Source organism: Hemiscyllium ocellatum, chromosome 30, assembly GCF_020745735.1.
Source record: "Hemiscyllium ocellatum isolate sHemOce1 chromosome 30, sHemOce1.pat.X.cur, whole genome shotgun sequence".
Classification (NCBI taxonomy): domain Eukaryota; kingdom Metazoa; phylum Chordata; class Chondrichthyes; order Orectolobiformes; family Hemiscylliidae; genus Hemiscyllium; species Hemiscyllium ocellatum.
The window spans coordinates 25,076,454-26,199,326 of record NC_083430.1 but is presented as its reverse complement, the minus strand read 5'-3'; the positions used below and the strand labels follow the sequence as shown (position 1 = coordinate 26,199,326).

At 39.9% G+C, this 1,122,873-nt stretch overlaps 8 protein-coding genes and 1 long non-coding RNA gene across 24 annotated transcripts; 5 read left to right on the top strand and 4 right to left on the bottom strand.

Annotated features, from left to right (window-relative positions):
* The first annotated feature begins 13,317 nt into the window (after positions 1 to 13,317).
* LOC132829934 (protein arginine N-methyltransferase 1) lies at positions 13,318 to 14,837 on the top strand. The gene has a single exon (XM_060847359.1). It carries the CDS (start codon positions 13,326 to 13,328, stop codon positions 14,367 to 14,369), a length of 1,044 nt encoding a protein of 347 aa, XP_060703342.1. The 5' UTR covers positions 13,318 to 13,325; the 3' UTR covers positions 14,370 to 14,837.
* Positions 14,838 to 30,737: 15,900 nt separating this feature from the next.
* On the bottom strand, positions 30,738 to 126,555 carry LOC132830141 (bone morphogenetic protein 7-like). 2 transcript variants are annotated; one of them, XM_060847650.1, is made up of 7 exons: positions 125,732 to 126,555; positions 71,034 to 71,226; positions 55,479 to 55,627; positions 49,650 to 49,847; positions 48,555 to 48,634; positions 41,891 to 42,001; positions 30,738 to 31,417 (listed from the first exon to the last, which is right to left on the bottom strand). In XM_060847650.1, exons 1-7 carry the CDS (start codon positions 126,120 to 126,122, stop codon positions 31,268 to 31,270), a joined length of 1,272 nt encoding a protein of 423 aa, XP_060703633.1. In that variant the 5' UTR covers positions 126,123 to 126,555; the 3' UTR covers positions 30,738 to 31,267. The 2 variants fall into 2 exon arrangements, with proteins under 2 accessions (XP_060703633.1, XP_060703634.1); XM_060847651.1 differs by having other exon boundaries at positions 48,555 to 48,631.
* Positions 126,556 to 126,869: 314 nt separating this feature from the next.
* LOC132830114 (uncharacterized) lies at positions 126,870 to 130,012 on the top strand. The gene is made up of 4 exons (XR_009646328.1): positions 126,870 to 126,931; positions 127,054 to 127,143; positions 128,295 to 128,370; positions 129,431 to 130,012. It is a non-coding gene; the product is annotated as an uncharacterized LOC132830114 (long non-coding RNA).
* Positions 130,013 to 172,578: 42,566 nt separating this feature from the next.
* On the bottom strand, positions 172,579 to 709,109 carry macf1a (microtubule actin crosslinking factor 1a). 12 transcript variants are annotated; one of them, XM_060847668.1, is made up of 100 exons: positions 708,845 to 709,109; positions 552,309 to 552,370; positions 509,470 to 509,559; positions 498,379 to 498,456; positions 496,036 to 496,128; positions 463,867 to 464,033; positions 463,507 to 463,619; positions 459,614 to 459,720; positions 455,695 to 455,814; positions 454,635 to 454,730; positions 452,495 to 452,622; positions 451,080 to 451,173; positions 447,409 to 447,563; positions 443,101 to 443,380; positions 440,688 to 440,816; positions 439,810 to 439,899; positions 434,897 to 435,058; positions 431,704 to 431,808; positions 426,933 to 427,028; positions 421,578 to 421,703; positions 418,568 to 418,720; positions 417,357 to 417,511; positions 416,519 to 416,645; positions 414,839 to 415,022; positions 412,960 to 413,117; positions 412,521 to 412,699; positions 411,124 to 411,262; positions 407,258 to 407,451; positions 406,111 to 406,273; positions 404,940 to 405,023; positions 404,728 to 404,835; positions 404,534 to 404,632; positions 402,789 to 402,941; positions 394,158 to 394,246; positions 391,703 to 391,838; positions 378,326 to 383,425; positions 371,588 to 371,737; positions 371,241 to 371,456; positions 365,982 to 366,131; positions 363,856 to 364,089; positions 361,975 to 362,124; positions 360,712 to 360,945; positions 359,298 to 359,549; positions 357,573 to 357,801; positions 356,997 to 357,313; positions 355,651 to 355,827; positions 348,576 to 348,699; positions 345,743 to 345,951; positions 345,007 to 345,324; positions 343,868 to 344,034; positions 337,224 to 337,380; positions 336,782 to 336,908; positions 334,962 to 335,024; positions 329,413 to 329,648; positions 328,336 to 328,465; positions 327,001 to 327,200; positions 326,399 to 326,894; positions 322,473 to 323,944; positions 288,563 to 288,724; positions 284,106 to 284,276; positions 281,614 to 281,780; positions 279,568 to 279,727; positions 276,880 to 277,206; positions 275,598 to 275,682; positions 272,463 to 272,704; positions 272,125 to 272,331; positions 253,754 to 253,873; positions 252,456 to 252,563; positions 251,966 to 252,184; positions 250,114 to 250,317; positions 247,170 to 247,401; positions 243,896 to 244,122; positions 243,595 to 243,717; positions 240,851 to 240,952; positions 240,667 to 240,768; positions 239,891 to 240,064; positions 236,084 to 236,239; positions 235,000 to 235,197; positions 231,336 to 231,464; positions 228,619 to 228,789; positions 227,822 to 227,977; positions 226,231 to 226,437; positions 223,079 to 223,198; positions 221,473 to 221,642; positions 220,859 to 221,018; positions 220,471 to 220,665; positions 219,237 to 219,365; positions 218,320 to 218,463; positions 214,601 to 214,789; positions 208,336 to 208,432; positions 205,843 to 206,012; positions 200,560 to 200,722; positions 200,001 to 200,155; positions 199,432 to 199,506; positions 194,727 to 194,744; positions 190,835 to 190,952; positions 180,512 to 180,723; positions 178,560 to 178,661; positions 175,792 to 175,900; positions 172,579 to 173,847 (listed from the first exon to the last, which is right to left on the bottom strand). In XM_060847668.1, the coding sequence occupies exons 1-100, from the start codon at positions 708,936 to 708,938 to the stop codon at positions 173,600 to 173,602; spliced, it is 22,137 nt and encodes a 7,378-aa protein (XP_060703651.1). In that variant the 5' UTR covers positions 708,939 to 709,109; the 3' UTR covers positions 172,579 to 173,599. The 12 variants fall into 12 exon arrangements, with proteins under 12 accessions (XP_060703651.1, XP_060703652.1, XP_060703655.1 ...); XM_060847669.1 differs by having other exon boundaries at positions 439,810 to 439,887; XM_060847672.1 differs by lacking the exon at positions 178,560 to 178,661.
* A 138,333-nt stretch (positions 709,110 to 847,442) lies between these two features.
* ndufs5 (NADH:ubiquinone oxidoreductase subunit S5) lies at positions 847,443 to 851,882 on the bottom strand. Its single transcript, XM_060847452.1, has 3 exons — positions 851,796 to 851,882; positions 848,190 to 848,415; positions 847,443 to 847,733 (listed from the first exon to the last, which is right to left on the bottom strand). The coding sequence occupies exons 2-3, from the start codon at positions 848,403 to 848,405 to the stop codon at positions 847,629 to 847,631; spliced, it is 321 nt and encodes a 106-aa protein (XP_060703435.1). The 5' UTR covers positions 848,406 to 848,415; positions 851,796 to 851,882; the 3' UTR covers positions 847,443 to 847,628.
* Positions 851,883 to 899,667: 47,785 nt separating this feature from the next.
* On the bottom strand, positions 899,668 to 918,648 carry LOC132829971 (hairy/enhancer-of-split related with YRPW motif protein 1-like). Its single transcript, XM_060847406.1, has 5 exons — positions 917,797 to 918,648; positions 917,179 to 917,245; positions 917,013 to 917,096; positions 908,766 to 908,847; positions 899,668 to 900,539 (listed from the first exon to the last, which is right to left on the bottom strand). Exons 1-5 carry the CDS (start codon positions 917,874 to 917,876, stop codon positions 899,782 to 899,784), a joined length of 1,071 nt encoding a protein of 356 aa, XP_060703389.1. The 5' UTR covers positions 917,877 to 918,648; the 3' UTR covers positions 899,668 to 899,781.
* A 128,418-nt stretch (positions 918,649 to 1,047,066) lies between these two features.
* LOC132829877 (zinc finger and BTB domain-containing protein 8B-like) lies at positions 1,047,067 to 1,074,407 on the top strand. 2 transcript variants are annotated; one of them, XM_060847275.1, is made up of 4 exons: positions 1,047,067 to 1,047,107; positions 1,048,719 to 1,049,683; positions 1,055,316 to 1,055,494; positions 1,070,989 to 1,074,407. In XM_060847275.1, the coding sequence occupies exons 2-4, from the start codon at positions 1,048,753 to 1,048,755 to the stop codon at positions 1,071,295 to 1,071,297; spliced, it is 1,419 nt and encodes a 472-aa protein (XP_060703258.1). In that variant the 5' UTR covers positions 1,047,067 to 1,047,107; positions 1,048,719 to 1,048,752; the 3' UTR covers positions 1,071,298 to 1,074,407. The 2 variants fall into 2 exon arrangements, with proteins under 2 accessions (XP_060703258.1, XP_060703259.1); XM_060847276.1 differs by lacking the exon at positions 1,047,067 to 1,047,107 and adding an exon at positions 1,047,806 to 1,047,829.
* Positions 1,074,408 to 1,084,199: 9,792 nt separating this feature from the next.
* On the top strand, positions 1,084,200 to 1,097,834 carry LOC132829943 (zinc finger and BTB domain-containing protein 8A-like). Of its 3 annotated transcripts, none has more exons than XM_060847368.1 (4): positions 1,084,200 to 1,084,216; positions 1,091,996 to 1,092,944; positions 1,093,462 to 1,093,640; positions 1,095,499 to 1,097,834. In XM_060847368.1, the coding sequence occupies exons 2-4, from the start codon at positions 1,092,011 to 1,092,013 to the stop codon at positions 1,095,859 to 1,095,861; spliced, it is 1,476 nt and encodes a 491-aa protein (XP_060703351.1). In that variant the 5' UTR covers positions 1,084,200 to 1,084,216; positions 1,091,996 to 1,092,010; the 3' UTR covers positions 1,095,862 to 1,097,834. The 3 variants fall into 3 exon arrangements, with proteins under 3 accessions (XP_060703351.1, XP_060703350.1, XP_060703352.1); XM_060847367.1 differs by lacking the exon at positions 1,084,200 to 1,084,216 and adding an exon at positions 1,084,408 to 1,084,490; XM_060847369.1 differs by lacking the exon at positions 1,084,200 to 1,084,216 and adding an exon at positions 1,084,756 to 1,084,843.
* A 5,054-nt stretch (positions 1,097,835 to 1,102,888) lies between these two features.
* Positions 1,102,889 to 1,121,864, top strand: LOC132829882 (tissue alpha-L-fucosidase-like). The gene is made up of 8 exons (XM_060847285.1): positions 1,102,889 to 1,103,312; positions 1,110,134 to 1,110,268; positions 1,111,618 to 1,111,755; positions 1,112,645 to 1,112,750; positions 1,114,354 to 1,114,554; positions 1,115,264 to 1,115,451; positions 1,116,973 to 1,117,072; positions 1,121,244 to 1,121,864. Exons 1-8 carry the CDS (start codon positions 1,102,957 to 1,102,959, stop codon positions 1,121,382 to 1,121,384), a joined length of 1,365 nt encoding a protein of 454 aa, XP_060703268.1. The 5' UTR covers positions 1,102,889 to 1,102,956; the 3' UTR covers positions 1,121,385 to 1,121,864.
* The last annotated feature ends 1,009 nt before the right edge of the window (positions 1,121,865 to 1,122,873 follow it).

Genomic DNA, 1,122,873 nt, shown 5'->3' with positions numbered 1-1,122,873 from the left:
TTATTTAAGATGGCAATTAAATGTTGATGTGGTTTCTCGGGTCAAACACCACTTCCATTACAATATGCTGTCAGGGCTTTCCATTGTATAAGCCAATGTAACATTTACTAGGAAGACTTAGTTCTTGTTAAGACGGATATCTTGAAGTATTTTTAACAATACTATATTGTTAAAAGGTCTGAAATTTATACATTGTATAGGTTTTTAATTGCTTGCTAATTGTTATGGCTACATAACATAACTATAACACTATACATTGCTGACTGACCCTCAGGCCCTGTGACAACCGTAGGTCAGATAGTGACCTGTAAAATGGAAGGTCACATGTTGTGATATCATTTATTACTCCTAAAGATACACTGCCTTTCTATGATCTACTTAGTCATACAATAAGGGCAAACCACATTGCTGTGACTTGGAGTCATGTGTATTAGGGGGAGATTTGTGTCTGATGTGAATAAACCACATGAATTCGTCAACTAGGATTAGAATGAGGGAGAGAGTTTTAGTTAACTTCATAAGTAATAATCAGGTAAATCATTTAAGTTAATTTTCATTTATTTACATTTCAAGACAGGTTAAAACAAAAGCTAGTTAAACCGCATAAACACACTGATGTAGCAGACAGATAGTTTCTTTGAAAATGCAATGTACTGAACCAACATTAAGCCTGAGGCCTCATTTGGAAATGGAATGTGAGGATGACCCTGTACCATGCCAAAAAAGACAAAACATGGGTTTTAGTCTAAGATGAGAACAAAACACAAGCTTCGGAGGGGATATAGGATTGTACCTGCGAAGACAGGGAGTGCTTACATTTAACAGTATTACATTAGCTGAAACAATCTACAACATTCTAAAACAATCAATTCTAAAAAAGAATTAATTATCTCCCAATGTTAATGAATGGATCCCTTAAAAATTTGCATTACCTGGATTCAGATTCATAGATTAGATTAGACTAGATTAGATTACTTACAGTGTGTAAACAGGCCCTTTGGCCCAACAAGTCCACACCGACCCTCCGAAGAGCCACCAACCCAGAACCATTCTGCTACGTTTACCCTGACTAATGCACCTAACACTACGGGCAATTTAGCATGGCCAATTCACCTAACCTGCACATTTTTGTACTGTGGAAGGAAACCGGAGCACCCGGAGGAAACCCATGCAGACACGGGGAGAATGAGCAAACGCCGCAAAGAAACAGTTATTCATTGGTCATACCCTATCTTGTGTATCATGTTTAGTTGGAAACTGTCTGTTCATTTATGAGATATATTGTTTACAAATAAACATGCTAATGGGACAAATACATTGCCTCTTCCCATAGAAAGTAACTGTGAGTAAAAATTGCTCTATTTGGAAAGGTTCAATCAGCTTTGTACAGGAAATGAAGGCCACTGAGGATGAAGGAGGAGCATGGATGTGTGTATGGACACCTATAAGTTAAACTGAATGCAGTACATTACACATGATGATCTCACACTGAACTTAAAGCAACAGGAACAGATTCTATTTTTCATGGATATATCACTTATTTTCTCAATCCCAATGTTTAAGCCTGCAGGAAAGGTATAGCAATTAGTTCAGGCACTTTAGTATTACTGTAGTGTGCTGCTTTTGCCTCTTGGTGTTCATCTTCACAAATGTAAACCAGCTAGTGACAAAAGTAGGCAACTGCTACTAACTGTAGTGAAAGCAGAGTTAACATTTCAAGTCCAATGACCCTTCTTCAGAACAGGACTTGAAATGTTAACTCTGCTTTCTCTTCACAGCTGCTGCCAGATATGCTGATTTTCTCCAGAAATGTCAGTTTTTGTTTCGGATTTCCAGCATTCACAGTTCTTTGTTTTACATATGGGAAATCCAAATATAACAACAGATGTTTTTTATAGGGGTTTGAACAATGTGGGAAATGGCAAAAAAATATGAGACCATAAGACCTTAAGACACAGGAGCAGAAATTAAGTCATTCAGTCCATCGAGTCTGCTCTACTATTCAATCATGGCTGATAAGTTTCTCAGCCCCATTCTCCTGCTCTCTCCCTGTAACCCTTGATTCCCTTTACAATGAAGAACCTATATGTCTCCATTTTAAATATACTCAATGACCTGGCCTCCACAGACATTTGTGGCAGTGAATTCCATAGATTCACCATTCTCTGGCTGAAGAAGTTTCTCCTTATCTCCATTCTAAAAGGTCTTCCCTTCACTCAAAGGCTGTGTCCTTGGGTCCTAGTCTCTCCTAAAAATGGAAACATCTTCCCAACATCCACTCTGTCCAGGCCATTCAGTATTCTGTAAGTTTCAATTAGATCCCCCCCATATCCTTCTAAACTCCATCGAGTATAGACCCAGAGTCCTCAAACGTTCTTCATATGTTAAGCTGTACATGGGGGGAATCCAAGGTGGCAGCTCTGCATCGCATTGCAAGTGGGAGGAAGTCCTAACCCTCCCCTCCAGGACTCTGGAAAGGTTGTGGAGTCCCAGGGAACTGTCAGAGAGCAACTTACCATGGTTTTCATCATCCAGGGATGCCAAAGAAGGGAGGACGTAATCTGAGGCCGGGCCCACATCCCAGCCTGCAGGATCCTCAGACTCAATTTCTTTCTGTGAAGGAACTTGCAAAATCTCGCAAAATGTTGGGGAAATGAATAGAGGAGAAGCTGGCCCTGATCTCTGTCATGCTGCAGAATCATGAACAGCAGCTAGGAGATCTGGAGAAAAGGAATGATGAGGTAGAACACAGAGTCTCAGTGGCAGAAGCTGATACTGGTTCAGGTCTGTAATTTGCTTGATCAGATGGTGACCTCAAAAACAGGGGCAGGAGAAAAAATACTCGGATCATTGGTCTGCCGGAGAGTAAGGAAGGTGAGCGGCCAATGGAATTTATTGAGGACTGGTTGCCGAAATTCCTTAACTTGGAGGCTGGAATGAGAAACCTGATGATTGAGAGGGCTCACAGGGTCATGGCGCGGACGTCAGGTCTAAGCAGTGTCCTCGTCCTATCTTGATGCGGTTTCATTACTGTAGAGAAAAGGAGAGAATTCTGGAAGTTTCCAGAATCCAGGGGAAGAATCCAAAGTCCCTAGTTTACGAGAGCTCTAAGATCATGTTCTTCCAGAACTTCTCAGCGGTGATCCGGAAAAGAAAATCCTATAACGGCATCAAGAGAAGACTGAGGGAGCTCGGTATCCAGTACTCTCTGAGGTATCCGGTGGTGCTTTGGATCACCTTAGATGGATCTGTACATTTCTTTGACACATTGGAGAAGGCAAGAGACTTTGTGGACAAATTAACTTGATCTGAACAATTTAATATGTACAAATAGTAGTGTTGTTTGGGTATGGCTCTACTTTTCTTTGAAATAAAGAGGAAGTCTGGTCGGACCTTTCGTCTCCTATTTTTAGGAATTTATAAACGTATTGTCAGGCCCGATGCTCAACATGTTCAATGATTTATACAGTCATGATTGTCTCCTGCCATCACTAAGAGAGGCCAATATTCGCTTATTTTTAAAAAAGGGAAGGCCCCTGAGGACTGGGTCATTTCACTCTTAAATGTTGACTTTAAAATCCTCTCTAAGATGTTTGCATTAAAGCTGGAGACTGTGTTACCTTCTATTGTGAAAGAGGACCAGACTGGCTTCATAAAGGGCCACAGATCCTCCAATAATGTTAGGAGGCTGCTTAATGTAATTCAAGCATGTCAACAACAGTCAATACAGGGATTGGTGATTTCTCTAGATGCAGAGAAGGCATTTGACTGATTTGAGTGTCCATGTCTGGAGCGGTTTGGCTTGGGCGAAACCTTTATAAGATGGCTAAAGCTTCTCTACAGTGACCCTCTCGCTGTGGTCATCACCAATGGGATACAATCAAGCAATTTAGCATTTTTAGGGACAACCGACAGGGTTGTTTCGTTTCGCCTCGCCATTGTTTTTTACATTTGTGATTGAACCGTTGGTGGAGGCCATTCGTAGGATCCTAATATATCACCTCCAGAAGTGGAGTCAAAATTACATAAGATTTCGTTGTACGCATACGATGTCCTCATTTTTTTGTCAAACCAAGCAGTTTTGGTGCACTACCTGATACAGTGCATCAGCTTGTTTGGCACCTTTTTGGAGTACAAGTTTAATTTTGTAAAATCAGAGGCTATGCCTATGGGTGGTATTACGAAGGTGCTAGGTCTTGAGGGCGAATTTCGATTCCCATTTAAGTGGTCACAGAGAGGTTTTAAGTATTTGGTTCTTGATTGGTTGTTTAAAGCTAAGTATGCTCAATTATTCGATAAAATCAAACAAGACCTTCAAAGATGGGAGGTGCTTCTGGTCTCATGGTTAGGTCAGATAGCGCTTATTAAAATGAATATTCTCCCCCATTTGTTGTACCCTATATGGATGCTCCCCCTGATTTTTGATAAGCAAACGTTGAGGCGACTGAATGTCTGGTTCAGCTCTTTTGTTTGGCATCGTAAGGCCCCTTATTAAATTAGTTAAACTACAATTGCCTCACAGACTGGGGGGGGAGTGGATCTCCTGGACATTAAAAACGATTAACTAAGTTCACTTTTATCTTACGTGAGTGATTGGGCTTGTGGGGACCCTCTTTCAATATGGTTAGGTACCAAAACCTCTCAGGCAAAGTGCCCCCTTACTAGCTTGATGTTTTTGGACAAAATGAGGACAGATAAGGAATATTGACATAACCCAATAATTATCAACACTGTAAAAGCATGGAGGGCAACTCGGCAGAGGGAAGGCAATATTGGCAAAACACCTTTTCTTACACCTGTTATGCTGGGTTTCCAAACAGGGTTGATGGATTCAGGATTCAGGATTCAAACATTGGGCAGCTAGGGGTGTGTCTTGCATGTCTTATTTGAGGGAGATACAATGATGTCTTTTGATCAGTTGGCCCGGAAATAACAGCTATCTAGCAGGGACCTCTTTCGTTTTTTTTCAAGTTAGGGATTTTATTCAAAAAAAAAATACTCTTTTGACTGATCCATACAAATTCTACATAGAGAGGAGGCTGCTTAGTGCTAAGAGTACACTTTCTGTCAGCACTTTATATCATCAACTGGGGGGTAGCCCCTCAGATGAGTTTGATCGGTTATGCAGGGTGTGGGAGAGAGAGCTAGGGGTTGAGGTCTCCTCAGAGGCATGGAAAGATATTTCGGAAAATGCAAGAAAGATATAAATTTGCAATAGGACCCATGTTTTACCTAGTTGAAGATTCTCCACAGGGGGTCCACTTGGCTCCGGATTATTTGTCAAAATTTAAACCAGGGGTATCTTCAACATGCCCCAAATGAAACAGGCACTCTTACCCATTTTCTCTGGTTCTGTGGTAGGCTTGAAACATATTGGAGCACTGTGGCAGGTGCACTGGGGGGGAATTTAGGTGTAAGGCTGGAAGAACCCAATTTCTCTTCTTCTTGGCTTGCCCAGTGTGTTCCCTGTAGATGTGCATAAGAAAAATCTTTTCAATATCCTCATTTTCAGCACAGGAAAGAATATCTTGTTAAGTTGGGTATCTGAAAATCCCCCAGGCTTGTCGGGTTGGCGTAAGATTGTTAGGGAGCATATCCCCATGGATTTTCTTACAAGAATGATATACCACAAAACTGAGAATTTCTATAAGCCATGGCAGCCCTTTTTGAACTAGCTGGACAAAGATTTGTCTGCCACACCAGAAAGGACTTTTATGTAGCTGTAACAATTGTGTTTTATGAGTCCAATATCCAGAGAGGGATCTCCAAATGCATGAATAGGTGAAAATTAATGCTGTTGATATTCGAGAGTTAGTGCTTTGTTTTGCTGAGCTGTATTATTATTATTTATTTAGTTAAGTAGTTAGTTGGGTATTAAAAATGTTTTAATACATATTTATACATTTGTACATGAGGGCGCTTTGGGTTTTTTACATATTTTGGTATTATGTCTTTGTATTGTTTTGTATTGTATGTTTTGTATTTGTTGTAATATTAAAAATCTATTTTTCAATAAAAATGTGTTTTCTAAAAAAAAAGCTTTTCATTCCTGGGACCATTCCCGTGAACCTCCTCTGAACATGCTCCAGAGCCAGTACACCCTTCCTGAAATATGGGCACAAAATTGTGCACAATATGCCAAATGTGACCTGACCAGAGCGTTATAGAGTCTCAGAAGTACATCCCTGCTTTTATCTTCAAGTCCTTTCAAAATAAATGCCATCACTGCATTTACCTTCCTAACTACTAGCTCAACCTGCAAATTTATCTTGACAGAATTTTGCACTAGAACTCAGACTTCTGAATTTTCTCCCCATTTAGAAAATAGTCCATGCCTCTATTCTTCCTACCAATGTGCATGACCTCACACTTTCCCACATTGTACTCCAACTGCCACTTCTTTGCCCACTCTCCTAACCTGTCCAAATCCTTCTGCAGCCTCCCTGCCTCCTCAATGCCTCCTGTCTCTCTACCAATCTTTGTATCATCTGAAAACTTAGCCAGAATGCTCTCAGTTCCTTCATCTAGATTGTTAATGTATGAAGTGAAATGTTATAATCCTAACACTGAGCCTTGAGGAACACCACCTCAAGGTGCCACCAGCTGCCACCCTGAGAAAGAGCCTTTTATCCCCACTCTCTGTTTCCTACCAGACAGTCAGGTTTCTATCCATGCTAGCATCTTGCCTGTAACACCATTGGCCCTTATCTTACTCAGTACCCTCTGTGTGGCACCTTGTCAATGGCCTTCTTGATGTCCAGATTGATAACATCCTTCACAATGGCTTCCAGGATCTTACCCACAACCAAGGTTAGGCTAATTAGTCCGTAAGTTTCCATCTTCTGCTTTACTATTTTAACAGGTTGTCACATTAGCAATTTTCCAGTCCTCTGGGACCCTTCCTGATTCTCGTGATTCCTGAAAGATTACCATTGGATGTAAGTTTGCTTGCTGAGCTGGAAGGTTCATTTTCAGACGTTTCATCACCATACTAGGTAACATTATCAGTGAGCCTCTAGTGAAGCACTGGTGTTTGTGACCTGCTTTCTATTTATGTGTTTAGGTTTCCTTTGGTTGATGATGTCTTTTTCTATGGTGATGTGCTGCAGTTATGTCATTTCATGTTCTTTTTCTCAGAGAGTGGTAAATGGGGTCCAAGCCGATGTGTTTGTTGATAAGTTCTGGTTGGAACGCCATGCTTCAAGGAATTCTCGTGCATGTCTCTGTTTGGCTTTACCTAGGATAGATGTGTTGTCCTTGCCGAAGTGGTGTCCTTCCTCGTCTGTATGTAAGGATACTAGTGAGAGGGGTCATGTCTTTTTGTGGTGAGTTGCTGTTCATGTATCCTGTTTGCCCAATGTAGTGTTTGTCACTACCACTAATGCTTACATTGTCTCTTCAGCTATCTCTCTTAGAACACTGGGGTGTTGTCCATCTGGTTCAGGTGATTTATCTGTCTTCAGGCCATTCAGTTTTTCTAGGACCTTCTCCTTGGTAATGGCCACCATACTCAGCTCTAACCCTCACTCTCTTGAATTTTTGGGATATTACCCATGTCTTCCACTGTGAAGGCTGATGCAAAGCAATTATTCAGTTCCTCAGCCATTCCTTTATTCCCGACTACTATCTCTCCTGCATCATTTTCCAGCTGCCCAATGTCCATTTTTGCATGTTTTGCCATTTATATCGAAAGAAACTCTTACAGTTCTTCCTTTATATTACTGGCTAGCTTACCCTCATATTTATCTTTTCCCTCTTTTTTTTGTCGCCCTCTTATGGTCTTCATAAGTTTCCCAATCCTCTGGTTTCCCACTGTTGTTTGCTACTTTATATGCTTTCCCTTTTGCTTTTATGCTATCCTGACTTCCCTAGTCAGCCATCATTGCCTCATCCTCCCTGTACCATGCTTCTTTTTCCTTAGGATGAATCTCTGCTGTGTCTTCAGAATTACTCCTAGAAACCCCTGCCATTGCTGTGCCACTGAATTTCCTGCTACACCCCTCTCCCAGTCAATTCTACCCAGTTCTTTCTTCAGCTGAAATACTGTTACCTCTGATTCTCCCTCTTAAATTGCAGAGGAAAGTCGATCAAGTTAAGATCACTGCTTCCTAAAATCCTTAAGCTCCTTTATCAGGTCTGCCTCATCGCACAACACTAAATCCAGTATTGCCTGACCCTGCAGGGCTCCACCATAAGCTGCTCCAAATAACCATCTCGTAGACATTTCACAAATTCCTTTTCTTGCAGACCCTTACCAACCTGATTTTCCTAGTCAGCTGTATATTGAAATTCTCTAAGATCACTGTAACTTTGCCTTTTCTACATGTCTTTTCTATCTCCTGGTGTATCTTAAGACTTCAACTTTTTTTTTACCTTTGTGGTTCCTCAATTCTACCCACACAGATTCTACACCATCTGACCCTTCTTTGTTTCTTACTATTGATTTAATTTCATTTCTTACTAATAGGACAACCTCACCCCCTCTATCCACCTGCCTACCTTTTTGATAGGACATATATCCTTGAATATTCAGTTCCCAATCCTGATCCCCTTGCAGCCACATCTCCGTGATGCCCACTACGTCATACTGCCAATTCAATCTTCACCATAAGCTCATTTACCTTATTCCTTATGCAGTGTGCATTCAAATATAACATCTTCAGTCCTGTATTAACCATCCCTTTTCTCATTGTCATTCGTTTGTCCCGTGTGCTTGAAGTTTGATTGCTTACTCTTTCCTGATACTCTATCCTATTTGTGCCTGTGCTGGAGATTTTAAAAACCTCTCCTGAGTTCTGCACTCTTACCTCCTCTTTTAATTCATGTTTTCTCATTTCTCCTATAACTGAACCCTCCCCCCACCCCCATTTATTTTGAAGCCCTGTTTATAGCCCTAGTTATGCGATTCGCTAGGATCCTGGTCCCAGCATAGTTCAGATGAAGACCATCCTGTCGGAACAGGTCCCTTCTTCCTCAGTACTGATGCCAATGTCCCATGAATTTGAACCCATTTCTCACACACCATCTCTTGAGCCACACACTTACCTGTGCCAATTAGCTCATGGCTCAGGTAGTAATCCAGAGATTATTACGTTTTGGTTGTGTTTTTCAGTTTAACTCCTAGCTGTTCATACTCTTTTAGCAGAACCTCTGCCCTAATTTTATCCATGTTATTGGTACTTACATGGAATATGGCAGAATTGCACGATAAGTTCCGCAAGTCCTGGGAATAACTTCATGTATCTTTTATGCAACTGGCTGACATCAAGGTGAGTTTCTCACTGGGCAGCAGTGAGTTGCCTTTTAAGTGGGATTATTGTTTGAATTAACTGCACATTACACCTTCTAAAGACACAGCTTCCTATCTTAGCAATTCCACCGAACAAACTGGATGCTGAGACTTCATGACATGTCAGAGTGACTTCAGCTCACCATTTGCTCCAAAAGACCGCTATGTTGGACAGCATGTTCAGGGAATGCTTCTTGGGCATCAGCCACATACGCCCACATTCACGGACATTGGTATTTGATATGTGCCAGCCTCTAATGATTCCCATGGCCCCATCTCTGAATCACTTACAGTATGCATCTGCATTTCAATGCAGCACCTCGGAACACAATGGCAGCTATTACTATAATGCTGCAACAAGGATACTTGGCACTCAGGGATACACACCTAGTTCATAGGCTGGACTTGGCTGCATCGCTGGGCTGTTTGCTTGCTTTCCTAATGCTCACACATTATGACCCTATCTGAATGCTTGCAGGATCGCTGCCTTGCCTTGATTTTTGCATTTTGCTCCTCAACCTGAGATACCAGGCTCAAAATACTGCTATTTTGTTGTGGTGTTAAGTGCAGATACAAAACCAGATTGCTTATCATGGTTATCAGCAATTCTTAGTCAAGTGCAGGAAGGTGGTCAGAGAGATCCCAGTACAATAAGTGAAGGGCAGTCTTTGCGAGCAGTCCAGGGGCTTAGGCATAGTTAGCCATTTGGGGCAGTCAGATTCAGGATGTCCTACTAATAAGGGGTGAGGAGCTGAATGTCAGGCATTCTCACACTCCGCTTAATTCTTTCTGCTCTAATATGTTTTTTTTTCGAAGAGAGAAAATTAAGTATCAAGGGGAATTAATGTGGGTGACACAGATAGTGCTATTAATGTATGTGTGGAGGTATTCTGAAGAATGAGTAAGGAGCACAGAGAGTGAGCAGGGTTAGTGGTGTTGGGTTGAGATGGATGACAATGAGTGAGGGAAGATGTTGCAGGCAAGTGGTAGAGCATCAGCTTTGCTATGAGTTGGGTACAGTAGAGTGAGTACAAAGCTCACTCGAGTACGAATGGTGGCACTGTTGGAGTGGAGAAGGCACTCATCTTCAGACTATTCTGACATAGTTTGATGTTATGGCCCTACTCTGTTGGTCCTGGGGGAAGAGGACATCCTGCATCTGTACCCCATCCAGCTGGACCTCTGGGTCGCAGACCAGAAATCTGAAATAACTCCTTAGAGGCAGGTTTCCCATCACCAGTCACCCTTTATTTACATGGAGACTCCTTGACATTGATTCAGCTCCCTAAGAGCCAGCTCTCAGCGTGAGCAGGATGTCTGACATGCCTATTCTTACCTGTCAGCCAGGGATCCCTGATTGGATCAGGTTAACAACCCCAATCTGGGAACTCATATTTTATGAGGTCCACCTGAATGACCTCGTTACAATCACTATAACAGTGATGTCCTATTCTCCCTTCTTTGCCACAACTGGGATACATGTCAGGAACTGGGCAGGGAAAGTTCTGAACTAACATTGATTTTCTGGGTGCTCTATGACCTTTTAAAGATGATGCTGATGTCAGTCAATTCTGGGATGTCTGTTGAGTGGTGAATTGTTACTGGAATGGCAATAGAGGATGGATGAGCATCATGCAAAAGAGGTGCCATAAGGCAGGCAGTTAGTGAGGAGGGTTTGATAAGATACAGCAAGAAAACTCACATAAGCAAAACAAAATCACAATATTCAGGCCATAATGTGCAGGCAATAACAATAAATTGGACAACAATTTTGAAAGTTCTCTACTGATGAGAGCAGGTCATTGTGATATTCAAGAATGATTTAATCAGTGTTGATTTACAAGTGAATCAATGTTTATGAGAGTGGGAGCATTGGGGAAAGCAGGCAAGAAAATGGGTTGAGGTTACAAATACACATTATCTGTATATATGTGACAAGAATTATTGAATAATGGAGTAGGCTTGAAGGGTTGAATGATCTGAGTTAGCAATTAGTTTTCAAATGTTCTTTGCTTTTAATGCTTGTTTTAAGCAGCAGATGACAAATGAGCCTGGGATCTCATTCAATAAAAGAAAACAATAGGCTGACTGGTAGAGTAAATTCCACTATTTGTGGAATTTTGGTTATGTTAATTTTGACAGTAAGCAAAAGAGGACCAATGAATGTCACATATATAAACTTTCTGAAGGCACCGGAGAAGATTTGACACAAGACTTTAATGACAATATGGTTAATATTAGTAGAGGTAAAATTAAAAATCTTGATAGTATTAGATGTAACTGTTCAATTTCAGTTGTAACAATTCTTCAGAGCAAGGAATTGAAAGCCATACAAAATGAATGAGTTACCTTGGAAACTAGTAGACTCAAAGCTGAGATAAAGTGGCCTGCTAAAAGTTGAAGAATTATAAATGTGTGATACAGAATTTATATGATTGAGAGGCTCTATGATAATTGAAATGAACTTCTTCCTTTCATATGCTTGAATAAAATCTCTCTTGCTTGAACCATGCCGACACAAGAATGGTCTTACAGTAATTAAAGTATATGGAATTGGAGACTAATTGACCAATAAGTTGGAAGCAGAGCATTGGTATAAAAGAGTCATTTGTGAATTGGCAGGCAGACAAGAAGTAGCATCAGGGTTGATACAGTACTGAGGTCCTAAACATTTGCTCTGTATATACATTACTCAAATTTAGTAAAAGAGGGGCATATTCAAATGTGTATGTCACTGTAAGCTAGGAGGTCTATCAAAATTGACAAAAGATGAATATATATCTATACATTGGTGCCGATGTGTCTGTATATAAATGGATTAGATTAAACTGAATAGTGGAACAGTGACGGCTGGAGCTTTAAGTAGTAACTGTTGACTAAAGTGGGAAACATGGAGTGGAGGGGTGGATGAACAAAGGCAGTAGGGGTAGGGTTTGATAAATGTGCCGTTGGCTTCAGAGGCATGCTGAAATTTAACTGTGATCTCAGTAGTCATGCGAAAGATATTCCATTAGAAGATTGGACCCAAAGCAGTTCCAGGCAGCCACTGCCTGTGACTAAATCATCATGAATATATTGATAATTAATATTGTTTAAAGAAACACCTGCCGGTCTGACCTGAGTTTATCTGAACAGATGAACCCATAGTAAACCATTGAGGGATACTATTCAAATCTTCTTTTGGGCTCTGCTTTTTCAAAGGCATCATTTACTCCCATATCAATTGATCAAACATTTGTTGAGAGTTGACTCACACAGTTCCTACATCTACTTGTCTGATTATAATTATTTGCAGTAACAATACCAATATGTCTTGTGATCTGAAGTGAATTGTTGTGCAATACACATTGCTAATGTTTGAATCACTCTAAATCAGATGGATCACGCATTTAGTGAGTGAAGGCATGATAAGAATTGGACTTTTTAAAATAGAACATATTATGCAAAAGCCAAGACATTGAGTGGAACCTATTTCCAAGCTTGAGCAGTGTGTTTAACTTTGGTGATCATTCTTTAGGATTGACATGAAACCTTTGAAGTGAGTAAGGAAGAGATTTATTAGAATGGTTTCAAGCATGAAGAATTGCACTTATGTGGACAGATGGGAGAATCTAAGGCTCTCTTCAGAGAAAGCTAAGAGGTGATCTTTTAGAAATTTAGGATAATGAAGGATTGAAACAGATAGAAAAAAACCTGCTTCCAGTAACTGACAGAATGACAACTAGAGGGCACATATTTACAGTGTTTGGCAAAAGAACCAGAGGCAATATAAGGAAAAGCTGTTTTTTGCTTGAGTGGTTACGATTGGAATGCAATAGCTAATTGTGCAATGGATCTGAATCAATAATATTCTTCAAAAGATAATTAGAAAACCATATTAATTAAGAAACAAAAATATAAGAATATAGGATTAAAGTAAATTATATAAGAATATAGGATTAAAATAAAGGCTAATTAGATTGCATGTGAAACAGTAAGGTAGACTCAATGGATTAAATAAATACCTCAAGTGCACTTTCACAAGATGGCCGAGTGCATGGAGGTGTCTTCACTCCCTGGTGGTCCGGATGGCAGTGCGCCAATCAAGGCTGGTGCAGAGGACATGACCTCCAAGGACTATTACTTTGACTCCTACGCACACTTCGGAATTCACGAGGAAATGTTGAAGGATGAAGTTCGCACTTTGACCTATAGAAACTCCATGTACCACAACAAGCATCTCTTCAAGGACAAGATCGTCCTAGACGTGGGAAGTGGAACTGGAATCCTTTGTATGTTTGCAGCCAAAGCAGGTGCCAAGAAAGTTATTGGGATTGAGTGTTCCAACATCTCCGAATATGCTGAAAAGATCATTAAAGCCAATAATCTAGACCATGTTATCACCATCATCAAGGGCAAGGTAGAGGAGGTGGAACTTCCCATGGAGAAGGTGGACATAATCATCAGTGAATGGATGGGCTACTGCCTGTTTTACGAATCGATGCTGAACACGGTTATCTACGCAAGGGACAAATGGCTGCAACCAGATGGCCTCATTTTCCCAGATCGAGCTGCTCTCTATGTCACAGCCATTGAAGACCGGCAATACAAGGACTACAAGATACACTGGTGGGAGAACGTCTATGGTTTTGATATGTCCTGTATAAAGGATGTGGCCATCAAAGAGCCACTGGTGGATGTGGTGGATCCCAAACAGCTGGTGACCAATGCCTGCCTCATCAAGGAGGTGGACATTTACACAGTGAAAGTTGACGATCTGTCATTCACATCCCCTTTCTGCCTCCAAGTTATTCGCAACGACTATATCCACGCATTGGTAGCATACTTCAACATTGAGTTCACCCGATGCCACAAGAGAACAGGATTCTCCACAGCACCCGATGCTCCTTACACACACTGGAAGCAAACTGTTTTCTACATGGAGGACTACTTGACAGTCAAGCGAGGCGAGGAGATCTTTGGAACAGTCAGCATGAAACCCAACACCAAGAACACTCGGGACCTCGATTTCACCGTTGACATTGAATTCAAGGGGCAACTGTGTGAGATGTCTGGCTCCATTGACTACAAGATGCGCTAGGATCAGCTTTCACCCCCTCCTCCCACTGTGCGCACCGTCCTCACCCCTCCATTCAGTCACCAGCGTGACCTCTGTAGTGTGCTATATATAGATAACTTTGTTTTCAGAATTTAAAAAAAGTTCATTGGTTGTGCGACTGACTGCTCCTCTCCTTGATCAGTTGAAGTCCATTAGCATGGCATATGAGCTGGGAGGAGGGAGGAAGGCATCTAGAATAATTCTACTTATAACAGTTGCCACATGTGCTATTATGGAACCATTCTTAAGCTGCTGTATTGATTTGTTTTGTTCGGACAAAAGCAGAGATATTCTAATGTAAATCCCGGTTTATCTATATCTATCTTGGCAGGGAAGATTTAAGATCTGAGCAAATTTGTTTTGTGTATTTTTTTTAAAGAATGGTACTTTACATTTATGCTCGTTCCCTAATTTGGCAGATCATCCTACAGTCAGCAATGTAATTCTCACCTGACTTTAAGTGCATCTTCTGCATTTTTAAATTTTTTTTGGGGACCTTGTTCTTGACTGGAGAATTCTTTTGTTGTAAGTGGGATGCATTTCTGTGGTGAAGATACTTAAAACCTGCTGTTACAGTATAACCCTTCAGGAAAAAAACGGGTTCAAGAGTAAGCATATAGATTGCAGACTGTACACCAAATGAATACGTTTGGGTTGATGGACTGGAGATTATTTTTAAATCTTGTTCATGATGTGGGAAGTTCAAGGTGAAGTGACCATCTGTCTTGTTCCCATTTTATAACTTGTCCAAAACCTATGGCTACAGGTTTCTTGATCCCATTGACAAATCCCAGCACCAAGAGTGTGTCTCTGTCATGCTTCCTTGTTCAGGATGAAACCCCACCTGGTGGTGGTCAGTCTGCTGGACACAGATGGTCTGGGTTACTGAATTGGGACTCCAGTTAAACATTTTTGGGTTTTTTTTTCTTTTTGGTAAACATTGAACGCCCTGAAAAGAGGGTCACTCTTTGGGATTATCGTGTCTGACGTTTGAACCTGGATGCTCACTGCTGAGTCCTTAATCTCAGCATGATCGATTTTCTGTGTCCTGCTGTTTATCTTTTTTGTCCTAAAAGTTAAATCATTTTTCTACTGTGATTTATATATCCATCCATTAAATTGACACGGTTTTGGAGTTTCAGTCCTTCCCACCTTGAGTTGCAAACAACTCTACTATGTTAATTTTTGTTCCTTCAGCAGTTGCCATAGCTTTAGTGGGAAGTACTCAGTGGCTTGAGTTTGCTGCTTCATCTCTATGTAACTGCTGCTCATTTATCCTCTGCACGAGGCTCTATGTAAATGCTTCCATTGTGCATGTAGAGTCTTCAGGTCTGAACACCTGTGTCAAAGGTTTGTGACGGCCTGGTTGTCTTGCACACTGCAAGAATCCATGTTACTGTGAAACTTGGCAGAGCCAAGTCCTTAAGTTCTGTAACCTTGCCGATCCTGTTGAACAACTACCTTGCTCAAGACACTCTGTAATTGTGAACGTGCTGTGCGGTAAGAAATTTGAGGAGGTTGTTCTGAAACTTGTGGAATTTTGCTCTGAGAGGCTGCATGTAAACATCACTGACTAGTGATACCCATTGTGCCTGGTTTGCCATTGCCACTATCTGAATTTGTTTCTTTAAAACTTAAGCAGAAGTGTTTGTGTTCTCCTGACTGAAGAAGAAAAGTAGCTGAGGGTGGTAACCTTCTCTCACTTTCTCCCCCAGCCAATCTCAACAGCACCTTCTGTTTGGCAGGTAATGGTTTTGCACCAGATGGGAATTTGAATAGACATTAGCACGGCTGCAGGCTGGTGTGATGAGAATCATTGCTTCAAAAACACTATCTTAAACGGTTGTTGTTTGAGCAAACTCTGACCTTTTCAGTGGGGCAACATTCAGGTTCAAAAAGGAGTACTAATTTGTACGTCTTTTACTGCATGTGACCATCTTATGGCTGAAAACACTAATCTTTTTATTTCAGTCCTTTGATCGGCTTGCGCTGTTGTGATGCTAGATTATCCATTGCCTGTCCATGCACCTAAAGCGCACACCCAGACATATGTTACCTTCCTCAGGGTGTAGGGAGTGTTTGACAGGGTAACAAACATTGCTGATGCCCAATTTGTTTTGCTGTCCAGTCTTTCTCTCTCTGTGTACCCCCATCTAACCTCAGCAAGTTGTGTAGCTAATTGACATGGAAGCTCCTCATTGAGTTCCACACCAATGTTGCTCAGTGTTCAGTCAGTTGGTGCTTAGAACAAGTACCCACTGAAAGACTGCCAATTACAAAATGCCACCTAATATGTTGGGGATAGATATTGGTGGCAGCATGGTGTATATCTGCATTGTGAAAGTGTTCATGAAGTTGTGTACAGCTGTGGGAGGGATAGTAGTTATTTGGACCTGACCGGCTACATTCTTCATTGTCTGTCCAGCCTGTTTGGTTAGAGTTGCTTATCAAGTCAAAAAACTAAAGACAAGACTCTCCTTGGAATCTGAGTGCTGCCTCGCCATACCAGCTTTTTTTGACATGTGGAGATGGTGTTTCAGTTGAGAACAATAGAATATTCAAGGGCTGTGGCTAAGCTTTGATTTGACTGAACAGCATTTCTGCTCTGACAGAATTGTTTTAACTTTTCTTGTGCGTGTGCTTTTTCCTCGAGTTTTAACATGTCCACATCTCACCCTAACTGAATCCTGAATCGGGGATGTGTTGGCCTGCAGCTGCTGACATTTGCTGACTGGCATTTTTTCTCTTACTGAGCCAAGACCAACGAGGCCTGGTTGGTTGCTGTAATCGCTGTCCCACCTGCAGTTCCTTCTGAGATGAGGATCATCCCCTCTCCTGAATGCTGTTCAGCAGCAGAGCCATTGCACCAGTGATGTCCATGAGCATGTTGTTCACAGACTGCATGTGCAATGTTTTGCTGATGTGCTTTAGAGGAGAAAGCTTGATTTTTTTTTGTGCCCCCTTATTTTTAAAGGGACAGTTATATTTCAGAAGCTTTGTTACAGCCCTGACTTATACCTAAAATTGATCTTTTTAAGAAGAGTATTAGTGTACATTGAAACTGCCATGTTGGTCTTCTAAACCCCTAGTACTGACTGGCGAACATTTGTGACTGTGTAGTAAATTATGCTTTGTTTTTTTATATATGGTGACATTCATTGAGAATAAAAGTTTGTCTTTAAAAAAAAAATACCTCAAGTGCTGTATATTCAATGACTGTATAGAATCAGTAAGCTGCTCTATTTCAAGACAAGGTGAACAAACAGAAGGACAGGTAGGAGTGCATCATTGAATTCAAACATTACTTCTGCCAGTGATACTAAATAAAGAATATGCCACACTTTCCTGCATCAGTGAATTAACTTGCTTCATTTAAAGAAATGTCTTCCAACAGTTCTTCCAACATGTCAAACTCAGTCCGTGTAACATTCTCTTGAAAACCTTACTGCCTACACAACATACCATTTTAAAATAAAACAGCCTATGGTCTGGTTTTCATCTTGTTGAAATTCTGGCAAACACATGCCTTACTTAACTTCCAATAAATAACAGTTTAATGTTTTACGTCCAGTTTTGAGTCTAGGAATGAATAATACTTATTCAACAAATCATCTCACATTAACTAGTCTGGGTGAAATTTGAGTTGATTTCCTGAGTTGATTTATCCAGATAAGAATATCTAAAAGCCATTGATTGAAGGTAATCCTTTCTTGCAGAATTAGCAAGGAAGAAATCAGACAAGACATGAACTAAAACTATTTAAATCAACATTTAAATACTGAGTATATGGCTGTGTATGGATATAAATATAAAGTCTGCTAGAGATAAATTGAGTTTGAATTTCAACAATTAATGGACAAAGACTTACAAAATGAATAGCAGAGATCATAAAGATCATTTCTTCATTGTTTATTACTAACAGCACCAATAACTATCAAGTTAAGGCTGAGATTAGTAGGTGAAACTATTCAAAATTGATAAAATTACGTTAGGAGTAACTCCCTTGATAGTCAGCAAGGTGACAGCCTGAGAGGATTAATCAACTGGTCAGATGTATGTCTTGATGAATGCTAATGGTTGGCAATGTTGGAGAGCATATTTGAGATGGTTTATCAACCGGAAGAGATTGAAGTCCTGAGTAGGGGTGTCAACTTCTGCGCTGCCACCAAAATGGATCCGTTGGTTCTGGCAGCAGACGCAGAGGAGTTCATCAGACGAATGAGACTCTGGGAATTCTTTCAAGGTGCCAGCCGTGATCCCACTGAGCTTACTGATGAACTAGAACAGTCATCACAGGGATCTGTAGAGGAGCGACCAAAGAAGGTGTCAACATGGACCCCACTGGAGGGCCGCTGCTCTGGGATTGACATGTATGCTCAAACTGTCAGGAAATATATAAATGCCAGATTCATCAGCTGTACCCACAAGGTAGAGCAAAACATCACCCGTTCACAACGCAATGCCATCCAGGCTCTCAAAACCAATGACAACATTGTCATCAAACCAGCAGATAAAGGAGGAGCCATTGTCATTCAGAATAGAACAGATTACTGCAAGGAAGTGTACTGACAACTGAACAACCAGGAACACTAGAGGCAACTACTAGCTGATCCAACCAAAGAACACACCCGAGAATTAAACAGACTGCTCAGAACTTTGAATCCAGTCCTTCAGAGTTCTCTATGTGCCCTCATCCCACGTACTTCTCATGTAGGCGACTTCTACTGCCTTCCAAAGGTACACAAAGCCAACACACTGGGACGTCCCATCGTGTCAGGCAATGGGACCCTATGTGAGAATCTCTCTGGCTACTTAGAAGGCATCTTGAAACCTATTGTACAGGGGATCTCCAGCTTCTGTCACAACACTACGGATTTCTTACAGAAACCCAGCACCCACAGACCAGTTGAACCGGGAACATTCCTCGTCACAATGGACGTTTCCGCACTCTACACCAGCATCCCCCACAAGGATGGCATCACGGCAACAGCCTCAGTACTCAACACCAACAACTGCCAATCTCCAAACACCATCCGACAACTCATCCGCTTTGTCCTCGATCATAACATCTTCACCTTTGACAACCAATTCTTCATCCAGACACACGGAGCAGCCATGGGGACCAAATTTGCACCCCAATATGCCAACATTTTTATGCACAGGTTCGAACAAGATTTCTTCTCTATGCAGGATCTCCAACCAACATTGTACACCAGGTACACTGATGACATTTTCTTCTTCTGGACCCATGGCGAGGAGTCACTGATAAAACTACACAGTGACATCAACAAGTTTCATCCCACCATCAAACTCACCGTGGACTATTCTTGACTGTCTGTCTCATTCTTGGACACATGCATCTCCATCAAGGACACACACCTCAGCACCACACTCTACCGCAAACACACAGACAACCTCACAATGTACACTTCTCCAGCTTTCACCCAAAACATATTAAAACAGCCATTCCATATAGACAAGCCCTGCGCATACACCGGATCTGCTCAGATGAGGAGGAACGTGACGGACACCTGGAAGTACTCAAGGATGCCCACACAAGAGCGGGGTATGATGCTCAACTCATCGACCACCAGTTCCGACGTGCCACAGCAAGGAACCGTAATGACCTTCACAGGAGACAGACACGTGCTGCGACTGACAGGGTACCCATCATTGTTCAGTACTTCCCACAGGCTGAAAAATTATGCCATGATCTTCGTGACCTGCAACACATTATCAATGAGGATGCGCACCTCACCAAGACCTTCTCCACACTTCCAGTACTTGCCTTTAAACAATCGCCAAACCTCAAACAGATCATTGTTCGCAACTGCCCGGCTCTCAGGACAACTCCATACAACCCTGTCACAGTGGACGCTGCAAGACGTGTCAGATTGTGGACATAGATACCACTATTACGCGTGGGAATACCTCCCACCTTGTACATGGCAGATACTCATGTGACCCAGCCAACGTTGTCTATCTTATACGTTGCAGGCAAGGATGCCCGGAGGCATGGTACATTGGGGAAACCGAGCAAAGGCTACAACAGCGGATGAATGGGCACTGCACAACAATCAACAGACAGGAGGGTTCCCTCCTAGTTGGGGAACACTTCAGTCGTCCAGGACATTCAGCCTTGGACCTTCGGGTGACCATCCTCCAAGGTGGACTTCGGGACAAGCAACAGAGGAAAGTGGCTGAGCAGAGGCTGATAGCTAAGTTTGGTACCCATAGGGAGGGCCTCAACCATGACCTTGGGTTCATATCACATTACAGATGATCATCATTGCACTACACACACACAGATATTCCTACATACACACACTCTCACATACACACCGACACAGGTACACACAGACGCGCACACAGACACTCACACACACCCTTATAGACACACACACTCCCACACTCACACATGCACCCCCTCACAGACTTAAGACACTCTGCACTCACTACACATACACACACACACACGCACACACACACACTTTCTCACACTCACAACTCCCACCCCTGACAGACACACACACAGACAAAGACCCACACGCACACTTATATTTTGTGGGGTGAATTTGTACTTGCAGAGTTACATTGCACTTTGCTCAAAAACTGCATACATTCATGTAGAACTCTGAGCTCAATGATTGCATGAATTTATGTAAAACTCTGTTATCTCACTTTTTAGATTAGAATCGATCTAAACATCAGGTCATAGACAGAAAACACAGGGGGCTAACAACTTCAACATTTGTCTAGCTATCACCATTGTTAACAGCCAACCCGAGAATGCAACTTTAAAAAAATGTTTTGTGATTTACACATAAAAGAAGTGAAACTATCACTGTATTCTAACAGATGAAAGGCTTAACAGACAATCAATTTTTCAATGTATAATTTCAGTTACATCACACTTTTTGTGATAAATTTTGTTATAAATTCTGTGTTACGATCGAGCCCTCCACTATCACCTGATGAAGGAGCATCGCTCTGAAAGCCAGTGTGCTTCCAGTTAAACCTGTTGGACTATAACCTGGTGTTGTGTGATTTTTAACTTTGTACACCCCAGTCCAACACTGGCATCTCCAAATCATTAACGTCTGGAGCATTGTCTCAATAACCCTCAGAAGCACTGGGATTGTATTTCCAATTTCAATCCTAAATCTGGCTAAACTCACTTTACTTATGACTAATGATATCTGAGCTTGCCTAATTCTTATTTTTCCTGATCTCAGACATTTTGTATAATTAGCTCTGAAACTGCCAGCTGTACCCAGTATTTAACTTATTTCAATGTTGCTGTTGTAAGAACCTAGCTAAGTAAAGATGACTACAAAGAGAATCTTCCTCTGATTACAAGGAGAATTTGAGGCTATTTAAGAAAGTCAAATAAAGAATGCTTCTTCATTTCTCACAAATATTGTAGACTACTAATATTACAGAAGCACCAAGTACTTTCCTAAAGCTTTAAAAATTTCCTTTTGTGATGATACTATGGCTTTAAAATATGTATTTTATCCTTGTTTTTCTTGAAGAGAAATTTTCTGCCATAGGTACTGAGCTGTTTCCTCCAAGCCAATAATGTAAACAGCTTGTGAGACCTTGAGTTTCTTTTTTTAAGTTGCAACAACAGAAGCAACATGAATGGGTGGAGTCAGACTCCCACAGAACTAGGGTTTGAATTTAGCTTTCAGTAATTGTTGGGGTTTTGAAGTTGTTTATGGAAGCTGCATACCTATCTCTCTACCAGAATTTTCTCTTAGTGTTTTTCCCTGTGGACTAGAGAAACATTGCATGTGAGACAATCTATTTTATTGAATTTGCATTGCTAAGGGTGTGTATATGGGCTGTTACTATATTGGAACAGCTGCTATTTGGTAGTTAAATAATCAATTTTTGGTTACATTTTCCAGTAGAGTTAAAGTTATACCAATTCTTCTTTCTTGAGTTTGTGTTTTAACTGTAGGGTAAGAATAAAATGCCTTTTGCTTAAAGCCAAGTAGTGTAACCAATTGAATTACAACTAGATCTCAGCACCTTACATTTGCCTTTGAACAAGATAATAGTTAGGGTTTGGGCTATCTCCTTGATATATTTGAAGAGAGTTTGGTCTGGTCCATATACTTTCTTTACAACCAGCCAATCATTAGAGACATATTGTCGGGGTTTCCCAATGTCAAATCTCTCATCACCAACAATCAGTATATTTTCTGAGAAAAATCATCATAGTTAGGCTTGAATATTTTGAGACTAACCAATTCTGTGAACCTTTAGCTAAAACAAGCAGGATTCACAGTTGCAATCAAAGGATAAACTAAAACATAACATTTTCCCTTGTACAAGATCCTGGTTATAGAGTCATAGAGATGTACAGCATGGAAACAGACCCTTCGGTCCAACCCGTCCATGCCGACCAGATATCCAAACCCAATCTAGTCCCACCTGCCAGCACCCGGCCCATATTCCTCCAAACCCTTTCTATTCACATTCCAAATTCCTCTTAAATGTTGCAATTATACCAGCCTCCATCACTTCCTCTGGCAGCTCATTCCATACCCGTACCACCCTCTGTGTGAAAACGTTGCCCCTTAGGTCTCTTTTATATCTTTCCCCTCTCACCCTAAACCTATGCCCTCTATTTCTGGACTCCCTGACCCCAGGGAAAAGACTTTGTCTATTTACCCTATCTATGCCCCTCATAATTTTGTAAACCTCTACAAGGTCACCCCTCAGCCTCCTTTAACTAGAGTACTGTATCCAGTTTGGTGCTGCCAAATAGTGGGGAATATTGAGAAATATGCAAATGAGAGCCAGAATTTTGATTTCCATTGTTTTTTTTAAAACACCTTGGTGACTCAAATAGGTTCAAAGAGAAGAATAGTTAAAATTCAGAAAAGGTTGCTTTTGGATGATTTAATTGAATTATCAAATGATGATACAAATAGAATGTATCTTTGAGGAAGATTATTTAAACTGAATTGATTAGAGAGGATTCTGACTTACTTATGTAAGGGTAATTCTAGTTTGGAATTTCCATTTTTTTCCAGAACAGATTGCTAAATCTTGTGGTGTATACTGATTCACTAAATTCCTTCAAGAGAGAACTTGTCTTGCTACTGGATGAGATGGAGATTACCTTGTAACTCATAGGAATCTACTCCACATCAGGGTCAATGTGATCTCTTTGATTAATTTTAATTTCCTCAAGGCTTTGGAATTGAACTTCTTCGACTTTTTTTTTAGTCTAATTGACCTAAGTTTTTATCAGGGATTTTTGGTGTCTCCAAAGAGTTATAATTGCTTCTGGTCGGTTGGACATAAGGCATTGTAACAATTTGGGACAAACTAGATAGACATGTTAGTCTTTTCCTGTCTGATGTTGCCATACGTTTGTGTGTCTAGATGATTCCACTTTACTACTCACCTTTTCTACCTATCAAGAGGTCTCATTCAAATATGAGGGGACATGACATGACTCTATTAGCACTTAACATTTGACTCCTTCCAAACATTTTCATAAGACAAGTGAGGAGTGTCTCATTTTTAAGCATAAATTCTTCATTGTGTAACTGACTCAGGGAATTTTTTAATGTATTTAAATGATGGGATGTAGGAGTGCTTGATTAGGTCAGCCACTCACCCAGTAGCTACATTCCTCTTGAAGGGATGTAGTGAATCAGAGTACACCATAAGATTTAGCAACCTGTTCTAGAAATGCCAAATGAGAATTATTCTTACATAAGTAATTCAGAGTCCTCCCTAACCAATTCAGTTTAAATAATCTTCCTCAATGACACATTCTATTTGTATCATCATTTGATAATTCAATTAAATCATCCAAAAACAACCTTAACTAAATTTTACCTATTCTTCTCTTTGACCCTATTTGAGTAACCAAGGTGTTTTAAACTGGAAACCAAAATTCTGGCCTTCATTTGCATATTTTTCAATATTCCACACTATTTGGCAGCACCAAACTGCATGCAGTACTCTAACTAAAGCCTAACCAAGGGAAAATGTTATGTTTTAGTTTATCCTTTGATTGCAACTACAAATCCTGTTTCTTTTAGCTAAAGTTTCACAGACCTAATTGCCTAGAGGCCAGTTAACTCTCAATCATGTTATGAGGATTTTGAATCACACATGGGCCAGACTAGGTAAGGATGGCAGATTTCCTTCCCTAAAAGACTTCAGAACCAGGTGAGTTTTGGCAACAATCAAAAACAAAAAAAATCATCACCACTGGCATTTAAAAAATTTACTTCAAATCGCTCCATTCCTATATGGGATTTGAACCCATGTCATTAAGGAAATAAGCTTGGGGATCATGGACTACAAGTTCAGTAATATTACCACTACATCACCACCTTCCTGAACGTCAATTAGCCACAGCTACATGGTCTGAACTGTTGCAGCAAATCTAACCAGAGGGTGTCAATACCAGTGAAATCCTGCGTGAAAGATTTTCAGTTGTAGCTAAAAGTGGCAAACAACATTCGTCATAGAATCACAGAGTCATAGAGATCTACAGCACAGGAACTCATCCTTTGGTCCAACTCATCCAAACCGACTAGATATCCTATCCTAATTTAGTCCGATTTGCCAGCACTTGGCCCATATCCCTCTGGACCTTTCCTGTGCATACACCCTCCAGATGCCTTTTAAATGTTGTAATTCAGCCCACTGGCCCATCTGATCAAGATCTCGTTGTACTCTGAGGTAACCTTCTTTGCTGACCACACACAGGACAAAAAAGCTGCAGATTCTGGAATCCAATGTAGACAAGCAGGAGTCTGGAAAAACACAGCAAGCCAGGCAACATCAAGAGGTGGAGAAGTCAATGTTTTGAGTGTAATACAAATCCTGAAGAAGGGTTACGCCTGCAACATTGATTTCTCTACTTCCTGATGCTGCTTGGCTAGCTGTGTTCTTCCAGCCTCCTGCTTGTCTAAAGTAAACTGTTGGCATTTCATACTCAGGTTACCATTTTAATTATTGAAAGAAGTTGATTATCTTGTAGAGTTTTTCAATCCATAAGACAGAATGAGGGAAGTCTGCATTGTCACGTGTCAGACTGTACTATGCCTTCTATGAGCAAGAATTACGTTCCTTGGAAAACTTCTATCGTGTTGGTTTGTTTATAATTTACCTTCCAGGATAACTAAAACTGCAACCAATGGCATCAAGAATTTATTTTTATACACGGTCACAGATTTATAGGCCCTGCCAGGGCTTATTTTGGCAAGTATTACTCCATGGGGAAAATCTGATATTTTCTGATTCAATTTTTCTACACTAACAATGCTGTACATGGATCAGACATGCTTTGGGTACAGTAATAGAACCTAATGAGGCAACAAACTTCACTAAAAAAGAAAAAGTCTAATTTTTACTGTGTGAAATTTGTAAAACTGGAAACACGACAGACACCAAAAATGAGTAACAGAGTTATTGATAAGGTTATGTTGCCATTATTTCAGTAGCTTGTGTTATCAGATTGGACAACTCTATGAAATACTGGGCTGAATGTTATGAGAAGTGTCAATATGGTAAGTTTCATGAAGGGTTTCTCATCCTGAGTTTGAGCAAGATTTCTTACATTGTTGTTCCAAAACTCGCCTTTTTACCCATGCACCATGCCTCTATGGTACTCTGTTCTGAGTGTCTCCTAATAATGTAAACAACTTCCCAACATCCACTCTGTCCAGGCCATTCAGTATTCTATATGTTTCAATTAGATCCCCCTCATCCTTCTAAACTCCATCAAGTATAAACCTAGAGTCCTCAAACGTTCATCATATGTCAGAAAGACAAGGTCACATTGATCATGGGAGACTTCAATATGCAGGTGGACTGGGTAAATAATGTTGCCAGTGGATCCAAAGAAAGGGAATTTATGGAATGCTTACAGGGTGGCTTTTTGGAACAGCTTGTCATGGAGCCCACGAGGGAGCAGGCTATTCTGGACCTAGTGCTTTGCAATGAACCAGACTCTACAAAAGATCTTAAAGTAAGGGAACCCTTAGGAAGTAGCGATCATAATACGGTCGAGTTCAGTCTGGAGTTTGAAAGAGAGAAGGCAATATCGGATGTAATGGTGTTACAGTTAAATAAAGGTAATTATGAGGGCATGAGAGAGGAACTGACAAAAATAGACTGGAAGCAGAGGCTAACTAGGAAGACAGAAGAGCAAAAATGGCAGGAGTTTGTGGGTATAATTGAGGACACTATACAGAGGTTCATCCCCAGGAAAAGAAAGATTATCCGGGGAGGGATTAGACAACCATGGCTGACAAAGGAAGCCAGGAAATATATTAAAGAAAAAGAGAGATCCTATAAAGTGGGAAATCAGAAGATTGGGAAGGCTACAAAACAAACAGAGGATAACAAAGAGAGTAATAAGAAATGAGAGGATCAAATATGAAGGTAGGCTAGCCAGTAATATTAGAAATGATAGTAAAAGTTTCTTTCAGTACATAAGAAACAAACGACAGCCAAAAGTAGACATTGGGCCACTTCAAACTGATGCAGGAAGCCTAGTGATGGGAGATAAGGAAATAACAGGAGAACTTAACAAGTACTTTGCGTCAATTTTCACAGTAGAAGACATGAGTAATATCCCAACAATTAAAGGGAGTCAGGGAGCTGAGTCGAGTATGGTTGCCATTACAAAAGAGATAGTGCTAGAAAAATTAAAAAGTCTTAAAATTGATAAATATCCTGGCCCCGATGGGATACACCCTAGAGTTCTGAGAGAGGTGGCTGAGGAAATAGCGGAGGCATTGGTTGAGATCTTTCAAAAGTCACTGGAGTCAGGAAAGGTCCCAGATGATTGGAAGATGGCTGTTGTAACCATCTTGGAAGATGGAAAATTATAGGCCAATTAGCTTAACCTCAGTTGTTGGTAAAATTCTAGAATCCATCATTAAGGATGAGGTTTCTAAATTCTTAGAAGAGCAGAGTCTGATTAGAACAAGTCAACATGGATTTAGTAAGGGGAGGTCATGCCTGACAAACCTGTTGGAATTCTTTGAAGAGGTGACAAGTAGGTTAGACCAGGGAAACCCAGTGGATGTGGTCTATCTAGACTTTCAAAAGGCCTTTGATAAGGTGCCACACGGGAGGCTGCTGAGCAAGGTGAGGGCCTGTGGTGTTCGAGGTGAGCTGCTGGGATGGATTTAGGATTGGCTGTCTAACAGAAGGCAGAGAGTTGGGATAAAAGGTTCTTTTTCGGAATGGCAGCCGGTGACGAGTGGTGTCCCGCAGGGTTCAGTGTTGGGGCCACAGCTATTCGCATTATATATTAATGATTTGGATGAGGGGACTGGGGGCATTGTAGTGAAGTTTGCAGATGATACGAAGTTAGGTGGACAGGCAGGTAGTACTGAGGAAGTGGGAAGGTTACAGAAGGATCTAGACAGTTTGGGCGAGTGGTCCAGGAAATGGCTGATGGAATTCAACGTGAGCAAGTGCGAGGTCTTGCACTTTGGCAAAAAGAATAAAAGCATAGACTACTTTCTAAATGGTGAGAAAATTAGTAAAGCCAAAGTACAAAGGGATTTGGGAGTGCTAGTCGAGGATTCTCTAAAGGTAAACATGCAGGTTGAGTCCGTGATTAAGAAAGCGAATGCAATGTTGTCACTTATCTCAAGAGGATTGGAATATAAAAGCAGAGATGTGCTACTGAGACTTTATAAAGCTCTGGTTAGGCCCCATTTGGAGTACTGTGTCCACACCTCAGGAAGGACATACTGGCACTGGAACGTGTTCAGCGGAGATTCACACGGATGATCCCTGGAATGGTAGGTCTAACATATGAGGAACGGCTGAGGATCCTGGGATTGTATTCAATGGAGTTTAGAAGATTAAGGGGAGACTTAATACAGACGTACAAGATAATACATGGATTGGAAAGGGTGGACGCTAGGAAATTGTTTCCATTAGGCGAGGAGACTAGGACCCGTGGACACAGCCTTAGAATTAGAGGAGATCAATTCAGAACTGAAATGCGGAGACATTTCTTCAGCCAGAGGGTGGTGGGCCTGTGGAATTCATTGCCACGAAGTGCAGTGGAGGCCGGGACGATAAATGTCTTCAAGGCAGAGATTGATAGATTCTTGTTGTCTCGAGGAATTAAGGGCTACGGGGAGAACGCTGGTAAGTGGAGTTGAAATGCCCATCAGCCATGATTGAACGGCGGAGTGGACTCGATGGGCCGAAATGGCCTTACATCCACTTCTATGTCTTATGTTCTTATGGTCTTATATGTTAGGCTTTTCATTCCTGGGACTATTCTTGTGAACCTCCTCTGAATGCTCCAGGGCCAATACGTCTTTCCTGAGATATGGGGCCCCAAAACTGTGCACAATAGTCCAAATGTGGCCTGACCAGAGCCTTATAGAGCCTCAGGAGTACATCCCTGCTTTAATATTCAAGCCCTCTGAAAATAAATGCCATAATTGCATTTGCCTTCTTTACTATTGACTCAACCTGCAAGTTTATCTTGAGAGAATCCTGGACTAGAACTCCCAAGTTTCTTTGCACATCAGACTTCTGAATTTTCTCCCCATTTAGAAAATAGTCCAAGACTTTATTAAAACGCCAGTAGTTACCGGCTGCCATCCTAAAAAAGACTTCTTTATGTCTCTCTGCCTGGTCTGGTCATTTCTTGATCAGGGCCCTTCATTCAATTTGGTCAGGGAAAAGGGGCCACAGTTCAGCCCTCGGGTCAGCTCAAAGAAGGTTAATGGAGATTATCAATGCCAATGCTGTGGTAGGGAACATAGGGAAGTCAATTCCTGGGATTGGAGGCAGAATATTGGGATGCAGAGGAGTTAATTATTGTGAAGGAGGGAAATTCAACATACAAAAGGAGAGATTATAGTGCATAGCAGGGTATGGGGGGAGTAGTGCAGCACATTATTTGGCAAAACCAGGCTGAAGAACTGGGGCTCAGGGAATAATTATGGGAGAAGTAGTAGTATTTCAAAGAGGTGGAAGAGAATGTTTGGAAGCTCAGGACTGATGGGTTTGAAAGGGAATGCAGGGAAGAAAGGAACATGGAAGATGGGGTTAGGAAGGGCCTTGTTAACCAAACTGAGTCTGCGACTCCCCATGCTGCATCACCTTGCCAGGGATCCAGGTTTGATTCCCACTTCGGGTGACTGTCTATGTGGGTTTCCTCCCACAATCCAAAGATGTGGAGGTCAGGTGAATTGGTCATGCTAAATTGCCCATAGTGTTAGATGCATTAGTCAGGGGTAAATATAGGGGAATGAGTCTGGGTGGGTTACTCTCCAAAGGGTCAGTGGGGACTTGTTGGACTGAAGGGCCTGTTTCCATATTGTAGAGAATCTAATCTAATGTAATTTCTGTTGATCTCACCCTTTTTTCCCCAAATGAGTTGCCAATGCCCACATCATTCAGGGGCTAGTAAAATTTTGCCTATTGTCACACAAGATGTACATTACCCTTGTTATAATACTATTATCCTTTTACATATGCATTTTTTGTGTCTTTTGATCTCATGAAAACTCAGAATAAAGCTTGAGGTATTCCACACCTTTCTTCATTACAACGTAGCAGAGTCATAGATCATACGAAGCCACTAAATGCTGCTTGATAATTTCTTCTTGCCATAAGAGCAATTGTTTCATATCATGAGACACCTCATCAAAATGGCTCCGGCTATAACTATATAATTCTGCTGACTGGCAAAGTCAGTGTGAACACTAGCAAAACATAAAGACCGAACAAAAGGTCTACAAAGACTCCATATTATATTTGAGAAATAACAGATATCTCTTCCAAAATGAGTTCTTTTTGCACAATGTTTTCGAATATAAGATAAAGTATGGAAGTCCAGTCTGCTTCTGGCAGCTGCTGTAGATTGTTTAATCCAAGATTAACAATGAACCACTTGTGATTTGTCTTTTAAACTTCCAACTTAACCATTTGGGTCTCAGCCAGTCATATAGCAATGCAGGGTAATTTGGAGGATAAGAGAGGGAGACCAAGTCAATTAGTTGTCTGTTCTGGATGTGCACTGGAATGCTCATAGGTAGGGATTTTCTGATTATCTTTTTACAAAAATCTACTCATTTACATTTATTGTTGCAAGTCATCAAATAATTAAGTTGATTATACAAAATCTCATCTACTCACAGACCATAACTTGAGACCTCAAAATACACACGGTTCTATAAATGTGGAAATAGTTTAGTAAAGCACAGTTTTTTTGCAATGAAGACTTGCTCACTGAAGAGTTAAACTGCTTACATTAAAGTCAACACCTCAATGACACTTTAGGGTTAATCCTGTTTACAATACAGGCAAAAATGAAAACACAAATGTAAGCATTACATTTATTAAAAAGCTACTTTAAGTTATTTTTTCAATCAGTAGTGCTGTGTCAATCAACATAATACACAGTATTGTCTGTTTTAGAAACAGAATGTACATAATGAGGAGAAGGAGGGTGCACAGTCTTCCCTATCTGTGGGTTATGGAGTCTTAGTCACCAGCAGGATGAATCAATGTCTTTTTTCCAAATTGTCTATTTTGTTTATACAAGGGCAAAAAAGTAAGGTAATTTGGTACAGTATTATCAAAAATATTATTTAAAAGTTTTTCTTCTCTTCAGTGTTGAAGTGCAAGTGCTTTGGTATATTTAGATAACGTTATCTTGGACCATTTTATTTATATCTAAAGGCTTTAAAAATGAAATTCAACTGTACAGATCTAAATGAAATTGCGATATATTAAATATTAACACTTGGCAATACAAAGAAGACTGCAGTGCTTTGTTCACTTGCTATTTTCTTGATGATATTCTTCCTTGAATATTTTACCAAGCACAATTGCAACACACTTGGAAAAGATTATTGACATCCACATGACTTTGCCACCATGTTCCGGTACTTTTTTAATATCACATTGTATTTCTCATCAAAGTAGAGTACTGAAGTGGCACTAAGTTTTGTTGGTGCACAGCATGGCTTTGGAACTGCTTCCGGCTTCAACAGGTGAGCCTGTTAAGAGAAGAAAATATCTTAAATTTGTTTTTTGTTTTCTCCAGTGCATGACTAGACAATTTTCCTCTCCATGCACATCAAAACTAATTTCCAGGTTCCAAATAGTAGGATATTAAGTATGCTTCTGGCAGGTAGCATGTGAGAATCCAACAGAAAGATATCATCACCTGCATTGACAAGGAGTAAAGGGAAGAGGGAGGAGTAGCAGAAAGCCTTCAACAGGATATTGCACACCTACATGAGGGATATGCTCTCCAATTTAGGCTTTGGGAGGGAATCCAATTGCTTTACACCAACATCAGTAGCACAGTAACAGGTGGAGTCTAGGTCGGTTGATCAGATCTGGAGTTAGACATGACTACCCATTCCTCCTGCCTGGTTTGTGTATTGTGTAAAACCCTTTTGCTGAGTTCCTTAGGAACAATGTGAGCTTAAGAGGGGTGATTACTCCAGGCAATGAGGGCCTGCACATCAAGGCCTCCCTACATTGACAACGGTGCTGTTTTATGCTTGGATCTGCTCATGAGCATGTTCATCCAGTACAAACTGACCTCAGGAGCAAAGGTTATTTAAGGCAAGGGTGAGACCATGTAGTCTGGGAACTGGGCCGACCAATTCTTTATCCCCTTCATTGGTCAGGTCAGATTATCTGAAGGTGTTGGGGACATAGTCGGAGGGGCTTCGGAGTGCATGAAAACTTCAGAGGAGCATATTGCCAAGGTGAGGCAGAAACTGGGCTTATGGGAGCATTGCTCCCTCTCCATTGTGGGTAAAAACCTGGTCATCAGATGTGGGCTATTCTCAATATTATAGCACAGATCTGGCCTATTCCCCAATCATGCACCACTGCACTCACCCGAGCCATCTTCTACTTCATCTGGAGGTCAAAGATAAACTGTATCCACAGGGACACCATGCATGAGCCTCTAGATAAGGTGGAAGGGTAGATGGATATATCCAACACTGCCCTCAAGCTAATGGCCACCTTTGTGTGTGGCTGTATTAGGTTATGCGTAGACTGTCAGGACACAAACACCACGTGTCACTATGGAATGAGGTTCCACTTGTCCCTGGTGTTAGCAGGATGGCCTGCCTTGGTGCCATGAAACACTCCGAGTTGTGTTCGAGTGGAGCATTCTGTATCACTTGCCCCTCATTGAAAAATTTGTAAAGGAAAACACCTTTGACCATTAGATCATCAGGAAGTGGTTAGCAGGTAGTGATCTCAGGATCCGATAGGAAAGGGACAGAATGAATTCTGTTGTGTAGTTTCCTGAGCAGACTATCAAAGTAATTCGGCAGAATACCTCATCACTAGAATTTTCCAACAAGCACCAAGATGTAGTTTGGCTGGTGGCCCGTCAACTCATTCATGTACACCTGGACTCTCTCTGCCACCACAAACTGTCCTTAAAGTGGCTGCGCTGGTGAAGACACTGTCACACATTTCCTTCTGAAATCTGCCTATTCAAAGAAGATCTGTAGGGAGATACAGTGGTTTTTGTCAAGGTTCATCCTGAGCATCTATGTGACGTGGAACTCTAGGCTTTACAGGCTGTTTCCCAGGATGCACACTGAGACAAACATTGACTGTGCCTGGAGGACATTCAAAGACAGATGACCTCAGGGCATGGTTGGGAACATGGGGCTGGCATATCATAGCAATTAAGAGAGTTGGCTCAGGGATGGACAGGACTGGCAGCTTAATGTTCCAATGTACAGATGCTATAGGAAGGATAGAAAGAGGGGCAGAGAGGAGGGGAAATGGCATTTTTGATGAGGGATAACATTATGTTTGTACTTAGGGAAGACATTCCTGGGAATACATCCAGGGAAATTACTTGGGTGGAACTGAGAAATAAGAAAGGGATGATCACCTTATTGGGATTGTACAATACATCCCAAATAGTCAGCAGGAAATTGAGAAACAAATTTCTCAGGAGACCTGTTATCTGTAAGAATAATAGGGTGATAGTGGTAGGGGATTTTAACTTTCCAAACATCGACTGGGACTGCCATTGTGTTAAGCGCTTGGAGGGAGATGAATTTGTAAAGTGTGTACTAGAACATTTTCTGACTCAGTATGTAGGCGTACCTAATAGAAAAGGTGCAAAACTTGACCTACTCTTGGGAAATAAAGCTGAGATGTCAGTGGGGGAACACTTTGGGGCCAATGACTATAATTCTATTAGTTTTAAAATAGTGATGGAAAAGGATAGACTTGATCTAAAATTTAAAGTTCTGAATTGAAGGAAGGTCAATTTTGACAGTATTAGGCAAGAACTTTCAAAAGTTGATTGGGGGCAGATGTTCACAGGTAAAGGGAGAACTGGAAAATGGAAAGCCTTCAGAAATGAGAGTCCTGTAAGATCCTGTTAGTCCTATAGATCGGTGAGCCTGACAACAATGGTGGGCAGGTTGTCAGAAGGAATTCTGAGGGACAGGGTTTACATATATTTGGAAAGGCAAGGGCTGATTAGGGATAGTCTTTTGTGCATAGGAAATCATGTCTCAATAACTTGTTTGAGTTTTTTGAAGAAGTATTGAAGAGGATTGATGCAGACAGAGTGATAGATGTAATCTAAATGGACTTCAGTAAGGTGCTTGACAGGTTCTTCATGGTAGACTAGTTAGCAAGATTAGATCACATGAAATACAGGGAGAACTAGCCAAGTGGGTACAGAACTGGCTCGAAGATAGAAGACAGAGGGTATTGGTGGAGGGTTGATTTTCAGGCTGGAGGCCTGTGACCAGTGATATGCCACAAGAATCGATGCTGAGTCCATTGGTTTTCCTCATTTATATAAATTATTTGGATGTGAACATAGGAGATACGTTGAGTAAGTTTACAGATGACACCAAAATTGGAGATATAGTGGACAGTGAAGAAAGTTACGTCAGAGTTCAAAGCAATCTTGATCGGATAGGCCAATGGACCGAGGAGTGGCAGAAAGCATTTAGTTTAAATAAATTGATATGCCACATTTTGGGAAAGGCAAATCAGAGCAGGACTTATATACTAATGGTGAGGTCCTGGGGAGAGTTGCTGAACAAAGAGACCTTGGAGTACAGTTTCATTGTTCCTTGAAAATGGACTTGCAGGTAGATGGATTGTGAGGAAGATGTTTAGTATGCTTGCCTTTATTGGTCAGTGCATTGAGATCAGGAGTTGGGAGGTCATGTTGCAGCTGTACAGAACATTGATTAGGCCAAGTTTGGAATACTGTGTGCAATTCTAGTCTCCCTACTGTAGGAAGGATGTTGTGAAACTTGAAAAGATTTAAAAGGATGTTGACAGGGTTGCTGTGTTTGAGCTACAGGAGAGGCTGAATAGGCTGGGGCTGTTTTCCCTTGAGCGTTGGAGGCTGAAGGGTGACCTTATAGAGGTTTATAAAATCATGAGGGGCCCCACAACTGCTGAAGCTGGATTGGGGGCTGCGCCGGGTGCGGGTTGAGCGGGCCCACTGGGTTGCTGTTCACAGCCACGGGTTGGATCAGTGCCCCTGCCCGGTCCAAGTGCGACTCCAGCATTACAGGGACAAGCAAATGTTGCTGGAGGCCTCCAGAGCTTTTGGGAAGAATCCCCAAGCCGTGGTATACAAAGGATCCAAAATAATGCTGTTTCAGGACTTCTCTCCAGTCGTGGTCCATAAGACGAGGGAAAGAAGTGTCTGAGGGATTTAAGTATTCAGTACTCCTTGAGCTACCTGACAACACTGCGCTTCAGTCACGGAGGGTCTGTGTATAATTTCAGTTTGCCAAAAAAAAGCAAAAGAATTTTTGGATGCTCTTAAATGGACTGAAGGACATGAATTATATGGACTTTTTTTCTTCTTTACACCCTTTTGTTCCTCCTTCTTCCCCCTTTTTCTTCTGATCTTTTCTGGGGGTGGTTGTCTTTTAACTTTTATTTATAATTTGCTTGGTTTATCTGGTTGTTGTGGAGTGTTTTTGAGTTTTTTTCTAGATTTTTTGAATATTTTCTGAGATCGTAATTTTATATTTTTTTTCATGATGCTGCTTTGTTAAGAAAGTCTTTGGTAGTAATATGGAGGGGCTGGGTTGGATGCCCACTTTTAATTTCCTTGTTATAAGACATTGGTATTTGTTCATTTTATTTAGCGATGTCTGGGGCGAGAGCATAGCTCTAGCTGGAAGGTGTTATGGTGGGATTATTGGACAGTAGGAGTGCCCCCTGTGGTCAAGGGGGAAAGACCCCTTTTAGCTATATCTTATGTTATTTTTTAGGAGCAATTTTTAGTAGTTTTAAAAATGTTTTTTTAAACTTATGTGGATTGTTCACAGTTTTTACTCAATGCTTATTGTGTGGGGTTCTTCCTCGTGGGGGGGGGGGAGGGGTCTCAGACTTTCTTGGGCGATCATGGCCAGCCATTCGTTTAAATGGTGCACCTGGAATGTTAAAGGGAGCCTCTCACCAATAAAAAGGAAAGATATTATCAAGTCTTAAAAAAGAGAGGGTTGATGTAGCCCTTTTACAGGAGACATACCTAACTGACAAGGACACTTGAAGCTGCAGCAGGGAGGATTTGGCTAGATGTTCTTTTCATCCTTCCACTAGAATAGTAGGGGAGTGGCCATTCTTATTCGGAAAAATCTTCCATTCCAAATGTTAAGCCAGATAAAAGATGAGTCCGGACGGTTTATAATACTTAAAGCTCTAATATATGGAGAGGAGTATGGGATTTTGAATGTATATTGTCCTCCGGCACATCCTTTTAAATTCATAACAGATGATTTCTCCAGGCTGATGGCCTTTGGTACATCACATAATTATCGGGGGAGATTTTAATTGTATTATTGATCCCAAGGCGGACAGGATATCTAGGAGCTCTGCGGGCATATCTCTGCTTTCTAGGTAGTTGGTTGATTTGAATAGAGAGTTGGGACTGGTAGATGTGTGGAGGTGTCTTCAACCGGAGTAGAGATTTCACTTTTTATTCTAACCCACACAAGTGCCATACCAGAATTGATTTTTTTTTGTTCCCTCGACCTTTCCGAGTTTGATACTGTCCAGTAAAATGGAGAATATAGCTATTTCTGACCATGCAGCAATCTATATGGAGGTCATATCGAGACTAGTGGTGATAAGATAGACCCTTTCCTACTGAAGGGTAGTAAGTTCAAGAATAGTTCTTGTGGGAATTTAAAGCTTTCTGGGACATTAATTTAGGTACGGCCAGTAATCCATTGGTGATGTTGGAGACTGCTAAGGCATATGCGTGTGGCTTAATTGTTTCATATTCTGCGACCCAGAAACGACAGAGGGGAGAACAACAACGTCTGCTCGAAGCTCGCCTGAAGGCAGCTGAGTCAGCATATGCTGATAGGCCATCCATAATTAAATTACAGCAGATTACAGCCCTCAGGACTACCTTGAATGCTACACTTATTCAAACAGCAAAGAGGAAGATACTATTTGCGAAGCAGAGACTATTTGAATACGACAATAAGCTGGGCAGGTATCTAGCATACCTTGCTAGAAAGAAGAAGGCCCTCCCAATCCATTACATCTATTAGAGATGATGCTGGTACTTTGATTTGTGATCCTAAAAAGATCAACTCAGCTTTTAGAAAGTTTTATTTTGAGCTGTACCAGTCAGAGGGCTGTGAAGATACAGCGAGAAGGATGGAATTTTTTTTTAAGAATCGGGATCTTTCGGGCATAACCTCAGAGCAGGTGTCCTCTTTGAATGCCCCCCTGACAACTCAGGAGGTGCAGGAGGCGGTGAGGCAGCTCCAGCGTGGCAAAGCGTCAGGGCCAGATGGATTCCAGGTTGAGTTTTATAAAGAGTTTATAGACGAGTTGGCTGGACCACTTATAGACATGTACAAGTACTCATTTAGTCAGGGTTGTCTCCCGCCCTTCCTGAGAGAAGCAAATATCTCTCTCATCCTTAAGAAAGGGAAAGCCTCAGATGACTGTACCTCGTATAGGCCTACATCCTGATTAAGTGTGGACTTTAAAATCCTCTTGAAAGTGCTGGCAATAAGACTGGAGAAGGTTTTGCCATTTATTACAAAGGAGGATCAGACGAGATTTATTAAGGGTTGCAGATCTACTATTAATATCAGAAGAGTGTTAAATATGGTACAAGTCTCCCAGCATAAAGCAATACTGGCATTACTTGTCTCCTTAGATGCTGAGAAAGCATTCGATTGGGTAGAATGGTCATACTTTTTTTATACTGTGGAACAGTTTGGTATTGGAGAGGTTTTTACTAAATTGGTCACAGTTTTATATAATGACCTGAAAGAAGTGATTACCAATGGCATAAGATCGGATAGTTTTAGTGTCAGCAGAGGTTGTCATCAAGGATGCCCTCTCTCGCCACTATTATTTACACTAGTGATTGAACCGCTGGCGGAAGCCATCCGAACTGACCACAGTATAATGGCCCCGGAGGTAGGATCAGGCAAGCATATGCGGATGATGTTCTTCTTTTCTTAAATGATCCATTGACATCTGTGCCCCTCTTAATTCAAGTGGTTAACTTATTTGGTATGTTTTCAGGGTACAAAATTAATTTCACAAAATCAGAGGCCATGCCAGTAGGAGGTCTTATCAGCATATCCAATTTTGCGGATGGATTCTGCTTCCCCTTTCAGTGATCACTGGGAGGTTTTCTCAATTTAGATATTTTTATTACCCCGTATTTGGTCAGTTCTATAAAGCTAATTATATTCATTTATTAGAGAAAATAAGGCAGGACCTCCAGCGTTGGGAAGATCTCCCGATATCCTGGTTAGGAAGAATAGCTTTGGTTAAGATGAATATCCTCCCATGCTTATTATACCCCATGAGATTGCTTCCCTTGATGTTGCCGAAACAGGCACTGTGCAAGCTTTATGGTTGGCTTGGTTCCTTTGTTTGGAATCACAGACGATCCGTTATTAAATTAGATAAATTACAGCTCCCACAAGTAAGGGGAGGTCCAGATTTACTGCATTTTAGAAAGTACCAACTGAGCTCTCTGCTATCAAATGTGACTGACTGGGCTCTTGCGATTCACAATCAATTTGGCTGGATATTGAGGCTTCCCAATCAAAATGCCCCCTCATCAATCTATTGTTTATGGATAAGATGAGAATTATCACAGATCATTGTAAAAGCCCAATTATCCTAAACACAATCAAAACTTGGAGGATGATGCATCAGGGAGGGTAATCTACAAAAAATCTCCCCCTTTACTCCCACAGTGGGAATGCTGGGATTTCAGCCAGGCTTGACAGATGCTGAATTTAAAATCTAGGAGTCCAGAGGAATCTCCTGCTTGTGAGGTTTATTTGATGTCCTTTGAACAGCTATGTAAGAAGTTCGAGTTGCCTAGCAAGGATTTCTTTCAATATTTTCAAGTACGAGACTTTGTACAAAAAAAAGACCGCACTGATGACCAATCCTTATAAATCAGAAATGGAAAGGAGAGTGCTTTGGCCGATGAGTGCACCCTCGGTCAGTACTCTCTATCACTCGCTGGGTAATAAGTACATGAAATGACTGTATAAAACGTGGAATCAAGAATTAGGGATGGAAATCCCCTTAGAGATGTGCGAGGATATCTGGGAAAATGCCAGGAAGCTCTCTATCTGTGATAGAACTCAAGCTATTCAATTGAAGATACTTCATAGGGCTCATATAGCACCAGAGCGACTTGCAAAGTTTAAGACAGGAGCATCTCCAATATGTCCTAAATGTAAAATAGACGTTCGTACTCTCACTTATTGTTTGTGGACATGCCATAAGATTCGTAGATACTGGGACAGTGTAGCGAATGCTTTGGCAAAGACTTTGGGAATGGAGATTGGGTTAGACTCAGTGTCTCTCCTTTTGGGCTCTTCAAATTTTCCCTCTCTAGATGGATATGGGAAGAAATTATTTTCTATCCTCTCCTTTTGTGCAAGGAAAAACATATTAGCAAGCTGGATATCTGAAAGTCCTCCTGGACTTTTGAACTGGCATTGGATAGTTATGGAATATGTCCCTCTAGACCTCCTTACAAATATGGTGCACCAAAAACAGAATTGTTTTATAGAACATGGTGGCCCTTCCTGAGCTACACTGATGCAGATGTACCGGCCATACTGTCTAGGCCCTAGGGCCTTTGATTAGCCAAGAGGACTGTGTCTGTCAATTCGGGAATCCCTGGGAGGAAGAATCCTGTATAAATACAGCTTTTGTTATGACTTGACATAATTTTACTTTGAATGCTTATTTATTTATTTACTTTTTCGTTTTTTTCCCTCTTCTTTTGCTGTTAGTTATGTACTGTACTGTAGTTCTTTTTGTTAATATATCGAGTTTTTCTTTTTATATCTTATTTTATGTATTAGTAGCTTGTAGAGTAGATTAGTAGTTAGCTTTTTAATATTGATATTGTCATTATACTGTAAAGTGATTACACTATTTTGTATTAGTTTTGTAATTTTGTAAAAAACCTAAAAACTTTTTTTCTTTTCAATAAAAATATTTATTTAAAAAGTCATGTAGGACAAGGTCTTTTCCCTGAAGTGGGGGAGTCCTAAACTAGAGGTTAAAGGTGAGAGGGGAGAGATTTAAAAGGGACCTAAAAGGCAACTTTTTTATGCAGAGGGAGGTGTTGTGTGTGGAATGAGCTGCCACAGGAAGTGGTGGAGGCTGGTACAATTACAACATTTGAGAAGCATCTGGATGAGTATATGAATAAGAAGGGATTAGAGGGATATGAGCCAAATGCTGGCAAATGGGACTACGTAAATTTAGGATATTTGTCGGCATGGACAAGTTGGACCAAAGAGTCTATTTATGTGTTTACATCTTTATGACTATAACTTGACTAAAGACGCTCTTTGGTAAAGAACTGACTTCAAATGAGTGTTGCAGCCTGGCACACTCCTGTGTCCAGGACAACGTGCTGTGAGGCGCACTAAAGCTTGAGGCAGCTGCAGCCAATGCGTAGTAGGGAAAGACCACCATCTAAGGTCTTTCAGTCAAATTACCAATGGGGGTCTGTTCAGTTCTCAGACCCTCCTATTGCCTAACGCATGGTCGATGTCAAATTCCAATTTGCTGTTTGTGTCGATTTTTTCCCATGTTTGGAAGAGAGTAAAGGATCCTTTGTATATTCTTATAGTTTTTTTAAATCAATAAAGTTTTTTTTAAACAATTAAATAAAACTTAGAATCTTTTGTCAGCGCCAATAGAAATTATTTCCTTTAAGTTGCTGCATGTGCAGCTGCATAAAAACATTTACAAATTCTATGCGCAACAACAATCTAGGAACTATTTTCAATTCTAGCAGAAATGACTGGACTCGAAAAGTTAGCTCTTTTTCTTATAGGAATACTGCCAGACCTGCAGTGTTTCTTCATCACTTTCTGTTTTTGTTTGAAAAAAAGAGAAATCTCAGTCAGAGAGATCACTACAGCTTTGTCAGCATCTTTCTTCACGGTCAGCCGTAGGACTTATGCTTCCCTGTTGAATGCAGCATCCAGGACTCTCAATCTTTGGTCCCGTCCCTCCCTATGGAGTAATCTAAGTCAACCCATCCTGGGATTTGGGACAGGATCATCTTTAGGACAACTATCAGACAGAGATCATGCATTAATACACTTCTGAATGCACAAAGGACTAATGGGAATTCTCAAGCTTCCTATCTTCCAGGTAGGTTTTGATGTGGATTCCAACTACATTCCAGAATTTGAACATGTGATACACACCGACTTCTTATTGCAAAACTGACTGAACATATAGAATCATTCAGTGGTGCTGTCTTTAGGATTAGGGGACATTAAAGACTGCAGATGCTGGAAATCAGAGTCAGTAGATGTGAAGCTGGGAGACACAGCAGGTTAGACACATCCGAGGAGCAGGAAAGTTAAAGCTTTGGGCTGAAACCCTTTATCTTAATAAAGGTTTCAACCCGAAACATTGACTTCCCTGCTCCTTGAATGCTGTCTGACCTGCTGTACTTTTCCAACTGTCTTTAGGATTAAATGACTTTGCTTTTTGTTGGATTGAGAGAAAGTTAGGACTGCAGATGCTGGAGATCAGAGTCGAGAGTGTGTTGCTGGGAAAACAGTAGATCAGGCAGCATCCGAGGAGCAGAAGAATTGATGTTTCGGGCATAAGCCCTTCATTAGGATTGCCCTGTACACAAAACAGCTGTGAGTCTTTCTATATGAAAAGGTCAATGCCTTTCAAAATGGTCCACTGGCTGTGAAGCACCAGGAATTTCTGAAGAGTCACAATACATGCCATTTAAACATTTCTTTTACCTTTCATATTATACCCACATGGACCATCTTCCCTTTAAATTACTTTCAATATTTATTTTTTAAATTTTTTTCAGCAAGCGCGTACTTTTTTATATTTGATACATGTTTCATTTGTAAGTCACTACTACAAGCTGTGTTAAATGCATGGCAGCAATTGAGAAACAGGCTGACCCTGGTCAAAGGGACTCATACACTTACCAATGTCTGAACAACTGCATGGTTGGTTGCATTCATGTGGGAGTCAAGTGGAAATGAACATTCTCCATCACAATAAAATGCTGCGTAACCCTCTGGTGCAATTATCCAATCCTACATTGATAGACAGAAAAAGTTAATCCACACAGACCATCATTTCTGCTCACGTGGTCAGTTTGACTTTGATGAAAGACATTTCTTTGAAAAACTTTATCCATCCACAGTGTCTATCCAATTAAAAGGAATTCAGATTCATCAACAGAATTTAATTCAGTCATGGATCTCCCTCTTCTCAAATGCTTTAGCTTTTCTAATTTTCTTTCTGTCCTTTCCCTTCTTTTTCGTTTTAACTTTTTTTTTAGAATTAGCTTAATGATCACATGCTTTCTTACTTCCTTAAGTTGTCAAGAAGATACAAATGTACTTAAGAACCCCTCTCATATGGATGTTTGGATACTTCCATTAGTGAATGACCATAAGACCATAAGATAATGAAGCAGAAATAGGCCATTCAGCCCATTGATTCTGCTACACCATTCAATAAGACTATGACTGTTCTGATAATCTTTAGCTTCATTTTCCTGCCTTATCCCCATATTCCTTGATTCCCTTACTGATTAAAAATCCCTCTATCTCAGCCTTGAATATACTTAAATACCCAGCCTTGACAGCCCTGCATGGTAAAGAATTCCAAAGATTCACTACTCTCTGAGAGAAGAAATTCCTGCTCAATCTCTGCCTTAAATTTGCATCCCCTTACTTTGAGATTATGCCCTCTGGTCCTAGATTGTCCCACAAGAGGCAACAACTTCTCAGTATCTAGTCTGTCAAGCCCCCCCCCCCGCCTTAAGAAACTTATATGTTTCAGTAAGGTTGTCTCTCATTCTTCGAAGAATGGACACCCAACAATATTCAACTTGTCCTCATAAGAAAAACTCTCCATATTAGAATCAATCTAGTGAACCTTCCCTAGTTTTCTGCCAAGACCAGTATATCTTTCCTTAACAAAATGAACCAAATCTGTTCATAGTATTCCAGATGTGGTCTGACTAGTGCCTTATATAGTTTTAGCAAGTCCTCCTTATTTTTATACTTCAGTCCCTTTTAAATAAAGGCCATTTGCTTTATTATCTACTGGACTCAGATGCTAGCTTTTTGTCGACTCGGCCTTTCTATACTGTAGCTTTCTGCAGTTTTTTCCCATTAAATAACATTGATTTCTCCTATTCTTCCCAGACATTTCCCACATTATATTCCATCGGCCAAGTTTTTACCTATTCACTCAATCTGTCTATATCCCTTTGTAGATTCATTGTGTCATCCTCATTACTTCCCTTCTCAACTATTTTTATATCATCTATAAACTTGGTAATAATATATTCACTTCTGTCATGCAAGCCTTTAATATATATAGTAAATAATTGATCCCTCTGGGATTCCATCATACAGATTGTCATCCTGAAAATGCCCCCTTTATCCCAATGCTCTGTCTTCTATAATTATGCTAATTCCCTCATCCATTCCATTATACTACCCCCAACACCAGATCCTCTTATTTATTCTGTAGCTTTATCTGTGGTAATTCATTACACACCTTTGGAAATCTAAATATATTACATCTATTGGTTTCTCTTTATCTATCCAGCTTGCTACCTCCTCAAAGAACTGTAATAAATTTGTCAGACTTGGTTTCTTCTTCACGAAGCCATGCTGATTCTGCTTGATGGTATTTATTATGTATTTCTAAATGCTTTGCTATTATATCCTTTAAAATGGACTGTAACATTTCCCTAACTGGCCAATCCTCTGGGACATTCCCAAACTAAGGATTCTTGGAAGATTATTTCAATTCTTTCATTACCCCTGCAACTACTTTTTCTAAAATTTTGACATGCAAACGATTTGGGGACATAACAGCCTTTAGCCCCATTAGTTTACCTGGTACTTTTTTCTTTGTGATTGTAATTGTATTTATTTTTCCCTCCCTCCCTTGGGCCCATTGATTATTTAGTAATCTTGGAAATTATTTATTAAACCCCTCTGTCACTTCCTGGTTCTCTATTGTTATTTCCTCAGCCTAATTCTCTAAGGGATCTACAATCATCTTGGCTTCTATTTTCTTTTTTTATATTTTTAAAGAAGCTCTTACTCTCCACTTTCATAATACCTGTCAGTTTGCCCTCATAATTTATTTTCTCCCTCTTCATGTTTTTTTCATCATAGAAGCATAAACAAAGAAGATAGGATTAGGAAGAACCCATTCGGCCTTTCAAGCCTGGTTCACCATTCATCATGATCATGGCCGATCATCCAATTCAATAGCTTAATTCTGCTTTCTCCCTATAACCTTTGATCCCATTCACCCCAATTGTTACATCTAGCCACTTCTTGAATAAATTCAATGTTTTGGCATCAACTACTTCCTGTGATAATGAATTCCACAGGCTTACCACTCTTTGTGTGAAGAAAAGTCTCCTCATCACTGCTAAATGGTCCACCCAGAATCCTCAGACTGTGATCCCTGGTTCTGGATGCACCCACTATCAGGAACATCCTTCCTGCATCTACCCTGTTTAGTCCTATTAGGATTTTATAAGTTTCTTTGAGACCCGCCCTCCCCTATTCATCTGAACTCCAGCGAAAACAATCCTGATCTAGCCAATCTATCCTCATGTGTCAGTCCCCCAAATCAGCTGGTAAACCTTCGCTGCACTCTCTCGAGAGCGAAAACATCCTTCTTCAGAAAAGGAGACCAAAACTGCACATAATATTCTAGGTGTGGCCTCACCAAGACCCTGTATAACTGCAATGGCACATCTCTGGTTCAGTACTCAAAAGCTCTCACAATGAAGGGCAACATACCATGCTCACCTTCAGTGGCTGGTGCACAAAGACTCCCAGGTCCTGCTGCACCAATCCCTTCTTCCAATTTACAGCCATTCAGGTAATAACCTGCCTTTGAGTTTTTATTTCCAAAGTGAATAGCCTCGCATTTATCCAAATTATACTGTGTCTGCCATTGATTTGCCCACTTGCCCAACTTGTCCAGATCATGCTGAAGGATCTCCACATCCTCATCACAGTTCACCCTCTCTCCCAACTTGGTATTATTTGCAAACTTTAAGGTGTTACATTTTGTTACCTCATTTAAATCATTAACATATATTGTGAATAGCTGGGGTCTGATCCCTGTGGCACCCCACCAGTAACTGTCTACCAATTTGAAAAGGATGCATTAATTCCTATTCTTTGTTTCCTCTCTGCTAAACAGCTTTCTGTCCATTTCAAGACACTTCCCTCAATTCCATACACTTTAATCTTGCACAATAATCTCTTATGCAGCACTTGTCAAATACTTTCTGAAAGTCCAAATATACCACATTGACTGGCTCCCCATAGTCAACTCTATGAGTTGCACCTTCATTGAATTTCAACAGATTAGTCGAGCATGATTTCCCCTTCATAAATCTATGCTTGCTGTGTCCGATTCTGCCATTTTTGTAGACTTTGAGAACTTCCCTAATCTTCTGGTTTATGACTAAGCTTTGCCATATTGTATGATTTTTTCCTTTCACTAGTTTTTTTACTGTCTTAACTTCCTTGGCTAACCATGGTTGGTTTATCCTCATTTTAGAATCCCTCTTTCTCTGGGATATATCTTTGCTGTAAGCCATGAGCTGTTTTCTCAAAGATCTGCTCTTGTTCCTCAGCCATCGTTTCTGTTAAATGTCTGTCATAGTCTACTCCAGCCAATCCAGTGCTCCTTCCAGTGTAATTACCTTTATTTATGTTTAGTACAGTTGTCACTCAGTCTCAAATTGGATGCTAAATTCTCCATGCAATGGTCACTGTTCCCTAATGTAACTCTAAGATTGTTTATTAAATCTGCCAAATCCAAAATAGCCTGATCCCTGGTCGGATCCACCAGATATTGTTTCAGGAAACTGTCCCATATACACTCTATTAATTCTTCCTCATAGCTACCTTTGTCAATTTGACTTTCCCAATCCATATGAAGATTAAAGCCACCGATGCTTAATGTAATGCCTTTAAAAATAAAATTCCTTAGATTAGATTTACAGTGTGGAAACAGGCCCTTCGGCCCAACAAGTCCACACCGACCCGCCGAAGCGAAACCCACCCATACCCCTACATTTACCCCTTACCTAACACTACGGGCAATTTAGCATGGCCAATTCACCTGACCCGCACATCTTTGTGACTGTGGGAGGAAACCGGAGCACCCGGAGGAAACCCACGCTGACACGGGGAGAACGTGCAAACTCCACACAGTCAGTCGCCTGAGACGGGAATTGAACCCGGGTCTTCAAGCGCTGTGAGGCAGCAGTGCTAACCACTGTGCCACCGTGCCGCAAGTTATTCTCTATCCTACAGACCAGTTACTGTTAGGGCCTATAGATGACTGTCACTAGTGTCTTCTTCCTTTGTTATTTCTTACCTTCACCCGTATAGATTCTATAACACCGATTCAAAAATGAATGTAGCTCATTTGGCTGTGCTCAGTAAAAAAAAATTGAGTAAAAAGTGAGGTCTGCAGATGCTGGAGATCAGGATGAAGGGCTCTGGCCCGAAACGTCGAATCTCCTGTTCCTTGGATGCTGCCTAACCTGCTGTGCTTTAACCAGCAACACATTTTCAGCAAAAAAAATTGAACTGAGTAATAATACTAGTCCATTGCATGTACAGTGTTAATTTTATTTTCTGAATGAAGCAATTTTCTGCAAACATGCATATACTTACTTCATTCTCATTATATATAACAACTGTTACACAATTTTTTTTTCAGATCCTCCTTCACAAAAGGAAAGAAGTTAGAACATGAAAGCTGAGAATATTTTGGCAGCCACCAATGAGTTTTTATGTCTGCTCTGGTATAAGAGGCTAGTTTACATTACCTATAAGATTTAGAATTACTTGTATGCTCATCTATCTATGGTAATAGCTTCATTTTCCATTATAATTCCTTTGACTTCATATTGAAAGCTTTATTAGAACAATAAAGCATGGTTATTTAGCAATATTATGGCCATGATGCTAAATGTCATCCATAATAATCAAGATTTAGGCTGGAGGAGAATTCAGTGTGTTCGTTGCAATAAATACTTCCTATATATATGTCTTAGTTATGCCAAGATGTTCACACTTTATTCTGAATCAAACAGGGTTAGTGTCAATGGTGAAGATATGAGGATTGGATAACCATAGATTAGATCTTGAAGTATATCTTGTGTGACTCCTTACAACTTATGCAAAGTTTCATTTTGGATGTTTTACTATGATTGTAAGTTAAATGAGATGTAATTGTATTCTTGATGACATCTAATCCATCAAACTTTAAAACTTGAATCCAAATCTAAAAAGTGTGTGACTGCATCAATTGACACCAACATCCAAGATGTTGACTGCTTCGACTGCTCAGGTACTTCCCAATAAGGAAACATTCATCTCCTTAGATAACAATCTAATACCTTCTTCTTCCTACAATCAAAGTTGGATAATGCCGCCCCCCCCCCCCCCCACCCACACACACACACACACACCTCGACATTAGCAGATCTGGCAGTTTGAGAGAAAACTTGTGGCGCTTCACAGACACGAAATGAATTTAAATTCATGTCAATGACAGCACTGTCACAGCACAGGATAGATTTTGGGATAATCTAACGGTATGACTATTATATATTTGATGACTTCTTTGCCTAATCTATGCATTGAATTAGAAATAAAATGTACTAATGCTCAAAATAGATCAAATTGTTGGGGGTGCTCAAATAATAGCTGAAATGTGTGCAGTGTAAAGTCTGACATTTTCAAGAAAACCATAAATTGAAACAAATGAAACTACAGAATGCAGCTATATGGGTACATCCACATGGAAGTGAAAAATATAAGTCCATATGCATCATCTTGATATACATTTGGAGTATGATTATCACTTGTTAGTTCGTGAGTAACTGAAAGCTGTGAATTGCTGTTATTGCTGATTGTTGGTTCCCAATGACTGAAGCAGTGACTGGTACTTATATTGTTTTATCAGCCTAAAGAGGCTCCTATATTTCAGCATCTTGGGAAATCCTGCTTTCACAGGTCATCGTAAAATCTATCTGCATGATGTAATGCACGTTGTTGAGAACTATATGAGTTCCTGGAAATTTGGAGGTATGGTGAGAAGCCATAGCCTGTGCATTCTGATCTCCTGAGAAGCCAGTTGTGTTTGTGGTCTTTACAGAAGCAATATAGTGGTTAAAAATTCATTAAATTCTTCCAAAGTGTGAAAATCAATGTGAGTGCAGGTACATGCACATTGATCATTTGCTGCCAAGTGTAAATTGGACTGAAGAGTGCACCATGATGCACATGATCGATACGTGTTGCCCACAGAAAGAAATGGATGTACTTTAATACCAATTTTAAAACAGGAAATATATCCAATTAATACTAGTGGAAATAGCTGTCATTTAGTTAAAAATTACTGGTCAAGTCATAAATTAATGAACTGATGAAGAAAAAGCGAATAACTAATGCAAACACACAAAACCCATCTTGGAAAACTGGAAGGGCTTCAGTCACCAATTCACTCATAAGGTTACACATTAAAAACACCTACATACATTTTCTGCCCATCACAGAAATAGAGGCACCTTACCTGCCAGCCAAGGTCGCGGAAGCTAACGTACAGATCATGTCTCTTACATACTCGCCTGTGATCTCCAGAATAACGGGCTGCTTAATATGCGTAATTTAAAAAAAGACAAAACAAATCATATTGTGGTAACTAACCCATTTATCTTTGAGTTTAAAAAAGCAATGTGGAATAAGTTCTAGACTAGCCTCACAGGAGATTCATTGGTGATGGAGTGAACACAATGGGCAGAATTTAATCCAGGCCATGAATTTTTAATGAAGCCAATTATATCAGATGCCGACTAAGGCACCAGTGATGGGCACACTCTGGAATCAAGGATACTGGTGTGAAATTCCATTGCTGTCCATTGCTGTCATTGCCGCTGGGAGCAGTGGGGGTTGAGTGTTAGATGCAAGGGCAGGGGACTGGACTTTTGGGATGCTCTTCCCGATGCCAACTCTGTCGGCACAGAGTGCCTTTGAATGAGGGACTTTCCTGAAAGCCTTTGGGCATCCCATGTGCCAACTTCTCCACCCATTGTTGATTCAAAACAAGTCCATGGAAGAACTTCTGAATGGGAAGGCCATCCATGACTCTTCCTGGCCTGGACTTAATCAGGCAGAAGTTAGAAAGCGACTGAGTTCCAACATCGCACTCTTGCCCAATTAAAAGCCACCATCACCTCCAAAATTGCTTTAGCAGGGGAATTAAATTCTACCCTCTACTCTCATCAGCCTTCTAATTATGCTTGTTTATTTAAAGGTAGCATTTTAAGATTTTTGATTTCTCTTTGTAATTTACCTTCTCCACATGTGCTGTTCTATCCTTACTCTCTCTCCTTGCTCTGAATTCCTCAACCACTCAACATTACCTAGCCTATTATCAATAATTTATGTAGTTTTTGAGTACTGTGACAATACTTTTGCACCTAAATTAAGAGTTAGTTACATAACAACTTGAAATACTTATTCTAACTCAGTTTTGATTCAGGTTCCTGGGTGATAGCATGTCTTTCATGACATAAAGAAAAACAACTAAGGTAATACATTAGACTCATAGTTTAGTGCAAATTTAATCTGTACAATATTAGTTATGGTCACATGTTGACTGCGTTACCTGATGTGCTAGGTAGTTTCTCACAGGATTCCTGTGATTGGTTGTGCTTCTTACGACCTCTGCGTGGTTTTGTAGTCCGTGTTGTACGAATTGGTGCTGGACTTGCTCTGAAGAAGGTTACCATGAATGGCTGCTTTGAACGGGCTCCTCGTCGTCCAACCAGCCCAACAGAGTCAGGGTCTAGACTGCGTCCAGGAGCTTAACATGGAGCAGTGAACAATCAGGAGAAAGTGAGGACTGCAGATGCTGGACATTAGAGTCAAAAAGTGTGGTGTTGGAAACACACAGCAGGTCAGGTAGCATCCGATGAGCAGGAGAGTTGATGTTTCGTTTCATTTCAGGAATGATGAAGAGCTTATCCTCAAAACATTGAATCTCCTGCTCCTCGGATGCTGCCTGACCGGCTGTGCTTTTCCAGCACCACACTTTTTGGCAGTGAACAATCAGTACATTATCCAATTTTACATGACTGCTACTTTAAATATCACTTGGATTTTTAAAACACAAAAATGTAGTAGACCTTTCGATCTTTATCTGTCCAAGCTAGGCCCTGTAGAATGTGCTGGCAGACGTTTGCTAGATGGCTGGCTATGCCACTCAAAAACCAGAAGTGCTGCATTTTTTAAAATGAATGGCCGAGTTTCCTGCCTTCACTGACTTGGATATATTTTCCACAATCTTCACGATTGTTATAATGGATGTTCATGACAGTGTCAGCACATAATTAGCTTCTGCAGCATTAATTTCATTTTCCAGAACATCCTGCGAACATATGGCCATTAAAGTATATAAAATTGGGATTCAAAGCTGCACGTCATATAAGGCCTTATGCAAACTATGCCTTGGAGTAGCAGGCCACATAAACTCACTTCCAAGTTACTACATGGTTTGTTCCTAGTCTCAGCTGTACCTCCATAAGGAGCACAGTCAATTATTCCCAAATCTGGGAGGGAAATTCAGAGGAACCATTTTGCAAGACTACTGCAGTGTACAATCCACCCTCCCCCAACTTCCCCCCATCACTGATGGTTTGAAAATTACATCAGAAGTCATCAAGCAGCAGTTTGTTGGCTCTTTAAACCAGGTAAAGGTATAAAGAGCCAAAGAGAGAGGAAAAAATAATTAGAGACTTTTAATATGTTGCAGAAACAAAGTGGATTTTTACTCTTTATGTTCATTCAGGTGAGATAGAAAAGGGTATGAAAAAGATGAGGGAGTAGCATACTGATTAAGGAGAATGTCACAGCTGTACTAAGAGAGGACATCTTGGATCACACATCCAGAGAGGCCATATGGATAGAACTCAGGAATAAGAAAGGTGCAATCACTATGATGGGTTACGTTGTAGGCCTCCCAATAGCCAATGGGAAATAGAGAAACAGATATGTAGGCAAATCAGGGAAAGATGTAAAAACAACAGAGTTGTTGTAGTGAGTGATTTTAACTGCCCCAGCATTGACTGGGACTCCTTTAGTGCCAGGAACTTGGATGGGGCAAGATTTGAGAGAGGCACTGGAAAAGCACAGCCAGTCGAGGAGCAGGAGAGTTGACGTTTCAAACGTAAGCAATTCATCAGGAATTTCTCCCAGAATTTGAGAGAATTAAAACTACATTTAAGTAGTTCAAGACAAAAATAAAAATTGCTGCAAATACTCAGCAGGTCTGACAACATCTGTGGAGAGAAATCAGAGTTAATGTTTCAGGTTGAGTGACCCTTCCTCAGAACCCTTCCAGCAATTTCTATTTTTGTCTCTGATTTACAGCATCCGCAGTTCTTTCAGTTTTATGTAGATAGTCCAACTAGGGAAGGGGCTGTGCTTAACTGTGGATTGGGGAATAAGCCCGGCCTCGTGGTTGAAGTTTCAGTGGGGGAGCATTTGGGAACAGTGATCATAATTTCATAAGTTTTAAGATAGTAATAGGTAAGGTTAAGACTGATTCTTGGGTGAAACTGCTAAATTGAGGGAAAGCTAATTCAAGCAGTCTTAGTCAGGAACTGTGAAAGTTAGATTGGGAGTGTTGGCTATTTGAGGGTAAATCCACATCTGATATGTGGAAGTCTTTTAAAGGCCAATTGGTCAGAGTTCAGGATCAGCATGATCCTGTAGGGGTGAAAGATTCAGGAACCTTTGATGACAGAAGATATTGAAAGATTAGTCAAAAAGAAAGGAAGACCATTGAGGAATATAAAGAAAGCAGAAAATAACTTTAACAAGAAATTAGGAGGGTCAGAAAGGGCCGCGAATTGTCCTTGGAAAGTATGATTAAGGAGAATCCCAAGGCAATTTAAACATAAATTAGGAACAAGAGGGTAGCTAGTGAATGGGCAGGTCCACTCAAGGGCAAAGGAGGGAATTTATAAGTTGAGCCAGAGGAAGAGGGTGAGGTCCTTGATGAGTACTTTGCGTAGGTATTCATTAAGCAGAAGGACATGGATGATGGTAAGTTTAGGGAAGGGTATGTTGATATTCTGGAGCATGATGATATTAAGGAGGAGGAGGAGAAGACTTTAAATTGGATAAGTCCCAGGACCTGATGAGATCTATCCCAGGATACTGAAGGAAGCAAGGGAGGAGATTGATGGAACCTTGACTGGGATCATTGTGTTTTCTTTAGGTCCCAGAAGACTGGAGAGTGGCCAATATTGTTCCTTGCTTAAGAAGGGCAACAGGGATAATCCAGGAAATTATAGGTCAGTAAGCCTTACATTAGTGGTAGGTTAATTATTGGAGAAGATTCTTAGGGACAGGATTTACTTGCAGTTGGAGAAGAATAGACTTATTATGGATAATCAGCATTGGCTCGTGCAAGGGAGATCATGTCTCACAAACTTGATTGAGTTTTTTGAGGAAGTGATAAAGATGATTAATGAGGTTATAGCAGTAGATGTTGTCTATCTGGACTTTGCTAAAGCATTTGAACAGCTCCCTCATGATAGGTTTAAGTAGCATTAGATCAATGGCAAGTTGGCAAATTGGATAGCAAATTGGTTCGATCATAGGAGACAAAGGTTAGTTATGGAGTAGTGTTTTTCTGACTGGAATTTTGTGACCAGTGGTGTTTCACAAAGATCAGTGCTGGGACCTATTTTGTTTGTTTTAATATATAAATGATTTGATAGAAAATGTTGGCCATCTGATTAGTCAATTTGACACAAAGGTTGGTGGAATTATGAATAGTGAGGAAGATTGCCAAAGGATATGGCAAGATATAGATCAGTTGGAAAGTTTTGCAGAGAAATGGCAGATGGAGTTTAATATGGATAAGTGGAAGGTGATGTATCTTGAGTGGTCAAATGCAAAAGAAAAATGTACAATAAATGTTAGGACCCTCACAAGCAATGATATATAGAGGGATCTTGGGGTGCAAGTTCATAACTCCCTGAAAGTGGCAACACAAGTGGTAAAAAAGGCATATATCATGCTTGCCTTCATTGGTCAGGCCATTGAGAATAATAGTTGGCAAGTCATATTGCAGCTATATGAAACTTTAGTGAGGCCACATTTGGTGTATTGTGTGCAGTTCTGGAAGGATGTGGAGGCTTTGGAGGGGTGCACAAGAGGCTACGAGGATGTTGCCTGGAGTGGAGTATATTAGCTAGAAGGAGAAGTTGGACAAACTTGGATTGTTTTTGCTACAGTGTCAGAGGCTGAGGAGCAATCAGATAGAAGTATGTAAAGGTATGAGAGGCATGGATAGGGTGGATAATTAAAATCATTTTCCCAGGATGGAAAGGTCAAATACCAGAAGGATAGCTTTAAGGAGAGAGTGGAAAAGTTTATAAGACATGTGCAAGGACCATTTTTTATACTGAGGGTTGTAGGTGCCTGAAGTGCACTGCTGGAGTGGTGGCAAAAGTTAAAAAAAATCACACAACACCAGGTTATAGCCCAGCAGGTTTATTTGGAAGCACTAGCTTTCGGAGTTCTGCTCCTTCGTCAGGTGGTGGTAGAAGAAGATTTGTTCGCAAAGTTTAAGAGGCATTTATACAGACATGTACACAGGCAGGGAATAGAGGGATATTGACCTTGTGCAGGTAGATGGGATTATTTGGGAATGACATCATGGTCAGCATAGACACAGTGGACCAAAGGGCCTGTTCCTGTGCTTTGCTCTTCTAAGTTCTATGATCTTTTGGTGACTTTTTTGACTTCAAATAAATTAAATGTGAAGTTTTTGCAAGATTTACTTAAAATATTGAATCTGCAGCAGTGGGCATATATGGACAATGTTAGTTTTTACTCCCCCCCCCCCCCCCCCCCAAAATACTCATCAAAACAATAGTCAATAAAAAGTGGAGCTGGAAAGGCACAGCAGGTCAGGCAGCATTGGAGAAGCAGGAAAGTCAATGTTTCTGGTCAGAACTCTTCATCAGGAACAATAGATCCATGTCAAGAGATGAGTGGTGAAATCACAAAGCAATATCCTGCTCAGGGTTTTGCTACTTGTATCTGCCATAATGATGTTTAAAGTGATGTGAAAGAAAGTTAAAATCGTTTTTTTAAAAGAAACGCTCTACTTATTTTGTTTAGTGTGTTTTAAAAATGTAATGGGAAGAAATTTATTTGGAGGTGACAGCACTTAAAATTAATAAGGAAAAGGAGGCAGAACTGGCAATGTTGTAGCCACATTTCCACCCTTCAATGCTGTGTGAAGAAAAGTATGAGAGTTTGGGAGAAGATTTGTAGCTCGGGTGCTTGTTGTTGTGGTTCTGTTCGCCGAGCTGGGAATTTGTGTTGCAGACGTTTCGTCCCCTGTCTAGGTGATATCCTCAGTACTTGCGAGCCTCCTATGAAGTGCTTTTGTGATCTTTCCTCCGGCATTTGTAGTGGTTTGAATCTGCCACTTCCGGTTGTCAGTTCCAGCTGTCCGTTGCAGTGGTCGGTATATTGGGTCCAGGTCAATGTGCTTATTGATTGAATCTGTGGATGAGTGCCATGCCACTATGAATTCCCTGGCTGTTCTCTGTTTGGCTTGTCCTATAATAGTAGTGTTGTCCCAGTCGCATTCATGTTGCTTGTCATCTGCGTGTGTGGCTACTAAGGATAGCTGGTCATGTCGTTTCGTGGCAACTAGCCATGAAATGACATGACCAGCTATCCTTTCTATCCACACACGCAGATGACAAGCAACATGAATTCGACTGGGATAACACTACTATTATAGGACAAGCCAAACAGAGAACAGCCAGGGAATTCCTAGAGGCATGGCACTCATCCACAGATTCAATCAATAAGCACATTGACCTGGACCCAATATACCGATCACTGCAGCAGACAGCTGAAACTGACGACTGGAAGTGGCAGATTCAAACCACTACAAATGCCGGAGGAAAGATCACAGAAGCTCCCAAGCACTGAGGATGTCACCTAGACAGGGGACGAAACGTCTGCAACACAAATTCCCAGCTTGGCGAACAGAACCACAACAAAAGTACGAGAGTTAATTCTTCCAAATGCTCTGAGCTATATTGTTAATGAGGCAAGGAAGCTAATCTGGTATAATTACATGTACTAATAAACCAGATGCACAGTTGGTTAAGGACTATGCGCATCTTAAAATTACTTTACAAACCATGAAATGTTCACGTTGCAATAAATGAGAATTGAATCAATGACAGATTGAAACATTCACTTTTGGTTAACACTTCCATTACAGGCATGCTATAGGAAAAGATCTTATAATGCTTGAACCAAAACCTTTAGTTGCCTGGGTCAGGGGCGGGAGTGAAATCTTTTTACAACAAACACTCAAAAATAATAAGAAATTGCAATCTAGTGTGACTTATTTTAATCTTGGAAGTTAATTATGTGACTTTAAATATAATACCTTCCTCAGTTTCCACACAAAGACGCAGACCTAGATTATAATGAGGATTCATCAGCCAATCGTTGCTTGTTGCTGTGATGTCAAACTCCAACCACCCTTCTTCTGTGGGCCATACTTCTTGATTGTCCAATAGGAGGAGCTCTGGTTCTCTACAAATGGAAAAAGAAGGCAGTCAATTTGAGCAGACGGATAGGGAATTATGATCTGTGGCCTTATAAATACCAACAACCTACAAATAATAAAAACCTCAAAGGAACGTTGCAGGGAAATTACAACACAAGATATAACTTAGAGTCATAAAAAGCATAAAGTCAGGTGACCATGTATAAGTTTGAAGGAATCTCTTAAAGGCCATGTAGAACAACGTAGTTAGCTCCAAGGCAATTGAAATATCGTAACAGCATCAAATTAGATAAAATTGATCTCCTCCATTTTTGAGACAGCTTCCCTGAAAACACAATACAGGTCATTCTATTCAATTTTATGGAATCAGACAATCATTACAGTCCAGATTGAGGCTACTTGGACCATCGAGTCAACACCAATCTTCTGAATACCCTATCCCCGTAATCCTGCCTTTCTCATGGCTAACCACCGTGCCTGCACATCGCTAGACACCATGGGAAATTTAGCATGGCAAATCCATCTACTCTTTAATGTCTTCTCTGTTTGTTTCTGTGCTATTATCTCTGGGGTTCCCTGAGAATCCATCCTTGGCTCGTTCTTATTTTTTATTTACATGCTGCGCTTTGTATATCACCACAAGTTCTGGCTGCGCGTGTGCTGATTATACCAGGCTCTGTCGCTCTACCACTTCTCTTGACCTCTCTGCCATTACTGATTTGTCATGATTCTTGCCCAATAAGAGAAAGCTTTCTCCAACTAAATATCAGGATAATCAGAGTCATTGTCTTCAATCTCTACCACAATCTTAATTTCCAAGCTAGCCACTCCATTCCTCTCCTTGGTGATTGTCTGAGGCTTAACTAGATCCTTGGCAACTTCGATGTCTTATTTCATCTTGGGATAAACTTCAGACCATGTATCCACTCTATCATTAAGACCACTTACTTGCATATCACCTGTTTCTACTTTGCCTCAGCTCCCTTGCTGCTGAAATCATCATCCATGTCATTGTTCTCTCTGGACTGGAATATTTCAATGAACTAAGGCCACCTTCCCATTTTCCACCATAAGCTTGCATTCAACCAAAACATTTTGGCCATATCCTAAGTGACACCATGTTCTACATCCTCTACCCTATGCTTGCTGAGACACACAGACTCCCAGTTTGTCAATACCTCAATTTAAAACTCTCACCCTTATTTTCATTTTCCTCCATGGCTCCTCTATCTTCATCTCTGTAACCTCCCTAAAATCTTCAGAAATGACTGGAATCTCTGTGTTCTTCAATTCTGTCCTCTGGTATATCCCTGACTTTAATTTCTAACACTGACAGATATGTTTTCACTTGCAGTGGCCCAAGGAAAGGAATTCTCTCTTAAACCTCTTCAACCTTTCTATATCTCTTTCTTGTCAGAAGACACTACTTAATACCTATATCTTCATTTGTATTTCCTTGGCTGACTAAGTGACAAACATTTTTGATAGCTATTCTATGTGTCTTGTAATGTTTAACTACATTCCAAGTGCTATCTAAATGCAGGTAGCTGTTGCTTCGCACCTGTTAGAATGCATTTGGTAACCATTAGGAAAAACATTATTTAAAAGGCAGCCTTGCAGACTGTTGAATGTTAATGGAATGTTTGGAGATTACAGTTGCAAATATGTTTCTGTGGGGTGCTCTTGACTATGTTAACATACTTTTAAGGCAAGATTCAGTAATGAAGATTATTCATCAGATCCTTTTGAGAAAGAACCTCAAACAACTGTGCATGTGGACAGAGTAAACTGATGGATTCTGACTGCTGTCATTTGCAGAGTTCCAGGTTTAAGTACTGATATGATGAAATCACCATATGCTGAGTGTGGCATCTCAGATTAAAGCATTCTCTATCTTAGTGTGAAGGAACACTGCATAGATTAGCAAGTGAATGGAATCTGTCATACACTTAAAACAAACTGTCAACTGAAGACTGAGATGAGTATTCCAGTAACTGTCTCAAGCTGCAGCTTTACAGTATATGCAGTTGTGCAGTTTCAGGTTTATCTCATTAATATTGGAGAATGTATTTCATACTCAGTAGCTGCTAAAGTTTTGAGAGTAGGGTGGGATAGAAGGGAAAGTAGGTTTCTTCTCTTACCTCAACTTTTGATGTTATCCTTAACAGTTGTGAGCTAAGTACATGATTTGGTTGAAACAAGGTTAAATCTGCATCCCCAATGTACAGCTCTCAAAACAACTGTCCAGACTCCAGTTGTCATAACCTTGCCAAATTTCTCCAAACTGGCAATCGCAAACCTTAATCCTCCTGAGCCTCTCCTTTATTTCTATTCTGCTGGTACTTCATCCTCAAACCTCCATTAAATTCCTGTTCAGAGATGGATGTTTCCTTGAATTTTTGCAAAGCATTCCCTCCCAGCTACTTTTAAACTTACCTTTTTTTTTAACAAACAGCATATTCCGTTGTTAGTAACCTCAAGCCTACAGTTCCCAATTGTCCTTTCTTGATTAACCTCTTGAGCAGTGAAGCAACATATTGAGATGAACTAAAATACCAACAAGTTTGCCTTTTTACTTCGTTCTCTTTGACTAATTAATAAAGCTACCTACAATGGAGTGTGTGCAATGCAGAGTCATTGTAGTCAGCCATGTGTATTATTACAGTCATGTAGCATAGTTGCCACCTCAGCAAGCATAGAAGCTACACTATATACAAGCCTGAGTTGTTATAACAATAAGTGTTGTTAATAAACTCAAGTAATCTGTATTGACCAGAATCTGGTCTTCTTTGATTGTGTTACATGAGCTAACACAGGTAAACACTCAAACCATATCAGACCGGCAATGGTGGTGTCACCCATCAAGGTTGCACTGGTAAGAAATAAATGCTGGTGGAAGCCAGTTGGCACTAAAGGCTGTAAAGGTGATAGCACAATGGCAGTGTGAAGAGGTCTGTTTTCTAACCATCACTCTGAATTCAGAGATGAAGTTTGCAACTAACAACCAAGATTACAACCTGTACTGAAGCATAACAAATTCGATGGAGAAGAAATGTTTATGAGTATTCTCTTCATCTTTAAAAAAGTGCATCTGTTTCAAAAAGCTTTGCTTTGCTCTGCTTTCGCAAAGTGATCTTCAGACGAAACACAGCAAAAAAATCTTATAAGAAATATTCTATTTACTATTGAGGTATTACTTCTATCCAAACGTTGGGCGATTCCACTGATTTTTTTTTTCAGAAATTGCATGAAAGTTACAAAAGGTACTCGTGATATTACCCTGATATCTCTTTTGGAGAGAATGCTATGTACAATGACTACTCAAATATTATTTTAAAGCCACAACTTTTAAATCAGCAACAATAAAAAAGATAAAAAAAACAAGAGAAGCCAACAACAATAATAAAAAAAATAAAAGTATTACATTGCAATACAGATTCTTTGCATCCAGGCATTTTTAAAGAACATTAACCTGCACAGTAAAGATGTAAAACAAACAGTTGAGCATGGATTGGCATCTGTCACAACTTCACTTATTTAAGAAAGGATAAATCTTGACTTCACAGATCAATAAATAGCTGATAAAAGAAAGTCACTCAAACTTTGGAAAATGAAGGGTTAAGAAGAATAACGACACTCGTGGGTGTTTCTAATGATGACTGCAAAGATCCTGACAAAAGTTTTGCAATTTTTGTTTTGGGAGATCAGCTTAATGCTTGAGTCAATTTCAGAACTTTCAGACCTGAATTCATATAATACTGACAATAGCTAGCTGAAACAACCAACCAGTTCTAAGGCAGATGACGATGCAAATGTAAGAAATGTGATTTCACCAAAACTAACTTAGCTAAAAGGATTATGGAACTAGTCACTGCCTCTGCAACCATTAAATCTTTTTAAAAGGTACTTTTAGTCAAATGTATAAACAGATGATCAAAATCACTGCTTGCAGATAGATGCATGCTTGAGTAATTTTAGGTGGTCTACAGCATCTAAAGGTATTTGACTGTACAAAAAATATTGTTGCCATCATTATTTCAGCAGCATAAGCAGCAAAACATTCAAATCTTACAAGAGATGTGGCTTGGCTCATCCACCAAATAGGGTTCAGCATTTCATGGCATATGCAAGATATGTTCTACAAAAAGACATTACTTAAAACAGGGAAGAATCCAAGTGCCCAGAGAAACCCAAAGTGGTACATAATGCTCCATAGGAGCATGTAAAGAAAACTCAAACAAGGAACAATGCCAAGAATGTTTCCGAACTTTCATTCACAGCACACAAGTGTGTCAATGAAGACCAGGAGGTATCTGCAATGTTACTGCTAATAGATCCCTGAAAAAATAATACTTGTGGTGAACTCCAAACACCACATGCACATCATCAGAGAAGCTGAAGCCCTTATGTCCACTCAAGTAATATACCCTGAAAGGAATGGACAATATGCACTAAAAGCCAAGATTGATACTGGTGCAAGTGTGAATACCATCCCTTTACACATCTTACATGAAATATACTTAGAAAACTGGCATAATGTGGTGCATTCATGCATTCTAAGCAATACCATGCATTGACATTTTCCATCTTCAGTGTCAATATGGCTCTTCGGGATGGACACCTGCAAACTTTTATATAATTGAAACAGTTAAATCAACTATTATTGGTCTACCAATGTATGCAGATCTATGTATACGTATGATCCATGAGGTAACAAATGCATCAATTGCAATACCAAAGGTTCCAGTCTATAACATCAAGTTTATCCATGATGTGACTGACCTTTAGCCAGACAGGTTTGACTGTAGCAATATGTTGATACCATAGTCATAGAGTTATAGAGACATACAGCATGGAAACAGACCCTTCGGTCCAACCCTTCCATGCTGACCAGATATCCCAACCCAATCTAGTCCCACCTGCCAGCACCTGGCTCATATCCCTCCAAACCCTTCCTATTCATAAACCCATCCAAATGCCTCTTAAATGTTGCAATTGTACCAGCCTCCACCACATCCTCTGGCAGCTCATTCCATACATGTACCACCCTCTGCGTGAAAAAGTTGCCTCTTGGGAGTCTTTTATATCTTTCCCCTCTCACCCTAAACCTATGCCTCTAGTTCTGGACTCCCCGACCCCAGGGAAAAGACTTTGTCTATTTATCCTATCTATGCCCCTCATAATTTTGTAAACCTCTATAAGGTCACCCCTCAGCCTCCGACACTCCAGGGAAAACAGCCTCAGCCTGTTCAGCCTCTCCTTGTAGCTCAGATCCTCCAACCCTGGCAAACCGTTTCTGAACCCTTTCAGGTTTCACAACATTTTTCCGATAGGAAGGAGACCAGAATTGCACGCAATATTCCAACAGTGGCCTAGCCAATGTCCTGTACAGCCGCAACATGACCTCCCAACTCCTGTACTCAATACTCTGACCAATAAAGGAAAGCATACCAAACGCCTTCTTCACTATCCTATCTACCTGCGACTCCACTTTCAAGGAGCTATGAACCAGCACTCCAAGGTCTCCTTGTTTCTAAGTTGTACCAGCCTTCTCCCTAACAGAGGTAGTAGATTTGGAAGTTTTTTTCCTCTTAGTCAGATAAGCCAGATAGCTACCAGGCTAATCTCCGAATTCAAACAGGCTTTGTTTGGCATAGGAGACCTTTTTTTTAGCCACTTGTGTATGCATTGAGTCAAGAGCAGCCCGGAGACCTGTGACCCGCTGAAGCTTAACCAATGACCGCCTATTATAATATGTTTTCTCAGCTACCTTCAGCTGGGTCTCCAGCATGCATTGCTGCTCCTCCCTCTGCCTCTTTCTAGTCGTCGAATATGAAATGATCAGACCTCGTAAATATGCCTTAGTGGCCTCCCAAAACATTGCCAGATTACTAGCCACACCTGAATTAATATCCCAAAAGAGCCTGAACTCTCTTGTAAAATATTTAATAAATTTACTATCTGCTAACAAAAATGGATCCATACACCAGTGAGGTGCATCCATTCCACTAGCCTTGATTTTAACATCTAAATACACTGGTGCATGATCCAAAACAGCTATATTCTCAATTTTACATGCCACTGTTCTGTCCAAACTGTCAGTTGGCATAAAAAAACATGTCAATTCACATATGGCACTTATGTGGGTTGGAATAGAACGTGAAGTCTCTTCCATTAGGGTGGAGGTACCTCCACACATCCACTAATCCCAACTCATCGCGTATATCCACCAACTGCTTAGACTGCGTGGGCGTACCTGCCAGGCCCTTTGGCACCCTGTCAATCTCTGAATCTATTAGGCGATTAAAATCTCCTCCTATAATCACACAGCGAACCCCAAGATTCATTAATTTAGCCATTGCATCAATTAGAAATTTAAGAGGGTGTACTGGGGGACAATATACATTCAAAACACCGTATTCTTTTCCATGTATTAGGGCTTTAAGAATGATAAACCATCCATTTTCATCCTTAATCTGCTTGTTACCTGGGAAGGGAGGTTCCTTCTTATTAGTATAGCCACTCCTTTACACTTAGATCTGAAGGATGAGAAAAATACCCTGTCATAATCCCCCTGCTGCAGTTTCTGATGTTCCTTATCAGTTAGATGTGTCTCCTGCAGCAGGCAATGTCCATCCTTTCCTTCCTGAGGCTTGATAAGACCTTCTTTCCTTTAATAGGAGAATGGCTCCCTTTTATATTCCAGGTGCATCACATCAACAAATCACTAGCCATGGTCATCTAGGGCAGCCCGTGGTTTCCCAGGAGGAGGGAACTTATCAGAGGTGTGATGAGCTACAAAGATATTAATTCTATGCGATCTAAGAACTATTGCTATAAAAACAACTACAACTAAAAAAAAACCACTACATTTAACTGAAACAGACACCCAAATAACCTCCAATTCGCTCGAACTCTTCCCCCTTGCCCATAGGGGGCACCCCTCCCAATCCTTACTACCATCTTAACTCCCTCTAGCTGAGGCTATGTCCTAGCCCCAGGCAATTCACAAATGAAGAAAACCTATTGTTTAAATTCTAAGAGTTAACAATGGATACCCATCGCCCCTCCATTCATCTTAGCCACAGATATAACCACCCCCAGGACAAAATCAAGAGGACAGCAGTAAATAAAAGGAACCCTAGATAAGACCCAATCAACCAATTATATAAACTAATACCAATTTTACAACAAAACAGTACATATAAAACCAAGAATAAGGGAAAGGGGGAGAGAAGTAGAAAGGGGGCTAATAAAAAAGAGCCCCAAACCATTGTCCACAATGATGCCCCCTCCCCTCCCAACCCAGCTCAGATCCTTCAATTCAAAGACTTCACAAAGGCCTTCACCTTTTCTGCAGAGTCAAAGATCCTGAAGGATCCGAACCTGGTTTTCCAGCGTTCGGATTCTTCCTCCCGAGACCTCGGTAATGGTCTCCTCCACTGCCTCCAGTCTTTGTTCCAGCAGCTGGATGTCCTGCTCATGCTTTTTCAGCATGGCAGACAGTGGCTCAACTGCTGCTTGAATCCACTCTCAGAGTTTGGTAAACTCCGAGAGTAAGTGCTGTTATCCTGCTGGATCCATAGGGGCTGTCCTGGGAGACTCAGCACTGGCTGCAGGCACCCTCGATGCTGTAGTGGAGTGTCCTGTCTGCTGTGTTCCTTTAGGTCCCTTTCCTTTACCGGATTTTATCCTGGCCTTAAAGCTGTCCCAGACAATTTCAGCAGCTCCAAATTTTCAGTAAGTTTAAATTAATACTTTTTTCTCCTGGAGGTGAGTGATAAGGGGGGGGGGGGGTAAATGTCCACCTTGCTCAGGGGTGTGGCACAGAGTCCAGCACAGCAGACCACTCAGACTGCCGCCATCTTGGATCCCTCGAACATGACACAAACCTCCATCAGTTCATGGCAGCAGTAAGGAAACATGACCCTGTTTTCAACAAGTCTTATCAAGTCAACATAGGCATATAAATTTATTCAGATCAATTTACTGGTAAAATGGTATTAGACATAATCCTACCAAAATAAAAGTTGTGCATAAGTTGCCCATATCACAAAACAAAAGTGACTGAGAAAAGTGTCTCCGTTTCTTCAACTTTTCATCTCCATATATTCCAAATTTATCCACCAAGTCTCTACTGTTCATGATCTTACCTGCAAAGATACATTATACACATGGCAGAAAGATTGCCACCATATTTTTCAATCTTTCAAAAATGCTCTGTCATCCAGCATATAGTTCTTCAATATTATGATCCCACCACACTCACTATGTTGGAAGTAGATGCATCCCAGATAGGCCTCAAAGCATGTATATTACAGGATGACAAACCAATTGAATTCAGTTCGCAGTTCCATATAACAGCTCAAGAAAACTTCTCCAACATTGAAAAAGAAACTTCTGCTCTAGTTTTCAGAATGCAATGGTTTCTCACAGACTTATTTAACAAACATTTTATTGTTCCACAATGTGTTGGAAATTATCCCAGGCACAACTCACAAGTGTCCCTCCATGACTCTAATGACTACCTATGAAGATCCAAGAGTATAATTTGGAAATATGATACAAACCAGGTTCACAGATGAATATCTCTAATTCTCTTAGCAAACTTCCAAATCCTAACAAGAACAAATCCTAACAAGGGAGTTCCTCAACAAATTGTGTACAACTGTCCGCAGTACATTAATGGACCTTTGCAAGACATATGAAGGAAGTGGAATGTCCAACATGTTACCTCTTTATACTAACCTCAACCTGACAGTTTTACAGAATGCGTTGTCTGTATGGTAAAATCCAAGAGAGTAAAGTGTAAAGCGACGTGCCAAGATTTTTGGTTAACTATGCTAAATCTATATAACACTCTTCAAGATAATGGTTTAGCATCACTCGCAGCTCTCAGGTTTGGAAGACAAATCCACATAGTTCCTCTCCCAAATTCACAGCAGCCAAGCATATGTGCATGGCACATCGTTGGACACAAGGAACAAAATGGTATAGGAACAGAACAATGAAAATGAACAGTTATCTCAAATTGAACCAAACCAAAGGTAAAAGTTGGAGATTTTCATGTTAACACATAGGTTTGTGGAAGGATTCCACACCAGGTAACATTTAAAAACAAATGGTTGAATCCTGCAAAGAAATAGCTGACACAATCAAGCATCATATGATTAACCACTCATCTCAAAGGATGACAACCAAGATACTGAAAGTATGATTCATGACAACAACACATCCAAAACAAATGATGCACATCCACCATAACAAAGAGCCACGTTGTTATAAATGTGTAAGTACTGGATCCATTTGTGCTGTATATCTATCAAAACACTATTTTATTGAGTAGACTTGATGTAACCACATGCATTCTTGTATAAGAGGATAGGGATATTGGGATAGGGTTCCCATTCTTTAAAGAAAAAAAGGGAAATGCTGTACTTTTGCATGGATTCTAGAAAGGAGAGTCCCTTTAAGATAGTTAGGTGGCATCACGTCATTTGATGTCCAGTATAAAGGTCCTTACATCATTTCAGCAGTCACAGTACAATGGAATCAGTGCACTATGTTGTCATTGCAATCATCTATTTTCAGTGTTACAGTCATGTAATCAGCTGTAGCATTAGTAAACATAGAACCCTGACTATGTGTAAGTGTGAGTTCTTATAACATTGTAAATAGTTAGTGTTGTTCATAAATTACAAAACGTCTGCTGTACAGCTGCATCAAAGCACTTTTTTATAGTGTTTCACAGTTGTAAACTGACATCCACCTGCAATATGGAAAATTGTTCAGGTATGTCTTGCACACTAAAACAAGGACAATCCCAAATCAGCTAATTATTGCCCCATTAGTCTACTCTCAACCATCAGTAAAGTTGGGGAACAGGTCATTAACAGTGCTATCAAGAAGCAGTTGCTTAGCAATAAACTGCTTATCGATGCTGAGTCTATTTCGGGGGTACTCCAGGGCCACTCACTCCTGAGATTATTGCAAACTTGATTCGAACTTGCACAAAAGAGCTGAATTCCAGAGGTAAGGTTAGAATGACATCAAAGCTTGATTTGATTAAGTGTGGCATCAAGGAATCCAAGGAAAACTAGAGCAAATTGGAAAAAGGGGAAAAACTCTCCATTGGTTGAAGTCATACCTGACACAAAGGAAGATGCTTGTAGTCATTAGAGGTTATTAATTTTAGTGCAGGGATATCTCTTAAGGAGTTCCTCAGAGTGGTGTACTAGGCCAAATCATCTTCAGTTGCTAGAAGGTCAAAAGTGGGGTTGTTCACTGATGACTGCACAATGTTCAGCACCACTCATGTCTCAAGAAACCCATGTCCAAATGTAACAAGACAATATTCAGGCTTAGGTTGACAAGTGACAAGTAACATTTGCAACAGACAAGTGCCAAACAATGAGCATTGATAATGAGAGAGAATCTAACTGTTGTCCCTTAATATTGGATAGCATTACCATCACTGAGTCCCCCACTATCAATGTTCTGGGGGTTGCTATTGACCAAAAATTGAAATGGAAAATAGATGTTTCAGGCAAAAGGGCTTTTGCCCAAAATGTCGATTTTCCTGCTCCTCGGATGCTGCCTGACCTGCTGTGCTTTTCCAGCACCACTCTATTCTAGACTCTGGTTTCCAGCATCTGCAGTCCTTGTTTTTACCCAGAAATTGAACTGGACTAGGCATATAAATACTGTGTCTTTAAGTGCAGATCAAAGGCTTGGAATCCTGCAAAAAAAAACTTATCTCCTGATTTGAAAAAGTCTGTCCGCAATATATAAGGAACAAGTCCAGGAGTGTGATGGAATAGTCCTCACTTGTCTGAATGACTGCAGCTCCAACAACACAAGAAACCTGAAACTATACAGGACAAAGCAGCCTGCTTAATTGGCATCACATCCACTAACATACACACTCTCCATCACCTACAAGCACTAGCAGCAGAGTGTATCATCGACATGATGCATTGCAGAAATTCGTCAAGACTTCTTTAACATTTTCCAAAACTGACAACCATTAACATCTAGAAAGACAAAGGATAAATACATGGGAATGACACCTTTTCCAAACTCTTCTCTAAGGTACTCATTGCCTTGGCTTTGTAAAATATTGCTGTACCTTCATTAGGTCAAAATGCTGCAAATCCTTCCCTAATAGAATTGTGCATGTACCTATACAAACTGGACTGCAGTGGTTCAAGAAGGCAGCTTACTATCACCAACTTTCAAGTGTAATTAGGAATGTTAAATAAATGCTGATTCAGCCAGCAATACCCACATCCCTTGAATGAAAAATAATCCACTCTCCACAGTCTATGTTACATGGGCTAACATATAGAAAAACATTTAGACCACATCATACAGACAATGGTGTTTGATGCAAGAAACCACATCCTTAACTATTCAACAGGAGAATTATTCCAGCAAATAAGGATAAGAGCCAACTGCACATTCTTAGTGTGAAACTTCATTTTTCTGGGAGTTTATATCAGGAAATGAGACACAGGCTGACCTGATTTTCTGTTGATAGCAGACCGGAGCCTTTGTGAGATTCCCTAGTATGCACATCCAAAGAGCAAGGCTTTCTTCTGGGATCTAAAAGTGGAAATGTATTCTGCAGGCGCCAAGTGCCATGGCTACTATATTCAGTCTGTTGGGTGTTGCTTTATAACTCTAATGTCAGAGTTTCAATCTGATTATAATAATAATAATTATTATTTGGATTCAGAGTTCCCCAAATGTCAAATTTCAGATAAGTTTACTGAGATGAAGGGTAGTGGTGGGGAATAAGCATTCTGATACAGAATCCTTCACCACATGACAATATACTATTCACATTTTTACAGGATTGATGAGGGAAGCAACTGACCATAGTCAGAACAGTTTATTTTATCCATTGAGAGCCTGTCTTTCTGGGCGTGGGAGTCAAGCTTGAAAATGGAAATCAAATAAGGAACATCAAATAAGACATTTTGTTTTTTAAAATATTTTACAATAACTATATTTGAATTCACTTCATCCATAAGTACTCTACTTTTACAACTCTGTGCAGCTGGTATGAACACTAGACAGTGAAATTGGAATAAGTTTATTCCTCTCTTTTGGGTTGACATCTCCATGCTACATTGTGAATTGGGCAGCAACTTAGACAACAAAACAGCCTGAAAACTCATCCAGGCATTAGATAGCCCTGGGACTTGAACTCTTGACTGTCTGCCTGTCAGACCAGCTCTCAGCACGAATGACTAGACTGCCTCACTTAAAGTCCTTTGATCCCATGATTTTATCTATACTGCTTATTCTACCCAGGAAATGCTATTTTCAATAAACATTTTGTTGGGTCTCATGAGAGGTGATAGCAACTAACTGAATAACAGTCATAAAAAGAAACAGAAATGCAAATAACAGCTCTGATCCAGAGTCCCACCCAAAATTTTAATCAAGCTTTTTCTTTCAGATGCTAACCATATATTTTGAGCTGGGCATGCTTTTATTTTTGAAAATTTAGTTCTGTTCACATCACTTAAAGGTCCCCGTGGTGCTAAGTGACTTTTCCTCCTAGTTGTTTTGCTAAATATATTCAGTTTTGACATTTACTATCAGCTCGACTGACACTTGTTTTAAAAATAATTCAAGGGATGTAGTTATTGTTGGCAAGGCCAGCATTTATTGCCTATCTCTAATTGCCCTTGAGATGGTAGTGGTTAGCTGCCTTCTTGAACTAAGACTTTCGGACACCCACAGTACTGCTAGAAAGGGAATTCCAGAATTTTGACTCCCACCCCCTCACTGCCCACCCCACTATCTATTACCCAACTGGTGATACAGTTCCAAGTCACCCTCGTGTGTGCCTTGGAGGGGAATTTGTAAGTGGTTGTGTTTTCAAACTTGACATCCTCAGAAAAAACTACTAAAACATGCTTAATACAGGATTAGGTTGAACATCTATTCAATGCCTATTAATAAGCATATTTTTCTCTGGTTACCAATGACTCATGTCTATTGCTCAGTGTTCTGGTGCATCGATCTAATCAATGGGCCATTAAGTGAGCAACGGCTATCTAGAAATATTGTCTTGGGAACATTAGGGCTAAATCAGTGGTAACAGTAAAATGTTATTTTGTAAAACTTACTCTTTGAAGGATTACCTTTCCAAAACCATGACTCTACCAAATGGAAGGATAAGGGCAGCAAATGCACAGGAACACTACCCATGTCCACTGACCATGTCCCTTGCAAGTGCAGCCAGGTTCCTAACTGTAGCAATTATCTCTCCCTAATTTTAATGGAATTCTACTTTTATGATCATTATCTTTATGTCCCTTTATGTTGACCCATGTCTCCTTTATGTCCATACAGTTCTAAATTATGCTTATGTTCAATATGAAATTTCAAAACCCTTAAAAGCCTCAAACAAATATTATCCTCCACCAACCTCCCAGCTGCTATATATCTCGAAACATTTCTGTACCTATAGCAACCCACACATTCCTTTACCTTCACTAAATCAAATTCCTGGAACATCCTTCCTAACAACACTACAGATATACATACACTGCATGGAGAAGGTGGCTAACCACTACCTTCTCATGAGAAATTAAGGATAGACAATAAATGCTGGGGGAGCTAGCAATGCCCCCATCCTAAGGAAGAATTTTTAAAAACCCTTTTGAAAATTGACGTAGCTCATATGTGCATTTGGTTCTTTACCAGAAAGGTGACAGGTTCAATACCCAATATATTCTGAGTTCATTAATCCTGATGAAGGAAGAAATCATGCGTTACAGTCAATCTCCCTTTTAGTCAGCATGGTAGCATAGTGGTTAGCGCTGCTACCTCTCAGCACCAGGGATCTCCACACCACATTCCTGCTCTCTCCTCAAATCTTTGATGGCTTGAGCTTAAAAAATCTATTTCTTTTCAAAATATGTTCAGTGGCTTGGCCTCCACAGACTTCTGTGGTAATGAACTTGACAGGTTGACAATTAAGTGAAGATATTTCTCTTCATCTCAGTCTAAAATGGGCCTACTACGTATCCTGAAATTGTGACATCTCGTTCTGAAACCATACCATGCCCCAACACTCAACACTCAGCCAGAGAATACAGCATTCCTGCATCCAGAGTTCCATCTCTTTGAATTTCAATGATTCAATGAGATCCCCTCATTTTTATAAAAAATCTTGCTTATTGTTGGGATTTGCACATGAATAGCATAAGCATCAGTACTTCAGGAATGGTCAATGCCTTCAGGAAAGATGGAGGTGAAACTATTTGGCAAAGCATTTTGCAAATGTTATCAGTGACAGTAACAGGGTGACCCCTCCCAGTTGGGGAACACTTCAGCAGTCAGGGACATTCAGCCTCGGATCTTCGGGTAACCATCCTCCAAGGAGGATTTTGGGACAGGTAACAATGCAAAGTGGCCAAGCGTCAGCTGATAGCCAAGTTTGGTACCCATGAGGATGTCCTCAACCTGGACCTTAGGTCCATGTCACACTATAGGTGACCCCACTACACCTTACTATCTCTCTCTCTCTCACTCTCTCACACACACATACAGCTTACATACTCACACTCATGCAAACCCACTCTCATACACATGGTCTCTGTCATACACACAGATATACAAACCCCCCAACACCCACACCCACGCGCACACTCTCTCACGGGCTTATACTCCATCACACTCATACACACATTACCAAGCTTGCACATATGCAAACACACAGTCTCTCAGATGCACTCACACTCACATGCATACACTCACATATACGCAGTCATTCGATCTCTCTCTCTCACATGCATGTGGACACACATATAAATCTATGGGGTGAATTTGTATTTGCAGATACATTCTATTTTGCTCAAAAAATGCACAATCTGCAGGCAGTCAATCCATGTAATATTTGGTAAATTCCATTTTGGAAATAGAACCAGTCTGACTCAAGATTGGGATACAGACAGTCTCTAACCTCACACCTTTTAATGCGCTGTCTGAGCTGAGATGTCGCTTTTTAAAATTAAAATCTTAAGTTATTTTGAGAATGTGACTTTAAAGAAGTTCATTTACATATTAATGAACTGAAACTTGCGACCCATTCTAAAAGATGAAAGACTTAACTACAATCTAGGTTTGTTCAATATATCATTTCAGTTGCATGACACTGTAATCTTTTGCTATAAATTTTGTGTCTTATTGTCCTGCTCCACAACCACCTGGTAAAAGAGCAGTGCTCTGAAAGCTGGTGCGTCCAAATAAACCTGTTGGATTATAAGCCAGTGCTGAGTAATTTTTAATTTTGTCCACCCCAATCCCACGCTGGCTCAGTGAATGCAGCATTTTTTAGTTTTGGGAAGGGGAAAATACTCCTGTAAACTGCAGGTTAGATGACTCCATGAATAATGAATGGTATGTACTAACCTGTCCTGGAGCACCTGTAACACTTGGTAAATTGTGATATGAAGGGTCATGTTCCCATGGAAATTGTCATTGGCTCCTTTGTAGATCCTAAACTCTGCAGCAGTTACCATTTCACCACGAGGAATCTGAGTTAAATCGAACTTAAATTCTTTCCACTGTGCCTTGTGGTGTAAAACATCTTCATTGTGCTCCACTGTTAAAACAACAACAAAAAGAGCCATTGTTAAACTTGTACCATCTCCAATCCTATATGGATGCTGCGTTATAATTGGGTACTAGATAAATTGGGAGAGAACTCCAGTTGAGCTCTGCTCCTGCCTGTACTCTGAAACTCCATAGATTTGGAGAATTGTGGAGATAATTATGTTTCCTACACTAATATATTCTTCCTCGGAGATTTTTTTTTATTAATTGTATACCACTACAAGAAATAGAGAAACTTAATCTCCTCAAAGATCAGATTTTAGTAGAATACTTTCATCATCAATACAGGGTTAACTTTTGCTAAATAAACTAATCTAAATAGTTAACTAGCAAAGTATTTTAAAGAGAATGTATCCCTTCCTTGGTAATTTTCCCCCTTATTCTCCTGTTCCCCATACAGTTTTTAATACAGACCAAATTACTTTGTCAAATGTAGGGTCAGCAGTGATTTATTCTCATGCCACTCCTGATACATAAGTCAACTTTTCAGAATGTTATTGACTCTCACAACCACTCAATGCATATTCCATACAAGGAATTCACTGTGACAGGACATTATAGCATGGCTAAGGTGAGAAGTTTGATGATTAAAGATTAAAACTTCTCAATAGTTTTATTTTGCTGTGCTTTCACAGTCACATTACACAATGTTGAATAACAGAATCTTCACTTTGCGCTGATTTTATTTTCTTCATGTAAAGCAAGGAAAGGGTAGTGGTTCATAAACCAAAACGAAATCCAGAGACATAATTATAGGAATGTTCTGTTTTTAAAAATAAACTCCCAAAGAGAAGGAATTAATTAAAGGGCAAAAAAGGGTGTGTTTCAGAAATAAAAAGGTTACTGAAGATTTTATGTTTTTCTAAACCACGTGCCTCTGAAACTGTCAGACATTTTAAACTGGTCTTACTCCAAAGCCGAGATGATGTGACTGGCAGAAGCAGGAATCTTCCATCTAGAAAGATATTTTGAACTTCCTTTGATGTGACTGCTCTTGGTTCTGTTTTCTTGAAATAGATATGGGACAAAATTTCCACTCAGTTCCATTGACAAAGCCAATGGAAAAGATTAAGGAATGTCAAGCATCTTATCCAATGCAAATTGAGTTCCCTTGATCATTGATGGTGGTTTGAAAAACATTGTGCAGGAAACCAGCCCTGCCCACAAAACTGGCTACACCCCAGTAAAATTAATCAACATGGCACATTTCTGTCAACTGATCTTGCTTGGAGCCTTTGGTGTAAGTGCATTTATCGACACTTCAAAATTTGTTTAAAAATTTGAGAAGAAACTGACTAGTGTGGATCAGTGAAACTAGCAAAGGTTTCTTCTTCAAAATTAATTTCCAGTTATTTAATATTAAGTTGCTCATAGATGCTGAAGCAGGCACTCTTATTAAAAATGTACATTTTATTTTCTTGATAAAATCATTTTCAGCTGTCTCAACAAAATAGCCCAGGTTACCATTCTTAAAGATATCATAGAAGATAAACAGACATTCCAGTAGGCTGTTTAATTGTCCTAGTTCTGGGAAGATTTGATGTTTGTGGTTATGCGAGTGTTTTTTGAGCTAAAACTAAAAACATCACTTTAGAAAGAAAAGCATAATTTTGAGCTCAATTGACAATTATCAAATCTGGACTCCCAATTGTGAGTCCAAAATGAACTGTCTCAAATATTCGTTCACTTTTTAAAAGCATTTTTGGGCAAATATGTGTATATCCCCAATAGCCAAAGTTTTCCCTGATATTTTGTGTTGGTACGTTACCTTACTTGGAATTAACATTGAAAGCTTGCAAAATTTGATAATATTAACTGGGTTTTGTCACATTTGAACTGTTGTTGAAAGCTAACGTTTTGACATTGAGAATAAATTCTGCAGATCTTTGAAAACTTTTTTTTCTATTGTATGAATTACAACTTAATTAGATACATATGTTGGTATGAATCCATATGTATGAGCATATATCCACTCATATTACCTTCAGCACCCAGACATTACATAAACATTGGTTCTGGGATTCACAATATCACCTAGCTCATAAGCCTGAACTAGTTAGATTGAAATTGAATTTTGTCAAATATGGTATTCTGAATTATTTATAGTAGATTGCACATTCAGCTCTTTACTTTCACTGGTTGACCTGCTGCGGTATTTATTCAGGAATGCTGAGGGTTGGAACTTGTCTGGTTATGATATTTAAACATGTCCAATTTTGGGTAGCAGAGCCAGACAGAGGCTTGAAAATTCATCACAACACGGAAGTGGAGCACATTAGTGGAAGGCACTGGAAACAGGGCTTAAAAGTTACAGGTAACATTTGTGTCACTTAATTATCAAGTAATGATTATAATGAACCCAACTTTCTCCTCTTGACTTTCAAAGGCATTGCTATCACCAAGTTATCATTGACTCAGAACTAAATTGGATCAAACACCATAGTATACCATTGGACCAGTCCATGCTACAAGAATAGAGTACTATCCTGGTACTGTGAAGTGTGGCTTACTCCCTAGCCCCTAAAAGCCTACAATCCTGCACCAAGCTCAAGTCACGAGTGAGATGGTATACTCACCATTTGCTGAGAAGAGCACAACACTCAGGAAACTCTACGCTATCTGGAACATAGTTGCTTACTTAAACTCGACTGTTGAGCCAAGCATCGATGTTTTGTAACAAGCTTTAGCTGCAGCATGCACAATTGACAGGATATAATTATTCGAGGAGAAAGTGAGGACTGCAGATGCTGGAGATCAGAGCTGAAAATGGAGCAAAGGATCCGGAGGGAAGTCTGTTGCTGGAGGCTTCGGATTTGTTGTAGGTACTGGTTGTCCTGAAGAAGGGCTCATGCCCGAAACATCGATTCTCCTGCTCCTTGGATGCTGCCTGACCTGCTGTGCTTTTCCAGCAACACATTTTCAGCCAGGATACAATTATTCTTCAGTATCCTTCAATTCCCCATTTAAAACCACTGTGGGGGTACCTTTAACATTGGGGGAAAGAGGAGGCCCTGGGGAAAACAATCCTTTTCAGTAAATATGGCCTTTCCATCCTCATTTTGTTCAGAATTATTTAGATTTCTGTATATTGTCATGACCAGGTGAGGAGGGCTAATCAGCTCTCCTCTTTTTAAACACCTCATGGATAGTCGCAACATTTTTATTTTGAATATTGCTGCAAAAAGTCCCATTTTGTCAGTGATACCCAAGTTCTATACAGCCAAATATAATTCTTAAAGATTTCTGTTTAGCATATGCATATGATGGGTATATGAATAGGAAAGGTTTGGAGGGATATTTGCTGGGTGCTGGCAGGTGGGACTAGATTGGGTTGGGATATCTGGTTGGCATGGACGGGTTGGACCGAAGGGTCTGTTTCCGTGCTGTACATCTCTATGACTCTATATAGCTCATAGACTTCCACTGAAGTGGAATTGATTAGCTTAAAATGGAGAAGCCACATTGGAACGTTTTCTTGAATGAAAGAGGGAGGAAATTTATTACCCCCAAAATAATAAATGCAACATCGACACAGCAGAATCACAGGTTGTAATCATACAAAGAAGGTGAGAGGGGGATGTTTAGAGATGTCAGGCAGCTAAACGCAACTTCAGTTTAAAGGTCTTAGAGTAGTTGACTTGGTAGCATGATGAGAGTCCTGGCTGTTTAGCTGTCAGCCTTATTTCTTCTATAAACTGGCAACATTTACAGAAACCCTTGAATTCCTGGTGAATGGTTGTTGTTTTAAGTCACTTTTCACAGGGAACTAACTTTTGAGTTTGATGATAAGCAGAGTGAGTGAGAGGGAGAGTCACGATTTTTCTTTAATTTTCTCATTGTTTCAATTTGGAACTGTAAATTGAAGTTAAGAATTGAACGTTAAACAGCCCCTTATTTTAAAATAGAAGAGATAAAAGAGCAGATGTTTTTTGGTGGGAATTGGCCTAGAAAGACAATGCAACTGTGGGTGGCACGGTGGCACAATGGTTAGCACTGTTGTCTCACAGCGCCTGAAACCCGGGTTCAATTCCCGACTCAGGCAACTGACTGTGTGGAGTTTGCACGTTCTCCCCGTGTCTGCGTGGGTTTTCTCCGGGTGCTCCGGTTTCCTCCCACAGTCCAAAGATGTGCAGGTCAGGTGAATTGGCCATGCTAAATTGCCCGTAGTGTTAGGTCAGGGGTAAACGTAGGGGTATGGGTGGGTGGCGCTTCGGCGGGTCGGTGTGGACTTGTTGGGCCGAAGGGCCTGTTTCCACACTGTAAGTAATCTAATTACAAAACTTAAGTTGAATTGGCACCATATTGTTGCTAATCCAAAGCTGGCAGCTAGATAGATTTCGAATCAGGGAGAATGGGTTACGACTGACTAGGGTTTGGTAGGAGGCAGTGAAACCTTTTGGAGACTTTCAGAGATGGTGATGTGTGGTTTTAGTCTCTCGTTTTTCTCCAGTTACTGAATTGTGAAGGTTCTGGGAAAAGAATCACAGTTTGTAAGAAATAATTAAATATTGTTAGAAGTCTGCTGAAACTGTTTGCATTAACCAGTGACTTCAGAATTCAAGCAAGACATTTGTTCTACTTGCCTGTGAATAACCTACTGTCCAAGGATTTCATGAAACTGGAAACTTTATTGAACTGGCAAATTATAATTCTTTGACTTTCTTTCTTAATTTATCCCTTAAGCATGTCTGTCAGGTACGATTAAAGGAAATTGGGATTTAGATCATAGATACTAATTTTATTACTTTGTTGTTTATCTGCTCTATCAAAGTTACATTGTTAACTTTTATTTAAGTGATAAACTTAGTGTTCAAGATCTGTTTATCAAGAAGTCTAGTTAGGAACAATTAAGCAAGTTTACAGGTCATTGAATGTTTTAATTTCATTGTGTTGTGAATCCAGTGATCGTGAAGCTGATTTGGTTTGGCTTTCTATCCCTGTGTTGCAACATCTTCCAGTTCATGCTTGCATATCCATTCTTTTCTTGTCTCTGGTTTGTTGTTTTGAAGCAGCAGTTGACATATAGTTCATTGTGTGTTTGGGATCTAGCTCCATCGTCATCAGAAACTTGCCTACTGGCAGGTAAACCTTTCTGCTTCCAGCATGTAACTTCTAGAATGATGTGAAGCAGCAAGGAGATAGTTTCAGTGCCTCTTTATAAGAAAGTTAATTTTATCTTTGACTGAGGTGAATTCTTTGAAGAGGTGACGAGTAGGTTAGACCAGGGAAACCCAGTGGATGTGGTCTATCTAGTGCCACACGGAGGGCTGCTGAGCAAGGTGAGGGCCCATGGTGTTCGAGGTGAGCTACTGGGATGGATTGAGGATTGGCTGTCTGACAGAAGGCAGAGAGTTGGGATAAAAGGTTCTTTTTCAGAATGGCAGCCAGTGATAAGCAGTGTCCGGCAGGATTCAATGTCGGAACCACAGCTGTTCGCATTATATATTAATGATCTGGATGAAGGGAGTGGGGGCATTCTAGCGAAGTTTGCAGATGATACGAAGTTAGGTGGACAGGCAGATAGTACTGAGGAAGTGGGGAGGCTACAGAAGGATCTAGACAGTTTGGGAGAGTAGTCCAGGAAATGGCTGATAGAATTCAATGTGAGCAAATGCGAGGTCTTGCACTTTGGCAAAAAGAACAAAAGCATAGACTACTTTCTAAACGGTGAGAAAATTCATAAAGCCAAAGTACAAAGGGATCTGGGAGTGCAAATCGAGGATTCTCTAAAGGTAAACATGCAGGTTGAGTCCGTGATTAAGAAAGCGAATGCAATGTTGTCACTTATCTCAAGAGGGTTGGAATATAAAAGCACCATTGTGCTACTGAGACTTTATAAAGCTCTAGTTAGGCCCCATTTGGAGTACTGTGTCCAGTTTTGGTCCCCACACCTCAGGAAGGACATACTGGCACTGGAACGTGTTCAGCGGAGATTCACACGGATAATCCCTAGAATGGTTGGTCTAACATACGAGGAACGGCTGAGGATCCTGGGGTTGTATTCATTGGAGTTTAGAAGATTAAGGGGAGACTTAATAGAAACTTACAAGATAATACATGGCTTGGAAAGGGTAGACACTAGGAAATTTTTTCCGTTAGGCGAGGAGACTAGGACCCATGGACACAGCCTTAAAATTAGAGGGGGTCAATTCAGAACAGAAATGTGGAGACATTTCTTCAGCCAGAGAGTGGTGGGCCTGTGGAATTCATTGCCGCAGCGTGCAGTGGAGGCCGGGACGCTAAATGTCTTCAAGGCAGAGATTGATAGATTCTTGATGTCATGAGGAATTAAGGGCTACGGGGAAAATGCGGGTAACTGGAGTTGAAATCCCATCAGCTATGATTGAATGGCGGAGTGGACCCGATGGGCCGAATGGCCTCACTTCCACTCCTATGTCTTATGGTTTTGCGGTCTTATGATTCTCATTTTCTCATGGTTTCTTGAACTTGGGCCCAACCTGGTCAGGTAACTACACATATGTTCTATACATTACTTATTCTCAGCTTGGCCAGAAAATACAAGGATAGAAGATGGAAAATGACACTATGAGAAAATATGGTTGGATTTGAAAATAAATAAATTAAAAATTTGGGATGGCATTTCTTTGTTTGTGATTGGTGATTAGCTTTTCCTAAATTTCTAGATATTTCAGTAAATCAGCACAGTTTACAAACAGACCCCAATTATGTCAATCAATAAGTAAAATGTTACTCTCAAAATTCAAATTCATGCTATAACCAAAATGTTTATTCATCTCATAGGTAAGAGATTTCTTCAGAATTGATTGATATACAAGTAGGGTGACGAAACGTCTGGAAATGAACCTTCCAGCTCAACGAGCAAACTTACATCGAGAACCTCAACCTGAGCTACAAATCTTCTCAAAATTTGCTAATACAAGAGCAAATTATAACCAATATATACTGTACTGCACATTATACTCAACACTGAAGAAGAGAAAATAAAAGGATAGAATTTAAAACATGATGAAAGTAAATAGGAATGAATTTCACCTGTCTGGAGGTAGTGAGATAGGGGAAAATATTTGGGCAAGTTGGCCCTGGAGAGAAACTTGCCCCATTCTTGCTATCACGCTAAGTATGTTCTGAGTGAGAAGGTCCACGGGCCACCAATTAAAGTTCTTAAATGGTTAATTGGTAGCCACTTAAAGGCCTTAACTTGCAACTTCCCCATGCATCCACCTTCCCTGTGAGTGAGAAACTTGAATGGTGACCTGGGCTGGCAGGTTGGGGTCCTTTTTGTGTTGTATATTCTGAGGATAAGTCATGGCCTAGCAGACTTCAGGACCTAGAAGGATCTGGCCTTTGAAAGGGAGACAGCTGTTCATCATCCAGATACCTAGTATTTTGGCCTCTGATTTGCTGAGAAACTTGCCCACACTTGCCTGTCAGCTCTTAATTGACTGGCAAGCAAAGGCCATGTTTTCTCGATAGTTGGGGTGTGATTTTAGTCACCACTTAACACACTTTTGCCACACCTGAATCGAAAGGGAAAATTTGGCTTGTAGTTACTGATATGCAGGACACCCCTAAACATGCAGAAAAATTATAATATTAATTCTACTGCTCAATGTTTAAAGTCACAGCACAAAACTATGGTATTGGCGCATGTTTATAGAGATCAGTACTTTGTTCAGGTTTTTAAATTTTATTATGTCAGCGGTTTGCTCCAACGGGGGTGTGTGTGTGTGTGTGTGTGTGTGTGTGTGTGTGGAGGGGGTAGGAATACTGTTTCTTTCATGAAGCCTTTTGAATATGGGAGTAGAGCAGCTGAACTGGAGACGGAAATAGAAGTAAATATTTTTCAGCCGCAGACACATGGTGAAAGGCTGAATCAGAGAAGGGTGACTTGGCAGATACTGTAAGAGACCATACATTGCTATTCACTAGTTGATTTTATCCAAACAGTATTATATTTTTATTAACTTGTCAGAGGTGAGAATAAATAGTGAGTTAAAACCAACAGAGCCAGGAATGCAGATTTACTGTAGTCTTTACAGAATTTACAACCTCACAGCTCAGTGAGAGAAAAAGAACATAAACATTCCCAGCACCAAAGTATTTCCTGATTATTAAAATATTCTTAGAAAAAATATATTTTAACACACTAAAGATCAAGTGTGTAAAATCACAAGATACTTTGGCTTGAGGGTGGCCATTTGGCCAGTCTGAGTTCACAGCATAGAAGTTACTACACAGAAACAGACCAGTTAGTTCAACTTGCCATTTGTTACTGCCCGACATACTTACTTCTCCACATGCTGCTTATTGTCCCATTATTGGCTGGAGGATGCAATCATTTAGAATATTTACTCTCTCTTGCTGTTCTCTTTTGCATCTTGAAATACTCTAATTTTTAATTCTAATTTATTTATTAATTCAAATTTCTTCCCTGACAGTTTCCTCTGCCACTGAAGATGGGTGAAGGCAACGATTTCATCCCAATTGTTAGTCTGATTGTCTGTAAACAACGTATTTCAAAAAACTTAATGGACAGATTTCAACAAAACCTAGTACATGGACAGGGTATGACCCAAGGAAGAACTGAATAGTTGTTGATGAAATCATGGATCCTTAACAAATGCTGCAAGTTTTTCAAGTGATCCATTATCATTTGGAGATACAGCAATTTTTAAAAGAAGGAAAATTGCTGTATGTGGATTTACTTAGCATGGATTTGATGGTTTAGAAACTTGTCGATTGTCTTAGCTGCTGTGCGACAAGTTGTTGCAGCTCTGAGCAGAGTTTTCAGAACAGGCTGTTCGATGCAGCTTGTCTGGAAGTCTTCACAGTGGGGTGGAAACTCTTGAATAAAAATATTTCTTTTTTCAGTGCCACAGGTACAGAGCATCAAACAGGGCAAGGAAATGCCAGGAGGAAGAGCTGTGTAGTTGTAGCAATGTTGGGTTAATATAGTGTGATAAAGCTTTATGTTCCATAGACTACCCTTTCCACTTGTCACCTTCCCCATTGCAGATGGGGGTCACTAATGTTTTCACCCTGTTTTGTCTGCAAATAATATATTTGAAAAACTAATCAACAGATTACAATGACACATGAAATATAGTAAAGGTATGGTTGGGGGAAGCATTGATTAGTTGTTGGTGGAGATTTGTGTTTGGATGCTGAAATTATTTTCAAGGATCAGTTAACATTGGGAGATAGGGCATGTTGACATTATTTTTAATATTGTTATAGGTTGGTTTATTTAATTTTTTAAAAATTTAGAATGTTGCTGATTAATTTTGAATGTTGTGGACTGTCTCAGTTGCTGTGTTGCAATTAATCACAGTTGTTAAAATGTGAGCAGAGCTTTGAGAACAGGTTGTTGGATATGGATTGACTCGAAGTCTCCTCGGTGAAATCAGAGGTCTAAATAAAGACAAATTATCTTCTTCAGTTTTGTAGTTAGAGCATTGATCATTTTATTTGTAACAATATTGAGTTAAAAGAGAGCTATATGCTATATAGAGAGCCGGCATCTTTTATCATTTTTGTGAACCCCCCTTCTTCCTTTCTGTGGAATTTATAGAGGTAATTTTCCTTTCTTATTTTATCTATAACTTCCTGCTGATCCATTGTGTCAACTTTGTTTAGGTGGCTATTGCTACTATTGAGTTTGCACTTGCCCCATCAACATTGCTAAAACATATATTTCATCTGTCTTCACCTGATCCTGTCTTTATCATTTAGACCATTTAGTATTCAAAACTTGTTTCTTAGTTTTTGTGCTTGTCTAGTTCCAGCCTCTTGAGCAACCTGTGGTTTTAATTGCTTCACATTGGCAACTGTGCTTTCTGCTGGCTAGGCCCTCAACTCTGGAATTCCCTCCCTATAGGTTCCTGCCTCACCACCTCATCTTCTTCCTTTAATATGTTCCATAACACTCACTTCTCTGACCATGCATTTGGCCATCTGTCCTAATGCTTCATATGGTTGTCTTCTAAAGCATATGAGATGTTTTATGATACACATATTATAGAGGTCAGTTTAGCTCAATTGGCTGAATGGTAGTTACCGCTGCACTAACAGCATAGGTTTAATTCCTACACTGGCTGAAGTTACTGCAAAGGATTCTCCTTCTCAATCTCTCCCCATGCCTGAGGTGTAGCTGCCTTCAGATTAAATTACCACCAGTTGTTGCTCATATTTTATTATTGAGAAAGGTTTTTATTTTTTACAAAATTGTAAAAATACAAAAGGTAGTATAACAACCTTAAATTACAAAAACATTAACAATAAACTACCTACTACTCTACAAAATCAACCAAAACTATCACAAAGGTATGGAACAATCTTTCCACATTATAATTTGATAATAATTGAATGTGGCAAGTTAGTTAAAAATAATTTAACTTGTACTAAACTAACCTAACTTAGCCTGGATTAAGTCAAACTAGACAAAATCAACTTAATTTAATTTAATTTGGTTTGAGTTGAGTTTATTTAAGTTAAATTAAATTAAATTATACTTGGCGCACCTCCATTGAAGCTCCACTCCACGGGAGCATCAGTTATTATACCTGTACTTATTCTAGTCTCCTCCCCCCAAGGTCCCCGGACCGCGAAAACTGGCCATCATGGCTATGCAAAGGCCCTGGTCAATACGGCTGACAAGTCTGTGTCAATGTAATTTAAAAAGGGCCACCACATCTTATAGAATAGTTCCATTTTCTGGTACACTGCATTCGTAAGAAAATCCAGGGGAACGTGCTGCATCACTAGTCTATGTCACCCCATGAGACTTGGAGGTTTTTCTGAGGTTCAGGTCATTAAAATGTTCTTCCTTATACAATATGTGAGAATGTTGAATAATCTCTTCCAGCCTTCATCTAGTGAAGGCAGATTCAGCAATCCCAAAAGAAGGGATACCGGATCCACCCTAACTTCAATTCCCAGGATCTTCTCCACCTCATTCAATATGGCACCCTAGTACCCACGGATCTTATGACACAATCACAGACAATGTGTCAGGGAGCCACTGCTTGTTATACATTTTGGGTACCCTGGAGTTGCTCCTTTCTTGAATTTTGCAAATCACTCCGGGTCCATATGGGCACTATGGAGAATCTTCAATTGCATAGCCTGCACTTTATTGCACATTGAGATCTTTTTCACATTCTTCCATATGTTCTCTCATGTTTCAGATGATACTTCTAACCCTAGCTCCTGACTCCAGACTCTGTAGAGTCTTTCCATATCTTCCATGGTGCCCTCTATCTGTAAATGACATAGAGTACTGACAAAGAGAGTGTCTGAGAGAGCACTGTTCTCTCCATGTTGGACTTGTAGGGCTGAGTTAACAGTATGGTCCTTCTCTGTATGGTCCCTAACCTGAAACTAATGGAAGAGGTCCCTGCTGGGTAGCCCATATTTGCGTCTTAACTGGTCATGAGACATCAAGACCTCTCCTTCAAATAGGTCTCCCAAACAGGAGACTCCCTTGACCTCCCATGCTTTAAAGCCAGAATCCACTGACCCCAGCCTAAATCCTGGGGCTCCAACGAAGGGAGTAAATGGTGATGTCTTATGCATGTTGCCCTCGGCCTGCTGTATCACCCTCCATACTTTAACCATGTTGATATTAATCGGGCATCTACAATGCTCAGTAACAGATTTCATCCTATTTATAAACAGCAAATTACGGAGGGCACACCTTGCCTGGGAGGCCTCGATGTCAAGCTATATTGACCTCAGATCCTCCCACACCCAGTCACTCACATAGGACAATAGGGCGCTTATTTGGTATCACTTAAAATCTGGGAGATCTACCACCCCATACCCTGTGGAAGTTGCAATTCGGTGAATTTAATAAGAGGGTGCCTATGACACCAAATGAAGGATCCAAGGCCACCATTGAGCCTCTGCAGCACTTGTTGGGCAACAGCAATGGGAGCATACTCATGGGATTTGGCAGCCGAGGAAGAACATTCATTCTAATCAGGGCTATTTGGTCTAACCATGATATTGATAACCCTTCACTGAAGATCTTGTTTTATCCTTTAAACAATTGTACAAAGTTAGCCCAATACAACTGGTGGAAAGTGGGGGTAATAAAAATACCCAACTAAAGAAAACCTTTTTGTGACCACTGGAAAGGGAATTGTGTTTCATCCTCCAGGTCAGGCACTCCCAACAAGCCTCCCATGGGCATGGCTTCCAATTTTGTAAAATTAATTTTATATCCTGAGAACATGCTGAATAAGTTAATCTTTTGTATTAACCAGGGTACTGACTTTTCTGGGTTAGTCAGAAAGAGAAGGACATCATCAGCGTAAAGAGTAACTTTGTGCTCTCCCACTCCTACCTTTGGGGCAACTATTTTAGAGTCTTTACATATAGCCTCTGTCAGCGGTTCAATTACTAAGGTAAATAGCAGCGTTGAGAGAGGATACCCTTGTTGGCTGCCTCTCTCAATGCTGAAATTATCTGATTTTACGCCGTTTGTAAGGACCGCTGCCATTGGTTGTTATATATCTCTGCCACCCACCTAGAGAAAGGCCAGAGTGTTCCAGGTCACCAAAAAGATATGGCCACTCCACTCGATCAAACACCTTTTCTGTGACCATGGAGACCACCAAGCCTAGAATTGACCTCTGCTGACATACCTGTACTTTATTCAACACTCTGCTGATATTATTGGAAGAGTTATGACCCTTAATAATAATGGTTAGCACCTTCTCCCATCTCAAAGCTAGGATTTTAGACAGGATTTTAAAATCTATGTTCAGCAGTGAGATAGGTCTTTATGAGGTACAGTCCTCAGGATCTTTCCTCTCTTTAGAATAAGGGAGATATTGGCCCCCCGAAGAGAGGGTGGAAGACAGTCCTGGCCATATGAGCGATTGTACATGCCCAATATTGGCCCAGCCAACATGTTTATAGATTCCTTGTAGAACTCACTTGGGAACCCCACCGGGCCAGGTGCTTTGCCACTTTGGAGCTGCTTTACTGCCACTTGTATCCCTTGTATTATTAAGGGTGAATTCTAAAGGGAGGCTTGCTCTGCATTTGCACTGGGAGGTCTAGATTCTCAAAAAGGATTCCATCCTTGCTATTCCGTCCTCACCACCCTGCGACCGATTTAACTCTGCGTAAAATTTCCTAAATGTCGTATTAATCCTCTTAGACTTGCAAGTGATAGTACCTATTCCCTCCCGAATGAACACAATGGACTGCGGGGCACTTTTCTTCCTGGTCAAGTATACCAGGTATCTACCTGGCTTACATCTGTATTCAAATAACCTTTGCTTCACAAAGGAGACCTGTCTCTTTGCCACCTGGGTAAGTACTGAGTTTAGAGCAGCCCAGAGAGTTGTGACCTGCTGTAGCTGAGTGACAGCTGGTCCATCATAATAAGCCAATTCGGCTGCCTTCAGCTGGGCCTCAGCATACTTTGTTGTTCTCCTCTCTGCCTCTTCCTGGTTGCTGAATATGAAATAATTAATCCCCTTTAATAAGTCTTGGTAGTCTCCCAGAGCATTGATGGGTTACTGGTTGTACCCAAGTTAATGTCCCAGAAGGTCCTAAACTCCCTTAGTGAAGCACTCTATGAATTTGCTATCCTTCAAAAGAAATGGATCCATGTGCCAATGCTGTGTGGCTATTCCACTACCTCTGATCTTGACATCCAAGTATACTGCTGCATGGTCCAAAATGGCTATATTCCAAATCCTGCATTATAACACCGAACCCAGGCAGGTTGATGGAACAAAGAACACAGCACGTCTTGTATGACACTTGTGCAGGTTGGAATAAAAGTTAAAATCTCTACGATGAGGTTGGGGACATCTCTACACACCCACCAACCCCAACTCCCCACATCAGTCCAGGATTGAGGCAAGATATCCGAGAGACCTCTTGGCATCCTGTCCACCTTGGTGTCCATGAGTCAGTTAAAGTCTCCTCCTATAATTGTATAGCTCACCCCAAGAGCCATCAATTTAGAGAATGCGTCGATTAAAAATTTAAGGGGGTGGGCCGGAGGACTAGAGACATTCAGGATGCTGATTCCTCCCTGTGTATTAAGGCCTTAGGGATGATGAACTGCCCATATTCATCCTTAATTTGGACTATTATCTGAAATAGGAAGTTCTTCTATACTAGTATGGCCACTCCACTACTTTTAGAATTGAAAGGGGAAAAGAATACCCTACCAAACCCACCCTGTTGTAGTTTCAAATGTTCTTTGTCATTCAAGTGTGTTTCTTGTAGCAGGGCGATTTCAACCCTCTCCTCTCTGAGGTTTGAGAGCACTTTCTTTCTTTTGATTGGACAATGACTCCCCTTTCTGTTCCAGGGGCACCATCTCAACGAGTCACTAGCCATAATCATCCCACAGCCCCCTGAAGGGAAGAAGCTTACTCATGGTGCACCAAGTGGAGAAAAAATAGGATTCATAAAATCTAAAAACTAATGCTATAGATACTACAAACACTAAAAAACTAACCACTACTCCTAAATTAAACAAACAGACATACAAATAACTGGAAATTTCCCCCTCACTCATAGGGGGCACTCATCCAAATCCCTACTATCATCATGGTTCCTTCCAGCTAAGGCTGTGCCCCAAATTCAAGCAATACAGAGACAAAGAAAACCTATTATTTACACACGTGAAAATCAAAAGTGGATGCCCAATCCATCCCCTCCATATGTCAACCCCATTCATCTTTAATAAAAGAGATAACAACCCCAGACCCAGAAGAGAGCAAAGGATATACCATTGTCTATAATTTTTCTGACCCAGACCATCTGTTACGAAGAGTCTAGAAAATCCCTTGCTTTCTCTGCTGAGTCAAAATTGTAAACAGACCCTCTATGGTTGAAGCACAGTACTGCCAGGTATCTCACAGAGTTTTGGATATTCAGTTCTTTCAAACTCTTCCTCATTCCATCAAAAGATTTTCTCTTCTTGATTACAGCCCCAGAGAAGAATTTTTGTCCCCTTGTACACCAGATCCTCCGAGTCTTTTCCCAGCCTTCTGGAGGCTTTCACTATCATTTGCTTCTCCTTGTAACACTGGAGTCACACTAGGACCGGGCGGGAGCGCTGATCCAACCCAGATCTGCAAGTCGCAATCCGGTGGGCCCACTCCACATTCACCCGGCCTGACTCACCTTCCAGCCCTAGAAACTGTGGGAGGCACTGCTCCAGGAAGCTGACTAGGCTCTTACCTTCTTCACATTCTGGAAGCCCGACTAACCATAAGTTCTTCCTTCAACTTCAATTCTTGAGGTCGTTGACCTGGTCCACAGGGCCGGAATCTGGCCTTCCAGTGTTTGGATCCTCCCCTCCAAATTCTCCACTGTGGTCTCCGATGGTTGTCTCTCTCTCTCTAATGAGACCTCTTTCGGCAGCCTGGTGGCTCAGTGGTTAGTACTGCTACCTCCCAGTGCTAGGGACCCAGGTTCGATTCCAGCCTCGGGCAACTGTCTGTGTAGAGTTTGCATATTCTCCCCTTGTCTGTTTCGTCTGAGTACTCTGATTTCCTCCCACAATCCAAAGATGTGCAGGTTAGGTGAATTGGCCATGCTAAATTGCCCATAATGTTCAGGGATGTGTAGGTTAGGTGTATTAGTTAGGGGAATGGGTCTGGATGGGTTACTCTTTGGAGGGTTGGTGTGGACTTGTTGGGCCAAAGGGCCTGTTTCCACACTGTAAGGTCTCTATTCTATGGTCTGGTAAGACTATGGCAATTTTACCATTACATAAATACATTTTATTGTTGTTATGTTTGCATTTCACAGCCAGTTAAAATTTGATTACCCTGGCATTATTAAGCTTCAATGGCACTATGCTGTCCAATTTCAGTATTTCACTTATAATTTGCAGCAAAAAGTGATCATTGTTTCTCATGGGATCTTTTCTCAATAATTATTACTATTAAAAGGAGAGTCAGGAATGTACATAGGAGATCACCTCTCCACTACAACACTGATTCTCACTCATGCAACATCAGCACGTAGATGACCGTGGCATCACTGTTCTCTTGGAACAGAATCTTTAAGCCTTGCTTAATGCCTTCATGTAAGAGTATGGAAGGATTGGTCTCAGCTTCAACCTCAAGAAGACTTCAATCCTTTACCAACCCATCACAGGTCAAGATTAAGATCAGTGGAGAAATCATCCTAAATATGGAATGTTCCTTTGACCTGGGAAGCTATCTGTCCTCTAAAGCTAATGTTGATGTGGAAACTCAACATCACGTTTTGTCTGCAAGCATCACCTTCAGACACCTGAGGATGAGAATCTTTGACAAATCTATTCTGATACCAAAATCCTTGTGTGTAAGACTGTCATCCTTCTGACTTTTCTATGTGGCTCTGAAATATGGACTATGTATAGATGCTATCCCAAGGTCCTTGAGAAGTACCATGAATGCTGTTTGATATGGATTCTCCACCTCAGCTGGAGGACAGGTTTACTAAGATCAATGTCCTTGAAGCAACTAATAGTACTAGCATTGAGGCCATAATCAATTAGACCAATTCCACTGGGCTGGCCATGTGCTGAGGATACCTGAGTTCCAAGTGCCAAAATAAATCTTCTTTGCCCAGCTCAGGGAACGAAGGGAGGACAAAGGAAGAATTTCAAAGAATCCTTGAAGTCTTCCCTCAAGAAACGCAACACAGATGTTAATGCATGGGAGACTCTTGTTCAGAAAAACTGACTTGGAAGAAGCTCCTTCACGAACTGACACAATTCTTTCAGCACAGTCGTTGGCAATATGAAATACAGAAAACGAACCTGAGAGCTAATGCCATGATCTCAAGGCCAAGATCTGATTCCAGAAGCTACAAACACCTGGCAAATGTGTGGTCAGAAATGCAGCTCAAGGATCAGGCTCATCATCCACACAAGGACCCATGGAACCCATGACCAGCCACACAGAATTTCCTAGGTGGACAATCATAATTGTTAGGATGTGATTACTGATGACTGCTTCATGGCCCGTGCTGGTTGAATGTTTCACCTAGTTCGTATGTATGTTTCACCTAGTTTATATGCAGGGTTTGATTGCTAGCAGGACTTCAATCCCATATCGACCAAACAGAGAACTCTGAAACCTCCTTCTGTCGCATAACTGATACCTTATTGTCTAGAACAAAGAACAAAACGACACAAGAACAGGCCAATCAGCCCTTCAAACCTACAACAACGCATTTTGACCTTCCAAAATAAATGATCTTCACTTACAGGATCTATATCCCCCGATTCATGTATTCATCCAGGTGCTTGTTGAATGCTGCTATTGTGTCCACCACCTCGTCTGTCAGCACGCTCCTGGCACTAATGACTCCATGTGAAAAACCTGCCTCACACATCTCTTCTAAACTCCAACCCCTACCACCCCCCACCCACACCCCATCCCCCCACCCCGGCCCTTGAACCTTGCCATTCACAATCTTATAAACTTCTATCACAGTCTAGCCAATCTTTTTTCATAGCTATAATTCCCCATACAAAGCAACATCCTTGTAAACATTTTCTGTACCCTCTCCAAAGCATCCACATCCTTCCTGTAGTGTGGTGACCAGAACTGTATACAATCTAGATCCACAAAGATAATGGGCCAATGCGTGAGGGACAGCTGGGGGCCTGAGACCAGGGGGAATGGAACCTTAAAGATATGCGTTTTCAAGGGTACAGCAGGAGAAATAGAACAGGAGAGAGAACAGAAGAGAGAAAAGCATTGAAATGTAAAACAGTTAAGTTTTATAAAATATCTAATGAAAGAGCATACATTTTAGTTAAAAAAACCCTAAGAACATTACAAGGGCAGGACTCTCACTGTTTAAGATGTTCCTGGGAAGGGGAAATCTCAGGCTCAGTTCATCTACACTAGGGAAATGAGCTGCTCATGGGTGAAGGGAACAATAATATTTGCCATCTGCGTGACGGCCTCTCATCTCCAGGGACCATGATGAAGTACTCGCCACATTAAAAGAAATGAACTTACAATTACATTGCTTTTCATCCTTATTTACTTAAAGTATCTTCTGAGACCATCTAATCAGAAGTGTATGACAATCACGCACAGGGATGGGTTCCCACCCAGTGGAACAACCCTTCTGGAAACCCTGGTGAAAAGTCGTTTGAATGAAGTGCTTCCTTTGCTCGCACCAGATTTTATGCTTAAGACTTTAATTATAATCAAAAGCAGGAATAAACACAGACCAAATATAAATATGCAAAGTCATTATCTGTAAATCTTATAGTTGACGTAAGGAGCTGTTTCCATTGGATAATACCATTGCAACCAAGGCAGCTTTACAGCAGACACCCAAGTTTTTAGGCTGAGAATATTCAAAATGAGTAATCTTTTCAAAACAAAAGGCACTGTGAGGGTAGTTTTGGGTGGAGTGTGTTGTCTGATGTTGCTAGAAGGTTGGTCCATGCAGACGGCCAGGTTTTTGCCAATGAGTATTCACTGCCAAATGGGTAACCTGATACAGTCACCAGTTTTCAGCCACCCCAATATTAGGCCATATGATATAAATGCACATGCATGGGAGCCTGGGCTCATAGATAAACTCATGGAGTACAAAAGTAAGAAAGCTATGCCTAAAAAAAAAATCACTAAACTGACCTCAATTGGAGCATTGTTTCCAATTCTGGGCACTGCACTTTAGGGATTTTATGAAGGCTGTAAAGGGGTTGCACAAACATTTTACAAGAATTTTTCTATTGATGAGGGACTTCAATTACAAAAATAGATTAGAGAAGTCGGTGTTGATCTCCTTAGAGAAGATGATTTAATAGAGCTGTTCAAAATCATGAGGGATCTATACAGAGCAAATAGAGCGAAATTGCTCCCATTGGTGGAAAGTTTGAAAACCAAAGGGCACTCTCTTGAGATGAGTGGAAAAAGAACTTACAGCGACAAGAGAGAAAATTATTTTCAAACAGAAAGCGGTTAGGATTGAAAATGTACTGAGTGTAATAGAGACAGAATCGAAAAGGAATTGGATACGCAGTTTAACTGCTCAAGATCAGGGTATGATATTACTGTCAGACTTTCTTCTGTGATTTTCCATAATGAGATCAAGTCCTTGCTTGGCTATCTGAAGATATATCAAGATGAGGAAAGATATCTCTCCAGGGCAAGCAAGGGAAATCCAGGGGTGAATTAATCCACACACCTTTTAGACTAGGATTAGCAGCAAATCCAAAATTGGTAAAGGAAATGGGATTATAACTGAAGTTTTGCTAATGATGAAACCCTTAACACTGTGAATAAGTATTGTGACATTGCATGTCATGAATTAAATCTAAAATTGGATCGTTACTTTGAAAAAAAAAATCAGAAGTGTGGTTTCTGGCTTTCAGTTAAAAAGTAGCTGTTCAAAACTCTATCTGGTAGCAACCTTGATAAAGAACTGTTCACACTTCCTATTGGTTAGGGAGGGGTCCATCTATAGGGAGGGGGTAAATCAGATGGAAAATGAAGAGCTGGTGGATGAGTTGAGTATCTTTTCAATTATAGGAAAAAATCAGAATATGGGAAAATAGTTTCAGCTTGAGTTAATTCACTCATGGTAAAATGATAAATAAATCATATATGCTTTCCTTTATTGGTCAATGCATTGAGCATAGGAGTTGGGAGGTCATGTTGCAGCTGCACAGGACATTGGTCAGGCCACTTTTGGAACATTGTATGCAATTCTGGTCTCCCTCCTCTAGGAAGGATGCTGTGAAACTTGAAAGAGTTCAGAAAGACTTACAAGAATGTTGTCAGGATTGGAGGGTTTGAGTTATAGCGAGAGGCTAAATAGGTTGGGGTTGTTTTCCCTGGACTGTCGGAGGCTGAGGGGTGACCAAATAGAGATTTATAAAATTATGAGGGGCATGAATAAGTTAAATAGACAAGGTCTTTTCCCTAGGTTGGGGGAATCGAGAACTAGATTAGATTAGATACCCTACAGTATAGAAACAGGCCCTTCAGCCCAACAAGTCCACACTGACCCTCCGAAGAGTAACCCATCTCTGTCTGACTAATGCACCTAACACTATGGGCAATTTAACATGGGCAATCCACCTGATCTGGACTGTGGGAGGAAACCCCCGGAGACACGGGGAGAATGTGCAAACACCATACAGACAGTTGCCAGAGGCTGGAATTGAACCTGGGACCCTGGTGCTGTGAGGCATCAGTGCTAACCACTGAGCCACTGTGCCACCCGTTAGAGGGCATAGGTTTAGGGTGAGAAGGGAAAGATTTAAAAGGGACCTAAGGGGCAACTTTTTCACACAAAGGGTGGTGCAAGTGTGAAATGAGCTGCCAGAGGAAATAGTGGAGGCCGGTACAATTGCAACATTTAAAAGGCATCTGGATGGGTATATAAATAGAAAGGGTTTAGAGGGATACGGGACTAGATTATTTTAGGATGTCTGGTCAGCATGGACAAGTTGGACGGAAGGGTCTGTTTCCATGCCGTACATCTTTATGACTCTATAAATCAGCCACCTCAGAAAGGAAAAGCCAACAAATAACATTGATATACTGCATTTGACATAATAAAACATCCCTCGGGGCTTCACAGGAACATTAGAAGACAAAAAATTACTTTGAGCCACATTAATCAGATGACCAAAAGCTTGTTCAAATTGGCTTTAAGGAGTGTGGTAAAGATGGCAGAGAGGTAAAGAGGGGGAAAGGCTTATAGAAGGTATTCTAGAGCTTGAAGCTTAGGCAAATGAAGACATAGATACTGTACTATAAAAGGAGCTAACAATAGGGTAGTTGATAACTACCAGTGATATAATGTCAGGTCATGTGTTGAACGTCATATTCTAATGTAGTTGTGCACTGTCCTCTCCCTCCTCTCTAGATCTTGTATGCAGTAGAATAAAAGGTTCTGGCTACAAAGACTTCTTCCCTGTCCATTTCTGAACAAGCTTACAACATGGTGGCAACAGTAAAACTGGAAAACCTGTCCTTTGGAGAACAGTACAAAGCAGCGGCTGGCACAGCACAACAACTTAAACAAAGGCAAGACGCAAAGGAAGCCATATTTTGTCACTAAAGCAGGATGGGAGAAAAAGCAGTATTCAGGGGAAGGAAGTCAATGCAACTGTCAAAGATCAGAGCAGGCTTTTCCAGGCAATAGTTCAGACTGACAAAGCACACAAAAACTGAAAAACATGGAGAAAACAGAACCCAGAAATAAGCAAAACATGAACAGGCAGGCTCCAACATTAAGCAAATCAGCATAACGTGGAGCACACAGTCTCCATCTGGAAGGGTAACCAGCAGATACCGGGAACAGACAGAAAGCTTTGGTCAGTTAAAATGGCGGAAATCATGATAAATGATCTCAGAAGGTAAGAAAAACTAGTGAAATTTCACCTGACTTCTGGCAAAATATATCTATGAAGTAACCTCGTTAAAGAAAAGACCCTATACTACTAGAATAGACCCAGACGTTCTATATTAGACGCTGATGATATATTGACAAAACAAGGAATTGCTGAGAATCCAGCAATATACAACCAAGTACTGAAGGCTTTTCATGACATTAGACAGAACATACTAAATTCAGCAGACACATTTAGGACTCAAAGAGAGCATATACTCATTTGTGATGGACTTTGACTGACTTAGAGACAATCGGTGTCAATTAAGATTCCTGATGATTGAGTTTTAAATTATCTCAAGTTTATAAGAGATAGAATGTGGGAGATCCACAAATGTTACATTGAATTAGTCTAACACAGAGGTAACAAAGTTATGAATTAAGATTTAAGCAGCAAAAGAGTTGAGACAGTGAGTTGGGGCAGGAGGTGATGTTTAGGGTGATTGGTGCCATTTTCAGCACCAATCCTGACGAAGGGCTTATGCCCGAAACATCGAATCTCCTGTTCCTTGGATGCTGCCTGACCTGCTGCGCTTTAACCAGCAACACATTTTCAGCACTGATCTCCAGCATCTGCAGTCCTCACTTTTTACTCGCCATTTTCAGCATCAAATATTAAGCAAAGGTGTAACCAAACTATGGATGACAAGGAGGGATCATTTACCTTGCTCACAATCGCCGGATGTCATTGTGACTTTGGTACTATGGCATGTGGGGAGAAATCAAATTGAAGGATTTAAAGGATGGAGTTCTGCATACAGACTTGGCAGACTTTCCCAATATGTGCAGACCCAAAAACAAAATTCATTTATGTAGCACCTTTGAGTGAGTAAAACTTCCAGAGTTTCATTTAGCAGAAACTCTTTAAATTGCAAAATAACAATAGTTAATTTGGTAACTCCCCTACTGGGTGATGTGGATTCCTAAACACCCACTTTGTGTCACTCACTCACTCCCTCAATACAGGTGGTAGTTGCTAACTGGCTTGATGAAGTGAGTGATTGATACTATTACCGTGTTATAATATTTAAAAATTACTGCATGAGGGATCGCAATACAAAATGAGCTGTTTGAATCCATTGGATTTGTTGGAATTTTTTTCTTTTTTGAGCTAATATTTTGTGTGACCTTTTTTTCTCCAACTATTAGTAAGTGTTAATGATTTTTCCAGGATAAAGGCTGAACTCTGCCTGTTCAAATGTTGAGTGAGTCACAGATGCACTTTTAGTTTCTGCTGTAATGTTGTGGTTGCTACTTCAGTCCTAACCCAACAGAGATTTTAATACAAATGTGTGGATTCCTGTCCTTGGGAATTGGAGGAAGCCACATTGAAGGCTGGCCATTTGGCAGCGTCATCATGTTAATGCAGGAACCACACCAAAGACAACATTCAGCCTGGTAAACCACACAGTAAACTTAAATCAGGTTTATACAAGACCAACTCATCCAAATGCTTTTTTCTAAAATTTGCTCCTGAGATTGGAGTGTCACTGGGAAGGCCTTCATTTGTTGCCTATCTGTACTTGTCCTTGAGAAGGTGGTGGTGAGCTACTGCCTTGAATGACTGGAGTCCACATGATGGAAGTACACCTACATTAGTATTAGGAAGTGAGTTTCAGATTTCAACCCAGCGATGGTGAAATAACTGCAATATTGTTCCAAATCTGGATGGTGTGTCAGACTCTACAAGTGGTGGTGAATCTCCAATGCATCTGCTGCCCTTCTTTCTTCTAAGTGATAGACACCACACATTTGGTACTGTGGAGGGTGACTTGGTGAATTGCTTCAGTCCATTCCATGAATAGTACACTGTGTTTACCACCGACATACAGTGGCAACAAAGTGAATGCTTTAGGTGATGGATGGGGTGCGAGTCAAGCAGCTGCTCTGTCTTGCAAGGTGTTGACCTTTTCAAGTGTTATTGCAGGCAAGTGGACAGAATTCCAGAGTGCTCCTGACTTATTCATCAAAGTACAAACTTTAGGGAGTCATCAAGGTATAATTTGCTGCACTTTCACTCTTGCAAGATAAAATGTAGCAGAAATTTGTCATGGATGATGAGAGAATCAGGTGGCTATTGGTGAATGCCCATTTTATTTCCAGCCCCAATATCCATTTTCATTGTTCCAAGTAGAATTTCGGGTGGGATATATAACAGGCAATTCAAGTGATACTGTTTGTATGATGCTGCTGCCCGAGATTTATGGTCTATGATCTTCTCCATTCTCAGGCTGTTTGTGATCAGCTGCCTTCCCGCAGGCATATGTTTTGGATATAATCTCCAGGTGCATCATCATAGAGGTTGTTTGAAGATTAAGAAATATCACAGACCTGAAGTATTTATTCGGAGTGTATTCATGTACTTCCCAGTGAGAGGTGCCAACATTGGAGAATGGAATATTCATTGTGTGCCCATTAATATTATGAACTCCTAGCTCAACACTGCGCAGAATAAATATAGAGTAAATCTTCCTGGACATGGTTTCAAAATGACATTTTAATCACCAATAATAGAATGGAATAGGTCCATTCTATTATTCCAATTGCATCAAGGCATCTTTGAATCAAAAGCCAGTTGTGGTACAAATGTTATCAATTTAAAGGCATATTTACATTATGGATTTGTATTCACAAGATTTTTTTTCTCTCTGTCAATATGTCAGTATACTTTAAATAGACAGAATTTGTCAGAATATCTTTAAGGTGTTCCCCAGCCCCTATAGTCTGTCCCTATCTCTGTAAACCCTCCAGCCTCTACAGCCCCTCCCTATCTTTGTAATCTCCTCCATCCCCTACACCCCCTCCATATGTCCTATATATGCTCATGATATCATACAGTATTACAATATGTGACCTGAAGGAATAAATCTCTCAGATACCATCTTACTGGGATCACTTGAAGCATTACAGAGCACAAGTTGTAGCTCTTCTGTTGTAACAGAATATCTTAATGCAAGCCTAGCCCCAAATGAGTCTGTCAATATAATAATTACTTATAATAGCCAGATATAATAAACATCGGTTGGACCTTTCAGTACCACGTTACCCAAGCCTAGTTTTTTAATGTTATGACGGTTAACATAAGCATTGCCATATCAGCTAAAATATTCCGCTGGAGACAAAACCCACATCAGGTACTAGATTATAGCAACCTAAACAGTTCATACAGATTTATGACCAGCATGCAGGAAGGGAGACTTTCACTTCAGAAGGCTTTTGAGAAAGTCCCCCTCACGAGTCTGGTTAGAAAATTTAAAATAGATAGGATGGAAGGGAATGTACTAGCATGGATTAATGATTGGCTAATAGACAGAAAACAGAGTAGAAATAAATGCTTTTGTTTCTGATTTTCAGCATCCATAATTCTTTGGCTTTTTTAGGAATAAATGTGTCAGTTTCACATTGGCAGGATGTTGGGGTACTGGAAGGATCAGTATTGGATTCCAGCTGTTAACAATCTCTGAAAACTGAAATGCAGGTGCAGCAAGCTATTTGGAAGGCTAACAGGATGATGGCTTTCATTGGAAAAGAATTTGAGTACAGGAATAGTGATGTTTTACTTCAACTTTACAGGAGCTTGGTTAGACCATACCTGGAGTATTGTGTGCAGTTTTGGTCTCCTTATCTCGGTAAAGATGTTATTGCCCTAGAAGGATTGGAATGAAGGTTCATCAGACATACTCCCTGGATGGAGAAACTGTCCTCTGAAGAGACATTGGGCGAACTGGGCCTGTATTCTCTAGATATTCAAAAAAGTGAGAGGTGATCTCCTTGAAACCTACAAAATACTTAAGGTAATATACAGGACAGATGCAGGGAGCTGTTTCCTCTAAATGAGGAGTCTAGAATCAGGGAGCACAATCTAAAAATAAAGGGGGATGCCACTTACATTTGAGATGTTTTTACTCAGATAGTTGTAAAGAAGCTTAGTCTTTTAGTATGTTGAAAGCAGGGACTGACAGATTTGAGATTACCAATGGCATACAGGAGTATGGGGATGGGGTGGTAAAAGAAATTGAAGTTTTCAATCAACCACGATATATTGATGGGTTGAATAGCTTACCTTTGTTCTTATTTTCGTCAGTAATCCGATCCACGATTTCAGCCCAAGACTCAAAATTGCTTGTATTAATTTACCCTAAACTGGTTTGAAACTGACCTTGTGACTATCAGATTGAAGCTAGTTTGTTCAATCATTACTGATTATCCCAACAGTTAAATCATTATTAACCACAGGCACAAACATTTGCTCACTGTCATAGATACCCCTAAAAGGGACAGCTCTATTAAGCCAGCCTTCATTAATGTATATCTGTGCTGTTGATAAACTGCTTTTTCATCTGTACAAGGCTTGAGTTATGATTTTAGGTACAGGAAGAGAAGGTAAACCATAAAATAATAGAAAGGTATTGCACAGAAAAAAGACTATTTGGCCCATCATACCTCTACTAACTCTTTGGAAGAGCTAACCAATTAATTCCTCACCCACGTCCTATCTGCAAGAGGAGTTTCTGAGACAGCCAAGCAGGTCTGTAATCAGTGGTGAAGCTAGCCCTGTGGAGGCAGCACTCTTCTTCTGATTTACCTTTCCAGAAGGTGTAACCACCACCATGTAACTTGAGCTGGCCTTCTCCACTCACTGGGTCCCACTTAGGCTGGTGATGTCAATGTTGGAATGTCTGAGTTCCCAGGCACTGATAGCAGTTCCAATCTGTCACTGTCAAGGTTGTCCATGAGTGTCCTGACATTCCAGGTTCCACGCTGAATTTTGAGAGCAAGAATACATGTACGTGAATTATTTTAATGCGGGGTGGCCATTGTATAGCAGGTACCACATGGGTTTGGCAGAGCAAAGCCTTGCTTTACTGGGAAGGGTGTCTGAGCCTATGGCAAACACACATACTGCTACTGTACTCAACACTGCCCAAACAACATTTCCTTGATGCTGTCAGGGTAGGTACAGAATGGTTCTTAAATGCCCAGTGCAGGTCTCAGATCATGAACAACATGCTACTGCTCTCTATTTTCCTCCTCTTTCAGCTCTTTTATGGGAGTCCAGTCTGGAAATGCCTTACCAAAATGTTCACTCATGTGGACCAGGATAGAGTTGGTGAATTTGAAGTCAATGCAATTGAATTTGGTGTGCAATGCTTACACCTTCATCAGGGTCTGCTGAATAAGATTAGATTCCCTACATGTGGAAACAGGCCCTTCGACTCAACCACTCCATACTGACCATCCAAAGAGTAACCCACCCAGGCCCATTTCCTTCTGACTAATTCACCTAACACTATGGGCAATTTACCTGGCCTGCACATCTTTAGACTGTGGTAAGAAACCAGAGGACCCGGAGGAAACTCACAGAGACACGGGGAGAATGTGCAAACTCCACACAGACAGTCGCCCGAGAATACCACTGAATAGCCTTTAGTCTGAATGAAACAATTTACCACTGTTCTCTGTTTTCTGTCTTAGTTAAATTCTTATATTTTACCACTGGCTTGACCCTTTAATTTTGATAGTATTATGACTCTGATAGGATGAATGTGCTGGTAATCAAGTCCCACTACTCTATAAGACATACCGAAAATGTAAATGTCCAAATGAATCACCAAGACAGTTAAATTGCTTTCCTTTCACTGTGATCTAGGTCAGAAAATAGACTCCCGTGAGGTTTCATCAATAACTATAAAAGCTTCTTATAAACTAACTTATTCTTCAACAAGTGGCAAAATGGGTTATTAAATACTGCTTTGCAAACTTAAGCTGTAACCCTTTTAAACCCAAATACACATACATTCATACAGAAACAGGACAATGAACTCTAGAAATATTATGAATGGACAGAAAATAGTCAAAATGCAAATCCTTTATGTCAAGATTCTAAACCACAAGGGAGGAATGAAGTGATGTTTTTGTAGTTCTTTCAGTTGACAAGATCACTTCATTGACTCCTGCAAGGTAATGGACAATCCTCAGTTTGTGTTGCCGGTTAGGCCCAGGTCTTTTGTTAAGTTCGCAATTCAGTTTTTCAAACTGTCTTTTACTCACAGAGGGAGAGGGAAAGAAGAATAGGCAGAGCGAAAGAGAAGGAGAGAATTCTTTCTCACAACAGTACGGGATTTATTTTTATGGGTAGATTGATAAAGAGAGTGAGACAGACAGAGTCCTGCAAAAGTAACAAACCTATCTGATCACTCTCTAAACCTTCTCCAAAGGTCAACTTGATCTTTTATCAACAATAAAGAAAGCATATCACACTTCCATTTTTGATCTTCAAGTTTCAAAAAGTCACCTGATAGACTCACTGCATCCTGGGAATTGTCCAAAACTTCAAGTTTTCTAGTTTTAATTCCAAAATAAATATGTGGTTCTAGCAAGTCATAAAACAAACTCGGTCATAAAAGAAGAGATACTCTCAAAGGTTTTGATCAATGATTAAGACCAATTAAATAGTTAGAAATTTGGACATTCATTGTTATGTCTGGGTCAAGGTATAATTTTTGAAATCTGTCCCCTTCTGTTAATTACCAGTTTTCTCACTACTTGTCTGGTGAAGTATTTATTTTCTTACACTGTCCTGGCCACATTTTGGACAGGCCTGTGATTGACAAGCCGCACGAATATCTATTACTAAGACGATGCCTGTAATAGTACTTTGGGATAGTTGGTCACCCCACCCTATTCAACATTCCACAAGTAGTTATAGTTTGAAATCAGACCCAGCCTGGTGTGTCATCAGAGCTTGAGGATGATGGAGCGAAAGTGACAACAGTGGAAAATTCAACTGAATTCTACTCAAGTCTCATTTCGGATGAAGGGCTTTTGCCCAAAACGTTGATTTTCCTGCTCCTCGGATGCTGCCTGACCTGCTGTGCTTTTCCAGCACCACTCTAATCTTGACAGCTTCCATTTTAACTGGCTGTATAAAATAAAGGCCCAGAGCCTGCATTTGGCAGTTCTCCTAGTTTCTTGTTATAATTTCAGTGGGAGACCAGAAGAATCCACCAAATAAATAGTGCAAACAGCTGTTTTCAACAGATTATATTATCGGGGCTTTAAACTGGTTCTGCCACTGTTGCAACAAAAAGATTGGGAGAAACTCTGGAATTTCAGACCCGAAGCTTTTATTGCAGAAATGTCATGCCTGAAGTATTAACTTTGCTATGTCAGAGGCTGAAGGATTCACACACGTTTCGACATTCTGTTTTATTTAGCAGGAGTTCTTTTTATTACAGTAGGGTTTTTAAAATATAATAGTATTAGATCATCCGTGTGTGTGACTAAGGTGCAAGTTTCTCTATAAGCACAATACATTCCATTGGACATCTTTAAAAAAATCTTTTAATCACATCCTGTCCAGGACATTCAGCAAATAGTTGTATTAGTATAAGCGTTTTGTAAGTGAGCATTAACTTTATCTCATGAATTCCTCTCCTTAGACAAAATTTAATTCTTTTCAATCTTATTTGAATATGTCTTCACATGTGAATTCTTGAGTGCCCAGGTGTGAGGCACTTTGGAAATCCCTCACCTCATAAACTCACTGTGTTTACAGCACCATTCTGATGCTGACTAGTTCCCTGTGCTACACAAACGTCGATTTTCCTGCTCCTTGGATGCTGCCTGACCTGCTGCGCTTTTCCTGTACCACTCTAATCTAGACTCTGAGCTCCAGCATCTGCAGTCTTCAATTTCACCTTAAAATGGAAGCTGTCCTTCCTCATTGGAATTCAAAATGGAGGAACACTAGCATAATGTCTTGTCAAAAGATGGTGCATGTGGATGAAATAGTTTACTGCTACCATCCACTTCCCTTGACTAGGTTTAACAGTCTTCGGGATTTACACTGATGGAGGAAAACCAATAGTGAGTCTTAACTAGAAGGTGCTTTTGTGTTAAATAAGATACAGCTTGTTGCGAAATAGTAATTGGGTATGTTACATTGGTAAATTAGATGTTGTTTCTATGACAACTGGGAGATCTGTGAACATAGGGTTAATTCTACAAGATCAAATCATTCTTTAAGATTTTGTCTTTCCCCATCCAAGTCTTTATGAAGTCATCAGATTGCTTAATGCATGAAATCTTTCAGAACCGTGACCTTATTCTACAAAAGAAATAAATTCTAGCTCATTAAATATTGTGCTATCTGGGTTCAGAAGAAATTTATCAGGATGTTGTCAGCTATGGAAGGCTTGAGTGATGAAGAAAGGTTGGCACTTTTTTCACTGGAACTTAAGAAGTTGAGAGGCGATCTGATAGAAGTTTTACAATAATGACGCGTATAGATATGGTTAATTTTCCCTAGGTTGGGGTATTTCAAGACTTTAAGATGAGAAGAGATTTAAAAAAGACATGAGGGGAAAATGTTTTACACAGAGACTGGTTCGTGTGTGGAATGAACTTCCTGAGGTAGTGGTGGATGTGGATACAATTACAACATTTAAAATACATTTGAATAGATACATGAATAGGAAAGGTTTGGAGGTATATGGGCCAGGAGCAGGCAGGTGCGACTAGTTTAGTTTGGGATTATGTTTGGCACAGATTGGTTGGATCAAAGAGTCTGTTTCCATGCTGTACGACTGTATGACTCTATCTCACAATTGAAAATACTTAATTAGATAATTATATGTTTTGCTCTTGTGATTATTTTTCATCAATCTATTCAGACATGTTGTGGCACACCTCTGGCGAACGTAAGACCTGGACTGGATCTTCTGGCCCTGAGGAAGGGATATTGCCACGATACCACAATAACCAAATTAAAGTGCCTTCTCTGATATGGTGTGGGCATTCTTTAGAGCGTGACTATGTTTCCTGAAGAAAAGTCTTATTGAATTTAAAATGTTAACTCTGTTTATCTCTCCACAAATATGCCAAACCTGCTGAGTTTCTTAAGTACTTTGCTTTTGTTTCAGATTTCTAGTATCTGCAGAATTTTACCTTAAATAGAATAAGGTACAGTTCAAATTTCAATGCACATGAGAGCTTGTTCTTTTTAATTTGTTAAAGAAGAAAATTTTGTTTTGTACAGGGAACTGGTCGGCATCAGAATGGTGCTGTCGACCCAGTGAGTTTAGGATGTGAGGGATTTCCAAACTACCTCATACCTGGGGTGAGGTGTGTAATGGTGGGAGAGAACTCAACACAGAAATCTGGATTGTACTTGTGGATCCTAGATCTCCTCCTGGCCACAATGTAAGTGTCTTTTTTGTACATATAAATGTCCCTTAAATGTACTTACCAGCTTCCTAGCAGTTTCACATAACAGGGCAGCTCCAGTAGGGACCTGTTAGGAGCAGGCTAAAATTCCATTAGGGTTCCATCTGCATATCTTAGGACACCCAATTTCCACCTACTGTCATCAAAACTGGTGCGTTAGAATCACAGATCAGTGGTAGAGTGAACTATTCTATTTTAACTGAAGTTCCATGCTTTTCCAGCCAGTTTGGAAGGGAATTTTCTTCCTGACCTCTCCGCACCCACCCCACTCCGGCCTATCACCCTCACCTTGACCTCCTTCCACCTATCACATCTCCATCGCCCCCTCCCCCAAGTCCCTCCTCCCTACCTCTTATCTTAGCCTGCTGGACACACTTTCCTCATTCCTGATGAAGGGCTTGTGCCCGAAACGTCAAATTTCCTGTTCCTTGGATGCTGCCTGACCTGCTGCGCTTTAACCAGCAACACATTTTCAGCTCTGATCTCCAGCATCTGCAGACCTCACCTTTTACTCAAAGATTGCTCCTGATATCTCAGGTTTCCAAAAGCTCCACCTGTATTCTTCAGTCACCTCCTTTTAGTTAATGCAGGGCTGTGAATTTATTCATTGCTTAATGACTTAGAGTCATAGAGATGTCCAGCATGGAAACAGACCCTTCGGTCCAACCCGTCCATGCTGACTAGATATCCCAACCCAATCTAGTCCCACCTGCCAGCACCCGGCCCATATCCCTCCAAACCCTTTCTATTCTTATACCCATTCAAATGCCTCTTAAATGTTGCAATTGTACCAGCCTCCACCACATCCTCTGGCAGCTCATTCCATACATGTACCACCCTCTGTGTGAAAAAGTTGTCCCTTAGGTCTCTTTTATATCTTTCCCCTCTCACCCTAAACTATGCCCTCTTGTTCTGGACTCCCCGATCACAGGGAAAAGACTTTGTCTATTTATCCTATCTATGCCCCTCATAATTTTGTAAATCTCTAGAAGGTCACCCCTCAGCCTCCAATCTTCCAGGGAAAACAGCTCCAGCCTGTTCAGCCCCTCCCTGTAGCTCAGATCCTCCAACCCTGGCAACATCCTTGGAAATCTTTTCTGAACCCTTTCAAGTTTCACAATATTTTTCCGATAGGAAGGAGACCAGAATTGCATGCAATATTCCAACAGTGGCCTAACCAATGTCCTGTACAGCTGCAATATGACCTCCCAACTCCTGTACTCAATACTCTGATCAATAAAGGAAAGCATACCAAACGCCTTCTTCACTATCCTATCTACCTGCAACTCAACTTTCAAAGAGCTATGAACCTGCACTCCAAGGTATCTTTGTTCAGTAACACTCCCTAGGACCTTACCATTAAGTGTATAAGTCCTGCTAAGATTTGCTTTCCCAAAATGCAGCACCTCGCATTTATCTGAATTAAACTCCATCTGCCGCTTCTCAGCCCATTGGCCCATCTGGTCCAGGTCCTGTTGTAATCTGAGGTAACCCTCTTCACTGTCCACAACATCTCCAATTTTTGTGTCATCTGCAAACTTACTAACTGTACCTCTTATGCTCGCATCCAAATCATTTATGTAAATGACAAAATGTAGAGGATCCTGCACCGATCCCTGTGGCACTCCACTGGTCACAGGCCTCCAGTCTGAAAAACAACCCTCCACCACTACCCTCTGTCTTCTACCTTTGAGCCAGTTCTGTATCCAAATGGCTAGTTCTCCCTGTATTCCATGAATTATCAGGCTATAAAACAATTCTTAAAAGAGGCACAATTACCTGTAAAATAACCCACAAGACAGATTCACCGTTTCAAGTCAAAATGACATCATCACACCACAGGTATGATTACAGTTTTTAAAAACTATATTTCCAGAGTAAACCAAATTTATTGAAACCATTTGTAGTGGAACCGGAATTACATTAATCCCAGTTTACAGTTCAACTCAATTAAAACAGATGGCTTTAGCTGAGCTTTCACAGTGAACAATAAGGCTTCCTCCACACTCAAAGCTAATGCACCATTAAACAATTATTGTTCAAGACATTCATTTGGTTTCAGATATAAAGACAGCAAATGACTTCAGAACAAACTTCAGAACACAAAACTGAAACACCACTGCATTAACATCTTACTAGAGGCTTCTGTGGCTTCTCACTCATTTGTCGGTATTTTTCAGAGACGTAGAAAATTTTGTTTGACGTCATTAAATCTTCATTAAATACAAAAATATATCTTATCATAAACCTTAAATTATATCTAATGAGGACAGCCAAGCGTTTAAATGCAGAAAGAAATTCTGGTGAACAGGTCGAATGTGAGGACCAAGTCAACATATGGAACAGCATTGTGGGTCTATGTAGAGTAAATGGATTGGGCACCACTTCAAAAAGGCAGTTCACCTCCATCATCTCAAGGGCAACTAAGGATGGACAATATATGGTGGGCCAGCCAGTGATGCCCATGTCCCGCAAATGAATCAAAAAATTGTAACATAGCCCTGGCCAATTTGCATAGGGTGCAGTTGTGTCCCCGTAAAGCATAACACCGTAGAATCAATGTATCTCATGGTGTTATAATTTAAGGTTTATGATAAGATATATTTTTGTATTTAATGAAGATTTAATGACGTCAAACAAAATTTTCTACATCTCTGAAAAATACCGACAAATGAGTGAGAAGCCACAGAAGCCTCTAGTAAGATGTTAATGCAGTGGTGTTTCAGTTTTGTGTTCTGAAGGTTGTTCTGAAGTCATTTGCTGTCTTTATATCTGAAACCAAATGAACCTCTTGAACAATAATTGTTTCCTTTGTGCCCACTCACTTTGTACTTACTTGAATGCTCCCAGCATCTTTTCTAAGTCTTGCTTTGCCCTGCCTTTTTGTGTTTTGCCATCTCATTAAGGATTTACAGGCTCACAGTACATCTGTTTTGCCTTGCTATTTATCACAGACACAATGCCAAGCAGCAAGTCATGTTTGCCAGAATTGAGGGGGTGGATACATTGCTATATGGCACTCTTATAAGTTAATGTCACACCTGCAGCATGTGTCAGCAGCTTATTTGAATAGCAAGACTGAATCGAATGGCCATGTTACAAAGTCGAAGGGGAGTCAGTCAGATTGAGATGGACAAATAATAGTCATTGATACCACCCCAGTGGGTCAAGGGCAGCGCCTAGTCTCAGTCCAGGGCTTAGACACAGTCAGCCAGCCAGCCACTTGTGGCAGTCAGAGTCAGAGGTTTTGTATCCTTGCATTCCGGGGCATCGGCCACAGTGAGTCCTGCAGATCCAGTGCAATAAATCCAGGGATTAGCTGTAAGTCAGTCAGGGGGATGCATGGAAAACAATCTGGAGTCTGTTCACTCATCATTTTGGCTGTTATTCCAAGTCATTTAGCGGGCTGGGCCATTGTCAGTCCTGGACAATAGTACACTGGGCATTAGGGAAAGAGTAGCACTTCTTCAGGTAGGGTTCTATTCTGGTATGTATAAAACTAAACAAAGAACTGAAGGTTCTGAAACAAAAACAGGAAGTGAAAGAGAAACTCAGGAGATCTGGCAGCAGCTGTGGAGAGAAAAACAGTATTAATGCTTCAAGTCCAGAGCCCCTTCATCAGAATCCCTACATGCTGTGAAGGGCTATTCGTGGATAGCTGTGTTTGACGTAATGCACTACAACCAGTATAATGGACCCTTTAAGCAGAGCAGCAACTTTGAAAACTTGGCTGTTTCTATGGCGCAAGTGGTGGAAATCCCAGCAGATCCTGGTGAGAACGTGTACTGCTGGTGAGTGCAAGAAAGCACATGAGCAGTACCTTAGAGAATGTATGATGCATTGATTGTGAGGTGAATTGCGAGACATAACTCGTTAGAGCACAAAGACAGAAACCCTTGTCAAATTCCCCAAAATTGACACTTAGCTGATTTTTGTTGAAATTCAGTCCTATGCCTCCTTGTAGATTTCTTAGCAGTTTGGAAGATGGTAATCAGGTTCAGTGTTGTGCAACTTCTGTAACAATGAGTTTTCTCCTGCTACTTTGAGATGATTTTGCATATGAAACAGTAGCATTTGTTCAAGTTAACTTGCTCAGCTGTATGTAGATGAGAACCCACTTGATCCCATCAAGGCAGATGGTGCAATGGCACTCTAAGAATAGTCTTTTTTGTGTCTTATAATGAAATGCTTTGTTTTGTTTTTGCCAAGCTCTCCAGCTGCAATTAATGAAACAGGAGGGAAGGGAAATTCATGCCTGCCCTGGGTATTTCAGCTCAGAAATGATTGTCACGCATTTGTATAACTCCAGAGAAGCAGAAAATAGGGTTGTGTCCATGTCACCTCACAGGAGGTTCCCACTCTCAGCATTCAGGGAAAGTGATGGGCAAAATAAAAGGAGACATGGCCTTGGGCAAAGAAGGAAAGCTGGGAAGAAAAGCCCCTGTATAATGTACCCTTTAAGCAGAGCAGCAACTTTGAAAGGTCCTGAGCAGCCACATCAAAATCAACCCCTCTATGTAAATTTGCAAACTATTTAATGGGATTGCATATTTAAATGAATCAGACATGCAGTCCATGAAAAAAAAACTCAATGTACATTGTTCTGTATTTCCCTAAAATACAGGACTTGGTATAGTCTGATTCCTCATGACAAGTCTTCATATCTCAGAGAAATAAAAAGAGCAGAACAACTTTTAAAAATTGAAAGGAGAATATGAGAACTTTAAATAAAAGCTGCAAAATTCTATACATATGTGCAATAATTTTCCTCCATTTAGTGCCCTATTTTTATGGGCACAGCTGAGGTAGCTGACATGGATGAACTGGGGAGAAAAGGGTAATCCGCAGCAGACATCTTGGGGTGCTTTTTCTCATTTTGCTTCAGGCAAGTAATGATTTTTGTCAGTAATATGGTTGCCAACTCTGGTAGATATAGCCCTAGAAACTTAGCAGTCGAAGAGCCTTTTCTTTTCTCCACTTATATTTCACAAATGACAGCGCTCAAAGAAAATTAAGAGAAAAATCATGGTATTCTTTCAATGCTGTTATGATTTTTCTCCAAGGTTGCTCACAGCAGTGCCTAACAGATTAATCTTGAACTTTTTTAGAAATTCCAGGACAATCTAGATTGTTTTTGGAAACCTTGCGTCAGTTAATGGAACGTGGCATTGGAGCTACTTGTGCTGGGCAGGTTGCTCCAAAAGTGATGCTACAAAACCTGGGAAGTAGTCTACATTTAAAAAAATATATATATACTTGGCTTTATTTTCAATTTTTTATTGCTTTTAAAATTAAAAGTTACTTTTCAAACTTAAATTTCTTTAAGTATTGACAGAATTTTAAAATTGTTGTAAACCCATATTTTTAACTCGATTGGAAATGAAGGAGACTCTTTTGTTCCTCTGTTTTGACGAGGAAGAGGAGATCGGTAGGGAATTCAGGCTGAAAAGACACCATATGCTTCCTTCACCAAACAAAAGCTGAGTTATGCCAGCTGCCAGACAGCTGCAGGCGTAGCTCATAAGAAAGTCCTTGAGCTGACAAAGATCCAAGGTCAATTTCAAAATGAACTCTCCTCCGGTATTCCTTTTCTCTGACAAGTTCAACTCAGTTGTTGGCTTACTTAGTCTCCACAACTTTCTCAGTTGTGATTTAGAAAGTTTTCTGCTATTACTCTAACATGCATCCTCTACCTTGCCCCAAATCATTCAACATAGCCACCCGTACCAAAAATATCGTGCTGAGAACAAATCTGAAACCCTTCCTTTGTTACATTTATTCTTGATGTGGAGATGCTGCTGTTGGACTGAGGTGGACAAAGTTAAAAATCACACAACACCAGGTTATAATCCAACAGGTTTATTTGGAAGTACTAGCTTTCGGAGCAGTGTTGGACTATAACCTGGTGTTGTGTGATTTTTAACTTTGCACTTATCCTGGTGAGAGGTTCACAAACGGCTGGCTGATGATTTGCAGCAAGAGTGGTGGAAGTTTTAAGTGCTATCATTTAGCTGGTCTTGGGTCATCAGCCATTTTCCCTTTAAGAATCCTGAAGGCAGGTTGTGTGTCATTATCCCTAAAAGCATTTTGATAAAGTCACTCCCACTAGTCCTATTTTGCCTCCTTTGAACTCAACAGCAGATTCCTTTAATTGTCCTGAAGAAGCACCAGCTTCTGTCATTTCACTGAGTACTCAATGGTGCCAAATTTAATAGATACAATATGGAAAGCAGGTAGAATCTTTCCATCTTTGAAAATACTCTTGCATTTGGGAACTAATATACCACCCTACTAAGACTGTGGGTCGGCACTACACACACATGATTTTCCCCAGAGGCACAGACAATGAAGATTCTGCCTCTGGGAGTCTCTCCAGTTCAGGATGATGGGTGAAAGAATACAGTAATTCTTGTACTTTAGTTGGCAGGACTTCTTTTTGCCCTATCCAAGCCAGCTTTCTTGCACGTTTGCAAATTTATTTTGGCAAGGTTTAACACTAAATCAGCCAACTAATTTCCTTGACAAAGCTTGTTGTTGTTTTAAGTATTCTTTCCAAGAGCCATCAGAGGAGTATATCATTAAGGTAAACGACACAATTAGGAACATTGATTGCAACTTGATTCTTTATTCTCTAGAAGGTTGATGGAGTATTTTTTCGCCCAAATAGCATCACTCAGAATTGGAAAAGACTGGATGGTGTGACAAAGGTCAGCTTTTTTTAAGCTCTGGGTGTTAAAGGAACTTGCCAGCATTCCTTGAAGAACATATTGGTAAGAAATCTGTCACTGCCAACACAACATTTCAAATGAGGAATTAGATAGAAGTCTGCCTTTGTTACTGCATTGACCTTTCGGTGGTCTGTACAGAATCTGGTTGAACCATTAGGGCTAACACAACTGGGGAATTTCAGCTGCATTGACTCGATTGAATTAGACAGTTTTCTGACATGTAGTGGATTTCTGTTTCCACTTGGGCTTGTTTCTCTGGACTTAAGCAAAAGGATGACATTTGATAGAAGAAGATTCTCCTACATACACATCATGCGCAGTTAAAATTGTATACCCTAGTTTGTCCCTATAGACTCTTAGATTGTCAGTAACCTTATAAGATCTTTTAATTCTTCTAAATCTAAATATGAAAGCATGGTATTTAACCTCCCTAATAGTTCATTCATATAATCACAGAATCCTATTGTAGTAGCAGGCCATGCAGCCCATTGAGTCCATATCAACTCACCGAAGAGCATCCCACTCCTACCCAGTCGCCTACCCTATCCATGTAACGTTGCATTTCCTGTGGCAAATCCACCTAATGCACATCCCTGAACACTATGGACTATTCAGCATGGCTAATTCACCTAATCTGCACATCTTTGGACGGTGGAAAGAAACAGGAACACCTGGGGGAAACCTGCACAGACATGGAGAAGCTGCAAACTCCGCCCAGACAGTCGTCTGAGGCTGGAATTAGACTCGGGCCTCTGGCACTGTGAAGCAGCAGTGCTAACCACTGAGCCATTGTGCTGCCCATTAGCTACCCAGATGATAGGTGGTTCAACTTAGGAATTCTCTAGGCCTCCCTTATAAGTTCACCTTGTAAAAGGCAATAATATCAACACCTCATCACCTGGTTGAAATGCTTGTTAGCTTATTCGGTGATAGTTATTTGTCATGTATAAGGTGTACTTGAGCTACTCTGTAGGCTCCTCTGAGCTATTCTTGGAACACAGTGTCACAGAGCTAGTCCTTTTTTTTCTAAAAGCTGTTCCTTGGCTCAAGGAGACTCTGTCCTTGATTTCTTTCAGAGAGGCAAAAAACTGGGCCAGGCCCCAATTAGTTTGCCTTGGTACAGAGATGAAAAGGATTTTGACAGGCCTTTTGTTTATATGTAAACAGATGAGACTTCAGGCCAAAGTGGTCATGTTTTAGAAATGACCTGTATAAAGAAAGGGGAGTGGTCAGCTCTCTAGCTGAGCTGTTTTAGTTCAGTCTCGGACTGGTTGAAAGTTCACCAGGGAGCTGTGCGGAAACTCTCTCTCTCTCTCCCTCTCTGCTCTTCAACTTTAACCTGTAAGCATGTGTTTCATTTATACTGGTTTTTCAAGGGAATTTGCTTATTGGGACTGTTGTGTATATTCAGAACAGCATAATTAAGTCTAGTTGGATAGGTTGGGTTTTGAAGGGGTTCTTTACTCTGTTCTTTGTGTTTCATTGTACAATTTTGTGAATAAATCTCTGTCTGTTTTAAAATCTAGTAGTCAACCTAGCTCCCTTAATCCGGGTAATTTTCACTGTACATTTACCAAACAAATTACAAGGTTATGGTCTGAGCTGCCTGCTTAAGAATATTTTGAGTGGTCCGGCTTAGTCCATAACAACGGCTCCATAGTCTAACATGGATGACTCATCTTTCTGTCTTCGATTAGTTTGAGAGAACATTATTACATGGCCATAAACTAATTCAAAAAGGACTAGGACCAATATACTCATTTAGTGAATCTCCTGCAGCAAATAAAAGAAATTTGAATCATTTTTCCAGATCTGATGATATCCATGACAGGATGCCTTAATCATCATTTTGTGGGTTTGATGGTAACTTTCTACACTCCTTGGTAAATGTGGGTGGATTTTAATTATGTTATACCCTGACTATTCATAACTACTTGAAAAGTTTGAGACATGAAATTGAAACCTTTGTCCAACTAGATCTTCATCAATAATCCATATTGAATGAAGAACTGGGTTAATTTCTCTGCTACTCACTCAGCAGAAATTGATCTCAAGGGAATGATCTCTGGGAATTAATTAGCTATGTGCATGATTATAAGGACATACTCGTAATTGTGATGTCTTTCATTAGGGTTCTACACAGTGTCTCAACTTTCTACTAAAATATTCCTTAAAAATGAAATGGCAATTCAAGATATTGGGTGAATTACATGCTGTGGTTTTTCCACCATGTGACAGGAGTTTTCCTTAATATTTCTTGACGATACTTGGGCAATATCACTGTCATTTGCAGTTCTATGAGAAGACTTCCACTTCCTCATCAAAATCCCATTTTTGATTCAGTAACATGCTGGAACACCTTCAACTTCAACTTCAGTTTGAGTCAATTAGACGACCTAAAATTCTGGTCTGTGGTGCTGAGCCTCGATCCTAAAAGTCTTCTTTAATGCATCTTTTGGATTAACCAAATTCCCAAATAATGTTTCAGGTAACCAAATATTTGTCTGTGGTGCAAATGTGACCTCTGACGACAAACTTTGTTTTACAATTTCTCGGGTCACTACACATGAAGGAAAGATTCCTGGAACCTTTTCCTGTAACTGCTCCATCTGTTTAACCTCACTTGGTTTTTCCATGATTACTGAATAAGTTATAACCTTTGCTCCTGCCAAATCATTCCCTAGAAGTAAGTCAACTGCATATATGGGTTAACTATCCCGACTGTTAAAGTTCCAGATTTTAGGTCATACATGAGGTGTACTCAATAACAAGAATTGAATGCATACTCCCTGCTAATATTGTTATCTAAATCTTTGGCATTCATACAGTCACAGAGCATGGGAAACATACCCTTCAGTCCAACCAGCCCATGGTGACCATAATCCCAAACTAAATCACTCCCACCTGCGTGTGCCTGACCCATATCCTTCCAAACATATCCTATTCATATACTTACCTAAATATCTTCTAAATGTTGTAACTGTATCTGCATCCACCAATTCCTCTGGAAGTTCATTTCACACACAAACTACTTTGAGTAAAAAAAAAATGCCCCTCATATGTTTTTACAATCTTTAGCCCCGCTGGTGAAAACGTCATGCCTTTCTTCAGTTTAAAAAAAAGACTTTGAATGGCTCCTGTGCTGCTATTTATGTTAGGTTTACTTGTCTCATTGGAGGAATAAGAAGTTACTTTTCCTTCTGATAAAAAAAGTCTCAGGTACTTGGTTTACTTTCCCTGAACTCACAGCAGTGTTTATACAAATTTAAACAACTCCCCAGTGTGTCCTGGATTGGACTCAGATCCTTCCTTGTCAGAGTGTTTCAGAGTCAGATGCTTCCTTTTTACATTCCAGTTCTTTTATGCTGGTGTTCCCTCTTTCACTTTCTTTACTCTTTCTTTCTTCTTTTCCTTTGCTTCAAATGCAGTTTTTCCTTTCATTCTTCTTTCCCTAGAGAGCTACGACTTTTTCTCTCTCCTCTCTTTGGAGTTCAAGGTTTCTCATTTCCATTTATTTCTCTATTTCAGGATGCTGTATCTGCAGTTGAATTCTCGCCAGCTCAACGGACTCACCTTCTGACTTGCTTTGCTGTTCTTCCAGTTTCAAACATTGTGCTATTTCCTCAAATACATCTGCTTTCTGAGCTCCTGCTTTTAGTTCTAACCGTTGTGACATTTCAATTAGCCTAACCTTGATTTTTTTATTAAAATAATCACTTGGATAAATCCTCCATCTCTTCTGATTCTGTGAAATATTCTGACAAGTAAGGATCTGAGTTTAATCCAATACAGGAAGTTGTTTAATTTATATATAAACTTTGCGGAGTGTGCTGGGAAATTAAACTTGACTTTGTTTGAAAGAATTAGCAACTGCATAAGTCTTACTGATGCAATAATGCACAAGATACCTGGACTTTCCTTTTATCCCTTTTACAATATTAGCCCATTTCCAATTAAATGATATTTGCCTTGAGAATGTTACCGCAAGGTGCTGCTTTTCTAGCAGAGGGGAGTAATGCCCTATTGCTCTCACTCCACCACTCTATGGATCAGAACATGAATCTAACAATAGTTTATCCAAATTACAAGATGTTTTCTCTACATTTAACTTAGAATGAAATGATCCAGCAAACAGGTTTCTTTAATAACTACAAAATTATCATTTTATTATAGAACAAAACCTATTCAGAGGAGGTACAGAATTGGTTAATTGACACGATTTGTAATGTGAAAATGTACATGTTTAGCCTTCTAACTAATACAAAGCACACTCTCTCGTCAGGTGAAAAGAAACAAAATAGTTTCTCTCTGCAGAAATTCATTACAGAGGCACATCTTGCTCTAGAAATGCAATATTTTGAGTTCAGTTGCTCTTCCATATAAAGTCAGGTTTCACACTGAATCCACTACAAAGTTACTTCAGATATAGGAAACAAAAGCTGGGCAGTTTGTCCTTGATCGGCTATTCCAGACTGATTTGTTATCATAAATAACTCTCCAACCCACAGAGTACTTGAAACAAGGTAGCCACCATTCCATCATCATTCAAAACTCAAGACCTCAAAAAACAATTGAATATGAAGCAGCTTTACAACAGATGGTGTGGCCTAATAAGAGGTCCTCTGGTGTGGAAGCTATGGCAGAAGCCATGGCAGCTAAAAGAGAATGGTGCCTTCTCAGAAAATCTAACAAATGTGAAGTTAAAATTTGCTTCAGCTGCCAGACCATCATAGCCTGCAGCTGCGGTCTGGCATCACTCAGACACAGACTCTGATCCACGGTCAAACTGGCCTTGTAATAACCTCAGTGAGTAGCTGCTCTATGCCTGGTCAGGCCTGGCCTTCCCCACAATGGCTCACAGGCAGGATGGGTTTGCTAAATTACATGTCTGTCTGTCTTTGTTCCTGTCCCCATCATGTTAGGATAAATATCCAGTGCCAAGCCTCAGGAGTGGGAGAGTTGTGGTGCACTTCTGGCAATATAGCTACCAATAAGTTGAATTTGTTCACAAGGACACAAAACAAATATGAGAAAAACATTTAGTGTATCACGTCTCCTGTATCTCAAAGTCCACAAATTTCCTGTATTATCTAAATGAATTTAATAGTTTCATCTCCAGTTACTAGGAAGCTGATTATAAATGTGAAAATGATCACTGCAACATCGTTCAAATTGTATTTTTACCAGTATATTCCTTTGCCCTATGTCTAGGCTTATCTAGTCTTTATGGTCATTCTAGTGTTATAGAGAAATGTAAAAACCAAGAGCAGGAGGAGGCCATTCGGCCCTTTGAGCATGCTCTGTCATTCAATGTGATCATTCAATGCCCCTGATGCCTCTAAAATCTAAAATTGTGTCTTTCTTTCTTGAATATTTTCAGTGACTTGGCCTTCACTGTCTTCTGTGGTAAAGAATACAGATTCACTACCCTTTGTGTGAAGAAATATTCCCTCATCTCAGTCCTAAATGATCTATCCCCTACCCTGAGTCTGTGTCCCCTGATTCCAGCACCTGCAACCTGGAAAATCTCCTCCCTGTATCTCGCCTGTCCAGCCCTGTTAGAATTTTATACATTTCAGTTGGAACCCTTCTTATTTGACCAACCTCTGGTGAATACAGGCAGGGTTGAAATAATCTTTCCTCATAGGACAGTCCTGCCATCCCCATTACCAGTCTAGTGAACATCCACTGTACTTCCTCTATTGCAAGTATACCCTTGCAAAGAGATCAAAACTGCACAGTACTCCAGGTACAGTCTCACCAGTGCTCTTCATGATTGCAGCAAGACATCTCCAGTTTTGAATTCAAATCCTCTTGCAAGGAAGGCCAAAAATCCAGTTGCCTTCCTAACTGCTGCTGCACCTTCCTTTTGACTTTCTGTGACTGATGTACAAGGACACCCAGATCCCTTTGTGCATCCACATTTTCCAAGATGTCACAATTTAAATAATACTTTCCTTTTTTCATACTGAAGTGTATAACTTCACATTTAGCCATGTTGTACTTCATCTGATGTGTATTTACCTATCATTCGACTTATTGGAATCCCTTGAAGCTCTTTGCATCCTTCTCACAACTCCCACCCACACTTGGAAATTTGGTTTCCCCATCCAGGTCATTTATATATATTGTGAATAATTGTATACCACTAGTCACTGTCTGTCACTTGTATAAAAAATCCCATTTCTTCCTATTCTCTGTTTCCTGTCTTGATCCATACCAATATATTGTATTGGCCAATTATCACAGTGATTCTTTAATCTATCTTAAATCTATTAAAAATATAACCCATTTAGAATGAATTTGATGGTAGAAGATCTGATGCTTGTATCTTTGATGGTCCATAATACAGCAATGTTTCAAAATCAGTAATGTGCTTTGTCCATTGATTCACAGAAGTAAAACCTTGACATCCTGAATTGTTTTGGGTAGTGCTTTTTGTGCGTTAGTCCATAACAATGTACAAGTCATACTTTTTTCAAAGCAGAAGCTTGCTGCATGGGAGTAGGCCTTCCCACACTGGATGCACTCACTGGATTCACAACACATGGACCACTCCAGGATCACTCATGGGTACCTGCCTCCACTTCACTTGAGGCATCACACTCTGACACTTCAGGTTCCATAATACCACTGAGTGAGCTGCTTCCCTCAGACATCATCCACCAAACATTTAGCCTTAAGCCATTTCCCTCTGAACTGTTCTCTAAAGCTGCTTTCCAGCCAATTGCTCATCAATATGGGTGTGGCCACCCATGTCCAGCACATAGTGACTCTGTGGGGTTCGGGGTCCCAGACACTTTGTATTTTACTCCAAACCCTGATACACCAATTTCACACAAAAACCTTTGCAACAATTGGAAGGTCAGTCCTGTCAGCTTTGTGATCTGTCAATGTTTTTCTTCTCAGAGTTTCTCTCTCAGTTATCTTGGATGCCATCTCAAATGCCCGGTTTAGCGTCTTGTGTTGCTCAGCTATCTATCCATTCATGTGAAATCGAGGTTAGAATGCTTCCTTTGACTTGGGCAGGGGCATAGTGTCTGCAACAACCTCCCCCAGCTGGGCAGAGGTGGGTTCCCTTCCATTGTTAGTCTTCCAACTAAGCACATCTACACTTAGATCACTTTTACTCATTGGTATCTGATCTGGAATGAAGTAAGTTCAGTGACACATTGAGTTTCTGTTGTTTCAAGCTCATGGATATTCAGAAATAGCTGAGAGGATTGTTGTCTATAAACAGTTCAAACTCTCCAATGATCAGAATATCTCTGAACATTTATTCAAGTCTCAAACTGGAATCATTCTGCATATTTCTCTCATTTGGCTTATGGCTCCAACTGGTGTAAATGATAATGCCCTTGACTCTGTGACAGTACTCCTCTTAGGCCAAGGAAGCTAACAGAGGTTGCCAGTCTGAAAGGGACTTGATAATGCAACAAGTTTCTGTTTGAGGGTTATGAAAGGAATCTTCTCATGCCAGGGTCCAACTCCCTGTTATGCCCATGGAGTATCACACTGTGTACATCTTTTTCTACCAGTTCCTTCAACATTCTTTGATTTCCACAGCAAGTTGTGGGGAAGCCAACAGTGCATATACTTGCATAATCTCCTATAGTAAACAGCCAGAGCAAGAAACCCAGGCAGCTCCCACTCTGTCTGGGCAGAGGCCACTTCTACTCTTCTAAACTGAATGCAATGCACCCACGGGCCAATTCAGTACTGCTTGGATTGTGCCATTGTCAGGTGTAGTGTCTTCCTAAGTAATGAGGTCCTGCAGAACCATATCATTATTGTAGTCACTTCTCTTTGACTTTCAAATTAAACCATATACATTGGCTAAGATATATCTAGTTTTTCAAATGTCTCCCCAAATGTTGACAGGAGCTAAATATAGTGTTGAGATAAACAGAGGGCCTGAAAATTAAAGGTGCTAAGAGCTTTTTCATTACACACATGAAGATGGTAGAGGCACTATAGAGCCAAAATGGCATTCTTGTGCATTCATAAAGTCACCAGTGCCCATTTGGAATGTTGTTTTTTCCTTGTCTTGTTCAATGAAGGATAATGGATTATAACGATGGGCCAGATCAATGCTGCAGAAATATGTAGCACCTTTGAGAATTTATAACGCATTGTCAAAGGTGCTCACCCTCAACCTAGAATTCAGAGTACTTGCATTGAATACCCAGTAGTTGATATAGATTCTCAGTTTTCCATCTTTCATCTTCATGAAGACTACAGGGGACATGCACAGGTTTAGTGACTCTCCCTGATTAACTGGGATTTTTGAAGGTGTTCAGTTACCATATCCTTGATTATAGACTCCGATAATTTTGCCATCACAGATGTTAGGTTAACTGGTCTGTAATTCCTTGTTTTCCCAATGTCACCCTTCTTAAAGAGCAGAGTGATAAGAGTACGACTCCCGAATCCAGGGAATTCTGATAGATTTTGGTTAGGGTATTGCTATCCTAACCCCTTTAACACCTGTGGATGGAAACCATTAGATCCTGGGGATTTGTCAGTTCCACTAATTCCCCCATTTTTGATGATTTACTGAAGCTAATTTTATTTAGAACCTGTCCCTGATCCTCTGTTAATTTTTTTTAGCACTTTCAGCAAACTACCCTCCTTTGCTGCTGTCAATATTGAAGCAAAACGGTTGTTCAGAATGTCTGCCATTTCCCCATTGTCATTGACAGTATCCCAATTCTCAGCCTCAATGGACCACTAGTACTATTAACTAGCTGCCTTTGCTTATTATCTATAAAGTAATGATAATGAGGAAATAAATAGAGTTAGGAAATACATATTTCTAGAACTAATTATTTCACGTGTAAAATATTAAAAGAAATTGATGAAGAAATTGCAGCTACTTAGTCAGAATTTTCTGACTGAAGTTTTCTTTGACTAAACCCTGTGGTCAGGTCTGACTGATTGAACTGAATTTTCTGAGCAGGTCACCAGCATTGTAGAGAGGCAACTCTCTCTCTATGAATATTGGTTATAAGAACATCTGGAAGATATCTGATGAGGTATCATACAAGAGAGTAGTGAAAATTTGGAATTTGCTCTCGCAGACTTGTGTAGATGCAGAGGTAATTTAAATTTCCAAGATAGAGTTCAATAGGCTATTTAGGTAAGATATCAAGGGATATGGAAGAAAGATGGACAAATGGAGTTAAGGAACAGCTTAGTTGAGATTGACTGGAATGGCAGAAGGGGCTGGGCAGCTTATTGCTGTACTTATGGTCCTTTAAAACTTCCTGACTTAGGTATTCAAATTCTCTCTAGACAAGCGTCCCTCATCTTCCATTAGCTTCAGCTCTATCATTCTGCTGCTAGTATCCTATCTTGTATCAATTCCCTTCAGTCATCACATCTGGGCTGACCTACATTGGTTCTCAAATGCCCAAAACATCAAATTTACAATTCTCATTTTTGTGTGGAAATCACTTTGGCCTTCCTTTCTTAACTCTGTAACCTCTAACAGAACTACAATCCTCTAAGAATTCAGAATTCCTCCAACACTGGCTTCTTGGCTTCTGTAAATTTCCATACCCCACCATCAGCTGGTATTCCTTCAGGCCTTAAGCTTTGACATTTCCTCGTATTATGTCTTTCAATCCCACTTATTAAAGAAATGCTTCCTATATAGACACCTCTTTTAGCATATTTTTAGTTACCCTTCTACGCCTCCTCCTTTAACTGGTAAGGACATTTTGTCTGATTATATTACTGCAATGTTTTTCTACATTAAAGGTACAATATCAATTCAAGTTATTGGTCCAACATTTCTGTCAAGATAATGATGATGAGGCTAATTAGGCTAGCAAATATTTTCACATCAATGGCACAGTAATTTCAGACAGGACAGCTATAGGGTTAAACACTAAAATCACAAAAGTGTTATCTGAATTGTGCCTGTCTTTAATCTTACAAAAAAAGTCCTTGATTCACTATTAAATTCAGTTGAATGGCATGAAGTTATCGTATTGTCAAGTAGATATGAACTAAAACTTGAGATATTGTAATTTTTTTTAACTGATGTGCTAGCTGTCAATTACTGCCTGTTGAATTGATTAGTTCTGAAAATTAGCTATTACAAATGTGAAGATCCAAAGATCCTGGTTTTAATTGAAAATTTTAAAACTGAGAGTTTTAGTTAATTCTTCTTCTTTTCCTTTCTGTCTCAATCTTTCTATCCCTCTGTATTTCTCTTCTTGTACCTGAAGTCGCAGCAGAGAGCGCCAGGAGCTGGGCGGAAGTTCAGGCGGAGCGCAAAGCCGGTCGGGAAGGTAAGTGATTGCTATTAGAGTGGGTGTGCAGAGGCAGAGTGGAAGAGTCAGACATCACACAGAGCCGTGGTAATAGGGGACTCCATTGTAAGAGGAACTGACCGGGGTTTTTGTGGCAGCAGACGGGATTTAAGGATGGTGTGTTGCCTTTCTGGTGCCAGGGTAAAAGACATCGCGGACAGAGTGCGGGAAATCCTCAAGGACGAGGGTGAAGAGCCAGAGGTGGTGGCACATATCAGCACAAATGATGTCGGGAAGAAGAGGAGGAACATACTACAGCGGGACTTCGGAGAACTAGGAAGAAGGCTGAAAAGCAGGACGTCCAGGGTGGTTATCTCCGGTTTGCTTCCAGTTCCTCGGGCTGGTGTGGCCAGAAACAGGGAGATAATGGACTTGAACGTGTGGTTGGGGAACTGGTGCAGGAAGCAAGGATTTAAGTTCTTGGATCACTGGGGTATATTTTGTAGCATGCATAAATTCTACAAGAGAGATGGTTTGCACCTTAATAGGTTAGGGACCAGCATTCTGGCAGGCAGGTTTTCTACTGCAACACCGCTACATTTAAACTAAGTAGCGGGGGAGGGGGAGGGGACAAACTGGATGTTTAAAAAGGAAATTGAAGGGAAAGTTAGAACAAGAGAAGTCAAGAAAGACAACTGTATCAATAAGGCAGAAAACTCAGAAAGGGATCATGCTGTAAGGTTGAGTGAAATAGGGGTTGATGGGAAGGGTGCGAGCAGTAACAAATTAAAAATACTATATATGAATGCACGAAGCATTAGAAATAAGATGGATGAGCTTGAGGCTCTTTTGGAAATTGGCAGATACGATATTGTGGGGATAACTGAGACGTGGCTTCAAGTGAACAGGGTCTGGGAAATGAATATTCAAGGCTACACGTGCTATCGTAAGGATAGACTTACGGGCAGAGGGGGTGGGGTGGCCTTGTTGGTAAGGGAGGATATTCAGTCCCTTGCGCGGGGGGACCTAGAGTCAGGGGATGTAGAGTCAGTGTGGATAGAGCTGCGAAATACTAAGGGTAAAAAGACCCTCTTGGGAGTCATCTACAGGCCCCCAAACAGTAGTTTGGATGTCGGATGTAAGATGAATCAGGAGCTGAAATTGGCCTGTCGCAAAGATGTTACTACAGTTGTTATGGGGGATTTTAACATGCAGGTAGACTGGGAGAATCAGGATGGTATTGGACCTCAAGAAAGAGACTTTGTGGAGTGCCTCAGAGATGGATCCTGGTGTTGGAGCCGACCAGGGAGAAGGCAATTCTGGATCTGGTATTGTGTAATGAACCAGAATTGGTCAGAGACCTCGAAGTGAAGGAGCCATTGGGAAGTAGTGACCATTATACATTAAGCTTCAATCTGCAATTTGAGAGGGAGAGGGTACAGTCGGAAGTGACAGTACTTCTGTTAATAAAGGGAACTATGGAGCTATGAGGGAGGAGCTGGCCAAAGTGCAATGGTGCAATACCTTAGCAGGGATGACCGTGGAGGAACAATGGCGGATATTTCTGTGTATAATGCAGAAGTTGCAGGATCAGTTCATTCCAAAAAGGAAGAAAGATCCCAGGAGGAGGCAAGGGTGGCCGTGGCTGATGAGGGAAGTTAAGAAACATATAAAGTTAAAAGAGAAAAAGTATACATAGCAAAGATAAGTGGGAAAACTGAGGACTGGGAAGCTTTTAAAGAGCAACAAAGGATTACTAAGAAGGAAATACGCAGAGGAAAAATGAGGTACGAAGGTAAACTGGCCAATAATATAAAGGAGGACAGTAAAAGCTTTTTTAAGTATGTGCAAGGCAAAAAAATGGCTAGGACTAAAATTGGGCCCTTGAAGACAGAAACAGGGGAATATATTACAGGGAACAAAGAAATGGCAGAAGAATTAAATGGGTACTTCAGATCTGTGTTCACTGGGGAAGACACAAGCAATCTCCCTGAGGTAACAGTGGCTGAAGGACCTGAACTTAAGGGAATCTATATTTGCCAGGATTTGGTGTTGGAGAGACTGTTAGGTCTGAAGGTTGATAAGTCTCTGGGACCTGATGGTCTACATCCCAGGGTACTGAAGGAGGTGGCTCGGGAAATCGTGGATGCGTTGGTGATTATTTTCCAGAGTTCGATAGATTCGGGGTCGGTTCCTGAGGATTGGAGGGTGGCTAATGTTATACCATTTTTTAAGAAAGGTGGGAGAGAGAAAGCAGGAAATTATTGACCAGTTAGTCTGACCTCAGTGGCGGGAAAGATGCTGGAGTCTATTATAAAGGATGAAATTACGGCACATCTGGATAGGTCAGAGTCAGCATGGATTTATGAAGGGGAAATCATTCTTGACTAATCTTCTTGAATCTTTTGAGGATGTAACTTTGAAGATGGTCGAGGGAGATCCAGTAGATGTAGTGTACCTGGACTTTCAGAAAGCTTTTGATAAAGTCCCACACAGGAGGTTAGTGAGTAAAATTAGGGCGCATGGTATTGGGGGCAAAGTACTAGATTGGATTGAAAATTGGTTGGCTGATAGGAAACAAAGGGTTGTGATAAACGGCTCCATTTCGGAATGGCAGGCAGTGACCAGTGGGGTACCGCAGGGATCCGTGCTGGGTCCGCAGCTTTTTACAAAATATGTTAACGGTATAGAAGATGGTATCAGCAATAACATTAGCAAATTTGCTGATGATACAAAGATGGGTGGCAGGGTGAAATGTGATGAGGATGTTAGGCGATTACAGGGTGACCTAGACAAGTTAGGTGAATGGGCAGATGCATGGCAGATGCAGTTTAATGTGGATAAATGTATGGTTATCCACTTTGGTGGCAAGAACAGGAAGGCAGATTACTACCTCAATGGAATCAATTTAGGTAAAGGGGCAGTACAGAGAGATCTGTGTGTTCTTGTACACCAGTCAATGAAGGCCAGCATGCAGGTACAGCAGGTAGTGAAGAAGGCTAATAGCATGCTGGCCTTCATAACAAGAAGAATTGAATATAGAAGCAAAGAGGTGCTTCTGCAGCTGTACAGGACTCTGGTGAGACCACACCTGGAGTACTGTGTGCAGTTCTGGTCTCCAAATTTGAGGAAAGACATTCTGGCTATTGAGGGAGTGCAGCGTAGGTTCACGAGGTCAATTTCTGGAATGGCGGAATTACTTTACACTGAAAGACTGAAGTGACTGGGCTTTTATACCCTTGAGTTTAGAAGACTGAGTGGGGATCTGATTGAGACATATAAGGTTATGAAAGGATTGGACACTCTGGCAGCAGGAAACATGTTTCCGCTGATGGGTGAGTGCCAAACCAGAGGACACAACTTAAAAATATGGGGTAGACCATTTAGGACAGAGATGAGGAGAAACTTCTTCACCCAGAGAGTGGTGGCTGTGTGGAATGCTCTTCCCCAGAGGGCAGTGGAGGCCCAGTCTCTGGATTCATTTAAGAAAGAGCTCTCAAAGGTAGTGGAATCAAGGGTTATGGAGATAAGGCAGGAAGAGGATACTAATTAGGAATGATCAGCCATGATCATATTGAATGGCGGTGCAGGCTCGAAGGGCTGAATGGCCTACTCCTGCACCTATTGTCTATTGTCTGTTGTCTATTGTCTATTAAGTGACAATCAATTCACTGACTTCAACCTACACTTCCATCTCAGACCACTCAATGTTCATTTCACAATCCTCCAATCAAGTTGGTTCAGGAAATGCAATTGCTTTCCTCCTTCACTTATAGAACCAGATTCTTTTCCTCTCACTGTAGTGCTATTAGCTTGCACTTCCAAAAAGCTGTCGCACAATAAAGCTTTCGAAACATTTAAGATACAAAGGAAAAATATAACTAAAGGTAAATGCAATCAGGTGCCCTGTGACAGCAAAGTATGGCCCATCGATATGTACATAATGTTTATGTCAAAGTTATAAAGATGGGGAAGTGAAAGAACTTAAAGCTGTCTTTGAAATTGAATCTACTTTGGGGCAAATACAATTCATGATTTAGAATTTCAATGTTTCCTGAAATGTTAAAAGAAAGCAATAATCAGGTTAAGTATACATTTTGTTTAATGAATTTAAAGAGAATATAAATTCTTTTCGTGTTCTTACACAAAGAAATACATAGGGTTGAATCTTATAGGGGCCTGAAGATGTGGCTAGGGCAAGAAATCTGGCAGAATTGCCCATGAGGTCCAAAGCCCATCTTAACATCAGGGGCAACCTGGTGCACTTTTTAACTGTGTTTTGGACATCTTGACAAGATTCTCTTGAGGCAGCAGTGAGTTATTTATCAAGGACAAGTACTGCTTATTCACATCCTTATTAGTTGTAAAATTCATCTAATTAATATGCATTCACTGCGAGTAATTTAGATGTTGACAATTCCTGACATGGAATTCAGAGTGGGCTCCTGATGACTTCAACTTGCTCCTTTCTCTAAAGACCTCCATATTTGATACTGGGCACCAACATGGCATGCTCCATAGGCACTGGCACATACACATCACATTCATTGAAATTTGACATTGGCATCAGATGTGCCAGCTAAGAATCCTCAATACGCATCTGAACCACTTATAATATGCTTCCGCACGCCAATGTTGCTTCTTGGGCTGAAACGACAGCCATCATTGTAAAACTGCTGCAGGGACACTCTGTGCGCAAACACACACATCCAAATTATTGACTGGACCATGCTGCATTTCTGGGCTATTCGGTGACTTACTTACTTTGAGCCTACCCGGATGGTCATAGAATCCTTGCCTTGCCTTTTTGAGCCTTGCCTTTCAAGCAGAGATACCAGGCTCTCAGTTCTGCTGAATGGCCTGATCATTTAGTGCAGATTTATAGGAAGGAACCTTGTTATGGTTGTTCTAAGTCAAGGGGGATAGTTTTCACTCAGGGAGTCCTGGTACAGTAGGTCAGGGGCAGCCTCCACTAGCTTGCAGGTGGACAGTCAGCTGTTCAGGGTAGTCAGAGACAACATCCTCTCCTTATAAGGCAAGAGGAGCTGAATGTCAGGCAGGTCACCACCCACCTCGACTCTTTCTGCCCTACTGTGGGCTGTTTTCTGCCTGGAATGAGAGGGAGGCAGATATTAAGGCAGATGAAAGCAGGTGGCACAGCTGTTATGTTTGGTGCAGGTGTCCTGAGTGAGCATACAGGGTTACTGGCATTAGGGGATTGGGGTGGGTGATAGTGAGTGAGGGAAGATGTTGCAGGCAATAGTGACAGTGATAGAGCGTGAGAATTGGTGGGAGATAGTTACAGTAGCAAAGATAGAGTGAGTGTCTGGCATCAGATAGCAGATGGACAAGAACATTGATCCTCTTCCTACATGTCTGGGCATTCCTTCAGAGAGAGGAGATTGCACTGACCCATGCTGACAACCTTGAAAAAGGCCAGCTTGCTACAGCTCCACTGCTACTCCAGGGAGAAGAGGATGCTCTGCATCTGCGCAGCCTTGTCCAGCAGGACCTCCTGGTCCCTGCTCACAAAGGAAGGTGACAATTCCCCTCTCTGCCAAGACTGGGACAAATATCAGGAATCATGCAGGATAGGTCTGGACTGACGATATTTGACTGGGTGCATACTGGATCATCAAAGATGGCGCCGATGCCAGGAATGCTGGTCCATTCTGGGATAATCCACCAATGGTGAGTTCTTCTGAGTACAGCGAATGGTCGAATGGTGCTAGAATCAGATAGGGTAGGCAGCATGGGGGTGGGGTGGCTAGTTAATGAGGTGAGTGTTCAGTAAGATGTAGCGAGAAAATGTACTAAGCCTCATAGAAAGAAACCCTCATGAAACTTGACAAAACTGGCAACTAAAAAATGCAAGATTCAACCCATGGAAATTACAAGAATAGGCTATGTGCCACACATTCATACTTCATGGTTAGGCAAGTGTTAAGTTGTGCCTGGATTTTATCACGTGTTGACAAAACCACAATCATTCCAATCCCCAGCCTAAGTTAATTACAGGTATTCTGTAACTCCCACAAATGTTTCTTAAATTGGTGGTGAACTCCATTGGATTCTGAAGAAAACAAATATAATCTTATATTAATGCAACATTTATAAACTGATGTTATATTGTCACTGTATTAGGAATTGTGGGAAAGAACCTACCCTTGGTATATAACTGTGTGATTCCCTTACGGCACACTTAAGGTCACCTGGATGTTTATTCCATGAAGGAATATGTGCAACTTCCAAATTAGAAACTGCAGTAATAAACATTTTCTAATCTAATAAAATAGGAATGACAAATTCTAATAAAATGATGTCTTTTTCAAAAAGAACATAAAAAGCCAGCTACCCAGTTACAGTTAACAACTTAAAATGTACACATTGTTAAAAGGAAACTAACGCAATACTCTTTAGGACCACTATTGATCTTTTTTTACCATATCCAAAGCCAAATGTGAGAATCCATCTGAAGTTAGCAGATACATGTGTGCTTGATGACATTGTACAGATGGAAGCATTGAGTTGGGTGACAGCAGTACACCAGTGCCGATACAACATTACACAGCAGACTTTTTTTTACTCCGCATTGAATGAATTCAGAAAATCCTCATGAGGACAATAGATCTGTGCCACACTACACTATTGTTAGGTTTGCAGTTAAACTGAAGCCACTGTTAAACTGAAGCATGATGAGATTACTTCTACCAACTGGCATTACGTTTTCTAAAATGTAAAACACCAAATTGACTTCATGCTATGAATTGCATACCAATGAGAAGTCAAAGTCTTCAGCTTATAACAACTGTTGGCAGGAGACCATGCCAGCATTCGACTCATTAAAGATGTGAACTGTACACGTGTAATACGCAAGGCTTTTTCCTTTCAAACTTACCTACATTGACAAAGCTCATAATGGTATCTGCTTGACTGAGGACGGTCTCCTCAAGAGGTCTCCGAGTGCTCTGGAACACATGAAAAGGCAATGAAGCTCCTTGCCACTTGTCTGACTCTTCATTGGCCATGGTGCGATAAAGATCCAGCATGAAAACTGGAGCGGACGATGAGCGTTTGACAGAGAGCAAAGGTTTGGGACGCCGAGGTAAACCCAAAATAGACAAGATCTCTTTTTGCATTTCTCGCCTCTCCCTGCTGTTTAGTCTCCGATGGATAAAGCTCGAATGAGACCGCTGCTTCATCAAGCTGCCATTGACCAAGTCCAGAAACAGTCCCAAAAAGCAGATCAGAAGAAAAACTGTCTTGTCACCCCTCCGCATTCCAGCCATAACCAATACTTCTGTTTCTTTCAATTGATTTTTTTTGTTATTGATGGAAAACGTCGGTTCTTTGAACAGTACCAAAAATTCCTCCAAAATGCTTCACGAGCGTATGATGAGATATTAGTATTCCTTAAATGAATTGTATCTGCCGCAATTAAAATACAGACATCGATAGGGGAGAAAGAATTGCAAGAAACTTTTTTAAAAGTGCTGCAAATTCATTACAGCTTTTTGTCAATCATGGCTAAAAGTGTTCCTTGAACTTTAAATCCCTTCAGAAAATATGACAGTTGAATTCGGTTGCAGACTTACACTTTCAGCTCCTGAGCCTCCAGAGTCTGTATTTATCGAGTCTCAAGCTGCTGAAATGACTCAAGCTGATTCCCCAGGGTTTGCTACTATCTGACTGGTTTGGCTGTTGTTGGATGATAGGTACAACCTCAGGCCATTCAAACACCACAGCATCCGCATACTCCAGACTTGAGCCATACCATCTATATATAGACTAATCACAGCACATTCACAGAATCTTGAGGTTATACAGTGCCTAAATTCATGCGTCCATGAAGCCTGTCATTTAAAATAAGCTTAACCCTTTCATTTGTTTTATTTTGTTCATGCTCATTTTTCATTTTAAGGTAGTTAATTTCCGAATGTTTTCAAGTTGTTTGAATTTTGGGCTTGTTTGTAATTTGACTGTTTATTTTGCTTTATGAATTGTATAAAATTCAAACTAAACTTCATCTGTTTCACAGCAGCTTCAGCTCAAGAGAACCTGCAGATGAAAACATTAATCAACTGTTCAAAATTACAAGGTACTGAGAGAACTGTAAACATCAGTTACAGTTGCTCCAGAAACAGATTCTTTAGACCTAAATATCTAGTTGTACCAGTAAATAAGCTGGAAATTCTTTACTCGTCTGCTTCTATCTTACAGGATATTTTTCTGTATAAGTGCATTGCTGACATTCGAGAAGACAAATGGTTAATAGTGTGCAAATGTTTGAGAAATAGGAAGAATTAAAAGGTAAGAAGGTTAATTCACATATTATTTAGGTGTAAGATCGGTGGGACCAAATACGTATGCCACAGGTTGGAAATAATTGTCTGAACCATTTCCATATCATGATTAACAACCTCAAAGAGAAAACCCCTCATATCAGTGACAACATAAACTCCCAGACACTGTTGAGATTGGGGCTGAGATTGTTGATCAGACAGGATGGGTGAGGCAGACATCAGAAATCCACTGGGTCGTTGTTGATTGTCTCAGCTGCCAGCTCTGTGACAGATCTTCAATCATCCATCTCGAGTCAACTCCATCCACTTCAGGATCAAAATAAAGAAAACAATCATAGAACTATGTGAAATAATGTGTTGACGCAGGAGTTTCTACGAAAAAGACGACTCATTAGTAACTGATCTCTTAGAGGTTGTAGCCTGCAGAGGAAATCACAAATCATTATGTTGCAGAAGGCGGCCATTTGGCCCATCATGCCTGCACTGGCTCTCTGATGAGCATCATGACTTTGTACCATCCTCGTACCCTTTCCCGAAAGTCTTGCACATTATTTTTATTTAAATGACCATTTAATGCTCTCGTGAATGTCTCACTTGAACCTGTCTCCATCTTACTTCCGGGCAGTGCATTCCGACCCAAACCATTCACTGTGTGAAAACGTTCCTTCTTATATCACATTTCTTTCCTTTGCAAATCATTTTAAGTCTGTATCCTTTCACTTGTGATCTGTTTACAAGTGGGAATAGCTTCTCCCTGTCGACTCCATGGGGAGCTTTCAGAAATTTGAAAACTTCAAATGAATCATAAATAAATTATCTGCATTGCATATTGCTAAAGTCATTGTAGGGTTAGTGGGTGTTTTTAATAAATCTACAGGTTACTTACTTCAAGATCATGCCGTCCTCTCAACCCCTCTCTCATTGTTTAAAATGTTGTTGGAAAACCACCTTTTTTGAGCAACCTTTGATCACCTGCTGTGACATGTCCTTGTCTGGCTTGGTGTTATCATCTGGTAATGCTCCTCTGACCACCTGGGGACAGTTTGTGTTAGGGAGCTGGATAAATGTAAGTTGTTAGTGCTATTGATCATCATAAAGATGAAATTGCTTGAAATGCACTTTGATAATATTTAAATGGAACCTTTTTATTATGCTCAGCTTTCCCATCCCCAGCTCTAAAATGTCTTGCCATCCAGCTTCGATCACCAAGGTCAGGAGAAAGCTACTCTCTCAGGTTAGTACCAGATCCAAATTCACAGTTTATTTTTCAAAAAATGCTAGTAAAATTAAGGAACAGAAACTTTATAAAAAGAGTTCAATATTCAGACAAAACAAAATACCTGGGAAACTAGAAATCTGAACTAAAGACAGAGAGAATACTGTAGATACTCAATAGACCTGGCAGCATCTGTAGAAAGAGAGTCCATATCATATCTAAATGGTTACATTTCTACTTCAGTATTTAGAATTCACTCTTCAAAGCCTCAGAAAGTGGAATCACTAAATATATTGCAGCAGACTCCGAGCTCATTACTATCACAGTTTCTGCCAAATGTGCAGCTTGTTTACATCATGTGTTTCTGTTCCACTTAATGTTTTCACTGGTGTGTTGGGCTCATTTCAAAGCACAGAATGGTAGGAAATATTGTCTTTGTTGAAATTACCACAAATCATATTTTTAACACAATTTATTTCTGAAGCACAGTAAGCATAAAATGCATTAAGGTGCAAATTGTACACCATATTTTATAATACAACTAAAGATTTTTTTTAAGATTCCCTACAGTATGGAAACAGGCCCTTCAGCTCAACAAGTCCACACCAACCCTCTGAAGCGTAACCCACCCCCATTCTGACTCCTGCACCTAACACTATGGACAATTTAGCATGGCCAATTCACCTGACCTGCACATCTTTTGGATTGTGGGAGGAAACTGGAGCACCCAGAGGAAACCCACACAGACACAGGGAGAATGTGCAAACTCCACAAAGACAGTTGCCCAAGACTGGAATCAAACCTGGGACCCTGGTGCTGTGAGGCAGCAGTGCTAACCACGTAGCCACCAAGCCACCCCAAAAGCTCACTTTTGGTCAGGAACTAGCATAATATTTAGCCATTTCCCAACTTTTCTCCTTCCATCCCAATTAAACTGGAGAAAGGAAAATGAAAGGTAGGCTTTTATTGAAATACTCTATTGAGGGTAGTGAGGTATATAGGAATTGTTTAATAAAGATCTGTATTGTTAAAAATTGTGACTCTGTTGTGAGCACTCATTACTTTTCTTCTTCATTAGTCAAGTCATTGGAGGGAAGTTGGATGGACATGATTAATGGTACAATTTTGCATCACTATGTCGTCTGCCCCATGAGCGTCGAAATAGCCACTGGTCATATTGGTCTTGGACAACATTTAGATATTTCAGACAATCACCAATGAATAACATTGGGACTCATGGTCAAGTTCATAAGTGTCTTAAAGCTTTGACGCCTATGGCTCCTAACCATCCAGATTTACCTGACAACTGCTATCAACAATTCACAGTCAGTGAATATCATCCTTGTCAAACTAGCAACTAACCTCCACACTTTGAATCAGCTTCACTGGCAAAATGTTGATGGGACCTAAGGCCTCCAGCTCTGCTGTACACTCCTACCTGGACTAAATAAATTTCAATCCTTTGGTATTTTCTACAGTATTGTTATACTTTCGCTATTGTTAATTAACAATCCAATGAATTCAACAATCCAACATTCCTGATGAAGGGTTCTGGCTCGAAACGTCGATTTTCCTGCTCCTAGGATGCTGCCTGACCTGCTGTGCTTTTCCAGCAACATACTCTCAACTCTGATCTCCACCATCTGCAGACCTCACTGTCTCCTACCTGTAGCTAGAGTCTAATATAATAAAGTGACTTTTGTTCAGTACTGAAACTTGGTCTGTGCTTTTTATCAATTTGGATCTGAAAGTCAGGTAAACTGGGGAACTTTGTGTACTTTTGAAAGGGTTTTAACTCTTGTGATGACTCTGGGTGAAGCTGGGCTCAATTTCCAACACATCACTCCAGTGAATTGTGACATACCCTTCACAGGTCAACTGCATTAGACAGACACTTACATAGCACAGCTTAAAGACATCTGTTATCAAATAATCCTGCATGAGAATCTCATGTAGTGGCCAACTATCTTGGCAATGTCCTCTCCATAACCAATCTTGACCATATCATTTAACATTTCCAATTAATCTGAGTAATGGCTGTCAAACAGAAGTAACGTGAGATGATCTGTAAAGTTTCATCTAAGTTCCACAATTCACAAACTATCATCGACTCAATGTCCAGGAGTTGCTCACCTCACATCTTAGACTAGAAAATGATCTCATTAATATTCTATAAGCAATGCTGCCTTTTTTAGGCCACTTGGGGATTGAAGATGGGGAGAAAAGTTCTCAATATTACTACCATATATAAAATCTCAAACCGCGCATGTGTGTGCACGTGTGCCTCAAACAGCTTGTACAACATACTCTCAAATCAAGTTGGCGATGTGCAAGGTCCACATGGAGGCCTCTCACTGCCTTTTTTGTCAGAGGTCTCAATATCACAATGTTTTGAGGGCACTGTCTCAATGCTTTTTATATGTGTGCAATTGATAAATAATCACATTACTGAGAAGCTGCTTCATTTCTGATATTGCCCACAAAAGCTCATCGAAGCATTTAGGTTCATTTAGTCGAGGCGGGTAGTCAAATCATGAGATCCTCACATAGAATTATGTGAAGACAGATGCCTTTACCCTGTACAGTGTGCATGCCAGTTTCATGCTATTTCCCCTTGAAGGTGAATCAGCATCCTCAGAGAGTGGGAAAAAAACTTACTTTCCCCATTGCAGGTGTGGTAGCAGCTGTGTCTCACTTTGATTGCGCATATGGTAGCGAGACGTGACCGAGGAGGATTCTGGGGGAAGTTAGCTCGTACACCACAACAGAATTGTGAAGGAGCCACTGTTAAAGAACAGCCCTGCTAGAAAATTTGTTTATGGCTTAGAAACAGCAGAACCCCAGCAGAGACCAGTGAATATGGCAAGAACTTTGGAAAGCTTTTGATGAGTATTGCATATGAAATATAAGAAGTTTTGGATTCACAGTACATCTAGGACAGTTATATCTGTGTGCAGTACCAGAGGATAGCAGCCCTTGAACAACATTTGGTTGATTTGGAGCACTGACTCTCTTTGCTGTGCACATTCAAGGAGGAGTGCACAGATGGGTGACTATTTGGGGAAAGGAAACGAGACAGCAGGTCCAGGAAACGCATTCTTGGAGCTGTCTAACAAGTCTGAAATTTTATTTCGTGAGCAACATGATTGAGTCACGTGTGGATGACTCAAGGGAAAACCATACTACCATGATGCCTGAGGCTACTCTGGGAAAAGAGATGAAGGCATAGACAGATTAGAAAAATAGTAGTAGTGGGTGACTCAATCTTTCAAGGCATAGACAGTCTAGTGTGCAGTTTAGATCATGGGTCCCACTTGGTCTGTTGCCTCACAGGTGCAAGGATATAAGGACATAACAGAACAGCTTCTGGAAAGTTTTCCACAGCGTGGTGGTGGGGAGAATTGGAGAGATGTGGTTGAATAATGGGCTTGTTCCTGGAAGTACTAGTGAGGGCAAAAGAGAGAAAATGGGAAAAGGAATTGAGGGGATGCTTGAGTGTAAACAAAGAAATTCTGATGGTTGAGAGATAAGGGCAGGATTAAATTGTTTGTATGTAAATGCATGGAATATAGTGAAGATAATTGGAGAAATTGCTGTAGGGGGATATGACATAGGAGCTTTGACAGAAATATGGCTCAAGCCAGACAGGGCCGAATATACGTAACATCCTGGGGTCGAAGGGTTTTAGTGGAAACAGGATGGGTAAAAATGAAGGAGTTGTAGCAGTCTTGGTCAAAGATAGCCCTTGAATGCGATGCAGTTCCCAAATTATAAACTGTGTGTTTGGAGGTTTGAAACAGGAAGGGAGCAGTGACCTTGTTGGTTATCTATTACAGACGTTCAAACAATGTAGAAGTAGCAGAAAGCAGTTGTAGGCAGATCATGGAAATCTGCAGGACAGATAAGGTTGTGATAGTTGGTGATTTCTGTTACCCTAGAGTAGACAATAGACAATAGGTGCAGGAGTAGACCATTCTGCCCTTCGAGCCAGCACCACCATTCATTACGATCATGGCCGATCATCCTCAATCAGTATCCTGTTTTGCCTTACCCCCATAACCCTTGATTCCACGATCCTTAAGAGCTCTATCCAACTCTTTCTTGAAAGTATCCAGAGACTTGGCCTCCATGGCCTTCTGAGGCAGAGCATTCCATACACCCACCACTCTCTGGGTGAAGAAGTTTCTCCTCAACTCTGTTCTAAATGGCCTACCCCTTATTTTTAAACTGTGTTCTCTGGTTTCTGACTCACCCATCAGTGGAGACATGCTTCTTGCCTCCAGAGTGTCCAATCCTTTAATACCCTTATATGTCTCAATCAGATCCCCTCTCAGCCTTCTAAACTCAAATGTATACAAGCCCAGTCGCTCCAATCTTTCAACGTAAGATAGTTCCGCCATTCCGGGAATTGACCTCGTGAATCTACGCTGCACTCCCTCAATAGCCAGAATGTCTTTCCTCAAATTTGGAGACCAAAACTGCGCACAATATTCCAGGTGCGGTCTCACCAGAAATATGTACAGCTGCAGAAGAACCTTTTTGCTTCTATACTCAATTTCTCTTGTTATGAAGGCCAACATGCTATTAGCTTTCTTCACTGCCTGCTGTACCTGCATGCTTGCTTTCATTGACTGAAGTACAAGAACACCTAGATCTCGTTGTACTTTCCCTTTACCTAACTTGACTCCATTAAGTAGTAATCTGCCTTCCTGTTCTTGCCACCAAAGTGGATAACCACACATTTATCCACATTAAACTGCATCTGCCATGCATTTGTCCATTCACTTAGCGTGCCCAGGTCACCTTGTAACCTCCTAACATCCTCCTCACATTTCACCCTGCCCCCAGCTTTGTATCATCAGCAAATTTGCTAATATTACTTTTAATACCATCATCTTTATCATTAATGTATATTGTAAAAAGCTGCGGTCCCTGCACTGATCCCTGCAGTACCCCACTGGTCACTGCCTGCCATTCCGAAAGGGAGCCGTTTATCACTACTCATTGTTTCCTGTCAGCCAATCAATTTTCAATCCAAGTTAGTACTTTGCCCCCAAGACGATGTGCCCTAATTTTGCTCACTAACCTCCTATGTGGGACTTTATTAAAGGCTTGCTGAAAGTCCAGGTATACTACATTCACTAGATCTCCCTTGTCCATCTCAGAGTTACATCCTCAAAAAATTCCAGAAGATTAGTCAAGCATGATTTCCCCTTCATAACTCCATGCTGACTCTGACCTACCCTGTTACTGCTATCCAGATGTGCCGTAATTTCATCCTTTATAATTGACTCCAGCATCTTTCCCTCCACTGAGGTCAGGCTAACTGGTCTATAATTCCCTGCTTTCTCTCTCCCTCCTTTCTTAAAAAGTGGTACAACATTAGCCACCCTCCAATTCACAGGAACTGATCCTGAATCTATTGAACATTGGAAAATGATCACCAATGCATCCACGATTTCCAGAGCCACCTCCTTCAGTACTCTGGGATGCAGACCTCCAGGTCCTGGGGACTTATCAGCCTTCAGACCTAACAGTCTCTCCAACACCATTTCCTGGCAAATATAAATTCCCATCAATTCAGGTCGTTCAGTCACTGTTACTTCTGGGAGATTGCTTGTTGTTTCCCCAGTGAACACAGATCTGAAGTACCCATTTAATTCTTCTGCCATTTCTTTGTTCCCCGTAATATATTCACCTGTTTCTGTCCTCAAGGGCCCAATTTTAGTCTTAACCATTTTTTTTCCTTTCACTTACCTAAAAAAGCTTTTAATATCCTCCTTTATATTTTTGGCCAGTTTACCTTCGTACCTCATTTGTTTCTCTGTGTATTTCCTTCTTAGTTATCCTCTGTTGTTCTTTAAAAGCTTCCCAGTCCTCCGTTTTCCCACTTATCTTTGCTTTGTTATACTTTTTCTCTTTTGACTTTATATGTTTCTTAACTTCCCTCATCAGCCACGGCCACCCTTGCCTCCTCTTAGGATCTTTCTTCCTTTTTGGAATGAACTAATCCTGCAACTTCTGCATTATATCCAGAAATACCTGTCATTGTTGCTTCACTGGTAAAAAGATAGAGTGTGGAGTATGGAAGGAGAGAAAGTGCTGCAATGTGTACAGGACAAAGTTCTGGAACAGTATGTTTCCAGTCCCAGATAGAGTTGAGCTGGATCTGGTCCTAGGAAATGAGGCAAGCGAAGTGGAGAACATCGGAGTGGGAGGTATAGCAATTGAAATGAGGTTGGCCAGATAGATCTCATAGAATATGAGGTTTGTTAATCTGGTTCAATCAGGGAACCCTGACTGACAGAGAAGAACCGGAGTGTCAAGACATCCTGTTCACACAGAGCTGGTTCGGAGGAAGCGGGATCAGGGTCAAGGACTCTTCACATGTAAATAAAAGGTGACTTGATGACAGGATAACAGCCTCTGTTTCAGGAGGGATTTGGGAAATAGCGATCATAATACAATAAAGTTCAAAATTTAATTGGAAAAGGATAAATCCATTCAAGGATTAAGATCCCAGATCAGAAAAGGGTAGATTTAGCAGCCAACTATCTGAATGGCAGCAGGTTGACTTGAAATGCAGTTTGGTGGATACAACGATGGATGAAAAATGGGAGACTTTCAAAAGAGAGATGAATAAGGTACAAGCTAGGTACATACCCACGAGAAATAAATACATGGTATCCAGAGCTACAGTACCCTGGATAACTGAACTTGATGAATTGTTGTTGTGGTTCTGTTCACCGAACTGGGAATTTGTGTTGCAGATGTTTCGTCCCCTGTCTAGGTGATATCCTCAGTGCTTGGGAGTCTCCTGTGAAGCACTTCTGTAATGTTTCCTTCGGCATTTATGGTGGTTTGCTGAATTGTATTTGCAGATACATTGTATGCTGTTCAAAAAGCATACGTGTGACATTTTATAAGGTCCTACTTTGGAAATAGAATCAAGATTAGAATATAGAGAAATTCTAACCTCACACCTTTAATGCATTGTCTGAGCTGAGATGTCATCTTTCTAACAAAATCTAAAGTAATCTCAGGAGTGTGACTTGAAAGAAGTTCTGGGATTTACTTATTAATGAATTGATACTTGCTTTCTAAAAGATGAAATACTTAACAGCAATCTAGGTGTGTTCAATATATCGTATCAGTTGCATGACACTATGATCTTTAGCTATAAATTCTGTGTCTTGTGTTCCTGCTCCATTAGCTACTTGATGAAGGAAAAGCACTCTGAAAGATAGTGTGTCCAAATAAACATGTTGGACTATAATCTAGTGTTGAAAATGTGTTGCTGGAAAAGCGCAGCAGGTCAGGCAGCATCCAAGGAGCAGGAGAATCGGCGTTTTGGGCATGAGCCCTTCTTCAGGAATGGGCTCATGCCCGAAACGTCAGTTCTCCTGCTCCTTGGATGCTGCCTGACCTGCTGTGCTTTTCCAGCAACACATTTTCAGCTCTGATCTCCAGCATCTGCAGTCCTCACTTTCTCCTATAACCTGGTGTTGTCTGATTTTTAACTTTGTTCACCTCAGTCCAGCATCAGCACTTCCACATTACGTAGAGATGGGCATTTCTCAGACTGGAGATGAGTTGAAAGTGGTGTTCCTTAAGGATTAGTGTTGGGACCATTGCTTTTTCTGATTTACGTCAATGATTTTAAGATGGGAGTTGAGGGAAAAATCTCCAAATTTTCAGAAGCGACTAAGCTAGGGAGAACTGTGAATTGTGAGGATGATGTTGAGTGACTTCAGAGGACATTGACAAGTTGGTCAAATGGCCAGACACCTGACAGATGAATTTTAATGCAGAGAAAGGAAAGGTAATGCATTTTGGCAGAAGAAACATGGGGAGACCATACAGGTTCAGTGGTACAACTTTGAGGGGAGTATAGGATCAGTGGGTCTCTGGGATTCAAATATATAAATCGCTGAAAGTGGCCAGGCAAGTTGAAACAGCTGTTAAGAGAGAAAGAGTATAAAAACAAAAAAGGGATGTTACACCTCTACAAATCATTAGTCAGATCACATTCAGAATATTTGTGTTTAATTCTGGGTACTTTACTTAAGGAAGGATGTTAAAGCCCTGGAGAGAGTACATAGAAAATTTACTAGAATGGTACCAGCAATGAGGGATTTTAAATACAAGGTAAGATTTGAGCAATTGGATTTATTCTCCATGGAGCAGAGAAGATTATGAGGTGAAAGAAACACCCAGATGAACTGTGGATGCTGTAAATTTGAATTGTTGGAGAATTTCAGGTCAGGCAGCATTTGTGAAGAGAAATCAGAAGGACTGAAGAAGTGTCGGTGGACCTGAAATGTTAAGTCTAAATTCTCTCCAGAGATGCTACCAGATGCTGAGATTTTCCAGCAATTTCTATTTTTGTTCAAGAGGTGACCTGTTTGAGGTGTTCAAAATTATGAACAATTTTGACAGGGCAAAGAAGGAAATTCTATTTCCATTAGTTGGCATGTCAGTAACTAGGGGGTCGCAATTTCAAGGTAGTCAGTTAGAGAGCTAGTAGTGAGATGAGGAGAAACTTCTTTAATCAGAATTGTTAGGATTTGGAACGTACTGCCTGGGAGAGTAGTGGAGGTGGATTCCATACGAGATTTCAAAAGAGCTGGATATATATTTAAAAGTGTTGACTTTAGAGAGGTATAGAGATAGGGCTGAACATTTGGTTGCATTTTCGGGAGGTGATACAGGCAGGATAGGTTGAATGGCCTTTTTCTGCATTGTAAGATTCTCAGCATTCTATATGTGATTTAGACGAGGATGTAAGACAACACAGGTACTGCTTCAGTAATGAATCACAGGTTCTGCCTTTCAGTCTAGTCTTTCATTGTCCTTTCTGCCTTGCCCTCCCTGCTAACCACATAAGGATGAAGGCACTGTCTGTAGTGCTAAGAAGCATCCAGAGGAATAGATGAGGAACACATCTGTCTAGAAGCCCAGGACCAGCAGCAAACTCCATTGGATGTGGTGAAGTCTCCTTTTGTGGAGTTTCCAGCAAAAAGTGCCGTCATGATGTGGCAAAATGGAGGACTCCCATAGTATCTTACAGCACAATGGAACTGAGCTGCATAAAGCCAACTTTGACTGTAAATTGTTTTGTTGCTGAAGTTTAATCCCAACTGCAAATGTACTCACTAGTTTTATATTTTACTAAAGTTCAGATTACAAACTGATAGAAGTCTTCACAATATCTGATGTGTCCTCATTTAATGATGACAAAGTTTCATGTTGGTATGGGCGCGTTCAAAGTCTGATTGTTCAGACTGGGTTAGAAAATCATGCAGCGCTGAGGATGGATCGCCTCTGTGTTTACTTTTATAGCTGCAGCTAGATATGACAGTTGAAAATGTGATGGTGCACTTACAATGACATTTCACCTGTGCCAGCCATGTGCCTTATAAGGTTTTCTTTTATCTTATCCTCCCAATACATTTCAGTGCTGCTCCAGTGTCCCAACAAAAATAACTTCGTTAACTATGTCCTTTAGAATTGTGCAGCAATGTATGGTGAATGGCAGTTCCTGGCTTGTAGAATTTGTTATAATGCAGATCTAGGATTTAAAATGATGCTGGCAGCACAAGTCCCAGAAGATCCCAGCAGTGGTAAGTTATTCTGCTGCTGGTGAGTGCAAGATAGTACAAGAGTGACACCATAGTGTCTTAGTGCATACATAGCAAGGTAAGCTGCTAAGACTTATGTGACATAACCCACTTGAGCTCACGGAGAAAAAAATCCCATTGAACTGCCTGAAATGGACACTTAGCCAAGTTTGGGTAAAAGTCACCCCTCTGTTTCTCTTTTTAAGGCACAGACGTACCTTGAATGATCTTCGGTAAAAGCCAGGGGAAGAACAGAGAGAGAGAGAGAGACCTTCAATACACAGGGTTGTGGGGAATCAATGCAAGGAAAAAGCAAAACCTTCTAACAGAAGAATTCGAAAGAAGACAAATGTTATCTACAAAATAAAGAAAAGAATAAAATAAGAGCGGCACCTTTTACAAACATTGTTACAGCCTTTCAGCATCAGAACTTAGTTTTTTCCCCTTTCATTATTTAATTAACATGCATTGAGGTGGAAGACTATATTTCAGAAAGATAAATTTGAAATGGGACAATGCAGAAAGCTGTAGACAGGTGAGGGCAGCGGTGACATTTGAGCAATATTTAGTGAAGGGCGTAAAGTGAATGAGCAGGACTTTAGATGAGGTGAGTTTAAACCTTGGGATTCTGCACATAGAATGTCATAGAAGTTGAGAATTAAAGTAACAAAATAAAGGTTTTCATGCTGGTTAGGATGAGGTAAAGATTAAGAAAATGTTGCAAAAGTGGAAACAAACAGAGTCATTTTTTGAAACAAGATCATGTTTTGAAAAACAATGTTCCAAATAATTTTGTTCCCAAAGATTCTCATTCCTTCTTATTATATTTAATTATATATAATTAAACATAACATTTCCCACTTTTGGATAACATTTTGGAAAATCTCATAGTTTTTGATGCAGGTATTATAATCAGTTTTAAATGATTTCTTCATCTCTGCATGTGGGTAAGGAGTGACAGATGCTTTGCCATCAGTTGAAGTGCCTTCAGATATCAAATTCATAAAAATTGATATCCTATTATAAGGTACCATATAACCACTAAAAAAGCCATGATATTGACTCCTGATGACATCAAGGTTACTAAACAGATTTAATTTAACTACTTTAGTTCCATGTGGTCTTCATTCAGATAAGCCAACACATGTTTTGAAACATGTTAACTGAAGACTGAAGTTAATTACAGATTCATGATGTCTCAGAGACATTGAGCTTAACCCCCTCTGAGGGCTCACAGTACCGTAACGGTGAACTGCTTGAAATTCTGGAATCTTTCTTTCTTGCATAATTTCTAGATTACTAACATAAATCACAAATGCATTTATAAAATTCATCTAGCAACCAAACTTCTCATTCACATCAAAGGCACTAAATTTAAACCAATGTGTTTAGAGAGGCAAGTTATTACCCCTTACAGTCAACATTCAATAATAAAATAGCAGCATTAATGCATGTGAGTGGGACTCTTGATTTGATATGAGATATCACAGGAGACTAAGATCTAACTTGAAGCTAATTGTACTCAGTTAATTTGAATCTGGGAATCAAATTATAAGCTGTTTAATTAGCAATGTATGGAGGCTGACAATTAGAACAAAGACTTGCATTTATACTGTGCCATCTAATTCACAAATATGTTGAAAGGAGTGTATACAAAAATTGAGGCTGAAGCAAGGGGGCTGAAGTGGAGTAATGCAAAGTGTGGCCTCAAGAGGTTTTAAAAAGAGAGAACAGAGAGATGTTTTCATTGAAAGTTGCAAGACATTTTCAATATAGATTAAACAGTCAGGTCTAGCAGTTATGGTTGGTAAAGAATAGTAAATTTATTGTCATTACATCTAGGACTATCCATACTTTATGACAATAACTTATTTTATTCATCCAGAGTTCAATATAATCATTGTGGATATGTGTCATGTCATTTTTAGTACAGTCAACAAAAAAATACTTACTACATCTCTCCCCATTAGCTAAAGGAATTTTATCTTCCTACTCATTGCTGTCTGCTTGAATTTCTTTAACTTACCCATTCCTTTTGGCATAGTTTTAGAATAAGAACTAAAAGCAGAAGGCCCTCCAAGCCCATTAAGTGTGCACTACCAAAATACAAGGTGATGGCTAAGTCTTTACATAAACTTCACTTTGTACCCTATTCCTATATTCCTTGATTCCATTAGATCTAAAAAGTCTATCAGTCTCTGAACATCCAACGTTCTTTAGACAGAGAATTCCAAAGGCTCAAATTTGTAATGTGTGTGAAGATATTTCTCCTCATCTCAGTCCTAAATAGACAATCTGAAACTACGAATCCTTAGCTCTATCCGTCAAGCTTCTCAAAACGTTTCATATTTCACGGAGAATGTGCATACATTCTACTCAATCCCTCTTCACAGGACAGACTTTTCATTCTAGGAAACGATCAAGCAAGCCTTTAAGGCAAAGAGTGTAAAACTGCACACAGTTTGCAGGTGCAGTTTTACTAGAACTCTATAAAATTATAGCCAGTCTTGTTGACTTTTATATTCCAACCCTCTTGAAATAAAAAGTAATTAAATAATATTTACCTTCTAATAGCTTACTATATTTGCATGTTGATTTTATGGGTCAAGTACAAACAGCTCCAAATCCTTCTGATTACCAATGTTTATCATAGACCCCTTATTGTCTGTAAGGGGTCTGTACCTTTTACATATTTGTAAAAGCTCTTACAATCAGTTACTCTTGTATACTACTTTCTACCACAATTGATTGCTTAATCATCTCTTGCTGATTTTAGACTTTTTGGCAAAATCATATGCTTTTACTCTTAATCTAATAGATAGCCATAATTTCATACTTACCCAGTGGAGATTCTGTCCCTTAATGGAATGTATTTTCATTGATAATTATGCATTACTTATCAAAAATTGTATACTATCCTTATCTACTGTCATATGTTTAATCTAATCTTGGAATCTACCTCAGCCAACTTACCACTATAATTTCTATAATTGGTTTTGCTTATACCTAAAAGTCTTGATTTAGATTTTAAAACATCATTCTTAAGCCGACCATGAAACATATAATTTTCACACGATGACCAGGATTCTCCTGGGAAGACTTTCTTTTAAGATTACTAAGCAATCCTGTCTCATTACACAGTACCAGACCTCAAATAGTCTGTTTCTTGGTTGATAAATTGATTTTCAAGAATATTTTCTGAAATTCATACTATTAATTCATCCTGTAAGCTGTTTCACCAACTTGCTTACCCAGTCTACATAAAGGTTAAAAATTTTAAGGATTTTTTGCATTACTCTTGATACAAATTCCTCCAATTTTTTGAGATGTTACTCAGTCCAATGCAATTATTGCTCTAATGGGATCGTTAAAGTACACATACTAGTATTTTGTAAACATTGGTATTTCATAACTCAACCCAACTGATTCTATGTCTTGGTTTTCTGGGGTAAGATCCTTCTTCGTTATTAACTTCATGTCATCATTTATCATCTGGTATATACCATCTCCGTTCCATGTTCTTCACCTTTTTCTCAATACCCTGAAATATTCAGTTCTGAACCTTTATCACTAGCAACAACATCTTGACAATGAGAATGAGATCAAACCTATTTAGCTTCATTTATGTCATTTATGGACTTGTTACAAATCTCTCATGCATTCAGAAAAAGCACCTTAAATTTTCAATCCTTACTTTTTTTCTGATTTGGCTCTTGTTGCCATACTCTAATACCATTGTTAAACATTGCATCCTTTTCCCTAACATTCTACTCTACAGCCTTGGTAGTTCTTAGACTTAAAAACTTTCTCTAAACTGAAATTTCATTCATCAGTATTCCCTTGAAGTCTTATCTCCCACCTGAGTTATTTGATTCACTAAGACATTTGTAGCAATTTGGCTTAAGTGAAGTTTGTTGTAGTAGAACTGCTCCCTCTTTGCCTAGTACAGGTGCCAATTGAAACCCGTGCTTCACATGTCATTGTCTTAGTTGTACATTTAAACCTTTAAACTTGTTGCTTCCGTACCAGTTTATGCAGGGGTCAGGTGATGGTCTAGAGGTGAATGCCACCACTGTTGAACATGGAAAGAGATAATGTTTTCAACCTGGTATGTCTAGCTCTCTCAAAACAAATGGTTTTGAATTTCAATGACACTTGATGCACAGATTGGTTATGGCCCAAGGAGGAATTGATTTTTCTACCCCCACACAAAGATGCAGACTCACATCCAAGAATTTTTGCATGATTCATTAACATTGGGATATAAGGATGAATTGATTTTTTTTTTAAAAAAGAATATTGTGTATTGTTTTAGAATGTTGTGGACAGTCTCAGCTGCTGTAGTGGGATTTGTCACAGATGTCAAAATGTGAATGAGTTTTCAGATCAGGTTTTGGATGCGGAATGGTTTGAGGCTTCCTTAGTGAGATGGAAGATCTTATACACAAAAAAAAATTCCTTTTAGGCTTTTTACTCACACAGCAGGGAAAAAACCTCGAACTTCTGTTGCAATGTCAACGCTATTACAATTGCACAGAGATATGCACTCTACTAAGTGCTTTTTGAGATTCTGCTTTTGACTTTATACCATGGCTCCTCAAACCCCCTCTGCATAACCTTGCTCTTTATTTATTGATTCCTACTGAGGCTACAACGACTGGATTCACTCTCTCCTCCAAATTCCCCCCAAACCTTTTTTTAACCTGAGCACTGGCATTCAACACAGCCTTTGCTTTGCCCAATTCCAGCACTGAAAATGTGTTGCTGGTTAAAGCACAGCAGGTCAGGCAGCATCTTAGGAACAGGAAATTCGACGTTTCAGGCCAGAGCCCTTCATCAGGAATTCCAGCAGCAAACACCATCTATCCCAGTACTATTCTCCATACTCTCTATTAAAACCATATTTCTTTATGCTCCTCCCTTAAATGTCATTCTGTACCATAGAGTTGTGATCCTGATATTCATCATAATGCAGCCTTTATTCCTATCCACACCAGTCGCAAATTCCTTGTACTTATTGGATGGACTGAAGCTCCTCTACCTCACACTGCAGTCTCCTTACCTGGCTGACTTGTAGTCATGACAGGAAGTGAGGACTACAATGCAGGAAGTCAGAGTCAAAACGTGTGGCGCTGGAAAAGCACAGCAGGTCAGGCTGCATCCCATGAACAGGAAATCAATGTTTCGGGCATAACCCCTTCATCAAGAATGAGTGGGGGGAGGGTGGGTGGGGTGTGGTAAGGTAGCTGGAAAGGTGATAGATAGTCATACCCTTCCATTCTTGATCACTCATTAAATCTATCCTGACAGCTGTGACTGCTTCCTGGATTAAGCTTCAGACTTTTTGTTTTCTTGACCCATTGAAACGCCAGCAGCTCAGTCTCAACCTCAACAACTGAGCTGATGTTATGAGCACTTTCTGAACATGCAGTTGAATAGGACCACATGCCTCTCTACAAAATCTTACGTGCTGCAAATGCAGAACAGCTTCTGCAATGCCATCTCTAGGCTGCCTTGGTTTTTTGTAAAAAATTTAAATAAAAAGGAACATGTCCTTCTGCACTGAATTCCCATCCTAACAAATTGTCAACTTGCTACTTTTTAAGATGTATGGGTGCTTTATTGCTATGTGTGTTTATTCTTTCTGTACTTTTGTCTGCCAGCTCTTTTGTCTTTAAATACTATTGCTTTTGATTTCATCATCAGTCAGTTGCTACAATCTTTTTAATACTTTTTATATTGCAATCTTTCAGACTATTCTATGCTTCATGGAGACTTTGTTCACCACTGGCATGATGGATAAGTTAATACCTGGTACCTGTCAAATTCAGGTTGATTTGGAAGGAATTCTTGATCTTGGTCTGATGGGCCAGTGGGCTGAGGAATGTCAGGCAGAGTTTAATTTACATAAATGAGAGGTGCTACATTTTGGAAAAGCAAATCAAGGTAGGACTTTGTACATTTAATACTAAGATTCTGGGGAGTGTTGCTGAACAAAGAAACCTTGGAGCGTAGGTTCACAGTTCCTTGAAAATGGAGTCACAGGTAGACAGGCCAGTGAAGGTGGTGATTAGTATGCTTGCCTTTATTGGTGGGTGCACTGAGTATAGGAGTTGGGAAGCTCTGTTGCAGCTGTACAGGAGGTTGGTAAGGCCACATTTGGAATACTACGTGCAATTCTGGCCTCCCTGCTATAGGAAGAATGTTGTGAAACTTGAAAGGGTTCAGAAAAGATTTGCAAGGATGTTGCCAGGATGTTGCCAGGATTGGAGGTTTGAGCTATACCGACCAGCTGAATAGGCTGGGGCTATTTTCCCTGGAGCAATGGAGGCTGAGGGGTACTCTTATAGAAGTTTATAAGTTCATTAGGGGCATGGATAGGGTGAATAGCCAAGGTATTTTCCCAGGGTAGGTGAGTTCAATACTAAAGGGCATCGGTTTAAGGTGAGGGGGTAAAGATTTAAAATGGACCTAAGGGGCAACTTTTCACAGAGGGTAGTGAGTGTATGGAATGAACTCCAAAGGAAGTGGTGAAGGCTGGTACAATTACAACATTTAAAAGTCATTGGGATAAATATATGAATAGGAACGGTTTAGAGGATATGGACCAAATGCTGACAAATGGGATTAGATTTATTTATGTTATCTGGTCAGCAGGCACCAGTTGGACTGAAGGGTCAATTTCATTTCTTACAGCTCTTTGCTTCTATAAATGGATAGTTAGTGGATTAACTAACAATGTTGTGGTGCAGTAATAGTGTCCCAAACCCTGGATCTGGAGGCCCAGATTCAAATCCCACCCACTCCAGAAGTGTGTAATAACATTTTTGAACATCGTGATTGGAAAAAGAGGTTAAATTAAAAAAAATAGATGTTCTAGTCCTTTTACATTTAGGCTTGAATTGTGCTGCAAAGTTATTTACAGCTGACTATGCACCTTGTCTGTTATCACTAAGTAAATTCAAGCTATAACAAATTTGCTATCCCCTATTTCTATATTGACAAGTTTAAGTGTTTGCATATAGCAATCTTCATGTAGATATGAATTTGGAGTAGGCCTGCTCCAACAATTGAAACGATCATTGCTAATCTAATCGTGGCCTCAACTCTACTTTCCTGTCTACCCTCTTTACCTTTCAACTCCCCTTTGTCAATTGAGAATCTAACTAACAGCCTTGAAAATATTCAATGACCCTGCCTCCACTGGCTCTGTGGGGAATACATTTCCACAGACTAACTACCTTCTGAGAGAAATACCTTCTCTTCATCTGTCTGATAAGACATCTCTTAATTTTAAATTGCATTATCTAGTTTTAGACTCCAATCAATTTGTGACATTTATTGTGGTTTTGTTCGCCGAGCTGGGAATTTTGGTTGCAGACGTTTCGTCCCCTGTCTAGGTGACATCCTCATGTGCTTGGGAGCCTCCTGTGAAGTGCTTCCGTGATGTTTCCTCTGGCATTTATAGTGATTTGTCTCTGCCGCTTTCGGTTGTCAGTTCCAGCTATCCGTTGCAGTGGTCGGTATATTGGGTCCAGGTCGATGTGCTTATTGATTGAATCTGTGGATGAGTGCCATGCCTCTAGGAATTCCCTGGCTGTTCTCTGTTTGGCTTGTCCTGTAATAGTAGTGTTGTCCCAGTCGAACTCATGTTGCTTGTCATCTGTGTATGTGGCTACTAAGGATAGTTGGTCGTGTCGTTTTGTGGCTAGTTGGTGTTCATGGATGCGGATCGTTAGCTGTCTTCCTGTTTGTCCTATGTAGTGTTTTGTGCAGTCCTTGCATGGGATTTTGTACACTACATTGGTTTTGCTCATGTTGGGTATCAGATCCTTCGTTCTGGTGAGTTGTTGTCTGAGAGTGGCTGTTGGTTTGTGTGCTGGTGAGTCCTAGTGGTCGCAGTAGTCTGGCTGTCAGTTCGGAAATGCTCTTGATGTATGGTAGTGTGGCCAGTCCTTTGGGTTGTGGCATGTCCTTGTTCCGTTGTCTTTCTGCAGTGTGTTGTGGCCCTTTTGAATAGTGACTTAATGCAACTTCTTTTGTGTGTGTTGGGGTGGTTGCTTTCGTAGTTCAGGACTTGGTCTGTGTGTGTGGCTTTCCTGTATACCTTTGTGGTGAATTCTCCATTAGGTGTTCTCTGTAACATCTAGGAATGGGAGTTGGTTGTCCTTTTTTTCCTCTCTAGTGAATCGGATTCCTGTGAGTGTGGCGTTGATGATCCGGTGTGTGTTCTCTATTTCTGTGTTTTTAATGATTACAAAGGTGTCATCCACATACCTGACCCAGAGTTTGGGTTGAATTTGTGGTAAGACTGTTTGTTCTAATCTTTGCATTACCGCTTCTGCTATGAGTCCAGAGATGGGTGAGCCCATGGGTGTGCCGTTGATTTGTTCATATATTTTGTTGTTGAATGTGAAGTGTGTTGTGAGGCACAGGTCCAGTAGTTTGAGTATGCAGTCTTTGTTGATAGGTTCACCGTCCTGTTGTCTGTTCTGTATGTCCAGCAGGTTGGCTATTGTTTCTCTGGCTAGGGATTTGTCAATAGAGGTGAACAGTGCTGTTACATCGAATGAGACCATAGTTTCTTCCTTGTCTATCTGTATATTTCTGATGATGTCCAAATTCAAACCCAAACTCTGGATTAGGTATGCGGATGACACCTTTGTAATCATTAAAAACACAGAAATAGAGAACACACACCGGATCATCAACGCCACACTCACAAGAATCCGATTCACTAGAGAGGAAAAAAAGGACAACCAACTCCCATTCCTAGATGTTACAGAGAACACCTAATGGAGAATTCACCACAAAGGTATACAGGAAAGCCACACACACAGACCAAGTCCTGAACTACGAAAGCAACCACCCCAACACACACAAAAGAAGTTGCATCAAGACACTGTTCAAAAGGGCCACAACACACTGCAGTACACCAGAACTGCAAAAAGAGGAAGAAGAACACCTATACAATGTATTCGCCAAAAACGGATACCCGCGCAATTTCATCAACAGATGCCTAAGGGAAAGACAACGGAACGAGGACATGCCACAACCCAAAGGACTAGCCACACTACCATATATCAGGAGCATTTCTGAACTGACAGCCAGACTACTACGACCACTAGGACTCATAAAAGCACACAAACCAACAGCCACTCTCAGACAACAACTCACCAGAACAAAGGATCCGATACCCAACATGAGCAAAACCAATGCAGTCTACAAAATCCCATGCAAGGACTGCACAAAACACTACATAGGACAAACAGGAAGACAGCTAACGATCTGCATCCATGAACACCAACTAGCCACGAAACGACATGACCAGCTATCCTTAGTAGCCACACACGCAGATGACAAGCAACATGATTTCGACTGGGACAACACTACTATTACAGGACAAGCCAAACAGAGAACAGCCAGGGAATTCCTAGAGGCATGGCACTCATTCACAAATTCAATCAATAAGCACATCGACCTGGACCCAATATATCGGCCACTGCAGCGGACAGCTGGAACTGACAACCGGAAGCGGCGGAGACAAACCACTATAAATGCCAGAGGAAACATCACAGAGGTGTTTCCCAGGAGGCTCCCAAGCACTGAGGATGTCACCTAGACAGGGGACGAAACACCTGCAACACAAATTCCCAGCTTGGCGAACAGAACCACAACAACAAGCACCCGAGCTACAAATCTTCTCACAAACTGTGACATTTAGAATATTTTACTTTGCCTAATACTAGTGGGAAATTCACTTTTCCTATTATTTGATTAATTGGAACAGTTTAATAAAAAGAATGAAATTGACTTACACCAACTGCCTGTCTAGATAAAAACCTGAATTCAATATTTTGTTCTTTAAGTAACCAAGGCGTAGACTTTGAAGAAAAACTATGATAACTGGCTAGTAACATGAACTGGCGTATTGTAGGTTTGATGTGGAGGAGTTGGTGTTGGACTGGGGTGGACAAAGTTAAAAATCACACAACACCAGGTTAAAGTCCAACAGGTTTATTTGGAAGCTCTAGCTTTCAGAGCGCTGCTCCTCCATGAGGTGGTTGTGAAGGCAAGCTAGTGCTTCCAAATAAACTTGTTGGACTATAACCTGGTGTTGAGTGATTTTTAACTTTATTGTAGGCTATTGAGGTAATGGCAGAAATTGTGGAATTTTTCACCACAAAATTTAAATTATTCTCAAGATGGGCTGGGGCAGGGAATTGGTCAACTTTAACCATTACACACCCAGTTTACACAAAGGAAAGATGAATGAAGTTGGCATCTCCATGCCAAGTAGTTGAATAAAGTGAGAAACTGAAAAACAATAACATGGGATAAAATTAATTGGCATTTGGAAAAACATTGGTGAGAATTTGAAAGTCAACACAGATTTATTCAAAGTAAATAGCATATAACTAACTTAATTGAGTTTTTTGATGAAGTTGTAGAGATGGTTGTTGTTCATGTGAATTTTCAAGAAATATATGAAAAGAGACACATCATTGACTTGCTAGCAAAATTAGCAGAACTAAAGGGAAAACAAGTCAAGAGTAGTGACAAATCAGTGTTTATCAAAGTAGAGAGTGTACAGTGGTGTTCATCAGGGGTCAGCATTAAGATTCTTTTAAGACTCTTTTTGATATATATTTATGATCTGGACTTAGGTGAACAAGGCATAATATCAAAGTTTACAGAGAATACCAACTTGGAAATGTAGTAATCAATGAGTAAGGTGGTGACAAACTCCAGGTCAACATAATCAGACTGATGAACTGGGCAAACACATGACCACTGAGAAGTCACATATTTTGATAGGGAGAATTATGGCTATAGTGAGATCAGGTGAATGAACAAAATGAGGACTCCCTTTTCTTTTGGCTGTTTCTTTTATTTCAGTTTCTGTGTTTACTCCTGTCTTTTGTATATGAAGACAGCACCTGAGAATGGTGACTGTTGACTTTTCACTGTACTCCTGTACTCGAGTACATGACAATAAAAGCTAAATCTGAATCTAATCTAATGGATACAAGGGGTGGCAAGAGAAGACTATCTTCTCGAATACATGGGACTCAGGTTCCAGTTTCATGTGATCTGGTGTCAGTGTAATTCATTCCTCATGCAATGTTCAGCAGTTATTCTTAAAGCTATAATTGATCTTCTACTACACGATGAAAGGCAGTATAAATTAACTAATATAAAGGGGCTGCAAGAATAGAGAAACTGGGAGATGTAAGTTCCCAAATTATTGAAGATATCAGGACAACTGATGGATGTTTTAAAAACTTCAGGAAAAATGTCAAAGTCTTGGAGTGGGTGTGAAGGAGGTTCACTAGAATGACAGCAGGTTTAGGAACTTCAGTAATATAGAAAACCAAGGGATGCTCTCCTTAGAGTAAAAGTGTTAGAGATGCTTTGAACCATGAATAACTTATAAATGAGAAAATAAAGATAAACTGTTTCCAGTGGCCTAAGTGGCAATGACCAAAGGACACAGATTCAAAAGTGTCAAAGAAGGTTACTTGAGGAAACCTTTTATTTAAACAGGATTTTGTTATTATCTAGAATGCCCTGCCTAGATGATGGTGGAATAAAATGAACATTTGCTGCATTCAATTCAGATTGGATATATATTTTTGAAAAAAATTAACATCTACAGGAAAAGAGCATGCTGCAGGATTAATTAGAGTCCTGTCAAAAAGCAGAAATCAGCTTGATGGGCAGAAAGATGTTGTTCTGTGCTTATCACTCTACATTCACACTGGACATTCATTTTGTTCGGCATTTGTGGCATTCTGCTAACACAAATTGACTGCTGTATTCTCTCTACAACGAGAGGAACTATCCTTCCAAAATACTTTACTACACATGAAGAATTTTAGGATATTCTGAGAATGTAATGAACCCCAATATAAATACCTATTTGCCTTGGATGTCAGTTATACTGATACTTTGTCACAGCTCTGGGAGTGAGGTTCACATATCAATTTCCTAAATAGAGAAGGAGCATACTGTAGCACGGGGACATGATAAATTATGCTTATCTTATGTTTATTTAGCACTTCTAAAGCAATATAAAATATTCCAAAGTACCTCACAGGGACATTACAAAAATAAACATGTAGTTGAATCAGAGAGAATGTGAGGGTAGATGGACAAAATTTTGGATGATGTGTTCAATTTTAACAAGAACCTCAAAGGAAAAACACAAGGTACTGCTGTGGAAAGCTTTAGGGAGGGATTTCCATGGCTTAGTCCCAGAATAAGGGCACACTCATTTAAAACTGAGATAGAAACAAATTTCTTCTCTCAGAGGTTACTGAATGCTGGCATTCTATACCCCAGAGTTGTTTAGGCTAGATCACAAAATATTTAAAGTGGAGGAGGTAAATATATTTTTGAAATAGTGGGGAGTTGAGGATTACAATGACCTGGCACGCAAGAGGAGTTGAGGACTGGAGGAGATCAGCCATATTCTTTTAGAATGGTGGGGTAGACTTATAGGGCTGAATGGTCTACTCCTGCTCCTATTTTCTATTTTCTCATGTCTTAGAATTTAGGCAGGTGAAGGAGGAGTTACCAATGGCAAGCAGTTAAAATCGGAGCTTCACAATAGGCCGGAAGTAAAAACAGCAGAGATATCTTATAGATGAAGACAGAGGTGGGGAGGGATGAGACCACAAAGAATTTACAAGTTAGAATCATAATGTTAAAAGGCATTGCATAACCAGAACCTAGCACAGGTCAATAAGCACAAGGCAGTGGATGAACAGGATTAGCTGCACGTTAGATCAGAATCGTGAAAGACCTCATATTTGGGAAGGAGAAATTGGCCAGCAAGCAGTGAGTTAGAATTGTTAACTTTGGGATAAAAAAAGTATGGATGAGGGTTTCAGCAGGTGAAGGACTGAGGCAGGATCTCAGTGAAGGTATGGATGCATTGCAAGCGCACTTGGGATTAAATATAACAATGCGAGGGAGAGGGATGTACTTGGAGAACAGGGAACAGAGTTTATGCTGGGAGCTGAAAACAATATATCAGTCTTTCCAGTATTTAAATGAAAGAAATTTCTGCCGGGTGAGAGACAAGTAGTCTGACAATTTAGAGATGGGTACCAGCAGCATACTATTGGAAACTGATGTGTTTTGGATATCGCCTCTAGATGAGAAACAGGATGGACAGATTCATGGGAGACACCAGATAACAGAGTGGGAATGGGAGGAGAAACCCTTGATGGCAATTTTCTGTCTATGATTATGTAGATGAGATGGAATCAAGAGGGCAATGGGGAGAAATTAAAAGACTGTCATTGAAAATTAGAATATTGTATAAAGGTCTACTCATCCTTTCAAATTTTAATATCTATTTTCTTGTAGCTAACAGTTCTGAATAGAATGACCATGCAGTATCAAAGCAAGGCGGCAGTTTACTGCAGTGTTTGAACACAACTTAGGCACCCACTTCAGCCGAGATCTGAGGGAGTGCTGCACTGTTGGAGGTGCTGTCTTTAGGATGAGATGCTAAAATGACATTTCTTTATTCCATTTAGATGTGAAAAATCTCATGAAGAGGAACAGGAAATTTGTCTTGGGCCTGGGGAAACACAGTTCTTTGATCTTCTTGTGAACTAAATATCTAAGCGTTGTCTCTATGTTTTATGGGATCTGCGATGCATGAATTGGTAGCTGTGTTTGCATATGCATTAAAAGCCAATTGTTTAAAGACCCCATATAGTTCACTGATGCCCCCCAAAGAAATGAACTTCCAACCCTACAAAGTCTGGCCTATGTGTGCCTCCAATTCCACAGTAAAGTGGTTGGTTCACAATGCTCTCTGAAGTGGCCTGGAAGCCACACTGTTGTCAAGGAAACCAGGGAACAGGCAACAAATGCAGCCTGGCCAACATTGCCCACATCCTGAGGACATTTTTTTGAAGAAAGGAATGACATTGGCAGTACAATTAAAAAAAACTGAACACTGCATAAACCATAAACAATTGTCCTTCATGAAGAGATACAATTATGAAATATTTAATATTTACAACTCAAATCTTGTATAGCTCCTTCTAGCAATTTTGTAATGTGAGGATTGGAACCCTACCTTTCAAGGAAACAGAAAGACTCCCTGATGCTGTGCGGTTAGAAATGCTCAGTGAAGAACTGCCCCACTTTGTTCGGATCATTAAACAAGCTGGTTCTGCTGTTAATTTCATGAGTTTTTTGTAGAAATGGGGTTTAACCAATGGAGGAGGCGTTATTCATGTTCCTTGAGAAAGTTGCAATTATTTTTAACAAGCATCTAACTCTTTTGTCAGGGAAACATTGTGTGGCTAGAAACAGAAGTAGCACTGGTTCAGGATTTCATATTTGTGGTTGGAAAGAGTGCCAGGCCAGAATGTTATCCACTTTTGTATTCAGTTCAGTGTCTCACCCCAGTTGCAACTTCAAATGGAAATCAGATGTTTGCAGCTTCATCAGCCATCCATTTATCAAGACCTCAAAGTATTATTAACTTGTTTCATTTACCTGTTGCAGTTTCTTTACAGGCTGGAAAATAACCACTACCTCATCTCCTTTCTAGGCTCTTGGGTTTACTTTTTGACTTCTATGTACATTTCAACATTGCTGCTAACATCTAGTCACACATTACCACTTTCCAGTAGCCATTACTCCAAACTTCACTGTTTCCTTATTAGCATATGACAGATATTTGCTTTAGGAGGTAAAGACAATGACTGCAGATGCTGGAAACCAGGTTCTGGATTAGTGGTGCTGGAAGAGCACAGCGATTTCGCTGCTCCTTGGATGCTGCCTGAACTGCTGTGCTCTTCCAGCACCACTAATCCAAAAAGATATTTGCTTTAGTGAGGCGAAAGACCCATTTTTGAGACAGCTTGTGTGTGCTTGACATCTTGATGCTCTGAAAGTGCAATGTAACAATTTTTACTGAGGTTATTTGATTAACTGCTTAATCCAGGACCTTATTGGTCTTTGACAAAGAGTCTTGTCCACTTTGATGTTGATTGCTCCTGTGGAGGAGTGTTGAATAATAGATTGGTACACGCCACTGTCCATAAGTCAGGGAAGATATTGCATGGCCTCTTGCAGAAATATTTGCATTATCTATAACCACAGGTTGGGTGCCGGAGAGTGGCTAATAGGGACTACCTTTAAGGAGGGATTTAAGGAGAAGCCTAGGAACTATAGACTTCAGTGGTGGTTAAGATGTTGGAAGTGATTCTGAAAGATAAGACTTAATTGCATTTGGAGAGGCAAGCAATGATTAGGGATAGGTAGCATAGTTTTGTGCAAGAGAAATCGTGTCTCACAAGCTTGATTGTATTTTCTGAGGAAGTAACAAAGAAGACTGATGAGGACACAGCAGTAGACATTATTTACTTGGACTTCAGGTAAGCCTTTTGGAAGGGTCTGCATGGTAGACTAACCAGTAAAGTTAGATCCCATGGGATTCAGGGTGATCTTGTCAGTTTCACACAAAATTGGTTTAATGACAGGAAAGAGTACTGGTGGAGGGCTGGTTTTTGGACTGGAGGTCTGTGATCAGCAGTGTTCCATAGGGATCATGTGTTGGGTCTACCTTTGCTTGTCATATGTATGAGTTATTTAGATGAGAATACAGAAGGCATAGTTAGTAAGGGTTAACAGATCATTAAGATTTATGGTATAGTTGACAGGGAAGAAGGTTATCTGAGATTATAAAGAGATCTTGATCAATTAGGCCAATAGGCTGAAGAGTGGCAGATGGGGTTTAATTTGCATAAATGTGAGATATTATATTTTGGCAAAATAAACAAGGGTAGGACTTTTACAATTAAAAGTAGGTCCTTGGGTGGTGTTGTAGAACAGAGACACCTTGGGGTTCAGGTACATTATTCTTTGAAATTTGCATCACATATAGATAGGGTGGTTAAGATGGCTTTTAATAAGCTTGCATTCATTGCTCAGTCCTTTGGGTATAGGAGTTGCAACATTATGTTGAGGTTGTACAGGACATTGGTGAAGCCTCTTCTGCACTACTGTGTCCAGTTGCCCTGTTCTGGAAGGATATTATTAAGCCACAGAGAGTTCAGAAGAGATTTACCAGGATATTGCCAGGAATATAGTGTTTGAACAAAGAAAATTACAGTGCAGGAACAGGCCCTTCGGCCCTCCAAGCCTGCGCCGATCCAGATCCTTTATCTAAACCTGTTGCCTATTTTCTAAGGATCTGTATCCCTCTGCTCTCTGCACATTCATGTATCTGTTTAGATACATCTTAAATGATGCTATTGTACCTGCCTCTAACATCTCCGCTGGCAACATGTTCCAGTCAACACCACCCTCTGTGTAAAGAACATTCCATGCATATCTCCCTTAAACTTTACCCCCCTCACCTTGAACTCATGAGCACAGTAATTGAGGTCCACCCCTACCCCCAACCAGGTAAAATCTTCTTGCTATCTACCCTGTCTGTATCTCTCTTGATTTATAGACCTCAATCAGGTCCCCTCTCAACTTCAGTCTTTCTAATGAAAATGATCCTAATCTACTCAACCTCTCTTTGTAGTTAGCATCCTCCATACCAGGCAACATCCTGGTGAACCTACTCTGCACCCTCTCCAAAGCATTCACATCCTTTTGGTAATGTGGAGACCAGAACTGTATGAGGTATTCCAAATGTGGCTGAACCAAAGTCCTTTACAACTGTAACATGACCTGCCAACTCTTGTACTCAATACCCCATCCGATGAAGGAAAGCATGCCATATGCCTTCTTGACCACTCTATCGACTTGCGGTGCCACCTTCAGGATACAATGGACCTATGCACCCAGACCTTTACGCAGGGCATTTCCATTAACCACATAGTTCGCTCTTGAATTGGATCTTCCAAAATGTATCACTGTGCATTTCCCCAGATTGAACTCCATCTGCCATTTTTCTGTCAGAGTCTCCAATCTATCTATATTCTGCTGCATTCTCTGACAGTCCCCTTCACTACCTGCTACTCCACCAATCTTAGTGTCATCTAAAACATGCTAATCAGACCACCTATACGTTCCTCCAGAACATTTATGTACATCACAAACAACAATGGTCCCAACATGGACCCCTGTGGAACACCATTGGTCACAGTTCTCCATTTTGAGAAACTCCCTTCCAGTACTACTCTCTATCTCCTGCTGCCCAGCCAGTTCTCTTTCCAACTAGCTTGTACACCCTGGATCCTGTGCGACTTCATTTTCTCCATCAGCCTACCATCGGGAACTTTATCAAATGCCTTACTGAAATCCATGTATATGACATCTATAGCCCTTCCCTCATCAATCAACACAGTAACTTAATAAAATTCTTTGAGGAAGTGGCAAAGGCATTACCTCCCCTGCACAAAACCATGTTGCCTATCACTGATAAGCTCATTTTCTTCCAAATGTAAGGAGATCCTATCCCTCATGATCTTCTCCAGCAGCTTCCTATAATTATAGACTCCATCAGTCTATAATTACCTAGATTACCCCTGCTATCCTTCTTAAACATGGGGACAACTTTAGCAATTCTCCAGTCCTCTGGGACCTCACCCGTGTGCAAGGATGCTGCAAAGATATCTGTTAAAGTCTTAGCTATTTATAAGGCGTTTTAAAGAGAGACTGGATAGGCTGAGACATTTTTCACTGAGTATAGCAGGTTCAGTGGTGACCTTATAGAAGTTTTTAAAATCATGAGAGGTATGGGTAAGATGGATGGCAGATGTCTTTTCCCTAGGATGGGAAAATTAAAGAATCAGGAGTATATCTTAAGGTGAGAGATAAAAGATTGGGGGATTTTTTTTAAAACACAGAGAATGGTTTGTGTGTAGAGTAAGCTTCCAGAGACAGTGGTGGATGCAGGTACAGTTATAACAGTTAAAAGGCAGTTAGATAAGTACATGAATAAGAAAAGATTTGGAGGGATATGGGCCAAGCGCAGGCAGGTGGGACTAGTTTAGCTTGGGATTATTGTCAGCATCGGCTGATTGGATTGGAGGGTCTGTTTCCATGCTGTATGACTTTATAAGTTGAAGACTTGCTTGGAGATGTAAATCATGAAGACAGATTGTTTGGCTATGTTGCCAAACACAAACCATAAACACATATTTCATTGGGAGGATGCAATCATTAAACAAAATTGAAAAGAATCAATTTTTTTCCCTTGCTTCTCTGCACAGTGTCAAAAAACTAATGTCAAAGCTAACGTTGGTATTCACTAGAATCCTTAGTAAAAATATCTGTGACAAATATTGCATCAGTACTTAGATTTAGAATTGCATGCTCTCAGGGAAAGACTACCAGCACTATGAAATTATCTATGAGTGGGAGATAACAGCAACATTAGCTAATTATAGCCAGGCCATCCAAGAAAGCCTTCAGCCTTCCTGTTTAAAAACACTTTCCATGTGATAGTACTGTAGTAGATGTGGTTCTCTACATTAACTCAATGTTAAGTGCAGCAAGGAATAGAGATTGCAAAGTTAACATTCTCTTGGCTTTTATCTGGAAAAGTGTATAAGATAACATATGATCTTAACTTAAAAAGAAAATATATTAGCTTCACGTTTACTTGCCAAAATCAGAGTACATAGTGTCTTCTTTGGATAATGCAAGGTGGGAGTTGATGAAATGACTAAATAAAAATTTTAAAACAAAACCATATTTCACACAGTATTGAAGATATGAATTTCATAGAAAATTTGACAATGACAAAACACTTGCTAAATGTATAGGATGTAATAATAGCAGGGTGCCCAATGCTATTTTTATTCTCCTGGATTGATTGCAGGCAATTAGAGTTTAAATTCAAACCTTTAAATTCAATACATTGTTAAAAATTACCTGAGTTTGCATAACTATGAAAAGCCTGATTAAAAACAAAGTATCTTGGAATAAAATGAAAAGTGAAGCGATGGCGGTTTAATTAGTTGCATGAATAAATTAATACAGGAAATTGAATGAACAGACACTTTAATTTTCTATGTAAGATTTGAAATTAGCTCAGATTGGCGGGTCAAGAATTTATTTTCTTTATCCAACATCGCCCTTAGATTGGAAATCCTCAAATCCTAGTAGTCACGAGCTTACACACATAGTTGCCATAAAATAACACAGAAATGGCTGTCCCACTCAAGGAAAGCAGTTATAGGGTACAGAGGGGAAAAAAAAATCACATGGTGCAGTTGCTAGTTGGCTTCTGAGGTCACGGTTGACCATGGCAAGATATTGAGACCATTCCCTGCGCGACTCACTCCCTTGTTAGGTCCTCGCTCCCACCACGAATCCATCCTCCACTTCCAAAACCTTCCCCTGCCACCACAAGAAGTGCAAAATCTGTGCCCACACCTTCCCCCCCTCATCTCCATCCAAGGCCCTGAAGGATCCTTCCGCATCCAACAGAGATTTACCTGTACTTCCACACACATCATCTACTGTGTCCATTGTTCTCTATGTGGTCTCCTCTACATTGGGGAGACAGGACGCCAAGTTGTGAATGTTTCAGAGAACATCTCTGGGACATGCACTAAACAATCCCACCATCCTGTGGCTGAATACTTTAACTCACACTCCCACTCCGCCAAGGACATGCAAGTCCTGGGCCTCCTCCACTGCCAAACTCTAGCCACCTGATGCCTGGAGGAAGAATGCCTCATCTTCTGCCTCAGGACCCTCCAACCACACAGGATCAATGTGGATTTCACCAGTTTCCTCATTTCTCCTCTCCCCACCTTATCCCAGAACCAACCTTCCAACTCAGCACTGCCCTCTTGAACTGTCCTACCTGTCCACCCTTTCCTATCACCTTCAACCCCACCTTCATCTACGTATTACATTCCCAGCTACCTTCCCCCCCCACCCCCCCACCCATTTATCTTTCTGCCCCCTTGGGCCATCCCCTCATTCCTGATGAAGAGCTTATGCTCAAAACGTTGACTCTCCTGCTCCTCGGATCCTGCCTGACTGGCTGTGATTTTCCAGCACCATACTCTTCGACTCTGATTTGCAGCATCTGCAGCCCTCATTTTCCCCTGGCAAGATACTGCAAAAGGAATTTTACTGAGCATATGCCTTGTGTTTAACTTCACTCAAAGAGTCCTTGATGTGCATAAAGTTTATCTAAAAATAGGACTAATACACATATTTAGATGACATTAATCTAAATGTAGTTTGAGTTTTTTTGCTACTGGAACTGATACATTTAAGTTAAATGAGAAAATTTGATAATGGGCGCTATATTGAAAAAAGGTTTAATTTAAATGTCAACTAGCAAAAGTTCAAAAAACTTTAACTTCTATTAATCTAAATAGTGAACCTAAAGTGCCACAGTAACTGTGATTTATCAGTTATAGTAAATTACGGTATACTATGTTGAATGCAAGACTGAGATTTTAATTAATGTAATATACAATTTGTGCAAGAGAAACAAGGTTCTTAAATGAGATGGAAGTTGTGCTGAAACAGAACCATTGCAAGATGCTGTATACTGACTAAGCATGCTTTCAAATATAACATGCTTCACTATGCATGTAACTTCACTCATCTCATCTGCTGACTGAGACAGAAAACTGTACCAAACCAAGTAAAATCTTCAATGTGTGAGACATGCTCACCTTAATGAGCTCACAAAAAAAAGACTAAATTCTATATTGTAAAGACATTATTTTAAACACAGAGAATGCTGGAGAAGGGTTTGATTGTGGACTGAATTGGGAAAAGGAATGTTTTGCAATAAAGGACTAAGAAAGGAAATGTACTTTTAAAAAGCAAGTTTCTGTAAGAATTGTTTACACTGTTGGTTTGCAAGCAGGAAAAAGTGTAAAAACGGCACAGCACTGGGGCACTGGTAAGATTCCACCAGTAACAGGAATAGAATTGGTCTGTAGAATTGTGAGGAACGGTGGTTGCCAAAGATCATCAGCCTGATAAAAACTTTGACTGGTTCTTGGGTAGCTGAAAATCTGGGTGGTATGAAAGATACAGGGATAAACTCTGATCTTTGGAGTGGGAGATGGTGAATGGATGTGTTTGTCATTCCAGTAAAATACCTGAAGCTAAAGAGGCCAGTGCTTTTTCCAACTAGTTGCTGTAAGCTATTGATTTTAATCAATAAGTCAAAGTGTTTACAATTTGTGAACCAGTCACTCCTTGCCTCCTGCAAAGAAGTGAAAACACCTGAAGGAAAAGCTTGGAGGACTAAAAATTCTAAGAAAGTAACAGGAACATTCCATCAAATCCTGAGGACCGGTGTCCTTGAACTATATCCCCAGTATTTTCTTCCTCTCCATCCATAACATCGATGTTTCATATTAATTTGTATTTTTGTAGTTTTTTTAAAAAGGGTTTAGAGTTTTAACAAGTAAAACTATGAGTTGACAGTTCATAGTTGTTTATCAATGGTTAGAGTCTATTTACAGGCACAGTATTTGTCATAAATAAGTCAGAAATCCTGGTCCATGTTTTCCGTTAACCTGTATCTATCAGATTGATAAATCCAGAACCTTGACAAAATTTTTTTTCTTTTAATTTCTTTGACAGTTCCTGGAATAATGGAGCTTGATTTCTAATGCACTACCCCAGTGAGGGGTAACATTACATGAAAAAGTTTTCAAAGCAGCCATCTGTGAGAATTTATAAAGCATAATAAACAAGAATTTTGGGGTGACAGTGGTGTATGGATATTGCATCTGGACTGGTAAGCTGATGGCCTAGACCCATGTCCTGGGACAAATTCCACCATGGCAACAGATGGAATTTAAATTCATCTGATAATATACGAGTGAAAGTTAGTCTTAGCAATGGGAGATGGTGAAATTATTGTTGATGGGAAAAACTCAAGGAAGGAAATCTGCTGACCTTCTCTGATCTGGTTTACATGTGACTCCATATTGTTGCACAACAAGGTGGCAACCTTTGTTCAAGAGCAATCAGGGATGCACAGCAAATACTGGCTTTGACAGTGACCCCTTTCATCTCTTGAAAGATGAAAACAAAGCTTGCATTTAGAGCTATAATCTGAATATTAGTTACAATAATTATAGAAACTGATTTTTTTATTTCAAAAATATACTTTTATTCATAAAATAATTTGATGGTCTGTACAGTTGGTCATGCCATACATATGTAAACATTTACATACACAGATCGGAATTTATCATTGTTATATACAGGTCTGTACATTTTTCAATCATATGCCCATATATTTAGCTGAGGTGTCAGCAGAGCCCAAATGACTGCATGGGCCCCCTGTTCTTCTTTAGGCAGGCAGATGTTACACGGAGGTCTTTCCCCACCGTGCCTTGGCGGCAGCTGCCCCAAGCTTCAGCGCATCCCTCAACACGTAGTCCTGGACCTAGGAATGTTCCAGTCTGCAACACTCAGTCGGGGTCAACTCCTTCAGTTGGAAGATCAACAGGTTTCGGACCGCCCAGAGAGCGTCCTTCACCGAGTTGATGATCCTCCAGGCACAGTTGATGTTTGTCTCAGTGTGCGTCCCAGGAAACAAGCCTTAGAGCATGGAGTCACGCATCATGGCGCTGCTCGGGACGAACCTCGACAAACACCACTGCATTCCTTTCCAGACTCCTTCTGCGTAGGCACATTTCAGAAGGAGGTGTGTGACAGTCTCGTTACCCCCCGGCAGCCGCTTCGAGGGCAGCGTGCGGTGAGGCTGAGAGTCCGGGCGTGCATAAAGGATCTCACAGGCAGAGCCCTTCTCACCACCAGCCAAGCCATGTCTTGGTGCTTGTTGGAAAGTTCTGGCGATGAGGCATTCTGCTAAATGGTTTTGACAGTCTGCTCAGGGGACTGCTCGATAGGATCTGCCCTCTCCTTTTCCTGAAGGGTCTCAAGGACACTACGTGCTGACCATTTCCTGATGGACTTGTGGTCAAAGGCGTTTTTCTTCATAAACTCCTCCACGAAGGACAGGTGATACGAACGGTCCAACTACTCGGAGCGTTCCGCGGCAGCGAGGCCAGGCCCATCCTTTGCAACACCGGGGACAGGTAGAACCTCAGTACGTAGTGACACTTGGTGTTTGCGTACGGGGGATCCACGCACAGCTTGATGCAGCCACACACAAAGGTGGCCATCAAGGTGAGGGTGGCATTGGGTGTATTTTTTTCCCCGTTTCCCAGATCTTTGTACAGCAAGTCCCTTTGGACCCAGTCCATCTTTGACCTCCGTATAAACTGGAAGATGGCCCGGGTGACTGCAGCGGCACAGGTTCTGGGAGTAGGCCAGACCTGTGCCACGTATAATAGCAATGACAGTGCCTCACACCTGATGACCAGGTTTTTTCCCGCGATGGAGAATGATCTTTGCTTCCATCTGCCCAGTTTCTGCCTCACTTTGCTGATACGCTCCTCCCAAGACTTGGCGCTCGCCCCAGCCCCCCCCGAACCAAATACCCAGCACCTTCAGGTGGTCGGTCCTGACGGTGAAGGGGATCGAGGATTGGTCGGCCCAGTTCCCGAAGAGCATGGCCTCGCTCTTGCCTCGGTTTACCTTGGCCCCTGAGGCCCGTTCGAACTGGTCACATTTGCACGAGTCTGTGCACCGACGGTGGATCCGAGCAGAAAACGGCGACATCATCCATGTACAGGGAGGCCTTAACCTGCAGGCCCCCGCTGCCAGGAACAGTCACCCCTCTCAGGCTCGCATCCTTCCTGATGGACTCGGCAAATGGCTCTATGCAGCACACAAACAAGGCAGGAGAGAGAGGGCAGACCTGCCTGACTCCAGATCTGACTGAGAAGCTATCTGATTCCCACCCATTGATTCAGACTGCACTGACAAGGTTGGTGTAGAGCAGTCTGATCCAATTGCAGATTCCCTCCCCAAAGCCCATTTTGGAGAGAACATCTCTCACATACCTGTGTGATATCCTGTCAAAGGCTTTCTCCTGGTCCAGGCTGATCAGGCAGGTGTCCAACCCTCTATCCTGCCCAGCACAGCACAGGTTTGGTCAGGGTGAATCACTGACCCCAGAGCAGACCTGACCTGGTTGGCGATTACCTTTGACAGAATTTTGTAATCCGCATTCAACAGTGAGATTGGTCTCCAATTTTTGAGTTCCTCCCTCTCCCCCTCCCACTTGTAGACGAGGATGATGATGCCTTTCCTCATGGATTCACTCATGGTACCTGCCGGAAGCATATTGACATACACCTCCAGCAGGTCCTGGTCAATCAAGGCCCACAGAGCGGAATAGAGCTCGACCGGTAAGCTGTCGCTTCCGGGAGTTTTATTCTTTTCGAAGGACACGAGGGCCTTGGTCAGCTCGTCCAGAGATAGCGGCTGGTCCAGCCTCTCGTGTGTTCTGTCGTCTAAGACCGCCGCGATAGAGGACAGGAACGACTGGGAGGCCGCGCTGTCGGTCGGCTTCGCGTCATACAGACTGGCATAGAAGGATTTACTGATCCTCATGACGTCAGCCTGAGATGACGTTATCGAGCCATCTTCTTCCTTCAGGCTGCTGAGCACAGAGCTCTCTTTGTGCACCTTCTGGAAGAAGAAATGTGAGCACGTCTTGTCCTGCTCCACCGAGCAGATCCTGGACCGGAAGATTATCTTGGAGGCCTCCGAGGCAAAGAGCAAGGCTTGCTGGCCCTTCACCTTCTTGAGGTCCTCTGAGACATCAACCCCCATCGTCTACAGCAGGAGCAGGTTCTGCTTACTTTCCTGGAGTTGGGACAGTTTTCCTTGCCTCTCTCTTGCCTCCTGAACACCTCTGAGGATGAAGACCCTCTTGATGTTCCCTTTTACTGTTTCCCACCAGTCCGCTGAGGACTCAAAGAGGGGCTTCATGGTTCTCCAACCTGCATAGTCCCTCTTGAGCTCCTCAATGTTTCCCCCTTCCCTGGGTGGCTTTGGGGCCCTTGAGAGGTTTCCTCTTCCTGCTTTTGACAGTAATGCTTTGTGTTCAGCTTCCACATTCCCTTACCCGCCCGCTGCTTGTCCTGTAGGTGACAGTCGGCCAGCAGGAGGCAGCGGTCAGAGAAGAACACCGACTTGACGTCGGTGGATCTGACCGAGAGCGTTCGGGATACAAACAGGTAATCTATCCTTGAGCGGATAGACCTGTCTGCTCATGACCAGGTGTATCTACGCTGCGCTCCGTCTGCAGGGGTGCTGAAGACGTCGTGCAGCTTGGCATCTTTTACCGTGTCCATCAGGGCTCTGGACGTGGCCTCCAGTTTACTGTCCCCCCCTGTCGAATCGTCCATCTGCATCAATGATACAGTTGAAGTCTCTCGCCAGAATGACTGGCGTGGACATAGCCAGCAACAGGGGAAGCTGCTGCAGAACGGCCAACCGTTCACTCTTATCCACTGGGGCATACACATGAATCAGTCTCAGGGGAGCATTCCTGTACATGACGTCGGTGATGAGGAGGCGCCCACCACCACCTTCTTAACCTCGGAGATGGTGAAGTTGCCTCCTCGCAACAGGATACCCAGGCCGGAGGCGCGGCTAATGTTGCCCCCCGACCAAACTGACGGCCCATGGGCCCACAAGCTCGACCATCTCCTATAGCTGCTGAGGTGCAGTATCCCACACTCCTGCAGAAACAGGACGTTAGCTTTAACGCTGGCCAGGAAGGCCATCGTAGAAACACATCTCGTAGCCGATTTGATGCTACGCACATTGATGCTGGCAATTTTTAACCCCATTTTAACAGTTTACGAGGTTAACTGTGTCCAATTGCTGCTGGTATTGCCCCTCTGGGGTAGCTGTGTGCATCCCCATGGTGACAGCAAACTGCTGGACCTTCCCGGGGCTGAGGTAGCAGTCAGGCTCCACGCTGGAGCCATTTCCCCGCTCTGGTGTCTTCGGGTCGGGCCCAGGGTCTGCACCGTCCAGTTCTCCATCTGACAGCAGGGCTGTCACAGGACCGCTGCTCCCAGTTACCTGGAGCTGTGGGCCGGTGGGTACCTCTTGGATCTCACCGGGTGGGGGGAGGCCTTTACCCATCCCCTCAGAGGGATCATCTTTTCCTGCTTGGGCGGTGCTGCCCGCCTTTTTCCTCACGGCGCTCTGTCTCTTCCTCTGGTGACAACCCTCCTTGCGCCCGTCCTCACCGTCGGAACAACTGCCTGTATCCTCATCGTGTAGGTGTCACTTCCCCCTTCGCTGGGTGGCTTTGGGGCCTTTGAGAGGTTTCCTCTTCCTGCTTTTGACAGTAATCCAATCGTCTGCCTCCTTTGATCCCTCCTCTTCCATTTCCTCTGTCTGTCTTGAAGGAGCTTGGATTGGCTGCTGCATCTCCACGCTGTTTGCCGTCTGCTCCACTATAGCCTGCCCTTCTTTCTGGGTGCCTCCAGACACTGTTTCCCATGCTGTTTTGTGGTACCTTGCTGGTCTTAGGCGGTCCATGGCTCATGTTGCCACCTCTGGCCATCTGTGCATAGGTGGCGGCTCCTTGTCTTGGGCAGGCCTTGTACATGTGGCCCGCCTCTCCGCACAGATTACAGTTCTTGGCCTCCTTGCATTCCTCGCTCGGGTGGCCTACCTGCTTGCAGTTTCGGCAGACGGTCACCTTACAATCCGCCGCCATGTGACCTGACCTCCCGCAGGTTCGGCACACTTTCGGCTGCCCTACGTATGTCAGGTAACCTCTGCTTCCTCCGATGGCAAAGCTGGAGGGTAGGTGGAGGATGTTCCCACTGGCATCGACCCTCAGGGTTACCCAGACCTGTGGTTTGCTGGTCCAGATCCCAAACTGATAACATTCAATGATAACTTTGAACTTAATCATTACCTGTAAGGGATGATACAATAAGATTTTTGGACCATTATCTAATCACTACCTTTTTGGACAATTTTACTTTGAACCAAAGAATATCCCATTTTTGTTCTTCACAGATACAGTTGAGTCTGTCCTTTATAGAAATATTCCATTTCCTCAGAACAAATCCAGTGATTCTTAGTTACTATAGCTTTATTCCTATTCTTTTCGCAGCCTGCTAATTTGCATCTTAGGACTGCCTTTTACAGTCAGATCTCCTTTACAGACGATCCATATAGCCAAATTAGATGATTCTAAGTCTTGTTTTAACTTCCCAAGAATTTGGTTTTATAATCCAAACATGAGTTTTCCCTCACATTCCTGTGTGGTGAACTTCAGCTGCTCCCTCTCATCTGTATCAGGCAGACTCCTGCTACTGGTATTTATGAAAAGTTTGAAACCTGATCTTTACGATTGCTTTCTCTGTATCTTTCCACATGGTAATGTGAATCTTGCTGCTTCTGGATATGGAATGTTTCAGTATCTGAGGAATCCTGAATGGTAGTGAATGTTGTGCAGTCATCAGCAAACATCTGCACTTATGGTGAAACATCAAGGATGCATTTGAAAATAGTTGGGTCTGGGACATTATTCTGAGGAACTTCATGAGGTCGTGTGGTGTAGTGGTAATGTCCATACCTCTGAGCCAAGAGACCTAGGGTGAAGTCACATTTGCTCCAGTGGTGTGTCATGATATATTTGAGCAGATTAATTACAAAATACCTGTCCAGAGGAATGATTTGGAGATGCTGGTGTTAGACTGGGGTGTACAAAGTTAAAAATCACACAACACCAGGTTATAGTCCAACAGGTTTAATTGGAAGCACACTAGCTTTCAGAGCAACGCTCCTTCATCAGGTGATTGTGGGGGGCTCGATCATGACCTGAAAGCTAGTGCAGTTGGACTATAACCTGGTGTCGTGTGATTTTTAACTTTATCCAGAGGAACGCCTGCTGAGATGTCAAGTCTGAGACAAATGTTCTCCAAAAACCACAACCATCTTCCTTCGTGTTAAATATGACTGATCAGCAGAAAATTTTCACTGATTCCCATTGACTTCAGTTAGGGCTCCTTGTTCCATAGTCAGTCGAAGGGGAGCATGGGAATATTAGTGGAGTCTCCACTCTTACTGGCTGTTGACTTGTTCATTACAATTTATGATGAGATGTGGCAGGACTGCACAGCTTGGATGTTTGGTTTGCAGATAGTCTTCTGTGGCAGTTTCACCAGTTTGGCACCTTGTTAAATATTCCTGGTGGTGGTGCTACTGACATGCTTAATTGAATCAGAGTTGATCACTAATGATTCTTGGCTTGATGGTAATGCTAGAGTGGGGGGATTGGCAGGATCACGAGGTGAGAGACTGTGATAACACAATTCTCCTGCTACTGATGCCCCAAAGCATCTCACGAATCTAGCTTTGAGTTGCTAGGTTTGCCTGAAGTCTGTCCCATTTAGCACATTGAGGAGATCATCCATTGTGTTGTGTGACACTAATGTGAAGATAGGACTTTGTCCCCACAAGGAGCATGTAATTGTAACTCCTACCCATACTGTTATGGCCAGATACAACTGCAACAGGTAGATTGGTGAGAATGAGTTCAAATAAAATTCTCTCGTTTGTTCTCTCACAACTGCTGTAAATCCAATCCAACAACTAAACCTTTTAGGACTCAAATCAGTGATTGTCAATTACCAAAATGGCTTGGCAGTGCAATGAACTTCTCTCCCAAGAGTACCATATGCCTTCTTGCCACCCTCAGTATGTGTGCTATGTGGTGAAATATCAATTCAGCAGCCAAGGTATTATTTCTTGACGACTGTGTCAAGCTGTTGTTTGACTAGGCTGTGAGACAGCTATCTTAATTTTGACACATGCACTCTGTTCTCAAGGAAAACTGCATGGTTGACAGCTGTGTTCAGCCAGGTCAATGTCAGGTTTTCCATATGCTTTCATTCCTCCCTGTAGACGGTGTAGTAGTGGTTTGATACAAATCAATGGCTTGCTAGGCCATTTCAGAAGACACTTCAGAGTCAACTACATTGTTGTGAATCTGGAGTCACACATAGGCTGGACCAAGTAAGAATGGCAGATTTCCTTTCCTAAATACGTTCAGCGAACCAGATATGGTTTTACAACAATTGACAATGATAACAGTATATAGTCATCATTAAGACCAGCTTTCAAATTCCTAATTTTCTTTTATTGAATTATAATTTCACTTTGTACTCCAGTGGAATATGAAATCATGTCCTTTGAACATTGACCTGGGGTTATGAATCATTACTCCAGTGATATTATCACTATGCCACCACCACTGCCCCTCTCTTTTACATATCAAGACGTTTCGAGAGAATTGATGAACTGTCTTCAAGTAGTTAGAAGTGCAGGGTTGCCAGTGACATTTTTGGATGGTTTTCCTTTTAACATAACTGACCATTTTCTAAACAGACAGCTTCCTCTTAAATCTGCAAACAGAACTACATTTCTGGCCCAATTACGGAAAGATGTTCTTTAAAAAAATTTGGACCTTCATTGCAAACTATACATTTTTCTAGAATATACATTGTAGACCATTCCAAACTGTGAATGGGTCACTATCAGCTGCTTAATTCCGGTAATTATTTTAGCTGCATTTGAGTAATTTCATTTCTGAGCATTCTGTTTGTTTCAACAACAATTTTTGGATTGTGGGACAAAACCGGAGCACCTGGAGGAAACACATGCAGACACTGGGAGAACGTACAAACTCCACACAATCACCCTTGGCTGGAATCGAACCCGGACCTGTGGCGCTGAGCCACCGGGCTACCCCCGTATGGCAGATTCTGTATATTAATAAACGTGAAGTCAAATAGCTTTGGATGAAAAATAACAGTATTATTTAAATAATGATATATTGCAAATTGTGGATGTATAAACAGGATCTGGCTATCCTTTTACACCAGTTAATGAAAATTAACAGGCAGCTGTAGCAACCAATTAGGAAGGCAAATGGTATATTGTCATTCATTGCAAAAAGATCTAAGTTTGAAGTAGGGATGTCTTACTGCAGTTATACAGGCCTTGGTCAGAATGAATTGAGTAGCATGTGCAGTTTTCCTCTCCCCATTTATGAGAGGATATATGTGCTATTAGACAATAGGTGCAGGAGTAGGCCATTCAGCCCTCCGAGCCAGCACCGCCATTCAATATGATCATGGCTGATCATTCCTAATCAGTATCTGCTTCCTGCCTTATCTCCATAACCCTTGATTCCACTATCTTTTGAGAGCTCTATCCAACTCTTTCTTAAATGCATCCAGAGACTGGGCCTCCACTGCCCTCTGGGGCAGAGCATTCCACACAGCCACCACTCTCTGGGTGAAGAAGTTTCTCCTCATCTCTGTCCTAAATGGTCTACCCCGTATTTTTAAGCTGTGTCCTCTGGTTCGGCACTCACCCATCAGCGGAAAAATGTTTCCTGCTGCCAGAGTGTCCACTCCTTTCATAATCTTATGTCTCAATCAGATCCCCTCTCAGTCTTCTAAACTCAAGGGTATACAAGCCCAGTTGCTTCAGTCTTTCAGTATTGAGGAAGTGCAACCAAGGTTCACGAGGCTGATGCAAGAGATCTGCTGGGCAAAGAGAGACTGATTTGACTGGACCCACATTCATTAGAGTTTATAATTAGAACAGATCCAATTGAAACATAAAACTTTATGCAGAGTTAGACAGCCTAAATACAAAGAGAATGTTTTTCCTGGTTGGAGTCTCAAACTAGGAGGTGGTCTCAGGGTATGGGGTTGCTTACTTAGGACCGAGATGAGAAAACCAAACTTTACTTCTTAGGGGAGATGATGGCCTAGTGGTATTATCAATTGAGTATTAATTTAAAAACACAAGTAACATTCTGGGGACCTGGGTTTGAATCCTAGTGCGGCAGATAATGGAATGTGAATTCAATTAAAACCAGAATTAAGAATTTAATGGTGACTGAAAAAAAAAATCATTGACTATAGTGGACTAGATGGATTTTAACTTATGTCCTTTAGGAACAGAAACTGCTATCTCCACCTGGTCTGGCCTAAAGTAGCTCCAGACTCTCAGCAATATGCTTGACTCTGGTTTCCCTCTCGGCATTTCGGTTTGGGCAATAAATGCTGGTGTATCCATACGGTGAATGTATTAAAAAAACTCAAAAGATGGTCAACCTATGGAATTTGCTACTACCAAAGGCAGTGGAGGCTGTGTAACAGAATATATTCTAGAGAGAGATTTTTTTCCCCCCCAAGATATTGGAGAGAAAGCAAGAATACAACATTAAGATAGAGGGATCAGCCATGATCATACTGAATGGCAGAACAGGGTCAAATGGTTGAACTGTCCACTCTTGCTCTTTGTTCCTATGTAACACAAAGAAAGAGAACAAAGCTGGTTTAATTTCTTCCCAAATTTGGATCTTAGAAACTTATGTTTATCATTAAACTATCATTCATCATTTTGAGAGCTGGAATGACGAATTGGGAAGATGGGGAACTGAGAGTCAGACTTGATGCTTCCAAAAATAAAGAAGGTTTGGAAATCCCAAAAAACATTTATGATCAGAACTTTCACGATTTATCAACAATGAGGATATTCAATCATTTTAGTTTGGAAGGCCTGGAATCAGAATTTGGCACTGAAAGAAGGGCGTGGTTTGTTCTTTTAATGTTCACTGCATTACAGTTAGGTGCTGAAACCTGGATTATACCTAAAGTTTCCATTAGTGTGCCAGAATCACCAGAAAGTCAGGTCACTGGGTTGATGGTCAAAGCTTTTTTGTGATACAAAGAACTTCAAACTTAAGGTATGGATGAAAAAATTAGACAACTTTGTCTTCTAATGCTAGAAACATTGCAGAGATGTAGGAGAGTCCTAGAAAATTAGAATATAGAAGTCAGTACCATGACTGAAGTAAAAAGTGCGAAGATTCTAATTCTGGAATTGTACTTGGTGAATAGAAACCTGGCTTCATTATACAACTTCGTCTTTCAAGAGAAGTCAGTCAAAACTCTGATCTACAATTCTGATATGTTTATGATCTCGAAGGGTAAATACTTTAACTGCCTCACCTATGCAGCGAATGTGGACAATTATTTAAATGAAAGTTATTCCCTAAAGAATTTCTTTCCACTAAACAAGGCCTAAAATATACAAACAAAATTAAAAATTTGAAACATATTTGCACAAATCAGATCACAAAATCAGAAATAATAGGCCCAGCAATAAGAGTGAGCTACCATTACAGCTGGCAAAAGGAACCATGAAATTATTAGATTGTCATACAAACTCATCTGGCTCACTAAGTAACATTAGGCTTCCTCCTAAAGTTGTTGATTCTTAACTTCTTTCTGATATGGCTCAAGAGCCAGTTATCTCAAATTACCACTAGTAGCACAAGAAAGCTGAGCAACATCATCCTCCTTGATCAACCATCAAGTGTGCAAAAAATCCAGAGAGTAACAGCAAAATAAAATACTAGCCCAGATTGTATCCTACTGGGACAATTCAATCAATAAAGCATTAAAACAAATGTAGAAATTTTTGGACAATATTTAACACAGCACACTGCACTGTCCACTTTTCAGGAAAGGATCTACTTGAATTCTTTGGAGGTAAGATACTCTTTGGATAGTTCCAGAGACCCTTTGACAGAGGTATGATGCCCTTTGAAACTGTTAATTTGACATGAACACCGAACAAATGGATAAACCCACTGGAAATAGCAAGGGTATGAGACATTTAACTTGCCTCTTTTTTGGTTGTTTTTGCTAGTACCTACCTAATTCCACAGGAATGCCTTTTTCCTCACTGAGCATGCTCTCTACCCTCCATAGTTAATTAACCTTTTTAGATTGGGTTTGCCCAGGTTTACAAGTCTGCCATTGTAGGATAAAGTGAGAACTGCAGATGCTGGAGATCAGAGCTGAAAATGTGTTGCTGGAAAAGCGCAGGTCAGGCAGCATCCGAGGAACAGGGGAATCGACGTTTTGGGCATGAGCCTGAAGAAGGGCTCATGCCCGAAACGTCGATTCTCCTGCTCCTTGGATGCTGCCTGACCTGCTGCGCTTTTCCAGCAACACATTTTCAAGTCTGCCATTGTCACTACTAAATATTTTTTCACCTCTATCTAATTTCATTCTAAGTCTGAAGAAGTCAAACCAGACTTTACGAACTAACATAGATTCTCTCTCCACAGATGCTGCCAAACGTGTAGAGTTTTGTCAGCTTTTGTTTGTTTGTTCTGCTCTAAGCTTGTTCCTCTATATCTTTACTACAAAAGGTGGCGGCTATCAACTATACTTATTAGCATAATTGTACTTAAGTTTATTTTTATCCGAATTCAAATAGATTCTGTCTTGGGCCCTCTAAGATACTGTCTATTAAACAGTCACATTCGCCTTAAGCTGTATTATCAGCCTTCTCCTCCCTTTCTTTCTGTCCTCATTTTCGAACCTCTTGTATCTAGAAATGTATAGTATCTCAATTATCTAGAGATCTCATTTGTTGCCATATTATTTCCAGTGTGCATATTTCCATCTGCAGCTCAAGCATCTTTCCTTTCTTTAAAAACTTCATGCTTCGATTTACATAATTTGCAAACCTGAATTGCATCTTATTGCATTCACTTAGTCTGCTCCCATGAAATAACTCATTATTTCTTTGGTGTTTTCTGTTTCTCTTGACCCTTTCACATGCTGTTTCTCCTTCTAATACTATATCCTGGTTCCCATCACTTTGATAAATGAATTTAAACCCTTTCTCACAACACTAGCAAACTGTCCCTGAAGGATGTTTGTCCTGGCCTTGAGGTATAGCCTGTTTGGTGTGTATAGGTCCCACTTTTGCCAGAATTGATCCCCAAGACCCAGACATCAAAATTATTCCCAAATCAATAATCTGTTATACAGTCTTTCTTACCTTTTTGTTCTCCAGTCTGAAGCTGAATTATATTTTTAAAGGCTGTACTCCAAGGTACTTCTGAGCCCATTTTGTTCCAGTTGAGCAATGTGAAAATAAACATAGTCTAAAGAGACTGGGAGGATAATCATCATACGGAAGGAGGAAAATCTTCATTCGCTTGAATAATCATCATTGAAACAATAATCAGGGTATTTGAGTCAAATCTGGTTCACAATGAAATTTAGTATTGTGGTTTGACTGCTTACTTGCTTCAAAGAAACACTTATTGCTTCTAAAATTAAATATCATTGCCACAACTTACTTGCCCATTTTCTATTGCATTAAACTGATCAGCAGTTTAAACCATAATCTAATACATTGCTTATGCTGATGCCTGAAGACCCAGGTATGCATCGAGTATGGTGAGTATGATGAGAAGAATTTGATGTTTGATCCTTGAACCCACTAGAGATGACCCACTTTGCAACTAAAGAAAAACAGAGAGTGATATTGGATTGGGAGATGCAATCCATCTCCACATGTGGCACAGTTGTCAATTAGAGATGTCAATGATCATAGATTTTTAAAAAACTTTTTTGGTTGGTAATAATATTTTAAACATCAACTGTACCTGATAAACATATGTAAAATGGGTTTGTAAAAATTGTGTGCAATGGGATGTTTACACTAGGATCAGTTTTATCATCATTTAGAGTTACAAACAGTAATTAGGCCAAATGGTCTGCCCTTATTGGAACTGAAATTGGTCACAAAAAAGGTGTAAAGCGCCAAACTTAGTAGAAAGTGTGTGTACGGAGCAGGAAAAATCTTAATTCACTTGAATAATTACCAGTGAGACAAGAGAAGCAGTACTTATTTTTTTTAAGTTATTGAAAGAACATTTGCTTTTGAATACAAAAAATGAATGTTTGACTCATTGGTACAATTTCAGTTAAGATTCACACAGCGACATGGTCAGACTAGATATCAATAGAATATAAATACAGCTGCTCATGTAGCCCCAGTGGTCAGTTCAAATGAACAAAAGCAGCATAAAAAAGTGAGAGAAAGGCCTCGCTAGCAACTGCTGGTGTGGCCCAACATAATAATCATCAGCTGCTATTAAAGTGTCCTTTATACTGCTTACAAGATAACAATTGTCTTTTACAACTTGCATGTGCACTTTTTGTCATAATTATTTGCGTAACTTTCAGCAGGCAAAAAATGAACAATCTTAAAAATAAGTAAAACTGTACATCGCTCCATTTTTTTTTCCCACTTTAAATACTCCGTGAGGTATCCGTGATTTCTAACAAACACTGCAGCATTTGTCTTGCTTACACAGCAAGTTTTCTTTTGAAGGGTTGTTTTGTAAATGCAAGTTTGTTTTTTTTAAAAAAGCAGTAGTTCAAATCTTCATAGAACATGAACACATTTAAATTTCCTTTCTTTTTAAAAGCATTCTCACTTCCCTCAGACACAGAGGTCATGGGAACAAAATATGGATGTTTTATCTACATAAATATTCACATGAAAAAACTTTTAACTTACAAAAACAAAAAAAACAGATAAGGTACAATGATAAGGCAGCATCAGACCACAATTAATCTTTTAAATGGTGACAACAGTACTTTTTTTTGTAGAATATCATACATCTGGTGGCTTCCAAAAGAGGGCGTGTAAGTGTGTGTGTGTGTGTGTGTGTGTGTGTGTGTGAGAGTGTGAGTGTGAGTGTGAGTGTGAGTGTGAGAGAGTGAGAGAGTGAGAGTGAGAGTGTGTGTGGTGTGTGTGTGTGTGTGTGTGTGTGTGTGTGTGTGTGTGTGAGAGAGAGAGTGAAAGAGAGAGAGAGGGAGAGAAAAAGTGACTATTCCACCATATTATTTACATTATCTTCTGGTGCTTGTGTTTTTTGGGGTGGTTTTCTTTGAAGGTGTTGGGATTTTCGAAGGTTTTGCAGAACTTTTTCTTGAGCTTGCTTGGGATCCTGCTGTGCTGGATTCAGAAATATCTGAACACATTGATTGCGTTTCCAAAAGGTCAAAATCTGAAGCATCACTGCCACGCCGACTGTTTGCTCTGCTGCCAGCACGACTCCCAGCTCGACTCGTTGGCCTACTTGGGGTCCTTTTAGAATCTGTGGATGACAAAGCCAAATAAACATATCAAAGTTATTATAAGTTGCTATAAATGCTGGCCTTGCCCTGTACTCAAAAGTGGTATCTTTTGCAACACTTTTTCTTTGTCTTAAGAATTATAAATTGTTTTCAGTTTTCCCCGTCCAATTATTGTCTCAGTAGGAGTTCGTGGCTTGTTCTAGAATTCTTCTATCCAATATTCACAGGAATATCTCTAGAAATCCCAATAAACCTATTTCCACTAGGGGTACTGCATTTAAAAGGCATCTGGATAGGTATATGAATAGGAAGGGTTTAGAGGGATATGGACCAAGTGCTGGAAATTGAGACAGATTTGGTTAGGATATCTGCTTGGCATGGACGAATTGGACCGAAAGGTCCGTTTCTGTGCTGTACATCTCTAGGACTCTAATTCCTATTTGGACCACTTTCTGGCAGAGTGGATAAACAAGTTAGGCCAAAGCACTGAAGGATGATGACAAAGAACACAGCAATAGAAAGAGAGGGGTAAAATTGTGCTAGGTTGCAGTCATTGAGGATGTTAATCACAACATTGACTGGAGGTGACTCAGATCTTGCAGAGTGAAAGCCTGTTGAGAGACCAATGTGAATCGAAGAAGAAACCATCTTCAAGGATTTGAGAGCAAAGGGAAGATGGAGGGGATATAGTAGCTCCCAGGTATAATAGGAAATTAGAATCAGTTTTGGAGGAAAGGAAAAGTTGATGACACTTATGAAAGAGAAGACGATACTACTTGAGATAAGTAAACCATTTACATCAGCTAGCATGGAGGTCAGAAAGGGAATTTAGGTGCTCAATATTTCAGCAAAAATGAGATTTTGTGGTCGTTTTATGGTCAAGGTGAGCTCTTTGGGTGTGAGACAAGATGGAAGTGAAACTGAAAAATAGATTAAAAGCAGCTCTGAGGGGGGTTTGGCTTTGTGCACAAGATGGAACAGCATTGACAACTGAACAGAAGATCTCAAACTTAGCGTCTAAGAAATTCTGAGCTTCTCACTTTTGTTCAAGTCGACAGTGGATGGAAAAACGGGGTACTTTGATCTACAAGATGATCCCAATGTTGACAGATGACAATAAACCTGAATGAGTTTTGCTGTTGTTCAGCCAGATCAGGCAACTGATGACAAATTTAATTGTGTACCAGAAATGGTCAATTCCTTCTCTTTGACTTAGAAGTAGGAGTTAGACTGATGTTTTACTGGGCAAAACAGCAAAGTAGAAACAAGGACATGAGACTGAGCAGATTGCCAGACACATCCGCTTGTATTGTTGGATCTAGGAGCCTGACTAGAATAGGCTCTTGGAGGAAGTGAAATGGAATCAAGGTTTAGTTGTGGTTTTATGAACAAGATGAGTTCTGCAGACATGAGGCAAGATAGGAATAATGGAAAAAGGGAACCAAATAGATGTAAGAGTTCTTAGAAATTATTAATAACACAATTGGTAAGTTTAACTGTGATTAAGGAGATAAAAGGGGACAGGCAAGTGAACTAAAAAAAATAGGAACAGAAAACATGCTACACAACTATTTTGTTATTCTCATCTTCCAAGTTCTGCTGTCTGTAGAACAATTTATCTGAATACATGAATTAGGTCATCTGCTGGCTAGTTCTGCCGAGTATATTTTGTTACATTAGCACACAGTCATATGTAACAGTAATATATAAAATATTTACACGTGCATGCAAGATCAATTTCAAATGCTTTAAGTGAAAAAGAACATCGACATTGTGAATGAAGGGTTCATCACTGGAGTTTCAACAAAAATAATCTTGCACCTTAAATCTTTCTGAACTTTCCAAATCCACTATGACACACACCAAATGATTTCGGGGCAATTCCCATCCACTCACCAGAGAGGAACACCCTTTTATCTGTAACTAAGCCCATGATTAGTTTCATCACATTCTTTAGAACTCACCAGTTTTGCTGGATTTAGTGGCAGATGTGTTGCCATTGTCTCCAGTGAGCGATGCTTTACTGGAGTGGTAGCTTGGTCGTCTGAGTTTACTCCCCTGTGTAGGTGTCACCTGATTTAAATTACAAATTTTCTTTTTAAATGCCAAGAGAAAACTGACTAAACAGCAGTAAAAAAAATGCAAATAGATCCACATCATACATAATTGAACATTACATTACTTTCTAATGATTTACAAATGGCTTCAGATAGCGAATAATAAAATTTATTCAAAGATGGTGCAAACTTTCAGGTGGGGATTCAGGAAATCACTGCTACAACAAATCAACCTAACTTGGGGTGCTGTTGGTCTATTCAGCTGAAGTACCACACCACATACACATATACAGACTAATGAAACCTTCCTGACATATTTCAAAGCTCTAGTCCAAAATATTAAAACTAAATGATGAAAATTTACACAAAGATTTAATTTAAAACTTGATCCACTCACCAAGCAGAAAGATCAGAAAGTGCAGAGAATATTAAACAAAACTTATGCTAAAAACTGTCACATTAGTGGCTAATATAATGCAAAGTCAGTTCCAAACAACAAAGGTTGTTGTGCTCTCTGTTGGGTTTGTCTTACATTTACTGTCCCATCTGAGGAGTCCACAGGTATTTTTTATAAACATGACAACGAATGAGTGTGATCTTTGTTTCTAAAATTGAAGGTAATGGGATTAAAACCAACGAAAGGACAAGGTCAAAGAAAGATGATACATCAATGCAGTATTGAGGGAACTTTGCATTGCCTTTTATGTGAAGTGCTCATTTTAGGTTCTGTCTACTCAAAAGGTTCCATGGAAGAGAAGCAGATATACTTTCAGTACTTATTCCACAACTCCAAAACAGACAAATTTGCTATTTATCTACTGTGGGACTTTAACGTGTAAATAATGACATTCACTACATTGTCCCAAAGTGTTTAACAGCCATTCTGATTATGTATTAAAGCTGCTGTATTAATATATAGTGACATAGGTCATGCCCAAGAATGTCAAGTACATAAGAATTTGACAATTAAAGATTTTCAAGTACTATATGTTTAACAAACAGAAACATACACAACTGGTGGTTCTAGATTGTGGTGTAAATTCTGGCACACAAATTTATCCTGAAGAGCAATCACATGAAATTTTTCAGATTAAAAAGTCGTCCAGAAACACAGAAACAAAATTGCAGGCAGCAACATTCCATCAATTGGACTCATCAATTGCCAGTTTGATCGAAACATATACATTTTGATACAAATTGAGGCCAAACAAATAAAAGTGATTGTGATGATGAATCCTAAGCAGATGTTGAAAATATCACAATTACTCCTGTACCTCAATCTGAAAAGTATAATTCAGTTTGATTGCTCTGCAGTGAGAATTAGTGAAAATATTTCAGAAATATCAAGTCAGGAAAACACTCTATTATATGGAACTATGCTGAGTTAAAGCCTTCCAATTTCCACATGTTAAAGCATATGCAGCATATAGCTTGTGGAACAAACATGTTAAAAGCATAGTTTGTGACAGAGCAATGGTAAAATGTCAGTGAACCTGCTCCCTAATAGAAGATGGTGGTAGGTTTAAAAATAGTCAGACTTCAGAGAATGCATTCAGTGCTTAACTTTCAGTAACTCCACCATGACAGGCAGTCAGCTCCAATTCTCTTCTCAATACTCTCAAATTTTCTCCAGAGGAGCCATTTTTTAACCATGATCCTATCTCATCTCTTGCTACTTTTTTCAGCTGTAAGCATCAAGCTGTTCAAGCAGGGATTTCCGTTTGATCATTGCCAATACCATGCTCCTTGATCAGTTACAAGGAAATGTGTTTTAATAAGGTAAGATGGGACATTTTCTTCTTCCCCACAAATCTCTATCAAAAATATTGCAGACTATAAACTATTCTTTGCTTTAGGGCACTATCTGATTCATCCTCAGTATCATTAATATAATTAGCACCAATTTTCCAAAGTAAATAGACAAAAGATTTTAATTTGGATGGACACACAGTTGACTTCATTCTGGAATAGAAAATCTATTCAGGTAGTTGAGAATATTTATTGCCAAGTAGTAAAAAGGAATTCAGGATCATATATGAAAATATTAAAATTTTATTAGTACTGTTGATAAGTATCTAGCAGCCATTATTAATTCCACATTTTCATTATTTTTGTCTTTTTAAGAAAAATGAAAATTGATTGCACAGCAGGGGACAGGAGGGACTGTGATGGAGAGGATAAGCAGCAAAATTTTCTTTCATTTGTTTCTTTTTCTTAAACCACATCTGGAAGTAACATTTCTGATTGGTAACCACTCAATATCATAAGGCTGAATAACAAAGACTAAAACTAATGACAAAAAGAATCAACTTAACAAATTTGTTTGAGAGGTTTAGTGAAAAAGCACACAAAACTGTGGAACAGTCTTTTCCCCCCAAAGGTGTTGGGTTTAAATAGTTTATGCATAAACTATTATTCCTAGGTCTACTTTGTATTGTTTTTGAACTGTAATACCTAGCACCTGAATTTTAAAAAAATCTGTTTGAAGATACTATACATTGACAATTAAATACCATTTTCAAATAACAGTAAAATTTAGTAAACACATCACCCACTTCTTGAAAGTACACCAAACTGTACTTTGGTTAACTGGGAAACAAGCACCACTCACTGACCACTGCTCTGTAAAACGTCAATTGCCTCCGGCTATTAGCTCTTGATGGTTTATACTGTACCTCAATGCTCGGGATCTGGAACACATGGGAGTCTAGGCACTTAGTGGGAGTAGAGGCTTTACTGTTTGTCAACCAAGGTTTGTCATAACAACGGGTGAAGGTCTGTGAGATGGAGAGGAGGGCAGGAAGGAGGGAGAGCAGATTAAAAACAAAATGGACAATGGATGGTGAAAGAAAAAGGGTTTAAAAGGATAGGTAAGAGAACAGGAAGGGATAGGGCAAATGTTAACAGAAAATTAACTTCAAACAATGAAATGGTAAAAATTGTAAATAATAAACAAAGGTAAATGAAAACTGTAATAACTGAAATATGTGAAACTATGAGAACAAATTGACAAATTTCAAGGATAATGTACACCCTTGTAAAATACTGAACAAGATGCTTTTCGTTATTCTCATTATTAAACGTGTTCAAAAAGACTCTCGTTTATCAAAACTCTGATCACTTCAAACAAAACATAAATCAACAGTCATTTTTGAGTCTTTGCATTAGAAAGATGTTTTTGTACAAGTCATTATGGGTAAATTTAGTTACTTGTTAGATAAATACGATACTTCACTTTTTTCTTATCAGAAGAAATTTCACTAATGTTGTGGCTCAAAAAGTAATAGAAAATTGCAGTGGAAAAAAAAAGGACAGGGGAATTAAAATGTGGATTCAAACAGCTGCAGTTCAGACTCTGATTTGCCCTACATCTACTGAGCTCTCATCATTTCAAACATACATTCTTGTTCAGTGTAAGGGTGCCATCATCATTTAAAAATGAATGCAACAAAATGAAATGGCATGGGATTGAATATTGACATGGTAGACGCATGAACAGCTCTTGTGTTTATGAAATATTAGTAATGAACAACACTTTAAATTGTTTTACAGAATGACAATGGTAGGATTTTGTTGTCCTGATGTTGCGTTATCATTCCAGTTTCTTGAAATGGTTTCAATTATGCAACAATAGACATCTCGGTAATGACACCATCACAATTAGTTTCCAATTCCATAACTGTTTTGAGGCCATTTTAGATTAGTTTAGATTCCCTACAGTGTGGAAGCAGGCCCTTTGGCCTAACAGGTCTACAATGACACCCAGACTCATTTCTCCCTGACTAATGCACCTAACACTATGGGCAATTTAGCAAGGCCAATTCACCTGACCTGCACACATCTTTGGATTGTGGGAGGAAATTGGAGCACCCAGAGGAAACCCATGCAAACACAGGGAGAATGTGTGTGTGGTGTTTGCATAGTCGCCAGAGGCTGGAATCGAACCTGGGTTCCTGGCGCTGTAAGGCAGCAGTGCTAACCACTGAGCCATCATGCCACCCTGCTCTACTGTCTAGTGATTCATCAATTCTTCATAGCTTTAAAAAGTCAAATGAATTTATCATGAAATGTCAGTGGAAAAAGAGCAGTGAATATATTAATAAAAATGTTACACACCATTGTCATTAATGACTTGAATGTCTTTTGCATTACTTGCTCTTCTCCATGACGCTTTAAATTAAGTTAAGCTTGACATTTTGCTATTTTTGCCTGTGTTCTAAGGTCTTAGAGATACCCTGGTTACTGTACAAATGGCATTAGCATGCAAGACCAAATAGATCTTTTTATTGTACCTATTATACATATTCCACAAAGAACAGTAAAAAGAGCTTTCGGTTTCAAGGTTTCTGCAAAGAAAACATTTCCTCTTTTGTGGATCTCAAATTATACCCATTGTACAAATATTAGCACAACTGCTAACTATCTTTAATGGTCTCATGACACTGTCTACAGCTGTAGTGATAGTACCATGTTCTTACTTAAAAATGCAACCAGCATGTAAATAATACAGATATTAAAAAGTTTTACTTTGTTGCGATTCGGACGGTTGCCAGTTTTCAAACTGTTCCAACTACAACTGAAGAATTAATATTAAAACACTATAGCAGTATAAAACTAAAATGCTTACTCTGTTTCCACTGGCTGGAGTTGCAGGTGACGATGGCATGGAGGTACAACTATGGTTACTGTGGCTGGCACTGGAGCTTGAGCGAGTTGGAGATGCAGCCCTGGAAGAAGGTTTAGATTTACGTCCCTTCAATCTGAAGGCAGCCATACCCTGAGAGGCTCCTTCTGGTAAGATAAATTTCTCCCGCAGTTCTAAGTTGGTTCGTCCCCTTGCTGAAAAAAAAGTACATTGATACTGCAATTTATATAGTACTTGAAGGAGAAAGAGCCAAACAAGTCCATTTAAAATAGATATCTGTGAAATCAGCAACCGACATGACATATCAGAAAATGGAACAGCAAATATAAAATTAATGGATGTAAATGATAAGGAAACTACTGATCATGCAAAACTTTCATTAACTTTGTTTTTCACAGCAATGGATTTTAACTATTTATGAACTAAGACAGATAACATAATATACATCTGTAAAGGTTCGGTTATCTTGTTGCTACTTCTCTTTTCCCACCAAATCAGTCATTAGCTCATGATTAAAATCAATTGCTAGATATGCCAATTTATTACGGCATTGGATGTGATAATGGTTGAAACATTTGTAGAAACAGAATCCTGATGAATAGGTGGAAAGCCAGGTTTACATTTCAATTTTGCCATGCTACATGCACTTCTCTCATTTGATCACAAAGCAACATTCTGGGAATTCAAGAGATGTCCATAACCTGGATTGAACCACCTTCTCAGCTGGAGGCAAGAATACGAAATAAGGATAAATCAGAAAACATATACACTTCTTAAAAACAGTATCAAGTGAGATAAGTTGTGACCCTGATTATAAGAAATTTTTTAACCGTTTAGAAAAAGATGTTTGCCCCCAGGTTATTAAAGCACTTCAGTTGAAGTGCTTTAATAGATTTTGTATGGTCCTTACTCAGAGTTTTCTTCAAAGAGAATGAACTTAAATATCATGAACTCCTTCAAAATAGTAATGTATGCGTTCATTTCTTTGAGCTCAAGTTTTATCAGCTCACTGAATTAAACTAATATTGTAAGGAGTAAAAAACACAATGAAAAATATTTCATAAATTAACAAGCGAGGGTATGACACAAACCAGAATCTATAACAGTGATCTGCAGCTTTTAGGACTGCATATATACATAAAATCTGAAAACAAACAATTAGTGAAATAGTTTTTGTGTATGCATTTTGTTGTCAAATAAACTGACCACAATTAAATGGCAAGTTAGTGACATTTCATAACTATCTAGATTATCACAAAGTCAAGACTCATTATGGAGACATGGATAGGGTAAATAGACAAAGTCTTTTCCCTGGGGTCGGGGAGTCCAGAACTAGAGGGCATAGGTTTAGGGTGAAAGGGGAAAGATATCAAAGAGACCTAAGGGGCAATGTTTTCACAGAGAGGGTATGGGTATGGAATAAGCTGCCAGAGGAAGTGGTGGAGGCTGGTACAATTGCAATATTTAAGAGGCATTTGGATGGGAATATGAATAGGAAGAGTTTGGAGGGATATGGGCCGGGTGCTGGCAGGTAGGACTGGATTGGATTGGGATATCTGATCGGCATGGACGGGTTGGTCTGTTTCCATGCTGTACATCTCTTGGACTCTAATTGAAGCTCTGATGGTACAAAGATGTAATCCGTGCAGTCAAACATTGTCTAAAGAATGACCAGGAATATAGCTCAGAAGACTAGGAATTGGGAGCTGCTAATAATCTCATAAGCAAATTTTATATGTGATATTACATTGAGAAAAATGTTGAATGTAGCAATGGCACGATCAATTTAAGTGGATGCCGACGAGCAGATTCTGGCTCAATTACAAAACCGATGGTTTTGGTTCAGTATTTCTGGTGACTGAACATTCAAACGCAAATGAAGAAGAATCAAAGAAATAAAGAACTTGATTGAATCAAGATGATTTGGACAAAATACAAAGTAACAAATATTTATCACCAAAACTGCAAAATTATTTTGACATTTGCTCGTTAGAAAGCAAGAGTATGAAAGTTTGATTAAGTAAAAGTGGCAGTAACACTAAAGACTGGAGTTTGCAATGTGTAGATAATTAACAGAAACTTCAGGAGCTAAGTGAGGATATTTCAATATAAGCGATGCATTCCATTTAGAAGACCATGTGTACTTTGAATATGTAAAATAGCAGTTTGATAAAGAGATGGGTAAGGTGTGTATAAATGAATTCTCAAAGCAAAACAAATCTCGAATTTTTAAAACAATGCTTAATAAATAAATTATTTACTAACTTTTTTTTTTAGAAAAGGTGTCTTTCCATAGGCAAGTTATTTCTGGCTCAAAAGATACCTAACCTCTGTTGGTGGGGTGCATTACAGAGTCACAAAATGTGCTGCTAACTGAATGATAGCTAGTGAAAAGGAATGCCTATTGTGAGCAGATCTGCAGGAGATAGTTTTAACTTCACCCTAAGTGAGATTTTGTGCTGCCCTGTGGTAATCTTAGCAGTGTTCAAACAAAAATGGCTCAGAATTCAAGTGTTCAGTAGAAGCTGGTGTTGAATTTCTCCTTATTTCACCATTCTAAATCAACCAGTCACTGATATCAATTGGTTGCATAGCAGATTTTAGAAAAGGAAACTAAATTATCATCACAACTTCTAGATTGTCGAAGTTGTGAGGTGAATCCAAGTTGTCAATCCAAGTCAAATTAATTGTTACCAAAACCAGCTTCCATTAAAAAAAAGGTCCAGCACTTTGCTTCTGGGTTGGCATCTGTATGATTAGATTTAAAGCAAAAGAAATATTTCAAATCGAGTGTAACAACTTAGAAAGTCTGAGTAGAATGGACTATCACTTATTGTTGAACACCAAAAACAGCCACTACTCATGGGGTCCATAGGCGAGTTCCAGACGGAGAGACAACTCATCCCTGGGTCTGTTTTATTGTCTGTCAGTTTCTACCTGTTTATTTATTTATGGGTGTGTTCTTTGTTTTGTAATCAACTTGCGCAGAGATGTTATTACACACCTCTGAAGCAGGTGGAACATGAACTCAGGCCTCATAACTCAGACGTAAAGATACTAGCACTGCACTACAAGATGCCCTGGAGTCTGTTTTATGAACTATTTCTAGATATTTCTAAATAACCTGTTCAGAGATATTATGACATACATTCTTGGAGCAAGTGGAACTTGAACACCAGTCTCCTCGCTCAGAGGCACTGTGCCACTGGAGGCCTTTGGAGTGGTTTTGTTTCCAAAAACAAAAAGGCATGCCGTGTGTGGGTCAGTTTTATTTTTTATCTTTTTAAATTTTTTAAGATCAATCAATCTGCTCATAGATGATGTTACACAGCTCTGGAGCAGGTGAGACATACTCAACAAAATTCTGTTTCAAGTTATGTACCTGGATTTTGCAGTCAGCAGCAAAGTGGGGGCACTCAGTGCTGACCTTGTAGAAACTTGCCTGAAAAGATCCAGTCATCTCTGTAGAGTAGATTTCTACTTTCTAAACTTTGATTTAATTAATTCTGGCACAAGCTATCGGGAACCTCTTGCATCCAGCAACAGTGATGGCATCAAGCAGGCTAAGCAGCCAATAACATGGATAAGTTCTGACAGATGGCAACCAGGAAGTGAAAAGCGGGTTTTAACCCTTTTTAAAAAGTAATTTGACAAATCAGAAGAAAGATTGGGACACACGTGGGATTAAGCTGGAAACAGAAATGCCATTAGCTTCAAATAGTAGTTTTTAAAAATGTAAATATTGCTAAAGACAGGACCATGCTGCTGAAGCTTTTTGTCTGCACTCATCAGAACAAATAATTTTAAAACAAATACAAGAGTTTACACTACAGGAAAAAGAATGTTGACTGGTTGGCAAGTTGGCTCAGATTGGCTGAAGTGTTGCTACGGAGAAGGTTTTTATTTTAAAAGATCTACAAATGTTTAATTACGGATGGAGAAATTTGATATTCCACAAATATAAACTTAGTTTACCAGTCAGAAAGGTAATTCAGCAATAATTATGATTTGGTTTGCTATTAAAAATAGTTGCATTTAATTTTTTCAGGGTTTTTTTTGGTGAGAATAATAGTGTAAGCAAAAAAGTCCATGTCAATTTAATGATTTCTGATTGCAATGCTTGCAATTAGAACTCAATGGCATGACTTATGGAGGAGCAAGAATCCATTCTAGAAACTTCAGGACTACCAAAATTAACTGCAGGGAAAGGTTTCAGAAGTCAATGTCAGTTTCACAGTTGGATTAATGGCAAACACTTAAGTTTCAGAATCATTATAACTGCAAAATCTGGGCTAACATTTTTCACCCTCAATTTAAATTTGTTTTATTTGGTTCTTGCCCTTCCTTAACATTATTTATCTGAACTGATCACTAGAGGGGCAGACAGTGTAACCTGAAAACCCTTTTTTTAAATAAAACAATTCCAGGCTTAACTTAATCCCCTAATTATACCTGTGTAAACGTGTAACAAATTGGGACAGATTATTAAATGCCAACATACGTGAAGCATTATCATCAGAAATATTAGCTATAAAACTCCATTTCAAGGTCACTATGCTGAAACATAAAACATTCCCAGATGGTCTGAAGGATAACTTCATACAGAGGTTACTTAGCTGTATGAAGAAAAGCTATTAAGGTTATCTTGGACCCACTCCAAAGGGAGTACAGAAGTATGTTTAGCTTCAGATGGCTTCAGTGAAACAGAACAAATGTAGAGCAGTTTTTCATGCAATTTGGAATTAGTGCATTTGACATAGCACACAGTACAGGTATAGCCTGGCTCCATGAATCACTCAATAACCAATTCGTATTTGATTTCATAACTTGCACCTTTCCTCATCCATAGCCTTATGATTGGGATTGAAGCAAAAAGTACTTCCCGCACAGTAAATAATTGTGTTACTTATTTCTCCCAGAAATAGCACACCCATTTTACTTTGCCTAAGGATTGGTTGAAGGAAGGCATTTGGAAATAATTTATGTTTCAGTCCGTCTCTATAGATAGGACAATGTTCACATTTTTAAAAAATGGCTGTCACAATTATTTATAAGACAAGAAAACTTAACTTCAGCATATTATTCAGCAAATCCCAAGTGAATAGTATGCTTTTTATATTAGAACATAGAACAATACAGCACAGAACAGGCCCCTGCTCTCGACGTTACACCAACCTGTGAACTAATCTAAGCCCATTCCCCAACGCTCTCTCATCATCATCCTTATGCTTCTCCAAGGACTGTTTAAATGTCCCTAATGTGGTTGAGTTAACTACACTGGCAGGCAGGGCATTCCACACCTGTATCAATCTGAGTAAAGAACCTGCCTCTGACATCTGACTTAAATCTATCACCCCCCAACTTGCAGCTCTGCCCCCTCATACAAGCCAAAGTCATCATCCTAGAAAAAAAAGACTCTCACTGTGTACCCTATCTAATCCTCTGATCATCTTGTAGGTCTCTATTAAGCCCCCTCTTAGCCTTCTCTCCAGGAGAACAGACCCAAATCCCTCAGCCTTTCCACATAAGACTGTCCCTCCAGGCCAAACAACATCCTAGTAAATCTCCTCTGCACCTTTTCCAATGTTTCCACATCCTTCCTGTAATGGGGCGACCAGAACTGACACAATATTCCACGTGAGGCCACACTAGCGTTTTGTACAGTTGCAGCGTGACATCATGGCTTCAGAACTCAGTCAACAAAACCTGACACACTGTATGCCTTCTTAACAGCACTATCAGCCTGGATGGCAACTTTCATGGATGTACATGGGCACCAAGATCTCTCTGCACATCCACACTACCAAAAATCTTTCCACTGACCCAGTATTCTGCCTTCCTGTTATTCTTCCCAAAATGAATCACCTCACATTTATCTGCATTGAACTCTATTTACCAATTCTTAGCCCAATATTGCAGTTTATCCAAGTCCCCCTGCAACCTGCAACATTCTTCCACATTGTCCACCACTCCACTGACTTCAGTGTCATTTGTTCTTTTGTATGGTAATTTGGAAAATAAAAATAAAACCACCTCAGGACACTTTTCTTGTGATTAAGGATAATTCACAGAAGATGCAAGATTTATTAAGAAACTCCCACCTGAATCAGGAAATGCAATTTTGGATAATGTCTGAACAATGTAAGCCATTCAACTGTTCGAGCTAAAAAATGTGTCACTGGAAAAGCGCAGGTCAGGCAGCATCCAAGGAACAGGAAATTCGATGTTTCGGGCATAAGCCCCTCATCAGGCTTACGCCTGAAACGTCGAATTTCCTGTTCCTTGGATGCTGCCTGACCTGCTGCGCTTTTCTAGCAACACAGTTTCAGCTCTAACCTCCAGCATCTGCAGACCTCACTTTCTCATTCAACTGTTCGACTCAGATGTTATAAAGCTGGGCACTCTATAGATAACGTATTTGAACTGATCAAACATTAACATTTATTTACATAGAAACTTGAGCTTTCTGACCAAACACCTTGTCACTTTAGGATTTACAATCAGCCCTTACACCCAAAGACTGCTCTGGTAAGCTATTCCACAACATCTTTATCTATTTTGGAAAAGTGCTGCCTGATTTATACTCGCATTTTACATTAACTTATGCCAACTAGCATTTCAAACCTTTATTTAGATGAAACTTTTAATGAAATCAACTTTGTTTCTTGATTCCTGCTCAGTCTTAAATCAAAATCCAAATCCAAATAAAAATTGCGTATTTACTTGATCAGAGTTCAAATTTAGGACTATGTAAATTATCATAAGTTAAAGTCAGTAATTAAAATAGTGAATTCTGAGAACCTGGCTGTGGTACTGTGTGCAAAAGATCAGCCTATCAATGTGGCTGAAAAAAAACAAAGCCAAAGCCATTCACAGGGAGGAGGGGGGGAAAGAAAAGTTGGACAGAGAAGAATTGCCAACCTATTGGAGACTGATTTGAAATCGAAGAATTCGATTCCGAACGTAACAATTTATTCCCCTGATGATGAACTAGAAGGAAATGACACGAAAATCTGAAACTCAATTAGACAGACTGATTGGAAAAGAATAGCAGAATCATTTACTTGGTGAACTTGCACATGTTAACATTAACAATTTTTTCATAAATAAATTCCTTTTCTTTCCAAACCATGCTGATCAAAATAGGCTTAGATTTTAAATTATCAGTTAAAAAGACTCAGAAGACTCTGAGCAATGTAGTATCCTGGAACTCCTAGGTGTTCTGCCAGGGATCTATAGGAGAAGCCTGTCAGTTTGAAGGTCTGAAATCAATCATTGAGAGGCATTTACTTTATGGGAGAGAATCCAACAGAAGTGTCAGTGGCATGTGGCGAAGCCTGGAAGCAAATCTTCAAATGTTCTATCAATAAAATAAAATTAATGAGATTTCAAAAAGGAAATAAAAATAATTTGGAAAGACTAAAAACAAATATCAAAGAAGGATAAGACAGGAAGATTGACAAGTGGAGAATAAAATATGATTGACATTAATTTGGGCAACAATGTGGAAAATAAAAGATTCTCAATACTCTTAGAAAGCAAAAAAATTAAGTTTGACCATGTAAGCAAATATGGGGTAAAAACAATTGCTACATAGAGTCAGTGTTTCAACTACCTAGTTTCCTGTGAATATATATTAACCAGTTAAATTTAACTTTTGCTTTGAAGGTTTTTTTTAATGACCATTTTTATTGAAGGTCCATTTCCATATGTTGCCATTCATTTCACAACCTGGGCAGACGTTTGAGTTCCAGGGCTCTTGAACTCAAGCTCACCAAGTTCAATAAACTTGATCAAATTTGTGACTTTACTTGCAGGGTGATGATAACAACAGCTAATTCTACTTCAGTAATTCTGACCCTTATGCTTGTCCGTCAACTAAGTTATGGATACAGAAGTTTGATGTGGATATTTAATTTTTATTTGAATCTTAATTTGATTAAATCAAATCTGCATTAATATTCTTGGTTGAAAATTTCATTTCCAAATATACATTTTAATGAGGCAATTTGGCTGTTTTCAGTGAGCCTCACATGTTTGAATATTTGAGATTCCTCTACTAGCAATGGTAGAGAAATCTGCAACTATTTGTCCCAATCTTTCAACTGAAGCAGGTATATTAGAGCAGCATGGTCATATAGGGGGGGACAAGAGAATGATTCTTTAAATAAAAGACTTCTTTGTAGCCGATGATCAAAAGAGGATGTGTGCGCAAATGATCAATTCTGGAGCCCATTCCCTAAAAGTTATGAACAGGGCAATTGCAAACTTTGTTTTAATTAAAGGTAGGACTTCTAATGATTTCTATCATACCTGTGCTTTCTTGTAAGCATGTGCAGGCACACAGATTTGCAGTATGTGCAAGAGCATCAAGTAGAAAATCATCTTCATCAGACAGATAAAACAGAGGAAATAAAAGTAGCTTATAAAGTGTTAGAGAGTTAGAAAATAGAATTCCAGAACCTTTAGTTCCTTACTTTAATATTTCACCTAATTTGAATACTTTCTTTTACGAGTTATAGAGTGACTTACATCTAATATATATTTCCAAATAAAACTAGAAATTTAGTGCAGGAAGCCATTTAGTTCATTAGGTCAACATCAGTTCTCTACCATACTATTCTAAAGTAAAATACACTGCTCTGCTTTCCATTCCTTCCCCCTATATGGCTCTGTATTTTCTTCTGTTTCAAGTATTTATCTGTTCCTCTTGCAAAAAATGGAACGTTCTTTTGTGCTGTATGTTTCAACAACCTGCCATTTGAAGGATTTCTCCCTAATCAATCATCACAGTGAAGAGAAAGATAATACCTTTGAAATTCTGGACAACATATTTACTAAATGTCATAATTACAATATTTCTCACTAAATTTCCTGGAGGCTTTTGGAAATAGTCACAATATCTCATTTCTCTAATAACTACAATTCTTTTCCAGAGACCATCCTGACAAAACAATTGTGTGTAGATCTTGTGGCTCTAACAACATTTTTATTATTGGATGCCTGAAAACAGACAGTATAAAATGTGGGCCTTAAACAATGCTCTGGATGAAATGATCATTCCTGGGAGTTAGTTAGTTCAGTTGGCTGGATGATTTAATTGTGATGCAAAACCTTGCCAATGACTTCAGCTGTTGTGCTGGCTGAGTTACCATGAAAGACTTTTCTTCTTAACCTATTTCCTGAGGTGTGCTGATCCTCAGGTTAAACCATCACTAGTTCTCTCTCTCTCTCTCTGATGACACGGCATCTAGTAAGACTTTTTAGCTGCTTTATTTTCTCTCAATACTATTTTATTAAACATAAAATTTGTCAGCCTTTCATTAAAATCATTGCATCCACTCACATGCTCACTTTTAGGGTACTGATTTTGAGTCCCCGCTATTCTGTTCTTTTACCCCAATCTTTCCTTTCCAGTGACTGCGCATCCACATACAGAGGATCCTTGATTATCCGAATAATATTGCAAGGTCCCGATGCTTGGCTAAACTGTGTTATCCAGCATTCAATTATCTGAACAAAATACTCTCCACCCATATTGTTCAGATAATTGAGTTTTCTCTGTATTTCTCAGTTTTCCTCACATCTATTACATACCAATAACTTGTCTTTGCTTTCTTGATAGGATCTATAGTCCTCATCACTGTTGGCTAAGCCCTTTTTTGTGATATGTGATATTTCCAATTGTGCTCTTCCAGCACCACTAATCCAGATATTTCCAGTCATGCATGTAAACCCAATAAGGTCTACTATTTCAACTTTAATTGTACCACATAGATGCAATTACTCTAAGTTATTCAAAATTATGTTGTCATGATTCCAGGAAAATTTCAAAGTCAGTCTAAGTCTGCTTTCTGCAACTGTTATTATAACTTTATGCTAAAACACAAATGAAATATCACTTTATTACATAGTTTTGAAACGACATCAGCAAGAATCAACTCGTAAAACTGATGTTATAAAACACAACTTATAATTTCTGAAAATACCCATCAATAATAGGAGTTTCATCCTTATTTGACAGAGGCAAAGATACAGGAAAATGAATCAAACAATTCCATGTTCTTTTTTCCAGGGAGACAAGAGAGTGTAAAAGCACCTCAAATCTGAGGTTCAAATACTGAAGGGCATTCTTCGTATCTTATTCAGTCTGTTATGATTGTTTATCATCTTACCTCTAAATCGCTTCGGACATAGTGTGCCATGTAGTAAATAAATAATGTCAGATCAATGCAGAACGTTGCAAGAGCGATAGCTAATGATAGATGTAGAAGAGATATAGCATCCACACACATTTGATCTTACCTCTGCAGGGATCATTTTTTACTAAGAATTCATCCAATGCCATCCAGCCTCCTCCAACACGGACCATTACTGTGCTTCGCAGAATACGCACCAGGCGCAACTGCTGAGAATCTCCAAACTGCAGATTCAAAAAATTGAAACTTAATTCTGAAGCACAGAAACTGCAGTTTCTCAAATAAAAACAAAGTATGGCTGATGCTGAAAACTAAAACAAAAAATAGAAAATGAACAAACACAGAGCAGGTCAGGCAGCATCTATGAAGGGAGAGACAAAGTCAACATTTTGCGCTGAATATAATCCTTTTGAACTGCTGGAATTTCAGTTCTGAAGCATAATCTTTTTGATGCTGTGAGGCCAGCTGAGTATCTTCAATATACAAAATGAGGAAGTGCTGGAGAAACTCAGCAGGCCTGAAAGCACCTGTAGACAGAAGAATACTGAGAGTATGATAATGATCAGAACCTGACCGAACTGGGTTTGAAACACTAACTAGTTTTCTCTATTGGAATGCAGTCAGATCTGAATTTCTCCAGCACTTTCTGTTTTTGTTTCAGATTTCCAGCATCAACAGTTTTTAGTTTTTATTTGAGTATTTCTAGTACTTTGTCTTAACTGACACATTTCAGGTTCCCATGAGCCAATTTCCACCTATTATGCATTTCCACCTCTCATTTAACTAGGAAAGGGATGCCCTATGCCAATGTTGTTCAAGCTGACTACTCAGTGCATTGAGCTGAGTGATTTTGTTTTAAACTTAATAACTACTCCAACACTAGACCTAAGCTAAAAATGGTGAAACAGCTTAAAAGTAATTTGGTAGAGGAAAAACAAGGTGATTGGACTTGAAACTGGCCATGGGAAACTTTTGTAAAATTTTAAAATCAATGAAATAAACATCCCATTATGTCAAATTATGGGTTAATCCATATACAAATTAATGATTTAAACCAGCAGCTGTACCTTAGAGTGAAAATCCCTTTACTACTGTCAAAATTTAACTGTGTATGATTTGATTTTTGCATCCTTCACAATATATAACTACTGAAAACTGCCCTACAAAGTTTGCACAGTTTAGAAACATAAAAATAGTCGAACTTAACATGTTGAATATTCATGGCTTTGATAAGAACATTTGGCTTTTAAAGGATTAATTGCAATGGAGTTGTTCTTTGATATAATTTCATTTGCTTCATTATGAGTAACAGTGCAATGCTGGTTTAATCCATTTAATCGACTTACCAGTGGTTCATTTCACGCGAGGGCCATTATGGCAAATAAGTTCATCCAAGTTTATGACCTTACGGATTTGATTAATTTATAAGGAGGCAGGTTTCATTTGTAACTTTGAATGCATCCCAAACTGAACCTTGCCCTGCAGGTAGTAATTGTATATTTGTGCTAACGGAAGGACTAAGATAATCAACTTTTTATTTTATTATATGGGCTTAAATAAGAATTGCACCAATCAGTGCTTACTAGAATAAATTATTATTTTAGAGGTGCAGGAACAAGATACATAGAATGGTAATGCTTCCATTGTGAACCATTAAATAATAAATCTAAACTTACTTGCAAGTTACTTCCAAACACAGTTCTCTCATGTGTTAATTTGTGAGCCAGTGTGCTCCACACAAATTGAACCAGCAACCCTGCATTTTACTGCCATTTGTGATGACATCATGTCTCCTTTCATCCACTGCATTATAAAACCTTGCACATAATTTTTCTTCATACAAAAACAACTTTGATGATGCAGCAAAGTTCTTCAGAGGTTTAATTTCAAGGGGTGCAGAACCTAAGCTGAATGCAATTTTGATTTCCCATGGAAATACCATTAACAACTGGCAAAGGATTCTGCTTATGCATAAACTGTCCAAATTTAATCTTCAAGGAAAGGGTAAATTCAAACAACTATTAAAATATTAAATAATATTTGCAGGATTTCTTAAATATGTACTTTATAAATAGCCCATATAATAAAACATATAGTTGAGAGAATAAGCAATTATTGACATTCTTCCATGTCAGAAAAATATTAAAGTAACTAACATACCCAGGCAAGCCTAACAAATTGGAAGCCTTTCAAAAGGCATGAAAGAATTTCAATAATCACCTATTAAGTTATTCTATAAATGTTCAAACAATAAGGAATTAACAATGCCCATGGATTTGTTTTACTATATGCAATAAATGAAAGCTATTTCTCCCAAGACAGATCTCACTGAACCTTAATGCGATTAGCAGAGATGCAACAGTTATTTAAAATAATTGTAGGTTATGCGTAGACTTCAAGTACATTTTTCTTTTAAGATAAGGCAAACTTACTGTTTCTTGGAGTTCTTTGGAGATAATGTACATAAATTCATGACCAGACAATTATTTTCAGAAACAAAATAGGTTAAATGGTATATAAATGAACAGATCCAAATGTAAATTATGCAAGAATTATCACTGGAACAATTTTAAATATGATTTTTTTGGGAATGAAACAGAATTCATTACCAAATAAATCTTTAAATAATTATATGCTTATCAAGGGATAACTGTCACATCCCTACTACTTACAAAACGGCATGCAAATTGGTGATTTGCTATCAAGTTAATTAATGTATTGGTAAGCAATCTGTCTCAGGGTAAAGGCATCTCACCAGACTTGTGCAAACATTAGACTACAAATTGATTACTCCTGCAATCCATGCATATTAAGATATAGACATTTTGCAATTGTGCACAACTGAATGTAGTTATTTCTAGTAGCCAAATAAATACCCACATGGATTTCTTTATATTTCGTCTCACTGAATAAATCTGGTAGCAAGATATTCTCTGATTAAACATCACACAGTGTTCCTGAATAGTTATCATTTGTGTAACTATACAAAGATACTAAGATCATACAAAGGTGCGATAGACTACCCCAAGAGGGAGTTCTGATAGATATAAACATTTACTGTTGCAACTTTGGAAAATTTTAGAATTCAACAGTTTGAAACTCCTTCATAAATGACATACATGTCAAATTCAAAATGCTGAATTTGTCTTAAAATAAAATCTTCTTTGAAAATGATCTGAAATGCTGGCATAATTGTGTTGCACATTGTTGAAAGGTGTGATCCTCACAACTAAGTCAAACACTACGATATAGTTTCTTTTGTATACATGAAGATCGAATAATAGAATTTTACAAAATTAATCTAACAATCTTAGATGACACCTAACTTCTTATTCATCTGCCCTCAAAAAATTCATGCACGTAGTGTGGATTGCATTTGAGTCAGTCAACAGGTTCCTGGGAATAACACCACAAATTGATCAACCAGAACACAATAATGTACCAGATCTCCCACAGATTAAAGCTATGAATGTTACTGAAAATTCTCTCAATTATCAAAAATGTTTTAGATACAACTAACTGTGTCACTGATTTAATTGCTTCCTAAGTATTGATGCTGAGGTTAAATGTAATTGTTTAATATGAAAAAATACAATGTTTGTTTCTCAACTTAATTTACAGTTCTTAAAAAAGGTTTAAAATGATGTTAAGTATTTGTTCACACCAATCTGAAACACCAAACAGGTTGCTTCAGTACGATGATTAAATGGTGAAGGTAGGAGTACACCAAAATATTGTGGCCAGCATGCAGTTTTCTGGCACAAAGAAAATCTCTGCTCTAGTAATTTATTTAATGACATTAATTAAATATTTTATATTTTTACTTTTTATGAAATAAATAATCACATGGATTAAATTTTGTTTTCGCCAATTATTTGTAATGGTTAACAGAAATTTTCTTGGTGCTCTGTGGAAGACAGAAAGAACCATTCACATGCAGATCATAGTGGACATTCACAGCACGTGTCATATTTCTTAGCACATTGAGTGCACAGTACCTGATTTCCTAGGAAGAACTACATCCAGCAAAAGAAATGTGAACAAAAAGAGAGAAGACTTTTAGAGATACACAATAAGCACATTCAAAAGTAAAATTTCATTGCAATGGGATATATGCACCAGTATACAGTACAATACAGTACTCCAAATGATTAGACATGTAGCAATAAAAAAATCTAAATTCATTTCCCCATTCTAACTTCAATCATGAACATTAATTTTAACCAAACTTATTCTATCTAGAATAGCTTGACTGCATAAATTGCAACTGAACATTTTAAACTTGTTTTCAATGAGGCTCTCTTAATGAGAGTCTGTTTTGACATAAATTTGCCATATTCAATAAACAGTGTTGTTCTTGAATGAACAAACTGAAAGCCAGTTACTTCTTATGTGGTTGATGATGCTTTTGCTTTTTCTTCTTCTCAGGAACCTAGATAATGCTGTACAATCAATATGACAAAAATAAATTTTTTTTGGCTATTATTTCCTCTTAGGTTTAACTTGAGTTATCTTCAGCTGCAGCTTTAGAAATTTGTGACACATAAATGAGCAATAGTGCTTTCTTTCCATCCTCTTCTGAACCTTAATGAAACAGATGCTTTGCTGACCAGGCAAAGTACAGTATAAGTGATCTTGCAGTTGGACAAGGAAGCAAAATATGTGGCAGCTAACCACCTGTTATTTAAGAATTCTAGCAAGTTAAACAAATGTCCGTAATAAAATGGATCAGTGGAGCTTTTTTAACCACCTATATTCAGGTACAGACTGGTTGAGATACGAATTATGATGCAACTCACCATCATCTTCTCAGGGAAGGGCAAATGCTGGCCATCCTTTGATGCCCATATTCCACAAATGAATGTAAAAAACTGATCATTTACAATGATTGCCTCTTAAAAATAAATATATCCTACATATCTGCTTTTGAATAAGCCCTTAACACTGGAAATTCTCACTCTTTCTAACAATAAATATCCATGAACAGAAAGTTTGTGGTTGGAAGATGTATTCACCCCAGTAGGGACTGTGTGAACACATTAATGTGATTGTTTAATAGCAATTGGTTTGACAAAGTGATGCCTCACAATTCAATACAGGAATATATTTGTGATATTCTGAAATAATACACAAGTTTCACTACTCTACAATTAGAGAAATAATCAGATGCCTAATTCAGTTCTAATTAAATGCTTTCTAGCAGTTTATAAAAGTATGGAAAGAGGCTGATAGAAACTGTTCAGATTTAGTCACTGAGAATCCTAGTCACGTTGCTACAACCCTGCCTTGCTTAAACATGCACAGAATTTCTAAATTTTGATGCAGGACTTTAAATATTTCAAATGATAAATGGGAAACTTTCTGCTCTAGAGTAATGGCAGATAATTTGCAGTGTTCTGGGGGATGCAGCACATACTGCAGCAAACCTTGTTCAACATCACCTCTCCAGGGATTTTTTTTAAACTTCATTTTGAAATTAGGCGAATTTACTATGGGTTTACACCTCTGGTTTCACTTTATATTTTTGGTTTTTCGAGTAAGTTTACTCAAAACAACCAAATAACAAATCTTCAGGACGTTGCTAAACTCCTCAATGCTAAAGAAATGTCATCTATCAGTTTGCAGAGATTGTTCAGAGTTATTAGCTTCAAAGTATGCTGTCCACCTAAAAACTTACCATGGAGTAAAGATGGGACTTGTATAAGAAATCAAAGTCTGTCTATATATACTAGAACCTTTTTGCTATGTAAAAGCTGCCTAAGTAACATTTACAGTATTATAAGTGATCCATTACACATTTTTCTTGCTAGCGGCAACTTCTGTCATAATCTTCCACTAACAAGAGTTAGATGTTCCATGGCCTTGTTGAGTGTGCTCGCCCATTGCCTTTCCACCCACTTCCGAGCTCACCATCAAAATACAAGATATTACAAATGTAAATACATCATTTAAGGTAAATGGAATTTGTAACAAATTCTGATTATATTTTACACATGCCAAAATATGGGTGATGTGGGCAGGTAGGAATGGAAGTCCTTTTAATTCAAAGAAGTTTATAAAATGCTGGGAAGGAAGGGGGTGGATACTGTGCTCAGGGGTGTGCTTTGGAAGCTAGAAACACTTATTCCACACACAAAGTTATTTTCTTCCTTCCCAACCTCGTGCTGTACATATCTCACCCCTCCCAGAACCCTTCTGAAGCTTTTCAAACACTTTCTGAACTAATTACCTGGACTTCCCTTAGGCCAGGTTCCCTCAGGCCATTCCAGAAGCAGCCTGCCAGGGGCACTTAATGGTTGCAGGGTGGGCTTCAATGGATGGGTTGGCTTCCAGCCAACCTTTGTCTTGTGTACCCCTCCCCATCTCTCCTGTTCCTCTAAGTTACCCTCCAAGTCAAGTATCCCAACTGCAAAGAAGATTATTTAAGTTCAAAATTTTTAGTGACATGTGTCATACCCAATTAAGTTGAGGTAACAAGCTCAGCCATAGGCATTGTACAAATGCCAGTTTGTGGTGACTTTTGTTGAAACACTAGAAGGGCATTCACCTCAGCACATCTAGCTTAGAGAGGGAAATGTTGCAATCTTTCCTGCTTCTTACTGCTATCTAGTAACCCTCCTGGTGTAACATTCATTCGCGTGACTTAGGAATTACAGCTCAGTTGTTATGCTGTGCGTTATTGGATTAATCTACTATCACTCAATGTAAAGGCACATACCTAAATAATGGCTGCTACAATAAGTACTAAAGGATGGTCACTGCCTCTGGAAGCATATTCAATGAGTCAACGCTCCAGATGTACAGCAAAGAGTGTGGAAAAGAACTTCTCAAAAAGATGCACAAGTCAATTACAGACATTCATATTGCTGCTTATGTTGGTATTACAGGGTTATTGTGTTCATTTTATATTGTCCTATTAACCTCAGATTTATACTGAGCACAATGTTATTGAGTACTAAATTTGGTATAAACATATCATTTTCTAATAGTAAATATTATTGTAAACCAATAAAATAGCAGTTCGGCAAGAGGACTATTACACAATTAGATTACTAATTTATAACATCTCATCTTTAAAATCTCTAACAAAATTCTTCTCCCTTGTTCATGGGATGTGAAAGTGCAGAAGCTTGAAATATTGATGCAGGATAACAGAATAAACAAACTCCATTGGAAATAATGAAATAGGGATGTTTTTCAACTGCAAAAAGATTGCGCAATTATATTAGAAAGATTAATTGTGGCATAATTTAGACGTTGGTTGGGTACAAGCTTCTAAAATGGTGATTGCTCATTGTTTGCAACACAAATCCGCAACATCTGTTAGTCTTACAATAATTTAGTTGGTTGTGTTACAGTTCTTTGAGATACTTTCAACAACTGAAGAAATATCCAATACATTTATACTAAATTAATAATAATTTAATCAAGATATAGAACATTACAACATGTTGCACCGACCTGTGAAACCACTCTGAAGCCCATCTAACCTACACTATTCCATTATCATTCTGTGTGCAGGAAATGTTTTATAATACTTTGTGTATCATAAAATTCTTTTTTAATACTCATTTTGTAGGAGTTTTTGGGAGATGAAGGTTTAATTTTAGATGTATGAGAAAAATACAGTCTGCATGGCTCAAGCTAATCAAAACCACATGATGGATTGTGTGTTAAAGATAAACTACTTGACTTGTGACGAGAATTGTAATCACAATTGATGAGTTAATGTAAGCACTGACAAATAGATAGCAAAATGTGAACATGACAACATAGCAGAGTTGCTGGCTCTAAGGGATTAAAATGACCCTAGAAAGGTGTTCTTGCACAAATTTCAACAAAACAGAGTAAAAAGGATTCATAAGCATCTATAGCTGCTGGATTCAGAGGGTAAAGGAGAACTATTTGAAATGATGTTGACTGCCTTTGTGCAGTAAAACTAGTTATTTACCAAATTGCCTGATATCATTGCATGATGTGTGTGTCCTTGTTCCAACTTTATTGCCTGAACTTCTTACACTGGCCTCTGCAGTAAATTTGTCCAACAAACCAATCTGAAGCATAAACTTATTTTTGAACTTTCAAATGCTCCAAACAGAGAAATGATTTTTTTTTCCCACTAAAAGGTTTTCAAGGGTTTTCAAACTGGTGCATATTACAGAAGGTATTATTCATCAGTCAATGGGCAATTTGTTTACTTTGCAAAATAGTCTCAGAAATTAATAATGAGATCCGTTCAAATTAAAAGTTAATTATATTTAAACAGCAGACTTCTATCTCCTGCAAAATTCAATATTTCCTATGCTTTACTTAATAATGAAGGAAAGATAATGTGATTCATCTGGAGTGAAACATTTAGCAGCAAGCTGTTGGAAGTTCATTGATGATTTTAGTTGGGTCATGGAAAATACCTGTTTATCATCTTGACCTTTAAAATGTATGTATTTACTTGATAGACATTACTTGATGGAATATACAGAACCCACACCACACATTTACAGAGTCATTAATTTTTAGAAAAATAAACTTAAGTTAAATAACTTCATGTTATACTTCCTCCAAAATATTAAAATTAAGAAAAAGGTGAAGTATAAGGAAGAATTACTATTTTCATCTTTATGAACATACATGTTTTAGAAGGGATTGGATTAAAATGTGCAAAACTGTTCCTTCTTAAATTTGGAAATAAATTATTTAACTTACTCTGTATTTGTTTTCTCCAATTTGCTCCACCTGAAATCGTTTTGCACATTTACATTGTGCCACTTGTCGTGTTACCTACAAAACAAATTGTCAAAATTAAAAACTATAAATTGCACAAGTAAAAAATACTTTACTATACATGAGCTTCAATAAATATAACTTCTACATGAAAATACCATCTTAAATGCATATTATTGTTTTAAGGAGTATCATTTGTAAGAGTGAGTCATGGAAGGCAGATCCTACAGGAAACTGGATCACAGATTTTCTGAAGATCAGTTGATTGCCTTTTGGATCTACTGAAGCAGAAGGGTGAGCATTATTAATGATGTAGATTGAGTTATATCATGTCTGGATGGCAAAGACAGATCAATTCACCTTTTCCTACCAATTTCTTAACTACTATACTTCCTAATTCACATTGTACTGTAGAAAAAAAATCATATTCATTTACTTAATAACGAAAGCCCTTTTTGTCTGGTTTTAAATATTTGTTTGTTTTTAGTATTTAACCCTAAATACAGGAATTATACATCAGCTACAAAGGAGCAAAAAAAAAAGGTACATACTTCATCCTCAATCTTGTCAGCATCAGTAACAGGTCGGTAGGCATCTTTATTTGGATGAAGTGCAGCCACAAATTCATAGTAATCAATGTAGCCATCTCCATCTCGGTCAAAGATGTCAGCAACAGCAGTCATTTCCAGTTTACTGGTGGGGAACTCTGAAAGGTGGGAAAATAGAACATAAAATAGGATAATTTCACAAATGATTTTCACTAGCCTTCAAGATTTTCTTGCCTTATGTTTTCCTTCTCATCCTGGAATTGTTTAGCCTTCATGTAAACTTACAGCCACTAAAACCAAAAGAATTTAAAATTCTAATGTGGTCAGTTTGAAATGAAATTGCATCATAATTCTCTAAATTAAAGCAGGCAGCGAAACCAAAATTGTTCAACATTATCTTGACATGGGTGGGCTTATTTGTGAAAGAAATATGCCTTTTTAAAATTGGTTCATGTCTTGTAACCAATTACACTGTTTAGCCCAACAAAGGGGAAATATTATGTTTTACTCCAGACGAACATGTTATAATTTAAATAATAATCTTATAAACCATTCCAATTACTTGAGGAAAGGATTCCATCAATGAACTCTTGTCTTGTGATCTTTCCATCTTGATCCTTATCAATCCTCCGGAAAAAGTCCATCACGCGGGACTTCTTATGGTTCATCCATCGCATATATTTCTTTCGCCAAACATCGAAGTCAAAGTTGGCAAACTCTTTCAACTGCAAAATTAAGATATTTTTCACCAGAAAATTTAAAACAATAATTCAGGCTGTCTGCATTGCAGTAGTACTAATTGATATTTTGTTTTGTAAATAAAATTTTTCAAAAACATACAGAATTCTGGCATCTTTAAATACAAAAAGAAGTTATTTATTTTAAATTCATATAAATAACCAAATAGATTTCAGCTAGATTACTTAATTCAATTATTGACCCCAGGGATCAGGAAAGATCTTAAGTTCTTAGAGAAATAAGCGATTTACCAGGACGTTACCAGGATTAAAGGACTTCAGTTAAGTGGGATCATGAGAAAAGCTGGGATTGTTTCCATTGAAGCAGAGAAGGTTGAAGAGAGATTTAATCTGGGTGATCAATATTATGACGATTGATAGAGCAATTAAATAGGACATGTTTCCATTGGGCTCGTACTCAGAGCGACGATACTTGGCAAACAAAGAGGTGAGTGTACAAACACATGAGTTAGGAGCAGGAATACCCATGTGGCTCCCCTGACTTTGCTTCATTATTTAATAGGATCACAGTTCATCTCATTATAGCCTCAGCTCCACATGATCACTACTTGTGATAATCCTTCACCCATTTGCCTATTAAAAATCCATTTACCCCAATTAAAACAATTTTCAAAGACTCTGTTTCTATTACATTTTAAGGGAGGGTTCTTGACACTTTTGCTTCTCAGAGAAAAAAATTGCTTCAATTCTGACTTACACCCCTTCTTTTTAAATGACTGAGTATTTTAAACGATAAAGGGCTAACTAATAATCTTGTCACAAACGGTTTATTGGGAAGCAATGGCTTTTGAGGCGGTGCCTCGATGAACAGGCAGCACTTTAAAAGCTAGTGCTTCCAAAAAAAAAAACAACTGTCTATAACCTGGTGTTGTGTGTTTTTTTTTAAAGTTTTGCCTACCCCAGTTTAACACCGCAATCCCCAAATGTGGTCACAAAAGAACCTTTAGGAATGAGTAATCACACAATGACAGAATTTTACATCATGTTTGAAAATGAGGTACTTCAATCTGAGGCAAGGGTGTTAAATTTGAACAAGGGAAATTATGAAAGCGTGAGGTACAAATTGGCTGAGCTGGATTGGGAAAACAGATTAAAAAGCATGATGCACAAAGGGAACAGATAGTCTTTAAAGAATACATGACTGACAGCAACTATAATGCTCCTTCAAGATGCCAAGACTCAAAAAAGTGGTCAGATAATTATGGCTGAGAAAGGAAGTTAAGGATTGTATAAAGTTAAAAGAAAAAACTTAACAAATTGGCAAGATATCGGAGGATTAGGATGTGGTAAGGCACTGAAAAGGAGGACCAAGAAACAGATTACGAAGAAAGATTGGAGTACAAGTGCATACTATCAAAGAGCATAACAGACAGTAAAAGCTTCAACAAATAAGTAAATAAGAAATGCTTGGCCAAGACAAATGCGGACCAAATAAAAACATGGTCAGAAGAATTCCTTCAGCAGAAATGGAGAAATGGCAGAGAAGCTAAATGATTACTTCATGAGCCTTCAGGGTTACTGGCCTCAAACTTTAACTCAGTTTCTCTCTCTCCACAGACACTGACAGACCTGCTGAGTTTCTCTAGCACTTTGTTTTTGCTTCAGATCCCCAGCTCCCACAGTTCTTTGTTTTATTTTAATGATCACTTTGTGGGTTTTCACTGAGGAAAATGAAAGAAATTTCCCAGAGTCAGAGACTGAAGTGACTTGGGACAATGAGACATTAAATGAAGTCAGTATTAGTAAGAAGGTTGCACTGAATAAATTAGTTGGTAAGTCACCAGGGCCTGAGAGTTTTGTCACAGAGTTTTGAAGGTGGTGGTTATGGAGATAGTCAGTACATTAATAATCATATTTAGAACAGAACTGCAGTATATTTTTTTAAGTGGTGAGAGACTGGAACATATAGATGTGCAAAAGGACTTGGATGTGCAGTAAGCCATTAAAAAGCCTCATTGCATGTTATTTTTTACTGCAAAAAGATTTGAATACAGAAGTAGTGAAGTCTTGCTTCAATCGTATAGGATCATGGTTGAATTTCATCTGGAATACTGTGTGCAGTTTTGGTCTCCTTAATTCAGGAAATATATTATTGCCAAAGATGGAAACAAATGAAGGTTCATCAGATTTACTCCTGGGATTGTCAGACAGATTGGGTAAGGCAGATTGGATAAACTGAGCCTGTATTCTGTAGACTTTCAAAGAATGAGAGATTACCTCATTGAAACCTAAAAAATACTTCAAAGGGATACACAATAGATGTAGGCAAGATGTTTCCCTTACTTGGGGAGTGTAGAACCAGGGACAGAACTTAAAACAAAGGGGGATGCCATTTTGACCGAGATGAAAAAAAAACATAGAAACATTAAATAAAAGAGTAGGCCAGTGAGCCCCTTCCAGTTTGCTATGCCATTCAATGTGATCAGAGCTGATCAATCAACTCAGTATCCTGTAACTCACTTTCTCCTATACCCTTTGATCTCTTTAGCCCCGTGAAACATATCTAACTCAGTCTTGAAACACTTTGAGGCAGAGAATTTCACAGGCTCATCACTCTTTCAGTGAAGAAATTTTTCATTTTAGTTCTAAATGGACTACCTCCGTACGCTTAACCTGTGACCCTTGGCTCTGGGTTTCCTAGTTATTGGGTAAATCTTTCCCTGATTAGACCCCTTAAAAATGTTTATAGATTTCTATGAGATATCCCCTCAATCTTTCAAACTCCAGTGAATATAACTGTAAGTGATCTAATCTTTCCTCATGTGTCAGTCCTGCTATCAATGTTTTTACTCAGAGGATGACAAATCTTTGGAAATCTCTACTCCACAGCTTGTGGAAGCTCAGTCTTTAAGTATAACCATTCACTCCCTCCAGCACAGAATTCAGTAGCAGAACTATGTACTGTCTACAAGATCCACAGACTGCATCTTCCAACCCACACCACTTCCATCTAGAAGGACAAGGACAGGAGATACATGGGAATACCACCAACTGCAAGTTTCTCTCTAAGCTGCTCACCATCCTGACTTGGAAATATATTGCTGTTTCTGGATGAAAATCTTGAAATTCCCTACCTAAGGGCATTGTAGATCTATCTACAGCATATGGCTTGCAGCTCTTCAACAAGGTAGCTCACCACCACCTTCTCAAGGGCAACTAGGGACAGGCAATAAATGTTGGACAGTGAGCGACAGGAACAACCCATGAATGAAGAAAATAAAAAAAAACTAGAAGTAGAGGGATTTTTGATCATCAGCGATGTAGAGTTATGGGGATAGTATGAATAAAAGACATTGAGATATTCGAATACCCATGGTAGTATTAAATGGTGGAGCAAGCTCAATGGCCTACTATAAATTAGGTCTATTCTGTTCTCTTTTAGCTTGTCAATCTTCCACTTCTGCCAACATGTTACTCTACACCAGAAGCTTTTATTTTTTATTGTATTTATTTTCTTTCCTCCTTTTGCCCCTTCATTATTTGGTAATTTTGGAATGCCAAAAGTGTATTCTACTCTAAAGACTGAAGCAAAGTATTTATTCAACACCTCTGCCATTATTTCTCCAACCTCAGACTCTAAGAGGCCCATATTAACTTTGGTCTCACTCTCTTCCTTTTCACATATTTAATGAAACTTTTGCCCACCTTGATTCTTGCAAGTTTACACTTAAAGTTTACTTTTTTGGGTGCCTTCTATTCATTTTAAAAAGTTCCCAATCTTCTGGTTTACTGTTTATCTTTGTCACATTTAAATAAAAGGAAGTATACAATTTGATGCTACCCTTAGCTTCCCTGGTTAACTATGATTGATTTATCTCCTTCCAAGAACCCTTCTTTCTCATTGCGATATATCTTTGCTGAGACCCATGAACTATTTTCTTAAATGCCTGCTGTAGTTCAACAATCTTTGATACCAAATGCCTTTCCTACTCTACTCCAGGGCAGCGTGGTGGCTCAGTGGTTAGCACTGCTGCCTCACAGCGCCAGGGACCCAGGTACGATTCCCACCTGAGCCGACTGTGTGGAGTTAGCATGCTCTCCCAGTGGTTTCCTCCCACATTGCAAAAATGTGCAGGCGAGGTGAATTGCCCATAGTATTAGGTGCACGAGTCAGAGGGAAATGGGTTGGGGTGGGTTACTCTTCTGAGAGTTGGTGTGGACTGGATGGGCTGAAAGGCCTGTTTCCACACTGTAGGGAATCTCATCCAATTCCGACAACTCTTTTATAATTACCCTTATTTATGCTTAACACAGTTGTTTCCAATCCAATCCTCTTAAAATTTTACGTTAAATTTTACCATGTCACGATCAGGAGTTTCTTATACAATCCTTTATTCTGATATCATTTATTAATCCTATATCATTGCACATTACCAGATTCAAAATAGCCCGATCCCTGGTTGGATCTTCAATTGTTCTAGGAAACTGTACCAAATATGCTATGAATTATTTCTCACAGGTAACTCTGCCAATCTGACTGACTAATCTACATGAAGATAAAAGTCACCTTTAATTAATGTAATGTCTTTTCCACATGCCTTAATTATCTCAATTTATTCTCTGTCCCACCACACAACTACTGTTAGGGACTTCACAGACTACTCCTACCATGATCTTCTTTCCCTTTTCATTTCTTACCTCCACCAATACGGATTTTATATTTTCTGATTCAAGATAATTTCTTATTATACTTGGTACGGGATGAAATAAATACAATGCTACCCCAGCACCCTTTCCTTTTGAAAGTCACATACCCCTGAATATTTAATTCCCAGTTTGGATTGCCATGTAATCATGTCTCTGTAATGGCTAAGATCAGACCCATTAAAACTTTACTTTTGTCATTAATATATTTATTTTGTTCCAAATGCTACATGCATTCAAGTAAAGGGCCATTTACCATTTTTCCCCCTATACATTTGAAATGGAAAAATTGTTCTACAATTTTGGGCATAGGTTGGGGGAAGAGCACTAACTGAATAACTCTTTCAAAGAGCTAATGCAGGCATGAGGGGCTGAATGACCGCTATGTTTTAAGAGGCTAAGATACCACAATGGACATTCTTTTCTAACTTAAGAGCCCTTACTTCCTCCAACCGGTCCAGACAGTCATGGAGCTTGCGCTGTCTCTCCAGTGCTAGTAACCAGACTTGCTGCCATCGGCCAGAAAGCAGATTTATCTGGGGATTCTTTGTTTCAGTCTGTGATGTGATAGCAGTGAGTGCAGGTGGATTAGTCATCTGATTGAGAGGTTTTCCTGTAACGCATAAAAAGAAAACATGAAATATTGACTCGTACAATAATCTAACAGTCAGACTGCATGTAAAATCTAAATGATTTTAACGCTATCAGGAAGTAACAGACTAAAGGTTGTGTTGCTTCAAATGTACTGTTTTTGACTTAAAAAAACCCAGCAATTTAGTGAATGTTTGTAGAAAAAAGTTAGATACCTTAAGAGCAAGTACATCACAATAGAGTCATAGAGATGTACAGCATGGAAACAGACCCTTCAGTCCAACCCGTCCATGCCGACCAGCTATCCCAACCCAATCTTGTCCCACCTGCCAGCACCTGGCCATATCCTCCAAATCCCTCTATTCATGTACCTATCCAAATGCCTCTTAAATGTTGCAATTGTATCAGCCTCCACCACATCCCCTGGCAGTTCATTCCATCCACGTATTACCTTCTGTATGGAAAAGTTGCCCCTTAGGTCTCTTTTATATCTTTCTCCTCTCACCCTAAACCTATGCCCTCTACTTCTGGACTCCCCGACTCCAGGGAAAAGACTTTGCCTATTTACCCTATCCATGCCCCTCATAATTTTGTAAACCTCTATAAGGTCACTTCTCAGCCTCCAACGCTCCAGGGAAAACAGCCCCAGCCTGTTTAGCCTCTTCCTATAGCTCAAATCCTGCAACCCTAGCAACATCCTTGCAAATCTTTTCTGAACCCTTTCAAGTTTCACAAAATCTTTCCGATAGGAAGGAGACCAGAATTGCATGCAGCGTTCCAACAGTGGCCTAACCAATGTCCTGTACAGCCGCAACATGACCTCCCAACTCCTGTACTCAATACTCCGACCAATAAAGGAAAGCATACCAAACACCTTCTTCACTATCCTATCTACCTGCAAATCTATTTTCAAGGAACTATGAATTTGCACTCCAAGGTCTCTTTGTTCAGCAACACTCCCAAGGACCCTGCCATTAAGTTCTGCTAAGATTTGCTTTCCCAACATGCAGCACCTCGCATTTATCGGAATTAAACTCCATTTGCCACTTCTCAGCCCATTGGCCCATCTGATCAAATTCCCGTTATAATCTGTGGTAACCTTCTTCGCTGTCCACTACACCTCCAATTTTGGTGTCATCTGCAAACTTACTAACTATATTTCTTATGCTCACATCCAAATCATTTACAGAAATGACGAAAAGTAGAGGACCCAGCACCAATCCTTGGGGCACTCCACTGGTCACAGGCTTCCAGACTGAAAAAGAACCCTCCACCACCACCCTCTGTCTTCTGCCCTTAAGCTAGTTCTGTATCCAAATGGCTAGTTCTCCCTGTATTCCGTTGAGATCTAACCTTGCTAATCAGTCTCCTATGGGGAACCTTGTCGAATGCCTTACTGAAGTCCACATAGATCACATCTACCGCTCTGCCCTCATCAATCCTCTTTGTTACTTCTTCAAAAAACTCAATCAAGTTTGTGAGACATGATTTCCATGCATAAAGCCATGTTGACTATACCTAATCAGTCCTTGCCTTTCCAAAAGGATGTGCATCCTGTCCCTCAGGATTCCCTTCAACAACTTGCCCACCATTGAAATCAGGCTATAGTTCCCTGGCTTGTTCTTACCACCGTTTAAGAACTTCCGGCACCTCTTCTATGACTATCGATGATACAAATATCTCAGCAAGAGGCCCAGCAATCACTTCCCTAGCTTCCCAGAGTTCTAGGGTACACCTGATCAGGTGCTGGGGATTTATCCACCTTTACTTGTTTCAAGACATCCCGCACTTTCTCCTCTGTAATATGGACATTTTCAAGATGTCGCCATCTATTTCCCTATATTCTATATCTTCCATGTCCTTTTCCACAGTAAATATTGATGCAAAATACTCATTTAGTATCTCCCCCATTTTCTGCGGCTCCACACAAAGGCCACCTTGCTGCTCTTTGAGGGGCCCTATTCTCTCCCTAGTTGCCTTTAATGTATTTGTAAAAACCCTTTGGATTCTCCTTAATTCTAATTGCCAAAGCTATCTCACATCCCCTTTTTGCCCTCCTGATTTCCCTCTTAAGTATACTTCTTTAAAAAGATAGACCAAAGGGATATACTGCAATGACTTACTCTTGAACTGAAAATGGTCAAGTTATTCAAAGATCATTGTCTAATTCCTGATCATACTTTAGATAAGAGCCATACAGCAAGTACCCAGTAATTATTCATCAAAAATTGCACCTATTCATTTTGTAATTTGTGACCAAATGCATAATTACAGTTTTGGAGAACCTTTTCCTGTATGTTTGATCTGTACTCTTAAGACTGCTTTGTTGAATGAAAGAGGCTTACTTCCTCGCATGTGGGATGGTTCTACCACTTTCCGCTTGTATGTTTTTGTTACTTTATCCACATCCGGTTGTTTCCGTGTCATTTCTTCCATAAAAGACTGAAAAAAAAGAAAGATAATTGAACTGGAAAATGGACAGTTAATAATACGTGAAAGAGTTGATGGTTTTGTTTAGTTTGGGCTGTACTGTTTAATGAAAATAATCAACACTAGGCACTTCCATTCAATGAATGGGAAGACATAACATTCACCTTTGAGGTATCATTGAAAAATCAAAATCTGATAAATCAGATTGTGGAACTGGATGAACTCGTGAGTTTAAAACCTATCAAGGTTCATTATAAAATTTTGAAAAGAGGTCTTAAATTTATAGACTTGTACCAGAAAGTAACCATTAAAGTTGCCAGTTTACATTAAAGCTAAATAGGTTCCTTTGTCTTCCAGGAAAAAAAAAGACATGCAACATGCTTCCGAGTCTGGTCTATACTGGACTACAATTCCAGTCCATGTTGTTAACTCTCTCAATGCCTCAGAGCTGAGTATGGATGTTTAAGAAGTGTTCCTTTGTCAATATTAGCTATAATACAGGAACAAATTTTTACATAGGAAATTTTGGGATTTCAGTGGAGTAAATTATCTAGTTCTTCTCAGGAATTACTTTAGTTCAATAGGGTCTAGTCAATTTGCAGCTGTAACAGTGGTAAAATTGTCTGAACTTACCACTATTATTTCACTGAAACTGACAACAACTTTGAGTTCTTACACGTGGAGAATAATGTGGAAATGCAGAAGTTGCTATCAATACACCCATGCTCCTTCAAAGACTGTGGTACCAAAGTCCTCATATATTCCTATCTTCCTTGTTGTGGTTCTGTTCGCCGAGCTGGAAGTTTTTGCTGCAAACGTTTCGTTCCCTGGCTAGGGAACATCATCAGTGCTATTGGAGCCTCCTGAGAAGTGCTGCTTTGATGTTTCTTCCGGTATTTATAGTGGTTTGTTCTTGCCGCTTCCGGGTCTCAGTTTCAGCTGTAGTAGTTTGTATGTGGGGTCCAGGTTGATGTGTCTGTTGATGGATCTTCTTGCCGTTTCCGGGTGTCAGTTTCAGCTGTAGTGGTTTGTATATTGGGTCCAGGTCTGTGTGTCTGTTAATGGAGTTTGTGGATGAATGCCATGCCTCTAGGAATTCCCTGGCTGTTCTCTGTCTGGCTTGTCCTATGATGGTAGTGTTTTCCCAGTCAAATTCATGTTCCTGGTTGTCTGAGTGTATGGCTACTAGGGATAGCTGGTCGTGTCGTTTTGTGGCTAGCTGATGTTCGTGGATGCGGATTGTTAGCTGTCTTCCTGTTTGTCCTATATAGTGTTTTGTGCAGTCCTTGCATGGTATTTTGTAAACTACGTTAGATTGGCTCGTGCTGGCTATTGGGTCCTTTGTTCTAGTGAGTTGTTGTCTGAGTGTGGAAGTTGGCTTGTGGGCTGTTATGAGTCCTAAGGGTCGCAGTAGTCTGGCTGTCAGTTCTGAGACGCTCCTGACGTATGGTAGTGTGGCTAGTCCTTTTGGTTGTGGCATGTCCTCGTTCCGTGGTCTCTCTCTTAGGCATCTGGTGATAAAGTTGCGTGGGTATCCGTTTTTGGCGAATACCTTGTATAGGTGTTCCCCTTCCTCTTTTCGCAGTTCTGGTGTACTGCAGTGTGTTGTGGCTCTTTTGAATAGTGTCCTGATGCAGCTTCGTTTGTGTGTGTTGGGGTGGTTACTTTCATAGTTTAGGACTTGGTCTGTGTGTGTTGGTTTCCTGTGTACCCTTGTGGTGAATTCTCCATTGGGTGTTCTCTCTACTAACACGCCTAGGAATGGGAGTTGGCTATCCTTTTCCTCTTCTGTCATGAATCGTATTCCTGTGAGTGTGGCGTTGATGATTCGGTGTGTTTTTTTCTATGTCTGTGTTTTTGATGATTACAAAGGTGTCATCGACTTATCTGATCCAGAGTTTGGGTTGGATTTGTGGTAGGGCTGTATGTTCTAACCTTTGCATAACTGCCTCTGCTACGAGTCCCGAGATTGGTGATCCCATGGGTGTTCCATTGATTTGTTCGTATATCTGATTGTTGAATGTAAAGTGTGTGGTGAGGCACAGGTCTAGTAGTTTAAGTATGCCGTCCTTGTTGATAGGTTCGGCCTCCTGAGTTCTGTTATGTATGTCCAGTAGGTTGGCTATTGTTTCTCTGGCTAGGGTTTTGTCAATTGATGTGAACAGTGCCGTCACGTCGAATGATACCATGGTTTCTTCTTTGTCTATGTGTGTATTCCTGATGATGTCCAAGAATTCCTGTGTTGATTGTATGGAGTGTTTGGATCCGCTGACTAGGTGTTTCAGTTTTTGTTGTAGTTCTTTGGCTAGTTTGTATGCTGGTGTCCCTGGTAGTGATACTATGGGTCTGAGTGGGATGTCTGGTTTGTGTACTTTGGGTAGTCCGTAGAATCTGGGGGTGTTGTTGCTTTCAGGTTTCATTCTTTGCTGGTCCGCTTTGGTTATCTGTCCATTTTTTGTAGATTCCTTAGTGTGTTGATTATTCTATTGGTGAGTTGTGGTGTGGGGTCAGAATCCTTCATTTGGTAGGTGTTGGTGTCTGCGAGTAGTTGTTGTGCTTTATTGATGTAGTCTGATTTATCCAAGATGACCGTCATTCTGCCTTTATCTGCCGGTAGTATGATTATGTTCTTGTCATTTTTCAGTGCTTCCCTCTCCTTGGTGTTGAGGTTATGTGTATAAATACCGGAAGAAACATCAAAGCAGCGCTTCTCAGGAGGCTCCAATAGCACTGATGATGTTCCCTAACCAGGGAACGAAACGTTTGCAGCAAAAACTTCCAGCTCGGCGAACAGAACCACAACAACGGACACCCGAGCTACAAATCTTCAACCAGACTATCTTCCTTATAATCACGATTTCGCAATAACTTGCGCTCTAACTTAGTTGGCCTCACTGTTAAAAACCATGCCTTGTTGAATGAGGTGTTGTGTTCTAATGGCATACTAATGTCATAATTACTGCTAAAAATCATTGCTGGCCCTAAAAACATTTGTAATATTTATGCAATATCAACATTACCCACAATAATAAAAAAACACATATTTAAGACATATTTGTACAACATCTTTTTAAAAAACAGGTCTTTATTTTAGATTCGACTTTAATACAAGCATTTATTTTGCTATCTGAAAATTGAAATTAAAAGTGTAAGATTTTGAGCATTTTTTTTAAACTTCCTGCTTAGCTATGTCTAAAGTCTATTCAATACTGGTGCTGTACTTAAATACACGCAGTACACGAGAAGAGGTGAGTGAGCGTGCAGCGCAGATCAAAATTAGCAGGTATGATGTTGTGGATGTAAGAGACATAGCTGCAAGGGAGTCAGGCCTGGGCATTAAAAATCCAACAGTACACAGCCTAATGGAAAGGCAGGCAGATGGGCACAGCGGCTGGGTTGCCTTGTTAATAAGAAATTAAATTGATAGTAAGAAGTGATATGGAGTCAGAAGGTGTAGAATCTGTGGGAGTAGGGTTGCAGAACAGCAAAAGGACAAAAAAGGACTGATGGGAGTTGTGTACTGGGCTCCCAGCAGTAGTCAGGATGTGGGAAAGAAAATAAATCAGGAGTTAGAAATGGCATGATAGCAAGGCACTATTACAACTGTCATGAAAGGCTTCAACATAAAGGTGGACTGCAAAAATCAGGTTGGTAGTGGATCAAGAAAAAAATATCTCTGGAATGTCTGAATTTTTGGAGCAATTTGTGATGGATCCCAACGAGAAACATGCAGTTCTGGATTTGTTGATTTGTAATTAGGGAGCTGAAGCTGAAGGAACCTCAAGGGGGCAGTGACCATAATGTGTTCAAATTCACTGCGCTGTTTGAGAGGGAGAAGCTTGAATCAGAAATACGTCAATTGAGTAAAGTTAAGTATCAAGACACGATTGAGGAGCTGGCCAGAGTTGAATGGAAGGGGAATCTCGGAGAAAAGAGGATGGAGCAGCAATGGCAGGCGTTTGAGGGTAATTCAGGAGGCATAGCAGAAATTCATCCCAAGGATGAAATAACATGCTAAGGGGAGATGAGTCAACCATGGAAAGTCAGGGACAGCATAAAGGCAAAATAAAAGCATACAAAGGTGATGAAAATTAGTGGGAGGCCAAAGGACAGAAGTCTTTAAAAGCCAGCAGAGGATAACTAAAAAAGGCAAGAGAAGAGAGAAAATGAAAGATGATAAGCTAGCTAGTAACATAAAAGATTGCAAGTTTTTTTAAAGATATCTAAAAGCTGAGAGAGAGAGACAAGAGTGGACACTGTATTGTTGGAAAATAAGGTTGGGGAAATAGTGTGGGGAACAAAGAAAAGGTGACAGACTGAAAAGGTACTTTGCATCCATTTTCACAGTGAAAGACACCAGCAACATACCAGAACTTCAAGAAGTCATGGAGTGAGGGGGCGTGTAGTGGTCATCACTAAGGAGGTGTTGAAGAAGCTGAGAGGTTTGAAGGTGGATAATTCACCAGACTAGACGGTCTACACCCCAGAATTCTGAAGGAGATAGCAGAGATTTTGGTGATGATCTTCCAGGAATCACTGGAGTCTTGGAGTGCCCCAGATGTCAGGAAAATGGTTAGACAACAGGCAGCTATGTGCGAATTAGTGACACCTTGGTCATTCGTAAGATTTTACATTATTGAGGATGAGATTGTGGAGTACTTGGAAGTGAATAGTAAAACAGGGCTGTGTCGATGTGACTTTGTCAAGGGGAAGTCATGCTTGATAAATGATATAATTCTTTGAGGAGGTATTGTGCAAGTTAGACAAGGGAGAACCAGTGGATGCGATTTATTTAAGTTTCTAGAAGGTCTTTGATATAGTTCGTACAGGGGGCTGCTAAATAAGAGCCCATGGTTTTAGGGCAAAATGCTGGCATGGTTAGAGGATTGGCTGCTTAGTAGAAGGCAGAGCGTAGGGATAAAGGAGTCTTTATTAGGATGGCAGCTGATGACTAGTGGAGTTCCGCAGGGGTCCTTGTTGGGACCACAACTATACATTTTATATACAAATGATTCAGATAAAGGAACTGATGGCATGGTTTATAGGTATGCACAAGAATAGGTGGAGGACAGGTGGTATTGAAAAGTGGAGAGGCTGAAGATTTGGACATGTTAGAAGAATGGGCAAAGAACTAGCAGCTGGAACAATGTGAGAAGCAGTGTGAGGTTATGCACCTCGTTTGGAAGAATCAAGGCTTAGACTATTTTCTACACTGGAAAGGCTGCAGAAATCTGAAATACAAAAGGGGCTAGAATACAAGAGCAAAGATGTACTACTAAGGCTGAATAAGGCTCTGGTCAGACTGCATTTGGAATATTATGAGCAGTTTTGGGCCCTGTATCTAGGGAAGGATGTGCAGGCATTGGATAGGATCCAAAGGACGTTTACATTAATGTTAAATAAGGAGCAGTTGAAGACTGTGCCTGTTCTCAATAGTATTGAGAAGGATTTTGGGTGGGGGGGGGGGGGGGTAGGAGATGCACAAGGATGATCTAATTGAAACTTAGGGAATACTGAGAGGCCTGGATAGAGTAGATAAGGAGGAGATGTTTCAACTAGTAGGAGAGACTAGGAGCCAAGGGTACAACCTCAGATTGAAGGGACAATCCTTTAGAACTGAGATGAGCAGGAATTTTTTCAAGTGGTGAGTCTGTGGAACCCACTACTGTACAGAGGCCAAGTATTCAAGGCAGAAACATATAGGTTCTTGACTGGTAAGAGGTCCAAGGATTACAGGGAGAAACCAGGAGAATGGGGTTGAGAGCCATATCAGCCATGATTGATTGGCAGAGCTGACTTGATTGGTGAAATGGCCTAAATTCAGTTCTTATGTCTGATGGTCTTATTAGCTGCCTACCTACCGACTGACAATTGCTGTTGCACATCACAACATCACCTTTACATTTACGCCAAGTGTAAACTATTGTGAGGCATGAAGAAATTTCTACCACTTAAATCTGTGGAGGTGGCTTCCTTTAAAGTCAGTGATAAATACACTATGTTCACATGCATGCACACATTGAATTGCAAATCATAGAAACTGCACAAAGTTCAAATTTTGAAAAAAATGATTGCTGCACTGAAAATTTACCAGCCAACAAAACTGATTTACAATTATAGTTAAGAAAAAGTTTTATCAGGACACTTGCTGCATGCAAGAGATATACGGTTTTGACATACCTGATGCTCTGTGATGAGTACCTTAACCTGAGCAATGTCTTTTGGCATGGAATCTTGATCTCTCTGTATTAGTGTAGTTTCAGCCCACTGTAACCAGGCCAACAACTCTTCCAATAATTCAGCATTGGTGACCAACTCTGTCAGTGCACTTGTTAATCGTTGCTGGTGCTGTTTTGCCCACGTCAATACCTAGAGGTAAAAATCACAAAAAGAAACTAATGATTGTCTTTAATAGCTCAATGAAGAATATAAAGTCTTGAAGAAGAAAATCTCGATTTTGAAAAAAAGACATCTGTTTGATAATGATCCCTTTTAGGATATTGAGTACTTGAAATTTCTAGACAACATGTTTGCCAAGTATTATATCATTTAAAACATAAATGGGGCCCCAAAAAGGTGTAAGAACACTCTGCCCAGCATTTAAAATGCTTCACTCTGTCTTGCGATCAAGTCTTTGAGGAGGAATTCAAATTCCCTCCTTCAATTTGATGTTGTTAATGTGCTGCTGGCTCTGCAGTCATCCATCATGCCGAGTCCATTTCTTTGCTTGACAGGACAAGAATCATAGGAATGAATTGAAATTACAAATCCCAAGGAGTTGCCTTTGGATTCGAGACATTAATTCTGTTTCTCTCTTCACAGATGCTGCCAGGACTGTGTTTCTCAAGAATTTCCTGACTTGATTCAGATTTCCAGCAGCATTTTGCTTTTACCTGATCATATCCCACTCAGGCCCAGCAATCATAAATTGATCCTGAAGTTTTATTTCTGGTTGCACCATCAACTCATGCATAGGGTGGCAGAATAATAATAGTTGCGGATAGTTGATAATTTAATTTAGAGCTTGAAGTAATTCAAATCTTGTATAAATTAAATATTTTGTTCTCCCTCACAATGCAGTCTGTTTTCAACTTTGTTAACGACATGGAATAAGAAATTCATGAAGAGATGTGGAGCACAGAACTGATAAAATATGTTGTTTTTTTTGGCAATACATAAATGTTTCTCATCTTGCACTCGACAGTTAGCTGCTGAGTGTTTAAATCTACAACCATCAAAAAGAAAACATTATTTATTCTAACATGAAGAAAGTGCTGACAGGTTGGCAAAACTATGCGGATTGCAAGAGGCATTGCCATGCGGCATGCACCACTCAACGATGGCTAATAGTTAACTGCCAAGCTTTGTAGTAGCAACATCAAATTACATTCACCTTTAACAAAATGATAATGTCAAATCAAAAAGGCATTCTGTCTATCCACAAATGAGTCACGTGGTATGGTTTTAATGCCAGCTCTGGAGACTGGTGGATTGTATCAAACAGGGTATTCCTTTAGCTGTTCACAATAAACAAGGTACTGGTTTTATCCCAACAGCCTAGGCTTGAAAAACCCTTGAAGTGTCCAATATTAGATGTGATCAGAAAACATTTTCTAAATAATGTTGAGTGTGCAAGGATTTTCGGTGGGACTTGCAGCACAGTGCATTTCTATGCACTCAAATTAATTTGCAAGGATTTGTCTGTAGAAAGAAAAATGTACACATACTTCGCCTGTTTAAAATCAACAAAATAGGTGAAAGCCATTCTATTGTTGATTTCTTAGGGCAATGCTTGATCAGAGACTGGTTTAAAACTTAAACAACACGCAGCAGCTAACTAACAGATGCATTTTGCATGACAACAGAGTCCACTTGCCAACTAATGAGTAGCCTAATCCCATATAGCATAAATGCTTTTCTTTTACTCTGGTAACTCCGGAGATGAGGGCTTCGACAAAACATGCCCTCTTCAGCAATACATGTTTCACATAAACAAATATTACCTGGAATATAACCACTATCTTAGAAAACAGATGCAACTTTAAGATAACATACTTTAAAGTATAGTTAACCTTTAGGTTAAACAGAAGTGTAGCCCAGTAGTCTTAGAAAAGACGAACTACTATAATACAATAGAGAAACAAATTGTGAAAAGGGAAAGGAATGTAGGAATAGGCTTATCAAGTCAAGACTTGAGGCAGTACCTCAATTCATTTCCCCATTCAATTTGAAGATGGTAATCTGTAACAAAACAGCTTAACAGTGAGGTTTCCTTATCATTAAACCTTAGGTGTCATGCAGTTTATTCTAAGGAGTGGATGACAATGTTGATGAAGGTAAGTAACTTTCAAAACTGTGTCAGGACTTTGCAATTAATTTCACTGCTTCCTATCTGAGCTAATGGTCATACACTTCATCAGCGAAGACTGTGGTGTAATAGTCAATATGCAAGTTTAGCTTCTCGGCTCATCAGTGTACAGTACAGAAATAAAATGCACTGAGAAAACAGACAATTCTCTAAAGATTACAATCAATAAGGCCAGATAAATTTACTAGTCACCCAGTTTTGGATATTTTTAAATCAACCTGTCCAAGATTTCATGTTGCACCTTTGGTGTAGATAAGACTTGAAATCCAGGTCAACTGACCCAGAGGTAAGGGTATTACAACAACAAGAGCCCCATAGTCATCAAGTTTTATGAGCAGCAACTTGAGGAGTAAAAAGCAGGCTATGCACTTGGCACACACCAGCATTATTTCACTATTTAAGCTGAGGTTTCTGGTGAAAGGCTGTCATTGAATCTTTGTCCATACAGCAAATGGGTTGCCCAGCTCTGACTGCACTTGAAATATTAACTCTTTCTCTCTACAGATGCTGTTTCACTTGCTGTGTTTCTCCAGCACTGCTTTTTGTACAAGATAAAATTGTACAAAAAGCAGTCAAGTCCTGTTGAAATTTATTTTTTTTGTAATCACTACAAATTTACACTTCTGTGTTGTAATTCATCAAGAATGGCTCCCAGTTAGGTTTTAATTACTATTAATTCCCAGTTTCAAATCTTACTGCAGCAGATGGCGGAATTTGAATTCAACAAATACCTGGAATTAAGAATCTAATGATGAACATGAATCCATTGTCGATTATTGGAAAAACACATCTGGTTCATGAATGTCTTTCAAGGAAGGAAACTGCCATTCTAGTCTGGCCTATATATGACTCCAGCCCATAGCAATGTAGTTGAGTCTTAACTGCCTTCAGGGCAATGAGGGATGGGCAATAAATGCTGCCTAGTCAGTGACACTCTAATCCAATGAATGAATAAAGAAAAAAATTGAATTAAGCCTATTCAGGTTAAAGTAAAAGTGATTTGCTTTGGAAAACTTAGCATGGTCCACCTTTTGAGACATGGGTCAGCTTCAGTGCTTTATTCTATTGTCTTGCAGGCTATTAATTTCCTATTCTAGACTTCGATTCAAAACGGCTATGACTTTGCTGATGGAAAAACTGCTGAGCAGAAACAGACTATTGTCTTCGATGAAAAAGCAAAACAATTTTCAATTCCAAACAGAACTGAATCTTATACTTAGACACATCTGCTTATGTATGTTTGCCTGACCCTCTTTCTCAGTTTACATTAGAATTCCAAATGATCTATTTAGATTAATCCAACACAGAGTAAAGGATTTTACCCATAGATCGTTTTATGTTTTACCAGGTTAGTCATTCAAAACTAATAAAAGTTATCGAGTTAGGATTAAAAAAACAGCAATCTAAAATTTACACAGATAGATTTAAACATTTTAACTATTAGAACACTTAAAATGGGATTAAGGCACTTAATTTGATATGATCATTCTAATTTTTTAATAATTCAAGATCTGCTTCGTTTCTTTCTTACTTCTTCGAAGCGGGCTCGGATAATTGTGATCCAGTGTTTGACTGTGGTCACACAGTCTGGGTGGCACACTGCAAGAATGGCTTCTCCCATTCCAGCTGCTTTATTTACATCCACACGCTTCTCTTCCACTTTCTTCATAAATTCCTGAAAATATAAAACCTACAAGTTAGCAACAGCACAATCCTAGTTTCCTTGACAGAAGGACACATATTCAAGAAAAAAAATCTGGAAGTGATAATTTAACATAAGACAGTTCATTTGACACAAGTTATCACTTAAACACGATGTGTCAAAATGTTGCAACTGAAATATATTTGAAAAATTTTTGTGCACAGAAAGTGTCCTGCTACAAATGGTATTATACATATTCCATTTCAAATTTTTAAATACAAAAAATATAAAAGATAAATAGCTTTCAAAACATATCAGTCCTTTGCTTTCCTAAGTAAATCAGGCCTGTAATACAGCATACTTATCATGACCCATATAGAAGTCATGAGGAATAGCGCACTGTGTGTTTAAGTAAATTTTTGTTTCTCACCAATCATACAAAGTGGTTTCTTAAAAACGAGGCTTTTAAACCTTAATTTCCAAGAACATTCCAGGACACTACTTTAATAGTTATAAATTCAAGGATTTTCAGTTAATTCCTCAAATATTGAGACAATAACATGCAGCTTTTATGCTGTGCCTTTCAAAAATAATAATTTGAAATTAATTATGCTCATTTGTACCTGATTTTATTTCTGCAAGTATGCATGAATTAAAACCTCATTCTTCCATTTTAAAAGCCAAATTTAGATAGAAATATTCACATTTAATTTGAAAATATAGATTAACCTTCAGTCCACTTCCATCAAAATACTGAAAACGTTTATACAGAGAATCTTACTTCACCATTCAAGTGGACAACTGACCTTGTGTAAATCGATCAAAGACTGCAAAGATTCCACATCATCTGGTAGAACGCCTCGGAATCGAAGTGACTGCTCTGCCTCAGAAAGCCATTCCAGGAGAGCATGCACAGCATTGCGGAACTCCTCGGCCTATATCAGAATTAACCAATAATGGGTAACAAACTTCAGTTGTTCTGATATTTAAATGAGAACTTTAGAATTTCACAGTAGTTACATCCATCTTTCAAAAAAATTATAGGCAGGTAGATTTAAGAAAATTGTAATTTTCAATTAAGTAGGCATTTCACATTACTTTGGAATGTTAAGAGAAAGAATTATTGTGGATCATTAGCTCTGCACACTGCTTATGACAATGCCACTGAGAAGTAATTGATTTTGATAGAAGTTTCTTGACATATTTGCTTCCTTCCCACTTAAATTCAGAGAAAATCCAAATTATGAATCAAAGTTATTGCTAAAAATTAGTGATTGCAGGCACACAATTAAAATGGTTCAGTAAATCTTGCCTTTATCTCAAGTGGGACTAGTAAACAAAGGGGAGAAAAGTAGACTTCAGTGTATAACATCTTGGTCAGAACTCATCTGGAACAACATTCAGTTTTGGCATCGCACCTCAGGATGAGAGTCACTAAATGACTTGAGGGCTAAAAGATGCATAGACATAGTTTGTATTCCCTTGAGCTTAGAAAACTAAGGAGTTGATCTTTTTAAAAGTATGAGATTCAATTAGTCAGACACAGGCATGGGAATCGAGCATTGCAATCTTAAACATTAGAGCAAGGAAGGTCGCAAGTAAGCTCAGGAAGGATCTTTCATACAAAAAGTAATGAAATCTGGAACTCTTTTCCTCAAAAGGCTATAGATGTTGGGTTGATTGAAATTATCAAGATTAAACTTGATACCTTTTTGTCAGGCATAGGTATCAAACCATATGGAAAACAGGCAGGCAAAGGGAGGCAAGATTCAGATCAGCCATTTTGGAACAAACAAGAGATTGAATGGCCTCACCCCGTTCTATGTTCCTATAACATGCATTGACGCAAATAGAAAATTCTTAATACTGTGTTATGGGCCAGTTTGGTGGTAACATGCAGATAAAATCAAGATAGTATGCATTACAGGAAGTGGTATTCTGATTATTGATTTTATGAAGTTATACTATAAATCTTCAAATTGATAAACTAAACCAGTGCAAAATTGAGATTGTGGTATTTAATTGACAATGTGCTCTCACCTGCTTAAGCGCTTGCTCAAGTCGTGTCTGTTTAGAAACAGACAGTTTGCAGACAGTGTCCCAGCGTATGCTCAGTTCCTGCAACTGGACTTTCACCCAAGTTGTATCATCACGACTGTTCTCAATCAATTCACGAGCTGATCGTTTTAGAACCTGTACACTACCGGTGCGCTTACCAAGTTCTTTTTGGAAAACCTACACAAGAAAGGAATTTTTCAGTGCAGAACATAAAAGAGTTCAAGAATTCTCAGGTTTTAGTAAGCAGTATGCACAAAATAAAAGCAAATTTTTATGGAAATATACAGCCATATAATTAAATCAGTTGGCTGCTAACACTTCGTGAAGCTACACAATTGTGAATGTAACACACTTAACAATAATATTTTACCTTGTGAGCATCCATCAAGTTCATCACAAGATCTAGGTCTCCATGGACAGGCTGATCCTCAGCTAATTGTGGCTCAACTTTGTATAGCCAATCAACTAGAGCCTGGAGTGCATCAGTAAACTGTCCTGAAAACAGTAGTGCCTCCTCCAGCTTATGCTGCCTAAATAGGACCAAGGAATCAACAATCTTTAAGATTTAGTAAAACGACATCTTCATTTTTTAGATATTTAGTTGACTCATGCAAAACAACAGAACGTCTGCCAAACGAAATGGATTTAGCTTATCAGCAACTCAATTTTTTTTTCAAAAACACAGGTTAAACAAAAATAGATTCAATGTCTGATGCTATGTCACTTGTATATCCAGATTAAGCTTGTAGAAGAATGTCAATAAATATTTCATTTCATTAGAAATGAACTTCAATTAGGTATATAGAAGTTTATTTCATTTCACAGCATGTACATGAAAACTAACTGGAAATGTGTGTAAATTATAGTAACGTGGTCTCTTTCCAAGTAACTAATCATGACTAAAATACATAAATATGTAGTTATAATTTCCTTGGCTAGAAAGTTTCACAAACAATATGCTAAAAATGTATTTATTACCCTTACCTCTCAACAGATTTGCCACAAACAGTGTCCCATTTATCACGCACTTCGCCCAGCAGGTTATCCAGTTTCTGACAGTCATCTGTAAGTGAAGCCTTCTCTTTCATGGAGCGGCCCATGCGGATCGTGGTGTCATACACTGGTTGTTTCCCACCCAGGGTTTTTTGGAATTCCTTGTTCAATTTTCAAAAAGAGTAAAATGTTTGAAAAACAAGAGCACAGACTGTACGTCTCAGAGCAGCACATCAGATCTCAATTTGGCAATCACAGGAGTGATCATTAAGTATCCACATTTTTGAGTTGTTGCCTAAAGTCCTTATTTAATTGCCATTGGCACTTTTCATCTCAGTTTACTTGCGATACTCTAGATTTGGCTCCAACTCTTGGAACCAAATGTGCAAGTTTTGTATTTGTGGACACTAAACGCTTGGAAAATATTAATTTGAAAGCTTCACCTGAGGGAAACATTGACATTGCTCAGTTGAAGGCGGTTTTAATTTTGTTTTAAAATCAAAAATTGCTTTTGTCAATCAGAAATACTATACACATTTCATTTAGTCGCATCTGTAGTTTGATAAATTTATGCACATTAAGACCTGATCGTAATGGCTGCAAGTGTGGAATGAGCTTTGCACTCATTATAAATGAAAATCTTAATTTGTAACAACATTTAAAAATGCCAAATATTTAATTGTTGATCCTCCTGAAGAAATATGTAAAAACATAGAGATCACAAGAAGAAAATTTCAGTTTTCGCTCAACTCCGTTCACAATGCACTGAAGGATGCAAAACACTCAAGTAAGGATAATCTAAAAATCAGGTTAAGATAGTACAACTCCTCACACTCTCAAATGAATGGTTAAAGACCAGACAACTTTATGCACCAATCATAATTTTGCTTACGATTGTAAAAAGGAGAAAACAGTTAAGTTTAAAAAAAAAATTGAGTCATTCTGTACCCATATGCAAGAGGAATTGGAAATCGGTAGATTATACTTTTGATTAATTGGCTTTTTTTTTCCCTCGTGAAACTTGCTAACACCAAGCTCTTTAAGTACTGGATAGAATTTCCATCATTTTAAACCCTAACAAACTCAGGTCAAATTGCAAAGAAAGAAAAAAAAGATTGTTGCCTGTACATAGTTTGGTGGTTATTATCACTTATTAGTGGAAAATTCTTCAGATGATTTTGAAACTGAAAAGAAAAATTCAATTTAGATATCTATATCGAACAACCATGGACACAATATTTATACCTCCAGACTTTTGAATGGTGTTGTTTTCACAAAAAAATTCCTTTCCCACTTTGACTAGCCCATAGTTATTATTTGAATGACTAAGCATCAAGTCCTTGTTATTGGCTGTATTCGATTTCCTGCACTAGGTGATGGCACCAAATAATGAGACACTAAAATGGCCTTGAATCCAGCTAAATTAGATGTCAAACAGGATAGTATGGAGGTTGTTACTACTGGCATCAGAATTCCTCAGAAGGTTATTCAAAAAAAGTCACCATGCTCAACCGAGGATAGGAAAAGGGAATATTTGTGAGGACAATGGAAATTGTATTTTAAACTTTAAAGAATCAGAATTCAGCAGATTTCTTACCTTGTGCTTTGACAGCTGCAATTTTATTTTATCTGGATCATTGGAAATTTCAAGATCAGTATCCAAATTGTTTTCTGCCTCCTCTAGCCAGTCAATCAACTTTTTCCAGGCTTCAAAGAACTGAAGATAGAAAAATACAATACTTAGAATTAAATTCAATTGGCTCAGAAACAAAACATTTATTTTAGTCAGGAAACTGCAGCAGAACCCATTGGTCTTGTATCAAACTATTTGACCACTGAAAGTTCACAAAATACAAGGTGGATTGGTGTAAAGTAAATTAAAAATATCAAAAATTAAAAAGGTTCTATTAAAAAAAAGACAAAATTAACTTGAGAAAAATATCCAAATTTTGCACTTTAGATGCTCTTCAGTCAGTTTCATTTCCAGGCATAACTCAAATTAAATAAAGAATAAAAACTTTTAAAGAGACTGATCACTGTTCATGGTTAGTGCAGATCAGGAATTGAAAAGGACATTAATATTCAAAGTATTAGTGCCAACAAAAATAATTTCAAAAGTCTGTGTTTAATCTAAGGTATATAAACCAGAAATTATGATTTAATAGTGTACAGGACCTTTACCAAGTTAACCTAGGAAAGGTAAGAAATTTTTCTGTAATCCAAGTATTGCAAAGATATTTCTAAGGCAGTAAACTATTATTACTACTGACAGGACTGTTGGAGGGTTCTTGATGGAAATATTCTCCTCCCTGCCCGATACAGGAAGACCGTATTGGCAAGACTTACATTCTGTAATATCACAGGTAGTAAATTAATTTTCATTGCAATCATTAAAGAACAGCATCTTATTATTGTCATTTGCATTTTTAATATCATTACTTTGAAAGACACACAGGTGCATTTATATAGAGCTTTTCATGACAACCAGGTGTTTGGGGTGGGGGGGGGAAAAAAAGAGGATTGAGAGTGTCTGTGGGGAAGTCGGTGCAGTGTGAGAGTGAGAGCATAAATGGGTATAAGTCTGAGAGAGGATGCATGCGTGTCTGTAGGAGTGTGTGAGAGACTGAGTGTCCTCACACACATGCACCCACAACAATCCCCCCCACGCCCCCTCCCCACACACACAAGTTTGTGGGGTGAATTTGAGCTTGCAGAATTACATTTTACTTCGCTCAAAAACTGCACGAATCTATGTAAAATTCTGTAAATTCATTTTTTTAGATTAGAATCAGTATAAACATTGCAGCACAGACAGTATCACACAGTGCAGCTTACACCTTCAATACATTATCTGGGCTGACAGATGCCAATTGTTAAAGTTCACTTGAGAATGTAACTTTTAAAAAAAAACTTTGCAATTTACATAAGAACGAACTGAGAACAACATGGTCATTCTAACAGATGAGAGACTTAAACTATCCCGGTCTTTTTCAATTCATAATTTCATTTACATCACACTGTAAACTTTCGTTATAATCTCTGTGTCTTACAATCTTATACTCCACAACCACCTGAAGGAGCAGCACTCAAAGCTAGTGCTTCCAATTAAACCTGTTGGACGATAACCTGGTGTTGTGTGATTTTTAACTTTGCACACCCCAGTTCAACATCAGCATCTGTAAGTCTTGGTTAATGTGGTAGCTTCTAAGGAATATTCAAAAAGTGAAAGAGACGTAGTCAGGTTTCAGGAGGGTTACCAATGTTTAACGGAGTTGGTAGTTAAAGAATGGCCTCCAGCTGTGGAGTAATTGAAATTGGGATGCCCAAGAAGTCAAAATTGAATGAGTGCAGAGATCTTAAGAGAGTCATGGGATTGGAGGAAATTATAGAAATGAGGGACAAGGACATGGAGAGATTTATGAAAAGGAATTGGAATTTTAAAATGAGGCATTTCTCAATTGGAAGCCAGCGTAGATCAACAAGCACTGGATGACTGACAAGCAGAACTTGAAAGCAAAAATTCATTCATAGGTAGGCCAGACCAGTTATGTACAGTAATTTCCCACTCTGAAACATTAGCAAACAAGATGGCTTTTTCCAAAAATTGACAATTCTTTGATGTTCATTATTAGACACTTTATTCCAGACCTTTTCAAAAATCGAATTCAAATTCCACCACCTGCCATGGTATAGTACAACGTAAATAAGGATAAATAAGGGCAATAGTGTTTTGAATAACATCAAGCTTAGAAATTAGAGTGAGACAAGCTGCCCAAAAATGCACTGGAATAGTCAAGTCTAGAGGTAACAATGCAAACGATTGGGGTTCAGCAGCAAGTGAGTTGAGGAGGGAAACAGATGATCTGAGGTGATGGTATAGATAAGTGGTTGCAAACTCATCTTGTAATCAAATGGCACTGAGCTTGTGTCCAGTCTGGTTCAACCTCATAGTGGAACTTGTGGCAACAATTGAAGGCTTTGGTATGCCAAACGTTCAAATGGATGAAATCTTTGCTCATTCCATACTGGTTGTCTCACACCATTTTCACTGAGCTATACTTGCTCCCAGTCTAACAACACCTCAATGTTAAAATTCTTACTGCTGTTCTTCAATCCTTCCCCACCTGTTTCTTTGCCTTTAATCTGCAATTTTTGGGAGACCTCTGCACTTACCCAATTTCAATTTAGATACAAGTTAAAAGTGGAGGAGTTGAGAGAGGTGGTAGTGAGGTACAGTTGGATGTTGTTAGCATACATGTGACAGAAATGGTAGGTTTGCTGATAATGCTAAGGGGAAGCTTGCATACCAAGGAGGGGATCAAAATAGATCTTTGGCAGACATCGTTAGTAGTGTAGGAGTAAGAAGAGAAGGCACTAAGTGACACAATGAGATACATAAGAATAGAAATAGGTAGGTGCAGACTCACCTAATTGGATGACAATGGAAAGGAGCAGTAAGAGGAATGTGAGCAAGACCAACATCAGAAGCTACTGACACGTCAACTAGGACATGGATGGATAACTTAACTTTGTCACCGTCATGAAGAATAACAAATATTACTTCGTTAAGAGCTGTTTCAATGCTGCAGTGAGGTGGAAATCAGATTAGAGGGATTCAAATATAAAGTTTTGGGAAAGATGCAGGAGGTGATAACATATTTCAACATACCAACAAGTCTACACAAAGGAGTGTTTTTAGAAAACAGGTCAGGGAAAATACAGGAACATATTCATTTTGATTCTGCATACCTGCTTTGCACGTTTTCTGGCTTCATCAAGTGCTCTTCCTCTCTCAACAGAACGCTGCACCACTTTCTCCCACCGTGATTGCACACTAAAGAGCAAGTTTTTAATCAAAACCACATCCTGTTTCTGGCTGAGAAACTTTAACTGATTTCCAGTTTTATCCAGGTCAATAATTTGGTCACGATGAGAATTAACTTCATTAGCAAATATCTGGAAAATAGTAATAAGTATTAGCTAAATATATTTGCACCTTTGTCTTTGTTTTACACTCTGAGGACTCATCATCAAATGGAAAGAAAGCATGCTGCAAGTGGTCAAAGTGCTACTTTGTAGCTAGCCCTTACGCAGTATCATTTTGTAACCTGCTGGTTACTTCTTCTTATTTACCTTTTCTTCATGTGGAAAAACCCACAACAGCACAGCTGAGCCTGTGGAGTACAAGGAGACAAGCCCCTTTGCTGGGGGTACAGTGGGGAGCACAACAGCTCTTCTGCTAATAAAAGCAGATGCTAGAAATTAGAAATAAACCATTGTGGAAAAACTCAGCAGGTTTTGTTGCACCTGTGCTGCAAGAAACAGATTGAATGTTTCCAGTCCAATATGATTCTTCAAGGAATCACTCTGGACTCAACATGATAACTTTGTTTCTCTCACCACAGATGCTTCATAGACTTGGAGTTTCTCCAATTCTGCTTTTATTTCCCTCAGCATTTCTCGGTTGTGGCATTATATGACTTTTAATATTTTCAAAGTCTCATTTTTGACTGTAGTAAAAATATTTAAATGTATTTGCAACTTGACTAAGAATTTTGTTAAACAGATTGTAACATTAAATTCAGCTCTTTATAATCATTCCATTAATCATGAATTCTTGTTTAAAGCACAACTCAATTAATGTACCTTCTGAAACCAAATGCAAAGAAAATGTGGAAAATGCTTTAGCGCATGGATTTGTTTTAAAAAAATCTGAGGTGTGGTAGCTCTTCTGAATTGCTACAGTCCTTCTATCTCTGGTATTGATCAGTCTCCCAGTCCCTGCCCTGTGTATGATCAGTCACTCCATCCTCATTCTGACTATCGAGTAGCTATCTTATACAGCATATTGATCAGTTGTCCTGTCTCCCAAAGAGCACAGTCGACTTGTGCTGCATACAGCACAGTCATATCAATCCAGGTATCAAGTCCCAGTCCCTGAGCCAAGTATTTAGCAGTAGCTGTATTTTTGTCCTGACAATCAAGCTGTCTCCCTGCTCCTTCCCAAGTCTTTTGCAGTGACCCTGTCCCATGTATTGAACATTTACCGTGTCACTGGTCACCTAGAGTCTGACGCACACATTGAGCTGTTGCTCAATCCCCAAAATACCGAGCGACCACTATCCCCAGTCCCAGGCACTGAACAGACTCCTAGTCCCTCAGCTCCATATTGAAGCAGTCACTTGATTCTCCTTTGAAGCAAGTGAAATGAAGCAGCCTCATGATTCTTTGGCCCCTGGATTGAGACAATACCACTTCTGAACAATCCTCACCCCATAACATGAGACTATCTGCCAACATTAGCTCCTCTAAATCAAGAATAATCCAGAACCTCCAATACCTTGTGTTCATCTATCTGGAAAAGTACTGTATCAACGATAAGACTAGGAGGAGCTATGATGTTCAGACTTTGCTCTGCTTGAGTAAGCCAGTTAATGAAATCTTGCAAGGAATTTTGAAAGTCTGTTGCAAGACTGAGGGCATCTTCTAGCTTGGTCTGAAAATAAAAACAAAGAAGTTATACAATTACTACAGTAGGAATTGAGGACTGTAGATGTTGGAGATCGGAGTCGAGTGTGTGGTGCTGGAAAAGCACAGCAGGTCAGGCAGCACCTGAGGAACAGGAGAATTGATATTTCTAGCAAAAGCCCTTTATCAGGAATGAAACTTGTGGGCAGGTGGGCCGAGGGATAAATGGGAGGGGGTGGGGCTAGAGGGAAGGTATTTGGGATTGCAATAGGTAAAGGGAGGTGAGAGAGAAGATGATAGGTCAAAGAGGAGGGTGGAGCGGATAGATAGGAAAGATTCTCCTGCTCTTCGGCTGCTGCCTGACCTGCTGTGCTTTTCCAGCACCACACCCTCGATACTATTATTATAGCATAGATGACGACTATTTCATTCATTAATATATGCTACTTCTCCATGGAGCTGATTCCCACCGCACCCACAACTTCTTTACTTGTAATCCTGTAACTCTTCTCTTCAAACAATTATTTATGTCAATAAAAATCCAAGATTGCTGGAGAGAAACATTAAGAATGGACACTACAGTCCTTTTTAAAAGGCACCATCTTCCTACTCATAATAATATTCCTACCCTCCCACTGTTGGCCCTTCTAACACTATTGGCACTCCTACCTTCTTTTCCTCTATCTTGGTGCTCATCAGTTGCCACTTCTGTTCTAATAACGTGACACACTGTTCGACATTAGATCCTGTAGCATCATCTCGAGCACTCAGCAACAGCCGGCCTTTCTCCAGCAAGTTCTTGTATGTCTCCTCATTAGCATAGAATTCCCGGTAGAGTTCCTAAAGATTAAAACAAAGCAATTTTTACAGTCAATCCTAGTGATTCATTGCCACCTACAATACTACTCGTCAGTATTCAAGAAATCAAATTTCCTATCATCCAACCTAATCCTTTTTAGTTACAATGATCTGCTCATTGTTTGTAAACAAAAGATCTCTACAATTATTATTATTTTGTTACGTGTTATTTAGAGCAGGATATGCTGGCAAACAAGTATTAGATGCCTTTCATGAAAGAGCTTGTGCAATACTATGAAGTTTAAATATACAGAATAGCTATTTGATATCTTGCATTTTGTTTTCCATAACACAGTCAAGGGATTGAGAGAGATTAGGAAGAGACACATCAATATATCTGTTTAATACACAATTTGAGTGAAAATTAGATTAGATTACTTCCAGTGTGGAGACAGGCCCTTCGGCCCAACAAGTCCACACCGACCCGTCGAAGCGCAACCCACCCTTACCTAACACTACGGGCAATTTAGCATGGCCAATTCACCTGACCTGCACATCTTTGGACTGTGGGAGGAAACCGGAGCACCCAGAGGAAACCCACGCAGACACAGGGAGAACGTGCAAACTCCACACAGACAGTCGCCTGAGGCGGGAATTGAACCTGGGTCTCTGGCACTGTGAGGCAGTGGTGCTAACCATTTCTTACAATGGCATTATCTCATTAATACTGTACATCAGAATGCCAGTCCAAAATCAAATGATGCATAAATATGACTGGTTCAAGTTTACATTCACATTCTTTTATTTATTTAGTATGATGCAGTTTTTTTTAAGGTTCTTTTAAATCCACTCTTGGGATGTGGATGTCACTGGCTGGCTAGCATTTAATGCCTGTCCCTAGCCACCTTTGAGAAAATAGTGACAAGTGGCCTTCTTAAATCATTGCAGTCCGTGTGCCATAGGCACACCCAAAATGGTGTCAGGGAAGGAATTGCAGAATTTAAACCCAATAAAGTTGTAGTACCATTGCATCCTGAAGAAGGGGAGTAATTCAATGCAATTTGTAGAACAGTAGTAAGCACACTTTTTCCCAAGGTGATGATTGATGGGGGAAAATGATAAAATTGAGTGCACAACTCTACAGCATGTTATAAATATTTAGAGAGAGACTGGTAAATATTTGCTCAAGAAGTGTTGGTAATTGAGAGAAAGAGAACTGGAAACAGAAGGAACAAATACATTAAAGAAAGATACATGGATTGTTCAATTTGTTTGGGCAAGTCCCCTCATTAAACTCTAGTTGAAGCATCTTTGCGCACCATGTTGTCATATGAGGTTTAGTTTTCTATTTTGAGTCTGAATTCTTGAACTGACGACTAGACTTAAACTGCCATTTTCATTGGGGATATCTGAGGTGTCTGCTTTAAAAGTATCAGGCCATGGCCAATTGAACTTTACCCCTTGCACAGTTATCTACTTTCGTAACAAATTTTCATCGACAATCTTTGTCTAGGCTGGATTAGTGTGGTGCTGGAAAAGCACAGCAGTTCAGGCAGCATCTGAGGAGTAGATGCTGCCTGAACTGCTGAGCTTTTCCAGCACCACTCTAATCCAGAATCTGGCTTCCAGCATCTGCAGTCATTGTTTTTACCCTTTGTCTAGGCTGGGTCTGGCACTGTGAACTTGCGATTCAATTCCCTTCATGGCATTTTACCAAGTTTCCTCCCCCAACTTCTGTCTGCATTGAGCTATTCTTTCCATCATAGGAGGAGGCTTCCAGAAAATATACTGAGTAGTAGGATGGACCAGCTTCCCCACATTTGCTGAAGACATCTGATTTTATCTCATCACCATTTATCTTGAGCCCACTATTATTCTGTCTCTAAATTGTTAGAATATTTGTTAAATACTTAGTATTAGATGAAAATAAATTTTCTCCAAATATTACTGGGACAATTGAAGCTCATGTCTCCAGTCCCCACCATAAACCTTAGATCCATTGCCACCCCTCATCTTGCCAACTGTTTGTAGGCTGGATTAGAAGGTTTGAAACTCATGTTATATTTGACCCAAAATGAGTTTTCAATCAAATCTGGGACATGGCTACAACTGCCAACTCGGTCCCTGGCTCACTTATGTTGTTGTTTAAACTCTCATCAATGCCTTTGCCACCTCTGGATTTGCATATTCTAAAAAGCTTTTGGCCTGTCTCTCATATTCTGCCATCTGCAAACTTAAGTTCTTCTGAAACTGAGTTACCTTTCTTCACACCGGCACCAAATCCTATTCATTCATCACCCTGTGCTTGATGACCTACAGAGCCCCTGGGTAAGTAATACAGCTCCTTATTTTCAAATTTCTCTGTAACGTCACCAGAAACTTAACCCTGCTGAGATGTGGACATTCATTCAAATTCCTGCCTTCTGAGCATCACTGGTAGCTGTGCCTTCAACTGCCTGGGTCTCAAGCTCTGATACTGCCTCTTTAAACCGAGATTGTAATTATTTTCTTTTGCTTTTTGATGAAGCTATTAAAATAAATTGGTTTTGCAAATCCTGCGCTTTTGAAGGAGATTACAAATCACTTACCAAGTGGACATTGAGTTGTTCTCTGGCTGTCTCAGGTAAACCTCCAGTGGATTTAGATGCTGCCAACTGATTTTCAACTCGGCTCAACCACTGCAAGAAATCCTCAATCTCGCTATGAAAACTTTCAGCCTGTGAAACAAGAAGCATTGTTCAGAAAAACATACCAGCTGTCTCACGAAGTTTGCTGATATCCACTCAGAATACAGAAATCCAATGTCCATGCCAGAAGAATCCATGAGATAAAGTACTATAAATAAATACGAGCTACTCAAATAGATCATAACTTAAACAACTTAGCTTACAAAGCAACCTACAGTTAAAGTACTAAAATTATATCAAAAAGGGTGGGATACTCTTTGTAGGATCAGTGTGGACTTGTTGGGCCTAATAGCCTGTTTCCACACTGTAGAGATTCTATAATTTTTGTGAAATGTTGCAAAAATGAAGGCAACACTGTATTCAAGGGAATGGAGTTGGATTAAAAAAAAATGGATAGTAGAGAGAAAGAAAACATATAGGTATAAGTCATCAAATTGTTGGATGGTGACTTAGACCTACATTTGTTCACTGATGTGTTTTAATTTCTGTTTATATAAATTATTTGACTATAGGCATTAAAACAAACAATACCAATTTACAAGCACAGAAAACTGGAGAATAATGCAGAATAGAGTCAGGTTACTGGAGCGGACATACAGGCAGCTGATGCAGTGCAATGTGGAGAACCATTTACTGTAGTTGCACATTTTGGGAGAAATAATTCAAGAATCCTTAGTGCGTCAAAACAAAAAGAGGCAAAGATACAGAGAGACAAATCTTTAACAGTTGATGCTGAAATCTAAAAAAAAAAGTCACGACATTCTGAATTATATAAAAATCAGAGGCAGGTGCAAACACTGGCTAAAATGTATTATAAACAAGTTCATTATATCATTATCATCTGGTACAGCCTTAAGGTAAAAATGAGAAAAATGGTCCTGTGTCCTGCTCTGAATTCTACGTGACAACCTGCTTGGGTAGCTTGGCTGCTTTGGGGCCCAGACTAATTTACTGAGAAAAAAGGGTTTACCACGTTCAGATTGCAAAGATAAGACCATCAGTTTCCAAGTCTCACAGGGAGATGTTAAGAATGTCAACTTTTATAAACAGTTATACTGTGTGTGTGTGTTTCTGGTATTATCAATTTAATTCTGAGATAAAATGTTAGAGGTTTACAAAGTAGCTAAAGGGCATTTCTATCTGGATAGAAGGCTCATGAAATTAATACTGCCATAGACATGAACTCTGGAAAGAACAATGTCCACAGAAAGTCCCTGTACAATAAGGTTACAGTTTTTCTAATTCTTAGATACAAGTCAGTCTGCAGTTAAGTGACTGAAGGCAGAATATAGAGCAATTCATTCTGCAGTAATCCTCACACTGAAAATCAGTCCTGGTATCAGAAGTTTCTTCTTTATTTTTCTATTTTGCACCTACAATGGTGCCAGGAATGATGACTTTGTATACTTTTCACTGACTCCTGTACTTGAATACACATGACAGTAAAACCTAATTCTAATTCTAAGTTACCTGACTAGGAACAGAAAAGGAAAGCAAGCCCATTAGCAGCTGAGAATAAATTGTTCACTTCAGGATCAGAGTAATCTCAAGAAACTTGAAATGAGGAATTTCCCATAAAGTGCCTATTGAATGTTTTTATTCCATCTAAACACTAAAGTGCTAGGAAAACTCAGCAGATCTGGCAGCATCTGTGGAGAGAGAAATAGAGTTAACATTTCAAGTCTGATATAAATCTCCTTCAGAAAACTGAAGCTTGAAGTTACATCTCTACAGATGCTGTCTCAACTGCTGTATGATTACAGTTTTTATTTCGGATTTCCAGCATCTGCAGTACGTTACTTTAACAGTAAGAGGATTTGATAAATGCTCCTGGGGTACCTATGCAAAAAAAAGAGTACACAGGAAAGCAAAGGAAACTGGATTATAGCCAAATAAGTGGCCTTTCTTGCTCACTGTAATTTTAAGGCTTCAGATCCAGTCAGTAGGATTTGGTGAGAGAAGCTTACAGATTGGCATACTGCCAGATATCTGCAAGCTATCTTAAATATATGTCAATTAATTTATAATTAGCCTCAGGATGAATAGCAAAGGCAAATACAGATTAAATGTTTTATAACAGAAACCTAAGGAGAAAGTGAGGACTGCAGATGGAGATCAGAGCTGAAACTGTGTTGCTGAAAAAGTGCAGGTCAGGCAGTATCCAAGGAGGAGAATTGACATTTCCGGCATGAGCCTTTCTTCAGGAATGATGAAAGTGTGCCAAGCAGGCTAAGATAAAAGGTAGGGAGGAGGGACTTGGGGGAGGGGCATTGGAAATGCAATAGGTGGAAGGATGTTAAGGTGAGGGTGATAGGCCGGAGTGGGGGGAGGGAAAATGAGGAAACTGGAGAAGTCTGAGTTCATCCCTTGTGGTTGGAGGGTTCCTAGGCGGAAGATGAGGCACTCTCCCCCCAGCCATCGCGTTGCTATGGTCTGGTGATGGAGGAGTCCAAGGACCTGTATGTCCTTGGTGGAGTGGGAGGGGGAGTTGAAGTGTTGAGCCACGGGGTGGTTGGGTTGGTTGGTCCGGGTGTCCCAGAATTTTAATTTTAGGCGGCACGGTGGCACAGTGGTTAGCACTGCTGCCTCACAGCACCAGGGACCTGGGTTCAATTCCCACCTCAGGCAACTGACTGTGTGGAGTTTGCACGTTCTCCCTGTGTCTGTGTGGGTTTCCTCCGGGTGCTCCGGTTTCCTCCCACAGTCCAAAGATGTGCGGGTCAGGTGAATTGGCCATGCTAAATTGCCCGTAGTGTTAGGTAAGGGGTATATGTAGGGGTATGGGTGGGTTGCGCTTCGGCGGGTCAGTGTGGACTTGTTGGGCCGAAGGGCCTGTTTCCACACTGTGAGTAATCTAATCTAATCTAGGTGTTCTCTGAAACATTCCGCAAGTAGGCGGCCTGTCTCCCCAATATAGAGGAAGCCACATCGGGTGCAGCGGATGCAGTAAATGATGTGTGTGGAGGTGCAGGTGAACTTGTGACGGATATGGAAGGATCCCCTGGCGCCTTGGAGGGAAGTAAGGGGGGAGGTGTGGGCACAAGTTTTGCATTTCTTGCGGTTGCAGGGGAAGGTGCCGGGAGTGGAGGTTGGGTTGGTGGGGGTGTGTGGACCTGGCGAGGGAGTCACGGAGGGAGTGGTCTTTTCGGAACGCTGATAGGGGAGGGAAATATATCCCTGGTGGTGGGGTCTGTTTGGAGGTGGTGGAAATGACAACGGATGATACGATGTATATGGAGGTTGGTAGGTGAGGACCAGTGGGGTTCTGTCCTCGTAGCGATTGGAGGGGCAGGGTTCAAGGGCTGAGGAGCGGGAAGTGGAGGAGATGTGGTGGAGAGCATCGTTGACCACGTCTGGGGGGAAATTGCAGTCTTTGAAGAAAGAGGCCATCTGGGTTGTTCGGTATTGGACCTGGTCCTCCTGGGAGCAGATGCAGTGGAGACGAAGGAATTAGGAATATAACAGAAACCTAAGCAGTGCCACACAAAAACTGCTTGTAACTTGACTTTGCCTATTCAAGTATTAATAAATACAGGTCTCCCAAAGTTCTTCAGCTATTGAATACCTGCTGGAGAGCAGCTTCCAATTGTTGTTCCCTCCCTTCAGTTTTCTGAAGCAGTGACTGCCAGCTCTGATTTAACTTATCTAATCGACGTTTTAGGTTGCTGGCATCCTCCCCTGCACTTGACTCCAGAAGCTCATTCCCAGCTTTATTTACAGTGTCCACTGTTGACTTGTGGGCAAGAACATCATTCTTCAGTACCTGTGGGGAGTTAAAGATCCATTTACCAAATATTGCACAAACCAGTTATTTGGACCCAACATCACAAACTTTAAAGCAACTAGTATAATTGAAAAAGACAAAAAGATCCTCAGCATCTATAAAGAGAATGGTGGGCAAACTCTCTGGTGTGTTGAGGTCTATTGCTCAATGTTGGAACTTCATGTAAAACACTTATCTTTATTCTAACTCTTAATGTGTCCAGTCTTTGCCACCCAATACTACCTTCTCATCCTTTAACACCTTGTTTTGAAAATCCAAATTTTCTGTGTCATGTGTTGTGGTCGCTCTCTACATTATTGCCCTACCATCCTTTACCTACTATACAGATTTACAGCTTTATGTTTCTGATACTGGCTTTCGGAGTAATTGCCCCATCCTCAATTTCACCATCGTTCATTGATTGCCTAGGTGGCTGGAGGTTCAATTGGTCTTGGCTCTTTGCTCCTTATTTAATTTCCCTTAACACTTAGATTACTAAGGTGAATTCAGTCATTATGCACTTTCACAACATACAAAGATCAACTCCACTTCTTGACATCATATGATACATTTGTTGACCGAAGACCATATTTAGCAAAGGAGGTTGAGCTCAAAGAGCACTACGATGGATCTTCAAAAGACAAATAAAATACAATTTAAATTTAAGACAAAATTTAAACGAACAATGACAACATTAACATAACATATATAATGCTTCAAACAGCTATGTTTTCTCAAAGAACATTATCCAAAACCCTATTATTACTTTTACAACACGATATTAATTATATACGATTGTATGATCCAATGGTTATACAATTATGAAGGTTAAATCTTTGCAGAGGATAACTTCATTGATAGCCATTACAATGTTATTTTAACATACATGATGCTTGGCAAGTTCAATTTCTATGGCTTTTGGGTCCCCAGTAATTGGCCTTTGTCCATCCAGAAGCTCCTCTGTATGATTCAGCCAGGTCATAAGTTCAGCCAAAGCATGCTGAAACTGACCCAGTGCCAGTAGGGCACCCTCCACCTTGTGCTGTGTAGAAATAATACGTTCAGAATTAGTCATTCACATCAAATATTTGTTTATGCTATCAGAAATATTCACCACAATTCTCCTTGGGTCTGTAAAGAAATATCCCCCATAATTCTGAATATAGAAAAATGATCAAACACCAAATATTGATATCAAACACCAAATATTGATGTATTTATGCTAAAATGGCATGTGTGGTACACACATGCCATCCAAGGCTTCTTGGTAAGAGGTAGGCACATATGCCTATATTCCTGAGCTTAAGGCAGCAATAATGGCCTGGGTGTGAGTTCATTCCCAGAATCTATTCCATGAATTTGGAAGAGATAAAGAAAGGATGAAAGGGCTTTCAGTTTCTTTGGAGTCCATATGTCCTACAACAGACCTGCCTGATTGAAATTGCAAAAAAAAAGGTTAAACTTAATTCTGCCCACAAACAGATGTATAAAAGTCAGTGAGTTTGTGGTAAGGGAAGGAAAGACGAGGGTAGAATACTTTAATTAGGGGGAGGATGCCATTTGACCCCCCCCCCAGCCTGTCACATCAGACAAGATCATTGTTGATCTGAACTGTAGCTTTAACTTCATCCTGTTTACCCCGATAATAATCGGCTTCCTTGGTGGCCAGGAATCTACCTCTGTCGTTTCAGCAATATTCAATAAGCTTCACTTGCATTGCTCTCTGGGGAATACAAGTCCAAAGACCCAAGATTTTCAGATTAGAAAAAAATCTTAATCTCAGTTATTAATGTGTCCCCTAGCTCTGGTAATGTAATAATCTACTTGGATCCATCACCTTCTCAACTCCTTCTGATCCAAGTTTGGGAGGGCCAAGTCAAGAATAGTCTCACTGTCCAGAGATAAAACAAGCTTTAAAGTTGTAACTGAATGATTACTTAATAACCCCTTCCTTCACTGTAAAAGTCCTGATGTCACGTGCACAGACAGCCCATTAAAAACTTGAGATCCCCTTGCAGGCTTGGGTGCGAGGATGGTATCTCCACTTCTATTTTTGTTATTTACTCACAAGATGTGGGCATTGCTGGTTGGCCAGCATTTATTGCCCATCTCTAGCTGCGAGGTGGTGGTGGTCAGCTGTTTTCTGGAACTGTTGTAGGTATGCTGTTAAGGTGCAAATTCCAGGATTCTGACTCAGCAATACTGAAGCTATGGTGACATATTACCAAATCAGGATTGAGAATTGACGGAGGGGAATTTGCAAGTGATGTTCTTCGCACGTATCTACTGCTGCTGTCCTTCAGACGGTAGCAATCTGTTAATGGAGCCTTGTTAAATTTCTGCAGTGTGTCTTGTAGATGGTACATAGTGCTGCTGCTTAGCATTTATGATTTAGAAAATTGATGGCTGTGGATGTGATGCTAATCAATGGACTGCTTTGGCCTGGGTGGTATCACGCTTCTTGACTATTGTTGAAGTTGTGCTCATCCAGGCAAGTGGGGAGTATTCCATCATATTCCTGATTTATGCCTTGTAGATAATGGACAGGACTTAGGGAGTCAGAACATGAATTACCTGCTGCACGACATTCTAGCGTCTGACCTATGCTTGTAACCACAGTACTTAAAAAATGTCTAGTTCTGATCTGCTTCTGATCAATGGTTGTTGATCGTGGGGGGATTCAGTTACGGTAATAACATTGAATGCCATTGACTGGGGTCACTGCCTAGCACTTGTACAGGGCAAATATTACTTGCCACTTGTCAGCCAGAGTCTCAATAATGTTCAGATCCTGCTGCATTTGGGTATGGACTACAACAAAAAATAACAAGGCATGAATGGTGCTGAATGTTATGATTCATCAGTGAACATCCCCACTTCTGACTTGATGAAGGAGACTAGTGACACAGCAACTAAGGACGCTACCTTGAGAAACTCCTGGGAGATGCTGTGGAGTGGAGATGACTGACCTCCAACCATCACAACCACCTTCCATTGTGTCAGGTATGACTCCAACCAGTGGGGAGTTTTCCCCGATGCCCACTGACTCCAGTTTTGAGAGAGGTTTTTTTAATGCCACACTTGTTTGAATGTAATCTTGAAGTCATGGCAGACCCTCTTACCCTCACCAATTCAGCATGTTCGCCCATGTTTCAACCAAAACATCAATGAGGTCAGCAGCTAAGTTGCCCTGGCTCAACTCAAACAGGATGTCAGTAAGTAGGTTAATGTTAAGTCCATACTGCTTGATAGTACTGTTGATGACACCTTCTGTGACTTTGTTGATGATTGAGAGCAGGTTGCTAGGGTGGTAATTGGCTGCGTGCAACTTTTCCCATTTTTTTTTGTCTGTAGGACATACCTAGGCAATTCTCAACATAATTGGGTAGATGGCAGTGTCATGTCCATGTTGGAACAATTTGGCTCGCGGTGGCAGGTTTTGGAACACAATACCATTGCTGGAACATTGCCAGGGCCTGTAGCATCCAATGCCTTCAACCATTTAATTTTATCACATGGACTGGATTGAATTGGCCAAAGACATATATCCATGATGCTAAAGACCTCTGATGGAGGCGGAGATGGATCCTCCACTTGGCACTTCTAGCTGAAGTTGACATGAATGCTTCAGCCTTGTTCTTTTGTACTAATGTGCTGGCTCCCTCCACAATTTAAGTTGGGGATATTTGTGGAGCCACCTTCTCCAATGAGTTGTTTATTAACCCACCACCAATCATGACTGGATGTGGCAAATTTGCAGAGTTAGTTCTGATGTGTTGTTGTGGAATCACTTAGCTCTGTCTATCACTTGCTGCTTATGTTGTTTGGCACACAGGTAGTGCTGTTTGTAGCTTCACTAATTCAACCCTTAATTTTTAGGTATACTTGGTGCTGCTCCAGCGATGCACTCCTGCACTCTTCATTGAGCAGCAATGTCCACACCCTCAGAAAGAAGCTGGTGCAGTTGTGCAGCACTCTCAATGTGAAACATTTGGTTAGGCAGGGCCTTGTGTTCACCTTTGAAGCTAGACTTGAAGCAACACGTACTGTTCAGTTGTTAATACTGAGGGGTTTGATAAGTGATGGATGTATGAATTCACATTGTTAATATGATATTAACAAAGTCAAGTACTTTAGAACAGAACCACAAAGACAGACAATTACTACTGTGCAGGAGACCACTGGCACATTGTGCCAGGACCGACTATTATTTAGCCTTCTCGGTTATCTATTGCCAATTGCGTCCCCTTTGCCCATATCCCTGCATAACATTAGTACCCAAAATTAAACAATTGCCCTCTTGGAAGCCTCAATTGAACCGGTCTCCACCGCATTTCCAGACATTCTATGTCCTAAAAACTCACTGTGTGAAGTAGTTTGGTCTCTCAGCACCGTTACTGCATTTGCACATCACTTTACACATGGAACTTGAATTCTTTGCCAATGTCATATTGTAGTGAATGTCAAAACTTGATAGTTTTTGCTTTAATTCCCTCCAGCACTTAAATACATGTACAAATCATGAACCTGAGCATACAACTTAAATTGGTCTGTCATGACTTTCCATATCTTTAAGAGGTCATAATTGGCTGAAGCACTGGCAAAGTATTTTACACCATATCAATTTATGTATTGATAATGCACACATTAAAAGCAGTACTTGGAAATCTTAATTGTAGCAGGCCGCTTATACCTGTCTGCGAATAATCTTTTCGCCCAGATCTTCCCAGAGGTGTTTGAGCTCAGTGAGCGGCTGCTGAATTATGTCACGGTCCGTGTCATCTGAGGCTCTCTTAAGCAGTAGCTCCCCCTGGTGGTTCAGTTTTTCCATTTCTATTTGCTGCTGATAAACCTCCATTTTAAACTCCTGTGGAGTGTAAGTCCAGTGAGAAAGTTAAGTGTCATCTATAAGGGCACATCAAATATTAACACATAAAATTGTAACAAAGTTAAAATCAAAGCTATATTGCAATGATTTTCCCTTTCCAACTAAGTTCATTAACGCTTGCACCTCAACTTTTAAAATTCTGGCATGTGCAATACCAAATTATAATACTTCAGATGAGTGTGTAAACAGTGATGTCAACAGCTACCAATGAAGGAGACAGTCAAATGGATTTGACTCTATACTAACTTAGAATGCGACCTAATGGCTCTGAAGCAGATAGTAAGGCCATTGATACATTGCATAAAATGGCCAAGTTAACCAACACAGCAAAGTCCTGTCACCTGGCTCAATATGGTCCAGGTATTCTCTGTCCAAATGAATTGAACAATCTAGTGATGGACATCAGGTAACCTTGTCAATCCATTAAAAGGAGTAAATGTTTATTTTAGATAAAACCAAGATGAAATGTATGTGAACCACAGAAAAACAGTAAAAGTGGAGCACTATTTTTGTTTCATTTTGTTGATTCTTTCTAATGTTTTGTGTATGTTGCATGTTATTTTACTGTAACAGTAACCCACCTTCATTTCATTTATTTGTTGCTTCACAGTGCTGATGTCCGTGCCTACTGGAGACATCTCACCAAGTTTTATCACTGTATTATCCAGCCAGTCAAACATTGCCTAAACATCATAAATCAAAAAATATTATTCAAATTAGTACTTCATTCACATAGGCAATGATGGTATGCAGAACACTCCTTACTTGCAGTGAATCTTGGTATTGTACAGCTGCCTGCATGACCTCCTCCAGTTTGTCCATCCGCTCTTTCCAGGCTTTGTTCAGGTTATCCCATGCATAATTGAGCTAGAAATATTTATGATAGAATCCATTAGAAAGGAAATATGATGGTACAACACAACCCACCCACATCGCATCGTCTGTTTCATAGAAGCAGAACTGAATAAAATAAGATGCTTTAGGAGATATTGGGGCAGGTTACCCAAGTTCTGGTCAGATATGTTTCAGGGAGTATTTTAAAGGAAGAGAGGTGAAAAGGTTTAGAGAGGGAATTTCAAAACCTAAGACCCTTGGTAGATAAACGCACTGCTACCAACGAGGAAATGATTAAAAAGTAGGGAAATACAAGAAGCTGGAAATGGAGGAATGCAGAGATCCAGAAGGTTTGTCAGACTGGATGAAATTACAGAAAAAGTGGAGGAGTAACAGTACCTGAAAACAAGTAATCTAACCTAATCTTAAGACGACGACGACGACGATGAAGAAGATGAATAATCCCCACAGTGTGGAAACCAGGCCCTTCAGCCCAACAGGTCCACACCGTCCGTCCGAAGAGTATGCCACCCAAATCCATTCACCTATCCTACATTTACCCCTGACTAATGCACTTAATCTACACATCCCTGAACATTATGGGCAATTTAGCATGGCCAATTCACCTCACCTGCACATCTTTGGATTGTGGGAGGTAACCGGAGCACCCGGAGGAAATCCATGCAGACACGGGGAGAATGTGCAAACTCCACACAGACAGTTGCCAGAGGCTGGAACCGAACCTGGCGCTGTGAGGCAGCAATGCTAACCACTGACCCACCATGCTGCCCAGTTTACTCAGTTTAACAAATAATAAATTGAGCACCCTTTCTTACATTTAGTGCTTTATCATAATTACTATTATTTCTTTTCAAGATTTAACTCTCAAAATAGAATACTGATAAGCCACTGGTCTCATGCCCATTAATGTCTCAATCAAGTTCTAACAAACTGGTATCATTGAAATTAGGAGCAGGAGTAGGGAATTTGGCCTTTTGAGCCTGCTCCCCCATTCAATAGGGCGATGGTCAATCTTTTCTCTCAAACCTGCTTTCTACATACCACTTGAAGTCTTTAAAACCTAATAATGCATCTCTCTCTTTCTGGAATATATTCAGTGACTTGGCCTCCACAGCCTTCTGTAGTAGAGAATACCACAGGTTCACTACTTGTTGAGTGAAGAAATCTTTCCTTGCTCTCAATCCTAAATGGTCTATCCTCTACTCTAATGCATCGTCTGATTCTAGCATCTCCAACCATGGAAAGCATCCTCTCTGCATCTAGTTAGTCCAGCCCTGATGAATTTTATATGTTTCAATCAGATCTTTTCTCAACTTTTTAAACTCAAGTGAATACAAGCCCAGTTGAACCAATCTCCCCTCAGAGGGCTGGCCTGCCATTCCCTTAATTGGACGTTTGAACATCTGCTGCACTCCCTCCATGGCATGAATGGTCTCCCTACCAAAGAGAGGATAAAGTTGCATGCGATACTCCATATGTGGTCCAACCAAGGCCTTGTATACCTGAAGTAAAACATCACTCTTTCCGAATTCAAATCCTCTCACAATAAAAGGTCAAAATACAATTTTCCTTCCTCATTGCTTGTTGCAGCTGCCAGTCTGCTTTTGTTGACTGGTGTATGAGGACACCCAGATCCCTTTGTACAGCCATACTCCCCATTATATAATTTAAATAATACTCTGCCTTTTTGTTGTTTGCACAAAGTACATAACTTCACAGTTAGTGATTATTACTGGATCTGCCATACGTTTGCCCATTTACACAACTTATTGACGCCTTAGTCTTCTTACATCTTTCTCACAAGAAACAATACTGCCTAGTTGTGTCATCAGCAACTCTGGAAAAAGGTACATGTGATTCCCTCATTTTGGTCATTTATATATGCATTGTGAATAGTAAGGATCCTGTGGTACACCACTAGTCACCACCTGCCATTCATGAAAAGAGCCATTTATTCTCACTTTTTCCTATTTCTTAATCAATTCTCATTTCATGCTATATTATCTTCATCCCATACACTTTAACCCAGAATGTATTATTTAATCATTATTATGAATAATATTTTACATGCACTCAAACATAATTAATAGCAGGATCATCTCCTCAAACAACTCCAACTGATTGGTCAAATATGATTTATCTTTCACAAAACCATGTTAATTCTGCCTGATTACCTTGAAACTTACCCAAGTACTCTGCTACAATCTATTTAACAGTAGCTAACATTCTCTCTATGACAGATGTTAAGTAGCATGTTGTTTCCTGCCATCTCTCTCTCTTTTCAACAAAGGAGTAACTTTTGCCATTGTTGAATTTAATGGGATATGACTGAATCTTAAAACTCTTCTTCAAATATTTATGGAGTCTCCTAATAGCTGTTTTTGTGCTTCTGGTCAGCTTTCTCTTGTACTGCATTATTTCCCTCTTCAATTCTTTGGTTATTCTATCCAACCTTTTGATCTGCCACCAGTCCGCTTTAGTCAGTTCTGCTTTCATGTTGTCGTAATTTCTCTTATTTACTTCTTAAAAACAAAAGTCTTAGAAGCATTCCTCTTTCAAACTAAATGCAAAATTCAATCATTTTATGGTCTTTATTACCTAGGGACATCATAACTGAGGTTATTAGTTAATCCGAGTTCATTGCACTATTTTACCTCATCTATGCTTTTCTTCACTTCTGGTTTTTCAAACTCTCCACAAGCAAAGATGAGGTCTGCTCCCAGGATTCTTACAAATTCTAGTTCTTCATGGAGTCCATCTGTCTCCTCCTTAATTGTCTGAAATCAACAGAATATTACCAGAAAATTGTTATTAATCCTGAGCAGCTCCCACAGTACAATCTACTTTTCAAAATTAAAAAAAAAATCAATTTTTGGGATTTCAGTCAAGACAAATAAATATTTGGAGCATATTTACAGATTTGAGAGAACAGTGAAAATTTAATATTTTCCATACCTCTGCAGCCTCTTGTTGTTGTTTAATGATTGAGGGGTCAATACCAGGACTCTCCAGGTCTCTCACTATGTCCTGTGTATCCTTAATGGTGGTCAGCAAGGCAGCCATGTCACACCAGAACTTTTCAGCCAGATCAAGTACATCTAATAGTTTAATATCTCTCTCTTCACCACGACTTTTGATATCTTCCCAGTAAAATACCATCTCATCCAATTTGTCTTGAATGGCTAAAGGATTACAGATTGGAAGAAAGTAAGCTAGAATATTTAAGATGTTTTTGTTCCTGATCAATGGTCACAGACGGATCGAACACTGCCAGAAAGGAACCCATCAGAACAGACAATGAAGGGTAATATTTCAAATATTAAACTCTTTGGAAACTGACTAGTCAGTGCAGTTTGAAAAAGCTGACTGTTTAGAACCCTATCTAAATTGAATCAGTTACTCCTCAATCGTGCAACAGGAAAGAGCTTTGGTCATTTGTATTAGATGGTAAATCGTCTTAAAATTACTGTCACCTGCAACAAATTGTAACAATCAACATCTATTTCAGATATAGAAACAAAATTACTGCAGCCTTTGCTAAATGTATGCAACCAAATCTGTTTAGATACATTATGTTCAATCTAAATAAAAAGCAGCATCTCTCTTTTTATTAGTACTCAAATCCATTTTTAAAAAAAAGTGACCAAAATTAGTATGAAAAGAGAAACAGATTATTCAAGACAAATGTAGATCCCTTACAGTTTGTAACAGGAGAATTGATAATGGAAGTCAAGGAATTGGCAGGTCTCTTAAACAACTGTTTCAGTTCTGTCTTCACATAAGAATACACACAATTTCCCAGAAATGCTAGGGAAGCAAGGGTGCATTAGGAAGGAGGTATTGAAGGTGATTAGTATTTGTAAAAACAAAATGCTGAAGAAATCAATGGGACTGAAAGTTGATAAATCCCCTATAACTCCACATCCCTTGGCACCAACGGCGGTGGCCAGAAAAATATGGATGCATTGGTTGTCATCTTATAAAGTTCTGTAGTCCCAGTGGACGGGAGAATAGAAAATCTAACCCCAACTACTTTTAAAAAAAAAAGGATAAAGAAAAATGGAAGTTACAGACTGGCCTGATGTCAGCAGTTGGGAAAGTGTTGGAGTCTTTATAAATGATGTGATAAAAGGACACTCAAAATACCAATGTGATTACACAAAGTCACCAAGGATTTATGAAAGGAAAATCTTGTTTGACAAATCTTCTGGAGTTTTTTGAAGATGTAATTTGTAGAATAGAGGAGGGTGAACAATTGGGTGTGCTTTATTTGGATTTTCAAAAACGCTTTGATAAAGTTCCACTTGAGATGTTGGTGTACAAAATCAAAGCATTTGGGATTGGCGGTAATGTATGGCATGCACTGAGAATTGGTTAGAAGACAGGAAACAGTAGGAACAAACGCCTTTGGAATGGAAAGCACAAATGGAATATTGCAAGGATCAGTACTTGTTCCCAGTTACATAACATCCATCAACGATTTGGATGAGGGGAACAAATGTAATATTTCCAAATTTGCTAATGATACCAAATTAGATTGAGAATGGGGAGGAGGCTGTAAAGATGATTTAAGGATACTTAGACAATTTGACAGAGTGGGCATGGCAGTTGCAGTATCATGTGGTAAAAAGAAGTTGTTCTCTTGCTAAGAAAAACTGAATTGCACAGTATCATTTAAGTAGTTATAGATTAGGAAGTATTGATGTAAAAGTACAGCAAGGTGTCTTTGCACACCAGCCATTAAAAGCAAGCATGCTGGTACAGCAGGCAGTTAGGAAATTAAACAGTACTTTGGCCTTCACTGCAGTTTGAGTACAGGAGCCAAAAAGTCTTAAGCTCAGGCAATTTTTTTTTAAACACAGAGGGTGGTTTGTATGTGGAATGAACTTCCTGAGGATGTGGGTACAATTACAACATTTAAATGATATTTGGATAGATACATGAACAGAAAAAACTTGGAGGGATTTGGGCAAGGAGCAGGCAGGTGGGACTAGTTTAGCTTGGGATTATGTTTGGAAAGGAACAGGTTGGATCAAAAGATCTGTTTCCGTACTGTATGACTAGAGGAACTGATCATCTGGAATATTGTGTGGTATGGACCAAGAGATATACTTTCATAGAGGCAGTGCAGTGAAGGTTCATCAAATTGATTCTTGGGATGTCATATTAGGAGAGATTAGGTTGACGATGTTATATTAACTTGGAGTATATAAAAAAAAGGGATTACATTGAAACATAAAATTCTGACAGAGTTAGACAGACTGAATGCAGAAACAATGCTTCCCCTGGATAGGGGGTCCCAAACAAGAAATCTTAGTCTCAGGGTGTGCAGTAAGCATTTTAGAGTGAGAGAGAACACATTTTTTCCACTGAGAAGACAGTGATTCCGTGAAATTCTTTATCACAGGTGGCGGCAGCGGTCAGGTCACCAAAAATATTTAAGAAATAAATAGATGTCTACATGCGAAGGGTGTCAAGGCAGAGTGGGACAGTCCAGGAGTATGGTATTGTGATAAAGGATCATCCATGATCCTGTTGAATCGTGAGCTCGATTGGCTGAATAGCCTACTCTATCTTCTATGTTTCCATGGCATGTATAAAGAACTCTTTCAACTATGAAACTGATTAATTGAATAGGTCAGTTCACCATGATAGGTGGGCAACTCAGTCCATCGGTTTTCAAAATACTGACATTGCGACAAAAGCTGAATTAAGCCCATTCATTGCACATTTTAAAAATTGGAGCTTCTCTTGCACAAATTGACTATCTATATTAGACTAGTGACTACACTTCAAGAACAATTCATTAATGCTATTTAACATATGTTCTGAATTGGTGAAAGGCATTGCACAAAATGCAAATTCTTTTCATTCATTCATTCATGTTTCCTGAATTGGGTGCAATACAAATTGAGGCAAAAATAACACCAAGTTTTTAAAAAAAGACATTGACAACAGGTAACATGCATATCGTTCTCAGAATATCCCAAAGCATTTTACATTAATAAATCTGATAATATTCCATTCACCAGATCCTGAACAATGGATTGCAAACAGTTAACATTAGATGAACAGATTTTAATTTTGCTTTAAACGTTAGAGAAATACATTCAGGAATCTGGAAACAAATTGCTTATTATTAGGTGGGATTGCAAAAACTGAATGCAGCCTTTACAATGATGATCAGTCTTGTTGTTATGTAGGAATTCAAAACTTAAATATTCAATACCTTTAGCTGCAGGATCTTCATCTGCTCCAGATGACCGTCCAATCAGTTCCTCACCACGACGTTTAAGAGCTTCAAAAGATGGTTGAAGTTTTTCAAGCTCCATTGCAATATTTTTGTTCTCATTGATGTGCTCTTTGATTTTCTCAACTTCAGCGGGTATTGATGGAGGCGCTCGCATCCGATCAACAATGTGTTCCAGAGACTCCAACATTGGATCAATCTTATCATGAAACTAAACAAATCATAAATAAGAGAAAATGCAGTTAACATTGACAATTTTCTCAGAATCATCCTTATCTAAAGCAATATGCGGCAGAAATTATCAGTGCAAGCTTGAGTGATGCAACGATTAGCACACCATTTTGTTGCAAGTCTTCTGGATTGTCTGCAAGTAAAATTTGTTCTTGCGTCAAAATGCATAATAAATAACTCATTGAGGTTCTAGGTAGTTTAATTAATTTAATAAAGCCAAGTCACCTCAAATTTTCATATGAATTTCTATGATTGAGTCAATTTGGAAGAAAATATGGAATTATTGAAAAGGAAACAAAGAATTATTGATGCTCCAATTTAAACAAAACACAGGCTACAAAAATAGTCACACATTCCACATCATTTGCATTTTGAATTTGTATTTGGAGTAAGGGGAATTTATTCTGAGTAAACAGACTTGTCATTTTTCTTTAGGCATTTTCACTCTCCTATAACTTGAACTATTGAAAGATTGGACTCTTGAGATTAATAAAATTATGCTGTCGTCACAATCAATGGTTAATATCTACTCTGAATGTGAATAATCTACAAATGAATTAAAGTTTTGAAAATTACATTCTTATCCAGGTGCATAAAAAATAAAACTTGCATCATTAAATCTGCAACATAAATTTAGCTCATGTAATTTAGTTAATTTGGTATTAGAAATGCTTGAATTTTTTTCATAATTTTGCATTTTATCAAACTAAAAAATGAAAGACTACTTATAATGAATTACTTAGTTATTATATTCGTTGAAGTAAACAATTATTCACTTCCAAAGATTAAACAGAAACTTATTTGATGCATCACAATTAAACAAGTCCTCTGAATGAAGCTAATTTCTTGTAACGTGTGACAAAATAAGCTTATTTACTTAAAACCGAATGTCCCAAAGCTTCAAAATGTTGAATTATATTGTAGATCTTGCTCATCAACTTATAAGACCTATTCCATAGATTAAAATCACAACAATAACTGAACAAACACTTAGAGCTGGAAGTCAAGTTAAGTGACATGCAAAATTGAAAACATTAACAATTTAAAAAAAATGAAATATAAATACTATAATAATTACTTATATTGAATCATACATGAGAGCATAGTCTGGTTTTATAGCAACTAGTTACTATATTGGTCTTGAAAAATATCCATTCACTTAGAAATTGGAAGTTAAACTAAGTGGGAGAAAACTACTTTCTCATATGGCTATAGAAGTCCTAACTTCAACAAAATGTTGAGATTGAATCAGGTTAGAAATGGCAGGTGCTCACATTTCAGCATTACTTTGACAGTTATGCTCAGTCAGGCTCAGGTGAGAAGTGAAAATGGAATGATCAATCTGGAGGAATACAGAATTTTTGAAGTTGGACTCAAGGATATTATTTGACTAGATGAGAGGTAGGTTTTAATCCAATCTGGACACTACAATAGATTAAAAAAATGTTGCTCAACAATAATATAAAAATAGATCAAGAAGCAGAAATGCTAAACCTTTTTTTACAAAACAAAAATGCCGGTTGTCAATTACTGTGATGCAAAAGGAACAATTTTAAAAGCAATGTATTTTTCTTGGTAAAATATAGCAAAATTGAACCCACAACTATCAAACAAGCAGGTTTTTGAAGTACTGCATGTATAAGTTCTGTATGCATTGTTTAGAGGCTGTCCAAGCTTCAGGTAACTGATTCCTAATGATAGACACACCAACACAAACTAAAATGGAAGAGCAACCTCAAAGTGCAGCAATCGATTTTCCAAGGAGCTCTGCTTACCTCAGCATGCTAATGAGTAGATTGATGAACACAACAATTAAACACAACGTAGCAGGATGTGTCGGCAAATAAACATTTAATTCCACGAGTTGAGCGGAATGGAAAACAAATGACATGTTAGTATGAGAAAACTATGAAGAGGGAACACAAGGGAATGCATCGAAACAGACAAATATGGAAGGGATAACTTTGCAAACATTCATGATGTTTATGCCACATGAAAGGAGTCTGTCATAATTTTCTCTCCATACTGCTGTACTGATTCCTACTCCCTACGCTGCATGCATCATTCTTAGTTCCCACTAGAATACTATGTTAAACATACTACATCAACACCACTGATGAAAAGAACAGCCAGTAAGGAAGTATCAATAAACAATTATATTAAGAAATGCATTAATTTAAAAGGAGAAAATGGGCACACATTACCGGATGTGACTTGCAAACAATGCAAAAATTGAACCCACAACAATCAAATAAGCGGGTTTTTGGAATATTCATTGCTTAGAGGCTGTCAAAGTTTCAGGTAACTGATTCCCAATTATAGATACATGCAAATTTATCAATGAATTGCTAATTCATCAAAAAACATCAACCTTTCTGTTTATTGGTCAATTAATCAGTCATTCATTGCAAATTATTACCTCACGTTTCACTTTATTACTGTTTCCAATGGTTCTGAAACCAACTAAAGAAACAATGACTCCAGGAGTAGAATATTTTCAAACAATGTAACTGTTGTTGTCAAGGAGATGCCTGTAATCTAGACTAGCCAGCATTCTGAAGCAAGAATTATATTAGGTAGTGACAGCAATGGAGAACAAAAAGAATAAAACGGAAAGACTATCCCCTTTTCATAATCAAATGAATATCTTCCGAAAAATCCCCATGCAAATGAGATAGGATCACTGGCGTACCTGAGCAGACTGAGAAATTGCTTCATCCAAAGCCAAAGCCCGCTGTCTTGCATCCTGCTTTATTTTAGCATAAAGTTCTTCAGCTGTGGTATATTTTTCACGAATCATTTTACCCTCATCAGAATTCAACACCATCAGCTGAGGGCCAATCTTCATCAATTTATCGATATGAGGCTTGTGTTCAGAGATTGATTCACGAAGTTGCTGTTATGAAAAAAAAGGTCTAAGTTGAAAGAACTCTAAATACATGGGGACGTAAGATGACACCTCTTGCATAATAGGAAACAAAATATCAAATGGGCAAATTCAATACTTTGTGCTTCACAGGTGAGCCACACTCCGTCTGAGAACATAACTATAATACTTAACAATTAGTAGTAGGCAATTTGGTCCTTCAACATGGCCCTTTCGTAAGATGTTCTACATCAGTCACAGCTTTCCACATTTTCTGTATCAATGGAATGGAGACATGGAGATAAAGTGTCCATCCCTACTTTCAGTACACTGACAATTTAACATTCACAAGTTCCTCTGACACAGAGTTCCAAAGATTCACAACCTTTTAAGTGCAGAAACTTCTTATCTCGGATCTAAATAGCCATGTCTTATTCTGAGACTGTGACCTATCCCTTCTAGGATTTTTGTTCTGCATAAACTGTTCATTTGAATACATGGTGACTTTAAACATTTGAGGATTTGCTCACGTGGAATTTTAATTGACAATGTGTGTGCAATCTGCACGGCCCTTTCAGATTGCTGCATGGCTATGAGCATACACAGCTTGCAAGAAACATATAACCTCTAATATAGATGCTCTAGCCAAGTGAGAAATCCTTCCAGGAACTATCTTGTCAAACCTCTGAAGAATTTGTGTATTTCAATTAGGTCCCGTCAAATCTCTCAAGAACAAATTTTATATGCAATCTCTCCTCAAAGGAAAGGCCTTTTATCCAAGCAATCAATCCAATAACCTTGCATTGAACTTCCTCCAAGGAACATGTATCCTTTCTGAGGGAAGGAGATTGAAGCTGCAAATTATACTGTCTCATCAAGACACTGTACAACTCCAGCATGATGTCTTGTACATGAATTTCTTGAAAGTAAACACGGCATTGGTGTTTGTGGTTAGGACTTTAAATGCTAATGAAGCTGTCATCAGCTGGGTTTCTTCAGCCTTGGGAAAACTGGAAGTTGCAGAGAGCTGAGAGCAGCCACAGACAGCATTCCTTGTTGGCTGGGTGAAGGAACAATGTTAGATCCCTAACTCTCTATAACCAACCCCTGCATCGACCCCCCCCCCCTTCCCAGGGTCAGCAATCAGAACAATCCAACCCTGCAACTGCTTCTTCAGGGTGCTCCATCTGATTGGCAAGCGTGGCTTCCAATCAGATTGTCTGCCGAGCAAGGAACCTCAAGAAACGTGGAAGATATCAAACTTGATAGAACACAGAAAATCAAACTCCTGGGGTTTTGGATATGTTCTACCTGGAATAGATGGTCCTGGCTTTGGATAGTTTAAGTTCTTCCCTTTATGGCAGTTCTGATATACCATAGTCACCTTTTCCCACACTGACAACATACAGAATGTTCCCTTATGTTCTGTTTTCCTTCAATCCTAAATAACTTACTGGTTTCAATGGAGAATCTGGCAACCCGAACTGCAAAGGCATGTAAACACTGAGGAATTTAAGCATATGGATAAATCTACATTAAATGAAAGCAAAAGATTCTGAAAAAGCACCGTAAAAGACTCTAAATATTAACTCTATTTCACTCTACAGATGCTTCCAGATTTGCTGAGTTCCTCCAGCATTGCATTTGTGTCACAATTCAACTGTCCTTTTATCCTTACCCTCATTTCTTCCTGTTGTAGTTTCAGCATCTCATGGTCAACAGCTGGTGGTGGGAGTTGTGATATCAGACTTCTAGTCTCATCAAGCCAAGGGCACAGTTCCTCATGTGTTTCCCAGAACTGATTAATAAGGACTTGAGCCCGCTCCAATTGGGAGTATCTTTCAGTGTTCATCAGACTGACTGTCTCGTACTGTTGCTGCAACAAGTCCATTTTCTCCTATGTGGATGTGTGTACACATAGACATACATATTTTAGATTAATTATCACAGGGCCCTCCTTCAATATTCAATGTCTTGACTGACAATTTTACAATGTTTATTAAAATTTCACAAATTGTAATATTTCTGCCTTATGGCATGCAAATAATAATTCATTTTATGGAAGTAAATATGCACATTTCACAGCTTGGTTTTTATTAAGTGAATACATGTAATTGTGAACATTCAGTGTTCCTGGCAGGCCATCTACAGAAATACCAAAATAATACCTGCAACATTGTTTTCTGTTCGTCACCGCAGGTACTTAGAATTTCTTCTTGAGTGTTTACCAATTCATCTATTGAATCCTTGTGCCTTATGACATCTATTGAAAAGGCCTAAAGACATTAAATAAAAGTCTTTAAAACATGGAAACACAACGCCACATGATCTCTAGTGCCAATATTGCATATGGAGTGTAACTGTCTACAGTTCCTACCTTCAACATAACAGAATGAAACTTAGTGATCTAAGTTATGTTGACATGGTGGATACAAAGTCATGGATGAGTGAACCCGAGCAAAATAAAATGGAAGTTTAGGACAGCCAGAAAATTGTAAACTGCTTTGCAAATGGACTGTAAGTGAGATGCAGCGTTAATTACTGCCTATTTTGGTTGAACCAGTGGTCAACTGGTTTGTAAGTTAATTATATTTCAAATAATCCTCAAGTTTCAGCCCTTCAAATAAGAACTGCAGACTTAAGGACCAATTAGAATTTAATGGTTGTTTAAAAATATCAAACATAAGAATTTGATTAGCTCAGTTTGTCCAATAGTTTAAAGATCAGCAGTCTAGAACATTTCCCTTCAGAATGCTATTAAATGCACAATAATTAATAGGATCAATACCCTAGTACACTATGGAGGGATAATGGGAAAAAGCTGAAAGTCTATTCACTAACACACCCTTAAATGGCACATGAACTTCATTTCAATAGTTAAAATTCATTCTACAGAACCTGATTTTAAACTGAATCCTAAATTTTAATCTACCATTGAAACAGGAATTGTAGCTAGAGAAAGGTAGGCTCAGTATCCATTTCACAATTTGAATATGGTGGCAATCACTAACCATCACTTGTGTTTTGAACTGAACTGAATCTCAAAAGATGAGAAAAGAAACAGGAACAACGATATCAGAGTTGCAAATAAAATGCCGAAGGGCCTGTTTCCACACTGTAAGTAATCTAAATCTAAATCTATAAATCTAAACTATTTTCCTTAAAATTGCTTATAGATATTATAACAATTTTCTCTCCCTCTCTTGAAAGATATGACTTTTGGTTAGAGGGGAGAAATAGTTGAGGAAAACAAAACCAGATTGAAGAGAAAATAAAATGACCAACAGAAAGTAAATTGTTTCCTTCACCAAAAGATTTAGTATACGGCATGAATTTGCAGCAAATAAAATTGCAGTGTAAAGAGTACATAATATGGAACAATCGTGCATAAGTTATTCAAAGGATACCTATATAAATGGATTATAATCAGACAAGTTCGGAGTCACCATGTACACATTATTCCTACCTTCTGCACCTGAAGTTGAGCTGTTGTCTGATCTTGTTCGAGCCTTATTGGGCCCAAGGCTGTCAACTTTCGCATGGTTTCTGCCACCCAGGTAAGCTCGGAGTCGGCAGCCTGCTCATACTAGCAGAAAGGAGAAGCAGCACGGAACATTAAGGGAACAAAGCAGACACACAGCTTTAGACAAAAACAGATGGACAGAAACAAAGCAGAGCTGCAATTGGAACACAGGTAGTGCCAGAAAAATCAGATGAACTACTCTGGCTCATATACTAATTGTTGTTTAGAGCAATTCCACAATTTTTTCTAACAACACAAGTCCACCACCTTAGACTTGTTCAGTACAGTTGTAATGCACAGCAGTATATTGCTATATTCAGCTAGTAGAAAAGTGAGCACTGCAGATGCTGGAGATCAGACTCTAACATGTGATACTGGAAAAGCACAGGTGGTCAGACAGCATCCGAGGAGCAGAAGAATCAACCTTTTGGGCATAAGCCCTTCATCAGGAGTGAGGCCTGTGGGCCGAGGGGGCTGAGTGATAAATGGTATTGGGGTGGAGCTGTGGGGAAGGTAACTGAGAGTGCGATAGGTAGGTGGAGGTGGGGTAATGATAATAGGTTGGAGAGGAGGGTGGAGCGTATAGTTGTTAAGGAAGATCGGCAGGTCATGAGGTCAGTGGGTGGTGGAAGGTAGCAACTGGGATAAGGTGGGGGGCGGCGATGAGGAAACTAGTGAAGTCCACATTGATGCTGTGTGGTTGGAGGTTCCCAAGGTGGAAGATGAGGCGTTCTTCCTCCTGGCGTCAGGTGGTTAAAGTCTGGTGACGGAGGCGGCCCTGGACCTGCAATGTCCTTAGCGGAGTGGAAGGGGAAGTTGAAGTGGTCAGCTACGGGATGGTGGGGTTGGTTGGTGCGCGTGTCCTGGAGATGTTCTCTGAAGGGCTCTGCAAAGAGGTGTCTCCCCAAATGTAGAGGTGGCCAAATCGGGAGCAACGGATGCAGTAAATTACATGCATGGAAATGCAGGTAAAACTCTGATAGATATGGAAGGCTCCAAGGCTGCTTTGGGGTCTTGGATGGAACTGAAGTGGGGGTAGGGCAGGGGGAGAAAGAGGTGTGGGTACAGGTTTTGCAATTCCTGTAATGGTGCCGGGAGGGGAGGGTAGGTTGATGGGGCGGTGGACTGACAAACGAGTCGTGGAGGGGAATGGCCCTTACAAAAAGTGGATGGGGTGAGGAGGGAAATAGATCTCTGGTGGTGGGGTCCATTTGTAGGTGTTTTGTTTTGTTTTGTTGAGTCGGTCACCGTTGATAGAGATGGAGAAGTCCAAGGAGGGGAGGGAGATTTCTGAGATGGCAATGGTGAACTCAACGTTGGGATGGAATGTGTTCGTAAAGTTGCTGAACTGTTCAACGTACTTGTGGGAGCATGAGATGGCACCAATACAGTCATCAATGTAGCGGAGGAAAAGGTGGTGGTTGGTGCCGGTGTAATTGTAGAAGATGAACTGTTCTACGTATCCCACAAACAGACAAGCATAGCTGGGCCCCATGGCTACTCCTTTAGTGGGAGGATTCAAAGGAGAAATTATTGAGGGTGAGGACCAGTTCAACCAAATAAATGAGTGGAGGAGTACTGGTGGGAATGCCAGGAGAGGAAGAAACAAAGAGCTTGGAGGCCTTCATCCTGGCTGATTGAGGTGTATAAGGACTGGATGTCCAATGTGAAGATGAGGTGTTGGGAACCAGGGCAACAAAAGTCTTGGAGGTGGTGGTGTCTCAAAAATATGTGAGGAGTTCCTTGACCGGGGGAAATAGGGCAGATCAAGGTATGTGGCAATGAGTTTGCTTTATTTTTGTTGAGTTGGTCACTGCTGATGGGGATGGAGGTGTCCAGGAAGGAGGGAGGTATCGGAGATGGTTCAGGTGAACTTAAGCCACCTACACATGGAGCACACCACCAGATATTTATTAGCCTCCCCACACTTATTCACTTTCCGTAAAGAGCATTCCCTCTGCAACGCCTTGGTCAGGCCCATGCCTCCCATCAACCCACCCTTCCCTCCGGACATCTTCCCCTGCCACTGCAGAAACTGCAAGACCTGCACCCATACCTCCCCCCTCACTTGCATCCATAGCCCCAAAGGAGCCTTCCACATCCATCAGAGGTTTATCCACACTTCCACAAGTCATTTACTGTATCTGCTGCTCTTGACGCGGTCTCCTCTATATTGGGGAGACAGGATGCCGACTTGTACAGTGCTTCAGAGAACATCTCAGGGACACCCGCACCAACCAACACCCCCGCCTCGTTGCCAACTCTCCCCTCCCAATCTGCCAAAGACATGCAGGTCCTGGGCCTTCCCATCACCACACCCTAACCACCCGACTCCAGGAGGAAGAACACCTCATCTTCCACATTGTGACCCTACAACCTCACAGCATCAATGTGGAAGTTTCCTCATTTCCCCTCCCCCACTTTATACCAGTTGCAACCTTCCAACTCGGCACCACCCTCATGACCTGTCCATCTTCCTTCCCACCCATCTGCTCCACCCTCCTCTCTGATCTATCACCATTAGCCCATTTTCCACCTACCTACTGCACTCTCAGCTACCTTCCCCTCCAGCCCCACCCCCTCCCACGTATCTCTCAGCCCCCTCGGCTCACAAGTCTCATTCCTGATGAAGGGCTCTTGCCCGAAACATTGATTCTACCGCTCCTCGGATGCTGCCTGACCTGCTGTGCATTTCCAGCACCGCACTCTACTATTGCTAGATTCAGTCCATTTTTAAAATCTAGCTATGAAAAGATATTAAATGCAGCAACATTTATTTTTCTAAAAAAAGATAAATTTGTTGATGCTTTTCACCATGCACTTATCAGGACAGTTCAAAAGAAATGACAATGTAAAGGGAAAACATTAAGATTGGCCTCAATTGCAACCTTGTAAAATGGGGCTCAAGCCATTTGTTCACTGTGCAAGCTGGACTTCAACATAGGATGCAAAGCCATCTTTGGATGACACTGACCAAAGTATCTCTCATTGTATAACTGACAAAGGGACCAAAAACCATCAATATTGCTAGCCCTGGAGAGTGCTATACTTTAGATATCTCCAGAAGGTAACTGATCAAGAACTGAAGGTAACTATATTGTGCTATTATGCAGTCGCAAATTTGATTGGCGCCAATAGAATACCTCCATTAAGCTAAAACAATTTACTTACTACACAATTGTGATATAAGAATTTCACACCAGTGTAATGCTCAGTAAATGGGCCATATATCATAAATACTGGCAGATTGTACCCAACAGCATATCCCTTTGAATTTTTGATCAAAATTACTGACAATACACAATCATTCAATGCCTGCATCATCCAAAACAGAGTTACATTTAATTCCACAATTGGACAAAATTTGTTAAATAATCCAGAGTGGTTTAGGAATTACATTGATGTATTTTTAATATGGTTGCACTTGTGCCGTGGGAAATTGCACAAATTGAGACACACGGCTCGGTTCTTTGCAAAACGAATGAAGGAACACGCACACACATTGCACCCATTTCAATTTAACAAACTAAGCAACAGCTGTTCTCTCATCCATTCCTTAAGGCCATGCCTTGATTAATCATCAACCATGTTGGCTGGATTCAAGCTGACACCAGAGCATGGTGAATCTTTAGGTGTGTCTACAGCAGATCTTATTCTTACATATCTTATGATCATTATGCTCTCCTAAACTTCAATTCTAGTCTTACAGAATTACTAATAATGGTCTCTTCTCCTTTCAGGTCTGAAGACTCTCCAACTGGTGAGACCCGATTACAGATGCTGGAGTGATCTTGGCAAGCCAAGACAAGTCAATAGTTTACCAGCCTCCTGCAAGCCTGACCTCCCCATGGAAACCCAGACCTAAGGCCCAACCAACATGGGAAGAGGACCAGACCCAATGGTGACCCAACATTGAGGATGCCCGACTGAACCAACCTCAGATTCCACCCCCCAGGCGAATGTTCAAGACTGCAACTCGTGTCCAGGACCACACCAGATGTACCTATTTACCTTTCAGAGCAGAAGACTTCCTGCATTGATATCTATGATTGACTAGAAGCAGCCATCTTCCCATGAAAGGGGGACATGCACTGGACTTCAGGTAAGATTGAAACTTCACAGTTGCAAATCCCCACCCCCTTCCCAGCATACTTGTGTCAAACGTTCAAGCCACTGAAAACAAGATGGATGATTTTAAAGCTAGGCTCACTTCCAAATGGAATTGAGACACTACGGTGTGCTCTATTTCAGAGAGACATGGCTCACCCGCCACACGAGTTCACCTCCACTATCCTGACAGTGGTCTACATCTTACCCCATGCAGAAGTGAAGACTGCACTTGATGAAGTAGACACCGTGACAAACAGTCGAGATGGAATACCCCAGGCCTGTTCACTGTAAACAGTGATGTGAACCAGGCCAACCTCAAGAATGTGCTACCAAAAATACCATTGACATCTCCTGCCCCAATAGAGGTCCTATTATCCTTGACCATTGCTATACAACCAAAGATTCCTACTACTCGATCATCCATCTGCATTTTGGAAAATCAGATCACAACCCTGTGTGCCTCCTCCCAGCTTATAAACAGAAATTGAAACATGAGGACTCAATACAGAAGATAATGCAGTGCTGGTTTGAGGCAACAGAAGGGCTTCTGCAGGACTACTTATAATTGGTGGACTGGTCCATATTCAAGAACTCAGTGGCCAACCTGAACGAGTATGTCGCAACCATTCTAGATTTCATTAGTAAGTGTGTAAAGACTGCGCACCGAAGTAGTTAATCTGAACATTCCCCAACCAGAAAATGTGGATGAACAGGGAGATCCACTCTCTACTGAAGTCCAGGGCCGAGACAGTCAAGTTGGGTGAGCCTGATCTATACAGGAAATCCAAATATGATATTCGTAAGGCCATCAGAGATGCCAAGAGGCAATACCAAACTAGGCTTGAGACCCAATCTAACCAAATGTAGCAAGGCTTACATGATATAATGGGCTACAAAGCGAAGTCAAACAGAATGGAGGGCAACATTACATCTCTACTTGATGAGCTCAATGCATTTGATGCTCACTTTGAGCAGATCAGTGAAATGATCTCATCCACCCCAATAGATCCCATATCCACGGTCACCAACGCAGATGTTAAATCAACCTTCTTCAGAGTGAATCCATGGAAAGTGACTGGCCCTATGGGAATCCCCAGCCACGCACTCAAAATGCACTTATAGATGCAGCTTAGAAAGCATCCTTTCTGGATGTATCACAGCTTAGTATGGCAACTGGTCTTTCCAAGACTGCAAGAAACTGCAGAGTCATGAATACAGCTCAGTCCATCATGCAAACTGGTCTTTGATTCATTGACTCCATCAATACTTCCCGTTGCCTTGGCAAAGTAACCAAGAAAATCCAATACCCTTCCAACCTGGTTATACTCTCTTCCAACCTCAAGTGGGCAGCAGATATAAAAATTTAAATATATGTACAAAAATAGCTTCTTCCCCACTTTTATCAGAGTTTTGAACAGACCTCTCAAATATTAATGTCAATCTTTCTCTCTCTCTTCTCCACAGCTGTAATTGTTTTGCACTCTGTACTTCTACTTGATCACACTTTGTATGATTTGATCAGCTTGCACAGCACACAAAACAATACTTTTCATTGTATCTTTGCACATCACAACAATAAAATCAAATATTTATTTAAGTTTGAACAAACCTTGGTTGTTAACTGCTAGTTTTCTAACCGGTACATTCTCCACGGTGTTATGGACCAGACCAAATGTCCTCAACATATATTAAGAAAATTGCCCAAAGCTTAACTTTTTCTTATTTTAAAGATAAGTGTAAAGCGTTGTGTTCCAAATGCATTTCAATTGGTCAAACTACCAAGCTTGAAACAAAACACCTTCTTCATACATGATACTCAAAATACAGATAAAATAAAAGAATTGGCTTAACTGTAACTCTATTGAAATGCTTAAAATAATACATACACTCCACTACTAATTAACCTTTCCAATATTGTAGCATCCCATAAATATACCATTGTCAAAGACAAACTCAGTGAAATAGATTGCCTCAGGTAATTTTAGCAGCAGGCAGAGAACCCCTGTAACAATGTTAGCTGTAACAATGAGGGGAATAAAAGCTTCTACATCCAGCTTCAGGTCAACAGATACTACAACTGAAGGTCAAAATGTTTAAAAAAAAACTTTTGTGGGAACTTTACCCCATCCATTCAAGCTGCTTCTATTATTCCAGCTTAAAAAAAACCTAAAGGCCTCACAAACTGTTTACTTTATTTGCTCTGGAGCAGACTGCTCATTACCTCTGTCTCAATATTTCTGCAAGAAAACAACCCAGGACAAAATAGAAATCTTAAAGTCATATTATTGTCACAATGATGACATCGCTACCAGAATTCATTTGCCAGCCTAACAGCACTCTTCACATATAAGCATTAAATAGTTTTCTTTTTATATTGAAATTTCTTATGAACTGTCCTGATGTACAAGATGAAAAGTTTTGACATAATGTGTCACTCTTTGTAGCAGGAGTCAAGTTAGGTACCAAATAGCTATTATATTTCTTAATTTATTGATTCAGTAAACAAATCAAGCAGGTTAATTTTAAACTTAAAAATGAAATTTGTAAATTGAAAATGTCTAGCTTACAGGGACACTACCTGTTTTTAATTGCAGACCAGAACAACATATTTACTAGCACTCAAAACCTGTTTAATAAAACATTTAAATGATGTTTGATTGTATTAATCATTGATATGACCAAAATGGTGTGATTTTGATTTCCAGTGAGGACATGCAGAAAATGAGAGGGGAAAGAATATTCAGCAGTGAACATTGTCCAAGAATTTAACCATCTCCTACGAAGCAGCTTTTAAATAGACTTTCCAGGTTCTCAGAATGTATTGAGCTCACACAGCAAGTAGCGCGAACAGCAATTATCTGTAGATTTTGGTCTTTGCCTCGATTATTCTATTTTTTAGACCATTTCATGCCCTGACAGTTATCTGTGTAGAGTGTATACATCTATCTTCTCTCCTCAATTTCAGTGAGCATTATACCTATTTATCCTGTCAAACCAGTCAGAGTCAGAGAGATGTACAGCATGGAAACAGACCCTTTGGTCCAACCCGTCCATGCCGACCAGATATCTCAACCCAATCTAGCCTCACCTGCAGCACCCAGCCCATATCCCCTCAAACCCTTCCTATTCATATTCCCATCCAAATGCATCTTAAATGTTGCCAGCCTCCACCACTTCCTCTGGCAGCTCATTCCATACATGTACCACCCTAGGGGCAACCGTTTCACAGTAGGTCTCTTTTATATCTTTCCCCTCTCACCCTAAACCTATGCCCTCTAATTTTGGACTCTCTGACCTCAGGGAAAAGAGTTTGTCTATTTATCCTATCCATGCTCCTCATGATTTTGTAAACCTCTAAGGTCACCTCTCAGCCTCCGACACTCCAGGGAAAACAACCCCAGCCTGTTCAGCCTCTCCCTATAGCTCAAATCCTCCAACACTGGCAACATCCTTGTAAATCATTTCTGAATTCTTTCAAGTTTCACATCATTCCGATAGGAAGGAGACCAGAATCTACACAGGCAATATTCTAACAGTGGCCTAACCAACGTCCTGTACAGCCGCAACATGATCTCCCAACTCCTGTACTCAATTCTCTGATTCATAAAGGAAAGCATACCAAATGCCTTCTTCACCATCCTATCTACCTGTGACTCCACTTTCAAGGAGCTATGAACCTGCACTCCATGGTCTTTTTGTTCAGTAACATTCCCTAGGACCTTACCATTATGTGTATAAGTCCTGCTAAGATTTGCTGTCCCAAAATGCAGTACCTCGCATTTATCTGAATTAAACTCTAACTGTCACTTCTCAGCCCATTGGCCCCCAGATCAAGATTCTGTTGTAATCTGAGGTAATCCTCTTCGCTGTCCACTTCACCTCCAATTTTGGTAACAAAAAACTTTTAATTGGTCTTTGCATTTTCTTCTCCAGAGGAAAATGCTTCAAACACGGGGTAATACAAGGTTATTTGCTGGTCTGAGTCAGTTAATCCCATACCTCATATGCAATACCCTTTTTGAAAACAAATCAAAAAGGAAATTTCAATAAAATTTCTCCCAATTTCTTCAAAACTAAGCAAAAAAGTGTACAATTTTTATACATCCAACAGTAATAACCATTCTATCCTTTGTTCAATTGCACTAAATTAGAAGGACTAAGGAGTTCAAAATCTACCCTGTATACTGAGAATGTTTAAATCAGTTATCCATGCTTATTCCCAAAACCTCTAATGCTGTTTCCAATGATATTTATTCAATCTACTCATTTTTTAAGTTAGCTAACTTTTTGTGAAGAGTTGCTTTTCCATGAATATTACTCGCAGAATACATTTGTAGCGACTTGGTTATATCTGAAGAACCGGATGAAAGTTTCAGAATATTGGAAAAGGCATGCCACTGGGTATTATTCATAATGGAGCTCCAGAAATGGATTTGATTTTATGAATGGCTCAGTAGCTAAATTTGAAATTCATGGAGCTGAGGGCAAATTTATGTCCTGGTGAGGAAATTAACTGAGCGACAAGAATCAGAGATTGAAGATGATAGCCAGGTACTCTAAACAGCAAGTGGTGACTAATGGCGTCATCAGGGATCTATGTGGGGCCTCAACCATTGATTAAAAAAAAGAGGTCTGCAGATGCTGGAGATCACAGCTGCAAATGTGTTGCTGGTCAAAGCACAGCAGGTTAGGCAGCATCTCAGGAATAGAGAATTCGACGTTTCGAGCAATAAATACAATGATTTAGATGACAGAATAAAGAACCACATGTCTAAGTTTGCCATTGCATAGATGGTATTCTAACATGCGCAGATCTAAGTATACAATTTATGGCTTAGGAAAACCGGGATAAAGCTACAATAAATAATTTAAAAGTAGACAAAAGATGAGGTCATTCATTTTGGGCTTCTATAGGGTAGATTAGAAAACCCTTTAAATTATGAAAACCTAGAAGAAACGGAAATCTAACAAGATTTAGGGATCAATGTACACAGATAATTAAGATGCCATGGATGGATACAAAAGATAAATCATAAAAAATAATGAAATCCATCACTTCTGATCTAGAGAACTGGGATCCAAGTTCTAGGTTGACCACACATGGAGTTCTGTGTTCAGTACACCTTAGCACAGCAAACCTTAGTAAGGTCTTCAGAGGGAGTTGACAATTACTAGAATGATGCCTGAATTCCAAATTTTAAATTATGAATGGAAATTATGCAAACTAAGATTTTCTTTTGAATATGTTAAGGGTGATTTGATTAAACTCTTCCAAGAATTTATGGAGAACCAAAACGACAGAAACTACTTCATTGCTTGGGAAATCTAGGATCGAGAACACAACCTAAAAGGTGAAAGCCAGACCTCTCAGGGGTAAAGTTCGAAAACACTTCAATGTGCAAAAGATGGAATGTGGACAAATTTGGCATGATCATCTTCAAATTACAGTTGATGTAGGCCTGCTGTTAGTTTAAAAAAAGGACACTAATAGAGTTCTGTTAATCAAAAAAATATTCAGACATATGGGACAAATGCATATACATGATGTGATGTTACAGATCAGCACAATCTCAATGAATAGTGGAACAGGCTTAAGAGTGAAATGGCTTTATCCTGTTCCTATAACTTCAGAGCTCCACTGTGACTGAATTTGAAGCTTGCTTGAAATATTCTTATATTTTCTTACAAATGTCATCATTATACTAAACGGCCTCCTTGATCTGAAAAATGAGTGTACAATAGCTAACAAGTAAATGTACTTCCTTGTGAATCCAATAGAGAACACGAGGTGTATAAAAGGAAGCAATTTTCTTTTGTCAGCTGCCCACACTAGCTCATGTTCATTCATATTGAATTGGAGAGGATTAAAATCTTTTTCGGGATACATTTGACATAGAAAAATCAGTGACAGTTAAACAATGTAGGGTAAGGGGAGTAGAGAACACGACTTGCAAGATGGCAATAATTGCAGCAAGAATACATTAAATGTTTGAGTATTGAAAATGGATTCTGATAGCAAACTAACCGCCACCCTTGCTACTGAGCAAAAATTTTGCTCCATTGGTACATTAAAAAATTACTGTGTGGTGTTACCCTCTGTTACTGAGGGGCACTGCACTGTAAATTTTGGAATTTATATTTCATTCTTCAGCAGCTTCAAATATTTCTATATCAATCCTGCTAACAGTTTCAAGTTTACAGATGAAGATGGAAGACAAAGTTTGCTTGTTGACATTCTTCAGAAGGCAGAAGAGACAAGGTTTAATCGAGAAGTTTGCAAACATGATGACAATATATAGAATGCAAACTGTAACAAAAGTTTAACCCTTTGAGAGTTATTTTGTTAAAAAGAGCAAGCCATGTTTCTCAATTATAGTTAACAGCCTTAATTTGCATAATTCCAATCATGTGCAGAACAGTATTTGAGACAGGAAGATAAACTGAAGGAGCAATGTTCTCCAGTGGAATTTAGATTAATTTTTAAAGGGCTAAACAATACAACTCTTAAAGGGTTAAACAAGACAATAACAAAGAGCTTCTGACAAATAAATGTGGCAAAGCGCACTTTACAGCAACTCAGTTCATAGGCAGTTATACAAGTAAAGTATGCTGAGTGGTGGTTAATATGAGGATCACATAAATCACCTAATTCAAATAAATCAAGCACTCATACACAATGTAAATGGAATATATATAAATTTTCACTGGCTTACAAATGACTGGTGTCTGATGCTAATGAATAATCATTTTGAAACTTTTTCCAGTGTGCAAATATGTCCAGGACATTATACAACAAAACCACATTTGGTAAAATGTACCTCACCACCCTTTGAACTTCATGGCACTAGCTCCTCCAGACATACATCCGACATCTACCACAAACATTATTGTTCAATAGTGACTAAGCCTTTTATTTAACAAAAACTACTTAAAAGACAAACTTAGTCAATTCACTCCTATTTGTCATTGCGGACATGACCAACACCAAATGGCATTCCCTTTTGCAATTAAAGAAAAACTAGTGAATAGGGTGTTAGTCAACAAAAAAAAAACCGAATGATCTATCTTCGCAAATAACTAAAAAGGTACTTCTTTGAACAACAACGCTCATTTGGATAAAAATATCAAGTGACATAATTTTCAAAGTTAGTGAGTTTTGAGATTTATAGCTCAAGTTGAAATTCTGGATCTAAGTTTGCTCACTGAGCTGGAAGGTTCATTTTCAGATGTTTCTTCACCCTATTAGGTATCATCATCATACAGAGACTCAAACAAACAGCTCTGGCAACCATCCAACCCAAACTTTGGGTCCGCTACGTGGATGACAACTTTCTCATCACTAAACATAACAAATTAGAGGAAACCTTCAAGACCATCAATAATATCCTTAATGGCGTAAAATTCACAAAAGAGGAAAACAACAAACTGGCATTCCTAGATGTCACAGTAGAGTGAATAGTCAATAGAGAACTTCAAACCAGCATCTACAGCAAACCAACACGTATGGACCAAATACTGAACTGCAGAAGCAATCATCCCAATACTCACAAACAAAGTTGCATTAGAACATTATTTCAATCAGCCACTGCACACTGCAGCGCAGAGGAACTACAAAGAGCAGAGGAAAATCACCTATGCAGTGTATTCAAAAAGAACAGGTACCCAAAGAACACAGTCTGCCGATTTCTCAGCAACATTTCCAAACAAGCAGACAAAACAACCTAGCCACTCTCCCCAACATCAAAGGCATCTTGGAAATGACTGCCAAACTACTCAAACCTCTTGGCATCATGGTAGCCCACAAACCCACCAACACGCTAAAATGGCAGCTAATGAACTTAAAAAAGACCCTGTACAGACAACAAGCAAAATGAGCATCACTTACAAAATACCTTGCAATAACTGTAACAAATACTATATTGGACTAACATTCAGAAAACAAGCCACCAGGATACATGAACATCAACTAGCCACAAAAATACATGACCCACTATCACTCGTATCCTTACATACAAATAACGGACTGGGACAATACATCCATCTAGGACAAGCCAAACAAAGATATGCACGAGAATTCCAAGAAGCATGGCATCCCATCCCACATTGACTTGGACTCCATTTACCACCCTCTGGAGAAAAACAGGAAATAATATCACCAACCCTAAACACAAACAGAAAGCAGGATATAACACCAGTGCTTCACCAGAGGCTCACTGATGATGTTACCTAGTAGAGTGATGAAATGTTTGAAAACGAACCTTCCAGCTCAGCGAGCAAACTTACATCTAATTTTCAAAGTCATTCCAACTTATCATACTACTATCTACTGGATGACTATGGAGTTAAGCTCTTACGAGCATTTTAAAAAGAATCCGGTATACTTGTCAAGCTCTGGGGATCCTTCAAGCTGTGGAAACTCGAAATTGCCACTCAGATATATGTATGAGTTATACTACTCTTGAAATTTAGTAATCTACTGCAAAGTAAGAACTTGTCTCAAATATGGAGATATATTTTTGGGCAAGGAGATCACATACAAATGAAGTTTTGCATCATGCAGCTTACACACATCCAATCTTTTCTCTCTCCACTGTGGTACTGCAGGGATCACATGGGCCACATCACCCCAGATTTGCAGGTTGTTGAAGCCCACATACACACATAGTAATAATTAGAAATTTAACTTTTTTTTAATGATATGGTGAAGATTACAATGGATAGTGACACCACAAAAATCCCTAGGGCCTGATCAGGTGTACCCGAGAACTGTTTGGGAAGCTGGAGAAGTGATTGCTGGGCCTTTTGCTGAGATATTTGTATCATCGATAGTCACAGGTGAGGTGCCAGAAGACTGGAGGTTGGCTAACGTGGTGCCACTGTTAAAGAAGGGTGGTAAGGACAAGCCAGGGAACTACAGACCAGTGACCCTGACCTCAGTGGTGGGCAAGTTGTTGGAGGGAATCCTGAGGGGCAGGATGTACATGTATTTGGAAAGACAGGGACTGATGAGTGATATTCAACACGGTTGTGTGTGTGGGAAATCATGTCTCACAAACTTGATTGAGTTCTTTGAAGAAGTAACAAAGAGGATTGATGAGGGCAGAGCAGTAGATGAGATCTATATGGACTTCAGCAAGCCATTCGACAAGGTTCCCCATGGGAGACTGATTAGCAAGGTTAGATCTCACGGAATACAGGGAGAACTAGCCATGTGGATAGAGAACTGGCTCAAGGGCAGAAGACAGAGGGTGGTGGTGCAGGGTTGTTTTTCACACTGGCGGCCTGTGACCAGTGGAGTGCCACAGGGATCCTCTACTTTTCGTCATTTACATAAATGATTTGGATAAGAGGTATAGTTCGTAAGTTTGCAGATGACACCAAAATTGGAGGTGTAGTGGACAGCGAAGGGGGTTACCTCAGATTACAACAGGATCTTGATCAGATGGGCCAAGAAGTGGCAGATGGAGTTTAATTCAGATAAATGCAAGGTGCTGCATTTTGTGAAAGCAAATCTTAGCAGGACTTATACACTTAATGGTAAGGTCCTAGGGAGTGTTGCTGAACAAAGAGACCTGGGAATGCAGGTTCATAGCTCCTTGAAAGTGGAGCCGCAGGTAGATAGGATAGTGAAGGTGGCGTTTGGTATGCTTTCTTTTATTAATCAGAGTATTGAGTACAGGAATTGGGAGGTCATGTTGCAGCTTTACAGGACATTGGTTAGGCCACTGTTGGAATACTGTGTGCAATTCTAGTCTCCTTCCTATCGGAAAGATGTTGTGAAACTTGAAAGGGTTCAGAAAAGATTTACAAGGATGTTGCCAGGGTTGGAGGATTTGAGCTACAGGGAAAGGCTGAACAGGCTGGGGCTGTTTTCCCTGAAGCGTCAGAGGCTGAGGGATTACCTTATAGAGGTTTACAAAATTATGAGAGACATGGATAGGGTAAATAGACAAAGTCTTTTCCTTGGGGTCAAGGGGTCCAGAACTAGAGGTCATGGGTTTAGGGTGAGAGGGGAAAGATAAGAGAGACCTAAGGGGCAACTTTTTCACAGAGGGTGGTACGTGTATGGAATGAACTGCCAGAGAAAGTGGTGGAGGCTGGTACAATTGCAATATTTAAGAGGCATTTGGATGGGTATATGAAAAGGAAGGGTTTGGAAGGATATGAGCCGGGTGGTAGGTGGGACTAGATTGGGTTGGGATATCTGGTTGGCATGGACGGGTTGGACCGAAGGGTCTGTTTCCATGCTGTACATCACTATGACTCTATGTACTTAAGTTTAGGATTAATGTTAAAGAAACTTCCACGCTATCGCACAAAGCCACACGGAAAAAAAATCAAACCAAAGAAGGAGGAATTAGTAAGGGTAAAAATGCCTGCTACAGATGTGAGTTTTAAGACCGGTCTTAAAAGTAGAACATGCTCGTAAAAGATTGAAGTAACTAAACGCACAAAACTTTCAGCAAAGAAATGACTGAGGCCCCCATATGGCAAAGCAGAAAGTTGCCAGTATTTGTGATGCCTGTGGAATATAGGAAGAGCAGGTCAGCACAGGGTCAAATACAAATCTTTTTAAGTGCATGCTTGTTATCGCACATGATGAACCACAGCCCTTTCCTCAGGGCAGTAGTGACATTAGTATGATAGAATTCAAAATTTAGTTTGCAGGTGAGAAAGTGGAGTCGCACAGTCGTATTCCGGAATTAAACAATGGAAATTATATAGGCATGAGGACAGATCTGGCATGAATAGACTGGGCAGGAAGGTACTGTCTGACAATGGATGAGACATGACAGATGTTTACGGAGCTGCTCAAATCCTCACAACTAAAATATATCCCACGGAAAAAGATGGTAAGGGGGGAGTAAAAAACATTTAAAGCTACAAGGAGATCAAGGATAATAAGGTCAAAAACTACGGTATACCATATTGCCACGGCCAGTGGCAGGATGGAAGATTGCGAAACTTTCAAACAAAGGGATGCTAAAAAATTAATAAGAGGTGCTAAGGCAAATTACAAAAGAAAACCAGCACAAAATATCAAAAGAGATAGCAAATGCTTTTACAAGTATATAAAAGGAAAGAAAGCCTCTAATGTGAACGTTGGCCCCTTGGAAGATGAAATCGGAGAGTTAATAATGGGGAACACGGAAGGCAGAAATGCTGAATCAATACTTTGCCTCAGTTTTCACGGTGAAGGACAATAGTACCATTCCTACTGGAATGAGCAAGTCAGAGGCAACAGATAAGGCAGAATTTAGAACAATCAACATTGATAGGGAAAGGTACTAAGCAAACTAAGGATTGCGGACAGACAAGTTTCTTGGGCCTTATGGCCTACATCCTAGGGTACTAAAGGAACGGACAGAGGAGATAGTTGATCCAGCGGTTCCAAAATTTCCTGGACATGGGAAAGGTTCCAATGGATTGGAAAATGGCTTAATATAGTGCCCTTATTCAAAAAGGGAAGGAGGTATAATATGGGAAACCAATTAGTTTAAGGTCTGTTGTTAGGCAAGTATTAGAAACAACTAAGGAAGCAAAATCAGGACATTTGGCAAGTCAAAATGCTGTCCAGAGTCGGCACGGTTTTATGAGGGCAAATCATGTTTGACTAATTTGCTAGAGCTTTTCAAAGTAATAACAAGAGGATAAAGGGGACGCAGTAGATATAATTTATCTGAACTTCCAAAAGGCGCTTGATAAGGTGCCGCACAAAAGGTTAATTCACAAGTTGTTTTGGTTCTGTTCGTCGAGCTGGGAATTTGTGTTGCAGACGTTTCATCCCGTCTAGGTGACATCCTCAGTGCTTGGGAGCCTCCTATGAAGCACTTCTGTGATGTTTCCTCCGGCATTTATAGTGATTTGTATCTGCCGCTTCTGGTCGTCAGTTCCAGCTGTCCGCTGCAGTGGCCGGTATATTGGGTCCAGGTTGATGTGCTTATTGATTGAATCTGTGGATGAGTGCCGTGCCTCTAGGAATTCCCCGGCTGTTTTCTGTTTGGCTTGTCCTATAATAGTAGTGTTATCCCAGTCGAATTCATGTTGCTTGTCATCTGAGCGTGTGGCTACAAACCACTACAAATGCTGGAGGAAAGATCACAGAAGCGCTTCACAGGAGGCTCCCAAGCACTGAGGATGTCACCTAGATAGGGGACGAAACGTCTGCAACACAAATTCCCAGCTCGGCGAACAGAACCACAACAACGAGCATCCGAGCTACAAATCTTCTCACAAACGTTAATTCACAAGGTTGGATCATATGGGATTAGGAGTAATTTATTAGCCTGGATTGATTACTGCCTGACGAGAGAAGACAGAGCCAGGATAAATGTTTTTTTTTCCTGGATGGCAGCATGTAACTAGAGGGTGCCACAGGATTAAGTCCTTAGACCCTAGTTATTTACAATCCACATTAACAACTTGGATACAGAGTTAGAAGGCTCTATAGCCAAATTTACAGATGACAAAAATTGGTGGGATGGTAAATTGCAATGAGGAAATAAGAACCTTAAAAATAGATATAGATAGATTAGGACAGTTGCCAAAATGTGGCAGATGGAGTTTAATGTGGATAAGTGCATGGTCATTCATTTGGGTTGATAAAATGGGACAGCAACCTAATATCTTAATGGGGATAGACTTCGACGTGCTCTGGTGCAGAGGGATCTTGTTGCACTAATTTACGAGTCACAGAAAACTAGCATGCAAGTACAACAAATCATTAGGAAAGTGAATGGAATGCTGGCTTTTAAAGGTAAGGGAATAGAATATAAAGATAAGGAAGAATTGTTGTAACTATACAAGGTATATGTACCTGGGAATATTGTGCACAGTTTTGGTCCCCTTATTTGGGGAAAGATGTATTGGCATTGGAAGCAGTTCAGAGGAGATTCACTAGATTGACCCTAGAGATGAGAGCTTTGTGTTATGAAGCGATTGAACAGTTTAGGCCTCTACTCTCTGGAATTTAGAAGAATGAGGGGACATCAAATGGAGGTATTCAAGATGATAAAAGGTGTGGATAAAATAGACATGGAGAGGATTCTCTCTGTTGTGGGGCATTCTAGGATGAGAGGTCATCAACTTAGGATAAGGGGTAGCAAATTTAAAATAAAGTTGAGGAGAAACTACTTCTCCCAAAAGGGTTGTAAATTTGTGGAATTTGCTATCCTAAAGTGTGGTGAATGCTGGGACAGTGAGTAAATTTGAGACATTAGACAGATATTTAATTGGTAATGAGTTAAAGGGATATGGAGAGAAGGCAGGAAACTGGGGGTGAGGAGCATAACAGCCATGATTGAATGATGGAGCAGACTCAATGGGCCAATGGCCTAGTTCGGTTTCTAAATTGTTTGAAATTACGGATGTGCACAATCATGTTCAAAATGTTGGCTTGCAGAATAAAGGCTTGGCAGGTTGTCACTTGTGCAGACTTCAGAATATATATTCCTCTTTCTCTTGGATTTCTTACATTGTAATTAATTTTGACAGAGGAAACAGTACAGCCTACTCCCGTACCCTCACTAAAGCCAGTCTGATATCAAAGATGAAAAGGGAGAAAAGCCTGTTTTCATCTCACAATTCCCTGTCAAGAGTGTGTTCGGGAGATTAGGGTGCAATGAATCAAATTTAATCACAAGTTTATGGTAAATATTCTCATAAGAGTGGCATAATCCAAATGTATAGTTTACCCCATGTCTATCCTTTGAAGTTGGTTAACATACATCTTCTGTAATAGAAGTGTTCAAGACAATATCTAATCTGTGTGGCCTAAGTGCATACAATTTCCCCATGCACATTATATAATAACGTTTTCATTAATTTGCAGACACGTCAAATTGTTAACATGAATAAATTCTCATGGTGTGATGTAGGATTTATCAACTTAATGCAATTGCCTCACGAGTAAAGACCTATAAGATGTCAGTCAAAACAAACAGCATGAAATACAAGAGAAAATGCATCTCCAAGGCTCAGCAGACAGGCTATAAATTTGGATAATCCTTCACGTTTAGCCATCACTGTTTTAAACATTAGCATGCAAATCCTGTGTAGACCTGTTTCCACAATTAGTGTTTGCAGTATTCAATAGGACAATTTTACTTGCTTGAGCTTCAGAGTGTCTGGGAACATTTCTATCACAAACCAGGTGGTGTCTGAAACAGGCACAGAAATGCTCATATAAGAAAAAAAAAACTTACCTGTTGTGACCTTTGAATGGCAGCATCGATTGCTTCAACTTTCTGTGTTACAGTGTCGCTCACAGTTTTGTAGCGCTCATTAGCTTCTGCCACCTGGCGATCGAGACCCTCTCGTGCTCTCCATGGCACCAGTTCTAATAATGCATTGCTCACTTCATTCACAGTGTCCAGAACCAACCGGTATTCCATCACCTCCTTCTTCAACTCCTGATTGTTAAGAAGGAGTTGAGTATTCAGTTAAGCACCATTATCTGCTGTCTTTAACCAAATGTCAGCACAATAAAATCTGAGCATAAAATACTACTCTCATTCTCCTAATGCATGACTGTTCTGCTCACCTTCTGTCTCTCATGAACCTGTGGAATCTGTTCTCCAATTGGTGACTGTGGAGTACCTGCAGCAAGCTCAGCCTCTACCAGATCAAGCCAGCCACACAGTTCCTCATTAAAAGCCTGAAATTTTGTGGCAAGTTGCAAAACTTGCTCTAATGTTTTCAGCGCCCGGGAACTGGCAGTAGTAATTTCTGCATAACGAATCTTGATACCATCTAACTTCTCCTGAATTATAATCACTTCTTCACCTGAAGAAACAAATATCAAAGAAAATATTAAGTAACAAATAAAGAAATAGGAAGATTCAACGTACTGATTAAGATGTTAACATTGTTAACATCGTCACTTTAATACTGTCCTCTAAAGGACATCTAGCAGCTGGTCATCGACATGAAAAAACCTTAAACCAATTTTTTCTTAAAGATCTGTTCTGCTTTCTATTCCCAAATAAAAGGAAGAGAATCTCCAGTTGAAGCATTTTAAAATTTCGACTTTTTAAAAAAAAAATAATGGGAATTTTGCTCCAGTCGTTGGACTTTCCACACACCATTTGACAGCTCTAATATTAATTTATCTAACTTATTGATTTTTGAGTGTTTTAAACCTACATCTCAGGATTGATTAAATGTTTAAAAAGTGGTCTGTTACTATAAAACAAACAACAATAATTTTTAAAAACAACGTGATGTGGGATGTCACTGGCAAGGCCAGTATTTGTTGTCCATCCCTGATAGCCCTTTGAGTGAGTGACTTGCTAGGCCCTTTCAAGGGGTTTTAAGTTTAATGTTATTTCCTTTTCTTGGGTGATTTAGGTAGGGAGTGACTTTTTTTTAAAAACTACACTTTCTTAGAAATCATGGTGGATACACAAAAATTATTGCTAAATGTATGGCAATGGCCTAGTCTGATAACAGTACAATTTCAAGATATTTTATGTTTATATGATTGTTACAAATAACAAGGAATTTCCTCAGTGCGTAAATAGTGGAGTGGGGCTGGGGGAAAGGTAGCCGAGAATGCAATAGGTAGATGAAGGTAGGGGAGAAGGTGATAGATTGGAGAGGAGGGTGGAGTGAATAGATGGGAAAGACGATGGACAGTCAGGAGGGCTTGCTGAGTTGGAGGCTTGGGATTGGGATCAGGTGGGGGGGGGGGGGGAGGGAAATGAGGAAACTGGTGAAATCCACATTAATCCCGTGTGATCGCAGGATCCCATGGTGGAAGATGAGGCGTTCCACCTCCAGGCATCAGGTGGTTAGGATTTGGCAATGGAGGCAGCCCAGGACCTGAATGCCCCTGGAGGAGTGGGATGAGGAGTTAAAGCGATCAGCCATGGGGCTGTGGGGTTGGTTGGTTGGTGAGGGTGTCCTAGAGATGTTCCCTGAAATGATTCGCAAGTTGGCGTCCAGTTTCCCCAATGTAGAGGAGTGCGCATCTAGTGCAATAAATACAGTAGATGACATTTGAAGAGGTACAGGTAAATTTTTGTCAGATGTGAAAGGATCCTTTGGGGCCTTGGTCAGAGGTGAGGGGGGAGGTATGGTGCAGGTCTTGCATTCTGTGGGGCAGGGGAAGGTGCCAAATGTGGGGTGAGGGCTGGTGGGGGTTGGGGTGCGCGGGGCTGCATCTGACAAGGGTGTCACGGAGGGAATGGTCACTCCGAAATGCTGATAGGATTGGGGAGGAAAATATGTCCCTACTGGTGGGGTCCGTCTGATTGTAGATGGCGGAGGATGATGCAATGTATGTGGAGGTTGGTGGTGTGGAAGGTGAGGAACGGGGGATTCTGTCCTTGTTGCATCAGGAGTAGTGGGGTTTAAGGATAGAGGTGCAGGAAGTGGAGGAGATGCACTGGAGGTCAACGGTGACCATGTGGGAGGGGAAGTTGCGGTCTTTGAAAAGGGATGCCATCTGGGTTTTTCTGTGGGTGGAACTGGTCACCCTGGGAACAGATGTGGTGAAGGTGGAGGAATTGGCAATAAGGGATAGGGTTTTTACAGGAGGCAGGGTAAAAGGTGGTGTCGTTCAGGTAGCTGCACGAGTCGGTGGGTTTGTAATAGATGTTTGTAGTTGTCGGTTGCTCGAGATGGAGATGGATCCGCATCCACTGCATCTGTTTAAAGATGTTTCAGTTGCTTTCTTTGTTTAAGTAATGTTAAGAATGTCAACCAATTCAGAACAGCGCAGTAGCAGCGTATAAGTGTCCCCTAAAGTTGCGAGTGTGGAAACAGGCCCTTTGGCCCAACAAGTCCACACCGACCCTCCGAAGAGCAACCCACCCAGACACATTTCCCTACATTTACCCTGACTAATGCACCTAACACTATGGGCAATTTAGCATGGCCAACTCACCTAACCTGCACATTTTTGTACTGTGGAAGGAAACCGGAGCACCCGGAGGAAACCCATGCAGACACGGGGAGAATGTGCAAATGCCACACAGCCTGAGTGCAGAAGATAACACCCACATTTCCAATTTCATATATGGCATTAGTGGTGTCTTGGATACAATAAAATAAAATAATGTGCATGCTATCACTTCTGCCAGTAAGACATCATTTTGCAGCTAATCGAACAACAAGACTGTAAAGTAGTCTTATGGTGGAATTCTTGGCTAGGAATCACCATGCAATCAATACCAAAACATCAAAATTTTATAAGTTTATATCCGATAGCAGTAACAGCTTTTGAATTTCAGTGTCTAATGTGATAGATGAAGGCCATTTTGCTTAAAAATACCTGCTTTAACTTGAAGACAAATCATTTTAAAACTTTCTTTCAGTTGCAGAACATTTATCTATATGTTTTTAGAATGCACAATTTAACTCATTCACTCCTAAGGACAGTATTGGGCTTTGTTCCAAGTCCAATTCTTGATGCCAGGAAGCTGGCAGATGGTGTCTTTATGCACTGTATAAAATTGATGCTGGGCTTCGGTAAGTAACAACACAATGACAAGTCAGAACAATGAATTCAAAGCCTTGATTAAAAGTTTACAATATACTCCTGAAAAAACACATCATTTATTGTACAATCTTGCTTATGCTGGAAATTAGTACCTGCTCGTCTTGATATTGATCTGCTAACAACATTTTAAGATCAAAAATAAAAAGAAAGTTTGGAGTATTGGTGAGAAGTTACCTGTAGTTTGTTTAAGTAGGGCCTGTCCATTTTTAATGGCTTGATCTACATTCTTCTTCTGGGATATAATGTCATCATTCAAAGCCTATAAAGAGATCATCGCAGCTGCTTAATAAAAGGATGGCGAGGTTTCTACGGAAACATCATTCCTGCTTCTCATGACTTTAATGCCGAGAGATCCAAAAAGGATTCAATCTGAATCATAGCCAAATGCAAGAAAACTTACAGAGCAGCTGTCTTGACCAGTGCTGAGACTTAGTGTGAAATGAGCAGCAATTCTTTAGAATGACACATTAGAACATGAGCTTCCACATATTCCTCAAATCGAGTTACAATCAAAACATTTTTCTAGGCCAGCATTAGATTATGCTGGTTATAGCATTGCTGCTTTATGAATTATATAATTGAAAAGCCAAACATGTGAAATTTAAAATTAAACAGCTGACTTCTAAAATTAATAAGTGCAATTAACATAACAGCAAAAATTTGATGGATCTGTTTTTAGAAAATCTATTTGCCCAGAGTTAAATCAAAATACTAAATGATTGAAGATTCACTTCTCAAATCTTGGTCTTAAAACATTAACTTGTTTTTGTTTAATCTTATTATGCCATTCTACTGTAAGTACATAGCCACTGAGCACTTACAAAACAAACAGATCAACTGGCTCAAAAGGTTGATGCCAGTATTCACAGCAATGCTGAATTAAATGTATTACATTGTTAAACATGCTTATTCTGAGTTTTGGCAATTAAATATGAAAATATTGTGAAGTAACTTCTAAATATAATATTCCTATTTAAATCAAATAAAACAGAACCATAAAATTGTATAGGGTCAACTTAGTTGTGGTATTTTAGACTCCAGTTTAAATATATGACATTTTGGCTACATGAATCGGATTCAAAGCTTCAACTTATTTTAAAACATTCAGTTGCAACTCAATATGTCAAGACAAATGGGAAATCTAATATTGGAGAATAAGACAAATTCAACAACATAGTGGAAGGCAAACATTTAGGATATTAATATTGAGCTGTTATATGTAAGGATTTATAAAATAGTGTGATTGATAACATACGTGGGACAAATTATTTTCATTGCATCTTTTATGATTCTTCGAGAAAATCTTGAAACAAAATGTTAAGCGCAACCAAAAAGTTACATTTGAACCAATATAAAATGAATCAATTAAAATCAGAATGAATATTAAACAAACACAAAAATTGGTAAAGTATATATGCAAAAATTAAGAGAATAGATGAGAAAAAAAATGAAATACCAGTTGTTCTGTGTGTTGTTTATGCAGGATATCAGATTTGTAATCTTTGACGGTCACCAGACTGAGCTTGTCCTGAATGTCAGCCAGCCAATTCAACACCTCTACCTCCTCCTCTCCAAAGATCTTGGCGTTGGCAAGGGCTTGCTGGAGCAGGTCTGCCTTTCGGCTGCACCTGTCCCTAATCTCCCTATACTGAGTCTGGATAGACTCCAATTTGTCCTCTACCATCTCCTGGTCTGCTTTAGCACTTAAGGTCATAAGAAACTGGCCGACATTGACAGCCTGCTTGATGTTCTGGCTTTGGTTTGTGATGTCGTCCTCCAAGGCCTGAACCAAGGATAAAATTATAGCATAAAGAAACAAGATAATGAATTGAAAATTGAAAAAGCAAAAAGGAAAAGAAATTAATATATCAAAATAAACTTCAACAAAATAAACTTACACCTTCTATTACATCTTTCACACAACAAAACTTTCTAAGGAGTTACAAAAAGGAAGGGTGACAAAAGACCAGAAAGGACCACTTTAATCTGGATCATAAATCATTCATACAAGATCAAGTGGTGGAAGTATTAGGTTATAAATCGAACATAGCCATTTTTATCCAGACACGTTTACTGAATTAATTGCAAAGATAGTATTTAGTGCAGCTTATTGTGTCTGGTGCAAAAATTGTGTCAAACAAACCATGCAAAAAAAAATGCAATGCAAGTTCAAAGCAAAGTCTAAAATGTTTTGAAGTTGAATGCAACCAGAATAATAAATGAACAGTCTTGGTGCTTATTTAAAGCAAACATCTGCAAAGCTATTTCTTCTTAATCTAGGAATGCAGTAAACACTTCAACACTTCAATCTCGTTTTCTGTCTGTAGCATTCCTACATCAATAATGTATAATTAAAAACATATTATATATAAACACACAACCACTTCAAAAGTCACGAGAATAGAATTGAGATTGGCCAACATATGGCACAGAGATTCTTTATAAATTTGCAAATCAGGACACTTTAATTTCATTAACACGGACTGAATTATGTCCAAAAAGGTTAGACAACTGTGCATTTAGAAACACTTAATCTGTATGCAACAAAAAGTGCACTCATACTTTTACAACTCTCACTAATGTCATCAACCATTATCGTTTATCCTTATATAACAGAGAAGGTCAGAGCTGTGAAGTTCCATTAAATCGCCTAAGGATATTTGTTCATTAACAGTCTACATTAAGTGAGAAATCATAGAAGACTGATCTTTAACAGTCTTTCACATTACGTAAAAAAAAGTTCATTACAGATGCTGAACAAAACTGCCTTTTTTATTTGACCACAATTAATTAGCACAGCAGAATTGGGCTAATTAAAAATGCAATTCAGTTGCAACTATGTTCTCCAGAGAGCCAGTTTATCCAGTGAATGGCTGAGTCATACAAACCGGGAAGTTGCAGCTATTTTTTTTGCTTGAAATTAGCTAGTCTCATCCAGGACAGTAATAGGAAACTTGGTTCCAGCAGAAAGAAATCAAGCAACATGAATCCTGTTTGAAGTTCACATGTATGGATGTTGAACAATGACAGAATTGCCTTGATTGAAAAGTGCCCTTGGTAAAATACTTTCAACAATATTAATACAGGAATAAAAGCCACAATGACAAGACATTCAAATAATCTTTATCCCAATAAAAACTCGATGCCTTCAGAGGAGAGGCAAAAACTAGCAATTTATAAAAGGGGAAGAAACTCACGATTTTTTTGACAGCAGCACAATCCTTATTTAAAGCTAGGGTTGGATAGGGTTGAAAGATCTTCATAACAAGTTGCAAATGGTTAAATTTTAAAAAAAAATAATTTGTATAAATATACCTCAAATGGACATAAAAATAAAAGGCTCTCACAATAAGATTTTTTTCTGAAATACTGGGCAAATTCACATCACTTATTAAGGAAGTGTGTAGGAATTGAATTGAGACAAAGTGATTTACGTAAATATGAAGGTTAGTTACAAATCAGAATGAGAGTTGCATCTGTATGCATACACAAAATGTTCTTGCTAGGCTAAGTCCAACTGATTCGGAATTTAATTCAAATCAACAAATCAGATTTTAGCTTGTCCTTAACAAAAGTAGTAGCTCTTCATTCAGCTGAATGGCATTGTGAAAACTTGGCTTGCTACCAACCTATCTTCTCTTTCTAGCGTTTCCTTGACATCCATTAAAAACTGAAATTTGAAAACGTCTGAACTCGTCAGCCAAAACAAAAGGAAGCTTGTTTTCCTTTTCCATAACCATCACAGCATTTGACAAGTTTTGTTATGGGAGGGGATGGGGACAAATAGATGGTTGTGTTGGATTTCCATTCCATTTGTTTATCTACAACCAAAAAAAGGGCTCTTGTACATTTCTGCAAATCATTCCTAAGCAATGCGTCATTTTACACTGCAGATACATCATACCTTCTCCTTCCTTAGGAGATGGGTTTTGGAATATGTTGAAGGACTGCATAGTGAAGACAGTTTGCAGTTAAAAGTCAAACCACAACTTTAGCACTAATTCTGGTGCACTTCGTAACATAAGAATACACAAATTAATATGACAGCAAGAAAAGAGACTAAAAATTAAGAATTTTACAACATGTCATTCAGTTACAACTGACTCAGTGTGAAGAAATTATACCTTGAAATAATGCCACTTACCTTATGGCGTGTAATTTGCTGCTGAATTTTAGAAGTTTGAGTTCCTACAGGTTCAGAGTTTGCCAATTTCTTCTCCTTGCTGGTCAGCCACTCATTCAAAGGTTCTACTGTCTCATGGAACTGCTTTGCAATGATTAAAATATTCTCTAACTGGCTCTGCCTGCGTTAAAATATGAAGAAAGACAAAGTATTATAGCAGTGCAAATATTTATACAAACAGCATCATAAATTGTCCGGGTTGACTGCATTCAATTAAACTAAATCCTAATATTTAATTTACTCTGGTTTAGAGAGAACATAAGCTGGTAACACATTCTTGAGTACAATTTGACTTTAGCAACCTAAGCAAGCTCATGAAAGCATCAACATAAAAACTACATTTTGCATAATGTATTAATACAACCTGTCTTTGCAGCACATGATCATAATAGACAGTGCAATAAACAGCTAGTGTGAATATTTGATTGGGACAAACTGAAATAGAAGATTGTACAAATGCTTAGCCACATTGACTACTGAGATTTACAACTTCACATGGAATTTGTCACTTTACCATTTTCCTGTTGCTTACAGCACTGATATGTTAATTAATTCACTTATTTTGAACACTGTCAAATTAATGTGAGCATCTGGACAAAGAATGAGAGTTAATTCATCCTGTTTTTGTTGCTGCATATTTGCTATACTCCACAAGACTTAAGATGTCTGTCAGAATGTCAAATGATTAAGGCAGATAGCATGCATATTTTTCAAATGGATTCAGAATATTTTCTGAACTTCCAAATCGTTTTAATGCAAAAAAGTTTTATAGTTAACATTCTGAGGACAAGCCTTTGGATAAATGGAAAATTTGAATTTGTATAATCTACAATTTAAATGTTCAAATATAATAACTTTAGTTACTAAGTGCAGTGAAATCTCCATTGGAGCATTTGAACAATGATTTTGACCGCTGAATGGCAGTGATTAGATGCACATTTACTTTGTGCTGCCAGGATCAAATATACAACACCCCTCACTGCACAACCATGGATTTAGAATAATTAATTCAATTGTATGGAAAGGAACTTATAAATTATGTAAAATTATACTTATTCAAATCCATCTTCTTCATATCAATGCAGAGATATCTCTTTTCAAATGACTACACAGCAGTGTGTTTTCTTTTAAGTAGATGTGCATTTAGATTTATCTCCAAGCTGGCACTCATACCTTGTGCCCTAAATAGAATTTCAGAGTAGGATTGAGGAAATAGTTCTGTGCTAGTACATTCTTCCTTGCAGGAACAATTGGCATTCCTTCTAATGCCTACACACTTGACTACAGTGCAGTGACATAAATAGATCTATAGACTTAAAATGGAATAAAAACTATTAACTTAAGTTTGCTTTAAGTTGTAAATTCAGTTGACAGTGGCTCTCTACACAGCTGCACGTGCACATGTTTCCTGAACTCTAACACTGTAATCAAGTTTTACAAGCCCTACGGATGTCTCAATAAAAAGGTTTTTCACATTGCTTTGGTGCTGTAAAAACTCATCAGTTCACACATAGTCCTCATGTGTTTACAAATGGACATGAAGTTTTGTTGAATTCAGGTGTTGCAAATATATGGTCTGTCTTTTACATATTTTCTGTTCTATTTTCATACATTTATTAATGAGAACTGCAACCTGGAATCTGCTCCTGCTTCCAAACCTTTCCTTTCTTTACGTGTACAAATGTAATTTAAATTATTTTCAAAATATTAAAGTTTTGCTAAGCTTATTTTGTTGTTTGCTTTTTCCTCCCTTTATAGAGTTGAAAATGTTGTATTTACTCAGTTACAAAAGTAGTTGAGAAATCACAATCCATTAAAACAAAAGCTTAGAACATGCAATCTATTTCAGTTTTGATTTCAAACTCGACATAGTTGACAAAGAATGGTGGGAACTTATAATTCCGGAAAAGTTACACTTCTTTTGACAAAATTGTTTGAACAATATCTTTATTTATTTGTAAAACAAGATTTTGTCTCTTCCCACATGAATATGGAAAGGCCACATACCTTGCAATGGCCTTGCTGAGCAAACTGTCCCATCTCTCCCTCAGGCTCTGTAGTTGTTTTTGTATCTTCTCTTTTTCAGCTGTTTCTGCTGATTCTGCTATCCTTTCTCCTTCTGCTTCAATAATTTCCACTGTTGATTTGCGATCATCTAGTAGTCTTTGCAGCAGCTGGGCAAAAACAAATTACAGTTGCCAAGTTCCTTTAGACTTAAATCTCATTTCTTTGTGAAACAATGTTGCAAAGCAACTGCCCTGAGAGGCTGTTACGCATTCCTGACTCCTTTATGCTTTCCATATTCTTCGCAAGATACTATGGAAACATTGTCCAACCATTCAGCTATTTTGTTCTCCTGATTTTTATTGAATGCTTGCATGTTGAGAGAAAAATGAGCCCATAGTGCTCAAAGTTATCTTGTGATATGACGGGATGTAAATTAAGTGAAACAGTTACATCTTCTGTCTCTTACTAACATAGCGGTTGACCCTTTTAATGGGTTGAAACACAGACTGGGTGACCATTTTGCCGAACAGCTCTGCTCTCTCCATAAAAAAGATCCCAAGTTTCCAGTTGCCTTCTAGTTCAACACACTACCATGTTCCCATGCCAATGTTTCAGTCTCAGGTCTGCTACTGGGCTCCACTGAAGCTCAATGCAAGCTGAGGAAAAATCTTATCTTTCATCTAGGTATCTTACAGCCCTCAGGACACACTTCGAGTTTAATAATTTCCTTCCACATTCATCATCCACTTCTGTGAATTAAATGCACTCTCAGAAGATGCCTGGAAGAATGAAAAGCTGTGCCAATACTACCAGTTTGGAAAGAGATCTATTTCTCGAAGGTTCTCTTAGTCCTCCAACCCAGCTTAATTTTAACTGAGTTCCTAGGTACCCTTATCACAGACAGATCTGACCCCCTCACAGGGCATTCCCAGACTCTCAGCTTTATCAACTGTATAATGCAGGACCAACTTCTATCGTGAAAAAAGATTCCAGCAAGATATCCAGGAGAAAATATCTTTGATGCTGAACCCCAAACATAAAAGATGCAGTGTTTGATGTGTTAGTTCGTTTTGCAACTAAAATGTTGCTAACTGTATTATATTACACCACACTACAAAGAGGCAGACAATTAGGAATGGTTCAGCTTATATCATAGAAAATTAAGCTGTACAATGCCAGGATAGCTTAAGATCATACACTATATGGATAATATGTAAAATTGTTTAACCTTCGAATTCAGCTCTTTGCAAAAAAACCTAATATAAATATAGCCTAAAGAATACATATGTTGACAAACAATCAAAACAATATGTAACTCTGTATCCAGGACTAAAAGACTTTAAGAGTACTTTGTGCGTTTCACTGTCTTAGCTACATTGATCCAATTATCAAACTAACATAATATATTACCATAATTAGATGATTAAACATCCAAAAATCCTGAAAAATAAACCAACAAATGGAATCCTTCTATTGGCAATGATCAGTGGTCTAAAATAATGGAACTACTATATAGCCTGATCAATTTTAGTCCAGTAATTAATATTCTTTGAAACATTAAAGCGACATTAATGTCAGCATAAACACCCGCAAAACACTGGGTACTGTTATTTCACAAAATATATCCAAATGAACATTCTTGTGAGTATACTGAAACATAATTAAGTTATTCTGAAGAAAAGACTAAAGTAATGATAAGCTGATTCAGGAGTTAATTCAACTGAAACTACTTGAGCTGTTACTGTAACAGGATTATCAAGGCAATTGTTCAGCAATAAGAGAAAGGTGTACATTATCTGAAAGGTGAACCTTTATATCAAAAGTTCTTGGAACTGCATAAAGGGCAAGATTTTGAAAGTGAATCATATGAATAAACAAATTTTACTCTTCAATTAATTATCAATTTCACCTTAAAACTCTGCTGGTCCATTTGCACACCTCCAGCTATTAACAGAATAAAACTTTCAACTTTGTTCAAAATTTCAAGAGAATTGTTTCAGTCTATTAAAAACATTGCTTTCGTTAAAGGTTGTTTCACAAATCCCCCTTTGCTTTGGAGAAGGGAGGAATTATGTGCCACTTTCCTCAATCTCGTAACATGAGAGGCATTTCAAGTCTTTACTTTGTATATGTGCAAAGAAACCTTTGCCAAGCACTTTTTCTTGGAGACAGGGCTCTTCAAAAAATGGAAAACTGGCACTGAGACATTTTATTTTACCAATGAACTGGAGGAAAGAATAGTGATTTGCACTATCCAGCCTTGGCATTAATTCAGTGGATAGCCATTTGTTCATCTCTGCATATGGAACAAATGTCTCTTTATAATCCAATTCCTGGAGATGAAAATTGCAGTGCAGTATTCTAAACTTTTGATCCATGTCTCAAATTTTACCCCATTATATGGCTTTTCAAACAAAATCTGCCATTATTCTAGCCTGTCTATTGCAAAAGAGAAACCAAATGTATTGCTTTGCTTCTACAGTGCAAAATACCTTCTGTTCTTGAATTTGTGCCTTCACCACTTTGTATTCAGCTGATGGAGGCTTCTGATTAGCGATCAGTTCTTCAGTATCTGTAAGCCAGCTCAACAAAGGCTCCAAAGCGTCCTGGAATTTTCCACGGTGTAACAGTGCTTCTTGCAATTGGGAAATACGCTCTGCCACCTTGAAAAAGAACAATTTTTTTTAAACAATTCTAATTTAGGGTTTTCCTCCACAGATACAAGATTTGTAGAGGAGAATGAGAACAACCAAGCTAAAGAGGGAAGAGCAGAGGAAAGATAGAGAAAGGAACAAGTCGTGATAAAGACGCAAGTGTGAGTGGACAATGGAGGCCAGAGAGGGATGGGAGTGTGTAGGGGTGGAAGGCCAGAGATGGGTGAAAGAAAGGGCAGAGAAAGAACCATGGACACAAAGGCAAAGAAAGGGCTAGGGAGAGATGGTAGAGATGTGCAGGTGGTGGTGGGAGTGGGGGGCAGGGTGAAGGTATTCTGGGAGGAGAAGGTGGTAGAGGAAGAGAAGGGACATCAGGTCAAGGGGATTTGAAGACAGGGAGGCTCCACTAACATGGAAGATTGATTCACTGTCTGCAATACCACAAATAATTATCTGGGAAATTAAATAGCATGACTGCCAATGGGTTTAAACTAGGAACTGAACCATGATAAATGCTCTAGTTTCACATTGCTATTTTGCTTTTCATCCGATACAATTGCCCAAGTTCTCTTCAACCAAAATCCTAAATATATTACTTTTTAATCACATGAACCAAAATATTGAGTTTAAATAGCATTTCTTTCCTTTTCCAGAAAATTGTGTCACATTACTAGACTAAGACCACATACAGAAATTGCTCAATTAGGTTATTGTTTTTGTCAGTCCAGATAATGAATAACTGTTGGCTTCTCAATTCAAAGTGGTATGATAGCTTGAATCCAAGTCTGCCTTCATTCACTATTTTGTGCACATACACTTAGAATAAAAATTCTGGATTGCTATCAGGACTGAGAATCCGTGGAAACTGAAGCTAATTTCTTTCTTTTTTCATTCAGAGTCTAGGTCAGTTCTTAGTTCTCAGCACTAAGTGTCTTGTAAGAAGTGGGCAGTGAGCTACCTTGAGCTACTGAATTTGATGTGGTGCAGTTACATACCTAAAGTGCTGTTATGAAGGATTTTATCCTAGTGACATTGAAAGAATGGCAACACAGTTTTAATTCAAGATGCGTCAGCTGGCATAGAATTTGCAGATCCTGGTATTCCTGTGCATCCACTGCTCGTTCTTTTAGGTGGCTGAGGTTGCAGTTTGGAAGATATTGTTGCAGGACCCTAGGTGAGGTATTGTAGTGCATCTTGTGGTTTTTTTTATTCTCAGAAGGATGTGCACAGCATCAAACCAGTTAGGCTCTCTATAACATTTCAGAGGGCAATTAGAAATCAATCTTATTCCGGAATCTCTAGAATCTCATGGAGGCCAGGTAAGGATGGCAGATTTCCTTCCCTAAAGAGCATTAGTGAACCAAGGAAGTTTTTCCAACAACAGTTATGTGGCCACAGAGCTGTATCTAGGGAGATGTGATGTCCCAGGGCAAATCACACTCTGCAGCTACCCCAGTAACCAACCCAAATGGCAATCCTTAGAGCATTTCCATGAAATGTCTTTGAAAGGTCACAACTAGCCACTCTTACCTATTCAAAAGGTCACCCCCTAACCTGAAATCTGGTTCCTCTTAGGTGTCTATGGTCCCCAAGAGGAACTCAAAAGTGGGTCCCTGGCCCCCAAACCTGAACTCAATAGCATTGTCAATAACTCCTTACATCACTCTGAAGGACAAGGGCAGGAGGTGGGAGCACCACCAGGTGCAAGTAATCCTCTAAGCCACTCACCATCCTGACTTGGATATACTATTATTTCTTCATGGTCATTGGTCAAAATCCTGGAATTGCCTCTCTAATGGTATTGCAGCTAGATTTAGAATATGTGGACTGCAGCAGTTCAAAAAGTTTATCACCACCTTCTGAAGGACAATGAAGTACAACAAAGGACAGGCAATAAATGGTGGCCAGTCAGCAACGCTTATGTCCCACAAACGAATTTAAAAAAAAGGCTGGATTTTGTCTTGTTCTTGTGAAGAGGACAGATTTGGGCTTGCCTCTACATTGGTAGGCAGATGCCTGTACGATACTGGAACATCTTAGTTAAGGGCAGCATAAGCCTTTAATATGATTGCTGGAATATCTTGGGGTCAATAATTTTTGTTGCGTCCAGTAGCTTCAGTTATTTCTTGATATCACAGATTTAAGTGAATCAGCTGAAGATTAGCACCTGTGACACAGAGCCTGAGCAATGGTCAACCTCTAGGAACTGTCCTTTGTTACAAAATACCGTGCAAGGACTGTAACAAACACTACATTGGACAAACAGGCAGAAAACTAGCCACCAGGATACATGAACACCAACTAGCCACAAAAAGACATTACTTTCTAGTATCCTCACATACGATGTTACCTAGTAAGGTAATGAAACGTCTGGAAATGAACCATCCAGCTCAGTGAGCAAACCTACATCCAAAACCTCAACCTGAGCTACAAATCTTTTCAAAACTCGCAGAGCCAGATCTCATCTGTTGGTTCTGTGATCGCTTAGCCCCAAACAACACAAGCAGCTTGTGCCACTGTCCTGTGTTACAGTTTCACCTCATTGTTAGGTGTGCCTGGCTTACCCTTTTGCACTCTATATCAAAAAGGATGGTTGTACAGTCATAGTCATAGAGTCACACAACACAGAAACAGACCCTTCAGTCCAATTTGTCTGAGCTGACCAGACATCCCAATCTGACCTAGTCCCATTGTCAGCATTTGGACCACATCCCTTTAAACTGTTCCTATTCATGCACCCATCCAGATGCCTTTTAAATATTATACCCACCTCCACCACTTCTGTTGGCAGCTTGTTCCATGTACAAGCTTCAGTGAAAAAAAAATCTGTCTTTTAGGTCTTTTTTAAAATCTTTCCCCTCTCATCTTAAGCCTTTGTCTTCTAGCTTTGGTCTTCCCTATCTGAGAAAAAGACCTTGGTTAAACCCCCTGCCCATACCTCTCATGAGTTTATAAAATACCTATAAAGGTCAGTCCTCAGTCTCTGATGCTCCAGGAACAAAACAGCCGGTTCAGCCTCTCCCTATAACTTAAATCCTTTAGTCCTGCCTGAAATAACTCCACAAAGGATGGTGTCCTGTCACCATGTCACCCTTTATTTACACGTGCATAGTACTTGACTGGTTCGCCTTCCTCAGACTCAGAGGGGACAGAATGTCTGACTCTCCTGTTTATATATCAGTCAGCCCCAATTAGCGAACTCATATTCAAATGATCAGGTAAAAAAAAACACAAGTTGCTGGAAAAGCTCAGCTGGTTTAGCAGCATCTGTGAAAAGAAATCAGAGTTGATGTTTCAGGTTGAGTGAACCTTCCTCAGAATGCATATTGTATGATGTCCACCTGACTGATCTTATTACAATCACTATACTGACAAAAGTTTTGTAAATCTTTTCTGCATCCTCTCAGGTTTGATAATATCCTTCCTATAGAAGGGTGACCAGAATTGTATGCAGTACTCAAAGTGGCTTTAATGTCCAGTACAGTCGCAACATGAAGTCCCAACTCCTACAGTCAATGTTCTGACCAATGATAGCAAGCATGCTAAACACCTCCTTCACCATCTTGTCTGCCTGCAACTTCACTTTCAAGGAACTATGCACCTGCATCCTCAAGTCTCTTTGTTTGGATTCTCCAGAGTTATGGCAAAGGTAGAATGGTACATGCGCTGGATCACAAGGTTGCAGATGCTGTTGCTACTGATGGCACCAAGTCTCTTGGACACTAATTTCTGAGTTGTTAAATTTGTTTTAATTTAGCCCATTCAATACTATGGAAGCACCACTCAACAAGGTGGAGAGTATTCCCAATCTAAATTACTTTAATGCTGCCCTAGATAAGCTGAGATACCTAGACACAGGCTGGTGATTAATATTGGATTGTTTTCATCTGGACAGATTTGTTTGGTTCATCAGAAGATACAATACGATTGGTCTCTGAAAGTTGGTGTATTGGTTTCTACAACATTCATTTGAAAACAAATGATTGCACTTCAAAGTAATTCACTGGTATTGAAGTGCTTTGGTATACTTTACAGAACATTATATGGCATTATAGAAGTGCAATTTAAAAAAAGATTTACTTAACTTCTTAATGTTGTAAGTGTTAAGCTATCTTGTGAGGCCAGCATCCCGATTTTAAGGGTTGAACCTTTATTTTTGTACTGATTATTGATTAAACAAACTTGGAATGTACAAAGCACACTAAAAGTTTGAATTAATCTTTCTTTAGCCTTAATAATTCTTATATATCTACAAAAACAAAATGGTTTCTTTTTCAAAGCAAAGAAGAACAAACCTTTTTATTGAGTGTGTTCCATCTGGTGTTTGTCTCATCAAGATCATGTTCAAGTCCTTGGGTGTTGGCATTCTTTGCAGCACTCTGAATAAGACCCTGCCCCACTGCATTAGCCTGCTGAAGTTTGTAATGAATGGGATCCACCTGAACTTTCTGGAATGTCTAAACCAAAAGAAGAATAATGAAATGAGTAAAAAAAAATCAGTCAACAATACTGGTCACCTTGAAATAATGCTATTTTGCATAAGAATGGCAACATCACCATATGTCCCCACACAAAACCAGTATACAATTAAAATCATTAACTAGATATACAAATACACATTTTGGAATGTCATAATGACGAAGGTTCAAGGCCTAGGTTGAAAACTGTAAAAAGATTGAATTGTAGTTTATATCAAACTAAATTCTCTCAAGTCCTCAGATCTCTCAATATAAAATACATCTGTTAACATATTTCCCATCAGTTCGAGACAATTAAAACTGATGCCGTTGAATTCCAATATTAGACCATATAACTTAACCTTATGACATCTGACTATGAACAAATACTTTGGCATTTCCTTCAATTTTCAAATAGTGACTTTTTTTGTATGATAGACTCAGTAGTCAAAGAATTAAAGCAGCACAGTTCCCGGATATTTTCTGCTTTTGTGCCAAATGCAAAAACTTCTAACCATAGGACTACTACTTTCTCTACTACTATATAGTGAGAGAAATTAAGGCATTAGTTCAACAGAAGCGGTCTCTGGAATACGTAAAAAGCTGACCTGATTTGACGTAATTCTCTCAATGGGTACAAAAACTGAGCAAAACTTTGTCAAACATAGTATTAAATTTTTATGTGCTGAAGGTGACAAGTTGAAACACCTACAGATGCCCAACTGTTTTAAGAGGGTTGGCACTGACATGGCAGAGTCATTACTCAGTTTTGTTACTTATTCAGAATGCCATGGAATAGGAAAAAAATAAAGTTAGGAGACAGATTGTTCCACAATAGAAATTTCAATAGCATGTGAAATCAAATCTCCTGGTATTAGAAATCTGCACTTAATAAGTTACTTTACTTTTGCATATTGTAACAAGTATTAGCATTGTCATCTAAGTCCCGAGCTTTTGTTTTTTACATTCAAATGCACTGGACTGTACAAGATAGGCACAGAGTTGGAATGGAGACCATAAGATATAGGAATAGAAGCAAGCCATTTAGACCATCGAGTCTGCTCCATCATTCAATGAGATCACAGCTGACCTGACAACCCAACTTCACCTTCCTGCATTTTCTCCACAATCTTTGATTTCATTACTGATTAAAAATCTCAGAATTGAATATGACTTCATGAGCTGTAATTTGCTATTGCTCAAGCACATGAAAAATTACAAATTAATGCATCTCTCGATACTGCTTACAAATAGTCTCTTTCAGTATTGGGAGTAAGTGAAAATGCTACTTGTTTGGTTTAAATCTCTAGTCATATAGGTGCAGAGTCCCTACTTCCAGGCTAGAAGGTGGGTTCAAGCATCACCTCTTCTGGATGTGTGCCATAATGGGTCGAATTTTTTTAAAAAGTGGTCAACCATGGTTATGTATCTTGCCTAATTGTGGATTTATCCAAAGACAGAAAAACTTAACTTAAATTATGCATGTTAACAAACAATTGTGGTTCTATTCACCGAGCCGTGAATTTGTGTTGCTGACGTTTCGTCCCCTGTCTAGGTGACATCCTCAGTGCTTGGGAGCCTCCTGTGAAGGGCTTCTGTGATCTTTCTTCCGGCATTTATAGTGGCTTGTCTCCGCCGCTTCCGGTTGTCAGTTCCAGCTATCCGCTGCAGTGGCCGGTATATTGGGTTCAGGTCGATGTGTTTGTTGATAGAATCTGTGGATGAGTGCCATGCCTCGAGGAATTCCCTGGCTGTTCTCTGTTTGGCTTGTCCTATAATAGTGTTGTACCAGTCGAACTCACGTTGCTGGTCATCCGCGTGTGGGGCTACTAAGGATAGCTGGTCTTGTCGTTTCATGGCTAGTTTGTGTTCATGGATACGGATCGTTAGTCGTCTTCCCGTTTGTTCTATGTAATGTTTTGTGCAGTCCTTGCATGGGATTTTGTACATTATGTTGGTTTTGCTCATGCTGGGTATTGGGTCCTTTGTCCTGGTGAGTTGTTTTCTGAGAGTGGCTGTTGATTTGTGTGCTCTTAGGAGTCCTAGTGGTCACAGCAGTCTGGCTGTCAGTTCAGAAATGTTCTTGATGTATGGTAATGTGGCTAGTCCTTTGGGCTGTGGCATGTCCTCATTCTGCTGACCCAGACTTCTACGACCACTAGGACTCCTAACAGCACACAAACCAACAGCCACTCTCAGACACCAGGACAAAGGACCCAATACCCAACATGAGCAAAACCAACATAATGTACAAAATCCCATGCAAGGACTGCACAAAACACTACACAGGACAAACAGGAAGATGGCTAACGATCCGTATCCATGAACACCAACTAGCCACGAAACGACACGACCAGCTATCCTTAGTAGCCACACACGCGGATGACAAGCAACTGGTACAACACTACTATTAGAGGACAAGCCAATCAGAGAACAGCCAGGGAATTCCTAGAGGCATGGTACTCATCCACAGATTCTATCAACAAACACATCGACCTGGACCCAATATACCAGCCACTGCAGCGGATAGCTGGAACTGACAACTGGAAGCAGCAGAGACAAACCAGTATAAATGCCGGAGAAAACATCATAGAAACGCTTCACAGGAGGATCCCAAACACCGAGGATGTCACCTAGACAGGGGACGAAACGTCAGCAACACAAATTCCCAGCTCGGCGAACAGAACCACAACAATGAGCACCTCAGCAACAAATCTTCTCAAACTTTTAAACAATGTTTAACTTGAAAATAAAAATAGAAAATGGTGGCTGCATTTGTGGCGAGACAAAGAAGTCAGTGTTAATGTTGAGTCCAATATGACTTGTAAGTTTGTTCTGAAGAGTCATAGTGGACTCAAAATTTTAACCTGTGCGTTTAAATTTTAAACCTTCATAGATGTTGCCAGACCTGCTGAGTTTCTCCAGGATTTTTTTTAAATTTCAGATTTCTAGCATCTATTTTATTTTGCCTTTATCAGAATGTTTAAACTTAACTTGTGTGGTAAGCCAACTCCCAGCTAATTTTTAAACAGGCATTTAAATGGTTTCCCCACCCTTCAGTAAAGGGAGTTGGGCAGCAAAAAAAGTTTTAGGTTATCAACACATCACTACTTTTCAGTTCACTTGGATAGTAATTGGGCAGCAGCAAATTGGGAACCTATTTTTCAGGTAGGCCAGCAAGACAATTTGGGCAGAGTGCAAAATCATTTTTCTGATTTGTTGATGCCTATTTTGTGCTGAAGCCTATTATATATTCATATGCCATTGTTTTTAAGAGGAAATTATCTTGACCAGGAATGGTTTTGTAACTAACAGTGGAAATATGCGAACAGCTTTCATGATTGTATTTGGTGAATTTTGAATGTAAAAAACAGAAGCTAGTAAAGCCCAAGGGCTTAGCTAACAAGTGTTATTAACATGGTGCTATTTTCTAATAAAGTACTGATTTCAAACATATACTTTTCATATACTGTCGACATTTCTAATGTACACATTGCAGCTGATGATCGAAAAAAATCAACTGAAGTAACTATGGCATGTGAATGATAATTGATTTAAGTGGAAATAGCCTTGAAGCATTAAGGTGGTCAAGGAGCAAATAGAAAAGGAACAATTTCACAGTCCACATCATCCCAAAATGAGCTAACATATAATCAAGAAAAGAGCAACAGAACTTCAAAGATGAAAAGACTGAAAAAAATTACATTGAAGGGTTAAGGAATTTGTAACCATTGGGAGGGTAATGACTATTCAGAAGTCTTCAAAAGCCATGGGCTACTGAGAACTTCCTCTTTGGACAATGAAATTACATCAGTGATGTTATTGCCTGGTGTTGGTCTAACTTTATAAAATAATAAAAAACTGCTTTGAAAGAGTCTCAAGTGCAAATAACCATCTTGCAATAGCAAAATCAATGAAATTATTACCGAGTTCCTGACCTGGGTCAGCAAATGCATTAAACAGAAAATCCACAGGATGAGCTTATTAACATGTATCAGGATGCCACAGGTGGTCAAGGGTATTCTGCAGTGGCTGATTCACCACTGCTGGTTCACTAAGACAAGTCATGGTGTAACAGAAGGCTGTTCAATTGCCTTGTAACTGTAAATGCAGCAATACTCAAGATCAGTACCTCATCCACTACGAACATACAGAGGCAGTAGAGTTTACTATCTCTGTTGCAGCAACTTGCTAAGACTTTCTTCGACAGCATTTCCCAAACTCGCAGCCTTAACTAAATATAAGGGCAATGGGATCAACGCAACTTTTAAGATTCCGACGAGACCATATAGGCCAGCTCCTTTATTGTTGGGGACACAAAATCCTGGAAATCCCTACCTGATACAATTTTTGGAACACCTCCACCAGACTGAAGCAGCTTATGAAGGTAGCTTACCACCACTTTTTCATAACTGCTAGGGACAGACAGTGTGTGGTCATATTACCAGAATTTTGTTCAAATCACTATGTGCGTACAGGGAGACAAAGTTCAATCAATGCACTCAGACAGCCGGATCCCTGCTCCAACACCACCAGACTAAACTAATATAGAAGGTAAGTAATGTTTTTCCAACAATAATCGTTGAAGTCTTGGTCCTGCTACTGCATTTAGATAGTTAAGAATATGCAAAACAAATTGTGTTATTGGCAGATACAAATGACATCCTTTTAAACAAGGTCAGCAATGAAAGCTTGGCATACAGTTGTTGTCTTTTAGAGGGCGTACGCAGCTGCATTTGCAGATTAAGTTACACATCCACTAGTCAGTAAACATGGAATTGTTGGACATTGATCAAGGTAAAACTTCCTGATTAATTCAGGACACAATTAAGTTGAAGACCAAAATTTATTGCTTTTAAAAATATGCAACAAATCAAATCAGAAAACAGACTCAAGGTGTAATTTTCAGTGGAGTCTACATTCAAAGGGCGGCATGGTGGCACAATGGTTAGCACTGCTGCCTCAGCGCCAGGGACCTGGGTTCAATTCCCGCCTCAGGCGACTGTCTGTGTGGAGTTTGCACGTTCTCCCCGTGTCTGCGTGGGTTTCCTCCGGGTGCTCCGGTTTCCTCCCACAGTCCAAAGATGTGCGGGTCAGGTGAATTGGCCATGCTAAATTTCCCGTAGTGTTAGGTAAGGGGTAAATGTAGGGGTATGGGTGGGTTGCTCTTCGGCGGGTCCGTGTGGACTTGTTGGGCCGAAGGGCCTGTTTCCACACTAAGTAATCTAATCTAATCTAAACTGGGTAACCATGTTCAGTGACATCATTAACACCCAAGTGTATCAATTAAACATAGATCACACTTACATAAACAGCACAGAACCATAAATGACAGAAAAGCTGCGGAACACATACAACATAAAATATCCATACTTTCACAAGTAAGCTAAACTAAGCATCATTGCCTCTGCAACTAATTCAATGCAACAATATCATACAATCACATTTCTAGAAATTGAGCAGAATGACTTCATATCTAAAAAGATTGAAATAATCATCACTTCGTACAAATTTAAACAACATTCTCAGCTCCTATCCAATGCAATGCTGCAACAGGAAAAATGAATAGAAGTTTTCTAAGTCAGTTCCCTGAATAATTAATTCCTAATTTCAGAGATAGATTATTGACAGAATTGAGAAGAATGGTATGCCACATAGCCTTTTACCTCCCCACAAATTGTAAGGTCCATTTAAATGACAATTTTGACACAATAGAAAATAAATCATTTTCCTACTCTCACAATGAACGATAGGAATCCAAATATGCACAAAGAACGATGCCTTTAAAAGATCAAACTTGCTGGTTCAACTGGCAATGGCTAGGTGAAGTTGTCTGGTGTCTGCTGCTCTGAGAAAGCTAAGTCATATGCAAACATTCTGGATCCAAGTGTCAACCAGCTGTGAAAACTGGTGATTGTACTTGCACAACAAACTTTTTGTAGTGACTACCGAAATGGCTGCACAATTGTGGCCATTTATGTAATATAGTCTTAAATTGCTATTTCCTCTTCTGAAAAGTTTGGTCTACATACATTGAATATAGTGATGTAAGATCACTAAAAGCTCCTCTTTTTATTTGGCTAGATTATAAATCTGAGCATAAGCCTAGACCTAATTTTTACAGGCACATGCTTAAAATAAAAAAAAATGGAATTTTAAACATTTCGTCTATCAAGATATTGGAATGTCTTAGATGACAGACATTTTGAACAGTTGCCAAAAAATGCTATTCAAACAACCAGCTATAGTTGTGATCCAAGTAACGAGAACCAACCAGACTAATTCAAATCGAAAGTGGCAAAGTTTGAAAGTCAGCTGATTTACTGATTTTAAGTGAATCAATTTACCTGCAAGTCTGACACTTGAACTTGGTGGTTATCTAGTTAAGGAATTCAAAACCCTTTCAGTAGACCAGCAATAACAGATAAATCATTGTTAATCAAAACTAATGTGCATATTTCATTTAATTGTTAAGATTATTTCTGAAATCTTGGGATGCTTTGGTTAAATAGTCAAATTCTTTGATCTTTGCTAGATCTGGAAGAACACAACAGATACTTTCCACTCACATTGCATTAGATATATTTCATGAACCCTATAATTAACTGACTTTTAAAATCAGACTTTTAAAAAGGGAAACGGAGGCAGAAAATGATTTTTTCTCCTATGATAACTTATCGATTAACTTAAATCTTTTTTACAAAGACAGGAGATATATTTGAAATTGCCAAAGTGGAAACTTAATTTTAAAAATTTATTCAGAGCTACAAATCGTTGTATACGCTTTCATTCCATATTTATTGCTAATTTGTCAAGATTATTAGGAATTTTGAATAGCAGAGAATATCATAAATACCTCAATATCGGTATCCAAATCTTCACTTGAAACAGAAAATTCAACTTCATTTGGTTCCGTAGTAAACTCCTTTGTGTTAGTATCTAAACTTAGATCGTGTGAACCTGGTTCCAAGGTCACTATCCTTGGAATAGTGACTTTGGATTCTTCACGTGATTCTAACTGAAATAAATACTCCAGCATTCCTGCTTCAATAAAGTCATCCCCAAAGCATGAATTCGAAACATTTTCCCGTACATCTGCTTTTGGGTCCAAATCCCTACTTTCAGCTGCAGTTGCTTGTGTTGTGACAGTTGGCTCACTAACGTCCACTTCTTCATCACATTGAAAGAGAAACCGGATTGCTTCAAGTGGTCGATCCACATCAATGTTAAACAACAGTACTTCACTGGAACATCTATTATTATGAACGATCACATCAGACTCAATATCTATTCTGAGAGGCTCAATTTCTAACTGTTGTCCTGAACTACACACATCCACTGTGTCACAAGAAACAGTATTGAAACTTCCTGACCATTTAACTTCATCTAAGTCTGACAAATCTTTCTGCTTAATATCAGTGCAACTACAAGTGACAGGAATTTGAATTTGAGTTTCACCAGGTTCCAGATCCATGTTTGATGATTCCAACTGAACTTTAATTTCCTGCATTTCAAATTCAACCCATTTCTTACTTTCGCTATCTGAATGTAGGCCTTGCTTCCCTTCAAAGTCACCAATGAATTTCTTCACTTCAAAGCCTGCATTACATACTCTGGGAAATGTTGATACTTCCAGACTACAGTTGGATTGATCCGTGATGGATTCTAAGGGAGAATTTGTAGTAGGAGGCTCAGCAACTATTTCACATTCCTTTAGTTGTACAATGGGTGATTGCATTTCTTTAACCTTCCCGTCACTGAGTAATGTTCCCATTTCCAAAGCACGGTATGAGAGATCGAGACATGATGTTACTATGGAAACTGTTAAAGGATGTTCAACAATATCATGCTCACTTAATTGCACAGAGTTTGCCTGCATTTCTTTATTCTCCTGCACACTTGGCAAAATTACTACTTCCTGAGCACAGTAATCAAGATTTAGATCGGATGGTATTGATGAATCTGTTGTTCCATATTGTTCTAATTTAACAGAATTTTGTTGCCCATCTTTTGTAAAGACAGGATTATATATTTCACATTCCTGGATTAGGGTTTCATAATCAGTACTTTTATTATTTGCTTCAAACAAAACAGTGGTTTCTTTATCACATTTAGATTTTTCCTCTGAATTGACTAATATATCCTCTGCATCAACCAAACTTTCCTTCCAAAGATCATTAGTGAATATCTCACTATAATTATCCTTAGATATAGCTGCAATTCCTTTTTGATATACATCAGCTTCCTCTGGTCCAGTAGTGTCACAATTTAAATCTGTCTGTTGTCCTTCAGATTCAAAGATGCCCTCAGATTTTGCTTTCTGATCAATATTATTTTTCCAATCTGTATTGGCTGATTTATGCTCAATGACAGTTTCTCTCTCAATAGCTTTTCTACTGTTTTGTGGTTTTCTGTTTAACTCTTCAATTATTTTCCATTCATCAGACTTTTCTGTACTTGCAGAGCTTAATTTTTGGACAGCCATAAGGTTTTCTTTCCCTTCAATTATCACATCAGAATCTGTTATTTCGGTATCATCCAATAACTGGCTGACTTCCACTTCAAATTCCAAAAATGAATCTTTGTCTGCCACTGTGTTTTCTAGGATTATAGCACCTTCTTGCTGAATTGCAGACTCTTCTTCAAAAGTGTTGCTCTCTTCAATCAAGTATCTTTCTTCATCTTCAAACTGTAACAGAGAGTCCTTATCTCCTTCTGTGTTTTCCAAGATCTTGGAGCTTGCTTGAAGTGTTGACAGTTCATTGAAAACATTGCTGTCTTCAATGAGGTTTCTCTCCTCTTCTTCAAATTGTAGTAGAGAGTCTATATCACCTACTGAAGTTTGCATTACATCTAGATGTTGAAAAGCTGATTTTTGACTAAGGTGTTTGTCATCAGTAAATGTTTGCTCTTCAAATTTTAATAGAGGGTCAGTCTCTTCCTCTGTAATTTCCATGATTGCAGCATCTAGTTGCTGAAGTGCCAATTCTTCACTGAGATATTCTTTGCTTTCATTTAACCACTGTTCCTCTTGTTCAAATTGTAACAGTGAGTCTATGTCTCCCTCTATGCTTTCCTGGATTACAGCATCCAGGTGAAGAAGTGCTGATTCTTCACTCAGACATTCTGAACTAAACAATACTTTTTCATCTTCACACTGCGCCCCAGCCCCAGGATTAATTTGGTTTTTGAATTCTATGACAGCATCCTGTTCTCCAAAATCAACCTGTACATTGTAAATGTCAGTGTTTATTTTGATTGCACCCAAATTTGAAACACCTCCACACTCTATTGATGTTGCATGTAGAGTTTTGTTTTCCTCTGCTATTTCATATGCTCTTCTATGCAGAAATGAGGCATCTTCTAATGTTCCCTTGGCCCTGAAGGCTCTTGGCCATGTTGCAGATACACATGCATCGTTCTCTGGCAAATGTCTAGCCATCACTGGTACATCCTTGTATTCTAGTAATGGAACATATTCACTTTCCGAACTTTGAGACAGTATTATAGTATCTTTGAATTTACTTTCAGCTCCATGCTGAAATGTGGAATTATTTTCATTTTCTAATGCTGATTTCACTATGGTCAATTCGTTTTCAGAAGATAGATTAGGAAGCTCAACAGGGAATTGGCTAGAATGTCTTTTCTCTTGATTCAAATTTATGCTGCCTGCAGATTCATTTGGTGGGATTTCGGTTCTTTCTGCAAAGTCTGGAAAATTTGGTGGCAAGAAAGCTTTCCATGATCTCCTATTAATATTCTCTTTCCTCTCCACATGCGGTCTCCTTTTTGGTGGGCCAGAGGACCGGATCACATCACTGCTCAGTTTTAATGCATCAAATATAACTCTTTCATCTAATTTTTTACTTTCACAACTAGCTCTTGTTTCAAATACACTGGATGTTGTAGGAGTTCCATTACTTGATAACGTGCTCGTCTCTACAGCTCTCTGGTTTACAGAGTGTGTGTGATCAGCAAAACTTCTTGATGGCTGGTTACCTTTTGTTCCTAGATCTATTTGTTCATTAATTCTCATAGTGTCATATATGGATCTTTGTGGAATGTAACAATCTTCAATGTACATATCATCATCTTCATTTTTTCCTAAACAGGTGGGATTATTACGTCGTAAACAGTCTGGCCTGCTGAGTGGCTTCCCCATAATTCCAAAGTGTCTTAAATAACACACAAAAAAGGAAAATTAACCAGATTTTTGGAACGGTGTGTCTTTCACTTCAAATCCAACAGAGAAATATGCTTGGGAATTTTTATTCAATTAGAAGTCTCTAATGTGTAGATGTTCCAACAGCTTATTACTCACTTGCCACATTAAATGAAGTATATCCAATCAATAAAATCACTTCACACAAAAGAGCCAAAACTACATTTATGCATTCAATCAGATCTTCTCTGGTCTTCTGATAATGTACATCCTGGTTAAACAGAAGGCGGCCTTTCGTATGCTTAGTCCAAAACTGTGCAAATTATTTTCATTTTAACCACAAACTACAATGTCTAAGACCACGACTGCTGCAGGAGAGGCAGTCCTTGAAAACTGGCAAGTTTTCTTTTGAAAAGTGATTCTTGGCGGATATTCCGGCAGATTCAAAGACAGGAAGTTCTTCAATCAGTGGAGCTTCAGCTGCTTCCTTTCTTAGCAACATCATGGCATTTTTTAAAACTGTACAATTTCAGAACAATGACTAAAGGTTTCCAGATGAGTTGTTTTTACAAAGAATGATTTAAGGTTATTACCTATAAATCAATCATTTGCAGGTTGATGCTATTAAACCACTTTGCCATGATTCTGCAATTCCAGCCAGAGTCTAGTTTAACGGTTATCCAAAGAGCGTGATGAGCAAGAGTAACTCCGGCACGAATCAGACCAGTGCCAAGAGTTGTCAGCTCCTACTGTAGTATGACTTGCTTATTTACCTACTTTGGTCCAGGTGTTTTCCCCCCACCCCATCAGTTGCCAAGCAGCTTTTCTTTTTCCTCCTGGTTTATGAATTGTAACAAGCAGCCTAGAAGCAGCATGGCACACAAAGTTAATTTTCTTCCCAGATCTTGAAAAAGCGTTGTGTCCAGTTATCACATGCTCCAAGGCAAACTTTTACTCTTGAACAAAAGGGTTTGGTGAGCTTCCGCGTTCTGACCAGCCCTTCCAAAAATCTGCTTTGCCCGGCCAGCTCTTCCTCAGCATGTGCTGTTTAAAGTAAGTTAGCAGAACTGGTTTGCTCATGGGCAATGTGAAGCAGCAGTGATTAATCCCACAACCGACGTCAGCTTCTGTGGCTAATTAGATGTATTATGCTTTCACAGCCAAACAAAAATCCCGTAGCAGTCTTGTCAACTTTCCAGAACTTAGATAAGAGGTTAAAAAAGTTTTAAACACTTACTTTCTAAAAAAAGATTGTTAAATTGCCACAAGATCTTAAACAGTACGGCAGGCAAACGGTTTCCAGTACATTTTTTTTCCTCTCAACTGACTTGAGTGTCTTTCTGCTTACACAGACAAAGAAACGCCCTTTTTTGCTCGCTCGATTCCCCCCTCCCCCCCACCCCTCACACACACATACACACGCTGAGTAGCATCTGCTGTGATCTTATTTTCTCTGTCAGTCCGAAAACATTGAGAGTGCTAAAGTCCCAACTTGTGCACCCTCCCCTGCCTCTCTTACGTTTCACCCCCATGTGGTCAAGCTGCAACTTCTGAATAAGTTGACTCTTTAGTGACTGCCGCGTCTACAGTGGCTTACATAGGAGACGTGGATACACTAAAAAAAGCTGCAGCAGAGAATATGGCATTCAAAAATTAATGCTTTGACTGTATCAAATTTCTTATAAATACTCCTTAGAAACAGGGAATTAATTCTGTTAGCTTTGTGTAGTCAGTCTCTTACCCCAAGTCCAAATCACGTCCATCTAGGTTAAAAACATTAAAACACATATGTAAGAATTAAAAACTTTGAAAATTGAAGACCACAAATTTAAGTTAGTTAAAATTATGAGCTTTTATTTCATAAATAGAACTATGAAGTTCAGCCTGATGTTAAAATTCCTAATTTTCCAACTTTGTAGATTGCAGAATTTTTTTAAGTTCATAAAACTCTACACTTTTAAAACTTTATAATCTTACTAAAAGTTTTGTTTGTTTATTTTGAATTTTCTAGTATTAATGTCATCCGACTTCGTATGATGATTTGAATTCAACAAAGCAGGCAGCCGCTATAATTTAGAGCTAAAATAAACCATGTGTGCAATGCAAAACATTTCTACTCAACATCAAATCAGCCAATGGAATGCAAGACCTTCTGGAGGAAAATTTCTTTGCCTTTTTCAGCACAATCTTGATACGGAAATACTACATCAGACTCAAAATTCCTTTTCTGTTTTGTCATGTTTTGGGTGTCTCTCCAATCCCTGCCCCCTTGGTTTCCTTGTTTTGCTGCTCTCATCCACACACTGATACAAGCAGGAGTGGATAGGGTAAACGGCCATTAGCCCACCAGTTTGAAATCACATTCCCTCGTGTATTGTTTTACAGAACGGTCAAAAAGCTTGTCAAAGCGCAATGGAAACTCGGATTACTATAATAGCTTGTACTCGGTGGAGTTCCTGAAATAGCACTATAATCCATTCACTACATAATCTTTATTTTCTAAAAAGTTTATTTAGTTTTAAGCACTTTTTTTTTCCAAAGCAGATCTTTGAGTTGAAACGCAAACGTTCAAAGCTCACTGTTCAAAAAGCTACAGTTTTTTTTAAACAATAAATGAACATGGTTTCGATTCACTGATGCGAATCAATGTTTCTTTAGTTAGCTTTTCCTACAGTCAATCCTTTACGATCCTGACAGCACAGCACTAATAGTAATAGTTCTTTCCACAGGCAGTTTCAGATTCCAAAATACTCCTCTGATTAATGTAGATGAATAAAAATAAATTCCAAATATAACACATTAAGCCAAAATTCTCTCAAAAGGCATGGTTCCACTGAAGTTTTTAAAAAAAAAATTTACAATCTGATCAAAGTACTGGTGAAGACACAATTAGCAGCAGCACTGCTGGTCAACAAAGGAATTAAAATTTCTAACAAAGCACCAGGATTTATTTCTGGTGATACAGAACTTCGAGTAGGGACATCATAACAAATGTGCACAGGCCCTGATCAGATTGGAATTGGAATACTGGGCATAATTCTAATCTCCAAATTGCAAAATGGACATAGAAGCAATGGAGAAAGCATAAATATATATGTATACAGATGATACCAATGTCATAGCTTATGAATTCTGGAAAAGATCAAATAGGTTGGGGCTTTTTTTTCTTATAGGAGAATACAGAGATAACATACTATGTGCAAGTCATTAAACACGAGGAAGCGACAAGAGCAACTAGGTAATTCTGATGAAAAGAAACAAAACCAAATGTATGGAAAACTTTTCCATTTCAGTCAACAGTTCTTCCGATTTTAAATAGCTGAAAAATAGTAAATTCATAAACTATCTTGATTTCATTTGTTGTACTTTGAATCGTTCCTTCTTTGCTCATTGATGTTAATTCATTCTGATTTGCATTAATTAAAATATGACCAGGACGTACAAGAATACCAAGCTTAAAAATTTAATTTGCCTTTTACAGAATATGTCTTATTCACGCACTAGAAGGTAGATTATCAACTTCAGAGCTATGATAAAAATGAGAAATATAGGGGAGGGGACAAAGTGGATTACCATGACATGTCCCTTCATTTGTGGGACTTCGGTTGAATAAATCCAAGATAGTTAGGATTTCCATATGTAGATCAAGAAAGTCTTCATTCAGATCCCTGTAGATTCAGGCTGTACAGTATAACAGAAGAGTTGTGATCTTACACTGAAAGACCATTGGAATTGGTAAGTGGGAAATGCAACTTAAGGGATGGGAAAGGGCTCTCCAACTATTTAAGCAGAATTGTTTCTCAGCATCACAAATCAGCTGTCCAGCCAACTGAGTTAATTGACCTCGAAAGCTGTTTTTTTATAAAAAAAAACAATTCACTGGATGTGGGCAGTGCTGGCTGGGCATTTATTGTTCATCTCTGGTTGCCTTTGAGGTTGGGTGGTGGTGATGAACTACTTTCTTGTACTGCTACAGTATATATGGTGTAGGTACAGCCACAATATTGTTCAGAAGAGAGTTTCAGGATTTTGACCCACTGACCCAATGGTATTGATTTTGACTTCTCCACAGGTGCTGTGAAAACGTGAGGCATCAGTCTTGTCTGCCAGTTTTGTGGAAAAGTTCCATATTACCAGGTGCTTTTACTTAGTGGCCTAGCCAAGAAATTATCGCAATCAAAGCTGGCAGCCAGCCATTTGACTTGAAGCTACAAGCTCCTTATGAGGTACATTAAAACAAAGACAAATATATCACACTTACATTTTGATTCATCACACCCAAGGTATACTTGGAGAAATTAGGAGATATAAATTGGTAAATAAAACTTGAGCTTCAAATATTTCAGGAATTGCATGGTGTAAAGTTGGATTTTTTTTGATAGCTGCAATCTTTTTGACTTGGTTTATTCAATTTAAAACACAGAAACATTCAGACTTAAATACATTTCCTTTCTATGATCTCTCCTATACCCCTTCTCTTTTTGTAGCTCTGCATATACTCCAGCTGTTTATTGCTACACACCTAATCAATGTAGGTCACTGGTTAGTGATGCTAAATACAGTATTGAGTGTGTTGCCCCCCTCAAATGAATTAATTGAGCACAGACTGGGAAACAATTTAGCAACTTTCTGATCTGTATGGCTCAGTTCTACATTGAATGGTGGACTAACCAAGAAGTCTAACGAACGACCTGCAGATGAACCATTGATAATAACTTTCAAAACAATATTTTAAAATAATCTAAATCAAATTAAAGCAAGGACAAAAGAAAAAAGAACCTTCAAGATTAATGTGACATAGAAACCACCATTAGTTAAGTTTTGACCCTTTCAACCAAGGAAATCGAGGTCTAGATTTTCTGAAGGTTAGCAATCTCAAGCAGTTTGCTTCTCCGGCCGTTCTTTTCACAAGGGCTGTTCCTAGTTTAAGAGAGAAGATTCAATCTGACCTTTTACAGAAATATGAAGTTGCACTTTCATTCTGACAGTTCTTTTGTAGCACAAAATTATTGGGGTAGACAAACCATGCTCCCTTTACACAGCAGTCAGCTGCCTTATTCTGAAATGTTACAAGTCTTGACAGCTTCTTTGACAGCTGCTGTCAAACTAAAAGTACATTAGATAAAAGTTAGGGTACTGGAAGGGTAGAGTGCTAGGTGAGTAGGTTGTCAAGTAGGTAAGGTGCCTTGGCACAAGGTGGCAAGGTGAGTGATGTAGTGTTTAGGATTGGTCGAGGTGGGTGGGTGAAATTTGGTTATGGCAAGGACAGTGGGTGGGTGTTAGGTCTGTGTTCTGGTCTTGCGTAAGGGGTGGATTCCAATCCAGCTGCAGGGGAGTCGCAAGGTCGGGGTAAGGGTATGGGTTAAATTGAATAGTTACAAGGGAGTTACACTGTGTTTAACAGCCTAACATTTCTTGAGTCATTATTTTACTTAATGTATTTGGAAGCCTCTGAATTAAATGAAAATTTTCAGAAGGTTCCAAGCAATGGAAAATTGGTAGCACAAACTTCAATTTCCTGGGTAATTCCTTCAGAATCTGCTAAGGTGGGTACTCTGCAGGGATCACATACCCAAGTCCTATCCAGAATAGAATAATGGCTGTTTAGCCATCAGAAAATCTGGACTAATTTACAACAATACCAGTTAGGTACGTTCACAAAATTATCTTAAGACTATGTTTAGTAGTTTTACATGAAATAAATGTGTGCAATGTAACATTTACTGCGTTCTTCAGTACAGTTATCTATCTAGTTTCAAGTGCTCCTAAGCATTATGCAGAAACCACATCTGAGTTAAAGAATTTTCAACAGTTCAACACAACTCAGAATACCACAGCACTGCTTCTTCGTCTGCCAGTTAGTTAGTAATTTAATCCATCAGGAGGGGGTGGGGAGATTGGATTTGTAAGAGGGTAGAGAGTCTGTCATGCATAAGAACACATTAACACTAAGACATTAGGAAAGGTCAACAAGAGTACACCTAGCATCAGAACATCTGGAGTTGCCAAGCAAAACACTAATTGGTTAGTAACTGGTTCCAAATTTTAAAGTGACAGACTGCCTGAACACTAAAATTTAAAGCTTAGAGTTTTAGAATTTAATGGAATTTGAGATACAGGAAAATAAGTAGCTTTAAGCAAACAACTGATCAATGCTTCAAATTCATGTATTTTGATAGCTATCAATTGTTGACTCAAAAAACAACTACGACAAAAAACATTATTTGATTTGTACAATATTTATATTGTGAAACAACTTCACACCAGGTGCAGAAGCAATGAGATTAGAACTAGTCTAGCCTTCCCACATTCCACAACCAGAAATACTTTTCAAACAAAAGCAAATTGCAGAAACTCAGTAGGTCTCTCAGCATCCATGGGAAGAAAGCAGAGTACATGTTCCAAGTCTGGTGACTCTTCATCAGAACAGACAATTGTTTTTGCATGCAGGGGATCTCAAAATATAGCATTTTCATTATATCTACATGCATTTCATGATGTGACTTCATGTTTGGAGATTACTAATATTATATATATATAGGACCGCACAAATAGCTGCTCAGTTTTGCACAACACCAACATGATCTTTACAGGTACCACTTCAAATCATTTACTACATACTGCTTTTATAAATATAAAGATTATTGGATCAAAATACTTGATCATCCAATGATTTTATTAGAATGGTCAAACTGGGAATAGATTCTGTTCATGCCACTTTCCTTTATTTACAAAGCACGTTCAGGAAAAATGAACTGGATTAAGAATGAATAAAATTGGGAATCTGATTCTGGAAAATGTTTGAGGAATTGGAAAATAAACTAAAACTTTTCCACAGTTCCTGCATTTCTTATCTCATTGTGCAATATATACTGTGAAAAAAAAAGATATTTTAAGCAGTGGCCGACAGTTGCAGTATAATATTTTAAGCTGCTCTTTAAGAATCTGATGGCTAGGTATTTTCTGATTCATGATGTAAAAAAATACTTTGCATTGCTATTTCTAACCATAGCGTGCAATCTATAATAAGTTTGGCATCAGACACTCCTAGGGTGAATAAGATTCTTCACAGTGTGTTTAAAAAATGGTCGGTTAATCTTTCACTGACTGACTCCTAAGTCCAGGAACACAAGCTGTAAACCTCTTCAACTGTAAATTCCAAATTTTCAGACTTGTTTCAATGTCAGTATTAGGTGCTTATCCCCGATGTATCACCTCAAGGTTTCTTTCTGATCACTAGCATTACAAGGCATAAACACTGCAGTTCAACAGAGACAATACGAATCTGGTGACAGCAATTAAATATAACTCAAGTCTAAGGTTGCACAGGTTTCCCGATCACTGAAATGTTATATTCATATTGCAATATTCCCAGTTAGGAGCATAATGCTAAAGCAAATGCTGTAATGTTCAATGTTACACTATGCAAGACTTTTATGCACCTTTTGTGAAACCTCAATGTGCCTCTTTAATACACAAAAAAACTTTCTGCAGAAAAGTATTTAAAAAGGGGATGCTCAGAGAGAAGTGTATCACAAATTGCATTTTTGAATCCATTTTAAGACATATAAATTCAGGATATAACATTAATATATTAATGTTAGAACTTTAACCTATCACACCAGTCATAAATCTAGATCAATCATCTAAATATTCGCATATGAAAGTTCCAGTGCAGTGTAATACATCAACTTGTCTGAATCTGGTAAACATTGCGACATTTATCAGCAAAAGTAGCTCCTCTTTACCATCCACATGCTCAAAGTATGCATCATGCTGTCCACTCCCTTTTTTAAAAACTCAAATGTATATCCATCTGTACCCCCACCCCTATCATGTGCAACCATTAAAAATGGTGTGTTATTGCACAGAATTATAACAGATGTATGAAAAATATCAATTCTGTAATTAATATTTTAGTACTAGACATTTCGGTCGTCTTTGGACATCATCTTCTATTCCATGTAGATATAAACATTGGAAAGTAGTTGTATGTAATCTAACAATTTATCAGTATTGGTATTTTATACTGCAGCTTTAAATTTGGAAAAAATGTCCTAAGGTGCTTCTCTGATGCACAAAGAAATTGACTGCTGATGCAATAAATGAAAGACCTGGAGATGGTGATCAGTGATGGACCGTGGAAGCAGAGAGGGCATTGGAGAAAAAGAGGGAATTCCAAAAGCTTGGAGAAGTGGTGGTTGAAGGCATAATTGCCAAGGGTGGGATCTAAGTAACAGCGTGGTATGTTCTAATGGAAGGATCCCCAAATAAGTGAAATTGACAGTTGGGGGAATGATAGTGCTGGAAAGGTAGCGTTGTACAGGTTATGGAGATAGGGAAGCAATTTCAAATTTGAGACCTTGGGGGAACCAGACGTCTGTTTAGATCAGCAAGCACGGAGAGCTTGGTGAACATGGTTTGGAGTGGATAGAATACGGCCCACAATTTTTTCTTCCAGTTGAGACTTAGAGAATGGAAGATATATAAAAAATAACAGCCTGGACATCACTCAAGGAATCGAGTCTGGAGAAGACAAAGTAATCAATGAGTATGTCAGCAATAGACATTTTAAAGAAAGAGCAGAGGCAGAAGAGGTAGATATAGGTGGACTTTAATCAGGGAAAACAAAGGGTTGGAAACAACTAAGACAAGTCACAAGTTCAGACTAAGACAACAGTAAGTCAAGACATATGGAAACTACTTCTGCTCATTCAATCTGTTCCTCCACTCAATAAAATCATTGCTCATCTGTTATTTCAGTTGAACTTTCCTTCCTTATCCCCATAATCTTAATTGTCTTACTGATTAGAAATCTGTCTATCTCAGCTTTGAATAAACTTAATGATCCAACTCCACAGCCCTCAACAGTAAAGGATTAGGGGAACAAAGTCAACAGTTATGGTACAAAATTTATTAGTGGCTGAAGATAAGATTTCAGGTTTTGGTACATTTAGTTGTGTAAAATTACAGATGATCAAAAGACTGAATTGTAACCATATTGTCTGATAGCAAAGAATTAATTAAGGGCTTGACAGAAATGAAGAGGTACAGATGATTTCATCAGGGACATGCGGAAGCTAATCCATTGTCTCTGTAACATCACTTGCAGGCAGTGTATAGAAAAAGATATAACAAAACACCATTACATCACCGCAAGTCCCTCTCCAAGCCACACACATCCCGACTTGGAACTAGGTCAACATTCCTTCTCTGTCACATATTCAAAATCCTGGCATTCCCTTTTTAACAAAACTGTAGACACAGCAACACAATATGGACTACATAAATTTGAGAATATAGCTCATCACCCATCTTCTCTATGGCAATTAAGAATGTGCAAGAAACGTTGGTTTTGCCAGTGACATTCATCCCAGGAAAGTACAAAAGTGATGAACCTGGACTCTGGATTTTCAAAAAGAATATTTTAGGAAGCAGTAAAATTGTGGCTGTTTCTACAACTTCAGGTAGTGCAGGAAATAGGAACGGAATTTTGAATAGTCAGGACTGAGGTTAGAAGAAAATGAGACCAGTTTCTTAGAGCAGTTATCAAGACAGGGGTTTGCAACTAATCAGATAGGTGCTTATGGTCAGGATTCAAGCAAGATGAAGGCATTTTGACTCGGGAGTAAAGGGGTAAGGGGCAAAACAAATAGTCTATCAGGACCTGAAATGTTAACATTGCTGTAAAAACATGGCAGAATCTAGGAGCATCTGTAGAGAGAAAGCAATTTCTTTGTTTGTCTCATCTTGATGAAGTAGTAATGTATGACTTTTCATGTTTATAGTTAGGATGTGGCTAACAGGGAATTAAAAAAACTGATAGTAGGGTAAAGAATACAGCAACTACTTTTTCTTTCCAAAATGATACTAGCGTAGGATACAAACCCTTCAGAGAAGGGCTTTCCAAAGTGGGGCCACAGATGCGAGCCAGCAACAGCTGCTTTGGAGCTCAACAGCTCCTCCCCGTGCTCCAATAGATCACCATTCCATAGCCATGGTTTGCTTTACCCTCCTATCCCCACAGTCTGGTTCACTTCCACTCCTATTAAAAGAGTCATGATAATTTCCAAACCTCGATATGGGGATCATAGTGAGCAAAGGTTTGGGAAAAAAGTTCTAAAGTTTAAGGCCAGATTTGGAAACAGTGTTAAGACAGCTGTATATTGGCTAACTTGTCCTTGGTATTTAAAGAGAAATTAGCATTTATCCATTTGTTAATGGAAATCAGTATGCCTTGTCCTCTCATGGTCCACAAAAAGGAATGGATGCATATGATTTGTGGTTCATATAGTTACATGAAAAATCTTAATGTGTGCAATCTGATTAGATGGAGAGAGTGTGTGTGTGTGTGTGTGTGTGTGTGTGTGTGTGTGTGTGTGTGTGTGTGTGTGTGTGTACACGTGTGTGTGTGTGTACGTGTGTACACACATATATATCTTTTGAACTTTAAACCAAAACAAAAAAAATAAACTAACACTATATGCAGAAGCCTATTATTGTGGAATATCTTCAAACACAGATGAACATTTAGCAACTGACTGGAATGATGCGCAGAAACTTTAAAATCCAGAAATATTCCATTTCTGCAAGCTGCCACAACAGATTAACATTTTACTCCATGGTGTTTATAAGAAATGACATTGCTACATCGCAAATATGGATAGTTTAACTTCACCTCACATGGTGCTACATAGATGGTTGATCACTGATACTGGTTGAATGCATCACTGAACCACTTCACAGAACAACAGCCATGACGATATCAAAATTGAAATCAGAACTAGAACACCAGCCCTGCACTGCATCAACATGTCAGACCAGTCATTTTCCTAGCATTCCTATTTAGATGTTAACTTGTGTCCTGCACTTCAGCTGCATCATCTGTGATGACAGTAGCAAGTATGAAGATTAAAAAAAACGTTTCTTTGCCATAGACAAAGAAAAATACTGAGAATATTAATTGTGCGTATGAACAAATTTCTTTTAACATTTAATCTTCTGCTTTAAGGAGACCAGACAATTTCTGTATCATCATAATCAGAAATTCAACATTTCAATTTCAAATCACTTAGAAACAAGCTCTTCAATTGCTCAACATGTTAAGATAGTGAATAGCTACACCAAACAGACTGCAAAAGTTCCAGATTTAATCTGTGGCTTATGTTAAACTTGCAAGAAAACCACAACTGACCCCTGTTTAGGAAACAAGTTGCTGATATGGATGACTATGGTCAGAATGCCTAAGGAAACTGCTCAAATCTTGAGTGAAAGTAGATATCTGGATGTTGGGTAACAACAGGATTATGCTTTGTTGCTGTGTTCCTTAGATCCCAAAATCATTTTAAAATTCATTGTCTGGGGCTTACATTCATGCAGGGCAGAGAACAACTACACCTGAGAGAAATATGCCTTAAATTAATCGTGCCCACAGGAAGGCATCAGATGAAGGAAAATAACAGATAAATGATTCGAAAAAGACAAATAAAAGTCAAGAAAAAAAATTGAAAGGTTAAAAGATTAGTTTAAAACATTTTGTCGTGGTTGTAGTTCTCTTCAAATAAAACCTGATGCCAATGAGATGGCTGTTAAAGCCAATCTGCACAGCATAATTTCTTAAAAATAGCAAAGCAATGATATTCAAGCACATGTTTCTATAGGGAGAGGTCCTGAGACAACAGGCGTAGAGGGCTGTACAACTCCAGACACGGACTGCTATGTCAACTATTGGGGAGGAACACAAATAGTTAGCTAAAGACAGGTGACAGACTTGAATGCTATTTTTAGCAGAACAACTAGATAACTCAACCCAGCTGCTCATTCATGGAATTGATGCAATTTAAATTAACTGCAGGTAATGCCAGTTAACACAGTAGTTTCATCCATTTTTCAAGGTGCATAGAAGCACCACTTTAGACTTTAATCCAGTAATACACATTAACCAAGAACTTGTGTATTTAGTAACCTATATATACAGCTCCTCATGTAATAGTAATAAGCTGCTACTTAAACAGGAAATAATTGGAAGTACTATTATAAAAAGATGATCCAAGAAACTGCAGCTATCATCCCTAAGCACAGCACTTCTCATTTTAATTGTAGTAGAATTGGGGCAGGATTCATAGTTCACAGACACAGTTGGTCATTTAAATCACTAGCAGCCTTTACTCCAGAAAGATTTTGTAAGCCCAAGGAAGTGAAACCAGAGGTGTGCAGTGTAGTCCTAGTAAGAGGAAACTAGTGAAGTCTATGTTGGTGAAGTGTGGTTGAAGTTTCTCAAGGCAGAAGATGAGGTGTTCTTCTTCCCCAGTTGGTGGGTGGCTTTGATTTGATGCTGGAGGCAGCCCAGGTCTCGCACATCCTTGGGGGAGTAGAAGGGGGAGATGAAATAGTGGGCCACAAGGCGGTGAGTTTGTTTGGTACGTGTCCCAGAGATGTTCCCCGAAATGCTCCGTGAGTTGGTGTCCTGTCTCCCCGATGCAGAGGAGACCACATTGAAGCCAAATCAATCATCCACCAACTGAAGGAAGAAAGCCTAATCTTCTGCCTTGGCACCTTTCAACCACACATCAACACTGACTTCCCTAGTATCCAAATCTCCTCCCTGCACCCCCTCACCCCACCCCCAGCCTTGGCATTGCCCTCTTTACCTCTCCACCTTCCTTCCCAACTATCCACTCCACCATCCTCACTGACCTATCACAATTATCCCTTGCCTTCATCCACCTATCGCCTTCCCACCTATCTTCCCCCCTACCCAGCCCCATATTATCTCTCATCTCACTTCTCCTTCCACATTCCTGATGCAAATCTTATGCCCGAAGTGTCAACTCTCCTGCTCCTTGGATGCTGCCTGACATGCTGTGCTTTTCCAGCACCACCTTTTTTGACTGACTCTCTAGCATCTGCAGTCCTCATTGTTTCCTAGTCTACTGCGGGATGTCAGGTGTCTTTTGCAATAGTGAAAAGTACACACGAATGCACTTGTAAAGTACATATGCTCATTAACTATCACACTGTTTGCAACTGTCAATGGACTTGCAGAATAAACAGTCAAAAGTGTGAAAAGCAATAGGCAAGGAGAGCTGTCAAGGCATGTAAAAAACACTGCTCTTTAGATCTTTTAAATAAAATGCCTTAAGCTTAAAAAAAAGACTGCCTGCTATTTCACTCTGTTTACTGATTGAGGCTGAGAGAGTTTCAATTATTGGATTCGTGCTATCTAGTGGATTTCACAACCATCCATTATCCTAGTAGGGTAGCTGCCATTTCAGTTTAACTGACAGTTCAAATTAGTTATGGACCTTTTGAAGTGAAAACATAAATGAAATATAAATGCTTGCTGTTATAAGGTTTGGACACCTGAATTAAGTATTTTAAGGTGTTATGCAGTGAAGATTTGTTTTACAAAAAAATGAAGTCTGCAATATACACTTGGGCCCTCCTTTTACAGGGGAATTCCCAGCTCTGCAAATTCAACCTGGGAAAACTGGCCTGGGGGGTTGGATTTTCATTCAGAAGTTACAGGGTGCCCTTGGAGACATGTTACGTGACCTCAGAATGAAAGCGGAGGCTGCCAGCTGCAGGATACTGCATGGGCTGGACGTAAGAGCTGCCCAGCTGCATGAAACGTTAATGCTCAAACAAGAATATGCATTGATTACATTATTAAAAACATTGAAAAAAAAAATTTCAATTCCTTCAATATGATCTCACATGACACCAAATATTTCTATTCTAGAAGCACTCAGAACCGTCCATCAAATTGCTCACTTAACAGGCACTTAAATGAAAATGATAGGTGAAGAAAGCATCAATCCTCCACTGGTTTATGTCAACATGAACAATGAAATATCTAGCATTGACTGATTTAAATCCACACTTTAAAAAAAAATCCAAGCCCTTTAAGTGCTTCGATAACACGGTGTCAATTCTGAATAGCTTTCAGATAAATTGGTATATACCTTTAAGACCCCACCACCCAAAAATAAGTTGCTGACTACATACTCCATGACCACCTGGGACTGTATATAAAGTATACAGAGAGTGTGTGTGTGTGTGTGTGTGTGTGTGTGTGTGTGTGTGTGTGTGTGTGTGTGTTGGGGTGGGGGGGAGTTGTGGCATAGTCACTTGAAAGGAATACCTTGGTTTTTCAAGCAAATACAGAAACTTTAGACCTGATCTTTGTGCTCCCAGTTTCACACTACTTTAATGCCAGCATTTCCATTTCAGTGGAGACAGCTCATTATGTAAATGGCCAGCTGCCTTGATAAAGCATACATACACAAACTAAGAATGGACTCAGTTTTCACTCCTGGACAAAAAGGGAAGTCGCTTGGGGGTATGTCTTCCAATGTCTGATCTGCTCTGCCATCTTTGCCATGATAGACAGCCTCTCCACCATGGCAAAAATCCAGACCCAAGTCACTTTATTTAATACAAATTTATTTCATCTCTGCATGGATACCAGGGAGAATGATGAGAATGAGTTGGCATAGAGACTATGAAGGACCATGGGATTGGGTCGAGGGCATAGTCTGTCATGAAAGGAATAAATATATATTTAAGTATGAAAAACATGAAGCAAGAAGAATAAATTGGCCTGAAATTTATTATAAAGGTCTCATGAGTGGTTAACCAATGCTGATATCATTGGAAATGACATGCAGGTCAGAAAATTAACTTTTCAAAACTCAAATTTCAAACAATTTCATTCTTTTTGAAAACAGCAAATTTATACAAATCCCATTATGTACCAAGACGTGTCAGTGAGCTTTGAGGACAAATATCTTTAAAGATTAGACATTATAGCCTAATCCTCACTTTTTGACATACATAATACTCTGCCCAGATCCTGAATGGGCTAATAGATCGATTTTCTGTACTGTTTTCATGGTTAATCACAAAGTGTAACAGGACGAAATGACTGGATTGAGAAAACTGAAGTGCTTTCTAAAATAAGTCATAATGGGAGTGATTACACTTGGAAAGTTATGACTTTGAAGCTTGGGGATTCTAGTGATGTGTGGAAATAATGTGCACTGTCTCTCTAATCCTGCAGCTCTTTTTACATGTGTTAAGATCCCAGCTGTTGTTATTCCCGGACAAGTCATATTTCAGACCGAAATCTGGCTTGCTTGATCATATTTTGATTTGTTTTGAGTTCAGTGAAGTGGTTGCTCACTGAAGCATAAGAACACAATGCAGCAGGTTTTGCTTTAACAATAAAACAGTTTATTAATGCAAGAAATTAAGATAAAGTGGAATAAATCAAACCATCTACTGATTAATCAAATTCAAAAGAGGTTTTAAACACACAGCAGAAACGTGATCCCATAACAATCCTTCAGACACTGAAAAGAAAACAACTTTTCTACAGTACCCAAATGATGCAACATCCCAAAACATACTCCTGCAATACTCATACCTGCGTTCCGGTCTCTAATACCTTGGTAGGTTTAAGTTACTTGCTGTTTTAATGTAAAGACTGGAACTGCTGATAGCTTCTTCCTGAAGCTTTTATACACTTGCATTAAAAGCATGCTCAGCTTTAAGTAACTTTTTCAGGGTTTTATCTCAGAATTCCTGGTCTGAGACTAACAGTAACTCATCACTTTAAAAGAAGCCGACTTCACTATATCCCATCATTCTCAGAAGCATGGGTCTACGTAGGCATATTCACCTATGGAGTTCACAGGACTGCACAAAGCTCAAGAGTAAAACTAAAATCTCCTTCCTTACGTATTAGGTGTTTCCCTTGAGCTTAAGAACATTCCAGAAATGTCAAACAAACCAAGGTCCCACTGTTTACAAAGAAAGAACAGAGAACAAAGAAAATTTACAGTCCAGGAACAGACCCTTCAGCCCTCTAAGCCTGACCTGATCCAAATCTATTGTCTAAACTGGTCATCCAAATCCTAAGCATCTGTATCACTCTGCTCCCCACCTACTAATGCATTTGTCCAGACACATCTTTAATGAATCCACTGTGCCTGCCTCTACAACCTCTGCTGGTAATGTGTTCCAGACACCCACCAACCTCTTTTGCCGCGTGCATCCCCCTTAAACATATCACCTCTCACCTTGAAAGGGTGACCTCTCGTTATTGAATCCTTCACTCTGAGAAAAAGCTCATCTCTAACTACCCTGTCTATACCCTTCATGATTTTGTAGACCTCAATCTGGTTCCCCCACCACCTGCAATCTCCTTTTTTCATAATTAAAAGGAACCCAACCTCTCTTCATAGTCAGCATCTTCCATACCAGGCAACATCCTCATAAACCTTGTCTTGCAGATCACAAAAGATAAACAGAAATCTATTATGCTGCAAAAAAAAACAATTTATTCTAAAGCTAGGCCTCAAAAACACAGTTTTAAAATAAATCATCGTGGCTACAAGTTAATAATGAATTTTGGGCAGACAGAAAGCTCATTACTGACTCAAAAAACAAAATCTAAACTTACAGTAGACTAGGTTAAAAATTATATTAATAAAACTCAATATCAATGCTTGCTGACACCAGCTATCTGATAATTACCAACTGACCATTCTATAATTATTTCCGATTAGGCACATTAAGCTAATTTTTAGAAATTAAAATTCTACTACAACAATTTTTGTTACCAGACATATTTCTTTTTCATTTATGTATTTATTTCTTTGACTATAATCATTATGGGGGATTAAGTACACATGTTCTTGTGTGTTAGGAAGTGCAGTCTAAAGATATATTTAAATCTTACAGTCTACATCACGTGATTGTCCACCCAACCACCAAAACTTCCTATGTGAAAGAGGATCAATAGTGTACTAGGAAAATGCAATTTTCCCAAACAGATTTTTTTTATAAAGGCAAAAAAAACCAAGGAGGGTGACTTGCAATTGAGTCACATGCTGAAGATTCGAAGCAATAAACTGGTCTTGTCACTGAAACTGTCACTACTCCATCAAGCTATTACTTCCTTGTGAATATACTTTACTTACAAAGCATTCTGATCAAAGTTCTCATTGGCTACTGGCAGAAGTTAGACATTAAATCCCCCCCACCCCCCCAAACAGAAAAGCTCTCTGGAATATGGCAGCAATGTCCTGAAAGTGGGTAACTTGCTATGTTATATCCGTGATAAATATCAACTAGGAATCAGACAAATAAGTGAAAGAGGGTCCCTTGCTCAAATTCACCAATACTGTTTTGGTCAGATCTCAAAAATAGAAAACGTGTTGCAATTGATCCACCAGCTTCAAAACAGAAATTTGGCTTGTTGCGATTTCCAATGCATTCACATCCATTCTGAAGTAATCTAGGTACTATATTCAATAATGTGAAGGCCCACCACACCACCAATGTCAAGAACAGCGAGTGCTATAGTTTCAGAACTGAAGTATCCGAATGTCTGTAAAAACATCTAACCCACTGGATTTCTATTCTGCAATTGTGACTGTGTTTGAGCATACGCCCAGGTTCTGAAGCAGGGTTGGAACTGCACCCGAGGCCCAATGCAATATTTGACTGGCAAAGCAATTAGTGGCCAGGTTGCAAACTTGCTGACCAATGAAGGATGGAATGCTGTCCCCCAAGGTGGAGGTCCAGTTGGAAACCCTCCAGCCCAGGGAAATTGGAAACCTATGGGCAGAGGTGGGAGCTGCCAATGTCAAGTTGGTCTCAAGATGGAAAGATCCTATGAAGTGCCTTTTTGCATTGGGAAACATCTTTACTTGATGACAACTGCGGTCATCTCAGTCATGGCCAGGAGGAGGTTTGCACGTTTCTCCCCCTCCCACAAGTCAGCCATAGGTAAGTGGCCCTTATTCATTAATTGGGATTTGATCACAGTGGAAGACCCAAATGTTGACACTATTCCCTTGCCAGCCCCTTAACCAACTACTGGCCGTTTAAAAATTTGGTCTGATGTTTCTGGCAGTTGAGCTGTAATCTGGTGCTAGTTCTGAAGAATAGGATATTTCACTGGGCAAACATTTGAAAAATTGATCATATCATCATTCGGTTAGCATAGTTATGAAAAAGCCTGAGAATCAATACAAATCGACAATTCAACGAGGAATAATTTGGAAAACGTTGCCCACAAAGTCCAAGATAGAGAACCAACCACGGTGAACTATAATCAAAGATTGGTACATAAAGCAGTAATTAAGGAATGAAAAGCTTTCAAAGAAAAGAAAAACCAGGTAAAAACCAAATATATTCCTAGTAATGGGAAAAGAAAGGCACCCAAACCAAGCAGTTTGTGGATGATTAAAGGTAGAGATTGAAATGAAACAGGAAAAGGAAGCTGGTGATAAAAGTTAAATTCATAATTCAGCAAAGAACCAAGCTCAATATACAAAGTAAAATGGGGACTTGTAAGAGGAAAGGAGAATAGCCAAAAGATTTAGCTACAGGCAAGAATGGATGAAAAGATAACAAAAAGGAACAGGTAGTAGTTTATCAATACATAACTAGTTGGTTGGCTATGTACACATGCATGCACATTGCACCTATTTCAACTTAACAAATCAAGCAACAGCCATTTTCTGGTTGATTGCCTTGATCTCTGTCAACCTGACTGGTCTAAAATATGAACAAAGTGTGGCAGTTAATCATCGTTAAATTATGCATCTCTAGGGTAATGCCTCAACTGATCAGTGTCCACTTATCATCTAATCAGCACTTGCTTGCATTGTAAAATTTAATTTTCCCCTTGAATTAGTGTTCTTGTGAATGGAGGGAAAGTGGACTGATGACACAGGAGAAGCTTCAACAAAATATCCCTGTTGGTATCTCAAATACATAAATGACAAAATGTCAAAGGAAGAATGTGGCCAGTTCAAAACTATGAGTACATCGCATCTACTTGCATGAAAAATTATGCTTCTAATATCAACTGAAAAGGAAGAGGCAATAGAGAAATTGACTGGATAAAAAAAAAGAATGAGAAGAGAAGCATTCACAACAGGAAAACTGTCATCTGTCCCTGAAGAAATGCATCCAAAGGAAATGTGAAAGCTCTGGATATATTCTTCCAATTCTCCCTGGATAAAAAGAGAAATATACTGGCAGATTGAAAATGTTGCCCACAAACTCAAAGAGAAAGAGTGCATAAACCTACCAGCAACTACAGACCAGTCAAACACTGATGGTTGAAAAACTTTTAGAAGTTATCAAGAAGAAAATTTGCAAATTCCTGGAAAAGTACAGTCTAATAAAAGAAAATCTGCCTAGCAGCAAATGAAAGATTGGATTTATTGAGAGCTTTGTATGGAGAGTGTGTTTGACAGGGTTGCAGCTGTCAGTGTACATATGAACTTTCAAAGAATATTTGATAGAATATTGTATAATACACTAACTAACAGAACTAAAACTATTGAAGGGCAATGGGCGTATGCATACTAACTTGACTGCAGTGGAAAAACAGCATAGTGATAAATGGCTATTCTTCAGGTGGCATGGAACTGTGCTGTTTTCAGGGTTGTTCTTGGGACTAAAGTATTATTCAGAATCTCCAGAAATTCAAGTCCAAGTCATGATAAAATGGACAGATGCATGATAGATAAAATTAAATGCAGATAAGTGTGCAGTGTTATATTTGATAGGAACATTTGAATAGGCAGTATAATGTCTATATTTTAAAACAGCTGTACACATGCTAAGTCTTTGACAATGGCAGGACTAGTAGATCAGTTTGATAAAAAGAAGGGCATTGAAGATATTTGCCGTTGGGTAGCACGGGTGGCTCAGTGGTTAGCACTGCTGTCTCTCAGGGACCTGGGTTCAATTCCAGCCTTGAGTGACTATCTATGTGGAGTTGGCACATTCTCTCAATGTCTATCTGGGTTTCCTCCGGGTGCTCCAGTTTCCTCTCACGATCCAAAAATGTGCAGGTTAGGTGAATTGGCCATGCTAAATTGCCCATAGTGTATAGGTTAGGTGCAGGAGTCAGGGATAAATATAGGGAAATGGGTCTGGGTGGGATATCTTTGGAGGGACAGTGTGGGCTTGTTGGGCCAAAGGGCCTGTTCCTACACAGTAGGGATTCTAAAAACCACAGGGTTATGTCAAACCCCTAAAAAAAAGATTTTCCTCATTTGAATAGTGTGGACCATCAGCACATGGAATTGATGACTTCAGTTACTTAAAAATTAGAGAAACCAAACTTCCTAGATCAGAGACAGCAAAGGGAAGAATAGAGAGAAATGTAAAAACATGACAGTTTTGATTGAAAAAGTAATTAAAAAAATTCCAACAGCAGAAGGGTGTCTAATGAAACCAGAAAACCGAGATTTAGGCAGAAGTAGTAGTAGTAGAATATCTGTTGCCAATCCTGGTTTGTCCTTGAGAATGAGGATTGGAGCCCAGGGTACAAAAATAATTTTCTAAAAATTGGCTAACTGCTTGAAATAAAAAAGGAGAGGTAAAGAGTAAAAAAGTGGGAATAAATTGGACAGCCGTTTTGAAGAGAGCGCACAAGCACACTGATCACACAGCCACCTTCTGTTAGCTCATGATTCTATATAAAGCTTGGGCATTAATGATAGACAATGGATGTCAAAATGGACACAAAACCAGAGAACAGTGAAGCAGACAAGTGTAAGATCTTAACTTTCAAACTGCAGCAAACACATATGGGTCAGTATACCAACAGCTTCTCTGCTTGGGTAATTGCCTATTTATTCGTATTAGAGACAGAAGTAGTGAGAAAGCAGGCATACAATAAGATTTTAAATAATAGGTAAAATATCCCAACTTAAAAAATGCCCTATACTGGTTAATTTAAAAAATGAACAAAACATGCCTTGTGTTTTCTTCCCTGTTTCTGGTTCTACCATCCAAAAACACGCTGCTCCCAGTTTATCCTCACTCCAATTTTCTTTTGCAGTCTTTTGTCTATCATTTCACAATTGAAAAAACTGCTCCTAGCCTTGCTCATATTTCCCCAAAGTGGTGTTCCTAGATTGATATTCCTTTTTAAATCACTGAACTCTGCTAAGAGTCATAGTGATGTACACAACAGAAACAGACCCTTAGGTCTAACTTGTTCATGCTGACCAGATACCCTAACTTAATCTAGTTGCATTTGCCAGCACTTGGCCCATATCCCTTTAAACCCTTCTTATTCCTATACCCATCCAGATGCCTTTTAAATGTTGTAATTGTACCAGCTTCCACCACTTCAACTGGCAGCTCATTCCATACATACACCATCCTCTATATGAAAAAGTTATCCTGTAGATCCCTTTTAAAGCTTGCTCCTCTTAGCTGAAACCTATGCCCTCTAGTTCTAGACTCCTCCACCTGGGGAAATGACCTTGTCTATTTACCTTATCCATGCCTCTCATGATTTTATAAATCTCTCTAAGGTCACCCCTCAGTCTCCGATTTGTCAGGGAGAATAGTCCCAGCCTATTTAGCCTCTCCCTGTAGCTCACAGGCGGCACGGTGGCACAGTGGTTAGCACTGCTGCCTCACAGTGCCAGAGACCCGGGTTTAATTTCCTCCTCAGGCGACTGACTGTGGAGTTTGCACATTCTCCCTGTGTCTGCGTGGGTTTCCTCCGGGTACTCCGGTTTCCTCCCAAATTCCAAAAACTAAAATATGCGGGTCAGGTGAATTGGCCATGCTAAATTGCCCATAATATTAGGTGGAGGGGTAAATGTAGGGGAATGAGTCTGGGTGGGTTGTGCTTCAGCGGGTTGGTGTGGACTTGTTGGGCCGAAGGGCCTGTTTCCACACTAAGTAATCTAATCTAAAAAAAAATCTTTCAATCCTGGCAACATTCTTATAAATCTTTTCTGAACCCTTTCAAGTTTCACAACATCCTTCCTATGCTAGGGAGACTAGAATTGCACACACAGTATTCCCCAAAAGTGGCCTCATCAATGTCCTGTATAAACGCAACATGACCTCCCAACTCCTATACTCAACACACTAACCAATAAAGGCAAGCATACAAACACCATCTTCACTATTTAATCTGCTTGCGACTCCACTTTCAAGGAGCTATGAACCTGCACGCCAAGGTCTCTGTTCAGTTACACTCACCAGGACCTTACCATTAAATGCATAAGTTCTTCTCTGATTTGCCTTTCCACACATAGCACCTCACATTTATCTAAATTAAACACCATCTCCACTCCTTGGCCCATCTGATCAAGAACCGTTGTAATCTGAGGTAACCTCCTTCGCGGTCCACTACACCTCCAATTTTGATGTCATCTGAAAGTTTATTAACTTTGCCAATGTTCACATCCAAATCATTTACATGAATGACAAAAAGCAGTGGACACAGCGCTGATCCTTGTGGCACACCACTGGTCACAGGCCTCCAGTCTGAAAAGCAACCCTCTACCACCACCTTACAGTTCTATCCTTACAGTCTTTTACCTTACTGTTCAATCTCCAAGTGGTGAGTTCTCCCTGTATAGGATGTGATCTAGCCTTGCTAACCAGTCTACCATGAGGAACCTTGTCAAATGCCTCACTGAAGTCCATACAGATCACGTCCACTGCCCTGTCCTCTGCTTCTTCCGTTCCAAGTCATTCTTAGCCTTACAGCTGTCTCAATCTTCTACACTTCAAAAACAAAAGCATCAGATATGGCTTCTCTTTCCTTGAACCTCCACACACTCCTGTTCCCACCCAAAAAATTCTGTTCTTGAATTTTTTCATTTGCTTTCTTCTCATGTTCCACCATCTGTGCTGTCCCATTCTACACAATAAATATGCTTCAGATTCACACTTTTCTCCTCCCCTTCAATTGCTTATTGCTCCCTCTCTCCCTTCTGAAGCATTGATTCCAGCTGTTGTTCCCAAAATTCTCAAATTATTGGTTCTACTTTTCTTTTACCTCCCTCACTTTTCTCAATGAAATGATGCTCAGTTACTCCTCCTCCTCGTTGCTGAACGATCAATCTCAATTTTTCAGTTGCATAAATACTGATTTTTAACTGTCTTCAAACAAATTGTAACCTCCTACTTGCTTAAGCCACTGTAGTGACTGACATCAGTACAACGTCTGAAAGACTTCACACTCTTCTATCCATGTCAGCAAGTCCTTACATACTGTCAGCATTGCTATACTTTGTGAAGGCAATCTTTGAGCCTAGAATATCTGCCTGCTAGCTGTTTCATGAGCTGATCTCGCTTCCTTTGAAGATTGACAATTGCCCTAAAGCTTTAATTTTTTCTTCAGGTTGGGTACTTTGAAATAGAACGCATATGTTCCATAAGGATCCTTTCAGATAAACCTGAATTTATGATTTATAAAAATTACTGCTAGCCAATGTGCATATAGATGGTGTGTACAGCCACTAATCATCCAAAATAAAAATTCCAACAGCACAGACTAAAGGAGTAGATGATAATTTACAACATGGACATTGCCACACAAGGACAATGTTTCAGTTCACCCATCCTAACAGGATTCAGTTACTAAGGATTATGCTGATTGAAACTACAAATATACATTCAAATAATCGTAGTAGTACTGAAACAAATTACCAACACCTTATAGAAAAAAATGTTTGGAACTATTTATCACTTTGAAAATCTCTTAAAAAGTACTATGAGCTGATTTAAAAGAAATCCTACCTTAAAGTCTGCCAATTGCTGATTGATAACATCAACTTCTGTTCCTACCATTCCTTGCAATTCTTCACCCTCTTCTGTTTTAGTTAGGAGGCTGTTGAGTTCTTTAAGCTTTTCATAAAAATCATCAACTCGTGAAACAGTCATCTCTACTTGCTCTTGTCTGTTCCTCCCTCGTTCCAGTAGTTTACCACACTGTTTGTTCAAGGCTTCAAGCTCTCGTTTCAGTCCTTGTAGGTCTGGACTGCCTTCTACTTCTAGCGTCTGCTTACATTCTTTTTCTGAAGTTTCAATGTCTTTTTTTAATTCTTTAAGTTTGCTCATGAATTGCTTAATATCATCAATCTGCGATTGTAGGCTGTCCAAATCCCTACCAACAGGACTCATGCTATCCAGTTCATCATCCAGGTCTGCAAGGTATGAAAACATTTCTCGTACACGGCTCTGGAAATGTCCAATTCCTTGAAGTTTGTTTTCCATTGATAAACAACTTTCATCCACTCTCTGTTTTACATCACTGTATTCTTGCTGAACTACCTCTGCTTGCTGTAGAAGCTGTGATGAATCTGCACCATCAGGGGCATCTGCTGCTAGTCCTTGGGCAAGGTCTCTCAGGTACTCTACTTGTGGCTCTAACATTTGCAGAGATTCCTGCCGTGTCCTAAGCTTTTCCAAGTTCTTATTACTGTAGGCTTGTGGTCCAAGAGCATCATATATTTCAAGCTGTTGCTTAGTCCCATCAAGTTTCTTCTGAATGTTTTTCAGGGAATCCTGAAACTCCTTTAGCCTTTGAGCCATCTCCTCGATTGATTCACTCTTGGTTTGAAGATGTTCTGTAATAAGGTCCATTCTTTGATTTATACCTGCTTTTTCATCCCTAATTCCTTCTTCATTGACCTGACAAGACTCAACAAGAATATCAGCAGCAGTATTCATCATTTCCAGGAGTGAACGGTGTTTCTCCACATCATGATGCAGATCTTTAGCTAATGTTAAAGAGGAATTAAGCTGTCCTGGATCAACAGTAATCTCCAGTTCTTTAATTTTAAATTCACAATCTCCAATCCATGGAAGCAAGTCTTCCACATACTGTCTGTACTTCTGTGCTTTCTGCAGGCAGTCTTTAAGTTTAGAATGTCTGCTTGTAACCTGTTTGGTTAGATCGTTCCACTGTCCTTTAAGAGTTGACAACTGACTCTGCAGGATCGTTTTTTCCTCCCCAGGTTGGGCACTCCGAAATAGAGCCTCTCCTTCAGCAAGAATCATCTCATATGAGCCTGAATGCTGATTCAGGCTTTTTTGGAACTCTTCCTGCTCACTTATCTGAGACAGTAAAATATCTAAGTTTGCAGACACTGGAGACCTTTGAGCATGTTCACTACATTTAGTATCTAGCCACAGCTTGAGTTCATCAAAGGTCTGTTGAAACTGCTGAGAACTGGCCAGAATTGTCTGAAGTTGGTTTATCCGATCACCTGTAAATAATCATCACCACACATTATTTGGAAACATATACAATTTCGGTCATCTTTCAAATTTTCCATTGAATTGATATTTAAAATATTTTAAAATATTATTGCAAACCTTAATTGCAAGTATAGGTACTAAATATTTAACATATAAAATATTTTAATTATTGATGGAACAGTTGATTTTTATCTACTGTATGCACTGTAAAATTGTAGTCATTTTAAAGTGTATAATCTGTCTTGCTGAATACAGAGTTGAAAATAAGGTAATTTTGGTTAAAATCAATGAAACAAGTCAACGATTGTTACAAAAATAACATTTATAATACAACAGGAGTTTCAGGACTGGCCTTACTTTGGGATAAAATAAAGCAGTCACATAACCAGTTTCGACGTTTGCCTAACACCAGGGTGACATGACTTAAAAATTAAAGGGTCACCCAGATTGGTTTGCTGAAAAGAAATTGAGAGTTGTGTGCACCATATTTACAGTGGTTAGACTTCTTGTCTCCAAAGGCCCAGGAAGGTGTTCATCACATTGGGTTGTAAACAATTAAACATCACTCTGCTATAAACTGATAGTTGTGTTTCTCTGTAACTTCGTACTATGGAAAATCACGCTATGGAAAACCTCAGGCAACTATCTGTGTGGAGTTTGCACATTCTCCCTGTATCTGCGCGAGTTTCCTCCAGGTGCTCTGGTTTCCTCCAACAGTCCAAAGGTGTGCAGGTTAGATGAATTGGCCATGCTAAATTCCCCTGTAGTGTTCAGGGATGTGTAGGTTAGGTGCATTAGTCAGGGGTAAATGTTGAGCAATAGCATAGGGGAATGGATCTGGGTGGATTACTCTTCAGAGGGTCAGTATGGACCTGTTGGGTTGAAGGGCCTGTTTCCACACTGTCGGGGTTCTAATCTATCAAAACCACTATAGAAAGTTGTGCTGTAGAAGATTGCTAATAGAAGATCGCAAATAAAATTGCTATAATCGAAGTTTGGGAGAAGATTTGTAGCTCGGGTGCTCGTTGTTGTGGTTCTGTTTGCCGAGCTGGGAGTTTGTGTTGCAAACGTTTCGTCCCCTTTCTAGGTGACATCCTCAGTACTTCCCAAGCACTGAGGATGTCACCTAGAAAGGGGACGAAACGTTTGCAACACAAACTCCCAGCTCGGCGAACAGAACCACAACAATTGCTATACTTGTTCAGCAGAAAGTTTGCCTAACTTAAACATCCGCAATTCATTAGTTGCGCTACAGCCAATTTGCACAGATGAAATCCGCTTTATAGTGGAATAACCTGTATGCATTAAACTGTCCACTTTTCCCCATAACGGAGTTGGTGCCTTAAGGATACGCAATCAGCATTTCCATCTGGATAAAAAAAGTGATGTGATTCAGTTTGTCATAGAGATGGGCTTTGAAAGGGGATGGATTCCTAAAATCCTGCAAATCCAAAATTATAGATAACGTGGTCTTCAGCAGTGAGCACTCGTCCCTCATCTCTGTCCCAAACTGGCCCCAATTGGCAAAGTTGCAACTTTTTCTGCCTGACAGGAACTGTGGGTAACTGGGTCAATGGCAAATTGAGACCCTTGAGTGGTCTTTAATTGACTTTTAACAGCCTTAATCGGAGGAGAGACAAGGCCGGGGGGTGGGGGGGGGTTATCTCTAGGGCTGACTCATGTCAACTCAGAGCATTTCAGGGACCATCTCTGGAATACATAGACCAAACAATCCCACTGCCCTGTGGCTGACCATTTCAACTCCCCCTCACACTGCTCCAAAAGGTGAACTGTGGTTTCTTCTCACAAATGATGCGACCTGCTGAATTTCTCCAAGCATTTCTGCTTCTGCTTCACTCAACTATTTGCCCTTCTTGCCTCTCCTGGGAAGGAATAATTATGTCCCTAGTATGGCTAATTGGCTATGTGCCAGAGCACAGATTTGGCCTCAAAGTTAATTGAAGCATAGAAATGGGAAGCAGGTTGGAATATTAATCATAGGAGTTAAGTAGGAAATCCATTTTTAGAGTATTTTAACGAAAGTAGCAATTAAAAGGTAAATATCAAATAAACATCTAACTAATCTGGGAAAGAACAACTTCATAGTTCTTGTGATGACAATGATAAGGCTATCAGTGCTCATCGTTCCTCTGGACGTAAAGTGCTCATGCAGAGTCAAAGACTTAGCCGAAAAGTATTAGCTGGGTCTCTTCCATCTCTTAGAGGAAGTAGGTAATTTAACTTGCTTCTGACAACTATTGACTACAGAGGTTTCAGCTAAGTTCTCATGTATATTGGTGGAAGAGTGGAAAGCATCTGCAACAAAAGTAACCAAAAACAACAACTTCAAAAATTATAGGAATCTGTTTTTTCAGTACATCTGTCAAATGATAAACTGATTTTAAATTGTGTTACAATTTATTTTGCCACACTATAACTAAATCCGCAGCATCAATGCATACCTGCTCTCTCTTCAAGACCATTAAATGGCATTACAACTGCTTCTAGGCGCTTCCGAAGCTCATCTTTTAAATATTGTTCACCGATAAGAGAAGACAGGTCATCACAGAGAATCTGTGCCTGTTCAATCTGCTCCTTTTGCTGATCCAAATCTGAGCGAATTTCACTAGTTTCTTCGAGTTGTTGTTTGACAACATCTGGCTGAGTACTAATCACAGACTGGTTGCTTAGTTTATCACAGAGGATCTTGATTTTGTCAGTGAGCTGCTGCAGTAGCTCCTGGTACTGTGTACTTTTGGCTATGGCTTGATCAATTTGACTTGAACGGCTGCTGAGCTGATTGGTAAGTTTATTCCATTTGTCATTAATGGTTCTGTGCTGATTGCTCAGCTGGCTGTCAGGAGGAGATACATCTCCAGATGCACACAGTATGCCTTCTGCTGCTTTGTTTAGTTGTTCATACTGAGGTTTACGAGTCTCAAATTCTTTCAACATGAACTGTCACAAACAAAAGATTTTAATTAGAGATATCAGGAATAATTTAATATACAATCTTTTTATTGCATCTGTAAATAATTTTGACATTTCTGGTCCTTAGTTTTACCTGTACTTGTTGTTTCTGGGCACGCAGCATATTTGGATCAATTGACAGAGGACCCAATACACTCATCATTAACTCCTTTTCTGATAGCCATGGACTGAGCTGTGATTCTGTATTCTGGAAATTTGAGAGTAGGTTGGCTGATTCCTCAAGTTTTTGTTGTCTTTCAGTTACTATCTGATTGGCATGAGTCCACTTTGACTCTAAACAAAGAAAAGATGACTTCAATGATTTAATCAGAGAAAAGCTACACACAATATTATACGTATTGGTTTATGCTGCTCAACAAAATCATAATGCAAATCATTAAAATAATTGCACTTATTCATACATTATAAAACGATACAAAGGCTTGTACATTAACTTTTGAGAACTACAACTTCAGAACTATTGTTAAAATAATATTCTAGACCAAATAGCTAATCAAGTTTCCAGAACAAGCCATAATCTAAAATTAAAAAAACCACTTCAATCAAGATGACCCAAAACAGATTTACGAGTAGAACTGAAATCTTCCTAGGCAAATGAGATTTAAAATCTCAACTCCAAGTTTCTTGCATGGATCAGAGATTTGAACATTTTGGTTATAGTTGTCACTTTTCTCCCCCAATTTTCACCCCTCTTGTTCCAGTGACTGAGGTGGAGATACAGTAAAAGGGCAAACAATATTCCCACCCTAACTGATCCAAATAGCTACACATCATGGATAAGCTTGTACAATTGATAAAGAATTGCAATGTGTAGATCCTCAACTGAATAGAATTTAATTCCAAACTTGGGAAAAGAAGTGAATAGGAGCTCTGCATGTATCATTGCAAATATGTTGTGATGAAATGTACGCAATGTTATTACATACAGCAACTACAGAAATGCATCCTAACCCTCCATATTGCCACCCAAGATCTTCACATGTACACTTTTCCAGTTGGTAACAAGTTCTTCTCTCAATGTCTACATTTTCTGTGCTAATTTGGCATGAACCAGGGATCAAACCAGAGACTCTCCTTCCACTTCTGTATATAAACACATTAATGAAAATACATGAAGCAAGTTGGACTATATACAGTTCAGTGACCAGATTATTTTAAGCATTTTCCCTTGCTTAGATAATTACTTTCTTTTATTTTCCCACTATTTCATGGAATATCATCATAAAATTAAACTTCCCATCCTTACAGATAAATTACATTATGAAAGCAGACTATTCAGCCTAACCAATTCCACGTCCTTCTAACTTCACCTGCCAGGTCAATTCTTGTATGCTTCTTTATTTGTTTTGAGGGTAAGGTATTCCATTCCAAATGGATGAATATTAGCACTGTATCATACTTGCTTTACCTATTTGTTCTAGCACTTGCATTAACTTCTTTGCTTCAGGTGAGTCTGGATTTTTTTTCAATAAGTCTTGTAATGTCTCTTTCAGCTTCTCAACTTTTCCAGAATTTTGTTCAAGCTCAACAAGAAATGCCTAATGACAAAGGAATTTAGTTATTAAGAACTTTGCAAACTTGCACTTACTAAAATACAGCATTAATTCTGGCATTTTCTGAAATATTTACTTATTGAAGCACAATTAATTGCTCAAAATTTTATGTCAACTCTTTAAGAATCAAATATACATCGTCTTTAGTCCTTACATTTTATGCAACATAAATTGCACAAAATTAAAATCCATCAGCCAGAATCTGAACAGAACCTAAATAAAACTGAAATCATTAAGACGAAAATAATTAAACAGCTCAAGCTATTTGGCTAAAAAACATTTTTTCAATTTGTGTGCCCTGACCAGAGCGTAAATAAAGTAACAAAAGAAAAAGACATATTAGAGATTTGGTTTCTTAAATACCAGATGACATAGGTTGAGTGCAAACTATAAATACTCCATATGGTCACAAAAAGAGTGTTATCTTTGTTCATCAACCCATCTACAATTGAGGATAACTCAAGTTAAAGTAAGCTGAATTATATTTGTTTCTCACATTGGGAGTGTTTATGCACACATATCAGAACTGAAAATTCAGGTCTTCACATGAAGAAAGTTACATTACTTGATGATCTGGGCTCACATTGAGGAACCCAGCCTTCACAGCAACTAACTTTAGCCCTTATGAATATTTCTGTGGTTCAGAATCAAAAAATCAATCCGAATGATTAAATGAAGCTGGAACACTTATTTTGCTTTAAAAAAACTGAAAATAAATCAATGGGACTATTTTCATTCTATTTATGCCCTCAACATAACTTGTTCCTCCCTTTCCTCCTTTCTCCCTAAAGTTGCAGCATCCATTTATAAACTGAAAAATCATGGGAAATCACAGGCTTCAGAAGTTTAATTTGCTAAGGTATTACGATGATTTAAGTGAGGTATTAGTGAGGGATTACATTTACACTATTAAATAAGTTTGTTGCATTTACCTTATTTTGCTCTACTTGTGTTTTCACAGCTTGAGTTTTGGCCGGTGATGAATTCAACCTGGTCAAAGTATGCTCTTTTAACTCTAACCATTTCAGAACAGAATCTGTTTCTTCTTGAACCTCTTGCATTTGGCAAATTGTGGCCTGAAGGTGGTCCTGACATTCCTTTAGTACATTTCCAAGGGTCTTATAATCATGGTTCACATCAGAGACACACTGTTGAATTTCTGCAAGGTCTACAAATGGAAAAATACATGTCAACCACAAATGGCCAAAACCAGACTATTTAGTTAGTAGCACCATGATCTTTAGAGGATCTTTAGAAAAACTTACATTGATGAGATGATCATTGTGATATTATACGTATCAATGCATAATATTTACAAATAATGATTTGTATACTGTTATAGAAATGTATGGTTTTATAGTTGAGACATCAGAGTGCATCTGGGAAAATTAACAAAGTGAAATTCACAACTGATCTTGGAGGAACAGTTGGGCGAAGTTCACAATACAAAATCAGATAAATTAATTGTGGTTTTAAGTGTAGTCTACAGAGAATCTGCAGTAGTGAATAGAGTGGGTTCTTTCTTAATTATATGTTTTTGGACATATATCTCTTGATTAAACTTAAAATATAAGCCATAACTATTAATTTAAGCTGGGGCAGTGTTTGTAGAGGAATAAGACAGTGTTAATTTCTGTCTCTGTAGATTGTGAAGGAGCAAAAATGGCCTTTAATAGAGTGATATGTGCTCCTCTTCAGATGTGGGAGTTTAAAGAAAATTTAAGGGTTACTGCAGATTATTCTACCATAAATGCGGTTGGCTGTGAATCTTATTAGATTGAATGGATCGGTTGGAGAGAGAGTTAGAAGCAATGAGGAATTTGCTACAGCAACAGTATGTGAGGGGTGGCAGATGTGGGGGGGGGGTGGGGTTCCCAGATACAGTCACATAGATGGGTTAACTCCAGGAAAGGTAAGAGACGTCGGTAGCTAGTGCAGGACTCTTTTGTGAATATACCCATTTCAAATAGATATGCTGTTTTGGAAATGTAGGGGTGGTGATGGATTCTTAAGGGAACGTAGCACGAACAGCCAAGTTTCTGGTATTGAGACTGGCTTGAATGCAACAAGGTGTACGTCGGGTTCCAAGAGATCAATTGTGTTAGGGGATTCTCTAATCCAAGGTACAGACAGACGTTTCTGTGGCCAGCAGTGATAAAGCAGAATGGTGTGTGTTACTTCCCTGGTGCCAGGATCAAGGATGCCTCAGAGAGAGGCCAGCAAGAGGTCATTGTCCACATTGGAACCAATGACATAGGAAGGGAAAAGATCGAGATTCTGAAGGGAGATTAGAGAGAGTTAGGCAGGAATTTTAAAAGGGAGGTCCTCGAGAGTAGTGATATCTGGATTATTCCCAGTGCCATGAGTAGTGAGCGCAGGAATAGGAGGATAGAGCAGATGAATGCATGGCTGAGGAGCTGGTGTATGGGAGAAGGATTCACATTTTTGGATTATTGGAATCCCTTTTGGGTTAGAAGTGACCTGTACAAGGAGGACGAATTGCACCTAAATTGGAAGGGGACTAATATACTGGCAGAGAAATTTGCTCGAGCTGCTTGGGAGGATTTTAACTAGTAAGGTTGGGGAGGGGTCGGAGGTGTGGGACCCAGAGAGAGAGTGAGGAAGGAGATCAATCGGAGACTGGTACAGTTGAGAACTGAAGTGAGTCAAACAGTCAGGACACGCAGGGACAAGGTAGGACAATTAAACTGCATTTATTTCAATGCAGCAGCCTAACAGGGAAGGCAGATAAACTCGGTGTGGTTAGGAACATGGGACTGGGATATCATAGCAATTACAGAAACATGGCTCAGGGATGGACAGGACTGGCAGCTTAATGTTCCAGGATACAAATGCTACAGGAAGGATAGAAAGGGAGGCATTTTTGATAAGGGATAGCATTACAGCTGTGCTGAGGGAGGATATTCCCAGAAATACATCCAAGGAAGTTATTTGGGTGGTACTGAGAAATAAGAAAGGGATGATCACCTTATTGGGATTGTATTGTAGACCACCCAATAGTCGGAGGGAAATTGAGAAACAAACTTGTAAGGAGATCTCAGCTATCTGTAAGAATAATAGGGTGGTTACGGGAGGGGATTTTAACTTTCCAAACATAGACTGGGACTACCATAGTGTTAAGGGTTTAGATGGAAAGGAACTGGTTGTGCGTATCAATTTTCTGATTCACTATATGGATGTACCAATGAGAGAAGGTGCAAAACTTGACCTCCTCTTGGGAGATAAGGCAGGACAGGTAACTGAGGTGTCAGTGGGGGAGCACTTTGGGGCCAGCTACCATAATTCTATTAGATTTTAAATAATTATGGAAAAGGATAGACCAGATCTAACAGTTGAATTCTAAATTGGAGAAAGGCCAATTTTGATGGTATTAGGCAAGAGGGGTGGCACGGTGGTTCAGTGTTTAGCACTGCTGTCTCACAGCATCAGTCACCAGGTTTGATTCCAGCCTGGGCAGCTGTCTGTTTGGAGTTTGCACATTCTTCGTGTCTGCGTGGGTTTCCTCCCACAGTCCAAAGATGTGCAGATCAGGTGAATTGGCGATTCTAAATTGCTCATAGTGTTAAGTGCATTCGTCAATGGGAAATGGGTCTGGGTGGGTTACTCTTCGGAGGGTCGGTATGGATTTGTTGGGCCGAAGGGCTTGTTTCCAAACTGTAGGGAATCTAGTCTAAATCTAAAAACTTTAGAAAGCTGACAGGGGGCAAATGTTTGCAGGTAAAGGGATGGCTGAAAAATGGGAAGCCTTCAGAAATGAGATAACGAGAATCCAGAGAAAGTATATTCCTGTTAGGGTGAAATGAAAGGCTGGTAGGTATAGGGAATGCTGGGTGACTAAGAAATTGAAGGTTTGGTTAAGAAAAAGGAGGAAGCATATGACAGGGAAAGACAGGATAGATGAAGTGAATCCTTAGAAGAGGAGTATAAAGGCAGTAGGAGTATACTTAAGAGGGAAATCAGGAGAGCAAAAAGGGGATATGAGATAGCTTTGGTAAATAGAAACCAAAGAGTTTTTACAAATATATTAAAGGACAAAAGGGTAACTAGGGAGAGAATAGAGCCCCTCAAAAGATCAGCAAGGTGACCTTTGTGTGGAGTCGCAGAAAATGGGGGAAGATACTAAGTGAGAATTTTGCATCAGTGTTTAAGGTGGAAAAGGATATGGAAGACAAACACTGTAGGGAAATAGATGATGACATCTTGCAAAATGTCCAGATTACAAAAGGAGGAAGTGTTGGATGTCTTGAAACAGGTAAAGGTGAATAAATCCCCAGGACCTGATCAGCGTACCCAAGAACTCTGTGGGAAGCTAGAGAAGGGATTGCTGGTCCTTTTGCCGAGATATTTGTATCATCAATAGTCACAGGTGAGGTGCCGGAAGACTGGAGGTTGGCTAACGTGGTGCCACTGTTTAAGAAGGGTGGTAAAGACAAGCCAGGGAACTACAGATCAGTGAGCCTGACCTCAGTGGTGGGCAAGTTGTTGAAGGGAATCCTGAGGGACAGGACGTACATGTATTTGGTAAGGCAAGAACTGATTAGAGATAGTCAACATGGTTTTGTGCGTGGGAAATCACGCCTCACAAACTTTACTTAGTTTTTTGAGGAAGTAACAAGGAAGATTGATGAGGGCAGAGTGGTAGATGTGATCTATATGGACTTCAGTAAGGCATTCGACAAGATTCTCATGGGAGACTGGTTAGCAAAGTTAGATCTGAGAATACAGGGAGAACTAGCTATTTGGATACAGAACTGGCTCAAAAGGTAGAAGACAGAGGGTGGTGGTGGAGGGTTGTTTTTCAGACTGGAGGCCTGTGACCAGTGGAGTGTCACAAGAATTGGTGCTGGGCGCTCTACTTTTCGTCATTTCTATAAATGATTTGGTTGCGTGCATAAGAGGTACACAGTTAGTAAGTTGCAGATGACACCAAAATTGGAGGTGTAGTGGACACGAAGGAGGTTACCTCAGATTACAACAGGAACTTGACCAGATGGGCCAAGAACTGGCAAATGGAGTTTAATTCAGATAAATGCGTGGTTCTGTATTTTGGGAAAGCAAATCTTAGCAGGACTTATACACTTAATGGTAAGGTCCTAGGGAGTGTTGCTGAACAAAGAGACCTTGGAGTGCAGGTTCATAGCTCCTTGAAAGTGGAGTCGCAGGTAGAGAGGATAGTGAAGGCGGCATTTGGTAGGCTTTCCTTTATTGGTCAGAGTATTGAGTACAGGAGTTGGGAGGTCACGTTGTGGCTGTACAGGACATTGGTTAGGTCACTGTTGGAATATTGCGTGCAATTCTGGTCTCCTTCCTATCGGAAAGATGCTGTGAAACTTGAAAGGGTTCAGAAAAGATTTACAAGGATGTTGCCAGGGTTGGAGGATTTGAGCTATAGGGAGAGGCTGAACAGGCTGGGGTAGTTTTCCCTAGAGTGTCGGAAGCTGAGGGGTTACCTTATAGAGATTTTCAAAATTATGAGGGGCATGCATAGGGTAAATAGGCAAAGTCTTTTCCCTGAGGTTGTGGAGTCCAGAACTAGAGGACATAGGTTTAGGGTGAGAGGGGAAAGATATAAAAGAGACCTAATGGGCAACTTTTTCACACAGAGGGTAGCACAGGTATGGAATGTGCTGCCAGAGGATGTGGTGGAAGCTGTACAATTGCAACATTAAAGAGGCATTTGGATGGGTATATGAATAGGAAGGGTTTGAAGGGATAATGGGCCGGGTGCTGGCAGGTGGGACAAGATTGGGTTGAGATATTTGGTCGGCATGGACGCGTTGGACCCGAAGGGTCTGTTTCCATGCTGTACATCTCTATGACAGGCCACATATCCTTAAAAGTGTAATTGTTTTCAGACTCCTGAAACTGGGTGCAACTTTCTACTTTAATAACTTCACTTGGCAATTTTACCTGGCAGCATGAGTCAGCTTGCCTTGGCTACAGTTTCAAATTAGACTACAGATAATATTTACACTTTTTTTTGTCCAAACAATGGTCTCCAAGCAAGGGAAGTACAACAATAGACTACTTTAAGGTTTCCTTGGAAGCTTTTCCTAACACATTTATATAGTAACAAGGTGGTTATATAGTTTCTCATAATGGACTGTATCCACATTTTTAAAAAATCAAATATTACTAAATATCTTCGTCAAATATTTTTTAATGGCCAGTTATACAATGTAACATTTTGTCTGAAGAATCTCATACAGTTAAAAGGGTTAGTCCACAGCGATCAATTCTGGTTTTTCAATTAAGAATGATTGTTTAGGTTGTATAGCAAGTACCCAATTAAAATGAGATTAGAAATCTTGTCAACCAAGGCTGTATTCCAGTACAGATAAGAGTACAGTACATTATTAATATTTGATTTTACCCTCTAACATTCCTATATGAATCCACTCATGGACAAAAATAATTGATGTTGCAACAGAAAAACACCTCAGATTTCCTATGTTCTCACCTTTGTTTCTGTGGTACCCATTCATACTAGGTGCAGTCACTCCACCATTCATCATTACAGAACCTGAATAAACAACAGGGAGACACAACAGTGCACAGGACAGCCAATGTTAGGAACAAAGCTGAGCACACATGCTCCCTCAGCAGGATATCACAAGACACTAATAAGCACTACACATGGAGCTGGCTTTAAAAGTGCTTTGCATTGTGCAATAGCTGCATGTAAACCTTAAATATATTGCTGAAGTTGCAGGAAGCATGGATAATTATAATTTATAATATACATCTATATATGTAGCTAAGCTTTAGTAGTGTTATTTCATAGACAAGTTTGTGGAAAACGCTGCCATATACACAAATGCACAAAGAAAATTAAGCAATGCAGGCATCTTTAAATTCTTTACAAATGCTCATTGCATCTAAAGTGTCAATCTTAATTCAGTGGTAGCACTCTTTTTCTCAGTGCCATGAATTCACATACTACTCCAAAGATGAGAGTACATTATTTAGCCTGACTCACGTATGCAGCACTAAAAGGATAGAGGAATACCAAAGGTGCCATCTTTCCGAAGAGACACGAAAACAAGGTTCTACCTGCTTTCTTGAGAAAAAGACATGAGGGCATTCTTAGAAAAGAGGCAGGGGGAGCTCTCACTGCCTCCTGGCCAATACATATCCCTCAATTAATACCGCTAGAACAGATTCTCTCATCTTTTTTGCATAACTGTTTGTGGAGTTTGCTCTATTTTTCCCACATTATAGCAGTAACTACAATTACAGTACTTTGCTAACTGCAAAGCACATTAAGATTGTAAGTGCTGCATTAAATGTTAAGTACTTTCCACTTATGAAGGTTGAACTTTGCTACACCAACTACACTTATTTCTTGTTGCTTCAATAAATTTCACTGACTGAAACAGAGAATCAATCACTTTGACCTGAAGCATGGACAATTTCAAGTCTGAATGTATTATCTCAAATTATATGTGGAGGCATTATAAAAATATAATTGATAACAAGCTTCACTGCTTTCTTGTAACAAGCACTATCAACACGTTTAGTCATATAAAATGAACATCATAGGGTGGAGAAGCAATTAACGTTGCCTTCATCAGCAAAACGTCTATCTTAATAGAACAACAGAACTAAACTAAAAATTTGAGTATGCTTGTAATAACTTAATTGCTTGTACTGGGCAAAAGCAAGGCATAGGCCATACATTTACTCACTTGGATGGATGTATACTATTAAGAAACATGAAACTACATTAAATATAGGAATAAAAGGGTACTCTACAGCTTTTCTAAGATAAAATAAACTACATAGAAAGAGCATACTGACCAAATTAGCCTATGTTGATATGGCAAGCACACAGATCAAATAAAGTTGATTAGAAATCGTGACTGTTCTTAAATAAAACATTGAAGCAAGTCACAAACAAAGCTGACACATAAGAAAAACTGGACAACATGAAGAGATTAGAAATGCAAGCAATTTGTAAGTAGTTCCAGTGACACACTTGATTTGGGGGTTATAAAGTTGTTCATTAATTACCAACATGGCAGCGTGGCCAAGAATAAGTGGGTGGAGAAAACCCAATCATGACTGTGCCATCAGATAGTGGCTTAACATTTCCAAAAGGTATGAAGAAATAAAAATCATTCTCATTCACTTTCAAACAATTGCAGATGGAAAGTTTGAGCAGGTAACTTGTCTGTTTTCTTTTTACAGTAAACCATGCATTACACAGGGATTCTAAAATTATTTTTTAAAATGAAGAAACATCAAGTTAACTGCATTTTCAATGATCTTTGCTATTACCTCTTTTACCGGACAATAAGGAAGTATCAGGTGACGTTAATTCCATGATGAGACTTTCTAACTGGGTTCCTTTATGATTTATTTCTTGCACTTGTGGAGATTTTGATGACCAATCTTCCAACAGGATCTGTGAAATCAGTGTAAGCCATTTTATTACAATGTCTAATTGCAATTTTACACATGTATCTTATTTATGTCATGATTTTCACTTTTCCCAGGAGGAAGGCAAATGTTATAAACAAATTTGTTAGTAATCATGTTGCCCGAGACCATTCTCCCTTCCATCAGAAGTTTTAATCCAGATAATGGCATGACTAATTTAGAGTTTGAAGAACGAAATAGAAATTCTAATTAAACAGCCATCCTGCAAATATAGATTCAAAATATGTCTTGTTTCATAAATTTGCAAATTTTGTATTTTATTTTCTTTCCACTTCCTCACCTTTACTTGTTGGATCTGTTTCTCCAGCACATCTGTATCAAGCGCAGATTCAAAAGCTGGCACACTAGCCTCTGTTTCCTTTAACCATTTTCTAACTGACTCTACTAGAGATGTGAATTCACTTAGGTGCTGCTGGCAGGATAATGCTTCTTCTTCCCTGAAAAATACAAGCTCAAATGTTTATCTATTTATCACTAGAAATTATGAAAAATAATAAGCTTAGACAAATACGTGAACTATTTTAATGTTGGAAAATTTTCTTTATGGATGCATTTAAAACACATTTTGTTTTACTTTACACAATTTGCAAATTACAATCACTCTTCATCATCTTTGAAAGTGGGGAATTGTCAAGGACAGTGACAGTGCAGTGGAACCGTCTTAGGAGTGCATGACTTTGACTAGTACTTCTACTGACTGGTCAGTAGCAGGAAGAATTTCAAATTGGGCAAAGGCATTAATCTAGTCAGGTCCAGGCAGGTACCTACTTAACATCAGTTCAATGGTTATGAAGTTAACATTGATGGGTTGACAAAAGAACTGACATCTGAGCCAGGCTTTGTTGTACATCACGTTCACCATTTCTAATATGCATCAATATTTTCAGCTCCAACTCAGAACACAAAACTATTTTGAATCTGCCATTAATAATAGGTTTGAACACTGTTGAGAATTCTATCCATGCAAAATACTTGAATATATCATTCAGGGAGCGACTATCGTTCACATAAGAATGGAACATTGCAAGCATGTTCATTTTTCTTACAAATCTATTGTTTCTTGAAAGAAAAGACATTTCAAGTTTGATTAAATTCAAATTAAGGAAAACTTGAGAATGTAAAGATTACTAAACAAATCAACAAAAATGGTTCAGATCTGCAGCTCATCTAACAGTGACAGTAACAAGAATCTGATGAAAAAATCTCATCAAACCCAATGTCAAACTGATTGTTGAGGAGATGACAGTATAATCTGTCAAGGTTAAATGAAAGCAGAAGGAAAACGGATTTGTTGCCAAAATCATTCATGTCATTTTCAAACAATCTACAGTTCAACGATGTTTGTAGTAACTATTTCATCAAATTTATTGAGAAAATGTTGCTGTTCTGTTCACCTATGTCCAACTCTGATAAATAGAGCACAGTTTATAATCCTGAGCTTAGCTTTCAGACTCCACATCACAGCATAATGAATGTTAGCTTCTATAACTCCAAAACATTAACTACCTCAAAAGACTCCAATGGATTCCTAACTGGTATTCCATCATCCAACACGCGAAAAGTTTATCATTTGAAAACTGACATCTTTATTCAATCTTACATCAAGAATTTCTTCGTCAATACATTTCCTTTCACTAATCCACATTAGCCTTACTCCTGCCTATAACGCAGATTATTGCTGACATACAAATAGACTTACACTGTCTTTATTTTTTGAAATAAGGATCCCCACTCTAGTATTGGAGAGGGAGTGATCAACAGAGGCTGCAATTTGAAGTGACCACTTTTCACCTTCTGATGCCAGCTCCATACACACCCTACAATGTTGAAGCAAGCCATTCAGCCCATCGAGTCCACACCAACCCTATACCGTACCCCTGTAACCCTGAATTTACCATGGGTAATCTACTTAGCCTGCATATCTTTGGACTGTGGGACCAAACCAGACCGCCCGGAGTAAAGCCACACACAGACATGGGGAGAATGGCAACTGTGTGCAGAGTTTGCACAGAGGCTGGAATAGAACTCAGGTCCCTTGCACTATGAGACAGTAGCACTAACCACTGTGCCACCCTGCCACTGGGGATGCATGGACAGTGTGAAGGAGCCAAGGCTCAATTCTAACGCAGCCATGCTTTCTCTCATCATGAACTTAACACTTGACGAACCAAACATCTGCACTTCTATAACCTTTTCTCACTGAGATGTTCAGCAAACACTCCTCATCCCTTTAACAAGGCTCACCACTTCCTAACTCCATGTCTCACCTCCCACCCAACCTGACATGGCTCACTCCCTCCCTCCCTCTCCAACAAGGCTCATCTCCTCCCTCACCAGTGCAATACAGGTCACTCTCCTCCTTCAACCCTGAGGCACACTCACTGACCATTCCATCACTCTGCTGCAATACAGCTCACCCTCCTTCAACCCTGAGACACAATCACCGACCATTCCCTCACCCCACAACATAGCTCACTCCCTCCTTCAACCCTGAGACATACGCACCAACTGCGCCATATCCCTTCCCCTGCCTTCTCTCATTCATTAAGCACAAGACTCTTGGAATAAGACTCCCCCTCCCACCCCCATCCTTCATCCCTAAGACATGGCTCAACTACAAACCCCAACTTCGCCGGCACTGCCACCTCCCAATCCCTTCAAAGTTCACCCATTCCTTCCCTCACTCATTCAACAAGGTGCACCTCTGCCTTTTCACTGAACAATAATACAGTAAAACCTAAATTGTTTGAACTAACTGAGCCAGGGCATGTTTTGATGTCTGATCAGTGTTTTGATTATCCAAAATCAAAGCAGCTTTGGTTTTATTTACATATTGTTGATTCTTCCCTCACCTGACCCTTTGGTTAGATTTTAGACTCAAAACTAAACCACAGTATATTTTCTGGTACTCACAGCATTTTGCCCTTTCAAATTGGGCAACAAGCTTGATTTGAAGGATAAGGAACTCCAAATTTGACTAATTAGCAAAAATGTAGTGTTAGAACTCTCACTGGTCTTACAATTATTTAGATTTTACAGTTTGATCATTTTTAGTTTGGAGTTTATATCAGTGAGCTGAAGTTGACCTTTGGACTGTGAGCAGCAGCTTGTTTCAAAAATAAAATGAAACAACTGATATTTGGCTTACAAGGAATGCTCAAAGAATTCTTGTTTAAAGAATATTTGGGTTCCAAAGATGCATTATGCTTAAACAAGTGGCAGATGTTTAAAAGTTAACAAGGGTCTCTCAGGGAGACAACCTGATGAACAAAGAGGAACCAATGCTTGAACTGATTTTGAATGGCAATTAAGTCAGGAGGATTGTACTGGTTAAAACTTCAAGATGGAGGTTTGATTGCTTCACAGTTATTTTTTCATTATCAACTTACTGAAAGCTCAGAGAATAGCATCTCAGTTACAAATATTAAGTGAACATCCCTCAGTCTACAGGAAGCTAGTTGCATGCAGTGTCTCCAGAATCCAAGTAAGATACAATCCCACGTGCTTGTGACATTACGGATCATGGAGATGGCTTAAGTGAACTGACCAGTTACGTCTCATTATTTTTTCTTTTGATTTACCCTTTATCTGTCTGCATGAGTGTGGGCATTAGATTCAAAGACTGGACTTAAATCAAATACATTAATTAGATTAACTTCCTCTGCTGAAGCTATATTATTAATAAATTGTTAAATCTTGAAAACTATAATTCTGGTATACAGTATGAGTTATTCACAAAGTTTGGTACTGGTTATTCAAAAAGTCTGGTTAGGAACCATTGGGGTCAATTTTGAGGGACACAATGCTTTAATTTCACTACATTGCAAATACATGGATAGGGAGACAGATTTGATTTAGCTGTCTTTGTGTCCTAACAGTAGGAGTTAATTCCTTTGACCAATATCTTGACTGAGTATCTATGTTCTGAAGCACTTTAATTAACAATCCATTGCCATCTGGTCATAAATAGAATAAAGACTAGAATTTGTATTGTTACTGGCATCAAAGACAGTATTGATCGATGCTGCCAGAAGTGATGCACAGGAAGGCTCACGACCTTATCCTTTATTGACTTTAGTGGTTCCGAGTAGCAACGCTGACTGTTGAAAAGAACCATGAGAAAACCTGAAGATTCCTTGCTACATTGCAAATATTTTGCTCTGCAGCAAACTGATTTTAAAAAGGTGTAATTCCATTTTCCAAACTGCTACTTATCAACACAACAATGAAGTCCATGAGCTCAGTTTCATCTCTGAACCACAACAAAGTATAAGCATGAGTTTGGTCTTCAAAAGATAGTCAAAATTTGAAACATTTCACAAGAAGCATTCTCGAGAATTAAACAGGCAGATACAAAAATAAGTGAAAAACTTAACACAAAATACATAATTTGATGCTGTGCCCAGCATAATCCCTGGTAACTGTAGTTGATTTTTCTCTTGATATAGTGCACCATGGATATTACACAGCCTGCAATCAACTGACCTGGCAAGGAGAGAGGGCTCACAAGACCCCTTGATGTATCAAGCACACAAGGGAGATTGATATGACATAATCACCACTCTGTGGGTCTGCTTTTATTTTTCAAAAGAAAACCCAGTCACAGTGTAAGCTTCCAAAAGAATCAACAAACGCTGGCTGTCTTATATGGGCCATGTATACAATTCCCGACACAGAACTGGCGTGTTATTAGAGCTGGTGTCTGACAGCAAATCCTGATAGATACTCTGGATAGCTCAAACATGGAGGAAGGGGCTTGGGCTTTATTTTCAGTTGTATACATTGCATTACAACTATATCCATCAGGCATAAGAGAGAGTGACAAACTGACAGATGGGGAGTATTAAGAATAATACAAAACATTGTGATAAGAAGTGAAGTTATGATATTTGTCTTGCCAGTACCAGCTTACTTGATAAAATTTCTGGTGAGACAACAATTACTGACTCAACATGCAAATCTCAGACTAGGAGGCAAAACCTTGAAACAATGCATAAAACACGATTAAGCAGATGTAAATATGACAAAAAAAAATATGAAACACATGCCTTTGGACTGGAACCGCTAAATACCCTCAACTGTGGTGTGCTATGTGGCACATTGTTATCAACTAACAATCTAAAACCTCTTTATGCAGACTCCAGGGGACAAATTGCAAACAACGTGGCCAAGCCACCCAAGTTTTTCAAATGGACACAGGCGCAACTAATGATGAGCAAAACAGTATAAAAATAAAATATTGCAGAAGCTGGGAATGTGGAATAAAACAGAAAATGCTAAAAATACTCAGCAGCTTCTATGAAGAGGAAAAAAAAAATCCATGATGTTTCATTGGAACATACTTAAAGCCCTTGAAGCCTCATACTAGTAGATTAGAGTTATGAAGTCAAGAAAGCCTCAACTTAGCAGAGGCACAAACAGTACCTGTGCTTGCAGGTACTTAGGAGGCCTAAAACTAATTCAATTAATGCCAATATCAAACAGCATGCATCACATCAAATTAATGGCATTACCAATTATGTTCCAATTTAACCACTGAATAAAGGCATTAGCAGCCAGATGTGTTAACAGAGGTTTAGTTTACCTTTCTGTCTCACATGTGATATATTTATAAAGAGGCAATATACCAAGATAATTTGTTTGGTCAGATGTGACCTACCAAGATAATAACACACGGTTTTGTGATTGATTTACAAATTCATAAATCACCACAGTACTGTCTGGTCACAACGTGCTGGTATCTGTACCACTGAAGCAAAGTCAATGACTGGCAGGTGTAGTGCAATAGTGATATGTAATCAGAGGGCTAATACTGCTAACGTTATTTGGATGCATACAATATGCATAAGAAAGCACTCGCTGTCTAAACAAGTCTACTGATTTGCAAGAGGTCCTGAATGATACGGAGATAATGGTAAATTAATCTATGAATATTTTCTGTTCTATGTAACAAAGTGAGCATGTCAATCAATTGCTCCATGGACACACTTGACAGCTGTCATGTCAAAATTTTGGCACTTTCTATAAATAAACCATTTAGCTCTTCAGTACAAGCTATTCTTTACATCAATAATGCACTCCTGCTCTCTCAATGTCTTCATGGCATTGGCAATATTAAGGTGTATTCTCTCTCCTGAAAGAATTACATTGCAGGGAAGGACTGAGATTTTTCTGCAGTACCCATGTTGCCAGGGTCTGCCTATATAAAGAAAAAGAATCTCCTGGACATCTCATCTGATAGCAGTCTTAATCAAAGTCTCCCCAAAAATGTAACTGGACAAGTTTTACTCCAAATATTAAGAGACTTCCCCGAATTATCAAATAGCGCTGTCAAAGTTGATGTTTTTTTAAAATTTAACCTGGGAGCTTTCCATCACTCAAGGAATGAAAGCAAAGCAACAGAAGAATCTGTGTGGAGAAACCAACTTACAATATAAACTATCACTTTTCATTCTAAACATTTGTCCTTATCTCAATCCATCGCATTAATGAAATGGGTGTAAGGCATTGTTTAAATTGTACATAAATTTGCTTGTTTTGCTAAATATTTAGGCATTAAAGGGGTTGAAAAGCTGAACTTGAACACTGGTTTATAGTATATGACCAGTTGGCAGAAGTGGAAAGGGATTCTGGAACTGGGTCACTTGATCAGCCTCTTGGATGGAAAATGGTGGAACTAAAAAGGATAGGAATACATCATGTCAAATCTATTTCTAAATGAGTAATTTAACATTAAAATAACAATAATTTACATTGCGATAATCTTCTCAATCCCAGACTATGATATTTTAGTCTAAATGTGTTATTCTCAATGCAGCAATAATACATTAATTCTATGAACTTTGGACTTATGATGCCTACAAAATTAACATTCAGCTACAAAATGGCCTAAGATAAACCATTTAATGGAGCAATGTTTCTTACCTCTTCTTAACATCTTGCTCTAAATGTTTGTATCTTCTGGTTAAGTCTTTGACAGTTTCTGCGAGCTGATTCTTGTCTGTCAAATTGCCAGATGTTGTCAGCTCCTCTGCCAGTCGCTGTAGAGTCTGCAGATCTTCACTTTGCTTTACAATTTCTGTACTCTCCTCCTGTGGTAAACATATACAGTCAGATGCAGTTAAGAAAAATAGCATGGCTTCTCTTGCTGATCAATGCAAATGCTGGGGAATGAAGTATTGTCTTGAACAGAGTATTTTAATAGGATGCTGACTAACTAGAATGTTATGTCCTGGTTGGTGCCGAATGCCCCAATTGCTGTTACAGTTGCACCCAGATGTGAAAATTGTGGCGCTGGAAAAGCACAGGTCAGGCAGCATCCGAGGAGTAGGAGAACTGACGTTTCAGGCACAATTCCTGATGAGTTATGCCAGAAACATCAATTCTCCTGCTCCTCGCATGCTGGCTGACCTGCTGTGCTTTTCTAGTGCTACGTTCATTGACACTGATCTCCAGCATCTGCAGTCCTCACTTTCTCTTCACAGTTGCATCCATCCAAGTAAGGGGACAGAATTCAATCATACTCATCACTTGTAGGTGAAACAGCTTTGAGGAGTCAGCAGTTCAGCCACTCCCTACAGAATTTTCAGTGTTTTATTTGCTCTGGTAACTATGGCCTTTTGTGGGTGTCCAGTTAAGTTTCTGGTCAATGCTGGCCCTATGGTGTTTGTGCTAAAGAAAGGAGGCAATAATGTAGTAAATGAAACAGCTTTTTCTTACACAGATGTAATTTACCACTTATTAGTCAAACTTGGATGACATCCGGATCTTGTTCCATACAAACAAAGACCACTTCATTATCCAAGGAATTTCAAATTGAATGACTACAGTCCTCAACTTAGTGAGCAGATCTACTTCTAACTTTATGGTAGAGTGAAGGTCAGCTTAAGGTGGTTGAGTCTGGAACATGGCTTGGCAAGTTAACATATTAATTGCCCAGATGTTGAATTGAAGTGTGTGTACATTAGTGATAAGTTACATCTAATGCTTTTTAGTGCTCATTTTACAAAAAAAAAATTGGTGGATCACAACTAGAAATATAAGTTTACAAGCATCATATTCACCAGCATTTTCTGTGAAAAATAAGCAATGTCTTTATTTGGATCTGCTCCAGCTGCCAGGCTTTGTGATTTACTGTTCATGAATTGTCCAATGTCCTGTACCAATTTCTCAAACTGCTCCATTTTGGGCAGCAGCTTTCTCAACTTCTCTTCTTTCTCCTGCCGTTCACTGCATACTGCTCCCAATTGGCTGTTCAGCTGGTCAAGTTTCTCTTGGAGCGAGGAAGCAGTTGCTCCATCTGCATTTTCAATGAAACCACAAACCATTTCCTGCATTGTGTTGATGCTGCTTTGTTGGCTAGCGATATCCTGTTTTAATTTCTAAAAGATTAAAAAAAATTATTTTGTATAATGAAAACAATTATATATCTTAAAACTTCAGTATACATTATAATTTTATTTTAGGAAGTAGCTATTGGTCGTTCCTGGCAGTTGTACTCCTGTCACAGGTAGAGAGAGAGAGATCAATCAAGTGAGTCAAACAGAGGGAGAGAGGAGAAAAGGTGCGAGGGGACTAGGGAGAAAAACAGAAAATAAGATAATAGTTTTAGATATTCTAACACTACTGCCAGGATAAAGGTAATATTCACAGTGTATCTGTAAAACAAAACATAAGCTGTCCAAAAATCTCAATGTTTATAAAGGAATCTCCTAGAAAATCATGAAAATATAGCAATAGGAACACAAAGTTATTATAATTTCACGGTTCTGTAAAGCACAAGTCTGAGAGAGAACTCACAGTATTTTGGACAAGGGTATCCTGGATGGCAGCACATGAAGTCAATAAATTATCCTGATTTTTCAAATTCTTTTCAATGTCTTCCAACCAGTCCAGTAAGTTATCCAAGCCTTCTTGAACATTTTGGGACTGAGCACTTGCCATCTGCAACTTCTCACTGCGCTTTGACACTAGCTCTGTCAGGTTTTCATATCTCTGGGTGATACAATCTGAAAAGAACAAAGTGTAAATATGGCAACATGTAGCTAAATTTAAAGTTACAGTTTCATTAAAAGCAGGTTCTACAGTGACAAAGGGAAGTCATTAAAAGTGAATTTTATTTTGTACTTTCAAGTCAGTTGTAAAGTAGAGGGAAGGAGAGGGGGACAAGGGCAAATAAAAGTTGGAGCAGGGACAGTGAAGGGGACAGAGTACGAGCGTGAGCGAGACAGGGGGTGAGGGTTGTTAGAGACAGGCGGGGGTGGGGATTATGTGAAAAGAATTTACGTGAAAGGTAGTTGGAGATGAAAATAGAGGGACACAGGAGGCAAAAGCATAGAAAGGCCAGGGATTCTAATCAGTGGAATTTTAATTTTAAAAATATAATCTACTTTCTAATCAATGTTATTATACACCTCTGGATTGGTGGCACATGGAGCTATGCCTCCTGGTCCAGGAGTTGGGATACTACCACTGTGCCACAAAAATACCCTCATCTGTTCTAGAATACGTTCCACTTTCTGGAAATGAGATCAGGAGAAGCAGAAAAAAGATGAGGTTGTATTGAGTTCAACAGGAAGGTTCTGTTCAAATGAATCAGGGACAAAAAAAAGTGTGAAATGAGGCTTGTGAGCCAGGGGGCTGAGAGATAAATGGGGGTTGGTGGGGAAAAAAAAAAAGAGGTAGCTGACAATGAGATGGGTAGATGAAGATGGGGGAGAAGGTCATTATTGCTATCCCAAATCTTCAACTCGGCACTGCCCTCTTGACCTGTCCATTGCCTTTCTCATCTATCCGCTCCACCCTCCTCTCCGACCAATCACCTTCTCCCCCACCTTCATCTACCTATTGCACTCTCAGCTACCTTTCTCTCAAACCGAATCCCCCTCCCATTTATCATCTCTCAGCCCCCTCCAGCACACAAGCCTCATTTCTGATGAAGGACATATGCCAGAAACGTCAATTCTCCTGCTCCTCAGATGCCACCTGACCTGCTGTGCCTTTCCAGCACCACACACACTATTCTCATCTCCAGCATCTGCAGTGCTTTCTTTCTCCCAGGAACAAAAGTATGCCAGTTAGCCCATTGATTATGCTCCACAATCCAACAGGCTCATGCTGGTATCCTATCACCAAGTCACCCTTCAATTACACAACGACAGTCTTTGGCACTGATTCAGCTTCTTCAGAGCCAGTCCCCTCTGATTTCCTGTTTTTTAGATTAGATTACTTAGTGTGGAAACAGGCTCTTCAGCCCAAGTCCACATCAACCCTCCAAACAGCAACCCACCCAGACCCATTCCACTACACTTATCCCTTCACCTAACACTACGGGCAATTTAGCATAGCCAATTCACCTAACCTGCACATCTTTGGACTGTGGGAGGAAACCGGAGCACCTGGTGGAAACCCATGCAGACACGGGGAGAATGCGCAAACTCCACACAGAAGCTGCCCAAGGGTGGAATTGGGAGGTCTCTGGCGCTGTGAGGCAGCTGTGCTAACCATGGTGCCACCGTGCCACCCACCGTGTTCTTATCTGTCAGCCAGGGCTCCCTGATTGGACCAGATTAACAACCCCAATCATATTCTATGATGCCCACTTGGCTGACTTTGTTACAATCACTACACATACCTTAGGAAAACATCCCTTCAGTCAGAGTTGTTGGGTTTTCACTTAACATCTTTATATTCCCCCACTAACATGCCCAAAACCACCAGCATCATTTGGCAGTCTCATATCCATCATGCTTTTATCCACCGAATAAACTCAAGCAAACCTGCCCCATAAACTGACCAAACAAAACAGTCTGGACAGAAAAACTGAGAATTTTCATTTTTATGCATCGACTATCTTTACTAATTATAGTTTCTGACAAAAGCACTACTTGCGCCAGTTTTTTGCCTTTATTTTAGATTCCAGTAAATTCTTTTATTGCTTTTGTATGAGTTTAAAGTTATTCTGATTTTCAATGAATAACATAACACTTTTGAAGCAGTTGGCTGGTATACATGACTGAAATAATTACTTGCTTCATTATTTTGATACAAATATGTTACTGTGATTGAGTGGAGTCCCTGCACAAAATCCCACTTGGTCCTGTTTTCATTTTCACTATCTCCAAACTAGGTAGGATTAACTCCACAACTCAATGATTTATGAACTTCTCGTGCAGTGCTTTCAAACGACTTAACACTTGAACTATGTGCCACTACAGCAAAGACATAATTCAATAAATATGTGCTATACAACACCAGGAGGATTCTGACATAACTTGCCTGGATCACTATATCGTTCATAAGTTTAAATTTAATTCTGAACGTAGCTTGTCTGGAACAGTACTGTACTAAAAACAGTATTGCTATTTTATTTATATGTGGACTTTAACTCCATGCAAGTCTTCAGTCTAAAACAATTGATTAGGCTTTTTCATTATTGGTGATATGACCGATAGCTATTTGCAATGGATGTATGAGCTCACTAATGAAAATAACAAACATATTTGAAACTGTCACAACTTATACCATATTTCTAAGAATGGTTCAGATAGTTTGGAGTTTCTTTCAGATTCATTGTGAATACTGAAGAAACTTGCAGTAATTGTTGATAGGAAATATTGTTTCTCAACTATACCTGTTCTTTGCTGAATTTGATTCTGGTTCAGAATCAGGTCATCATCCAAGGACAGCAATGATTTTGCTGCTTGCTGTAACTTTTCTACACTGACTTGATGTTCATCTAAGTCTTCCTGAAGCACCTGTAAATTACACAACTCAGTGAGACATCCAGAGCATAAATTTATAATGATTCCAGGAATTGTACACAAGCAGCATCACAAGTACAATACAAATTACATGGTAACTAAAATCTTAAATAATGTTCACTGAACATAATTTGAACAGCTTCAATAATTACAAGTAAACTCCAGCAAACGTGGGTGGCACAGTGCTCAGTGGTTAGCACAGCTACTTCAAAGCACCAGGGACCTAGGTTCGATTCCACCCTTAGGCATCTTGCTGTGTGGAGTTTGCACATGCTTCCCACGTCTGTGTGGGTTTCCGCCGGGTGTTCTGGTTTCCTCCCACAGTCCAAAGACCTACAAGTTAGGTGGATTGGTCATGCCAAATTATCCATAGTGTCCATGGATGTGTAGGTTAGATGCTTGAGTAACGGGAAATGTCGGGTTACAGAGAAAAGGGTATGGGGAAGAGTCTGGGGTGGAATGCTGCCCAAAGGGTCAGTGTGGATTTGTTGGGCTGATTGGCCTGTTTCCACACATGTAGCGATTCTATTTCTATGACAAACTCGTATCTAGCATTTAACATAGGAAAGTGTCTCAAGGTACTTTACAGGGTTTGGGTTTCAGTTTGACTTTTATTATTCTTTATTTTAGTTGAACTTTTATTCAATAGCTCCGCTTTGTGGCTTGATATATTAAGGCATAGTCCAGTTTTCCACTCTCATGCAGAATGGAAGGCTATTAATGTGTTAGAAATAGCCTCAATTGCTTTTGATTAGGGAAGGGAAAAATGTCTTCTGAACAACATCCAGTAGCTTGGAGTGTATATTAGGATGGTATTTGTTAGAACAACAAATTGGGTACCACTTAAGTCTGCTGCAAGAGTTTCTTGGTGCCGAAAATATTGAAAAGGCTGTTGCCTACAAGCACCATATTCATCCTTCAGGGAAAGGGAGGAGAGAAGGTTGTCGAGATTAAAGACTGTGACATGGATTAAGAGTTCCTGCAGGATTTCTTCTAAAACTAAATAAACATGTAACTGCCAGTGTTAAACCAACAGTTGTAAAATCTGGATTTGTCATTGTTATTCTATAGACAAAAAAACATTTAATAGCAGCATGTGAGATGGCTGGTCATACTGTAATGTCCTTAAATCAGTCACCCTTTTAAAATTGTCCAAGTTATGACTATTATCATATGTCTCGTTCCTGCCCTCTGAAGTGGTGTAGCAAACCACTCATTTCAGCAATTAATGATAGGTTATATTTGCCAGCCACGCTCACATCCCAGAATATATTTTGAACTTTTGACAATGTGCATTTGTATAAAGATGATTTAGAAAATTTAAAAACTATTGCACACTATCCTGCTGCCAGGATGCTTCTGGCTCTTCAGTATTAAATCAATCTTACACAATAATTTATACAGATGATAAATTTGCTGGATTTAATTTGTTATATGGACGTAGAGACAAAATTTCACATCACGAGGTTATATTTACCCTTACAAGTTTGTCCATAGTCCAACTCAACATCAGGAAAGCTCAACAAGGAAAACTGGAGTGAACACGTGACAAATTCAACTCAACATTTGCTCTGAATGATTTCCATGTTGGAAATCAGGCACCAACACCTCAGTGCATGCTCCATGGACACTGGCCACATGCACCACATGTTCACACATTGGCAGCCGTGTGCCAACTTAAGGAAACCCTCAGTGCATATCTCAGGCCTACTTACAGAATGCTTTGGCTCTTTAAGGCTGTATCTTGTGCTGCTCTAATGACTACCTTGCGCATGTGGTATTGCGAGACTCTTTCCTTGCTCTCAGTATTCCTGTCTTGCATTGCTTTTTTGTGCTTCACTGCTGTGTGCCATACTCTTTGCACACACAAAGTCAGGAAGCTTGAAATAGATGTCAGCAGACCCTGCCTGCAAAGCAGGGGTCGAACATGCCCCATCTGTCATATCCAGGGTAAAAATGTCAGCATGCATGCAGGGCAACCCCGCACTGGCAGTGTGTGAATTGGTATACAATGGATTTTTAAAGATGGTATGGCATAAGAGATGCTGGTGAATTCCAGCTTGTCTGCTGAGGGGCGAGTTGTTCCGGAAACAGCACATGGATAAAACAGGACAAAAATCAGATGAGGGGGATGCCAGCACAGTGGAGGCTATACAGCTGCACCAGAATGTACAACCTAGTTGGTTAAGGAGGAAAAGCCAGATCTTCTTAAACCATATACCTGTGAAGGTAAAGTTTACTCGCCTAGGCCAGGAGCGACAGGCAAAGAGGTTACAATATTCAGAGATACAGGATTCTCTCAATCTGTGATTAGATTAGATTAGATTTTTTTTTAGATTAGATTAGACTTACAGTGTGGAAACAGGCCCTTCGGCCCAACAAGTCCACACCGACCCGCCGAAGCGCAACCCACCCTTACCCCTACATTTACCCCTTACCTAACACTACGGGCAATTTAGCTTGGCCAATTCACCTGACCCGCACATCTTTGGACTGTGGGAGGAAACCGGAGCACCCGGAGGAAACCCACGCAGACACGGGGAGAACGTGCAAACTCCACACAGTCAGTCGCCTGAGTCGGGAATTGAACCCGGGTCTACAGGCGCTGTGAGGCAGCAGTGCTAACCACTGTGCCACCGTGCCGCCCCAAGATGTTGAGAGATGATGATGGATGTACCTCTGAATGACTACTGGTGGAAGAAATGCTAGTGAGTGAAATTCATGGTGAGACAAGTAGTGCTCAGTTATGTAGAATGAGGTTAGAGTGTCCAGTGAAAAGTGGAGAATTGGTGGTAGGAGTACTGGAAAAATGCTCAGCTTCAGGAATACAATTTGTCATTGCTAACAATATAGCCGGTTCACAGGTAGGAGTGCTGCCTACTGTAGTTGAAAAGCCAGTGGAAAATCAGGCAACTGAGGTATTACAGGAAGTATATCCTAGGACTTCTCCTGACTATGTGGTAATAAGTCATAAAGTCACCAGTTGAAACAGGAGAGATCAAAGAATACAAACAAGATAGATGAAGTGGAATCTCAAGAGGGTTGAAATATAAAAGCACCGTTGTGCTACTGAGACTTTATAAAGCTCTGGTTAGGCCTCATTTGGAGTACTGTGTCCAGTTTTGGTCCCCACATCTCAGGAAGGACATACTGGCACTGGAGCGTGTCCAGCGGAGATTCACACGGATGATCCCTGGAATGGTTGGTCTAACATACGAGGAACGGCTGAGGATCCTGGGATTGTATTCATTGGAGTTTAGAAGATTGAGGAGGGACTTAATAGAAACTTACAAAGATAATACATGGCTTGGAAAGGGTGGATGCTAGGAAATTGTTTCCGTTAGACGAGGAGACTAGGACCCATGGACACAGCCTTAGAATTAGAGGGAGTAAATTCAGAACAGAAATGCGGAGACATTTCTTCAGCCAGAGTGGTAGGCCTGTGGAATTCATTGCCGCAGAGTGCAGTGGAGGCCGGGACACTAAATGTCTTCGTGGCAGAGATTGATAATTCCTCATGAGATCAAGAATCTAAGGAGAATGCTGGTAAGTGGAGCTGAAATGCCCATCAGCCATGATTGAATGGCGGAGTGGACTCGATGGGCCAAACGGCCTTACTTCCACTCCTATGTCTTATGGTCTTATGGAATTATCAGAGACCTTGTTTGATCAAATGATTGACACAAACAGGAGCAAATATATGACAAAGTAGAAATCTGGATGTAGGTTTGCTCATTGAGTTGGAATATTCATTTTCAGATACTTCATCACCATACTAGGTAACATCTTCAGTAAGCCTCTGTATGAAGCCCTGGTGGTGTAACCCGCTTCCTATTTATATGTTTGGGTTTCCTTGGGTTGGTGAAGTCATTTCCTGTTCGTTTTCTCAGGGATGGGAAATGGGATCCAAGTCAATGTGCTTGTTGATAGAGTTCCGGTTGGAATGCCATTCTTCTAGGAATTCTCGTGTGTGTCTCTGTTTGACTTGTTCTAAGATGGATGTGTTGTCCTTCCTCATCCGTATGCAAGGATACAAGTGAGAGCGGGTCGTGTCTTTTTGTGGCTAGTTGATATTCATGTATCCTGGTGGCTAGTTTTCTGCCTGTTTGTCCAATGTAGTGCGAGTTACAGTTCTTGTGAGGTATTTTGTAAATGACATTAGTTTTGCTTGCTGTCTGTATAGGGTCTTTCAAGTTCATTAGCTGCCATTTTTGTGTGTTCGTGGGCTACCATGATGCCAGGGATCTGAGTAGCCTGGCAGCCATTTCTGAGGTGTCTTTGATGTAGGGGTGTGTGGCTAGTGTTTCTGGACACATTTTGTCTGCTTGCTTGGGTTTGTTGCTGAGAAATCAGTGGACTATGTTCATTGGGTACCCATTCATTTTGAATAAACTGTATAGGTAATTTCCCTCTGCTCCGCATAGTTCCTCTGTGCTGCAGTGTGGGGTGGCATGTTGAAATATTATTATAAAATATTATAAAGTTATAAAATATATTAAAAATATCTCAACATTGAATTAGTGCAGGAGTTGGCTAGACAACATTTAAAAATATCACAGCATACAATGAAACAGGAAGCAGACAAGAAATCAAAAACTTGCTACCAGAGTTGAAGTGTTCACGTTACTTCCAGTGATAGGTGAACTTTAAAAGCAAGGTTGAGTGGACCTTATCAAGTCAAGAGGAGGTTGAGTGAGGTGAACTATTTAATAAGGACTCCAGACAGAAAGAAATCTGTGTCATGTGATTATGCTCCCCCAGACCCATTCCCTTTGATTAATGCACCTAATTTAGCATGGCTAATTCACCTGACCTGCACATCTTTGTGACTGTGGGAGGAAACTGGAGCACCCGGAGGAAACCCACGCAGACACGGGGAGAATGTGCAAACTCCACACAGACAGTCACCAGAGGCTGGAATCGAACCCAGGTCCCTGGCGCTGTGAGACAGCAGTGCTAACCACTGAGCCACTTAAGGACAAAAATTACAGACTATTTTAGGTGGAGTTTATTATTACAGTCAATCAATTTGAAAATTGTACATGTGGCATGAGAAAGTGTGACTGCTGACACAGTGTTGAGACTTGCATGAGAAATGGAGGCGTTCAGTGACAGGAGTAAACAGACTGAAATAGAACGTAGAAGTGTACGTTTGTATGGCTATAGTCAGTGTAATGTATATTTGTTGTAGTATACTAACCATGTACGATTAAAGGAGTTTTAAAATGAAGCCATATTTAGATATTGATGGTTCACTTTTTGTTTTAAAAAAGGAGGGAGAGATGTGATGATGCTGACCCTTTAAGAAGGTTATGTTGCCCTTAGTGTTTTTGAAAAAAGGGGTTTGTAAAAGGCAGATGTTCTGGTCTCTCTGAGGGTATGCCTAACAGAGATTGCCTAAGGCAATAATTAGGGAAAAGGCTTTCAGTTTTGTTTTTAAACACACTTGTACAATAAAAGGGGAGTGGCCAGTTTCCCTAGACCAGAGATTTCTCTAGTTTGGTTTTGTTTTATCTGGGGACTTGAGAAACAGCTGCTGGAGCGATATGAGGATCCATTCGGCAAATGATCCCTAGCTGATTTGCTCTGACAGCTCTCTTGTAAGAACTGGTTTTTTGATTAGATTAGATTACTTAGTGTGGAAACAGGCCCTTCGGCCCAACAAGTCCACACCGATCCGCCGAAGCGCAACCTACCCATACCCCTACATTTACCCCTTACCTAACACTACGGGCAATTTAGCATGGCCAATTCACCTGACCCGCACATCTTTGGACTGTGGGAGGAAACCGGAGCACCCGAAGGAAACCCATGCAGACACGGGGAGAATGTGCAAACTCCACACAGTCAGTCGCCTGAGGTGGGAATTGAACCCAGGTCTCAGGCGCTGTGAGGCAGCAGTGCTAACCACTGTGCCACCGTGCTGCCCACGTGTTTGAATTTACCATTTCACCAAGGCGTATGTTTATAGGGATGTTGCAGGAAAACTAGAACAGCATTATTAAGTTACGATAGAATCGGCTGGGTTTTCAGATAGGTTAAATTATTTTATATTCTGTTCTATTTTGTTCATGTTTCATTTGGTAGTCTGTAAATAAATTCTGTTCTGTTTAAAACTGAGTTATTTGACCAGCTGCAATCCTGGAATATCCATTTTAATCTGCTAAACAACTAGAAAAGTTAGGTCCTGGGCTACCTTCTTGAAATGTTTTGTGGGGGTCTGACCTGGTCCATAACAATGGCTCCAGAAAGACTACAATATTAAAGCTCCTCACAGATATAGATCAAAATTGACATTCCACTAGCTCAAAATCCAAACTCCAAAATAAATCATAATATGTTTTAAAAAAAAATCACACCCTACATCACAATTAACTAGTAATTAGTTAGTGTTTTTGGGAAAAATCTTACATCTCACTGACATTAATAACAATTTCCATGAAGTGAATCAAACTGGCTAAGATGTCAGGGATGCTGGGGACCTTTATGGGAAGCAGATGGATCATCCACTTGGCATTTATGGGCAAAGGGGATTACAAATGTTTTGGCTTTGTCTTTTGCGTTGATGCGCTGGGCTCACTCATCTTTGAGAAAGAAGATATCTGGGGAGCCACCTCCAAAGTGTGTTGCTTAATTGTCCACAATCATTTGTGACTGGATATGGCAGGCCTGAATAGCTTACATGTGATCCATCTGCACAATTGCATAAATGTCTATTATATACTTCTTCCACAGATTGGTATACAACTAGTTCACGTATGGCAGCTTCACCAGGTTAATGCCTCATCTTTCGGTAGTAACATTTCTGGCACACCCTCCTGCATTCACTTTAGGGGTTTTAATATTATTGTTTATAATACATAATATTATTTTGCAGTTTTTACACTTTTGCCTTTACAAGTAAAGAAATCTCTATATTAATATTTTTAGAGTGAATGGTTTTACCTTGATACTCTCAAGCTGCATCTGCAGGCTTTGTGGATCAGAAGAAATTGTTTCTGACAGAAGCTCGTCTCCAGTTGTCTCAGAGTTCTCTAACCACACATCCAATCCATTGGCAACCTCTTGGAAATGCTGGTATTTTTCCAACATACTTGTCAGGTGACAACTAAGTTTATTGCACTGTGAACCAAGCAAATAATTACATGGATTTTTTAAAACCCTCCTTTTTTTTTAAATGATATACTGTCAGTTTTGCACAATTCAATGAATATCCAACCCACACAAGAAAAAAAAATACACTGCCACGTGGTTTTGAAAGTTTAATTAATTCATAACACTGCATTTGATATTTTCAGCAGCAATATCTTTTCGAAAACTAACGAACAGCAAGGCTGATAGAGCACCATCAAAAATGCACAAATCAGAAGAGAGAAGACTGGAATCAAAAGTGATGCAAGACAGGAGGACACTCAATTTAGAAGAACTATCCAATTAGTACAATTGCTTGGCTATTGCTCTATAAGCCTGGATATTTTTTCTCAGTCAATTACTTATCCAGTTCCCTTTAGAAAATTATAATGGAATCATCCCTCATAACTCCAGAATGAACTCCACCACCTTCTCAGGCTTATCCCAACATCATTTCACTGTTATGTGCACAAGGAGCAGGAATGTTAAAATAGGTGGGTTTTTAGGGTAACTCTCAGCTGTTAGACAGCTTCAAGAAGAAATGAACACTGCAAGCCCAGTCTATGTTGTACTAAGCTAGGAATAATCAATGATTAACCAATGATTGCCCAAAGTGGGAAGTATTCCATTTCACTCCATCAACCACTTAATTTAAAGAGGATACAAAATCAAAAGATTATTCTTTGATTTATAGGACTAGCATTTAGAAAATACAAAATAAAAAACAAAATTACAATAATTCTAAATGTCTAATTTTCAAATTGAACAATACAATTAAGACCAGCAGCTCAACAAATTGCCTCAATTTTCAATATGTTGTGTTTTGGCTTTAATTTTCTTTGAAGTCGAGCCTGGTACAATTATACTTCCCAGGAAATAAAGTATTATTTACTAGGATACTATTATTTGTTGCAGTGGCATGTGCATAATTGAAATGAGTCGGAGCACTTAAGATGGTCATAACGGACAGGCGATATAATAACAGGTTACTGTCTCCCATGCCAGTATTATTTACAAGACAACTGAACTAAGCAGACCCCCATGACATTGGCTTTCTAACCACATATTAACCATTGATTTATCTTGTGTTTTTCTGGAATTTTAAAATATAATCTAAGACATTAAATATCTTTCATTTCCTTAATGTAAAAGTATCTTACTTTGGAATGAAGTGTGTTATAGCGATGTTTGGCATTTTCCAATTTGTTCTTTACTAATGTGCTGGTAACAGACGGATCAACGGGGGTCTTAAAATTTTCATTTGTATTGGTTTCAGCAAAAGCATCTGCAGTATCCAGGACCTTTTGTCCGGAGATTGTGATATATCTTAGATCTCCTTTATGAGAAATAATATCCTCAGAGAAACTCTTCTGTCTCTGCAGTTTGATTTGTAATGAGTCGCTGTCCATTTCTCCAACTTTTATCTCTTCAAGTTCATTTTCAGAATGGATTAGCCAGGCCTCAAACTCGCCATAATCTATTTTTATAAAAAGATAAGGTATCAATTATACGGATATCATGATAATGTTGGATTAAATCTTATGTTTTGGAAAGTGGAAACCATTAAAAAGAAATCAAATTATTTAGAATTAATTCTATCTCAGAACAATTACTACAGCTAATTCCAATCATGTTCTTGAAAACTAGTGTTTCATGTAAGTTCATTCACAATTCTTTTCACTTCAAGTAAACAGACTTCTTTGAAATTTGGAAAGCAATGTGATTCATTCACCCACCTTTTAGAAATTTTTCAAGTTCTTCTTGCAGGACCTGCACATGTTTCAGTTGAGTTTCTGCCTGCAAAACTGCTGTCTCATACTGTACCTTCAACTCATTTAGACTATTCTGCAGTCGCTCTTTCTGTTCTGGTGAAAGGTTATGGCTGTGCTTGTCCAGGAAGGATTGAGCTGACTGCGTTGCCAATAAGAAATCTTGCTGTTGCGATAACAAGTTTTCAAGACTGACCTGAAAGAAAGGAATATAGCTCTGCTTACAAAGGAAAATCTAAGTTTTCATGATCCAAAATCTTTTTTCAGGAATTTAGGTCTCTTTAGTACAAGATCAATTGAAATATGATAAAACAGTCTTCCTGATTTTCAGTAAAAGAAGATGACCAGACATTAAACAAACACAGCCCTTGGGGTGGGGTGTGGTGAGTGATGTTGGAGAGGGGGGAGGGCGCGAGGGGGAAGAGTTATTTATTGGAATTTTAACTTGCCAATAGGCACAGTGGCAAGTTTCTTTTCCTGCTAAGGATGATGGGCAGAACCTCAGCACTTCAGGCAGTACATGGGTATAGGAAATGATTAGTAAAAAGTACCAAAGGGGGCAATTTATAAAGGAAGGTGCCTCCTTGGCACATTTTAAAACATTTAAGAAAGCAGATAAAGCAGCCAGTCCAGCATAGTGGGCAGGGTAGACAGGAACTCCTTTAAAAGGAAGCAATTTAGTTGGGTACATGTCTACAGGATCTCATTCAGACTAGGACACTTGGGCCTGATTGGAAAATTCCCAGTAGACATGTTTAGCCATTTTTAACATTAACCTGTGCAGATATGTTACGATACACCTCTACAGCAGGAAGGACTTGAACCTGGGCTTTCCAATCCAGAGACAGGGACATTACCCTCAATCAACCTCTTCAATCTCTGTTTGACAAGACTCTTAATGAGCCTAAATGGTTGTTCACCAACAGACCAGATACATTTCGGGTTCTGGAACTATACCTGCCTCAGGAATGGCGTCAGAAAACCAGAAGGTCATGAGAACATAAATAACACGCACATTTAACACCTTATAAACAAAGAATTGTGGATGCTGGAGATTTGGAACGAAGAAAAACAAATTGCTGGAGAAACACTGCAGATCTGACAGTATCTGTGAAGAGAAAATAGAGTTAATGTTTTGAGTCCAAAGACCCTTTTTCAGAATTAGAGGTAGTTAGGAAAAGGTGGTAATATACTAAAAGATGGAGCATAAAGGGAAAGAGGAATGAACCAAAAAGCAGAGAAAGTGGGCTCTATCTCTACCGTTCTCTCACACACACCCCATCTTCTAGTTCTGAGGAAGGTTCATTGGACTCAAAACATTAACACTTTTCTCTCCATGTGTGGGTTTCCCACACATACACCAGTTGTTTCTGTTTGATACTTAAAAATGTGTTGCTGGAAAAGCGCAGCAGATCAGGCAGCAAAGGAACAGGAGAATCGACGTTTTGGGCATAAGCCCTTCTTCAGGCTTATGCCCGAAACGTCGATTCTCCTGTTCCTTTGATACTGCTTGACCTGCTGTGCTTTTCCTGCAACACATTTTGAAGCCCTGATCTCCAGCATCTGCAGTCCTCACTTTCTCCTAGCTTCTGTTTGATATTAAGGGTCAAGTCAATATAGCAACAGAGATCTTCTTGTTATGCAACTGTTTTAGAAAGTGCTCTAATCTGAAACATACTGAAATATTCATACCTTTAGTGCTTGCTGCTGCTGGTTCAGACTTACACCCATCTCAGCCACAGTATTTGTTCCATCATTCGGGTCCTTTAACTGTAAATCATTTCTTAATGCTTCTAATTTGCCACCTTCATACTTTAAGCTTGGTTCTTCCTGAAGCAGTGCATGTTGGGAACACGATGCTGCCTGCTGTTCCATGGCTGACAGCCACCCTAAAAGGCCATCTATTTTACCCTTGTTTTCTTCAAATTCTTTGACAGCTTGAGCCTATAAATAATTAATTTTTTCAAATTAATAGCATTTGATTTGATGAAAGATAACAATTTTCAATTTTTCTAGATTTAATACATAAGTTTAAGAACTGAAATAATCATTAAGAAGTTCGTGGGTTGGATTTTATAGCTCCTGGTGGGGTGTGCTGTTGGCAGCACAGGAGTGGGGGGGGTGACAAAATATTACACGTGGTTAATTCCTTGCCATCTTGGCTGCTCTCAACTGGCTCCCAGAATATGCTGGTTGTTGCATGACAAAAATAAAGGGCAATCGACATAATATTTTTAGATAAATAATGCAACTGCGATTGAGTTTCGTACCAAGCCTTAATATTACATGGCGCATTTCATATGTGGGAGGCACAGTGGCACAGTAGTTAGCACTGCTGCCTCACAGCACCAGAGACCTGGGTTCAATTCCCGCCTCAGTCAACTCTCTGTGCGGAGTTTGTACATTCTCCCCACTCTGCGTGGGTTTCCTCCGGGCGCTCTGGTTTCCTCCCACAATTCAAAAAAAAAGTGCAGGTCAGGTGAGTTGGCTATGCTAAATTGCCCGTAGTGCTAGGTGAAGAGATAAATGTAGGGGAATGGGTCTGGGTGGGTTGCGCTTCGGCGGGTCGGTGTGGACTTGTTGGGCCGAAGGGCCTGTTTCCACACTCAGTAATCCAATCTAATCATAATAAATATGACTTCATTTTGGGCCTATTTGCAATTACAGAAACAACTACTTCTCAATTCTACTGGTGCTGGGACTGTAAAAGCTGTTGGATGAACTGGTTGGCGATCAGCTCAAGAGTGGGACTTCCTTCCATTGAGTGGCATATTTCCACTCTCTACTAGTTTAGTCTGCACCACAGGCCAGCTTTTTAAAAAAAATGCTGGCATCTGATATTTGCAACAGATTTCAACTTCATGTTTTAATCTACAGCATTCTAATATAGATCACACTGTCATAATCCTACTGATTACTATTTATAGGTTTCGTATTTGCAAGATTAAATCACCAATTTTTATGCAGCTGTAAGAGATAAGCAATATCAAAGATGTAATGATTAAATTACTGTTACCACATTCATGTCTTTATCACTGCTGAGTGAGAGTATCACTCTCCAGTGCAAGAGTGGTATTGGTAGCACCCTATCAAAAATGTGTATTACCTTCTCAGTTTCTTGCTGGACAGCTTTTGTTAATGCACTGTCAACTTGCTTCTGAAGTGTGTCAGTACTTTGACACAAGACTTGGTGCTGAGCCTTTACTTCCAGTAATTTTGTTTCAACTGCTGTCAGTTCATCAGAATCTAGCTTGCCTTGATTCTCCTCCAATAGACGTTGTGTGGCTTTGGTTACATCCTCTACCACAGAAGCATGTGATTGCACATCTTTTCGCAAAGCCTAAAAAGGGAACATAGCACCAAAATCAATAGAATAGTATTGCTGCACAAAATGACAATTGAAGTACTCTGTTTGCATTATTGGATTTCCAGGGTCATGATTTAGAAACACAAAATAGGAGGAGGCGGCCATTCAGCACTTCAAGGCTGCTCTGCCATTCAATGTGATTATGCCTCATCATCCAACTCAGTGCCCTGTTCCAACTTTCTCCTCATACCCTTCGATTTCTTTAGCCTTAAAAATTCACTGAGTAGAAAAATGTGTTGCAGCATTAGTTGCAATAAGTGATGGTCTGGTTTCTTTCATTTTTCACAGTCTAGATTCCATTTAAATGTATTTGTACTAGTCACAACTACTCCTGTGGTAGTGAGGTTCACGTTCTAGCCAGAGTTTTGTTTGAATTTACTATTGGACTTGCTAGCTTGCTAGCTAGTATTTCAGCTTAGGGTTTGGTAGCCAAATGTCAGGGCAAAAAATGGGACCTAAGCCCATATGTACTGACAGAGGCACTGACTCTGCAATTTTACAATGGTTGGTCTCCCAATTGACCGCCTGCTGGCAAATCAGACAATTAGGGAAGGCTATGGGAGTTGGATGTTGCCAGCAGCATTGCAATAGTCTGTCAATTAGGCCATTCCTGCAAATCTGATTCCCAACTAGGTGTGTGCATGGTGTGTCTGTGAGAGACTGTGTGTATATGATTGTGCTTGTGCACATATATATGCATATGAGGGAGGCAAGGAGACAGATATACTGCTTTGCAGCCCTCTGCTGGAAAGAAATGGGGACCCTTCTTGATGCAGATCCTCACTTTCACTGGATGTCCCGCCACCCAGTGAAAGTCAAAGTCTGTTTTCTAATTTTTAAAATAAAAGTTGTCACCTCTCAACAAACTTCAAGAAATGAAGACAAAAAGTATATCATTCAAGATCTGTTGTGTATGTGTTTGGATGACAATTTAAACTAAAACAACAGATAAGCGGTCAAAAAATAAGGATGTTTTATTCCTGTAAACTTGCAATAACTAACCTGAATTACGCTCTGATGCTGATGAAGAGCTGGCAGGTCACTCTCGCCAACTGCCACCTGGTGACTGGCTACTCTGCTAGCTGTCTGAGCCAGCCATGTACTGAGCTCATCCAGTTTCTGCCTACATTCCTCTTGTTGTTCTTGCTGTGCCTGAAAGGAGACAAATAAAATTACATGCCTAAGTCCTGTGCCTGTGACATTAGTCTCAGAACAGTTGTCTTTACACTGTCTATAGACTACTTCTGCATGAGGGCAACACACAGATCTGTGCAGATTTTTGATGTAGAAGGTTCTAAAGCCATTTTTATTAAATATTGGTGGATTATGTTTAAGTCGACTTACAAGTTAAACACATATACGGAACAGCTCGTTTAGTTAATTAAAATATATTGGAAGTTTACAACAATCAAATTCAAATCCAAATATAATTCATAATGAAATAGGCATTTGAAAACCATGTTCGAAAGGTAATAAGTTTGCGATCTTTAATACAAAGTTTAAGTAGGTTAACTTAAATTTTATACTACTTGTTTGTATGATATTAGAAAGAAAATCTTATTGGCAATTAAACCCATGAGAATTTTATGCATTATGGGATCTAGATCGAAGGTCGCTACACATTCAGAAATCTGCAAAGAACATCAGTTGAGCCAGTTTGATTTTTGAGTTGCTTGAACATGAACTAAGTTTGTTTGTCTCTCCATCTTTTGTATACGCTTTAGCGACCATTGCATGAATTAGTAAAATTGAGCAGGATGTGTCACACAAATACAAGGAGTGTATCAAAGCCAGAGTGTGAAAATGTCACAATAAAATATTTTAGAAGCAGTGCAGGATCAGTTGTTATTGAACAATAATGACAGGAACTATAAGCAGTGGTTTTGCAGTTTAAAAACCACAGTTAACACTTGAATAACCATTTTCAGATCCACTACAAAGAATTATCTTCATTATAATGTGAGCCAGGGCGAATTACGGAACAAAAGTATCTGGAAAAGCAAGGCAAAACAGGTTACAAGATTGACAACAATGACCATTGGTTAGAGGGTTGCAGATAGCATTGCAGCTGAACAAAACACACAAAGATAATCTACACATGTTAAAATACTGCCAATATGATGAAATGTCTAATTAGAGTGCAATTTAATCCAGATTAAAGACTTTTGGGTTGCGTTACCATAAATCCTGTTATGGTCAAAGTCAATTTCATCACATTTATGTTTCTACTAGGAGTTCAAACTTCTTGGAATATTTTTAATACTTGGTTGTGCCAATTTACATGGCCCCATTCAATTTAATCCATCACACTGAACAATGATTTTTCACATCAAGTGTTCAGCTGCGCTTAGCAAAATATTTCCAGTTTTCTCATCAAATAGGTACCAGTGTATATTCTTTCTAATTGAATTCCATTGTTGATTTGCATCCTCTGTGTGGTAGCTACTTGACCGGACATAATATGCACAGCAAACTGCTTTACTTTTTTACCCCTTTACCTAGTTAGACCTGAATTGTTCAAACTGGGCATGTCTTAATGTTCAACACGATAAAACTGTACTGTGTGGCTTTGACTAACCAAAAACTGAGTTTATCATTTCTAATAACCATCATTTTAGTATTCACAGTTGGAAAATAAACAGAACTGCAGTCATTTTAGTAACACACAACAATGCTTTCAGGTAGAATTGCAATTGATTCAAATCACAAAGAACATTACTAGTTGCTTGCCCCTCCTGAACATGCAATAGTTGAATGCATTTTGAAAATAAATTCTCACTTTGTCTCTAGCAATGTTAATATTATAAACAAGAAACTATGATTTTTTTGTCCTAAGGTTGAATATAACTTTGTGCTTAAAGTTAGTTGCTGACTGGTCCAAACCTTCTCGAACTCCATGGAATCTTTGTCTTGAAGGTGAAGATCTAATACTTCTATTCGTTCCAAAACATTTTCAGAGGTTTCCCTAAATGATCGCTGGACTTCGTTTAATAGTCTAAGTAATTGCCTGCTTTGTTGAGGGGTTAGGTCTTGGGCATGTTCAGAAATAAAGAACTGAATATCAAAAGCTGCATCATCAATAACTGGTTTAATTTGTGACAGTGATTGTTTCAGTTCCTATAAGGGAGGAGGAGAAAGTGAAAGAAAATAAATTAATGCTCACTTGAACCCAAAGTGCTATAGCATAATCTACATTTTAGAACTGCAGAAAATACTTGGAATATTTTAATGAAAATCATTGTACTTGTTGTGTTCTTAAATCTCGTCACTTATAAATAATCACAGGTATATTGTAACTGAGTTACATACACCGATGAAACTTATAGGAATTAAACAAAAATACATAATTATACTGTCCATCTCTAAAAACCTACGCTGGGAGTTGTCCACCAGTAGTGGTATGATACTTTACCAATTTCCATCACAATGCCTGACCCTTTAGGTAGATGTTATGTCAAGAAGTTGATGTAACACAACTTATTGAGAATGCTGGCTTCCTTGAAAATTCAAAGCACAAATTCACTTTTAATGCCAGGATTGCTTGAAAATTGAATCGGGTATCAGAGAAAGCTGGTGGAGCCAGAAAAGCATCAAATGTGGACATCCAAATGAGAAATTGAAACAGAAGTAAGTGCTTTTTAACACTACATGCAAGAGACAACAGGAAACCTGCTACATTAAGATTATTCAGCAGTCCACTTGGAAACTAATGTTATCGATGAAATTAAGATGATTCATTAAATTCAAGGTCACTGGTAAAAATATGAACAAACTTGAGACTTGCAAACATCCAAAATTCATGGGTTGCTTATTCATTCAACCTGCTCAAAGTATTCAAAAGAAAAATTTTGGGAAGATTTAAATGAGGGAAGTGAAACGAGGTCTTTAACAGAAGAATAATATTTTGAATGCTTTAAGTTCAAATAATAAACAAACTATTATACTTCAAGTAACAAGGAAAGAAAATAAGTGATGACAAACAACACTAAGAACATAACAGCTCAATAAGATTAGAAACAAGTGAAGCAAAATAATTTTCAAAGGCAGCAGGAAAGGAAGTTGTGGAATGCAGTTGTGTTTTCCATGGTGGAGCATTTCATAGAAGACTATCATGCTGTTTAGATATGAGGAGAGGTTATAAAGCATGATTGTCTTTTGATGCTTTCTGAGTATGCATAAAGTAAAAACAATTGAAATTGGAAATATGAATGCCCTTTGAAGGAGGGTTTAAATTCAACCAGTCACCAAAAGTATTAAATCAATAAAGGTTGTGTGGAATATTGTTCAGCAAGTTCTAGGATGTTGCCTGAGGATGTCTATTAGAGAAGAAAAAGGATTTCTTTCTTGAATTTTTCATAACTTAAGATATTAGTCAGAATATTGTGCAGGTATATATTCAAGAAACTGGAGTGTTCACATCTTTGGTCAAGTAATATTACCCAAGGAATTTGAAATCAGATAGCATGGAGGACCTGAGCAAGCCACTGTTTTTAATCAAAACAAAAACAGGAATTGTTGGAGAAGTTCAACAGGTCTGGCAATATCTGTGGAGAAAAATCAAAGTTAACCCTTCCTTAGTCACTGGATGCAAAACATTAACTCTGATTTCTCTCCACAGATGCTGCCAGACTTGCTAAACTTGTTCAGTAATTTCTGTTTGATTTCCAGCATTTGCAGTCATTTCAGTTACTTACCTTCTTAAAAGGAAATTAAACCGGAGGAGTTTGAAGATTTGCACACAAAATAAGAAAGCATAAAGAAAAATATCAGATATGAATTTCTGGTCATTGTAATTAATTGTTTTGAACTCTTGTTTCATGAAACAGATGGGTTCTGGTGGGAAGTTATTTTAGTAAGGAATCATCTGCAGGAAACCAACTTATCCTCAGAACATTAATTAAATTTTACTTAAACTCTCTCAAATTTTCCTCGGGTTTGTAATACTATTTTTGTACTGCATGTATGCTATTTACTTATGGGTTAATTTGAAAGGTGAGTCAGTTATTTACCTTATATTGCTGCAGATTCTGTTTCAAGACCATCACATCTTTTGATGTCTCAGATTCTGTTTTATGCACAATTTGTGAGGTTTGAATTAACAAGCCCATAAGTGCTCCTTGTTTCTTTTGAAGATGTTCATATTCAGTGATTACTTTATTCTTAAAAACAAAAGACAATGGTTAGTACTACATACCTTTGACATACCAGGGTAACTTCTGGTTTATTTTGTATCCTCAATAACATGGTTGAAAATTATGTCCTACTTCCATTCTCCACGTTACTCTTGTGCAAGCAGTTTTATTTACTTTTTTTTGTCAAATCTCCACAATTTCTAATATAGTCACTACTTCAAGTAACGTAATTCAGTTGCATATAGCAAATTATTTTCTTTTTTGCAGGAAAAAAAACTTTTCAAGGAGATTTTTATCCACAACTTCTGATACTTAGTATGCATAAGTTTTGAATGAGTATTAAGTTCATCAGTTTTCCATTGTATAATTACAGTGGAACAAATCAACTTCTGTAACTTTGTTTTTAACTAACTGCCAGTGTTTTGACTGAATATTGATAAAACTCATGGAAGTCAAGTGAGCTTTATGGACAAGCAAACTTGTCTGTGAGCTTCATAATAGACAGTTTAAAAGTATTTTTCAGGGCTCTTAATGAACATGTTTTACAAGATAAATAATTGGACTTATTCCTGAATTAAAATTTCCCTCATGGAGCTGCGAAACTAGAATTCTAAAATGTATTCATCTTCAGGTACTATCTAATTATCTCATTGAACAAGTGCAAATTTTGCTGATTTGGTTGAGAAATAATGGTGAATTACCCCCATCATAATTTTGGTAATGATACAGGTTTAAACGTAACATTGTGCCAGCTGTTGCAAAATTGATCAAAATTTAATTTTTCAGTAATTAAAGGAGGAAATAAGATGATCAGATGGCTGAAATTGTACCAATGACCTAACGGTGAAATTCGCAACTGATCTTGGAGGAATTATTGGGCGAAGTTCACAGCACAGAATCAGATAAGTTAATTGTTGTTTTAAGTGTGGCCTACAGAAAGTCTGCAGTAGTGAAAAGAGTGGGTTCTATGTTTTTAGAGATATGTCTCCTGATTAAACTTAAAGTATAAGCCATAACTATTAATTTAAGCTGAGGCAGTGTTTGTAGGGGAATAAGGCATGTTATTTTCTGGGTCTGTAGATTGAGAGAGAGCAAAAATGGCCTTTAGTTGAGTGATACATGCTTCTTGTCAGATGTGGGAGTTTAAAGAGAGTTTAGGCGTTACTGCGAATTATATCTGCCATAAATGCTGTTGGTTGTGAATCTGATCAGAGTGAATGGATTGGTTGGAGAGACAGTTAGAAGCAATGAGGAATGTGCAACAACAACAGTAGTGTGGGAGTCTTTTGTGGTTATACCCATTTCAAACATGCGGTTTTGGAAAATGTAGGGGGTGATGGATTCTCAGGGGAACGTAGCACGAACAGCCAAGTTTCTGGTATTGAGACTGGCTCTAATGCAATGAGGAGTACATCGGGTTCCAAGAGATCAATTGTGTTAGGGAATTCTCTAGTCAGATGCACAGACGTTTCTGTGGCCAGCAGTGAAAAAGCAGAATGGTGTGTTGCTTCCTGGTGCCAGGATCAAGGATGTCTCAGAAAGGGTGCAGAACATTCTCACGGGGGAAGAGGGGCCAGCAAGAGGTCATTGTCCACATTGGAACCAACACATAGGAAGGGAAAAGATTGAGATTCTGAAGGAAGTACAGAGAGTTAGGCAGGAATTGAAAAAGGAAGTCCTTGAGATTAGTAATATCTGGATTACTCCCACTGCTACGAGCTAGTGAGGGCAGGAATAGGAGGATAGAACAGATGAATGCATGGCTGAGGAGCTGGTATATGGGAGAAGGATTCACATTTTTGGATCATTGGAATCTCTTTTGGGGTAGAAGTGACCTGTACAAGAAGGACAGATTGCACCTAAATTGGAAGGGGTCTAATATACTGCCAGGGAGATTTACTAGAGCTGCTTGGGAGGATTTAAACTAGTAAGGGGGTGCGGGGTAGGACCCAGGGAGATAGTGAGGAAAGAGGTTAATATGAGATGGTACAGTTGAGAACAGAAGTGAGTCAAACAGTCAGGGCACACAGGGACAAGGTAGGATTAATAAATTAAACTGCATTTATTTCAATGCAAGGGGCCTAACAACGAAGGCAGATGAACTCAGGGCATGGTTAGGAAAATGGGACTGGGATAACATAGCAATTACAGAAACATGGCTCAGGGATGGACAGGACTGGCAGCTTAATGTTCCAGGATACAAATGCTACAGGAAGGATAAAAAGGGAGGCAAGAGAGGAGGGGGAGTGGCATTTTTGCTAAGTGATAGCATTATAGCTGTGCTGAGGGAGGATATTCCTGGAAATGCATTCAGGGAAGTTATTTGGGTGGAACCAAGATATAAGAAAGGGATGATCACCTTATTGCGATTATATTATAGACCTCCTAATAGTCAGAGGGAAATTGAGAAACAAACTTGTAAGGAGATCTCAGCTATCTGTAAGAATAATATGGTGGTTATGGTGGGGGATTTTAAATTTCCAAACATATACTGGGACTACCATAGTGTTAAGGGTTTAGATGGCGAGGAATTTGTTAAGTGTGTACAAGAAAATTTTCTGATTCAGTCTATGGATATACCTACGAGAAAAGGTACAAAACTTGACCTACTCTTGGGAAATAAGGCAGGGCAGGTGACTGAGGCATCAGTGGGTGAGCACTATGGGGCCAGCGACCATAATTCTATTAGTTTTAAAATAGTGATGGAAAAGGATGGACCAGATCTAAAAGTTGAAGTTCTAAATTGGAGAAAGGCAAATTTTGATGGTATTAGGCAATAACGTTTGATGGTATTACACAAGAACTTTTGAAAGCTGATTGAGGGCAGATGTTCACAGGTAAAGGGATGGCTGGAAAATTGGAAGCCTTCAGATATGAGAAAACAAGAATCCAAAGAAAATATATTCCTGTTAGGGTGAAAGGAAAGGCTGGCAGGTATAGGGAATAATGGATGACTAAAAAATTGAGGGTTTGGTTAAGAAAAAGAAGCAAGCATATGCCAGGTGTAGACAGCATAGATCGAGTGAATCCTTAAAAGAGTATAAAGACAGTAGGAGTATACTTAAGAGGAAAATCAGGAGGGCAAAAATAATGGGACATGAGATAGCTTTCGCAAATAAAATTAAGGAAATTCCAAAGGGTTTTTACAATTACATTGGCAAAATTGTAACTAGGGAGCGAATAGGGTCCCTCAAAGATCAGCAAGGCAGCCTTTGTGTGGACCCACAAAAAATGGGGCAGATACAAGTATTTTGTATCAGTATTTACTGTGGAAAAGGATATGGACTGGAGGGAAATAGATGGTGACACCTTGCAAAATGTCCAGATTACAAGGAGAAAGTGCTGGATGTCTTGAAATGGTTAAAGGTGGATAAATCCCCAGGACCTGATCAGGTGTACCCTAGAACTCTGTGGGAAGCTACAGAAGTGATTGCTGGTCCTCTTGCTAAGATATTTGTATCATTGATAGTCACAGGTGAGGTGCTGGAAGATTGGAGGTTGGCTAACGTGATGCCACTGTTTCAGAAGGGTGGTAAGGACAAGCAAGGGAACTATAGTCCAGTGAGCCCGATGTCAGTGTTGAGCAAGTTTTGGAGGGAATCCTGAGGGACAGGATGTACACGTATTTGGAAAGGCAAGCACTGATTAGGGAAATCATGTCTCACAAACGTAATTGAGTTTTTTGAAGAAGTAACAAAGAGGATTGATAAGGGCAGAGCGGTAGATGTGATCTATATGGACTTCAGTAAGGCGTTCGACAAAGATCCCCATGGGAGACTGATTAGCAAAGTTAGATCTCATGGAATACAGGGAGAACTAGCCATTTGGATACAGAACTGGCTCAAAAGTAGAAGACAGAGGGTGGTAGCGGAGGGTTGTTTTTCAGACTGGAGGCCTGTGACCAGTGGAGTGCCACAAGGTTCAGTGCTGGGTCCTCACTTTTTGTCATTTACACAATAATTTGGATGCAAGCATAAGAAGAACAGTTACTAAGTTTGCAAATGACACAAAAATTGGAGGTGTAGTGGACAGCGAAGAGGATTTCCTCAGATTACAACAGGATCTTGATCAGATGTGCAAATGGGCTGGAGTTTAATTCAGATAAATGCGAGATGCCGCATTTTGAGAAAGCAAATCTTAGCAGGACGCATACACTTAATGGTAAGGTCCTTTGTTGCTGAACAAAGAGACCTTGGAGTGCAGGTTCATAGCTCCTTGAAAGCGGAGTTGCAGGTAGATAGGATAGTAAAGGCGGCGTTTGGTATTGGTCAGAGTATTGAGTACAGGAGTTGGGAGGTCATGTTGCGGCTGTACAGGACATTGGTTAGGCCATTGTTGGAATATTGCGTGCAATTCTGGTCTCCTTCCTAACGGAAAGATGTTGTGAAACTTGAAAGGGTTCAGAAAAGATTTACAAGAATGTTGCCAGGGTTGGAGGATTTGAGCTATAGGGAGAGGCTGAATGGGGCTGTTTTCCCTGAGCATCGGAGGCTGAGGGGTTACCTTATAGAGGTTTATAAAATTAATGAGGGGCATGGATAGGGTATATAGACAAAGTCTTTTCCCTGGGGTCGGGGAGTCCAGAACTAGAGGGCATAGGTTTAGGGCGAGGGGGGGAAAGATGTAAAAGAGACCTAAGGGGCAACCTTTTTGCACAGAGGATAGTATGTGTATGGAATGAGCTGCCAGAGGAAGTGGAGGAGGCTGGTACAATTGCAACATTTAAAAGGCATTTGGATGGGTATATGAACAGGAAGGGTTTGGAGAGATATGGGCTGGGTGCTGGCAGGTGGGATTAGATTGGGTTGGGATATCTGGTCAATATGGACGGGTTGGACCGAAGGGTCTGTTTCCATGCTGTACATCTCTATGACTTTGACAGTTCAGTGACTAAGTATAAAATATTGAATTTGCAACAATTCACTTTAAACCCCAACTTTCAGCATGAGGTAGTTAAACATTCCTTGATATCTTGCTATCTTTCTACAGGCTACCTGGTGGATGAACTGCAGACCAATCTAGCAAACATCTTTGCAAATAAATAGCCTCCAAGACTGATGAAGAACAATACAAATTAAGCTTTTCAAGAATTAGCGTTAGATTTATATGTTCACTGCATTCTTTCAATCAGCTCACTTTTTCAGTTGCCAATAAGTTTGCCAGAGTTCCATGCCAAGCTTTTGACACTTCACGGACAGAGGTAAATGATATTTGCAGGTTTTTTGAGTCTTTCTCAAGCGCTCTCAATAACTGTTCAGGCACATGTTGTGTGCATCCTTCAAGTAACTTATTTATTGATGCCAGCTCTCGCTCAATCAGGATTGATAGCTGTTCCAATTCCACTTCGAAATCCTGAAAACGCAATGTTAAAATTACTAAAACGTTACCATTCTTAAAATATGTGCATAAAGTCAAATAAACAAGTAACAAAGGAAAATGCATTATATTGTGTAACAATTAGGTTTGAAGCAAAGAATATTCACCTCTGCCAAGTGGAACTGTTCACGAAGCATCGTAAGGTTGGCACCAGCTGGTTGCTGCTGCTTAAGTCTGACCTCAACATCCAACACAAGAGAAAGGTAACTGACGAGATTCTCATCATGTTCCAGGCATTGCTGTTTACTATACATGGGCTAATGACAGGCAAAATAAATTAAATTGACTTATAAATTTTAAAACCCTTAACCAATTTCACTGGAGAAAATTTTAAATTTGTATTGATTTTAACCAATTATTTTTTGTCTGAAAAACCAACAAAAAGCTCCTGTTGAATTGTATTTAGAATTAGAACCCTTAGTGTGGAAACAGGCTTTTCGGCCCAACAAGTCCTCACCAATCTCCGAAGAGTATCCCACCCAAACCCATTCCCCAATACTCTACATTTTCCCCTGACTAATGCACCTAACCTACACATCCGTGAACATTATGGGCAATTTAGCATGGCCAACTCACCCAATCTGCACCTTTTGGATTGTGGAAGGAACCAGAGCACGCAGAGGAAACCCACTCAGACATGAGGAATGTGCGCACACTTCACACAGAGTTGCCTGAGGCTGGAATTGAACCCAGGTCCCTGGCACGGTGAGGCAACAGTGCTAACCACTGAGCCATCGCATACAACATACATAAAGTGGAAGATTAAAATAACTGTAGCACATTAAGTATGTGGGCCGACATTCAAACATGTTACTGGGCCAACCTTATTATTTTTATAATCATTATTTCAGTTAAATAAACTTTTGGCTAATTCATCTTGTTATAACATTACAATATCATAACATTATCAACTTCAGTATTTGGTCTGAACAAATGAATTTCTGGGGCATTAGTACAGGAGTTCCTTACAAAACAATCTAGTGCTACTTTATTAATAACTGCCCTTTCTATCATAGGATTTCTATCAGCTTCTGCTAACACTGAGCTTTGTTCACGTAAGCTCAAAACTATAACAACTCATGTGAACCTTGAAATTAACTTTACCTGGGCTGGCAAGTGGCAGATGGATTCAGTGTTATGCAAATACCAATAAATGACTGATTATCTCCAGCAAGAAAAAAAAGCTCACAATCTTGACCAAGTCTTCCCTTAACCTTCAATGCCACCAGCACATCAAACACCACTTTGTCCAACATATAGGGCACCATAGGAATCAAGTACCCTAAAGAACTTCATGCGAGCACAATATTCTAAGGCAGAAGCGATGGCCTCATAGCATTATTGGAGGTAGTCATGTCTGACATTTGTATGTTTTTAATATTACTTGCCTCTAATCAGCTCAAAGAGTCGTCGAAAAGTGTGGTACTGGAAAAGCATGGGTCAGGCAGCATCTGAGGAGCAGGAGAGTTGATGCTTTGTGTATAAGCCCTCCAACAGGAAGGTTGAGGGGCAAGGGGGCTGAGAGATAAATAGGGTGTTGGGGTGGGGTTAGGGGGAAACACAATAGGTGGATGCAGGTAAGGGGCAATTGCGATAAATTGGTGGGGAGGGTGGAGTGGATAGATTAACAGGTAGGACAGGTCAAGAGGGTGGTGCCCAGTTGGAGGGTTGGATCTGGGATGAGGTGGGGGAGGGGAAATTTGGAAACTAGAAGTCATTGCTGTGTGATCAAGTCAGGATGTTGTCAGATTTTGCTGTATAGCAACAGCAACTGCTTCATTATCGGAGGGCTGTGTATTTATCAAACAGCCACAATTCTAACCTGTGTTGTTGAAGGATGGACATTGAAGTGACTGAATATAACTACCTGAAATACTATCTTCAGGAATTCCTGCAGCCTTGTCCACAGGCTTAGTTCCAACAATGGAGGTTGCTTGTGCAAGCTATGAACCTAGCTATTTCTGATCAGAGTGAATGGCCTTAAATGACCAAATATTAAGGCTGCTTCCAGTTATTACTTGCCAAATGCTACATGGAGCATAACAGCGCAGTACAGGCACTTCGACCCTCTATGTTGCACCGAGCTGTGGAACCAATCTGAAGCCTATCTCACTACTCCATTTTCATCCATGTGTTTATCCAATGACCATTTAAATGCCCTTAAAGTTGGCGAGTCTATTACTATTGCAGGCAGTGCATTCCACGCCTCTACTACTCTAAGTAAAGAAACTATCTGACATCAGTCCTATATCTATCACTCCTCAATTTATGGCTATGTCCCATCATGCTAGCCATCACCATTCAAGGAAAAAGGCTCTCACTGTCCATCCCGACTAACCCTCTGATAAGATGTCTCAATTAAGTCACCTCTTAACCTTCTTCGCTCTAACAAAAACAGTCTCAAGTTCCTCAGCCTTTCCTCATAAGGCCTTGCCTCCAGGCAACATTCTAGTAAATCTCCTCTGAACCCTTTCCAAAACTTCCACATCCTTCCTATAATGGGGAGGCCAGAACTGTAAGCTATACTCCAAGAGTGACCGCACCAGAGTTTTGTACAGTTGCAGCATGACCTTGTGGCTCTGACACTCAATCCCTCAACTAATAAAAGCTAACACACTGTATGCCTTTTTACAACCCTATCAACTTGGCTGGCAAATTTCAGGATCTATGCACATGGATACGGAGATCTCTCTGCTCATCAACACTATCAAGAATCTCACCATTAGCCCAGTATTCTGTTTTCCTGTTGCTCCTTCCAAAGTGAATCATCTCACAATTTTCCACATTAAACTCCATTTTCTGCCTCTCAGCTCAGGTCTGCAGCTTATCTACGTCCCTCTATAATCTGCAACATCCTTCAGCACTATACAAAACACCACCAACCTTAATGTCATCTGTAAATTTACTAACCCGTCCTTCTACACCCTCATCTAGGCCATTTATAAAAATTACAAACAGCAGTGACCCCAAAACAGATCCTTGCAGTACACCACTAGTAACTGAACTCCAGGATGAATATTTCCCATCAACCACTACCCTCTATCTCCTTTCAGTTAGCCAATTTCAGATCCAAACTGCTAAATTCACCCTCAATCTCATGCCTCAGTATTTTCTGTAATAACCTATTGTGGGGAACCTTATCAAACCCTTTACTGAAATCCGTATGCACCACATCAACCGGTTTACCCTCATCCACCTGTTTGGTCACCATCTCAAAGAACTCAGTTTGTGAGGCACAACCTACCCTTATTCCTAATCAACTTATTCCTCTCCCGCTGATTATAAATCCTCTCTCTTGTAACCTTTTCCAACACTTTACCCACAACTGAAGTCAGGCTCACTGGTCTATAAATTACCAGGGTTGTTTCTAACCCTCTTCGTGATGAAGAGGGCAACATTTGCTATTCTCCAGTATTGTGGCACTATTCCTGTAGGCAATGACGACAAAGATGAAAGCTAAAGACCCTGCAATTTCCTCCCTGGCTTCCCAGAAAATCATAGGATAAATCCTATCCGGCCCTGGGGACTTATGTATTTTCACACTCTCCAGAATTGCTAACACCTCCTCCTTGTACCTTTCTATCAAGGATAACCACTCTTCCCCTCATTTCTGGAAGTTAACTTATGTCCATGTTTTGGTCCAAGGCTAAAATGAGATCTGGAGCTAAGTAGTTGAGAGCCGGTACACAAAATCATCTCAGTTAGCAAGATGTTGCTACATGCCGATTGATAGCATTATCTGTGTTCCAATTTAGGAATTAATTGTTACTGCAATATCTCCTCTGTTACAGACCTCCCTTTCTTACCGGAAGAATCCATATCCCGGAATATTGAACTGACAGTCCCACCCCTCCTTTAAAATTAATTCTGTCATAGCAATGATATCATATCCCTATGCGTAAATCAGCAACCTCAAATCATCTGCAAAATTTCCTACATGTAAATAAACATCAATCTTGCCATGCTCCCTTGCACCTTAACTTTATTACAGATGCTGTGCCTTACAGACTGACTTGTTTTTTTCTTCTATGTTTGTCTTATCCCAATTGTATCTCCACTCTGTATCACATCCTTCTGCTAAAGAAGTTTAAACCCTCACCAATAGCATGAGCACGTCTCCTCTCCTTTTTATTTCTCAATCTGTACTTGATTTGCCAATAGGTTCATTATTGGAACCCTTCTGGTTCAGCCTGTTATACTCATTAATAATCGTTCAATCTACTTGTCCTAAGGAGATACAAGTGCTGCCCTAATCAGGTAGGTACAACGTACTCTCGAGTGATTCTAGTATCCCTACCTCAGAGGCAGCTGACCGAGGTTCAAGTCCCATCTGTAATAACCTCTCTTGAAGTTACATATCTTGGATTCTTAATTTGCAGCAAACTGCCTTACAAGGTCCAACAAATACTTTACGGGCATGTGCAGAGGTAATTAGTGCCCGACTGCAACGTTTGATCCAATAAGTCAACAGAATGTAATATAATCAGAATGTAATATAATCAGAAAGCTTTGTATTTGCTCCAGAGAGAAAAGGTAAACTCTTTTGTAAACACTCAAAGAAGTTGTGAAATTTATATTTGGAAACCGAGTCAAATAAGCTTTGAACACCAATTTATACTCCTTTATTAATTATAATATAGTAAATAATAGCCTAGATGCTTCATAGGAATGTTGTAAAATAGAATATAGCATAGCTGCATAAGGAGGTATTATGGCAGGTTTGAGTAGTGTCTTAAGAGAAAAACAAGACAGAAGGGCAGAAAGGTGTAGCGTCTAGCCAACTAAAAATACGTCCACTAATAGTGAAGCAAATAACATCAGAGTACATAAGAGGCCAGAATTCGAGAAACACTACTATTGCAGAGATCTGTAGGAGTGAAGGAGATCAGATGGAGGGATTTGAAATCCATGATGAGAATTCCATTGCTTGACCATGAACCAATGTAGTTCAGTGATTACAGGGATGATAAGGGAATGGGACTTGGTGCAAGTTGAGATATAGGCAGTCATAGAGATGTACAGCATGGAAACAGACTGTTCAGTCCAACCTGTCCATGCCAACCAGATATCCCAACCCAATCTTGTCCCATCTGCCGGTACCCAGCCCATATCCCTCCAAACCCTTCCTATTCATCTACCCATCCAAATGCCTCTTAAAATGTTGCAATTGTACCAGCCTCCACCACATCCCCGGCAGCTCATTTCATACACATACCACCCGCTGCGTGAAAAAGTTGTCCCTTAAGTCTCTTTTATATCTTTCCCCTCTCACCTAAACCTATGTCCTCTAGTTCTAGACTCCCCAATCCCAGGGAAAAGACTTTGCCTATTTATCCTATCCATGCCCCTCAATTTTGAAAACCTCTATAAAAGGTCACCCCTCAGCCTCTGATGCTCAGGGAAAACAGCCACATCCGGCCTGTTCAGCCTCTCCCTATAGCTCAAATCCTCCAACCCTGGCAACATCCTTGTAAATCTTTTCTGAACCCTTTCAAGTTTCACAACATCTTTCCGATAGGAAGGAGACTAGAATTGCATGCAATATCCAACAGTGGCCTAACCAATGTCCTGTATAGCCGTAATATGACCTCCCAACTCCTGTACTCAGCAGTGTTTTCTATGATCTAAAGTTTACAGAGGGTAGAATGTGGGAGATCAACCAAGAAGTGCATTGGAATTGTCAAATGTAGAGGTATCAAAATGAGTGAAAATACAGAAAAACTATTCTATATACAAACTATATTAAAATGCCAGCAATTTGTATAGGAAACTGCATATTTTAATCCTGTGATCAAACTTTGGGGGTGCCAAAATATTTCTCATTTCAGCCATTACAATCAAGTCATTTCATTTTGACATGAAATTGCTTAATATTGTCATTCTACTACAAAGGAACAATAAATTTTGACTCATTGACCCACAGTAGCATACTGCAACAACATAGTGTAGTTTTTCAGTTTTTCTTTACTCATTCCTGGGTTGAGGGCATTCCTGGCTAGGCAGCATTTACTGCCCATCCCTAATTGCCCAGAGGGCGGTTGAGATTCAACCACGTTGCTGTGGGTCTGCAATCACATATAGGCCAGACCAAGTGAGAAGATTTCCTTTCTTAAAAAGGACATTAGTGAACCAGATAGGTTTTTCCAACAATTAGCAATGGAGTTATAACAGTCATTAGATTCTTAATTCAAGATATTTGTTGAATTCAAATTCCACTGTCTGCCCTGGTGGAATTTGAACCCAGGTCCCTAGAATGTTAATCGGGGTCGCTGGATTAACCATCCAGCAATAATACCATGAGGCCATCGCCTCTGCCTGTTACTGTATATTAGCAAAATCTCTATTCACTGTAAGTGTGTTCATTTTTATCTTCAACAATTTTGAACTAATGCTACTGATCCATTAATATTGCAATCAAGGTTCTAAATACTTGTATCTTCTCATTTCACATTTTGAATATAACAGCTTGCAAATATTTACCTTTAAATCAAAGGTATAGGTTAGGCCAGAGAAACAGATCAGCAAGGTGCAAAAATCAGTAATCCCCCAGAGCAGCTCACAGACTTGATTCTTCAATCATATTGAAGATACAATCTAACTGTGCAGCACTACATTCAGCAGAATATTAAAAAAAAGCTAGATGCTAGCCTTCAGTGAGTTAAAGGAAGTCACACACTTATGTCTATTATTTCACATTAATGGGCCTGATATGGAACAACACTCAGAGGAGCCTAGTCTACAGTTAGATAATCCTTTCAGTTGGGTTTAAGTAATTGAAGTGTGAAAAGACAAATAAAATAAAACAAACTTTAAATAAAAATTATTCTTCAATATGTTATAGCTACCTGCTTTTCTTCCTCATCTGATCTGTTCTCAGTACTTCTGGTATCTTTGTTATCTCCTCCTCGCTCACTCAAATTCATCAATGTTAGTTCTTCAGTTTGTTCCTGTAGGAGGCTTTCACTGGTCATCTGGTCAGTTTCAACATTGTCCACGATAAGGACACTCTTATTAGCTGCTTCAGAATTCATTGCAATGTTCTGGCCCAAGGAGTTATTCAGCTTTTGACCAAATTCAGTCTTTTCCTGTTCATTTGTGTATGCTATTGATCTCTCACCTTCACTTAACTTTGTGATGAATATTTCTTTTGATTCTGGACACAGGTGCTTATCTTTTGAAAATATTATTAAGTTTTCATTTATCGTGTCGTTAGTTAGAAACATGCTTTCTGTGGGCACAACAGATCGTGCTGTTTTGCTCGCACTGGAAAGTTTACCTTCATCAGATATTTTACCCGTTAATTTTTCACTATGCTCTAGATTTTCTTTTTCCTCTGCTTCTGCATTTGATTCTTCAGTGTGCTTAACATCTGTTGCCATTCCAAGAAACTTCATTTCAGATACATTTTCTACATCCAGCTTTTGAACAGTTTCCTTGTTTTTTCTTAAAAGTGCATCTCTCTCTTTAGGATTCATAGGCACACACTCTATTGAGATTTCATCTTCCAGTTGGTATCTAGCCAATTCATTTATTCCCTTTGCCCCATAATTAGGAAGATCTTTTATACTTGACAAAATCAGTTGTTCCTTTTCTTCTGAATTGGGTTCTTTCTTTTCATTATCCACAAAATAGATTTCTTGAACACTCTTACCTTCTAAATTGTTAGAAATTATGCTTTGTGTTCCATTTCGAGAATTATGATCATTTCCTTCCATGAACTTTGGACAATCACTCATTTCCAAACAAATAACATCCAGTTCTTTCTCCATAAGATTTAAGCATTCCTCTGAACCATTAGAAAGCTCAATTTCTTCTTCAACCACTTTGTTGGCATCTCCAAATTCAGTCTCTTTGTCCATACACACCAAAGCTTCTTGAGCAGCAACTGTCAGTGAACTTGCACTATGAGTAACAGGTAATATATCTTCTTTAACTGCCATTTTATTCATTTTAGGTGATATAGGCGCTTCAGGCAATAAAAGCACTTCACTTTTAGAACCGACCACTTTAATTTCACCACTCAACTGATCGTCAGTATTTGCTGTTGGAAGGAACATAGAGGTCATTTCATTTGAAGATAGTTCCTGGGAAGAGGTCTTTTGCATTATGGGTTTAACAATTTCTACCATCTTTGCAGCACTGGTCTTGTCAGGATTAGGGTATTCACTAAGAAAATCTAAATTGAATTCAATTTCCTTGGCCATGTTTTGAGTAATAAGACCACTTGCAGCTGCTTGAACCAGTGGCACCTGGTCTCCAGTAAGTGCATCAAATATTCCTCCATTCATAAGTTGATTGGTAGCAATAATCTTCAGCATGTTGTCATCTAATAGCCCACATTCTGTAGCTTTTGCAAGAGTCATTCGGTTACCAGTCGCCCTATCCACAATTCCACCACTATCAGCTTGGGCCTGTAGCAATCGCAAAGCTGGCACTGGATCCACTTTCATTGCTTTTATTGCTTCATTTACAGATAAAGTCTTGCCAGAGTCTTCATCTACAATTCCTGTAAAATATTTGACCTCCAAATATCTCTTGCCAGATTCCATGTCAATTTTTCCTTTTTTTATTAACTCTGAATAAGGTAATATCACACACTGTGCAGGATCCACAATTCCTTCATTCATTTCAGGAGAAGCCATTGCCTTTTCCATTATAGATGTTTCTAACCATCCTTGCTTTGTTGCTTGAACTAATGTCAGACTTTTAGATGTTCCTGGTTCATTGAACCTTCCACTCAAAGCCTGGAGTTCTTTCACCTCCAAAACAAAGTCTGAACTCACAAGGCCTAATGTTACAGCTTCAGACAAAGTGATTGGTTGCATTGTCTGAGGATGGAGATACACATGCTGACAAGCTTTCTCTACTTCAATTAATTCATCAGCTACATCTTGGTCAACTAGGCCGCATTTTGCTGCGTCAGTTACAGAAAGTCTCGTTCCTAATGTGTGATGGTTAATGCCCCCCAAAACAACCTGTTTTTTCAAAACATTAAGAATGGTGGCTTTATCAAGGATACCCCTTTTTCTTGCTTCAACAATAGAGATGCATTCTTTTGTCTGAGGATCCACTATGCCATTCATTTCCAGCTGTAATGAGATCTTTCTCAGCCTTGTGTTATCATCAGATTCCTTTCCTTTAATGGCCTTCTCCAGCTTGGTCAAATTATCCAAAGGTGCATTAGCCACCAAACCCATTTTTGATGCTAAAGTCACAGACAACTGTTTATCTCGTTTTAAGTCAATGATTCCACCGGAAACCACTTGTCCCTCCAGGATTCTAGCTGCAGTTTCCTGATCCAGAAGGCCAACTTCAACTGCATCTTTAATGGAGCGTATGGAAGAGTCTTCTGAATCAATTACACCACAAATAACTTTTTCAGAATTAAATATCTTCTGAATCAACTGTTCATCCACAAGTCCTTCATCTACTGCCTCAGCTATTGTAAGTGTTTCATGGGTTTGTGGATCAAAGAAGCCACTGAAGATGCACAGTTTTTCCATCAGTTTGAGCGCAGTGTGGCTTTGCAGCACCCCTTTGGCCACTGCTTCATTGAGTGCTAGTTTTTGTCCTGTTTGATCATCAACGATGCCTCCATGTTGAAGCTGGTCAATCAGAAAGTTTAATGCCAATTTCTCTTCCAAACATTCTTTGGTTGGAATGGACTTTAAAGCAGGTTCTAAGTATTGGACAGCTTCTACTTCTTCATACTGCTCAGAATTTTGCCTGTCAGATAGGTGTTCACTTTTACCTTTTATTGTCTCATTCAGATTACCTTGTTCAACTTTTTCTTCAAATAATATTGGTTCACTCGAGCTAGCATTTATCAGTGAAGCATCTCCATTAAAAGTTTCAGCCATATTTTTTACTACCAAGCTATGAGATTTTTGAAGTGATGTTTGAGCCATAGATGCCGTAACATCTATTATAGAGCCAATTAATGGTGCAGCTGTCTGCAGATCAAAGGTTTCTTTGTTAATGTTATCCTGCTTTTGAGAAGGTGATCGACTTTTCATGTCAGTTACTGCAGAAAGTGAAGTGTCATTATCTTTGTTAGATATAGGTGCTTTACATTGTAATTCTGTCGATTTGTCAGTGGTAGCAATTTCATTAATGATTACACTAGTGACAGGTTTAGATTTATCCAATGTTTGTTTAAGCTTTTCTTTCTCATCAGTCTCATGTTTCGTTTTCTTTTTTCTTTTAGTCATTGGTTGTGATTTAGTTGAGAGAACATTCTTGCTTGTTCCTGACTTATCATCTAATTCTTGAAAGACTGGTGAGTCTATTTTCTTATTGACTATTTCTTTGCTGATCATAGTTTCCTTCATTTGTCCATCTGAGCTTGACTCATGTTTTCTACGAACAACTTCAGATTTCTTCTCATCACTTTTTAATCTGTCATTCTGCTTTAACTTTACATTATCTGAATGACATATTGCAACAAAATCTGTAGGGTTTATTTCCACTAAAATATCCTCTCCACTGCATTCCTCCAGCAGACCTTTCTCTTTCATGACCATGGTTGCACCTATGATTTCTTTTGTGATGTCATTCAACTCAGCATCAACCAAAAGTAACCTGTTACCAGTGTGCACATCCATGTAACTTTGTGCCATCAAATACGATACCAGCTTTTCCTCCGCTATTTGACTATCAGAAGCTTCAGTACCATTGTCTGTATCCAGACATGGCAAATTGAAATTTGCCAGGCTCTCAGAAGTTGACTGCCAATTCAATCTGTTCAGGTTTGGAGTACCTGGTTCTTTCATATTTGGTATCACATCAGGTATATGAATAGACTTTAACACCTTAGCAACTTCAGAGTCTACAATTCCATGTTGAATTGACTTCTCCCAGGACAGCACTTCAGTTGTTTCTGGGACATAAAGTTCTGATATTGTCGCTCTCCTCTTCAGGATTTTGTGCGCAAGCTCTGTGGAGACAAGTCCCTGTTGCAATGCGTTAGCCATAGGAAGGACTTCACCAGATTCTGGCCACAACAAACCCTTAAAGGACAACTGGGACTGCAATATAACCAATGCACTTCTTGATGTCATCAAATCCCGTTGCACAGCTTCATCCAGTGTTAGTCGCTGACCCGAGACAGGATCAATAACACCACCCATCTGGATCTGGCGAATTAATATGGAACAGGCTATGTCATGATCAATTAAATTATGTCTCACTGCTTCGTCCACTGTTAATCGGTGCCCTGTTCTGGGATCTACAATGCCTCCTGCAAACAGCTGGGCTTCTAAAAGTCTTACCATCACCTGCTGATCTATCAGGCCTTCCTGGATAGCACGGAATATACTAACTTTCCTACCAGATTTCAGGCACACCATTCCACCAGCAAGTTGCTTTATTGGAAATAATGTCAAACCAGTTTCTTTATCAATAATGCACCGTTCCATCAGTTCTGAAAGATTGAGCTTTTCTCCTGTGTTTGGATCAATGAGACTTTTCTGCATTCTTTGTCTAGCTTTCAGCTTTGAGTGAAGAGAAGCACTAATCAGTCCCTGTTGTAAAGTCCAATCCAAATTCATAGCTTCATCCACTGATGGGTGACAAGGACCACCACTGCAAAGTTGTGTCTCCAGAATCTTCAGCCCAACATTCTCTTCAATTTTCCTCTCTTCAACAGCAGCAGCAACAGGCAGAAGCTTCTTGTTTTTAAAGCTTGTGGTTTTCAGCAGCTGTATGGCATTCTCCAGAATTTTTAAAGATTTAGCTGTTCGGTTATCTAGTGCACCTCTTTCAAAAGCTTCTTCCACTGATAAACTTTCATTTGTTTCAGGTGTTATGAGGCCAGAATTAATGACTTGAATTTGCAGCAAAGCGAACCCTGTGTCCTGGTCTATAAGGCCCTTCTGCATGGCATGGAAAATTGAAAACATTTCAACTGTTCCTAGGTCAATCACACCTGCAATTGTTTCATTCTCCTGGAAAATGTAAAGAACAGGTTAGGTCATTGAAATTCAAGCAACTATTACGTATACATGCTTATTTAAAAAGGGCAATTTTTGGTTTATCAGTAATTAATTTTTACTCATTTTGACAAAACCATTTTAAAACTACAGAAGGTGAAAGACAATTCGTATGGACTTTGCATTTAAAGCTTAAAAAAAACCTAAAAGGACATTGAAGCCATTGCAATTGTATATTAGTTGATTCATAACAGTTTATCACTTGAATTTAGTATGCTCCACTTCGGATGACTTTAAGTCAGTTTCTGTTGTAGTCCACTTTTTGAAATCTGCCAGATTTAGTGATGGGTATGAACTTGGCTTGAAACTCCCTTCAGAAAGCAATATTTTCACTTCTAATCGTCACTACACATTTAGGTAGACCAGCGAACCTGAGAAGCTCTTTGCCAGTTCCATTATCGCATTTTGAGATGCCTCAGCATCATGATGTCACAGAATGAAATATCCTAAGTTGATGCAACTCTAGTCAGTTCTGCTGCTGGTAGGTAGCTAACTTGTGCTTTGAGATAATAAACTAAACTTTGAATGGTCTCTGAAACTAGACAATTGAGTCTGGCCCTGATGTAGCAGGAAATAAAAGGTCTGCAATCAGTTATAGGAAACTAGATCCCTCACTAGGAAAAATTACAAGAGAACGTCTTTAAGAAAAGAAAAAAATGCACTCGAGTGCTTGATAACCTGAAAGATGATTATATTAACAAGAACAATCATTTAATCTTGACGGAGCAATGGTTGACAATGCACACAATGTGAAAATTACATTAATGAGCTGACAGATATTAAAACCACAAAACTGCATTGCCATTTGTGGTTTATGCTAAAAATTTCTGAACTGTTGTACACTTGTAAATGTTGCTGTACACGTCTCAAAATTATAAAATAATCTAATTAAACATCATAAATGGATTTTAGAAAGTGAACTTGTAGTGTTGTGGGATGGTAATACAGTGAGCTTAAGCATTGCACAAAAAAAAGCAGGCAAGACAGCAAACATGGCAGGTAATGTTTTGACCTAACAAAACACTTAATAGACTTTAATTCTTGTCATTTGTCAACTGTCAAACGATATACAAAGTTAAAAAAAATCACAACACCAGGTTTTAGTCCAACACTTTATTTGGAAGCACTAGCTTTTGGAGCACTGCTCCTTCATCAGGTGGTTGTGGAATATAAGATCCTAAGACACAGAATTTACAACAAAAAAGTTTAGTGTGATGTAACCAATTTTATATTGAAAAAGACCTGGATTGTTTGTTAAGTCTCTCACCTGTTAGAATGACCATGTTGGTTTCAGTTCTTTCATATGTAAATCACAAAATGTTTTTTAAAACTTACATTCTTAAGTGTATTTTAAGAAGTGGTGTCATGTCAGCCCAGATAATGCATTTAAGATGTGAGCTGCACTGTGAGAGACCGTCTGTGCCACAATGATCAGATTGATTCTAATCTTAAAAATGGATTTACAGAATCTTACATGGATTCATGCAGTGTTTGAGCAAAGTAAAACGTGATTCTGCAAGTGCTAATTTACTTCACAAATTTATGTGTATGTGTGCATGGCGGGGTTTGTTGGGGGAGGGAGAGGAGGGGGTTATGAGTGTCTGAGAGAGAGTGTGCGTATGTGAGAGTGTAAAAGGATATAAGTCTGAGAGGTTGCGAGTCCGTGCATCAGTGTGCGCATATTGCAATGGGGTCACCTGTAGTTTGACATGAAACCAAGGTCCCAGTTGAGGCCATCCTCTTGAGTACTGAACTTGGCTATCAGTCTCTGCTTGGCCACTTTTCGTTGTTGCCTGTCCCGAAGTCTGCCTTGGAGGATAGTCACCCGAAAGTGCGAGGTCGAACGTCCTGGACTGCTGAAGTGAAGTGTTCTGCAACTGGGAGGAAACACTCTTGGCTGTTGATTGTTGTGTGGTGTTCATTCATCCATTGCCATAGCCTCTGCATTGTCTCAGCAATGTACCACACCTCAGGGCATCCTTGCCTGCAGCGTATGAGATAGGCAATGTTGGCTGAGTCGCATGAGTACCTGCCACTGACATCGTGGGATGTGTCCCCACGCATAATGGTGGCATCCGTGTCGACATTCTAACACATCTTGCAGCATCTACCATGACAAGGTTGTATGATGGTGTTGTGAAAGCCGCGCAGTTTGCTATAAACACTGATCTGTTTGAGGTTTGGTGGTTGTTTAAAGGTGAGAAGTGGAGGTGTGGGGAAGGTCTTGGTGAGGTGCTCACATACAACCTTGTCATGGTAGACGCTGCAAGACGTGTCAGAATGTTGACACGGATACCACGTTACACATGCGGACACCACCCACTGTGTACGTGGCAGGTAATCATGCGACTCAGCCAATGTTATCTCTCTCTTATGCTGCAGGCAAGGATGCCCTGAGGCATGGTTGATTGGACAGACCAAGCAGGGGCTTGGACCATGCACAACAATTAATACACGTGAGTGTTTCATCTCAGTTGGAGAACACTTCAGCGGTCCTGGACTTTCGACCTCGGACCTTCAGGTGACTGCCCTCCATGGTGGACTTCGGGACAGGCAACAACGAAAAGTGGCCGAGCGGAGGCTGATAACAAGCCCGGTACCCAGGGGGATGGCTTCAACTGGGACATGTCACACTACAGATGATTCCATTGCACTATATACACACAGGCAGGCAGTCTCATACACTCATATATACACCGCAGAAATTGCGAAACCTGCATACCTCCTCCCTCACCTCCATCCAAGGCCCCAAAAGGAGCCTTCCACATCCAAAGTTTCACCTGCACATCCACCAATATCATTTATTATAGCCGTTGCTCCCGATGCGGGCTCCTCTACATTGGGGAGACTGGACACCTCCTAGCAGAGCACTTTATGGAACATCTCTGGGACACCCGCACTAATCAACCACACTGCCCTGTGGCCCAACATTTCAACTCTCCCTCCCACTCAGTCGAGGACATGGAGGTTCTGGGCCTCCTTCACCGCCGCCTGGAGGAAGAACGCCTCATCTTCTGCCTTGGAACACTTCAACCCCAGGGCATCAATATGGACTTCACCAGTTTCCTCATTTCCCCTTCTCCCACCTCACCCCAACTCCAAACTTCCAGCTCAGCACTGTCCCCATGACTTGTCCTACCTGCCTATCTTCCTTTCCATCTATCCACTCCACCCTCTCTCTGACCTATCACCTTCATCCCCACCCCTATTCACCTATCGTGTACTCTGCTACCTTCCCCCACCCTCCTCCTCAACCTATCACCTCCAACTCCACCCCCATTCACCCACTGTACTCTGTGCTACTTTCTCCCCACCCCTACCCTCCTCTCATTTATCTCTCCACCCTACAGGCACTCTGCCTGTATTCCTGACGAAGGGCTTTTGCCCGAAATGTCAATTTTCCTGCTCCTCAGATGCTGCCTGAACTGCTGTGCTTTTCCAGCACCACTCTAATCTAGAATCTGGTTTCTAGCATCTGCAGCCCTTGTTTTTACTTGCTCTCATATATACACTCCCACACACACCCAGTCATAGACTTTTCCCCTTTACACTCACACACATTCCTAACCCCAATGACACCTGGCGAATTTGTACTTGCACAATTACATTTTACTTTGCTCAAACACTGCATGAATCCATGTAAGATTCTGTAAATCCATTTTTTAGATTAGAACCAGTCTGACCATCGCGGCACAGTCTCACACAGGGCAGGTCACATCTTCAATGCATTATCTGGGCCGACATGACACCAATTGTTAAAGTTCACTTGAGAATGTAACTTTTAAAGACGTTTTGCGATTTATATATAAAGAACGGAAATTAACATCGTCATTTTAAAAGATGAGAGACTTAAACAATCCAGGTCTTTTTCAACATATAATTTCAGTTACATCACACTGTAAGCTTTTGCTATCCATTTTTGTCTTACAATCTTATTCTCCACAACCACCTGAAGAGCAGTGCTCTGAAAGCTAGTGCTTCCAAATAAACCTGTTGGACTATAACTTAGTATTGAGATTTTTAACTTTGTACACCCCAGTCCAACACCAGAATCTCCAAATCACATCTAAGAATGAGATTCATCGGAGTTTTGTATTTGAAAAAGACTATAAAAGACAGTATAGCTGAGCACTTGCTAAACAGTGACAGGATTGGACTGAGTCAGCATGAATTTATGAAAAGAAAATCATACTTGATAAATTTACTGGCATTCTTCAATGACAAAAGAGGAGATGAGGGGGAGCCAGTGGGTATGGTTTATTTGATTTTGACGAAGTCCCACATAACAGCTTAGCACGTAAAATTAAAGCACACTGGATTGGGGTTGTTGTGTTGAGATGCATCTAAAACTTGTTGGCAGGCAGGAAACAAAGAATAGGAGTAAATGGGCCTTTTACTGAATGGCAGGCAGTGACCAGTAGCATACCCGAGGGATCAATGCATGGGCTCCAGCTATTCACAATATATATTGAATTATTAAGATAAGAGAACTACATGCAATATCCCCAAATTTGCAGATGGCAAAACTGGGTAGGAAAGGGAGGAAGATGCAGAGATGCTTCAGTGAGAGTTGGACAAATTGAATGATTATACTGCAAATACCATGCATTTGCTCAATGTGAATAAATGTGAGATAATCCACTTTGGGAGCAAAAAGAGGAAAGTGGATTATTATCTAAATGGCTATGAACAGGTGGGGGTGAATGGGGATGTCACGCTTCAATTACACAGCGCTTTAGAGAGATCACATCTGGAATATTGCGTGCAGTTTTGGTCTCCAAACCTGAGCAAGGATGTTCTGTCTATAGAGGGAGTGTCATGACGATTTGCCATATTATTTTCCGAGACGGCAGGACTGATGCATGAGGAAAGCTTGAATAGGTTTGGAGTATATTTGCTGGAGTTCAGAAGAATGAAGAGGAAACTTTTATAACTAGACAGGGGAGATGTATGAATGATGTTCCTGATGATGGGGTAGTCCAGAACCAGCAGTCTCAGTCTGAAGATACAGGCAAACCATTAAGGACTGAGTTGAGGAGAAATTTTCACCCTGAGAGTAGTGAGTCTGTGGAAGTCACTACCACAGAAAGCAGTCGAGGCTAAACATTGTACTATTTCAAGAAGGAATCAGAGGTAGCAACTGGGGTTAAAGGGATCGAAAGATGGGGGGAAAAATGGGAACAGGCCAGTGACTTTGGATGATCAGCCATGATTATAAATGAATAGTGGAATAGGCTCGAAGGGCCAAGTGGCCTACTCCTGCTCCCATTTTCTTTGCAAGCCTGAAACTGGTTATATAAAATATTTTCCTCCTTACAGAATTGTTTATTTAATGCAGTTTGACATTTTTAGAATGAAAAACTGATCATACCAAAATATGATAATTTCTGGAATTTTATCATACATTTCAGAGATCCTGAAAGCCACAATGTATGCTATGATTTTTGGGAAATGTTAAATTTATCACCTGTCCTTAATTTCAATGAAGGAGGTGGTAAGTGCGCTGTTTTCTTGAAACACTGCAGTCCTCAGAATGGAGATGCACCCATGGTGCTTATTAGAAGGATTTTCACCCAGTCATAATGAAGGAACAGCAGTAATATAATTCAATTCAGGACATCGTGTTGCTTGGAGGGGAACTTGCAGATAATGTTCCCATGCATCTACTGCCCTTATCCTCTGGCTGGCAGAGGTCTTGGGTTTGGAATGCACTGTCAAGGGAGGGTTGGTGATTTACTGCAGTGCATTTTGTAGCTAGTATATTAGGCTGCCTCTCACTATAGAGTGGTGAAGATGATGGATGGCGTGTTAATCAAGTGGGTTGCTTCATCCTGGGTGGAGTCAAGTGGCTTGAATGCCGTTGGAGCTGCACTCATCTAGCCACATGGGGAGTATTTCATCACACTTCTGAGTTGTGCCATTTTGATGGTTCATAGGGAATTAAGATGACAGGAGGCAAGTTACTCCCTGCAGGATTCCTAGCCTCTGACCTGCCCATAACTGCACAGCATTTAAATGGTTACTCCAGCTCAATTTCTAGTCAATGATAATGCCCAGGATATTGATATTTAATTGCTTGGCATTATTTTAATTAGAAATACACAATGAACAAAGACATAAATGTGACAAAAGTAGAATATACCAATTTAGAACAGGAAAAGACAAAAACACTCACTTACCAGTAGGCTTGCCAGTAGCAAACAGAGCTAATGCGAGTATTTCAGCAGTGTCACACACAGTGTAAGCTTGTTGTTAGGTCCAGCATGCGGCTTATGGGGTTTTTTTTGCATCAAATTTTAATCCATCTTCTATTTCAGAAGGGTTAGTTTTGAGTTGTAAGCAAGGATGCTGGTTAATTTGACATAATTATTCATAGGAAAATCAGAGTGACACATCATGCTCAACTTGTCATGGAAATTCATACTTGATAATGATTGCACTACGTTGCTTATAGCAAACAAAGACCATACCATCTTCAAACGTAGTTCCTTTCTACAGTGAAGCAATAAAGATATATATATCCAACCTCCTGTTTGCTGAATAATGCAGAGAAGGTAGGTTCTAAGATTGGCTATTTATCATGAGACACCTTACAAATGCCGAAATATTAATATATTGTGAGAACACTGTAAAATATGGCACAATTAGAGTTAGTATCAGGCTGTATTTCACAGTGCATCACGATATATAGGTAACATATGGGTAGCCTGGAAACAGACATTAGGTGAGTAACTTTGGAAAAGTGGTAGTAATTGAGCAAAACTCAATTAGACCGTTCTTATTTCTACACATATCACACATACAACACACACCCACACCATGTCATGCATTGATGAAGCAGTAAACAATTAATGAGGTCTGAAAAGATTCAGTTTTTGTTTCTCAGGCAATGTAATCTCCGTCAGCAGGGGCCTTTACAGCCTGATCCATAAAATATGCTCAGCATTCTAAATACTTTGGATTAAGGTAATTAAACTGATGGTCCATACGCCAGTATAACACATATTAATGTCACAGTTTGAATAGGAACAGACAGGATTCCTCTTGGTGTGGTGCTAATATTTATTTCCTGACCAACACAAAATGATGTTTGATCAGACTGCACAAATTGACTGCCAAGGTGTTCCCCAAAGCACTCCTCTGGTCTGCAATTGATCTCACTAAGATAGAGGATACTGCAACAAATACAGTGGACTAGGCAGAAAGAATTCTAAGAAAGCCACTGCTTCAGCTGAAAGGAGTGGGAGGGCTTAAGATGCTGAAGGTGATAGAGGAGTGGATCAGGTTACCCTGAAGGGAACTGTCCCTTTGGAAGGCTGACAGGAGACGGGAGGAGGAAAAAAAATGTTTGGTGAAGTTGGCAGAAATGACAGAGTATAATACTTTGAATTTAAAAGGCTGGTTGGGTGGAAGGTTTGGACAGAAGAATCTTATTACGGTTCTGGGAGGTGTCTGGATTTCTTGGTTTTGCTTTCTGGAGAAGAACTTGGATCCTTCCATTAATACCTACATTGGATCTATCTTACATCCCTTCAACCATTCTTACTTCCTTCCTTTGCCCTTTATGCTGTGACAGGCGAGATCTCTAATCATTCAAACTCTCCCTGACCTTCTCTTATGGTCCACTTGCTCTCTCATACCTTTTTCGACTTCAGTCAGTTAAGAGGGGTGTTAAATTGGAATAGAAATGTTAATTTTGATTCTTCCCACAGATGCTTTCAGACCTGCTGAGTTTCGTCAGGCAAATGGAAACTCTATTTTCCTTTACAACTCACATCATACAATATTATTTGTTTGCTTAATGAAGAGTGCTAATTTGTAGTGGGATTTCTTTAAATGTCAACTATGATTAGCCGGATAAATTTCTAGCAGTTTTTCCACTATAAATGAAGCACATAGCGGATACATACTTTGAAAAGAAACACAAGGCAAAGCACACACAGTTTACTACAGGGAGCACATTGAAAGCCAGCATTGTTGATTTGGAGATAATCGGCTGAGAAACACAAAATTGTCTGTGGGTTGAGTAATCAGATGTACATGAATAATGATGTTCACTCCGTGCTATTACAGATAAAACACACCATGCAATGAAGTGTTTTTTGTTCATTTATGCAGTCACAAATACATTCATATACTGATCCATGTAGTCACATTACCAGATGTTGGAGGCAGTAAAAAGATACTTGAAATATTAATTCAAGAACAATATTTTTATGACCCAAAGTATACCTTGCGCTGCACTTCTTCAGTGAGTTTATCCTGTAGTTGCTGAAGTTGCTCTGCTGATTGCTCACACAGGTGACTATATGTTTCTTTTAGCGTGTTCAACTGTGACATCATTTGTTGTTCTTCTTCCGGAGACATCCTGGAAAGATTCAACAATTAGTAATTAACATTGTCTGCATTTGGGAACAGGGAGTAAAGGAGGGCAAATGAAATGAGGAAGGAAACCTCTGCATGGGATTCTTCCAAAAAACAGTCAAACTTCATTTGATCATTGGGATGTTAACATTTATACTGAACCAATTCCCATTTCTTTTAACATTGATATTATGGTCAGTGCTTTCCAGCAATGCACTCACTAATCTGCGATTTCCCTCTATTCTTTCTAATAGACAGGAAATTCACAATCTGCCAAATGAACAAACTCTGCCCATTTTTTTGAAGAAAGTGATTTCAATTAGGTCAGAAAACACGAGCCAATTGCTGGTATTTAAAAATTAAATATCATACAACTCTGAGAACTCAAATTCCAGTTTCCTTGAGAGTTTGACAATAATCTGTATTAACCAGAAGTAGACATTAGGATACAAAATTAATATTTACATTACATAGCTCAAACCATATGCTTACAGATAACACAAACTTCACTTTCAAATTGCTTCAGATTCTGGAGACCTTTTCCAGAAAGGCAGAAAATGGGACTAGATTAGGCCATGTAGCCCTTCAAATCTGCTGTGCCATTCAAGATCACCTAAATCCCTGTTCTCACTTTCTCCCCATACCCTTTGAGCCCTTTAGCCTCAAGAACTATATCTATTTCCTTCTTTAAAACACTCAATGTTTTGACATCAACCACTTCCTGTGGCAGAAAATCCCATCGGCTCACCACTCCCCGGTTGAAGAAATTTCTCTCATCTCAGTCCTAAATGGCCTCTCTCATATCCTTAAACTGGGACTCCAAGTCTTTTGCATCTGGAATGTCCTTCCTCAGTTTCCCCTGACTAGTTTTGTCAGAATTATAGGTTTCTAAGAGAAATCACCACCCTCATTCTTCAAATGGTCTTAAACGATCAAATTTCTCTTCATACATTAATCCTGCCAGTATTATTGAACCTCCCTCTTTACTTATCTTTTGCCATTCAGATAATAAATAATCTCCCTTTGTTTTTGCAACCAAAGTAGATAACTTCACATTTTTCCACATTATACTATATCTTCCAAGCATTTGCCCACTCAATTTGGCCAAATCACATTAAATCATCTGTGTCTACCTCACAGTTGACCCTCCCACCAGCTTTGTATCATTTGCAAACTTGGAGATTTACTTTTAGTTCCATAATCTAACTCATAATATTGAGTGTAGCTGGGGACCTAAGCACTGACCCCTACGGTAGCCCACTGGTCACTGGCTGGCACACAGACAAAGGCCTGTTTATACCTATCTATTTCTTGTTTGACAAAGTTTCTATCTATATCAATATGCTACACCAATTGCATGCAGTTTCAGTTTACATGCTAATCTCTTACGTGGGACCTTATCGAAAACTTTCTAAGTCCAAGTAAACCATATCCACTAGCTTACCCCTCATCAACTTTTATAACTTTCTTACAAGTTATTTCAACATACAAAAATACATTTCGCACATATGAAATCTGGAAGGACAGGATGACTTGCCAGATGAGATATTTTGATACAATGAAAGGAAGCATTTCTTTATGCATTCATTAACATGGATTATCTTTTAACTCAGCAGCACTGGAACCTAAATGGAGAATGGTTTTATTTTGATTTGTAGATCGAGCTTGAATTATACCAATATAATTTCATGAGATATTAAAGACAAGTATATTTTTATTTAATATTATAATTCTCAATATATTTCTATGGTATTTGTACCATTTCTACCTTGGGGAAAAACAACCTCAATCCAAGTACATTAACACAGGAATGGGATGTTGGTGTTACACGTCATGCAGATGACCCTGCAGATATGCTACTGCACATAATTAAACTTCTTCATATTGCTCTGACAATTATTCGTATGTTTGTATGCACTTATGTAGATATCAAATGAAATGATGATAATAGCAATAAATTTTATCTTAAAGGCAAATGAGGATCACTTCCACCTGTCCACATTATTTCTTCTGGATGTCTCAGTATAGATTTCCAATTTTAGCATCTGTATTGCTAGTTAAATGATTATAAAGTGGTAAGTGTGGGTTACTTTGCTTATCTGTTGATCAAGGAATACAATAGAACTTCCTTCACAAGAAATTACTTTGCACAAACCATGAACTGAGCAGGAATTACAATTTGTGAAATCTAAGTTTCCACACCCGTACATAATTAAGTCGGGAAGCAGATCTTTTCCTTTCCCAGCTGTTCATTTTTAGTAAACGTGCTGTCATGGTAGCAACTGAGATCCAAACACAAATACAAAGTACAACACCAACTAACCTGTTCCCATGCTTTGCTAGAAAAATCTGTGCTGTTTTGACCGCTTCCGCTATTTGATCTTTCTTGGCATTGAGTTCTTCTGTAATTGCCTGTACCAAGAATAAATATTTTTAGGCTTTGCTAGTATGCTTTCACCTGGAATGGTATTTCCCAAATAGAAACTGCCGACGCATCACAGTAATGCAGTTTTAGCAACATTAAACTGATTTTATTTGAAATGTTTTACATATGTTAAATTATGGAGGGAAATATAATTTGTAAGTATACATTTACTTCAACATTTAATTATCAAAATGATCACAGACTCTGCTTTCCATCTTACCAACTTAAAAATGGTTAAAGGATGCATGCAAATTTGATGTGAATAAAAATGGTGATCCTACGTAGCTAGTAGACAATCTATTGGGAAACATTGGTTTTAGATAGACAACTACTACCAGGGCTTTTGTCCGAAATGTCGATTTTACTGCTCCTCGGATGCTGCCTGAACTGCTGTGCTCTTCCAGCACCACTAATCCAGAAACTATTACCAGTATGTAATGCAATTTTTAAAACAAAATCCTTCCAAGGATTAGAATTTTTTTTTAAAAAAAGGGACTGACCAATGATATCAATTGCAAATTTACAATAGGAAATGCAGATGTGCACATTCACATATCGTGTTGAACAGAGATTTTGGAGAAGATTTGTACTCAGGATGTGGATCAGGTTGTAAGTTTTTTTACTGAGCTGGTAGATTTGTTCTCAGATGTTTTGCCACCATGCTAGGTAACATCATCAGTGAGCCTCCAGTGAAGCATTGGTGTCCTGCCCTGCTTGCTATTTATCCGTCTCAGTTTGTCGTGGTAGACGACATCATTTCAGAGAGATTGATGAATGGGCACCAACTGGCCACTAAAAGACATGACCAACTATAACTGGTGACAAAACGTCAGAGAACATATCTACCAGCTCAGTGAGCAAACTTAGAACTGGAGTATGGAGCAGAGTATATTAAATCATGGCAGCAAGAATAAATAGCTGCAAATGTGTTGCTGGTCAAAGCACAGCAGGCCAGGCAGCATCTCAGGAATAGAGAATTCGACGTTTCGAGCACAAGCCCTTCATCAGGAATAAGAGAGAGAGAGCCAAGCAGGCTAAGATAAAAAGGTAGGGAGGAGGGACTAGGGGGAGGGGCGATAGAGGTGGGATAGGTGGAAGGAGGTCAAGGTGAGGGTGATAGGTCGGAGTGGGGTGGGGGCGGAGAGGTCAGGAAGAGGATTGCAGGTTAGGAGGGCGGAGCTGAGTTGAGGGAACCGACTGAGACAAGGTGGGGGGGAGGGGAAATGAGGAAACTGGAGAAATCTGAATTCATACCTTGTGGTTGGAGGGTTCCCAGGCGGAAGATGAGGCGCTCCTCCTCCAGCCGTCGTGTAGTTGTGTTCTGCCGGTGGAGGAGTCCAAGGACCTGCATGTCCTCGGTGGAGTGGGAGGGAGAGTTAAAGTGTTGAGCCACGGGGTGATTGGGTTGGTTGGTTCGGGCGGCCCGGAGGTGTTCTCTGAAGCGTTCCGCAAGTAAGCGGCCTGTCTCACCAATATGACCCCGCCCCCACATCGAGCAACGTCACCACGTCTAACTCCGCCCCTACTTCGATCTCTGTCCCCGCCACTAACCCCGCCCCCAGCCCCAGCTCCAGCTCCAGTCCCACAACAGGTCCTAGCTCCCAGCCTTGCTGGATTTTCACCATCCCTCCAGATCTCCCCCTCTCTGAGGATGAAAGATCAGTCCTCAGCAAGGGCCTCACCTTCATTCCCCTACGCCCTCGGATTAATGAGTTCAACACGCGGCGAGATATTGAACAATTCTTCCGCCGCCTTCGCCTCCGTGCCCACTTTCACAACCAAGACTCCCGCCCACCCTCTGACGACCCCTTCTCCCGCCTCCAACACACCCCATCCACCTGGACACCCCGTGCTGGCCTCCTACCCGCCCTCGACCTCTTTATAGCCAACTGCCGCCGTGACATTAACCGACTCAACCTGTCCACCCCTCTCACCCACTCCAACCTCTCACCCTCAGAACATGCAGCCCTCCACTCCAATCCCAACCTCACCATCAAACCCGCAGACAAGGGAGGCGCGGTGGTAGTTTGGCGCACTGACCTGTATACCGCTGAAGCCAAACGCCAGCTCGCAGACGCCTCCTCTTATTGCCCCCTTGACCACGACCCCACCTCCCACCACCAAACCATCATCTCCCAGACCATCCAGGACCTCATCACCTCAGGGGATCTCCCATCCACCGCCTCCAACCTCAGTCCCACAACCCCGCACCGCCCGTTTCTACCTCCTGCCCACAATCCACAAACCTGCCTGCCCTGGCCGACCCATTGTCTCAGCCTGTTCCTGCCCCACCGAACTCATCTCCCAATACCTCGACACGGTCCTGTCCCCTTTAGTCCAAGAACTCCCCACCTACGTTCGGGACACCACCCACGCCCTCCACCTCCTCCAGGATTTTCGTTTCCCCGGTCCCCAACGCCTTATTTTCACTATGGACATCCAGTCCCTGTACACCTCCATCCCCCATCACGAAGGACTCAAAGCCCTCCGCTTCTTCCTTTCCCGCCGCACCAACCAGTACCCTTCCACTGACACCCTCCTTCGACTGACTGAACTGGTCCTCACCCTGAATAACTTCTCTTTTCAATCCTCCCACTTCCTCCAAACTAAAGGAGTTGCCATGGGCACCCACATGGGCCCCAGCTATGCCTGCCTCTTCGTAGGATATGTGCAACAGTCCATCTTCCGCAACTACACTGGCACCACCCCCCCACCTTTTCCTCCGCTACATCGATGACTATCGGCGCTGCCTCGTGCTCCCACGAGGAGGTTGAACAGTTCATCAACTTTACTAACACCTTCCATCCCGACCTGAAATTCACCTGGACTGTCTCAGACTCCTCCCTCCCCTTCCTAGACCTTTCCATTTCTATCTCGGGCAACCGACTCAACACAGACATCTATTATAAACCGACTGACTCCCACAGCTACCTGGACTACACCTCCTCCCACCCTGCCCCCTGTAAAAATGCCATCCCATATTCCCAATTCCTTCTTCTCCGCCGCATCTGCTCCCAGGAGGACCAATTCCAACACCGCACAGCCCAGATGTCCTCCTTCTTCAAGGACCGCAGATTCCCCCCAGACGTGATCGACGATGCCCTCCACCGCATCTCCTCCGCTTCCCGCTCCTCCGCCCTTGAGCCCCGCTCCTCCAACCGCCACCAAGACAGAACCCCACTGGTTCTCACCTACCACCCCACCAACCTCCGCATACAACGTATCATCCGCCGCCATTTCCGCCACCTCCAAACGGACCCCACCACCAAGGATATATTTCCCTCCCCTCCCCTATCAGCGTTCCGCAAGGACCACTCCCTTCGTGACTCCCTCGTCAGATCCACACCCCCCACCAACCCAACCTCCACCCCCGGCACCTTCCCCTGCAACCGCAGGAAATGTAAAACTTGCGCCCACACCTCCACACTCACTTCCCTCCAAGGCCCCAAGGGATCCTTCCATATCCGCCACAAGTTCACTTGTACCTCCACACACATCTATTGCATCCGCTGCACCCGATGTGGCCTCCTCTATATTGGTGAGACAGGCCGCTTACTTGCGGAACGCTTCAGAGAACACCTCCGGGCCGCCCGAACCAACCAACCCAATCACCCCGTGGCTCAACACTTTAACTCTCCCTCCCACTCCACCGAGGACATGCAGGTCCTTGGACTCCTCCACCGGCAGAACACAACTACACGACGGCTGGAGGAGGAGCGCCTCATCTTCCGCCTGGGAACCCTCCAACCACAAGGTATGAATTCAGATTTCTCCAGTTTCCTCATTTCCCCTCCCCCCACCTTGTCTCAGTCGGTTCCCTCAACTCAGCACCGCCCTCCTAACCTGCAATCCTCTTCCTGACCTCTCCGCCCCCACCCCCACTCCGACCTATCACCCTCACCTTGACCTCCTTCCACCTATCCCACCTCTATCGCCCCTCCCCCTAGTCCCTCCTCCCTACCTTTTATCTTAGCCTGCTTGGCTCTCTCTCTCTTATTCCTGATGAAGGGCTTGTGCTCGAAACGTCAAATTCTCTATTCCTGAGATGCTGCCTGGCCTGCTGTGCTTTGACCAGCAACACATTTGCAGCTGTGATCTCCAGCATCTGCAGACCTCATTTTTTACAGCAAGAATAAATAGCTGACAACGTAAAAGACAGAAAATACTGGAAATACTCAGTTGATCTGGCAACAATTGTGAAAAGGGAGATAAAATTCACATTTCAGTACAGTATTCTGAGAAAAGATCACCAGCGTGCAAGCTTCCTCTCACCACAGATGCTGCCTGATCTGATGAGTATTTACAGCATCTAAAATATTTTGCTATCACATTAGTGAAGAAGTCTGTTATTCGAACAGGTACGCTGAGGAACTGAATTAAACATGTAAGCTGAAAACAACAATACCTTGATACAGAAAAATTACTTCAAATTTCAATAATAGATGATGGTCCTACGCAGTTACACGATTGCAGAAAATTTGACAGCAACAGTTAAATACCTTTAAAGTTAACTCTTAATTTTATTAGCTCTAAAATACAGAAGGTCTAAGCAGAAATCACTCACTCTTTCATTAGGTGCAATGCAAAATCTCAAGTTGTTCTTTAGCACCTCCTAATATAATGGCACTCAGTAAGCCGTATGCACATTTCAAAGTCAGGTGGTCATGGAATCAAACCCCACGACAAACTGAGACCATAACAACATGTATGTTTTTGCTTTGTTCCTATAGTATGTTTGTAAAAGAAGAGTTCACCTCCACTTCCACTATCCTGTTTTAACATTTCTTCTTCGGTCACCAAAACCAGTTAACAGGTTAACTCTTGGAATTACTGCTTGTGGGATCTCTTTATGCATTCATGGAATGAGGAACTCGCTGGCTAGGTAGCTTTTATTACCTATCCCTAATTGCCCAGAGGACAATTAAGAGTCAACCACATTGCTGTCGATCTGGAGCCCCATGGTAGACCAGACCAGGTAAGGATGGCAGCTTCCTTCCCTCAAAAGGACATTAGCCAACCAGTTGGGGTTTTCCAACACTTGACAATTAGACTCCAACTACTGGATTTTTGAATTCAGATTCCACCATCTGCTGTCTTGGAATTCAAAACTGGGTCCTCAGATCATTACCTGGGTCTCTGGATTAACAGTCCAGTGATAATATCACAAGACATCACCTCCCCCTGGCTGTATGTTGACTGTCATATCTATCTAAATGACAATAGCAATTAAATTCTGCAAATAATTCAATGACTCTGAAGTTCTGGCAATGTTTAGTGGTAAAATATTTATTAAGAACCAGTGATGGGTCCACTGTTGTTTGGCATTTATAGAATGGTTTTAGATGAGAACTTAGGAGGTATGGCTGGTCAGTTTGCAGATTTTATTAAGATTGGGGATAAAGTGGATAGCGAAGGTGGCTAGTTGGGAATGCAACGAGATCTTGATCAATTATGGTCACTAGGCTGAGGAATGGCAGATGAAGTTTAATTTAGATAAATGCAAAGTATTGCATTTTGCTGGGTCAAGCCAGGGCAGGACTTAGAGTAATGGTAGGGTCCTGGGGAGTGTTCTAGAACAAAAAGACCTCAGCATACACATTCATAGCTCCTTCAAAGTGGAGTCACAAGTAGACAGGGTGGTGAAGGTGGCTTTCAGCATGCTTGCTTTCATGGTCAGAGCACCGTGTATAGGAGTTGGAACACCTTTTTGCAACTGTACAACACATTGGTGAGGCCACATTTGGAGTGCTGCGTGCAGTTCTAGTTGCCCCACTACAGAGAGAATATAATTAAAACTAGAAAGAATGCAGAAAAGATTTACTAGGACGCTACCTGGTCTGGAAGGTTTTGAGTTATAAGGAGAGGTTGGATAGGCTGAACACTTTTCCTTACAATATAGGAGACTGAGGGGTGACCTCCTAAGAGGTCTATAAAATCATGAAAGGCATAGATAAGGTAGATAGCCAACAGCTTTTCCTCATGGCAGGGGGGTCTAAAACCAGAAGGCATAAGTTTAAGATGAGAGGGGAGAGATACACAAGGGTTCAGAGGGGCAATTCAGAAGGGAGTGAATGTCTGGAATGGTCTGCCAGAGGTAGTGCTGGAACAGAGTTCAATTTTGACATTTAAGAAACATTTAGACAGGTACTTGGAAAGGATAGGTATAGAGGGATATGTACCAAACACAGACAGATGAAATGAGTTTAATTGTAAATACTGGGTGACATGGGCAAGTTAGGCCAAAGGGCCTGTTTCCATGCTGGAGACCTCTACAACTAACAACCATTACAACAACAGCCATTAGAAGCTCAAGAAAATGATTTCTGCATAGCTTCTTACAAGGGGGTTTGATCACGTGGAATCTGGGGGAGGCCAGCCAACTGTATATATTGGCTTGAAGTTAGCAGATAAAGGACGGTGATGGAGAGTTGTTTTTTGGACTGCAGGCTGGCGACCAGTGGTGTGCCGCAAAGATTGGTGCTGGGTCCACTGCGTTTTGTCATTTACATAAACGATTTGAATGTGAACATAGGAGGTATGGTGAGTAAGTTTGTAGATGACACCAAAATTGGTGGCAGAGTGGACAGTGAAGGTTATCAGAGTACAACAGGACCTTGATGAGATGGGCCAATGAGTGGCAGATGGAGTTTAATTTAGTGGGTGATATTGCTTTTAAGGCAAATCAGGACAGGGTTAGTATACTTTGTGGCAGGCTCTTCGGGAGCATTGCCAAACAAAAAGGGACCAAGACATGCAGGTGCTTAGTTTCTTGAAGTGGAGTCACAGACAGACAGGGTGGTGAAAGTGGTATTCGGCATGCCTGCCTTCATTGGTCAGAGCATTGAGTATAGGAGTTGGGATATTATGTTGCAGCTATACAGGACTTTAGTGAGGCCACTTTTAGAATACTGCACTCAATTCTAGTCTCCCTGCAATAGGGAGGATGTTGTGAAACTTGAAAAGATTTACAAGGATGTTGCCGGGATTGGAGTGTCTGAGCTACAGAGGGGCTGAATAGGCTGAGGCTATTTTCCCTGGAGGGTCAGAGGCTGGAGGAGTGACCATATAGGTTTCTAAAGTTATCAGGGGCATGGATAGGGTGAACAGCTAAGGTCTTTTTTCAAGGTGGGTGAGTGCAAAACTAGGTTTAAGGTGAGAAAGAAAAGATTTAAAAGTGACCTAAAGGGCAACTTTATCACGAAGAGGGTGGTGCAAGTATGGAATGAGCTGTCAGAGGAAGTAGTGGAGGCGGTTACAATTACAACATTTGAAAAAGGCATCTGGATGGGTACATGAAGAGGAAAGATTTAGAGGGATAAGGGCCAAATGCTGACAAATGGGACTAGATAGGCTTTGGAAACCTGATTGGCATGGGCGAATTGGACTGAAGGGTCAGTTTCTGCGCTGTATAACTCTGACTCTATGACTATAGTGAAAGGCTTGGTTACCCAGCAGAAAGGAAGAAGAAAATATATTAATAATTAAGTTGCTTTCAACAAATATACAAAAAATTGCTTCTGGAGAACTAACAACCAAGAACAGCCAAAAAGTGTTAACATACCCTCAGAGACTATTACCCTTAGTTCTGTTTAAGGCAATATACAAAAATGCTGTTTTGAAAAAAAGTTTTTAAAAAATCACAACACCAAGTTATAGTCCAACAGGTTTATTTGAAAGCACTAGCTTTTGGAGCGCTGCTCCTTCATCAGGTGGTTGTGGAGAATAAGCAGTGCTCCCAAGGCTGGTGCTTCCAAATAAACCAGTTGGACTATAACCTGGTGTTGTGCGATTTTTAACTTTGTCTACCCCTGTCCAACACCAGATCCTCCGTGTTTTGAAGAAAGGGACATGCAGTACTCTATATGTAAATATAAACAATTTAAAAATAAGGTACTACACTTCCATGCATGGCACCTCCAGGCATACCCTGAAATAAGCCAAGTGAGGATTCTTGACTTTCCACACCCTTTTTTTTTAAGATCAGATTACTTAGTGTGGAAACATGCCCTTCAGCCCAACAAGTCCACACCAACCTGCCGAAGCGCAACCCACACATACCCCTACATTTACCACTTAGCTAACACTACGGGCAATTTAGCATGGCCAATTCACCTGACCTGCACATCTTTGGACTGTGGGAGGACACCGGAGCACCCGGAGGAAACCCATGCAGACACGGGGAGAATGTGCAAACTCCACACAATCAGTCGCCTGAGGCGGGAAATGAACCCGGGTCTCTGGCGCTGTGAGGCAGCACTGCTAACCACTGTGCCACCATGCTGCCCACAGTCAGTCACCTGAGGCGGCCCTTCTACCCTGATATTTACAGGCTGGCAAAGAGGGTGCAAACGAGGACATAATCTTCATTCTGATTGAAGATGTACAATTGAAATGTTGACATATCTGCATCTTTTGCAGATGCTGCAGAATATAATGCATATTTAGACCACTTGCTGCATTTAATATTAGTCTCTTCATATCACATTTTATCTCTCAGAATGTTAATTTAAGACATTTGTGTTCGCATACCTGCTGCTCACAAAATGATTCTTCAGTGGATCTCAGGTCTCCCTCTTCTGGTAGAGTGTTCCTGTTTTCTATTTCATGACTAGTATTCAAAACCCAGCCTAGGAGCTCCTTCATTTTTTCAACACGCTCATGTTTCTCTTCTTCAACAACTTTCTGTAGTCAGGAATGAAAAAGATGATACAGTCGGTTCTGCTATAAATGTGTGTTTTTTCAATGTGAATTAACTTTAATGCAATTGAAGAATTTAGACTTATTTGTAGAATGTGAACCTTCCTTAACTATATTGGCTATAACATTATTCCGGCCCCATTAGCTTAAATGGTGTGATTATTGCACGATTGTCTTATATTGCGAGATCGCATGAGAATGGAACTATTGCATCGTATCAGAACCAGCAGTACGTACTACCTGAAAGAATGGTGGAAGCAGATTCGACAACAACTTTCAGAAAGGTATTGGATATCTACCTCAAACATAACGGGATAATTGGGGCGTGGGACTAATGGGACAGCTCTTTCAAAGAGCTGGCAGAGTAACAGTGGATTGAATTAGGCTGCATTTCTTTATAATTCTATAAGCTGCATCATAATTGGGTTTTAAGAAGAGATTCTATGAACTGATTCAGAGCTGTTAAGAACAAAATGCTGAAAAAGCTAAGCAGGTCCGGAGAAACAAACAAACAGTTAACATTAGCTTCTCTCTCTACTGATGTTAGCACACCTGTGTTGGATTTTATCAGAACTGCTAAATCCTGCTCCAAGCGAAGTAAGGTTGAATGGTCAGTTTTGTATATTAGGTTGTCACTGACTGCCTATTTAAAATTTACATTTGTGAATTAAATTAGAGCCCCTTTGATCTGCTAGAAGCTAGCTCCCCATAACTTGGTTTACTTCTCCCAAACTCCACAAACAAGTGAGCTGTGTCAGAACACAAGCTCATTACCCAAAACTTGCCAATATGAATAAAGCGGAGGGCTTAAAATGGTCCTACTCTCACAATGATCTTCAAAAGGTAGAGAAATCACAGAATGCTCTGGCTGAAATCTGAAACTGTGGATTAAATAGGATATCTTTACTGTAAGATGAGTGCTTCCATAAGCTGAGTTGAGTTAATCTACTGCAACTATGCCAACATCTTTAGGCTTACGTACATACAAACATCATATTGGGAGCAGTAGGCCACTCAGCCCTTCAAGTCTGTCTTGACATTTCCTAAGATCATAGTTTATTTGATTAAGGCCTCAGCTCCACTTTGATAAAGGAATCAAAAAGGTATGGGAGTACACAATCAAGAATTCAAAATAATTTACCTTAAAAATATTCAATAATTTTACTTACACTGCTCTCTGGAGGGAGACAAATACTACAGACCCCAAAAACCTCAAAGATTTTGCCTCATCTCCATCTTAAATGGGAGACCGCTTTAAATCTGTGGCTCTTCATTCTATTCTCTCCCATAAAGGAAAACATTTACACTGCCAAATCCTCTCAGGATCTTATGTTACTTTTCAAGGAATGTGGGCTGTTCTGGCAAGGCCAACATTTATTGATCATGAGAAGTGATTGGAAATTAGCAGCAGTCTTGAACTGGGAGTTAGAAGCTACAGGGTACATACAGCAAAGTACGGCCAAGGCAGTAAACCAAATCAGCCCAATCTCATCAAAATGGGGTTGTAGTCCCAAATGGCTCACCCCAGCTTTTAATTCACATGCAATTCATTGTCCCTATTTTCTTTATCCACTTACTTCCTCTTCTTCTAGTCGCCTTAAAGAATCACTGATGTACTTCACATGTTGGGTCGTTAAGGTCACCAATGCTGTGTACTGGGTTCGAAGGTCCATGAACTACACAAATAGAAAGATAGTATCAAAAACTGCATTGCTCTTTTATTTACAATGAATATTTACAAAATTATTTTCATTTAGCCCTGCTTTCCCACCTCTTGGGTTATGACATCTGATGAGGAATGCATTCTCCGACGTTTTGCAGGTGATTTTTGGTGAGATTCAACAAAAGCTCTATAAGTCATCAACTGCAATTCATAATCCTAGAGATATCAAGTGAGGTATTTTAAATTCTGTTTCACTGAATTCACCAAAAACAAAAAGTATCTTATTAATGAATTTAATTCCGAATGTGTCAAAAGCTTACCTTTACAGATACTGAGTACTGTTTAGAGAGGTTTTGGCATTCATCTAATTTAGTTTGATTCTTTTCAATCTCAGCAACCAATGCCTAAATTAAAATAAATAATTTGAGTCTATATATTACATGATACAAAATACAGTGAGTTTAAGAGCAAGTTTTCAGTTTTACATAATCTTTTCATAACTGGGGTATTAACCTTTTAGAAATAAGCTGCATAATTGTAGTTCAAACTTATGGACTATCAAGATAGGAATCAAAGCAAAACAAAAGAGGAAAATAAAACAGACATTAGACCAACATTGGAACAAGTTTTTTTTTTGAAGTGGACACATTAGTGGTTGTCCTTGCCTACAGCTGTCCCTCCAGCTGAAGGTCACATCTATTCAACGTCACAGACTCCTGCGGTAGGCTTCATGTGACTGAACAAGCCGATTCTCAACCTGCAGATGTTTGGGCAAACAGAGCAGAGTGTCCCATGAGGTCATAGGATATGGAATGCAGCATTTATTTCTGTTGATTTTCCACTGTGCCTCATCAGTTAAGATGCCTGGGAACACCACAACTTGCAAATACCCCTACAAACCACAAATCATTCTAATGTGGAATTAATATTGACAATCCTTCACTGTCACTTACTCACAGGCTGTACCACACAACAAAGACTACAGTAGTTCAAGGCAGCAGCTGACCACCACCTTCTTGAAGGCAATCATACATGAAATAAACATTGGCTTAGTCAGCAACTTGTTAATTAAAGCATCGTGACTCCAAGCATAAAGCATTTTCATGGACAAATTATCATAATTTTGAAAAAGCAAGCTCCACCCCTTTATCAATATCATTGCTTCACAGAAAATTTCATAATGTCCTTGATGCATTTCCCTTTGCCCTTGTTTGGAACTCTGGTCTTTTGAGAATTGAGAAAACACCAAGCAGGCAAAATGCTATTGGGAAATCAAGGCACAGCATCCAGTCTATCATAATTCATTTGGCAAAAGTGTTACTTGAAGATTTTATGGAGCTGGCTTCAAGGACAATACTTTTGGTTCAATGGTCCTCCCATTGAATTGATTAGCTGGATCTTTCTAGTTTAAGGAAGAATAAACTATTGAAGGCAACACCACTGCATTCTTGAAGACGACTGGTGGATTACAGTGGATTTGGTTTTTCTTACCATTTGCTGACTAAGTTGCTGTGACAGGATCTTGGTATCTTCAGCCTTGCCTGGCTCCATCTTCTCTTGCTGAGCAGTTGTTTCTTCGATCCAATCAATCAGTGACTGATGGCAGTCCCTGTAATTCTTTAATAACCCTTCAATGCTTTCCAGTTCAGACTCTCTGCATAGTGTAAGGAAAGGGTTAAAAAAAAAAGTAGTTGAACTTAATCAACTCCTCTACTTAAGGTTTCATTCTAGACCACAGCTGTAATTCTCATCCACAGGCTACATCAAAAGGTATTGAATGAACAACCAACATTATATTCAGAACTTTAGCTTAATAGCTTTAACTTTATATAAGATGAAAGCAAAACCAAAAGGATAAAATAGAGATATTTTACATGTCACTATCATGCGTTATTAGGATTAGAGGGTTCAGACATTGGTGGTGGTGTTGTGAAATAGTGTAATATCAGGTTGGCTTGGAACATGGTACCGCTGAAAATGTGTTGCTGGAAAAGCGCAGGTCAGGCAGCATCCAAGGAACAGGAAATTCGACGTTTCGGGCATAAGCCCTTCATCAGGGCTTATCATCCTGATGAAGGGCTTATGCCCGAAACGTCGAATTTCCTGTTCCTTGGATGCTGCCTGACCTGCTGCGCTTTCCCAGCAACACATTTTCAGCTCTGATCTCCAGCATCTGCAGACCTCACTTTCTCCTTGGAACATGGTACCACCAATTAGTTGTCAGATTAAACCTTATGAGAGAAACCTTCTTCCATGTTAGATCATGAAATTACAATGGCACAAATACAATAAGTTATTCTTCATGGTCATTGTTGTTTAAATTGTTAATAAATTAATATGAAAGACAAAGCTTCTGATCTACACTAATGTTCAATGATCAGAAAATAATGGCAATGTGAAATAATTTATTGCTTCAATGTATGTTTTTTAAAAAAAAAATTGTTATTAAAGCAGATGACGTCAAAGATGGGATGAATGAACATATGTGCCTGAAGTGGGTCTCAGTGAGAGTAGAAAAACAGCAATGAAAAACCTGTAGAGAAGATTAGGCTAATGGATTTGTAGAAGCATTGAGTTCAAATACAAAAAATACTATTAAAAAAGTTTTGCCTTGGAAAAGAGCAAAAAGACAGCTAACCTAATTTCAATTTGTGAACAGATATTTCGCCACCGATCCTTTAGCTGTGCTGCCTTTTCTTGATATCGCTCTAAATCCAAATTGCGTTCGTTGTGTAGCTTGAAGAGACGTTCCCCAACAGCATTTGCTTGCTGCATTCCCTCATCCAAAGAGGAAAACACATTGTCTTTATCATTTACATCATGAAGCCATTGCTGCAAATAACAAAGATTACGTCACTTACTTTCATAACAAAAAATAACACTTCTAAAACCAAAAATGTGCAAGTGCCAAACATCAGTAAAAGTTCAAATCAAATTTTCAGCTTTGTTATTCCCATTTACCAGTACAACATTCATATTCAGTAACCATTGACTGATATTAGGTTTAATATCTTTTGAGTAAAAACAGTCTTATGTGACAATGTGCTAAAACACATGGTTGGATAAATATGTTCCTATTGAAAATCCTCAAACTGACACCAGAATCAGAAGGGATCAATGACCATTAGCATGCTTCTACGAACCCTGTCCTCGAGACAATCTCAAGCTCTTAAAGCACATACAACAAACTGCTGACCATTCAAATTAACCTTTCTGGTCTATATGCAAGAACTTACAGTGAATGGTTCAAACTCTCAAGGTTCTTCTCCCCCAAATCTAATTTACTATAACCATCTATTCATGAAACTAACACTTGGTTCCTCTGATCTTCTCAACTATTGGCACATTTGAAACTTCCCTTCATCATCCAAACTATGTGGATATAATATCACCTCCCGATTTTCTTTGTATTATTTTACTACATGGGATGAGGCCTTCATTGGCAAAAACCAGCATTTATTGCCCATTTCTAATTGCCTGTGAACTGCGTGGCTTGGGAGGCCGTTTTGGAGGCCAGTTAAGATTCAACCAAATTGCTGTGGGATTGAAGTCATATAAACATCAGATCACATATGCTGCCATTTTTCTCTCCCTGCTGAATATTACTCAGCTAGCTTGATCTTGGGGGTGGTGGTGGTGGGGGGAAGAGAGAATTATTGAATTTAGCTTTATATGTTAGAATTACTTGATGAATTTAAGTTCTACCAAATTGCCATGGTGGGAACCTCAGATCAGCAGCCTGTGTCTTTGGATTATTAATCCAGTCACATTATCTCTATGCTTCCATTTCCTGCAACTTCAATGCTTCAACATCTCCAATTAATTTTAATGCTGTTATGGGTTTAAACCTATTCTTCTTAAAAATCATACATAAACTTCTACATAAACTATCCCTTCACATCCTTCTGAACCTATTTGCAGGCCTTGACACGGTGGCACTATACCATACTCCTTCAATGCCTCTTCTCCATTGCTCAGCTGATTATAGTTATGAGGTTTACAGGACTGTTAGATTCAAGGAAGGGGTCAATTGACTTGTTCTGAAGTCTGACTTACAATAAGCTTGGTTTGATTACCATTAGAACAAAAGGAATATGAGATTGTTTTACTTGGAACAACAGTTTCCATATTAACACAGTAAAGACTGGGAGCTTCCATGCTTCCCGGAAAGATTCAGAATATCTGGAAGTAACAATTAAGCTTTAGATCATACATTTAATTTCAAGATGGAGGATAAAATTAGGGTCTTGAGACAAGCCAATCAGAATTTCTAACTGGACCCAGGGCTAATGTTGATTTACAATAGCATAGGGAAGGATGCAGGGGAAGCCAATTCCCGAGATGAGGCCTTCCTACTAATCAATGAATGACACATTGCACAAAGCTGCTATCAACAGACAGAAGCATCTGTTTGGCTCTGCAAACTACCAAACCATGTGCTTGAGGAAGACAGTCTCTACTCAACGTGATGTAGGTAAAAGGTAAACATTGTTATATCCATTTTGGACCCTAGGACTGCTCTCTCACAAGGGGGGGACAACTGGTAATGGCTAAATCTGAGGGTCACCATATTTCAGGAGAGGGAAGAGGTTGAAAAGGGGCGCTTCATGGTAACCTCAGCCAGTATGAGAACAGCGATGCACCTGCATCCGTTTACAGATTGCAGGAAACTTGCCATGTGGTGGTTGAGGCTAAAACATGGAATATTTTCAAGTAGTTAAATAGTCCTTAGGGCTAATGAGATCAAGGGGCATGAGAGAAAGCAGAAACAGGGTATTGAACATGTGGAGCAGGCTCAAAGACACAGCAGGCAATCTCTTCCTGTGATGTAAATAATGATGAATTGAAACTAAGTTCCTCATTTTCAGATACATAAACAGCATTTTATTTTTTTAAAATTGCTCTTAATCAACCACATTTTCAGATGTGATCATAGAGATTTTTGAGATGGTTCTGATAACCCTTGCAGGTTTACTTTCACATTCTTTTTGCGTATCATTCTTAGCCTGTTTGTCATCCTTGTCTGTTCTCCTGCCAATTACTAGGATGTGTTCTATTTTGTTTGCATTCTTGTATTACTTTTCTTTTACATTTATGTTGTCCCTATCTCTTAAATAGACTACGAACCATGTATTTTTGCTAGTAGAACTTTTACCGTTAGAGATATAAACTAGTTATGTATCATGGTGTACAAAGTTAAAAATCACAACAGATTGTAGTCCAACAGGATTAGATGGAAACAGTCGCTTTGAGTGTTTTTTCTTCATCAGGTATTTGTGGAGTATAACATTGTAAGACAGAATTTATAGCAAAAGTTTACAGTGTGATGCAACTGCAATTATGTATTGAAAAAGACCTGGATTGTTTGTCATCTTTTTCAATACATAATTTCAGTTGCATCACACTGTAAACTTTTGCTATAAATTCTGTGCCTATATCTGGTATTGTGATTTTTAATTTTGTACATCCTAGTCCAACACCAGCACCTCCAAATCATGTATCATGGTGAATTATTTTAAAAATCTTCCAACAAGTCTATTGCTTTACAGATTACAAATATTTTCCGGTTTACTGTGGATAATCACTGTCAGCCCACTGAAGCTACAATTAAATTTGAACCCAAAGGTAAGTTTCTGAACTTGACATCACATAAAATGTCTACTTAGTAACATGGCCAGTCTGTGTCCCTGTCACAATACATGTGCTGCTGACACCCAACCATGCTTACATTACCCAACTAACTCAGTACTTTCCCAATTAACCTTCTACATCTTGCACCCCTAAAACATCAGCTCAACCAAAATATTATTGCAGGTATATTTATCAAAGTCTTCTAGACCCATCATAATGATTCTGTTTACTCAGAATCACAGAATTGTTGTGACATAGAGGAACATTCAGCCATTGTATCTGAACTGGATCTCTGTATGAGCATTATGATTCAGCCATTCTCCTGACATTTCCCCTCCATAGCCTTACTATTTAAATAATCACCTCTTGAATGTATGAATTCAACCTACCTCGCACTTCTAGACAGTGCATTCCAGACCCAAAGGGACTCCTAATCCACATCAGTTTCTAAAATCTGATGAAATTCTGCTGTACTCTTATCCCCCTATTTATGCAACCTCTTCCAGCCTAAAAACTCTTCAAGGACAGTTAACCTTCCACCAACTAACATATTTAAATCAACCCCCTCCTTTTACCTTCCATAGACAGCTGAAGGATCAACAGCCAAAGTCACAATCTCTGGAATTCCCTCATTAAAAACACTTTCTTTTTCCAAAATTCTTCTGAAAACCTGTCTCATTGATCAACTTTTATTTCTGCCCTTCAATATCTATGCCTCAAGGTCAAATTTTCTCTGAAGTGCATTTGGATGTTTTCCTATGTTAAAGATGTTATTTAAATGCGTTGCTGTTGTTACCCACTACTTGGCCAGTACCAAGACTTCAAGAATTATGTGCATCAATTAGCTATACTGATTACTGAGAACTATCTGACCTGTAGTAAGGTTCTGTGTCTTTCAATAGCGTCCTGGTCTACTGGTACTGCATCTTCCTCACTCAGCTTCATTTCATACATTTTTACAAGCATCTCAGCTCCTTGACTGCTTTTCAACATAACATCCACGGTTTTCAGTCTAAAAGAAATTTTTTAAAAAAGTTAGTTGCTGAAAATAAAACCTCTGTGCATAAGAATAAAAGAGCAATGGTTTTGGAACAATCCCCTTTCATCTTCAGATTATCTTGTAACTTTTCTTGTGGCAAAATCATATCTTTACATCTACTAATTAGATATCCATTCAACATACCTTTAGATACTACAATGGAGTACACATTTCCTGAAGTAAGCTCAGTTATAGCATCATCAACAAATATGAAGACAGCATTCTCTAAATTAACAATAGCTTGAAGTCAATTTTGCCACATTTTGAAGGCAATATTTTTCCACTCCTTTAACAATATACCTCAACGTTTTAACAAAGATTTGAAAAAGGAATGACTGCACAAAAAAATTTAGCCTGTACGGATTTTTATCTACAGCCTAATGATCTAAAACTTGAATTACTTCTGCTGTCATTTTTCAAACCTTTTTACTTGTGGTTTTTAAAAACTTAAGGACCAAATTTGAATACAACATTTCATGTATGATCAGACAATTGCTTAAATTTATACCATTCTCTTGAAGCTCTATGGTGGGATCTGCTTATATGATCTAGTTGTCAATGGAACTAATTTCAGTCAATGTGACAGCAATTAATATTTTAACAAATAGATATTTTTCTCAGTTCATCTTTGATTTGATGAATTATTGTCATGTACTGAGGTACAGTGAAAAGTATTGTTTTGCATGTTAACCTGACAAATGTATATTAGGGTAACAGATCAGAATATAGTGTTATAGATTCAGAGAAGGTGCAGAGAAAGATTGTATATCTTTCAGATTCTGCCACACTATCTCCCTTGTCTAATCCAAATAACAAGGCAGTGAATGGCAGATATACAATCCAGTATCCCCCAAAAAAGTATCTAGAGATTAAATGAAGAAAGATTATACTTAGGAAGCAAACGTAAATATTAAATGTACCTATTCTTCACACATTTATATGCTTTTACTTACAGATATACAAATCACAATCATGCATTTCTAAATTACACTAGAGCTTTAGACTGGTGCTACATATAAGGCCACAAGTGAATCCTCAATAACTGTCCACTTACTGAATATAATAAAATCTCTATTGATCTACAAACAAAATATTAGTGATCTGCTCATAGATACTGCTCCTGCAAGCCCGTCAAAAGACAAAATGACTGCAATATTTCAAATACATACTCATTTTGTCACTCTTCATATACTGAACCCTTGGCAGTTTTGTTCTGTAATTTCAGACTTACTTATCCATGTAGGTGGAGGATAATAAATGCACTTGATTCATCTTCTGTACCACCAATTCCAACTCAGAATGCAAAGCTGGAATACTTGCTGCAGAGGGAGACTGGTGGAAAAAACTCTCACATTTCTTTGTCACTTGATTTAATTGAGATTTCAATCCATCCAACTCCTGCTGCATGTTCTGCAAAAACAGTAAGTAATGAAAGAATCAATAAATAGATCTACGGAAAGTTTACTTAGGAGAACAAGGATAAATTGTAGAAAAGAGACAGCAAAAAATGTTTTCTACCTAAAAATACTATGAGAGAGCATTTCCCATGGTATAATGTAGGCCAGGTTTAATTGGAGTAAATTAGCACGACGCTCAAAGACAATATTGAGATTGTTGTGACAAGTAATCAATCGTAAATTTATTGAGGATAGATATTGTATCAGACAAACCTCTTGCTCAATGATTCTAAAGGCACTATCTTGAATGGCATCGCCTTCAACAGAGGCTTGAATCCTCCGTATTAATCGGTCTTGATACTTCTCTAGTCGCAAACAGATGTTTTGAAGCTCGGAGATGTATGTTTTACTCAATGTCTCATCTTTCTCTTCTATTTAATAAGCACATAATAATTAGATATAAAATTTGAAAAGAATGCAAATCTCTTGTTATTTTCTCAAGTCATAATGATTATGGAGATAACAAGGAAGTTAAACTAAATGAAAATAAAAGACATGACATTAGCTTTCAAAACTGTCATTGGAAGCCATTTTCTTAAAGGATCCAAGATTGCACCAGTCAAATTTGCTTCCCTAACCTGAAGGCTAAATATAGTTAGAACTTCAAAGCAGCATAGCTTAACCAACTGTTAGAAGTATGATGTACTATAACAATTTATTTGAAAGGTAGGGCACATGTGACCAAATTCTGCATTGACAGATTCTTAGTAAGATCTTATTCATAGTCATTAATGCAACAGCAAAACAATTTTAGAATCTGAAGTGGAAAGTTTAAGTTGAAGAATTTCTCAGTCTCTCAAACAAACAAGGGATCCTTTCTTTCCTTTTTTCTCCTTTAATCATTTGAGAGCTCCAATTATTGGTGCAAACAAAAACAAACTGCACCTTTAAAACGGGCACTCCCAGTTAAAAATTGAGGAATATTTAGAAGACAATAAATGTAAAAGTGGTATCATCAGCAAGGCAAGCAGTCAGTCATGATGATGTACTCTCTTAGCCAGCAAGTAAAATGCATCAAACTTTTTTTAAAAAAAAAGGATTGCTACAAACAGATGGGATTACAGTAGAAGCAAAAATAGCAAATGGATTGATGCGAATTTTATCAAGAAAAAAATCAACATTTCACAAATATAGCATTAGTGCTGCTGGGACAGGAAGGTTATTAAGTGGTTAGTACACCATGAAAAATCCAACTATTCCATATTCAATAAAATGCAACTTTTTAAAGGGCTATTGCAGCAAGACCATAAGCATGAACATGCAAACTCTGGTCAGTTCCAAGATTGTATTTAATTGCCACATGCAGGACATTTCATCAGTGTGCCCTGTGGGGGCAGCTATCCTATTTCTTTATTTTGTAGTCTGGCAAAGTGGTTTGACCTACGAGATATGGATTGCAGTCAAGAGCGTGGATCTGGAAAAGCACAGCAGGTCAGGCAGCATCCGAGAAGGACAATTGATGTTTTGGGCATAAGCCCTTCATCAGGAATGCATTTCAGTAGCTTACAAATCACCTTTTCAAGTTAATTAGATCTGGGCAATAAGTTATGATCTTATTAGCAATACTCTCAACCCATGAACAAAAGAAAAGGTTAATTATTAAACCTGAGCATGCTATCCTGTACACTGCTAGTCATGAGAATAAGAGCTGCTATGTACTTTGAAGACTGTTACTTGGCCTGCAAAATGAAAGCAGGTGAGGTCAAGGGGTCAAATACCACACTGTCCTTGGTTCTAACAATGTCGTCATTTGTATTTATTTCCAATGGCACCTCAGAACTCAACAAAACATCTACCCTTTAAGGAATGCTTTGTCACCTATAAGTACCACTGTTTCGTACTGTACAACATTATTACAGCAATTGATTTTGCTCTAAGCAAACACAAATTTCAAATGGTCACAATCATGCTCTTCAAACAGTCAGCATACTGCTAGCGGGAATTATTATTGAAAATCCAATTCATAAGATTAAGGCTGTGTTGCCTCCAGTACATACTTTAAAGTTATTTGTCATGTTACTTCATTTTAATAAAATAATTACACTGAAGCTCTGAAAAAAGCGCATAATAATCATATGTTCATTTCACTGACCTGTTTCCACGGATACTAGTAGCTTCTCACTTTGCTCCTTACAGTTATCAACATCTTCCTCTAACCGTAACCTGTCTGCAATGGAGAAGACCTGAGACTCCTGGCTGTCCTCAAGAAAATCCTCAAAATGCATCTGGAGATTTTTCATGACTTGTGTATGCTCATTTTCTTTCAGAGTTTTAAACTGTAATAAGGAATAAAGGCTGTCTAAATCGGGTATGAATCTGTCAGAGATCATTTTAATGCTTAGGTCGTCAGCAGGTCTACATGCTGTTACCTCCCCTAGCTAGTTTGGCTTTAAAAGCTTTTGGGTCACATAATAATTCAGAAGTTAGTTTTGTGGTATCAGTGCTATTTAAATAATATTGTTGACAAAAACATCAAAATAATATTTGGAGACATTGTAAAATACAAATCAATCAAGCTTTTGGGCTGCAAATAAATGCAAGATATAGATTACATTTTAAAAAAAACCTCAACTAAATGAAAATCAGCGTGACAATCACTGGCAAGGTGATAGCATCCTCCGTTGACCTCAAATAAAGCTGCACAACATGACCTCACAAGCTTGCAGTGTGGTTTTCAATTTTTTTTTCTCTCAATGTTACTTTCATTCTGATGTAGCTGTAGAGGATCCTGGTGTCTAATATCAGCGATGTCACTCAGTATTTGAAAAGTGTGGTGCTGGAAAAGCTCAGCCAGTCAGGCAGTATCTGAGGGGCAGGAGAGCCGACATCGAGTGTGGGCTCTTCATCCGGAGATCATACTGGAAACATTGACTCTCTTGCTCCTTGGATGCTGCTTGACTGGCTGTGCTTTTCCAGCACATTTTTTTTGACTCTGATCTCCAACATCTGTAGTCCTCACTTTCTCTTAGATGCCACGTAATAGGTTTAACTGCCTAGTACACTAAAGAATTCTCAGAGAGACAGCACAATAAAGTATCACAGATTTTATCATTCACTTTTTAAAAATAATTTTACAAATAAAAGTCAGCACACACACATGGATTAAGATAGAAGTTGAAAAACCATGAGACAAAAATATATCTAAGGAATGAAAAAGTTTAACATGTCAAAATATAACAGATTTTTAAAGGGGCAGACTTCTTGTTTACAATTTAGTACGCTATTAAAACCCTAGTTATGAATAGTACTACCATAAAAAGTAGAAGTCTGTGTTAATTCAGTGGTCTGTAAATCACTTATTAGTGTCAGAACTTCAGAAGTGGATCCTGTCGAGCAGGAAATCTCTGACATCTGGATTTCAGCATTTAAATGTGTGTGAGAATGCCCGAGGCTGTTTACCAGTTTCACACAGCAATGTTAGAAATGCTGACAGTTTCACCATCATTCAAACTACAAAGTTTGGGCTTCAGAATTATTCAGAATATGGTATTGCATATACATAGCCTTTATATGATTCATGTAATAAAAGATACTTTGCAAAGTAAAAAAAAACTTAAGAATAAATTGCATTTATGGACAGAGTTTTCCAGCATTTTGAAATTTCTATCAGGGTTGTCAGAAAAGGGAAGTATGGGGTAAAATGACAGCCTACATGTCTGTGAATTCCATCTTCAAATTTTGTTATTCTATCATTAATTACAAAGCATGATAGGTTTGTACTATTTCAAGTCTTTTTTGTTAGCAAAATTTAAGCAAACAAATGGATACATACTGTTTCTTTGTTCCAGGAGTGAATGGTTTCAATATCTTTCACTAGATAATTCCAGGACACAACGCTTTTCATGTTAATATGCAGCTGGTGCCACAAAGCCATAACATTCTGATACATTTGTTCAACCCTGAAACACATGATTAGATTGGTGAGAGCGTGTAAAATCAAGCTATAAAACTTTTACATCACAGCAAGGCAAGATCATTTTGAAATCAGCGTGGCATTAACATCTGTTTAAATTCTCACTTGCTGTAGGTTTCCCCGAAATGATTCGGCATGGCAGATCCACAACAGAATTATTTTAACAAAGTGCCCAAATATTTAATAAGTATATTTTATCCAGTAGAAAGTGGGTCAACTTTCAAAGAAGTGTTATGGTAATAAAAGGTCAAAACCTAAATTTATTGACACCACACTTTAGTTATAATGTCTTACAACAGAAGGAAGCCTTCATGGCATGGCTACTTCAATGAACAGATTTGTATTTTAACCTGGTGGGCATTTGAAGCCATCTGAATTAGATTTGGTCATTCCACAAAAATCACAGTCAAGTGTCATTAATGAACAAAACCACTGCAAATATGTCCTTTAGGATATCATTCATAAAAGATCTAAACTTTATCATAAGTATAACATTCCATATAACCTAGACAACAATTCATAGAAGTGAATTTATAAAATTAATACTGCACAAGATCCGACTGCTGAATAAATAGATTTTACATAAAAGGTTTTAAAAAAATTACTTCAATCAATTAGTTGATATATTCTGAAATAAAAAGTGCATGATGAAAACCACCTATATCAAATTGCTCTTTCATAACAAAATGTTCTATACCTGCTGCCAGCGTCAATTGCTTCTTCGTTTGGTGCAGGGATTGTGAAACAGACAGATGGAACCATTGCCTCATTGCCAGTTGGACTAATAACTTTCCACTTGGTTCGGTGAGAGTTATCCTCCAGAACGCACTCATCATTCTTACAGACAGTAATCTGTTAATAATTACAAGTTTATAATGCCAGGACTTTTATGTTCAAACGCAGACAAATCTATATTTTATTAAACCATGGCATCAGTAGAAACATAGTGAGTGTTACATAATAACCACTTGCTTAAATAGAAAATTAAGTAACTACATTTTAACTTCTTCGCTTGTTTGGTTGAATGGTGTTGCATATAACGTGCTTGTCCATGGCCTTTGGAAACAACTTGTGCAAACAATAAATGCAAAAAGGTTGGGAAGGATCCAGTGCTCCATGATGTTGGCCCAGTAAACCATAACAAAACATGATCTGCTAATTATAGAGTGTTATAAATTTACACACTTGTTCCTTTTTTGGGGGGAAAAAGAATGAGACATCTGACAAAGTCAAATTAGTGCTATATTTTGTCACAAAATTTGTATTATCGTGAAACTGCTATTATTTTCCATTTGAATGATAAAGTTTTTTTAATTTTAAATAGAAAGTGAATGCCCCAACCAAATGGTCATGGGTTTTGAATAGTAGCAGTTGCTAAAGCACATGTACCATTGCTTGGGAATGATATTTCCAAGTTGAACTGTACATAAAATGTCTTGAGGTGCAATGTACCAGTCTCTGATGGAGGGAAACATTGGCATGGTTGGATGACCCCATTTAAAACGTACCTCCTGCTGGCCAATTCCGAAGTGACACTGACAGTGGTTATGGAGTGTTGACTGCGGCCCAGACCCTTTAACCTTCCCAGTTGATGGATGCTGCATGGTGCCAAGCGGCTCCCATGAGAAATAACAAAGACAGGGCAGGGAGGTGGTGAGGGAATAGGGATAAAAAAATTGTTTGCAAAATTCATTAAATTTCTTATTCAATAAAACACTGCAGAGCTGAAAATTTATGATAGTACAAGAACAAGTTGTCAGTGCCAATTCTAGGTGCAAGCCTTCCTCAGCCAAAAATGGAAAATGTACTTAATACATTTTATTACCACTACCTCCACATTACTAAAAGCAATTCAACATTTTGTTCCCTTTTCAGTTTTTTTACTAAAAGCAGGTGCAGAATTCCTACCTCAATCTGCCTGTAGTCACAAATAGCCTTGATTGGGATAGTGGTTTTTAAAGCATTATCAGGGTTTCTTGGTTTCAACTGAACAATGGTTTTTGCTCTGCCAACAAGGCTCGCTATGGAACTCTTGTACTTGATCAGCTGTTCCTTTTCATCCTTCAAAATAAAGATAGTCAAAAATCAAAAATCACAAAAACTAATGTGATCACTCAGTGAAGCGAGCAAATCGAAGGTGCTAAAATGGAAAATGTGTGTGTGACTGTTTAATCCACATACAAACTGCTAAAAACAAAGACATCCTGAGATTATATTGTAAAAAAAAATTAACTACAATACAATATTGCTTTCAAAACTACGTATAAGTTAAAATATCAACTATGTTTCAAAGCTGATGCAAGTGCTGAATTTTAATTGGGTGACCATGTATTACATTTTCCACCTATGTATTAGATCTTCACAAAACCATTTTTTTTTCCTGTCTTTGCCCTCTAGATGGCATACGGAGACAACACACAAAGGAAACAAATTTCAAATAAAAGGGTTCAATTGTAAATGCTTCCAAAAATTCTAAATTTTTAGAACGAGAAATGAAAACAAAGCAGCTCATTGATTAATTCTCAAACTTATTTCTACATTATAGATGAATAAACAAAGTTGGAAAAAAATTCAATTAGATTAATCTAGTCATTTTAGCAGGATCAAAAAATACAAAACACTTGAAGGGTTTACATGCTTTTTAACACAACTAAATGAATTGATCTCATCAGCCATCTTTGGACTCATGGAACACAATCACCATCACCAAAGACAAGACCAATAACGTGGAGGGTGACAAAGAAGACGCCTTAGAAAAACTGCAGCATACTAGCTTACACATATAACAAAACAAAATCTTGATCCAATGGTAAAGTAACTAAGACTTTGGGGGGTTTCACATTACTGCCTTTGCCAGAACACCACCAAGCTATTCCAGATGGCACATCTCTCTCACCTGCTCTTGTTGTTGAGGACATGTTTGCCAGAATCCTACAGTTGAGCATTGCTAGAGTTCCTAATAAGAAATCACGTAACCAAAGCAGCCCTAGACATAAGTTGCACTTCTGTACCTAATTGTTTTAGTCCTATAGTGAGAGCAAGGGGAGACAGTTGAGATTCACACTTAACATTCAGAAGGCCAAAGTCCTCCATCAGCAAGTTTTAAATACAAACACACATGCATCATTGTCTAAGATTTATCATGAGTATCTGGAAAATGTGGAACACTTCTAATTCCTTGGAAATTATAATATAAGGCTGATATTGGTGAAATAATCTAGCACCACTTAAAATCTGGTGCAGTCTTTGGCTGCTTGGGTGAACCAATGTTCACAGACTGTAACATCAGAACTGAATCAAAACTCTTGATCCAAAACACAGTCGTTACAATGTATAAGAGGACAAGTTTGGCATAGGCAAAAGCACAGGACTCATAACATTAACGCTGCGTGAAGGTAATCAGTTGGAATGATAGACACACAAACATCAGTGCCCTCTCAGGCTTGCAGCCAATCAAACATCAATGCTACGGTCCCCATGTTAGCCACTCTATTGGCCTTTGGTTAAGAATATCAAAATACCAGGCTCCCAAAGCAAATACTCTTCTCCCAATTCTGTCAAGGCAGATAAACCACAGGAGAATGGAAGAGGACAAGAATGTACTAAAAGCCAACATGAAGAAATGGAATAAAACAAACAATTACAGATGCTGGAACTCTGTCCATCTACGTTTATCCTACTCATAACAGCACTGGCTTACAGGATGATGCCGAGCTGCGACAAAGAATTCCAGCCACCATCACCAGTTCCATTCTTGTAAATTCTATTATTGAATCAAGCTGTGAAGAACTGTAGGCTGTGGCCCAATTTCAGATAACTGACCCAGTCATAAATTTCACTGACCATTTATTATTTGCCACGATATTTCATTGTCAAGTGACTTCAAAACTCCAAACATGAAGAATGTGATAGAATATTCTCCACTTGCCTGGACGAGCGCAGACCCAAAATTTACAGTACAAAGCAGCATGCTTGCTTGGTACCCAATCTAACATCCAGAACATTCACTTCCTCCACCATCAATGCACAGTAGCAGCTTTGTGCACCATCTACAAGATGCACTGCATCAACTCCACAAGCCTCATTTGACATTACCTTCCAAACCACCCAACACTATCACCGGGAAGGACAACAGTGACAGATACATTGTAACACTACCAACTGCAAGCCCCCTTCAAACCATACACTGCTGAGTTGGAACTGCAATCACTGGGTCAACATCCTGGAATCCTCTTTCTAACAGCACTGTAGGTGTAGCTACATCCAAGGACTGCAGTGGTTCAAGAAATCAAATCACCACAACGTACTCAAGGACAGTTAAAGATGTGTAATAAATGCCAGTGATGTCTACACCCAAACAATGAATAAAATGGAAGTCACTAGTTGTTGCCAGGTAGCTAACAAAAATGGATTTAAGCCATTTTAGATACCAACAACTGCTCAGGTGGCAAGATGGATAGCACAACTCACTATTAAGTGTGCAAATACACTAATGCCCTTTTCCCAACCATGGACACACATGACAATTCATCAAATGGCACATGCGGTGAGGAATTCAAAGCAACTGCTTGCCACTCTCCAACAATTATGATAGACACTGAGCATATAAATGCATTTCTTATGCCTAATTTCCAGACAGGTCTCAAAAATGGCCATCCTAGAGTTTCATCTTGCACCATTCAACTGTCAGCCTGGAGAAACTTACACTGAACAATTTGACATGTGTAAGGAACGTTCAGATGCTTCAGATATCCAAATTTAAAACTTCATGTTTACATATTACTAACTTCTAAATTCAAGTCCTCTGTGAAAGATTTTGGTTAAAAGGCAATTTTCCATGAGGTTGACTTCACAAACAAGACAATTACCAAATAAATAGAAGAATATTCATTTCTAACAAGCAAATCATTGTCCATACCATGGAATCTTGGAGTAGATCCTCCAGTTTTGACAGACCACTGGTCCGGTCACACTTGTATTTTCTCTTTATTGTCTCTTGCAGGTTCCGCAAATACTGTTCTGCTTCTTTAATGTCACTTAAAAACTGCAAGAAAGCAGGATACATAGATTATTATTTTAATGGATTAAAGAATAAAGCAAAAGACACAAGTTTCCAAATACCTCCTAAACCAATATGGGCTGTTATTAATTAGTTGCATAGATACTGAACTTCAATGTAAAGAAATTAATCAATCTTAGACAGGCAAATGAGTCCATGAACTAGTGTTGCATCAAGCAGTCATAGTGAAACATTGCAACTAAGAGAGAAAGAAATAGTTGTATTATTCGCCAATCTCAAAAAATTTCATGAAAATCAAGCAGCAGAGGCATCAAGTATCTCTGAACATGGGAGTTTGTCCAAGAAAAATTAACAAACAGCGTAATTCACAGCCGATCTTAGAGAAATCTGTGCAGGATAGCTCACAGCAGGGGAGCAGCTAAGTAGCTTTTCACAGTGTATCTTTACTGTTTATTTTGTAAAGCTACAATAGTGAAGAAAGTATGTTTATTAAGATCTGTTGCTTGATTAAACTTCACAAATATAAAAAACTTAGCTGAAAATGTGTTGCTGGAAAAGCACAGCAGGTCAGGCAGCTTCCAAGGAGCAGGAGAATCAATGTTTCAGGCATGAGCCTTTCTTCAGGAATGAGGAAAGTGTGCCAAGCAGGCCAAGATAAAAGGTAGGAGGAGGGACTTGGAAGGAGGGGCGTTGGAAATGCGATAGGCTGAAGGAGGTTAAGGTGAGGGTGATAGGCCAGAGTGGGGGTGGGGGAGGAGAGGTCAGGAAGAGGATTACAGGTTAGGAAGGTGGTGCGAAGTTTGAGAGTTGGGATTGAGACAAGGTGGAGGGAAGGGAAATGAGGAAACTGGAGAAGTCTGAGTTCATCCCTTGTGGTTGGAGGATTCCTGGGCGGAAGATGAGGCGCTCTTCCTCCAGCCGTCGTGTTGCTATGGTCTGGCGATGGAGGAGTCCAAGGACCTGCATGTCCTTGGTGGAGTGGGAGACGGAGTTGAAGTGTTGAGCCACGGGTGGTTGGGTTGATCGGTCCGGGTGTCCCAGAGGTGTTCTCTGACATGTTTAGCAAGTAGGCGGCCTGTCTCGTCAATATAGAGGAGGCCACATCGGATGCAGCGGTTGCAGTAAATGGTGTGTGGGGAGGTGCAGGTGAATTTGTGGCAGATATAGAATGCTCTCTTGGGGCCTTGGAGGGAAGGGGGGAGGTGTGGGCGCAAGTTTTGCATTTCTTGCGGTTGCAGAGGAAGGTGCTGGGAGTAGAGGTTGGGATGGTGGGGGGTGTGGACCTGACAAGGGAGTCACGGAGGGAGTGGTCTTCTCAGAACACTGATAGGGGAGGGGAGGGAAATATATCCCTGATGGTGGGGTCCGTTTGGAGGTGGTGGAAATGACGACGGATGATACGATGTATATGGAGGTTGGTGGGGTGGTAGGTGAGGACCAGTGGGGTTCTGTCCTGGTGGCGATTGGAGGGGCAGGGCTCTAGGGCAGAGGAGCGGGAAGTGGAGGAAATGCAGTGGAGAGCATCGTCGACCACGTCTGGGGGGAAATTGCGGTCTGTGAAGGCGGCGGCCATCTGGGTTGTTCGGTATTGAAACTGGTCCTCCTGGGAGCAGATGCGGTGGAGACGAAGGAATTAGGAATATGGGATGGCGTTTTTAGCTACCTGTGGTAGCTACCTAGACTACACCTCCTCCCACCCTGCCCCCTGTAAAAACGCCATCCCATATGCCCAATTCCTTCATCTCCGCCGCATCTGCGCTCAGGAGGACGAGTTCCAATACCCAACAACCCAGATGGCCTCCTTCTTCAAAGACCGCAATTTCCCCCCAGACGTGGTCGACGATGCTCTCCACCGCAACTCCTCCACTTCTTGCTCCTCTACCCTAGAGCCCCACCCCTCCAATCGCCACCAGGACAGAACCCCACTGGTCCTCACCTACCACCCCACCAACCTCCACATACATCGTATCATCCGTCGTCATTTCCGCCACCTCCAAACGGACCCCACCCCCAGGGATATATTTCCCTCCCCTCCCCGTGTTCCGAAAAGACCACTCCCTCCGTGACTCCCTCATCAGGTCCACACCCCCCACCATCCCAACCACCATTCCTGGCACCTTCCCCTGCAACTGCAAGAAATGCAAAACTTGCGCCCACACTTCCCCACTTACTTCCTTCCAAAGCCCCAAGGGATCCTTCCATATCCGCCCCAAATTCACCTGCACCTACACACACATCATTTACTGCATCCGCTGCGGCCTCCTCTATTTTGGGGAGACAGGCCACCTACTTGCAGAATGTTTCAGAGAACATCTCTGGGACACCCGGACCGACCAACCCAACCACCCCGTGGCTCAACACTTCAACTCCGCCTCCCACTCCACCAAGGACATGCAGGTCCTTGGACTCCCCTATCGCCAGACCATAGCAACATGACGGCTGGAGGAAGAGCGCCTCATCTTTCGCCTAAGAATCCTCCAACCATAAGGGATGAACTCAGATTTCTCCAGTTTCCTCATTTCTCCTACCCCCACCTTGTCTCAGTCCCAACCCTCGAACTCAGCACCACCTTCCTAATCTGCAATCCTCTTCTTGACCTCTCCGTGCCCACCCCCACTCCAGTCTATCACCCTCATCTTATCACCCTCACCTTAACCTCCTTCCACCTATCGCATTTCCAATGCCCCTCCCTCCCAAGTCCCTCCTCCCTAACTTTTATCTTAGCCTGCTTGGCACACTTTCCTCATTCCTGAAGGGGTCATGCCAGCAACATCGATTCTCCTGCTCCTTGGATGCTGCCTGACCTGCTCCGCTTTTCCAGCAACACATTTTAAGCTCCGATCTCCAGCATCTGCAGTCCTCACTTTCTCCTAGAAAATATAAAACATAGGTAATATGTTAGCCTGGAGCAGTGTCTTTTTAGTGGAGTAAGACTGTGCTTTTTTTCTGGGTTTATAGATTGTTAAGTTGCAAAGATAGCTTCTAGTAAGCGTTCTTCTTATCGGATGAGAGAGAGTTTCCACGTTACTGATGATTATGTCTACCAGAATTGTGTTTTGTTGTGAATCCTGTTGGATCGCATGGATCAGTTGGAGTGACACTTAGAGGCAATGAGGAATTTACAGGAGCTAGGGGGTGTGATAGATGGCAGATGATAGATAGTAGGAAGGGAGAAAAAACACAGTTACAGTCAGGTAGATGGGTTACCTCCAGGAAAGGTAGGAGAGGAAGGCAGGTCATGCAGGTGTCTTCTGTGGCTATCCCCATCTCAAACAAGTATGCTGTTTTGGAAAATTTAGGGGGTGATGGACTCTCAGGGGAATGTAGCACAGACAGCCAGGTTTCTGGTAGAGACTGACTCTAATGTAACAAAGGGCACATCAGGTTCCAAGTGATTGTGACAGGAAGCTCTCTAGTCAGAGGCACAGACAGACAGACATTTCTGCAGCCAACAGCAAGAAATCAGAAAGGCGCACTGCGTCCTTGGTGCCAGCTTCAAGGATATCTTGAACAGAGTGTAGCATATTCTTAAAAGGGGAGAAGGCCCAACAGGAGGTCATAGTCCACATTGGAACCAATGACAGGAAGAGAAAAGGATGAGATTCTGAGGACAGAGTAGGTAGGTAGGAATTTAAAAGGAGTTCCTCGAGAGTAGTAAGATCTAGATTATTCCTGGTGCCATGCACTAGTTACAGTAGGAATAGGAGGATAGAACGGATGAATGTATGGCTGAGGAGCTGGTGCAGGGGAGAAGGATTCACATTTTTGGATCGTTGTAACCTCTTCTGGGGTAGAAGTGACCTGAACAAAGACGGATTGCCCTGAATTGAAAAGGGGACTAATATATTGACAGGGAGATTTGCCAGAGCTGCTCTGGAGGATTTAAACTTGTAAAGTTGAGAGTTTGGTGGGGTGAGGGGTGTGGGTGTGCGTGCGCAAGGCAGACATGTAAGAAGGTTCAATGAAGCTCAATCAGTATCGACACGATTTTGACTATGACATTTCTGTACTTCACAGAATATAAAATGATTAAAATCCAAATGGACAGAAAGGCTATAAAAATGTTCAGGACATAATTTACTGATAGCACAAGTTGAATGGTGAGGAACTGCACATTTCATAGATAGAATATCGAAGTCCGATTCTAGGTGCAGCATTTGGGGCTCGCAACTGGCCACAACAGAATTGATGCAGAGCGAGAGAAATTATTCGGAGTTTCTGCTAAGGACTCAGTAGCCTATGCAGAGGTGGAGAAGATGATCAAATTTAGTTGTTACCATTCAGTGTTGAACAACTTATCAACACGTACAGTACAGGCTCATTCATAAATGATGACTACTTAGAGGTAAAGAATGGAGAACAGCATTTCTGAAACATCACTACAAAAAGAGTCAACACTTCTCAGAGAGGGGAGAATGCTGAGAAAAACAAAGTCCAATCTACAATCTACCAGTGCCTATGGAATAGGTCTTGAGATTGAGCAAAATTATGAGAAGGTACACACTTGTTTGAGGTCCAAGATTTGTTTTTTGGACCAGGAAGGAGAAAGTGTGTGTGACTGGAAATAAAAGGTAAAAAGAATGATTACTAAAGATCAGCAGCGAAAGGATCAGAGAAACAGTAGAGGTAGACACACATAGAAAAATAAATCTTTCAAAAAAAAGACTGTTACAAAACAGCAATTCTCTTTCTCTCTTGCTCAAGGGAGTATGTTTAATATTTAGGAGAGAGATGTACAAAACCACACTACTGTCTGGAGAAGAAAACTAATCCTATTACCATGTGCACAACATTATAACCGCAACCTTCAGTTGACTCAATACCTGAATAGCATTAACATTCTTTTCATCGAGACTTAGTAACAAGACCGCTAAGGATTGGGTTCAGCAGTAGCTGAGATCTTTCATACAGCTCCATGCTCCTTAGGGCCAAATGTAAAGTGGCAAACAAGAGTTTAATTTTCTGAACATTCACTAACTTATTAAAAACTTTCCTGTTTTAGCTGTAAGTCTGTATTGTTGGAAAGAACATTTGTGACTACTGCTTAGGAATTTGAGGGGTAGCATCTCTTGCATTTTCAACATTTGTTGTTGACTAACTTTATTTCACAGGTATCTATAAAGTAACCTTCACTTAAAGATAATAGATTAACTATTTCAGTAATCAATGTATGGATTTCCTTCAATGGGGCACTATTTTTGCAATTAGATCCTATAGTTAGTGTGCTCACTGTAACTATAAAGTCTATCTTACCTGGAAGTAAGCAGTATTGTCCTTTACATGTTGTTCCACGCAGCAACACAATTGTTTGATCCAGTGCCATTGTGTCTTAAGGGCTGCACTGTATGCCTTTGAAGTGACAAAACATAGTTTAGTCAGAATATGATTAGTACTTCAAGTTCTTCTATAATTCAACTATAAAACCATTTTGTTGTTAGATAAGACAATAATGCAAATACTTCTGTTATGTTGACAAACTAAATCTTCTCTAATAGAACTTATAATGTTGTCATTGATCACATGTTCAGGACTTGAAAATAATTCATTCCTGAAATTATGTTTTGAAATGCTCTCAGTGCTGTAAACAGCAGGCACGGCAACTAACTGGCCACTGCAATATCCTACAAATAGCATCGGAGATGCACAGGTACGTAACTTGTTAGCCTATTTTTCCTCCCAGTAGTGTTTATGGAGGCTGTAATATTCTGATATATCTGTGAAACTTTTACAGAAGAATTACAATGCTGTTGAATATGCAATCTCTTTGAAACGTTGTTAGATGCACAATCTAATTGATTGGATAAAGTGATCATCTTGATGGCGTATCCAAGCAAGGCTTGAACTTCTGTCCATCTGACTCTGAGGAGCTGCAAACTAATGAATGTTATGGATCCCTGTCTTGCTATTATTTTGTTTCTTGTTAACTGAACTTCAGTATGTTTTGTGAAGTAAAATGTTGAATGTTCATGCTTTACAACTTTTTTTCTAACAACATGCTTTGCTCAACATTACCTTCACCCAACCATCTTCAGTTGCTTCAATGACTTTCACTCCATCACAAGGTTACAAGTGTTGATGTTCATTGATGACTGCACAACATTCAGCATCATTTGCAATTCCTCAGATACTGAAGAAATCCTTGCCGAAATGCAGAAAGACTGAACAATACCCTTATTTGGATTGACAAGTGACAATCCACCAGTAACTTCGCACCAAAGTGGAGTTTGACCAGAAACTGAACTGGACAAGCCATACAAGTACTGTAGCTACAAAAATGGGACAAAGGCTAAGAATCCCGCAGCAAATAAATCACCCTGAGGATCTAAAAACCTGGATTTAGGCTGTTGTCAGGAGCAACAAATCTATGCAAGCTTTTATTAACCACAAAATGGCTTTTCAATATTAAGTAACGTAACAAAATGGCTTCAGTTTAATACTGTGCTAAAATAGTTGAAAGCTGCATCCCTGCTTTGCTGAGCGAGCTGAATTAAAAGATAATGCAGACAATGGAGTCTTCAAAATATTAATCATAAGACATTAACTGACCACCCTGACTCACCTTGAACCACAAGTGAGAGATGATAATGTGCGTAAGACAATACCGTTTCCCAGGAAACACCATTGGATTAACCTGCTGTGTATCGTGTCACCCAATTCATTGGTTTTCTTTTGTAAAAAAGGGTGCACTGTTTTTGAAGAAGCATATAAAATTGCTTATCATTCAAATTCAATTGCACAGTTTCTCCAAGGAACACAGAAGCTATTAACCTCTGTGTTGCTGGACAAACCTGTGTCCGACATCGTAATAAATTGTGAAACCTTGTTGAAACAGGTCGTACTCCTAGTGATTCTTTTGACCAGTTGCGGAACTAAGAGGTCTCTCCTGGGGGTCTAGATCTTCAGCCCCAGACTTCCCAAAGCCTTTCTACCACCATTTAGAATATAAGAACGATGAGGGCAGAGCGGTAGATGTGATCTATATGGATTTCAGTAAGGTATTTGAAAAGGTTCCCCAAGAGAGACTGGTCAGCAAGGTCGGATCTCATAGAATACAGGGAGAATTAGCCATTTGGATAGAGAACTGGCTGAAAGGTAGAAGACAGAGGGTGGTGGTGGATGATTATTTTTCAGACTGGAATCCTGAGATCAGTGGAGCGCCACAAGGATTGGTGTTGGGTTCACTACTTTTCATCATTTATATAAATGATCTAGATGTGAGCATAAGAGGTATATAGTTAGTAAGTTTGCAGATAACACCAAAATTGGAGGTGTAGTGGACAACAAAGAAGGTTACCTTAGATTACACCAGGATCTTGTTCAGATGGGCCAATGGACTGAAGTGGCAGACTGAGTTTAATTCCGATAAATGAGAGGTGCTGCACTTTGGGAAAGCAAATCTTAGCAGGACTTATACACTTAATGGTAAGGTCCTAGGGAGTGTCGCTGAACAAAGAGACCTTGGAGTCCAGGTTCATAGCTCCTTGAAAGTGGAGTCGCAGATAGATAGGATAGTGAAGAAGGCGTTTAGCATGCTTTCCTTTGTTGGTCAGACTACTGAGTACAGGAGTTGAGGTCATGTGGCAACTGTACAGGGCATTGGTTAGGCCACTGTTGGAATATTGCGTGAAATTCCGGTCTCCTTCCTATCAGAAAGATGTTGTGAAACTTGAAAGGGTTCAGAAAAGATTTAAAAAGGATGTTGCCAGGTTTGGAGGAATTTTATAAAATCATGAGGGGCATGGACAGGATAAATAGGGAAAGATACAAAAGAGACCTAAAGGGGCAATGTTTTCATGCAGAGGGTGATGAAGCTGTCTTGCCATAATTATATGGAATGAGCTGCCAGAGGAAGTGGTGGAGGCTGGTACAACAGCAACATTTAAAGAGGCATCTGGATGGGTATATGAATAGGAAGGGTTTGGAGGGATATGGGCTGAGTGCTGGCAGGTGGGACTAGATTGGGTTGGGATATCTGGTCGGCATGGACAAGTGGACCAAAGGGTCTGTTTCAGTGCTATACATCTCTATGACTCTACAACTGAGAGCATGAGTAGACAATTCAGCCTCTTGAATCTACTTCACCATTTATTACAATGACTGATCTCATCTCTGCCTCAAACTCACTTCCCTGCCTGCTTCAAACCGTTGCAAATTACAAATCTACCTCAGTCTTAAATTTACTCAATGACCCATTAGCCATCATACCCTGGAGTAGTGAATGCCATTAATTCACGACCCTTCGAAAAGTTAGTTCTCATCTGCTTTAATTCTGCTCTCCCACAGCCTAAAACTACAACCTGGTCATTCTCGACTGCACTACTTGAGGAAACATCCTACTTACTCTGTCAATTCCCTTTAGCATTTTATATCCCTCAATTACATTTTATTTTTCTAAACTCCAAAGGAGTATAAGCCTAATTGCTCAATTCCTCTTCATAAGAGGAACCCCTCATCTCTACAATCAATCTCGCAAAGCAATCTACAAGGCACAAGTCTGTAGCATTATGGCATACTTCCCATTTGCCTGCTCTAACAGCACTCTAGCAGTTCCCCACAATGCTGCATATCCTCCTGATCTGGAAACAGATCTCAGCTCCTTCACTGGCACTGGGTCAAAATTCTTAATTTCCTCCCTAATTTTTGTGTCTACCTTCTGCAAATGGACTCGTGTTTCAAGGTAGTTGTTAATTGACACCTTCTCAAAAGCTAGGGATGGGCAATAAATACTGGCCCAACCAATAACGTACACATCCCATGAATAAATTTTAAAAATCCTCAAATCGGTGCATAACATTTTCAAAGAATTAAATTCAAGGTTCTGCAAATTTGAGTACCATAAATTTTATATGAAAATGAAATTTTCTTTACAGTAAATATTCTTTAGTGGTCAAGTGGCTGTTAATTTCCTACAATTGTTAATATCTATTCTTTGAAAATTTACAGAAAACATGTCAAAATTAATAGAAATGTTTTTAGCTTTTTCAGTATGAATTATCTACATTTATGCCATTATAAGCACCCTGATTCTCCATGCCCTCCCTCAAATACATAATCTTCACTGGTGCACTAACCACATTAGCTAGATTGTGAACTTGTGTCTAAGAACTGACTTTTTTCCTGATCAATTAACATGATGAATCTGCAGCCAGTAAATTAATCTTGCCAATATTTACCATTCCAACTAATATCCTGACATAAATTTTGTTAAACAGAGGTACAGTACAACAGGTAAATGCAATTGTTCAAACTGGGACTTAAGAAGTTCCAGGAGTTTTCAAGAAGGTACAACTACTAGAAACAATCATTATTTTTACATTAAAAACAAATGCAGGATTGAAGCAGCTTTTGATAATCCCATGTTTTAACCATATTATAGATTGAACAGAGATAGCTAAAACAGAGGCCTGCTTGCCTTGAAATCAGATTTCAATAACGATTTGTCAAACTTCATACAGTACGGAAACAGACCCTTCAGTCCAACCAGTCCATGCTGACCATAATCTCAAACTATCCCCACTTGTCTGCATTTGGTCCTTCTCCCTCCAAACACTTCTTGTTCATCTACTTATCCAAATGTCTTTTAAACATTGTAACAGTACCGACATCTACCACTTCCTCTGGAAGTTCAATCCACACATGAACCGCTGTATTAAAAAGAAATAAAATTGCCCCATCATGTCATTTGTTAATCTTTCTCCTCTCACCGTTAAAAATATACTCCCTTGTCTTCAAAAGGGAAAAGACACTTGTCATTAACCTTATCTATACCCCTCGTGGTTTTAAAAACCTCTAGGTCATCCCTCAACCTCCTACACTCCAGTGAAAAATGTCCCAGCCTATCCAATCTCTCCTTATAATCCAAACCCTCCATTCCTGGCAATATCCTGGTAAATCTTTTCTAAACCAGCTTTAATAACAACCTTCATATAAAAGGGCATCCAGAGCTGGTTACAGTACTTCAGAAGAGGCCTCACCAACATCTGGTACAACCGAAATGTGATGATATATTTGCTGAACAAATTACCTCAACTGTCTGCCTGGCTGGATGGTTCTCTAGTGAAAGATGCTCCCCTGTTTCCTGGTGCGATATGATAACTTTCTGTTTCTGCTCCAATTCTTTCTTCAGTTCCTAGAGGAGATGTGATAAGAGTAATTTTTAACCAAACTTCGTACAATTTTAACAATCATATCAATTATTGAGGTGCACTTTGGACAGAGGACAAATAACTCTGAAGGAAAAGAAATATAACTGTCCACAGCAAATGTTAAGATTAGTCACATAATTTACAATCAAAGTCAGCAAATAGGACGAACAAATACAAGTGGGTCCCCAGTGCGAGGGTGAGGGCAAGGCGGGGGGGGGGGGGGGGGGGGGGGGGGAGAAAGAGAGAAAGAGTGAGGCAGGAAGGGAGACGAGGGGTGCGATTTCATGTATTGGTTAAGTCTCCTTAGGAAGAGACAAATATGGCTCCTTACACCAATATGTGGGGAGCTGTGTCCCAGCAATGATTTTCCTGGATTTGGCCAATTAGTGTCAGAGGGTGCTCTCTCAACAACGTTTCCACATTTCAAATGATAAAATGTTCAATTAGCAAGCATCATAAGAGTCATAATGATGTACAGTATGGGAAACAGACTCTTTGGTCCAACTCGTCCATGCCGACCAGATATCCCAACCCAATCCAGTCCCACCTGCTAGCAGCCGGCCCATATCCTTCCAAACCTTTCCTATTCATATACCCACCCAAATGCCTCTTAAATGTTGCAGTTGTACAGCCTCTAGTTCTGGACTCCCCGACCGCAGGGAAAAGACTTTGTCTATTTATCCTATTCATGCCCCTCAATTTTGTAAACCTCTGTAAGATCACCCTTCAGCTTCTGCGCTCCAGGGAAAACAGCTCCAGACAGTTCAGCCTCTCCCTGTAGCTCAGATCCTCCAACCCTGGCAACATCCTAGTAAATCTTTTCTGAATCCATTCAAGTTTCACAACATCTTTCCAATAGGAAGGAGAGCAGAATTGCACACAATACTCCAACAGTGGCCTAACCAATGTCCTGTACAGCTGCAGCATGACCTCCCAACTCCTGTACTCAATACTGTGACCAACAAAGGAAAGCATACCAAACGCTTTCTTCACTATCCTATCTACCTGCAATCCACTTTCAAGTAACCTGCACTCCAAGGTGTCTTTGTTCAGCAACACTCCCTCGGACCCTACCATTAAATGTATAAAGTCCATGGAAGTGAAACCATTCCAGGCATTCTGCAGGTGCTGCTGTGGCTCGACAGACATGGAAGCCTAAAAACCTCCCTCTAGTCATTTGTAATTAGCCTTCTACTTCTGCTTATTCTCTCCCCTGCAAATGGTGCACCCAAGTGTTTCATACAAGCAGGCCGGGTCATTAGCGCTTCATCTGGAGGCTCACTGATGATGTAACCTCTTATGGTGAAGAAACGTCTGAAAGCAAACCTTCCAGCTCAGCGAGCAAACCTACATCCAGAACCTCAACCTGTACCACAAATCTTCTCAAAACTCATTCATGGCATCAGTGCTTATTAAAATCATTTTCCCATGTTTGAACAATTTCATTTTTATTTGTGAACCATATGCTATACTAATTTTCAACTTCACCACAATTTCCATCTTGGGTTTTGGGAGGGGGATGGAAAGTTGTGTTCATATGTTGGTAACTTTCTCACCTGAGTTAGAAGGCTGTGGTTCAAGTCCTACTCCTGGATTTGAGAATGACAAACTAGGTTAACAATTCAGTGCAGCACTGAGGGAGAGTGTTGTATTTTTGATTTTCTTTTCTCTCAGATCTGACAATGAACAGAAGTCCTATCCACTCTCCCAGGTTGACATAAAATATCCCATGGATGTTGTTACCAAAGCCCTAGACATTATTTATTCATCATTAAAATAGATCATCTGGGCATTATCACGTTGATTTTTATAAAGTTTGTTTTGTACAAATTTCCTGCTGCATTTTCAGTAACATGACAGTAGATACACTTTTAAAAATAATACTACTAAACCGGTTATTGAGAAACACTTTAGGATGTGTGATGGTCACAAAAGCCATGTTATGAATCCAATTCCTTTTTGTTTTAACTATCTACGAATTCTTCAAGTAGTTTCAGCTTCATCACAAAAGGGATCAAGTCGTTTGCATCATCCAAGAATTTAATTAGCATGAATACATAAAGGAAGGACATCCACTCTTCCAAAAATATCAAAACCCACATCAGGACCAGCATACACGAGACACAAGCTGAGCATCAATTTTTCCTGATATTTAAGACAGTTACAAAAATTAGTCATTGCTATGGAAACAGTGTGGAATTTCAAGACTACTGATTCATTTGGCAATAATAGTAGAAACTCAGTAGTGCAATGGAATAATAGCCCTAAAGTGACAAGGTAGTGTTTGAAGTTGATCAGAGTGAATTGCTTTAAAAAAAATTGTCCAGCCCCAACATGCCCTCAGCTTCTAGAATACATCCATACTAAAAAAATTGTTGCTTCTATATCTGTGCAAACATTGTACAGATCTGAAACTTTCATGAGTATGACTCCAACAAAACTCCTTCCCAGTTATCAAAACTGCACTCAAGATCAATGGCTCACTTTTATTCACTCCTGGCAACTTTTTGCCCAAATTAGCAAACCCAGAAGGAATGGAAGAGAATCAGTTTCCAATTAAAAAGACTGCCATTCTTAAAACCGTGGGCTCAGTCAGGTTTGCTTATGGAAACGTAACTGTACGCAGATAACTTTTGTATTGGACAACAGTTGATGGAAAATTGAAACTACAGATAAATGTTCATGTAAGGCTGTCAGTTTTGAGAAAGGCAATGCTAGATTTTGCATGGAGCACAGGAACAGATTAGTGCATAATGAAACAGCCAAGACTGGCACCATGCAGTACCCAGCCAAATTGTTCAATTAAGTTAAACTGAACTCAGTTAATACAACGATGCATAACACATGCTAAAAACATCTAGTTTTCAGATTCCTCCAGTATTAGACACTAAGTTTGAGACAGTGTATCTGTGCACATTACTCTACCCCAAAGAAGTGCTCTCAATTTTAAATCATTTTATCAGCACTATTGCCAGATAATGAGGCTAGAGAAACAAAGCAGTGGGTTAGGGTAAGCGAGACAAAATCTTCCTTAAAACGCTATACTATAAAAAGGTTCAGCATAAAACTTACAGTAAAATATTCTTTCTTGGCAGAAATATTTGTATTGTTGTCACTCCAGTCATAAGCCAATTCTTCCTCCTCCTTTTCATTTAGCCAGATAAGCTCGGTTGTCACTTTTGATACAAAACTGTGCAAACTAGTCAAGTGCTTCATTCGTAACCTTGAAGTTTCCTGAGGACAAACAACAACATAGCATTACTTAATGAACTAACAAAAAGGAATGCATCACCAAGTCAGTGATCAGCACTAAAGAAAATAGTAAATCATTATATAAAGACCTCGTTTTAGAATGTGAACTAAAAGAAAAATGGGATAAGACACTGTTTTAAACCAAGGAAACTGGATGATGTTTGTCATTTTAAAAAATGAGTTACTGTGACAAATTAAGTGCGGTATCTACAATGTTGCCTTGTTCAAGTAGCGAGTGCGCATTCAAGACAGAAAGACACTACCTGTGTGTGTTCAGGGCAGTTTTTCCCCCAGAGATAGTCTTTTGATTAGTTTTTCCAATTATGATCATAAGGGCTCGGCATAGTAACAATGACTTGATTGGCTCCTGGACAAGTGGCCATAGCTTGTATGCAATGTCAAGCTTCTAGCCTGAAAGAAGGCAACAACTGAATCTCACTATCCCTTATGTGGGAAGAAATAACAGGAAACCTCCTGCTTTGATGTTCTACAGCATTTCCCTACTCTGCAAATTCCCTTGTTGAAAGGAGAAAAAGGAAAGAAAAACACCTTCAGAGACACAAAGGGAAAATCCTCAATTACTGAAATGAAAAACTAAAAATCAGTGTATTCACAACCTTACATCGTTAGCAAAGATTAAGAAGGAGTTAGAAGAAAACAACTCATTGACATCTGTGATCTGAACAGTTGCGAGACTGTGATTTTTCTATTCAGAGAAGCAAAGTGCGCATTTCTCTTAACCTGAATTTAATAAGCTGGCGTAATTGGCAATTTGGGTGTTTATTCAAATTTTCACATTTCTGATGACTCTGGAAATAATGGGGGTTGATTTCTAGCACACTATCCCAGTGAATTGTGACAATTGAGTGTGACTAACAATTAACTTTTTAAACCGGTATTGTAGAGAGATCAGTGTTTATTTATGAGAGAACCATTACAACAAACATAACAACTGGCAACTAAGATTTTAAATTGCAGAATGAAAACTCCTTTTATGCTCCTAAATAATGCTTTTGGTACACAGAATCCACACGTTTTCAGGGCTTGAGGGGAAAGGCTTTTTCTATCCACTTGCTGTTCTTCAACCTTTCAGACTGGTGGAAAGTGACACTGGCCCAAGTTTCAATCCAGATATGGACTCTATCAGAGGGGCAAACAGTGGAATATACTCACAAAGAAAACAAATGAAAACAATCTTTACATTTTCGAGAAATTTGTTCAGATAAGGATGAACATATAAAAATAAGGCTGGTGCTTGAAAAGCACAGCTGCAAATGTGTTGCTGGTCAAAGCACAGCAGGTTAGGCAGCATCTCAGGAATAGAGAATTCGACGTTTCGAGCATAAGCCCTTCATCAGGTCAGGCAGCATCAAAGAAGCAGGGGAATCAATGCTTTGGGTATAAGCCCTCCATCAGGGATGACATGTGAGTGTTGAGGGGGTGAAGAGATAAATGGGAGTAGGGATGGGGGTGGGGAGGTAGTTGAGTGCACAATAAGTAGATGGAGGTGGACGTACTGGTGATAGGTCAGAGAGGAGGGTGGAGCAAATAGGTGGGAAGGAAGATAGACAGGCTGGACAGGTCATGAGGGCAGTGCCAAATTGGGGTAAGGTGGCAGGAGGGGAATGAGGGAACTGGTTAAGTCCAAATTGATGCTGTGGGGTTGGAGAGTACTAAGGTGGAAGATGAGGCCTTCTTCCCCCAGGCGTCGGTGGTTAAAGTGTGGTGATGGAGGAGACCCAGGACCCGCATGTCCTTGGTGGAGTGGGAGGGGGAGTTGAAGGGTTCGGCCACGGAGCGGTGGGGTTGATTGGTGTAGGTGTTTGCAATAGGCACATCTTGCTATAAATGCTTCAAGTCAGTTTGCCTTCTAACGCTAAGTCTTTGTTTTGCCTCCTCTCCTCCCCTCTAAGTTCATTCATGCGTATTTGTTTAAATGTGAGCTTTAACTAAAAATTCCAAAATTGCTGCCACTACCAATTGTTTGTAAGAGCAAAAATACGTACAGATTGCTTGGCAAAATACCATAAACGTTTTTTTAAAGTAGAAAGGATTTTCAATTAAATAGTGGGGGCAAAGGATCAAATCTAAATGGTAAATCAAGAAGGGAAGAGAAGGAATGAGGATCACAATTAAAAGATTGACAGGAAGGGATAGGTAATACAAATCTAAGAATAAACAGATTAGACTAGAATACACAAAAAGAACAAAGGGATATAACTTAAGATTTTGTATTTGAATGCATGTAGTATTTGAAACAAAATGGGTGAACAGAGCACGAATAGAAATAAATGGATTCAATCTGTTAGGCATTCCAGAAACATGACTGAAGGATGATATGGTTTGGGACCTGAATGTTGAAAGATACAGCATATTTAGGAAAAACATGATGCTCTGCGAAGCCGTAGGGATGGCACTGTTAGGTTATCACAATGACCACAAAGAGAGGGATGACCTCTGTTCAGGAAACTAGGATACGGAAACAGTCTGAGACAAGATGAGAAAAGATAAAGCCAAGAAGTCACTTGTGGGAGTATACAGATAGTCCCTTAATTGTAACCACATCGCAGGATGGTATTGAGTAGACCTGGTATTGTGACTGAGATAGGATTAAATATTGATCTCACAGTGAAGATGCCCTCAGGTAACAGTAATGAGAATAGTGATTGACTTTTACAGAGAGAGGTTAAGGTACCAAACTGGAAGGAAAAACGAAAATATGCAAAGAAAGATGGAAGTCAGAAGATTAGAGAGAATATAATAGACAATGATCAAAAAAATTACATGAGGGCAAAACTGGAGATTAGAGAAAGCTGGCCAGAAACATGAACACAGATGGTAAGAGCTTCTATAAAATGAAGTTAAAATGAGCATTGGTTACACAGAAAAGGAGTTTGGGGATTAATACTGGAAAATAAAGATATGGCAGATAAACTGAACAGTTATTTTACATCAGTCTTCACTATAAAGGATACAAGTAACATCCTAGGAGGAGCTATATACAGTATCTGGAAATGCAAAGATGGAGGAATTCTGGAAAATTAAAATCAATGAAGTAATTCTGAATAAAACTTTGGAGCCGCATGGCCGAGTACCCAGTTTTTGATAGATTTCATCCGAGAGTTTTAAAAGAAGTGGCAGTGATTCTTTAGTTTTATTTTCCCAAACTCCCTAGATTCAGAGAAGGATCCATTAGATTGGAAAATAGCTAATATATCTCTTTTATTCAAAAAAGGGGACACCAAAAAATACAGGTCAGTTAGTTTAACATCTGTAATAGCAATTAAGGGACTATCTGTACACTCCCACAAGTGACTTCTTGGCTTTATCTTGTCTCAGACTGTTTCCGTATCCAAGTTTCCTGAACTGAGGTCATCCCTCTCTTTGTGGTCATTGTGATAACCTATCAGCACCATCCCTCCGGCTTTGCAGAGCATCATGTTCTTCCTAGACTTAGGAACACTTATTATGACTTTCAATGTAATCAGGCAACATCGATGTGATTTTGTGAATGAAATCATGTTCAAGCAATCTATTGGAATTTTTTGAAAAATTAACAGTCAATAAAGGAGAACCAGTGGATGTACTGCACTTAGATGCCAGAGGGTATTTGTTTATTTTTCTAACCATGTTGTGATTGGGACTTTGCTGGCTGGTCCAACAACTATTGACCATCCCTCAATGCTCTTAAGAACATGGTGATGAGCTGCCTTTTTGAACTGCTGCAGTCCATTTGGTGTAGGTATACCCACAGGGCTATCGGGAGTGTGTTCCAGGATTTTGATTCAATGACACTGAAGAAAGAGTGATATATTTCCAAGTCAGGATGGAGTGTGGGTTGGAGAGAAACTTTCAGTGGTGTTGTTCCAATATACTAGATGCCTGAGTGAGATAGGGTGAGATTGCACCTGGAGTCCTGTGCACAGTACTGGTCACCTTAAGTAAAATCTGTTGAAAGGAGTTTGGAGAACATTTACCACACTAACACCTGGAGTGTCTTTCAGGAAAGGTTGTATGAACTGAATTTGTACTTACAGGAGTTGAGAAAAGTAAGGTGTTAATTGACAGGGGTCTTGATAGAGTGGTTGTGAAGAGAATGCTGCCTCTTATGGAAAAATCTAGGGAACTATGGTTACTGTAAAAGCCATTGCCTGCTTGAAACAGAGATGAAGTGTTTTTTATTCACCATTAGAGGGTTAGCGTCTTTGGAACTCCTCCCTGATAAGGTGGCGTAAACAGAATTGTTGAATATTTTTAAAGCAAAGGTGAACAGATTCTTGCTCAGCAAAGGGTTGGTGGGAATGTGGTTTGTGCTATAATCAGATCAGCCATGATTTTACTGAATAGTTAAGCAGGATCAAGGGGCTGAGCTGCCTACTTCCACTCCTTGTTTGTACATTTGTACTTTCTTGCCACAAAATTTGGTTTGACTTATTAAAGAAATTGGCTTTGAAGGGTTACAGAATTTTCTCTCATTAAAAGTAAGATGGAAGATATTCTAATGTTACACTCCTTCAAAAAATGCACAAACTTGTCCAACAAAGATATATAAGGTAGCTCAGGTTTAACAAAAAGCAGGCCGAGTGCTCAGTTCTTGATGGATTTCATCCTAGAGTTTTAAAAGAAGTAGCAGTGATTCATTAGTTTTATTTTCCAAAACTCCCTAGATTCAGAGAAGGTTCCATTCGATTGGAATTAATTGTGAAATAATTGAATAACACAAATTAACTTACCAGTAGCTTGAGGTATTGTAGCTCCAGTTTACTTAATGTGTCTACATAAGTAGTCTTGAAATTGGGAGAGATTTGACCCTGTAAACAGAACTTGGAGAAATTAATGTATGCTGCATGTTGTAAAGGGGAGCTTTATACTCTCCAGAAAATTACATCATAAAACAGTGTTTTGCAATGCAGATGTGGAATTTAAAGATTGAAACTTGCCTCACGGTATACTCTCTGAAAGCACAGAAGCCATCAAAAACAATGTTATAAAACAGTCATTAAGTAATAAAGTGACCTTTACCTAAAATATGAAAATATTACTTAACAGAAAATTTTGGTGTCCATCTAAAGCATGAATACTTATTACTTGGGGAAATATGGGGATGAGACAGGAAAATGGATTTGAGATAGAAAATTATCACAAACTTCTTGAATGACAGAAGATTTAAAGGGCTAAAAGACGGTGCTGTTTTTTTCTCAGGAGCCTCAATTTTGCACGCAAAAAGCCTAAACCAATCAAGTAAATCTGATGGGACAACAAGCAATTACAAACTGAAGTTAATGCTACATTTACCTGGACTATTAACTTTCTTCATTACCCACAATGTAATTGCATTTGTATAAATGTTAATTCATTTAGAATGAATGTGGAAGGAATTATCACTAGGCTTTTCTATGCAGCAAAGTCATTCTGAAATAAAGTGGCAGAATAGTCACTTTCTAAGAGTAAGACCACTTAAGATGCATATAGCTTGCCTCAAAGATAGCAATATTTAGCAGAAGTTTAGAATGCAAGTGACAGCTAATCTAGAGTTTTGATATATTCAAATGGTTGTGAATTATACACGCCTGAATTACTGAAACATAAAACATGGAAAAAAAAAACTTACTTCATAAATTTTAGCTTCTTTAAGACTAGATTCCAGTTCTTCTACTGCAGTGTGGATTGTCTTGTGGTTATCAAGCTGTGTCTCCACACTAGGTAAGTCAGTGCCCCACTCAGCTCTGTCAAGTCTCACCTGAGAGATCAAACCTTACATCAATTCCAAACTATTTCATGTTGAAATTGCTTTACAACTGCTATTATATTGTGCATGATGTGTGCTAGCACTGTTGCCTCCCTATATTAGAATTTCAGGCAGCCAACACCACAATGAAGCAAATGTATTTCATTCACCAATTTACTCAAAATGGAGACTTTATGTCTGCTAGCCTTGCTAAATCTAGCAAAGTTGTTTTCAAGTACACACATAGCTGGCAGCAGAAAGGTTTTTTACCAATATAAAAGCAACTGTGAGCTCTCCAACCCAAGTAGTGAAATGGAAAAAAAAATTGTAATTTCATGTACAACATCTACATCATCAGAAAACCTGATGACTCTCACATGCATGCTCTGACAGAAAATCAAAATCAGTCTGCACTTGAGTTGCACTCAGCTCTAAAGACCTTTGTGTGGTAATGGGTGCAATCAGTCTAGAACTTTGTTAAATGTACTTTCTTAGGCCACATATTCAACTCAAATCTTTAAGCTTAGATTGCATACCCTTGAGAATTAGATGAGACTGCTAAAACATTCAAAAAGAAAATTAAGCTTATTGATAAGTGCAATCTTTTGAGTTACATTAAATTAGCTATGTCAGTATTGTTACAATCCATCCATAGGCAAAGTTCCTCACAAAATGACCCAATTGTTAAGCTCCTGGTTGAGGGATGTACTTGCTCCCCTTAATTCACCTTCACCCTCAGTTGTTCACAACAAAGTTAATTTAAAGAAGGATCCCTTCCCTTGCATACACCTTTCTCTCTGACTGAATGGATTAATATTTTAAAAAAGGAGCCAAGTTAATTAGGCTGTCTTTAGCCAACAAGGCCACAAGTCACATGACACTAGATTATAGTCTAAGCATTCTGAGCACTGCTCCTTTTATCACTCCAAAAGCTTGTGATTTCAAGTAGCTACTTGAATAACCTGGTGTCATGTGACTTCTGACCTTGTCCACCCCAGTCCAACATCGGCACTTCCACACCTTGAGTTAACAAGGCAAAAGTTTATTCATTACCAAATATGAGAAAAAATAATGATGATTCAACACACACGTACAGATTAGGAATAAGAAGCCAGCATAAAAATATATATAAAAGTTGAAAAACACATGGATAAATCTCAGTCGTTTTAAGAATAGATAGTGCTGACTGTGGCCATTACAGTAATGTAAATGGTAATGCTGACGTTGATGGATGATCTGTCAATTTCAAGATTGAGCTTTTCAGAATGATTGAAATTCTTTTGCCCTGGTTCCTTTCCACAGTAGGAGAAAGTGAGGACTGAAGATACTGACAAGTACGAGTCAAAAGTGTGGTGCTGGAAAAGCACAGGTCAGGTAGCATCTGAGGAGCAAGAGAGTCAATGTTTCAGGAATAAGCCCTTCATCAGCCCTTCAATGGTAGCTGGCTGGTAGCACTCAAAGTGAAGAGAGATCTACACTAGGACATTATGCCACTAAAGATTTAGACAGGCTACATTTGAGACTTAAGATTTTTGTACAACTCTCAAAGGGAAAAACAAAAATTCCTGCAGGAGATGGCTTCTTGTTCAGACAGACCCTCATCATCTCTTCCTTTTAGTCTTCCTGCTTGAAATTTTCTTGACTGCATAAGTGTGATTTTCCAGAATTCAAATCCAAACAGCCACTGAATTCCACACTCACCTTTTGGCGATCTCTTTTATTTAGAAAAGGCACACACTGAAACTAAAGGTCACGGCCAGGGGGTGATTCTGTATTATAATTCTTGGCCATGACACTTTAAAGCTGACAGGATATCTATTTCAACTTTGAAAACTTGAAGTTACAAATTGCTCATAGCAGCCACAGGGATTTCCTTGAGCTTGACCAATGCTTATTACTAACTTTAGAATCAAAAATTGGAAAATATTTGATCATTTTTCTACTTCAATTTCAAGACTAGTTGAAGGGAGCAAGATATGATGCAACAGGCATGGCCAAAAATGTATATACTTGCAACTTTAGCAATGCAGGTAGATTTTTATATCGAAGCATAAATCTGAAGTTTTGGCAAAAGAAACTGCATGCTAATAGCAATTGCTTTTCAAGGCATTGCTCAATAAGTGTGGCGTATAATAGAACAAAAGACAAAAAATGCTTTGTTTTTAAGCATGGGGGGATGCAAAAGAGTCAAAAATCATAACTTCACAAAAGCTTGCAAACAATTCAAAACAATGAAATCTTAGCTGTATAAGTACAGTACAGTTCTGACTTGCATAACCAAAGTAGTAAACAGTACCTGTACTTCCTCCACCCAAGCCAAAAGCTCATATACAAATCTCAGGTTTCCTTCATCTTGCGTTGAAGAGACTGCAATTAATTCTGATCTTGTCACAGGTTTTTTAAATCCCACAAGGGAAGTGATGTGCAAAGTGCCTGAGCCGGCATCAGTTGTTAAGTCAGTGACAGTCAAGTTCAAAGGTTGTAAATGCTCTGTGGAGGAGATAAAATGTCCTTTTCTGTACAAGTTCCTGCATTCAAGTCTCACTGCCATAAGCTCATCCTGCAGTTTAATAATTCTGTGAACAAAGATAAGATGCCAACACATTAAGGCTTTGTCAACATGATACCACTTATACTGGCATTTCAAATTCATCAGATAGTTATTCCCATGCTTTTCATATTAAAACATAATCTGAAATCACCTTAATGCCGAATATTTAACTAAAAGTTATCTTCAATGATATTTAACATTACGAAAATATCATGAAACAGACACTTTCTGACTCGTCAGGAATGCAATGTAGTGAAATTTACTAAAACAAAATGCTGTACATCTGATTCTAAGCAATATCTTGTACAGCAGGAAGGTAGAGTGCTGACCAGTATAGTAACGGTTAAAACTAACTAACTATCTCAGGCTGTTATCCTCAAGCCAAAAAAGACACACAGCTCATCACACAAATCAGTACTGTGACATACAAATGCCATATGATTCGTGGCAATATCCTGAACAATCAGTGCTGGCCTACCTGGTTTGCATTTAGAACATAGAACATTACAGCACAGCACAGGCTCTTCGGCCCTTGATTTTGTGCCGACCTGTCATGCCAATCTGAAGCCCATCTAACCCACACTATTCCGTGTACTTCCATATGCTTGTCTGATGATGAGTTAAATGTACTTAAAGTTGGCAAATCTACTACCGTTGCAGGCAAAGCATTCTATACCCTTACTACTCTGAGTAACAAAACTACCTCTGACATCTGTCCTATATCTATCACCCCTCAATTTAAAGCTAGGCCCACTCGTACTTGCCGTCACCATACTTGTAAAAAGGCTCTCCCTGTCCACCCTATCTAACCCTCTGATTATCTAAGTCACCCCTCAACCTTCTCTCCAACAAAAACAGCCTCATGTTCCTCAGCCTTTCCTCATAAGACCTTTCCTCCATGCCAGGCAACATCCTAGTAAATCACTTCTGCACCCTTTCCAAAGCTTCCACATCCTTCTTATAATGTGGTGACCAGAACGGTACACAATACTGCAAGTGTGGCCACACCAGAGTTTTGTACAGCTTTAACATAACCTCATTGTTCCAGAACTCGATCCTTCTATGAATAAAAGTGAAAACACTATGCCTTCAAACTGGGTGGCAACTTTCAAGGATCTGTGTACCTGGACACTGAGATCTCTGCTCATTACACTACCAAGAATCTTACCATTAGCCTAGTACTTTGCATTCCGGTTACTCCAACCAAAGTGAATCATCTCACACTTGTCCACATTAAACTCCATTTGCCACCCCTCAGCCCAGCTCAGCAGCTTATCTATGTCGCTCTGTAACCTATAACATTGTCACGATCCACAACTCCACCGACCGTAGTGTTGTCTGCAAATTTACTAACCCACCCTTCTACACCCTCATCCAGGTCATTTATAAAAATGACGAACAGCAGTGGACCCAACATCGACCCTTGCGGTACACCACTAATAACTGGACTCCAGGATGAACACTTCCCATCAACCACTACTCTCTGTCTTCTTTCAGCAAGCCAATCACTGATCCAAACTGCTACATCTCCCACAGTCCCATTCCTCCACATTTTGTACAATAGCCTACTGTGGGGAACCTTATTGAACACGTTGCTGAAATCCATATACACCACATCAACTGGTTTACTCTCATCTACCTGTTTGGTCACCTTCTCAAAGAACTCAATGTTTGTGAGGCACAACCTACCCTTCACAAAACCGTGCTGACTATCCCTAATCAAATTATTCTTTTCTAGATGATTATAAATCCTACCTCTTACAATCTTTTCCAACACTTTACCAACAACTGAAGTAAGGCTCACTGGCCTATAATTACCAGGGTTGTCTCTACTCCCCTTCTTGAACAGGGAACCACATTTGCTATCCTCCAGTCTTCTGGCACTATTCCTGTACACAATGATGATTTAAAAATCAATGCCAAAGGCTCGGCAATCTCCTCCCTGGCTTCCCAGAGGATCCTAGGATAAATCCCATCTGGCCCAGGGGACTTGTCTATTCTCACACTCTGCAGGATTTCTAATACCTCTTCCTTGTGAACCTCAATTACACCTAGTCTAGTAGCCTGTATCTCAGTGTTCTCAACAACATTGTCGTTTTCTAGAGTGAATACAGTCAAAAAATATTCATTTAGTGCTTCCCCTATCTCTTCTGACTCCACACACAACTACCCACTACTATCCTTGATTGACCCGAATCTTACTCTCGTCATTCTTTTATTCCTTAAATACCAATAGAAAGCCTTGGGGATTTACCCTGATCCGATCCGCCAACAACTTCTCATGTCTCCTCCTGGCTCTTCAGAGCTCTCTCTTTAGGTCTTTCCTGGCTACCTAGCAACCCTCAAGTGTCCTGAGCCTTCACATCTCATCCTAACATCAGCGATCTTCCTCCTGACCAGAGATTCCACTTCCTTCGTAAACCACAGCTCCTGCGTTCTACAGCTTCCTCTATGCCTGACAGGTACATACTTATCTAGGACACTCAGGAGCTTTTCCTTGAATGAGCTCCACAGTTCTAATGTACCCATCCCCTGCAGTTTACTTCCCCATCCTATGCTTCCTAAATCTTGCCTAATCGCATCGTAATTGCGTTTCCCCCAGCTGTAACTCTTGCCAAGTGGTATACACCTATGCCTTTCTATCACTAAAGTAAACATAACAGAATTGTGATCGCTATCACCAAAGTGCTCACCTACTTCCAAGTTTAACACCTGGCCGGGCTCATTACCCAGTACCAAATCTAATGTGGCTTCGTCCCTTGTTGGCCTGATTACAGTGTGTCAGGAAGCCTTCCTACACACACTGGACAAAAACTGACCTATCTATAGTACTATAGTGTTCCCAGTCAATCTTTGGAAAGTTGATTAAAGTTTACTTTAGTGACATAAAGGTATACAACTGGGCAAGATTTACAGCTGGGGGAAAGGCAATTACGATGCGATTAGGCAAGATTCAGAAAGCATAGGATGGGGGAAGGAAACTGCAGGGGATGGGCACACAAAAATCAATAAAATAACAGCTAGTTGGACTTTCGTGGTGCAGTGTCATGTCCCTACCTCTACTGCAGGAGGCCTGGTTTCAAGTCTCACCTGTTCAAGAGGTATGTAATAACATCGCTGAACAAGTTGTTGAGAAAATATCTGGCACTCTAAAGGCCTATGTTGAAGATTTTATGACAATCTTAACCTCGTTCTAATTGAGTGGAGACACAAATGCAAGAACTGAATTTTACCATAAAATCAGCAACATTTTTCCAAATTTAAAGGCGGCACGGATGCATTGATGTGGTGACTTGATATATTAAGGCTAATTTGCAGTGAGAATAAAGATGTTACTGCAGTGGAGAATAATATGCTCATTGAATATGTGATAGCACATTACTAACCTAGTTGTAGGCAACGCTGGAACTGAGTTTTTGAAACAAGGAAATTTTCTTTCCATTACAATTCACCCACCATTCTGTATTTCAATAAGCATAAAAAATGCCCTTTTAACAAATTAAAGTTCTAAATGTTCCTCTTCAGAGTTGGCTACAGATCTGACATTCACAACTTCACAGGTAAAATAATATTGTATCCTTGCCACTTCAATTCCATTAAACAGAATATAGATGGTAACAACGACTTTATAAGTGCTTCACTTAATTGTACTTTGGTAGAGGTATTATTTCAGTCAAGATCTTGTCAGACTAAACTAAATTTCATACTGGAACTTGGAAACATCTTCACGTCACATTATTTATCAGCTTAATAGTACCTTAAAAGGAAGTTGACATATCAATATTATGTATTAAAACAAAATGATACTGAACAATATTTGACAGCCTAAATATCACAGAAAGTAAACATCAATTACACAATTACTTTTTGAACATTCAGTGCATTGTAACAGCACTGCTTAAAGAACTAACAAATGTGAAAGCCACAATTTATTACTGCATTTACCACAACAACATTTACAACAATTTGAATTTATGTTCTCTTAATTGGTGCATTGCTTTATATGGAATGAGTACATTGATCCAAATAAACATATTATAAAAATAAGCATACCTCATAGCAATCTGTTCCACTTGATAATACTTCTCATCTCGAAGAATCTGCACATCAATTTGAAGCTGACGTATTATTTGCTCACACTCCTCTAAGTACATAAGCACCTCTGTTTCATATTGAACCTGCTGGCCTGACTCTACGTGAGCAGCATCCTGGGGAAATACAAGACGAAATAAATCAAATTTAATTTAAATCTATCCATCTGTGACATGACCCTAAAACATTAATTTGGGAAGTTTATTATTTAGTCAATCATAACTCTGGGAAAAATAATGGTTAATGCAGCTCACAAGAATGATCATATAGTCAGATGTTAAATGTCATGATTGCAGCAAACATGAATCTTCATTTACTGTCCATGATGTGGTCCCTGCTACACTGGGGAGATCAGTTTGCAGAACACTGCCATTAAGTCAAAACGTTTCCATTTTAATTCACTACTTTACTTCCATTCTGGCAATTCTGTCCTTGGCCTGCTACAGTATTCAAATGAAACGCAACATTTAGTAAACAGAGCATTTTCATTTAAGCACTTTACAGCCTTCTGAACACAACATGAAGATCATAAACTCTGTCTCCAGTTAATAGGTGCAGGAGTAGGTCATTCAGCTCTTGGAGCCAGCACCACCATTCATTAGGATCATGGCTGATCAGTATCCTGTTCCTGTCTTATCGCCATAACCCATGATTCCACTATCTCTAAGAGCTCTATTCATCTCTTTCTTGAAAGTATCCAGAAACTTGGCCTCCACTGCCTTCTGGAGGCAGAGCATTTCATATATCCACCACTCTTCAGGTGAAGAAGTTCCTCCTCAACTCTATTCTAAACGGCCTACCCTTATTTTTAAACAGTGTCCTCCGGTTCTGGACTCCCCCATCAGCAGAAACATACTTCTTGCCTCCAGGGTGTCCAATTCTTTAATACCCTTATATGTCTCAATCAGATTCCCGCTCATCCTTCTACACTCAAGTGCATACAAGCCCAGTTGCTCCAATCTTTCAACATATGATAGACCCGCCATTCCAGGAATTGACCTCGTGAACCTACGCTGCACTCCCTCAATAGCCAGAATGTCCTTCCTCAAATTTGGAGACCAAAACTGCACACAATACTCCAGGTGCGGTTTTACCAGGGCCCTGTACAGCTGCCGAAGGACCTCTTTGCTCCTATACTCAATTCCTCTTGTTATGAAGGCCAGCATGCCATGAGCTATCTTCACTGCCTGCTGTACCTGCATGCTTGCTTTCATTGACTCATGTACAAGAACACCTAGATCTCATTGTAGTTCCCCTTTACCTAATTTGACTCCATTTTGATAATAATCTGCCTTCCTATTCTTGTCAATGTGGATAACCACACATTTATCCACATTAACTGCATCTGCCATGCATGTGTCCACTCACCCAGCCTGTCCAAGGCACCCCGTATTTTCATAACATCCTCCTCACATTTCACCTGCCACCCAGCTTTGTGTCATCAGTAAATTTGCAAATATTACTTTTAATACCTTCATCTATACCATTAACGTAGATTTTAAAAGCTGTGGTCTCAGCACCAAACCTTGTGGTACCCCACTAGTCACCAACTGCCATTCTGAAAGGGATCCATTTATCATTACTCTTTGCTTCCTGCCAGCCAGCCAATTTTCAGTCCAAGTCAGTATTTTGTCCCTAATTTTGCTCACTAATCTATGTGGGACTTTCAGAAAGCCTTTGATAAAGTCCAGGTACATTACATCCACTGGCTCTCCCTTGTCTATCTTCATAGCTACATCCTCAAAAAGATGCAATTCCAAGAGACGACTGCCCCTTTGTAAATCCATGCTGACTCTGACCTATCCTGTTACTGCTATCCAAACAAGCCGTAATTTCATCTTTTATAATTGACTCCAGCATCTTTCCCATCGCTGACGTCAGACTAACTGGTCTATAATTCCCTCCTTTTTTGAAAAGTGGGACAACATTAGCCACCCTCCAATCTGTAGCAATTGATCCTGCATCAATGGAACATTGGAAAATGATTACCAATGCATCCACAATTTCTAGAGCCACCTCAAGTACCCTGGGATGCAGATCATCAGGTCCCAGGGACTTATCAGCCTTCAGACCTAACAGTCTATTGAACATCATTTCCTGCCTAATATAAATTCCCTTCAGTACATCTGGGAGATTGCTTGGGTCTTCCCCAATGAAGGCAGATCCAAAGTACCTATTCAACTCTTCTGCCATTTCCTTGTTCCCCATAATGAATTCACCCATTTCTGTCTTCAAGGGCCCAATTTTAGTATTAACCATGGTTTCTTTCTTTTAAAAAGTTTTTACTATCCTCCTTTATATTATTGGCCAGTTTGCCTTCGTACCACATTTTTTCTTTACATATTGTCTTTTTAGTTTCCTCTGTTGCTCTTTAAAAGTTTCCCAGTCCTCCGGCTCCCTGCTCATCTTTGCTATGTTATACTTCTCTTTTATCTTTATACAGTCCTCAACCTCCCTTGTCAGCCACGGCCGCCCCTGGCTCCCCTTTGGATCTTTCTTCCTCCTTGGAATGAACTGATCCTGCACCTTCTGCATTATATCCAGAAATACCTGCCATTGTTGTTCTATTGTCATCCCTGCTAAGGTTTTGAACCATTGATCTTTGGCCAGCTCCACCCTCATAGCTCCATTGTTCCCTTTGTTCAACTGCAATACTGAAACGTCCGATTGTCCCTTCCCCCTCTCAAATTGCAGATGAAAACTTGTCATATTATGATCACCACCTCCTAATGGCTCCTTTGCTTTGAGGTCCCTGATCAAATCCGGTTTGTTGCACAACAAGAGATCCAGAATTACCTTCTCCCTGGTAGGCTCCAGCACCAGCTGTTCTAGGAATCCACCTTGGAGGCACTCCACAAGCTCCCTTTCTTGGGGTCCAGTACCATCCGGATTCTCCCAGTCTACCTGCACGTTAAAGTCCCCCATAACAACTGCAGTAATACCCCCTGTCCACTTGAAGCCACATCTCAGTTATCCCCACATCATACTTGCCAATTTCCAACTGAGCCAAGCTCATCCACCTTATTTCTTATGATCCATGCATTCATATATTCATCCCCTCACCCTTCCTATCAATCTGTATTTCACTTGACCATACTATACAATCCCTCGAGTTTTCTGCTCCGTTGATTCTGTTGTCTTTCTAACTTCTCTTATTTTCACTTTCCCTTTAATTTCCTTCTTGAATTTCCAGTTTGTCTCCTCTCTCTTCCCCCCCACCCCCCCCCCTTAGTTTAAACACTTTGCTTTGTTTACTTTGCCAACCTGATTTTCAGATCACAGATATTCAGGATATTATCTTTCATACTTCTGGACACCTTTTTTTATTAAAAAAGTCTTGCCCCTGTGGTCTTGCACCACAAAGGTTTTGCCATTTAATATCATCTTCCTCTATATTATCTTCCTTTTTTGATATTCTTCCCATTTTTCTCCTTTTCAGTTGCTCAAAACCTATTACATTTTTAAACTTTTGTCAGTTCTGACGAGTTCACAGATCAGAAACATTTACTTTTCCCTCTGCACAAATCTGACTATTATTAGCACTTTTGATTTTATGAAGTATATAAAATGAATCTATCCCCCACAGAAGAGAGATATTACAAATTATCTCTGTCATGCTCGCCACTACTCACAGCTTGCAGAGTATTTTTGGCCAATGTTATTTTTTCCTCACAGTTCAAAGCTCCATTTTGGATTTTATTGGCAATCTGCAGCAGTAGTTCCAGCCTGCAAAAGAAAACAGAAAAGACAGAAATTAATTTCACATTAAACAGACGACTTTCTATACTACCATCAAGCACATTTATTGTTTGTAAAATCTGGCTGTTACTGCAGTTGTCTATTTCAGGCATTTCATTGAAAATGACTTTTCAAAATATGCTTAAGTGTCCACCATATCCAAATTTGTATACAGATCATTTCATAGTAAATAGATTTACGTTTACTCACCTCCCTGAATGAAGGGGATTAGAACAATTATACCATTCTAACTTTTTCCTTAACCTGCCCTAAGCAACACTTTTTGAAAGGTGGCTTCATTAACAATCTGCGATTAACCTAAGATTAGCATAAGCATGAAATATGTCTTCTGAATATGCTGTTATTTCTCTATTGCAATGTTAATCTTTGACACACTACTATCCAAACATTGCCTATTGCCAGTCTTCCTGCTGAACCTTTGGTATAGTATCTTATTAATCAGAATATGCAAGTCAGTGCAGGTTAAGGTGCTTTAATTAATCACACCTAAGTTTACTATCTGTTTTGCTGAAGTTTCAAACCTTTGAATTCATCACTAATATTGTGGTACCTTGCTACCAAAAAGTCCTGCCTACTCAGTCTGTGACTTGGCCAACAATGCTTTTGGGTGAAGGGAGAAACAGAAAACATGGAGCTCTATGTAAACAAAGTTAACATAATGATCATTAGCTTTTCATTTATTATTTTCCAAGAAGCATTAAATATTCCAAATAAACATTAAAATAAACTTATTAATGTATTGAAGAATGTATAGAATTCAAAATACCTTATTTCCAGTGTCTAATGCTGCACTGACACTGACATAATCATACAACTACAAGTCCTTTCAAAAGCGCTATGGCATAACGTGAAACTATCTGAATGGAGCATCATACTTTTCTAAATCAATTTGAAAACAATTCAGTATTAATAAGATCCAGGTTTGCTGCTGTATCAGACCCGACCTACCTACCCATAATATTACTGTGCTGATTGTTTGAAAGAAGGATGTCCTATTTTGCACTTGTTATGTACAAGAATTACCAATTGCAGAGACAGAATTGCTTACTGAGAATCAGCACTGTAATCAATCTTATTTCCCTAATATATACCGATAATCAAAAGTTGCTTAACAAAGAATTTTTTTAAATCATAGGGATGGTGGAATTGAACAAATAGAGCATATAAATAGCCCTGATGGTTATTCTGCTAGATGTGGTGTGAAAATTTCATTTTTACCACAGATTATATTTGCTTGCAAAAATGAAAACATATTATTATTATTATTATTATTAATTAATTAACGAACCTGTCTACTGCAGGTCTGAGGGCCTTCTCTCTCTCTAACATTTCAATGATCAGTTTGCCCCATTCTTCCTCTACATCATTGGGGTGGTATCCTTGTGGAAGCAAAATTCGACCAAACTCTATCCAAACCTAAACAGGGAAAAGAAACAGATATTGTAATTTAAGTTATTACAATATGCACAAGTTCCATCACAGAAACATATATAATCTGCTTCGGACAAATGGTGTCTTTTTAACAATCCAGCTCTATAAAATGGATTGTGTAACCAAAGGGCCCAAAACAACAAACAATGTGCAAGCATATTCTGCACTACAGATGCATCATCCACTGGAGTGCTCATGGTTTTGCCTTGTTTTGATGATAAAATGGCTGAGTGTTTGTGCAAATCTTGGGGGAAGAGGGGTTTCCAGGGTTTGTTGTGAAGTCGGACTGTGCACAATTACATGCATTCATGCTGAGGAGTCCAATCAACAATCCCTAAAAAGGGACCATTCAAGAGTGTCAGTCCAAAGCAAATCAATTCATGACATGGAGTTAGGAGAGGTATTCCTCTCTTATACATATTAAGAACATGTGCAATAACTGATCACCATTCAAACCCCAACACATCCTCCCCTCCCACAAATGGGCTCCTTTGACTATTGCCTCTCAAAGCCAACCCAACTGGCTGTCCTCAATGCATAACACCTACACCTCACTAGTACTATCCAAAAGAGGTGCTGCTACATCGCTACAATTAAAATCACATGTCACCAGATCACAATTAGGAACAGTAGTAGGCCATTCTGACCTTTGGACTTGCTCCACTATTCAATAAGATCAGTGGCCTAACTCCACATGCCTGCTTTGGGCCTATATCCCTTGATACCTTGTTTAATAAACATTCGTCCATCTCAGAGATAAAATTAACAACTGAATTAGCATCGACTGCAGTTTGAGAAAGAGAATTCCAAACCTCCACTACTCTATGTGCATAAATAAGTGCTTTCTAATATCTTTCCGGAATGGCCTGGCCTAATTCTATCCAGATGCTCCCTAACATCCTGAAGACCTTGGCTAGATCGCCCCTTAACTTGATAAATTCCAGAGAATAAAGGTCTAATTTGTTCAATCACTCCTCAAAACATAACACCCGAAGTCAATGTATCACCCTTGTAAACATGCACTAACTTCCTCCAGGGTCAAAACATCCTTCCTAAGATGTGATGCCCAGATCTGCTCACAGTACTCTAAGTGGGGTCGACAAAGGGTTTTGTATAGCTGCAGCATAATATCTCACTCTTATACTCCAGCTTTTTAAGGTACAAGGCCAGCATTTCATTAGCCGCCTTGCCTATTTTCTGTACATATTCACATCATTTTAAAGAGTTAGGTATCTAATCCCCAAGTCTCACTGGCCATCCTCTGTATTTAACATTACGCCTTCTAAATAAATACTGACCTATTCTTTTTTGGTCCAAAATGGAAAACTTCACACTTGCTTATATTAAAACATATCTGCTACAACTCAACTCATTCATCAAATCTGTTGTTATATTATGCTGCTGTGAACACTATCTGCAATGCTGCCCAAATTTGTGTCATTAGCAAATTTGGATATTGGACTTTTCATGCTATTATACAAGTTTTTAATGATTATGGTGAATAATTAACCCCCCCCCCCCAACAAAGATCCCTGCAGGACACTAATCACATCTTGCCAACTTGAGTATGTACCATTACTCCAACTGTGTTTCTTGCCACTCAGCAATTACGTATCCATGTTAATAATACGCCCTCAATTCCCTGGGCTTGTATATTAGTTAACATTCTCTTATATGGAACTTTATCAAAAGCCTTCTGGGAGTTCATATCACAAATGCATCAACTTACTTTTGTCCACTATCTTTGTCACCACTTCAAAAATGCTGTCTGTCAAAAAATGATCTACCCTTTATGAATCCATTGCTAATTCTTCCCAATTAACTGAAAATTTTCCAGGTGATCAGTTACCCTTTTCTTGAATACAGACTCCAATAACATCCTTCCCCAACATCCCACCCTACACAGATGTCAGGCTGACTCTTTTGTAATTCCCTGCTTTCCCTGGGTCAGCTTTTTGATTTATGCTCAATCCAATTTCTAGTCCCCAACGTCTTACCTCAAATAATTTATATAAATGTTGTATTTGTGCCTTTTCTGCTTCTTTTGCTGGTATTTCAGTTTCTTTAAAATGTACATATTCATTATAAAGTGCCTGGGGAAAAGAAAGAGAAATGAAGAGTTAGTTCAAGCTTACATGACAGAATCCAAAGACTTTGCTGCACCATTTCACAGATTTGCAGAAAAATATGCTATTATATATATAAAAATCCCATGAATATACCTTTACAGTTTTTCCACAACTACTCTCACAATCAACTTTCCCCCTCAACCAAAAGAGATATAACTAACTCTATGGCCTATATGACTAAGATTAATTCATTTCAAGAGGATTTTCATGGAGTCCCACTTTTTGTTTTCACTTTTGTTCCCCTTTCCAAAATTGGACAGTCAAAATTCCAGTATTGCATCAAACATTTTCCACCTAGAACTAGTAAAAATTCATTGCTTATTTAATGCATTAACTGTTGTCCCTTAATCAGACAAGAGCTTAATACATGTCAAAATAAATTAAAATAGTTTAAAGATAAATTAATTATTTTAAACCAAAGTCAAATTCGAAAATCATTTCACTTCCAATGAATCTGAAATCCATCATCTGGGGAAAGAAACAAAGAACTGCAGATACTGGAAATCTGGAATAAAAATAGAAATGTCTGGAGAAACTCAGCGGGTCTGGCAGCATGTGTGACAAAAAGCAAAGTCAATGTTTTGAGTCCAATGACCCTTCATCGAAAGGAAACTGCCCTAGACTCTATAGTATTGCACCTGAAACATCGATTCTGCCTCCTCTCCAAAGGTGCTGCCAGACCTGCTGAGTTTCTCCAGCAATTTCTGCTTTGTTTCATCAAGTGAGATATGGCAGTTATTCTATTTACATATAGCACAAGTATTGGGCTGCACATAGTGTGCTATTCTTCAATTTATATTTGCAGCAAACTTGTGTTCACATTATGAATCAGAAGAAAACATACTGTTGCCATCTGGATTCATTTAAATACTAAATGGTTGCTCAGTTCAATATATAAGTGACACAGCAGGAAGATATTAATATTCACCTTAAGTTCTACAGGATTGTGTGGAAAAGCTTTATCAGACATCAGTGTGATATGCTGCCTGATCCACTGGAAGAGGTAGTTTACTTTATTCTGGTATTCCTGCCACTTAGAATCAACCTCCTGGAGAGAAAAACAGTCACAATAATCAGAAGAGCCTAAATGATGATTCACATCAATCAGAATACTTAACTGATCAATTCAACAACAATGAGAACAATGTTTCATTTTTTTGACATATGTTAATAATAAGATGTTGGGTACAGTAGGTAAAATGTAGAGTTTACAAATGACTTAAAAGTGTAGATAAGATGGAGGACAGACTTCTGAAGTACACAGTTAAAATGTGAAGGTAAAATTTGTTGTAGGCTAGTATCATGATGCATTTTGGAAAAGTTTGAGATAAAAGAGTAAAATTGTACTATTTAGTTTATAAAAAGAGGGCAGAAACCTGGCGGTTCATGTGCATAAATCTTTAAAAGATAGAACAATGAGTTGACAACAACTTCGAAAAAAAACAATCCTGAGCTGAATATACTTCTTCTGTGATGCACAATCCTGCGACAGAAAATTAATTTTAGTTAGTATGTGTGCCACTTCCACCACCTTCTGATAAATGGACAAGTAACAATCATTTAATGAACTCAAACCAAAGTATCCAGTTCTTACTTCAGTCTGGAGCTGTTTATTGCTATTAATGGCAACACTAATTTTATGCAGCTGTTTATATGGCTTGACAAACTCAAAGAAAGCAGCAGGATCTATGGCCATAAATTTTTCAATCTTCCTTAACTAAGGACAGAGTAGCTGATGTAAAATCCTTCTTCTGAAAGGAAGAGGAGGATAAACCATATAGCTGTAGTTAAATATTTATCATCAATAAATGGTAATCAAATGACTAAAGAGTTAGAAATACAGAAAACAAAATCAAGGGCAGGGAGTTCAAACTTTTGAATGGCAAATTTGACAATTTAGGTGTTATTGAAGATGAGTCAAATAACAAAATAGCAGGCGTGGTACGTATAACATTTATAGAAAAGCATTTGATAAAGCATGCCAAGAGTTTCCTTGGAGAAGTTCAGACATATTAGGTGATACGAAGCAGAGTATTATGGATACAAAGTTTCAAACAACCAGTCATTAAACAATGATAGGGCAAACAATCTATGCTTAGACTGGAACAGGGTCAGCTGTACTCCACCCCAAAAAGGAAGGGCTGGGCCCACTTTCAATCTTGTTATACATCGAAGGGCTGAACTTGGACAGAAGAAATGCACTTTGAACTTTGTTCACACGAAAATAAATTATTTGGAGTGGGCGGTACTGTTAATCAACTTTAGGAAAGGGTACGCAGGTGAGAACTACTGGTAGACAAATGGCAAGTGCAATTTAAATGCTAAAAGAGTTAGGCAATACAAAAAAAATGCAGAATCAACATTATGACCCTGAAATGTTGAGAATGAACAATGAATGACTAAGAGTTGAAATAGGTATTTCCCTGAAAGTGCAGGTACGTAAAGAGAATAAACAAAGGACTGTTGGATTTCACACATGCAGCATAGCATACAGAATAAAGTGGAAATCATGGCTATATACAGAAATATTTATTAGGTCACAGAATACTGTGCAATTTTTGGGTGATTGATCATAAAAAAGGGCAAAAGCCCAACAATGTACAGAGTTAGCAAGTTGTACTAGTGATGGGATGCAGTAGTTGTAGCAGACACTTAAGTTGAAAAAGGGCACTCATACAGACTTCTAAAATTGAAAAGTTTTGATAGTGAACACAGAAGGATTAATTTTGTGCTATTTGGAAGTTAGCAATGTGGGATTATCAATTTATCACCGAGCATGTGGAGAAATATCAGGTGAAATTTCTTTACACAGAAATTTGATTGAAGAATGAAATGCTTTACCAAATGATCTGACTGAAGTGGAGACTAATGCATCTTTTGAAGGAAGTCTTAATAAATGTTTGAAGCATTGGAAGACACAAAACTCTAGGAAAGTAGCAGGGAAGTAGAACAGACTTTGGATTTGTCCAGAAAGGTATTATACGTTGGATAGCTTCATTCTGGGCCATGAACTTCAACAGTTATATGATAGTAAGGCACTCGACAAGGTTTTGCATGGTGGACAGGTTAACAAGTTTAGAACACATGGAACACAAGGAGAACTAGCTATTTGGATACAAAATTGACTTGAAGGTAGGAGACAGAGTTTAGTAGTGCAGAGTTGTTTTTTTGAACTGGAGGCCCGTGACCAGTGCTGTGCCAGAAAAATCCGTCTGTGTCCACTTCTTTTTGTTGTTTCTATAAATGATTGGATGCGAACATTGGAGGTATGGTTAGTAAATTTGCCGATGACACCAAAAGTGGTGATGTAGTGCATAGTGAAGGTTACTTCAGAGCACACTGGGACCTTGGCCAGATAGGATGAAGAGTGGCAGATGGAGTTTAATTTAGGTAAACGTGAGGCACTACATTTCAGTATTGCAAATCAGGGCAGGACTTCTATACTTTATGGTAAGGTCCTGAGGCATGTTGCCAAACAAAGAGACCTTAGAGTGCAAGTGGAGTCGCAGGTGGACAGGACAGTGAAAGCAGCTTTTGGTACACACCTTGATTGGTCAGTTTTTTGCGTAAAGGAGTTGGGAGATCATGTGGCTGCTTACAGGATATTAGTTAGGCCACTTTAGGAATACTACATTCAGTTCAGGTCTCCCTGCCAAAGGAAATATATTGTGAAACTTGAAAGGGTTTAGAGGATTTACAAGGCTATTGCCAGGATTGGAGGATAACTAGGCTGGGGCTATTTTCCCAGGAGTGTCGGAGGCTGAGTGGTGACCTCGTGAAAGATTATAAAATCATGAAGGATATGGATAGGGTGAATAGTCAAGGTCTTTTCCGCAGGATAAGGGAATCAAAGCTAGAGGACAGAGGTTTAAGGTAAGAGGGCAAAGATTTAAAAAGGTACCTAAGGGACAATTTTTCCACACAGAGTGCTGTGTGCTTAGAATGAACTGCCAGAGGAAGTGGGTACAACAACATTTAAAAGGAGGGGTATATGAATAGGAAGGGTTTAGAGGGATAAGAGCCAAGTGCTGGCATATGGGACTAGATTAATTTAGGCTATCTGGTCAGTACGGATGAGTTAGACTGAAGGGTCAGTTTCTGTGCTGCACAGCTCTATGCCTCCATGCAATAAATAATTCTGACCCTTCCTGAAGTTCTTTAACAGACCGACACATTGTTAAAATAGGATAATTGGTAAAGTAGTTATTGTTATATTTCGAAGAAAATTCTTGTTGTATTTCTGAATAAAGTCAAAAATCCTGGAGTCAAAATCCTAGAGTTCCCTCCCTAAGGGCAATGTGGGTGAACCAACAGCACATGGACTGCAGTGTCTTAACAAAGGCAGCTCACCACCACCTAGGATAACTAGGGACAGCTAATAAATGCTGGCCAGCCAGCGACACTGCAATCCATGACTAAATGCCAGGTTTCCAGGTTTCACAAAGTCTCTTGGTATTCAACTTTGACAAGAGCCAAATTGGTTGGGCACTTGAGTGCAATAGCATTGAAAGGTTACAGGGATTGAGTTGGAGAGTTGATAGGATTGATTTGCAAGGGGTTTGCACGGATGGGATGGTCTTCTTCTGAATAGGAAATAATTATGAATTTATCATGAGTAATTTATTAATGAAACAGAATTCTGATATGGAAGGTGTTAAAAAATCCGTTTCCAGGTAACTTTGAATAAAACCTATAACTGTGCAAAAACAAATTGCATTGCACAGTTTTATCTATCAGCTAAAGTATTTAGCCATTTTCACGTCAGCAGCTCTGGTTTAGTCTGCATTTGCAATGTAATACATTGTAATACAGTGCTAAGTTACAAGCTGGAAAGTTTGAAGACTTACATTTGCATTGACACCTTCACCTCCTTCTGGGACCTTTGGGAATGATTCATATATGGAGGAGACATAAGTGAGGACTGACTTCTCATCCGGAGATGGAACATCAACATCTGAAAAAAAATAACTCGGTTACTTTCCTCGTGAACCACACAGCCAACAATTCATAATTGATAGCCTAAAAGCAGATTCAGTAGGTTCTCTTTAAAACAGTACTCAGATAGTTACAGACATTACATAAAATACACTTCATACAGTAGAAGACTATGATATCTACTTATGTTCTTATTCTCAGAACATGGCTAGGAGGAAGTGAGGACTACAGCTGCTGGACATCAGAGTCGAAAAGTATGATGCTAGAAAAACACAGCCAGTCAGGTAGCATCTGAGGAGAGCAGGAAAGTCGACATTTTGAGCATGAGTTCTTCAACAGGAATGAGGGGGTGGCCCAAGGAGTGCTGAGAGATAAATGGGTGGGGGTTGCTGGGGGAAGGTAGCTGGGAATGCAATAGTAGATGAAGGTAGGAGGTGATGGTGATAGGTCAGAGAGGAGGGTGGAGCAAATAGGTGGGAAGGAAGATGTACAGGTAGGACAGTTCAAGAGGGTGGTGCCAAGTTGGAAGGTTGGATCTGGGATAAGGTGGGGAGAGGGAAAATGAGGAAACTGACGTCAGGACTTACGGCTTATTTCCAGCCGCTCTGAGAAAATGGTGGTGGGTATTCTCCTTCTAAAAGATTATTTTTGATACAATTGAGGGACAAGCTGGGCTACTTCGGGTGACAAGATATGCCAAGACATGCAAGGAGCACATAGTCTAGGTGAGACAGAAACTGTGTAGATGGGAGCACCGCTCCCTTTTCATTGTGGGTAAAAACCTGGTCAGTTATATAATAGTAAAGCACTCAACAAGGTTTCAAATGGTGGTCTAGATAACAAGATTAAAACTTTAGTTAAAACGAAAATTAAATTAAAATTAAACCTGAGGTACCGAGTATTCTTATAATGTGGCGCAGGTCTGGCCCATTCCCTGAACCTGCACCATTGCAATCACCTGAGCCATCTTCCATTTCATCTAGAGGCCAAAAGATAGACCATGTTCACAGGAACACCATGTACAAAGTTTCAGCTAAGGAGGGGAAGAATATATCCACCCTGATGGCCACCCTGGTGTGCGGCTGTATCAAGCTGTGCATGGACCCTTGGTACACAAACTAGAATTAGAGTGGTTCTGGAAAAGCACAGGTCAGGCAGCATCCGAGAAGCAGGAAAAATAGATGTGCTGGGCAAAAGCCCTTCTGCTTTTCCTGCTCCTCAGATCTGCCTGACCTGCTGTGTTTTTCTAGCACCACTCTAATCAAGACTCTGATCTCCAGCATCTGCAGTCTTCACCTTTGCCCTTGGTACACAAACACCAAGTGTCACTACGTACGGAGGTTCTACCTGTCCCCGGTGTTAGGAAGAATGGGTCTGACATTGGTATCGCAGAACACTCCAAATAGTTGACCACTATCAGCTGTACCTTGTGAAAAAAAAACTTGTAAAGGAAAACACCTTTGCCCACATTTACATCAGGGAGTGCTCAGCACGTAGCATACTCAAGACACTGAGAAAACGAGAAGACTGATCCTGTTCTGTGGCTCCTTGAGCAGACTGTCAAAGTCATTTGGCAGAATTCCTCATTGCTGGAATTTAAAAACAAGCACCAAGATGCAGGTGATGGTTTATGGTGAGAAGGGCACTGCCCATCAGATTCTTCATGGAGACATGGATGCTCTTTGCCACTGTACACTGCTTCCTTTGATGTGTGTGTCTCCATACACTTATCCTACCACAACTCATTTAAAACCATTAAAAATTGTCACATTTCCTTGTAGAATCTGCCTATGCAAAGAAGGTCTGAAGAGAGATGCAGTGATTTTACTGAGATTCATCTGGGCAGCTCCATGATGCAGGACTCTGTGCTCTATGATCTGTTCCCCACAACACACAGACAAACATTGACTATGCCTGGATGTCCACCAACCCAGTGAAAGACACTTTGGTCTGTTCAAATATTGTTGGTCATCTAGTGCAAAGAGATGACCTCAACTGAATGTAGTAGACTGGCATGCTCCAAGGTCCAGGATGACATACTGAGGGATGCACTAAAGCTTTCACTGCTGCCTCCAAGGCACAGAGGGTAAAGACCACTGTCTAAGATCTTTCTGCCAAAGTACGATAGGAGTTTGATTCAGTTGTCACTCTCTTGTTGCCTCCAATGTATGTAAATCGTGTCCTGCATAATGCAGGGAATGTCAGATCCAAGGTTTGTTTTTATTGATGTGCAAAGTCGTACAGAACTGTTTTAGTAAATCAACACTCCCTGATCCTTTTGCTGGCCAGAATTACTATTCTTCAATCTCTCTTCTCCAGGCATGTTCCATTTCCTTGCAAGAAGCACAGACAACAGGTTTACAAATGATAAAGTCTTTGATTTATTGGTCAAAAATAACAGTTGACAGTAACTGGCGAGGGAAAAATAAGCTGGTTTTCTTCAGGTTTCAAGTATTCTCTACTGCAGAGAAATACTCCACCTCCCCTTCCACAGGTCTGAAGGATTCTGGTAACACCGTTCACATCTGCAAGTTGTTTAGCTGCAGAACCAAAACATAGTTGATGGCACACAAATGCCTCTGTCATCCACAGCTGATTACACCTCCATAAACCAGTTATTTGCTCAGAGTCAAATCTCACTTTGCAAACACTACTTGATGCCAGCTCATCTGCAACCAACCTCGCCCATTTCTTTCAACAAAGTGACAATTTAAAGCACCAGTTACACTGAATTTTGATCACTTACTTATAAAAAGTGCACTAAACCCTTCCCCACTTGAGTCCACAATCAAAAATACAGAAGAATAGAAAGATACGTCCTTTACAATAGTCACTTTTACTGACTGAGCCTTATTTTTTCCCTATTCCTTCTATAAAATTTCTTTTATGAATGCAGATGCTCAAAGTATTGTTGTTGGAACAGAATACCTCTTTTCTGGGTTATTGGCCCGAGTTTTTGTTATGAAGCAATGGTTCTGAAACAATTAGTGCTGAAGGTTGCATTAAGTTCCACCCAATCTAACTGTATCATAAGGACATGGGTGGGAAATGCAGGACAGTTCAGGATCTCAAGAAAGGCAGAGCTGGAGTGTCACTTGTGGCGCAGGGATAACATTCCTACCTCTGGACCAGGAGGTCTGGGTTCAAGTCACACCTGCTCCAGAGGTGTGGAATAACATCTGAACTGATTGATTAGAAAAATAGGTTAAATAAAAATATTAAAATAAAGGCAGACCTGCCATCTGGGTTTCCTGTCTTAGTAACATTACTGATTTTATTAATGTTTAGCTTATCCTTGATTGCGTTCATGTACTAAATTACATTGTTTATGATACGAGCATCTTATCAGACCACCCAGTTGTTTTCCTCTATCACTTTAAGCAATGTGAGTTCTATCGACCCAGTTAGAAAATGCAGATGGTGGCAGATACCTCCTCAACACCTGGTTGGCATCATATACTTATATGACAAAGGTTTTTGGATCACAGTACTATGCCAGTAGCAGAACATCTACATTTTGTCCTTTTTTTCCCCAAGAGCAGGGGAAATAGAAACTCAAACATTCACCTTGTTACGAGCATTGCAGTTTCAAAACATAGGAATACATCTTGGGAAAACATCAGCTAAAAAAGTGTTAGTGATAAATGCTTGAAAAATGTTTTAAATCTAAATGACATTGTGCAGACTCTGAACATTTTATCCATCTTTAGTCGATTTCATACTCAGATGAACAATAATAATGCACGTCAAAAGGCAGAAACCCTTTTCTTGTACAGTGTAGTCTCTGTAACTATTGACAGCCTACCTTCTGGATCCAACAGTCTTGTAACACCAAGTGCTTCAGCAACAGCAAAGGCTTGCTCCAAATTCTCCTGATTGCTCTGAAGTGCAACTTTTTCCATGTCAATGAGGTCTGGTCTGCAAAAACAAGTATCAAATTGACATCAATACATTGAAATTAATTACAAAATAATCAAAATATAAATCATAATTAACATACTTTTTTAAAATGTAAAAAGTCCAATCAAGTAACAGTCACATTTGACATATAAAACTTTTTCAGGGATTGGAAATGTTGAAGTGGGTTATTTGAATTATATATGAACAAAGAAAAAAGTGGAGAAAGTCAAAACTATATTTGGGCAGTTTGAACGCATTTGTTTACCTGTACTTATGGATAATGGCATTGAATACTTTTCCATCACTCCAGCTCGAGGTGAAATTGGAGCATTTTAACCCAGAGTAACCTTCTGTCAATTTCTGTGTCCAAAGTAATAGTTTCTCCTTAGCTGACATGTCACCTGATTCTCCACCCACATAGATCTCCGAGATCTGTAAAAAGAAAATTATCGAAACAGTGTGTTACAGACTAGGCCAAATTCCCTCAAAACATTTTAAGGTAGCTTAGACACTAACTCCTTCTCAATTTAAAGACAGATGTGAAATGGGTATTCCAGATGTTTGGCTTTAATCACAATAGTTGAAATGCGAACAAAAGTGGAATTTAGAATTTAACTATTGAAAACTTAAATCGACCAAATACAATAACTATTACCAATTAACTGTTCCAATATAGTAACATCCCATAACACGTTCCTTGGTAAAAAGGTAAATTCAAACATAGATTCTTACAGGCAGAATGGAACAATACCCAGAAAGAGATTTCAGGTAAAGTCAGAGGAATCCTTTAGTGAAGCTTGCAACAGTCCTGGACAATAGACAATCTGTGCAGGAGTAGGCCATTCTGCCCTTCAAGCCTGCACCACCATTCAATATGATCATGACTGATCATCCTTAATCAGAATCCTGTTCCTGCCTTATCTTCATAACCCTTGATTCCACTATCCTTGAGAGCTCTATCCAACTCTTCCTTCAATGAATCCAGAGACTGGGCCTCCACTGCCCACTGGGGCAGAACATTCCACTCAGCCACACATCTTGTAAGTATTACAGCTAAAAGGAAATTAGAAAAAAAAGAACTGGGAGAACTGATCACTCTCCTTGTTAAACTAGACTCTTCAATACCTCTGCTTTTATGACCTCTCCAAAAAAACCCAAAGGACAAAATAATTTTTTTTTCCAAATGATAGCATTGTCACGACTGTTATATCCAAATCATACGACACCGGGTTACAGTCCAGAAGGTTTATTTGGAAGTACAAGCTTTCAACTTCCAAATAAACCTGTTGGACTATAACCTGGTGTCATGATTTATCACTTTATCCACCCCAGTCCAATATCGGCACCACCACATCATATTATTTAAGACCATACGCAGTACCAATTCACTACAAATCTGATTCATAGTTAACACGTGATTACTGTCATCCATTAAGACAAACTAAAAAAAGCCCCATCATTAAATTGATCACTGATGATACCTGTACCATATCTGGCACGAAGGAAGATTGTTGTGGTCATTCATTGCAGCTCCTGGAAATCTCTGCAGGAGTTCCTCTGTGTAAATGTCCTAAGCACATCATTTCAAGCTGCTTCAATGATCTTCTGACCATTGTAAAGGCAGCAGTGGGATGTCCACTGATAATTGCAAACATTCACCGTCATTTAGAATCTCATGCAGTCCATGTTCAAATGCAGCAAGGCCTAGACAGTATCCAGGTTTGGGCTGATAAGTGCCAAGTATCTTTTGCAAAGTGCCAGACAATGACCCATCTCTCAGAAGACAGAACTTGATAATGGCCCCCTGACACTCAGTGGCATTAGCATCATGGGATTCTGCAGTCACAGCCATACCACTGACCAGAAACGAAGCTGGGCAATCCATACAAGCATTGTGGCTAGAAGAGCAGGTCACAGATTCAAAATACTGCAGTATCGCATCTTCTGATTGTCTAAAGCCTGTCCAGCATCTACAAGTGACAAGTCAAGAGTGTGATGGAGTACTCTCCACTTGCCTGAATATGTGCAACTTCAGCATTAAAAAGCCCACTTGATTAGCACACAATAACAAATACTCATTCCTTCCACTACTGTGTTCTGTAGCAACAGTGTGTTGCTACCATCTACAGTGTACACCATCGACAAGATGCACTCCAGAAACAGATTTATAAAGGCACCTTTCAAATCGATGGCCACTTCCAACTAAAAAGACAAGAGCAGCAAGAACACCACCACCTGCAAGTTCCCTTCCAAGCCACTCAACACCCTGACTTGGAAATATCATCATTCCTTCACTGTCACTGGGTCAAAATCCTGTATCTCCCTCCCTAATGATATTGAGAGTATATCTACAGTAAATGAACAGTAGGGACTCAAGAAGGCAGTTCACATCTCATGAACAAATATGAGAACTACAAAATATATTTGTTGTTTCTCTGTAGCCTCCTTGAGAACAAAGTGGGCAAATGGAATTCATATGACAGAAATTTTTATATGTCTATACACACCCAATTTATTCACTTAAGCCATTAACACATGCAGTACTGTCAGGTTAGATTTGTGCCACTTTTTGAAAAGGTATTACTTTGATCACACTCCAATCCACTGACACATCCAACTCTAACAAACTGCTAAAAGAACATTTCTCAGAGCTAATCAGAGTATATTCAAGCTCAATTCCAAAAAACATGTATACACAATCTATTCTTGTTATAATACTGAAAGATTTTTGCCATCTGCTTGAAAAAGTGTTTTTTTCTTTAATGAGATGGCACTGAAGGAATCTTCTATCCTTTCAGTTGGCCATAAGTTATCAAACAGAAGCAGAGGCATTCTCCTGATATCAATGCAGCTTGCGAACAGAGCGTCCAAGTTGCCTGCCATGTTGTTTCAAATTACAACAGGAATTAATGTTTCAAGGTACTTCATCTCAAGATGATAAAAGACTTACTAATTTCTACTGGAAGGTAATATTAGTAAGTGGGCAAATTCAGCAACACATAGGAACAATGTAGCAGGTGCAGCATAATAGAGCATCTCAAAACACTTCACTAGAATGCATTCAGCAAATGAGATGAGGCTAGGTAACCAGGTATGTGGACAAAGTAGATATGTTTTAAGGACTTTTTAAAATGTGAAGGAGAGATGGTATTTAGAAATTCTAGGCAACTGAAAGCAGAGCCACCAAACGGTGAAATAATTGAAATCAGGGTGCCCAAAAGCCCAGAACTAAACAAGGTTGTGGACAATGACGACAATGAAAATAGAGGACAGAGGATGAGAATTTAAAAATGGAGTAATTGCTTTACCAGGAGCCAGTGAGTAGAGGAGTCTTGGATGAATAAGACTCTGTACATTAGGATGCAGAAAGCAGAATTTTGGATGACCTCAAGTTTTCCGAGCTTACAACACAGGAGGGGGGCCAGGAATGCAATGGAATAGTTAAGTCAGATATGACAATGCACCATGAGATCTAACCTTGCTAACTAGTTTCCCATGGGGAACCTTGTCGAACACCTTACTGAAGTCCATATAGATCACATCTACTACTCTGCCCTCAATCCTCTTTGCTACTATTTCAAAAAACTCATTCAAGTTTGTGAGACATGATTTCCCATGCAAAAGGCTATGTTGACTATCCCTAATCAGTCCTTGCCTTTCCAAATACATGTACATCCTGTCCCTCAGGATTCCCTCCAACAACTTGCCCACCACCATCAGGCTCACTGGACTATAGTTCCCTGGCTTGTCCTTACCGCCCTTGCACCACGTTAGCTAAGCTCCAGTTTTCCAGCACCTCACCTGTGACAATCAATCAATGATATAAATATCTCCGTAAGGGGCCCAGCAATCATTTCCCTAGCTTCTCACAGAGTTCTAAGGTACACCTGATCAGGTCCTGGGACTTTATCCACTTTCACACATTTCAAGACAGCACTTCCTCCTCTAATGTGAATATTTTTCAAGATGTCATCATTTATTTCCCTTCCTTCTATATCTTATGTCCTTTTCCATAGTAAATACTGATGCAAAATACTAGTTTCGTATCTCCATCTCCTGTGGCTCCACACAAAGGCCACCTCGCTGATCTTTGAGGGGTTCTATTCTCTCCCTAGCTGCCCTTTTGTCCTTAATGTATCTGTAAAAACCCTTTGCATTCTCCTTAATTTTATTTGCCAAAGCTATCTCATGTCCCCTTTTTGTCCTCCTGATTTCCCTCTTAAGTACACTCCTACTGCCTTTATACTCTTCTCAGGATTCACTTGATCTATCCTGTCTATAAGTGATATATGCTTTCTTTTTTTTTCTTAACCAAACCCTCAATTTCTTTAGTCATCCAGCATTCCCTGTGCCTCCCAGCCTTTCCTTTCACTCCAACAGGAATATACTTTCTCTGGACTCTGAAGGATTCCCATTTTCCAACCATCCCTTAACCTGCGAACATCTGCACCCAATCAACTTTTGAAAGTTCTTGCTTAATACCTTCTAGGAGAAAGTGAGGACTGCAGATACTGGAGATCAGAGCTGAAAATGTGTTGCTGGAAGAGCGCAACACACTTTCAGCTCTTGCTTAATACCATCAAAATCAGCCTTTCTCCAATTTACAATTTCAACTTTTAGATCTGGTCCATCCTTTTCCATCACTATTTTAAAACTAATAGAACTATAGTTGCTGGCCCCAACATGATCTCCCACTGACACCTCAGTCACCTGCTCTGCCTTATTTCCCAAGAGTAGGTCAAGTTTTGCACCTTCTCTAGTAAGTACATCCACGTACACGCAAATTCCTCTCCATCTAAACCCTTAACACTATGGCAGTCCCAGTCTATGTTTGGAAATATACTGGCAGAGAGATTTGCAAGAGCTACTCAGGAGGACTTAAACTAGTAAGATTGTTTGACTTGCTTTTGTTCTCAACTGTACCAGTTTCTGGTTGATCTCTTTCCTCACTACCTCCCTGGGTCCAACCCTTATGTTTTAAAACCCCCTACTATAACCACCCTATTGTTCTTACAGATAACGGAGATCACCTTACAAATTGGTTTCTCAATTTCCCTCTGACTATTCGGGAGTCAACAATACAATCCCAATAAGGTCATCATCCTTTACTTATTTCTCAATTCCACCCAAATAACCTCCCTGGATGCATTTCCAAGAATACCCTCCCCTAGAACAGCTGTAATGCTATTCCTTATCAAAAAGGTCACTTCCCCTCCACTCTTGCCTCCCTTTGTCCTTCCTGTAGCATTTGTATCCTGGAACATTAAGATGCCAGTCCTGTCCATGTTTCTGTAATTGCTCTGATATCCCAGTCCCATGTTCTTAACCATGCCCTGAGTTCATCTGTCTTCCCTTTTAGGCCTCTTGAACTGAAATAAATGCAGTTTAATTTATTAGTCCTACTTTGTTCTCTGCTTTGTCTCTGCCTGCCCTGACTGGTTGACTCGCCTTTGTTCTCAACTGTACCAGTCTCAGATGGATCTCTTTCCTCACTATCTCCCTGGATCTCACCCCCTACCTTACTAGTTTAAATCCTCCTGAGTATCTCTAGCAACTATCTCTGCCAGTATATTAGTCCCCTTCCAATTTAGGTGCAATTCATCCTCCTTGCACAGGTCACTTCTACCCCAAAAGAGATTCCAATGATCCAAAAATGTGAATCCTTCTCCCATACACCAGCTCCTCAGCCATGCATTCATCTGCTCTATCCTCCTATTCCTGCCCTCACTAGCTCATAGCACCAGGAGTAATCAAGATATTACTACTCTTGAGGGCCTCCTTTTTAAATTCCTGCCTAACTCTCTGAAATCTCCCTTTGGAATCACAACCTTTTCCCTTCCTATGTCTTGGTTCCAATGCGTACAATGATCTCCTACTGGTCCGTCTTCCCCCTTGAGAACATTCTGCACGCTACCTGAAATATCCTTGATCCTGGCACCAGGAAAGCAACACAACATTGATTTTTCATGCTGGACACAGAAACATCTCTCTCTGCCTCAGACTAAAAAGAGTCCCCCAACAAAGTCAATCTCTTGGAACCTGACGTATCCCTCATTGCATTACAGCCAGTCTCAATACCAGAAACTTGGCTGTTCGTGCTATGTTCACTTGAGAATTCATCACCCCCTACATTTTCCAAGACAGCATACTTTTTGAAATGGGGATAGCCACAGAAGGGCTCTTGCACCAACTACTTACCTCTCTTGCCTCTCCTGGAGTTAACCCATTTGTGTGACTGTATCTGTGACTCTTCCCCCTCCCTATAACTGCCATCCATCACATCCCCTTGCTCTTGTAAATTCCCCATTGTTTCTGTCTCTCCAACTGATCCATTCGATCTGATAGGATTTACAACCAATGGCATTTATTGCAGGTATAATCCCCAGTAACCCATAAATGCTCCCAAAACTCCCACATCTGACAAGAGCAGCATATCACTCGACTAAAGGCCATTTTTGCTTCTTTCGATCTACAGACCCAGAAAATAGCACTATCTTATTCCTCTACAAAACACTGCTTCTGGTTAAATTAATACTTATGTTAAGTTTAATCATGAGACATATCTCAATAAGACATAACCAAAAAAGAACCCACTTTACTCACTACTGTAGATTTATTGAAAAGGCCATGCTTAAAACATCCACTTATCTGTTTCTGCGCTGTGACCTCTCCCAAACGGATTCCAAGATCAGTTGTGAATTTCACTGTTTGTTAATTTTCCCAGACACACTCCCATGTCCAACGATACTACCTTTTGCTGTTTGAATAAAATGTAACTGTGCAGGTTTATTGCTGTGTCAGTTAGCAATGTGGGCTTCTTTCTCTTTCTCTCTTTATCTCACCTGCACTGACCTCACCATGTGCTTCCTTTGTCTGTTTCTCTCCCTTTGTTGTTTTGACTTATTTTCTCCAAAGTTCCAAAACAATGTAACAGCATATAAAACGGTAATTGCTGCTTCTGGAATTTGAGGAAAATCACATCCAACACCTAAAATACCTCAAAAAAAAAGCAGCTATTACAGCCAGAAATTTTTCCCATCCTCCATCCTGGATTACTCAGAAACCTTAGCGGTAGATGTGATCTATATGGATTTTAGTAAGGTGTTCAACAAGGCTTCCCCATGGCAGACTGGTTAGCAAGGTTAGATCTCATGGGCTACAGGGAGAATTAGCCATTTGGATGCACAACTGGTTCAAAAGGTCCAAGACAGAGGTTGGTTGTTGACTGTTGTTTTTCAGACTGGAGGCCTGTGACCGGTGGAGTGCCACAAGGATCGGTGCTGGGTCCACTACTTTTCGTCATTTACATAAATGATTTGGATAGGAACTTAAGAGGTATAGTTAGTAAGTTTGCAGATGACAGCAAAACTGGAGGTGCAGTAGACAGCAAGAAAGGTTACCTCAGATTACAGTAGGACCTTGATCAGATGAACCAATGGGCTGAGAAGTAGCAGATAGAGTTTAATTCAGATAAATGGGAGGTGCTGCATTTTGGGAAAGCAAATCTTAGCAGGACTTGTACGCTTAATGGTAAAGTCCTAGGGAGTGTTGCTGAACAAAGATTGTGGAGTGCAGGTTCATAGTTTCTTGAAAGTGGAGTTGCAGGTAGATAGGATAGTGAAGAAGGCATTTAGCATGCTTTCCTGTATTGGTCAGAGTATTGAGTACAGGAGTTGGGAGGTCATGTTGCGGTTGTACAGGACATTGGTTAGCCACTGTTGGAACATTGCATGCAATTCTGGTCTCCTTCCTACCAGAAAGATGTTGTGAAACTTGAAAGGGTTCAGAAAAGATTTACAAGAACGTTGCCAGGGTTGGAGGACTTGAGCTATTGGGAGAGGTTGAATAGGCTGGGGCTGCTTTTACTGGAGCATTGGAGGCTAAGAGATGACCTTACAAAAGGTTTATAAAATTATGAGGGGCATGGATAGGATAAATAGTCAAAGTCTTTTCCCTGGGTTGGAGGGAGTCCAGAACTAGAGGATATAGGTTTAAGGTGATAGGTCTCTTTTATATCTTTCCCCTAAGGGGCAACTTTTTCACACAGGTGGTACATGTATGGAATGAGCTGGCAGATGAAATGGTGGAGGCTAGTACAACTACAACATTTAAAAGGCAACTGGATGGGTACATGAATAGAATGGGTTTGGAGGGATATGGGCCGAGTACTGGCAGGTGGGCCTAGATTGGGTTGGGCCATCTGGTCAGCATGGACAAGTTGGACTGAAGGGCATGTTTCTGGGCTGTACATCTCTATGACTCTAAATGTATGTTAAAACGCAAAACAAAAGTCCGAGTGAGGGGATGACTGTTTAGAACTAAGGTGAGAAAGAAATTCTTCAGCAAGAGGATGGTGAAGTTGTGAAACTCATTGCTTCAGAAGGCTGAGTGCTAAGTCATTGAGTGTATTTAAGACAGAAATAAGTTTATCAAGGGTTAGAGAGAGAGAAGGCAAGAGAAAGGATTGAGAAGCACATCAGCCACGATCGATTGGTGGAACAGACTATGGACCAAATAGCCTAATTCTACTGCTATGCCTAATGGTCTTAAGGTCTAAATAATCTCTCTGCCAACATTTGCAACAATCCCCTAATCAGCCGTCACTAAATTCATGATCTGTGAAATAAATCTTAAGTATATTGACTATCTTAATTGAAGCAACAATTCTGGTGTGTAAATTTCACATGCAATGCACAAGGAGACAGGATAGAAATACCGCAACAAGAAAACCATTAATAGGTTGGTGCATAATAGTCCAGCTCTTTCTTCACAGTTATGTTTAAAAAGAACAGATACAACATTATTACTGCTAAATATAAAGTTACACTTAAAAAGTACATACATCAAGATTATGGTTCAACTACTTAGCTAGTTTACCTCAAAAACAATGACTTTCCATCATTAATACTTTTTTTGAAAATTAAAGATGGGAGGATTTGTGCTCCTGACATAGGACATTGAATTATTTTGGCAGTCTCCCAGTTTAATATCAAATTTGGCAAAAAGCACTGAACTTCCTACTTGGGAATTTTCAGATGTTGAATTCAATGAAAAAAAAAATCAGTTTTTGTTTTTTTAGTTTTCAGAAACTAAAAAATGTGATGAGTAGTTTTTTTTGGGAAGGGTCTTATTTTAAAAGACGACAGTGTCTGGAAGTTCCATCAATCATGAGGGTGCAATCTAGCATTTGTCAATGCAAACTTCTCTGTATCAACCCAAATATTCTGATTTGGGATTTTTACATCAACTGCTGCAAATGCTTGAGCAGACTGCATGAATACAGCAAAGAGTACCAATATGCCAATGCCAGCATTTCAAATAGATATCCAACTGGTTTCACACACCCATATTTTTACCAGTATCCTGTAAATTTTGCTCCTTCCCATATTTATTCACCTTCCTTCACAAATTTGATCTTGAATCGGGATCCAGACAGATTTAAGGCACCACATTCCAGGTCTCATAACAACATGTAAAAATAATTCTCACCTCCCTGGTGGTTCATTTGTCAATTACCTTAAAAGATTTAACCTACATTTTGCTTTGCTTTGTAGCATTATAGTGGGACAAAGGAGCAGGCTATGTAGAGCAGTACTGATTGACAGTATGGCCAGTATTAGAAACATTAACAGATAAAATTCAAATATTTGGTATAACTTGGTTTTATGGGATGTGGCAGCTTTGACATAAGGCAGTGTCTCAAGCCAGCTTTCAGGGAAATACTCAAGCATAAAAAAGTGGACAAACAAAATATGATTGACCACTAAAATGTGGTCAAAATGATAGAGTTTCAGAAGTACCTTAAAAGAACAAACTTATTTTTCCAATTGTTTTGTTTGAAATTATTTCTGTTTACCACGTCCAACTGTGGACACATTGATTGCTATTTTCTGAAATACCAAATCGAGATGATACACTGTCATGAAGTCTAGGGAAGAAATTTAAAAAGTAGGTGGTCAAATTAATATAGTGTGGAATAAAATCTGATTTATGGGCAGTTAACAGGAATGAAGTAAACACTGGAGTGAAATGTTATATGTTGTGGCTGGATTAACTGGATGGGATCCACTTCAAAATGGAGTCAGCAGACTTACTTCCCCAGTAATATGACAATGTAGTCAACATCATTTTGAAAAGTGTCTGTTGGATGGGCAACCAAATCATTCTATTGGAGGCAATTACTTTCTTTCAATAAACAAACTGAGGGTGCAGAACCCATTTCTCCAGCCCAGAAAATACCCAATAACCAGGACTATTTCCTATCCCTCAGCCTATCCAGTTTGCCACTACCCTTCCCATTTCATGACTTATAACTTCTCAAGCCTCTTATTTAGCAAAATATTGAACACACTTTGGGAGTTTGCATACAACACATCAACAGTTAACTCTTCAAGAACTCAAACTTAACACTATTTTCCCTGAAATCCAGGCTCTCTGAATAATTGTTTCAAGAAGATTCTCCACTATTGAAATTAACCTGACAAATCTGCAATCTCTGGGCTGATATTTACAAGGTTTTTGTTGAAAGAAGGGAATAATGTTTGCAATTCTCCAACCTTCTGGCATTATTCCAGAAGCCAGAGAAGATTGAAAGTTATTTCCTAGTGCATCTAATTTCCACACACTCATCCTTCAATATTCTTGGATGCATCTCATCTGCACCTGGTGTCTTATCAAGTTTAAGAACCAAAAGCTCAACCAGAACCTCTTACAAATTTTAAAATTTTCCCAATGATCAAGTTTCCTCTTCTGTCACCTTGCCCTGGGCAGCATTTGTCTCATAGGTAAAGATAGATGCAAAGCTTTCGTTTAACATCTGTCACACCTCTTGCCTCCCAATCGAAAATTTCATTCTTGGTTCTTAACCAAAAGTATTACTTTCTTACTCCTCCTTTTATCACCCTTGTACTATTGTTTAAGACAGACTCTGGGATTTCCTTTCATATTACCTGCCTGTGCTTTCAAAATCCTTCTTTGCTTCTCCCATTTGCTCTATTACCTTTCTCCGAATCTTCTATATTCAGTTTGGTTCTCAAATTTACTACCCAACACCTGTGATGAGCACAAATTGTCTTCTTTAAACTTAATTTCTACTCCTTTGACTTCCAGGAAGTTCTGGATCTTTTGTCATCTTTCTCATGAAAGAATATACCTCATCTATGCCCAAACCATCTCTTATTTGAAGCTGATCATCATTCAGCTATAGTTTCTTCTGTCCACCTTTGGTTCCTGCCCAGCTGTTCTTGCCTCACTGACGTCCTCTGTCCAGGAGTTAACTTCTTTTAGTGACTCTAGTGAGCTGCAGCAGGAAGAAGTTTGCACACCAAGGCTCACAGACCAGATGTACATGAAGCTGAAGGCTCAAAATCACATCACCATCTTCAGCATGAATATGGTGGTACATCTAGCATGTTCTTCCCAGAAGTCAATATCTGCTCTACTCGGTCTATTGCTTTGGAGAGGTTAGGTGCTCTGCCATTTCAATACATCTGCTCTGCTTTGCACTGCTGATAAATCTTGATTTCTGGCTGTTCACTCAATAGATCTTAAATCGAAATGTTGAAAACATACTAACTATAAAATAAGAGCATGGAGATACTCTATAGATAGGCTTTAATTAGAAACAGCTTTACAAGTAAAAGGGATGCAGCCACAATATAGTTTGTGGCTTCAGGAAGTACTTGAAATTTGGGGGTGCTCTGCAAGTCACTTGATGGAAAGCAAAACAGATCAGACTGTTGAACACCTAAAAATTCTGGATTTCAATATTTGAGCCCAGCAGGCAATACAAACATTATTGGAAACTGTTAAAATCATTACTATTGCAGGGAGGCATCCTTCATATAAATCACTCCCTGCTTTAATGAGAACTAAGTTATCTTTACCCTCACTATTCATTGATAATCCAAATTCATTGTCTGAGGTGGGCATGTTGCATCTATCAGGCATATAGCAGAGCAGCTCAAAATCTCTGCTTGGTGTTCTTTCAGACTCATTATCATTGAATATCAATAACAAACTACTGCAATAACCAGAGGAATAGGAAGAGTGCTATTAGTGTGAAGCATTCTATTTAGTCATTCTGCAAAGGTGATAAACCAGTCTGTGTATTTAATTTTACCTCCTTTGCAACAGCTCCAGTTTCCATATGCAGAGAGGACTGACTGCTGTCCTCAACTTTGTTTTGCAACCAAAGGTTTGAATTGCTTATCAAATGCATTGAGCCTCTGAGTTATTCCCCTCCCACTCAAGCTGCAGTCTCACTCACCATGGCTGTCATTCTGGATGATGCAGGATTTTCAACACCATTTTTTATTTTAACACCGTCTATGGCAGCAGCATCGGTGATATTTTCAATTCTTCGCCTGTTTATGGCTACCTTTCCTTTTTCTTGATGAATTTGGCTCTCTTCTCCAGACACACTCAAACCTCTTTTCAATATGGATTCTGAAGATTTTACAGTTCTATCACAGAGCACTTTGCTTGGTGTGTTTTGATCAGATAAAGGTATTTCTTTCCCAAATTTCTCCACATACTCATTGATTGTTTTGATTTTAGCTTTGACTAAAAGCACCTTTTGTGCATTGTCACCACCACCTTCAGCATTTGCATCTATTGATTCCTTTGGAGTAATTACTGTTTCAGTAATAACACTTAATGAATCATTAAGACGTACAGGCTCTTGAAACATATTCGAAAGATCTTGTCCTTTATTCTGGTTTTTGTGATTGGCATCAGTCTTCTTTGACAATTGTACCACCGTAATGTCCAAAGGAAAATGTGACTCATTCAAACCAGTCTCACCATTTTTCTGGAGCAAATGAAATGATTTTCCTGTCAGGCTTTTCTCTGCTCTTCCTGCAGCATCTCTGGAATGTGAAACAGTTTTCTTGTGTTTTTTCATGCGTTTTAATCTATTTCTTTTCTGTGGCATGAGGGTAGATTTCTTCTGTTTAGCTTCTGCAGTTTCTTGTTGCTCTCGAACGCATCCTAAAGAGTTTCCCATTGTGTCAGCATAAAAATGTAGGGAGCATCTATTGCACTGGCGTCACACGGCCGCATCTAAGCTCGATTGATCATACAAGTTCAACCTCTCCCCAGAAGAAATCAAACGGCAATTTAAATTTCTAACTTTCAGAATATTGCATGGCCAGCAATCTGAAGGTACTGTCTCAGTGACATACAGTAATCTAATGCACGTCATGGCAGTTCAAACTATTTGACCTAAAACAAACTGATTTTTGATTGGCTGACACTGTCTCTATCGTCCCTCCCTTTCCCGTTCCACGATGAACTATTTAAACACCTCCAGAAAATGGCATGGGACAACAATGGCAATATTTTGTTAAAGGAAGTGCAAAAATCCTGTAATGGCATTCTTTAACTGTTTATGTGCTGTCAAATTTCCACGGCAGGATTTTAAATTGGTGTATTAACCTTTTCAATGCTAAATATAATCTGTGTTCCGTGCAGTACAGGTATTACTGAGCGTAATCATGAATGCTTAATATTGCTAAAGCAAAAACTCAATTACTATATCTGTACAGAATATCTGTAAACGAAACAAAATTCTGTAAGCTACGACAAGCCACTCCCCAGCCATTAGGTTATTATGCGCACCACGCTTGCGACGGCTTCACATACTGACTTTAATGTTACCGCAGTCTCGGCAGCAAAAGCAGACAGTTGCGTCATGCCAACAAAAAGTCATTGGTATGCTGCAGAACAAGTGAAACTACATCAGCTTCACATAGTATCAAGCAAGACAGTTCCTCAGCTCTATTATCGTGAATAAAAAAATTGCAATTACTGAAAATATGTATTAATGTACCTTATCCATCATTAATACTCAATACAAAATGGAGTCAACAAGTTTGTGGCAGTGTTCCAACTCCAATTATTCCAAAATGTTCTAAACGCAGCTTTACGAAAATGTAAGATGACAGTTTTGACTATCATTTATTTTGAAATGATGCCAAATTAATTAATTAAATTCAGCTGATATTTATAATGTTTTGTTAATCAGTTTATATTTTATACTGTTAAAAAGTAAAAATTCATATTTTCCACATCTGCACTTTTTGAAATTCGTGAACATTATACTGTATTGATTAAAGATAGAGTTTCCTTCAGTTTCTGGAACAAAACACAATGCAAACTGCACAATTTCCAGAATTTTGTTGAAATTTCCAATTCTGAAAAATAACTATGCTCTTAGACAATACTCAGTTAAATTTAAACAAAAAATAAAACAATGAGTTGAAGTGTATATGTTAACTATTTAACATAAAAAAGATACTCAGTATTAGATGTGTTTCTACTTCAAACATGATATAACAATTAGAAACATAAAAATGCATTTAACTAAAAACACACTCACTTTTACCTCCCTCCCCGCCCCCCGCCCCCCCCCCCCCACCTCACTAAAGTTTTGACAGTTCCCCAGTCATGCTATTTGATAGCTGGCTACAGAAAATGGCCTCAGTACCACCAAAATCTAAGGTGCACATCAAATGTTTTCAGCATCAATATCATACATATTCTAATGCATGATACACACTGCATATTGGAATTATACTTGTATTTGATGAGCTTATTATATGCATATATAAAATGAAACTTTCGACAGAATATTTTCATGTTTGTTATAGTATTTCAAGCGTGCTTCAAGTGTAATGGTTTCATTAGCTTCTGCAATCATATATGAAAGGACAAAGGGAAAATGCAACTCTGGAATTCTGTGGCATGAGAACATTCTCCAAAGCAAACCACAAAGTAGAAACACAAGAACTCCTTTAAGTTACAGCATGTTGAGCAGGAGCAGTGTGACAATCTCAAACCTCTCTTCCTCTTCGCCCACTACTGAATTTCATTTCATTATACAGGCATGGTCCTTAGAAGTTATACTACAAAGAAATAGCCAAAATTTTTGGAGACAAATCATATTTAACAAATGGCACCCAGGTAATTATTTCACTAAGAAAAATATTTGGAGCCATGCCCATTTTGAGCTTTTTAAACATTTTAGCTGGCTTAACAAAATGCATGATACAAATGATATTAGATCATACAAATGATTTGGAGCTCAGCAGTGAAGAAACTGCAACAACCATTCATCAGCTAGTTATCCAAAATATCCCTGTAGCCTCTGCAGGACATCTTGGACCCGTGATAAAAGTTAACTGAACTGTATCACCTTAACCAGATTGAAGGATCATTAATAAGCAGAGTTGAACCAGGGAGTTGTAGTTAATATGACATTGAATTCAGTATTCTAAGTACAGATGTGAAATATAGGGAAAGACAAAGTGGATTAAAATAAATAAAATGCGGAAAGGCAAAATTTTTTTTAAAATATTCAACTCTCCAATAGTGTTTGAAATGTGATGGAATCAAACTACATTTTCCACTTGTAAAACTCAATTTTCTGTGCCAGAAAGGTGGTTCCGTTATAATGCAAACATATAACACAATTAAAAAGATTACTCTCACATTAGAATGGGCAAGCCTAATATTTACTGGCAAGTTTAGTTTATATAAAAATCAATCAAGTACAGACACTTCACCCTGTTCAGAATAGGGAATAGAGAGTATCACAGCTGGATGTCACATTCACACAGCTTTTGAAAGGTCAGGTCATATTGACAGCAAATTCCTAATTTGGGATTTTAACTGTACAAGTGCGGTCATGGAATGTTGCTATCCAATTTTCACCCAAAGTGTGTTAATGCAAGCACTATTAACTTCATGGTTATTTGCATCATCACATCAAGCATTAATAAATCAAAGTATGAGAAAATGGTTAAATGAAACGCAAGAAGGATTCTAAGTGGAAAAGAGTGTTGACATGGCATTAGAACGATCATGGGGCAAAGGGATGTAAATAGAATTCAGAAGAGAAAACAAATCAAGGAGACAAAAAATTGTCACTTTTTCCTGTCCAAATGCATGCAACTGTCATGTCTTTTTCCAAGTCCCATCTTCACTGCATTTTTTTCATGCTCCCTCCGGTTTCTTTGTTCATCTTCTTTGTCCTGCATTCCATCATGGGCCCCCATTTTTTTTTAGAACAAAGAACAAATTTACAGGAACCGGCCCTTCAGCCCTCCAAGCCTGAGCCAATCCAAATCTACTGTCTAAACCTGTTGCCCAATTCCTAAGCATCTGTATCCCTCTACTCCCCAACTACTCATGCATCTGTCCAGACGTATCTTAAATGAATATACCGTGCCTACCCCTACCACGTTTGCTGACGACGCATTCCCGACGCCCACCACCCTGTATGAAGTATTTGCCGAGTGTATCCCCTTTAAACTTTCCATCTCTCATTATTGAATCCTTCACCCTGGGAAAAAGCTTGTCTCTATCCACCCTGTCTATACCCTTCATGATTTTGTAAACTTCAAATCAGGTCCCCCCTCAATCTCCTTTTTTCTAAAAAAAAACAATCTTGACCAACTCAACCTCTCTTCATAGCCAGCACCTTCTATACCAGCCAATATTCTCGTAAACCTTCTCTGCACCTTCTCCAAAGTGTCCACATCCTTTTCGTAATGTACACAGTACTTTAAATGCAGGCAAACCAACGTCTTGTATAATTTTAACATGACTTGCCAGCTCTTATACTCAATATTCTATCTGGTGAAGGCAAGCATGCTACATGCCTTCCTGACCACTCTGTTCACCTGTGCAGCAACCTTCAAGGTACAATGGACCAGCACGCCCAGATCTCCCTGCCAATCAACTTTTCCAAAGATTCTTCCATTCATTGTATAATTCGCTCTAGAATTAGTCTTGCCTAAATGCATCACCTCACATTTGTCTGGATTAAAAGCCACCTGCCACTTTTTCACCCAACTCTCCAGTCCATCTGTATCCTCCTGTATTCTTTGACAGTCCCTTATGCTTTCTGCTACTCCAATCTCAGTGTCATCTGCAAACTCCTAACTCAAAGAAAAAAAAACATGCACTGCTTTGAAGGTGTTGGTACTCAGGCAAGCACACAAATTCACTAATTTTGTTTTAAATTGAATCCCTACAGTTGGCCCTTTGGCCCAACAAGTCCACACTGACCCTCTGAAGAGTAACCCACCCAGACCCATTGCCCTATATTTTTCCCTGACTAATGCACCTAAGCTTGGCATCCCTGAAAGCTATGGGCAATTTAGCATGGCCTATTCACCTAATCTGCATATCTTTGGATCCAGAGCACCCAGAGGAAACCCACGCAGACACAGGGAGTGTGTGCAAACTCCGCACAGTTGCCTGAGGGCGGAATCGAACCTAGGTCCCTGTGAGGCAGCAGTGCTAACCACTGAGCCACCATGCTGCCAATGAAGACACTGGATAGAGCAAGGCTTTTACCTAAGGACACTCAAAACAGAAACCAGGGGGTGAGAAAGCTGGGCAGTGTTCAGTGCCATTCACTACTCCTCAGACAGTGAAGCAATGTGTGCCAAATGTTTCCATAGCTGGATAACATTTGACTTTGGTCTGATAATTAGCAAGTAACATCTATGCCACACAATTTACAGGTAATGATTATTTCCAACAAGAAAGAATCCAACCATCACCATCACATTCAATGGCATTATTAGACCTGAATCCTTCACTATTAATATTCTGGGGGTCACTATTGATCAGGAACTGAACAGTAGGAATCATATAAATTCTTTGGCTGCGTGAGCAAGAGGGTGGCTGGAGAGATAACCACAGACACTCAGCCTCATACCTGATGAAGGGCTTTTGCCTGAAACGTCAATTCTCCTGCTCCTCAGATGCTGCCTGACCTGCTGTGCTTTTCCAGCACCACACTCTCGATTCTGATCTCCAGCATTTACAGTCCTCACTTCCACCCTGTGTCAAGAATGAGACTGAATTCTCTTTCCTGGAAAAGTTCAGCCCCAACAATAAATGGGAAGCTCAACACGATCCAGTTCAAAAGCAGCTCGCTTAATTGGCATCCCACCCATCACTTTAAAAATTCACTCCCTCCACCAGAAGTGCAATGAGGCAGCAGGATACAACAGCTACACTATGTACTGCAGTCCTTGCAAAATCATCTTTGGGGACATCTTCCAAACCCAGGACCTCTATTACATAGGTACAAACATGTGAGAACATCAACTACAAACACTCAAATCCACATACCATTCCTTCATAGTCACTGGGTTAGCAATCTAGAACGCAGTTCCTAACAGTTGGCTGTTAAGTACATGGACTGCAACAGTTCAAAGAAGCAACTCATTCCCAAGCTTCTCTGCAGCGAATTAGGGATGACCCCAACAACATTAGCCTTGCCAGCAACATTCACATCCCAACAAAATATAACAAGTAAACAACTAAAAAAGGAAAGAGTGAGCAGCATTGTGGACTGGTAGGGAACGTGATAGAAAATTATGGGAATGCTGCTTTGCAATTTTGCAGGAAGCTTTGTTACTTAAAGTCAGTTATATGTTTCAATGACATCACCTCCCATTCTAAATTCCAAAGAGTAAAGGCCCAACCTACTCAACTTGCACTCATAACAGAGTCCTCCCATATCTGGAACAAAAAATAAAGTGCTGGAGAAACCCAGGAGGTCTGGCAGCATCCACAGAGAAAAACAGACTTAATTTTCGAGTTCAGTGACTGCTTGTTGCTAGAAAAGTACAATCTTGTATGTTGCTAAAGCTAGGATAGTCTGGTATTGCTTTGAGAAGGGGTTAGAATGATCAGTGGTAAGCTTACCTGGAAACTCAATGTTAAAACCAGGCTGTGTTGAAAGACTAACCAATGCAAGAGGATCTTCAACAAGGAACAAATCTCTTTCCAAACTGATAACTTTTGTGGGTGTCACACAGATGTACAAAACTGAAATAGATCCTTCAGTCCAACTCGTCCAGGTCGAACAGATATGCTAAATTAATCAAGTTCAATTTGCTAGCATTTGGCTCACATCCCTCTTAACCTTTCCTATTAACATTCCCATCCATATAGGTTTCACATGTCATATTGGTACCAGCCTCCACCAGTTCCTCAGGCAATTTATTCCATACATGCACCACCCTCTGCATGAAAAAGTTGCCCCTTAAGTCTCTTTAGTCTTTCCCCTCACACCTTAAACCTATGCCCTCTAGTTTTGGACTCTCCTACCCTGGGTAAAAGACCTTGGTTGTTCACCATATTCATGTCCCTCATGATTTTATAAACCTCTAAGGTCACCCCTCAGCCTCCGATGCTCAATGGAAAAGAACCCCAGCCTATTCAGCCTCTCCCTATAGCTCAAACTCTCTAACGCTGGGTGTATTTTAGTTTATTTCCATCCTTATTTTCCCCCATTTTTTCAGTCCATAAAAAACAGAGGGCTGTTAACAGCCGTAATAAAATAAAGAATTGCTGATGCCAGAGATCTGAAACAAAAACAAAATGCTGGAGAAACTCAAGGCCTGGCCGTGTCTTTGGACAGAAAAACAGATGTTACCTAACATGTTGAAGAAACATCTGAAAACAAACATGGCAGCTCTGCAAAAAAAAAACTTACAAGCAGAAAAACAAAGATCATATTTGTGTCCAGAGACCCTTTATCAGAATGGAAGTCAACAGGGAAATGGTGGTATTTATACTAACGGCAGAAACGGGTTGTTGGGGAAGAGACCTGAAAGAGAACACGTCGAATAGATAAAGATGGCGTTGACAGAGAGAGGGGAATTAAAAAAAAAATCAAAAAGGGATTGCTGGATAAGCCAGGAGAGCGAGCGTGCGAGAGCTAGAGAAATTCTGAATGGCTGCCAACAGGAAGGGTGAATAATTGAAGATAATTTGGCTATGCTGGGAGCATACAGAACAGAACCTGGGGGCACAGGTGAGTAATGAACATGGAGGGAAGGGTTCATGTCTGAAATGGTCAAATTCAAGATGTATATAGCTGTTAGATAAGGTGATATTCCTCCAGCTTACATTCAACTTCACTGGAATGCTGCAGCAGGCCTGAGACAGAAATGCTTGCATGGAAACATGGTTTTGTGTTGAAGTGGATGTTTCAAGTCATGTTTAATAGCTAGAGGGTGATATTCCACAAAACAGTTACCCAGTATGTGTAATCCCAGTGTAGAGAAAACCACATTGTTCGCAGCAAATACAGTAGACTGGATTAAATGGAGTGCAGCTAAAGCACTGTTTCACCTGGAAGATGGCTCCGGGGCCTTGGATAGTGAACTGGGAGGAGAAAACAGTGAAGTGTTGCACCTTCTGCAATTGCAGGGGATGCTGTGGATATATGCCAGGTTTTGTGAGGGCAAGAGGAACTGACCAGCATTCCCCAGAGGGAACAGACTTCAAGGAATACAAGGGAGGAGAGGGGAATGTACATCTGGTGGTGGCATCCGACTGAAGGTGGTGGAAATCGTGACTTTTGACCCTTTCGATATGGAGGCTGGTAGGACAGAAAGTGAGACCAGGGTATTGTGGAAGGGAAGAGAGAGGAGAGCAGAAGTGCTAAAAATGAGTTAGACACAGCTGTCAACCAGGCTAACAGGAATCCTTGCTTGAGGAAAGAGGAGGATGCGTCTGATAAACCCTTGCAGAAGGTGACATCATCAGAAGAAATGTGATAGAGAAGAGAACCTGGATGGAGTTCTTACAGGAAGCAGGTATTAGGTACATGGTAATGGTGGAAGTCAGTGAGCTTTCAATGGATATCCCCCTAAATGGAAACAAATGGTGAGGAAGGAAAGGGAGGCGAGAGAGATGACCCAAAGAAAAAAAAGGGAGAGAGAATGGAAACTGGAAACAAAATTGATAAAACTTTCCAATTTCAGAGAAACCAGGGAAGCAACACAATTATCTCATGATGTATCAGAGAAAGAATTTTGGAAGAATCAGAGTAGGACTAAAACAAGGCAAGTTCCATGGTCTCCACAAAGAGACAGACAGGCATAACTGCGGCTTGTCTGGATAGACATAGCCATGTCTCTGTTGCAAGAGAGGAGTTTAAGGAGAGTTATTCAAAAGCCAGAGAGAGGAAGATGGTGATAGTAATTATGTATGGGATGGTTCTAGCCTTCTTTCAAAAAGGAAGCAGAGAGCCCTCAGATCATCCTGTTGTGGATGGATATGAAAAGGAGTAGCACATCCATGGTGTCGCGAGGCAGTTAGTGCCAGTAAACTAGAAATTTTGAAACCAATGTAAAGTGTCAGAAGAACCAGGGATGAAAGGGAAAAGAGACAATAAGGGGAGAAAAAAAAAATCAAGCAACGGGGAGGAAGAAATAAGTTCCGTGTGTAGGTTTAGGCTGAAACAATGGGTCTGCCTCAGCAATCATGTTTGAGGATTTTGGGAAGAAGGTAAAAGCAGGCTGTCTGGGGTTGGACAATTAAGAATGGGAAGTTGTAGAAGTAATAGTTTGATGTTCAAATGGTGGCATCATGGTCCAGGGTAGATAGGAGGGTCCAAGAGCTAGCGTTCAGCCTCTACAAGATAGAGGTCAGTACGTCAGACAAACTACAACACCATCCTGGTCAACAGGCCTGACTACTAAGTCAAGGTTGGACCTGAGAGCACAGAATGCAGTCAGTTCAGAGGGAGATAGGTTTAAAAGGTGTGTGGGGAGGGAGGGAATAGAGAAGTTAAGAACTTATGTCAATAGTTCTCAACAGATCAGGTGCAGGTAAGAGACCAAAGGGAGAGGTCCAGATGGAGACACCCGCATAGCTGGGATCAACCTAGTGAACCTTCTCTGGGCCACATTCTTAGATACCTTTCCTTAGATAAAGGGCCCAAAACTCCTCAGTATTCCAGTAGCAAACCGATTAATACCTTGTACGATTTCAGCAAAACCTCCCTGTTTTCATACTCCATTCTCTTTGAAATAAAGGCCAACATTCCATTTACCTTCCTTATTACTTAATGAATTTAGGGGCGAATGCTACAATGGTTTCCCTTGTCAGCACTCTAAACCTAGCCAACAGATTAAATGCAAGAGGCTTCCCACTTAATACAGAAATGAGCACAGAAGCAGGAGTAGATTATTCAACCCATCAAGCCTATCTGACCATACAATATGATCATAGCTGACTGAACATTTCCATGCCTTAACACTCTATTCCCATAACTCTGTATCCCATTGATTGAATATTCCATTTCTGACTGCCAAACACTGAATTGTTGTAGAAATCTACTTTAAAAGAATTCTGAACAGTGTGTAGAAAAATCACCAATTATTCTTTAAAATGAGAATACAGATCCAGTTTGCCCAATTTCTCATCATAAAACAGTCTCACCAAGCTGAGACCAAGTCTGAAGAAGTTCTTACTCCTTCACTAAGCCTGTCCAAATGCTCTTGATGCTGCTTTTCAGCTTCCTAATAAGACACATTCCCACTTTGGCTTATATCATCTGCAAATTTGGAAAAATTGCATTTGATGCCCCACTAGTCACAGCCTGCCAACATGAGAATGACCCATTTGTTTCTACTGTTTTCTGTCTGTTAGCCAACTAATCCATGCCAATACATTTTCTCCTTTCCCATGTGTTTTAATTTTTTAAAAAAAATTAATTTGTGCCCCTGCAGGCTTCCTCAAACAGGTGTTCAACATGGTGAAGTACTTCAACAGCAAGGGGGGTGGGATGGGGGCAATTGAAAGAGGACAATAGGAGGAATTAGTAGGCTGCTTTACCATTGCTGTAACACCTCTTGGGGCGCAGAGAGATTTGAGGATCGCCAAAGAACTTCATTCCATTATGCATCACTATGCTGTTTTTGTCCTGATGGCGAGACCGGGCATAACCAAGGATGATGTCTGTAACATTGGCTGTAATGTGCGACTCAGAATAGCAACATGGGCTTTCGATTAACTCCTCTATGGGAGAGGTCTCCCAATTTTGCACTAGCCCCCAAGCAAGGAAGACTTTGCATGGTCACATGTTGCTCATTGCTGTTGCCCTGGTCAAAGCCAAATAGTCTGAATGGGTTTACTCCTGGAGACTTTTCTATAGCAGTTTGGTACCAACTAGCTTTCTTGCTAGGACATTTCAATTGGACTGTCACAAGTCAACCACATTGCTGTAAGTCTGGAGTCATGTGTAGGCCACAACAGATTACGAATGTGGGAGTTCTCTCAAAAACAATTCATCCACATATGTTAACAATCATAAGTGGAGATGTCTTTGCTGGGTCAGGCATGTTTATAGGGTGAATGCTAATCACATGCCTAATGATTTCTTATTTGGCAAGGATTCGGACAGTTGCTACAACACCGGGGGGGGGGGGTGCATGTTGTTCAAAGCACAGCTTACACTTGCAAGTTTCTGACTTGAATATCAACATGTAAAAACCAACAATTATAATTCATTGAACTTAAAAACTTCAAGAAAGTCACATCCAGACTGAGAATACAAGTGGTGCAGAAAACTTCAGTTCCCAAATTTACATTGATGAACTCAAAAGACATTAATCATGAACCAAGAGAATGATAATATACCCAATCTTGCATCAGTTGTTTTCCACAAAATACTGGCCACATTTTTATCCCTTCATTTTCTTCCTATTTTTCTTCTCTTTTTATAGAAATGACCTACATGGATGTGATTTAATTGGGTGATACAAGTCTTCTGTATTTTTCCCCAGGTGTTTCCTCTGCTGAACTGCATCCAATTCACAGAAAGGTCACTTGTAGCACTTGGGCTGAATGCAAAGCACTTTAATTTATAACCTCATGCCAACATGATAAATTTACCAATCTAAAACTGATAAAGTACTTAGCAATTTATAAATCACACTATGCAAATAAAATAAACATGCTGGGTAGATGAGCAAAAACAAAAACAGGTTTATTGTAAACTCCAACATTAGGTGACACAGAAACACATGCGTTCTATCACAACCCAATGTCAGGGAGATAGAAGAATATGACACTGCCAGAAGCGTGAATAATGAGATAGGGGTGCACTGAGTAGGTATCGCCTGGAGTGGGTGGTAATCCAACATCAGATAAAGACTTATTCTGATCCAGCTACAAAATTTGGTTATTGTCTCTTATCCTGTTTTGTGGAACTTTGACACGTGCAATTTGGTTGAAGTATTTGCTTACAAAACAATAACTGCACTTCACAGTCAATGAATTACTTTTGGAGTACTTGGTGGCATTCAGAGGGTGTGAAAGACTATATAATTTCTTTTACTCATTCGCTGCCCCTCCACCCAAGTACATTTCATTCATTAGCAAAATATTCAAGAGATCATAATTTAAATTCATAACAGATGATCATATAGATGCATGTATGTATAGATATATGTATACATGATGTCAGCGATTTAGAAACATCTGACTTCCAAACTTTTGTATTTATGGATCTGACCTAAGACTCACTTGTACTTATATTGATATTTTATACTGTACTATTTAGTTTCAACTTGCGTATAAATTTACTTTCTGGTCAGTTTTGAAATATTCAGGTCGATTAATCTTTGATCAAAATAAATATACTAATATGCAGTATACTGTAACATTTTCAAACTAAAAAAGTTTCAAACTTCTTGTTGTTATGGCAAATAAGATTCTGCAAATTTAAGGATGTTTAACAGTTAAAAATACCACACTGGATGGCGGCAGAGTTGGACACTCCAGCTGGAGCTCATCCAATCTTCCCATTCTTTCTTTCTTCGCTCTTTTCTTCCCTTCCCTAGACCTCTCACTACCCAGCCCGACTTCCACAACCAGTCATCCAGCGCAGAGCATGGCAGGAGTACAAACAGCAGCCCAGTGCAGAAGCGGCATTGCAACCAGCGGTCAGGCCAAATAGAGACCTCCTGTCCTGATCTGCTGCAGACAGCCCTTGGGGAGAGAGTGTATTGTTTATTTTTTTAAACTGTTTCTTTCTTATTGACATATGGGTATACTATGTATAGCTGTAATGTAACTTACAGGGTGGCACAGTGGCTCAGTGGTTAGCACTGCTGCCAGGGACCCAGGTTCAATTCTATCCTCAGGCGACTGTCTGTGTGGTGTTAACTCATTCTCCCCAGGTTTCCTCCCACAGATGCAGGTGAGGTTAGGTGAATTGGATATGGTAAATCGCACAGTGCTCAGGGATGTGTAGATTAGGTGCATTATTCAAGGGAAATGTAGAATAAGGTTGGGGAATGAGTTGGCGTGGGTTACTCTGCAGAGGATGTTGGGCCAAAACAGCCTGTTTTCACACTGTAGGGATTCTATTTTTTTTTATCTTCACTGCTCTATTCTGTAACTAAGGATTGCACCAAGGTACACTGTACCTATGATGCTGCCACCTGTTGTTGACATTGTTATTCTGTAACTCATTGCAAAATTATACTTTATTCATAAAAAGAAATCTTTGTGTACATGTACTGTTAATGAAACAGTTCAGATCTATACTCTCCTTTCTTAGAGAAAGAATTCAGCCTTGACATTCACTATTCTCTATATTTACAATCAACTTCTTGGCATTTAGCGGAGACGTCAGCAGGGCCTAATTATGGAAATAACCCCCGATATTCTTTGGCAGAAGGATCTTTCAGTGGTCTTTCTCCACTGCACCTTAACGGCGGCTGCCCCAAGCTTTAGTGCGTTACTTTGAACATGTCAGTCTGCACCACTCACTTGGGGTCAACTCCTTCAACTGGAAAACTAGCAAGTTTTGGGCAGACCAAAACTTGATCTTTCACCGAATTAATGGTCCTCCAGGTGCAATCGATGTTCATCTTGGTGTCCCCAGAGAACAGACTGTAGAGCATGGAGTCCCGCATCACGGAGCTGCTCAGGACAAACTTCAACAAACACCACTGCATTTCTCTCCAGACTTCCTTTGCACTGGCACATTCAAGAAGGTAGGCAAAAGTGAGGACTGCAGATGCTGGAAAAGCACAGGTTAGGCAGCAGAGGAGCTTTACCAGCACATTTTGGAAGGTGGTGCGTGACAGTCTCATCCCCTACACAGTTCCTTTAAGAACAGTAGCGGAGAGTGTGCAGGTGTGCATAAAGGATCTGACAGGCACCACCTTCCTATTCATATATCCATCCAAATGCCTCTTAAAATGTTGTAATTGTACCAGCCTCCACCACATCCTCTGGCAGCTCATTCCATACACGTACCACCCTCTGTGTGAAAAAGTTGTCCCTTAGGTCTCTTATATCTTTCTCCACTCACCCTAAACCCATGCCCTCTAGTTCTGGACTCCCCCCACCCCAGGGAAAAGACTTTGCCTATTTATACTATCCATGCCCCTCATTTTGTAACCCTCTGTAAGGTCACTCCTTAGCCTCCAACGCTCCCAGGGAAAACAGCCTGGTGTAGCTTGGTATTGCTGTCCAGCTGTCTTTAGATTGTCTCAAGAACAAAAATGAATATCAGACAACTCGATGAAAGGTCCAACCCATGGAGTTAATCTACTTCCATTTTTCAGATGCTAAATGATATGATCTTAATATAGTACAAATTTCAGCTTTCAGTTATTTTTCAGTGACGAAATTGATTTTGAAAATAAGTCATAGTATTCGGAGAGCTTTATCTGTGTACACCTGTGCTAAATGAAAAGATACTGAAAATAGACTGAGCTTTGGTCAACTTTGCATTGTGAAGGCTGGGTTTGGGAGCACTGAGATTGCACCTAATCAGCTATGCCTTCAAGCAATAATAAATATTTCATTCCTGATCTTTCACAATTAATTGTTTCACCATTCTCAATTGGGCTCCCAAAGTAGAAATTAATTGAAACGTCATAACCACAAAAATTCAAATCTCTACAAGATAAAAACAACGTATTTTAAAAAATTGTGAAGCTGTCTCAGCTCCCAAATCCATCAAGCTTATAAGTCACACAAAACGTAAGGTTTATGACAATGAGCATTGATAATATTTAATATTTATTAATATTTAGTAACATTTCATTCTTCGAATAGTCAACGCCCACCAATGAGTCACTTCCAGCAAGACACCTTCATAGCAAATTCAAGTTTCACAATACACAATTCAGATACCTATCATATTCATGAAACTATTGTACCTCATCACTGCTTACATTATACAACACATTAAAACAAAAATGTGGCATTGAAGGATAAAGCTGACAAAATAATTGATATGTTCATGGAGTATAGCTACCCAAATAAAAGTTTTAAACCTATTGCCCGAAACAGCATTTTGCATGCTCACCATCATGTACCAACTAATATAAATATCGCAAACACTAAATAACATAATAGAAGAATAATATACTTCAAAAAGAGAACGCATTTCTCATTTCCATCTTTAGTATAAAAAGCAAAATTTTGTTTACTGATCATTTCCAAATTTTGGTTCAATTTTACAAGCTACAGAACTAGATTTTCCATTGAGTGGCAATCTCTCACAGCTGCCACAAGTCCGCATGTGCAATTCCCATCTACACTGGAATAGCAAATCTCTGGTGAGCAGACAATCCTGGTCTGTGAGAGAAGTTATGATAAATGAGAGCAATATACAAAACACATCTGCCATAATGATGTACAACATTTGCAGTAGAAATATTAGTACACATTCAATGGGAATGAATTTTGGGTTTCATTATTTAGAACAGTATTATTCATATTTGCTAGTTTATAATTTAAACTGTAAATTCTGACTTTACCTTATTCAGCCAAGTATCAACCCAATCTTTCCCCAAGTTGCACTTTTTCAAAGGAGCTCTCTGTGTCATCATTCATGGAGAATGACAACTTTCAGTTTATTATTTACAGATTTACACAAAGACAACTCTAGGCAATTTCAGTGAAATACAATATTAAATCTTGAATTTCTCTAACAATTTGATATAAATACTAATCATTGTTCGGGTGATAGCTTGTTTGCGAAATACCAGGACATGTGCAAAGGTAAATGTATATCCAGTTCCCCTCCCCCAGTCAACTTTAAAAGGTTTCAACTATGGAGGCATGTGAACTACCGCAACATGCATTAACATCATCCACCAACACAATGGTTACCAGCAGCATGAACTTTGCATCCCGAAAGAATGCAACCCTCTAATGCCTCTTCTCCAATAATACAGGACAATGAGATGGACCTCATTTGGCTCCAGTTGGCCTATTTGATAATAGCTACAGCACCACTTCTCAGCAAGATCTTCTTTCAGCTTCTTGATTCTCTACATGCTACCTGTCAGCATATTTTTCCTCAGATATATGGGTGATATCCAGCTTTACTTCACCTCCTATTTACAACATCCAATACATGACGACATCAAATTTCCCCCATCTAAACATCAGGAAGACTAAAACCATGATTTCTCTAACACCCAGAATTGCCAATGACCTTGTCGTTAATTCCATCTCTTCTCCACCACTATCACATGCTAAACAGAACTGTTGTTAAATTTTACCTCCCTCATTCATCACAAATTTCAATCAAAGACTAACTACTTCCATGGATCACACGTTTTCACTTCTACTTCAATCCATCTGTCACTGAAACCATGTTCATCTCTTTGTAACTTCCTAACTGAATTATTCCAGTGTCTCCTCTCCAGCAATCCCAGTTCTGAGAGTTATTGATCTGAAACATTAAATTGTTTCTCTCTCCAGACGCTGCTCAATCTGAAGTTCTTTTTATATTTCAATTTTCCAACATCCACAGCATTTGCATCTAATGTCTTCCATTTTGCACTGTCACCCTCCATCCAACGCAAGTTATCCAAAAGTGCACCTGTACCGTTATTCACAACAACCAGCCATCATGACCTCTCCGATATACAACACCTCCAAAGTCCTCTAACGTGACATATTTAAAACGTTTGTCTTGTGCGCAAATCCCTTCATTGCCTCACCCTGTTGTAACCCTTCCAGCTCTCGAAAGCCATAAAACTTGCTTTCCAGATTCTTGTGCAGTTCTTACCCTCTTTCCCATGCCATTGGTAGCCATACATTTGATGTTTTATGTGCATATCCTAGAACTAACTTCCTGTATTTTTCTACATTAAAGCACAGTTCTTTAACCATGTCATAGATATGTACAGCACAGAAATAATCCCTACGATCCAACTCGTCCATGTCGATCAGATATCCCAACCCAATCTAGACCCACCTGCCAGTACCCGGTCCATATACCTCCAAACTCTTCCTATTCATATACCCATCCAGATTCCTTTTAAAAATTGCAAACGTACTCGCCTCCACCACATCCTCTGGCAGCTCATTCCATACACGTACCACCCACTGCATGAAAATGTTGCCCTTTGGGTCTCTTTTAGATCTTTCCCCTCTCACCGTAAACCTATGCCCTCTAGTTCTGGACTTCCCGACCCCAGGGGAAAGACTGTCTATTTACCCTATTCATGCCCCTCATGATTTTATAAACCTCTACAAGGTCACCCCTCAGCCTCTGACGCTCCAGGGAAAACAGCCCACAGCCTATTCAACCTCTCCCTGTAGCTCAAATCCTCCAACCATGGGAACATCCTTGTAGATTGTGGTTCTGTTCGCCGAGCTGGAAGTTTTTGTTGCAAACGTTTCGTCCCCTGGGAGTTGGCATTCCTAGACGTGATAGTACAGAGAACACCGAACGGAGAATACACCACAAGGGTACACAGGAAAACAACACACACAGACCAAGTCCTAAACTATGAAAGTAACCACCCCAACACACACACACACACACACAAACAAAGCTGCATCAGGACACTATTCAAAAGAGCTACAACACACTGCAGTACACCAGAACTGCGAAAAGAGGAAGAGGAACACCTATACAAGGTATTCGCCAAAAACGGATACCCGTGCAACTTTACCAACAGATGCCTAAGAGATAGACCACGGAACGAGGACATGCCACAACCAAAAGGACTAGCCACACTACCATACATCAGGAGCATTTCAGAACTGACAGCCAGACTACTGCGACCCTTAGGACTCATAACGGCACACAAACCAACAGCCACGCTCAGACAACAACTTACTAGAACAAAGGAGCCAATACCCAACATGAGCAAAACTAATGTAGTTTACAAAATACCATGCAAGGACTGCACAAAACACTATATAGGACAAACAGGAAGACAGCTAACAATCCGCATACATAACATCAACTAGCCACGAAACGACACGACCAGCTATCCCTAGTATCCACACACTCAGACAACAAGCAACATGAATTCGACTGGGAAAACACTCCTATCATAGGGCAAGCCAGAGAGAGAACAGCCAGGGAATTCCTAGAGGCATGGCATTCATCCACAAACTCCATCAACAAACACATCGACCTGGACCCAATATACCAACCACTACAGCGGACAGCTGAAACTGACACCCGGAAGCGGCAAGGACAGATCACTATAAATACCGGAAGAAACATCAAAGAAGCGCTTCGCAGGAGGCTCCAGGGCACTGATGATGTCTCCTAGCCAGGGGACGAAACGTTTGCAACAAAAACTTCCAGCTCGGCGAACAGAACCACAACAACGAGCTACAAATCTTCGCACAAACCTCGAATCCTTGTAAATCTTTTCCAAACCCTTTCAAGGTGCACAACATCCTTCCAATAGGAAGGAGACCAGAATTGCACACAACAGTGGCCTAACCATTGTCCTGTACTCAATGTGTTTGATTATTTTGGCTAATCTGTGTCTCTCTGGCCAAGCACCAGATACTGACAATTTCACAAAGCTCCTTCGGATGTATTTGTACCTAATATTTGAAATACAGGTAGTTCTCCTATAAACACCATAGTTGCATTCCAGTGAAACCTCAATAGAAATAATGGGGCCTATGGAAAAAAAAGTGAGGTTGGGGCAAACCAACAAAGAAAAATCACTGACAATCGCTCAAATAATCATCCAAACGTCTAACGCAAACCATAGCACAGTCTGAATGAAGGCTGAAATCATTAAAAAACAAAAATAAATTTAACAGTACATTTTAAAAATTCTAAGAAAGCTGCTGTCTGCACAGTACCTCTCAAAGCTGCTCTGTCAGTAGCTGACATCAGTGCATGCGCAGAATGGCACAAAGACCAGTGTTGACATCCCGCATGCACAGAACAGCAAACATCAGTACATGTGCAGAACAGCACACAGACCAGCACCATCATCACAAATGGGCAAATATCGGTGCAAACACAGAACAGTAAGAACATCGGCGCATGCACAAAATGGCATGGAGATTTCAGCGCGCAGAACAAAGCATCAAACCAATCCCCACTAGAATCAGGCTATTGCCAACAGAGGTAAGCATTCTCCAAAATACCATTCCCTAATTCTTCAGGAACGTTATAGCCAGTTTGGGTGGCACATTGGCACAGTGGTCAGCACTGCTGCCTCATAGCGCCAGAGACCCGGGCTCAATTCCCACCTCAGGTGACTGTGTCGAGTTTGCACATTCTCCCCGTGTCTGCGTGGGTTTCCTCCGGGTGCTCCGGTTTCCTCCCACAATCCAAAAATGTGCAGGTTAGGTGAACTGACCTGGCTAAATTGCCCGTAGTGTTAGGTGCATTAGTCAGGGTAAATGTAGCAGAATGGGTCTGGATTGGTTGCTCTTCGGAGGGTCGGTGTGGACTTGTTGGGCCAAAGGGCCTGTTTCCACACTAATCTAAACTTCAAATCACACTGGTGAAACATGCATTACCCCAGAAATACCTGCAATAAATCCCATGGATTGAAAATGTCTGCTAATTCAACAAATTTAGTAATGTCACAGAACATTTATGCTCTGCCTGCAAAAGTGACCCTGAGCTTCCAGTTGCCTGCTACTTTAACATACCACCCTGCTCCCTGGCCAACATCGGTACCTCAGGTTTGCTGCAGTGCTCCAGCAAAGCTCAGTGCAAGCTGGAAGAACAACACTTCACATTCTGCTTGTGGACTCTGCAGCCCTCCAGTTCAATAATTTCAGAGTCTGGACTCCCCCATGTCCTAATTCCCAATCACACACACCAGGTCTTGTTATCACAGTCTGCTATTAACATCTATTCACCCTCCCAGCCAGATTATTACTGACCCCTTTCATCTGTTCAGTTATTCTTCTCTCTCTTTGGGCTCTATCTCTCCATATTGTTTACTCCTTACCGTCTCCCCCACCCTATAATCTGCATATAAACCAACACTTTCTTAGCTATCATTAGTTCTGTGGTCACTGGACTCAAATCATTAACTTTAATTTTTCTTCACATGTGCTGAGCTATTCCAGCAACTTCTCTTTTTAAATTTGGTGAAGTATTGTCCCAAATAGCTGAACCCACACATGCATGCTTATCTATGGGTTAGCCAAGACCTTTCAGTACTTTTACAACAAACGGGTACAGAAAAATACATTGCAACAAACATTTTGCACTTTTGGAATTGACAAATGCTTAAGTTTGTAGCTGGCTTGCCTCAATTAATTTTAGGAGTAGCCTTATTGCTAAAATATTTCACTCATGAAATTTCATACACTTACAATTTAGAAATACCTTAGATATAAAAATCCTTACCTGAAAATGGAGAATTATGGTCCATATTAAACCAAGTGTTAATTTCGGATTTCCATCAGTAATGTCATCATTTCTAATATTTACTAATTTCACCTAAAACAACAAAAACACAGACAGTTTCTTCAGTATAGTAGAAAGACTCGGCTTTGTCTACTGCATATTTGAGAAATAAGAACATCCCATTTTATAGATCAGTTAATCTAATAAATTTCAGATGAAGCGTTCTAGAGAAAAAAAAAGTTCTTTTGACCTATACCAAAATATCAAAACGTTTGTGAATAAATTGAAAAATATCCCTGTAATTGGAACATTAGAAATAACTGGTCGATTATTTGCAAAAAAAAAAACACCAGAATTTTCCTGAATTGGTTTCGGAACTTAAAAATTCCCTTCAAGATCAATAAGTCTGATAATTGATTCTTCCAATTGTTAAGTGGAGTTAAGTGGAAATGGTAGTACTAAGTCACAATGGACATAGTTATGTGGAATTATTGAATTTTTATTGACACAAAGCATTGAGGACAAACTGTTTATTCCCAGCATCGAACAATGAACATGAATACCAATTCAAGGAGAAAATTAATATTTATACTGCATGACAGAAGAGTACTGATGACAGTCAACTGATAGATTAATTCTCTATGGCAACACCTCTACCAATCAATGCTGAATGATACATAAATCCAGGTTTAGTCAATGCAGTGAGAAATGATCCAGCATGTCACTTGTCACCTATTCTGTTGGGTTGAAACAGATGCACTGTGTGTACACGTTCGGTCCTCAAATAACATGGTTCTGCATCTTAATATATGTAGCTTCCTTTAAACATGGCCAATGCCAATGAGTTAAATAATTACTGTTGTGCTCGCCTTAACCAAACTCCTGGTCACGTAGATAGAACAATGTATTAACAAGCTATTTCAGCTGAAATTCTGAAACTTATACATTATGCATATATGGAGGATTAGTTGGCTCGATTGGCTAGATAGCTAGTTTGTGATATAGAGTGAAGCCAACAGTATAGGTTCAATTACCAAATTGACGGAAGTCATCATGAAGACCCTGCCTTCTCAAACTTGCCCCTCGCCTAAGGCATGGTGACACTTTGATTAAACTCCGCACCAGTCACCTTCCACTAATGAGCGTGCAGATCTTTGGCTCTCTTGGTCTTTGGTGACTTTACCTTTATTGTTATGCAAATATAGAGCTGAGAAGGTTGGGATACCTCCTCCTATCTGATTGCAATAATAAATTAACTTCCCCTTTAGATCCATTTGTTGGAAATCTACTATATTTTAAAGGACATTTTTGATCATTAACAATTGGAATTTGAAGTACTCTAGAAAAAAAGTATGCTTTACTTTCAACGGTCTGGTGATCAGCTAGCTGCATCCCTGTGACATATCAATATAATGCAACTTGAGTGAGTTTCAGGGAACCAATTTGCTAGGGAGAAATTCACAAAGAGGAGGCTGGAAGAACGCAGCAAGCTAGGCAGCATCAGGTAGTGGAGAACTTCGGCATTTGGTTATAACTCTTCCTCAGGAGGCCATCCTGAAGAAGGATCATACCCAAAATGTCAGACTTCTCTACTTCCTGATGCTGCCTGGCTTGCTGTGCTCTTCCAGCCACCTGCTGGTCTAGTTTGGATTCAGGCATCTGAAATTTGTGTCTTTCTGGGAAAAATTCACACTCAAGCCCGAAGTGATTACCAGATGCAGACTTTTTAAAGCAGCACTAACTTAGCTGAGACATACCTAAGCATCTAACAATTTTAGCACCTTCTTAGTTTAAGCAGATTATAAAATTCACTGATGCAATAGCCCATAAAGCCTACAGGGAATCTTGCATGGGATAATAATTTATCTAATTGCCATGACCCAGGTCAAAGTTCACATCGGTCAAAGTTACTTTAAAATCCAACTGCTAAAATAGAACAGCTGGAAGTAATGTGTAATACAATAAGTTATCTTTGCTTCATTATTGAAAATGTAGATAAAGCCGCATTTACTGCCTATTCCTAAATAACACAGGTTCAACCTCCTTCAACCTGTGTAGTGATGATGCTACCATATTATTATTTTAGATAATTGCAGGACATTGACATATTGCATTTTTCTCCTGTCACTGGTTCAAAGTCAAGTTGGTATGCAAGCAGAGGGAACCGGAGGTGACGGTACATCAAACACTACTTCCCCCTACACAGTAAACATGGTAGAGCAAGTAAACATCATAGCCAATGAGTGTACAAAATCAATTTCATGACTTACTATGGTGAGATTTGAAATGTACAAAATCTAGATTAAATAGTTCAATATCACCACCATGTATCCATGTACTCACCTGTCGTTGTTTTAGGTAGTCAAGTGCAATCTGTACATTCTGTAACCTGTGGAAACGCATGCGGCCTTTCTCACGAGGCTAGAAGAGAAAATTAGTATATTACAGAGTATTAACACAATTATAGAATGATAGACGAAGCTGTAGATGTCATTCCATTCACATGTAACAGTATGTGTAACATGCAACAGGATAGTTAGTTTTCGAACAACTGTCACATGTACAGAAGGCAGCAGGCAACATTCAAAATCAGTTAAAATATTAGTTGTTTGCTCATTTAAAAATATTTCATCAACAAATTTAAGCTAAACAAACATTAAAGGGTAAGGGAAAGATGAACAATATAGTTCCTTTGTACAGCACACTTTGGGGCGGCACGGTGGCACAGTGGTTAGCACTGCTGCCTCACAGCGCCAGGGACCTGGGTTCAATTCCCGCCTCAGGCGACTGACTGTGTGGAGTTTGCACGTTCTCCCCGTGTCTGTGTGGGTTTCCTCCGGGTGCTCCGGTTTCCTCCCACAGTCCAAAGATGTGCGGGTCAGGTGAATTGGCCATGCTAAAATTGCCCGTAGTGTTAGGTAAGGGGTATATGTAGGGGTATGGGTGGGTTGCGCTTCGGCGGGTCGGTGTGGACTTGTTGGGCCGAAGGGCCTGTTTCCACACTGGAAGTAATCTAAAAAAAAAGTAATCTAATCTAATCTTCAGTTGATGTTTTAACTGTAATATGACCCAAAGCAGTTCTTCATTCTCTCTACATCCGAACCAGCCTCGCATTTAGTCAGTAACAGTGTTCATGGAGTCCACAGCGTCACTATTGCCACCCTCGTCATCCTCACCAGCCAATTTCTTACTTATTCCTTCCCAAGGTGTTGTTTTGCTGGGCTTAAGCTATTAACCACCCTCCCATTTAATTAATCAAAACAATATGCTTGAGAAAGTCAAATGACCTAAACAATGTTGTGTCATTGACTTTACAAAGTATTCTGAAGTAAAAGTTGAGAAATGTGTAATTATTTTTCAGTCGAAGTATCCAGCCAGTGAACTAACAAAGGCAAAATGTAGTACATGCTGGAAATTTGTCAGGCGTTTTCACAAAAGGTTGCAGTCCTGAAATGTAATTGTTTCTCTCTTTACAAATGTCTTATCTGCTGAATATTTCCAGCATTTTGAGAACAAAGGAAACCACTATCAATCAAATCAAAAGAACAGCACTAGGAAGGAAATATTGTTAGAATGGATGATACAAGTCACTGAAAAACACTCAATTTTCTGCCTGGAATACACCTCGAACAGGTGCAGTGTAATAATATACTAAGAGTTTACCGTCACATGATTCATGACTTTATTTCATCAATGCTATCCACACTCTTGGTTCATTTGGTTTGTCTTTCCAAAAAATTAAATATATTGGGGTATTTCGTTTCTCCCATAAACATACAACAGAACATGTAGAAAACACAGGTTTTGTTAGAGATACAATAGTCCTCATTTAAACTTACTCATTGGATCACCCAAGTACCACTATACAGCAGCTAGTTCCATTATTGAGAGGATAGCAGAAAATTATTATTGTAATTCTTCACTTCAGCAGGTAAGAGGAAAGGTTTAAATGAGGAGAAATTTATGAATATAATGAGAAAGGTTTAAGCTCCCAAACAGCATAGCAATTGTATCATGATAGACAGGGTGTGGCAGGAAGGGACAAAAATATTAAATGGTCATAGTGTGGTGAAAAATGTTAAATCAGGAAAAAAGGCATTTTATCCAAATTCAAAATATTCTCAACTGTACAATTAACACAAATAGAAATAAATGAAGATGAATTATTAGTCATATTACAGGAAAGAGGTTTCAGTCGCCAAGGCTGGAACTCAATATTATGGGGTACTTACTGTTTCGGGTAAGAAAAAAAAACCAAATGAAGAGTATGGATAGCCTTGATGATAGTGACGGAGATGAACATAGTAATGGGCAAACATCTTAGCTGAACAGCATCAGTATGGGACATTATGAAAACAGCTTATAGCCTCCACTCTCCCTGCTAGAAGCTGTAGTTTTGGACAGAGTACTCTTCAAGAAACAATGAGTGTGTCTAAGGAAAACAATATATGAATCACAGGAACTTTAAGCTTCATATCAATTAACAAACAATGGAATCATAATAGAGTTACTTTGGACATTGGGGTTGTACTGGCCTTTTACAAGACCACCTTTATTAGTCCCATTCCTCTTTTTCCCCTTAGTGGTAATCAAATTGGCAGACATAGTTTGATAGAAAACCAGTATAGAAGGAACACAGAACTGATGAAAACTTATTGACATGACACACAAACACTGTCCCTCTCTCCATAGACGCTGAGTATTTCCACTTTTACTTCACTTTTCCAGAATCAACAATATTTTATTCTGGACTGATGGACTTAAGATTAGAGTATGTTACAGACAAAGGATTTTAAAAGACTGGTATATTTTGGGACTGTTTTTAATTTAGCATAAAATGAAAGAGAAAGTCATCATGTGACCTATTTGGCATAATGCTGGCAACAAAACTAAAGGGAGGCCCAGGTCATTCAGCTGAGAAGAATATAAAAGATATTCATATCTGTAGGCAATGGTGAAAAGAGATATGACAGCAGTGAACACTTCGTCTCTAATCACATGAAGGTGCAAATGATGTCAGGCTATAAAGAGAGTTATAAAAAACAAAAAGTAGTGCAGATACTGTAAATCAGAAACAAAAAACAAATTGCTGGAAAAGCTCAGCAGGTCTGGCAGCATCTGTGCAGAGAAAGCTGAATTAACGTTTCAGGTCTTGTGACCTTTCCTCAGTTTTGATGTTAACTGATTTCTCAGACTTGCTGAGCTTTTCCAGCAATTTCCATTTTTGTAAACATACTTGTACTTTAATTCACTACTTAATTCCAATTGGGTCAAATTGGGTCTAAGTTAGCATTTTTACATATATACAAAGCCCACATGATTCACATCGTCTCGGAGACTGGCTTCATGAGGGGGCATGTTTACAGAAAAACATTGTAAAATAAGAGCACAAGGTTATCTTAGAAATATCTTGAGTTTCATATCCTAGCCACTGTGCTCGGATCAGAGTCAGTGAGGGCAGATAGAGATCTGATTTCCCACAGGTGGGTGCTCACACTCAGATTGAAAACACCAAATTCCAATTCACAGTTTGAAATAGAATGAATATTCCCTACATAAACTTCACTGTAAAAGACAGCTCTGAGATTAAATGTTTCTAAGGATGGAAAAGATAGGAAAAGTAAACTCTCATGAGTTACAAATAACTGTGTTGGCTGTATTAGAATTGAAGGTATTTATAAATTATGGTGTAAAGTATAATGGTGGAGTAGGATGTTTGATTGTGTTGAAAGTAAAGGAAAATGTTCTGTTGTGTAGGTTTCAGAAGTTGCCAAATGAAAGGAGTTTAATCTGTGTTGCTTTTAGATTGTTATAGCACAAATCTGAAATAAAATCTCATTGTGACATCCTTTCAGCTGAACACTGGATGACTGAATTTCCTTTTTAAATATACTAATCTCCAAGGAAATCATAAGTAAAATTGCAGCATTTGGCACATAAGGAAGGAAAGACAAAAAAAGAGAAAAAAAGGACGAGAAGTTGCAACTGTGTCTGTTCTATTGAACAGACATTAATATTTAAACAAGCCAGAAGTCAAATTTGAGAAAACCTGGACACACCTGATGTAATCCCAGGATTTAGAAGGTTCCAATGTTCATGCTGAGCAAAGTTAGAGTGAAATATCACACAAAAAGTGTCTGCTTAATTCCAGATACACTGCTGACCACTTTCCACTGGATTTGCTTCCACAGTGAACAGTGAACATCTCCTAATCTGCTTAATAACTAGTGATATTCACAGTTGCTAAAACTTCCAAAACATTAGGCTAGCATTCAGTAGCTGATCTCTTCCCATCACAGCCTGTTACACAATTCAAATTTCATACCCCAGACAGGTACTACAATGAATGATGATAATATTTCCACACAAAGCAATTCAATCAAATCTATCAGTTGGTTTAAGCAGCTACAACGGGAAGAGAAGAGGGTCAGCCAGCAGGTTCAGACCATCAAAAGGTATTTGGCCAACACAAATATTGCAAGCCCAACCAGGATGAAGTCGTCAGGACTAGTTCAATGCTGAGGGGGAAAGACACTTTCTTGTTACACTAAATGCTGGATTGATAAAATAACTGTATGGACGGCAGGAATTATAAAGCAATTCAGTTGGATGCCAGGAGCCTGGTCAGCCAAAACTTCCAATGCCAGTAGAAGTGTGTTATCTTTTCATAATGCAGTAATATTCTGCAGGCGGCTTCATTATCTGCAAACTCCGCACTATGAGTAGTCCAGCTAATTATTTTTTCAAAAGAAAATCTATTAGCCTGAATTGGTCATCTTTGACAGTTTATATGTGAAACATATGCTGGAGAACAGTTCACATAACAGCAAAACAAATTACATATTACAAATCACACCAGAAACATTGGCTACACGCTCCACCACCAATTTATTCCTGAAAAATTAAAGTATTTATTTTCATGAACTAGCAAGTATCTAGGGGTGATCAATCCTCAAGGTGAGCAGTGTTAGTTCACGTCTCACAGCAAATACTATAAACATTATCTTGGTTAATTTGTTAGGATACAAGGAAACTACTGCTACAATCTCAGGCAGCAAGCAAACATTTTCTTCATTGCTCCTTTCATTGCAACAGTGAAAGCACCCAATTAAAATATAAAAACATATCATGTCTTCCATGCGTGGTCTGGGTTTCAGCAAATATGCTGGAAAGAATGCAATCAGGAACTGTATTTTTAAAGTAAGTACTGACAATAAAATGTGTAGCTTTACATCAGATTTTCAGGACAGGAAATTGTTTAAAACAATGAGTATACAAATACATGAGTTTTGTACCCTATTGCATCCACTAACTCATGGATAGAATTTCTGTACAGGATGCCAAAATTAACTCAAACAGATACCACAGCCTTTATTGCTTAGTTTGAAAATACTTAAAATAATCACCAACATGAACGAATTAAACATTAAACAAGTTACCCAAAATGCCCAGATCACAATAAATGAAACAAAACAAAAGATTAGAATTAGCGTTGTGTTATTTTTGTTCATTCTAATGCCACAAGCAAGATACTGAATCAATGTTGAGATAATCCACCGAGTATACATCTAGAGCACTGACATTAATTTGAGTCCCCTTAAGAAAATAAATTATTTTATTGGAAGCAGTTCATAGAAGATTCATTAGGATGATCTCCAGTATGGAGGGATTGTCTTATGAGTAAAGGCTAAACAGGTTTGGATTCTACTCAGTGGAATTTAAAAGAATGAGGGGTGATTTCATTGTTTAACACCTTTAGAATCTGCTATGTTTCAAAGTGCTGAGATGATGGTTCCCCTCATGGGAGGCTCTAGCACTGAAGGCACATGTTCAGAATTAAGGGATGCCAATTTAAGTCTGCGATGAGGAGGAATTTCCTCTGAGGGTCGAGTGTCTTTGGAACTCCATGTCACAGAGTTGTGGGGATACAGCCCTTGTGTACATTTAAGGCCAAGCTAGAAATTTCCCCAACTAAACAAGAATCTAAGGGTTAAGGGAAAAGGGTGCCAGATCAGTCACGATCCTACTTATTGGCTGTGTAGGCTCAAGATATGAAACAGCCAACTCTTGTTCTTATTTCTTATGGTCTTTTCACATACAACATCGACATTATCCATTCTGAGCCCTTATCGATGCCACATACGATACAACATTTTGTATCCAGTCTTATCCCCAATGGCCAGCTGCACAAACTTTGGATTCTTTCTAAATTTACTGAGGGTTTTTAAAAGGGCATCTTGATCTTTATGTTTGGAAGATAAAGCACAACATGGCAGTATGCTTGTACAATACACAATAATAACCTCCAGGCATCACATTCAGAACTCTCGATACTTGTTATTTGGAATTCAGTCTAAGTGCAAAGGTTCTTGTAGCTTTGTCATTAGTGAGTCTGAATATTTCTGCAATAGATTGGATTCAAATCCCTCAGATTACATTCCAAAATGGCTATTCTCCAGAATGAAGTTCTGCCTTAAGATAATTAATGTCATTTCTGCAGGGAAAATGGCATGCCTTTAATCTATAGCTCAAATGGTGCTGTTATTCCAGTTCCCGTAAGAGGCACTGGCGAAGAGAAGAAAGGAATTGGGGCAAAAGGTAAAATATTAAAATAAAAAGGGAACAAGGCATTTAAGATGCTGGGCACTGGCATAAAACATCTATTTCAATAAATAACCAGATCATAAATAAAATTCATATAATTTGAGGTGTTCTCTGAATTAATAACAGTGGATTATCCAGCAGTGATACAGTAACTATCATACTGCTTTTTCAGGGGTGGCACCTACCCCCTCACCATTCCCCTCTTCTGGACTCTGTTCAGAAACACAGGGTGGTAGTTTCATCAAGCGCACGTTCTTCAGCACAGACTGTTCTTTTTGCTATCCAGCATTAGACAAACAGACAATTGCAGAACCAAAGCAGAGTGAATTTGGGGGTGGGGGGAGAGGATGAGAGAAAAACAGAAATTGCACACAAAGGCTTTGAATTAACTTGTCCAAGTAGTGCCTATTACTAGATAAATAAAACATCCAAGCACATTTTCTTCTCAAATCTCTTTATACTTAAACTATAATGTACAAACTTCCGAATGATGAGGGGCATAATAAAACAAATAAGTTGTTCATCAAAATCTAATTCTTTAAGAGCAGTGAGGATTCAGCTATTGCTACCCTTGGATTAGATCCTGAACCACATTAGTAGTCTTAGGTTGGCACAGGATTGATGAAACCATGATATTATTTTTCTGGAGGAGGTTACTTTTCCTTTACCAGAAGTTCTCCTAGCTGTACTCAGCACTTGAGAAATATTGGACAGAAATAGCCTCAGAAATGCGTGCCATGTACCAATATGCTATTCTAGTATTTTGAGATCCATTGTTTTTGTTAAATCACACGAACAGAATTTCAGGATCTTTCTAATTAAACGAACTCCCTTGTACCATGACATTGACAGTATGTTTACAGCTTTGATGAAAGAAAAAGGAGAAAATAAAACGAGGAAAAAAAAACAAAACAAAAGGAGTAAAAGAGTAAAAAAAAGGAAAATCATATTTGTACACAGCCTTTCACAACTCTAGGTCATCCCAAAACATTGCAGAGTTAATGAAAATCAATATATTTGATAATAAATGCATATCAACTTATAAACTTTAGAAAGTCATGCAGGTATATTGTGAAGAGGACATAAGGAGGATGCAGAAGAATACAGACAGGCTGAAAGAGTGGGCCAAAATCTGAGCAAATGGAGTATAATGTAGGAAGATGCGAAGTAATTAACTTTGACAGGAAGAAAAAAGAAAGTAGAGCATGGTGGTTCAGTGGTCAGCACTACTACCTCACAGCACCAGGGACTCCGGTTCGATTCCAGCCTCAGGCGACTCTCCGTGTGGAGTTTGCACATTCTCCCTATGTTTGCGTGGATTTTCTCTGGGTGCTCCGGTTTCCTCCCAAAGATGTGCAGGTCAGGTGAATTAGCCGTGCTAAATTGTCTATAGTGTTCAGGGATGTGTAGGTTAGTGGCATTGGGCAAAATATACGGTAGGGGAATGGGTCTGGGTGGGTTACTCTCCAGAGGGTCGGTGTGGACTTGTTGGGCCGAAGGGTCTGTTTCCACACTGTAGGGATTCTATATCTATATCTAAAACAGAGAATGACTGCAGAGTTTCCACATGCAGAAACTTCTAGATATTCTGGTGGATGTGTCAAAGTATGCAGGTATAGCATATAATCAGGAAGTCTAACTAGAATGCTATATTTTATCAGAAGAATTTAACATAAGATACAATGCAGGGCATTGGAAAGACGACACCTCAAATACTGTATGCATTTTGGATCTCCTTATTCAAGGAGGATGCACATGTTTTAAAAGCAATTCAGAAGTGGTTCATTAAATTGATGCCTGGAATGGTCTTGAGGATTTGTTTCCACTCGAGTTAAGGAGTTTGAGAGAGTTTGGGTAAACCTAATTGCAGAATCTTGAACAGCTCGAACAAACTGGACAAGGAAAGTATGTTTCTTTTTGTGGGTTGATCCAGAACTGGTGGCACTGCTTTAAGATGAGGACTTTTGAGAAGAACATTCTTCTGATACCTGACCTAAGAGTTGTGACACTTTGGAATATTCTGCCTCAGAAGAAGGTGCTAAGACTGAGGTGGATTGTAAGGTTATCATTGGGGTGGAATTCAAGGCAAACATAATAAATGACAGTAAGGGTGTGGGGCGGAGTGGTCCACTTTTGCTCGTAACTTATTTTAATTTTATCATACACGGAAATTGTAGTACAAAATATACTGCTTTTTCAAACGAGACAGAGAGGCTGGCTTCTCAGGAGTGGAATGTAAAAACTCTAACATGAAGCACAGCAGGAAAATAATCCTCCAGGTCAACATTCATGTCTCCAAAATAACAAAATCAGAGGGCAGATTCTTCCCCACCCCTAAAATGACATGGGTAATGATGAGAATGACAGGAGAATCATATGAGATGGCCTAGGAGGAGCTTTCCAATGTTAGGAAACTAGGTGACTCTTTCTGACATCAAAATCAGAGTGGTAACCTGGCAACTCAACTTGCTGTGCGCTTCTCTGGCCTTCTATCAGTCACCATTATTGCAGGTTGCACTCCATTGCCAGCAATCACAAGCAACTCCTCCCCCCCCAACCATCCACCTAAAACAGTTAGCCAGTTTCCTCTGCCCCACGCATCTTGGGCTATGGTCAAGAATCATGCAGAACAGTTGTGTTCAAACTCTTGACAGGTTGCATGGCTGGGCTTCAAAGATGGCGCTGGCATCAGGAATCCCAGAAGGTCACGGTGGTAGCCAGTACTCTGTTGTGGCAAATGGGTGCATTGATAACGAATAGAGTTTGGGAAGACTGCATGAGAAAACTCAGTAGGACTCTTGGAAACAAACTTGCCATGAAACTTGCCAAAACTGACACTTTGCTGGTTTCTAGTAGAATTCAGCCCACAGGTTGCCTAGTCATTTAGATCACTTCTGAGATCGACATGTGCAAAAACTAGTTACTGCATTTTTCAAAATGGCATTACAGACTGCACTGCAGAAATACTTCGCTGCCAATGAAGCATAATGGGATAACTTAAGGTTGTGAAAGGCATTCTTTACGTATAGGCTTTATGTTGCACAATACCCGTAACCGACAATATAGGATGTTATTGAATACCAGATTCAAACCTAGCCTATTTGGAGAAAGCACCATTATCCAGTTGAATAGTTTTTCCAGAAATTGTTCCGAGAGAAGCTGCAAATTTAATGATGTTATCATAGTTTTTTGGAAAACCGCAGTGCAGTAGACTTCATTCAAGGGTCTTCAAGTAGGGAACAATCCAGATTGAAGTACTAGAAGCACAAGTCGTATTTATCCATTGACGTCTATCATATTGAAAACTGAATTTGTCAGTCAATAGTTTACATTTAGAAAATACACTGCATTCCTATGCCAGATACTAACACTTGAGAAATATATTACAGTACATCCATTCAAGAACTACATACAAGTATTTATAAAAGAGAATGGAAGGAACTTTAGCAAAGCACAATTTAAAAATATCTTTGGCAGTTCATACAATCTCAAATGATCTTACGCTTAATCAATTCAGGCAGAAGTCACATGACACCACTTCCTTCATCAAGTGAAGTGACTTCACTCAAAGCTTGTAATTTCAAATAGGTCTGCTGGACTATAACCTGGCATTGTACAATTTCTGACTTTGTCCAATCCAGTCCAACACCGGCACCTAACATAGTTAACCAGAGGAAACCTATCTTTTGTTCTCGCCTAGATTAAATGAGCATATTCACTAGAAACATACTCTGGCTTATGGAGTTAAAGTAGAACATTATTCCTTTGTCTTAAGGAGGCTGAAATGCAAATTGATGAAGATGATTCAATGCATAAAAAAAGCTGCTAACAGAGAAGCTATTTTGTATATCAGGGAAATACAGAACAATAGTTATAATCTTAAAATTAGAGCTAGGTCACACAAATGCAATTAGCAAGCATTTCTACCATTCAAATAGCAGTCGAACCTGTTAATTTTTCTCTCTAAAATGGTGGTAGTGTTGGGGAAATTCAAATTTTCACCATCAAGGTCAATAGTTTCTTATTGAGAAAGGGTAATCAATGGATATGATTGAAAATTAGGACGTGAGGTACAGGTCAGATACAATTAAACTTAAAGGGTGGAATATGCGAGAGAGGTTGGACAGTTAACTCATTCCTATTTAATAAAAGGATCTAATTCAGGATCACAAATGCATCTATTTTAAGCAATAACTTTACCATATTTCCACTTATGTTCTCTGCCCATCAATGCAGTACTGATTCATGCCCACTAGATGTCAATAATGTATCACAAATTAAATTCTGTACAATGAGCATTTGAAATTGAAGTCACAAAATGAGTAACCTTCCACTTTATGCAATATTGTTGGGAAGAAAATACTCAGCACAAGCTGGTTTAGGTTAAAAAATAAACAAACACATAAGCAGGGGTCCTTTACTACTATAGTTCAGAGCCTAAAACCAGCTGAAACCAGAATGGAAAGTCAGGAATTTATTAAAAAGTTAAACAAAGTGCTTTTGCAATGACATTTAGATACCTAATCTCTATTTAGAAATACAACCAACCGTTTTTCACTACAATATAAAATTTACAATGAATAGATTCCACACATCATTATTTATAAGATATATACAGGTAACAGTTGGAACGGTTGAATTTCAAAAGCTTAGATTTCTCAAACAAGTAAACAGACTAACCAGGTTGCAAAGAGTAGAAATTTAAATGGTGTCATAATCCTGGCAGGTTAATATATTACAAAAAGATATCCCCATTTAATCAGCGTTCACATTAATCATTCTGCAATTTAATTCTGCGCTCACTTAAAATTATAATAAAAATGCACTTACCAGAGTCACTCCAGAGAGGACTTCCAAAAGTGAAATCAAGTTATGTCCATCGCGGAGATCTTCATAAAGATCACCGATGTGCTTTCGTACCTGAACAGAAACAGAAACAAATCTTAAAACTACAAAAATAAACCTTGAGAGACAATCAGAAGCCTAAAATAAAATCTTGGAGAAACATTTATTTCCAGCAGTTGTCATCGAATATTCAGCAGTAAAGCCAATAATGGGCACCCGCATGGGCCCCAGCTATGCCTGCCTCTTCGTAGGATATGTGGAACAGTCCATCTTCCGCAACTACACTGGCACCACCCCCCACCTTTTCCTCCGCTACATCGATGACTGTATCGGCGCTGCCTCGTGCTCCCACGAGGAGGTTGAACAGTTCATCAACTTTACTAACACCTTCCATCCCGACCTGAAATTCACCTGGACTGTCTCAGACTCCTCCCTCCCCTTCCTAGACCTTTCCATTTCTATCTCGGGCGACCGACTCAACACAGACATCTATTATAAACCGACTGACTCCCACAGCTACCTGGACTACACCTCCTCCCACCCTGCCCCCTGTAAAAACGCCATCCCATATTCCCAATTCCTTCGTCTCCGCCGCATCTGCTCCCAGGAGGACCAATTCCAACACCGCACAACCCAGATGGCCTCCTTCTTCAAGGACCGCAGAGTCCCCCCAGACGTGATCGACGATGCCCTCCACCGCATCTCCTCCACTTCCCGCTCCTCCGCCCTTGAGCCCCGCTCCTCCAACCGCCACCAAGACAGAACCCCACTGGTTCTCACCTACCACCCCACCAACCTGCGCATACAACGTATTATCCGCCGCCATTTCCGCCACCTCCAAACGGACCCCACCACCAAGGATATATTTCCCTCCCCTCCCCTATCAGCGTTCCGCAAGGACCACTCCCTTCGTGACTCCCTTGTCAGATCCACACCCCCCACCAACCCAACCTCCACCCCCGGCACCTTCCCCTGCAACCGCAGGAAATGTAAAACTTGCGCCCACACCTCCACACTCACTTCCCTCCAAGGCCCCAAGGGATCCTTCCATATCCGCCACAAGTTCACCTGTACCTCCACACACATCATCTATTGCATCCGCTGCACCCGATGTGGCCTCCTCTATATTGGTGAGACAGGCCGCTTACTTGCGGAACGCTTCAGAGAACACCTCTGGGCCGCCCGAACCAACCAACCCAATCACCCCGTGGCTCAACACTTTAACTCCCCCTCCCACTCCACCGAGGACATGCAGGTCCTTGGACTCCTCCACCGGCAGAACACAACTACACGACGGCTGGAGGAGGAGCGCCTCATCTTCCGCCTGGGAACCCTCCAACCACAAGGTATGAATTCAGATTTCTCCAGCTTCCTCATTTCCCCTCCCCCCACCTTGTCTCAGTCGGTTCCCTCAACTCAGCACCGCCCTCCTAACTTGCAATCCTCTTCCTGACCTCTCCGCCCCCACCCCACTCCGGCCTATCACCCTCACCTTGACCTCCTTCCACCTATCCCACCTCCATCGCCCCTCCCCCTAGTCCCTCCTCCCTACCTTTTATCTCAGCCGGCTTGGCTCTCTCTCTCTTATTCCTGATGAAGGGCTTATGCTCGAAACGTCGAATTCTCTATTCCTGAGATGCTGCCTAACCTGCTGTGCTTTGACCAGCAACACATTTGCAGCAATAATTGAGGAATCAATTATAGCAGCATTTCATAACTCTCTGGATACTATGGATGATAGAATCTGTACAGCTTGGAAGCAGGCCATTTAGCCCATTGAGTCCACACTGACCCTCCGAAGAGTATCCCATTCATCCCTGCACACTACAGGGCAACTTAGCAATTCACCTAACCGGCACACCTTTGAACTGTGAGGGAAAAAAAAAAGCACTGGTTTGTTTTATTCTTGTTTATTTTGATTTTGTTGATACAAAATTGTGCACTTCAGTTTCAGTGAAAGAGCATCATGTTAAATTTTAAATAATGATGAGAGGGTGTGTGCGCCCAGGTTTGGGGACGAAAACACATTAGCATCCATAAAAAGAGTGGGAATTCTATGCAAAATACCATGGATATAAAATACTTTAGTAGCACCCTTGTGCTATTAAAAGTGAAATCCTCTTAAGTGATACAAATGAAAGTGGATATGGAATACAAGGCAATTGTTTTTGGGGTGTCAGTGAATTTACTGTTCACCCAGTTTGGACATTATAGTCTCTCTTTAACAAGACCTAGTTTCTCTAAGCAAAATATTAAGCCGGGGACAGGAAGCATAAGGAAGCAAAGGCTAATCGTTTTAAAACTGCACCAGCACTTCACCCATCTGTCTTCTCAGGTTAGAAAGAGATGATGAGTACACTAAAGAGATCAGTAAAAAAAACATATAAAGTGAAAAATACAGAAGAGTACAATCATGGCCTATCTGCACCATAAGTGAAATACTCCAATAAAGTTGTACCAATGGACTTTAAATAAAGGAAAATAAAGAATTTTCACTTTGCACCTTGTACACATAGCAACTAGATTAATCAGTACACAATAATATTTGGTCAAGAAAGTGATGCTGAACAAAACAATAGAGAAGGCACGAGTTACATTCCTAGGTGACAATCAGGGAACTGGGAAAGTTTGCTCGTGAAGAAGTGTGAGATCACGTGAGCATAACAGCAAAACACAGGAGAAACGTCATTGTATTAATAGAGTTTGAGATATAAATCATAATCATATAGAAAATGCTTCCTAAAATCTTAGCAAACTATTCAAATTGTAAGCTAACATCTGATATCATGTAAGTAGTTCCTGTGAAGAACTCTCATTGCAAATGGTTGCGGGGTGCAGCTTATATCAAGGGTGTTCCTGGATAAATCCAAAAATTCCTTTGACAATCAAGGATCAATTCCCCTGGTTGGTTAGAAATTTACCTGTACATCCCGCAATGTCATCTACTGTATCTGTTGCATCCAATGTGGTCTCCTCTACATCGGAGAGATGGGACACCTACTTGCAGGTCATTTCAGAGAACATCTGAAACACCTGCACCAACTAACCCAACAGCCCCATGGCTGAACACTTAAACTCCCTGCTCTCACTCCAAGGAAATGCAGGACCTGGGCTCCTTCTTCATTAAACCCTTATCACCAGACGCCTGAAGAACGCACACCTCATATTCTGCCTTGGGACCCTGCAACCAATTGGGATCAACACGGATTTCAACAGTTTCCTCGTTTCCCCCTTCCTCCCCCCCCACATTATCCCAGTCCCAAGCCACCAACTCAGCACTGCCCTCCTTACCTGTCCGTCATCTTTCCCATCTATCCACTCCACCCTCTTCTGCGAGTTTTCACCTTCTCCCTCACCTTCATTTACCTATCACTTTCTCAGCTACCTCCTTCCTCTCTCCCCCACCCCCCGCTCCCATTTATCTCTCAGCCCACTGGCCCACAAGCCTCCTTCCGGATGAAGGGCTCATGCCCGAAATGTTGACTCTCCTGCTCTCGGATGCTGCTTAATCTGCTGTTCTTTTCCAGCACCACACTCTTGACTCTGATCTACAGCATCTGCAGTCCTCACTTACTCCTAGTTTCGACTACAATTTGCTTCACTTTTTTCTGAACATCTAAATGCTCTGTGTGTAGGGAGAAAAAAACATTAAGGCTAAGGTTTCAAAGATAACTCAAATGAGTCTTATGGCATCATGTAAGGCTATCAAATAAATTTTAATCCAGGGATATGGTATATTTCAAAAAGGGAAGGGAAGAAAATGTAACAAAATTTGGGTGACAAGATTTGAGCAAGGTGGTGATAGAGAAGCACTAGTTTTACAATATGACAAAGTACATTCCTCAAGGTTATTTGGCAATGGTTACATGGATTTACAGAATCTGAATAATAAATAAAAATAGAGGCTTTGCATATACATTTGGTGGTAATGAAGAGGAGCAGATTATGGCAGATAAAATGCTGGATAAACAAGGACAGCATGATACTGAAGAATAGGACAAACCGATTTGCCCCAGAAGACAGCTATTGAAAGTTGATCACATTGACCACTAACACCTTCCTTCCCATGTAACCGCAGAAGGTGCGACACCTGCCCCTTCACCTCCTCCCTGCTCACAATCCAAGGGCCTAAACAGTCTTTCCAGATGTAGCAGCAATCGCTCCAGCCCAGGTGGCCTACTCTACAGTGGAGAAACCAAATGCAGACTGGGTGACTGCTGAATACCTCCAATCTGTGTGCAAGCATGACTCCAGCCTTCTCATAGCCAGTCATTTTAACATAGCGCCCTGCTTGCATGTCCACTTGTCTGTCTTCAGCATGCTGCAACTCTCCAGTGAATCACAGCGCCAACTGGGCGATAAACGTTTCTTCAAAATTGGCAATTTACAAGCTTCTGGACTTAATATTGAGCTCTACACCTTTAAATTGTGAAATAACTCCCATTCCTTCCCGTCCTTTTAGCTTTACTTGCTGCATTCTCTTTCACCATGTCCTCTCTCCCCTTCTCCCATCCCAGTGGTACTGACTATTCTTTCAAGTCTGGCAGTTAGACCCACCATTGTCCTGCTATTCTCACATCCGGATTACTTAATCTGAACTATCAACATCCTTTCTCCCCCAGCACTCAACACTTCCAATCCTTGCCCTCAACTATAGCATAAATGACACCCCTCCACACTGCATGTCAGCTCTGAAGAGTCATCTAGATTCTAAACATTAGCTTGCTCACTCTCCATGGATGCTGCCTAACCTGCTGTAATCTCCAACATTTGTTGCTTTCAGTATCAAAAGTTGATGCTACAGTCATATGTGCCTCAAGGGGTAGAAAAGAGAGGGAAGGTATCAAGGGCAAGTTCATAAAACATGTCAGACAGAAAGGAAGCTGAAAAGCTAGACAGAAATTAAGGACCAATGGTTTTATCTACTATTTTAAAGTGAAAACAAAGTTCTATGAACCTGGTCAGGACAGGAATGCACTGGGTTAGATAGAGGGAAAGCATCTTATACTTCTTTAAAACAAATGAAAGTTCCTTCTATTCTTTCAAAGTCAAAAAAAAATGTTAAACAGTGCCTATTGAGGCACTGTAACAAAAAACAAACTTACGGTTGAACAATATAGTTTACAATGATAGAGAGACATACCAAATGAAAACAACATTGTCCAGGATAACAATGTACCCTAGTCTGTGTGGTGCCCACTGGTTTCTAAAGGCTTCTATCATTTCCATCCTCTCCCGGGATACCTGAGCACAGACGAGGAGTAAATACTTCAACCTCATGCTCCTGGTCTAAGGGCACACCGTGCTGGGAGGGACAGACAAGTCAGAGGACTTTCGTGCTTCTGGTCCTGGGCGTGGCCAAAATAGCTATCAACAGATCCAAGCAGTGAGCCATGGAGGAGTTTGTTGTTCCTGGTCAGCTGGTCTTAGCTCACAGATTTCAATGCACTAAGTGCTTCCTGATGATTCAGATAAAGCTAAAGCTTGCTTGAAATTTTGAAGAGGGACTTGGTGATCAACATAAAACATAAGCCTGAAGATTTCCTTAGCTCTTAACATAATCTTGAGTATGTAAATTGATTAATATAAAAGCTGCATTTTGCAAGGGGAAATATTTCAGAAGTATTTTTAAAACCACTTGAAGTTGGTGATCTAGAAGGGAAATTGTGGAAAGTAAGCCCTTAAAAAAAAAACAGATTGAATGATGCATCAAGAGTCTTTAACTTCCCAGTTAGGTCTATCCTGTTAAAAGCAAATTGTATTCACGTAAAAGTTGATCTGGTGCTGTTTTAATGGTATCGTAAGGAGAAACCAGCAGCCATCTTTAAATGAGACAAGCTGATGAGTTTTGCATTATTTAAATAGAAAGACAATGTAAGGTAATGGGGACAAGGCAGGCGATTGGCACTAAATGAAAACGTTAAGCACCAATGAAGACAAAATGGGCTAAACGGCCTCCTTCTGAACCATGACAATTGAGATTTAATTCAATTTTACACAGTTAGTCCATTATAAAAATTTTTTTTAAAAAAAACAGATAGTGCACATAGCTTTGTGTGTGGGAAATCGTGTCTCACAAACTTGATCGACTATTTTGAATTAACAAAGAGGATTGATAAGGGCAGAGCAGTGGACATGATCTATATGGACTTCAGTAAGCCGTTCAACAAGGTCTCCGCATGGGAGACTGGTTGGCAAAGTTAGATCTCAATACAGGGAGAACTAGTCATTTGGATACAATCGGGCTCAAAGGTAGAAGACAGAGGGTGGTGGTGGAGGGTTGTTTTCAGACTGGAAGCCTGTGACCAGTGGAGTGCCACAAGGATCGGTGCTGGTTCCACTACTTTTTGACATTTACATAAATGATTTGGATGCAATCATAAGAAGAACAGTTCGTAAGTTTGCAGATGACACCAAAATTGGAGGTGTAGTGGACAGCGAAGAAAGTTACCTCAGATTATAACAGGATCTGGGCCAATGGGCTGAGAAGTGGCAGATGGAGTTTAATTTAGATAATTCAGCAAGGTGCTGCATTTTGGGAAAGCAAATCTTAGCAGGACTTATACACTTAATGGTAAGGTCCTAGAGAATATTGCTGAACAAAGAGACCTTGGAGTGCAGGTTCATAGCTCCTTGAAATTGGAGTCACAGGTAGATAGGATAGCGAAGAAAGCGTTTGGTATGCTTTCTTTTATTAACCAGAGTATCGAGTATAGGAGTTGGGAGGTCATGTTACGGCAGGACATTGGTTAGGCCACTGTTGGATTAGTGTGTGCAATTCTGTTCTTCCTATCGGAAAGGTGTTGTGAAACTTGAACGGGTTCAGAAAAGATTTACAAGGATGTTGCCAGGGTTGGAGGTTTTGAGCTATAGGGAGAAGCTGAACAGGCAGGAGCTGTTTTCCCTGGAGCATCTGAGGCTGAGGGATTACCTTATAGAGGTTTACAAATTTATGAGGGGCATGGATAGGATAAATAGACAAAGTATTTTCCCTGGGGTCGGGGAGTCCAAAACTAGAGGGCATAGGTTTAGGGTGAGGGGGGAAAAGATATTAAAGAGACCTAAGGGGCAACTTTTTCACACAGAGGGTGGTACGTGTATGGAAGGTGCTGCCAGAGGAAGTAGTGGAGGCTGCAACGTTCATAAGACATTTGGATGGGTATATGAATAGGGAGGGTTTGGAGGAATATGGGCCGAGTGCTGGCAGGTGGGATAGATTGGGTTGGGATATCTGGTTGGCATGGACAGTTGGACCAAAGGGTCTGTTTCCATGCTGTACATCTCTATGACTATAACCTCAACTCAAAGTTTCCTTTAACAATGACTGCAGTCCAGTACTGTCAAAATAAAAAGATAAACAAATATATTTCATGCTATAAAAATATGGGAAAAGAAAATTATTTACTTCATGTCTTTGTAAATTGCTTTGATGAAATATGGCAAAATCCATCTCTTTATTGGTAGAAAAAGAGTTTTTTTTCCCCTCAAAGTGCTATTTATTCTTCAGAGACTAGCTGTTCAGAAAATGAAATTCTGAACAGAAGCTGTCAAATATCACTGGTGTGGAGATTTCACTGAAGAAATAGGTTTATTCGAAAATGGTTCAAATTCAAAAGATGACAGTAATATGATAACTGCACCAGAACAGTCATCATTCTGTCTGTCTGTCTCCTGGGTTATTTGAAAAAGGTCTTTGAAACAGCGTCTTTTAATCACAAAGCAGATTTACATCATGCGGTCACAAAGTAGTACAAAAGTCTCGATTTCTACTGCAAACCAGAATCCCAAGTTGAGTTGAGTCAGGTAAAATTTCATAGCTAGAGCATAACAAGGAAATATTGTTCTTTCCGGACTCATGCAGACTCAATGAGCATATCAGCTTTCTCTAGACTGTTGAGGTTTATTAAAAAGCTTGAATTCAGTATAAAGCAGATGTAGGCACGTAGAATATATATAGGCTATAAGCAGACAGGGAAAGTGTTAAGTCTGAGTTTTGTGAAACGAGATTCAGCTAAGCATGACTCAGATCACATAAGAACTTGCTGGAGGCAAGGGTAATGGGCTAACAAGTTGGAAAAGCAGTCATTATGTAGAGCTTTTAACAATATTGGAAGCATTGAGTATGCAAGGTCAGCTAACAAGGGGTAAGTGTCTATTGTATAAATCTAGTTAACAAGGTTAAGAACATTCATTGCATAACAGTAAAGGGCTTGGTCTCAGCTATTGATATTCATTGATTATTACAGTCACCTAATTAATATGTTGCCTTATCTAGATGCTCCTCCCTGTAAAATGACAAAATAGTTAGAGAAACTGTTGTTCCTGAAGACCGTGAACGGGGGTGGGGGGGGGCACAACGGCAGCCTATTTTCATGTTCCTGATCTACTCACTCATCTCCTCTTCGTTGGATCTACAATTGCCATTCACTTGACAGATTCAGTGCCCAGGTTTATAAAATGCATCACATGAATTCAATTAGGGTATTTCTTTGGAATGCAAATGTAATATCATCAGGTAAATAAAAATGGATTTGTCCTACCTTAGTTTCTAAGGAATGGATTGGTAGGACAGAGAAATTTATTGAATTGCCCTCAAATCATTACAAATACACAGTTTCATGAAAATTGTTCAAATACATCAGGAAAGCTGTCCCATTATGCCAACTCACATAATATCCTTTTCATATTTTACAATTCTTCCCCAAAGTCTAAAGTGAAATCTTATCCTTCAGTTACCTCTGTTGGCATCATGGGGATAAACAACTAGATTTAGCTGGTTACCTGGAGAGACGACAAACCAAATTCGAATTAGGCCAATCAGTTTAAAGTATATGCCGAAAAATACCAAACTCCAATCAAGTTCAAATTTAGTATAGTGACAATTTCAAAAACCAATGACACAATTCGATGCTTTGGGGGCTTATCATCGGAATTTGAATGGATTGGGGGCTTTTGTCCGTGATTTGAACAGTTTGAGTCCTGAATGTGATTTGAACTGGTTTTGACAGATTTGACTACATTTGGAGCTAAGGAAAATCCCAGCAGATTTAAACACTTGCAGGTTAGTGTCCTAGATCTTTAAATAAAACGTAGGTGAGGCAATTTGTTTAATTTCGGTGACTTATGGTTGATTAAAAATGAGAAACAGCTCTTAAAATTCCGAAAGAGGTTTTGGGATTTGAAGATGATTCTCAAATTTGCCAAGGATGCTTGTCGACCTGCTCCCCCCTCAGCTGAAGCAAAACACTCAGACAGTGTAGTTTTACCTCCATCTTTATTCCCGACCCTGGAGGGAGACAGAACATTGCCCACATGCACTGTGGCGCGACTTCTCGGTCTTGTCTCTCAAACAGCAGTTTCTTAATGAATTATATGTCACTTTGCAGGCAGTAGCATCCAGATAAGGCAATATACATATTGATTGGGTGACCGTTACAATCAGCCAGTGTCAATAGTAAAGATTAAGCCATCTGCTGCTACACAATGAATGTTCTTAACCTTAACTGGCTTCACATAATGAATACTTTTCACCTTGTTAAACTGACCTTCCATATGGAACGCTTCCGATATAGTTAAATGACTCTACATTATGAATGTTTTTCCACCTTGTTAACCCATTATCCTTGCCTCCAGCACCTTCTTATCTGATCTGAGTCATGTTCAGCTGAACCTCTTGTTTCACAAAACTCAGAACTTGACTCTCCTTTCCTGCTTATACCCTATACACATTCTCAAGTTTAGAAGCAAAGAAAAAGGACATACTTTTAGAATTAGCAAATCGTTAGATTTGGGTTTAATCCAAGGACAAAAGTAAAGCAGAAATTGTAAGGGAGTTACTCAAACACTGAGGTGTGTCAGAGAAATAGACAAGTGCAGTAGAGGTAGAAAAACAAATTACAACTAAGGAAAGTGGAGTTACAAGAGAGACACAGGCAGGCAGGAGGGAAGCAGACTTTGAACTTGAGAAGATACAAGTTAGTCAAGTTAACAGGATGGAAACTAAAAGAATCGGTAGTGATAGGTACAAATGTCAAAACTCTGTCATAAGATGTTGAAGCCTTATTTAATTTGAAAAACTGGCTCGGCAGATGCAGTGGTCCAACAATTTATGGGTAATGCTAGTTCAGACTAAACTGGTTGGCAGAGCTAGTGAGGTATTTGCTGTGTTGTCAGGGGAGAGGTCAAGAGATTATGAAGAGGTTAAACAGGCTATTTTAAATGCTTATAAATTGGTACCAGAAGCATATAGACAGTGGTTCAGAAAGACCAAGGACGAACCAGGTCAGACTTGTGTTGAGTTTGAACAGTCATTTTGATCAATGAGTGTGTGTTTTGAAAATAGATAGGACCTTTGAGGCTCAAAGAGGGGTTATTCTGCTGGACGTAATAAATTCACTTCCAAAGATGGTAAGAATTCACATGTTCAGGAAGGGAGAAGGGCAGCAGAACTAGCAGATGTATACATATTGGTGTATAAGACAAGCTTCTGGCCAGAATTTCGTCCTTGAGAGATAGAAGTTGGGAAAAGGGGATATCTGATACTACAAAACCAAGAGTAGGAGAACACTGGTAAGAATTTACCACAGGACTTTTTTACAAAGGCCCAATATGGTGTAAAGGAGGTAAATGGCCTCAAGTGTTTCCATTGTGGTAAAGTGGGACACTTAAAGACACAGTGCTGGTCGTTAAAGAAAGGCATTGTGGGAAAAGATGTGGTAAAGGAAGCCAAGCCAGTGGCTTTAGTGCAGGTCGTAAAGGAGACCCCAAGAAGAGGACCTGCAGGAGAGTGCACAGCTGAGGAGGGACTGGGTATGGAGTTAGTACCTGATCTCTAGAAAGAATTCACTTCTGTGGGTAAAGCTTATTCAAAGAACAGGGGGAGAAGGACAAGTTATAATTGAGAGATACAGGATCTAACCAGTCACTAATAGTCAGGGATGACCGAATATGCACTCTTCTCTGATCGGTTACCGGAGAGTGTGGTAATTTGTGGGACGGATGTAAAGAAATTTAGCATTCCCCTAAGAAAGATCAGGTTGGAGTGCCAACTCAAGACTGGAGAAGTTATAGCAGGAGTGATTGAGAGTCAGTTCCAGGAATTCAATTTGTTCTTGGGAATGATTTGGCAGGATCGAAAATGGGAGTGACACCCCTTTTTGTGGAGAAGCCCCAAGATGACCAAGAGACTGAGGAGTTAAAACAGAAATATCCTGGTATTTTCCAAGACTGTGGGGTAACCAGATCCCACCATCATAAGTCACAGTACAAAGTGAAAAACTAAGAGAAAGATGAAGGAGTTGAGAAAGGTGGAGTTGAGGTTCAGTTAGTAGATACCCTGTTTGACGTAATGGTGCAGGAAAAACCTGAACAGGCAGAGGGTCAGACTGAAGTGTTTAGTCCTGAAACACTAAGAGACTTGCAACAGCAGGACAAGACGATAAAGGATATGTATGGGGATGCGTACTCTGAACAGGAGGACTACTACTATACAAGGGAAAGTAAAAGATAGGAAGGAGTTGTAAACAGTTATTAGTTAATCAGTCTCGGTTATACTTTAAGACAAAGTTGTTCATTTTTACTTTAAATAGTTCTTAACCTCTCAAAGTTTCACAGATTACTGCACGGGATAAATCTTTTCCATGTTGCTGGTTTAAATTAAGTAGCAGGGTTTATCTAGTGTCGTAACACACCCTTTTAGTTACAGTTGACTAGAAACTGAACTGGACAACCATATAAATATTATGGCTACCAGAGCACCTCAGACTAGGAATTCTAAAGCCAGTCCACCAACTAAAGGCACGTCAGGAGTATGATGGTATAATCTCCAATTGCCTGCGTGAGTGCATCATGATAAAACAGGTCAACACAAGCCAGGGTAAAACAGCCTGACTGATGGTACTAACTACCTTAAAACATCCAAACCCTCCACTTCCTGCACAAACTGCAATGCATCAACATTTTTCTGACAGCACCTGCAAACATACAATCTCTGCCATGTCTACTTTGCTTTTTTGTTTACATGTGGGAGCACCAACTCCTGCAAGCTCCTATCTAAACAATATACCATCCTGACCCTAGACCAAAGTGCCATTTGATGGTTGTAATCTGGCTAAAAACCAAGGATTCCCTTCCTACCACCACTGTGGGTTAACAGAAGTGATTCAGCACCGTAAATCACTAGCACCTTAAGAGAAATTGGGGTTGAACAATAAAGAATTTTTCATGGTTCAAACTTTAGGCACCAACACACATTTACATACAATTCTTTTTGCAAAAGCACTCCCCCCACCCATTCAAAGGACTAATTTTTGTTTAAAAGCAGCCAAAAATATAGTTTCTTTACGGCATAGCATTTTACAGCATGGAAGAAAGCCTTCAAATTTGCGTCTCCATGTTGGTCATCAAGCATCTAGTCCTATTTTCCAGCACTCTAATAATGCTTCTAATGTTGTCGGAACCATGGTCAACCCATACAGTTCCATCATTTGGTCCATACTCTTGTATTCTTGCCATGGACTAATAAAGGCAAGTATACAAATATACCACAAACTTATATTATGTACATAAATTTTTCTGTCAGCATGTAAAATTTAAGACCTGTCCATCTCCATCCATCATTGGATGACAAGGGAGAATGCACTAGCAGCAGAATGTTCACAGTTACCTCGTGTCTGCAGCAGAAACTAGTCTCCAAGCATGTCAGCTATCATACCATTGGATAGGACATTTATTCACCAGAATGTCTGTAATGTACATCACCACCCCAAACATTGAAGTAACCCAGGTATGGGCATCATCAAACACCTTAAAAGCATCAAGAACCTCATGGATGTAACAGACTTGAACACCTCTGCTATAGTAGCCTGTGGACCCTGGTGAAATGATGCTGACCTCACTTTTCTGAGGGAGATGTGATTAGCAGGAGGACCTAACTCAAGAATAAGATGGCAGATATATATTTCCTTCTGGTCAACCAAGAGGAAGAATGCCAAATCCATGGAGTTGATTTCACCATAAAGAAACGAGTTGATTCATCATCAAAGCAAACCCTCATGGCACATTCAAATGTCTCATGACAATTTGGCTCAGTCAAAATCAAAAGGCAGTAGACCAGTCATTGGGGCAAAATATGGAAATTGAGAAAAACGGGAGGAATAGGCCATTTGACCCTTCAACCATGATCACACTGAATTAAGGCACAGGCTTGATCATCCAACTCAAAACCTTTTTTCAATAGCCAGGGCATCATTCTTCAGGTAAGATGGCCAAAGCTGCACACAATACCCCAGCCGTGGTCTCATCAAGGCACCTACACTCAAGACATCCCTGCTCCTGCACTCAATTTCTCTTGCTTTGAAGGCCAACATGTCATTGGCCTTCTTCATTGCCTACTGCACCTGCCTGTTTACTTTCAGCACGAGTATGCAACGCCACCCAGCTCTCACTGCATCTCCCCATTTCCCAATATGTCAGCATTCACATAACAATCCACATTCTTGCTTTGGTAGTGAATAACCTCACATGTATCCACATGATATTTCATCTACCATGCACTGTGCACTCAATTTGTCTAAATCACATTGAAGCATCTCTGTATCCTACAGTTCAGCCTCCCACCCAGATGTGTGTTGGCTGTAAACCTTATTTCCTTTATCTAAAGGATTAGTATGTATTGTGAACAACTGGGGTCCAAGCACTGACCCCTGTGGTACTGAGCGTGCCTGCCACTCGGGTAAAAATTCCCTTTATGCTTTTGCTTTGTTTCCGATCAAACAGCTCTCTGTCTATGCTAGTACACTTGCCCCAGTCCCATACATTTTGCATGCTAATCTCTTAAGTGGACTTTGTGAAAAGTCTTCTGAAAGTCAAGTGAACCACATTTACTGGCTCTCCCTTATCAATTCTACTAATTATATCCTCAAAATATTGCGGTATATTTGTAAAGAACGTTTTTTGTAAATTCATGCTCACTATCCAATCCTGTCACTGTTTTCCAAGTGCTCTGCTATTAAACCTTTTAGATTTGATAACAGCATTTTGCCTACTAACAATGTTAGGCTAACCAGTGTACAATTCCTAATGTTCTTGCCACCTCCTGTTTTAAATAATGGGGTTACATTCACTATATTCCAATCCATAGGAACGGGATATGGAATCTTGAAAGGAGAGCACCAATGCAATCACTATTCCTAAGGCCAGCTCCTTAAGTACTAGTCCCTAGGGACTTGTTGGCCTTAAATCTCATCAACTTCCACAATACAATTTTTCTGCTGACTGATTTCATACACTTTCTCCCTTTCACTACAGCACGTGCTCACCAACATTTTTGGGATGTTATTGATACTTGTGGGGGGGATGACTTACCAGGGGCAAGCAACGAGGTTCAGGCCTCTGGCACGGAGCCTGGCCCCGTTGCTCAGAAGGGTAGGGTGGAGAAAGGTAGAGCAATTGTTCTTGGGGACTCGATAGTGAGGGGTACAGACAGACGGTTTTGTGGGGGCGACAGGGACTCACGTTTGGTATGTTGCCTCCCAGGTGCAAGGGTACGTGATGTCGCTGATCGTGTTTTCCGGGTCCTTAAGGGGGAGGGGGAGCAGCCCCAGATCGTGGTCCACGTTGGCACCAACGATATAGGTAGGAAGAAGGGTGAGGATGTCAGACAGGCTTTCAGGGAGCTAGGTTGGAAGCTCAGAGTTAGAACAAACCGAGTTGTAGTCTCTGGTTTGTTACCCGTGCCACGTGATAGAGAGTCGAGGAATAGGGAGAGAGAGCAGTTAAATGCGTGGCTACAGGGATGGTGCAGGAGGGAGGGATTCCGGTTTCTGGACAACTGGGGTCCTTTCTGGGGAAGGTGGGACCTCTATAAAAAGGATGGGCTACACCTGAACCTGAGGGGCACCAGTATCCTTGGGGGGAGGTTTGCTAGTGCTCTTTGGGAGGGTTTAAACTAACTCCGCGGGGGCATGGGAACCAGGACTGTAGCTTTAGGGTACAGGACCTTGAGTGTAGGGAGGTTAGGAATAATGCAGCAATCTCTAAGGAGGGTGCCTGTAACCAGAAGGGTGGATTGAAGTGTGTATACTTCAATGCCAGAAGTATAAGGAATAAGGTAGGTGAACTTGCAGCGTGGGTTGGTACCTGGGACTTCGATGTTGTGGCCATTACAGAGACGTGGGTAGAACAGGGACAAGAATGGCTGTTGCACGTTCCAGGGTTCAAATGTTTTAGTAGGATCAGACATGGGGGTAAAAAAGGGGGAGGCGTGGCATTACTTGTCAAAGACAGTATCACAGCAGTGGAATGGACGATGGAAGAGGACTTGCCATCCGAGGTAGTTTGGGCTGAGGTTAGAAATAGGAACGGTGAGGTCACCCTGTTAGGTGTTTTCTACAGGCCTCCTAATAGTCCTAGAGAAGTAGAGGATAATATTGCGAGGATGATTCAGGAAAAGAGTGAAGGTAGCAGGGTGGTTGTTATGGGGGACTTTAACTTCCCAGATATTGACTGGGAGAGCTATAGCTCGAGTTCATTAGATGGGTCGGTGTTTGTACAATGTGTGCAGGAGGGTTTCCTGACACAATATGTCGACAGGCCAACAAGAGGGGAGGCTATATTGGATTTGGTTCTAGGTAATGAACCAGGCCAGGTGTTAGACTTGGAGGTAGGTGAGCACTTCGGGGACAGTGACCACAACTCGGTGACTTTTACTTTAGTGATGGAGAGGGATAATCGTGCGCCGCAGGGCAAGAGCTATAGCTGGGGGCAGGGAAATGATGATGCAGTGAGGCATGACTTAGGATGTGTGGATTGGAAAAACAGGCTTCAAGAGAAGAACACTAATGAGATGTGGGGATTGTTCAAGGAGCAGCTACTGCGTGTCCTCGATAGGTATGTACCAGTCAGGCATGGTGTAAAGGGCCTTGTGAGGCAGCCGTGGTTTAGTAAGGAATTGGAGTCCCTTGTGAAAGGGAAGAAGGCGGCATATGTAAAGATGAGGCGTGAAGGTTCAGTTGGGGCGATTGAGAGTTATAAGGTAGCCAGGAAGGAGCTAAAGAGGGAGCTAAGAGAAGCGAGAAGGGGACATGAAAAGTCTTTAGCTGGTAGGATTAGGGAAAACCCAAAGGCTTTCTATAGGTATGTCAAGAATAAAAGGATGACTAGGGTAGGTATCGGTCCAGTCAAGGATAGTAGTGGGAAGTTGTGTGTGGAGGCGGAGGAGAGACATTAAATCAGTACTTTTCATCAGTATTCACTCAGGAACAGGACACTGTTGCTGATGTGAATATGGAATCACAAATAATTAGAATGGATGCCCTGGAAATATGCAGGGAAGAGGTTTTGGGAATATTGGAAAGGATGAATATAGACAAGTCTCCTGGGCCTGATGGCATTTACCCCAGGATCCTATGGGAAGCTAGGGAGGAGATAGCAGAGCCATTGGCCTGGATTTTTATGTCGTCATTGTCAACGGGAATAGTACCAGAGGACTGGAGGATAGCGAATGTGGTCCCATTGTTCAAGAAAGGGAGTAGGGATAGCCCTAGTAACTATAGGCCAGTGAGTCTGACTTCAGTGGTGGGCAAAGTCTTAGAGAGAATGGTAAGGGATAAGATTTATGAACATCTGGGTAGGAATAACGTGATCAGGGATAGCCAGCATGGTTTTGTGAAGGGCAGGTCGTGCCTCACAAACCTTATTGAGTTCTTTGAGAAGGTGACTAAGGAAGTGGATGAGGGTAAAGCAGTAGATGTTGTGTATATGGATTTTAGTAAGGCGTTCGATAAGGTTCCCCATGGTAGGCTAATGCTAAAACTTCGGAGGTATGGCATTGAGGATACATTAGAGGTTTGGATTAGGAATTGGCTGGCTGGAAGGAGACAGAGGGTAGTAGTTGATGGATTATGTTCATCTTGGAGCGCAGTTACTAGCGGTGTACCACAAGGATCTGTTTTGGGACCATTGCTTTTTGTTATCTTTATAAATGATCTAGAGGAAGGACTTGAAAGCTGGGTAAGCAAGTTTGCGGATGACACAAAAGTCGGTGGAGTTGTGGATAGTGAGGAAGGAAGTGGTAGGTTACAGCGGGATATAGATAAGTTGCAGAGCTGGGCGGAAATGTGGCAAATGGAATTCAATGTAGCTAAGTGCGAAGTCGTTCACTTTGGTAGGAATAACAAGATGATGGATTACTGGGCTAATGGTAGGCTACTTGGTAGTGTGGATGAGCAGAGGGATCTTGGTGTCTATGTACACAGATCTCTGAAAGTTGCCACCCAGGTAAATAGTGCTGTGAGGAAGGCATATGGTGTACTGGGCTTTATTGGCAGAGGAATTGAGTTCCGGAGTCCTGAGGTCATGTTGCAGTTGTATAAGACTCTGGTGAGGCCTCATCTGGAGTATTGTGTGCAGTTTTGGTCGCCATACTATAGGAAGGATGTGGAAGCTTTAGAACGAGTGCAGAGGAGGTTTACCAGGATGTTGCCTGGAATGGTAGGAAAATCTTATGAGGAAAGGCTGAGGCACTTGGGGCTGTTCTCATTGGAGAAGAGAAGGTTTAGGGGAGATCTGATAGAAGTGTATAAGATGATTAGGGGTTTAGATAGGGTAGATACTAAGAATCCTTTACCGCTAATGGAGTCAGGTGTTACTAGGGGACATAGCTTTAAATTAAGGGGTGGTAGGTATAGGACAGATGTTAGGGGTAGATTCTTCACACAGCGGGTTGAGAGTTCATGGAATGCCCTGCCCAGATCAGTGGTGAACTCTCCTTCTTTATGGTCATTTAAGCGGGCATTGGATAGGCATTTGGAAGTTATTGGGCTAGTATAGGTTAGGTAGGATTCGGTCGGCGCAACATCGAGGGCCGAAGGGCCTGTACTGCGCTGTATCCTTCTATGTTCTATGATGTCCTCCTTTGTGAAGATAGAACCCATTTTGGTTCTATCTTCACCGTGGGTGGCACAATGGTTAGCACTGCTGCCTCACAGCGCCAGAGACTCTGGTTCAATTGCAACTGTTTGTGTGAAGTTTGCACATTCTCCCAGTGTCTATGTGGGTTTCCTCCCACAAATATGTGCAGGTTAGGTGAATTGGCTATGCTAAATCGCCTGTAGTGTTAAGTGAAGGGGTAAATGTAGGGGAATGAGTCTGGGTGGGTTGCTCTTCCGAGGGTAGGTGTGGACTTGGTGGGCTGAAGGGCTTGTTTGCACACTAAGTAATCTAATCTAAAATATGTATTTAACTGATCTGGCATCTCTTGGCTCCCCACTATAACTTGCCTGTTTCTGACTATAAGGGATCTTTTTCTCTTTACATACAGACTGGAAATTTTCCAGTTTATATTTTCCTGCAAGTTTACTCTCCTGCTGTTTTCGCGCTTATCAATCCCTTTGTCTTCCTTTGTTGAAATCTAAATTGTTCCCAATCTTTGGGTCTGTTTTATTTTGGCCAATTCATAAGCCCCTTCCTTGGATCGAATACAATCCCTAGTCTCCCTGGTTAACCATGGTCAGGGCATATTTTCCTTTTTTTGTGCCAGAATGGAATCAACAATTGTTCCAGTTCTTCCATACATTCTTTAAATATTTGCCATTGTCTATTCACCATCAACGTTTTAAGTCCTTCCCCAATTTATCATAGCCACCTCGTGCATCTCACCATTGTACCTTTCTTCCCTTATATTGAAGGCTTTAGTCTCAGAATCAACTATGTCAGTCCCCACTTTAATGAAGAATTCAAATTGTATTATGGTCAGTCTTCCCAAAGGGTTCTTGCATTGCTGGATTGCCAATTATTTATTTCTGTTTATAAACCACTCAGGTCAAGGATGGTCCATTCTCTCAGTGGTTCCTCAACCTGTTAATACAGAAATCTGTTTTGCACACACTCCAGGAATTCCTCCTCTACAGTATCCTTACTGATTTAATTTTCCTAAGCTATATGCAGTTAAGGCCATCCATAATTAAAGCTGTACTTTTATTATTTTCATCTTTAATTTCCAATTTAATGCCTTCCCCAACTTTACTACTATAATTTGGGTTCGATACAAGAACACCTAACAGCTTCAATCATGGAAGCAATGGATAAGGCCAAAAAATTACTTTACTCCAGCCCAAATCAGCCAATCTCCCATGATCCTTTGTGATTTCAATGCCATAACTGGGTGGGACAATAATCTTTAGAAAGGCATAACTTGAACAGAAAATATGGGGAAGGCAAACACCAAAAGGTAGCCCCATCTTGATTAAGTGCCTAAAACATGGCCTGAGCATCACAAACACCCTTTTTAATCAGGCAGACAAATTCAAGACTTCATGACAACATCCTTGTTTTGAACATAGTCAAGCAGGTGCCAATGTCACTGTCAAAGCGACAGTGTCACTGATTCAGCAGCAAAAGCACAGTCTCAGAAAATTCAATGTCAATGGACCCAAGAGCACAGTGAAGAACAATTTACTTAGTTAGTGTGTCATAGCCAACCTGCAGACACTCCCTGAACAGGAACCACTAAATACTCAGTGCCTGTTCTGTCCTTAAATCCATCATAAACAATACTTGCAAAGAAACTCTAGGTTTCCCTGTCAGGAAATAGAGACTGGTTTGACGAGAATGACTGGGTGATCTAGTAGCTACCAAATCACAAGGCCAGAAAAGTAAATTCAGTGAAACTAAATGTAGTAGTGTGCTATCATCCCAGCTGAATTTATGACTTACAAGTCCAGACTGAAAACCTAGCTTGATTGATCACTTTGTACTTTATTTTTGCTGTAACGGACATGGCCTTACACTGAAACATAAGCAATGCTGAAGGTTTAGTTAACAATAAAAAGGAAATTTATTACTTAAGAGATGAAAATAGAATAAGCAAAACTGTTTACATATAACTCATGTTCAAAGATTTTCAAATACACAGTAAACTATAATCCCATTAGTCCCAAAAGGAACTCCTTTACACCACTCACACCAGAGAGAATTTCCATCTCTTCCACATCTATAGTGCTTCATTTAACCGTAGCTCCATACCCTAGTCTCGAGAATCTGATAACCTTTCTGGAGCTTTCAGACATCGAAGCTTAGACTTTCTCGACTTCACATGATTCCTTCATCCACAGCATTCAAAGTAAACTACTAAACCCAACATAATTCTAAACAACCTTTTTTTGGTTAGGAACAACTGTTCTATGCATCCAGCTTCAGCCAAGATTTCTGCAAATCCCAACTGAAACCCAAAACCATTTGTTTAAAAACAAGCCACATGCATTTTCTGTATTGAGAAAAAAATTCCAGAAACTTTTAAATTGAAAATCTATTATATGATTTACTTTGTTTGCTTGTAAACTCTCCAGATGCAAACAAAACTCCACTGCACACTAGGAACACACAAAAACTTATTTTAAAATATGATGGTTTAATACTTAATTTTATCAAGCTACTTCAAACCAAAACCCACAAGCTCAAATTCAAAGTCCAAAATGAATGCTATATAAAAACTACACCTTAGAATGCACATTTAAGGAAGTGTAGAGTGGGATGGTTAATGTTGATACCCCATTATAGTCGGAGGGGATAATGACAATGAGGGTAAATGAGGTGGAAAGGAATTGGATGAGACTGTATTTATAATACTGTTAAACAAACCATTTCTGAGAATGCCATTAGTATCACAGTATGTTACATAATGAGGAACTAACAGGTGTTCGCAGCAGTATGTTACACCTGCCCTTAGAGAAGACCTTTCTGCTACAATGTACCAGTGTTCACGATGTAGACACCATCGCATTCATTACCATCAAAATGTATACTGATTAAAAGGGTTGTGCACTTTATGCTGTGTAATAATCAAATAATTTATCATAATAATCCTAACAATTAACAACGAAGTTTGAAACAGTTGATTGATTTTTAAAAAGCACATCATACACAATTCATGTACCTGACAATACTTAAATTGAACACAAGAATTTAAACAGTGAATCAAATCAGTGGGAATGGACTTCAAATGGAGGCACATGACTATGTTGACTGCAAAATGTTGTGGCGATCTTGAGTTTAAAAGAGTTTGGCACCATTTGGGAAATAACCAGCAACTTCAAGGCTTGCATACCTGTCTTTACTGATTACGTTTTTTACTTGTGATCCTAATGAACCAAAAAGATTTGTTATACATCAGACTAATCTCCTCAAAATATTTTAAGGTAGACTAAACCCTAACCTTTTCTTATTTTAAAAAGGTAGACGCGAACAGTATGTCCCAGATGTGATGCAAGGTGAAGCAAAATACAATTTATTTAAACACTATAGTTAAAATACAAACAAAACAAAAAGGAATTTCGAAGAACTTAATTATTGGTAAAATTATAGATACCAGTACATATTAGTAATTAACTGCTCCAATATAGTAACATCCCATTGTAATGTTAAAAGATTAAATTGGAATCGCTCTCTGGACATTACTGTAATATTAAAGGGTTAAACTGCACTAACTAAACATTCTGAAAGTGGGTGGAGATATCATTCATGCAGGAATGTGGATGAAGCCCACTCCATTTAGACAGCCATTTGCTACTACACCCCCTATTATCAAATTAAATTATTATTCAGTGCCTTTCACTCAGAACTGCTTTCATAGTCATCCCCTGAAGCTAGGTATACCTGCATTGTCTTGGGGAAATCACAGTCAGGAAATTGTCTACATAATGATTCCCCAAGATTATGATATTTATATTTACATTATCTCCGAGGATTATCTCATTCTACCATTGTACCTGGGGTAACGTGACAGAGGGGGAGTGGCCAGGGATGGTCTCAAGTGGCATGTGACTGTGGGGGAGTGGCCAGACTATCTGTAAGCATTACCAACTGACCTGTATAAAGGGAATGTGTTTTCTTTGTTCAGGGCCTCTTTTGACTTGACTTCGCACACCTGTGAAGGAGGTCAAAGGGGGTCAGCTAGCTTGTACAAGCTTTAATAAACTTTAACTGTTTACAGAAGTTGGTGTGTATGAACTGCACCTTGTGCGAGAAACTGCAGGAAAAGAACCTAATTCCATAAATACACCTCTCGGCAATAAGACAAATTCAGGCATAGACTCTTACAGATAATTCTCTAAGTCAGGAGGAAACAACATCAAGAGAGATTTCAGGGAACGGAGCAGCAAGGAATCATTTTACTGAAGCGGCAGGGGACTTCTGGAAACCAAACAGCTTCTGACTGAGACAGCTAAAAAAAACTAAAAAGCTTGATCCAGGAGGTGGCCACTACCCTTCCACTGTATGATGATACTATCACTTTAACAAGGCTATTTTGTTCTTGGGTTTTCTTTTGACAAAAAAAGGGGTCGTAAAGGCAGAGATGCTGAAGGGTCTAGGAAGATCCCAGTTTAACAGTAGTGGTGTGGTCAGTTCTCCCAGTTCAGGTTTTTCCCTAGTTTGGTTTAATTGTGGTAGTCAAGATACGAGAGTCCAGGAAGACCGCAAGATTAAGCGAATCATTCTGACTAACTTTTCTGCCAGAAATGTTTTTGGATGTTGTTCCCTCCTGCCTGTAAGAAATCTCTGTTCCAATTTACTTTTTTGCCTAGTGGTGTGTTTATGGGATTTTACTAGATTGAAACAGTTTCCTTAGTTAAGTTGCTGTCTCAGTTCATTTAAATTTGCCAATAGTTAAGTTATTCTAAGTTGTTTTCTTTTGTTCATGTTTCAACTGTTGTGTTTTTTAAAAAAATCTGTTTTGCTTCAAGCAGAGTGGTTTGACCTGCATCACACTAGGAATATCCACTTCACATCTGATTTTATTTTAGGCAAACTTCTTAAAATATTTTGAGGGGGTTTGGCCTGGTCCATAACAACTATTTTAGCTACTTTTAAAAGAAAAACAAAAGGCCTCCTCTGATTGCTGACTTAGGATGCCTCCCACAGCCACTTCTGCATCTCTGCCCATGCCACCTCAAAACAAAAACAGGACAAAATAACCTTTTTGAAGTGACAGCATTGGCACATGTCCTCTTATTTCATTATTTCGATTTATGAAAAATGATATTGGAAGAAAAAGTTAAAGCAACTAGTGTGCAGTTATTATATCTGTGCAACATTTAGACCAAGCATTTGAAAAGGTTAACGCATCATTTGTACCTTCAGAGTAATATTTCTGCTGTGGGTTGGCACATTATGGGTACTACTAAAGCCAGACTCAAGACAAGCTGAGGCCATATATAGGAAAAGCAGCCAACTTCTTAAAAATAATGTTGTAGTGTAAAATTGAAATTTTACAAAAATAAAAGCCCATTCACATTGGCCTAGGGGTTTCCGTTTTAAGGATTATGCATCAATATTAGAAAAATACTGGTAAATATCAATGAGCTGTAACAGTCAGAGTCAGATGTACAGCACAGAAACAGTTCCTGCAGTCCAACTGTCCATGGAGGTATCCTAACCTAATCTAGTCCCATTTGCCAGCACTTGGCCCATATCACTCCAAACCCTTCCTATTCATAAACACATCCAGATGCCTTTTAAATGTCATAATTGTACCAGCCTCCACCACTTCCTCTGGCAGTTCATTTTATATATGCACCACCCTCTGCATGAAAAGGCTGTTCTTAGGCCCCTTTTAAATCTTTTCCCTCTCAACTTAAAGCTATGCTCTCTAGTTCTGGACTCCCTGACCAAGGGAAAAGATGTGTCTATTTTGCCTATCCATGCCCCTTATGATTTTATAAACCTCTATGGTCACTCCTCTGCTTACGACACTCCAGGGAAAACAGCCCCAACCTATTCAGCCTCTCTTTCTAGCTCAAATCCTCCAATCCTGGCAACATTCTTGTGAATCTTTCTGAACCATTTCAAGCTTTACAACATCATTCCTATAGGAGGATGACCAGAATTGCATACAATATTCCAACAGTGGCCAAACCAATGTTCTGTACAGCTGCAACATGGCCTCCCAACTGCTATACTCAATGCTCTGACCAATAAAGGAAACGTACCACTTCTTCATTATCCACCTGTGACTCCACTTTCAATGAACTATGAACCTGCATTCCAAGGTCTCTTTGTTCAGCAACACTTCCCAGGATCTACCCATTAAGGGTCCAAGTTTTACTCTGATTTGCCTTTCCAAGAGACAGCACCGCATATCTAAATTTAATTCCATGTGCCACTTCTCAGCCCATTGGTCCACCTGACCAAGATCCTCTTGAACTCAGGAGGTAACCTGCTTTGCCGTTCACAACACCTGCAATTTTGGTGTCATCTGCAAACTTACTAACTACACCTATGTTCACATCCAAATCATTCATCTAAGCGGTGGACCCAGCACAGATCCTATAGCATGCCACTGGTCACATGCTTCTAATCTAAAAAGCAACACTCTACCATCACGTTGACGTTTAGTAGGATTAAATTTCCCAATTGGTTTTCACATATGAGAATACCAAATTGCCCCAAGTTAACAAAATTAAAATTTTTTCTATTTTTAAACACAAATTTAAAATTTAAACAGACACTTTCCCATATGTTAAAATTAGTGATAACTATCTAGAGGTAGAGTAATACTGTACAGAGTTTCCTCGTTAACATTCACTTATTGAAATAATGTTCATCTTTAATTTTACAAGTGCAACAATACTAGCATGAGATTCCACATCGCAAAGGTTTAAATGCTTATAAAACAATCTATTGAACACCTGCTTTGCATTAATTATATTCAAAAGTATCAACTCATTCAGCGTTAAACTATCAAGTCTCTTGATAACTATACCACAAAAAGGAAAAAAGATATGGAGTTTTCTGTCTTAAACCAAAATGCAGAATAAAAAAAAATTGATTGCATTGGTGACACTGGACAATAACACTTCAATCATGGACATTGGAGACAAAGTTGTCTTGTATCTATGTATATGGAAACTGCATTGGATAAATATGCAAATACCTTGATCATAGAAATATAAATTAAAGATTGTGCACCACATTTTATTATACACTTCGTGCACATGCATTTACAGCATGTTTAATACCATACCACTTAACTCTGATACATTTATATAATCATCCCTTTTGTTTCAATACAAGTTGGGCATTTATTGTGTTGGCAAAAAAAGGTTTTAGACAGTATTATTTCACATCAACCACTACCATTCCATTCTCACTTTCCCACCCACCCAAACTTATTTAAAAAAAAATAAGGATGAACATATTTCAACAAATGAACTTTAATGAGGAAAACCTGCACAGTATTACTCTACCTCTAGATAGTTATCACTTCAGCATTAGGTGAAAGTACCTGTTAAATTTTTTTGTTCTATTTTTAATCCAAATTTTAAACTTAACTTGGTTAACTTAGGCAATTCAGTATTCCCATATGTGAAAACCAATTGGAAAATTCAATTCTACTAAAATGTGGTAAGAGGGATGATGATGACATTGCTAACCTAAAATATACTCCCATAAATACACTTCAAGACAGTCTGATACTATCAAGCTTCTCATGTGGAATATACCTCGATTGGGAACATGCCACAGGTAAGCAGATTTCGGAGCGTGATTGAACCAAACTAAAATTCTCAGTTTTCAGCTCCACTTCTGTTTTGCCTTTAGCATTCACGCCAAAGGATCACCACAATGCTATATTTATGGCAGCAAATTGAGGGGCATCTCTGCTCAGTAAATAGGCAGTCTTACCACATTGTGCAAACAGCCTTAAATTGATGTGACTTTAGTGTTCTGCACAAAGTGTCTCAAAGCAGTTATGGAAAAATACACACAAAAGAGGCAGCATTTAGAGAACGGGGAATAGTATAGTTTCTAGGAGATTTTTGAAATGACAGAAAATAGTAGCAAGGTTTTCAGAAAGCATGTTAGATGATCAGAACATCCTGGGTGAAAAATTGATGGCAAAGTACACGTGAGGTTAGCTTTCCTGTTAATGCTACATTAGAAGATTAAAAATTCTAAAAAGTTCTAAACAATATTAAAAGTTACTGTCATAATAACTGCAACTTACAAAGTAAATGTTAACTTGGGTAAACAAAAACAGAAGTTGCTGGAGAAACAGCAGGTGCGGCAGCATCAGTGGAGAGAAAACAGATTTAATGTTTCACGTCCTGTAACCCTTGTTAGAATCAACAATTCCTGTTTTTTGTTTTAAATCTCCAGCATTTAAGTTCAGATAAATATTTTGATGTAAACAAATTGAAACTTGCTTTTAAAAATGTAACAAAAATATATAGATAAAACAGCAAGATTGGATGACTTATTTACATTTAGATGATTCAATTAATTTAGGAGAAAGTGAGGACTGCAGATGCTGGAGATCAGAGCTGAAAATGTGTTGCTGGAAAAGCGCAGGTCAGAGAGCATCCAAGGAGCAGGAGAATCAACGTTTCGGGCATGAGCCCTTCTCCTGCTTTCCTGAAGAAGGGCTCATGCCCGAAACGTCGATTCTCCTGCTCCTTGGATGCTGCCTGACCAGCTGCGCTTTTCCAGCGACCAATTAATTTAGTCAATTTACAGAATTTTTTGATACAAGTGGTCCTGACCATCAGCCTAGCTATTAATTCTTCAGTGATGCTTTCACAGAAATATTTAATAAGGAAATCAAAAATGACTAAGCTTTAATTCCAATCCCACCAGCACTGAAATGCTGAATTGCTAACATACATTTGTTTTGTTATTGCACAATATGGAATTATCTGTTTAGCACCACTATAAACATGATCTGAACACATCACGATCAACAGTATGCCTTGGTTAGATTTACATTCAAACTAAAACTAATCAGTAACAAGTTACCATTTATGCATTTTTTGTTTTTCAATATTAATAACCATGTAACACTGGTGAGCATGATTGCAAAATTAACAAATGATATGATTGGAGTGAGTGAAATATGATATTTGGCCCCACTAAAAAATAAAACATACTCCATATTGTCCATATGACCCATTAATTGCAAAGAGGGCTGAGAAGTACTTGTATTTGTATAGTTACTTGCCTTTCAGAGTCTTCGATGCCTCCAAGTGCCCTATCAGTGAAGTACTTTTAAAGGTTAGTCAGCACAGGTGAAGAAACAAGGATGCAGAAGCTTATCCCATCTGAACTCCGTGGCTCCATTTCTTTAAAAATTCCTAAAGTCTTCCAGAATAACTGGTCAAATTTACTGACTGGCTACAAGCAAGTACCATGTACATGTCATGGGAGAATACAGCTGAAAAGTTAAGTGGGAAGGTTTTCAGAGTAACAGTTTTTCCTGATTGATGGAGTTGGTGAAGGTCAGGAGATGAGAGTAGGATGGCAGTTCTCCTGAGGCATCAGGGGTTGGACAGGTCCCAAACTTCCTTGTGACACTTCCAGCTAGCACTTTTGGAGGCCCAAAATAATTCAAAAAGTATCGCTAAAGTTGTCGTTAGGCATTTTTGCCCAGAATATCCTCCTGCTATGATTCTATTGCCAGACTTCATAGGGTTCATCCTGGCTTGACATCAATATTGTAGTGTGGTTAGGACACCATCAGACCACGCCTATGCATTTGAAGTAGCTCCCACTTGCTTTCCATGGAGGCCTCAGTTCAGTGGGCTAGAGGCTGGACTTTGATTTTTCAAGACTTAAGCCCATCCCCCAACATCTGCCAGTATGTTGGCAGGAAAAATGTTTAACATGAAGATCTTGATCTGGACAGAATTCTTTAGTCACAGTTCGCTAGGTTTTCTTTTGAAGGGAAGAGGGGGTTTCCAACATGTGTCACATAAAGTTATTCAACTGGCATAAAACATCACAACATGGTCATTAGAGGGCAAATTAGGAAAACCATCTGACTGGTGCTCAGGTTTCTAAACTCTGGCTCTGCCTGAAGAAATGGAAGTTTTGATACTTGTTAATACTCTTAATTCAATGTAAAACAAGGCTATTCTTCTCATCTCTGCTGATGTATACTCTGTATGAATGTACCAAAGTTGATGAAAAGAATTGCAAGATTTACAATTTTGCTGAAGACAATTAAGTCAACCAGTGAACTATTATGATGTTACCCGTTGCTATGGAAAAATCCCGTTAACCCCGTGTGCTGAACAGACAAGCAGGGCAAATCCGTTCCCCTTCTTTTTATAACCTTCTCTCAGTCAGTCTCAACACGTTTACTTTTAGCACACAACTGTCACTTCATGTCCTTAGAAAAAGGAATTTTATAAGCTGCTAACCCCAAGTAATAAAAATGCTACGTCAAATATACACAAACAGGGAAGTCTGAAAGAGGGTGGGGAGGGTGTCTTTATCCTCCTGTCTGTAATAGACAATTGGAATTTAAAGTTCTTCAGAGTCCTTGAGTTAAGAGAATGACAAATCCAACTGTTAGCCTGCTGTCTGGTTTTTGCAGCAATGGAGAAATTGCAGGTATCATCGTGTTCTCAGTGAATGGTTGTTTTTTTTTCCAAGTTACTACTACATCATCTTTTTTTTGGGGGGGGGGGGGGGGGGGGGGGGGGGGGGTTGAGATACAGGAGGAGGGAGAAAGCCTTACAATGTCCTTTTATTTATCACTTCATTTTTTTTGTGTGTGTTGCTGTTCAAAGCGGCTAGTGGTATAGATCCATTTATACAGTCATTTTTATTCCAACTTGTATTCCTATTTATATATTTGAAGTCTACTTAGTTGTTCTGTTAAACTTAATTCTCCAAAGATAAATCTTTCATCTCCCAGTCTATGAATTTATCATGCAAATTTGAAGTAAAGTGATGCTATTTTTGTGAACCTAGTTGGCTGGTTTCAGTCTTCAGATTAAATGGTCATGGTTGCTGATGATACAAAAGTAGGTGGGAGGGCATGTGATGAGCTCATAAGCAATCTATATGGGGATTATAGATAGGTGGAGAGCGGGCAGAAACTTGGGAGATTGAGTTTACTTTAGCAAAGTGTGAGGTTATGCATTTTGGTAAGAATCAAAAAGGTAGATTATTATTTAAGTAGAAGGATTTTCCATAAAAAGTGCAGCACAGACGGATCTGGGTGTTCTGGCTCATTAATCACAGAAAACATGCAACTACAGCAAGTAATTAAGGCAGTAAATGGTATTGTCTTTTTTTTTGCTATGGTATTGGAGCTTAAAAATAGTTAAGTTTTCTTACAGCTGTACAGGATGTTGGCAAGGCCACACCTGGAGACTTCTGTACAGTTTTGCCTCAGAAATTAAAAAAAATTCAAGAAAAACAATAACCCTCAGGTTAGACCACCACCAGCTGTCTAAGTGAAAACAGCCCATACAATATTAAAGATAACCAGTTGCTTCTCCATGATTCCACAGGCAAGGTCATGTATAGTTTGAAGAAAAAGTCCTACACAAGTTACAAACAGGCCAATAGTGCCACTGCTCTGCAATTGAACTGTTTATTCAAAGCTTTTGCTACGAAAAGATATTTAGCACAGCAACCACTCAGAATGAAGTCACTTTTACACACTGGATTTTGAAATATTATCCAATATTACCAGATCTATATGAAATGCTAAGTTCAAGGCAAAACATCACTTCTCCTTACATTCAGCATCCACCCATTTGTGGTTAGAGTTTCCTTGAGGGTGGTGTGAACATTTCTCACTTGAAGTACATCAAAAAACCTGATTATTGTGTGCCCTAACATCAACCAAAAGATAATGTGAATAATGATATACAGTCCCAAGCATCTCTGCATACTTAATACAAATTTTACAAATGTCTTGTAATACAATTTTATTTTGCATTTTCTGACAATTGATTTTCACAGTCAGCATCAAAAATACTGTAAGTATCTCCCCAGCATATTTAAACTTAGAATATGCAGACAACATACATGGAGAATGAGATCTGTCAGCCCTTGCGAGACAGTGTTTTGGACAATAAAAACAAAAAAAAAAGACAAATTTTAAAGTGCGTGCTGATCCAATTATCAGGAATTCCTTGACGTAAAGAAATGCAGATTCTGGCATAGCCCTGGCTTACTTCTAAAATATAAATTATATCAATTTTTTTTTATTATGCTTAAATCTTTTTAAAAAGGTAAAGGAGATGCAAAGCTAACACGATTCATGCATGGTAACATTTTCAAGTGTTTCGAGAACTTTTAAAGACATGGACAAACCAATAATTTACTACAATAAAAACAAACTGGTGGATAAAGTCAAAAGTGAAGTGAAGATGGGAAAGGTCCAACATAACTTTTCTCCAAAATAGATTTGAGCTTCTCCAACAAACTTCTGTCTTTACTTCAGATTTCCAGCATCTGCAGTGCTAGGCTTTAAAACTTTTCTTTAAAATTTACTCCTTAAAAATTAGCCTGACAACATTTGAGTGATAAAGCAGACGTGCAATTATCACAAGACTTTTGTACAAGCAAGGTAAATCCAATAGAAACTTTGATTTCTGTGTTAAATTGTGCATGTGCAGTTGCCACATGTTGGTGGTGATTTCCAAAACTAACGGTTAGCATTTTTAGTCTTGTTATTTCTTCTCCAATTAAGTTGCTGTCATTATTTGTTTCTTTATTCTTTCATGTAACATGGGCATCACTGGCAAAGCCAGCATTTGTTGCAGAAGTTTGGCCTTGCATGTTATTTTTTGTTGAAATCATATTTCCTTTTATGTTACTAGTACCAAAATCCATGATCAAAGGATGATTTACATTGCAACCTAAATTAAAACCATTTAGTGCAATTGCCTTTAATGGGGACATGTCTCATTTGCAGATTTTAAGATTAGTCCAAAGTATCAAAGTTTTTCCCTTTAGCAAGTAAAAAGTTCTTGCTAACCGTAAGCCAGATTGTTCTGTGAATGGATATCTATTACACCAGTGTGTCCTGGAAAACAAATGCTTTATTTCTCAGTTACACTGCCAATTGACTTTCTTTTTAATGCTTTTTGAGTCATAAAGTGGTAACACAGCCCTCTAGTCACAACAAGCCTTATACATAAAAGCAGTAACAGGGAAAGGTAAGGACGGTTACAATAACATTCCAAAACTTTGCAGTATTTGAAAGCGTAATGGAACATATTCAAGGCTTGAATGACTGAGTAAGATGTCATTATTCCAATAATAGATTAGCACTTCATGTTAGCTTAAATCAAGAAATATTAGCATAAATGATAGTGTGCAACACCCCAGCTCTTCCAGAAACACTTTCAAACACATGATAAAACTAGTCAGTAATTTATATTTTCCTTACATTGACAACTTGACCCTCCCCTCTTCTGTTGGGGAGACTGATTGCAGATTAGATGGCCACTTTACTGAACACATTAATTTCAGTTACAAATAGGAGTTGCCATTTTTAGTTGACCATCTCATATATTCACCAACAATGACCTCCATTTGACACCTCAATGTAAGCTTAAGGAATGGCCAACTCATTTTCTCAGTTTTCTGGCTTCTGGTTTAGACACGGGGAGATTTTGACCAGTTAAATCTCTCATTTGCTGATCAGCACAAGTTTCTGAAAATAGGGTTTTCACTGTGCTCACTTCACGGTCTTTAAAATTCCCTTTAACTCAATTGCATGAACTTTGGCATTATTTAATAGATCATTGCATCCCTATTGAATAGTTAGCTGGCATAATTTATACCAGAACAAGAAAGAAGTAGAAATAGACCATTCAGCCCTTCAATGGCCATCTTCCTTCACTTGTACTTCTTTAGTCGCTCCCTATATCGTGAAGAAACTAAATCTGTCCATCTCATCCTTAAATATATTCGACAACAGTGGACAGCCCACAAGCCAATATGTATAGAATCCACAGATTCTCAATGGAGTGATGTAATTCCAAATTTCAGTCAAAAATTATCCACCCAAGACAGAGTCTTGTTCTATTCCCCATCCCAGGGGAAATGACTGATATTGCTATCTTGTCAAGCTCCTTTAGAATCTTGAATACCTAGTGAGATCATCATTTCTTATTTTTCCAAACTCCAGAGAACTAGACCTCATTTACTCAGCTTTTTATTACAGTACAACCCTCATTCCAGGAACCAACATCATGAACCTGCACTATTGTCTCCAACATAAGCATGCCATTGCTTAGATATGGCTACCAAACTGAGCAGATCACTTCAGTTGTGGCCTTACCAAGGCTCTGCACCACTAAAGTAAAGTCTTGCTACCATCCTTTTGAAACTAACTTTCAACGTGCCATGCCTTCTTAATTGCTTGCTGTACATGCTCTGCCTCTCAGATTTAATCTAAATCTCTATCAGCATTTATAAAGCTTTTTTTTTAAAAAAAGGATCTGCTTTTCTACAATATTCACGCACTGCCCAAGCTGTACTCCATTTGTCGTCTTGTTATTCACTCATTTAATCTTCTTGCATCTCTTTGCAACTTGGTATTGTTAGTATATATAGACACAAGCCTTATTCTCTTCTAAATGTTTCCTAACAAATCTATTTGGCAGTGTTATGATGCACCTCTGGAGCAGGTGGGAAATGAATCGGAGTCTCTTGGCTCAGGTGTATGGGCACTACTAATGCACCCAATAGACCTGGTCACTTCCTCAGAGTCATTAGTAGATTGCAAAAAAAGTTGAGAAATGATAGTTACAGCACTCAACTGGTTACACCACTGCAGATGGTGAAATCTGAATTTTTAAAAAATCTGCAATTAAGAGTAGGTAGTGGGTCTTTGCTTTATTGGTGGAATGTGGGTGGTTTACATTCATCCTTTTCCATTCAGGGATGATTTACATTTTCATCCCCTATTCATAAATCAATAAGAACATGACAGTTGGAACTTGATTACTACCCTGTGGTCACAAAAAAATACAATTCACACTATATCTGATTTTAACTGATGATTTGCATTACATTATTTCTGGAGGTGAGGTGGTCACTGCATTGTATCGAGTGGCATGTGACTGATGGAATCATTGGGGGTTGTCTTGTGAGCATTAACGGTGATGTAAAGATTTTGTATAAAAGGATGGACTGTTTCCTTTGTTCAGACAGACACACCCCTAGACATGCCTTGCAAGCATGGCAAGGAGTGTTCAGAGTTTCACCAAAGCTTGTACTGTGCTTAATAAATTTTGCTTGTTCACAGAAGTTGGCATTTTGCAGTTGTATTAAGTGTGCAAGAACATCAAGGAAAATAACTTAAATGGATGGGCAATAAATGTGGCCAGACAGTGACACCCGTGCCCCACGAGTGAATAAAAAAAATTGCCTCTTTGTTAAGTAATACTTCTTCCACAAATACATGCGCTATTAACTTGCATATTATGCTTTTATGGGTCACCTTAATGATTTTTTGGAAATCAAAATGTCCCAAAACAATGTGTGTCACTTTACCTACCCTAAACGGTAGACCCTCAAAACACTAAACTGGTTACCCATTCACTTTCATAAATCTGTCAATTTTGTCCAATCATACAAGGATTTCCTATGTTTATTGATTGTAAAGAACTCTGATAAAAGATTACAACATATTACCAAGAACTAATTCCAGGCATCCTGACTTGCAGTTTTCTTGCTTGCTCACTCGCCCTTGATAGATTAGAATCATAGGGTCTCCACAGTCTGGAAGCAAGTCATTCAGCCCATCGAGTCCACACAGACCCTCTAAAGAGCATCCCACCCTGACCCACTCCCTTACCCTATTTCTGTATCCTTGCATTTCCCATGGCTAATTCATCTAGCCTGCACATTCCTAGACACTCCGCAATTTAGCATGGCTAACCCACCTAACCTGCACATCTTTGGGCTGTGGAAACCGGAGCAACCAGAGAAAACCCACATAGAACACAAGCACAATGTGCAAACTCCACACAAACAGTGGCCAAAGACTGGAATCGAACTTCAGTGGCTGGCATTGTGAGGCAGCAGTGCTAATCACCAAGGCATCATGCCGCCCCATGGTCTTACATTTGGTAACGTCTAACCCTTCCAGGCCACTTTTAATCCAAGGGATACTGAAAAATCAAAAACAATTTCCTCACATAGTAGCCCTTTGATTTCCCCCCTCTCTCTCTAAAGCTCTGTTGTCTACCAAGAAGACAGAAAATATTTTTCAGACAGATGTCATTTGTTCATTCCCTGTGATAATTTCTCAGGGTTACTTTTGCCACTTTCCTCCTGAAAAAACTGTTGAGTGCAATTAAAGACGACACCGGACAGGCCGGATCTCAGAAATCTGGCTTAACAGAATAAGTTTCATTTTTCAGTTATTATTGCGTGTTGGCTAGTCACAGAGATTCACGTAAGGTTGCAGATATTCATAAGCAAAAGAACATTAGCCTTTTACACATAAAAAACAAACTATGTAGGAGTTACAAAAGTCCTAACACAAACAATAAAACAAAGCTTCAACCTGTTTCCCAACATTAATCTTTTACAGAGAACTCAAATCCCAGAGAAATATCACTACTAAATTTCTTCATTAACTAATTCTTTCCAGTTTCCTTGGGCAGTTGAGACTGCTTTATAACTCCTCTCAGAGTCTGCTGGCATAAACCTTTTTCAATTCTGACAGCTGACACCTTTTCAGTTCTGACAATTCTCAGATGGTGTACAGACTCTTCCAGCCTGGAAGCTCCTTAAACTAAAACCATTTCTGCTAGGCTGAATGGTTCCCTTGAGCTGCAAACTGTTCTCTTTACTGGGCTCCTGATTCTTCAAAACTGAAATAAAATAAATAATGACCTGAAATCTGCAGCAGCACAAACATTCCATCACAGCAACAGGATCTTGTTTAACATGCTTTCTAGAAAAATAGTTGGGTTACTATTCCCAATGACTTTAGATTTTAAAAAAAAACTTCACAGAAATGACCACGGTCCATCTGTCTCGGTTTTAAAATCAAAATCTCTAATGATAACAACGAACCTCTCAATCACAACTCTTATATTCCTAGATTTATATTCTTAAACAGTTTGAGCCCATATTCTACTTTGTCCTTTTATCAATTCTTTGGTGACCTTTCGCCAGTTTCTGAAACACACTTCAAGCTTAATATATTTTCCACTATTAAAGCATCATACTTTTAAATTTGAATACTATCGTTAACAAGCCATGGATGGATCTTTATTCCTGAGTTTTTGGGATTTTATAAAATGGAAGAGAGGTTGTAAGTTTGCTCGCTGAACTGGTAGGTTTATTCCCAGACGTTTCGTCACCATGCTAGGTAGCAATCAGTTAGCCTCCAGTGAAGTGCTGGTTTTCTGCCCAGCTTTCTATCTGTGTGCCTTAGTCTGTTACAACAGGAGGTATCATTTCAGGTCCTTTTTCTCAGAGGTTAGTAAATGGGATCCAAATTGATATGTTTATTGAAGAAGTTCCAGTTTGAATGCTGTCCATCCTAGGACAGGCTAAACAACGACTCACACGGTAATTCCTAGAGGCCTTGCATTCAAACCAGAACTCCATCAATAAACACATTGATTTGGACCCTATTTACCAACGTCTGAGGAAATAAAGGACCTGAGACGATATTACCTGCCATAACAGACCAAGACACAGATAGAAAACGGGACAGAAAACCAGAGGTTCCACTGGAGGCTAACCAACTGAGACCAACCTGAACCTCAACTGAAGCTACAAATCTTGTCAAAAATCACAAATGGGACATTTATTTGAACATTTTGAATTGTTTCTTTAAATGCTGTTTCCCATTTTTTAAAAGCTACATATCTTTTTACCTTAATCACCCTACGAGCCTCTTTCTTCATACCTATGCAATTAACTTTATTTAAATGCAAATCTTGTCTGGGACCAGAGCCTATTACTTTCAAATTGAACAAGGAAATGAGTTGTTTTATGATTACCATTTTCAAGTAGATCTTATACAACGAGATTACTATTTAACCCTGCCTCAATGCACAATGTTAGATCTAAAACAACTTGTTTCGGTTTCAACCCATTACATATCGCAGGTGGCTGAATATTTTCTTGCCCAATTTCCTTTCCATTAATAAAAGTTATGCTTACAGACTCAGTGGTTTACAGCACAACAGGGAGCCACTCAGCCCATCATGTCTGCACTGGTCAAAGAAGATCTGATGACACTAATCCCATTTTCTAGCTTTCAGCCCATTGCTGTGGACACGATGGAAAGTCAGTATCCGAACATCGCTTAAATGTGGAGAGCTTCTGATTCAACATCCTTTCAGGCAGCAAGTTCCAGGTTCTCACCCTCCAAGTTTAAAAAAAAATTCTCTCCAGCTGTCCTTTTGGCTTTTTACCGTTTAACAGTTATAGTTATTGAAACCTTTATTAATGGAAAAGCCATTTTCCTTTACATCCTATGCTCCTCAAAATAGTATACAAATCTGTCAGGCCCCCTCTCAATCTCTGCTGCTTCTGGGAAAACCACCCAGTCTATCCAATCTTTCGTCACAGATCAGATCCCCCAGGATCCTGGTAAATCTCCTCTGAACTCAGCCGCTCTACTACAATTACACCTTTCCTATAATGTGATCAGAACTGCACACAGTCCTCCAGTTTTGACCTAACCAACATTTCATACAGGTCCAACATAACATAGCTGAGGCAAAGACGACAGAAGCAAACAAAGCAAGTGTTCCCATAGGTCTTTTTAACCATTTTATCTACTTGCCCCTGCTGCTTTTGGGATCTGTGGATCTGTACACCAAGGTCCCTCCGATCTTTAGTATTTTCCATGCTCTTAGTACTCAGTCTAATCCATTGCCTTGAAAGCCCTCCAAGGACATTACCTCACACCTTTCCAGGTTGAATTACATTTGTCAGTGCTCTGCTAGCAGTCCATTGATGTACTCCTGCAGCTTACCTCTATCCTCTTCACTATTTACCACTGTCAATTTTCATGTTACCTGTGAACTTCTTTGTCATGCTCCCTACATGTAAGCTCAAATTATTAATAAAACAAAGGCCACAGTACTAATCCCTATAGAATCTCACTAGGAACAGACTTCAAATCATAGAAACATATTTCTATCACCACGCGCTATGTCTGGACTCTCAAATCAATTTTGGTTCTAATGTGCCACTTTGCCTTGCATTCCACATGCTCCTACTTTGAGCAGCCTGCCAGGAAGGACCTTATCAAGATTCTGGCTAAGCCTCTTCTTTATTTAAGTTTTCACACAAATATAATGTGTTTAAAGAGACACTATAAAGACAAATACAGATATCTATGGTTAAAGAGACCAAGATGAAAAAAACAGCAATCACAAGTGAGTGAAGCTCTACTTAAGGGAGCAATGCATGTAAAATTAAAGGAAACATAACATAAAACCATTGACAATATTTGCACACAAGAACAAACAAACAAACATTCTCAAAATTCTGTTCTTTGCCTAGATTCTTTACCTAAAGCAAGTCATTTCAACAAACCACCATTTGCAAATGCAATGTCAGAAACAGGTCTACCTCAAATTCTGACCAGTTTATTTCTAAACTGGTGAAATTTTCATACAGTTTCCATAGTTTTCTCATTGTCTAACATACAAGGAAAATTTTAAAAAACTTCCTCAAATTGCTCAGTAGGCAAAAAAAAATACATATACTGGAAGTATATTCTTAGGCCAACTTCCTTCTTGGTCTGTATTGAACTAACTAATCTCTTCTGGGGCTTACGAGTCTTTTTATATTGGAAGGGGGCAAAAAATCACCACCTTAATTTGGTACATACTACTCACAAAATAGGTAGTGTCAGATTTGGATTAATGGCACATGAAGAAAGGATAGTCAGTTCCAATTGTCAAAAAGCAGTAAATGTCCCTGAAAAAAGGAGAAGCATGACAAAACCAGGAACGAAACAAAACTTAAGTGCAGTCTATTCACTCTCAAAACAAAGTAGTATAAACACAACTCAAGGGATTAAGTTTAAACATCAACTCTGATTAACATGTAGTCGAGGTCAGCTTTAGATATTCTCAGAGTGCTCAATATACCCATAAGTAGCCCCAACATCTTGCACAGGTCTTAAGATAATGAGTTTTTCTTGTTCAGCCAGGCATGCCCACCAGATACAAATGGCTGATGAAGTGCTCATTTGCTCTTATTTTTCAGTTTCCACCTGCAGAAAGAGCTACCTCAAATGATTTATCACTCTCAATCATTTACCAATAAGCTTGCCAGACAAAACAGTTACTTGGACTCCTCTTTTGGGGGAAAAGAAAAGAAGTCATCTGCTGTTCTCAATATGGAGAGAGCTATCCTGATTTCATGATCTGGAATGGGACACCTGGCCTGTCCTAGCCAGAAGTAAATGGCGAGCCACAATCACAAATTGATAGGTTTAAGAGAAAAGAACTGCACATGTTGAACATGTATTCTAACAAACTAATGAAAACTCACTGTTTCATGACAGCTCATACTTTCCATAAAAGGAAATAAGAAATGATAAAGAAAATCCTAAAACATGATCGGATCCAGTTTCCATTCGGTAATATAGCCAGGGCAAGTGAATGGTAAGAGAATTTGCTGTTTTTGAGAGGATAAGTAGGGCAGTCTGCAATTGCAAATTATATTGTCGTGTGAGCTAAAAGATAGTGACAGCAAAAAGATTAAAAAGAAAGGCTGGAAAGGTACAGGATATTCAATTCCTGTGGTTAAGTGAACAAACGTTTATCAAGCAATGCAGAGTGACAATTCATACCCCTTCCTAAAATAATACAGTAGTTTCATATCCTATGGAAATGTCTGCGGCCACAGAATATCTTCGGGCAAGATAGTTTGTAAAGCTATTTAGAGCTTGGTGACATGTTTTAGTGCTATTTGGGGTCCAGGGACATGCTGTAACGATCAGCACTTGTTCAGAAACAAGCCCGGAAAGCACTTTTTTTTTAAAAACCATTGCAGACTTAGGTTTGGCTTCTAATCAGGGGAACAACACTATGGAACAAGCTACAATGGAAGAAAGTCTTACAGCTGCTAGTGGGTGCATTAAAGGGAGAGTTCAGTTTTATTTTCAAGCCACAGGATAATCTTTGGATGAAGACAGAGCGAGAGCATGGAAGCACAGCCACTCCAATTGGCAGAACTATAAGGTGTTACGTCTCACTGGGGTAGCATGCTGGAAATCCAGCCTCATTATTTCCAGAGTTGATGCACAAGTTAATGGTTTTATCGAAGCACAAAAAAAATTTCCCTATTTACCTGGCTGCTTATACCCTGGTAAAAACAATGACTGCAGATGCTGGAAACCAGATTCTGGATTAGTGGTGCTGGAAGAGCACAGCAGTTCAAGCAGCATCCAAAAGTGCAGCAAAATCGACGGTTCGGGCAGGGCTTTTGCCCGAAACATCGATTTCGCTGCACTTGATGCTGCTTATACTCTGGCTAACTCAGGACATGGATCAGGGTTCTGTATTGAAGATTAACTATTTATTAGAAATTCTCACCACAGGTAAACAATCATCAATTGTTGGCTTATAATTCTACTTCTTAAAACTCTAATCCCCTTATAAAAATCCCCCAAAAGACACACCATGAACACACAGACTGACAGACAACAATAAAAAAAAGACACTGTGGGTGAAAGGATAATGGCCCATGCCCACAGGGTTCACCAAGATGATCCTTGTGCTTGCCAAGACTTGCTGTGCTTCAATCCCTCTCATTCAGGATTTTTTCATTTTCTTGCAGGAGGTACAGAACAACTAGTTCACAAATTATAGAGCCTCTAACTTATTGGTTAAAAGCAGAGTTTACAGCAACAGGTGAGGGAAAATAAGCTTGCTTTCCTCAGGCTTCAGATATTTTCTACGACAAAAGGATACACTATTTCCCCTTCCAGAGTGCCGAAGGCTTCTGACCATATTGTTTACTACTATAACTTGTTTATGAACCCAGAAGCCAAAGTTATTAGCAGGCAGACAGCTTTTGTTATCAAATGGTCACTACTCCACAAACCAGCTACTTGTTGCCAGCCAAATTCATACATCCCCGATGCTACCTCATCAACATCTAGCTTCCCGCGGCCTCACCTCCTAAAAAGGTCTTTACAAAAGGACACTGCACATTTCCACAGACTTATAGGTGCCTCCCTTCAGCCAGCAGCTATCCTGTGGTCTGGGAGAGCTCAACTGTCAGGTGTTGACATGCAACATGGGCTAAATATGAAGCCAACCTCCCTTCTCAGGAAAGGTGAGCTACTAACCCCCAGTCCACTACTATTAGAAAGCAAAAAGTGGGCAAATTGTGTTCAGATGGGAGGTTTGTCTTTACATCCCATCTTGACTGAAACCACCCAGTTCACTTTGGAGGGTTTAAAGTTCAGTCTAGAGAGTCTGTAGGTATGACCTAGCAGCAGATACCATTAAAGGATTTTACTTAAGGAATACAAGGAAAAGACAGGTAGGGATGTGAGCTTAGTAATCAACACCTGGAGACAGTCCTGCAAAATAATTACAATGTTATTTTGGGGTTAAAAATCATTTTAGGTACAGCTTTAGAGAGTCACAGAATCATGCAGCACAGAAACATTCTTCAGGGCAACATGCCCACGCTGACCAGATATCCCAATCTGGCCTAGTCGTGTTCGCCAGCATTTGGCCCATATCCCTCTAAACCCTTCCTCTTCATGTACCCATCCAGAAAGATTCTCTCCATTTGATACGGTTAATATCTTGGGAACATGCGCATGCTGTGGGAAAATGGTATTGAAGATCAGAATGGCGGAGCAAAATCGATAGACTGAATGACCTATGCCAGCTCCAGTTCCAAATGTCCCTACAAAGATACTTATGTCTCCAAGTTGGTACTTTGTGTAACATAGGCAATTGCTTAAGCATTTCACTGGCTGGGCATGAAGAAACAGTTTTGAAAAAGTATAGAAACAAAGTAATATAATGTTACCCCAGGTTTGTCCAAAAATTTTGATTGTGAACATTTTGAAGTTGTAGTCAAAAAGAATGGCAGATATTGGTCTAAATTCACTTTCTTTTTCTAAAAAAAAGTGCTTAGACTGCTTAACTCAAAAAAATTGTCATGTTCCCAGGTGATGAAATCTGGCTTGATGGATCATATTTTATTTTTTCTTTTGGTTGTAACAAGGTGGTCTTTTACTAAAATATAAACAATACTGCAGCTTTGATTTTGATAATAGGACATGTTTTGCAAGTGAAATGAAAATAGAAAAAAACAAACAATATTTACACACAACACATTTAAAATGCGAAAACACAGTGAAATATAATTAAACTCAAGGACACTCCTTTACACATACCACAGTGAAGTCCTTATTTCATATCTACATTGCTGTGGCTTTAAACGCCCCATCGCGAGAATCCGATGGCCTCTTTCTATAGTCTTCGTACAACTAAGCTCAGACATTCACAACTTCTAATGACCCCTTTGGATTTTAATCAAACATTTTTGTTCTGGAACTTTAAATGAACTTTACATGGAGGTCTCCTCCTGAAGAGTTCTAAATGACCTCGATTTCTCAGGAGCAACTGTTCTGCACATCCAGCTTCACCAACGACTTCTGTAAAACTGCCAAACAGAAAAGCATTTTTTCCAAGCTATTTACATCCTGCAATCCCAGAATCTATCTGCAAGCCTGATGCACCACTGTTTATTTTGTTTGGTAGGGAACTCTCCCAAATACAAACCAATTCCCATTAGGCTCCATGAATTCTCTCTCTCAATCCGTTTTTTTTTAAAACTAAATTACAAGTCAATTATTAATATCTGTCAAAGAAAGAGACCAAACTCTCTAGCTTAAAAATGTGTTGCTGGAAAAGTGCAGCAGGTCAGGCAGCAAAGGAGAAGGAGAATCGATGTTTCAGGCATAAGCCCTTCTTCAGGAATCTCTCTAGTACTAGTTCAAAATCCAAAGTCAATGTTTTTAAAATATTCATTCATAGGTTGTGGGTGTCACCACTGGTTAGGCCAGCATTTTTTGCAAATCTCTCATTGCCAATAGAGGGGTAAGGGTCAACACACAAGTGGGTCTGGAGTCACCTGCATGCCACACAAGGAAAGGACTGATGTCTTTCCCTCAAAAAGATATTTGTGAGCCAGATGGATTTTTGCAACAATTGACAGTGGTCACATGATTGCCAAAGGCTACCTTTTTTTTAAAATTCCAGATTCTTAAATCAAACTTCACCATCTGTTATGATGGGAGCATAGGTTCAATTCCTAAAACATTTACCTGGGGCTCTGGATTACTAATCCAATGGGATTCCCAATATTCCATTTCCTCACCGATGACATTAAATAATGCGAAAATATATTGAAGTCATACACTCCTTACATCACAAAATGCATTCCAATATTTTAATGGTCATTGAAATGTGCATTTGATTTTTTAAAATGTTCAAAAACACAAAAATCTAGGTCTGATGATGAACAGCAATATAACAGAGTCCAATTACCTTGCAGACCCTGAAAACCCCAGGTAAAAGACTCTCACATTATATGATCAGACGGAGTACATTTTTGCAACCTCTTTCAATCAGCAAATGTGACTCCCATGTCTGACCAAAAATGTTTTGCCTTCTCAATCAATAAACAACTGATTAACTACTTTGCCATTTCACTGATGAATACGGACGTTGTGAATAAAGTGAACTGCCTTATTGGCATCAGCAACAAAATGTCTGAAATGGAGCAAAGTTGTCACAGTAACACACCTGATGAATGTAAATCTTTCTAATGCAAGTCCCCTATAAAGTTTCACATTACACTTATTACAAGGAATACTGGAGGTGAAATGGATTTATGGAGAATGGTGGCAACATATAATCATTAGCAAGATGAAATTTTAGCACAGGAAAAGGTAAACAAAATGTTTGTGTAATTGTAAATGTTACTTATTGCTGCTAGATTGAAAATAGGTCTAAAGCATATCAGAACTCTCCCAAAATGTTGCTATTAAATAATTTTACCTTTATGAGATGTTTATTGATCCATTTTGTGAACGTCTTTTTCTGCACTCTGTCACGCTCATCTGTATAAAACAAAAAAACATTACTTTACCCTCAAGTGATTTAAATTGCACTATTGAAAAAGCATAAGCAACAGATCCTTTACTTCCTCTACAATATCTTCTCCATAATAGTTACAATCAAATTAACTTAAACAATGAAGCACTGAAGGCTTCAAGTTAAAATATGAATACTGCTCAATTAACCGTGGTCACTATCTATTTCTATTTCACATTTATTTTGTGGAAAACAACAGTGTCTCAACTACAAAATATTATTTTCAAAAAAAGTATGAAATACCTTTCTAAAATAGGGTACCAAAACAAACATTCTTCAGTGCAGCCTATGTCTTTTCATATAGCTACACAGATGTAAATGTACCACATTAAATAAGAACACTTTTCATGTTAAACCCACAAAAGAATTGGGAGAGAAAAATTCAGATCTTCAATAAATGTTCATTCCTATTCCAAGATTAATTTAGTAACTTATTTTCTTAAGCAAAAATGCTTTGGCATTAAATTGAGAATTTTACCTAGAAGAGAGATAGCTAGTGCAGGCAATAGCAAGATCACTTACCAATGCAGTTGAGTTCTACAGTTAGGTAAGATACAATATTAATGCAGCATAAAAGTTGTTTTACCTGGCATCTACCTGGGTTAGATCGGACTTACGTGCAATTTCTATTGCTACCACAAAAGGTTACACTTAAAAATATTAATTGAAAACATAAGCAAAATAATTGGAAAACAAAAACATATCACACATCCAACTTGCTACAAGTTGTTTTTAAAGAACCAGAAATTAATTGTAGGTCTTTTGCCATTTATATAGCTCATAAGCATAAACTATATTTGGAAAATAATCATGTCTGCTTAGGACTTTCTCTTCAATTGTGATTATCTTCAATCAGTACATTCCAAAGTTAGCAAAAATCTAACAATCCACTTGTTATTCTTGCTTACAAGCACGTAATTCACAACTAGACATAACCTAGGTTAATACATCCTTGTCTAACTTGCCTCACACTCCAGCAACACAACAGGCTTTATTAAGAGGGACGTCCATGTAAAATCCTCTTTCACAACAATCGTTTCATATGTAGTCCAGTATATATGTAGGAGTTAGTGTAGACCATACCCTGTAATCATTAGATGTGGACAACACTAATTCTAATTTTTTCCCAAAAGCTAGTAGTATAATATTTTGCATGTTGAAGCAAACACAGTTCTCAGCACGAGAATTTTGAGAAAAATGAACAGACCATTAGATCCAACTTGCTTTTGATAGATCAAAGGCCAAGCAATTATTTTGCATCTGATCCCCATGGCCTAGTAACTCTTGGGTGCTTGCCAGAAGATTGCACTTTGCACTTTACATGGTAATCTTCCAAAGCCCTAACCCAGAACTGTAACCTCACCTGCACTTCATATCATTAGTCTTACAAGACTTCACATCAGCTATACAGATTGTAACTGATAACTTTATGATCGATCCAATTAAGATCGATCCAATTTTGATCTTCAAACCAAATAAAACTAGGAATCATTATTTAACATGTTTTAATCAAGAAAATTAATAACAATTTTTAAAATGCTAATATGATTAAATCAAAATGTCTTCAAGTTAAAATACCAAGAATGCAAATTAATAGCACAGCTTGAACATTAATTGTTCCAGGCCACAGGCATGTTCAAATGCTCCAAATTGGAAAGCTGATTTGTTCATTACATTTGGGCAATGAAAATTTGTATCTCAACATCTGCTCACTAAAGAGGTGGCACCAGCACGACACTGGTCAATTAACCCAAACTCCAAGTAACATTTTTGATTTTACAGAAAAAAGTTTTTTTTTAAAGAGATTAGATTAGATTACTTAGGTGTGGAAACAGGCCCTTTGGCCCAACAAGTCCTTTTGTTGGATTAAAAGATGGAACCTTGTACTTTTGCTTTATTCTGGAGATAAAAATTGACTGTAATCAAGATTGATATGGATTATTAATTGAATAATATGATTTAAACCTCAAAAGCATACAACAGAACTGTTTTTTGTAGAAAACATTTAGAACACAAAGTTATCTCATGAAAATTCCAAGTAAACATTCCTTCACAACAAAACAGATTCAAACAAAGTTTGAATAGGAGGGAGGTAAATGGATTTAGTGATGTAAGGAAGGAATTTCTGTAATATAGTCAGATATTATTAATCTTTTATAATTAGTCTTAGACTTTGTACTGTAACATGCAGTTCTAAGTTGTTTTGCCAAGAGAAATGCTTTTCTTCTTCATATAGAAAGTTGAAATGAGAAAAGCAATGCACACCTATTTCAACGAAAGCCCAGAGCAACTATTCAGCAGACTGGAATTCATTTTAGTACTAAAGGAAATGGTTGTGCTAATACTTAAAAGCAAATTTGTACAAATTCCCAGGAGACACAATAGACCATCTGGACATTTTCAAAATACGGTTTTGAACTGGACCCAAGTTGTACTACACCTGAAGAGAAGTCCACATGTTGCAAGCTTCCAAACTAGAAGTGGTGTCAATTTATTTAGATTCTTGAATGTCATATTTACAAATTGAAGGATTTAAGGATATTTGAAGAGGCCAATCTTTATAAATCTCCACGTATATCAATGCACAAGTCATGCTGAGATAACAGAAAACCAATAACTAAGTTAATCAATGTCCTTAAGTCAATGACTCAGGAAAATGTTACAAAACTGAAGAAACACCATCTTAATCTGTGAAGTTTAAGATAAGTTTAGTGCACTAAGTTAAAATTCATTTGGTTCACTGGAGCACCAAAGCAACAAGAGATTGCGGACTTCAATTGTATAATTAAAGGAGAATTCTCAGTGGGGAATAGACCTACATCTTTAGAGAAAAGGCCATGCAAAAGGGCAAACACAGAGGCATTGCAGAAGCCAAGGATCAGGCTGGCATGCTGACCACTTGTCAGCATTTCACATGCAGGTTAGAAAACAAAACGGAGCAAAAAAAAGTTTGGTCTGAAGTTTTCTTCAATCTACAATACTTATAATTTTACCATAAAAACTGTATATTCCACTGAGTGTCCTTGAAAATATTTTTAAAATTCTTAATCTTTCAGGAGTGATTACGGTAAGTATTTCTTGTAAAGAAAAGCATAAGCTTGCCTTTATAAAAGGGGCATTCACAACCTTGGCCTGTCCAGAAACAATTAACAACCTATGAAGTGCATTCACAGATTGTTGTAGGAAATATGGCAACAATTGCATATGCGCAAGGGTCCACAAACAGTAATGTGATAATGACCAAATGTGATGAGGAGGAATTAATAATGGCCAGAACGTTGTGGAGAGTTCCCTTATTCTTCTTCAGAATAATATCATGTGATCTTGTTCACCTGCATGGGACAGCAAACAGGCTTCGGTTCAACATTTCATCTAAAAAGACGACTCTAGTGTGCAAGCTTAGGCCTTATGCTGATGCTTCTAAAGCAGAGGCTGAAGCAGACAGTGATATCACGAAAATCAAGAATGGCACAATTGGTCAAAATTAGTAACATGTAATAGCCAAGAGTGTAGTTCAATACTGCACATTTTCAGCCATGCTTTCAGCCATCATCAAACTCAGGAGCTTGTTTAGAAAGCCTATGGAATGGTGTACTTAATATGTGCTAGTATATATTTCACAGCTACTGCAATCTGATTTTTACATATTAAATCTAATACCATTCTGTTGCATGCTCCCACTATCCAGAAATACTGGTGAAACCTGAAACAAAATTCAGTTCACAGCCTGGCCTTATTTTGTATGTTTTAGTTGTAACTAAATAAACAACAAGACAAATTGACAAACCATCATTTTAAATATCACAGATTATAGCGATTCATCAATTTCTGCAGTGATGTGTTATTCAACATTTTCTCATGGTGTCAACCACGAGAGTGACTGCTATTAAGTGTTATAAGAATGATAAAGTCTGTTTGAACAAAATTGTATCCCAAAATCAATGTCAAAAAAGGTAGAAGCATGCTTTTTCTTTTACATAACTAATCAAAACAACCCAGCTTTTAACAAAATAAATATTTTCCTTTGTTTCTATTCGATGCCCCATTCTATTTAAAGGTAGGCAGGTATTTATAAAAATATAACTGTCAAGTAGCTCAAAACAACACAACAACAAAATGTCTTATTTTTCACATTTCCTCCAGGTGAGAAGAAATGGTTTACCCCAATCACCAGCTACAGTTACCAGATTTAAAAAGTCACTGCCCATTATGGAGAAATTGCTGGTACAAATCTGCTCTTCGCTATTACTACGCACTTTCCAAGCACTCATCTACGAAATAAATGAAATTCAATTTCCATGAGTGAATACACTATTAGGACTTACAAGAAAAAAATTGACACTACTTTGTGATGTGACATTTGACTGGCCACTTGTTTTAGCGATTAGAACAGGTAAAGAAAATATTAGCACTAGAATGGCAAACATATCTTGTACATTTTAATGAACTTTAATCTTTAAAGTTCTCAATACATTAAAAGGGATGAAGTAGTCATTACAGTCCTGGTTTTAGATTCATAGATCAACAGCACTCAACTAGAATTTCACATGTGGCATGTGGTTGGGGGGGGTGAACATTAAAGGAAAAAAGAAGTTACCAGCACACAATGCTACCATTATAAAAATGTTTCCAACTTAAACTGTGCAGTGGTAAAGACCAATAGTTTTCTTTTATTGCTTGAAATATAATAACAGTTTCATGTACAATATTACTACAGACTATAGAATTTAAACAAATAAATCATACTGACCCATGCAGCACATCAAGGAAACCAGGCTTGCATTTAGCTCCCTATCATTACTGTAGAGACCCCATATTTTACCAGCACGTGTAGCTGACATTATGCTTCGTTCTCGTCTTGAAAGTTTGAGGCCTTGAAGCACAACAGAATGCTGTTATGATGCAATGAGCCAAGTGTAATATACAGTAGTAGGTCGTGAACCACTTCCTGAAAAGCTAGGATTTCTCCCAATCTTCTGATACTTTAACAGTCTGCAAACTACCATCTCAAAGAGTGCATGTGTGGCTCATTGCCATTCATATCTGTTAGGGACATGCACACTTTGAATCCAAAAAATCAAGAAAACAATTCTACTGATTTAAAACAAAATGAAATTATAGCAACAGAGGCAAATAAAGCAAGTCTCTTAGTAAAAAGATAAACTGCTGTTTGTATCTGTGCATTCCTACAGCTGTTGTATTGTCTTACAAAGTCCAGCCAGGCTTGTTTCAAATCATCCAGTTGCCAAAAAAAAACTGCAGTCAAATTAAAAACTCAAAAGAACTGATGCATCTTCTTTCTTCACCAGCAATCAATTTTCCAGTGACCCATATTACTGAACTGAATCAGACATACAGAAGGCAAAAACATACGCAGACTGAAATCATTTCCCTTTTTCTCTTGCTTCATGTTGATAACATGCAGAAACTGTTCGGAGCTATAAATATCTTTTGCAGCTTGTGTATTAGCCAGGGAGCCTTTAAATCTAGTACAGCTATAATTTTCGCCTGTATTCACCTGCTACTGCTGCAATATCTGTGCTGCACTGCTTCAAATAAACTGTCAGATCAACCTCCTTAAAACATGGCAGTCTAACGTCATTTCCTCAAAGCTGAAAATGATTCACAGAAATAGAGGCAGTGAATCTAACTGAATAAAAGAAGGAGCCCTCATGGTGTCAGATACTATGCCTACAGAAATTACCAGCGGACATTTTCTACCAACTTCTCCCTTGCTCTGCCCACACCACTCCATCCTTCTCATGACCTTCTACCCCTCCCCCCAAAACCAGATGCTACTTCCTTCAGTGGTGTTAAGACAGTGAAGACAGTAAACTATCATTCCAGTTTTACAATTCAGTCTGCCCATTAAAAGCAAAGGACATAAACAAGTAAGAAACTTTTTTCTTAAATAGCAATCATTATAATTTCTCTTCTGAACGCTGAGGTGAGCAGGATCTAAAAAGTTACATGGTCCATCTGCTTCAGTTTAAAATTTAAAAGAAATAACTCCGATCGTATACTTGGTATCCAACAGTCTTCAAGTCACTACTTCTGCCTAAAATCCTAACCAACTCTCGAATTTTCCAAGATAGCTACCGCCAATATTTCCATATACTCATTCTACTGTTTGGAAAAGAAAACATTTATGATAATTTAGCTTGGCTTTAGATTCCCAGTTTTGGAGCTCAGCAATCTCAAGGATCAGAATACAACTGTAATATGCGAACCAGAAGTGTACAAAGTAGTTCAGTTAATGAACAACTGATTTCTAGTTCACTCTCTCCTTCCAATAAGTCCTCATTCTATCTATTGGTTTGTAATTTCACATGGCGTTCTTCATTGTTTCAGCACACAGGTACCTTCCAAACCCATCTCCTGTGTGGTGTCCTGCTTATTCGTATTATGTAAAATCTAGACATTGCAAGAAAAACTTCCCAATCTAGCCCAATCACTGTGTTGTTCTTTTGCATCAGCTATTTTTCCCACCACTCTTCCCCAGCCAGTTTTCAATATTTAGCAAATTGGAAACTTTAATTGTATTCCCACTTGCAAAGCAGTGAAGTACAATGCAACTAATAAAAGCTGTTGGTCCACTGTGATGGAGCATCTTTTACGCAATCACTTAGTTTTTTGGACAGAACCAACGTACACTCCACTTTGAGATTTTGCCCTGCTGCATCCTATCCCTTACCTTTAGTGTTGCAAAAAGCTTCACTAAAAACTCTATTCATTTGGTTTAAAAAAAACTAAAAATTTTCCAATTTAAATTTTAGCAAAGTTTCAGAATAGCTAGGAAATGCCCTCAAGCATGATTTTATCTCAAACAAATATACTCATTTTGCATCTCCATATGAACATATAAATTAGGAAACGTTGGACATTCAGCCAATTATACTTACTCCACCCTAAGTGCATCCATTGGCAAACAACCTGTTTTCAACTAAAAAATTTTAAATACTGAATGCTAGAGATCTGGAACAAAAACAAACTGCTGCGTATGTTCAATAGGTTTGGCAGCATCTGCTGACAGAATGCAGAGTTAAATGTTCGGAGTCTGGTGACTCTTTCTACCTACCGTCAGTTCTGAAGATGTTTTATTTATGGTTAAATTAGGGTTGGGGTAGGAGAAGAGAAGGGATGAGCAGATTGGTGGAAAACAAAAACAAACTTCAATCACGGAAGGTGCAACATTTGCCTGTTTTCCTCCTCCCACCTCACTATCCAAGGCTCCAGACATATCTTCTAGATGAGGCAGCAATTTACCTGCACTTCATTCAATCTAGTCTATGGTAGTCGCTGATGACAATGTGGTCTCTTCTACCCTGGGAGCACAAAATCTAGACTGGGTGACTGCTTTGCAGAACACCAATGTTATATCTGTAAAGATGACCCTCAAGCTTCCAGTTGCTTATCAGATCAATACACCATGTTCCTATGCCAACATTTCTATCGCAGGCTAACTACAGTGTTCCAGTGAGCCTCAGCACAAGCTGGAAGAACATCCCATCTTTCCCTTCAGAACCCTGTAGGCTTGAGGAGTCAACATAGAGCCCAATAACTTGAGCCTGATCAATTTCTTCCATGTTTTTCTTTATCAACCCCACACCATGGCCCTGTCATGACATAGGTTGGTTTCAGCACAGCCAAACCGTTCTCTCCTATTCTCAGCCTTCAGTATCACTTATTCAGCTGTTCTTTTACCCTGGCTTACCATCTATAATTCCCTCGCCTGCCTAGCCCTTTCATTTTGCACTCTCTCTGGGCTCCATCTATCTGCTCTCCACACCCTCCCTTGGTCTTCAGCACAAATACCACTTTTTGCAAGCTGCTTTCAGTTCTCATGGAAAGTCACTGGACTCAAAATGTGATCGCTACTTTCTTTCCACAGATGTTGCCAAACCTTGGGTTCCTCCAGCAGTTTTCAGTTCTTACAAAATCTTTCTACCGCCACCTTAAATATACTCAGTGAGCCTACAACAATATCAGAATGCTGCAGGAACTTAGCAGGTGTGGCAGCAGCTACGGAGAGAAAAAGAGTGGCAATGTTTAGAGATTGTTATGACTTTCCTCAAAGTCTCCAGTTAAAGGGAAATATACTGGACTTGAAACTAGCTGTTTCTCTCTACAGATGCTGCCAGACCCAGAATTTCTCCAGTGTTGGGGCTTATTTCAGAATTTCAGCATCCACAGTATTTTGCTTTTATTTAATGAGGCTGCCTCCACTACCGTCTGACCCAGGGAGTTCAAAAATTGCACAACCCTCAGAAAAAATTCACCTAATTTGACCTAAACGTGAGACTCCTAATTTTGGAAATAGTGTTCCCCATCTCTGGACTCACCTACAAAAGCAATCATTTTTCCCAGGTTGTCAGACCATTCATTCAGAATCTTATTTCGATCCAAGTCATTCCTCACGCTTAAATTCCAATGAAAGCAAACTCGGTCTGTCCAACCTTTCCTCATAAGACAACCTGCATATTCCAGGTATCAAACTAGTAAGTCCCCTCTGAACCACTTCCTTAAGTAAGGAGATCAAAACTCAACACAATATGCGAGATATGGTCATATCATTGCCGTGCCTAACTGAAGCATAACAGTCTTACTTTTATGTTCAATTCCTTTCATAACTAGAGGAAAACATTCCATTAATCTGAGCTATCTGCTGTACACACATTAATGTTTTGTGGTTCATGCACTGGAATGCCCAGATCACATTGCATCTCAGAATTCTGCAGTCTCGCTATGGTGAGGGAACATTCTGCTGTTCATTCAGGATGATCTTCCGTGTACAATCTACTATAAATATTAGCCTCACTATCTCATCCCAAGTTAGATCAAAGCAAGATCTACTTTCATCTTCATATCATTCTTACCCAATTCAATCAAGCAAAAATTTGGAACAGCTATGCAAGATATTAATGCAACTTGAAGCCAAACCTTCTACTACATGCCTATCATTTTTTTAAAACGTATGCTGCAGTGCACTTCTCTTTAAATTTTTCCTGCAAAGTCTGTAATATGTAATGAAAATGATAGATCTGTTCTCCATATTAGGACAGCATGAGGAAGTGTACAATGCATGGAGCTGCAGCTGGGAAACAGGCTACCCGTCCAACTGGTCGGTGCAAGCATTGATGTCCCATGTGAGCCTCTCATTCAGCCTATTTCACCTAATCCAAAGACCATAATAAACAGAATTAGAAGGCTTTTTGCCTTCAAATCTGCATTGCAATTCAATGCGGTAAATTTTTGTTCAACCATGAACTAAGTTCCATTTTCTTGTCAGTTCCCAGTGAACCTTTGGACTTAATTGTAGACTTTTATTTCTTTTTCCTCCCTATGTTTTTATCTAACTTTCTCTTAAAAATGTAATAGCTTAAATCATACCTATTTCAGAACCACGAGAACAATTGTGTTCATGCCAACATCCCAAGGAAGTGCAATAGATTTCTGACTGAATTAATTTGAACCAATTTCCCAAAAGTAATTCTATTTTGTCATAGCAAGAGGAAATGCAATGGTGTAGAAAACGGAATTTACAATAAAATGTACTTAGAACATTTGGCACATGTAGGGTTAAAATTGTATTATTTGCCAAACAAGAGTAGAGGTAGTAGTGATGCAGTGGTAAAGTCACTGCACAATCAAGTAATCCAGAACCCTAGACTAATTTTCTACAAGCATAGGTTTGAATTCCACAATGGCAATGGTGAAATTTGAATTCACAAGTCTGGAATTTTAAAAAAGCTAACCTAATATAAACCACCTAAATATGTTCAACTGCCATAAAACCTATCTGGTTTAACTAATGTTCCTTAGAGAAGGAACTCCACTATTGTTAAACAGTCTGGCCTACATGTGACTCCAGACATATGCTGCCCTAATAAAGAGAGCAGGTCTATCATTTTCATCAGTTAAGCTGATTCTTAACTGCCCTTAGGGCAACTACAGACAAGTAATAAATGCTGTCAGGTAAGCAATCTCAGATCCAATGAATGAATTTTGAAAACTATTATTTAGGCTTCAACTACTACACATTGCTTTCATTGTCTGCTAACATTCGAAGCAAAATCACTGGTTTCAATTTCAGCACAGCAGCACAGTGGTTAGTGCTGCCACCTCAGTGCCAGGGATGTGAGTTCAGTTTCACCCTCTGCAAGAAGTTTGCACATTCTGCCCGGGTTTTCTCTGAGTGCTCCAGTTTTCTCCCTCAGTCCAAAGATGTGCAGGTTGGGTGAATTGGCCATGCTAAATTGCCCAGTGTCCAGAAATGTGCAGGCTAGGTGTATGGGCCACAGAAAATGCAGGGTTACAGGGATAGGACAGGGAGGCAGGTCTGTATGGAATGCTCTTCAGAGGAACAGAGTGAATTCAGTGAGCCAAATGGCCTGCTTCCACACTGTTGGGATTCCATGATTTTATGAATTCATGTTCTTATTCAGCAGAAATTCAAATCAAATTTATCAACAGTGAACAAGTTATAAAGTTGTCTTTTTTCCAAGGCAAGTTATTTTCCAGGGGAAAAAAAAAGAGGTAGGAAATGGAGGAATTTCCTACAACCACAGTCATTGGCCATTGTGCAGAAAAAACACAGCTACTTCCACTTGTCTTGTGCAATTACAGGTACCATGGATAGTGAAGAAACTGTTAATGGATACTTTTGAGAAATTGAGGGTAATAAAAGGATGACTTCAACGTGAGCAGATGGAAACTGGATTTTTATACAAGTCACAATTAAGTTTTAATTACCTGATATTATTTTATAGTTGTTTCTATTTATACCCCTAAGTTAATTAGACTTCTAACAATTGATCAATTTGTTTCCAACATCCAGAAATCTGCACTATGGACATTAACCTGGAAGAGCTTTTATGATAAACAATTTCAAAGGATTACACTTTGAACCCCTGACCTCACTTTCCATCTGCTTAACAGAAATGCTGGGAACTTAGTTTTTAAAATATTGGAACATTCAAATCTATATCGGTCTAGAAACTGACATTCAAAAGATGACAGAGGTCATTTCATTTTTAATTTAGCTTGGGCAAGTAGATTGCAATGACTGCAAGTTGTTTCCTTTTAAGAATGTTTGGACAGAGCAACTGAAATTTCAATTTTCCATTTCTCTTCAGTTTAGTAACTAAAAAGACAAAATGTTGATCAGAATTATCGTAACTGAAGGGTCACTAGTCACATATTGCAATTATCAGGCAACCTAACTCATTGAACCAATATCCAAGATTCAAAATGGGAGTTTTCTATGGAATGAAAGCAAATCTTCTGATTTTATGAACTTAAATTATTTTGAAAACCAATTTCTAAGTTAAACAAATCCTCATCTTAATAAAACTCAGTTAAGATTGATTTAAGAGTGTGCTGCATCTAGGGTTTCTTAACATCAATCAGAAGATCAAACTTTGGGTCCTGAGATACTCATTTAATTTGCTCAACTCTGGTAACCGTGCACTCTGGGTGCTGCTAATTCAAGTATTTGAGAAATTGACCAGCTTGCACCACTTGATTTCTCTCTAGCGGTAAAGCTACACTGGCAACAGAATTTTCAAGAAAAAAGTCTAGAACGCACCACAGATGCTGTGATAGAGGATGCATACTTAAATGAGGAGTTTTCAAGGAGGTAACAAATAGCAGCAATGAATGAGGGGGGAATCTTTATTCTGTTCAACAAAACGCGACATTCCGTTCTGACCGGAAACACTAACAGTTCAAAGAGATTTGAATAACTTTAGTTTTTTTAAAAAAAATACCATACATCAGCAATATGGAAGAATTCCAAATATTCAAACATCTCAAAAATGATTTGTACTGCAGTATTAAAGGGATTTGGCTTAGCAATAGATTTCTTCAAAGATTCACGTTAATCAAAGTGGAAAACAGAAATCCTTTTTCTCTTTGTCTACAACATAAAAACCACGATTCTCCACATCCCATCAGTTCCAAAGTGGAGTCTTTGAACTTGAAATGTTAACGGTTGCTCTTTCCTTGATGCCGCCAGACCAGAGTTTCTCCAGCATTTTGCGTTTTAATTTCAGACTTCTAGAATTCATAGTATTTTGCAATATTCATATAGAAATAGAAGTCAATATAATTCTTTGCAGTTAGCTCGCAATGTGCATCGATCACCAAATGTTTAGCAAAACAGTGCGAACACCATAACATTGATGGGTAAAACAGGTTGATTCGCAATCCGGTTTTCAAATCAAATCACTGCAAATAAATCAATATCTTGAACAAATCGACTTTTTGTCTATTTATTTAATTAATTGCAGAAGCAGCAAACCCTCATGATATTAATGTGGGTACAATCTGTTCTGATATAATGTGATAGTGCCGTTTCTGTGCGAACCCCCCATTATAAGAAAATCGCATAATAGCAGCACCATGTAAAATCAATGGGATCAGAATTACCTCATAACCAATACAGGTAATGCAAGTTCACACTCTACGAATCATAGTCTAAGTTCTTCAATCACGTTTTAGCCAATTCGCGATGAAGAAATGCATGTTATAGCCAAACTAACAATATTAGCTTCACAATTTATTAACTTGGGTGTGTCACCTGACACCATAAGCACCCAGAATGCCTCAAGCTCAGCTGTGCACATAAAATTCAGTTTTCTCCCATCCTTGAGCTTCATTACTTCTATAAGCTATTCTTTTAAGCAACATCATCCTCATAGTCTGCTTTTAAAAGAAAGAAATAAAGTAATGGACAAGTAAAAGGCTCTTTCTCAAGGGTCACAAATAATCGTTTTCAGCACTGGCAATATCAGCAACTAGATTACATTCCTACTGACTTTATGTGCATTATAAAACATTTAAGAAAACAAAAGACTTATCTTGAAAAATGAAGGGGAGCAATTGATCTGTGTTTTCAAATTTCATTCCTCCTGCTGATAATTTTAGCAAAACAATTTGGTGACTAAGTTATACCAACTGACCATTTTTAAAATCAAGTAAAACTCACTGGGGAATTAGTACAGCACTAAGTTGTTCAGCAAAACAAAAAAGTATGAGTTTAAGCCAGTTACATTAAACACTTTGACGTTGCAGTACTGCAACCCTATTCCAAATGAAAAAGATTTTTTTTCCCCCATCTCATTTCACGATTAGTAATTTCCAATTAAGCAATGGAACTTCCTTTCAGGCAAAAAGGGTGCAATAACACTGTGAAGGCAAAAAGTTTTTAAAAAAGTTTATTTGTATGATTAATCTCCTGCTCCATCTGAATCATGCATGACCAAGTGAAGAATACTCACCTTCTCTGCCTGTGTTTTGACTATGAAAGTACCAGACACTAGCAATGCTCAGAAAATGCCCAACAAAGAAGAGTACAGGCCCTAGCAAGGAAGAGCTAGGTACAGGCATTTCTCCCCCAACTCTGCTTTCTGGAGTAGGAATAGGAACTGTTGCAATGAATTCCTTTCTGTTGATGCGCTTCTGTACCACTTAAACGATAAATATGTGAGCTCTTCAAGTGAATAACCACAGAGGTTTCCTGTACACACAGATATCCGGTATTTTTAAAAAGTTATTTTTGAAGAAATAAAAACTTGAAAAAGGTTAATTAGGTTTTAAGTTAACTTGTGTTGTCATTACATCCTAACAAGTTTTCAGAGATTAGGAGCATTTTGTCTTTACTTGCTGCTGCAGTCAGCAGCTGACGCATTTTTCTTTAGAAGATTTCTGACAGTCATGATTAGGTCATAATCCAAAATTTTCCACTTGGTTATAACCAGCCTCACTGGGAGGTTGATGATCCACCAAATGAGCAGGGTTTAAAAACTTGTAATCTAACACAGTTTATTTCCTGAACTTGTGGTTTGTTTTGCATTACGCTCAGAGTTCATTTTGTAATTAACTACCCTTAACATCCTTTCCTTTGGCAGAAACTTAAACATAATCAACACAACATGCATTCATATGATGTTCATCACAGAACAATCTTAAGGACCTCTGCAGAAGAATAGCTTGTATTTCTATAGTGCTTTAATGCAGTATGATGCCCCAAAGTGCCTCACAGGACCATGATCAAACAAAGTTTCACACTAAGCCACAAAGAAATAGTGTTAGCGTGGATGACTGAAAACAGAATTGAAGAGGTATCTTTAAGGGGTGGGACTGATCAGTAGCTCAGTCAGCTGGAGGTCGTCTTTGTGATAGAGAGTGATGCTAACAGCATGGGTTCAATTCCCTTACTGATTGAGATCACCACAAAAGGTCCCTAGCTTTTCAACCTTGCCCCTCACTGGAGGTGTGGCAATCCACCGGTTAAACAGTCACCAGTTGTTTCTCACTGAGTAGAAAACAGCTTTGGGGCCCTCTGCTCTTTACAATGCACCACATAAAAGAGGACACAGTTGGAAAGATTGAGCAAGAGAATTTCAAACTTGGGGATGAGACAGCTGAAGCCATAGCTGCAAAAGCTTGGCTTTCTGCAACTCAGGACATACAAGCTTCCAGAACTGTCAGAGCACAGAATTCTCAAAAATTTAGAGCTCAAAGAGGTTGCAATGTTCAGGAGAGGAAAAATCATTTTGGAATTTGAGACATCATTGGTCTGTGAACTAATGACAGGGGTGACAGATCAGGATTGTGTGCAAGTTAGCACACCAGAATTGGGAAAAAGTATGAGTTATTGGAGAGTGGAAGCTGAAAAGCATGTTGGAATAATGATCTGTAGAGAGGAGCAGATGGAGTTAGGTGAAGCCATGGTGAAAAGCTGGCAAAAAACAAACTGCTTTAATTTGCTTTGAGCAGATCATTGCCAAGGGTTGTTATGGAGAAGCATTTGTTAAGTGTATACAAGAAAATTTTCTGATTCAGTATGTGGATAAAACTAGAGAAGGTGCAAAACTTGATCTACTCTTAGGAAATAAGGCAGGTCAAGTACTTTGGGGCCATCAACCATAATTCTATTAGTTTTAAAATAGTGATGTAAAAGGATAGAAAGGATCTAAAAGTTGAAGTTAGAAATTGGAGGAAGGCCAGTTTTGACTGTATTAGGCAATAACTTCCAAAAGTTGATAGGGGCAGATGTTCACAGGTAAAAGGAATGGCTGGAAAATGGAAAGCCTTCAAAAATGAGAGAGAGAATCTAGAGGCAGTATGTTTCTGTTAGGCAATGCTGTAGGTGTAGGAATGCTGGATGACTAGAGAATGGAGATTTTGGTTAAGAAAAAAAAGTATATATCTAGTATAGACACCAGAAGTAGAGTGAATCCTTAGAAGAGTACAAGGGAGTAGAAACATACTTATGAGGGAAATCAGGAGGTCAAAAGGGGACATGGGGTAGCTTTGGCAAATAAGGTTAAGGAGAATCCAAAGGGAGTTTGTAAACAAATTAAAAGGACAAAAGGGTAACTAGGGAGCGAATAAGGCCCCTAGGAGAAAGTGAGGACTGCAGATGCTGGAGATCAGAACTGAAAAATGTGTTGCTGGAAAAGCGCAGCATCCAAGGAGCAGGAGAATCGACGTTTCAGGCTTAAGCCCTTCTTCAGAAAGATCAGCAAGGTGGCATTTATGTGGAGTTGCAGGAGATGAGGGAGATAAAGTGTTTTACATCTGTGTTTACTGTGGCAAAGAACATGGAAGATGCAAAATGTGGGGAAACCGATGGCGACATCTTAAAAATGTCCATATTACAGAGGTGGTGCCCTGGATGTCTTAAAACTCAAAAAAGGTAGATAAATCCCCAGGACTTGATCAGGTACACCTAGACCTCTGTGGGAAGCTAGGGAGGCAATTGCTAGACCCCTTGCTTAGATATTGAGATCAGATAGTTACATGTGAGGTGCTGGAAGACAGATTGGCTAACATGGTGCCACTATTTAAGAAAGGTAGTAAAGAAAAACCAGGGAACAATAGACCGGTGAGCCTGACATCAATGGTGGGTAAGTTATTGGAGGAAATCCTGAGGGATAGGATTTACATGTAGTTGGATAGGCAAGAACCGATTAGGGATAGTCAACATGGCTTTATGTATGAGAAATCATGTCTCATTAACTCTAGTGAGGTTTTTCTTAAAATTAGTAACCAAGAGGTTTGATGATGGCACAGCAGTGAACATGATCTATATGGACTTCAGTAAAGACATTCAACAAGGCTCCTCATGGGAGACTGGTTAGCAAGGTTAGATCTCATGGAATACAGGGAGAACTAGCAATTTGGATACAGAACTAGCTCAAAGATAGAAGACAGAGGGCAGTGATGGATGGTTGTTTTTCAGACTGGAGGCCTGTGAACTGCAGTGCGCCACAAGGATTGGTGCTGGATCCACTGCTTTTCTTATTTATATAAAAGTGATTTCAATGTGAACATAGGAGGTATAATTAAGTTTGCAGATGACACCAAAACTGGAGGTGTAGTGGACAGCCAAAGTCACCTCAGAATACAATGGGATCTTGATCAGATAGGCCAGCTTCTGCTCCTTGGCCCATTGGAGTTTAATTTAGATAAATGCAAGGTGCTGCATTTTGGAAAGGCATATCAGGGCAGGACTTACACACTTAACTGGAAGGTCCTAGGGAGCATTGCTGCACAAAGAGATCAACTTCATAGCTCCTTGAAAGTGGAGTCTCAGATTGGATAGTGAAGGTGGTGTTTAGTATGCTTTTCTTTATTGGCTGGAGCATTGAGTATAGGAGTTGGGAGGTTATGCTGCAGCTGTACATGACATTGGTTAGGCCACTTTTGGAATACTGTGTGCAATTCTAAACATCCTTCCTATAGGAAGGATGTTATGAAACTTGAAAGGGTCAATAAAAGACAGACAAGGATGTTGTCAGGGTTGAAAGATTTGAGTATCGGGAGAGGCTGAATAAGCTGGGGCTGTTTTCCTTGGAGCGGACACTGAGGGGTGACCTCAGAGGTATAGAAAATCACGAATGGCATGGATAGGGTAAATAGACAAGGTCTTTTCCCTGGGTTGGGAGAGTCCAGAATGAGGGGGCATAGGTTTAAGGTGGGAGAGGGAACATTTTAAAAAGGTACCCAAGGGGCAACCTTTTCATGTAGAGGGTAGTGCACGTATGGAATGAGCTGCCTGAGGAAGTGATGGAGGGTGATACAAATACAACATTCAAAAAATATCTGCAAGAGTTTATGAATAGGAAGCATTTCAAGGGCTACAGGACAAATGCTGGCAAATGGAACTAGATTAATTTAGAATTTGGCAGAATAAGCTGGTCGGCCAAAATTTATACTGTAAGCAAAAATGTGCAATGTGGCTGGTTCAGTGGAATTTCCGACGAATGTTTTGAATTTTAGTTTGAATTGTCAAGATTTAAGAGTATAATGAGGAATTGGGGTAGCTTCAATAGCAAAGAATTCAAAATACACATAGCAGACAAAAGTTAATTTTATTTTTCAAAATAGCAAGCATTTGCAAAACATTTATTGTTTTCCTTATCTAAGCAGTTAGTATTATATGTAATGTAACCACAATTAGGTGACTTATTTCTTGAAAAGAAGAATAATCCTGTGGGAGCAGACAGCAAATAGCTAAAATGAAAAGAATGATTTTCTGCTCGTTATCTTTTCATTTTCACACCAAAGTGCCCAAATATGATAGATATCTGAAGCTCATCTAAGAGTCGTCTTCATCCTCTGGAACTCAAAATTAGAAATAAAAAGTAAAATATTCTAAACATTAACAGATCTTGTTTCATATGTTAATTATTTCTAAATTAGACAATAGACAATCTGTGCAGGAGTAGGCCATTCTGCCCTTCAAGCCTGCACCACCATTCAATATGATCATGGCTGATCATCCTTAATCAGTATCCTGTTCCTGCCTTATCTCCATAACCCTTAATTCCACTATCCTGAGAACTCTATCCAACTCTTTCTTAAATGAATCCAGAGACTGGGCCTCCACTGCCCTCTGGGACAGAGCATTCCACACAGCCACCACTCTCTGGGTGAAGAAGTTTCTCATCTCTGTCCTAATATGTAGTATAATCTTGTGGTTTGCATTTTTAAAAATGATTAGTACAGACTATGACGCTATAGCCATTAGAGAAACATGGTTGAAAGAAAAGCAGTACTGAAATGTTTAACATTGCTGCTGGGTTGACATGTTTCAGGGGTGATAGAGAGGGATGTAAAAGGGGTGGGGGGAGTTGCATTACTAATTAAGGAGAATGTCACAGATGTAACAAAAAGAGGCCTCATCCAGCGAGGCAATATCAGTAGAACTCAGGAATAAGAAAAAAGTGCCATGACTATGACTATGTTGGGATTATTACTGCAGGCCTCTTAACAGCCAGTGGCAATAGAGGAACAGATATTAAACAGATCATGGAAAGATGTAAAAACAACAGGGTTGTGGTAGTGAGTGATTTTAGTTCCCCAGAGGAAATACATATCACTATTGGTGGTCTACTTTTCTCCTGTGTTGGTAATCTTACCACAGGTTAAGCGAGATAAAACTGCTACAGTTTCTCAACACATTTTGTTATTAGCACGACAAGTGTCTAACACTGTGGTCACAAATCAGAGATTCCTTTAGACCAACGTTTACAGAAATCACAATCTGGTCAAATAAAAATCTGACAATATAGACCCTAACAATTCAAACAATACTTGGTAATAATGCAAATCTAATGCATATTCTTAAAGTGCAACTTCAACAACATAACATTTGCTCCATTGGCTTAAATCAGTCCAAATCAAAAAAAGGTTAAGACTTTTTTTCTGAATTCATTAAGCATTCCTCTCCTGATTGAGGAGATAGCATTGCTCAAGAATGGATCTCACTGCTCGCGTGACTTGTATAATATCCAGCTCCATGCTCCCCAAACTTCTAGGTCTGGTGGAAGGAAAGTTTTTTTTTGAAAAACATACTTTTTTTTTGCAGTAGCAATCAGACCTCAAGAGATCAAAACTTTAAGCCATACCCACCAAGAAAGGGAACTTCAAAAGGAGCCTCTCAGCTGTCATCACTCAGCCAGATTTCCACAGCAGCCAATGCTGTCTGAGAAGTTGCAACCTCAAAATTTCATCAATTTGGAAGACACTGATCTCATCACAATACACCCAGCCTATATTGAAAATATTGGTGGTAGAATCCAAATGTTCTTTTTTGTCAACCAGTTTATTTTTTTTTAAAAACGTCTGAAAAAAAAAAGCACAAGCTGATTCGCAAATCTATTCCATTATAGTATCCATTTTTCAATCTCTACAATTGGCTTCTGACATAATACTGAAATGACTAAATATGGTGTATTTTTTTCATCCTGTTGTAACACTGACAGAGTCAAATTAATCAATCATTCTCCAACACCATTCCTCAGATTACTACTTCAGGAGGATTACCTTTACTTGAGTTGTCATATCCGATCATAGTCGAGTGTGTTGCTGGAAAAGCACAGATCAGGCAGCATCCTCTGATGCTGCCTAACCTGCAGTGCCTTTCCAACAACACAGCCATGACTCCGATCTCCAGCATCTGCAGTACTCAGGTTCTCCATATCCAATCATAGCGAGAGCAATTTCAACAATGACCCTCAATCTACCATCTTCCAGACTGATCAAAGCATCTTTTCATAGATTTCTTCTCTTCCTCATCTACACACCACCTCTTGGTGACATTCAGCTTTGCCTAGGATCAGTTGCCAAAAGCTCTCTCCACCAACCCTTCAAATGTTTTTCTTCCCCCCCCTACCTCACTGCTATTTTTGGACCAAATGTCTAATATTCAGTGTTGCATGAACAGCAGTCATCTCCATGTCCGTGCGAGGCTGAAGCCATTGGCTAATCTCCACAACAAACCATGCACCTGAAGCGGAGGCAGATTATGCGAATACATAAACACACTCACATGTATCCTATTTAATAAAGCTGAAATGAACAAGCCACATGTTATCCATAGAAAAAAGGTTCTCTTTTCCATTTTTCTGTTAAAAGTCACAACACCAGGTTTATAGTCCAATAGCTTTATTTGGAAGTACTAGCTTTCGGAGCACTGCTCCTTCATCCGGTAGCTAGTGGCATAGGATCATAAGACAGTTTATAGCAAGATCATAGTGTCATGAAACTGACGATATATTGAATAAGTTTGATTGTTAAGTCTTGCATTTTTCAGAGGAAGTTGCAGGTTTCAATTCATTAATATGTAAAGCCCAGAACTTAAGTCACATTTTCCCGATAATTTAAGGTTTCAATTAAACAAAAAGACATCTCAGCTCAGACAACGCATAGGAAAAGTGACGTTAGAGTCTGTCTGTATTCCAACCTCGAGATAGACTGGTTCTATTTACAAAGTAGAAATTTATAACTTGTAACATGGATTGACTACCTGTTTCTGCTAACATTTGCTAATCCTGATCCTCTGCAGCTAACCTGCCCTTAATTCCATATTTGTTTTCTGGATACATAAACTTCAGCTCATTAAAAAACTCCTTCCTTAACTTCATCTTTCATTGTTGTTGTTATTATTATTGAACAGTAGTTAACACAGGTTATCACTTAATGGTCACAGTCTTTCAGAAATTAGGATTGGAGATACCTCTTTAATGTTGCCAGGATTTGAGCTGTCGGGAGAGACTGAACAGGCTGGGGCTGTTTTCCCTGGAATATCAGAAGCTGAGGGTGACCTTCTAGAGGTTTACAAAATCATGAGGGGCATGGATAGGATAAATAGACAAAAAGTCTTTTCCCTGGGCTGGGGTGAGTCCAGAACGAGAGGGCATAGGTTTAGGGTGAGAGGGGAAAGATATGAAAGAAACCTCCGGAGTAATGTTTTCACCCAGAGGGTGGTGTGTGTATGGAATGAGCTGCCAGAGGAAGTGGAGGAGGCTGGTACAATTGCAACATTTAAAAAGCATTTGAATGGGTATATGAATAGAAAGGGTTTGGAGGGATATGGGCTGGGTGCTGGCAGGTGGGACTAGATTGGGTTGGGATATCTGGTCGGCATGGACAGGTTGGACTGAAGGGTCCGTTTCCATGCTGTACATCTCTATGACTCTTACATTTCCTATGAGGGGTACAGCATAGATTCACTAGTGATCCAAATCAAGTAACATGATTAAGTTGAGAATACAACATTACGGCTTGAGCTTCAAGCCCAGATGGTTCCAGTGGTTGTCGAAATGAGATGCTTAAGAATAGAATCATTTGATAGGGAGATAAAGAAAAACTAATTCTGACAGGAAAGAGATGGTTAACCTAACTATCTACATTTTTACACGCAAAATGCAACCTAATTTTAGCTGGTTTGGGTAACTGACACGCAAATCACTATCATGCAATTAAAATTCACACCTTCCCTTCGGAACTCAATTCGTAGAAATAACCACAAGATTATAAATAACAGTCAGTCAATCAGAAATTTCAAAAGCCACCAAAAGAACAAATTCTCTTCTGCTTCCCCATGACAGTGGTGACTCATACTGGGGAGTTTTCAATGCACAGGCTTGCCAGCATTTATTATGCTAAAGTGCCCCATTTCTTTTCATAGGCCTAGGCATCACACATCAACAGGCTATGGAATCGGTGGTCTGTCTGGCAGATCCATTGTTTCTGCTGGATCCTGTTCCATGAAACTTATTTCTTCCTATCCCGACTAGTTTTATTTTCCTCCCCTTGCCAGTTTTTCCCACTTACATCTGTGATTCCTTTACATCAGTTTCTAAATTTCTACTTTGCAGACACTAGTCACATCATCTTCATCATGGGTGTGCAAACCTTTCAGGATAGTCTCAGGGCGCTCCATTTTTTCCTGGAAAGGTGGCCTGAAGCTTTACCATCCACCAAAACCTTCCTCCACCTGGCTGAACTCTCCTCACTTTGACCAACTTCTCTTAATTTTGCTCACTTTCTTCAGATCAAAAGGTGTGGCCATGGGTATCCACATTGGTCTACCTCCAACTAGGGATACGGAATTCAATTGCAATGTTCCACAGTAACCTGGTAAACATTAGTCAGCCACAGATTTTAGTTGGTTTGGGTAACTGGCACGCAAATACATCTGATAAGCAAATCACTTAGCACGCAAGCCACTAAGAAACTTTTAAATTTATCCACTGAGCTTTGGTATAAAAGCACAAAAATAAGAAACATTCTGCGCTGAGTGTATGGATCAAGAAAGTGGGCTTTATGACATTTGCTAAAGTAACTAGCATGAAAAAGTTAATACATACGAAAATGTCTTCAGAGTAAGTGGTTAGAATCTGGAATGCACTGCTGGTAGAGAGAGAACATGTTATATTAAGCCACGCAAAAAAAAGGATTAGACAATTATTCAAAAAGGATCAGTCTTGGGAGGACAACAGGAAAATAGCAATAAGTGAATTAACAATTTGAAGAGTCCACACAGACATAATAGGCCAAATAATCCCACATGGACAGAGGCTACCCTGACTCTTAAGGCTTCATGGGACAGTCCATCTTCTGCAACTAGACCAGCACCATACTTCACATCTTCCTCTGCTACATTAATAACTGAATCAGTGCTGCCTCTTGCAGCTCAACTTCGCTAACACCTTTCACCCTGCTCTCAAATTCATCCGAGCCATTTCTGACACCTCCCTCCCCTTCCTGGATCCCTCAGTCGCCATCTTCGGAAACTGACTCAAAGATATCCATTTCAAGCCTATTGACTCACAACTACCTAGACTACATGTCCTCTCAACTACCCTCCTGCAAAAATGTTATCCCATACTCCCAATTCCTCTGTCTCCAACACATTTGCTCCCAGGATGAGGTGTTCCACTTGAGGACATCCCAAATATTCTCCTATTTTAGGGACCATAGTTTCCCCTCCTCAGTAATTAAATTATGTCCTCAACCATATTTCCTCCATCTCCTGCACTTCTACCCTCAAACCCCCTCCAAGAATAGAGTTCCCACAGTCCTCACACGACCCCAGCAACCTCAATCCAACTCACCATCCTCTGATATTTTGATGACCTACAATCAGATTCCACTATCAAAAAGACATTTCCTTCTCCAACCATCCACTTTCTGCAGGGATCACTCACTTTGCAACTCCCCAGTCAACCCTATACTCCATACCAACTTCACCACCACACCCAATACCTTTCCCTGCAACTGTAAAAGGTGCAACACCTGCCCCCACATCTCTCCTCTCGCTTCCATCCAGACCCTAAACAATCCTCCCAAATCTGCCAAGATTCACCTGCATACGTGAAGAATATTTGATTTCAAATAAAGCTGTTGAACTATCACCTAGTACCATGTGATTTTTGACTTTGTCCACCCTGTCCAACACCGGCACCTCCAGATCAGGAACAAAGAGGAAGTAGTGTGTAAGGTGAGTTAGTGACTCTGCAGATGGATGACGGAATAGTGGTGGAAGTGGAAAATAACAATGTCTGTGAGCATTTCAATTATTTGGGAGCAACGAAATGGTGTGTGATGCTGCTGCACCTTTAACTGGGTTATATTGTCCTTGTTTTTTTAAAAAGAAGTTTCGTAAAAGACTGAAAAGCCTAAGTTGAAGGGTTTTAGAGCCAAATTTGATTATAGCTGACAGATGCTGCCTCCAGGAAAAAGGCTTTCAGGTTTTAAAAATAAAAGCACTTGTACAATGAAAAGGGGAGTGGCCAGTTCTCCCAGCTCAGCTTTTCTCTGGTTTTGATTTGGTCTGGCTATTCACGGGAAGCAGTCACGCAGTGGTGTTGTGAAGCTGCTGAACCCTAAGAAGCAGGTCCATGCTGAAAATGTCTCTGACTTCTCTCCTGTAAGGCCCTGTGTTTGATTTTACCTTTTGTACAAGGGTGCGTTTATGGAAATTGTTGCAAGTATTTGGAACAGCAGCATTAAGTTGGGATGATCTGTTTGGTTTTCAGATAGGTTAAGATATTATGTATTTTGTTCTCTTGCGTTTCATTCAGTAATCTGGTAAATAAATTCAGTTTTGTTTAAAACTAAGTGGTTTGACCAACTGCATCCTTCCTGGAATGTCCATGTTACACCCGTTTAAAACAACTTGAGAAGTTAGGGTCTGGGCTACTTTAGTGAAATGTTTCGAGGGTGTCTGGCTTGGTCCATAACAGCTTGCATATGGAATGAGTGATTTCAGGGAGGCAGAGGAAAATAGCAGAGATGATTTCCATGAGTACAGACAGCAGCTGTACAAGTCAGACAAAACAGAAAAAGGCCATAGACATCATTCATCCTTCAGTGGCATCAAGAACAGGGAACTTAAGTTTAATAAGAGCTCTTAAAACATAGGTCAGGATGGAATGCCTCTTTCCACCTCACAGGCTTAATGTGAGACATTAGCAATCACTGCTGTGTAGGCCTGTGACAGATAATGTAACATCCACGGCATTAATGCAGGACAGAAAAAGCCAACTCTCCAACGCCCAGATCAACATTCACACAATCAAAAATCATCCAATTTCAAGATAGCCACAAACATAACATGAAGCAAACACTATTCCCATTCCTTAGGTTAGAAGAAATTATTTTTGGATTCAAAGCAAAGATATTTTCTGCACCAAGATGCAAATATTATTTGAAACCATGTTCAGACTTTTGGGCAATGCTGCTTTTCTAATTCTTAGCAACAAGAGATAAAAAAACTGTTCAGATCTACTAGGTTATCTTACAATTCATTTTCACAGGTACAGAGATGTAAAGAATAATGAACAAAAAAAAGTAATCATTTCTCCCCTTGCATTTTTTTCTTTGAAATAGTTATCCAAGTTACATAACACCTTATATAATTTTAAACAATACTTACTTACTTCTATAATCCAGTCCTTTTGCAATAAATGCCAGGATTCCATGTACCTATAGTATATGCTGCACCTACACACACACTTTCTGCGATTCAAACACAAGATGCTCAGATTCCTCTGAACTGATGCACTTTGAACCCACTTCCTGTTTAAATACTATTTGCCCTTGTTTTTCCAGCCAAAATGGTCAACTTTGCACTTGTCCACATTAAACACCATCTGCCAGATTCTGGCCCATTTTTCTAGTCTATCAATATCTATCTGTAAACTCTCTGGTATCACTGCCTGCTTTTCCAACTACCATCCGCAAACTTTGTTATGTTAAATGATCTGCATGCAGGGACAGTGTAAGTACACTAAGTAGTTGTGGCCCATGAACTGAATCCTGCAACAACCCACTGGTTACTGTTTGCTATCCAGAGAACATTTTACCCTTAACCCCTCCGGCATCTAACCTTCTAAATCAGATTTTTAATGCAGTACCTTGTCAAATAACTTCTTGAAGTCTACATTTACCACATCCACCAGACCCTCATTATCTACTTTGCTAGTTTATATCCTCAAAAGAACTCCAGCAAGTTTGTAAAGCATGACTTGCTCTTCATGAAATTATGCTGATACTGGTGGCACAGATTATTGCAGATTTGATCAAGAACAATGATACAATGAGTTTGTTAACTACACTTAAGGTTCAACCAATAGTGGACTACATGACCTCCACAGTAGTTGTAAAAGTGCAGAGATTAATCAACAAAACATAATCCATAAAACATGCATGATGTTTGTGGTAGAATTGAAAATTGATCATTCTACCACATGTTACATTGTTTCTCCGACTTAAATGTTTCCAACATCAATTGCCTTAAGAAAAGTTGTAGCGACCAGCTTTAGAATCCTAAGTTAACAACAGAAAAAGACCTGCATTCATACAGCACATTTCACAATTATTGAAATAACCTATGTGCTTTACAGACCATGAATATTCCTGGAGTGAAGACACTATTCTAGTGTACTATAGTGAACAGTTACTTTGCATACAACACACAAAAACAGCAACAGGCTAATGACCAGACATATTGATTTGTGGTATTAAAGGTAAGACAATTGGATAACTTCTGCTCCTCTTCAAAATAGAACTGGGTGAGTTCTAATTGACATGAAAAATGTTAAAAATAAATTAATAAATCTCAGGAACTATCCAACACATAGCTCAACACATTCAGTAGTTAAAACGAACAAACAAAATCTCCTGTTCTTGACATTAGCAAAACTGAGCAGGGAAGTAGTGAGGAGTCAGAGCAGTCGGAGGGCTGAGAAGTGTTTTCACAGTTGAAACTAATTGCAGCTCTCTCCTGAAATCACTCCACACTATTACAAATTTAAGACAATGGTGCAAGTTATTTGCAGCAGGACTTTCAAATGTATTATTCATAATGATGTTCCAATCAACTTATTTGTATATACACTGCCACACATGACTCCAGTGAAGCTAAAGCAGGTAACTGATATTTAAAAACCTAAGGCTCAAAATTAACATGTTACCTGAGGACTCCTGACAAAGATGACGACAGAAGAATTTGTAAATGATAGAAAGTTACTAATGTTCATTACTGGTTTTCTATTTAAATTTATTTTAAAAATATTGTGATAAACCTAGTCCCAACTGGCCTACAAGCATAACCTTCCATGCAACCCATTTGGTTGGATTGCAACTATGTACTGGATTTGAGCATAAGTGCCTATATGACCACAATGCAATTATGGCCCTTACTAGCATTAAGAACTCAGCATTTGCCACTTTTGGGACCATGAAATTTGGGCCAATTTTCCTCAAGCAGGCAGATAAATTTTAGTTTATGCTTACTGTAATTATCTCCAGTGATGTATTATTTAAGCTAGAGTTCTGTCTAGAAATTACCTCGAAAGAAGAGGCATACAGGAAAGGATTATTAACTACACAAAACCTATTCCAAGAAATTTGGAAACAAAGCAAAACTGAAATATTAACAACAGATTTATGTTGCAAGGACAAATCCAACAATTGAGAAAGTCATACTTTTGCTTTTGTGCATTCTTGATTTTAAACACTCCACTACTGATGACATTCCTCCAGCAATTGAGGCCCTAAGATCTGAAAACCCTCTGAAAACTCTCCACCTCCCTTCCTTCTTTCAGAGGCTTCTTAAATTTTCTCTCAAAAAACAACTTTGGTCATCTTTCTCAATGTCTTGAGTTGAGTATTAAATTCTGTCTCACAACACATTGAGCACCTTGAGGCATTCCTTTTGCACAAATCCTATATGAAAGGGACATCCCATCAATCATTATTGTCCAAGCCCCAGCTTCTCCTTCCACTTTATCCCTCAAAAAACACATGATTGTAGACTAGGGCATGATATAAAAGTCACTGGCACCACTTCCACATTTGTCCCAAGTAATCATTCTTCATGCAAGGCGAGGCAATATTAGCTAATACTTAACTACTGGAAGTCTGAACCCATTCTCCGATACTGGTTGAGTTTTTCACCTTCTCCAGCCAAGGAATGCAAGCCAATTGTACCACCCATCAACATCTCTGGCTGAGAGGCTAAACACATTTAAACTCCAAATTGATCCACTAAGCTTAAAATATTTCAGTTAAGTCTAAAGTTAAATTTTGGGAATTTGTCCCTATAATATTCCATTAATAGACCATCTAATTTGAACTTTGCAGTTTGTGCGCAAGAGCCATGTACATTGGAAGTAGCCTTTAACAAATGTAACTTGTGGGATGTATACTTAGGAATAAAAAAATCTTTTGCAATCACTCAAAATTCAGAATGAGTAAAATCTTTTACTTTTTAAAATTACATCTAAGCTTACCTGGCTAGGTTAAATTTATTGCCCATCCCTAATTGCCCTCAAGAAGATAGTGATGAGATGTCTTCTTGAATCACTTTGATCTTGGTGTGAACCGACCCCCGAAGAACATATTAGGAGTTCAAAGATGTTGACCCTGTAAAATTGTAGGAAAAGCGATGTAGCTCCAAGTCAGGGTAGAGAGAGACTTGAATGAGAATGTGCAGGAAATGGCCTTCTACACAGAGGTTCCTGGTTTGGAATGTTACCAAAAAATAGCCTTGGGTGATTTGCTGCAGTGGATCTTGTAGTTGGTACACATTGCTGCCTCGGTGTTGTTAGTGAATGCTGAAGGTGGTGGATGTGGCGCAATCAAGTATATTGCTTAGTACTGTATACAGATCTATCAAACTTGGAGTATTGTTGGGGCTACACTCATCCATACAAGTGCAGAAGAATAGCCATCAAGTTCTTGACTTACAGTTTGTGGCTGGTGAACAGATACCAATGAGATAGGAAGTGAATTACTTGCCAAACAATAAAAAAATCCTAGCTCCTCATTTAATAGTTATGACTGATCCAGCTTCCACATGATCTGTTTATTTCTCTTCTCTAATCCATCAGTTCTACTCCCAAAATTCAAGAACAATCTATATTCTTCCCAGCTTAACTGGCAACAATTAGGAGGCAACACAAACCTAAACTTATTTGCTTAATGAAAAATTGAGGATCTGCAAAAATTGTAGAGTTCATACTTTAATTTGAAATAGCAAGTTTTGAGATTTGAAATTTAATTTGAAATTTTTTGGGTTTTGATTCAGGGTTGACATTTACATGAAGTATAGGAAAACATTACGCTCTTTGAAGATCAAAAGATCACATTACTTGAAAGCAACTTTTACACAAGTATATGCAACACGTATATTTTGTAGCCTAAACAATATTTACTCGAGGGAATAATCTTGAAGATTACGCCATGATGTACAAAGATACTCACTACACCAAAGTTTTAAATGTAATTTCCTCCCACTTCATTTTCTAAACAGAACCACTGCATCAAATAGGATTCCCTAAATGTACTAGGGTCCTTTTTCTTGTGTATCCACTGAACACCTGAGCGCGCTATTTGGCAACCAAAAACTAGATCCAAACATGCTTCTTCCACCCTGTATAGAAGTACTTGACTTTCCTTGGTACCTTTCAGTAACCAAGTTAAAACTAGAAAAGTAAAAAAAGGGACCAAATAAAGTCAAAAATTGCATCTTACTACCTTGTGCCAATCTCATCTGTTCCTTAATTTCCAGACTTGGCATACACAAATTTATATCAATAAATATTCATGAGATCACACCATTCAGAGATCAGGTCAGATGCAGAGGGGTCTGGATGCAAAAGGCTTGTATACAGGTATAGAAAATAATTAGGAAGGCTAACAAAGGGAAATGGAATGTAAAATGACAGATGGTGCTCCCAAAAGGGTCATAAATCTTTGGAACTCCCTTCCTGAAAAGGAAATAAACGGCAAGTTTTTGAATAGTTTTAAAGATGGAGAGATTCTTGGTAAGCATGAGGTGAAAGGTAAACCACTGACAGCTGGGAAGGTGGATTTGAGTTTACAATCAGACTAGCTATGACTGAGTGGCAGAGCAGGCTTGACGGACCAGGGCTAAAGGTGTACTCCTGCGCCAAGATCACATCAGCTTTTATTTCATACCACTGCTTTCCAGTGGTTGACTGAAGACTTGATTAAGTTGATAAAGCACCTGTGCAAAATATACTTCAATACTTTGGAAAGAACATGATAGAAAAAAAATTTAAAAAGGACCACTGTGGCTTATAACAAGAAGTGTACACTTATTTCACAACATGTCAAAAATTAAAAAAAAGTCTTTTCAATTTTGAGAGGTTCCAAATGTTTCACAGATAATTAAGTGTTTTTGATTAATTATCACTGCTGTAAAGAAATGTTGCAGCTAATAGGCCAACAAAAAGGTCTTGCAAATACACAAACCCACATTCTGGACATTTACCTTAAGCACTATCAATTAAAGGAATAAATATGATCCAGATAATGTGAAAAAGTGTTTTAAATTATTCAGTAGGAAAAGAAAATGAATGCAAGCAGAGCCCATTCTCTCTATTGTGTAATTTGATTTGCAAGAGGAATACTATCTATAATTGCAATATCAGCCATCATTTGCACAAAAACTCCCAATTTCATAGATCATCCTCATTTGTTAGCAGTGAGCATCCAGTACATACTATCTGAACACGAACATTTACTGGTTAAATAAGTATTGAATTGAAGGAGAACACTTGTGGTTCATATGTACACTGAGTGCAAGTGATTCTTGAGGATTTTTTTTTAAAAAAAAAAGGAGGGTAGCATATCAGAGATAATAATAGGCTTATCCAAGTTATATTTTAAGTGCGGCCAAAAACCTCCAATTCAGCACAAATCCTACATTTAGTCACTTGCCTCATTAAAGCAGAAGTAACAATCTCTTAAAACATATGAATAGAAACAGGATAAGAATTCAGCTTTATCACATTTATAATCTGTGTCAGTAGTTTTAGTGTTTTCAAAATGGACCAAAAAAAGGATTAGAGTGCACTGATTTAACATACTGTAAAAACATTTTGTCATTGTGAGACAATCATACAGAATGCTCCAACACAGGCAGTCCCACATACTAAAATGGCAAAATCAGCACCGATTGGTGCATATTTGACTACACAGATCAACGAGGACCAATTCTGGAGTTTGGTCACTAGCTAGTTACAAAGAGCTCAGAAAACAAAAAGTTAGAACACTTCCAACCCTTACAGCAGGGATATCTAAAATGTAATCCTAGCCCACATGCATCAACCTCAGGCAACTCAATCTTTTCACACTATTGCACCGTTTGCCATTTTGTTTAGTTTCCATTTTGTAGGCTGGAGAGGTTTAAAAATATTGTTCCTAGCCCATATTTGTATCATCGATATTCACAGGTGAGGTGCCAGAAGACTGGAGGTTGGCAAACGTGGTGCCACTGTTTAAGAAGGGCGGTGAAGACAAGCCAGGGAACTATAGCCTGACGTCAGTGGTGGGCAAGTTGTTGGAGGGAATCCTGAGGGACAGGATGTACATGTATTTGGAAAGGCAACGATTAGGGGATAGTCAGCATGGCTTTGTGCATGGGAAATCATGTCTCACAAACTTGATTGAATTTTTTTGAAGTAGATGAGGACAGTGCAGTAGTTGTGATCTATATGGATTTCACTAAGACGTTCTATAAGGTTCCCATGGGAAACTGATTAGCAAGGTTAGATCTCATGGAATACAGGGAGAACTAGCCATTTGGACACAGAACTGGCTCAAAAGGTAGAAAACAGAGGGTGGTGGTGGAGGAGGGTTATTTTTCAGACTGGAGGCCTGTGACCAGTGGAGTGCCACAAGAATCGGTGCTGGGTCCTCTACTTTTTGTCATTTACATAAATGATTTGGACGTAATCATAAAAGGTACAGTTAGTAAGTTTGCAGATAACACCAAAATTAGAGGTGTAGTGGACAGCGAAGAGGGTTACCTCAGATTACAACAGGATCTGGACTAGATGGGCCAATGGGCTGAGAAGTAGCAGATGGAGTTTAATTCAAATAAATGCGAGGTGCTGCATTTTGGGAAAGCAAGTCTTAGCAGGACTTATACACCTAATGGTAAGGTCCTAGGGAGTGTTGCTGAACAAAGAGACCTTGGAGTGCAGGCTCATAGCTCCTTGCAAGTGGAGTCGCAGGTAGATAGGATAGTGAAGGCAGTGCTTTCCTTTATTGGTCAGAGTATGGAGTACAGGAGTTGGGAGGTCATGTTGCGGCTGTACAGGACATTGGTTAGGCTACTGTTGGAATATTGCGTGCAATTCTGGTCTCCTTCCTATTGGAAGGATGTTGTGAAACTTGAAAGGGTTCAGAAAAGATTTACAAGGATGTTGCCAGGATTGGAGGATTTGAGCTATAGAGAGAGCCTGAACAGGCTGGGGCTGTTTTCCCTGGAGCGTCGGAGGCTGAGGGGTGACCTTATAGAGGTTTATAAAATCATGAGGGGCATGGATAGGATAAATAGACGAAGTCTTTTCCCTGGGGTCAGGGAGCTCAGAACCAGATGGCGTAGGTTTAGGGTGAGGGGAGAAAGATATAAAAGAGCTTAAGGGGCAACTTTTTCACGCAGAGGGTGGTAAGTGTATGGAATGAGCTGCCAGAGGATGTGGTGGAGGCTGGTACAATGGCAACATTTAAGAGGCATTTGGATGGGTATTTGAATAGGAAGGGTTTGGAGGGATATGGGCCAGGTGCTGGCAGGTGGGGCTAGATTGGGTTGGGATATCTGGTCGGCATGGACAGGTTGGACCAAAGGGTCTGTTTCCAAGGTATACATCTCTATGATTAGAGCATAAATTAAATTAAATGAATACTCTATCAACAATTTAATATGCAAAAAAGAGAAAATACAGACTTAAGTTTTGCTAGTGGCTTGAGGCATCATATGCACACTTAGATCCACAGAAGACTACAAATTCTAGTATGAGTAACCAAAAATATGGAAAGTTCAAGCACAAACTTCCTTACAGTGTGGGAAGAAGCAATTTAGCCCATCGCATCTAAACTGACCTTCTGAAAAACATACCAAAGTCCAACTTAAAATTAAGGAAGATCTAGATCTTAAAAGTAAATGAAAACTGCAAATGAGGCAAAAGCAAAACCAAAGTCTATAGAACTCCAGCAATTAGAATACATTAAAAGCACAATGGATACATGAAACAAAAAAGTTGGATGTTACTTTTAACAACAGCTACATCAATGCATTCAAAAGCAGGTTATTTTTAAGCAATTTGACTAACTTATTAGCTATTTGGTTCCTTCATTCTCTTCGAAAGGAAATTAATGTATAGTGGAGAAATCAATTGGTAGCACGTGATAGAAGAAACATGGATTCTCAATACAACTGAGATGGGCTTTTTCTTCGTTCTACATTTTATGCCATTGTCCAACATAAAAAGCGTTTTATTGTTATTCCTGAAAATTTATCCAATAAGGTTCATTAATATATAACTACTTCCAGTGGAGGAAATTCATGATAATTATTGCCACCGCTGCAATTCAGTTCTTTTGTATTCCAATTCACACAGCATCCTGACCTAGAAATAGGAGTCCTTCTTCATGACAGAGTAAAAATCCTGAGTATATTCACCACAGATTGCAGTAGCTCAAAGAGGTGACTCATCAGCATGCGCATTTAGAAATGACCAAGAAAAAGAAAAAAAAACTTGTTTTGCCAGTGATGCCTGCTTGCATAAGTGAACAGAAATTAAGTATAAAACAGAGAATATCTTCACAATGCTGTGCTGTTGTCAATTATTCCTTAGTTTTGAGAAGAAAATAATGGTTAAGTAGTGGATTCTGGATAATCCAAGATGGAGGACAGGAAACATTTCTGGCTGTAACAGACTGCTCCTTTTGAGGTATTTTAAGATGTTGAAGGTGATTTCCTCAAATACCAGGAGCAGCAATGAAATTTACAACTGGTCTTGGAGGAACCTGTTTGGGAGAGATCACAGCACGGAAGCAGATAAGTGACTAGTTTTAAGTATAGCCTTGCTGTAAATCTACAGCAGTGAGTAGCATGGGTTATCTCTTGAATATATGTTTTATTGAGATGGGTCTCAAGTAAAGTTAATACTTACAACTTTTTAATTTTTAAGTTAGCCTGGAGGAGTATTTTGTAGATGATTAAACTGCTATTTTCTGGGTCTACAGATTGGAGGAAGCAAAAACGGCCCTTAGTAGAGTGATATGCTCTTCTTGTCGGTTGTGGGAGTTTAGGGAGAGTTTACATGTTACTGAGGATTACATCTGCAATAAATGCAATTGGTTGTGAATCTTATCTGATCGAACGGAGTGACAGTTAAAAGACAGTGAGGAATTGACAAGAGCAAGACGGTATGATGGATGGCAGTTACAGGAAGGGAGAAAAGTTGCAGATACAGTCATATAAATAGGTTAACTCCAGATTCCTGAAGAAGGGCTCATGCCCGAAACGTCGACTCCTGTTCTTTGGATGCTGCCTGACCTGCTACGCTTTTTCAGCGACACATTTTCAGCTCTGATCTCCAGCATCTGCAGTCCTCACTTTCTCCTAACTCCAGAAAACGTAAGATAGATAGGCAAGAGTCTTCTGTGGCTATCCCCATTTCAAACAAGTATGCTGTTTTGGAAAATGTAGGGAGTGATGGATTCTCAGGGGAATATAGCATGAACAGCCAAGTTTCTGGTATCGAGACCGGTTCTAATGCAATGACTGATACGTCCGGTTCTAAGAGATCAATTATGTCAGGGAACTCTCTAGTCAGAGGCACATTTGCTGCTGGCCACAGAAATGTCAAAGATCAGGATGGTGTGTTGCCTCCATCATGCCAGGATCAAGGATTTCTCAGAGAGGGTGCAGAATGTTCTCAAGGGGGGGGAAGAGGGGCCAACAAGAGGTCATTGCACACACTGGAACCAATGACATGAGAAGGGAAAAGGATGAGATTCTAAAAGGCAGAATGTAGAGAGTTAGGCAAGAATTTAAAAAGGTCCTCAAGAGTAGTATTATCTGAATTACTCACGGTGTTATAGGCTAGGAAGGGTAGGAATAGGAGGATACAGTAGATGAATGCATGGCTGAGCTGCTGCTGTATGGGAGAAAGATTCACATTTTTGGATCATTGAAATCTCTTCTGGGGTAGAAGTGACCTGTACAAGCAGGATGGACTGCACCTGAATTGGTAGGGGAGTAATATACTGGCAGTGAGATTTAGTACAGTTGCTCGGGAGGAATTAAACAAGTAAGGCGGCAGCGGTGGTCGGGGTGTGGTGGTGGTGGTTGTCGTCTGGGACCCAGGGAGATAGCGAGGAAAGAGATTAATCAGAGACTACTGCGGTTGAAATAGCAGCAAGTCAAACAAACAGTCAGGGTAGGCAGGGACAGAGCAGAGAATAAGGTAGGACTAATAAATTAAATTGCAGTTATGTCAATGCAAGAGGCCTAACAGAGAAGACTGATGAGCTCAGGACATGATTAGGAACATGGGATTGGGACATCATAGCAATTACAGAAACATGCCTCAGGGACAGACAGAACTGGCACTTATGTTCCAGGATACAAATGCTACAGGAAGGACAGAAAGGAGGCAAGAGGGGTTTTGGGGCGGGGGTGGGAGAGCATTTTTGATAATGGATAGCATTGTAGCTGTGCGGAAGGAGGTTATTCCCAGAAATACATCCAGGGAAGGTTTTGGATGGAACTGAGAAATAAGAAATGATAACCTTATTGGGATTGTATCACAGACCCCCAAATAGTCAGAGGGAAATTGAGAAACAAATTTGTAAGGAGGTCTCAGTTATCTGTAAGAATAATATGGTGGTTATGATAGGGGATTTTTAACTTTCCAAACATAGACTTGGACTGCCATAGTGTTAAGAGCTTAGATGGGGAGGAATTTCAGTGTGCACAAGACAATTTTCTGATTCAGTGCATGGATGTACCTACTAGAGAAGGTGCAAAACTTGATCTACTCCTGGGAAATAAAGCAGGGCAGATGATTGAGGTGTCATTGGGAGAGCACTTTGGGGCCAGCAACCATAATTCTATTCGTTTTAAAATAGTGATGGAAAAGGATAGACCAGATCTAAAAGTTGAAGTTCTACATTAAAGGATGGCAAATTTTGACAATATAGGTAAGAACGTTCAAAAACTGATTGGGGGCAGATGTTCGCATGTAAAAAAAGGGACAGCTGGAAAATGGGAAGCCTTCAGAAATGAGATAACGAGACCCCAGGGACAGTATATTCCTGTTAGGGTGAAAGGAAAGACTGGTGTTGGGAATACTAGATGACTAAAGAAACGGAGGCCTTGATTAAGAAAAATAAGGAAGCATACGTCAGGATAGATCAACTGAATCCTTGGAAGAGTATAAAGGCAGTAGGAGTATACTTGAGACAGAAATCAGGAGGACATGAGATATCTTTGGCAAATAGGGTTAAGGAGAATCCAAAGGTTTTTACAAATACCTTAAAAGGACAGAAGAGTAACTAGGGAGAGAGTACGGCCCCTCAAAGATCAGCAAGGTGGCCTTTGGTGTGGAGCCGCAGGAGATGGGGCAGATACTAAATGAGTATTTTGCATCAGTGTTTGCTGTGGAAAAATACATGGAAGATTACGGAATGTGAGGAATTGGATGGTGACATCTTGAAAAACATCCATATTTCAGAGGAAAAAGTGATGGATGTCTTGAAATGTATAAAAGTGGATAAATGTGCAGGACCTGATCAAGTATACCCTCAAACTCTGTGGGAAGCTAGGGAAGTGATTGCAGGCCTCTTGCTGAGATATTTGTATCATCGATAGTCACCGGTAAGGTGCCGGAAGACTGGAGTTACTGGTGTGGTGCCACTGTTTAAAGAAAGGAGATAAGGACAAGCCAGGGAACTATAGACCAGTAAGCCTAGTGTCTGTGGTGAACAAGGTGTCAGAAAGAATCCTGAGGGACAGGATGCACTTGTATTTGGAAAGACAAGGACTGATTATGGATAGTCAACATGGCTTTATGCGTGGGAAATCATGTCTCAAACTCAATCGGGTTTTTTGAAGTAGTAACAAAGGATTGATGAGGGCAGATTGGTAGACGTGATCTATTTGGACTTCAGTAAGGCGTTCAAAGAAGTTCCCATGGGAGACTGGCTAGCAAGGTTAGATCTGATGGAGTATGTGGAGAACTAGCCATTTGGATGCACAGCTGGCTTGAAGGAAGATAGAAGACAGAGGGTGGTGGTGATGGTTTGTTTTTGAGACTGGGAGGCCTGTGACCAGTGGAGTGCCACAAGGATCAATGCTGGGTCCACTACTTTTCATCATTTATATAAATGATTTGGATGCGAGCATAAGAGGTATAGTTAGTAAGTTTGCAGATGACACCAAAATTGGAGGTGCAGTGGACAGCAAAGGTGGTTACCTCAGATTACAACGGAATCTTGATCAGATGGGTCAATGGGCTGAGGAGTGGCAGATGGAGTTTAAATTTAGAAAAATGTGAGGTGCTGCATTTTGGGAAAGCAAATCTTAGCAGGATTTCTATACTTGATGGAAAGCTCCTCAGTAGTGTTGCTGAACAAAGAGATTGCGGAGTACAGTTCATAGCTCCTTGAAAGTGGAGACAGGTAGATAGGATAGTGAAGGCGGCGTTTGGTATGTTTTCCTTTATTGGTCAGAGTATTGAGAACAGGAGTTGGGAGGTCATTGGTTAGGCCAGTTTTGGAATATTGTGCGCAATTCTGGTCTCCTTCCTATTGGAAAGATATTATGAAAATTGAAAGGGTTCAGAAAAGATTTACAAGGAGCTTGCCTGGGTTGGAGGATTTGAGCTATAGGGAGAGATTGAATAGGCTGGGTCCGTTTTACCTTGAGTGTCAGAGGCGGAGGGGTGACCTTATAGAGGTTTATAAAAAGTTACGAGGGGCATGGATAGGATAAACAGACAAAGTCTTTTCCCTGGGGCGGGAGAGTCCAGAATGAGAGGGCTTAGGTTTAGGGTGTTTGTGGGTGGGTGGTGTGTAGTGTGCGGGGGCGGGGAAAGAAGAAGGCTGTTAAAAAAAAAATTTACACACAAAAAAAGGTGGTAAATGTATCGAATGAGCTGCCAGAGGAAGTGGTGGAGGTTAGTACAATTGCAACATTTAAAAGATATCTGGATGGGTATATGAATAGGAAGGGGTTGGAGGGATATGGGCCGGGTACTGGCAGGTGGGACCAGATTGGGCAATCTGGTCGGCATGGACGAGTTGAACTGAAGGGTCTGTTTCCGTGCTGTACATGACTACAACTCTAATTGTGCTAAAGGGTTTTGACTTTGCCATCAGATGAAATTCAGAGATTGGTAAAGATTCCTACCGGATGGGGGTATTTAAAGACAAACAATCCAGCATTTCTGGAATTACTTTGAACTATAACATGTCTAAACAGACAAAGAAATAGTGACAATGTAGTTCTTGAGGGCGATAAATCCTATCTGATTCAGCATGAATTGGCCAAGACTCAGCTCATTTTCTTCCTCAATGCCGTATGTTTAACCACAAGTATTACTGCCCTCTGGGTGCAGAAGTGAATACCTTTCACTTCATTCTGGGAAGTTAAAGCAAAAATAAATATTTCTTTTCCAAAAAAAAAGTTATCTGCTTGTCTTGTACATCTCAAGATATCAGTATTCTCAGACCCAGTGGAGGAGATTAGTGTCAAATCACAATTGCTTATTGTTAGGATTCTTTGAATGGCTGCAGTCATAGCAACACTTGGGAAAATTAAGAGGAAATTATACAATATTAAAATGGTATTTTTAGAAATGGCTGAAAAACTATTAATGCAGCAGAATGGAAGAACTAGTATTTGTGGAGCATAATTCATGATCTCAAGATGCTGGAAAGCATTTTAAATAATTTTAAAATTTCAACATGATAATATAGGTAGGAGATGCAAATAATTTATTAACAGTGCTTCAGGAAATTTCAGTAGTTGCTTCTGGATTTTCAGGGGCTCCTTTTGATTCTCACATTTTTTGTTCGATGATGCAATCGCATTAAAAATGACATCAACACAATAGGTAAATTTAATAAATGTTGTCTGTCCTAGGAAGAAAAGGCAACACATACATAAACACAAGTAGATTAAAACCTTTAAATTGGAAACATATTAAATATACAAATTTCCAATACTACATATTTTATGCCTTCATCAAATAAAGTAATTAAGTGCACATCTTTTAAAAAAATGAATCAAGTATTGATTTTCCAATAACTTTTCCTGTAATTAATTTTTAGCAGATTCCTGGAAACAGTCAAAATTTGAATGAGGAACACTGACTGGCATCAGTTTTCATGTTATCCACCATGGTCAACTAAGATCTCACTGCACCAACAAAAAAACTAATTGTTGGACAAACTCTGTTGGTCTGGCAGTATCTGTGGAAAGAAAGCCAAAATCGACCTTTCAGGTCCAGTGACCCTTCGGTCTTCATTACAGATTTCCAGCATCCACAGCTGTTATTATTTTGTCTCACAACACTAATCTCATTTTCCAGTTTTTGGCCCATTGCCCTGGAGATCATGGCAATGCAAGTGAATTTCTAAATTCACTGTAGATTTGGGCATCCTGAGTTGGGCCAACAATTTTTGCTCATCCCCAGTTGACCCCAAGAAAGTGGTGGTGAGCTTTCTTCTTGAACCACTACAAGTATTTTGCCCCACTGCGGGGCTGAGGTGAGGGGAGGGGGGGCTTCAGGATTCTGACCCAACAATTTTAAAGAAATTACAATCTACTTCCAAGTCAGGATTCTGAGTGGTTGAGAAGAAATTATCAATGTGGTGTTACCATGCATCTGCCATCCTTCTCTATCTAGATGGTACTGGTCATGGGTATTGAAGGTGTTTGCTAAAAAAAAAGGAGCCGGACAAATTTCTGCAGTGCATCTTGTAAATGGTACACAACGCAGTTACTGAGCATCAGCGGTAGAGGAAGCGAATGCTTCTCGATGTGATGTCCATCAAGGATGCTTTATCCTGGCTGATGTCAAGTTTCTCCAGTTTTGTTGGAGCTGCACTCATCCAGGGAAGTGGGAAGCATTCCATCCTGACTTGCACTTGTAGATGGTAGTCAGATTTTGGGGAGTCAGGAGAATAAAAAAATTACTCACTGCAGGATTTCTAGCATATGATCTGCTCTCTTCACCACAATATTAATAATGGCTAGCCCACTTCAATTTCTAGTCAATGGCAATCACCAGGAAATTGCTTGTAGGGGATTCAACAATGACAATGCCATTGAATGTTAAAGAGCTATCGTTATTCCCTGGCAATTATATGGTATAAATGTCACTTCACGGCTCAAATGTGGGGTATTGTCCAACTCCTGCTGCCTTTGGACTACTTCGAAATATCGTTTAAACATTTCAAGAGTTCCGACTTAAAACATTCTTTCAAGCAGTCAATTGCAGATTCCCAACACCATGCATTAAATAAAGTTCTCAACTTAGCCTTCTTATCTCAACTAATTCTCCATTACTGGCCAAGTGGAAATAATGTGCTTGCCTGTACACCATGATGCTCATACTAACTGGATTGCTCTCACAATCTATGCCTTGGCTAATAAGGGCAAGTTTCTTAAAGCCTTTTAGACCACCTTATCCATTTACCGTTTACCTTCAGGGATTGGTGGTCATGTGCACCAAAGTCCCTCTGATCTTCAATATTTTCGAAGGTCCAACCACGCAACAATCTCTGCCTTCTCAGTCCTCCCTACGTTCAGGACCTCACTATTCTCAGTGAATTTCAAATACCATTGTCCTGCCCAACAGAACAATCCTTGATATCCTCCTGAAGTATACAGCCATTCTATTTTCTGCTCTACCTATTTTCATGTCATTTTTGACCTTCTTGACCATACTCCCCGTATTGAAGCCCAATTTTTTTTATTCACTTCTAGGACTTGGTATCGCTGGCAAGGCCAGCGATCATTATCCATCACTAACTATCCTTGAGAAAATGGGGGTGAGCTATATTTTTGAATCAGTGTGTCATATGATGTAGGTAGTAAAAAATGAGGTCTGCAGATGCTGGAGATCACAGCTGCAAACCTTATTCCTGATGAAGGGCTTATGCTCGAAACGTCGAATTCTCTATTCCTGAGATGCTGCCTGGCCTGCTGTGCTTTGACCAGCAACGCATATGATGTAGGTAGACCCATAAGCCATTAAGTTAGGAGTTCTAGAATTTTCTCCCAATGACAATGAATTTCAATGTATTTCCAAGTCAGGATGAGAACTTGCAGTTGGCGTTCCCATGTACTCATTTCCCTTGTCCTTCTAGGGAACAAGTAATTACAGGTTAGGGAAGTGTTGACTAAAAGACCATGGGTGAATTTATGCTCAAATTATTAACGTACACCACAAACAGCAAGGACCTATACCCGAAACATTAACTCTCCTGCTCCTTGGATGCTGCCTGACCTGCTGTGCTTTTCCAGCACCACACTTTTTGATTCCTATCTCCAGCATCTGCAGTCCTCACTTTCTCACAAGCAGCAAGTGCCCCAGTACACAGCCTAGCAGAACCCCACAAAAAAAAACTTCCAAATCACTGAAATATTCCTCTTTAATTACCTCCCACCTTGTGCCCCTCAGTCACTTTTGGATCCAAATGTGCCAATTTGCCTTGGATCCTATGGGTTGTTTCTTTCTTGACCAGTCTGTCACGAGACATGTACTAGATCACATACCACCATATTACTTTCAACACTTCTGGTTACCTCCTGATAAAAACTTGATCAAATTGCGAAACATTATCTGGCTTTAACTCCTTGCTGACTATCTCAGATTATTGAACTGCAGATATCTCCTATACCTCAGGATTCCTTCTAATAAATTCCTTATCACCAAGGTGAGATGGAGTGGTCAATCGCTTCCTCCCCTTTTTAATAATGGACAATCTTAACAGTTTCCTAATTCTCTGGCACCTCACCTGTGGCCTGACAATTACTACCAGGCTTCTGACAACTCCTATTTTGTCACCTCCAGCCTGTCATCCATCTCATTCAGGCCTGCAGGTGTATCCACTTTCACAGCTGCTAGACTTGCTAGTGCCTCACCTCTATTAAATTTATTCTAATATTTCACAGTCCTCCATCCTATTGCCTACACCTACTTTATCCTTTTCCATTGCGAAGACTGATACAAAGTAATAATTGAAGACCATGCCGATGTCTTTTGGGTTCAGGCACAGATTACTTGTCTGATTCCTAACCATTTCCCTAGTTACTTCCTGGATCTTTACACACTTCTCAAAAATCCTTCAGGTTTTTCATTCTGCTATTTGCCATTGCTTTCTTGTATATTCTCTTTGCTTCCTTAAGCATTCAGTATCTGCCATAAGCTTCTCTACCTTTTTAAAAATTAGAAGTCAAGTCCCTTGATATCCAGAGTTCTACAGTCTTGGTGCTATCATTACTCTTTTTGTGAAAATGTGTGTGCTTTCCTTCCTCCATTTCCTCAAAAATCTCCTACAGCTCTGACAGTTTAATCTGCCAAATTATGTCCACTCAGTAAAACTAACTTTTCCCTAGTTTAGGGATTTTATTCCCAGCTCATCCTTGTGCTTTTCTGTAACTATCCTAAATCTGACTGAATTACGATCACTGTCTCCAAAATGCTCCCCCATCTGATTCACCTTCCAATTGCCCAGGTTCATTTCTGAATATTAGATCCTGAACTGTCCCTCTCCCATGCTGGGCTTTCCACGTATTGGCTAAAAAATAGTTTTAGATGCAACGAAAGAATCCTGTTAGAGCCTGACCTTGCATCTAAACTACCCCAAGTACTATTTCAGTTATTAATATTCCCTATTACTGCATTATTACTCTTTCACCTTTTCAAAATTTCATTACACATTTGATCCCTTATATTTCTGACTTGTGGTGTCTGAATATTGTCAGTCGCCTACATTTCCTGCTCTAGTGTTTTTTTTTTTAAAAAAAAGACAGCTTCTAGCCACATGGCCTCATTTGATGAATGAAGGTATCAGTCCTCTTCATGATTCCTTGATCAACATTGCCACGGTCTTCTATGCCCTCCTCTATCTCGTCTCATGCTTTATAATCAGGAATCCTGCTCAGCTTTCAGCGGAGTACAGTTCAACAACTTAAATCTCAAGTTGCTCCAGCACACGTGGTCATTTAGATTGTTGGGAGTGTGTCTGGGATTTTCCACGTAACGCAGGATATGCGAATCACAGGTCTGAGGTTTCAGACACCTCCACTAAACAGGACATGGGCCTTTTGCTTTTATTTTATTCCTGTTCATACTTAAGTATAGATTTGGAAAAGGGGAGGCAATGGTTGAGCAGTATTTTCTTTAGACTACTAATCCAAAAACTCAGCCAATTTTCTGGGGACCCACACACAGGCAATGGAGGAATTTGAATTCCATACAAAAACAAAATCTGGAATTAGTAATCTATTGATGACCATGAAACCATCAAGTGTGGGAAAAATCCATCTGGCTCATGAAAGTCCTTGAGGAAAAGAAATCTGCCATCCTCACCTGGCCTGGCCTAAAATGTGACTCCAGAACCACAGCAATGTGACTAACTCTCAAATGGTCCTCAAACAAACAGCCTAGAAAACTTGTCAGTTGTATTAATCACTGCAAAGTCTCAAAAAGAAGGAAAAAAAAGATGAAACTGGATGGATCAACTGACAACCTAGGGTTCAGAAACAAGGGAAAAACAGCCCTGCTGAACCTGCAAATTCCTCCTGATAAACAGAGTCATTGATAGAGTCAGAGCTGTACAGCACGGAAACAGACCTTTCGATCCAACTCGTCCATGTTGACAAGATACCCTAAGTTAATCTACACATTTGCCAACTTTTGGTCCATATCCCTTTAAATCTTTCCAATTCATATACCCATCTAGATGCCCTTTTAAAGAAACGTTATTTTGCCCACCTCCACCACTACTGACAGTTCATTCCATATGTGCATCATCTGCTGCTCAAGAAAGTTACCTCTTTTAAACTTTCCTGCTCACCTAGTTTTGGACTCCCCTAACCTGGGAAAAGACTTGACTATTCACCCTACCCATGCCCCTCATGATTTTATAAGCCTCGATAAGGTCACCCCCTCAGCCTCTAACACCACAGGGAAAATAGCTCCAGTCTATTCAGCCTCTCCTTAGAGCTCAAACCCTCCAACACTGGCAACATCCTTGTAAATTTTTTCTGAACCCATTCAAGTTTCACAACACCCTTGCTGTAGTCAAGAGGCCAGAAATTGTACACGTTATTCCAAAAATCGCCTAACCAATGTTCTGTACAGCTACAACATAACCGTCCAACTCCTATATTCAATACACTGACCAATAAAGGGAAGCATACCAACACACCTTCTTCACTATCCTAACTACCTGCAACTCCACTTAAGGAATTACAAACCTGCACTCCAAGGTCTCTGTTCAGCAGGACCTTACCTTCAAGTGTATGAGTCCTGCCCTGATTTTCTTTTCCAAAATGCAGCATCTCAAATTAAACTCAAACTGCCACGCCTGGACCAATCTGATCAAGATCCCATTGTATTCAGAGATTACTTTATTTGGTGTCCACTACACCTCTAATTATGGTGTCAGCTGAAAACTTACTAACCATACCTCCTACATTCACATTCAAAATCATTTGTATAGATGGCAAAAAGCAGTGGACACAGCACTGATCCTTGTGGAACACCACTAGTCACAGGCCTCCAGTCAGGCACATGATTCAAGTAACAGCTTCTTATTGTCTAAGGTATGATTCATGTAAGTATGACTGTCCCATGGAAGAGGGTCGACAACAGTGCCATCAAGCAATATGTGCTTAGCAATAAACTGTTCATCATCATCATCCCCGAGTGTGTCAATACCCCACTGGCAGGACAGACCCCCAACTGAGATTACAATAGAATGATATACGTTGTTGTGGTTCTGTTCGCCGAGCTGGGAGTTTTTGTTGCAAACGTTTCGTCCCTTTTCTAGGTGACATCCTCAGTGCTTGGGAGCCTCCTATGAAGCGCTTCTGTGCTGATTCCTCCGACATTTAGTGGTTTGAATCTGCCGCTTCCGGTTGTCAGTTGCTGTCCGCTGCAGTGGCCGGTATATAGGGTCTAGGTCGATGTGTCTGTTGATAGAAGTGATAGAACTATATACCGGCCACTGCAGCGGACAGCAACTGACAACCGGAAGCGGCAGATTCAAACCACTATAAATGCCGGAGGAATCAGCACAGAAGCGCTTCACAGGAGGCTCCCAAGCACTGAAGATGTCACCAAGAAAGGGGACGAAACGTTTGCAACAAAAACTCCCAGCTCGGCGAACAGAACCACAACAACGAGCACCCGAGCTACAAATCTTCTCACAAACTTAGAATGATATACAGTTGGGAGCGAGTGTTCCTTTGAGAGTCCTCAACGTTGGGTCTGCAGTCAATGAATTTTAATGGCTTCAGGTTAAATATAGGCAAGGAAATCTTTAACTGGTAATGGCAAGTAACAGCTTTTTTCTCCCCCACAAAATATGATACCTCCTTCCTAGATATCTCTGCAATTGATTTTAATATATATGGTGAATTAATAAAACAATTGCTTACTAACTTTCAGCACTTTACAGATGCTAACATTATTCATGATGGTGAAGTTATTGCGAAGTAATTAGATCCAGCAAGAGATGCAACATATTGGTCAAAGAACTGATGAACCAGAGCTTATTTGCCTGATGTCTCCCCCTGCTGTCTGGAGGAATAACTCACCCAAATGAGATCAGCTGCGAGATGCTATTTTAATTACACTACAACGGAATTGCAAATGTAACAAATCAGAAATTTCCCTTGTGTGGAAATAGGCCATTTGGCCCAACAAGTCCACACCGACTCGCTGAAGAGTAACCTACCCAGACCCATTTCTCTACCTATTACTCTACACTTCCCCCTGACTAACGCAGCTAACCTAAACATTGCTGATTTATTTTTCCAAAGTTCCAAAACATAACTCAAAACAACAGCAGTTTTAAAAGGAAGAAGAGCAGACAAAGGAAGCACATGGTGGGGAAGAGGGGGGGTGGGGGGGGGAAGAGGGGGAGCCTGCACAGTTACCACCTTTGCTGTTTGAATTCGTGTATTGCTGGACATTGGAGTTCATCTGGGAAAATTAAACAGTGAAATTCACAACTAATCTTGGAGGAATTGTTGGGCGAAGTTCACAGCATAGAATCAGATAAGTTCATTGTTGTTTCAAGTCTGTCCAAGAGAAAGGCTGCAGTAGTGAGTGAGTATAATGGATTCTTTCTTGATTATATGTTTTTGGAGGTAAGTCTCTTGATTAAACTTAAAATATAAGCCATATCTATTGATTTAACCTGGGGCAGTGTTTGGAGAGGAATAAAACTTATTTTCTGGGTCCATAGATTGTGAAGGAGCAAAAATGGCCTTTGCAGTGAGATGTACTTCTTGTCAGATGTGGGAGTTTAAAGAGAGTTTAAGGGTTACTGCGGATTATATCTGTCATAAATGCTGTTGGATGCGAATCTAATCAGATCGAGTGGATCGGTTGGAGAGACAGAAAGAAACAAGGGGGAATTTGCAACAGCAACAGTATGTGATGGATGGCAGTTATAGGAAGGAGGGTGGGGTGGGGAAAAAGGGTCTCAGATACAGTCACATAGATGGGTTAACACCAGGAAGGGTGAGAGGGGTTGGCACCTAGGGCAGGAGTCTTTTGTGGATATACCCATTTCAAATAGGTATGCTATTTTGGAAAACGTAGGGGGTGATGGATTCTCAGGGAAACATAGCACGAACAGCCAAGTTTCTGGTATTGAGACTGGCTCTAATGCAATGAAGGGTGGGTTGGCTTCCAAGAGATCAATTGTGTTAGGGGATTCTGTAGTCAGAGGTACAGACCGACGTTTCTGTGGCCAGCAGAGAAAAAGCAGAATGGTGTGTTGTTTCCCTGGTGCCAGGATCAAGGATGTCACAGAGAGGGTGCAGAATGTTCTCACGGGGGAGAGGGGCCAGCAGGAGGTCATTGTCCACATTGGAACCAACCACACTGGAAAGGAAAAAAGGTTGAGACTCTGAAGGGAGATTACAGAGTTAGGCAGAAATTTAAAAGAGAGAGGTCCTCAAGGGTAATAATATCTAGATTGCTCCCAGTGCTACGGGCTAGTGAGGGCAGGAAAACGAGGATAGAACAGATGAATGCATGGCTGAGGAGCTGGTGTATAGGTGAAGGATTCACATTTTTAGATCATTGGAATCTCTTTTGGGGCAGAAGTGACCTGTACAAGGAGGAAGGATTGCACCTAAATTGGAAGGGAACTAATATACTGGCAGGGACATTTGCTAGAACTGCTTGGGAGGATTTAAACTAGTAAGGTGGAGGGATGGGACCCAGGGAGGTAGCGAGGAAAGAGATCGATCTGAGACAGGTACAGCTGAGAACAGACGTGAGTCAAACAGTCAAGGCAGGCAGGGACAAGGTAGGACTAATAAATTAAACTGCGTTTATTTCAATGCAAGGGGCTTAACAGGGAAGGCAGATGAACTCAGGGCATGGTTAGGAACATGGGACTGGGATATCATAGCAATTACAGAAACATGGCTCAGGGAGGGGCAGGACTGGCAGCTTAATGTTCCAGGATAGTTCCTACAGGAAGGATAGAAAGGGAGGCAAGAGAAGAGGGGGAGTGGCATTTTTGATAAGGGATAGCATTACAGCTGTGCTGAGGGAGGATATTCTCGGAAATACATCCAGGGAAGTTATTTGAGTGGAACGGAGAAATAAGAAAGGGATGATCACCTTATTGGGATTGTATTATAGACCTCCGAATAGTCAAAGGGAAATTGAGAAACAAACTTGTAAGGCGATCTCAGCTATCTGTAAGAATAATAGGGTAGTTATGGTAGGGGATTTTAACTTTCCAAACATCGACTGGGACTGCCATAGTGTTAAAAGGTTTAGATGGAGAGGCATTTCTTCAGTGTGTACAAGACAATTTTCTGATTCAATATGTGGATGTACCTACTAGAGAAGGTGCAAAACTTGACCTGCTCTTGGGAAATTAGGCAGGGCAGGTGACTGAGGTGTCAGTCACTATGGGGCCAGCGACCATAATTCTATTTGTTTTAAAATAGTGATGGAAAAGAATAGACCAGACCTAAAAAGTTGAAGAAGTTCTATATTGGAGAAAGGCTAATTTTGACAGTATTACGCAAGAACTTTCAAAAGCTGATTGGAGGCAGATGTTTGCAGGTAAAAAAGGGATGGCTGGAAAATGGGAAGCCTTCAGAAAGGAGATAACAAGAATCCAGAGAAAGTATATTCCAGTCAGGGTGAAAGGGAAGGCTGGTAGGTATAGGGAATGCTGGATGACTAAAGAAGTTGAGGGTTTGGTTAAGAAAAGGAGGAAGCATATGTCAGGTACAGACAAGATAAATCGAGTGAATCCTTAGAAGAGTATAAAGAAAGTCAGAGTACACTTAAGGAGGAAATCAGGAGGACAAAACAGGGACATGAAATAGCTTTGGCAAATAGAAATGAAGGAGAATCCAAAGGGTTTTTACAAATTTATTAAAAAGGGCAAAAAAGGGTAACTAGGGAGAGAATAAGGCCCCTCAAAGATCAGCAAGGCGGCCTTTGTGTGGACCCACAGAAATTGGGAGATATACTAAATGAATATTTTGCATCAGTATTTACTGTGGAAAGGACATGGAAGATTTGGACTGGAGGGAAATAGATGGTGACATCTTGCAAAATGTCCAGATTACAAGGAGAAAGTGCTGAGTGTCTTGAAACGGTTAAAAGTAGATAAATCCCCAGGACCTGATCAGGTGTACCCGAGAACTCTGTGGGAAGCTAGAGAAGTGATTGCTGGGACTCTTGCAGAGATATTTGTATCATCAATAGTCACAGGTGAGGTGCCGAAAGACTGGAGGTTGGCAAACGTGGTGCCTATGTTTAAGGAGGGCAGGAAAGACAAGCCAGGGAACTATAGACCGGTGAGCCTGATCTCGATGGAGGGCAAGTTGTTGGAGGGAATCCTGAGGGACAGGATGTGCATGTGTTTGGAAAGGCAAGGACTGATTCGGAATAGTCAATATGGCTTTATGCATGAGAAATCATGTCTCACACACTCGATTGAGTTTTTTGAAGAAGTAACAAAGAAATTGATGAGGGCAAAGCAGTAGATATGATCTATATGGACTTCAGTAAGGCATTCGACAAGGTTCCCCATGGGAGACTGATTAGCAAGGTTAGATCTCTTGGAGTACAGGGAGAACTCGCCATTTGGATACAGAACTGGCTCAAAAAGGTAGAAGACAGAGGGTGGTGGTGGAGACTGGTGACAAGTGGAGCGCCACAAGGATCAGTGCTGGGCCCTCTGCGTTGTCATTTACATAAATGATGTGGATGCAAGCATAAGAGATACAGTTACTAAGTCTGCAAATGACACTAAAATTGGAGATGAAGAGGACAGCGAAGAGGGTTACCTCAGATTACAACAGGATCTGGACTAGATGGGCCAATGGGTTGAGAAGTGGCAGATGGAGTTTAATTTAGATAGATGCAAGGTGCTGCATTTTGGGAAAGCAAATCTTAGCAGAACTTATACACTTAATGGTAAAGTCCTAGGGAGGGTTGCTGAACAAAGAGACCTTGAAATGCAGGTTCATAGTTCCTTGAAAGTGGAGTCGCAGGTAGTTAGGATAGTGAAGGCGGCGTTTGATATGCTTTCCTTTATTGGTCAGAGTATTGAGTACAAGAGTTGGGAGGTCATGTTGCGGCTGTACAGGTCGTTGGTTAGGCCACTGTTCGAATATTGTGTGCAATTCTGGTCTCCTTCCTATCGGAAAGATGCTGTGAAAAAGTGTTGAGAAAAGATTTACAAGGATGTTGCCAGGGTTTGAGTATTTGAGCTATCGGGAGAGGGTGAACAGGCTGGGGCTGTTTTCCCTGGGGCGTCGGAGGCTGAGGGGTGACCTTAGAGGTTTACAAAATTATGAGGGGCATGAATAGGATAAATAGACAGTCTTTTTCCCTGGGGTTAGGGAGCCCAGAACTAGAGGGCATAGGCTTAGGGAGAGAGGGGAAGGATATAACAAAAGAAATTTAAGGATAGCTTTTTCATGCAGAGGGTGGTACTTGTATGGAATGATCTGCCAGAGGATGTGGTAGAGGCTGGTACAATTGCAACATTTAAGAGGCATTTGGATGGGTATATGAAGAGCAAGGGTTTGGAGGGATATGGGCCAGGTGCTTGGCAGATGGGACTAGATTGGGTTGGGATATCTGGTTGGCACAGACGGGTTGGACCAAAAAGGTCTGAATCCATGCTGTACATTTCTATGACTATGGGCAATTTAGCAAGGCCAATTCACCTAATCTGCACATCTTTGGACCGTGGGAGGAAACCCACAGACATGGGGAGAATATACAAACTCCACACAGAGTAAATAAAAGAATGGCATGGTCACAATTACTTGTTACTAACAGCAGACTTTAGAAAAGCATTCACAGACTTAAAAAAGGTGACTTAGTGCAGCATTAATTTAAAGTAACATGACTAATGCAGCATAGTAAGCCTTCAATTTAAGGATATTTCTGACAAGGGTGCTAGAGTTTTGATTCTACAGTTACATTTTTAAACAGTTGTTAGGACACAGCACATCCTTGAGAAAACGTAAATGAAAGGCTACATGGCTGGAGAGAGCGCTTCTTTAAAAACAATTGGTTTACACTTCAGTTAAATAGCCTCATTTTGATAACACTGAACACAGATTCTAAACAGAGTGTAGCTGTTAATTGAATCAGCATCATTGAGCAAAAAAAAGGTAAATAGATTAATTCTTACTGATTTCAGATTATTAAACATTTAATTCCATTCTCCTGTAAAACCACACTCCAGTTTTCCTATACGCAGCACAAATATGAACAAAACAAGCTAGGAATTAGAGTTCTTTCCAAAATTTAGAATCAGCTAAAGCTTTTCTTGGCAGAAAACAAAACCTCCAGCATCCACATTACACTTTATAATTTGTAGATACTACACACATTCAAAAATCACAAACAGATCAACATGCAAATGCTGATCCTCAGCACCACATAATCAGTCAGTCTTCAGTGAATTTGATTCACTCCACAGGACAAGAAACAAGTAGAACCATTGGATACTGTGAAGGCTATGGACCCTGACAACATTTCAGTAATAGTACTTAAAACTTGTTCTCCAGAACCTACTGCACACCTGGCCAAGCTTCACACAAGTGCCATCCAATGATCATATCCAACAAGAGAATCTAGAACAGCTACAATGACATCTGCACAACAATGCAGAAAATTACGCTTGCATAAGCTGGACACAAAGCAGGACAAGTCCAATCTGGTCAACTATCACCCCATCAGTCCACTCTCAATCAAGAGTAAAATGGGGAAATCAACAGTGCCAAGTAGTAAGTGCTTTGCAATAACCTGTTCACGGACACTCAGTTTGTGTTCTGCCAGAGCCACTCAACTCCTGACCTTATTACAGCCTTGGTTCAAACAAAGACAAAAAAGCTGAATTCCAGAGGTATGGGTGACAGCCATACCACATCAATACCACATTTGACTGCATTGGCATCAAAGCGCTCTTGCACAACTGGAGTCAAAGAGAATCAGGGGGGAAAAAAAAAAGTCTCTGCAGGTTAAAAGGAAGATTATTGTAGTAGGTGGAGGTCAATCAGAGCTGCAAATTCTCTCTACAGAAGTTCCTCACGGTAGTGTTCTTGGCCTAACCATCTTCTGCTGCTTTATTATTTACCTTCCCTCTAGCATAAAAAGTAAGGATATTCACGAATGGCTGCACAATGTTCAGGAACATATGTGACTCTTCCAATCCAGAGGCAATCCATGCCCGACTGCAGGAACCTGGACAATATCTAGGTTTGAGCTTATAACTAACAATTGCACGACAAGGATATGATCATATCCGAGACAGAATCTAGCAATCACCCCTTGACAGTCAATGCAATAACCATCATTGAATTCTCCCCTATAAACATTCTGGGGCTGCTTTGAACTAGATGAACTGGACTAGCCATACAAGTAGCTACCAAAACAGATCAGAGGCAAGGAATCCTACAGCGAGTAATGCTTTCCCTACTCCTCAAAGTCTGTTCACCATCTACAAGTCAGGAGTGTGATAGAATACTCTACACTTGTCTGGAAGAGTTCAGCTCCAACAACATTTGATACCAACAAGCTTGATACCATCCAGGATAAAGCAGCCCAACAGATTGAAACTATATTCATAAACATGAACTCCCTCTACCACAGTCACTAACAGTAGTGTGTACCATTTTCAAGATACATTGCAGAAATTCAGAAGACTCCTCAGACAGTACCTTCCAAACCCACAACCACTTCCACTGAGAAGGACAAGGACAGCAGATACATGGGAAGACCAGCTGCACATTCCTCTCCAAACCATTCACCATCCTGACTCGGAAATATCATTTCTTCAGTGTCACTGCATCAAAATCCTGGAGATCCCTCACCAACAGCATCACAAGTTATGCTTACAAAGTAGCCAAGAGTAGTGGGAAACAGCAAAATTGAGAAAAGTTTAAAAAGGAAATAAGAACCACAAAACAAGCAATAAAGAAAGGAAAGATAGATTATGAATGTAAACTAGCAAACACGAAAAACAGGTAGGAAAAGTTTTTAAAATTACATAAAAACAGAAAAAGGATGGCTAAAGTGGATGTAGGTCCCTTGCAGGATGAGAAAGGGGAATCAATATCGGGTAATGCTGAAATAGCAGAGGCCTTGAATAACTATTTTGTGTCAGTCTTCACAGTGGAAGTGGTGTCTAAACATGCCAAAGAATAATGTTAAGGATACAATAGGAGGAGAGGACCTCAATTCAATTATCACCACTAAAGGGGTAATGTTGAGCAAACTTGACTGTCGAACAAAAGTAGATAAGTCCCCTGATCCTGATGGAATGCATCACAGGGTGCTGTAAGAAATAGCATAAGTTATAGTAGATGCATTAGTGGTAATTTGCCAAAATTCACTAGACTCCAGGCAGATCCCAGCAGACTGGAAGACAGCAAATATCTCACCACTTTTTTTGGAAAAAAAAAAGGGTGTAGGCAAAGGCAGGTAACTATAGGCCAGTTAGTCAGGAAAATGCTGGAAGCTATTAGAAAAGGAATAGTGAGACATCTGGATGGAAATGGTTCCCTCAGGAAGATGCAGCATGGATTCAGGAAGGGAAAGATAGTGTTTGACAAACTTACTGGAGTTATTTGAGGATGAAACAAGTGTGGTGGATGGAGGGGATACTTGGATTTCAAGAAGGCATTTGATAAGGTGCCACATAAAAGACACATCCAGATGATGAGAACACATGGAATAATGGGGAATGTACTAGCATGGATAGAGGACTGGTTAACCAATAGAAAGCAGAGAGAGTTGGGATAAATGGATGTTTCTCAGGTTGGAGATCAATGGTGAGCAGGATGTCACAGGGGTTGGTGTTGGGCCCTCAACTATTCACAATTTGTAAGAGAAGACAGTTTGCTGATGACACTAAATTGAGTGGAAAGGCAAACTATACAGAGGATGTGGAGGGTCTGCATAGAGATTTAGATAGATTGAATGAGTGAGCCAGGGTCTGGCAGATGGAGTACAATGTTGGTAAATGTAAGGTTATCCACTTTGGAAGTAAAAATGATAGATCAGAGTATTACTTAAATGGTGAAAGATTGCAGCATGCTGTTGTGCAGAGGGACTTAGGAGTGATCATATTATCAATAGTTGAAAATTGATTTGCAAGGTCAACAGGTAATCAGGAAGGTAAATGGAAGATTGGGTTTCATTGCTAATGAATTTAAGAGCAGTGAGGTCACATCTGGAATATTGTGCGAGCTCTGGTCTCCTTACTTGAGGAAAGATATACCGGCTTTGGAGGCAATTCACCAGGTTGATTCCAGTGATGACGGGGTTACCCTATGAGGTCAGGTTGAACAATCTAGGATTGCACTTGCTAGAATTTAGAAGCATGAAGGGATTGTGTAGAAACATTAAATTATGAAAGGGATAGATAAGATAGAGACAGGAAAGTTGTTTCCCCTGGTGGTGAAACAAGGACTAGGGGACACGGCCTTAAGATTAGGGGGAGTAAATTTAGGACAGAGATGAGGAGGAACTCTTTCCCAGAGGGAAGAGGTGAAACAGTAGAGGCTGTTTCATTAAATATATTCAAAAGCACGGTTGGATGGGTTTTTAACATGGTAGGGGAATTAAGGGTTATGGAGATAATACAGGTAAGAGGAGTTGAGATGATGGCTAGATCAGCCAAGATCCTACTGAATGGTCCAGAACTCTCGAGGGGCCAAATGGCTCACTTTTGCTGCTATTTTGTACACTTGTATTGACTCTACAATGGATTCTTCTCTCACATCTAATTAACAACATTCAGAAACCCTCAATGTGCAAATATATCTCAAGTACAATCTGCTACTCACAGATGATGACTGCTGAAATTTATTAAAAATCACCTCAAAATTTGGCACCTTGTCTTACTTCTCTTAATTCTACAGTCCAAATCCAATAGACAATATTAAAAAAAATTCAAAGGCACAGATTTTAAAATTAATCTTCAAAAACAATTCTTGGTTTTGAATGTGTGCAAAAATTGAAGAGTTATGGTGGAAATATGCAACCGGAGTATCAACTTCCCAAACTGGGTCAACAAAAGCAAGCTATGGAAATCAAATCTGTATTGAAAAGCCATGATGAATAATCAAGTAACCTGACAATTAATAATTTAAAAGATTTTTATTCAAAGTGTTTACTTGACATTTCAATCAATTACAGAATAATAAACAATTGCAAACTCCATCATAAGCACAGTTCTAGTTTTAATTCACAATAGTGCCAAGAATTTACAAATCTTTAATGTAGAATATTTTCTCACTTATTAAGCAGTGCAGTCTTTCCATTATGGTTCAGTGAAATTAGTTAAAATGTAACTGAGAAAGCACAAACAAAAAAGATTCCATATTTAATCCCCACTCTGTGCTGAGTTTGCCGATTTATTTGGAATGACAATAGGGACAATACATTAGCCTTAGCACCCCTGAATTTCAGAAAAGCCTGCTCAGAATCAGCATCAGCAAATATCAAGCAAAAAAAAAAATTCAAGTTCAACAGTGGCTTCACTACCTTACAGAAATCAACTGGCCTGCTGAAAGCCACTCATAGCTCTCAAGTTATTGGAGGATACCCAAAAACAGCACCACAGAAGAGTCAAGTCTTTCAAAAGAGTGGAAGTTTATTAAAAATGAGCAAATATGAATTTAGGAGAAAGTGAGGACTGCAGATGCTGGAGCTCAGAGTCGAGTGTGTAGTGCTGGAAAAGCACAGCAGGTGCTTTGATAGAGGAGCATCCGAAGAGGAGAATCGATGATTCGAGCATAAGCCCTTCATCAGGGGTGAAGCTTGTGGGTTGGGACTGGGATAATGTGGGCGATGAGGAAGCTGTTGAAATCCACATTTATCCCATGTGGTTGCAGGGTCCCAAGGTTAAAATGAGGCATTCCTTCTTCAGGCGTCAGGTAGTAACGGTTTAGTGGTGGAGGCGGCCCAGGACTGCATGTCCTTGACGGAGTGGGAGGGGGAGTTAAAGTGTTCAGCTACAGAGTGGAGGAGTTGGTGGGTGCAGACATCCCAGAGATGTTCTCTGAAACAATCCGCGAAGTGTCCTGTCTCCTTGATGTAGAGGAGACCATACCGATGCAACAGATGCAGTAGATGACATTGATAGAGGTACAGGTAAATTTCTGACCTGATGTGGAAGGATCCCTTGGGGCCTTGGACAGAGGTGAGGAGAGTTATGTGGGCACAGGTTTTGCATTGCCTGCAGTGGAAGGGAAATGTGCCAGGAGGAGGTGTGGACCTGACGAGGGAGTCGCGGAGGGAATGGTCTTTTTGGAACGCTGATAGGGGTGGGGAGGGAAATCTCTCTTGCGGTGGGGTCCATTTGGAATTTGATTTAGGTATTACAACACCATAGTAGTGGCAGCATAGACAATGCATGGGTACTTGAGGAAAAAGGGACTAATTAAACAGCTTTATGAGGAGCCAGCCAGGACCCGCAGGGCTGAATGCTTCCTTCTGTGCAATGACAAACAATTTGCTAGCCCCAGTAAAGCGGTGAACTTAATATATATGTAAAAAGACAAAAAGAATCTGGATCAAATTACTTGAATCAAAATGAAATTAAACAGTTTGTTCTTGCTTTGACATGCTCGGATTGAGCAACATACTCCAAGTTCAATGAGATTTTGTTTTCATTTGCATTTCCTATTCAGCTTCCAAAACTCTTTGGCGCATTCCTTTTAATTCATTTGTATGAAGATATTCCAACATTAGATTAATACATGGAATATCACAGTAAGTAACACAAGACGTCGGCTATTTAACTTTCACATTCCTCTGAAGATAAAGCAATTCCTTAGGAGATATTTTATATTCATTCTGGACGTACAATAAAAAAAAGTAAAAAATGATTAAAAATTCAGATTGCAGGATTTGTGGAGTAAAGTTACAGTTTAAAATACTGGAAAGTAACAAGTTTATATTTCAATTTTGTCCATGTAGTGACTCACTGTCTACAGTACTGACTGGAACTACATTGGAGAACAAATAACATTTTACAATCTTAAATCATCCTCTGGAGGTGGCTACTAACCTTTTGGCCTGATACTGGAATAATACAGTTAAACTAATGCCCTGAAATTTAAAGCCCACAAACACTCCAGCAACTTAAATACACTGCTGCACATTTGTAAAGTGTACAGCAGCACAGATGCACACAATAAAAATAGAAGCTAGGAGACAAGTATTTAAATTTGTGCCAACCATCTTTTTAAGTCATGCAATTTCATGGAAGTAAATTCTGGGGAAAAAAAACTTAAGTGCTCGATTGAGCCAACAGATGGCAAACTATTTGAAAATTCCAACCTCATTAGATAGAGATCTACCTCACCTCCATATTGGATTATTGTTTCTGTTCCACTAGTTTAGACTTTCAGAGTCAACAATCGCACTCAGTTTTCCAACTGCTGTCGATGTGCAGAGTGAGATTTTTAGGTTAAAAAATACTGAGTGCACCAGAGGTCTGAAATGAAAGCAGGAATTACTAGAGAAATTCAGCAAAATTGGTAGCATCCAAAAGGAGAGCTACCAATTCCAAGTCCAACATTGACTTAACTTCAAAGCGTTATGGTTAACCAGTTGTTGATTGTCCTTTTTGACAATCCCCTTCCACACCTGTCTCCATTGGTGGCTAGTAAGGACACCTGACCAATACTTTGGTCAGTGCAAAAATTTTTACCTTAAATGTAAATACTGCTTGTGGCCCCATGGAAGACAATGATTAAGAATGAATCACTGCACTATACACTAAAAAGGCTGAGATTTATCACAACTAATCCAGCTCCCTCTGGATCATATATTTGATGCGTGGAAACACTAGTCTATGCATAAAATCAGAGCTGCCAAAACTACTGGGAAGTGAAAAATACTAATGAATTACAGGATAAATGGAAGACATATACTAAGCGTGTAAACATCAGAACAACTCAATTCACAGAAATTGAACCTAGAAACAAGTGGCTGCACCACTATCAAACTGTTCTCCATGCATTTCTGAGCGCTATGAAACAATAAGTTTCTCATCTAATAAGCACTACAGAATGGGAGTGAGTGACAAAAAATGATTTTTTAAAAGAAATTATGTTGATTTCTAAGCAGATTGCATTGATAAAATTGTTTAGTCTCAACTTACACACATCTCTCTTCTGCACCAACCATTAGACCAATACATGTTTTCCAATCCAAAATGAAGCAAAGCACAACATTTACATGTAAGAAGCCTTGATAAAGAATTGAGTGGCTACAGTGGCAAGAAACATCACAGATTTGGCAAATGATTTTAAGCGCTTCTATTTTGTGCCCAATGTGGAGGAAAAAAATTCTTTGAAAAATCAAAAGTAAGCAAAGTTAAAAATCACAACACCAGGTTATATGGAAACACCAACTTTCGGAGCGCTGCTCCTTCATCAGGTGATTGTGGAGAATAGAATTCTAAGGCACAGAGTTTATAGCAAAAATTCAGTGTGATGTAACCAAAATTATACATTGAAAAATACCTTTATGGTTGAGACTTTCATCTGTTTGAATACCATGATCGTTTCACTTCTTTCGTGTGTAAGTCACAAAACCTTTTTTTTTAAAAAGTTGCATTCTCAAATTAACTGTAATAATGGGTGTTAGCTAGACAATATGTTGAAGCGGTTAGTCCATGTTCTCTGTCTATGCTATGATGTTTAGATTATTATCTCACTTTTTAGATGAGAATCAGAGTTTTACATGAATTCGTGCAGTTTTTGAGCAATGTACAATGTAACTCTGCAAGTACAAATTCACCCCACAAATTATGTGCACGCATGAGTGAGCGAGAGCAAGAGCACACGAGAGAAAGTATGTGTGTGTGTGTCATGAGTGTAGAGTGTCTTAAGTCTGTGAGGGGGTGCATGTGAGAGTGTGTTGAAGTGTGCACGTGTATCTGGGGTGGGGGGGGCTGAGAGAGTACGTGTGCACGAGTGTAGAGAGTACGTGTGCACGAGTGTAGAGAGTGGTCTAAGTCTTGGGTGTGGGTGTGGGTGTGGGTGTATAGTGCAATGGTGGTCACCAGTAATGAGACATGAACCCAAGGTCCCGGTTGAGGACCTCCCTATGAATACTGAACTTAGCTATCAGCCTGTGTTCGCATGGGGAAACCAAACAAAGGCTACAATGACAGATGAATGGGCACCGCACAACAAACAGACAGGAATGTTCCCTCCCAATTGGGGAACACTCCTGTGGTCCAGGATATTTGACCTCGGACCTTCGGGTGACCATCCTCCAAGACAGACTTCGGGACAGGCAGCAGCGAAAAGTGGCCGAGCAGAGGCCGATAGCTAGGTTCGGTACCCATAGGGAGGGCCTCAATCGGGACCTTGGATTCATGTCACATTACAAGTGACCACCATTGTACCACACCGACTTCAACCACTCTACACTCATGCACACACATATACACTCTCTCACAGACACTCAACCCCCCCCACCCCAGACACGCACATATACTCCAACACTCAAACATGCACCCCCTCACAGACTTATGACAGACCACACACACAGACAAAGACAAAGACCCATGTGCACACATTTTGTGGGATGAATTTGTACTTGGAGTTACATTGTACTTTGCTCAAAAACTGCATGAATTCATGTAAAACTCTTATCTCACTTTTTAGATTAGAATCGATCTAAACATCATGGTATAGCCAGAGAACACAGGGGGCTTACAGCTTCAACATATTGTCTAGCTAACACCCATTGTTACAGCTAACCTGAGAATGCAACTTTTAAAAAAAGGTTGTGATTTACACATGAAAGTGAAACGATCATGATATTTGAACAGATGAAAAACTTGACAGACAATAAAAGATATTTTTCAATGTATAATTTCAGTTACATCACTAAATTTTTGCTATAAATTCTGTGTCTTAGAATTATATCCTCCACAATCACCTGATAAGGAGCGACACTCCGAAAGCTAGTGTGCTTCCAACTAAACCTGTTGGACTATAAGCTGGTGTTGTGATTTTTAAACTTTGTACACCCCAGTCCAACACCGGCATCTCCAAAATCAGATTTAAGCATTTCTTCCTTACATAAAGCGTCAAATCAGGAACTGGCACATAACTGAAATAAAAGTTAATTTCAATCTGATTAGCAATGGGAGGGGAAGAACATTTCCATATTGCAAGGACAAGTGAAAGATTATCATACAAAAAAAAATGGAGCAGATCTGTTTAGTCGTACCAGAACCCTAGTTGCCAAAATTGCATCCATTCACTTAGTGCGGAGGGAGATGGAGGAAGAAAATAGAATAAAGAAAACAAAATTAAACCACCACCTGAAAATGATTTTAAAATCTGGTAGCAATCTAAACAAAATTTAATATTCTTAGCTAGGTTTAAAAGTTTTTTCACAAAGTAATTAGCCACATTGTTCAATTTGAAATAGATACTGTAATGAAAGGGATAAAGAAAACTCAACATTTTTGAAATTGCAGATTCTTTACTGCAACCCTCGATTACTGCATCTGTAATACTGCATCAAAACATATATTATGCACATTTTGTAGGCTGACAAGTCATAATTAAGCAAGACGAGGTATAAAATTATATTTTTTTTAAAAAAGGAGCGAAAGTCTTGTCAAGAATAGTACTTTAGCGAGACCAAAAAAAAATAATTTTTGCAGTAAAGCAAATGTAACGACATGGTGTGATGACAATCAAAACAAAAGATAGAAAGACTAGGTGCAATTAATCCAGCAATAAGCATTTTAGGACTTTTCCAAAAACTTTGATCAGTTGGAAAGTTGAGTGGAGAAATGATAGATGAAGTTTAATATAGACAAGTAGGTACATGGTGAGAGGTCAAATGCAGAGGAAATTATACAGCAAACGCCAGGATCCTTAGCAGCATTGATATACAGGGGGACCTTGGGAAGCCCACAGCTCGCTGAAAGTGGCAACACAAACGGATAAGGTGATAAAGGTGGCGCACAGATGCTTGCTTTCATCAGTCAGGACATTGAACATAAAGTTGGCAAATCATGTTGCAGCTGTAAAAAGGACTGTAGATAGGCCACATTTGGAATGCTGTGTGCAGCACTATAGCGAGAAATGGACACTTGAGAACGCGCAAGAGGGGTTTACCAAGATTTCGCCTGGACTGAGTTTATTAGCTGTAATGGAGATGTTGGATAAACTTGGATTGTTTTCACTACAGCAGAGACTGAAGGGTGACAGGATGGAATTATGTACAATTTAAGAAGAAGTGTGGTTAGACTGGATCGTCAAAGTCTTTCTCCACCCCCAAAGTGGAAATATGGTTAAAAAGGTGCGAGGGGAAAAGTAAGGAGATGGGCAGGAAAAGTTTCTACTTTTACACAGAGGGTGGTAGGAGCCTGGAACATGCTGCCAAAGGAGGTGGAAGAAGCAGATATGATCGCAACATTTAAGAGGCATTTTGACAGACATGAACAGGCAGAGAATAGGGGAATTTGGACTATGTGGAGGCAGACAGGATTGGCTTAAAATTATTCCCCAACTGAAAGTTGTTTACCCTTTCATGACTTTTTTGCTATATCATTTTATCCTTTTGGTATGTAGTTGTAGAGTGTGTTTGATATTAAATGTAACCATGTTTAAAAGTGAGGGGGAGTTTGCAAAAGGTGTGGTGGGGAAAAAAAGAAAAGAAAAGTCAGGGGTACTGCAACATTGACTGCAAAGGCTTGGGCAATGTCAAGAACATATCCCAATCCCAGTTTAGCTCTCACCCACTAACCAGCTGCTGTTGCTGTCCTTCATCTCCAATGCTGCAAGGCAGTAAGAATTTCATCTTGAAGGGTGACCTCCTGTTCTCTTTCCATTAATTAGGTCTGGTCATTGTGCTTGATGTGGATGTGTTTGAACTGGTGGCTGCAACTAGCAGCAGCCTCTGTGCTCCTGGTCACTAACCACTGCCCAGATTTGGACTGCACCTTGAATGCACCAATGAGCATCCATGCCTCTGATTAGATCAGCTTCCCTCATGATCCACCAGCCAAAATCTTTTGTTACAGGTCCATTGATTGATCGATTGATTTCTGGACATCAATCCAGCTCTTAAATTACAATTTAAAAAGCATCTACTCTTCATAACAATATGTTTGACACTTATGTCTTCACATTTTCATGTTGGATAGTAATCAAGCTTTAGGCTTGCAAAGTTTAGTGCTTTTGTCTTCAATCCTATTTGCCATGCTGGCTAGGAGACTGCTTAGGTTGGTGCGACTTTCCACATAACCCTAACCTTCCCGTATAGCCTTGAAGGTGGCCCTCCCGGAACACACAATTGGTTCCTGGCGTTCCTGGTCCGTCCATCATTTATAAATCATATTTAACAACCAAGTATCCATTTCAAATCCAAACTACTGGTTGAAGGGAGGGCACTGAGGGAAGCTGAAAACCCAGACATCTGAGCAATCTGGAGAAATTGGAATGCTTAAAAATCAAAAACCTGGATTGTCTAGGCTAAGGTTGGACAGCTCATAACCTTGTAATGAGCAAAGACTGTAAAGTCAAAGGATTCAAATAAAACAGGACCAAAAGAAGGAACTATTTGCAACTGGGCTAATGCGTACAAGGTAAGATTAGCACTAATACTATTGCTTGGGAGAAACTATGAAATGAAGATACATATAGCCCATACTTGGGGCAGAAGTTGCCAACACAGAATTACATTTGTTGGTTGCCAATTCCAAAAAAAAATTGGAGACAGCATTAAAATAGAATTGTGTATTATATGTTACCAAATCATGAGTTCAAATCGTCAAACTTATTCTGAAAGCCATATAGTGGCTCATTCAGACCACCCACCCAGGATTTTAAGACCATGATTTTCTGAGCAACAATATTAAAGAATGAGGTCCTTGCCAAACAATTAACTAAACTGGGACTTACTGCATAAAAAAACGGTCCAGATCAGATACAAGCAAATGGGATACAGAAAATGAACACAAACTCAGTACATTCCAGAACTTCAAAACAGTACAAGTTCAGGAGGATAAACTCAGTACAGAAGTCAGAAATTATTTCCTTACAGTTAATAATTAAAAGCTGGAACAGTGTGTGTCAGGCTAACGAACTTTTGCAATAAACAGTTAGATAGTGTGATGGGAAAGTAGGTGATGAGAACCAACATGTTGAAGGTCTGACTTCATTGCAACATGCTCAAAATTGTAGAGTATCACCAACTTCAAAAGGAGGTTTTACTTGCATACATTGTTGAATTTCTACAATGTCCATTTGAGCTTCAAATATATTTGTGGGGGCTACAGAATATATACAGAGACAGTTATGGCAGAGATCAAAATGACAAAAAATAAGAATGAACATTTGAATGTGGTTGAAAGAGATGCCGTCAGTTATCAAGAACATGGGTCATGTTGAGCAGGTAGTGGTGTGGGATAAGATACTTTTGATATGCAATTCATGTCACAAAGAGTCATGGGCAAGTGTGCAATTAGCACTTACCAAAGTTCCCAAAAACAGCAAAAAAATAATGACCCAGCCATTTGTTTTTGACTGCACTGGAGGATACATATTGCCTAAAACACAGGAAGGAGGTTAAAAAAAAGGGATGGCTGGGAAGTGGGAGGCCTGGTCAGGAAAAAGGAGGTATATGTCAGGTTTAGACAGTCAGGATTATGAACCCTGAGGAGAAGGGTTGTAGTAAAGTATACTTGAGGAAATCAGGAGGACAAAAAAAAAAGGGGCACAGCTTTGGCAAATACTGTTAAAGAGAATCCAAAGAAATTCTACAAGTATGTTAAGGGCAAAAAAGAGAAACTTGGGAAAGAATACTGGACAGAATTGGGCCGCTTAAAGATCAACATGGTTGTCTGAATATGGAACGACAGGGGATGTTAAATGAATACTTCATGCCAGCATTTACTGCAGATAAGGACATGGAAGTTGGGGAATTTGGGAAAATAAATACAGCAATGTCTTGAAAAAGAGTCCACATTACAGGAGATGGTTCTAGAGGTCTTAAAAACGTACAAAATTTAAATTAAACCTTTGTGACCTGATCAGGTATTTCCCAGAAGCTAACAAAGAGATTGCTTGGCCACTCACTGATTTTTGCATCATGGACAGACATGGCAGAGGTACTACAAGACTGGACATTGGCAAATGTGGTGCCATTATTTAAGGAAGGAAAAGCCAGGGAACTATAGACCTGCAAGCCTTCCATCAGTGGTGGGGAAGTTGGAGGGACAGGAGTTATATGCATTTAGAAAGACAAAGACCGATTCAGAATAGTCAAATGGTGTCTCACTAACCCAGACTGTCACCAACTCTTCAAAAAACTCAAAGATGATTGAAAGTGACAAAACAGTAAACGTTATCTACATGGACCTTAGGAAAGCTTTGGACAATTTCTTTGCATAGAATCAGAGTCTTTACAGTGTGGAAGCAAGCCATTCAGCCCATCAAGACCACACAACCTCTGAAGAGCATCCCACCCAGACCCACCCCTCTATTCTATCCCTGTAACCCTGCATTTCCCATAGTTAACCCACCTACCCTGCACATCCCTGGACACTATGGACAGTTTAGCATGGCAAATTCACCTAACCTGTATATCTTTGTACTGTGGGAAGAAACCTGAGCACCAAATGGATACCCACACAGACAAGGAGAATGAGCAAACTCCATACAGATAGTCACCAGTGGACAGAATTGAACCCAGGTCCCTGCTGCTGTAGGGCTGCAGTGGTAACCACTGAGCCACCATGCATATGGCAGACTGGTAAGTAAGCTTTGATCACATGGGATCCAGAAGAACTAGCCAATTGAATACAAAATTGGCTTGATGGTAGGAGCAGAGTGTGGTAGTAGAGGGTTGCTTTTTTGGACTGGAAGCCAGTGACCAATGTGCTACAAGGATCTGGGTCCACTGCTTTTTTGTCATTTAGATTAATGATTTGGATGCAAATATAGGAGAAATGGTTAGTAAGTTTGCAGATAACAGCAAAATAGATGGTGTAGTGGACAGTGAAAATTTTCTCAGAGTAGAAAGGGACATTGATAGGATGGGTGCTGTGCTGAGGTATGGCAGGCAGAGTTTAATTTAGATAAATGGGAGGCGCCACATGTTGCTAAGGCAAACCAGAGAGGATTTATACAATTAAATGTAGGGCCCTACTACAAAAGGACTTAGAAGTTTTAATGCACAACTCCTTGAAAGAGGAGTCACAGATTGACGGGTAGTAAAGGGGCATTTGGCACGCTTGCCTCAATTGATCAGAACATCGAGTATAGGAGTGGGGACATCACTGAGGCCACTTAAGAGTACTGCTTACAATTCTGGTCCTTCTATAGGAAAGGATTTGTTGAATTGGATAGGGTACGTAAAAGATTTACAAGAATGTTGCAAGGACTGGAGGCTGAGAGTTCCGGGGGAGGCTGAAAATAGGCTGGTGGTCTTTTTTTCTCCTTGAGCTTCAGAGACTGAGGGGTGATATTAGGGATCTAAAATTATGAGGGGCATGGATAGGGTGAATAGCCAAGGAGGTCTAGAGTAGGGTGCGACGAATCCAAAACTACAGGGCATGGATTTAAAATGAGGCGGCGAAAAAATTCTTATTAAAAAAAAGGGACCTGAGGCCCAACTTTTTCCCCCACACAGAAGGCAGAGTGTGTATGGAATTGAGTTGCCAGCGGAAATGGGAGGCGGCTGATATAATTACAACATTTAAAAAAGGCACCTGAATGGGTATATGAATAGGAAGGGTTTAAAGAGGGATATGGACCAAATGCTGGAAAATGAGACTAGGTCAGATTGGTGCAAACGAGTTCGACCAAACGGTGCTTTTCCATGCTGTATGACTCTCCAACCCTTCAGCACAGCATGGTGGACAATGGAGAGCTAGTAGATGTAGTGTATCTAGAGATTTCCAAAAGGCATTTGACAGGGTGCCATACAAAAAGGCAAGGTGTCACGGGTAATGCATTAGCATGGACAAAAGATTGGTTAACTAATTAGAAGCAAAGAGTTGGGATAAATGAATGCTTTTCTGGTTGGCAGTGATTAGTGGTGTGCCTCAAGGATCAATATTAGGACAACAACTATTCACAATTTACACAGAGGATTTGGAGTGGAGGACCACTTGTAGTGTATCAAAGTTTGCAGATGACATGAAGATGAGTGGTAGTGGAGAGGTGTGAGAAAGGGACATCAATAGTTTAATTGAGTGGGCAAAGATCCGGCAGATGGAGTACAAACGTTAATACATGAGAAGTGATCCATTTTGGTAGGAACAGTAAAAAAAGGTCTATTACTTGAATAGTTAAAAATCGCAGTGCGCTACTACGCAGATGGACCTGGGTGTCCAGGTGAATGAATCACAGAAGGTTGGTCTGTAGGTCCAACAGGTAATTAAGGCGGCAAATGGAATTTTGTCCTTCTTTGCAAAAGGAATCGAGTTTAAAAACAGGGGGGGGGGGGGGGTTGTGCTGCAGCTGTGTAGGGTGCTGGTAAGACCACACCTTGAGAAAGGATGTACTGACACAAGAGGGGGGGGTGCCAGTACCTCTGGAGTGGACGTGGCTGGCTTATGAGGAGGGACTGAGTAGACTAGCATTATATTCATTGGAATTTAGAAGAATGAAGGGGAATCTTACAGAAACATAGGATTATGAAGGGAATAGATGAGAAAGAGAAGGTTTCCATTGGAGGATGAAACTAGGACAAGAGGGCACAGCCTCAAAATTAGCAGGTGCAGATTTAGGATTGAATTGAGAAGGAACCGCTTCACTTTCAGGGTTATGAATCTATGGAATTCCATGTCCAATGAAGTTGAGGACTCCTCAGTAAATGCTTTCAAAGCTAAGATACATTTGTTTGAACAGTTAAGGAATTAAGGGTAATGGTGAGGTGCCAGCTAAGTGGAGCTGAAGCCATGCAAAAGTCAGCCATGACCTTATTGAATTGCAGAGCAGGCTCAAAAAGAGCCAAATAGCCTACTCCTGCTGCTAGTTTGTATGTTATCTGCTATCTTCAAACAGTAGCATAGCATAGTTTGCACCCAACCTTGCATCTATTCAGGTCTTCATTTTAAATGCCTCTCCTGAAAAAAACAGTACCTCTAACAATGCAGCACTTAGACAACACTGCACTGAAGCATCAGCTTAAATTCTGTTGTTTCTCCAGAGAATGTGGTTTTTATGCACACCCTTCTGATGAAGCATGAGCACTACCTTTATATAATTGATCAGTTTTACTATTAAACTCTTGATTAATATGAATCAAGTCAGTAGGACTTCTGTTTTTAGTCAAGACAAATGTTGGGCAAGTTTTAAATAGGACTAAAGACACTCCCACATTTGAGCTAAGCAGAAAGTACTTATGATCTCAAGCAAGACAGGGACTAAGCCAAACAATTCCCAAATCAATGCACAGGCAAACCACAGTTTAATTTAACAACCATTTCTGGCCTTAATAAAACAAGCAGATTTTTTTGGACTAAATCACAAACAAGTTCTGCATTCCAGTTGCCCATACATGGAAAATTGGAATGGAAATCAGCAGTCTTTCAAATAAAGCTGGCAGATTAAAAATCTGCAGCACTGGCACAGAGCAAATGCTCATGTAGGATTGTGACAAGATTTAGGAAGTTCAGTACCAGCTGGATATGGTCAATGGGCAGTATCACGGGAAAATGCCTGATATTCTGAAATTATTTCCCCTGCAACTTTCAGGGATGACAGCAATCTTTGAAGCACACTATCCACAAAGTGGAATCAATACCAAATTAGGGAACAAATTGCTGTGACAGCAGGAAATGCTTTCTATAATTTTATCACAATTCCTCACCTTAAATTAAATGCAGACCTTATTTGTAAATGCATTTCTCAAATGCTTTACCAGAAAAATAAAGCATGGGAAACACAGGTTATGAACAGAATTTCCAAATTAATACAAATTTTTGGTGACGTGTTGTTGGGTTGCAGTACAAATTATTTTAATTGTGGCAATGAAATAAAAATTTATTACATCTTTGAAGTATGTACCTCAAAGCAAAATTACTTTTGAACAGTGCATTTTCATTCTTAGTTTGTATGTTATCTGCTATCTTCAAACAGTAGCATAGCATAGTTTGCACCCAACCTTATTTTTGTACAATTCATGAGACAGCCATTACTTTTGATGAGTCACACAAATCAGAAAAGGGTGTCGTGCATGGAAGCATTCTTGTCAGTAGATACTGCATCAGCAGATTATCAAGCAGTGATGTAATGTGAGCTGTTGGAACCTGCAAAACACTGCTTTTGCCCAGTGTGCAGCAGCTGTTTTCAAACCACTTATCAGGGATTTAGATCCCAACATCCAGTTTTCACAATTGTAACAAGTAGGAATAGAATCAAGGCATTTGGCCCATGAGGTCTATTGTGTTGTTTTCTTACCTGGCCCCCATAATCCTCATCTCTGTTGATCAAGAACTTTCTAACATTGTATGATTCAGACTCCAAAGTTCTCTGGGGGTGAGAATTCCAGAAACTAAAACAGACCCGAAGGAATAAGTCACCCGATCACAATCTTAAATGGAAGATCCCTTATTTTTAATCTATGCGATGCTTTGATAAGATCAGCTCTCTTCTCTGTAAACTGGAGTACAAACTCAACCCATTCAAACTTTTGTCATTAGAGAACACAATCATCACAGAAATCACGATTTGGAGATGCCGGTGTTGGACTGGGGTGTACAAAGTTAAAAATCACAACACCAGGTTATAGTCCAAAAGCTTCAGGTGATGAAGGAGTGTCGCTCCGAAAGCTAGTGTGCTTCCAATTAAACCTGTTGGACTATTACCTAGTGTTGTGATTTTTAAACTTATCACAGAAATCAGCCTAGTGAGTCTTCTCTGTACTTCTTCCATTGCAAATAGGTTTTTCAAGCCAGAAGCCCCACACTGCACACAGGACTGAGATCACATCAATGCCTGTATAAATGCAGCAAGATCCACTTAGATTCTCCATCTCCTTGCAATAAAAGCCAAAATTCTATTTACTTTCTGATTTACCTGTTGTGACTGCATGGCAATATGCTTCTGTTCATAAAGAATATCCAAGCATCCTTATATAAGCCTCTCTATCCTCTTCACAAACTGCTTTGTATTTTTTGTATCATTAGCCAATTTAGCTGTACAGTCAGTTCTTCTAAGTGAGATGGTTGTGTTCTTATGCAACCCAGTGTTATAGGAAAACCACGCTTTAGAAACTGCTTAGCGTTGGTGCTGTAATTTTGTTACAGCCAGCACACATTTCAAAAGTTTGCATTGTAGAAACAATTAGTTAATTGTATTAATGAAACACATTATGACAGAACGAGCTGCAATTTAGTCTGTAACTTCAAGTCATTATTTTAGATCATTAATTAGTTGAAGCCTGAGCACAACTAGTGCCTGCTGCATTCCACTAGTTACAGTTGGCTGGCCTAAAAATGACCTTTATCCTTCTCTATTTTTGGTCATCTAGCCAGACTACATTAATACAGCACACCCAGTACCATTAACTTTTCTCTTTTGCAGCAACCTTTTATGTTGCCTTGAGGGCCTTTTGAAAGTCTAAATACATTTCATCTACTGGTTCCTCTCTACCCAACCTCCTTGTTAAATACTCAAAAGAAATCTTAAATATATCAAAACATTATTTCCTTTCACAAAATGCTGACTCTGCCTAACTTATGATTTTCTAAAAAAAAAACCACTATTACCTCAATAATGCATTTGCCCAAATAGAGGTGGGATTAACTGGACTAGTTTCTTGCTGTCTCATTCCTTTCTTGATTAGTGGTGTACATTTGCAGTTTTCAAATTCAGTGGACTCTTTCTAAAGAGCTTCTTGAATATAGACAACACATTCACTACCTCAACAGACACTTCCTCCAAGACCACAATAAATGTCAAGGGAATGGTCAGCCTTTAGTCCCAAGTTTCTAGAGATCAGAATGGTTTTACATTCCGACCTTTTGCCTCAATTTTCTACAATTCTTTGGATATTTTCCGTCTAGTGCTGAGAAGCCAGAGCTTTTAAGAAACTGTTCAACAACTTGGAACTTTAGTTCCCTAGCCTTACTCTTTAAAGAAAAGCTTACTTTAGCAACTCTGTATACTTGAAGCTTTACAGTGTGATTTTATTTTTTCTTAAAAATTTTCACAACTCCAATTTCTCCCTATTTCTGCTTGCTCATTTTCAAATTTTATATGACAACACCAACTTGTTTTAGAAGATTGCAAAATTTGCTTGTGAAAGTCAACTTTGGCCGAAATACGCACAAAATTATAATCTCTTGATACAAGCAAAAAGTATTCACTTGCATAGAATACCTTAATCTCAGTCAACATCAAGTTTAATATGAGTAATATAGTTAGTTATTCTGACATACAATAAAGGAACTATTTAAGTTCCTCTCACCAATAGGACTCAATAGGTTTAAAAAGTCAGTTACTGTTGTTGTGCAGTCAAATTGCAAAGACAACCACACGATGAATTCAAAGATTTTCCAGACAACTAAAAACTTTCTGGTTTGCTGTAGTTCATGTTTGTTAAACAGTGAGTGCTAACAAATGCCAACCATCCACTGACTGCTTCAATAAATAACTTTTGCCAACTAACCAGAGGGTGGACTGCTCAACTTCCTGTGACACAGGAATTAATAAGGAGGACGTAGAAGTACAAACTGATAAGAATGGAAAATGCATTCTTTTCTATTTAAAAAAAACATTTACTGCATTTAAATAAGTCAAAATAATAAAAAGTGAATTAACATTTACTGCAATTGGCTTCAAATGTATCTTTTAAAAAGAAATCTTGATTTGTATGCACAGCAGTGGTGAAATTCCACAGAAACGAAAAAGGAAACATTATCTTGGATGTCTAACAATCCCTCAGGTAAGGGTGGAGTTAACCTGCAAATTTTGACATTCCAGACATGTCTAGGTCTGATCAGACAAGGAAGAATTGGACCAAACATCATCTTTGTACCAAGTCAATACTCTAATCACAGATCTAGTGCGCTAGTTTATAGTAATCGTACAACTCAGGGCATCTAAATCAAATATTAAACCCTAGATTCCTTAAGATGTAACTTTCACAATTTTTATTTATACTTTAAACTTGTGAGAAGATTAATAAAACCGTATTTTCTAAAGATTTTTAAATAGTGGAGACTTTAACTAGTTCAAATATTTTACAGTATATAAAGAGGAAAACCAGTCATTTATTCAAAATTTATTGCCGTAAAACAGTAAACCAAATTCTGGTGAATACAAATCTAGTTTATTAAACATGCTTCAAGTGGCAAAAGTCAACAGCAAAGAGAAACACCACTAAGATAAAATACCTTTATCTGCCATGCTAATTCATTTTCTTAAGTCTTTACTTACTAAAATATTAATCTACAAAAAGTTCTAACTCACAGACAAGCCTGAGTGGGGCCAAATTGGATAACCCAGGATATCACAGTTAAATGTATTCGTTCAGAAACTATTTTAATGAAGTTGCATCTTAGCTCCTTATGATCTATTAAAGCCTATAGATCAGCTTGATGAAAGAGCAAAAATAAGAAAGTTAAGCCTTATGATGTGTGGCAGACCAGAGTTAATATTCAGTAAAATAACCTATTAAAATTAGGTGTGAAATAAATTTTAAATTACGTTTTTCAAAATAAAGTTTACTTTTACATTTACTTTACTGCCACATTTTCATGGTTTTCATTTGAGTATTGTTGAAAAGATTGCATTTGTAACAAGCAGAGAATAAAAATCAAGTGTCAATGTCAGATGTAATTCAGTTATCAATTATTTCACAAATGTTGCCCAGAGATTATGCAAAGATTTATGCCCTTAACCAATTTAGGATCAGACACACCGTGCACTATGTACTGGAAGCCACATATTAACACACTGGGCTGTGTGCTTTGCAGACAAAAGAACACGCAAGCACACGGTCCCAGTTTCAATTCAGCAATACATGCAAGTCATTCAGTGGTTTAGATTCAGAGTGCGGAAACAGGCCATTTGGCCCAACAAGTCCACACCGACCCTCCAAAGAGTAACCCACCCAGACCCATTTCCCTCTGAAGGATGCACTATGGGTGATTTAGCACATCTTTTGATTGTGGGAAGAAACTGGAGCACTCCGAAGAAATCCACGCAGACACAGGGAGTACGTGCAAACTCCACACAGTCGCCAGAGGCTGGAACTGAACCTGGGTCCCTGGCGCTGAGGCTGCAGTGCTAACCACTAAGCCGGGGTGGGGAACCTGCGGCCTGACGGCCACGTGTGGCCTTTTGAATGAATCCAAATTTTGCAGAACAAATCTTTTATTTTTTTTTTATTTGTTTTTCATCCTTTACTTTTAATCTTAAAATGAATGTATTTAAAATACCAGAGTAAAAGAAAATTCAACGAAATAATCCTCACAGACCGACCGCCACAATTTTTAAAAAATGTGAATTTTGAAGAATATATAATTGAAGTTTCTTGGATGTGGCCTTATTAGATTACAACTAACATAATGCGGCCTTCCAACGTGGAAAGGTTCCCCACCTCTGCACTAAGCCATCATGCCGCTCCTTCAAGGCAATGCCTTGAGCAGAGTCAACTTGACTGGTTTCATATTTTAAACAAAGTTTGGCAGTTAACTGATACTCCTCTAATTGGTGCATTCTCCCTAGCAATGCTTCTACCAGAGTTCAATTACCAACCAATTAGCACTTTCCTCTTAGTACAAATGTTGATTCCCTTGACATTATATAATTCTTGCAAATTTCCTTGATACATGCAAATAAGATTTAACAAAAATGCGTGTTTTTTCTAAGCAATTGTCAATTTTTTGTTCCTGTTATATTAGGTGGGACGGGGAGTGAAATCAAAACGTTCGGTGGGTACAGCGTCAAGAACAGAAGTGCAGTTCAGTACCAAGTAGTACAAGTGCAAGCCTGTGGAAACCGGGAAAGACTAGGAAGCTCAGCCATAATGCTCAAAACAAAAAGTATATGTAAACAGTCCAAATGTCCAGAATTTAGAAACACTCTAAACATTGTCAATGCCCATGAAACCATGTCCAGTGTGAAGTCAGGATAAACCAAAGAACAAAGGGTTCATGTGAATCATTAGGCATGTTAGACATTCTGCCTAGTTTGCAAAATTGTGCAACTCCCAGCCATTGTTTTCTGTGAAGACTAGCCATTAGAATTTTGTAACATACATGCCCAGACAACCTTTTATCCATAATTGCTTTGCAAAATTGTTCAGGATTTTCAGACACAAGCCTTAAGTTTTTTTTAAGCAAACAGAACACATCCTTTGACTAAATTGACTGCAACATCAAATACCCACATGCTTCACTGACGAATAGCTGTGCATAAAATCTAAAATTGATTTTTCTTATGCAATGTTTATCATAGTTTGTGGACCAGTTTGATAGAAACAGTACCCTAAATCCCAATGAGAGAGAAAACAATTTTTCATTACTAAATTCTCATTGACCAATAAATGAAGAGCCTTCAGGTTGTGTATGCTTTTAAAAGCAGTCCAGGTAAATACTCAAACATGCCCTTCTTCCCTCCCAATAAAATTAATATAGTCAATAAAGGTGTCAAATCTATAATTATCCTACAACAGTGTGCACATGGTGTAAAATAACAATTCAATATTTGTTATGAACCAGACCAAAGTCCCTCAAAACATGTTAAAAAGGAGAATAGCCTAGAGCCCCAACACTATTTTAAATGTCTAGATTAGTAGTGCTGGAAAAGCATGGCAGGTCAGGCAGCATCAGAGGAGCAGGAAAATCGACGTTTCAGGCAAAAGCCCTTCATCAGGAATCAAAAGGCAAGTGTTCTGGATGGAATTCGATTGGTCAAGCTATCAGGCGTGAAGCAAAACACACTTAGCATATGCATAAAATTAAAATACAGACAAAAAAATTCAATTAAGAACTGGCTTAACAATAACTCTTGAAATACTTAAATAATAAACGAATTGTTCCCAATATAGTCACATCCCACAAGCACACCCTTGGCAAAAATCAGTAAAATAGATGGTCTCACATGCAATTCTAGCAGCAGGAAGAAAACTCAAGTTTGTAACAGAGCATGAAAGAAAGGATGAGAGATATCACAGCTTTCAAAATCAACAGCTACTGAAAGTTAAACTAAAAACCCTGGCTCAGAGAGTTTGACCCAATTCATTCAGGCTGCTTCTATTGTTCTAATATTTTAAAAAGCCAAAAGCCTTATATAAATCGGTTTAATTTATTGGCTTGGAAGCCGACCACTTGGCCTCGGTCTCAACCTCTCCATTTAAAAATATGTATAAAAGATTATTCTACTTTCACAGTTAAGTCGTCAATTTTCACACCTCCCAATCGAAAGTTGAGAAAGAGCCAGGAGCATTTACAATGCAGGAAGCAATTGAATCAAATATTTATGGAAAGGCCAAAAAACCCAAAATTCTGGCCCAGGTTTTCAGTGTCAGAAGGTTTGTATTTACTGTATCTAGGTTTACAAAGACAGTCAGCCACTTAAATCATCAACTGCCTTCACTCCAGCGTGATTTTGGCTGGGTAATTGTCGAAAGCCTAAAAAAAAACCTTTAAAAATTCGTAAAGACAGGAGATATTTTCAAATCAACTTGCTCAGACATATTATTCCACACCTCAGGAACATGTGGGCCTGAATCTGCACCTCCTAGACAAGGGCTTCACTATCCAGGCCAGCATTTACTGCCCTTACTACTTTGCCCTGGAAGGTCATGATGGTGAACTGCCTTCTTGAACAGCTGCAGTCCATTTGGCAGAGGTCATTACATAATTCTATTCAAAGGGAGTTCAAGACTTTGACCTGGCAATACTAAAGGAATGGTGATAGATTTCCAAGTCAATATGCTAAGTGACAAAGCAAGAGGCTTCAAGGTGATTTTTAACAAGTTCAGTGAACGGGCAAGTAAATGGCAAATCTGTACAATGTGGCTAAATGTGAAGTTGTACATTTCAGTGTGAAAAATAGAAATTCTATTATTTAAAATGATGATATACTGAAAGTGTGGATGTACAGATAACATGGTCCGTTCTTCTGGCAGATGGAGTACAATAAGTAAAGGCCTTCAACCTCTTCTCCCACAAGTGGTCATGATAAGAAAATAAACCCAATTACAGTGATGCCCACAATGCAGTGGGATATCTGTGGGGAAGTACAATTGTACAACATTGTCACTGCAGTGCTTTGCAACTACCTTTCATTTAGGTAGATGTCAGAGGTAACTGTTTAATATGCAAATAGCATGTATGATGAGGAATAGATTCCTTCTGTTTTATTTGTTATTTATATAGTGTTTCATTCTTGATCAATTTCTCAGTATTAATTTTGTTAGAAAACCCAGTTTCCATAAAAGTCTGTCCAACCGTCAACATGTAAAATATTTTAGGCTGCACTGGTAGACCTCTTGTTGCTCAACTAACTAGAAAATGTTTAAACCATTAAGTCTTGGTTCAATTTCAAAATGAGAGGGGGTTAATTAATACCCTCTGCAAGGTCTATTAGTTATTGACCAACAAACCTGACTCAAACCAAAAAAGTGTTATGAACTACCCAGCTTAAATCTATAGATGTGGACAACTGTTGAGAATATTGTTGTTGTTGTTGGGCAAATCTCCAGACAGCCAAGAAAATGCTTACTCCTGTATTCTTTCCTAAACAGTGCAGGACCCACTAAGTGATGAACCACAATATGATACACATACTGAAATGAAATCAATTTAAAGCCGAAAGATCTTTAGTAGCAGTTTCGAATCTCTGAAAGTTATGGCATGTGCTGAATCTGGATAATCTTAAGTTCTTTTATGGCTTAAGTGCTGCTGATTAGGTCAGTTTTTTTTTGACTATCCCTAGTTTTTTTTTGTTATTCAGTCAAGGAATGTGGCTAAGCTTACATTTATTGCCAATCTGTATTACCTAGCACTTCAAAGTCAACCACAGTTTTGGTGTGATTTCAGACCACAGCAAAGGTCAAACCAGACAAGATTGACACATTTCCAAAGGGCCAATTTTCAATTCCAAAATGTTAATCGAATTCAAATTTCACCATCTGCAATGGTGGGATTTGAACCATAAGCCATAGGAGCAGAAATTATACCAGTCTACTCCGCCATTCATTCAATCACGGCTGATAAATTTCTCAACCCCATTCTCATGCTTTCTCCCTATAACCCTTGATCCCGAAGAACCTCAGTTTTAAATAAACTTAATGACCTGGTCTCCACAGCTGTCTGTTGCAGGGAATTGAAATGAACCACAATGTTACTAGATTAAATTGGGACTTTGATTACTAGGGAAGTGACGTTACTGCTTTGCCACCACCTTCCCTCAAGATAATGGTGAGCCACCTTCCTGAACTGCTACAGTTCACATGATCACACCTATACTTAGCAATGGAGTTCCAGGACTTTGACTCAATGTCAATGTCAGTGAATAGACACTGGAATAGCTCAATGTCAAGATGTGCAACTTGGTTGGAAAATTCAAGGTGATGATGTCCCCATGCTGCTTATATCCTTCCAGATGGTAGACTTCAGATTTTTAAAAGTTATTTGGTGAATTGCTGCCAATATTCTGCTACTAAGAGGTAGTGGAGGATGTGAATATTCAAAATGATGCATAGATTCTCAATTAAAGGGATCTGCTTTGTCCTCTATGATCTAAATCTTAAGTATTCTTGGATCTGCTCTCATTCAGGCAAGTGGAAATTATTCCATCACACTTCTGACTGGAGCCTTATGGATGATGGGACAGGACTTGAGAGCCAGGTGGTGAGTTTATAGTCACAGAACTCCCCATCTCTGATCCGATCTTGTAGACAATGCATTCATATGGCTGGTCGAGTTCACGTACGATCAATGTTAATTCCCAGGATGTGGATAGTGGGAGATTCAGTGATGATAATGTCACTGAAGGTAATACTGTTGGAACAGGACTAGATTCATTCTTGTTAGAAATAGTCATTGCCTGGAAATTTTAAATATTACTTTCCACTCATTAACACAAAACCAACTGTTAAGACCTTGCTGCATATGCACACAGACTAATTCAACACTATGACATTCAGCGCCATTTGTAATTCCCAACCAGGCAACAACTTCACTTTTGACAATATGGTAGAGGGAAGCGAAACAGGGGAAGGTGTTTGGGCCTAGAATACTACCCGGAGTAAGGACTTTCTTGTTTTGCAGTGGTAAATTTCCCTACCATTGAACCAGGAAGCCTGGGTTCAAGTCCCACCTGTTCTGAAGGTGAATAACAGCATTTCTGAAACAAGGAACTGCTGCAATGATGGCTTGGAAGAGAGATGCTTGACCAAGAATCACCACCACTACCATTTTTTCTCAGTATGATTAAACTGGTGCATAGTGCTCCCTGCTGTTTCCCACTTGTCAGGTTTAACTTCAGCTCCTTGATGCCAAGCTCAAATCAAATGCTATTTTGATGTGAAGGGCATTCATTCTCAAATACTCAAGCATCAGAAGAATTGAAACTACCAGAACAATTAAGTGTGACCCTCATTACTGTCTGAGTTTTTCATTTGAGGATTTCATCAAAACATAGAAGGTTCAGAGACAAACTGTGTTAGAGTGTTGGAAATAGGCAGCCTTTGAAATGTGAAAAAGGTGTTATATAGTCTGAAGCTTAGCTCAAGGTTAAATATGAATCCCAAGACTACATACGGTTTAGGGCGACAGTGCAAACAGAATTGATAACAAGGAAAAGGACTGTGGTGGGAGAAAGACAATGGCTTTGTATTTCTGAATACTTTGTCATAAAACGTTACTGGATTATCTCAAAAAAAAAGCAATACAAAGATGCAAAACAGATGGGAATCATTGATCTTTTAAAAACACAACAAAACTAATCAAAGTTGGAAAAACAACAGTCAGTTCCCTGGGTACATTAAAATAGGTAAGAATATACCCAGAAAAGGGCAATTATAGTTAAAACAGATACAAGAGAAGAGAATGGTTTTGTTAATTGCAAAGGATGTATTATTCTTGATTGGTTTGAGGAAGAACAGAGTAGCTATCACAACTGTCATTTATGCCTTCCATGAGGATTCTCTCATTGATATGGAATGTTAGAACAATTGGAGAAAAATTTCAACTATGGAGTTGCAGAAAAGATGTGCATGTATGTGAAAAATGTTTAAAAAGGACTGGAGGAAGGAAGCTCGAAGGCAACAGTCTGTTGACAGTCAGTATTTTATTGAGGAAGTGCTGACAGATTTGAAAAGGGTGTGGATCAAAATGCAAAGACATGGAACAATTTAATTTAATGTGTCAGCTCAAACTGGGCTAGGAAGAGAATGTGAATTGCCAACAGTTTGGCAGAAAAGAGCCAGATTACTCTTGATATGTTGTCAAGCCAGTTATAATCAATTCTCAGCTAAACCAGTTATACAGTCAGTTATATAGCATAGAAACTGACCTTGCGGTCCAACTTGTCCATGCCAACCACCCTCTACATTTAAGCATCTACTCTTTTGACTTAAGGGGACAGCTTTATCAGATGATCAACAGTGGGGGAGAATCCAGTGTTTCTCCTCTTTACATTTGATGGGTTGCATTACCCTGAATGAGAAACCATAGGTGAATTACTGGTTGCAGTTAAAACGCTGGGAAAAAACCCCACTATAGATCATTTAGTGAATGAGAGAAAAAAAAAAAGAGCTGATTGAGAAAGAGCACTTTTGGAAATTAATAATTTTTTTTCAAAGGGATCGAGGAAGGGTGGGAGGTTAGAGTATGATATACTAGATGCTTAGAATCATTGAACCCCTACAGTGTGGAAACAGGCCATTCAGCCCAACAAGTCCAAACAAACTCTCCAAAGAGTAACCCATCCAGACATTCCCATTCATCTACATTTATCCCTAACTAACATACCTAACCGACACATCTCTGAACACTTGGCAATTTAGCATGGCCAATGCACCTAACCTGCAAACCTTTGCAGTGTGGGAGGAAACCCACACAGACATGGAGAGAATGTCTGTTTGGAGCTTGCATAGTCGTCAGAGGCTGGAATCTAACTGGGGTTCCTGGTGCTGGGAGGCAGCAGTGCTAACCACTGAGCCTCCATGCCACCCCAAAATTGTCCAAAGTTCAGACATGTGGCAGCTTAAAAAGAGAGCAGTTGACAGCAACTTGGGAGAGAATTTTCCAAGATTGTTGCAAGAGTTAGGTGAAGCTGAAAGGAGAAATTGTGGATAACTGTGGTGACGGTTACAAAAAAAAAGATCAGAGCTTATTTAGCAAATCAGAGGCAGTTTTGTATATCATTGGGCAATGGCATTAAAAGAGGCCAAGTGATCTGTCAAAATTTAGGTAAACAGCTGCAAATGAGCAGATGTGCTATTAGGGCAGACTTGAAAGCTATAAACTCAAGTACAGGTGTAGTAAGTAGAAACAGAAGGAGAAAAATCAGAGAAGCCGAAGTTGCTGGCTGTAGAGGCTGTGCAAGGAAACTAGCAAAGAAATCTTGTGGTAAATCCTGGGTAACTGGGTACAAAAATGAGCAAGAGTTGTGTAATAAAGTTGTTTCAGGGGAAGTTGCAAAGGAGTAGTGAATAAAGCAACAATGGCAAAATGTGTAATTAGGTGTGTACCATTAGGTGACAAGATGACATCACTTAAGGGCTTCAGCTCTTCCTATTTTGCAGCAGGAGGCAGAAATTGTGGAAGAGCTTGCATCAATTCCAATATTTTTTCAAACCATTTGTACCCCCCTCTATTCCATTTGTTGAGTTCCTGGATTAGAGCTTTTCCTTTCCTATATGAACTGTGGCAGTTCAAGGAAGCAGCTTACCATCTTTTCAGGGGCAGCTGAATGGAGTTTCAAAAAAAAAATTGATTAGTGTTTCCAGTGATACAGTTACCTCATGAGATGTTGGTAAGATACCTAATGCTTCATGGTGCCACAATGAAGATGGGGAAACATGGTCAAATCCTCTAATTTTATATTTGCATGTATTCCTGCTGCAGAACACATTTCCAGAAACTTTTAACATTCAACTTGGCTTCAAATCAGAATCTCATAAATATGACCACAGAAACAGCCATTTGTACATTATAGAAGAGTGATTTTGATGTGTAGTCAGTGGTGCAATGCAAGACACACCACAGGCAATCAACTCCAAAAAAAAACCAGCAATAATGGTAATGACCAGTCTATTTTATTGCATGATGGCATTATTACATTCACAAGGGAAGAATTTGGGCCCCAGTTCAACATTATATGAATGAAGAATCTCTGATAGTGTAACATTCCCACAGTATTGCACCACAATGTCAGCCTTTATTTCTTTGCTCAAACTCTGGAATGGATCTTGAACCCACAACTGAGACACTCCGGAGTAAGAGTGCCACCAGTACAGCCATGGCTAACACTGAATACAGGGACTTTGTTCTCAATTCTACAAAAATAGTGCTTTGTGCACCTGTTGAAAATACACATTCTGTTTTAGCTTTTCTCCTACTACCAGAGGTGGTAATTTTTCACGAGCCTTCTTAGGCAGCTGGGAATGAGACTGAATTTCAACAGTTGTAGAATGTAGCAGCAGCTGCGACTCCAGAGGCTTCCCTCTCAGCCAGAACTTGAGTTTAGTTCCAACTCGATGTCATTGAAGACAAAATTCAGGCTGATCCACCAATAAAGTACGGTGTGTAATTGTGAAGAAAAAAAAAGGTAACACCACAATGTGCATTTTTGTTTTTCACCATAGATGTATTTTCCTTTTTGCAGTACTGAAGGACTGATGCACTGTCAAAGGTGGAATCTTTCAAATACTATGTCAAACTATATATCTGCTTCTCAGAAATACAAAAAGGATTCCATGAAACATTTGAAAGAGGAGCAGTTCTACTCCAGTGAACAAGCCAAATTTTATTGCTCAACCAAAGTTGAGACAGATCATTTGGTCCTGGACTAACCTGCTGTTGCGGGAGCCTGTTGAATGGCTGTCACATTTCTAATATGACAGTGACTACATAACAAACATCTAAATGATGCAAATGATTTCCACCACTGTGAAAGCACTGAATAATAGCAAAGCTTTTAAATCACAAACTAGTGATTGAAGAGCGAAAAAAAAGGAACAAACTTACGCCAATTCAAATACATGCTTCATTTTAGGGTAGCAGCAAAAGTAGTCAGTGGAATAAAATTCTGTATAATTATGCTGTTTATCTTTGATCCTTATCACATGAAGTATTTGCAGACAACCCATATTACCATCTTATTAAATGAGAGCATTAATAGCTTGTATGAATATTCATCTCTTCCCATATAGTGTGTTTCCCAAAATTCCAAAACTTAAATCTAAGAAAATCTCAAATTTATGACAAGTAGAAAAAGAGCAAAGCAATATAAATGTGTGCTCTATGAGCAGCTGACTTATCAATAGAAAATCAAACAGTAAAATTGCAAATTTTGGACAGAAAGATGAAACTCATTTATAAGCACTATTATCAACACTGAAGAATTAAAGCATCATACAACATTCACTTTACACAGCACAATTGGTTTATTTAAAATGATGACCGGGAACATAACTCAAATTAGTATTTGATTCTTCTTATTCAAGAAAGCAACAATAACATAACACTAATACAAATGAATATTCGTGCTTGGTTTCAAGACCAGGTTCTTGTGTGTAATACCATTTAAGCTACCGACTAAGAACACCACAAATAAATCAATGCAATATTTCGTGTAACTGTATCCTAGGGTTGGGCATCATGTGTAATCTCAACATAAAACAGGTTTTCACTGGTGCAGCAGGAAACCACAGGGTGATCATTATACAGAAGAATAAAAGCAATGAAGTCACTTTTCCAGACAGACAATCAGACTCACTCCAAATATAGGGTGTTGGCTTTGAACAGGATCACACAGTATGGTTCATTAGGTGTGGTTCAGGATGACTTATAATTTTCAAGCATTTTGTTAATCAAGCAAAATTCAGGGCATCTTTTCCTCTACAAAAGATGGTAAATCTCAGTTAGCCCATTACTCCCTTGCTGTTCTACAACCAGCTATCAGCAATTACCAGCAGTAATCCTGGATACAAAACCCAAGCACCTGTCAATCCTCTGAATAAACGCCCAGCAACATAAAATTTGGTTCATAATACTCCTAAGCAATTAAGATATAGCAAATATCATGATGTCACTTTACCAGGAACCCACCCATGTGTAGCTATGGTGTAGAGTCATTTGTGTCACAACGCTGGATAAAATAGAGAAAAAAAAAATCAACAAAAGAAACTTTGCATTAAATGTCCACTAGTTAAATGAAACTGAATGGGCAGAAACAAAAATGGGAAGTCCAAAAGATAGTACTTCACAGCAACAATCCAAAAAGTAATCAAAAAGTTTAGAATTACAAAGGCCTTGGTTCCATTTTCTCCACACCAAGTAAAACTTGGAAAATTGTCCATGAGCACTTTCAAGTTACTATCAATACACCAAACCCACCCAAATCAAATTCAATAAACTTGAATTTTATTGGCTCAGTGATTAAGCGCCAGGGACCCGGGTTTGATTCCCGCTTCGAGTGACTGTCTGTGTGGGTTTCCTCCGGGTGCTCCGGTTTCCTCCCACAGTCCAAAGATGTGCAGGTCAGGTGAATTGGCCATACTAAATTGCCCATAGTGATAGGTGCATTAGTTGGTGTAAATATAGGGGGTAGGGGAATAGTTCTGGGTGGGATATTCTACAGAAGGTCAGTGTGGACTTGTTGGGTCGAAGGGCCTGTTTCCATACTGTAGGGAATCTGAAGTAGAAAATATATCAAGCATTCAAAAGACACCCATCTCATTGTTAGATTTTCATGATACAGTCAGTCAATCTGAATAAAAGCAATTTGTTCAAACACCTCAGATTGAAAATCTACGCTATATTACCCAATGAGATAGCAAGCAGCAAATTTAACTGCACAAACAAATTGATTGATCTCAACCAAGTGGAGGCTTTACAAACTTGTTTTGTTTTTAAAAACTGTACAGTAACTAATTTAATTGTAATTTAAGCCTAAAGTTAAAATGTCATTTTGCCAGTTTAGGCATTCTGAGGAGGAGATCACTGGTAAGAAGTGCCGCACAGATTTCACATCCTTTGTCCAGATTCTCAAGCAGAACATACCGGGTTACTATTCTAGAGGGCACTAGAAATCTGCTGGTATCAAATCTTGGGATGAGTAACAAAAGACTACCTGAAAATGTTACAATTAAACATTTTTCACCCAATTTGGTTTTCTAAAGTGAATCTCTAAAACATAAAACAGAAGCAGCAAAACACAGGCATGTTTCTTGGCTAATCAGGCCAACAATGCTGAAGCAACTGTGCTGCCCACCATCATTCCAACTGGAGTTTACCCAAGTCAGATCAGGCCAGGGATGAAACATGAAAGCTAACTGGTCCTTGTTGCTCAGTGTCACACAGTGATTCAGTATCCACACATCTTTTTAAAAAACTGTTCATTTCCTAAAAAAAAAATCAGTATACTAGAAATAAACAAACAATGTATAAACTTGCTCTTTGACTTCCATACAGAAAAATGTGGAAAATAAAATATACACAAAGCAGAAACACCCTGGTGCACACAGCTCATGATAGTTGTTAAAATATTTCATGGAAGATTATAATTATCCAGTTGGGATGGAATGTCCTCACAACTTGGCTATTTTTGCAAATTTTGAAGAGAAGTATGCACTGATCATTATAGAAGCTAATCTGTGACTTCAGATGAACCATTGCATCAGTATAAACAGATAGAAAACCAAGCTTAAAACAAAATCAATCAGTCTCAAAATGTGCAACTGATGCATTACATTCACAAAATACATGATTTCTATAGTGAGGAATTTATTTTTCCTTTGGCTAGATTATTTTCCAAATTAAAAATTACACCACAAGAGTAGCTTTGAAACTGAGCTCCAGATCTTTCAGATTACTAAACAACTAAAATTTCTTCCCTACGAAAAGCAAAAGTTTTTTATGTGAATTTTAAATGACAATTAATGTTGCAAATAGACCAATTTCTTAAGAGGCATACAGGTTGAAAATATAGTGGCACAAGTTATGAGCAACTTGTGTGGATTTGTAATTCATAAGATATCCCTTTTGTTCCACTGGTGGACTATTTACACATTAGTAATGCCATGCACACAAAAGTCATTCTGAAAGCAACATCATGACCGGTGAGCAACCTGTTTGATCTAAAGGTAACCTTCTACCCATAGGGCTTTGTAATGCAGTAGTAATGTTCCTACCTCTAAGCCAAGAGACCAAAGTTCAAGTCCCACCTTTTACCAGAGGTATGCAATAATATCTTGATTAGAAAATGTTATTTAAAAGCTAACTGCTCTGTGTAGTTGTGTTACGAAAGGGCTCGTGATATAGTGGTAGCACCTTCGTCTCTGAGCCAACAGGCCCAGTTTCAAGTCCCACCTGCTCCAGTGGTGTATAAAACCATATATCAACACTGTTTAGAAAATCTGTCTACCTGAGCCATACTCAATATCACCCATTAACAACAAAACTAATTTGACTCCTTCTTACTCCATCTTCACTGCCACTTAAATTCCCACTTCCAGGCATAACTGAAAATATTAAAAAAAAAAATCAGCAAAATTATGAATCTCCACTCCCAACTCCATCACCAAAAGTAAAGAAACCACAAAATGCTGGAAATAGTCAGCAGATCCGGAAGCATCTTCTGGAGTTTAAGTCATCTTTGAGTTCTTCAACCTAAAATACTAACTGTTTCTGTTCTGATGCTGTAGAGTGGAGTATTTCCAGCATTTTGTTTTCATTTGTCTGCAGTAGGTTGCTATTCCAAGACCAAACATCTTATTCCATAACCAAAGACATATTCTCTAATCATACCATGCTAGGTAAATCCCATTAGGTTCATTCTACAGTACACTGATTTGATTTTAAGTTTGACCTTCATTTGCAATTCCCTTTCCAACCCAAATTGGCATACTTCCGCAAGTGCTTCTGCCCCTTATTTCACTTCACAATCTTTACTCTTGCTACCATTTTCTGCCCACTCCAAACATGACAGTATTACTTTCCTACAAGAAAAATCTTGCCAAAAGCGTCAAGATCCAGTTCATTTACCTTCCAATAGCTACGCATCTATTGCATTCTTATGCACCACTTTCTCTTTCCAGTCATCAGTCAAATCTTAGAAAGTTTTAAAAGTAGGTATTATGCAAATGAAAATCGATTTCAGGTAACCTAAACAAAACCAAACTTAGAATAAAAGACAAAGAAACATTTTAAATGTATCATTTAATTGCTAACTGAACTCACAGTCAACAAGTAATTGAACTGTATGGGTATTGACAATGAAAAGTTTGGATTTGATCACACATCAGTACTAGTTTAGCTGACCTCAGCTGGAACATTTAGGAGCACTTTAATCTCTATGCTTTCACTATTTTCCTGCATGCTCTGGTTAGAGAATAGACAGAAAACATTTCTCTCTACTGAAGAGCCACCGGGAATTTCTATTGAGTGTACAGGTCGCTCTGCTATAAAACGTTTCATCAGCGCAAATTGCCTATAAAAAAAGTGATTGACAAATTATAGACATTGCTTGAATAACAAACTTTCTGAACAGGTACAGCCATTTTCTATGGTGGTTTTCCGTAATGTGATTTTCTGTTGTGCAAGGTTGCAGAGGAACACAATTGTTTGAGCAGAACAACTTGTAATAAGTAAAAATGAACCCAACCTTAGCAACAGCAATTTTTATGTCTGACATACTTACCATTATTCATTGAAAATGCAGGAAGACAAAGATATTAGCAAAACCCCAATTCGTGACTAAGGAGTTACATCCAATCAAGAATTTTTTTTTCAAATGGAAGGAATGAAAAGAATGCTACAGAAGAGTACCGAGAAGGGAAAGCAATATCTCCCATTAAGTCCAGGTATATGATCAGATCAGTTTAGTTAGTTACCTGACTATCCAAACTATTCAAATTTAAGTTTGCTAAGTCTCCTGAATATTGTCTACACTGGTACAAAATATTTTCTAATAAAATTGTAATTTCATAATTTTGAACTGGTCTTGAGCAATGGAAATGAGAGAAAGTATTTAGACCCCTGTTCCCGTGCTGTTAGCTTAGCTGGCTTGATGGTTGGTTTGCAATAGTGACACCAGTGTAGGTGGAGTCTCTGCACCAGCTAAGTTACCATGAGAGATACTCCTCTAACTCTCCCCTCACCTGAGCCATGGTGACCAGTCATCTCTCTCTCATAACATCAGCCTCCCTATGGTTCAGTAGGGATATGGTGATTTAGTCACCTGTAGAAGGCAAGAGTAAGTGGAGTTTAAAAAGCAAAACCCCATAAAAGGTTCTCTAGAAAAATGGTAACAAAAGATAGCTACAATGGGTTGAAAGACTTCATTCAGAGATGTCGCATTGTACGATTTTCAAAAGGGAGCAAGGGCAAGACAAAGAAACCATCCGTATAGGTTTCCTGCCATATGCTTAATATTCTTTCCACTGGCTCTACCCTCCTCCCAGCCACTGTCTCCGGTTCAAATACACAAGCCTCAGCTTTGATATCCAACATGACCACAAGCTAAGCTCTTCAATCTCTCACCTATCTATGCTGACCTACATTGCCTCCTGGTACTCACTGTTTTCAATATAAATTCTAATTCTTCTGCTAGATCTCAAACAATTTTAAAAACACTTCACAATTGGTGGAATAGGTTTTGGTTGGCATTTGAGCTCCAAGTTGACAAGGCCTTTCATACCATGGGAACCTGTTGACATGGGCAGAGATCAATGAAGTTTAACAACACTTTCATTGGCAATGAAAAGCCGAGTTAGCACAAAGACAGAATCTCAAACTCAACACTGAGCACATGATCAGTGATACCCACTATCCTGTACAACTCAGATATACACAGTGAACAGGCATATCAAAACTCTAGAGAAGTATGAAGCACTGCCTCTGCAAGATCCTGCAAATTCTTGACAGGATAAGTGAACCAATGTCAGCTTTTTCACTCAGACCAAGGCTACATGCCAATAAGACACCCAAAACAAGCTGAGTAGAATGCTTTTACACAGTAAGCAAGTCCCAGAACAGAGGAAATACTTCAAGGACACTCAGAGAAACTCCTTGAAAAATGTGCAAGATTGCCATGAAATGTGGGAAGTCCTGGCTCAAGACCCCTGAAGTGGAGGGACGGAAAACAGTCTATAGTCTTATTGCCAGCAACAAATTCAAGACAAGAAATCAACAAAGAAAGATGTGCGTGGCAACTCCAGCATATCCTCCAGCTTCCCCAATCTCCTTCCGCTCTGTTACAGAAACTGTAAATCGTGCATTTCAGTTAATCACTCAGTTAATCGGAGAACTCATTTTTTATGTGGAAGCAAGTCTGAATCCTCAAAAGGAATCAAGAGAAACTGACACATATTAGATCATAATTCAATTAAATTATGGAGTCTAGAAACAGCAGGAACAGGTTTAGTGATTTACTAAAGATGTAAATGCAAGGTGAAAGAGGAGGAGGAGATTTTTCACCCAGCAGGTAGTCAAGGTATGGAATGTATTGTTGGGAATGGGAGAAGGCAGGTTCAATTGAGATATTCAAATGTGCAAGGATATGGGGAGGGGGGAGCAAGACATTGGTAGTAGGTACTGACACTCATTTGAAGAAATGGTGCAGATGTGATGGGTCAAATGGCACTAAGACTTGTGATTCTAGATTCCTTGACCATTAAAAGAATTGCCTAAGAGAAAGAGGCCCCAAGCTTGAGGATTATTCCTTAGGTCCTCTCCATCTCAAATGTTGCTAGGTTCGTTTAGAATATTCAATGCAGTATATTTCTTTGAACAAGCTTTTGGTTATCTACCCCATTATATACCATGCAGCTCAATATCTTTTTGTTTTAATAATGCCATAAAAAGAACTTCAAACTCTACCACAACAAATGAGCTAACTAAATATAAATTGCAATAATAATAATAATAATAAAAAAGGGTTAATTTCACAAAAATCTCCAAATATTTTATTTTTGCAAAGCAGTCTCTATTTCAGTTCAGTGGGCATCAGGTATCACTTCACAATGCTCTACAAAACTAATGTAGGATTTGTAATTTGCTTTAATAGTTGTGTATTGCCTCTCATATTAGGAATCTTAAATGAAAGAAAAAGTTCATGAACTGATTGCAGGTAATACATAAACTTACCAGCAGGTTGGAAAATTGTCAAAGCTATTACAACTGCATATTACAAGTATTAACATAAGACATCCTCCACTGTGTATCGAAACAGTTGTTTTCCATATGAATCTTATTTGCCTCAGCTGCAAGTGCTAAATAAAAAAGGCAGGCCAGAAGATCCATTCACAACATAACCAGTCAATCTGTACACTGTCTTTTTCAGAGATAGTATCATGTTAAGCATGAAATCAAATTCTGGAATAGTTGAAACCAATCAGCATATATCTCTTTGTATTTCAAGATTTTTTTTGTCCGTCATTTACAGATGAGAATATTGAAAGAATATAAAGAGCACGATTAGTAAGTTTGAAGATGACACCAAGATTGTGGGATAGTGGACAGTGAAGGTGGTTATCAGAAATTACAAAAAGAGATCTCGATCAATTGGGTCAAATGGGTTGAGGAGTGGCATATGGAGTTTAAAATTGGATAAATGCAAAGCATTGCAATTTGCTAAAACAAACAAGGGTAGGACTGATACAACTAAAAGAAAGACCTTGGGTTGTGCTGCAGAACCGGGACTCCTAGGGGTTTAGGTACATAATTCTTTGAAATTTGCATCACAAATAGATAGGGTAGTTAAGGCAGCATTGCGCATGTTTGCCTTCATTACTTCAAACTTTAGTATAGTAGTTGGGACAGTGTGTTAACGTTCCCCAGGACGGTGATGAGCCTTCTTCTGGAGTACAGTGTTAGTTCTGGTCGCCCTGTTCCAGGAAGGATATTATTAAGCTGTAGAGGATTCAGAACAGATTTACCAGGATGTTGTCAGGAATGGAGAATAGAGTTGTAAAGCGAGGCTGGAACATTTTTCACCTGAAGACTAGAAGGTTGAGAGGCGACCTGACGGAAGTTTATAAAATAAAAAAAGAGAGATATAGATAAAGGTGAATGGCAGGTGTCTTTTCTCTAGATTAGGGGAATTCAAGACTAGGGGGCTGTTTTTAAAAAACAGAGGGAGAAAGGTTTAAAAAAGACAAGGGGCAACTTTTTTTTTAAAAAAAAGTGATTCATGGGTGGAATGAACTTCTGGGGGGAAGTGGTGGATGTGGCTAGAGTTATAACATTTAAAAGATAAGAACATGGATAGGAAAGGTTTGGAGGGATATGGTCCAAGTGCAGGCAGGTGGAACTAATTTAGGTTGGGTTTATAGCCAACTTGGACTGGTTGGACCAAAGGGTCTGCTTTCGTGCCCTCTGACTCTATGACAAACTATAAACCCTGATAAATGGCAAGGCCCAAGCAGCCTGCATCTTGAAAGCTGAAAATACACAGATTTTTAAACGTATTATCTTCTAAACTGAAATGAGTCCTTGTCCTTTGAACTGAAGAGGGCTGCACTTGTTTAATTTTGAACAAGGTCAGCTACTGTTGAAGATAAAACCCGAGCAAAGACTATTCCAAACACACACACATTTGGACATCTAGATAAAAAAAAACATATCCTTCCTTTTTAAAAAAAAGCATTCTGTTAACTCCAAAGTGCTAGATAAGCTGGGCACACCCTGCATATTTACTTGAAGATTCTTAAGGGCCAAACTTATCAGTTGCTCCACACTGCACATTTCTAGTATAACTGCGGTCCTTTCCACGACCAATATTTAATAAATGATTTTCTAACTATAACAAATTGAAAAGCTCACTTGTTGAGGTACAAAAGTTCTATGCTGTCTTCAATTCCATTATATGAATAAACCATGACATTAAATTAGGTAAATTTCACAAACAATTATTTCATACTAAAAATGAAAAATGTATTGCAATTTTAATTATGCTGACACCATCAATTTATATAGTCATGTGCTAGGCATTTCAAATAATTTGTATGTAGTAACATTACTCTTGGTCAAGTTTACAAGACATTTAAAAGTTACCCAAATATGGGAACTTAAAATTTGAAAAATGGTATTTGGTTTTTTTAAAAAAAGTTGCTTGCTCAAATTTCACTGGCAAACAGTGTGGGCACCAACATGTTGACATTCATGATGTACACTTGACTTGAGACAAAGTGTATTGTAAAATCAAAAGACTCAAGAAATACGACATGCACCTGTACATCAGAATTTTGTATGACAACTGCAACCCAGACAGTAAGCTTTGACACTTCAATTGTTCAAAAGGAAGGCTTGGATTATTAAAAGTAGATGTAGTATAGTATTTATTCTTGGATACAACAGTAGCACACTTGAGCTTACAAGTCAGCTTAAAATCACTCAGTACTTCAAAACTTAAGGTTGCAAACACTTGTGCTGTAGACTGTCCATCTACTCCGAACAGAAAAAAATGAATGATGATCACAGTTAATTAATAAACCCTTTTATGTGGATGCAGAGGTGTATTTAACCTTGCCATGGGTTTTTTAAAAAAGAGAGAAAAAAAAATGACAGGACTCATAATAAATCTTGGATTTTGAACAGGCAGCAGTTCCACAGGGATTACATAAAGCAGCTGCCAAATAGCTTTGTGAGCTACCATAGCCAGATGTATGAGTGAGACAGCTTCCAGAGAGGTACATCCTGAAACCAACAGGAGATTCATCCTGCCATTGTCAAGAAAATGAAAGGATACTTTGGTCAGAACATATCATAAAAACTCAAGAATGAGCCAAAAATTAAAAAAAAAGTGTCCAGACCATTTCAGATTTACTTGAAGACTAGGGATCTCAAAAAAAAAGAGCAAAACAAGTGAAGCTAGCTGTTTCATTCTTATAATGCAGTAGCAACGGCCTGCCATTAAACCAAAAAGATGCACTCATGTGTCGTGTGGTACCAGTATATCAATTTCAATGTCAGTGAGATGCTCAGGCATATATCCAAATCACTGGTGGATTAAATTAAAATGGATATTCTTTTGTCCATTTTAATGGGCAAAGTACTAATTGTACTCAAATATCCTGTGCTTACCCAAAAATTCCAACAGGTGTTCTACATTAAATGTAATTCTGCAATTGCCTAATAACGCATTTACCAAATAATCTGGAGTGTATAAAGAATTACACTGAAAACAAATTTATGACCGACAGTGGGGAAAATTGTTATTCACACAAATATAATATTTTGAACAAAGCAAGCGAGAGCCTTCTTTCCGTTCATTACACTTCATGAAACTCCCATCTAACTGACTACTCGTTGCCCATATCTACAGAAAGAATGTGCACCCAATTAATCCATAACTAATATTGTATACCCATCAACTGTTCTCTTGCTCAACAAAGTCTCAGCCAAATGTTTTGATAAGACTGAATTCTCATCCTTCAAAAAGTGTAGAACGATAAACAGTTTAGGTTCACATTTTACTTTCTTTGCCATTAATGTTCCCGGTATTTCCAAAAATTTCTTTGTGCTTTCTTTACAAAAAGCAATAGGTAGCTGACTGCTGCTATTCACCCACATCAATTTCAGAGATTTCTCTATTCTCCAAAACCTGTTTTGAAACTGCAACAAAACTCAATTTTAATTTTATTTTCATTTACACATTGTGGAGTGTATTTTTTTCCATAGTGAATTTGCGATGTAGCATAAATGGATATTGCTGCCAAATTCCTTTTTAAAATTTCTTCCAATATGTTCAAAGAAAACAGGACATCTAATGCCTCAAGAACAAGACAGTTTCCGTAAAGGGACTCTTAACTATTGTTTTTAAGCTTTCCAATAAAGGGCAACATTTACCTCCCCTTTCCCCATGAAAGATTATAAACAGTCCTGCACCTTTGAGAGATTATAAGAAAGGTCACTTAAAAAAAGGTTCAAATTTTCTGGCATTTCCTAACAATAAGAATTGCAAAACCAAAAAAAGCTTCATTTAAAACTTTTCAATGTTTTGCTTGTCCAAATGATATCTTCAACCTTTGGCTGTTTCATAATTGTACACAACTCCAAGATCTCAAATCTGACATTATTTATGTGCCCAGTCAATCCAGCTGTCCGATTTGATTTCACAATTCTGCCATCTCAGTTTTGGAAGCCACTATTTATTTTTGGTTGTCTTATTTTGACCAAGAATTAGGTAAATAGGATTGCTATGCAAAATGATACTCCATTCATTCTGCATGATTTCCAATCTATAGTAGTTATAAAACTCCAGATACCCAACTTACCATTATGAATTTGGCTTTCAGCCAATTTATGACAATATTTTCAAATTCACTGCTCCTATCACAATTATCTACACGCAAAAGGAGCCTGCAAGTTGCCACGAAATGGTGCCAGTAAAACAACGGTTTGATTTTTTTTTCCTCCCAGAAGACAGCCCAATTTTAGAGAGAGACAGACAGACCTTACTGAAAAGTACCAAATGCTACAGGCATCATTTTGGCAATACACGCAATAACCTCCAGAGTCTGTTGTGTTGAGCCTCTTTTGGCAAACAAAAGTAAAAAAACCTTCCCTCCTGAGCTGATCTGCTGGCCGAGATGCAACGTTAATCATCATCAACTGATCTTAATTTTAAAGAATTGGTTGCTAACAAAACCAAGAAAATTGTCACAACCGCTTTTCATACTATTGGTGGATCTACTCATATCAGATATGTCAGTTTTTCTTCAAACCAACCACTGGCCTTACTTTAGCCTTACAAGCCCCATCAGGCAACACTTTTTTTCCTCTCATTTGCGTATGCGAGAGGTTAGTTGTTCCCTAACTGGTACTGCTGTTCACCAGAAATTCTCTCCACTTTGTTAATCTTGTCCTTTAGCATCTTACATTAAGATCTTTCATTTGTTTGCAACCACCAGGCTTCTTATTCACATGGGCTTCAGCTTCTGGTGGCATTCCTAGTTTACACAATATTTCTTGACTTGTTAAATTACAGTTTCTCTTTTCGGGTGGCTACTTTTTGATCTCCTCTGGTTACTAGGATTCCATTCATTGGCTCATGAATGCTTTGTAGGGTCACGTCAATCCCAGACTGTTTGAGCTAGCACTGCATTTCCCTGCCTCCCATCTTCATACTTTATGTTGTCATTCCATGGGCCTAACCCCTTGCCCCTCATCTAGAGGATTCTTCCGGCTTAAAAACATTTCCAAGGTACCTTCCTGTTAAACTTAAAATGTTTAGCCAGTGTGCTAAACATTTGACTTTAGTACCAACATGTGGCAACTGTTTTCTGGGACCAAATGGCATCAAAGACCATCAAAACCGATGTGTCAATAGTCAAAATTCCTGTCAATTGCAACAGTTTAATTCATGTGGCTGTGTAACTTTTGGGCATGAGGGGAATTGGACTCAAAATTTTCTAAAACTCCTTATGCTGCACAATTTTTCCATTTTTAATCAATAAGACTCTTCTCTGTAGAAGCAAATTAGTGAAAATGCTGGAATTGGTACTGGAAATAAGTGGAGATCTGATGCTTTAACCAAAAAGTTATCTAGACTCGAAACATTAACTTGCTCTGTCTCCATGGATACTGTTTAATCCACTGTGATCTCCAACATTTGATACTTTCAGTGCAAAGCCTTTGTCTGCACCTTTCTATTTTTAAGCCTTTCCATAAGCCATATCCTGACCGAAGCTAATTTCTGATGGCCCTTACATTAAGTCTTGCCAAATTATTTGCAATTTAGCCTGTCATTGACTAATTTCTGCTTGCTTGCAATGAATTCAACTGCTCCAAAAAAAAAGTGGGGAGATAATTCAGGAATTATTAACATTGATAGCCTACATGACAGTAGATAAGAAGTTGACTTAAATCAAACTGTAAATCAAGTGTCTACTACTGTAGTGTTCCTTTAGCATATCATTGCTAAAAGAACTTGTCATCATGCCATTTACAACTATTATATTCACATTCTTAAAACACACCTCTAAATTCATCATTTGGAAATTCCCCAATGACAGCCTTAGAGCCATTTGAGAGTTTGCACGAATTACAGTGAGAACTTATCTATTCAGTGTAGCCATCATCCCACAGAATGGCTTTGATGTACCTTCTATTTCAGCATCAAGGCTGCACTGAACAAAATGTTCAATCATACAAAATGTCATATGAATTTGTGTCAGTGAAAATGTCAGATTACGTAGACTGTACAAAGACAGGCAGATCATAACAGCATACCCTTTCAAAGAAAAATGTGCTGACCAACCCAACCAACTAGTCTGTGCTTGCAAAACTCACAATGACCAACATTAGAATTATTCTGCAACTGGACAGCATTTATTATATAATCCTGAGTATGCAAAGAATTACATGAAAAGCCAAATTTAAAGATTGTCATTTGGCCTCCCAGCATGGTGCATTTGCATGTACTTGAGGTTACAGATGATACAGTTTCTTGTTCCTTACTTACATAGAAAAGTATTGGGGCTCTTTCAACTCAACAAAACCTCCATTTTCTGCAGTAGTTTAGTTAACTACTGTCAAAAGTGGTGAAATCAACTGGTTACTAAGAAATACTTTGTGTAATTTCTCACTGGGCAAAATATCTTACATCTAAAGATTACTGCCCATTAGTACAATGTTCAAGACATCAGTATTTCAACGAAAAGTCTAGTGCCCAAATCACCATAAGGCTTTTGACCATACCTTAGCATGGAGAAGTATTCATATTTAGATCTTCAAAACCTTAAAAAAGGGTCAGATTTGCAAGTTCATACGTCAAGCAATAATTTTCCCATTCAAAATCTACACATTAAAAAAAAATCAATAATAATTAGAAAGGAACACATTTTCCTTATTTTATTACCTGAATAGCAGAATTGGTCTGTGATTCTTTGCAACTTAACTTTAAGCATATAAAATTTTTAAAAATGGCCAATTTCCAGCCATGAGCTATGCAGGAGTGGATTTTTTTTTCAAAAATCATTTGTGGAATCTAACAATAAAAATCAAGTACTAAGATCATAAACGGTTGTCTACTTCTCATTATTTTGTTCACTTTTCATAAACTATTGTGCTGTTTTCTTTTCGGCCAGATTTTATAACTATCAACTGACACCAAAAATCAGCATGTTCCACATTCTCAAAAACAAACTTTACTATATCAATGCAGGTTTAAATCATCCAATTTACCAGTTTTGATAGGCCTGAGGAAATAGAAGGTCAATGTAACCCTGATCACTAACCTTCCAATAATTGTTGCTGTGTTGTCCCAAAGGTTATTTGCAACAAAGAGGTTATAGAGTTAGCATGTCATGACTGGCTGACATCGTGGACATTAGTACTTAGTATTTTATATACATTACACAGACTCAAATTTCATTTGGGTCATATCCCAGAGTCACCACAACAGAAACAGATCAGAACAGGTTTGCACTAAGACTTTTTTTGCTAGTCACAGCCAAATCAGCTGTCACTAAATATTAGAAAAACACTTTCAGCTCAGGTGGTTCCTTTGGTGTTTACACTTTTGGTCTTTTAAAAATCAGATATCGACACAGCCTTTATGCAAAATCTATTATGTGTACAAGATGCACTCCACACTTGTGGTTTAAGCAATATGCAGCAACTTTCAAGTCATAATGCAGGCTTACAAATGGAAAATAGATTGACTTCAACCACAATAGCAACTGCCATTATTCTCACTGATATATTCTGCTGGAGAAATTTGCAATTCTACACAACAGACATCTCCATAAAAAAAATGGAAAGCATGCCATTAACTATCTAATACATAATGATAATCAGCAAATTCGAAGATCAGTCCTAGTTTTAAAGGAACTTTTATAGAAGAGAGAGTTCTTAGCATATGGGTGCCACTGCCAGTGCAAGCATGACATTCCTGCCTGTAGTTGACCTCATATGGCGGCATGCTTCATTCATTAACCATTGCAGTCTCCGACACTGCTGTTAGGGAGGGATGTCTAAGTTTTTTTTCCCTCCAGCATCAAGGAAAGAATGGTAACCCATGCCCAATGGCTTAGTGGTTAGCACTGCTGACTCAACACAAGAGAGCTGGTTCAATTTCACACTGGGCAATTGCCTGGTGTGGAGTTTGCACGTTCTCCATGTATCTCCTCTGACAGACAGATGTGCAGATTAGGTGATTGGGCAATTTGACCAAGTGTCTCAGGTTACGTGGATAACCATGGGAAATGTAGGGTTACAGGGATAGTGTAATGGATGGGTCTGATTGGGATGCTCTTCATAGAGTCAGAGTCAGAGTGGACCTGGAGAAAGGTGAGGTCTGCAGATGCTGGAGATCAGAGCTGAAAATGTGTTGCTGGAAAAGCGCAGCAGGTCAGGCAGCATCCAAGGAGCAGGAAATTCGACGTTTCAGGCAGGAGCCCTTCATCAGGAATGGGATTCTGATGAAGGGCTTATGCCCGAAACGTCGAATTTCCTGCTCCTTGGATGCTGCCTGACCTGCTGCGCTTTTACAGCAACATTTTCAGCTCAGAGTGGACCTGGGCCAAATAGCCTGCTTCCACACTGTAGGGATTCTTCTTAGAAACAGCAATGCAATTTGAGTTTAGGAATATGGAAGTGGTGCTGTTCCCATGTCCTTCAGAGGTGCTTAAGAAATCTTGGCATCATGTGATAGAGCACCATGTAAAATGTACACACTGCAGCTATGGTGCATGGATGGTGGAGGAAGTGGATGTTTAAACTGGTGTACAAAGTACCAGTCATGTGGACTGTTTTATCATAATACTGCTGGATCATAAAACAAGTTGCGTCCATTAAAGAACTGAAGGAGAATGCTGATAGTGGAGTACAATCTGGTTTTGCAAAACTCAGAACATAATATGTCCAATATTAGATTAGATTAGATTAGACTAGATTAGACTTACAGTGTGGAAACAGGCCCTTCGGCCCAACAAGTCCACACCGACCCGCCGAAGCGCAACCCACCCATACCCCTACATTTACCCCTTACCTAACACTACGGGCAATTTAGCTTGGCCAATTCACCTGACCCGCACATCTTTGTGACTGTGGGAGGAAACCGGAGCACCCGGAGGAAACCCACGCAGACACGGGGAGAACGTGCAAACTCCACACAGTCAGTCGCCTGAGTCGGGAATTGAACCCGGGTCTACAGGCGCTGTGAGGCAGCAGTGCTAACCACTGTGCCACCGTGCCGCCCAGATGCGATTGGAATTGAACAAGACTGAGTGAACAATTCTGAATGTTTTGGGAATTACACTAATGGATTTAAAATTCGGTCAAGCTCTTAAATCTTGCACATTGATACTTTGAGTTGTATATACAATATTCAGAAGCTGAACCCTGTGCTCTGCAAATTGGTATTTTGTTTTCCATGTTTTTCTTTTAATTGAAAGGGAGACAATTACTCCCCAGTGCATTTTCCATCGCAACACCCCAACTCAACTTGCCAACTAATCACCACCCTTTTCTTGGGCAGTATAAATGGTTGTTGCCTTTGAAATTTGCTATTCTAGTCTATCATCATGAGTGTCAAATGAGCTTTGCTAACATCTTCTCTTTCAATAAGGTTTACCTATGGATGGTAAAATGAGGAGGATGATATCCTGGAATGGTCAAAGATCTCATAAAATTCCTTAATCAGATTATGAATATGACTGCACGGATTGTAGATGCATCAGTAACTGATGAATACTGATTCAAGATAGAGTAAATGCACAAAAATCAGCAGTGGCATGAGGAAAAGTTTCATCAACAAATGAATCAAGGACATAAAAATTGTTAAGAACTATGTAAAGTAGCTTCCTTCCTTGTGTCAGTTATCTAAACATTTGGTCTAGAAGCAATTTTCTTCAGAACCTAGCCAGTTCAAGTCAATACTGTTGCTACTGAACTATTTAAAATGATGGGCAATGAAGTCTTCCATCTAGAGTACTTGTGCCCCTCTAGTCTCAGCACTCCTTCCAAGTAATGTTCAGAGAGCAGTACTGTTTAATCAGATTTCAGCATTTACTTGAAATCAAAACTAAGAAGCTCATGAAGTCCGAAGTCAACATTCAGGGCTCCCAGGACTACTGCAGAATTTCTGGTATATCTCTGTTCCGAGATTGAACAGAACACGATGGTAGTAGAGGAATCGATGGTGGTTGCTGACAACAATGGTTGAGACAACAGCTGGTTGCATTCCCTAAAAGATAATGAATTAGTTTGGACGCTCCCACTACTTTATTGGTTATTATTGCAGATGCTTTCCTTTTTATTCTACATTAGTTTAATTAACATGATTCAAAATTCACAAGTGATGCATCTTACACAATATCAAAAGCCCTTTTTTCTGAAAACATTAGAACCATTTTGGCATTGTTACCAAGGTCAGATAATTTGGCAACAGAACTGAGAAACTAACATCAGGACTGACTGCAAATTTCATTGACTGAATAGAGCTGGGTTTACAAATTAAAACAAATTTTTCAAGTGGCATGCTGGTTTACTCACTTAGCACAGTAGAAACTGGCACATGCAGTTAAGTTGAGCAGAAAGCAGGTGCTTCAAAAAAAAGTTTAATTTACAAGTTACAGAGTCATAGCAATGTACAGCATGGAAACGGAACCTTCAGTCCAACTTGTCCATGCCAACCAGATATTCTAAATTAATCTAGCCCCATTTAACCCAAAATCACTCTAGACCATTTCTATTCATGTACCCATCTGATACAATTGCAACCTTTTTAAAAAAAGTACCAGTCTCCACCACCACCTCTGGCAGCTCATTTCATACATACACCACCCTCTGCATGAAAAATTGCTTCTTATGTCCCTTTTAAAATCTTTCCCCTTAAACCTATATCCTCTAGAAAAAGAGAGAGAGTATTCACCATATCAATGCCTCATGATTTTATGAACTTGAAGTTGCCCTTCAGCCTCCAATGCTCCAGGGAATAGCCCAGCCTTTCCCTATTGCTCAAAATGCTCCAACCCCGACAACATTATTAAAACCTTTTCTGAACCCTTTCAAGTTTTACATCTTCTCTATTGCAGGAAGAACAGAATTGAACACAGTATTCCAAAAGTAGTCTAGCCAATGTCCTATACAGCCACAACATGACCTCCCAACGTATCTTCAAATACTCACAATTAAAGTGTACCAAACACCACCTTCACCACCCTGTTTACCTGCAACTTCACTCGAAAGGAGCAATGAACCTGCACCCAAAGGGGTCTTTATTCAGCAATACTACCATCAATTACATAAATGGTGCCCTGATTTGCCCTACCAAAATGCAGCACCTCACACATTTATCTAAATTAAACTCCATCTGTTGCTCCTCAACCCATTTGCCTATCTGATCTGCATCCAAACATCTTGTGGTAACATTGGCAGAGGTGTTGAAGCAGAATGCTTTCCCACCCAATTGTCTATATATGCCTTTTAAAAAAAAAAGGTAACATGGGCATTTGTAACCCAAAAATCCAAATTTAAAAAGTGGGGCTTTCACAATAAAGTCAAACATGCCAGATCAGTTTGGCAGCTGGTTAAAAATAACTATATTCACCAGCCAGGGTTTATTGTTCAAAACAGCCTCCTGCCTACGTTTCACTTTTGTTCTTGGCAAAGCCATCAGGGTAGAAGATGACCGATGTGGAATGGGAGGAGAAAATAAGTCAACCAAAGATTTATCTTGCACATTATGTTAGGAGAGCCTATTCTCTTGCGACATAAAAGCACCTAAAAAAGGTGACCATGAATAGTGGAGAGGAAACAAGAAAAACTAAACAAAAGTCATTTATGGATATTGCTGTCAACTGCACTATTTGGAAAAACAAATAAAGTGGAAACTACTATCAACAAATGCAAAAATATTCACGAGAAAGATCTTCACTAAAGACACTGCTCAAAATGCAGCATGTTCTGTTCAAGGTCAGATGACTAAAGTCAGTTTTACTACAACAAGCATGTGGCAGAAAACAGAACAATCATTGCAATCTCTGCACAATCCATGTGAGACTGCCATCACAGTAAGGTGATCAAATCTGTACTGCAATTAGTTTACAAGCTATTCTAGCTTTCTACCATAATTACTTAATATATACTGACATCTTGATCAAGCTATTAAATACAGTGAGATAGCTTCTATTATATTAATACTTCAATAAAACTTTAAAGACTTAACTTTGTTTCAATTTAGCATTTGCTACTAAATGAACATGACTGTTTATTTTCACAAAGTTAGCAGCCACACAACACCAGGTTATAGTCTAACAGGTTTATTTGGAAGTACTAGTTTTCCGAGCGCTACTGCTTCTTCAGGTGGTTGGGGAGTATAATCATCTCATACTCAACAACTACCTGAAGCAGCAATGCTGTGAAAACTAGTACTTCCATATAGACCTGGTGGACTATAACATGGTGTTGTGAGATTTTTAACTTGGTCCAACCCCAATCAAAAACCAGTACCTCCACATAATATTTTCACAAAAGCTGATGATTTGTAATTACATGCTATCAAGGATTTAGTCTAACCAGTGACCATATAACAACTCCAATGCAAAATATCTAACACTACCAAAACTGCAACTTAATTTTCAATCGTTGCAGCTAACAAGTCAAATGAACGTGTAAGTGCAAAAAAATTGATTTGAAGCTCTATTTGTGCATTAAGTTCTGCATTTTCAAAATGGCTGAAAAAAAAAGGGGAGATGGGGAATTTTATATACAAATGTAGAAAGAGTTTTACAGACTTCTGTACCTTTTACCCAATATTCAAGCCATTTTTCATTGTTTGCCCTGTGAATATTAAACTACCATTACATAAACAAAGTGGAGGTTAACAGGTCAAATTTATGCAGCAAATGACAAACATTGCGTAAACAACAGTTTTTGGTCACGAAGTCCACTAGTTCAACAAGTGAATGTATAAAACGAAATTTTTTCAAAAAATGGAGGCAAAACAAAAGTCACCGTGTGTGTTTTGGAATTTAGCAAAATGTTCCACTTTGCTGAAATCACTACTGAAACAGTCGCAGTCCACATGTTTTTAAACTGTAAAGAATAATGGAAATTGCTGTTTTGTAATCATTACATTTGCCAACTGATTTTTTTGTTGCATAAGTCCTCCAGATTCAGTTTTTCATTCACAAGCAAATTGAGAGAAGTTTTGCTTTTTTGAAAAATCAGCACAAAATGCCATAAGAGTGAAAACGCACTGTTTACTGCAAGCAATAAAAATGTCAGCACCTTGCTTAAAAAAAAATGTACAAACTCAATGCCTTTTGACTGAAACTGCCAACAAACCTAGGCAGTGAAGAAAATAAAAGTTGACTCTCAACAGACCATATACTAAAAATTTCACAAAGATGGAGTTCAAACCAAATTACAACATACATCTCCGAAAAAGTTAATGTTAACCTACCTTTCAATGTTGCAATTTCAGTTAGAAAGGTTTGATACGACTTCATAGAGGTAATATTTCAGTTTTGTTAAAAAAAACTTCTGTAATATAAAATAGGTGACTTACAAACACTATTAGTGGCACAAGAACTAAAACTTTGATTAATTATAATGATGTCATACATAGCTCAAAATGAGGCTTTTGTACTTCCTTGTTTAATCAACAGACAAACCAAATAACACGGTTCCTCAGCTAGACTTTAAACAAGCTGTCACATCTTTATGCTCTGCAACCACTGGAATACGATTTAGTCCCAGTGTCATTGCAAATCTAAACATGATCTCTATAGCACTATCTTTGATAAATTCACTGCGTTGCAACAAGATGGATTCTGTTTTATGGTCACTAATACCTTTACAAATTTCCATGTAGCAAACGTTACATCACGAAACGTAGGAATATATTGATGGCACACTACAACTTGAACATATATTTCATATAAAGTTTTTTTTTTCAAAAACTTCCTTATTTTTAAAATGTGGTTTTCTGAAAAGATGCCAAAATTTGAATCAATGTTCAAAGTATTACCAGAAAACAGTAGCATTTATCTGTATATGCCAGAAATGTGCACAGAACATTTTTATAACCAGTCCATAACACTCATCAGTTTAATTTAATGTTACGGTGATAGACTATATCATTTTACAGGACAGAATAATCATTTAAACATTAGGATAACATAATTAGGGTATCCCTGAAAGTTGCCACCCAGGTGGATAGTGCTGTTAAAAAGGCATGTGCTGTGTTAGGCTTCATTGGTAGAGGATTGAGTTCCAGAACCACAACTATACAAAACACTGGTCAGCCACACTTGAAGTATTGTGTACAGTTCTGGCTGCCCCATTACAGAAAGGATGTGGAAGCATTGGAAAGTGTGCTGAGGAGATTTACCAGGATATTGCCTGGCCTGGAGGGATGGCCTTATGAGGAAAGGCTGAGACACTTGGGTCTTTTCTCATTGGAAAAGGCGGCAGCTAAGGGGAAGGGCAGATTTGATTGAGACATACAAGATGATCAGAGGATTAGATAGGATAGACAGAGAAAGACTTTTCCCTCGGATGATGACGTAAGCTTGTACCGGGGGCATAACTACAAATGGAGGGGTGATAGATTTAAGACAGATGTCAGAGGAAAGTTCTTTACAGAGAGAGTGATAAGGGCGTGGAATGCCCTACCTGTAAGGTAATTAATTCAGCCACCATTAGGGAGATTTAAACAATCCTTAGATAAGCACAAGGATGAGTGTGGTGGGGGGGGGCAAGCTGAGAATAGTTCACAGGTCGACGCAACATCAAGGGCCGAAGGGCCTGTTCAGCGCTGTATTGTTTTGTTTTATGTAATAAAATATTATACATGATTGAAATGAAACTAGAACCAGGACTTTCTTCTAGTACAGGGAAAAAAAACTAAGGAAAATTGTTTTGCTTGGAAGCAGCTGGGTAAGTTTTAGAGAAATATTAAATTCATGCTCTACTAGCATCCGATTGCCTTTGAGGTGGTGGTAATGAACCAAGTTCTTGAACTACTGCAGTCCATGGAACATCAGTTTAAAACACATGCACACACTCAAACACACCCAATGACACCAAGGATGCTAATATTCTCAGCCATCTGCTGGCCTTACTCTACATCGCACTGAACACACATCTGGAAGGTGCACTTGAATGAATATTCAAAGTACTGCCGTGCATCTCAAACAGTATGTATTGTCATTGTAATGTGCCATTGATGCAGGGAGTGTTGGAGGATGTTTAATGCACCAGATAGAATGAAAATCCTATCTTGCCCTGGATTCTGTTGACCTGCTTAACCATTACTGGAGCTGTACTCATCCAGTGAATTGGAACGCATTTCATCACACTTCTGACTTCTGCTTTATAAATGATGGGCAGCTCTGGGGAAATCGGGATGCAAGATTACTCACTGCAGATTCCCCAAATTCTGACCTGTTTTTGTAGCCAGTGGGTGGTCGAGTTAAACTTTGCTTCGTCCACTGTACACTTAGGGGTCTGTTCTATTATATTGTTATCTCCTTCAGATGTGCTGCTTGCCACCTCGTCTATATGTCTAATTTCATATACTTGAAAATCTTTTGGTTCATTTTTTCCTCTTTATACATGTCACAGTTGCTTCAACAGATATTGGATTCATTTCCAAATAACCACACTACTACTGTGTGTCTTTGAGAGAAGGAAGTTATGCATTGGAGTTATAAATCCAGGGTCACAGACTAAAGATCTAGAGTTACAAGGTCAAGTTCCACTTTAGCAACTGGGAAAAATAATTTTCATGAAATTGAAACAAACTACTATGGAAGGTTGTTCACAAATATCCTTTACAGAAGTATACCCATCATGTTTATCTCTATTTCACACTCTAACATTGTGGTCAATTCTTGACTGCCCTCTGAAATGGTCTAGCAAATAATTCAGTTGTATTCAAATAAGTCACTCACCACCAGCTTCTCAAAAAGGCAATTAAGAATGTGCAATAAATTCTGACCTTGCCAGTGAGGACCATATCCAGTTAACCAATTTCAAAGTATACAAAAAGGGAAGAGGAAGCACAGCCGAAAAAGTGTGGGTCCAAGATCAAAACAAAATTCTGCTGATGAGAAAAGGTCAAGAGGCTGACACAGGAGAAATGACAATGAAAACAAGGAAATTACAAGAGATTAAAGAATTGTTGTCTTCATATTAGCGGATACAAAATTATATTAGGGAGATAAAGAATCTAAATCAGTGAGGAACATTAAGGCAACTGCACTGGAAAAATTAAATGGAACCGAAAGCTGACAAATCGCTCGGTCCAATGGCTTGCAACTAATGCCATTAACAAACTATGCCAAGTTACTCTGTATTCAAAACATTAATATAAAATTATAGTGGACCAAGCACAGTCCCTTGAAGAATCTCTCCATAATTTACCTTCCGACTTGAAAATGGTCAATTATTCTTACTTACTGTTTCTTCCCCCCCCCACCATTTACCCACCTTAAATCCATGATACTGTACCTTGCATGATCCAACGCACTAATTTAATACAGTAACCTTGTGCACATCTTCTTGAATGCTTTTGCAAATCTGAAGAAACGCACCTCTAAAAAAGTATTGACTTCTACTTTCATTAATCTTGCCTTTTCACAAGAATATGAAAACTGACATAGTATTATCTCATTTGCTAGTTTACATGCAGCTGTTTTCTCTATTAAATCTTTGTTGATTTCTGAAATTCTCCGAATTCTTAGGATAACAGCTTTGTATTTGAAAATCAAAGATCATACAAGTCTGAAAATCACTACTCCAGTGAACAAAAAAAAACTAGCACAAGCTGCACCACTCCATATACTTTTATATGGAATGAAACGATCAACTTAGACAACAATTAGACAAACTGTAGAGCCTTCACTCCACACGCAATATATTACTCATGACTTTAAAAAAAATACAAGTCATTTCAATGTTAGATGTACCCTGGGAGTTTCATCATTAGCAGCTTTCATAGAAAACAAATGAATAATGGCCAAGACTGAAACATTATGGCTTTATAATGTCAGATATGGCCCCTCACATCTTCACTCTGCTACCATTCCACAAATGCTAATAAAGCCTGTAAAAAAAAAAGCCTAAACAAACTATGTTCCACAGAAAGAAGGCCCCTTTACAACAGTTGAGGGAATTTAAATTCAATTAATCTGCCATTAAAAGCTGGCCTTGATAACAATGAAACTATAGGATTACTGAAAAAAAATCCAGAGAATCTGTCATCCTTACTATACTAGTCTACGTGAAACTCCAGAAATGCAACAACTTAGTTGATTTTTAACCCTCCGAAGTGGCTAAACTAGCCAAGGCACTTGTATCAAACTTCTACAGAAAAGTGGAGTGAAAATAAAACTGAACCATCCAACATCAGTGTATATACCAGAAACAAAAAAAAAAGGTCTTCTTCATGAACAGTCATTGGAATGAAAATTATGAGAACAATTCTACTAGTCAAGCAACAGCTCAACAGTTATATTTCCTAAATCACATCTTACAGATTACATCCCAGATTTCTCAACCACCATCCCAGAGGTGGTAGCACAGTAATATACTAGGAGCCCTCAGCAATGACTCAGGACCTTAACGTCTCATGGCACAGATCAAATACAGGCAAGGAAACCTTATGATTAAATCCCATTGTTTTCCTTCACTTGATGAATCAGAGCTCCTCTATGTTAGACATCACTTGGAAGCAGCACTGGGCAGAAAGAGCATGTTACCTTATCCAGGTAGTGATAAACATTTGATCTCAGTATTGGCTAACTTGTCCAGTTGTGCTAAATCCTAAAAATACACAGCACAGGCTAAGTCTGGCAGGTAAGTGGTGACAAAATAAAGAGAAAGCCACCTACCTGCACTTGCACCAGTCTATGACAATATTTGTAGGTTTAACATGACAGTCCTCGAGAATAAATATCACCAGAACATGAAGATGCCATCCATGTTACACAAAACCATCACCATGCTAAATGGGGACAATTCAGAACAGCTCTAGCAGCTCAAAACTGGGCATGATGATCTGACCATCATGCACTACAGAAACAGACCCTTGGTCCAACTCATCCATGTTGACCAGATTTCCTTAAAAACTTATATGGTCCCATTTGCCAGCATTTAGTCCACATCCCTCTAAAACGATTCTTAGTCATGCACACACCCAGATGCCTTTTGAAAGCTGTAATCTTACCCACTTTCAATACTTCCTCTGGCAGTTCATTCCACATGCACACCACCCTCAGCTTGGAAAAGTTGCCCCGCAGGTCCCTTTTAAATCTTTCCAATCTCACTTCAAGCTTATGCCCTCTAATTCTGGACGTCCCTGCCATGGGGAAAAAAAAAGGACCTTGGCCATTTACTATGCCCTTCATGATTCTATAAATCCCTACAAAAGGTTACCCCTCAGTCTCCAACGCTTCAGAGAAAAAAGCCTCAGCCTACAGAACATGGATTATCTGAACAAGATGGGCAGGGAGTATTTTGTTCAGATACCAGATTGCTTGGATAATAGTTTTATGGGACCTTGAGATCTTATTCTGGTTATCTGAAACTTGGATAATTGACACTCGGGTAACAGAGGTTATTCTGTATTCAGTTTCTCCCTTTAGCTCAAATCCTCCAGTCCAAGTAACATCCTTATAAATCTTTTCTGAGCCCTTTCAAGTTGAGCATCTTTCCTATAGAAGGGTGACCAGAATTGAACACAGTACCCTAAATGTGGCCTCACCAATGCCCTGCACAGCCACAACATGACGTCCCAACTCAGACTCAATGCACTGATCAATGAAGGCAAGTGTGCCAAATACCACCTTCACCATCTTTCTTAGCTATGACTCCACTTTAAAAGGAGCAATATACTTGCAACCCTAGGTTGCTTGACTCAGCAACAATCCCCAGGGCCCTTCCATTGAGTGTATAAGCTCTGCCCTGACTTGCCTTACCAAAATGCAGCAACTCTCATTTATCCAAATTAAAATGTCATCTACCACTCCTTAGCCCATTGGCCCATCTGATCAAGCTCCCATTGTACTGGGGTAGCTGTCTTCACTATCCATTACACCAGCAATTTTGGTGTCATCTGCAAACCTATCTCCTACATTCACATCCAAATCATTTATGCAAATGAATAAAGTTAGTGGACCCAACACCGATTCTTGTGGCACACTGCTGGTCACAGGCCTCCAGTCTGAAACAGCCCTCTAACACCACACTCCATTTCCTATCTTCAAACCAATTTGTATCCAATTGGCTAGCTCCCCTTGGATTATATGTGCTCTAACCTTGCCAAGTCTACCAAGTGGTCTCTTGTCACATGCTTTGAAGTTCATATCGACAATGTCTCCTACTCTTCGTCACCTCTTCAAAAAAAAATCAAATTAGCACAACAGGATTTCCCATGCAAAAAAAATCAATGTTTACCATCCCTAATCAGTCCTTGCCTTTCCAAACGCATGTAAATCCTGTCCTTCAGAATCTCTTCCCAACAACTTACCAACCAGTCTATAGTTCCTGGCTTTTTTTTTAAGAACTACCTTTCTTGTACAGTGGCACATTATCCTCCCTCCAGTCTTCAGGCACCTCACCCGATAATACAAACATCTAAGCAAGGGGCCCAGTAATATCCTTCACTCAGCCGTCACCACTAAACTAGATGACCAATTTTGGTTCAATAAGGAATACCGAAGGGCTACATGGCAGCAACAGCATCAGGCCTATCCAAAAAGTTAGATGTCAATCTGCTGAAGCTAAAACATTGGTCTAAATGCATGCAACAGTAGAAGCAGCAACAGATAAAGCTAAGTAGATTCACAACACAGGACCAAATCTATATTGCTGTCACTTTCAAAATCTGAGTGAAGATGCCAGTTAAACAGCTGAATGCACTAACAGGTTCCAAGAACATGTTCATCCTCAAATTATGGTGGAGCCTAGAATGCCAGTGCAAAAGGAGGGGCTGAAATATCTGTGGCCATCTTCAGCAAAAACAGCTGGTGGATTGTCTCTCTTCCTGAAATTCCCACCATAGATTCCAGTCTTCAGCCAATTTCATTTATTCCATGTGATATCAAGATAGGCTGAAAGAGCCTAATGCCACAAAAGGAAGTAGAATGTAACATCACAGCAGCAATTCTGAAGAACGGTGTTCCAAAATTAGCTATACCTTCAGCTAAGCTTTTTCATTACAGCCACAACTCTTGCATCAACACTAAATGTGAATATTCTGTTCACAAAAGACAAATCCAATGCTACCAAATTACTGTCCCAGTCTACATGGGATCAAAAATAAAAAAAACTGAAGACATCTTACATTATAAGATTAGATAGTGTGGAAACAGGCTCTTTGGCCCAAGTCCACACCGACCCTCTGAAGAACAACACACCCAGACCCATTCCCCTACATTTACCCCTTCACTTAACACTATGGGCAATTTAGCATGGCCAATTCACCTAACCTACACATCTTTGTGACTGTTGGAGGAAACCAGAGCACCCAGAGGAAACCCACGCAGACACAGGGAGAAAGGCAACTGTCTGTGTGGAATTTGCACAGAGGTGGGAATTGAACCTGGGTCTCTGGCAGTAGTGCCAACCACTGTGCCACCATGAATAAACACTGAGCACTGAGTCTTGGAAAAAGTTGAAGTCAACGAATAAGATGAAAATTTCCACTATTTTAAGTCATACCCTGTGCAAAAAGGGGGTTGGAGGTTAATCACCTTGTGCCAAGAAATTGCTGCAGAATTGTGATAGTTAAGGCTCAACAAGTGTTCAACTGTTGCATCGATGATCTTTTTTGTTTTGGGGGAAGATCAAAAAAAAAAGGAAAGACCTTTTTAGATGATTGCATATTGTTAAGTACGAATTGCAATTCCTCAGACCAAAGCAATCCAAACTTCATAAAAAGGAGCACCTGAACAACATTTAGAGCTAATAACTTTTGAGCAACATGTGCACCATCGATGACCATTTCCAATGAGTACTATTTATCTTTCCTGGCTACTAAGCAGCATTACCATCACCCAACCATCAAATTCCTGGACCATGATTGACTAGAAATTTAACTAAGTCCTGGAATATAACTACCACCATTAAAAGGAGTTCAAAGACTCAATTCTACAGCAATTTCACCTCTCCTGACTCGCTAAGCCTGTCAGTTTTTCAAAAAAAAATTGTATGCACTTGTGGGAATCATGGGAGTTTCTCATGGGCTCGTCATAATTTGTTACCCATCCCTACTTGCCATTTAAAAAAAGGTGTGGACGGTGAGCTGCTTCCTTGAACCACTACAGTCCATATGCTTAGTTTGCCCCAAAATGGCCTTTGGGAGAGGATTCCAAGCTTTGTAGTACACTATCAACAGACAAGACAAGAGCATGACACAGCTCCAAAATGCTCAAAAAAAAAACTTGACCATCCAAAATACAAGCATTAGGCTCTTTCAATACAAAATCCCTGGTGTGGAAACAGGCCATTTGGTCCAACAAGTCCATACTGACCCTCCAAAGTGTATCCTACCCACACCCATTCCCCTAGTTAATGCACTAACCTACAAATCCCTGAACACTGGGCAATTTAGCATGGCCAATCCACCTAACCTGCACATCTTCGAACAGAGGGGAAACCAGAGCACCTGGAGGAAACAGGCCCAGGGAGAACGTGCAAACAACAAACAGATAGACAGTCACCAGAGACTAGAATTGAACCCAGATCCCTGGAACTGAGATACCAGTGCTAACCACTCAGCCACGTTCCACTGCATGCCTTTCAAGGATGAATTTATTCATGCGTCTGTCACAATTTGTCTGGAGTGAGACTACTAAACACTACTGGGAAACACCAACAGACAACAGGATCCTGTGACAAACAGAGTTTGACTTATGTCAATCTGTTTAATATTATGACAGACTTGTTTGTGTAATAAGGTCTCTCATTCATCTTCATATTATATCCCAAAGTAATTGAATACGTTGTGATAAATGATTAAGTCTGTGAAACGTACAAACATTGACCCAGTCACCAGCAACTATTTAACCACCTATGTGGTTGTTATTTTAAACAGAAACTGCACCACAGCCCAAGAGCCTGTAACTAAGACAACTATTCGAAATTTGCATCACCATATTCAAATTCCAAGAATTTTAGTTTTAAATGACAAAACCAGCTGCAAAGATTTCTCTGGATATTTAGACAGCTTCTAACAGCTTTTGTAAAACGCAAAAGAACTAAATAACCTTAAAATAGAATAATCCCTCTTCCCTGCAAATAATTACAACTTGTTAAATGCATGAGCAGTCAGTTTGCTGAGTCCAAGTATATAAAATGGAAACACTGGAAAGAATGTAGTCGATAGCTTTTTCTTTGTACACTGGTGTCTCTTCAAGCAACAGGAATAAAAATGACAAAACGTAAAATCTGCAGCAGTTGACATAAGAGCACCACATTGAAATTAAGAGTATGATTAAACTTGGAAAAACTGAATCAGATGCAAAGCCATATCACTATGTAAAGCTTATTGCACATAATACAGGAGTAAAGTAGCTGCCTTTTTAGAAATCAGTTTCCTTGGCTGTGTCCTTGAGGGATAGCAATTTCACCTTCTGTCCAACAAGAAAGGCATGCAAAGTAGCCAGTGACTAAATGTAAAATAACTGGACAACCTATTAAATATCTTTAAAATTACTGCGCCTGCAGCGATAAAACAGACACTGGAATGGAGGTCCTCAAATATCCATGACAGGTGCAGTTTTCATTCTGCCTGTGAAAAGTTCTTTTAAAAACTGTAAAATGGACAGGTGAAAGAAAACTGAACCATTGGGTCTTTAAATATTTCACATTATAGAAGTCAAGCACAACCACCCACATGCAATTTTGAATGACAAGTACACATGTCATTCCCAGTTAGAAACCAAAAGTTTTCCCCATATACTCAAAGTAGCTAATATTTAGTGCATAAATTCAAATCTTAAAATGGTTTTCTTCGAATTTCACGTGAAGGCTGCTAAACTGACTGTTCACATACACAGAAACAATATGCTTGCTATCTACGATGATGTATACACAAGACCATAATTTAACAGATTTTGTTTTTCACAACTGCAACATAATATTCCAAGTTTTAAAATGTGGTAGTTCAGAATTTTGGAGACATCCAGTGGAACAATAGGGGTAACTGCTAAATTAAACCACTGACGCCATACAATGGTATTAAACGGACACTTACGAGGGCACATGCTTGTAGTCATGTGAAGGATTTTTCTAAATACAGTTTTACTGCACTTTAAAATATTTCTGGTAGCCAATTGCAAATCATATTTTGTTTACAGAAAATCTCATCTAAGTTTGCTATTTTAAATAATTATGCAAGAAAAAAAATGGTAACCAAATAATTTCAATGCCAGAATTCTGTTGCATCACAAACCACAAAATCTCAACATTCTATGCTGCTCAAAAAGAGCTGGCCCTGACAACCATCCAAAGTCAAATGACTAGTACCCTCATATATACAAAAGGCCACAAATAAGATGGTTCCCCAGTGCTGCTCAAAACATGATATTAAATGCAGGAGATAACTATGTATACACTGCCTACCCTTAATCTCCTTTGAAAAGATAGTGGGGAGCTTTAATTACATTTAAAGCAGTCTGCAGTCAGGGACAGGAGCGTAAGATTGCAAGTGAGGCAGGTATGGGATTCCAGAATTTAGCTCTAGTAGAGCCTTAACCAGTGCCCTTGTTCAATAGGTAGGATGTTTTGCTTCCAATCTAAAAAGGAGGCGATACCACAGTGAGATTAGTGAATTAGAGAGCTAAGTAAAGGTGGGGGGGGGGGGGGGAAAGAGGGCGGAAGGAACGTGGGGCTCTTAGGGGGAATAGCATAGTTACAAAGAATAGTTAGCTGTAGAAGAGGTCAGAGGCTGTGTTGCCTACCTGCTGCAAAGGTGAGGGACATCTCTCCTGAGCTGGAGGGGAAGGATCCATGTAGGTTCCAGGGACATAGGCAGAACTAGGCAAGAACACCTGCTGAGGGATTGCGAGCAGCTCAGGGCCAAATTAAAAACAGAACCACAAAAAAAAGTAATAATCTCTAGATTACTACCTGAGCCACATGCAAAAGTAGTATAGGGTAAACAGGTTTGGAGAGGCAATTGCGGGGCTCAAAAAAAAGCGTGGGAAAAATGGGTTATCAGCCACAACGTTGGAAAAGAGAAAGCTGTTCCATTGGCATTGGCTTCACTTGAACCATGCTGGGACTAATGTCCTAAAGAATCATAATATGGTTGTAGTCAGGGCTTCAAACTAATTACTGCAGAGTGGGAGGGGGATTAATTGAAAGCAAGTTTCAAAAAATACTTTTTAACCAAAATCAGAGCAGAGGTGCAGGGCACTGAAAGAAACAAAATTATAATCAAAGTGATAGGAAACAACAGAAAATAAGGAAAACAAAGTGCAGAAATTAGAATCAATGTAATGATGGTAAAAAGGTCAAAGTCACAGACTCTTTCTGAATGCAAGCAGCATTTGTCCTGACACAGATGAGTTGACACCACAAATATAAATAATAAATATGACTTAATAGCTGCTAGAGAGGCATTATTGCAGGATGAAGAAAATTCCCAGTCTTGGCCAAGGATATTTGACATTCCAGAAGAAGTAAATGTAAAATAAGGTGGAGTTGCTGCACGAAGAGGAAGGCACCACAAGGTGAGTAGTGTTATAAATGCAATACGGAATCTATTTGAATAGAAATAAGGAATGATGAGGGAAAAGAAGTCACAGGTGGAAATCATCTACAGGCCCCAGAAGCGGTGCCTCACTGTAGAGCAAAATATGCATTGGAAAGTAAGAGACATGTTTAGGAAGGGCAGTACAATTGCCATGGGGTGATTGTAATCTGCTTAGAAAAAAATCAAGTGAACAAGAATAAAATGGAAGACAATTTGTAGAGCACATCAAGGATTATTTATTAAAGCAACACCTCTCAACCTACCCAGGGACAGGCTTAAGACCCAATAATGTGTAATGAACTAGCATTGAGAAAAGATTTCATAGGATTATTAACTATGTGAATAGCAATCACAGCATGGTAGAATTTAAAATTTAGTCAGAGGGAATGCAACTCTGTCACAAACCAGTGGCCTCAAGCTTATGTTAGGGTAATGACAGGTTTTATGAAAGAGCTGTGGGTTGGGAAAATATAGTGGATGAGCAGTGGCAGAGATTGAAGCAGGTATTTCATAGCATTCATTAAAAATATATACCAATCAAAAAGAATGATGAACCACCAAAGTAGTCATGAAAAATATCCAAGCAAAAACTAAGGCAAACAGAGCAGCGAGTACCAGTAGGTAGTCAGAGAATTGCGGACTTAAATAGATGTCTAAAAAGACAAATTAGGTGGGAGAAAATGGATTAAAAGTATCCTGGCAAAAGAAAGAACAGTTCTTTATTTAAAAAAAAGAGCTAGAGAAAGGATACAACTGGGAATTAATGGGGAAACAAGGAAATAGCAGATTACTTAAACCAATATTTTGCAACAGTCTTCATGATGGACAACACTATAAAACATCTCAAAAGATAACAGATCAATGTGCTGATGAGAGGAAAGATCTTGTAGCAGTTTATCACAGAGGCAACATGTTTGATGAACTAGTCGGATAAAAGGCAGCCAAGTTGCAAGAACCTCATTGTCTACATCCAAGGTTTTTGAAGGAAGGAAGTGTTTGCAGAGATTATGCAACCATTGGTTGAAGCATTCCAGTACTCAATGGGTTCTGGGAAAGTTCCAGCAAATTGGAAAACTGACAAAACGATGTCCCAGTTTAAGACTGACCGACACAAAAGGTAACTATTAACCAATTAGCCTAACATCTGTTCTTGTGAAAATGCGAGTGTTATTTATTAAGAAACAAAAAAGCAGAACATTGAGAAATTCTTACGAGTCAACATGGTTGTGACAGTAAAATCCTGTTTGACAAATTTATAGGAATTGTTTGAGGATAGAAGCAGAGTTGATGAGGTGGAACCTGTAGATGTAGTATATCAATTATTGCATAAGATAAGAACTCATGATATTGGGGCAATATATTAGCACAAATTTAGGATTGGTTAACACAAGACAGTTTGGATTAATAAGTCTTTCTTCAGGTGGAAAGATGCAATAGTTGAGTGCCACAAAACTCAGTGCTAGGGCCTCAATTATTTATCATCTGTATTCATTACTGGGAGGACGAAGTCAGTGTGTAGAGTATCAAAATTCCAAGATGACAAAAAATAGGTGGAAGTGCATGTTCTGCAAAAGGAACAGACAGGTTGATCAAGTGGACAAAAAAAAACTTGGATGGAGTTTAATGCCAACATGTAAGGCAATGCACTTTGGGGCAAGGGGTATGGGGTAAGGGGCAACATAGAATTTACATTTTTATTGCTACAGCTTTAGAGTTTAAACATGGGGGAAGTCTTGGCATAACAGTGCAAGGGCTGTTGCAGCCAAAATCTGGAGATGTACAGTTTTGGCCCTTGTATTTAAAGAAATTATCTACAAGCATTGGAGACAATTCAAAAGAATTCACTGAACTGCTGGAACAAGAGTTGGCCGATACAGAACAGCTGGACAGGTTAGGCCATTATTCATTAGATTGAGAATGACAGGTACTCTTATTAAAAACATGCAAGATTCAAAAAGAGTTTTGACAGGGTAGGTGTTAAGACATTGCCCCACTAGTGGGGCAATCTGATATATGGGGGAGGGTATTATAGAATAAAGGATACACATTTGAAGTGGAGAAGTGTAGGAATTTTTTAAAAATTCACTTGTGGGATGCAAACACCACTGGCTGGATCAAAATTTATTGCAAAACCTTGGAATGGTCGGTGGTCAGCTGCACTTAAAATTCTTGTAGATCAATGCCATTAAGGAGAAAATTCCAGGATTTTGACTCAACACTACTGATGGAATAGCGATCTATATTAGGAGTTCCTTACAGGGAATTCTGCATGTGCTATCCCAGATATCCACTGCTCTTGTCCTTCTAGATGGAAGCGGTTGAGAGTTTGGAAGATGCTGTCTAAGAATATTTGGCAAATTTCTGCTGTGCCTTTTGTAGATTTACACACTGCCCCTATGGAGTGGTAGAGTGGGGTAAACTTTGGCACCAAATCCACAATCAGGCAGGTTCCTTGTCCTGGGAAGAGTCAAACTTGGAGTTTTGTTGGAGTTGTACTAATCCAGGCAAGCATGTAGTATTCCATCAAACTCTGTAAATGGTGGACAGGCATTGGGGAGACAAATAGTCCTCACTGCAATATTGCTAACTTCTGACCCACTCTTTCTATGAATATCTGTCAATTACTGATCAAATGTAACCTCTGGGATGTTGATCATGGGGGATTCAGTGATGAGCATAGCACAATATCAAGGGGCAGTGGTTAGATTGTTTCTTATTGCAAATGGTCATAGCCATTTGTCAGCCCATGTCTTGCTGTATCTGAATAGACTGCAACTCCTCATACAGAGGCACTCAGTATAAAACCAGTGAACACCCCGATTTCTGACCTTAAAAGATGGAAGGAAGGTAATTGTGAAGCAACTGAAGACTGGGCCTGGGAGACTACCCTGAGCAAAGCCTGCAGAGATGACTGAAAGATGGTTATGGTTTTGGATGTCAAAGCGCCAGTTACAACTAACAGTGGAGAGTTTGTCCTGGTTCCCATTAACATGTTTTCTCAGGGTTCCTTGATGCCACAGATGGTGAAATGTGCCATTGATATCAAAAGCTGTCATTCACCTCACCTCTGGAATTCAGCTCTTTCGATTATGAGAAGAGTTAAGTAGCCCTAGTGAACCCAAACTGGGTGCCAATGAGCAGGTTATTGCTAAGTAGGTGCTGCTTCATAGTACTGTGCTGACACCATCACTTTACTGATGGAGATTAGTCAGATGGGGCAAAAGTTGGTTTGGTCATATTTCTCCTCAGTTGGGTACAGAATATACCTGGGCAACTTTCCACATTGTCAGAGATGCTCTAATTATACTGAAACAGCTAAGCTAGTGCTGCAGAACTTGCACCCCATCAGCAGCACTATTGCTGGTATGTGCATGATCCAATATTTCCAATCATTTCTTGATATCATATGGAGTAGATCAACTGTGTATGCATATGTTAGGCTCCCCCTTCATTGAAGATAGGGATTACTGAAGCCATCTCCTCCAGTGAGTTTCTAAAAACTGTCCATCACTATTCATGACTGTAGAACTTCAAAGGAAATAAGCCTGCATACAAATTACAGATTGTAATATGTGCAAAACAAATCTCACTACATTTACTCCCCACCTACCCCAAAATCAGTCATTGCTATTCCATTAGAAGTACAGTGTACTTGACTAAAAATGAACTTCGAGCTCTGCACCAGAAAATCAGTAGCTCCAGTATATCCTGGTAATACCAGAGTACCTGTTAGTTGGATTCTGAAGGTGATTGACATCTCAGTTCAAATTTACTGTCATGATTTCATGAACTGGAATAAATTTAGTCCAATTAAATACTTGACTATTTTCAGCTTTTGCTAAAGTAAAGGAAAAATCTCAGTGACAACAACAGTTCTTGGACTGAGCACTTAAAATGAGCCTCAGCATTTGGTCTACTTTAATGTCAAAAGAAACTGACAGACAAACCAAACAAAAGAAAGTGTTTATGCAACAATTTTTAACAAAGTCAAAGACTAGAGGACTGGGAAGCCTTCAAAAGATCAACAAAGGACAACCAAGATAGAAATAAGGAGAGAGAAAATGGAATAAGACGACAAGTTAGCCAATAATATTAGGCAAGATTGCAAGAGTTTCTTTAGATATATTAAGGGCAAGAGAGGCAGAAGTGGGCATTGGGCTGCTGGAAGATGCTGGAGAACAGGTAATGGGGAACAAAGAAATGGCTGAGGAACTGAATCAGTACTTTGCATCAGTCTTCATGATGGAAGACAATTAATATCCCAAAATTCAAGGAATTGGAGGCAGAAAGGAGTATGGTGGCCATCACCAAGGAGAAGGTGCTAGAAAACCCAAAAAGGTCTTAAAGTGGACAAAACCACCTGGACTACACCCCAGGAGTTCTGAAGGAGATAGCTGAAAAGGTAATGGGGCCTTTAGTAATGGTCTTTCTGGTATTACTGGAATCAGGGAGGGTCCAAGAGGACTGGAAAATTACTAAATTTAACCCCCATTTCAGAACAGAGTAAGGCGAAAGATGGGAAACTATAGACCAATTAGCCTGACCTCCAATTTTACCAAAAGGATGAGATTTCTGAATACTTGGAAGTCATAGTAAAATAGGGCAAAGTCAGCGTGGTTTCATGCCTGACAAATCTGTTACAATTCTTTGGAGTTGGGAATAAGCAGGTTAGACTGAGGAAAGCCAATGGATATTATCTATCTGGACTTCCAGAAGGCCTTTGATAGGTGCCACATGGGAGGACGCTGAGTAAGATAAAGCTTCATGGTGTTAGAGGCAAAGTAGCATGGATGAAGATCGGCTGTTTGGCAGAAAGCAGAGAGTGGGTACAAAAAGGCTCCTTCTCAGGATGGAAGCTGGAAGCCAGTGTTAGGTGAACAACTTTTCACTTTATACACTAATTATTTGGATGGAGGAATTAAGGGCATTCTGGCCAAGTTTGCAGATGATACAAAGATAGGTGGAGAAGCAGATAGTATTGAGGAGATAGGAAAGCAGCAGAAAGATTTAAGCAAGTTAGGAGAGTGGGCTAAGAAGTGACAGATCAAATACAGTGCGGGAAAGTGCAAGGTCATGTACTTTGGTAGGAAGAGGGGGGGCATTGGCTATTTTCTAAAATGGGGAGAAAATTCAGAAATCTGGGAGTATAAAGAGAGACTTGGGAGTCCTAGTCCAGGATTCTCTTAAACAGTAAATTTGCAGGTTGAGTCAGTAATTAGGAAGGCAAACAACATTATGACTCCTCTCAAGACAGCTAGAATATAAAAGCAAGGATCTACTTCTGAGACGTTAAGGCTCTGGTCAGATCACATTTTAGAGTATTGTGAGCAAGTTTGGGTCCCAGACCTCAAAGGATGTATTGCCCTGGAGCAGGTCCAGGAGGTTCACAAGAATGATCCCAAAAATGAAAAGCTTATCATATGAGGAACTTTTGAGGACTCTGGGACTATACTCATTTAGAAGGACGAGGAGGAATCTAATTGAAACTTTCAAAGTACTGAAACGGACTTGTCAGAGTGCATGTTGGAAAGATGGTTCCATTGAGAGAAGCTAAGAGGACCAGAGGGCACAGCCTTGGAGTACAGTAAAGGGAAGACCCTTTAAGTGGAGGCTAGATCATTGCGTATTTTTAAAGACAAGAGACGGATAACTTCTTGAGTGCCAAGAGGATCAAAAGGTTATGGGAAGCAGGAAAATGGGATTGAAAAACCTATTATTAACCATGATTGAATGGCAGAGGAGACACGATGGGCCGAATGGCCTAATTTCTGCTCCAATGGTCTGAAAATGAAACTGTGATCACTTCAGAATGGCATGGCCCCAAATGCCTCAACAACTGAGGAAGCTTTTAAACATTCCTTGTAGGTGTCTTCAAATGCTAAGCATTTTAAAAAATTCATTGAGGAGTAAAAACAGCACGGGGAAGATGACACCAGAACTTATGATCCCTGATTCATATAAAACCTATGAAATCATGCATTAAAAAAAGTAACATGGCCATGATGCATTGAAGTCTGACTAAACGTGGTCAAAATGACCATTGCTAAATATTGACACAATAACTGGCAATTCAAATACAAATCTTAAATCCAAAATTCTATTTGATGAGTTAAAATGCAATTAAATATGGACATATTCTCACATGACACATTGGTGAATGAATTCACCGTTATAGTTTCTAAGTAGTATGAAAACTGTGAATAAAGCCAAAGAGTCAAATGCTCAAGGCAACATTAAAACAAAAGGTTGACTAGTTGTTGGAATAAGTCTCTTTCTGGGCGATGGAGCATGTGTTAAACACTAACTTGATTTTGTATCAACATTTTCTCAAAACTGATTGGAGACCAGAATACCTTCCCTCCCACTCTTCCCAGCAGTGGAAGTGTAGGGATTTAGATGCAAATTTCAGCAATGGAGATTACTCAAAACCTCAAAAACCTTTAGGGAAGTGCAGACATCAGTACTCAGTATCACAATATGGATCATTACTCGTCACATGATTCTATTTAATATGACATAAGCTAGTTGCAGATTTCAGCAATGACAACACGAAGTACATAAAGGCAGGACCACTTTGCTTGAACAGATGAAGTAGGACAGTTGAAAATTCAGAAAAATCAATTCTAGGAGGACGACGATAGGAGCACGGAAACTAATTTATTTCGAGTTTAGCCTGAATCACAAGACTGGTTGAAAAAAAAAACAGGACCTTCCTGGTAGCCTTAGCTAGTATATGATATGAACTTACACTTTAGGAGTCACTCTGCCACAAACTAGTAATCCAGCCAACCGAGCTAACCAACTACAAAATTCTCCATCAAGTCCTTTTCAGCAGTGGCTATTGTAGTATTTGGAATGTCCCAAGGTCATGAAAGCTTGTACTTTTCAAATGTACTTTTCTTGCTGTACAAAGTATCTTATTAGGAATGGTCAACTTCTGGGCAACTCGAAAAAGGTAAATTGCTCAATGTTTTTATAATTCCAAAACGTTCAGGTTTTTGGATCTCAACCTTCAGTCCTGATTAGAAGAGGGAAAAAATTGAACTTAAAGTTACACCTAATATCAATAATTCTAGGTACAAATGTCCCAAACGCAGTTAACAGAAGAGGTCAGCCTTGTGTGGATCCTTAAACAGTAAAGATTTCATAAAGACTTTTTCTTAAAAAAAGAGGCAATTTGTAAATACCACAATCCAATCCAACTCAAAGTTTGGGAGAAGATTTATAGCTCGGGTGCTTGTTGTTGTGGTTCTGTTCGCCGAGCTGGGAATTTGTGTTGCAGACGTTTCGTCCCCTGTCTAGGTGACATCCTCAATGCTTGGGAGCCTCTCAATCTAACTCAAATTAGCATTTAAATTACATTTTCTTTAATTGTATAGGTAAAAACAATGACTGCAGATGCTGGAAATCAGATTTTAGATTAGTGGTGCTGGAAGACCACAGCTGGAAGAATGCCTCATCTTGCGCCTTGGAACACTTCAACCCCAGGACATCAATGTGGACTTCAACAGTTTCCTCATTTCCCCTTCCCCCACCTCACCCCAGTTCCAGACTTCCAGCTCAGCACTGTCCCCATGACTTGTCCTACCTGTCTATCTTCTTTTCCACCTATCCACTCCACCCTCCTCCCTGACCTATCACCTTCATCCCCTCCCCCACTCACCTACTGTACTCTATGCTACTTTTCTCCCCAACCCCCACCCTCCTCTAGCTTATCTCTCCACGCTTCAGGCTCTCTGCCTTTATTCTTGATGAAGGGCTTTTGCCCAAAACGTCGATTTTACTGCTCCTCAGATGCTGCCTGAACTGCTGTGCTCTTCCAGCACCACTAATCCAAAATTCTTTAATTGTATGCCTGATCTAAAAACTCCAAGAATTGATAATTATTATTGTCTCATCTATGCTATAGGTTTTCAACTGGCAAAAGAAACTTCTATTTGCTATTGTATTTAAAAGACACACTTCTTTTCCTGTGAGTGGGGATAATATATTTTAGCCACATACACTAGTCATGTCACTGACCTTCTATCCTCAGTCTTTGGATCCTACAAAAAGACAGAAACCAAACACAACCTATAAGCCAATGCGGGTTTACACACCACTTTCTCCCATTAGATACTGTGCAGCAAATGTTGCCTTAAAAAAGGCGGCACAGGAAGAAAATGTACAAGTTTGAAAATATATTGAGCAAAATGTTTAGTTCTAGCCCCTGCCATATTTAGGGAATAAAAAAAAACCAAGCTTCACATCTGTAAGCACATTTCAGAATGTATGTATGAACCTCAAGCATTATTGATGTTGTTTCACATAGATAGGTCCATGGTATCACTGAACATTTAAGATTACATTTAAGTCCGACCAAAATGTCAAATCCAACATTCAAATTTTGCTTTGAGAGAAACATTTCAGTCCATATACTATTTTCACAAAACTAAGCTTATAATCTCTCAAAGAAAGATTTCAATATACCAAGAGAAACAGGTCTTAAAATTTGCAACCAATATTTCAAAACAAAAAAGGTTAAAGTAAACTTCAGCAGATGAGAATGTGACTAAATAACATTCACACAGAATGTTGCCTTAAAAAGGAAGGCACAGGAAGAAATTTCACCAAACCAATAAACACCGGGCAAATGAAACAACTGGAACAAGTGCACTTATGGATCAACAGCTCCTCAAATCTGTGATCCTCAAAAATGTCCAAAAAGGATTTTGCAAAGTTTTGCATTACTGAAAGATGAGCTCATGTACTGTCATTTGTGTAACACACTGGGTTTGCTAGGGTTCCTCAAAATCAAAGTATGCCACAGTTGGCTTCCTGGATGCTAAAAAAAAGTGAACAGCTGATTGCATTCAGCAAATCAACTCCAATCCAGACTTCTTGGCTACAAAATAGCTTCAGGAATTATACCCTACATTCCATGGATATTTCATTCAGGAAGCTAAGATTCCTTTTTTTAAAAATAGAAAACGATTAGTTTTCCCTCGGTCTTCATGCATGTAGAAGGTCTAGTTCCAACTTTACAATAAGATCCTAGCCCGAACATAACTGGGGTGATTTTTCTCCATCTACCACTTAGAGTCCTTAAATGATCTAACCAGGAGTTTGTATGAAACCTAACCTTTTTAACTACAAAAGGAATAAAAGTACAAAAGATCAACACTTCATTTGCATTTAGTTATTCTTTGTACCTGTCCATGACATTTTAATGGCTCACATGCATAACTCCAATTTTCTTTCAACCTTCAATCTTTAGACTGAAATGCAATTATGAAGAAATACCCCTCCTAGTCTGTTGCAATCATTTTAACTCTACCAGAGGAACACACACTGTAGCGGACACCATAAACTCCCTTCAATAAAAGCCCCTATGCTGAACATACTACTGTGCTATACATTTGGAACATGTCAGAAGTGGAACGTGGCACTCTTGCAACACATTTTCAGCTCTGATCTCCAGCATCTGCAGTCCTCACTTTCTCCCAGGAGGTGGAAAAAAAAGTACAGCTACCTACAGGGTCTTTCTTTAAAAAAAATAAAGCTGTGAGCCACCACTAAAATAAACAAGTTACAGTTGAAACAAGACAAAAAAAAACAGCTACAGCTTCCTCCCCTACCAAGTCTTGTTCAAATGACAGATTAAGATTAGGAGACAGTGAAGATGATTTTCCATGATTACAAAGGAATCTTGATCAATTGGGTCAATGGACTGAAAAATGGCAGGTGGAGTTCAATTTGGAAAAATGAGAGGTATTGCATTTTGGCACAAAAAGGGGCACAACGTATGGAATTAATGGTAGGGCTTTGGATAATGTTGTAGACAGAGGGACCAAGGGGTTCAGTGTATAATTATTTGAAATTTGTGTCACATATAGGCAGTGTAATTAAAGAAGTATTCAGCAAGCTTGCCTTTATTGCTCAATCCTTTGGAGTACAGGAGTTGGGAAGGCATGTTGAGGTTGTACAGGACTTGAGGCCTCTTCTGGAATACTGTGTCCAGTTCTGGTCAGCCTGCTATAGGAAGGATATTAAATTGGAGGGGGTCTGGAAGAATTTTACCAGAATGTTGCTAGTTATAGAAGGCTGGAGTTAAAAGGCTGGGATTTTTTACCCTGGAGCTCAGGAGGTTGAGCGGTGGCCTGATAGAGAGGTTTATAAATCATGATAGGTATGGATAGGGTTCATGGTAGGTGTCTTTTCCCCAAAATGGGGAATTTAAATGACTGGGGGGTATATTTAAAAGGTGAAAGCGAGATTAAAAACTAATGTCTCTTTAGTTACAATACCATCTTTGTCATCAGCTAACTTGAATTTCTCTCTCATTGTGTGTAATTAACAGTGATTGAATGAGACACCAAAACAGATTTCTGGAGGATGCCACTAAACCAGTTTTAATCTAAGATGCAGTATCAGAAGATACTGTTGCCCAAAGACTACAGATTAAGTGGACCACAGGGAGAAACAAAAAGACTTATGGAACTGACCAACATGACATAGACAATGCTGTACTTTTCTGAAGGCCAGGTTTACTCATTGGAGTATTACTTAAATATGAAATCAAAGCAATCATATCTATTTATCCTTTAGTTTCTCTCCATAGGATAAGAGTAAACATGTGTTACTATTTCATAGCAATTTCTCCATATTCTGACTAGATTGACTCTAAAATACAGAAAACTACAGCACCAAGTGCAATGCAAATCTTATAGTTCATCATGATGTGGATCTGGGCCAGTGATATTATTGTTTGACTATTAGTCCGGAGACCCTGGTCATGCTCTGGGAATCAGGGCTCAAATCCCACCACAACAGAGAACGAAATTTGAATTCAATAAAAATCTGGAAGAGTCTGGTGACCATGAATCCATGGTCAGTTGTTGGAAAAACATCCTTACTGGGTCTGGCCTACATGCGACTCCAAACCCATAGCAATGTGGTTGACTTAACTACCCTCTGGGCAATCAGGGATGGGCAATGAATGTTAGCCTAGCCAGTGACACCCTCATCCCCAAAACGATAAGAAAAATCTCTCAGCTCTAACTCAAGTGAATACTTTAAATACAAAACAGTTGATATATTTTTTGAGCAAAATCTAACTTTTAGAAAAGCTTGTGCAAATTTTCAAATCTACATTCTGTAGTACAATGTTCAATTAACGATTAAACAAAACTAAGTCACATGCAACTATAAATTTTCATGACCTCAATACCATTCACCAACAGTCTTCCACAGGGATTGATGCAGGATCCACTTTGGTCTGTCATTTAAATAGAACATAAAAGGCATGGTTAATAAGTTTGTAGATGACACCAAACGTGGTGGTATAGTGGACAGTGAAGGTGGTTATCAAAGATTAAATAGGGATCTTGATCAATAGGCTAAAGACTGACAGAGATTCATTTGAGCAAATGTGAGGTATTGCATTTTGGTAAAACAAACATGGACTTATAGAATTTAAAGCAGGGCCCTGGGTAGTGCTGTAGAACAGAGGCCTAGGGATTCAGGTGCATTATATTTTGAAGGTTGCGTCAAATAGATTAGATGGTTAAAAGGCAGAGTTTAGTACACTTGTCTTCACTGCTCAGACCTTTAGTACAGTAGTTGGGATGTCATGTTGAGGTTGTACTATATTAAAAATCACACCACCAGGTTTAGTTCAACAGGTTTATTTGGAAGTACTAGCTTTGGAGGAACAATAAACTAGTGCTGAGATTTTAAATTTGTCCATCCCAGTCTAACACTGGTTTTGCTAGATGTTGGTGAGGCCTCTTCTGAAATACTGTGTCCAGTTTTGGTCACCTAATTATAGGCAGGATATTTTAAGAGAAAGTGAGGACTACAGATGCTGGAGCTCTGAATAGAGAGTGTGTAGTGCTAGAATAGCATAGCAGTTCAGGCAGCATCAGAGGAGCAGGAGAATTGATGATTCAGGCATAGGTCCTTCATCAGAAATCAGGAAGGATATTATCAAGCTGGAAAGGGATCAGAACAGATTTACCAGGATGAGTAAATGGAGGGTTTGAGTTTTAAGGAGAGGCTGGATAGGGTGGGTCTTTTTTGACTAGAATGTGAAGAGATTGAGCGGTGACTTATTTAGACGTTTATAATATCATAAAAGGCAAATGGCAGTGATCAAATATTCCCTGGAGTGGGGCATTTCAAGACATTGGGACATATTGTTAAGGCAAGGAGAAAGATTTAAAATTCATGAGGGGCAACTTTTTGTTTAAAAAAATGAACTTAGAGGAAGTGGTCAATGCAGGTACAGTTAGAACATTTAGATAAATACATGAATAAGAAAATTGAGGGATATGGGCCAAGTGCAGACAAATGCACTTGGGACTGAAAGAAGTCTGTTTTTGTGCTGTATGACTATGACCTTTCACGGGAGCCAAAGTGTCCAAACAGCATTTTTTTCACAATATTGAATAGTGAAAGAAAATATTGCCTAGGTGGCCAAAGAAAGAATCAAATATTCCCTGCTTATAAAGAAATAATTCCCATGAAAAATTTTTTTTTCCTTCGTTTTACTTTAAAATACAAATAAATTTCATAAAATGCAGTTAATGGTTCTGTGGGCAATGACTGACCCCAATTACGTCATCCAGGAGTAAATCTTTATGTAGGGATGGACAATAGCCAGTGTTTAACACAGCAAAACTCAATCCAATCCCAAACCTCATATCATTGAATAGCAATTGGGTGGAACATTTGCTCATGTCCCACTCCTTGAACCAGGGGTATTCAGGACAATAATAGCTCCCCTTTAATACTACTAAAATGACCAGAATTAAAACATCAATTCATTAATATGACTCAACTGTTCATTATTCTCACTAGCTGAGTGACAGAACATTTTATATCAGTTATGGGCTGTTAATTCTTCAAAATGGAAGAGTAACAGCACACTTAGTTGTCCCTTTTCAAGTTTTATTTTATTCCATCTGATAGAACATTGATACTTAAGAATGCATGTTAGAAGTAAACAATAACAAAAGGTCCTAGTTTTGGTTAAATGTAATACTATCCAAACAATAAGAGCCCCTAGAATTCTGAAGCTCTTAGCTTAAACCATACTATATGGCAAAGCAATGCAAAACAGGAGATGACTAGAAGAACATTTCCAAGCAAAGAAAGGAGGTACGGGTCCAGCAGTATTAAAGTTTAAAAATTTTAATGTGCTGCTCCTACATCATACAATATCTCCAAAATACATGACATCCACTATCTGTGGATTTGCAGCATGCAGAAAAACTACTGTTCATCAGGAATGATGAAAAGTCACTGTAGCAGTTATAACATTAGGCAGCTGGGGTAACATGACTACCTACAACAACCAGGACTATGCTGATTAATGTCTTCCTCTGAATAAAAAAAAATGAAGTCTTTGCAGTTAAAAGTAAACTCCAAGCTCCTTTTCAGAAACAGACACACCAAAGCCATAAAATAGAACAACATGAATTATTTAAGTTATGATATCCTGGAGCAAAGATTCAAAAAAGTCTTTTTCCATTACCAAAAATTAGTTTAAACTATCCTCAATACTTTGAAAAGTCCAACTGTCCTTGATCACAAACCCAGCATACCAATAAGTTTAATGGAATAAAAGATCAATGGTCTCCAAATTCAATTATAAAAATGTATGGAATTCAAAAGGATTAAGTCAGCATTACTTAACTAGACAGACTTTCAAACTACACTTAAAAAGGAATTCCACAACACTTGGTGGTAGAGTATACAAAAAGTATACTTTGAAGATGATAAATACATTTTAGATTTTAATTGATACAAGTATCAATATTTCTACCTTTCCAAAACTGTTGGCTCAAATTAGAACTCCATATTATAAACAGTGCAAAGCAAAACTGAAACAGAAAAATACTCTTTATTACCTGTACTGAGGTAACTTCTGAAACTGCATTACAGATACATTTGGTGAAATTGTGAAAAACAAGAGCTTGATGCTTACACATGCAATTTGTCAGAAAACAAACTTATTTGTAATCCAGATCACAGGAGATGGCAAGTTAATGAGATTCTAGCTCAAGCAGAGGTGGGACAAGTTAGGGTCAAGTGCTCCAGGAATGTTTTTCAGTTTTGAAAACAATATAGATGACAGCAACTTAAAAAATGATAGACAGAATGTCAGCTTCTTTATTCTCAGGAGCAAAACCACACAATGAGCGCAACACAAGTAAAATGGAGATAGAGCAGGAGAACATAAACAGAAGCAGGAGTACACCAATCACCTGCCCAGTCATCCTATAAAGATCATTGATGATCAGTACAGAACCTTAACTATTTTTCTGACAGCTCCTGGGTTGTTTAAAAATCCACTTAGCTGCTCTTACATACTGATCTAGCTCACTGGAATGGAGAATTCCAGAAGTTCACCACTTTCTGGGAGAAGAAATTCTTCTGCATCTCACTTTTAAAATGAGACAGCATTTCCTTATTCTGGAATGATGTCCCCTAGTTCAACAATTCCCCACTAGTGCAAACATCTATCTCAACAAGCTCCCTCAGAATCTCGTACATTCCAAAATCTCATTCGAAGCTTGCACAAATAAAAAAAGGACCAACATGTTTAGCCACTTACTAAGTCATGAACACAATACCTTTGGATTCTTCCTAGCAAAGTGCATGACGTTGTGCTGCATTAAACTCCATCTGCCAGGTTTTTCCTACTCTAGCCACCTATCCATATTCCATTAGATTATTTAGGGATCACCACAACATAAGCTCAGCTAATCCTCCTAAAACAGATAATAACAGAGGATCTAGGAGTGAACCTTATTGTTAGTGGTGCACTACATTCTTCCACCTGAAGACCTATTAAGACTCCATGATAGTCAACCCTCAAACATCATCAATACTGTGGGCTCTAACCTTGCACATCAACCTTTTTTCACATTGTTGTAATTCAAATGATGCAATATCAAGTACCACGTTACCCTTTATCAATCCTGTGGTTATACCTGCAAAGCAAATTTGTCAAAGTGTTACACTTTGACTGTCGAATGGTGTTAAATTTTTATAAAACATTGCTTTTTTTAAAAAAAAAATGGACTCTAGTATTTTCTCCAACAGTCAAATGTTAATCTAACTGGTCTATAGTTTTCTGCTTTGTCACCCTCCGTTCTAGAATTAGCAACAAAAACAAATTGCTGCAGAAACCCAGCAGATCTGACAGCATCTGTAGAGAGAAAGCAGTTAAATGCTTGGAGTCCAATGACACTTCAGAACTGGACCCAAAACATGAACTCTGCTCCAATTGCTGTGTTTCCCCAGCAATTTGTTTTTATTGCAGATTCCCAGCAACCATTGTTCTTTATTTTATTTTCACATCAAGTTAGCAGTTTACCAAACCTTTGAAACTCACCTAGATTCTAATGAGTTCAAGAAGATTTTAACCAATACCTCTACCATCTCTGCATCCACCGCTTTAAAGACTCTTGGATGCAGGCCATCAAGTCCTGGCAACTTCTCTGCCTTCAGTACTGTTAGTTTGTCAAATAAATTTGTCCCTTGTGATACAGACCTTTTTTTTTAAAATTGCCTCACATTAGCACCTTGCTAACCTTTGGTGACATTTATAGCTCCCTCCATTAAATCCAGTGCAAAAATAATGGCTTAAAAATTATTTACTTCCCTGTTAGCCCTTATCAACACCCAAGTCATGTATCCCAGGCAGCTCATACACTGACTACTTCTTATAAACCAATTAACATGCATAATTAAATGCTAACGAAAAAGGGAGAAAATTGAATCACCCACTCCTGATTCCTAAAAGAATTCTCAATCTTCTGGCCTATTACTAGCTTTGGTCACTTTAAACACTCCCCTTGACTATTTTGTTAAGGTTTTTGATCAAAAAGGTTTTGTTGGCCCTTTATGAAATATCTGGTTAAAAATATCTGCCACTGCTCATTAACCGATCTTCAGCTCAGATTAGAGTTGCTCTCTCTCAAACAGAATTTGAAACTCTGCTATGTTGTGATAGCTATCCCCAAAGGAATGATTATAAACAAGATCTTACATTAATCCTATCTCATCTCACGTTCCTTGATTATAAAATAGTCTGTTCCCAGGTGGGTTATGCATTATACTGCACTAAGAAACAAACCAGAATCTCTCATGTACTCTGCAAGCTTGCCTCCCACATTAGCCTGCTTAACTGTACAAATCAGCTTGGTGGAGTAAAAATCACCTACAATTGTTTTAGCCTCCTTCTTACACATGTCTGTGTGATTTCTCAATTTATAGTCAAAGTCAGGCAACTCTGACGGCCTACTAACACCTCACATCCACAGTCAGCACTGCTCAGATATCTTCCTTTATTAACAATGGTACCTCTCCTCCTTTTCCTACTTTCCCCATTATAGCCAGAACAAATACCATTGAGTAGAGTTCCCAGTCCTTGTCACCGTGTTACACACTGCTCTGTAATAACTACCAAGTCATGTTTATTTATATTTATGCTGTCAACTCCTTTCATCTTGTTACAAATGCTGTTGACATTAGTTTAAAAAGAAAGTCGAGAATTTTGACTACTTGCCATAATAATTTCTGGTTCTAATTTCTGCGGCATTCTTCTGTTTATATCTTCTACTTTTTCCTACATTTAAGATCATTCGCCTCTTCACTATCCTGCACTTTTGCTGTTTCCTTGAGATTTTAAAATTCCCTTCTGAGCACACCCCCCCCAACATCTCACGAATGAGTTTTCAGTCATCTCCTAAAAAGTTATTTTTATTAAATAGGTTCAGTTATGCAACCACCCACTTTGAGTTATGTTGCAATATTCCATGATTATCTCCACTGCCTTAATTAGAAATTCAGCAAGATTACTAAGGGAGACTGTTAAAGAGAAAAACAGACCGAGTGAGACAAAGCACAAGGGAGACAAAAGAAGAGAGAGCAAACAAGACAAGGGGAAAATTTTAAAAAAAAAGGGATGAACAACCATTTTTTCTACACTGTTAAGAAAAATGCTGGTGATGTCAGCAGGAAGACTTCCTTTCCCTGAAACAAAATGCTACACAATATTTTATGCCCATTTGAATAGACAGATGGGAGTGGTGGAGGATGGAATGAAGACTGGATCATTATGTTAGATAGGGAGGCCATTTGGCACATTCTATGTACTAGAAACTTTTTTATGGTTTAACATCTGATCTAAAATACAGCATGTCTGGTAATGCAGCACTTACTCATTACTGCTACAAAACACTAACCTAAACCTAGATTAAATTCTGCAGTGGATCTCCAGCCTTCTAACTGGAGATAAGTTCTACAACTGAGTAATGAAATTTAATTCTCATGCTAGGACTTCATTTAGGAGACGATAATTATAACAATTTGCTTCATAAACATCAGTAATGTGTCAAGTTCACAATACTTTATTATCTACCATATAGATGATTACCAAGCTGGCTTATCTCCTGTGGAATTACTGTTTATCTTCTAGCTAAGAAACAATTTTAGACTGACTAAAGCATTATGCAATCTAACATACTGTCCTTTTATAAAGTTAGAGCATTTGCGTGTTGGCCTTACCCAACTGTAAGAAGAAAACCCAGAATTAAAAAAAAGTTACTTGTTGCTAAAACAGAAGTTCACTCATTAACGGGTTGTGAATGTAGACCACATAGGTATGAACACTTGTTCCTGGCAAACCATTGTCTTGTATGTTATAAAATGAACAGAAATTTATGGTAAAATCAATTACACACCAAAAGCTGATCCTTAAAAATAAAATCTGAAAAACCTAAAAAAGGTGGCATAGTCATTGATCATCTACTCAAATTGTGCAATTCAAAAATGAAACCTGAACAGATCATGTGTAATGTAACATATTATCCTTGGTACGTGCTAAACCCTTTAGGATAAATATTTTGTACTATTTCCAATAGCTTTAGTTTGAAAACAAACAAGAATATTGAGGCATACGATAAACCATTAAATCCCAAACAATCTCATTTTCATAGATGAGCTCCACATCTTCATTCCATGTCATTCATAAGAAGGAGGAACAGTCTATTCTGTCCATTGAGCCTGCTACCCCCCCAATAAGAGCATGAGAGATCCATAGAATTATCATATTCGCTTCACTTTCCTGCCTGCCCAACATAAATTCTCATTTGAACATATTCAATGATGAAGGCTCTACTGCTTTCTGGGGAAGAGAATTCTAAAAATGACGACCCTCAGGAGGAAATTGCTCCACCTTAGAAAGGAGAGTCTTTTTTTTAAAACTATGCCCTTATTTCTAAATTCACTCACTGCTGCCTTTGAAACACACCGTATCTATCCTGTTAAGTCCTCCAAATGTGGTGTTTCCATGAAATCACTTCACATTCTACCAAACTTCAAAAGGTCCAAGTCTGGAATGTGTTGGAGTTTATAGATGGTGAACAAGCTTCAGGTGGTCAAGTGGAGAAGTACTTGCTGCAGTACTCCTCATCTCCAACTTGCACTTGTAGCCAAATTTGTTTATGTGGCAAATCCAGTTGAACTACTGGTTAATGGTAACCCACAGGATGTTGATAGTCGAGAATTCAAAGGTCAAGAGGCAGTGGTGAGATTGCCTCTTACTGAAGATGGTCACTGTTACTTTCCAGTTCTCAGCCATGCCTGAATATTGTTCAGGCCTTCCTACAGGAAGATGAACTGCTTTTGTATCTGAGGAATCACAAATGTGCTGAACATTGCGCAATCAGCAGCAAACATCCACTTCTGACCTTACGATTGAGGGAAGTCATTCATGAAGTAGCTGAAGATGGGTTGTCACTGAGCATGTGCTGCTTGAGAGCACTATTGATAACACCTTCCATTATTTCATTGGTGATAAAGAGTAGAATGATAGGGCAGTAATTGGCCAGGGTGGATTTAACCTGCTGCTGTGTACACAGGAACATCTGGACAATTTTCCATTGTCAGATGCCAGCATTGTATAGACTAGCTTGACTAGGAGAGCAGCCAAACCTGGAATGCAAGTTTTCAATCTGTCAGAAAATTGCCATAACCCATAGCCTTTGCAGTTTCAAGTGCTTCCAACCAGTTTTGATATCACATGAGGTGAATCAAGTTGACTGAAGATTGACATGTGAGATGCTAGGGACCAGTGGAGGAGGCAGAGATAGACCATTCACTCAGCATTTGTGGTTGCAGATTGCTGTGAAGGTTCAGCCTTATCCTTTACACTGATGTGCTGGAGGATCCTCCTTCTCCAGGAAGTTGTTTAATTGTCCACCATTCACAACTGGAAGTGGCAGGACTGCAAAGTTTTAGAGCTCATCCATCAGCTGTGGGATTGTTTAACTTTGCATGCCAGGCAGCAAGTGATAGACGAAAAAAAAAGTCTCTCGTTTGATAGCTTCACCAGGTCGATAGTTATAAAAATGTGTTGCTGGAAATGCGCAGCAAGTCAGGCAGCATCCAAGGAACAGGAGATTCGACGTTTTGGGCATAAGCCCTTCTTCAGGAAGGGCTTATGCCCGAAACGTCGAATCTCCTGTTCCTTGGATGCTGCCTGACCTGCTGCGCTTTTCCAGCAACACATTTTCAGCTCTGATCTCCAGCATCTGCAGACCTCACTTTCTCCTCATCTTAGTTACGTCTGGTACTGCTTCTGGCATGCCCTACTGCACTTAGTCAGGGTTAATCCCTTGGCTTGATGGTAGCAGTACAGCATGGAAGCATAAGCATCAAATTAAAGTCAAATCAAAGACAACACTATTACAAAGTCAATTAATCCCACAAAGATCGACTCCTCGAAACTAAAATCACCCGAACTTACTAATAATTAGTTTTGCTAATTTATTTTTCTCTTTCACAACATGAAATGCATGTACTATGCTGACAGTAATGGTTGACAGATTAAGCATAAAGATCTCACCATCACAATTTTCAAAACAAAAAAATCCACATTCTCAAACACAGCCATCCGCAAACATTTAGGACATTTTGCAACTTAAATTCCATAGTCAAGCAAATGAAACATTACACAACTTGTAGATGATTTACAGTAAACTCACTGGGTGTGACTATTGCTGTGAGCAATCCTTGATTGCATGTGATTAAAGCATGACCTAATCTTCAGATAGCTATATCTTAGATGAACCTTCCACCTGCGTCCAACATAACCTCTTGTGCCCTCAACTGAGGAAATCCACACTGTTGGGGTTGATAGGGCCTTCACCTGTGTCTAATGCATTCCTCACACCCTTTCCAGAACAATGATATAGTTTCCTTGGCCCTTACTTTTAACCCCACTTTCCTGTTTTCAAAAGGATCTCCCATCATGTCTAATATCTCCAGTCAGATGCCACTACCCTACTTTTCACTTCTCTTAGCATACCACAGGGGATTATTCCCTGTAACAGCTGGTCCGCTCTTCCATCATACCTAACATTTCCTCACTCCCCTGTGGCATCTTTCCATCCAAATCACAGGTATAACACTTGCCCATTCACCTCCTCACTGTCCAAAGCACCAACTAGACTTTCCAGGTGAAATATTTACCTGTAACTTCAACCCAGCTCACAAAGAAGACCACATGATGTTGGCAAAACCAAACAGACTGGATGATCATTTTTGGAACACTGCCACATATATGCCCCTGACCACCTAGTCACTTACTAGTTCAATAAACCAATTGGTCGTTGGCTTGCTGCAAAATTCCAAAGCACAACAAGCTCGAGAAATAACCCCTCATTTTCTGCATAGGCAGTTTACAACCTTGAGGTCTCAACATAGAATTCTGAAGCTTCATTAACAGACTGTTTCAGAGATAGGAGATATAAAGTCCCTCAAGATTTTATAAACCAAGGTAACCCCTCGGCCTCCTATACTTCAGGAGGAAAGTCCCAGCCTCTGTCTGTTCTTTACTTTTCTTCGATTTTCCACCCCCTTATGTCTGGTTTGCTTTGCTCTTAGTATACAGGACCCACTGTCCCCCTTTCACACCTTAAATTTACAAGGATTTTACATTTTTCTTGTCTATTACTATCAACAACCGCTTTATCTTTTGCACTGGGCTTCTACACCATCTGCCCCCTTACCCTTTCTCCACTGCTGTTTAAAGTACAGAAAAGCATTTTCCAATAACTTAGTTCTGAAGAGGAGTCATGTTGGACTCAAAACATTAACACTGTTTCTCTCTCCAAGGATATTGCCAGACTAGCAGAGTTCTAACTTTCTCAGTTTCTTTGCTGGAGTATCATAGATAATTGGATCGTAAAATATTTATTAATTATTTAAACATTTCAGAAAATCATTCCTTCCTTCTTCTATCCATCCCCTTTCCCATAAAGTTTAAATTGAATTGATCTTAGACACTAGGAAAAAAAAGTCATTCACAAGTCAGTCATGGATCTACAAAACACTGACAAAAGAATAAGCACTAAAAATTGTTTTCAATAAGGAGTCTACACACCTTTGTGTCATGTTCAGCTTTTTCTGCTTCTTGCACATATATCTGAAGTCTAATCTAAACAAATCGAAGTGCATAGCATGGTTCAGCCGTCACAACCATTGATTTAACAAATTGATAAGCAAAAAAAAACGTTTAGTCAGATCTTCACTGAATTTATGCATACTTGTGCATCAAGACAACAAATGGTATTTGGTTCTTAAAAAGAAATACCTACATATCAAAACAATGCACAGAAATTAAACTCAAAAGATCTTTTTACTCCAAGGTTATTTAGAATCATCCTCCTGGTGAAGTAATAGCTGCTTTAAGGGATAAAAATCAAAGCCCAATAAACAAACCTACGACTCTATTCTTTTTACTATTCCACAGTAATGCCACCACAATTTTTAAATTTACCAAATTTAATGTGACTTTCCTCAATAACTAGGGGGCTATAAGTAGTGACTGTAAATCTTAAAAATATACCAGATGTTTAACTTTGACTAAGTTAAACATACTAAAATGCTGCTGATTAATTTAACAAGTACAAACATTTTCAACAAACCTCAAAACAGGTGCATACTGCTCTGACAAATTCAAAACATGTCTTGATAAACATAGGTACCTGCATAAAGTACAGCCATATGGTTTGTTAGGAATTCATTTGACCAGGACATCAAAGCCGCTTCCATCTGGATAGTGCCAAAATATTTTGCAAAGCAAATGATCAAAATATACAAGAACAAAGAAATTTATGAAATACAACAGAATAGTTAAGATTGAGATATTCTAAAAAGTGAGAGAGAAAGTACCAATGTTTCAGTGTTCAAGGAGGCATCTCCAAAATGAGACTTATCACTGAAACCTGGCAATTATACTTTTAGGGAAAGGTCATATATATTTATTCGACACAAAAAAGACGACTAGCACATTATACAGGAATAAGTTGAAGTTGTCTTATTACAAATATCAGAAATAGTGATTCAACCCTTTAACAACTGCCACTTTGAAACTCAAAGCCCTGTGAAGAGTCACTGAATTTAAAGTTCCTTATTCAGTTGGCACGGCTGTAATTGGCTAACTCAATTCAATCTTTTCATAAGAGAAGTGACTATAATGTGGAAGCAGGCCACTTGGCTCATCAAGTCCACATTGAACAGCATCCCACCCAGAACCACCTCCCTATCCTATCTGTGGAATCTTACTTTTTATGGCTAATCCAGTGTTCAGAGATGTGCTGGCTATCAGCAATTCAGCATGATTAATCCATCTAACCTGGATACCTTTGGACTGCGTGAAGAAACCCACACACACTGGGACAAACGTGCCAACTCCACACGGACAGTCACCCAAGGTTGGGATCAAACCAGTGTCCTGATGCGGAGAGGCAGCAGTGCTAATCACTGAGCCAACCCTTCTTACTGACTTCTAAAAACTTCAGAGCAAAACGTATGGGTTTTCCATGTGCTCACCTAATTCAGGACCTTTTCTTCAGTCTTGACATTTGGGATACTAAATTAACAGCACCTTTTTGCTTGGATGGGACCTGTACACACTATTTGCCTTCTGGATTATTCGGTCTCTGATGCTTAATTCCTGTTTTTAGGCAACAGAATTTCTCCCCACCCCTGCTTCCCTGGTTTCTAATGCACTGAACAGTTCACCTTAATCTCTGCATCAATCCTGGAAACCCTCACTAAATAACATCAGCCATGCTGACACTCAGAACATAAATTGAACATGAAACTAAAACTGTATTTTAATACAAAACATGGAAATACAAATCAAAACCATAAAGCCATACTGTGCATGTGGCATTATTCACCATAAAAGCATACCATCTAAAATCCTTATGACTTCAAACCTCCCCATCTCTATCTCTGCACCAATTCCACTACACAGAAAACTTGATGTTCATTCAGCTCCAGCACCTTGTGAATCTGTGACTACACTGCTACACTAATGGCAAATTTATCTTCAACAACCAGGACCCAAAAGTTCTATAACTCCTTCCTTAAATTTCCCACTTAAGCCTTAATACCCTTAACTTGGATCAATGTTTGCCAATTACTTATCCTTGAAGGTGCTTGGCTAATGTTTAAAGATTAAAAAAGGTGGTATTATATTAATATAAACTGATGTTTTCTTTTCAATGCCACAATAGCAATGGAGGCCATATTTGCTCCAACATCCCATCTCACTTCCAATGTCCTTTCTCACCTGTCAGTTTTCTTCACTGCATATTCCAAGGCTTCCAAAAAGGTGTTGTAACTTATTCAAGGTGTTTAGTCAATTAAAAGAGAATCTACAAGTTAGATTGTGTGGTTTCCTTCAGAAAAATCTAAAACTGGTAGATAAGGGAAATGTTCTTCAAAACTGGAGACAAACACTTGGATTAAAATGGCTAGAGTTTTTTAAACAGTACATTTTCCCCCACAAAAGGATTATGACAAATTCAGATTTCCAGAACTTTGTTAGATACATTCAGGGATGTTATTACACATTCCTGGGCTCATTCAAGTCTTAGTTAACTATCTCGTGGCGTTTAACACTTTCAAGTAAATTCAACTCAAGTTGCATGGAGTATCTTAACTCCCTATTGGATCTTTCACAATTCTCTCGCGTAAAATGGTATTTTTATCAATTTGAGCACCAGGCTGAATACTTCATAAAAACTAACTTCAAAAATTATGATTGTCCAAAAGTCTAATTGGCATACTTGTATTTCAAACAGTATCTGCCTACCTGTGGCACACAGAGTGCAGATCCCTCACTAGACCATTCATTCAGTCATCTCAGGACCCACAACTCCCAAGTGGGGAAAGAAAAAAAAAGTTAACTTCTGTCCAAAAGGAATGCTTTAGGACACTGCCTACTTTGAGACCCCATTATAATGGAGAATCTTAAAAAATATGAAACAGTAATTTATTTTTATTCCAGTCACATACTGAGTATTTATAACATTGTTATTAATAATGTTCATAATTTTGCCCTTCTAGGGACACTGGTGTCAATTGGAGTCAAATGACAGAAGTAGTGTGTGAATAGGACAAGGTGTGACTATACCAAACATTGTAAGCTTGTGTTTCCAACACCAGTTCATTGTGCTAAAGCCTCTAAGAAGCACAGATTCACTTTGCATTTTTTAAGTAAACTTTGGCACTTTCCTTATTAACATCTTTAGTAAAGACCAGTACTCTAAGGAAGCAACTGCAGCTCCACAATTGGTCTCAGTACCTCAGGTGATAAAAATTCTATCAGGACTCCCTTCCTGCTGACTGCCACAAGTAGTAAGTGACATCAAGCAAAGAAAACTGCACGACACCCATAATTAAATATCACCATTGCCGTTTTTATTGGTGAATCCAATCAGCGAATGGCAATTGCCACAGAATCATATTTGGATGTCAATGCATTCAACAAAAAGTGAAAGTGCACAGAGAATTCAAACAAAGCCAAAACAATGCAACAATATATTTTTGCATTTCTTAGTACGTTCAATCAACATATAAATCAAAAAGAGAGGAGGGTTGGAAATACCAAATAGTCTGGCAGCCTCCCTGGAGGGGCCACAGTTAAGACTTCAGGTTGATGATCTTTCAAAACAGATGAATATTTCTAGTATTTATTTTGAACTCTGATTCTTAGCACCAATGGGATTTTGCTTCCGTATCTCCAAATCATACTACACACAGGAAAAATTACAATGTTGAACACGAGTTAAAAGAAAGGTTTGGCAGTAAGCGGCTGCATCTAACCAGCATCTGAAAGACTCAACTGCTCTGATTTTCAGCGCAGAATTGAAAAAATCTGGATAAGAAACTACAGATTGGAAGAGAAGAAAAAGATACCTCATCGAATCCTGTGGTCCAGCCGAACTGTGCTTCCCTACTGTCATTCCATTTCCCCCCTCCCCCTCAGGTCAAGCAAAACTCTGAGTGTAGTTTTACCTCCACCTTTACTCCGGGCCCTGAAGGAAGAGAACACAATCAGCCATGTGCACGGTGACATGAATTCTCCGTCTTCTCTCTCAATCAGCAGTTTCTTAACGAATTATAGTCATTTCACACAGTGGAACATCCAGATTAAGGCAATATACATATCGATTGTAACAGTCACCCAGTGTCAACAGTAAAGATTAAGTCATCTGCTGTTACACAATTAATGTTCTTAACCTTAACTGGCTTCACATAATGAATACTTTCCACCTTGTTAAACTGACCTTCCATACTGAATGCTTCCAACATTGTTAAATGGCTCTACATAATGAATGCTTTTCCACCTTGTTAACCTATTACCCTTGCCTCCAGCACTCCATTGTTAACTGCAAGTTCTTATCTGATCTCGGTCATGCTCAGCTGAACCTCTAGGTTTTGTGGAACAAGAACTTAACTCTTTCCCTACCTGCTTATACCCTATACACATTCACCCCACTAAATTTCTTTTCCCCACCCATAATAAAAGTTTACTTGCCCATCTGCATAAATGTATAGGGGCTTAGGAAGGGGATTGAGCTTAAGCTACAGAGTGACATGTTGATATTTCATATTTTATTTCCTGCAGTTAAAAATTGATAAATTAGTTCGTAATAATTAATTAGATCATTATAGTGGATCTGCTATTCATGATCATTTTCTCCTATTGGCAGAGGGTTAATGAATCAAACTTCTACTGGAACTTCCACGCAAAAGCTGCGCAATGATCGCTTGCAGATAAGGACTATGTACAGCTTCTTAAGGTGACTGGTCAATGTTTTCTGTTAACCAGAGATCACCAAACAAATATATTGGGGTCACTGATTAATTTAATTAAATCTTTAACTTTTGTAATGATCTTAGGAGGAGTAGCGAGGCTCAAATATCAGAGCACAAGGGTAAACTGAACCTGTAATTTTCCCAACTTCTATATAACATCATACCACACCATGTTTGTCAGGTTTCAATAAGCAAAGAAATCTACACTAGTAAGTAGATTTGAAATCATTCACCTCATATTGTAGGCTAATATGCAGTAGAAAAGGCAACAGAAGAGACGAGGCCAGGTCAAAGAGGCGTAGGTTAGATGAAATGGCCATGCTAAATTGCACCACAGCCTCCAGGCATGTGTAGCTCAGGTGAGTTGGGCATAGCAAATGAGGGGTTATGGGGATAGGGTGGGATGCTCTTCGAGGGTTGGTGCAGACTCAAATGGGATAAACAACCTCTAGCTGCTCGGTCAGGATTCTAGATCAAGAAACTAGAAGGTTAAAATTCACAATAATTAAAAATAGTAAATTTCTTTAAAAGGATTAAAAAAGTTAACTGATGCCAACCCACAAACTGATATCGACAAACATTAGGACTGTTGGATATGGATTCATTCGTGTGTATGTGAAACAGCAGCTGATTTCCATCCTTAGTTCTCAAACAAATTGGCTTAAAGTACTTTTCCAATGAAAATGTACTGCTGACTGTAGACTGATCTACGTAAAACATAATCAAACAAGCCAGAACTCTAGAAAAATGCATATCATACTGACAGAAATTTTCAATTATTAGGATATCACTCCTTGTAACAAGCCGCAACCATTCTAAAATATTTGCTCTGCATCACTGAACCATAGAACCTAATGCATCACATGGAAATTATTCTCTGAAAATAAGATGTAAATGTTCTCAAAAGTAACAGACTGGCATGGGAGACTATAATTGCATAGTCACTGTATCAAAAGAAAAAAAAACTTACATTTAAAAGAGACTTATTTCAACTGACTTTTCCATGACAAATTCTGTACAGCATTGTAATTTGGAATATAAATACATTCCATCATGGAGCAGTACAACATTTTATCTCTCACCTCCTTAGTTACCAGCTTGAGTTTTTAATTTTTAAAAAAAAAATGGACTGACCAGAAGCAGAGAGATCACCTCAGTGTACGTACGTAAAATTAAAAGCTCATTATCCCAATGCAAGCGTATAGATCTAGATTTAAAAAAGGTACACCAGAGCTGCTTAAAATTCCAAGGCGGAGAGTCAACATACACAGAAAACAAAACAGGATATTAATGCACAGGACAGGTCTTGTGGCACAGCTGTAGTGGCCCAACTTCTGGCCCAAAAAGCTAGGAGTCAACTCCCAGCTGTTTTACATGGTGGTCATAATATATCTGAACAGGTCAATTAAAAATACCTAGAACTAAAGAAGTTTGAGCATTTGCTCTTCAAGACATCCCAACCAATTGAAAGTCGAACTAAGGTGGCCTCAACCATTGTCTACCCACTGTCCTTTGACAAGGGAGCCTAATAAGACAAGATTATAAATATTTTTAAGCTTGAGTTAAGTATATGACTGACTCCACTATGTTCTGGGGAAGAGAATTCCTCGAGATGAATAGCCCTCTGGGTGAAAAATACTCAAAAAAGGGGATTTTCACATTTGTAATGTGAATATTTTTATTATTGTCAAATCATACCAATGCTTGAAGCCAAAATAAATCTTCTCAAAATAACTAAATTGCCTTTTTCCCCCAGCAATTAGGGTTTAGTAATATTTGGAATGGGTTATCCCAAGATATTTTTGCAATATAGTAATATGCATTTGTATTGAAATCACATTTTACATGAGACCTATCAGAAGTCATTGATTAAAATCAGATTGACTTGAAAAAAAAAGTTTCAGAAAAGATTTACAAGGATGCTGCCAAGTTTGGAAGGTTTGAGTGTAGGGAGAGGCTGAATAGGCTGGGGCTGTTTTCCCTGGAGCATCAGAGACTGATGGATGACCTTAGAGGGTTAAAATCATGAGGGGCATGGATAGGGAAATAGACAAGATCTTTTCCCTAGGGTGGGAAACTCTAGAACTCGAGGGCATAGGTTTGGGGAAAAGATATTTAAAAAAGGGACCCAAGGGGCAACCTTTTCATGCAGCAAATGGTGTGGGTATGAAATGAGCTGCCAGAGGAAGTGGTGAAGGTTGGCACAATTGACATTTAAAAGGCATCTGGATGGGTATATGATAGGAAGGGTTTGGAAGAATATAGGCCAAGTGTTAGCAAATAGGACTAGATTAATTTAGGATATCTAGTCGGCATGGACAAAAAGCGTCTGTTCCTGTGCTGTACATCTCTGAAAGTTTGAAGTCTCACTCTGAACTCATAAAAGCAACAGTCTGGATAGATAAAATCTCTCAGATCTAGAACTGCTACATCTCTACAGCCTGAAGAGAATTACAGATGTACTGTGCATAAAGAGTCATACTTTGGAGACACTGTCAAACTTGAACAGATAATGAACACATTGATCAATTCAAACCTGAACTGTACTCTCACAAAAAAAGTGTATGTGGACAATAATTTAACTCCCTTAATTTCTCTCAAGAAAGTAGATGACAGTGGAATTGGCTTGACCCATTATAGTTCATGGGATGAAAATATTCCCACATAGGAAACTTCAGGATTTTAAAGCAAAGTCGTAACAACAAAAAAGTCCAAGTCAGAATGACAAGCAACTTGAAGATGGGGGTGTTCCCATGTGCTTGTGCCCTAAATTTTTGATATGGTAAAGGTTACGTGCCTGGAAAGTGCTAACTGAGAAGCATTGGCAAGTTGCTGCAGTACATTTTGTGAATGGTATTTACCAATGTCACGGTGCTAGTAATGGAGGACGGGATGATAATCAAGTGGGGATGCTTTGTCCTGGATGGTGTCAATCTTAGTGAGTTGCTAGAAGTATATCAATTGTAGCCCAAAAGATTAAAATCAGTCACATTTCTGATTGATCTTACCAATGAAGGAGATCACAAGATGAGTTACTCACCACAGACCACCCAGGTTTTGACCTGCCCTTCTAGCTACAATGAGAGGTTGGCCCACTTAAATTTGAATGATAATGGTGGAGATGGAGTGGGGGATGACACTAGATGTCTAGTAAAGCTATTGAAATTCAAAACAAGTCATCAAGATTGTCATTACATGGCACTTAAATGACAAAGCAGCATTCATACCAGAGATCATCTAAACCCGAATGCTGAATTAAATTTGATGTACAGGCTACTTCCTTATGACAGAAATGCACACAAGCTAACAACCCTATATCAAGGGAGCAGCTGATGGTGGTTAGGCCAGACGATAACCTCAAGAAATCCTGCTGGGAATGAGATGATTGGCCTTCAACAACTATCTTCCTATTTTTGGATTCCTTCACAAGAGGTGGATGTTGCTGCTTCTGTAAACATTTGCCAAACCCAGTTACCTTCAAGACATGTTAGTGAACTGCTTTCTTGATATGCTGCAGTCCATGTGGTATAGATACATAGACAAGATGGTTAGGGAGAGTGTTTCAGGGTTTTGACTTTAACAGTAAAAGAATGGCAATATAATTCTAATTATTAGAATTAAGTCAGTTGTCAATTATGTAGACTTAGAGGAGAATTTGCAGGTGCTGGTACTCCCATGCATTTGCTACCCTCATCCAACTAAGTGGTAGTGGCCTCAGGTTTGCAATGTTTAGATCAAATTAGATCCCCTACAGTATGGAAACAGGCCCTTCAGGCCCAAGTCTACACCGACTCTCCAAAGAGTAACCCACCTAGACCCATTCCCCTCACTAATGCACCTATTATGGGCAATTTAGCATGGTCAATTCACTTGATCCATACTGGTTTCCTCCCACAGTCCAAAGATGAGAACCCGGAATAAACCCTCACAGACAGTCACCACAGACTGGAATCAAACCTGGGTCCCTGGTGCTGTGAGGCATGCAGTGCTAACCACTGAGCCACTGTACTGCCCCAAATTGCTTTGTATCTTGGAGATGGTACACAGTGTTGGTAGGGGAAGATATCAGTATTAAAAGATGTGGATGGAATGCTATTCAGGTCAGCTGTTTTGCCCTGATGGCATCAAGTTTGCCAGAGCTGCCCTCATCCCAGCAAATGAAGTATTCCATCACACGTCTGATGTGTGCTTTATACATAGGAGGCAATCTTTGGAGAGTCAGGACATGAACACCCACTGAATTCACTAAAGGCATCATAGGTTACCTACAGCACTTGGACTGCAGCAGTTCAAGATGGCAACTCACCATCAGTTTTTCAAAGGCAACTACAGATGGGTAGTAAATGATGGCCAGACAACAATGCCAATATTTCAAGAGTGATTTTTTAAAAAATTTTCTAACCTGTTCTTCTAGCCACACTATTTCTTTGACTGGTGCAGTTCAGTTTCTAGTCAATTCCAGCTACCAGGATACTGATAGAAATATTTAGCAATGATGCCATTGAATAGCAGGGGGAAAGGGTGCATTCTCTTATGGAATATGGTCATTACCTGCCACTTCCTTGGAATGAATATTATTCGCTACTTATCAAGCCAGAAGGTTGCCCAGGTCTTGTAACAATTAACATTCCAGTATCTGAAGGATTATGAACAGTGCTAAATATTGTTCACAGATGATTGCACATCCCCACTTCAACTTAAGTGGAGGAAAGATCAATGAAGCAGTTGAAGATAGTTGGGCTGATAGCAAAACCCTGTAAAAACTCCTGCACTGACATCCTGCGGCTGGGATGATTGACCCCCAAGAACTACAAATCACTTTTTTTGCTAATATGACTCCAACCAGCAGACAAACTTTCCCCAACTCCCCCCACCACCCCATTTTCCCCATCAATGACAGTCTTCCTAGCTTCAGTTCTCAACTGGAACTCAATTGGTCATATAGAGCAAGGTCAGAAGAGAGATCAGGTCCTGATTATCCCTCCAGAACTAAAGCTAAGTTTCACACACAGGTTATTGTTGAGTAAGTACCACTTAATGGCCCTGTTGACAAGATCTTGCATCACACTTTGTTGCCCCATCAAGTTATGCTCACTCATCACATTGCACCCATTGGATTTGTTGTTGACGGGACAGAGCAACTTTACATAGATACCAATCTGGCATTGTTGCACTTGTAGTGGAATAGATTGGCTGGGGAGTATGGCTCGCTCAGAAACTAGTCTTCAGCACTATTACCTACAATGCTGTTAAGTCCTTTGCAGTATCCAATGCCTTCAGTCACTTGTTGATAGCACACATGAGTTTAGATCAGATACATTGAAAAGCGGGGTTGCTGTCAGAGGTGGCTTACACAGTTTGGAATGCACAGTGTTGTAGCTTCACCAGCTTGACACCTCATTGTTAGGTATGCCTGTACTGCTCCTGGCATGTCCCTCACACACAGCTCATTTAACCAGGGTTGATCCCCCAATTTCATAATAGGAGTGGGAGGTTCATGAGGTTACTGATTGTAATTGAATACAATTCTGCTGTTACTGATGGCCTATAGTACTTCATGGATGTCCAGTCTGGAGTTTCTAGAATGATTTGAAATCAATTCCATTAGCGCAGTGATAGTGCTGCACAACAAGTTGGAAGGTTTGCTCGATGACCATGCAATCTTTGCAAAGACCATGCTGGGATCAAAGTGATAATATCATGAACGGTTGAAAGTGCAGCTTAAAAAAGGGAATGCTGGGAGCATATTGAGTTGACAAGTTAGGTGAGGAGAGGAATGAGTTAGTGGTTTGGGTTTTTAAAAAAAATTCACCTTGTAGGAATTGATTAATACTCCTAAACTGTAGTATGACATTTATGAACAATAGGGGAGGCAATGGCCTAACAGCATTAAATAAAAAAGAACAAAAAGAACAATACAGCACACGAACAGGCCCTTCAGCCCTCCAAGGTTGAACAGCCACATTTCACCATTTCATACTGAAAAAAAGTCTTCATTTACAGAATCCATACCCCTCTATTGTCTTCCTATTCATGCAATTATCCAGGTGCTTCTTGAATGCTGCTATGGTATTGCTTCCACCACCACCTGTGGCAATGCATTCCAGGCACTCACTACCCTTTGTGGGAATGATCCTGTGCCCCCTATAATTGACCCCTTCAGTGAGAAAAAGCCTCATACTTTCCACTATCCATGCCATTCACAATCTTAAGCTTCTATCAGGTCACCCCTCAACCTCCTGCATTCCAGTGAAAACAAACCCAGTCTACCCCAACCTTCCTTCTGAACTAAAATCCCCCATACCAGGCAACATCCAAAGCATCCACATCTTTCTGGTAGCGTGGTGGCCAGAACTGTATGTAGAATATGCGTTTGGAATATTGCATAAAGTTCTACAAAGCTGCAGCATAACTTGCCTGTCCTTATACACAATGCCCCTTCCAATGAATGCAAGCATGCTTATTTAAAAAAAAAACCAACTAGCTTACCTACCTGTGCTGCCACTTTCAGTGACCTGTGGACCTGCAAACACAGATGCCTCTACAGATTAATACTCCTAAAAGGTTCTGCCATTCACTGATTTCAACCTGTACTGGACCTTCCAAAATGCATCACCTGACATTTGTCTGGATTAAACTCCATCTGGCATTTTTCTGCCTATGACTCCAACTGATCTATATCCTGCTGTATCTTCCAAATGCTCCTCATTATCTGCAACTCCAATCTTTGTATCATCCACAAACTTACTAAATTAGACCAGCTAAGTTTTCCTCCAAAATTATTTCTGTAGATCACGAACAGCAGAGATCCCAAAACTGATCCCTGTGGAACATAACTAGTTACAGCCCTCAGTTCCGAAAAGCATCCGTGCCCCACTACCCTCTGCCTCCTTTGACTAAGCTAGTTTTACCAGCTCAACCCCAGTACAATGAGATTTCACTTTTTGTACCAGTCTGCCATAAGGGACCTGGTCAAAGACTTTACTGAAATCCATGAAACACCAACTGCTTTTTCCCTCACTTCATCATCTCCTCAAAAAAAAACCTTGATCAAGCTAGTGTGTCATGACCTCCTCCACACAAAACCACGCTGTCTATTGCTAATAATAGCATTTGCTTCTAAGTGCATATATATCTGGTTCCTGAGAATTTTAGACTATTAATCCAGAGACCCAAATAACATTCAGGGACCCAGGTTTGAATCCTGCCACAGCAGATGGTGGAATTTGAATTCAGTTATTTAAAAAAAATCTGGAATTGAGAATCTATTGATGACAATGAAATCATTGAAAATTGTTGGAAAAATCCATCTGGTTCACTAATGTCTTTCAGGGAAGGAAATATGCCATCCTCACTTAGTCTAGCCTAAACGTGACTCCAGACCCATAGTAGCGTGGCTGAATCTCAAAATGTGCACTCAGCGGCCTAGCAAGCCACTCAGGCAAGCAGACATGGGTACTGCAGACACTGAAGATTACCAGCACCATTCTAAAGTACAGGTCAGGCAGCATCTGAGGAGGAGAATCAACATTTCGGGCATAAACCCTTCACAGGAACATGCCATGTGACACTAGCAAGCCAGTCAGTTGTACCAATCACTACAAAGAAATTAAACCATATGCATCACCTGGCATCAACCTAGGCACAGGAAAAGGCAACAGCAGAAACAACCCTATTGACCTCTAACATCTGGGGGCCAGTGCCAAAATTGGAAGAGCTGTCTCAGCACATTCCTGAAGAGCTTATGCTCTCTCCTGCTCCTGGGATGCTGCCTGACCTGCTGTGTTTTCTCAATGTCACACTTTTTGACTTGATCTCCAGCATCTGCAGACTTCACTTTCTCCGTCTCACAGACTAGTCAAGCAACAGGCTATTATCATACCCATGGAATCATGCCTTGCAGGCAACGTCCCAGATACCATCATCACTATCCCTGGACATGTCCTGTCTCACCTGCAGGACACACCCAGCAGAGCTGGCTGCACAGTGTCGTACAGTCAAGAGGGTATAGTTCAGAGTCCTCAGCATTGACCCCAGAACCCATAAAGTCTCATGGCTTCGGTTAAACAGAGCAAGGAAACGACCTGCTGATTACCACTTACCATCCTCCCTCAGCTGATGAGTACGATTACTAAACTTAGAGGAATACTGAGAGGAGGCACCGAGGATGGCAAAGGCACAGAAGTGCACTCTGGGTGGAGGATTTCATTGCCCGAGTGGCTCGGCAGCAATAGCACTGACCAAGCTGGTCAGGCCGTAAAGGACATAGCTGCTAGACTCGGTCTGCAGCAAGTGGTGTGGAAACCAAACACATTTCACCTCAGCCTTACCAACCCGTTGGCTACAGATGGCTCTGTCCATGACAGTATCAGCAAGATTAACCACTGCACTGTCCTTGTAGAGGCAAAGTCCCGTCTTCACATTGAGAATAAACCTCCATCATGTTGTGTAGCATTATCACGGTGATAAATGGAACAGACTTCAAACAGGTCTAGCAACTCTAGACTGGGCATCCATGAGGCACTGTTGGCCAACAGCAGCAGAGCACAAGCTCAGCATATTCCCCCCACTCAGTCTTTACCATGAAGCCAGGAGACCAACCCTGGTTCAATGGAGAATGCAGGAGGGCATGCCAGGAGCAACACCTAGCATACCCGAAGATGAGAATGTGGTGAAGCCAAACAGGACTACTTCTATGCCAAGCAGCATAAGCAGTAAGTGATAGATGGAGCTAAGCAATCCCACAATCAACAGATCAGATTTAAGTTCTGCATACCCGTCACATCCAGCCATGAATGGTGATGGATAATGAAACAACTCACTGGAGGCAGTGGTTCCTCAAATCTCCGCATCCACAAAATGGGAGGAGAGCCCAGTACTTCAGTGCAAATGATAAGGCTGAAACCTTCACAGCAATCTTCAGCCAGAAGTGTGAGTGGATGATTCACCTTGCCCTCCTTTAGCATTACAGATACCAGACTTCAGCCAATTCAACTCACTCCATGTGATACCAAGAAATGGTTGGAGGCAGTGGATACTGCCAAGGCTATTGGCCCTGACAACATGCTGGCAATAGTACTGAAGACTTGTGCACCAGAACTCGCTGCTCCAGTATAGTTACAACACTGGCATTTACATGTGGAAAATTGCCTTTATGACCTGTTATATAAAAAGAGACAAATACAACCCAGCCAATTACTGCCCCAGTATACAGTCGATCATCAGAAAAAAAAAGTGATAGAAGATATCAGTAAGAGTGTTATCAAGCTGCACCTGCTCAGCGAGACCTAGTTTGGGTTCCATCAGGGCCACAAGAGTTCCAGACCACATTATGGCCTTTGTTCAAATCATAGGCAAGAGCTGAATCCAGACCACACAGATACCCAGAGTACGGCATCAAGGAGCCCTAGCAAAACTGGAATCAATGTGTATCAGACAGCAGACTCTCCAGTGGTTGGGGTCATACTTGACAGAGGAAGACGGTTCTGAGGAAGGGACACCGGCCCCAAAATGTTAACTTTGGATTTCTCTTCACAAATGCTGCCAGACCTGCTAAGCATTTCCAGCAACTTGTTTTTGTTGGATTTACAGCATCCACTGTTCTTTCAGTTTTTATTGGGACAATACCCAGGCTCAGGCTGACAAGTAGAATGAACATAGCCTGGCATTTGTGTGGCACTAATGACCATCACCAATGAGAGACAAATCCAGCCACTGCCCCATAACATTCAAATGGTTTTACCATCACAATGCCCTGCTATCAACACGCTGGGAGTTATCAGAAACTCAACTGGATTCACCATGTAAATACAGTGACAAAAAGAACAGGAGAGGGGTTAGGTACACTGCACCGTGTAACTCACTCCCTGACTCCTCAAAGCCTGTTCAGATGAGTGCAGCCCCAACACCACTCAAGAAGCTTGACACTGTCCAGGACAAAAGCAGCCACTTGACTGGCACTATGTCCACAAGCATGCACTCCCTCCACCACCACTCAGTAGCTACAAAATGCACTGCAGAAATTCAAAGATCCTCAGACAGCACCTTTCAAACCAATGATCACTTCCATTTGGAAGAGCAGCACATATATAGGAACACCACCACCTTCAAGTTCCCCTCCAAGCCACTCAATGTTGACTTGGAAATATAATGCCATTCCTTCATTGTCACTGGATCCAAATCTTGGATTTCCCTCCCTAATGGCATTGTGGATCAACCCACAGCAGACAGACTGTAGCAGTTCAAGGCAGCAGCTCACCACCACCACCTTTGGTATGTGGGAAGTCTTGGATACTTCACAATCACTTACATAACATATACAGGAAACATCACCAGTTGCAGTTCTGGGTTATGGAGCTCAAGTCAGTGCAGCATCCTTGAGGTTATGGGATAGCACATTTTGGGAAATGGTCAGAGGCTAGTGCGTGCAAGCAAATGGGGAATGAATGACTGTCAAGCTGACCAATAGAACAAAACAGGCAGTGTGGGCCTTCAGAGATCATTGTGCTTGTTAGTAGGTTTTTCTTTCTGTATACTGATGAGGCAACAATTCCTCAGGAGGAGTTGTAAAGAGGTAAGCATAGAGAATGGAAGAGCAGTGATGATAAGATAGTTATTACTGAAGATGAACAGGCAGCTTTCTGCAGCTATAAGCATGACTCCTGGATGATATGTTGCCTCTTTGATGCCAGGGTCAGATGTCATAGAGCTACTGTAGAACATTCTGGGAAGGACACTCAGCCTAAGATTGTGGTCCACATTACAATAACAACATAGGAGGTAGAGAGATTGGAGTTCCAAAGTCAGAATTTAGGAGGATGTTTGTGCATGTGTGTGTTGGTTAAAATTAAACTCAATTGGGAAAAAAAATTTCTGGGGCACAAAATACTGGGAAACACCATCAGAATTCAGATTAGCAAGTTAACAGGTGGAGAGATTTTTATAACAGTCTAAAGCAGTGTTACAATGCATATAAGTGAAGGTAGAGTATAAGAATAAAGATGAGAGTTGCAGAGGCAGATTGACATGTGAAACAATAATATGGCTACAGAGACCTGGCTCAAGGAACAGCAGTACTGGGTGTTAACTAGTATTAACTAGGAAGTCCAGACTAGAAAGAACAGAGCTGTAAAAGTGGAGCCAAAATTTGGCTGGAAAAACTGGAGCTGAATAACAAGCTAGCTTCAAAAAAAAAAAGGTTCAAGGACAGTCAAGATATTTTCCCTCAAAAATGGGGAAAAAAAAAAGGAATGACGAACAAATCCAGAACTCACTGAACAAAAGGAAATAGGAAATATTTTTTTTTAAATTTGCCAGTTTAAAAATATAAATAAGAATGATGCAATTAAGGTAGATGAAAAAGGAGGATTATGAAAACAGACTAGCAGCTAACAAAGGGAGAATCTTAAAATCTTCTATAGACAGATCAATAGTTTAAAAAAGGTTAAAAGGATCAAGAGTGATTAGGTGCAATGAGGGGGATCTGGATATGGAAACAGGGATCATGGCTGAGGCATTAAAAGGAATACTTTGCATGGGCCTTCATCAAGGACACTGTTGCTGGATAGGCTGTGGTGACAAATGCAAATTCAATCGCTATAGATTTAAAATTTGAGAAGGAGGAAGTGTCAGATAGGCTAACAATATTTAAAAGTTGACAAGACACCAGGATAGATGAAAGGCACACAAGGATATTGGAGGGTGGAAATTAGACATTGGCATCAATTTTTCAGTTTCTCTGACTCAAGGGTGGTGCCAGAGAACCAGAGAAGAGCAAATTCTCTGGCGTCTTTCAAGAAAGGGTGTAGAAATTACAGACTAGTCAAGTTAACCTTGACATTGGGAAAATCTATTAATTTGGGAGAAAATGAATAATCATATAGACAAATACAGGTTGAGGAAGGAGAGCCAGCATGGATTTCATAAAAGATAAGAACCATATTTAACTAACAAAGTTTTCTTTGAAGAAAGAAAAGCTACGAGGGTTGACTAAGGCAAGGTGCTGCATACCACCAGAGTAGCAAACTGCAAGTGAGGCCCTGCTACTCCTAGAGTCATCACAAAAGTTAAATATTTTACCAAAGTAAAGTCCACCACTTTAGCTGTTCTTTTTTTAAAAAGACCTAAGCTAACAAAACAGGCCAGGTTTCTGTACTGAACAATTGGCATATACTCAGTTACACAAAACACTAAGCCCCTTACTTGCACACACATACGCACTCTACAGGGTTTGCTGAAATTATCCTTTTGGCTTGTGAAGACTAGCTGTTCCTTGATCTTCCTTCTCCAGCTACTTCCACTTGCTTGAAGGTGACAAGGTGAGTGACTCACAACGTACACAAGTCTTTTACTTGTTGAAAAGGTGTAACTAACAGCAACTGGTAATGGAAAACTGGCTTTCTTCAGGCTTCTGACTATTATTCACAGCCATGGGAGCCAAATCAAAATCACTGGCAGACAGAAGGCCTTTGTCAACTATGAGAAGTCACCATTACACAGACCAGACCAACCTACTTGGAGCCAGCCAAATCCCTATTCATACACATTCCTTAGCTCAAATTTATCTTCTACTCCTCTTCTGCCCCATTCGCTCCAAAAATGCCTGAACATACAGCACCTACAAATTATCAACAGGTAACTTACCTTTTGAAAATGCAGCAATCCCTTGCCATTATCTGTGACTTTAAATCTGTCCATTTTCCCAATTGAATCCATAATCAAAAATACAGAAAAACAGAAGTATACAGCGCATATAAGTTCTATCGTTGCAGTATATGTGAATTTCTGAAAGGGGTTTGATACAATGTCACACAGACCTGTAAATCTGGAACTCATGGAATTTAAAAAGTACAATAGCAACATGGATACAAACGTGGCTGAGTGATAGAAACTATTGCAAAAGTTTTGGATTTATTTTGGGGGGGATGGGGCGGGGTGAAGGAAGATTTATAATGCAAGTTCCAAGGATCAGTGTTGGAATTCATGCTTTCCCCAATTTATACTAAATGATCTACACCTTGGCGTACAGAAGTCAAATTCAAAGTCCAACACAAAACTTGGACCAATTGTAAGCTGTAGGAAGGACAGTGTCAAACTTCAAAAAAAAAGGACTTGGCAAGTTGGTGGAAAAGGGCAAACATATGGCAGATAAACTTCAATACAGAGAAGTGTAAGTTGATATATTTTGGGAAGAAGAACAGGGAGACAGTATAAACTAAAAGGGTAAAACTAAAATCCAAAATTGTACAGAACAGATGGATCTTGGTGAATACGTGCATAAATCATTTAAAAAGGTGGTAGGACAGAGAGAGCTGTTAATAAACCACACATTGCAGATTTATTAATAAGGCTTGGGTGAAGTACAACAGCAAGGAGATTATGTTGATTTATCTAAGACACCAGCTACGGTGTTGAGTACAGTCTGGATACTATTCTTCAGGAAGGATGCAAACACATTGAAGAGACTGCAGTAGAGATCGGAGTGCAGTTCCAGCAATAAGAAACTTCATTTAAGATAATAGACTGGAGACATTGGGACTGTTTTCCTTGCAAATGAGAAGGTTAAGAGGAAATCAGATAGAGGTTTTTGAAAGCATAAGGTGACTGGACAGAGTTAATACAGTGAAATTATACCCAAAAAAGAAAAGGATAAGAGGGCACAGATTTAAAGGACAAAGTATGAAAAAGTAATAATGCAATGTGAGAAAATGATTTTGTCCTCCCACCATTGATGCACTGATAAGTGTGGTGGAGGTAGATTCAATCAAAACATTCAAGAGGCATTAATTGATTATACAGAAAAGATACACAGTGTGCAGAGGAAAAAGCAGGAGAAAGTCAGACTCAAAAGGTTTGTTCAGAGAACAGCACACACAATGGGCCAAATGGCTTCCTTCTACACCAGAATGTTTTGATTCTGTGACAGACTCAGCTGATACATATAGATTGGCGAGGATGGTTTCATGTACATTTGTTCCCCCTCATATCCTGCTGCTGGGCCAGGTCTGAACCAGTTTAGTCAGCTTCGTGCCATCAAGTCACTCTTCCCGATTGACAGAAATCCCCACGAGTGTGAGTGGAGTACATTCTGCACATTTGCCATCCTCTAAATGGCACTGAACATGAAAGACAACGGATATCTCACATGAATGGGAACAGTAGGTCGTAACCAATCGGTTTCTTTGTTCACACATGAACTTACATCATGAGTCTTCACGGGATCCTGAATCAATGCCAAGGGTTCCCAAAGCAACTCTCACTTGAGTGTATACCACATATCACCACAGGTGATTCTGCCCTACTGCTAAGACAGGACATACCTAGGATGGTGATGGTAGTGTCTGGGACATTGTAAGGTATTATTCTACAAGCATGACTATATCAGGCTGTTGTTTGACTACTCGATGGGACACCTCTCCCAATTTTGAGATGTTAGCACGGAAGAGTTTGCAAGGTTAGAGTTGTGAATGTCATTGCCTTGGTTCACATCAGGTTGTCCACACAGTTTCAATCCTTTTAGGAGACATTCTGGTGGCTAGATACAAAAAAACACTTGCCATTTAATTGTCAACTATACGGTTGTTGATCTGAAGTCACCGGTAGCCCTGACCAGCTGAGGTTAGCAACTTCTTTTTTTCCGACAATACCAATTTAATGTGACACCCCACCTCTGTCACTGCCATCCCTCTGATAGGCAGGACTGGAGCCAGAGTTTTCTCTTCCCGATTTAAATTTTGCTGCGTTCCTTCATGGTGTCTACAGAAAACAACATTTCAAAGGCAATCACTTATCTGGAACTTAGGAATTCAACTCTAGTTTAAGATCCAAAATCCAACCAGAACCCACCCTGAGCAATTAGAAAGTAATTGGAATGTAAGTGAGCAAGTTTTAAGGCACGATTCTTCAAAACTGCAGCTGCTTTTGTTGGATGGGCCCAGTACTCCCAGCTGTTACAAGTCAGTTAGTTGCAAGTGTGGGCAATTAATGGGCAGATTTGAGAAGCACAGGAGATATCTACAAAATTTAAAGAGAAGCACAAGAAGGAGGAATAATCCATTAGTAGTTGTGTGGGCAAGACATCCATTAATAAACATTACACCTGAAATATGTATCTAATTTCTCCAGTGATAAATCAAAGATTATAGAAGATTTTATACACTTGACAAAATTTCAGCCAAATGAAACCTCCATTGATCACTGTATGCAGAGATGAAAAATAGCACCATATTCTCAGCTTCTCACTGGTTTGGACATTAACTAGGTTTTGGCTAAATACTTTGCAGACAAGTCTGAGCAAGAGTTATGCTTTTCTATATTGTAATTGGAGACATCACAGCAACATTTGTTGCAATTTAGACCATGTGGGCATCTCTGGTAAGGCCAGCTTTTATTGCCTATCCTACGTCAGCTACACGTACCAACTTTTTTTCTTTTAAATTCATTCATGGGAGGAAGGTGTTGCCGGCCAAGCCAGCACTCATTGCTATCCCTAATTGCCCAGAGGGCAGTTAAGAGTCAACCACATTGCTGCTGGTCTGGAGTCAGATGTAGGCCAGGCAAGGAAGGATGGCAGATTCTTCCCCTAAAATAATCTTTGATTGTTAGAAAAACATATCTGGTTCACAACGTATTCACAGTCATCAGTCGACTCTACTCAGATTTTATGGAGTTCAAATTATACTATCTGGTGTGGCGGGATGCAAACCCAGCTCCCCAGAACATTAACTGGATCAATGGTTTAACCGTTTATTGATAATACCACTGAGCCATTGCCTCCCCCCTTTTTCAAGAATAGAAATTCACCTTATATTTTACAACATATTGAACAGTTTAGATAACAAGAACTAATAAGCATTCTGTACATTGTAAATTCTAAAAGCAGAACAGCTGAAATAGCTTCATATGATTTTCAAAACTTCTTAAAACTTTATGCATGGCATTCATTTCCATCAAATACTTCTGTCTCAATATTACAAAACATTGCAATCCAATTAAAGCAACAATTAAAATTTTAGACAAAATACATCCATTCCGGCTACATGCAGTCAAAAATGTAGGCTGGGCTCAACATCGTTTCACCTTGCATTCACAAATGGAAGATGGATAACAAAAAAAAATGCATAGTTACAAATTTTAACTTAATCTATTATTAGGCATACAAGGACCAAAATACATAGATTCATGTACACACATTCACCAGCTTACATGAAAATACTAACATTATCAGTAACCTAACTACATAAATTAGTGGTAAGGAAGAAATAGCAGGCAAATGTATCAAGAGATATGAAAACCAAAATCAATAAATGGAGCTTAGGGTTTAAAAAGGGAGTAGATGGTGATTTAGTCATAATGACACTGCTCTCAGAAGCCAAAGGCTCAGTCAAATGCTCTAGGGATATGGGTTCAAATCCAACCGTAGCAGGTGGAATTTAAGTTCAATTAATGAACCTAGGACATAAAAGGTAGCCTCAGTAATAATGAGCATAATCATCTATTGTTATCAACAACCCATTTTGTCCACTAAAATCCTTTCAGGAAGGAAATCTCATTCTTAGCTGGTCTGACCTACATATACTCCAGACCCACAGCAATGTGGCTGACTTTTAACTGCTCTCAGTTCATAGACTGTTAGGGATGGGCAACTTGCCCATTTTGGCATGAAAGAATAAAGTAGTAAGCTATTATCTAATTGAATGGCAGAACAGGCTGGAGGGCTAAATGGTTTATTCAAGTTCTTTTGTTAATTTGATCCAAAATTGTGCAATGCCTAAAAGGAAAATTAAGCAAAAAAAATTATATCCGCATCATTTTAAATACTAATTGCAAACAATTCAAAAGATCATTTCAAATATTCTAAAACAGCAATTTCTGGCTACAAGGCACAAGTACTGATACTACAAGCACGAAGTACTGTATAACCAGCACAATACCAATGCGAAAACTAATGGTTTCAAAAGCACTCGATGGTTTAAAACTGTCTACATGAAATCAAAACCAGTTTTAATAGCATCACAACTTAAAAACACGAATTATATACTACAAATCACGAATGTTGATCAGTCCCTTAGACCACGTCCCCCTGCTTGTTACAGGAATGTTTAGGTTAAAACTACTTTTCGAATCAACCTGTTTATACTCAAAAGCAATCCCAGCACACACTCCGCCTTGCCAACACGCATGCGCCAACTCAGTGGCTCAGGTTAACTGTGGTTAGGATGCCTGGACAGAGCACTGCAGGGAGAAAGACATCAAGATGCAGCATTCGTTAAACGGGTTCGAATACCTATCTCTGTAGATATAGGTCAATTTGATAGGCATTGTTTCTCTTCAGGAATACAAGTCAAATTATGAATGCTGCAAACTATATCTGCCGCAGGCTATAGTGATTTTAAATCCAACTGGATGCCTACAACTATATTTTTAAAAAACAATCTCATAACATTCTTTAACTGCAGCTGTTAAAAAGTAGTAAGGTCAGGGTTGCAACGAATAATATACGCGGTTTACGATATGAAAACATTCTCAACTAGAAAGAAATTCATCCAATTTCGCTTTAGAAATAGGATACCACGCACAGGTTCAGCTGACAAGTTTGTTACATCACCAGGATTAAGAACATTCTGAGTAATCTCACTTGCCCACAAACATCCTTTCTTTTGTTCGGCAAAAAGTCTTAACTCGCAATGCAGCGCCTCCCTAGTCTGTCACACCTTGCTCTGACAAATCGGCAGGATGAAATAAAGAAAGGTTTTGGGTTTACAGTAACATTGTTAGATTTAAAACGTTATCTACAAACCTAACCATTCACCAGCTGTCTAACTTATCCAACCAAGATCACAATTTAAAAATGGTCATTTGCTGATTGAAGACAGATTTCTGCATTTTTTGACAAAGCTACTTTCCAGACAAAAGTCATTTCGACACAAGATCAATTAATGGCAGATAGGGACATTTGTTAGATTTTTTTTTAAAAATGGTATTAAAATATGCCGCCAGTAAGTACGCGTACGAATATAGCAAGCGAAAAAACCCTGCATGAACATTAAGATTTCTTTCGGAAATGAGCCCTGGAGCGAAAATGAAAACACAGGGAGCTGTCACATGAATAAGAAAAAGGGCGTCATGAATTTAAGGAGGAATTATACCCAAACAAAACTAAGAATTCAAAGCCCTGCAGGACTTGACAGTATCTTTCTCCTTGGAATTTGTGTTTTCAACTTGGGAAAATTGGAGATTAATATTGGATGGGAAATGCCTACAATAAAATAAAACACCTTTTCAGCAGTTAATTAACATCTCGAAACCAATGAAAGGAACAAAAAAAGGGGAGGGGGGGAAAAAGTGTACAATTGTGACAAATATATCGCAGGGTTGCCAAGACTGTGAACGTTCAAAAGGAAAATTCCTATTTGCGTGCTTGCAAAGGTCTTGAATGGATGCCGGGCCCTTTCAGAAGCGGTGAATATACAGGAGGGCTATTCATTACCTTTGTATCTCTCCAAAACGTCCTCATAGGCCTGAACATACTCCTTCTCCTCGGCGAAAGTGGTTGGTAGCTGACCCGGCACATAACCGGCCATAGTGGCAGTATTCCAGCCGCAATCCTCCCCGCTCGCACACACCGAGTGCGATCGGCCTCTCTCTGTTGTCCTTTCCTCCCGCCGGCTCACAGCACGGAGTTTCCACACTCACTGCGGGAGGAGAATGCAGCTACAGCAGACTCAGGCGAGCTTTCAGTCCCCGCCCCGCCGCTTCCCTGCTCCTTTTATTTTATTTCTTGCTGATGAATGGTTCACACCCGCTGGCGGATCGTTCGGCAGCGCCGCCCGGAGTCTGATGCACTCTCGCACTTAGGCCGACCACATTCCCGAGGAACTGGCAGCAGACAGAGCGCCGCCTCTGGGCTCCAGCCGAGTGCCTCCTGGCTCCGGGATACCAGCCCAGTCAGCGCCTCCCCGCGGCTGCGCACAGCACTGTCCGCCACGCGCCGTGACTCGCGACCAACGGCGATTCCAGGGTCAGAGAATAACACGCTGCAAAAGCGCAGCAGGTCAGGCAGCATCCAAGGAGCAGGAGGGTCGACGTTTTGGGCATGAACCCTTCTTCAGGAATGCACCAGCCTCCACTACTTCCTCTGGCAATTTAGTCCATACATGCACCACCCTCTGCATGAAAAGGTTGCCCCTTCGGTCCCTTTTAAATCTTTCCCCTTTCATCCTAAAACTATGCCTTCTATTTCTGGACTCCCTCAACCCACGAAAAAGACCTTGTCTACTTACTCCATCCATGCCCCTCCATCCATACCCATTCCTGAAGAAGGGCTCATGCCCGAAACCTCGATTCTCCTGCTCCTTGGATGCTGCCTGATCTGCTGCGCTTTTCCAGCAACCCATTTTCAGCTCTGATCTCTAGCATCTCCAGTCCTCACTTTCTCCTCAGAGAATAACAGCCACAAAAAAAATCAGCAGTGAGTATTCAGATATCCACCATTCACACGACTGCCAGGGGAGTACTCGGATATTCGCCATTCACCTGACTTCCAGGGAAGTATTTAGATATCCACCATCCACCTGACTGGGATGGTTGATAGAGTTTAATTTGGATAAGTGTGAGGTGCTGCATTTTGGAAAGGCAATCAGGTCAAGACTTATACACTTAATGGTAAGGTCCTGTTACTGAACAGAGACCTTGGAATACAGATTCATAGTTCCTTGAAAGTGGAGTCACAGGTAGATAGGAAAGTGAAGAAAGCATTTTATATGCTTTCCTTTATTGGCCAGAACGTTAAGTATAGGAGCTGGGAAGTCATGTTGCAGCTGTAAGGGACATTGATTAGGCCATTTTTGGCCTATTGTGTACAATTCTGGTCTCCCTCCCAAAGGAAGGATATTGTGCAACTTGAAAGGCTTCAGAAAGGACTTACAAGGATGTTGCCAGCCTTGGAGGGTTTGAGCTATAGGGAAAGGCTGAATAGGCCGGGGCTGTTTTCCCTAAAGTGTCTTCACAGATGCTGCTAGACCTGCTGAACTTTTCCAGCAACTTCTGTTTTCATTTGTCATCGAGGATAGGAGTTGGGAAGGCATGTTGCAGCTGTATAGGCCACTTTTGGAATACCTCATTCAGTTCTGGTCTCCCTGCTATTGGAAAGACGTTGTAAAACTTAAAAGGGTTCAGAAAAGATTTACAAGCATGTTGCCAGAATTCAAGGGTTTGAACTTATAAGGAGAAGCTGAAAAGGCTGGGGCTGTTTTCCCAGAGCATCGGAGGCTGAGGGGTGACCTTACAGAAGTTTATAAAATCATGAGAGGCATAGATACAGCAAATAGCCAAGATCTTTTCGCTTGGGTACTGGACTCCAAAACTAGAGGGCATAGATTTAAGGTAGTGGGGAAATATTTACAAGGAACCTAAAGGACAACTTTTTCAGCATATGGTGCGTGTATGGAATGTGCTGCCAGAGAACATGGTGGAGGCTGGTACAATTACAACATTTAAAAGGCCTCTGGATGGGTATATAAATAGGAAGGGTTGAGAGGGATATGGGACTAGATTAATTTAGGATATCTGGTCAGCAAGTTGGATCAAAGTGTCTGTTTCCATGCTGTACAGCTTTGACTGTCTGGGGTGTACTCAGATATTCCCCAATCACCTGAACGCCAGAGGTGTATTCAGAAATCCATCTTTCACCTGACTGTCCAAGGGATTATTCAGATAGCTACCGTTTAGCTGACTGCCAGGGTTGTACTTAGCTATTCATTTAGGGTGTAGGTTTGCTCGCTGAGCTGTAGGTTTGATATCCAGACATTTCATTACCTGGCTGGGTAACATCATCATTGGCGACCTCCAAGTGAAGCAAAGCTGTTGTCTCCTGCTTTCTATTTATAACTTTCTCCTGGATGGGGTTCCTGGGGTTTGTGGTGATATCATTTCCTATTCGTCTTCTGAGGGGTTGATAGATGGCATCTAAATCTATGTGCTTGTTTATGGCATTGTGGTTGGAGTGCCAGGCCTCTAGGAATTCGCTGGCATGTCTTTGCTTAGCCTGTCCCAGGATAGATGTGTTGTCCCAGTTGAAATGGTGGTTTTTTTCATCCTGTGTAGGGCTATGAGGGAGAGGGGGTCGTGTCTTTTTGTGGCTAGCTGGTGTTCGTGTATCCTGGTGGCTAACTTTCTTCCTGTTTGTCCTACGTAGTGTTTGTGGCAGTCCTTGCATGGAATTTTATAGATGACGTTGGTTTTGTCCATGGGTTGTACTGGGTCTTTTAAGTTTGTTAGTTTTTGTTTGAGAGTGTTGGTGGGTTTGTGTGCTACTAGGATTCCGAGGGGTCTCAGTAATCTGGCTGTCATTTCTGAAACTTCTTTGCTATATGGTAAGGTGGTTAGGGTTTCCGGCTGTGTTTTGTCTGCTTGTCGTGGTTTGTTCTTGAGGAATCTGCGCACTGTTTTTCGAGTATCCGTTCTTCTTGAATACGTTGTATAGGTGGTTCTCCTCTGTTTTTCGAAGTTCGTCTGTGCTGCAGTTTGTGGTGGCTTGTTGGAATAGTGTTCTGATACAGCTTCATTTGTGTTTGTTGGGATGGTTGCTGGTGTAGTTGAGTATTTGGTCAGTTGAGTATACAGAAAACTGACAAACACAAACGAAGCTGTATCAGAACACTATTCCAACAAGCCACCACACACTGCAACACAGACGAACTTCGAAAAACAGAGGAAAACCACCTATACAACGTATTCAAGAAGAATGGATACTCAAAAAACACAGTCCGCAGATTCCTCAAGAACAAACCACGACAAGCAGACAAAACACAGCCGGAAACCCTAACCACCTTACCATATATCAAAGAAGTTTCAGAAATGACAGCCAGACTACTGAGACCCCTCGGAATCCTAGTAGCACACAAACCCACCAACACTCTCAAACAAAAACTAACAAACTTAAAAGACCCAGTACAATCCACAGACAAAACCAACATCATCTATAAAATTCCATGCAAGGACTGCCACAAACATACGTAGGACAAACAGGAAGAAAGTTAGCCACCAGGATACACGAACACCAGCTAGCCACAAAAAGACACGACCCCCTCTCCCTCATAGCCCTACACATGGATGAAAAAAACACCATTTCAACTGGGACAACACATCTATCCTGGGACAGGCTAAGCAAAGACATGCCAGCGAATTCCTAGAGGCCTGGCACTCCAACCACAACGCCATAAACAAGCACATAGATCTAGATGCCATCTATCAACCCCTCAGAAAACGAACAGGAAATGACATCACCACAAACCCCAGGAACCCCATCCAGGAGAAAGATGTAAATAGAAAGCAGGAGACAACAGCTTCGCTTCACTTGGAGGTCGCCACTGATGATGTTACCTAGCCAGGTAATGAAATGTCTGGATATCAAACCTACAGCTCAGCGAGCAAACCTACACCCTAAACCTCAAACTGAGCTACAAGCCTTCACAAACCTTAGCTATTAATCTTTTACCTGACTGCCTGGGGTGTATTTAGAAATCTACCTTTCACCTGACTGTGTGGGGGGGTGGGGGGGGTGGAGAATGTATTCAGATAGGCACCATTTATCTGACTGCAAGGGGAGTACTCAGCTATCCACCTTTTACCTGACTGCTAGTGTGCATTCAGTTGGTCATTCATTACCTCAGTGCGAGGAGTGTATTTAGATGTGTACCATTCACCTCATTGCCAAAGAAATATTCTAATATAAACCATTCAGCTCATTGACAGGGAATATTTAATTATTCATCATTCACCCCAGTGCCAAGTCAGATTATTGGGTTCTTGAACATTTACACTGCTTGGTAGGTGACATCATACGGAAATCAACCAAACTTATCACCACCCAAGACAGATTGAGTGTCAACCAATCATATCATTACTAGGTGAGATAATGCAGAGATCAACCAAACATGCCACCATCAAGTCAAAGATAGAGATACCAATCTTTGGACTGCAAGATGTAATAATGCAGCTTTCAAACAACACTGGCATGACAGCACATAAACATCAAGCAATTCAACCACTGCCAGGTAATATTAATGAGGCATCAACCATTATGTAATTAGGCAGAAGTGGATACTGCAGATGCTGGAAAAGCACAGCAGGTTAGGCAGCATCCAAGCAGCAGGAAAATCGACATTTTGGGCAAAGCTCTTCATCAGGAATGAGCACCCCATCACCTGATGAAGGGCTTTTGCCCGAACGTCGAGTTTCCTGCTCTTCAGATGCTGCACTTTTCCAGCACCATCTAATCTTAACCATTATATAATTGCCATGTGAGATTATTGTGAGGTCAACCAATCACATCACTATCAGGTCAATTTATTAAGAAATCGACTGATCACAACATGGTTAGATGTGTTCATGCAGAGGTCAACCAATCACATCACTGCAGATGCATTTATTTCATTGAATGCATTGGTCAACCAATCATTATCACTGACACATGAATTACGGAAAACTCAGCTCTGAAGTGAGATTAAGCAAAACTCAACTAATCAGATCACACCCAAGTATGGTAATGGAGAGGTCAACCAGTCACATCACTAAACAGATGAGATAATTGCGAGATCAAATCATTAGATCACTGTCAAGTGAGACTGTGCAAAGTTGAGTCACCAAATCATGCTCAAAGAAGAGGTTGACGAAATCTATTAATCATATTGCTATCAGGTGATGTGATGGTGTGATCAATCAATTACATTGGAAAACAGATGAGATTATAGAAATCAACCAATCACGTATTGCCAAATGAGATTGTGCAGCAATCAATTACGTCATTGTCAACTCATTATGGAAGAATCAACCAATCTAATTTTTTGGAATGATACGGGAGAGGTCTACATTACTGTCATGTGAGATCATTAGGAAATCAACCTATCACAAGTGAAATTTTAGAAAAATTGACACTCATCGCTGCCAGGTTAGTCTGTGGGATAATCAACAGGGTTATGAAGAGATTAAGCCATTAAATCATGAGATATCAATGATTCAGATCAGTCCAGAGGACATTGTTAAGATATCAGCCATTCATTTCATATGATTTTGAACAGGCCTAGCAACTCAACTTTGGGCAGCCACTAGGAACTGTAGACCACCAATAGCAGCAGTAGAATTGCATTCAACTATAATCCATAACCTCATGACTTAGCATTTGCCTCACATGGCACAATGCTAATTCATTGTGTCAACGTGAGAGTGAGAACATGCTCGAAGCAATGCCAGCCATACTTAAACATGAGCTGTCAGCTTGCTGAAATTACAGCACATGATCAATTGCATGCCAAACAGCAGAAGCAGCATATGTTGTACAAAGCTGAGCAATCCCATAGCCAATAGATTGGATCAAAGCTCTGCAGTCCTGCCACATCCAGAGTTGAATACTTGTAGAAAATTAGGTAACAGATCAGAAGGAGGAACCATAAGTATCCCCATTCTTAATAATGGGGAAGGCCAGCATATCACAACAAAAGATAAAGTTGAAGCATTTTTTTGTCCATTCATCCAGAAGTGTTAAAGGAATGATCCATCTCAGCCTCCCAACGTCCCGAGTATCACAGAAACTATTCTTTCAGCAAGTTAATTCACTCCACTTGATAATTAAAAATGGCTGAAGGCACTGGACATTGAACAACTATGAAACCTGACAGCATTATAGCAGTAGTACTGAAAACATGTATCAGTACTAGTCATGTCCCTAGCCAAGATTTTCCAATACAGCTACAGCACCAGTATCTACCTGACAATGTGGAAGATTGTCCAGATATGTCCTTTTCACAAAAAGCTAGACAAATCCACCTCAGCCTATTACTATCCCATCAAGCCTATACTTGATCATCAGCAAAGTTAGGGAAGATATTGTTAACAGTACTTTAACAATATTAGGACTACATAAAGAGCAGTGACCTGCTCACACATGCTCATTTTGGGTTCCCACAGCTCCAGATCTCATTATAGCTTTGGCCCAAACATTAACAAAACAGCTGAACTTGGGGGTGAGGCAACTGTCCTTGATATCAAGGCACCATTTGACCAACCATTGCATTAAGGAGCCTAAGTATAACTTCAGTCAATGAGAATTGGGTAGAAAACACTCCACAGTTTAGAGACACAGTTTAGAGGTTAGAGTAAGATGGTTCTGGTTATTGCTGAAAAGAAAGACATAGTGTGAAGTGTTTCATCATGAACTAATCAGGTTAATCAGATGAATACTACTTTTCAAACCAAACATTTATACTACAGGAGACAAGTCTGCTGATTGTTTTAAAAGTAAACTGGTTGACTTAGATATTGCCATGGAGAAGGCAATGGAGAAATATAGGCTCCCCAAGCTCCCAAATTATTCAAAAATGTGCAAGGTTTAAACAACTCCTTTCATTTTCAGAGAATAAATCACTCCATCGGAATGTATGTTGCTTTAAACAAGTGAAAGTGAGCCACTTTACGAGTTGAACTGATTATCTTAAATTGGTTGTTAGTGAAGTTATTGATGCCCTCAGAAGTGTTCAACATACTGTCCAGTTCTTGTCCAGCAATTAGAAGAAGAAACTTCTTGTTGCAACTGAAAGTGGTGTGTTTGGAAGTGGTGATGGGCTCACCAGCAGGAAGAATGTTCAACCGGGACCTTGGGTTCATGTCACATTACAGGTGATCACCATTGTACTACACAAACACACAGATATTCCTATACACACACATGGACACAGGTACACACAGACGCGCACACACCCTTATAGACACACACTCCCACACTCTCACATGCACCCCCTCACAGACATAAGACACTCTGCACTCACGACACACACACATACTTTCTCACACTCACAACCCTCACCCCAGACAGACACACACACACACAGACAGACAAAGACCCACATGCACACATATATTTTGTGGGGTGAATTTGTACTTGCAGAGTTACATTGCACTTTGCTCAAAAACTGCATGCATTCATGTAGAACTCTGAGCTCAAAAACTGCATGAATTTATGTAAAACTCTGTTATCTCACTTTTTAGGTTAGAATCAATCTAAACATCATGGCATAGACAGAGAACACAGAGTGCCAACACCTTCAACATATTGTCTAGCTATCACCATTGTTAACAGCTAACCTGAGAATGCAACTTTAAAAAAAAGCTTTTGTGGTTTACACATGAAAAAAGTGAAACTATCACTGTATTCTAACAGAGGAAAGGCTTAACAGACAATCAATTTTTCAATGTATAATTTCAGTTACATCACACTGTAAATTTTTGCTATAAATTCTGTGTTACGATCGAGCCCTCCACTATCATCTGATGAAGGAGCGTCGCTCCAAAAGCTAGTGTGTTTCCAATTAAACCTGTTGGACTATAAACTGGTGTTGTGTGATTTTTAAATTTGTATACCCCAGTCCAACACCGGCATCTCCAAATCATGGCTACATTTCTAGATTCACCATGTGAAGAGATTTAATGCCCTAACCAAGCTAGGAAAGGAGAGTATAGTTGCGCTTCCACATGTATCATAAGATCATCTGACATAGTAAGCGAAGTAGGCCATTCAGCCCATTGGATAGCAGTTTAGATTCAATGAGATCACATCTGATCGGATCATCCTCAATTCCATGATCCTGCCTCTTCCCCATAACCCTTGACTCCCTTACTGATTAAAAATCTATGTTAGCTTTGAATATACTGAGGAACTTCCAACTTCTGAGAGAGGATATTCCTCCACATCACTGTCTTAAATGTGTAACCCCTTATTCTGAGATTACGCTTTCCGATCCTAAACTCTCCCATAAGGAGAAACAACCTTTTACATCTAACCTGTCAAGTCCTCTAAGTCCCTGACAGTACAAGCTCAACATGTCCTCATAAGAATCTCTATACATGGTATCAACCAAGGGAACCCTCTCAAGACAGCCTGCCAGTATATCTTTCTTTAGATAAAGGGCACAAAGCCTCCTACTATATTCTGACTAGAGCTTTTTATAGCTTTAGCAAAACCTCCTCACTTTTATATCCATTCCTTTTTGAAAATAAAGGCCAGCATTTCATTTACCTTCCCTATTACCTGCTGAACCTGGATGTTAGCTTTTTATGATTTATAGATGAGGACTCCCAACTCCCTCAGTTCTGTAGCATTACGCAGTCTTTCATATTTTAATTAATATTCAACTTCTCTATTCTTTCTGCAAATGCACACAATCTCATTTTTCTCCACATTATATTCCATCTTCCAAGTTTTTATCAATACTTATCCTGTCTATATCCCTCTGCACGTTTTTTCACCATCATTTGCCTTCGCATCTATTTTGTATCATCTGCAAACATTCACTTCCCTCATTCTAGTCATTAATATATATTGTAAATAATTGTGACCCCACATCACCACCCTGAAAATGCCTCGCTTATTCCAAATCTCTGTCTCCTATTAGTTAGCCAATATCCTATCCATGCTAATGTATTAATTCCAACACCATGATCTTTTAATAAGTAGCCTAATGAATGGCGTCTTATCAAATATCTTCTGAAAATCGAAATATATTACATCCACTACTTCCCCTTTATATAAACTGCTTATTACATGCTCAAAGAATTCTAGCAACCTGTCATTTTGATTTCCCCTTCATTAAGCCATGCTGATTCTGCTCGATCATATTATGCATTTCTAAATACTGTGCTATTACATTCTTTATAGTAGATACAAAAGACACTAACATTTTACTAATAACAGACATTAAACTAACTGGCCTATAGTCACTGTTGTTTTGTTTCCTTCCCTTTTTAAATGGAGATTTTACATTTCCAATCCTGTGGGGCTTTGACTACTTCTGTAGCTACTTGCCTGAATATCTTAAGGTACATCCCATCAGGTCCACAGTGCTTATCAATATTTAGCCCCATTTGTTTCCATAGCACTCCTTAGCTATTATTGTCTTCTACCGTGAAGACTGATGCAAAATATTTATTCAACTCCTCTGCCATTTTCTGGTTTCCCATTATTATTTCCCCAATGTCATTCTCTCAGGGGCCTATGTTCATTTTAAATTCTCTGTTTTTTATAAAATATTTAAAGAAACCCTTGTTGTCCGTCTTGATACTATTTGCACGTTTAACCTCAAAGTTTATTTTCTCATGCTTTTCTTCGGTTGTCTTTTGTTGATTTTTAAAACTTTCCCAATCCTCAAACTTACCATTAATTTTTGCTACATTGTCTGTTTTTACATGAATCTAATGCTGTTCTTAACTTAACTGGTGAACCATTATTTTCTTAACTGTGTGCCATTGTTCCTCAACCACCTTTGCTACTAAACTCCTTCACCAGTCCACTCTAGCCACCTCTGCCCTCATTCCTTTGTAATTACTTTATTTAAACTTAGTACACATTAACTCCTGACTTATTCCATTTTCCAATATATAGCCACTGTTAGGAGCTTGCAGACTACTCCTACCAGTGTTTCTTTTCCCTTTTTATTTCTTACCTCATATGGATTCTACACCTTGCAATTCAATATTGTGTTTCAATATCAAACTTCTTCAATACCAACAATGCTACCCAACTGCCCTTTCCTTTCAGCCTGTACTTTTGAAAAGTCACATAACCCTGAATATTTAGTTCCCAACTTTGATCTCCTTGCAATCATATTTCTATATGGCTATAAGATCATACCTGTTATCCTATATTTGTGAGGTTAATTCATTTATTTTGTTCCAAATAATACATGCCCTCAAGTAAAGAATTTTGCATTTTTAGCATTATTTCCCCTTTTCATCCTATTTACTGCTGTCTTTCAATGTTTGTTTTCTCTGTCCCTTCCTGTTCTGCTCTGGGTATTGTTATCCAAATAGCTGCCCTGTAATTCTGCCATATTGTATTGCTTTGTAAGCTTGCATTTCTTCTCATTTCTTCTCTCCTAAACCATCCCCAGTCTAAGTAGTTTAAAGCTCTTTCCACAGTCCCAGTTATTCGATCCATCAAAACACTGATCCCAACATGGTTCAAATGAAGCCCACCTCTCAGAACAGCTCAATTCTACCTCAGTACTGGTGTCAGTGCCCCACAAACTGAAATCCATTCCACTGACACCAATTTTTGAGCTACACATTTTACTCCTTGACTTTAGTTACCCTGTGGGAAAGTGAGGACTGCAGATGCTGGAGATCAGAGTGGAAAAACACAGCAGGTCAGGCAGCGTCCAAGGAGCAGGAGAGTCGACATTTTGAGCATAAGCCCTTCATCAGGAATGTTTACCCTATGCCACTTTGCCTGTAGCTCAAGCAGTAATCCAGAGATCATTACCTCTATGGTCCTGCTTTTTAATTTAGATCCTAACTGTTCAAAGTATTTCAACAAAGCCTCCCATCCAGTCCTACCAATATCATTGGTATAAACATCCTCTCCCACTTACTTTTAGCTCTGGAAAGTTTATTTCTTGCAGTAAACCTTAGTTAGAGTACTTCTGCCCTACTTTGCACCTAATTCCCATTTTGAATCAAATTCCCAACAGTAACCAGCCAGATCTCATTCCATTATTTGGGCTATTTTACTTACATACCTAATTTGATTTTACCCCTATCAAGTGTACTTGGGTAGGATGTACTAGCTAAGTTTTCACTTTGAATCCATTTCCAATCCATTCAGTCAGCTTTATCTCACTCGGCTGAGGTCCCAAACTGCTGCAGTCCCACAGTAACCATGTTCCTGACCATGTTGTGTATATTACTCCCCCCCACCCCCGCCTTATCCCCTCAACCCTTACTCTGCCTTGTCAAGACACAACTTGACACACCCAATTATCTTTCACATGCACATATTGCTCCTATGCACTTCATCTATCTTTCTTTATTGCAAGTCACTTTACTATTAATGCAACTTGATGTCTCTACCTGATAGTCAACCGCATTAAATTCACTGCATTCATGAAAACGCGCCACTAGTCATTCATATATAACCTCATTGCTGTTTAACTGAGTGTCGAGTACAAGGAAAAGATAGGGAATACAGATAGTCTTTCATGGTACAGAGAGGAAACAAAGTGAGTGATGTTTTGGCATCCCTAAGCATTGAAGGCAGAGAGATTTTGATACCCAATAATTGAATTAAATATTAGTGATGCACATGTCACATAACACAACATTATTACCTTGTCCATATTCAGATTCCTTCTTTTTTCCCAATGTCCTTGTCTGCTTAGCTGCACAGATACTGTATATCAGGGGCCTTCAACAAAAACCAAAATCATTGAATGTGATAGGAAGTCTGAAATGTACTAACAGTCCTTTCCTCGACAATGTCCACGATTACAGAGAGATTAGAGGAATCTAATTGAAACAGATGTACAAAATGTCAGAGCAGAAGTGAACCATTCAGCCAGTTGAATTTGCTCCACTATTTAATAAAATCATGGTTGATCTGATAATCCTTAACTTCCCTACCAATTAAAAATCTGTCCATCTCAGCCTTTAATATACTTTGTGACCCAGCCTCAACTGCCCTCTGCAGTGAATAATTCCACAAATTCACAGCTCTCTGACAGACGAAATTCCTCCTCATCTCTATCTTGAATTTTTGGCAGTGCAGGCAATGGTAAAGATGCTTTTGTACATGTATTGAGCTGCCAATTTTATGGCACTTCAATCGTGGCAATCAAATGAGTCCAAGAGTCAATGGAGACCTTGTCCATGGCCATGAAAACTCATGTTACCAAGATACCTGCTACTTTAAACACTATAACAACATAGGTGAAAGTGAGGACTGCAGATGCTGGAGATTAGAGTCGAAAGTGTGGTGCTGGAAAGCACAGGAGGTCAGGCAGCATCCGAGGAGCAGGAGAATCGATATTTTGGCAAAAGCCTTTCATCAGGAATGAGGCTGTGAGCCGAAGGAGTGGTGAGATAAATGGGAGAGGTGTGGGGCTGGAGGAATAGATAGCTGAGAGTGCAATAGGTAGATGGAGGTGGAGGTAATGGTGATAGGCTAGAGAGGAGGGTGGAGCAAATAGGCGAATAGGTGGGAAGGAAGATGGAAAGATAGGACAAGACATGAGGATAGTGGAAGTTGGAACTGGGGTAAGTGGGAGAAGAGAAAATGAGGAAACTGGTGAAATCCACATTGATGCCGTGGGGTTAGAGGGTCCAGAGGAGGAAGATGAGGCATACTTCCTGCATGTGTCGGGTGGTTAGGGTGTGACGATGGAGGAGGCCAAAGACCTACTTGCAGTGTGCCTTAGAGAAAATCTCCAGAACACCCACACCAATCAACCCCAATGCCCTGTCACCAAACACTTCAACTCCCCCTAACCACCTCCCCCCCCCCAAACCCGGTACATCTAACTCTCCATCTTCCTTCCTACCTATCCACTCCTCTCTGACCTATCAGCATTACCCCCACATCCATCTACCTATTGCACTCTCAGCTACCTTCCTCTCAGCCCCATCCTCCCTCACATTTATGTCACCACCCCCTAAGCTCACAGCCCCATTCCTGTTGAAGGGCTTTTGCCTGAAACATTGATTCTCCTGCTCCTCAGATGCTGCCTGACCTGCTGTGCTTTACCAGCACCACACTCTTGACTACAACAATATATCCTAGCCTTGACCGTACAGCATGTCATTGAATTACACCAAACTGATGCAGTTCTGATAACAGTGAAGCATTACTGACCCAATAAAGGGATGAAAATTAATAGAGGATAGTGGCCATTGGATCCAACAGATACATGATTCACTGGTGGTGATTAACTGAGTTAGGCTTTCTTGTCAGTAGTACAAACAGTTCACTCTGTGATCACCATCTTCCATGTCCTCTTTGTCTTCCTACTGCTTATAATTTTTTTATTCATTCATGGGACATGGACTTCACTGTCTGGGCAAGGATTTATTATCCATCCCTAGTTGCTCTTGAAAAAGTGGTGATGATTGCCTTCTTAAATTTAGCAGTCCATTAAGTGATGCAATTTGAGTAATATTTTCTCTGGGATTTAAATGTCAGCACAAATTAGAAGAGATGTATGGGAACACAAGCTATTCACATCTCAACCAATGGAAAAAAAAAGACAGCAGCTGTCATGTGTCCTGTCAATTAAGACTGGAGAACACTCACTAATCACTTAAATCCAAAATTGAGCCAAGTAATGGGTGGAAGAAATGCAGCAAAGAACATTTGAGGTACAGGTAAGTTCAACAAATCTTTCCAAAAGAAAAGCTCTACTTAAAATCTACATTTCCTCTTTTAAGAAGCCTGTTTCAATAGGACAAGGTATAAAGACTCATATTACAGACAGAACCTCACTACAAAATGTAAACTTCAGCATTGGACTAATTGTCATTGCACTTAAATATTAATAATGAAGCTACACATATAAATAGCATGACCTCATTATTTCACCTTGGCATTAAATCGAGTAGCCTGAGAACAGCACCCAAATTTGAACGATCAATACCTCAGTTGAAACCAATGCCTGCAAGGCTCTTTACTGTAAATTTTAAAAAAACAATTCATCCTAATTACCTGTGAAATATAAGAAACAGCACAGCTTATGAAGAAAGATGGAGACAACAGATCAAAGTGTAATATCTACAGAATATGACACAAAACACTAAACAACACAAATCACATTGCTATTTATGAGACAGTAACAGTTTTAAAAACAAGGTGGAAATCACACATCACAAGTTTAGATGGACAATATCAACCACAGCAACGTCACTTCAGGGTGAAATGCTGGCTGTAGTAAATTCATGTGAGGTGAACCAGGGACAGTAACCAATTATTTAAAAAAAAACTGGTAAAGCTCAGCAGGTCTGGCAGCATCTGTGAAAACAAACCAGAGTTAACATGTTGGGTCTGGTGACCCTTCCTCAGAACCAATTATTCTACTTCATTTCACCATGAGAAAGTAAAGCACAATGTAATACAAGTTAAACAGTTACATTCTTCACACTTTAAGATCAGACAACAAAATTTTGAATGTAACAAAAAAAGTGCAGTAACAAGATAAAATTGAGGATAACTGATGACAATGAGGACAGTTTCAGAGCAACCACATTTACGATCATAACACTTTATTCTAACAGCTGCCATTTGTTTCCATAATGTACAAAGCTCTTCAATGTCTCTTAAGACATTGTTACACCATACTCTGATCAGTTTGCGTACTTACCATATCTAGAAGTTTATTGATCATTGGGTAGCACGGTGGCTCAGTGGTTGTCACTGCTGTCTCACAGCAGCAGGGGCCCAAGTTTGATTCCACCCTTGGACGACTGTCTGACTGTGAGGAATTTGCATATTCTCCCCATGTCTGCATGGGTTTCCTTTGGTGCTTTGATTCCTCCAACAGTCCAAGATGTGCAGATTAGGTGGATTGGCAATGTTAAACTGCCCAATAGTATCCAGGGATGTGCAGGCCAGGTGGATTAGTTGTGGGAGGTGTGAGTTAGGTCTACAAGGGATGCTCTTCAAAGTGTCAGTGTGGACACAATGGACTGAATGGTCTACTTCCACACTGAAGGGATTCTATGATTTTGTAACTCTTTTCAGGCACCATGTCTTGGGAGACATTGGTAATCATAGGCTTGGGTCTACAATTATGTTTGGCAAAGTAAATTGCTGTTGCCTGCTGGAAATTTGTTGACATTGAGACTCCTGTCTTTACCAACTACTACTAGGTGTGTATTGGAAGGATTTAGAGATTGATGCTCAGACTGTTTGGTCACATTAGGAATGCATCTTCCTTGGTCATTTAACCCTCAAGTATAAACCTGGAGCTTCTGGTTCCAAGAAATTCACACTGTTGTACAGAATACATTTTTTAAAAATATTCTCTATTACCTCTTTTAACACTAAAATTACAGGCAGTTCAAAGTTACGGTATCCAGACAACAGATTTTCTAACAATGCAATGCATTGACATTATGATATTGAGCAAGATCAGTCAAAGCAGAATAACGTGAAGTGCTCAGTGTGGAATAAAGTTGGGGAGAAATGAAAATCTAGTCACATTATTATTACTGTCAGGTGAGGGAAAATAAACTAGAGAAGTTAAGAGTAGAGATAACTAACCATAGCAGAATTGGAACTAACTGATTTGAAAGTTATACAAGACATGGAATAAAATGGCAACAGCTCTTAGTGACACAAGAGGAATTTTGGGAAGAGCTTGCTGTTCAATTTACAGTTATTGCATCAAGAGTTGGTAATACCCATAAAGTGAAATCAAAGACCGCACAACATACAAAGTGAAACAAGGTGACAATCAATTTTGCAGTGAAAGACAGTGAAGTGCAAGGACAGGGAATTGTACGGCATCATAGACAAGATAAGGCAGGAGGAAGTCAACAGTACATATGTTACCATAGTCACAGTGTGAAACATCAGTGTCTACTGCAAAAAGCAAAGGAATACATTACTTGAATGTAAGTTGAAAAATATTATGGCATAATTTAGAAACATCCATTGCTTATTAATGATTTAAAACAAGATTAATAAATGATTACAATGCTGAGGAGGCACAATATAGGATTATTGAAGTGTGCTAAAATTTGTTTTAATTTCTCTGTTCCCCAAAGCTCCAACTCTGACAAATGATTCAGTATCTTCGGATACAAAATAAACTGCATGGAAAGGAAGCTATGAGTTAAGCACACAATCACTCCCAGAATTATAAACAATGTTTCACTCAAAATAATTCCCATAAATATCCAATACAAAAAGAGGTTAACAAAACCACTGTGCAACAATAAACCTGCATAACTTGTCAGAAATGTTCCAAACAATCTCAGAAGACAAAGTCCAATGGATGCCTCTTCCATTCTCCCTAGTGAGAATAATCCCTTTCAAAATAAACACTCCAGCCAGAATCCAATATCTACTCCCTGTTAACATTTCTTGAATTTTCTTTAATGATTTAAATAAGTATCAATAAAATTTTGTTTTTTTTTGGAGCAGACGTAGGCCAATAGTTCCTTCACGCCTCTTTTGCCATTCAATGTGATCATTGCTGATCATCTAACTCAGTGCTCTGTTTCCACTTTCTCCCATTCCCTTTGATCCATTTAGAGCTAAAACTATATGTAACTCTTCTTGAAAGTATTTATATCACTTTCTATGGTAGAGAATTCCACAGGCTCACCACTCTCATTAGAGAGATAACTCAGAATTGCTATTAGGATACTGGAACTAATTGAAAAGGAGAATGTATCCTCTTAAATAGTCACTTCTACAGTGAAATTGTGGTAAGTCAAAATTGGATACCTGAAACTCTAGTTGTATCGAAGTTGTCAGCCATTCCTGCCATCAGAATAGAAAATCCAGTAAAAAATGCCTATAGATCAGCAAAGTTCCCTGTAAGCTGCTTAACAATACTGAGGATCCATGCATTGCAATTAGTATACCGACGCTTTTTGCAGCCTTGACTTCCAATTCCGAAAGTCATTGCTGCACACAGATCATACAGATAAAAATTAGTGGGATTGCTGATGATCAGTCAAAGTTCCTGACCAGCTAGGTTTGCAAAAGCATGTCATTTGACCATCCTAAATAATCAGAGCAGAATTAGGCCACGATACTGTGAAATTACGGTAAATCATTTTTGAATTTGGGAAAACTCTCTGTGAAACCCACCATGTATGGGTAAATCTGTAAAAATGTAAAAGTCATGTAAATTAGAGAGAAAATTAGATTAATACAGCAAATAGAAAACCATGCTATGAAGTGAAAAATAGACACTGTAAAGAAGTGGAGATTCCACCCCTGAATTTATCAACTGATCTAAAGCACAAGGTGAAAAGCTTAGATCAAGTTGACAAACATACATTATCTCCAGCAAGGAAAACATTGAGAATGATTATCTATCCTGATGTCAAAGAAATTCTGCTACTGTGATTCGAGACAGCTCACATAGAGAACTCCCCAACTGTAGTCAAACACTCCCAGCCTGGCAAAATGTCTGGGCCACTTGGAGTTGCAGTGATGGCCAAACCAATTCAAGACAAAGAATGATCTTTCATATTATTAAAGACGTTGGAAAGAAGTAGGAGTATTACTCAAATGTTTGAGAAGCCATGATCATGATGATGAAGGCATGGAAGATGGTGATGCCACAATCATTAAGTGCTTTCACTGCACTTGATTCCAATGAGCTCCCAGAAAGCAAACTCAATATAGTTCAACATGGAGCTCCAACATGACCAGTGTGTTTAATTCCAAGTATTACTGTACTTTTGTAATGGTTTTTCACTCCAGGTTACGATGGCTCAAGATACTGAGAATAAGGAGGAGCATGGTGAGACTGACCAGACTGGGAATGAGGCTTTTGACTCAAATGTGGAAGGCTAACATGGAAATTCTAGCAGAATCAACCTTTGAAACTTGGACAAACATGGTTGGCATCTTATGCTGCACAATGGAACTGACAGATGAGTCAGTCGTGAATACAGTATATTCTTCAACCAAGAAGCCTGAGGAAGTTGATAACGCTGAACAGCCCAAATAAATGCCCACCCAGCTGAAGCTGTAGTGATGTTCTGTGATTTTGCACTGAAGCATGAAAACATGGAAAAGACATGAGACTGCATTCAAAACAGGGCAAATTATATTGCACTCATCCATCACATTATATGAAGGATGTAATTGCACTATAGAAGATACAAAGGACATTTACCAGGATGCTGCCTGGAGTGGACGGTCTGAGCTATGAGCTAAGATTGGATAGTCTGGGCGGTTTCCTCAGAATGGTGAAGGTAGTGGGGACGTGATAGAGGTATATATGAGGATTATGAGGATATGATTATGAGGAGTTTAGATAGAGGGAAGGGATTTTTTTTATTAGTAGAGGGATGAATAACTAGGGGCTATAGATTTAAGGTTTGAGTACAAGGTTAAGTTGAGAATTGAGGAAAAACCTTTCACTCTAAGAGAGTGGCGGGAGTCTGGAACTCATTGCTGAAGGGGTGTTTGAGTCAGAAACTCTCATAACATTGAAGTAAGATTTAGATATTTACTTGTGTTGCCATATCATCCAGGGCTATAAGCCAAAAGCTGGAAAAGCGGAGTTGCATAGTCAGATCTTTGTTGACCATAGAGTCATAAGGCACTGAAGCAGATCCTTCAGTCTAATTCACCCATACCGACCAAGTTTCTCAAGTTAAATTGGTCCCACTTGCTTTTGTTTAACCCATATCACTCTAAACCTTTCCTACAATTTAATAGCCATTACAGAGACATGGTTGTAGGATGATCATGACTGAGAGTTAAATATGCAGGGGTATCAGGCTACTCAGAAGGACAGACAGGAAGGTAAGAGATGTGGTGGAGCTCTCATATTTGAGGATGACATCAGGGTGGCAGTGAGAGATTATGTCGGATCTATGAAGAATAAGGTTGAATCCATTTGGATAGAAGTGAGAAATTCTAAGTAGTAGAAGTCACTGATAGGTGTAGTGAATAGGCCACCAAATAATATCACATTGCTGGGAGTGGTGGGGGGGGGGGGCAATAAACAAAGAAATAACTAATACCTGTAAAAATGGTACAATCATTATTATAAGGGATTTAAATCTACATGTTCATTGGTTGAACCAGGTAAGTCAGGGTAGCCTTGAGAAGGAGCTCATTGACTGTATCCGCAACAGTTTTTTTGACCAGTATGTGATGGAAATGACAAGGGAGCAAGCTATACTAGATCTGGTCCTGTGTCACAAGATAGGAATAATTAATGATGTCATAGTTAGGGATCCTATTGGAGGAACCGATCATGGTATGATTGAGTTTAGAATACAGATGTGAAGTGTGAAGACAAAATCCAATACCGGGGTCCCGTTCTTAAATAATGGAGACTACAGTAGGATGAGGGAGGAGTTCGTTAAAGTAGACTGGAAGCAAAGATTTTATGGTGGGACAGTTGATGAACAGTAGAGGATTTTCAAAGCAATTTTTCAAAATGCTGAGCGTAAGTCTATACCAATGAAAAGGAAGGACTGTAAGAAAAGGGGTAATCTGCCATGCGTGTCTGAGGAAATAAGGGAGGCTTTCAAATTGAAAGAGAAGGCATATAAAGCGGCCAAAATTGGCAGGAAACTAAAAGATTGGCAAAGCTTTCAAGGTCAATAGAAAGTCACAAAAAAGCTATAAAGAAAAGTAAGATGGATTGTGGGAATAAACTAGCTCAGAATATAAAGACGGAGAGCAAAAGTTTCTATAAATATATAAAATGGAAAAAAGTGGCTAAAATAAACATTGGTCCTTTAGAGGATGAGAAGGGGAATTTAATCATGGAATATGAGGAGATGACCAAGGCATTAATTAGGCATTTTGTGTTGGTCTTCACAGTGGAGGACACGAATAGCATGCCAGTAATTGACAAAGACACAAAGGTAGGTGAGGACCTGAAAATAATCATTATCATGAAAGAGGTAGTGTTGGGCAAGTTGATGGAACTAAGGATCGACAAATTTTCTGGCCCAGATGAAATGCATCCAAGGGTGCTAAAAGAGATGATTGAATTGAATTGAATTGAATTTATAGTCATGCGTACTGAGGCACAGTGAAAAGCTTTGTCTTGTGAACAATACAGGCAGATCACATAGTGACTAGCATAGATAAGTAAATAATAGGAAAACAGCGGCAAAAACAAAAACACAGGTACTGGCAAATGCTAAGAGTTTGTGAGTCCATTCAGTATTCTAACAACAGTAGGGTAGATACTGTTTCAAAACTGGCTAGTGCGTGTGTTCAGTCTTCTGTACGTTTTCCCTGATGGTAGAGATTGTAGAAATTCTACAATCCAGGGTGGAATAGATCTTTGAGAATGCTGGTGACCTTTCCTTGACAGCAGGCTTGGTGAGTGGGATGGGATGGGATGTTGGCCTTTGTGATTGTCCGGGCTGAGTTCATCACTCTCTGTTACCCTCTCCGATCTTGACTGGTACTGTTGCCATTCCAGGCAGTGATACATCCAGACAGAATGCTCTCAATGGCGCACCTATAAAAGTTGGCAAGTGTATTCACTGTCATGCCAAATTTTCTCAGCAGCCTGAGGAAGAACAGACATTGATGGGAGAAATAGCAAATGCACTTGTGGTAATTTTCCAAAATTCACTGGACTCTAGGGCAGTTCCAGCAGATTAGGAAACAGCAAATGTGATGCCACTGTTTAAAAAAGGAGGTAGACAAAAAGATGAGGAATTATAGACCGGTTAGCTTAACTTCTGTATTGTGGAAAATGCTTGAGTCTGTTTTCAAGGAAGAAATAGCAAGGTATCTAGTTAGAAATTGTCCCTTTGGGCAGATGCATGAAGGGCAGGTCATGCTTAACTAATCTACTGGAATTCTATGAAGACATTATGAACACTTTGAAAACCGGGTCCAGTAGATGTGGTGTATCTACATTTCCAAAAGGCATTCGACAAGATACCGCACAAAAGGCTGCTGCATAAGATAAAGATGCATAGTGTTTCAGGCAATGCATTAGCATGGATGGAGGATTGGTTAACTAACAGGAAACAAAGATTGGGGATAAATGAGTGCTCTTCTGATCAACAATCAGTGACTAGTGCTGTGCCTCAGGGATCAGTGCTGGGACAGCAATTATTCACAATTTGGAGTTAGGTACCACATGTAGTTTGTCAAAGTTTGCAGATGACACTAAGATGAGTGGTAGAGCAAAGTGTGCAGAGGACTGTGAAACTTTGGAAAGGGACAAAAATAGTTTAAGTGAGTATGCAAAGGTGTGGCAGATGGAGTACAATGTTAATAAATCTATTTTGGTAGGAGTAACAGTAAAAAGGATTCTTATTTGAATAGTTAATAAAGTGCAGCATGCTGCTGTGCAGAGGGACCTGGGTGTCCTTGTGTATGAATCACAGAGGGTAGGTCTGCAGGTACACTAGGTAATTAAGAAGGCAAATGGAATTTTGTACTTCATTATTAAAGGGATTGAGTTTAAAAGCAGAGAAATTATGTTGCAGCTGTATAGGGTGCTGATGAGGCCACACCTGGGGCACTGCATGCAGTTTTGGCCTCCTTACTCGAGAAAGGATGTACTGGCACTACAGGGGATGCAGAAAATGTTCACTAGGCTGATTCTGGAATTGACGGAGTTGGTTTATGAAGAGAAATGGAGTACACTGGGATTATATTCATTGGAATTTAGAAGAATGAGGATCTTATAGAAACATATAAAATTATGAAGGGAATAAATAGGATAGAAGTAGAGAGGATGTTTCTACTGGTGGGTGTAACTAGGACAAGACAGCATCTAGATTAGAGGGAGCAGATTTAGGACTGAATGGATACAGAACTTCTTCACTCAGAGGGTTGTGAATCTGTGGAATGCCCCGCCCAGTGAAGTAGTTGAGGCTTCCTCAGCAAATGTTTTTAAAGCTAAGATAGTAGATGTTTTGAACAATAAAGGAATAAAGAATTATGGTGAGAGGACAGGTAAATGGAGCTGAGTCCATGAAAAGATCAGCCATGATCTTAATGAATGGCGAAGCAGGCGCAAAGGGCCAGATGGCCTATTCCTGCTCCTCGTTCTTATGTCTTATATTCTTATTTATGTAACTATCCAAATGCCTTTTAAATTTGTAACTGTATCTGCATCTATCATTTCCTCTTGCCATTCATGCCACATATGAACCATCTCTGTGTGAAAAACTTGCCCCTTGGGTCTCTTTTAAATGATAATAGTTGAAATTCAGACAACCATTCATTGTTAATGTGCTTGCATTGTTCTTTCCATCTTTAACAAGGAAGGTTCACAGCAATCCTACCCTGACAAAGTACATAATGGCAGAACTGAAAAATGTCAGATCCAAAACAGCACATTAGCATCAATAAGCCAATCAGATTTCAAAAGTCAGATCTAGTTGGATTGCTGGTACAGTTGGGAGGGAGCTTTGCTCTGTACCTAAACTGGTGCTGTTACTACTTTGGAAGTCTTTGATGGGGACAGTGTAGAAGGAGCTTTACTCTGTGCATAAACTGATGTTATCTCTGCCCTTGGAGCATCTGATGGGGACAGTGAAGGGAGAGATTTATATTTCTACAGAATGGTTTTGAAATGAAGCCCTCTCTACTGAAGGTGCGGTTACATTGTACCTCATCACTTCTCCCACTCAATCCTGAATGCTTTGTCAGCCATACACTTGGCTATTTCCTTCCATTGGGAAACCTGACAACTCAGCGTGATCTCAATCTCTAAATGTACAAATGATGAGTCTGATTTTCATTCATGATGCTTGTTGGTGCTGGGCAGGACATTCAAGGAACTGTCCTGATGTGAAATAATTGCACAGAGATCAGTCTGGACTTGATGAGTCAAATGGCTTTATTTTATACAGTGAACATCCACAAGTCAATGAAACAGCACACTGAGAAAAAGCTGTTTCAGAGCGTTCTCCCAATTCCTATTACCGTACAAAATCAGGCCACTATGAGGTGTGTTCAACTCATTCAAGAAAAAAATAAATTCTTCACCTATTTACTGTGTCACTGTTTTATTTCTCTTTTGACATTGAGCATGTTCGTATGTAAAACTGATGCATAGGGGCCTCCTTAGCTATCTCGAACTTCCGCTTATCTCAAATTTGTGGGTGGGTCCCTGGTGATTCAACTTATTATGATTTTGCTGTATGATACATGCCAAATAATGAACATAATGTATTAATGCCTTTCCAACCAGTCCCTGAAAAGATGGGAAAGAAGATTGCTGCAATCTCTCACCTTATCTCACTGACAGAAATAACTTCCTTTGCCTTTTACAATCTTTAATCGGGCTCATATGGAAAGAACTGGACTGTCATTTCAATATCCCTGTGCAAAAATCTATAGTATCACTTAACTGGCCCAACTCTGTCATTTCGGGTAATATCAGGGAAAGAATGATATATCTCATTGAAAGTTCGCTAGCTCATTAACAAACAAAACTGACAAATCCTTCAACGCCATTCAGTTAAGTTCCAGCCCATTGGTATGACCCCTTCTAAAGCTGTCTGAACTGATGAACCCATCTGGTTTACAGTCACACTATAGAAACATTCCCATTACAAATCTATGGATAAAAGGAACCCTTACTTTGAATTGGCTAACAATGATTAGGTGCTTCCAGAACTTTCTGGGAAGCAAGGGAAGTGAATGCTAGGCCTCTTGGTGAGATATTTGTATCATCAATAGCCACTGGTGAGGTGCTGGAAGACTGGGGGTTGTCTAGTGTGGTGTCAATTTTTAAGAAATACTGTAAGGAAAAGCCAGGGAACTGTATACCAGTGACCTGCTGCGCTTTTCCAGCAACACATTTTTAAGCTCTGATCTCCAGCATCTGCAGTCCTCACTTTCTCCTGTATATCAGTGAGCTTTACACCAGTGGTGAGTAAATTGTTGGGAGGGATTCTCAGGGACAGGATTCACATGCATTTGGAAAGGCAAGGACTGATTACGGATAGGCAGCATGGCTTTGTGCATGGGAAATCATCACACTAATTTGATTGAGTTTTTTGAAGTGGTGACAAAAAAAGGTTGATGAAAGCAGAGTGGTAGACTTTGTCTCTACGGACTTCAGCAAGCATTCAACCAGGTTCCACATGGTAGACTGGGTAATATGTTTAGCATGGGATCTAGCAAATTGGCTTGAAGGTATGAGACAGAGGGTGGGGATGGAGGGTTGCTTTTCAAACTGGAGGCCTATAACCAGCGGTGTGCCGCCAGGATCGGTGCTAGGTCCATTGCTTTTCTTCTTTTATGTAATTGATTTGGATGTGAATATAGGAGGTATGATTAGTAAGTTTGCAGATGACACCAAAATAAGTGGTACAGTGTACAGTTAAGATTATCTCAGAGTACATTGGTACCTTGATCAGATGGACAAATGGGCCGAGGAGTGTCAGTGTGAGTTTAATTTAGATAAATGTGAGATGTTATATATTGGTAAAGCAAACCACAGCAGGACTTACACAGTTAATGGTAGGGTCCTGAGAAGCATTGTTGAACAAAGAGACCTAGGGCAGCAGGTGGATGTACACAAGGCATTTGGCATGCTTGCCTTATTTGGTCAGAACATTGCACATAGAAGTTGGGATGTTACATTCCAACTGTGCAGACCATTTTCAAAATATTGTGTACAATTCTGGTTGCTCTTCTATAGGAAAGATGTTGAGAGGGTGCAGAAAAGATTTACAAGGATGTTGCTGGCATTGGAGGGTTTAAGTTATAGGGAGAGGCTGAATAGACTGGAGCTTTTTTCCAGGGAGTGTCAGAGACTGAGGGGTGACCTTAAAGAGGTTTATAAATTCATGAGGGCATGGTTAGGCTGAATAACCAAAGTCTTTTTCTTAGCATGGGGAGTCCAAAAATAGAGGGCATAGGTCTAAGTGGACAGATTTGAAAAGGATCTGAGGAGTAACTTTTTCATGTGGAGGGTGTTGTGTGGTACAATTATAACATTTAAAAGACATCTGGATGGGTATATGAATAGTAAGGGTTTGGAGTAATATGGGCCAAATACTGGCAAATGAGATTAGGTTTGACTGGGATTCCTGGTCGGCACAGATGAGTTAGACAGAAGGGTCTGTTTCCGTGCTGTATGATTCTATGACTCTATAATTAAGCAAAGGTTTCCTGTGAGAGAAGCCTAGCAGATAATGTGTAGAATGCTTTTTGTGAAGGTTTCACTTTGTATTAAATTATAAGAATAAATCAAAATTATCCTCATATCATATACAATACTTCAGCATGCATAGATAGAAATATGAAGTCACGCAGAGTGCTGCAAGGCTGTAAAGGAGATGGAGCAGTTTCTAGTTGTTCCCCAAATTCAGTCCTACTATCAAAATGTATTACAAGACTTCCATAAATCACTAGGATCCCAGTGAACCAGATCTGACACCATATTTACTTGATTTCTTCACTGTGATCCAAATGGACAGTCTCCCTGTCCTCTCCATAATGATCATCTGGATATGATCATTCTCCAAAAGATGTCAATGTGTCCAACTGTAGTGACATGACGTCAGTGTAAATGTAGGACACAAAATAAAAACAATAAAAACAAAAACTTACATTCATTACCTCTGCAGTCGAAAGTGGAAAGAGTTAAAGTTTTTGCTCTATTTGTCTGTCTGTAAACAATATATCTAAACAAAAAGAATGAATTTTAACAAAAGTTTTGTTAAGGAAGAACTCATTAGTTTTGAGTGAAGATGTACTTCTGGATGGAGATCCAAGAATACTTTTATAGGGTCGCTTAATATTGGGCAGGAGGTCAAATTAATGTTTTTTAACAAGGTTGTGAATTATTTTGTAAAACAATGTTGTGCATGGTATGGTGGAATTTGACACATATTTCAAAATGTAATCACTATAGTTTTTGGTGTAGCATGTGGATATGAATAGTCTTGAAACTTCTTCAGTGAGATAAGTAAAGTGTTTCTTTCTTCAGCTTTGTAGCTACAGAGCATCAAATAGACGGGAAAAAGCGTCAAGAAAGCTGTGTAACTTTAATAGTGACTGTAAATTCTATTGGCATGTTTTATGGGTCAAAAGATGTACTAGAAGTGTGTAAATTAAACTTCTTTGATGTTGAGTTAATACAATATGACATAGGTATGCATTCTACCAAATTTCCTCCTCCCTTTTTTATATTTATACAACACCTTTAATGCAATGATATGTCCCATATCTCCATTATACATCATGTGAAACCAGACCACATAAAAGTGATTTTCAGACAGATGACCAAAAACATGATCAAAGAATTAGGTTTTAAATAGTTCCTTAAAGATGTGAAATAAAGTAGACAGGTGGAAAATTGTTGAGAGAATATCCCAAAGCTTCAGTCTCAGCAACTGAAGGCATTACCACCAATGATGGAGTTATTAAACTTTCACGCATATAGAGACTCGGATATCTTAGAGGTTCACCAGCCTGAAGAAAATTGCAGAGGAGGTGGCAGAGGCTATGGAGAGATTTGAAAATATGGTGAGAATTTTAAAGCTTTGCTTGACCTGGGTCCAATGAAGGCAGCGAGTATAAGATTGATAGGATTTGCTTCAAGTTAATATAGAAACAGATCAGAAAGTTTTGAATGATCTAAATCCATGGGTGATGGAATGCATAAGATTATGTGGAGTGTATTAGATTTGTCAAGTTGAGAAATAATGAAGGTATAATTGAGGATTTCAACAGTGGATAAAATGAGACAGGGATGAAGTCAGATAATATTATAGAGGCAATATAGATGTTCTTAGCAATGGCACAACTATGAGTTTGAAAGCTCCTCTCACAATCAAATGTGACACCAGTTTACAAACAGATTGGCTGAAATGAAAATGGTTGTGGTTGTTGGTGGTCAGTCATCTCAGTTCCAGGACATCAATGCAGGTGTTCCTCAGGGCAGTGTCCTAGGCCTAGCCATCTTCAGTTGCTTCATCAGTGACCTTCCCTCCATCATAAAGATCAGATGTGAGGATGTTCACCAATAGTTGTACAATGTTCAGCACCATTCACAACTCCTCAGATACTGAAACAGTCATGTCCAAATGCAGCAAGATCTGGACAATATCGAGTGACAAGTAACGTTTGTGCCATATAAATGCCAGGCCATGACCATCTCCAACAAGAAAGAATCGAACAACATCCCTCGACATTCAATGATGTCAGCATCAATATCCTGCAGACAACATTGATCAGAACTCAATTTAACTCACCATATAAATACAGTGACTACAAGAGCAGATCAGAGGCTATTAGTCCTGCAGCAAATAAATCAACCTGGGGCTCCTGAAGGCCTGCCTACCAAGTCACACAGTAGAAGTGTGGGGAACTCTCCCCACTTGCTTGATTGAATGCATTCCAAAAATACTTAAGAAGCTTGTCACCATCCAAGGCAAAGCTGCTACTTGATTGGCACCCCATCCACAAATATCCATTCACTCCACCACCAATGCTAAGCAGCAGTGTGTAGCATCCACAAGATGCACTGCAGAAATTCACCTTCTAAATCCAAGACCACTTCCAACTAGAGTGATAAGGGCAGCATTTATATGGGAAGTCTACCACCTGTAAGTTCCCCTCCAAGCCACTTGCCAAGTTGACTTGGAAATACATCTCTGTTATTTTTCAGTGTTGCTGGGTCCTGGAACTCTCACCCGCATGGCATTGTGGGATTATGTACAGAGGATGATCTACAATGATTCAAGAAGGTGGCTCACCACCATCTTCTCAAGGGAAATTAGGGCTAGGTTAATAATTGTTTTCATCCCAAGACTGAATTTTTAAAAATCATAGACTTTGCCAAAGTTATGTTTGGAGCAGGTGAGAGGGAACAGAATTTGGAGCAGAAGCTAAAACTAAAGCTTTAATCTTCTCAATACTTCATTGGAGGAAATCTTTTCTCATCCAGTATTGGCTGCTGGATAAGCAGTCTGATAATTTAGCAATAGTGGAAGAGTTGAAAAATTGGTGGTAAGGTAGAGCTGAGTGTTGTCAGCCTGCAAGTGAAAATGAACACTTTGCCTTTTGATAATATTACTGAGAAGCAGCATATAGATGAGAATTAGGAGGGGGCCGAGAATAGACCTGTGAAAGACACTGGAAATGGTGGCCATATTAGATTAAAGGAATGGAACCAAGTGGGAGCAATCCGCCCAAGCTGGATGACAGTGCAGAGGTTTATCCAAATGGTCAACCAAGCCAAAGGCTGTAAACAGTTGGAAAAGACAAGGAGAGAAAATTTAATTTTGCCACAGTCATGTCAGATATCAGTTCAGAAATTTGGTAAGAGCCGTTTCAGTATTGTGGCTATAATGTAAAACTGATTGGAGGGATAAAACATTGAGTTTCAGAAAACATAGAATTAAATTTCAGAGACAACACAAATCTAAAGTTTTTGAAGAGATAGGGAAGTTGAACATAGCACCATAATTTACAAGGATGGTAAAGTCAAGGGCTTTTTATTTAGAGGAGAGGATAAGAAAGGCTATAAAAAGAAAAAATGTTTACAATATAAGTTAAGATGTGAACTATGGTCAAAAGGTGAACAATGGTCACAAGTGGTTTTGTGGGGCTAGGAATAAGGGAACAGGAGTTGGATCTCTTGACAAGATGTACTCAGAAAGGGTATGAGGGAAAATGAGACACAACTAGACAAAATACAAGTTCAGGGTCAGGATATGATTGAGCACTAAAGGATGATTGGATGGTTCAATATTAATGACAATGATGTTATGTGCTTCTTTGGAGATGAGGATAGAGGATTGAGGAAGTGATGTTGAAGTAGACAGTTTACAGTATAGTTGCAGTGTGGAACAGGGATGTCGGTGGTGAATTATAACTATGGAAGGTAGCCAGGTCTGAGCAGATTTTAAGCTCCTGAAAATTTACCTGTGGGAAGTTCTTCAAAATTGGGTCCTCTTTCCTAGCCTGTGCCAACAATTTAGTATTTGTTAACAACAGTTACCAATAAGTTTCATTCCAAATTTTTGGAGTATGCTGCATCTCAACCATACTAGAGAACTAATGACACAACCAAATCCCTTGACACTGCCAAAGCTGGCAAATGCAGTGCACACTAACTGAAATCAATCCCTTGGGTCATCAGCAATCCCAGCTGCTCAATAATTCTCATTCACTCGCACAATGCTTTGTGTGAATTCTGCTGTCTGCCCGATATGCAAGGAATATATTGTCTTTCAATGAGTTGTAAACAAAGAACAATTGCAATCAAATTGCTGGCATATTTGGTATTTTTTAGACATTTTGCCAAATCATGTATATTCTTTTGAAAAGAGGTTGGCACCATTTCAGCAGCTACACGTTATAGCAAAAGGCATAATATCATGGACGCATCATGGGATTTGTATCCATAGACACAGAAATGAGGTGGCTCAATAAATAGATCACTGATCCTTCTATCCAATGTGAGCCAAGTTACTATTAATTCCTATGTTCATGTTCATTTTAAAACTGATGGAACAACAAAGAACAGTTGTCTTAGTCTGCATGCAGTCAAATTATAAAACTCTAATAGGTGCAATAGCAAAGTGCTTTCATTAGTCTTTCAAAAATATGTTTCTTTCCTTTCCATCTGAATAAATAGTCTCAAAATGAGATCCTATCCTGAAAATTCACTCAACTTATAACTTCCAATACTGCAAGACTTCAGCACATGACCAACAGGTCGTTCTGTTATAACACGCGTTTTGTCAAAGCAAATTTGCTGTAACGCAATTGATGAATTTGGGATACTGTTTCTAAAGCACAAATTTTTAAAACATGTGTTTACTGTAACATGATTACAGCGCCATTACTTTAAGCATTTTTTCCAAAGTGCATTTTTTCTATAATGCGGGGTTGCACAAGAATGCAACCATCGCATTACAGAAAAGCTGGCTGTATCACATAAACTTGTGGCCTGTACTCATTGATAATCAAAGCAGCATTAAATACCATGTACATTTGTTTCTGAGCATTCTTTTACACTTATAGTGTAGCATTTTTCTCAGAGTAAGTTGAAACTATATCTTTTATAACAAAATATGTTATGCAGTCACTAATTTGATTATAATACACACATTGGCCTTTCTCAAATGGCTATGTTTATTTATAATTGATAATAAAATCAAGTAGTAATAATATACTTATGCATATACTGTTTTGAAAAAAAAGGAGAAACTGTTTGATTTCCTTTTTGATACTGTCCATTAATATTTGCAGTAATCTTCCAACAATTGTCTCAGTATATTTACTGATATTGTCATCTTGCAATTGAGCCTTTAACAACAAAAAGTTTCATTGTGATTGATCTTCCAATGTTTGAATCACTAAGTTAAAGACAAAATGAGGCTGGTCAAAACAAGGCCCTGTTCTTTGCAGACAGAAAGAACGAGTGTTGCATTTGTTTCAACTCAATAAAATATCGAAAGCTATTTGCTAATTAATTTATCTAAGCAAAATGGTTTAACATTTAAACAAAGAATGTCAATCATCATGAATTCACACCTTCTCCATGGCAAAGCCATTACCAAAAAGAGTCCACTTGCCAACCAATCAGCATTTTCCTCTCATGAAATATAAATGTTGGTTTCCCCTTCGATTTGGCATTCACACAAATGGTCCTAATGAGTGTAAGACAAAGAGCTTTAACAAAATTTCTGTTTTCAGTAATTCTAACCTGAAAATGCTTGTCAATCAGGAAATAAACACTACATAATATTGTGTTCTACTAAATAAACTTATGTTAATATTGCAATAGAAGAAGCTCCTATTTTACATTTCAAAATAGAGAGCTAACAGTTAAGTAGTATTGGTTAGTGAAGCATGGTGATCCTTACTCGTGTCTTAATTAAGTGTAATCAGCAGGATGGCTACCATTGTGTCTGCTATAGGAAAGGAGGTGCAGGAACACAGAACATAGAGTATATATGCATAAATAACTGAATGTCTCAGTGCAGGTTGATGAAATGTGCAATAAAAGATACTGCATCTTGGGTTTTATCAGTAGGGGTCTGGATTTCAAAAGCAATGAAATTATGTTAAACATGTCTCAAGCACTGGTTTGTCCTTGCCTGGAGTATTACATCCAGTCTCGGCACCACAATTTGGGAAGGACGTGAAGAAAGGTTCACAAAAATAGTTTTATTGATGAAGAACTTCTGTTACATAGATTAGAGAAATTGGAAATACTTTTGAGACAAAAAGATTGAGAGGAAAGTTAACAGAGGTATTCAAAATGATGAAGTGTCTGGAGAGTAGATAGGGAGAAATTATTCGCATAGCAGGAAGGATTGAGAAATATAAAGTAATTTAAAACGTCAAGTAATTGACAAGAGAAGCAATAGACTCTTATGGTAATTCTTTTCATGCAAGAATAGTTCATATTGTCTAAGTCATTTAGTATCTGAAAGGGTTAATTGACATTATTAGATAGATTCTGCATTGTTAGTTTTCCTGCTGCTCTGATAAAGGTCGCAAGGTACAGTGAATTGAACGCAGCATTGGTTTAAGAGTCAAGGAATGTTGGAAATATATTGGGGCAGAGATCAGGTATCAGATGAGTCAATGATTTTGGGATAGGTGTCACTTATTATGAGAGAGTCAGTTGTCACTGTAGTTTTAGTGGTCATAGGTTGGGGAATCATGAGGGAATTAGTGGTTGCAAGGGCCATAATTGAGAAAAGGGGGTTGTGATTTCAGAGGGGGTTGGGTCATAGAGTGGAGATTGTTACTTGCATGATTGCATGGAGAGGGGCTAGTCATGATGAGTCCTGGGAATGAGTAGGTTCCCTTGCCCCTCCCTTCCACCCTGTCTCTGTTACAAGCAGAAGAAGGATCAGTGAGTTCAAGTTTGAGGTTTTTAAAATTTCAAAATCAAAACAGACCAAAGTCCATCATGTGTTACATATCCCCCTAAGGAATCTTCAACTAATTTGTCAAAGAGGCAAAACTTGTTCTGTTCCCACAAGTCTCCAATCTCCTATAGAGGGCATTGTATTCTATTAGATTTCCAATTACTATCAGTTGTCGTGTAAAAACTAACATTATATCTGAGCCAGCTGTATGCAATTTAACAGTTAATATACTCCTAATCACCAATTGCAAATATCTTTGAAAAACCACTTTGGCTTTGGAGAGACTTTGATTGTATGTGGAATTAGACTTTGTTTGGTTTCCATTTAAACAGGCTTATCTTAAAATTGAAATCTATCATCATGTGCACACCTCATTGTTTTATTTAACTTACATTTAGCCATATTAGATTTAGTTGCTAGTCCCTTTAAAGTTGGTTACCTGAACCTAGAGTTGATGTCATCATAGTACCTTTTTTGTGTCTCAATAACATTTTCCTTATCATTTGTAAGCATTCACAGAAAGTGTAATGAGTCAATATGAAGATCTAGACTGGGAATGTCTTTGAAATTGTAATTTATAAAGTCCTATTTTGAAACGACTTACCAACTATTCCAATTTTGTTCACTTTTTTTGGATTTCTGCAGTCCCTTTATTTCACGTTACTTCATTTCTGCTATAATGTTAGTGGCAAGGTGACTAGCCGACAGGTTTACGCCAAAGCCTATCTCTGATTGGCCTCAAGGAAAAGCTCAAAAGCAATAGAGAAAGATTTGTCTTTCAATTTTCCTCACAGTGGGAGGCACAGTTTCAATTTGATTGAAATGTAAAATGAGATTCAAGACCAACATAATTCAACTGACTTTATAATTATAATGTGTCATAATTTCCTGTCCAATTAATGGTTATTAACTGATTATTAATGTGCCAGTGGTATAGCAAATGCAAGCATTGAGCACATTAGAGATCAAACTCAAATAACCAAATTTAGTATCCACATTTGACTGCTCACTTGTCGGCTTTGTGAAAACCGTGTCACAAACTTTGCCTCACCCTTGAAACTGAACAGCCTCAGATTGTTACACTTGTGGGGTTGATATGACCTACCTTGGCACAGGAGGTTACTTCATGGTCATTTCAATTTCAGTAACCTTTTAACAATATGGTATGTGTTTATTACAGCCATTCTCCTCTCCAGTAATGAAAATGAACTGCAACAAGGATGGATGCTTATTGCTTAAGGTTTTAATTATTGTTGGAGGTTAAAATGTAAAGTTTAAAACAAAATATTTGATTTTCCTTTTTCTTTCTTTCTTTCCCTCTCTATTTCATTTTCCATTTTGATTTACATCAAATTCACTTACTTTAACGTACACTATCCTTCCAACTCTGTATTGTTTATTTCTCTGTTCAGCAATCTAACTGATTAAGGAGATACAGTTACTGCTCTGCTCACCCAGCACCAGATGCCTCGATCATCCCATGTACTATTAGATGCGCGGCCACAGCAAATTTTGCTTCATTGCTTATTCGCTGCTATTTGAAACCAAGTTATTTTGTAATGGAAGTCTACTGTGTTTAATATTTGCAATATGTTTTCCTTAGATTATTGGTGGTTTTAATAGTCAGCAGCAGATCTGCAAGATATTTAATTTTTCCAGGTCACTCCAAGTTGCCAGCAACTTCCTTCCACCACTCCCATACAGAACAATCTTAATATCTCCCTGTTCTGCATCATATTCTTTTCCAGTAATCACAAAGTATTATCTCTGCTTGAACTCCACATACACACCCTCCTGCTGTATCCTACTGTCTCTGCTGAACCTACCAGCAATTATTTCTGACAAGGTAATAATTGGTAAACAATAAACTCTTCTGAGGAGTTCTTTTTGACTTCACAGTCCAGATATTGGACATCTCCCGACTCTCACTAATTTGTACTTTTCCCTCACATTGGAAATGAACTGCATGATCATGATGACATTCGCTTTTACACAGCCAAGTACTAATACTTTCACTTCCTTTTGCAACAAAGATTGTCTGAGAAGATAATAAAAATTGATGGGTTGGACAATTACCATGAAATGTAGTGAGATGGAGCATTCAGCCCTGGAGATTGCAAGTCATTAAGAGAAAAAAGTTTTCCTATGGCAATATGCTGTCTATCTACTGCCTGTGCCCTTAATTTAGCTTGAGCAGTTATACATTGACCTATGTTGCCAACATTGTGCTGCAGAGCGAAGCCTTCCATCAGCTAATGTCTAGCTGAGTCAACATGGCTTTCTGTTTGGGAAATCATGTCTCATGAACTTGATTGAGTTTTTTGAAGAAGTAACGAAGAGAATTCTTGAGCGAACAGTGGTGGACGTGATCTACATGGACTTCAGTTAGGCTTTTGACAAGGTTTCTCATGGTAGACTGGTTAGCAAGGTTAGATCTCATGGAATATGGGGAGAACTAGCCATTTGGTTATAGAACTGACTTGAAGATAGAAGGCAGAGGCTGGAAGGTTGCTTTTCATACTGGAGGCCTGTGACCAGTGGTGTGCCACAAGGATCATTGTTGGGTCCACTGCTTTTCCTCATTTATATAAATGACTCGGACGTGAACATATGAGGTATAGTTGGTAAGTTTGCAGATGACATCAAAATTGGAGGTGTAGTGAACAGTGAAGAAGGTTACCTCAGACTACAACAGATTCTTGATCAATTGGACCAATGGGCTGAGGAGTGGCAGATGGAGTTTAATTTAGATAAATGTGAAGTACTGCATTTGAAAAGGTAAACCTTAGCAGGACTTATACACTTAATGGTAAGGTCCTGAGGAGTGTTGCTGAACAGAGTGCAGGTTCATAGTTCCTTGAAAGTGGAGGCACAGGTAGATAAGATAGTGAAGGAGGCGTTTGGTATGTTTTTTTATTGGACAGAGCACTGAGTATAGGAGTTGGGAGGTCATGTTGCAGCTGTACAGAACATTGGTTAGGCAACTTTTGGAATATTATATGCAATTCTCCCTCCTCTCAGAAGAACGTTGCAAAATTTGAAGGGGTTCAGAAAAGATTTACAAGAATGTTGACAGGGTTAGTGGATTTGAGCTATAGGGGGAGGCTGAATAGGCTGGGGCTGTTTCCCTGGAGTGTCGGAGGCTGAGAGGTGACCTTATGGAGGTTTGTAAAATCATGAGGGGCATGGATTGGGAAAATAAACAAGGTACTTTCCCAGGAGTGGGTAAATCCAGAACTAGAGACCATAGGTTTAGAGTGAGAGGGGAAAGATTTAAACGCGGCGGCGGGAGCTGGGAGCAGAGAGCGGCGGGAGCTGGGCGGAAGTTCAGGCCGAGCACAAAGCCGGTCGGGAAGGTAAGTGATTGCTATTAGAGTTGGTGTGTTCTAAACTCCAGGTCCTACAAAGTAGGGTTTTCCTCCCTCCCTCCTCCTCTAACCTAAATTAAGAGTCCACAGACTTGCCACAAAAAGAGGGTCTAAGGAAGTTTGGATCGAAGAGTCAGGCTTCAGCTCAGGAGTCTTTGACAAAGTGGTTGAGTGAAGTGATTACGCCACAGTTGAAGAGGGTGAAGACATGACTGCCCAGCTGGTTCAGTGCGCTACGTGCTTGATGTGGGAGGTCAACGACTCTGGTGTGTCTGGCTCATATATGTGTGGAAAGTGTGTGCACATTCAGCTATTGACAGAGCATATTGCAGCGCTGATGAAAGAACTCAAGGACCTTAGGCTCATCCGAGAGAACGAGATCTTTCTGGACAAGACCTTCAGCGAGCTTATTACACCAATCATGCCAGAAGAGAGAAGACGATGAGGAAGACAGAGAGGAGACAGGTGCAAGAGACCCCGGGAGAAGTACCTGTCAGGAACAAGTTGAAGCTTTTGGAAACAGTAGAGACTGATGACACTGCCAGTTCGCAAGGCGGCCAGGTCTGTCAATCAAAAGTTGGCGCAGAGGCAGAGCGGAAGAGTCGGACATCACACAGAGCCGTGGTAATAGGGGACTCCATCATGAGAGGAACTGACCAGGGTTTTTGTGGCAGCAGACGAGATTTAAGGATGGTGTGTTGCCTTCCTGGTGCCAGGGTGAAAGACATCGCGGACAGAGTGCAGGAAATCCTCAAGGACGAAGGGTGAAGAGCTAGAGGTGGTGGTACATGTCGGCACAAATGATGTCAGGAAGAAGAGGAGGAACATACTACAGCGGGACTTCGGAGAACTAGGAAGAAGGCTGAAAAGCAGGACGTCCAGTTCCTCGGTGTGCCCAGAAACAGGGAGATAATGGACTTGAATGAGTGGTTGGGGAACTGGTGCAGGAAGCAAGGATTTAAGTTCTTGGATCACTGGGGTATATTTTGTGGTAAACATAAATTCTACAAGAGAGACGGTTTGCACCTTAATAGGTTAGGGACCAGCATTCTGGCAGGCAGGTTTTCTACTGCAACACCACTACATTTAAACTAAGTAGCGGGGGGGGGGAGGGGACAAACTGGAGGTTTAAAAAGGAAATTGAAGGGAAAGTTAGAACAAGAGAAGTCAAGAAAGACAACTGTATCAATGAGGCAGAAAACTCAGAAAGGGATCATGCTGTAAGGTTGAGTGAAATAGGGGTTGATGGGAAGGGTGAGAGCAGTAACAAATTAAAAATACTATATATGAATGCACGAAGCATTAGAAATAAGATGGATGAGCTTGAGGCTCTTTTGGAAATTGGCAGATACGATATTGTGGGGATAACTGAGACATGGCTTCAAGTGGACAGGGTCTGGGAAATGAATATTCAAGGCTACACGGACAGAGGGGGTGGGGTAGCCTTGTTGGTAAGGGAGGATATTCAGTCCCTGCACGGAGGGACCTAGAATCAGGGGATGTAAAGTCAGTGTGGATAGAGCTGCGAAATACTAAGGGTAAAAAGACCCTCTTGGGAGTCATCTACAGGCCCCCAAACAGTAGTCTGGATGTCGAATGTAAGATGAATCAGGAGCTGAAATTGGCCTGTCGCAAAGATGTTACTACAGTTGTCATGGGGGATTTTAACATGCAGGTAGACTGGGAGAATCAGGATGGTATTGGACCTCAAGAAAGTGACTTTGTGGAGTGCCTTTGAGATGGATTCTTAGAGCAGCTGGTGCTGGAGCCGACCAGGGAGAAGGCAATTCTGGATCTGGTATTGTGTAACAAACCAGAATTGGTCAGAGACCTCAAAGTGAAGGAGCCATTGGGAAGTAGTGACCATAATACATTAAGCTTCAATCTGCAATTTGAGAGGGAGAGGGTACAGTCGGAAGTGACAGTACTTCTGTTGAATAAAGGGAACTATGGAGCTATGAGGGAGGAGCTGGCCAAAGTTCAATGGTGCAATACCTTAGTAGGGATGACCGTGGAGGAACAATGGCATATATTTCTGTGTATAATGCAGAAGTTGCAGGATCAGTTCATTCCTAAAAGGAAGAAAGATCCCAGGAGGAGGCATGGGCGGCCGTGGCTGACGAGGGAAGTTAAGAAACATATAAAGTTAAAAGAGAAAAAGTATACATAGCAAAGATAAGTGGGAAAACTGAGAACTGGGAAGCTTTTAAAGAGCAACAGAGGATTACTAAGAAAGAAATACGCAGAGGAAAAATGAGGTACGAAGGTAAACTCGCCAATAATATAAAGGAGGATAGTAAAAGCTTTTTTAAGTATGTGCAATGCAAAAAAATGGTTAGGACTAAAATTGGGCCCTTGAAGACAGAAACAGGGGAATATATTACGGGGAACAAAGAAATGGCAGAAGAATTAAATGGGTACTTCAGATCTGTGTTCACTGGGGAAGACACAAGCAATCTCCCTGAGATAACAGTGGCTGAAGGACCTGAACTTAAGGGAATCTATATTTGCCAGGATTTGGTGTTGGAGAGACTGTTAGGTCTGAAGGTTGATAAGTCTCCGGGGCCTGATGGTCTACATCCCAGGGTACTGAAGGAGGTGGCTCGGGAAATCGTGGATGCGTTGGTGATTATTTTCCAGAGTTCGATAGATTCGGGGTCAGTTCCTGAGGACGAAGGGTGGCTAATGTTATATCACTTTTTAAGAAAGGTGGGAGAGAGAAAGCAGGAAATTATAGACCAGTTAGTCTGACCTCAGTGGTGGGAAAGATGCTGGAGTCTATTATAAAGGATGAAATTACGGCACATCTGGATAGCAGTAACAGGATAGGTCAGAGTCAGCATGGATTTATGAAGGAGAAATCATGCTTGACTGATCTTCTTGAATTTTTTGAGGATGTAACTCTGAAGATGGACGAGGGAGATCCAGTAGATGTAGTGCACCTGGACTTTCAGAAAGCTTTTGATAAAGTCCCACACAAGAGGTTAGTGAGTAAAATTAGGGCGCATGGTATTGGGGGCAAAGTACTAGATTGGATTGAAAACTGGTTGGCTGATAGGAAATAAAGGGTAGTGATAAACGGCTCCATTTTGAAATGGCAGGCAGTGACCAGTGGGGTACCGCAGGGATCCGTGCTGGGACCGCAGCTTTTTACAATATATGTTAATGATATAGAAGACGGTATCAGCAATAACATTAGCAAATTTGCTGATGATATAAAGCTGGGTGGCAGGGTGAAATGTGAGGAGGATGTTAGGAGATTACAGGGTGACCTGGACAAGTTAGGTGAGTGGGCAGATGTATGGCAGATGCAGTTTAATGTGGATAAATGTATGGTTATCCACTTTGGTGGCAAGAACAGGAAGGCAGATTACTACCTCAATGGAATCAATTTAGGTAAAGGGGCAGTACAGAGAGATCTGGGTGTTCTTGTACACCAGTCAATGAAGGCAAGCATGCAGGTACAGCAGGTAGTGAAAAAGGCTAATAGCATGCTGGCCTTCATAACAAGAGGAATTGAATACAGAAGCAAAGAGGTGCTTCTGCAGCTGTACAGGGCCCTGGTGAGACCACACCTGGAGTACTGTGTGCAGTTGTGGTCTCCAAATTTGAGTAAAGGCATTCTGGCTATTGAGGGAGTGCAGCGTAGGTTCACGAGGTCAATTCCTGGAATGGCGGGATTATCTTACACTGAAAGACTGAAGCGACTGGGCTTGTATACCCTTGAGTTTAGAAGACTGAGAGGGGATCTGATAGAGACATATAAGATTATGAAAGGATTGGACACTCTGGCAGCAGGAAACATGTTTCCGCTGATGGGTGAGTGCCGAACCAGAGGACACAGCTTAAAAATTCGGGGTAGACCATTTAGGACAGAGATGAGGAGAAACCTCTTCACCCAGAGAGTGGTGGCTGTGTGGAATGCTCTGCCCCAGAGGGCAGTGGAGGCCCAGTCCCTGGATTCATTTAAGAAAGAGTTGGATAGAGCTCTCAAAGATAATGGAATCAAGGGTTATGGAGATAAGGCAGGAAGAGAATACTTATTAGGAATGATCAGCCATGATCATATTGAATGGTGGTGCAGGCTCGAAGGACTGAATGGCTTACTCCTGCACCTATTGTCTATTGTCTGTTGGGACCTAAGGGGCAACTTTTTCATGCAGAGGGTGGTGCATGTATGCAATTAGCTGCCAGAGGAAGTAATGGAGGCTGATCCAATTACAACATTTAAAAGGCATCTGAATATGAATAGGAAGAGTTTAAAGAGATATGGGCCGGGGATCCAAGACTGCGGGGATCTGAGAAGATCATCCTGCAGAGCTTCGCTTCGCAGCAGGAGCAGGACGGTCCTTTAACCCACCCAACCCAGGTCATCAGGATTTCTTGGGGCGTTGGAAAAATTGTGGAGGTCCAAGAAACATGTAAAAATTGATTTACCTGTATTTTCAGCTGTCCAGAAATGCTTAAAAAGGGAGGAGGAGCATCCGAGGCCGGGTCTGCAGCACAGCCTGCAGCAGCCTTGGAGCCGATTACTCTCCAGGACCTGGTGAACCAGCTCAGGAAGATTCATGAGATGCTGAGGAAACAGATTGAAGAAAAGCTGGCTCCAGTCTCTCTCATGCTGCAGAAGCATGAGCAGCAACTGGGAGACCTGGAGAAGAGGGCGGATGAGGTGGAGCACAGGGTCACAGTGGTGGAAGCTGATGCCAGTTCATTCAAGAATGAGATCCAAGCCCTGAAGACGCAAGTTCGTAATTTGCGTGACCAAGTGGATGATCTTGAAAACAGGGGCAGGAGAAAAACATTCGGATCTTTGGTCTGCCCGAGGGTAAGGAAGGTGAGCGGCCGGCGGAATTTGTTGAAGATTGGCTTCCGAAATTCCTTGACTTGGAGGCTGGCATGAGAGGATTGAAGATGGAGAGGGCTCACCAGTTTGCAGCGCGGAGGTTGGGTCTGGGCCAATGTCCTTGTCCTTTCCTGGTACGGTTCCATCATTACCGGGATAAGGAGAGAGTCATGGAGGCTTCCAGACTCCGGGGGAAGGATCCAAAGGCCCTAATTTACGAGGGCTCTAAGATCATGTTTTTTCAGGACTTTTCAGCAGCGGTGATCCAGAAATGAAAATCATATGATGGTGTCAAGAGAAGATTGAAGGAGCTTGGGATTCAGAACTTCCTGAGATATCCGGCAGCGCTTTGGATCACCTTAGATGGATCCATGCATCTCTTTGACACATCAGAGAAGGCAAGAGACTTTGTGGACAAACTAACTTAAGTTAAACAATTGTAGTATGTATAAATATTGTTGCTTGGATATGTGTTTATCATTCTGTAAAAGAAATGGAGGAAATCCGATTGGAGCTTTGTTTTGCCCCCTTTTTTTCCTCTATTGATAATACTTTGGTTCAAACTATGTCTGGCGGTGATTACAATATACATTTTAAATTTCTAAGTTAGGACATACCAAGGATGGGTGGGGTATTTATTCCCCTTTTTTTTATGAAAGAATGTTTTTTATTCATATTGATATTCTATGGAGTGTTTATTCTTTTTAGCTTGAGCTTGCGATGCGGCTCTAGCTGGGAGAAGTGACGGTGGTTGAGATGGTTAAGTGCCTATTTATGGGCAGTTCGGGATGGGTAGTTGTCCCCTCCGGGCAGGGGGTGAGTTCCCCTACTCAGCGCTATTGGCGCTTTATATGTTGGCTTGTTTTCTGGTTTTTGTTGTTTTTACTTTTAATAATTTTGTATGTTTGTTAAATGTGGGGGTTTTAGTTTATGTTAGTTTTTATATTTGGTGGATCATGCGACACTAAGGCTCAGCAATTTGTGGTTTGGGTTCCTCCTCTCTGGAATTTAAATGTAATTGCAGAAGATTATGGCTCATGATTTGATTAAATGGTATACCTGTAATATCAAGGGAAGTCACACCAATTAAGAGGAAGAAGGTACTCTTGAGTCTTAGAAAGGAGAAGGTGGATATTGCTTTGTTACAGGAGACACATTTGGATGACAAGGAGCATCTGAAATTATATCTAAATGGCTTTGACCGAGTTTATTTTTCATCATTTAATATCAGAAGTAGGGGAGTGACTATATTGGTTAGGAAAAATCTCTCATTTAAATTGTTGGAATGTGTTAAAAAAACATACGGGAGGTTTGTAATTCTTAAAGCCTTGATAAATGGGGAAGAAAATGGTATTTTAAATGTTTATTGTCCCCCAGCTCATCCTCTTAAATTCTTGGTAGATGCTTTTTCTAAACTGATAAGTCTCAAGTCTCGGCACTTCATCATAGGGGGAGATTTTTACTGCCTCATGGATCCCACAGTAGACAGTTTGCCTAAAGGTCCCTCGATATCCTCTGCACAAACTAAACAGTTATTGGGTTTGTGTGGGGAATTAGGAGTGGTGGACGTCTGGAGGTGTCTTCACCCTACAAGTAGGGATTTCATGTTTTTCGAGTAAAAAATGAGGTCTGCAGATGCTGGAGATCACAGCTGCAAATGTGTTGCTGGTCAAAGCACAGCAGGTTAGGCAGCATCTCAGGAATAGAGAATTCGACGTTTCGAGCATAAGCCCTTCATCAGGAATATTTTTTTTCTCCAATCTGCATAGATGTCACACGAGGATTGATTTCTTTCTGACCCCTGCGGTAACCTTGGATCTGGTGGCATCCTATACGATTGGTAATATTGCTATCTCTGACCATATTGCCTCATGGTTAAGATTAAGGATGTTACAGTGGGTTCAAGGTACTGGCAAATGGACCCCTTTATTCTCATGGACAGTAAGTTTGTGGAGTATTTCTCTGGGGAATTTCGGGCATTCCCAGATATCAACATAGGCTCGGTTGATAGCTCATCCGTTCTCTGGGAAACTGCCAAAGCTTATGCCAGAGGGTTAGTTATTTCATATTCCACCAGTAGGAAGCGGCAGAAGGGTGAGCAGCAATGTCTCCTTGAAGCACGGTTGAAGGCAGCCGAGAAGGCTATACTGACAGACCCTCGTTGGTCCAACAACAGAGGATTATGGTGCTGCGGTCTACACTAAATTCCGGGCTCACGCAGACGGCAAAGAAGGAGCTGGCCTTAGCAAAGCAAAGTTTATATGAGAATGGTGACAAGCCAGGCAAATACTTAGCATACCTTGCCAGAAAGAGAAGTGCCCCACAAACCATTACAGCGATTAGGGAAGGGTTTGGGAACCTAACATGTGATTCTAAAAAGATTAATGTGGCGTTCCAGAGATTCTACACTAAGTTATATCAGTTTGAGAATTGTGAGGGGAGGCAGGCCAAAATGGAATCCTTTTTTAGAGATCTGAAGCTCCCGGGTGTGACTCCCAAACAACAGTCCTTTCTCAGTGCCCCATTATCAGAGCAAGAAGTGCAGGAAGCTGTGAGCAACTTCAGAGTGGAAAGGTGCCCGGTCCTGACGGACTTCCCAGTGAATTCTATAAGGAATTTATAAGTATACTGTCAGGCCCGATGCTGAATATGTTTAATGATTCATACAGTCATGTTTGTCTCCCACCATCTCTGAGGAAGGCCAATATTTCACTTATCCTTAAAAAAGGGAAGGATCTGGAAGAATGTGCTTCATACAGGCCCATCTCGCTCTTAAATGTGGACTTTAAGATCCTCTCTAAGGCTCTCGCATTAAGGCTGGAGACTGTGTTACCTTCTATTATTAAGAGGATCAGATGGGCTTCATAAAGGGTCGCAGATCCTCCAATAACGTTAGGAGGCTGCTTAACGTAATTCAAGCATACCAACAGCAGTCAATACAGGGATTGGTGATTTCTTTAGATGCAGAGAAGGCATCTGACAGAGTTGAGTGGACATACCTTTCCTATACTCTAGACCGGTTTGGTCTGGGCGAAGTTTTCATAAGGTGGGTAAAGGTTCTCTATAGTGTACCTCTCGCTGCGGTCATTACCAATGGGGTATGATCAAGCAATTTTAATATTTCTAGGGGCAGCCAGCAGAGCTGTCCCCTTTCACCATTACTTACTATGTTGGTGATTGAACCGTTGGCAGAGGCCATTCATGGGGATCTCAGTATATCAGCTCCAGAAGTGGGGTCAAAATTACATAAGTTCTCGCTGTATGCAGACGATGTTCTAATTTTCTTGACAAATCCAGCAGTTTCAGTGCCTTGCTTGATACAATGCATTCACGCGTTTGGTGCTTTTTCAGGGTATAAGATTAATTTTGCTAAATCAGAGGCTTTGCCTATGGGTGGTCTTACGAAAGAGTTGGCTCTTGAGAGTGACTATAGATTCCCATTTCGGTGGTCGCAGGGTGGTTTTGTGTATTTGGGCATATTCGTTACTCCAGTTCTGGATTGGCTGTTTAAAGCCAACTTTACTCAATTATTTTAAAAAAATAAACAAGATCTCCAAAGATGGGAGGCACTTCCAATCTCGTGATTGGGTCGGATAGCGCTTATTAAGTTGAATATTCTCCCTCGTTTGGTATACCCTATACAGATGCTCCCCCTGATTTTCAATAAACAAACACTCAGGAGACTGAACGGTTGGTTCAGCTCCTTTATCTGGCACCGTAAACGGCTCCTCATTAAATTAGCCAAACTGCAGTTGCCTCACAGATTGGGGGGAGTAAAGACGTTCCGGACATTAAAAATGACCAATTAAGCTCATTTTGACCTACGTGAGTGATTGGGTTTGTGGGGACCCTCTTTCAATATGGCTAGATATCAAAGCCTCCCAAGCAAGGTGCCCCCTTGCCAGTTTGCTACTTTTGGACAAGGTGAGGACGGTTAGGGAATATTGCCATAACCGAATAGTCATCAATACTGTTAAAGCATGGAGGGTAATTTGGCAGAGGGAATGTAATATTGGCAAAACATCTTTGTTTACACCTTTAGTGGGTATGCCGGGTTTTCAACCAGGTATGATAGATTCAGGATTTAAACATCGGGCAGCTAGGAGTATAGCTTGCATGGGTGATTTATTTGAGGGAGACATAATGATGTCCTTCGATCAGTTCGTGTGGAAGTACGAGGTACCTAATAGAGACCTCTTTTATATTTTTCACGTTAGGAATTTTATTCAAAAAAAGACCACACCTTTGATCTGATCCCTACAAATCTGACATAGAAAGAGGGGTAACTAAGGACTAAGAGTACACTCTCTGTCAGTACTTTATATCACCAATTGGGAGGTGCCACCTCAGATGAGTCTGATCGACTCTGCAAAATGTGGGAAAGAGAGCTGGGTGTTGAAGTTTCTTCAGAGGCATGGGAGGATATTTGGGAGAATGCATGGAAGATATCAATTTGCAAAAGGACCCATGCTTTACAGTTGAAGATTCTCCACAGGGTCCACTTAGCCCCAGGCTGTTTGTCAAAATTTAAAGCGGGGTATCTTCAGCATGTCCCAAGTGCAAGGTCTGCACGGGTACTCTTACCCATTGTCTTTGGCCTTGTGACAGGCTTCAAACATATTGGAGCGCTGTGGTGGGTGCAATGGAGAGGATTTTAGGTGTAGGGGTGGAGAAGGACCCTATTTCTCTCCTTTTGGCCCTACCCATCGTATTTCCTGCAGACGTGCATAAGAAAAATATTTTTCAATATTCTTACATTCTGTGCAAGGAAGAATATTTTGTTAGGTTGGATATCCGAAAAACTCCCAGGCCTGTCGGGTTGGCAGAAGATTGGGATGGAGCATATTCCCCTGGATTTTCTCACAAATATGGTACACCACAAAACTGAGAATTTTTTTACAAGACATGGCAACCCTTTTTGAAATACCTGGACACAGATTTATCTGCCACACTAACAAGGGCTTTTATATAGCCGTAATGATTGTGTTTCATGAGTCCAATATCCAGGGAGGAGGAACTGAGAATGTACGAGTGTTTTGTTTGGCTGGGCTGAGTTATTACTATTTATTTGTTTGTTGTTAGGTATTTATTTATTTAGTTAAATAGCTAGTTTAGGTTTTTTTAAAATGTTATACTTCTCTATATATGTTTATACATTTGTATAGGAGGGTGGGTTGGGGAATTTTTTTTATTATTTGGATTTAGTTTTGTACTATTTTGTACTGTTTCGAATTGCATTGTTTTGTATTTGTTGTAATATTTAAAAATCTATTTTTTCTTAATAAAAATATATTATCAAAAAAAAAGAGATATGGGCCAAATGCTGACAAATGAGACTAGATTAGGTTAGGATACCTGGTCGGCATGGACGAGTTGGACTGAAGGGTCTGTTTCCATGCTATACATCTCTACGATTCTATGACTCAATCTTTGCTTCTTAGGCTATGTTTTTCTCAGTTCTTGGGCCCTGAAAAAAAACATATTTGGATGAAAATGATCCCCTACAAAATGCACTACCATGCATTCTATCCCTCCCAAGTACCAGCATAGAGTTTAGCACCAGGAGAGATTGGGGTGAGTTAGAGAGGCCTTTGTCTTGCATGGGCGAGCAGAAGCGGGAACAAATGGAATGGGCAACCCAGGAGATGTTTCATCTCAGGGCAAGCTTGCCTCCAAGCTTTGATGAAATGAGAGATGCTGACTCTCGGGATTCATCCTTTAAAAGAAAATTCTCAGTGCACTTGAGAATTAAAAACAGATAATGCTGACAAATCCGGCAGCATCTGTGGAGAGACAGAAATAGAATTAAAGTTTCAAATCAATGATTTTTCATCACAACTATTCTGCCAACCGATTGCTGTATCACATACAAAAGTCTGGATGAGCTAGCTTCCAAGTTGCGTGGTGTCCTGTTGTGGGACATTAGTACTCAGTACTCTACCACGGAATGTATGATGAGTACCATGGTCAACACAACTGACCTTCTCACCAGAGTTTGTGTCTCCAACTTTTCCACTTTTGCTGGAATCTCAACCTGCATTGATTCAAACTCTGGGCTCCAACACCTGTTCCATCTTGGATAGATTGAAAGTGGATGGCCTATTGAGGTTCTTTAAAGATGCAGTGCTGCATAGTGGAAGGCCTGGAAGTTTTCCTATTTATTTTTAAACACATTCTAGCCTTGTTTTGCGGAATGGAAAGAGCTAATGTTTCTTCCTGAATTTTGAATGGTGCCGATAATGACATCACAGTTGTTCATAATTCTCTTGAGTGGTAACCTGCATAAGTTACAGGGTATATAGACAAAGTAATTGATTCAGTTCCAATACTATTCAGAGATATGTAATTTATTCATACAATATACTAACACAAATGCAAGTGTTTAGGAATTTTCAGTGTGGTTAGCCCATATAATATCACACAAGAGGTTGCTCTTATAAGTAGCAGAAAGTGGACACAAAAATCATTTTTCAAACAAAATCAGTCTTGCCATTTTGATAGACATATTCATCAATCAAACAGTACTTACAATGTAATTTTAAAAATTCATTCATGAGATCTGGAGAACAGTGCTCACAGTGGAGTCCAAACTGGATACTGGATCAAACTGAATATTTTTGTGGTGATCATCCTCTCCTTAATTATAGACTTGTAGGCCTACTCTTTTCCAGCTGCTTACCACCCTAAAACTTTGTTTGTTGAGTTTGTCCTATTGGTGAGAAATATATATCACTCTTGGTGAAGAAGGCTGGCACTTAGCCTGAAAACAATAGACAATCTCTTCCTCAAAATAAATATTTTACTTACAATCTTAATGTTCTTCATGCAACTATCTTTGAGGCAATTATTGTGTCATATTGATTCAAGCCCCACACCAACATGTAAGTACATAATTTAGGCTAACACTCCAGTGCAATAATGAAGGAATATTAATTTGGCAATTTTAATTAGAGGTCATATGCACTTTGACAGATGGACATCAATGATTTTAATGTGATAAAAGATCTGAATACTTTCTTGGTGGCCAAAACAACATTCATCACTCAGTCGAGATAATCTAAAAAAATGTCATGATACTTATCACTGAGAGTCTTGTGTGGAACATTGCTGCCATATTTATCCACATTACATCAGGTATTGCATTATTGGATATACACAGTTTTTTTCAGAAAGATATTTAAATCTGTTGTGGGGAAAAGCACCAGTCTCTGACTTAGGATTAGGGGTTCAATGACAGAGTTTATTGCACAAGGAGCTCCGGGGAGAGAAAGGCACTAACAGCACAGTGGTCACCTACAAGTCTTCTCTTGATCTGGAGCACATGTCAAGAAAGTTTGTGAGAAGATTTGTAGCTCGGGTGCTCGTTGTTGTGGTTCTGTTCGCCGGGCTGGGAATTTGTGTTGCAGACGTTTCGTCCCCTGTATGGGTGTCATCCTCAGTGCTTGGGAGCCTCCTGTGAAGTGCTTCTGTGATGTTTCCTCTGGCATTTATAGTGATTTGTATCTGCCGCTTCCAGTTGTCAGTTCCAGCTGTCCGCTGCAGTGGCCGGTATATTGGGTCCAGGTCGATGTGCTTATTGATTGAATCTGTGGATGAATGCCATGCCTCAAGGAATTCCCTGGCTGTTCTCTGTTTGGCTTGTCCCATAATAGTAGTGTTGTCCCAGTCAAACTCATGTTGCTTGTCATCTGAGTGTGTGGCTACTAGGGATAGCTGGACGTGTCGTTTCGTGGCTAGTTGGTGTTCATGGATGTGGATCATTAGCTGTCTTCCTGTTTGTCCTATGTAGTGTTTTGTGCAGCCCTTGCATGGGGTTTTGTACACTACATTGGTTTTGCTCATGCAAAACCAATGTAGTGTGCAAAATCCCATGCAAGGACTGCACAAAACACTACATAGGACAAACAGGAAGACAGCTAATGATCCACATCCATGAACACCAACTAGCCACGAAACGACACGTCCAGCTATCCCTAGTAGCCACACACTCAGATGACAAGCAACATGAGTTTGACTGGGACAACACTACTATTATGGGACAAGCCAAACAGAGAACAGCCAGGGAATTCCTTGAGGCATGGCATTCATCCACAGATTCAATCAATAAGCACATCGACCTGGGCCCAATATACTGGCCACTGCAGCGGACAGCTGGAACTGACAACTGGAAGCGGCAGATACAAATCACTATAAATGCCAGAGGAAACATCACAGAAGCACTTCACAGGAGGCTCCCAAGCACTGAGGATGACACCCATGCAGGGGACGAAACGTCTGCAACACAAATTCCCAGCCCGGCGAACAGAACCACAACAACATGTCAAGAAACTTTTACACATCTTGTGATACAATAGGTCAGTGATGAGATTATTGACTTTGTAACACGATTTGTTTATGGCAATCATTACAGAATCATTGATGGTTTTGATACAGTTTTTGTCAGTTCCAGCGCAGCCTTTGTTAATTTTCGCATGGTCATTTTCAGTTCCAGTGTAGACATTGTCAGTTTCAATGTCTGCACGGAAATCCATTGCTGTAGTAATGGGTGCTAATTGCTCTTCCTGAAAAGGATGATTACTGCAGACCTAGATATTAGCATTTCATACCGAGTCTGTATCAAGCTGTTAGCATTTCTTTCAGAGGTGTTGGCTGGACCCAGACACTTTGGCGGGCAGTGTTCGTTACTCATGTGTATTTTCTCCCCCACCCCGCCTTAAACTAAACAACTGGGTTGTGAGTGCATTGTGCTGGTTGCCCTGACAGTGTCTGTATCTGCTCTGATGTTTCTCTCCATATTGTGATCCGGTGGCCATCTTATGTGTCAAGTTAACCAACTGATGACTTAGCAGCCATCTTGTGTGTCCGTGTGCCTAGTGTCACCCTGCCCCGTGCCATCTCCCTCTTCAAATCGCACCTTTATCATGGAAAAATGTGCCAAAGTGTTTCATTCTTTGATTCATATCTGAGCAGATGTAAAGGGGACAGTACAGTCAAAGAGCAGGTTTGTAGGATGGAATCAGATGGAACTTTCAAGTGATAATTTGAGAGTACGCATAATGATATCATGAAAAGTTCTGTCACAGGTGGTCATTGGAGGAGTAGGGCATGGGCTGCAAAGTATAGCTTTGTATAATGAACAAACATTTAATAAGCTGCACAGCATTATTAGAAGATGCACACTTATAAACAAGTCACAAAGTCATTGCTTTACAATCTGATTTAGAAAATGCTGCAATATAAAAAGAAGACACAAAGAATAAACAATCCTTAACCCAACAGTTAGAATTGAATATCTCATGGTAATATGAGTCATAGAATAAGCATTATTGCAGCTCCTCTACTTACATAGCATTCTGTGTCTCTAAGGAGGTTGAAAATATGCTCTGCAGCTGTCCTAGCTCAAATTACACACCAACATTTAAAAAAAATTAATTCAACAACCTCAACCACAATTGGAGACTTTATATATAGAAATTTATCATTGAGCTCCCTTAATGCCTCATTGTGATGTTCAATTAATGACTGAGCCAATGCAAATGATAGAAATATTAGGTATGATCCTCTGTCTTGCTTAGTTCATCTCGACCAGGAAGATAGAAGGAAGGCTATAAACAGCAAGGTAAGGTCTCTGTGACATAATAGTACTGTCCCTATCTTGGAGTCATAGAGTCAAACAGCATGGAAACAGACTCTTCAGTCCAATCAGTCCATGCCAACCATTTTTGTAAACTAAACTAGTCCTACCTGCCTGCGCTCAGCCCATACTCCTCCAAACCTTTCCTATTCATGAAGTTATCCAAATGTCTTTCAAACATTGTACCTGCATCCACCACTTTCTCTGGCAGTTCATTCCACACCTGAACCACTCCGTGTAAAAAAAGTTGCACCTCTCACCTTAAAATTATATCCCCTAGTTTTGAACTCGCCAATCCTAATGTTACTACAAGGGGTAAACTCTTCTGCTTAATTTAAAACCAGCAACACAGAAACCATTTATCTCATGCAGTAATCTGTAAAATCTCTACTGGCAAAGAACTATTTAAAGTAAAAACTAACAATTTTATTTCTTAAAGTATAACAGAGAATACGTAACTAACCACTTTTTAAAATTTCTTTCTCTAAAATAACTAGTCCGATAAAACTCCCGATTAAAATTTACGAAACAACACTTCTTATCTCAAAACCAGGGCAGATGTAAGTTTTTGTCTTCAGATCTTACTGTGTCTTCTCCTTGTTAGGAATTTCTGCATTACAGGTTACTGATCAAAAAGGTACTTTTAAGAGAGAGCAATTTTCAAGCAGTCCGTTTACATGCTGGGCTTTAGCAGTTCTCCTCTCAACTGTTCAATTTTCCCCAGTCTTATACTCCAGAGCACCGGATTGTGTCATTGACTTTTAAGATTGTCAATATATTTAATTCAAACTTGACTGGAGCTTGTTATGTTTCAGATATAATTTAAGCTGATTAGCCGAATTTGAATTTGTTTTTGTCTCCAAGCAACAAACTAATTGAGTGGTTCAACACAATGTTACATTGTTACCATTTTTGAGTACGCTTGATGCTCGGTCCGGTAGTTCGGCTGCTTTTAACTCTCTTAAAGGTATATCCACATCTTCATAACACAAAGGAAAAGACTCTTGCATTCGCCTTATCTGTGCCCCTCATGACTTATAAACCTCAATAAGGTCACCTTTCAACCTATGTTCCAGTGAAAAAAATGTCCCAGTCATTCCAGTCTGTTTTTATATCTCAAACCCTCCATTCCCGGCAATGTCCTGGTAAATGTTTTCTGAACCCTCTCCACTTTAATAATACCCTTTATATAACAGGCTGACCAAAATTGCACACAGTACTCCAGAAGAGGCCTCACCAACGTGCTGTACAACCTTAACGTGATGTCCCAACTTCTCAACAATGAAAGTAAGCATAGCAAATGCCTTCTTAACCATCCTGTCTATCTGTGACACAAATTTCAAAGAATTTTGGACATGAACACTTGGGTCTCTGTTCTGCAGCATGACCCAGGGCCCTACCATTAATTGCATAAGTACTGTCCTTGTTTGTATTACCAAAATGCAATACCTCACATTTAACCAAATTATACTCCATCTGCTGCTCCTCAGCCCATTGACCCAAATAATCAAGGTCTCTTTGAAATCTTAGATAACCTTCTTCACTTTCCTCTACATGATCAACTTATTAACCATGCCTCTTATATTCTCATCCAAGTCATTTATATAAATGACAAAACAAAAGTGGACCAGTACTGATCCCTGTGGGACATTGCTGGTCATAGGCCTTCAGTCCGAAAAACAACCATCCACCACCACCCACTGTCTCTTACCATAAACACAACTTTGTATCCAATTTGGCAAGTTCACCCTGAATCCCATGTAATTGAACTTTACTAATTAGTCTACCATGTGGAACCATGTCAAAGTATTTAAGTCCAAGTAAACAATGTTTACTGCTCTGCCTTAATCAATCATTTTGGTTACTTCTTAAAAAAACCTAATCCAGTTTGCGAGACATGGTTTTCCTCACAAAAAATCATGTGACTATCCCTAATCAATTCTTGCCTCTCCGAATGCATGTAAATTCTATCTTTCAGCATCACAACCAACACCTCACTGACTGGTGATGTCAGACTCACGGGTCTATAGTTTTTAAGCTTCTCTTTAGAGCCTTTCTTCAACAATGGCACAAGATTAGCAACCCTCCAGTCCTTCAGTACTTCACCTGTGGGATAGATGACACAAACATTTCTGCTCGGGGACCCACAGTTTCCTCCCTAACATCCCACAATGTCCTAGGTTATAGTGATCAGGTCATGGAGATTTATCTACCTTTATGTTTTCTAAGACCTCGAGCACTTCTGTAATGTAAACTCTTTTCAAAACTTCAATATTTATTTCCTTGAGTTCTCTAGCCTCCATCTTTTTTAACAGTAAAAACTGGCATGAAATATTCATTGAATATCCCTCCCATCTCCTGAGGTTCAACACAAAGATGACCTTGTCGATCTTTAAGGAATCCGACTCTCTCTCTAGTTGCTCTCTTACTCTTAATGTCGAATCTTTCTCAATTATCTTTAACCTTACCGGCCAAGGCCATCTCAAACCCACTCTCTGCCCTCTTAAGAATGCCGCTACACTCTTTGTACTCTTCAAGAAATTCATTTATCCCAGTTCTAACATATGATTCTTTCTTATTCTTGACTAGATCCTCAATATCTTTATTCCTCTATTGTTTCTTATTCTTACCGGCCTTAGTTTTCACTCTAACAGGAACATAAAGCTCTGAACTCTCATTATCACACTTTTGAAAGCCTTCCACTTGTCAGTCATCCTGGGAACAATCTACTCTAATCAAGTTTTTAAAGTTCTTGTTTCATTAAAATTAAAATACCAATAAAATTTGCCTTACTCCACATAAGAACTTTAATTCTTGTGGAATACTTATCCTTTTCCATAACCAGTTTAAAATTGATTTGGAGGAGATGATGTTGGACTGGGGCGGACAAAGTTAAAAATTTCACAACACCAGGTTATAGTCCAACAGGTTTATTTGGAGGCACTAGCTTTCAGAGCACTGCTTCTTCATCAGGCGGTGAAGAAGTACTTGATGAAGAAGCAGTGCTTCGAAAGCTAGTGCTTCCAAATAAACCTGTTGGACTATAATCTGGTATGGTGTGACCTTTAAGTTTATTTTAAAATTAGCAGTTCTACGATCACTAGTCCTAAAGTGTTTCCCTACTAACACTTCAGTCACTTTCCCTGCCTTAGTTCCCAAGAGAAGGTCAGTTTTTGCTCCTTCTCTAGACCCTTAAAGTCCATTCCATAGAGAGTGGGTCATAACATATTGGAACAGGTTGATTAAAATATCTGTGATGAACCTGGTAGATATATTTAAGACTACTGACCAGACATATTATGACACACCTCCAGGGCAGCAGAGACTTGAACCCAGACGTAGAGACACTACCAGTTGTTATGGACCAGGCCCAACCCCTCAAAACATTCGTAAGCATGTAGCCCAGACCATAACTTCGCTATTTGTTTTAGGTAAGTATATAGTGGATATTCCCAAAGTAAATTAGCTGGTCCAACTGCCAAGTTTTAAACAAACAAAATTTATTTACAAAATTACAGAATGGAACACAGAGAACAGAAAATACAATACGTTATCCTATCCAAAAACTCGACAGACTATCCCGACTTAATGATGCTGTTCTGAAAATAGTTGTAAGTTCCAATAAACACATTCCTTGGCACAAAGAATAAAAATGAAACAAACCAGGGCTGACAGGCTTGAAGTTATAGAGACAGAGTACACAGCTGGACTTGCCCCAGCAGCCTTTCTTCACATATACTGCTGCAGAACTGAATCAAAAACTGTAATCTAAGCAAAGACTAGCCACACAGCTAGCTGACCACTCTCCTTTGGTTATACATTTTTTTAAGACATGAAAGCCTTAGGCTGGAGGCATGTTCTGTTAGGGGTAAACAAAAAGGGCCCCAATAAACCTATTAAATCCAGCCTCGTTGGAGCCTGGCCAATTACCCTCTCTCTTGAAAAAAACTCAAGGGGATAGTAACCTTGTAAAATGACCAGCATTGTGACACAGTGCACCACAGGAAGCTTTAACAATTAACCGGGTACGGGTACGGAAAACTGACCAGGATTTCCACTAATGATTCATATCCAGTTACGCATGCTGGAAGTGCAAATGTGTGGATGCTGTGATATTTTCTAATCAACTTCTTCAGAGATGTGATTACACACATCTGGAACAAGTAGGACTCCTTGTCTTCTGGCTCAGAGAGAGGGAACTGCCATTAATGTGTGGTTATTGACCTGTTTTTTCGAGTCACCCTGTTCAGAGATGTTATTACATACCTCTGGAGCAGGTGGGATGTCCAGGGGTAGGGACACCATCACTGCACCACAACAGCGTCCCTCTGTGTGACTGTTGAAAGATGGCAGGAGGATTGGTCTCAGCTGTGATGCTTTGCTGTGCTCCAATGTAATGACATCATTCAATGTGGAGACTCACAGAAATAGTGACCCAAATCTTCCAACAGGAAGGTAGTTGTGGCAGCAGCACAGACTGGAGTTGTAAGTTGAGACCATGTGGAAGCCCCTATGTAGGTGACTTTGTAGGAATTGCCCAGGAAGTTGAAACTTTCAATAGACAATTACCAGCATCTGAAATCCTCCAAAAATATCTTAATGCTAAGTTAGAGCCAGAGACTTTGGATGGTTTCAACTCACTTACATCAATAGTTGACCAAGATAATTTAGAGGAAATAAAACCTACAGTAACTCCTAGCTAACTATAAAACTGATTCTCTTGACTCGTCATTGACGCCCACCCTGCTGCCTCCTCTGACCACCCCCAAACAGCCCAGCTGAGTCCTTACCTAGCTCTCAAAGAACACGTCACCCAACCCCCAACTTCCCAACAACATTGCCCCAACCCTTGTGGCAGACAAATTACTGACATCCCACTGACCTGGGCCATTAGGATGCAACATAACCCTGACTTAACCACTCTCCCCTCCGAAATCCCCAATACAGCCCCCGCACTCCTCCCGGATTCCTACTGCCCCAAATCCCCTCTGCCTCCTCAACGTGACCATCAATTCCCATTGACCCCCAATCCCTCCAACTTCCATGAAAGCCATAGTGGAACTATGACTCTGCCTCTGATGATGGTCAACAAGATCCAGACAATACATCATCATTGATCCCCCACCAGCTCTATTACATGCCTGTACATTTCAGATGGTTAGTGTATAGATATATTTAGGCAAATGCTTGTGACCACTTCAGAGTTATATCCCAACGACTGAGTAAAAAGTTGTGTCATCTGAAGTCCCTCACAATGGGAGAGTTCTTCAGGATCAGGCCAATACTGAGTCCAGGTTGATGAAAGTGTGTGATGTTAGTCACAATAATCATGCTGGAAATATAGAGAATCATAGAATCCCTACAGTGCGGACATAAGCCAATTGCACAATTGAGTCTACACCGACAGATTCAAGAACAGCTTCTTCCCGCTGTTATCAGACCTTTGAATGGATCTCTCGTATATTAGAGTTAGTTTTTCTCTGCACCTTTTCTGTAGCTATAATACTATATTCTGCATTTTTTTCCATTAGACTGATATATTTACGGAAGGTTTGATTTGCCTGGATAGCTCGCAAAACAATACTTTTTACTGTATTTTGGTCCATGTGACAATAATAAACTAAATCAAATCAAATCAAGTAAAAACCCTCTGAAAAGCATCCAACCCAAATCCAGCCCTTTACCCTATTTCCGTAACCCCACATTTACCATGGATAATCCACCTAGCTTGCACATGGCTAAACACTATGAACAATTTTGCATGGCCAATCCACCTAACCTGCACATCTTTGGACTATAGGCTGAAACCAGAGCACCCGGCAGAAACCCACGCGGACACAGGGAGAATGTACAAACTCCACACAAACGGTTGCTCAAGGCTGGAATTGAACTCGGGTCCCTGGTAAGGAGAAGGTGAAGGAAAATGTGGCAGAAGTGCCAGGGACTATGAGGAGCCTCCTACAGTCTGTGGAGTCATCATTCCAAACCATGAGTTCTGTCATGGATCTAGAATATGAGCACTTGACTTCTTCAGTAGAGATGTTGGCAACTGTCATGGAGAGCCAGGTGTATGAAATGACCTACATGTGCAAGGTATTATATTCCATGACTCTGGCCATGGGTTCAGAACATCAGTAGCTAGTCAAAAGTCATAAAGCATCTTGACCTCTGTCCCGGTCACCATCTTCCTTAGGGGTACAGGAAGGTGCATTGAGAAGGAGGATCAATGGCAATCGCTCTGGGGATCATCCTTTTAAGGAATTCCCAAAATGAGTGCGTGCTCCTCATTGTCTTGCCTGGTGACTTTGGATCCTTCTGCAGACAAGGCCAAGGAGGGTGTCCTTCTATCTAAGTTCTCAATGCCATGGCCTACCAGATTACATCTGTCAAGGTCACCACATGTAAAAGAAATCACTGTCAACTGTCTATTGATTGACAGGGGCACAACAATGACATGCCAAGAATTTAGATGTATTGATGGTTCGTGTAATAAGATGCTTTAAATTATACACATATATATAAATCTCACAATATAGTTTATTACCATGTGTATTTTTAGGATGTCCTTAATTAGAGAATATATTTTATTGTTATGCTTCATGATTGGCAATCATTGATAAACAATGGGTACTGTGAGACATCTTACTTGGCAACACTATGGTAGTGTGTTATAATTCAATATGAATTGGGTGATAATGCATGTGAAATGATTTGTACTGTCAAGGCAATGTGACATCAATCTATTCAGACATGGAATGATACCCCGCTGCAGCAACTGGGACTTGACCCCAAATTTGTCAGCTTAGAGTTAGGGAACACAATTGCTAGATCACAACAGCCCCTCAATCCTCCTTTGTGTGTTGGGTCTAAGAGCCAATTTAGTTAGCTGTGGTAGAAGATTAACCACTAGTAAAACTTAATGGGAAGGGGCACTTGTTTTAACAAGATGTAATTTTATTGTATGATAGCAACATATGCAAAATACATTGGCTTGTTAGTTGTAATAATTATGATAAGACTATACAGAGACAATGGTGTCACATCTGTCTGCTTCAAAATTTTGAGCTGGACTCCTTTTTTCTCCAGCCAAGACTGAATATTTTCTTCAGATCAGCTGGAGCTTAATTATGTCTCCAACGTTAAAACTTTCAGAACATAACCTTGTAAAACACCATCTACATACTTCTTAAATTCAAAACTATCTTCCTCATAGCCCACAACACCTTCATCTTTTATAATATCCACACACTTTGAAGTTATGCCTGTACATGAGAGTTGAGGTCCTTAATATACATTAGGGGAGCAGGGTTCCTAAAACCACTCCTTGGGAACGCACTACAAACATTTCAGTCAGAAAAATAAATGTTCACCATTACTCTTTATTTCCAGTTCCTCTGTTAGTTTTGTATCCATATTGCTATTATTCCTTTCATATAACGAGGCATAGCTTTTCACAATCTGTTGTATAGCACTTTGTCAAATGCCTTTTGTGGATCTAAATCTCAGCATCAGCAGCACCACCTTTATCAATCCTGTCAGTTGACTCATCAATTATCTCAAGCAAGTTGATTAAAAACAATTTGCCTCAATAAATCCATACTGGCTTTCCTTAATTAACTCGCATTTGTCCAGTTAACCACTAATTTTATCCTGGGATATTACTTCTAAAAGCTTATTTGACAGCAAGCTTTAAGGGAGTCTTGTGGTGCAGTGGTATTGTTCTTACCCCTGGACCTTGTAATGTTCTAGGGTCCTGGGTTTGAATCCTGCCAGGGCAAATGGTGGAATATGAATTCAATTGATACCTAGAATTAAAAAGTCTAATGATCACCATGAAACCATTGTTGATTTCCAGGAAAAACCCATCTGGTTCACTGATGTCCTTTAAGGAAGGAAACTACCATCCATACCTGGTCTGGCCTACATGTGACTCTGAACTCACAGCAATGTGGTTGACACTTAACTTCCCTCTGGGCAATAACGGATGCGTAGTGATGCCTAAATTCCATGAATGAACAAAAAAAAGGCAAAATTGGAAAATTACGGGCCAGCATCTCTACAATTTCCACTCACACTTTCTTCACCATTCTTGGATGCATCTCTTCCAGTCCAGATGCATTATCAACTTTAAGATTGCATATCCAATGCCTCCCCCTTATCAAATTCAAGTGTCTGAATTTTCTCCTCTTACACCATGACCTGAGCAGCATCTTCTTCCTAGGTGAAGACAAATGCAAAGGATTAATTTAACACCTCAGCACCTCAGTCGTCAGGCACAACAGCCTCTAGTCAGTGCTAATTCTTCTATACCAGACTTTTACTATTTATATGCCTATTTCATTTTGAATTCCCTTTTAAGTTAGCTGCCAGATGCTTCTTAATGTCTTTGTTGCTTGTCATGTTTTCCTTCTAATTCTCCTCTGAATTTTCTATATTCAGGTTCTCAATTGTATTATCCAACTCATTGAATCTGTCAGAAGGGTTTTTTTTCTGCTTCATCTTTAATCTTTATCTCTTTCATCATCCAGAGAGCCCTGGATTATTTTGCTCTGTTTTCCTCTTCCTCTACAGCTTCTTTGCTGCTAAAAGAATATTCAGCTTCTCCTGTTCCTCTCATCTATGATGCAAAATTAAATAAATCCAAAGATCCAAAGATTAGACAACCAAGAAAATGCATGATGAATAAGTTCCTACCACTGGGCACCATGATGCTGCTAACACATTGGGTCAACTGTGAAACATTCAGTTGGCAAAGTTAGAAAACCAAGATTTCAGCTCCTGCTTAATGAAGAATTCCATCTTATTTCCTGCTGTTATGGTCCCTATTAATGTTACTGTAACTTTAATGACTGTACAGGAGATTGCCATTATCATTTATTTTCCTTTTCACTTTCTCTGGGTATATTTTAAGAAACAGTCCCATGCTCTCGTAAACCCAGGCATGGCAGTAGAAGCAGCTTGTAACTGCAGAGGAGTTGGAGGGATTTGCCTCGAAAAGCCTCAAAGTCACTATCGTATATCATCTGCAAACTACTTTCTCAGCATCATACAGGCATTAGGTCATTGGTGTCATTGTACAATTAGAGGTACAGATGGACGATTCTAATAACTGGACTATTTTAGAATCATTTGCCTCAAGGCAGACCATGATGTAGCTGTTGAAAACTTTAGGATATCAGAGCCATCCATCCTACTGGTCACAGAGTTATAGAGTTACAGAGATTTACAACACAGAAGAGGCCCTTTGGCCCATCAGTCAAAAAATGCCAACTATTTTAATCCTATTTTCCAGCACTTGGCCCATAGACTTAAGAGCCTTGGCATTGCAAGTGTACGTCTGAACATTTCTTAAATGTTACCTTACAGGAAGTCAGTTCCAGATTCTCATTGTTCTAAGAGTCAAAAGATTTTTTCTCACATTTCTTCTAAACTTTCTGCCCCTTACTGTAGATCTATGTCCCTGGTCGGTGAGCCCTCCAAAAAGAGGAAAGGTTTCTTCCTGACTACCTTTTTGATTCCCTTCATAATTTATACATCTCGATCATATCCTCATTTTGTCTCTCCTGCTCTGAGGAACACAACTCCAGTTTATCTAATCTCTCTTCAAAACTAAAACTCTCTAGCCAGGCAACATCTTGGTTAATCTCCTCTGCTCCCTCGCCAGTGCAATCGCATGCGTCCTGTAATGGGATTCCAGAATGGCGCACAATACTCTATAGCTATGGCCTAACCAGCTTCTTATACAGTTCCAGCATTATCTTCCTTCTTTTAAACTCTATGCCTCAACTAATAAAGATGTGGAGGTGCCAGTGTTGGACTGTGGTGGACAAAGTTATAAATCGCAGGACACCAGGTTATGGACTAACTAGTTTATTTGGAAGCACTAACTGATGGACCACTGCTCCTTCATCAGGTAGCTGTTTAGCAGGATCATAGACACAAAATTTATAGCAAAAGATTACAGTGTCATACAGTGTCAATTAAACAACAGAATTCCAGAAAATGCAACCAGACGGGACCAGCAGCCCACAATTCTACGGACTACCAAAAATCCATAAACCAGGAGCCCCCCTCAGACCCATAGTCTCACTACCCAAAAGACCAACTTACAGACTGGCCAAAGAACTACACGCAAGACTGAAATACCTAGTAAAAGAGTCACAGCACTCCATCCACTCCACCCAGGAATTCCTAAAAATCATCAAAAACACCAAAGTAGAGGAAGACGAAACAATGATCTAATTCGACGTAACAGCACTGTTCACCTCCATCAACATCGACCTGGCAAAGGAAACACTTACCACACTTTTAGAAGAGACCATCACACACACATACCAACCACCATCAATCACATTACCAACAAAAACATCATGAAGCTAATGGACCTGTGCCTCACCACCCACTTCACCTTCAACAACATAATCTACAAACAAACCAACGGCACACCCATGGAATCTCAGCTATCAGTATTCATAGCAGTACTAACCACTGAGCTACTGTGCCACCCACGTGCAAGCATTTATAATGAAAGTCATCACTCCAATAGCATAGGGGTTCTGAATAGTGAGGTGTCAATAGCAATAAAAAATTCAAAATATACAGGAATACTGGTTATGAAATAGTTTGAGGATCAGAAATAAGATCCGCTTCTTGCAAGTGTAAGCTTACATAAAGTCGGTCTTCAAAACTAAAACTCTCTAGCCCAGCAACATCTTGGTAAATCTCCTCTGCTCAGTGCCTAGCAATCCTGAAATAATGGTAGACACTCAAACTCGAAGATGTCATATTGGAATTTAATTTAAATTCATTAAAGTCCTGATAAAATTTAAAGTTTGTATTTATACTTGGGGAGCAGTTTGCTAGTGCTGCTACAGAGGGTTAAATTAACTCGGTAGGGCACCGTGATCTAAAGAGAATGTTCAGCAAGGAGAGATGAATGGTCAAAATTAGAAGAGACAGTAAGCGAGTCAAGAAGCCATAGATCTTAAAAGCCATTTAGAGCACAAGGGGAGTTCAGAAAAGTTGGATTGTATTTACTTTAATGCAAGGAGGTAGTTCGGAGTACTCATTAGGGAATCAGTTACTGCAATGAGGTGGGATGACATCAGAGAAAGCCCTTCAAGTGAAACAATATGGGTAGAACTTAAAAACCAAAAAGGAGTAACGACATTGCTAGGAGTGCAGTATGGGCCCCCTAACAGTTTGGAAATAAATAGAAGAGCAGAAATGTTGCTAAATTTCATAGAAGTCTAAAAGTAATAAGGCATTGATAGTAGGGCATTTCAATTTGCCCATCATTAGCTGAGATGGTCATTGTGTGAAATGTTTAAAGGGAGCAGCATTCCTAAAATACATCCAAGAGAGCTTTTTAAGCCAGTATGTAAAATGTAGAAGGCTGTACAAGAGAGAGGTGTGGTCCTAGATTTAATTTAGGTAATAAAACTGGCAGGTACTTGAAATATCACTGGAGAAGCATTATATAGATAGTGATCACAACACTATTAGATGAAAGTTGCGTTGGAAAAGGATAAGGATGGTCCTAAAATCAAAGTTCTAAACTGGCAGAAGGACAATTTTAATAAATGAAGTATAATCTGGCTACAGTGGACTGGGAGCTGATAATTTTAGAAAAATCTATGTCAGAACAATAGGACATATTCTAGAAGGAAATAGGAAGTGTCCTGGTCCAATATGTACCAATAAAGATAAAGGATGGGACTAACAAATCCAGTGATTCTTGGATATCCAGGGATATACAGGATTGGATAAACAGAAAATGGAAGACTTATGGCACACAGTGAGAGCTGAAAACAGCAGAAGCTCTAGAACATCAAAGAAGATGCAGAGGGAAATTTAAAAATAAATTTGGAGAGAAAAGAAACGTGAAAAAATAATGACAAGTGAAATAAATGAAAATCCTAAATTATTTTGCAAGTATATGAAGAGTAAAAGAATAAAATATAGAACTGCGCATGCTGAAGAAGGGTACTTGGACTTGAAACATTAACTCTATCACTCTCCACAGATGCCAGGCCTCCTGAGTTTCTCCAGCAATTTATGTTCAAGGGTAAAAGAATAACTAAAGAAAGATTTGAGCCCATTAATGATCACAATGATGATTTGCGCATGGAACTGGAGGACATAGAGACAGTAAGGACCACAGATGCTGGAAGTCAGAGTCAATAGTTGTGAAGCTGGAAAAGCACAGCAGGTCAGACAACATCCCACAAACAGGAAAGTCAATGTTTAGGGCTGAAACTCTTTATCAAGACTGGAGGGGGGGGGGGGGGGGGAGCCCAGAAGTATTTGTGAGCAGCACGGTGGCAGTGGGCGGCACGGTGGCACAGTGGTTAGCACTGCTGCCTCACAGCGCCAGAGACCCGGGTTCAATTCCCGCCTCAGGGGTCCAAACAAAATGTGCAGGTTAGGTGAATTGGCCATGTTAAATTGCCCGTAGTGTTAGGTGAAGGGGTAAATGTAGGGGAATGGGTCTGGGTGGGTTACGCTTCGGCGGGTCGGTGTGGACATGTTGGGCCGAAGGACCTGTTTCCACACTGTAAGTAATCTAATCTAATCTATATAGAGGGAAGAGGGTGGGATTGGGTGAAGGATAGGTGGGATGATGGTTGGTGGATGAAAACCCCCCTATCTGAATCCACCAATCACGTCCCACCTACACTTCACACAACCCCCTCATTCTACATACTTCTGGGCTCCTTCCCCCTCCCCAGTCCTGACGAAGATCTTCGGTCCAAACATTGACTTTTCTGCTCCTCAGATGCTGTCAGACCTGCTGTGATTAAAGGATATGGGTAGGGTTTAAAATGAATGCTTTGTGTTGGTATTCACTAGTGAGAGGGACAATGTGCATATAGAAATCAGGGAGAAAGACTGTGATATACTTAAAGAAATTAGCATAGACAGAGAGGAGGTTCTGACTGGTCTTTCAGGATATAATGTAGATAAATATCCAGGACTAGATTAAATGTATCCTGAACTATTGATGAGGAAATTGCAGGGGTGCTAGCATTAATTTTCAGTTCCTCACAGGCCATATGTTGAGGTAGAAACCCTCAAAACATTGAAGATGTTTTCAGATGTACACTTGTGATGCCAAACCATTCATAAAACCACAGAATTATGCTATTTGGCCCGTCAAATCTGCTCTTCCATTCAACAATAACTGGTATGACTGGTATGGCTGATTCAAGGCCATGGACCAAACACTAGAAAATAGGATTACAATAATTTGGTGGTTGTTTTTGATTGGTGCAACCTTGATGGGCTGAAAGGCCTTTTTATGTGGTGTAGACCTCTATGACATTTTCAATTGCTTTATGGATATGAGTATTTACAACTATTTTAGTACAAAATTTTAGTTATCTCACTTCTTTGTGCTTTTCATGATAATTCTGTTTACTTTTTTCCACCCTTCCCTTTTTTTACTTTCCTTTTCTCACTTTTTGTTCAGACCGTTGGGAATGTCTAGAGGGAGATTATAGTTAATATTTAGAGTTAAGATGTTTTTCTGTAGTGGTTTGACACAACTGTGCCTCATACTAGGCCATTTCAGAGGACAGTTAAGATTCAATCCAACTGATATGATTCTGGAGTCATATGTAGGTCTGACCAGGTAAGAGCGACAGATTTCCTTCCCTAAAGGACAATTGTGGACCAGATGGCTTTTTATAACTATCCAACAGTTTTATGGTTAACATTACTGAGACTAGCTTTTAAACTTGCTGATTTATTAATTAAATGAATTTGAATTCTACCAACTGCCCAGAGGATTGGTCTGGACTGCTGGATTATTAATCTGGTGACACTATCACTATCCCACTGTTGCCATCAAACTAGAACTCATTGCTAACAGCACTGTCGGTATATTGACACTACAGTAACTGCAGCAACATAAAATAGTGGTCTATCACTACTTTTTTCAGAAAGTAGAGGAGGCTGGATCACTGGAATTACTCAAGATAGAGCTGAAAAGATTGTTAATAGGCAGGGGAGTTAAGATGGCCAGACAAGAAAGAGGAGTTAATCCTGCAGCCAGATTAGCTATGATCTTACGCATGGGTTGCTCAATGGTCAGCACTGCTGCCTTAGAACGCCAGGAACCCGGCTTCAATTCCAGTCTTGGGTGGAGTTTGCATGTTCTGCCTGTATCTGTGTGCAGGTGCTCCAGGTTCCTCCCACAGTCCAAAGATGTACAAGAATGGCCATGCTAAGTTGTCGTAGGGATGTACAGGATAGGTGGTTTAGCCATGGTAAATTCTGGGGTTATGAGGATATGGTAGGATGATGTTTGGATGAGCTGAATGGCCTTTTTCCACACAGAGTTTCTATGAACAGCAAAGCAGACTCAAAGGACTGAATAGTCTCCTCCTCTCCCGATGTTTCTGCGTACTTAACATCACAGGATAGGTGCATAAGAAGGGGCTAAGGCATCTTTAATCTTCCCAAACTTGTACAACTGTCGGTTGTAACTGTTTCTTGAATGCATCCAATATCCTCTTCTCAACCACTTCTACTGGCCTCCATTCCAACTACAGACAATAGCATAATTGAAAATAATTTGTTACAGGCACACATGATTAACTTTAATTGCCGAGTACTGCATCAACATTCATTGATTTGATATGCTTTCAAGATGCATTTGAACTAAGCAATGGCTTTACTCTGAGGGTTTAGTATTTCATTCATACATGGAATATGGCCATCGATGGACTATTGTCCATGCCTTAATATCTTTGATTGCCCCACCTTCTTGAACTGGTGCAATCCGTGTGGTTAGGGAATCTCCAGTGTTGTTAGGTAGGAAGTTCTCGGACTTTGACCCAGCAATGATGAAGGAATAGTGATATATTTTTAAGTACCGATGATGTGTAATGTGAAGTAAACCCTCAGGTAGTCATTTCCCATGCATCTACTATTAGTTTCCTGGGTAGTACAGCTCTTGAGTTTGGAAAGTGTTGCCAAAAAAGTCTTGAAGAGTTGTTACAATGGATGTTATTCATGGTACACACTATTGTGTGCAAATGGTGATGGAAGCAACCATTGGATATAGTGCCAATTAAGCAGGCTGCTTTGTTCTGAATGGTATTGAATTTTAAATGTTCCATTAAAGCGGGAATATTCCATCACACTCCTGAAAAGAGGCTTGCATTTGATGTAAATGCTTTGGGAAATCAGGAGGTGAATTCACAGCCAGAGAATATCCAACCTCTGCCCTGCTCCTATAATTTTGTGGCTGGTGTCAAGCTAGGTTTTTAGTCTATAGTAACTCTCAGGGTGTTTATTGTGATAGTAATGTTCTGAATATTATGAGGACATGTGAGCTAGTAGAGTATTTGTTGCTTTGCCCTGGCCTTCAGTAAGGTCTTGCATGTGATCTCAGCTTTAATTTCTTGACTCTATGCAATAACCCTTGAATCTCTTGTCCATCAAAAATCAAACGCATATTTGGGAAACCTTAACACTGAACAACTTCTTGAGATTTAAAAAGATCTGTTCATCGCTGTTTGAAAGAAGAGACTTCTAATTCTTAAACTATGTCCCCAGTTTTAACTTTCCTCTTTAAAAGGAAACATCCATTCCACTCAAGATTTTATATGTTTCAGTGTGATAGCCTTTCGTTCTTCTAACGTCAAATGGATATAGGCCTAACCTCTTTAATCTTTCTTAATAAAATAATCTTTTCATCCCAGGGATGAATCGAGTGAGCTCTCTCTGAACAGCTTTAAAAGCAATTATACGTTTTCTCAAATAAGGAGAGTAAGACTGTACTATACTTCAGGTGTGATCATAATGGAATCTCGTACAGTAAAACCTCACTATTTTTACATTCCATTCCACTTGCATTGAGTAACAACATTCCATTTGTTTTCCTAAACACTTGTATATCTGCATACTAACTTACTGCGATTCATGTACCAGGAGTTCCAGCTCCCTCTGGACTACCGAATTCTGCAATTTCTCTTCATTTAGGAAGTAAACTGCTTTTCTATTCTTCCTGTAAAAATGGCAAAATTCACATTTAGCCATGTTCAACACCTCCTGCCAATTTTTTTCCCCACTCACTTGTTTACGTCCCTTTAGAGACTCTCCATTGCCTCTTGATAGCTTACTTTTCTACCTATTCTGCTGTCATTCGCAAATTTAAATGGTTAGATTTTTGCTTGATGATCATGACTTGGTGTGAAATGTCACATATTGATCCAAGCTTGAATCTAGTCCAGTTTTTGCTGCCTGTGGCCATAGACTGTGCTAGCTTAGAAATTGTAAACTGAACTGAATATATCACGGTCACAATTGAAAATCCCTCCTCCCGAACTTATGATGAATGATGATGATAAATTAAACAGCCCAAACATTATAGGTGTCTACTTTGATAAATTCCTGTATGATGTCCTAGGTCTAGATGATTGGCTTCCAACAACTACACTCTCATTCAATAACTCATTGCCACAGAGATTTTCCACTTTCTGCAAGGCACAAGTCGGGGTGTCATGGAATACTCCTGCATGACCTGGACAAGTGCAGCTCCAACCACACTCAAGAAGTGTGATATCATCCAGGACAAAACACCTACTTTATTGACACCCTATCCATTATCTTAAACATTTATTCCTTCCACTACCAGGTTTCACCATTTACAAAATGCACTTCAGCAATTTTCCAATACTATTTTCATAGCATATAGAGTCATAGAGTCATAGAGATGTACAGCATGGTCTAACCCGTCCATGCCGACCAGATATCCCAACCCAACCTAGTCCCACTTACCAGCACTCGGCCCATATCCCTCCAAACTCTTCATATTCATATACCCATCTAAATGCCTCTTAAATGTTGCAATTGTACCAGCCTCCACCACATCCTCTGGCAGCTCATTCCATACACGTACCACCCTCTGCGTGAAAAGTTGCCCCTTAAGTCTCTTTTATATCTTTCCTCTCTCACCCTCAACCTATGCCCTCTAGTTCTGGACTCCCCAACCCCAGGGAAAAGACTTTGCCTATTTATCCTATCTATGTCCCTCATAATTTTGTAAACCTTTATAAGGTCATCCCTCAGCCTCTGACACTCCAGGGAAAACAGCCCCAGCCTGTTCAGCCTCTCCCTGTAGTTCAGATCCTCCAACCCTGGCAAAATCCTTGTGAATCTTTTCTGAACCCTTTCAAGTTTCACAACATCTTTCCGATTGGAAGGAGACCAGAATTGCACGCAATATTCCAACTGTGGCCTAACCAATGTCCTGTATAGCTGCAACATGACCTCCCAACTCCTGTACTCAATACTCTGACCAATAAACGAAACCATACCAAACGCTTTCTTCACTATCCTATCTACCTGCGACTCCACTTTCAAGGAGCTATGAACCTACACTCCAAGGTCTCTTTGTTCAGCAACAGTCCCTAGGACCTTACCATTAAGTGTATAAATCCTGCTAAGATTTGCTTTCCCACAATGCAGCACCTCGCATTTATCTGAATTAAACTCCATCTGCCACTTCTCTGCCCATTGGCCCATCTAGTCAAGATCCTGTTGTAATCTGAGATAACCCTCTTCGCTGTCCACTACACCTCCAATTTTGGTGTCATCTGCAAACTTGCTAACTGTACCTCTTATGCTCGCATCCAAATCATTTATGTAAATGACAAAAAGTAGAGGGCCCAGCACCGATCCTCGTGGCACTCCACTGGTCACAGGCCTCCAGTCTGAAAAACAACTCTCCACCACCACCCTCTGTCTTCTACCTTTGAGCCAGTTCTGTATCCAAATGGCGAGTTCTCCCTGTACTCCATGAGATCTAACCTTGCTAATCAGTCTCCCATGGGGAACCTTGTCGAACGCCTTACTGAAGTCCATATAGATCACATCTACTGCTCTGCCCTCATCAATCTTCTTTGTTACTTCATCAAAAAACTCAATCAAGTTTGTGAGACATGATTTCCCATGCACAAAGCCATGTTGACTATCCCGAATCAGTCCTTGCCTTTCCAAATACATGTACATCCCGTCCCTCAGGATTCCCTCCAACAAATTGCCCACCACTGAGGTCAAGCTCACTGGCCTATAGTTCCCTTGGTTGTCTTTACCTTCCTTCTTAAACAGTGACACCACGTTTGCCAACCTCCAGTCTTTCGGCACCTCACCTGTGACTATCGATGATACAAATATCTCAGCAAGAGGCCCAGCAATCACTTCTCCAGCTTCCCACAGAGTTCTCGGGTACACCTGATCAGGTCCTGGGGATTTATCCACCTTTAACCGTTTCAAGACATCCAGCACTTTCTCCTCTGTAATCTGGACATTTTGCAAGATGTCACCATCTATTTCCCTACAGTTTATATCTTCCATATCCTTTTCCACAGGAAATACCGATGCAAAATATTCATTTAGTATCTCCCACATTTTCTGTGGGTCCACGCAAGGGCTGCCTTGCTGATCTTTGAGGGGCCCTATCCTCTCCTTAGTTACCCTTTTGTCCTTAATATATTTGTAAAAACCCTTTGGATTCTCCTTAATTCTATTTGCCAAAGCTATCTTATGTCCCCGTTTTGCCCTCCTGATTTCCCTCTTAAGTATACTCCTACTTTCTTTACTCTTCTAAGGATTCACTCGATCTATCCTGTCTATACCTGACATATGCTTCCTTCTTTTCCTTAACCAAACCCTCAATTTCTTTAGTCATCCATTATTCCCTACACCTACCAGCCTTCCCTTTCACCCTGACAGGAATATACTTTCTCTGGATTCTTGCTATCTCATTTCTGGAGGCTTCCCATTTTCCAGCCATCCCTTTACTGCGAAACATCTGCCTCCAGTCAGCTTTTGAAAGTTCTTGCCTAATACTGTCAAAATTGGCCTTTCTCCAATTTAGAACTTCAACATTTAGATCTGGTCTATCCTTTTCCATCACTATTTTAAAACAAATAGAATTATGCTCGCTGGCCCCAAAGTGCTCCCCCACTGACACCTCAGTCACCTGCCCTGCCTTATTTCCCAAGTGTAGGTCCAGTTTTGCACCTTCTCTAGTAGGTACATCCACATACTGAATCAGAAAATTGTCTTGTACACACTGAAGAAATGCCTCTCCATCTAAACCTTTAACACTATGGCAGACCCAGTCAATGTTTGGAAAGTTAAAATCCCCTACCATAACCACCATATTATTCTTACAGATAGTTGTGATCTCCTGACAAGTTTGTTTCTCAATTTCCCTCTGACTATTGAGGAGTCTATAATACAATCCCAATAAGGTGATCATCCCTTTCTTATTTCTCAGTTCCACCCAAATAACTTCCGGGAATATCCTCCCTTAGCACAGCTGTAATGCTCTCCCTTATCGAAAATGCCACTCCCCGCTCCTCTTTTCCCTCCCTTTCTATCCTTCCTGTAGCATTTGTATCCTGGAACATTCAACTGCCAGTCCTGCCCATCCCTGAGCCATGTTTCCATAATTGCTATGATATCCCAGTCCTATGTTCCTAACCATGCCCTGAGTTCACCTGCCTTCCCTTTTAGACCCCTTGCATTGAAGTGAATGCAGTTTAATTTATTAGTCCTACCTTGTCCCTGCCTGCCTTGACTGTTTGACTCACGTCTGTTCTCAGCTGTACCTGTCTCAGATCGATCTCTTTCCTCACTATCTCCCTGGGTCTCAACTCCCCGCACCCCCCCCCCCCCCCCCCCCCCCCCCACCACCACCCCCACCACCACCCCCACCTTACTAATTTTAATCCTCCCAAGCAGTTCTAGCAAATTTCCCTGCCAGTATATTAGTCCCCTTCCAATTTAGGTGCAATCCGTCCTTCTTGTACAGGTCACTTCTACCCCAAAAGAGATTCCAATGATCCAAAAATGTGAATCCTTCTCCCATACACCAGCTCCTCAGCCATGCATTCATCTGCTCTATCCTCCTATTCCTGCCCCCACTAGCTCGTAGCACTGGGAGTAATCCAGATATTACTATCCTTGAGGACCTCCTTTTTAAATTTCTACCTAACTCTCTGTAATCTCCCTTCAGAGTCTCAACCTTTTCCCTTCCAATGTTGTTGGTTCCAATGTGGACAATGACCTCCTGCTGGCCCCTCTCCCCCCTGAGAACATTCTGCACCCTCTCCGAGACATCCTTGATCCTGGCACCAGGGAAACAACACACCATTCTGCTTTTTCTCTGCTGGCCACAGAAACGTCTGTCTGTACTTCTGACTACAGAATCCCCTAACACAATTGATCTCTTGGAAGCCAACGTACCCCTCGTTGCATTAGAGCCAGTCTCAATACCAGAAACTTGGCTGTTCGTGCTACATTCCCCTGAGAATCTATCATCCCCTACATTTTCCAAAACAGCATACCTGTTTGAAATGGGTATATCCACAAAAGACTCCTGCCCTAGTTGCCTACCTCTCTTACCCTTCCTGGAGTTGACCCATCTATGTGACTGTATCTGAGACCTTCCCCCCCTTTCTATAACTGCATTACAAAACTTTGACATTTAACACTTAGAAGAATATGGGCATGGAATACAACAGCACCCAAAGGTAACACATCATCCTAACTTAGAAATTTATTGCAGTTCTTCACCATCATTGGTTTCAAAATATTGGAACTCCATACCTAACAGTTCTATTGGTATCCTTACACCAAATGGACTTCAAGAATACAAAAACAGACTTCACCACCACTACCTTCTCATAGGCTATGAGCGATTGACAATAAATATTGCCTTGGTGACAACACTGATAGCCCATGAATAAAGAAAACATTGTGTTTTGACATGAAAAGGGACTATACCTTTACTTTGGGTATAGCTATTAAGCATGTGTGAGAGTAGAAATGTCAGACTGAATATCAAATCACATGGAACTTAAGCCTATCTCTCTAGTATTCCTAATAGTATATCATCTCTTACCATCTTCTGTATCTTGTCATGTTCCATCAAGTCTGTTTTTATTCACTCACAAGAGCATAGATCTCACATTGCTAAAATATGACAATGGTGATCAGATTTATGCAATGGAAATGGATGATGAGAGTCTGAATTAAAAACAAGTGATGATAAACCACAAGACCAGGCTCAGCAATACAAACTGAGATGGTGAAATTATCTGAATTGAAGCACAGCAGTGGAAGGGTCCAGTTAGTGATGGGCTTAAAGGTACGCTTAGGCACTGAACCAGAGAAAGGGAAAGCCTGTGCAGAAGCTAAATAAAGAGTGAGAGAAGGCCCAATGCAGTGTACACAGTTAGCAACAGAAAGAAATCAAGTGGCCACAGTAAATAATGTGTTACAGAAGGGAACACTTGGAAATAAAGGAACATGTGTGGTTCAAGCCATGAAGAAATTCAACCAGTTGGAACTGATTTAGTCAGTTTTATAGACAGTCATGAGTGTAAAGTAAGACTGGGGTAAGGCTGCAGCAGCAGCAACAGCAGAGAAAGTTAATCATAGACAGCAACGATCTATTGGAGTTCCAGCACAACGAGACACAAAGGTGCAGGATGAACTCCACCTGAAGCTTATGATAAACCCACAGCAAAACTTTGACTTTCCTGGCACCATAGACTGCAGTACAAATTTTGATACATAAATATGAAAGTAAACAACAGAGAAACAAGTTATTAAATTGGATACCACAATAAAACTATTGATTGTTTTAGATGCTACATCATTGTTGAAACTAGGAATTCTCAGACCATCCTGCATTAAAATTTAGGGCTTGGCAAATTCAAGAACTAGAGTAGGGAGCTAAATGTATACTACACTTTTTAACATGGAAGAGATTATGAAGACTATAGAGTGAAAGGAAGCAGATTCTTTCATGTAACTTTATTTCATTTATATCTAAAAATCTAAAGTTCTTGATCACACATTAAAATCATGAGTGTTGTACCTACCTAATTCAAAATGCAATGTTATAACTTGAAAGTTCATGAATCAATTGGCTTTCACAACAATGCAACAACTTTAGTAATTTATTTGGTGCTGGTGTACAAATGTGCATATATTTTGACGATCCAATACAATAATCTTCAGGATTCCATACATGTTTATAATACCTCATTGTTGGCTGGTGCCTTGTAGGGTTATGGAGTCATTGAAATATACAGCACAGAAACAGACCCTTTGGTCTAACTTGTTCATGCTTACAAGAAATAAATAAATCTAATCCCATTTGCCAGCATTTGGCTCATAACCCTCTGACCCCTTCCTATTCATGTATCCATCCAGATGCCTTTTAACTGTTGTAATTGTACTAGCCTCCACCACAGCATGGATATATAGCAGATTTGCACTTTGTGTAATTAATTACAGGATTATTGACTAGTATTTGATATTACAGTATTATTATATTGTATTTTACAATGCAAGATTGATAATTAATCCTAGATGTTAAATTTTTGATAATTACTTTGCATTTATATAATAGAAATATTGGCTGATTAGTGAGTCTTGAGAAGATTTGTAGCTCAGGTTGAGGTTCAGGATGTAGGTTTGCTCGCTGAGCTGGAAGGTTCATTTCCAGACGTTTTGTCACCCTACTAGGTAACCTTTTCAGTGGGCCTCCAGGCAAAGCACTGTACATGATTCCTGCTTTCTATTTATATGTTTGGGTTTCTTTGGGATGGTGATGTCATTTCCTGGGGTGATGTCATTTCCTGTTCTTTTTCTCAGGGGGTGGTAGATGAGATCTAACTCGATGTGTTTGTTCATAGAGTTCCAGTTGCTTCTAGGAATTCTTGTGCTTGTCCCTGTTTGGCTTGTCCAAAAATGGATGTGTTGTCCCAGTCGAAGTGGTGTCCTTCCTTCTCTGTATGTAAGGATACTAGTGAGAGACGGTCATATCGTTTTGTGGCTAGTTGGTGTTCGTGTATCCTGGTGGCTAGGTTTCTACCTGTTTGTCCAAACTAGCCACCATTGGTTGAATATTTGTATTCCATATTGCTGACTGACATTTTCTTTTACTGGATTATGAACTAGTGATTTGTGTTGCATTTGTTCATCTTTTGTGGAATTATTAGCTAATGTTTTCCATTGCAGGATGAGTGCAGGTTTTTTAATAGAATAAATGACTGAGTTTTTGGTGAAGTGGTGGTGAGGGTTGATGACGGCAATATGTTTGATGTGGTATAAATAGACAACAGAAGGGGTTCTATAAAATGCCATATGACAGGCTTAATTGACACATGGGTCTGAAATTGAGTGAATGACATGAAACAGAATAGTGTTGCATGATTTTTTTCCACACAGGAGAAAGTTTGAAGTGAAGTTCCCCAAGATTTGTTTGATTCATAGATTTATTTATTGTCACTTGTACCGAAGTTTTGTTTCCGAGCAGTACAGGCAGATCATAATAAGTAAGGATGTGCAAAACAAAAAGTTTAGATGGAAGCATACAGTACCTACAAGAGAGATCAGCATGAGCAAGATCAGCATTATTTGAGGCTACAGAGTCCATTCAATAGTCTAATAACGACCAGGAAGAAGGTGCCCCTGAACCAACTGGTGCATGTGTTCAGGCTTCTGTATCTTTTGCCTGGATGATGGAAGAGGTTGTAGAGATTATTACCAGGTGTGAAGACTCTTTGATAATGTTGGCAGCCTTTCTGTGGCAGCAAGCCTTATAAAGGGAGTCCATGGGTGGAAGGTTGGCTCCCGTGATGCCTTAGGCTGTGCACACCGCCCTCTGTAGTTTTCTGATTTATTGCATTTCCTAATCTACATTATTAATCTGTACTTGGATGTGCAGATCACAACTTCAAAAGTTGTAGTTGACATATGAATGTTAAGATTTGGAATGCAGAGATTCAGGATGTGGTGGAGGCAGTTTCAATTACGGCTTAGAAAAGGGAATTGGATAATCATTTGAAGAGAAAAACTGCGGTTCTTTTGGAAAGGACACGGAAGTGGGATGAGCTAAATTTTTTTGATAAAGATTCTGCAAGGACAGAATGGACCAAATGGCCTCTTTTCATGTTGCATTTCTATGATCCCATTCTATGATCTATGATTACGAAATTACTGATTGAGATCTTTTACATTTCGGGAAAATTGGCCATTTTTATATTATAGGTTCACTGGTTGGTCTTTTTCATTCCAGGCTAATCGTTTAAGAGTGTTGTAATAGAGAATTACTGGCTCATTGTTTTGTACTGCAGTATGGTATGTTTGGCTTTTATAATACAAAATTATTGTCTAGTATTTCATAATACAAATTTGGCTCTTCTTCTGTATTACAACATTGCTCGCTGGCTTCTTACCTGACAAGATAATTAGTTGTTTTATAATGACAGAATATTGATTGCTGTTTAACAAAGCAAAATAATAGGCTGATTCAGGTTTGCTGGACTATTAAAAATCCCATACACCGACTGATGGTTTAAATATCAACATTACTGAAGGACTTTATCTTTTAAAACAGTCTTTCAAATGTCAGTATTATTACTTATAGTCTTTTTTCTAAATTCTCTTCAGGATTTTTGGACGATATCAGTTATTTTAGGATTGCCAGTGGTATTTTTAGGATTGCATCACGTTTTGAGAATTGATAGTTGGTGATACATTTTTCAGGACTGCTTGCAGTTTTTCATCTGACACACCCAAGTGTCGATTGCTTTTTAGAATGGAGGCTTTTGGCTGGTTTTTCACAATTTTGGATGACTGACTCTTATGTTGTAGCTGCAGCCGGAGTCCCTGGTGTTGGTTGGTGTTTAAATGATCACGATTACGATTTAGTGATTTTGATTTTATTATCCCTAGCAGGTTTTCACGTGGCACGCCTCTGCATAGAGGAAATCTGACCACAGGGGCTACTGGCGGTTTCATATATTGAAATAGCTTTGTGTTATCAACCAGAAATACCAGATACTCCATGCATCCGGATTGATGTTCACATTGAGAAATGTATGATGCCTTTTAAATCAGATTACTTTATACATAATATATACACATTCGAAATGCTAGTGTTTAATTTCTTGGAACTAGCAGCATTTTGTTTCTATGTCACGCCTACATGTTGGAGAAGATGGTAGTATCAGGATTGATGGTGGGGCTTTCATTTGTAACACTTCAGATACACCACTAGAAATGCAAAGTACTCCTCCGTGGGCGGAACCATAGCAACCAAGACACCAGCTACTCCCATTTTCTGGGTCCGTTTAAATCACGGATATCGGACGGTGATGTCATTTAATAGAATTGAAGTATTATTTAGCAACCCATGAAAAAAATTGGGATTTTCTATCATAAATTCCAGATCAACTTGTGCTATCTGTTGAAAAGCTGAGAGTGACAGGGACTAGTCATAGGCGGTTGCAATAGCAGGAGTGGTCCCCAGCTTTCTGATCTGTCACTGGGCTTTCTCCAATAGAGTGAGAAGAGACCGAGCAGAAGGAATCCACCCAGAACTTCAGGCTAGGAGATGGTTAATCCATACAATACAAATAGACCCAGCCGGGTGATCATATTTCTGACTGAAATGTTAATTTCACTCAAACATTAGGACACTCAGGATGTGAATTAGACCATTAATAAGGAAATAATCCGCAACTCGACTGGTTGGTATTGGGCGAACACAGACGCCCGTTTGTAAAAAGTGCACATGTGCTACAAGCATCCTTCCCCCTTGCTTGTTGCTTTGTTCTTTAATATTTGATCGATTTTTGTTACTCCCCAATTGATGACATTTCCTTCACAACATTCTTTATCAGTAAATGGTTTGAAATCTATGAAGTGGTTTGAGAGCCCGGGCTGCGCGCATCTCTCCCTCTCTCTCAATCCACATACTGTTCAAAGAGATTTCTTACCAGCCACTCTGACCACAGCTCTCTCCGCGGGGTCCAGCACCGACTCTTGGCTTTGCCTCTTGGACCTCTGATGCTTGGAAAGATTCCAGGGTAAAGTATCCCCCGGACACGGGGACAAGCTTCCCGATCTCTCGCTCACACTCTCTTCGTCTGAAGAAGACATCAGGAGAAATGTCGTTTTCTTCTTCTCTCAGTCTCTCTCACACACAAAGATTGGAGAACAGAGCAACACTTCACCCTGTAGTATCTGAGGGGTGGCTCACTTCAAATGTTAAGTGGGGGGGGGGGGGGGGGGGAGGTGGTGGTGAGTGAGCACAGAAACGTCCTGCTTTCAACCTGCTGGAGTGGCAGGTTCTTACCGTGAGCTGGCGGCTGCTGTGACTGACTCCAGTTGTTTCCGGTGAACACTGAGCTGACCCTGTGACTCCGCAAATGGCTGTCACTAAATCACCGCCGGTCGCAATTCTCTCAGAACAGTCAATCCGGCCTTGCAATATTTCCTTCGAATAATTGCTCTGCACTGTCTCCGGTTACCCAGCAGGGTGCTGAGATGAAGACACACCTGGAGAAATTTCTGATTTTTTTTCCCCTCTCTCTTTTTTTGGATTTCTTGGCGTTGTCTCCCTCCCTTCCAAACGCTCTCTGCTTTTCCAATTCGCGGAGTGAGAGAGTAAAGGGGAGATTACCGCCAACAGCAATAAAAACACGGATTATCTTCACACACTATAACCTCAGACTGATCCACCATGCCTGCTCACAAGCCGGATTGGTCCAGCCGAGTGGGTTTATTAAATCATTCTTCATCTCATGCTTTATATTTTACTGCAATAAAATAATTCCATTTAGTAAAGGAAAACATCAGGCTTTGTTTTTTTTAAAAAAATATGATTTTTAATTAGGTTATTCCACTGAATGCATATGATTTTTGGTCAGATTAGTTTTGATCTAAAATAAACTTTAAATGCTTTCACACTATTACGTCTGTATGATTTCTGTATTCGCAAATGGTCTGCTTTAGTAGTCCCTTATCTACCTCATACAGAAAATTATTCAGTTAGGAACGTTATGAACACGCGAATTTCCTTCCATGGTAATATACTGTATTAAGAATGACACTGAACTCCCATTTTTTTTTAAAAAAGCCTTCTCTATATAACTCCCCTCTTTCTAAAAATAATCATTTACAGAAAAAAAAGAGAACGTAGATTGTATGGAGTTGACTGCTTATTTTATTTTTGAGGTGATGATAATTTCATATTGAATTCAATGATTTGGTTGAATTGAATTTGCATTCCGCCCCTGCACTCCTCATTTGGACGGGGCGGTCTTTTCATGTGACAGGAGCCTGCGTTTCCAGGAGGAAACTCCCCCTCTCAACCAATGAACAGAGTCGACACCTTCAAAGAGCTCGCCCATCGGGATCTCCCCTGCTAACCTCCAATCATTTGGAATCATTATTACTAGACCCATATCAAATAGGAGCATGTGTAGACCATTCGGCCTTTGACAAATGCTCCACCATTCAATATGATCATGGATGATCATCTATCCAAGTTACTTCACCGCCCCTTTCCTGCCACAAACCCTTTGATCCATTTGCACTAAGAATATATCTAACTCCTTCTTGAAAGCTTTCAACGTCTTATTTTCAATCTGTTTGTGAAAGAATTCCACAGGTTAGCCATTCCCTGGGTGAAGAAATTTCACCTCATCTCAGTCCAAAATGGCCTACCCTGTTTTCTTAGACTGTGACCCCTAGTTCTGGAGAAGACAATTGTACAGGATTGTCAGAAATACTGTGTGAGACAGTACTGTGTTGTACAGTCAGGATAGTGAGTAGCAAAACACTGAGATTTGTAGTCAGAATACTAAATTCGTTGAGGTAAGATGGACAGATCCCATAACTCAATCTGCTCTACTGGTTCCAGTTTCACCATTGTAAATTCTATTGTAAATTGATAAGTAAGTTGTCAAAATATGTGGATGTTATTCCTGTTATTCCAATTACACTCTAACAATTACAAATCATTTTTCCCGTATTATTTAGCCTTTTGCAAGGTTTACTGGACAGGTAGTGCTGATTCAGGACATTTGTATAACGCAAAGAATATTTCTAAATTACCATAGGGCTGCTCTCTCATTGGAGAGAGACAACTGTTGGCGGCTCAACATGAGGATCACCATATCTCAGGCAAAGGGAGAGGCCGAGAAGGAAGTAACTTCATGGTAATCTCAACTGGTGCAGGAAGTGAGCCTATAATGTCAAGATCACTCTACATTAAAGTCCAGCCATTTTTATACCTCCAGTTTCTTGTATATTGGTAGCTGTTGTTTCAGCTGTTAAGGCCAGAAACACCGTAATTCCCATTTGCTCATTTCCACATTCTTTTTCTTCTAATGTTCCTCTTTATTGCTGACTTACAACTAAAAGTTTCATCCTTTTTCTAATAGCCAGAGGCAGTATTTGGTTATCTTCATCAAATCATCTTTTGTGAAATTATCTGCAGCATGTTACAAGTGCTTCATTGATGCACATCATTATATTGTTAATTAACAACATAGCATAAACAGAAGAAAATTCAAGTTTACCAGGAATGTTGAAGCAATCTTTGGAACCAGATTTTCTGCAGAAACTTCTGTTGTTTACATTGTTTAATTCTCAGCAGTTTTAAAATCGGCAGCCTTAAAACACTTAAAGGTGGATAAATCCCTGGCATCCAATCAAGTGTATCCCAAGACACCCAAGTTCAGGAAGAAATTGCAGGGCCCTTAGCAAAAAATATTTGTATCATTGACAGCCATGGGTAAGGTACCTGAAAACTGGAGATTGGCTAATGTGGTGCCTTTATTTAAGAAAGGCTGCAAGGAAAAGCCAGGGAACTGCAGACAGGTTCAACATGCATTTGGAAAGGCAAGGACTGAATAGGGATAGTCAACATGGTTTGTGCACAGGAAATTGTGTTTCACAAATTTGATAGAGTTTTATGAAAAGATGACCAAAAAGGTTGGTGAAGGCAGAGTGATAGATTTTGTTGATATGGTCTTTAGCAAGGCCTTCGACAAGGTACTGCATAGTAGATTGGTCAGTATGGTTAGATTACATGGGATTCAGGGATGGCTAGTCAGTTGGATACAAAATTGGCTTGACAGCAGAAGACAGAGGGTGGTGGTTGAGGGTTATTTTTCAGACTGGAGGCCTATGACCAGCGGTGTGCTGCAAAAATTGGTGCTGGGTCCACTGCTGTTCGTCATTTATAGAAACAATTTGAATAGGAGGCATTGTTTGTAAGTTTGCAGCTGACACCAAAATTAGTGGTGTAGCAGACAATGAAGAAGGTTATTTAAGAATATAACAGAATCTTGATCAACTGAGCCAGTGGGCTGAGGAATGGCAGATGGCAATCAGTGCAGATAAGTGTGAGGTGTTGCATTTTGGTAAGTCAAGGGGAGACTTCACACAATTAATGATAGGGCTGGGGTAGTGTTGTTGAACTGTGAGACCTAATGGTGCAGATACATAGTTCCTTGAAAATGATGTTCCTTGAACACATGGACAGGGTGGTGAAGAAGGCATTTGGCATGCTTGCCTTCATTGTCAGAGCATTGATTATAGGAGTTGGAATGTCATTGTATGACATTGGTAAAGTGTGGTGCTGGAAAAGCATTGCCGGTCAAGCAGCATCCACGGAGCAAGAGAGTCAACGTTTCGTGCATAAGCTCTTCATCAGGAATTCCTGCACCACACTTTTCGACTCTGATTTCCAGCATCTGCAATCCTCACTTCCTCCAAAGCATTGGTAAGGCCACATTTGGAGTACTGTGTACAATTCTGGTCACCCTGCTATAGGAAAAACGTTATTAAACTGGAAAGGGTGCAAAAAAAAATTGCAAGGATGTTACCAAGACTAGAAGGTTTGAGTTATAAGGAGAGGTTGGATAGGCTGGGATTGTTTCCCTCGAACATTGACGGCTGAGAGGTGACTTTATAGATGTTTATAAAATCATGAGAAGCATAGATAAGACAAATAGCCAATGTGTTTTTCTTTTCACAGGGTAGGGGAGTCCAAAACTAGGGGGCATAGGTTTAAGGTGAGAGAGAAAAGATTTAAAAGGGACGTAAGGGGCAATGTTTTCACCCCGAGGGTGATGAGCTGCCAGAGGAAGTGGTAGAGGTTGGACAATTACAATATTTAAAAGATATTTGCACAGACACCTGGATAGTAAAGGTTTAGAGGGAGAAAGCTAAACAAGGGCAAATGGGACAAGTTCAGTTCAGGAAACCTGGTCGGCATGGGTGAAGGGTTTGTTTCTGAGTCGTTAATTCTCCTTAGTGCATTCCCAATTCATGTCCATCAGTATCAAATATCTTTCTGTAACCATGTGTGCTCTGTGGCTTTTTGTAAGTTTGCCCACATTGGCGACTGTACCTGTGCATTTAATTACATCATTGGATGTATGTGCATGTCTGACATTGTCAAGACTGGAGTGGTGCTGGAAAAGCACAGCAGGTCAGGCAGCATCCAAGGAGCAGGAAAATCAATGTTTCAGGCAAAAGTCCTTCATCAGGAATGAGGCTGGGAGCCTCGGGGGTGGAGAGATGATGTCTGACATTTACATCCAAATGGGTCAGGTTCTACATGTCTGCATGGAAGTCTTCATTTGTATTAGTATCCATATTTCTGCATGACTTGTGTGTGTATCTATGTTTATCGATATCTGTGTGTACATTTGTATCAGTACATGTGCTTGTATGAATATCTACATGTATGCGTATCTGTGAGGATGTTTCTGTGTGGGTATGTGTGTGTGTGTATGTGTGTATCTCCATCTGTGTGTTTGTGAATCTGTATGTTGTATCTGTGTGTATCTCTATCTCTGCCTGAGTGCCTTATCAGTTTATTGCTGGGAGAGGAGGGAGATGCTGATGCCTGACTTGTTCAGCATCTATTCTAATAAAGTGCAAATGACCACAGGATGGGAAACGAGGGAGTAGCGAGGCAAGTCAGATATTGATGCTGGTAGGAAATGGCGGCTTTCTTGTTATGTATCCAAAATTCTCGGGGGGGGGGGGGCGGGGTTCTTCACTCTCAGTTAGCCTAAAAATACACAGGATTCTGTTTTCCAACAGCAAGTGTGAAATCTGTGCTATTTTCGCAGCGTTCTTTCCCCGCAAAAATGTTAAAGCCGCGCCCAAAAATGACTTTACATCACGACAGGAATTTGCATTTTAACATCATAGTAAAAGCTTGCTAGTAACAGCGGGGGATTCGGATTTCCCACGGGGTTAGTTGAAAGCTGAAATGTGTTTTCCTGGTCATTGGAAAAGTGAGCGCCACTTTGTGGTAACCAAAGCGGAAATCTATGAATAAAATATGTTCACTTGCATTGCACAACTATAATCACAGTCTACACGGAATGTTGTGCAAATCAATAAATTGCCTTTAAACATCTTACTTGCACTGATATATTGAATTATAAAGTGACAAAGTCTTTTAAACAGCTGGAAATTTGCAACATGGATATGAAATATAAACTTCAAAATTTAAACAATCTCTTTTAATTTTGTCGTATCTACATCTCTTTATTAACTGTATCGTATTGGCTTCTCCACTACCCCACTCCGAATGCAAAATACAGCAAATGCTGGGCATCTCAAAAAAAACCAGATCCTGCTGAAAATACTCAGCCGATTTGAGGGCATCGGTAGAGACAGAAACACAGTTGGGTGGAGTTCAATACTGTTCACCGCGTAACAGCCTGCAATTACCCTCTTTGGTGGGTAGCACGTTTCGCCCCCAGGTGCTTGACCCCAGGCCACTCCCCTCCCTGGCCTGAATAGTGCGACCATCTCCCAGGGGGTCGGAAACTGTGGCAGACTGTAGCCGGATGTACAGCTGGTCGGCGGGACCCCCATCACCTGGGAAAATGCACCCCCCCCCCAATCTTTCAGGTCAATGACCCCGCCTTGCAATGTCATTGTTAATCTCTTCCATCAGATTTCCAACATTTGTAAATGCTATTTCAAAAGCTCAAGGTAAAATCATGGTGTCCGGTTCAGACCAAGTCTAAATGCAGCAGAGGCTAGAGGATTAAAACGGTGAGGAAACCAAACAATGAAAGATAAGCATGCACAAAGAGAATGAAAAAATTCCAACCCTTGGGGACCGAATTTGGCATAAAAACATTTTTGTTTTGCATGATAATCTCTAGCAGGTGAAAGAAGAGAGGAAATAAAGGTGTAGATCGTTCTTGACAAGATAAATACATGGCAGATTACAAACTAGCGAGTTATCAGAAATTTACTTCCTTACTACTGGCAGTAAAATAGATATAAAGAGTTGCAATATCAATAAATTGCCTCCTAACCGCTGATCTTAAGACCAATTTGTAGAAAATAACAGTTAATATATTTTAAGATTCTATATACATTTTAAAAATTAAAAATCACACAACACCAGGTTATAGTCTAACAGGTTTATTTGGAAATACAAGCTTTCTGAACACTGCTTCTTTGTCAGGTACCTCATTACATCTTGGCTGTATTTTAAAAGACCATGAACACATACATATCTCATATTGTGGAGACAGATATTTACTTACTACCAAATAAAGTAGATTACTTGTTAAAGCTTTTTGTTTTGCACCATTCAGGACAATTTGCAAGAATACTAATGTAAGAGATATCAAAATTTATTCTGTATGAGAGGAGAGAGCTTATTGGTATGCAAGTGGACATTGATAGTACACCAGCTAATAATGAATTACAGTTAATTGCCAAGCTCTGTTTAAATTTTAAACCAGGCAGGTTGACTCTGCTCATGGTATATTCTTTCAGCTGTTCACAGCAAGCACTTTATTAACCTTGTGCAATCAACTGGCTCTTGTAAAATGCCCAGCACATTGTTCAACATGTGATTCATCATTCCTGATTGCATAACATTTGCTAGATAACCCTGAGTGCAATGTAAAGGACAATGTAATCCAGTTTAGAATTGTCAATCGTGCCCAAGGTGTGGCATAATTGTATAATCTGGAAGCTACATATGTTCATACACAGGTCCCTGTTCTTTGCAGACATAAGGAATGTGCAAATGTGGATGTGGACTGCAGCACTGCACCTGTCTCAGCTCACCTAAGTGAGTGACATCACTGGTTCATTTTTCAGGGCAATAACCTGAATACTTAGACTCAGCTTGCCTGGTTTAAAATATCTTTACCTTGATGTCCTTGCAAATCCTGATGACTACAAGACAAAAAGCTTCTGGCAATAGTTAAAGTTGGTACTACCAAATGAATCAGGTACATTTTTGCAATGAAAAAAGCAAAAGTACTTCAAGCATGAGTGGAGCATAAGGAGAAAGCAGAATTCCCCATAGATAGAATATATCTACAATGTGCCATGATATAAAATAATGGAAATTGGACATAATTCTCAAATCTGGAAATGAAAATGTTTCAATAAATTGAGACCAATTCAATTGCTAATGGTAAAATTCTTGGCAGTGTAGATGAACAGAGAGATCTCGGTGTCCAAGTACATAAATCCTTGAAAGTTGCCACCCAGGTTGATAAGATTGTTCAGAAGGCATATGGTGTGTTGGCGTTTATTGGTAGGGGGATTAAGTTTCGAAGCCACAAGGTCATGCTTCAGCTGTACAAGACACTGGTAAGGTCACATTTGGAGTATTGCATGCAATTCTGGTCACCGCATTATAGGAAAAATGTGGAAGGTTTGGAAACGATTCAGAGGAGATTTACCAGGGTGTTGCCTAGTATGGAAGAAAGGTCTTATGAGGAAAGGTTGAGGGAATTGAGGCTGTTTTCATTGGAGAGAAGAAGGTTGGGAGGTGATTTAATCGAGATGTATAAGATAATCAGAGAGTTAGATAGGATGGACAGTGAGAGCCTTCTTCCTCGGATGGTGAAGGCTAACATGAAGAGACATAACTATAAATTGAGGGGTGATAGACTTAGGACAGATATCAGGGGTAGTTTCTTTACTCAGAGATAGTAGGGGCGTAGAATGGTCTGCTTACAACAGTAGTCGAATCGCCGACGTTAAGGGCATTTAAACGGGCCTTGGACATACATATGGATAATAATGGAACGGTGTAGGTTAGGTGGCCATCAGACTAATTTTGCAGGTTGGCGCAACATCGAGAGCCGAAGAACCTGTACTGTGCTGCAATGTTCTATATTCTATGTTCTATAATATGTACATAATTAGAATAATTGAAATATGATCAGAATCAAAAGTTGCACCAGCAAGGGAGATTACCATGTAATAACAAAGATGTTATTGAGGATATTGGGGTATTAGATTAAGTCAGAAAGGATGGATGTCAGCATTCAACATGAGTATTTATGTAACAGAAGCTGACAAATGAATTGATGTGCTAACAATATAATTACACCTTGTTCAAGCAATAAAACAATATACAATGAAAAAGACCGTAAAATCAAAAGACTTTTTTATTATTTCAATGTGTGAAAGTGATAAAATTGCTGTCTACAGTTGGTGAATGATTCGTTAGAACATTACATTAATAGATTAACAGAGCAAAAGCAGTACTGAACCTAGAATTTAGCAACAAATCAGAAATAATTACATCAAAGTAGAACCATTTTATTTAAAACTACTCAGAAATTTAATATTATGTAAGAAATAGAATGGATTATTGTATGATAGAATTACAGTTAGAGTCAGAGAACCACTCAGCATGGTCCAACTAGTCCACACCAATCATGTTCCCAAAATAAGCTAGTCCCATCTGCCTGCTTCTGGCCCCATATCTTTCCAAACTTTCCTATTCATGTACTTATCCAAATGTCTTTTATACATTATAACTGTACCTGTATTCACTGCTTCCTCTGTAGTAGGGGCAGCCCAGTGGTTTAGTGGTTAGCACTGTTGCCTCATAGCGTCAGGACCTGGGTTTGATTCCATCCTCGGGAATGTGTATAGTTTGCACATTCTCCCATGTCTGCAAGGGTTTCCTCTGGCTGCTGCAGTTTCCTCCTTCAGTCCAAAGATGTGCAGGTTAGGTGAATTGGCCATAATGATTGCCCATAGTGTCCAGGGATGTGCTGGCTAGATGGATTAGTCTTGGGAAATGCAGGGTTACAGGGATTGGGTGGGGGGTGGGTCTGGATGGGATGCTCTTTAGAGGGTCAGTGTGAACTCGATAGGCTGAATGGTCTGCTTCCAAATTGTAGGGATTCTATGATTCTAGAAACTCAATACCTTTATTCATTCATTGTTCCTGACTCTTACCAGCTTTACCTTTCACTCTAACAGGAACATAATGCCTCTGAACTCTCATTATCACACTTTTGCACACTTCCCACTTGTTACTCACCCCTTTTCCTGCAAATAGTCTTCTCCAATCAACTTTTGAAAGTCCTTGTCTCATACCATTAAAATTGGCCTAACTCCAATTAAGAACTTTAACTTTTATGGAAGAATAATCCTTTCATATAACTATTTTAAAACTAATAGAATTATGATCACTGATCCCAAAGTGTCCCCCTACTAACTCTTCAGCCAATTTGCTGCTTGATTTCCTAAGAGAAGGTCAAGTCTTGCTCCTTCTCTAGTAGGTGTATTTATATATTGATAAAGAAAGTTTTCTTGAACACATAAGACAAATTCCTCACCATCCAAGCCTTTAACTCTGGCAGTCCCAGTCAATGTTTGGAAAATTAAAATCCCAACTATTGCAACCCTATTATTCTTATATGCATTTGTATATCCGAGATCTCTCTACTTACTTGCTGTTCAATTTCCCTCTGGCTGTTGGGGGGTCAATAGTACAATCCCAGCAAATTGAACATCCCCTTCTTATTTCTAATTTTCATCCATTTCACTGGACAATCACGCAGAAATATCTTCTCCAATTCCTTAATCAAAAACACCACACTCCCTCCTCTCTTCCCTCCCTTTCTATCCTTCCTATAGTACCTAAAACTTGTAATAATGAGCTGCCAGTCCTGTTATTCCATTGACCATGTTTCTGTAATAGCCATGATGTCTCAGTCCCATCTTCCCATACGTGCTCTGAGTTCAACAGCCTTAGATCCATTGTATTGAAATAAATGCAGTTTAATTCTTCGGAGTTACTTGTGAAGAATGATCTGGTGAAGTGGAAAATTATATTAAGTTAACAGTAATGCTGAAATGAGGCATTTTAAGGAAATCCTTTAAGATTTTCAAAAATAGCATCAAAATTTCTTTGGAAACAAACTTAGGCAACAAACCTTAAGAGTGAAGGGTGCAGACGCAAAAAGAAAGTCGTGATAAAACTGCACTATGCTCTCGTAAGAACAGAACTTGAGTGCTGCATCACATTCTGGTTGCCAAGATACAAGTGCCACAATGAATTATTGGAGTGGGTAAAGAGAAAAGCTACTTGGCAGATCTGTCAAGTCAGGGTTTTAGTTATGAGGGAAAACATTAGAATTCTTATTCTGTAAAGATATAGATATTTGTTCATATGATTATTATGGGTATAGGAATTGGAAAAGCAGACCTAGAGTATTTTTTAAACTAAATTAAATAAATAGGGCATAGGAAAATAGATAAAAGTGGACAATGCAGTTGCAACATGCACAATATAATGAAAAGTAGTCTTGAAATATTGACGAGGCACTAGGGTGTATTTTACATCTAAGATCTGGTTTTGAATCAAATTGATAGTTTGAATCAGTCTCTGGCTGCCCTAACAGAGCCCTAACCTTTCCTTTTTCCTCATGACAATCCTTAAAATGTATCTCTTTGAGCAAGTTTCAAGTTTGTCTGTCCTATTATCCACATAGTGACTCAGTGTCAAACTTTAATGTACTCCTGTGAAGCACCTTGGGCCATTTTACTACATAAGAGTTATAGAGTCATAGCGATGAACAGCCTGGAAACAGACCATTCAGTCTAACTCATCCATTCCAACCAGATATCCTAAATTAATCAGGTTCCATTTGCCAACATTTGACCCGTATCCCTTTCTATTCATATACCTATCCAGATGCCTTTTAAATGTTGTAATTGTACCAGCCTCCACCACTTCCTCTGGTATCTCATTCCATATACACACCATCCTCTGTATGAGAAAGTTGTCCTGTAGATTCCTTTTAAATCTTTCCCTCTCACCTTAACCTATGCCTTCCAATTTTGGACACCACCACCCTGGGGAAAATACCTTGTCCATTTACCCTATCCATGCCTCCCATGATTTTATAAATCTCTATATGGCTACCTCTCAGCCTCTGACACTCCAGGTAGAGTAGCCCCAGCATATTCGGTCTCTTCTTGGAGCTCAAACCCTCTAACCCTGGCAATATCCTTGTAAATATTTTCTAAACCCTTTCAAGTTTCACAACATCTTTTCTATAGCAGGGAGGCCAGAATTGCACACAGTATTCCAAAAGTGGCCTAACCAGTGTCCTGTACAACCATTAAAGACACTATTGAAATTTAAGTTGTTGTTATTGTATAGATTAGATTATAACATTATTAAGCACTCTCAGCCACACATTTTTCAGTAGACCACATTGGAATATCGTACCCATGCCTCCTACATTCCTGAGGAATGACAAATTATTTCAACAAAGCGCTGGAAAAAAAAGAATAGTGTGATCTTATCAAATATTAAAGGTTATTAACAAAATTCAAAATATTCAAAACTAACATGCAAAGAAAGTTGAAAAACACATGAAATAGTTACAATCATTGGGACAAATGATTGAATTGATGTTAGTAACATACATCAATAAATCCTGCACTATAATTGTGTCAAAATCCTGGAACTCCCTTCATAACAGCTCATCCCTACACCTCAAGGACAGCAGCCATTCAAAAAGGCAAGTCATCCCCACTTTCTTCATCAATTTTTGCCCAATTTGGGATGGGCAATAATAGCTGCCCCAGCCAGTGACATCCACATCCCATGGACAGGTCTAAAAAAACTTTAAAAAAGGGATTCATGTTGAGTGGGAGGACAAGATGGAAGACCTCAAGGTATTTAGGTTGATGTCGATTTGAGATAATTTTATAAGAGGATGAACAAAGTCATCAGTGCAGTTGATGTATTGATGTTTGTTCTCTTCAACATTTTGAACCGATTTGAGTGGTAAGAGTTTTGAGCAGAATGCAATTTTGGAATGAGGGTTTGAATTCAGCCCAGGCTGGTAGGAAATAGTTGGCTTTTGTCCATTGGCTGCTTGATACCTATTTAAAATAATTTCTTAAACCCAGTTCATGACAGCTCTGGGAACAGCCTAAATTTGCACCCTTACTCAGAGAGGACTCTTTGAATGCTAGCATGCAAAACGGAAACATCAGAATAGTGCAAACGGAGAGATCCAAGATGGCAGCAGTCTGCATAGTCTGCTGTGCTGGGTTCTGTGCCATACCCCCGGGCAAGGTGGACCTTTACCACTCTCCCCCGACCCCACCCTTATCAACCACTCCCAGAAGAAATAAGTATTCATCTAAACTTACTATTTGGAGCTGCTGAAATTGTATGGGACACCTTTAAGGCCAGGATGAACTCCAGTAAAGGAAAGAGGCCTAAAGGAACACAGCAGACAGGACACTCCCATACTGCAGCGGGGGTTCCTGCAGCCAGTACTCAGACTTCCAGGATGGCTCCTTTGGATCTAGCAGGACAGTAGCACTTACTCTCGGAGTTTGGCAAACTCCGAGAGTGGATTCAAGCAGCAGTTGAGCCACCGTCTGCCATGCTGAAAAAGCATGAGCAGGACATCCAGCTGCTGGAACAAAGACTGAAGGCAGTGGAGGAGACCATTACTGAGGTCTCGGGAGGAAGAATCCGAACGCTGGAAGACCAGGTTCGGATCCTTCAGGATCAAGTCGATGACCTGGAAAACAAAAATAAAAGGAAAAAAACCGACAGATCATGGGTCTCCCGGAACACGAGGAAGGCGAGGACCTCGTCAGCTTTCTGCAGGGATGGCTCCTGAAGTTCCTGGGGTTGAAGTCGGAGTCAGGCCTGGTAAAGTTGGAGCAGGCCCACCGGATCACAATGCGCAGGTCCAGACTGGACCCATGGCCCCGCAAATTCCTAGTGCAGCTTCTGTATTATAGAGAAAAACAGTTAATAGTGGAAACAACAAGAAGATTGGGAAAGAATTCACAAGCTTTAATGTCTAAAGGCTCAAATATAATGTTTTTTCAGGCCTTTTCAGGAGCCCTTATTAAGAAGAGAAGGACATTTGATGATGTTAAGAAAGAATTAAGGGACCAGAACATTCAATGCTCCTTGAAGTACCCAGCTGTGCTGTGTTTCACCCATGGGGGGACCAGTACATAACTTTGACTCCGCAGAAAAAGCAAAGGACTTTGTGAAGTCTTTGAAATGAAGGACCTTAGCTGGGGTGGGAGGAGAAGAGGCATCATTGTGGACAATGATTTGGGTTTTATTTTATTACTCCCCTTTCTACTTCCCTCTTCCCCCTTTTTGTGGTTGTCAGTTTTATATGTACAGCTTTGTTGTAAAATTAGAATTATTTTATATGTCAGTTGGTTGGGTATTATCTAGGGTTCCTTTTTATACTGCAGCCCTCTTGATTTTCTATTCGGGGTGGCTATATCTGTGGCTAAGATGAGTGGGGAGGGCGGGTTTGGGTATCCATTGTTAACTCTCAGTATGTAAATAACAGGTTTTCTTCATTTGTGAATTGCCTGGGGCTAGGACATGGCCTCAGCTAGAGGGACTTAAGATGGTAGTAAGGATTGGGAGGGGTGCCCCCTATGGGCAAGGGGGACGATTTCGAGCGAATTGGGGGTTATTTGGATAGCTGTTTCAGTTAAATGGAGTGTTTTTTTTAGTTATAATTGTTTTTATAGGAGTAGTTCTTAGATCACATAGAATTAATATCTTTAACTCGTCACACCTCAGATAGGTTCCCTCCCCCTGGGAAACCACGGGCTGCCCTGGATGACCATGGCTAGTGATTTGTTGATGTGATGCACCTGGAATATAAAAGGGAGCCATTCTCCTATTAAAGGAAAGAAGGTCTTATCAAGCCTCAGGAAGAAAAGGATGGACATTGCCTGCTGCAGGAGACACATCTAACTGATAATGAACATCGGAAACTGCAGCAGAGGGGTTATGACAGGGTATTTTTCTCATCCTTCAATCTAATAGTAAAGGAGTGGCTATACTGATAAGAAACAACCTCCCTTTCCAGGTAACAGAGCAGATTAAGAACGAACATGGGCGATTTATCATTCTTAAAGCCCTAATACATGGAAAAGAATACGGTGTTTTGAATGTATATTGTCCCCCAGTGCAACCTCTTAAATTTCTAATTTGTGCAATGGCAAAATTAATGAATCTTGGGGTTCGCCGTATGATTATAGAAGATTTTAATTGCCTGCTAGATCCGGAGATTGACATGGTGCCCAAGGATATGCGCACTGAGTTGGGACTAGTGGATGTGTGGAGGTACCTCCACCCTAACGGAAGAGACTTCACATTCTATTCCAACCCACACAAGTGGTATACGCGAATTGACATGTTTTTATGCCAACTGATGGTTTGGATACAACATTGGCATGCAAAATTAGGAATATAGCTGTCTCAGATCATGCGCCAGTATATTTAGATGTTAAAATCAAGGGCAGTGGAATGGATGCATGTCACTGGTGCATGGATCCATTTTTGTTAAGGAATAGTAAATTTATTGAATATATTACAAGAGAGTTCAGGGCATTTTGGGATACCAATTCAGGTGTGGCTAGTAATCCAGCAATGTTTTGGGAGGCCACTAAGGCATATTTACGAGGTCTGATCATTTCATATTCAATGACTAGAAAGAGGCAGAGGGAGGAGCAGCATCGGATGTGGAGACCCTGCTGAAGGTAGCTGAGAAAACATTATAATAGGCTGTCATTGGTTAAGCTGCAGTGGGTCACAGCTCTCTGGGCTGCTGTTGACTAATTGCACACATAAGTGGCTAAAAAAGAGGTCTCCTGTGCCAAACAAATACTGTTTGAATTCAGAGATTAGCCTGGTAGATATCTGGCTTATTTGATTAGGAGGGAAAAAGCTTCCCAATCTATTACCTCTGTTAGAGAGAAGGCTGGTACAATTACCCGCTAGTTGAAAAACATCAATGTTAGGTTTAGGGAAGACTTTGCAGAGCTATATTGGTTGGTGGGGGGGGGGGAGGATGCGAACATGGTACAATGGAAATGCAGTCCTTTTTTGAAAATCTGAACCTCCCCAATATAAGTACGGAGCATACTTCCTTGTTGAATGCGCCTTTAATGGTATAGGGAGTACAGGAAGCAATAATGCGTCTCCAGGGTGGTAAAGCACCAGGGCCAGATGGATTCCCAACTGAATTCGGTAAGGAATTCATAAACATTTAATGGAACCACGTCTGGGGATGTACAACTATTCATATACACAGGATTGTCTGCTGCCCTCTCTTAGGGAGGCTAATATCTCCCTCATTTTAAAGAAAGGGAAGGACCCAAAGAATGCACTTCGTGTAGACCAATTTCACTGTTGAATATAGATTTCAAAATTTTATCCAAGATGCTGGTCCTGAGTTGGAGAAGGTCCTGCCCCATATTATAAAAGAAGACCAGACAGGTTTTGTTAAGGGCCGTAGCCCCTCCAACAATATTAGGAGAGTACTGAACACAGTGCAGGTATGCCAACAAAGATTGATTTTGGGTTTGGTGGTCTCCCTAGATGCAAAAAGGGCATTTGGCCGGATAGAATGGCCACATCTATTTGAGGTCCTAGAGCACTTTGGTTTGGGGGAATCCTTTGCTAGAGGGGCGGCAGTACTGTATAATGATCCTAAGGCAGCAGTCATTACAAACGGTATTAAGTCAAATAACTTTAATATTGGAAGAGGTCATTGACAGGATGTCCTTTATCACCGCTGTTATTTACCTTGGTGATTGAACCGTTAGCCGAAGCTATCAGGAGGGATCTTGAAATAGTAGCACCACAGGTGAGAATGGGGTAAACATAAGATCACCCTTTATGCTGACGACGTCCTTTTACTTTTGGCCACTCCAGAGAAGTCTGTTCCTCAACTGATCCAAACAATTAATTCATATGCTGGTTTCTCGGGTTACAGGATCAATTTTATAAAATCGGAACCCATGCCAGTAGAGGGATTAGCGGTGGTGCCTAATCTGAAGGATGGAATGCAATTCCCGTTTAGATGGTTGCCAAAAGGTTTTTTGTGTTTGGGAATTTTTATTACCCCTTCCTTCCACCAGCTGTACAAAGCTAACTCTGCACAATTACTAGAGAGGATAAAACAGGATTTACAGTGGTAGGAGGGGTTACCATGATCATAGTTGGGCTGAATAGCCCTGATTAAGATGAATGTTCTTCCTCAACTGCTGTACCCCTTGAGAATGCTCCCAGTGTTGTTACTGAGACAAGTGTTATAGAGCCTTAATGGTTGGCTAGGGTTCTTTATTTGGTGCCACAAGTGTCCTCTAATTAAATTCACTAAATTGCAGCTTTCACAGGCTGAGGGAGGGGTGGATCTTCCAGATTTGTAAAAATACCAAATAAGTGTTCTGTTAACATTTGTTGGTGACAGGGTACGGGGGGAGTTTGGAGTCAATTTGGCTTGATATTGAAGTCTCGCAGTCGAAATGTCCTTTAATTAATTTATTAATCATGGACAAGAAGAAATCCGTGACCCAGCAGTGTAAAAGTCCAATTATTTTTAATACGGTAAAAGCCTAGAGGATAATGAGGCAAGATGAGGGCAATTGGACTAAGATTTTGCCATTTACCCCGTTGGCGGGAGCCCAAGGATTTAAACCTGGGATAATGGACTCCAGCTTTAAGGCATGGGTGAATAAGGGAATCTTCCGCCTGGGAGACTTAATTGGGAGGGAAGTCCTCATGTCATTTAGTCAGTTAAGTCAGAAATATGGATTGTCTAATAGGGACCTTTTTCAGTATTTCGAGATAAGGGACTACAGACAGAGGAAGACCATGATCCTGGTTCAGTGTTACAAATCAGACGTGGAGAAAAGAATATTCCAGTGTACGGGTGCTCTTTCACTCAGTACCTTATATTATTTACAGAAAGGTCGTGTCCTGGGGGACACAGAAGGACTCTGTAGGACATGGAATCGAGAGTTAGGAGAGGATATTTCATAGGAGATATGGGAAGACATCTGGAGGAATGTAAGGAAAATCTCAATATGTAACAGAGCGCAGGCCATGCAATTGAAGATCTTACACAGGGGCTCATAAGACACCAAAGAGGCTAGCTAAGTTCAAGAGAGGAGTATCATCAGGGCATCCCAAATATAAAATTAGTATAGGCACTCTTATACACTGTTACTGGTCCTGTTGTAAGAATCCAGAGATGCTGGAATACTATAGTAAAGGAGCTAAAGGTTATCCTGGGGATTTAAAGTAACGTGGATCCGGAATTTCTTCTTTTGGGGTTGCCAAATTTGCCCTCTCTAAGTGAGCATGGGAAGAGATTGGGTAATATTCTTACCCACTGTGCGAGAAAAGAATATTCTGGTGAACTGGACGTCAGAAAAGCCACCAGGTCTTATGGGGTGGCATGGGCTGGTGCTGGAGCATCTCCCCCAAGATTACCTCACAAATATGGTGCACCACAAAATGGAACAGTTTTACAAGATATAGCGGCCCTTTTTAAATTATATTGACGCTGACTTATCAGCAATATTAATCATGGCCTTGGTATAACTGTGGGAATCAGTATGAGGGCCTGTGGGGCCCCAGGAGGAGGAGACTGGGGGAAAAATAATATGGGTAGTGTAGATTAGATTACTTACAGTGTGGAAACAGGCCCTTCAGCCCAACAAGTCCACACCAACCCGCCAAAGCGCAACCCACCCAGACCCATTCCCCTACATTTACCTCTTCACCTAACACTACGGGCAATTTAGCATGGCCAATTCACCTAACCTGCACATCTTTGGATTGTGGGAGGAAACTGGAGCACCTGGAGGAAACCCACGCAGACACAGGGAGAATGTGCAAACTCCACACAGAGATTTGCCTGAGGTGGGAACTGAACCCCGGTCTCTGGTGCTGTGAGGCAGCAGTGCTAACCATGCCATGTAGATGGTGCTCCCAGGGACAGGAGCCTCACTGGAGATGTGATGAGTGAAATAGAATAAAGTAGTGAGACATTATTTAATTTAAGTTATTTGAATTGAGTTTCAGTTAGTATTTATTTAATATGTTTGTAGTTAAGTAAATGTGTTTGTTCTGGTCAGATAGTAGGTTGTTTAGTAACAATAGCACTGTGTTATGGCCTTTTTTATACTGACTTTTTTTCTATTTTCATGGTGTTATTCTTTTTCTTTGTATATAAATGTTTTGTAAAAGATTTTTAAAAGTTGTCAATAAAAATATTTATAAAAAAAGAATAGTGCGAAAGAATGCTCACTAAGGTTCAGATTAAAGTGTATTTGTAACTAAACTGTACTGATCCAGAATGTGGCATGTTAATTGCTGACGTCAATGCATTAAAGTTTCTCACTTCGTTCACTAAAAAAGTTACGTACAGTTTGTAAAATATGCTATTAAATAACTATAAACTAAGATTTGATAGGTTATGCTGAATTCTGAGCACGATGTAAACATAATGTCAGAACAAGAGTTAATGTATGAATTACTTCATGATTTATGCCAAATTAGAGTTAATTTTAAATTATTCCAGTGTTACTTTCTATTAAATCTAAAAATATTTAAGATGAGCTGGTTTTGCATTTTACTGTATTTAAAATATAATTCAGATGGTGAAGACAACAAAGGTGAAAGCTAGTCTGGCAATAAGGTGACTAATAATCGAAAGGGGAGAAAATGGCTTTTTGCATATTGATAATACAACACCCAGACCACCTATGATGATGTGAAGCATAATTATTGAAAGCTCACAAAGCCATTGTAAGGTTGTGTTAGAGTGCTGATGAAACATAAACTCCAGGACTTAAGTGCATCCATAAATTAGTATTGTGAGTGGAATAGGTTTCGGTTTGTGGAGTATTGGAACCAGTACTGTGGTAAAAATGAGCTGTTCTGGTAAGATGGGCTTCAGATGAACTGTGCTGGAACCAGAGTCCTGCTGAATTGAATAACTAGGGCTATTCATAGGGCTTTAAGCTAACATAAGGAAATGAAGTGTGGGTGGTTTGGGAGAAGGATGTTGTAGGCTTACATAGCAAGAGGGTATGGCAGTGTTACAGGACAGCTATTTGGGTAACACAATCCTGAGTGGTAAAGGAATGGGCAAGTATACAAACATAGAAAAACAACAGTAAATAGTTTAAAGAAGGAAAATGTGACAGAAAGGTAAACTGATTTTTTTTGGAATGCACATAGTATTCAGATTAAAATAAATGAATTGACAACGCAAATTCAGGCGAAGGATATTACCTTATACCTATTACAGAGACTGGTTACAATGAGATCAAAGCTGGGAACGAAATGTTCAGGACTCCGTGACTTTACAAAGAGCAGGCAAGAAAGAAAAGGTGGTTTGGTAGCATTATTGGCATGGGATGAAATAAATAAGAGAGCAAGAAATGGTCTTGGATCAGAAGATGTGGAATCCATATAAGTGAAGATAAGAAATAAAAAGGGAAAGAAGTAGTTTATAGGCTCGCATTGGTAGCTATGCAGCAGGATACAGAATAAATCAAGAGATAATGAGGAAAATGTAAGCAAGACATTACACTAATCGTGGTTGACTTCTCTTCATGTAGATTGGGATTGGCAGAGGAAACCATAAGGAAGATCTCAAAGAGTGATTCAGGACAGTTTCCTAGAATAATATGTTGTGGATCCAACCAGGGATCAGACAATTTTGGATCTGGTGATGTACAATGAGGCCGATTAATAAATAATGTCAGATTAAAAGATCCTCTTGGAATCAGTAACCATAACATGATGGAATTTAGTGATTAGTTTGAGAGGAAGGAAATTGGGTCCGAAACAACTATGCTATGCTTAAATAAGGGTAATTACAAAAGATGAGTGCAGAGCTGGCTGGAGTGAACTGTAAAAGGAGTTTAGCAGCAAAGACTGTGAGGAAAAATGATAAACATTTAAGAAAATACTTCATGGCTCACATCAAAACATACCAGTCTTACAAACTTCATAATTGTCATACAATTCCAATTTTCTTTCCCTGCCTTTCATTCTCCACTATTTATAATTTAGCTCATTCAAATGTTTTCTACATGTATCCGAATATGAACCAATCCATACCTAACTGAGGTACGTTATCTGGTAGTCCAGCAACAACTGAATTTTAAAGTTTGCATCCCTGTTGCAAATTCCCCCATGATCTCACCCCTTCCTAGCTTTGCCGCTCCAGGAACCAATAACTAAGGAAGCTATGTTTAAATGAAGCAATGAGGCCAAACATGTTGAACAATAACCTGTAATCCTTCCAACCATTGGCAGGTGGTTAGAGCAGGAGAGATTTCTGGTCAACCAGTATGATGGAAACAAACCTGGAACTTCTAACATTCACTGCCCATAGCTTCAGACTGCAACACACACATAGGCGTGCATATTGCCATTGCAACTCTGATGTTAGGTGTGCTAGTTGGCTAGGTGATCAGCATGGATAAGTTTAATACCAATAGCATAACGTTTAATCCCTGTTTTTGCCGGAGTGGATTTTGGACCTCTCTCTTTTCCCTACCTTTGCTTGAGGTCAAAGCATTGTGGTTAAGACCCATCTCTGTCTTTCAAGAACTGAAGACAACAAGGAATGCAAATATATATCACAGCACAGATTGTTATTGGTTTGGTAGAAACAATGTGAATTTAAATTAACAATTCTCTTCAATCAATTAAACTTTGCAGAGTGCCTGGCTGAAGTAAACATAGCTAGATTGGGATGAAAGATTGCTGACTCTGGGGAAGTTAAATTCAAAAGTAAAAAGAAATGCTTGTCATTGACAGAAAATAAGCTTATTGTAGCAAAAGTAGAAAAGAAAGCACAAAACGTTCTTTTTGGCATCTGAAGTGATGAAGTAACAGTTGCCAAAAGAAATGGCTTGGCAAGCAGGTCAGTGCTGTTGTGAATATAATTTCCTCAAAAGACATCAACTAAAATTCTTAACTTGATGTGTGTAGAAGGTAGACAGTGAAAAATAAGGTAGACTCAACGAAAGGAAACAGCTGAGAAACTGTGGACAGAAAGTGAATACTTAATTCATGTGTATCTCATCCCCCAAAGGAACCTTTGTACATTTCTTGCTGGCACAGATCGCTGCTGATTTCCCTGGAGCCGATGGAAACATTTTGTGTAATTCTGTGCAAGTTTTCTTTCAACGTTTTATTTCAGGATTGGCGGGCATATAAAAGATCATTTTTCATTTTCCTTCCTGGATCTCCACTGGATAACTTGGGGGCCTTTTCAAAGTCTGGTATTCTGCCCATGTTAATGTGCTTCAGAATAATGGTCTCATTTTTGGTATATCTTCACGAAAATGTTTCACTGGACAAAGTTTCTGTTATTCTCAGGGACATTTCTGGATTAAGTAATTGGCTCAAATATGTGAACTGGCTGTTTTTCTAACTTGGGATAAACATTGAGTTTAATAGGGCTCAATGGAGTTTTGTTTGAAATAAAAGCTGGACTTAAGTTTGGGTAATATAATTTGCAAGATAAATCAACCTTTAGTTTTATGCATACTCTCCATTGTAGGCCTTGAGAATGCAGTCAGATATTCTAAAAATTAATACCTATTCTTATTTTGATTTGCCCAATTCATGAATGCATCTGTGCAATTCTCCATGCATTTTCACAAAAAACTACTTGAAATCTTGTATTGCCAAATAAAGTCATAAGCGTTCCTCTCCAACAGCCACATGTCGGGTGAATTCCAGCCATGATGCGTTACTCAAGTTCTATTTATGTACCTTAAGCAATGGCAGAAGAAATGGCTTGTCTTTCCAAAATGCCTTTAACACATACAAACATTCCTCGGCATTTCTCAGCATTGTAATCAGATAAGAGTCAACATCAAACTAAAGAAGGAGATAATAGGAAGCGTGACTAGAATCTGGTCAACAATGTTTTTTCAGTATTTTGAGTCTTAAGACTTTGGGTCTTCAAAGAAAGAGATGAAGAGATTTGGAGAATGAATTCCAGCCAATAGGGCCTTGATGACTTAAGGGATGGCCATTACAGATGAGGCAAAGTGAGAAACCACACAAGATGTCAAAGTTGGAGAAATAAAGTTTTAGGAGTGGTGAAAGTAACAGATTAGGAAAGGATGCCAGAAAGAAATTTACTTACAAGATGAGATTCTTAAATTTGAGAATTAGGGGAACAATTCTAATTCAGTGAGCTTAGCAGAGAGAGGAAACTGGGATGAAACAAAGAATTATGGATATTGGAGATCTAAAACAAACAAAAATAGAAATTGAATTTGAAATATTAACTATGATTTCTCTTCACAGATGCTGCCAGAATTGCTGCATTTTCCAGCAATTTCTGGTTTTATAGGTAGTGGAATTTGATGTAGGGTAGAACATGGGCAACTTAATTTTGCATGAGAAGAAGATTATGGAGAGAGGATGTCAGCCAGAAGAACATTAGAAAAATGAGTCCCGATATGGAAAAGACATGCATGAAGATGTCAGTAGCAGAGGTCCATTAGACAGTCTAATGCAGGCAGAGGTAGGTAGCCTTAATGAGAAGGCAAATAGGTTGAGGTGAACTCAGAGTCAAGTAAGATAAGGCAGTTTTAAGTAACCTGGTTCAGCCTGAGAATAGTCAGAGTAAAGGATAGAATTGGTACTGGGTTTTGTGATGGGAACTGATGTTGTGTTTGATCTTCTGTATGATTAACTGGAGGAAATCATACCTCTTTAAGAGTGACAATGCAGTATGGGTCAAAGGAGGGACTGGAGAGATAGAGCTATAAAACCATAAGAAATAGGAACAGGAATAGGTCATTTGGCCCCTTCTGCCTGCTCCATCATTCACCGGGGTATGAACATACAATATGGAACACAGTGTCATGTCATTTGGATAGGTAGAGGTGAAACCAAATTATAAGTATTTCTATAAGTTGTATAAGAGAGAAGTATGATGATGTACATAAGCAACATCTCAAAAGGCTGAAAAAAATCAAGTTAACTGGGAGGGGTTATTTGTCTCCGTTATGGGTGATACCATTTGATGATTTTAATTACAGCTATTTATTTGCTATGGCATGGATGGATATCTAATTGGAGAAATTCAGACGTGGGGTTGTGGTAAAAATGGGCACAGATTTGTGGGAGATGACATGTTCCAGTATTTGGTGAGGATATTGATTTCAAAAGAGAAGGGACAATAGCTGAAGAGAAAAGATAAATTACATTGTGAAGTAGAAAGTGGAGTTTGGATTGCTAACAGTTTAGTGAGAAAATATTCCGGGACAAAATGATGGTTTTGTGAACACATTGGCTTGGGGAGGGCAGATAAATAAATGAGAAACCAAAATAAGATATGAAAAATCTCAATATTGAGTTCAACAAGTTTAAGACGAGCACCCTCTCCCATGTCCTTATCCCAACCCCAACAACCAGCCTTGTTATCACATGGGCTGCTACCACAAAGAACCCATTGTCAGTCACTAATGACCTTCATTAGCAGCTATTGATTTTCCCAGGGTGGCCTTTACCCATTACTCTGTCTGTCCAACTGGTATTCTGTCTTTTCTGGGCTTCATCTCCACCTGTTGTTTACCGCCCCCACCCCCATCCCATCTTTAGCATATATATCAACCTTCTTCTGTTCTGAACATGCGTCACTGAACACGAAGTGTTAACTCTGATTTTTGTTAATAGATGCTGCCAGACCTGCTGAGTTTTCCCAACAATTCTGATTTTGCTTTCAGGCCTGGGGCAGTGCAAACATTGTGGGAGGTTTGGCTTGGTGAACAAGGGGAAGGGTAAGGAAGAGTGCAGTAGAGGCAACTGAAGTTGAGATTAGTCAATGTCAAATATCCAATAGGTTGTTTGTACTAGTGTTCTGGACTAGGCCAGACCACTCAAAACTTTCTTAAGCAGGCAGCCCAGACCATAACTTTGCAAGTTGTTTCGGTAAGTGTACAGTGAGAATTACCCAGAGTAAGTTAGCTAGGTTGACTACCAGGTTTTAAAACAGACAAAAAGTTATTCACAACATTACACAATGAAATACAAAGGACAGAATAAAGAACCCTTACGGAACTCAGTCTATCCAAACTGTTCCGAATGTACATAACATTCCCAATAAGCAAACTTCCTTTAAAAAACAGTAAAAATGGAACAAATGCTTACAGTTTGAACTTAGAAGGGGCAGAAGGAGTGAGAGAGCCTGTTTACTCACAGCTGAACTGTGAACTAGTTCTGGAGTGAACTGCACAGTGAGAGAGCTGACCACTCTCCTTTCATTATACAGGTCACATCTAAACACTTTGACCTGGAGTCTCATCTGTTATAAACAAAAAGGCCTCTCAATACCATTTCATCTCTGTACCAAACCAGTCTAACCGGAACTGGGAGAGTTTTATGAGTCCTCTAAAAAAAATCAAAGACACCGTATTCTTGAGAAAAAAGGGACCAGCTTTGTGACACCTCCCCCCCTTAAAAAAATGATCCAGCAATATCAAAAGATGGCTTCATTTTTAAAACCCTTCTAAAACCAACTGGTTAGTAGTCTAAAATATACATATACACTATACTAACTATACACATGCAATTATGTACAATTACATGCGAATTCACGCTGTGGCACACCCACCACTGAATGCTTCCATATCTGATTCAAGCCTCAATAATGCATCGGCAATCACAATTCCGCGACCTGCCACATGTACAATTTCAAATTGAATGGCTGCAACCGCAAGTTCCATCCAAACAGTCTGGCATTTTTGTCCTTAAATTTTTCCACAAATGTCAATGGGCTGTGGTCAATGTATATGATTGTCTCAAATGCATTGCTGTTAATATAAACACTGAAATATTGTAAGGGCAATACCAAGCTCAAAGTGTCTTTCTCCACCGTCGAATATTTCTGTTGACGAATGTTCAACTTCCTGGAAAAATACCCGATGGGTCTTTCTGTCCCCTCATCAACCTCCTGCAGCAGCACCACACTGACACCCACATCACTGGCATTGATAACCACCTTGAAAGGCTTTGTGTAATCCGGTGTGGCTAATACTGGGGCAGTGGTTAACAGTGTTGAGGCTGTCAAATGCCTTTTGACAGTCCGCTGTCCACTGAAACTTCTTGACCTTTTTTAGCAATTCGGTGAGTGAAGCAGCCGCACTGCTAAAGTTCGGCACAAACTTTCAGAAAAATCTACTCAATCCCAGGAATATTAGTACTATTGTTTTCATTGATGGTGTGGGAAATTCCCCAATTACTTTCGTTTTCGCATCCAGTGGGGCCATTTGTCCATGTCCAATAACATGGCCCAGGAACGTGACTTGGGCTTTGGCAAATTCACTTTTAGCCCAGTTTACCACCAAGCTTGCCTTCTGAAGTCGATCGAACAAGTCCGATAAATGCTGTAAATGATCCTTCCATGAGTGACTAAAAATCGATGTAAGCAAAGCAATTGGGTAACCTGACAATGACATAGAACATAGAACATTACAGTGCAGTACAGGCCCTTCGGCCTTTGATGTTGCACCGACCTTATTAGTCAGTCTCTAAAAAGTGGCTGGAGTGTTTTTCATACCAAGTGGTGTGACTTTGAACTGATATAATCCAGTTGGCGTTTTGAAAGCTGAAATTGCCTTTGCTCTCTCTGACAGAGGTACTTGCCAGTGGCCTCTGAGCAAGTCCAACTTAGAAATGTAAGTTGCTTGTCCCACATTTTCGACATAGTCCTCCCAATATGGAGTGGGATATGCATTAGTCTTTTAATGGCGGTGACTTTGCAATAGTCCACACATAACCGTTGGGTACCATCCGACTTTGGCACCATGACTATGGGGGAGCTCCAGTCACTGTAACCCACTTCAATTATGCCATCTCGGAGCATGTGCTCTATCTCCTTCTGAACCTGTGTCAACATTAGAGGGTTATGCTTAATTGGAACAGCATCTCCTATCTCTACATCATGTACTTCCCAGTTTATTCCCGCATATCCCCCCCCGTGTGATAGTAATAACTCTTTCAGGTCATTTTGATTTTCTTGTGGAAGATAACTCAATAACTTATCCCAATTTTGGACAACTTCCTCATTATCCAATATGATTTGAGGATTGTCCAATTCAGAATTCTCTGAGCTTGGTTCTTCCTTCTGTGCTGTAATTATTAACACCTTCTCCTCTTGCTTTCCTTCCCTGTCAAAATACCTTTTGAGCATATTCACATGACACACTCTGTGAGATTTCTTCCTTTCTGGAGTCATTATCGAATAATTCACCTGACTCAATTTCCTCTTGATTAGATAAGGTCCACTAAACCTGGCTTTTAAAGGCTCACCTGTTATTGGAAATAACAACAATACCGTATCCCCAATTGCAAAATTGCTAATTTGTGATTTCTTATCTGCTTCCTGTTTCATTCTATGCTGTGATACTTTTAAATGCTGTTTAGCCAATTCTCCAACTCAATTTAATCATTCTCTAAAATTAGACACATCGTCCAAATGGGTGGTCTCTGAATTCTGACTTATTAATTTCTCCCGAATCAATTTTAACAGTCCTCCTACTTCATGCCTGAAAATTAATTCAAATGGACTGAATTTGGTCGATTCATTTGGTACATTTCTGATTGCAAAAATTACAAACAGAACTCCCTTGTCCCAATCATCTCGATATTTCTGACCATAAGCCCTCAACAGGATCTTTAATGTTTGATGCCATCTCTCGAGCGCTCCCGGCAATTCTGGATGGCACGCAGTAGATTTGAATTGCTTTGTTCCCAAATTATCCATAATCTCCTTGAATAGTTTGGATGTAAAGTTTGATCCTTGATTTGAGTGGATTGCTACTGGTAGTCTGTATCGAGTAAAAAATTTAAGTAATTCTTTTACAACCCTTTTAGCTGTGATGTTGCATAATGGGATTGCTTTTGGAAATCCAGTTGACACGTCCATTATTTATTTTTTAAAATACATTTTTATTGAAAAATAGATTTTTATTGGTACAACAAATATAAAACAATACAAAGAAAGAACACCAAAAAATTGTAAAAACAAACCCCAAACCACCCTCCTGTACAAATGTATAAATTTGTATATAAAAGCAAATATAATAAAAGCCCCAACTACTTAACGAAATAAATAATAACTAACAACAAACTAATAAATAAGAATAATACAGCTCAGCCAAACAAAACACTAACTCTCGAATATTGAGAGCATTAATTTTCACCTATTCATACGTTCGCAGCTCCCCCTGTCTGGACATTGGATTCGTAAAGCACAATCGTTATGGCTACGTAAAAGCCCTTATTAGTTTGGCAGACAAATTTGTGTCCAGGTTTTCCAAAAAGGGCCACTATGTCTCATAGAAATTCTCAGTTTTGTGGTGAACCATGCTTGTGAGAAAATCCAAGGGGATATGCTCCATAACAATCTTACACCAACCCGACAGGCCCAGGGGATTTTCGGATACCCAATCTAATATGATATTCTTTCTTGCGCAGAAAGTGAAGTTGTTGAAAAGTTTTTTCTTATGTGCGTCTACAGGGAACACACTGGGCAGGCCAAGAAGAAGAGAGATCAGGTCCTTCTCCACCCTTAACACCCAAAATCCCAACCATTGCACCTGTCACAGTGCTCCAGTATGTTTGAAGCTTATGATAGGGCCAGAGACAATGGATAAGAGTGCCCATACCAACTTTATGCTTGGGACATGTTGAAAATTCCCTTGGTTTAAACTTTGACAAACAATCCAGAGCCAGAATGACCCTGTGGAGAATCTCCAACTATAAAGCACGGGTCCTATTGCAAATTGATATCATTCTTGTGTTTTCCCAAATATCTTCCCATGCCTTTGAGGAGACCTCAAGCTGGCCTTTCTCTCCCACATCCTGCAGAGTCGATTGAACTCATCTGACAGAAAGTGTATTCTGAGCACTGACCACCCTCATCTCTATGTCGGATTGGTAGGGATCAGTCAGAAGTGTAGTCTTTTTTTGAATAAAATCCCTAACCTGAAAAAACAAAAGTGGTCCCTGTTAAAAAGCTCATATTTCCATGCTAACTGATCAAAAGACATCATTGTGTCTCCCTCAAATAAAGAACCCATGCAAAACACATCTCTATCTGCCCAAAGTTTGAATCCTGAATCCATAACCCCTAGTTGAAAACTCGGCATACCCATGACAGGTGTAAGAAAAGATATTTTGCCAATATTGCCTTCCCTCTGCCGAATTGCCCTCCATGCTTTAACAGTATTGATAACTATTGTGTTACAGCAATATTCCCTAACTGTCCTTATTTTGTCCAAAACCAGCAAGCTAGTAAGGGGGCCACTTTCCTGAGAGGTTTCAATGTCTAACCATATTGAAAAAGGGTCCCCACAGGCCCAATCACTCATGTAAGAAAGAAGTGAGCTTAGTTGATAGTTTTTATTATCCAGGAGATCCACTCCCCCCAGTCTGTGAGGCAATTGCAGGTTAGCTAATTTAATAAGGGGCTGCTCACGATGCCAATAATAGAGCTGAACCAGCTGTTCAGTCTCCTGAATGTTTGTTTATCCAAAATCAGGGGAGCATCTGTATTGGGTACAACAAACAGGGGAGAATATTCATCTTAATATGCTCTATCTGACCTAACCATGAGACTGGAAGCACCTCCCACCTTTGAAGGTCTTGTTTGATTTTGTCGAATAATGACACATCCATTATTGTTAATAAATACATATTCCCACTTTTTGCGATAGGAGACCTACGCAATCAATCAAGACTTTTGTGAAAGTTTCCCCAAATGCTGGAATAGGTAATAAAGGTGCAGGTTTTATTACTGCCTATGGTTTTCCAATTAGGTGACATGTATGATATGTCTGGCAAAAGTCAACGACATCCTTGTGTAGTCCAGGCCAGTAAAAATGTCTTTGTATTTTAGCCTATGTGTTTTCCTCTCCCCTAAATAATCTCCAAGTGGTAGCCCACTTGCTGCTCACAGCACCTCATTTCTATACCTACTGGCAAAACAATTTGATGAATCTCTACCCATTTCTCGTCTGCTTGAATGTGTGATGGTCTCTATTTCCTCATTAAGACATCATGTGTTAAGTAATAACACACAGGGATGCATTCACTCTCCTCTGTATATGCCTTTGAATAGAACTGTTTTAAGTTCTCATTTTTCTGCTGTAATTCAATAACCTTCACAGAGCTAAAGATACTTGCATGTTTACCTCCTTGCTCCTGCTCTGTTCTACTTATCTGATCAAACAAAAGTAACGGATTAACCTATGTCAGCTTCCTTATCTGTGACTTTGATCTCTCCTGCTTCAGCTTGTGCTTCTGTAATCTTGTGATTACACAAACTGGAAAAATTCCTGAATAAACATCCTTCACTTCTTCAGTTGCTTGTGTCTCCACTGGCTTTTCAACTAGATTAGGCAGTTCACCTACTGGTGAATCAGCTATATATCATTTGCATGGACAAATTGTAATCTTGGAGCTGAGAGTTTGTCCAGTACTCCAACACAAACTCTCCACTCTTCTCTGGACTCTCTCGCCTCACTTTACATAACTGAGCACCTTTTGTCTCACCATGAATTCCTGTTACCAGTCTGCTTTCTGGCAATAGTCCCTCAGGAGTACATATCTCCTCATCCCTCAGCATTACAGACTGAGAGAATCCTGCATCCCTTAATATTGTAATCTACCCTACCTTCACTTTTTAAACTACTAAAAATAGCTTTTTCCCAGCAGCTATAGTCATTTTGCACCAAAAATAGCTTTGGTCAAGATAAATATTCTCCCTCGCCTATTATACCCCATGAGAATGCTTCCTTTGATGTTGCAGAGACAGGAACTGCATAAGCTTTATGGTTGACTCGGTTCTTTTATTTGGAATCATAGATGGCCACTTATTAGATTAGATAAGTTGCAGCTCCCACAAGTAAGAGGAGGTCTAGATTTCCCAGATTTTAGAAAGTACCAACTGAGTTCCCTGCTATCATATGTGACTGACTGGGTTTCTTGCGATCCACAATCAATTTGGCTGGATATCGAGGCTTCCCAATCAAAATGCCCCCTCATCAATCTATTATTTCTGGACAAGATGAGAACTATCATAGATCATTGTAAAAACCCAACAGTACTAAACACAATTAAAGCTTGGAGGATGATGCAACAGGGTGAGGGTAATCTACAAAAAAACTCCCCTTTTACTCCTATAGTGGGAATGTTGGGATTTCAGAAGGCTTGATAGATGCTGGATTTAGAATTTGGGTTCCCAGAGGCATCTCCTGTTTGGGAGATTGGTTCGATGGGGAGGTCATGATGTCCTTCGAACAGTTGCGTCAGAAGTTCCGGTTGCCTAGCAAGAGCCTTTTTCGATATTTTTAAATATGAGACTTCGTACGAAAAAAGATCACGTTGATGGCTAATCCTTACAAATCAGATATGGAAAGAAGAGTGCGTCGGCCAATGGGTGCACCCTTGGTCAGTACTCTCTATCACTCGCTAGGTAGTAAGGTATCGAAGGACATGGAACAGTTATATAAAACCTGAACTCAAGAATTAGGGATGAAAATCTCCTTAGAGATGCAAGGAGGATATCTGGGAAAATGTCAGGAAGATCTCTATCTGTAATAGAACTCAAGCTATTCAATTGAAGCTACTTCATAGGGCTCATATAGCACCAGAGTGGCTTGCAAAGTTTAAGGCAGGAGCATCCCCAGTGTGCCCTAAATGTAAAATAGATGTTGGTACTCTCACTCATTGTTTGTGGACATGCCATAAGATTCATAGATATTGGGACAGAGTAGCGAATGCCTTGGCAAAGATTTTGTGAACAGAGTTTGGGTTGGACCCGGTGTCTCTCCTTTTGGGCTTTCCAAATCTTCCTTCTCTAGATGCATACGGGAAGAAACTAAATTCTATCCTTTTCTTTTGAGTGAGGAAAAACACTTTAGTAAGTTGGGTATCAGAAAGTCCCTCAGGACTTTCTACTTGGCATAGGATAGTTATGGAACATATTTCCCTGGACTTCCCTATGAATATGGTACACCAGAACGCGGAATTATTTTATAGAATATGGCAGCCCTTCTTGAACTACACCAATGCAGATATATCAGCCATACTATCTAGGGCCTTTGTTTAGCCATAAGGATGATGTTTATTGGTTCAGGAGCCCCTGAGAGGAAGAATCCTCTATAAATGCAGGTTTTGTTATGATGATATAATTTTATTTTGAATGCTTATTTATTTATTTACTTTTTTTTGTTAGTTATATACCATACTGTGTTTTCTTTTATATATAGACTCTTCTTTCTTATATCGTATTTTGTGTTTTGGTAGTTTGTAGAGTAGATTAGTAGTTAGTTTTTTAAATTTTATATTGATGCTGTTATTATACTGTAAAGTGGTTACATTATTTTGTATTAAGTTTTTAATTTTGTAAAAAAAAACCCCAAAACCCTTTTTCTTTTCAATAAAAATATTTACAAGAAAGAAAAAGCAGGCAGCTTTGCAATTTGTTTTAGTCAGTGTACAGTGAAAATTACCTGGACTAAGTTAGCTAGGCTGACCACCAGGTTTTAAAACAGACAAAATTTTATTCACAAAATTACACAATAAAATACAAAGAACACAATAAAGAACCCATACCCGGAACTCAGTCTATCCAAACTAGACTTAATTATGCTGTTCTGAATATATACAACAGTTCCAATAAGCAAATTCCCTTTAAAAAAACAGTAAAAATGGAACAAATGCTTACAGGTTGAAGTTAGAAGGGCAGAAGGAGAGCGAGTTTCACTACCTGTTTCCACACAGCTGAACTCCTAACTAGTTCTGGACTGAACTGCTCGGCTAGAGAGCTGACCACTCCCCTTTCATTATACATGTCACTTCTAAAACATAACCACTTTGGCATGAGGTCTCTTTTTTTTACATATAAACAATAAGGCCTCTTAATACCCTTTAATAACTGTACCATACTGATCTACTCGATACCTGGAGAGTTTTATGGCCCCTCTGAATAAAATCAAGGGCACAGTATCCATGAGAAAAGGAACATCTTTTAGAAAGAAAAAGGACCAGCTTTGTGACACTAGTTGTTGGAGCTGAGGATGGATGAAGGCAGGGACAAAAAGTTTAAGGAGACAGTTCATAGATGGAGAATTAACAGTGGAAATGTTTTTATGTTATACAAGTCAAGTATTATAAGAAATCATGCCTCCCACAATGAATCAATTGGAACTGACAAATAAGATTGTCAATCTATCAACCAGCCTGACAAGAAATGGACACCAAAAGTAGGTGATAGAATTATTACATTGTTTCAAATTTTAAAATATTATCAATATAAAATTCAGTGCCTTTGTCACTATAGTTCTATAAATAGAGTGAAGCCATTTTATTACATTGAGGTGAAATTTTAACAGGAGAAGGAAAAATAACCCGCAGAAGCAATTTACTTTTTTGTGTATGGGAAAAATTACTTAATGCACTTAAAGTGTTTAAAATTAATAATGGCAATTAATTCAGCCAATTAGCATTTTGAATTCCGATTAATGTTCATTTCCTGTTCCTGGATTTCATCTTGATTGTGATACCCTATTTTGTTCCAGACCCATAGGATGGCAGATTGTGGGAAAGTCTTACCAGTCACCAAGTCCCAAATGTCAGCTGAATGACTCCATAATCTTTCTACCTGAAAAATAGCCACACTATAAATCCTGGTGAATATGTGTGGTCAAATTTGTTCTGTTATGGTGGATTAATGAAGTAAATTGTATTTATGCAAGTTATAATGCCTGCTACATTCAGACAACTAACATTATCGACACTCATTTTCATTGTAGAAGGAAAGTACTTAAACAAAGACCTCACTAAAATTAGGCAAAAGGTGATGGAAAGAGACAGAAGTTTTCTAAGAATATTTCCATTTATTTTGAAAAGGTACATGCTACCACACACTAAATATAAATTGCGTGTCTGAAAATAGTTACTTCTTCACCTCAGTTTAGTGTAGGATTGTTTAAGGGAACTGACTTTTGGCATGAAGATATATTCTCCAAATTTCCTTTAAAAATACTAAATTGATGGCATCTCCTCCTCAAATTGCTATGTGAAGTATTCTTGTGACCTTCATGTCCAAGAAGCCAAAACAAAAAGCATTACTGGATATTCAAAGTGAGGTCAATCATCACAATCACGGTGCATCGTCTTCACAGGATAGCAAAATTTATCCTCAGAAATGTATCACTGTTTGCTACAAAATCTGTGAATGAATTTAAGCTGTCACTGTATTATTCTATCTTGGACACTTTGACACTTTCAAAGTAATGTTTGAAACCAGAAATATTTCTAACAATGACACAAACCTGTCTTATGACTGCAAGTGAAACAGTGAAACATTACCAAAATACATTAAGATTAACATGTGCCAGTGGAGAAGGGATCAACTTAAATACTTTCTGAAGACAACCAATAGAACATTAGTTCTGTTCATTGGCAGAATTCACTTTAATTACAGTGACTACATTATGGATTTGAGAAAGGGGTTGTAAAAAAGGGAAACAAAGGATTATACCGCATGGGATTAAGAAGAGGCACTTTTACAGGCCATAAATCAACGCAGTGAAACATTGGGAATAGTGAGTGTCCAAAGGGACCTGTGCGTCCTTGTTCATGAGTCACTTAGAGACAGCATGCAGACAATAATCAATAGGGTTGGCAAATGGTATGTTAGCTTCCATTGCAAAGGGATTTGAGTAAGGAAGTGAAGATGTCTTGCTGCAATATTATAAAGCTGTGGTGAGACAGCACTTGGAGTAATGTGTATGGTATTGTTCGCTTTATTAAAGGAAAATATACTTGCCACAGATAAAATGCAGCAGAAGTGCACCAGATCAATCCTGGATTGATGGGTTTTCTTATAAGGAGATGTTGAGGTAACTAGATCTATATTCCTTAAACTTTCAAAGATAAAGAGGTGATCTCATTGAAACTTCAGCCCCAATATCTCCTTTTGTGACTCAGTATCAACCTTTGTTTATGAATGCACCTATGAACAACAATTTTATTACAAGAAAATGTTCTACTGGGCATCTTTAGGAAATTTAGATAAATAAAGAGACAAATGGAGGGAGGTGGTTCTTACCAGTGGACATTCAGTGGTGGTTCACTCCCTGAAATAATTACTGGATTATGTATCAGTTGTTTAAACCTGTCAGAATAAACTTTATTTAAAAGTGCAGTGTAGAATGGCACGTTTCAATGTTCAGAATAATGGTACTTATTACAGACATTTTATGTTATTTCTCAGGAAATGCAATCTTCTCCATTTTATACTTAACTCCACAGAAAAATTGCCTGAAAGAAAAATATACTTCACTTCAGAACTGTTAAATACAAGCAGATGATTTTTTTTGTGTGTGGCAAATCCCTCTAAGTGAAAACACAAGTGACCTTCCAGACACACAAACTGCTCAAATTATTGAGATCATAGAAACAGATGAAATGTTAAAGTCTGTCAAGATTCTGGAGGTAGATGGGGCTGACTTTTATGAATCACAGTGCAATGTTAAATGCTGAGATGCAGTGGATATGACAGAAGTCAGTAATTGCGTTCAGGAATTTAATGATTAATGATCACAATAATCCTCAGAATGAAGAGAAACATTCCTGGGAAGTCAAATGAACAGATGTTGATACGGCACATCATGGATTTTATGTTAGGTTATCTAAATATACATCTGATTGATTTTTAATATAAATGATGAAAGCACTAGAAATTGAATATTTCATCTGGCATGTCAATATAGTGCAGCTCTAGGTAGGTACAGCGCAGCTTAGATGATGACAAGCTGTCTCAGCGACATGCTTTAATCCCAGCCTCAAGAGAAATGCTGCTCACTGCACAAATGTAACACTTGCTTGAAACTCATTTTATTTGATCCTTACTGTGATCAGAAAGAGTAGATTTTTATCCTATCAGTCTGAGTTGTGTTTGGATCAGTTCCCAGCAATGAACAGATAATGGCTAAATCTGCTGTGCCATCTGACATATCAGTCTGCCCTGACTATCAGAGAAGTTCTTCATGGATAGCCTGAAGAATAATTAGCACAGGCATTAAGAAATACTACCCTGACAGAACTGATCTCTACAACCATAACTCCTCATTTACCCTTTTGAATGCATATACATAAAGCAGAACGATGAATGGAATCTTCCCAGTCCCCGAATCATAGAGTCATAGAATCATAAAGCAGAAACAGACTGTTCGGTCCAATCAGTCCATACCAAACATAATCCCGAACTAAAGCAGTCCCACCTGCCTGCATCTGACCCATAACTCTCCAAACCTTTTCCATTCATGTACTTCTCCAAATATCTTTTACATGTTGTAACTGTACCCACATTCACCACTTCCTCAGAAAGTTCATTCCACACTCAAACCATCATCTGTGTTAAAAATTTGTTCCTCTTCTTTTTAGAATCTCTCTCCCCTCACCTTAAAAATGTGCCCTTTAATCTTGAAATCCCCCAAAGTAGGGAAAAGACAACTACCATTAACTCTATCTGTACCCCTCATTATTTTATAAACTTCTATAAAGTCACTTCTCAACCTCTTCCATTCCAGCGAAAAAGTCCCAGCCTTTATTTATAAGTTAAACCTTCCTGGCAACATCTTGGTAAATCTCTTCTGAATCCTCTCCAGTTTAATAATGATGTGGGCATTGGGAGAAAGTAGGGAAAATCGGGTGAGATGGTCAGAGAGAAATTTCTTGACATTGAGACCAAAATGTCCATTTACCAAATGAGTGATGGATGGCAAAATGAGATGCTTGCTAGGGAAGAGCAAGAGGCCTAATAGCATGCACTATCACTTGTTTTCACCCTCATTAATAAGCTTTTTCCTGTTATTCTGTCTGCCAAATAGAAACTAGATACTGAAAATGCCCAACATGAATCCCAACAATGTTACTGAGTGACTCCAGCTCACCACCTGCTCCTCTGGACTGCCACCTTTGACACATGGCACCAATATCTTAAGGCATATACCATGTGCAGTGACCATACAAAACCCCCATTAATGGACATTGGCATCTGACCAGCCTCATTGCATCATCATGGCACATCTCCAGCCAACCTGCAATAGACTTCTGAACTATGGAGCATAGTGGCACATTTCATTGTAATGCTGTCCCAGGATACTGCTTGCAGAGACAGGCACCAGCTTATAGGTTGGACCAGGCTGCCTCTCGGGATTGCTCGTCTGCTTTCTTAACACTCACTCACTGCCTATTTTGAATTTCACAGCATTCTTGCCTTTTTTAGTTGCCCCCTCAGCCAGAGCTTACAGACTGACAGTATTCCTGTTTTTTCTATACTATTTAGTGCAGACACAAAGCCAGGCAGCTGTCATGGTTGTCAGCAGCGATCATCAAAAGGATGGATATGTTCATGCTGCTGTACTGCACCATGCTATATCAATGTCACACTTGTACCATTACCTACTGTGCACAGATCAAACACACTGCATGTGTGTTAATTGAGTGGTCATGTCTCAAAGTGTAAGGGGAATAGTCCTCAGTCTAGTCAAGGGCAATAACCTTCCGTCAGTGGGTCCCAGCACAGGAAGTCAAAGGCAGCATCTGATATCAGTCTAGGGGCTTGAGCACAGTCAGATGATCACTCAAGGAAGTCACAGTGAAGGGGACCATAACCTTACAACACAGAGAACGTGCCACAGTTAGTCTTCTGGGTCCATGCCATCAGTCTAGGGAGTCACAGGAAGGTAGCCAAGGAGCTGTACAGATATTAGTCTTGGGTCTTGAAATTCAGAGTGTTTGTCTAAATTGTTCAAGGGCTTGTGCCACAATCAGTCCTAACCCATTACGTCAACAGAGTTTGTTCGTGGACACTGCTGCAGGAGAGTAGCTGGGGAGTTTAATTATGAGGATTAGAGGCAGTATGCTGTGATGCAGAGGGAATAACAATTATGAAGAGAGGGAAACTCAATGAATAAAGAGGGGAGATGATAAAGCATTGAAAGGAAAGGGGTAATGTGGTGGGTGTCAATGAAATCAGCATGGGGGCAGAAAAACTAGATATGACATGTTTGCTCAATAAGCCTGGGTTTGAGAGCAGAATGGAGAAGTTAAAACTTAGATAAATGGGTTGGGTGGGAACTTGGGAAAGTTCAAAGCCTAGTTTGTCAGGGGTTAATGTAATTGCCAAGAAAGGACTCAAAACATTAACTCTGTCTTTCTCTCTCTCACAGTTGTTGCGAGACAAGCTGAGCTTCTCCAATATTTCCTGTGAATGTTTCTTGGTTGGCAAAACATGAGTGTTTCTGCCTCTCATGAGACTTGACCTGGTCCTGGTCCTTGCTGGCAAGAGCCTACATTGTCTTCTTATGGGTGGTGAGGAACTGAATTTTAGGCTCTCAAGCACTTATCCTGGCTCTTTTGACACTATTGTGGGCCATTTTCCCCTGAAATGAGATAAAGGGAGAGATTGAGTGAATATGCTGTGCAGAGACCAGACTAGGTTATAGCCTGGGAGGATTTGGTGGGTGAGAGCAATTGAGGATTGCATGGAATAGTGTAAATATTACAGCATGAGCTTTGTTGGGAGGTGAGTGCAGTAGAAGTGATAGTGTGTGAAGATGATGGCACTTATCCTGGAAGAGTGGAGAAGTCATTGACCATCTTGTCGTGTAGCTGGACATTTCTCTGGAGACCGCATTTTTGTGGATGGCAACCTTGGATTCTTCTCGCAGTTTCTGGTGTTGTGACCTCTCTGTAAGAGGTAGATGGTCTTCCTTTGGTCCATGAGGACCTCCAGGTCCCTGTCCACAAAGCAGGGTACCACTGTTCCTTTGTCTGTCATGTCTGGGGAAATGTCACAAACCTTGCAGGTGATCTCTGGGCTGCCAGCACTTGATGGTGCCAGGAATTTTTGGATATCCCAGCAATTATGATACTTTTGCCAATGGCAAGTGGGAGATTTGGGTTAGTATCAAGTAAACAGAGGGTGGTAGGCATGTGATGTATCCAAATGTGGTGAGTTTGAGACAATAGCATCAGGCTTTGCAGAGAGAAGCCCTCCATGAAATTCATTGGAAATGATCTTTAGCCAATTTCTGGTGATGTTCAGCTCTACAGAATGAATTTCCATTGAATAGTTCCATTTGATGTTAAGATGAAACCAGCTCTATACAATTGGACAGAAGATGGCATTTAACAATTTCAGCTAATCTTTCGCATTTTAGTTGAAACTTTTTATGAGGGAGATTTCACACCTCATTTCATACAAATATTATGTGTGCTGCAGTATGATTTCACAGCAGCCAAATGGCTTCTGCTCGTTTACCACTTGACTATTCTTTACATATCAACCCTCATTCTAAGACAGCAGACTAATCCCATTGTGAAAGACATCACAGTTAGCTGACTGTGACATTGTATGTACGAATTCCCACAAATCATTTTCCAGAAGAGCTCTGGTCAGAGTGGTATCCTGTTTAATATTTGCCTCTGTCCTTTGCACACCCTCTGCCTCATTCCCTCAGAGCATTAGGGCATAGAAGTCATATGTAGTCCCCAAGGTGAGATTAGCTAACTCAGTTGAGAGAGAAATATTTCTCCAAATCTTAATAGATATGATTATGTGGATACTATTCCATAATTATTGTTTTGATCAAAGACATAAAAATATTTGCATTCAAAGTCATTATATTTTTATATTTATTGTACAAAACCCTGAAGGTCAATATCCATATTGCATAATGTAAGGAACTTAGTCTGATGTACATTTTAACATATGAATATCATAAACTGAATATTTTTATGAAAGATCATATTGATTACTTTTCAATGGTTTTACATTTCTTCTGTTGCACTTCATGAACATGATTTTCATCATTGCTAACAACCTCTTAAAAGAAGGGGTTATTGTCAATGGAAAATGTACATGACCTCAGCAATACAATATTAGAATGCTTGAAAATTATTTGAAGAGTTGCCACTTTGTAAATTGTTCTTATTCTATTGATTTTTTAAGTACTTCAAAACATTCTAAAGCTTTAAGTTTGATGAGCAAAATTACTGAGAAACCTTGTTGCAGTGTGTAATTAATATGTTCATGTGGACCTCACTTTCATGTTCTAGCTGCATTTGAAATGCAAATTATAGGCATCAGATAGATCTAGATCTTAAATATGGGTAGTACATCAACAAAGTGAATAAAAATATGGCAGACTTTAGTCCTTTTGAAGTGGAGGAGGAGAGGGATGAAAATACAAAAGAGGAACTGTATTGTTGGCTCCATGGCTGATTTAGAACAGATTCTCCATGTTTAATACATCAAGATGGTGACAAAATATTCAATTTTCTTTTACCTTTTCATCCTTCAGATCTTTATAATTAATACTGCCAGCTAGTTTTTTAGATTGTAATCATGAAAGAAACAAATGAAGGCCTTTTTATCTAGAATGGTAAACTGGCATATTTGTTTCTCAATACTCATACAGGAGAATGACTGCTTAAAATAACTTTTCTCTGCCATTGCTGGTTACCTTAAAGTACTGAAAGTATGTCAATGCATTCAGTATTAAAGTTGAAAAAGAGCAACTTCCTGGAAAACAGTCTTTGATTCTATAACAGTCCTGTCTTGAAACTGTTCTCACACAAGGTGTTTACCTTTTCATGCTTAAAAGTAACAGCAGTAGAAGATAAATAGCTGACAGTGATTTGTATGATACCTCAGTTGATAGGTAGATCAGATGTCAACAATTGTTACGAAAATTGAACAAATTGAATATTTTATCACCACCTTGATGTATTAAACATGGAGAATCTGTTTCTAAATCAGCCATGGAGCCAACAATACAGTTCCTCTTTTGTATTTTCATGCCTCTCCTCCTCCTCCACTTCAAAAGGACAAAAATCTACCAAGTTTTTATTCACTTGTTGATGGACTACCCACATTTAAGATCTAGATGTGAATGAAGAGGGTTACCTCAGATTACAACAGGTTCTGGACCAGATGGGCCAATGGGCTGAGAAGTGGCAGACTGAGTTTAATTCAGATAAATGCGAGGTGCTGCATGTTGGGAAAGCAAATCTTAGCAGGACTTATACACTTAATGGTAAGGTCCTCGGGAGTGTTGCTGAACAAAGAGACCTTGGAGTGCAGGTTCATAGCTCCTTGAAAGTAGAGTCGCAGGTAGATAGGATAGTGAAGAAGGCATTTGGTATGATTTCTTTTATTGGTCAGAGTATTGAGTACAGGAGTTGGGAGGTCATGTTACAGCTGTACAGAATATTGGTTAGGCCACTGTTGGAATATTGTGTGCAATTCTGGTCTCCTTCATTTCGGAAAGATGTTGTGAAACTTGAAAGGGTTCTGAAAAGATTTACAAGGATGTTGCTAGGGTTGGAGGATTTGAGCTATAGGGAGAGGCTGAACAGGCTGGGGCTGTTTTCCCTGGAGCGTCGGAGGCTGAGGGGTGACCTTATAGAGGTTTACAAAATTATGAGGGGCATGGATAGGATAAATAGGCAAAATCTTTTCCCTGGAGTCGGGGAGTCCAGAACTAGAGGGCATAGGTTGAGGGTGAGAGGGGAAAGATATAAAAGAGACCTAAGGGGCAACATTTTCATGCAGAGGGTGGTACGTGTATGGAATGAGCTGCCAGAGCTTGTGGTGGAGGCTGGTACAATTGCAACATTTAAGAGGCATTTAGATGGGTATATGAATAGGAAGGGTTTGGAGGGATATGGGCTGGGTGCTGGCAGGTGGGACTAGGTTGGGTTGGATATCTGGTCAGCATGGACGGGTTGGACCGAAGGGTCTGTTTCCATGCTGTACATCTCTATGATTCTATGACTCCATTGCACCAGAGATGGAGTCCATGGTCCAGAGCAGTGAGTTCAAGGTGATACAAAGAAATGTACAGTCTTCAGACTGACACATTTAGTCTGTACACATTATTCAAAGCACCTCTACACACTATCAAATCCTACAGTTGAAATGTGATGATAAAATACTTATTTTTCCCACTATTAGCATTCTTGATGCCAACCTCAGAATAGGCTTCTTGGACTTGAGCAAATTGTTGAACCTATGGTGGCATAGTAGCTCAGTGGTTAGAACTGCTCCATCACAGATCCAGGGACCCTGGGTTCAATTCTAGCCTTGGGGACTGTCTGTGTGGAGTTTGCATATACTCCACATGTCTGTGCAGGTTCCCTCCAGGTGAATGGGCCATGCTAAATTGCCCATAGTGCTCAGGGATGTGTAGGCGAGGTGCATTAGTTAGGGGTAAATATAAGGTAGAGAGAATGGGTCACTATGGATTTGTTGGGCCAAACGGCCTGTTTCCACAGTGCAGGGATTCTGTGTTATCACCTGAGTTCATTTTATGCCTGAGTAGCACAGCTAATTTAAAATGTAAAGGGAATGCCCATCTGTGAACTTTAACATTTTTATATCATACACCAAGGGTTAAGTATTTTAAAATTACTTCCAGCTTTCGAGGCCAGACAAACGTTTTGAGAAATGTTGTTTCATATAACAGCAATAATGGATATGTGGATTTGGGATCAGTTGTGACTGTTCAGCCTTGCAGGCAAGTACAGAGGTCAGCAAGTAAAATGAGCTGGCTATGTCTCTTTGTCTCTACATGCACACACTGGTTCAAGTCAGACATCAAGGAATGTAATTTTGTGAAAGAGGTTATTGAATGCTGAATACATCATTGTTATTAACTCTGATTTCTCACTATTACACAAAAGTAGTTTTAAAAATATTACGAAAACCAAGGAAACATAATAAATGCAAGATTAACAATATCTGAATGTGCGATGGATTCTTGTCATCAAAAAGCTACTCCCTCCAGGACTGAGGAAACTTGGTTGGTTAATACTTAAACAATATTTCTTCTATTTCATCTAATTCCTAAAGTGACCATGGGAATGTGACATCAGAACTTGGGGCAGAACAGCAGGATCCTTTTTTTTCTCTAATATCTATTGAAAACTGTGAAAATATATATTTGCATGATTTTCCAGCCAGCTATTTGCAAGTATACTTGTCTTGCTATGGCCTAACACCTGCATTTTCATATTCACTATTCTCACCATCTAAATGAAGACTAAGTGCATGTTTTCACCTGGCACTCTGCTTGAGATTAGTACCTTAACATGTGGGAACTCCCAAAGCTAAATAAAGCTTCTACATTCAGAGTAATATTAGTTTTACTCTGCATTTGAGATGTATTATGAAGTACAGCATTGTCTTGGGAAAATTTCTCATAAGACTTTGCAGAAATATGTAAGAATTGGAATTACATAAACTATATACTGTACAACATCCTAACAATTTGAGGAGCACAATTAGAATATATATTTACATTTCTTGTTCTCTGGTATATATGTAAGGTTATGACATGGGGTAAACCCCTCTGCTAATTTAAACTAGCAACATAGCAAAAGTTTACCTCAAGCCGTAATCTGTTAAAATTCAAGAGGCAAAGAACTATCCCAGAGGTCACTATTTAAAGTAAAGGTTAACAATTTTATTCTTTAAGTCCAACAGATAATATTAAAGCCAACAACTATTTACAAGTCCTTTCTCTTAAACCTATCTTTTACTTCCCACTCTGCAATACTGGTCCGATAAAATATTCCGATTAGATTCACACAAAAAAACATGTTCCAAAGACCAGTCAGCTTTGTCAATTCTCTTTTGTAGACTTTTCTCTGTAGATTTTCTCTAGGTCAGTTTCAATGTTCTGCTGCACAACCTTCTTATGGACAGGTACCTTTCAGAGAGCTGTTCTGCTGGCAGCCTGTACTTATTGGTGGCTTGGTAGTTCTTCTTCTAACTATTCAAAATGTCTGGTTTTATGCCTCAAAACGTCAGATCATTTCATTGGTTTGATGTAATCAAAATACATTATATTTCAAATTCGATTGGATTTTGGCATCTTGGGGTATAATTTAAAATGATTAGCTGAATTTGAATTTGTTTTTGTGCTTTAACGGCAATTCCAGCTATTTGTTTCAACCAAGTGTTACATTTTTACCTTGTTCAGGACACTTTGTGCTTTCAGTCAGTCGTTGCTTCTCTTAAAGGACCTCTACATCTTCATATCAGAGTGAATGGAGTTTTTCATAGATTTCAATGCCTTGATGTCCTGTAGAAGGCATTTGATGAGGTACCATGTGATAAGTAGGGCATTTTTAAGTTGGTTGTAACTGGTGGAGTGCCACAAGGATCGATGATGGGGCCAAAATTATTCACAATATAATAATGACTAGGATGAGGAAAGTGAATGTACCATAGCCATGTTTGCAGATGGCACAAAAACGATTGGTAAGGCAAGTGGTGAGGATGACTCGAAGAGTCTACAGAGGGATAAAGACAGGTGAAGCAAGTGGGTTAAAACTGACAGATGGCATATAATGTGAGGAAATGTGAAATCATGCATTTTGGCATGTAGAATAGAGAAACTCTATTTATTTAAATGAAGAATAACTGCAGAAAGCTACATCACTGAAGAATATGGGAGTCCTTGTGCATAAATCACAAAACTATCATACAAGTTCAGGAGGTAATAAGGAAGGCAAATAGAATTTCAAAGGGAATGGAACATAAAAAACAGGGAGGTCTGTTAAAGCTATACAAGGTATGAATCAGACCACAAGGTGAACAATCTGAGATCCCTTATTTAAGCAATGATACACAGGCAACATAGGGAGTGCAGAGAAGGTTCGCAAGGTTGTTCTAGGTATGAAGGGACTGTCTTCTGGGGAGAGGTTGAGTAGGTTGGGCATGTACTCATTGGAGTTTAGAAGAATAAGAGGTGACCTTACTGAAACATATAATTTTCTTAGGGGACTTGACAAGGGAGATGTAGAAAGATTGTTTTCTCTTATGGGAGGATTCAGGATCAGAGGGCATAATCTCAGAATAAAAGATTGCCAGAGAAGACAGAGAAAAAGAGTAGTTCTATGTCTAAATGGATAGTGAATTCTTTACTACAAATGGATATAGATCTTGGGTTGATAAGTATATTCAAGTCTGAGATAGACAGATTTTTAATCAGAAAGGGAATCATGGATTACTGGGAAAAGGCAGGAAAGTAGAGTTGAAGTTGTTCAAATCAGCCACAATCATGCAGAATGGTAGAGCAGACTCAATGGGCTGAATGACCTATATCTGCTCCCACACCTTGTGGTCTTCTGGTCTTTTGGAGAAGCTGAATTTGATACTTGTGTGAGACATGCTGGGACCAGGTGTATTTGTGTTAAAAACTGCTTAACAGCAACTTTTATAAATAAATTGCAGTTTGTCATTGAGCTGAGAAGAAGAGCAATTACACTCATATCTCCAGAAAGTCTGCAGATCATCCCTTTTACGACAGGTCCCTATAATGTTTACCAATTCCATTGATTTTTACCAAGACACAATAGCACAAATGAACCCATTTAGGTATCTGTCTAGAGCATGTAGTGTCACCTTCTAGTGATTAACTACCATCCCAAATATCTCAATTGATATATATTTTACAAGATCAAAACAAGATTATGAAACTCACTAAGAAACATAATTCCAAAGCAATAGATATGTACATATATTTTTATATGTATCCATTGGCCTTTTACATATTTTACATTGATTTTATTCTGTAAATTAAAGTATGAGTGTGTCCTTGACAAAAAATCTTTTAGCTCAAAACATCTTCACACTTATCCGGCTACATTTACATTAGCCTGAGCCAAAGCAACCATACAACCATAAACCCATAACATTATTTTCGACACTGATCATATGGCTTTCTTCCTTACAGAAACTGAACATAACAAACTACAATTCAACAAAATATAATTTAATTCCTCATTTGCTTGATCAAGTCAAATTTTTAGATAACCAAATCTTACAATCTCTAATACTCCTCCATTGCTGTGGGGAAATCCTTCAATTATGCTTTAATAATTCCACAATGAAATGACTAAGATTAACACATAAGGGGATTTGGAATGTAGCCTGTGCCATTGTCTTTATATAATACTTTTAACTGACTTTGGAAAGGAAATAGAAGTAGTGAACTCAATACATGCTCTTAACTTTCCTCTGTTTATTGTTACTATATAGAAATATATTTACTGCTTGATTATAATAGAAATGACAGTACAAAGTCACATAAATCAACGTGATTTTGATTTACAACTCTGTAACTAGGTCAGAGTTCAACTTTCTGTGAAGATGGTGGATGACAGATTTGACTACTTGAGGCAGGTGGGTGTTAGGATGCTGAAGGCAGTAATACAATCTGGGTTCCGATGATTGTCAAAACTTTGGTTCTGGAGGGCTTCAGATGACATCATAAACCACAGCTTTTTTTCCCATTTTCTTGTCTCCTCTTTGTTATCCATTCTTCCTTATTTAATGAGCTGTCAGTGCAAACTTTGTAAGACAAAGAATCTGAATGGTTTATTGTCACTTGCATTTGACAGTGAATAATCAGTAAAATGCTGTGAAAAGAGTCTATCTCTGTTCTTCTGCGTCCACAATGAGTTGGCTCACCAGCGACATGGCACCCCTCTTCCACCATCATAGGAGCCACCATTCTTTAGATGCCATCTTTTTGCCATTGGGCCCAACTCACTGCAGCCAAGTCCTCTGCAGAACTCACACGGGCCTTACAACCAGAAGTCTCCAGCTCTGCAACGTCACCAATAACAGGAGTCCCTGACTCCGCTTGGACCTCTCATATCATGAGTCCCCTCTCCGGGAATATCACTCAGTCTGCCACTTCACCAATGCCGGAAGTCCCTGCTCTGGGCCTCCTGCAAACAGGAGTCCCTGGCTCCACTGCCAGGTCAGGCAGTCACCGCCCCAAGAGTCCTGCTCTGGCTACCGTCCTCCGAGATGTTGCGTTGTCGGTGCTCCATTTTGGAGAGCTTCTGTCGCTGCCTCTGATCGATGGAGGAGGTCTGTGGCTCCTCCAGCCCTGAATGTTGGGAAGATATACTTATTGCCTCTGTCACCACCTCCAACCACTAGGAGGCTGCCGCATTTTGCACATTGCCCACTCGCACTGCTGTGCCAATGCCGCCAAAGTAAAGAAAAACAGCCGAAGTAAAAAGAGATAAAAAAGAATAAAAAGCAGATGGGAATGGATGAGGCTCTGGCAAGAGCCCACATGCAGCTCTGCTACCCTGCCACCATCTTGTTGCACAATGAAAGGAAATCAGGAACATGTTGTTGGACAATAAACAATTAGCGATGTGGAGCTTAATGTCTCTCATATATAATACAGGGATGACTAAACATGGAAAATGGAGTCAAAACAGGAAGAGTGAGGCATGGCAAACTACAAGCTCCAGAGCCATGAATGGGGCAATACAACAACTGTAATTAACGTTCCCTATATTAGGATAATCATTTATCGGTGTCAAGCTCATATGACCATCATTATCACAATAATGAGTTGCATAAATTACTTTCAGAAGTTATGAATGAAACAATTCAAAAAAAATTCCATTTGGACTGTTTTATAGTATGTTTATTTAATTTCAGCAGAGCTTTTAATATGAGAGTGATATATTGAATCTCAGTGAGAAAACCTTTGCAAATTACTTATCTTAATTCATATGACCTGATAATTACTTTTATGCATTAAATTTCTATTTACTAGTTATGTAGCAACATTCAAATTATTGTATAATTTAATCTTAGTGCAAAAATGCCTGAAAATTCTCAGGATTATACTGCAAACCGATTCATTTATTTCACATTATAATTAGATGAACTTTTATTTTTATTCAAAAATGTTTTGTGACAAGGCAATCACTTCCTTTTAAAGAACGTTTAACAGCACTTGCATGGGGTGCTAATGCAATGCAAAGATTAAGTTTTCATTGAATTATACTATTGAGTTGATGGCAGATATTGCTAGGGAAGTATAATTCTTGATTTGTAATGACTAAAAATAGTTACTACTCAACATTTATAGCATAATTCTCAGTTGGAAATCAATGAATCATTAACTTGAGCTTTCCCTCACAACATTTGCAAATGCTGATGTGAAATAAATACCTGCTTAATAAAAGGGTATAAGGTAACGTGAGTAGTAAGATTTAAAATACAGAGTACCAACCATAGGACACAGTGAAACACGGTGTATTATAGGCAGACAAGTTGTCTTTGTCTACCAAAGAGGAAGGGAGCTCAATTGAAATAAAAACCTGCATTTTTAACACAGAATGGCCCATGCAGGATATTTTGGTATTAGCCTTATCATAGGTAACCAGTAACTTTGATAGGCACAGCATTCCTATTTGTCCATATGTTCACCAAATTACAAGCATTAAAAACAAAAATGTTAAAGGTTGAGTCATTTTCAGTTATGTAAATCATTGCAGCACTGTTCTGTAGTTCTGATAATGCTCTAGTGACCTATCTTTGGTCAATTTTACTGCTTTAAATGTGTTACAAGCATAAGATATTATTATCGAAAGACAGAACATCCACACATAATGGAAGCATGCATCAAAAAGCCCCAGACAATGGACATGAAATTTTCCATTGCACAGCTGTGGATTAGCTGGTAGCTGTCCAGTTTGAGTCAGGAGGTTGGGAGTTCTTGTCCCACTGCAGAGACTTCAGCATATAATTTAGATCAACGCCTTCAGAACAGCTCTGAGAGACTACTGCAGTGTTGGTTACAGTCTATTGCTTCAGAATCAAACTGAAATCCCCACCTCCTCAGTTGGACTTAGAAAGTCCCATGGCAATATTTTAAGAACAGGGGAGTTTCTCCAGGTGTCTTGGCTAACATTTATACCTCAACAAACATCACAAAATACAGTGATCATTATTTCATTGTTGTTTCTGGAAGCTTGCTGTGAATAATTTGGCTGCTACATTTCCTAAAGTACAAGAGTAACAATACTTCAAAATTTATTGCTGACAAAAGGCACTTTTTGTTAAAGTTTTTCACCTTGCATTCATCAGAGCAACTTGCTAGAATACTAATTCAAGGGGAAAACCAACATTTATATTGTATGAGAGGAGAATGGTGATCTGTTAGCAAATGGACTCTGATATAGCCAATGAAAATATACACATTAAATGCTGACTGACAGCAAACCTATAAGAATTTCTTTAAATTTTAAACCAGACAGGTTGGCTCTTGATTGGTTAATTTCTTCAGGGAAATACTGTAACCAATGAATATATATTATCTATTTTGTTGAGGTAAAGCAGGTGCAGTGTGAATGCATGTTCTTTCCATCTGCAAAGAGTCTTATAGATTAATGTATGTAGCTTCCAGTGTACGCAAATGCACTGTACTACAAGCCTGACTGACAATCCTAAATTGGTTGTCAGCATAATTCTTTGCATACTCAGGATCATCCAACAAATGTTGTCCAGTTGCAGAACCATTTCTAATGTTGGATGTTGTTTTGTGGGTTTTGCAAGCATGGGCTGGTTGGGTTTGGTTAGTAACTTACTTGCTGAGAACAGCTAAAATGAAAAAAAAATGTCAGCTGAGATGATCTCCCTGTCTTTGCAATGTATGATCTATATAATTGGCATTACACTGGCATGGAAATTTATATGCCACTATACTCAGTCTCAAACCTTTCGATGGCTTTGTGGCAGCATTTTGTTAGTGGTGAACACCATTCACGTTATTAGTGTCTAATAGTAGGGAACTTCACCTGTTATTCAAACATTTGAGATACCTTACCCTTCCAGGTTAATCAGAGATAGATTGGGCACATTATATGACCAAGTGTGACCACTTTAGGGTAGTATATGTGTTTGTGCAATATATAGCAAGAAGTGATCTAATCAGGGTACCCCTTTTCTGTCAGGGTGACTTTGATGTGCTGGCTTTTAGTATCAAGTTTAAATGATGAACAAGTTGATCAGGGTCTATTTATGTGGTTGCCAAAAACATTGATCATTCTTGTGGGGCAGTGGTAACATCTCATTGCCAGCCTGGGAGGCCTAGGTTCCAGTTCCATCTGTGTGACATGTGTAATAATGCCCTAGAACAGACTGATTGAAAATACCTTTAGCATGTGGAACTGTAGGAATCCCAACATGTATAAAGACCAGTGAAGATAGATTTGAGGTAGGCAATAGTGGAAAATCTAATTGATCTCACAACTAGGAAATCAAGGGGAGGCAGCTCACTTGACTGTTCTATTTCACACATAAATATGAGCACAGGATGGAACTCATTAAGACATTTAAGGATATTCATCCATGCAGCCACAGATTCAAATACAGCAACCACAATAACTACACAAAGGACATATACAAGGTGTAGAACGTTAGATGTTATTACATCAAAGACACATTTGTTATGGAATCTGACAAAGATATTTACAAAAGCTGGTCCTACTTTTGGCCTCATTGTAACATTACCTATTTCAGCCTACATGGTGCCATTAAAACTGAACTCAACTGCACGATTTGCTGTGTTGTGGTTCTGTTCGCTGAGCTGGGAACTTATGTTGCAGACATTTCGCCCCCTGTCTAGGTGACATCCTCAGTGCTTGGGAGCCTCCTGTGAAGCGCTTTTGTGATCTTTCCTCCGGCATTTATAGTGATTTGTCTCTGCCGCTTCCGGTTGTCAGTTCCAGCTGTCCGCTGCAGTGGCCGGTATATTGGGTCCAGGTCGATGTGCTTATTGATTGAATCAATGGATGAGTGCCATGCCTCTAGGAATTCCCTGGCTGTTCTTTGTTTGGCTTGTCCTATAATAGTAGTGTTGTCCCAGTCGAACTCATGTTGCTTGTCATTTGAGTGTATGGCTACTAAGGATAGCTGGTCATGTTGTTTCATGGCTAGTTAGCCAGCTATCCTTAGTAGCCACACACTCAGATGACAAGCAACATGAGTTTGACTGGGACAACACTACTATTATAGGACAAGCCAAACAAAGAACAGCCAGGGAATTCCTAGAGGCATGGCACTCATCCACTGATTCAATCAACAAGCACATCGACCTGGACCCAATATACCAGCCACTGCAGCGGACAGCTAGAACTGACAACTGGAAGCGGCAGAGACAAATCACTATAAATGCCGGAGGAAATATCACAGAAGCACTTCACAGGAGGGTCCCAAGCACTGAGGATGTCACCTAGACAGGGGACGAAACATCTGCAACACAAATTCCCAGCTCGTTGAACAGAACCACAACGAGCACCCGAGCTACAAATCTTCTCATAATCTTTGACGTGCTGTGTTCTTAAATTCAATGGACAGTGTTTCTTGCTAGGTGTGGGTCTAAATCACCATGACACAGTGTTGCAGTGTGGATGTTAATGGCTTCCTTGAGTGGTTCATTGGTGAATAGCCCAGAAATTTCAAATGACCACATGGATACTGTGTTGCGAATGATTTGCATGTTCTCTATAGTCTTCCATGGCAACAGATTCGGAATCTACTGGTCAATCAGTCCTTTCTTCTCATACAGTATAAATGTTGGTTTCCCCCGAATTGTCCTTAAAATGGCAAGGTAAAAAGTTTCAACAAAATGTGTCTTTTTTTCCACAATAATCAAATCCCGTGTAACCCAAATAACTAATTCAAAAGTGCTTCCTCTTCAATTTGGGATGTTGTGAATATTTTTCTGTTTCTGTCAAAACATTTTAATTAGAATTTAAAATCAGTCCAACAGTACATTCTGTGAACTTTCGATTAAACAATCTTCATAAGACACTGGAAAATAAATAATCATTTTAGCTCAATTGAAAAACCAGCTAGTCAGTGAGGAAAGCAGTTTGCTGATAGAATACGGTTTCAATCAGATTTTTCTTATATACTGCAACTTTACCATTTAAGGTAATAATGTAATATAGAGACAGCTACGTACATGTAGCAGGCATAAGGTAGGAAAGGTGGCAAATTGTAATGATTTGAAGCATTTGATCAACACTAAAAGGAGAACTATAATGTGTTAAACTCCACAGTTTCAATTTGTTTATACAGGTTGTTCTGCTACAATATGACAGTTGTGTTCCTCTGCAACATTATGCTATATAAAATCATGCTATGGAAAGCTGCTATAGAAAATCACACTGTAGAAGATCACTAAAACAGAAAATCACTATACCCATTCAGTAGAAAGTTTTTGTTATCCAAACAACATCCACAATTCATCAATCACATTACAGCCAATTCATGCTGACGAAATATGCATTATACAGAACGACCTGTAATTACAAAGTCTATGCTTAAGCTCTAATGTACAATGATGTAGTTTGCTCACCGAGCTGGAAGTTTCATTTCCAGACATTTCATCACCCTACTAGGTAACATCTTCAGTGGACCTCCGGGTGAAGCACTTTGGATTGGGTGATGTCATTTCCTGTGGTGATGTTATTTCCTGTTCTTTTTCTCAGGGGGTGGTTGATGGGGTCTAACTCGATGTGTTTGTTGATAGAGTTCCAATTGAAATGCCATGCTTCTAGGAATTCTTGTGTGTGTCTCTGGCTTGTCCTGGGATGAATGTGTTGTCCTAGTTGAAGTTCTGTCCTTCCTTATTTGTATGTAAGGATACTAGTGAGAGAGAGTCATATTGTTTTGTGGCTAGTTGATGTTCATGTATCCTGGTGGCTAGTTTTCAGCCTGTTTGCTCAATGTAGTGTTTGTTACAGTTCTTGCAAGGTATTTTGTAAGTGACATTAGTTTTGCTTGTTGTCTGTATAGGGTCTTTCAAGTTCATAAGCTGCTGTCATTATGTGTTAGTAGGTTTGTGGGCTACCATGATGCCAAGGGGTCTGAGTAGTCTGGCAGTCATTTCTGAGATATCTTTGATCTAGAGGAGAGTGGCTAGGGTTTCTGGACGTGATCTGTCCGCTTGTTTGGGTTTGTTGCTGAGAAATTGGCGGACTGTGTTCATCGTGTACCCATTCTTTTTGAATACATGGTATAGGAGTAAAAATCTTTACTCACTCATGCAACAGACATGAATGGACTGACACAGTACAACAAGCCATAGATATTAGACAATGAAAAAAACTAGACCTGCAGAAAAAAACTAGACAAACTTACACAAAGTAACAACACTGACAACACAGAAGCATGGATAAAAAAAAACTTATCTGACTGACCCTTAACAGACACTGAAAGAGCCGTCTTAGTAACAAGATTAAATTACAACTGCCAGGATGCAGACAAGAAGATTTCTTAGCAGCATTAGATTAGATTAGACTTACAGTGTGGAAACAGGCCCTTCGGCCCAACAAGTCCACACCGACCCGCCGAAGCGCAACCCACCCATACCCCTACATTTATCCCTTACCTAACACTACGGGCAATTTAGCATGGCCAATTCACCTGACCCGCACATCTTTGTGACTGTGGGAGGAAACCGGAGCACCCGGAGGAAACCCACGCAGACACGGGGAGAACGTGCAAACTCCACACATTCAGTCGCCTGAGTCGGGAATTGAACCCGGGTCTACAGGCGCCGTGTGAAATGACACTAAAAGACAACCAACACACAGAAGAAACCCAGCAAACTACCAGACAGGTATTCACACCAACATTAAGCAGAAAAAAGGAAGGAAACACAACTCAATACTTAAGAAAGGAAAGCTCTGGAAAGACTAAAAAAAAATTGTTATCCTACCTACAGACAAAGGACACTTGACAGTCATTCTAAATCGAAGAGACTACATTGAGAAAGCAAACATACTACTTACAGATACCAACACTTACCAACAAGAAGCGATAGACCCACAACTAGAGAACTGAATCACAGCCCTACTCAAAAATCTTCAGAACTCTGGAGAAATAAATAAGACCGACTTCCAAAAAAAAAGTTGGATTCAATACACCAGCTTCTATGGATTACCCAAAATTCACAAACCAGGAGCCCCCCTCAGACCTATAGTCTCACTACCTGGAAACACCAACTTACAGATTAGCCAAGGAGCTACACCAAAGACTAAAACACTGAGTAGAAGACTCACACCACTCATCCACTCCACCCAAGAATTCCTGAAGACCAAAGACACTAAGAGAGAAGAGGATGAAATAATGGTCTCCTTTGATGTAACAGCCCTGCTTGTATCAATCAACATTAATGTGGCCAAGGAAACATTAACTACACTATTAGAAGACCCAAAGTCACATACATCAAACACCACTAACTTCATCAGGAAGGACAGTATCGTCAAGCTAGTGGACCTATGCCTTACCACCCACTTCACCTTCAACAACAAAACCTACAGACAAACCAACGGAACACCCATGGGATCGTCGATATCAGGGTTCTTAGCAGAGGCACTAATGCAGAGACTCAATCAAACAGCTCTACCAACCATTCAACACAAACTTCGTGTCCGCTACGTGGATAATACCTTTGTCATCACTAAATGAAACAAATTAGAGGAAACCTTCAAGACCATCAACAATACCTTACTGGCATAAAATTCACTAAAGAGGAGGAAAACAACAACAAACTGCTATTCCTAGATGTCACAGTAGAGCAAACAGCCAATGGGGAACTTCAAACCAGCAGCTACAGGAAAACAACACATATGGACCAAATATTGAACAACAGAAGCAATCATCCCAACATCCACAAATGAAGCTGCAACAGAAGATTATTTTAATGAGCCAACACACACTGCAGCACAGAGTAAAATCACCTACACCGTGTATTCAAAAAGAATGGGTACATAATGAACACAGTCTGCCAATTTCTCAGCAACAAACTCAAACAAGTAGACACGTCTAGAAACCCTTGCCACTCTCCCCTAGATCAAAGACATCTTGGAAATGACTGCCAGACTGCTCAGACCCCTTGATATCACGGAAGCCCACAAACCCACCAACACACAAAAACAACAGCTAATGAACTTGAAAGATCCTGTACAGACAACAAGCAAAACTAATGTTATTTATAAAATACTGTGCAAGATCTGTAACAAACACTACATTAGGCAAACAGGCAGAAAACTAGCCACCAGGATACATGAACATCAACTAGCCACAAAACGACATGACTCTCTCTCACTAGTACCCTTACATTCGGATAAGGAAGGACATCACTTTGACTGGGACAACACATCCATCCCAGGACAAGCCAAACAGAGACACACACAAGAATTCCTAGAAGCATGGCATTCCAACTGGAACTCTATCAACAAACTCATCGAGTTAGACCCCATCTACCATCCCCTGAGAAAAAGAACAGGAAATGTCACGACCAACCCAAAGACACCCTAATATATAAATAGAACGCAGGAATTATCAGCAGTGCTTCGCCTGGAGGCCCACTGAAGATGTTACCTAGTAGGGTGACGAAACGTCTGGAAATGAACCTTCCAGCTCAGCGAGCAAACCTACATCCAGAATCTCAACCTGAGCTACATATCTACTTAAAACTGTCTAATGTACATACTATATATGTATATACAATGTTTATGCTGATTCAAAGAGAGCTGCCCACAAAGATCAAACAATCTTGATGGTAGGAAATTGTAATCTTCCCACCTGCAGTTGAAATCTGGTGCCAAGTGAACGGGTGGTCTTGGTATGTAGCAGCAACTAAGTCAGCAAGCAGCTAACTAACCCGTCTAATTGAGTATTCACACTGAGCAAACCAGGAAATTTAAAACATTTAAAACCTTTAACTTAAAAGTTAAATTAGCGCAATGAAAGTATGACTGTGCTAAGATAGAACCTAAAATAAACAGGAATCAAACATTTATTTTCAAAACATGATTTATAAAACCTTTTTGAATTAATTTGACTTCCCACAAATCTAAAATTGGCTTTTCAAGGGGTATCTTGTACTAAGAATGAAGCTAGTGTGTTGTTAAAACCCCAACTTGAATAAGATGCAACATTTTTCCTGTGATTTTACAGCAAGATTAACAGTACTAGAGGGACATTATCAATTTACGATTGCACTCTAGATTGTAGTCAAGGGAACTACTTTACTGCACTTTGTGAAGAAGCAGAGATACTGACTATAGACTGTGCAGAATAACACAGAATTCCACAAACCTAAACCCTTAAAATTGCTGTCAGTTTCAATGGAGTAAAGATAGCAAACACTCAGTTTCATCATCATTACCATAGCAACACCATGATGAATAAACTTGTGTACACTTGGACTTTAATATTTCAAGTTCTTATTAATCCTAAAGAATGGATAGAACATTATATCAATTAAATCAATACTCTTAGATATAACAAGCCAGTAAAAAGGTCACAGAGAGAAGCATGAAGGAAAACAGTTACATATTTGAGGCCCTGGTTATTCCCAGTCACAAATTTTGCTTGTTACAAAGCTGCATGGAACATGGTTATGAGAAATATCATATTTAGGATTATGCAACTTATCTAGTGCAGAAACAAAAATATATTTTCTAATTGAAAAATCTATGTTTTTGGTGACATTTCCTGATGGTGTGGGTTCTGCTGCAGGCACAAAGTTTTATATTTATTATGTTCTAAAACTGACCTGACCTGTAATATTTGTTTCACTTACAATCTAAAATAAATTGCGCAATTACAAGCAGAAAATCAAACTGCGTGTTAAGCATCTTCAACTGCTTCCTGAATGACCACTCCTCCATCCCAAGGTCAGGAGTGTTATTTTTGCTGACAATTCCAGTCTTGAACTGCGTTCAGAAAACCTCTGGCAAAGCAAGTCAATGTCATCTTGCAGCAACTCTGGCTGAGCTGACAAATAGCAGGTAACATCTGTGAGACATAAATACTAGGTAATGACCATGTCCAACAACCGAAATAAAAGGAAATCACTTAGATGCAGGAGAGCAGAAATTAAAAAAACAAAGTGCGAGAGGTATCTGTCAGGGCATGTGTGAAGTAACAGCGAGTCCTAATTGATATTTCCATGGGGCTGAAGAGGGAAGGAAAATTATGTTCTTTTATGTTGTGGACAAATGGGGAGAAGTGAGTGGGACATTGGTGAGGGTACCTAGAGTAAAAAAACGGAGTATTAATGATAGAGGATAGATGCTAAATTAGTGTTGATTGGTAGGTGTGAGAATAGTAAGGAATAGCTTAGCTCTGCTTGGAGCACGTCTATGCATAGAAGTTCCAGGGAGGGGAGGAATCTTACTAATGTAGAGGAGACTGCATTGCCAGCTGTGAAGAAATGAGATTACATTGAAAGAAGTGACTGGTCTGGGTAACACATCTGTTCTGTTGAAAGAATGACCCTGATCTTCCAGAGGCTTGTCTTTCAATGTACCATCTCACTCTGATACTAACATTTCTGTTCTGGGCTGGCTGCAGTGTTCCAGCAAAGCCTACACAAGATGCAGGAATGGCACTACATTTGTCACTTTGGCACTTTACAGTCTTGAGGACTTAACATTGAAGTCACCAACTTCAGAGCATGAGTGCAGTCCTCCATTTCAAGTATAATCCTTTACCCCAGTGTCATGTTTGCTTGGATTGCACTGAACTGAGCTGACCTATTTTCTACACGCCACACCTTCCATTCACACCAATTTTGAATCTATATCTCTCCCCCTCTACCCTCAGCACACCCTCTGGTTTGTTCTGGGCACCTTTATGATCTGTTCCACACAAACCACCTCCCCCTTTGTCAACAGCTTCCAGCTCTCAAGTTCCAAGGAAGAGTCATATTGGATTTGAAACATTAACCTTTCTCTCCACAGCTACTACCACTCCTGCTGCATTTTCCCCAACTGTTTTTATTTCCAACATGAGAAAGCACAGCCAATGGTGCCACAGTTAAGTCTTTCACTATCTAAATGGAATTTAAATTACAACACTCTCAGTGGAAAAATAAGACAAACACTAGCTCTCCTGTTTGGAGTGGATCACCTGCTGATCCCATCAACCCTTTTCTAGCACCTACAAGATTCACATCAGGAGTCTGATGACAAACCAATACACAATGCGTGCAGCTGCAACAACGTGCAAGAAACGCATTGCAATTGGTAAAGAACAGTCCATTTGATAGACAACCATTATTGTTGGCGAAGCAATGCTTGGTGAAGTGGTATATGGATTCCAACTTGAATTAAATATTCAATCTTGTGGGTAAAATGCAACTTCTTCATGAGTGTAGTTAAATAACTGTTTTCTGGAGAATGTCTGTAAGAGACAAACATACAACACTGGTGCTGGTTTCAAAGGCAGACTTGGAATCTGTAACAGCTTACCTGGTTACAGCTACCTAGTTTGGAGAGTAATTTTGTTTTCTGTACAAGTAAATTTGAACCTGGATCTCTGGATTAACAGTGTCTTGAAACTGTGCTATGAAGCCTTTTACCTCCTGATACCAGACAGTCTTTGGTGACAAGACTCAATGTCAACGAATAGTAAATTGGTTTTAGGGAACAAGCATAACATAAATGGCCTGTTGGTTGAGCTTAAAAAGGTAAATACATGTGGGTGTGTTTAGAACACATTTGTAATATGAGGTCACTGCATGTGTGTTTGTATTATTCCCATAATAAAATCTATATTTATAACTTAATTCCTATAGTATTAATCAACACTCATGAGGTTCAATAGCCCACACCCTCTATCACAAACACTGCCTACAGTTTGTACAAATACAAAATGCATACAGCAAATGTTTATCAAAAATATCTTCCTCCCACTATCTGTATGCTAAGTAGAACAAGAGCATAGCATTGTGGCAAATCTTAGCACCTTCAGGTTATTGTAAAAATATCACTGCTCCTTCATAGTGGCTGAAATTTCCCATTTAATATAATCTGTGGGATCACTTTCTCCACAAGTCTGGGTAGGCGAGAAGTCTTTATCACCTGAATAGGAACAATTAGGGGGTGATGGCCTAGTGGTATTATCACAGGACTGTTAATCCAGAGATCCAGGTTCAAATCTAGCTACATCAGTCGGTGGAGTTTGAATCTAACAAAAACCTGCGATTAAGATTATAGGAGCAGAATTAGATCACTTCGCGCATCCAGTCTGTTTGATCATGGCTGATATGCATTCTCAATGGTCTTCTCGCTATGAGCCTTGATCCCCTTACCAATCATAAGTTTGTAGCATATAGGAGCAGAATTAGGCCATTCAGCCCATCGAGTCTGCTCTGCTGTTCGATCATGGCTGATACGCTCCCCACCCCCATTTTCCTGCCATCGCTCCATAAGTCTTCAACCAATTATCAATTAAAAATCAGTCTGGCTCCTCGTTTTTACTTACTGTCCCAGCATCCACTACTTTTTGGGGTAGCATATTTCACAGATTTGCAACCCTTTGGGAGAAGCTGTTCCTCAACTCTGTTCTAAATTTGCTACCTCTTATCCTAAGACTATGTTCTCTTGTCCTAGAACGGCCCATGAGGGGAAGCATCCCCTCCACATCTCAAATCTGCCTCACATATACTCAATGACTTTGCCTCCACAGTCCACTGCAGCAATCAGTTCGACAGAGTTACCACCCTCTGATTGCAGAAATTCCTCATCTCAGTTTTAAAGGTCTGTTCCTTCACTCTGAGGCTATGCCCTCAGGTCCTTGTCTCTTTTTACTACTGGATACATCTTCTCCACGTCCACTCTTTCCAGGCCTCTCAGTAACCTGTAAGTTTCAATCAGATCACCCTCTCCTTTTAAACTCAATGGATACTGACCCAGAGTCCTCCACTGCTTTTCAACCCCAGGATTTCAACTGTGTAAATTTCCTTTGGACCCCTGAGCAAGGGCTCCCAAATCTCTTTATGCTTCAGATTTCTGAAGCCTTTATCCATTTAGAAAATAGTCTATGCCTCTATTCTTCATATCAAAAAACATAACCTTACACTTTGCTACATTGTATTCCATCTGTCACTTCTTTGCCCACTCACCTAACATATCCAAGTCCTTCTGCAGCCTCCCTTCATCCTCAACACTACCTGTTCCTCTGCCTAATGATAACCATGAAGCTATTGTTCATAGATTCATAGATTCCCCCAGTGTGAAATAGGCCATTCAGCCCATTGAGTCCACAGCAATCCTCCAAAGAGCATTTCACCCAGACCTACCATCCCACCCTATCCTGTAACCTTGCACTTCTATGGCTAACTCACCTAGCCTACACATCACTGGTCACTATGGTCAATTTAGCACGCCCAATTCACCTAACCTACACGTTTTTTCGGTGGTAGGAAACTAGAGCACCCGCAGGAAGTCCACGCAGAAATGGGGAAAATGTGCAAACTTCACACAGTCACTCGAGGGCAGAATTGAACCGGGGTCCCTGGCGCTGTTTGACAGCAGTATCAACCACTGAGCGACCATACCACCCCACTCCACCTTGTTGAGTGTAGGGAAAACTCATCTAATTCACTCATGTCCTTTTGGGAAGGAGACCACCATCCTTACCTATATGTACCTCCAGACCCACAGCAATGCCACCCCTTTCATCTGTTCTCTGGCCAAGCCAGCAATGCCCATATCCTGTGAATGAATTAAAAAAAAAATTCTAGTTGTTTGAGTTTTTCCACAGTGAGTCTCAAGGAGATCCAAAGTTTCAGTGTGTTGATGCTGAAAGCAACACTATATCAGCTCATCTAAAAGTGAGCTCCAATTTCAATTAATGCCCCAAAGGTAGGTTTCGCCAAAGGAAATGAGGATGATTAGACGAAAAGTTCTTACAATGGTGAACACCTGGAATAAATAAAACTCTGTTGATCATTACCACAATTACATTTCCAAAGAATCCCATTGGGTTGTATGCTATTATGTGACATCAGCAGATTAAAGAAATGCTTTGTGGATTATCCATTATTTAGAAACCTTACTTCTTGGAATTTAAAAAGAACTGATATTAGATTAAATGTATTAACTGACTGATGCATGTTTTAAAAAAAAGTCCACTTAAACAATCCATTGATTTGCAGCTTTGAAAAAGTTTTCAGGAACCAGCAGCTATCTCACTTTCATCTACACAATACAGACTCATATTTTACAATAATAATGACAGCTGGAACAATGGCAAGGAAATGCAAGCAGACAATGAATTAGCTTTCCCACTTGCAGTGGGCAAATGACTTTAACAGTACTTTGTAAATTCAGATTGATGGAGTGCGAGGATCATTATTGGACTTCAGTCTTTTTTCATCGATCAACAAAAAGATGATTAAGATCAAAGAGAAAATAAATCTTCTATCCTTCAACCCTAAGGCTGAACAGTGACCCACCTTGATCATTTTTAGCATCACAGAGTTACACCTAAAGCACACCTCAACTTTTTGTTGTCAAAAAAGCTTCAAGTGTATCACATTTTTTCAATGCATGGTGAAACATGATCTTATTGAATAGCTGAGCAGGAACAAAGGGTCAAATGACCTACTCCTCTTTATCGTCTGTTTCTAACAATTGAAACGTGGAGATTACTTGTTCTGGCTAAATGGAAATTGGTCATAACACTTTATAAAGATACTACTTTTTTCTGTAAAACTACAAATGGTTAAAAGTGAGGTGTAAAGATAGAAATACTAAAGTATTACAGAATTTAGTTCAGCTGAGGGAGGGCAAAATTCCTGGGCCTTTGACTGTGTATCAAACAATCCCTTTGGAAAATGGGGCATAGCATAAGACATAATATCTCATCATTCTGTTATGTGTGGGTGTGCGCTTAAGGGCTGGACAGTAGCAAATTTAAAAAGGGATTGAAGTTCTACTCTACATAATTACAGCATTGGTTTTAAACTAGCAATCATTGGGATAATTTGGGAATCTCTAATTAACTATGATACTCATTAATATCTATATAACTGCAGCTGAGCTTAATTTCAAATGATTGTGCAAGGCAAAGCTAACAAAACTCTAAATGGAGATAACAAATAAAATGGATGAAGAAGGCAAATGCAGCCGATGTGGAGTAAGTAGGTTTTCAAAAAGCCTTTTGAAAAAGGATTACAGAAGAATGTTGAGGAAGAGTGAGAGCATTGAATTAGCAAGTAGAAAGTTGGATGAAAACTTGCTTTGAGGGAATGAAAAAGCATGACTTGAGAGGAGATTGTCTGGTCGCAAATATATGATGTTGTCATATTGAGTTCTGACAGCAACAACTTTGATACACGGATTTGGACGCAAGGCTGTGGGGAATGGTGTTTAACTTTTCAGGTATTTTAAAATAGAAGACAGAGCACAATGTACATTAACACAAGAAACGATTTTGAGAAAACTGAAGCTACGACAAATATTGATGATGGTGGAATAGGTAAAAATGAATCACATTGTGACTGATTTTATTTTAGCTATTCACTATTTTTGGAAAGGACCAAAATTAAGGATAAGCAAAGCTGTATGAGTTATGGTTCAAAACAAATAATGGCTATATTTTTAGGAAAGTTATTGGCTAATGATTTCTACATTATATAGCAGTGTTCTGATATTTTCAAAATTACTCTTTGATTTAGCTGACTTTGAACTGTATCCATTTTACTTTAAAAATCAAAATATGTTTCAAATGAGCCAATCTTTTACATTCCTGTACTCCCATGATCATGCTCACTGTCATATTTGAATCAACAACTATCCAAAATTTCCTTCTCAGAATTTACAGCAAAATAAACAACAATTGGTTCTTGGAGCTGGAGGATACAGGCGACGGGAAATAGATGTAGAGAGAATTCTTTGTAGAAATTAAAAGTTATTCCAAGTAGATCTACTCTTCAAAGCGATTGACCACTAAAACCCTTACAATGACTTCACTCACATTGCAGTCAGCACATGGATGCAGCAAATCTATGACACTAACTGGCTTGAAATGTGGAGACATCAAGTGCTTTGTGGAATGGGTTGAAACCAATATTGATTTTACCATTATTACCATCCAGTATGTTCCAAGTATTGTCACAAAAGTGATCGGAACACTTTACCTGGTAAACCTAAACAAGGAGGTGGAATGACACCCGAGTTCCTCATGTGTGGAGAGCAAGAGTTGAACACCAATATATGCAGGCAATGAGGGGCAACCAGATGATCCGAAAACTGCACTTTATGCCGTGAGGTACGCTTTCATCGTTACCAGACTCTGCATGTGCACTAACAACTTGCATTCATCTTAAGGTAGTTTTTAGAAGCACATACAAACGTTGATATTGAGATATATAAGGAAATGGGCCAGGCAATCAAAAGCGTGGTGAAAGAGGTATGTTTTACAGAGCCTCAAAGGGATAATGAGGTGGAAGATTTGTTTGGCAAAAAGGGCCAGAATTTCGGGCTGAATGAGCTGAAGACAGAACCACTGATAGTAAAACAACTGAAAGTGGGATGCACAAGAGATCAGAATTGGAGGAATGCAAATATCTGAGGGATACAGGGCTGGAGGAGGTTATAGAAATAGGGAGGGGTGATATCACAGGGAAATGTTAAAACAAAGAATGTAATAAATGTATAAATTGAAATGTTCCTGGATGAGCAGCAAGAATGAGTCAGCAAGCATAGGAGTGCTGGGTGAAGGGGCTTAGAATGAATTAAGGTAAGTGTTAGACTAGTTTAAGATTATAGAGAGCGTGCAAGATGGGAGTTTAGTCAGGGGTTAGGGTCAGGCAATTGTTGAGTCTCTTGGTGACAAAAATAGGGATGAAGGTTTCAGCAGTAGATGAGCTGAGCCAGGGGCAGAAATGGTGTTAGCAAAGTGCATGTAGATGGTTTTGGTGAAACACAGTACAAGGGACAGAGATTCAACTCAGGGTGAAATAGATATCAAGGTGGTAGCAGTGCAGTTCTATCTAAGACCATGATTAGTAAGAAAGATTGAGTTGGGCGATGAGAATTCTAATACACTCATTCTAGCACGTAAGGTTTAACATGTGCGTTTTCCAGACTGCACCAATAATGTGAGACAGCATCAACAAAACAATATTGAGGCTGGAACATCTTTAAACAAATTAAAAGCACAGGGAGCAAGCAGTGTGACACTGAATTAGAATTTAATTATTCAATAGTAAATTATACAGATCTATCACCATCTGCACAAGTATACTGGTATCCATGGCATGAAAGCTTACACAATAATCTTTGGCAGACCAAGTGCAATGCTTCAGTCTGAGTGTTGCGAGGATGGTTGCTCTTGCCAATGTGATGAAGTGAGGGCAGCAGCTACGGTCGTTGTTCATCGTTGCCAGTGTGGTAGTCTGGAGGGGTGTATTTGCCTTCCTTCATTAGCTTTTCCTTTTGCATTTTGATATCACGCAGCCTCTTGTGCTGAGAACAAGACAACAAGAAGCAGCAATGTAAGCAAAACACTTGGGAGTTTGTGGAGATGTAATCTCTTGCAGACACATTTGTCATGTGTACTGAGACAGGGAAATGTATTGCTTTGCATACCATCCAGGCAAATCATACCTTACACCGTAACAAGTACATCAGGGCAATAGTAAAATATCCTGACAACACATTGTCTTGTACATAAATGGGTATGAAATCAATTAAACATGGGGAAGAAATCTGCACTTGAATTAAGTTAGGATGCCATCCACATTTCAGACTACTTCCACCATTACAAAAATATGAAACATTGCTTAGTTCATAGATGGGACTTCTAAATTAAGCTAGAGGAATCAAATCGACAACTGCAAGAACATTTCAAACTCTCAACTGCACCTTTCTGAAATCTTGTGACAACACATTATCCCTCCCCCACAGTATCTAGCTACATACCAATTTCTGATGGTGTAAACATTCTTGGAAATCTTCCAATTCAAGTTTACATTCCTTCGTGGCTCTGATCTTCCCAATTCCATGTGCACATTCAATCCACTCCTTCTCAAATACATGGCAACGAGCTGGGCGGCGATTAGGTTGTACACCACTTTGGATCAGCAACCATTTGTCAATATCGATACCTATTTTTTCTTGAAGATTAATCAATGGCATAGCTGAGAGCCTGGAAGCACAGGATACTCAGGAGTTAACTGATGGAAGTAAACAGGGCATTATAATTGATGCAATCTCCAAGCAGTATGCTTGGATCATGCAGAGTGGGAGAAGAATCTGGGTTTTTTAAAAACTCATTCAAGCCACATTAGTGTTACTGGCTGGGCCAACATCTATTACCAAGCTGTAACTACCTTCAAGAGATGGTGGTGAGCTATCTCCTCGAACCTCTACAATCCATATGTGTTGGTTATCCACAATGCTGTGTGAAGGACTTCTAGAAGTTTAACACAGTAATTACAAGTTGGACAAGTTGGTGGGCGGCACGGTGGTTAGCACTGCTGCCTCACAACGCCTGAGACCCGGGTTCAGTTCCCGACTCAGGCGACTGACTGTGTGGAGTTTGCACATTCTCCCTGTGTCTGTGTGGGTTTGCTCCGGTTTCCTCCCACAGTCCAAAGGCGTGCGGGTCAGGTGAATTGGCCATGCTAAATTGCCCATAGTGTTAGGTAAGGGGTAAATGTAGGGGTATGTGTGGGTTGCGCTTCGGTGGGTTGGTGTGGACTTGTTGGGCCGAAGGGCCTGTTTCCACACTGTAAGTAATCTAATCTAATCCAGTACCAGTGCTATGAAGCTATTACAAAAACAAAGTGTTACGAGATACTGTCATGACAATAGATAAACTAAAAATTACTATTATGTCACAGCAAAAGTCACAATCAACTAGAATATTGGATGGAACCCTTCCCACCCAACTAACAATGAAAAGCAGTGGGGAACTTGGCAGGAGGAAGGAAATTAGGCTGCATAGTGGGATTTGGCTGCCCACTTCCCACCTCCAAAGGAAATGGATTCAGTGCAGTCAGGCCAAAGTTCAACTTTCCTGCCCCACGGCCTCCCGAGGCTCTGCCGGTCAGGTCAGGGCCGCATCCTGCTTGGGCTCCAGCTCCCAGTGGGATGAGAAAGAGCTTTATTTAGTCATTTACGGGTTGCTGGTTGGGCTAGCGTTTCACGGTCAAGTCGAGATGGGCAATAAATGCTGCAGCAGCCAGTCTCACCCACATCTCATGAGTGAATAAAAAAAAAGTTGGTTAACTGGTATGGCAGACTGTCAGCTTTTTGGCAGTGTGTGCAGCTGGTATCCCTTAATCTAATTTGTGCTTGACTAAGGGACGGGACTTAGGACAGATGCCAGGGTCAAAGCAGTGGATCACTTACAGCAACCTTCCTGCCAATATTTCTGAGTTCCCCTTCTCTGCCTCTCCCTTCTGCAACTAACTCCAGAAATCACACTAAAACACTAGTCATCCTTCAGGCTAGTGACCCTCTACCTGGGCCTCCAGACTGATATCCCAAGAGCAGGTGGACTCCTGCTATGGCACTGCCAGGTTCTGGACCTGCCACCCTCTGACTAGCTGTCAGCTCAAGGTGAGCATGGCTTTCCACTGACATTAGGACCCTGGAGCCATGAAATCCAATAGCAGCCAATCAACTGCCAGGTGATGTGGTGGGCCCTCCCATTTAATGGCTGGCACGTTCCTCTCCTGGAATTCCTACCACTTTCTGATTCAATCTAAAAACGGGAAAGGTTTAGTTATTGCTCCCAGTCAAGGATCATTCATCAGGTGATAATAAAGGCCCCGGGTGAGATTCAGTAGAGGGCCACTGGAACAATCCTTTGTTGAAAGGTCTTCAGCTATGACTGGGCTTAGGAAACTATTAAAAAACCTAAATAAAATTTTAAAAATGATAAGATAATGACAGGTGGACATGTTGAACAATCTATATAGATTAAGGAGATCAGAATAAATAGATATATGCAGAAGCAAAAAGAATAGGTTAAAGTTTAGGAGATAATTGCTTTCACAGTCACTAACCTATAGAATAAGGTGCAGCATATTAGTAAATGCCAAATCGCCACAAATATTCAAAAGGGACCTTTCTTTTTATTTTTTCCACAGCAAGTTAGCATCACCGGCCGTACCAGCACTTACTGCCCATCTCTAGTTGGCCTGGAGTCACCCTCTTGAACAACTACAGTCCTTGGGGTGTAGACCCATCTGCAGTGCTGTTGGGGAAGGAGTTCTGGGACGGTGACCCAGACACCCTGAAGTAACAGTGAGACAACATTAAGTCAGGCAAGAAATTCCAGGATTCTGGGTTTCTTGGTGGCAGAGGTTCAGAGTTTGGAAAGGTTATGGGTTGTTGAAGGACCCTTGGTGTGATTCTGCAGTGTATCGTGTAGTTGGCACAAACTGCTGTTACTGAGCAATACATGTAAGGATGGCATATCTACATGATGGTTTATTGGGGAAATGTGTCACATAATCACTGGACTTGTTAATTTCCATTGCTCTTTTTAACAATTTGGGAATGTGTAATTCTTCATCTCTCTTGATCCATAATGCTTACCCATATTGTAGCTCATTTGTCATTTACACACCCATTCTAGAAGTTTATTAATATCTTGTTGAATTTGGACACAATCTTCCTCATATTTACCACTATCACAATTTGGTGCTCTCTGCAAATTATGAACTCATATTTCAGAATCTGCAGTCCATATAGGAATAGCAATTTCAGACAAATCCCTGCCCATCCTCTGCCAGTTTAACCTCCATACTATTTTCTGAATAGCTCACCACCACCTTCATGTACTCACTGCAGACAGACATCGGCCACATTGAATCTTAGCAACCCAAATGTATTACATCTATTATACCACTCCTAAGTATTTTTATTACTGTTATTTTCCATTTTAGAGGTTTCAAGAGGCCTACGGTTGCCCCGAGCTCATTGCCACCCCTCCAGTCCCTTTCTAAGTTTAGTTGAATAGACACAAAGGAAACCATAAGACCATAAGACATAGGAGTGGAAGTAAGGCCATTCGGCCCATCGAGTCCACTCCGCCATTCAATCATGGCTGACGGGCATTTCTACTCCACTTACTCGCATTCTCCCTGTAGCCCTTAATTCCTTGTGACATCAAGAATTTATCAATCTCTGGGGGGGAGGGGGGGGGGAGGGGGAGGGGGAGGGGGAGGGGGAGGGAGGAGGGGGAGGGGGGGGGAGGGGGGGGGAGGGGGGGGGAGGGGGGGAGGGGGAGGGAGAGGGGGGGAGGGGGAGGGGGGGGAGGGGGAGGGAGAGGGGGGGGGGGGAGGGGGGGGGAGGGGGAGGGAGAGGGGGGGAGGGGGAGGGAGGGATCAGGGTGAACATTTCGGGTCCAGTCCCCTTTCCTCCATTTCTCTCCCCAGACACTGACAGACCGACTGAGTCTTTCCAGAAATTCCTATTTTTGTATCTGATTTCCAGCATCCTCCCTCCCCTCCCCCCAATAATCCCCATGTCACCCTCTCCTCTACTTTCACCCCGGCACCCCCCCCCCCTTACCTCCTAAATGTCCTCTGCTCTTCCGCGCAGGTAGCCTCACTTTCCGGCCTGCCGTAAAACAGGAGCGCAGGTTTACGACGTGCGTGTTCAGCCACCGCTAATGGAGCTCTGCTGCCCCCTGGAGCCGGAGCGCAGTGACGCAGAAAGGACTGCTCTGACCCCAATGCAGCCAACTCGAGGAAAAAATGTGGATTGGTCCCACCTACTCTTAATATAATCAATGCACATCTTAACTGCAACATAGCAACCAGTTTCTTCTCACCACCCCCCCATATCTTTTCAACCCATGATTACATTGTATCCAGAATCTTTGAATGAATGTTTTATGATATTAAATTTACAGTTAATGTATGCTCTAGATTTGATGTTCATTCATTCATTCTGCCCAAGGAAAGGTTTCAGACTTGTTTGGTGATGCTGCATTCTGAGCTACATGTTCATTGTAGTTTTTAACACCCTTCCCATCTCGGATTGGGTGAGGATGTAGTTAAGTCTACCTGAGCCAGAACACGAACCAAATCCATCACAGTTGCTGTCATTTTGAAATATTAGTACTTAGATTTCTTACAGCGTGGAAACAGGCCCTTCAGCCCAACAAATCCACACCGACCCGCCAAAGCGCACCCACCCAGACCCATTCCCCTACGCCTAACACTACGGGCAATTTAGCATGGCCAATTCACCTAACCTGCACATTTTTGGACTGTGGGAGGAAACCAGAGCAAACCCCACGCAGACACAGGGAGAATGTGCAAACTCCACACAGTCAGTCGCCTGAGGCGAGAATTGAACCCAGGTCTCTGGTGCTGGGAGGTTGCAGTGCTAACCACTGTGCCACTGTGCCACCCACACCACTGTGTGTAAGAACCAGGAGCAGAAGTCAGTATCGGAGCCCCTCAAGCCTGCTTTGTCATTTAGTACAATCACATCTTGGCTTCGACTCCATTTTCTTGCCTGCTCCTGAAACCTTTTTAATCCAGTATTAATTAAAACTCTATCTGTCTTCTCCTTAAAATTGCTCTGTGTCTTAGCAACTGCTACATTCTTGAGTAATCAATTCCACAGTTGCACAACCCTTTGAGTGAAGTAATTCTTCCTCATCTTTGTTTTAATTCTGCCACCGCTTAGCCTCACATAGAAACAAAGGAATTAGCAATGGGAGGAGGCAATTCAACCCTTTGTGTCTATTCCACCATTTAACATGATCACGGCTGATCTTATCTTGATCCCGACTCCACTCTCCTGCCTGCTCCCAATAGCCTTTTATCCTGGTTTTCATCAGAAACATGTCTTTCTTGAATCTGTTGATTGATTCCACCTCCACTGTGCACAGCGACAATGTGTTCCTCAGATTCACGACCCTCTGAGAGAAGTAGTTTCTCCTCATCTCAGTTTTGAACCTACCTCCTCTCACTCTATATCTATGACCTCTTGTTTGAGACTGTCCCACTAGAGGTGTTATCTGTTCAACATCCACCTTACAATCCCCTTTAGCATGTTATATACCTCAGTCAGATCCCCCCTCATTCTTCTGAACTACAGCGAGTACAAGCCCAAGTTATTCAATTACTTCTCATACAACAGCCCTTTCATGCCCTGGAATCAATCTGGTGAACTTCCTCTCAACTGCCTCCAGTGCCACCATGTCCTTCCTGAAGTAAGAAGACCAAAACAGAACACAATACTCCAGCAATGGTCTCACCAATGTCTGCCAGCCAGGTCTGAGGTGACCATCTGGAGGAATGCCCAGCAGTGTGTGAAGAAGGGCAGTAACTTTCTCACTTCTTGCAGGCTAAGTGCTACCATCGTCTCTCTGCCACCTCACCCTCGCTTCACCTCTTCTACTGTACCCACCAAGGCTCATGTTCTATCTCTCTTGCCATTACATGCAACATTTTTCCTCATGCAACATCCCTCACCATCTCAAGCCCACACAGCAGTTACCGTACATGACCTCTGCACTGCCTACTCACTCACCAGCTCGGTCAACACACCTCACCACCTCTTGCTACCTGCAACCAACTGCTGGGCCGCTCACTTCCATCTCATTCAACCTCTCCCTTTCTCTCTTTACAGGAGAAAATAGCCAGTGAGACAGAAAGAACCAAGATTGGTGGTTGGGTGTTTGACATTCTATTCCTCAGCCTCTAAGTAAGGAGGATCATGACCATGTCCATTCAAGTGACAGATTGACCATCCCAAGCCCCTGGATTGAGACTGGAGGCTGCCTTTGACTCAGTTGGGAATTCTGATTGAAGGTTATCTCCCTTGATTCGACTGAGGACAACTCCTCTTTGACTTTGAGACATGTCCATTTGTTGGAGGCACATCCAGAGGGTTTAGTGCCTACACTACTGGCATATAGTGTAGGTGTGTGATCGACGCAGCACGTCCACTTCCTTAACTGATCACTGGCAGACTGCCTGGCCTTATGTCTGAGCTAGAAGGCAAGGCTAGACAGAAGGACTGCAAGGCTGTTGGATCTGGCTGAGTGGCAAAGTGCAAAATGGTGAGGTGACGTAAATCACAGATGCTGCGAGCATCAATACAGCCTCAAAATATATGAGTACTTGGGATACGAGTTAGCATCCGGTCTCGCTCAAACTGGGTGCCTGGCCAAGTGCAGTGTTCTGGCTGCAGCACTCTGATGAGAGCTGGTGGTGCACTCCAAAGTGTACAGTTAGTGGGTTACAGATGTACCCAGATGAGGGTGTGGCGAGGCTGACACATATTGGATGCCAATATCAATGGATGTGGGTGCGAGCAGTTGCTGCCATGGAGTTAGCCCTGAGATATTTGGTGCTCGGCATCCAAGATGAAGGTGCAGAGGAGCTCACAGTAAGCTGGAGTCACCAGGTGGCTGGCTCTGAATCTCATGTCAGGGCTTGTTGACAAAGAATTTCTGTGCAATAGTTGGTAGAATGGGAGTCTGTGGATGAATGAGGTGACATTAAGTAATAATGAGGGTGATAATGAGCAATAATGTCCATTAATAGGTCTCACTCCTCACTGATAATCTGATCTCGATATCTAGGATGTGATATTTTATTCTCAACATCAAAAAGGGCATTGCACTCAATTTTCCCAAATTTCCCAATGTAGCCCACATCGTTCAGGGCCTGGGAAGATTTTGCACATTGCTCAATGCAAAAAACCATTTTATCCAGTGAACAATGTTCTCCAATGTATCTGAAAATGTTTGGAATTTCTCAATGTTGGTCAACTTAACATTCACTCACCTTTCAAGAACAAAGCTCTACCATCAATGATCATGTTATGAACATATTTATTTTACCAGACAGTAATGCGATGATGATTTGGCAAGCTGGGAATACTTTTTCAATAGACATGTCAAAAGATTTCTGACTCTAGAGTAGACCTTTCCCATGGTTCCTGATATCTCTGAGCATGCGTGGACTATGTCATCTTCAGCAAATGGTTTGATTACATCAAAATGACCGAGGATTTAGACTGGACATTCCTGCAATGGAGATGGCAAGGTCGTGGCTGGTCCATCATGGATGATGAGTCATCCTTTTATTTTGCACTGGTAATAGTTGGGAATGAAGTTCAAAATTCCACAGCAACACTGTCAAGTGTTTGTACTGCCCTCACCACATGGGATTGGCCATTACTGGGATGGAGAAATAGAGCAGGTGACGCAACTTGAAAAATAAAGACTGGCCGACAAGCTGGGTGCAGAATGCCCCCACCCCATCAGACACGTGTTCCCCAAAACATGAATACAGATCTCCTCAGAACAGAATAGAATGGAATAGCATTTATTGTCACATATATTCATTTGTGATGAGTAAAGGGAGAAATTTATAGATCGCCAATTATAGTGCTGACTTCGATACAAAAGTGGGAGAAAATGAGGACAGCAGATGTTGGAGATCAGAGTCAGGCAGCATCCGAGAAGCAAGAAAATCGACATTTCAGGCAAAAGCCCTTCATCAGGAATCATGATTCTCCTGCTCCTCAGATGCTGCCTGACCTGCTGTGTTTTTCTAGCACCACACTCTCGACTTAGATACAAAAGTTCCTGGGCCGGCTTCTTTAGTTACAAGATTTTAGACAATACAGAAATAAAAAGACCAGCAATTCAGAAAATAGTTCAGTATAGCAGGCCATCTAGCTTCCAGTCCACACTGGGCCCTGGCTCCACACCACGTCAGCGACATGCCAGGAGGATGCTGCGCCAGGCTGGAAGGTCACCATGCCGCACTGGGAGGCTGGAAGGTCATCATGCCACGCTGGGAGGCTGGAAGGTCACCATGCTGCGCTGGGAGGATGGAAGGTCACCATGCTGCGCTGGGAGGATGGAAGGTCATCATGCCACGCTGGGAGGCTGGAAGGTCACCACGTAACGTTGGGAGGCTGGAAGGTCACCATGCCGCGCTGGGAGGCTGGAAGGTCATCATGCCACGCTGGGAGGCCGGGAGGTCACCACATAACGCTGGGAGGCTGGAAGGTCACCATGCTATGCTGGGAGGCTGGAAGGTCACCATGCCACGCTGGGAGGCCGGAAAGTCCCACGTCACGCTGGGAGGCTGGAAGGTCACCATGCTACGCTGGGAGGCTGGAAGGTCACCACGTAACGCTGGGAGGCTGGAAGGTCACCATGCCACGCTGGGAGGCTGGAAGGTCACCATGCCGCGTTGGGAGGCTGGAAGGTCATCATGCCACGCTGGGAGGCCGGGAGGTCACCACGTAACGCTGGGAGGCTGGAAGGTCACCATGCTACGCTGGGAGGCTGGAAGGTCACCACGTCATGCTGGGAGGCCGGAAGGTCACCACGTAACGCTGGGAGACCGGAAGGTCACCACGTAACGCTGGGAGGCCGGGAGGTCACCACGTAACGCTGGGAGGCTGGAAGGTTACCATGCTACGCTGGGAGGCCGGAAAGTCACCAATCCACACTCGGAGGCCGGAAAGTCACCAGGTCACGCTGGGAGGCTGGAAGGTCACCATGCTATGCTGGGAGACCATTGCGCCAGGCCAGAAGGTCATCATGCCAAGCCAGAAGGCTGCTGTGGCAGGCTGGAAGGTTGCCATGCCATACTGGGAGGCCCTGACAGAAGAAGGCCGCTGTGCCAGGCTGGGCGATCCTGACTGATCTATCTACACCATAGAGTGCAGATGTTCCCTAACACACCTGACTGCATTTGCCAAATAACTGCATTTTGTTTAAATGACCCTGACCTCCCTTGGATTACTATATTCAGTTTCTTTCATGTGAAACTTTGTCAAATGTTCAAAGGATGCCACTTGTAACATTCTCAAAATGGTCAACTCGGACTGAACTTTCTAAATCTACACCAATTGTTAGTTATAAAGCTATTAATATACAGGCGTCTCTCCAATTTATTTCTGAATATAGTTCCAGTATTTTTATCATTGATGTAAGGCTAATGTGGTTGAAAATATCTGGGTTTGATTTATTTCCTTTCTAAATATAGGCACTATACTCAACAGTCTACTATTTACATAAATCAATGAGATCTCATTTCAGATAGAGCTTTCAAGGCAACTGTAGTCACATTTCAGACATACCTGTTGCTTTAAATACAGGAATCTATCTCTCTGGCCAGAAAGCATTTGGCTAGCTGACAAAATTTCTTGTTAATGATAGCCTGAGGATAAAGGTTAGAGTAGAAGTTACCATATAGTATGATGGTGGACCCCTCATTATCACAGAATGTTCCACCTTTAGGTGATTTTATTGTCTTCTGTGAATAAACTGATTCAAGACTCTTGCAAAAGCAATAGAATCCAGGCAGAATTGGCTTCATGGTTGTAGAAGATCAGAGAATTTTCAGCGTTGGTTACATCCAAAACCATTTACATTAATGTTTTTGTGACCTGTTCCTCAAAATTCAAGGAGCTTGGATCAAGCAAATACTAGATCAACATTACAAGATTCTGATCATTCAGGAAAGTTCTTGAAATCTGTTCGATTTTCTTTAGAATGCAGGTATGAGTAGATAAGCTTTAGATCTTTTTCATGTCACAAAATGTGTAATTTGCAGCAAACCTGGTGTTCTCTCGTCAGACAATGAAGTATTGAGTATTCTTTTAAAGTCATTTTCAGTCATTTTAAATCACAAATGGGGGAGTAAATGCCCTAAAATGATCATTTTTGTTGTTCAGCCTATTTTGAGCCCTAATGAATAAACCTCACCTGGTTATCACTCTGAAATAACCAGGAACACATTCTAATGGAAAGAAATTTCTAACATGTTGTCAAATTGTGGGTCTTCATTGAAAATCTTTGTTTGTGAGTATGCAAAGTAATGTTAACAGATATTAAAACTGCAATTTAAGGCAATGCAATTTCAAGTACATCTTGGCTGCAATATCCCTCCTGCATTTAGAACATAGAACATTGAACATTACAGCGCAGTACAGGCCATTCAGCCCTCGATGTTGCGCCACTCAGTGGAACCAATCTGACGCCCATTTAACCTACACTATTCCACTCTTGTCCATATGCCTATACAATGATCATTTACATGCCCATAATGCCCTCTGATCATCTTTTATGTCTCTATTAAATCACCTCTCAACCTTCTTCTCGCTAACGAAAACAGTCTCATTTCCCTCAGCCTTTCCTCATAAGACCTTCCCTTCACACCAGGCAATGTCCTAGTAAATCTCCTCTGTACCCTTTCTAGTGCTTCCGCATCCTTCCTATGATGCGGTGACCAGAACTGTACGCAATGCTCCAAGTGTGGCCACACCGGTGTTCTGTACAGCTACTGCATGACCTCATGGTTCCGAAACTCAATCCCTCTACCAATAAAAGCTAACACACCGTATGCCTTCTTAGCAGCTCTATCAACCTGGGTGGCAACTTTGAGGAATCTGTGTACACGGACACCGAGATCTCTCTGCTCATCTACACTACCAAGAATCTTACCATTCACCCAGTACTCTGCATTCTGTCACTCCTTTCAAAGTAAATCGTCTCACACTTTTCTACATAACATTTCATTTGCCATCTCTCAGCCCAGCTCTGCAGCTTATCTGTGTCCCTCTGTAACCTACAACAACCTTCGGCACAATCCACAACTGTACGGATCTTAGTGTCGTCAGCAAATTTACTAACTCATCCTTCAACGCCCTCATCCAGGTAGTTTATTAAAATGAAAAACAACAGTGGACCCAAAACACATCCTTGCGGTACACCACTAGGAACTGAACTTCAGGATTAACATTTCCCATCGACCACCACGCTTTGTCTCCTTTCAGCTAACCAATTTCTGATCAAAACTGCTAAATCACCCTCAATCCCATGCCTCCATAATTTGTGCAGTAACCTATTATGGGGAACCTTATCAAATGCCTTACTAAAATCCATGTATAGCACATCAATGGCTTTATCCTCATCCACCTGCTTAGTCACCTTCTCAAAGAACTCAGTAAGCTTTGTGAGGCATGACGTACCCTTCACAAAATCGTGTTGACTATCAATAATAAACTTATTCCTATCGAGATGATTATAAATGCTATCCCTTATAACCTTTTCCAAAACTTTACCCATGACCAAAATAAGATTTACTGGTCTATAATTACTAGGGTTGTCTCTACTTCCCTTCTTGAACAAGGGAACAATACTTGCTATCCTTCAGTCTTCTGGTACTCATTCCTGTAGACAACAACGACCTAAAGATCAAAGCCAAAGGCTCAGCAATCTCCTCTCTGGCTTCCCAGAGAATCCTAGGATAAATCCCATCTGGCCCAGGGGATTTATCTATTTTCAGACTTTCCAGAATTTCTAACACCTCTTCATTGTGAACCTCAATCCCATTTAGTCTGGTAGCCTGTTTCTCAGTATTCTCCTCAACAACATTGTCTTTTTCCAATGTGAATACTGATGAAAAATATTCACTTAGCGCTTCCCCATCTCCTCGGACTTCCCACTACTGTCCTTAATTGGCCCTAATCTTACTCTAGTCTTTCGTTTATCCCTTATAAACCTGTAGAAAGTTTTAGGGTTTTCTCTGATCCTGTCTGCCAACAACTTCTCACGACCCCTCCTTGCTCATCTTAGCGCTCTCTTTAGGCTCTCTCTGGCTACTTTTTAACTGTCAATTGCCCTAACTGAGCCTTCACATCTCATCCTAATATAAGCCACCTTCTTTCTCTTGACAAGAGCTTCAACTTCCTTAGTAAATCTCAGCTCCTGCGCTTGACAACCTCCTCTCTATCTGACAGGCACATACTTATCAAGGACACGCAGTAGCTGTTCTTTGAATAAACTCAACATTTTTATAGTGCCCATATTCTGCAGTTTCCTTCCCCATCCTATGCGTCCTAAATCTTGTCTAATTGCATCATAATTGCCTTTCCCCAGCTGTAGCTCTTGCCTTGTGGTGTATACCTATCCCTTTCCATTGCTAAAGTAAACATAACTGAATTGTGGTCACTATCACCGAAGTGTTCACTTACCTCCAAATCTAACACCTGGCCAGTACCAAATCTAATGTGGTCGGGTCCCTTGTTGGCCTGTCTACATGCTGTGTCAGAAACCCTCCTGCACACAATGGACAAAACCTGACCTATCTAAAGTACTCAAACTATAGTATTTCCAGTCAATATTTAGGAAGTTGAAGTTCCCTACACTGTCACACTCGCTCCTATTGAGAATCATCTTTGCTATCCTTTTCTCTACATTTCTGGAACTATTTGGAGGCCTATAGAAAACTCCCAATAGGGTGGCCTCTCCTGTCCTGTTTCTAATCTGAGTCTATACTATCTCAGTTGATGAGTCCACAAACATCCTTCCAGCAGTCGTAATACTTGACTAACAATGCCACATCCCCACCTCTTTTGCCAACTTCACTGTTCTTATTAAAACATCTAAATCCTGGAATCTGCAATAACATTCCTGTCCCTGCTCTACCCATGTCTCTGAAATCGCCACAGCATCAAAATCCCAGGTACCAACCCATGCTACAGTTTCACCCACCTTATTCCGGATGTTCCTGGCATTGAAATAAACACACTTCAAGGCCAGCGTTTTGCTTGCTGGTGCCCTCTTGTGACCCTGAAACTATATTTCGGACCACCCTACTCTCAACCATCTCTACTCGAACTTACATTCAAGTTCCCATCCCCCTGCTGAATTAGTTTAAACTCACTGGAACATCATTAGCAAACCCCCCCCAGTATATTGTACCTGGCTGGTCCTGTTTGTAGAGGTCCCACCTACCCCAGAAAGAGACCCAGTTATCCGGGAATCCAAAACTTAAAGTGGGAATGCTATCCAAACATTCTTATGCATCAAGCAAAGTGGATTAAGTAGCCTTTGAAGTTTGTCAGACTGTACTCTGTACAGATGAAGATAAAAGTGTGGAAGCATGCAACAGGTCTTTGCATTCTTATTGTCTTTTCCAGGCAGATTTTGTGGAAATTGAGGTCACGTGTGCCAACAAAACAGTAGTGATTAACTTCAAGAATAAATCATTGGTAGCAAGTACTACAGAATTTTATGAGGATATTAAATGCATTATATAAATGTAACTTCCTGCTTTGGTTCAACTTTTAAGCCATTTCATTTTATGTTATCACCATTACATCAGTTGTTAGCATTTGAAAACTTACATTTTATTAATTCCACTTTAATATAGTCACAGCTTAGACATTCCTCTCAAGAACTAATTGCTTAAACCAAATGTCATCCAATAAGTAAAAGATGACAAGGCGCAGTACGGTGGCTCAGTGGTTAGCACTGCTGTCTCACAGCGCCAGGGACTTGGGTTCAATTCGCGCCTCAGGCAACTGTCTGTGTGGAGTTTGCACATTCTCCCCGTGTCTGCATAGGTTTCGTCCAGGTGCTCTGGTTTCCTCTCACAGTCCAAAGATGTGCAGATTTGGTGAATTGGCCATGCTAAATTGCCAATAGAATTAGGTGCATTAGTCAGGGGTAAATATAGGCTAGGGGAATGGGTCTGGGTATGTTACTCTTCGGAGGGTTGGTATGGACTTGTTGGGACGAAGGGCCTGTTTCCACACTGTCGGGATTCTAAAGACAACAGTACCTAATAATCACCACAATGGGGCAGCAGGCAAACATGTTAATGACTGTCGACAGAAAGTGCCAAAACATTTCATATGGATTTGACAATTGCTTGACTTTACTATTTTAAATATTAAAATTAATTAGTGTGAAGTCTTACCTTGTGTCTAAGATTCAGTGAGTGAATGGGATTGACTGCATTCCATTGCTATAATCTGTTCTATAATTGATTTTGTTCTCCCTGTCTGCCTGCTTCTCTCCTCCAAGGTGCCCTACATCATATTGCAACTGTGATAATGTTATCCCACAAAATGCATTCATCAATTCTACTCTTTAACCAAATAGAAGGAGGTGTCAGAGTGTAGTATCCAGCCATTTGCCTCCCCACTTCCCCCAAACCACCACTACCACTGCCCTCCCAAAGGGCTAGCCTCTGAATAACAGGCACCAGAATAAACAGGAGATAAGATTTAAACACCTTAATAATGCATTGCAAGCTCGGATAACACTGGCCATAGTCCTTTACAGCTGCTAGTCTTCAGCCAATTCCATTCACTCCATATAACATTCACAAATAGCTGAAGTAAAGGCCACAGACCCTGATATTGTGTGCTCCAGAACTTGCTGAAATCCTACCCAGGTTATTCTAGTTCAGCTACCAAACTGGTATCTACCTGACAAAGGGAAAAATTGCCCAGATGTATCCTGTATGCAAAAACAGAATAAGTCCAACTTGGTCAATTTATGCCCCGTCAATCTACTTTGACAATCAGTAGAGTGAAGGAAGGTGTCACTAACAGTGCCATCAAGCAACACTTGCTCAGCAACAACATGTTCACTGACACTCAGTTTGAGGTATGCTAGTGCCACTCAACTCCTGACCTCATTACAGCTTTGGTTCAAACATGTACAAAAGATTTCAACTTAAGGGGTAAGGCAGGAGTGACTGCTCTTTAAATCAAGTACGTATTTAACCAATTGTGGCATTAAGGAGTCGGAGCAAAACTGAAATCAGTAGGAATCAGGGGATAAATCTCTGCTGGTTGGAGTCATACCTGATACAAAAGAAGTTGCTTATGGTTGTTAGAGGTTAATCATCCCAGTCCCACGATATCTCTGCAGGAGTCCCTTAGGATGGTGTCTGAAGACCACCATCTCCACAATTTCATCAATGACCTTCCCTCCAACATAATGTTAGCAGTGGGGATGTTTACTGATAATTACATGATGTTCAGTACAATTTACAACTCCTCAGGTACTGAAGCAGTCCAATTTCAAATGGAACAAGATCTGAATAATATCCTGACTTGAGGTGACAAGTGGCAAGTAACATTGGTGCCACACAACTGCCAGGCAATGACCATCTCCAATAAGAGGCAATCTAACCACTGCTTGACATTGAATAGTGTTACAATCACAGAATGCCCCATTTTCCAGGAGGTTATTATTGACCAGACTTAACTGGACTTGTTATATAGACAAGTCCTGAATCACCTCACCCCCCCCTCCCCATTGATGATATAAAGCGCTGACAGAAAGTGGGGCTGAGAGTGCGTTGCTGGAAAAGCACAGCAGATCAGGCAGCATCCGAGGAGCAAAAGAATCAACACTTCGAGCATAAGCTCTTCATTAGGAATCATTCCTGAAGAAGGGCTTATGCCCAAAACACCGATTCTTCTGCTCATCGGATGCTGCCTGACCTGCTGTGCTTTTCCAGCAACACACTCTTGACTCTGATCTCCAGCATCTGCAGTCCTCACTTTCTCCTCCTTGCTGACAGAAAGTTTACTCTGAGCACTAGCACCCTCCTCTCTATGTTGGATTTGTAGGGATCAGTCAAAAGGGTAGTCTTCTTTTGAATAAAATCCAGAACTTGAAAAAAACAAAAGAGGTCCCTGTTAAATAGCTCATATTTCTGTGCTAACCAATCGAAGGACATCATCTTGCCTCTTTCAAACAAATCACGCATGCAAGACACACCCCTATCTGCCCAATGTTTGAATCCTGAATCCATCATCCCCAGTTGAAAACCCAGAATACCCATTACAGGTATGAAAAAGAATGTTTTGCTAATATTGCCTTTCCTCTGCCAAATTGCCCTCCATGCTTTAACAGTATTGATAACTATTGTGTTATGGCAACATTCCTTAACTGTCCTCATTTTGTCCAAAAACATCTAGCTAGTAAGGGGGAACCTTGCCTGAGAGATTTTACTATCTAACCATATTCAAAAAGAGCCCCCATAAGCCCAATCACTCACCTAAGATAAAAGCGAGCTTAGTTGATAATTTTTAATGTCTGGGAGATCCAGTTCCCCCAGTCTGTGAGGCAATTGCAGTTTAGCTAAGTTCGTAAGGGGTTGCTTATGATGCCAAATAAAAGTGCTGAACCAGTCACCTGAACGTTTGCTTATCGAAAATCAGGGGGGGTATCCGTATAGGGTACAACAAACGGAGGAGAATATTCATCTTAATAAGCGCTATCTGATCTAACCTGAGACCGGAAGCGCCTCCCATCTTTGAAGGACTTGTTTGATTTTGTCGAATAATTGAACAAAATTAGTTTTAAACAACTGATCAAGAACTGGAGTAATGAGAATGCCCAAATACATAAAACCTCCCTGTGACCTCTTAAATTGGATTTGAGATTCGCCCTCGAGACCAAGCACCTTCATAAAACCATCCATAGGCATAGTATCTGATTTTGCAAAATTAAACTTGTACCTCGAAAAGGTGCCAAATGAGCTGATGCATTGCATCAGGCGAGGACCAAAACTGCTAGATTTCACACAAAAAATGAGGGTATAGTACGCGTACAATGAAATCTTATGTAATTTTGACCCCACTTGTGGAGCCAATACATTGGGATCTCTATGAATGGCCTCTGCCAACTGTTCAATCACCAATGGAAAAAGCAGCAGTGAAAAGGGATAGCCCTGCTGACTGTTCCTAAAAATGCTAAAATTGCTTGATCATACCCCATTGGTGATGACCGCAGCTAGAGGGACACTGTAGAGAACTTTCACCCATCTTATAAGGGCTTCGCCCAAGCCAAAGCACTCTAGAATATAAAAAAGGTATGGCCACTCAACTTGGCCAAATGCCTTCTCTGCATCTAGATAAATCACCAATCCCTGTATTGACTGTTGTTGACATTCTTGAATTACATTAAACTGCCTACTAATATTTTTGGATGATCTGCAGCCCTTTATGAAGCCCATATGGTCCTCTTTAACATAGAAGATCTCCAGCCTTAATGCAAGAGTCTTAGAGAGGTCCTCTGGGACCTTTCCATTTTTAAGAATAAGCAAAATATTGGCCTCTCTTAGAGGCAGGACAGCGCAGGGGATGATCACGACTGTACTAGTCATTGAACATGTTGAGCATCAGACCTGACAACATGCTTATAAATTCCTTATACAACTCATTGAAAAGTCCATCAGGACTGGGTGCCTTTCCACCCTGAAACTGCTTCACAGCCTCCTGCGTCTCTTGCTCTGATAAGGGGGCATTGAGAAAGGACTCTTCTTTGGAGGTCACAGCCGGGAAAAAGGACTCCATCTTGGCTTTCCCCTCCTCACAACCCTCAGATTGGTATAATTCAGAGTAACATCTCTGGAATGCCACATAATCTTTTTGGAATCACATTTTAGGTTCCCAGACCCTTCCCTAATCAACGTAATGGCTTGAGGGATAATCCTTTTCCTGGTGAGAGATGCCTATGTACTTGCCCTTCTTGTCACCATGCTCATATAACCTTTGTTTTGTGAAAGTAAGCTCCTTTTTTGCTGCCTGCATGAGCACAGAATTTAATGCAGACCGCAGCACCACAATCCTCGGTAGCTTGGCCAACGAGGGCCTGACAAAGTAAGCCTTCTCGGCTGCTTTCAACCTTGCTTCTCGGAGACATTACTGCTCACCCTTCTGTTGCTCCCTACCGGCAGAGTAGGAAATAACTAACCCCTTGGCATAGGCTTTGGCGGTTTCCCAAAGAATGCACGGGCTAATAATTGCACCTGAGTTAATATTCAGGAACGTCCTAAGTTCCTTAGAGAAGTACTCCACAAACTTATTATCCTTAAGGATAAAGGGATCCATTTGCCAGTGCCTCAGGCCCACTATAATGTCCTGAATCCTAACCAACAGGTACACTAGAGCATGATCAGAGATGGTAATATTACTAATCGCACAAGATGCCCCAAGTCCAGGGTTGCTGCAGGGGTCAGAAAAAAAATCAGTCCTGGTGTGACATCTGTGTTGATTGGATAAAACATAAAATCTCTGTCTGTAGGGGGAGTCGCCTCCAGACGTCCACCAACCCTAACTTCACACACATATCCACTAATTGTTAGTTTGTACAAAGGGTATCGGGGGCCTTTGGGCAGCCTGTCTACTGTGGGATCCATAAGACAATTAAAATCTCCCCCTATCATGATACGCTGGGACTTGAAACTGATCAATTTAGAAAACGCATCTACCAGAAATTTGAGGGGATTGGCTGGAGGGCAATAAACATTCAAAACACCATATTCTTCCCCATTTATCAGGGCTTTGAGGATTACAAACCTCCCGTGTGTGTCTTTAACACACTCTAGTAATGTAAATGGGAGATTCCTCTTGACCAATATAGCCAATCCCCTACTTCTGGTATTAAAAAATGAAAAGTAAACCTGATCAAAGCCATTCTGCTGTAGTTTCAAATACTCCCTAACATCCAAGTGTGTCTCCTATAATAAACCAATATCCACCTTTTCCCTTCTAAGACTCAAGAGGTACCGTTTTCCTCTTAATTGGTGAGTGACTTCCCTTGATGTTCCAGGTACACCATTTAATCAAGTCATTAGCCATAATCTTCCTCAGTAACATTTAGATTCCAGAGAAGAGGAACTCAAATTACAAATCGCCGAGTCTTAGTGTTGCGAGATCCATTGAACATAAAAACTATATAAACTAAACTCACTCCAGTTAACAAACCTACAAAGCTATCAAAGGCTATATACAATGAAAAAACAACCAACATATAAAGCACCAGTGGCGTTGAATAAAAAATCTCATCCCCTGCCCAAGGGGGCATCTCCACATCCCAAACCCAACTTCCCATCCCACTGTCAATATTGCAGCCAGGGCATTTAACTTTCTGAACCTGACATAAACGGCCCGTACGTAGGCATCTAGCCATCCCAACCATTTTCTCTCCTCCTAGCTAGAGCTGTGCTGCAAACTCAAGCAGAAAATGAAATGACAATGTGAACAAACAAATTTTGAAAAAGAACGGTATGTACCCCACCTATCCTTTGGTATGACTTAACATAGAATTTGAAAGTATCCATCCCAACTGCCCCTGAGCATAGTTTAGACCAGATTATTCCCAATTCAAAAATAGGAAAAGAAAGCCCGAATGGCCTTCCCTTTTTTGAGGAAAATCAGAGACATACCCAAACAACATTACTATTTGTACATACTAAATTGTTCATATTAAGTTAATTTGTTCACAAAGTCTCTTGCCTTCTCCGACGTGTCAAAGAGATGACCAGATCCATCTAAGGTGATCCAAAGCACCGCCGGATACCTCAGAGAGTACTGGATCCCGAGCTCCCTTAGTCTTCTCTTGATGCCGTCATAGGATTTTCTTTTCCGGATCACCGTTGCTAATGAGTCATGGAAAAACATGATCTAAGAGCCTCATAAACTAGTGCCTTTGGATCCTTCCCCTGGATTCTGGACGTTTCCACGATTCTCTCCTTATTTCTTATCGTGATGAAACCGCACCAGGAGAGGACGAGGATGTTGGTACAGACCTGACCTCCGCACCATGACCCGGTGAGCTCTCTCAATCTTTAAGTTTCTCATTCCAGCCTCCAAGTTAACGAATTTCAGCAACCAGTCCTCAATAAATTCCACCGGCCGCTCACCTTCCTTACCCTCCAGCAGACCAATGATCCGAATGTTTTTTCTCCTGCCCCGGTTCTTGAGGTCATCAACCTGATCAAGCAAGTTACAGACCTGCATCCTATCCTTGGATGAACCGGTATCAGCCTCCACCACTGTGACTCTGCATTCTACCTCATCCATCCTTTTCTCAGGTCTCCCAGCTGCTGTACATGTTTCTGCAGCACGTTAGAGATTGGAGCCAGCTTCTCCTCTATCTGCTTGCTCAACATCTAGTGAGATTTCACAAGTTCCTTCACCAGGAACTGGTAGGAAGTCGAGTCAGAGGATCCTACTGGCTGGGCCCTAGACCCGGCCTTGGATGTACTTGCTCCCTTCTTTGGCATCCCTGGACAACGGAAACTGAGGTAAGTTGCTCTCTGGCAGTTTCTTGGAACTTCACGACCTTTCCAGATTCCCAGTAAATCTGGGTAGGGCAGGTTAGGACTTGGTCCTGCTTGTGACACAGTGAGGAGCTCTGCAACGCAATCTTCCTAGATCGCCGCCATCTTGGATCCTCCAGAAGTGTAATTTTATAGATTGTTCTTACTGTCAATTTGTGACTGGAGCTAGATGTCAGTGGAGAATTCTGAGTTGTTTGAAATCTTAGTAATAATGTGGGAAGGAAAAAGTGCAAGTTTAATAACTCAACTGAACGGCTTTGCCACCACCACATCACTGTGGCTTTTCTTGTTTTTAACTATTAACTGGCACTAATAATTCACCTGTGCAGCCAATTAGATATTTACTTGCAAAGCCCATGCACACCATCAAAGTGAGGGACAAGTAGGGGAGTGGCTTGGGCTAAATCAAAATGGAGTTGGAGGGGAAATAATGCATTGTATCCCTCATGGTGCCCATGTGTCCCTAACAAGAGCTGGATCAGTGAGAGATACTGAACATAATCACGTAAGGGGGGGCAGACAGTCAGCAGATATGACCCCTACCACAACCATGCGGCCTGGACATGGGTCTGCTTTAACCTATTTTCTAATCAAACTGTTTGGAGATGTTATTACACACATTTGGAATAGGTGGTACTTGAATTCAGGCCTCCTGGTGAAAGATTGGGATACTACCACTGCACCACAAGAGCCCCCATGGATGAGCTGTTTTAAAAAATTCATTTATTTTTCTAATCAACCTATTCAGAGATTTTACTACACACCTCTGGAACAAGAAGGACTTGAAACTGGATTGCTCAGTTCAGGGATAGGGATACTAACTCTGCGTCACAAGAGGGCTCATTTTGGGGCTACTTTATAAAGGGCTCAGGTGTTGTGTTCCAGCTGGACAGGCCATTGCCTGTTACCAAGGGAGCTCACACTTAAAGAGCTTTATAGAGAGATTAATTTGTGATATCTCATGATCCTTGGAAAGGTTATCACAGTAAGTGAAATTCTTGCAATGACTATGTGGTAATGATATTTAGGCTTGATGTTAAGATGCAAAGGATGAAGGTGAAAGATATCTGTTAATGGCACACCATGTTTAAATTCTGCAATGATGAAAGATATCCAGAAAATGCTGCTGTTGAAATTGCTCATTTCATATTCAATCTTCTCTTCATTGTAATGAATGAGGAGCAATCTTCTTTGTTCTAAATGGACTAACCCCTCCATGAAACTAGACAGAAAAAGAATGTTATGTGAGGGTGTTAGACATTTGTTCATTGACAACACAAGTGACAATTGCTGGATAAGTGTTTGTAATAAATCACACAACCCACATAATACCATCACTTGATCTATTTACTTTGATCAAATATTCAAAATGAAAGGAAGTCATAGTGCCTTGTTAGTTGCACATTCACTTCAGATCAATTATAGCTTCTTGTTTCTGGGCTGTGCTCATCCTTTTGGCTGCTTTCATTTCAAACAAAATGAAATTAAAAATAATTTTCTTTTGTGTCCTCAGCAGACATTTCACTGCAAAAAGTACAATTGAAGTGTTGTTTTGTTTTCCTGGAGTTTGAAGGGAGAGTGCACCATGGCAACAGTAACCTCAGTTTTTAGTGAAATTATGAAGTGTTTTATCCAGAATGTTGAGTCAATGAATCTCCTGGTTTGGGGAACAAAGTGGCAATTGTATTGTGCAAAACAAAATCAGCCCTTCTAGAGACAGGCTTAATAAACCTATTGCGCAAACAGTAATTTACTAAGTTCATTTTAAGATGACAATGGCAATGTGGTTGTGGTGATGGGAACAGCTAACCACAGAACTCCGTAGGGCTGGCTTTCCTGTGGTTACTCTGGAATGCTGATGTTCTGGTGGTTGATACAATGAACATCAGTGGGCATTATGGGCAGGTACAGCATTAGCCCAGACATACATTATGTTGTTACTTTGGAGTTCAACTGTTAGTTTTGATGACAATGTTGGCCAAAGAAGGTATTGATGAATAAATCCAGCACTGCCTTCAGTGTGCTAGCGCAGTCTTTGGCCCCCTGAGGAAAAGGGTGTTCGAATACAACAACATCAGACCTGACACCAAGCTCATGGTTTACAGAGCTGTGGTTCCTGCCCTCCCATATGACTCTGAGATGTGGACTGTCCACAGCAGACTGGACAGTCCTTAAAGTACTGGAGCACTAACATTGCCTGCACAAGATTTTTGCGAATCCATTGGGAAGACAGATGCACTAACCACTGTCCTCAACATCCCCAACACGGAGGCATTAGCCCCCGCCTTGATCACCTATGATGGACTGGGCACATTGTCCCCAAAATGGCACGACGTTCCCCAAGTAGGTGCTCTATTCCCAGCTTTGAAATGGCAGGTGAGCCTCAGGTGGACAGAGGAAGTGCTTTAGTGATACTCTGAAGACCTCTCTGGCCAAGTGTAGCATTCTCACAGACCCCTGGGAATCACTGGCCCAAGAACCTCCAAAGTGGAGGATGAGATCTAGGAAGACATCGAGCATCTTGAGACTTGCCATCGGGAAAAAGTGGAAGCCAGGTGAAAACAGCGAAATGAGCACACTACCACACCAATGCCCCACCCATTCTTTCCCATGACCACCTTCTGCCCCAAGTGTAACAGATCATGTGTAGCTGATCGTGTGTAGTCTGTGTCGCCACCTACAGGCTCATCCTGAGAATGGAAGAAAGTCAGCCTCAGCTGTGAGGGATGGTTAATGATGATGACCACTAGTGTTTCAGTCCATGTGGCATTTCTCAGTTTTGGACTGGATTTGGCAATATCCAGTAACAAACTCTGTTTTCTTTCTTTCTCTCTTGTTTGGAGGCCAGAAATATGCAACATTGAGATCAATTGCAGGTTGAATATGAAGACTGTTGGAGCCAATTAATCAGTCAAAGCAAAAGTAAAATAATGTGAATGCAGGAGATCTGGAAAAAAAACCCAAATTGCTACTGGTACTCAGCTGGTTTTGTACCACTGGCAGAGTGGAAAACAGATTTAAATTTCATCTCTGTGACCTTTCACCAGATCACAAGCACATAGCTTTCTCCCACAACTGGTCGCACATTCAATTCGGGTATCAAGGTTTTAAAGCCAGCTGATGGTTTTGCAGTCCAACTGCCAGGTCTTTATTTCTAGTATTTGCCATCAAATAATTTATGGAACAAATACACTGCTAAAATAAATTTCAATTTACTTTTGGAAACCAAGGGGACATATCTCTTAGAGTTACTTATTTGTGAAATCTATATTCGTTTCCTGCATGGATTTAGGCATGGATTTAGGAGGTGAAAATTTGCTGAACATCTCAACTTCCTCTTGACGTTATAGTCTGCTAACAAGAGGGAAGACAAAAGTGTATAAATCTGGGGCCTAGTCAGTTGTGGTAGCTACAGGAATTGTGGTAACTTGAGGGAAGGACCAAGGCCAAAAGCAACAATCCACCATGACATTCAGCAGCTTCATGTGCAGCACTTCTGTCAGAACTTGCCTCTCAAAGACTGGCCTCCAGCCACCAGTAAAATTGCACCAAATGAAGAAATGGGCTCATTTGCTGTGTTTCCATGACTGAGCACAGTTCAAAGGATGCCAATGTATATCCAACCACTTTGTTAAAACAAGCAGGGTGTTGTCTATTGTGAATGCAAAAATTGGCTTCAGTTGAGTACTGTAGACAGTTCACTTTAGTTTAAGTGATTGCAGGGGATAATGAATTTTATTTCTTATGCAGGAAAGCAAACCCTTTTGAAAAGGTTTAAGGAGGATTACCAATGAAAATTTGCTGTTGGTACTAATAGTTAATGTGTTCATCTGACATCTAGGTATCCATTATTTTAATAGATAACAATGACCTGTTTGTTTTAGTCGTACCCTATAAAGTTGTGTTTAAGTCTGATGAGCCACTTGGGATGAATTTGCTAGGGGAATTTCCTACTCTGCCAGCATAACTCTGTGAGACGTTTAACAGACAAATGAAGAATGCAAATGGACACAGATCTTTTCATTTTACAAAAGAGATAAATAGTTTATTGTTCTGGAAATAATGATGATTACTCATTGCAATCATGTCTAACAGAAGGGAAGATGGTTGTGGCTGCTGGAGGTCAATCATCTTAGTCTCAGAACATGGTGCCATGTGTCCCTCAGGGTAAGGTCTGAAGCCCAATCTTCAGCTGCTTCATCAATGACCTTCCCTCCATCATAAGGTCAGAGGTGCAGTTATTCACCAATGATTGCACAATACTCAGTTTTGATCAGAACTCATTTGATATTGAAGCAGTCCATGCCCAGATGCAGCAAGACCTGATCATACCAAATTTTGGGCTGATAAGTGACAAGTGACATTCACACTATTCAAATTCCAGACAAAGGCCAGCTCCAACAAGAAATAATTTAATCGCCTTTCCTTGGTATTCAATGGCATTACCATTACTGAATTCCTCCACCAGTAACATCCTGGGGATCATTATTGATGAGAAACTTAACTGGACCAGCCACATAAATATTGTGGTTACAAGAGCAGGTTAGAGGTTGTGAATGTGATAACAAATGATTAAGCTCCTGATTTACCAAGGTTTTTCCATCATCTGCAAGACTGGAATGTGATGGAGTATTATCCACTTGCCTGCATGGGTACAACAATGCTCAAAGAGATCAACAGCATTCAAATAAGCAATTCACATGTTTGGCACCTCATCTATCTCCACAAACATTCTCTTTCTCTATCAGTGTATAAGATACACTGCAGCATCTTGCCAAGACCTCTTCAAACGTACCTTTATCATCCAGAAGGACAAGAGGCAACAGGTGCATGGAAACACCATCATCTGCAAGGTCACCTTCAAGTCACACAGTATCATGACTTGGAAATTTGTTGCTGTTTCTTCACTGTCGTTGGGTCAAAATTCTTCAAGTCCTCCCCACCCCCCGCCCCCAGACAGCACTGTGGGTGTATCAACAGCATATGGACTGCATAGTTCAAGAAGATAGCTCCACACCGCTGAGACCAATCAGGGATAGGCAATAAGAGCCAGTGACATCTATATTACATGAACAAATGATAAAGATAAGGCCTAAAGTAATGCAATACCCTTTTTTTAAATTTCTCCAACTCTTCCCGAAAAATTGTTTTATTTTTAAATTTACAGTTGGAATGGGTGCTAAATATTGAAGATGCATTGAATGGTGCCAAAATGCAAAACTTTATTTGGTGGCTTATGATGGTTGGGTTTCATCCCCAGTGTCTGGAACAGGGTAAATCTTATTCCTACAGCACTTCCTCATCAAGTTGGTGCTAAACACACCACTGTGCAGTAATCTGGTTTTGTGTCTTTTAGACATTTTTCCCTTGTGGGATGTGTTTGTGTAGAATTCAATTGCAGATCCTTTCAGCTTAAGTTATGCTCAGTCTATTTCCGACTTCCCTTTCAAACTAGCTCCTTGGGAAGAATCTTTAATTATGGAGTCTAAGCATGTAGTTGGGTGTGTTAGAGACCATTATTTCTGCTCAGGGGCCGGATGCGGTTTCTCTCGTGGTGACATGGTTTTCAGCTCATTACATATCAAGTGAGATGCTTTGCGAGTTCAACAGTGAATCTCATGAGGTGAGCAGGGGGTTCTCACCCCAGATGTTCCCACCATATTCAGCACCAACTGGACAGCACCTCGCTCACTGCCACCCTGCAGCACTGCTGGAGCCTGAGCTGGACTCCCTCTCCTCTTCCTGGAATGTCTCTGAAGCCAGTAGAACAAACACCCCTGTCCCCAGTTTCAGTTATGCCTCATGAACGAGTTGCAGGAATTCTGCTGCAGGCCATTTGTTGAATATAGCAATGTCATTTTCTGGCAGCTGGAGGGATGTGGGCAAACTGGACTGAGGTCACAGCCCTAGGTCAACTCCAGTGACCTGCATAAAAGAACCTGGATGAGTTCAGGACAATGATGAACTGGTTCCTTCCCTCCATGACGGTTAGTGGCACTGTCAACTCACTGATAACAGACACTCATAAGGACATCCCAAAGTCTAACTGCATCGGGGCACAGCATGGCACAATAAAACAATTGCCTGCTAGGGTCAGCACCTCATTAGGTGATGCACTGAATGTGTGATAGCTGCCACTTTGTGCAGTCAACATTCTGACAGTTCTCAGCATCTAATTCTTTTATTTCTCCAATGCAGGTACAAGTGGCCAGAACAGGAGGAAGTGCCAGAGCTCACAATCCGCTTCAGCAGCACCAACTCTGAGATTGCTATCTCTGGAATCTCAGAGAAGGTGCCGACACAGCGTTTGCCACCAATATAGAGACACTCACCTCAGCACAGTCAGCTCAGGGTGACATTCTGGTGAGCACATCAAGGACATTGATTCACAGCCAATGGAGGTCTCTGACAATCAGAGACTGCTGGAGAGCAGGCACCTGTTGAGCCTCATACTGACGACCTGACTCTGTATGTGGCCAATAGGGATATGTTGTATGTGCTGAGGCAGGCAGACAAATTTCAGGCAGTTAACTGAGGCTCTCTCAATACTAAAGCAAAGATGGAGGTCATCCAACTGTGGTGACTTTGATGTACAAGCACTTGGCTGCTTCTGTAGAGAGGGCAGCAGTTATCCATATGGGCAGATTCAGCAGAATGTTCTGAGACTATTGGATAAACTCTTGAACCTGGAATCCATTGTTGTAGCCAGAGTTACATATTAACAATGGCATGGCAAGAGTACAATGTGCCTTATCCTCAATCAGATGCCTTTCATCACAAGGAGATAGTAACTGCCAGGAGATACAAAGGGAAGAGGAATGCCAGCCAGGCACTCTGGGAGATTCATCTCAGGACACTTCTAGAGGCACCTTGACTCTCCATCCTCTCAGTGCTAGTGATTCCATTCCCTCTAGTCGCTCAAGATGGAGAGGGTGTACCTGAACTTATTCAGGAGGCCCTCCACACACCAGGGCCATATTGAGTCCGAGTCTGCAACAGATATCTGACAAAACCATTGATGGCTGAGGAGTAGCAGTCAGCTTGTTGCCTCCATCTTGGCTGTGGATGTTGGCCATTACATTGACATAGAAGTAGGCATGGAAAGATGCCAGCCTTTTTAGAGCATATGGAATTCATTTAATGTATCGATTCTGCTCATCTGTTCATGTATATTCACTTGCACTGTTGTAATCTTTGCTGTAATCTCCCATTGTGCCACTAGGTGTTGATGTGACTATCTGAAGTGAAAGCAGTGCCTCCACTGGAACACTTTTTATAGCCATCAGCATAGTATGTGCCTGATGTTGTTCTCGTGACCCAGATAAACAAAGACCTAACATTCAGTATGACAGTCAAGACTTTGAGATTAATTTCAAGGAAAGTGACTTTGCCCAAAATGGGCAGAATGAAGATCCCGAGCCTGAGATTGTTACATTGTGAAAACTGCAGAGACAATCCATGTGAGTTATGGGGCAACGTGACTCTGCATGGTACAGAATGGAAAAATCTTTCTTCTAGCCATGGTCTTCCTAGCCAGGAAAAACATTCTCAGAATAAGTGATGGACAATGCTCTACTAAGATCTGAAGGACTTAATTCTCCCAAGGGCATAGGAGAAAAGTGTTTGCACTTGTACAGCACATTATAGTGGAAACATAGTCACTGACGATGTTCAGCAATTGCAACACCACTATCAAGGAATCTAATGTTCCCTGCAACTGAAGGGATAGAAAGAGAATATAGTGACTAGGTGGCATCAGGCAAGATGTAGGGGAACTAGGAAGCATGCGACATGGTTCATGTACCCTATTCTTTCAGCTCTTTGCTAAAGGCAAGGACGGTAATTGTGCCTCTCTCCAGGACCCCGCAATTATGGAAGTATGGACTGTTATACAGGTACAAAAGCTAGGTTTGCCCACGTAGTTCAATACTTCTAAGAGATTACAGTACCAGCGCATTGAAAATAAGAGTTGCCTTTATTTACAACACTAATTAAACAGTTTCCGAACAATTATCTATGTCGCTAAGTGGGAGCAATGGGCTCTTTGCTGGCTGGTTTCCAAAACCCATAATATAAAAACAAACTTATATCAGTTGTCAATCACCCTGGAATTGATCTGTAATAAAGTTGTCATTGGCCTGTGTGCCTCGTTGGACCATTGCCCTGGCATCTTCCTGTCTGTCAGCAACCTCTTGGCTCATGTCATGACCATTGCCTCCACCTTCCAGGCAGTCTAGCAACTCTTTCTCATCAAAGACATCCCCCTTTTGTTGAGTGAGGTTGTGGAGTGTGCACCACAGCAGGATAATATGGGACACCCTTTCAGGCATTTATTGCAGTGCAATACCTGAGCACTCGAAGCATCAAAATCTAATTTTCCACTGTCCTGTGATGTGCTCAATATGCAGTTTGTACTTCTCCTTTCTGAGAATTCCTGACAGCAGTCATCAACTTGGTGTTGAGGGATAGCCTATATCTTCCAGGAGCAGTATCCAACAGGGGTATTAAGAAGAACCAGGGTCTATAACAAGGGAACACAGCCTCAGAATAGGGAGAGGTTATTTACAGCTGAGATGAGGATGGTGAAACTTTAGAATTCTATGCCTGAGAGGTTTTGTGGAAGATCAGTCATTGAGCAGGTTCAAGAGTGAGATCCATAGATTTCTATATGTGGAAAACATCAGGGATATGGGGAAAGTACAGAAAAATGATGTTGAGAAAGAAGATTAGCCATAATCTCAAATATTTAAACTCACTTCAAAGATATACACAGATACAAGACTCATGTATATATTCCACATACAAACAAATGAATTTGACTATTTTGCCCCTTTAATTTGCTCTACAATTTGATAAGGGCATGGCTCTTCTGATTGTGGCATCAACAATACTCTCCTGCCTACCTCCTATACTTGTCGATGGCTATTTTAGTTAAGAATGTAGCTATCCTGGCTTTAAACCTTATTTCCACTGTTTTCTGGGCAAGAGAATTCCAGGGACTCCTGACCTTCAGAGAGAAAACAAATCCTTCATCTTTTTTTAAATGAAAGCCCCACCCCCCAACTTACTTTCAAACTGCATTTCCTTATTCTAGTCTTTTGCACAATGGAAACCATCCTTTCAGAAGCGCCTCCATCAAATCCCCTCAGGATTTTATATACATCAGTACAATTCACTTCTCATTTTTCAAATCTCCACAGGATACATGCCCACTCTGTCTAACCTTTCCATATAAGGAATCAGTCAAATGAACCTTCTCTGAACTGTATCTAATAGAATAATGTGCTTTTGTGAATAAGAGACCAAATGTGTGCACAATACTTCAGATACAGTCTCACCAAAGCCCTACACAACCGTAGCAAAACATCCTTACTTTGGAAATTCCATTCCCTTGCAATAAACAGCAACATTTCATTTGCCTTCCTAATTACTTGCTGAACCTGTGTATTAACATTTTCCTGATTTATTACCAGGGCACTCAGTCCCCTCTGAACTCTGATGTCTGCAATCTCTCTACATTTAAATAATGTGTTTCTTTTCAATTATTTCTGTCAGAACAGGCTAGTTTACATTTTGTCACGTTATACTCTCTCTTCTAAATTTGTGCCCAATCCCCTAACCTATCCAAATACCATTGCAGACTCCTTCTGTCCTTTCCATGATTTACTTTCCTATGTATCTTTGTATCATTAGCAAATTTATCAGCCATACATTCAATCCCTTTATCCAGGTTATTCAGAAGAGTTGAGGTTCCAGCATATAATCCAGTGGCAATTAACTCATTATACCTTGCTGATCTGAAAATGGTTTGTTTATACTAATGCTTTGTTTTTGGGTTAGCCAACCAATCCTCTGTCTGTGTTAGAATGTTACTCCCATAGCATTAACTCTTATTTTATGTAGTAATCTTTGATATGACACCTTGTCAAACATCTTCCAGAAATCCAAGATTTCTGCATCTACAGGTTCCCCTCTAACCACATTACTATAACTTCCTTCAACTTTAATCAATTAGTCAAACACAATTCAATAATTCAATACCATATGAATTCTGCCTTGAGATTCTCCAAGTATCCTGGTAAAATCTCCTTAAAAATACATTCCTGTGACAGATTTTAAGCTAACTGATCTGTAGTTTCTTGCTTTCTGTCTCCTTCCTTTCTTGAACACAGGAATTACATTCACTATTTTCCATTCTGATTGGGCCTTTCCAGAATGGAGCGAATCTTGGAAAATTAAATTCAATGCATCTATTATCTCAGCAGTGATTCATGTGAAGAGCCGAGGGTGGAACCTATCAGGACCTGGGGAGTTACCAGCTTTTGGTTTAACTAATTTGTTCAGTACCTTTTCCTTGGTGACTGTAATTGCTTTAAGTTCTACGCTCCCTTTTATTTCCTGATTTATATTTCGGATTTTATTTGTATCTTCCACAGTAAAGACTGATGCAAAATATCTGTTTGGTTCATCCGCTATTTTCATTTATTAATTCCCCACACTCACTTTATAATGGACCAAATAGGCAAAATCTTTTCCCTGGGGTCAGGGAGTCCAGAACTAGAGGGCATAGGTTTAGGGTGAGAGGGGAAAGATATAAAAGAGACTTAAGGGGCAACTTTTTCACACAGAGGGTGGTACATGTATGGAATGAGATGCCAGAGAAAGTGGTGGAGGCTGGGTCAATTGCAACATATAAGAGGCATTTGGATGGGTATATGAATAGGAAGGGTTTGGAGGGATATGGGCCAGGTGCTGGCAGGTGGGACTAGATTGGGTTGGAATATCTAGTTGGCATGGACGGGTTGAACCGAAGGGTCTGTTTCCATGCTGTACATCTCTATGACTCTATGACTCTAAATATTTGCTTTAGTTATTATTTCCCTTTTTAGATACCTACAGAAACTTATACAGTTTGAGATGTCCAGCGGCATTCTCTCGTACTGTAAGTTCCTTTTTTTAAACTCATTTTAAAAAATTTTAACATTCCATCTAATACGTGAACTTTTATGAAATTCTACATTTCTCTTTCCATTTGACACTATCCTTAACTTCCTTAACTCTCTACCAATGGTGTGTCATTCATCTAAAGTCTTTCTTTCTCACTAAAATGTATATTCTGTATGCATTGTGGATTATCTTCTTAAATGTCTTCCACCTCAGTTATCCCTTAACCTAATTTCACTTTATCAGCTCTGTTTCCATACCCTCATAACTCCCCTAATTAAGTTTAAAACTTGATGTGGATCCACTCTTCTTTCTGAAACATTGAATATAAAATTCATCATATTATGCGGAGACAGGGCTCCCAAAATTGGAAATCAGAATCTCAAGTAGGTTGCAGGCTAACATTTGGTGTCACCAGGTCTGCTGCCTAAGGCCACCCTACTATGAAGTCATTCATTTATCTTGTCTCACTACATATTTCAAAGATCCAGACGAGAATCCAGCTTGCTGGTGGTTTTAGAATGTCTTATCCTCAAAGTACTCTATTTGCTCATCATCCAGGTTGCCTTTGCCAATCTGATTTGTCAAATTTATACATATGTGTATATATATATATGTTTTAATATATATATATATATATATATGTTATATAAAATATAGTTAAATCACCCAAAAATGACTTAATGGCACCAATGTTGGACCTTTTCTCACAAGCCCTCATTAATTCCTCCCACATACAGTATTGTATAGCTTGGTTACTGTTAGGGGGCCTATGACATACTCCAACAAATGTTTTCTTACCTTTACTACTTATTATCTCTACTCAAACGGAACTTCCATTTTATCCTTTGAAACTAAAAATGATTTATATTTATTTCCAACTGAGCTTTCATTCATCCGTTTTGATACAAATGCTGAGTGCAATCAGAAAACAGAGCCTTTAGTCTTGTCTTTCTGCTATTTTCATAATATCCAGTCTTATTTTCTGGTGCCCTTTTAAGTTTGTGCACTTTGTCCTTTCCTGCCACACTCTGAACATTATTTCTTTTGCTGCAACCTTGTTTCTTTTTTCTTGTTCTTTCTCCTTAATTTATTAGATCTTTCTTCACTTGATTGCTAACTCCCATTATGTTGTTTAAAGCCTTCTTGCCACCTTAGTTATGTGACTGGTTACTAGATACTGATCCCAGCACAGTTCATATGAACACTGTTCCATTGGTACAGCTCCCACTTTCCTTATAACTGGTGCCAGCACCCCACAAATTGAAATCTATTTTTGCCTCACATTCAGCTCTCTTGTTTTATTTACCCTATGCCAATTTGCTCATGGCTCAGGTAATAATCAAGAGAGTATAATCTTTGAGATTCTGCTTTTTAGCTTAATCCTTAGCTCAGTGCTTCCTAATTTTTTTCCCAGCTGGATCCCATTTTCAGGTTTGAAGGTTTTTTGCAACACCCCAGTGAGAATACTGAGAGTGAGGGCATGGCTGTTGTAAGTTGATCAGACCGCCGTTATGAACAATTCTTTCTCAGAGCTTGTGACACCAAATTTTAGCTTGCAACCCACTTGAGGGCCTGATTCTCAATTTTGGAAGTCATGTCCTTGCTACGCATACTCCCTAAGAATAACGTCAATCCTGGTGAGACATATATTGTTGTTGCCTGTGTGGACAACTGGACCCTCACTCTCCCAGCACAAGTACTGATTGTGTCCAAAGCTGATATCCTGAAGCCTACAACAAGACAAGCTACATAGCCTTCTACGTTCTCACTCATGGATGGAGGGAAGTGTGTCTATCTCTCTCACTGAACTGTCACAAAGAACCACCACATTCCTATCAATGTTCCCCAGCTAGCTTGAAAGGCTGTTTGTACCATGGTGCCATAGTCAATTCATTCATCCACTCTGAGCAACATCTTTTAAAGTATTACTGATAATATTTAATTTGGGTCTCAATATTTTTTCTTGGGTTAATTTAATATTTTGCATGTAGCTATTATAAAAGTAATATCAATGAATGCATATTATTGCAACCCTCCAATGTTATCAATGTCAATTTCAGGTCAGGTCATCAAGAGCTGTACTGAATGTAGTTCACAAAAACTAAATGTTGATTCATTTAACACATTTGCCTAGTTCTCCACATCCACTGATTTTCTTGTAAGATACTGGTAAATTTCCTGTGGTATTGTTCATTTGAGTCAATGGTAGGTTTCCAGCTCTGCTTGTATAATTTTGTCCTTTTGACTTTGTTTTTTTAGCGATGATCTCAAATGTGTGTGAGCGGGGTAGTTACAGGATGCACTTTTGTTCCTGACGGCCACAGGTCACAGTGTAAGAGTTAAAAAAAAAATAGACATTTGGTGCTTAAGGATTGGAGCCTGGGTGATGTTTTCCCCACTCCATTCCCATTGGAATTACAGCAGCAATCCCATAGAATGGTTGCATTGTTTTTACCCCAATTTCTTTCAGAGGGCACAGTGCATTTCTGGGGGATGTGTGAATAATTGACATTACCAGGATTATTCACTGTTGCTCAGTGATCTCAATATATTGAGAATGGACCAAGATTACTGACTTGAAAATAGAAATGTTAGAGATTTATTTTTGTTGTGTTAAACATTCATTCCATTGCAGCCAAGGCAAGGGATGAAAGGAGAGACAGCTCACAATTAATATCTGCAGATGAAAGCTGGAACACCCCAATTTAGTTACTGAGCTGACTGGTGTTAATTCTACTTCATCTCAGTACCAGGTTCAGACACTCTTTGAAGTTAATTTTCCTGTCAAACTCATCCACACTCAGTATTTGAATAACTAAAGAACAACAGACACAGACTGAAGGAAACAAAAAGGTTCATTATAATTCTTTTATTTCATTTAGTATATTAAGGAGCTATTGATAGAACTTATTTATTAAAGCTTTCCTGACACAGATACTGTGCCAGGCAGTATTGAAATGCCATGCCATATATCTTTTGAGCTGAATACTTTCTGGCTTCTGAAAAATAGCAGTTTCTTTGCACTTGTACAAGTCTGGTGGGAAGATCCTTCTTCACAGTCAAAGTTAAATCCAATGCCAAGGGAAGGCAGTTATTACTCTGACTACAAACCAGGGCAAAATGTGCCGAGCTGTATGTATTTGGCTGTGTTTCAGAGTCTCAACATTCACCTGAAGATTGAACAGGCCTAAATTAAATCAACTGGTGAGAAAGGGAAAGATATTGCAGCAGTGCCAACATGAGAAGCAAAATAGCAAGATTTATTTGGATGGATTGTCCTTCTGGTGCAAGATAGATGAATTATGTCCCTTCATTCCAGTGGTAGAAACTTTCCAAAGTAAAAGCGAGAGATTGCAACAAAAGCCCATTGCTTGAATAACACAGAATGAATTTGAGACAAACTTCAGTACTGTAAGAAAATAAATGGGAAAGACTCTCATTTATCTTCTGTCATTTCAAGCACATCTCTGTTGAGCAACTGTCCAGAGCTCTTTCAGGCAGTAGGAATCTTTGATAACATAGCTGGGGTTTCTCAAATACTTTACTCAGACTGATCTCACATTTTCAAAGACTGAATGTTTTATTTATTATGATCAAACACATAGCAGAACGGCATCTGGTACCAACACTGCTGAAGACAAATTCAAATTCAAACAAGGAAATTAATTTCTTGTCACCGATTTTCGAAATAACGTGATGTAGGGAGTAACACAAGCTGTGCATTTTAAAATATTACTTCTTGGGATGTGAGTGTTTCTGGCATTTGTTGTCCAATATTAGTTGCTGCAGGATGGTCTGGGGTCAATTTTCTTCTGTAACTGATTTTTAAAATTTATTCATGGGCTGGCTGGCAAGTCTGTTACTAGTTGACCTTGAGAAGGTGGTAGTAAGCTGCCTTCTTGAACCACTGCAGTCCATCTACTAGAATGTGGCATGCTAGGTCACTTCAGATGCATTTATGTATCCACCACTTTGGCAGGGACCTGTTCAGTCCAAAAGAATGTCTATTCTGTCTGTATGGATAAAAAGTCATGTTGTGATGAGAATTATGAGAACATTCTTCATAAATGTCTTACAATTATTAAGGTCTGAAGAAATGATATTGTGCATTTGGAAATCTTAATTTTCAGTGCCAGAGTGGTTGGGAGTGTGTGATCTATCTGGAATCTTCTGATTCCAATTTCTCAACTTCCCCTTTTTATTTTCTCTGTCTCTCAGGATAGGCAATTTCCAAACTAAACAAGCTAACTCTAAATGCTAATGTGAGTATATTTTCTCCACCTCATTTCCTTCAAGCACTCTATGCTCCTGGATAATCTGGACATAATCATTTATTGTGAGAATGACAATTTACATATGAAGGCTTTGATATCTCTTCCTTTTCCTTAATCGAGGATTATGCTCATCAACGTTGACAGATCCCTTGATCATTTCCATGCCATTTCCATGCCATTTCCTGCAATTCTGGGATTACTCCTTCTCCTTTAACACAGAGCAACAAATTCCACCACATAAACTTTCACATTTAATCAATCATTCGCTGCCATTTTCAATGTGTACAGCATGACATCAAGACCAAACATATCCTTTCATCCCCTTTCCTTTCTGCATTCCAAAGGAACTGTACCCTCCACATTAGCCTGTTCCACTCATTATCCCATCCCCAAAACAACCATCCACTTCCACAATACCTTCCCATGCAAGTGCTGAGAATGAAATGCACCACCTTTTTCACAATAGCATACAATTATGGAATTGTTCTAGACAATATGTTCTCCAAATAAGCAGCATGACATGATGCCGTTCTCCTGCCTTTTCTCCATACACTTGCACATTGTTTCTATTTGACTGATCACCCAACACCCCGTTAAATTCCCTAACTGCCTCCACAGTTTTAGGTAGTACACTCCAGATGCAAACCACTTATTATGTGAAAAAGTATTTTTCTGACATCACTTTCATTTTTAAATCTGTATCTTCCCTTTTTGATTCTTTTGCAAATGGAACAGTTTCTCCCCATCAACTCTAACCAGCATCCTCATGATTTTGACAACATCTGTCAGGTCTACTTTGCTCCAAGGACAACAATCTCAACTTCTTCAATCGATCTTCATGACTGAAGTCTCTCATTCCTGGAACCAATCATGTAAATGGCTCTCACCCTCTCACTGTTCAGGACCCCAGCACTGTTTTCAAACGAAGCAGCCATTTATGTGTATTTCATTCACTTCAGTATTCACTGCTCACTATATGCTGTCATCACCATTGGGGAGTTCAAATACTCTGTACAGATCAATGACTGCTTTGCAGAAACTTCTGGTAAACCTAGACGTGTGGTCCTAGCTTCAATCACCTTTTGTTTTAATTCCTCAGCCCACTCCAACTTCTTTGTCTTCAGCTTCCTACATTCTCCCTAAAGAACTCAATGGACACTTGTGGAACAGAATATCATCTTTCAACTGGTCACTTAACAGTTTTCCACACTAGACATTAAGTTCAACAACGTCAGATCATAACCTCTGCCCCCAGTGTTTCAGATGGCTGCAGCTGATACTGCAGCTTTTCTTATTTACACCTCCTCTTGACCCAATGTTTGTTTACTTGTTTCATTATCATCTGCTTTTGACTTACCCAGCATCTTTTTGTCAATCAATTGTTTCTGCCTTTCAATCACAGAACTTTCCTTTTGTTCTCTCCATCTTCCCACTTCCTGCCTTTGTACTTGTTAAAGTCTACATATCTGAAACTTTTGCACTTCTGACAAATGTTAGGTGACCTGCAAACCTATTTTTGCTCCCACAAGTGCTCTTTAACCTTTTATTTTCAGCAGTGTGCCTAAAGACGGAAGCTCTAATTAATGTGGAGGAGAGGATTGACTTCAGATCAAGTTTCCAAATCAGAGCAGAAAGACCTGTGACAGTAAATGGGGAACATTTGAAAACTTTAATAAATGAAACACCATAAAAACTCAACCATGGTCCATTTTTAATAATGAACTCATCTGTGTGTGTGTGTCTGGGTTTTAATGGATCCAATGTCAATTTTAAGTTTAGCTTTGCTTTGTGCTTTGGCAAAATACCAAAGAACTACGGATGCTGGAAATAATATTTTGAATCCGGACTCATCCTTTGGTTAATTATTGTCTACCTTCCACTATCAGTTCCTAAAACTGCTAAACATTCAACATTTTGTCAATTGCATGTGTTATTTATCAAACTTCATGAAAGACTAATCACCATTATTCAAAAATGGGGAAAACATCTGTACAGATTGAAAATTTGAAATAAAAATTGAAATTGCCAGGAATTAAAACTGGGGGGGATGAAAAGGAAGACTTTTAAAGAAAAAGAAGAAATAAGGATTCTGAGTTGGCAATATCTCAGAGTTCATTTCTTTCACCTTAAGTTTGTCTTTTGGGGGCGACACAGTGGCTCAATGGTTAGAACTGCTGACTCACAATGCCAGGGACCCAGATTTGATTCCTGCCTTGGGTGACTGCCTGGAGTTTTCACATTCTCCCCGTGTCTGCGTGACTTTCCTTCGGGTGCTCTGGTTTCTTCCCACAATCAAAAGATGTTCAGGTCAGGTGAATTGGCTATGCTAATTTGCCCATAATGTTAAGTACATTAATTGGGATAAATATAGGATAGGGGAATTGATCTGGGTGTGTTACTTTTCGGTGGACTTGTTGGACCGAAGGGCTGTTTCAATACTATGGGGAATAAAATCATCCAGTCTAATTGCTAACATTAGTTCAGTCCTGATCTTATTGTCAAAGCAATTATTCACACTATGTGTCAGTAATATTGTTTGGTATTTGAGAGATTGATGATCAAGAATGGATATCCAAATGATGTTGAGTGGGGCTAATCTAGGTGCCCCCCATGGAAATGAGCAGTTCTTCAGTGGGAAAACCTTTGCTTGCAATTCCATCCCAGCTGTCAAGGAGGACCTGTTAGCCTGCCAGGAGGCTGGCATCCCATCCTCAGATTAACTGAGCCTATTCACTACCCTGCCTTGTGGGTCAAAATGGCCATCAAAGGAAATGGCTTGGGGGCAGGTATTTTGGAAACCTCATAATGTTTGGAGCCCTGTCTGTCTGTTGCCGGGCTCAGAAATTCAATCCATTGTTTTAGCTCAGCGTTTTCTCTTCTTACTGCAGATGTGATTCCACAAATATCAAGAACTCAATATTTTTGTTCCCACAAATGTCAAGAACTGTCAGCGAGCACTTTTGAACGTAGAGCCAGATTTCTGATCTATTGAAATTTTGATGCAACGTGGTCTCTGCAGGAATGATCTTATTGTAGTGGTATGTTTTCTTAGCTTCTTGTTTTATTCTAAATTTATAAAATCCGTGTGTCTGATCATCTAAGTCCAGCCTGAGTTTGCATTTTTAAACTATAATTAATATCCGCTCATTGACATCTGATACTCAATCACCCTTTAATTTGTCCTTTAGAAAAACCTAAAGAATGAGAAAAGTCTTCCAGAATTTGCTGACACACTAGATTACAATCAGAAACATATGGTGGTCGAACTATTTCTTGCACATGCCTGGATGTCCTCACTGTGTGGATAGTGGATTTGTGTTGAACACTCCATTGTCAGTCTCCATGTCATGGATGATAGTTAGGTTCTGAAGAGTGCATTTAAGTTTGAACTGAGGAACATTGGATAAACTGTGTCCTTTGGGTTTAGTATTATGAATTAGTAAGTTATCCAGTATAATGTATAAACAATAATCAAAGCAATGATTGAATTGGATAATGCCAGATCAGAAGCAGAATTACAGTGTAAATATTCAGCAATATGAAGTCACTTGCGTCCTGAGCAAGCATCGCTAAGTTTTTATATTAGAAATGACAAATATAGGGAAAACCACAGCGCTACAGTCATGGTTCCTGATGCATTATGTTGGAGATCTCAATGAAGCACAAAACCTGGGTCTTATGTTTTCATGCAAAGAGTGAAAATAATTTAGAAACATGTGGTTTTATGAAATAGAAGAAACATGGAGATGGAAAACATTTATTCTGGTTTACACAGCAGGTTTGGCAGCATTTGTAGAGAGAAATAGAGTTAACGTTTCAAGTCATAGAATCATTGAGTTTTACAGCACAGAAACAGACACTTTGGTCCAACTTGTCATACTGACTAGACATCCTAATCTGACCTAGTCCCATTTACCAGCATTTGGCCAATATCTCTCTAAACCCTTCCTGTTTATATACCCATCCATGAAGTGTTGTAATTGTTACAGCCTCCACCACTTCCTCTGGCAGTTCATTCCATACACATATCACACTTTGCATGAAGAAATTACCTCTCAGGTTCCTTTTTAACTCTTTCTCCTCTCACCCAAGCCTATGTACTCTAGTTTTGGACTTGCCCATCCTAGGAAAAAGACCTTGGCTGTTCACCCTATTCATGTTCTCATGATTTTATAAACCTCTATAAGGTCACCCCACAGTCTCCAATGCTCCAGGGAGAAATGTTCCAGCTTATTCAAATTTTCCCTATAACTCAAACCTACCAGTCCTGGCAACATCCTTGGAAATCTTTTCTGCACTCTCTCAAGTTTAACAATATCCTTACTATAGAAAGGTGATCAGAATTCTATCAGAAGAGCTAGCAGTACTCTAAAGGCGGCCTCACCAAGGTTTCATAACAACCATACTAGACTCGAAATATTAAACCATTTCCCTCTTCATAAATTCAGCCAGACCTGCTACGTTTCTTCAGTGTTCTCTGCATTTGTTTTAGATTTACAGCATTGACAGTATTTTGTTTTCCTTATCTTACTCTGGTTTCTTCTACAAATTATAGATACATGTGTGGTGGCACTCCATTGATAACATTGTCTATGACAGAATGCCAGAAAAGTGACTAACTAGCATTTATCAACAAATTACATTGTTGTGAGGTTGTGAGAACACTATAGAAATACAAGATATTCTATATAAAGCCTGTATTGCAAAAAAAAAACACACATCCATACGCACTGTCTCTGGGACTGTGTAAATGTGTATGCTTTTGTACATACCACAGAATCTCAAAAGTGTAAAAAGAGGCCATTTGGGCATCAAGTTTACACTGATCTGCTGAAGGGTATTCCACCTTATCCCTACATTTATCATGGCTAGCCTGCTGATCTCTGGATACAACAGGACAATTAAGCATGGCCAATCCACCGAACTTGCACTACTGGACGGTGGGTGGAAACAGGAGCTTTGGCATAAACAGGGAAAATATGTAAACTCCAAACATACAGGTAAAAACAAGGATTGCAGATGCTGGAAACCAGATTCTGGATTAGAATGGTGCTGGAAAAGCACAGCAGTTCAGGCAGTATCCGAGGAGCAGGAAAATCGACGTTTCGGGCAAAAGCTCTTCATCAGGAATCATGAAGGGCTTTTGCCTGAAATGTCAATTTTCCTGCTCCTCGGATGCGAATTGAACTGCTGTGCTTTTCCAGCATCACTCTAATCCAGAACTCCATACATACAGACAATCGCTCAAGGGTGGAAACGCCTCAGGTTCTGGCGCTATGAGGCAGCAATATTGGGCCACTGAACCACTGTGCTGCTCCTGATATGACAGATTGTCTCGCGAATTTTGCCTGGATACATATCAGGGATACCTTTTTTCTGATTTCTGGGTATGGAATGAATAGGGAGAAAAGGTACATATGGCTCATTTGGCTTTGAACAGAAGAGAGGATTGTGAAGCATGTCTTGGGTCCCATACTTGAGGCTAAAATTGCAAGAGGTTAGTTTTAGCATTTAGAAATAACGTGAAAGAAGGATATTGTGAAAAACAAGTCAGACCAAGCTAAAGACAGGGTACTGCTAAATACCAGAGGTTAAATGTAGGTTTGACAGCATGCAGTCATATACTTTTCTAGACAGATTTTAGCTCACACACCACAAACTCCAATACCACTGAATGCTTGTTCCTCTTGTATGTACACCCAGTCAAGTGCTCACCCAGTTATCAATTAACTAAAATATAACCATACTTGTTCCCTAATTCCATTTTATCTCAGGCATCTCTATTAGAGTTGAGAGTGTGGTGCTGGAAAAGCACAGCAGGTCAGGCAGCGTCCAAGGGGCAGCAAAATCGACTTTCAGACCAGAGCCCTTCATTAGGAATGAAGGTATATACGTTTTGTTGGTTTATTAAGAGTGCCAGTTCATAAAGTGCCGGTTAAAACAAAGTTTGCTGTAATTGGTTCCCATGTTGATGAAAAGCTTGAGAGTGTGACTGTTTAGTCAAAAGCAATCAGACCTCCGGAAGGGAAGGAGCTATACAGGCATTTCATGCCTAAAGATAGTGAGTGTGTTTCCCCTCATCAGTTGCTGTGAGCTGTGACTTTTAATGAATTCATAGGTGTGAACCAGTCACCCAGCACCTCTTGGAGAAAGTGAATCTGGAGAAGGAAGATTGAGAAGCAGTGTTCTAATCAGTAAAAGAATCATGTCAACAATTCATGAGGACAAGATCAGTAATCTACTTTCCCACTCTCTCATAACACATCTTTTTTTGTACCTACGTCCAGATGTGTATATGTAAGGCAAGTTTCATGAGTGGTTTGGAGTTTTAATCTGTAGAATTATATGTCGATGGCTAATAATTGTTTATCTGTAGTTTAATTCTATTTATTTGTAATAAATTGTAATTGCCGTTAATTAGAAAACCATAGTCCATGTTTTCCATCAAACTGGGTCTAAATGATAAGTAAATTGGGGAATTCTGCATATTTTTAAAGATCTTTACCTTTATGCTAACTGTGGGCAAAGTGAGGCTTGATTCCCACCCCACTACCCTGGAAATTCTACTGCAGCGAATATTCACATATGCAATTTCAGCTTGTCCACAGACTGCTAGCTTCACCGAGCTAGTACAGCTCTCAGCTTTTCCCTAAGCTTCCATCGTGTTGAGTTGCATCAACTGGCTCTTAGAACTCCTTCCTGAATCCAATTGGCACAGAACTATGTCACTATCCTGGGTTGTCTTCCTGAGCCCAACATGCAGAACAGTGGTGTCGGTTGCATTGACAGCAATCCAGTTAAATATTAGCAGTGCTTACTGTGGAGCCTGCTTCTCTATTTCTGTAATTGCCTGTAATCTGTTAACTACTCTTTGGTCATCCACTTCAACTGTTTTGTGTAATCTACTGGAAACTTTGAATGAGTCCTGTCCTTGTTCCTAGGCAATATTGAATGTAGTTAAAATTTTGTATGTATCACATGTAGCAATTCTTTGGAACTCTCTTTTCCCTGTATTAAAATTTCCACAGATTGATGAATTTACATACTACAAATTACATACAATGAAAAGGGAACTCCATCTTGTTTTAGGAAAAACGTAAAAGTACTACTAAGGTGGTACATGGATTTATTAAGATTGTCCATTTGCGAGAATGATGGTAATCAAATGGCATGATTTTAAGATGAATATAAAGGAAATCAAGACATTGGTGAATATTTGTTTGCACAGATCACAGTTTTAATGGAAATGTTTTTGGGACACAGTAAACAAGATCTAAACAAGGGTGTAGAGATGAGATAAGAGTGTAGGAGTATTCACAGTGGCTCATGTAGAGAAACAAAATGTGGCTCAGACTTAAAGGCTTGAAAAGCTTGGTACTTCCTGATGTATTCAATGGTTATTTGGGTGGAATTTACCAGGTCTATACACACTTGTCTATGCCTCTGTACACTAATAAAAGTTTACTTGTGTCAATGCATAATTTTATCTACATCTATGTCTCTGCATAGATGATTCACATTAGAATTAAAAAGAAATTTGCAGGTTTTCTATTTGAATCATGTTAGTTTGGCCAAGCTAGGGTAGCTTTTCATTGCAACAGAAAACCACTTTTCACGGGGGCGGGAGTGTGGTTGGGTTGCATTTTTCCCACTTCAATTATCAACTGCCTTGACAGAAATGGAGTTTTGGGAGCCTCAGAGTATGCAATCCAAAGTGTGCAGGTAAGATGTGGTTAGAGCCGATGTGAACTTTGTGGGTAAATTTGAAAAGCTATGGTATGCCTTTGGATTTGATCTCAGGACACCTTTGGGAAGTAAGGTTCCCTCTGGGGTATGTCATTATTGGGGTGCCCTCATTATTGTTAAAAGTAGGCTTAATTGTGTGTGGAAGGTATACAGACCCATTCATGTGGAGTTCATTGTTCTGTCAAAGTTAATGTCAAAATTGTCAAAAGCACATGTCAACAGGACCTGTGAAATAGAGTTGTCAACAAGAGCTGTCAAAAGTACTAAGAGGACCTGTCACAGAGTCTTGTAGGAAGAGATTTGTCAAACTGTCATGATTTTCAAAAGTGTGCTGTTCTTTTAATCTTTGAAAAGTATGTTTGGAGTGGTTAAAAATAATTGCTTACCACTTTGCTCTGTCTGTTGGCAGTAAATCTGAGGATCGACAGCCCTAAATTACAGCTGCATGACTTATTTCACAACCATCCATTATCACAGCTGGGTGTTTTTCATTTCACAGCTTGATTGACAGCTGCAAGTGGTTATAGACTCTTTGATGTCAGGCTATGATTTAATTCCAATCTTCTTGTTATATGGAATTGTGCACTTTAGTTAAACGTTTCTTGTTATAAGGCTTTATTTGTTGAGAGAATGGAAATTTAATAAATGCTTCTTATAACTGTGCATGGTCTTTCAATACAGAAAAGTCTCCAATACAAGCTGCAAATATTTTATCGAACAATGTTTAGTTTCATCTCAGCTTGGGACTTTAGGCTTGTCTTAGGCATGGTGGGTGTAAGGGTGATTGGGTGTGGGCATGTGTTAATGTGAGTTTGTATTTAGTGGCATGGGGTGATAAGGTGGGATATGGATATGGAGGCATAGGTTGGCTTGGAAGTTATGAAATGCTGAGATGGGGCATTGTGGCTTCATAACAAGGTATGAGGTGCATGAGGAGTTATAAGGATTGTTTGGGTGGACTATCTTGGCTTGGATGACATTAGGAGGCATCGGGTGATGGCTGGAGAAAATGAGGTGGCATGACTTGGATTTGTGTGGATGCATCACAGGGAGTGTGTGGGAGAGAGGACTGAGGTGTAAGAGCTGGAGGGATGTATTATTAGATTAGATTAGATTACTCACAGTGTGGAAACAGGCCCTTCGGCCCAACAAGTCCACACTGACCCGCCGAAGCGCAACCCACCCATACATATACCCCTTACCTAACACTACGGGCAATTTAGCATGGCCAATTCACCTGACCCGCACATCTTTGGACTGTGGGAGGAAACCGGAGCACCCGGAGGAAACCCACACAGACACGGGGAGAACGTGCAAACTCCACACAGTCAGTCGCCTGAGGTGGGAATTGAACCCAGGTCCCTGGTGCTGTGAGGCAGCAGTGCTAACCACTGTGCCACCGTGCCGCCTTTTGTTTTGTCCTTTTTGAAATTAAATTTCAACACTGAGGCAGGCTTTCCATGCAACCCATTTTTGTACCTGGTAGTCTCTGTTATCGTCCTGAGGTCACTCAATCAGGCTCCCATTACTCTGAAAGAAAAGTCTACCTTCTGAGCTCCTTATTTCCATGTTGGGTTTGCAGAGCTAGGAAATGCTCTGACTCTGCACACCTGACCCAGGAGTCCAAATACATGCCTTGATCTCTGATGTTTTTCTATTTCAAAAAGAACAAAGGACTTACATTTATAATGTTCCTTTCACAATCTTGGGCCTTCCCAACTGTTGAAGCATTTTTGATTATTATTACAAGGTAGGAAACGTGGAAACCAATTTGTACATAACAAAGTCGTACAAACAACAATGTTACTCGCCGGATAATCTTATTTTTTTGTGATATTGATTGCAACATTAAAACTGGTCAGGATATCAAGGAAACTGCCCTGCATTTCATTGAAGTAGTGCCATGTGATCGTTTACACTTGAGAGAACAGACAACACCTTGATTAACATCCTATCACATCTTGAAAGTGTGCCCCTCTTTTTCAGCATCGTTCTGGAATGTCAGCCTGGATTTATACGCTCAAGACATGGATTGGAACTTAAACAAACAACTCTGAGACAAAGGTATTGAGACAGAGCCATTGCTGCTATATCAGTTTTACTTGGCTAGCTTAGTGCCTGGACAACATGATGGAAAACTAGATTTAAAATTTATCAGTTTTGTTGAGATAGGAGCAGGAGACAGAAGTAAATGAAATCATTTCACACTTTTGGTGGTTTAAACCCAATACATATTTATTAATTCAGCAGATATTTAAACCTTTAACCATACAAAATTCAATACATTTTGAAAATACATATGGTGCAGAATCAATATGTATAGTTCAGATTTAAAATGGGGTTTCTTATGGGTTTCCAACATAGTGGAGGGATTAAGTGCATTTGTTTCAGAAATTATACACTGATCAACTAGCGATATTCCTACATTTTCAAATAAGTTTTCAGAGCTTTACTTCATAGCATTATTTCTATTATATTAAAAAATCCATGATATAAACTTTTTCCAAAGATTGCTTTTCTGTAAACAACAGTAAGTACTGTTGGGGTTTTGATATACCTTAGTCTCAGTGCACCCTCACACCAAGCAATTGCATGGGTTCAGTTTACTTCCTACCACTCTGCAGGGTAGCGTGTTGTACAGGAAATAGGCATCCAAACTTGTAGAAAATACTGATAATCATGTGACTTTCCTAACTTAATCATTGCTTTGCCAATTAGGTTAGAGACAGATAATTCCCTTCCCTCTGAATTTCAGAGAAAACCCTCCTTTTCAAACCTCCCAAAACCTTTCTCATTGATGATGCCCCCATTCAAAGTTCTCTTATTCCTTGTTTAATGCTCAAACAGCAAAACTTCAATATTCTTTTCTATGGAATGACTATGCTACAAATGTAAGATTTTGCTGTTAATAGTTGGGGTGTCCACGACAGACCAATCTCATTATGTGTCTGCAAAACATACATGACTGTTTAATAAGGGACTGAAGTGGAAGATTGGAAAGACTAGAACGGAATATGTGGAGTGCTTCAGTTTTATAATGATGTAATTAATTCAAGAGAAAACACCCTGCCAGTCTGCTCCAATAAGAGGCATTAAATACTGAGACATAGATGTAATTCTATAAATCTGGTTTGTATTATTGACACACAAACTTGGAGCAGTTTGGGACCTAGAGTCACTTGCTGTCTAGAAATTGAGGTCCCATAAAAATGCGACGTGTGACATGTATTCACATAAAATATCCTTCCTTTTCGTGATTTGGAGGAGCCAGTGTTGGACTGGGGACAAAGTTAAAAAATCACACAACACCAGGTTATAATCCAACAAGTTTATTTGGAAGCACTAGCTTTCAGAGCACTGCTCCTTCATCAAGCAGTTGTCAGCAGCGCTTCAAAAGCCAGTGCTTCCAAAAAAACCTGTTGGACTATAACCTGATGTATGATTTTTAAATTTCTTTTCAAACAAGTTTTTCCCTCCCCATCCAGTTAAGTTTTTTCCTGCTTTCAGCTTCCTCCCAATTCCCAAATTGCAGTCCCAGAGGTGCTAAAGGTGTCTCAGGACTGCAGTCTTCTGTCTCCACTTCCCCATGTCAGACAGATGTTAAGCTCTTCACTTGAGCAACTCCCAATGAGATAAAATTAAGATGGGAAAAGCCTGAACGTTTAACCCATGTCCATTGTGGCTGTCAATTCTGAGAGTGCCTGCCATAAAAAATTAATTTCAACAGAAAAAAACAACTGCTTTGTAAAATGATCAGCTGAAACTAACACCCGGAAGCGGCAAGGACAGACCACTATAAATGCCGGAAGAAACATCAAAGAAGCGCTTCACAGGAGGCGCCACAGCACTGATGATGTCTCCTAGCCAGGGGACGAAACGTTTGCAACAAAAACTTCCAGCTCGGCGAACAGAACCACTACAACAAGCACCCGAGCTACAAATCTTCGCACAAACTTTGAATGATCAGTTTAAATCAGTTAGAATTTAGCTTCAATTATTTGAAAGGATTGATACGTTCAATGTTCCTCAAGAATTTTGTAATGTAGATTTTGAGGTATTGGAGCAGTTTTTAAACTTTAAGTTGTCACAAAGATAAGCTTTTTTGTTTTCAACTGGAGGTGTTAATGCACTTCAGTAGCACCGCATATTTAGGGGCACCTGATGGCTAATACAAGGCTTATATACAGCATCTTACATCGAGTTTATGAGCAGAATTTTATCGGGGACTGAGAACAAGGCTATGGCAAGTTTTGTGACAGAATTGTGCAAGACATCTGGCAAAGTCTATCTTAGTATCGGGAACAACTGTCGGCATTTGCCAAGCAGTGTGACTTCTTTTTCACTATGAAGTGGTGATTTGTTACTTCAGGGGATATATTACTTGTTAAACACCTCATTATCATCATAATTTGCCATTTTAATATGCTGTTTCTTATCCTATCAAAGGTGCCAAGCTAGACAGTGCAAAGCCTCAACATGGAGGTCAGAACAGGTATGGTGACTCTAGTGCAATGCTGGCTGAGGAGAGCCTCCATGTTGGTTACCACACAACAGCATCTCTGGGCATGATCAATGGGCACTAGCCACATACACCCCTAGTATATGGTGGGGATTGCGAGAGGATGGGGAAATAGGAACATCTTATTATACGGTGCACCAAGATGTCAATCTAAAATCTACAGAATGTGTCAGCTGCCTGTGTAGCAAACACACTGCATTCAACCAAATGGACAGCTCCCATCACCCCCCTTGACTGCACTGAGCACAGGCCCTCACCTACATTCTGACATGACCACTATTGGTGTTTGCAAATAAAATCCTCATAGCCCATGAGGGTGATGTCCTCAGGGACAAGGGTCAATTTGCATCAGAAGGTCAGAGACATCAGTGGGTCTGGACAGAAGGCCATGTCACTGGGAGTGGAGAAGCAGATCTAATCTATGTATTGGAAGTGATGTACATGTCTGGGAGACAAGAGGGGACGATGTCGTTGGATGGGGCATCTTAAGGAATGGAATGGGTGGATCTTATGCGGAGTTGGAGGGGTGTGTCTGGGTGTGGGCCCAGGGGATAATGATGGAGTGTACATTCATTTTGAGCAAGAGCACAATCCAGGAAATAATGAATTAGAAATCCACATTTCAATTTGCTCACTGAATAAGTAAAAAATAATTGGGTGAAATGTAGAGATTTGTGATTGCCTGTTTTTGCATGAAATCAAAATCAGCAACTTGTATTGAACATATTTAATCTATTAAATACATTCAAAAGTGCTTTATGTAAGAACACTGTAGAGAGCATGTTGACATGGAGACACATCAGGAAATATTCAGCCAGATGAGCAAAAGCTTGGTCACAGGACTACAATTTAAGGATTGTCTTTAAAGAAGAAACCTTCCCCTTAAAGAAGAACAAAAAGTTAAAGAGACTTAAAGACGTTTGGAGGGAATTGCAGGGCTTAGGGAACTGAAGGTACGATCTCAATGGTAGAGTGACTAAATGAGGCCCGAAAGTGTGCAGAGTTTCAGGGGGTTTTTGGGCTGGAGGAGGTTACAGAGATAGGGAGAGATTTAAGGCCATGAAGGGAATTGAAAAGAAGGATTTGAATTTTTGAATCAAGGTATTGCTCAGCCGAAAGTCAACGTAAATCTTTGCATATAAAATAAATTTATGCCCCACAGTCCCAAAGGGCTTTGCAACTATTTATTTTTAACTAAATTAATTCTTTTTAATTATCTTCTAACAAACATCAGTGAGATTTTATTGGGTCTAAATTTCCTGAATTAATATTGTTTTGGTGATGAGTCTAAATATTAGGTTTCTCCTTAAATGTATCTTGGTATCTAAACAGGCTGTCCAAGACAAACTGTGCAGGCTAATTATCTGTGGGTAAGGGTCTTTGTGATGTAGTGTCCCTGCTTCTGAGTCAGGAGGTCCGGATTCATGCTTCACCTGCTCCAGAGGTATGCAATAACATTTCTGAGCAGGTTAATTAGAAAATATCTATCATTTGTGGAAATACTAAACATAATGAGTCATAAATTCACTCTAAGTGTGTTTACTGAACACAAGTATTACTATGACTACAAATATTGCAAATATCAGCCATTGATTTCTCTGAATGGTCTCTCTGTGTACCAAATACAATACCCATAGAAGTACCAATAACAGTTCTTTCTTGGTGCTGTACCAAATCTACAGCCATTTTACTTCATATCTGATTAGAATGATAGTTAATGGATATTTCCTGAACAATTTCTAGCATCATCAGAATTGTAAAAGCTGAACTATTTTGACTCTGCATAGATTTTTTTTTATCAAAAAAGGAATATATTTCTATAGCCCAGTAGGTAATGAAATTTAAATTTTGTGAAATATCAAGTCCTATCCTGAGCTGTATTTTTCAGTTTGCATCCTTTTCTCTCCAGACAACAAAGTGGAATATTGCACAGTAGAAGTACCCTCCATTATTATTAAAGAACTAACCCTACCCTTTAACAGTATATTGACTCATTATAGAGTAATATGGCCAATAGTCAACCAGTTTACAATGCAGAATGTCGAAATCCACAACTCAAAGAAAATAGCTACTGTTGGAGATCACAATTGAGAAATGCAAAATGAGGGAACATAAGGCAGAATTACATTTAGCATGTGCATGGATTTTCATTATTAGGGGATTGAAAAACAAATCAGTACCAGATTTGTACCAGAAATGAACGTGAAGCTTTCGTTTTATAGGGTGACATCAATGACTTGATTTTCTTCATCATTATGATGAAAATGGCACAAGTGCCCAAAATTGGAAGTCCCAGACCCAAAGGCAGTACTTCTTACTTTGATGGGCTGGGAATGGGGAAGGCTCAAGCTTGCACATGGAAGCACCTGGCTATTTAAGTTAGCAACTGCCTCCACTCAAATCAAATTTTGATAGCCTAAGAATGTGAAACCCAAGATGTGCAAATTGGATGTGGTAAGGACAGATATGAACTTTGTGTATTTCTTTGGATAGCTAGGATATCCCTTTAAAAAGCATAGTAACCCATTGGGCATTTTTCTGAAACACCTTTAGGATAGATGAGGTACCCTTTGGGACAGTGGCTTTTGGAATTGTAAAAAGTAGGCTTGCATGTATGATACGAGTTGCATACTCACATTAACTGTCAAACTCACTGAAACTGTCAACAGATCTTCAGAAATAAAATGTCAAAAACGTCAATGGAACCTGTGAAAAGGAATCTGTCAAAAATATCAAGAGAGCCTGTCAATGGGAGTTATCAAGTTGTCAAGGTTTTTAAAACTCTTGTTGTATTAAAATAAATGCTTGCAATTTCATCTGTCTGTTGACAAATGACTGAAAATTTCCATTCCTAGATTCTTGCTGCTTGATAGATTTCACAACTATCCATTATGAAGGTCAGGGTGCTTCAATTTTACAGTTTGATTTATATCTTTAAATGGGACAGACGCTTTGAAATGGGGCTATGAATTCCAATGTCTGCTCTTGTCTGGGATTGAGCAATCAAATGAAATGCTTGATATTATAAGATGTCATTTGAATATAAATTGAGTACTTCTTTATGGATGAAAGTTTTTTTTCCCAATGTAGTGAAGTCTGTAATACACATGTAGAAATATATTTTATTGGACTTCATTTTACTTCAAATCTGCATAGATTCCTAGCTGGAGAGACTGTGAGAGTTTTCATGTAGATAATAAGAACAAAGGGTGATGTTTAGGGAGGAATGGGTTGGCATGTATTAGAACTAAGTTGGCAGAAGAGGTTATGAAGGAGGGTGGTTATAGGGGCATTGTTTGGCATGGAAACTGGGAGTCAGGGGGTGGGTACAGGTCATGAGGTGACATGATTGGCATGGGTCAGGGAGGGGGGAGTCGTGTGGGCTATAAGGAAGCATGAGGGTTAGGACTGGAGGGAAGCTGTATGACTTATTTATTTTTAATAATTTTGGACATAATACCAGAGCCCTAAGGCAGACAGGCAGGAGGCTGGAACAACACAGCAAGCCAGGCAGCATCACGAGGTGGAGAAGTTGATGTTTCAGGTGTAAATCTTTTTTAGCACTGCAAGTGGGTGTTGGGGGAGCTGCACATAAAGGGGATGGTGGAGGCAGGACCTGAGGAGGTCCTTCTGCTCAGCCCACATCCTCAGTCAGCATCTTCCTGAGCATGAGTGAGAATCTGATATCTAGGCCACTAATTTTAAAGCTCAGGTTTGCAAAACCAGGAATTCTACTGACTGTGCATTCAACTCACTGGCCCAAGGCCCAAGAATGAAGGGGGACTGGAAGGTCACTAAAGGTTGAACACAAATCCTGTTCTACTTTTCTATCCAAGGTACTTGCAGTGACCAGGCCTGGTTTGAGAAACAAAAGCACTACAGTGAGGAAGGGTGGAGTAAACTATATGAATTACAATACTTAATTTATTAGGTTAAAAGCAATTGTTTCATATGCTGGATGCTGGAGGAAATTTCTGCACTTGTGAGATGCATTGATATGAACTTCAGTTATATTTTCTCTCATTTGCATATGATTACAAATTGCTGAAACCTATCAGGATATTTTCTGGCACAATATACTTTCTATATCACAATATATCATCATAAAAAAGTATAGTTAAAATCTTTTCCTCATTAGGCTAGATTCAGAAAGCCCCAATCGCAGTTGTCCATGACCTCTGGGATTTGCGAGCACTCAGGTTGCTTGTTTGACTAGAGGGATTATGTCGGAAATGTGATACAGATGGAAAGAGTCCTAAAGAGCCAGGAATCGCTGCAGTTGGATTTGTTGTATGAATGGCGCTGGTGCTGGAAGCTGGTGACAGCAAGGGCGAACTAATTTGTGGAGATACAGCAACACCAGTCAACATTTTGTTGGTTGAGCTTACATTGGATAGAACACCAGGAAATGTGCATGTCATGTTGGACAGCACTCTATGAATAGGCGATGCCAGGTTTGACAAGAAATTGAGGCTAGATGATGTCATGTTTGGGAGAAGACTGTGTGTGGGTGATATCACTGAGGAGGCTATTTTCTCAAGAGGAATTCCTCTCAGAGAAGATGTGGAACATGCTAAGGCAGAGCCAGTCAGGAAAGCTGGGTTCTGCAGAGTATCCATGCATGGTAATTGTCCTCCTTCTGCTGTCTGTGGAAGTAAAGTAGTTAATTGATGGTGTGGCCAAGTCCAGGTTCGATGGATCAAAGAAGCCGGTGCCAATGGTGTAGGCTCTATTTCAGACACATAGTTGTTGAGATGAGATACCAGACGCTCTTTTAGTGGATCAGTGTTGTCATGGCCTTGAAATCGTTCAAGTGAGCTGAGATACCTTATGACTTCAGCAAGACATTCTCTGAATCCCATACTTCTGTAATCCACAGCAAGCAAGTGAGGATCAAAATAGCCTATCAACAAAATAGTAATAGTTAGCAGAATGAACTCAACAAAGCTTATACATTGCTTAACATTGTTACACTTTAATAAGTATTGTAGAGTGACCATCTATAGAATTCATTGCAATTGTTCTTCAATGGCTTTGGGCTTTTATAAAACCCATGATGCAATCCTTTAGAAGTAAATCCTTCGTCTGAATGTTCATGTCTATCAATAGATGAAACATAAACCTAGGGAAGCAATATTAATAACAGGATAAATATTGGCAAACACCAGTTAGGGAGCCTCAAAATATAGTTTAATATAAAGGAGATCAGGTACATATTTGAATTATGGTGATTTGTTATGGCTAAGGTTTAAATACTGCAAAAGACATTTAAAAGGAAAATTCGGTCTTAACAAGTCAAAAATATTATATATAAAAGTAAATTTGCTGTAACTGAAAAAGAAACTAAAGAAGCTGAAGTGTACGCTTTTAAAATAATTTATTGAACTGTTGAATGTATTGAGTCATTTTAAAATTAAGAACAAGGTCTGGATTTTACCTTTAGCAGTGAAGTGATGTTGCTCACTGCTGATACTGCAGGAAGCTGCATGGAAAAGATCCAGTGATTTTTGTAGTGTGGATTTTGCCATTACCTGTGTTACTTTCATTTTAGTGCTGAAAATGTGTTGCTGGAAAAGTGCAGCAGGTCAGACAGCATCCAAGGAACAGGAGAATCGACATTTCAGGCATGAGCCCTTCTTCCTGAAAGAAGGGCTCATGCCTGAAACGTCGATTCTCCTGCTCCTTGGATGCTGTCTGACCTGCTGCGCTTTTCCAGCAACACATTTTCAGCTCTGATCCCCAGCATCTCCAGTCCTCACTTTCTCCTACTTTCATTTTAGTACCAAGCAGAGGGTAGCCAGTGATGTCTGAAACCAGACTAGGAAGGTAATCACATTGAAGTATTCTCACAGATAGCAAACCACAAAATTAAAAAAAAAACACATTATTCTTCAATTGTTACTCATTGTGCAGCAAGTGTAATAGTGATTGGCATGCATAAACTGGATTAAGATAGACGTTTAAATAGCATGAACAAATATTTTTAAAATTATTTAAATATCTGTAGAATTTTAAATATTCATGGAGAAATTTGACATTCCAGAAATGTAAAGTTAAAGTTAAAGCTAGTTTTTCAGTGCATATAAATTGTTCAGCTGTGATTATGATTTGGTACAATGTTAAAAATCCAGTTACATGGTCATCAACGAGTTGTATGTCAACTTGAAAGGATGTAGTGAGCTAATAAGGTAAATGCTCAGTTAGATCTGGGAAATAAATATTGCTTAAGCTAGCAATTTTTGAGAAGATTTGTAGCTCAGGTTGACAATAAGTTTGTAAGTTAGCTCGCTGAGCTTGAAGGTTTGTTTTCAGATGTTTTGTCACCATATTAGGTAACATCATCAGTGGTAGCCCACAAACCTATCAACACACTTAAACAGCAACTAATGAACCTAAAGGATCCATTAGATACCACCAGCAAAACTAACATCATTTACAAGATACCATGCAAGAATAGTAAAAAACACTACATTGGACAAACTATCAGGAAACTTGCCACCAGCATACATGAACACCAACTGGCCACCAAAAGACATGACCCACTATCATTAGTTTCCATATATACAGACAAGGAAGGACACCACTTTGACTGGGACAACGTACACATCCTAGGATAGGCGAAACAAAGACACGTACGAGAATTCTTAGAGGCATGGCATTCAAACCAGAACTCCATTAATAAACAGATCGATTTACACCCTATCTACCTTCCCTTAGAAAAAAGAACTGGAAATGACATCACCCACCTTAAGAAACCAAGACCTATAAACAGAGAGGCGAGGCATACTAAAAGCACTTCATCAGAGACTCTCACTGATGATGTTACCTAGTTATGATGACAAAACGTCTAAAAACAAATCTTCAGTAAGTGAGCTAACTTACAGACTTATTGCTTAAACTTTATAGGTTTTTATTTGAAATATTAAATCAATCAATTACATCTGGGTTTAGATGTAACATTATAATTATCACAATACTGTACATCTTTTGCCCATTGTGACATACACTTCGCACAACCACTACGGTTCAGGAAGCTAAATTTCAAATTCACAGCCAAAGACCACCCCAAAGAAGCAGTCAGTCAAATCATGTTATTATAGTTTAATTACAATAACTGTACACAATGTGCCGGGTATGATATAAGGTTAAACCATTGGCTCCTTCCTAGAAGGTCTTGATTTTAGCTCCTTGGTTTGTTTGTCGCTGAACTTATATTTCACTGGACAGTATTATAACTATTCCTAAGCCAGAACAGCCAAAGCTGGACGTTGTTTGAAGCTATAATTTGCATTGAAAGAAGTGCATTAATTTTAGTCTTTGAAAGACACCCACCAACTGCATTTTTTTGATTTGAAGCATTTGCCATATTTCTGGGGTCGCTAAATGAAAATGGGGTTCATTACAGCTAAATGCCAAATTGTATCCAATTTTGTGGTATAGCTCTACACCTGCTAGAAACTGGGTTCCAACCTGACCGATCTCATTCCATGTCAGACCAGGTTGGTCAACTAAACTGAATACAGTATGAGTAATTAAAGTATTCTCATGTTGGGACCATCCAGCCTCCTTCAGATATGATTCAGTCCTCCCAGAGACTAAGTAGTGACATAATTGATTTATTATATCTCCTAGTGGAGTGAATGTTAAAAGTAAAGCACTTCTATGTTTTTGCAATCTTCCATGCATCTGTTTAACCCAATGTTTTATGTAGATGACTTGGCCTGCTACTATTATGAAAGCATTTACTGCCTACATTTTCCATAGCTTTGATTTAACCTACTGAATAATGTATTACTGTACGCTGTACAAACACACCCTAGTCATAAAAGAGAGGTGCATTGAATGGTGAATGTTTGAACAAAATTTTTCAAAACAACACTGGTCTAGGTTTATTTTACATCAAAATTGACTAAAGACTATAAATTAAACAACATTAAGATCACCAATAAAATAATCAAAATCCACTAAACTTTTCTCTTCAGTTTCAAACAAGGTATGCCAAAATTATTCAGAATGTTCTCCTCTCCAAATCTTTAAAATGTGTTTTGCAAGTTGGAACATGAGGGCAGCATGGAGACTGTCTGTCTGTTAGTTATGCTCTGCCATTTATTAACCCAGTGTATCTCCATCTTTTTAATCCCAAACCGCTTTCATATTCGCAATACGTCATTGAGGTTAATACTGGGAGAAGGAAAATTTTTCAACCCTTCATACTCATCAACAGCAGCATCAAAGTTTCTAGGTCAGGCACATCAATGGCTAATTGCTATGTAAATATTTCCCTTATCCCAACCACTGACTTTGATCTGGATTGCAGCAGAACACTCCTTCTTTATCGCATAAATATGATATGTTAACACAGATAGTAGATGACTATCTTTACAGTCTCTCCAAATCAGATCCGCCATTGAAGTTGGATTTGTATGACAACTGGAGCATTGGTGTAAAGCTCAAGAGTTTGGTTCAAATCTATTCAACACCCACCGACTCCAGAGAAAGATGGAGTTAAGCATGAGCATCATGCCAGATTTTTGCCAAATTTAGGTGAAATTTCAAATGTGGATTTGCATTGCAAGTTTTGCATTACTGCAAAGCAAAACCACATTGAATGAATACCAAGGTAATCATATAAATAATAATCTTAATGTCACCATATTGCTAAATGATAGACTGGTTTATACTGAATACGCACAATCATCAGGAACTGGATTAATATCTTCCTCTTTGAATAAGAGTTTTTAACCCTTTTTTGTTGTTAAATCACACAACCTTTCCTCATAATTTAACAATTGAAACTGTCATATTAACCTGGTAAATCTCCAAGGTCAATATATTTAGCTGTGGTTTGACATCCAAAGTTGACACAGTACCTGAGATGGATCCTTACTTATTCACTTTTGGATACGAATGCCCTCGACAAAAAGACAAGCATTCCATTTGACACTTGCCTACTTTTTGCAAACAATGTACAGATGTATACATGAAGACATATTTCCCTTTTCCACAACTCCTAAACTGTTACTGTTAGGAAAATACACTAATTTTTCCTAAATTTCCACTTTGAATCTATCTGCTTTTGTTTTGCCTGCTCATTCTATCTATGTTTCTTTGTAACTTCTTGTTCCCTTCTACTAACCTTGTGCTTCATAACAAATGTCACCTGCAAACTTAGATATGCTGCATTGCCTTTCAAAACTTGAAAGAATTTATAAGGTTGAATGTAAAATGAGCACAAAGTTTGGGTTCTAATTGTAAATATTACTCACTGGTTTAATTCTGGAGTCTAAAATCATAGAAATATTGAGTATTCATGCAAGACTAGGTCATTCAGCTCTTTGAATCTGCATTGCCATTCAATATGACCACGGGTTGATCATCCAACTGAGTACCCTGCTCCCTCTATCTCCCCATACACTTGATTCCTTTAGTTCGAAGAACTATACCTAACCCCTTCTTAAAATATTCAATGTTTTGTCCTTAACTGTTTTCTACAACAGAGAATTTTACAGGCTCCCTACTTGCTAGCTGAAGAGATTTCTCCTCATCTCTGTCCTAAAAAAGTCTATCTATAATCCTGAGACTGCGACTTCTGGCTCTGGAAACCCCTGTCATTGAGACTATCCTTCATGCATCTTCTCTGTCTCATCCTGTTGGAATTTTATAGACTTCTGTGAGACTACTCTCTCATTCTTCTAAACTCTGATCTGGTTCTGTCACTATGTGGCCAAGCACAGTAGAATGGAACTAGATTTTAAAAATACATTAATAATTGACTTTTCTTATCAGAGTTGGAGAGTGAAACTTTTCAACTAATTCTATTAATACGCAACATTTCACTTTAATTATGGATACATCAGGGTACCAAAATTCAACAACAGTTTTAACACATGGAAGTTATCTTCTGATACAACAAGAAAGAGTAAAGGTCAATATTAACTTATAGCATGCACCGAGGATTGGGTTTTGATTTTGAAAAGTCCTGGATTTTAGTCACATGTAAAAGAGTATTTTAAAAATTTTATTAAAAAGTGTATTTTTATGTAAAATATTATCAACATTATGTGTACATTTTCTGACAATCAATTGTTATTTTGAGTTTTTTGTTAGTTAATATTTTTAATTTTTGCAGTTAACAATTTTAGGCCACAATTTTGGATGTAAAAGTAATGTAACTGTCTTCAAAAGCAAGGAAAATATTTTGAAAGCTTTAGAAATGCTATCAAATTGGAGCACGTTTTTGCTAAATCATTTCATTGCATTTTAATCCTTAGTTTGAGATTGTTCATTTATAGACTTCTTTCAAATTATTCTTGAACCTTGACATACATTTGTAACATAAGATAGCAAAACTGAAATGTGATTATGTCTTGGCAACAATATCTTCGTAACACGCATACAAATTATTGACTGCTAAGTTTACTTGGCAAAATGTGTGACCAGATTATGAGGAGGTGGGGAGATCCTGAGGAGGTTAGGCTTTGAGGGTTATGTTGAGATCCCAAGGAAGACGTCAACTCGAACAATGGTCAGTGATGCCTGCAATATGCGATTTCTCCACTTGTGGTGCTATAAACCTAACCTCACCTCTGGCCAATTCATAGCTTTCTTCAAGAACCTCAGCATTTCTGCGAACAGTTCCAACTTGCATGCACTTTCTCTAATCTGCATTTTAAGTGTGTTTTATTCAATTCCAAAAGGTTGTTAGCCTTCTGGTCTGTACCTCTGCAGCTGCTGCTATTGAGACATATATGAATGGCAATTAGTGCTCTCCTTCTCTCCAAATCTGCTGCACACACCTATTACAAAGTGATGTTCCCATTGTTCCGTAGCACCATGAATTTTCCTTTATTGTCCTTGCATTAAAGTTTGCATGAGCCCTGGACTCTTGTTCTGTTCGGAATAAGTTGATGGATGGTACTCTTTGAAAAGCTTATTTTGGTCTCTAAAATGATATTAACGATAATTTTTTTCTAACCTTTCTGGGAATTCACCTGTTTGTTTAACATCATCTTAATTTAGAAAATGAACTATAAGTAACATTTGCACTGCTAGGTTCCCAGCGATGGACATTACACTTCGATTTTACCTCCTTCAACCATTTATTACTCCTGGTCTGTACCCAAATGACTGGACCAAAGACATATTCTGGATGTGATTGCAGGCGATTGATTATCTTGTACCTCACTTGTGTTCCCAAACTGAAAGAGACTAGGTCAGCCTAACCTCTCTGTGGTGGCCAGGAAATTCTCAGATCTGCTTATTCTTCACTTGGATTATTTGCCAGAAGCTCGGTGGAAATTTGGTTCAAATGTGCAATGGTGTTTCTGACAGGGGAGCAAGGGAAACAAACATCTTTGGCTGGTAACATACATTTATGTGAACTGCTTCAAGGAATTGGGAGATTTAACATTCATCAAGGTGAATAGTATAATTACTATTAATCACGGAGTTACGAATCACAATTGCAGTTTGTAGAAGAGTGGCATGAGAAAAGGGCGGTGTGTTCAACTGTGCTAACGGCTGCAGATTTGTCAAGAAAGACAAGGGGGAGGGTCATTTGAAATTCTCTGTGATAGAAATATAGAATAGCATTTATAATGTTAAAGGGTTTGGTACTCTGATCAGGGATGGAAATCTGCATGGAGGGAATTGAACTTGGAATTTAGGAAAAGATGGGTGTCAACTTGAAAGCTAACAGCATGTGCAAGGCTTGAGCAATGGTTCTGTAAGTGAGTCATAGAGTCATAGAGATATACAGCATGGAAACAGACCCTTCGGTTCAACTTGTCCATGCGACCAGATGGCTTAACCTAATCTAGTCCCTTTGCCAGCACTTGGCCCATATCACTCTATGTATTTTAAATGTTGTAATTGTACCGGCCTCCACCACTTCATCTGGCAGCTCATTCCATACATACATCACCCTCTGCTTGAAAAAAATGCCCCTTAGGTACCTTATAAATCTTTCCCCTCTCACCCTAAACCTATGCCCTCTAGTACTGGACTCCCCCAATCCAAGGAAAATACCTTGCCTCATAGGAGACTATCAAAGTTTACCGAACACTGAAGACCTATTTGTTGTTTACTTGGTTTCTGGGCGATATGCCCAAACTATGTCTGCCACTATAAAGAAAGTTTCCTCAATTGGTTAATCTGATTAATTGTGAATGATTTATTTTGCAACAGCTTGTACTATATAAATTGTTTGCTGCGTTTGCCTCAGTAATAGCAATGACTATACTTCAAAGATTCATAGATTATGAAATGTTTGGAAATCTCCTATGGTCAAGAATAGAGGTCTTGTGGTGCAGTGGGTTGTATTGCAGCTTCTGAGCCAGAAACTCCATGTTCCTGTCTCACTCAAAGCCTTGACAGCTGTGGAAGGTGCCAAAGTAGTCATAGAAACTGACATAAGCACTTGTTTTATCTGCTTATGTGCCACCAGGCATAGAAAAGGAAGATGAAGAAGATATGGTCATGAAATGTATTACATAAATGAAAATTCCTTGTTTCTTTCATATGAAGATGAAGGACATAGCTGAAGTGGTTGTGCTTATTTAGTTTTTGATAAACCATTATGCAGAGAAAGACTGAGAAAGGAGTCTGTGCAATTTAATTCTTACATTCAAAGCTCTTTATCAAAGATATATAGTTCATGCTCTACAAAGCAATTAACTGAAGTCTGTTATTTTTTTCAGCTAATCTTGTTTATTAGTTGACTTTATTGGTAGTGTTCAGTCCAGATTTTATACTCTGTAAGTGTGTTATTTACTAGGCTGGATCGTGACTGCAGCCTTGGGCCTCTTTGTTCAAATTGGTAGCACATAGCAATTAAAAGACAATAGGAGAACAAAGTGATGAAACAAATATTTCAATCATGCCCATTTCTTCATTAACATTCATAAGGACAGATATTACATCCTGTTTTAACATCCCCAAAATCAGATTTACAAGGCTTGAATGGTTTCAATAACGTTCCTCAAAACTCTCATGTTAACTTTGACATATAAAAGTACTTCCTACGTACTTCCTGCATAAACTGATTCAAACATCTTCACAGTGCTGTTATATTAAAGGAATGGTGGTTTAAAGTGAACAGAATACAGAGCACTAACTATCTCATTCTTACCTTTACCCCCTGTTGCATGCAGCAACTTTAGATGGTCCACAGTCATTTGTAGGATCTCAGCTTTCTCGAGCTTGGATGACCCCTTAATAACAGAACAATGAAACTTTGGTTAAAATGAATAATAACTATAGCATGCACAAAGTAATTAATGAGAAACAGATTTGACTACACTGAATTACTGAATGAATGAGTCAATGTTATAAAGCGTGAGCAAGTGAATGAATCACTGAATTAATTATTATATGAGGAAGTATAGAGGAACAAGACCATGGAAACAAGGATGATAATTTTAATGTCAAGACATTGTTTAACAGGGAGACAGTGTAAATCAGAGAACAGAAGGTGAACAGTCCAAAGTTAGACACAGGCAGTCGAATATTGGATGACCTCAAATTCACAGAGGGTGGGAAGTGGGAGGTCAAACAGAATTATGTTGAAATTTTCCAAGTCTGAGGTATCAGACATACAGTGCATGGTTTCGGAAGAAGACGACCTGAGACAGGCTCAGATTTAGCCAATATTGTGGAGGTGGAAATGGGTGGTCTTAATCAAGGTGCAAATATGTGGTTGAATGTTTAGCGCATTGCAGGTATAACATTGAGGTTGCAAGCAATTTGGTCCAGTCTCAGACAGTTACAAAGATGACGGATAGAGTCAGTGAATAGGCAATGGAGTGTGTGGCAGAGGCTGAAGGCAGTAGCTTCAGGTTTTGTAACATTAAACTGGAGGAAATTCTTTCTTATTCAGTACCAGATATCTGACAATTTAAAGCCCAAACAAATTGAAAACTAGTAGTTGAGGTACATGTCAAAACCATGGGCAGAATCTTATCAGGACCTGAACAATGTGCGCTATGAGAAGAATTGTGTAAGCATTGTGTAAGAAGGTGGGGAGCAGCCTGCTACATCTTTTACAAAATTGCCAAGTGTGAGGCAAGGTTCTGTCTGGGTAGTGTCAAGTTCTATATTCAGGGACTACTAGCTTGAATCAACAACACATTTCACCTCATTAATGTACAGCTCCCAATTTTACAAAATCTGCCAAATGAACCAGGTGCTGAGAATTCTCAACATGGAATGTAGAGTCACCTCAGCTCACCACCAGCTGCGAAGAGCCTCCATGTTATCCTGCATGAAAAACATCTCAGGATATGATCCATGGGAAACAGCGCATACAGCCTTCACACACAGACATTGGCATCTGATAGTTGCCAACTGCTCACAACACCTCTTTGATTCACCTGCATTGCAGGGCATACCAACAAGTAACAGTGATAGATGGCTGCAAGGATACCTTGTGAGCAGGGAACAGACACACAACACACAGGTTGGAGTAGGCTGTATCTCAGGGCTGTTCATTTGCTCTATTTGTGCTTGCTCAGTTAGTGCTTGCTCACTTAGTGCTTGCTCACTTAGTGCCTACCTATGTGCCCACAGCATCCTTGTCACTCTGTGCAATGCCTGTTGGCATATTAGTGCTTCAGCCAGAACGTAAAGGTTGTCAGCACTACCATATTGATATGCTCTTTAAAGCACAGATCATCTTGCTGGATGGCACACAAAGGCAGTGCTCACTTTAGCTGGCTGTAAGTAAAAGCTCATCTTTGGAATTATCAGATTGTTTGTCTGTATGTGATATTCTCCTACTGGACAATGACAAGCAGTGGATCTCTAACGGCTATTGGGAACAGAGTGGCAGGGACTTAGTGAGGGTGCTTAGATGGGATGTAGCTAAGGAAAGGTAAGCTGTATGACCTGTTGGTTAAACAACAAACAGGATGAGAGCATAGCAGTGTAGGGGTGACAGAGTATCAGCAATACTGGCTACGAGTGAAGGATAATGTGGGGTTGTGACCTCTGGGCCATTACATTGCTGTTGAGGCGCAACACTTGTCCAAGTACACAACTGCCTTTTAAAGATGGTGTGGATGCCAGAGGTTAATGGATGTCTGCTGTATGGTGAGTTGTTTCAGGAATCTTTGGGGGTAAGATGAGGTTAGAACCAGGGTAGAGAGTGTCATAGGGACAGGGTAAGTCATTAATGGTAAGATATGATGAAATATCCCACTAGGTTTTGTGGTGAGAAACCCACCAAAAATCTTGATGCAACCGACAGCCAGGGAAATGATAAGACTCCACCCTATGTTTTTGAGTTTTCAAATTGTTCTTGTCACAGCATTGATTGGACACCAATACTTTAGCAGGTTCTTTAGGAGGAACAAATGAATGTTCACTGTCAATTTTAAAAATAATGGTAAAGGTTGAAGAGAGATTTGGAGAAATCTCTCGGAGAAAATAAGATACAAGAAACAAAGACCACTGCAAACTATGGAGCCAAAGGCTGAGCTCACCATAAGAAATTTTGGCGTCATGCTTGAAATCAATAACTTATAGATTACACAAGGCCTGAAAGACTGAGTGAAAGCATTTGAAAGGTAATTGATTCTGGTTCCAGATTCTGTAGGCAGTATGATGTCTACTTAGAAGGAACAAAATTATAAAATGTTTTGTTTGGTTTTCAGAAACAGGACCTGAATGACTGAATAAAAAAAGGTGGTTAAAAACAATGACTGCAGATGCTGGAAACCAGATTCTGGATCAGTGGTGCTGGAAGAGCACAGCAGTTCAGGCAGCATCCAACGAGCAGCTCGTTGGATGCTGCCTGAACTGCTGTGCTCTTCCAGCACCACTGATCCAGAATAAAAAAAGTGTTCAGTGACACTTTCACTGCCGTTACACTATGTTCTTACTTTACTCTTATAGGGTTCTAGTACACTCTACACACAGGTCTGGTCAACTAAACACTAGAAGATCAAAACATGAGTTATAGTTGCCAGTCTTAATGATGTAGTTATATTACAAGTTCTATCTGACAGTTTACAATGGATCTATCTGCTCAAATTGTCAGGGCAGGCAGGAACAAAGCAGAGAACAAGGTAAATTAAACTGCATTTATTTCAAGAGGTCTACAGGGAAGGCAGGTGAACTCAGGGCATGGTGAGGAACATGGGACTGGAATATCATAAAAATTATGGAGACATGGCTCAGGGATGGATAGGACTGTTCCAGGATACAAATGCTTTAGGAAGGACAGAAATGTGGGTAAGAGAGGAGGGGGAGTGGCATTTTTGATAAGGAATAGCATTACTGCTATACTTAGGGAGGCTTTCCTGGGAAGTTATTTCGGTGGAACTGAGAAATAAGAAAGGGATAATTACCTTATTTGGATTGTACTATAGACTCACCAATAGTCAGTAGGAAATTGACAATCAAATTTGTAAGGACATCTCAGTTATCTTTAAGAATAATAGGATTGTAATGGTAGGGAGTTTTAGCTTTCCAAACATAGACTGGGACTGCCATAGTGTGAAGGGTTTAGATGGATAGAAATTTGTTAAGTGTGTGCAGGAAAATTTTCTGATTCAGTTTGTGAATGTATCGACTAGAGAAAGTGCAAAACTTGATCTACTCCTGGGAAAGTTAAAAATAACACGAGACCAGGTTATAGTCCAACAGGTTTATTTGGAAGTACTGCTCTTTCATCAGGTAGCTAGTGGAGTAGGATTATAGAACATAGAGTTTATAGCAAAAGATCATAGTGTCATACACTGATGCAATATATTGCATCAGCAAAAGATCATAGTGTCATGCACTATAAATTCTGTGTCCTATGATCCTGCTCCACTAGCTATCTGATGAAGGAGCAGCACTCTGAAAGCTTGTACTTCCAAATAAATTTGCTGTACTATAGCCTGGTGTCATGTGATTTTTAACTTTGTCCACCCCAGTCCAACACTGGCACCTCCACATCATGGCTACTCTTGGAAATAAGGCAGGGGAAGTGACTGAGGCGTGAGTGGGGGAAGACATTATGGCCAACGACCATAATTCCATTAGTTTTAAATAGTGATGGAAAAAGATAGACTTGTTCTAACAGTTAAAGTTTTAAATTGGAGGAAGGCTAATTTTGATGGTATTCGGCAAGAACTTTCAAAAATTGTTTGGGTGCGGATGTTCGCAGGTAAAGAGACAGCTTGAAAATGGGAAGCCTTCAAAAATTAGAAAACAAGAGTCCAGTGACAGTGTGAATGTGTTGCTGGTCAAAGCACAGCAGGCCAGGCAGCATCTCAGGAATAGAGAATTCGACGTTTCGAGCATGAGCCCTTCATCAGGAATAAGAGAGAGAGAGAGCCAAGCAGGCTAAGATAAAGGGTAGGGAGGAGGGACCAGGGGGAGGGGCGATGGAGGTGGGATAGGTGGAAGGAGGTCAAGGTGAGGGTGATAGGCCGGAGTGGGGTGGGGGCGGAGAGGTCAGGAAGAGGATTGCAGGTTAGGAGGGCGGTGCTGAGTTGAGGGAACCGACTGAGACAAGGTGGGGGGAGGGGAAATGAGGAAACTGGAGAAATCTGAATTCATACCTTGTGGTTGGAGGGTTCCCAGGCGGAAGATGAGGCGCTCCTCCTCCAGCCGTCGTGTTGTTGTGTTCTGCCGGTGGAGGAGTCCAAGGACCTGCATGTCCTCGGTGGAGTGGGAGGGAGAGTTAAAGTGTTGAGCCACGGGGTGATTGGGTTGGTTGGTTCGGGCGGCCCGGAGGTGTTCTCTGAAGCGTTCCGCAAGTAAGCGGCCTGTTTCACCAATATAGAGGAGGCCACATCGGGTGCAGCGGATGTGGCCTCCTCTATATTGGTGAACATCCGCTGCACCCGATGTGGCCTCCTCTATATTGGTGAACATCCGCTGCACCCGATGTGGCCTCCTCTATATTGGTGAAACAGGCCGCTTACTTGCGGAACGCTTCAGAGAACACCTCCGGGCCGCCCGAACCAACCAACCCAATCACCCCGTGGTTCAACACTTTAACTCTCCCTTCCACTCCACCGAGGACATGCAGGTCCTTGGACTCCTCCACCGGCAGAACACAACAACACGACGGCTGGAGGAGGAGCGCCTCATCTTCCGCCTGGGAACCCTCCAACCACAAGGTATGAATTCAGATTTCTCCAGTTTCCTCATTTCCCCTCCCCCCACCTTGTCTCAGTCGGTTCCCTCAACTCAGCACCGCCCTCCTAACCTGCAATCCTCTTCCTGACCTCTCCGCCCCCACCCCACTCCGGCCTATCACCCTCACCTTGACCTCCTTCCACCTATCCCACCTCCATCGCCCCTCCCCCTGGTCCCTCCTCCCTACCCTTTATCTTAGCCTGCTTGGCTCTCTCTCTCTCTTATTCCTGATGAAGGGCTCATGCTCGAAACGTCGAATTCTCTATTCCTGAGATGCTGCCTGGCCTGCTGTGCTTTGACCAGCAACACATTTGCAGCTGTGATCTCCAGCATCTGCAGACCTCATTTTTTACTCCAGTGACAGTGTATTCACATTAGGGTGAAAGGCAAGGCTCGTAGGTGTAGGAAATGCTGATTGACTAGAGAAATTGAGGTTTTGATTAAGAAAACGAAGGAAGCATGTGTTAGGTATAGACAAGAGAGATCGAGTGAAGCCTTAGAAGAGTATATGGCAGTAAGAATATAATTAAGAGGAAAATCAGGAGGGCAAAAACGGGATGTGAGATAGCTTTGGCAAATAGGGTTAAGGAAAATCCAAAGGGAGTTTATAAATACGTTAAGGATAGAAGGGTAACTAGGGAGACAACAGGACCAAGACAAAAGTGAGGACTGCAGATGCTGGAAACGAGAGTTTAGATCAGAGTGGTGCTGGAAAAGTACAGCAGGTCAGGGAGCATCCGAGGAGCAGGAAAATCGATGTTTCATCAGGAAGCCTCCAGAGCGCCCTGTAGGATATGGGGAACTTTCTAACCGAGTATTTTGCATCAGTATTTATTGTGGAGAAGGGCATGGAAGATGTAGAATATGGGGAACTAAATGGTGACATCTTGAAAAATGTCCATATGACAGAAATGGTAGTGCTGGATGTCTTAAAACGCAGAAAGGCAGATAAATCGTCAGGACCTGATCAAGTGTACCCTAGAACTCTGTGGAAAGCTAGGAAGTGATTACTGGGCCCCTTGCTGAGATATGTGTATCATCGATAGTCATCTGATGAAGGAGCGTCGCTCCGAAAGCTTGTGTGCTTCCAATTGAACCTGTTGGACTATAACCTGGTGCTGTGTGCTTTTTAATTGTGTACACCCCAGTCCAACACCGGCATCTCCAAATCATGACCTCAGAGTACAACAGCCTCTTGATTAGATGGGCCAATAGGCTGAGAAGTAGCAGATGGAGTTTAATTTAGATTAGTATGAGTTGCTGCATTTTGGAAAGGCAAATCAGGGTAGGACTTATACACTTAATAGTAAGGTCCTGGGAGTTAGGGAGGATGTGAAGAGACCTTGGAGTGCAGGTTCATAGTTCCTCAAAAGTGGAGTCGCAGGTAGAAGGGATAGTAAAGAAAGAGTTGGTATACTTTCCCTTATTGGTCAGAGCACTGAGTATAGGAGTTGGCAGGTCATGTTGTGGCTGTGCAGGACATTGGTTAGGCCACTTTTGGAATATTGTGTGCAATTCTGGTCTCCCTCCTATCGGAAGATTGTTCTGAAACTTGAAAGGGTTCAGAAAAGATTCATAAGGATGTTGCCAGCATTGAAAGGTTTGAGCTAGAGCGAGAGAGTGAATAGGCTGGGGCTGTTTTCCTTGGAGCATCAGAAGCTGAGGGGTGAACTTAGAGAGGTTTATAAAATCATGAGGGTCATGGCTAGGGTAAATAGATAACTCCCTGGGTTGGGGGAGTGCAGAACTAGAGAGCAGAGGTTTAGGGTGAGAGGGGATGATATCAAAGGGACCTAAGAGGCAACTTTTTCATGCAAAGGGTGGTGTGTGTATGGAATGAGCTGTCAGAGGAAGTAGTAGAAGCTGTACAATTACAACATTTAAATGATATCTGGAGAGGTGCATGAATAGGAAGGGTTTAGAGGGATATGGGCCAAGTCCTGGCAAATGGGGCAAGATCAATTTAGGATATCTGGTTGGCATGGATGAGTTGGACCAAAGGGTCTGTTTTCATGCTGTACATCTCTATGACTCTATAACTACTTTTAGATTATTCTGAAATAGCGGTCCCAAGCATTTTGTAGCCAGGAGAAAACACAGTGCTACACAATTAATTCTAGAAAATGTCCAGGATGCTAAATTATAAAACATTATTATCTGTAAAAGTCAAGTTGACATGGTACCATACAGTGAGAAGTGGCCCCTTCAGCCGATCGAGTTTGCACCAACATGTGAGAAACCTTTAACCTAATTCCATTGACTGGTACTTGCCCATGGCCCTGAATGTTATGACATGCCAAGTCTCATCCAGGTACTTTTTAAAGAATATGAAGAAACCCGCCCCACAGGCAGGGTAGAAAGGTTTATCTTCACATCCTCCCTAAATCAACTGCCCCTCACCTTGAACCCATGTCTCCTCGTGACTGACCCTTCATGTAGGGGAATAACTTCTCCTAATCCACTCTGGATGATCTTGTACCACACCCCACCCTAACCCCCACCCCGAAGTCTGCTTTTCTCCAATAAAAATAACCCAAGATGATCCAACTTTTCCTCACAACTTCAATTTTCCATCCAAGGCAGCATCCTGGTGAATCTTATTTGCACCCCCTGTCATGTAATCACATTTTTCCTGTAATTTGGCGTGGCTGCTCTTTAGCAACATAGATTGTGTAGAAATTTTTAACTTCAAAAGTTTGGAAAGTTCACTTTAGATTGGTTCAGTTATATTGTTGCATACTTGACACGCGAGGCTCTCTCTTCAATACAATCTCACACAGAAACTGAAAGCTAAACTGAAGTCATTGTGAAACAGCAAAGTATTTATCCCAATAGTACAATATGCTGTCTACTAGATATTGTGTTGAATAGTTTTTACTTTCAACTGCACACTGTCTTTCCTGGTGGGGCGATTGAAGGAAGGGAGAGGGAGGAACGAATGTACAGTCAGTTGGTAGAGATATTGTTGAATATTACTCAATTAGTTTATGATATCTGTTACTGGCTTTTGCTGACAGGTTCTTGTGATGTGAGACAAGAGAATTGCACCATGACATTCAGATTTACCATCTTATATGTGGTGTGAAGCAATAATAACTATCAAAGCTCTTTGAAGAAATAATTTTAATAAGTAGTTTTATGCATATATCAGCTTCACACAGTTTTACTGCACTCATACAATTTTTGTGTAGGGATAAACAATTTAACCTGAGACTGAAATTCAGATCAATTTGAGGTCATTAAGTACCTGTTTTTCAAAAGCTGTTGGAACCAAACGGCGTAGTTCAGACAAGCTGTTATTAATTCTGTCCCGTCTTCTTTTTTCAATAATCTATAAGAAGAATGTTTAAATACCCTTTGAATAAAATCTGGTCGGTCATTTGCCTGCCAGAAATGATCAGTTGACCACTTACCCCGCGTCTCCTCTTCCGTGCCAGAATGTGAGAAGTTGTTGTGGGTGAAGTTGATTGAGTTACAGGACTGTAAACGGAAACAGTATTTAATGTTTGTCCCTGTAGATAGTTATCTGTCACGTTACTAATGAAAAATTTCAATGAATTGTTTTTCAATGGCAGAAACACATGTCAAAAAGGCTTTCGTACGGCATAGCTAGTAGGTTTGAAAAGTATATTTACATCTACTTTATATAAAAACAGTGTTGCTCGGTTTGTGCTGCATCAAGGCAGAATTTTGCGTGGGATCTAATTTAGTGGAACAAAAATGATGTGCAGTGGTTCCAACTGATCTTCCCCCGTTCACCAAAATCACTTCGTGGGGGCTGCTGTTCCTTGTGATCCTGACGCTCTGACAAAGTTGGTGGGTGTCTGCTGATTCAAACCCTCCGAAAGGCTAATTCTATTCACATCCCCTCAGAGAAAAACACAAACCGCTTTTAAAACCGCAGATTTGTCAAGTACTGTATCAGTAAACACTAAGCAGGTGAAGAGAGGGAGCGAGCGATTGAAGTGAAATTGCAGACATTCAGAGCACCTGATTTAGTGGCTGCAGAAACAGAAATTGAAGTTACTCACCAGTAATGTTCCTCTTTGCCAACGTCGATCATCTCGTCCAGCTCACTGTCGGAGGAGCTTTCATCATACAGCCGCTTCATTCTGTCTTAGTTAAACAAATATGTATAATATTCTAAACACTGAGGGAGCGATGTGAAAATCCCCCACCCACAGTTGTCAAGACTGTTTCTGAATGTCGATGGGACAAATGAATAATCTCCTGCAGATACTGTCTGTATTTCTGGCGGCACTTCACTGTACACTGGAGTTTCGCTGAACGTTGATGGTGGTTGTTCTGTTTTCTCTGGATGGCGACCGCGGATCGGTAACAGTTCTTGTTTTATTTTTTCACCCCCTTTTAACCTTGGCGATGTGTCCTGGGCTCAATCTGCCAATGGGTTGTCCCTTGGTTTAACGTTTCTGTCCACTCCGTGCGCCCGACTGTGTGTTTCTGCTGTTCCCAGTTTGAGAAAAGATGACTTGAGTTTGTTTGCAGATTGCTGTTTTTCTTTCTCGGGGAGGCTCTTCCTGTGGCTGAACCTCTCTCATGTGGTCTCTTTGATGCTCTCTTCCCCCTCTCTTTCTGACCGCGTCGCCCTGGCTCGCTCCCAGACTCTCAGCGCCTTGTCTGCTTGGCACCGATCCCTGCTCTGACCCTGTCTTTAGATGTGGCCTCAATCACTTTCTATTGCCTTGCTGGTAATAGGTTTGCTCCTCTCGCCATTTCTTGTGCTCTACCTCCACTGTGTCACCTTTCTCCTTTAGGTAGGGACTTAATTCCCGATTAATTTCCCAGTGAAACTTTGGCTGGGAGCAAGCGCCCTTTCACCTGGTCCCTGGTTGGCAGCTTGAGCAATCTCCAGGACAGCTGAAACCTGAGAAAGAGCCGCCAGCTGCAAATACAAAGGAGAAACCGGAGATCCGTGACATCCATCAACATGAACATCGTCAACTGTCTGAGCAAATCCGTGCCCAGGGCACATCCCCAATGTTTCAAACACACACCAACCCTGCCCCGGTGACCTGCCACCAGACAGATCGACTCCAAAAAGGTTTACCAGACTGTACCTTTATAAAAATATTTTTAAAAAATATTTTATTTACCCTGCCAATGTTATGGCAGGGGTACAGCCTCAAGTTTGTACTCTGTGTGTCCTTTTGGCCCCCAGCTGTCCGACACGTTTATTGTTGAATAACACATTAACAAAAACAACTGACCAGTAAACAACCAGACAAATAAAGGTCAAACCAAAACGTCAAAGTCACACTGCACTATAGAATATTCGAGAATGTTGCAGTCCAGAATGAGGACATTCAGCCCATTGATCTTATCCTGGGTCTCTGACAGAAAATACTGCCAATTAGTGTCACTGCCCCATTCTTTCATTTCAAAATCGCTGCAGCTTTCCTCCTATATTTGTGCATAATCATTAATCAACACCTTGCGGGCATGTGGGACTTAAACCTTCACCTAATGAGAAACTCAGGTCAGATTCTTTGCCAGATCAAACCAAATAGACAGTAATGCTGAAATCTGATGTGGTAGAAGACAGCTACTGTAAGAGTCACAACTTGAAGAGAGAGATAGAGAACGTATAAAAACTCACAATGCTGGGGAAGAGGTTAGGGACGAGGACAGCAAATCATAGGATTTGTATTAAAGAGATAAAAAGAAATGCATTTATTCAATTCATGTTACAGCTTTGTGATATCCTAAAATACTTGACAGTCAATGAAGTATTTTAGTGTAATTACTTTTGTAAAACAGGTTGTCAATTTGTACAGAGCAAGCTCCCAAAAACAGTAATGAAATAAACGATAAGATCATCTTTTTCAGATGTTGATTGAGTGATTGCAAATGGGCAGGACATTGGGAGAACTCAGCTTCAAATAGTACCATGGAATCTTTAATGTTGTTGTGAGAATGCTGGTGGGCCTTAGTTCCAGGCCCTGTCTAGAAGGCAGTATCTCTGAAAGTGCAACATTCCACCAGTGCTGACTGAGGTGTCATCTCAGATGATGTGTTCAACTTTCAGCAATGGAACTTTAAGCCACGACCTTATGATTTAGAGGCCAGAGTGATATCACTGAGTCAAAACCAATGCCAATGATCTCTGCAAGCTATTATAATCACCTCCCAACTGCACCCACCTATCACCATCCTACCTACCTTCCCCCCAGCCCTATCCCCTTCAATCTCTCAACTTCCTTCTCCCTCCACATTCCTGATGAAGAGCTTATGCCCGAAATGTCAACTCTCCTGCTCTTTGGATGCTGCCTGACCTGCAGCGCCTTTTCCGGCACCACACTTTTCGACTCTGACTCTCCAGCGTCTGTAGTCCTGACTTTCTCCAGGGTTCTGAATCTCAATTGGAAATAAAGCTTACTGAGAGTAAAAGGTCAAAAAAGTGAGCAGCAACAAGTTATTCAGAAACACTCTGGTAATCAAAACAGCAGTGCAGCACTAGCCCTGTGCCAAATGCAATAGATATTGAACTGATCTAGCAACTCAAGACTGTGCACATATGGCACAGTGGACCATCTCAGCAGTAGCAGAATTGTACTCCAAAACACTTGCAACTTCATTATCAGGCATATCCCCAACTTTACAACTACCATCACATTAAGCAATAACTCTGGCCCAATAAAGAATGGAGGAGGGCTTGCCAGTTGCAACATTAGGTACCAAACAATGAGATGTCAACCCTCATGAAGCTATAACACAGGACTAGTTAAGTAAAAAACAGCATAAGCAGCAAATGACAGACAGAGCTAAATGATCCCACAACCAACAGGTAGATCTAATTTCTGCAGTACTACTGAGTTTAGCCATGAAAGATAGTGGATAATTAACTCACTGGAAGAGGACGCTCCACAAATATCCCCATTCTTAATCACTGGTGAGTCCAGCACATCAGTGATAATGATAAGGCTGATGCATTTGCAACAATCTTCAGCAGAAGTGCTCAGTGGATGACCCATTCTCAGCCTCTTCTGGAAATCCCCAACATAAAAAAAGCGCCAGGAGTCAGCAATGTGACGCAATCCGTGTGATTTCAAGAAATGACTCAAGGCTCTGGATACTGCAAAGGCAGTTCCCTGACAGCTTTCCAGCAATAATACTGAAGACTTGGGCTCCAGAACTTGCAACTCCCCGAGCCAATCTGTAAAAGTACAGCAACAGCATTGGCATCCACCCAACAATGTGGAAAATTGCCCAAGTACGTCCTGTACAAAATAAGCAGGACAACTTGGCAATTACCACCCCATAGGTCTACTCTTAGTCTTCAGTAATTGAATGTGTCATCAACAGTGCTATCAGGCAGCATTTACTTGACCTGCTCACTGGCACCCAGTTTGGGTTCTACCAGGGAGGGTCAGCCTTTGTTCAAACATGGATAAAAAATGCTATATTTCAGAGGCAAGGTGAGAGTGACTGCCTTTAACATCAAGGCTGTATTTGACCAAGTGTAGCATAAAGGAGTCCTAGCAAAACTAAAGTAATTGGGGAAAAGACTCTGCAGGCTGGAGTCACACCTACTGCAAATGAAAATGGTTGTGGTTGTTAGAGGTCAGTCACCTTAGCTCCAGAATATTTTTTCAGGAGTTTCTTAGCATAGTGTCCTAGGCCCAACCAACTTCATAGAGTCATAGAGATGTACAGCATGGAAGCAGACTGTTTGGTCCAACTTGTCCATGCCGACCAGATATCCAAACCTAATCTAGTCCCATTTGCCAGAACTTGACCCAAATCCCTCCAAACCATTCCTATTCATATACCCATCTAGATGCCTTTTAAATGTTGCAATTGTACCAGCCTCCACCACTTCCTCCAGCAGCACATTTCATACACTCACCACCCTCTGTGTGAAAAAGTTACTCCTTAGGTCCCTTTTAAATCTTTTCCCTCTCACCCTAAACCTATGCCCTCTAGTTCTGGACTCCCCCAACCTAGGGAAAATACCTTGTCTATTTACTCTATCTATGCCCTTCATGATTTTATAAACCTCTATAAGGTCACCTTTCAATCTACAAACAGTCCAGGGAAAACAGCCCAAGCTTATTCAGCCTCTCCCTCTACCTCAAATCCTCCAATGCTGGCAACATCCTGTGAATCTTTTTGAATCCTTTCAAGTTTCACAACATCCTTCCTATAGGAGGGAGACCAGAATTGCACACAATATGCCAGATGTGGCCTAACCAACGTTCGCATCATGACCTTCAATTCCTATACTTAATGCTCTGACCAATAAAGGAAAGCATACCCAATGCCTTCTTCACTATCCTATCTACCCGCGACTCCACTTTCAAGGAACTATGAACTTGCACTCCAAGGTCTCTTTGTTCAGCAACACTCCTCAGGACCTTACCATTTCAGCTGCTTCATTGATGACCTTTCCTCCATCATAAGGCCAGAAGTTGGATGTCCATGGATGATTGAACAATATTTTGCATCATTCGTGACTCTTCATATACTGAGGCAGTTCGTGTCCAAATGCATCAAGACTGGACAACGACCAAGCTTTGGTTGACAAATTGCAGATAAAGTTAAGCCACACAAGTTTTAGTTAAAACTCGCTCCACGGAGGATTTAAACATCTTTGACATTCATTTGCTTTACTGTTGCCACATTCCCCCATTTTTAACATCATGGGGTTTATTATTGACCAGAAACTGAACTGGACTAGCTGTTATAAATATTGTGGCTACAAGAGCAGGTCAGATGTTCAGATTCATGGAATGAATGACTTACCCCCTGACTCCTTTAAGCCTGTTCATCATCTTGAAGGTAAAATTCAGGAATGTGACAGAATACATACCACTTTCCTGGATGAGTGCAGCTCCAACAATACTCAAGAATCTTGACACCATCCAGAACAAAGCAGTCTGCCTGATTGATACCATCTCCACAAAAATCCTCTCCCTCCTCCACAAATGCTCAGTAGTAGCAGTCTATACCATCTACAGGATACAGAGCAGAAATTCATCAAAGATCCTGAGACAACACCTTTCAAACCCATGACCACTTCCATCTAGAAGGACAAGGGCAGCAGATACATGGGAATACCACCAGCTACAAGTTCCCCTTAAAGCCATTTCACCATCCTGACTTGGAAATATACCAGTATTCCTTCAATGTCTAGGATTGAATTCCTGCAACTCAATCTCTAATGGCATTGCAGATCTAGAACATAGAACAACACAACGCAGAACAGGCCCTTTGGCCCTCAATGTTGTGCCGACCTGTGAACTATTCTCAGCTCATCCCCCTACACTATCCCATCATCATCCATGTGCTTATCCATGGATTGTTTAAAACTCCCTAATGTGGCTGAGTTAACTACATTGGCAGGTAGGGCATTCCACGCCCTTACCACTCTGAGTAAAGAACCTGCCTCTGACATCTGTCTTAAATCTATCACCCCTCAATTTGTAGTTATGCCCTCTTGTACAAGCTAACATCATCCTAGGAAAAAGACTTTCACAGTCTACCCTATCTAATCCTTAGATCATCTTGTATGTATCTATCAAATCCCCTCTTAGCCTTCTTCTTTCCAATGAGAACAGATTCAAGTCTCTCGGCCTTTCCTCATAAGACCTTCCCTCCAGGTCAGGCAACATCCTGGTAAATCTCCTTTGCATCTTTTCCAATGCTTCCACATTCTTCCCGAAATATGGCGACCAGAACTGTACACAATATTCCAAATGTGGCTGCACCAACATTTTGTATAGTTGCAGCATGATATTGCGGCTCCGGAACTCAATCCCTCTACCAATGAAACCTAACACACTGTATGCCTTCTTAACAGCACTATCCACCTGGGTGGCAACTTTCAGGGATCCATGTACATGGACTCCAAGATCCCTCTGCACATCCACACTACCAACAATTTTTCCATTGACCCAATACTCTGCCTTCCTGTCAATCTTCCCAAAGTGCATTACCTCACATTTAGCTGCATTGAACTCCATTTGTCATGTCTCAGTCTAATTCTGCAGTTTATCCAAGTTCCCCTGCAACCTGTAGCATTATTCTAAACTGTCCACTACTCCACCGACATTGCCAGTTTGGCAATATCAATGGTCCTTAAATCATGTTAAACCAAACTCTAGTACTTGCCTCAATTTGTGCTGGTTGGAAGTAGAATTTCCTCAAGGGAGACTATCTTTGCACCAGAGGTTTTTAAGGAACAGTTTTAGGGTATCTTAGTATCTCTTGTTCTTTATTTCTCCTGTCCACCAAGATGTGGTTTGCTGTGAAATAACTGAAGATCTGTCCCATTTGCCAGCATTTGGCCCATATTTGCGATCATGATATAATCTGCCCACCTGAAGTGAATTATTTGTAGGATGTTCTCTGTAGCATTGAACCTGGCATGATGAAAGACATTGCTGTTTCAGATTTTGGGCTGTCATTGAATCCTGAGATCAACCACAAGAGTCAGCTATTAGTTTTGCATTAAGCCGACGATGCAAGTCAAACTCTACCCAGCCATTGTCCTTACCACTCCTGGTGCAAAATCTTGAATCTCCTACTTTCTTTTATTCATTGTTTAGATGAGAGCATAACCAACTGAGCCCAGCATTTATTCATCACCCTTAATTACCCAGGAGACAGTTAAAGGTCAACCAAATTGCTATGTGAACATAAAGTGATTGGAGTGCAACGGTTCAAGAAGGTAGGTTACCACCACCTTCTCAAGGGGAACTAGGAAAGGGGAATAAATGCTGGTCAGCCAGCAATACTCGCGTCCCCAGAGTAAAGAAAAAGAAAGAAAGATCTTCTTATTGAGTTACCTCCAAATTAGTTGTCCTTTTAAATACTTTTGCTGTAGCAGCTTGGAAAACATTTCCATTTGGTTTACCTGAGAGGTGAGTGCACGTTGGGTGGAATGTCTGTAATTATGCATAATAGTAGTGTTACACCTTGGTGTCTCTGTTCGCACTTGATGAGGCTGCACCTGCTTCTGTTGCATTCTTCTGCAGATTCTGAAAATAGCACAATAACCATTTTGTGATGAGCATCAAATTGTTTGGTAATCAGAGGGGATGTTTTGTGAATTTTGAACTTATTTATACATGAATTATCAGACTGCCCAAAAATGGAATGTATGGAATTAAGTTTTCTGTTATAATAACATCTAAATCAATGCATGCAAGAAGAAAACAGTTGCTTGATTGTATAAATCCCCATTTTTCTGTTTACAAACCCCAGTGGAGTTCTTTCATCTTCTGATCTTTTTTAAAGACATTATTGTATAGTATCTAAATGTTCTGTTTTCTGGAAGCATGACCAATGAATGTAAATGAAACCAAGTACAGGTGACTCCACATCAGGAAAGTTTGGCGGAAATGATTTTCCTTGGTATTGTGCAATTTTTAAACACATATATTGTATTAGATTCTCTACAGTGTGGAAACAGGCCCTTCAGCCCAACAAGTCCACATCGACCCTCCGAAGAGCAACCCACCCAGGCCCATTCCCTTATATTTACCCCTGATTAACACACCTAACACTACAAGCAATTTAGCATGGCCAATTCACCTAACCTGCACATCTTTGGACTGTGGGAGGAAACCGGAACACCTGGAGGAAACCCACACAGACATGGTGGCTCAGTGGTTAACACTGCTGCCTCACAGTGCCCGGGGCCTGGGTTCAATTCCTGTCTTGGGCAACTGTCTGTGTGGAGTTTGCACGTTCTCCCCGCGTTTGCGTGGGTTTCCTCCGGGTACTCCGGTTTCCTCCCACAATCCAAAGAAGTGCAGGTCAGGTGAATTGGCCATGCTAAATTGCCTGTAGTGTTAGGTGTGTTAGTCAGGGGGAATATGAGTTCCCTGATTGGGGCTGTTAATCTGATTCAATCAGGGAGCCTTGTCTGACAGATATAAACAGGAGTGCCACAGGTTCTGCTCACTCTGAGAGTTGACTCTGAGGAGGCAGGATCAGTGTCAAAGATGCTCCATGTGTAAGTTTGGGATGACTTGGTGATGGAATGCTGGTCTCTGTACAGTTATTTCAGTGGTGAGGAGAGAAAAGCATGCTCTTTAAGACATGCCTTTTTACAATCATCTTTGAGTTAAGGTTCTCATTTCTGGCATCACGCTGTTATTTGGGAAGCTTGACTTGATTGACCTTGCCACTGAAGATTGGCCCAGTATATGGAAAGATTGCTTTTTCCCCAGGCAAAAAACACTGGGGCAAATGGAAGGCAATGAGTAATTCTCCTCACAGCTAGTGGGCCTGCGGTTTTTCAGTTATTAGGAGCCTAACTTTCCTTGAGGCACCAGATATAAGACATTTCAAGATTTGACAGAATTAAAGAATATTACAACACCAAACCTCCTGTAATTCTGAAATATTATTGATTGAAATGCAATTTGAGAACCAGGGGAATCTGTATTGGGATTTTTGAAAAGGTTCAGATGACTGACAGGCGTTGATTTTGGGTTAACCATGAATGAGATGCTGAGAGACCGTTTGGTATATGGGATAATTGCAAACGTGCCTACTAGCTGAAGCCCACCTGGACTTCAAACAGGCACTGGCTTTATCATTAGAAAGTGTGGGAGGTGGAGTATGAGTTGCAGGGTATTCTGATGGAAGTGGACAGCCTCACCATCTGACTGAGCTTGGGGGGAACACCACTTCAGTGAAGGCAATTACACAGCCTCACTCAGGTCATATCCTGAACAGAGGGACACTAGGTCAGCCCACAGCAAAACTCCAAACCAAAGCCAAGTCTCAGTCAAACATTAACATTTTCTTCAGGGTCTGGCCTGGCAGGCTATTGCCGTTACTGCCCGTATGTGGACTTGAGACAGCAAAGTGTCCCACTCAGCCTAAATGGAGTAAGAGAGCTCATAGGCCAGTATCCAGCAGAGTGCACACCCTGGAAAGTCCACCTACATCTGGTTTGGAGAGTTGAATTGCTTAGCAACATCCAAATCAGAACCAACCAAAATAACTGCCTGATTAAATAGGTCACCCAGTTCTAATGGAAGTCAATACTGTCATGGTCATTTCAGTGATCGCAGAACCAGCCTTTAACCATATTTGTTAAGACTCCAAACCTTAAGTTTACACAAGACCTCGGCTAGACTGAGAGCCTATACTGAGGAACATTTACAGATTAAGATTACACCTTCGGTTACGGTCTCTTAGGCGAAGCAACTAATTCTGTTGCGACTGATTGAAGTAAAAGGGTCCAGCCCAAGTTTGATGGGACAAAACTGGTTAAGGAAGATTCACTTAGATTGGCTCGATATTTTTCCATTAGAAAATGGCTGCCTGAGTGAAGTCCTAATACTGGGTGATTTTCAGGATGGTCCAGGGACTATCAAAGGAGCCAAGGCCGCCTTGCATATTTACCAGGAAGCAATTCCATGATTCTGCAAGGTCAAACCCAGTGCCATTTGCCTTATGGGCAAAAATAGAGGCAAAAATGAAAAGGCTGGAAAATAAAGTAATAATCAAACCAGTGCAGTTTGTGGAATGGGCAGCATCAGTCATACTGACTATGAAGCTCAACGGGCTGGTTAACCTTTGTGGGGATTTTAAACAAATGGTAAAGAGCTTATTGCAGCTGAATAAATACCCAATCCTTCACATGGAGGATTTATATGCAACCTGGCAGGAGGTATGCCCTTCACGAATGTGGACACGAGCACTTAAGGTTAGATGAGGATTCCCAGAAGTATGCTACAATTTATATCCTTAAGAGTTTGTATCAATATACAAGACTGAAATTTGGGGTATCACTGGCTTGTGCAATTTTTCAGCAGAAGATTGAGAACATTTTACAATATCTACCTAAGGTTGCCATTTATCTAGATGTGCTAATAACAGGGAACACCAGTAAGGAGCACTTAGAGAAGTTGGACATAGTGCTTACACATTTCTCCCAGGCAGGCATATGCCTTAGAATGGAAAAATGTGTGTTCAAGCAACCCGAGTGATGCAGTTGAGCTACAGAGTTGACAGGTTTGAGTTACATCCATTGGAAGTTAAAATGAGGGTGATCAAAGCTGTCCTGACATTCTCATGTCTGTACCAGAGCTTGGGTCTTTTCTTGGGTGGGTAAACTTTGACAGAAAGTTCAAGCATAACCTGACCTCCATTCTAGCACCTTTTGCATCAGCTCTTAACAAGGGATCAGCCTTGGAAATGGTCACATAGTCAAGTCATCGCTTTCAGGGAAGTGAAGAAACAGCTATCACCCTCTGAGGTGTCAGCACAGTATGATCTCAAGCAAGATCTAGTATTGACTGTGATGCCTCCCTGTATGCCATCAGGGTAGTATTAACTCATGGGTGGCCCAATGGAGAGAAACACCCAATAGTGAAAGCTGCCAGGATTTCGGCTGATAGAGCATAAATACACCTAGGTAGATAAGGAAAGTTTGTTGGTCATATTTGGAGTCAGGAAGTTCCACCAATACATTTGTGGCTGTAAATTTGTAATAATAACAGACTGCAAACACCGGCTGGGTTTAGTTAAGAAGGATAAGGCAGTGTCACCCACAGTTTCAGGCTGGCTTCAGTATTGGGCTCTAATACTAAGTGCGTATAATTACAAGTTGGAACACTGTCCAAGAGGCGAAACGGCATATGTGGATGCCACCATCCACTGACAGATATACCACCAGTGGTACTACAGCTGAAAGAGTCCATAATGGTTTTAGATTTTCCAGACAAACCTGACAACATCAGACTTTGGATGCAGAAAGATCCAGTCCTGGTGAAACTGAATCAGCTGATGGTGATGGGCAAAAGCAAAGGGCCATCATAACCTGAATTAAACTCTTTAGACCCAGGGAGAAGATTCCATTACAGGATGGCATATTATTATGGAGAGCAAGAATTGATTGTCCTGAACAAAGGTAAAAACAATGACTGCAGATGCTGGAAACCAGATTCTGGATTAGTGGTGCTGGAAGAGCACAGCAGTTCAGGCAGTATCCGAGGAGCAGTAAAATCGACGTTTCGGGCAAAAGCCCTTCATCAGGAATAATGAACAAAGGTCATTGCCAGTTACTGGATGAACTCTTCCAGAGGTTCCAAAATGAAGGTGTTGGCAAGAAGTTATATCTGGTGGCCAGGATTGGTTGCGGGCATAGCTGTGTTAGTGGGACAGTGCCCTGAGTGCCAATAAGAACAAAAATGACCACCAACAGCTCCCCAACATTTATGGGAATGGCCAGGAAAACTCTAAACTTGATTGTGTCAACTATGCAAGACCTTTCATGGACTCAATGTCATAGATTCATAGGGATACACAGCATAAAAACAGACCTTTGGTCCAACACATCCATGCCGATAAGATATTCTAAATTAATTAAATTTGCCAGCATTTGGCCCATTTCCCTCTAAACCCTTCCTATTCATGTACCAATCCAGATGTCTTTTAAATGTTGTAATTGTACCAGCCTCCACCACTTCCTCTGGCAGCTCATTCCATGCACACACTATCCTCTGCATGAAAAATGTTGTCCCTTAGGTCCCTTTTAAATCTTTCCCACTCAGCTTAAACCTATCTCCTCTAGTTTTGGGCTCCCATACCCTGGAGAAAAGACCTTGTCTATTCACCCTATCTATGCCCCTCATGATTTTATACATCTTTTTAAGGTCATCTTTCAACCTCCGACGCTCCAGGGAAAACACCCCCAGCCTATTCAGCGGCAACGTCCTTGGATATCTTTTCTGAACCCTTTCAAGTTTTACAACATCTTACCTAAAGCAGGGAAACCAGAATCGAATGCAGTATTTCAACAGGGCCTAACCAATGTCCTGTATGGTCACAACATGACCTCCCAACTCCAATACTCAATGCACTGACCGATAAAAGCAACTTTATCAAATGCCTTCTTCACTACTGTCTGCCTGCAACTCTGCATTCAAGGAACTATAAACCTGCATTCCAAGGTCTCCTTGTTCACCAACTGACCATTAGTGTGAAAGTCCTGCCCTAATTTGCCCTATAAAAATGCAATACCTCACATTTATCTAAATTAAACTCCATCTTCCGCTCCTTGGCCCAATGTAATCATTATGGTTGCCCAATCAAAGTGGCTGGACATGTATAGAGTTCATTTGTCAAACATGTGGACAATGATATAAAAACTGCATGCATCTTTTACAATACATAGAATCACAGACGACAGGCCATCATTTACCAGCAGGGAATTTGTGTATTTCCTAAAGTTGAATAATATTTGTCATACAAGGTCAACTCCATACCATCCATTATCCAATTGTCTGGCAGAAAGAGCAGTCCATACTTTGAAGGCAGGCTTAAGGAAAAAAACTACAGCTTCACTAGATACCAAACTGTTCTGGTTCCTATTTAATAATAGTATGTCCCCTCACGTAACCACAGGGATAGCTTCAGTAGAGTTGCTAATGGGGAGAAGACTGTGTGCACCAGGTTAAATCTGATCTTCCCAGACCTGGGTAGGGAGATTGTGAAATGGCAACAGGAACACTATCGTCAGACACAAGACTCCATTAAGTGAGCGACATCACTTTGGTGTAGGAACCATGGGAATGGCCCTGCATGGGTAAGATGCCTGGTCAACTTGAGGTCAGGTCCAGTAGTATATTAAGTTTGGGTCGGTGCGACAGTCCTGATCAAGCACATGGACCAAATGAAAGCTACAAACTTGCAAAGGTTGTGGGAGAGAAAAATGCCTGGCTCCTCAACAGTCTTTCTGACTGTTCTGGAACCCATGGGTTCTCTCTCACCCTCAAACAGTGAAGAAATCTTGGAATCTGACATGGAATTGGCGGATATCACTTCCTTGACATCTTTGCTGCTTGAAGAGGATGAATTTCTTCCGAGATGCTCCAGGTGCAAGAGGCAAGGTAATGTGTGTTACCATGTCACCTGTATCAGGGGAAGAGGTGGAAGAACATGCCTAGGTTTTTAAATGCCTCAGGAGTAGCTACAAAAATAAGAACTGGCCTATCCCTTGGACTGAGGGGGAGGGCTGTAGTTATTGTAATGAGGTGGACCTCAAAATATGGGTTTCCTGATTGGACAGGATTAACAGCCCCAAATCAGGGAGCCCTGGTTGACAAATATGAACAGGAATGTTTGGGGTTCTGTTCACTGTAAGAGCTGGCTCTGAGGAAGCTGGATCAGTGTCATGTCCTATGCATGTGTAAATAAGGGGTAACTTGAAATGGGATGCCAGCGTCTTTGGAGTTGTGTCAGTCTTCTAACAAATATATAAACAACCCTGAGGAGATATCAGTTCTTAAATTAAGATGTGTGCAGATTGCTTATCAAAGGCCTGTTCAGAATTTTGTTCCTCCTCTTTCATGGAATTTTCCTTGTCAAAATGAAATCATTTAAGCTTATCATCAAACTTACCACATGGTCCCTGAGAGTTTATGTGCAAAGGATAAATAACATGTGCTGGTCTGACCATATTCAGTGCTCAGACTGAGGAATATGGGACTAGTTGGTAAATATTGTCTGCTTGGATTGGTACAATAAATTTAATTATTCAGCCTGAATAAGGAACTTATTATATTGGGAGTGATTGGATAAGTGATCTGGGTCTCTAGAGTTCAATGAATTGTATTTGTTTTACCCTTGGGCTGGATTTAAAAATGGACTTCTAGTCATTGTTATCTTTGCCATTTTCCTAACATAGTCATTAATTGAGTGGTATTGGCACAATGGGCATGATATGCCATTCTCTTTGATAAGTTAAAGTTCTGAAACTAGATAGATGGAACTGTGTTCCCAATGTGTTGTACTTCAGTTAAGACAATTTCCAACTTATATTGGGGACAATGCTGTTGATCATAGATGAGCTTTTAATAATAAAAACAGGAAATGCGGGCGAAACTCAGTGGTTCTAGCAGCATCTGTAGACAGAACCAGACCTAACATTTCACATCCAGTATGACTCTTCAGTAGAAATTCTGCTTGAAACATTAACTGTTTTTCTCTCTCCACAGATCTTGCCAGACCTACTGAGTTTCTCCAACACTCTGTTTTTACTTCAAATTTCCAGCAACCACTCTATTTTGCTCTTAATAATTTAGTAATCTTTTACAACCACAACTGACGTACAAATAGGAATTCTATTGGGTGTCCTAAAGCATTCAGCAATTTAAAGGAGGAAAATAAATTCAAGATCGGGTATGAAAGGCAAATGCACTGAAAGCATCATAAACACTCAGGTTATCATTGTGGCGGCACGGTGGCACAGTGGTTAGCACTGCTGCCTCACTGCGCCTGAGACCCGGGTTCAATTCCCGACTCAGGCGACTGACTGTGTGGAGTTTGCACGTTCTCCCCGCGTCTGCATGGGTTTCCTCCGGGTGCTCCGGTTTCCTCCCACAGTCCAAAGATGTGCTGGTCAGGTAAATTGGCCATGCTAAATTGCCCGTAGTGTTAGGTAAAGGGTAAATGTAGGGGTATGGGTGGGTTGCGCTTCGGCGGGTCGGTGTGGACTTGTTGGGCCGAAGGGCCTGTTTCCACACTGTAAGTAATCTAATCATACACAGGGCAGACATTAGAACCAAACTATTTAGGGACATCAGACAATACAAAAACATTGTCATAGTGCTGGGATATTCCTTCTACACTGACCCTCAAGGACAGCTCTTTCTCTAGTTTTGTCATTGTAAAATGTTTCTACACCACAAAGTACATCCAAGTCACCACTTGGTTTATATGACAAATCACCTGGTCAGCTATCTATACCTGCCTCAAACAAGAAGTAACTATCAGTTGACATCATTGCCTAGAATCTAGGGCATTGTGCACAGCATCGTCATGCCAACTTGACTCATCATGTCAACCATACAACCTACAAGGGCAGAAAGGGATCCCTTCACATTAACAAGTAGATTTGTCAAACCACAGAGTTATCAGCTGGCCATCAGGAGATGTTGATTTAATAGTATTATCACTGAACTTGTAATCCAGACGACCAACCCAATGCTTTGGGCTCAAATCCTGTCACAGCAGCTGCTGGAACTTAAGTGACTAGATTTTTTTTACCAATATGGAACTGAATGCTAGTTTCAGTATTGATGCCATGAAATTATAATTGGAACCCAGCTCATTCAGTAATTTTTTTTTAAGTGAAGAAAATCTGCAGTCTGTACCTGTCTGGGCCCTACATGTGACACTAGACCCATCTCAATGTACTTGACTAGTCTCTGAAATGACTGAACAAGCTACTCACTTCAACAACAATCAGGGACAGACAATAAATGCTAGCCATGGATTGCATGAAAGAACTCAAAACTCCACAATTATCTTCAGGTGACTGCTATTTGCAGGAGCCATTTTGGAAGAGACTAGGTCTGTATGTGAAAAATAATAGAAGCATGTTCCAAGAGTGCCCGCTGTTTCCTGGCTCTAAATGCTCATTTCCATTTGTTATGATCAGCTTAGAAGGGGTGAGTTGGCTCTCCTCTTTATAATCCTCCTCAGTTTAACAGGATTCTACCTGCAAGTATGCCTGATCAACCAACATAGATATGTAGGGCAAACAACTTTCTGGAACAAGTATCAGCCAGAGCTGTGAATAAGGAGCCTACAGTTGCTGATGGCGATAGGATATGTGGGGGAAGGTTCTGCTCCCTAGCATTAGAGAATGGGGTTCCAGTTTGTAATGAGGAAAGGGTGTGGAATAACTTAGAGTTACGATGTGATAGGGATAGCTTCCATTTGATCTGCTCCTTTTGATACACGAGTAGAGCTAGAGGGCTCTTACCTTTATCTTACAGCTCCCACACCTCTCTTTGGCTCCTGGGCTTTGAAATACCTGGGAAAATTAGCCTGTCCAAGTGGAGTATGGGAAGTTAAAGGTGAAGCTCCCAGCCTCAAGACTGTCAGTCTCCTGTTCTCTCTCCATTGTGAATGTATGAAATAGGAACACAAGCAGACTATTCAGTCTTTTGAGCCTATTCCACCATCAAATAAAGTCATGGCTAATCTGTTGTGTTTCCAATTCCATATTCTCATCTATCCCAAAATGTCTTGATTCCCTGCCTAACAGGAATCTATCCACCACAGCCTTAAAATATTCTGGACTTTACTGCCACTGCCTTCTGAGGTTGTATAACCCTAAGAGAAAACAGTTCTCTGCATCTCTGTCCTGAAAGTGCAACCCCAAATTTTAAAACAGTGCCCCTTGGTTCTGGATTGATCCACAAATGGAAACATCCTTTCCAAATCTACATTATCGCGATGATCAGGATTGTTTACATTGCAATCAAGTCACTCCTCACTCTTCTAAACTTCAGCAGAAATAAGACCAGCCTGACGAATCAATCTTATAACCCAAGGAGTTCATTCCAGTTATATCAAACTAGTCAACCTCCTTGGAACCATCTCAATGTTTTGACATTCTTTCTTAAATAAGGAGATGAGAAAAGCACACAGTATTTGTAATTGATCTCATTAATGTGCTGTATAATTAAAACATAACATCTTTACTTCTATGTTCAGTTCCTCTTGAAATAAAGAACAGCACATCATTAGCCTCCTTGATTGTGTGATGCTCTGCATACTAACCTTTTCTGACTCATAAACCTGAACACCTTAATCACTTTATTTCTCAGAATTCTGCAGTTGGTCTCCATTTAAATAAAACTCTGCCTTTATTGACTTGCTGTCAAAGTGAACAGTTTCACATTTTCTATATTGTGCTGCATTTCCAGATTTTTGTCCACTTGTTCAGTCTATCCATCTCTTATTAACAACATACTTTCATACCTATTTTGGTGTAGTCTGTGAATTTAATTATGATGCCTTTACTCTCTTACTAAATCATTGATGTACATTATAAAACTTTCAAGACCCAGCATAGATCCCTGAGGGACTCCACTAATCACATTCTGCCAATCAGATGGTGACCTGTTCATGTATATTGTTTCCTGCCAGACAACCAATCTTCAATCCATACTCATATGTTGCTGCCTACACCATGACATTTTATTTAATGCAACCTATACTTTATTCAACGCCATGTGAAAATCCTTGTATAGTAAGTCTACAGGGTTCCCTTCATCCACAGTATTTGTTATTCCTCCAAAGAACTCTAATAAATTGGTTAAATATGTTTTCCCTTTGAACCCATGCTGACTGTTTCCAATTATCTTGGGTTTTTCTAAGTTCACAGCCATGAACTCTTTTATGATCTCCTTTCACATGATAGCTGACAAAGTAACTAGTCTATAGTTTCCTCCCTCATTCCCTTCAGGAATGGAGGTGTTGTTTTTGCTACTTTCCAGTCCAATGGAATTTTTCCTGAACCAATTGGATTTTGGAAAGTTAAAACCAAACCAATGCATCTACTACCTCATTGGCCATCTCTATTAGGAGCCTAAGATGAAATCCATCTGGACCCAGAGACTTGCCAGCCTGCATCTCCCTCAGTTCATTTCACACTTAGTCCCTCCTGAATATAATTTCACCAAGTTCCTCTCTCCCTTCCAATTCATGACTTAGAGTCATTACTGTAAACATTTTTGTGTTCTCAATAGTGAAGACAGAACTAAAATATCTGCTTGCCTCATCCACTATGTCCTTATTATCTACTCTTAACTTGGTAAAAACAAGGGCTGCAGATGCTGGAAACCAGATTCTAGATTAGAGTGGTGCTGGAAAAGCACAGCAGTTCAGGCAGCATCCGAGGAGCAGGAAAATCGATGTTTTGGGCAAAAACCCTTCATCAGGAATACAGGTGGAGAGATAAATGAGAGGAGGGTGGGGGTGGGGAGAAAGTAGCATAGAGTACCTGGGAGTTGCAGTGGGAGAGGGACTCCCTGAGATTCTTGTAGAGAGAGGAGGAAATCTTCTTCAAGGCAGGCACCCTTGCAAGAGGATTCGCAGTAGGGTTAAAATCAACTCTGCCTCTATTCCTGATGAAGGGCTTTTGCCCAAAACGCGATTTTCCTGCTGCTTGGATGCTGCCTGAACTGCTGTGCTTTAAAATCGACTAGGTAAAAACAAGGGCTTCCTTGCTAGAGGATTCGCTACTTTTTCCCCAACCTCACCCTCCTCTCATTTATCTCTCCACCCTGCAGGCACTCTGCCTCTATTCCTGATGAAGGGCTTTTGCCTGAAACATCGATTTTCCTGCTCCTTGGATGCTGCCTGAACTGCTGTGCTGTTCCAGCACCACTCTAATATAGAATCTACTCTTAACTCCCCATTCTCACATTACAATGGGCCAGCTTTCTTTACTGTATCCCTTCTTAATCCTGGAAGTAGGACCATTGGAGGCAGGTTGAGGATATGCTTGGGATTTTAAATTTTTACATTCCAGCTGATCATGATCACGATTTTTGTAGTTTAAGTTCACCCCAGAGAAATTTTCTCTAGAAGGAATGAGAGCAGGAAAGGCAAAAACATAAAATTAGAGCCCAGTTAATTTGGAATGAAATCAGGAAACCTTTTTCTTTCAGACAATCCTTCTGGGAAATCCCTCAAATGTAGATCCTGCTCAACTGTGTATTTCCACAACTATGATCAATAGATTTTTGTCAGGCAGGATATCAAATAATATGGATCAAAGATAAATGAATAAAGATGAGGTACAGATCAGCTATGATCTAGCTAAATTGTGGAATAGGTTCAAGGGGCTAAATGACCCACTCTTATTTGCTTTGTTCCTGCCATGATCCATCAATAACAGTGGGCCTGTGCAAAAGATAAAAGAATGTACAATGGCCTATTGAGGCTTGAACTATTGAATGCAACAAGAGAAGATTACACACTTTATTGATAAATCGTATGTGCTATGTTGCATTATGGAAAACTAATCATCAGTCAGGGGGAAAATTCACATTCAAACATAACAACCACTTTAAAAAAATCCAAAGTAGTTACTTCTATTAATCTAAACATAGATCTTATAGAATTGCTTTTATGTTAGGGAGTAGTTATGACACTTATAAAAGTTTTATATGATACTGATCTATCTAAATCTATAGATAACATTACATACTACTGGGGCAAAGATCAAGTTGCTCATGCCATTAATGGAATCATGAAATTAAATTAATTTGTTATTTCCTATCTTACTTATATTTGACCCTATTCTTTGTTCCTCCTCTTATTTTTGAATAAATTACAGTTACAAAGCAAATATCAGCAACCAAATCATTTGATGTTCTTGTGGGATATTGAATGATTAAATGCCAGGCTCCTGTTTACCAGGACATTACAGTCACAAATTTCTGTACCATGTAAAAGGAGCAGAATGTTTTGAAGATGGAATATGTGGTAAAATTTGCAACGACTGGCTGCAGGAAATGTGCTAGTAATCCAGTCTCACCCCTCCATGAGTTGCAACATAAGCATAAAAGTTTTGATTCAGTCATAAAAATGGCCAGCCATTCCCTTTTGTATAGCTATCCAGAACAAAATAGACTTTCACTAGATTTCTGGAATGAATACAAAGATAATTCATTTATTACAAAGCAAACTAAGTTCTAGAAACAAGTTGTTAACTTTAAGCTATAATTAAAAATTAAAACAATATCATTTTTTATTTCCAACTCAAACATACTGACAGTACAAACAAAGAAGACAATGATTCTGCAGAGATGATCTTCTGAAAAGAGTAAAAGAAAAACAGCCTTTTTGGCCAAAGTCTGAGAAACAAAATATGGAATTTTATGACTTGAAAATGTGTTGCTGGAAAAGCGCAGCAGGTTAGGCAGCATCCAAGGAACAGGAAATTCGACGTTTCAGGAAGGGCTTATGCCCAAAACATCGAATTTCCTGTTCCTTGGATGCTGCCTAACCTGCTGCACTTTTCCAGCAACACATTTTCAGCTCTGATCTCCAGCATCTGCAGACCTCACTTTCTCCTCGACAATTTTATGACTTGCCCCAGTTCACTCGGTTTCTGGTTGATAAAATCAAATTGCTGACGCTGTAGACTAAAGGAAGGCTTTCCAATTAAGGTTTGAATTTGTTTGGTTCCAATTGTTTGGGAAGTCAGAGGTTGGCTTAAGGTTAACACCTGATGAAGGAGAGGCAATCCAAAAGCTAGTACTTCCAATTAAACCTGTTGGACTATAACCTGGTGTTGAGTGATTTTTAACTAAGGTTAACAAGGTAGCTAAAATACCAAGATGTTGAAATTTATCACCGATTTCAACCGAGAGAGAGGGCTTTGCAACTTTATTGCAGGCTTTTGAGGCCTTCTTCCTTTGGATTCCGTAGGTGTTTGAAAATCAAGGCCAACTCCATAAAAGGTTGCTCAGCAACCATGAATGGAGGGTCCCATTGTCCCTATGAAAACCAGTTTTTCCAGGAATTTCTAGGGCGATAAATCTTCCCTCTAAACATTTGTTTGGCTCTTTTTTCCAAAGTCCTAACAAAATGCAAAGGAAAGGAACCAGCGAAAAGACAATTATGTATTAACAGATCATCACGATATGGATGAGACAAGTGACAGATAAAAATAATCATAAGGAACGGAGAGCATGCATATAAAACAGGGGTAGTTAGTCACAGGAAACAAAAAGAGACTTTGTTTTTAGGATTTTAGGAGATCTGGAAGTGAATGAATGAGTGAGGGGATGGTATGTTGGTGGGGAATGAAAAGATGAAATGATTGAAAGTAGAAACCAAGCCTGAGAAGAAAAGCACTGACCTAACTTATTTTTCATTTAAATAATGATAAACCTTCTGTATTGTCAGTCTTCAAATTCTGCAATTTAAATAAGTGAGTGTTTCCAGTGGTCATGGATCTGTGTTTATGTTTGCTGTGAGAGGATGAATTCCAATTGAATTACACCAAAGTTTTTCTGTTCACCCATTGCTAAATTAACTATATAACTATCCGTGAACACATTTAAGACAACCATAGAATCACATATTGATACAGTAAATCACTTTGAGCTGTTTCAGCCCATTACAGAGCTATCTAATTAGTGCCAACCCCTGTCCCTTTCCTCATAACTCCACATAATTCTTCGTGAAGTACTTATCCCATTCTCTTTTGAATATTACTATTGAAGTTTCTCCACCACCTTTTCTGGCCATGCATTTTTGATTACAACAAAAACAACAATTTATATTTATAAGTGATTCAATGCAGTAAAATGTTCCAAGAAAAATCACTGAAACAGTATTAGACAAAATTTGACATGCCACAAAGCCACTTATGGAGATGTGAGAAGGGAGAACTGCTTGTCCAAAGACGAAGGTTGTAAGAAGATTCTCAAATGATTTGAGAGGGAGAAGCAGAGAGGTTTTGTGAGGGAATTCTAGGACTCAGAGTCTTGGCAGCTGAAGGCAAGAAGACTAATGTTGAAACAATTAGACATTTGATGAGGAAGGGGCCAGAATTGGATTGCAGATATTTCAAAGGATTGTAAAACTGAAGGGATTGCAGAGATAGGAAGGTGTGAGACGATGGATAGATTTGAAAATAAAGAACATTTTTAATACCACTATATCAAAAATATTTTCTCACATCTGCTCAGTTTTTTGGTTAAAATCACCATAAGCTTGTGGCTTGTGATTTACGAACAGGAGTCAAAATAATTCTTTAGATCATCTCAGGATGATTAATATGAGGGTTACTGTTTGATTTTTGGGGGCTCTTTTACCAGTCTTACTAACCCATGTATTAGGTGATACAGTCATGAGGTCACAAAACCTTATGTATTTCTGTTGACATATGCGCAGCAAGGCAAACACAGAAGAATTCATCAACCAACCTTAAAATAATTTAATGTCATAATGCTGAAGGAAAGCATTAATTTCTTAGACACTGAAATATTTATTTTGGCGCAAGAAAGCAGCCATAAATTAGGAAACATTTTTTGCAACCTAGCTGACTCATACTTTTACACACAAAAAGCCACCACCCTAAAAACACCTTCCACATGGAATTTGTTTTGCTTTGTACAGGCTAAGTTTTGAACAGAACTATGGAAGAAGTCATAATGACCAAGAAAACTGGAACTATTCTGAAGTAGAAAACCTGGACTTAAAACTTCAAGAATTTTGCATTGTATCAGTACACTGATTAGATTAGATTGGATTAGATTCCCTATAGTGTGGAAATAGGCCCTTCGGCCCAACCAGTCCACACTGACCCTCCAAAGAGTACACACACATACCCATTTCCCTCCAACTAATGCACCTAACACTATGGGCATTTAGCATGGCTAATTCACCTGATCCAAACATCTTTGGACTGTGGGAGGAAACCAAAGCACCCAGAGGAAACTCATGCAAACACTGATTTACTTTCAGGGAATACTGTCAAAAATTGTGGTGCTGGAAAAACACAGCAGGTCAGGCAGCATCAGAGGAGCAAGAGAGTTGATGTTTTGGGCATAAGCCCTTCATCAGGAATGTCCTTCCAAGGAACACGGCCTGTTGAACATGGGTGTAAGGATCTGAAAGGGTTAATACTGAATAGTATATTAAGATGGAGATGATTGACAGCATCAAGTTCTTGAGCATGATCACCAATAATCCCTTCTGGTCCACCCATGTCAATGCAACTGTCAAAAAAGAACATCAATGTCTCAATTTTGTCAGGATGCTAAGGATATTTGGCATGTCCACAAAGACTCTTTTTTTTTGTAGATGCACCATAGAAAGTATCCTGTCTGGATGCATCACAACATGGTATGGCAACTGCACTTCCCAAGGCCACAAGAAACTACAGAGTCATGAATGCAGCCCAGTCTGTCATGTAAACCAGCCTTCCATCCATTGACTCCATCAGTTCTTCTCATTGCCTCACAAAAGCGACCAACATCATCAAAGACACATCCTACCCTGGTTTCCTCTCTTCCATTGGGCAGAAAATAAAAATGTTTGAATACACATTTGTTCAGGTTTAAGAGCAGCTTTTTCCATTCTGTTATTAGACTGTTGAACACATCTCTCAAATGTTAATTCTGATCTCTCTCTCTGCATCTTCTGTGACTGTAACACTGTATTCTGCACTCTGTTCTGCTACCCTTTCTTGCACTTTATGGTACAATTTACCTGTATAGCACACAAAACAACACTTTTCACTGTATCTCAGTACATGTGACAAAAATAAATCTAATCTAATTTAAGGGTTTTTCCTCACCACACGAGACCAAGCAGGACTTTGAGCTCCATACCTGGAAAGAGAATAGTCACAACAAATCAACAGATACCTCAGACTAGCTGATTAGCTGTTGTGCAGAGTCATTTTACAACATAGCGGCAGGTGGTGCAGACCCTACTTTGCTGCCTGTCACATGCGTGGTGGACAGATATCTGTAACAACAGCTTTCAGAAGGCTTCTTAAAGAGATGCACAGAACTAATAGTGAGCTAGGGACTCGAAAAAGCTAGAGGATTAGTCAGTTCAAGACAGTTGCAGATTGCATTGGCTGTTGATGATCTAGAATGTACAACATAGAACAATACAGCGCAGGAACAGACCCAGAATATCAATATACTCTTCCCTCATGATACCATCATCCATGTCCTTTTCCATGGTGAATACTGATGCAAAGTAATCATTAAGGACCTCACCCACTTCCTCTGGCTCCTTGAATAAATTCCTTCCTTTGTCCTTGAGTGGATCCACCATTTCCCTCATTACCCTTTAGCTCATAGTACATATAATATTTCTTCAGATTCTCCTTAATCCCACTTACCAAGGACATTTCATGACCCCTTCTAGGCCTCCCAATTTCTTGTTTAGGTTCTGTTCTGCTTCCTTTATACTCCTCAAGGGCCTTGCTTGATTTCACTTCCCTGCTTCCTTTTCATACATCTGCTTCCTTTTCTTTTTCACTAACCTTTGAATATTTCTTGTCAACCAATGTTTCCTGCTCTGGCTATCCTTATCTTTTATCCTCACAGCAACAACTGAACTCTGATCGACCGGCATTTAAAAGATTCCCACATGTCAGGTATGGATTGATGCTCAAACAGCCATCCCCAATCTAATTTCTCCAATGACTGCCTATTACTGTTATAATGAGCTTTCCCCCTGGTTAGCACTTTCATCTGAGGACCAATGCTATCCTTATCCATAACTATCTTAAAACTTACAGAATTATGATCACTACCCTCTATGATTTATAGAAACAGTAATAAATTGGTGTTCAGCCAGAAGGTAAACAGACAACAGAGTCTGTTGAAATCCTGGTAGGCAAGAGGAAAACTTTAAAATTAGTTCAATTTACAGGCTGTAAATGCTAGCTATAAGCTCACATTAAGTGTCACTGCTATAGCAAGGAGACACCAAGAGACATAGCTGCATTACAGAAAATCAAGGTCTAGAAACAAGTTAGAAAGAGATCACAGATCTAGGCAGTCACAAAGCCAGAATTAAAGAGATAAAGATACACTTTGGAAGCTTGAACAGACAAGATCTACCAAAAGAAGAAGTTAGGAAATATTGAGGTTGCTGAAATCTATTGCTTAAACCGCAGTAAAGATGGTAAGCATTCATCTAAACAGCACAAAGTGGGATTCATTCAGAATAAAATGTGACAGCAACAGGGATTATATTTAGTTACAGACAGTGGTTATCTTGTCGGAAAAGTAATTAAAGGAACCAAATTTATGTTGTCGAGCCATAGAGAGTGCAATTCATTCAATAAAGCTGGTAAGAAAATGTCAATTGTTGTAAAGCTGCAGGCAGCCAAATTCATTCAGTAAAGCCATTAATGAAATACAATTAGCAGAAAGCAACTAGAGAAATGTAAAGAAAACCAAGAATGTTAATTTTTCCTCATAAGATAAAAAGCTTTCATTTTACTTGCAAATGGCAGGATTCATTTATTTTGTGCGCAAAACTGCTGGAGAAATCATTCATTACAGCAGCACACAGTCGCTGCATCACAATATTGCAGAGTTAAAAACTGCAGTAATGGGTAAAATAAATCACATCTGGAAGCCATTGCAGCAGAAATATTATTGCTGGCAGATTTAATTTCAGAGATGGGGCAAATAGAATGCAGAATTGAACATCTTGGAAAAAGCAGTCCTTAAGATACAGGACTGCTTCCAAACTAGACACTAAATAAGAAGCTGAACAAGTGAACATAATGTTGTATAGAATTGGAAGCATTGTTGATGTTGCAGCATGCTAGGGTGTAAAAGAAGCAATAGGTTCTTTGGATGAAGTTCTGAAAAACTTTGAGAATTACTTTAACTTCAGAAGAAATAAAATATTTGAAAGGAGCAAGGTGTAATGGAAGAGTTCAGCAACCCGGGGAATTCAAATATAATTTCATTAAAGTTCTGTATGAATTAATGGTAAAATGAGATCATGAAGACTTAAAGTCAGAATTTATAAGGGATAGAATTATTAATGGAATCGTTGATGAGTCTTTGTTAAAAGTATCACTGTCAACAGGGAGTTTTACTCCAGAGGAAGTCATTCAAGTGGTTAGTGAAAGACATGTCCAGAAGCAGCACAAGTGAGTCCTCAAAGGAGAGGGAGAACCTTCTCATTTGAAACCAGCAGAATCCATTCAGTTCTTAGGGGTCAGAACTCCTCCAGACACTTGTGAGAAAAAAAATGCTGCAAGTACAATAGATACAAGATATTATCAGTTACCGTCAGCACTTAGGAGCATATGCTATTACAAATTGAATGCTTTACTGGGAAAACAATAGGTCACTTTCCAAATATGTGATGAAGTTCAATATGTTCTCAGAGCTACAAGGAATCACACAGAAAGGATTATGAGGTGCAACACAACTACAATAGAAGAAAAGCCAATATTTTCACCAGTGTCTCTGTATTATCAGTGTCCCATGGTTGAAGAAATACTGTCTACTATTGAAAGTAATGCATGGTCCAGGAGGTATAGCACAAAATATGAAAGATATGCTACAATCAACTCTCTAAACACAATGGATACAACATGACAGAGAACTTATACATATTTCACAATCAAGAAACTACATTTTTGAGCATGAATGTGTTTTGACCTGAATCTTCAAATAATGAAAGGGGTAAAACTTGTTAATGTCAAGAAACCATGGGTCAAAGAAAAGTCATTCATGGAGCATCAGGTGAAAAAATATTTAGTTACTGGATAGTCAGTCATGGAAAAATTAGTTAAGTGACAACTGGTAAAATATTTTATAGAGTGGTCTAGACTCATGGCAGAAATGAAACAAAAAATAGTATCCACCGCTACGTTGGCATAATAAATTTGTTTCCTATGGTGAGTAATATGGAAACCTGCATCTGTACTGAATTGACAGAAATATTTTCCACTGCTGTCAACATTATAGAGAATTCAGAATCAATAAGGTTTGAAAGGAAACACAAATGATGAGATGGCCAATGAGCAGCATACCCCACTTGAGCTCATTGGTGAGTCTTCATTGACACAATTCAGAGTGCAATTCAGCTTGGAAAACAAACAGTATTGACAGAATTAATTTTGATGTCAGCCGCTGGACTGATTCTGACAAAGTAATTTCAAACAGAGAATTTCAATTCCTTGTCCTCTCAGTTAGAATTTTCAGTACCAGTGATAGTTGGTATTCCAAACAAAAAGCAAGCTTCAAGTAGTCTGACTGAGGAAGTGAGCACGCTTGTTTCAACAATAATGCAATCACAGACAGTCAATGAAGCATCCATCTGAATCACCAAATTGAAATTAGAGGATTTTAAAAAATTCTGTAACAGGATGAAGGTGTCACTGGCTGGGTAGCATTTATTGCCCAGAGGCCAGTTGAGAGTCAACCGCGTTGTTGTAGTGCTGGAATCACATGTAGGCCAGACCAGGTAAGGATGGCAGACTTCCTTCCCTAAAGGAAGTTAGTGAACCAAATGGGTTTTTCCCAACAATTGGCAATGGATTTATAGTAGTAATTAGATCCTTAATTCAAGATACTTTTATTGAATTCAAATTGCATCATCTGCCATGGTGGGATTTGAACCCATGTGCCCAGAACATTGTCTGGGTGCCTGGATTAACAGTCTAGTGATAATAGCGCTAGGCCATCACCTCTACTCTTTACCATGGATTTATCAGCCAATAGAATAAAATAGAAATCTGCTGACACAGATTGAAGACTCCATGGAAGCACTAATGGGAAGGCATGATCAAAGTCCAAAGATTCAGAATATGGCCAAGACGAAATGCCCTGTTCACAGACTAGCATACTATGTCAAAGAAATTATCTGGCTGTGATTCAGGCTACTGCAAAAAGAAAGTGATTATTTCAACAGGGCAATCAGCTGAGTGAAAGAATTTTGTGAAATTAAAGGTCCTCCAGACATTCCAATGGAGCACTTGCCTGTTTCAGCCGGAGAGACATCTTCAGTGAAGCAAATTCAAGAAATGAAAGGCCTTCCAGTTTAAAGAGATTTTCAGTCCTCACACCGTCAAGAAAAGAATCAAAGTCAATTGTCTCCAACTCTGAAATTTATCAATTTCTCATGTCCAAAAAGAATACGTTCTAACAAAATTGCTTGAGTATTGTTTTGAGTATCATTTGAAGCCAGAGACTTGGAGCCAGATTGTGTCGTGGTAAATTTAATTATAGAGGTGAATAAATCAATACTTAGAATAGGAAACAAGTCTGTGGTGGTGGGGGAAATGTTGTTTAAGTGTGTGAGGGTCTGGAAAGGTTAATAAAGAGGACTCTCTTAAGCACTATCCACGGGCTTGCTGGGACAACAGCCTACGATCTTGAACAAGTAATATCTACGATCTAGTCTGTCTCTGTAACAATGTCTACCACATTAATGTGACCTGTACATAGTTGCTACCAAGCAATAAACTACTTATTGTATAAGGCAAGAGTTTTTTCTCATTACATGACCATGTGGTTTTCCTATAAAACACTAAACCAAATAAGTCCAGTAGTTTCCTACAGGAAAGAGATGGTGGTGGCAAATCTAGCAGAAGGCTCATTCAACATGATAAACAGTGATGATTATCTTACAGCACTGTCATCCATAAAGAACAACATTTCCAATTTATTTTCACACGTACATTATTAAGTAACTGTATGAGAGATATTTTCCACTGCTACACTCCTAGGTGGAATGCAAGGAAAATCATCCACTGCGGATGAGCAATTTCTTCAAAATGAATATCCTAGTAATTTGAATTTTACAATGGGAGACTGAAGTGGGAAAACTCCTCCATATATTTTGCATTTCTTTCTTCATGAAAACTTTAAAGCACAGTAATAAGCTAATTTTACCAGTTTAATGCTAGGTGTGCAGGCTCACTGCTGCAGGATCTGGACAATATTCATGTTTAGGCTGATGAGTGGCACATAACTTTCATGTCACATAAATGCCAGGCAATGATGCTTTCCGAGAAGATAGAGTTTTTCATTTTTCTTTGTCCGTGTGATGTAGGCATTGCTGGATGGGGTAGCATTTATTGCCATTCTTCAGTGGATCCAGAGTTATGTGTAGGCCAAACAAAGTAAGGATGGCATATTTCCTTTCTAAAGGACATTAGTGAACAAGATGAGTCTTTACCACAATTTGCAATAGTTATATGGTCACCACTAGGCTAGCTTTTTAATTCTAAACTTTTATTCAATTAAAATTTCACCATTTGCCAAGGGGGGATTTGAACCCATATCCACAGTACATGAAACTGGGTTTGATTTACCACTATGCCAGGCCCTCCCCTTTAACCACCTAATAGTTCACTTAATTGAGCCATCTAATCTAATCATTGAGCCTTGACATTCAATGGCATCACCATCACTGAATCCACCAATATCAATGCCCTTACAGTTACCATTGATCAGAAATTGAATTGGTCTAGTCATATGAATACAGTGACTATAAGAACCGATCAAGGCTATGAACCCTGCAATGTATAATTACCCTCTTAACTCCTGAAGGTCTGTCTACAAGGCACAAGTCAAGAGTTTGATGGAATACTCTCCACTTACCAGGATGTGTGCAGCTCTAACAACACCCAAGAAGCTTGACACCCTCTAGAACAGAGCAACTTTTTTAACTGGCACCGCATTCACAGCCTGTCACTTCTTCAACTAATGATTCTCAGTAGCAGCAGTTTAATGAGCATCAGTGTGTACTATCTACAAGAAGGAGCAGACATTCCCTAAGGCTCCTTAGACAGCATCTTCTCAACCCACAAGCAATAACATTTGAGGTGACCATGAAGGTGCAGACTTCTCACCCTTGTCCCGTACCTTAGACTTGGTGACCGTTAGATTTAACTTAACATCAGCTCATCTCTGTCCAATGAGAGAACAGACCTATGGTCCTCTGGAATTAATGCCACTTTACCTCTCCATCCAGAATGATGAGGGCAGTAAATACATCAAACACCACCACTTGTTACTTCTCCTCCAACCAGACTTCGAAACATATCATTGTTTCTTCACTGTCACTCGGTCAAAATCCTGGAATTCACTTCTTAACAGCACTGTGTGTCTACCTACACCACATGGACTGCAGCGGTTCATGAAGGTAGCTCACCACCACCTTCTCAAGGGCATCAAGTGATGGGCATTAAATGCTGGCCCAGTCAGCAACACCCCCATTCCATTAAAGAAAAAAATGGAGGCGCACTCATGAGATGGGCCACATCATTGCATCAATTCTGATACTCAAATTCCGATTGAGATGCTTCAAGTTAGAGTCATCCCATTGCAAAATGATCCTTTAGATTTAACCAGCAGAGCAGTTCAGATATATCAATTAGTCTGGAGTTAAGTAGAAGAAAGCCAACCACAGTAACCACATCCTGACTGGTACTTCTGGAATATATTTGTGCTTATATTTGTTGAAGGTATAACTGGGCTCAGCTACGCTCTGCAATTAAACAATAACTGTCAAAATTCTCAGATGGTTAATGGACATTTGAGCTAGATACAGGTTTGGGTCCTGTGACTCCGGAACCAAAGAATGATACCTCACAAGAAATGGGTAATGTGAAATTGGCAAGAAAACCCCACAAAGTTAAATTCTGCAATTTAAATTTGAAGTCTTTACATGTGGAAATTGTTTTGAACCGGGTAACTGACGCTTGGTGTTTTTGTTCATATACTGTAGCGAAATGAAGCCATGTGACATATTTGATCAAAGAAAATTAGGAAAATACATGAACAAAAAGTAGTTCACTTTAATCAGTGTAACGAATCCCTCCGAATCTTGCTGATCCATTGAGAAATGATCAGCAAGAAACAAAAAGAATTGTTAGCCTTGTTTTACTTAGTCATACAAAAACAGCTATTTTTGTTCTTGGTAAAACAAGCAGAAATATCCTTAAGCTAGAGAGGAAGTAAGAAAAATCTTGATTTCTCTTGTCAGAACAAACAAAATAATTTTCAGAATTATGCATCACCTTATTTGCATTGGAACGTTTTACTAGATTATCTAAATGAAATTTCTTGATGTACTGTGTGTCACAGATAATGCTTTTGAACACAACATGGCAGAAGTGCAAGAAGTACAATGTGAATTTGTGGTCATGACAACTGACTGATGCCAGATGTTACTCAAGTTAATTGACTTTCAGACAAATTTCTCATTTTTTTACATTGATGACAAGAAGAAAAATGAAAGCTAGCATTGCTTTTCTACCACCAGTGATTACTACCATACAGGTGTGTTTAACAAGCACGTAAAATGTGAAAATGATGAACAATTAGGGTCACTTTTTGGAAAGTACTGGATTAATCTCAAATTGTTGATTTCAGTGTATTATCCACTCTGACACATTTTGTTTGGTTTACAATTTAATAAATTTCATTTACTTTCCTTTATGTGCAAAGACATTGGCTTGATGTGTGCTGGCACTTCATCCTGAGGTATTTCCCATAAGTTTTATTAGTGCTGTTTTACCATTTCCTTCCACTTTCACAAGCACAGTAAGGAGATGGAGTGGCAATTGGACATGTGCTGCTGATAATGGCTCAGAAGTTCCATTTACTGTCAGGGTGGGACATCACATCTGGCAGGCGTTAGCGATCAGGTCAGGGGCTGTTGGGTTTGAGACATGGAATTGGTGCGGTCAGTGGTGAGTCAAGGGTTCAGTTTAGCAGTTACCTAAGAGTTAGAATAGGTTCTTAACACTCTAACATTTCCTGGGTAGCTATTGAACTTATGTGAATCACAGACCTCTGAATTCTCTGACATAAGGGGTTTTTCCAGATGATTTCAGATGAAGGGAACCACTCCTTGGACAATTTCCTGGTAATTCCCTTGGAACCAGTTGGAAATTTTAGACTCTATGTGCTACTTCAGTCTGTGTGTTCCAATGCCTCCCTGGTCATTCGAAATCTGGATCTCATTCTAAATTACAGAGTAGTTATTGGGCCATCTGAGTTACCCTTTTACTATATATGAATACTCTCAAATTTAAATACAGCAACTCTGGGAAAAGCAAATTCACAGGAAGGCACTTCATTGTTCTAAAGAAAGGCCACTGGACCCAAAACATTAACTCTGTTTCTCTCTCCACAGATGCTGCCAGGCTTGCTGAGTTTTTTGAGCTATTTCTGATTTTGTTTCTGATTTTCAGCACCTGCAATTCTTTATTTCTTTTTTGTTCAGTGTAGAAACAAGAACATAGGAGGAAGAGCAGACCATTCAGCTCTTTTAGCCTGCTCAATCATTCAATATGACCCTGGTTGATCTCACTCAGTTCTTTAGCATTTTTACACTTTATTGTATTGCATTTAATTTTGATAATTATACACCACATTGGTTTTGAACACCAAAATACTTGGTAATTAGATACACAAGGTCAACTCTGCAATCAAAATTATTGTTTAATGATCAAACCCAGTTTGGGAAGCAATTTGTTAGGAATTTTGATTTGAAGAAGATGTGAGAATGTGTTTACAATTAGCAAGTTGTCAAGAACACAACGGAACCTTGTGTTCATAGTTAATTAAGGTATCAGTCTTGGCAGTGAGTCAAATGCTCAAACTTCACAGACTTGAGCACAGAATGTAGCCTGATACCTCCACGCAGTTCAGCTGAGCACGACATGTTTGGATGAGTGATTAAAACGAGGTTCTCTCTGTGGTGTAAAAGATCAGTTGAAGTGAAAAAGAATTTCTTAGTGCTTAACATTTCTTATTGGTTAACATTTATCACACAACCAACATCATTGAAACAGTGACTATACTTCAAAAGTACTTTATGGCTTTGAGGCAGTTTGGAATATACTGTAGTTGTAGGAGGCACGATATTAATGCAAGTTATTTCTTTCATTTCAATTTGAATCTTGTTTAAATTAAATTCTGAATTTTCAAAGGAAGAGAGAGATACAGACTAGTTAATGCGAAACTTAGGAGAGGAAATTGATGAAAGGAAAAAAGTGGTTCCCTCTTGTAAAAAGTAAAAGTCAGGATATATCACCATTATTCCACATGGTTGAATAATATAACAATCTATGATATGAAAGATTCATATTTATGGACTTTGTCTGGCTGCTATAATTAATTTTCCATCTTTCACCTATTCCAAGTACATTTTGGGCTAGATTATTCCATTTGTAGTTTTAGTGTGGTGCCGATTGAGTTACATGCCATTTGATTGTTATGGCATGTGGTGAATTTTCTCATGCAATCATTTGCTTTTCACCTAATTAATTATACAACTACGTTTCTCAGTGGTTCACATTCCAGAGAGAGGTGGAAGTGTTCCCCTCTGGCAAGCCCCCTAGGTTACATGCCTCTGGCAGCATAGTTAAGCCTAGCTGCACACAACTTCACACAGTTCAAGCCAGAACTACCTCCCAACCAGTGGTGCTCGACCTTGAAAATATCTCAGTGGAACAGCACATTTACTCTTACAACAGGACAGGGATCAGGAGGAATGGGTAGACAAGGTTTTCAACTGAAGGGCAAAATGCCTACAGCTGATCCCCAAAGGAGGCAATGCTAAGAAACCCAGATAGCCCGGTCAGAAATTACAGCATGGATCAGTGCTGTGCCTTGTGTGAAAGAGACTCTTCAGTGCGCTGTAAGAAAGGCAATAGCCTCCTGTGCTCGGTGAGGATAGTTATCACCATATTCACTCTGCTACCACATGCTCAAGGGTCAGCACTCAGCCTAACCCAACGGCATGTGCTGCAGCTCTGACCTTGATGTAACACTGAACCAAACAGTCGCAAGTCATTCCCTGCCTGACGGACAGATTTACTGATCAATGCTCATTCACACGCTGTCTACTTCTCCCCCTTCACTAAAAATAAAACATAATTGCAGAAGCTGGCCAGCCTGTTTCTCAGTGCTAAAGTCAACATGTGTTAAGCAAGCAACATGAAATAGACAAGAGGCTGGCAGTCAAATGAGTTCTATATCCGTATCAGCACAAAAAATCCCGTTCAGTTCATGAAACATGCGGTGAAGTGAATTGGCAGAAATGAGTAAGTTGTAGGTGTCTGTCAGCTCCACAGCAAAGTGTTGCAGGCCTGAAGTGGCGTCTGATTTGGTTCAAGAGCAAGCACGATGATGTGGGGAGGCGAATACTTGCTAAGGTTTAATTGCATGGGTGACAGGTCAAGGAGAATGCTGGTCATGCACCATGCAGGGACACTGTGCAGAAGAAGCAGTTGCATGATGGCTGGGCCACGCAGTCAGAGAGTTGCAGCTCTGATTTACCTGTTTGGAATTCATGCTGTCTAACTTCTTGATGCAGGAAAGGAGAATTGGAAATGGGAGGGCTCTGGTCTACAGAGAGGTAACACTGCAGGTTTGGTGTAAAGGGAATTCGGTGAGAAGAGAACAAGGTTTTTTTGTTTTCCTTTTTCTTTCTCTGTCTTCAGTCTCAAGGTGACCAGGAGATGAAAAGCTGCATGAGGTGGGGCGAGTTTGATAATAGTCAAGAGTAACATGGCAGGGAAAACTTGGAGCCAGCGCAGGACAAGTGTCAAACAAGTGTAAGTAAGGCCAGGTAAGTACTTCTCTTATCTGGTCATTAAAGTAAAATTGGTTTTTAGGTTAAGAATGTTTGAAGCATGAGAAAATAAAGTAAGCACCTTGGTGTATGTTTATCATTCATTAATCTTGGAGAAGTAAATAGAAAGAGAGTAATTTAAGGAAATGTCATGGTAAGGCAGCTTGCCTCAGTTGGAATGTTCCTCCTGTGTGATATGGCACTTTCAGTGTCCAATGTGATGACACAACTGCAGTTACAGGAAATCCATATTTTGCACCTGGAGTTTTGATTGGACTCACTATGGAGCATCTGCAAGGCTGCGATCATCATGAAAAGCATGTAAATGAGGTGCTTACACCACCGGTGAAGAGTGTAGAGGCAGAAAGAGAATAGGCGACCACCAGTCAGAGTGAAGCCTCCAGGAAGGGAGTCAGTAGTTCTCTGGGCTATCTCTCTCTTTAACAAATTTTTGTCTTGATTGAGTGACTGCAGAACATCCTGAATGGGAAGGGAGCACCACCCAATATCATGGTCCATATTGATACCAATGACAGACGGTAAAAAGAAGGATGAGGTCGTCCCAAGCAGAATATAGGAAGTTAATAAATGTATTAAAAAGCAGGACCTTAAAGGTAGTAATCTCAGGTTTACTCTTGTGCATGTTTGCAAGATCAGGAATAGGGGAACAAACAGAATGTGTGGCTGATGGGACAGTGTAGGAGGGAGGGATTTAGATTCTTAAGGCATTGGGACCAGTTCTGGGGAAAGTAGGATCTATATAAGCTGGACGAGTTGCATTCTAGCAGGACAGGGACCAACATCCTTGCAAGGTGTTTGCTCATCATTAGGGAAAGGGATTAAACTAGGATGGCAGGGAAATGGGAACATAGCTGAGGAGACGAGATGGAAATGAAAAGCAGAAAAGTGGAAGGCAAAAGTGGAGGGCAGAGGAAACAAGTACGAGCAGTGAATAAGATTATAGTATAAAAAAGCCGTTAAAATGTCAAACAAACAAGTCTAAAGATCCTATATCAAAACATACAGAGCATTCACAATAAAGCAGTGAAATTAGTAATTGCAAGCCCAAGGACATGGCTCCAGGGTTACCACAGTTGAGAAATGAACACCCAAGGGTATTCAATCCTTGGGAAGGACATGGAAAATGGAAATAGAGGTGGGATGGCATTGGTAGTGAAAGATGAAATCAGAGAGAAAGAATATTGGCACAGGGAATCTAGAGGCAGAATCAGTCTGGGTAGAGCGAAGAAGCAGAAAGATGCAAAACATTCATTGAGACTTGTCTGTAGCCCTTTGAATAGCAGCAACAAGATATGAGATGGTATTAGATGGAAAATTAGAGATGCTTGCAACAAAGATGCTAAAAATATTACTAGTAATTTTAATTTACATATAGACAGGGCAAACCATATTGGTATTAATAATGTGATGGAAGAATTACTGAAGTATGTACAAGATTATTTTTACACTAAGATATTGAGAAAACAGGCTATCCTAAATTTGTTTTGTGCAGTGAGAAAGGATTAATTAATAATCATGTTGTGAGAGGTAATTTAGGAAACAGTAACCATTGCATGATAGAGTTCTCCATTGGGATAGAAAATGAAATAATCCAATCCAGTAGACTGTAAGAACTTCTATAAGTATTTAAAACTGAAAAGATTAGTGCAGACAAGTGTAGGCATTTTACAGTCTGGAATGGGAGAATTGAAAATGGTGAACAAGGAAATGTAAGAGAAATTAAACAAATATTTTATTCTATATTCACAGAAGAAGACAGAAATAAATAATGCTGCGGAGTTAAGACTCTTGAATAGGAGGGATTGCAGGAGATTAATTGGGTAAAAAACAGTGCTAGGGAAATTAATGGAAGTCAAAACTGTATATCCCCAGGCCCTAATAATTGTCATCCCAGAGTGCTAAAGGAGGTGACCATGGATTTGCAGATACATTGGATTCTGTAGATTTTGGAATATTCCCTAGAGATTGAAGGATAGTTAAAAGATTGGTAGGTATTTAAAAAGTGAAGGTGAAAACTGTGTATTATAGATTGATTATCTTAGCATCAAAAAATGCTCGAGCCTATTTTAAACCCTATGGTAACAGGATGATTAGCAAACACTAACGGGATTATGCAAAGTCAATATTGATTTATGAAAATCTACAGGAGATTTTTGAGAATATAATTAGCAGAAAACATGAGTATAAATGAATGGATTGGTAGACTTGGATATTTAGAAAGCTTTTCATAAAGTCCCACATAACAAATTGTGTGCTAAATAGAAGCAAGGAAGATTGGGGGTAGTATGGACTGGCATGGTCTGAGAATAGGTTAACCGACTGGAAATAGCATGAATAAATGAATCATTTTTCAGAATAGAAGATGGTGACAATTGGTCACTGCCCACTGGTCTCTAACAGATTCTAATACTATACATTTCCTCTCAATTGACACCCAGATAAGCACATGTGAGGGACAGACAGTTGGGCAATATAAGCTCCTCCATGGCCTGCTGCCTGGACCTGTTAATAGCCATTTGGTCAGGCCCAGGAGGAGGCCCTCAGGTATGCTGACAATCCAGCCATGCGTGGGACACCCATAGATTAGGAGTGTCGAGTTGATGTCCAACCCAAGGTCAAATTCCACCATTTCTATGATGGAACGTGAATGTGTGTTCCAGAAAATTAGGAAGTAGTAGAAAGTGAGGACTGCAAATGCTGGAGATCAGCGTGGAGAGTGTGCTGCTGGGAAAGCACAGCAGGTCAGGCAGCATCCGAGGAACAGGAGAATCGACGTTTTGGGCATAAGCCCTTCATCAGGAATTCAATTCTTTTGCTCCTCAGATGCTGCCTGACCTGCTGTGCTTTTCCAGCACCACACTCTCAACTCTGTTCCGGAACATCAGCCTGGGTTTCTGCAATTACTCATCCAATGACATTACCTCAACACCATTGCCTCCTGGGTACTCCCTCTGTTCTCAATGCAGGCTACTGGCCTCCTTTAATTCGACCAATGAAAACTCCAAACAAACCTAATCCACTCTCGGTCAAGCACATGATCAGAGTTGCTGGGTGCAGGAAACTTTGGATCCCCGTGACAATGTTTGGCTGCATCTGGCAGGGCCTAAACATTCTACCCATTCATTTATTTACACGACCAAATTTTTTTGCTTGTCGGCCAACGTAGGATTAAGTATGATTTATGCCTTGCTAAAATAAATGTTGTCAATGTCGTTTTGAAGTAGCAATTTTGTTGAATGTGATTTAGTTAAAATACATAAAACTATAATCCGAAGAGATGCATCTGAAATTATGGTACTTTTACTGTGGTTTATCGTGAGGCTGTGGTACTTTTATCACCAGAAAATCAGTCAAGAATGGAGCAAGTTTCCTCAAGAACTAGTGTCCCTGCCTTTCTGGGCTGTCCCTTTGATAATTAGAGTCAAGCAGCACAGTGTGTGGCTGTTGTCCCTGGCTTGCAGCATCGGAAATAGTGTGCAGTTGTCTTCATGTATGTCTCCAGAGGAGTGGAAAAATGTGCATTTCCATATTGCTTGCTGTGACATTCCCCGAGAAAAGCATCCAACATCTTTGTTACATAATTCGAAATTGCATGATAAAACTCACTTCAGGCCATGACAGATTGAACTCACCACCACCCTTGGAAATGGAAAAATACAACCCATGGCTTTTGTTCAGCAATCAGTTGTCAATCATACATGTGATGCAGTTGGTTTGCATGAATGGTTGCAAGAACTGAAGTGAGCATACAACAACACCAGCAATATTTACAACAGTGAATAATTAATGCAAGCTGCAGACATTAGAATATTCTAATTACAACTTTGCAGGATTTACAGTCAACAGTTTATGAAGCAGTCAAACTTTAATTCATCATAAAGACAATTACAGGCGTCTTTAATCTGATAAAAAAAAACTTATGTGCCAGTCTCCTTGTTGAACCTGGGCAGTCTCAGCTCTGTTATGAAAGGTATGTGGCTCCACTATAGCAGTTTCACTTCTTGGGGTAATACCTTGTGTGATATGTGCTCTCTGTGTTCTGAGCCATTCAGTTCTCCACTTGCTTCAGATTGAAATATTTAATAATAATTGACATCCCCATGTTCTGATTCAGACAGTCCATAGGTACAGTTAATGCCTGTTAAAATAATGTTGCTAAATATCCATGTTTTTAACAGGTTGCAAAGCTCTGTATGAATTTTTCAGAATTATCATTAAACAAGTTTAACAAATGTATTTTGTGCTTTTAACTTTGAAAACAATTATGGACAGAAAGGTTTCTCATACCAGTGTTAAACATAGGATAAAACAATTTGTGCTGTCAATGGCTGTCCATCACTGACTATGTGTATAAACGCCATGATTTAGAGATGCCGGTGTTGGACTGGGGTGTACAAAGTTAAAAATCACACAACACCAGGTTATAGTCCCTCTGGTTTAATTGGAAGCACACTAGCTTTCGGAGCGACGCTCTTTCTATTACTTGATATCACCTGATGAAGGAGCGTCGCTCCGAAAGCTAGTGTGCTTCCAATTAAACCTGTTCGATTATAACCTGGTGTTGTGTGATTTTTAACCAAGTGTATAAACATTCAGGTTAAAGTAATTTTTTTCTCTTTGTTAAATTCAACCGAGCAGAAAATAGATCTCAGGTGAGAGTAAAGATTTGAAGATTATTTTCCACTATTGAAAATAAATATACCTAACAGAACGAAAGCAAAGGTAGTTGTGTAGTAATTAATTATTGTTATTTTAATTTATTTCCAATCCCCTGTTTGCTGGCAGTTAGTAATATAAGAATGAACATTTATTTATTGATATTTGAGTTTGTTGGATAATAAAGGTTTAATGTACACACTTGGTTATAGATATTTTTGTTTATGCCCTTATTTGTGAATATTTGAAGAAGGAAGAGTTGAACATGCATGTGTTCTCTTCTGGATGCCCTGAAATGTGCTGATCTTCACATATGTGACTCTACTAAATTTAATATCCATGTGCATGATGGCTTATGCATTTGAGCACATGGATTGGAAATGTACCTGCTTAATGTGTTGTAGATGTATCTGTTTATTAATGGAAGAATGTAACACTGGTTACTGTAAAGATGAAGTTAATATTTCTACTTAATGTGTAGCTGTTTTTAACCTATAAAAAGTGCAAGTGTTCTATTTGTGGCCTTAATTTATTAACAAGTATTATGCGCCAATTTAATGTATATTTGAATATATATTTCATTTATATATGTGGGATTGTTTAATAGGGCAAATATGTTGCTTAATTTATAGATTAGTATGTGTGTTCATCTATTCATGAAACAATATGTATTTAAAACTGTTGTAAGAGAGTGTGAGTGTTCTGTTCAGTGTTACAGTTTGAAAAGCAATTTTATAAGATTTGCTTTTTGTTGGTGCTCCTTTCCCACGGTCAGTTTGTTTGTTTTTGTCTCCTCCCTGTTTATTTCACTCTGGTTTGAACAATAGCAATGATGTGAGAGCTGAAAGACACTGAGTACTCAAATCTGCCACTAAATATCTGGACATGATTTTGTTCCCAGGGATAAGAAAGAGAAGAATCAAATAAAACTTCTGCACACTAGTGCAATCAAACCAGGCCTGATTACCATCTACACAGCTAACAATTATAATGGCTCACATAAAATAGACGATTTAGGACAACTGACTTTAATTTCAGTGTTTATGGTGACCACATATTAACTTATATCCGTGAATGAAATACTCTCATTGTTGTCTTAATATCGAGCAAATGACTAGGTTCAGTCTAAAATTGAAGATGGGGAATAAAGAACAATTGGCTGGTCGGCAATATTGGTACAGAAAGGGCTTTTCAGTTATGAATTTTATATTTTGTTACTGATCTTAAGGAATTTTAAGCAAGATATTCTCTTTGAAGCACAACTTGTTCTGAGTTATAATTAACAATTGATAAACAACATGGAAATGTATAATACAGTTTATTTCATCCAGATTGCATTATGTATGTCTTAACTTTCTGTAGTTTTCCTATTGTTCTCAATGCTGTAGATAACCATGTAGACCATTAGCCAAGCATTGAATACTTTGGATGACAATTGAGCAACAATGGCACTTGAACAGACTTTTTAGCTTCTCTCTTTTTCTCTGCTATTGCAAAATGTATACTGTCTTTATCTCTCATTTACACACAATCCATTCCTACAGGCTGAGCACATAAACCTATTGTTGACACTTCTGATATCATGCGATTCAAACTAACAACATTCACTCAATTTTCTATATGAGTAGTTTTCATGCTGAGTGCTTATACTTTCCTCCTTTTAAGTTCCAAAAGTAAAGTTCTCTCATGTTTGAATAATATGCTTAATCATGACACCTGCTGCTCCACTGTAGAGTTTTACATTCACTGTCGACGGATGCTACATTGGTGCCATTAATAATCAGCTGTTGAGCCACTGATTTGGAGTATTACTTGGATTACAACATCTCAAATGAATTTAAATTAGAATTTTTGCGTAGTCAAAAACTGGAAACTTAATGATGTTGCCAAAAGTGTAATCACATCCTGTAGCAATGTCCTTCCTGATTCCCTTTTGCTGGCTACAGAATATTTATGCTCTGTGACTCACCCACAAGCTGTGTGATTGTTTCTTAAAGGGTGATAAAGTTAAGTGTCAAGTAAATGGTGGCTATTTTTACTTTATCATAGGATGTAGGTGTTGCTTGCTATTACAGCATTTATTGCCCATCCCTGATTACCCAGAGGGCAGTTGCTATGGGTGCGGGGTCACATGTCAGCTAAACCACATAAAATTTCCTTCTGTGAAGGATATTAGTAAACCAAATAGATTTTTACAACTATTGATAGGGCTAACATGGTTGTCATGACTAATTTCTTAAAATTAAATTTAAATTTTGCCATCGTGGGATTTGAATTCATGTTCTCTGAATATCCATGGGTCTACTGGCCTACCAGGCCAGAGGCCACTACCACTAAACCATCACCTCCCCTAGTAACTCTTATTTTCAAATCACTAAAGACATTGTTTTTTCCTTATTATTTACTTCCATGGAGTACATGTACAAAGCAGGGCTACTTGAATAACAAAGGGAGTGGCACAACCATCTCATGTCACTGGAGAAGTAGGGCATTCTGCACAAGCCAGAGGTCTTGAGGAATTTCTTAGGAGTTCTGGCAATTTGGATTTGATCTTAGCAGCAGAAACAATATTCTGTAGCAGTGCTCCTCGGCTGTTACTACTCCAAGATTGTATCTTTCCTGGGATTCTCTGATTGACCTGAGGTTTTCTCATATCACTTCATTTCACTAGGGAATCAGCAGTCTTTGCCAATAATAAGTTCAGATCAGATCTGTCCTTCAGATGAAATATTGCTGTCTATTAACCAATTCAATCATTACAATGACCTAAATAATCAATAACAATACTGATATTGACATTGATCCATTTCACAGCTCCAATCAATTTCACTGGACTGTTGTTACTCTTCTCATTTCGACATAACTGCTTCATAATCTCAGGCTGCTTTATGACCCAAATATGACTAATATTGGAGCAATGCCTTTGATAACGGGGGAGATGAAGCCTGGCTATTTCACCTCTGAGATTTCATCTGTGATTCCTGGAGGATCTATCCATGGGAATCATTGGTTGGTGTGACTTCTTGTGGAGTGTTTGGCCATTGCAGCAACCGTTTTAGTATGACCATAGAAAATATTGCAATATTTTGGAAATATAAGCTTCAATTTACTGCATATTGAATAATGATAGGTCTCACTCACTAGTCTTGGAACCTGTCATCAATTTGTTACTGATTTCACTCCATTCACTTTATCAAACTCTAACTTTAAATCCTGTTTTACTAATTTATTGTCTGCCGGCAACCCCTTATTTTTGAAGCGAGACTAGTTCTAGATTCTTACTCAAGAGGAAACATTTACAATCAGCCATGGGTGAGATGCCAGATCATTGGAGGGTGGCTAAGGTTCTGCCTTTATTTAAGAAAGGCTGTAAGGAAAAGCTTGGGAGCTATGGACCTGTCTTTGGTGGTAGTAAGTTGTTGGAGGAGATTCTGAGAGATAGGATTTATATGCATTTGGAGAGGCAAGGACTGATTAGGGATAGTTGGTAAAGGTGTACTGGGACCGGCTTGCAAGAGATACCTTATCTCTCAAAAGGGGGTTTCTAAAGAAACAGTTCAAACTGCTATTGGCAGGTTAACTATGAACAATTTGGATTTCTCATTGCAAGACAACCAAAAGTCCCACTTCATTGGAGATAGCTGATCGTCCTAATGACCAGCTGAATCCATGAATGTTGGCTCTCCATTGTGGGGAAAATCCAGGCCTAGAAGCTTGTTGCCCAGGAGCTTGAATGCACAGGTTTATTCTCGGCACAATAAAACTTTTCTGCTGTATTTGATTTTATCAATAATGGATGGTATCCTGGCAATCAAAGGTATTCTCCATATTCATTACAAAGTTTTAGGTTGAATTATTTCAGGCACATTCATTAAATAACCGTAAATTATTATAAAGACCTTTAAAGTAATCTTTTTTAAGAGACTTGCTTAAGGTCTGGGAAATTTCCAAGCCAGAGTTCTGGCTGTCAGAAATACTGATGTCAGGAATTCCAATCTTTGAATAGCTTCAGCAAGAGTCTGGTCAGAGTCACAAGTGCATACATGAAGAGTAGCAGGAAACAGTTAACCCCTTCATGTTGTAACTATCATATCTGCACCACATCAGTACATTGATTAAGATTGGTAACTTGTAACAATTGAAATTAATTGAAATTGCTATTAGGAATCTGATGGATGTTTAACAGCTTACCTCAACAATGGTTATTGTCAAAAGATACAGTCTTCAGGAAAACAAAAAGAATCTGATGGCAAACTGGACTGACATTGTTTTTCCAAAATTTGTTGTTGTCCTGTCTCCATACCATGTCCAAGGACGAGGGAGAATATAGTCTCGTGATACACTTCCCTAACTCATGTTAATCCATTTCGCAACAAATGTCAAATTGGGTAGACCTTCAACCTAGTTCGGTTGTAAGTGCTTCTCCTTTTATGCTGAAGAGGTCCAAAGGCCTAACATAATTAAATTTAAACAATCTGCTTTGATACCTCTCTTCCACTCAAGTCTCCATCTTTGTATGGATGTGCACATCTACTAGCACAGAGTTTTTATTCTGACGAAATGTTTTGCACTTCTGCTTAGTGACATTTGTCTAAGTGCAAACCAAATGTGAGCCAACAAGATGTAGCTTACCATTTCAAAATATAAAGGCAGAATGAATTTATGGTGGAAAAAACAGCATCTGGGCCATGGGCAGAGTTTTCAGGGCATACTGCTAGAGAAGAGAGGTGGAGGGGGAGAAGGACTCTATTCAGGAGGGCATTATCCTATGTGAACTTAAATGGCAATCAGTCCTGAGACAATAGTGCTTTACTGAGGAGTTCCTCAGTGATATTTGCCAATTGCTGCAGCTACAATTTTAATTTCAGAATAGTGCAAGAACTGCATTGTCAGAATCTATGAATGCTGTCATGATATGAAGCAGCTGACTGGTGGAGCCTTGCTGACCTTCAATGGTGGAGACTGCAGGTAGTGAACTTCTCAAGCTACTCAGGTCCAGAAAGCTCAACTTCAAAATGCACTGTCTTCTCTTGGATATAAATAGTCTGATCTAGCTATGTTAAAAACAACTGCAAAGGAACTGGTAAATGATGATGGCAGGAACACAAATGCTGTAATTCTCAAGAATACTCCATGGAACCCCTGCCACTCTCCTGGAGTGATGTCTCAGTAAGCTTGGGAATCCAGTGGAGGATAGTTGTGAACTCTGCAAACCCCTTTGAACAGTGTTCTCCACAGTTTGACCTTACAGGATTTCAGTCTGAGTTTCTACCGCAGCTTTCAGACTTTTCATGGAAGTTGTTGATGCTACAATGGAACCCATGTCTTTGGCTATCACACGCTGCATTATGTTTGGGTACTCATGATGGAATTGGGCAGCCTGGAAAGATTGGCTTCCATGATCAGTCCAAAATCACCGTGCAAATTTGGTGTCAGACTCCTCCATACTCCTTGACATTGAAAGCAGGCTCTCTGGTAGGCTAGTCAATGCACTTCGTTGTATTAAGTCTCCAGCTTTCTTCTATGGTCAGACTAATCAAAGTCCTCGCCCAAATACACTGCAGCAGAATTCATTTGCAACCCTGCCTTTTAAGCTGGCAGTTACACTGTCCTTACCCCCATATCCTGACTGCAGATAGTCATGCTCAGTGCCTCCCCATGGACACTTTCTGCCCCTCCTCAGATATCCTCCATCATGGCTGAAAGTGTGAATTCAATGATTTCTTGGTGTTCCTCCACTGCCTGGTGATATTGCAGACCTTCAGTATCTGAAAGGAAAAAACCATGAAGATTATGGTGATAGGAGAAAGGAAGATAAGACATATATGTTAATGCTATCAGCAGCTAGTGGTCAGAACCACTATAGGATGATGGGAAAGTAGAAAGTGAGAAGGTAGATTTGATGTGAACATACCAATGTGTTTAGTGCTGTCATTGATCAATCTCAGCAATGGCTCTTTCAGTATTAATCACACCATTTCCTCTGGGAGAACAGATTACACAGGCACACCTCCACCCTGCTCTGATTAGCTCCTGCTGCTTTTGGTTATGTACCAACTCAAGCTTGTGCCAGTGAGTGCCAAGCCTTGTCTGCGTGATTTCTACCAGGTGCTCTGGCTTCCTCCCACAGTTCAAACATGTGCAGGCTAGGTGGGTTGTCCATGACAAATGCTGGGTACTGGGATAATGTAAGGGTCTGAGTCTGGGTTGGATGCTGTGCATAAGGGGCAGTGCTGACTCAATGGTCCAAATGTCCTCTTTCCACTTTGTGGAGATTCATTTGATTCTAATATGTCTGGTTGATGTGGCTATCATTGCAAACACTAGGTCAAAAATCCTACAATAGCACAGTGGGAGCACATTCACTGCAATAATTTATCAAGACAGTTCACCACCACCTTCTCAAAGACACTTGGGATGCGTAACAAATGTTGCTCTTGCCTGCAACACCCACATCTTGTCAAGAGAGAAAAAAACTTGATGGTATGTACATGCTTTAAGATGTGGGTGTGAGGTTTGTAATGATATTAGGTATGTAAAGCGAGGTGAAGCAGGTATGAGTTCTGATTGATAGAGATTAGTACTAGGTGATAGGGTTGTGTTGATTTGGATAGTGTCTGAGCCTAATGGTTAGCCAGTGGATTATGTTATTTGAAGGTTCATTCACTGACCTTGAACCCTGATATGAAGCCATTAAACCATCAAGCACATTGAATGCAGTGTGTGTCTTCTATAAGATGCACTGCTACAGTAACCTGCTAAGTCTCCTTTTTTAGCACCTTCCAAATCCATGACTCCAACCACATAAAAGAACAAGGTCAGTAGATACACAGGCACAGGACCACTTGCAAGTTCTCCTGAAGTAGACCATTTAAAACGAAAATGAGATGATGGGTGGCATTGTTTCAGGATCTGTGTGACATGGACTATGGCAAGAAGTGTGGTAGAATAGAATGAGAAATCTGGCATGACCCATCTTGATGTTGGGAGCATCTCACACCATCTGTTACACTTTTGACAAGTGGCAAAAGTGAGTTTCTTGCAAGACAGCAGCAAATTGTCAAATAGAGGGGAATTAAAGCTTCTTAGGCACCTTGTTGGTGGCCCAACTCACCTCATTATTATTTAGTTTCCTATCTCACTGAATTTGCCAAGTAAGTTAGATGTTGAGAGAACTCAATATGGAATCCATAGCAACTACCTGGCAGATTCAACTCACCATGGGCTGCAAGTGACCTTCATGTTATGTTAAATCAAATTGCAGCTCAGGGCATGATTCAGGGCACCAGGCTCATGCCCCACCCACCCACACCTCCTCCCCTCGACGTCCATGGATATTTGCCAATCCTTGACAATCCATCATGGCGCACCTCTGACACACAGGCAGGGTACTCTGGAAGCACAGACTTGTATCGCAGGACACAATGGTAACTAGCATTGGAAGGCTGCAGAAGGAACATTTTGGATGCACAGACAGGGATCCAGCCAAAGAATTGGCCCAACGACCATCCCAGGGCATCTTGCTTACTCTCTTAGTGCTTGCTCACTTAGAATCTACCTGCTTGACTGGAGTGTCCAACTCCTGCCTTGCCTTGCGTTGTCTATTATTGAGAGTTGTGATGGATTGAAGAGATGACATGGATGTTGCATGGTAGCAGTACTGGTTTTGGCTTTAAACAGCCAGGATTCTCTCCTAGAGACAGCCACACTGACACTTCCTCTGTGGTCTCAGTTCTCTCATCCCAAGGTTCAGGAGTTGAACGATGAGGGAGCTGGGCATTGCTTCTAGGTGGTGGTAGAGATATTGGTGCCTGAAAGGCAAAAGAGAGAGAAAGTGTTTGGCCAATGGTTCTGAAGTGGTGTGCAATGACTGGTGCTGACAACAGAATCAATGTGAGAGTTGCAGTGGAATGATGGATGGGACATTTTAGAAGCTCCCCAGTAGTAGGCCCGGTCTTGGCCTGCAAGGGCAGGGATTCTCTGTTTGTAGTTGGTGCATTGTGAAATATCCTTCTATGCATCCTTCCCCCACAATAGCGTCTCCCTGCCTTCCTGGAGGCTATGCTCTTCTGCAATGTGAGAAATAAGAGGAAAGTAGGTGACACGGATTTTAGTGCAGGTGAAGGTGTTCGAAAGGTGATGAGGTATTCAGAGGAGATAGCACAGTGACCGTGCATGATGAGTGCTGTGGGAGATTGGGGGAATGAGAGCTTGCAAGGGAAGGTGTTGCAGGTAGCAATGAGACAGGCAGAACATGAACCTTGGTGGGAGGTGGGTACAGTAGCAGAGATACAGTGAGTGTGAAATAGCAGAGAATGGCACTTACCCTGGCGCAGCGAAAGTCACTGAACTTTCTATGGCATTGCTGGCCTTTCCTGCACATAGTGAGGATAGCAGTGACCCGGGTGATGACCAGGTACCAGCTGCCAGTATCTGGAGGCATTGGGTCCTCTGCCAGTCTTCCAAAATGAGGACATCTATCTTTGCCCAGGATTTTTGGACCCTTGTTTCACCATCATCATCGCCTTCTCTGCCATGTTCAGGTTCTATCCATCAATGAGCAGGGCAGTTTTGGATTTGCAGTGCTGGTGCACAGGCACAGTCACATTTTAAAGATGATGTAGAGACAAGGGAGGCTGGACTTTTGGCAGATATTCACTGAACAGTGAGTTTTTTTCTGGGACTGATGCATGGAGTCAGACAGGAAGGTCACCATGGGGCAGAGCAGGTAAGCAATGAGACCAGTTTGATAAGATACAGCAAGAGAATTTGCAAGGGCTCATAGTGAAAATTCCTCCAAAAAAAATTAAACATAACTCGGACATAGTCAAAAAAACCTGAGGTTCAGTTTGAACAGTTTTTCTGTCAAAGAGTTGTGAGTCTTGGGCACTCTCCTTTTGAAAAGGTGGTGAAAACAATGTTCCTGATTATTTTTAAGGTAAAGGTAGATGGATTCTTATTTAGCAAGGGTATGAAAAGTTATCAGAATTAATGGGGATGGAGGTCAGACCAGCCAATGACCTTACTGAATGGCAGATCATGTTCAAGGGGCTAACTGTCCGACTGCTGCCAATTGCTCCTATGTTGCTTCAAGTCACACATACGGAGCTTAACTGGAACTATATTACTATTCCTTCACTATTATTGTGTCAAAGGCCTTGGAAAATCCAGTTGCATTGTGGGTACACCTACCACACATCGACTACAGCAGTTTAAGAAGGCAGCTCAGCATGGTCTTCTCAAGAGCATTCAGAATGGGCAATAAATACTGGCCCAACCAGTGATGTGCGCAACCTACTGTTGAATAGTAATAAAATAACGTATTCATCCTTGCTTATAGCATGCTGCTTCTTGAAAATTCCCACCAGTGAACCATTTTATATTATTTATATTACTTTTCCCTGTTGATGGTGCTTGATTTACCTGTAATGAGACAACTAAATTCAGGAAGTTGATGGAATGGGAAATCAAATGGAGAATAAAATTTTCTGCCTTACTTCTAAAATCAATAAGTTTGTATTTCTGCAGCTAATGTTCTATCTGGCACATTCATGCCAACTCAGTTAATCTCTCTATATCTCCCTCACAGCGTAATTTCCCACCGGACTTTGTATTCGCAGCTAGCTTGGATCTATTGTCCTCAGTCTCCATCTTATTCATTGATATAGATTGTACATCGTTGAGGCCCACACACTGATCTTTGCAGTACCCAGCTAAGTACGGAGGAACCTCGATTATCCGTCATTGAATTATCTGAATTTCTGATTATCTGACAAGATCGCAAGGTCCTAATGCTTGGCTAAACTGTGTTATCCGGCATTCAATTATCCGAACATTCGATTATCCAACAAAATACCCCATGCCTGTGTCATTCAGGTAATCGAGGTTTCTCTGTACAGCCTGCCAAATCAAAAATACCCATTTATTCCTCTTCTGTGCTTTTTATCTGTCACCAATCTTTAAGCTATACTAATACAGTGTTTTCAATTCTATAGATCATAACTTGGCAAAGTAACCTCGTCAGTGGCACCTTATTGCATGCTTTTTGAGAGTCAAAGAACACTAAAACTAATGGTTTCCCCTTGTCTACATTACTAGATACAATCTTAGAAACTCTAACAGCCACTTAAAGCACAATTTCATAGAATCCTGCTGACTCTGAGCAAACATATTATAATTTCCTAAGTGTCAATTCTCACATCTTTAATAATTGTTTCCAGGGGATTCTTTATTTATTTTTCTACCTGGAATATAGGGCAAAATTTACATAATACAAATCTCTGATCATAAAGTACATCTGGAAAATAAAACAAGTTTGGATTTCATTGGCTATGTTGTCATTCTTTGCTGTCTCAAAGGACACAACAATGGACACCAGTACCACACTGACACTATTCACACTGCACTGCATTTGTTGAGAATAACACCAGGAACTCGACAAGCTTTTCACTTACTTGCTGTGCTGTAGTCAATTCATCACCCATATGGCATCTAAATAGGACTTAAAGTATTTAGGATTTCATGGTTACTAAATTTCAATCATGGCTCGAAAATAGTATATAGCAGAACTATAAGAGAAATGTTGTTGTTTGCAGGAACTTGGAAACTCAACCAAATTATACATTGGTAAAATCTACAAAATCCACAGACCCCTGGAATTTTTCAAATTATGCTTATTACGTGATGCAATATTTGCTTGTCGAAAAGTGCAGAAAACGTACACAATTTGAGCTTTGGCCAAGAACTCCATTTCCTGATTGACAAGGCCAATCTTATGTCCACAGAATTATCAGTCTCACAGTTATATAGTGGCAGCAGCAGTTTCAGATAGCATCTAATTACGAAAATGTGACAGGAGAAAAACGATTCCGTTCATTGCTGTCAGCTCCAAACAGAGAAGTATTTCTTTGGCGATAAGGAGTCACTTGTCCTCTTCTACTGTTGACACGTTCTCAGCGCCAGTTCTAACTCAAAGTGTGGGAACTTTTGAAGGGAGGATGAGTTTGCTGATTAGAACTTTAGGGGCCAAGATGATTACTGTCATCACAATGTAGGAATCCATCACAATTCACTGTGTGAGTGTGGCCTGACCTAGAGGGAGCAAAGCAAGAAATAATTTCTTCAAGGGACTTAGGTTATTTTCCAGTTGATTTTCTCTTTGTTTAACTTACTTGGGAATATTTCAATTAAATTGAATGGCTTATTGTCATATGTATATTTTAAAAAATGATAAGTGTTTAGTGTCACCACCCTCCAGCACCATTTTGGATTACTGAATATATTAAAAGACATTCTAAAGTAGGGTTTATCTTTCTCTTCCCTTTTAGTTTCTCCTCCGTTGCTCCACTTGACATTGGCTGGGGTCTCTGTAATGGGCTCCAGGTATCAGTTACGAACCTCCGTTATTGCCATTCCCATGACTGCTGTGTCTGAACTGGAGCCATGGGCCAGTTTTCATACATCCGGAGCCCCAACCAATGCTCATCCAGATAATGCCACCAGACTACGCTCACAGTGGTTCGCTGCCGTCCACTCCACCGATGCTGCGGTGCATTCAGGCACCTGGGCCAAGCTGCAGACCTGGAGCCTTGGCTCAGCCTGTGAGTTTGGGCTAGGAAACCTGGGCTGGGGTGGAGTCGAGTTTGCCTCATCCTGGCTTTGTTGCCCTGCCGATGCTACCAATGCCTTCTCCTTTACCATTCGCTCAGCCACAGTCATCGCTGCTCTCAGGCCCTTCCACCATCTTAGTCCACCATCACCATGCCATTTAGGCGTTATTTAGATTTATGAGTGGCACAATGGTTCAATGGTTAGAACTGTCGCCTCACAGTGCCAGCGACCTGGGTTTGATTCTAGTCTTGGGTGACTGACTGTGGGGAGTTTGCATGTTCCCCCTGTGTCTGCGTGGGTTTCTGCCAGTGGCTCCAGTTTCCTCCCACAGTCCAAAAATGTACCGGTTAGATGGATTGGCCATGCTAAATTGCCTGTAGTGTCCAGGTTTGTGCAAACTAGGTGGATTAGCCAGAGAAAATGTAGGATTATGGGGATTGGATCGGGTAGGGGGCTGAGTGGGATGGTCTTTGGAGTGTCAGTGTGGACCCAATAGGTTGAATGGCCTCTTTCTGAATAGGCATGCTATGATTCTGGTTTGAACTAACTCTTCTCTGGAGTTAAAGTGGTCCACAGTAGCATGCTCTTGCAGCCTATTTGAAAAAGTTGCTTAAAGATTTAAAAGGATCTTTTATTATACTGTTGAGTAGTTTGGAGTCTAAATGATTGTGGGAACAATTTACAAATTGTCATCAGTAGAACTAGTGTTCAACTAATTTCGGAGCTATGCACGATCTGACCTCGATGCACTGTTGATGATTGTTCCAACACTGACCGACATCCCCGCGAAGCTGAACAGCTACGTGCACCCACTCCAAGGACACATGCACAGTAATTGGTGTGCCCTTCACGACACTGACTTCCAGTTTCAGAAATTGCTCCTGAGCACAGATCTCAGAGGGCCATGTGGAAGAAAAATCATGATGCAGAGGTGCCAGTATTGGACTGGCGTGGGCAAGTTCAAAAGTCACATGACACCAGGTTTTAGTCCAACAGGTTTATTTGAACTCACAAGCTTTCGGGGAGCTGCCCTTTCACCAGATGAAGGAACAGCACTCCAAAATCTTGTGAGTTCACATAAATTTGTTGGACTGTAACCTGGTGTTGTGTGACTTCTGACAAAGAAAAAAGTTACTAGGAATGCTGCCGTTGACTGTTTTATACTGACTATCTGTCTTCTCTTCCAATCTATTCCTTCTGCACATTGATGACACTTTCTACTCTTCTCATTGAATGATAGAATGATACAGCTTGGAAGGAGGCCATGTGGCCCATGCCTACACATTCAAAGTGCAATACAATTCGTTCCACTCACCTGCTCTTCCCTATTGATCTGCTTCAAGTCCTTATCAATTTCACTTTTGGAAGTTATGATTGTATCTGCTCACATTATCCTTTCAGGCAGTGCCTTTCAGATCATTACAAGTCATTATGTAATTTTTTTCAAGTTGTTACCTCTGTTTCTTTTGTGAAATATCTTAAATCTGTGTCTTTTGGTCACCTCCACATATGCCATGGAAATCAAGGCAACTTACTTTATTTAAGCCCTTTTATAATGTTGTACACCTCTACCTAAACTCCTTTAATCCCTGCTGCTCTAATAGGAACCCCTTCCAATTTCCTCAGTCTCTTCAGACAGCCCAAGTCTTTAATTCCTACTATTAATTGAATAAACCTCCTTTACACTTCCTCGTTAAAACCTTGACATCTTTCTGAAAGTGTGGCACCTAGAACTGACCACAAACTTCAAATGAGGCATAACCAATGTTTTTTTTTATAAAGTTTTAGCATTATTTCCTTGCTTTTGTACTTTGTGGCCCTATGAATGAAGCCAGGGGTCCTATCTACCTTTCGAATGCGTTCACATCTTATCCAGCCACCTTCAATGACTTGTATGTATACATACCTTGCTTCTGCATCCACTTTGTAGTTCATATTGCCTCCCTGATTCTTCTGACCAAACACAATTACTTCACACTTCCCTGTGATAAATTTCAACTGAGTAATTCATCAGCTTAAAATCTGATTGAAGATTTGTAGCTCGGGTATCCGTTGTTGTGGTTCTGCTCGCCGAGCTGTAAGTTTTTGCTGCAAACGTTTCGTTCCCTGGCTAGGGAACATCATCAGTGCGGTGGGAGCCTCGTGTGAAGCGCTGCTTTGATGTTTCTTCCGGTATTTATATTGGTTTGTTCTTGCCGCTTCCGGGTGTCAGTTTCAGCTGCAGTGATTTGTATCTGGGGTCCAGGTCGATGTGTCTGTTGATGGATGTTCTTGCCGTTTCCGGGTGTCAGTTTCAGCTGTAGTGGTTTGTATATGGTGTCCAGGTCAATGTGTCTATTGATGGAGTTTGGGGATGAATGCCATGCTTCTAGGAATTCTCTGGCTGTTCTCTGTCTGGCTTGTCCTATGATAGTGGTGTTTTCCCAGTCAAATTCATGTTGCTGGTTGTCTGAGTGTATGGCTACTAGAGATAGCTGGTCGTGTCGTTTTGTGGCTAGCTGATGTTCGTGGATGCGGATTGTTAGCTGTCTTCCTGTTTGTCCTATATAGTGTCACATATAGGACACTAGCAACATGAATTTGACTGGGAAAACACCACTATCATAGGACAAGCCAGACAGAGAACAGCCAGAGAATTCCTAGAAGCATGGCATTCATCCCCAAACTCCATCAATAGACACATTGACCTGGACACCATATACAAACCACTACAGCTGAAACTGACACCCGGAAACGGCAAGAACATCCATCAACAGACACATCGACCTGGACCCCAGATACAAATCACTGCAGCTGAAACTGACACCCGGAAGCGGCAAGAACAAACCAATATAAATACCGGAAGAAACATCAAAGCAGCGCTTCACACGAGGCTCCCACCGCACTGATGATGTTCCCTAGCCAGGGAACGAAACGTTTGCAGCAAAAACTTACAGCTCGGCGAGCAGAACCACAACAATTCATCAGCTTTCTGCCAGATTCCATCCTTCCTACTCTTTCATACATTTCTGAGTTCTGAGTCATCTGAAACTTTGAATTTATGTCCTGTATATACAGGCCACTAATATTTCATTAACAGCAGTGATCCCACCACTGCACATTCCCTCTACTCTGAAAAAAAACAACCATTGACTGCTTTCTGTCCTTTCAGCAATTGTGTATTGATGCAGGTGCTACTACTCCTTTAACATGGAGCACATCAAGTCTGTTAACATGTTTGTTACGCGATACTTTATCAAATGCCTTTTCACTGATGGTTCCACTACATTTAGATCAAATTTAGACATAAACCTCTCGACATTCCACTGTACAATAGCTGAATGACATTTAACTTGTTCCCATGTCTGTCAATGTGACAACTTCGCAAAGACATAGGGATAAGGTTTTATCTTGGCATTTGGGTGGCAATGTGATAAAGTAATGATCAGGATGAAAATCAGATGTTCTCTTTAAGAGAGGATGATCTACCCTGCTACCTTGTTATCCAGTTGGCAAAGTGATACCCAACATTGACATGGTATTTATGACCCTTGAGAAACTCAAAAGCTCCTACATCTTATCCTTTACGGTTCCATAGTTAGCTGATCTATAAATATTACCAATTGTTTCATTTGATAATGTATTTAATACCAGAAACACAGCAACAAAGAAAATAGGAGCAAGAATAAGCCATTTGGCCCTTCTAGCCTGCTCCATCAGTTAATTAGATCATGGCTGATCATCTAGGCATTTGGCATCTTTTTCTTTATTGGTCAGAGTACTGAGTATGGGAGTTGGGAGGTCATGTTGCAGCTGTAGGATGTTGGTTAGGCCACTTTTGGAATATTGTGTGCAATTCTGGTTTCCTTCCTACTGGAATGATGTTGTGAAACTTGAAAGGGTTCAGAAAATATTGATAAGGATGTTGCTAGGGTTGGAGGATTTGAGCTATAAGCTGGGGTTTTTGTTTCCCTGGAGCGTCAGAGGCTGAGGGGTGACCTTATAGAGATTTATTAAATCATGAATGGCATGGATAGGATAAATAGACAAAGTCTTTTCCCTGGGTGGGGGAGTCCAGAACTAGAGGACAGAGACTTAGATTGAGAGGGGAAAGATATAAAAGAGGCCTAAGGGGCAACTTTTTCATGCAGAGGGTAGAACGTGTGTGGAATGAACTGCCAGAGGAAGTGGTGGAAGTGCAACATTGAAAGACATTTGGATGGGTATATGGATAGGAAAAGTTTGGAAGGATATGGGCCGGGTGCTGGCAGGTGGGACTAGATTAGGTTGGGATATCTGGTCGGCATGGATGAGTTGGACTGAAGGATTTGTTTTCATGCTGTACATCTCTATGACTGTATAACCCAGTATTGTGCTCGTGCTTTCTCCCTGAATCTTTCATCTTTTAGCCCCGAGAATTATATCTAACTTCTTCTTGAAAACAAGCAATGTTTTGTCTTCACTTTTTTCTGTGGCAGAGAATTCTACAGGCACACCATCCTCTGGGTGAATAAATTGCTCCTCACCTCAGTCCTAACTTGCCTACTCTGTATCCTTTGACTGTGATGCTTTGTTCTGGGTTCTGGACTCAAAGTCAGATAAGTAAGGGCTGAATTTCTTAGACAGGAGTTCATCACATAATCTGTACTGATATTTCAGTATTGTCCTAACAGTGCTGTACTCTCTGTATTGCTACATTTCGGATGAAGTTTCCATTTGATTATTCAGCTGAATGTAAAAAATTCTGCAGTGATGCCCATTGTGACACACTGTGACACCTGGCCTACCCCAGTTTCTGGCAAAGAAAACTCTCTGCTTTAAAACCTGCGTCCTTGTTTTCAAACCCCTACCCCTCTATATGTCCTACATGTCACCAAGATAGCAGTGCTCTTCTAATTCAACCCAATATTGGTGGCTCTGCCTTCAGCTAAATAAGGCACAATAAACTCAGGATTTCCCTCCTGAAACCTCTTTGTCTGTTTACTGTGTTTTCCTGCTTTAAAACATAAAGCTGCTTTTTTGACCAAGAATTTGATCATTTTTTCCCTGTCCTATAACTCTATAGGTGGCTCAGTCTCATGTTTTCTTTTATAATGCTTCTGTACATAGCTTCAGTCAAGTACAGTTTCCAATCTAATTCAGTGCAAAAATTGCATACAGCAAGCTCAGTTTTCTAGTTCATGCCTGCAATCATTTTGAGTTGTTTGATTTTATTTTCTTCAAGGAAAGGACTGTGGAACTGAATTCTGCTTAAGGATTCTGCTTCACCTCAAAGTAAAACTCCACGACCTTAAAAGCTATAGATGATAGGCTTTGAAGAACATGAATTAAAGTTATCTGAGCCAAATTCTGGGGTGCCACAAGTCTTGGTCTATTTTAAATTGAGGCAATGATATTTTGTTTCATCCCACACAGATTATTCAGGAGAAGGAGGCACATTTAAACAATTAGCCATCTCATGGTAGCAATATTTATGTCCACTGTGGTGAGGAAGATTCTCACAATTAGCAGAAGAGGAAATTGGTTAATTAACTTTTGAAAGTTCAGACAGAAGTTTAGGAGATCAATCTAGAGCATAAGGCAACCAAACATAAGTACTGTAAATGTATTTATGGAAAGCATTGGGGTATATGTCTAATTACTTTTTTCATTATTTAAGTAACTTTTGAGTTAAGTGAATGTAATCTACTTTAAGTGTGGTTTGCATCTTCATTTGATGTTTATAGAGTAAAGCTGTTTAATATTTTTTACCTGTATTTAATTCAACAAATGTTTCTCATTTTGAAAAAAATGCATTTGTCTGTGATTGAGCTCATGTGAAAGACACAGGTTGGGATTTTCCCTCAGCAGATGGAAAGGTTGATGTTGTGGCAACATGATAGCAGAAAGGTTTGGGAACAAAGATGGATGGATTCCAACCGCCAGGGTTTTTGATATTCACTTGGGGGAGGTGGGCAACATTGGCTGGGCTGGCTGTGATTGCCTGTCCCTGGTTGTCCTTGAGAAAATGGTGATGAACTCTAAGCTCTAAGATTTTGTCTCAGTGACAGTGAAGGAACGATGATATATTTGGAAGTCAGGATGGTGAGTGGCTTGAAGGGAAACTTGCAGCTGGTGGTTTTCCCATTTACATGATGCTTTTATCCTTCAAGATGGTAGTGGTGATATCTAATTAGCTGTCTGAGGAGCCTTAGTGATTTTCCACAGTAAATCTAATAGATAGTACAAACTGAAATCAGTAATGGAGGAAGTGGATGTTTGTGGATGTGGTGCCAATCAAGCACTTTGCTTTGTCCTGGATAGTGTTAAGCTTCTTGAGCTGTACTCATCAAGGCAAATGGGGAGTATTCCATCACACTCTTGACTTGTGCCTTGCAGATGGTGGACAAAGGGTTCAGGAAGTGAGTTACTTGCTGCAGTATTCCTAGTCTCTGACCTGCTCTATCTACTGTATTCTAACCATGCCCTTCCTTCTCCTTTGCACCCTGTGATATGCAGCTTTGTGCCTTCTTTGCAAGGTTGCTCTAGGATTCTAATAGTGGTGATGGTGATGGTGATGACCTTATCAAGCTTAATCTTGCCCCTCTGGTACAGGATGCCCTGACTCAACTATTGATGGCCAGCAGTGCCAAAAGAAAATACTCATTGCTGGAACTACAAGGAAGGCCCCAAGAGATGATTCATGGATACTAGACACGTAAACAAATCTGGCCAGTTACAGGTCTCAATAATCCTAAGGGCTGGTGAGTTGGCTAGTACTTTCACTGGTCCATCTTAATATAGATGAAAACTTGGTGGTGGGCTGGCCACTTGTTTTACTTGATTGCTGATGAGGTTGGAGGTGCCCTAACATCTGCTTCTTGTTTTATGAAGAGACAAAAAATGAATTGCAGATGCTGGAATCCAAGGTAGACAAGCAAGAGGCTGGAAGAACACAGCAAGTCAGGCAGCATCAGGAGGTGGAGAAGTCCTACTTTGGGTGGTAACCTTTCTTCAGGACTGGGGATGGTTGTAAGTAAAATTACCACAGGAACTGATATCTAGTAAATTTAGAATGAAATAAAATACTGCAGTTTATAAAGACAGTCAATGAATATTACTAAGGTTAAAAACAATGACTGCAGATGCTGGAAACCAGATTCTGGATTAGTGGTGCTGGAAGAGCACAGCAGTTCAGGCAGCATCCGAGGAGCAGTAAAATCAACGTTTCGGGCAAAAGCCCTTCTATTCCTGGTGAAGGGCTTTTGCCTGAAACGTTGATTTTACTGCTCCTCGGATGCTGCCTGAACTGCTGTGCTCTTCCAGCACCACTAATCCAGAATGAATATTACTTGCCCGTTACTGCCTTGCCTATACAACTATTTGTTGTGTGGGTAGGTATCTACAGCATATCCAAATGTGTCTTGAATGCAAACATTCCATCAGGAGTCATTGATTAGAGATTAGAAGTGAGAGATTTTCTACTTTCTGATCAGGGTGTGTTAAAGTGGCTTCACCACCCTACCATACCACTGAGGTCACTAAGTTCATGGAGATCAAGGATGAAATCTCAAAAAGTAACCTGGTCCCACACTGGCAGATAACTTAAGATAACTGAGCATGTTGAGGCTTCATGAGTGAAGCTGGTTGCTGTGCTCAAAACTGGAATGACCAACTAGGGCACAGAACAAGGGAATCATTTAGATTTTTTTCAGTACCCCAATTCACGCCACGAGCCAAACAGCAGAGCTGGGAAATGAGGTGATTTTCTATTTCATCAGAATGCCCTTGCTTTATGGACCATCTAACATCTGGTTGGGTTTAGGGTAACTCGCTGAAGTTACTTCCCAAAGCAGGTGGGAGCTGCATTAACTTATGCAGAAGTGAGTGGGATGGTGCTGGCTTGTACCCTGGCCCAGAGATCTTCTGCACATGGAGCCTTCACCTAAACAATGGAACCTGGCAGGAAATGAGTTCAGGCAGACCCAAGGATGTGATGGCTTGTTCAGAGGCCTACTGGTTTTAAGGCTAGGAACAATTGGTCTTTTAAAGCCTCGATCATATAGATGATTAGGGCAGTGTTGCAATGAGGAAGGCAAAGAAACTCTACAACAGAGTGCAACAAAACTCTGATTGTGCGTACATTTTAGTATCTTCAGTTGGGCACCTTTAGATAAGATGATGGATTTCCTCACGTTTTTACCAGTGAGCTAATCAACAAAATTTGTTACTATGTCAAAATATCCTCACATTTGTTATTCAGACAATACTTATCCTATCATGGAGGGATATAGTTACATTCAACAACAAAGTTTGTGAGAAGATTTGTAGCTCGGGTACTCGTTGTTGTTGTTCTGTTCGCTGAGCTGGGAGTTTTTGTTGCAAACGTTTCTTCCCCTTTCTAGGTGACATCCTCAGTGCTTGGGAGCCTCCTGTGAAGCACTTCTGTGCTGATTCCTCCACAGCAGCACAGTAGCGCTTCACAGGAAGCTCCCAAGCACTGAGGATGTCACCTAGAAAGGGGAAGAAACGTTTGCAACAAAAACTCCCAGCTTGGCGAACAGAACCTCAACAACAACTTGTATTTAATTAGTATCTTTAGTAGAATAAAACATTTTACAGAAGTTTTATCAAATTAAATTTGACACTAAGTCACATAAGAAGATAGGCAGTGTAATAGTTCCACAGAGGTCGGTATCCTGTCAACAATTCACCCTTTACCTACACGTGTATAGTACTTGTCACTGGTCCAGGTTCCTCACAGCCAGCTCTCAGAATGAACAGAATCTCTGACACTCCCATTTATATCTGTCATGCAGGGCTCCTTAGTAGGACCAGGTTAATAGCCCCAATTAGAGAACTCATATTCTATAAGGTCTAACTGGTTGACCTCATTACAATCACTACACCCTTCTCCCTACAAGTCTGAGGAAGTAGGTCTGATTTTTTTTGTAGCCTCTCTCGGAGGGGGGAAGGTTTCGCACCTGGTCTGGTTCCTCCAATGCAGCCTCAGATACAGGCAGCATGTACCGAACCATTGCCTGCCTCTTGTGCATGGAGTATCTTGGAGAACTTCATCCACTTCTCCAGGCAGTAAAGACATTGAGGCTTTGACAACCGCTGAGTCCATCTCATACTCCAGGTTTCTTTGACAATAGATGAAGGGGGCGAACCCATGAGTTCTGAAAGCATTTCCAGCTGCTCTGAGGGGCTGGGTAAGTTTTCCTCCTGCCCCATTTGCAGGTTTGCAGCTTTCATGGGGTCCAAGTGCTTGTTCAGGAGCGCTTCACCTACCCGAATTTTGTACGTCACGGGAGCTGACCTGCATTGATCATGTCTCTTATCCATGCAGGGCCATTTTCTCCTGGTTTTGGCACCAAACTTTGTTTCCTGAAGTAGCAGAGTCTTGTGTCCAGCATTGACATTCCTGATACTGTTTCACCCTCCCTCCCAGGTCCGAGAAGATCGGATTTAACCTGGTGTGGAGTCTTCTCCCCATTAGCAATTCTGCTGGCACTATCCCTGTCGGTGCATGAGGGGTAATCCAATAATTAAATAGGAACCGGGGCAGTTTGGTATCGAGTGAAGTTGTAGGCTGTTTCTTTAAGCCTGCATTTAAACGTTGAATTGCTCTTCCTGTCTGACAGAGGATAGTATGGAGCAGTCCTTATATGCTGAATAGGACTCAACTTTAAAGAAACAGTCGAATTCCCTGTGACCAATTCTTCTGGCAGCCCATGTATTGTGAAAGATGTTTGCAGCTTTTGTGTCGTTGTCCCTGCATTTGCAGAATGAACTCTGTACATGTCCGTTCAATTTGAATGGGCACCGACAGTGACTAAGAATGCTGAATCCATGAAAGGGCTGGCATAGTCAACGTGCAACTGCAGCCAAAATTTACCCAGCCATTCCCGTGAATGTGGGTTAGCTGCTGACGGTAATGTTTGTCACTCTAGCCCCACCAATGTGGCTATCTCTGCATTCATTCCTGGCCAAAAGTGTAGGCTGGAAAACCCAGCCGGTCAGGCGGCATTCAAGGAGCAGAAAAATTGATGGTTTGGGCAAAAGGCCTTCATCAGGAATCCTGGAATCCTGGATAATGAATCAGGATTCATTCCTGGCCACCAGACATACCTTCCTGGGAGAAAGTGAGGACTGCAGATGCTGGAGACCAGAGTCAAAAAGTGCGGCGCTGGAAAAGCATAGCAGGTCAGGCAGCATCTAAATGAGCAGGAGAATTAACATTTTGGGCATAAGCCCTTCAATGACATTCCTGATGAAGGGCATTTGCCCAAAACATTGACTGTCCTGCTCCATGGAGGCTTCCTGACCTGCTGTGTTTTTCCACCTCAACATGTTTTGACTCTTTCTTTCTCCTGGACAGTATTCCAACTTGTAATCAAATCCATTTACATTGAGAGCCCACTGCTGAATTCAACCTGAAGCAATGGGCAGCATGGCCTTGTCCTCTTTGACTATCCCTAGAAGGGGTTTGTGGTTTGTTACAGTTACAGATTTACACCTGTAAAGGTACTGGTGGAACTTTCTCACACCGAAGATAATCTCTAAACCTTCCTTCTCTGTCTGGATGTATTTGCACACTGCATCAGCCAATATCCAGGAAGGATATGCTATTCGGCATTCCTCTCCATTGAGCCATGTGTGAGCCAAAACTACCCATACCACAAGGTGGGGGGGACGGGGGGGAAAGTGGGGGGACCATATGTAAGCATCTCATCTCGCTAGGGATCGTAGTGTGCCAACACATTAGACAATGACACTTGTTTCTTCACTTCCCTAAAGGCTACATATTGTCTACAAGACCTTCTCCATGGCTGACCCTTTTTCAATAGCAGATGTATGGGTGCCAGGGTGGAGGCCAGAATATATACGAACTTTCCACAATAATCCACCAATCCAAGAAAAGACCCATGCTCTCAAGTGGACATGGGACTGGGGCACCTTTGATCATCCTCACTTTATCTTCCAACAGGTGTAACCCAGTTTTGTCAACTCTATAGCCCAAGTAATGTAACCTGGGGTGCCTGGAACACACATTTGTCTTTCCTAAGGGGTACACTTACCTTGGAGAAATGTCTAAGGAGTATGTCCAAGTTCTCTAAGTGCTTTTTATTGGTCTTCCCTGTTATTAGCATTTCATCCAGATAAATGGTGACCCAGGGTAGACCTTGTAAAATGTTCTCCATCATCCACTGAAAAATGGCATCGGCGGGTGATATACGAATTGGTAGCCTCATATATTGGTACAAACCCTAATGGATATTAATCATAACATACTTCTGTAAATCCTCACCTAACCGCAATTGCAGGTACACATTGACTCATGTGTAGCTTTGTGAAGGAGCGCACCCCCCAACAGCTTTGTGTATAAATCCTCTTTGCGAGGGATTAAGTCCTCAGCCAGCTGTGAAAAGTGGTTGACCATTTATTTCAAATCTGCACAAAGGCGCACATACCATCCAGCTTCACAATCAGTACAACCAGTGTCATCCATTCCACAAACTGTACTGGTCTGATAATTCCTTTGCTTTCCAGCTTCCTGATTCCTGTCAGTTCTTTTGTCCATAAGGCAAATGGCTCTGGGTGGGCCTTGCAGAATCATGGAATTGCTTCCTGGTCAACATGCAAGGTGGTCTTGGCTACTTTGATAGTCTCTAGACCTTCCTGAAAAATTTCTGGGTATTTAATTAGGACTTCACTGAAGCAGCCATTTTTTTTAATGACCAAGCCAGTTATGGTACCTGTTTGAAGTCCATTTGGGCTTCTGCTAATAAGTGCTTTGCATAGTTACATCATTAATCCCACTTACTGAATGGTCTTTCAGCATCTCATTATGAATTAAACAAAGTCATATGCCTCTGCCAGTCGGCTTAGTCTCATCAAATATCCTAACATGGATCCCATTCTTGTTGCCACTCAAATAACTCTACACAGGCGTATTTTGTTACCTTTATTTACCTGTATATCGTACTTGACGCTGGTCCGACTTCCTCAGAGCCAGCTCTCAGAGTGTACAGAATGTCTGACACTCCTGTTTATATCTGTCAGCCAGGGCTCCCTAGTCAGACCAGATTAATAGCCCCAATCAGGGAACTCATATTCTATGCGATCCACCTAGCTTACCTCGTTACAATACTACAGGTGGTTTAAACTCAGTCAAACGTTATCTTTTAAGGTGCATCCTTAGGAAGATGGAGAAGTAGAAAGATGGAATGTTTAGGCAGGTAATTCCAGAGTTTAGGGGCAAGTCAGCTGAAAGCGCAGTCACCAACAATAGAATGAAGAAAATTAGAACTGCATAACAGGCCAGAAATCTTATAGAAGTCTCATAGGGGCCTGTGTTGGTGAAAAGGACCATATCAAAGCAAATAGAGTTCTGAGATCTTCGTAGAGAGTTAACTGGCATAAAGTCAATAAGATTAAGCAGGTGAATGCGTGGCTCAAAGATTGGTGTGGGAGAAATGGGTTTAAACTTAAGGGACATTAGCATCAGTACTGGGGAAGAAAGCACATGTTCCAATGGGATGGTCTTCATCTGAACCATGCTGAGACCAGAATCCTATCAAATCACATACTAAGTTGGTGGGGGAGGGTTCAGTAAAAGGCGAAATTAGAAAACCCAAATTAAAGGAGGAGGTAAGAGTGCTGAACTCAGGAGAGATTACTAAATTTCCAGCACAGTCACAAATAGGACAGAGTACCTGGAAAGGGTTAGCAATCAAACTTCAAGCACACGGGACAAATGAATGACAATGAGAAGATGGACTGTTAATACAGGGCTGAAGGTATTATATCTGAATGCACACAGTATAAGGAATAAGGTAAATGAGCTTGTGGCACAGATCGGAATTGACAGGTATAATGTGGTGGGCATTACAGAGACGTGGCTGCAAGGAGATCAGGATTGGGAGCTGAATACTCAAGGATATACATCCTATCGAAAAGACAGGCAGGTGGGTAGAGGGAGTGGGGCTGCCTTATCAGTAAGAAATGAAATTAAATCAATAGTAAGAAACAAAGAAGGGTCAAATGGTGTAGAATCCATGTGGGTAGAATTGAGGAACCACAAAGGTTAAAAAAAATGGTTGGAGTTATGTACAGGCCTCCAAATAGTAGTCAGGATTTGGGCTGTAAGGTACACCAGGAGATAGAAAGTATGCGTTGGAAAGGCAAAGTCACAGTGATCACTGAGCATTTCAATATGCAGGTGGACTGGGAAAATCAGGTTGTAGTGGATTGCAAGAAAAGCAATCTGTGGAATGTCTATGAGGTGGCTTTTTGGAGCAGCTTGTGGTGGAGCCCTGCGGGGACAGGCAATACTGGATTTAGTGTTGTGCAATGAGGCAGACTTGATAAAGAAGCCTAAGTGAAGAAATCCTTAGGAGGCAATGATCATAATTTTATTGAATTTACTCTGCAATTTGAGAGGGAGAAGATAGAGTCAGAAGTAATGGTATGACAGCTGTACTTCTGAGGCTACATAAGGCTCTGGTCAGGTCACATTTGGAGTATTGTACACAGTATTTGCTCCTATATCTCCGGAAGGATGTACTGACCCTGGAGCACGTTCAGAGGAGGTTCACGAGAATGGTCAGGAATGAAAAGCTTAACATATGTTTGAGCAATTTGGGTCTATATCAGAGTTTAGAAGGATGAGGAGGACCTGATTAAATCATACAGAATACTGAATGGCCTGGACAGAATATGTTGGGAAGATGTTTCCATTGGTAGGAGAGACTAGGACCCGAGGGCATAAACTTAGAGTAAAGGGAAGACCTTTTAGAACAGAGATAAGGAGAAACTTCTTTCAGCCAGAGAGTGGTGAATCTATGGAATTCATTGCCATGGAAGGCTGTGGAGGCCAGGTCATTGAGTATATTTAAGATTGAGATAAATAGGTTCTTGAGTATCAAGGAGATTAAGGGTTACAGGGGAAAAACGGGAGAATGGAATTGAGAAACTTATCAGCCATGATTAAAAGGCAGAGTAGACTTGATGGGCTGAATGACCTAATTTCTGCTCCTAAGTTTTATAGTCTTATGGTCTTAGTTACTGAATATAAAATAATTAGGGTGTATGAAAAGTATTCACCAAAAGCATATTCAATTGTGTATTGCTTGGCAAAGTTTTCAAAGAGTAGATTGGTCAAATTTTCCAACAAAGGACTCAGCCCATTGTTCAATTCTTCTAACCAACATTTACCCATTTCTGTTGAAGCCATCACCACTGTTTCTACTTCTGCATTTTCAATCCTAACAACCCTCTTCAATGTTAAAAAAAACTACCAAACTCTCCCTTAAATTTTTAACAATTATTTTAAATGCATACCTTTCAGTTGCAAACTGATTTACCAGGACAAAGCTATTTACCTCAACTTTACCCTTTATACATTTGGAATACCCCTTTTGGTTATGTTTATACCAGTCTCATTTCTAATGAAAACAGATTGAATTCTCTAATCTTTCCTCAGAAATAAAGTTGTGTCTCCTTTCAGCTTAGTGAACCTCTTCAGTAATCTTTCCATTACCTTGACATCCATTTTAAAACTGGGTGCAAAATTATCTGCAGCTTATGTAATCAATTCTATATGCTGAGCATTACTTCTGAGTTTCTGTCCATCATGATTATATTTCAAAAGTCCTTCTTTGGGACATTGTAAAGTTGTGAAAATACTTCACAAACGTAAGTTCATCTTTTCTTTCATTTACTCAATGTCCTTATTTCTAAAAGAAGAAACCCGCGTGCTTTATTTTTAATTCAGCTTTAATAACTTACCTTTCATTTTTAAAGATTTGAACATGATAAAGAAAATAAGCTGCACAGGACAGTTCAGTCAGGAAAATCATCCTTATCCTTACGGTTCAAATACCGAGAAAACAATGAAAGATGGCCACCTATTTCAGTTTTCAGTAGGGTTTTAAGATTTTAGTCATCACATTATAGTTGCCTTTTGGTTTTAAAAATAAATATGCCATATGTGATGGCGTTAGTTGCATGGAATATTTATCATATTTCATTGAGATGACATCACATCAGCTTCTAATTACTAGAACTCTTTCATTTGAAAGATTGTTTGAAGAGATTGTTCAAAGCATAAACATGCTAAACCCACATCACACAACAATAGCCCAATAAGTACCCACACTGTCTCCAGCTGCACTGTACTCAAACCACAGAGAACTGCAGCTTACAACTAGGCTCATTAGATTCATCTTTTACCACTTTCCTTAATTCTTTCTCAGAATAATTTTTGCCGTATGTTATAAAGATTTTGACAACCCTTGAAATATTATTTATATACCCTAAATATAGATAACTCGCGCATGACCAGGTTAAGAGGGTAATGTAGCCACCTTCTCTATCAACCACTTGGCCTACATTATATGATTGTTTTTTTTTAACAAAGACAATAACAATAAGGCAACCTTTTAACATAACATATTAACATAAATTAAAACATGACCATTTGAAAAGCCTAAGCTGAAGATTTGAAAAGGACAAATGTATGGCTGAATGTAAAATGCTCAATTATTCATTAGTCACAGTAATGTCCGAGTCAATTTTCATTTGGACAGTGACTATCACCGATGGTGACAGTTGGAGATGATCAAACTTAATGATTGAGCCTCATTTACAAATGAGTGCGAGCTGCAAATTGCAATATTTATGGACAGCTTGACAATGGGATGAAGGGAAATCTGGGGGATCGATCACTGCTTAAGGCTAGCTGGCACCTCGTAAAGGGGAGTAGAAATTTGTCATGAATGTGAAAAAATTGTTATGAAGCAACTGACACAATGTTGATGGCCATTTGATTGTATGATGGAGCTGCTTGATGAAGAAGTCTGTGCCAAAATGGAGATCTTGATTTGTCAGGCAGCAAGCATGGCACGAACTGGCCAAGTAAGTCAGCACCAACCCTGTATTCCCAGGATCTGCCTGCCTAATCTGAAAACATTTAATGACATTTTGAGAACTTCCTAGAAAGACCTTTCTTAAAGTCCCTCTCACAGAGAAAACCATCCAACAACACCATTTCGTCATTCTCTCCAGACCTTCCCACCCTGCTGTACAAATTTCTCCCTCATTCACAATGGAAAATTTCTTGATATCCCCTTCTCCATAATCTCACATACTTGTTACCATTACCCTCAACTTCACAATGAGCTCATTAACATTAGTCTTTGGGAAGAAATAGGAACTTAGGACCTTGGAGTAGGAGTTGATCATTTGCTTCTTTGTTGTGCTATTCCACAAGATAACATCTCATTGGACTATAATCTCAATTCCACCACCCTATTGTCTCATATCCATATACCCCCACCCCCGATACTCACTTTAACTTCCTTGTCTATCAAAGATTTATCAAATTTAACCTTGAATAATTCTATGATCCAAGCACTGCAGAAAAAACTTAAAGTCTGTCGATCCTCTGAGAGAAAGGTGGAAGGAAAAGTCTTCATCCTTGTCTTAAAAGGGAGACCTCCTAGTCTTAAACTCTGTCCCCAGTACCAGTCTCTACCACAGAAGAAAACACCCTCCCCATGTCTGCCCTATTAAGCCCTCATTGGACCTTATATGTTTCAATATCAGCCCTTATTCTGTGAAACCTCATTAGGTATAGGCCCAACATGCTCAACATTTCTTCTAAGATAAGCCCTGCATCCCAGGAGTGAGTCAAGTGAATCTTCTCAACTGTTTCTAAAATCATTACATCTTTTTTCAAGTAAGGAGGACAAAACTGCACACAGTACCCCAGAAGTAACCTCATCAATGCTTTGTACAGCTGCAAATAAGTTGTTGGAGGGTGGAGGACTAAGAGAAAGGTCGAACAAGACTGGTAATGCAGGGACCGTGAAGGGGTTCTCCAGTGAAAGAGCTGCTGCTGAAAGGTTTCGATTGATTGCTGGCATTGCTGCTTCTTCACACTTATATCACCCTCAGAATCTGACCCAATGATGGCACCATGTATTGCATCTGGTCCAGAGCAGGAAACTACTATGATACAGGACACTCTGAAATAAACCACTAGATCTGTTCAGATAGGATAATTATTGCTTGAGTACTCCAATGATTTTCGAGGAGAATCCTCTTGCAAGGATGCCTTCCTTGAAGAAGCTCTCTTCCTCCCTCTACAGAGTTTTCAATGAGTCCCTCTCTCACTGCACACTACAGGTCATCTCCTCTGCTCCAACGCCTCTCCCCCAAGTCCCTCCTCCCTACCTTTTATCTTAGCCTGCTGGACACACTTTCCTCATTCCTGAAGAAGTGCTTATGCCCGAAACGTCGATTCTACTGTTCCTTGGATGCTGCCTGACTTGCTGCGCTTTTCCAGCAACACATTTTCTACTCCAATGATTTGCCCAGTGAAAGCTCTAGTTGACCTATGGATCTAGTTGTAGTGCAGTCTGGCGGCCAGAGAGTTTCATGGAGGGATCATAAACCAAGTAGGCATGGATTTAACTTATCGAGCAGTCGAAAGTTTGCTTACTATTCAGTGACAAAGAGTCGGGTTAGGGGGATGGAGGGATGCTGTAAGAAAAAAAGTGAAATGACCACAGAAATGGATGGTGCACTGTTGGTAATCACACAGCAGCTACAAATTAATGGATAAAAACTGAAATGACTGTGAATGCTGTAAATCAAAGACAAAAATAGATATTGCTTTGGAAAATCTCTGCAAGTCTGGCAGCGTCTGTGGAGAGAAATCAGAGTTTGTGTTTCAGGTTAAGTGACGGCTTCTGAGGAAGGGTCACTCAATATTTGTGGCAGTTACTGCCACTGGAGTAATTGCCACCAAATATTAGTGTCATGGATTGACTTCCAAACTGGAGGTTTTTTTTGAGAAAAGCTAATCTCCCTAGACAGTTTATACTTTATAATTAGTGCGTTCAGATGACATTTCTTTGTCTGCTATTTTGACAAGAATATTATCAAAATACAAGACAATAAAATTAGGTACGATTTAACAGCCCACTTGCCTTAATAATGCACAAGACAATTGAACTGCTCTGGTTCTCTTTGGCTGTATATTTCTTTGCAGGTTTGAAGGGAGTTAGTTTCTGGAGATGTTGTAGCTGCTTATTTCAGTGTGTGTTTTCTCTGATAAAGTCATTATGCTTGAGGCCAGCTGGGAAAGATACTTACACAGAAGATACATGTTAATACATTTTAAATACAAATATAGTTCGTCAAATGTTTGGAATTGAATGAAGTAATAATTTGCAAAAAGATTATACTCAAATTTTCCTTTATCTCTCAAACAGTCCCTACTCCCTCAGTCAATGAACTAACTGTACTGCCTACGGTATCAGAGTTAGCCAATGCACCTTTCCTAATGTGCATAAAGCTAAATTACCTCATTATTAACAAAAATGGTATTCTTTCAGAGCATCTCATTCTAATATTTTAGCCAATTTCAGCCTAAAACCTTTGGGTTTTTGAGAATGAGAATTTAACTTAAATAACTCAATGTCATTCCTGTGACATGAACAGGATGATTGGCTGCTTTAGGATGTTTGGCATTTCACCTTTGAATCTTAGGTGAATGCTAATACATGCCAATTTATGTGAAGTTAGAGCTGAAAATGTATTGCTGGTTAAAGCACAGCAGGTTAGGCAGCATCCAAGGAACAGGAAATTCGACGTTTCGGGCATAAGCCCTTCATCCTGATGAAGGGCTTATGCCCGAAACGTCGAATTTCCTGTTCCTTGGATGCTGCCTAACCTGCTGTGCTTTAACCAGCAACACATTTTCAGCTGTGATCTCCAGCATCTGCAGACCTCATTTTTTACCCTATGTGAAGTTAGACCAAATTAACATCAGGGACCCAGTGGGACAGCATTCTGCTGTCAAGTTGGTGTTGGTTAAGTTTCTTTAAGTTGGAATAATATTGAGTTAGAAGTGTGCTATACTAAAGCGTAATCCTTTGTAGCCCTTTGATGCAAATTCTTTAACAAAGTTACTCGTTTTGAAAGAGGATATCCAAAAATAAAACAATTGACTAAAACAAGTAAAGAAAAAAAAAAATCACCTATATTTATGGTGTTTTGGACAGAGCTGTCAAGGAGGACAATATATCCTCCCCCCTCTTCCTGCTCTTGTCTTTGTGGCTACACTCCAATGGGTCAAATCCAACTCTGGTACAACAGCTTAAATTCCTCTCGCTTATCTGTAAGGTTCACTGCTTTTTCACTGCTGTGTAAGTCTGACACTGGGGAGAAAACACCCACACAATTCTTTCAACCGGGGAAAACAATCTTCTGTGAAATCAGCAACAACAGCAAGAAAAGAAAATAATAGTATCAGGGTAAGAGAATAGAAAGAGACTGGGTGTGGGTAGGATTTGAGAGCAACCGCCCTGTTCCACAGCTCCATTCCCACACTCACTGATGTAAATCACTTAACTGGAAGAAAAGCATCTTCCAAACAGTTATTTACCAATACATAATAATGAGATTCATTACAATCATATTATGATTGATCAATTACAGTGTCTCATTACTGTGCAATCACAATATTTCATTCCCACATTCTCTGCTGGTCCAGGGTATAGGGGTTGATTTATTCACAGTCATTGCTCACAAAGATGTGTTAACTGTCTGTGTTTGTGTACTGAACTGAACTCGCCTAAAACTGCTATTAATTTCCATACAAAAGTAAAATGAGTCTCTTCAGGCACAGCCTCTAGTTACACTGCATTCGCCTTCAGGAATCAGTAAACTGGAAATAAAGTGCAGCAGTTAGCTGAATAAGATTATGCTTTGAGAACTGTTTCAGAAATTTCCATAACCTATAAACAGTGCAAAGATGATATCAATAATATGCCTACAGCATACATCATATAACAAATACCTACGAACATGTTTTATCAAAAATAATGGATACCCTTGAGGGATAATGTCAGGATTCTAATTGATGCATTGCTCTAATGTTGTAAACTGCAAAAGAATAACATGAATGGTTTATAGCCATCACTTGAATTCTGAAATTAGATTATATCATTGACAATAGCCCTTGTGTTACTTTTATTACAGTATGTACATTATCCATTTAATACAGTGCAGCATCAGTATGACATTGTTTCATTTAATGTTGTGGTTTTGTTGTGGGTAGCAGCTGTCAGTGTAGATAGTGATACCAACTTATATTCCTGACCACTCGGAAGCTCTATTTCAGGACATAAACCATGACATGTTAAAGCTTTTGTACAAGTTCGTGAACGATGACAATCGTTTAGAAATGGCTTACAGACTTGAAGGACAATATTATTTTAAACATTGTAACATTAGCTGCCTAGGACACTCCAAGGCTGAGAAAAAGCCCCATGCTCTAGTTGGTTTCCTTCTCGCTGTCCCAGACTCTTAATCCGATTTGCCATAGATCTCATGGGCCATACTGCCTGCTGACTGAAGCTCTGAGACTCTGTGTTTTAAAAGTCAATCTTAACTTCAGATAAGTAAGATTGTAATGAGGGAGTTGGTAACATGGGCTGGCTCCATTTTATGTAACTACACCGCTTATGCTTACATCCAAATCATTTAAATAAATGATGAAAGGTGACCAGTGGAGTGTCACAAGGATCGGTGCTGGGTCCACTACTTTTCATCATCTATATAAATGATTTGGATGTGAGCATTAGAGGCATAGTTAGTAAGTTTGCAGATGACATCAAAATTGGAGGTGAAGTGGAGGAGGCTGGTACAATTACAACACTTAAAAGGCATCTGGAAGGGTATATGAATAGGAAGGGTTTGGAGGGATACGGACTGGGTGCTGGCAGGTGGGACTAGGTTGGGTTGGGATATCGGGTCGGCATGGACAAGTTGGACTGAAGAGTCTGTTTCCGTGCTGTACATCTGTATAACTCTATGTTCCATTGCAGCCAATCAGATTTGAACATCACTGAATTTGGTGGCAGGTGATGCAGACTGATAAAAAAGGAATCTTATTAATAAATGCGCATTCAGATAACATAATGTAGAAAGGACCATGATGGAATTTAAATCCAGGTGTGTGGGTTTCCCATTGAGTGAACTAGTCAGGAAATCAGTGAAGCCCTCGTCTTTTGTAAAATTCACCTATATTTATGGTGTTTTGGACAAAGCTGTCAAAAAGTACAATATATCCTCCCTTCCTTCCTGCTTTTGTCTTTGTGGCTACACTCCAATAGATCAAATCCAGCTCTGATACAACAGCTTAAATCCCTCTCACTTATCTGTAGGGTTCATTGCTTTTTCACTGCTGTATAAGTCTGACACTGGGAAGAAAACACGTACACAATTGTGGGCCTGAAGGTGAGACCATGTCTGGAGTATTGTGACAAGTTTTGGCTCCTGGACCAGAGGGCATAGTCTCAGAATAAAGAGGCACCAAAACAAGACTGAGATGAAGTGGAATTTATTCTGAGTGCTGCGAGTGTTTGGAACTCCTTGTCAATGAGAGCTCTGGGTGCAAAGTGCCATGTAACTGGCTAGTGGCTCAAAATGAAACTTTGGTGTCAAAATATGAAGGGTTTCCTATTCGTATTTCTGAGCACACTTGATATCAAGAGTTAAAACTGACCCTTTGTGATCACGGACATTACTCCACATGTCAAAACCTTCATATTTGATTTTGGCAATTTGCCTCTTTGACCAGAACACAACTTAGCAAACATTGATTTCACTTAAGAGACTAATTAGGCCATTGATAATGGGCTTTTGTTGATGGCTTCAGCCACTGGTTCAACAAGATACCAGGTAGATGGAAGGATTTTTTTGGATAATAACAACCAAATGGCAGGTGATAAATACAGAAAATTTTGAATTTGGAAAATATATGATATTTAGCTGCTGTCACATGTTCTTCACTCTCACAGGTCAAATACTTCCTGTGAGGAAGGTGTTTATGCTTGAGAAAATGTGCAATAATTCAGAGGACAATTGAAATTACACAGAAATCTGTGCCCTGAAGCTTCCTTTCTTTTACTGGGGTTTGTTTTGTTTCTGTAACAAAACATGAAGCCAGGGGATTGATGTCTGGATGTGAAGGGCATGTGCTGGACACAAGACTTTACACAAATTAAGTTATAGTGTTGAAGGGATTTGGATCTGGCTGAGGTGCATAACACCATGTGAAAACTAACTGGGACAATAGTGAGTGATGTGAGTGTGTGGACCATCACTGTATTAAACTGAATCTCATCACTGTCTTTTTGCAAGTTGAAAATATGGTTTCTGTGCAGCAGTGTGTGACTTGAAATGTAAAAAATTGCTATAAGCATCTTCTATTTAGATTTAGATTTTGTTGGCAGTTGGTTAATTATAGGCGTTTTTCTGTTTTTGTTTAAGGAGGGACTTCTTTTTAGTTTAGTGTCAGCTTGTTTTTAAGACCGGAACTGATGTTGTTCTTCATGACTAAACCTACAATTTGAATGTGGAAACCGACAATATCTGCCAAATCATGGAGTATACATAAGAGCTGTTTAGTGAATTAGAAAGCCAGGAGATGTCAAATAATTCTGACAATTACTGAACATCCAAACATAATGGGCTTAGTGACTTTAGGCATTAACAAAGCTGAGGTTTGAGAAACGAAGGATACTATTTCACTGAAACCAATAAACTTTTTCTCTTTTAAACTCTGACACAGGTTGTATTTAACAACTGTTGGAAAATATAACTTCATAACCTTCTCTACAATCACTACTTTGTGGATTAGAAATCAGATCCTCCTGTTATACACTTTGAAGCAACAGTAATCCCTTCTGTTTAATGACACTGGCTTTATTTACTGCAATAATAGTGGAAATCAGATCTGCACTACCTGTACTTGGAGGTACAGAACTCTCACGGTTTGCAAGCTGTGTCACAAAGGAAATTTGAAATGTTAAGCAGAATCTTTTGCTATTTTTTCCCATGGTTACAGTAATAACTGTAAAATCATATTATAAGTCATATAAGACCGTAGATTACTTAACGGTTGCTTTTCTGGGCAATAAAGAGAAAACTGATTGATATATAAATCCTGTGAAAAAAAGTATACAAAGATGTTGTGACTTTTGCTCAAGGAAGCCAATATTTCTCAGTGTAGCTCTTTAGGAGTGACTGAAATGGAGGTGTTGCAAATTATAAATATTAGCAAAGGTCATTTATATCTCCTCTCCATTCCGTTTTGACTGCTCATGGCCGTCTTAAGAATTAATTAAGAAAAGGTATAAACAATTTGGTATTAAACTTGCCTGTGTTGAACATTGGCATCTCGAAGTCATAAAAAAACCTCGATATATCAGCCCAAAAAGGAAATGGCATATTCAATTCCAGGAGAAAATCCTAATAATCTCATCAGGCTGGTTTTTGTTGGAAAGAAAAGGAACTCATAAAAGATGAGAATAAAGAGAGAACTGTAGCAGGTAACAGTCTGGAATAATCAGGTAATATATGTAATATAGTAGCTAATGATTTTTAAGCTAACGTGAAAAAGTAGTTTTTCGTCGGGATACCATCATAGTTGATCTCCCAACTCCTCAGAACATTCTGTGTACAGTGTCATGTTTAACAGTTCTGTTTCCTTGTGCTTTCCAGGTTCAAGTGTGAAAATCACATTGGGCTGACCCTTACCAGAAATTGGCTGAGTGTCATTCTTGGTCAATTTCACAGAGGGTTTCTCTCTGTGAGGCTGAGTGAGTTTTCTCAAGCAATCAGCCAAACTCACCTTGTCAACCATACGCAATGCACCACATTCCTAGGGAACCCTTTCGTGTACAGGTCTTTCTGCTATAATGTGTGTTTCATTAACGCAAGTCCGCTGTAACGTGATTGATGAATTAGAAACACTGTTTCTAAAGTGTGAACTTTTAAAACGTGTGTTGGCTGTAATGCGATTACATCGCCAACACTTTACGCACTGTTTCTAAAGTGCGAATTTTCTATAATGCAGGTTGCGCAAGAATACAATCATCATGTTATGAAGTAACTACCTGTACTCTTCCACCTATGGACTTACTCACCACCACAGGGACCTCACAGGATTCATGTCCCTGCAGCCATATTTAACAAGCTATTGTGCCTGTGGTCAAGTTCTGACAGTCTGGAACTTTCCTGTGCAGATCCTGTCAATTTTCCTGGAAATGGCAGATAAAGGTACATTGGTGCCCTGCTTTGTGGAATGGAACCTAAGGGTCCTGGTGAATGAGATGGTGCAGAAAAGAGATGTGTTCTACTCCTAGGCCATCAGAAGAGGCAACAATACCAGATTTAGCCAGCCCCGTCCAAGATTGCCACCCTGGTCAGTGTGAACTAAACCATCTGGTGGAATGTCCTGTTGGGTAGGATGAAGGTCAAATACTTCTCCACTTCACTCCTCTGCCACCTCACACTCACTCTATCTCTGTGACTGCACTCACTTCCCATTAAGGCGAAAGTGAGGACTGCAGATGCTGGAGATCAGAGTCAAGATTAGAGTGGTGCCAGAAAAGCACAGCAGGTCAGGCAGCATCTGAGGAGCAGGAAAATTGACATTTTGGGCAAAAGCCCTTCATCAGGAATGAGTCAGGAAGCCTCTGGGTTGGAGAGATAAATGGGAGGGGGGTGGGGCTGGGGAGAAGGTAGCTAAGAGTACAATAGGTGGATGGAGGTGGGGATGAATGTGATAGGTCGGAGAGGAGGGTGGAGCGGATAGGTGAGAAGGAAGATTGGCAGATAGGACAGGTGGATGGTGCTGAGCTGGCAGGTTGGAATTGGGATAAGATGGGGGAAGGGGAAATGAGGAAACAGGTGAAGTCCACATTGATTCATCTTTCCTCATTTACTCTTATCCATTCCATCCCCCAGAATGCTAATCCTGCACTTGCTCTGCACTTTTTACCACTCAATCGAGACCCCCAAACATCGCTCCCCCATCTGCAGCAACACTAATAGCCATACCATGCAGTTTCATCTCATTTAATCCCTCCCTTTGTCCCATTCCACAAAAAACAACAGCCTTTAACAGGGTAGAAAGAGCCAAGACTGGCAGTGGAGTGTCGCACATTTGGTTCCTGAGCTCCAAGGAAGACAATATCTTGGCTATTGCCAATGAATATGAGGACTGGTCCTGGGGAAGTACCTGATAACCAAGTGTGAAGTGTAGTCCATTGCTATGGTACTCTCCTATTATCCTGACTTTGACTGTCTTTAACATTCCAAAACTTCCACACTTCTTGATGATTCATTTCCTCTTTTGTCTCCTTCAGGCATGAATGGCAATGGCACAGTTTCAATGGTCAAAAGGGTGACCCCAAAATACATCCCCTCCTCTATCTCTGAGGGGGATACCACAGATGTCTCAATGGAAGGAGTGGCACATTTGCCTCCTGTACATCTACTAGCTCAGATACTGACACTTCGCTGGGTACACTGGCAAAATTAGAGTCGGGCTGGTGAGCACTCTGCAGCTGGTAGAGGAAGAAACCCCCAGGTCACTGGCACCACGCTGGTGACCAGGCACCTGCTGAGCCCTATTCAGGAAAGGATGCTCTGGTGTCGGCTATTCATAATGTTACTGAAATGCACAAGCAGAAATAGGATTAGCAGGTAGGTTTGTCAGGGACATTGGGCCAGCTAACACAAAGGGTGTAGGGTGGCAGCAAAACTATTGGGACTCTGGTTGCTCAGGTGTGCAAGCACCTGGCTGCTTCCAAGGACTCTTTGGAGCAATGTCCAGAGTTTGTTGGAACCTGCATCCATTGCTGTAGAAATCGGTGACTAGCACCAGACGGCGACTGACTGTGTGGAGTTTGCACGTTCTCCCCGTGTCTGCGTGGGTTTCCTCCGGGTGCTCCGGTTTCCTCCCACAGTCCAAAGATGTGCGGGTCAGGTGAATTGGCCAAGCTAAATTGCCCGTAGTGTTAGGTAAGGGGTAAATGTAGGGGTATGGGTGGGTTGCGCTTCGGCGGGTCGGTGTGGACTTGTTGGGCCGAAGGGCCTGTTTCCACACTGTAAGTCTAATCTAATCAATGCCAAGTCAACAGGGGACAAAGTGACCTTGACCTCACTTAGGTGCCCCTTCCTCACAGAGTGACAGAACATTGCCAGTTGGTGCTCAGTCAGAGGAGGAAAGACATACAGGCCATCCAGAGCTATCCTCGCAGAACATGGCCAGGCCTTCCGTCTCCACTCTGCCAGCCACACTCAGCCCTGTAGGAAGGTGCAGCTGTGTCTGGGGAGGACACATTCAACATGTCTGGGCCTTCCACAGACCAACAGGCCTTGCAGTGTCTGGCCAAAACTCCAAGGAGAATGAACTCCTCTATAGGAGCTCTCTTGTCCCCAGCTGCAGATCTTAGATTGCAGTGAGGCATAGGGGAAGGAAAGGAAGAGGAAGACTTTATAACGGCACATGAGTAGTATGGGTGACACCTCATTGTAAACACGTTATCACATTTGTTACTATATATTCACTTTTTATCATCAGCTGTGTGAATAAAAGTCTGTCTAGCCACAATTACAACATTGTGTGTACAGCACTACCGTGATGAAAGTGTGAAGTGAGCAGTTCCTGCAGCATGTGCAGCCAATGGGATTTTAGTAGTGGCGTGCTCGTGATTTGGTAGGTGATTTGGAAATTAGGGTGAATCTTTCCAGGCCACAATACATTGCTGGTGTATCACAGCCAAATGACATGGCCCAGAGGGCTTGGGGTCAGGATTTAGACACCACAAAAGGTCAGTGCCTAAGATTCATAAAGTATCTAGAGCTCAGAGGTATCTTTCAGCTGTACTATTGGGGTATATGCACAATGCAATTGCCCTTTGAAGGCCCTGACATCATTGACAGAATGAAGTATTTACCTTGCCTAGTCCAGTTTGATGGCAAGTGTTTCAGATCCATTGTGCATTTGATATGTAGAGCACAATGGAAGGAACCAATGATTATTCCTGACTCAGTGAATCTCAGGCTCAGCCTGTTACTATTGGTGAAGTCCCAAACATACATGTGACCTCTTGGTAGCCCATCCCATGGGCTTTGTATTTCCCTACATTCCTTTTCACAGAATGGTTTCAGAGAATCCCTACAGTGCAGAAAGAGACCATTCAGCCCACTGAGTCTACATCGACACGCCAAAGAGTTCCTACCCAGACCCAGCCCCCAACCTATCCCCATAACCCCACATTCATCAGGGCCAATCCACCTGGGCTGCACATCCCTGGACACTACAGGCAGTTTACCATGGCCAATCCACCTAACCTGCACATCTCTGAACTGTGGGAGGAAACTGCAACACCCAGTAGAAAACCACAGAGACACAGGGAGAATGTGCAAAGAGGCAGCAGTGCTAATCATTGAACCATCATGCTGCCAAACCTGCCTATCTAAATCATCATCTTTCCACATGATACTCCTCCACCACAGCCCCAGGCTTAGCAAATAAACATGTCAGTTATCGTAGTGCATTGATTTTCTCTATGCAAGCTAGGGTGCTGCTATCGATGTCACCCCCTCACACATTATCTTTTCCCTTAATTTTCTATCATCACTGCCCTCTTACGTACTGAGTGACCCAGCCCTTCACAACTCTTATTCTGTCTGTATCCCAGCATGCTGTCTTCAGTCCTCACAGTTTAATTCCTCAGCTCCCCTACTGTCTCTGTGCCATTCCCCACGGGGCTGACTGTGGCCCACTCCCGAGACTGAGAGGTCAACTTACAGCGCCAGGACCCTTTGACTGAAGCTGTCTCATTGGACTTGACAGAGGACTACTCCGTGTGGACTTTGAGACATGGCAGTTTGCTTGCAGCATATGCAGTGTGTTTGGCACATATGCGACTGACACATGGTGCAGGTGTGAGATTGACATAACACAGTGCCATTCACCAACACCTTGACTGAAGACTGCAGACAAATATGACAAACCACCTGGCTTTTTCGGTGCTAAAAAGCAAATCAAGATAGAATTAGGGTGGAAGCTTCGAGCTCTGATTGATGGGGCAAAGCATAAAATGGGAGGATAGGATGTTGTGACCATCAAAATAAGAACAAAGTGAGTGAACACTAAGAGAGTGATTGAGCAGCCCTGGTTGAATCCATGATCTGGTGCCTGACACTGTACAAAGTGTCCTTGCAGCAACATTGCAATGCAAAGAGTCAGTATGCTCCAAAGTGCAACATTAAAGTGCAGAACCATACTGTACTTGAATCAGAGATGTGCTATGATGATGCAGTGAGACTGGTAAATGTCAGATGTCAATGTCTGTGGACAGAGGCTGTGCGTGTGGTCGCTGTCCAAGAAGTGTGCTCTGAGCCTTTGGTGTCAGGTGTCCAAGATGGTAGTCCAGAGGTGCAAGTGGGTTAGATGAACTTACTAAGTACCTCTCTGGCTGTTTCATATTGACATTGTGGCCATCTTGTTTCGATCTGGTTGGCAGAAAAATGGAAACTGCATATGAATGAGGCAAGGTAAAGTAACAATGAGACCTTAATGCATGTACATAGTCCACTACTCACTATTGAGAATCTCATTTCACCTTTCAACACTGGAAAATGGGACTTTTTCCACATGATATTGAAAAACTCTTTGCTGAACATCCAATGCGATTTTCCTAACTTTCTTACCATGGCCCACATTGTTCAGGGGCTGGTAACATTTCCCTGTTTGAGAAATAAGAAAGGGATGATCACCTTATTGGGACTGTATTATAGACCCCCCAATAGTCAGAGGGAAATTGAGAAACAAACTTGTAAGGAGATCTCACCTATCTGTAAGACTTATAGGGTAGTTATGGTAGGGGATTTTAACTTTCCAAACATCGACTGGGACTGCAATAGTGTTAAAGGTTTAGATGGAGAGGAATTCCTTAAGTGTGTACAAGACAATTTTCTGATTCAGTATGTGGATGTACCTACTAGAGAAGGTGCAAAACTTGACCTACTCTTGGGAAATAAGGCAGGGCAGGTGACTGAGGTGTCAGTGGGGGAGCACTTTGGGGCCAGAGACCATAATTCTATTCATTTTAAAATAGTGATGGAAAAGGATAGACCAGATCTAAAAGTTGAAGTTCTAAATTGGAGAAAGGCTAATTTTGACGGTATTAGGCAAGGATTTTCGAAAGCTGATTGGAGGCAGATGTTCACAGATAAAGGGACAGCTGGAAAATGGGAAGCCTTCAGAAATGAGATAGCAAGAATCCAGAGAAAGTATATTCCTATCAGGATGAAAGGGAAGGCTGGTAGGTATAGGGAATGCTGGATGACTAAAGAAACTGAGGGTGTGGTTAAGAAAAAGGTGTGGTTCAGGTGTAGACAGGATAGATCGAGTGAATCCTTAGAAGAGTATAAAGAAAGTAGGAGTATACTTAAGAGGGAAATCAGGAGGGCAAAACAGGGACATGAGATACCTTTGGCAAATAGAATTAAGGAGAATCCAAAGGATTTTTACAAATATATTAAGGACAAAAGGGTAACTAGGGAGAGAATAGGGCCCCTCAAAGATCAGCAAGGCAGCCTTTGTGTGGACCCACAGAAAATGGGAGAGATACTAAATAAATATTTTGCATCAGTATTTACTGTGGAAAAGGATATGGAAGATTTGGACTGGAGGGAAATAGATGGTGACAGATTACAGAGGAGAAAGTGCTGGATGTCTTGAAATGGTTAAAAGTGGATAAATCCCCAGGACCTGATCAGGTGTACCAGAGAACTTTGTGGGAAGCTAGAGAAGTGATTGCTGGGCCTCTTGCTGAGATATTTGTATCATCGATAATCACAGGTGAGGTGCCGGAAGACTGGAGGTTGGCAAACATGGTGTTTAAGAAGGGCGGTAAAGACAAGCCAGGGAACTATAGACCGGTGAGCCTGACCTTGGTGGTGAGCAAGATGTTGGAGGGAATCCTGAGGGACAGGATGTACATATATTTGGAAAGGCAAGCACTGATTGGGGATAGTCAACATGGCTTTGTGCATGGGAAATCATGTCTCACAAACTTGATTGAGTTTTTTGAAGAAGTAACAAAGAAGCTTGATGAGGGCAGAGCAGTAGATGTGATCTATCTGGACTTCAGTAAGGCTTTTGACAAGTTCCCCATGGGAGACTGATTAGCAAGGTTAGATCTCATGGAATAAAGGGAGAACTTGCTATTTGGATACAGAACTGGCTCAAAGGTAGAAGACAGACGGTGTTGGTGGAGGGTTGTTTTTCAGACTGGAGGCCTGTGACCAGTGGAGTGCCACCAGGATCGGTGCTGGGCCCTCTATTTTTTGTCATTTACATAAATGATTTGGATGCGAGCATAAGAGGTACAGTTAGTAAGGTTGTGGATGACACCAAAATTGGAGGTGTAGTGGCAGCAAAGAGGGTTACCTCAGATTACAACAGGATCTGGATCAGATGTGCCAATGGGCTGAGAAGTGGCAAATGGAGTTTAATTCAGATAAGTGCAAGGTGCTGCATTTTGGGAAAGCAAATCTTAGCAGGACTTATACACTTAATGGTAAGGTCCTAGGGAGTGTTGCTGAACAAAGGGACCTTGGAGTGCAGGTTCATAGCTCCTTGAAAGTGGAGTTGCAGGTAGATAGGATAGTGAAGAAGGAGTTTGGTATGCTTTCCTTTATTAGTCAGAGAATTGAGTACAGGAGTTGGGAGGTCATGTTGTGGCTGTACAGGACATTGGTTAGGCCACTGTTGGAATATTGCATGCAATTCTGGTCTCCTTCCTATTGGAAAGATGTTGTGAAACTTGAAAGCATTCAGAAAAGATTTACAAGGATGTTGCCAGGGTTGGAGGATCTGAGCTACAGGGAGAGGCTGAACAGGCTGGGGCTGTTTTCCCTGGAGCGTCGGAGGCTGAGGGGTGACCTTATAGAGGTTTACAAAATTATGAGGGGCATTGATAGGATAAATAGACAAAGTCTTTTCCCTGGGGTCGGGGAGTCCAGGACTAGAGGGCATAGGTTTAGGGTGAGAGGGGAAAGATATAAAAGACACCTAAGAGACAACTTTTTCACGTAGTGTATGGAATGAGCTGCCAGAGGATGTGGTGGAGGCTGGTACAATTGCAACATTTAAGAGGCATTTGGATGGGAGGATGAAAAGGGAGGGTTTGGAGGGATATGGGCCAGGTGCTGGCAGGTGAGACTAGATTGGGTTGGGATATCTGATTGGCATGGACGGGTTGGACCGAAGGCTCTGTTTCCATGCTGTACATCTCTATGACTCTATGACTCTATGTCACATTGCTGGCGTTATGAAACTTGTTATTCATCCCTTGCCCTTAGTCTTCTTTCTCTTTAACTTTGGAATGAATTATGTATGTAGATATAAGAACATTATTTGAACAAAAGTTAACGTTTCAAAGATGTTCAATTGTAAGTCTGCTTCCAAAGTGTTACAGAAATGATAACCTTGAAGAAACAACACCAGATAGGAAATATTCATCCTGGAGTTTAATTATTAGTGGTTCTCCTCAAGGATTTGTTTTGGGTTCACTGCTGTTTGTCATTTGTATAAATGACCTGGATGAGGGCATAGAAGGATGGGTTAGAAAAGTTGCGGATAATACTAAGGTTGGTAGAGTTGTGGATAGTGCCAAAGAATGTTGTAGGTTATGGAGGGACATGGATAAGCTGCAGAGCTGGGCTGAGAGGTGGCAAATGGAGTTTAATGCGGAAAAATGTGAGGTGATTCACTTTGGAAGGAGTAACAGGAAATCAGAGTACTGGGCTAATGGTAAGAATCTTGGTCATGGAGATGAGCAGAGAGATCCCTGTACATATATTCCTGAAAGTTGCCACCCAGGTTGATAGGGCTGTTAAGAAGTCATATGGTGTGTTAGTTTTTATGACTAGAGGGATTAAATTTTGGATCCATGAGGTCAGGCTGCAGCTGTACAAACTCTGATGTGGCCGCACTTGGAGTATTGCGTACAGTTCTGGTCACTACATTATAGGAAGGATGTGGAAGCTTTGAAAAGGGTTCAGAAGAGATTTACTAGGATGTTGCCTAGCATGGAAGGAAGGTCTTATGAGGAAAGGCTGAGGGACTTGAAGCTGTTTTCATTAGACAGGAAAAGGTTGAGAGGTAACTTAATTGAGACACTTAAGATAATCAGAGGGTTAGATAGGATGGACAGTGAGAGCCGCTTTCCTTGGATGGTGATGGGTAGCACGAGGGGGCACAGCTTAAAATTGAGGAGTGATTGATATAGGACAGATGGCAGAGGTAGCTTCTTTACTCAGGTAGGGGCGTGGAACACACTGCCTACAACAGTAGTAGACTCAGTAACTTTAAGAGCATTTAAATAGGCATTTGACAGGCATATGAACAAAAATGGAATAGTGTAGGTTAGATAGGCTTTGGATAGATTTCACAGGTTGGTGCAACATTGAGGGCCGAAGGGCCTGTACTGCACTGGAATGTTCTATATTCTATAGAAGTTTACATTGCATTGTTATAGCATTTATGCTGTATTCATAATCTTTCCTTAAAATTGAGATTTTACAGTAAATAATTATGAAATAAAAGTTTTTTGCAATCTATGAGATGGTGTTATTGCTTCCAAGATAGAAAAGCATGAACAATTTTTGTTGAAGTTTGAGTTCTTTAGGGCAAAATGTAATTCTTTCAATTGCTTTTCAGATGATAACAATATGAAATCTCTATTCTGACTACCCTTTTGCCTTGAACCACTTCAACTATCCTTTGTATTTCTTTTCTTGATATTTAGATTAGATTAGATTCTCTACAGTATGGGAACAGGCCCTTCAGCCCAATAAGTCCACACTAACCCTCTGAAGAGTGACCCACCCAAACCCATTCCTCTACCCTATATTTAACCCTGACTAATGCACCTAACACTACGGCAATTGAGCATGGACAATTCACCTGACCTGCACACTTTTTGGATTGTAGGAGGAAACCGGAGCACCCGGAGGAAGTGCACGCAGACACGGGGAGAATGTGCAAACTCCACACACGCAGTCACCCAAGGCGGGAATCTACCTGGATCCCTTGTACTGTGAGGCTACAGTGCTAACCACTGAGCCATCGTGCCACCCTTCGGCTTAAAGTTGTCATACGTAAATTAATTTCACTCAACCCAATATTTTCTTTCTTTTTTTTACAAATAATTTCCTAAAATTACAAAGCTCATGTATTTGATGCCTTGGCAGTTACCTAGCATGCACAGCAAGTTCTTAATTGAAGTAATTTGAATAATTCCATGCCAAAATAAAACATAAATTTTAGAAGTGAAAAATATTTCCTTTGACTGATTAGCCTTATTGTAGGAGTGTTTTTTTTTAAGACAATACCTCTGTTTTCTCATTGGATTGGAAAAGCTTGGTTAAAAAAAACTCTTCCCCTCATTCTGTGGTTATGATTATGCTGCAATCATCCTTGGTTTTAATTTTCAAAGATGATTTCCCAAACAATTTGTTAACCTGGTTATCTGCCCAGTTGTGTATCATGAACTCTTGTCAAAATGTACAGCATTTATAAATAAAACCCATAAACTGTGCAGAAAATTTAGTGTATGGTATTATTTTGCTAAAATAGATGCTCATTTCTTCCTTAGGCTTAAACCTGCATCCTGAAATAGAAACAAAGATATTGAAAAAAGAACCCTATAATTGCTCTATAAACCACAAAAGATCAAACCCATCTAGCTTTTTCCTTAGAAATTCATTACCATCCTGAAGTACCAGAGCTTGGAGTGGCAATGAATGTCCCAAGCACAGTGCCGGGAAACCTTCCATCATTTGTCATACAGCAAACAAGAGGAAAGGACTAAATCATTATGGTGACAGAAATAGACATGGCTCCCCTTGCTTTGTAGACATCACAGCAACTCTTTTGTACAAAATTGTCTTTGGATATTTGAACGATACCATGACAAAATGAAGGAATCTTGTGGGTAAAATTCTATATGTTTCCACTTAAAGACCAAAGTTCTTCTTTGCATTTCCAACTTCCAATAATCCCAAGAGAGACATGGAATTCCCAATGTGACAAACAGGGAATTTAAGAAATTAATAGGAGCCCATGTTCAAAGTCAAATAGTGAGCCAAAAAACCATTATCTCCATGGTTTGGTCAAATTACAGAAGTTATTGTTACAAAGCATATGAATATGGAAGAGTTCTAAAAATAACACAGCTGTTAGAGTATAAAGTTTCAATGGAAACTCAAAATGCATTTTTCATACACTGCTTAGGAAAATGTTGAAAAATGTTTAATTTTATGCAATTATGTCACCTAAAGGACTTAAAATTTCAAGTTATTAATCGTATTCCTGAGGCAAAAACAGATAAAGTTGCCATAGTCCTGCTCTCTCATTAAATAGAGACAACTGATGGTAGTTTAATCTGAAAGTTACGACATCTTGGGCAAGAGGAAATGTTGAGAAGGAGAGTCCTTCATGGTAACCTCATCATTTTGCATTATAAACTAGTCCTCCAGTCAATTGAACTAACTGACCCCCTTTTTGAAGTAAATACAGGATTGTTTTGTTTTTGGATCCCAGAAATATATTATTGAATGGAGAAGGAAAAAGAGGAAAATATAACTATCGAGCATGTGAGTTACAGATGTATATTTCACGATGACAGAGAATACAGAATACATCGTGCAACCTTTTCCCACATTCTGCAGAAGCACAGATTTGGTTTTGTGGTGCAGTGGTAGTTTCCCTATTCCTGGCATCGGAGGCCTGGGTTCAAGTCCTACCTGCTCCAGAGCATGTATTAACGTCTTTGAACAGATTGATAAGAAAAATAAGTTAATAAAAAAAAAGCAAGTCCACCTGAACAGGATTGTCTTTTTCAAAAGCATAACAGTTAGAATATAACCAGCTGCATTTGACCGATGAGGGTCCAGGGAATGTTTTTCATGTAATTTAGCAGAGTGTAATGTCCTTCCAAGTAACACAGTCAAGGGGTTAATATAAAAACAGAAATTATATCACCTAAAGGATTTAAAATTTTAAGTTATCACTCGTATTCCTGGAGCAAAAAAGATAAAGTTGCCATAGTCCTGCTCTCTCATTAGACAGAGACAACTGATGGTAGTTTAATCTGAGAGTCATTACAGCTCGGGCAAGGGGAAATGTTGAAAAGATTCCTTCATAATAACCTCATCTAGTGTGGGAATTGAACACACTCCGTTTTGCATCATTTTGCATTATAAACTCAGCAGGTCTGGCAGAATCTGTGGGGAGAAACAGAGTTAACATTTTGAGTCCAAGTTGGAGGATGGGAAAATATTATGGATATAACAGCAACTCCTTTTTTGAAGTAATTTCAATGTTGAAGCTGATTTCCTTGAATTCTAGGAGCAGTAATTATTGTTTTATAAGCTGTTGCTTTGTTTTGGAACTTTGGGGAAAAAATGATCAAAACAATGGCACTTTAAAAAGCGGGAAGATAGACAAAGGCAGTGACCTTAGGTGCAGTGATTCAAATGGAGAAAGAAACCTACACAGCTATCTGATCCAGCAGTAACCTTTGCTGTCTGGTTTCGAGTATCTTTCGTGATCAGAATTCATTCTAAGAAAAATAAACAATGAAAGTCATGGCTGACCTTGAAGAAACCTATGTGTGGGAGATCGCAGGAGAGGAGGAGGTAAGTGGTTTTTAATGTGTAGTCTTACTGTTTTTCTTTTGTAAATCTACAATAATGAGTAGGGTTTTTTTTATTTCATGTAGTTATTGAGATCTGTCTCTTGATTAAACTTTAAAAATATAAAATCATATGTACTAATCAAGCCTGGAGCGGTGTTTTTCAAGCAGTGAGACTGTGCTATTTTCTGGGTCTGTAGATTTTTAAGGTGCAATAATGGCCTTTAATAGAGTGATATGCTCTTCCTGTTGGATACAGTAGATTAGGGAGAGTTTCCATGTTACTAATGATTATGTCTGCAGGAAGTGTGGATTGGTGGGAACAGTAGTTTGAGGCAATGAGGAATTTATAGGAGCCAGGGCTGTGATGAATGGCAGCTGCAGGGATGGAGATAAATTGAAGATACAGTCAGGTAGATTGGTTACCTCCAGGAAAGGTAAGAGAGGTAGGCAGGTAGTGTAGGAGTGTCCTGTAGTTATCCCCATCTCAAACAAGTATGCTGTTTTAGAAAATATAGGGGGTCATGGAATCTCAGGGGAATGTAGCGCTGACAGCCAGGTTTCTGGTACCGAGACTAGTTCTAATATAAAAAAGGGCACACCAGGTTCAAGTGGTCGATTGTGATAGGGGACTCCCTTGTCAAAGGCACAGTTAGATGATTCTGTGGCCAACAGTGAGACATCAGAATGGTGTGCTACATCCCTGGAGTCAGGATCAAAAATATCTCAGAGAGGGTGCAGAATATTTTCAAAAGGGAGAGGGACCAGCAAGAGGTCATGGTACACATTGGAACTAACAATATAGAAACAGAAAAGGACAAGATTCTAGGAGAGAATATAGGAAGCTAGGCAGGAATTTAAAAAGAAGATCCTTGAGGGTAGTAATATCTGGATTATTTCCAGTGCCACTAGCTATAAGGGTAGGAATAGGAGGATAGAGCATATGAATGCGTGGCTGTGGAGCCAGTGCAGGGGAGAAGGGTTCACATTTTTAGATCATTGGAATGTCTTCTGGAGTAGAAGTGATCTGTACAGGAAGGACGGATTGCACCTGAATTAGAAAGGGACTAATATTTGCTAGAGCTGCTCAGGAGGATTTAAACTAGTAAGGTAGAGGGGTGGGATTCAGGAAGACAGTGAGGAAAGAGATCAGTTTGAGATTGATACAGTTGGGAAAAGGAGTAAGTCAAGCGGATAGAGCATGCAGGAACAAAGTCAAGAAAGAGGTAGGACTGATAAATTAACCTGCATTTATTTCAATGCAAGAGGCCCAACAGGGAAGGCAGATGAACACAGGGCATGGTTTGGAATGTGGGATTGGGATATCACAGGAATTACAGATACATGGTTCAGGGATGAACAGAACAGGCAGTTTAATATTCCAGGATACAAATGCAATAGGAAGGATCAAAAGGGAGGCAAGAGAGGAGAAGGAATAATGTTTTTGATTAGGGATAACATTATGGTTGTATTTAGGGAGGATACTCCTGGCGATATATTCAGGAAAGTTATTTAGGTAGAACTGAGAAATAAGAAAGCGATGGGATTGTACTATAGATCCCCCCCTCAATAATCAACGGGAAATTGAGAAACAAATTTGTAATGAGATCTCAGCTATCTGTAAGAATAATAGGGTGGTTATGGTAGGGGATTTTAACTTTCCAGACATAGACTGGGACTGCCATAGTGTTAAGGGTTTGAATGGAGAGAAATTTGTGAAGTGTATATAAGAAAATTTTCTGATTCAGTATACGGATACACCTTGTGGAGAAGGTGCAAAACCTGACCTACTCTTGGGAAATAAGGCAGGGCAGGTGACTGAGGTGTCAGTGGGGAGCACTTTGGGGCCAGTGACCATAATTCTATTAGTTGTAAAATAGTGATGGAAAAGGTTAGACAGGATGTAAAAATTAAAATTCTAAATTTGAGGAAGGCCAGTTTTGATGGTATTAGGCACGAACCTTCAAAAGCTGATTGGAGTGGAGCAGATGTTTGCAAGTAAAGAGACGACTAGAAAATAGGAAGCTTTTGAAATAACAAGAGTCCAGAGACAATATGTTCGTGTTGGAGTGAAGGGCAAGGTTTGTAGGTGTAGGGAATAACAGATGACTAAAGAAATTGAGGTTTTGGTCAAGAAGAAAAAGGAAGCATATATCAGGCATAGATAGCAGAAATCAACTGATTCCCTAGAAGACTTTAAAGACAGTAGGAGTGTACTTGAGGGAAATCAGGAGGGCAAAAAGGGGACATAACATGACGTTTGGCAAATAAGGTTAAGGAGAATCCAAAAGAGCAATTAGGGAGAGAATAGGGACCATCAAAGATCAACAAGGCAGCCTTTGTGTGGAGCCACAGGAGATGGAGGAAATACTAAATGAATATTTTGCATCAGTGTTTATCTGTGGAGAAGAATATGTAAGTTAGAGAATGTGGGAAAATAAATCTGTTCATGTTACAGGGAGAGGTGCTGGACACCTTAAAATGCATAAAGGTGGATAAATCCCCAGGACCTAATCAGGTGTACCCTAGAACTCTCTAGGAAGTTAGGGAAGTGATTGCTGGGCTCCTTGCTGAAATATTTGTACCATCAATAGCCACAGGTGAGGTGTCAGAAGTCTGTAGGTTAGCAATGCGGTGTCACTATTTAAGAAAGGGGGTAAGAAAAAGCCGGGAAACTACGGACCGGTGAGCCTGACATTGGTGGTGGGTTAAATTTTGGAGAGAATCCTGAGGGACAGGATTTATATGTAATTGGAAAGGCAAGGACTAATTATGGATAGTCAACATGGCTTTGTGCGTAGGAAATCATGTCTCATGAATTTGATTGCATTCTTTGAAAAGGTAACGAAGAGGATTGATGAAAGCCGAGCAGTGGACATCATCAACATGTTTGACAACGTTCCTCATGGTAGACTGGTTAGTAAACTTGGAATACAGGGGGAATTAGCCACTTGGAGACAAAACTGGTTTGAAGATAAAAGACAGATGGTAGTCGTGGAGAGTTGCTTTTCCTACTGTAGGCCCGTGACAAGTTGGAAATTGAGAAACACATTTGAAAAACACATTTGAGGGCGGCACGGTGGCACAGTGGTTAGCACTGCTGCCTCACAGCGCCAGAGACCTGGGTTCAATTCCTGCCTCAGGCGACTGACTGTGTGGAGTTTGCACGTTCTCCCCGTGTCTGCGTGGGTTTCCTCCGGGTGCTCCGGTTTCCTCCCACAGTCCAAAGATGTGCGGGTCAGGTGAATTGGCCATGCTAAATTGCCCGTAGTGTTAGGTAGGGGGTAAATGTAGGGGTATAGGTGGGTTGCGCTTCGGCGGGTCGGTGTGGACTTGTTGGGCCGAAGGGCCTGTTTCCACACTGTAAGTAATCTAATCAAAAAAAAAGGATCAATGCTGGCTCCACTGCTTTTCATCATTTATATAAATGATTTGGATGTGAACATAGGAGATGTGGTTAATAAGTAAATTGGAGGTGTAGTGGACAGTGAAGAAAGTTACCTCAGAGTACAAAGGGATTTTGATCAGATGAGTCAATGGACTGAGGAGTGGCAAATGGAGTTTAATTTAGATAAATGTGAGGTGCTACCATTTGGAATGGCAAATCAGGGGAGGACTTATACACTTAATGATAATGTCCTGGGGAGTGTTCTCAACAAAGAGACCTTCGGAGTGCAGGTTCATAGTTCCTTGGGAGTGCAGTCGCAGGTAGATAAGGTATGCTTGCCTTTATTGCTCAGTGCATTGAGTATAGGATATCGGAGGTCATGTTGTAACTGTACAGGGCAGTCGTTAGGCCACTATAGGAAAACTGCATGCAATTTGGATCTCTCTGCTATAGAAAAGAATGTTGTGAATCTTGAAAGAGTTCAGAAAAGATTTACAACAATGTGTCCAGGGTTGGAGAGTTTGAACTACAGGGAGAAGCTGAATAGATTGGGGCTATTTTCCCTGGAGCGTTGGAGGCTGAGAGGTGACCTTATAAAGTCTATAAAATCATGTGGGGCATGGTTAGGGTAAATTGGCACGGCCTTTTCTCTGGAGCAGGGGAGTCCAAAACTAGACGCCATAAGTTTAAGGTGAGAGGGGAAAGATATAAAGGGACCTAAGGGGCAAACTTCTCACGCAGAGGATGGTGTGTGTATGGAATGAGCTGCTGGCGAAAGTGGTGGAGGCTGGTACAATTATAACATTTAAAAAGCATCTGGATGGGTATATGAATAGGAAGGGTTTAGAGGGAAACGGGGCAAATACGGGCAAATGAGACTGGAATTATTTAGGCTACCTGGTCGATGAGTTGGTCCAAAGGGTCTGTTTCTGTATGACTCTGTGACTCTAACTGATGAGTTCTGATGAAGAGACATTGGACTCATAACATTAACTCTGGTTTCTCTCCACAAATGCAGCCAGGCCTGCTGGGTTTCTCAAGCAATTTCTGTTTTTGTTTCAGATCGCCATCTTTATTTGATTTCAAGGTTAATGTTATTGGTAACATAATCAGATGGCTTGTGAAAAAGACTGTCTTCTTTACAGGAGAATCAGTTGCACGTTAGTTAGACTTTATAAGAAGTATCACAGAGACAAGTGGCAGCTTCACACGATGTGGAGGAGTGTTCTCACTGAATTTATTTCACAATTGGCTTATGCACCACTGCTGAGCTGTACTATTGTGACCAGATGTTTCAAGCCATTGCTTTCTGACCTGTCCAGTTCTTGTCATTTTATGGCAAACAATCAGATTTTCTATGAAAACAAACCAACTAATTGATGATATTCTTCAGGTTTCCTGTGTAGAAAGGAGCAGTAATATCAGGAGTCAGCAGGCAGCCCCTTTCACCTGTTCCACCATGAAATAAGATAAAGGGTTTTCTAGTGAGGAAAATGATTTATTCGAAAAGATTATCAAATTCACAGCAAATGCAGAATATGCATAATACTACTTTTAAAATCATGCATCTGTATTCAAGTCCTTTCAACAATTCATCTATCTGTACTGTCAAGAAATCTGAACATGACAACTTGTTAAAAATGCTCCTTTTTGCCAATTGCAGCACTTCAATTTTCCAATTATCAATTCATCCACCTGAATTGCAGGAAAATTCTACAATATTACCAACACTGCGGATTTCTGGATGGTTATTTAACTGTAGATAACATATAAAATCCATAACATATAAAACTGAAGACAGAATGCATGGTTTGGATTTTAATGTGCAGACAGATATTATGTTATCTTCATTAGCCAGATAATGAAGTTCATTTTGCAGTTCATTGTTGTAAGAAACATGACTAAGTGAGTAGTGATAACTGCTCCGAGGTCCTTCTTGGGACCATATGCCTTGGAAGAACATACTATTCCCCAGGAAGGGAAAGAAGAATTTGGTACCAAAAAGACAGGGTTGGAAGCAGCACAAGAGGTCAGTGCAGTGCCAGTCTCCTGGTCTAATGTAGGATGGAGTCCAATAATTTAAGCAGAGCAGAAAAAATGAGAGCTATAGTACATACATGTATAATCCCAACTACCTCCTCAAGTCTACACTTTCCTAAACTTTACTCTGAAAGATGTCATTGGTTATGTTTGAAGTTCCTTGTCTCTGCTTTCAAATTTGAAAGCATAGTGGCTCAGTGGTTAGCACTGCTGCCTCACAGTGCCAGGGATCAGGTTTGATTCCAGTCTTGGGCGACTGACTGTGTGGAGTTTGCAGGTTCTCCTCGTGTCTGTGTGGATTTCCTCCAGATGCTCTGGTTTCCTTCCACAATCCAAAAATGTGCAGGTCAGGTGAATTGGCCACGCTAAGTTGCCCGTAGTGTTAGGTGCATTAGTCTGGGATAAATATAAGGTAGGGGGTCGGTGTGGACGTGTTGGGCCAAATGGCCTGTTTCCATACTGTAGGTAATCTAATCAGGGAGAGTGCACTGCCACAGGAACAAGAAGTATATATTGCTTGGTAATTGTGTGCTCACAAATTTAAAATCTCCCACTGGCCGCACAATAACTAACTGCACAAATGAAATGGAAGTTTTGCATTTCTGAGTGATCTGGGGATGCATTATTTGCCACATAATGCTGTACCTGAGGAAAACCTGCCAAAGCAGTAAATCTAAAAATCCACTCATAATCTGACTGCCTGAGTCACTGGCAAAATTAATATAATTGACAACCCTGGAAAAAGAGCCATCAAACATCTCCTTTATTTCTTTCGTATGCTGTTGACTGCGTGATCCTATAAATATCTCCGAAAGAGTCCTGGAGGGATCCATAGGCAAAGGAGTTCAGTAAGATGGTTTCTTAGATAGTGGTGGTTACCATGTGGAGTTGGCAGTCAACCTCATTCTTTGAGCCTGTAAATATCTGCCAGCAACCGATATAACCCCCTGAGATTCCTTTAACACTGATGTTAACTTTAACACTACTGTGTGTAGCCTCCTTTGAGCTGAATATCCTGTTAATCTCCTAACTCATAGAAATCTGCAAGACTATGAGGAACAGCTTGCTCATGGGTCTGTTGGTCCTTTTCTGAGGTCCAAAGTAATACAGCATACCCACAGAGTTCTGGGAGAACTCCAAAATGCAGATCAGACCATCAGACATTCAAAGTGCAGGTGAGACGCTCAAACAAATTCCAAGGTGTGTAGAATAATCTCCAGTATAGACGTAATGAACCCATGATTTCTCAAAATACATAAGAAAGCAACTGGGGCAATAAATATTTATTGGCTTCAGCTCCCTCAAAATGTCACTGTCACGTTGTTCTCACCAGGGAATTCCAGGAAGCTTTGCGACCAATGTTAAACTGTAATTAGAGCAATTAATATATTGAAATGCATCACTTGGTCTCTCTGAGGTGTGTATCCACATGAGTATGTGTTACAGTCAAATGAGAAAGTTGATTTTTTGAACCATCCCATGTTTCCAAGATTTCAACCCCTCACCACACTCAAATCTATGTGCTCACCTATATTAAAAGTTTCCCCAGATCCTGAAAACAGTGTCTGACTTATTTGAGAATGAATGGATTAAAGAGATCAATTTATTTTGTGTCAGTCAATGAAAATATGTGTGCCATGGTTTTAGTCAAAAAACAAATCTCGGCTAATTCCTCCATGGATTCCAGCTATTGGAGAATTAGTTATTTAGCTTTGAAAAAGCAATGCCTTCATGCAAGCTATTTGGTCCTCCTGATTTTCTTTGTTTATATCCATCCAATGAAGAGGTTAATCATGTAAACATGAAGCACTTTTATTCTCCTTCTTCTATTTTTCCCCAAAAATTGTACTTAGCAAGCATCTGTTAATGAAAACAATTCCTCCTTTACTCTGCTTAAACTAACAGCTTTAAATAATTTGAGAAAACATTAATATTACATATCTTTTTAAGATGGATGACATTTTCAAAATATTTGGGTAATGTGTCACATTGAAGGCTATGTCATTGTTCTGTCAAAGTCACTACCTACATGATGGATGTGGTCCTGTTGGACTCAATGGCAGGAAGTTAGTCACTGAGCTTTAAGTTCCTTTGTGTGATTCACTGTCATCCATCTCCTAAAATTCAGACTGTTTCTATTACCAGTAGAATGACATTTAAGCAGCAGGACACTTCATACCAATATTTATCATTTGTTTTATTTACAAGGAACTTGTTACAAGTGAAGTAGAATTGATTAAACAACTGCGAGATTCCAAAACTGCCAGAAAGATTGCATCTTCGTGTTTTCTCTGAGGCAAATTAATGCTGTATAGATGGGACAAAATATTATTTTTAAATATGTCACAATTAAGTTATGTTTCCATACTACACACTGGGTGAGATGAAGACTGGATTGTATTCATTGCATTAATAAAATTGCAAATAACTGTCGTAAATCTAAGGTACTTCTTTCCCCTGATGTACCTGACCTGGTCCAGTGAGATGGTCTGATGCAGGTTGATACTAGAATTCTTTGTTGTGCAGCGACTCAAAGCTAAGAGGCACCGTGCTCTCAACTGGCTATTGTCAATACGTAACATATCTTTGTTCATTTTGATATTTGAGTGTTCCTTCCAATATCTTCATAATTATATGGATTCTATCCTAAGTCTGATTGTCAATGACTTATTTGATGTTATTTCATATTAAAGGGACTGTATACCACTGGTAAGAGAATATAGATATCAGAGATTGTGACCAATGCTTAGATTAGTAAGAATATTGATGAGAAATATACATAATGTCCAGTATGAAGAATCATTTATTATTTCTTTCTTCTCAAAATTCTGTTTTGAATCACCTTCTAAATAATAATAAAAATAAACAAAACTGGAACCATTATGCTGTTTTTGGATCCTTGACGCCAGGAAAGGAAAGTGATGAAGTATGGCTCTGTGTCACATTGGCCATCACGCTGTTGGGAAATCAATGATGGCTCCGACCATCTTTTGAGGGAAACCACATTTATACAGCACATTATAGAGGCCTTCACAAGTTTCCTTCATTGAAGAAGTCAGTTAGGTCAATGAAAACCATTTGATGATTCTTATTCTGTTCCCAACACTTCTTGTGAATTTGATGTGCTACAAAATCATGTTGATTGTTCCTCATCCAACACAAAAATCATATTATGATTCTAGGCACGCTATATCTGTAAGATAAGTGACAATCCTGCTTAGAGTATCAATACAAGAAATAATTGCTGTAGTACATAATTCCCTGGTAACAAACTAAGCAGAAGAGGTTGGTATATTTCTTAAATGTTCCTGCCTCAGGCAACTGACTGTGTGGAGTTTGTATGTTCTCCCCGTGTCTGCGTGGGTTTCCTCCGGGTATTCCGGTTTCCTCCCACAGTCCAAAGATGTGCAGATCAGGTGAATTGGCCATGCTAAATTGCCCATAGTGTTATTTAAGGGGTAAATGTAGGGGTATGGGTTGGGTTGGGTTGCGCTTTGGTGGGTTGGTGTGGACTTGTTGTGCCGAAGGGCCTGTTTCCACACTGTAATGTAATCTAATCTAAATAAGTGAGCTCCTCTCTACTTGAATACTTCAGGTAGAATGCCATTGGCTTCGGGAGAGTTAACCACAGAAAGATGCTTCATTCCCTTGGTAACTTTGACTTGAGGTGGATCGAAGACAAGCTCATCCAGAATGGGATGCTGAGGGGAAATGAGTGAATGGCACCATTGCATACGAAGGCTTCTAGCTTTAGCAGCTTGTTAAAATCCTTTGCCCAGTGAAGAAATAGCTCATGTTTATTCAGTAGGAGCTGATTGCCATCTGCTGAGAAGACTGATACTGATGGTTTTGTGTTCAGGGTCAGAAATGGGCAGAGCCCTGTACACAGTGGTCCTGTCACAGAATCCCTACAGCATGGAAGGAAGCCATTCGTCTCATCAGGTCCACTCCAATACTCCAAACAGCATCCCACTCAGACGCAATCATAGCACCTTACCCTATCCCCATAATTCTGCATTAACCATGGCTATACATCTAACCTACACATCCCTTGACACAGCAGACCACCTGGAGGAAACACACACAGACACAGGGAGAATGTGTAAACTCCACGCAGACAGTTGCCTGAGGCTGGAATCAAACCCAGGCCCCTGGCGTTGTGAGGCAAAGCTACTCACTGTTACCAGATAGATCAGAGACCTTCATGGTAAGCCTCCTGAAGTTCTGTAGTCTTGTTCTTACAGCATGGATTCTTCATCACATCTGAAACCATGGCTTGAAAGAATGGCAGAAGCAGATTTAATAGTAGCTTTCAAAATAAAATTGGATAGATATATGAAAAGGAAAAAAAACTGCAGTCCTATAGGGAAAGTTGGAGAGAGTGGAACCAATTGGATAACTCTTCCAAAGAGCTGATAGGGTCTGAAAAGTCTTCTTTTATTTTGTAAAAAAAACTATATAGATTATAATTATACAAATACAAACAATATTCAACTACAGAAATGCTTAAATTAACACTAAACAGTCCCACAATTGAAAAAAGTATCATAATAAGGGTATGGAGTATCAGCTGATAAACAAAAAACCACTGGTTGAAATAAAGTACTCGTACTGTACGGAAAACTACCTATTATCCCATTTCTCTGGATCAATCTACAAGATAGTGAATAGTAGAATTATACAAAAAGTTTTTTTGTCATGTGGAAAATTGTTGTGAATTAACATTTCTTTTAAGACTATGAATTGCAGCTCTTCGTCTTTGATGATTTTCATGATACTTTTGATACCCAGCTTTCTCCCAAATTCTGGTTCCCAGTACAATTCTTAAGCTGCTTTTGTCAGTACGACAGATGGCTGATTACATTATTAGTTCTTTAATGCCTGTCTCGTGCAATCAGCCACACCCTTAATGTAAATCTGCCACAAATTTAAAGAGATGGGATTTCCTGGACTCTTTAATGAATTTAGCAGTTTTACAAGAGTGTCCCTTGTACAGAGTTTTGTTTAAATTTACAAAACATCAGTGTATTTGATTATATCATGGAGTTTCTGTAGTTTGAAGCAATGCAGAGTTGAAACCAACCTGATTTCAAAGCTTAAAGTTGGTCACCATCACAATCAACTTACTGAGGTTTATTGTCTTTTGACAGCTTCAAATACCTCACTGTATCCAGTCAGCATCTGGTAATCTCTCAAATCCTAATCCATTCCAAACAACTGCTAATTTAAAAGGCAGAATAAATTACAAAGCAGCTCAAGTATCACCTGCTGATATGAAGATGGGACAGATGTTCTTCAAGGTGGGATTCTAGTGCTGAATAGAAACTATCAATATTACACTGCACATCTAGGTGTACCACACTACACTACTATATAGGGTAGAATAAAGAAAGATTTAAGGCTGTTTACAGCTTTTTCCTAACCCTTGTTGACATAAAGAATTATATGAACCAAAAAGACTGTACAACAATCTTCTGGTGTGTGTGAATATTATTGTTTTTGAGTCGATCTGCTTCCATTGAGAATAGTCAAATCTCATGTTTTGGTAATTGACGGCATGTGTAAAGTAAAATCACCTTAATTCCACAAGGTCCTAGGGCTGCCGTCTAATTAAAGAGAAATAACTGGTGATGGGTTTAACCTGAAGGTCACCACATCTCAGGCAAGGGGAGAGGCTGAGAAGAACAGTCCTTCATAGTAACCACAGTTGGTGTAGAAATTGAACACATGCTGTTGGCATCACTCCGTATCACAAACCAGCCATCCAGCCAACTAACTGACCCCTTACGACAAGATTGTCCTGCGCCTATGCATATTCTCTATTGTTAATACATGTGGAGAATATGAGAGTTATTGGTGGATCTTGCAGGAGATTTCTGACTCTTAACTTGACGAGGACTCAGATTTTAGTTTCCTCTTCTATTAACCATAAAGATTTGTTGTTTGATATTTTCTTGACATCTGGCAGGTTCTTTTATGACAATTACAGAACTTCTTACTCAGGCATTCTATAAAGTCTGGAAAGAATTACAATGATTTTTTGTTTTGTAAATCTTTGTTTATTGATTCTTTTAGTTAAACACAAAATTTTCTACCAATCTAAAATACTGGCATTAGCATGAGATGTTGAGGATCTTACTTCCAATTCATTTCCACACCAGCTGGGTGTTACAAATTATACCTGTGCAGCCATCAGTGTGCACTATCAGCAACCAGCAGTCTTCATGAATAGGAAAGACCACACCAGCTAGATAATGCAGGCCTGCAGAGAGCTGATAAGCTGCCAACAATCTGGAGCACTTAAAAGGTGCATGTATTTTTCAGCCTGCTCTCGGCATTTACACAGATTGCTGGTCAGCGACAATGGCATTCCCTTCAAAGTCTGGCTCATGTCTCCTGTCGGGAATCTACCAACTGAGAAGGAATCGAGACACAGTACTGTGCTGGCTTCCAAAGGGCAGACTGTAGGGCTTGTGAAAATGAAATTCAGTTGCTTGCACCAGGTGTTATACAGCAATTACTCCAAACAGAGGGTCTCACATATAGTTGTTTGCTGTGCCCTTCATAATCTAATCTGGCAAAGGGAGGGGTGTCTTATGAACAGAATGCGATGAAGAGGCAGGAAGCCACCTCTGCAGAGGAATCTGCTGCTGAGGGTGCTGAGTTGGCCCAGCACAGCCTCAAAGGTACCCAGACAATAGGGCTATGATCCAAGGAGCCAAAAGAAAAACTGACAACTTACAGTTCCTGCCATTCTGAACTATTTCTCTCTACAGACCTGAAGAATAGTAAGATCAGAAACTGCAGCATTGCAATGATAGCACATAATCAATGAGTGAGCTTCCAGTATCATGAGTGAACAAAAGCCAATTGTCCCCCACAGTCTCACCCAAGAAAAGGTGAGTCACTTCTCAGTGTGCTTTGCTGACCTCATTTACTGAGCATGCTTAGCCTGCTTCTGGACTGAACAATGAAGGCAAATGTGCTAAATGCCTTTTTAACTACCCTGTCTACATGGGATGGAAACGTTAAAGAATTCTGTCGGGGCTACTCACCTCTTGGCTTCACCTTCATGAATTGTCTCTGCTGGACCTGCTGTCTGGCTGACCAATAATATCCTGCTGTAGAACCAATAGGACAAAGTCTGTACTCCTGAATGCCACCTCTGGAGCTTTAACTGCAATGCTCAAATGTTGCCTCCATGCATCCAAGAGGGAGTACAGGCACACTCACTGTTGAGTCAGTAAAACACAGAGTCATATAGCATGGAAACTGACCCTTTGGTCTGACCAGTCTATGCCAAATATAATCCCAAACTAAACTAGTCCCTCCTGGCCGATATCATTGGCTTTCTTATTCATGTATTTATCCAAATGTCTTCTAAACATTGTAATTGTACTAACATCCACCACTTCTTCAGGAAGTTCATTCCACATGTATAAAAACGTTGCCCCTCATGTCTTTTTAAAATGTGTCTCCCCTCATTTTAAAAATGTGCCCTCAAGTCTTGAAATCCCCCATTCTAGGTAAAAAATAACAACCATTAACTCTATCTAGAGCCCTCATTGTTTATAAACTTCTTTAAGCTTGCCACTGAACCTCCTATGCTACAGTGGAAAAAGGTCCCAGCCTGTCCAGCCTTTCTTTATAACTTAAGCCTTCCATACCCAGCAACATCCTGGTAAGTCTATTCAGAACCCACACCAGCTTGATAATATCCTTCCCATAACTGGGCAACCAGATCTGGACACAGTATTCCAGAAGAGGCTTCACCTATGTCCTGTACAACCTCAACCTGACTTCCCAACTCCTATACTCAAAGGACTGTGAAATGAAAACAAGTTTGTTAAACACCTTTTTAACAACCCTGCTTACATGGGACGGAAACTTCAAAGAATTATGTACCTGACCTCCTCGGTCCCTTGTTCTACAGCACTACCCAAGACCCTACCATTAATTGTATAAGCCTTACACTTGTTTGTTGTACCAAAATGCAGTACCTCACATTTGTCCAGATTGAACTCCATCTGCCATTTTTCATCCCATTGTCCCATTTGATCAAGATCCCTTTGTAACCTTCTTCACTGGCTGCTATGTCACCAATTTTGGAGTTGCCTGCAAACTTACTAACCATGCATCCTATATTCACAGCTAAACCATTTACGTAAATGTCAAACAAAAGAGCAGTTTAAGGTGAGAGGAGAAAAATTTAAAAGAGACATAAGGGACAACTTTTTCATACAGAGGGTGGTGAGTGCCTGGAACAAACTGCCAGAGGAAGTGTTGGAGGCTGGTACAATCACAACATTTAAAAGCTATCTGGATGGGTATATGAATAGGAAGGGTTTAGAGGGATACAGGCCAAGATTAATTTAGAATATCTGGTTGGCGTGGATGATTTGGACCCAAGGGTCTGTTTCTGTGCTGCATAACTTATGACCCAGAACCGATCCTGTGGAACACTGCTGGTGACAGGTCTCCAGTCCAAAAACCAATCCTTCACCACCACTCTCTGTTTCCTACTGTTAAGCCAAATATATATCCAATTGGCTAGCTCACCCTGAATCCCATTTGACCTAACTTTACTAAACAGTCTACCATGTGGAACCTTGTTGAAGGTGTTACTAAAGTCCAAATAAACAACAACATTCAATGATACTGCAAGGGAAGGGTAGCATCTTGTTGTAATGGGAGCATGCTTCACTGATTTTACTTCAGACAATTATGTCGGCACTTAGCAGGGAGATGCAACTGCAGAAAATATTAGAACAGTGAGAGCTTATACTTATTTACATCAATTGAACACCCATGCCGTAAAAGGTACCCTCAACAGGATTTATTCTTCCTTTGTCCACCACTTCGTCTAAACATGGGCCAGACAACTCCAGTTAGGGCTGGTATACCTTTGTGATTGTGAAAACTTTGATGGCCATCTTCTGTAGTCCTCGAAACTAGAAAACACTGAGCAGGTGAGAATCTCCAGTACCCAGATGTACCTGAAAGTGGAGTGAAATTGAGGTGCCTTATCCCCCTTTCACTTTTCAGGGATGCTGAGCGATGGAGCATAGATAAAAGAACATATGTGGCAGCTATTGAGTCTTCTGCTACACTTGGGTCTCCAATATGACTGCTATTTTTTCCACGGAGGTAGCTAAGCACTTGTATGCTGGAAACATCGTAGATAGAGATGGACGGACCCACCCATCCTTTGCTTCACTCCATTGAATGTGTCTGCAATCTTTGTCTGATGTTTCATCTTTGCAGGATGACCATGCCAGCATGGCTGTGTGCAAAGGCCCATCTTCTGCCTGGTCCTCAGCAGATGCAAAATCGCCTATAATCCTCTCAGTGTCAGAAAACTTAGGCATTTCTTCCTCCATCAGTTGTGGACTTGGGTCAGTGATGTACTCACCAGATTGTGTCCCTTACCTATTCCAGCTAAGGAACTCATGGATATGAAAGTCTCTGTGATGATAAAGGGTGCAGGTGAACTGTTTGCCAGCGTGCTTCTGAGATGCATTGGCTCCATTCCTAGAGGCGCTTGTGCTGAGCAGCTGCTGTGGCCATTTTTGGTGACTGTTTGTATCTATGGAAGAAAGAGAATTATTTGATAAAGAAGTACAACTCCTTATAAAGGAGGATGTGAGAGAGGCTACACTTCCGAGATTGAGCAAACAACAACATTGCCCATTGGCTTCTGTCATTCTGATCTCTATATCAGTGTACAACTAGTTCTGGATCATAATCACCAGGCAAAATGCGTCTTCCTCAAATACAGTGAGGAGCTGGAGATCAGGAAGGCCTTGTCTCGTCTGGGCCCTCTTGATCCTCCTGGTACAGCTCCTAAAATACAGTCTTATTATGAAAGGACGTTATTTTTTACATGATGTTCTTCAGTTTTAAAATTTAAATGGAAGTCTTGGGGGTGGATTACACATCCAGAACAACCATGATCAAAAAGTTGGCAGAACTTTCAAGCATGTCATTTGAATAGAAATAGTTTGTTTGAAATTTGTGCATTAAAGTCGCTTCAAAAGAACATTACAAAGTTTAAAACTGGATTTCTGCCCATTTTTACATTCAAATGGATGAACAAAACAAAAAACAATTTCTCCCTAAACTTTGGGTCACTGCATTGCGAAGGGATGTTCTCAGAAATATTTCTTCATGAAGCCTGTAATTTTGCTGTAACATTCCTGTTTAAATACTGGCCAGTGGGCTTTTCCTATTCAATCCATATTATACTGGACACTTTTGTGTTTGAGGGCTAACAGAGTCTCAATCACCCATATGACAATCCTATTTGTTGCCACTGTGAAAGAGAAAACACAAGTCTTTGGTGTATAACAGAAATGTCACACAATTGGGTGACACAGGAATGAGAATGCTGCTTTGTTGTTTGCAATCAGGTCTTTCAAGTATTCCCACACCGCAGTCTGTGACTCATACACAACTTCATGAAACTCACTTTGGAGCCTGCAGTCAAACAGCTGGGAAGATTGTACAGACTCACAGAATGTATTGTTGGTTTCCAGAGCAACAGGGCGCTCAGTATTCATTCTGTTTCCTTGTTTGTTTTCTTTTTAATGTGGAGAGATATTGTCTTGGTACCTTTTATGAATTCAGAGATGACATTTCAAGCCTCTGGCCACAAAACCTGATTTCAAACCAATTCGTCTCTGTCACATTATTGTGGGTACATTGGCTTAAGGAGGAATTCCATTTGGAACTCTGCATCTTATAAAGAACATACAAGTTGTTAAATCTTTCCCACGCTGAGTAAATTTTGTAAATCTGTTTACAATTCCAGCTTAAACCAAAGGGAGTGGATGCATTGTGAACACAAAGTAATACCACAGTGCTATAGTGACATTACTATTTATAGCTCACATGAAAACAAGCACCGTTTGTTGATGCTTTGATGGTTCGAGGGCTAAATATTATCAAAGGCTTGGAGTGATATTACATGTGCCAAAACTCTAAGTCATCCTTTGTTCTTTGGTTAAATTTTCCTTTCAATTTAATAAAACATCATAATTTGTCCTATTAGATTCATTAAAGGAACATTAATTTGAAAATTAAAAATGACAAACTCCTTTGAATGTACTGTGCCTAAACAATCTCTTCATGACACATTTAAATTGCACTTTATAAAGAATGTATTATCTGAAGAAGGCCGAGTGTAAAGGAACACTGTTTATTTTTGAACACCAAAGTAGAGCCACTACCTATAGTATACAAAAGCTAGTCCCAACCCAGGACAGATAGTTCTGCAGATCCATCCCTGGGTCTGTTTTATATAGAAAGGGTTCAGGTGATGAGTTCTAGCTGGAGAGGCCATTGCTTGTTAGCAAGGGAATTCATACTCAACAAACTCCACAGGGAGATGAAATACTGATTCCCCACGGGTACAAGTTATAATGAGTGGGTTCAGGGGATCGTAATGGGCTAATACATTCTGAACAATAGTTGTTGTTTGATGTTTGCAAAGTATTTTTCTTGCAGCGTTTGCCACAGCCATTTCTGATTTTTTTTAGCAGGTGACATCAGATTCGCAGATTTGGGTATGAATTTTCCATAACAATTTATAAGACCTAGAAAAGACTTCAACTCCATTGTGTTCCTTGGAGTCAGAGCCCTTTTTACAGCTTTTGACTATTTAATCAGTCCTTGTCAACCCTGTACCCAAGATACATTACCTTAACTTGCCTGGAACACACATATTTCCCTTATTAGCTGAACACCAGCATAGAAAAATGCTGCAAAATCTCCTCAACTCTCCAAATCTTCCATTGCAGTAAAACCTGAGATTAAAACATGGGCAGATAGGCAGCCACTCTGGCACCCCTTGAAGGATGTTCTCCGCTGTAGACATCCCAAAAAGCAAGTCAGTGTTCTCATGTACAGTCCTTTGTGATTAATTATAAAGACGTGCTTCATGGATGACACCGCAAGCTCCAGTTGGAGGTAGGCACTACTCATATTCAATTTGGAAAATATGTGCCCCTCAGCCAGCTTTCCACACAAATCTTCTATGCACAGCATAGGGTATCTGTCTAAGCAGGAAGCTCTGTTAACCATCAACTTATAATCCTCACAAAGACAGACTGAGTTGTCAGCTTTTAAAACCGAGACTACATTCCTGAGGAAGAGCTTATGCTTGAAACGTCAACTCTCTTGCTTCTCAGATGCTGCCTGACTAACTGTACTTTGCCAGTGCCATACTTTTTGACTACAGCCACAGCCCATTCAGCAAATTATAATAGGTGTTAGATGTCAGTTTCCTTTAGATATTCCAATTTGGTGTCTAATTTGGTAAATAGGGTATAGAGGACCGCTCATGCCTTGAAGTATTTAGTTTGGGCCTTTAATCCTGGTACCTTTTATCCTGCTAAGGCCTTCTTAGAACACTTCAGGATACTTCCTAATGATGTAGTATAGATTGCCAGTATCCATTTTAAATACCTGTTGCCAATCCAGCTGTATTTTGTTTCAACCAGTCCCTTTGCAAAAGACTGGACCTCATCCTTGTACCACCAATAAATGGAGTCAGATTGTCTATTGTCAATGTATAATTGGAGTTACAGTGGTTCCAATAACATGTCCCAATAATAAGTGGCCAATCCAATATTAGTCCCTTGCAGACTTAAAAGCAAGATGCTCCATCAGAATTTCCAAAGCCTTTTCTCAACTAGGGGCCACTACTTTTGGTGTACATAGGATAGATGGTTGAAAGATAAACCACATAGTCCCAGATATCTGCTCTTTCATCAGAGGGAGATTTAACCTTAAGGTCACAAAGCCTCAGGTAAGGGAAGGAGTTGAGAAAGAGAATCCTTCACATAGTGTGGGAATTGAATCCATGCTGTTAGCATATCCATGACATTATACAACTGACTGTCCAGCCAACTGAGCTAACTGAAACCAAATAATTAAACCGAAAGAAATGATACTCCAGACTCATAAAAGCACATTTTTGCTGCCAAAAATAATGTTTGTTAGAAATAAGATGTACCATGATATTCAAAATTGCTTACACTTGAATGAACATGCCCCATTTTGTTCTGGTGCACTTAGTAAATGTCTTGGTGTGAATCCACCTGGATTGGCAACAGATCTTTAAAATGGATATTAGTGATCTACAATGACATCACTGAGAAGTATCCTGAAGTTTCTAAGAGGGTAAATGACATAATTTCCCACTGTTTGAATGCCTCAATTTTCAGTCAGGATACTGGCATACAGATGCTTATGCAAAGCAGGGCAAATTGTACAGTAAATTTCAGATTCCACTTCGAGCATATGAATTGAATTAGCTTTATTGCCACATATACTCGAATGAGTTCAGTGAAAAGTTTATAAGTTGCTACTTACAGCACCATTTTAGGTACAAAGGTACCTAGGTAAAGCTTCTTCAGTTACAGTGTAACAATGTCACCAACACATAGTGCCATCTTAGGTATAGTGTACCAAAGTTCAGTCCTTAGATACAGGATAGAGAACTGAAGACAAAAACGTTACATTACAGCTTTACACTGTATAACCATAGGTCCTAAAATCAAGAAGCAAAGTTAATAAGACAAACATCACTGTCTCTCTCTAGGGGCTCTCCACAACAGACCAGTGCAAGGGGCCTCCATGTGGTCGAACTGCTGGCTGCCACCACGGTCTGTGCTGGCTGCTGCTGTCATGCTCCACATATGTTGGACTTACTGCCCAGTTGATTCCCTAACAATAGCAAACACTGATTGCAGTACTATTACTGCTAAAATCCAGGTCAAGGTGCATCATTAAAACTGACAATTTTTAAAACACGAGTTAGTTAATATATCAGAATAGCAAAAGTGAAAGTAGCATTGCATGATCTGTCATTATAATGTACATGTAAATACAAAGTTAAAAAGAAACAATCCACAGAGGTTTTAAGATAACAAGAAGGTTTGCTGCATGATAGCAATAAGTATAACCATATTTGGTCAAGCATAATTACTGGGACCTTAGTGATCTGGTATAGACACACCTACTCTCTCTACACATTAGAATAGAGGTCCTTGCAACCATCCACAGATTTTATGAGACATCAGTAGAATGGATGGAGATAATATATCCTGAATATTATCCCCCTTTAGAACATAGTCTTACACAACACATCTCCAAGATTTTTGCTCATGGTTAATTATGTTTATAACTATGTAACACTTACCACAACCTATTTCACGCAATACACCACCCCCATCCCTGATGAGTCTCTAGCTCACCAATACAGGTAGCATGGCTATTTCCCACATTTCTTTCAATGCATTACCTTTGGACTTAAGAATAATAGATCTCTTATTTGAGGACTGTTGACTGGCCCTGACCTGTGGATTGTTTCTCTGTTGGTGGATCATTTATCTCTCAGATATGCCTCATGGAGGGTGCTATTCTGCAGTCCTTTTTGTTGGTCCATTATCTTATTTGAAGAACCCTAAATTGACTAAATTTTCTTTACAGAGGAATTCTTCTCTGCGAACAAAGGTAATTGGCCCATTATCCCATCTGATGGATCTTTTTTCTCATGAATGCCCATCCTGTAAGACAGCTCCTGTGTGGAAACAAATACCATCTTCCTTGAAGGATCAGGCAGGATATTTGTAACTTGATGTGGTTTTTGTTTTGTGTTATCCTGGATGGCTATACCACACATTTTCTTTTCCTTGACCATGTCATCAGTCTGTCGACATTGGCCTGGTTCTCATAGAGTCACATGCAGTTTATATTCCTAAGTTGTTGATCAGGCTGGATATCATTAGTTGCCATTGTGATTGTTTGACTGGTGAAGTACAACTTTTCAGACTGAAAACAAAAAAATGCTATGAATCACAGTGGGCCAGATAGCATCCATGGACAGACAACAAGCTAATCTTTCAAATTTAGATGCCTCTTCATCAAAGCTGACATGAAGCGTGGGGGGCAGGAGGCTGGAAGAACACAGCAAGCCAGGCAGCATCAGGAAGTGTAGAAGTTGAGGTTTCAGTGGGTTACACTTGAAATATAGACTTCTACACCTCCTGATGCTACCTGGCTTGCTATGTTCTTCCAGCCTCCTGCCTATCTACTTTGGATTCAGAGAAGGAAGAGCTGGATGTCTTGAAATGTACGAAGGTGGATAAATCCCCAGGACCTGATCAGGTGTACCCAAGAACTCTGTGGGAAGCGAGTTAAGTGATTGTTGGGCCTCTTGCTGAGATATTTGTATCATCAATAGTCACAGGTGAGGTGCCGGAAGACTGGAGGTTGGCTAACATGGTGCCACTGTTTAAGAAGGGTGGTAAGGACAAGCCAGGGAACTATAGAGCAGTGAGCCTGATGTCGGTGGTGGGCAAGTTGTTGGAGGGAATCCTGAGGGACAGGATGTACATGTATTTGGAAAGGCAAGGACTGATTAGAGATAGTCAACATGGCTTTATGCATGGGAGATCAAGTCTCACAAACTTGATTGAGTTTTTTGAAGAAGTAACAAAGACGATTGATGAGGGCAGGGCGGTAGATGTGATCTATATGGCTGTCAGTAAAGCATTCAACAAGGTTCCCCATGGGAGACTGGTTAGCAAGGTTAGATCTCACGAAGTACAGAGAGAACTCACCATTTTGATACAGAACTGGCTCAAAGGGAGAAGACAGAGAGTGGTGGTGGAGAGTTGTTTTTCAGACTGGAGACCTGTGACCAGTGGAGTGCCACAAGGATGGGTGTTGGGTCCTCTACTTTTTGTCATTTATATAAATGATTTGGATGCGAGTATAAGAGGAATAGTTAGTAAGTTTGCAGACGACACCAAAATTGGAGGTGTAGTGAACAGTGAAGAAGGTTACCTCAGATTACAATGGGATATTGATCAGAGGCCAATGGGCTGAAAAGTGGCAAATGAAGTTTAATTCAGATAAATGCGAGGTGCTGCATTTTGGGAAAGCAAATCTTAACAGGACTTATACACTTAATGGTAAGGTCCTGGGGAGTGTTGCTGAACAAAGAGACCTTGGAGTGCGGGTTCATAGATCCTTGACAGTGGAGTCAGAGGTAGATAGGAGAATGAAGAAGTTTGGTATGCTTTCGTTTATTGGTCAGAGTATTGAGTACAGGATTTGGGAGGTCATGTTGATCATTGGTTAGGCCACTGTTGGAATACTGCATGCAATTCTGGTCTCCTTCCTATCAGATAGATGTTGTGAAACTTGAAAGGGTTCTGAAAAGATTTACAAGGGTGTTGACAGGGCTGGAGGATTTGAGCTATAAGGAGAGGCTGAACAGGCTGGGGCTGTTTTCCCTGGAGCTTCAGAGGCTGAGGGGTGACCTTATAGAGGTTTACAAAATTATGAGGGAAGTGGATAGGATAAATAGACAAAGTCTTTTCATTGGGGTCGAGGAGTCCAGAAATAGAGGATATAGGATTAGGGTGAGAGGGGAAAGATATAAAAGAGACCTAAGGGGCAACTTTTTCACATAGAGGGTGATACGTGTAGGGAATGAATGAGCTGCCAGAGGAAGTGTGGAGGCTGGTACAATTTAAAAGGCATTTGGATGGGTATACGAATAGAAAGGGTTTGGAGAGATATGGGCCGGGTGCTGGCAGGAGGGACTAGATTGGGTTGGGATATCTGGTCAGCATGGACGGGTTGGACCAGAGGATCTGTTTCCATGCTGTACATCTCTATGCTCTATTTGCAGTTTTTTGACTCTGTGAAGTGTGGAGGGGGCAGCATTTATGCAAACCCAAATTTCAGGCTTTCGGTTGTTTTGTTCAAAGTTTGCTACTTTTTCTGCACTCTGTCATTGTCATTGACTGATCTGTTTTAGAAGACAGAGGATTGAGCATTTTCACAATCCTGTGGAATCCTTTATGTTGATAATGCTGAGTAACACCCATGTCAAGATAAGTGATCTGTTTTGATTCTTTTTTCTCTTCAATCATGAGTTGAGAAGCCCAATGAAGTCTACTACTGTTTGCTTCCTGACTGGTTGGTCAATAATATTTCTGGACCAGAGTGTGGTCAGCTGTTTATTTCTGGACTAGAAGTCTTCTGGGGAAGATTGTCAATCTCCTCCAAATCTTCTGATGAAGTTGAGGTTGAGACTTGAGTCCTGGTTCAAATATGAGGAGTGTTTATTGCAAATTATTTAAACAGTTTCAACTCTCCTAAATCCAAGTATTTCAATGTAACTTGTCACAAAACTGTGCTTGAGTCATTCCATCTATGTTACATATTCTCATTTCTGGCTTTTGCTTCTTTAGCCATGTTTACTGGGCTGATAGGATAGTGACATTAATCTTTGAATCCACCTGAAATTTAATAGGGTGCCCAAACACATAAATAGGTATTGTGAAACCCAGATCTTTGGGTAATTCTTATAAATGCCTTGGTTATCTTGTCTAAAGGAGATTAGTGTACCATATTAAGATCTGTAAATCTGTGTAAGCTCCTCCTTTTGTGTAGTTCTGAAACTGTGTCTAATTTGTGCTTAGCATTTGCTTTTAAGGAAATTCTGAACCTTAGGAACTGCCAGCTTCATGAAGCCCAATCTTACGTTTTGTATGGTCCTCCTCTGTCATCTTGAATCTGCCAGGAATTGTTAAGACTTTTTTTCCATTTCCTCAACATGTTGATTAATCTTTTTATTTTCAAGATATTTTAAATTTGTATAATTTCAATATTGCATTAAATCAGCTGTTCATTATGCTTGTATTCGTCAACGTTGTTTTAAATTGTAGACTGTAAAGCGTATGGCTTTCTATAATATTTTCTTTATCAGACAGTTTTTAAAAATTATGCATTTCTCTTGTACTGTAACTGTTCGATAAAGCTTTTAATTGTGACTGTTCAGTGATTTATTGCTTTAAAGCTTTTTAAACCTGTTTGTTTGTACTATTGTACTCTGTATTGCTTACTGGGATATGAATGTTCTCCCAATTGTTTTAATGATCTGTGTCATGGCTATCCTCCATGGTTGAGGATTTTCCTGCCTTAATCAGCAAAGATAGATTTTTCCCACTTCTTTCTGGGTAAAATACACACGTTCCAACCTTTCACAGTCTAAAACACCAGGTACTTGCTTCTTCACAAAATTTTAAATCAATTGTGGCCATTATAAATCTTGCTGCCTTTGAAGTCTTCAGTTTTTCCTGATGTTTCTTCTGAAATGCGAGGTGCTGAATTTTGGGAAAGCAAATCTTAGCAGGACTTATACACTTAATTGTAAGGTCCTAGGAAGTGTTGCTGAAGAAAGAGACCTTGGAGTGCAGGTTCATAGCTCCTTGAAAGTGGAGTCGCAGGTAGATAGGGTAGAGAAGAAAGCGTTTGGTATGCTTTCCTTTATTGGGCAAAGTATTGAGTACAGGAGTTGGGAGGTCATGTTACGGCTGTACAGGACATTGGTTAGGCCACTGTTGGAATATTGCGTGCAATTCTGGTCTCCTTCCTATGGGAAAGATGTTGTGTAACTTGAAAGGGTTCAGGAAAGATTTACAAGGATGTTACCACGGTTAGAGGATTTGGAGCGTCGGAGGCTGAGGGGTGACCTTAGAGAGGTTTACAAAATTATGAGGGACATGGATAGGCTAAATAGACAAAGTCTTTCCCTGGCGTTGGGGAGTCCAGAACTAAAGGGCATAGGTTTAGGGTGAGAGGGGAAACATTTAAAAGAGGCCTACGGGAGTACTGACAGAAAATGATAAATTGACTTCAATAGACTAACGACCAATGACTGCTCTAAAATGCAAAATATTGTTTCAGTTTAAAGTATTTTTTGTAATTATTACTAAGATGATTATGGGCAGGAAGCAGAAAATGTTCATTAAAATTCAGCTGTCACAAACATTAATCCTTCTGTGTGGGCATCATCTAAAAAAATGGGATTGGACACCTTGGACCAGATATTTACCACCAATATGAGTAGTGAGAATTGGGACGTTACCTTGATATTTTGTGACACTCTGTTTTAACTCTGGGGAAGTGGTGGTGGGGTGTAATAAGGTCTGCAGTCTAGAAAGCAGATTGGAGGGGTCACAGATGGACCACACATTGTTATCAGCCCAGGTTAAAAAGGTCTACCTCAGTTCTTTGGGACCTTGTTCCAGTTTGATTACATTTTAGGCTTTTTAACCCTCACCCTAATCACTCTGCCCCATCTATACCCTATAGTACGTGCAGACTCCATGACAACTCAATGCCAGTTCATGCTCCAACACCCACTCCTCAGCTCTTTATAGCCCCATGCAATTCATGCCTTCCACCCACCCCAACTGGCCTCTTATGCCCTCCATAGCAACTCATAGTACTTCTGTGCCCATTTGCCCAGCATATGCTATATACATAAACAAGAATGTTTGGTAGAAATGGTATGAGTAAAGCTCCTTCACATCTATTCATATTTGTTTTAATAATGTGTTCCTACCACTCTTTCAAGTTGCTAATCAAATAGACCATTCAATTCGACATAATAAAAGTTTTAGGAATCTGTAGAAATTTGATACTTAGACAATGACAAAGATAACGTCATCGTAGCCCCAGATGGTCATGGGACTGCTCTCTCAGTTGAGAGAGTGAGAAGTGCTGAGTTTAACTTGAGGGTCACCACCCCTCATGTAAGGTTAGAGGTTGGGAAGGAGGGATCTTCATGGCAATCTCATGCAGATTTGGAATTGAACCTGCGCTGTTTGTATCACTGTGAATTGAAAACTAGCCATACAGGCAACCAACACCCTTACATTGACTAAAGAAAATGGAAAATAAAAACTGAATATAATGTCATACAAATGTCTATCATGTCAACTCTACAATTCTCTGCACCTATGTAAACAGATTTGCTAATGTATCCTTTCACAAGAATCTGACATTCAGCTAAGAAATCCGCATTATACCAGCACTTGTACATTTGCGATTATTTTGATAATTGTTTCTTTCCACAGCACCCTTGAAAGCCAACAACAGTAGATACATGGCAATGCCATAACCTCCAGGTTCTCCTCCATCCTGACTTGAAACTATATCGCCGTCCTGCAAAGTGCTATGTCAGAACCTGGCACACCACTTCTAACAGTACTGTAGCCTTATCTATCCTAGATTGATTGACATGTTTCAACAATACAACTCACCATCACCGTCTCCAGTTAGGGATTGGCAATAAATGCTGGTACTTCCAGCAATGCTCACATCCTCTAAAAGAATAAAATACATTTTTAAGAAAAATTCAAACCCATTGGTGGTGTTATTTTTAAAGTGAATCATATTTAGAATTTACGTTTTTATGTAAATTATTGTTGGCTTTTAAATTCATAGAATCATAGATTCCCAACAGTACAGAAAGAGGCCATTTGACCCAGAAAGTCTGCACTGACCTCCAATAGTATTCCACACCAACCCAACCCACCACTCTAACTCTGTGACCCCTGTAAACCTGTATTTACAATGGCTAATCCATCTAATCTGCACATCCCTGGAAACTACAGGGAAATTTAACTTGCCCAATCCACCTAACCTACATGTCTTTGCACTTTAGATATTTAAATTGTTATATGAACAAAGCACATCTGTTGAAGTAATGACTCCCTTTGAAATGATGGAAAGTTTAATAAGGCATTCAAAATAGTTAACTCAAGAATTGCACCAAAATTCATCCAGTGACCATTTATGGAAAGAGCTTCTTGTAGCCCTGTGAATGATGCTGAAGCATGCCAAAAACCTGTCTATACTGTCTGGGCACACTAGACAATGTGACCATGGAAATTGCAAGTATTTGTGTAGTTAGTAACTTACTTCAAATAAGCTTTCAAAAGAAGCTCTGGGCTTCCAGTTAAAAAAAATCAAAAGACAGAAGATTTTTTTTGTAAAAATATTTATTAGCAAATTTATTTTAACTTTACAAACATATAAAATTATTGAAAAATACAATCTATAACAAATATCAGTATAATAAAAAGAAAGAAGATATTTTTTAGGTAAGATGAATTTTAAAAATGTATATTTCAGTTTGTATTACTTTTTATATTATACCATTGATTGAGCACAAGATAATTTAAAAATGTGAAATAACAGATCAAAGGTTTTGTAAGAACAAAGTTGAGTTATTCACTCAAAATCTCTGCTTTTTAAACTTGTCAAAGTTGTTTCATTCATTATTGTTTAAAAGATTTTGAATTTTTTTGGATTATTTATTTTGTTCAGTTTCAGTTTTATACAATTTATACACTTATGTCATTGCACACAATCAACCTTCTGGTTTATCTGCCTGGGTTTTAATCTTTGAGGTGAATAATATAAGATCGGGATATTCTCATCTGCCAAAGGAGAAAGTGCCAGGAAAGACACAATCTTCACTGTTGAGTGAAAGAAACATTTGGCCAACTGTCCAGGATAAAGAGGTCATGGCAGTTGAGAAGGTCTGCCTCAGTGCTGTGTTTCTTCACCCAGTTATCTCACTATCTCATACTCCATACCTTCCATATACACTCCATTTCCCATCCAAGCCCCCTCAAGCTCTCATGTCTCATTTATTTATAGTGAAGTTTGGCTAAATGCACAGGCATCCATTATTTTGTTAGAATATCTGAACCCCTATTTGATTGACAGCGCAGACTATCTGGTCTTTGCTGTCAATTTCACAATTTGCATTTATACAACGCTAAGAGTTTTCAAGTATTTTCTGGTTCTGCTACTGATACCTTAAAGGATCTGACGCTTGACACTTTTCTGTCTTAGAGTGTAAGTAAGGTGTTTTTTTAAACAGTGGAAAGTAATGAATTATAGTTTTTAAAACTTTATTTTGTTATGTATCCTATTGAGCTCTACAAGGATTATTACTTCCATATAGTTGATAGTGGGTCAATTTCATGGACATGCCTATACCATCCATGGGGCCCATGGGGAAACAAAGTGGCATAAGGGACATAAAGGCCCAAAGGAATGGTTAGGAGGCAGAGCCTAATTTTTTGGCATGAAGAACAATGGGGTGAGAGTTGGGGTTTATGGAGGGGAGAGGGGAGAATAGCATGGCATGAGGAAATGAGGAGAACTTGGGCAGTTCAGTCGGTAGAGCATCAAATGTTTAATTTGAGGGACCAGGGTTCCAGTCCCTGCTGAGGTGTTCTTATTGGGCAGCATGGTGGCACAGTTGTTAGTACTGCTACTTCACAGCACATTCTCCCTGTGTCTGTATGGGTTTCCTCCATGTGCTCTGTTTTCCTCCCACAATCTAAAGATGGTCAGGTTAAGTGGATAAGCCATACTAAATTGTCCATAGTGTCCAGAGATGTGCAGGCTCAATAGGTCAGCTCTTCTAAATATGGGTCACGGGGTCAGTGGGGGAAGTGGATGCTTTTCAGAAGGTTAGTGTGGCCTTAATGGGTCACATGGCCTCTTTTTGCACTGTAGGAATTATATTATTCTTGAACTTACCTTTAAAAAAAGTTCCCTAATGCAGACTGTAATTCACAATAGCTCTAGGGTTTTTTGATCACGATTGTTATAAAGTGGACTCCACGCCATGAAAAATTATAGGGGAGCAGGTCAGGCCTATCTGCGCAATGTATCTGACTAGGTTGAAAGTCCTGGGTATGAGCACATGACTCAAAACACCCTCCAGCCTTAAAAGGTCCTGATGCAAAGTGGAAACCCCAGGAATGTGGTTGGGAATCCTGAAATCCAGACCTGCATGCTATAGGATTCTTAAGTCATTTTGACTCGATGAAAATCCAGGCCGTATTTTTATGAAGATAAAATTGGGTGACAGAGGGACACAAAACCTTACTATAGACAGCGTAATGCAGCACCATGAAGAATGATGTGTGATGAACTAAATAATCTGTCAGTCATAACATGCTTTGTTCATACTCTCCCATTGCTTTGCCCTTGAAATGCTATTTAATAAAGCCAAGATCATATGTTGAGCTCTGTCCCTTTGTCAAGAATCTGTATTGAAATAGAAACTTTAATGCCAGGAATTAGCCCAAGATGCATCAAGGAGGATAAGAAGAAAGAAAATTACCTAAGCCTAAGGAGAAAATGTTTAGAGAAGATGACCTATAGCTTGGTCAAATAGCTAATTTTGAGAAAAGTCTTCCAAGGCAGAGATAGAGATTGAGAAATGGAGAAGCTCAATTGGTTCTTTCAAGAGGTTCAGGCAGTTGAAGACATGACTACCAATATCAGTGTGAACAGACTGGGAGTGCATGAGCACAGAATTGGAGGAGAGAATCTAAAGCTCCCTAGGGTTATAAAGATGAGGACCTCTGTAAGGTTAAAGAAAAATTTGAACGTGAAGATAAGAATTTATAAATTGAGGCTTCATGAACCAAATGCCAATATAAAATCAACAAGAGTAGTAATTGGTGAGAAGAGGTTGATGTAGATTAGAACAATGTTTGGATAAGTCCAAGTTTAGGGACTGTGGAAGAAGCTAAATTGTCTACTATTGAACTTGATGAAAATGGAAGTAAAAAAGCATGGGCAAATATTTTAGTAGCAGATAGATTAGGCAGAAGTGGAAATGCTATTATGTCAGTAAAGGAAGCAGTAGTTTTGGCGATGGAGCCAATGTGTGGTTAGAGGTTCAACTCATGCAGAATTAGGATGTCAAGATTATGATCGGTTTGGTTTGTCCTATGAAAGTGGCACGGGATGGAATTGGAGGCAAAAAAAAAACTAATGGGGCAGCGGCTCAAAGGATTTTACTTTTCCAGTTTTAATTGGAAGACAGTACAGTTTATCCAAGACTATGTTGGGCAAGCGATTTGGCAGCATAAAAGCAACAGAGTTTGAGAGGGGTAAAGTAGAAATGGGTATGTTTATGTGTATGTGGAACTACATGACATGCCTCTAAATTAATGTCACTGAGAGGCAGCTTACAGTTAAGAATTAGGAGGGATATATCCTCGAGGGATTTTAAAGACAGGCAATGACAGGTAACGTAATTTCTGGAGATTCTGTCACTTTAATGGACTGGGCAAGAATGCAAGCTGTCCTACTTCCCCAGACTGTGGAGGAGAGACACTGGAGGAAAACATCATCAGCCATGTCACAGGCTGGAGAGTACTACAATCACAGAACTTAGGCCGCAAGAATTACTTTTTAAACAAACAATTCCTGAAGATATTATATTTAAGTTTTGCTTAGGTTAAGGAACTTGTGAATTGGAATATGCTTATCAATGTCATGCTCCAGATAAAGAGAACACACTTTAAGATTGTTTTGTAACCACAACGTAAAATCAGCAGAATGTTGTCTTTGTGTAATGATCAACTTTGTTCAATTGTTCTTAGCTACGGCTCTGGTCATTGAGTTGCACATAGGGTGGTTTAGGAATGAAAACAGTCTTGCGTTTTGTTAGAATTTTGTGGGGGTAATGCAAGCATTTTGGGGAAATGTGGAGAGATTCTATAGTTTGACAAAATCAGATAGTGTTGTAGATGTTGGCACCAGGAGGTTATGAAGATTAACATTCTTGGGAGGGGGAGGTGTTGGACATGGATCATAAGAAGGAATATTTTGAGGTATTGCATTGCAACATTGTTTGTCCATAAATGATTAGATAAACTTCTGTTAGAATGGTCATTATAATTAATATATTTTGTTGTTCTTAATTTTATGATTGCTTAGCATCTTTGAACAGCTTACTTATGTCTTGGAAAGCATCAGACCATTACAACAAATAATTTTGTTAGCTCTTGGTGCCTCCTGGTGGTGATTTCAGGTTTTGCTAAGTTTTAGACCACAATTTCTAAAGAGTCTGCCTTTCTAAAATGTCTTTTTTAAAAAAATCCATTATCAATGACCTATACCATAGTACACCATCCTGGTGAATATAATTTTATATACTCAGATTAAACATGAACAAGTAACCATTAATCTTTTAGAGTCTATGCAAACCACAGCTGGAAAAAACCTTAGCAATTTTTGAAAATGTAATGTAGTTATAAAAACAGAGAGAGGCAATTAGATTAGATTACTTACAGTGTGGAAACGGGCCCTTCGGCCCAACAAGTCCACACCGACCCGCCGAAGCAAAACCCACCCATACCCCTACATTTGCCCCTTACCTAACACTACGGGCAATTTAGCATGGCCAATTCACCTGACCTTCACATCTTTAGGACTGTGGGAGGAAACCGGAGCACCCGGAGGAAACCCACACAGACACGGGGAGAACGTGCAAACTCCACACAGTTAGTCGCCTGAGGCGGGAATTGAACTCAGGTCTCTGGCGCTGTGAGGCAGCAGTGCTAACCACTGTGCCACCGTGCCGCCCAGTCTCAGAATTTTATTCACAATTTCAAATTGATATTTCCATCACCAGTGTATATCTGCATGCATTCTATAATGAATGAATCAGACCACTTTTGGGGTACTGTATTCAGCTTTTAGCATAGTTGATGAGCTAGAGCATAGTTACAGCACATTTTTCCCTTATTCAGTCAACAAGGATAAAAGGTCTCACCATTTTGGAATAAAACATAAATGTGGAAGCTGGAAATCTGAAAGAAAAATAGAAATTGGTGGAGAATCTCAGCAGGTCTGGCAGCATCTTTGGAGAGAAAGCAGAGATAACATTTCAGGTCCAGTGACCCTTCTTCGGAACTCTGGTGAAACACCCTCTCAACATTTACCTTATCAAGCTCTTTAAGAATCCTGTATATTTCATTGATATTGTCTCTCATTCTTCTAAATCCTAATGAATAGATCTCAACTTGTTTAGCCTTTGCTCATGAGACTATCTCTATACCGGCAATCGTCCTCGTGAACCTTTTCTGAACTACCTCCAATGAAATATTATCTTTTCTTAAATAAGGGGACCACTGCTGCTCATCATACTCTAGATGTAATCTCACTAGCACCTTACAGTTGCTGTAAGACTTCCCTCCTCTTATACAACAACTCCCTTGAAATTAGGGCCAACATTCCATTAGCCTTCCTGATTACCTACTGCACGTGTGTGCTAGCTCTCTGTGTTTCATACACAGGTACCCCCAAGTCCCTTTGTGTTACAGCTTTTCTCTCTTTAAATAATCATGTTTTTATGCTTTCCCTCTGTTCCTTGCCAGTAAAGAACCATGTGACCTCTACCTACACAGTATAGGCAGACATCTTGCGTTCACTTCAATGAAGTCCTAATGTTGAACACATGTGTTGGACACTCAAAATGTGGCGGCAAAAGAGGTGTCCAGAGCTGAAATAAAAAACACAGCTACAACTGGGAGACACAGGTACATGCAAAGCTGTGAGCTGCCAGTCGAGAAAAAAAATCACAATCAACCAACAAAACAAGTTTAAAACAGTGGTTAAGGGAAAAAGGTTATAGCTTTCCCCTTTCCAAGTCCTATTCTGGGGATATTAAGCAGAACTAGGAATTCTTCCATGCACAACACAGAATTATACAATAGCTATGAGCTTGCCGAGCAACCCAGAACACTTATCAATATTTCAAAATATATTCCACTGTAAATCTCTCAGAAGAGTAGAGAAAAAAACACATGGCATAAAGTTTAAAAACTTTAAAGGCAAACATTCAGCCCAAAAGAATGTTTTGTGTGAACGATACATGTTCAAGATTAGACACCAAGGGGGAAGTAATCCACTGATCAATACACGATATCAATAACTCAGCTCAGTTGAAACCTGTGAATTTACATAATTAAAAGATGAGCTGATTAAAGATAGAATCATCTCAGGCTTAAAATGATTCTGTCATAACAGCCAGACAGCTAATAGAAGAAAATGTGACCTTGAAGAATTTAAAAACATGTGCAGAAGCTATGAACTTGTAAATCAACAATGTATAAATAGGAGGTCAGGTCTGTTTGCTCATTACGTTGAAACGCACCCTGCACCTCACATTTGCATCAATATGGAAACAAAAAAACAGTATCCACAGAAGAGCCAACAGAAATATCAAGCTCAAAGGACAAGTTGAAAATATGATGGAGATTATTACATAAAACAAAAGAAATCATGTCCAGTTAGGAATAAAAGTGTGTTTTAATGGCAGACATTGAACCACTCTGCATGAGTATTTAGCTCGGGAGCAAACAATCATACAAAGATGATAAAGACGATTGACGTAAAGATGTCAGACAATGATTTGGATGAATTAAGTGGGGTACTAGAAAGATGTCAGATGAAGATTTGGTTGATTCAATCTACACCTTAAAGTAGGTTGGCAATGTTGAACTTGAAGAAAAATGATTTGTAACTGGATACAGCAAAATGAGAGCACCACGTGAACATGAACTACCAAAGAGACTCTGACATGTCCTGCAACATTATGAACTTCACATCCCAGTGTAAAGTTATGCTAAATGGCAATCTAAAAGTGAAACCCTTGCTGGTAAAATTGAGGCTCTGTGAGGGAGAATACTCAACCCAAGAGGAGAAATTAGCCTTTGAACTCAATGGCAAATCTAAAGATCTTGAATTCCAGGTACCAAACACAATGCTAAAGCCACTCATTTCATTTTGGTGCAGGTGAAATGGACTAAAAGGATTTTATCAAGAAGCTTTTGGAGAGACAGGCATGAAGTTGGGAAGCAACATATTTGGTAACATTTGAAAGTTAAGGTTGGGGGGGGAATGGGGTGGGGAATGAAAGATAAGCTAGTAGTTAGAGGGAAATGTCTTTGAAACAAAGTGATCCATGAGGTATTTACTTGATTTTGAGACGACGGGGAGGTGAGGTTTGAAGGGGTTATAGTAAGGAGAGACAGAACTTGAGGTGTAGTTGGTAATAGAGATGAAGAAATGAGCACAGATACCTTGACCAAAGCCTTGGTAATGCATAGGGCATGAAGGGTAGTATGGCACAGAGTCAGTTGTGGAAATGTGTGGTGAAGTTTATATGAAGGACGATTGACATTCAGAGCATAATAAAAAGGAACAAGCAAAGTGTTACGACTCTGATGGGAGGAGTATTCTGGGACTCCAAAAGCCATACCAAAATGTGTTAATTCATCACTAAACTTGTCAAAATGTCTCTCTTTGTTACATTATCTACAAGTAGAAACATTCCCAACGTTTCTTCAATAAACTCAAAAATAACTAATTTCTTATAAACAAACTCATTCGTTAGCCACGTGGCAAAACTAGTTGTCAACTAAGCCACTGTGCAGAATTAAACTGTGTCCCTTTAATCACAAATGCACATATTCATACACAGATAAGATAACACAGCTCTGCATCAATATTGTTGCTTTGTAAATAAGTATGCCGAAGAAAGGATCAACACTCCTGTAAGTCAAGGATATGGATTGCGAAGCTAGAATGGGTTGACTTCTCAGTTCTTTTGATTCTCGGTTGACAAGGTCAAATTTCTGACAGTCACAGAATGATGACAGATCTTCAGGCTGGATTTCAGATTCAGACAGGAAACAGGAGACCCTATATTTGAAAGTTTAATCATGTTTTCATACTACTTTATTGAGACCACAAGCTGGTGGTTTTGCCTTAAAATCTGTGTATCTTACTGACAGAGAGAGAGAGAAAGAGTGTGGGAAAGAGAGAGTAAAATAGCTGCTTTTTGCTGCAAACTTCTTCAACAACTCACAGCATGTCAATCGTGCAACTTGCTAAACCACTAAAAGCACAGATCCTAGGATTTTTCTAAGTCTGTTTGTCTAGCAATTACTGGTCATAAAATTCACCTCTTATCTCTCTGAAAAATATTCATTGAACTTTCTCACAAAATTATTTGTTTTTAGAGTAAATAGCAGATGATATTTAGTTCTCTTTGAACTATTGACATTTTGTTTCCAAGAAATCACATGATAAAATCTCTTCAGTCCAGTTAAAGTTTCATATTGCAGTTTCTCACTCCATAAATATATACACATTCCTAACAACATTTGACACTTTGAACATCCTTTTCTGTCAAATATTATAGAAGTTTATCTACTTCATTCTACCTTCCACCACTATCCATAGGCTTTGTCATTCTTTCTGTGTGCAAACATTTAGTCAGTTCAGTTATAACGTGGTAGTTCCATTTTCGTGCAATCCTGTTATAAGAAAATTGCGTAATAGCAGCACCATTTAAACTAATGGGGCCCGAATCACGTTATAATCAACACATGCTTTAAAAGGTCATGCTTTAAGACCAATGTCCCCAATTCGTCAATTGTGTTATAACAAATTTGCATTAATGAAACACGCGTTATAGCAGATTGGCCTGTATCGATCCCCTTCTTGAATAAATTCAATATCTCATGTTCTCTGGGCTAGAGAATTCAAAACTGTTCACAATTTATAGTAATGACTTACTGATAGCACAAAGATGGGTAGGAAAGTATGTTGTGAGGAAGACACAAGAGTTATATGTAGGTTAAGAGAGTGGCTAACGATGTGGCAAATTGAGTATAGTGTGGGAAAATGTGAATTCGTCCATTTTGCCAGGAAATATTGAAAGAGACATATTATCTAAATGGTGAGTAACTTCAGAGCTTTGAGGTAGAGAGGAACCTGAGTGGCCTCGTGCATGAATTGCAAAAGATTAGAATATATGTCCAGCAAGTAATTAGGAAAGCTCATAGAATATTGTCATGAATAGTGAGTGGAACTGAACACAAAAGTAGGCAGCTTATGCTTCAGTTAGGCAGGGCACTGGTCAGACTGCATCAGGAGTACTGTTCACAATACTGGTGATTATTTAAGGAAGGGTGTAAATGCATTGGAGACAATTGAGAGGTTTACTAGTCTAATACTTGGAATCAGCATCTTGTCTTATGAGGAGAAGTTAGTCAGGATAGGGCAGAGTGGAGTGTAGATTGTAAGAGGTGACTTGATTGAAACATAAAATCCTGAGGGGTCATGACAGGATAGTTATGGAGAGAAAGTTTCCTCTTACGAAAAAATCTAGAACTAGAGGTTATGATTTTAAAACCTGTGGATGCCCATTTAAAGCAGAGATAGGGGGAAATTTTGTCTCTCAGAAGGCTGCGCACCTTTTGAACTCTCTCCCTGAAATGGTGGTGGTAGCAAAGTCCTTGAATATTTTTAAGATTGAGGTGGATAAATTCTTGTTAAACAAGGGGGTGAAGTTTACTAGGAAATGTGGGTTTGAAGTTAGAATCAGATCTGCCGTGATCTTACTGAATAGTGGAGCAGGCTTGAGGGGATGAATGATCCCTTGTGCTCATGATTCAAACGTTCATATTTTGAACATTCAACTCTTGGAATGAAGAACTCATCTCAGTTCAAAATGGTATATTACATTCTATGACTGTGATCTTGTGTTTCAGACTCCCCTACCAAGACAGTGGAGAAGTCAAAGGAGAAATTCTCAAGCAGCATTGGACCCAATGGATTAGTCATTTAAATCCATGATAAATTGTATGTAGGCATTGATGACTTGTCTTTGTTACTTTTTCTGCATCCTGGTTCACAGGTGTACCCAATGTGATAAAATTTGGCACTTATTTCCAATCAAGGTTTTTGATCTCAGTATAGCTAAGAGCAAGTTTCATAAATCATGTAAAAATAAATATGTTTAGCATAATATATATTCAAGGAGACAGAAGAAAATGAACAAAAATAAAATAATGTCAGATTGAAACAAAACAGAAAATAATCTGAATTGCTGTTGTTTTATATTTTTCACTCCATTTGTACAGTTGCCTGTTAAATTCCTTTTTCTTTAAATTCTTATCCAATTCTCTTTTGAAATCTATGGTTAGATACACTCAGACACAGTTTACCTAAACCACATGCTGGGCAAAAAGCATTTCCCAAAGGCGCCATTGATTCTTTTGTTATTCACCTTGCATCAGTATTCTGTAACTCTTAAGCCTTCTGCTAATGGGAACAATTTTTCTCTCTACATATTGTGTCGAGACTCCGCACGATTTTGAACATTTTTGTCAAATCTCCTCTCAATCTTCTCCAAGGGGACAAATCTCCAGCTATCTGTGTAACTTAAATCCCTCATTCTTGGTGCTGTTCTCCTACATCTCCACTGCATCCTTTCGAAAGCATTCTCATCTTTCCTTAAGTGTGTTGTCCAGAATTGAATGCAATCCTTCAACTGGGGCCAAACCAGTTATGAAGAATCATAACCTCCTTGTTTTGGGACTCATGTCTCTGCCGAGGATTCCATATATCATAAAATTTGCTTTCACAATTTGTCGTGTCACCTTCAAATGATTAATGAACATGCTCCCCAGATTTTTCCATTCCTATGCTGTTTTAGAATAATGTATTGTTTACAGTATTTTGCCATTCCTCATTTTTCCTCTCAGAATGGTTTACTTCATTTAGGTAAATTTTACCTGTCACATATCTGCCCATTCCACCAACCCATATTTCCGGGAAAATCATGGCTATCTAGCTAATTGTTCACAATATTAACAAGTTCTGTTGTATGTCATCTGCAAATTTGATATTGTGTCTTTTTCACATGTCTAGCTCATTAAATGTAGGGAAAAAAGCAACGGTCCTGGTGCTGGTTTTTAGGGAACATCACAGTACAACTTACTGTAGTTTGATAAACAAGTATTCACCACCACTTTGTTTCATGACATTCATCCGACAACATATCCATACTGACGTTGCCCTGTTTATTCATGGGCTTCAACTTTCTCGCAAGACTTGCATGCAGCTCTTTATCAAGTAACTCATACTTATTCAAGATGACTGTTAATTTTGACCTGGGTTATTGTTTTGAAAAGCTTTTCTAACAATAGAATTAAATGGACTCACCTGCAGTTGTTGAATTTATCCTTATACCCTTTCTTGAATGTAAGTGTAACATTTGCAATTTACAGTCCTATCCCTGTATCTAAGGAAGATTGGAAGATTATGGCCTGTACCTGAACAATTTCATTCATTACCTCTTAACCTCCTCAGATGCAACCATCCAGACTGGAAGCTTACCAATTTTAGTAGAACTAGCCTTTCTACTATCTCCTGTGATTGCAGATGCAGGACATATTGTAATCTGTGGTAAAAACAAGAAATATTTTGCGCCACCACCTGCCGAAGGAGGTCACGTGGTGTTCTGTTTCGCAGGCAAAAGAAGGTCACGTGGGGTCGGAAATTCGGGAACGCGAGGAGGCGGAGAATGCAGTCAGATCAGCAGCCAATCAGAAGACAATCTCTCCTCAGTGATTGCATGACATTTTTTATTGTATAAAAAACTGAGTCAGGGACAGGAAGGGGTCTTACTTTGCGAATTGACACACTTTGTAATTTGTCAGGGACAGAAAGACCTAGACCCAGAGCTCTGTATACTTTGTCCACTGACTACTAAAATAAACTAAGAGTGTGAGACCAAATATCTTCTCCTATTGCTTCATTGTAAGAACACGCAGGACTTGGCTCACACATAGAGGAAAGTAAGCTGGTAGATTGAGACGAAGTCCAACAATTTAGTGACCCCGATGTGATGAAGACGGAGAAGTGACGGAAAAGAGAGAAAAATAGAAACAATGGACAACTGATGTCTGATGACAACAACAAGCGGCGCCGCACAATTGGGTGAGCAGACGCCTGTTTATATCAAAGTTCTGCAATCGGAGATATCAAATTGATTGTTGTCATTATACTGCAGTGTCCTAGTAATAGTAAGTGGATAAAGTATTGATATAATACGTACGGGTTTAAAGTCCCATGGGGTTAGAGTTTCGATAAAAGCAACAAAGTTTGATACGTACAGGTTTAAAGTCCTGTGGGGTTAGAGTCCTCATAAAAGCAGCAAGGTACGTAAGTGTGAGGAGGTTTAAAGTCCATTGAGCAGGATCTCATAAAAGCAACGCTCACAAATTTTGGTTTATGACATACGGGTTTAAAGTCCCGTGGGGTTAGAGTCCTCATAAAAGCACCAAGGTACGTAAGTGTGAGGAGGTTTAAAGTCCATTGAGCAGGATCTCATAAAAGCAACGCTCACAAATTTTGGTTTATGACTGATGTGTTGTAAGTTTTAAAATTATATTGGGGAATGTACGGAGGGTGGCAGAAAAGCCAGTAGTGTGTCAGAGACAAAGACGGTGGTGTCTCAACGAGAGAGAGTCGGCAGTGGAAACCTAACGGTGACAACGAAATTGCTGATAGTTCTCACTGAAAGGGTCAGTTGCTCGGGTGTACTCCATACAAACTGACTGGCCACCAGATTGTCTCTGATTGGGTTGGTTGCTCGGTTATATTATATCCAAACCAACTGACTACTGGACAGGAGGATTAAAAACAAAAATACATAAAATGGAAGAGGAATTTGATAAAGAGTGTGAAGAATACGGAGGATGTTCTTCCAACTTAATGTTGCCTGTAAAGTTGCAGATGCAGGACATGTTGTAATCTGTGGTAAAAAACAAGAACTATTTCGCGCCACCACCTGCCGAAGGAGGTCATGTGGTGCTCTGTTTCACAGGCAAAAGAAGGTCACATGGGGTCGGACATTTGGGAACGCGAGGAGGTGGAGAATGCAGTCAGATCAACAGCCAATCAGAAGACAATCTCTCCTCAGTGATTGCATGACATTTTTTATTGTATAAAAAACTGGGGCAGGGCCAGGAAGGGGTCTTACTTTGCCAACTGACACACTTTGTAATTTATCAGGCACAGAAAGATCTAGACCCAGAGCTCTATATACTTTGTCCACTTACTACTAAAATAAACTAAGAGTATGAGACCGAATATCTTCTCCTATTGCTTCATTGAAAGAACACACAGGACTCGGCTCACACATAGAGGAAAGTAAGCTGGTAGATTGAGCTGAAGTCCAACACCTGCTAGTAAGATTGAGACTACACAGTTTCAAGACCCTCTCCTTCCTAACTTACTCCTAGCAAATGTACAATCTCTGGAGAACAAGATGGACAAACTCAGATCATGACTCAGATTCCAGCATGAACTGCAGGACTGCTGCGCACTGTGCTGCACAGAAACCTGGCTCAACCCATTCATTCCCGACTGTGCACTTCAGGCTGATGGTTTTTCTATACATTGTATGGACCGGACAGCGAACTAGGGTAAGACAAAAGGTGGAGGGGTTTGCTTTTTAATCAACAACTTGGGGTGCATGAACATTGCAACCGTGGGCAGCCACTGTTCCCCAAACCTTGAATTCCTCACCATCAAATGCAGCCCCTTCTATCAACCACAGAAATTTACCACTGCTATACTAACTGCTGTGTACATACTGCCACAAGCAAAGGTTGAGGAAGCTCTGTATGTTCTGTCCTCCACCACTAACACCCTGGAGACAGAACACCCTGAGATCCTGTTTATTGTAACTGGTGACTTCAATCAATCCAATCTAAGGAAGGTGTTGCCCAAGTACCAGCAGAACATTAACTGCGCCCCCCCCAAGGGCCCGAACATTTTAGACCACTGCTTCACCACTGTGAGTGATGCCTATCACTCCTTCCTTGCCCTCATTTCGGAACTCCAACCACAATGCAGAGTTTCTTCACCCGGCTAGCAGGCAAAAGCTCAAGCAGGAGACCCCCTCGTGGACACAAGCTCAGTGCTGGTCGGAGGAGGCTGAGGATCAACTCCGGTGCTGTCTGGAATCGGCTGATTGGGCCGTGTTCATGCAGTCCGCAGGTACCTTGGATGAGTACACCATCAACGTCACAAATTTTATCAGCAAGTTTGTGGAAGACAGCATACTTAGGAAGTCAATTCTGGAGTTCCCCAACAGGAAACCGTGGATGAATCAGGACACACAGAACCTGCTAAAAACCAGATGTGAGGCCTTCAGATCAGGAGACCCACTCAAATATAAGGAATCCAGGTATGACCTTCGCAGATCCATTAAGACAGCCAAGGACAAATACCTGATCCAAACTAGAGACCCAGACAGACACCCGGGGACTATGGCAAGGACTGAATGACATCAAATGTTCTTAAAAGAGACAGAGCAAGATAGCAGACAATGATAATTTCCTCCCAGATCATCTCAACGTCTTCTATACTCGCTTTGAGCAGAATTTTGGCAGAGAGGTAACATATATTCCGACAAATCCTGACAAACCTATTTCAACAAGTCCTGACGAACCTATTCCAATAGTCACTGCATCAGAGGTCAGATCAGTTTTCCTTCGTGTGAATCCAAGGAAAGCAATGGGACCAGACAAAGTACCAGGTCATGCACTCAGCATGCGCAGATCAACTGGCAGAGGTCTTCTCTGACATCTTCAACCTCTCCCTGCAGCAGGCCACTTTCCCTGCCTGTTTCAAGAGGGCCAACATCATCCCTGTGCCTAAGAAGGCTCTAATTTTGGTGGTCATGAAGTGCTTTCAAAGGCTGGTAATGACATTAGTCAACTCCAGCTTCACCACTACTCTTGACCCACTCCAATTGGCCTACCTGACCAACTGATCCACGTCAGATGCCATATTATTTGCCCTTCACTCCTCCCAAGAACATCTTGACACCAAGAACAACTACGTAAGAATCCTACTTATTGACTACATTTCAGCCTTCAACACTATTATCCCCTCGAGACTGATTACTAAACTTAGTGATCTTGGACTAAGCCCTACTTTCTGCAACTGGATCCTCAGTTTCCTGACCCACAGGCCACAATCAGTGAAGATTGGGGACAATATTTCATCCTCACTAACAGTAAACACTGGAGCACCCCCAGGGGTACATACTCAGCACCCTACTGTACTCACTGTATACCCTTGACTGCATTGCCAAATACCAGACTAAAGCCATTTACAAGTTTGCTGATGACACCACTATAGTTGGTCGAATCTCAGATGGTAATGAAACAGACTACAGATGGGATGTGGAAGACTTGGAAAAATGGTGCATTGAGAACAACCTAACTCTCAATACTGGCAAAACCAAGGAACTCATTATTGACTTTTTGTGGGATGTTACTCATGCCCCCCCTACACATTAACAGCAGAGAGGTAGAATGAGTGGAGAGTGTCAAGCTCCTGGGAGTGGTCATCAACAACAAGCTTTTTTAGACTCTTCATGTGGACGCACTGGTTACAAAAGCCCAACAACATTTCTTCCTCAGGCAGCTGAGAAAATTTGTCATGATGGTGAATACCCTTGCCAATGTTCATAGGTGTACCATCGAGAATATTCTGTCTGGATGTATCATGACCTGGTATGCAACTGTACCATTCAAGATCAGAGACGGTTACAGAGAGTGGTGAACTTGGCCTGGATAATCACAAAGGCCAACCTGCCATCTATAGAGTCCATCTACATGGCCCGCTGTCAAGAAAAGGCTGCCAGCATTCTCAAAGATCCATACCACCCTGACAATGCTTTTCTACAACCTTTACCACTGGGGAGATGGTACAGAAGCCTGAACAAGCACCAGTGAGTTTCAAAACAGTTTCTACCCTACTATTGTTAGAATACTGAATGGAGTTACTTATCTATGCTATTTACCTATGCAACCTGTCTGTATTGCTCGCAAGACCAAAGCTTTTCACTGTGCCTTGGTACGTCTGACAATAAATTCAATTCAATTCAAATACAAAATTGGCTAAGTGACAGGAAACACAGCAAAGGCAAAATTCTTTGGACCAGAAGAATATTTGAGTAGTGGGATTAATGAGAGATTAATATTGGAACCACTTTTTAATCTATATGAGAATTTATGGTTAGACAAAACTTGAAAGCATTTTGATCTGTGAGGAAGCTATGTTCTTTTGAAGAGAACTTAGGCATTTTAGTTGAATTGATAGACATGTGGTAGATTACATTTAATGTGCAACAGTATGAAATGATTAATTTTGGGAGGAAGGATGAAAGTGGCATTACAAAAAAGGATACTATAGAGGTGCAGGAGGAGGACCGATAGTTGTATGGTACAAATTGACAAAGGTGACGGGTAGGTAGAGAAAGAGCTGAAAAGGCTCTTTATAAATACCATGTTTGAGTATGTAAACAAGAAAGTTATGTTGAACTTCCATAGATCAGCATCAACAGGAATACTGGAATCAATCATGTGGACCACACCTTGTAAAGAACGTGAATACATTCAAAGGTGCAGGAAAGATTTCCAAGATTGACTTCAGAGATGAGAGACCTAGCACTGCTGAGATTGGAAAAAGTGGGGCTGTTCCTCTTGTAGAAGGTTGAGAATAAATTTGCTTGTACGAAAAATTATGAGCAGATGGAGAATGGTATGCATCAGATCAGTTAAAAATCAGCTCAATGTGAAAAGCAAAACAATTAAAGTCAACATGAGGAAAATGTTGATATTAAGTTGGTCGGATCTGGAATGCACCTGTCTGAGAGTGTGGTGCAAGCAGGTTCAATCTTGGCCTTCAAAAAGGAATTGGAAATTATCTGGAGACAACTATTGCAGTGCAATGGGGTAAAAGTGGATTGAAACAAGTGATCTTGTACAACCAGTATAAAAAAAAAGGCTCTTCTTTCCTATGACTACTCTGTTTTTAAAGTTTGTCAGCACTGGAATCAAAGCACTTCATTTTAGTAGTAATAATATAGTGGTACATCACATCGAAATATAAAATATGGTAAAAGTCAGAGGTAATAAAGAGTTTTGGAGCAAGTGCGGTAGGATTGTGAGAAATGCACGAATGAAAATAATAGCAATCCAAACGTCAGAGTCAACTAGGGTTTTTGAAAGGGAACTAGATCATTATTTTAAAATTGGATGGCTACACAGAACAGGCTGGGGAGTGGCACTGGGTGTATTACTCCTTCTGACGACATTCTTCAGCACAGGCATGACTGGTCGAATAATCTCCTGTGGTGTTACCAGCGTTATTTCAAGCTTCAGTACATTAACAGACAGTTGCTCTATTCTCAATGGTTCCATTCGATGGTTACTGAACTAAACGGAAACCATTACTGGACCGGTAGCCTCTTATCGTCATTGACATGGGCCAGATGTCTAAGCGCGCTGCATGCTGGGAGTTGTAGTTCTTTCCTGCCTGGTTGCCACAGCGACCAATAGGGAGGGAAACTACAGCTCCCGACAGTAGGTCTGATGCGCAGGCCCGCCAGGCCAGCAACTGCCTACAACCGAACGTGCTGACCGATTAGGCCAGCCCACTCATTCCACGCCTATTGGCTAACTCTTGCATCCTCTCTCCAGTTCGGTTTTCCTATTGGTAGAGGATGTTGTCAGTTAATGGATGCAGCAGCGAGTTCCGGTGTGAGAACAGGTTAGGTTGGTGAAGTGTGTGGGTGAGGGGGGGGCGTCGGTGAGATATTTTGCTTTAGCCAAAGGAAGCAAAGGTAAATATGGAGTCAGTTGGGTGATTCTGGCCTATTACTAGTCAATGAGGTAACAAATGAAGTGAAAGGGATGTTTGCTGAAGCGAATGAGAGTGTGTAGTCTTAAAGTCTGACCTGTTGTGGTTTTCATTGCAACTGTTAAGTGGTATGTTGCTGCAGGAGAGTTGATCGCTGACACCGTTTAATCTTTATTTCTTATCTTTGGGATTACATTTGATGGACCCGGGTTTTGGTAGGAAGTTTATCTCAGAAATGATTTGTGTAATGGGTCAAATAAATTCCTATGATGTCATAAGGAATGTCAAGGACCGAATATTTTAAGCAAACTAGCCCATTAGAACTGGTCCTGAAACAATAGCAAAATTGGCGTTTCCTAAGTACAGGCTTGTTCGTGTTAATACATCGTTGTCATAATCTGGGGAACTTGAATTCCATAATTATTCTACTGTGTGTTGCTATCCAGTTTTCCAAATTCAAGTTCAAAAGTGAGTCAGAAGAGCTTTAATTTAAAACTTGTGATCAAGGGAAACAAAATTAAATTGAAACCAGTAGTTAAATGATAAAACTAGCCCTGCCATGTCAAGCATTTTCAACATTGTGTTGTTTTATGAATGGTAGGTTTTTTTGTGTGCAGTCATAATGGTAAGAGCAAGTTTTTTTTTGTCAGATGTGTTAACACTTCTGTAATCAGCATATTTTGTTAATTGATTTTATTGAAAATGGTGAGTGCTAACCTACCCTCTTATACTGAAAATGCTCTGGGGATCTCTGCTATGGTTATATCAATTGATTTGTTCCTATTCACTTATGTAGTTCAAAACTTTTAAAAATTATTGCTGAACATTGAGTTTATCTGACATTATATGTTTATTTATGTGTCTCTTTTTCTGAATCAAATTCATTGTTCAATTTTATTTTGGTATTTCAAGACTCATTGATGGTCACTGATGGCTACTTAACTAAGATTAACAATGGTTCAGGCTTAGAGTGGCACTGGAATCCCTGATGAAGGGCTTTTGCTCGAAATGTCGATTTTTTTTATCTCTCTCTGCTCCTCAGATGCTGTCTGACCTCCTGTGCTTTGCCAGTACCACTCTAATCTTGACTCTCATCTCCAGCATCTGCAGTACCCACGCCTGCATTAGCAATGGTTCAGTCAACTAATTTCTATACAATTACTGGTAACCTTCGCATTTGTGAATACTGATCTGGTGGTCCTTTCATTCTTTCTTGTATTACCAACCAAGTGTTTCGGCTTTTGGGCGCACAATTGTATTGTGCAAAAGTCTTCATAAGCTATCTCAGACTCAGTTTAGTGTCTAGGATGCTGATGGTGTGTACGAAAATCTAGTATGCAAAGTGAAAAATGTTATGTTTATTGGGGTTAATGTATATTTTCAGGACAAAGTAAAAGAAGCTTTATCGTTTGAATATTGTGATGTGAGATCTTTTCTATAATAGTACTTTCTTTATTCAGGAGAGCTTTGTTCTATTTGCTCTTGAAATTGCTTGATTCTGCACTGCGTGCCAAAGTGAAAAATAATTCCAACTGTAGAACTAATATTCTTGTCTTTGAAAACAATAAAAAAAATCCTTTTCTGATCTTTTAAGGAAACATCTTTTGACAAATTCCTGGTCACGAAAGATGGAGATCACATCATATTACACTAAACTTCTGGGAGAACTAAATGAACAGCGGAAGCAGGACTTCTTCTGTGACTGCAGCATTATTGTGGAAGGGAGAATTTTCAAAGCTCACCGGAATATTCTGTTTGCTAACAGTGGGTACTTCAGAGCCTTGTTGATTCACTACATCCATGATAGTGGACGTCCTAGCACTGCCTCCCTGGACATTGTTACATCTGAGGCCTTTTCCATAATACTGGACTTTCTCTATTCTGGAAAGCTGAATCTTTGCAGTAAGAATGTCATTGAAGTGATGTCAGCTGCTAGTTACCTGCAGATGACTGATGTAGTCAGCTTTTGCAAACTGTATATCAGATCTTCTCTTGATATCTGTGTGAAAGATGAGAAAGATGATAACTGTAATCATGTGGAGAATGGGAGTAATATAGTAGCCTTTGGAGATGCTGTGTCTTTTTGTAGAAATCAATGTCCAAACCCTGTTTCATCAGTTCAACAGCAGGAATCAAGCCCTGACAATAATCAAAGCATAACATGGAATGAGTGCAATTCTTATCATCCCATAGATCTTGTACAGAAAGATCAGGACAACCTTTCTCCAGAGAAACTTCATCCTCCATCACTACCCAAACTTCCAGAACCTAAAGTTGAGTTTGACGAGGACGAAGTGGAATCAGTTGACCGTTTCCGACAGTTTACACCATCTGCCACAGATCAGGCTGAGGAAAGGCTGCAGACTGCCCCAGCTATGGAAATAGCCTACGAAAATTATCAGATGAAGCAATTCTTAGAGGTTTTATTGAGGACAGGGAATGTCCAGCGGAAGGAGGATCTAATACAGCACTTTTCCCGAGGGGCGCGTCCAGAGGATGGAGGGGGCTCCTTTTCCAATATGATGGATGTGCAGAGTGATTGGTATGGGGAGGATGCAGGTGAGATCCATGTTGCTAATCCGTATCTAAATTAATTACATTGGTAACACTAGGACGATATGCATTTATCTAAGGAATTTGTATGCTAATAATGTACCATATTCGCTTCTACTGCTGATGACTAATCAGTAATTTAGATATTGTGAAATCACATTGACGACTAATCCAGTAATTTTGGTATAGTGAAAACTTTCCATCCAATATGCCTTTCTACATGAGAACATGGTAAACACTGAATTTTGTTGCCCACTATGTGCTCCTTTGTGAAACTGAAGTAATACTAAGGATGAAGTTATTGAACCAACACTTAAAGGGTTTGGAAATGTCAGCCTAGTTGATCTTAGATTGCCGTAACGTGACAGTGAGATATTTTTTGTTTAAAACCCACAGAAATTCCCATCAGGTTTAGTTTAAAATTACTCCAGGAAATAAGGGTCAATATGGTTAACAATACACCCAGTGACAGAGAGAGAGAGAGAGAGACAGATAGACAGGCAGACACATTGGAACTGTTAGTTAGATGCCAGTATTGCACTATGGAAAATACTAACATTGGTTATAAACGATGTGATAGCAGGACACTTGGAAAATTATGGTTTGATTGGGCAGCATCAACATGGATTTATGAAAGGGAACTCATATATGACAAACCTCATAAATGTTTCTCAAAGATGTTACTAGCAGTGTTTCAGAAGAATTTAGGTAAACTCCCGCATTGATGGTTAGTAAACAACATTAGCGTACAACATAGTGAGTAGTATACTCTGTTGGATTGAGGATTGGATAATGGGGAGACAAGTCTAGAAAATATGATCATTCTTGGTTTGACTAGTGGTGTACCACAAGGATCAGTGCTTGGTTATTCACAATCTATAGCAATGATTTGGATGTTGGAACAATTGTAAAATTTCCAGATCTTGTGGATGATCCAGTATGGGAATGTTTGTTGTGAAGATGATGCAGAAAAGCCTCAAGGGAATATCCATGCAAACATGCAGTGAAAGCAGAATGCCATTAATCCCAAAACACTCCTTTTATAAATTGAAAAGAAACAAAACACTACTCATATAATATTGGACCAGAATCTCTCAACCAATGCAGCAGATCAGACAGAATCTGTGGAGCGAGAGCAAGCTAATGTTTCAAGTCTAGATGGCACTGATGAAGAGTCATTTAGACTCAGAAGGTTAGCCTGCTCTGCCTTTTCACGGATGCTGCCTGACCCGGTGTGATTTATAGCATTTTTTTTAACAGATTCCAGCATCTGCAGTAATTTGTCCCTAAACCTCAGTAGGTTTAAATCAGTTGAAATCACAACATTTAGACTGGAAATGCGATCAATACCAGGAAGAAGCTATCATATATCTGCTTAAATGCACTCAACTTTAAATAATCTCTTCAAGGTTTTATTGCAACACAACTATCTGGGACCTGCACTCACTCTTCACTCTAAAGTAACTTACTTCACAATATATATATTTCCCTCTGGCACTTTTCTATCCACCCATCTTATTCCAAGGACTTTATAGGACTGCCTCACTCAAAAGTGAAACTAAAGTGTCAGCATGTCTCACTCTCTTGGCAACCTGTGTTTCCCTTCATCATTTAAAAAAATGAAGTTCCAGAATATGCTAACAAACCTTGAATCCCACTATTTGCTGTGTTAAGTTGTAAAATAATCGAAATAAACAAAAATCAATTCACATCGGACAAAATCCATTCAATCTAAAGCCAGATTTCAAAAGCCAGATTTCAAAAGCCAGTTTTAAAAGAAATAGCAGCGAAAATATTTACAAATCAAATGAGGCAAATACACACACAACCCATTGGTTACTAATTCAAAACCAAAACCCTAAACCCTCAACATTAAAAAAATTATAAATATCAATGTGGTTTTTTGGAAATCTGAAACAAAACATAAGATGTTGGAGAAACACTAGCAGATCTGTCAGTGTTTATGGAGATAAAGTTAACATTTCGAGTCCAGTGACTCTTTGTTGAACAGAAAAAACTGTCTCTGTTACACAAATGTAAGTAATGACAGCAGTTTTACTTCCCTAAAAGACATTAGTGGATCAGATGGGGTTTTACAACAATGGTTGCTTGTCATCATTGAACTTTTAATTCCAGATTTTTATTAAATTCAAATTTAAACATCTGTCATGGAGCGATTTAGGTTCTCTGAACATTGGACTAGTCATCCAAATAAATAGGTAGTGATGACATCAGTATGCCATTACCATCCCACTTCCATGCATTCCTAAATCTAAATACACAGAAAATAACAGTGGTGTTGTGGTTCTGTTCGCCGAGCTGGAAGTTTTTGCTGCAAACGTTCCGTTCCCTGGCTAGGGAACGTCATCAGTGCTATTGGAGCCTCCTGTGAAGCGCTGCTTTGATGTTTCTTCCGGTATTTATAGTGGTTTGTTCTTGCCGCTTCCGGGTGTCAGTTTCAGCTGTAGTAGTTTGTATGTGGGGTCCAGGTTGATGTGTCTGTTGATGGATCTTCTTGCCGTTTCCGGGTGTCAGTTTCAGCTGTAGTGGTTTGTATATAGGGTCCAGGTCTATGTGTCTGTTAATGGAGTTTGTGGATGAATGCCATGCCTCTAGGAATTCCCTGGCTGTTCTCTGTCTGGCTTGTCCTATGATGGTAGTGTTTTCCCAGTCAAATTCATGTTCCTGGTTGTCTGAGTGTATGGCTACTAGGGATAGCTGGTCGTGTCGTTTTGTGGCTAGCTGATGTTCGTGGATGCGGATTGTTAGCTGTCTTCCTGTTTGTCCTATATAGTGTTATATAGGACAAACAGGAAGACAGCTAACAATCCGCATCCACGAACATCAGCTAGCCACAAAACGACACGACCAGCTATCCCTAGTAGCCATACACTCAGACAACCAGGAACATGAATTTGACTGGGAAAACACTACCATCATAGGACAAGCCAGACAGAGAACAGCCAGGGAATTCCTAGAGGCATGGCATTCATCCACAAACTCCATTAACAGACACATAGACCTGGACCCTATATACAAACCACTACAGCTGAAACTGACACCCGGAAACGGCAAGAAGATCCATCAACAGACACATCAACCTGGACCCCACATACAAACTACTACAGCTGAAACTGACACCCGGAAGCGGCAAGAACAAACCACTATAAATACCGGAAGAAACATCAAAGCAGCGCTTCACAGGAGGCTCCAATAGCACTGATGACGTTCCCTAGCCAGGGAACGAAACGTTTGCAGCAAAAACTTCCAGCTCGGCGAACAGAACCACAACAACGGACACCCGAGCTACAAATCTTCAACCAGACTTTAAATAACAGTGGTCTTAGAACAGAATTCTGTGGCACACTGCTACCTGCTTTTATCCACAATGTGAAGCTGCTTTCAATTCCACCCTCTGTGTCCTCTTTTCTAACCAGTTTTTAACCCATTTTGAAGGATCACTGGGCTGATTCTGTATATAGAAGAACTGCTTATGGAGGAAAGGTTGAGTAGGTTAGGCCTGTACACATTGGAATTTAGATGAATGAGAGGTGATCTTATTGAAACGTGCAACATTCTTAGGGGACTTGACAGGGTAGATGTGGAAAGGTTGTTTCTCCTTGTGGGAGTATCTAGGATCAGAGGATGTAACTTCAGAATAAGCGATTGCACATTTAAGACAGGCATTTCTTACTTGACGGTAGTGAATCTGAAATTGTTTTCGCGGAGAGCTGTCGAGGTCAGATTGCTTAGAATATTCAGGACTAAAATAGACAGATCAGTAGCAAACCAAGGATTATGGTAAAGTTAGGAAAAAAGAGTTGAAGGTAATCGGAGCAGTCGTGGTCTCATTGAATGGTGGATTAAACTTGATGGACTGAATGGTTTCTGCTCCTGCATTTTATGGTCTGCATTCAAAAACAACAAAGGTACAACAGAACTTTATAAAACAATGGCTAGGTCTTAGCTGCAGTATGACATCCAACTTTGGGCACCACAATTTAGGAATGATGTCAAAGCCTTTAAAGAATGATGGTGACTCTTGGTACCACATTCCTATTTGGTGATCTCTTGCCTTAGCCTTCTGATTTTTAGAAGAGCTTGATCATGAGATGAAAGGTGTGCAGAAATCCTTGTGAAACTATTTCCTATTTTTATTCTTGTTTTACCTGCTCCTTGAGTGATAGAAGTAAGCAAATTCCAGGACACTGTTCTGAGATTCCCAGTATGTGGTTTTGACCACAGATATTTAATGTGGGATTATACAGGTATGCGGCAAAGTAGCAACTGTTGATGATTGATAGTTGTTTAGCATGTTGAAGGTAAATATAAAGTGTGCAATCTGTAGTGAACCTGAGTGCATGGGAGAGAGGGCATGAATATTCCATTCTTGTAACAGTTGAGATTGGATTACTTCAAAAACTTGCTTTGTAGATCTGCAGCATTGGTGATGCTACATTTACTATGTCTGACTCTTATACTAAATTAGTCTCACAAACTATTCCTTTCCTTCCACTCATTATAATTAGCAGCCCTCCAGCAATTTACATTTTAAGAATTGAAAGCCATAGAATGTGGATATTTCCAGCAATTAGACTATGGAGGGTGGGAGTCAAGGGAATAACGAGCAGTATTTTCCCACAGGAAGTATCTGGTAACATCCGGAAGCTGGAACCTGATTCTTTTCTTTCACCCCATCTCCTTTCCTATAAATGTTGTTAACTTAGGCAGGTAACTAACTTTACAGATTTTATTCCTAGTTTGTTTAACGTAGTCTCTCTGGTCTAGTGCCTTTGTATCATGTGGTAGCCCACAACATTTTTTCAAGATGTATTTCATATTTTTATTGCATTTTACAACAAAATAATATGCTTCTTCTCATTGAACAACACGTGGAAATTCTGAGATTCAATCCCTAGCTTGTGTTGTTAGGTGAGCTCCTTAAGGATAACAATAAGTCACTAAATTTTTGCTTAACACACCTAGGAAGGGCATGGAAGATGACCCTGCGTTCTACCTGTCATCTGTTGAGTAACTTGTTTTCAGACTCGAGATTTGGGTGATGACTAGTCTGGCCTTCGATAATGAATGCTTAAGTTTGTTGTCCTTTACCATTGAGCCATTTGCATGGATGATGTCCAATTGTGCAAGGTCCTGGCATTTGCAGAACCATGCTTCACCAAATAATCAATACTTTCAGGAAAAGAAATGAGTGGTGGAAGAAATTTTGCTGGACACAGGGTAAGCTAACATTTTGTAGTGTCATCTGGAGCTGCCAATATATGGTGTCATTATTCTGTGAACTAATCCCATGATGCTCCTGTTAAACTTGCAGTAAAAAGTGAAAATAAATATAAACGAAATACTATAAGATTCAAAGTAATGATTGTCTGCAGTTTTCAGGAATACTTCATTAAGATTGTGCAGAACTTTGAAAGAGAACATTTTTTGAGGTTATTCCCATCATTTTGTAAATTATTTTTTGGTGCACTTGATGTTTCATTATTTCAGATGAAGATGTATTCCTATAGTTGCTTTCTAAACAATATTCTCCACATTGGCTATCACATTGCCCCCTCCGTACTGAGTGGTTGACTTGAGATTTCTATGTTATGATTCCGATGATTTTTGTTTCTAGGGAATGGAATAATTGTGCGAAAAAAGATCTATAAGTGCCCGTTCTGCACTTACACAGCTAAGCAGAAAGGAATCCTAAAACGACACATGCGCTCACACACTGGAGAGCGCCCATACCCATGTGAGACCTGTGGAAAAAGGTTCACCAGACTTGAGCATCTCCGAAGTCATGCTTTAAGTGTGAGTAATGTTTGCATATTTTAGCTTTTAACATTCAAATGGTTATTTGGCAAAATCTTTTGCCGTAACCTTCACAATGGTAAAAACAATGACTGCAGATGCTGGAAACCAGATTTTGGATTAGTGGTGCTGGAAGAGCACAGCAGTTCAGGCAGCATCCAAGGAGCAGCGAAATCGACATTTCGAGCAAACGTCCTTCAGGATTAAAGGCAGAGAGCCTGAAGCATGGAGAGATAAGCTAGAGGAGGATGGGGGTGGGGAGAAAGTAGCATGAAGTACAATAGGTGAGTGGGGGAGGGGATGAAGGTGATAGGTCAGGGAGGACGGTGGAGTGGATAGGTGGAAAAGAAGATAGGTAGGTAGGACAAGTCATGGGGCCAGAGCTGAGCTGGAAGTTTGGAACTAGGCTGAGGTGGGGGAAGGGGAAATGAGGAAACTGTTGAAGTCCACATTGATGCCCTGGGGTTGAAGTGTTCTGAGGCGGAAGATGAGGCGTTCTTCCTCCAGGCGTCTGGTGGTGAGGGAGCGGTGGTGAAGGACCTCCATGTCCACGGCAGAGTGGGAGGGGGAGTTGAAATGTTGGGCCACAGGGCAGTGTGGTTGATTGGTGCGGGTGTCCCGGAGATGTTCTCTAAAGCGCTCTGCTAGGAGGCATCCAGTCTCCAATGTAGAGGAGACTGCATCGGGAGCAACAGATGCAATAAATGATATTAGTGGATGTGCAGGTAAAATTTTGATAGGTGTGGAAGGCTCCTTTAGGGCCTTGGATGGAGGTGAGGGAAGAGGTGTGGGCGCAGGTTTTGCAGTTCCTGCGGTGGGAGGGGAAGGTGCCAGGATGGGAGGGTGGGTTGTAGGGGGGGGGGCGTGGACCTGACCAGGTAGTCACGGAGGGAACGGTCTTTGCGGAAGGAGGAAAGGGGTGGGGAGGGAAATATATCTCTGGTGGTGGGGTCTTTTTGGAGGTGGCAGAAATGTCGGCGGATGATTTGGTTTATGCGAAGGTTGGTAGGGTGGAAGGTGAGCACCAGAGGCGTTCTGTCCTTGTTACGGTTGGAGGGGTGGGGTCTGAGGGCAGAGGTGCGGGATGTGGACGAGATGAGTTGGAGAGCATCTTTAACCATGTGGGAAGGGAAATTGTGGTCTCTAAAGAAGGAGGCCATCTGGTGTATTCTGTGGTGGAACTGGTCCTCCTGGGAGCAGATACAGCAGAGGCGGAGGAATTGGGAATGCTGGATGGCATCTTTACAAGAGGTAGGGTGGGAAGAGGTGTAATCCAGGTAGCTGTGGGAGTCGGTGGGTTTGTAAAAAATGTCAGTGTCAAGTCGGTCGTCATTAATGGAGATGGAGAGGTCCAGGGAGGGGAGGGAGGTGTCAGAGATGGTCCAGGTAAATTTAAGGTCAGGGTGGAATGTGTTGGTGTAGTTGATGAATTGCTCAACCTCCTCGCGGGAGCATGAGGTGGCGCCAATGCAGTCATCAGTGTAGCCAAGGAAGAGGTGGGGAGTGGTGCCGGTATAATTACGGAAGATTCTAAATACGGACCGTTCTATCTAGCCAACAAAGAGACAGGCACAGCTGGGGCCCATACGTGTGCCCATGGCTACCCCTTTGGTCTGGAGGAAGTGGGAGGATTCGAAGGAGAAATTATTATGGGTGAGGACCAGTTCGGCCAAACGAATGAGAGTGTCGGTGGAAGGGTACTGTTGGGGACATCGGGAGAGGAAAACAACGGAGGTCTTGGAGGCCCTGGTCATGGCGGATGGAGGTGTAGAGAGATTGGATATCCATGGTGAAGATGAGGCGTTGGGGGCCAAGGAAACGGAAGTCTTGGAGGAGGTGGAGGGCGTGGCTGGTGTCTCAAACGTATGTGGGGAGTTTCTGGACTGGGGGGATAGGACAGTGTCGAGGTAGGTAGAGATGAGTTCAGTGGGGGAGGAGCAGGCTGAGACAATGGGTCAGCCAGGGTGGTCAGGCTTGTGGATCTTGGGAAGGAGGTAGAACCGGGCAGTGTGGGGTTCCCGGACTATGATGTTGGAAGCTGTGGGTGGGAGATCTCCTGAGGTGATGAGGTTCTGTATGGTCTGGAAGATGATGGTTTGGTGATGGGGGGGTGGGGTCATGGTCGAGGGGGCAGTAGGAAGACGTGTCCTCGAGTTGGCGTTTTGCTTCAGCGGTGTAGAGGTCAGTGTGCCAGACTACCACTGCGCCCCCTTTATCTGCTGGCTTGATGGTGAGTTGGGATTGGAGGGCTGCGCGTTGAGGGTGAGAGGTTGGAGTGGGGGAGGAGGGTAGACAGGTTGAGGCGGTTAATGTCCCGGCGGCAGTTGGAAATGAAGAAGTCGAGGGCGGGTAATAGGCCAGTGCGGGGTGTCCAGGTGGATGCAGTGTGTTGGAGGTTGGCGAAGCGGTCCTTGGGAGGAGGGCGAAGGGGTCCTCGGAAGGTGGGCAGGAGTCCTGATTGTAAGCTCGGAGGCGGAGGCAGCGGAAGAAATGTATTAAATTCATTGATGCATGGATGGAGGGGGATGAAGGTGAGCCCTTTGCTGAGGACTGATCGTTTGTCCTCAGTGAGGGGAAGGTCTGGAGGGATGGTGAGAACTCGGCAGGGCTGGGAGCTGGGATCTGGTGTGGGTGTGGAGCTGGGAGTGGAGGCGGAGCCAGTAATTGGAGTGGGTGTAATGGTGGGGGGAATGGGGGTGGAGTCATGAGCAGGGGTGGTGCTCCCCTCAGGGCTCTGGGGGCCAGGAATGGTGACAGTGGGATATGTGGGGGGCGTGTCAGCAGAATGCAGGTGAGTGGCGTCGGTGGGGGCGGAAGTGGTGGCAGACACGGCAGTAGGGTTAGCGGAACCTTCACAATGTCTGGTTATCACATTTCTTCAGCAGCTAATTTTTACAGTCATTCTTGACCAATTTAAACTCTGAACTCAAGGCACAATCCAGACACAGTCTAGACTGTCAGTCAACTTCTGAAGTGTAGAGTTTGTCATTTCTGTTACATTTAAAATGATCCCTATCTGCCCCACAAGTGGATACAAGAATTCTTACAACATTATTTTCAAGAGCGAGCTTTGGAGTCTTTCCTGCCAATATTTTTCCCTTAGATCATATATAAACAGATGATCTGATTATGGCATTGCTGTCTGTAGGACATTGACATGTGCAAATTTGCTGCCACACTTCTGACATTACAGCAGTCACTCTATTTCAAAAGCAGTTAATAGAATTTGGGATGTCCTAAGGTCATAAAAAGCACCTTATGAAGTTATTTTTAGGCTACTACAGCAAATACATTCATGGATGGTACATATACCTTGCTGATGTGCTGCTTTCATGTTTTTTATTTTCTTCTACCTTTACAATGTTTATTCTAATTTGGAATGATCTTCAAAGCTTAGAATGTTACGCCATATTGTAGGGTAATTTGATCAAAATCTCTTCTTCAGTATTGCTGTTTATTCAATTCACACTGGCCCCACTGTTATAGTTTCCTATATGATTTAATACACTCTCATCAACAAATTTCATGTTAGACGTAGTTGTACACTTGCTTCAACAATGTTATTTGGTAGAGAACTGCATTATAACCATCTTTGTGGTTGGCCTTCTCTGTTTCTCTCTCCCTCTGTGTGTGTCTCTCTCCCCTCCTCTCTTATGTATGTCTCTCTCACCCTGCCTTTCCATCGGAGTCTGTGTATCACTCCCTCCCTCTGTGTCTCTCCCACCCTGTGTCCCACCTGTGTCAGCCATGATTCTATTGACTGGCAGAGTAGGTTCAAGAGACTGAACAACCTACTCCCTCTGCTATTTCTTGTGGTTCTTATAGTCTTAATATGATCTAACTTCTCAAGCTTGTAGCTATAATGGCTCGTCCCTAATAAGCTCTGAGTAAATGATTGCTGCATGTTTCTTATTGCTTTTAGAAAGTGTACTTCATAAGATGGGATACTCAAAACTCTAAACATTCTATTGTAACTTGAATTAAGAACATGTACAAATTTGACATTGACTCATTATTTCAATACTACATGCCACTAGATACAGAAATATGGATTCTATTTTCACAATATGATATCTCTAAACTGTCACTTTTATTGATGAATATATCTGCATGTAAAGTTTCTCTACTCCATTTAAAGTGTTGCTGTTTTAAGAGCATTTAGTTCCCTTACTCTTATTTCACACTTATCTATATTGAACAGTGGCCGGTCACCTAATATCCAATCGAGGCCCTTCTGGAATCTTTCACTGTTCTTGTCACAGTTTCCTAATCTGGTCTTCATTCTAAAGTAAAATTTTATGGTATTTTTAAAAAAGGTCCCTTCAACACAGATCGCTTTGGAACCACCTGAGTATATCTTCCTGTTGCAAGAAATATTTTTCAACATTCTGTCATTTTTACTTTCCTGCCAACATCTTTGTTACTTTTGTTTTGTATTTTTGTTACTTCTTTGTGGACATGAGTGTTGCTGGCTGAACCAACATTTATTGCCTGTCCCTATTTGCTCTTGAGAAGGTGGTGGTGAGTGGCCTCCTTGAACTGCTGTCGTCTGTGTACTGTAAATAGACCTGTGATGTTGTTAAAAAAGTAATTCCAGGATTTTGATCCACGGACAGTGAAAGAATGGCAATATATTTCCAAATCCGGAAGTGAGTGGCTTGGAAGGGAACGTGCAGGTGATGGTGTTCTGCAGTATCTGCTGCCCTTCTAAATGGAAGTGCCTGTGGGTTTGAAAGGTACTCTGTAAAGATCTTGGGTGAATTTCTGCAGTGCATTTTGGAGATTGCTATGAGCATCAGTGGAGAGACTGAAGTTTGTGGATGTAGTGCCAGTTGAGCGGGCTGCTTTGTTCCAGCTGGTGTCACCCTTATTGAGTGTTGTTGCAAATGCATTCATTCGGGCAAGTGGAGAGTATTCTATCACATTCCTGACATGTGCCTTGTTGACAGGTTTTGGGAATTAGGTGAATTACTTGCTGCAGTGTTCCTAATCTCTGACTTCTTCTTGTAGCCACTGTACTTGTCTGGTGAGTTCAGTTCAATGTCTGATTAATGGTAACCCTGAGGACATTGACAATGTAGGATTCAAGTAAACTTCAAGTAAGTCTAATAGGAAGAACAGGAAGGGCCAGGTTAATGAACATGGAACAGCTGGAGATCTGCAGTACATTTATTTTAAAACAAGGTAAGACAAATGAGTTTAGAACCTGTATTAAGTATATGGGAGTATGATGCTGTAGCCATTACAGAAACATGGTTGAGAGAAAGGTAGAACTGGCAGCTTAACATACCAGATGTGAGAGAGAGGGATGTAAAAGGGATAGAGGAATTGCATTACTGATTAAGGAAAATGCCACACCTGCACTAAGGGAGGAATTCTTGGAGGGCTCATCCAGTGAGGCAATTTGGCTAGAACTCAGGAATTGCAAAGGTGCAAATGCTATGATGAGGTGCCTCCGTTAGCCAGTAGGAGATAGAGGATTAGGTATGTGGGAAGATGATGGAAATATGTAGTAGTCACAACAGGCCTATGTAATTCTTAACTTCCCTGATATTGACTGGGATTTCCTTAATGCCAGGAGCTTAGATGGGGCAGAATTTGCTAGGTGCACCCAGGAGGGTTTTTGGAAATAGTATGCAGATAGTCCATCTAGGAAAGGGACCATACTGGACCTTGTATTATGGAATGAACCATGTGATCAGAGTTTCAGTGGGGAAGCATTTTGAGAACAATAGTCATCATTCTGTAAGTTTTAAGATCGAGATGGATATGGACAGCACTGGTCCTTGGGTGCAAGAGCTAAATTGGGTGAAAGCAAATTACAATATATTTGGCAGAAAAGGACAAAATGAGATTGTTAGTTGTTTGAGGGTAAGTAGACATCTGATGTGGGAGTCTTTAAAAGACCAAGTTGGTCAGAGTTCAGGACTAACATGTTCCTGTGAGGATGAAAGATAAGGATAGCAATATTCAGAAACCTTGGATGAGAAGAGGTATTGAAAGTTTAGTTAAAAAGGGAAAAGGAAGCATGTGAAAAGTTTAGGAAACTGAAATCACACAAGGTCCTTGAAGAATGTAAAAGGAAGGAGTAAAGAACTTAAACAAGGCACTTTAAACATACTAGGAGCAAGAAGGTATTTTGGGAAAGGGTAGGTCCAGCCAAGGAGAAAGGGAAGTTGTGTAGAGCCAGAGGAAGTGGGTGAGGTCCTTAATGAATACTTCGCATCAGTATTCATCATGGAGAAGGATGATGGTAAGATTGGGGAATGTTATGTTGATACTCTAGGGCTTATTGGTGTTAAGGAGGAGATGGTTTTGGGTGTCTTGAAAAACATTAAGTTGGTAATGTCTCCGGGCCTGAAGGGATCTATCTCAGGATAATAAGGGAGGCAATGGATATCCCAGAAGACTGGAGAATAGCCAATGTTGTTCCTTTGTTTAAGAAGGGCAACAGGGATAATCCAATAAATTATAGGCTGGTTAACCTTACATCAATACAGTATAGGGAAATTATTGGAGAAGACTTTTAGGACAGGATTTTGTTAATTTGGGGAAGAATGGACTCAATAGGGATAGTCAGCATGGCTTTGTGCAGGCAACATCTTGTCTCTCAAACTTGATTGAGACTTTTGACAAAATGACCAAGATATTAAGGGTAGGGCAGTGGATGTTGTCTACGTGGACTTTACTAAAGCATTTGATGAAGTCGGTTATGATAGGCTAGTTCAGAAGGACGTGGGATCCAAGGTGAGTTGGCAATTGGATACAATATTGGCTTCGTCATAGAAGTCAGAAGGTAGTTATGGAAGAATGATTTTCTGGCTGGAAATCTATGAACAGCAGTGTTCTGCAAGGATCAGTGCTGGATCCTCCATTATTTGTAATATGTATGAATGATTTGGAGGAAAATCAATGTAGTCTGATTAGTAAGTTTGCAAGCAACATGAAAATTGATGGAGATGTGGATAGTGAGGAAGGCTGTCAAAGTATACAGTAGGATACAGATCAGTTGGAAAGTTAGGCGGAGAAATGGCACATGGAGTTTAATCCAGACAAATTTGAGGTGATGCATTTTGGGAGTCAAATACAAGAGAAAAGAATACAGGAAATAGCAGCACCCTTAGGAACTATGAAGGCGGGCAAAGGAGAGCCAGTGGACGTAGTGTACCTGGACTTTCAGAAAGACTGATAAAGTCCCACATAAGAGACTAGTGAGCAAAACTAGGGCACATGGTACTGGGGTCAAAGTACTGACTTGGATTGAAAATTGGCTGACTGACAGGAAGCAAAGAGTAGTGATAAATGGGCCCCTTTTGGAATGGCAGGCAGTGACCAGTGGGGTACCACAAGATTCAGTGCTGGGACCGTAGCTGTTTACAATATACATTAATTATATAGAAGAGGGCATTAAAAGTAATATCAGCAAATTTGCTGATGACACAAAGCTGGGTGGCAGGGTGAAATGTGAGGAGGATGTTATGAGAATACAGCATGATTTGGACAGGCTAGGTGAGTGGACGGATGCATGGGCAGATGCAGTTTAATTTAGATAAATGTGTGGTTATCCACTTTGGTGGCAAGAACAGGAAGGCAGAATACTATCTAAATGGAGTCAAGTTAGGTAAACCGGAAGTACAACGAGATCTAGGTGTTCTTGTACATCAGTCAATGAAAGCAAGCATGCAGGTACAGCAGGCAGTGAAGAAAGGTAATGGCATTCTAACCTTTATAACAACAGGAATTGAGTATAGGAACAAAGATCCTTCTGCAGCTGTACAGGGCCCTGGTGAGACCACACCTGGCGTATTGTATTTGTCTTCAAATTTGAGGAAGGACATTCTGTTTATTGAGGGAGTGCAGCATGGGTTAATGAGGTCAATTCCCGGAATGGCGGGACTATCATATGCTGAAAGATTGGAGCGACTGGGCTTGTATACCCTTGAGTTTAGAAGGATGAGCGAGGTTCTGATTGAGACGTATAAGATTACTAAAGGATAGAACACTCTGGAGGCAGGAAGCATGTTTCCGCTGATGGGCGAGTCCAGAACCAGAGGACACAGTTTAAAAATAAGGGGTAGGCCATTTAAAACAGAGTTGAGGAGAAACTTCTTCACCCAGAGAGTGGTGGCTGTGTGGAATGCTCTGCCCCAAAAGGTAGTAGAGGCCAAGTCTCTGGATACTTTCAAGAAAGAAATGGGTAGAGCTCTTAAAGATATTGGAATCAAGGGTTATGGGGATAAGGCAGGAACAGGATACTGATTGTGGATGATAATCCAAGATCATAATGAATGGTGGTGCTGGCTCGAAGGGCCAAATAGCGTACTCCTGCACCTATTGTCTATGAATATTAGAGTACAGGGGGATCTTGGGGTGCAAGTCGATAGCTCCCTGAAAGTGGTAACACAAGCAGATAAGTTGGTAAAGAAGATGTGTGGCGTGCTTGCCTTCATTGGCTGGGGCATTGAATATAAAATTTGGCAAGTCATGTTGCAGCTGTTTTTAAAAAAAACTTGAGTTAGCCACATCTGATGGATTGTTTACAGGTCTGGGTACCAAACTGTAGGAAGGATTTGGAAGCTTTCGAGAGGGTGCAAAGGAGTTTTACCAGGATGTTGCCTGGACTGGAATGTATTGTCTAGAAGGAGAGGTTGGACCATTGTGGCTTGTTTTCACTAGCGTGTTGGGGGCAGAGAGGTAATCTTCTAGCAATACAGTAAACTTTGTTTTAACTGCCATTTTATGAACCAGAATGCTTGATATACAAGCTGTATCTCATACTGTGTTCACTGTATTATTCTGTGCAATTATTATAGTTTTTATTTAGTTTACCTTAGTGTAAATATACTTATTTCGTGTGACCATTCAATTGAACAATATCAACAGTTGATTCAATTTTGAATCAGTTTCTCCCTGAATGCTACAATATTTGATTAGTCATTTCAGAGTGGGAGTGAGAAGGCTTTCTGCCAGTAAGTTTTATTTAAGGCAAACTTGCATTGTAATTTAAGTGACTTAGGCTGTAAATAAAATGATGTGTATACCCCCTGCATTATGTTTCTCTTACTTAGTGTTTCCTTTTATTTTATTTTATGTTATTTTATTTGAACTTCATCATCTGGAATATTGGATCAACTGGCACTTTCCTGGTCCCATAGATGTTGGTTAAGAAAACATTTGCTGTACGTAAAATTATGAGAGGGATGGTTAGGGTGGATAGGCAGAGTCTTTTCCCCAGGCTGGAAATGTTAAATATGAGGAGGCATAGGTGTAAAGTGAGAGGGGCAAGTTTAAAGGAGATGTATAAGGCATGTTTTTTTTAGGAGGAGGTGGCAGGTGCCTGGAACGTACTGCCAGACGAGGTGGTGGCAGATATGATAATATTTAAGAGGATAGCCACATGAACACGCAGGGCATAGAGAAATACGCGCCAAGTGCAGGCAGATGGGATTAATTTAACATGGCATGTTGGTCATTGCAGACATTGCAGGCTGTTCCATTTGTACTTTTCCATTTCCATATGTTATAAATATCCCCAGTAAAATGAGCTGAATTCGTGATGGGTAATCCTACAGCAAATGGTGGAGAGTGTTCTTAAAAAAAAAGTTATTATAATATAAACCAATGTATTCTCCTGAAAGTCAAAGGCGCTACTTCAGCAAATATGATCAACAAGTAAGAGAAGAGATAGCAGTATTGTGAAAAAAACTTAAACAAAAGGAAGACAATTTAACATGGAGATCCAATGGACTGGGAGAGTAATAAATGCAACAGTGGGATACTGTGAAAATAATAAGCATAATATACTTACCAGCAAACATTTTCATAACCGTATTCAGAGAAATCAGTGGTGGAAAGGAATGTTGACCAGCTTAAAAAAAATAACACGTTTGTTTAAATTGTAGAATTCTGCATTCATTTTCACCGTAGAAGTGTGGCAAAGGGGAATCTAAGTAAAGGGAGAGGAAAATATGGACTTCTGGAGCTGGAAATGTGTGTACCTCAAGATTTCCAGGGAAATAGATAAGGAAATTCCAAAGTGTCTAGATCATGCCTGTAAATTGAAAAATTACAAATGCAATTCATTCTATTTGACGAAGGGGGGGGAGTAAATGAAAACCAGTAACTGAGGATGTGTCAGTTTAACATGGAGTTTAAGGAAAGTACTAGAATGTATATACCGTTATCTTTGCCATATATCTAATAACTTTAGACAATTCAGAGTAAGAATCATTAACTGAGGTGAACCTTGAGACAAGGATGGAGCTAGGTCAGATAGACTGGAACAAAAAGTTACTGTGAAAAAATTATAGCCGAGCTATGGGCTGTCTTAAGAGGAAATGGTTCAGGTACAGTCAAGGTGTCGTCCCTCAAAAGGAAAAGGGAGGACAAAGAAATCCAGAGCTCCATGGATGAGAACGGTCATAGCAATTGCAATAATGAAGAAACAAAATGCTTACGACAGGTATTAGGTAGCAAATACAATTGAGAATCCAAGAAGAATATAGAAAATTCAGAGGAGAAGTGAAAAAGCATAATAGATAAGCATAGAGGGATTATGAGAAAAGACTGCTGGCAAAGGTAAAAGATAATCCCAAAGTCTTCATAGGCATGTCAATAGTAACAGGAGTAGGGCTAACAACGGTCCATAAAGGCTATCTTTGGAAGCAAGAAGCATACCTGAGGAGCTGAATAACTTTTTTACCTTTACCAATCGAAACTTCTGAAAACAATTATTTAAGATAGAATTAGTCGTTACGTGTAAAAGGTTGTTTAAAGCAAGTTGTAGTATGGATTTCTAAAAGGGAAATGGTATGACCAATTTGCTGGTGTTTTTGAAGAAATAACAGAAAGGAGCAATGAAGGTAATACTGTTGGTATGGACTTTGAGAAGGTTTCTTAGGCCACACAATAGACTTGTGAGAAACATAATAATTCATAGAATGAAAAGGACTTTGGTGACATCTATATGGCATTTGCTGAGAAATAGGAAACAGTAGTGGCCAGTGGGTTTTGTTTTGTGCTGGTTGTTTGTATTGGAGTTCTCTAGCGTTAAGAATTGATCCCTTGCTTTTCCTGATACATGTATATATTCATGATTTTAGATCTTGGTATGCAGGAGACAGTTTGAGTTTGCAAATGATACAAAACGTAGAAGCATTGTAAACTGAGAGAAGGACATATAGAACTGCAAAATGAAATAAATAAGCTGGTGGAGTGAGTGGACAGGTGGCAAATGAAAGTCAATGTGGGGAAGTATGAGATGATGCATTTTGGTAGGAAGAATGTGGACAACAATATAAAATAGGTGGAAGAGCAGTGAGACCTTGGTGTATATCTGCATGGATCACTGAAGGCAGTAGAACAGGTGAAAAGAATAGTTAATAAAGTTTACAGTAGCATGGGCTTTGCTTTATAGAGGTGTGGGAATTATACTGAACCCAGAAAACATTTGTCAGACCTAAAGTGGAGTTTTGTGTACAGTTCTAGGTGCCTTGTTATAGGAAGGATGTGAATGCATTGGCAAGAGTGCAGGACAGGCTTACTGAATGGTTGCAGAGATGAAAAGGTTCAATTGTGGGGATAGACTGCAGTGGTTGGGATTGTTCTTGGAGAGAGAAGGAGGCTAGGAGGTGACATGATTGACATTTATAAAATCATGGGACGCCTGGATAGAGTAGATGGGGAGAAATTGTTCCAGTCATGAAAGGATTGAAGATGAGAGGACTCAGGTTTAAAGTGATTTGTAAATGTTGCGAAGGTGATGTGAAGAAAAAGCTTTTTCACACAATGAGTGGTTTTGGTCTGGAACATGCTGCCTGGAAGAGTGATGGAGACAAGTCAGTTGAAGCATTCAAGAGGGCATTGGATGATTATTTGAATAGACACAATATGCAAGGTTATTGGGGAAAGGCGGCAGAATGGCACCACAAGAAAGTGTTCATTAGTGAGCCAGTGCAGGTATGATGACTGAGTGGCCTCCTTCAGCTCTGTAACAATTTTGAGAGTCTATATTTTACTAAATTGGTTTTTAAAGTATATTTGATCTGCATCCACTCTTTTTGACTATCCTCCATAATTTTTTCAAAGAATTCCATAACGTTAGTCAAACATAGCCTGTCTTTTAAGTATGTATGCTGGTACGGCTTTTGGATATGGTTCTTTGGTTTATGCATTCATTCCCAGCCTTCAACGTACTCCCATTTTATCTTGCTAGAGTCATGGAATTATAGATTAATACAGGACTGAAGGGAGCATTTGGTCTACTATCTCTGTAGTGGTTCTTTGGAAAACTATGATTAGCCTATACCCTTTCTTTCCCCATTTTTCTGTCTTTTCTTTCTCTTTCAAGTAATTGTCTAATTCCCTTTTGAAGCCTCCCATTGAATTACCTTAAGAAAGAATGTATTTCAAAGCCTTATGATTTACTAAAACCTTTCCTCTTGCTCTCTCCAGTTTCTCTACTGTTTACTGTTCAATTTGAAACTATAAATTTTATTTACTTTTACCTATTCTTTCATGATATAAAACATGATACTTCCACAACTCTTCTTAGCCTTCTCTCCTTTCAAAACGAAGTTTTAAGTCTATCTGTATAACTCTAATTCCTCCACACTGAGCCACTTGAGCAAATCTCTTCAGTGTTCTAACCAGAGTCTTCATGTCATTCTTTAGTGTGGACCCTAGAATTGGACACACTATTTCATCTGATGCCAATTTCTATAAAGGATTAGCATAACTTTCTGCTGTAGTAAGTGTCTCTATTGATTAAATTCAAAGTCTTGTTTGCTTTATTAATATGTTTTATTAACTTGCCTTGCTAAACCTTTATGTTTATTTAAACATTTGTGCACACATTGGACTAACTGTGTCTCTTCTTGCACCCCCTATCCCTGGTTAAATATATATAATACTCACCTACACTTCTGTTTACTATTTTGCCATGTATTTAATTTGGCTAAGATTCATTTTATTTCTTTTATATTCTTTCCCTTTTCCAGTGAAAGATGAACCTTTTGAAATGGTGGGCATGGTTTCTCAAATGTTTCCCTATGTTTGTGGTTTCTATGTTGAGTAATACTTCCTTCCTTCTTGAAGTAGCAAAATATTGACAAAGGAAACCCCACTACAAAAGGTTTCTTTTTCATCATGAATGCTTTACATGCCCCAGTCTATTTAAAATTTACAAAGTTATTGCGTACATCTTAAAGTTGACTACAAATGCAGTCCACAGTTTCACTTCCACTGTTTCAGTGTATAATGTGCTGTCAGTAATCCAGACTGACTTAATTAAATTCTTATTACCATGATATTTTTTGTTTCTTACCTGCACCCTCTTCACTTGGTGCTTTGATTCCTGGATGTTTTAACCTCAGGAATATTTGATTAACTAGGCAAGTTTCAGTGAATGCTATTTAGTTACAGCTTTCTGTTTTAATCATTTACTCTCTTTTTCCCTTTTTGAATATTTTGTGTGTATTCATGTTTCAGTTTGACTCCTTTGGTTTGGCAGTTTCTGCAAAAGAAGTTGCAAGAGATTAAGCTAGAAAAGATAGGAACCAAATGTTCATTCTACATTTCTGACTCTCCACAATATATGTCACTAGGTTATTTGACACTGCCACACTTCACAGGTGATCATAATTCTGTACTCTCTGATGCCTTCATGAACTTTCTACCAAGAATTACTGGGTAATACCCCCAGGTCTAAACACCTTAACCCCTTTTTTACACTTTAGACACATGCTGAGGCCAATTGTCTTAAGTAATTTGACAGTATTTTTCATTGGAAACTGTTTGGAAATGAGTAATGTTTACATATTATGTTTCAAAACAAAATTCACACAAGCTGTTCATTATAAAAGTCTCTGATTTTAGGAACTGAAATTTTGAAACGAAATGATCCAGGAGTGGAATGTCATGGCTCATTGTCTCTTCAGACTGAAACGTAAGGGTCAAATGTCTCATCTTGTGTCTGTTAAGCTTGGGTAGCTCAACTTTATTTTGAGAACAGCACAAGATGTTTTTCCTTAAACCTGCAATCCAAGGTAGAAGGTGACCTATCCTGTTTTAATGACAAATCTGTTTCTTAATAATAGAATAGGAAAAGGAGTTAGAGACTGTGTCCTCTGATTTGAACACTGAAAATGTCAAAAGGTCACTTTGAACAATCACTCAAGCAACCAATGAGTTGGAGAGTAAACCTGGCATTTGAAACATAGATCCAGGTAAAATTAGAAGGCTCATCAAAAAAGCAATACCGAGATCGCCAAATGGGGAAATTGGGATGTATTTGCTTATATATGTTATATTGTAAGTGTGCCTGCTGTCTTTAGGGCAAAACAGCAATAATATGTGGCTTCTTTCAGTAACCAATTTCAGCCTGTCTTCAGAAAATTAGAGATATGTGTAAGACCTAATATTCTGTTCAGATCATAAGGAGTTCCTATTGTTATACCTATGGGCAATGACATCTTACAATTTGATATTGGGTATTACAGTTGCACTGCTGAATGCAAGACATTTAAACTGCTATGGAAGTGACCAATGTTAATATATCTGAGAGACTGTCTAGATAGGGCCTGAAAAACATTCACTATGAAATACCAGATTCAGGTGTACGAGGCATTGTGCACCTAAAGCTTCTTTCCAATACAAAGCTGCATGTCTAGTCAGTTCTGTGGACAGAAAGGTCTCCCAAATTTGTGTCAGCCATATTCTGACCTAACATGTAGCAAGGCAGATGCACTTGCCGCCTTTATCAAAGCTATTCAGAAATTAGATAGAATATTCTTGTAAGTAATTTGGATTTTGTAAACCTACTATAAAAGTCTCTTATGGATTTAAGAAACTTGTACTGACAAAACACCAGGGTATTGTTGTTTTCAGCTTCTCTTCATTTCAGCTATTTTTCTTTGCTGTTTGATCTAGTTCGTTTTGGAATGGTTGTGTCTGTTTCTAACCCTGCACATTTTGGAATGAAATTGGATACTGGAGTTATATTGTCAGTGTTACATCATCAATGAAAAATATTACCACCAAGAATAAAAGCAGTCAAAGTCAAGACCAGCAAAAGATTGAATTGAAGTACCTTTCAGTTTTAAACATTGGTTGTCAGCATTACATAAATTTGCTGTGTTCCTTGGTTGAATATAGGGGTTTGTTCATTGCTGCAGATGTTTTTTAAATCATCTTCAAACCACACCTAACTATGCAATCTGAAACCCTGTTTACTACTAAATGTTCTGGTTACTGTCCACTCTTTTACATTGGGTGTGTTGGGTGTGATCATGATTAGTCTCTGACATAAGTGTGACTTCTTTTCCATAATTGTCCATAAATATATGCCAATATACTTAACCATTTGTTAACATAAATATTGTGGCTTACAAGTTAGTTAACTACCTATTTCTTTTTGTTTTGCATTGCTATTGTATTCCATTTGACTGAAGAATCTGTGTTAAAAATTGAACTGCATTGAATTCTGTTTTCATCAGGTACATCGCTCAAACAGACCAATTGTCTGCAAAGGGTGCAGGAGAACATTTACCAGCAACTTACAGCATGGTGCAAGACGGTTTGGCCTCTGTGACAGCTGCACATGTGTGATGACTACCAATGAGGAGACGTCACCAGTCAATCTAAGTCAGACTGAGCAAGTTTTGGAGAACCAGGAGAAGGAGGACAAAGATGCCAGTTGGCCTGTGTACATAGAATCCAGTGAGGAGAATGAATCTGCTGGAGACAATATGGATGACAAGCAGCAGATTCAGAGAAACTTGACAGATGGTGAAGGATTTATTTAGGGCCACCGGAAATGACTTCCTTTCCAGGTGGATTGTAAATACTCTCTTCATCATGTTGAACAGGTGCAGTTATGTACCACTGTATATAGTTGACAACTCCAAGGCCAAAGAAACTCCAGCCACTACAGAATTCTCAAGATCAGAGCAATTTAAAAGAACCCCTATCCAAGGAGTTCGTTATAAGGTCAGTAAACTGGAGAGGAGACTGCTACACAATGCGTGTCAATCTGAATGGAGGAAGCTGAGAAACCTCTTTCTGTGACAGCTTGAATGGACGGAGCCAAATATCTGCTGGTAAAACCAAAGTGAAATCTTCTGCATTGGCAGAAAATTTAAAGCCAATTCCTTTTCAGCATTTGCTGAGTATTTATCTTTGTGCGAAATGTTTTTCTTCCCATACAATATTCTATACAAATACAACAGAGGTGGAATAATTCCACTGTAAGCAAATTGTTCTGGGAATGAAAATGCCAGTGGTTGACTGGGCTGGTCCACTGGAAAATCACTTAAAATTTCAAGATCAAACAGCTTGAAATACAGTGCTTTGAATAACTTTGTACATAAAGTTGTTTTTTTAAAAAATAGCACTAAAATACGGTGGTCTTGGTGTAATGAAGTATTCACTGTTGGTTAATATGTGGATGTTTTATAACTTGTACATAGTGGATATTGTCTTGGTGTTCCTACAGTTGGGTAAAATCTGTTCTCTTAGAATTAATCTTCGGGGTTCAGCCAGACCCACTGGATTTCCCCAGCCCCTGTGGGATACAGAACATTATTTAACCAGGATATGGCACAGGTGGATGGAGGTAGGGTAGATTCCAATCAACTGAGGAAGGCTTTCTGGCACTTGTCTATATATTTATAATAATTGTATCCATTCTCATTTTTGTCTCCTTTTTTAATGTAAGTTGTTAAATTTATTCCCATTCCTGGCAGCCTACAGGTTTGGCTAAACGGACATGGAAACTGAACAGCTGGAATGATAAAGATTTTGATGAACCCTATTCTTCACTTTTGGAAGGTGAAATTCAAGGGCTAGAAAATAGTATTTAAAAAGAACTTGTTCTACAGGAAACAAAACTGAAAATTGTCTGCTATAAATGTGTACATGTTCTGATGGCTACATCAGAACTCCTTTAAACTGCAATAATTTTTTAAAATTTAAATTTGACCTGCCTAAAAGGGTCAAGTAGCAGAATGGACTGCTCATCTATAAAGCAATCATGAACTCAGTCTAATAGGTTACATTGCCGTTTACTGGCCCCAACTCAACTGTCATTGTTTTGTGTTGGCTGCATTGTGTTGGAAAGTGTCCCTTTGTGTCTGGTTGACACATTGTTCCTTTGTCTGATCTTTTCTGTTGATTTGGGCACTATATTTTAATGTTTTATCTTAATAATTACTGAGTGGATGTGATTTTAATGTACATGTGCATGTTGTAAAGTTTGTTCTCAATTTCACTGAGGCTAACATTGTCCTCTTTGACTGGGAACAGAGAATCCTTTTATAACTTAAAACAGAAGGCCAGAAATCATACAGCCAGTTATCTCAAAATTATGAAAACAATTGATTAATATCCCATATTGATTCCTCTTTCCTCTACCCCATGATAAATGATTATAAGTATATTCTTGTCTTTATTAGATCCCTGCATTGTTTATTTATGACAAATAAGATTAAACCAGCTCCCACATTTTAACCAGTTACATTTTGATAAATGAGTAATGTTTCTGAGAAAACCTTCCTTTAAAATTTTCTTTTCTATTTGCAACCATATTTCACTTATAAAAACAATTTGTTGGACTAATCAGTGTCACTGACCCCTTTCTAGTCCCTTCATAGGAGTTGAAATTAAAAAGAGATCGGATGGTGAAGTAAGTTTAAAACGTTGATCTTTTCATTTTTTTTTAAATTTAGAGACCTGGATATTAACTTCAGCTAAGAATAGTGGTATATATCTGTTCTATCTGCACCCTACTCTAGTTACCTAAAGTATAAATTATTCATAATTTATTGGCAATCTTATTTCGGTCAAGGATGTGGGCATTGGAGGCGAAGTTACACTATTGCAGAAGATACCGACAACAGTTGAGATTAAAAGTTATCTGTTGGAATACAGATTAAGTTACCTATGTAACTGTTAGGTGGAGCCAAGGAGTCAAAGCTAAAATATGTGAAATGAGAAGGGATACCTAGTGTACCGCAGTGCTGTATCAAGTGATTATTACCAGTACTGGAGGCAGATTAGCAACAGTTAATTCCTAGCTAAAGGGACCAATGGTAGACAGAAATTAGATCTCTTGGTGCAAAATAAAGATGATACACCAGTAACTGACCCATTATCGTAGCTGGAGTGTTGGATGCCACTGCAAAGTAGCCAAAGTAAGAAGGCATTAATTTTCAATGCCTCAAGATACCATACAATCTCAAACTCGTGCAGAAAAAAATCTTAAATGTTTCCAATCAAAAATTGTGACTTCTTGTTTAATAATTACAGATTGTTAAGTCTTTCTTTGCAGGACCATTTTGCTGAAGCATTATATTTGGCATCACAAAGTTATGAACATAAGTGCAGCTGTTGGACTGTTTGGCAGTCAGCTAGCAGGAACGGGAGGATTAGTTGGGGTGAAGCAGCAACACAGCTGAAAAATGCCCTTTTTGTTCTCTGTTGCAACTATTGTAATCCATTTAAATTGAATTTAATACATTTGATTTATGAGCACGATAATGTTTATCTCAAGATGTGGGTGGTAGTCTATTGCAAATGAATAACCCCTCGCTTTATCCGCACAAGGTGCTAAGAATAAGGCAAAATTGAACTGCACTGTTGGAACATGGCATTTTAATTATTGTTACAGTATTGTGTCAGAGCATAAGCCCTGGTTCTCCAATTAAGGCACTTTCCATCCTTTTGGAGAACACCACAATATTCAGAGATGTTAACTGGTTAATGTGCTGTTTGATGAATGTTTGTTTAATTTTTAAGATGTAACTTAGAAATCTCTCCGAAGAGCAGGTTCTGTCTCAAAAATAATGTAATTACAAAAATGCATGAATTAGAATCTTGTTCAACTTTTTAGAAGTTCTATATGCTGAATTAATGTTAAAAAGAGTGTTCCTTTATAGTAGAATTGCTAGTGGTATTGAGTGTTACAGTAGCAATATCACTGAGTAGAAATATTATCTTACTACAAAGAAAGGGATTTTCATTTTGTCTTCCTTGGCCCTCTCATTTTGGCTTCTTTCTTCTGGAGAATAAATGGAATTTATAGCTGTATGATTACTGTGTGTTCTGAAACCTGTCAGCTGAATGAATTAAGTCAGTTACAGTAATCTCCCTGTTTCTGTAACTGCTGGGTGACTTCTAATTGGTGATGGAACTTTGAATTCAGGGTATAAAACATCTACTAAATATAATTAAAATGGATCTTAACTTCTAGTTCTTTTTTTAAAAAAAAATCACTCTTTTGGTTTCTTATTTTCTGCCTCCTTATAATGTATTCTGTGCATTATTTCCTATCTAAAATGGCTCAATAGACAACCCTCTAAGTTATTTCTGTTGTTTCAGTGTCTGAGGTGGGAAGTCTGCATGCTTGTGGTCTCCAGTCCTTATTGTTTACTTTCTTGTCTTGGCCCCCAGCTGAGCAGAAATTTCCTGTATAGAGATTCATAGATTAAAGAGCTACATTTGACCATGCTCTGTGGCGTCATTATTTGCCACATCAAAATCCTGTACTGCTGCACTGTCTGAATAATTTTTGAAAAGAAATGTATATCTAAACCAGATTGCCCACTTAAAATGTACAATCAGGAATTTTCTTTATGCTGGCAAAATTGCAATGGCAGAGATGCTGATCCCAGTCGTTTTATTTAATTTGGTGTCAGTATATGCTTTAAGATATTTGATCACTATTGCGTTTGCAGTTGTCTTGCTGGTAAATCAAGTCTTTAATACTGCAGGGCAAATTGAAGACTTGCTTTCAATTTCATTGTATCGGACCTCATGATTTGGTGAGACTTGGTGTGAACTTGTTGCAACTGAACATTGTTTACCCTACTTGTTTTGAAGATCGTTTAAAATTGCCTTTAGATTTTTTTTAACTTTTTTCCTAATCAATCAGTTCAGAGAAATTATTACACATCTCTGGAGCAGTTGGGATTCAAACCTGAGCCTCCTGATCCAGGATTAGAGACACTACCACTATGCCCTAGATTTTTTTAAAATCAACTTGTTCAGAAATGTTAGGGGACACGTCTGGAATAGGTGGGACTTTTACCCATGTCTTCTGCCCAGAGAAAGGAATATTCTCCCTCCATCATGAACCCTGAATATTACTGAAATATTTTGGTGATCTCATTTTGAATTTCATAAATTGTGATCTGAGGAACACAGTTAGTATGAATTTGCCAGCAGGTGCAATAAAATGACAAAATTCTTTACTTTATGGCCAAACAACAAAATGGCAGTTTTTAAAACTATATTCTTAAAGTGATTGTTTATTTATTTGTTAACTGTATTGCAGATCCCAGACAAAAGTCAGCGTTCTGGCTGATTACATCTTTAGTAACTATTAGCCTAGAATGTGCACCGTCCCATCAGCACAATAAATGTGACCTAGTGCTTTGTATCTCTACAGTATTACTGTTATTAAAGTGCATTTTCATATTGTATGTCATTACGGTATTTCGTATTCTTCAGACTTGTTTTGGAGCATGGAAGATTGAAGTAGATGAGATGAATTTATCTAGTTATATCATGATATAATCTGAAGGTTTAATAATTGGACCCTTGGATCTGGTCTCATTTGAATTGGAAAATTGTGAACCACGTTTGTGACATGAGCCCTGGTTTGAATTGTTGATGTTATTTTGTTTTACAGATAGCCAGTGAACATAACCTTTGTAGCAAACCTCATTTTCTTCTTTCAATTTTGCTTCTCTTGAAAATAGTAGTGGGGGGGGGGGGTTAAAAATAAAGAAAAACGACACGCAGTGTTCTTTTTGTGAGCTGACTTTGGCATTAACTTTCTCAACAAATGACTAACTGCAAAAGCTAACTTCCTGCACTTAGCTCTCAGATCTTTCACTTTTATTACCGATTTTCAAAAAAAAATGGCTGATTGTTTGTGTCTTTCTTTCCCCTCCCTTTTCTTTCCTTCTGCATTTGTAGGAAGAGAGAAAACAATGTCTCTAACTTGTTCCCTTCAGGAATTTTCTAGTATGTTTGGCAGCCAAGCTAACTGACTGTCTCTCGCCTAAGGGTATGTGCTGACTAGACACCACGTTCTGAATTCAGTAATTAAATCACACACATTATAATAGATTCTGGATGTTCTGTTAGCCAATCTGAGAGAGGAAAAAGTACCAAATACTTAACATCTGTGATTGAATAGTCTTTGGAACTTTACTTTGCCTTAAAAACTATATTTGAATTTTTAAGTTTTATATCTTCTCTGTTTAAAAAGAAAATCAAAAATCCAAAATTGTGAAAATTGAAGACTTTTGTTATGTCAAAGATTGCCAAAAGGATTATGCTGCTGCACTGCTTGACCTTCTGAGATCACAACCTGGATATTCGTTGCAAATATGGTTCCTGGTCTCAACTGTTGTTACAATCTCTATAGAGACTGATAACTTCTGAAAAGAGATTCAAAATTCCAGTTACAGTTGAAAGAATAGCACAAGATTTGTTTTAAATGTTTACTATAGCAAAATGACTAAACAATTTTTGTGGGCAACTTATACTTAAGTATAGAAAGGAACATTTTCCTTTCATATTTATTACTCATTGCAATCTCCGTGGAACTGCAGTGCTAATAGCAAACACTTTCTGGTTGCTGTCAACTTTGGTTGGGATTCCGTATCTCCGATTTGCTGCATGCAGTAGTAACTAAGACTGACCATTTGCTTTCTCCAATCTTTGGAGCATGCTTCTGTATTTCTAGCTTCTGGTCAGTAACTTGCTTTGTTTTATATTACAGAATACATCTTGGAGTGCAAAATAAACCGTTTAAATCTTGTATATTATAACTGAGCCCTTGCAATATTGCTTGGCATAGTCTGGATTCTGGACCAGATTATACTGTTTAACTGTGAAGCTGACTTGTTACTTCTGTTCAGGTGCTTGCAGGTATTTTAGCTCCGGGATCGCTTAGAGACTAGTTACTTCTGGAAGTCCATCTTAATTGATAGCTGTTTGACTTCTCTTGTTACCTCGGCAGGAGGAGAGGGGGAGGAGGGAGGGAGAGGGTAATGCTACTAACTGCATTTCTTTCTTTCTCTCTTTCTAGAAGATTGTTTAGTTCCAGTTTGTCATTCGTCCAAAATATGGAATTAGAAGTGTTGTTGGATTCGCACAGGAATAGCAATCTCTATACACATTTATCCAAGATGAAAAACAAGCTTGTCATTTCATAACTGAATGAAAGAATGTGAGAGGGGTGCTGTGAGAACCATGCAAAGCATGGGAGCAGAATTACATTTTTTAAACCTTTTCTTAAAGTGCAGAACTGTTAAAGTGAGAGGGAGCAGCATTACATGAAAGAGGCAAACAAATCACCACTTCAGAGATATATATAGAAATATAAGGTTAAATCCTAAAATTGGTCAAAATCAAAATGGTAAAGTGAATTCAAAGATTGCAATAGCAACTCTTCAAGCTTTTCTGACAAGAAGGAAGTGTCTGAAAGATGAAAATAAAATTATTATTTCCTGAATGCTTTTCAGATTAAGGTCTAAGGATGCAGATGTCCTGCGTGGGAACTTGTTGATTCTCCTGTACATTTAGAAAGTATGCGTGGATTTAGAATCATCAGACATTTTATGGCACAGAAGGAAGCCATCAAGCCCTTCCTGTCTATGCGGATATAAAAATAGCACACCAGCCTAATTCCACTGACAAATGTTTGGTTATGGCAGTGGTTCAGAATGACATCTATAGTTCTGCAGAGACTAATCACTGAGTCAAAGGGTAACTAGGGAGAGAGTAGGGCCCCTCAAAGATCAGCAAGGCAGCCTGTGTGTGGAGCCACAGGAGATGGAAGAGATACTAAGGAGTATTTTGCATCAGTGCTTACTGTGGAAAAGAACATGGAAGATAAAGAAGGTAGGGAAATAGATGGTGACATCTTGAAAAATGTCCATATTACAGAGGAGGAAGTGCTGGATGTCTTGAAACACAAAAATGTAGATAAGTCCCCAGGACCTGATCAGGTGTACCCTATAACTCTGTGGGAAGCTAGGAAAGTGATTGCTGGGCCCCTTGCTGAGATATTTGTATCATCGTTAGTCACAGGTGAGGTGCTGAAAGACTGGAGGTTGGCAAACGTTGGCACAGTTTAAGAAGGGTGGTTAGGAAAAGCTAGGGAACTAGAGACCAGTAAGCTTGACGTCGGTGGTGGGCAAGTTGTTGGAGGGAATCCTGAGGGACAGGATGTACATGTATTTGGGAAGGCAAGGAGAGATTAGGGATAATCAATATGGCTTTGTGCGTGGGAAATTATGTCTCATAAATTTGATTGAGTTTTTTGAAGAAGGAACAAAGAGGATTGATGAGGGCAGAGTGGTGGACGTGACCTATATGGACTTCAGTAAGGTGTTCAACAAGGTTCCACAAGAGAGACAGGGTAGCAAGGATAGATCACATGGGATACAGAGAGAACTAGCCATTTGGATACAGAACTGGCTCTAAGATAGAAGACAGAGGATAGTGGTGGAGGGCTATTTTTCAGAATGGAGGTCAGTGACCAGTGGAGTGCCACAAGGATTGGAGCTGGGTCCACTACTTCTCATCATTTATATAAATGATTTGGATGTGAGGATAAGAGGTATAGTTAGTAAGTTTGCAGAGGTGTAGTGGACAGTGAAGAAGGTTACCTTAGATTACAACAGGATCTTGATCAGATGGGCCAATGGGATGAGAAGTGGCAGATTAATTCAGATAAATGTGAGGTGCTGCATTTTGAGAAAGCAAATCTTAGCAAGACTTAATGGTAAAGTCCTTGGGAGTGTTGCTGAACAAAGAGACCTTAGAGTGCAGGTTATAGCTCCTTGAAAGTGGAGTCGCAGGTAGTTAGGATAGCGAAGAAGGCATTTGGTATTGCTTTCCCTTATTGGTCAGTGTATTTTTGTCTTTTTTTTCTTTTTTTCTCTTTTTTTAAAAAAAACCCACACTACCGCCTAATTGTGGTAGTGCTTATTTTTTCCCCAGCACCCATGTTGTGTGTGTGCAGGTGAGAGACACAGTGAGACTTTTCGATTTCGCTGCACTTTGGATGCTGCCTGAACTGTTGTGCTCTTCCAGCACCACTGATCCAGAATCTGGTTTCCAGCATCTGCAGTCATTGTTTATACCTGGGGTGGGGGAGTCCAGAACTAGAGGGCATAGGTTTAGTGTAAGATGGAAAAGATATAAAAGAGACCCAAGGGGCAACTTTTTCATGCAGATGATGGTACGTGTATGGAATGAACTGCCAGAGGACGTGATGGAAGCTAGTACAATTACAACATCTACCATCAAGAATGGCTTGGCATTGAACTGATTGAACTGCTCAGGTCCTAAATGGTATAGCTGTTAGACTGGGTTTGCGGCAAGTGATGAGGAAACACAAAAGAGGGAAGAACATACTTGACCTCATGCTTACCAATCTGCAAGCTGCTGAGGCATCTGTCCATGACAGTATCAGTAAGAGTGACCAACACACAATCCTTATGGAGACAAAATCCTGCCTTCACATTGAGAGCACCCTCCATCATGTTTGGTGGCACTATCACTGTATTAAATGGGACAGACTTGATCAAGCCTTGGTATCATGAGGTACTGTGGATCATCAACAGCAGCAGAATTGTTCCTGTGTTAATGGTGGAATGACTGAATGTTTGTGGACATGGTGTAGCCCATTCAACGGGCTGCCTTGTCCTAGATGACGTCAAGCTTCTTGAGCATTGTCGGAGCTACACCCTTTCAGGCAAGTGGGGAATAGTCCATGGCACATCTGACTTGTGCCTTGTAGATGGTGGACATGCTCTGGGGAGTCAGGAGGTGAGCTACTAGCTGCAATATTCCTACCCTCTGGCCTACTTTTGTACCACTCTGTTTATATGACCAGTCCAATGATGTTCTTTGTTCACTGACCACAAACAAAGAAAATTTATAGCCCAAGAGCAGGCCCTTCGGCCCTTCAAGCCTGAGCCGATCCAAATGTACTGTCTAAACCTGTCGGTCAATTCCTAAGCATTTGTAACCCTCTGCTCCCCACCTACTCATGTATCTGTCCAGACACATCTTAAATTAATCTACTGTGCCTGCCTCTATCACCTCTGCTGGCAATGTGTTCCAAATGCCCACCACCTCTGTGTGAAGTGGATGTTTAATCTGGGATTCATTGATGGTCACACTGTTGAGTGTCAAAAGATCAGTGATTAGATGGTCTCTTATTGGAGATGGTTATTGCTGGCAATTGGGTGACATGAAGGTTACATGCTACTTGTTATCCACACCTGGATATTGTCCAGGCCTTGTGCATTTGGACTTGGACTGCTTCAGCATCTTAGGAGTCATGAGTGGTCCTAAACATTGTGCAATCATTGGTGAACATTCCAACTTCTGACTTGATGATGGAGGAAAGGTCATTGATGAAGCAGCTGAAGGTGGTTGGGCCTATGACACTACCTTGAAGAACTATTACAGAGATGTCTTAGAGCTGAAATGACTGACTGTCAACAATCACACCCATCTTCCTATGTGCCGTACATGACTCCAACCAGGCTATGGCAATTCAAGTGTTTGTTGAAATCCTTAAGAGCCATACAGAAGGAAAGCAAACCCTTCAGCCAAACTTGTCCATGCCAACCAGGTTTCCTAAACTACACTAATCCCATTTTGCCTGCATTTGGCCCACCTTGTAAACCTTTCCTATTCAGCTACCTGTCCAAATATCTTATAAATGTTGTCATTATATTTGCTTCTACCACTTCCTCTAGCAGCTCATTCTTCCCACTATAGGAAGCATATGAACACATTGGAGAGAGTGCAGAAAAGGTTATAAAAATGATTGCAGGGATAAGAAACTTCAGTTCTGAGGATAGATTTGAAAAGTTGGGACTGCAGTGTTGGAAAGGGAGACTAAAAGGAGACCTGATAAAAGATTTTCGAAATCATAAGTGTTCTCGATAGGGTGGGTGGGGAACAAGAAGAGGATGATACCTCGTGATACCAAGATAGAGGAGCAAGAAGAGGAAGGCACCGATTTGAAGTGATATGCCACATGTGGGAACAACATCGATGAATTGCATGAAGTCATGCTTCTTAGAGAGCCAGTGCAGATGTGATGGGGTAAATGCCCTCCTCCTGCACCACCAGAATTCTGAGTGTCTGTGGGAGGATAATTAGTGGCGTGATGTTTGTTGCAGCAGGGTCTTTCAGACAATTGGGGCATAGGGAAAATTATTGACAGGAGGCACTAGTTCAAAGGGATGGGTTGCATCTCAACAAGGCTGGGTCCATTTTTATTGCAGGGAGGTTAATTCTTCATGGATTGGAATTAAATTGGCAGGAAGATATGAGCACTGATATATAAATGTAGTGAAGAGGAATAAACTGCACAAAACAAGGGATGGACAGTATTAGAAAAGAGTCCTGTCATTAGTAAACAATAGAGCAGACTAAGGACAAAGAGGAGCGCAATTGGTTTAAAATGCACATTTACAAATTCGTAGCATGGTGTATTGGTTTAGTTAATTCAAATAGACGTGGGAGTTTACAATAATAACAATGGAAATTGTGGGGGGGGGGGTGGGGATAATATTTGAGGATGTTCAAACAAAGGAAGGCGCGTGGCAATAGAGGCATGCGGCACAGAAACAGACCCTAGGTCCAACTCATCTGTGCCAACCAGACGTCCCAATCCGACCTAGTCCCATTTACCAGCATTTGGGTCATATCCTTCCTAAACTCTTTTCCTATACCACTCAGACACCTTTTAATTATTGGAATTGTACCCACTTCCTCTGGCAACTCATTCCATACGTGCACCACCCACTGTGTGGGGAAAAAGATAACCCTCAATTCCATTTTTTATGACTTTCAAGACCTCCAGCACCTGCTGGCCTGTATTATGCATTCTCTTTAAGACATCATAATTTATTTCCCCAAGTTCCCTAGCTTCCATATCCTCCTTCACAGTAAATACTGATGTGAGTATTTGTGTTTAGTATCTCTCTCATCTCCTGTGGTTCTACATAGATAGCCACGTTAATCTTTAAAGGGACCCTATTGTGTCCGTAGTCACTGTTTTGCTCTCATTGTACTTATAGAATCTTTTGACTGGACATATCAAATGGGCCAGGGTAACATGGGAGGTAAATGTATACAGTGCACCAGGGATTGTTTCTTAGTGAGTATTTTGCCAAACCTATCTGGGGATCATGCTATTTTAGATCTAGTAATTGTAGTGAGGTTAGATTAATAAAAGCTGTTGCAGTTAAGAACCCTCTGGAGGGTGACAATCACAAAGCAGAGAGAACAACTTGGATCTCAAAACAGCGTTCTCCACTTAAAAATGGTATTTGCGGAGATATGAAGAAAGAACTCTGAAGTGGCTAGGAAAATAGACGGTGGGGGGGGGGGAGATAGATAAATACATTTTTGCTAAGCATTATAAGTTATGTCAAAAAGATGTACTTGACAAGGACGAACCTCATTTGGTTATCAAAGACAGTCAAGGAGAGCATTCAGTCAAAAAACTAAGGCATACAAAGCGACTAAAACTAACGATAAGTTGAAGATACTGACGGAAAGATATTGTGTTGAAAGATGATGAACTTAAAGGGGAAAGAACAGAATTCATTTGTTCGGAATTAAGAATAGTGTGATCATGTTCCTGTGTTCATTTTGTAGCCCTCAAAGCAAATGTGCATGGTAATCAGGTATGAAAGTGGGATCTTAATTAGACAAGTATTGATTTAGATATTGTTTAAGTGTTAGGAGTGTTATGAAATAGAATACATATAATAAAAGTGACCAATGTTCAACTACGTTTGAGGCTTTGCTAGACCTGGTGGTGGGAATGAGGTTTACTAAATGTGAGAGAATACTTGGGTAAGAATGATCATCATTATAAAGTTTAGACTATTTATTGTTCTCGTTAACAAAGTAAATTTTCTAAATTAAAAAGGACTAGTTTTGGATTGAGATACTGCTAGGAACAAGAAAAAATTACTTTTATGAAGATGTTTTAGACACCGTTTAGGTATATTGCAGGAAGGTGAATGATAGGAAACCAAAGCTCCAGCTCTATGGGAAGTTGCACTATAGAGACTCGTTTCATTTTGTATATGTCAGATGAATTCTTAAAATGAGATGCTGGACAAATACAATATGTTGTATTGTATTTATGTTGTAAGTTAGTTAAGAAGAAAATAAGATTGACAATCAACCAGAAGAGATGTGGAAAAAGATCTTCTATACCATGCATGTAGTAAAGAAAAAATGGGCGTTACAGCAGGGAGCTCAAGACTACCAAGTCTCTTTCAGATTTATACTTCGGTTCTTAATCAGTGTATAGTTTATTTCCCGTTCTCTGCATAGCTCTTAACCCCTTTGGCTAAATGCTCAGGAAGGATGATGTTTGCTGTCAACTAATGCAGCTCGCTTCTCCTGTAATGAGACCTCGGAGAGGGGTCTGTGTATCACTGGTGGAAAATAACAGTTGGTTATTTTCTAGAATCTTATAAAATAAAATTATAACCATGGAAACTAATCAAAAACCGCCAAAATAAGTATAACCACAGCAATTGGACTGAAAATTGCGGTTCAATCGTTCGTGCTGCCTTTCGTCTCTTAAGTGCCTCCGGGTGTAAATCCGGGCGTTAAAAGCACGTCCGGGTCGGACCGGGTGGAGTGCAGCGTTGGTTGTTGGTAAGGGAAGGGTTCGGGGCGTTATGCCAGCATTGAATCATAAATCTAAATTACCACCCGAGGGCTGCTGAGTTTGGCGGTGGGCGGGTTATCGGTTACCCCGGGGAGGGGGAGGGGGGAGAGGCAGGCTCGGTCTGGTGGCCGGGGGTATAACCCGGGGGGAGGGGGTACTGGCGGACTCTGTGTCCGAGATTGTGCCGAAGGATAAGCTCCTGTGTGTATGTGACTCGCAGAAAAGCGGGTGTTTTAACCGCACGGAGGCTTCATCGGTCAAGTGGGTGAGGGGGGAAATCCTTTGGGGGGAGGGTGGGGGTCTGTACCGGGCTTGCCCCGTTCCGAGCGCGGGTGGATGGATGATGGGGCGGTGGGACAGGAGCAGCACGCCGCGAGTGGGCGGGAGGCAGAGAGACTTGAACGGGCGGATTCTTGGGGGGGGAGTCATCGCTCATTGAACAGGCGGTGAGGCTGACCGGGCGGATTCGAGAAAAGGAGTTCATCGCGCATTGAAGAAACGGGTGGCAGTGAAACTGACCGGGCGGGTAAAGGCAAGGCGGGGCGGGGGTGACCGCGCATTGAACGGGCGGATTCTTGTGGAGTGAGGTGGGCAGGGATCGAAATAAACTGACGGTTAGTGACGGCAGCAGCGCGAGGCGCAGTGGTAGTTGATCGCGAGCACGGGCGGTTAGTCCCGGACAGCGAGCCGGCGGATTGGCTCCCGGGCGTTACTCGCTATTGTTATCCATTGTGTCGCTGCGATTTGATTGGCATCTGTACTAGCCAATTACAACAGGGAGGAGGCGGGTTCTGTGTGCAGACGTGAGCTGAGTCTATCCATGTTTCCCGCCAAGGTTTTACTCTCAGCTGTCCATTTTGGGGGAATTTTTAAAAATCTTCCAGCTCAAATTGTCCAGGTTTATCAATTGCTTCCTCTAAGTACTCCTGATCTGATTGTTTTCAATGTGTGATTATAGTATGAGCAGGTGCTTCACGGTGAAAGCAGTCCTGTCCATCCGTTGATACCGTTAGATAAATAAAATCTTGGAAACATTAACTGAGTTGGCAGGATCAAGAAATCGGATGTTTTCCCTAAATATAACCATTTTATTTGTTTTTACCATTTGTGCGCATTATTTTTTAAATTAACGTGACATTGGAAGACTTTTGGGTTTGGAGGACAGGATAATCTACCAGATTGTGGAACTCTGGATTAAAGTCACACATTATGTCTCTTTTTAACATTTTCATTTTAGAGTATATTATTAAATATTAACATTTTTGGTAGTTTATGAACCGAGAGTTAAAGTTATTGGAGATTTACTATTTTTACAATATAGCTGTAAAAAGGATGAATATGGGAGTGGGACCATTGTAATTGGCAAAAATGTAACTGTAGTGTGATATGGCTTGCAGTTCGCCTTTGAAATGTGAACTAGAGTTTATAATGAAATCTGGTGATAGGAAGTTGTTCTGTGGACAGGCATGCATTGAAAGTAAGTTGTTTTTTCAGACTCCCTAGTTCAAGTTAAGCTCTCCAACATCTTCAAGAATAAGAGAATAACTGATGAGCTTAGGATGAAACCATGGAATCCTAGAATTTTGCAGCAAAGGAAGAGGCTGTTTACCAAATTGTCTGTATCACTGTTTTGAAAGAACTATTCTATTTAATCCCACGTCACAGCCTCTTCCCCATAATCCTGCAAAATAGTCTTGTTTAAGTCATAAAGTACATGCCCAGATTCCATTAAAAGGGTTCTGTGAAATCTGTTTTTATCATACTTTAAAATTTCTCTTTTCTGCTCATGGGATATGGCCATTGCAGGTTAGGCCAGCTTTTATTCACCTGGAGAAGGTAATGGTGTGTGGTCCTTTGGTGTAAGGGACAGTGCTGTCAGGTAGTGAGTTCCAGAATTTTGATTTCACAATACGTCTTGGTGAAGAAGGATCGGTGACTTGATGTAATGCATTTTGCAAATGGTACATACTACTGCCTACGTGTACATTGGTGGGAAAAGGAGTGAATTTTGAAGAGTGCCAATCAAGTGGGCTAATTTGGAACTTGAGTGTTATTGGAGCTGAATAATAATTATTCTCTTGATTAGTGCCATGTTATTGGTGGACAAGTACTGGTGGGGGGGGGATGTGAGCTACTGAGTGTATAATTCAAGCCTATGACCCATTCTTGTCGCCATAGCATTTATATGGCTAGTCCAGTTGAACTTCTGGTCAATGGCAAACCCCGGGAGATTGATAATTGGGAATTCACTAGTTTGGTAACAGAAAGGTTGTAAAAGGTACTGAATGTGCAATTTTGAGTGAATTGCGAATGGCAGTTTTGAGTAAACAACCCTATTTTTGACTTCATGTTAGAGGGAAGACCATTGATGAGGCAGCTAAAGATGGTTTGGCCTAGGATATTGCCCTGAGAAACTCCTAGAGTGAAGTTCGTGAATTAATATGAGTGACCTCCACACCATAACTATCTTTTGTGTTATGTACAACTCTATCCAGTGGAGAATTTTTCTCCTGTTTCTGTTGGCTGTAGTTTTGTTAGGAATCCTGAATGCTGTTCTGTCAAATGCTGTCTTTTATGTGTCAAGGCCAGTGACTCTCACTTCACTCTGGAGTTTAAGTCTTTTGTTCATGGTTGGACCAAGACTGTAATGAGGTCAGGAGATGAGCGAGTGGCTTTGCCAAAACCCAAACTGAGCATCATTGAGCAGGTTATTCCTTTGCTAGTGCCACTTAGTGGCACTGTTGACAACCCCTTTTGTTCTTTTGCTGATGACTGAGAATAGACTGATCGGGTGGTAACTGGTCATATTGGATTTTTGTGTATTGGACATACCTGGGTAATTTTCCATATTGTCTGGTAGATGTCAATAATCTAACTCTATGGGAAAGCCTGGCTAGGTGTGTGGCTTGTTCTGGAGCACATGTTTTCAGTACTATTGGTGCAATGCTGTCAAGGCCTAAAGCTTTTTGTAGTCTCTAGTACCCTCTGCCATTTCTTGATATCACATATCACATTGACATGATTGTTGCATGGTATCTCTGATGCTTGGGATTTCAGAGAGAGGCGGAGGAGAATCAGTCACTTGGTACATCTGGCTGAAGATGGATATAAATAGAATCCTGACAGCCCATCGAGTCTTCACGGACCCTCCACAGAGCATTCCATCCAAACCTAGTCCCTGACCCTATCCTTGTGACTCCACATTTCTGGACACTACGGTATAAATGATTCCATGTTATGCATTGATAATCTAGGTTGCTCCATCATTGACAATACACGTGGAACCTCTTTTTTTTTTCTTTTCGGTTGTCTCCTTGTCCAGTGCCACTCACAATTTTATGTGGCATGACTGCAAAGCTTATATCCAATCTATTGAATCTGAGATCATTTAGTCCTTTTTTTTAACACGTAGTTTACATAGTTTGATGTGCAAGTAGTCCTGAGTCCTGGCTTCACCAAGTTGACACCTGAGTTTTACGTATGTTTGGTGTTGCTCCTGGTAAATCCTCCTGTTCGCTTTTTTGAACCAGGAATAATCTCCCATTAGATTGTAATGAGTAGGATATTATGCCGAGCTGTGAGGTTACTGTGGTTGAATACAATTCAGCTTTTGCTGATAGCGTACAGCATCACATTGATGCCCAATTTTGAGTTGTTAGATCTGTTGGAAGTCAGTACTATTCATTTCAGTAGTTGGGTACACAACACAACATTGCCATCCCTTATGTGAAGACTGGATTTTGTGTCATCATTGACTTGTATGGTTATCTTTCCTAATGATAGTGCCGTAGACAGATGCATCTGTGAATGGTGAGGATGATGTCAAGTGAGGTTGGCTTGTTGGCTCCCTACCACTACTACGTGGATATAACGTATGTTCACAGTACAGAGTGTAAGCATATTGGCATGGTTAGGTAGTTGGAAACTGGGAAGGCTTAATGGATCATTTTCAGGTTGGCAAGATGTAATAAGTGGTGTGCTGTAGGTATCAGTGTTGGGACTTCAACCTGTACTCATCCATGACCTGGATGAAGGGACTAAAAGTATGATTACTAACTTTTCTAAAGACACAGAAAAACAGGTTGGAATTTAGATTGTGAAGTGGACATAGAAGCTACAAAGGGATGTGGGTGGTTAAGTGAGTGATCAAAATCTGGCTTATGTTTCAATTACACAGGGCAATGATGAGGGCTTTTCTAGAGTTCTGAGTACATTGTTGGTCTCCTTATTTAAGGAAGGATGTAAATATGTTGGGAAAAATTTCAGAGAAGGTTTAATAGACTAATATCTGAAATAGGTAAGTTATCTTATAAGGCAAGACTGGACATGCTAGGCTTGTATCTGCTAGAGTTTAGAAAAGGTAGATGTGACTTGATTGAAACACTTAAGATCTTGAGGCATCTTGACTGGATTGATGTGAAAGAAATGTTTTGTCTTGTGGATGAATCTAGAAGTAGGGGTCACTTTGAAAATATTGAGTTGCCCATTTAAAATAGAAATGAGGCTCACTTTTTTTAAACTTGTGAAGCAAGTCTATGGAACTCTTCTTCAAAAGGCAATGGAAGCACAATCTTTGAATAATTTTAAGGCGGGGTAGACAGATTCTTGGTAAGCAAATGGCATGGGGAATGATTGCAGGGGAAGGTGAGCATGTGGAGTTGAGGTTGCAATTAGATCCTCCATGATCATACCAAATGGCAGAACCTGTTCCAGGTTTATACATTTGTATTTTTGTATTTCAAGTATAAAATTTGTAAATACAAAAAAAAACAGCATTACTGTCATGATATATAATGTCGTCTTAACTTCTCAATGTTATTACTGTATTGCACAAACCAATTTACATGCTGTATTGCATGTAGATGAGTAAATATGAACAGTTTCAGGGATGAGTGACTTCAGTTACTAGGTTTTTTTGGAGAAGCTGGAGTTATTCTCATTGGAACAAAGGAGGTTGAGGAGAGTTGACGTTTTGGCCAAGATACAAGAAATGAGGGAAACTTTTTTTTATGAAAGGAGTGGTAATAACATGGAATTTGCCTGTAAGAATGATGGAAATGAAAATGATGAATGATTTCAGAAGGAATTTGGATTGTTCTTGAAGGAAGTAAACTTGGCATATGGCCGAAGGTATTTATGTAGGAACAAAAATAGGCCACTGAGCTTTTCTTGCCATTCAGTATAATTGCTGCTGATTAAACACTTCTGTGTGTCTTACCTAGGCCATCCCCATAATTGTGTGTGATTTTTGATAGTTTGACATCTATCAATCCCTACTTAAATGTACTCAAAGATTGAACTTCCACAACCCTCTGGACAGGAATCCCCAAGGTTCACAACTCTATGACTAAAAGCAGTTATCCTCGTCATTGACCAAAGTGGTATTCCCCTTCATTCTTAAGTTTGTCCCCAGTTATATCCCAAATTGGGGCAGCATCTTACCTGCATTTATCCATTTTAATTATTTTGTAAATTTCAATGTGATCACCTCATTCTTCAAAACCCGAGAGAATACATGCCCAGTTTGCCCAATCTTTCTTCATAGAACAGCCCAACATCTAGGGAGCAAGTCTGGTGAACCTTCAATGCACTACCCTAGGGCCAATATCTTTACTGAGCCAGGACAAAAAACTGTGTAATGTACAGTCTAACCAGGCTGCTATATAATTGAAAGGACTTCACTTCTCCTGTATGCACATTCTCTTGCAATGAAGTTTACCATTCAATTTGCCTTCCCAATAGCTTGCTATACCCACATTTTAGTCTTCAGTGACTATTGATAAGGGCACCTAGGTCCCTTAGTACATCTATATATCTGATGTTTTAATATTCAAGAAATACTCTGCACATCTGTTCCTCCTGCCAAAGTGGATAACACTTTCCACATTATATTCCATTTGCCATGTTCTTGCCCAAATCCTCCTGATGTTGTTTTACATCTTCACAATGTACATTCTCACTTAGCTTTGTATTGTCTGCAAATTTGGACTTCCACGGACTGAAATGGTCATAGCCGTAAAGAAAAACACTTGACTTAAAATGATCACAAGCATCACCAGACCACAAATGGATTAGTCATACAGTCATGGGGATGTACAGCACGGAAACACCCTTCCGTCCAACTCATCCATGCTGACCAGATATCTTAATCTAATCTAGTCCCATTTGCCAGCACTTGGTCCGTATCCATCTAAACCCTTCCTATTCATACCACATTAAAATGCACAAAATACAGAACACGACAGGAAACAGCTGAGATTGTCTTGTAGAGATATATGTCAAAAGGATTCAGCAGGTGGACTTTGAGAACTTAATATTGATAAATTTGGTTTACTAAAGTATTCAGTATTATTGCAGGTTTTATGTCATTTTTTTCTATTGTCTGGAGACAGAGGTTAGGAGTAGGAAAAGGCCATTTAGTCCTACATGCCTGTTCCATCATTCACTATCATTGTGACTTATTCTCCAATTCAGTACTTTTTCCTCATACCCTTTTAGACCTAAGAACAATATCTATCTCTCTTTCGTAAATATTCAATGTTTTGTCTTCGAGTGCTCTTTGTGGGAGAGCATTGCACAGGCTCACCAGTCTCTGAAGGATGTTCTCCTCATGTTGGTCCTAAATGGCCTACCCTGTAACCTTAAACTATAACCCTTGTTTCTGGACGCCACAGTAATTGGGGACATCCTTTCTTGTGTTTATTTTGTCTACTCCTGTCAGAATAGTTTATGGGTTTCTGTGAGATTCCCCTCATTCTTCTAAACTCCAGTGTGTATAGTCCTAACCAATCGTGTCTTTTCCAGGAATCAGTTTGGTACATCTTTGTTGCACTCCCTCGTTCGGCAGAATATCCATTTCCAGACAAGGAGACCATAACTGCACACAACACACCAGCTATGGTCTTACTAAGATCTCAACAATCACAACAAGATATCCGTGCTCTTTTACTTGAATCCTCTTGTAATGAAGGCCAATATAACATTACCTTCATCACCACCTGTTGCACCTGCATGCTTACTTTCAGCAAGGACATCCAGGTCTTGTCATTGCTCTATCTTTCCCAGTCTATCACCTTTAAGATAATAATCTATCTTGTTTTGCTACCCAAGTGGATAATTTCAAATTTATCCACATCATACTGCATCTGCCATACTTTTACCCACTCACTGAACTTGTTCACCTCACACTGAAGCGTCTCTGCATCCTCCTATCCAGCTTTGTGTCACCTGCAAACTCAGGTATTATATTTAGGTCTCTCCTCTAAATTATTGTAAATAGCTGGGGTCTAAACCCTGATCCCTTTGGTATCTCACTAGTCACTGGCTGCTACTTGGAAAAAGACCCAGTTATTTAATCTCTTTACTTCCTGTCTGCCAACCACTTCTCAATCCATATCAATACATTACCCCCAGTCAGATCCACTTTAATTTTACATGCTAATCTCTTTTGTAGGACTGTATTGAAAACCTTTAAAGCTCAAATAAACAACATCTGTGGTCTCCATTATTTCTTGCTTAATACAGAATTTTTTTTAAAACAAAATGCTACTTGGAATGAATTAAGAATTTAATATAAATTATAAATTGGTAGGTCCCTATATATTAAAGACATCAAAGGATATGAGGAAAGTGTAGGAAAATGGCATGAATTAGGAGATCAGCCATGATCCCATTGAATGGCAGAGCAGGCTCAAGGGGCTGAATAGCCTATTGCTGCACCTATTTCCTATCAGTAAAGTGATGTTCTTCATTCTTCATGTCCACAGAAGACTGCTCTCAAAATGGAGATCTCCTCTCACCAAGCCCGATTGCTTCAACAGTTAAATGAACAGCGCAAACAAGAAATGTTTTGTGATTGCAGCATCATTGTGGAGGGAAGAGTCTTCAAGGGTCATCGTAATGTTTTATTTGCCAGCTGTGGCTACTTTCGGATGCTTCTCTTACATAACGCACAGGATGTGGGACAGCCTACAGTAGCGACTTTTGATGTCTTTTCTGCTGATGCATTTACACTTATTTTAGACTTCATATATTCTGGGAGGCTGTCCCTCACAAGCCAAAACGTCATTGATGTGATGTCAGCTGCCAGCTACTTGCAGATGACTGACGTGATCAGTGCCTGCAAAAGCTTCATCAAATCATCTCTGGACATCAGTGAGAAAGAGAGATATTTCAACCATTCCAGTAATGGTGAAAATAAGTGTGGGGATGTGTCATCTTTGTATACCAGCAGCCGAGGTCTGGAGACTAACCCTGTTCACGTTCAAAAAAGTACTGATCCAGGGTCTGTTGTTGGACACTCCTGGAGAAACTTCAACTTTCATCAACAAGTTGCAAACCTCCAGCATTCTCCAAGAGACCATCTGCCAAACTCTTTAGTGAATAATCGAGCACACCAGGAAGTACCTGAACTTCCTGTTTTCAAAGTTAGTAATCTGTGTGGTTCTGGTGTGACTACCAGAACATCTGAAAATATAAACACTGTTTCTCAAGCTGAGGAAAAAAGAACATCAGATTCTGAAATGAGTGCCCCTCATGTGAGTTATCAGTTCAGGCATGAGCCTGATGTTTTGCCCAGGGACTGGCCATTGCCACGACGAAACGGTGACTCAGTAAGGCAACCTTCACGAGGTAGAGGTCGAAAAACTGAAGATTGGTATCCTCCAATGCCTACAATTTTGGAAGTTGTGGGGGACTGGAGTGGAGAAGGTGCAGGTAAAGTGTTTTATATCCTGTGTGTCAAAATGGAATGGAGGGCACATTTCTAGTGCGTTTTGGTGTCTGGCTCCCTTTGTTTTCTGTAAAATATCTTTATCTAGTTTAACCCCTATCTAAAGACAGGATAGCCCACATTTTTGAGATCAGATCTGTAAATTTGCTGCATGTTAGTATTTCAATTAGAATCCTGTAATTTGAAAGATTGTTGCCAATTTAATTGATTCATAATTACAAATTTCAGAAACACACGAGGGAAAATGGTAAGGTGCTGTGCGTTGTCCCTTCCTGTGTGAATTGAAGAAGTGTAAAAGATTGTGATGAGAATACAACTGTAAATGTAGCTCCCTTAGATGTTTTCTTATTTGAGGAATTCCAGCAATTCAAATGCTGCGGACAGGCGATTTTAATATAACTTATATTTACATTCATCTGGTTACATTGCATATGTAGAACGTTGTCAATATTTTAATTTCAGTATGAGAAGGTTGTACTGAAAAAGTGCATTTTTTCCAAGGAGACTGCAGTATGTTACCAAAGATGAGATTCAAGTGTCCATTCTGTACGCATACAGTAAAGCGGAAATCTGACTTAAAGCGGCATCTTCGATCACATACAGGGGAGCGACCATATCCCTGTGACTCCTGTGGGAAGAGATTCACACGGCTTGAGCATCTTCGTAGTCATGTCCTAACTGTAAGCATGAACTCCTTTTGCGCTGAGATTGCAAATTATTTCTCATTCCAATGTTCATCACAGCATATGCGCATCTTGAATTCCTGTAACGTAACTGAACCATTATCTGTTATACAGTAACCATAATCAGTAAGCTGGAATGGGGAGAAGTATGACTGATTAGTACCAGACTACCACTTGGATTAGATCAGGCATAGAATTATGGAATACTAACGAGCTTCATCTGGAGGCTCACTGATGATGTTACCTACTATGGTGACGAAACGCCTGAAAACGAACCTTCCAGCTCAGTCAGCAAACCTGCATCCAGGATTGTGGAATATTTGATCATCTTTCATTTCTCTTTGATAGGGTTTCTAAAGTAAAATTTGGTCATTTAAAACTCAACTTACATAACTGACTCATTTTTCTCTCCTGCTATCCTGTTCAAACTGCACTTTTACTTTGTACTATCGATAAAAAACAACCTAGTTAGTATTATTCATTCATTCGCATATGCTTTGCTAAAATTCAGGTCCTTGGCTCACTGTCTGATGCTTTATCCTGAACTATTTTCTTGGCAGTTTTTGCCAGTGATCATTCAGAATTCTCCTCCACTCTTGGGGCAAGATGAAGAGTCAAGCCCAAAATCTACCTCAGCTGGAAAACGAATCAATCTGCGCTGTTATTATTTAAATTACAGATTAGCCATCTAGCTAATAGGCCATCTATATATGTACAAGAAAAGATTATTGTAAAGTTCTATTAGATTACAGATGATTTATGATTAAGAACTTCTAAAACTGAAAGAACTCTGCTTTCGTTCAACCTTGAACAATTTCAAAGGTCTGGCTCTAAATACTCTCTGTGGTCAATCTACTCCCATTGACAGTGATGGAACTCAAGTTAGAAGTTATCTTCGAGTAAAAAATGAGGTCTGCAGATGCTGGAGATCATAGCTGCAAATGTGTTGCTGGTCAAAGCACAGCAGGCCAGGCAGCATCTCAGGAATAGAGAATTCGACGTTTCGAGCATAAGCCCTTCATCAGGAATAAGAGAGAGAGAGCCAAGCAGGCTAAGATAAAAGGTAGGGAGGAGGGACTAGGGGGAGGGGTGATGGAAGAGTTTCTGTGCAGAGGAGATGACCTGGGGGGTGCAGTGAGAGAGGGACTCACTGAAATCCTTGTAGAGGGAGGAAGAGAGCTTCTTCAAGGAAGGCATCCTTGTAAGAGGATTCGCAGTAGGTTAAAATCTTCGAGTAAAAAATGAGGTCTGCAGATGCTGGAGATCACAGCTGCAAATGTGTTGCTGGTCAAAGCACAGCAGGCCAGGCAGCATCTCAGGAATAGAGAATTCAACGTAGAAGTTATCTTGCTGATTTTGAAACAAACAAATTGTTGCTTTACTGATGAGTGCTTGATATAGTCAGTGTTTTATATACATTGCAATATTGGGCATATATCAGTTGACCCCATTTCCCAAAACATTACAATTAACGTAATGGAACAGAAATTAATGTGTATAATGAACTCATAAAAACATACGAATGTGCCACTTGATCCACTGTGCTTGTGCTGGCTGTCTTGCAGTGCTCTCAAAATAGCCTAGCTTCTTTGCTTTTTTCTCCACAGCTCAAGTTTTGTTCCTTCAAGTATTTATCCAGATCTCTTGGGATTATTATTCCCCTTCCAATCACAATAGTTCACTGCCTTTTTAAAAAAAAAATTTCTCCAGGTTGTCCATTATTTCTTTTGCCAATTAATTTAAATCTGTCTTCCAATTTACAACCATTTTGCTACTAGATAAAGTCTCTATCAATCCACGACATTATCTATGGCTTTCATTTTCCTAATTTTATATTTTGTTTGAACATTCCTAGATCCACAAATCTGGAAAGCTGGTTATCTGCAAGATCTGCAGGAAGCCATTCACCGGCATTGCAGCTAAAATTATGCAACATGATGGCAAGTGCTATGGACTGTGCAATAATTGTGCATGTCTGATGAACTCCGGTCACGATGATGAGCCTATTGACCTGGAAGCACAGCCAGACCAGGATCTGGAATTTCAGGAAAGTGACAAAGAATCTGGCTGGATGTCCACGGAGCCAGATGGAGAGACTGAGATCCTGAGCTCAGGGGGCGAGGGTTCAGGAAACAATGAAGTTCATGCAGTACAAGAAATCCTGGATGATGCAGATGAAAAGGTCCAAATTTATGAGAAAATTAAGAATAGTGACTGAATAAACAAATATACAGATTTTTCTTTAAACAGAAAGTAAACAAATAATAGTTATTGAGGTTCCTGAGCCAGATTCCAACAATATCTACATTTCTTTGCCTAACAGAGGGTTAAAGGCTGCAGATATATATTTGTTTCTCATTCCTGTCAAATGGGGTGAGGGGTGAATTCTTCAACAAACTATTGTTTTAAAAATTAAATTGTTTTGATGTTATGTGAAGAGTGGTAAAAAGGAAGTGAATCTCCAGGATGTGATTAGAATATATCTTCCTCTGGATTTCTTTTGTGCTCAAAAGTAAAAACAAAATACAGCTATCAGAGAGCCAATTCTCATGGCAAACTGTCCTATCTAATGTTGTACATAGGTATGAGAGTTTCAACAGCAACATTTTGTACTCAGAAGTGGTCCTGGAATTGTATTTTTATTCATAGGAAATGTGATGTCGCTGACAAGGCCACCATTTACTATTCTTGTGTTATGTTCAAAGCAAGTGTGAACAAATACAAAACCTATGTCTTGGCTTGTTTTAGAAAAGTAAGCATTTGTGGAAAGGGAAAGGTACATGTTACCGTCACTTTAATTCCAGTGAGTGTAGTGGTGCTGCTGGCAGCCCCAATTATTTATCCATTGAACTCTTGATCTAATCACTTTTTCAGACTTCAGATGGAAACTCTCAATGGCAGGAATTAGAACAAACCTCATTTAATGATGTTGCCAAATCAATTTTTTTCAACATACTTCCTCCAAAGGTTCACTTTGTTTGAAATCATACAATTTACTTTTTGGTCATGTGAAATGTAGAGAATAAATATCCCATGTCATTACCTACTTTGCTTCTTAGTTTGTTAAAGCAAATGTTGCTCATTCTCTTCAGTTTTAGTTAGAACATCTTTGTCACTCTCATGTTATGATGTATTGGGGTATACAAAATATCCTTGGTATTTGGACTCCTTGGACTTCAGAAATATAGAATTCACATGCAGAACAATAACTTGTGTTTAATACAGCATCTATAATAAGGTAAAACTATTTGCCTTAGTAAACGGTAACTCATCATACAGAGACTGTGTCATTATTATCCTTCATTACTTTTCATGGCCTGGTGTTATTAGATCTGAATGTAAAATATTGCTGGAAATGGTCTCTCTGGTTTTATGCCTAAGCTTCAAATTAAAGTGCCCATTCAGGTGACTCTCTGAGCACCACTATACAAAAAAAGGAAAGGTACATGTTACTCACTGGTCCATAGGTAGGCATTTTGGGATATATAGGAGAAAGTGAGGACTGCAGATGCTGAAGATCAGAGTCGAGAGTGTGGTGCTGGAAAAGCACAGCAGGTCAGGCAGCATCCGAGGAGCAGGAGCCCTGATTCCTGATGAAGGGCTAATGCTTGAAATGTCGACTCTCCTGCTCCTTGGATGCTGCCTGACCTGCTGTGCTTTTCCAGCACCACACTCTTGACAATGGGATATATGTTTTATATTTTGTTGCAAAGAAGACTCATTTACATAATGGTTTAGAGAAAAGATGATAAGGAATTTGATTTTAAGTGATCACGAATTAAAATTTTGTGGTTCAAGCCTTAACATAAGGCTGATCCAGAACAGTTATGTGCTATTGCAAGGAATGGAATTTTTTAAATGTACATGTTTGCTTGGATTTTATCTTACAGGAGTTGAAGGATTTCTCAAATATGATATGGTTCATTACTTTTTGTATGATTGTGTATTTTGAAATATTCAAAATTAAACTTAATGTTTTGTTGTGGGACTAATTATTTAAGTTAGGTATGGATCGAATGAGTGTTCTGAATAGCCAAACACGTTTCGTTTTAATAGGTGAGACTTGTAATGTATTATGTTAGCTTTAGAACAACAGTGTTATTAAATCATGTCCAAGTTGTAAGTCCAAATAATTTTCTTTGTACTTTGGAGGCCGGAAAAATGTCTGTTTATTCAACAGAGTGTAAATAACTGACAAAATAAATTGAACATTTTTTTTTCACAAATTCTGTCAGTCATATGAACTAATTTGGTGTTCTGATGATTACATTTTCAGTTCAGCACAAATGACAATTGTGAATCAATTAACTGCATTATAATTGTCACATATTTGAGGTCACCACTATATAGTCTCATTGCTCCTTAATTTAATTTTTAAATTTTCTTTTCACTCATTCATGAGATGTGGGTATTGCTGGCCAGACTAGCACTTATTGCACATCCGTAACGACTCGTAAGGCAATTTAGGTTTCAGCCATATTGCTGTAGTTCACATAGACCAGTCCAGGTAAGGATGTATGATTTCCTTTCCTAAAGGGCACTAGTGAACTAGGTGAGTTTTAATTCCCAGATCTATAGTGAATTAAAGCTTCACTATCTGCCATAGTGGGATTTCAACTAACATCCTCAGAACATTAGCCTGGAGATCTGGATTACTCGGCCAGTGTCTTTACAATGACATCATCCATGCTAGTATATTGCCCCCAGTCTCAAGCACTTTAAATTTTAATTTGCTAATCTCCCATATGGGGAATATCAATGGCCACCTGAAATTCAAATCTCACTAAAACAATTGGTTCTCTGGCAAGGGTTTTGCTTGTAGTACCCTCAAAACCTCTTAACTGGTTTGTCAAACACAATTTTCCTTCATAAATCCATGTTGGTTCAGTCCTATCATATAAATATTACATAAATATCTAACAATCACACTCTTTCATAGTTTCTCTAGTTTTGCCACTACTGACTAAAAGGTCGGTAGTTTCCTCTCCTTCCTTTCTTAAACAATGGTGATACATTTGGAACCTTCCAGTTTGCCAGTACTTTGTAGACTTAATAGAATTATGAAAGATGAATAATACATTTTCTATATCTGTTGCCATCTCTTAACGCTCGGTGAAGGTTATTGGATCCTGAGGACTTGTCAATTTTCAGTCCCATAATTTTGTCAATGCAACTTTTTCACTCACTAATATTTTTCAGTTTCATATTCTCATTGGAACTTGGATCTTTATTATTTCAGGGTGTCATTGTCTCTTCTGGATTCATCTTGAGGATACTTTGCATTGTTTGGTGTAGTGCTATCACTGTGCTAACTGGTATTGAGGCCACACAGATCGCTAATTTGAGGCATTGATGTGGCACTGTGGGTCATTGGCAGCAGCAAAATTATACTCCATACAATCTGCAACCTTATGACTGGTTAGATGCCAATCTTATCATTACCACCAAGACAGGGAATTAACTCTGGTTCAATTAAGAGTGCAGGAGGATATGCCAGGAGCAGTACCATGCAGATCAAAAAAATTGTCAACCTGGAAAAGCTACAAAACAGGACAACTTGTGTATTGAAAAGCATAAACAGGGCTAAAGAATTCCACAGCCAGCAGTCCTTCAAAATCTAGTAATGAATGACAGTGAACAATTAAACAATTTACTGGACAGTGAGACTTTACAAATATTGCCACTTTCCATTTTTCCGTTGGGGGTCGGGGATTGTGGTGAACACGTTTTGGAAAGATATTGCCATTATGGGGGGAGCCTAGCATATCAATAAAACGGTTAAGGCTCATACATTTGCTAAAATCTTCAGCCAAACATGTCAAGTGGATGATTCATCTTGGCCTCCTTGAAAGGTTCTCAGTATCACAAATACCGGTCTTCAGTCAATTTAATCCACTCTGAATGACATCAAGAAAAAGCTGGGGCAGTGAATACTGTAAGGTCTTTGGGCCCTGTCAGTATTTTAGCAGTACTAAAGTTAACAAATCCAATGCAGTGAATTACAACCACATCAGTCTCTTTTTGATTATCAATAAAGTGATGACGTGGTCATCAACAGTGCTATCAAGCAACACTTGCTTAGTGATAATCTGATCACGAATGTGCAGTTTGATTTTACCAGCAACACTCAATCCCTGACCTCATTACAGCCTCAGTTCAAACATGGACAAAACAGCTGAATTCCAGAGGCGAGGTAGGGGTGACTGTCCTTGACATCAAGGCTATATTTGACTATGTGTGGCATAAAGGAGTTCTAACAAAATTGAGTCAAGAGATGCACTATTTGGAGTCATACCTTATTAAAAAGGAAGATGGTGTGGTTGTTGGAGATCACTCATCTCATCTTCAGAACATCTCTGCAGGAGTTCCACAGGATGCTGTTCTAGGCCCAACCATCTCTAGCTGCTTCATCAATCACCATCCCTCCACCGTAAGGTAAAAAATGAGCATGTTTGCAGATGATTGCCCAACATTCAACAGATTTTGACCAATATTCAGCACCACTTGCAAGGGTCAATTCCTGAAGCAGTCCATGTTCATAAGACTTGGACAATATCCACGTTTTGGCTAATAAATAACATTCATGCCTCACAAGTGCAGCTCAAGGACACCTTAAATCCAACCTCTTTTCACCATCCTGCTCTCAAACCCCTTTCTCAGTGATCAGTACTTGAGGCTAGTCTGTCTCTGGCATTCTGCTTCTGAAGTGAAAAGGCGAACCGAAAATGTCTTGTTAGTCACCTCTACTGTTTTTTAATGGCCATTTTTAATAATTACTTATTTAAATTATCGGTTTAGTGTTTTGCAAATGCTTTTCTTTTGCCGAAATTCACGGTAGTTTTTTTTATCTTTCCAAAACGTGTTCACCACAATCCCCGACCCCCAACGGAAAAATGGAAAGTGGTCATCCACGTGAAAACTTGGTTTTGCCCTCTTGATAGTGTGTTGGTGACTTTTGAGTGTGAGGAGACATCAGTTAGATTAAGTAGGCGTAATTTAAATGCAAACATTCCTAGCTTCCTAGTAGACCCGCGAAAAAAAATCCTTATTCAAAATATATATTGATATAAAATTCGATTCCCACATTCATAACGTTTTCGAAGTTCTTCATGTTGTACTGTACCTGGCTCCGGATTTCTGAATCACCTCTGCCCACTGATCCGGATCGAAGAACTCTGCGGTAAATGCTGGGGCGAACTGACTGTATTTGAACCCCTCTGGGTAGTTCTCCTTCATAAAGTTCACATACTCGGGCTGGTGCACACCTTGCTGAAAATGTGTTGCTGGTTAAAGCACAGCAGGTTAGGCAGCATCCAAGGAACAGGAAATTCGACGTTTCGGGCCAGAGCCCTTCATCAGGAATGAGGAGAGGGTGCCAGGCAGGCTAAGATAAAAGGTAGGGAGGAGGGACTTGGGGGAGGGGCGATGGAGATGTGATAGGTGGAAGGAGGTCAAGGTGAGGGTGATAGGCCGGAGTGGGGTGGGGGCGGAGAGGTCAGGAAGAGGATTGCAGGTTAGGAGGGCGGTGCTGAGTTCAAGGGAATCGACTGAGACAAGGTGGGGGGAGGGGAAATGAGGAAACTGGAGAAATCTGAGTTCATCTCTTGTGGCTGGAGGGTTCCCAGGCGGAAGATGAGGCGCTCTTCCTCCAACCGTTGTGTTGTTATGTTCTGCGATGGAGGAGTCCAGGCACCTGCATGTCTTCGGTGGAGTGGGAGGGAGAGTTAAAGTGTTGAGCCACGGGGTGGTTGGGTTGGTTGGTTTGGGCGTCCCAGAGGTGTTCCCTGAAGCATTCTGCAAGTAGGCGGCCTGTCTCCCCAATATAGAGGAGGCCACATTGGGTGCAACGGATGCAATAGATGATGTGTGTGGAGGTGCAGGTGAATTTGTGGCGGATATGGAAGGATCCCTTGGGGCCTTGGAGAGAAGTAAGGGAGGAGGTGTGGGCGCAAGTTTTGCATTTCCTGCGGTTGCAGGGGAAGGTGCCGGGAGTGGAGGTTGGGTTGGTGGGGGGTGTGGACCTGACGAGGGAGTCACGAAGGGAGTGGTCTTTGCGGAATGCTGATAGGGGAGGGGAGGGAACTATATCTCTGGTGGTGGGGTCCGTTTGGAGTTGGCGGAAATGACGGCGGATGATACGCTGTATACGGAGGTTGGTGGGGTGGTAGGTGAGAACCAGTGGGGTTCTGTCTTGGTGGCGGTTGGAGGGGCGGGGCTCAAGGGCGGAGGAGCGGGAAGTGGGAGGAAGAGCCTTGGTTGGAGGAAGAGTGCCTCATCTTCCGCCTGGGAACCCTCCAGCCGGTTGGAGGAAGAGCACCTCATCTTCCACCTGGGAACCCTCCAGCCGGTTGGAGGAAGAGCGCCTCATCTTCTGCCTGGGAACCCTCCAGCCGGTTGGAGGAAGAGCGCCTCATCTTCCGCCTGGGAACCCTCCAGCCTGGTTGGAGGAAGAGCGCCTCATCTTCCGCCTGGGAACCCTCCAGCCACAAGGGATGAACTCAGATTTGTCCAGTTTCCTCATTTCCCCTCCCCCCACCTTGTCTCAGTCGATTCCCTTGAACTCAGCACCGCCCTCCTAACCTGCAATCCTCTTCCTGACCTCTCCGCCCCCACCCCACTCCGGCCTATCACCCTCACCTTGACCTCCTTCCACCTATCACATCTCCATCGCCCCTCCCTCAAGTCCCTCCTCCCTACCTTTTATCTTAGCCTGCCTGGCACCCTCTCCTCATTCCTGATGAAGGGCTCTGGCCCGAAACGTCGAATTTCCTGTTCCTTGGATGCTGCCTAACCTGCTGTGCTTTAACTAGTAACACAGTTTCAGCTCTGATCTCCAGCATCTGCAGACCTCACTTTTTACTGGTGCACACCTTCCCAGTTCCACCAGAACCACTGGAAAGGGGAAGGATTTGGAGGGTATCTATTTTGGGGCTTATGAAGCATGCAACACAGTTAACGTTAGGTTGATTAAAGCGCTGCGTTGCCTAGAAATGGTATCTTGGGTGAAAATGATACTTCGAAAGATGTCTTCACTCACCGACGAAGACGTTTCATCTTTAAGGCTAATTTCTGTCTGATGATCATAATTCGTTGCAAACATTCAATGACGCTAAGCATCGCTAACAAAGAGTGGGGGTGCTTTATAGTTATACTGGGAGCCTGGAAATAGACCAGAGGAACCTACCTATAAAACCTTAATGTTTATTACAGCCGTATTGTAAGCGAAGTTTTTATTGAGTGAAATCACGCGAGAGGCAATTTCCGCTTTATTAGAGAAGTGAGGCTTCTTTGGTGAAGGTCTATCGTGAAGACGATGGGATTGCAGATTTTAGTGAGTTATATTTGTGTTTTAGGGATCTTATGGCCAGGGGTTGCTCACAGTCGCCGCTACCAGCCGACCTGGAAGAGTCTGGACAGCAGACCTTTGCCCCCTTGGTACGATGAGAGTAAATTTGGAATATTCATACACTGGGGGGTCTTTTCCGTGCCCAGTTTTGGGAGCGAGTGGTTCTGGTGGAACTGGGAAGGTGTGCACCAGCCCGAGTATGTGAACTTTATGAAGGAGAACTACCCAGAGGGGTTCAAATACAGTCAGTTCGCCCCAGCATTTACCGCAGAGTTCTTCGATCCGGATCAGTGGGCAGAGGTGATTCAGAAATCCGGAGCCAGGTACAGTACAACATGAAGAACTTCGAAAACATTATGAATGTGGGGAATCGAATGTTAACTGGGGGAGTTTTAGAGAATTGTCGATGTTAATCACAACTTCAAACCAAATAAAATGTGCTTGTGAAGGCGTTGAAACGCCCTCAGCAGTTTTGTTTTTAGTTGCCCTGGATGTGGTCAACAGCAGCAAGGTCATTATTGCTGCCAACTTCAGTGCTCCCGTCCACTTTGGCCGATGATAATGTGGAGGTGCCAGTGTTGGGCTGGGGTGGACAGAATTAAAAATCACACAACACCAGGTTAACTTTTGTAGGTCATGTGACATTCGAATTACGACATTGAGTAATGTGACACACGGTCACATGATACCAACAAATGTAAGTCTTTTCCAGTCAACATCGCCCCAGTTGTCTGCAGTTTTTGAATTGTATTCATCGTTTCGATTCCGTTTCTCTTCACTGGCATCGTAGTTTCTTTCTGCGGTGTGAAAGCTAAAGCAAATTGGCGTTTTCTCCCTGTAACCTTTAATCCCCTTGGCAATCAGACTTTATCTATCTGTTTTTAAAAAATTCAATAAAAATATATTTAAAATATTACAACAAATACAAAACAATACAAAGGAAAAACACCAAAAAAATTTAAAAATCCAAATCGCCCTCATGTACAAATAATATATATATAAAACCCAACTACTTAACTAAATAAATAACTAACAACACACTAATAAATAATAATTCAGCTCAGCCAAATAAAACTCTAACTCTCAAATATCAAGAGCATTAATTTTCACCTATTCATATGTTCGCAGCACCCCCTCCCTGGATATTGGACTCATAACGCCCATTCATTATAGTGATATGAAAGCCTTTATTAGTGTGGCGGTCAAATCTGCGTCCAGGTATTCCAGAAAGGGCCGCCATGTCTCATAGAAATTCTCAGTTTTGTGCTGTACCATTCTTGTGAGAAAATCGAAGGGGATATGCTGCATAACAATCTTACACCAACCCAACAGGCCCAGGGGATTTTCGGATACCCAACCTAACAGGGTATTCTTTCTTATGTAGAAAGTGAGGATGTTGAAAAGTTTTTTTTCTTATGCGCATCTACAAGGAACACACTGGGCAGGCCAAGAAGAAGACGTAGCAGGTCCTTCTCCACTCTTAACACCCAATATCCCCACCCCCACTGCACCCGCCACAATGCTCCAGTATGTTTGAAGCTTATCATAGTGCCAGAGATAATCGGTAAGAAGTATAAATCAACTTTACACTTGGGACGTGTTGAAGATACCCCCGCTTTAAATTTTGACAAACAATCCGGAGCCAAGTGGATCCTCTGTGGAGAATCTCCAACTGTAAAGCATGTGTCCTATTGCAAATTGATATCTTTCTTCCGTTTTCCCAAATATCTTCCCATGCTTTTGAGGAGACCTCAACGCCTAGCTCGCTCTCCCATACCCTGCAGAATCGATCAAACTCATCTGAGGGGCTGCCCCCCGCCCCAGTTGATGACTAAGGTGCTGGCAGAAAGTGTACTCTTAGCACTGAGCACCCTCATCTCTATGTCGGATTTGTAGGGATCAGTCAAAAATGTAGTCTTTTTTGAATAAAATCCCTATCTTGAAAAATATGGAAGAGGTCTCTGCTAGATAGCTTGTATTTCCGTGCTAACTGATCATAGGATATCATTGCGTCTCCCTCAAATAAATCACCCATGCAAGACACACCCCTAGCTCCCCAATGTTTGAATCCTAAATCCATCATCCCCATTTGAAAACCTGGCATACCCAGTACAGGTGTAAAAACGGATGTGTTGCCAATATTGCCTTTCCTCTTCTGAATTGCCCTCCGTGCTTTAACATTATTAATAACTATTGGGTTATGGCAATCTTCCTTAACTGTCCTCATTTTGTCCAAAAACAGCAAGCTAGAAAGGGGGCACCCTGCCTGAGAGGTTTCGATATCTAACCATATTGAAAAAGGGTTCCCACAAGCCCAATCACTCACATAAGATAAAAGCAAGCTCAGTTGATAGTTTCTAATGTCTGGGAGATCCACACCCCCCACCCCCCCCCCCTAGTCTGTGAGGCAATTGCAGCTTAACTAATTTAATAAGGGCCACTTACAATACCAAATAAAGGAACCAGCCTTTCAGTCTCCTGAGCGTTTGCTTATTGAAAATCAGGGGGTATAGGGAACAACAAACGGGGGAGTATATTCATCTTAATAAGTTCTATCCGACCTAACCATGAGACTGGAAGCGCCTCCCATCTTTGAAGGTCTTGTTTGATTTTGTTGAATAATTGAACAAAATTAGCTTTAAACAATCAATCAAGAACTGGAGTAATGAATATGCCCAAATACAGAAACCCCCCCTGTGACCACTTAAATGGGAATCAAAATTCACCCTCAAGACCTACCACTTTTGTAAGACCACCCATAGGCATAGCCTTTGATTTTGCAAACTTAATCGTGTACCCGAAAAGTTGCCAAATGAGCTGATACATTGTATCAGGTGATGCACCGAAACTGCTGGATTTGACAAAAAAATGAGGACTTCGTCCGTAAACAATAAAATCTTATGTAATTTTGACCCCACTTGTGGAGGTAATATATTGGGATCCCTACAAATGGCCTCTGTCAACTGTTCAATCACCAATGGAAAAAGCAGCAGTGAAAAGGGACAGCCCTGCCTGCTGCCCCTAAAAATGCTAAAATTGCTTAATCCATTGGTAATGACTGCAGTGAGAGGGTTACTGTAGAGAACCTTTACCCATCTTATAAAGGCTTCACTCAAGCCAAACCGCTCCAAAGACACGGCTACTCAACTCGGTCAAATGCCTTCTCTGCATATAGAGAAATCACCAATCCCTGTGCTGAACGTTGTTGACATGCTTAAATTACATTAAGCAGCCTTCTAATATTATTGGAGGATCTGCGGCCTTTTATGAAGCCCGTCTGGTGCTCTTATCAATAGAAGGTAACACAATCACCAGGTTTAATGCAAGAGTTTTGGAGAGGATTTTAAAGTCCACATTTAAGAGTGAAACAGGCCTGTAAGAAGCACAGTTCTCCAGAACCTTCCCTTTTTTAAGAATAAGTTAAATATTGGCCTCTCTTAGAGATGGCAGGAGACAATCATGACTGTACAAGTCATTGAACATGTTAAGCATCGGGTCTGACAATATGTTTACAAATTTTTAATAGAATTTGCTGGGAAGTCCAATAGGACCGGGTGTCTTTCCATTCTGAAGCTGCTTCACTGCCTCCTGCACCTCTTGCTCTGATAAGGGGATATTGAGAAAGGACTCTTGTTCGGGGGTCACACCCAGCAGCTCTAAATCCTTGAAAAAGGACTCCATCTTGGCCTGCTCCTTCTCACAACCCTCAGATTGGTATAATTCAGAGTAAAATCTCTGGAACACCGCATTAATCTTTTTGGAATCACATGTTAGGTTCCCAGACCCTTGCCTAATCAATGTAATGGCTTGAGGGACACTCCTTTTCCTGGCAAGATATGCTAGGTACTTGCCTGGCTTGTCACCATGCTCATATAACCTTTGTTTTGTGAAAGTAAGCTCCTTCTTTGTTGTCTGTGTGAGCACGGAATTTAATGCAGACCGCAGCGCCGTAATCCTCTGTAGCTTGGCCAACGAGGGCTTGACAAAGTAAGCCTTCTTGGCTGCTTTCAACCGTCCTTCGAGGAGACATTGCTGCTTACCCTTTTGCTGCTTCCTACTGGCATAGTAGGAAATAACTAACCCCCTGGCATAGGCCTTAGCAGTTTCCCAAAGGACAGACGGGCTACTAATCACACCTGAGTTAATGTCTAGGAACAGCCTAAATTCCTTAGAGAAGTACTCCACAAACTTATTATCCTTAAGGATAAAGGGATCCATTTGCCAGTGCCTCCTGCCCATTACAGTGTCCTTAATCTTAACCAACAGGTGTACTGGAGCGTGATCGGAGATGGTAATATTACCAATCGTACCAAGTCCAGGGTTGCCATGCATGTCAGAAAAAAAATCAATTCTGGTGTGACATCTGTGTGGATTGGAAAAAAACATAAAGTCCCTGTCTGTAGGGTGGAGATGTCTCCAGACATTCACCATCCTAACTCCATACACAGATCCATGAATTATTTAGTTTGTACAGACAGTATCGGGGGGCCTTTGGGCAACCTATCTACCATGGGATCCATAAGACAATTAAAATCTTCCCCTATAATGATATGTGGGGACTCGAGACTGATCAATTTAGAGAAGGGATCTACCAGAACCTTGAAGGGATGGGCCTGAGGGCAATAGACATTTAAAACACCGTATTCTTCCTCATTTATCAGGACTTTGAGAATTACAAACTTCCCGTGTATGTCTTTAATGCACTTGAGTAACTTAAATGGGAGATTCCTCTGAACCAATATAGCCACTCTCCAACTTCTGGTATTAAAAGATGAAAAGTAAACCATGATGATACTTAAATGATCAAAACCATTCTGTTGTAGTTACAAAAGCTCCCTATCAGTGATCCAAGTGTGTCCCCCATAATAAAGCAATATCCACTTTTTCCTTTCTAAGACTCGAGAATTCCTTCTTTCTCTTAATTGGTGAATGACTCCCCTTGATGTACCAGGTACACCATTTAATCAAATAAATTGCCATAACCTTCTGCAGTAATATTTTGATTCTAGAGAGGAGGAACTCAAATTACAAATTGCCAAGTGTTATGTCAGAAAATTCATCAAATATAAAAACTACATAAACTAAACCCACTCCAGTTAACAAACCTACAAAGCCATCAAAGATTATATACAACAAAAAAGCAAAAAACAAACCAACATAAAAAGCACAGTGGCACTGAATACAGGAATTCACCCACTGCCCAAAGGGGGCATCTACACATCCCAGACCCAACTTCCCATCCTGCTGCCAATACTGCAGCCAGGGCATTTAACTACCTTAACCGGGCATAAACTGCCTGTAAGTAGGAATCTAGCCATCCCAACCATTACCATCTCCTCCCCCCCCCCCCCCCCCCCCCCCCCCCCCCCCCCCCCCCACCCTTCCCCAGCTAGAGCTGCACTGCATACACCAGCAGAAAAGAAAGAAAATACACCATGAAATCACAATGTGAACAAAGAAACTTTGAATGAAAATAAAGGGAAGTACCCCACCCATCCTTTGGTATGACTTAACTTAGGAATTGAAAGTACAAATCCCAATCTTCCCCGAACATAGTTTAGACCAGATTATTACCAATTTTAAAAAAAATAGGAAAAGAAAGCCCTGAATGGTCTTTTCTTTTTGAGGAAAATCAGAGACACACCCAAACAACACTACTATTTGTACATACTAAATTGTTCATATTAAGTTAATTTGTCCACAAAGTTTCTTGTGTCAAAAAGATGTGCAGATCCATCTAAGGTGATCCGAGCACTGCTGGATACCTCAGAGAGTACTGGATCCCAAGCTCTCTCAGTCTTCTCTTGACACTGTCATAGGATTTTCTTTTCCGGATCACTGCCGCTGAGAAGTCCTGGAAGAACATGATCTTAGAGCCCTCGAAAACTAGGGCCTTCAGATCCTTCCCCTGGATTCTAGCAGCTTCCACGATTTGCTCCTTTTCTCTACAGTGATGAAAACTTACCAAGATAGGACGAGGATGTTGGCCCAGACCTGACCTCCGCACCATGACCCGGCGTGCCCTCTCAATTTTCAAGCTTCTCATTCTAGCTTCCAAATTAAGGAATTTCGGCAACCAGTCCTCAATAAATTCCAGCGGCTGCTCACCTTCCTTACTCTCTGGCAGACCGACAATCCAAATTTCTTTTCTCCTGCCCCCTGTTGTGGGGATAGGATTATTTTCTTTGTAAATACATTGTGTGTTTATCCATCATTTTTATATATCATTAAAATGAAGTGTTCTATCAATCAAAGCTTTGCGACTTATCACAATACCCACAATGTTCTTTGCTAAGTTCATACATCTGTGATATTTTCTCAGAAAATATTTGTGACACATTGCAAAATTGTTTTAATTCTTTATTAGATTGTAGGCAAATAGTATTGTCATCTGTTCTCATATCCTCATTGATGGTGTGGTACATTCTATGAGCATAGTCCTCTTCATTGCAACTGTTTGCAAATTCAGTTTCAGTGACCAACCTAGCTTTTGAAATCACATGAGAACTTTTCATTTACTCCATACTTGCTGCAGATTTGTTGTTGAGCATTATAAAGAACCCCTTTGGACATTTTCCTTGTTTCTAAATGTCACAAACGCTCTGAGAGAAAATTTTGTCAGAAGAAAATCTTTTACCATACCTGTCAAAAGCCAAACATACAATTTGAATAGAAGGTAAAGCATCAATCTGTGGAAAGTATTCTTTTAAGATCTCTGCTTCTCATAAGCTGACTATGCTTTGAAATAATCTAGACCTGTTCGCTGCCATTTGAAGATGGCCCTGTGGTATAATCAAAGGTTATTAATTAACCTTGTAATGTTCTAGGGACCTGCATTTGAATCCCACCATGGCAGAAAGTGAAATTTAATTCAACAAAATTGGAATTAAGAGTCTATCGATGACTATGAAACTGTTGTCAATTGTCAGGAAGAAAGGAAAATCTGGCTCAATAATCATTTTTAAGAAAGAAAATGGTCTGGCCTATATGTGACTCCAGAGCCAGAGCATTGTAATTGCCCTCTGGATAAGCAGGAAGAGACAACTGACCATTTTATGAATGAATTAAAAAAAAATGTTAGGGACTTTGGTATCAATTTCCATCTGCATTTTTTTCCCTTTGGTTGGTGATTGTTTTTTCCCAGGTATGTGGTTCTGACGACCAAACACCATGAAGGATTCACAAACTGGGGATCGCCTGTGTCCTGGAACTGGAACTCCATTGATACTGGTCCACATAGAGATTTGGTGGGTGATCTAGCAGTCGCTGTCCGAAAACGGTTTGTATTTAATTTTATGTATTTGTGCAAATTGCAGGATATTTACAATATCATGAATACATATTGACAGTTAAAACTCCAGCTAAACACACAGAATATGAACAGAATAGTGCCAACCCTGGTCAGTCTGTTCAATAATAATTTCACCAAACTTTAATTCAAAAATTGTAAATAAAGCCTTAGTGACCAAAATATGTACAAACATCCCTGTATGGGAAACCCCTGCAGCTAGGGCACCACTGTGACTCAGTGGTTAGCACTGCTGCCTCACAGCGCCTGGGTTGGGACCTGGGTTCGATTCCTGCCTTGAGTGACAGGCTGTGTGGAGTTTGCACATTTTCCCTGTGTCTGCACGGGTCCCCTCTGGATGCTGTGGTTTCCTCCCACAATCCAAAGATGTGCAGGCCAGGTGAATTGGCCAATGCTAAGTTAGGTGATAGGTGCATTAGTCAGGGATAAATAGGGGAATGGGTCTGGGTGGGCTACTCTTTACAGGATCAGTGTGGACTTGTTGGGCCGAAGGGCCTGTTTCCATATTGTAAGGAATCTAATCTAATATTCAAAAGTCCTTAAGAAGGCTTTATGATTGTTTTGTTGGTATTTTCTATATTTACTGAATGTCAAAGAAATTTTTTTTAAAAAATCAATAAAATCAATTGCTAAAATCAATATCACTTCCATACTGTTTCATTTTCTAAATTCAGCTGGAGTATCTCCATAGTGATATTGAGACCAGAAATGGAACTTACCAAAAGTTTAATATTTCCATTTTTAACATCTGAAACTTCAGGTGGCAAATTAATGCAAACATAGATATATGTCATCAGTTAGAGCAAAAATAGGTGACGTCTTGTTAGGAAAAGTTAATGTTTCATTGCTATTATTTGCTAATTCTAAGTCTTGAAATGCACTTCTGGGGTTGATGGTCTGGCTAGATCAAGGAAAGTCATTAAAGGACTCTTGAAAGCCCAATCACTGACTACTTCCAATATAATGTCCTTCTCAGCCTTTATCTTTTCCCTCAATACAATTCCAGCAAATGCATCTGAGGTACAACTCTAACTTAGTGTTCCCTTATTGCTGTGTCTCTTGTTCTCCTATACCTGAATTATTTGCAATCTCATAGATTCTCAAATGCTCTGTGAGCCCCAGTTTTGTTTTTATGCCTAGTGTCTTACCTACCTTGTCCAAAGAATAAGAAGATTGAATGTGTGGTTATTTATACCTAATATAGTTGTTACACTGTTAATTTCACACTGTTAGATACTTTTATCTAATATGTAAAAGTTTTGAAAATTAAGTTATAGTCCATTTTGAAATTTAATATCAACCTTGTTCTTTTGCAACAGGAATTTACATTATGGAGTGTACCATTCTCTATTTGAGTGGTTTAATCCTCTTTACTTGTATGACAAAAAGAACAAATTCAAGACCCAGACATTTGTTGTGGATAAAACATTGCCAGAACTGTATGACCTAGTCATGAGGTAATGGAATATGATGATTTTTGCAACATCCCAACACATTGTACACTCACTTCTCGTTATATGGGATTTGCCACCCACAGGTCCATGTACTTGCAAGATCAGCGCCAGCCCTTACCTATTTGTTTTCTTTAAACTCATCCAGTCTGATTACATGGTAGTGATATCCTCATCTTCTATTCTCCGTGGGAAGTCCATGCACCTAGCCCAATGGATACTGAGGTTGCTGTGAATGTCAATACCTTGTGCTTATAAACATATTTAATTCACTACGCTGTTTTCACTCTGGAGACCCAAAAGTACTTCAAATCCTGTGATGATCTGTTTAAATCTGTTTAAATCGTGAGCAGAGAGTGAGAAGGTATGTTAAGTTATGGTCAGTTTTTTCAGGCAGAATCCATTCTAAAATTGCCAACAGTTATTCAGTGCATCACCTCAATTGAAAGATCACAATGTTGCCCCCATTAAGTAAACTTTGCTGTAAAGCATGCGATGTGATACTAGTGGGTGAAAGCATCACTGCTACTGAAAAAACAGAATAATTTCAGGTACAAAATGTCATGCTTGTCCAAGAATATTTCACAGGATTCTGACTAATGTGAGGTTTTTTCTTGTTAGTTTTACTGCTCAGGTTAGACAAGAAACAATGACACAAACCCCCAATCTCTAATCTTGTATTACAAACACAATAAGTTTTTTGTACATCTTTTAAGTCAAAATATAAAAACTACATTTAAAGTTGGTTAAGGACTTGGACGATTGAATTGCTGATGCAATTAATGCTCAGAGCCAGTTTTAAAGAAGACTGCTTTTGTCGCTGATAAATTGGTATGGTCACATAATTACACCCTGGAAATAACTGGGAATTTTGTTTAATTTCTTCTTCTGATAGGTATAAACCAGATATAATCTGGTCAGATGGAGACTGGGAAGCACCAGATTCCTACTGGAATTCCACTGGATTTCTGGCCTGGCTTTACAATGATAGCCCAGTCAAGGTACTTTGTAATATTCACAAGAACATTATGGTGGATTCTAATTTACTTTAATTTTAATTTGTTATTACCTTTGGAATCTGGATTATTTAATGGAATTTATTGATTATTTTCACTGCATATTTGGGACAGTCTTCTTTAAAATTGTCCTGTTTCCCCTTTGATCAACACTGCTCTGTCCCATTATCTTATTTCGTTTGTTCTCCCCTCATTGGACTGAAGTTGGCAGTGTGTGTGCCTTCATTTTGAACCTGTCCTGAGTAGTAGATCTAATGAGAAGAGTTAGAAAAAGTTGTATCACGTTGACTAAAATCCTAGATGTTTGATTGTGGAATATTATTGTGCAAACACCTCATAACAGAATAATTTTGTATTCATCATTTTTATAGCATTGTTCAGCCATTTTGAAATTAGGTATTTGCTTCTGGATCTGGGAATTCTTGGCTACTACTTACGTTAAACATGACCATTCTAGGGCCAGTATTCCTCTCCCAAGTATAGTACAATCTCCATCTTCTGTACATTTAATGAAGTCATGTTACAAAAGTAAAATATTCAACTCCAACCCATCAAGTCCTGGCTGAAATTATGGGTCACTGACAAATATTAATGTAAGGTGAGCACTGTCCCTTGTGGCTGAATTTGATCAGCTGTGGGTGAACTGGGTTATAAACTGAGACTTCCTAAATTTGTATTATGTTGAGTGAATTGTCCATTTGAAGTGATCTCTTGAGCTAAGTGCCCTTCTTATCTCTTTTGATTGTCTTTATATCTGTACTAACTTGGTCGTCTAGTGCAGTGCCTTTGTTTTAACTTGGTGTTTTCTCCACATTAGAAATGTTCACGTTGTATCTTTCGGTCTCTGCAGCATCCATTTATTTTCTTTCCCAGGTATTTTACATTTTAGTGATATGAAGCCAACCTATGTTTTTTTTTCATTCCATTCTTCTGTGAGCTCTGTAAACTCTGGTCACTATTTTAGAAAGAAAGTACTATGATGTGCAAACAGATGATTCCATTCCCACCCTCCGCATGCCCTTAAACCTGTGGAGAAAGAAACCAAATTAACATCACAAGCCAATTACCCTTTGTCAGAATACTGAGTTTTTATGCAAGATAAAGGAAATGATGGGATGTGGGGGGAGGGGGTGGGGGAAAACTGGGTGGTGGAGGACTGGAGAAAGATACAATAAAGGAAAGTTTCCGATTATGTAGAAGAAGGCAGGAGAGATTAAATGATGAAAGATGATTGTGCATGCACAAAGAGATGGTCATGAAACAAGTAGAGAGACAAAGTGCATCTGGAAGACATGTAAGTGAGAACAGTAGAATCAGCACCTGCTGTTTTCAAAATGTGGGGCAGAAGTCATGATCTAAAATTCTTAACTCGATCTCTCCATCGACATTACTTAAAAAGACAGACGATCTCAATGTTATCTTCTTGCTGTTTTGGGAAGCTTGCTGTGCACCAATTAGCTGCCATTTTCCTTAAATTTCAGCAATCATTACACCTCAAGGGTACTGCACTGGATGGAAGTCACTTGATGATGCCCTAAGCTTTTGAAAGGTGCTATGTAGATATCTGTTCTATTATCTTTGTTGCTAGGACACAGTTGTAACCAATGACCGTTGGGGAGCTGGCTGTTCCTGTAAACATGGTGGATTCTTCAACTGCGCAGACAAATACAGCCCGACTAAGCTACAAAACCACAAATGGGAGATGTGCACCTCGATCGACAGAAGATCATGGGGTTATCGTAGAAATATGCATCTGAGTGAAGTGATGGATTTGCCATCAATTATCAGTGTATGTACTTCTGTTAATCAATTATGAACATCACTAGAATGATAATAAAGTCAAGTGAGGGTGCATTGAAGTTCTGGTGCGATCTTGGCTTGTCAACAAGTGCATCAAAGAGTGAGCTTATTGAGTATCTGAACCATTTGAACAAGAGGAAAGGTCACAGTTTGTTATTGAGTCTGTGCTAAGATGTTACAGTTGGCCTGTATCTTCCTGAAGTTTGGGAATGGTGCTTTTGATTGCCAACGTACATCCTGCATTGAACATACGTTGATGTTGTGTGCAGCTGTGAAGCCTATGTGGTATATATATATATATATATATATATATATCTCATTAATGCTCCATATCAGCACTTGTGTCTGTAATAAAAATCCCTTCTAATTTAGGGACAGAAAAGAGTGTAAGAGATGCATTTGTTTTGGCATGATTTATGTCAAATGTTTAAGGGATTTTGCAAATTGATGGGAAATTATTGTCATTCTTTTATATCAAGATAACTATGTGAAATTAGACTTATTGTTACAGCAGAAAATGAGATGATGTAGACAACGGTAACACAGTAATTTCCCTGACTTTGCTAGGTGCTGTGGAACGGTTTTAAAAAAAGATTGTACATGCCTGTTGCTTGAGGCCATGGATTAAAATGGGAGCTTGTCTTGTTGACTGCATTACACACAATCATTTCATCTCATCACTGTTCTTTCTCTGACAGACTTTGCTGGCAACAGTCTCTTATGGAGGAAACTTGTTGCTTAATATTGGTCCTACCAAAGATGGTACTATCCCTGTAATTTTCCAGGAAAGATTGGAAGGCCTGGGACAATGGCTAAGTGTTAATGGTGAAGCAATATATGCATCAAAACCATGGCGAGTTCAGAAGGAGAACTCTACAGCTGTATGGTAATGCCTGTTAGAGTTAAACATAAACAATTGTTTTTCTTCCCTTCTCTCTATTTCCACATGCTTCACTGTTACCTTAGTTTATGCTTAAAGTCAAAGCAAGAAGCTGAAAATAACTTGGACGTCTTTGAGTTTGCTGACATGCAAACTGGGCCATTAAGATTGTGGATATTAAACAGAAGGAAAACCTTAGAGGGAAACCTTTCAATTGTGATTCCTGTTACAGGGCGTGGTGCTATAACCTGACAGTTGTGTTCCTCGTGCCAAAATAAAATCACTCTATGGAAAACCAGCATAGAAAGTCATGTTGTAGAAGATCGCGACAGAAAATCACTATACCCATTCAGTAGAAAGTTCACGTTATCCAAACAGCGCCCACAATTCGTCAATCGCAGTATAACTTATTTGTGTTGACAAACACATGTTACACCAGAATTGAGATTTTGGAGAAGGTTTGCAGCTCAGGTTGTGGATCAGGTTACTCGTTGAGCCGATGGATTTGTTCTCAGACGTTTCACCACCATGCTAGATAACATCATCAGTAGGTGTTCTGTCCCACTTGCTATTTATCTGTCTCGGTTTGTTGTGGTAGGTGATATCATTTCTGGTTCAGTTTCTCAGAGCTTGGTAAATTGGGTCCAAATCTATATGTTTGTTAATGGAGTTCCAGTTTGAATGCCAGACCTCGAGGAATTCCTGTGAGCGTCTTTGTTTAGCCTGTTTCAGGATGGATGTATTGTCCTAGTCAAACTGGTCTCCCTCTTCACTTGTGTGTATGGATACCAGTGATAGTTGGTCATGTCTTTTGGTGGCTTATGGTGCTCATGTATCCTGGTGGCTACCAGGATAGGCAGCAGAACAGAACACCAATGCTTCACCAGAGGATCACTGATAATGTTAGCATGGTAATGAAACATCTGAGAACAAATCCACCAGCTCAGCGAGCAAACTTGCAACCTGTTACACCAGAATGACCTGTATTTTCCTATATGATGACCTTTGATAATATTGAGTTCTGTAGTTGCTGTATCTATATGCAATTGCAAAACACTAGTTTGGTGGAAGAGATGTGACATCAATGGATTCACTAAGATTTCATTTCTCACTATTGTATCAAAGTTCAGATGTATCTGCCCCAGTTTCAGAAGTCATGTTCCCACGAGACTCTGTCATTAAAGATCTGAAAAACAACATTTTGAGTTCAGTAGTGCCTGTAACTTTGAAAAATATTTAGTGTTATTGTATGGTTGTGTAAAGCTGAATCTAATAGAATTCTAAATAATTTATTGAAACCAATTTATAGTGAGAATAGAGTCAAAACAAAAAAATGTCAACTTAAAAAGTTCTGACATCATTTTCTGGGTAGTTTCTTGTGAATTGTATAATAAAAAATCAACCAGATGACAGGCCACACTTGCAGAAATATTAAAACGTGGCAACTTTGCTTTTTTCAAAATTTTTTTTTTCTGCCTCTGCTTTTAGTTTAGCGTTTACCTTATTGTGTTGTTCCTTTGCATCCAGGTATACTAGTAAGGGATCGTCCATTTATGCAATGTTCATAAAGTGGCCCACTGATAATACATTAAAACTGGAATCTCCAATCAGCTCATCGAGCACCAAAGTAAGTGCTTAAGATTTGTTTCTTTCCCTCTTCCTGTGTGTGCTTTCTAGCCTTCATTTGACTTGTTCACAGTTCTCTCCTTTGGAACCAAATTGGTTCTGGACAACAGGGAGAAAGTGAGGACTGCAGATGCTGGAGAGTGTGGCACTGGAAAAGCACAGCAGGTCAAGCAGCATCTGAGGAGCAGGAGAATCGATGTCCTGGGCATAAGCCCTTCATTTGGAATGCCCGAATCATCGATTCTCCTGCTCCTCAGATGCTGCCTGACCTGCTGTGCTTTTCCAGCGCTACACTCTTGAGACTGGTTCTGGACAACAGTCCTATCCATGACTATTGATAGTCCTATGGACGTATTAGGCCAACTCATTCTTAAAATTCTATGCACGCCATTCAGACAAACATAGGTGTTGTGGGTGGAGAAGTAAATATTAAGGAAACACAGTTCATTAGAAATAGTCTACAGAATTTGATGAGGTGTCAATCTTATTTCTAAGTTATTTCAGTTGTTTACTGCAGACAGAAGGCCGTTGGGCACACTAATTATTCAGTGTCTCAATCGTTGGTTGATGGCAACAGCTTATAGCGAACGGTGATTACATTACATTCCATCCGCCATCCAATGTTTCTATAATGACCCTTGGTTAAGAAACACCTTGACTATTAAAACTTTGCTTTCATATTTTCCATCTCCATCAGTCCCGTAACTAAAATATCTCACTCCTCCAATTTTGGCCTCTTTAATATCCCCAATATTAATTACATCACTATTGGTGGCTGTAAATTCAGCTTCAAGACCCTAACCTCTGAAATACCCTTCCTAAACCTCTCCATTTCTCTAACGCTTTTTTTCTCCTTGATCACGATTCTTAAAACCTTCATCTTTAGTCAAGCTTTCAATCATCTCTCATCATATCCTTAAGTGACTCATGAAATCTTGCCTCATTATGCTCTTGTGAAACACCTTGAGGCCATATATTATATATAAATACCTGTTGCTGTTAACTCCAGCTTTCTAATATTTTGTTAACTGATTGCATGCCTTTTGGAATTTGCACATTTGTTATAACTACCAAAATATTTAGTTTATTTTACTTTAAGAATTTTTAAAGTAATGTTTTTACCTTCACTTCTGAGACTATGAGTATTCCAGCCTGAAATCTCCCTCCTAATTATTTTCTGCAGGGATATCTCTTTGCTTTATCCCTGCTTCCTAGCCCATACCTCAAACCCATCTTCCACTGGCAATAAAAACTGTAAAGGAATAGTTTAATTATTTTGCTACCGCTGTCCTCAGTCAAAATGCCTACCTTCCGCTGTTGTTGTCTGATCCAGTATTTGTTTAATTATGTCAGAGAAAGAGAGGGTTAAAGAATAGTTTGCTATCGCCTATTGTATTTTCTTTTCTATTCATCTACTGTTTTCTGTTTCTTATCCTTTAATTGTTTGATTTTCTAGTTCTTTTGCATTTTTCCTTATTCCATTTCTGTATATTTCCGAATTATAGACATATTTCTATTTCCTGATACTTTCTGTGACATCCCTTTTCATTCAAGTTCCATCTTTGTTAGGAAGATTAAAATCTGCTATCGTCACAACAAAGGCTATATTACTAATCTTTATGACCTCTTGAGACAGTACATCCACCTCCATTTTATTGGAGGCACGGTCAGCTCAGTTGGCTGGATGGTGGGCTACAATGCAGTTATATAAATGATATGAATGTGAATATAGGCGGTCTAGTTAGTAAGTTTGCAGATGACACCAAAATTGGAGGTGTAGTGAACAGCGAAGAAGGTTACCTCAGAGTACAATGGGATCTTGGTCAGATGGACCAATGGGCTGAGGAGTGGCAGATGGAGTTTAATTTAGATAAATGTAAGGTGCTGCATTTTGGAAAGGCAAATCAGAGCAGGACTTATACACTTAATGGGAATATCCTGAGAAGTGTTGCTGAACAAAGAAGCCTTGGAGTGCAGGTTCAGAATTCCTTGAAAGCGGAGTCTTAGGTAGATAGGATAGTGAAGAAGGCATTTGGTATGCTTTCCTTTATTGAACAGAGCAGTGAGTACAGGAGTTGGGAGGTCATGTTGCGGCTGTATAGGACATTGGTTGGGCCACCTTTGGAATATCGTGTGCAATTCTGGTCTCCCTTCTATCAGAAGCGTGTTGCGAAACTTGAAAGGGTTCAGAAAAGATTCGCAAGGGTGTTGCCAGGGTTGGAGGACTTGAGCTACAGGGAAAAGTTCAATAGGCTGTGGCTGTTTTCCCTGGAGTGTCAGAGGTTGAGAGGTGACTTTATAGAGGTTTATAAAATCATGAGAGGCATGAATTGGGTGAATAGACAAGGTCTTTTCTCTGGGATGCTGAAGTCCAGAACTAGAGGGCATAGGTTCAGGGTGAGAGGTGAGAAATTTAAAAGGACCTTAGGGGCAATGTTTTCATGCAGAGGGTGGTGTGTGTATGGAATGAGCTGCCAAAGGAAGTGGTGGAGGCTGGTACAATTACAATGTTTGAAAAGCATCTGGATGGGTATATGAATGGGAAGGGTTTAGAGTGATATGGGCCAAGTGCTGGCAAATAGGACTAGATTAGGTAAGGATATCTGGTTGGCATGGACGAGTTGGACCAAAGGGTCTGTTTCCTTGCTGTGCCTCTATAATATCAACAGTATGGGTTCAATTCCTATGCTAGTTGAGGTCACCATGAAGGCATTGCAGCTTGCTTGAGGTGTGTTGACCCTTTGTATAAAGTCACCACTAGTTTATCCCTCTCTCTAATGAGAGCAGCCATGGTATTTCCATTTCACTTCCATTTTATTATGGGTGCCTTGTATCATTATTCCTGTTTTCCAGATCCACCCCGAAAAAAATGCTAACTTCCAGTTCTTTCATCTCTGTCAGCTTCCTGGTTGCATACATTATTCCATAGATCTTCTTTTCTTCTCTAAGATCTCTAAAGCCTGCATAAACAAACCCGAAGATCAGCTGTGATTTACTTGGTACCACACTTGCCTCTGAAACACAAGGCTGCAGTTTCAAATCCCACCCCAAGTTTTGAGCATTAAATACAAGGTGAACACTTCAGCAGCAATGCTGAGGGAGCATTATATCATCAGGTGTCTCATTCCCCAATGATTTTGAATAAGAGTAATTGTCAAAGTCCTATCCAATATATACCTCTCAAACAAAAAATAAATTATCTCAGCATCATCATACTGGTTAATGAGAATTGCTGATTGTAACTTGGCTGCTGTATTTCCCACTTTACAGGAGTAAGTACACCTTTTTTAAAAAAATCATTGGTTGTAAAAAGCACTTGAAGATATCCAAAGGTCATGTAAAGCACTTTTTTCTTCCATGTTCATTCGCATTGCTTTAACCAGGTTTCAGTAATTCAACAAATTCCTTTCTGCCTCCACTTCTAATTCTTCCAACATTTTTATGCTTAGTACAGTTTTGCAGTGCAATCATTACAGATGAATAAGGTTTCATAGATCTATTCATGGAACAGATTTCCAATTCAAGCATGGCCATGGTGCTTCTCCTGTTTCATGGTCCCTTATTCTTGCTTCTTCATCCGCTCATATCCTTCAAGTGTGCAGCATTCAGTCAGTGAGGGAGAACAGTTTTATGTTAAACTGAGGGCAGAGGAGTAATTACCTGTCCTGTATGAATGCAACTAAAACAATGTTAAATCATGTCCAGAATCTGGGAAAAATCATACAGGGAAATAAGAAATGTAAAGTCTCACACACCCTCCTTATCTTCATTCCACTACGCTCAGGTTAAAATATTTCTTTGGCCATGAGGAAGAACGTGCTCTGAAAACAGCATTTGGAAACCTTTTGCAGGGTGGTCCCTGTATGGGAGAACAGCCAAGACCAGGTGCAAACCACAACACCAAGAATGCAGCCTGGCTGATTTTTGATTTTATTAAGGCCACGTGTATTTGTTTGTAAGCAAGAGGTGTTGTTGCCTGAGACTTGGCTCCATCTGAAAGTATGGACTCTGGTGATTAGCACCATTTTGTACCCCCACTCCTGGGCCTGAATTCAACTTGTTAATGCTGGGTAAGATAACTTGTACCAAACGAATTGTACCTGGTCTGAGGAAACAACAGGCTTGGTGTATTGTTGGTTTTCGTGTTTCATATCCTTATGTCATCTCTCTAGGTGACAATGCTGGGAATCCCAACGCCCCTGAAATGGAAGGCTTCTTCACCAAAAGGCATTCTTGTATTTCTGTCCTCTGTTTCCATGTTCGCTCTCCCCTCAGAAGATGGTTGGACAGTGAAACTGGAAGGAGTTTCATAATCGAGAAAAGTTATCAATTTAATTGAGAATGTCATTCAAAGCAGCTTATTGCTTCCTTTTATAAGTATCAATCAAAGGATTTGACGGTGCCAAGCGGATGGATTTAAAAACTGTGTTGAGAAGGTGATTACACAGATGGCACATTGATTAAATTTGACTCAATGTTTTGGGGTACTTTCAATGAATGCTTGTATCTGAGATTACTTTGTTTTGGAACTTCCTGTATTGAGACTTTCTTGGACTATGTTTATATTTTATTTTCAGGGGCTCCTTTTCAGCTTTCACTAACGTCTTTGCTAGGTTATGCAGTCATGTAATAACAATATCTTCCAGTTTGCATGCTTCTCTTTCTTAAAGTGTCCTTCTCCAGTTATGTAAGGTAATGTACAACGTGATGGTTCTGAAAGAGTTGACGTTGAAGCTGCATCAAGCTCCTTTTTGGGATGAGAAAAACAATTAAACATGATCTCTCAATTGGTCCAGATGTGTCATCACTGGCTTTTAATAAGTCTTTATAATTATGTCTAACTGGTCAAAGTAACTCAATGTATCATACAATAAGCTACATATTATGTAAATCAAGTGCCTCATTATTAGAACTCAGGAGTGATTTATCCTCATCACTGCTAATTAAATGGGCCCAAAGACCCAGTAACATTAGATACTGGTGGGCACTGCAGGTGCTGGAGTATATCATTATCCCAGACAATTTTTTTTTGATAAGTTTCCATTCACCTTTTGTAAGTCTTTGTTAATGATTTAGTGGTGTTTCTGTTGCAGTGCTCTATGAGGGTCTGATAAACGTCTGTTAGCTTGACATTTAAAAGAACAGAGAGGAGGATTACAGGCCTGTTGTGGTAGATTCTCTGGAACAGAAGGTCAGGTGAAGATCTGAGTGAAAATCCGTCCTGCCCCAGATGTGTAATAATGTGACAAAAACAAATTGCTGGAGAAACTTAGCAGGTATGGCAGCACCTGCAGAGAGAAAGAGTTGAAAAATATGACCCCGGAAAGGCATAGCTGGTTAGGCTGTGTCCGAGGAGGAGAGTGAACATTTAAGGCACGAGCCCTTCGTCAGGAATGGTGGTGGGGGGGGGGGGGGTGATAAATAGGATGGAGGGAAGGTAACTGGGAAGAGTATAGGTAGAACTGAAAATGTGTTGCTGGAAAGGCGCAGCAGGTCAGGCAGCATCCAAGGAGCAGGAGAATCGACGTTTCGGGCATGAGCCCTTCCTGAAGAAGGGCTCATGCCCGAAACGTCGATTCTCCTGCTCCTTGGATGCTGCCTGACCTGCTGCACCTTTCCAGCAACACATTTTCAGCTCTGATCTCCAGCATCTGCAGTCCTCACTTTCTCCTAGAAGAGTATAGGTAGAGACAGGTAGAGAGTGACAGTGATAGGTCATGAGGGAGGGTGGAGTGGATAGATGGGAAGGAAGAAGGACAGGGCAATAATGATTTGGAGGGTTGGATCTGGGATGAGGTGTGG

Bases quoted from the DNA above. Each gene is read 5' to 3' on its own strand.
- LOC132829934 (XM_060847359.1), top strand. From the start codon at position 13,326: ATGGAGGTGTCTTCACTCCCTGGTGGTCCGGATGGCAGTGCGCCAATC.
- LOC132830141 (XM_060847650.1), bottom strand. From the start codon at position 126,122: ATGGCTGGAATGCGGAGGGGTGACAAGACAGTTTTTCTTCTGATCTGC. The intron at 49,848-55,478 runs GTATTATATTTA...CTCCATGTTAAG, and splicing joins TTGTGTGGAAACTGAGGAAG to CTCCTGGACGCAGTCTAGAC. The intron at 42,002-48,554 runs GTAAGGTGCCTC...CTATCAATGTAG, and splicing joins TCCGCGACCTTGGCTGGCAG to GATTGGATAATTGCACCAGA.
- macf1a (XM_060847668.1), bottom strand. From the start codon at position 708,938: ATGGCCGGTTATGTGCCGGGTCAGCTACCAACCACTTTCGCCGAGGAG. The intron at 454,731-455,694 runs GTGAATATTAAT...TCTTTTCCCCAG, and splicing joins ACAATCCTGTAGAACTTAAG to GCACTTTATAATGAATATGT. The intron at 247,402-250,113 runs GTACGCCAGTGA...TGATTTGTTTAG, and splicing joins CAATTTCTCAGTCTGCTCAG to TTTCATGATAAGATTGATCC.
- ndufs5 (XM_060847452.1), bottom strand. From the start codon at position 848,405: ATGCCATTGATTAATCTTCAAGAAAAAATAGGTATCGATATTGACAAA. The intron at 847,734-848,189 runs GTATGTAGCTAG...TCTTGTTCTCAG, and splicing joins GTTTACACCATCAGAAATTG to CACAAGAGGCTGCGTGATAT.
- LOC132829971 (XM_060847406.1), bottom strand. From the start codon at position 917,876: ATGAAGCGGCTGTATGATGAAAGCTCCTCCGACAGTGAGCTGGACGAG. The intron at 917,246-917,796 runs GTGAGTAACTTC...TTCCGTTTACAG, and splicing joins GGCAAAGAGGAACATTACTG to TCCTGTAACTCAATCAACTT. The intron at 917,097-917,178 runs GTAAGTGGTCAA...TTCTTCTTATAG, and splicing joins CACGGAAGAGGAGACGCGGG to ATTATTGAAAAAAGAAGACG.
- LOC132829877 (XM_060847275.1), top strand. From the start codon at position 1,048,753: ATGGAGATCACATCATATTACACTAAACTTCTGGGAGAACTAAATGAA. The intron at 1,049,684-1,055,315 runs GTGAGATCCATG...TTTTGTTTCTAG, and splicing joins TTGGTATGGGGAGGATGCAG to GGAATGGAATAATTGTGCGA. The intron at 1,055,495-1,070,988 runs GTGAGTAATGTT...TGTTTTCATCAG, and splicing joins TCCGAAGTCATGCTTTAAGT to GTACATCGCTCAAACAGACC.
- LOC132829943 (XM_060847368.1), top strand. From the start codon at position 1,092,011: ATGGAGATCTCCTCTCACCAAGCCCGATTGCTTCAACAGTTAAATGAA. The intron at 1,092,945-1,093,461 runs GTAAAGTGTTTT...ATTTTTTCCAAG, and splicing joins CTGGAGTGGAGAAGGTGCAG to GAGACTGCAGTATGTTACCA. The intron at 1,093,641-1,095,498 runs GTAAGCATGAAC...GAACATTCCTAG, and splicing joins TTCGTAGTCATGTCCTAACT to ATCCACAAATCTGGAAAGCT.
- LOC132829882 (XM_060847285.1), top strand. From the start codon at position 1,102,957: ATGGGATTGCAGATTTTAGTGAGTTATATTTGTGTTTTAGGGATCTTA. The intron at 1,114,555-1,115,263 runs GTATGTACTTCT...TTTCTCTGACAG, and splicing joins ATTTGCCATCAATTATCAGT to ACTTTGCTGGCAACAGTCTC. The intron at 1,117,073-1,121,243 runs GTAAGTGCTTAA...TCATCTCTCTAG, and splicing joins TCAGCTCATCGAGCACCAAA to GTGACAATGCTGGGAATCCC.